Raw genomic sequence first — 1,153,433 nt, 5'->3', positions numbered from 1 at the left:
TAATATAATTATGAAGATACGTTCAGAGCCCCTTTATAAGACAAAAAATGATTGGGAAAGAGAGCTCAACATTATTATTCCTATTGAGAATTGGGATAAAATTCTTCAATTAGTTAATACATCATCTATATGTGCTAAACATTCATTAATACAGTTTAAGGTTGTACACAGGGCTCATACCTCCAAGGATAAATTGGCTCATTTTTATTCCTATATAAATCCTATTTGTGATAGATGTCAATCTGAAATAGTGTCTTTAACTCATATGTTCTGGTCGTGTCCGCTTTTGAAAAAATATTGGAAAGATATTTTTGATATTATCTCTGCGGTATTGAACATTGATTTACAACCCCATCCTATTACCGCAATTTTTGGTTTACCAATGATGGACTCACTTCATTTATCTTCTTCCACTTGTCGAATGATTGCATTTCTTACACTAATGGCTGGAAGATCTATTTTGTTGAATTGGAAGGAAATTAATCCTCCTACTGTATTTCATTGGTTTTCTCAAACTATGTTATGTTTAAATTTAGAAAAAATTAGAAGTGGTGTATTTGACACTTCTACTAAATTTGAAAAGATATGGAGACCATTTATTCAATATTTTCATATGATGTAATAGGACCCTGTTCCAGGCCTATTTGATTTTCCAGTTTTGATTGCATATATGTCAAGAGGATCGGAGTTGACGACACTTTTTTGTGAAATATTATAAACAGCCCTTTTTTTTCTCTTTTTTATTTTTTCTTTTTCTCTTTTTTGTTTTTTTTTCTCTTCTATGAGTTATTAGATTTTTAGATTAGTTTTTTGCATAATGACTTTTTTTCTTTTTCTTTTTTTTATTTTATATTATGATACACCTAGGTTTGCCTTGTCTATTTGTATATTGTATCATTTACGATGTGGGAATACTCATTTATACTGTAATCATTGTTCTTGTAATCTTTTATAGTTAGTTGAAATATGTACGTTTGTAATCCCATTATCTATGTATCAATTTTATTTTGTTGTTATTAATAATGATAATAAAAAGATGGAAAAAGTGATAAGGTTATTACATAACGGACTTTCACTCCGTTTTGTGTTCAATAAATGATTTGCTATGGCTTTTTTAAACATAAAACACTTCCACCATTTTATTTGTGGAAACCTAAAATGTTTAAGAGGCTTTTAGAGGGGTATATTAATATGCAGAGAATTGTAAACATAAGAAATTCTGCAAATGCTGGAAATCCATTACAACACACACAAAATGCTGGAGGAACTCAGCAGGTCAGGGAGCCTCAGGTTTGAAGAAGTGTCTCGGCCCGAAAAATCGACTGTTTATTCCATTCTATAGATGCTTCCTGACCTGGTGAGTTGTGTTGCTTTTAATATGCAGAGAATGGAGGGATATAGACAATGTGCAGGCAGATTGGATTAGGTATTATTAGTACAACACTGTGGGCTGAAGGGCCTTCTCCTGTGTTGTACTATTCTATGTTCCTTGTTTCCTTGACTTATGCAATGGCAGTTGTCAGTGGCTCTTTATGTGTCATACTATTGAAAAATATGTAATTCTAAGTGAGGAGGTAAGATGTACTGTAAAGATGACAGGTGTTACTAATCATAATAAATCAGTTTCTATTGTTAAAGGATTTTGAACAATGTACAGCAAAGTGTGATAAATCATGCATTTTATTAATAATGGAAATGACATCCCTAGTCTGGTACAACAGGTTTCTGGGAACCAGTTTTGTTTGTGTGACAAAAGGTGTTTGAGTCAATGCAAAACAAATCAGCTGCATGGGAAGTTAAATCCTCATTAACTGCCACTGTTGGGGCAAACTGAGAAACAGAAACAGCAGTAGGCCATGTGCCGCATTGAATCTGCTCTACCATTCAATCAGAGACCAGGCTGATCAGATCTTTTATACTGTCTCCCCTTTTATGCACAAAAAATCTTACTGGTGGTCAATGATTCAGCCACCACATCTCTCTGAAGCAAAAAATTCCAAAGATTTGTTGGCCATTAAGAAAAGAAACTTCCCTCATCTCTTTCTTAACTGGGTGACTCTGAATTAGTAATAAGGTCATGGAGTAATGCAACACGGAAACAAAACCTTCGGCCCAACCTGTGAGGGAAGTTACCTCTCGGGTAACTTTTAAATCTCTCCACTCTTATATCTGTGCTGTCTAGGTTTGGACTCTTCAACCCATGAGAAAGACTATGACCTTATCCATATCCCTTATAAACTTTGAAGTCACCCCTCATTCTCCAGTGCTCCTGGGAATAAAGATCCACCATGACCAACCCCTCTGATACTCAGGCCCTTTAGTTGAGGCAGCATCTTCATAGGTCTCTTCTGCATCCTTTCCAGCTTGACAATTTCCTTCCTATAACAGGATGAACAAAACTGTAAAAAATCTTTATTTTATTGAGATACAGTGCAGAGTAGGCCAGTAACGCCACCTAGAAGTCTCCCAATTTAATCATAGCTTAATCAAATCTACAATGACCAATTAACCTACCAACGGGTACATCTTTGTACTGTGGGAGGGAACTGGAACACCTGGAACAAACCCCCATGGTCAGGGGGAGGAATGTGTAAACTCCTAGCAGGCAGCGATGGGAATTGAAGCCAGGTCATCTGTACACTACCATGCCAGCCAGCCCTATCGGTAAATTCCATCAACAACTTGACCTGGTGTATCCTGATGAAGGGTCTCAGCCCAAAACATTGACTGTTTATTCCCCTCCATAGATGCTGCCTGATCTGCTGAGTTCCTCCAGCAGTTTGTGCTCATTTCTATCATGCCGATATCAGACTCTTGAGCAGACCTCTTGTACGATAAAGATGAATTCCTGATTTCTCAATCTACTTTGTTGCAGCCTTTGCAACTTATTTACCTACTTGCATTCCTCCCATCCATGTACCCATCTAAATTTGTCTTAGTCAAGGAACTGAGTTCAAGAATCATAGAATCATAGACTCATAGACACGCAGCAGAGAAACAGAGTGGGGAAGTTAAGTTGTAGCTTTATAACACCCTTGTTAAACCAGACCGAGAGCATTGTATTCAGTTCTGGTTGCTCCATTAAAGAAACGATGTTGAGGTTTTAGAGAGGTTTTACCAGGATGCTGTCTGGATTAGAGGTCTTGTGCTATAAGAAGAGACTGTGCAAACGTGAGTTGTTTTCTCTGGAATAATGGAAGATCTGACAGAAGTTTATAAAGTTATGAGAGACAGAGATAGAGTAGACAGTCACAGGACCATCAAGTCATAGAGCACTACCACACAGAAACAGTCCCTGCAGTTTATCTGAACTGGTAAGGTGTTGGTGCACGTGGTTGCAGCAGTCTCTCTAGGTCTGATGAAAGGTGTAATTGTTATGACTGGAAGACACTGCTAGGTATCAAAAGCATCAAATACTGCAGGTCTACCCCACTAGCCAATTGCTCGATAGCGACAGTGGAAGAGGTGAACTTGGTGCAGACCGTGTTTCTACCTGCTACAGAAAGCCATCAGAGTAGTTGCACGAGGGTGGTGTGCAGTCGAACAAATGGAGTGAGGGACTGTCTTGGATGTTTTCCTTGCGATCACTAGACCCAGCTGAGACTGGTAATGTAGAATAGCACATCCAGTTCACTAAAAAGAGAAACTCTGCAGATGCTGGAAATCCAAGCAACATGCACAAAATGCTGGAGGAACTCAGCAGACCAGGCAGCACCTTTGGAAAAGAATAAACAGGCAATGTTTTGGGCTGAAACTCATCAGGACCGGAAGAGACTAGAAGTCAGATTAAGGCTACATCCACACTACACCGGATAAATCTGTAACCGAAGCTTTTTCTCTTCGTTTTCACCCTCCGTCCACACTAAAACAGAGTTTTCGTCCCCTGAAACCAGAGCTTTTCAGAAACGCTTTCCAGAGTGTGTATTTTTGAAAACGCCGGATTGGCTGGATCAGTGTGGATGGGGTAACCGGAGACTTCTGAAAACGCTATCAGACGGCAGCACACCATTTCATTGTTTTCTTGAATGCAACCTAGCAATTTCAGAACAGACAGCAACGAGACTGATGCCAGAAGAGTTAGAAATGTACTCACCAAATACTTTGACCCATAACTTACTGAATAAATAAGTATACTCACTTTGCTCTGTTTTCTGTCCTTGCTCGTATGAAGTGGTTTACCTATTTATGCAAGTACTTCTCTGACAATAGATGTATAACAGCCTAATGTAACATTGTATGGAAGATAACACTGACGCAGACATGTTTTATACATTTAACAAGGTGCTTTATTAATGCAACAGAGTTAGTCAATTTTTCAATATTCGTTGTCAGCCGGGTCAATCTGTCCGTGAACTCCTTGTTGGTTGCCTCCATACGCTCCAGTATTTGTTTTTTCACACTTTTAAGTTCTCCTGCATGAAAGCCAACAGCTGTGTGTTGTTTTAACTTTTACAACTCTGTAACCTACACAAAAGCCCTCCTTTACGGCGAGATTCGACACCAAACATGTTGCTTGTTTTTGGTAGATGTGTCCTGCGCATGCTCAGGAGGAGGAGATTCGCCGAAATCTCCATTTCAATGTGGATAGAGATATTTTTAAAGATGCATAGTGTGGATGCCTATCGTTTTTACACGAAACCGGCATTTTCAGAATTATCTGGTCTAGTGTGGATGTAGCCTAAGAAGACGGGGGAGGAGAGGAAGAGGTACAAGGTAATAGGTGATAGGTGAAACCAGGAGAGGGGAGGGGTGAAATAAAGAGCTGGGAGATCAATGGTGAAATAGGTAAAGGCCTGGAAAAAGAGGAATCTGATAGGAGAGAACAGAAGGCTGTGGAGGAAAGGGAAGTGGGAGGAGCAGCAGGGCAGGTAAGGAGTCCAGTTCACTGTTTCATTGGCAAGACCAAGTGTTGGGGTGATGTGTGTCCTCAGTTTTAGTGTGGGGCTGCCTGTTGCAGCTGCCTAGGGGAGAGGCACTGTAGGTGGTGTGGGAGAAAACAGAGGTGCGGCAGCCATACTAGAGCCAATGCTGCCCTCCAGTGTTTGCTCAGTGGATTGCATTCCCTTAGCACAAAATGATGGGACTGCTTAAAGCACTGCAGGACTATACCATCAGTGAATTGCTAATTGACAGAGAAACTAAGGGAGCTGGACTAGGTGTGGACCTTGATGCTGCCTGCAACAGAGGTGTCGGTGCCTGAAGGAGGTGTGCTGTCTAACTGCAAATGATCACCTTAGTTGCTTTTCTTGTGATTGCAAGACATTGGTGATGTAGAATGCTGCAAGTCCGACTCATTGGTTTATTGTCGAACCGGTGGTGGGGGGGGGGGGAGGGGTGTGCCCTCGATTGCAGTGAGGATTGGCCCTCAAGCCTCGGTGTTGCCTGTTTGCATATGCCCAGGGGGAGGCAGTGTGGTGCAGTGTCCAGGCTGGAGTTGGTGCTGCCCCCAGTTGGCTCGGAGAAGACACGCTGTATTGTGTTGGTCTGCAGACAGCTGCAACATTCATGGAATCAGGGACTTAGACTCATTTTTGTGTGACTGTATTTCATTGCTATCTTACATGTGCTTGCTATCTTATATGTGCTATATGTACCTTGTGCTATGTATGACTGATGGTATTGTGTTTTAAACCTTGGCCCGGAGTAACACTGTTTCATTTGGCTATATTCATGGGTATTCATTAAACTTAAAGTTGAACTTGATTTGACTGTATGTTATGATGCTCATCTGATAAATAAATGAATCTGAATTAAATCAGAATCTCATTCTAATGGAATTGAATCTGATTTGGCGACTCATTTCATTGGTTCAACACAACTTTTGGACCAAAGGCACTTTTCCTATCTTGTAATGTTTTAAGTTCTTTGTACTAATTAGCAACTAATATCTAATGTGGAGCACAGTAGTGTTCTGCTTTACACCTCCATTGTTCAATATTAGTTCACTGTGCAGAGTAGACATTGGAGGCCCATCACAGTTATGATCTGTGCTGTGCAGCATCACTCAACAGCCAGCATCTTGTTTATTTCTGCTAAACAGTCACCTCAAAACAAAGCATCCTTTCTCCCCCTTCACCTAAACTTTGAAGAAATACTCAATGAAATTCTGCATTCTCTTCTGTTGGCGTCACACCACACAGAACAAGGCCAATCATGCTCATTCCCAGTTTAATTGCATTGATTAGACAAATCAGCCCAAGAAGCTAAATCTGCATATGATTTCAATTATCCACACATCTCACTAATCAGCTCCTTCCCTGCCGAGTAAGGGTAAATGCTCAGAAACAGGCTCTGCAGTGAATATGGAATATTGAGATTCACATTTTATTCAGGCACTGAATTCTATAATTATCCTTCAAGCAGAAAGACCCCTGTATGGAATACTAGTTATATTTTAACATATTTAAACCACCTACATACATTTGATATACAATCATCAATAACTGCTATGAAATAAACCATTAGTGCAGCTTGCTGCTGCCATATACTACATCCTACACGGTGTGTCTAATTTTCAGCAGCAGCATTTAGAAATGTCCCAATGCCTTTAAGTATGGCTCATCTCCCAATGTTATAGGTAAAATGTGCATGTTGATTTCAAAAGTAATGTGAGGGTGAGACTTAACTAAGGAGAAATGGAAGGCTGCTGAGAATGTTCAATATATTCTGTACGTAGTTGTGTAATCTTTAGCAGATCATTGGAATTAACACTGCAATGATATTTTTCCAACTTCTTTCTGTTACTTCAGTACAGTTTTTTTTTTGTTTCGTACTGTATGTACTAACTTACGCCAGGATTTCAAATGTTCTCGAGCATATATTTTACTTAAAACATGCTAGGCATTGGTATAACTTAGAAATAAGATCTATGAAGAAGTTTACAAAGTGATGCAAATATTCAGCAACTTGTAGGTGTCAGAATAGAATATTGATATTTAGCCTGTTCACTAGGCTCACCTCAGGTGTTAATAAGTATGATCTGTATTTGAAAAACAACTTATAATCCCACTGCAATATCCTATTTAACAAAGTCAATGCTGAAATAAAGTGGATGGGATAAAACTCAAGAACTATCTAGAAACCTGAGTTTGGTTTGAGGTTAGTGTTACTTTGTTCTGATTTTAGGCAGCAAAATCAGGAATGCAGAATCCCTTGTCAATTGGAAGGAAACAGTGGCTGTCAGACTTTTTTGCAGTATTTAGCTTTTGTTAATTTTAATCTGCTGTATTTCCAAATGCAATATACTATCACAGTCTTTCTGCAGCATTTCAGAAATGGCTTTCAGGTTTATTTCTGCATTTGTGTTGTTTAATACCCACTCCTGGATTCACTGGCTGTTTTGATTCCACAAATATACGGTGTTTTCCAGCATTCTGCAGGGGTACTGAGTCAGGTCTTCAACATTCTGAAAGACTTCTGCAGAAATGGTTGTGCTCAGATATGAAAAGAGTGTAAAAAAGGATCCAGTGCTTTCCAGGAGTATATGATGAATAAAGTCTTCTCGGGCTTCCAACCTGTATCTGGCTGGAAACCAAAAAAGAGTTTATTCATGAAGAGAGTATCCTCATTAGAGTGGAGTGTAATGGGCAGAATTATCCAAGGACAAGGCATACTAACAGAGGAATGAAGTTTATTGACTCAGGAACAGACCCTAACTGTCCACTGCTGTGAGGGAAAGTGTACAGGACATGATTGTCATTAGTTCTGTCACTAGATGGAGCCACAGAATCATGGAGTAATACAGCAGGAAAACAGGATCTGCAGCCCTGCTGATCCACGCTGATCAAGGTGCCAGTCCAACCTAGATCCATTTGTCCACTTTTTACTCATATCCCTTTCCTATCCATGCACCTGCCCAAGTATCTTTTTAATCACCTGCCTCAATCACTTTCTTTGGCAGCTTTCTTCCAGTCTGAAGCCAGGTCCTGATGAAGGGTTGGCCCAAGATTTCGACTTTTATTCATTTCAACGGATGCTACCTGATCTGCAACATTTTGTGTGTACTGTGCATGTGCCTGTCTGGATGAGCAATGTATGGTTACTTACTCACTGTGGAAAAACTTCTGTACATCAAAGCAAAACGTTTATGAGTTGTCAATTATCCTTGTTGATCAGAATATGATAGAAAATTCCTGGAATTAGAACTATCTCTCTGGCTTTAATGTATGCCACCATTTTAAATAATGATGAGCCAATTGTCTAGAAGAACATAGATCAACATGTAATATTACAACTCTGGAAAAGCCATTATTCCAAAGATATTGTACTGATCTTGATGCCAATTTGTGCAAAATATCCTCCTCCCGTGTATTATCTATATTTTCCATTTCCATCATATTCATGTGTCTACATAAAAGCCTCTTAAATGTCATCAAAATGTGTGCTTTCTCTGCTGTCCCTGATAACCCAACATTCTCTGAGTAAAAACACTTGACCTCACATCATTTTTAAGCTTCCTCCTGCAAACCTTAAAAGCATGTCTTCTGGTGTTTGACATTTCTACCCTGGGGAAAAGATTCTGACTATCTGCCCTATCTATGGCTCTCATAATTAAAAAAAACTCTGTCAGGTCTCCCGTCAGTGTCTAACACTAGCGAAAACAACCCAAATTTGTCCAACCTGTTCTTATAGCACATACCCTCTAGTCCAAGCAGCATCTTTGTTAGATTCTTCTGCATCTTTTCCACAGTCTTCACATCCTTTCTTTCACAGGACAATCAGAACTTCCCACAATAATTGAAGTGTGGTATGACTAAAGTTTTATATAGCATAACTTCCTTAATCTGTATTCAACAACCCTACCAGTGAAGGCAAAAATTCCATATGCGTTTTTTACCACCTTAAGTACCATGAGCTACTTTCAGTGAACTATGGACCTGGACACTGAGGTCCTTTTGTGCCTGTATGCTATTAAATAGCTGCCAATTAACCCTATACATTCTCTTTCCACTTGATCTCCCAGAGTCTAGCACCTCACACTTTAAATTCCATCTGGCTTTTCTCTGCCCATGTCTACAACTGATTTATATCCTGCTATATTCTTTGATAGTCTTTACACCATATACAAGTCCACTATCCTTCAATTGCTCAGTAAATACTGATTGAAAGTAGTCATTCAGTACCTCAGCCGCTTGCTCTGACTTCAAGCACAATTGCCCTTCTTTATCCTGGAGTGGACAAAGCCTTTCCTTAGTTATCCACTTCTACTTACTACAAGTATAAAATGCCTTGGGATTATCTTTGATCCTGCTCGCCAAGGAATTTGGCCTTCCTAATCATCTGATTCAGTAGTTTCCAGCGATCTTTATATTTCACAAGGATCCAATCTGGTTATAGCTTCCTAAACATCATGTATCTGTCACCTACTACATCAGTAAGTGTGTTGACAATGTTGGTACCTCAGGAACGGTCACTTTACAGCCCAACCGAAAGGCCTGGCTAAACGCTGAGGTGTGCTCCCTACTAAAAGTTTGGGATTCTACCTTCATGTTTGGTGACAGAACAGCTCTTAGAGCAGCCAGGCGAGACCTCATCATAGGTGTCAAAAGGACAAAGACAGCCCACCTGAACACGGAAACCTGTCCCATAAAGGTCCCCCAAATATGGGTTGGGCATCAAAGGCATTACTGACTATGCAAGGAAAAACAGTATCGACTGTACCAGCGATGGCTCTCTTCCCGATGCTCTAAACAAGCTTTATGCACACTTCAAGATATGCAATACAACACTAGCCACGAAAGCTACCCCTTTCTCAGGTGAGCAGCCACTGTCTGTAACAGCAATAGAGGTGAGAAGGCTTCTGCTGAGAGTCAACCCCGGTAACGTGGCCAGGTCAAACCACATCCTAGGCTGAGAACTCAGGGAGCATGAACACCAGCTCACTGACATTTAAAGGACATCTTCAACACTTCACTCCAGGCTACTGTCCCCACATGCTTCAAGTCATCCCTGTACCAATGAATTCTACATCTTCATAAATAGATGACCACTACCCAGTGACACTAATGCCAATCATCTTTACTCTTTACCATGCCATACTGATTCTGATCTCTGACTGGCAGGTCTTTAAACAACTCCCACATGTCACACGTGCGCGTGTCAAACAACAGCTGCTCCCAATCAATTCCCCTCAGCTCCTGTCTTAGCTTGTTATAATTTTCCCTCCTCTAATTTAGTCATTACCCACAAAATCTGAATTTATCCTTAACTATCTTAAAACATAATGACATAATGAGCTGTGGTTACTATTTCCAAAATGTTCACCCACCTTCAGGTCTGTCCCAAGATCGGGTTCTGTATGTTTTCTCCTGCAGTTGGACTCTCCACAAACTCTTTCAAAACCCTTGTTTTAAGAGGTGAATAAAGTTCAAAGTACCGTACATTTTTTATCAAAGTACATATGTCACCATATACAACCCTGAGATTCATTTTCTTTTGCGCATACTCTTTAAATGTGTAGTGTAATAAAAGACAACAAGCTGTACAAATACAGAAAGAAAGAAGTAATAATAATAAAAATCATTTTAAATATAAAATATGTCACTTAATTAAATATCCAATGAAGTTCATAGCTGAGCAAACCCTTTTGTTTTCAGAGGACCATGTGTCAGTTCTCATTGTTGAGTCTGGACTGGAGAGAGAAAGCAGCTTTAAATTCTGAGGTGGTGTCATCTCAGATGACCTGTCCTGGTCCAGCACATAGACGTAATCATGAAGAAGGCACACCAGCACCTCTACTTTCTTAGATGTTTAAGGCATGTCACCAAATAATTGAGCAACTGTGGAAAGAATTCTGACTAGTTGTATCATGGCCTGGTAATGTAATTCCAATGCACAGGAGCACAAGAGGCCTCAGAAAGCTGTGGACACAAGTCTGGTCCATCATGGTTCATCATGCCTCAAGAAGATGACATCTTTCATCAAAGATCTCCACCACATGGGTCATGTTTTTTCTCACTGCTACCATCACATAAAATGCAGAATCCTGAGGTATAAGATGATGCGAGGCATTGATCGTGTGGATAATCAGAGGCTTTTTCACAGGGCTGAAATGCCTAACACGGGAGGGCACAGTTTTAAGATGCTTGGAAGTAGGTACAGAGGAAATGTTGGGGTAAGCTTTTTACGCAGAGTGGTGAGTGTGTGGAATGGGCTGCTGGCGATGGTAGTGGAGGCGAATATGATAGGGTCTTTTAAGAGACTCCTGGATAGGTGCATGGAGCTGAGAAAAATAGAGGGCTATGGGTACAAATTTACCCCTTTCACCTTCAAACTATGCCCTTAAATATTAGATATTTCAACCCTGGGAAAATGATATCAGCCGTCCTCTATCTGTGCCTCTCATAATTTTATAAACTTCTATTAGGTCTGCACTCAGCCTTCACTGTTTCAGAGAAAACAATCCAATTTGTCTAACCTAATCTTGTAACACATGTTCTTCAATCCAGACAGCATCCAGGCAAACCACCTCTGCACACTCTCCAAAACCTCCACATCCTTCCCGTAATGGGTCAAAAAGAATTGAATGGAATAATCTAGATGCAGCTTAACTAGGGTTTTATAAAGGTGCAAAATAACTTCCTGTCTCTTGAACTCAGAGTGTTGACTAATAAAGGCAAGCATGCCATGCTCCTTCTTTATGACCCTGCAGCTAGAATGAGACCCACTGACTATCACTAACAAGAGAAAATCCAAGCAACTCAATCAAAATTCAGGAGGAACTCAGCAGGCCAAGGGTCTCAGTCCAAAACATTGACTGTACTCTCTTACATAGATAGATAGATACTTTATTCATCCCCATGGGGAAATTCAACATTTTTTCCAATGTCCCATACACTTGTTGTAGCAAAAACTCATTACATACAATACTTAACTCAGTAATAATATGATATGCATCTAAATCACTAACTCAAAAAGCATTAATAATAGCTTTAAAAAAGTTCTTAAGTCCTGGCAGTTGAATTGTAAAGCCTAATGGCATTGGGGAGTATTGACCTCTTCATCCTGTCTGAGGAGCATTGCATCGACAGTAACCTGTCGCTGAAACTGCTTCTCTGTCTCTGGATGGTGCTATGTAGAGGATGTTCAGGGTTTTCCATAATTGACCGTAGCCTACTCAGCGCCCTTCGCTCAGCTACCGATGTTAAACTCTCCAGTACTTTGCCCACGACAGAGCCCGCCTTCCTTATCAGCTTATTAAGACGTGAGGCGTCCTTCTTCTTAATGCTTCCTCCAACATTTTGTGTGTGTTGCATTGACTATCACTCTTTGTTTTCTATTGGCGAGCAGAATCCAAACAGATAAATCACGATCAATTCCATGTATCTTAATCTTCTGTAACTCCATGATGGATGGTCCCCACCTTGGCTATGAAAGAAGGAGGTTTGGGCATAGGGCTAGCAACCTCATCCCATAAATACCTAGTGCTACCGAAATACCAAAAGAAGCTCCAAAGTCCTCATCCCTGGGGGAGGAAGGATCTTCAATGGGCTACACTGGTAGGTAACTTAAAAGACTGGCCCAGGACAGCGGACTCTGCTGAGCTGCTGTCTGTGGCCTATTCCGCGGAAGCAGAGGTGGGCTTAAGAAAGTCATCTTCTGTATTCATATAATGTATTCATGAATTGGTCCCTTCTCTAATAATGATGTGACCTGAAAAAAGATCTAGTGCTTTCCCAGTGTATAAACTCTTCTGGACCTCTAGCCGTGTACGGATATCGATTATAACTGATGCTTCAATGACAAACTCTACCATCTTCTTCAGGGATGAAGAATACTGCCAAACAAGACACACTCAGGCATCATCCCTGAAGAAGATGGCAGTGCTTGTTGTTTAAGCGTTGGTTATAAACGATACCTGTACACAGCTGGAAGCCCGAGAAGAGTTTATTCGTCATTAATGATGTGACCACTATCAAAGAGAAGTAGACTGTCATGAAACATAGTGCTCTTGTATCATCTTGGAGCTTAATGTTATCAAGACAGTGGAAATGAGGATAGACTTCTACCGACAACCCTCTATGGTCAAGTTATGTCTGTGGTTGAGTCATTCAAATTCTTGGGGAGTACTATTACCAATATATTGAAGTGGGATAAGCACATTACACTCATTACTAGGAAAACCCAGCAGAAATTGTTCTTCCTGAGCATCTCAGGGTGTACTCTGACGAACTTTTACTCAACCATCATTGAGAGTGTTGTGATCACTGCTATCACCGTTTGGTTTCCCACCACCTTCTCCTATCTCTCCAAGTCCAGGTTGCAGCCAGTGGTCATTGGCTGTCGGCTACCGACATGAAAAGACCTGTTCGTTGCCAGAGTGAAGAGAAGAGCTGGACAAACGACTGCCGGCTCCACCCACACTGGCAGTCACTTATTCAACAAATTGCAATGAAGGAGACTCCATAAGTCCATCAGCAGCGAGACTATTCATCTTCTCTGAAGCTCATTTCCAGCTTCTCAACAAAACTCACTTAGATGTAATACCCTAAGTATCTCTGCACAACATCCATTAAATAGTCTTTCCTGCTCTTCTTGTCCTATTGGTAATTATTTAGTCTGTCCACATGTTCATATTTATTTAAATTTCATCATTGGTATTTATGCTAATTGTTGATTGTCTATGCTATTTGCATCGTTGCCTTGTGAATTGTTGGCTGTATAGTGTTGTCTGTTATGGTATTGTCAAGTGTTTTGTGCTTCGTATCGAACCACAATTTTGGTATGTTTTACATATCAGCAATAAAGTGATTCTGGTTCTGTGTGCGTGCAATGAATTTGCAATAATGCATTCAGTGGATATAGCACTTGAAGGTAAAAACAGTGGCCTTGAGAGTCTTTGATAGATAATTCAACTTCTTCCTGAACTGCTTTCAGCTACTTGGAATGTTTTAATCTTGCTTTGACGTCCACCATTATCTTTGATCACAGCTTCCTGAGGCCTGTACAGAGTACAAGATGTCTTTCTCCTTTCATTCTCTTCCAACAAGATTTCAGTACAATGTGTGAAAAGCTTGTAACCCTACAATAACATAAACAGCTTTTGCTGAAACTTCCCACACATATGTTAAATGACCTTTAGCACCACACATTTCTGTTTTAAGAGCTGGAAGAGCTGTGAGGCAGTAGTAACCGAGTGTCCTGTGATGCTTGCTGACAAGAAACAGTGGGGGGAGCAGTGGCTGCACCTGGAAGTTATGTAAAAGAGGTGTCAGGATGTGGGGCACATCTTGCCCACACAGTCGACAATGAGGATTGGGACAGTGACTGTCATCCCGACACTGCAGACAATGAGGACTGGGACAGTGACTGTCATCCCGACATTGCAGACAATGAGGACTGGGACAGTGACTGTCATCCCGACACTGCAGACAATGAGGACTGGGACAGTGACTGTCATCCCGACATTGCAGACAATGAGGACTGGGACAGTGACTGTCATCCCGACACTGCAGACAATGAGGATTGGGACAGTGACTGTCATCCCGACACTGCAGACAATGAGGATTGGGACAGTGACAGTCATCCCGACACTGCAGACAATGAGGACTGGGACAGTGACTGTGAACCTGACACTGCAGACAATGAGGATTGGGACAGTGACTGTCATCCCGACACTGCAGACAATGAGGATTGGGACAGTGACTGTCATCCCGACACTGCAGACAATGAGGATTGGGACAGTGATTGTGAACCCGACACTGCAGACAATGAGGATTGGGACAGTGACTGTCATCCCGACACTGCAGACAATGAGGATTGGGACAGTGACTGTGAACCCGACACTGCAGACAATGAGGATTGGGACAGTGACTGTGAACCTGACACTGCAGACAATGGGGATTGGGACAGTGACAGTGAATCCGACACTGCAGACAATGAGGATTGGGACAGTGACTGTGAACCCGACACTGCAGACAATGAGGATTGGGATAGTGACTGTGAACCCGACACTGCAGACAATGAGGATTGGGACAGTGACTGTGAATCCGACACTGCAGACAATGAGGATTGGGATAGTGACTGTGAACCCGACACTGCAGACAATGAGGATTGGGACAGTGACTGTGAACCTGACACTGCAGACAATGAGGATTGGGACTGTGACTGTGAACCTGACACTGCAGACAATGAGGATTGGGACAGTGACTGTGAATCCGACACTGCAGACAATGGGGATAGGGACAGTGACTGTCATCCCGACACTGCAGAAAATGAGGATTGGGACAGTGACTGTGAATCCGACACTGCAGACAATGGGGATTGGGACAGTGACTGTCATCCCGACACTGCAGACAATGAGGATTGGGACAATGACTGTGAAACTGACACTGCAGACAATGAGGATTGGGACAGTGACTGTCATCCTGACACTGCAGACAATGAGGATTGGGACAGTGACTGTGAACCTGACACTGCAGACAATGGGGATTGGGACAGTGACTGTGAACCCGACACTGCAGACAATGGGGATAGGGACAGTGACAGTGAACCCGACATTGCAGACAATGAGGATTGGGACAGTGACTGTCATCCTGACACTGCAGACAATGAGGATTGGGACAGTGACTGTGAACCTGACACTGCAGACAATGAGGATTGGGACAGTGACTGTGAACCCGACACTGCAGACAATGAGGATTGGGACAGTGACTGACATCCCGACACAGCAGACAATGAGGATTGGGACAGTGACTGACATCCCGACACTGCAGACAATGAGGATTGGGACAGTGACTGTGAACCTGACACTGCAGACAATGAGGATTGGGACAGTGACTGTGAACCCGACACTGCAGACAATGAGGATTGGGACTGTGACTGACATCCTGACACTGCAGACAATGAGGATTGGGACTGTGACTGTGAACCCGACACTGCAGACAATGAGGATTGGGACAGTGACTGTCATCCTGAAACTGCAGACAATGAGGATTGGGACTGTGACTGTGAACCCGACACTGCAGACAATGAGGATTGGGACAGTGACTGTGAACCTGACACTGCAGACAATGAGGATTGGGACAGTGACTGTGAACCCGACACTGCAGACAATGAGGATTGGGACAGTGACTGTGAACCTGACACTGCAGACAATGAGGATTGGGACAGTGACTGTGAACCTGACACTGCAGACAATGAGGATTGGGACAGTGACTGTCATCCTGACACTGCAGACAATGAGGATTGGGACTGTGACTGTGAACCTGACACTGCAGACAATGAGGATTGGGACAGTGACTGTGAATCCGACACTGCAGACAATGGGGATTGGGACAGTGACTGTCATCCCGACACTGCAGACAATGAGGATTGGGACAGTGACTGTGAACCTGACACTGCAGACAATGAGGATTGGGACAGTGACTGTGAACCTGACACTGCAGACAATGGGGATTGGGACAGTGACTGTGAATCCAACACTGCAGACACTGAGGATTGGGACAGTGACTGTGAACCCGACACTGCAGACAATGAGGATTGGGACAGTGACTGTGAACCCGACACTGCAGACAATGAGGATTGGGACAGTGACTGTCATCCTGACACTGCACACAATGGGGATTAGGACGGTGACTGTGAACTCGACACTGCAGACAATGGGGATTGGGACTGTGACTGTCATCCTGAGACGGCAGACAATGGGGATTGGGACAGTGACTGTCATCCTGACACTGCAGACAATGAGGATTGGGACAGTGACTGTCATCCTGACACTGCAGACAATGAGGATTGGGACAGTGACTGTCATCCCGACACTGCAGACAATGAGGATTGGGACAGTGACTGTGAACCTGACACTGCAGACAATGAGGATTGGGACAGTGACTGTCATCCTGACACTGCAGACAATGAGGACTGGGACAGTGACTGTGAACCTGACACTGCAGACAATGAGGATTGGGACAGTGACTGTGAACCTGACACTGCAGACAATGGGGATTGGGACAGTGACAGTGAATCCGACACTGCAGACAATGAGGATTGGGACAGTGACTGTGAACCCGACACTGCAGACAATGAGGATTGGGATAGTGACTGTGAACCCGACACTGCAGACAATGAGGATTGGGACAGTGACTGTGAATCCGACACTGCAGACAATGAGGATTGGGATAGTGACTGTGAACCCGACACTGCAGACAATGAGGATTGGGACAGTGACTGTGAACCTGACACTGCAGACAATGAGGATTGGGACTGTGACTGTGAACCTGACACTGCAGACAATGAGGATTGGGACAGTGACTGTGAATCCGACACTGCAGACAATGGGGATAGGGACAGCGACTGTCATCCCGACACTGCAGAAAATGAGGATTGGGACAGTGACTGTGAATCCGACACTGCAGACAATGGGGATTGGGACAGTGACTGTCATCCCGACACTGCAGACAATGAGGATTGGGACAATGACTGTGAACCTGACACTGCAGACAATGAGGATTGGGACAGTGACTGTCATCCTGACACTGCAGACAATGAGGATTGGGACAGTGACTGTGAACCTGACACTGCAGACAATGGGGATTGGGACAGTGACTGTGAACCCGACACTGCAGACAATGGGGATAGGGACAGTGACAGTGAACCCGACATTGCAGACAATGAGGATTGGGACAGTGACTGTCATCCTGACACTGCAGACAATGAGGATTGGGACAGTGACTGTGAACCTGACACTGCAGACAATGAGGATTGGGACAGTGACTGTGAACCCGACACTGCAGACAATGAGGATTGGGACAGTGACTGACATCCCGACACTGCAGACAATGAGGATTGGGACAGTGACTGACATCCCGACACTGCAGACAATGAGGATTGGGACAGTGACTGTGAACCTGACACTGCAGACAATGAGGATTGGGACAGTGACTGTGAACCCGACACTGCAGACAATGAGGATTGGGACTGTGACTGACATCCTGACACTGCAGACAATGAGGATTGGGACTGTGACTGTGAACCCGACACTGCAGACAATGAGGATTGGGACAGTGACTGTCATCCTGAAACTGCAGACAATGAGGATTGGGACTGTGACTGTGAACCCGACACTGCAGACAATGAGGATTGGGACAGTGACTGTGAACCTGACACTGCAGACAATGAGGATTGGGACAGTGACTGTGAACCCGACACTGCAGACAATGAGGATTGGGACAGTGACTGTGAACCTGACACTGCAGACAATGAGGATTGGGACAGTGACTGTGAACCTGACACTGCAGACAATGAGGATTGGGACAGTGACTGTCATCCTGACACTGCAGACAATGAGGATTGGGACTGTGACTGTGAACCTGACACTGCAGACAATGAGGATTGGGACAGTGACTGTGAATCCGACACTGCAGACAATGGGGATTGGGACAGTGACTGTCATCCCGACACTGCAGACAATGAGGATTGGGACAGAGACTGTGAACCTGACACTGCAGACAATGGGGATTGGGACAGTGACTGTGAATCCAACACTGCAGACACTGAGGATTGGGACAGTGACTGTGAACCCGACACTGCAGACAATGAGGATCGGGACAGTGACTGTGAACCCGACACTGCAGACAATGAGGATTGGGACAGTGACTGTCATCCTGACACTGCACACAATGGGGATTAGGACGGTGACTGTGAACTCGACACTGCAGACAATGGGGATTGGGACTGTGACTGTCATCCTGAGACGGCAGACAATGGGGATTGGGACAGTGACTGTCATCCTGACACTGCAGACAATGAGGATTGGGACAGTGACTGTCATCCTGACACTGCAGACAATGAGGATTGGGACAGTGACTGTCATCCCGACACTGCAGACAATGAGGATTGGGACAGTGACTGTGAACCGGACACTGCAGACAATGAGGATTGGGACAGTGACTGTCATCCTGACACTGCAGACAATGAGGACTGGGACAGTGACTGTGAACCTGACACTGCAGACAATGAGGATTGGGACAGTGACTGTGAATCCGACACTGCAGACAATGAGGATTGGGAGAGTGACTGTCATCCTGACACTGCAGACAATGAGGATTGGGACAGTGACTGTGAATCCGACACTGCAGACAATGAGGATTGGGACAGTGATTGTGAACCCGACACTGCAGACAATGAGGATTGGGACAGTGACTGTCATCCCGACACTGCAGACAATGAGGATTGGGACAGTGACTGTGAACCCGACACTGCAGACAATGAGGATTGGGACAGTGACTGTGAACCTGACACTGCAGACAATGGGGATTGGGACAGTGACAGTGAATCCGACACTGCAGACAATGAGGATTGGGATAGTGACTGTGAACCCGACACTGCAGACAATGAGGATTGGGACAGTGACTGTGAACCTGACACTGCAGACAATGAGGATTGGGACAGTGACTGTCATCCTGACACTGCAGACAATGAGGATTGGGACAGTGACTGTGAACCTGACACTGCAGACAATGGGGATTGGGACAGTGACTGTGAACCCGACACTGCAGACAATGGGGATAGGGACAGTGACAGTGAACCCGACATTGCAGACAATGAGGATTGGGACAGTGACTGTCATCCTGACACTGCAGACAATGAGGATTGGGACAGTGACTGTGAACCTGACACTGCAGACAATGAGGATTGGGACAGTGACTGTGAACCCGACACTGCAGACAATGAGGATTGGGACAGTGACTGACATCCCGACACTGCAGACAATGAGGATTGGGACATTGACTGACATCCCGACACTGCAGACAATGAGGATTGGGACAGTGACTGTGAACCTGACACTGCAGACAATGAGGATTGGGACAGTGACTGTGAACCCGACACTGCAGACAATGAGGATTGGGACTGTGACTGACATCCTGACACTGCAGACAATGAGGATTGGGACTGTGACTGTGAACCCGACACTGCAGACAATGAGGATTGGGACAGTGACTGTCATCCTGAAACTGCAGACAATGAGGATTGGGACTGTGACTGTGAACCCGACACTGCAGACAATGAGGATTGGGACAGTGACTGTGAACCTGACACTGCAGACAATGAGGATTGGGACAGTGACTGTGAACCCGACACTGCAGACAATGAGGATTGGGACAGTGACTGTGAACCTGACACTGCAGACAATGAGGATTGGGACAGTGACTGTGAACCTGACACTGCAGACAATGAGGATTGGGACAGTGACTGTCATCCTGACACTGCAGACAATGAGGATTGGGACAGTGACTGTGAACCTGACACTGCAGACAATGGGGATTGGGACAGTGACTGTGAACCCGACACTGCAGACAATGGGGATAGGGACAGTGACAGTGAACCCGACATTGCAGACAATGAGGATTGGGACAGTGACTGTCATCCTGACACTGCAGACAATGAGGATTGGGACAGTGACTGTGAACCTGACACTGCAGACAATGAGGATTGGGACAGTGACTGTGAACCCGACACTGCAGACAATGAGGATTGGGACAGTGACTGACATCCCGACACTGCAGACAATGAGGATTGGGACAGTGACTGACATCCCGACACTGCAGACAATGAGGATTGGGACAGTGACTGTGAACCTGACACTGCAGACAATGAGGATTGGGACAGTGACTGTGAACCCGACACTGCAGACAATGAGGATTGGGACTGTGACTGACATCCTGACACTGCAGACAATGAGGATTGGGACTGTGACTGTGAACCCGACACTGCAGACAATGAGGATTGGGACAGTGACTGTCATCCTGAAACTGCAGACAATGAGGATTGGGACTGTGACTGTGAACCCGACACTGCAGACAATGAGGATTGGGACAGTGACTGTGAACCTGACACTGCAGACAATGAGGATTGGGACAGTGACTGTGAACCCCACACTGCAGACAATGAGGATTGGGACAGTGACTGTGAACCTGACACTGCAGACAATGAGGATTGGGACAGTGACTGTGAACCTGACACTGCAGACAATGAGGATTGGGACAGTGACTGTCATCCTGACACTGCAGACAATGAGGATTGGGACTGTGACTGTGAACCTGACACTGCAGACAATGAGGATTGGGACAGTGACTGTGAATCCGACACTGCAGACAATGGGGATTGGGACAGTGACTGTCATCCCGACACTGCAGACAATGAGGATTGGGACAGTGACTGTGAACCTGACACTGCAGACAATGAGGATTGGGACAGTGACTGTGAACCTGACACTGCAGACAATGGGGATTGGGACAGTGACTGTGAATCCAACACTGCAGACACTGAGGATTGGGACAGTGACTGTGAACCCGACACTGCAGACAATGAGGATTGGGACAGTGACTGTGAACCCGACACTGCAGACAATGAGGATTGGGACAGTGACTGTCATCCTGACACTGCACACAATGGGGATTAGGACGGTGACTGTGAACTCGACACTGCAGACAATGGGGATTGGGACTGTGACTGTCATCCTGAGACGGCAGACAATGGGGATTGGGACAGTGACTGTCATCCTGACACTGCAGACAATGAGGATTGGGACAGTGACTGTCATCCTGACACTGCAGACAATGAGGATTGGGACAGTGACTGTCATCCCGACACTGCAGACAATGAGGATTGGGACAGTGACTGTGAACCTGACACTGCAGACAATGAGGATTGGGACAGTGACTGTCATCCTGACACTGCAGACAATGAGGACTGGGACAGTGACTGTGTACCTGACACTGCAGACAATGAGGATTGGGACAGTGACTGTGAATCCGACACTGCAGACAATGAGGATTGGGAGAGTGACTGTCATCCTGACACTGCAGACAATGAGGATTGGGACAGTGACTGTGAATCCGACACTGCAGACAATGAGGATTGGGACAGTGATTGTGAACCCGACACTGCAGACAATGAGGATTGGGACAGTGACTGTCATCCCGACACTGCAGACAATGAGGATTGGGACAGTGACTGTGAACCCGACACTGCAGACAATGAGGATTGGGACAGTGACTGTGAACCTGACACTGCAGACAATGGGGATTGGGACAGTGACAGTGAATCCGACACTGCAGACAATGAGGATTGGGATAGTGACTGTGAACCCGACACTGCAGACAATGAGGATTGGGACAGTGACTGTGAATCCGACACTGCAGACAATGAGGATTGGGATAGTGACTGTGAACCCGACACTGCAGACAATGAGGATTGGGACAGTGACTGTGAACCTGACACTGCAGACAATGAGGATTGGGACTGTGACTGTGAACCTGACACTGCAGACAATGAGGATTGGGACAGTGACTGTGAATCCGACACTGCAGACAATGGGGATAGGGACAGTGACTGTCATCCCGACATTGCAGAAAATGAGGATTGGGACAGTGACTGTGAATCCGACACTGCAGACAATGGGGATTGGGACAGTGACTGTCATCCCGACACTGCATACAATGAGGATTGTGACAATGACTGTGAACCTGACACTGCAGACAATGAGGATTGGGACAGTGACTGTCATCCTGACACTGCAGACAATGTGGATTGGGACAGTGACTGTGAACCTGACACTGCAGAAAATGGGGATTGGGACAGTGACTGTGAACCCGACACTGCAGACAATGGGGATTGGGACAGTGACAGTGAACCCGACATTGCAGACAATGAGGATTGGGACAGTGACTGTCATCCTGACACTGCAGACAATGAGGATTGGGACAGTGACTGTGAACCTGACACTGCAGACAATGAGGATTGGGACAGTGACTGTGAACCCGACACTGCAGACAATGAGGATTGGGACAGTGACTGACATCCCGACACTGCAGACAATGAGGATTGGGACAGTGACTGTGAACCTGACACTGCAGACAATGAGGATTGGGACAGTGACTGTGAACCCGACACTGCAGACAATGAGGATTGGGACTGTGACTGACATCCTGACACTGCAGACAATGAGGATTGGGACTGTGACTGTGAACCCGACACTGCAGACAATGAGGATTGGGACAGTGACTGTGAACCTGACACTGCAGACAATGAGGATTGGGACTGTGACTGTGAACCTGACACTGCAGACAATGAGGATTGGGACAGTGACTGTGAATCCGACACTGCAGACAATGGGGATAGGGACAGTGACTGTCATCCCGACACTGCAGAAAATGAGGATTGGGACAGTGACTGTGAATCCGACACTGCAGACAATGGGGATTGGGACAGTGACTGTCATCCCGACACTGCAGACAATGAGGATTGGGACAGTGACTGTGAACCTGACACTGCAGACAATGAGGATTGGGACAGTGACTGTCATCCTGACACTGCAGACAATGAGGACTGGGACAGTGACTGTGAACCTGACACTGCAGACAATGAGGATTGGGACAGTGACTGTGAATCCGACACTGCAGACAATGAGGATTGGGAGAGTGACTGTCATCCTGACACTGCAGACAATGAGGATTGGGACAGTGACTGTGAATCCGACACTGCAGACAATGAGGATTGGGACAGTGATTGTGAACCCGACACTGCAGACAATGAGGATTGGGACAGTGACTGTCATCCCGACACTGCAGACAATGAGGATTGGGACAGTGACTGTGAACCCGACACTGCAGACAATGAGGATTGGGACAGTGACTGTGAACCTGACACTGCAGACAATGGGGATTGGGACAGTGACAGTGAATCCGACACTGCAGACAATGAGGATTGGGATAGTGACTGTGAACCCGACACTGCAGACAATGAGGATTGGGACAGTGACTGTGAATCCGACACTGCAGACAATGAGGATTGGGATAGTGACTGTGAACCCGACACTGCAGACAATGAGGATTGGGACAGTGACTGTGAACCTGACACTGCAGACAATGAGGATTGGGACTGTGACTGTGAACCTGACACTGCAGACAATGAGGATTGGGACAGTGACTGTGAATCCGACACTGCAGACAATGGGGATAGGGACAGTGACTGTCATCCCGACACTGCAGAAAATGAGGATTGGGACAGTGACTGTGAATCCGACACTGCAGACAATGGGGATTGGGACAGTGACTGTCATCCCGACACTGCATACAATGAGGATTGTGACAATGACTGTGAACCTGACACTGCAGACAATGAGGATTGGGACAGTGACTGTCATCCTGACACTGCAGACAATGTGGATTGGGACAGTGACTGTGAACCTGACACTGCAGAAAATGGGGATTGGGACAGTGACTGTGAACCCGACACTGCAGACAATGGGGATTGGGACAGTGACAGTGAACCCGACATTGCAGACAATGAGGATTGGGACAGTGACTGTCATCCTGACACTGCAGACAATGAGGATTGGGACAGTGACTGTGAACCTGACACTGCAGACAATGAGGATTGGGACAGTGACTGTGAACCCGACACTGCAGACAATGAGGATTGGGACAGTGACTGACATCCCGACACTGCAGACAATGAGGATTGGGACAGTGACTGTGAACCTGACACTGCAGACAATGAGGATTGGGACAGTGACTGTGAACCCGACACTGCAGACAATGAGGATTGGGACTGTGACTGACATCCTGACACTGCAGACAATGAGGATTGGGACTGTGACTGTGAACCCGACACTGCAGACAATGAGGATTGGGACAGTTACTGTGAACCTGACACTGCAGACAATGAGGATTGGGACTGTGACTGTGAACCTGACACTGCAGACAATGAGGATTGGGACAGTGACTGTGAATCCGACACTGCAGACAATGGGGATAGGGACAGTGACTGTCATCCCGACACTGCAGAAAATGAGGATTGGGACAGTGACTGTGAATCCGACACTGCAGACAATGGGGATTGGGACAGTGACTGTCATCCCGACACTGCAGACAATGAGGATTGGGACAATGACTGTGAACCTGACACTGCAGACAATGAGGATTGGGACAGTGACTGTCATCCTGACACTGCAGACAATGAGGATTGGGACAGTGACTGTGAACCTGACACTGCAGACAATGGGGATTGGGACAGTGACTGTGAACCCGACACTGCAGACAATGGGGATTGGGACAGTGACAGTGAACCCGATATTGCAGACAATGAGGATTGGGACAGTGACTGTCATCCTGACACTGCAGACAATGAGGATTGGGACAGTGACTGTGAACCTGACACTGCAGACAATGAGGATTGGGACAGTGACTGTGAACCCGACACTGCAGACAATGAGGATTGGGACAGTGACTGACATCCCGACACTGCAGACAATGAGGATTGGGACAGTGACTGTGAACCTGACACTGCAGACAATGAGGATTGGGACAGTGACTGTGAACCCGACACTGCAGACAATGAGGATTGGGACTGTGACTGACATCCTGACACTGCAGACAATGAGGATTGGGACTGTGACTGTGAACCCGACACTGCAGACAATGAGGATTGGGACAGTGACTGTGAACCTGACACTGCAGACAATGAGGATTGGGACAGTGACTGTGAACACGACACTGCAGACAATGAGGATTGGGACAGTGACTGTGAACCTGACACTGCAGACAATGAGGATTGGGACAGTGACCGTGAACCTGACACTGTAGACAATGAGGATTGGGACAGTGACTGTCATCCTGACACTGCAGACAATGAGGATTGGGACTGTGACTGTGAACCTGACACTGCAGACAATGAGGATTGGGACAGTGACTGTGAATCCGACACTGCAGACAATGGGGATTGGGACAGTGACTGTCATCCCGACACTGCAGACAATGAGGATTGGGACAGTGACTGTGAACCTGACACTGCAGACAATGAGGATTGGGACAGTGACTGTGAACCTGACACTGCAGACAATGGGGATTGGGACAGTGACTGTGAATCCAACACTGCAGACACTGAGGATTGGGACAGTGACTGTGAACCCGACACTGCAGACAATGAGGATTGGGACAGTGACTGTGAACCCGACACTGCAGACAATGAGGATTGGGACAGTGACTGTCATCCTGACACTGCACACAATGGGGATTAGGACGGTGACTGTGAACTCGACACTGCAGACAATGGGGATTGGGACTGTGACTGTCATCCTGAGACGGCAGACAATGGGGATTGGGACAGTGACTGTCATCCTGACACTGCAGACAATGAGGATTGGGACAGTGACTGTCATCCTGACACTGCAGACAATGAGGATTGGGAGAGTGACTGTCATCCCGACACTGCAGACAATGAGGATTGGGACAGTGACTGTGAACCTGACACTGCAGACAATGAGGATTGGGACAGTGACTGTCATCCTGACACTGCAGACAATGAGGACTGGGACAGTGACTGTGAACCTGACACTGCAGACAATGAGGATTGGGACAGTGACTGTGAATCCGACACTGCAGACAATGAGGATTGGGAGAGTGACTGTCATCCTGACACTGCAGACAATGAGGATTGGGACAGTGACTGTGAATCCGACACTGCAGACAATGAGGATTGGGAGAGTGACTGTCATCCTGACACTGCAGACAATGAGGATTGGGACAGTGACTGTCATCCTGACTCTGCAGACAATGAGGATTGGGACAGTGACTGTCATCCCGACACTGCAGACAATGAGGATTGGGACAGTGACTGTGAACCTGACACTGCAGACAATGGGGATTGGGACAGTGACTGTGAATCCGACACTGCAGACAATGAGGATTGGGACAGTGACTGTCATCCTGACACTGCAGACAATGAGGATTGGGACAGTGACTGTCATCCTGACACTGCAGACAATGAGGATTGGGACAGTGACTGTCATCCCGACACTGCAGACAATGAGGATTGGGACAGTGACTGTGAACCTGACACTGCAGACAATCAGGATTGGGACAGTGACTGTCATCCTGACACTGCAGACAATGAGGACTGGGACAGTGACTGTGAACCTGACACTGCAGACAATGAGGATTGGGACAGTGACTGTGAATCCGACACTGCAGACAATGAGGATTGGGAGAGTGACTGTCATCCTGACACTGCAGACAATGAGGATTGGGACAGTGATTGTGAACCCGACACTGCAGACAATGAGGATTGGGACAGTGACTGTCATCCCGACACTGCAGACAATGAGGATTGGGACAGTGACTGTGAACCCGACACTGCAGACAATGAGGATTGGGACAGTGACTGTGAACCTGACACTGCAGACAATGGGGATTGGGACAGTGACAGTGAATCCGACACTGCAGACAATGAGGATTGGGATAGTGACTGTGAACCCGACACTGCAGACAATGAGGATTGGGACAGTGACTGTGAATCCGACACTGCAGACAATGAGGATTGGGATAGTGACTGTGAACCCGACACTGCAGACAATGAGGATTGGGACAGTGACTGTGAACCTGACACTGCAGACAATGAGGATTGGGACTGTGACTGTGAACCTGACACTGCAGACAATGAGGATTGGGACAGTGACTGTGAATCCGACACTGCAGACAATGGGGATAGGGACAGTGACTGTCATCCCGACACTGCAGAAAATGAGGATTGGGACAGTGACTGTGAATCCGACACTGCAGACAATGGGGATTGGGACAGTGACTGTCATCCCGACACTGCAGACAATGAGGATTGGGACAATGACTGTGAACCTGACACTGCAGACAATGAGGATTGGGACAGTGACTGTCATCCTGACACTGCAGACAATGAGGATTGGGACAGTGACTGTGAACCTGACACTGCAGACAATGGGGATTGGGACAGTGACTGTGAACCCGACACTGCAGACAATGAGGATTGGGACAGTGACAGTGAACCCGACATTGCAGACAATGAGGATTGGGACAGTGACTGTCATCCTGACACTGCAGACAATGAGGATTGGGACAGTGACTGTGAAACTGACACTGCAGACAATGAGGATTGGGACAGTGACTGTGAACCCGACACTGCAGACAATGAGGATTGGGACAGTGACTGACTTCCCGACACTGCAGACAATGAGGATTGGGACAGTGACTGTGAACCTGACACTGCAGACAATGAGGATTGGGACAGTGACTGTGAACCCGACACTGCAGACAATGAGGATTGGGACTGTGACTGACATCCTGACACTGCAGACAATGAGGATTGGGACTGTGACTGTGAACCCGACACTGCAGACAATGAGGATTGGGACAGTGACTGTGAACCTGACACTGCAGACAATGAGGATTGGGACAGTGACTGTGAACCTGACACTGCAGACAATGAGGATTGGGACAGTGACTGTGAACCTGACACTGCAGACAATGAGGATTGGGACAGTGACTGTCATCCTGACACTGCAGACAATGAGGATTGGGACTGTGACTGTGAACCTGACACTGCAGACAATGAGGATTGGGACAGTGACTGTGAATCCGACACTGCAGACAATTGGGATTGGGACAGTGACTGTCATCCCGACACTGCAGACAATGAGGATTGGGACAGTGACTGTGAACCTGACACTGCAGACAATGAGGATTGGGACAGTGACTGTGAACCTGACACTGCAGACAATGGGGATTGGGACAGTGACTGTGAATCCAACACTGCAGACACTGAGGATTGGGACAGTGACTGTGAACCCGACACTGCAGACAATGAGGATTGGGACAGTGACTGTGAACCCGACACTGCAGACAATGAGGATTGGGACAGTGACTGTCATCCTGACACTGCACACAATGGGGATTAGGACGGTGACTGTGAACTCGACACTGCAGACAATGGGGATTGGGACTGTGACTGTCATCCTGAGACGGCAGACAATGGGGATTGGGACAGTGACTGTCATCCTGACACTGCAGACAATGAGGATTGGGACAGTGACTGTCATCCTGACACTGCAGACAATGAGGATTGGGACAGTGACTGTCATCCCGACACTGCAGACAATGAGGATTGGGACAGTGACTGTGAACCTGACACTGCAGACAATGAGGATTGGGACAGTGACTGTCATCCTGACACTGCAGACAATGAGGACTGGGACAGTGACTGTGAACCTGACACTGCAGACAATGAGGATTGGGACAGTGACTGTGAATCCGACACTGCAGACAATGAGGATTGGGAGAGTGACTGTCATCCTGACACTGCAAACAATGAGGATTGGGACAGTGACTGTGAATCCGACACTGCAGACAATGAGGATTGGGAGAGTGACTGTCATCCTGACACTGTAGACAATGAGGATTGGGACAGTGACTGTCATCCTGACTCTGCAGACAATGAGGATTGGGACAGTGACTGTCATCCCGACACTGCAGACAATGAGGATTGGGACAGTGACTGTGAACCTGACACTGCAGACAATGGGGATTGGGACAGTGACTGTGAATCCGACACTGCAGACAATGAGGATTGGGACAGTGACTGTCATCCTGACACTGCAGACAATGAGGATTGGGACAGTGACTGTGAACCTGACACTGCAGACAATGAGGATTGGGACAGTGACTGTGAACCCGACACTGCAGACAATGAGGATTGGGAGAGTGACTGTCATCCCGACACTGCAGACAATGAGGATTGGGACAGTGACTGTGAATCCGACACTGCAGACAATGGGGATTGGGACAGTGACTGTCATCCCGACACTGCAGACAATGAGGATTGGGACAATGACTGTGAACCTGACACTGCAGACAATGAGGATTGGGACAGTGACTGTCATCTTGACACTGCAGACAATGAGGATTGCGACAGTGACTGTGAACCTGACACTGCAGACAATGGGGATTGGGACAGTGACTGTGAACCCGACACTGCAGACAATGGGGATTGGGACAGTGACTGTGAACCCGACATTGCAGACAATGAGGATTGGGACAGTGACTGTCATCCTGACACTGCAGACAATGAGGATTGGGACAGTGACTGTGAACCTGACACTGCAGACAATGAGGATTGGGACAGTGACTGTGAACCCGACACTGCAGACAATGAGGATTGGGACAGTGACTGACATCCCGACACTGCAGACAATGAGGATTGGGACAGTGACTGACATCTCGACACTGCAGACAATGAGGATTGGGACAGTGACTGTGAACCTGACTCTGCAGACAATGAGGATTGGGACAGTGACTGTCATCCTGACACTGCAGACAATGAGGATTGGGACAGTGACTGTGAACCCGACACTGCAGACAATGAGGATTGGGACTGTGACTGTCATCCTGACACTGCAGACAATGAGGATTGGGACTGTGACTGTGAACCCGACACTGCAGACAATGAGGATTGGGACAGTGACTGTCATCCTGACACTGCAGACAGTGAGGATTGGGACTGTGACTTTGAACCCGACACTGCAGACAATGAGGATTGGGACAGTGACTGTGAACCTGACACTGCAGACAATGAGGACTGGGACAGTGACTGTGAACCTGACACTGCAGACAATGAGGATTGGGACCGTGACTGTGAATCCGACACTGCAGACAATGAGGATTGGGAGAGTGACTGTCATCCTGACACTGCAGACAATGAGGATTGGGACAGTGACTGTCATCCTGACTCTGCAGACAATGAGGATTGGGACAGTGACTGTCATCCCGACACTGCAGACAATGAGGATTGGGACAGTGACTGTGAACCTGACACTGCAGACAATGGGGATTGGGACAGTGACTGTGAATCCGACACTGCAGACAATGAGGATTGGGACAGTGACTGTCATCCTGACACTGCAGACAATGAGGATTGGGACAGTGACTGTGAATCCGACATTGCAGACAATGGGGATTGGGACTGTGACTGTCATCCTGAGACGGCAGACAATGGGGATTGGGACAGTGACTGTCATCCTGACACTGCAGACAATGAGGATTGGGACAGTGACTGTCATCCTGACACTGCAGACAATGAGGATTGGGAGAGTGACTGTCATCCCGACACTGCAGACAATGAGGATTGGGACAGTGACTGTGAACCTGACACTGCAGACAATGAGGATTGGGACAGTGACTGTCATCCTGACACTGCAGACAATGAGGACTGGGACAGTGACTGTGAACCTGACACTGCAGACAATGAGGATTGGGACAGTGACTGTGAATCCGACACTGCAGACAATGAGGATTGGGAGAGTGACTGTCATCCTGACACTGCAGACAATGAGGATTGGGACAGTGACTGTGAATCCGACACTGCAGACAATGAGGATTGGGAGAGTGACTGTCATCCTGACACTGCAGACAATGAGGATTGGGACAGTGACTGTGAATCCGACACTGCAGACAATGAGGATTGGGACAGTGATTGTGAACCCGACACTGCAGACAATGAGGATTGGGACAGTGACTGTCATCCCGACACTGCAGACAATGAGGATTGGGACAGTGACTGTGAACCCGACACTGCAGACAATGAGGATTGGGACAGTGACTGTGAACCTGACACTGCAGACAATGGGGATTGGGACAGTGACAGTGAATCCGACACTGCAGACAATGAGGATTGGGATAGTGACTGTGAACCCGACACTGCAGATAATGAGGATTGGGACAGTGACTGTGAATCCGACACTGCAGACAATGAGGATTGGGATAGTGACTGTGAACCCGACACTGCAGACAATGAGGATTGGGACAGTGACTGTGAACCTGACACTGCAGACAATGAGGATTGGGACTGTGACTGTGAACCTGACACTGCAGACAATGAGGATTGGGACAGTGACTGTGAATCCGACACTGCAGACAATGGGGATAGGGACAGTGACTGTCATCCCGACACTGCAGAAAATGAGGATTGGGACAGTGACTGTGAATCCGACACTGCAGACAATGGGGATTGGGACAGTGACAGTCATCCCGACACTGCAGACAATGAGGATTGGGACAATGACTGTGAACCTGACACTGCAGACAATGAGGATTGGGACAGTGACTGTCATCCTGACACTGCAGACAATGAGGATTGGGACAGTGACTGTGAACCTGACACTGCAGACAATGGGGATTGGGACAGTGACTGTGAACCCGACACTGCAGACAATGAGGATTGGGACAGTGACAGTGAACCCGACATTGCAGACAATGAGGATTGGGACAGTGACTGTCATCCTGACACTGCAGACAATGAGGATTGGGACAGTGACTGTGAAACTGACACTGCAGACAATGAGGATTGGGACAGTGACTGTGAACCCGACACTGCAGACAATGAGGATTGGGACAGTGACTGACATCCCGACACTGCAGACAATGAGGATTGGGACAGTGACTGTAAACCTGACACTGCAGACAATGAGGATTGGGACAGTGACTGTGAACCCGACACTGCGGACAATGAGGATTGGGACTGTGACTGACATCCTGACACTGCAGACAATGAGGATTGGGACTGTGACTGTGAACCCGACACTGCAGACAATGAGGATTGGGACAGTGACTGTGAAGCTGACACTGCAGACAATGAGGATTGGGACAGTGACTGTGAACCTGACACTGCAGACAATGAGGATTGGGACAGTGACTGTGAACCTGACACTGCAGACAATGAGGATTGGGACAGTGACTGTCATCCTGACACTGCAGACAATGAGGATTGGGACTGTGACTGTGAACCTGACACTGCAGACAATGAGGATTGGGACAGTGACTGTGAATCCGACACTGCAGACAATTGGGATTGGGACAGTGACTGTCATCCCGACACTGCAGACAATGAGGATTGGGACAGTGACTGTGAACCTGACACTGCAGACAATGAGGATTGGGACAGTGACTGTGAACCTGACACTGCAGACAATGGGGATTGGGACAGTGACTGTGAATCCAACACTGCAGACACTGAGGATTGGGACAGTGACTGTGAACCCGACACTGCAGACAATGAGGATTGGGACAGTGACTGTGAACCCGACACTGCAGACAATGAGGATTGGGACAGTGACTGTCATCCTGACACTGCACACAATGGGGATTAGGACGGTGACTGTGAACTCGACACTGCAGACAATGGGGATTGGGACTGTGACTGTCATCCTGAGACGGCAGACAATGGGGATTGGGACAGTGACTGTCATCCTGACACTGCAGACAATGAGGATTGGGACAGTGACTGTCATCCTGACACTGCAGACAATGAGGATTGGGACAGTGACTGTCATCCCGACACTGCAGACAATGAGGATTGGGACAGTGACTGTGAACCTGACACTGCAGACAATGAGGATTGGGACAGTGACTGTCATCCTGACACTGCAGACAATGAGGACTGGGACAGTGACTGTGAACCTGACACTGCAGACAATGAGGATTGGGACAGTGACTGTGAATCCGACACTGCAGACAATGAGGATTGGGAGAGTGACTGTCATCCTGACACTGCAAACAATGAGGATTGGGACAGTGACTGTGAATCCGACACTGCAGACAATGAGGATTGGGAGAGTGACTGTCATCCTGACACTGCAGACAATGAGGATTGGGACAGTGACTGTCATCCTGACTCTGCAGACAATGAGGATTGGGACAGTGACTGTCATCCCGACACTGCAGACAATGAGGATTGGGACAGTGACTGTGAACCTGACACTGCAGACAATGGGGATTGGGACAGTGACTGTGAATCCGACACTGCAGACAATGAGGATTGGGACAGTGACTGTCATCCTGACACTGCAGACAATGAGGATTGGGACAGTGACTGTGAACCTGACACTGCAGACAATGAGGATTGGGACAGTGACTGTGAACCCGACACTGCAGACAATGAGGATTGGGAGAGTGACTGTCATCCCGACACTGCAGACAATGAGGATTGGGACAGTGACTGTGAATCCGACACTGCAGACAATGGGGATTGGGACAGTGACTGTCATCCCGACACTGCAGACAATGAGGATTGGGACAATGACTGTGAACCTGACACTGCAGACAATGAGGATTGGGACAGTGACTGTCATCTTGACACTGCAGACAATGAGGATTGCGACAGTGACTGTGAACCTGACACTGCAGACAATGGGGATTGGGACAGTGACTGTGAACCCGACACTGCAGACAATGGGGATTGGGACAGTGACTGTGAACCCGACATTGCAGACAATGAGGATTGGGACAGTGACTGTCATCCTGACACTGCAGACAATGAGGATTGGGACAGTGACTGTGAACCTGACACTGCAGACAATGAGGATTGGGACAGTGACTGTGAACCCGACACTGCAGACAATGAGGATTGGGACAGTGACTGACATCCCGACACTGCAGACAATGAGGATTGGGACAGTGACTGACATCTCGACACTGCAGACAATGAGGATTGGGACAGTGACTGTGAACCTGACTCTGCAGACAATGAGGATTGGGACAGTGACTGTCATCCTGACACTGCAGACAATGAGGATTGGGACAGTGACTGTGAACCCGACACTGCAGACAATGAGGATTGGGACTGTGACTGTGAACCTGACACTGCAGACAATGAGGATTGGGACAGTGACTGTGAACCTGACACTGCAGACAATGGGGATTGGGACAGTGACTGTGAATCCTACACTGCAGACACTGAGGATTGGGACAGTGACTGTGAACCCGACACTGCAGACAATGAGGATTGGGACAGTGACTGTGAACCCGACACTGCAGACAATGAGGATTGGGACAGTGACTGTCATCCTGACACTGCACACAATGGGGATTAGGACGGTGACTGTGAACTCGACACTGCAGACAATGGGGATTGGGACTGTGACTGTCATCCTGAGACGGCAGACAATGGGGATTGGGACAGTGACTGTCATCCTGACACTGCAGACAATGAGGATTGGGACAGTGACTGTCATCCTGACACTGCAGACAATGAGGATTGGGACAGTGACTGTCATCCCGACACTGCAGACAATGAGGATTGGGACAGTGACTGTGAACCTGACACTGCAGACAATGAGGATTGGGACAGTGACTGTCATCCTGACACTGCAGACAATGAGGACTGGGACAGTGACTGTGAACCTGACACTGCAGACAATGAGGATTGGGACAGTGACTGTGAATCCGACACTGCAGACAATGAGGATTGGGAGAGTGACTGTCATCCTGACACTGCAAACAATGAGGATTGGGACAGTGACTGTGAATCCGACACTGCAGACAATGAGGATTGGGAGAGTGACTGTCATCCTGACACTGCAGACAATGAGGATTGGGACAGTGACTGTCATCCTGACTCTGCAGACAATGAGGATTGGGACAGTGACTGTCATCCCGACACTGCAGACAATGAGGATTGGGACAGTGACTGTGAACCTGACACTGCAGACAATGGGGATTGGGACAGTGACTGTGAATCCGACACTGCAGACAATGAGGATTGGGACAGTGACTGTCATCCTGACACTGCAGACAATGAGGATTGGGACAGTGACTGTGAACCTGACACTGCAGACAATGAGGATTGGGACAGTGACTGTGAACCCGACACTGCAGACAATGAGGATTGGGAGAGTGACTGTCATCCCGACACTGCAGACAATGAGGATTGGGACAGTGACTGTGAATCCGACACTGCAGACAATGGGGATTGGGACAGTGACTGTCATCCCGACACTGCAGACAATGAGGATTGGGACAATGACTGTGAACCTGACACTGCAGACAATGAGGATTGGGACAGTGACTGTCATCTTGACACTGCAGACAATGAGGATTGCGACAGTGACTGTGAACCTGACACTGCAGACAATGGGGATTGGGACAGTGACTGTGAACCCGACACTGCAGACAATGGGGATTGGGACAGTGACTGTGAACCCGACATTGCAGACAATGAGGATTGGGACAGTGACTGTCATCCTGACACTGCAGACAATGAGGATTGGGACAGTGACTGTGAACCTGACACTGCAGACAATGAGGATTGGGACAGTGACTGTGAACCCGACACTGCAGACAATGAGGATTGGGACAGTGACTGACATCCCGACACTGCAGACAATGAGGATTGGGACAGTGACTGACATCTCGACACTGCAGACAATGAGGATTGGGACAGTGACTGTGAACCTGACTCTGCAGACAATGAGGATTGGGACAGTGACTGTCATCCTGACACTGCAGACAATGAGGATTGGGACAGTGACTGTGAACCCGACACTGCAGACAATGAGGATTGGGACTGTGACTGTCATCCTGACACTGCAGACAATGAGGATTGGGACTGTGACTGTGAACCCGACACTGCAGACAATGAGGATTGGGACAGTGACTGTCATCCTGACACTGCAGACAGTGAGGATTGGGACTGTGACTTTGAACCCGACACTGCAGACAATGAGGATTGGGACAGTGACTGTGAACCTGACACTGCAGACAATGAGGACTGGGACAGTGACTGTGAACCTGACACTGCAGACAATGAGGATTGGGACCGTGACTGTGAATCCGACACTGCAGACAATGAGGATTGGGAGAGTGACTGTCATCCTGACACTGCAGACAATGAGGATTGGGACAGTGACTGTCATCCTGACTCTGCAGACAATGAGGATTGGGACAGTGACTGTCATCCCGACACTGCAGACAATGAGGATTGGGACAGTGACTGTGAACCTGACACTGCAGACAATGGGGATTGGGACAGTGACTGTGAATCCGACACTGCAGACAATGAGGATTGGGACAGTGACTGTCATCCTGACACTGCAGACAATGAGGATTGGGACAGTGACTGTGAATCCGACACTGCAGACAATGGGGATTGGGACTGTGACTGTCATCCTGAGACGGCAGACAATGGGGATTGGGACAGTGACTGTCATCCTGACACTGCAGACAATGAGGATTGGGACAGTGACTGTCATCCTGACACTGCAGACAATGAGGATTGGGAGAGTGACTGTCATCCCGACACTGCAGACAATGAGGATTGGGACAGTGACTGTGAACCTGACACTGCAGACAATGAGGATTGGGACAGTGACTGTCATCCTGACACTGCAGACAATGAGGACTGGGACAGTGACTGTGAACCTGACACTGCAGACAATGAGGATTGGGACAGTGACTGTGAATCCGACACTGCAGACAATGAGGATTGGGAGAGTGACTGTCATCCTGACACTGCAGACAATGAGGATTGGGACATTGACTGTGAATCCGACACTGCAGACAATGAGGATTGGGAGAGTGACTGTCATCCTGACACTGCAGACAATGAGGATTGGGACAGTGACTGTCATCCTGACTCTGCAGACAATGAGGATTGGGACAGTGACTGTCATCCCGACACTGCAGACAATGAGGATTGGGACAGTGACTGTGAACCTGACACTGCAGACAATGGGGATTGGGACAGTGACTGTGAATCCGACACTGCAGACAATGAGGATTGGGACAGTGACTGTCATCCTGACACTGCAGACAATGAGGATTGGGACAGTGACTGTCATCCTGACACTGCAGACAATGAGGATTGGGACAGTGACTGTCATCCCGACACTGCAGACAATGAGGATTGGGACAGTGACTGTGAACCTGACACTGCAGACAATCAGGATTGGGACAGTGACTGTCATCCTGACACTGCAGACAATGAGGACTGGGACAGTGACTGTGAACCTGACACTGCAGACAATGAGGATTGGGACAGTGACTGTGAATCCGACACTGCAGACAATGAGGATTGGGAGAGTGACTGTCATCCTGACACTGCAGACAATGAGGATTGGGACAGTGACTGTGAATCCGACACTGCAGACAATGAGGATTGGGACAGTGATTGTGAACCCGACACTGCAGACAATGAGGATTGGGACAGTGACTGTCATCCCGACACTGCAGACAATGAGGATTGGGACAGTGACTGTGAACCCGACACTGCAGACAATGAGGATTGGGACAGTGACTGTGAACCTGACACTGCAGACAATGGGGATTGGGACAGTGACAGTGAATCCGACACTGCAGACAATGAGGATTGGGATAGTGACTGTGAACCCGACACTGCAGACAATGAGGATTGGGACAGTGACTGTGAATCCGACACTGCAGACAATGAGGATTGGGATAGTGACTGTGAACCCGACACTGCAGACAATGAGGATTGGGACAGTGACTGTGAACCTGACACTGCAGACAATGAGGATTGGGACTGTGACTGTGAACCTGACACTGCAGACAATGAGGATTGGGACAGTGACTGTGAATCCGACACTGCAGACAATGGGGATAGGGACAGTGACTGTCATCCCGACACTGCAGAAAATGAGGATTGGGACAGTGACTGTGAATCCGACACTGCAGACAATGGGGATTGGGACAGTGACAGTCATCCCGACACTGCAGACAATGAGGATTGGGACAATGACTGTGAACCTGACACTGCAGACAATGAGGATTGGGACAGTGACTGTCATCCTGACACTGCAGACAATGAGGATTGGGACAGTGACTGTGAACCTGACACTGCAGACAATGGGGATTGGGACAGTGACTGTGAACCCGACACTGCAGACAATGAGGATTGGGACAGTGACAGTGAACCCGACATTGCAGACAATGAGGATTGGGACAGTGACTGTCATCCTGACACTGCAGACAATGAGGATTGGGACAGTGACTGTGAAACTGACACTGCAGACAATGAGGATTGGGACAGTGACTGTGAACCCGACACTGCAGACAATGAGGATTGGGACAGTGACTGACATCCCGACACTGCAGACAATGAGGATTGGGACAGTGACTGTAAACCTGACACTGCAGACAATGAGGATTGGGACAGTGACTGTGAACCCGACACTGCAGACAATGAGGATTGGGACTGTGACTGACATCCTGACACTGCAGACAATGAGGATTGGGACTGTGACTGTGAACCCGACACTGCAGACAATGAGGATTGGGACAGTGACTGTGAACCTGACACTGCAGACAATGAGGATTGGGACAGTGACTGTGAACCTGACACTGCAGACAATGAGGATTGGGACAGTGACTGTGAACCTGACACTGCAGACAATGAGGATTGGGACAGTGACTGTCATCCTGACACTGCAGACAATGAGGATTGGGACTGTGACTGTGAACCTGACACTGCAGACAATGAGGATTGGGACAGTGACTGTGAATCCGACACTGCAGACAATTGGGATTGGGACAGTGACTGTCATCCCGACACTGCAGACAATGAGGATTGGGACAGTGACTGTGAACCTGACACTGCAGACAATGAGGATTGGGACAGTGACTGTGAACCTGACACTGCAGACAATGGGGATTGGGACAGTGACTGTGAATCCAACACTGCAGACACTGAGGATTGGGACAGTGACTGTGAACCCGACACTGCAGACAATGAGGATTGGGACAGTGACTGTGAACCCGACACTGCAGACAATGAGGATTGGGACAGTGACTGTCATCCTGACACTGCACACAATGGGGATTAGGACGGTGACTGTGAACTCGACACTGCAGACAATGGGGATTGGGACTGTGACTGTCATCCTGAGACGGCAGACAATGGGGATTGGGACAGTGACTGTCATCCTGACACTGCAGACAATGAGGATTGGGACAGTGACTGTCATCCTGACACTGCAGACAATGAGGATTGGGACAGTGACTGTCATCCCGACACTGCAGACAATGAGGATTGGGACAGTGACTGTGAACCTGACACTGCAGACAATGAGGATTGGGACAGTGACTGTCATCCTGACACTGCAGACAATGAGGACTGGGACAGTGACTGTGAACCTGACACTGCAGACAATGAGGATTGGGACAGTGACTGTGAATCCGACACTGCAGACAATGAGGATTGGGAGAGTGACTGTCATCCTGACACTGCAAACAATGAGGATTGGGACAGTGACTGTGAATCCGACACTGCAGACAATGAGGATTGGGAGAGTGACTGTCATCCTGACACTGCAGACAATGAGGATTGGGACAGTGACTGTCATCCTGACTCTGCAGACAATGAGGATTGGGACAGTGACTGTCATCCCGACACTGCAGACAATGAGGATTGGGACAGTGACTGTGAACCTGACACTGCAGACAATGGGGATTGGGACAGTGACTGTGAATCCGACACTGCAGACAATGAGGATTGGGACAGTGACTGTCATCCTGACACTGCAGACAATGAGGATTGGGACAGTGACTGTGAACCTGACACTGCAGACAATGAGGATTGGGACAGTGACTGTGAACCCGACACTGCAGACAATGAGGATTGGGAGAGTGACTGTCATCCCGACACTGCAGACAATGAGGATTGGGACAGTGACTGTGAATCCGACACTGCAGACAATGGGGATTGGGACAGTGACTGTCATCCCGACACTGCAGACAATGAGGATTGGGACAATGACTGTGAACCTGACACTGCAGGCAATGAGGATTGGGACAGTGACTGTCATCTTGACACTGCAGACAATGAGGATTGCGACAGTGACTGTGAACCTGACACTGCAGACAATGGGGATTGGGACAGTGACTGTGAACCCGACACTGCAGACAATGGGGATTGGGACAGTGACTGTGAACCCGACATTGCAGACAATGAGGATTGGGACAGTGACTGTCATCCTGACACTGCAGACAATGAGGATTGGGACAGTGACTGTGAACCTGACACTGCAGACAATGAGGATTGGGACAGTGACTGTGAACCCGACACTGCAGACAATGAGGATTGGGACAGTGACTGACATCCCGACACTGCAGACAATGAGGATTGGGACAGTGACTGACATCTCGACACTGCAGACAATGAGGATTGGGACAGTGACTGTGAACCTGACTCTGCAGACAATGAGGATTGGGACAGTGACTGTCATCCTGACACTGCAGACAATGAGGATTGGGACAGTGACTGTGAACCCGACACTGCAGACAATGAGGATTGGGACTGTGACTGTCATCCTGACACTGCAGACAATGAGGATTGGGACTGTGACTGTGAACCCGACACTGCAGACAATGAGGATTGGGACAGTGACTGTCATCCTGACACTGCAGACAGTGAGGATTGGGACTGTGACTTTGAACCCGACACTGCAGACAATGAGGATTGGGACAGTGACTGTGAACCTGACACTGCAGACAATGAGGACTGGGACAGTGACTGTGAACCTGACACTGCAGACAATGAGGATTGGGACCGTGACTGTGAATCCGACACTGCAGACAATGAGGATTGGGAGAGTGACTGTCATCCTGACACTGCAGACAATGAGGATTGGGACAGTGACTGTCATCCTGACTCTGCAGACAATGAGGATTGGGACAGTGACTGTCATCCCGACACTGCAGACAATGAGGATTGGGACAGTGACTGTGAACCTGACACTGCAGACAATGGGGATTGGGACAGTGACTGTGAATCCGACACTGCAGACAATGAGGATTGGGACAGTGACTGTCATCCTGACACTGCAGACAATGAGGATTGGGACAGTGACTGTGAATCCGACACTGCAGACAATGGGGATAGGGACAGTGACTGTCATCCCGACACTGCAGAAAATGAGGATTGGGACAGTGACTGTGAATCCGACACTGCAGACAATGGGGATTGGGACAGTGACTGTCATCCCGACACTGCAGACAATGAGGATTGGGACAATGACTGTGAACCTGACACTGCAGACAATGAGGATTGGGACAGTGACTGTCATCCTGACACTGCAGACAATGAGGATTGCGACAGTGACTGTGAACCTGACACGGCAGACAATGGGGATTGGGACAGTGACTGTGAACCCGACACTGCAGACAATGGGGATTGGGACAGTGACTGTGAACCCGACATTGCAGACAATGAGGATTGTGTCAGTGACTGTCATCCTGACACTGCAGACAATGAGGATTGGGACAGTGACTGTGAACCTGACACTGCAGACAATGAGGATTGGGACAGTGACTGTGAACCCGACACTGCAGACAATGAGGATTGGGACAGTGACTGACATCCCGACACTGCAGACAATGAGGATTGGGACAGTGACTGACATCCCGACACTGCAGACAATGAGGATTGTGACAGTGACTGTGAACCTGACACTGCAGACAATGAGGATTGGGACAGTGACTGTGAACCCGACACTGCAGACAATAAGGATTGGGACAGTGACTGACATCCCGACACTGCTAACAATGAGTATTGGGACAGTGACTGACATCCCGACACTGCAGACAATGAGGATTGGGACAGTGACTGTCATCCTGACACTGCAGACAATGAGGATTGGGACAGTGACTGTGAACCCTACACTGCAGACAATGAGGATTGGGACTGTGACTGACATCCTGACACTGCAGACAATGAGGATTGGGACTGTGACTGTGAACCCGACACTGCAGACAATGAGGATTGGGACAGTGACTGTCATCCTGACACTGCTGACAATGAGGATTGGGACTGTGACTGTGAACCCGACAATGCAGACAATGAGGATTGGGACAGTGACTGTGAACCTGACACTGCAGACAATGAGGATTGGGACAGTGACTGTGAACCCGACACTGCAGACAATGAGGATTGGGACAGTGACTGTGAACCTGACACTGCAGACAATGAGGATTGGGACAGTGACTGTGAACCTGACACTGCAGACAATGAGGATTGGGACAGTGACTGTCATCCTGACACTGCAGACAATGAGGATTGGGACAGTGACTGTGAACCTGACACTGCAGACAATGAGGATTGGGACAGTGACTGTGAACCCGACACTGCAGACAATGAGGATTGGGAGAGTGACTGTCATCCCGACACTGCAGACAATGAGGATTGGGACAGTGACTGTGAATCCGACAGTGCAGACAATGGGGATTGGGACAGTGACTGTCATCCCGACACTGCAGACAATGAGGATTGGGACAATGACTGTGAACCTGACACTGCAGACAATGAGGATTGGGACAGTGACTGTCATCTTGACACTGCAGACATTGAGGATTGCGACAGTGACTGTGAACCTGACACTGCAGACAATGGGGATTGGGACAGTGACTGTGAACCCGACACTGCAGACAATGGGGATTGGGACAGTGACTGTGAACCCGACATTGCAGACAATGAGGATTGGGACAGTGACTGTCATCCTGACACTGCAGACAATGAGGATTGGGACAGTGACTGTGAACCTGACACTGCAGACAATGAGGATTGGGACAGTGACTGTGAACCCGACACTGCAGACAATGAGGATTGGGACAGTGACTGACATCCCGACACTGCAGACAATGAGGATTGGGACAGTGACTGACATCTCGACACTGCAGACAATGAGGATTGGGACAGTGACTGTGAACCTGACTCTGCAGACAATGAGGATTGGGACAGTGACTGTCATCCTGACACTGCAGACAATGAGGATTGGGACAGTGACTGTGAACCCGACACTGCAGACAATGAGGATTGGGACTGTGACTGTCATCCTGACACTGCAGACAATGAGGATTGGGACTGTGACTGTGAACCCGACACTGCAGACAATGAGGATTGGGACAGTGACTGTCATCCTGACACTGCAGACAGTGAGGATTGGGACTGTGAGTTTGAACCCGACACTGCAGACAATGAGGATTGGGACAGTGACTGTGAATCTGACACTGCAGACAATGAGGACTGGGACAGTGACTGTGAACCTGACACTGCAGACAATGAGGATTGGGACCGTGACTGTGAATCCGACACTGCAGACAATGAGGATTGGGACAGTGACTGTCATCCTGACTCTGCAGACAATGAGGATTGGGACAGTGACTGTCATCCCGACACTGCAGACAATGAGGATTGGGACAGTGACTGTGAACCTGACACTGCAGACAATGGGGATTGGGACAGTCACTGTGAATCCGACACTGCAGACAATGAGGATTGGGACAGTGACTGTCATCCTGACACTGCAGACAATGAGGATTGGGACAGTGACTGTGAATCCGACACTGCAGACAATGGGGATAGGGACAGTGACTGTCATCCCGACACTGCAGAAAATGAGGATTGGGACAGTGACTGTGAATCCGACACTGCAGACAATGGGGATTGGGACAGTGACTGTCATCCCGACACTGCAGACAATGAGGATTGGGACAATGACTGTGAACCTGACACTGCAGACAATGAGGATTGGGACAGTGACTGTCATCCTGACACTGCAGACAATGAGGATTGCGACAGTGACTGTGAACCTGACACTGCAGACAATGGGGATTGGGACAGTGACTGTGTACCCGACACTGCAGACAATGGGGATTGGGACAGTGACTGTGAACCCGACATTGCAGACAATGAGGATTGTGTCAGTGACTGTCATCCTGACACTGCAGACAATGAGGATTGGGACAGTGACTGTGAACCTGACACTGCAGACAATGAGGATTGGGACAGTGACTGTGAACCCGACACTGCAGACAATGAGGATTGGGACAGTGACTGACATCCCGACACTGCAGACAATGAGGATTGGGACAGTGACTGACATCCCGACACTGCAGACAATGAGGATTGGGACAGTGACTGTGAACCTGACACTGCAGACAATGAGGATTGGGACAGTGACTGTGAACCCGACACTGCAGACAATGAGGATTGGGACAGTGACTGACATCCCGACACTGCAGACAATGAGGATTGGGACAGTGACTGACATCCCGACACTGCAGACAATGAGGATTGGGACAGTGACTGTCATCCTGACACTGCAGACAATGAGGATTGGGACAGTGACTGTGAACCCGACACTGCAGACAATGAGGATTGGGACTGTGACTGACATCCTGACACTGCAGACAATGAGGATTGGGACTGTGACTGTGAACCCGACACTGCAGACAATGAGGATTGGGACAGTGACTGTATTTCTGACACTGCAGACAATGAGGATTGGGACTGTGACTGTGAACCCGACACTGCAGACAATGAGGATTGGGACAGTGACTGTGAACCTGACACTGCAGACAATGAGGATTGGGACAGTGACTGTGAACCCGACACTGCAGACAATGAGGATTGGGACAGTGACTGTGAACCTGACACTGCAGACAATGAGGATTGGGACAGTGACTGTGAACCTGACACTGCAGACAATGAGGATTGGGACAGTGACTGTCATCCTGACACTGCAGACAGTGAGGATTGGGACTGTGACTGTGAACCTGACACTGCAGACAATGAGGATTGGGACAGTGACTGTGAATCCGACACTGCAGACAATGGGGATTGGGACAGTGACTGTCATCCCGACACTGCAGACAATGAGGATTGGGACAGTGACTGTGAACCTGACACTGCAGACAATGAGGATTGGGACAGTGACTGTGAACCTGACACTGCAGACAATGGGGATTGGGACAGTGACTGTGAATCCAACACTGCAGACACTGAGGATTGGGACAGTGACTGTGAACACGACACTGCAGACAATGAGGATTGGGACAGAGACTGTGAACCCGACACTGCAGACAATGAGGATTGGGACAGTGACTGTCATCCTGACACTGCACACAATGGGGATTAGGACGTTGACTGTGAACTCGACACTGCAGACAATGGGGATTGGGACTGTGACTGTCATCCTGAGACGGCAGACAATGGGGATTGGGACAGTGACTGTCATCCTGACACTGCAGACAATGAGGATTGGGACAGTGACTGTCATCCTGACACTGCAGACAATGAGGATTGGGACAGTGACTGTCATCCCGACACTGCAGACAATGAGGATTGGGACAGTGACAGTGAACCTGACACTGCAGACAATGAGGACTGGGACAGTGACTGTGAACCTGACACTGCAGACAATGAGGACTGGGACAGTGACTGTGAATCCGACACTGCAGACAATGAGGATTGGGAGAGTGACTGTCATCCTGACACTGCAGACAATGAGGATTGGGACTGTGACTGTGAACCCGACACTGCAGACAATGAGGATTGGGACAGTGACTGTCATCCTGACACTGCAGACAATGAGGATTGGGACTGTGACTGTGAACCTGACACTGCAGACAATGAGGATTGGGACAGTGACTGTGAACCTGACACTGCAGACAATGAGGATTGGGACAGTGACTGTCATCCTGACACTGCAGACAATGAGGATTGGGACTGTGACTGTGAACCTGACACTGCAGACAATGAGGATTGGGACAGTGACTGTGAATCCGACACTGCAGACAATGGGGATTGGGACAGTGACTGTCATCCCGACACTGCAGACAATAAGGATTGGGACAGTGACTGTGAACCTGACACTGCAGACAATGAGGATTGGGACAGTGACTGTGAACCTGACACTGCAGACAATGGGGATTGGGACAGTGACTGTGAATCCAACACTGCAGACACTGAGGATTGGGACAGTGACTGTGTACCCGACACTGCAGACAATGAGGATTGGGACAGTGACTGTGAACCCGACACTGCAGACAATGAGGATTGGGACAGTGACTGTCATCCTGACACTGCACACAATGGGGATTAGGACGGTGACTGTGAACTCGACACTGCAGACAATGGGGATTGGGACTGTGACTGTCATCCTGAGACGGCAGACAATGGGGATTGGGACAGTGACTGTCATCCTGACACTGCAGACAATGAGGATTGGGACAGTGACTGTCATCCTGACACTGCAGACAATGAGGATTGGGACAGTGACTGTCATCCCGACACTGCAGACAATGAGGATTGGGACAGTGACTGTGAACCTGACACTGCAGACAATGAGGACTGGGACAGTGACTGTGAACCTGACACTGCAGACAATGAGGACTGGGACAGTGACTGTGAATCCGACACTGCAGACAATGAGGATTGGGAGAGTGACTGTCATCCTGACACTGCAGTCAATGAGGATTGGGACAGTGACTGTGAATCCGACACTGCAGACAATGAGGATTGGGAGAGTGACTGTCATCCTGACACTGCAGACAATGAGGATTGGGACAGTGACTGTCATCCTGACTCTGCAGACAATGAGGATTGGGACAGTGACTGTCATCCCGACACTGCAGACAATGAGGATTGGGACAGTGACTGTGAACCTGACACTGCAGACAATGGGGATTGGGACAGTGACTGTGAATCCGACACTGCAGACAATGAGGATTGGGACAGTGACTGTCATCCTGACACTGCAGACAATGAGGATTGGGACAGTGACTGTGAATCCGACACTGCAGACAATGGGGATAGGGACAGTGACTGTCATCCCGACACTGCAGAAAATGAGGATTGGGACAGTGACTGTGAATCCGACACTGCAGACAATGGGGATTGGGACAGTGACTGTCATCCCGACACTGCAGACAATGAGGATTGGGACAATGACTGTGAACCTGACACTGCAGACAATGAGGATTGGGACAGTGACTGTCATCTTGACACTGCAGACAATGAGGATTGTGACAGTGACTTTGAACCTGACACTGCAGACAATGGGGATTGGGACAGTGACTGTGAACCCGACACTGCAGACAATGGGGATTGGGACAGTGACTGTGAACCCGACATTGCAGACAATGAGGATTGGGACAGTGACTGTCATCCTGACACTGCAGACAATGAGGATTGGGACAGTGACTGTGAACCCGACACTGCAGACAATGAGGATTGGGACAGTGACTGACATCCCGACACTGCAGACAATGAGGATTGGGACAGTGACTGACATCTCGACACTGCAGACAATGAGGATTGGGACAGTGACTGTGAACCTGACACTGCAGACAATGAGGATTGGGACAGTGACTGTCATCCTGACACTGCAGACAATGAGGATTGGGACAGTGACTGTAAACCCGACACTGCAGACAATGAGGATTGGGACTCTGACTGTCATCCTGACACTGCAGACAATGAGGATTGGGACTGTGACTGTGAACCCGACACTGCAGACAATGAGGATTGGGACAGTGACTGTCATCCTGACACTGCAGACAATGAGGATTGGGACTGTGACTTTGAACCCGACACTGCAGACAATGAGGATTGGGACAGTGACTGTGAACCTGACACTGCAGACAATGAGGATTGGGACAGTAACTCTGAACCCGACACTGCAGACAATGAGGATTGGGACAGTGACTGTGAATCTGACACTGCAGACAAAGAGGATTGGGACAGTGACTGTGAACCTGACACTGCAGACAATGAGGATTGGGACAGTGACTGTGAACCCGACACTGCAGACAATGAGGATTGGGACAGTGACTGTGAACCTGACACTGCAGACAATGAGGATTGGGACAGTGACTGTGAACCTGACACTGCAGACAATGAGGATTGGGACAGTGACTGTCATCCTGACACTGCAGACAATGAGGATTGGGACTGTGACTGTGAACCTGACACTGCAGACAATGAGGATTGGGACAGTGACTGTGAATCCGACACTGCAGACAATGGGGATTGGGACAGTGACTGTCATCCCGACACTGCAGACAATGAGGATTGGGACAGTGACTGTGAAACTGACACTGCAGACAATGAGGATTGGGACAGTGACTGTGAACCTGACACTGCAGACAATGGGAATTGGGACAGTGACTGTGAATCCGACACTGCAGACAATGAGGTTTGGGACAGTGACTGTGAACCCGACACTGCAGACAATGAGGATTGGGACAGTGACTGTGAACCCGACACTGCAGACAATGAGGATTGGGACAGTGACTGTCATCCTGACACTGCAGACAATGGGGATTAGGACAGTGACTGTCATCCTGACACAACAGACAATGAGGATTGGGACAGTGACTGTCATCCTGACACTGCATACAATGAGGATTGGGACAGTAACTGTCATCCCGACACTGCAGACAATGAGGATTGGGACAGTGACGGTCATCCTGACACTGCAGACAATGAGGATTGGGACAGTGACTGTCATCACGACACTGCAGACAATGAGGATTGGGACAGTGACTGTGAACCTGACACTGCAGACAATGAGGATTGGGACAGTGACTGTCATCCTGACACTGCAGACAATGAGGACTGGGACAGTGACTGTGAACCTGACACTGCAGACAATGAGGACTGGGACAGTGACTGTGAACCTGACACAGCAGACAATGAGGACTGGGACAGTGACTGTGAACCTGACACTGCAGACAATGAGGATTGGGACAGTGACTGTGAATCCGACACTGCAGACAATGAGGATTGGGAGAGTGACTGTCATCCTGACACTGCAGACAATGAGGATTGGGACAGTGACTGTCATCCTGACTCTGCAGACAATGAGGATTAGGACAGTGACTGTTATACCGATACTGCAGACAATGAGGATTGGGTCAGTGACTGTGAACCTGACACTGCAGACAATGGGGATTGGGACAGTGACTGTGAATCCGACACTGCAGACAATGAGGATTGGTACAGTGACTGTCATCCTGACACTGCAGACAATGAGGATTGGGACAGTGACTGTGAATCCGACACGGCAGACAATGGGGATAGGGACAGTGACTGTCATCCCGACACTGCAGAAAATGAGGATTGGGACAGTGACTGTGAATCCGACACTGCAGACAATGAGGATTGGGACAGTGACTGACATCCCGACACTGCAGACAATGAGGATTGGGACAGTGACTGTCATCCTGACACTGCAGACAATGAGGATTGGGACAGTGACTGTCATCCAACACTGCAGACAATGAGGATTGGGACAATGACTGTGAACCTGACACTGCAGACAATGAGGATTGGGACAGTGACTGTCATCTTGACACTGCAGACAATGAGGATTGCGACAGTGACTGTGAACCTGACACTGCAGACAATGGGGATTGGGACAGTGACTGTGAACCCGACACTGCAGACAATGGGGATTGGGACAGTGACTGTGAACCCGACATTGCAGACAATGAGGATTGGGACAGTGACTGTCATCCTGACACTGCAGACAATGAGGATTGGGACAGTGACTGTGAACCCGACACTGCAGACAATGAGGATTGGGACAGTGACTGACATACCGACACTGCAGACAATGAGGATTGGGACAGTGACTGACATCTCGACACTGCAGACAATGAGGATTGGGACAGTGACTGTGAACCTGACACTGCAGACAATGAGGATTGTGACAGTGACTGTCATCCTGACACTGCAGACAATGAGGATTGGGACAGTGACTGTGAACCCAACACTGCAGACAATGAGGATTGGGACTGTGACTGTCATCCTGACACTGCAGACAATGAGGATTGGGACTGTGACTGTGAACCCGACACTGCAGACAATGAGGATTGGGACAGTGACTGTCATCCTGACACTGCAGACAATGAGGATTGGGACTGTGACTTTGAACCCGACACTGCAGACAATGAGGATTGGGACAGTGACTGTGAACCTGACACTGCAGACAATGAGGATTGGGACAGTAACTCTGAACCCGACACTGCAGACAATGAGGATTGGGACAGTGACTGTGAATCCGACACTGCAGACAAAGAGGATTGGGACAGTGACTGTGAACCTGACACTGCAGACAATGAGGATTGGGACAGTGACTGTGAACCCGACACTGCAGACAATGAGGATTGGGACAGTGACTGTGAACCTGACACTGCAGACAATGAGGATTGGGACAGTGACTGTGAACCTGACACTGCAGACAATGAGGATTGGGACAGTGACTGTCATCCTGACACTGCAGACAATGAGGATTGGGACTGTGACTGTGAACCTGACACTGCAGACAATGAGGATTGGGACAGTGACTGTGAATCCCACACTGCAGACAATGGGGATTGGGACAGTGACTGTCATCCCGACACTGCAGACAATGAGGATTGGGACAGTGACTGTGAACCTCACACTGCAGACAATGAGGATTGGGACAGTGACTGTGAACCTGACACTGCAGACAATGGGGATTGGGACAGTGACTGTGAATCCGACACTGCAGACAATGAGGATTGGGACAGTGACTGTGAACCCGACACTGCAGACAATGAGGATTGGGACAGTGACTGTGAACCCGACACTGCAGACAATGAGGATTGGGACAGTGACTGTCATACTGACACTGCACACAATGGGGATTAGGACGGTGACTGTGAACTCGACACTGCAGACAATGGGGATTGGGACTGTGTCTGTCATCCTGAGACTGCAGACAATGGGGATTGGGACAGTGACTGTCATCCTGACACTGCAGACAATGAGGATTGGGACAGTGACTGTCATCCTGACACTGCAGACAATGAGGATTGGGACAGTGACTGTCATCCAGACACTGCAGACAATGAGGATTGGGACAGTGACTGTCATCCCGACACTGCAGACAATGAGGATTTGGACAGTGACTGTGAACCCGACACTGCAGACAATGAGGATTGGGACAGTGACTGTCATCCTGACACTGCAGACAATGAGGATTGGGACAGTGACTGTGAACCCGACACTGCAGACAATGAGGATTGGGACAGTGACTGTCATTCTGACACTGCAGACAATGAGGATTGGGACAGTGACTGTGAACCCGACACTGCAGACAATGATGATTGGGACAGTGACTGTGAACCCGACACTGCAGACAATGAGGATTGGGACAGTGACTGTCATCCTGACACTGCAGACAATGAGGATTGGGACAGTGACTGTTATCCTGACACTGCAGACAATGAGGATTGCGAGAGTGACTGTGAACCCGACACTGCAGACAATAAGGACTGGGACAGTGACTGTGAACCTGACACTGCAGACAATGAGGATTGGGACAGTGACTGTGAACGCGACACTGCATACAATGAGGATTGGGACAGTGACTGTCATCCTGACACTGCAGACAATGAGGATTGGGACAGTGACTGTTATCCCGAAACTGCAGACAATGAGGATTGGGACAGTGACTATGAACCCGACACTGCAGACCATGAGGATTGGGACAGTAACTCTGAACCCGACACTGCAGACAATGATGATTGGGACAGTGACTGTCATCCTGACACTGCAGACAATGAGGATTGGGACAGTGACTGTCATCCCGACACTGCAGACAATGAGGATTGGGACTGTGACTGTGAACCCGACACTGCAGACAATGAGGATTGGGACAGTTACTGACATCCCGACACTGCAGACAATGAGGATTGGGACAGTGACTGTGAACTTGACACTGCAGACAATGAGGATTGGGACAGTGACTGTGAACCCGACACTGCAGACAATGAGGATTGGGACAGTGACTGCCATCCTGACACTGCAGACAATGGGGATTGGGACAGTGACTGTGAAACTGACACTGCAGACAATGAGGATTGGGACAGTGACTGTCATCCCGACACTGCAGACAATGAGGATTGGGACAGTGACTGTGAATCCGACACTGCAGACAATGGGGATAGGGACAGTGACTGTCATCCCGACACTGCAGAAAATGAGGATTGGGACAGTGACTGTGAATCCGACACTGCAGACAATGAGGATTGGGACAGTGACTGACATCCCGACACTGCAGACAATGAGGATTGGGACAGTGACTGTCATCCTGACACTGCAGACAATGAGGATTGGGACAGTGACTGTCATCCAACACTGCAGACAATGAGGATTGGGACAGTGACTGACATCCCGACTCTGCAGACAATGAGGATTGGGACAGTGACTGTCATCCTGACACTGCAGACAATGAGGATTGGGACAGTGACTGTCATCCAACACTGCAGACAATGAGGATTGGGACAGTGACTGTCATCTTGACACTGCAGACAATGAGGATTGCGACAGTGACTGTGAACTCGACACTGCAGACAATGGGGATTGGGACTGTGTCTGTCATCCTGAGACTGCAGACAATGGGGATTGGGACAGTGACTGTCATCCTGACACTGCAGACAATGAGGATTGGGACAGTGACTGTCATCCTGACACTGCAGACAATGAGGATTGGGACAGTGACTGTCATCCAGACACTGCAGACAATGAGGATTGGGACAGTGACTGTCATCCCGACACTGCAGACAATGAGGATTGGGACAGTGACTGTGAACCCGACACTGCAGACAATGAGGATTGGGACAGTGACTGTCATCCTGACACTGCAGACAATGAGGATTGGGACAGTGACTGTGAACCCGACACTGCAGACAATGAGGATTGGGACAGTGACTGTCATCCTGACACTGCAGACAATGAGGATTGGGACAGTGACTGTGAACCCGACACTGCAGACAATGATGATTGGGACAGTGACTGTGAACCCGACACTGCAGACAATGAGGATTGGGACAGTGACTGTCATCCTGACACTGCAGACAATGAGGATTGGGACAGTGACTGTTATCCTGACACTGCAGACAATGAGGATTGCGAGAGTGACTGTGAACCCGACACTGCAGACAATAAGGACTGGGACAGTGACTGTGAACCTGACACTGCAGACAATGAGGATTGGGACAGTGACTGTTATCCCGAAACTGCAGACAATGAGGATTGGGACAGTGACTATGAACCCGACACTGCAGAATATGAGGATTGGGACAGTAACTCTGAACCCGACACTGCAGACAATGATGATTGGGACAGTGACTGTCATCCTGACACTGCAGACAATGAGGATTGGGACAGTGACTGTTATCCCGAAACTGCAGACAATGAGGATTGGGACAGTGACTATGAACCCGACACTGCAGACCATGAGGATTGGGACAGTAACTCTGAACCCGACACTGCAGACAATGAGGATTGGGACAGTGACTGTCATCCTGACACTGCAGACAATGAGGATTGGGACAGTGACTGTCATCCCGACACTGCAGACAATGAGGATTGGGACTGTGACTGTGAACCCGACACTGCAGACAATGAGGATTGGGACAGTTACTGACATCCCGACACTGCAGACAATGAGGATTGGGACAGTGACTGTGAACTTGACACTGCAGACAATGAGGATTGGGACAGTGACTGTGAACCCGACACTGCAGACAATGAGGATTGGGACAGTGACTGCCATCCTGACACTGCAGACAATGGGGATTGGGACAGTGACTGTGAAACTGACACTGCAGACAATGAGGATTGGGACAGTGACTGTCATCCCGACACTGCAGACAATGAGGATTGGGACAGTGACTGTGAATCCGACACTGCAGACAATGGGGATAGGGACAGTGACTGTCATCCCGACACTGCAGAAAATGAGGATTGGGACAGTGACTGTGAATCCGACACTGCAGACAATGAGGATTGGGACAGTGACTGACATCCCGACACTGCAGACAATGAGGATTGGGACAGTGACTGTCATCCTGACACTGCAGACAATGAGGATTGGGACAGTGACTGTCATCCAACACTGCAGACAATGAGGATTGGGACAGTGACTGACATCCCGACACTGCAGACAATGAGGATTGGGACAGTGACTGTCATCCTGACACTGCAGACAATGAGGATTGGGACAGTGACTGTCATCCAACACTGCAGACAATGAGGATTGGGCAGTGACTGTCATCTTGACACTGCAGACAATGAGGATTGCGACAGTGACTGTGAACCTGACACTGCAGACAATGGGGATTGGGACAGTGACAGTGAACCCGAAACTGCAGACAATGGGGATTGGGACAGTGACTGTGAACCCGACATTGCAGACAATGAGGATTGGGACAGTGACTGTCATCCTGACACTGCAGACAATGAGGATTGGGACAGTGACTGTGAACCCGACACTGCAGACAATGAGGATTGGGACAGTGACTGACATCCCGACACTGCAGACAATGAGGATTGGGACAGTGACTGACATCTCGACACTGCAGACAATGAGGATTGGGACAGTGACTGTCATCCTGACACTGCAGACAATGAGGATTGGGACAGTGACTGTCATCCTGACACTGCAGACAATGAGGATTGGGACAGTGACTGTGAACGCGACACTGCATACAATGAGGATTGGGACAGTGACTGTCATCCTGACACTGCAGACAATGAGGATTGGGACAGTGACTGTTATCCCGACACTGCAGACAATGAGGATTGGGACAGTGACTATGAACCCGACACTGCAGACAATGAGGATTGGGACAGTGACTGTCATCCTGACACTGCAGACAATGAGGATTGGGACAGTGACTGTCATCCCGACACTGCAGACAATGAGGATTGGGACAGTGACTGTGAACTTTACACTGCAGACAATGAGGATTGGGACAGTGACTGTGAACCCGACACTGCAGACAATGAGGATTGGGACAGTGACTGCCATCCTGACACTGCAGACAATGGGGATTGGGACAGTGACTGTGAAACTGACACTGCAGACAATGAGGATTGGGACAGTGACTGTCATCCCGACACTGCAGACAATGAGGATTGGGACAGTGACTGTGAATCCGACACTGCAGCCAATGGGGATAGGGACAGTGACTGTCATCCCGACACTGCAGAAAATGAGGATTGGGACAGTGACTGTGAATCAGACACTGCAGACAATGAGGATTGGGACAGTGACTGACATCCCGACACTGCAGACAATGAGGATTGGGACAGTGACTGTCATCCTGACACTGCAGACAATGAGGATTGGGACAGTGACTGTCATCCAACACTGCAGACAATGAGGATTGGGACAATGACTGTGAACCTGACACTGCAGACAATGAGGATTGGGACAGTGACTGTCATCTTGACACTGCAGACAATGAGGATTGCGACAGTGACTGTGAACCTGACACTGCAGACAATGGGGATTGGGACAGTGACTGTGAACCCGACACTGCAGACAAAGGGGATTGGGACAGTGACTGTGAACCCGACATTGCAGACAATGAGGATTGGGACAGTGACTGTCATCCTGACACTGCAGACAATGAGGATTGGGACAGTGACTGTGAACCCGACACTGCAGACAATGAGGATTGGGACAGTGACTGACATCCCGACACTGCAGACAATGAGGATTGGGACAGTGACTGACATCTCGACACTGCAGACAATGAGGATTGGGACAGTGACTGTGAACCCGACACTGCAGACAATGAGGATTGGGACAGTGACTGTCATCCTGACACTGCAGACAATGAGGATTGGGACAGTGACTGTGAACCCGACACTGCAGACAATGATGATTGGGACAGTGACTGTGAAACCGACACTGCAGACAATGAGGATTGGGACAGTGACTGTCATCCTGACACTGCAGACAATGAGGATTGGGACAGTGACTGTGATCCTGACACTGCAGACAATGAGGATTGGGAGAGTGACTGTGAACCCGACACTGCAGACAATAAGGACTGGGACAGTGACTGTGAACCTGACACTGCAGACAATGAGGATTGGGACAGTGACTGTGAACGCGACACTGCATACAATGAGGATTGGGACAGTGACTGTCATCCTGACACTGCAGACAATGAGGATTGGGACAGTGACTGTTATCCCGACACTGCAGACAATGAGGATTGGGACAGTGACTATGAACCCGACACTGCAGACCATGAGGATTGGGACAGTAACTCTGAACCCGACACTGCAGACAATGAGGATTGGGACAGTGACTGTCATCCTGACACTGCAGACAATGAGGATTGGGACAGTGACTGTCATCCCGACACTGCAGACAATGAGGATTGGGACAGTGACTGTCATCCTGACACTGCAGACAATGAGGATTGGGTCAGTGACTGTGAACTTGACACTGCAGACAATGAGGATTGGGACAGTGACTGTGAACCCGACACTGCAGACAATGAGGATTGGGACAGTGAATGTCATCCTGACACTGCAGACAATGAGGATTGGGACAGTGACTGTGAACCCGACACTGCAGACAATGAGGATTGGGACAGTGACTGTGAACCTGACACTGCAGACAATGAGGATTGGGACAGTGACTGTGAACCTGACACTGCAGACAATGAGGATTGGGACAGTGACTGCCATCCTGACACTGCAGACAATGGGGATTGGGACAGTGACTGTGAAACTGACACTGCAGACAATGAGGATTGGGACAGTGACTGTCATCCTGACACTGCAGACAATGAGGATTGGGACAGTGACTGTGAATCCGACACTGCAGACAATGAGGTTTGGGACAGTGACTGTGAACCTGACACTGCAGACAATGAGGATTGGGACAGTGACTGCCATCCTGACACTGCAGACAATGAGGATTGGGACAGTGACTGTGAACGCGACACTGCATACAATGAGGATTGGGACAGTGACTGTCATCCTGACACTGCAGACAATGAGGATTGGGACAGTGACTGTTATCCCGACACTGCAGACAATGAGGATTGGGACAGTGACTATGAACCCGACACTGCAGACCATGAGGATTGGGACAGTAACTCTGAACCCGACACTGCAGACAATGAGGATTGGGACAGTGACTGTCATCCTGACACTGCAGACAATGAGGATTGGGACAGTGACTGTCATCCCGACACTGCAGACAATGAGGATTGGGACTGTGACTGTGAACCCGACACTGCAGACAATGAGGATTGGGACAGTGACTGACATCCCGACACTGCAGACAATGAGGATTGGGACAGTGACTGTGAACTTGACACTGCAGACAATGAGGATTGGGACAGTGACTGTGAACCCGACACTGCAGACAATGAGGATTGGGACAGTGACTGCCATCCTGACACTGCAGACAATGGGGATTGGGACAGTGACTGTGAAACTGACACTGCAGACAATGAGGATTGGGACAGTGACTGTCATCCCGACACTGCAGACAATGAGGATTGGGACAGTGACTGTGAATCCGACACTGCAGACAATGGGGATAGGGACAGTGACTGTCATCCCGACACTGCAGAAAATGAGGATTGGGACAGTGACTGTGAATCCGACACTGCAGACAATGAGGATTGGGACAGTGACTGACATCCCGACACTGCAGACAATGAGGATTGGGACAGTGACTGTCATCCTGACACTGCAGACAATGAGGATTGGGACAGTGACTGTCATCCAACACTGCCGACAATGAGGATTGGGACAATATCTGTGAACCTGACACTGCAGACAATGAGGATTGGGACAGTGACTGTCATCTTGACACTGCAGACAATGAGGATTGCGACAGTGACTGTGAACCTGACACTGCAGACAATGGGGATTGGGACAGTGACTGTGAACCCGACACTGCAGACAATGGGGATTGGGACAGTGACTGTGAACCCGACATTGCAGACAATGAGGATTGGGACAGTGACTGTCATCCTGACACTGCAGACAATGAGGATTGGGACAGTGACTGTGAACCGGACACTGCAGACAATGAGGATTGGGACAGTGACTGACATCCCGACACTGCAGACAATGAGGATTGGGACAGTGACTGACATCTCGACACTGCAGACAATGAGGATTGGGACAGTGACTGTGAACCCGACACTGCAGACAATGAGGATTGGGACAGTGACTGTCATCCTGACACTGCAGACAATGAGGATTGGGACAGTGACTGTGAACCCGACACTGCAGACAATGATGATTGGGACAGTGACTGTGAACCCGACACTGCAGACAATGAGGATTGGGACAGTGACTGTCATCCTGACACTGCAGACATTGAGGATTGGGACAGTGACTGTTATCCTGACACTGCAGACAATGAGGATTGGGAGAGTGACTGTGAACCCGACACTGAAGACAATAAGGATTGGGACAGTGACTGTGAACGCGACACTGCATACAATGAGGATTGGGACAGTGACTGTCATCCTGACACTGCAGACAATGAGGATTGGGACAGTGACTGTTATCCCGACACTGCAGACAATGAGGATTGGGACAGTGACTATGAACCCGACACTGCAGACCATGAGGATTGGGACAGTAACTCTGAACCCGACACTGCAGACAATGAGGATTGGGACAGTGACTGTCATCCTGACACTGCAGACAATGAGGATTGGGACAGTGACTGTCATCCCGACACTGCAGACAATGAGGATTGGGACTGTGACTGTGAACCCGACACTGCAGACAATGAGGATTGGGACAGTAACTGACATCCCTACACTGCAGACAATGAGGATTGGGACAGTGACTGTCATCCTGACACTGCAGACAATGAGGATTGGGTCAGTGACTGTGAACTTGACACTGCAGACAATGAGGATTGGGACAGTGACTGTGAACCCGACACTGCAGACAATGAGGATTGGGACAGTGAATGTCATCCTGACACTGCAGACAATGAGGATTGGGACAGTGACTGTGAACCCGACACTGCAGACAATGAGGATTGGGACAGTGACTGTGAACCTGACACTGCAGACAATGAGGATTGGGACAGTGACTGTGAACCTGACACTGCAGACAATGAGGATTGGGACAGTGACTGCCATCCTGACACTGCAGACAATGGGGATTGGGACAGTGACTGTGAAACTGACACTGCAGACAATGAGGATTGGGACAGTGACTGTCATCCTGACACTGCAGACAATGAGGATTGGGACAGTGACTGTGAATCCGACACTGCAGACAATGGGGATAGGGACAGTGACTGTCATCCCGACACTGCAGACCATGAGGATTGGGACAGTAACTCTGAACCCGACACTGCAGACAATGAGGATTGGGACAGTGACTGTCATCCTGACACTGCAGACAATGATGATTGGGACAGTGACTGTCATCCCGACACTGCAGACAATGAGGATTGGGACTGTGACTGTGAACCCGACACTGCAGACAATGAGGATTGGGACAGTGACTGACATCCCGACACTGCAGACAATGAGGATTGGGACAGTGACTGTGAACTTGACACTGCAGACAATGAGGATTGGGACAGTGACTGTGAACCCGACACTGCAGACAATGAGGATTGGGACAGTGACTGTGAACCCGACACTGCAGACAATGAGGATTGGGACAGTGACTGCCATCCTGACACTGCAGACAATGAGGATTGGGACAGTGACTGTGAACCCGACACTGCAGACAATGAGGATTGGGACAGTGACTGCCATCCTGACACTGCAGACAATGGGGATTGGGACAGTGACTGTGAAACTGACACTGCAGACAATGAGGATTGGGACAGTGACTGTCATCCCGACACTGCAGACAATGAGGATTGGGACAGTGACTGTGAATCCGACACTGCAGACAATGGGGATAGGGACAGTGACTGTCATCCCGACACTGCAGAAAATGAGGATTGGGACAGTGACTGTGAATCCGACACTGCAGACAATGAGGATTGGGACAGTGACTGACATCCCGACACTGCAGACAATGAGGATTGGGACAGTGACTGTCATCCTGACACTGCAGACAATGAGGATTGGGACAGTGACTGTCATCCAACACTGCCGACAATGAGGATTGGGACAATATCTGTGAACCTGACACTGCAGACAATGAGGATTGGGACAGTGACTGTCATCTTGACACTGCAGACAATGAGGATTGCGACAGTGACTGTGAACCTGACACTGCAGACAATGGGGATTGGGACAGTGACTGTGAACCCGACACTGCAGACAATGGGGATTGGGACAGTGACTGTGAACCCGACATTGCAGACAATGAGGATTGGGACAGTGACTGTCATCCTGACACTGCAGACAATGAGGATTGGGACAGTGACTGTGAACCGGACACTGCAGACAATGAGGATTGGGACAGTGACTGACATCCCGACACTGCAGACAATGAGGATTGGGACAGTGACTGACATCTCGACACTGCAGACAATGAGGATTGGGACAGTGACTGTGAACCCGACACTGCAGACAATGAGGATTGGGACAGTGACTGTCATCCTGACACTGCAGACAATGAGGATTGGGACAGTGACTGTGAACCCGACACTGCAGACAATGATGATTGGGACAGTGACTGTGAACCCGACACTGCAGACAATGAGGATTGGGACAGTGACTGTCATCCTGACACTGCAGACATTGAGGATTGGGACAGTGACTGTTATCCTGACACTGCAGACAATGAGGATTGGGAGAGTGACTGTGAACCCGACACTGAAGACAATAAGGATTGGGACAGTGACTGTGAACGCGACACTGCATACAATGAGGATTGGGACAGTGACTGTCATCCTGACACTGCAGACAATGATGATTGGGACAGTGACTGTCATCCCGACACTGCAGACAATGAGGATTGGGACTGTGACTGTGAACCCGACACTGCAGACAATGAGGATTGGGACAGTGACTGTGAACGCGACACTGCATACAATGAGGATTGGGACAGTGACTGTCATCCTGACACTGCAGACAATGAGGATTGGGACAGTGACTGTTATCCCGACACTGCAGACAATGAGGATTGGGACAGTGACTATGAACCCGACACTGCAGACCATGAGGATTGGGACAGTAACTCTGAACCCGACACTGCAGACAATGAGGATTGGGACAGTGACTGTCATCCTGACACTGCAGACAATGAGGATTGGGACAGTGACTGTCATCCCGACACTGCAGACAATGAGGATTGGGACTGTGACTGTGAACCCGACACTGCAGACAATGAGGATTGGGACAGTGACTGACATCCCTACACTGCAGACAATGAGGATTGGGACAGTGACTGTCATCCTGACACTGCAGACAATGAGGATTGGGTCAGTGACTGTGAACTTGACACTGCAGACAATGAGGATTGGGACAGTGACTGTGAACCCGACACTGCAGACAATGAGGATTGGGACAGTGAATGTCATCCTGACACTGCAGACAATGAGGATTGGGACAGTGACTGTGAACCCGACACTGCAGACAATGAGGATTGGGACAGTGACTGTGAACCTGACACTGCAGACAATGAGGATTGGGACAGTGACTGTGAACCTGACACTGCAGACAATGAGGATTGGGACAGTGACTGCCATCCTGACACTGCAGACAATGGGGATTGGGACAGTGACTGTGAAACTGACACTGCAGACAATGAGGATTGGGACAGTGACTGTCATCCTGACACTGCAGACAATGAGGATTGGGACAGTGACTGTGAATCCGACACTGCAGACAATGGGGATAGGGACAGTGACTGTCATCCCGACACTGCAGACCATGAGGATTGGGACAGTAACTCTGAACCCGACACTGCAGACAATGAGGATTGGGACAGTGACTGTCATCCTGACACTGCAGACAATGATGATTGGGACAGTGACTGTCATCCCGACACTGCAGACAATGAGGATTGGGACTGTGACTGTGAACCCGACACTGCAGACAATGAGGATTGGGACAGTGACTGACATCCCGACACTGCAGACAATGAGGATTGGGACAGTGACTGTGAACTTGACACTGCAGACAATGAGGATTGGGACAGTGACTGTGAACCCGACACTGCAGACAATGAGGATTGGGACAGTGACTGTGAACCCGACACTGCAGACAATGAGGATTGGGACAGTGACTGCCATCCTGACACTGCAGACAATGAGGATTGGGACAGTGACTGCAATCCTGACACTGCAGACAATGGGGATTGGGACAGTGACTGTGAAACTGACACTGCAGACAATGAGGATTGGGACAGTGACTGTCATCCCGACACTGCAGACAATGAGGATTGGGACAGTGACTGTGAATCCGACACTGCAGACAATGGGGATAGGGACAGTGACTGTCATCCCGACACTGCAGAAAATGAGGATTGGGACAGTGACTGTGAATCCGACACTGCAGACAATGAGGATTGGGACAGTGACTGACATCCCGACACTGCAGACAATGAGGATTGGGACAGTGACTGTCATCCTGACACTGCAGACAATGAGGATTGGGACAGTGACTGTCATCCAACACTGCCGACAATGAGGATTGGGACAATATCTGTGAACCTGACACTGCAGACAATGAGGATTGGGACAGTGACTGTCATCTTGACACTGCAGACAATGAGGATTGCGACAGTGACTGTGAACCTGACACTGCAGACAATGGGGATTGGGACAGTGACTGTGAACCCGACACTGCAGACAATGGGGATTGGGACAGTGACTGTGAACCCGACATTGCAGACAATGAGGATTGGGACAGTGACTGTCATCCTGACACTGCAGACAATGAGGATTGGGACAGTGACTGTGAACCGGACACTGCAGACAATGAGGATTGGGACAGTGACTGACATCCCGACACTGCAGACAATGAGGATTGGGACAGTGACTGACATCTCGACACTGCAGACAATGAGGATTGGGACAGTGACTGTGAACCCGACACTGCAGACAATGAGGATTGGGACAGTGACTGTCATCCTGACACTGCAGACAATGAGGATTGGGACAGTGACTGTGAACCCGACACTGCAGACAATGATGATTGGGACAGTGACTGTGAACCCGACACTGCAGACAATGAGGATTGGGACAGTGACTGTCATCCTGACACTGCAGACATTGAGGATTGGGACAGTGACTGTTATCCTGACACTGCAGACAATGAGGATTGGGAGAGTGACTGTGAACCCGACACTGAAGACAATAAGGATTGGGACAGTGACTGTGAACGCGACACTGCATACAATGAGGATTGGGACAGTGACTGTCATCCTGACACTGCAGACAATGAGGATTGGGACAGTGACTGTGAACCCGACACTGCAGACAATGAGGATTGGGACAGTGACTGTGAACCTGACACTGCAGACAATGAGGATTGGGACAGTGACTGTGAACCTGACACTGCAGACAATGAGGATTGGGACAGTGACTGCCATCCTGACACTGCAGACAATGGGGATTGGGACAGTGACTGTGAAACTGACACTGCAGACAATGAGGATTGGGACAGTGACTGTCATCCTGACACTGCAGACAATGAGGATTGGGACAGTGACTGTGAATCCGACACTGCAGACAATGGGGATAGGGACAGTGACTGTCATCCCGACACTGCAGACCATGAGGATTGGGACAGTAACTCTGAACCCGACACTGCAGACAATGAGGATTGGGACAGTGACTGTCATCCTGACACTGCAGACAATGATGATTGGGACAGTGACTGTCATCCCGACACTGCAGACAATGAGGATTGGGACTGTGACTGTGAACCCGACACTGCAGACAATGAGGATTGGGACAGTGACTGACATCCCGACACTGCAGACAATGAGGATTGGGACAGTGACTGTGAACTTGACACTGCAGACAATGAGGATTGGGACAGTGACTGTGAACCCGACACTGCAGACAATGAGGATTGGGACAGTGACTGTGAACCCGACACTGCAGACAATGAGGATTGGGACAGTGACTGCCATCCTGACACTGCAGACAATGGGGATTGGGACAGTGACTGTGAAACTGACACTGCAGACAATGAGGATTGGGACAGTGACTGTCATCCCGACACTGCAGACAATGAGGATTGGGACAGTGACTGTGAATCCGACACTGCAGACAATGGGGATAGGGACAGTGACTGTCATCCCGACACTGCAGAAAATGAGGATTGGGACAGTGACTGTGAATCCGACACTGCAGACAATGAGGATTGGGACAGTGACTGACATCCCGACACTGCAGACAATGAGGATTGGGACAGTGACTGTCATCCTGACACTGCAGACAATGAGGATTGGGACAGTGACTGTCATCCAACACTGCCGACAATGAGGATTGGGACAATATCTGTGAACCTGACACTGCAGACAATGAGGATTGGGACAGTGACTGTCATCTTGACACTGCAGACAATGAGGATTGCGACAGTGACTGTGAACCTGACACTGCAGACAATGGGGATTGGGACAGTGACTGTGAACCCGACACTGCAGACAATGGGGATTGGGACAGTGACTGTGAACCCGACATTGCAGACAATGAGGATTGGGACAGTGACTGTCATCCTGACACTGCAGACAATGAGGATTGGGACAGTGACTGTGAACCGGACACTGCAGACAATGAGGATTGGGACAGTGACTGACATCCCGACACTGCAGACAATGAGGATTGGGACAGTGACTGACATCTCGACACTGCAGACAATGAGGATTGGGACAGTGACTGTGAACCCGACACTGCAGACAATGAGGATTGGGACAGTGACTGTCATCCTGACACTGCAGACAATGAGGATTGGGACAGTGACTGTGAACCCGACACTGCAGACAATGATGATTGGGACAGTGACTGTGAACCCGACACTGCAGACAATGAGGATTGGGACAGTGACTGTCATCCTGACACTGCAGACATTGAGGATTGGGACAGTGACTGTTATCCTGACACTGCAGACAATGAGGATTGGGACAGTGACTGTGAACCCGACACTGCAGACAATAAGGATTGGGACAGTGACTGTGAACGCGACGCTGCATACAATGAGGATTGGGACAGTGACTGTCATCCTGACACTGCAGACAATGAGGATTGGGACAGTGACTGTTATCCCGACACTGCAGACAATGAGGATTGGGACAGTGACTATGAACCCGACACTGCAGACCATGAGGATTGGGACAGTAACTCTGAACCCGACACTGCAGACAATGAGGATTGGGACAGTGACTGTCATCCTGACACTGCAGACAATGAGGATTGGGACAGTGACTGTCATCCCGACACTGCAGACAATGAGGATTGGGACTGTGACTGTGAACCCGACACTGCAGACAATGAGGATTGGGACAGTGACTGACATCCCTACACTGCAGACAATGAGGATTGGGACAGTGACTGTCATCCTGACACTGCAGACAATGAGGATTGGGTCAGTGACTGTGAACTTGACACTGCAGACAATGAGGATTGGGACAGTGACTGTGAACCCGACACTGCAGACAATGAGGATTGGGACAGTGAATGTCATCCTGACACTGCAGACAATGAGGATTGGGACAGTGACTGTGAACCCGACACTGCAGACAATGAGGATTGGGACAGTGACTGTGAACCTGACACTGCAGACAATGAGGATTGGGACAGTGACTGTGAACCTGACACTGCAGACAATGAGGATTGGGACAGTGACTGCCATCCTGACACTGCAGACAATGGGGATTGGGACAGTGACTGTGAAACTGACACTGCAGACAATGAGGATTGGGACAGTGACTGTCATCCTGACACTGCAGACAATGAGGATTGGGACAGTGACTGTGAATCCGACACTGCAGACAATGGGGATAGGGACAGTGACTGTCATCCCGACACTGCAGAAAATGAGGATTGGGACAGTGACTGTGAATCCGACACTGCAGACAATGAGGATTGGGACAGTGACTGACATCCCGACACTGCAGACAATGAGGAATGGGAAGTGACTGTGAACCTGACACTGCAGACAATGAGGATTGGGACTGTGACTGTGAACCCGACACTGCAGACAATGAGGATTGGGACAGTGACTGTGAACCTGACACTGCAGACAATGAGGATTGGGACAGTGACTGTCATCTTGACACTGCAGACAATGAGGATTGCGACAGTGACTGTGAACCTGACACTGCAGACAATGGGGATTGGGACAGTGACTGTGAACCCGACACTGCAGACAATGAGGATTGGGACAGTGACTGCCATCCTGACACTGCAGACAATGGGGATTGGGACAGTGACTGTGAAACTGACACTGCAGACAATGAGGATTGGGACAGTGACTGTCATCCCGACACTGCAGACAATGAGGATTGGGACAGTGACTGTGAATCCGACACTGCAGACAATGGGGATAGGGACAGTGACTGTCATCCCGACACTGCAGAAAATGAGGATTGGGACAGTGACTGTGAATCCGATACTGCAGACAATGAGGATTGGGACAGTGACTGACATCCCGACACTGCAGACAATGAGGATTGGGACAGTGACTGTCATCCTGACACTGCAGACAATGAGGATTGGGACAGTGACTGTCATCCAACACTGCAGACAATGAGGATTGGGACAATGACTGTGAACCTGACACTGCAGACAATGAGGATTGGGACAGTGACTGTCATCTTGACACTGCAGACAATGAGGATTGCGACAGTGACTGTGAACCTGACACTGCAGACAATGAGGATTGGGACAGTGACTGTGAACCCGACACTGCAGACAATGGGGATTGGGACAGTGACTGTGAACCCGACATTGCAGACAATGAGGATTGGGACAGTGACTGTCATCCTGACACTGCAGACAATGAGGATTGGGACAGTGACTGTGAACCGGACACTGCAGACAATGAGGATTGGGACAGTGACTGACATACCGACACTGCAGACAATGAGGATTGGGACAGTGACTGACATCTCGACACTGCAGACAATGAGGATTGGGACAGTGACTGTGAACCCGACACTGCAGACAATGAGGATTGGGACAGTGACTGTCATCCTGACACTGCAGACAATGAGGATTGGGACAGTGACTGTGAACCCGACACTGCAGACAATGATGATTGGGAAAGTGACTGTGAACCCGACACTGCAGACAATGAGGATTGGGACAGTGACTGTCATCCTGACACTGCAGACATTGAGGATTGGGACAGTGACTGTTATCCTGACACTGCAGACAATGAGGATTGGGAGAGTGACTGTGAACCCGACACTGCAGACAATAAGGATTGGGACAGTGACTGTGAACGCGACACTGCATACAATGAGGATTGGGACAGTGACTGTCATCCTGACACTGCAGACAATGAGGATTGGGACAGTGACTGTTATCCCGACACTGCAGACAATGAGGATTGGGACAGTGACTATGAACCCGACACTGCAGACCATGAGGATTGGGACAGTAACTCTGAACCCGACACTGCAGACAATGAGGATTGGGACAGTGACTGTCATCCTGACACTGCAGACAATGAGGATTGGGACAGTGACTGTCATCCCGACACTGCAGACAATGAGGATTGGGACTGTGACTGTGAACCCGACACTGCAGACAATGAGGATTGGGACAGTGACTGACATCCCTACACTGCAGACAATGAGGATTGGGACAGTGACTGTCATCCTGACACTGCAGACAATGAGGATTGGGTCAGTGACTGTGAATCCGACACTGCAGACAATGAGGTTTGGGACAGTGACTGTGAACCTGACACTGCAGACAATGAGGATTGGGACAGTGACTGCCATCCTGACACTGCAGACAATGAGGATTGGGACAGTGACTGTGAACGCGACACTGCATACAATGAGGATTGGGACAGTGACTGTCATCCTGACACTGCAGACAATGAGGATTGGGACAGTGACTGTTATCCCGACACTGCAGACAATGAGGATTGGGACAGTGACTATGAACCCGACACTGCAGACCATGAGGATTGGGACAGTAACTCTGAACCCGACACTGCAGACAATGAGGATTGGGACAGTGACTGTCATCCTGACACTGCAGACAATGAGGATTGGGACAGTGACTGTCATCCCGACACTGCAGACAATGAGGATTGGGACTGTGACTGTGAACCCGACACTGCAGACAATGAGGATTGGGACAGTGACTGACATCCCGACACTGCAGACAATGAGGATTGGGACAGTGACTGTGAACTTGACACTGCAGACAATGAGGATTGGGACAGTGACTGTGAACCCGACACTGCAGACAATGAGGATTGGGACAGTGACTGCCATCCTGACACTGCAGACAATGGGGATTGGGACAGTGACTGTGAAACTGACACTGCAGACAATGAGGATTGGGACAGTGACTGTCATCCCGACACTGCAGACAATGAGGATTGGGACAGTGACTGTGAATCCGACACTGCAGACAATGGGGATAGGGACAGTGACTGTCATCCCGACACTGCAGAAAATGAGGATTGGGACAGTGACTGTGAATCCGACACTGCAGACAATGAGGATTGGGACAGTGACTGACATCCCGACACTGCAGACAATGAGGATTGGGACAGTGACTGTCATCCTGACACTGCAGACAATGAGGATTGGGACAGTGACTGTCATCCAACACTGCCGACAATGAGGATTGGGACAATATCTGTGAACCTGACACTGCAGACAATGAGGATTGGGACAGTGACTGTCATCTTGACACTGCAGACAATGAGGATTGCGACAGTGACTGTGAACCTGACACTGCAGACAATGGGGATTGGGACAGTGACTGTGAACCCGACACTGCAGACAATGGGGATTGGGACAGTGACTGTGAACCCGACATTGCAGACAATGAGGATTGGGACAGTGACTGTCATCCTGACACTGCAGACAATGAGGATTGGGACAGTGACTGTGAACCGGACACTGCAGACAATGAGGATTGGGACAGTGACTGACATCCCGACACTGCAGAAAATGAGGATTGGGACAGTGACTGACATCTCGACACTGCAGACAATGAGGATTGGGACAGTGACTGTGAACCCGACACTGCAGACAATGAGGATTGGGACAGTGACTGTCATCCTGACACTGCAGACAATGAGGATTGGGACAGTGACTGTGAACCCGACACTGCAGACAATGATGATTGGGACAGTGACTGTGAACCCGACACTGCAGACAATGAGGATTGGGACAGTGACTGTCATCCTGACACTGCAGACATTGAGGATTGGGACAGTGACTGTTATCCTGACACTGCAGACAATGAGGATTGGGAGAGTGACTGTGAACCCGACACTGCAGACAATAAGGATTGGGACAGTGACTGTGAACGCGACACTGCATACAATGAGGATTGGGACAGTGACTGTCATCCTGACACTGCAGACAATGAGGATTGGGACAGTGACTGTTATCCCGACACTGCAGACAATGAGGATTGGGACAGTGACTATGAACCCGACACTGCAGACCATGAGGATTGGGACAGTAACTCTGAACCCGACACTGCAGACAATGAGGATTGGGACAGTGACTGTCATCCGGACACTGCAGACAATGAGGATTGGGACAGTGACTGTCATCCCGACACTGCAGACAATGAGGATTGGGACTGTGACTGTGAACCCGACACTGCAGACAATGAGGATTGGGACAGTGACTGACATCCCTACACTGCAGACAATGAGGATTGGGACAGTGACTGTCATCCTGACACTGCAGACAATGAGGATTGGGTCAGTGACTGTGAACTTGACACTGCAGACAATGAGGATTGGGACAGTGACTGTGAACCCGACACTGCAGACAATGAGGATTGGGACAGTGAATGTCATCCTGACACTGCAGACAATGAGGATTGGGACAGTGACTGTGAACCCGACACTGCAGACAATGAGGATTGGGACAGTGACTGTGAACCTGACACTGCAGACAATGAGGATTGGGACAGTGACTGTGAACCTGACACTGCAGACAATGAGGATTGGGACAGTGACTGCCATCCTGACACTGCAGACAATGGGGATTGGGACAGTGACTGTGAAACTGACACTGCAGACAATGAGGATTGGGACAGTGACTGTCATCCTGACACTGCAGACAATGAGGATTGGGACAGTGACTGTGAATCCGACACTGCAGACAATGGGGATAGGGACAGTGACTGTCATCCCGACACTGCAGACCATGAGGATTGGGACAGTAACTCTGAACCCGACACTGCAGACAATGAGGATTGGGACAGTGACTGTCATCCTGACACTGCAGACAATGAGGATTGGGACAGTGACTGTCATCCCGACACTGCAGACAATGAGGATTGGGACTGTGACTGTGAACCCGACACTGCAGACAATGAGGATTGGGACAGTGACTGACATCCCGACACTGCAGACAATGAGGATTGGGACAGTGACTGTGAACTTGACACTGCAGACAATGAGGATTGGGACAGTGACTGTGAACCCGACACTGCAGACAATGAGGATTGGGACAGTGACTGCCATCCTGACACTGCAGACAATGGGGATTGGGACAGTGACTGTGAAACTGACACTGCAGACAATGAGGATTGGGACAGTGACTGTCATCCCGACACTGCAGACAATGAGGATTGGGACAGTGACTGTGAATCCGACACTGCAGACAATGGGGATAGGGACAGTGACTGTCATCCCGACACTGCAGAAAATGAGGATTGGGACAGTGACTGTGAATCCGACACTGCAGACAATGAGGATTGGGACAGTGACTGACATCCCGACACTGCAGACAATGAGGATTGGGACAGTGACTGTCATCCTGACACTGCAGACAATGAGGATTGGGACAGTGACTGTCATCCAACACTGCCGACAATGAGGATTGGGACAATATCTGTGAACCTGACACTGCAGACAATGAGGATTGGGACAGTGACTGTCATCTTGACACTGCAGACAATGAGGATTGCGACAGTGACTGTGAACCTGACACTGCAGACAATGGGGATTGGGACAGTGACTGTGAACCCGACACTGCAGACAATGGGGATTGGGACAGTGACTGTGAACCCGACATTGCAGACAATGAGGATTGGGACAGTGACTGTCATCCTGACACTGCAGACAATGAGGATTGGGACAGTGACTGTGAACCGGACACTGCAGACAATGAGGATTGGGACAGTGACTGACATCCCGACACGGCAGACAATGAGGATTGGGACAGTGACTGACATCTCGACACTGCAGACAATGAGGATTGGGACAGTGACTGTGAACCCGACACTGCAGACAATGAGGATTGGGACAGTGACTGTCATCCTGACACTGCAGACAATGAGGATTGGGACAGTGACTGTGAACCCGACACTGCAGACAATGATGATTGGGACAGTGACTGTGAACCCGACACTGCAGACAATGAGGATTGGGACAGTGACTGTCATCCTGACACTGCAGACATTGAGGATTGGGACAGTGACTGTTATCCTGACACTGCAGACAATGAGGATTGGGAGAGTGACTGTGAACCCGACACTGCAGACAATAAGGATTGGGACAGTGACTGTGAACGCGACACTGCATACAATGAGGATTGGGACAGTGACTGTCATCCTGACACTGCAGACAATGAGGATTGGGACAGTGACTGTTATCCCGACACTGCAGACAATGAGGATTGGGACAGTGACTATGAACCCGACACTGCAGACCATGAGGATTGGGACAGTAACTCTGAACCCGACACTGCAGACAATGAGGATTGGGACAGTGACTGTCATCCTGACACTGCAGACAATGAGGATTGGGACAGTGACTGTCATCCCGACACTGCAGACAATGAGGATTGGGACTGTGACTGTGAACCCGACACTGCAGACAATGAGGATTGGGACAGTGACTGACATCCCTACACTGCAGACAATGAGGATTGGGACAGTGACTGTCATCCTGACACTGCAGACAATGAGGATTGGGTCAGTGACTGTGAACTTGACACTGCAGACAATGAGGATTGGGACAGTGACTGTGAACCCGACACTGCAGACAATGAGGATTGGGACAGTGAATGTCATCCTGACACTGCAGACAATGAGGATTGGGACAGTGACTGTGAACCCGACACTGCAGACAATGAGGATTGGGACAGTGACTGTGAACCTGACACTGCAGACAATGAGGATTGGGACAGTGACTGTGAACCTGACACTGCAGACAATGAGGATTGGGACAGTGACTGCCATCCTGACACTGCAGACAATGGGGATTGGGACAGTGACTGTGAAACTGACACTGCAGACAATGAGGATTGGGACAGTGACTGTCATCCTGACACTGCAGACAATGAGGATTGGGACAGTGACTGTGAATCCGACACTGCAGACAATGGGGATAGGGACAGTGACTGTCATCCCGACACTGCAGAAAATGAGGATTGGGACAGTGACTGTGAATCCGACACTGCAGACAATGAGGATTGGGACAGTGACTGACATCCCGACACTGCAGACAATGAGGAATGGGAAGTGACTGTGAACCTGACACTGCAGACAATGAGGATTGGGACTGTGACTGTGAACCCGACACTGCAGACAATGAGGATTGGGACAGTGACTGTGAACCTGACACTGCAGACAATGAGGATTGGGACAGTTACTGTCATCTTGACACTGCAGACAATGAGGATTGCGACAGTGACTGTGAACCTGACACTGCAGACAATGGGGATTGGGACAGTGACTGTGAACCCGACACTGCAGACAATGAGGATTGGGACAGTGACTGCCATCCTGACACTGCAGACAATGGGGATTGGGACAGTGACTGTGAAACTGACACTGCAGACAATGAGGATTGGGACAGTGACTGTCATCCCGACACTGCAGACAATGAGGATTGGGACAGTGACTGTGAATCCGACACTGCAGACAATGGGGATAGGGACAGTGACTGTCATCCCGACACTGCAGAAAATGAGGATTGGGACAGTGACTGTGAATCCGACACTGCAGACAATGAGGATTGGGACAGTGACTGACATCCCGACACTGCAGACAATGAGGATTGGGACAGTGACTGTCATCCTGACACTGCAGACAATGAGGATTGGGACAGTGACTGTCATCCAACACTGCAGACAATGAGGATTGGGACAATGACTGTGAACCTGACACTGCAGGCAATGAGGATTGGGACAGTGACTGTCATCTTGACACTGCAGACAATGAGGATTGCGACAGTGACTGTGAACCTGACACTGCAGACAATGGGGATTGGGACAGTGACTGTGAACCCGACACTGCAGACAATGGGGATTGGGACAGTGACTGTGAACCCGACATTGCAGACAATGAGGATTGGGACAGTGACTGTCATCCTGACACTGCAGACAATGAGGATTGGGACAGTGACTGTGAACCGGACACTGCAGACAATGAGGATTGGGACAGTGACTGACATACCGACACTGCAGACAATGAGGATTGGGACAGTGACTGACATCTCGACACTGCAGACAATGAGGATTGGGACAGTGACTGTGAACCCGACACTGCAGACAATGAGGATTGGGACAGTGACTGTCATCCTGACACTGCAGACAATGAGGATTGGGACAGTGACTGTGAACCCGACACTGCAGACAATGATGATTGGGAAAGTGACTGTGAACCCGACACTGCAGACAATGAGGATTGGGACAGTGACTGTTATCCTGACACTGCAGACAATGAGGATTGGGAGAGTGACTGTGAACCCGACACTGCAGACAATAAGGATTGGGACAGTGACTGTGAACGCGACACTGCATACAATGAGGATTGGGACAGTGACTGTCATCCTGACACTGCAGACAATGAGGATTGGGACAGTGACTGTTATCCCGACACTGCAGACAATGAGGATTGGGACAGTGACTATGAACCCGACACTGCAGACCATGAGGATTGGGACAGTAACTCTGAACCCGACACTGCAGACAATGAGGATTGGGACAGTGACTGTCATCCTGACACTGCAGACAATGAGGATTGGGACAGTGACTGTCATCCCGACACTGCAGACAATGAGGATTGGGACTGTGACTGTGAACCCGACACTGCAGACAATGAGGATTGGGACAGTGACTGACATCCCTACACTGCAGACAATGAGGATTGGGACAGTGACTGTCATCCTGACACTGCAGACAATGAGGATTGGGTCAGTGACTGTGAACTTGACACTGCAGACAATGAGGATTGGGACAGTGACTGTGAACCCGACACTGCAGACAATGAGGATTGGGACAGTGAATGTCATCCTGACACTGCAGACAATGAGGATTGGGACAGTGACTGTGAACCCGACACTGCAGACAATGAGGATTGGGACAGTGACTGTGAACCTGACACTGCAGACAATGAGGATTGGGACAGTGACTGTGAACCTGACACTGCAGACAATGAGGATTGGGACAGTGACTGCCATCCTGACACTGCAGACAATGGGGATTGGGACAGTGACTGTGAAACTGACACTGCAGACAATGAGGATTGGGACAGTGACTGTCATCCTGACACTGCAGACAATGAGGATTGGGACAGTGACTGTGAATCCGACACTGCAGACAATGGGGATAGGGACAGTGACTGTCATCCCGACACTGCAGAAAATGAGGATTGGGACAGTGACTGTGAATCCGACACTGCAGACAATGAGGATTGGGACAGTGACTGACATCCCGACACTGCAGACAATGAGGAATGGGAAGTGACTGTGAACCTGACACTGCAGACAATGAGGATTGGGACTGTGACTGTGAACCCGACACTGCAGACAATGAGGATTGGGACAGTGACTGTGAACCTGACACTGCAGACAATGAGGATTGGGACAGTGACTGTCATCTTGACACTGCAGACAATGAGGATTGCGACAGTGACTGTGAACCTGACACTGCAGACAATGGGGATTGGGACAGTGACTGTGAACCCGACACTGCAGACAATGGGGATTGGGACAGTGACTGTGAACCCGACATTGCAGACAATGAGGATTGGGACAGTGACTGTCATCCCGACACTGCAGACAATGAGGATTGGGACAGTGACAGTGAACCCGACACTGCAGACAATGAGGATTGGGACAGTGACTGTCATCCTGACACTGCAGACAATGAGGATTGGGACAGTGACTGTGAACCCGACACTGCAGACAATGAGGATTGGGACAGTGAATGTCATCCTGACACTGCAGACAATGAGGATTGGGACAGTGACTGTGAACCCGACACTGCAGACAATGAGGATTGGGACAGTGACTGTGAACCTGACACTGCAGACAATGAGGATTGGGACAGTGACTGTGAACCTGACACTGCAGACAATGAGGATTGGGACAGTGACTGCCATCCTGACACTGCAGACAATGGGGATTGGGACAGTGACTGTGAAACTGACACTGCAGACAATGAGGATTGGGACAGTGACTGTCATCCTGACACTGCAGACAATGAGGATTGGGACAGTGACTGTGAATCCGACACTGCAGACAATGGGGATAGGGACAGTGACTGTCATCCTGACACTGCAGACAATGAGGATTGGGACAGTGACTGTCATCCCGACACTGCAGACAATGAGGAATGGGAAGTGACTGTGAACCTGACACTGCAGACAATGAGGATTGGGACTGTGACTGTGAACCCGACACTGCAGACAATGAGGATTGGGACAGTGACTGACATCCCGACACTGGGGACAATGAGGATTGGGACAGTGACTGTCATCCTGACACTGCAGACAATGAGGATTGGGTCAGTGACTGCGAACCTGACACTGCAGTCAATGAGGATTTGGACAGTGACTGTCATCCTGACACTGCAGACAATGAGGACTGGGTCACTGACTGTGAACCTGACACTGCAGACAATGAGGATTCGGACAGTGACTGTGAACCCGACACTGCAGACAATGAGGATTGGGACTGTGACTGTGAACCTGACACTGCAGACAATGAGGATTGGGACAGTGACTGTGAACCCGACACTGCAGACAATGAGGGTTGGGACAGTGACTGTCATCCTGACACTGCAGACAATGAGGATTGGGACAGTGACTGTGAACCCGACACTGCAGACAATGAGTATTGGGACTGTGACTGTGAACCCGACACTGCAGACAATGAGGATTGGGACAGTGACTGTGAACCTGACACTGCAGACAATGAGGATTGGGACTGTGACTGTGAACCTGACACTGCAGACAATGAGGATTGGGACAGTGACTGTGAACCCGACACTGCAGACAATGAGGATTGGGACAGTGACTGTCATCCTGACACTGCAGACAATGAGGATTGGGACAGTGACTGTGAACCCAATACTGCAGACAATGAGGATTGGGACAGTGACTGTCATCCTGACACTGCAGACAATGAGGATTGGGACAGTGACTGACATCCCGACACTGCAGACAATGAGGATTGGGACAGTGACTGTAAAACCGACACTGCAGACAATGAGGATTGGGACAGTGACTGTGAACCTGACACTGCAGACAATGAGGATTGGGACAGTGACTGTGAACCTGACACTGCAGACAATGAGGATTGGGACAGTGACTGTCATCCTGACACTGCAGACAATGAGGATTGGGACAGTGACTGTGAACCTGACACTGCAGACAATGAGGATTGGGACAGTGACTGTCATCCCGACACTGCAGACAATGAGGATTGGGACAGTGACTGTGAACCTGACACTGCAGACAATGAGGATTGGGACAGTGACTGTCATCCTGACACTGCAGACAATGAGGATTGGGACAGTGACTGTGAACCTGACACTGCAGACAATGGGGAATGGGACAGTGACTGTCATCCTGACACTGCACACAATGGGGATTAGGACGGTGTCTGTGAACTCGACACTGCAGACAATGGGGATTGGGACTGTGACTGTCATCCTGAGACTGCAGACAATGGGGATTGGGACAGTGACTGTCATCCTGACACTGCAGACAATGAGGATTGGGACAGTGACTGTCATCCCGACACTGCAGACAATGAGGATTGGGACAGTGACTGTGAACCTGACACTGCAGACAATGAGGATTGGGACAGTGACTGTCATCCTGACACTGCAGACAATGAGGATTGGGACAGTGACTGTGAACCCGACACTGCAGACAATGAGGATTGGGACAGTGACTGACATCCCGACACTGGGGACAATGAGGATTGGGACAGTGACTGTCATCCCGACACTGGGGACAATGAGGATTGGGACAGTGACTGTCATCCTGACACTGCAGACAATGAGGATTGGGACAGTGACTGTGAACCTGACACTGCAGACAATGAGGATTGGGACAGTGACTGTGAACCCGACACTGCAGACAATGAGGGTTGGGACAGTGACTGTCATCCTGACACTGCAGACAATGAGGATTGGGACAGTGACTGTGAACCCGACACTGCAGACAATGAGTATTGGGACTGTGACTGTGAACCCGACACTGCAGACAATGAGGATTGGGACAGTGACTGTGAACCTGACACTGCAGACAATGAGGATTGGGACTGTGACTGTGAACCTGACACTGCAGACAATGAGGATTGGGACAGTGACTGTGAACCCGACACTGCAGACAATGAGGATTGGGACAGTGACTGTCATCCTGACACTGCAGACAATGAGGATTGGGACAGTGACTGTGAACCCAATACTGCAGACAATGAGGATTGGGACAGTGACTGTCATCCTGACACTGCAGACAATGAGGATTGGGACAGTGACTGACATCCCGACACTGCAGACAATGAGGATTGGGACAGTGACTGTAAAACCGACACTGCAGACAATGAGGATTGGGACAGTGACTGTGAACCTGACACTGCAGACAATGAGGATTGGGACAGTGACTGTGAACCTGACACTGCAGACAATGAGGATTGGGACAGTGACTGTCATCCTGACACTGCAGACAATGAGGATTGGGACAGTGACTGTGAACCTGACACTGCAGACAATGAGGATTGGGACAGTGACTGTCATCCCGACACTGCAGACAATGAGGATTGGGACAGTGACTGTGAACCTGACACTGCAGACAATGAGGATTGGGACAGTGACTGTCATCCTGACACTGCAGACAATGAGGATTGGGACAGTGACTGTGAACCTGACACTGCAGACAATGGGGAATGGGACAGTGACTGTCATCCTGACACTGCACACAATGGGGATTAGGACGGTGTCTGTGAACTCGACACTGCAGACAATGGGGATTGGGACTGTGACTGTCATCCTGAGACTGCAGACAATGGGGATTGGGACAGTGACTGTCATCCTGACACTGCAGACAATGAGGATTGGGACAGTGACTGTCATCCCGACACTGCAGACAATGAGGATTGGGACAGTGACTGTGAACCTGACACTGCAGACAATGAGGATTGGGACAGTGACTGTCATCCTGACACTGCAGACAATGAGGATTGGGACAGTGACTGTGAACGCGACACTGCAGACAATGAGGATTGGGACAGTGACTGTCATCCTGACACTGCAGACAATGAGTATTGGGACAGTGACTGTGAACCCGACACTGCAGACAATGATGATTGGGACAGTTACTGTGAACCCGACACTGCAGACAATGAGGATTGGGACAGTGACTGTCATCCTGACACAGCAGTAATTGAGGATTGGGACAGTGACTGTCATCCTGACACTGCAGACAATGAGGATTGGGAGAGTGACTGTGAACCCGACACTGCAGACAATAAGGATTGGGACAGTGACTGTGAACCCGACAATGCAGACAATGAGGTTTGGGACAGTGACTGTCATCCTGACACTGCAGACAATGAGGATTGGGACAGTGACTGTCATCCCGACACTGCAGACAATGAGGATTGGGACAGTGACTGTGAACCAGACACTGCAGACCATGAGGATTGGGAAAGTAACTCTGAACCCGACACTGCAGACAATGAGGATTGGGACAGTGACTGTCATCCTGACACTGCAGACAATGAGGATTGGGACAGTGACTGTGAACCCGACACTGCAGACAATGAGGATTGGGACAGTGACTGTCATCCTGACACTGCAGACAATGAGGATTGGGACAGTGACTGTGAACCTGACACTGCAGACAATGAGGATTGGGACAGTGACTGTGAACCCGACACTGCAGACAATAAGGACTGGGACAGTGACTGTGAACCTGACACTGCAGACAATGAGGATTGGGACAGTGACTGTGAACCTGACACTGCAGACAATGAGGATTGGGACAGTGACTGTGAACCCGACACTGCAGACAATAAGGACTGGGACAGTGACTGTGAACCTGACACTGCAGACAATGAGGATTGGGACAGTGACTGTGAACCTGACACTGCAGACAATGAGGATTGGGACAGTGACTGTGAACGCGACACTGCAGACAATGAGGATTGGGACAGTGACTGTCAACCTGACACTGCAGACAATGAGGATTGGGACAGTGACTGTGAACCTGACACTGCAGACAATGAGGATTGGGACAGTGACTGTCATCCTGACACTGCAGACAATGAGGATTGGGACAGTGACTGACATCCCGACACTGCAGACAATGAGGATTGGGACAGTGACTGTAAACCCGACACTGCAGACAATGAGGATTGGGACAGTGACTGTGAACCTGACACTGCAGACAATGAGGATTGGGACAGTGACTGTGAACATGACACTGCAGACAATGAGGATTGGGACAGTGACTGTCATCCTGACACTGCAGACAATGAGGATTGGGACAGTGACTGTGAACCCGACACTGCATACAATGAGGATTGGGACAGTGACTGTGAACCTGACACTGCAGACAATGGGGAATGGGACAGTGACTGTCATCCTGACACTGCACACAATGGGGATTAGGACGGTGACTGTGAACTCGACACTGCAGACAATGGGGATTGGGACTGTGACTGTCATCCTGAGACTGCAGACAATGGGGATTGGGACAGTGACTGTCATCCTGACACTGCAGACAATGAGGATTGGGACAGTGACTGTCATCCCGACACTGCAGACAATGAGGATTGGGACAGTGACTGTCATCCTGTCACTGCAGACAATGAGGATTGGGACAGTGACTGTGAACCCGACACTGCAGACAATGAGGATTGAGACAGTGACTGTCATCCTGACACTGCAGACAATGAGGATTGGGACAGTGACTGTCATCCTGACACTGCAGACAATGAGGATTGGGACAGTGACTGTGAACCCGACACTGCAGACAATGATGATTGGGACAGTGTCTGTGAACCCGACACTGCAGACAATGAGGATTGGGACAGTGACTGTAATCCTGACACTGCAGACAATGAGGATTGGGACAGTGACTGACATCCCGACACTGCAGACAATGAGGATTGGGACAGTGACTGTCATCCTGACACTGCAGACAATGAGGATTGGGTCAGTGACTGTGAACCTGACACTGCAGACAATGAGGATTGGGACAGTGACTGTCATCCTGACACTGCAGACAATGAGGATTGGGTCAGTGACTGTGAACGCGACACTGCAGACAATGAGGATTGGGACAGTGACTGTCATCCTGACACTGCAGACAATGAGGACAGGGACAGTGACTGTGAACCAGACACTGCAGACAATGAGGATTGGGACAGTGACTGTGAACCCGACACTGCACACAATGAGGATTGGGACTGTGACTGTGAACCAGACACTGCAGACAATGAGGATTGGGACAGTGACTGTGAACCCAACACTGCAGACAATGAGGATTGGGACAGTGACTGTCATCCTGACACTGCAGACAATGAAGATTGGGACAGTGACTGTGAACCCGACACTGCAGACAATGAGTATTGGGACTGTGACTGTGAACCCGACACTGCAGACAATGAGGATTCGGACAGTGACTGTGAACCTGACACTGCAGACAATGAGGATTGGGACTGTGACTGTGAACCTGACACTGCAGACAATGAGGATTGGGACAGTGACTGTGAACCTGACACTGCAGACAATGAGGACTGGGACAGTGACTGTGAACCTGACACTGCAGACAATGAGGATTGGGACAGTGACTGTGAAACCGACACTGCAGACAATGAGGATTGGGACAGTGACTGTGAACCTGACACTGCAGACAATGAGGATTGGGACTGTGACTGTCATCCTGACACTGCAGACAATGAGGATTGGGACAGTGACTGTCATCCCGACACTGCAGACAATGAGGATTGGGACAGTGACGGTCATCCTGACACTGCAGACAATGAGGATTGGGACAGTGACTGTGAACGCGACACTGCAGACAATGAGGATTGGTACAGTGACTGTCATCCTGACACTGCAGACAATGAGGATTGGGACAGTGACTGTGAACCCGACACTGCAGTCAATGAGGATTGGGACAGTGACTGTCATCCTGACACTGCAGACAATGAGGACAGGGACAGTGACTGTGAACCAGACACTGCAGACAATGAGGATTGGGACAGTGACTGTGAACCCGACACTGCACACAATGAGGATTGGGACTGTGACTGTGAACCTGACACTGCAGACAATGAGGATTGGGACAGTGACTGTCATCCTGACACTGCAGACAATGAAGATTGGGACAGTGACTGTGAACCCGACACTGCAGACAATGAGTATTGGGACTGTGACTGTGAACCCGACACTGCAGACAATGAGGATTCGGACAGTGACTGTGAACCTGACACTGCAGACAATGAGGATTGGGACTGTGACTGTGAACCTGACACTGCAGACAATGAGGATTGGGACAGTGACTGTGAACCTGACACTGCAGACAATGAGGACTGGGACAGTGACTGTGAACCTGACACTGCAGACAATGAGGATTGGGACAGTGACTGTGAAACCGACACTGCAGACAATGAGGATTGGGACAGTGACTGTGAACCTGACACTGCAGATAATGAGGATTGGGACTGTGACTGTCATCCTGACACTGCAGACAATGAGGATTGGGACAGTGACTGTCATCCCGACACTGCAGACAATGAGGATTGGGACAGTGACTGTCATCCTGACACTGCAGACAATGAGGATTGGGACAGTGACTGTGAACGCGACACTGCAGACAATGAGTATTGGTACAGTGACTGTCATCCTGACACTGCAGACAATGAGGATTGGGACAGTGACTGTGAACCCGACACTGCAGTCAATGAGGATTGGGACAGTGACTGTCATCCTGACACTGCAGACAATGAGGACAGGGACAGTGACTGTGAACCAGACACTGCAGACAATGAGGATTGGGACAGTGACTGTGAACCCGACACTGCACACAATGAGGATTGGGACTGTGACTGTGAACCTGACACTGCAGACAATGAGGATTGGGACAGTGACTGTGAACCCGACACTGCAGACAATGAGGATTGGGACAGTGACTGTCATCCTGACACTGCAGACAATGAAGATTGGGACAGTGACTGTGAACCCGACACTGCAGACAATGAGTATTGGGACTGTGACTGTGAACCCCACACTGCAGACAATGAGGATTCGGACAGTGACTGTGAACCTGACACTGCAGACAATGAGGATTGGGACTGTGACTGTGAACCTGACAATGCAGACAATGAGGATTGGGACAGTGACTGTGAACCTGACACTGCAGACAATGAGGACTGGGACAGTGACTGTGAACCTGACACTGCAGACAATGAGGATTGGGACGGTGACTGTGAACCCGACACTGCAGACAATGAGGATTGGGACAGTGACTGTCATCCTGACACTGCAGACAATGAGGATTGGGACAGTGACGGTCATCCTGACACTCCAGACAATGAGGATTGGGACAGTGACTGTCATCCTGACACTGCAGACAATAAGGATTGGGACAGTGACTGTGAACCTGACACGGCAGAAAATGAGGATTGGGACAATGACTGTGAACCCGACACTGCAGACAATGAGGATTGGGACAGTGACTGTGAACCTGACACTGCAGACAATGAGGATTGGGACTGTGACTGTCATCCTGACACTGCAGACAATGATGATTGGGACAGTGACTGTCATCCCGACACTGCAGACAATGAGGATTGGGACAGTGACTGTCATCCTGACACTGCAGACAATGAGGATTGGGACAGTGACTGTGAACGCGACACTGCAGACAATGAGGATTGGGACAGTGACTGTCATCCTGACACTGCAGACAATGAGGATTGGGACAGTGACTGTGAACCTGACACTGCAGACAATGAGTATTGGGACAGTGACTGTGAACCCGACACTGCAGACAATGATGATTGGGACAGTGACTGTGAACCCGACACTGCAGACAATGAGGATTGGGACAGTGACTGTCATCCTGACGCTGCAGAAAATGAGGATTGGGACAGTGACTGTCATCCTGACACTGCAGACAATGAGGATTGGGAGAGTGACTGTGAACCCGACACTGCAGACAATAAGGATTGGGACAGTGACTGTGAACCCGACACTGCAGACAATGAGGATTGGGACAGTGACTGTGAACCTGACACTGCAGACAATGAGGATTGGGACTGTGACTGTCATCCTGACACTGCAGACAATGAGGATTGGGACAGTGACTGTCATCCCGACACTGCAGACAATGAGGATTGGGACAGTGACTGTGAACCCGACACTGCAGACAATGAGGATTGGGACAGTGACTGTGAACCTGACACTGCAGACAATGAGGATTGGGACTGTGACTGTCATCCTGACACTGCAGACAATGATGATTGGGACAGTGACTGTCATCCCGACACTGCAGACAATGAGGACTGGGACAGTGACTGTCATCCTGACACTGCAGACAATGAGGATTGGGACAGTGACTGTGAACGCGACACTGCAGACAATGAGGATTGGGACAGTGACTGTCATCCTGACACTGCAGACAATGAGGATTGGGACAGTGACTGTGAACCCGACACTGCAGACAATGATGATTGGGACAGTGACTCTGAACCCGACACTGCAGACAATGAGGATTGGGACAGTGACTGTCATCCTGACGCTGCAGAAAATGAGGATTGGGACAGTGACTGTCATCCTGACACTGCAGACAATGAGGATTGGGACAGTGACTGTGAACCCGACACTGCAGACAATGAGGATTGGGACAGTGACTGTCATCCTGACACAGCAGACAATGAGGATTGCGACAGTGACTGTCATCCCGACACTGCAGACAATGAGGATTGGGACAGTGACTGTGAACCAGACACTGCAGACCATGAGGATTGGGACAGTGACTGTAAACCCGACACTGTAGACAATGAGGATTGGGACAGTGACAGTGAACGCGACACTGCAGACAATGAGGATTGGGACAGTGACTGTCATCCTGACACTGCAGACAATGAGGATTGGGACAGTGACTGTCATCCTGACACTGCAGACAATGAGGATTGGGAGAGTGACTGTGAACCCGACACTGCAGACAATAAGGACTGGGACAGTGACTGTGAACCTGACACTGCAGACAATGAGGATTGGGACAGTGACTGTGACCCTGACACTGCAGACAATGAGGATTGCGACAGTGACTGTGAACGCGACACTGCAGACAATGAGGATTGGGACAGTGACTGTCATCCTGACACTGCAGACAATGAGGATTGGGACAGTGACTGTGAACCTGACACTGCAGACAATGAGTATTAGGACAGTGACTGTCATCCTGACACTGCAGACTATGAGGATTGGGACAGTGACTGACATCCCGACACTGCAGACAATGAGGATTGGGACAGTGACTGTAAACCCGACACTGCAGACAATGAGGATTGGGACAGTGACTGTGAACCTGACACTGCAGACAATGAGGATTGGGACAGTGACGGTGAACCTGACACTGCAGACAATGAGGATTGGGACAGTGACTGTCATCCTGACACTGCAGACAATGAGGATTGGGACAGTGACTGTGAACCCGACACTGCAGACAATGAGGATTGGGACAGTGACTGTCATCCTGACACTGCAGACAATGAGGATTGGGACAGTGACTGTGAACCTGACACTGCAGACAATGGGGAATGGGACAGTGACTGTCATCCTGACACTGCACACAATGGGGATTAGGACGGTGACTGTGAACTCGACACTGCAGACAATGGGGATAGGGACTGTGACTGTCATCCTGAGACTGCAGACAATGGGGATTGGGACAGTGACTGTCATCCTGACACTGCAGACAATGAGGATTGGGACAGTGACTGTCATCCCGACACTGCAGACAATGAGGATTGGGACAGTGACTGTCATCCTGACACTGCAGACAATGAGGATTGGGACAGTGACTGTCATCCCGACACTGCAGACAATGAGGACTGGGACAGTGACTGTCATCCTGACACTGCAGACAATGAGGATTGGGACAGTGACTGTCATCCCGACACTGCAGACAATGAGGATTGGGACAGTGACTGTCAATCTGACACTGCAGACAATGAGGATTGGGACAGTGACTGTGAACCTGACACTGCAGACAATGAGGATTGGGACAGTGACTGTCATCCTGACACTGCAGACAATGAGGATTGTGACAGTGACTGTCATCCTGACACTGCAGACAATGAGGATTGGGACAGTGACTGTGAACCCGACACTGCAGACAATGAAGATTGGGACAGTGACTGTGAACCCGACACTGCAGACAATGAGGATTGGGACAGTGAAAGTCATCCTGACACTGCAGACAATGAGGATTGGGACAGTGACTGTCTTCCCGACACTGCAGACAATGAGGACTGGGAAGTGACTGTGAACCTGACACTGCAGACAATGAGGATTGGGACTGTGACTGTGAACCGGACACTGCAGACAATGAGGATTGGGACAGTGACTGACATCCCGACACTGCAGACAATGAGGATTGGGACAGTGACTGTCATCCTGACACTGCAGACAATGAGGATTGGGTCAGTGACTGTGAACATGACACTGCAGACAATGAGGATTGGGACAGTGACTGTCATCCTGACACTGCAGACAATGAGGACAGGGACAGTGACTGTGAACCAGACACTGCAGACAATGAGGATTGGGACAGTGACTGTGAACCCGACACTGCACACAATGAGGATTGGGACTGTGACTGTGAACCTGACACTGCAGACAATGAGGATTGGGACAGTGACTGTGAACCCGACACTGCAGACAATGAGGATTGGGACAGTGACTGTCATCCTGACACTGCAGACAATGAAGATTGGGACAGTGACTGTGAACCCGACACTGCAGACAATGAGTATTGGGACTGTGACTGTGAACCCGACACTGCAGACAATGAGGATTCGGACAGTGACTGTGAACCTGACACTGCAGACAATGAGGATTGGGACTGTGACTGTGAACCTCACACTGCAGACAATGAGGATTGGGACAGTGACTGTGAACCTGACACTGCAGACAATGAGGACTGGGACAGTGACTGTGAACCTGACACTGCAGACAATGAGGATTGGGACAGTGACTGTGAACCCGACACTGCAGACAATGAGTATTGGGACTGTGACTGTGAACCCGACACTGCAGGCAATGAGGATTGGGACAGTGACTGTGAACGCGACACTGCAGACAATGAGGATTGGGAAAGTGACTGTCATCCTGACACTGCTGACAATGAGGATTGGGACAGTGACGGTCATCCTGACACTGCAGACAATGAGGATTGGGACAGTGACTGTCATCCTGACACTGCAGACAATAAGGATTGGGACAGTGACTGTGAACCTGACACTGCAGAAAATGAGGATTGGGACAGTGACTGTGAACCCGACACTGCAGACAATGAGGATTGGGCAGTGACTGTGAACCTGACACTGCAGACAATGAGGATTGGGACTGTGACTGTCATCCTGACACTGCAGACAATGAGGATTGGGACTGTGACTGTCATCCTGACACTGCAGACAATGAGTATTGGGACAGTGACTGTGAACCTGACACTGCAGACAATAAGGATTGGGACAGTGACTGTGAACCCGACACTGCAGACAATGGGGATTGGGACAGTGACTGTGAACCTGACACTGCAGACAATGAGGATTGGGACAGTGACTGTGAACCCGACACTGCAGACAATGAGGATTGGGACAGTGACTGTGAACCCGACACTGCAGACAATGAGGATTGGGACAGTGACTGTGAACCTGACACTGCAGACAATGAGGATTGGGACAGTGACTGTCATCCCGACACTGCAGACAATGAGGATTGGGACAGTGACTGTCATCCCGACACTGCAGACAATGAGGATTGGGACTGTGACTGTCATCCTGACCCTGCAGACAATGAGGATTGGGACAGTGACTGTGAACCCGACACTGCAGACAATGAGGATTGGGACAGTGACAGTGAACCCTACACTGCGGACAATGAGGATTGGGACTGTGACTGTCATCCTGACACTGCAGACAATGAGGATTGGAACAGTGACTGCCATCCTGACACTGCAGACAATGAGGATTGGGACAGTGACTGTGAACCCGACACTGCAGACAATGAGGATTGGGACAGTGACTGTGAACCCTACACTGCAGACAATGAGGATTGGGACAGTGACTGTCATCCCGACATTGCAGACAATGAGGATTGGGACAGTGACTGTCATCCTGAGACTGCAGACAATGAGGATTGGGACAGTGACTGTCATCCTGACACTGCAGACAGTGAGGATTGGGACAGTGACTGTGAACCTGACACTGCAGACAATGAGGATTGGGACAGTGACTGTGAACCCGACACTGCAGACAATGAGGATTGGGACAGTGACTGTGAACCCTACACTGCAGACAATGAGGATTGGGACTGTGACTGTGAACCTGACACTGCAGACAATGAGGATTGGGACAGTGACTGTGAACCCAACACTGCAGACAATGATGATTTGGACAGTGACTGTCATCCTGACACTGCAGACAATGAGGATTGGGACTGTGACTGAGAACCCGACACTGCAGACAATGAGGATTGGAACAGTGACTGTGAACCCGACACTGCAGACAATGGGGATTGGGACTGTTACTGTCATCCTGACACTGCAGACAATGAGGATTGGGACAGTGACTGTCATCCTGACACTGCAGACCATGAGGATTGGGACAGTAACTCTGAACCCGACACTGCAGACAATGAGGATTGGGACAGTGACTGACATCCTGACACTGCAGACAATGAGGATTGGGACAGTGACTGACATCCTGACACTGCAGACAATGAGGATTGGGACAGTGACTGTGAACCTGACACAGCAGACAATGAGGATTGGGACAGTGACTGTGAACCCGACACTGCAGACAATGAAGACTGGGAAGTGACTGTCAACCTGACACTGCAGACAATGAGGATTGGGACTGTGACTGTGAACCCGACACTGCAGACAATGAGGATTGGGACAGTGACTGACATCCCAACACTGCAGACAATGAGGATTGGGACAGTGACTGTCATCCTGACACTGCAGACAATGAGGATTGGGTCAGTGACTGTGAACCTGACACTGCAGACAATGAGGATTCGGACAGTGACTGTCATCCTGACACTCCAGACAATGAGGACAGGGACAGTGACTGTGAACCTGACACTGCAGAAAATGAGGATTGGGACAGTGACTGTGAACCCGACACTGCAGACAATGAGGATTGGGACTGTGACTGTGAACCTGACACTGCAGACAATGAGGATTGGGACAGTGACTGTGAACCCGACACTGCAGACAATGAGGATTGGGATAGTGACTGTCATCCTGACACTGCAGACAATGAGGATTGGGACAGTGACTGTGAACCCAAAACACTGCAGACAATGAGCATTGGGACTGTGACTGTGAACCCGACACTGCAGACAATGAGGATTGGGACAGTGACTGTGAACCTGACACTGCAGACAATGAGGATTGGGACAGTGACTGTGAACCTGACACTGCAGACAATGAGGATTGGGACAGTGACTGTGAACCTGACACTGCAGACAATGAGGACTGGGACAGTGACTGTGAACCTGACACTGCAGACAATGAGGATTGGGACAGTGACTGTCATCCTGACACTGCAGACAATGAGGATTGGGACATTGACGGTCATCCTGACACTGCAGACAATGAGGATTGGGACAGTGACTGTCATCCTGACACTGCAGACAATGAGGATTGGGACATTGACGGTCATCCTGACACTGCAGACAATGAGGATTGGGACAGTGACTGTGAACCCGACACTGCAGACAATGAGGATTGGGACAGTGACTGTGAACCTGACACTGCAGACAATGAGGATTGGGAGAGTGACTGTGAACCCGACACTGCAGACAATGAGGATTGGGACTGTGAGTGTCATCCTGACACTGCAGACAATGAGGATTGGGACTGTGACCGTCATCCTGACACTGCAGACAATAACAATTGGGACAGTGACTGTGAACCTGACACTGCAGACAATGAGGATTGGGACAGTGACTGTGAACCGGACACGGCAGACAATGAGGATTGGGACAGTGACTGTGAACCCGACACTGCAGACAATGAGGATTGGGATAGTAACTGTCATCCCGACACTGCAGACAATGAGGATTGGGACAGTGACTGTCATCTCGACACTGCAGACAATGAGGATTGGGAATGTGACTGTTATCCTGACACTGCAGACAATGAGGATTGGGACAGTGACAGTGAACCCGACACTGCAGACAATGAGGATTGGGACAGTGACTGACATCCTGACACTGCAGACAATGAGGATTGAGACAGTGACTGTCATCCCGACACTGCAGACACTGAGGACTGGGAAGTGACTGTGAACCTGACACTGCAGACAATGAGGATTGGAACAGTGACTGTGAACCCGACACTGCAGACAATGAGGATTGGGAGAGTGATTGTGAACCCGACACTGCAGACAATGAGGATTGGGACAGTGACTGACATCCCGACACTGCAGACAATGAGGATTGGGACAGTGACTGTCATCCTGACACTGCAGACAATGAGGATTGGGTCAGTGACTGTAAACCTGACACTGCAGACAATGAGGATTGGGACAGTGACTGTCATCCTGACACTGCAGACAATGAGTATTGGGACTGTGACTGTGAACCCGACACTGCAGACAATGAGGATTGGGACAGTGACTGTGAACCTGACACTGCAGACAATGAGGATTGGGACAGTGACTGTGAACCTGACACTGCAGACAATGAGTATTGGGACAGTGACTGTGAACCTGACACTGCAGACAATGAGGAATGGGACAGTGACTGTGAACCTGACACTGCAGACAATGAGGATTGGAACAGTGACTGTCATCCTGACACTGCAGACAATGAGGATTTGGACAGTGACTGTGAACCCGACACTGCAGACAATGAGGATTGGAACAGTGACTGTGAACCAGACACTGCAGACAATGAGGATTGGGACAGTGACTGTCATCCTGACACTGCAGACAATGAGGATTGGGACAGTGACGGTCATCCTGACACTGCCGACAATGAGGATTGGGACAGTGACTGTCATCCTGACACTGCAGACAATAAGGATTGGGAAAGTGACTGTGAACCCGACACTGCAGACAATGAGGATTTGGACAGTGACTGTGAACCTGACACTGCAGAGAATGAGGATTGGGACTGTGACTGTCATCCTGACACTGCAGACAATGAGGATTGGGACTGTGACTGTCATCCTGACACTGCAGACAATAACGATTGGGACAGTGACTGTGAACCTGACACTGCAGACAATGAGGATTGGGACAGTGACTGTGAACCCGACACGGCAGACAATGAGGATTGGGACAGTGACTGTGAACCCGACACTGCAGACAATGAGGATTGGGACAGTGACTGTGAACCAGACACTGCAGACAATGAGGATTGGGATAGTAACTGTCATCCCGAGACTGCAGACAATGAGGATTGGGACAGTGACTGTCATCTCGACACTGCAGACAATGAGGATTGGGAATGTGACTGTTATCCTGACACTGCAGACAATGAGGATTGGGACAGTGATAGTGAACCCGACAATGCGGAAAATGAGGATTGGGACTGTGACTGTCATCCTGACACTGCAGACCATGAGGATTGGGACAGGAACTCTGAACCCGACACTGCAGACAATGAGGATTGGGACAGTGACTGACATCCTGACACTACAGACAATGAGGATTGGGACAGTGACTGTCATCCCGACACTGCAGACAATGAGGACTGGGAAGTGACTGTGAACCTGACACTGCAGACAATGAGGATTGGGACTGTGACTGTGAACCCGACACTGCAGACAATGAGGATTGGGACAGTGACTGACATCCCGACACTGCAGACAATGAGGATTGGGACAGTGACTGTCATCCTGACACTGCAGACAATGAGGATTGGGTCAGTGACTGTGAACCTGACACTGCAGACAATGAGGATTGGGACAGTGACTGTCATCCTGACACTGCAGACAATGAGGATTGGGACTGTGATTGTGAACCCGACACTGCAGACAATGAGGATTGGGACAGTGACTGTGAACCTGACACTGCAGACAATGAGGATTGGGACAGTGACTGTCATCCTGACATTGCAGACAATGAGTATTGGGACAGTGACTGTGAACCTGACACTGCAGACAATGAGGATTGGGACAGTGACTGTCATCCTGACACTGCAGACAATTAGGACAGGGACAGTGACTGTGAACCTGACACTGCAGACAATGAGGATTGGGACAGTGACTGTGAACCCGACACTGCAGACAATGAGGATTGGGACTGTGACTGTGAACCTGACACTGCAGACAATGAGGATTGGGACAGTGACTGTGAACCCGACACTGCAGACAATGAGGATTGGGATAGTGACTGTCATCCTGACACTGCAGACAATGAGGATTGGGACAGTGACTGTGAACCCGACACTGCAGACAATGAGTATTGGGACTGTGACTGTGAACCCGACACTGCAGACAATGAGGATTGGGACAGTGACTGTGAACCTGACACTGCAGACAATGAGGATTGGGACAGTGACTGTGAACCTGACACTGCAGACAATGAGGACTGGGACAGTGACTGTGAACCTGACACTGCAGACAATGAGGATTGGGACAGTGACTGTCATCCTGACACAGCAGACAATGAGGATTGGGACAGTGACGGTCATCCTGACACTGCAGACAATGAGGATTGGGACAGTGACTGTCATCCTGACACTGCAGACAATAAGTATTGGGACAGTGACTGTGAACCTGACACTGCAGACAATGAGGATTGGGACAGTGACTGTGAACCCGACACTGCAGACAATGAGGATTTGGACAGTGACTGTGAACCTGACACTGCAGAGAATGAGGATTGGGACTGTGACTGTCATCCTGACACTGCAGACAATGAGGATTGGGACTGTGACTGTCATCCTGACACTGCAGACAATAACGATTGGGACAGTGACTGTGAACCTGACACTGCAGACAATGAGGATTGGGACAGTGACTGTGAACCCGACACGGCAGACAATGAGGATTGGGACAGTGACTGTGAACTCGACACTGCAGACAATGGGGATTGGGACTGTTACTGTCATCCTGACACTGCAGACAATGAGGATTGGGACAGTGACTGTCATCCTGACACTGCAGACCATGAGGATTGGGACAGTAACTCTGAACCCGACACTGCAGACAATGAGGATTGGGACAGTGACTGACATCCTGACACTGCAGACAATGAGGATTGGGACAGTGACTGTGAACCCGACACTGCAGACAATGAGGATTGGGACAGTGACTGACATCCTGACACTGCAGACAATGAGGATTGGGACAGTGACTGTGAACCTGACACTGCAGACAATGAGGATTGGGACAGTGACTGTGAACCCGACACTGCAGACAATGAAGACTGGGAAGTGACTGTCAACCTGACACTGCAGACAATGAGGATTGGGACTGTGACTGAGAACCCGACACTGCAGACAATGAGGATTGGAACAGTGACTGTGAACCCGACACTGCAGACAATGGGGATTGGGACTGTTACTGTCATCCTGACACTGCAGACAATGAGGATTGGGACAGTGACTGTCATCCTGACACTGCAGACCATGAGGATTGGGACAGTAACTCTGAACCCGACACTGCAGACAATGAGGATTGGGACAGTGACTGACATCCTGACACTGCAGACAATGAGGATTGGGACAGTGACTGTGAACCCGACACTGCAGACAATGAGGATTGGGACAGTGACTGACATCCTGACACTGCAGACAATGAGGATTGGGACAGTGACTGTGAACCTGACACAGCAGACAATGAGGATTGGGACAGTGACTGTGAACCCGACACTGCAGACAATGAAGACTGGGAAGTGACTGTCAACCTGACACTGCAGACAATGAGGATTGGGACTGTGACTGTGAACCCGACACTGCAGACAATGAGGATTGGGACAGTGACTGACATCCCAACACTGCAGACAATGAGGATTGGGACAGTGACTGTCATCCTGACACTGCAGACAATGAGGATTGGGTCAGTGACTGTGAACCTGACACTGCAGACAATGAGGATTGGGACAGTGACTGTCATCCTGACACTCCAGACAATGAGGACAGGGACAGTGACTGTGAACCTGACACTGCAGAAAATGAGGATTGGGACAGTGACTGTGAACCCGACACTGCAGACAATGAGGATTGGGACTGTGACTGTGAACCTGACACTGCAGACAATGAGGATTGGGACAGTGACTGTGAACCCGACACTGCAGACAATGAGGATTGGGATAGTGACTGTCATCCTGACACTGCAGACAATGAGGATTGGGACAGTGACTGTGAACCCAAAACACTGCAGACAATGAGCATTGGGACTGTGACTGTGAACCCGACACTGCAGACAATGAGGATTGGGACAGTGACTGTGAACCTGACACTGCAGACAATGAGGATTGGGACAGTGACTGTGAACCTGACACTGCAGACAATGAGGATTGGGACAGTGACTGTGAACCTGACACTGCAGACAATGAGGACTGGGACAGTGACTGTGAACCTGACACTGCAGACAATGAGGATTGGGACAGTGACTGTCATCCTGACACTGCAGACAATGAGGATTGGGACATTGACGGTCATCCTGACACTGCAGACAATGAGGATTGGGACAGTGACTGTCATCCTGACACTGCAGACAATGAGGATTGGGACATTGACGGTCATCCTGACACTGCAGACAATGAGGATTGGGACAGTGACTGTGAACCCGACACTGCAGACAATGAGGATTGGGACAGTGACTGTGAACCTGACACTGCAGACAATGAGGATTGGGAGAGTGACTGTGAACCCGACACTGCAGACAATGAGGATTGGGACTGTGAGTGTCATCCTGACACTGCAGACAATGAGGATTGGGACTGTGACTGTCATCCTGACACTGCAGACAATAACAATTGGGACAGTGACTGTGAACCTGACACTGCAGACAATGAGGATTGGGACAGTGACTGTGAACCCGACACGGCAGACAATGAGGATTGGGACAGTGACTGTGAACCCGACACTGCAGACAATGAGGATTGGGATAGTAACTGTCATCCCGACACTGCAGACAATGAGGATTGGGACAGTGACTGTCATCTCGACACTGCAGACAATGAGGATTGGGAATGTGACTGTTATCCTGACACTGCAGACAATGAGGATTGGGACAGTGACAGTGAACCCGACACTGCAGACAATGAGGATTGGGACAGTGACTGACATCCTGACACTGCAGACAATGAGGATTGAGACAGTGACTGTCATCCCGACACTGCAGACACTGAGGACTGGGAAGTGACTGTGAACCTGACACTGCAGACAATGAGGATTGGAACAGTGACTGTGAACCCGACACTGCAGACAATGAGGATTGGGAGAGTGATTGTGAACACGACACTGCAGACAATGAGGATTGGGACAGTGACTGACATCCCGACACTGCAGACAATGAGGATTGGGACAGTGACTGTCATCCTGACACTGCAGACAATGAGGATTGGGTCAGTGACTGTAAACCTGACACTGCAGACAATGAGGATTGGGACAGTGACTGTCATCCTGACACTGCAGACAATGAGTATTGGGACTGTGACTGTGAACCCGACACTGCAGACAATGAGGATTGGGACAGTGACTGTGAACCTGACACTGCAGACAATGAGGATTGGGACAGTGACTGTGAACCTGACACTGCAGACAATGAGTATTGGGACAGTGACTGTGAACCTGACACTGCAGACAATGAGGAATGGGACAGTGACTGTGAACCTGACACTGCAGACAATGAGGATTGGAACAGTGACTGTCATCCTGACACTGCAGACAATGAGGATTTGGACAGTGACTGTGAACCCGACACTGCAGACAATGAGGATTGGGACAGTGACTGTGAACCAGACACTGCAGACAATGAGGATTGGGACAGTGACTGTCATCCTGACACTGCAGACAATGAGGATTGGGACAGTGACGATCATCCTGACACTGCCGACAATGAGGATTGGGACAGTGACTGTCATCCTGACACTGCAGACAATAAGGATTGGGACAGTGACTGTGAACCCGACACTGCAGACAATGAGGATTTGGACAGTGACTGTGAACCTGACACTGCAGAGAATGAGGATTGGGACTGTGACTGTCATCCTGACACTGCAGACAATGAGGATTGGGACTGTGACTGTCATCCTGACACTGCAGACAATAACGATTGGGACAGTGACTGTGAACCTGACACTGCAGACAATGAGGATTGGGACAGTGACTGTGAACCCGACACGGCAGACAATGAGGATTGGGACAGTTACTGTGAACCCGACACTGCAGACAATGAGGATTGGGACAGTGACTGTGAACCAGACACTGCAGACAATGAGGATTGGGATAGTAACTGTCATCCCGAGACTGCAGACAATGAGGATTGGGACAGTGACTGTCATCTCGACACTGCAGACAATGAGGATTGGGAATGTGACTGTTATCCTGACACTGCAGACAATGAGGATTGGGACAGTGATAGTGAACCCGACAATGCGGAAAATGAGGATTGGGACTGTGACTGTCATCCTGACACTGCAGACCATGAGGATTGGGACAGGAACTCTGAACCCGACACTGCAGACAATGAGGATTGGGACAGTGACTGACATCCTGACACTACAGACAATGAGGATTGGGACAGTGACTGTCATCCCGACACTGCAGACAATGAGGACTGGGAAGTGACTGTGAACCTGACACTGCAGACAATGAGGATTGGGACTGTGACTGTGAACCCGACACTGCAGACAATGAGGATTGGGACAGTGACTGACATCCCGACACTGCAGACAATGAGGATTGGGACAGTGACTGTCATCCTGACACTGCAGACAATGAGGATTGGGTCAGTGACTGTGAACCTGACACTGCAGACAATGAGGATTGGGACAGTGACTGTCATCCTGACACTGCAGACAATGAGGATTGGGACTGTGATTGTGAACCCGACACTGCAGACAATGAGGATTGGGACAGTGACTGTGAACCTGACACTGCAGACAATGAGGATTGGGACAGTGACTGTCATCCTGACATTGCAGACAATGAGTATTGGGACAGTGACTGTGAACCTGACACTGCAGACAATGAGGATTGGGACAGTGACTGTCATCGTGACACTGCAGACAATTAGGACAGGGACAGTGACTGTGAACCTGACACTGCAGACAATGAGGATTGGGACAGTGACTGTGAACCCGACACTGCAGACAATGAGGATTGGGACTGTGACTGTGAACCTGACACTGCAGACAATGAGGATTGGGACAGTGACTGTGAACCCGACACTGCAGACAATGAGGATTGGGATAGTGACTGTCATCCTGACACTGCAGACAATGAGGATTGGGACAGTGACTGTGAACCCGACACTGCAGACAATGAGTATTGGGACTGTGACTGTGAACCCGACACTGCAGACAATGAGGATTGGGACAGTGACTGTGAACCTGACACTGCAGACAATGAGGATTGGGAAAGTGACTGTGAACCTGACACTGCAGACAATGAGGACTGGGACAGTGACTGTGAACCTGACACTGCAGACAATGAGGATTGGGACAGTGACTGTCATCCTGACACAGCAGACAATGAGGATTGGGACAGTGACGGTCATCCTGACACTGCAGACAATGAGGATTGGGACAGTGACTGTCATCCTGACACTGCAGACAATAAGTATTGGGACAGTGACTGTGAACCTGACACTGCAGACAATGAGGATTGGGACAGTGACTGTGAACCCGACACTGCAGACAATGAGGATTTGGACAGTGACTGTGAACCTGACACTGCAGAGAATGAGGATTGGGACTGTGACTGTCATCCTGACACTGCAGACAATGAGGATTGGGACTGTGACTGTGAACCCGACACTGCAGACAATGAGGATTGGGACAGTGACTGTCATCCCGACACTGCAGACAATGAGGACTGGGAAGTGACTGTGAACCTGACACTGCAGACAATGAGGATTGGGACTGTGACTGTGAACCCGACACTGCAGACAATGAGGATTGGGACAGTGACGGACATCCCGACACTGCAGACAATGAGGATTGGGACAGTGACTGTCATCCTGACACTGCAGACAATGAGTATTGGGACTGTGACTGTGAACCCGACACTGCAGACAATGAGGATTGGGACAGTGACTGTGAACCTGACACTGCAGACAATGAGGATTGGGACAGTGACTGTGAACCCGACACTGCAGACAATGAGGATTGGGACAGTGACTGACATCCTGACACTGCAGACAATGAGGATTGGGACAGTGACTGTGAACCTGACACTGCAGACAATGAGGATTGGGACAGTGACTGTGAACCCGACACTGCAGACAATGAAGACTGGGAAGTGACTGTCAACCTGACACTGCAGACAATGAGGATTGGGACTGTGACTGTGAACCCGACACTGCAGACAATGAGGATTGGGACAGTGACTGACATCCCAACACTGCAGACAATGAGGATTGGGACAGTGACTGTCATCCTGACACTGCAGACAATGAGGATTGGGTCAGTGACTGTGAACCTGACACTGCAGACAATGAGGATTGGGACAGTGACTGTCATCCTGACACTGCAGACAATGAGGACAGGGACAGTGACTGTGAACCTGACACTGCAGACAATGAGGATTGGGACAGTGACTGTGAACCTGACACTGCAGACAATGAGGATTGGGACTGTGACTGTGAACCCGACACTGCAGACAATGAGTATTGGGACTGTGACTGTGAACCCGACACTGCAGACAATGAGGATTGGGACAGTGACTGTGAACCTGACACTGCAGACAATGAGGATTGGGACAGTGACTGTGAACCTGACACTGCAGACAATGAGGATTGGGACAGTGACTGTGAACCTGACACTGCAGACAATGAGGACTGGGACAGTGACTGTGAACCTGACACTGCAGACAATGAGGATTGGGACAGTGACTGTCATCCTGACACTGCAGACAATGAGGATTGGGACAGTGACGGTCATCCTGACACTGCAGACAATGAGGATTGGGACAGTGACTGTCATCCTGACACTGCAGACAATAAGGATTGGGACAGTGACTGTGAACCTGACACTGCAGACAATGAGGATTGGGAGAGTGACTGTGAACCCGACACTGCAGACAATGAGGACTGGGACTGTGACTGTCATCCTGACACTGCAGACAATGAGGATTGGGACTGTGACTGTCATCCTGACACTGCAGACAATAACGATTGGGACAGTGACTGTGAACCTTACACTGCAGACAATGAGGATTGGGACAGTGACTGTGAACCCGACACGGCAGACAATGAGGATTGGGACAGTGACTGTGAACCCGACACTGCAGACAATGAGGATTGGGATAGTAACTGTCATCCCGACACTGCAGACAATGAGGATTGGGACAGTGACTGTCATCTCGACACTGCAGACAATGAGGATTGGGAATGTGACTGTTATCCTGACACTGCAGACAATGAGGATTGGGACAGTGACAGTGAACCCGACACTGCAGACAATGAGGATTGGGACAGTGACTGACATCCTGACACTGCAGACAATGAGGATTGAGACAGTGACTGTCATCCCGACACTGCAGACAATGAGGACTGGGAAGTGACTGTGAACCTGACACTGCAGACAATGAGGATTGGGACTGTGACTGTGAACCCGACACTGCAGACAATGAGGATTGGGACAGTGACTGTCATCCCGACACTGCAGACAATGAGGACTGGGAAGTGACTGTGAACCTGACACTGCAGACAATGAGGATTGGGACTGTGACTGTGAACCCGACACTGCAGACAATGAGGATTGGGACAGTGACGGACATCCCGACACTGCAGACAATGAGGATTGGGACAGTGACTGTCATCCTGACACTGCAGACAATGAGTATTGGGACTGTGACTGTGAACCCGACACTGCAGACAATGAGGATTGGGACAGTGACTGTGAACCTGACACTGCAGACAATGAGGATTGGGACAGTGACTGTGAACCTGACACTGCAGACAATGAGTATTGGGACAGTGACTGTGAACCTGACACTGCAGACAATGAGGAATGGGACAGTGACTTTGAACCTGACACTGCAGACAATGAGGATTGGAACAGTGACTGTCATCCTGACACTGCAGACAATGAGGATTTGGACAGTGACTGTGAACCCGACACTGCAGACAATGAGGATTGGGACAGTGACAGTGAACCAGACACTGCAGACAATGAGGATTGGGACAGTGACTGTCATCCTGACACTGCAGACAATGAGGATTGGGACAGTGACGGTCATCCTGACACTGCCGACAATGAGGATTGGGACAGTGACTGTCATCCTGACACTGCAGACAATAAGGATTGGGACAGTGACTGTGAACCCGACACTGCAGACAATGAGGATTTGGACAGTGACTGTGAACCTGACACTGCAGAGAATGAGGATTGGGACTGTAACTGTCATCCTGACACTGCAGACAATGAGGATTGGGACTGTGACTGTCATCCTGACACTGCAGACAATAACGATTGGGACAGTGACTGTGAACCTGACACTGCAGACAATGAGGATTGGGACAGTGACTGTGAACCCGACACGGCTGACAATGAGGATTGGGACAGTGACCGTGAACCCGACACTGCAGACAATGAGGATTGGGACAGTGACTGTGAACCAGACACTGCAGACAATGAGGATTGGGATAGTAACTGTCATCCCGACACTGCAGACAATGAGGATTGGGACAGTGACTGTCATCTCGACACTGCAGACAATGAGGATTGGGAATGTGACTGTTATCCTGACACTGCAGACAATGAGGATTGGGACAGTGACAGTGAACCCGACACTGCGGAAAATGAGGATTGGGACTGTGACTGTCATCCTGACACTGCAGACCATGAGGATTGGGACAGGAACTCTGAATCCGACACTGCAGACAATGAGGATTGGGACAGTGACTGACATCCTGACACTACAGACAATGAGGATTGGGACAGTGACTGTCATCCCGACACTGCAGACAATGAGGACTGGGAAGTGACTGTGAACCTGACACTGCAGACAATGAGGATTGGGACTGTGACTGTGAACCCGACACTGCAGACAATGAGGTTTGGGACAGTGACTGTCATCCTGACACTGCAGACAATGAGGATTGGGTCAGTGACTGTGAACCTGACACTGCAGACAATGAGGATTGGGACAGTGACTATCATCCTGACACTGCAGACAATGAGGATTGGGACTGTGATTGTGAACCCGACACTGCAGACAATGAGGATTGGGACAGTGACTGTGAACCTGACACTGCAGACAATGAGGATTGGGACAGTGACTGTCATCCTGACACTGCAGACAATGAGTATTGGGACAGTGACTGTGAACCTGACACTGCAGACAATGAGGATTGGGACAGTGACTGTGAACCTGACACTGCAGACAATGAGGATTGGGTCAGTGACTGTGAACCTGACACTGCAGACAATGAGGATTGGGACAGTGACTGTCATCCCGACACTGCAGACAATGAGGATTGGGACAGTGACTGTCATCCCGACACTGCAGACAATGAGGATTGGGACTGTGACTGTCATCCTGACCCTGCAGACAATGAGGATTGGGACAGTGACTGTGAACCCGACACTGCAGACAATGAGGATTGGGACAGTGACAGTGAACCCGACACTGCGGACAATGAGGATTGGGACTGTGACTGTCATCCTGACACTGCAGACAATGAGGATTGGAACAGTGACTGCCATCCTGACACTGCAGACAATGAGGATTGGGACAGTGACTGTGAACCCGACACTGCAGACAATGAGGATTGGGACAGTGACTGTGAACCCTACACTGCAGACAATGAGGATTGGGACAGTGACTGTCATCCAGACATTGCAGACAATGAGGATTGGGACAGTGACTGTCATCCTGAGACTGCAGACAATGAGGGTTGGGACAGTGACTGTCATCCTGACACTGCAGACAGTGAGGATTGGGACAGTGACTGTGAACCTGACACTGCAGACAATGAGGATTGGGACAGTGACTGTGAACCCGACACTGCAGACAATGAGGATTGGGACAGTGACTGTGAACCCGACACTGCAGACAATGAGGATTGGGACTGTGACTGTGAACCTGACACTGCAGACAATGAGGATTGGGACAGTGACTGTGAACCCAACACTGCAGACAATGATGATTTGGACAGTGACTGTCATCCTGACACTGCAGACAATGAGGATTGGGACTGTGACTGTGAACCCGACACTGCAGACAATGAGGATTGGAACAGTGACTGTGAACCCGACACTGCAGACAATGGGGATTGGGACTGTTACTGTCATCCTGACACTGCAGACAATGAGGATTGGGACAGTGACTGTCATCCTGACACTGCAGACCATGAGGATTGGGACAGTAACTCTGAACCCGACACTGCAGACAATGAGGATTGGGACAGTGACTGACATCCTGACACTGCAGACAATGAGGATTGGGACAGTGACTGTGAACCCGACACTGCAGACAATGAGGATTGGGACAGTGACTGACATCCTGACACTGCAGACAATGAGGATTGGGACAGTGACTGTGAACCCGACACTGCAGACAATGAGGATTGGGACAGTGACTGACATCCTGACACTGCAGACAATGAGGATTGGGACAGTGACTGTGAACCTGACACTGCAGACAATGAGGATTGGGACAGTGACTGTGAACCCGACACTGCAGACAATGAAGACTGGGAAGTGACTGTCAACCTGACACTGCAGACAATGAGGATTGGGACTGTGACTGTGAACCCGACACTGCAGACAATGAGGATTGGGACAGTGACTGACATCCCAACACTGCAGACAATGAGGATTGGGACAGTGACTGTGAACCTGACACTGCAGACAATGAGGATTGGGACAGTGACTGTGAACCCGACACTGCAGACAATGAGGATTGGGACAGTGACTGTGAACCCGACACTGCAGACAATGAGGATTGGGACTGTGACTGTGAACCTGACACTGCAGACAATGAGGATTGGGACAGTGACTGTGAACCCAACACTGCAGACAATGATGATTTGGACAGTGACTGTCATCCTGACACTGCAGACAATGAGGATTGGGACTGTGACTGTGAACCCGACACTGCAGACAATGAGGATTGGAACAGTGACTGTGAACCCGACACTGCAGACAATGGGGATTGGGACTGTTACTGTCATCCTGACACTGCAGACAATGAGGATTGGGACAGTGACTGTCATCCTGACACTGCAGACCATGAGGATTGGGACAGTAACTCTGAACCCGACACTGCAGACAATGAGGATTGGGACAGTGACTGACATCCTGACACTGCAGACAATGAGGATTGGGACAGTGACTGTGAACCCGACACTGCAGACAATGAGGATTGGGACAGTGACTGACATCCTGACACTGCAGACAATGAGGATTGGGACAGTGACTGTGAACCTGACACTGCAGACAATGAGGATTGGGACAGTGACTGTGAACCCGACACTGCAGACAATGAAGACTGGGAAGTGACTGTCAACCTGAAACTGCAGACAATGAGGATTGGGACTGTGACTGTGAACCCGACACTACAGACAATGAGGATTGGGACAGTGACTGACATCCCAACACTGCAGACAATGAGGATTGGGACAGTGACTGTCATCCTGACACTGCAGACAATGAGGATTGGGTCAGTGACTGTAAACCTGACACTGCAGACAATGAGGATTGGGACAGTGACTGTCATCCTGACACTGCAGACAATGAGGACAGGGACAGTGACTGTGAACCTGACACTGCAGACAATGAGGATTGGGACAGTGACTGTGAACCCGACACTGCAGACAATGAGGATTGGGACTGTGACTGTGAACCTGACACTGCAGACAATGAGGATTGGGACAGTGACTGTGAACCCGACACTGCACACAATGAGGATTGGGATAGTGACTGTCATCCTGACACTGCAGACAATGAGGATTGGGACAGTGACTGTGAACCCGACACTGCAGACAATGAGTATTGGGACTGTGACTGTGAACCCGACACTGCAGACAATGAGGATTGGGACAGTGACTGACATCCCGACACTGCAGACAATGAGGATTGGGACAGTGACTGTCATCCTGACACTGCAGACAATGAGGATTGGGTCAGTGACTGTGAACCTGACACTGCAGACAATGAGGATTGGGACAGTGACTATCATCCTGACACTGCAGACAATGAGGATTGGGACTGTGATTGTGAACCCGACACTGCAGACAATGAGGATTGGGACAGTGACTGTGAACCTGACACTGCAGACAATGAGGATTGGGACAGTGACTGTCATCCTGACACTGCAGACAATGAGTATTGGGACAGTGACTGTGAACCTGACACTGCAGAAAATGAGGATTGGGACAGTGACTGTGAACCTGACACTGCAGACAATGAGGATTGGGTCAGTGACTGTGAACCTGACACTGCAGACAATGAGGATTGGGACAGTGACTGTCATCCCGACACAGCAGACAATGAGGATTGGGACAGTGACTGTCATCCCGACACTGCAGACAATGAGGATTGGGACTGTGACTGTCATCCTGACCCTGCAGACAATGAGGATTGGGACAGTGACTGTGAACCCGACACTGCAGACAATGAGGATTGGGACAGTGACAGTGAACCCGACACTGCGGACAATGAGGATTGGGACTGTGACTGTCATCCTGACACTGCAGACAATGAGGATTGGAACAGTGACTGCCATCCTGACACTGCAGACAATGAGGATTGGGACAGTGACTGTGAACCCGACACTGAGACAATGAGGATTGGGACAGTGACTGTGAACCCTACACTGCAGACAATGAGGATTGGGACAGTGACTGTCATCCCGACATTGCAGACAATGAGGATTGGGACAGTGACTGTCATCCTGAGACTGCAGACAATGAGGATTGGGACAGTGACTGTCATCCTGACACTGCAGACAGTGAGGATTGGGACAGTGACTGTGAACCTGACACTGCAGACAATGAGGATTGGGACAGTGACTGTGAACCCGACACTGCAGACAATGAGGATTGGGACAGTGACTGTGAACCCGACACTGCAGACAATGAGGATTGGGACTGTGACTGTGAACCTGACACTGCAGACAATGAGGATTGGGACAGTGACTGTGAACCCAACACTGCAGACAATGATGATTTGGACAGTGACTGTCATCCTGACACTGCAGACAATGAGGATTGGGACTGTGACTGTGAACCCGACACTGCAGACAATGAGGATTGGAACAGTGACTGTGAACCCGACACTGCAGACAATGGGGATTGGGACTGTTACTGTCATCCTGACACTGCAGACAATGAGGATTGGGACAGTGACTGTCATCCTGACACTGCAGACCATGAGGATTGGGACAGTAACTCTGAACCCGACACTGCAGACAATGAGGATTGGGACAGTGACTGACATCCTGACACTGCAGACAATGAGGATTGGGACAGTGACTGTGAACCCGACACTGCAGACAATGAGGATTGGGACAGTGACTGACATCCTGACACTGCAGACAATGAGGATTGGGACAGTGACTGTGAACCTGACACTGCAGACAATGAGGATTGGGACAGTGACTGTGAACCCGACACTGCAGACAATGAAGACTGGGAAGTGACTGTCAACCTGACACTGCAGACAATGAGGATTGGGACTGTGACTGTGAACCCGACACTGCAGACAATGAGGATTGGGACAGTGACTGACATCCCAACACTGCAGACAATGAGGATTGGGACAGTGACTGTCATCCTGACACTGCAGACAATGAGGATTGGGTCAGTGACTGTGAACCTGACACTGCAGACAATGAGGATTGGGACAGTGACTGTCATCCTGACACTGCAGACAATGAGGACAGGGACAGTGACTGTGAACCTGACACTGCAGACAATGAGGATTGGGACAGTGACTGTGAACCCGACACTGCAGACAATGAGGATTGGGACTGTAACTGTGAACCTGACACTGCAGACAATGAGGATTGGGACAGTGACTGTGAACCTGACACTGCAGACAATGAGGATTGGGAGAGTGACTGTGAACCCGACACTGCAGACAATGAGGATTGGGACTGTGACTGTCATCCTGACACTGCAGACAATGAGGATTGGGACTGTGACTGTCATCCTAACACTGCAGACAATAACGATTGGGACAGTGACTGTGAACCTGACACTGCAGACAATGAGGATTGGGACAGTGACTGTGAACCCGACACGGCAGACAATGAGGATTGGGACAGTGACTGTGAACCCGACACTGCAGACAATGAGGATTGGGATAGTAACTGTCATCCCGACACTGCAGACAATGAGGATTGGGACAGTGACTGTCATCTCGACACTGCAGACAATGAGGATTGGGAATGTGACTGTTATCCTGACACTGCAGACAATGAGGATTGGGACAGTGACAGTGAACCCGACACTGCAGACAATGAGGATTGGGACAGTGACTGACATCCTGACACTGCAGACAATGAGGATTGAGACAGTGACTGTCATCCTGACACTGCAGACAATGAGGACTGGGAAGTGACTGTGAACCTGACACTGCAGACAATGAGGATTGGGACTGTGACTGTGAACCCGACACTGCAGACAATGAGGATTGGGACAGTGACTGACATCCCGACACTGCAGACAATGAGGATTGGGACAGTGACTGTCATCCTGACACTGCAGACAATGAGGATTGGGTCAGTGACTGTGAACCTGAAACTGCAGAGAATGAGGATTGGGACAGTGACTGTCATCCTGACACTGCAGACAATGAGTATTGGGACTGTGACTGTGATCCCGACACTGCAGACAATGAGGATTGGGACAGTGACTGTGAACCTGACACTGCAGACAATGAGGATTGGGACAGTGACTGTGAACCTGACACTGCACACAATGAGTATTGGGACAGTGACTGTGAACCTGACACTGCAGACAATGAGGAATGGGACAGTGACTGTGAACCTGACACTGCAGACAATGAGGATTGGAACAGTGACTGTCATCCTGACACTGCAGACAATGAGGATTTGGACAGTGACTGTGAACCCGACACTGCAGACAATGAGGATTGGGACAGTGTCTGTGAACCAGACACTGCAGACAATGAGGATTGGGACAGTGACTGTCATCCTGACACTGCAGACAATGAGGATTGGGACAGTGACGGTCATCCTGACACTGCCGACAATGAGGATTGGGACAGTGACTGTCATCCTGACACTGCAGACAGTAAGGATTGGGACAGTGACTGTGAACCCGACACTGCAGACAATGAGGATTTGGACAGTGACTGTGAACCTGACACTGCAGAGAATGAGGATTGGGACTGTGACTGTCATCCTGACACTGCAGACAATGAGGATTGGGACTGTGACTGTCATCCTGACACTGCAGACAATAACGATTGGGACAGTGACTGTGAACCTGACACTGCAGACAATGAGGATTGGGACAGTGACTGTGAACCCGACACTGCAGACAATGAGGATTGGGACAGTGACTGTGAACCAGACACTGCAGACAATGAGGATTGGGATAGTAACTGTCATCCCGACACTGCAGACAATGAGGATTGGGACAGTGACTGTCATCTCGACACTGCAGACAATGAGGATTGGGAATGTGACTGTTATCCTGACACTGCAGACAATGAGGATTGGGACAGTGATAGTGAACCCGACACTGCGGAAAATGAGGATTGGGACTGTGACTGTCATCCTGACACTGCAGACCATGAGGATTGGGACAGGATCTCTGAACCCGACACTGCAGACAATGAGGATTGGGACAGTGACTGACATCCTGACACTACAGACAATGAGGATTGGGACAGTGACTGTCATCCCGACACTGCAGACAATGAGGACTGGGAAGTGACTGTGAACCTGACACTGCAGACAATGAGGATTGGGACTGTGACTGTGAACCCGACACTGCAGACAATGAGGATTGGGACAGTGACTGACATCCCGACACTGCAGACAATGAGGATTGGGACAGTGAGTGTCATCCTGACACTGCAGACAATGAGGATTGGGTCAGTGACTGTGAACCTGACACTGTAGACAATGAGGATTGGGACAGTGACTGTCATCCTGACACTGCAGACAATGAGGATTGGGACTGTGATTGTGAACCCGACACTGCAGACAATGAGGATTGGGACAGTGACTGTGAACCTGACACTGCAGACAATGAGGATTGGGACAGTGACTGTCATCCTGACACTGCAGACAATGAGTATTGGGACAGTGACTGTGAACCTGACACTGCAGACAATGAGGATTGGGACAGTGACTGTCATCCTGACACTGCAGACAATGAGGACAGGGACAGTGACTGTGAACCCGACACTGCAGACAATGAGGATTGGGACTGTGACTGTGAACCCGACACTGCAGACAATGAGGATTGGGACAGTGACTGTGAACCTGACACTGCAGACAATGAGGATTGGGACAGTGACTGTGAACCTGACACTGCAGACAATGAGGACTGGGACAGTGACTGTGAACCTGACACTGCAGACAATGAGGATTGGGACAGTGACTGTCATCCTGACACTGCAGACAATGAGGACTGGGACAGTGACGGTCATCCTGACACTGCAGACAATGAGGATTGGGACAGTGACTGTCATCCTGACACTGCAGACAATAAGGATTGGGACAGTGACTGTGAACCTGACACTGCAGACAATGAGGATTGGGACAGTGACTGTGAACCCGACACTGCAGACAATGAGGATTTGGACAGTGACTGTGAACCTGACACTGCAGAGAATGAGGATTGGGACTGTGACTGTCATCCTGACACTGCAGACAATGAGGATTGGGACTGTGACTGTCATCCTGACACTGCAGACAATAACGATTGGGACAGTGACTGTGAACCTGACACTGCAGACAATGAGGATTGGGACAGTGACTGTGAACCCGACACGGCAGACAATGAGGATTGCGACAGTGACTGTGAACCCGACACTGCAGACAATGGGGATTGGGACTGTTACTGTCATCCTGACACTGCAGACAATGAGGATTGGGACAGTGACTGTCATCCTGACACTGCAGACCATGAGGATTGGGACAGTAACTCTGAACCCGACACTGCAGACAATAAGGATTGGGACAGTGACTGACATCCTGACACTGCAGACAATGAGGATTGGGACAGTAACTGTGAACCCGACACGGCAGACAATGAGGATTGGGACAGTGACTGACATCCTGACACTGCAGACAATGAGGATTGGGACAGTGACTGTGAACCTGACACTGCAGACAATGAGGATTGGGACAGTGACTGTGAACCCGACACTGCAGACAATGAAGACTGGGAAGTGACTGTCAACCTGACACTGCAGACAATGAGGATTGGGACTGTGACTGTGAACCCGACACTGCAGACAATGAGGATTGGGACAGTGACTGACATCCCAACACTGCAGACAATGAGGATTGGGACAGTGACTGTCATCCTGACACTGCAGACAATGAGGATTGGGTCAGTGACTGTGAACCTGACACTGCAGACAATGAGGATTGGGACAGTGACTGTCATCCTGACACTGCAGACAATGAGGACAGGGACAGTGACTGTGAACCTGACACTGCAGACAAGGAGGATTGGGACAGTGACTGTGAACCCGACACTGCAGACAATGAGGATTGGGACTGTGACTGTGAACCTGACACTGCAGACAATGAGGATTGGGACAGTGACTGTGAACCCGACACTGCAGACAATGAGGATTGGGATAGTGACTGTCATCCTGACACTGCAGACAATGAGGATTGGGACAGTGACTGTGAACCCGACACTGCAGACAATGAGTATTGGGACTGTGACTGTGAACCCGACACTGCAGACAATGAGGATTGGGACAGTGACTGTGAACCTGACACTGCAGACAATGAGGATTGGGACAGTGACTGTGAACCTGACACTGCAGACAATGAGGATTGGGACAGTGACTGTGAACCTGACACTGCAGACAATGAGGACTGGGACAGTGAGTGTGAACCTGACACTGCAGACAATGAGGATTGGGACAGTGACTGTCATCCTGACACTGCAGACAATGAGGATTGGGACAGTGACGGTCATCCTGACACTGCAGGCAATGAGGATTGGGACAGTGACTGTCATCCTGACACTGCAGACAATAAGGATTGGGACAGTGACTGTGAACCTGACACTGCAGACAATGAGGATTGGGAGAGTGACTGTGAACCCGACACTGCAGACAATGAGGATTGGGACTGTGACTGTCATCCTGACACTGCAGACAATGAGGATTGGGACTGTGACTGTCATCCTGACACTGCAGACAATAACGATTGGGACAGTGACTGTGAACCTGACACTGCAGACAATGAGGATTGGGACAGTGACTGTGAACCCGACACGGCAGACAATGAGGATTGGGACAGTGACTGTGAACCCGACACTGCAGACAATGAGGATTGGGATAGTAACTGTCATCCCGACACTGCAGACAATGAGGATTGGGACAGTGACTGTCATCTCGACACTGCAGACAATGAGGATTGGGAATGTGACTGTTATCCTGACACTGCAGACAATGAGGATTGGGACAGTGACAGTGAACCCGACACTGCAGACAATGAGGATTGGGACAGTGACTGACATCCTGACACTGCAGACAATGAGGATTGAGACAGTGACTGTCATCCCGACACTGCAGACAATGAGGACTGGGAAGTGACTGTGAACCTGACACTGCAGACAATGAGGATTGGGACTGTGACTGTGAACCCGACACTGCAGACAATGAGGATTGGGACAGTGACTGACATCCCGACACTGCAGACAATGAGGATTGGGACAGTGACTGTCATCCTGACACTGCAGACAATGAGGATTGGGTCAGTGACTGTGAACCTGACACTGCAGACAATGAGGATTGGGACAGTGACTGTCATCCGGACACTGCAGACAATGAGTATTGGGACTGTGACTGTGAACCCGACACTGCAGACAATGAGGATTGGGACAGTGACTGTGAACCTGACACTGCAGACAATGAGGATTGGGACAGTGACTGTGAACCTGACACTGCAGACAATGAGTATTGGGACAGTGACTGTGAACCTGACACTGCAGACAATGAGGAATGGGACAGTGACTGTGAACCTGACACTGCAGACAATGAGGATTGGAACAGTGACTGTCATCCTGACACTGCAGACAATGAGGATTTGGACAGTGACTGTGAACCCGACACTGCAGACAATGAGGATTGGGACAGTGACTGTGAACCAGACACTGCAGACAATGAGAATTGGGACAGTGACTGTCATCCTGACACTGCAGACAATGAGGATTGGGACAGTGACGGTCATCCTGACACTGCCGACAATGAGGATCGGGACAGTGACTGTGAACCTGACACTGCAGACAATAAGGATTGGGACAGTGACTGTGAACCCGACACTGCAGACAGTGAGGATTTGGACAGTGACTGTGAACCTGACACTGCAGAGAATGAGGATTGGGACTGTGACTGTCATCCTGACACTGCAGACAATGAGGATTGGGACTGTGACTGTCATCCTGACACTGCAGACAATAACGATTGGGACAGTGACTGTGAACCTGACACTGCAGACAATGAGGATTGGGACAGTGACTGTGAACCCGACACGGCAGACAATGAGGATTGGGACAGTGACTGTGAACCCGACACTGCAGACAATGAGGATTGGGACAGTGACTGTGAACCAGACACTGCAGACAATGAGGATTGGGATAGTAACTGTCATCCCGACACTGCAGACAATGAGGATTGGGACAGTGACTGTCATCTCGACACTGCAGACAATGAGGATTGGGAATGTGACTGTTATCCTGACACTGCAGACAATGAGGATTGGGACAGTGACAGTGAACCCGACACTGCGGAAAATGAGGATTGGGACTGTGACTGTCATCCTGACACTCCAGACCATGAGGATTGGGACAGGAACTCTGAACCCGACACTGCAGACAATGAGGATTGGGACAGTGACTGACATCCTGACACTACAGACAATGAGGATTGGGACAGTGACTGTCATCCCGACACTGCAGACAATGAGGACTGGGAAGTGACTGTGAACCTGACACTGCAGACAATGAGGATTGGGACTGTGACTGTGAACCCGACACTGCAGACAATGAGGATTGGGACAGTGACTGACATCCCGACACTGCAGACAATGAGGATTGGGACAGTGACTGTCATCCTGACACTGCAGACAATGAGGATTGGGTCAGTGACTGTGAACCTGACACTGCAGACAATGAGGATTGGGAGAGTGACTGTCATCCTGACACTGCAGACAATGAGGATTGGGACTGTGATTGTGAACCCGACACTGCAGACAATGAGGATTGGGACAGTGACTGTGAACCTGACACTGCAGACAATGAGGATTGGGACAGTGACTGTCATCCTGACACTGCAGACAATGAGGACAGGGACAGTGACTGTGAACCTGACACTGCAGACAATGAGGATTGGGACAGTGACTGTGAACCCGACACTGCATACAATGAGGATTGGGACTGTGACTGTGAACCTGACACTGCAGACAATGAGGATTGGGACAGTGACTGTGAACCCGACACTGCAGACAATGAGGATTGGGATAGTGACTGTCATCCTGACACTGCAGACAAGGAGGATTGGGACAGTGACTGTGAACCCGACACTGCAGACAATGAGTATTGGGACTGTGACTGTGAACCCGACACTGCAGACAATGAGGATTGGGACAGTGACTGTGAACCTGACACTGCAGACAATGAGGATTGGGACAGTGACTGTGAACCTGACACTGCAGACAATGAGGACTGGGACAGTGACTGTGAACCTGACACTGCTGACAATGAGGATTGGGACAGTGACTGTCATCCTGACACTGCAGACAATGAGGATTGGGACAGTGACGGTCATCCTGACACTGCAGACAATGAGGATTGGGACAGTGACTGTCATCCTGACACTGCAGACAATAAGGATTGGGACAGTGACTGTGAACCTGACACTGCAGACAATGAGGATTGGGACAGTGACTGTGAACCCGATACTGCAGACAATGAGGAGTTGGACAGTGACTGTGAACCTGACACTGCAGAGAATGAGGATTGGGACTGTGACTGTCATCCTGACACTGCAGACAATGAGGATTGGGACTGTGACTGTCATCCTGACACTGCAGACAATAACGATTGGGACAGTGACTGTGAACCTGACACTGCAGACAATGAGGATTGGGACAGTGACTGTGAACCCGACACGGCAGACAATGAGGATTGGGACAGTGACTGTGAACCCGACACTGCGGACAATGAGGATTGGGACTGTGACTGTCATCCTGACACTGCAGACCATGAGGATTGGGACAGGAACTCTGAACCCGACACTGCAGACAATGAGGATTGGGACAGTGACTGACATCCTGACACTGCAGACAATGAGGATTGGGACAGTGACTGTCTTCCCGACACTGCAGACAATGAGGACTGGGAAGTGACTGTGAACCTGACACTGCAGACAATGAGGATTGGGACTGTGACTGTGAACCCGACACTGCAGACAATGAGGATTGGGACAGTGACTGACATCCCGACACTGCAGACAATGAGGATTGGGACAGTGACTGTCATCCTGACACTGCAGACAATGAGGATTGGGTCAGTGACTGTGAACCTGACACTGCAGACAATGAGGATTGGGACTGTGACTGTGAACTCGACACTGCAGACAATGAGGATTGGGACAGTGACTGTGAACCTGACACTGCAGACAATGAGGATTGGGACAGTGACTGTGAACCTGACACTGCAGACAATGAGGATTGGGACAGTGACTGTGAACCTGACACTGCAGACAATGAGGACTGGGACAGTGACTGTGAACCTGACACTGCAGACAATGAGGATTGGGACAGTGACTGTGAACCCGACACTGCAGACAATGAGTATTGGGACTGTGACTGTGAACACGACACTGCAGACAATGAGGATTGGGACAGTGACTGTGAACGCGACACTGCAGACAATGAGGATTGGGACAGTGACTGTCATCCTGACACTGTAGACAATGAGGATTGGGACAGTGACGGTCATCCTGACACTGCAGACAATGAGGATTGGGACAGTGACTGTCATCCTGACACTGCAGACAATAAGGATTGGGACAGTGACTGTGAACCTGACACTGCAGACAATGAGGATTGGGACTGTGACTGTCATCCTGACACTGCAGACAATGAGGATTGGGACTGTGACTGTCATCCTGACACTGCAGACAATAAGGATTGGGACAGTGACTGTGAACCTGACACTGCAGACAATGAGGATTGGGACAGTGACTGTGAACCCGACACTGCAGACAATGAGGATTGGGACAGTGACTGTGAACCCGACACTGCAGACAATGAGGATTGGGACAGTGACTGTGAACCTGACACTGCAGGCAATGAGGATTGGGACAGTGACTGTCATCACGACACTGCAGACAATGAGGATTGGGTTAGTGACTGTCATCTCGACACTGCAGACAATGAGGATTGGGACTGTGACTGTCATCCTGACACTTCAGACAATGAGGATTGGGACAGTGACTGTGAACCCGACACTGCGGACAATGAGGATTGGGACTGTGATTGTCATCCTGACACTGCAGACAATGAGGATTGGAACAGTGACTGTCATCCTGACACTGCAGACCATGAGGATTGGGACAGTAACTCTGAACCCGAAACTGCAGACAATGAGGATTGGGACAGTGACTGTGAACCCGACACTGCAGACAATGAGGATTGGGACAGTGACTGTGAACCCGACACTGCAGACAATGAGGATTGGGACTGTGACTGTGAACCTGACACTGCAGACAATGAGGATTGGGACAGTGACTGTGAACCCGACACTGCGGACAATGAGGATTGGGACTGTGACTGTCATCCTGACACTGCAGACCATGAGGATTGGGACAGGAACTCTGAACCCGACACTGCAGACAATGAGGATTGGGACAGTGACTGACATCCTGACACTGCAGACAATGAGGATTGGGACAGTGACTGTCATCCCGACACTGCAGACAATGAGGACTGGGAAGTGACTGTGAACCTGACACTGCAGACAATGAGGATTGGGACTGTGACTGTGAACCCGACACTGCAGACAATGAGGATTGGGACAGTGACTGACATCCCGACACAGCAGACAATGAGGATTGGGACAGTGACTGTCATCCTGACACTGCAGACAATGAGGATTGGGTCAGTGACTGTGAACCTGACACTGCAGACAATGAGGATTGGGACAGTGACTGTCATCCTGACACTGCAGACAATGAGTATTGGGACTGTGACTGTGAACCCGACACTGCAGACAATGAGGATTGGGACAGTGACTGTGAACCTGACACTGCAGACAATGAGGATTGGGACAGTGACTGTGAACCTGACACTGCAGACAATGAGGATTGGGACAGTGACTGTGAACCTGACACTGCAGACAATGAGGATTGGAACAGTGACTGTCATCCTGACACTGCAGACCATGAGGATTGGGACAGTAACTCTGAACCCGAAACTGCAGACAATGAGGATTGGGACAGTGACTGTGAACCCGACACTGCAGACAATGAGGATTGGGACAGTGACTGTGAACCCGACACTGCAGACAATGAGGATTGGGACTGTGACTGTGAACCTGACACTGCAGACAATGAGGATTGGGACAGTGACTGTGAACCCGACACTGCGGACAATGAGGATTGGGACTGTGACTGTCATCCTGACACTGCAGACCATGAGGATTGGGACAGGAACTCTGAACCCGACACTGCAGACAATGAGGATTGGGACAGTGACTGACATCCTGACACTGCAGACAATGAGGATTGGGACAGTGACTGTCATCCCGACACTGCAGACAATGAGGACTGGGAAGTGACTGTGAACCTGACACTGCAGACAATGAGGATTGGGACTGTGACTGTGAACCCGACACTGCAGACAATGAGGATTGGGACAGTGACTGACATCCCGACACAGCAGACAATGAGGATTGGGACAGTGACTGTCATCCTGACACTGCAGACAATGAGGATTGGGTCAGTGACTGTGAACCTGACACTGCAGACAATGAGGATTGGGACAGTGACTGTCATCCTGACACTGCAGACAATGAGTATTGGGACTGTGACTGTGAACCCGACACTGCAGACAATGAGGATTGGGACAGTGACTGTGAACCTGACACTGCAGACAATGAGGATTGGGACAGTGACTGTGAACCTGACACTGCAGACAATGAGGATTGGGACAGTGACTGTGAACCTGACACTGCAGACAATGAGGATTGGGACAGTGACTGTGAACCTGACACTGCAGACAATGAGGATTGGGACAGTGACTGTGAACCCGACACTGCAGACAATGAGTATTGGGACTGTGACTGTGAACCCGACACTGCAGACAATGAGGATTGGGACAGTGACTGTGAACGCGACACTGCAGACAATGAGGATTGGGACAGTGACTGTCATCCTGACACTGTAGACAATGAGGATTGGGACAGTGACGGTCATCCTGACACTGCAGACAATGAGGATTGGGACAGTGACTGTCATCCTGACACTGCAGACAATAAGGATTGGGACAGTGACTGTGAACCCGACACTGCAGACAATGAGGATTGGGACAGTGACTGTGAACCTGACACTGCAGACAATGAGGATTGGGACAGTGACTGTGATCCTGACACTGCAGACAATGAGGATTGGGACTGTGACTGTCATCCTGACACTGCAGACAATAAGGATTGTGACAGTGACTGTGAACCTGACACTGCAGACAATGAGGATTGGGACAGTGACTGTGAACCCGACACTGCAGACAATGAGGATTGGGACAGTGACTGTGAACCCGACACTGCAGACAATGAGGATTGGGACATTGACTGTGAACCTGACACTGCAGGCAATGAGGATTGGGACAGTGACTGTCATCACGACACTGCAGACAATGAGGATTGGGATAGTGACTGTCATCTCGACACTGCAGACAATGAGGATTGGGACTGCGACTGTCATCCTGACACTGCAGACAATGAGGATTGGGTCAGTGACTGTGAACCTGACACTGCAGACAATGAGGATTGGGACAGTGACTGTCATCCTGACACTGCAGACAATGAGGACAGGGACAGTGACTGTGAACCTGACACTGCAGACAATGAGGATTGGGACAGTGACTGTGAACCCGACACTGCAGACAATGAGGATTGGGACTGTGACTGTGAACCTGACACTGCAGACAATGAGGATTGGGACAGTGACTGTGAACCCGACACTGCGGACAATGAGGATTGGGACAGTGACTGACATCCTGACACTGCAGACAATGAGGATTGGGACAGGAACTCTGAACCCGACACTGCAGACAATGAGGATTGGGACAGTGACTGACATCCTGACACTGCAGACAATGAGGATTGGGACAGTGACTGTCATCCCGACACTGCAGACAATGAGGACTGGGAAGTGACTGTGAACCTGACACTGCAGACAATGAGGATTGGGACTGTGACTGTGAGCCCGACACTGCAGACAATGAGGATTGGGACAGTGACTGACATCCCGACACTGCAGACAATGAGGATTGGGACAGTGACTGTCATCCTGACACTGCAGACAATGAGGATTGGGTCAGTGACTGTGAACCTGACACTGCAGACAATGAGGATTGGGACAGTGACTGTCATCCTGACACTGCAGACAATGAGTATTGGGACTGTGACTGTGAACCCAACACTGCAGACAATGAGGATTGGGACAGTGACTGTGAACCTGACACTGCAGACAATGAGGATTGGGACAGTGACTGTGAACCTGACACTGCAGACAATGAGGATTGGGACAGTGACTGTGAACCTGACACTGCAGACAATGAGGATTGGGACAGTGACTGTGAACCTGACACTGCAGACAATGAGGATTGGGACAGTGACTGTGAACCCGACACTGCAGACAATGAGTATTGGGACTGTGACTGTGAACCCGACACTGCAGACAATGAGGATTGGGACAGTGACTGTGAACGCGACACTGCAGACAATGAGGATTGGGACAGTGACTGTCATCCTGACACTGTAGACAATGAGGATTGGGACAGTGACGGTCATCCTGACACTGCAGACAATGAGGATTGGGACAGTGACTGTCATCCTGACACTGCAGACAATAAGGATTGGGACACTGACTGTGAACCCGACACTGCAGACAATGAGGATTGGGACAGTGACTGTGAACCTGACACTGCAGACAATGAGGATTGGGACAGTGACTGTGATCCTGACACTGCAGACAATGAGGATTGGGACTGTGACTGTCATCCTGACACTGCAGACAATAAGGATTGGGACAGTGACTGTGAACCTGACACTGCAGACAATGAGGATTGGGACAGTGACTGTGAACCCGACACTGCAGACAATGAGGATTGGGACAGTGACTGTGAACCCGACACTGCAGACAATGAGGATTGGGACAGTGACTGTGAACCTGACACTGCAGGCAATGAGGATTGGGACAGTGACTGTCATCACGACACTGCAGACAATGAGGATTGGGATAGTGACTGTCATCTCGACACTGCAGACAATGAGGATTGGGACTGCGACTGTCATCCTGATACTGCAGACAATGAGGATTGGGACAGTGACTGTGAACCCGACACTGCAGACAATGAGGATTGGGTCATTGACAGTGAACCCGACACTGCAGACAATGAGGATTGGAACAGTGACTGTCATCCTGACACTGCAGACAATGAGGATTCGGACAGTGACTGTGAACCTGACACTGCAGACAATGAGGATTGGGACAGTGACTGACATCCTGACACTGCAGACAATGAGGATTGGGACAGTGACTGACATCCTGACACTGCAGACCATGAGGATTGGGACAGTAACTCTGAACCCAAAACTGCAGACAATGAGGATTGGGACAGTGACTGACATCCTGACACTGCAGACAATGAGGATTGGGACAGTGACTCTCATCCCGACACTGCAGACAATGAGGACTGGGAAGTGACTGTGAACCTGACATTGCAGACAATGAGGATTGGGACTGTGACTGTGAACCCGACACTGCAGACAATGAGAATTGGGACAGTGACTGACATCCCGACACTGCAGACAATGAGGATTGGGACAGTGACTGTCATCCTGACACTGCAGACAATGAGGATTGGGTCAGTGACTGTGAACCTGACACTGCAGACAATGAGGATTGGGACAGTGACTATCATCCTGACACTGCAGACAATGAGGACAGGGACAGTGACTGTGAACCTGACACTGCAGACAATGAGGATTGGGACAGTGACTGTGAACCCGACACTGCAGACAATGAGGATTGGGACTGTGACTGTGAACCTGACACTGCAGACAATGAGGATTGGGACAGTGACTGTGAACCCGACACTGCAGACAATGAGGATTGGGATAGTGACTGTCATCCTGACACTGCAGACAATGAGGATTGGGACAGTGACTGTGAACCCGACACTGCAGACAATGAGTATTGGGACTGTGACTGTGAACCCGACACTGCAGACAATGAGGATTGGGACAGTGACTGTGAACCTGACACTGCAGACAATGAGGATTGGGACAGTGACTGTGAACCTGACACTGCAGACAATGAGGATTGGGGCAGTGACTGTGAACCTGACACTGCAGACAATGAGGACTGGGACAGTGACTGTGAACCTGACACTGCAGACAATGAGGATTGGGACAGTGACTGTGAACCCGACACTGCAGACAATGAGGATTGGGACAGTGACTGTGAACCCAACACTGCAGACAATGAGGGTTTGAACATTGACTGTCACCCTGACACTGCAGACAATGAGGATTGGGACAGTGACTGTCATCCCGACACTGCAGACAATGAGGACTGGGAAGTGACTGTGAACCTGACATTGCAGACAATGAGGATTGGGACTGTGACTGTGAACCCGACACTGCAGCCAATGAGGATTGGGACAGTGACTGACATCCCAACACTGCAGACAATGAGGATTGGGACAGTGACTGTCATCCTGACACTGCAGACAATGAGGATTGGGTCAGTGACTGTGAACCTGACACTGCAGACAATGAGGATTGGGATAGTGACTGTCATCCTGACACTGCAGACAATGAGGACAGGGACAGTGACTGTGAACCTGACACTGCAGACAATGAGGATTGGGACAGTGACTGTGAACCCGACACTGCAGACAATGAGGATTGGGACTGTGACTGTGAACCTGACACTGCAGACAATGAGGATTGGGACAGTGACTGTGAACCCGACACTGCAGACAATGAGGATTGGGATAGTGACTGTCATCCTGACACTGCAGACAATGAGGATTGGGACAGTGACTGTCATCCTGACACTGTAGACAATGAGGATTGGGACAGTGACGGTCATCCTGACACTGCAGACAATGAGGATTGGGACAGTGACTGTCATCCTGACACTGCAGACAATAAGGATTGGAACAGTGACTGTGAACCCGACACTGCAGACAATGAGGATTGGGACAGTGACTGTGAACCTGACACTGCAGACAATGAGGATTGGGACAGTGACTGTGATCCTGACACTGCAGACAATGAGGATTGGGACTGTGACTGTCATCCTGACACTGCAGACAATAAGGATTGGGACAGTGACTGTGAACCTGACACTGCAGACAATGAGGATTGGGACAGAGACTGTGAACCCGACACTGCAGACAATGAGGATTGGGACAGTGACTGTGAACCCGACACTGCAGACAATGAGGATTGGGACAGTGACTGTGAACCTGACACTGCAGGCAATGAGGATTGGGACAGTGACTGTCATCACGACACTGCAGACAATGAGGATTGGGATAGTGACTGTCATCTCGACACTGCAGACAATGAGGATTGGGACTGCGACTGTCATCCTGATACTGCAGACAATGAGGATTGGGACAGTGACTGTGAACCCGACACTGCAGACAATGAGGATTGGGTCATTGACAGTGAACCCGACACTGCGGACAATGAGGATTGGAACAGTGACTGTCATCCTGACACTGCAGACCATGAGGATTGGGACAGTAACTCTGAACCCGAAACTGCAGACAATGAGGATTGGGACAGTGACTGACATCCTGACACTGCAGACAATGAGGATTGGGACAGTGACTCTCATCCCGACACTGCAGACAATGAGGACTGGGAAGTGACTGTGAACCTGACATTGCAGACAATGAGGATTGGGACTGTGACTGTGAACCCGACACTGCAGACAATGAGGATTGGGACAGTGACTGTGAACCTGACATTGCAGACAATGAGGATTGGGACTGTGACTGTGAACCCGACACTGCAGACAATGAGGATTGGGACAGTGACTCTCATCCCGACACTGCAGACAATGAGGACTGGGAAGTGACTGTGAACCTGACATTGCAGACAATGAGGATTGGGACTGTGACTGTGAACCCGACACTGCAGCCAATGAGGATTGGGACAGTGACTGACATCCCGACACTGCAGACAATGAGGATTGGGACAGTGACTGTCATCCTGACACTGCAGACAATGAGGATTGGGTCAGTGACTGTGAACCTGACACTGCAGACAATGAGGATTGGGACAGTGACTGTCATCCTGACACTGCAGACAATGAGGACAGGGACAGTGACTGTGAACCTGACACTGCAGACAATGAGGATTGGGACAGTGACTGTGAACCCGATACTGCAGACAATGAGGATTGGGACTGTGACTGTGAACCTGACACTGCAGACAATGAGGATTGGGACAGTGACTGTGAACCCGACACTGCAGACAATGAGGATTGGGATAGTGACTGTCATCCTGACACTGCAGACAATGAGGATTGGGACAGTGACTGTGAACCCGACACTGCAGACAATGAGTATTGGGACTGTGACTGTGAACCCGACACTGCAGACAATGAGGATTGGGACAGTGACTGTGAACCTGACACTGCAGACAATGAGGATTGGGACAGTGACTGTGAACCTGACACTGCAGACAATGAGGATTGGGGCAGTGACTGTGAACCTGACACTGCAGACAATGAGGACTGGGACAGTGACTGTGAACCTGACACTGCAGACAATGAGGATTGGGACAGTGACTGTGAACCCGACACTGCAGACAATGAGGATTGGGACAGTGACTGTGAACCCAACACTGCAGACAATGAGGGTTTGAACAGTGACTGTCACCCTGACACTGCAGACAATGAGGATTGGGACAGTGACTGTCATCCCGACACTGCACACAATGAGGACTGGGAAGTGACTGTGAACCTGACATTGCAGACAATGAGGATTGGGACTGTGACTGTGAACCCGACACTGCAGCCAATGAGGATTGGGACAGTGACTGACATCCCGACACTGCAGACAATGAGGATTGGGACAGTGACTGTCATCCTGACACTGCAGACAATGAGGATTGGGTCAGTGACTGTGAACCTGACACTGCAGACAATGAGGATTGGGATAGTGACTGTCATCCTGACACTGCAGACAATGAGGACAGGGACAGTGACTGTGAACCTGACACTGCAGACAATGAGGATTGGGAAAGTGACTGTGAACCCGACACTGCAGACAATGAGGATTGGGACTGTGACTGTGAACCTGACACTGCAGACAATGAGGATTGGGACAGTGACTGTGAACCCGACACTGCAGACAATGAGGATTGGGATAGTGACTGTCATCCTGACACTGCAGACAATGAGGATTGGGACAGTGACTGTGAACCCGACACTGCAGACAATGAGTATTGGGACTGTGACTGTGAACCCGATACTGCAGACAATGAGGATTGGGACAGTGACTGTGAACCTGACACTGCAGACAATGAGGATTGGGACAGTGACTGTGAACCTGACACTGCAGACAATGGGGATTGGGGCAGTGACTGTGAACCTGACACTGCAGACAATGAGGACTGGGACAGTGACTGTGAACCTGACACTGCAGACAATGAGGATTGGGACAGTGACTGTGAACCCGACACTGCAGACAATGAGGATTGGGACAGTGACTGTGAACCCAACACTGCAGACAATGAGGGTTTGAACAGTGACTGTCACCCTGACACTGCAGACAATGAGGATTGGGACAGTGACTGTCATCCCAACACTGCAGACAATGAGGATTGTGACAGTGACTGTGAACCTGACACTGCAGACAATGAGGATTGGGACAGTGACTGTGAACCCGACACAGCAGACAATGAGGATTGGGACTGTGACTGTGAACCTGACACTGCAGACAATGAGGATTGGGACAGTGACTGTGAACCCGACACTGCAGACAATGAGGATTGGAACAGTGACAGTGAACCCGACACTGCAGACAATGGGGATTGGGACTGTTACTGTCATCCTGACACTGCAGACAATGAGGATTGGGACAGTGACTGTCATCCTGACACTGCAGACCATGAGGATTGGGACAGTAACTCTGAACCCGACACTGCAGACAATGAGGATTGGGACAGTGACTGACATCCTGACACTGCAGACAATGTGGATTGGGACAGTGACTGTCATCCCGACACTGCAGACAATGAGGACTGGGAAGTGACTGTGAACCTGACACTGCAGACAATGAGGATTGGGACTGTGACTGTGAACCCGACACTGCAGACAATGAGGATTGGGACAGTGACTGACATCCCGACACTGCAGACAATGAGGATTGGGACAGTGACTGTCATCCTGACACTGCAGACAATGAGGATTGGGTCAGTGACTGTGAACCTGACACTGCAGACAATGAGGATTGGGACAGTGACTGTGAACCCGACACTGCAGACAATGAGGATTGGGACTGTGACTGTGAACCTGACACTGCAGACAATGAGGATTGGGACAGTGACTGTGAACCCGACACTGCGGACAATGAGGATTGGGACTGTGACTGTGAACCCGACACTGCAGACAATGAGGATTGGGACAGTGACTGTGAACCTGACACTGCAGACAATGAGGATTGGGACAGTGACTGTGAACCCGACACTGCAGACAATGAGGATTGGGACAGTGACTGTGAACCCGATACTGCAGACAATGAGGATTGGGACTGTGACTGTGAACCTGACACTGCAGACAATGAGGATTGGGACAGTGACTGTGAACCCGACACTGTAGACAATGAGCACTGGGATAGTGACTGTCATCCTGACACTGCAGACAATGAGGATTGGGACAGTGACTGTGAACCCGATACTGCAGACAATGAGGATTGGGACAGTGACTGTCATCCTGACACTGCAGACAATGAGGATTGGGTCAGTGACTGTGAACCTGACACTGCAGACAATGAGGATTGGGACAGTGACTGTCATCCTGACACTGCAGACAATGAGGACAGGGACAGTGACTGTGAACCTGACACTGCAGACAATGAGGATTGGGACAGTGACTGTGAACCTGACACTGCAGACAATGAGGATTGGGACAGTGACTGTGAACCCGACACTGCAGACAATGAGGATTGGGACAGTGACTGTGAACCCGACACTGCAGACAATGAGGATTGGGACAGTGACTGTGAACCCGACACTGCAGACAATGAGGATTGGGACAGTGACTGTGAACCCGACACTGCAGACAAAGAGGATTGGGACTGTGACTGTGAACCTGACACTGCAGACAATGAGGATTGGGACAGTGACTGTGAACCCGACACTGCAGACAATGAGGACTGGGATAGTGACTGTCATCCTGACACTGCAGACAATGAGGATTGGGACAGTGACTGTGAACCTGACACTGCAGACAATGAGGATTGGGACAGTGACTGTGAACCTGACACTGCAGACAATGAGGATTGGGGCAGTGACTGTGAACCTGACACGGCAGACAATGAGGACTGGGACAGTGACTGTGAACCTGACACTGCAGACAATGAGGATTGGGACAGTGACTGTGAACCCGACACTGCAGACAATGAGGATTGGGACAGTGACTGTGAACCCAACACTGCAGACAATGAGGGTTTGAACAGTGACTGTCACCCTGACACTGCAGACAATGAGGATTGGGAAGTGACTGTGAACCTGACATTGCAGACAATGAGGATTGGGACTGTGACTGTGAACCCGACACTGCAGGCAATGAGGATTGGGACAGTGACTGACATCCCGACACTGCAGACAATGAGGATTGGGTCAGTGACTGTGAACCTGACACTGCAGACAATGAGGATTGGGATAGTGACTGTCATCCTGACACTGCAGACAATGAGGACAGGGACAGTGACTGTGAACCTGACACTGCAGACAATGAGGATTGGGACAGTGACTGTGAACCCGACACTGCAGACAATGAGGATTGGGACTGTGACTGTGAACCTGACACTGCAGACAATGAGGATTGGGACAGTGACTGTGAACCCTACACTGCAGACATATGAGGATTGGGATAGTGACTGTCATCCTGACACTGCAGACAATGAGGATTGGGAGAGTGACTGTCATCCTGACACTGTAGACAATGAGGATTGGGACAGTGACGGTCATCCTGACACTGCAGACAATGAGGATTGGGACAGTGACTGTCATCCTGACACTGCAGACAATAAGGATTGGGACATTGACTGTGAACCCGACACTGCAGACAATGAGGATTGGGACAGTGACTGTGAACCTGACACTGCAGACAATGAGGATTGGGACAGTGACTGTGATCCTGACACTGCAGACAATGAGGATTGGGACTGTGACTGTCATCCTGACACTGCAGACAATAAGGATTGGGACAGTGACTGTGAACCTGACACTGCAGACAATGAGGATTGGGACAGTGACTGTGAACCCGACACTGCAGACAATGAGGATTGGGACAGTGACTGTGAACCCGACACTGCAGACAATGAGGATTGGGACAGTGACTGTGAACCTGACACTGCAGGCAATGAGGATTGGGACAGTGACTGTCATCACGACACTGCAGACAATGAGGATTGGGATAGTGACTGTCATCTCGACACTGCAGACAATGAGGATTGGGTCAGTGACTGTGAACCTGACACTGCAGACAATGAGGATTGGGATAGTGACTGTCATCCTGACACTGCAGACAATGAGGACAGGGACAGTGACTGTGAACCTGACACTGCAGACAATGAGGATTGGGACAGTGACTGTGAACCCGACACTGCAGACAATGAGGATTGGGACTGTGACTGTGAACCTGACACTGCAGACAATGAGGATTGGGACAGTGACTGTGAACCCGACACTGCAGACAATGAGGATTGGGATAGTGACTGTCATCCTGACACTGCAGACAATGAGGATTGGGAGAGTGACTGTCATCCTGACACTGTAGACAATGAGGATTGGGACAGTGACGGTCATCCTGACACTGCAGACAATGAGGATTGGGACAGTGACTGTCATCCTGACACTGCAGACAATAAGGATTGGGACATTGACTGTGAACCCGACACTGCAGACAATGAGGATTGGGACAGTGACTGTGAACCTGACACTGCAGACAATGAGGATTGGGACAGTGACTGTGATCCTGACACTGCAGACAATGAGGATTGGGACTGTGACTGTCATCCTGACACTGCAGACAATAAGGATTGGGACAGTGACTGTGAACCTGACACTGCAGACAATGAGGATTGGGACAGTGACTGTGAACCCGACACTGCAGACAATGAGGATTGGGACAGTGACTGTGAACCCGACACTGCAGACAATGAGGATTGGGACAGTGACTGTGAACCTGACACTGCAGGCAATGAGGATTGGGACAGTGACTGTCATCACGACACTGCAGACAATGAGGATTGGGATAGTGACTGTCATCTCGACACTGCAGACAATGAGGATTGGGACTGTGACTGTCATCCTGACACTGCAGACAATAAGGATTGGGACAGTGACTGTGAACCTGACACTGCAGACAATGAGGATTGGGACAGTGACTGTGAACCCGACACTGCAGACAATGAGGATTGGGACAGTGACTGTGAACCCGACACTGCAGACAATGAGGATTGGGTCATTGACAGTGAACCCGACACTGCGGACAATGAGGATTGGGACTGTGATTGTCTTCCTGACACTGCAGACAATGAGGATTGGAACAGTGACTGTCATCCTGACACTGCAGACCATGAGGATTGGGACAGTAACTCTGAACCCGAAACTGCAGACAATGAGGATTGGGACAGTGACTGACATCCTGACACTGCAGACAATGAGGATTGGGACAGTGACTCTCATCCTGACACTGCAGACAATGAGGACTGGGAAGTGACTGTGAACCTGACATTGCAGACAATGAGGATTGGGACTGTGACTGTGAACCCGACACTGCAGACAATGAGGATTGGGACAGTGACTGACATCCCGACACTGCAGACAATGAGGATTGGGACAGTGACTGTCATCCTGACACTGCAGACAATGAGGATTGGGTCAGTGTCTGTGAACCTGACACTGCAGACAATGAGGATTGGGACAGTGACTGTCATCCTGACACTGCAGACAATGAGGACAGGGACAGTGACTGTGAACCTGACACTGCAGACAATGAGGATTGGGACAGTGACTTTGAACCCGACACTGCAGACAATGAGGATTGGGAGTGTGACTGTGAACCTGACACTGCAGACAATGAGGATTGGGACAGTGACTGTGAACCCGACACTGCAGACAATGAGGATTGGGATAGTGACTGTCATCCTGACACTGCAGACAATGAGGATTGGGACAGTGACTGTGAACCCGACACTGCAGACAATGAGTATTGGGACTGTGACTGTGAACCCGACACTGCAGACAATGAGGATTGGGACAGTGACTGTGAACCTGACACTGCAGACAATGAGGATTGGGACAGTGACTGTGAACCTGACACTGCAGACAATGAGGATTGGGGCAGTGACTGTGAACCTGACACTGCAGACAATGAGGACTGGGACAGTGACAGTGAACCTGACACTGCAGACAATGAGGATTGGGACAGTGACTGTGAACCCGACACTGCAGACAATGAGGATTGGGACAGTGACTGTGAACCCAACACTGCAGACTATGAGGGTTTGAACAGTGACTGTCACCCTGACACTGCAGACAATGAGGATTGGGACAGTGACTGTCATCCCGACACTGCAGACAATGAGGACTGGGAAGTGACTGTGAACCTGACATTGCAGACAATGAGGATTGGGACTGTGACTGTGAACCCGACACTGCAGCCAATGAGGATTGGGACAGTGACTGACATCCCGACACTGCAGACAATGAGGATTGGGACAGTGACTGTCATCCTGACACTGCAGACAATGAGGATTGGGTCAGTGACTGTGAACCTGACACTGCAGACAATGAGGATTGGGATAGTGACTGTCATCCTGACACTGCAGACAATGAGGACAGGGACAGTGACTGTGAACCTGACACTGCAGACAATGAGGATTGGGACAGTGACTGTGAACCCGACACTGCAGACAATGAGGATTGGGACTGTGACTGTGAACCTGACACTGCAGACAATGAGGATTGGGACAGTGACTGTGAACCCGACACTGCAGACAATGAGGATTGGGATAGTGACTGTCATCCTGACACTGCAGACAATGAGGATTGGGACAGTGACTGTGAACCCGACACTGCAGACAATGAGTATTGGGACTGTGACTGTGAACCTGACACTGCAGACAATGAGGATTGGGACAGTGACTGTGAACCTGACACTGCAGACAATGAGGATTGGGGCAGTGACTGTGAACCTGACACTGCAGACAATGAGGATTGGGGCAGTGACTGTGAACCTGACACTGCAGACAATGAGGACTGGGACAGTGACTGTGAACCTGACACTGCAGACAATGAGGATTGGGACAGTGACTGTGAACCCGACACTGCAGACAATGAGGATTGGGACAGTGACTGTGAACCCAACACTGCAGACAATGAGGGTTTGAACAGTGACTGTCACCCTGACACTGCAGACAATGAGGATTGGGACAGTGACTGTCATCCCAACACTGCAGACAATGAGGATTGGGACAGTGACTGTGAACCTGACACTGCAGACAATGAGGATTGGGACAGTGACTGTGAACCCGACACAGCAGACAATGAGGATTGGGACTGTGACTGTGAACCTGACACTGCAGACAATGAGGATTGGGACAGTGACTGTGAACCCAACACTGCAGACAATGATGACTTGGACAGTGACTGTCATCCTGACACTGCAGACAATGAGGATTGGGACAGTGACTGTGAACCCGACACTGCAGACAATGAGGATTGGAACAGTGACAGTGAACCCGACACTGCAGACAATGGGGATTGGGACTGTTACTGTCATCCTGACACTGCAGACAATGAGGATTGGGACAGTGACTGTCATCCTGACACTGCAGACCATGAGGATTGGGACAGTAACTCTGAACCCGACACTGCAGACATTGAGGATTGGGACAGTGACTGACATCCTGACACTGCAGACAATGTGGATTGGGACAGTGACTGTCATCCCGACACTGCAGACAATGAGGACTGGGAAGTGACTGTGAACCTGACACTGCAGACAATGAGGATTGGGACTGTGACTGTGAACCCGACACTGCAGACAATGAGGATTGGGACAGTGACTGACATCCCGACACTGCAGACAATGAGGATTGGGACAGTGACTGTCATCCTGACACTGCAGACAATGAGGATTGGGTCAGTGACTGTGAACCTGACACTGCAGACAATGAGGATTGGGACAGTGACTGTCATCCTGACACTGCAGACAATGAGGACAGGGACAGTGACTGTGAACCTGACACTGCAGACAATGAGGATTGGGACAGTGACTGTGAACCCGACACTGCAGACAATGAGGATTGGGACTGTGACTATGAACCTGACACTGCAGACAATGAGGATTGGGACAGTGACTGTGAACCCGACACTGCAGACAATGAGGATTGGGACAGTGACTGTGAACCTGACACTGCAGACAATGAGGATTGGGACAGTGACTGTGAACCCGACACTGCAGACAATGAGGATTGGGACAGTGACTGTGAACCCGACACTGCAGACAATGAGGATTGGGACTGTGACTGTGAACCTGACACTGCAGACAATGAGGATTGGGACAGTGACTGTGAACCCGACACTGTAGACAATGAGGACTGGGATAGTGACTGTCATCCTGACACTGCAGACAATGAGGATTGGGACAGTGACTGTGAACCCGATACTGCAGACAATGAGGATTGGGACAGTGACTGTCATCCTGACACTGCAGACAATGAGGATTGGGTCAGTGACTGTGAACCTGACACTGCAGACAATGAGGATTGGGACAGTGACTGTCATCCTGACACTGCAGACAATGAGGACAGGGACAGTGACTGTGAACCTGACACTGCAGACAATGAGGATTGGGACAGTGACTGTGAACCCGACACTGCAGACAATGAGGATTGGGACTGTGACTGTGAACCTGACACTGTAGACAATGAGGATTGGGACAGTGACTGTGAACCCGACACTGCAGACAATGAGGATTGGGACAGTGACTGTGAACCCGACACTGCAGACAATGAGGATTGGGACAGTGACTGTGAACCCGACACTGCAGACAATGAGGATTGGGACAGTGACTGTGAACCCGACACTGCAGACAAAGAGTATTGGGACTGTGACTGTGAACCTGACACTGCAGACAATGAGGATTGGGACAGTGACTGTGAACCCGACACTGCAGACAATGAGGACTGGGATAGTGACTGTCATCCTGACACTGCAGACAATGAGGATTGGGACAGTGACTGTGAACCCGACACTGCAGACAATGAGTATTGGGACTGTGACTGTGAACCCGACACTGCAGACAATGAGGATTGGGACAGTGACTGTGAACCTGACACTGCAGACAATGACGATTGGGACAGTGACTGTGAACCTGACACTGCAGACAATGAGGATTGGGACAGTGACTGTGAACCTGACACTGCAGACAATGAGGACAGGGACAGTGACTGTGAACCTGACACTGCAGACAATGAGGATTGGGACAGTGACTGTCATCCTGACACTGCAGACAATGAGGATTGGGACAGTGACGGTCATCCTGACACTGCAGACAATGAGGATTGGGACAGTGACTGTGAACCTGACACTGCAGACAATGAGGATTGGGACAGTGACTGTGAACCCGACACTGCAGACAATGAGGATTTGGACAGTGTCTGTGAACCTGACACTGCAGACAATGAGGATTGGGACTGTGACTGTCATCCTGACACTGCAGACAATGAGGATTGGGACTGTGACTGTCATCCTGACACTGCAGACAATAACGATTGGGACAGTGACTGTGAACCTGACACTGCAGACAATGAGGATTGGGACAGTGACTGTGAACCCGACACTGCAGACAATGAGGATTGGGACAGTGACTGTGAACCCGACACTGCAGACAATGAGGATTGGGACAGTGACTGTGAACCCGACACGGCAGACAATGAGGATTGGGACAGTGACTGTGAACCCGACACTGCAGACAATGAGGATTGGGACAGTGACTGTGAACCTGACACTGCAGACAATGAGGATTGGGACAGTAACTGTCATCCCGACACTGCAGACAATGAGGATTGGGACAGTGACTGTCATCTCGACACTGCAGACAATGAGGATTGGGAATGTGACTGTCATCCTGACACTGCAGACAATGAGGATTGGGACAGTGACTGTGAACCCGACACTGCAGACAATGAGGATTGGGACAGTGACAGTGAACCCGACACTGCGGACAATGAGGATTGGGACTGTGACTGTCATCCTGACACTGCAGACAATGAGGATTGGAACAGTGACTGTCATCCTGACACTGCAGACCATGAGGATTGGGACAGGAACTCTGAACCCTACACTGCAGACAATGAGTATTGGGACTGTGACTGTGAACCCGACACTGCAGACAATGAGGATTGGGACAGTGACTGTGAACCTGACACTGCAGACAATGAGGATTGGGACAGTGACTGTGAACCTGACACTGCAGACAATGAGGATTGGGACAGTGACTGTGAACCTGACACTGCAGACAATGAGGACAGGGACAGTGACTGTGAACCTGACACTGCAGACAATGAGGATTGGGACAGTGACTGTCATCCTGACACTGCAGACAATAACGATTGGGACAGTGACTGTGAACCTGACACTGCAGACAATGAGGATTGGGACAGTGACTGTGAACCCGACACGGCAGACAATGAGGATTGGGACAGTAACTGTCATCCCGACACTGCAGACAATGAGGATTGGGACAGTGACTGTCATCTCGACACTGCAGACAATGAGGATTGGGAATGTGACTGTCATCCTGACACTGCAGACAATGAGAATTGGGACAGTGACTGTGAACCCGACACTGCAGACAATGAGGATTGGGACAGTGACAGTGAACCCGACTCTGCGGACAATGAGGATTGGGACTGTGACTGTCATCCTGACACTGCAGACAATGAGGATTGGAACAGTGACTGTCATCCTGACACTGCAGACCATGAGGATTGGGACAGGAACTCTGAACCCGACACTGCAGGCAATGAGGATTGGGACAGTGACTGACATCCTGACACTGCAGTCAATGAGGATTGGGACAGTGACTGTCATCCCGACACTGCAGACAATGAGGACTGGGAAGTGACTGTGAACCTGACACTGCAGACAATGAGGATTGGGACTGTGACTGTGAACCCGACACTGCAGACAATGAGGATTGGGACAGTGACTGACATCCCTACACTGCAGACAATGAGGATTGGGACAGTGACTGTCATCCTGACCCTGCAGACAATGAGGATTGGGTCAGTGACTGTGAACCTGAAACTGCAGACAATGAGGATTGGGACAGTGACTGTCATCCTGACACTGCAGACAATGAGTATTGGGACTGTGACTGTGAACCCGACACTGCAGACAATGAGGATTGGGACAGTGACTGTGAACCTGACACTGCAGACAATGAGGATTGGGACAGTGACTGTGAACCTGACACTGCAGACAATGAGGATTGGGACAGTGACTGTGAACCTGACACTGCAGACAATGAGGACTGGGACAGTGACTGTGAACCTGACACTGCAGACAATGAGGATTGGGACAGTGACTGTGAACCCGACACTGCAGACAATGAGCATTGGGATTGTGACTGTGAACCCGACACTGCAGACAATGAGGATTGGGACAGTGACTGTGAACGCGACACTGCAGACAATGAGGATTGGGACAGTGACTGTCATCCTGACACTGCAGACAATGAGGATTGGGACAGTGACGGTCATCCTGACACTGCAGACAATGAGGATTGGGACTGTGACTGTCATCCTGACACTGCAGAAAATGAGGATTGGGACAGTGACTGTCATCCTGACACTGCAGACAATGAGGATTGGGACAGTGACTGTGAACCCGACACTGCAGACAATGAGGATTGGGACAGTGACTGTGAACCTGACACTGCAGACAATGAAGATTGGGACAGTGACTGTCATCCCGACACTGCAGACAATGAGGATTGGGACTGTGACTGTCATCCTGACCCTGCAGACAATGAGGATTGGGACAGTGACTGTCATCCTGACACTGCAGACAATGAGGACAGGGACAGTGACTGTGAACCTGACACTGCAGACAATGAGGATTGGGACAGTGACTGTGAACCCGACACTGCAGACAATGAGGATTGGGACTGTGACTATGAACCTGACACTGCAGACAATGAGGATTGGGACAGTGACTGTGAACCCGACACTGCAGACAATGAGGATTGGGACAGTGACTGTGAACCCGATACTGCAGACAATGAGGATTGGGACAGTGACTGTGAACCCGACACTGCAGACAATGAGGATTGGGACAGTGACTGTGAACCCGATACTGCAGACAATGAGGATTGGGGCAGTGACTGTCATCCTGACACTGCAGACAATGAGGATTGGGTCAGTGACTGTGAACCTGACACTGCAGACAATGAGGATTGGGACAGTGACTGTCATCCTGACACTGCAGACAATGAGGACAGGGACAGTGACTGTGAACCTGACACTGCAGACAATGAGGATTGGGACAGTGACTGTGAACCCGACACTGCAGACAATGAGGATTGGGACTGTGACTGTGAACCTGACACTGCAGACAATGAGGATTGGGACAGTGACTGTGAACCCGACACTGCAGACAATGAGGATTGGGACAGTGACTGTGAACCCGACACTGCAGACAATGAGGATTGGGACAGTGACTGTGAACCCGACACTGCAGACAATGAGGATTGGGACAGTGACTGTGAACGCGACACTGCAGACAAAGAGGATTGGGACTGTGACTGTGAACCTGACACTGCAGACAATGAGGATTGGGACAGTGACTGTGAACCCGACACTGCAGACAATGAGGATTGGGACAGTGACTGTGAACCCGACACTGCAGACAATGAGGACTGGGATAGTGACTGTCATCCTGACACTGCAGACAATGAGGATTGGGACAGTGACTGTGAACCCGACACTGCAGACAATGAGTATTGGGACTGTGACTGTGAACCCGACACTGCAGACAATGAGGATTGGGACAGTGACTGTGAACCTGACACTGCAGACAATGAGGATTGGGACAGTGACTGTGAACCTGACACTGCAGACAATGAGGATTGGGACAGTGACTGTGAACCTGACACTGCAGACAATGAGGACAGGGACAGTGACTGTGAACCTGACACTGCAGACAATGAGGATTGGGACAGTGACTGTCATCCTGACACTGCAGACAATGGGGATTGGGACAGTGACGGTCATCCTGACACTGCAGACAATGAGGATTGGGACAGTGACTGTGAACCTGACACTGCAGACAATGAGGATTGGGACAGTGACTGTGAACCCGACACTGCAGACAATGAGGATTTGGACAGTGTCTGTGAACCTGACACTGCAGACAATGAGGATTGGGACTGTGACTGTCATCCTGACACTGCAGACAATGAGGATTGGGACTGTGACTGTCATCCTGACACTGCAGACAATAACGATTGGGACAGTGACTGTGAACCTGACACTGCAGACAATGAGGATTGGGACAGTGACTGTGAACCCGACACTGCAGACAATGAGGATTGGGACAGTGACTGTGAACCCGACACTGCAGACAATGAGTATTGGGACTGTGACTGTGAACCCGACACTGCAGACAATGAGGATTGGGACAGTGACTGTGAACCTGACACTGCAGACAATGAGGATTGGGACAGTGACTGTGAACCTGACACTGCAGACAATGAGGATTGGGACAGTGACTGTGAACCTGACACTGCAGACAATGAGGATTGGGACAGTGACTGTCATCCTGACACTGCAGACAATGGGGATTGGGACAGTGACGGTCATCCTGACACTGCAGACAATGAGGATTGGGACAGTGACTGTGAACCTGACACTGCAGACAATGAGGATTGGGACAGTGACTGTCATCCTGACACTGCAGACAATGGGGATTGGGACAGTGACGGTCATCCTGACACTGCAGACAATGAGGATTGGGACAGTGACTGTGAACCTGACACTGCAGACAATGAGGATTGGGACAGTGACTGTGAACCCGACACTGCAGACAATGAGGATTTGGACAGTGTCTGTGAACCTGACACTGCAGACAATGAGGATTGGGACTGTGACTGTCATCCTGACACTGCAGACAATGAGGATTGGGACTGTGACTGTCATCCTGACACTGCAGACAATAACGATTGGGACAGTGACTGTGAACCTGACACTGCAGACAATGAGGATTGGGACAGTGACTGTGAACCCGACACTGCAGACAATGAGGATTGGGACAGTGACTGTGAACCCGACACTGCAGACAATGAGGATTGGGACAGTGACTGTGAACCCGACACGGCAGACAATGAGGATTGGGACAGTGACTGTGAACCCGACACTGCAGACAATGAGGATTGGGACAGTGACTGTGAACCTGACACTGCAGACAATGAGGATTGGGACAGTAACTGTCATCCCGACACTGCAGACAATGAGGATTGGGACAGTGACTGTCATCTCGACACTGCAGACAATGAGGATTGGGAATGTGACTGTCATCCTGACACTGCAGACAATGAGGATTGGGACAGTGACTGTGAACCTGACACTGCAGACAATGAGGATTGGGACAGTGACTGTGAACCTGACACTGCAGACAATGAGGACAGGGACAGTGACTGTGAACCTGACACTGCAGACAATGAGGATTGGGACAGTGACTGTCATCCTGACACTGCAGACAATGAGGATTGCGACAGTGACGGTCATCCTGACACTGCAGACAATGAGGATTGGGACAGTGACTGTGAACCTGACACTGCAGACAATGAGGATTGGGACAGTGACTGTGAACCCGACACTGCAGACAATGAGGATTTGGACAGTGTCTGTGAACCTGACACTGCAGACAATGAGGATTGGGACTGTGACTGTCATCCTGACACTGCAGACAATGAGGATTGGGACTGTGACTGTCATCCTGACACTGCAGACAATAACGATTGGGACAGTGACTGTGAACCTGACACTGCAGACAATGAGGATTGGGACAGTGACTGTGAACCCGACACTGCAGACAATGAGGATTGGGACAGTGACTGTGAACCCGACACTGCAGACAATGAGGATTGGGACAGTGACTGTGAACCCGACACGGCAGACAATGAGGATTGGGACAGTGACTGTGAACCCGACACTGCAGACAATGAGGATTGGGACAGTGACTGTGAACCTGACACTGCAGACAATGAGGATTGGGACAGTAACTGTCATCCCGACACTGCAGACAATGAGGATTGGGACAGTGACTGTCATCTCGACACTGCAGACAATGAGGATTGGGAATGTGACTGTCATCCTGACACTGCAGACAATGAGGATTGGGACAGTGACTGTGAACCCGACACTGCAGACAATGAGGATTGGGACAGTGACAGTGAACCCGACACTGCGGACAATGAGGATTGGGACTGTGACTGTCATCCTGACACTGCAGACAATGAGGATTGGAACAGTGACTGTCATCCTGACACTGCAGACCATGAGGATTGGGACAGGAACTCTGAACCCTACACTGCAGACAATGAGTATTGGGACTGTGACTGTGAAACCGACACTGCAGACAATGAGGATTGGGACAGTGACTGTGAACCTGACACTGCAGACAATGAGGATTGGGACAGTGACTGTGAACCTGACACTGCAGACAATGAAGATTGGGACAGTGACTGTGAACCTGACACTGCAGACAATGAGGACAGGGACAGTGACTGTGAACCTGACACTGCAGACAATGAGGATTGGGACAGTGACTGTCATCCTGACACTGCAGACAATAACGATTCGGACAGTGACTGTGAACCTGACACTGCAGACAATGAGGATTGGGACAGTGACTGTGAACCCGACACGGCAGACAATGAGGATTGGGACAGTAACTGTCATCCCGACACTGCAGACAATGAGGATTGGGACAGTGACTGTCATCTCGACACTGCAGACAATGAGGATTGGGAATGTGACTGTCATCCTGACACTGCAGACAATGAGGATTGGGACAGTGACTGTGAACCCGACACTGCAGACAATGAGGATTGGGACAGTGACAGTGAACCCGACTCTGCGGACAATGAGGATTGGGACTGTGACTGTCATCCTGACACTGCAGACAATGAGGATTGGAACAGTGACTGTCATCCTGACACTGCAGACCATGAGGATTGGGACAGGAACTCTGAACCCGACACTGCAGGCAATGAGGATTGGGACAGTGACTGACATCCTGACACTGCAGTCAATGAGGATTGGGACAGTGACTGTCATCCCGACACTGCAGACAATGAGGACTGGGAAGTGACTGTGAACCTGACACTGCAGACAATGAGGATTGGGACTGTGACTGTGAACCCGACACTGCAGACAATGAGGATTGGGACAGTGACTGACATCCCTACACTGCAGACAATGAGGATTGGGACAGTGACTGTCATCCTGACACTGCAGACAATGAGGATTGGGTCAGTGACTGTGAACCTGACACTGCAGACAATGAGGATTGGGACAGTGACTGTCATCCTGACACTGCAGACAATGAGTATTGGGACTGTGACTGTGAACCCGACACTGCAGACAATGAGGATTGGGACAGTGACTGTGAACCTGACACTGCAGACAATGAGGATTGGGACAGTGACTGTGAACCTGACACTGCAGACAATGAGGATTGGGACAGTGACTGTGAACCTGACACTGCAGACAATGAGGACTGGGACAGTGACTGTGAACCTGACACTGCAGACAATGAGGATTGGGACAGTGACTGTGAACCCGACACTGCAGACAATGAGCATTGGGATTGTGACTGTGAACCCGACACTGCAGACAATGAGGATTGGGACAGTGACTGTGAACGCGACACTGCAGACAATGAGGATTGGGACAGTGACTGTCATCCTGACACTGCAGACAATGAGGATTGGGACAGTGACGGTCATCCTGACACTGCAGACAATGAGGATTGGGACTGTGACTGTCATCCTGACACTGCAGAAAATGAGGATTGGGACAGTGACTGTCATCCTGACACTGCAGACAATGAGGATTGGGACAGTGACTGTGAACCCGACACTGCAGACAATGAGGATTGGGACAGTGACTGTGAACCTGACACTGCAGACAATGAAGATTGGGACAGTGACTGTCATCCCGACACTGCAGACAATGAGGATTGGGACTGTGACTGTCATCCTGACCCTGCAGACAATGAGGATTGGGACAGTGACTGTCATCCTGACACTGCAGACAATGAGGACAGGGACAGTGACTGTGAACCTGACACTGCAGACAATGAGGATTGGGACAGTGACTGTGAACCCGACACTGCAGACAATGAGGATTGGGACTGTGACTATGAACCTGACACTGCAGACAATGAGGATTGGGACAGTGACTGTGAACCCGACACTGCAGACAATGAGGATTGGGACAGTGACTGTGAACCTGACACTGCAGACAATGAGGATTGGGACAGTGACTGTGAACCCGACACTGCAGACAATGAGGATTGGGACAGTGACTGTGAACCCGACACTGCAGACAATGAGGATTGGGACTGTGACTGTGAACCTGACACTGCAGACAATGAGGATTGGGACAGTGACTGTGAACCCGACACTGTAGACAATGAGGACTGGGATAGTGACTGTCATCCTGACACTGCAGACAATGAGGATTGGGACAGTGACTGTGAACCCGATACTGCAGACAATGAGGATTGGGGCAGTGACTGTCATCCTGACACTGCAGACAATGAGGATTGGGTCAGTGACTGTGAACCTGACACTGCAGACAATGAGGATTGGGACAGTGACTGTCATCCTGACACTGCAGACAATGAGGACAGGGACAGTGACTGTGAACCTGACACTGCAGACAATGAGGATTGGGACAGTGACTGTGAACCCGACACTGCAGACAATGAGGATTGGGACTGTGACTGTGAACCTGACACTGCAGACAATGAGGATTGGGACAGTGACTGTGAACCCGACACTGCAGACAATGAGGATTGGGACAGTGACTGTGAACCCGACACTGCAGACAATGAGGATTGGGACAGTGACTGTGAACCCGACACTGCAGACAATGAGGATTGGGACAGTGACTGTGAACCCGACACTGCAGACAAAGAGGATTGGGACTGTGACTGTGAACCTGACACTGCAGACAATGAGGATTGGGACAGTGACTGTGAACCCGACACTGCAGACAATGAGGACTGGGATAGTGACTGTCATCCTGACACTGCAGACAATGAGGATTGGGACAGTGACTGTGAACCCGACACTGCAGACAATGAGTATTGGGACTGTGACTGTGAACCCGACACTGCAGACAATGAGGATTGGGACAGTGACTGTGAACCTGACACTGCAGACAATGAGGATTGGGACAGTGACTGTGAACCTGACACTGCAGACAATGAGGATTGGGACAGTGACTGTGAACCTGACACTGCAGACAATGAGGACAGGGACAGTGACTGTGAACCTGACACTGCAGACAATGAGGATTGGGACAGTGACTGTCATCCTGACACTGCAGACAATGAGGATTGGGACAGTGACGGTCATCCTGACACTGCAGACAATGAGGATTGGGACAGTGACTGTGAACCTGACACTGCAGACAATGAGGATTGGGACAGTGACTGTGAACCCGACACTGCAGACAATGAGGATTTGGACAGTGTCTGTGAACCTGACACTGCAGACAATGAGGATTGGGACTGTGACTGTCATCCTGACACTGCAGACAATGAGGATTGGGACTGTGACTGTCATCCTGTCACTGCAGACAATAACGATTGGGACAGTGACTGTGAACCTGACACTGCAGACAATGAGGATTGGGACAGTGACTGTGAACCCGACACTGCAGACAATGAGGATTGGGACAGTGACTGTGAACCCGACACTGCAGACAATGAGGATTGGGACAGTGACTGTGAACCCGACACGGCAGACAATGAGGATTGGGACAGTGACTGTGAACCCGACACTGCAGACAATGAGGATTGGGACAGTGACTGTGAACCTGACACTGCAGACAATGAGGATTGGGACAGTAACTGTCATCCCGACACTGCAGACAATGAGGATTGGGACAGTGACTGTCATCTCGACACTGCAGACAATGAGGATTGGGAATGTGACTGTCATCCTGACACTGCAGACAATGAGGATTGGGACAGTGACTGTGAACCCGACACTGCAGACAATGAGGATTGGGACAGTGACAGTGAACCCGACACTGCGGACAATGAGGATTGGGACTGTGACTGTCATCCTGACACTGCAGACAATGAGGATTGGAACAGTGACTGTCATCCTGACACTGCAGACCATGAGGATTGGGACAGGAACTCTGAACCCTACACTGCAGACAATGAGTATTGGGACTGTGACTGTGAACCCGACACTGCAGACAATGAGGATTGGGACAGTGACTGTGAACCTGACACTGCAGACAATGAGGATTGGGACAGTGACTGTGAACCTGACACTGCAGACAATGAGGATTGGGACAGTGACTGTGAACCTGACACTGCAGACAATGAGGACAGGGACAGTGACTGTGAACCTGACACTGCAGACAATGAGGATTGGGACAGTGACTGTCATCCTGACACTGCAGACAATAACGATTGGGACAGTGACTGTGAACCTGACACTGCAGACAATGAGGATTGGGACAGTGACTGTGAACCCGACACGGCAGACAATGAGGATTGGGACAGTAACTGTCATCCCGACACTGCAGACAATGAGGATTGGGACAGTGACTGTCATCTCGACACTGCAGACAATGAGGATTGGGAATGTGACTGTCATCCTGACACTGCAGACAATGAGGATTGGGACAGTGACTGTGAACCCGACACTGCAGACAATGAGGATTGGGACAGTGACAGTGAACCCGACTCTGCGGACAATGAGGATTGGGACTGTGACTGTCATCCTGACACTGCAGACAATGAGGATTGGAACAGTGACTGTCATCCTGACACTGCAGACCATGAGGATTGGGACAGGAACTCTGAACCCGACACTGCAGGCAATGAGGATTGGGACAGTGACTGACATCCTGACACTGCAGACAATGAGGATTGGGACAGTGACTGTCATCCCGACACTGCAGACAATGAGGACTGGGAAGTGACTGTGAACCTGACACTGCAGACAATGAGGATTGGGACTGTGACTGTGAACCCGACACTGCAGACAATGAGGATTGGGACAGTGACTGACATCCCTACACTGCAGACAATGAGGATTGGGACAGTGACTGTCATCCTGACACTGCAGACAATGAGGATTGGGTCAGTGACTGTGAACCTGACACTGCAGACAATGAGGATTGGGACAGTGACTGTCATCCTGACACTGCAGACAATGAGTATTGGGACTGTGACTGTGAACCCGACACTGCAGACAATGAGGATTGGGACAGTGACTGTGAACCTGACACTGCAGACAATGAGGATTGGGACAGTGACTGTGAACCTGACACTGCAGACAATGAGCATTGGGACAGTGACTGTGAACCTGACACTGCAGACAATGAGGACTGGGACAGTGACTGTGAACCTGACACTGCAGACAATGAGGATTGGGACAGTGACTGTGAACCCGACACTGCAGACAATGAGCATTGGGATTGTGACTGTGAACCCGACACTGCAGACAATGAGGATTGGGACAGTGACTGTGAACGCGACACTGCAGACAATGAGGATTGGGACAGTGACTGTCATCCTGACACTGCAGACAATGAGGATTGGGACAGTGACGGTCATCCTGACACTGCAGACAATGAGGATTGGGACTGTGACTGTCATCCTGACACTGCAGAAAATGAGGATTGGGACAGTGACTGTCATCCTGACACTGCAGACAATGAGGATTGGGACAGTGACTGTGAACCCGACACTGCAGACAATGAGGATTGGGACAGTGACTGTGAACCTGACACTGCAGACAATGAAGATTGGGACAGTGACTGTCATCCCGACACTGCAGACAATGAGGATTGGGACTGTGACTGTCATCCTGACCCTGCAGACAATGAGGATTGGGACAGTGACAGTGAACCCGACACTGCAGACAATGAGGATTGGGACAGTGACAGTGAACCCAACACAGCGGACAATGAGGATTGGGACTGTGACTGTCATCCTGACACTGCAGACAATGAGGATTGGAACAGTGACTGTCATCCTGACACTGCAGACAATGAGGATTGGTACAGTGACTGTGAACCCGACACTGCAGACAATGAGGATTGGGACAGTGACTGTCAACCTGACACTGCAGACAATGAGGATTGGGACAGTGACTGTCATCCCGACACTGCAGACAATGAGGATTGGGACAGTGACTGTCATCCTGAGACTGCAGACAATGAGGATTGGGACAGTGACTGTCATCCTGACACTGCAGACAATGAGGATTGGGACAGTGACTGTGAACCTGACACTGCAGACAATGAGGATTGGGACAGTTACTGTGAACCTGACACTGCAGACAATGAGGATTGGGACAGTGACTGTGAACCTGACACTGCAGACAATCAGGATTGGGACAGTGACTGTGAACCCGACACTGCAGACAATGAGTATTGGGACTGTGACTGTGAACCCGACACTGCAGACAATGAGGATTGGGACAGTGACTGTCATCCTGACACTGCAGACAATGAGGATTGGGACAGTGACGGTCATCCTGACACTGCAGACAATGAGGATTGGGACAGTGACAGTGAACCTGACACTGCAGACAATGAGGATTGGGACAGTGACTGTGAACCCGATACTGCAGACAATGAGGATTGGGACAGTGACTGTGAACCTGACACTGCAGACAATGAGGATTGGGACTGTGACTGTCATCCTGACACTGCAGACAATGAGGATTTGGACTGTGTCTCTCATCCTGTCACTGCAGACGATAAGGATTGGGACAGTGACTGTGAACCTGACACTGCAGACAATGAGGATTGGGACACTGACTGTGAACCCGACACTGCAGACAATGAGGATTGGGACAGTGACTGTGAACCCGACACTGCAGACAATGAGGATTGGGACAGAGACAGTGAACCTGACACTGCAGACAATGAGGATTGGGACAGTGACTGTGAACCCGATACTGCAGACAATGAGGATTGGGACAGTGACTGTGAACCTGACACTGCAGACTATGAGGATTGGGACTGTGACTGTCATCCTGACACTGCAGACAATGAGGATTTGGACTGTGACTCTCATCCTGTCACTGCAGACAATAAGGATTGGGACAGTGACTGTGAACCTGACACTGCAGACAATGAGGATTGGGACACTGACTGTGAACACGACACTGCAGACAATGAGGATTGGGACAGTGACTGTAAACCCGACACTGCAGACAATGAGGATTGGGACAGTGACTGTGAACCTGACACTGCAGACAATGAGGATTGGGACAGTGACTGTGAACCCGACACTGCAGACAATGCGGATTGGGACTGTGACTGTGAACCTGACACTGCAGACAATGAGGATTGGGACAGTGACTGTGAACCCAACACTGCAGACAATGAGGATTGGGACAGTGACTGTGAACCCAACATTGCAGACAATGAGGGTTTGAACAGTGACTGTCACCCTGACACTGCAGACAATGAGGATTGGGACAGTGACTGTAAACCCGACACTGCGGACAATGAGGATTGGGACAGTGACTGTGAACCTGACACTGCAGACAATGAGGATTGGGACAGTGACTGTGAACCCGACACTGCAGACAATGTGGATTGGGACTGTGACTGTGAACCTGACACTGCAGACAATGAGGATTGGGACTGTGACTGTGAACCCGACACTGCAGACAATGAGGATTGGGACTGTGACTGTGAACCCGACACTGCAGACAATGAGGATTGGAACAGTGACTGTCATCCTGACACTGCAGACCATGAGGATTGGGACAGGAACTCTGAACCCTACACTGCAGACAATGAGTATTGGGACTGTGACTGTGAACCCGACACTGCAGACAATGAGGATTGGGACAGTGACTGTGAACCTGACACTGCAGACAATGAGGATTGGGACAGTGACTGTGAACCTGACACTGCAGACAATGAGGATTGGGACAGTGACTGTGAACCTGACACTGCAGACAATGAGGACAGGGACAGTGACTGTGAACCTGACACTGCAGACAATGAGGATTGGGACAGTGACTGTCATCCTGACACTGCAGACAATAACGATTGGGACAGTGACTGTGAACCTGACACTGCAGACAATGAGGATTGGGACAGTGACTGTGAACCCGACACGGCAGACAATGAGGATTGGGACAGTAACTGTCATCCCGACACTGCAGACAATGAGGATTGGGACAGTGACTGTCATCTCGACACTGCAGACAATGAGGATTGGGAATGTGACTGTCATCCTGACACTGCAGACAATGAGGATTGGGACAGTGACTGTGAACCCGACACTGCAGACAATGAGGATTGGGACAGTGACAGTGAACCCGACTCTGCGGACAATGAGGATTGGGACTGTGACTGTCATCCTGACACTGCAGACAATGAGGATTGGAACAGTGACTGTCATCCTGACACTGCAGACCATGAGGATTGGGACAGGAACTCTGAACCCGACACTGCAGGCAATGAGGATTGGGACAGTGACTGACATCCTGACACTGCAGACAATGAGGATTGGGACAGTGACTGTCATCCCGACACTGCAGACAATGAGGACTGGGAAGTGACTGTGAACCTGACACTGCAGACAATGAGGATTGGGACTGTGACTGTGAACCCGACACTGCAAACAATGAGGATTGGGACAGTGACTGACATCCCTACACTGCAGACAATGAGGATTGGGACAGTGACTGTCATCCTGACACTGCAGACAATGAGGATTGGGTCAGTGACTGTGAACCTGACACTGCAGACAATGAGGATTGGGACAGTGACTGTCATCCTGACACTGCAGACAATGAGTATTGGGACTGTGACTGTGAACCCGACACTGCAGACAATGAGGATTGGGACAGTGACTGTGAACCTGACACTGCAGACAATGAGGATTGGGACAGTGACTGTGAACCTGACACTGCAGACAATGAGCATTGGGACAGTGACTGTGAACCTGACACTGCAGACAATGAGGACTGGGACAGTGACTGTGAACCTGACACTGCAGACAATGAGGATTGGGACAGTGACTGTGAACCCGACACTGCAGACAATGAGCATTGGGATTGTGACTGTGAACCCGACACTGCAGACAATGAGGATTGGGACAGTGACTGTGAACGCGACACTGCAGACAATGAGGATTGGGACAGTGACTGTCATCCTGACACTGCAGACAATGAGGATTGGGACAGTGACGGTCATCCTGACACTGCAGACAATGAGGATTGGGACTGTGACTGTCATCCTGACACTGCAGAAAATGAGGATTGGGACAGTGACTGTCATCCTGACACTGCAGACAATGAGGATTGGGACAGTGACTGTGAACCCGACACTGCAGACAATGAGGATTGGGACAGTGACTGTGAACCTGACACTGCAGACAATGAAGATTGGGACAGTGACTGTCATCCCGACACTGCAGACAATGAGGATTGGGACTGTGACTGTCATCCTGACCCTGCAGACAATGAGGATTGGGACAGTGACAGTGAACCCGACACTGCAGACAATGAGGATTGGGACAGTGACAGTGAACCCAACACAGCGGACAATGAGGATTGGGACTGTGACTGTCATCCTGACACTGCAGACAATGAGGATTGGAACAGTGACTGTCATCCTGACACTGCAGACAATGAGGATTGGTACAGTGACTGTGAACCCGACACTGCAGACAATGAGGATTGGGACAGTGACTGTCAACCTGACACTGCAGACAATGAGGATTGGGACAGTGACTGTCATCCCGACACTGCAGACAATGAGGATTGGGACAGTGACTGTCATCCTGAGACTGCAGACAATGAGGATTGGGACAGTGACTGTCATCCTGACACTGCAGACAATGAGGATTGGGACAGTGACTGTGAACCTGACACTGCAGACAATGAGGATTGGGACAGTTACTGTGAACCTGACACTGCAGACAATGAGGATTGGGACAGTGACTGTGAACCTGACACTGCAGACAATCAGGATTGGGACAGTGACTGTGAACCCGACACTGCAGACAATGAGTATTGGGACAGTGACTGTGAACCCGACACTGCAGACAAAGAGGATTGGGACTGTGACTGTGAACCTGACACTGCAGACAATGAGGATTGGGACAGTGACTGTGAACCCGACACTGCAGACAATGAGGACTGGGATAGTGACTGTCATCCTGACACTGCAGACAATGAGGATTGGGACAGTGACTGTGAACCCGACACTGCAGACAATGAGTATTGGGACTGTGACTGTGAACCCGACACTGCAGACAATGAGGATTGGGACAGTGACTGTGAACCTGACACTGCAGACAATGAGGATTGGGACAGTGACTGTGAACCTGACACTGCAGACAATGAGGATTGGGACAGTGACTGTGAACCTGACACTGCAGACAATGAGGACAGGGACAGTGACTGTGAACCTGACACTGCAGACAATGAGGATTGGGACAGTGACTGTCATCCTGACACTGCAGACAATGAGGATTGGGACAGTGACGGTCATCCTGACACTGCAGACAATGAGGATTGGGACAGTGACTGTGAACCTGACACTGCAGACAATGAGGATTGGGACAGTGACTGTGAACCCGACACTGCAGACAATGAGGATTTGGACAGTGTCTGTGAACCTGACACTGCAGACAATGAGGATTGGGACTGTGACTGTCATCCTGACACTGCAGACAATGAGGATTGGGACTGTGACTGTCATCCTGTCACTGCAGACAATAACGATTGGGACAGTGACTGTGAACCTGACACTGCAGACAATGAGGATTGGGACAGTGACTGTGAACCCGACACTGCAGACAATGAGGATTGGGACAGTGACTGTGAACCCGACACTGCAGACAATGAGGATTGGGACAGTGACTGTGAACCCGACACGGCAGACAATGAGGATTGGGACAGTGACTGTGAACCCGACACTGCAGACAATGAGGATTGGGACAGTGACTGTGAACCTGACACTGCAGACAATGAGGATTGGGACAGTAACTGTCATCCCGACACTGCAGACAATGAGGATTGGGACAGTGACTGTCATCTCGACACTGCAGACAATGAGGATTGGGAATGTGACTGTCATCCTGACACTGCAGACAATGAGGATTGGGACAGTGACTGTGAACCCGACACTGCAGACAATGAGGATTGGGACAGTGACAGTGAACCCGACACTGCGGACAATGAGGATTGGGACTGTGACTGTCATCCTGACACTGCAGACAATGAGGATTGGAACAGTGACTGTCATCCTGACACTGCAGACCATGAGGATTGGGACAGGAACTCTGAACCCTACACTGCAGACAATGAGTATTGGGACTGTGACTGTGAACCCGACACTGCAGACAATGAGGATTGGGACAGTGACTGTGAACCTGACACTGCAGACAATGAGGATTGGGACAGTGACTGTGAACCTGACACTGCAGACAATGAGGATTGGGACAGTGACTGTGAACCTGACACTGCAGACAATGAGGACAGGGACAGTGACTGTGAACCTGACACTGCAGACAATGAGGATTGGGACAGTGACTGTCATCCTGACACTGCAGACAATAACGATTGGGACAGTGACTGTGAACCTGACACTGCAGACAATGAGGATTGGGACAGTGACTGTGAACCCGACACGGCAGACAATGAGGATTGGGACAGTAACTGTCATCCCGACACTGCAGACAATGAGGATTGGGACAGTGACTGTCATCTCGACACTGCAGACAATGAGGATTGGGAATGTGACTGTCATCCTGACACTGCAGACAATGAGGATTGGGACAGTGACTGTGAACCCGACACTGCAGACAATGAGGATTGGGACAGTGACAGTGAACCCGACTCTGCGGACAATGAGGATTGGGACTGTGACTGTCATCCTGACACTGCAGACAATGAGGATTGGAACAGTGACTGTCATCCTGACACTGCAGACCATGAGGATTGGGACAGGAACTCTGAACCCGACACTGCAGGCAATGAGGATTGGGACAGTGACTGACATCCTGACACTGCAGACAATGAGGATTGGGACAGTGACTGTCATCCCGACACTGCAGACAATGAGGACTGGGAAGTGACTGTGAACCTGACACTGCAGACAATGAGGATTGGGACTGTGACTGTGAACCCGACACTGCAGACAATGAGGATTGGGACAGTGACTGACATCCCTACACTGCAGACAATGAGGATTGGGACAGTGACTGTCATCCTGACACTGCAGACAATGAGGATTGGGTCAGTGACTGTGAACCTGACACTGCAGACAATGAGGATTGGGACAGTGACTGTCATCCTGACACTGCAGACAATGAGTATTGGGACTGTGACTGTGAACCCGACACTGCAGACAATGAGGATTGGGACAGTGACTGTGAACCTGACACTGCAGACAATGAGGATTGGGACAGTGACTGTGAACCTGACACTGCAGACAATGAGCATTGGGACAGTGACTGTGAACCTGACACTGCAGACAATGAGGACTGGGACAGTGACTGTGAACCTGACACTGCAGACAATGAGGATTGGGACAGTGACTGTGAACCCGACACTGCAGACAATGAGCATTGGGATTGTGACTGTGAACCCGACACTGCAGACAATGAGGATTGGGACAGTGACTGTGAACGCGACACTGCAGACAATGAGGATTGGGACAGTGACTGTCATCCTGACACTGCAGACAATGAGGATTGGGACAGTGACGGTCATCCTGACACTGCAGACAATGAGGATTGGGACTGTGACTGTCATCCTGACACTGCAGAAAATGAGGATTGGGACAGTGACTGTCATCCTGACACTGCAGACAATGAGGATTGGGACAGTGACTGTGAACCCGACACTGCAGACAATGAGGATTGGGACAGTGACTGTGAACCTGACACTGCAGACAATGAAGATTGGGACAGTGACTGTCATCCCGACACTGCAGACAATGAGGATTGGGACTGTGACTGTCATCCTGACCCTGCAGACAATGAGGATTGGGACAGTGACAGTGAACCCGACACTGCAGACAATGAGGATTGGGACAGTGACAGTGAACCCAACACAGCGGACAATGAGGATTGGGACTGTGACTGTCATCCTGACACTGCAGACAATGAGGATTGGAACAGTGACTGTCATCCTGACACTGCAGACAATGAGGATTGGTACAGTGACTGTGAACCCGACACTGCAGACAATGAGGATTGGGACAGTGACTGTCAACCTGACACTGCAGACAATGAGGATTGGGACAGTGACTGTCATCCCGACACTGCAGACAATGAGGATTGGGACAGTGACTGTCATCCTGAGACTGCAGACAATGAGGATTGGGACAGTGACTGTCATCCTGACACTGCAGACAATGAGGATTGGGACAGTGACTGTGAACCTGACACTGCAGACAATGAGGATTGGGACAGTTACTGTGAACCTGACACTGCAGACAATGAGGATTGGGACAGTGACTGTGAACCTGACACTGCAGACAATCAGGATTGGGACAGTGACTGTGAACCCGACACTGCAGACAATGAGTATTGGGACTGTGACTGTGAACCCGACACTGCAGACAATGAGGATTGGGACAGTGACTGTCATCCTGACACTGCAGACAATGAGGATTGGGACAGTGACGGTCATCCTGACACTGCAGACAATGAGGATTGGGACAGTGACAGTGAACCTGACACTGCAGACAATGAGGATTGGGACAGTGACTGTGAACCCGATACTGCAGACAATGAGGATTGGGACAGTGACTGTGAACCTGACACTGCAGACAATGAGGATTGGGACTGTGACTGTCATCCTGACACTGCAGACAATGAGGATTTGGACTGTGTCTCTCATCCTGTCACTGCAGACGATAAGGATTGGGACAGTGACTGTGAACCTGACACTGCAGACAATGAGGATTGGGACACTGACTGTGAACCCGACACTGCAGACAATGAGGATTGGGACAGTGACTGTGAACCCGACACTGCAGACAATGAGGATTGGGACAGAGACAGTGAACCTGACACTGCAGACAATGAGGATTGGGACAGTGACTGTGAACCCGATACTGCAGACAATGAGGATTGGGACAGTGACTGTGAACCTGACACTGCAGACTATGAGGATTGGGACTGTGACTGTCATCCTGACACTGCAGACAATGAGGATTTGGACTGTGACTCTCATCCTGTCACTGCAGACAATAAGGATTGGGACAGTGACTGTGAACCTGACACTGCAGACAATGAGGATTGGGACACTGACTGTGAACACGACACTGCAGACAATGAGGATTGGGACAGTGACTGTAAACCCGACACTGCAGACAATGAGGATTGGGACAGTGACTGTGAACCTGACACTGCAGACAATGAGGATTGGGACAGTGACTGTGAACCCGACACTGCAGACAATGCGGATTGGGACTGTGACTGTGAACCTGACACTGCAGACAATGAGGATTGGGACAGTGACTGTGAACCCAACACTGCAGACAATGAGGATTGGGACAGTGACTGTGAACCCAACATTGCAGACAATGAGGGTTTGAACAGTGACTGTCACCCTGACACTGCAGACAATGAGGATTGGGACAGTGACTGTAAACCCGACACTGCGGACAATGAGGATTGGGACAGTGACTGTGAACCTGACACTGCAGACAATGAGGATTGGGACAGTGACTGTGAACCCGACACTGCAGACAATGTGGATTGGGACTGTGACTGTGAACCTGACACTGCAGACAATGAGGATTGGGACTGTGACTGTGAACCCGACACTGCAGACAATGAGGATTGGGACTGTGACTGTGAACCCGACACTGCAGACAATGAGGATTGGAACAGTGACTGTCATCCTGACACTGCAGACCATGAGGATTGGGACAGGAACTCTGAACCCTACACTGCAGACAATGAGTATTGGGACTGTGACTGTGAACCCGACACTGCAGACAATGAGGATTGGGACAGTGACTGTGAACCTGACACTGCAGACAATGAGGATTGGGACAGTGACTGTGAACCTGACACTGCAGACAATGAGGATTGGGACAGTGACTGTGAACCTGACACTGCAGACAATGAGGACAGGGACAGTGACTGTGAACCTGACACTGCAGACAATGAGGATTGGGACAGTGACTGTCATCCTGACACTGCAGACAATAACGATTGGGACAGTGACTGTGAACCTGACACTGCAGACAATGAGGATTGGGACAGTGACTGTGAACCCGACACGGCAGACAATGAGGATTGGGACAGTAACTGTCATCCCGACACTGCAGACAATGAGGATTGGGACAGTGACTGTCATCTCGACACTGCAGACAATGAGGATTGGGAATGTGACTGTCATCCTGACACTGCAGACAATGAGGATTGGGACAGTGACTGTGAACCCGACACTGCAGACAATGAGGATTGGGACAGTGACAGTGAACCCGACTCTGCGGACAATGAGGATTGGGACTGTGACTGTCATCCTGACACTGCAGACAATGAGGATTGGAACAGTGACTGTCATCCTGACACTGCAGACCATGAGGATTGGGACAGGAACTCTGAACCCGACACTGCAGGCAATGAGGATTGGGACAGTGACTGACATCCTGACACTGCAGACAATGAGGATTGGGACAGTGACTGTCATCCCGACACTGCAGACAATGAGGACTGGGAAGTGACTGTGAACCTGACACTGCAGACAATGAGGATTGGGACTGTGACTGTGAACCCGACACTGCAGACAATGAGGATTGGGACAGTGACTGACATCCCTACACTGCAGACAATGAGGATTGGGACAGTGACTGTCATCCTGACACTGCAGACAATGAGGATTGGGTCAGTGACTGTGAACCTGACACTGCAGACAATGAGGATTGGGACAGTGACTGTCATCCTGACACTGCAGACAATGAGTATTGGGACTGTGACTGTGAACCCGACACTGCAGACAATGAGGATTGGGACAGTGACTGTGAACCTGACACTGCAGACAATGAGGATTGGGACAGTGACTGTGAACCTGACACTGCAGACAATGAGCATTGGGACAGTGACTGTGAACCTGACACTGCAGACAATGAGGACTGGGACAGTGACTGTGAACCTGACACTGCAGACAATGAGGATTGGGACAGTGACTGTGAACCCGACACTGCAGACAATGAGCATTGGGATTGTGACTGTGAACCCGACACTGCAGACAATGAGGATTGGGACAGTGACTGTGAACGCGACACTGCAGACAATGAGGATTGGGACAGTGACTGTCATCCTGACACTGCAGACAATGAGGATTGGGACAGTGACGGTCATCCTGACACTGCAGACAATGAGGATTGGGACTGTGACTGTCATCCTGACACTGCAGAAAATGAGGATTGGGACAGTGACTGTCATCCTGACACTGCAGACAATGAGGATTGGGACAGTGACTGTGAACCCGACACTGCAGACAATGAGGATTGGGACAGTGACTGTGAACCTGACACTGCAGACAATGAAGATTGGGACAGTGACTGTCATCCCGACACTGCAGACAATGAGGATTGGGACTGTGACTGTCATCCTGACCCTGCAGACAATGAGGATTGGGACAGTGACAGTGAACCCGACACTGCAGACAATGAGGATTGGGACAGTGACAGTGAACCCAACACAGCGGACAATGAGGATTGGGACTGTGACTGTCATCCTGACACTGCAGACAATGAGGATTGGAACAGTGACTGTCATCCTGACACTGCAGACAATGAGGATTGGTACAGTGACTGTGAACCCGACACTGCAGACAATGAGGATTGGGACAGTGACTGTCAACCTGACACTGCAGACAATGAGGATTGGGACAGTGACTGTCATCCCGACACTGCAGACAATGAGGATTGGGACAGTGACTGTCATCCTGAGACTGCAGACAATGAGGATTGGGACAGTGACTGTCATCCTGACACTGCAGACAATGAGGATTGGGACAGTGACTGTGAACCTGACACTGCAGACAATGAGGATTGGGACAGTTACTGTGAACCTGACACTGCAGACAATGAGGATTGGGACAGTGACTGTGAACCTGACACTGCAGACAATCAGGATTGGGACAGTGACTGTGAACCCGACACTGCAGACAATGAGTATTGGGACTGTGACTGTGAACCCGACACTGCAGACAATGAGGATTGGGACAGTGACTGTCATCCTGACACTGCAGACAATGAGGATTGGGACAGTGACGGTCATCCTGACACTGCAGACAATGAGGATTGGGACAGTGACAGTGAACCTGACACTGCAGACAATGAGGATTGGGACAGTGACTGTGAACCCGATACTGCAGACAATGAGGATTGGGACAGTGACTGTGAACCTGACACTGCAGACAATGAGGATTGGGACTGTGACTGTCATCCTGACACTGCAGACAATGAGGATTTGGACTGTGTCTCTCATCCTGTCACTGCAGACGATAAGGATTGGGACAGTGACTGTGAACCTGACACTGCAGACAATGAGGATTGGGACACTGACTGTGAACCCGACACTGCAGACAATGAGGATTGGGACAGTGACTGTGAACCCGACACTGCAGACAATGAGGATTGGGACAGAGACAGTGAACCTGACACTGCAGACAATGAGGATTGGGACAGTGACTGTGAACCCGATACTGCAGACAATGAGGATTGGGACAGTGACTGTGAACCTGACACTGCAGACTATGAGGATTGGGACTGTGACTGTCATCCTGACACTGCAGACAATGAGGATTTGGACTGTGACTCTCATCCTGTCACTGCAGACAATAAGGATTGGGACAGTGACTGTGAACCTGACACTGCAGACAATGAGGATTGGGACACTGACTGTGAACACGACACTGCAGACAATGAGGATTGGGACAGTGACTGTAAACCCGACACTGCAGACAATGAGGATTGGGACAGTGACTGTGAACCTGACACTGCAGACAATGAGGATTGGGACAGTGACTGTGAACCCGACACTGCAGACAATGCGGATTGGGACTGTGACTGTGAACCTGACACTGCAGACAATGAGGATTGGGACAGTGACTGTGAACCCAACACTGCAGACAATGAGGATTGGGACAGTGACTGTGAACCCAACATTGCAGACAATGAGGGTTTGAACAGTGACTGTCACCCTGACACTGCAGACAATGAGGATTGGGACAGTGACTGTAAACCCGACACTGCGGACAATGAGGATTGGGACAGTGACTGTGAACCTGACACTGCAGACAATGAGGATTGGGACAGTGACTGTGAACCCGACACTGCAGACAATGTGGATTGGGACTGTGACTGTGAACCTGACACTGCAGACAATGAGGATTGGGACTGTGACTGTGAACCCGACACTGCAGACAATGAGGATTGGGACTGTGACTGTGAACCCGACACTGCAGACAATGAGGATTGGGACAGTGACAGTGAACCAGACACTGCGGACAATGAGGATTGGGACTGTGACTGTCATCCTGACACTGCAGAGAATGAGGATTGGAACAGTGACTGTCATCCTGACACTGCAGACAATGAGGATTGGGACAGTGACTGTGAACCCGACACTGCAGACAATGAGGATTGGGACAGTGACTGTGAACCTGACACTGCAGACAATGAGGATTGGGACAGTGACTGTCATCCCGACACTGCAGACAATGAGGATTGGGACAGTGACTGTCATCCTGACACTGCAGACAATGAGGATTGGGACAGTGACTGTAAACCCGACACTGCAGACAATGAGGATTGGGACAGTGACTGTGAACCTGACACTGCAGACAATGAGGATTGGGACAGTGACTGTGAACCCGACACTGCAGACAATGCGGATTGGGACTGTGACTGTGAACCTGACACTGCAGACAATGAGGATTGGGACAGTGACTGTGAACCCAACACTGCAGACAATGAGGATTGGGACAGTGACTGTGAACCCATCATTGCAGACAATGAGGGTTTGAACAGTGACTGTCACCCTGACACTGCAGACAATGAGGATTGGGACAGTGACTGTAAACCCGACACTGCGGACAATGAGGATTGGGACAGTGACTGTGAACCTGACACTGCAGACAATGAGGATTGGGACAGTGACTGTCATCCCGACACTGCAGACAATGAGGATTGGGACTGTGACTGTGAACCTGACACTGCAGACAATGAGGATTGGGACAGTGACTGTGAACCCAACACTGCAGACAATGAGGATTTGGACAGTGACTGTCATCCTGACACTGCAGAGAATGAGGATTGGGACTGCGACTGTGAACCCGACACTGCAGACAATGAGGATTGGAACAGTGACTGTGAACCCGACACTGCAGACAATGGGGATTGGGACTGTGACTGTCATCCTGACACTGCAGACAATGAGGATTGGGACAGTGACTGTGAACCTGACACTGCAGACAATGAGGATTGGGACAGTGACTGTGAACCTGAGTCTGCAGACAATGAGGATTTGGACAGTGACTGTCATCCTGACACTGCAGACAATTAGGATTGGGACAGTGACTGTGAACCCGACACTGCAGACAATGAGGATTGGGACAGTGACTGTGAACCCGACACTGCAGACAATAAGGATTGGGACAGTGACTGTGAACCTGACACTGCAGACAATGAGGATTGGGACAGTGACTGTGAACCCGACACTGCAGACAATGAGGATTGGGACAGTGACAGTGAACCAGACACTGCGGACAATGAGGATTGGGACTGTGACTGTCATCCTGACACTGCAGAGAATGAGGATTGGAACAGTGACTGTCATCCTGACACTGCAGACAATGAGGATTGGGACAGTGACTGTGAACCCGACACTGCAGACAATGAGGATTGGGACAGTGACTGTGAACCTGACACTGCAGACAATGAGGATTGGGACAGTGACTGTCATCCCGACACTGCAGACAATGAGGATTGGGACAGTGACTGTCATCCTGACACTGCAGACAATGAGGATTGGGACAGTGACTGTAAACCCGACACTGCAGACAATGAGGATTGGGACAGTGACTGTGAACCTGACACTGCAGACAATGAGGATTGGGACAGTGACTGTGAACCCGACACTGCAGACAATGCGGATTGGGACTGTGACTGTGAACCTGACACTGCAGACAATGAGGATTGGGACAGTGACTGTGAACCCAACACTGCAGACAATGAGGATTGGGACAGTGACTGTGAACCCAACATTGCAGACAATGAGGGTTTGAACAGTGACTGTCACCCTGACACTGCAGACAATGAGGATTGGGACAGTGACTGTAAACCCGACACTGCGGACAATGAGGATTGGGACAGAGACTGTGAACCTGACACTGCAGACAATGAGGATTGGGACAGTGACTGTCATCCCGACACTGCAGACAATGAGGATTGGGACTGTGACTGTGAACCTGACACTGCAGACAATGAGGATTGGGACAGTGACTGTGAACCCAACACTGCAGACAATGAGGATTTGGACAGTGACTGTCATCCTGACACTGCAGAGAATGAGGATTGGGACTGCGACTGTGAACCCGACACTGCAGACAATGAGGATTGGAACAGTGACTGTGAACCCGACACTGCAGACAATGGGGATTGGGACTGTGACTGTCATCCTGACACTGCAGACAATGAGGATTGGGACAGTGACTGTGAACCTGACACTGCAGACAATGAGGATTTGGACAGTGACTGTGAACCTGAGTCTGCAGACAATGAGGATTTGGACAGTGACTGTCATCCTGACACTGCAGACAATGAGGATTGGGACAGTGACTGTGAACCCGACACTGCAGACAATGAGGATTGGGACAGTGACTGTGAACCCGACACTGCAGACAATAAGGATTGGGACAGTGACTGTGAACCTGACACTGCAGACAATGAGGATTGGGACAGTGACTGTGAACCTGACACTGCAGACAATGAGGATTGGGACAGTGACTGTGAACCCAACACTGCAGACAATGAGGATTGGGACAGTGACTGTGAACCCAACATTGCAGACAATGAGGGTTTGAACAGTGACTGTCACCCTGACACTGCAGACAATGAGGATTGGGACAGTGACTGTAAACCCGACACTGCGGACAATGAGGATTGGGACAGTGACTGTGAACCTGACACTGCAGACAATGAGGATTGGGACAGTGACTGTGAACCCGACACTGCAGACAATGGGGATTGGGACTGTGACTGTCATCCTGATACTGCAGACAATGAGGATTGGGACAGTGACTGTGAACCTGACACTGCAGACAATGAGGATTGGGACAGTGACTGTGAACCTGAGTCTGCAGACAATGAGGATTTGGACAGTGACTGTCATCCTGACACTGCAGACAATGAGGATTGGGACAGTGACTGTGAACCCGACACTGCAGACAATGAGGATTGGGACAGTGACTGTGAACCTGAGTCTGCAGACAATGAGGATTTGGACAGTGACTGTCATCCTGACACTGCAGACAATGAGGATTGGGACAGTGACTGTGAACCCGACACTGCAGACAATGAGGATTGGGACAGTGACTGTGAACCCGACACTGCAGACAATAAGGATTGGGACAGTGACTGTGAACCTGACACTGCAGACAATGAGGATTGGGACAGTGACTGTGAACCTGACACTGCAGACAATGAGGATTGGGACAGTGACTGTGAACCCAACACTGCAGACAATGAGGATTGGGACAGTGACTGTGAACCCAACATTGCAGACAATGAGGGTTTGAACAGTGACTGTCACCCTGACACTGCAGACAATGAGGATTGGGACAGTGACTGTAAACCCGACACTGCGGACAATGAGGATTGGGACAGTGACTGTGAACCTGACACTGCAGACAATGAGGATTGGGACAGTGACTGTGAACCCGACACTGCAGACAATGAGGATTGGGACTGTGACTGTGAACCTGACACTGCAGACAATGAGGATTGGGACAGTGACTGTGAACCCGACACTGCAGACAATGAGGATTGGGACTGTGACTGTGAACCCGACACTGCAGACAATGAGGATTGGGACAGTGACAGTGAACCAGACACTGCGGACAATGAGGATTGGGACTGTGACTGTCATCCTGACACTGCAGAGAATGAGGATTGGAACAGTGACTGTCATCCTGACACTGCAGACAATGAGGATTGGGACAGTGACTGTGAACCCGACACTGCAGACAATGAGGATTGGGACAGTGACTGTGAACCTGACACTGCAGACAATGAGGATTGGGACAGTGACTGTCATCCCGACACTGCAGACAATGAGGATTGGGACAGTGACTGTCATCCTGACACTGCAGACAATGAGGATTGGGACAGTGACTGTAAACCCGACACTGCAGACAATGAGGATTGGGACAGTGACTGTGAACCTGACACTGCAGACAATGAGGATTGGGACAGTGACTGTGAACCCGACACTGCAGACAATGCGGATTGGGACTGTGACTGTGAACCTGACACTGCAGACAATGAGGATTGGGACAGTGACTGTGAACCCAACACTGCAGACAATGAGGATTGGGACAGTGACTGTGAACCCAACATTGCAGACAATGAGGGTTTGAACAGTGACTGTCACCCTGACACTGCAGACAATGAGGATTGGGACAGTGACTGTAAACCCGACACTGCGGACAATGAGGATTGGGACAGTGACTGTGAACCTGACACTGCAGACAATGAGGATTGGGACAGTGACTGTCATCCCGGCACTGCAGACAATGAGGATTGGGACAGTGACTGTGAACCCAACACTGCAGACAATGAGGATTTGGACAGTGACTGTCATCCTGACACTGCAGAGAATGAGGATTGGGACTGCGACTGTGAACCCGACACTGCAGACAATGAGGATTGGAACAGTGACTGTGAACCCGACACTGCAGACAATGGGGATTGGGACTGTGACTGTCATCCTGACACTGCAGACAATGAGGATTGGGACAGTGACTGTGAACCTGACACTGCAGACAATGAGGATTGGGACAGTGACTGTGAACCTGAGTCTGCAGACAATGAGGATTTGGACAGTGACTGTCATCCTGACACTGCAGACAATGAGGATTGGGACAGTGACTGTGAACCCGACACTGCAGACAATGAGGATTGGGACAGTGACTGTGAACCCGACACTGCAGACAATAAGGATTGGGACAGTGACTGTGAACCTGACACTGCAGACAATGAGGATTGGGACAGTGACTGTAAACCCGACACTGCAGACGATGAGGATTGGGACAGTGACTGTGAACCTGACACTGCAGACAATGAGGACTGGGACAGTGACTGTCATCCTGACACTGCAGACAATGAGGATTGGGACAGTGACTGTGAACCTGACACTGCAGACAATGAGGATTGGGACAGTGACTGTGAACCCGACACTGCAGACAATGAGGATTGGGACAGTGACTGTCATCCCGACACTGCAGACAATGAGGATTGGGACAGTGACTGTGATTCTGATACTGCAGACAATGAGGATTGGGACAGTTTTCTGACCCCTGACACTGTGGACTTTGAGGACTGGGACAGTGGCTGTGATATCTGACACTGCTGCAGTGCATTTTATATTCCAGTAATACTTGACTACATATTTTGATTGATTATCTGTTCTTTGTTTAAATAATTAATTGCTGGTTATATGTAAGAAGTACAAAGAAGGCACGTGCCATCAGCCTACCACATCAGAAGTGACCAGCTCAGTAGTGTAAGTACGTAGGAGACACTCATCTTTTGGTTACCTGTGTTTACCTTTTGATTAGTTTTATGCTTTGGTGTTCTGAAACATAACAGCATTGGTTAGTAAGTTTTGAAATGAACCCAGTTTGTCTACATACGTGTTGAAATACAGCGAGTCATTTGAGTTAAAGTAAAGGCAGAAAATGGATGAAATTGATGGGTTCATAAACTGAGAGTACTGGTTGATAATAATAATAAATTTTAATAAATCAAATTAGCTGGCTCTATCGGAGAACAGACATGTTCGATTGCATAAGGAACAACTGGTTGATGTACAGTCCTGTGAGCAAATTAAACAGTATTTTGAAGGAAATGAAATAGCCAATGAAAAGTGAGTGCCAGTTTTGCTGAATGCACTGCATGGAAAGTCATACAGTTTGCTTAGAAATTTGACTGCTCCAACCAATCCAACCGGAATAAACATTCAGATATTGTGAAGGTCATCCAGGAATATTTGAAACTGTAACCATTGTTGATTGCAGAACACTTTAGGTTTCATAAGCAGAATTAAAAGGAAGGGGAGTGTATTTCAGCATACATGACTGAATTGAAGAGATTGTCTGAGCTCTGTCAGTTCAGTGATGGGCTTGATGATGCACTGAGGGATCGTTTAGTTTGTGGAATCTTACAAGAAAGCATTCAAAAATGGCTCCTAACTGAAGCACAACTGACATTTATGAGAGAAGTTGAAATCACTGTATCACAGTGAAGCCACAGATAGAGACACAATTGAGTTGCAGTCAAGAATGAAAAAAAACGTGAACAAAATTGCAATGTTAAAACAGAAACCTGCCTGGCCGAACAAAATGTGTTACCATTGTGGCAGTGCCTCACATATAATAGAACAACGCAGGTTAAAAAGCAAAATTTGCAGAAAATGCAACAAATAGAACACGTACAAAGAGCAGGTAAGGCAGACAAAAATAAATGGACTGCTTGGGAGGAGAAAAAGATTAAAAAGTCAAGTTGATGAGAAGTCTGGTAATGATGAGGACTGGATAGTCTTAAGATTTACAATGTGAAAACTAACAAGAGACAAGCAATATGGCTTACACCTGAAATGAACAAGAAATTAAGCAAAATGGAATTTGACACTGGCTCGGCTGTTTCTGCCATTCCTCAAAATGAGCTTGAATAGTGTTTCAGAGATATTGAACTGAAGCCTGCAGATATGTATGTAAGATCTAGATTTGGAGAAAAGATAACTCCTAAGGAAATAACATTGGTAACAGTGAAATACAAGAACCTTCAAGTCATATTGGGCTTATATGTGGTTAAAACAAGAGAGTCAGCATTGTGGAGACTTGATTGACTGAAATAACTACGACTTGACTGGAGATCCAACCTCTGTTTGCATGCGACATCCCCTACAACAGAGTCAACTGGAAAGCTACTGGATGAAGCTACAACAGTATGGCATTGGAAAATTGTGCAGAAGGCACAGAGCCGACTGTACTTCCTTAGAAGGTTGGCGTCATTCAATGTCTGCAGTGAGATGCTGAAGATGTTCTATAGGTCAGTTGTTGAGAGCGCCCTCTTCTTTGTGGTGGCGTGTTGGGGAGGAAGCATTAAGAAGAAGGACGCCTCACGTCTTAATAAGCTGATAAGGAAGGCGGGCTCTGTCGTGGGCAAAGTACTGGAGAGTTTAACATCGGTAGCTGAGCAAAGGGCGCTGAGTAGGCTACGGTCAATTATGGAAAACCCTGAACATCCTCTACATAGCACCATCCAGAGACAGAGAAGCAGTTTCAGTGACAGGTTACTGTCGATGCAATGCTCCTCAGACAGGATGAAGAGGTCAATACTCCCCAATGCCATTAGGCTTTACAATTCAACTGCCAGGACTTAAGAACTTTTTTTTAAAGCTATTATTAATGCTTTTTGAGTTAGTGATTTAGATGCATATCATATTATTACTGAGTTAAGTATTGTATGTAATGAGTTTTTGCTACAACAAGTGTATGGGACATTGGAAAAAATGTTGAATTTCCCCATGGGGATGAATAAAGTATCTATCTATCTATCTATCTATCTATCTATCTATATCAAAGGCAAAATAGTGTTAAATGGAAATGCCACACCCAAGCTTTACAAAACCTGTCCAGTTGTTTATTCCTTCCATGATAAAGCAATCACTGAGCTAGGTTGCATGGAGGCTAAAGGAATTCTTTCCAAGATTAACTGGAGCCCATGGACAATACCAGTGGTCCCAGTAGCCAAGAAGAATGAGTCAGCCAGGATCTACGGTGATTTTAAGTTCACCATCAACACAGTACTGGAAGTATCTAGATCACTACCTTTTGCCCAGGATAGAGGATATCTTTGCAAACATTTCTGGCAGAAAACACGCTAGCAATGTGGACTTAGCTGAGGCCTACCCACAGATGAAGATGGACAAATAGTCCAAAGTGTTTTTCAACATAAACACTCAAAAAGGGCTTTATTGCTACAATAGTCTAATTTTTAGAGTTGCATCTGCACCTGCACTCTGTCAGAAAGCTATGGACCAATGTACAAGGCTGCCCTGGCACTCAGTGTTACTTGGACAACGTCAATGTAACTGGTAAAGATGACAAGAAACACCTCCAAGATCTCAAGACAGTGTTAAAAAGAATAAGATATTATGGGCTCAGAGCATGACACAACAAGTGTGAATTCTTTCAACCAAGCATCACTTAGTGTGGAGACAGCATTACACACAAACATTACACAACTGTGCTGAGAAAATTCAAGCAGTTGTGAATGCCCCACAGCCAAAGGACGTGTCACAGTTTCAGTACTTTATAGGATTTGTCAATTACTATAGCAGGTTCCTATCAAATCCGACTACTGTGCTCCACCCTTTGAACTCAGAATGGGAAGAAATGGCAATGGAGAAAGCAGTGTGAGGCAACTTGCAAAAAGGTAACTGAAATGGTGACATCAGACACTGTACTGATACATTATGATCCACATCATCCAATGAAGCTTCCCTTTGCCCCTCCTTATGGAATAGGTACAGTCATGTCACATGGTATGAGTGATGGAAGTGAACACCCCATTGCATTTGCATCGCGTTCCCTTACTGCTGCAGAGAAACATTATGCACAGATTGACAGAGAGTCTTGAGTCTGGTTTGTGGTGTAAGACAGTTCAACCTGTCCTTGTATGGGAGAGAGTTTACCCTCGTTACTGATCATCAACTACTAGTGTCAATTTTCAATACACAGAAGTGTGTTTCACTAACAGCAGAAGCACGAATACAGAGATGGGCTTTGTTTCTTGGCGGGCACAATGCAAGATTGAATTCAAGTGGACAATTAATCATGCAAACACTGGTGAATTGGCCCGGTTACCCTTGATAAAGGAAATAACTGAAAAATTTACAAAAGAGGACACTCCTCTTGAACAATGGAACAAGATTAGCCATTATCCATTTTTCTGGAACTTAAGTGTCTAAAGATGAAGCAAATATAAAAACATAAGACCATAAGACATAGAAGTCTGCTCCACTGTTCCATCACAGCTAATTTTTTATCCCTCTCAACCCCCATACTCCTTCCTCCTCCCCATAACCTTTGATACCCTTACTCATGAAAAACCTATCAACTTGTGCTTTAAATATACCCAATGATTTGGCCTCCACAGCCATCTGTGGCAATGAAGTCCACAGATTCACCATCCTCTGGCTAAAGAAATTCCTCCTCATCTCTCTTCTAAACTCCCCTACAATAGGAAACATACTCTCTACCTCCACTCTATCTAGGCCTTTCAATATTCCATAGATTTCATTGAGAACCCCTCATTCATCTTAACTCTAGTGAGTACAGGCCCAGAGCCTGATGCAAATATTTCTGCACTTGGTAAGACCTTGGGGATTTGCTGTCCTGAATGCACACCAAACTTCCTTCTTCATAACATGCATACAGTATGTTCCAAGGTCTCACTACTTATTACCTTAAATTCTTTGGTATCCATGAATTATTTAGAGATACAGTGCAGAATAGCTCCTTCTGGTCCTTTGAACTGCATTGCCCAGCAACCCCAATGACTCCCGATTTTACTCTAAACCTGATCACAGGACAATTTAAAATGATCAATTAACCTACTAACCAGTATGTCTTTGGACAGTGGGAGGAAACTGGAGCTCTCAAAGAACACCCATGCATTCCACAGGGAAGGGACATACAGATTCCTTACAGATGATTCTTGGATTGAACCCTGAACTCTAACACCCCAAACCATAATAGCTTCAGGCTAACGATATTCTCCTTCTTAAACCGACGAGAAATAGACATAAAATATCTTGGCCATCTTCTGCAACTCCACATGTACATGGCCCTGATGGTTTTTGCCAGGACCCAGTCTCCCCCAATCACCCTTTAACTGTTATACTTCTTCACGTAGAGTGTGGTCCCTGTATATGGAATGAGGTGCCAGCAGAAGTGGTTGAGGTAAGCACATTAATAACATTTAAATGGCACTTGGACAGGTACATGGACAGGAAGTGTTTTGAAGGACATGGGCCAAATGCAGGCAAATAGGACAACATTATCTTGATCAACATGGTCTGTTAAATCTGAAGGACCTATTGCTGTACTGTATTGTTTGAAGTTCTATGAGACTATGACTTTTACTCAGAGACTCTCCACTCACAAAAATAAAAGATAAAAATCTAAAACAAGAGAAAATCTGCAGATGCTGGAAATCCGAGCAATACACACAACATGCTGGAGGAACTCAGCAGGCCAGGCAGCATCTATGGAAAAAAGTACAGTTGACGTTTTGGTCGGTAAAAATCTGAGCTGTTTTAACATACAGAATGTGTGATCCTACAGGTTTAATTATGGAAGCCAAATGCTAGCTACAAGCATCAGACAGTTAACACCAGACGTGGAACTGTTAACATCTTATTACTGATGAGGATCATTGAAAATAATCGATATTGGTTCCTCAGTGGGTATAATTGTTGAAAATACTTGCACAGGAGACTTTCTTTTTTGCCAAATAGGTAATTGAACATTAAGAGAATCATAATATCTGAGGAAAAGGTTAAACAGCAAATTAAAATAAAATACACCATATGTCTGTTGTACACCATCATTCATGTAAGACTATGACACCTAGGTATGGTGCTGCAAAGTGTATGGAGATGGCTGAAGAAACCAGCCTCTTCCTGTCATGACCTTAGGTGCCTGCTGGCTTGTCTTGTCTTATGTAAATCTGAGGATGAAGATGGAAACATTGCCTTCCTCTAGGTGGAGCTATTTGCTCAAAACTACAAAAATGACCTTTAATGAATACCCTAGAATTTGTAGGAAAATATTCCTCAGCACCATTCAATGATGTTTGTTTGATATAAAAATGCTTGCTTGTAGCTTCAGTGATTACGTACAAATGAAACAGGTGTAAGCTTGGGTCATGATCATGAACTGTAAATGCGGCTCCATTTCAATATTTGAGAACAATTGGATTGGGGGAAATTTAAATGAAAGCCAAGTGATCAGAATTAGGCCATGTTACTTTTCAGGAAGGAAATTAAATTTGGAACAATCCCATTACTGTGGAATTGAAAGTTGTTCCTTTGTGACAAAAAAAAGGCTACATACTGCATATCACATCATTAAATTCTGAGTTGTCTTGTTGCAGATTTAGACCGTGGCTCTCATCTTGGTTTGAAGATTTAGATCTATATAAATGTTATACCTGATGTTGACAATGTTTTGGGAGTGCAGAATGGTATCAAGCAGAGGGATGTTGATGTGGAGTTGCAATACGATGGATGGATATCCAGATTCCCAGGCTATCAAACTCAAAGTCGAGTTTATTATCATCTGCACACGTACATTTATACACACTGCAATGAAAAGCTTTACATCAACATCACAGGCTAAAATGATGCTAACAGCATCATATTAGCAGAATTTACAAAAAATACACACAATCAGAACAAAAAAAGTCAACTTTAGTGCAAAGTGGTCAAACTGGTCAGACTGAGTTTGAATCTTACCAGAGAAGCTGAATAATTTATATTCAAGTCATTAATAAACCTGGAATGGAAAACTGCTCTCAGCTACATCAACCACAAAACTATTGGGTTTTCTAACAACACCAGGTGGATTTACCAGCAATCTCTATATATCCTGAAGGGATAAAGGAAAATATGACATTTTAAAGATGATCTTGTGCAATTATGGAAGTCAGACTGGTTTCAATAATCCCTTGTTTTTTTTTGCATTTTTCCAGCGTGGCTCTTTGAAGAAACAAATGTCACTCTGCTTTGGGGGCAGTACCAGGACAAAAGACAAAGTATTCAATCAAATAATGGGGTTTAAGATAGGAAAGTGTGAAGTGCTACATTTAGGAAAGTCAACTTAAGGTAGAACTTCCACAGGAAGACCCTAGGATGTGTTTTAGATAAGAGGGACCTAGGGATAGAATTATTTGATTCACCAAAAATGAAGTCACAGGTTGACAGTGTAGTGAAAGAGGATTTTGACATGATGGCCTTCAGTCAGGGGAATGTTGAGAGGATATTTTGTGGTTACTATAGATGATGGTGAGACCACTGTTGGAGTATCATGTTCAGGTTTGTTCACCCTGTTGTAGGACAGTTGTTATTAAACTGGAAAGAGTACAGAAAAGATTTTTCAAACATGTTTCCAGAACTGAAGGGACTGAGTTACAGAGAGAGGTTCAGTTTCGGTTCAAGTTCAAGTTTACATGAATATAGCCAAACGAAACAGCATTACTCCAGGGATGAAGTGCAAGAGGCAATACCAGCTGTCACACACGGCACAAGGCACACATAGTACCTATAAGTGTTCAAGCACATATAGAATATCAGTAAAATGCAGTCACACAAAAAAATATAGTCTAAGATCCGAAGTCTATGAATGTTGCAGCAGACCGCAGTCGAACACAATTCACTTTGTCTTCTGACAAGAAAATCTGCAAACAGTTGACATGTTGGGGTGAGACCCTTCATCAGGACTCTGATGAAAGGTCCTGATGAAGGGTTTCGGCCCAAAACATTGACTGTGTACTCTTTTCCATAGATGGCGCCTGGTCTACTGGTCTAGCATTTTGGTCTATTGCTTGGATTTCCAGCATCTGCAGGTTTTCACTTCTTTTTCGAAGAATTAGAGGGTGTGATGCACCATCAGTAACTCTCTGAGACGTGAGACGAGATATAGGCTTTTATTGACTGGAAGAAAGAACAAGCAGCAATTGACCACCATGCTACATCCTGGAGACTGAGGGCAGGGCTCAGGCCCCAATCGCCTTTATACTGGGGTCTGTGGGAGGAGCCACGGGAGCAGTCAGCGGGGCGGGGGGTCGTGTCCAGACAGGTATATGTAGTTCACCACAGGGTGTAGGTTTAAATTGGGTGAGAGATTTAATGTGAAGTTGTGGGTTACATTTTTACACCAAGGGTGGTCAGTTTATGGAAAAAAAAAGCAAGCAGAGGAAATGGCTGACGCAGATATAACAACCAATTTTAAAGGACAGGTACATGGATAGGAAGACTAGACAGAGTAGATGTGGAAAGGATGATTCCCATGGTGGGAGAGTCTGGGACAAGATGGCACAGCATCAGGATAGAGGGGAGCCCTTTCAAAACAGAGTTGTGGAGAAATTTCTTTAGCCAAAGAGTGGTGAATTTGTGGAATTTGTTGCTACATGCAGCTGTGGAGGCCAGGTTGTTGGGTGCATTTAAGGCAGAGACAGAAAGGTTTATGACTGGACATGACATCAAATGTTAAGGGGAGAAGGCCAGGAACTGGGGTTGAGGAGGAGAAAAAAAAGGATCAGCCATGATTGAATGATGGTGCAGACTCAATGGGCCAGATGGCCTAATTCTGCTCCTATGTCTTGTGGAAAGGTTTAGAAGGATATGGGCTAAACATGGGAAAATATGACAGACTGAGATGGACTTCTCATTAGCACTGATGGGGTCTATGACTATCACTATAATTTCAAGATAATTTGGGCATTGATATGCGGGAATAAGTATCATAAAAATTAGCTTTTGCAGCAGCAGCAGAGCTCCTTACAAACATCACAAACATAAAATAACATAAAATTAAATTGGCACAAATTGTGCATACACACCAAAATAAATATAATGACACTAATGCACATTGAGAAAGAGAACAAAGATATGAAGTCTGAGATGGTGTTAGGGTTTTCTAGGTGAGTCCAAGTTAATTTGTACAATCTCAATGAATTGTTGTAATGAAATTGTCTTTAAGGATGGTATGTAAGATAAGTTTTTCCACTGTACTTTGATACATGTGACAATATTAAACTACCAAGAACAGGATAGATCCTAAGCAACACACACACACACACAATGCTGGAGGAACTCAGCAGGTCAGGCAGTATCTATGGATGAATAAACAATCAACAGTGATAGGTGATGCCAGGTGATTAGGACAGGCAAAGGGCTGGAGAGGAATGAATATGTTGGGAGAGGAGAGTGGACCATAGGAGAAAGAGAAGGAAGAAGGGATCCAGGAGGAGGAGATAGGCAGGTGAGAAGAGGTAAGAGGCCAGAGTGGAGAATAGAAGAAGAGGGGAGGGGGGAGGGAGTTTTTTTATCAGAAGGAGAAATCAATATACTGTATGGGGGCTACCCAAATCGAATTGCACAAGTGGAGGCCATGGACTGATATATTGGAACGGGAATGGCAATGGGAATTAAAATGTTTGGCCACTGGGGAGTTCTACTTTTGGCGGATGGAATGTAGGTTTTTGATGAAGTGGCCCCCCAGTTTATGATGGGTTGCACCAATGTAGGTGAGGCCGCATCGGGAGCAACCAGCACAATAGATGATCACAGCATATTCACAGGTGAAGTGTTGCTTCACTTGGAAGGTGTTGTGACCCTGAATGGAGGTGAGTAGGCAGGTGTAGCACTTTGACTGCTTGCAGGGAAAAGTGCCGGGAAGGAGATTAGTGAGGAGGGGTGAAGGACAAGGGAATCCGAGGGGGAGAAATCCCTGAAAAAGGTGGAGAGAGAAGGCGAGGTAAAGTTATGTTTGGTGGTCAGATTCCTTTGGAGTTGGTGGACATTGTGGAGGATGATATGGAGGATTCAGAGGCTCATCAGATGGTAGGTAGGACAAATCAGCAAATCCTTCTTGGTTGCTTGTAAAAGTTGGCAATTTTTTGTGGCAACTCATTATATTTGCTAATCTGCTATTGATGAGTCTCAATAAAGACTCCATTTGACTTCCAGATTTCAGGTTATAACCCTCAGTAGTTTCTCAGCCACACATAAATCCTCTCAACTGGCGGCCATCTCAACATTTCTTGTTCTATTAATTTGATGTTCTTCCAACCTTAAATGGTTTTTCTTTATCAAAATTTAACATGCATATTCACACTGTTCAAGACGTACATTTTCATTTCTATACAATTCTGATGAACAGCTTGGGAATTTTAATGAGAATTAAAGGTAAAGTGAAGCTCATGCTAATCTTTCCATTGTCAACATCAGCTAAAAGACATTAATTATTTTCGACATTGAACTTTTAACTGGAGGAGAAACAATAAATCATGGTAAAACTGCAAATTTAATTGAGTGATCAAAAACCTAAAATGGGTTTCTTATTTTTAAAAGGTATGACGCTTTAACTCTTCCATAATTGGAATTTAAAATTCAGCTTGTATCCTCCATGGAGTCTTGCTTTAGTCTAGTAGAACATACAATTTCTCTAAATACTGCATTTGTCTGTGTGTTGAACAGTGTTCTGCAGAATAAGTGAGGAATGTTCACTCAATGTTCAAGGAGTATTTCAGGAACAGAATATTCATAAATTCAAGAGGATTGTGCAGGTGTGGAAAATTTCATTCTATGCTGTTATTTGTTTTGACATCTTCTTAAATATGTTACTGCTCAACATTGTGAAATGTGGACCTTGTTATTATTTTATTTTCTATGTATTTATGTGCAAAGTTGCCTTTATTTAGCTCATAACAGTTAATTCTCAGCTGGATCCTGTAGGATAATCACAAGTAGCACAAGAAGATCAGCTGCAATTGGATTGCTTAAACATGATGAAAAAGAAAATCTTTACAGTCCTGGAGAAAATCCATCAAGATGAAATAAAGAGATAAGTTAACCATAAATTCATGACGCTAAACTTAAAATTATTGTTGCATCCATAATATAAACTCACTAGAAATGCTAATCTAGCATTGTCTTAAAGCTGGAGCTATCTGTTTAAATTAAACAGTAAAAGGTTGGCTGATGTTCATGAGCCCTTCATTACTCCTTAAGTTTTGGAAGGTTGATACAAAACACTCCTTGCAAGAAATTTTAATATTCCAGAGATGTGGACAACACAAAGTAGATAGAGTGAGGACATTCCTCACCTCTGAAGGATCTGGACAGGCCATTTGGCCTACAATATTGTGTTGATGAAAGTCCACCCTGTTGAGTGTGGTCATTCATTGATTCTTTTACTGGGTATTAGATTTACTGGGTATGCTCACAAGAAAAGAATCTCAGGGTTGTATCTAGTGATATATATGTACTTTGATAATAAATTTACTTTGAACTTTGATCTTGATGCCAATTTACACCAAATGTTTCCCCCCTGTATATTATCCATATCCTGCCATTCCTTTCACTTTCATGTTCAACGTAAGTATATTATTAAAGTACATATATATCAGCCTATTAAGGAAATAGAAGGATATGGGTGATATACAGGAGGAGAGCATGTGTCTATCGAAAAGCATCTTGAACATTATCAAACTGCCTGCTTCTACTGTTATTCCCGGTAATTTATTTGGCACAACTACCACACTTGCATAAAAAACCTTGACTCTCACATTGTGTTAAACCTTCTCCCTCTAATCCTAAAATTGTGTCCGCTGGTGTTTGACATTTCTAACTTAGGAAAAGATCCTGACAGTCTACCCTATCTATGTCTCTCATGGTTTTAAAAGCCTCTATCAGGTCTCCCCTCAGCCTCCGATGTTCTAGGGAGAACAATCGAAGTCTGCTTTTTATCCTCGCTCTCTAATCCAGGCAGCGTCCTGATGATCTCCTTCTGTATTCCTCCACATCTTTCCTGTCATGGTGGAAAGAGAATTACTCAAATGTGGACTGATTAAAGTTTTATATAGTTGCAGCATGACTTCCTTAAGAACCAAGATCAGCAGCAATTACTTCATGGAGAGGGCAGTGAACCTGCGGAATTCTCAACCACTTAAAGACAGTGGAAGGTGAGGCGTTAGATATGGACAAGAAGGAGCAGAAAGATTGCTCAATGCTGAAAGGATCCAGGGAGAATGGGAGTATCATTTTCCACATTTGACCTCTCTCCCTCTAAACTTTTCATATTAGAAGAGCAGAGGAGATTCACCAGAAGCTACCTCAGCTAAACAGCATGTCTCATGAGGGAAGGTTAGGTCGATTAGATAGCCAAAGATTTTTTTTTCTCTCAGGGTGACAATGGCTAATCCAAGGGAACATAATTTTAAGATGATTGGAGGAAAGTATAGGCAGGATGTCAGAGGTAAGTTTTTTCACACATAGGGTGGTAGGTATGTGGAACGTGCTGCCAGGGGTGCTGGTAGAGGCAGATGCACAAGGGAGTTTTAAGAGACTCTTAAATAAGCACAGAGATGAAAGACAAATGAAGGGCTATGTGGGAGCCAAGTGTTAGAATTATCTTGGAGTAGTTTAAAAAGGTGGCACATCGTAGGCTGAAGGGCATGCACTGTGCTAAACTGTTTCATGTTCCTGTCCAAATGCCTTTTAACTGTCGTTACTGTTCCAGTGCGTGTCACCGCCATCTGGGTGTAAAGTTAGTTGTCCCTTAAGTTCCTTTTAAATCTCGTCCCTCTCACCTCAATCTATGTGCTCTAGTTCTTGGATCCCCAAGCATGAGGATAGAGTCTGTGCATTCTATCTACACCCCTCATGATTTTATACACCTTTATAACGTCATCTCTCATTCTCCTCTGCTCCAAGGCATAAAGATTATTGGCCAGTAAAAATAATATGATTGTGCAAATCAGATTCAGATCTATTTATTTATTTATCTATGCATCGATCATGTGTACATCAAAATATACAGTGAAACGTGCTGTTTGTGTTAATAACTAACACAACCTAAGGGTGTGCTGGGAGCCGCCCACAAGTGTCATCACACATTCTGGCACCAACATATCCTGCCCCTAATGCTTGGCAGAACAGCACAGACCACAACAAAAATGAACACAATAAGCAACAAACAACAGCAGCAAAACAAGCCCCTTTGCTTTGTCCCATCCACTCACTTAGAAATTGTCGGCACAACATTGTGGGCCAAAGGGCCTGTACTATAATATGTTCGATGTTCAAAGTAAAATTTATTATCAGTGTACATATATTTTACCACATACAACCCTGAGATTCTCTTTCTATGGGCACACTTAGCAAATCTATAGAATAGTAACTGTAACCTGTAAACATCAGGGGCTGTTAACTGTAAACAAACTATGCAAATGTAGATATAAATAAATAGCAATGAATAATAAGCAGAAACTAACAATATAACAGATTCCTTAAATAAGTGTTCAAAAGCCTGATAGTTGAGGGGTAGTAGCTGTTCTTGAACCTGGGTGTGAATCCTGAGGCACCTCTACTTTCTACCTGATGGCAGCAGTGAGAAAAGAGCAAGGCCTGGGTGGTGAGGGTCTTTGATGATGGATGCTGCTTTTCTATGGCAACGTTTCATGTAGATGTGCTCAGTGATTGGGAGGGTTTTACCTGTAATATACAGGGCCAAATTCATTACCTTTTGTAAGATTTTATGTTCAAAGGCACTAATGTTCCCGGACCGGGTCGTAATGCAGCCCAACAGCACACATTCCACCATACATCTATACATGTTTGTCAAGGTTTTCAATGACATGCCGAAGCTCCACAGACTCCTGAGGAAGTAAAAGTGCTGTCGTGCTTTCTTCACAATAATACTTACATGATGGGTCCAGGACAGGTCCTCTGAGATAGTAACATGCAGGAATTTAAAGTTATTGACCCTCTCCATCTCTAATCTTCCTATGATTACTGGCTCGTGGACCTCTGGTTGACCTCTCCTGAAGTCTACAATCAGTTCCTTGGTCAGACAATAAGGTGCAAGAGTAGATTAGGAGATTAAGAGTTCATCATTACCATACAAGAAGTCTCTTCAAGAGTCATATGTCTTAGGATAGAAGCTGTCTTGAGCCCAGCAGTGAATGTTTTAAGATTTTGAATCTTCTAATGGATGGGGAGAAGAGAGAATGATGAGGATGGGTAGAATCTTCGATTATGCTGCCTGTTTTTCCCAAGGAAGTGGAAGTGTAGCCAGAGTCCATGGAGGGGAGACTGCTTTAATTGAATTGAATTTCAGTTTATTGTTATTTAGAAACCACAAATGCAATGCAGTTAAAAAATCAGACAACATTCCTCCAGAATGATACCACAAAAGCACATGACAAAACAGACTACACCAGAAAATCCACATAACGTTTGGCAATCCCCAAATCCAGAGTCCCGAGAGGATGCTGCATATTAATATCGCAATACCATCTTAGCGTGTTTCCCGGAAAGGAGCTCCAAACCCACCAGACAAAACAAGACTACCCAGACACACCAAGTCAGGAGACCAACTCTACCACCCAACAAACCAAAAACTAAAGCTACAAGACCTACACAAAACCACATAGTTACATATAGTTATAGTTAACATATAGTTACAACAGTGCAGACCATACCATAATTGATTAAAAAAACAGACAATGGGCACAGTAAAAAATAGTCCAAAGATGTTAAAAGACTATAAGTTCAAAAGAAACCACCACACAGTTTCCACAAGTCCTCAGGGTCCTGACAGACTCGTCGTCCCACGCAGGCAACAGAAGAGAATACCCCTGCTATGGATTTCCAAGGTGCCGCCGGACTCAGCCTCACAGACGCAGCACACAGTGAAAGCGCCCCGAACGCAGCGGACTCCAAGTCTGTCAAAACTCCGAGCCTCCGACCATCCCCTCTGGCACAGCCTCTCTGAGCACCATCCTCTGCTGAGCACATTAAGACGCCCCCGCCAACGGCCACCGGCAACACGACCCTGAGGACTGGGGGCCTGTTCTTCCCAGCAGAGACTCGGACCTCACAACAGCAGCAGCAATGAAGAAGGCCTTCCTGGAGATTTCCAGATGTTCCTCCGTGCACCCACATCCGTTTCTCATCAGATTAGGATTGTGCACGGTACCCCGCTTAACAAATAACAGATATCAACTCTGCAAGCTGCCTTGCACCGCCATCTTGGATAGTGTCTTTACGTGATAGACTGGGCTGTGGCCACAATGCTTTGTGATTTCTTGTGGTTTTCAACAACGCAGTTGCCATACCAAGCTGTGATGCATTGGATAGGAGGCTTTCTGTGGTGCTTCTGTAAAAACCAGAGGAAGCTTATGGGGACATGCTGAATTTCCTTAGCCTTCTGAACAAGTGGAGGCACTGGTGTGCTTTTCTGGCCATGGTGTCTACATGTCAAATTGTTGGTGAAATTTACACCTGGAAATTTGAAGCTCTCAACCATGTCCACCTCAGCACCATTGATACTCTGCCCCATTCCCTGAAGTCAATGATCACCTCCATCATTTTGCTGACATTGATGGAAAGGTTGCTGACTTGATACTATGCCATTAGGTTCCCTATTTCCTTCATATATTTCATCTCATTGTTGCTCTCTATGTTGGTATCTGCAAACTTGCAGATGGAGTGAGTGCAGAATCAAGTTATGCAGTCATAAGTATAGAGTGAATAAAGTTGGTGGATATGGATGCAGTCTTGTGAGGCACCTGTTGAGGACAATCATGGAGGCAGTGTTGCTACCTATTCTTACTGAATGTGATCGGTTGGTGAGGAAGTCATGGATCCAGTTGCAGAAGGGATTGCAGAGTCCTAGGTCTAGGAGTTTATAAATGAGTTTGTTTGGGTTTATTGAAGGCAAAGCTGTAGTTAATGAACAGGATTCTGACATAGATGCCTTTGTTCTCCAAATGTTCCGGAGATTAATGTAGAGCCAGGGACCTAGCGTCCGACATGGGCCTGTTTTGGCAGTAGACAAATTGCAGTGGGTCAAGGTCGTTGGGAAAAGATTGTTGATAAAGGGAAAGGATACCATTTGCTTTCTGCTGTTTAAATACTTTGATGTAGCATCATTTTTTTATATAATTCGATACCATCATCATGATCATGTGCTGTGTCATATGACATAGGCGATCATGGTCTCATGACCATGATTGTTCTTGGCATATTTTTCTCCAGAAGTGGTTTACCATTGCCTTCTTCTGGGCAGTGTCTTTACAAGATGGGTGACCACAGCCATTATCAATATTATTCAGAGATTGTCAGCGTGGCATCAGTGGTTGCATAACCAGGACTTGTGATATATACCAGTTGCTCATGCGACCATCCAACACTTGCTCCTATGACTTCACATGACCCTGATTGGGTGGTTATGCAGGTATTACACCTTGCCTATGGGTTACCTGCAGGCTAGCAGAGGGAAGGAGCGTCTTACACCTCCTTGATCAGTCCATAATCAGTGCTAAGGGGATTCATTGCGCTAAAAGAAATTTATTCATATGTTACACATATTTTAATAAACACATGTACACATGTACCTCCACCCCACCACCCAATTCGATATAGCCTTTCATATTTTATAATTCCTCTAATTCCATTCTTATTTTGGAGATTTGTTGATCAAATTATTAAAGAGGAGAATGTTGAAATCCTACCCAGAAGAGTATAAGTGAATTTGAAAGGAGACCAGAGACCAGAAAGAAGAATATTTCTGGTAGCAGAGGAAACAACTGGGATGAAAGTGGGAAAACTTCCCCTTTGTAGTTTGTGCAATAAAATAAAACGAAAATGGTCTGTGTTGCTTTGGAATTTCACTCCATGTTTTACAAACCTTACCCATCTGGTACTAAAATAAGCAAGAGAAACATAGATGTGTTTGTGAGCAGAATCTTGCTCTGTTGATCATCAAGGCAGACTGCAGAAGGAAGATAATTAAGTAGAGCATGACTCATCTTGAGATGGTGGTATGCTTGCACAAGGGAGATCAGGAAATAAGATATTCGCTGTTGAAAAAGATAAAATGTATTCTGCAGTACATTTTTGCAGCAAATCTCTATGAGGAGCTATTAATAATAAACCATACTTTCCCAAATCTGGTATCCAAAATGCCAGCATTTGATAATAGCAGTGCCTTCAGACTCAATAACAGTCACCTTTATTATATGTTCACATACATCAGTTAGAATAATTTTTCTGTGCATAGTGGCTCAGCAACACTGGGAAGTAATTTAAATGTAAACCAGTAGCTCATGCTTCAGTCGCCAAGAACCATGTGAAAGTATTTAACAAACAAGTTTTAAAATAGAAGTGTGGGTTGCAATGTTCCATTTCAAAATGCATTTAAAAAATAATTTGTCATGCAGGCTCAGATATATTACTAATCTTGTTCGACATTCAACCAGCACCATCAGAATCAAAATCAGGTTTAATATCACTGGCATATGTCGTGAAATTTGTTGTTTTGCAGCAACAGTACATTGCAATACATAAAATAAATACAATAAATTATAATAAGTACTTATAAAAAATAAATTAAGTAGCATAAAAAGAGAGGGAAAACTATACAGAGGTAGTGTTCATGGGTTTATTAGAAATCTGATAACAGAGGGAAAGAAGCTATTCCTGAAATGCTGAGCGTGAGTCTCCAGGCTCCTGTACCTCCTCCTTGACAGTAGCTATGACACCGTACCCTTATTCCCCATGGCAACTAAGGGTAATTTCAACTCTTGCCCTATTTTACTGCTGAACAACTAAAGTCCTCACAACGATTCTCCTTAAGTCCCTTCTGTATACTGAGTAGGGAAAACTACATTAACCATTGCTGCACCAAAGAATGCCTAACTTGTGTCGAGAAAATCTTTCTAATTCATTAATCAACAATAAATCAATTACTATCTCTATTCTTTCTTTTCTCTTCCCTTCCCTTATCTTTTCTTCCTTTCTCTGCTTTGCCGTCCTTTCTTTCCTCTGAATCTCTCTCTGTCTTTCTCACTGTTTATCTCTCTCTCTCTCTCTCTCTCTCTCTCTCTCTCTCTCTCTCTCTCTCTCTCTCTGTTTTGACTACAACAGCTTTGTATTACTTTAAGTGACCTACAGATTTTACAGATTTTAATTATTGTTATAAAGTTGGCAAAACCTTGCAATATGTCTGGAATTTGCTCTGGATAACTACTTTGCTCTTCAGCACCATTTATTTCTCAGTTATAAATCGGATAAAGCTACTGGTGTTGTTTTTCTGCTCTGCCATCCCTCAAACCTATCTTAATGGTGCAAATCATGTCATGCACTTTTCTCATTGTATAATATTAATACAATTTTCATACATTGGCAACAAGCTATATGCATTATGTACTCTCTGGGTACTAACAAGAAATTCTTGAAAACACAGGAAACTGTCTCCTCTGCTGTGTAAAAGTAAAGCTATTTGCTTCATCAGAGGAGCAGTTAAACCTCTGTTAATTCATTAGTTTTGTCTCCTTGGCCCTACATTGTCAAAATGCTGGTCCTTGTTTCCTCTCCCTTTCCCCATTGTCGGCAGCTGTAAACCTCTTTTAAGCTACTGATGCTCCTAAACTCAGCTTTATTCTTCTACCCATGATAATTACACGTCCCTTAAGCGTATCCTTTCCAGGTTCTGAAATAGAATTCCTTAAACTTACTTCCTTAACGGCATACATGGACAAAGGGATCTTGGGGTCCAAGTCCATAGTTCCCTCAAAGTGTTCACATAGATAGATTGGGTGGTAAGGAAAGACAGGGACAAAGTGTTGAATAAACAGATACCATGTTGCAACAATATAAAACGTTGATCAAGCTGCACTCAGTGTCTTATTTGCATCCCTGGCTGCCACATTATAGGAAGAATGTGGAAGCTTTGGAAAGGGTACAGACCAGGTCTACTAGAATGCTGACTGGATCAGAGAATATTAGCTAAGAGAGGTTGGATGAACTTGGGTCGTTTTCTCTGGAATGTTGGAGGCCTGATGGAAGTTTATAAAATAATGGGAAGCATAGACAGCCAGAGCCATTCTCTCAAGCAGAAATGTCAAATGTTGGAGGATGTGCACTTAAATAAAGGGAATTGTTTAAAGGAGATGTGTGGAGAAAGCATTTTTCCACAGAGAGTGGGAGGCACCTAAAAAGGGGCTGCCTGGAAAGGTGGAGGCAGATACAGAGTGGTGCTTAAGAGGCATTTGGACAGACAGATAAATAGGTAGAATCTGGAGGAATATGGATCACATACAGGTAGACAGGCTTTAGTTTCCTTTGGCAGCACTCTGGGACAGACATTATGGGTTGAAGGACCTTCCCTGTGTTGTACAGTTTTATATGTAAGTACTCCCTCTTTTTATGTACTTTTCTCTCATATCTCCCCTCTCTTCATATTCCCCTAACTTTTCCAAGTCTTCAGGAAGATACTTCCACCAGTTGTCACCGATAATAAAAAAGTAACTAAAATAACTGGACCCAGAACACATGCAACTCTTACAATTCAAACGTATTTTTATTTTACTTGTGCACAAAGAAAACAGCATGGCCACTGTCACCCACATTGTTTCAGGACAGAAACCTTGCTATTTTATACAGAATTGGCTTATCAGTTACGGATACTGACCATTTGGTAAATTGTGTCTATTCAAATTCCGTACTCGCAAGGTCAATCTCCATTCTCAATAGAGCTGTAAAAAGTCAATCAAAACTTCAAGCTGACAACTGATGATATTCTGCAGTTAGTAAAGCAATTGTCCCTTAGTTATTGGATGTGTTTACATCCTTCCTTTATACTTATCTTGTCAGTCACTGGCACCCCCTATTGTGTAAAGAGATGCTATGTTTCGGAAAGATCTTTCTAAAAAAGTCTCTCTACAGAGGCCTCACTCATCTGGCTTGAGTGCCCACTGACTATCTGTCTACAATGTTGGCTCTGGCAGTTTCCATTCAAAGGTTTCCCTTGTCTGGGTTTTACTACACACCACTGCAGTCATTCTCACCTGGATGTTGTCCTTAATCCTTGCCTTACCACATCTCCCACACACACCCCAATACTTACTTTTTCCTTGAATGCCTTAATGACTGCCTGCTGATTCTTCTGCTAATGTTGCCCATGTTGGGCTCATTCTCTTGGAACTGGCTTGTTCCCAGTACCATCTACCTTTGGCGCTCTGTGATCCCAGCTGATCACAGGGACCGAGCAACAAGTGAATGAAGGATGGTGCCTAGGCCTCAAACCGTCAAAGGCATTTGAACTCCTTTTAAATGCCTTTAACAATCTGAAGCACTTAAGCAGTTTAAAGAGATTTAAATTTTCTGAAAAAGTAAATTTAAATTTAAAATGTTAAAATAATGTAAGAAAAGTAAGCCAACAGCAAATCTGCACTTAACTTTCTAATTAAGGTTAGGAGAATCAGGTGAATCAGATGAATTCGACTTACTAATGGTAAATTACCAGTGTAATGCAGAGAGGCTGAGTGTAGAGCACAGAATGCTGGGCAGCAAAAGAACAGACCCTTTTGCCCATAGCCTCTGTGCAGACCATAATGACAATTTAAACTACTACTCCCAACCCTTGCCTGTTGCTGTTTCCCTGGATGGTAATTTGTGACTGGTTTATTATTGCTACGTGTACTGATATACAGTGAAAAGCTTTGTTTTGCATGCCATCCAAGATGTAAATACGTCAATGAAATACAAAGGGAAAAGCAAAATCAGAATGCAGAATATAGTGTCACAGTTACGGAGAGATTGAAATGGACATAAGTTGCAAAGGCCATGACAAGGTAGGCTGTGTTGGATTAGTGTGTAGAATTGTTATTTTTCTTGCATGTTTCTTGTTGTTTAACTTTCCTATGCTTGCATATAATCCATCAAACGTTATGGGAAGAAAGCAGGAAAATGAGGATAGGAGGGATAATAAATCAGCCATAATGAAATGGGGGAATGAGACTCAATGAGAGAACAGAGTAGTTCTGCTCTTATGTCTTATGGTCTTATATCTTCACTGATATGTGAAGTTGTTCAGTAAATTGTCTAGTAGTCTTAGTATGCTGTAAGTTAGACTCATAGAGTACTGCAACACAGATACAGACCCTTTGGCCCATCCATTCCATGCTGAGCTATTATTTTGCATAGTGTCATCTACTTGCACGAAGACCATAACCGTCCATACCCCTCGCATTCATGTATTTATCCAAACCTCTTAAATTTTGAAATTGAATTGGCATCCGCCATTCCTTTGGCATCTCGTTCCATCCTCTAACCACCCTCTCATATACCCTTCAAAAATTTCACCTTTCACCCTTAACCCATGACCTCTAGTTTCATTCCCAGTGGAAAAAATCTGCTTGCACTTATCTTACTATATCCCTCATAATTTTGTATACTAAAGGTTCTAGACATTTTCTAGAAGTGTCCCAATTTTTCTGCAGCAGGTAACGCATGACTTGAATAAGGCTGTTTCATAGGAGAAACAGCCTAGTTTCCTTGACTGCGTAAGTCTAGGGAAGACAACCTCCAACCTCACCAAAATAGTGAGATTGAGGCGCCCACCACCTCAAACCCCAGTTTGTGTGGATGCTGTGTAATTTGCCACCCTGTTACAAATTGGTGCCACAAAATAACAGACAGTACACTGCATACGATTAAAGGAATTCTATTTATGAATCTTAACTGAAGGGTTAGTAAGAATAACAAAAAGAAAAGGGCCCATTCGAATTGAACACTCAAATGTGCATCATTTGGAGCTCATCTTGACCTTCTCTGTCTATCATGCGCTGGGCCCTAATCAACATGACACCCACACCAGCTTCCGAACGTCGCTCGCTATCCACCTTAAACAAGCGGGTCTCCCAACCGATCGTATCGAATGGCGGGTTCTCCCCAGTGTCTTCTCTCTTCATTTCCCGCCAAACAAAAAAAAACCAATACCAACCTTATTGTCCCTCACCAAGAAAACCTTCTACTAATTAGATGGCACACATTCCACATCACCCCTTATCTTCAACAGTAACCTAAACAAGCTGAAAACAAGTAGCTCTTACAGAACTGCCAAAATGAAATACATACAGAATAACAGTAAAAATGTGAACCAGGGCATTACATAGCTTAATTGTTATCACTGAAATGTTGTTGTCACTAGTATGTGCATGAGATTACCACAACTTTGTTTTCTTTGTCTACATTTTTCTGCTTTGCTTTGAGTAAGTTAAAGTGCACTAATATGGGTCCAGTCTTGTAGAACTGAGCTGGGACTTGGTCGAACCAGTCTGATATCTTGAGATTCAGTCTTATAGAACCTGTCTGATAATTGGTTCAGTCTGGTGGAGCCAACTGGCTGTGCACTGTTTGTATGGATTTTGGTCATGACATGATTAAAGATTAACACCATGGCAAAATTAGAGAAACGTTCCGCAGGAAAAAGGGAAACTGACTGTCCAGATGTTACATATGAACGCATGACTGAGGGTGTAGTTTGTTACCTAAACAAAGTATTCTAACTTGATAGGATTAATGAAGAAATAAGAATGAAATATAACATCACTGTTGAATCTAATGGATGTTGACTGTCAGATGATTTTAAAAAGGCATGGGGTATGGTCCAGCGAATGCAAGAAGAAAAATCTGGCTGGATGCAAGCAGTCTTTTCACAGCTTGATGGAAAATGAAATGTATTAGCTGAACAAGTGGCAAAGGAAAAGGAAAAAAGCTGTGAAGAGCTATGGAATCAGTACGACAGAGACAGTAAAATGTTTTGGGAACAGTCTGAGTGAGTGAGAGTATGAAAGAATATGTGTAATCCAATTCTGAAGAACACCTGGATTAAGAACAACAAAAGTTTCCAGTTTGATGTTAGAAATTAATTTCTTATCAATGTAAATATATGCCACTATATCCGACCCTGAGATTAATTTTCTTGCAGGCATTCTCAGTAAATAGAAAGAGATAAAATAGAATTCATGAAAAAAACACAAATGACAGAGAGGGAGAAACAATCAATGTACAAAAGATGCCAAAGATAAAGGGAAGGAAAAGAAATAATAAATAAATAAACAATTAATATCAAGATCACAACTTATAGAGTCCTTAAAAATGTGCCCATATGATGTAGAATCAGTTGTCCAACTTGACTATTACAAGGGTTGCTGTTTGCTGATCTCCATGGAACCATCAGTCAGAGGAAACTACATAACAGCCCAATGCATGGTGATTTGAAATCATCGATTTGATGAGATTTCCTATTAATAATATTCAGAAAGTCAGCCTAATGTAATGAAACTTGGTACTGATCTGTTCTATTCATAACTCCAGAATATTAATTTGCAATTGACTGGAATATGCTGTCAAATACAAAAATGCACATAAGGCCGTAAGTCATTGGTGCAGAATTCGGCCAGTCTGCTCCACCATTCCATCATGACTGTTTTATTTTCCCTCTCAACCCCATTCTCCTGCCTTCACCTGTAACCTTTGATGCTCTCACTAATCAAGAACCTATCACCCACCACATTAAATATACCAATGACTTGGATGCCATGGCTGTTTGAGGCAATGAATTCAACAGATTCACCACCCTCTCTGTTAAAGAAATTTCTCCTCATCTCTGTTCTAAATGGACATTCCTCTATAGTGAGCTGCGCCCTCTGGTCCCAGACTCGATCACTATATATACATCCTTTTCACATTCACTCTGTGTAGGCCTTTCAATATTTGGTAGGTTTTGAATGAGGCCTCTCCCCCCACCCCTTAGTTCTTCTGAACTCCAGTGAGTACAGGCCCAGAGCCATTAAATGCTCCTTTCAATTCCGGAATCATTCTCGTGAACCACCTCTGGACCCTCTCCAATAACAGTAGTCTTTTCTTAAATAAGGGGTCCAAAACTGCTCACAGTACTTCAAATGTGGTCTGACCAATTCCTTATAAAGCCTCAGTATTACATTCTTGCTTTTATATTCTAGTCCTCTCAAAATTGATGATATCATTGGATTTGCCTTCCTTACCACCGATTCAACCTGCAAGTTGACTTTAAAGGAATCCTGCATGAGAACTCCAAAATCCCTTGGCACTTCCGATTTTTGAATTTTCTCCCCATGTAGAAAATAGTCTATGCCTATATTCCTTCTACCAAAGTGCATGACTATGCACGTCCCTACATTATATTCCATCTGCTACTTCTTTGCCCATATCCAAGTCCTTCTGCAGACTCCCTGCTTCCTCAACACAACATGCCCCTCCACGTATCAACATATAATCCTCAAATTTGGCCACAAAGCCACCAATTCCATCATCCAAATCATTAACACTTAACTATGAAAGAAGCAGTCCTAACACCGAGCCCTGCGAATCATCACTAGTCGCCGGCATCCAACCAGGAAAAGCCTCCTTGATTCCCACTCTTTGTCTCCTGCCAGTCAGCCAATCTTTTGTCTATGCTAGTATCTATGCTAATACCCTGGGTCTTATCTTGTTAAGCAGCCTCTTGTGTGGCACCTTGTCAAAGGCCTTCTGAAAATCTAAGTAAACAACATCCACTGACTCTCCTTTGTCTACCCTACCTGTTATTTTCTCAGAAAAATCCAACAGATTTGTTGGGCAAGATCTCCCTTTAAGGCAACCATGCTGACTTTATAACGTGCCTCCAAGTACCCCGAAACTTTAATAAAGGACTCCAGCATCTTTCCAGCCACTGAAGTTAGGCAAACTGGTCTATAATTTCTTTCTTCTCCCTCCCTCCCTTCTAAAAAGAGTGGAGCAATGTTTATAATTTTCCAGTCCTCCAGAACCATTCCAAAATCTAGTGATTCTTGAAAGATTAGTACTAATGCCTCCACAATTTCTTCAGCTACCTCTTTTAGAGGTAGCTGTCCATCTAGTCCAAGTGACCTACCTAGCTTCAGATCTTTCAGCTTTTCAAGCATATTCTCCATAGCAATAGTAACTGCACTCATTTCTGCCCCCTGACATTCTCGAATTTCTGGCAATCTTCTAATATATTTCACATTGAAGACTGACGCAAAATACTAAATAAATTAATTTGCCATTTCCTTGTCCCCATTACTATTTCTCCAGTGTCGTTTTTCCAGTGGTCAGATATCCACTCTTACCTCTCTTTTGCTCTTTACATATCTGAAAAACTTTTAGATCACAGAAAATAGAACACAGAAATCTACAGCACATTACAGGTTCTTTGGCCACAATGATATGCTGACCATGTAACCTACTCTAGAAACTGCCTAGAATTTCCTTACCACATAACCCTCTATTTTTCTAAGCTCAATGTACCTATCTAAGAGCCTCTTAAAAACCCTATTGTATCCACTTCTGCCACCATCACTGGTAGTGCATTCCACATACCCACCACTCTCTGTGTGAAAAACCTACCTCTGACATATCCCCCCGTACCTATTTCTAAGCACCTTAAATCTATGCTTCCTTGTGTCAGCCATTTCCATTTCAGCTCTGAGAAAAAGCCTCTGGCTATACACATGATCAATGTCTCTCATCATCTTATACATCTCGATCAGGTCACCTTTCATCCTCTTTTGTATCTTTTATGTTAGTGATTATCTTACTTTCATATTTCATTTTTTCTCTCATTGTTTTTTTAGTTGCCCTCTGTTAATTTTTAATCACTTCTCAATCCTCTAGCTTCCAAAGATTCAAAAAAATCAGAATCCCTGCCCCCTGCACCAATTCCTCAGCCATGCATTCATTCATCAGCTAAATCATCCATAAGAGGTATTGAAATAAAAACATAAACAGTGACGTTCTGCTGAACAAATGAAGCTAATAATGCCTAATTGAAATAATCCTTTCTGCCTGCATGGGGCTCATATTCCTTCAGTCTCTGTGTATTCATGACCCTGAGTGCCTCTTTAAGGCCTGTCATATCTGTTCACCACCCCCAGAGCACCCCAGTGCACATTCTAGGCACACACCAACCTCTGAGTGCAAATCATGCTGTACACACCTCCTTTGAACTTTCCTTCATCTCCTTAAATGCATGCCCTCTGTATAAGACTTTTGGTCCTGGGAAAAAGATGCTGACTGCCTACTCTATCCAGAAGAAGAAGAAGAAAAGAAATTGCCTTTCAACTCATGTGAGAGCATAGGTCATCAACTTTTTGCTGTTGATGTTTCTGTAGCAGGCAATTTCTTTTTTTGTGAGGTCGAGTTGCTAGCTCAGCGCTCAACACAGCGTGGATGGAAAGCGTGCACAGGAGCCGGCTGGATTTGAACTCAGGACCTCCCGCCCCAAAGTCCAGCACTGATGCCACTTTGCCACCAGCTGGCCTTTCATAATTTTATAAACTTCTATCAGATCTCCACTCATTCTCCTGTTCCAGAGGACAGGTTCAGCAAGCTAGGGTTGACTTGACAGAGATGATAACAGGCATCAATTAAGCACACAGCCAGAGATATTTTTCCAGGGTGGAAATGGCTAATAAAAGGAGGTATAATATAAGATGTTGGGGGATGTCAGAAGTAGGTTTTTTCACACAGAACATGGTGAGTGCATGGGTGCACTGCCAGGAGTTGGTTGTAGTGGCAGATACATTAGGGACATTTAAAAGACTCTTAGATGGGTGCATGAATGAAAAAAAAATCGAGGGTTACCTGGGAGGGATGATTAGATTGATCTTAGAGTAGGTTAAAGGTTTGGCACAGCACTATATTGCAATGACCTACATAAAGCTACTCCATGATCAACCTAACCTGTCCATCCTACACAATCCATAACCCTCCATTTGTCTTACATCAATGTGCTATCTATGAGTCTTTTAAAAGTCCGAGTGGTATCAGCCTCTACCACAACCCCAAGCAGTGCACTCCAGGTACTCACAGTCTCTGTGATAAACTGACCTCTGACATCTCACCTAAAATTCCTTCTACTCACATTACAAGGTTGGTATTAGCCAATGTAACTATGAAAATGAACAAGGGAGAGCCAGTGGATGTAGTGTACCTGGACTTCCAGAAAGATTTTGATAAAGTCCCACATAGGAGATTAGTGGGCAAAATTAGGGCACATGGTATTGGGGGCAGAGTACTGACATGGATTGAAAATTGGCTGGCTGACAGGAAACAAAGAGTAGCGATTAACGGGTCCCTTTCGGAATGGCAGGCTGTGACCAGTGGGGTACCGCGAGGTTCGGTGCTGGGACCGCAGCTGTTTACAATATACATTAATGATTTAGATGAAGGGATTAAAAGTAACATTAGCAAATTTGCTGATGACACAAAGCTGGGTGGCAGTGTGAAATATCAGGAGGATGTTATGAGAATTCAAGGTGACTTGGACAGGTTGGGTGAGTGGGCAAATGTATGGCAGATGCAGTTTAATGTGGATAAATGTGAGGTTATCCACTTTGGTGGCAAGAACAGGAAGGCAGATTACTATCTAAATGGAGTCAAGTTAGGAAAAGGGGAAATACAACGAGATCTAGGTGTTCTTGTACATCAGTCAATGAAAGCAAGCATACAGGTACAACAGGCAGTGAAGAAAGCTAATGGCTTGCTGGCTTTTATAACAAGAGGAATTGAGTATAGGAGTAAAGAGGTCCTTCTGCAGCTGTACAGGGTCCTGGTGAGACCTCACCTGGAGTATTGTGTGCAGTTTTGGTCTCCAGATTTGAGGAGGGACATTCTTGCTATTGAGGGAGTGCAGCGTAGGTTCACAAGGTTAATTCCCGGAATGGCGGGACTGTCATATGTTGAAAGATTGGAGTGACTGGGCTTGTATACACTGGAATTTAGAAGGATGAGAGGGGATCTGATTGAAACATATAAGATTATTAAGGGATTGGACACACTGGAGGCAGGAAGCATGTTCCCGCTGATGGATGAGTCCAGAACTAGAGGCCACAGTTTAAGAATAAGGGGTAGGCCATTTAGAACAGAGATGCGGAAAAACTTTTTCACCCAGAGAGTGGTGGATATGTGGAATGCTCTGCCCCAGAAGGCAGTGGAGGCCAAGTCTCTGGATGCATTCAAGAGAGAGTTAGATAGAGCTCTTATAGATAGCAGGGTCAAGGGATATGGGGAGAGGGCAGGAACAGGGTACTGATTGTGTATGATCAGCCATGATCACAGTGAATGGCGGTGCTGGCTAGAAGGGCCGAAGGGCCTACTCCTGCACCTACTGTCTATTGTCTATAATGCCACCCCAAAAAGAAAGGTGCTGGCTGTGCACTCTGTTGATGCCTTTCATAATCTTATATACCTTTGTCAAGTTACCTCTGATTCTTCGTCACTCCACAGAGAAAAGCCCTAGCTCTCTTAACCTATCCTCATAAAAAATATTCCCTAATCTAGGTAAATCTCCTCTGCATCCTCTCTAAGGCTTCCACATCCTTCCTAGGTGACTAGAATTGAACACAATACTCCAAGTGTGGTCTAACTAGAATTTTATAGAGCTGCAACGTTACGTCATGGCTCTTGAACTCAATCCCCTGACTAATGAAAGCCAGCACATCATATTCTGCCACGGAAGTTTCTTTGCCATCATCGTGCGAATGGATGGTGTCCAACTGGAGACAAAAGAGACTGCTGCTGGAATCCATAGCAACAAACAATACACTGGTGGAACTCATTAAATTAAGTCATGTCAGTGGGGGATGGGAAGGTGAAAGGAAGCAGCAGGACCTGCTGATTGTTTATTAATGCAAAAATAAGACTGGTCCTTCACTCGGTTTGGTTTTTCTATGTTTACCTCTATAAGCATTCGATTAGAGAATTTAAAAAAAGTGTATTTCTGTAGAGTTGTCAAACCTTGCCACCATGTTCAGAGACATGTCATTTTGCTCTGCTAAACAACAACTAAATGAAATTGAGTAAATTGTAAAATAAAACTAGACTGAAATACACTATTTACTGTAAACATAAGTTAGCTTCAATATTTCTTCAGAAATTCAAAGTCTCTTAAAATTTAGTTTGCACCCAGATCCCGTGATGGATCTATTGGCAAAATCTAAATCAATTTATTTTTCTGGTAATAAGCAGAAGCTTTCCCAGCTGTTGTCATTTTACACTTTTTAAAGCTAGCTAAGATTTGGATTAGTTAAAATCGAATGGCTTATGAAAGACTAAATATGTAAATTTTCAGTAAGGTAGTTGTAAAAAGGATTTGCAAGGATGAAAAATGAGCAACTTATTACATCTTCTGCAGCTTTTCCGCAGACCAACGTGAAGCTTTTATTTTTAACTTTTGCCTCACATTCTCATCTCGTCTGGAATTAACAATGGGAAATCAAGAAATGGCAGGGATACCATTTGTCAGACAAAATGTCACCTTCAGTCTGGCTCTATAGTGATCAGATAATAACTTTCCACTGATGATGTATGTGACTTAATGACAGAAAGGATCTGAAAGTGAGTAGCAAATTCAAAGGCTTAAGGACAGGAAATGATATGTTGGGTAAACTCTTGGTACTGGCCAGAAAAAGCCCCATCCTTTACAGCTGCATATGGACCTGAAGTGTCAGCAAATCCCTTGCCCCCTCCACAAATGCTACGCGACCTGCTGCTATTTTGTTTTATTTTTGCAATAGATCTAAATCCATAAGTCCATACATTCATTTTTTGTGCAGCAGCCAATCTGCGATCAAAAGTGTGTGAAGATGTAGCTCACTCAGGTTCACCGATTGCACATGAAAGGCATTGATTCAGGGCAATTTGGTTTCTTGAACAGCTGCCAATCAGCGGTGGGGATTGATTGGCAAGTGGAGTGGCCTTTGTAGGAGCAGCCATCATTGGAGTGCACAGTGTTAGGGTAGGGATTTTGAGGTTTTAGCTCTTCAAGGCTTCAGCAAGGAGAGGCTTGAGTGAGAGAAGGTGAAAAAGATGTAGGTAGATTTTTTTTCCCTCCGGTTTATTTATGTCTGCATGGTTAGAACAGTGGGGATGCCAGGCAGAATAGTTGAATGCTCTTCTTGTGAATGTGGGAAGGCAGGGAGACCTCCAGCTTCACCTTCTAACATGCTGCATTAAGGGGTTAGAGTTGGAACTGGATGAACTTTGGATCATTCAGGAGGTTGAGGGGGTGTCAGATAAGGCATAGAGAGGCAGTTACACCTCTGCAGGACACAGGAGACTGGGTGGCAATCAGGAAGAGGAAAGGGGTTAAACAGCCAGTGCAGAGTACCCCTGTGGCCATGCCCCTCAACAACAGGTATATCACTGTGGATACTGTGGGGGGACAACCTAGCAGAGGAAAGTGATAGCGGTTAGGTCTCTGTGACTCAGAAGGGAAGGGGGGAGAAAAGGCAAGCTGTGCTGATTGGGGATTTGTTTGTTCGGAGAACAGAAAGGAGGTTCTGTGGATGAGAATGAGATTGTCTCTCGGGTGCCACGGTCTGAGACATATTGGTTTGAATCCTCAGCATTTTTTAATGGTGTGGCTGAACAGCCAGAGGTTGTGGTCCATGTAGGCAACAATGGCATAAGTAGGAAGTCCAGTGACAAGTTCTGCAAAGTGAGTTCAGGGAGTTAGATACTAAGTTTAAGGGCAGGACCTCCAGGGTAGTGATCTCAGCGTTACTACCCGTGCCACGGGCCAATGAGGTGAGAAACAGGAAGATCTTGCAGTTTAACACATAGCTTAGGAGTCGGTGTAGGAGAGAGGGTGTCACATTTTTGGATCATTCGGCTTGCTTCTTGGGAAGGTGGGACCTGTACAAAAAAGATGACTTGCACCTTAACTACAGAGGGACTAATACCCTTTTGGGTGGGGATCGATGCTTCTGCTGCTGCTTGTGTGATGGGATGGGGAGGGCTTTGGAGTTCAGATGTTTCCATCATTCATTCTACGGGGTTCCTTGTTTTGTGGATGTCTGTGAAGAGTAAGAATTTCAGGTTGATACTGTATACATTCTCTGATATGGAACTGAACCATTTGAACCATTTGCTAGTGCTGCGAGGAGGGAGAGGGGCTTAAACTAGAGATGCAGAGAGCTGGGAACCAGAATTGCAGAGCAGATAGTAGAGAAGTGGTGAGGACAGATGTTGCTAAGACCTCAGAAAAAGTCAGGAATCAAAAGGTTGAACATGGTGCAACTAATGTTCTGAGCTGTGTATTCAAGAAGCTTGGGAGGCAAGGCAGATGAGCTCAGGGCATGGATCAACACATGAAATTATGATATTGTAGACATTGCAGGAGAAGCAGGACTGGCAGCTCAATATTCTAAGGTTCTGTTGTTTTAGATGTGACAGACAGGAGTGATTAAAGGGCAAGGGGTGTCATTACTGGTCAGGGAAAGGTCACGGCAGTGCTCAGTCAGGACAGACTGGATAACTCGTCCAGTGAGGCTTTGTGGGTGGAACTGAGTAAAGAAAGGTAGGACCACATTTAATGGGGCTATATCATAGATCACACAACAGCCCATGGGAACAAACTTGTAGCGAGATTGCAGACTGTTGCAAGAAACATAAGATTGTTATAGTAGGTGATTTTAACATTCCCAATATTAGAAACATAGAAAACTTACAGGAGAGTACAGGCCTTTTGGCCCACAAAGCTGTGCCGAACATGTCCTTATCTAAGAAATTACCTAGTGTTACCCATAGCCCTCTATTTTTCTAAGCTTCATGTACCTGTCCAGGAGTCTCTTAAAAGACCCTATTGTATCCGCCTCCACCACTGTCACTGGCAGTGCATCTCACGCACTCAACACTCTCTGCGTAAATAACTTACCCCTGACCATCTCTTCTGTACCTACTTCCAAGCACCTTAAAACTGTGCTCTCTGATGCTAACCATTTTAGCCCTGGGAAAAAGCTTCTGACTATCCACACGATCAATGCCTCTCATTATCTTGTACACCTCTATCAGGTCACCTCTCATCCTCCATCGCTCCAAGGAAAAAAGGCCGAGTTCACTCAACCTATTCTCATAAGGCATGCTCCCCAAACCAGGCAACATCCTTGTAAATTTGCTCTGCACCCTTTCTATGGTTTCCACATCCTTCCTGTAGTGAGGTGACCAGAACTGAGCACAGTACTCCAAGTGGGGTCTAACCAGGGTCCTATATAGCTGCAACATTACCTCTCGGCTCCTAAATTCAATCCCATGATTGATGAAGACCAATGGACTGTATGCCTTAACTACAGAGTCAACCTGTGCAGCAGCTTTGAGTGTTCTATGGGCTCGGACTCCAAGATCCCTCTGATCCTTCACACTGCCAAGAGTCTAATCATTAATACTATATTCTGCCATCATATTTGACCTACCAAAATGAACCACTTCACACTTATCTGGGTTGAACTCCATCTGCCACTTCTCAGCCCAATTTTGCATCCTATCAATGTCCCGCTGTAACCTCTGACAGCCCTCCACACTATCCACAACATCCCAACCTTTGTGTCATCAGCAAACTTACTAACTCACTTCCTCATCCAAGTCATTTATAAAAATCATGAAGAGTAAGGGTCCCAGAACAGATCCCTGAGGCACACCACTGGTCACCGATCTCTTTGCAGAATATGACCCACCTACAACTGCTTTTTGCCTTCTGTGGGCAAGCCAGTTCTGGATCCACAAAGCAATGTCCCCTTGGATCCCATGCCTCCTTACTTTCTCAATAAGCTTTGCACGGGGTATCTTGTCAAATGCCTTGCTGAAATCCATATACACTACATCTACTACTCTTCCTTCATCAATGTGTTTAGTCACATCCTCAAATAATTCAATCAGCCTCATATGGCACGACCTGTCTTTGACAAAGCCCGGCTGACTATTCCTAATCATATTATGCTTCTCTACATGTTCATAAATCCTGCCTCTCAGTATCTTCTCCATCAACTTCCCAACCACTGAATAAGACTCACTGGTCTATAATTTCCTGGGTTATCTTTACTCCCTTTCTTGAATAAGGGAACAACATCTGCAACCCTTCAATCCTCTGGAACCTCTCCCATTCCTATTGATGATGCAAAGATTATGTCAGAGGCTCAGCAATCTTCTCCCTCGCCTCCCACAGTAGCCTGGGGTACTTCTTGTCCAGTGCCACTGACTTATCCAACCTGATGCTTTCCAAAAACTTCAGCACATCCTCTTTCTTTATATCTACATGCTCAAGCTTTTCAGTCCACTGTAAGTCATCCCTACAATCGCTAAGATCCTTTTCCGTTGTGAATACTGAAGCAAAGTACTCATTAAGTACCTTTGCTATCTCCTGTGGTTCTATACACACTTTTCCACTGTCACTTGATTGGTCCTATTCTCTCATGTCTTATCATCTTGCTCTTCACAAACTTGTAGAATGCCTTGGGGTTTTCCTTAATACTGTCCGCCAAGGCCTTCTCATGGTCCCTTCTGGCTCTCCTAATTTCTTTCTTAAGCTCCTTCCTGCTAGTCTTATAATCTTCTAGATCTCTATCATTACCTAGTTTTTTGAACCTTTCGTAAGCTCTTCTTCTTGATTAGATTTACAACAGCCTTTGTATACCACGGTTCCTGTACCCTATCATTCATTCCCTGTCTCATTGGAATGTACCAATGCAGAGCTCCACGCAAGTATCCTCTGAACATTTGCCACATTTCTTCTGTTCATTTCCTTGAGAACATCTGTTCCCAATTTATGCTTCCAAGTTCCTGCCTGATAGCCTCACATTTCCTCTTACTCCAATTAAATGCTTTCCTAACTTGTGTGTTCCTATCCCTCTCCAATGCTGTGGTAAAGGAGATGGAATTGTGATCACTATCTCCAAAATGTTCTCCCACTGAGAGATCTGACACCTGACCAGCTTCATTTCCCAATACCAGATCAAGTACAGCCTTTTCTCTTGTGTCAAGAAACCTTCCTGAACACACCTAACAAACTCCACCTCATTACACCCCTCATTCTAGGGAGATGCCAGTCAGTACTTCAGAGATTAGAGTCTCCCATCACTACAACGCTGTTATTATTACACCTTTCCAGAATCTGTCTCCCTATCTGTTCCTTGATTTCCCTGTTACTATTGGGTGGTCTATAAAAAACATGCAGTAGAGTTATTGACCTCTTCCAGCTCCTAACTTCCACCCACAGAGACTCCATAGACAATCCCTTCATATCTTCCTCCTCTTCTGCAGCCGTGACACTATCTCTGATCAACAGTGCCACGCCCCCACCTCTTTTGACTCCTTCCCTGTCCTTTCTGAAACATCTAAAGCCTGGCACTCAAAGTAACCATTCCTGCCCCTGAGCTGTCCAAGTCTCTGTAATGGCCACAGCATCATAGCTTAATATTGACTGGAACTCCTATATTTTAACAGGACTATATGGGGTAGGAGTTGTCAGGAAGGTTTCTTTAATCAGTATGTAGAAGTCCCAATAAGAGAGTGTGCAATATTTGATCTCCTATTAGGGAATGAGACAGGGCAGGTGACAGAAGTTTGTGTAGGGGAACACATCACATCTAGTGATTATAATGCCATTAGTTTCAAAGTAATTATGGAAAAGGATAGATCTGGTCTGTGGGTTGAGATTATAACCTGGAGAAAGGCCAATTTTGACGGTATCAGTAAGGATCTGGCATGTGTGGATTTGGACAGGCTGATTTCTGGTAAAGGTGTTCTGAGTAAGTGGGAGGCCTTCAAAAGTGAAGTTTGAGAGTACAAAGCTTGTATGAGCCTATCAGAATAAAAATTCTTATAGAAAACAAGTTCTATCAGAAAACAGATTTAGGGAAACTTAATTTTCAAGAGATATTGAGGCCATAGTTAAGTAAATAAAGGAGTGCATAGCAGGTATAGGCAAATAGGAAAAAATTAGGTACTTGCAGAGTATAAGAAGTGCTAGAGAACACTTAAGAAAGAAATCAGGAGGGCTTAAAGAAGGCATGAGATTACCCTAGCAGACGAGGGGAAAGAGAATCCTAAGGGTTTCTATAGATATGTTAAAAAGGATTGCAAGAAACAAAACTGGTCATCTGGAAGATCAGAATGGTAATCCATGCATAGAGCTAAAACAGATGGAGGAGATCTTAAGTAGATTTTTTGCACCTATATTTACTCAGGAGCTGGACAGAGCAGCTATTACCATATAACCATAAAACAATTACAGCACAGTAACAGGCCATCTCAGCCCTTCTAGTCCGTGCCGAACGCTTACTCTCACCTAATCCCACTGACCCGCACTCAGCCCATCACCCTCCATTCCTTTCCTGTCCATATACCTATCCAATATTTTTTTTTAATGGCAACGTCGAACCTGCCTCTACCACTTCTACTGGAAGCTCGTTCCACACAGCTACCACTCTCTGAGTAAAGAAGTTCCCCCTCATGTTACCCCTAAACATTTGCTCCCTAACTCTCAACTCATGTCCTCTTGTTTGAATCTCCCCTACTCTCAATGGAAAAAGCCTATCAATGTCAACTCTATCTATCCCTCTCATAATTTTAAATACCTCTATCAAGTCCCCCCGCAACCTTCTACGCTCCAAAGAATAAAGACCTAACTTGTTCAACCTTTCCCTGTAACTTAGATGCTGAAACCCAGGTAACATTCTAGTAAATCTCCTCTGTACTCTCCCTATCTTGTTGACATCTTTCCTATAATTCGGTGACCAGAACTGTACAAAATACTCCAAATTTGGCCTCACCAATGCTTTGTACAATTTTAAAATTACATCCCAACTCCTATACTCAATGCTCTGATTTATAAAGGCCAGCATACCAAAAGCTTTCTTCACCACCTTATCCACATGAGATTCCACCTTCAGGGAACTATGCACCATTATTCCTAGATCACTCTGTTCTACTGCATTCCTCAATGCCCTACCATTTACCATGTATGTCCTATTTTGATTAGTCCTACCAAAATGTAGCACCTCACACTTATAACACTATGGAAGTTCACATGACAGAAGTGAGACAAAGCAGCACTGAGTTCATGAACCCTATACAGATTACCGAGGTGGAGATTTTAGTTGTCTTGAGGCAAATTAGGATGGATCAATCCCTAGGGCCTGACAAAGTGTTCCTTCGGACTCTGTGGGAGTCAAATGCAGAAATTACAGGGCCCCTTGCAAAGCTAGTCAAATTTTCGTTAGTGACAAGCAAGGTACTGGAAGAATGGAGCATATCTCCTGTTTTAGAAAGACTAAAAATAAAACAGGAAATTATAGGCCAGTGAGCCTGACATCAGTAGGGGAAAGTTATTGGAAGGCATTCTAAGGGACCAGCTATATGAGTATTTGGCTAGACATGGTCTGATTAGGGATAGTCAGCGTGGCTTTGTGTGTGGTCGTTCATGTCTATCCAAACTTATGGAGTTTTTTGTGAAAGTTACCAGGAAAGTTAATGAAGGTAAAACAGTGGATGTTGTCTACATGGACTTCAGCAAGGCATTTGACAAGGTCCGACATGGAAGGTTGGTGAAGAAGGTTGTCAGTGAGGCTTAGGTTGTGTGGATAGTCAGAGGCTTTATCCCAGGGCTGAAATGGCTAACATGTGAGGGCACAGTTTTAAGGTGCTTGGAAATAAGTAGAAAGGAGATGTCAAGGATAAGTTTTTTATGCAGAGTGGTGAGTGGGTGGAATGGGCTGCCAGCGATGGTGGTGAAGGCAGATACAATAAGGTCTTTTAAGAGACTCCTGGATAGGTACATGGAGTTTAGAAAAATAGAAAGCTATGGGTAACCCCAGGTAACTTCTAACGTAAGTACATGTTTGGCACAGCTTTGTGTGCCAAAGGGCCTGTATTGTGCTGTAGGTTTTCTAGGTTTATTAGGTTCAGTTGCTCAGCATTCAAGATTAGGTAGTAAATTGGATCAGACATTAGCTTTGTCGGAAAAGCCAGGGAGTGGTAGTAGATGGTTGCCTCTCTGACTGGAGGCCTGTGACTAAGTAGAGTGTTGCAGTGATTGGTGCTGGGTCTGTTGTTGTTTGTCATCTATATCAATGATCTGAATGATAATGCGGTTCACTGGATCAGCAAATTTGCGGACGACCCCAAGATCCAGCGAGTAGTGGACAGTGAGAAAAATTATCAAAGCTTGCAGCAAGATCTGAACCAGCTGGACAAACCAGGGTGAAAAATGGCAGATGGAATTTAATGCAGAGAAGTGTGAGGTGCTGCACTTCAGAAGGACCAACCAGAGGAGTATGGTAAAGCAAAGGGAACTGGGAAAACAGGTCCATAAGCCATCAAGTGTGGCTGGCAGCCCAGGTAGATAGTGTCATAAAGAAAGCTCTTGGCATTTTTGACTTTTCAAAGTATGGAGTAAAGGAGATGGGATGTTATGTTGAGGTTCTATAAGACATTGGTGAAACCTAATTTGGGGTAATGTGTGCGGTTTTGGTTACTTACCTGACAGAAAGATGTAAGTAAATGAGGTTGAACGAGTATAGAGAAAATTTACAATGATGTTGCGGGACTCGAGGACCTGAATATTGTTATATATAAGGAATTGTTATATTAATTGTTATATATAAGGAAAGATTGAATAGATTATGACTTTATTCCTTGAAAATTAGAAGACTGAGCAGGGATTTGATATAAGTATACAAAATTATGAAGGATATAGATAAGGGAAATGCAAGCAGGCTTTTTCCATTGAAATTTGGTGAGACTATAACTAGAGCTCATGGATTAAGGGTGAAAGGTGAAAAGTTTAAGGGGAACATGAATATGAAAGGGTCTTTTAAGAGGTTCCTGGAGAGCTACCTGGAGCTTAGAAAAAGAGAGGGATATGGGTAACCCTGGGTAATTTCTAAAGTAGGTACATGTTTGGAACAGCATTGTGGGCTAAAGGGCCTGTATTGTGCTGTAGGTTTTCTATGTTCTATGAGGGGACACTTCTTCACTTAGAAGGTTGTGAGAGTGTGGAATGAGTTGCCAGCACAAGTGCTGCATGCAAGGTTGTTCTCAACATTTAAGCAAAGTTTTGATCGATACTTGGGTGATAGGGGTAGGGAGGGCTATCAACCGGGTGCAGCTCAATGGGAGTAGGCAGATTAAGTACTTTATCACAGACTAGATGCACTGAAGGGCCTGTTTATGTGCTGTCCTTTTCTATGACTCCTTGACTTTATGTTCTTTCACTTCATAAATAGTGTTTGACCTGTTGATTTCACCCAACATTTTCTAGTTTTATTGCTGTTTCCATTTCAAATTATGAGTACTGACAATTTTTTTGTTCTTCTTTAATATTCATAATGCACTCATTAGCTGCTACAGTCAAATTTGTTTGTGCTTGGTTTTCTCTATTCTCAGTTTTTTTTGCAGCCAATTAATATGAAACTATGAGTCCTTGATACAGTTCTGTTATGGAAACCTTTGTTTTGTATCTCAGTGAAAAGTTCTTACCCACAAGGAATATTTAAAAAAAACAGACTGCTTTCTGGATGTTAATTGCAAGCAAGATATATCTTTTTTTCCCCATTTGGTTATGGAGTGTTGGCGTTACTGACAAGTAACCTTCTATGATAACCTTCTTCACAGTCTATGATGCCACCTATGTTAGTATCATTGGCAAATTTGTTAACTATACCTTGTACATTTATATAAATAATAAACAACAAAGGTCCCAGCACTGATTCCTATGACACTTGTCACAGGCTTCCAGTTTGAGAAACTGTTGATGATGATTGGGTTGAAGGTGTTCTTGGTTATTAAATGTGCTTTACCACGAAAGCAAAACTGTAACCTCTGAGGATGTTACAACAACATCTGGATGTTAGACAACTTTCAGCATATTGAAACAAACTGACTTTATCAAAAATATACTCTGTCTATGCAGTCAGGAAGCAATCTTTCAAACCCAAGTGGAATGTAAAGTTCAGTACAATCATGGACTTAGGAATATGCAGCTTTCCTACTTCATTAAGCCACACACATCTATAAATGGACTATATGGTTAACGCATGATAAATGGGAAGGACGATGTTAACTGCGAAGGAATGTGAACTTCATTCTCTGCATGCTGTATCAGGGAATTATTGAGGTCACCTTGGCTATTAGCACAGCTGATGAGGCCTCAGCTATCATCTTCAAAGGATTCTACTTGGCAAAAATACAGCCCGGTACATGATAGGACCTAATTTTAAATAATTTTAATACAATAAACTTCAGACCTGGCATTCATTTTTACATTTCAAGATGGATTCTGTTGGTAAGGAGGTCAGTAAGAAAGTAAACCAATTCCCAGTAAAATATTTCATATTGACAAATTTCATATGTACATTAGTGTTTTACAGATATGAGACACAGATAATGTTTCTTATTTATATTCTGTGCAGTAGGATATCTTTATATAATGTCTTTCATCAGCAGTGAGTGACAGTGTTGTCTGTTGGGACCCTGCAGCTGTAAGGAGATCAGTCAGATCTCTCTTGATCTCCAGTGGCTGTTAACATAACACAAGGATGATTAGTAATTCTGGGCACAGATTCTAAACATTGCCTCTATGAGAATGCATTTTTACGTTGATGTGAGACATAGATTTTTTTGGAAGCCACACATTTCTCATGAGTAAGCAACACAATTACTTCAAGAAACTGCACATTCTGAGACTCCCTCCACATTGATACATCCAGTAGATTTCCATCTTAAAGAAGAGAAGCACGAGTTGTTTTTCCATGGATGAGGTAGCCCACAGTGATTATTTACCCTTTACAAACTTTGTGTATTAACTGGCATCTTTTAGAGAAAATGTTAATGTGATTGACTGTTGCAGCGTATGAACATCACTGGCACTTGATATAATAGATTTGGCATAATTCCTTTGGCACCATTGGCATAAATATGAAATCTGTAAGTTACTGTTCAACTACTTCAAAATTTTAAAAATCTGATTGGGAAAGATATCTGACTCCTTACAAACATATTGAAAGGTATGAAATTGATGTAATAATGTTGAACATGAGCACTAAGCTGATTAAAGAAAGTGAAGGCTTGTTTGTTTCAATTTGAATACTCTTCTGGGGGCATGAACATTCCTACCTATTGCTCAAGCTCCTCTGATTGCTAAAAATAACCTGTAGTAGTGGCATCTCATTCCTTCAGATTTTAATTACTATACATGATTGAAAGAGCTTTAAAGCTAACATCCTATGAGTTCTGTTTGATATAGTTATTCACAATAAAGTGGAATCCTTCAGGGAACCTGCGATGATCATTTCTGGTTTAGTAAGAAATGAACCTTATTTATCCATAAAATGTACAGAGGCTATGTCTCCAAATTCTTATCCTTGGCAACCATTTCATAGAGCAACTACGTGTAACTTCAGGAAATGTGAACAAGTATCTACTTTCCTGTGCATTCACTGTAATGGGAGCTCTTTAAATGAAGCCTCTCAGTTGGAAATGCTTTTGCCTGCAGCTCACCCTATAAAATATCTAGTCAATGATTGTAAGACGCCATGATTCACCAAAAGCAAGGTCACAGAAGATCTACTAATTGTCTTCAATTTTTTACTTCATTATTAGTGAAACACAAGAGATTTAAGAGACCTCAGGGGCGATTTAATTCAGACAGAGAGTGGCGCGCATGTGGAATGAGTTGTCGGAGGAAGTGAGATTAGAGAGATTAGATTATTTTTTAAATTTGTCTCATGTACATCAAAGCATAAAGTGAAATGTGTCAATTGCATTGGGGGCATAAACAGGTGCAATAACAATGGTTAAAAGATATTTGGATAAATACAAGTGTGAGGTGTTGCACCTTGAAAAACCAGTTATAAAGAGAGTACACAGTAAATGCAGGACCCTTAACAGCGATGATGTACAGTGGGACCTTGGGGTCCAAGTCCATAGCGCTCTGAAAGTGAGTGCACTAGTCAATAGGGTGATCAAAAAGCATATGGAATGTTTGCATTTATTATTTCAGGCTCTGAGTTCAAGAGTCAGGAAGTTATATTGCTGCTTTATAGAACTCTGGTAAGGCTGCATTTGGAGCATTGTATTCAGTTCTGGTCATCCCATTACAGGAAGGACGTGGAAGCTTTGGAGAGTGTGCACAGGGAAAGCTGACCACGATGTTGCTTAGATTAGAGAGCATGTATTATAACGAGAGGAATGAGCAAAGTTAGGTTGTTCTCTCTGTGGTGGATGCATGGAATGCACTGCCAGGGCTGTTGTGAAGGCAGAGTACGTTAAAAGCATTTATAAACTAGATAGATATAAGAATGAGAGGAGAATAGAGGAATATAGACATTGTGCAGGCAGAAGAGTTTAGTTTAGTTAGGCAGCTAATTACCAAGTTAATTACCTTGGTACATCATTGTGGGCCAGAAACATAATATATTGTTCTATATTCCATTTACATGAATAGGAAAGCTTCAGAGTGAAATAGGCCAAAATACAGGCAAATGGGACTAACTTGGTTTGCACCAAGGTAGGCATGGAAGATGTGGGCCAAAAGGCCTGCTTCTGTGCTGCATGATTCTATGATTCTATCATACTTCCTTAATAATACTTCTCCTTTGCATTTATTTAAAGCTGTACATTGTTCTTGGCTGCCTTGAACAGTAGGTTTAAGTGCAGTTTAATTTTTATTTGTTATCTAAACACTGTTTCCCATTTTCAGCCTCAAATATTGACCATTACTTTCCCTCTGCAAGTGCTGCTTTGCCTATTGAGCTCTTCCAGTTTATAGAGTGGTAACATGTTGTGTCAATAAGAGGTACTGAGGCTCATTGAGACCACACATGCAACTACTTGGGGTAAATAGCTGTTGTTCTGGTGTTCAGGTCACCCCAAACACTGGGGTTTTTGTTCTGTGTCAGTACTTTGTTCAATTGTGGACAGGAATGTTATTTTAACACAAGCTCATGGACTGCTGTTAAACAAAGGCATTATTGCATTCCCAGGAGGCCTAATTATGCCATCATTGACCTTAATTTACATTCTTGATCACTCTTGTAATCTGGTTGAAGCAAAACGGCAAGCCCTTTGCTTGAGACGTGTGCCATTAACACTCCAACAGTGTTAAAACCTGCTTCATTATTATTCCATGTTCTATGGAATTTGTTTCGTGACTAGATAATTTGTTTTGAGATTTTTTTTGTAATTAGCTGCTCTTATTTTTTTAAAAATCCTTCACAACAATTGTCTCACCTACACTTATAGAACCTCTCTGTATTTCAAGGCAAACACTAGATTGAAAGAGGACCAAATATTTGAAGGGTGAATGCAGATCTCGCCAAATGCACTACCTGTGTTGAAATCAATGAATACCTCTATCAGGCAAACAGCAGGCCACATAAGTGTCACTTAAACTATACTAAAATATATTCAGCTATTTTAGCAGTTAAGAAGGTAAACTGCTATACCTTAAATGCAATTACAATTGAGAACTTTAATTGGTTCCTGATGACCATTTCACAACTGTATTATTTTAAGAACAAGAAAATGACTGTAATTAGAACTGTGGGTGTTCAGTTCCAATATACAATGACATTTTACAGCCTGTACCCTCCCAGATCTCTACACCTCCTGTGGGCACTTGCTTACTGGTTAACTGTCCTGTCCTTCTGGGTTTTTAAAGCCGGTCAGGTTAAGATTCTTGCCATTGGGTATTTACAACCCTCAAATAGATAGATAGATACTTTATTCATCCCCATGGGGAAATTCAACTTTTTTTCCAATGTCCCATACACTTGCTGTAGCAAAACTAATTACATACAATACTTAACTCAGTAAAAAAAAATATGATATGCATCTAAATCACCGTCTCAAAAAGCATTACCGTAATAGCTTTTAAAAAAGTTCTTAAGTCCTGGAGGTAGAATTGTAAAGCCTAATGGCATTGGGGAGTATTGACCTCTTCATCCTGTCTGAGGAGCATTGCATCGATAGTAACCTGTCACTGAAACTGCTTCTCTGTCTCTGGATGGTGCTATGTAGAGGATGTTCAGAGTTATCCATAATTGACCGTAGCCTACTCAGCGCCCTTCGCTCAGCTACCGATGTTAAACTCTCGAGTACTTTGCCCACGACAGAGCCCGCCTTCCTTACCAGCTTATTAAGACGTGAGGCGTCCCTCTTCTTAATGCTTCCTCCCCAACACGCCACCACAAAGAAGAGGGCGCTCTCCACAACTGACCTATAGAACATCTTCAGCATCTCACTGCAGACATTGAATGATGCCAACCTTCTTAGGAAGTACATTCGACTCTGTGCCTTCCTGCACAAGGCATCTGTGTTGGCAGTCCAGTCAAGTGAACATTATTCTGCATCAAAGGACACTTTTTCACGTCAGCTTTCACTGTGACTGGTGAGACTGTACTGCACAGAATCAGGCCTTTCAGCCAAGTTGGTCTGTCCCAATCCAGACACCCATCCAAGTTAATGTCAATTGCCCAAATTTGGCTCAGATCCCTTTAAACCAGTGGTTCCCAAATGTTTTTGGGTTACTGCTCCCTTGGCTCCCTAACCACACCCCCAGCAACCTCCTCTCTCTTTCCAACGTAAAACCTATTAAGGATTTTGATTTATGATGCGCAGTGAAAGAAAATAGGAACTGTTAATTCAAAGCAATGACAACTAATTGGAAACAATTACTCGCATCTATTTAAAGCTACAAATAAAATCATTTATTTATTTAATTACAATAAAAACGATCTACATCAACAATTTTAGAGCAGACATTAGTAGTCAACTATTCACTACTTCATTGCTTTCTCACCTTTCAATGAGATGTATGGGCTGAGTGCAATGATATCAGCTTCTAAATCTTAGGCTGAATTTCACTCAGAAGGAGTCTCAGATCCTCTCTTTCAGTAACTTGCAGTCTATTTCAATGCTTTGGAAGAAGATAGGTGACTGCATTGAAACCACGCTTCACTAAATATAATATTGGAATGGCAATAAACAACAATTTGACATTTTTCCAGAGTACAGGATGGTGTTCAAAGATTTCTTTCTGCAACCAAAGGTCTTGATATGATATTTTGAGCCTCGGCTTCAGCTCAAAGTCATTTTGTAGCAAGATCAATTCCTCCTCCAACTTTTCTGTTAATTCCTCATTGCAAATGTTCAAGAATGGATTTCTTATCCAACCTGGAATTTGGATTGAGAGAAGATCCTGGAATTGCTCTGACATGTCTTTGTGCAGCTCATAAAGGTGGGCACAGTACACTTGAAGATCATCATCTGGTATTCTTGCTTTCTCTTCCAACTCAGGGTGCCTTGGAAATTGGAAAAATTTGCAACAGCCAATGTTGCATTTAATTAGGATTTATTTAAACAGCAATGTACAGATGACTCATTTGAATGACAACATAAGTTCCTTACATTTGAAGATTGATTTCATTAAACTATGCAAATAATTCTGACAAATAAGGAAAATCATATATCATATTCTTGAGTTGATACTGTATGAATGAAGCATTCAGTTCTTCAAAGAATTTTATTACAGTTTCAAAAAGCATATAAAACCATCCCAGGCAGTTACTTTTTGAGAGCATCTGATTTCTGTATGCAACAGCCAGTGTTTAAACTGTTCATCATTCTCAATACAAAGCTATCAAAATAGTTGAGAATTGAGAGCAATGGGTATTTAATGATTATTAAATGATTTGTGCAACTGATCACTATGGTTTTTGCAACAAGATGTTGTCTGTGAATTACCCAGTGAATGGTAAATATGTTAGGTACAGCTTTTTCAAGAAAGTAATAACCCCCTCCGGTCACTGATGGTTCCCCACCACTTGAATGTTTTTCCCTTTGAACAATTGCTCAACAACCCAAAATATTGACTTCCCCATCATATCTGTTTCAAGTTTCCTTGCAAATTTCCTCTTGAACCATATTTTCATCTTTTATGAAATGAATATAACCAAGAAGCAAAGATATATTGCTTAGCAAATTTGACTCATCCAACTGCAGAGCCAATTCTGTTGTCCTAAGTATGTTGCACAGTGTGTCTTCCACATTTTCAGATGTTTCTTCTGTCTATCTTTGAACAGTGTGGTCGTTGAGTGGAATTGCTTTAAATGTTCAGTCTGGTAACCTATGCATATGCATACTATGAACCTCCCTTACTGCTGGCAGAATCAGTTTTTTTCCAATTGTATGAGCCTTTCCAAATTTAGCAATAAGCAATGAAATGTTGTATTAAGCATGCAAACCATCACTGTTTTGTTGTGAAGTGCTGGCAAACGTGTTATGAAGTGTTTTACATTTCTGAAAGTTTTCATGAAGTGACTGAAAATAAGCCAAGTAATGTACACAAAATGCTGGAGGAACTCAGAAGGCCGGGCAGCATATATAGAAATGAGTGAATAGTCGTTTCGGACCGAGATCCTTCATCAGGACTGGAGGGAAAAGACGAGAAGTTAGAGTAAGAAGCTGGCGGGGGGAGGGGAGGAAGAAATGGGTGAAACTGGGAGGGGCGGAGGAGTGAAGTAAAGAGCTGGGAAATTGATTGGTGAAAAAGATAAAAGGGCTGGAGAAGGAGGACTCTGATAGGAGAGAACAGAAAGTCATGGAAGAAAGTGAAGGGGAAGAGTACCAGGAAGTGGTGATGGGCAGCTAAGGATATAAACAGAGAGGCAAATGGTAGTCCCATCAGATTCTCCTATAAGATTTCCCCTTCTCCAGCTCCTTATTTTTTCACCAATTAACCTCCCAGCTCTTTACTTCACACCTCTACTCCTCACAGTTTCACCTATTCCCTTGTATTTCTTCCTTCTCTCTGCCCACCTTCTTACTCTGACCTCATCTATTTTGTCTCCAGTCCTGATGAAGGGTCTAAGCCCAAAACATCGACTGTTTACTCTTCTCCACTGATGCTGCCCAGCCTGCTGAGAATCTCCAGCATTTTCTGTGTGTTGCTCAGATTTCCAGCATCTGCAGATTTTATCTTGCTTGAAAATAGGCCAAGTTATTGTTTGCTTTATCTAAGTGTATTCTCTTCAAATGTTCAAGGAACCCGGACAGCTTGAGAAATATCTTATCACACAATAGACACATTGGCTACTGTTGGTTGCTTGGTGCTGGTATAAAACCATATTTCAGCTATTACACATTATACTGTCTAGACTTTTTCATTTGGGCTGCTTCCGCCATTTTCATTATGGATTAATGACCACAATCAATCGCCTGTTGTTTAAGCCCAATTTCAAGCACTGCAATAAATAAAGAGGGAGGTTATGACATCATCATAGCTCAGGAAAAACATGATTTTCTGCCTGAGGGTACATAAAATGAGGCAGTGATATCAGAGTTGGGTCATGGGCTGGAGAAATGTGACCAAAGACCATTTGGAATGGTAGATTCTGCAATTTACCTTATTGAATGCCATATCCTAATTCACAGGAATTGTGCCACTGCGTAATTAGAGTATGGGAATCATATTCTCTAACATTGTGCTACAGTATTAAATGGCAGTAATTGGCAGGCCGGGCCTGGAACAACACAATTTCTTTAGTCCAGATTTCTCATGCTATTCCAAATATAGAAGTGTCCCATTGTTTTTCGGTAAATATAAGCCAATTCAAGCAAATTTATTTTGAATTTATGAACCTGCGTTCCAAGGAAAAAAGTCCCAGTTTGCCCAACTTCTCGTTATAACTCAGTCCCTTGAAAATGGCAACATCCTTTTGTCCTTTCTGTTCTCCTTCTAGTTTAATAACATTTTTCCTATAGCAGGGTGACCGTAAAAGCACACAGTTCTCCAAGTGGCCTCACCAACATTTTTAATGAACTACAACATAACCTCCCAACTACCACACTCAGTGTCCTAACTGATAAAAGCCAGTATGCCAAAAGCCTCTTTCACTACACTGTTTACCTGTGACTCCACTTTCAGGGAACCACTGACTTGTATTTCAAAGCTCCTCTGTTCTAAAGCACTTCCCAGGGCCCTACCATTCATATAGAAATTCCTACCTGGATTTGACTTTCCAAAACTGGCACTTATCAGAGTTAAACGCCATTTGCTGATCCTCTACCCACTTAACCAACTGATCAAGATCCCCTGCCATTTTAAAAAAACACCTTCACTGCCAAAGGCAACACCAGTTTTAGAATAATCAGCAAACTTACTAATCATGGCTTGTACAGTCTCATCCAAATCATTCATATAAATGACAAATAGCAATGAGCCCAGCTCTGAGCCCTGGGGAACACTACTGGTCCTCCAGTCTGAGGAACAGCCTTCCACCATCACCCTCTTCTTGCTACTGTCAAGCCAGTAAGCCAGCCCTTCCCTCATTCCATGTAGCCTAACCTTTCTGAACAGTCTACTACACAGAACTTCTTCAAAGGCCTTGTGAACTCCATATAGACTGACTTGCCCTCCTTGGCTTTCTTGGTTACTTCTTAAGAAAACTCAATAAATTCATAGGACATGATCTCCCACGTGCAAAGTGACGCTGACTATCCCTAATTAACCCCTGTCTTACAATAGTCATATATATCCTATCCCTCTGGATACCCTCAAGTAAAATACCTACAATAGATGTTAGACTTATGGGTTTATAGTTCCTAGACTGCAGCCCTTCTTATAAAGAACACAGCACTTACTACTCTCTAGTCTTCCTGGCACCTCACTCATTACTAATGATGATGGAAGTATTTCAGGCATGACTTCTGCAACTTCTTCTCCAGCCTCACCCACTGCTTTTGTACATATGTACCTGAGTCAGGCTTTTAAGATTTGCTTACCTTCATGCAATTTAACAGGTCCAGCACCTCCCTTGTTCTAATGTGGACCATCCAACACATCCCCATTAACTATCTAAATCTCTGAAATCTTCATGTCATTCTTCAACATGAAAACAGAAAAGAAGTATTCACTGAGGGCCCTACCATCTCCTGTGGCTCCACACAAAAGGATCTTTCTTCTGTCCTTATCTACCCGTTCACGGTTGAAGATCCACCTATGCCCTCTCACCTTGAACTCCTTCTCAGCCTCCATCCCCCATTGGGCAGAAAATACAACAGCCTGTAAGCTCATATCTTCCTGCTGAAGGAGACCTTCCACCTCACTGTTCGAAGACTATTGAACTGTTCCCGAGCATAAGTTGGACTCTTGACCTCACAATCTACCTTGTTATGATCTCACACCTTATTGCTTACCTGCATTGCACTTTCTGTGTAGTGGTTACACTTTATTCTACATTGTTATTGTTCTATTCAGCAAAGATAGAGTGGACAGCTAGTGACTTTTTCCCAGGGAAGAAATGGCTAATGCAAGGAGACATAATTTTAAGATAATTGGAGGAAAGTATAAGAGGGGTGTCAGAAATAATTTTTTTTACACACCAAGGCATAGATGTACCTAGGCATAGATGGTGGAAGAGGGACATTTAAAGGATTTTTACATTTTTCTTAAATGGATGAAAAAAGAAAGTCACTGGAACAGCAGATGCAGATTTCTGGTAAGTACTTTATGTACAGGGTACAGCACTGAAATGAGTTAATAGATCTATTTGATTACTGCTGGTGTTTATAATCCACCTGCCTACCCTACTTCATCTTATCAAAGTTATTCTGCTATTTCTTTCTTTTTTGTATGCTTTCCTTGTTTTATTTTCCTTTTCATTACACCCTTGTGAGAAAGATAAATAATTCTGCATTGTAGGTGCTTTCTGGGTTTCAGGAAGTCTCAGTTTTCCTATCTAACATGTATTATGCCCAGTTTCAAACTCCCAGATAAATGGAAACATGTTCTGTTTGTCTGTGTTCTCATGTCAGAGTTCAGTTTTCTTCTTTGTAGAGAGATTGTATAATCACAGAGCTCATAGAATCACAGTCATAGACTTACCAAAGTTCGAAGTTCAAAGTAAATTTATTATCAAAGTATGATAAAGCTATATATACTACTTCGAGATTCATTTTCTTCAAGGCTTTTACTGGGATAATGAAGTACAGTACAATTTTACTACAAGCAATGAAGGTGCAAAATAAGTCAAACAGTGCAAATAAAAATACTGAGAATATGAGTTGTAAAGAGTTTTTGAAGCTGAGTCTGTAGGTTGTAGAATCAGTTGAGAGTTCTTGGCTATTGAAGCAATCCATGTCTGTTCAAAGGCAATAATAATTCCAGAACCTAGTTGTGTGGGAGCTAAGGCCTTGTATTTCATGCCCAATGATAGCAGCGAGAAGAGAGCATGACCTGGATGGTGGGTGTCTTTGATGATGGATGTTGCTTTCTTGTGGCAGTGCTCCATGTAAATGTATTCAATGGTGACGAGGACTTTGCCTGTGATGGACTGGACTCTGTCCACCACTTCCTGGAGCCTTTTCCAGTCCTGGATATTAGTGTTTCCATGATGCAACCAGTCAGGATTCTCGCCACTGTGCATCCATAGAAGTTTTTGCTGACATGCCGAATCTGTGCAAACGTCTAAGGAAATAGAGGTGCTGTCATTCCTTTTTAGTGATAATAGTCATCGACAGATTTTCTGATATGTTAATGCCAAGGTATTTAAAGCTACTAACCCTCTCCACCTCTGTTTCCCTAATGAGGACCGGCTCAAGGAGCAATACAGAAGAGATACAGGCCAGTTGGCCCAATGAATCCAAGCCAGCCATGATACTGACCCAGCTCTCTACTCATTTCTACCATCATGAGAAGGTACAAGAGCCTGAAGACCCACACTCAATGTTTTAGAAACACTCTGCCATCAGATTTCTGAATGGTCTAAACATTATCTCACTACTCCTCTTTTGAAATATTTATTGATTTTTATTATTATTATTGTAAATTATAATAATTCTAGTGTCTTGAACTGTACTGCTGTCACAAAACAACAAATCCTATCACATATGTCAGTGAAAACAAATCGGTTTCTGATTCTGATTCTGAGGCCCTGCCTTTCCATGTATTTATGCAAGTACTTTTTAAATGTTATTATTGTACCTGCCTGAATCACATTTTTTCATCATCCTCTGGGTGAAAAATTTCCCTTCAAGCCCTTTTAAATCTTTCCACTCTTACCCCAAATCTCTGCCCCTCCCCTAGTTTTGGACTTTCCTATCCTGGGAAAGACTGTTGCCATAAACCTTATCTATGCCTTCCAGAATTTTAAACATTTCTATAAACTCAACTCTCACTCTCCTACATTCCAAGGAATAAAGACCTACCCTGACCAAACTCGTCCACTTGCTTTGACCAACTGAATGTGGAGGTCTTCATTTGTTTTTCATTGATTCTATTCTAATTCTTTGTTTTCCTGTGCATGCCTGCAAGAAAATGAATCTCAAGGTAGTATATGGTGACATACTGTATACATACTTTGATATTGATAAATTTATTTTGAACTTTGAACTGTAACTCAGGCCCTCTAGACCTTGTAAATTTTTTTCTGCTTTCTTTCTAGTTTTGGTCACCCAGCTATTGAAAATATGCCATTAAACTGGAAAAAATGCAGAAAACATTAATGAGGATGCTCCAAGTCTGGAAGGACTGAGTTAGAAGGAGAGATTGAGCAGGTTAGGACTTAATTGCTTGAATTGTAGGAGACTGAAAGGTAAAGGGCCTAGATAGGGTGAATACACATTGTCTTTTTTCAAGGCCTGGGGAATCAAAGCTAGAGGCCAAATACTTAAGTTGATCAGGGAGAGAGTTGATAGGAAGCTGAGACTGCACTTGAAGTGCTACGTAATCTTTTGGTAACCCTGTTATAGGAAAGACATTTTGAAGTTAGAGAGGGTGCAGAAGAATTTTACGAGAATGATGCCTGGACTACAGTGCCTGAGTTACAAGGAGGAGTTGACCAAGTTGCATCTTCATTCTTCAGAGGGTAGGGAAATGAGAAGTGACTTCATAGAGGTTTATAAAATTCTGAGGGGTATGGCTAATTTGGGCAGACATCAGGGCTGGGGACTCTGAAACAAGAGGGTCCAAATAACAGATAAGAGGGGAGAGGTTTAAAAGAGGAATGAGCTGCCAGAGGAAGTGGTTGTACCAACGCAACATTTAAGAGGTATTTGGAGGAAAGGGGCTTGGAGGGTTCTGGGCCAAATGTGGGTAACTGGGACGAGTAAGGAGGACGCTGTGGTCAGCATGGTTCAGATGTGCCAAAGCGACAGCTTTGGTGATGTGTGGCATGATCCATATCCCTCCAGTCCATACATGTGAATGTGCCCCTCTAACAGCCTCTTAAAGACCTGCTTCCACCATTATCCCAGGCAGTCCATTACAGGCCCCCACAACTCTCTGGATTTATAAAAGCTTGCCTCACACATCTTCGTTAAATTTGTTACCTCTCACTTAAAATTAATAGAACATAGATCTTCGAACAGTACAGCACAGGAACAGGCCCTTCATCCCACTATGTTGTGCTGAACCAATTAAATGACTAATTAAATGGGCAGCTAAACTAATCCTTATGCCTACACAATGTCCATATCCTTCCATTTTCCATTCATGTGCCTATATAAACATCTCTTAGAAATCTCTAATGTATCTGCCTCTACCATCACCCTAGACAGTGCATTCCAGGTACCCACAACTGTCTGAGTAAAAATCTTGTCTCTCACATCTCTTTTAAAATTATCCTCTCTCACCGTAAAAGCATGTCCTCTGGTATTAGACATTTCAGTTCTGGAAAAAGTACTGTTTGTCTAATCTATCATAATCTTATTAACCTCTATCAGCTATCTCTCAGCCTCCAGCGTTCCAGAGAAAACAACCGAAGTTTGTCTAATCTCTTGTATAGCACATGCCCTCTAATCCAGGCAGCATCCTGGTAAATATCTTCTGCACCTTCTCCAAAGTTTTCACATCTTTCCTATAAACAAGGCACCCAGAACTGTAGGCCTGCACTCCAGAGGTGGCCTAACAAGAGCTTTATAAAAATGCAGCGTAACTTCATGACTTTTGAACTTACTGCCTTGACTAATAAATATATTTATCCTTTCTTAGCCACCCGTCAACCTGTGTAGCAGGGGCGTATCTACGGAAAATAGCGCCTATGGCAAACACTGCAATTGCGCCCCTGTCCAAACACCTGACACCCATCTTTTAGATAACTTTACCATAATATCAGCTCAAAAATACAAGTCAAGCTTGTTAATCTTTTAATTAACAAATTATAGCACTACATGAAATTATAACTGCACCTTCCTTGCTTTCACTGAAGCAAATTGGTCTATGATGTGATCAAAGTCAGTTTTTTCAGTTTCTTTTCTTTCTACGCTCAGCAGAACAAGATCACAGAGTCTGCCTTGACCCATGGAGGCTCTCAAATGCAAAAGTATCAGTTTGAACTTGCTGAATGATCTCTTACAGCTGGCAACGGAAACTGCGATGGTTAACATTATCTGAATAGCAATGCGAAGACTGGGGAAGACACTCTCATCTCCATACTGAACAATAAATTCAAGAAGCTCTTCAGGTCTTGTTATTTTCATGTTGACCCTCTAAAATTTCATCATATAGCTACTGTCCATCAACATCAGAGCTGTACAATTCGCCCAAATTTTTGCACTTCTTCTTTAGGTCATTACTGCTGGCGCTGTAACACAGTCCCTCGACATCGAGAAGGAACCCAAACTTGGCGTCAGTGTTGTACAAAAGAGCGAACCTGTTGTCCATTTCTCTGTGAAGATGGTTGAGTGTTCTCTTCATGACTATTTCCATTTCCTCCTTAGCTGTTAAACCCAGCGACTCTTGAGTTCTCATCAGCCATTCGTTTCTTTCATCTCTAATGTCTTTCAACACCTATATATTTCATTCTTGACAGAGACTGACTCCTTCTTCGAGTGACTCACTGACCAACACTTCCCTTTCATCATAAAAGTGATCGTGGACGGCTTTCAAATCCAGGGTAGCATTGTGGAAGATCATGCTAGGATCCCGCAGCTTCTTTTGAATATGGTCAATGCGAATGAGTACTTTGTTCCAAAATCCTAGCAAAATCAGAAAATCGTAACTCAACATGCGGTTGTACAGCTGCCTTGTGTCACTTCTTGTTTCACTGGTTTTGTTTTCATTGTCTATCATGTCCTGGAGAACTTGAAGTATCTCCTCAAGGTACTTGTTGACAGCATTGCTTCTGTCCTTGCACTCCACCTGGTTTCAGACTCCGACTTAACAACCACAGGCACAATGTTTTTGAGTTTTTCCCCAGCATTGTGTTGAACGAGAGAAAAACACGTAGAGAGCTTCAGTAGCTCCAAAAAACACGACCATCATTGTATCCTACTTGGTTGCATGTACACCCACCAAGTTGAGTGAGTGATTGTCGCAATTCACAAACACTGCCAGGTTGTTTTTCTCACTTATTCTTTGATGAACACCACTTCTGTGTCCAGCCATCACAGCAGCGTTGTCATAGCACTGTGACCGACAATCTTGTAGCTCCATTTTGTCCTTCTCTAGCTGTTTCAAGATGTCTTCAACCAAGCTCTCAGCATCCGTCTGGCTTATCTGGACAAAACCAAGCTAGGACTGTCTAACGTGGACTGTTTTCCTCTCAAAATCAACTTCCACGTACCTCACTACTTCTGACATTAGCTCACGGTGCACCTGATCAGGAGTCCAGTTGAACATGAGACCATAGTACTTAGCTTTATGAATGCTTCTCAGTAAACTCTGGTGAATAGTGGATGCCATCATGGGAATAAATTCATTCTGGATACCCGGTGAAAGATAAGACATGGATCCAGGATGACTTTCCAAATGAGTGAGGTGTTCTTTTATGACAGGGTCAAAGATGGCCAGTAGTTTCAGTAAGCCAAGGAAATTTCCCACATTGGAGTCATCGTCTATCTGAAGTGACTCCGTTTCCTCGCAAAGCTGGGTTCTGAGTCGCAAGGAATTTTATGCAGTGAAGGATTCTCATCAAGATATCACACAACTTCTACTTTTCCTTCTCAATCTGTGACTGAAATACCGCATTAATAACTCCTCTGTTTCCAACTAAATTTCTTTCCATTTCTTTCCACTGTGTGAAGCATTCCCAGTGATTCTTGGCATTTTCATGAACACTAATCTTTTCAGGTGCTTTCCACTGGTTGAATCCACTCTCCTGCTCCAATGAGGATTGATGGTCTGACTGGGAATACAGAAGACAACAGAAACAAAACACAAACTTTTTAGAAGGGGAGTAGACCAGCCATGAGCGAGTCATTTCCTCACCACGACCAGTTCCCAATTTCCTCTTGAACCAAGTTTTGTACATTGAGCAGTTATTTGTTGGTAGGAAAGGCTCCTCACTGTTCTGGAAATACTTCAAATCCAACTTTATTATTTCTGTTCTCAACGCGTCAAGCAGAATTGCTTTTCCAGTTTCCTTGTCCAACTTCAGAAGTCCAATGTCATGCTGGTCAATCACTTCTGGTATGACAGTTCGAGGCTCTTTGATACCATCCAGTTCACTAGGTTCAGTGTCGTCAGGTTCAACTTCATCAGGCAAAATCTCGTCAATAAACTCAACATCACCACCAGCACTATTGTCTTCCCCTCCTGTCCTGTGCACGTTCTCTGTGGCAGCCTCACTTAATCTCGTCATACTGGGATTTATCTGACTTGGCTTCCTCCTCGGCTTGTGACACATTTGTACTTAATCCACCTTCGGATTCTAACAAACTTGTAGCAGGTGCAGGTGACTCCATGGAACATGTCGAACTACTTGTTCCAGACTTTTCAAAAAAGGGCATGAAGAACTTGCTCGACTTCTGTACTTCCTCTGCCTCCAACTTTCATCTCTTCTGTCCTTCAGCTCCACTTTCCTCCTTCTTCGTGAAGAAACGTTTCATGGTCTTCTTACACAATGCTCTGAAATAAGGCCACCCTAGTACTTCTCACCCATGATAATCAAAGACAGATCATACTTCCGAAGAAAATTCTTTCTTCACTATCCGAGGATGGCTTGTCTGACTTTAATAGGAACTGCTCAGTGGCGCCCAGGGCACGTGCCTTACCTGCCATACCTTAGATACACCACTGCTGTGTAGACATTTTCAGGGAGCTGTGAATTTGGACTCTAAGATCCCTTTGCTCATCAACATTGCTAGAGGTTATGCCCTGAACACTGTATTGTCTCCTTGTATTCCTACCAAGGTGCAACACTACACATTTGACTGGGTTAAACTCCATCTGCCATTTCTCTGCCCTTATCTGCAACTGATCAATATTCCACTACATTCTTTACCAGTCTTCACACTCTCCACAATGCTACCAATCTTATCATCTGAAAACTCACTAACCCACCCATCAACACTTTCATCCACATCATTGATTGTAGTTATATCACAAACCGATCCCTGCAGAACACCACTAATCACAGTCCTTCAGTTGGGATAAGTCTCTTCAACCACCTCCTACTGTCTTCTATGGGCAAACCAGTTCTGATTACATGCAGTATAGCTAATTCACATGCAACTTAATATTCTGGATGAGCCTCCATGAGGGACCTTGTCAAACACCTTACTAAAATCCATGGACACAACATGCACAGCTCTACTTTCAATAATCACCCTCATCACCTTATCAAAAAAAACTTAATCAAATTATTAAGACAAGACTTGCCCCACACAAAGCCTTGCTGGCTCTTCCTAATTAGGCCATGGTTTTTCAAATGTTCATGAATCCTATCCCTAAGAGTTCTCTCCAGTAACTCCCCCATCACATACATGAGACTCACTGGTCTATAGTTTCCAGGATTATCCCTGATTCTGTTCTTGAACAATGGAACAACATTAGCTACTGACCAATCCTCCAGGACCTCATCTGTGGCTAGAGAGGTCACAATGATACTGGTGAGGGTTACAGTAATCTCTCCACTTGTCCTCTCAATAACCTGGCTTATATTCCAACAGGCCCTGGGGACTTATCCATCTTAAGGCTCATTAAGAGACCCAACACTACCTCCTCCTTTACTTTGAAATGCCCATTCATATCAATACTCTCAGCAATGATGTTCCTATTCTCCACATCCTTCTCCTTGGTAAATACTGAAATAAAGTATTCATTGATGATCTCATCACATCCTTCGCATACAAGCGAGTGTTCCCTCCTTTATCCTTGAGTGGTCCTACCCCCTCCCTCGTTATCCTCTTGCTCCTGTTGTATATCCTTTAATGTTAATTGTTTTAAGGGTGAAAAAATATTCCGTTTGAGATTAGATGTGGAATTGGACGCACATCAGCTCTGCAGGCCATTACTTCCTACAACGCAAAACCTACCATCATAAATGGCTGTGATGCTTCACTCTCAAATGAGCTCAATGGCTTTTATGCATGCTTTGGAAGGGAGAATAAAACTACACCCCTGCAAATCGCTGCAACATCTGCAGATCTGTGATCTCTGTCTCGGAACATCAGAGCATCTTTCAAGAGGGTGAACCCTTGCAAGGCATCTGGCCCTGATGGTATGCCTGGCTGGGCTCTGAAAACCTATGCCAACCAACTGGCAGGAAGGTTCAAGGACATCTTTAATCTTCACTGCTACAGTCAGAGGTTTCCATCTGGTTCTAAAGGGTGACAACTATACCAATGGCCAAAAAGATCAGCATGAGCTACTCCAATGACTATCACTCAGTACACTCACATTTACTGAGATGAAGTGCTTTGACAGGTTGTTTGTAGCTAGAATTAACTCCCACCTCTAAGAACCTGGACCTGCTACAATCCTCCTATTGTCTCAATAGGTCTACAGTGGACTCAGTCTCCCTGACTCTTTAACTCGGACTTGGATCACCTGGACAATAGTAATACCTTTGTCGGGCTGCTGTTTATTGATTACAACTCAGCGTTCAACACAATCATACCCTCAGTTTTAATCAACAGACATCGGTACCTCCCTCTGCGACTTCCTTGTGACATTCTGTGCAGATCGGAAATAACATCTCCGCTCTGACAATCAACATGGTGCACCTCAAGGATGCATGCTTAGCCCACTGCTCTGCTCTCTCTACACTCACGATTGTGTGGCTAGGCACAACTCAAACACCATCTATAAATTTGCTGGCAACATAACTATTCTTGGCAGAATTTCAGATGGTGATGAGGAAGTGTATAAGAGCAAGATAGATCAACTGGTTGAGTGGTGTCACTACAACAACCCTGGCTTCAACATCAGTAAGACGAAGGAATTGATTGTGGACTTCAGGATGGAGAGATTTAGGGAACACACACCACCCTCATTGAGGGATCAGAAGTTTCAAGTTCCTGTGTGTCAACATCTCTGAGGCTCTATTCTGGGACAAACATGTTAATGCAATTACAAAGAAAGCATGATAGTGACTCAATTTCATTTGGGGTTTGAGGTGAGAGGGTATGTCACCAAAGACACTTGCAAATTTCTACAGAAAACTGTGGAGACCATTCTACCTAGTTGCAACACCCTTTGTTATGGAGAGGCCACTGCAAAGAATTGGAAAGAGCTGCAGAAAGTTATAAACTCAGCCAGCTCTATCATGGGAATTAGTCTTTCCATCACCAGGACACCTTCAAAAGCTGATTCCTCGAAAAGATGGCATCCATTATTAAACCACACTCCCACCACCCCATCACTCAGGACATACCCTCTTCTCATTGCTACCATCAAGGAGGAGGTGTAGGAATCTAAGAAACATACTTAAAGTTTAAGGAACAGCTTTTTTTCATCCACCATCAAATTTCTGGATGGACAATGAACCTATGAACATCACCCTATATTTTTCCCTCTCTCTTTGCACTATTTATTTAATTTAATTTTAAAATATATACTTCTTATGGTAATTTCCAGTTTTTATTATTATGTATTGCTATGTACAGCTGCTGCAAAATAACAAATTTCACAACATGTGCCAATGATATTAAATCTGATTCTGTTTTTGATTTTGAATAATTGATATTTCTTCTCAGGAAAACAAATCCTGCCTGAACATCCTATCTATTCCTCTCATCATATTATAATCTTCTTTCGCGCCTCCCCTCAGCTTCTAATACTCCAGCAAAAACAACCCAACTTCTTCAAACCTCTCTTTACAGTTCATACCCTCTAATACAGGCAGCATTGAGGTAAATCTCTTAAGCGCCTTCTTCTAAACCCTTCACATTCTTCCTTTACTGGGGTGGCCAGAAATGCAGACAATACTCCAAGTGCAGCCTTACCAAAATTCCATACAGCTGTAACATGGCTTCCTCACTTGTATACTCAGTGCCCCGACAAATGAAGACAAGCAGGCCATATTGTCTTCTTTACCACCCACCTACTTGTGTGGCCAATTTCAAAGAGCTCTACATTTCATCCCCAAGATCCTCTGGACATCCATGCTCCTGAGGTCCTTCCATCAACTGATTACTTTCCCTTGTATTTGACCTCACAAAGGGCAACATGCAACACTTGCCCAGATGAAACTCCATCTGTCACTTCTTTGCACATATCTTTAATCTATATTCTATTGCATCCTTTGATACTTTCTAAATCTCCACCAAACTTTGTGTTGTCTGCAAACTTCACACCCACCCAGTTTTGTTTTCACCCAAGTCATTTATATACAGTATATTACAAATAAGAGAGATCCTAGCACTGATGCATGTGGCACATCAATTGCAATGGACCTCCAGCCATTTGCCTCGATGGGCAAATCAGTTCTGAGTCCCAACTTGCAAGTGACCCTGCATTTTAATGTTCTGGATCATTGAGATACACAGCAGGACAGCAGGCCATTCAGCCCATTGCATCCACACACTAACCATCAACCACACTGATGGTGAAAGGCCTTTATAGAGTGGATGTGGAAAGAATGTTTCCTGTGGGGGGGAGAATCTAGGACCAGAGGACATAGCCTCAGAATAGAGGAGTATCCTTTAAGAATGGAGATGAAAAGGAACTTCTTTAGCTAGAGAAGGGTGAATCTGTGGAATTCGTTGCCATAGGCAGTTGTGGAGGTCAAGTCTGTAAGTATGTTTAAAGCAGAGGTTAATAGATTCTTGATTGGTCAGGGGATGAAGGGATATGGGGAGAAAATAGGACATTGGGGCTTAGAGAAAAATGGATCAGCCATGATGAAGTGGCAGAGCAGACTCGATGGACCAAATGGCCTAATTCTGCTCCTATATCTTATGGTCTTGCAGTCTAATGCTGCATTTATCCCATTTTTGTTTTTCTCCTCATGTCATCATCAACTTCCTTGAGAACTACCCTTCACCAACACTGTGGAATTGCAGAGACCAGGTGAACTATCAATCTGCATGTCTCTGGGCTCTGGGCGGAATCTATATCAGCTGGATGGTGCTCACATGGTCAGAGTGAGAATGCGTAAACTGCATACAGACAAGCCGCCAAGGTGTGAAATGGCCTGGGCTCCTGACACTGGAGCTAGTAACCACTATGCACTAGCATTTGTGGAATTTGTTTAATCTATGTGGAAATTTTCATTTTTAGTACTTCTATCCCCTTATGTGAGAATAGTTAAACAAATCTATACAGTGTCCACTTTCAAAATAGCTTGTGTACCAGCAACATAGCTTCATGAAAATTCCTACAGTGGCCATCAAGTGAAGTTGATATCAATATTTATATAACACACAAAAGATTCTGAAGATGCTGGACATCTTGAGCAGGATGCACACAATTGTGGAGGAACTCAGCAGGTCAGGAAGCATCTATCAAGGGAAATAAACAACCGACATTTGAGCCAAGTCTCCTCTGCTCCTTTCTAGTCCTGATGAAGGGTCTTGGCCCAAAACATTGGTCATTCATTCCCCTCCATAGATCCTACCTGACCTGCTGAGTTCCTCCAGCATTTTGTGTGAATATTTAGGTTGCTTTTGATTCCAACATCTGCAGTCTCTTGTGCCTCCCTCTTGAAAACAATTTAACTGTTCCAGTAATAGGTGAAACAAGACGAAAGAGACTTGTAAAAGGCTTGTAGGCTGCACTTGAAGTAGACTTCACCTGAGCTACCAAGGAACACTGTGAGCCCTGATATTCTTAACTGGCAGGGTGTCCAGGCCTTTGGGGGAGCATAAAGCCAGTGGAACCATTTGTTGCAACTTCCTTCCAGACTCTTGTTATGATCATTTGCAGCAACATCCATTGTTCTGTTTACAAAGGTATCCGCAAGAGATGAAGGTATATGCAGCTTATGTAGCACTTAGCAGTATAATAGCCCAAAGTCACCATAGATAGATAGATAGATAGATAGATAGATACTTTATTCATCCCCATGGGGAAATTCAACATTTTTTCCAATGTCCCATACACTTGTTGTAGCAAAAACTCATTACATACAATACTTAACTCAGTAATAATATGATATGCATCTAAATCACTAACTCAAAAAGCATTAATAATAGCTTTAAAAAAAAAGTTCTTAAGTCCTGGCAGTTGAATTGTAAAGCCTAATGGCATTGGGGAGTATTGACCTCTTCATCCTGTCTGAGGAGCATTGCATCGACAGTAACCTGTCGCTGAAACTGCTTCTCTGTCTCTGGATGGTGCTATGTAGAGGATGTTCAGGGTTTTCCATAATTGACCGTAGCCTACTCAGCGCCCTTCGCTCAGCTACCGATGTTAAACTCTCCAGTACTTTGCCCACGACAGAGCCCGCCTTCCTTATCAGCTTATTAAGACGTGAGGCGTCCTTCTTCTTAATGCTTCCTCCCCAACACGCCACCACAAAGAAGAGGGCGCTCTCAACAACTGACCTATAGAACATCTTCAGCATCTCACTGCAGACATTGAATGACGCCAACCTTCTAAGGAAGTACAGTCGACTCTGTGCCTTCCTGCACAAGGCATCTGTGTTGGCAGTCCAGTCTAGCTTCTCGTCCAACTGTACTCCCAGATACTTGTAGGTCTTAACCTGCTCCACACATTCTCCATTAATGATCACTGGCTCCATATGAGGCCTAGATCTCCTAAAGTCCACCACCATCTCCTTGGTCTTGGTGACATTGAGACGCAGGTAGTTTGAGTTGCACCATATCACAAAGTCCTGTATCAGTTTCCTATACTCCTCCTCCTGTCCATTCCTGACACACCCCACTATGGCCGTGTCATCAGCGAACTTCTGCACATGGCAGGACTCCGAGTTATATTGGAAGTCAGATGTGTACAGGGTGAACAGGACCGGAGAGAGTACGGTTCCCTGTGGCGCTCCTGTGCTGCTGACCACTGTGTCAGACCTACAGTCTCCCAACCGCACATACTGAGGTCTATCTGTCAAGTAGTCCACTATCCAATCCACCATGTGAGAGTCTACTCCCATCTCCGTTAGTTTGTGCTTTAAGATCTTGGGCTGGATGGCACATAGTGCTGCATTTCTCTGATTAAAAAAAGTGGTTATTTCATATTCATGTAGTAATCAACCCAGTATATCATTAATGCAAGTTTTTTGGATTATCTACATTCAAAATGCAAATTGGCTTGAATTTGAGCACTTCAGTATCCTGTGTGTGCATCATGAACAAAGAGAAGTGCTATATAGAAAGCATCAATCACCAGCAGGTTAGGAACAGCTGCTTTTCTATAACCATCAGGTTCTTGAACTACCCAATACAACCTTAACCCTACCTCAGCCATGGAAGACTACAGACTAGCTCTTGCACTACCATGGACTTGTCTCTGATTGTGTCTTTGTTTTGTACTAAGGTCTTGCTTTTGCACAGTCTTTTTTTATTCAATGTCTTGCACAAGTTATGTATAATTTATATACTGTGTGTTTTCTGTGCCTACAGTACATGTCTGTGATATGTTTGTGATGTCTCTGCAAGCAAGTTTTTCACTGCACCTCTACATCATTGCACTCAACAATAACACCCACTGCAACACACACAAAATGCTGGAGGAACTCAGCAGGTCAGGCTGCATCAAGGGAAATGAATAGACAGTCGATGTTTCGGGCCAAGACCCTTCTTCAGGACTGTCTCTACTGTATCATTACTTGTAGCCCAGGATCTGTGTGGCAATATCTTTGCACCATTCTTTCAAGGAAAGGATGAAAATTCATTCCTGTAATCCTGCAGTCTGTCATTTACCTTGACAGTGATCACATCGATTTAAATTTTGTCTATGCATTCGATTTCCTGGGGTCTTACCATGAATGACTAATTGGGACAGGAATGCCGTTGTGATTTCTGCAAGTGCTATTATCACTGCTCCTTCTTATTCTCATTTTAACATTGATTGCAATGCAGCCACATAATCTGCATAGCTTCACAGCCTGTGATACATGGCTGAAGATTTCCAAATGTACGAAATGATGCTTTGCTCATACACAGAAAGAAGAATTGTTGATCTCTCAATCTACATCTCAGTGGTCCTTTCTCCTTATTGCCTACCTGCACTGCACTTTCTCTACAACTCCAACACTATTCTTCTTACTTCCTCAGTGTAATTATGTAACAATAAATACAATCCAGGACATTCTCCCTTCTTGTTACTACCAACAGGAAAGAGGTACAGGAGCCTGAATCCCCCCATTCTACAATTCACAAACAGCTTCTTCCATCTGTCATCAGATATCTGAATGGTTTATAAACTCATGAGCTCTACCTTATTATTTCTTTATTTGGATTAAAACTACAAAATGTAAGATATAGGAGCCAAATTAGGCCATTCAGCCTATATAGTCTGTTCTGCCATTTGATCTTGGCTGAGTTATTATCCCGTTCTCCAGCCTTCTCCCCATAATCTTTGGCAACCTTATTAATCAAAAACCTATCAATTTCTGCTTTAAATATACCAAAGACTTGGCCTGCACAGTGTCTGTAGCAATGAAATCCACAATTCATTACTCTCTAGCTAAAGAAATTCCTCCTCATCTCTATTCTAATGGGACATCTTTCTATTCTGAGGCTGTGGCCTATGTTCCTAGACTTCCTTACTATAGGAAACATCCTATCCACATCCATTCTATCTCAGCCTTTCAATATTTGACAAGTTTCAATGAGATTCCCCCCCCCCCCCCCCATTCTTCTAAACTCCAACAAGTAGAAGCCCAGTGCCATCAAGTGCTCTTCATACATTGACCCTTTCATTCCTGGTATCATTCTCGTGAACCTCCTCTGGACCCTCTCCAATGCCAGCACATCCATTCTTAGATAAGGGCCAAAGCTGCTCACAATTCTCCACATGTGGTCTAAACTGTCCCTTAAAAAGCTTAAACATTACAATCTCACTTTTATATTCTAGTCCTCTCAAAATGTTGCATTTGCCTTCCTTACCACCAACTCAACCTACAAGTTAACCCATAAAAAAATCTTGCACGAGGACTCCCAAGTCCTTTTGCATTTCCAATTTCTGAATTTGCTCCCCATTTAGAAAAGTATCTACACCTTTATTCATTCTGCCAAAATGCATGACCATACAGCTCCCTATACTGTATTTCACCTGCCAGTCCTTTGCCCTTTCTCCTAACCTGTCAAAGTTCTTTCCATTTTTATATCCATCCCTCCCCAGACTCCACAGATACTTAAACTTGCTTATTTTCTATCTTTCTTGGTTCTGACAAGCGATCTTCAACTTGAAATATTAACTTTGTTTCTTTTCCCCAGATTTCCAGATGCCTCAAAAAGGTAGCATCCATCACTAAGGACCCCCATCGCTCATGACATGCTTTCTTCTCATTGCCACGATCAAGGACGAGCTACAGGAGCCTGAAGCCATACACTCAACATTTCAGGAACAGCTTTTTAATCACCACCATTGGATTTCTGAATGGATAATAAACCCATGAACACTGCCTCAGTATGCTTTTCCTCTCTTTTGCACTACTTATTGAATTTAATTGTCTTTTTTAATATATAATTCTTATTGTAAATTATAACATATTATTATATATTGCAATGCACTGCTGCTGTAAAACAACAAATTTCATGGCATATGCTAATAATATTAAACATGATTCTGATTCTGCCTAACCTGCTGAATATTTTCACCATTTTCTGCTTTTCCATGTGCATTGCACTGCAGCCAATAAGGATAAGAATGTTACTGAGTGAAACTACAGCAGTTGCAGGGGTATCTATAACAAATGTTGAGTAGATTGTCAGGAAGTCAGTGTGCAACGCTGAGAAGCTGTATCAGCACCAGCCTTTGTGCATGGCTCAAAGTCCAATCATTTACAGTAGGAGGGAAAAGTGTATAAACAGGAAATGCTGCAGATAGCAATCAGAAAAGGCAGCATAGAGAAGAGAGAAACAGATTTTTCTCCAAATTTAATGACGTGATATATTAACTCTTCTTTTTCCATAACTGCTCTTGACCTGCTGAAATAAGATATGCAGGGCAAGTTTTTACGTAGAGATAGTGGGAGCCTGGAATGCACCCTAACAAATATTAGGAAAAACAAATATAATAGAGGCATGAGACAGGCACATGAATATGCAGAGCATGGAGGGACATGGACATCATGTATGTTGATGAGAACTAATTTAGTGTGGAATTTAATTACTAGTTCAGCATAACACTGTGGGCCAAAGGATCCCTGTGCTGTACATGTTCTATGTTACATTCGAGGCTGTCAAATATATGATTCCTTATTGACCAAAGCAGACATCCAGAGGTATCTGTTAACAGGTAGGTTTAAAAACAGTTGTCAGATCTACCCTTTCCTACAGTTCACTCTTCTATATATGAAAGATTTTTGTTTGCTAGGTATGTTTCATATTTGCAGTTTAATTGGTTCCTTTGCATTTTCAGTCTCTGTTGTTGAACTTTCCAAAGCCGGTTAGTTTTGTCACCTTCTGTATTTTCTGTTAATTATATGGGCAATCATTGGCTCTTTATTGAACTGGACAAACTTATCAACGCCAGAACAATTGAGCTGAACTTCTTCCAAATTATTCATTCATGTAATTATAACAACCCAAAAAAGCCAGCGTGAAATCATTTTATTGGTTTTCTTAGAAATACATCAAACAAGAACTGGAATCTAGAAAACTTTCCTCAACAGTCAGTCAAAATTCTCTTTAGTTTTAGAACTCAATACACTTAGTTTTTTTTTTGATGCATGGATGTACATTGTAACCAGCATTTCATTGCAACATATAAAAATCAAACATGGACAACTGGCTGTTACATATCTATTTTGTAGTGTGCTTCATATATTCAAATGTACCCTAACATCATGATACTTTTTTGTTTAGGAGCAGTCAATCCATTTTACCTCTGTGTCGGGTTTCCATGTGCAATAATTCACCGCCGGGTTTGTTTACTTTCCATGTATCTGACTAGTGCAAAACCATTCACTCAACATCAGCTAGTGTGAGACTTTTTTTATTTAGACACTAAGTTATTATGCAGGATTCATGATTTTACATCAGCATCAGTTTCTGCTGATTGATGAGACCTCATCAACTCTCCTGCCCACTGAATGCATTCAGTGTGATAAAGCTGTTTGTCGTCAATAGTGATTGTACTGTGGAGGAAGTTTGCTATATATGGCAAGTAGAATGAATGATGTCACTACAATAGATGGTTGAAATCTTCATGGGGATTAAATAAGAATTGAAATTTAATATAATAATTATAAAGTAGAAGACAGGATCTTCAAAATACCTTCTTAACCTAAAATCTGATACAATAATTGAGGCACTGCTATCAGTTTTTACTGTTTTGATAAGAGATCTGTCACAAAGACACAGAGATTCCATAATGGAAGGAGGTTCAGCTCCAGGTTTTGCTTCATACCTTGCATATGGAACATGCATTGCAATTCTCTGATAACCACACTGCTGCAGTATAGTGTATTTTTGCAGTCCGAATAGCAGTGTAGTCAAAGTAGAGTGCACGAGGATGGAATAAATATGCCACTTGATTACTGGTCTCATCATTTTACAAAAAAAAGCAATCACCCTTTTCTGCTGAATATGTTTCTCGTTACTGTGTGACAGCAAGAAATTCCTAAATATTAGGACTTTACTGGGGTACACTGAATTATCTTGGAAGGTAAGTCTGGGCAACTCTTTCATTTTTCAGTATTGCTGTATTATAATAGATTGTTTTTTTAAATCAAATTCCTTGGGAAGGAATTGTGACAGCCTTGCACTTATGAATTAAAATTTTCATGTTACAGGTTTTGATTAGCACCCATGCTTTGAAATATTGTACAAGCAAAAAATGCCATGCCAAGGATAGAGATTGTTCTTTAGATTTGTACTTATCATCATTACAATGTGCTATAGCACAGTGTGGTCCATAGTTGCTATTAGCAGCTGTGGTTCAGTTTCTAAGCACTGGATAATGGCAGACATGGCTGAATATCTGGCAGAGGAACTCCTTTATCTGTTTGACTACATGGCCATAATCAAATGTTTCAGTTTTTATTTGATGACATTTCTAATTGAAATGACTGACAGTTGTGTTATTTTCTTCACTAGCCAGAGATGGCATAACTGTTTGAAAATAATGCTGCGTTGCTCAGTAACAGAACATAATTCTACATATTCACCATGGAGACCCAATTGTCCAAATCCTATAAAGTATAACGAAAGAAAATTCAACACAAAATATTAATTGTGAATCTTGGCAGTATAAAGGACAGTCATCATTACAGTTCCTCAGATATGAACTTTGAATTTCATATTAATCCTACAGAATGAAGTGCTCGCTTTGTTATTACACCGTTTTATTAACTCCTGTCCATCCTCGAAATAATAGTGTTGAGAAAGTAGTTGCCCCGAACTGTCAGTTTGTGCTGTATGCTCATGTACATTCTGAAAATCTGCAGTGTTTTATTAGCAATTTGTTCTTTTTGAGGTTTCCATTGAACACAATTGAGCCCACATTGATAGATGACATAAGGCATTTACATCTCAGTTATCTGCCAGTTTAATGGTATTGGGAGAAGGTGAAATGGAAACATCAGTTTGAAAGTTAGCCACATACTATGGTTAAGGAAGTAAATCCAGATCCAAGTGACAACAGGGATGTTACAACACAAAACTCCTTATGGATGCACATTGACAGTGCCACTCAATCTACAGAATAAACAAAATAATCTGCAGGGTGGGACGGGAAAGAGGATGGTGCTGCATTTTGTTAAGATCTCTGTACTGATGGTAGCAATCAATCTCTAACATTTCAGAATCTTTTCTCTTCAAAGATATGTTCAATCAGTTAATGTTTTCACTTACGGAAAATATACATCAGCCTACAAAGCTATTTATGTATGTTCCTCAAACCAGGAGCCTGGACTTCTTGCAGTGTATGTCCACATTAAAAGTCTACATATTTATCTAGACAAATAAACAGTTTACATTCACAGTTTTTTCCCAGAAGAGGGGAGTGCAAAATTAGGGAGCATAGGTTTAGTGTGAAAAGGGAAAGGTTTAACAGGGTCCTGAGGGGGATCTTTAGGTTGGTGAGTATATGGAATGAGCTGCCAGAGAAAGTGGCTGAGGCAGATAAAATAGTATCATTTAAGAAGCACTTGCATAAGTACATGGAAGGTCTTAGAAGGATATGGGTCTAATGCAGGAAAATGGGACTAGCTGGTCAGCATGGACTCATAGGGTTGAATGGCCTGTATCTGTGCTGTATTGCTATATGATTTTATGTCACTGTTGTAGTTGCATCAAATATATTCACAACTCTTAAGGCATGGTTGTATATTTTCCCTTGTTTTAAAGAATATTATAATAGCCTAATTGAAAATTAAGTCAATGCAGACGAGTTATTGAGTGTCCAGATTTGAAAGGAGACATATTCATTTTGTTCTCACACTTTTAGGTTTTCCTTGAAGTGAATGAGTTTGGGAACTGTTCACTCACTGGGAGTTAGCATAGATTCAATAGGCTCTCTGGCCTTCTCCTGTGCCTTAATAATTCTGACATTATATAAAATGGCCAATTTAAATCCTGTCTCCTCAATTTATTTTCAGGTGACTATTACTGCAAAATAGTAAGATAAAACTAATGAAGCTAATGTAGAAATAAGAATGCTATTCAAAGGTTAACAAGCTGGTAATAAATACTTTTCTAACTTCCAAAATAATAGGATCAATGACAAGAATCATGAAAAATTGTATTATGTAAAAGACATCTAGATAGGCACATGACTGTGAGGAAAAAGGAGGGATATGGACATTGTGAAGGCAGAAGAAATTAGTTGGCTATTTGATTACTAATTAAATTGGTTCAGCACAACATGATGGGCTGAAGAGCCTGTTCCTACGCTGCACTATTCTCTTTTCTCTGTTCTATGTTCTATACTCTGAAGCCTTTGATATATGTACTTCTTTATTAATCAAGATATTTCAGAAGTTGGAAGTTATTCATGTTCCTATAAATCTGAAAATAAATTATATTAGCTGATCCAGCATCACATACATCGTTAAAGAAGAGTATTGATTAGCAGCAGAATCCCATAGTGACTATTATTGCTATTGTTCTGGAAAATCAGCCAACATATCCTGTCAGCACTACTCGTATTTAACATGTTTTGTCATACTGAAGTACTTAAACAACTTAGAAAGATACGGCAGAAATGAAGCTGACTGGTTTGAATGATTCCTTATATATGCTAAGAAATATTTGCTAATTTATCCCAGAATGCTGTGTGTGCGTTTAGCTTAAGAGGTGGATATTTTAACTAATAGATAAATGCAATTGGACATGGAGGAGCAAAGATTAAATTGTGAATATATTTTTTCTCGTGGGTTTGCTGGCCTACGGACAACCCATTTTGTAATTGATATACTGGTAAAGATGAGCAAATGCTACAAGGAAGGTTATGTTATGGATCCTATTAGGCCTACAAAAGTATCAGTGGGATACGACTGAGCAGGATTGGATTATTGGATCGATAACCTGCAGCATTTAACCTGATTGCTTCTCAAGGAGGCAACAGATTTTCCTTCATGGAGGTGTTTCTAGCAGTTCAGCAACTCCCTGAGCAGATTAAGTCAACTCTAAGTCATGATCAGAACAGAATAAATTGCATACTGCATCACAGAAAGAGTAGCTGGAATTGTCTTTTCTTCTTTCATAATTTGGAATTTGAATATGTTTATAAGAGGTATCCTAGTTCCATAGTTTGCCGTACCTATCATTAAACTTCATTTGGATATTTGTCCAATCCAGCTCACTGTCTTTTACCCACACACTTTCAAATACTCCTTACTAGGTAGGTTGTATGTTAGTACCCAGAGAAAAATGAGCATTAGCTAAGAGAGAAACATGAGATTGAACAGATCAGCTTGTGTGTGGATGGCGGTCGATATCTCTGTCACATGAATATTTATATATGTATTCTAAAGGCAGCTCTTGAAATTTATTTCTAAAAATGCAAAGATAATTATGTAATCACAATTTTTTTCTCTGTCACAAATAATAAACTTACATTTTTTGCACTGCCTCACTTCCTCCAGTTACATAATATTTTTATGTTCATTGATTTTGCATCATGCCTTCCAATATGGTTACCATGGTGAATTCAGAAAATTACGCATACGTTTCTTGCATTCATTTCTATTTGCACTACGAGGAAAAGCTTAAAAACACCAAAAGAAAATATACGACTTTCAGCATTATAATTAGCAATATTCCTTTCGCTAAAGAAGTAGATTATGTTTGCAAAATAATCCTTATTCACTATCTCTTTCATGACGCTGTCAGGCTTTTTATTGTATTCTGACAGAGGATGGCTATCTAATTTACCACTTGGTCTTCCAATCAACAACAAGGGTGCCAGAGTACATAATTACATTGGGTCTAAACTGCATCTATTCAACCTCTAATGAGATGAAGCCGAGGGTCTGCTAATTTGGGAGTTTGTATTTATCTGCCATTTAGCAGAAAACAAACTTTGTTTCTGTTCTGATAGCTGATGAACCTTATAAGATTTTTTTCATTTTTCTAACAGATGTTTTCCTTTTTAATTTAGATTTTAAAATAATTTTGTTTGCCTGAACATCACATTGTAAATAACAGTGAAAGATGATCTCATCAATAAAATTTTAATCAATAATTAATGTACTAACCTGCAACATTTCTGTGACAGAAGTTTAGAATATTGCTAACTCAACCTGAATACTTGTGCTGGAATAACACAATAATCCAGCTTTAGCTTCTTTGCCTATCTTGCAAGATGTAAAATCACAAACAAGAGAAAATCTGCCAATGCTGGAAATACAAGCAACACACACAAAATGCTGGAGGAACTCAGCAAGCCAGGCAGCATCTATGGAAAAAAGTACAGTCGACATTTTGGGCCGAGAGCCTTCATCAGGATTGATGAAGGGTGTCAGCCCGAAACGTTGACTGTACTCTTTTCCGTAGATGCTCCCTGGCTTGCTGAACTCCCCCTGCATTTTGTATGTGTGCTCAGCAAGATGTAGCTGGGTGATGAGACAAAGAAACAATTGGCAGCAGACCAGATTTGCACACATTTAGGAAGTTCTGAAATATCAGATTCTCCCAAACAGCATTGCTCTTGAAACAATCCCACTTTCCCCACAGTAAATCACTTAATAGATTTTAGAATATTTAAGAAAAAGTAAAAACTGCACAATTTGTAAAGTTTATTCTTTTTGAACAAAAGAATACTTTTGTTACTTCACTAATTTTCACACTATGACATTTCACACCTCAATTCTCTTGGGATTCTTCAACTGAACATCCTGCTAGAAAAGTCTTTCAGCCGAGACATTGAGTTTTAAGGAAAGGCTTGCATAATTATATTTGGGTTGTACGAAAACCAGAGAATTATAGAACAATTTGGTCCAGATGTTATTAGATAAATTGAAATGTAAGTCTGCTTTCTCAAAGTAAACATCTGGGGAAATGAGGGATCAGAAACTTCTCCATTCACATTTGTTAGAATTTGGAATGATTTTCTGTGGGTAGTAACTGGTAATGTTAATAAATTATCAAAGCATTGTAAAGAAAATTATTTTGTGTTTGAAAAAGCACCACTTTCACTTGGTGAATGTGCTTTCACGTTCACTTAGACCAGTGAAATGCAACAAAAAGTGTTGCATTTCAGTCCGATTTCCAAAACCAGGCAGATGGGTGCGAGATAACTCCAATGCACCATTTGCAGCTTGAGCTTTGATTCTCAAGAGGCCTTCTGAACTAGAGAGGTGATATATGATACAAGTAATGGTGCACGTCAGTAGATTTAATCATTAAAAGTCCATAGATTTTAAAACTAAACTTGTAGCACTAAAAGGAGATAGCACTTTGGGGTCTTATTCATGAAGACTGTGAGTGACTTTTAGACTATTTTAAAGAGAGCAGAAAGCTGAGTTCACTTTCTTGATCACTTAGGGACATTGATTCTGTCTGCTGAGGTCAATTTTCAGCTTATTGCTATTGGCAGAATCCAGCTATTAGTGCAGCTAAAAAAAAAGACAAATATTAACTGGACAATCTCATTCTGGGCATTAACTTGCTGTGGTTGGGTACCAAACCACATCCATAGTTAGATTACTGTAGTCCATACAAGACAAAACATTTCTTTGGCTCTCCATGTTTCTAAAAGCATGAGCTGCTGAAACTACTATGAGTGAAACAAAGCATTAAAACACCAAAGTGACAAAAGCTTCTTTTACTGACTGGACTGATGGGTAGTGATTAAAATAGGGCAGTGATTGAGAAGAATGTGCAAACTAAAGCAGATAAATTCAAAGTGAAATCAGATGTAGAAAGCAATGAAAATAAATTGAATTAACAAAGAGAAAGCAAGACATGGAGGAAAATTAAAGTCTATGTAAATTTTACATTTTTGAAAATTAAAGCCTTGAAGAATGAGATACCATTAATGTTAATTGCCTATGCCATACATTTGGCTGAAAATTCATGTGTCATTTTTTTTCAGTGTTAATAAAATGTCAACAGTTTTTCCTGTAATTCTCCTTGTTGGGGGAACAGTGGGTTGTCAGATTTCTGATATGTATTTATTTACTGAGAAATAGGAAGCTCTTTTCCTAAAAGATGTGATATTGAAAAATGACCTTAAAAGGATTGCATCATAATGCAAATTTGATTCTTTCAGTTGTTGAGGAGTCTTGGTAAAGAAAGTGCATGATACAGTGCTGGGAAAATGTTCCAGAATCTTTCAAGTTTCAAATGTATTGCTGCCATGGGCATATTTGCACAGGATATGAATGCCATGAAAATTTATTTTTGTAGCAACAGCACAACACATTATAAATATGATAAACATAAGTTAACATAAACTTCAATTAGCTTAAATTATACATAATTTACTCAACAAGATAAACATAAGGACATTTTAGTGCAAGATTGAGACAAAGCCAAAATATATAATCCAAGGTGGTGTTAAGGTTTATCAGGTGGGCTCTAGAACCTGATGGCAGTGGGGAAGAAGCTGATGTTGAACCTTGATTTGTGCATCTTCAGGCTCCTGTATTCCTACTTGATGGCAGCATCAAGAAGATAGCATGACCCAGATGCTGAGGGCCTTTGATGCTGTATGTCGCCTTCCTAAGGCATTGCCTCTTGCAGATATTCCTCAGTAGTGGGAAGAGCTGTACCTGTGATGGAGCTGACTGAGTCTCCGGAGTCCATACCATGCTGTGATGCAGCCAGTCTGAATGATTTTTTTTTTTACTGTACTCCTTGAGAAGTTTGTCAGAGATTGTAATGATATGTTGAATATTTGTACAATCCTCCCAAGGTGCCAGAGAAGTCTATACAAAGTTTTGAGGAGCAATGAATGCAGGAAGCAGCCTTCCGTGTAGTGATGATTCTGGCAAGAAGTTGCCATGGAGGTGTTCGCGAGGGCACCAGAGCCTCTCTGCAGTCCTGTTCTTTTGGGGCTCTTCTAACTACCCCTTTCAAGTGAGAGTTAACAAAAGTGGAAGCTTCCTAACCTCACTCAGAGACATCTGTAATGCAGCAGTAAGGAACTAAATGTCATTTTAACATTTTTGTGCAAAGGCTGCCTTTAATGATCCTAAGCTAAGGCTTTTTAGAGCAACAATGACCTTTGTCTTGAATGTGAATGCAATGCAGGCACTAGAGTTTTGTTTTTGACATTTTCATCTTGGTACTGATAATCTAGGATGGCTCTCTTCCGTTCCGATTTTGTCGGTTCTGAGGGAATAATGAAAACAACGTGGGAATTGCAGACCCTGGGACAGAGAAGATCTATGATCCTATTGGATGGACAGTTTGTGATTGAGACATACGAGGATTTCTCTGTGCTCCCAGTCTATGACCGGTTCCAAGTCATGTCCAAAATATTTCTTTTTTTGCTTTGGTTATGGTCCAGAGTCTTTCTTACTTTGGTTATTGTCCAGAGTTCCCAGAACAGACATCACATAGCTGCAGGGAAGATTTACAAGGATGCTATCATGACTTGAGGGCCTGAGTTATAGAGACAGATTAAGCAGGCTAGAATTTCATTTTTTGGAATATAGGAGATTGTATTAAAATAATGTGAAACACAGATGAGGTGAATGCACTCAGCACTGCATGGACCAGTTAGGCCAAAAGACTTTCCTTTCAACATAACTTTTTGACTATATGACAAAAATCTAATATTAATTTACACTAAATGTCCTCTTCCTATGTATCACCCATAGGCCTCCATCCCCTTGATGTTTATGTGCCTATCTAAAAACTTTTCTGCACCCCTTCCACATTCTCTACCTCTTTCCTAGAATGCAACAACTAGAATTGAATGCAATACTTCAAGAGCATTCTGACTAAAGTTTTAACCAGATGCAGTATGACTTCCCTACTCTTATTCTCAATATCAATATCAATGAAGGTAAGCACTCCATAGAACATTTATAAAATGCTGGAGGAACTCAGCAGGTTAGGCAGCATCTATGGAAATGAATAAACATTCGATGTTTTGGGGTGAGACCCTTCATAAGGAATGGAAAGGAAGGGAAAGGTGACAGAATAGAAAGGTCATGGAAGGGATAAAGGACAAGCTAGAAGGTGATAGGAGAGTGAAAGAGGGGAAGAAGTAGGAAGCTGGGAGAATGATAAGTGGGAAAGGCAAAGGGCTGGAGAGGAGAGTGGGCCATGGGAGAAAGGTAAGGATGAGAGGCACTAGGGGGAGGTGATAGGCAGGTGAGGAGGAGGTAAGAAATCAGAGTGGGGAAATGAAGAAGAAGGAAGGGGGAGGGGGAAAAGACCAGAAGCTGGAGAAATTGATGTTCATGCCATCAGGTTGGAGGCTACCTGGATGGAATAAAAGGTGTTGTTTCTCCAACCTGTGAGTGGCCTCACTGTGGCTAAAGAGGAGTCCATGGATGACTTGTCAGAATGGGAATGCTGATAGGAATTAAAATGATAGCACCTGGGAAATTCTGCTCTTTGCAGATAGAGATGAGGTGCTCGACAATCTACACCATGTCTCACCTATGTAGAAGAGGCTGCATCAGGAGCACCAGATACTGTAGACAACCCCAAAACATTCATAGGTGAAGTGTTGCCTCACCTGGAAGGACTGTTTGGAGTCCTGAATGAAGGTAAGGGAAGAGATGAATAGGCAGGTGTAGCACTTCTGCCGCTTGCAGGGATGAGTGCCATGGAGGACTTCAGTGGGGAGGGTCGAATGGAGAACAGTTTCATGGAGGGACAGATCACTGTGGTAAGCGGAGGGTGGGGGGGGTGAGTAAAGCTGCATTTGGTGATAGGTGCCTTTGAAGATGGCAGAAGTTGCGGACAGTAATGTGTTGGATGCAGAGGCTCATTGGGTGGCAGGTGAGAACAAGAGGCACTCTAACCCTGTTAAGCAGGTGGGAAGATGGGTTGAGTGCACATGACTGGGAAATGGAGAAGATGCGAGTGAGGAGACATCTCTTATGTCCTGGAAAAGAAAGCCTCATTCAGGGAACAGATGTGCTGGAGATGAAGGAATTGAGAAAAGGCAATAGTATTTTTACAGGAGACAGGGTGGAGAGAGACAGGGTCAAGATAGTTATGGGAATCAATGGATTCATAAAAGATATTAATAGACAGCTTGTTTCTAGAGTTGGAAACAGAGTGCTTGAGAAAAGGGAGAGAGTTGTCAAAAATGGACAAAGTGAACTTAAGGGCAGGGTGCAAGTTGCAGACAAAGTTGATGAAATTGACGAGTTCAGCATGGGTGCATGAAGCAGAGCCGATGCTATGATCATCAATTCAGTTCAGTAAGAGTTGGGGAGCAGAACCAGGGAATTCTTAGAAAATGAACAGTTCTATGTAACCAATAAAGAGGCAGACAGAGCTGGAACGAATGACAACACCTTGAGTTAGGGGAAAGTGAGTCGAGTGGAAACAGAAGTTGTTGGGCATGTGGACCAGTTACACCAGATGGAGAGTGGTGGTGTTGGAGGGGAACAGAACCCGAGAAAATCTGCAGATGCTGGAAATTTGAGCAACACACACAAACTGCTGAGGGAACTCAGCAGGCCAGGCAGCATCTAAGCAAGAGAGTACAGTCGACATTTTGGGCTGAGACCCTTCAGCAGGTTTGGAGAAAAAAAGATGAGGAGTCAGAGTTTGAAGGTGGGGAGGAGGGGAGCAAGAAACACAAGGTGATAGGTGAAACTGGGAGGGGAAGGGGTGAAGTAAAGAGCTGGGAAGTTGATTGGTGAAAGAGATACAGGGTTGAAGAAGGGGGCATCTAATGCCAGAAGACCATAGAAGAAAGAACAAGGAGGAGGATACCCAAAGGGAGGAGGTGAGTAGGCAAGGAGATAAGTTGAGAGAGGGAAAAAAGGATGGGGAATAGGAAGGGGCTATTACCAGAAGTTCAAGAAATAGATGCTCATGCCATCAGGTTGGAGGCTATAAGGTGTTGCTCCTCCAACTTGAATGTGGTCTCATCACGACAGTGGAAGAGGCAATGGATGGACATATTGGAATGGGAATGGGAAGTAGAATTTAAATGGGTGGCCTCTGGGAGATCCTCCTTTCTCTGGTGGATGGAGCGAAGGTGCTCAGTGAAGTAGTTTCCCAGTCTACATCAGGTCTCACTGTATACAAGAGGCCACACTGGGAGCACTGGATACAATAGATGACCCCAACTGGTCACATCACCTGGAATGGTAGTGAGAGAGGAGGTGTAGGGGCAGGTGTAGCACTTGTTCTGATTGCAAGGATAAGTACCAGGAGAGAGATCAGTGGAGAGGGATGAATGGACAAGAAAGTCACATAGGAAGCAATCCCTGTAGAATGCAGAAAGTTGAGGTGAGGGAAAGCTTGGTGCTGGGAACGCATTGTAGATGGCAGAAGTTTCAGGGAATTATGTGCTATATGTGCAGGCTGGTGGGGTGGTAGGTGAGGACCAAAGGAACCCCAGCCCTGGTGAGTCCACAATGCCATTTGATCACAACTGATTTATTTTTGTTCTCAATCTTATTTTCCTGTCTTCTCAGCATAACATTTGATACTCTTACTAATTAAGAACCTATCAAACTCTGCATTAAATATAGTCTGCTTCCATTTGACCACTCAAGATTAAACAGCAACTCCAATTGCATGTAAGAGGTTGATTTTACAGAATGAGCAGCCAGAGAGAGCGGCTGAGGCCGGTAGAGTAACAACATTCAAAAGGCATTTGGATAAGTAAATATTTAGAGGGATATGGGCCAAATGTGTGTGTGGGATTAGCTTGTTGTGCACCATTGTCTTAATGGACCAGTTGATATGAAGGCCCAGATTCTCAGCTGCGACTGCATGTATATTGGTCTGGATTTCCAGCACCTGCAGAATCCCTGCTGTGTATGAATCAGCGCATTGTTACAATTCTCACAGATATCTCTGAATACTCAAAGGCCAGTATAAGAGTTTGTAGTGTTTTTTAAAGTGAACATCAGGGTCACACTGCTACTAAGCCATGCCACAAAATGATTGCATGCTTTTTCTGATGTTATGTGTTATAGAGGATAGTTTGTTGCTCTCTGCTGAGCTTCAGAAGTCCATTAGGCTCAGCTGATTAAACTGGGAATCTTCCAGTGGCATATAGTAGAGGGCATTCAGGAAGAACTCCAATTCCCTCCTAATACCTCACCAGATCTAAATTTTGAGGTTGTTGATGTCATTTGAGGAAGGCAGGAGCCACTAGATCATTGCTAGAGTGCATGATCATGCACAGAAATATGTTCACATTTTATTACTGACTGGCATTAACTTAGCCCTATCACTCCAACCTATCACTCTGGATGGGAACTCTGCCTGGCTGAGGATGGGTCAGCTGGTATATAAGTAGATGCAGTGTCTAGTGAGACTGGAAGGAAGGACAGTCAAATGATAGGGAAATATTGCAGTTAGTGGGACAAGTTGACGTGTAACCAGGGCAACAAAATCAAAAAGTGTGATGAATACAGGACTGAAGGTGTTAGAGTTGAATGCATGCAGTAGATGGAATAAAGCAGATGATCTTGTAGTGCAGATAAAGATGTGAGGATACGATGTAGGCAGCACTGAGTTATGGCTGAAAGAAGATCATAGTTGGAAGCTTAACATCCAAGGATAAAAAGGACAGACAGGTATGGAGAGGGGCTCTGTTGGTAAAAAAAATGAAATTGATATCCAAATATTTTTATGTTCATGTCTTTAGGAAGAGGTGACATAGGATAAGAAGAAGTAGAATCCTTGTGGGTACAGTCAAGAAACTGCAAGAGTAAAAAGACCCTGATGGGAGTTAAACAGAGGCCTCCAAAGAGTAGCCAGGATGTGGGATACAAATTACAGCAAGAGATAGAAACAACATACAAAAAGGGTAATGTTATGTTTGTCACAAGAGATTTCAATAAGCAGGTGGACTGAAAAAATCAGGTTGGTGCTGCATCCCAAGAGAGGAAAGTTGTAGAATGCTAAGGAGTTGGATTTTAGAGCAGTTTGTGGTTGAGCCCACTAGTGGAAAGGCAATTCTAGATGGGGTGTTGTATAATGAATCAGATTTGATTAGGGAGCTTAAGGGAAGAGGTCTCTTAGGAGGCAGTGATCATAATATGATGAAATTCACCCTGCAGCTTGAAAGAGAGAAGATAAAGACAGATGCTTCAGTATTCTAGTGCATTAAAGGCATGAGAGAGGAGCTGGCGAATGTAGACTGAAAGGGGACACTAGCAGGTCTGATGGCACAACAGCAATAGCTGGAGTTTCTAGGGGCAATTCGGAAAGATATATCCCAAGGGTGAAGAAGTATTTTAAAGAGAGGATGAGGCACCCATGGCTGACAAAGGAAGTCAAAGTGATCTAGCAAGATGGTGTTGGTGAACCATGGCTTATATTTCGGGCTTCTTAAAATCATCTACATAAATACACATCTTCTGAACTTTAGATAACATGCAAAAAAAGAGAGCATAAAATATAGTAAAAATAGTAGGATGTTAAAGGGTTAGTAAGCTTTTAAAAACTAACAGAAGGCAAATAAAAAAGCCATAGGGACAAGAAAAGCTGAAATATGAAGGTAAAGTAGTCAATATAACAGGATACCAAAAGAGTTTCAGATATATAAAGAGTAAAATAGAGGCTACAGTGGATATCAGACCACTGCAAATGACCTGGAGAGGTAGTAATGGGGGACAAAGCGATGCGGGACAAACCTAATGAGTATTTTGCATCATACTCTAAAAGTATGCCAAAAATTTGAGACTGTCAGGGGGAGGAAGTGAGTGTAGTTTCTTTTACTAAGGAGAGGGTGCTTAGGAAGCTGTAAGGTCTGAAAGTAGATAGGTCACCTGGATCAGATGGACGACATCCCAGGGTTCTGAAAGGTAGCTGAAGAGATTGTGGAGGCATTAATAATAATCTTTCAAGAATTAATTCTGTGATGGTTCCAGAGGACCAAAAAATTGCAGATGTCACTCTACTCTTTAAGAAGGGAAGAAAGCAGAAGAAAGGAAATTATGAACCAGTTAGCCTGACTTCACTGGCTGGGAAGATGTTGAGTTCCATTATTGAGGATGAGGTTTTTATGTACTTGGAGGCATATGATAAAGTAGGCAAAGTCAGCTAAGTTTCCTCAAGTGAAAATCTTGCCTGATAATTCTATTGGAAATCTTTGAGGAAATAATAGGCAGGTTAGTCAAATGTGGGTCAGTGGATGTTATTTATTAGGATTTTCAGAAGGCCTTTGAAAACGTGCCACACACGTGGCTGCTTATCAAGGTAAGAATCCACGGTATCACAGGAAAGATGTTAACATGGATTGAAGATTAATAGGCAGGAGGTTAAGGGGGCCTTTTCTGGATGGCTGCCGGTGATGAATGGTGTTCCGCAGGGGTGGTGTTGGGCCCATTTCTTTCATGTTATAGGTCAATGATTTGGATGATGGATTGATAGTTTTGTGGATAAGTTTGCAGATGATAAGTAGATAGGTAGACAGGCAGGTAGTGTTGAAGAAGCGAGAAGTCCATAGAATGACAGACAGATTGGGAGATTGGGCAAAATGTGGCAGATGGAATATAGTGTGGAGATGTACATAGTCATGTACTTTGGTAGAAGAAATAAAGGCCTAGACTATTTTCTAAACACAAGAAAATTCAAAAATCAGAGGTGCTAAGGGACTTGGGTGTGCTGTTCACTATTCCCTGAAGTTTACCTTGCAGGTTGAGTTGATGGTAAGGAAGGTAAATGTTGTAATGTTAGCATTCATTTTGAGAGGAGTAGAATATAAGAGCAAGGATGCTCAGGCTTCACAAGGCATTGTTCAGACTGCACTTGGAGTATTGTGAGCAGCTCTGGGCCTCTCGTCTAAGAAAAGGTGTGCTGGCATTGGAGTGGGTCCCGAGGAGGTTCAGGATAATGATTCTGGGAATGAAAGGGTTAGCATATGAAGAGTATTTGATGGCTGTGCACCTGTATTCACTGGAGTTTAGAAGAATGAGGGGGTATCTCGTTGCAACCTAATGAATATTAAACCGTATAGATAGAGTGGATTTCGGGAGGGTGTTACCTAGAGTGGATGAGTCTAGGACCAGAATGCACAGCCTCAGAATAGAAGGACTTCCACTTAGAACAGAGATGAGGAGCAATTTCTTTAGCCAAGTAAGAGTGAATCTTTGGAATTCATTACCACAGACTGCTATAGAGGCCAAGACACTGAATATTTAATTCAGACTTTTATCAGCTTTTGATTGGTCAGGGCATCAAAGGTTATGGAGAGAAGGCAGGGGAATGGGATTTAGAGGGTTAATAAATCAGTGAATATGGGATGACAGAACAGGCTCAATGGGCCAAAAGGCCTAATTCTGCTCTTATGTCTAATGGTGTTGCTTTGAATTGTGCTCAAAATCATTTAATTATGTGATTATGCAATAATGTTTTATTTTTGGATTAGCCCAGATTAATTTCTAGGATTTTTTGATTATAAAAATACTGGAACTTTAAAAAAGCACTATTTATTTAGGTGAATTTAGCTGTAACCAGCTTCATGCAGCTCCATGCATTTTGATGAGTAAGCAGGAGATAAAGTTATAAGTTTCTAACGACGGAGCAAAGCTACTTAAATCAAACTGTTTTAACTGGGCTCCCTGGAAGTTGGTAAAATATCTGTACATAAATAATAGTTATCCATGGTGTACTTGTTAGGTTGTTGCTCTGTGCATGAGATGGCAATTTCAAAAATTATGTTTATGATTTTCTTCTTACATAAATTGTAAAATCACTATTTTTGCTGCTGTTTCAAATGTTAATATTAAATTGCTGTTTCATTTTACCATGCCATACTTTAATACATCTCTAACATTTTGGAACATAGAACAAAGAACACAGGACCCAGAACATATAATTGGGTCCATGAAATTGCGCTGAAAATGACATTGAATTAAGATAAATCCCTTCTGCCTCTACTTGATCCAGATCCCTTCATTCTCTGCATATTCATGTGCTTATCTAGCAGCCTCTTATATGCCAATATTGCACCTCCTTTATCACTCCTCCTGCTGTCCGTTCCAGGCACCCACCACTTATACTCTGTGAAAAAGCTTGCCTGCACACCTCCTTTAAACTTCTCACACTGAAATTCATATCTTACACTACTTGATATTTCTACCCTGGGCAAATGAATTTCTATCAGATCTCCCCTCAGCCTCTGCTCCTTTCGAGAAAACAACCCAAATGTATTGAATCTCTTATGGATCCTACCCTCTAATCCAGGTAGCATCCTGATGAGCCTCTCCAAAGTCTCCCTGTCCTTCCTATAATGGGGTAAACAGAACTGCATCCAATAATTTAGTTGCAAACATGTAGTGTAACTACTGTTTTTGTAACTGATACTTGAGATATGGGAATTACTGGAGTCATTTCTTGACTGATTCAAATTCACTCAGAATGCTGGAATCGCGGCAGCCTGCTTCATTCAGATTATGTAGGGATTTTTCAAGTACTTTGTCCAAATGATGATGAAGAAACAGCAACACCTGTCTACCTCGGCTGGTGTATCGGTTGGAGTTAATGGTAGAGGTTGTAATGCTCCTATGTCCTTCCGTTTTATACTTGGAGGCATTTTGGCAATTTATTGAAGCCTGAGCTCATGGATGATGTGTTAACAGTTTAGGTGGCTAAATGATGTGCTTAGCCAGGAGGCATGTCTGTCCTCAGTATTATGGAGCTGCACGGGAAGTTTCCTTTGGAAAAGAAAACAAATCTGAGCATTAATACTTAGATTAGAGGTTATAATATCAGTGATGGTTTTTGATGTATGTACTGTAGTTTACACCTTGGTCCCAGAGGAACATTGTTTTGTTTAGCTGTATACATGTGTATGGTTGAATGACAATAAACTTGAACTTGAGTATCCATCTATACATAGCTCACTTACTAGCATCTGGTCCATGCCCTTCACGCCTTGGCCCTCATCCAGAGTCAGAGCAAGAGAGCATGGAAACTGGCTCCTTGGCTCAACTGTTCTGTGCTGACCAAGATTCCTATCTAAGCTATTCCCATTTGCCTGCATTTGGCACATATCCCTTTAAGCTTTTCCTAGCCATGCACCTTCTTTAACCCCTCGCTTTGGCAGTTCTTTCCAAGTACTGACCACTCTTAGGGTGAAAGAGTTGCCCCTTGGGTTCCGATTAAGTCTCTCCCCTCTCACCTTAAACTTGGTGTATGACACCAAGATTCGGGGTGCAGTGGACAGTAGGAAGGCTATCAAATCTTGCAGGAGGATCTGGACTAGCTGGTAGAATGAGCTGAAAAGTGACAGATGGAACTTAATGCAGACAAATGTGAGTTTTTGCCATTTGGCAGAACAAATTAAGGTAGGAGATGTACATTGAACATTAGGAAACTGAGTTGTGCAGTAGAACAAAGATATCTGGAAACAGAGATCCATAATTCCTTAAAATTGGTGTCAAAGGTAGAAAAGGTTGTAAAGAGAACTTTCGGCACATCAGCCTTCATAAATCAGGGCATTGAAAACAGGAGTTGGGGTGTTATGTTGAAGTGCTATAAGACTATGGTGAGGCTGAATTCAGAGCCAGTAAATGTGGAGAGAGTAGCTGCCTACACCAGTTTTTTTTCATTCTCATTGCAACCGTCCGGAGATATTTTTCTCTCAGATTTACTGATTCTTTTACTCATCACCTTCAAAATCCAGCTCTCTCCAGATGTCTCTGTTATGGGAGAAAGTTTCTCACTATCTATCTATGTCCCTCATGGTTTTGTATGCCCCTGTCAGGTTGGTTGCCCTCCACTGGTATTCATTGAAAAACAACACCACCCACCAGGCTTTCCTCATAACTGAAACGTTCCATCCTAGGCAACTGTGGTAAACTATGTATACCTGTCTGGACACGTCCCTCTGCTGACTGCTCCTGTGTCTCCTTCCACAGACCCCTGTATAAAGGCGGTTGGAGGCACTGCTCCTCCCTCAGTCTCCGAGATGTCGTGCTCCCTTTTTGCTGCTAATAAAAGCCTATTGTTCACCTCCCATGTCCGAGAGTTATTGATGGTGTATCAGCAACGTCTTGGGGAATAATCGTGTTGTCTGAATGCTGATACTGCGCTTGTAACCAATGCAAAGCATACAAAATGCCAAAGAAACTAAGCAGGTCAGGCAGCATCTATGGAGAAGAATAACTGTCCTGATGATGAGTCTCGGCCTGAAATATCGACTGTTTATTTCCCTCCATAGATACTGCCTGACCTGTTAGTTCCTCCAGCAATTTATGTGAATTGCCCTGGATTTCCAGCATCTTGTGTTCATGATTAGCCATGAGGATGTTTGGTTCAGGTGGCCCATGTCACAGCAGAGATGTTGTTGTGGTCTATGGACTTTATTTAGCTCTGTTAGGACAGTCATTTCCTCAGTTCACTGAGAGGAAATGGAATTAGCTGGAGGTGGCCCTTTCTGATAGTGTCTCAAAGAAGAATCATTAACTCAATACTTCCACCTGGCTAATACAGCACAGTTGACAACACCAAACAGACTGGGCATTATCTCTTAGAGTTTGAGCCACTCCTAGGATCTGTTATCTTCAGCTGTAGTGTTGTAGGTCAAAGGAAAACCTGACAGAAGTTTTAAAAATATGAAAGGAATAGGTAGGGTAGTCAGCTGGTATTTTTTTTCCAAGGGTAGAAAAGTTTCAATACTAGAAGATGTAGCTTTAAGGTGGGTGGGGAGAGTTTAATGGGGATGTGTGGGGCAAACTTATTTTTACACAGAATGGTTGGTGCCTGGGAAGGGCTGTTAGGGTGTTGAAAGCAGATATGATAATAAATGCAAGAGAATCTGCAGATGCTGGAAATCCAGAACAACACACATCAAAATTGTGGAGGAACTCAGCAGGTCAGGCAGCATCTATAGAAAGGAATAAACAGTTGACATTTCGGATCAATTCCCTTCATCAGTACTGGAAAAGAAGGGGGATGAAACCAGATTAAGAAGGTGGGGGGAAGTGGAAGGAGAACAAGCAGATGAGACCAGGTGATAGTAGCATTTGAGAATCTGTTGGACACATGAATGTGGAGGGAACAGATCATATGCAGGCAGAAGGAATAGATTTAATTTGACATTGTGGCCAATGAACCTATTCCTGTGTTGTACAGTTTTATGTTCTCTGTTCTGTGGTCCACTTCTTTGCAAGGAGCTGCAATTCTAGAATTGCTAATTATAAATTTTTGACCTCTTGACAAGTGCTGCCACACTCCCCTTCGATGAAAGGTTAGTCATCTAAACAAAGACCGCAGCTGGAGAGGAGATATACTGTGTTTTCCACCACATTTAATGACATTTCCGCTTGTGCTGATGGCCCTCATTAATTTATGGTTGCACAGTTATAAGCTGATTAATCTGTTTATAATCAATCCCACTTAATGCAGTTGTAACATGTAATAACAATGTTCTCGCTGTGAGTACTGTATTTAGACTTTATGAGGACTTCAAATGTCACTACTCGTTGTCTGCTGTGGTCATACACAGTCACACCTACAACAGGTGGATTACTTCTTCATTTTAAATTCTTCATGCAGCTCCAAGTAAAACTTTAGCTTTGGAAGCAATGAGATGTATCAGAGACAGTGACTACTTCCATTCTGTGCCCATGCTGTGGTCAGACTAGTGGAGTGTTCGAATTCATCAGTTGCGGGAGTGCATTAGATGCGTTAGTTACTGTATGCTTTCATTGCTGAGGTTGGTTCTGATCTTATAAAAATTCTGTTGTCGGAGTTGATGTTTAATGCTTTTTATGGTCACTCCATTTAGAGTTATAGAGATATATTGTCTTCTTTGTGTGAGATGTGGGAATTCTGGGAAGCCTCCAGCCTCCTGGATAACCACATCTGCACCAGGTGCACCGAGCTTCAGTTCCTCTGAGAACATGTTAAGGAACCGGACGGAGATGCAGCTCGACGACTTTCGGCTTATCTGGGAAACCTAGGAGGTGATAGATAGGAGCTGGGGGTGGGGGTGGGGGCGGGGGGGGGGGGTCACCCCTAGGTTGCAGAAGGCAGCTACCTAGGTGACTATCAGGAGGGGGTAAGGAGATGGGCAGCCAGTGCAGAGTACCTCCGTGGCTGTTCGCCTCAGTAATAAGTATATCACTGTTGGGGGGATCGACCTCCCAGGGGGAAGCTGCAGCGATCGGGTCTCTGGCACTGAGTCTGGTGCTGAGGCTCAGAGGGGAAGCAGCTGAGAAGAGCAATGCAGTAGTTATAGGGGATTCCATAGTTAGAGGAATGGAGGTGATATAGACACCCTGATGGTTTGTTGCCTCTCAGGTGCCAGGGTCGAGTACATCTTGGGTCAGGTCCGTGGCGTTCCAAAGAGGGAGGGTGAGCAGCCAGAAGTCTTGGACCATGCTGGCACCAATGACATAAGTAGGAAAAGAGAGGAGGTCCTGAAGAGAGAATTTAGGGAGCTAGGTAGAAAACTGAAAAGCAGGCCCTCCAGGGTAGTAATCTCTGGAATGTTGCTAGTGCCATGCACCAATGAGAACAAGATGAATTGACAGATGAATGCATGGCTGAAGAACTGGTGCAGGGGGCAGTGTTTCATATCTCTGGATCATTGGATTTTTTTCTGGGTAAGGTATGACCTGAGGGGGATCAATATCCTTGCAGGCAGATTTGCTGGTACTTTCAGGGAGGGTTTAAATTAATTTAGCAGGAGTATGGGAAACTGGGTGACAGAGCTGAGGGTGGGGCAATTGGTATCCAAGCAAAGGCAGTAGTGAGACTGTCAGGAAGAGCAGGCAGCTGATAGGGCAAAACTGCAGTCAGTGGAATAAATTGCTGTATAATGGGGTCAAGATTGAAAAGCGTGATGAATATTGGACTAAAGGTGTTATATTTGAATGCTCAAAGTATACAAAATAAGCTAGGTGATCTTGTAGCACAGTTAAAGTTTGATAAATATGACAATGTGGGAATCACTGAGTCGTGGCTGAAAAAAGGTTATAGTTGGGAGCTTAACATTGTATTGAAAGAACAGGCAGGTAGGCAGAGGGGGTGAGGTTCTGCTAAATAATGAAATCAAATCTTTAGGAAGAGGTTACATAGGATTGGAAGATGTAGAATTGTTGTGGGTAGAATTAAGGAACAGCAAGGGTAAAAAGACCCTGATTGGAGTTATATCCAGTCTTCTGAACAGCAGCCAGTATATGGTTGCAACTTTACATTAAGAGATAGAAGAGGCATGCCAAAAAGTTAATGTTACGATAGTCAGGGGGATTCAGTATGTAGGTAGAATGGGAAAGTCAGCTTGATGCTGGATCTCAAGAGAAGGAGTTTCTAGAATGTCTATGAGATGGCTTTTTAGAACAGCTAACACAAGGAAATCTGCAGATGCTGGAAATTCAAACAACACACACAAAATGTTGGTGGAAAACAGCAGGCCAGGCTGCATCTATAGGAAGAAGCACTGTCGACGTTTCGGGCCGAGACCCTTCGTCCCGAAACATGAACAGTGCTTCTCCCTATAGATGCTGCCTGGCCTGCTGTGTTCCACCAGCATTTTATGTGTGTTGTTTTTAGAACAGCTTGTGGTTAAGCACACTAGGGGGACCAACCATTCTGAGTGGGTGTTGCGAAATGAACTGATTCGATTAGGAAGCTTAAGGTTAAGAAACTGTTGGGAGCCAGTGTTGAAAATATGGTAGAATTCACCCTGCAGTTTGAGATGGAGAAGCTAAAATCAAATATATCAATTACAGTGTAGTAAAGGAAATACAGAGGTTTAAGAGAGGAGCTGGTCAAAGTTGACTGGAAAGGGACACTAGCAGGAATAAAGGGGGATTTCATTGAAACCTACTGAATGTTGAAAGGACTAGATAGGGTGGATGTGAAGAGGATGTTTCCTATGGTGGGGGTATCCAAAACTAGGGGGCAATTGAAGGGCAACCCTTTAGAACAGTAGCGAGGGGGATTATTTTAGCCAGGATAGATACATCACAAAGAAGAAGTATGATGTAACTGTGGCTGACAAGGGAAGTCAAAGCCAACATAAAGCTAAAGAGAGGGCATATAATATAGCAAAATTTAGTGGAAAATAGTAGGATTGGGAAGCTTTTAAAAACCAACAGAAGGCAGTTAAAAAGCCATAAGGAAAGAAATAATATTGAAAAGGATCCCAAAAGTTTTTTCAGATATATGAAGCTGAAAAGCGACACATGAGTTGACATCGGATTGCTGAAAAAAAACAGGAGGCAAGGAAACGGTGAATGAACTGGATAAGTATTTCACATCAGTGGAAGACACTAGCAGGACGCTGGAAGTTCAAGAGTGTCAGGGGGCTGAAGTGAGTGCAGTTGCTATTACTAAGGAGAAGGTGCTTTGGAAACTGAAAGGTCTGAAGGTAAATAAGTCACCTGGACCAGATGGACTACACCCCTAGGGTTCTGAAAGAGGTAGCTGGAGAGATTATGGAGGCATTATTAATGATCTTTCAAGAATCACTGGATTCTGAAATGGTTCTGAAGGACTGGAAAATTCCAAGTGTCACTCCACACTTCAAGAAGGGAGGGAGGCAGAAGAAAGGAAATTATGGGCCAGTTATCCTGACTTCAGTGGTTGGAAAGAAGTTGGAGTTGATAGTTAAGGATGAGGTTACGGGGTACTTGGAGGCACATGATACAATGGGTCAAAGTCAGCATGGTTTCCTTAATGAAAATTTATTTGAGTAAATAATAAGCAGGATAGACGAAGGAGAATTGGTGGATGTTGTGTACTTGAATTTTCAAAATGCCTTTGGCAAGGTGCCACATGTGAGGCTGGTAAACAATATGAACCCAGGATATTACGGTTAAGTTACTAGCATGGATAGACCACTGGCTGTTTGGCAGGAGACAAAGAGTGGAACAAAGGAAGTCTTTTCTGATTGGCTGCCAGTGACAAGTGGTGTTCTGTAGAGGTTGGTGTTGGGATTTCCTCTTTTTACATTGCATGACAACGATTTGGATGAGACAATTGAAGGTTTTGTGGCCAAGTTTGTGGACGATATGAAGGCTGGTGGAGGGGCAGGTAGTATTGAGGAAGCAGGGAGATTGCAGAAGGACTTGGATAGATTCAGAGAATGGGCAAAGAAGTGGCAGATGGAATATGGTGGCAGGAGTGTATGATCATACACTTTTGTAGAAACAATAAAAGGATCGGCTATTTAAAAACAGACAACATTCAAAAACCTGAGGTGCAAAGTGACTTCGGAGTCCTCGTGTAGGATTCTCTAAAGGTTAACTTGCAGGTTGAGTTGGTGGTGAGGAACGTAAATGCAATGTTAGCAGTCATTGCAGGAGGACCAGAATTTTAAAAAAAGGATGTAATGCTGAAGCTTTGTAAAGCACTGGTGAACCCGCTCCTGGAGTATTGTTTAAAGTCCATTATCTAAGAAAGGATGTGCTGACATTGGAGAGGAGTCAAAGGAGGTTTACAAATATAACTCCGGTATTGTCAGGCTTGTCATTAGAGAAGCGTTTGATGGCTCTGGGCCTGTAATTGCTGGAATTTTGAAGAATAAGAGGGCTTATTGAAATTTATCAATTTCAATTTTTATTATCAGTGGATGTGGTGAGGATATTTCCTAAAGTAGGAGAGTTTAGGATCAGAGGGCACATCCTCTCAATAGAGGGGTGTCCATTTAGAGCAGAGATGAAAAGGAATTTCTTTAGCCAGAGCCAGTGAATTTGTGGAATTCATTGCTATAGGTGGCTGTGGAGGTGAGGTCATTATGAGTATATTTAAGGTGGAGGTTGATAGATTCTTGATTAGTCAGGGCATGAAAAGATAGGGGGAGAAGGCAGGAGAATGGGGTTGAGAGGGAAATCATCAAATGGCAGAACAGACTCGATGGGTTAAATGGCCTTATTCTGCTCCTACGTCTTAAGGTCTTATGGTCAAGTTATACAGCATGGAAACAGACCCCTCTGCTCAAATGATTTTTTTCCTCATGATTTTATAAACCTCTATAACATCAGCTTTCAGCCTCCTGGACTGCAATGAATAAAGCACCTCCTACTCAATCTTTTTCCATAACTTAGTCGCTTGAATCTCAGCAGTGTCCTTGTAAGTCCTCTCCAGTTTAATGGGACCTTAGAATTCAACTGTATACTCCTGTGGACATCACTTTGAATGGTTATAAAGAAATAAGTGAGAGACAGAAATTTTTGCTCACTGAGTCTACACAGCTCATCAAATATCCTTTTATACTTATTGTACATTAACCCTACTTCCACCAAATGCCCCCCAGATTCTACCTCTCACCTACACATGATGGTAGCTAATCAGCCTACTGACCTGTGTATTGTTGGGTTGTGGGAGAAACCTGGAGTATTCTTAGGAAACCCATGCAGTCACAGGGAGAACATGCAAACTCCACAGAGACAGCACCTGAGGTCACAACAGAGCTTGTGTTTCTGGAGCTAGAGAACCATGCCACTAACCACTGTACTACTGTAACCACTTTTGCAGAGGGTTTCAGAGAAGTTTTGGTTTGTTTTGATGACTATGTCTTGTTCTGTTTGGTACTTGAATACCTGTTTTAGACAGCTTTCTCTTTAGGATTGTTGGGCAGAAACCCAACAGAGCTTCCTCTGGGCCAGGTGTGAATTCTGTGACACCCTGATTTGTTGCCCGTTACATTACCAAATTATCTGAAAGATTTGACTCTTATTTTAACTTCTGGAACTTTTTACAACTAAATGACTGGGATGTCTAATTTGGTGGGTTTAGTTGAGTTGGTGAGTGACTGGAGGAACATGTAGGCTAGGTAGTATAAGGATGTTAGTTGTCCAACCCCAAAGGGCATGACTGATCTTTATTCTTTATGAAGCCAAAGAAGACCTCCTGGCCCTTCAGACCCTTCACACCATTCAGTTAGACTGTGACTGATCTTTTACCTTCATGTTTACCTTTGTTCCTCTACTAACATTTCCTTGATCCCTTGATTCACTGAGTATCTATAGATCTATGAACGTCTACCTTCTGCATCAACAGCAACAAATTCCGTGCAATATTTAGGGTGAACAACTTTAGATCAGCCAGCCATCTCTGTCCAAATTTTTGTCTTCGATGGCTGGTTTCTTACTTTGAGACTGTGACTCTTTGTACTTAACAATTCAGCAGGTTAGACACAGGCACACTGTCCTAAACATCTGTCCAATCAGCCCCAGAGAGTCTGACTGCTTTACAGCCTCTTGATACTATTCTTTCTCAAGATCACCAGATTTCCGTCCCATTAAAATACAAAGTGCTAAGGTATATTGACAAAATCTGCATTCCCATCCCATGGATTAATGTTTCAAGTTTCAGTTTTACTGTCATGGGCCTACGTACATACAGGATAAGGACAGTGAAAATTATCTTGTTGCAAGAGTAATACAGTATATTATAAACATAAGTCAACATACGTAAATGAACATAAATGATACATAATTTACATGACAAAATTAATAATATAACAACATTAATCACATCCTGCTGTGGAAAATCCAATGCATAAGAATGCAAGAGGCTACAAAGTACAAGTACATCACAAGCACATCTCTCCCCACCAAAAAAGCAACGTCCAAGGAAATCAATGTGCCCTCTTCTCGATGCAGGAGGTACAGGAGGCTGAATACCCACACCTCTAACTTCAACATCAGCTTCTTCAACGCATCTGAAAATTCCTGCCTAGGACTATATTTCCCTCGATTTGCACTTTCGTCGTTATTTTGTCATATAAGTGATGAATAACCTAAGTTTATGTTAATTTATGTTTTATCATGTTTGTAATGCTCTGCGATGTTGCTGCAAAAAGCTAATTTTCATATTATACCTTGGGTATGCATTCCTCTGACAACAGTGTACTTGAATTTGAACTTGAGGTATTGTTAAACAGCACTCCATCCTGCTGAACAGTGGTGACAGGTGTATCATAGCAGTACCAGTGAGTGTTATAGAAGTGTAGCAGATAGCACAATGCTATTACAGCTCGGGACGTTGGGGTCAGAGTTCAATGCCAGCGTCTTTTTTAAGCAAGTTTGCACATCCCTTTCCATGCGCACATGGGTTTTCTCCAGGGTCTCCAGTTTCCTCACACAGTCCTAAGATGTACTGGTTAGTAGATTAATTGTTCATTTTAAATTGCCTTGTGATTAGGCTAGGATAAATCTGTGGGTTGCTGGGTGAAGTGGCTCAAAGGGCCATAGCGAGGGCCTGTTCTGCACTGTATCTCTAAATAAGTAAATAAACATTGTAGGTGAGATGGTGAAAGAGGGTACAGTATGTCCAATCAAATAACAAACTGTGGAAAAATAACCAAAGTGAAAATGCTTCATGGTCTCAGCCCCAGAAAATGTGATTATGACCTTTGCAAGTGAGGATTAAGTCAAGGAGATTTTTCACAAATATCTATAAAGGAGGGGCAATGTTGAAAAGGCATTTAGACAGTTACATGAATTAGAAAGGATTTGAAGGATATGGGCCAAATACAGGCAAATAGGGCTTCCTCAAACAGACAATTTGGCCAGCATGGGCATAGTGGGCCAGAAGGCCTGTTCTGTGCTGTATGACTCTATGACTCTGTGATTAAGATTTTATCCATGAATGCTTCTCCACGCCAAAAGATGTATTCATTTATAATGCATCGAAGAATGTTCCTTGGATCAGAGAATGCTATAAATGAGAATTTAAGCTTTTGGCTTCTTTGTAATTTTATGCTGGAAGAATTCTGAATTTTAGATTAGTTAGAGCAGATTTTCTTCCTATATTTGTGTGAGATTGCCCAGGCATGGAACCTAAAGAAATTTACATAGGGACAGATGTGCTTAGCTGAATCTCATCTCTTTGAATGAATTAGAGGATTTTTTCCATGACCAGGCAGTGCTTGCTGATGGAGTTTCTCTTTTTGACTTGGCACACCCAGGTGCAGGAGAAGGAAAGGAAACACGCTGGCTTCCACATTGTCTTTTCTCAGCACTCCAATCTATCTAATGTTTGTGATTTTGCCTTCAAGTATAAGTAGAGAACTATTTTAAAAGACTCCATCATCTCTGTGGAAGGCTTAGAGCTTTTTATCATCTGAATCCCACTGCTATTTGTTTCAGATCTGAAGTGAAGTTAGTTCTTCATGTGCTGCTGCTCAGCAGTGAAACAATTTCATTTTCTAACTCAAAGCTGCATTCTCCATGATATCTACTTGTGCAGAACAACAGTCTGAATATTCATTACCTCTGAAAGTGCAGATGGCAAATCTGAGGTATTGCATTCTGGGAAGACAAACCATGCTAGGACTTTCAGAGTGAATGGCAGGGTCTTGGGGAATGTTGTAGAACAGAGAGACCAAGGAGAACAGTAAGTAGTTCCCTGAAAGTGGTGTCATAGTGTGATGAGGAAGGCCTTTGCCTACATGGAGATGGAAGTTGGAAGGCTAAGTCACAGTTATGCAAGGCATTGAGTAAGTTATATTTGGAATGTCGTGTTGAACATTGGTCACCCTGCTATAGGAAAGAAGTCATTAAGGTGGAAAGAAAGCATCAAAGATTTAGAAGAGTGTTGCCAGGACTAGACAGACTGAGTTAAACAGAGAAGTTGAGCAGCCTAGGACTTCATATATTGGAGTGCAGGAGAATGAGTAGTGATCTTATGGAAGTGCATAAATTCATGAGAGACATAGATAGGGTAAACACAATCAGTCATTTTCCTAGAGTTCAGAAATAAAGATCCAGAGGGCACTGGTTTAGGTGAGAGAAAAGAGGTTTAGTAAGAACTTGACAGACAATTTTTTCGCCCTGAGGGTGGTGAGAGAGGTCTATTAACAGCTTTTTTAAAACACTTGGAAAGGTCCATAGAATGGGAAGGTTTGGGCAAGCGGGACTGGTTCAGATTGGTGTCAGGGTCGATGAGACTTGTTGGGCTGAAGGGCTTTTTTCTGTGCTGCATAAGACTAAGCACTAATCTTAATAATGAGCTACAGTAACTGATCCTGTTATATATCTGAATGTTGTTTCTGTGCATCACTACCAGCTCCATTGCCCACTTGAATTGTTTAAACACAATTTTCCTCGTCTCTTTTCTCAAGTCAGAGCTGTGTTTGCACTCTGAATATCCTCCGTAATGCATTATTAATGAAGAAGAAAAAAAATCAGCTAACGTATGTTATTTTCAGTTCTGGTCTTTGGACATTCAAACTTGCAGTTCATTTGCTAGTTTTATTCAAACTCATGTTTTAGTAGTTTAAAGGATTCCTTTTTTTCCCCCTTGCCTTGTTTTGGAAATAGTATTTGTGCCCCACCCCAGTGACACAACTGCGGGCAGCGTCCATGTATGGCCATATATTTGCTTAGAATTATTTTTCTGATTTAACATGTATATTTAGACATATATAAGCTTTTGGAGAAAGTCTATATATATAAACCTAGTAAGAGGCAAGATTGTTCAAGACAAATCCCCTCAATCGTGCACATTGCTACTGGTGTTCATGTCCCATCTACAGAGGTACAGTGGCAGCTTCTGTTCATGTGCTGTCCACACAGCCCATTCCATTCATAAATACATTAAGGTAGTAAAAACAAAATAGAATGCGGAACAATGAGGTACAAGGGCAATGATGTAGTAGATTGGGAGACTATGAGTTTATCCTATAGCATATAAGAGATCCATTCAAGAGATTTGTTACAGTGGGGTAGAAGCTGTCCTTGAGCCTGGTTATATGTGTTTTCCACCTTTAGTATCTTCTGTCCTATTACCGATGGGAGAAGAGATGCAGGAGTCTTTAATTATGTTGGCTGCTTTCCTGAAGCAGCGGGAAGTGTAGACAGAGTCAAGACCATAAGACCATAAGACATAGGAGCAGAATTAGGCATTCAGCCCATTGAGTGTGCTCTGCCATTCCATTATGGCTGATCCCAGATCCCACTCAGCCCCATACACCTGCCTTCTCACCATATCCTTTGATGCCCTGACTGATTAGGAAACGATCAACTTCTGCCTTAAATATACCAGCAGACTTGGCCTCCATGTAGTCTATGGCAGAGCATTCCACAGATTCACTATTCTCTGGTTAAAATAAAATCCTCCTTAACTCTGTTTGAAAAAGTCACCCCTCAATTTTGAGGCTGTGCCTTCTAGTTCTGGATACCCCCATCACAGGAAGCATCCTCTCCACATCCACCCTATCTAGTCCTTTCAACATTCGGTAGGTTTCAATGAGATCCCCACACATTCTTCTAAATTCAGAATCAGAATCAGGTTTATTATCACCGGCCTGTGACGTGAAATTTGTTAACTTAGCAGCAGCAGTTCAATGCAATACATAATCTAGACGAGGAAAAAAAATTAATAATAATAAATAAATAAATTTCACTATGTGTATATTGATTGAATAGATTAAAAATGTGCAAAAATCAGAAATACTGCATATTAAAAAAAAATTGTGAGGTAGTGTCCAAGGGTTCAATGTCCATTTAGGAGTCGGATGGCAGAGGGAAGGAGCTGTTCCTGAATCACTGAGTGAGTGCTTTAGGTTTCTGTACCTCCTATCTGATGGTAATAGTGGGAAAAGGGTATGTCCTGGGTGCTGGATGCCCTTAATAATGGACGCTGCTTTTCTGAGACACTGCTCCCTGCAGATGTCCTGGGTACTTTGTAGGCTAGTGCCCAAGATGGAGCTAACTAGATTTACAACCATCTGCAGCTTCTTTTGGTCCAGCACAGTAGCCCCCCCCCCCCCCCCACCCCAATACCAGACAGTGATGCAGCCTGTCAGAATGCTGTCCACGGTACATCTATAGAAGTTTTTGAGTGTATTTGTTGACATGCCAGATCTCTTCAAGTTCCTAATGAAGTACCAGTGAGTACAGACCCAAAGCTGCCAAATGATCCTCATATGTTAACCTCTTCATTCCCAGTATCATCCTCATGAACCTCCTCTGGACTCTCTCCAATAAAAGCACTCCCTTCCTGAGTATTGGGGCCCAAAACTATTGACAATACTCCAAGTGCGGCTTGGCTAGTGTCTGAGAAAGTCTCAGCATTATCTCCTTGCTTTAATATTCTATTCCCCTTGAAATAAGTGACTCAACCTGTGAATTAACCTTCTGGGAGTCTTGCTTGAGGACTCTGCACCTCTGCATCTCCAATTGTTGAAACTTCTCCCCATTTAGATAACAGTCTGCACTATTGTTCCTTTTACCAAAATGCATTATCATAACTTTCCCACACTATATACCATCTAGCATCTTTTTGCCAATTCTTTCAATTTGTCTAACTCCTGCTGCAATTGCATTGCTTCCTCAGCGCTACCTACCCCTCCATCTATCTTTGTATCCTGCAAACTTTGTCACAGATCCATCAGTTCCACTACCTAAATCATTGACAATCAATGTAAAAAATAGCAGAAACAATACTGACCCCTGAGGAACACCACTAGTCACTGGCAGCCAACCAGAAAAGGCTCCTTTTATTCCCACTTGCTGCCTCCTGCCTGTCAGCCATTCCTCTATCCATGCCAGTACCATTCTTGTAATGCCATAGGATTTTATCTTGTTAAGCAGCTTCATGTGTGGCACCTTGACATCCACTGCCTCTCCTTTGTCCAACCTGCTTGTTACTTCCTTGAAGAACTCTAAAAGATTTGTCAGGCAAGATTTTCCTTAACAGAAACCATGCTGACATTGACTTTTTTTTAATCATTAATTTCCAAGTACCCCAAAATGTTATCCTTAGTAATAGGCTCCAACACTTTCCCAACCACTAAGGTTAGGCTAACTGGCCTATAATTTCCTTTCTTTTGCCTTCCTCCCTTCTTAAAGAGTGGAGTGACATTTGCAATCCTCCAGTCTTCCGGGACCATGCCAAGGGAAGAGAGTCTTGTTTTTGTGCTGGACTGAGTAGAATTCACAATCTTAAAGCTATTATTAATGCTTTTTGAGATAGTGATTTAGATGCATATCATATTTTTTACTGAGTTAAGTATTGTATGTAATTAGTTTTGCTACAACAAGTGTATGGGACATTGGAAAAAAAGTTGAATTTCCCCATGGGGATGAATAAAGTATCTATCTATCTATCTATCTATCTAAACTTCTTGTTTCCTTGGGCAGAGCAGTTGTCATACCAAGGTGTGATATGTAGAGTGCTTTGTATGGTGCGTCTGCAAAAATTGCTGAGGGATATAGGGGGCAAGATGCATTTCTTTGGCCTTCTGAGAAAGTAGAGGCACTATTATGCTTTCTTGGTCATAATGTCTACATTGCAGGAACAGAGTGAGATGCCTCAGTGACTATTACACACTCAAACTCCCATCTTCCACAATGAACTACAGGTGGCACAGTAGCTTAATACTTGGCATTATGCTATTACAGCTTGTAGAGTCCGAGTTCGGAGTTCAATCCTGGCACACTCTTGTATGTGCCTTTCTGTGAATGAGTGGGTTTTCTCCGGATGTTCCAGTTTCCTCCCACTTTCCAAAGATGAAATGGTTAATAAGTGAATTGGTCAGTATAATTGGTCTGAAATTGGGCTAGAATTAAACAGATGGGTTTCTGGGTAGATCATAGAGAAGTACAGCACAGAAACAAGCCCTTCATCCCATATAAACCATGTCTAAACCATTTTAAATGCCTACTCTCATGTCCCTGCACCAGCACCACAGCCTTCCACACCCCTACCATCCATGTACCTATCCAAACTTCTCTTAAACATTGAAATTGAGCTTGAATGCACCACTTGTGCTAACAACTCATTCCACACTCTCATAACCCTCTGAGTGAACGTGTTCCCTCATGTTCCTCTTAAACTTTTCACCTTTCACCCTTAACCCAAGATCTCGGTTTTTAGTCCCACCCAACCTCAGTGGAAAAGCTTCCTTGTGTAACCATATCTATTCCTCTCATAATTTTGTATTCCTCTATTAAATCGCCTCTCAGTTTTCTATGTTGTAAACAATACAACCTATTCAATCTTTCCTTATAACTTAAGTCCTCCAGACCCAGCAACATCCTTGAGAAGTTTTTTCTACTCTTTCAACCTTGTTTTCATCTTTCCTGTAGGTCGCTGAGCAAAACAGCACACATTACTCCAAATTAGGCCTCACCAATCTCTTATGCAACTTCAACATAACATCCCATCTCCTGTGCTCAATACATTGATTTATGAAAACCAATGTTCCAAAAGGTTTTTTTAGTGATCTTACCTACCTGTAAAATGGCTGGATGGGCATATTCTGCACTGTATCTCCAAATAAAAATAAAAAATAAATTAAAAATGCTTTGAGAATAATGGCTAGAATTAGCTCCTGCCTGAGTAAAGACCTAGAGCTGTTGCAATCTGCCACAACAGGTCTACAATGATTACAATCTTTCCACCTCGACAACAGCAATTCCTATGTCAAGCTGCTGTTTATTGATTGCAGCTCAATGTTCAGCAACATCATCACCTCAGTACTAATCAACAAGCTTCAAAACCTGAGCCTCTGTACCTCCAGCTGCAACTACATCCTTGTCTTCCTTATTGGAAGACCATAGTCAGTGCAAATTGGCAATAACATCTCCTCCTCACTGACGACCAACACAGGTACAGCTCAAGGGAAGTGCTTAGCCCACTGCTCTACTCTTCCTACACTCATGACTGTGAGGCTAGGCACAGCTCAAATGCCATCTATAAATTTGCTGATAATGTCACTGTTGTTAGAAGAATTAGAGATAGTAACAAGGAGGCCCACAAGAGTCCATAGGACTGCATATGTCTACACTGGACTGCAGATTTATCCATAGGAGTACAGATTTCTCCACAAGTCTACAGACTTCCTCAAAGGACTACAGATGTCACCATAAGGAGTGCAGATTTCTCCATAGCATTGCTGATTCTCCTCAAGTGCTGCAGATTTCCCAGTAGGACTGCATATTTCCCCCACAGTACTGCAGATTTCCCAGTAGGACTGCATATTTCCCCCACAGTACTGCAGATTTCCCAGTAGGACTGCATATTTCCCCCACAGTACTGCAGATTTCCCTGTAGGACTGCGTATTTCCCCCACAGTACTGCAGATTTCCCAGTAGGACTGCATATTTCCCCCACAGTACTGCAGATTTCCCTGTAGGACTGCCTATTTCCCCCACAGTGCTGCAGATTTCTCTGTAGGATTGCATATTTCCCCCACAGTACTGCAGATTTCCCAGTCGGACTGCGTATTTCCCCTACAGTACTGCAGATTTCCCTGTAGGACTGCGTATTTCCCCCACAGTTCTGCAGATTTCCCTGTAGGACTGTGTATTTCCCCCACAGTACTGCAGATTTCCCAGTAGGACTGCATATTTCCCCCACAGTACTGCAGATTTCCCTGTAGGACTGCCTATTTCCCCCACAGTACTGCAGATTTCCCAGTAGGACTGCATATTCCCCCCCACAGTACTGCAGATTTCCCAGTAGGACTGCATATTTCCCCCACAGTACTGCAGATTTCCCTGTAGGACTGCCTATTTCCCCCACAGTGCTGCAGATTTCTCTGTAGGATTGCATATTTCCCCCACAGTACTGCAGATTTCCCAGTCGGACTGCATATTTCCCCCACAGTACTGCAGATTTCCCTGTAGGACTGCCTATTTCCCCCACAGTGCTGCAGATTTCTCTGTAGGATTGCATATTTCCCCCACAGTACTGCAGATTTCCCAGTCGGACTGCGTATTTCCCCTACAGTACTGCAGATTTCCCTGTAGGACTGCGTATTTCCCCCACAGTTCTGCAGATTTCCCTGTAGGACTGTGTATTTCCCCCACAGTACTGCAGATTTCCCAGTAGGACTGCATATTTCCCCCACAGTACTGCAGATTTCCCTGTAGGACTGCCTATTTCCCCCACAGTACTGCAGATTTCCCAGTAGGACTGCATATTCCCCCCACAGTACTGCAGATTTCCCAGTAGGACTGCATATTTCCCCCACAGTACTGCAGATTTCCCTGTAGGACTGCCTATTTCCCCCACAGTGCTGCAGATTTCTCTGTAGGATTGCATATTTCCCCCACAGTACTGCAGATTTCCCAGTCGGACTGCATATTTCCCCCACAGTACTGCAGATTTCCCTGTAGGACTGCAGATTTCCCCCACAGTACTGCAGATTTCCCTGTAGGACTGCGTATTTCCCCCACAGTTCTGCAGATTTCCCTGTAGGACTGTGTATTTCCCCCACAGTACTGCAGATTTCCCAGTAGGACTGCATATTTCCCCCACAGTACTGCAGATTTCCCTGTAGGACTGCCTATTTCCCCCACAGTACTGCAGATTTCCCAGTAGGACTGCATATTCCCCCCACAGTACTGCAGATTTCCCTGTAGGACTGCATATTTCCCCCACAGTACTGCAGATTTCCCAGTAGGACTGCGTATTTCCCCCACAGTACTGCAGATTTCTCTGTAGGACTGCATATTTCCCCCACAGTACTGCAGATTTCCCAGTAGGACTGCGTATTTCCCCCACAGTACTGCAGATTTCTCTGTAGGACTGCGTATTTCCCCCACAATACTGCAGATTTCCCAGTAGGACTGCATATTTCCCCCACAGTACTGCAGATTTCCCTGTAGGACTGTGTATTTCCCCCACAGTACTGCAGATTTCCCAGTAGGACTGCATATTTCCCCCACAGTACTGCAGATTTCCCTGTAGGACTGCCTATTTCCCCCACAGTACTGCAGATTTCCCAGTAGGACTGCATATTCCCCCCACAGTACTGCAGATTTCCCTGTAGGACTGCCTATTTCCCCCACAGTGCTGCAGATTTCTCTGTAGGACTGCATATTTCCCCCACAGTACTGCAGATTTCCCAGTAGGACTGCGTATTTCCCCCACAGTACTGCAGATTTCCCTGTAGGACTGCGTATTTCCCCCACAATACTGCAGATTTCCCAGTAGGACTGCATATTTCCCCCACAGTACTGCAGATTTCCCTGTAGGACTGCGTATTTCCCCCACAATACTGCAGATTTCCCAGTAGGACTGCGTATTTCCCCCACAGTACTGCAGATTTCCCTGTAGGACTGCATATTTCCCCCACAGTACTGCAGATTTCCCTGTAGGACTGTGTATTTCCCCCACAGTACTGCAGATTTCCCTGTAGGACTGCATATTTCCCCCACAGTACTGCAGATTTCCCTGTAGGACTGCAGATTTCCCCCACAGTACTGCAGATTTCCCTGTAGGACTGCGTATTTCCCCCACAGTACTGCAGATTTCTCTGTAGGACTGCGTATTTCCCCCACAGTACTGCAGATTTCCCGTAAGACTGCATATTTCCCCCACAGTACTGCAGATTTCCCTGTAGGACTGCATATTTCCCCCACAGTACTGCAGATTTCCCAGTAGGACTGCAGATTTCCCCCACAGTGCTGCAGATTCCCCCAAAGGACAACCGATTTCCCTACAAGACTGCAGGTTTTTCCACGGGACTGCAGATTACGTCACTGTCTGCAGATATCTCCACAGGACTGTACATTTCCCCATAGGACTGCAGTTCTGTCCACAGAGATGCAGATTTCCCTTAAGCACTGCAGAATCCCCCAAAGGACTGCAGATTTCCCCACTGGCCTGTGTATTTTCCCGTAGGGCGGCCAATTTCTTCATACGACTGCTGATTTTCTCACATGCCTGTAGATTGTTTCTTTCCAAATGTATATGCTTTCTTCTTCGGATAATTATTTGAATCCATTTGCAACTCCCTTTTCCTTAATGGTAATTAGGTTGGTTCTTGGGTTAACATTGACCATTGGCAACTTAAAATATTAAGGACAATTGAAGGAGCAACAAACATCTTTGGAAAGATTACTGAAAGCTTTCTTCAAGTTTTCCGAACTTAATCCTCGGATTTTTGTTTCTAACCATTCAACCTTAATAGCTGGTCTCGATGGTCCAATGCAAAAATTGTCTCAGTGTGCTGCCTGGCATAAAACTTATTAAGTTCCTTCCGGCAAATCTTGTCCTTGAACCGCTGCTGGGTTAGCAATATCTCAGAATGCACAAACAAAAAAGATCCTTTTAATGAGCCAATTGCACCACATTTGCTTTGTTCTGTTGCCAAAATGTTATTAGTCTCCCGAACAGTGCGACGCTCTTTGCCGTTGGGTGTCATTATTTTTTGTTTCTCTGCTGCTTGTTTTATACTATTGTGAATCCATTTCTTACCTGCCAGATGGTATTACTGCACTTGCATTTGTCAGCTGGCCTGTTGAAAAGATTTTTTTTCCAATAAATAACATACCCAACAGCTTTTGTTTTAACTTGCTAGCAAGTGGAATGTTAATCTTAAATTAGAAATACTGTTAATTGTCCATATTTAAAGCTATTTAATGGATTTCACCGCAGACCAGCAGTGAAAATGCACTTTTGCTTGATTAATTATTTGTGTTCAGTCTGGTTTATGGCACATAATATTCTGATTGGAAGAGACAGTGGACCACGGAATAAAATGGAGGTGAGCAGGGGAACTGGGGAAGGAGTGTGTGGGTGAGGGGCAGATGGAAATGGTGGGGTAGGGGAAACAAATGAGATATTTGGGTATTTGGATTATTTTTCTTGTACTAGAAATTATTCCAAAGAAGAAGTATTCTAAAGGAAAGGTGAAACAACAGTGGCTAACAAAAGATATCAAAACCAACATGAAAGCCGAAGAGAGGGCATATAATAGAGCAAAAATTAATTGGAAGTTACAGGACTGATAAGCTTTTAAAAACCAACAGAAGGCAATTAAAAAAGTCATTAGGAAGGTAAAGATGGAATGCAAAAGTAAGTTAGCCAATAATATAAAGAATACCAAAATTTGTTCAGATATAGGAATTGTAAAAGAGAGGCAAGAGTGGATATCAGACCACAGGAAAACGATGCTGGAAAGGTAGTAATGGGGGACAACGAAATGGTGGCCAAATTGAATTAGTATTTTGCATCACTCTTCACTGTGGAAGACCCCTAGCAATATGGTGGAAGTTCCAGGTGTCAGGGGGCATGAACTGTGTGAAGTTGCCATAACTAGAGAGAAGGTTTTTGGAAAACTGAAAGGTCTGAAGATAGATAAGTTACCTGGACCAAATGGTACACACCCCAGGGTTCTGAAAGAGGTGGCTGAAGAGATCAAGGAGGCATTAGTAATGATCTTTCAAAAATCTCTAGACTCTGGCATGGTCTGGAAGACTGGAAAATTGCAAATGTCACTCCACTCTCCAAGAAGAGAGAGAGTCAGAAGAAAGGAAACTATAGACCAATTAGTCTGATCTCAGTAGTTGGGAAGATATCAGAGTCGATTGTTAAGGATGTAGTTTCGGAGTACTTGGAGGCACGTGATAAAGTAGGCTGTAGTCAGCATGGTTTCCGTAAGGGAAAATCTTGCCTGATAAATCTGTTGGAATTCTTTGAAGAAATAACAAGCAGGCTAGAAAATAGAGAATCAGTTAATGTTCTGTACTTGTATTTTCAGAAGGCCTTTGACAAGGTGCCACACATAGGGCTGTTTAACAAGCTATGAGCACATAGATAAAGTAGTGGCTGATTGGGAGGAGGCAAAGAGTGGAAATAAAGGATGCCTTTTCTGATTGGCTGTCAGTGATTAGTGGTGTACCACAATGGTCTATTCTTTTTACGTTGTACGTTTATGATTCGGATGATTAAACTGATGAATTTATTGCAAATTTTACCTTACAAACTTTACAATATGAAGATAGCTGAAGGGGTAAGTAGTTTTGATGAAGTAGATAGGCTACAGAAGGGCTTAGACAGATTAGGAGAATGGGCAAAAAAAAAGCAGATGGAATACAGTGTCGGAAAGTGCATGGTCATACACTCTGGTGGAAGAAATGAAATGAAAGGGTTGACTATTTTCTAAATGGAGAGAAAATACAAAAATCTGATATGCAAAGGGACTTGGGAGTCCTTGTGCAGTTTCCCTAATGGTTAATTTGCAGGTTGAGACTGTGGTGAGAAAGGTAAATGCAATGTTAGCATTCATTTCAAGAAGACTAGAATATAAAAGCTAGGATATAATGTTGAGACTTTATAAAGCACTGGTGAGGCCTCACTTGGAGTATTGTGAGCAGTTTAAGGCCCCTGAGAAAGGATGTCCCAAAACTAGAGAGGGTTCAAAGGAGGTTTATGAAAATGATTTTTGTATTGAATGGCTTGTCATCTGAAGAGCGTTTGATGGTTCTGGGTCTGCATTCGCTGGAATTGTGAAGAATGAGGGCTGACCTCATTGAAACCTATTGAAATGTGAAAGGACTTGGTAGAGTAGATGTGAAGAGGATGTTTCCTTTGGTGGGAAAGTCCAAGAACAGAGGACACAGCCTCAGATTAGAGAGGTGCCCTTTTGGAACAGTGGTGAAGAGGAATTTCTTGAACCAGAAAGTGGTGAATCTGTGGAATTCTTTGCCACAGGCAGCTGTGGAGGTCATGTCCTTATGTATATTTAAGGCAGAGGCTGATAGATTCTCAATTGACCAGGGCATGAAGGGATACGAGGAGAAGGCAAGAGATTGAGGCCGGGACAAAAATTGGATTAGCCATGATGAAATGGTGGAGCAGACTCAATGGCCAAATAGCCTAATTCTGCTCCTATATCTTATGGTCTTATTTAAGTATTGCCACCTGGCACCATTGATGCAGCTGTACAGATTTATCATAAGATTGTTGAATTCACCAATTATAAGTATCTACTTTGTATTTTTAAGAAACTGTACTGGACTTTAAGAGAAGCATTTAGTCATTTAGTTGGCTCATTGGCTGTTGAAATAATTTTTTCAGTAAGTTTGTTTTAAATATTTAAAAACTTCTATGCATTCTTACACTTTAACCAGCAGTTTCATTGAGAAGACCTTTGATGGCCAGCAGTTGATTGATACTAGCAATTCATTAAGGAAGCATGGCTTGTGTGGGCCAGGCATCCAGGGTGCTTGCTGATTATTGACTTCAGGAAGAGGAAACCAGAGGTTCATGAGCCAGTCCTCATTGTAGGATCATAGGTGTAGGGGGTTAGCAACTTTAAATTCCTCAGTGTTATTATTTCAGATAACCTGAAACTGAGCTCAGCATATAAGTGCAATTCTGAAGTAAGCACAGCAGCACCTCTGCATCTGTAGGAGATCATGAAGATTTGGCATGACATCTGAAACTTTGATGTATAGGTGTGTAGTGGAGAATATATTGACTGGCTGCATCACAACCAGGTATGGTAACATCATTGCCCTTGAATGGAAAATCCTACAAAAAGTAGTGGAACGGCCCAGTCCATCATGGGCAAAGCCCTCCCCACCATTGAACACATCTACACGAAGCGTTGTCGCAGGAAATAGGTGACGTTGTGGATAATGAAGTAGGTTTTCAAAGCTTGCAGAGAGATTTAGGCCAGTTAGAAGAGTGGACTGAAAGATGGCAGATGGAGTTTAATGCTGATAATTGCGAGGTGCTACATTTTGGTAGGACTAATCAAAGCAGGACATACATGGTAAATGGTAGGGCATTGAGGAAAGCAGTAGAACAGAGTGATCTCGGAATAATGGTGCATAGTTCCTTGAAGGTGGAATCTCATGTGGATAGGGTGGTGAAGAAAGCTTTTGGTATGCTGGCCTTTATAAATCAGAGCATTGAGTATAGGAGTTGGGAAGTAATGTTAAAATTGTACAGGGCATTAGTAAGGCCAAATTTGGAGTATTGTGTACAGTTCTGGTCACTGAATTATAGGAATGATGTCAACAAAATAGAGAGAGTACAGAGGAGATTTACTAGAATGTTACCTGGGTTTCAGCACCTAAGTTACAGAGAAAGGTTGAACAAGTTAGGTCTTTATTCTTTGGAACGTAGAAGGCTGAGGGGGGACGATAGAGGTATTTAAAATTATGAGGGGGATAGATAGAGTTGACATGGATAGGCTTTTTCCATTGACAGTAGGGAAGATTCAAACAAGAGGACATGAATTATGGGTTAAGGAGCAAAAATTTAGGGGTAACACGAGGGGGAACTTCTTTACTCAGAGAGTGGTAGCTGTGTGGAACAAGCTTCCAGTAGAAGTGGTAGAGGCAGGTTCGATATTGTCATTTTTTAAAAATTGGATAAGTATATGGACAGGAAAGGAATGGAGGGTTATGGGCTGAGTGCAGGTCAGTGGGATTAGGTGAGAGTAAGCGTTCGACATGGACGAGAAGGGCCGAGATGGCCTGTTTCCGTGCTGTATTATATGGTTATATGGTTATATGGAAAGCAGCATCCATCATGAGCGACACTCCACTACCCACGACATGCTCACTTCTCACTGCTGCCATCAGGAAGATGGTATAGGAGCCTCAAAACCGACAACACGAGATTCAGGAGCATTTATTACCCCTCAACCACCAGTCTCTTGAACCAAACTGGATAACTTCACTCAACTTCACTTGATTCATCACTGAAATGTTTCCACAATTTATGGACTCAGTGGACTCAGTTTCAAGGACTCTTCATCTCGTTTTCAATATATATTGCTTATTTATTTATTTATTTATTTATTATTTCTTTCTTTTTGTATTTGCACTGTTTGCTATCTTTTGCACACTGGTTGAATGCCCAAGTTGGTGCAATCTTTCGTTGATTATGGTGTTTGGCATCCATCTGTCTTGAAGGAGAATGGGTGATGATAATCATCATCATAAGCCTGGGCAGAAGGTATAGAGATCCTGAGATACCTCATCGTCAAGGTGTCTCTCTCGGCCTCACCAGTGTAGTCCAAATGAAAGCTTATGAAGCAATACGTTTGGCACCAGCTTGGCTGCTGAAACTGCCAGATGGATGTTCAATGACGTCCAGCCGTTTTAAGGGCTCCATTCCGGATTTGCTGTTCGGGTTTACTCCTGTAGCCTGCACCTTTCCTGAAACTGCCCGTAAGGCCGTGGGGCTAATTACCCATAGCTTTGGATCTGGTTCACGAGCACCAGGACATGTCCACTCACCAGTGAGCCTGTGTGCTGTATGTGCAGGGCCAGACCTCCTCCCTGTCCTCTGTAGTTCAGCCTGAGTCCAAAAAGAATTCAGTTTCCGTGTGTCACCAGTGGGGAGGCACTTACATGAGGCTTGCTTTCGGAAAGGATATGTACTGAGAGGGAGAGACTTACACACTCGGCTTTCTGTCGCTGAAAGTGAGAGCAACAAGCGCTATCCACTACACCAATCCACTAGACATGTCACAACACCATTTTGACTCCTGATTATATGGCGGTTATTATTTCACTGTGGACTTATTGAGTATGCCCACAAGAAAATGACATATATCTACTTTGATAATAAATTTACTTTGAACACTTAACTTTGATTAATTCATTATGGAGGTGTGGCCTGTGTGGGCTTAACCTCCACTTTGCTTTAAAAGGCTGCAGAAACATGGCTTGTTGTAGTTGTGAAACACCCTGAACATTATCTCAGCGTTTGCTGTGGCTGAATTTGCCAAATTTTGCTGGAAAACACCATAAGAAAGCATTATGGAGTTATCCAGCATGGAATCTGGGCTAACCCATTTCAACCAACCAAAATGCCTTCTTAAGCATGTGCCTCTGAATCTTTTTATATAAGGACAACTGGGTGAGAGAACACCAATATCCTTCGGTCTTTCAATCTTGAAAAAAACCCTAACATTTCTATTTTTTTCAACTGGTGCATGATTCCACATTTTTCTCAGATTAATTTCCACTTGGCTTGCGCTGATTTAAGGTAGCCCCCTCTGGAAGTTGCCTCACTGCTTTCCCCGAGACCCACGCTGCCATTCAGCTGTGAAATATTACAAATTCCTCTCCCAATCATTAGCACAGTCTGTGAACGGTTGGGGTCCTGGCACTGATCCCTGCCATAGTCACTGCCTCCCAGCCCTAAACTGACCGATTTATTCAAAGCTCTGTTGTTGCTCTGTTATCTGTGCCAGTACATCAGCATTAGTACCACATGCTCTTATTTTGTTGAATAATCTCTTGTATGGCACTCTATTAAAGGCCTACTGTAAGCCTCATGCACCATTGTCACTAATTCATCCATATCTTCCCTGCTCTTTAGAGCCTCAAAAACATTCTACCAGGTCTATGAAGCATCATTTCTCTTTGATAAACTCAAGCTGACTTTGCTCAATCCTATTATTATTTTTTAAATCCTCTTTCACCATTTCTTTCATCGTAGATTTCCAATAAAATGAATGGAAAATTAACCACCCTAGTATTTTGTCAATTGAAACTGTGTTATTCTTACATTAATTTGTGAAGGCTTCTTTGACAGCAGCTTCCAAACCTACAACCTCTACCACCCACAATAACACAGCCTCTAAGTAAAATGATAAGCCCCCTGAACTATACAGTGTGCAGACTTGGAAGTATCTTGTCATAACCTTTTCAGGTTGGTTCTAGAACTTGATGGCAGTGGGGAATTGGAATTAGAACTGGAACTGGTTTATTATTGTCACATGTACTAAAGAACAGTGAAAAGCATCTCTTGCATTCAGTTCATGCAGATCATTTCATTACACAGTGCAGAAAGCTAGCACAAGGTAAACCAATAACAGAACACAGAATAAAACATAACAGCTACAGAGAAAATGTAGTGTAGGTAGACAATATGGTGCAAGATAATAACCAAGGTAGCCTAAGGGGACAAGAGTCCATCTTGTTGTACTATGGAACCATTCAATAATCTTCTAGCAGCAGGGTGGAAGCTGTCCTTCAGCATGGTGATAGATGCATTTAGGCTTTTGCATCTTCGGTTTGAGGTGAGGGGGGTGGTCTTTGATTATGCTGGTTGCTTAACGGAAGCAGCAAGAGTTCATGGAGGGGTGGCTGCTTTCCGTGATGTGTTGAGGTTTGTCCATGACTGTTGTTGTATCTATAGCTATGGGTCTTCACGCTCCTGTGCCTCCTGCCTTATGGTAGTATTGAGGAAAGAGAATGGCCTGGATGCTGCCAGTCCCTGATGACAGATGCCACCTTCCTGAGACATTACCTCACGTAGATGTTCATGATGGTGGGGACTGGGGGGGGGGGAGAGCTCTACTTATGATGGAACTGACTGAAGCTGTCTGTAGCCTCCAGCATTCCTATGCATTAAAGTTTCCAAACCAGGCTGTGATGCCACAGGTCAGAATGCTTTCCACGGTACATCTGTAGGAGTTTGTCTGTGTTTTTGATGACATGCCAAATCTCCTGAAATTTCTAATAAAGAATGTATTGTATAGCCCTCCATGTTGGATGCTTGGCTTTGGCTATTTAAAAATTTGGATATGTATATGGACAGGACAGGAATGGAGGGTTATGGGCTGAGTGCAGGTCGGTGGGACTAGGTGAGAGTAAGCGTTCGGCACGGACTAGAAGGGCTGAGATGGCCTGTTTCTGTGCTGTAGTTGTTATATGGTTATATAGTTATTGAGGACTAATAGTCTGATTGTCAAGGAATCTGAAAGGTAGTGGTGTGTGCAGTGTAGGTGAACTCTAGTTTTTGTTAATGGTATATGGATGAGAAGAGATGCTGATTCCAAAAGAGGGCCTTATTTTAGTCATGTTTTCTGGGGCGAAGAAAAATAATTTTCACTATTATACTAGGTGCTCGTGTAAATTTTCCAGATCCTTAACCAACAATTAGTGAGCGGAAACTGAATATCTGGAGCAAGAAGAATTATGCATGTAATATTTGGTATAATAATTTATTATATGATTGTACTTAACTAGAAAAATTCCTTATAAATTTCCTTCAGATGTATCAAGCATAATGCACATGACTATTTCATTCTACATCAACACAAGGTACTTTCAATAAAGATAAGGGTTTTGAATTAATTCATCAATCAATAATCGACCTACATTGTGACATGATGTATGCTCATGTTACACACACAACAGAACACTAATCAGTCATAATTATATGACGGTTGATCTGTTCGTTTTAATATTTAAGTTGTTTATTGCATTTGAAGATTTCCTTTCAGTGAGTCTCACACTCAGGGAGAATCTTGCGTTTGTCAGAACTTGCCTATTTGTGTGACATACATTTTCAAGGAAACAGCTATATGTCAGCATGTCACAATGGAAAAGCCTCAATGGAAAACTTTATAAGGGTTCAGAAAGCACAATACTAACATTGTACTGTCACCGTTTATTGATGTGTCACACAAAATAGCTTAACCAAACTTCCTTTCATTTTCTCAGGAAATGAAATGTGTAAAATTCAATAACAGACTATAATGTCTGATAGTTCAGCATTTAATTTTTTTCAATTATATAACTTATTCATTAAACTGTACTTCCTGTAAGAAATCAGGCACATTTATAATTGAAGGCCTGAACCTCCTCCATAGCTGAGAATGGTGTAGGATGCTCCACTCACTGTGCTGTGGGGACAGCCACATAAGTTGACCTTCTAAAGTATGCAATTTCTGCATCACAAACTTAAGGCAAGCCATATTTTATATCAAACAGTATGCTGGAGGAACTCAGCGAGTTGAATAATATTGGTGGGAAGAAAGAAATTATTAATGTTTCAGGTCAATACCCTGCATTAGGAACCTGCATATGATTGTCTGTTACACCAAATCTCAGCATCTACTGTCTCTCTAAATTTTGTAATGCTTTCCTTTGCTTTTTCAACACAAATTTTACCAACAGTTTTAGGATAAAAGCCAATTTAAAACCTGAGTGAATTTTAGTTTTTGCAAGTGAATTAGGAAGCAAATTGAACAGCCAACTCTGATTACACCATGATGCAGTGTTTGATGGTCCAATGTACACATCTTCTTCTAAATGGATAAAATAACTTTCCATTTTGGGTCATTACAATTTATTAGTTATTATACTTCATAGAAGTATGATAAATAACAAATCATATAAATATCAATTTTAAAGTGTAGTTTTTAGAAGTATAGATCTATCAGTAATTACTTGCTTTAAAAGTTTGTAATTTTAGCAATGAACAGCAAGTGTTGTTATCAGTTGATGGCTGTAAAATGTAAACATTTCATATCCTGGCGTATTCTAAAAGCAAAGACCAGAAGAATAATCCTTTCTCATTCTAATTCATTTGTTAAAAGATGAATGTAATTTTAAAACTAAACAAAAGCTATCATTATCACCTGTGTTTTGTTGATATTTTCAGTATCAAACAATTCTGAGACTTGGAAGACATTGAAGTTGGTACAAAGCGATGTTTGTTAAGATCAATTAAAGTGCAGTAATGCTTGTGTTGACAGAATGTGTTTACTGATCTGCAGAATTTTAGTCAGATTCACTGTTGTTCTGCTAAAAGAGCCATAGAGCATTAGGGCTCAGAGGCAGACTGTTCAGCCCATCTAGTCAGTGCCAAACTGTTACTCCATCCAGATGCATCAATCAGTACCTGGATCACAGCCTTCCATACCCCTCCCATCCATACATTTATCCAAACTTCTCTCAAACGTTGAAATCAAACCCACATCTGCCACTTCTGTTGGCAGCTTGTTCCACACTTGCACCACCCTCTGAGTGAAGAAATTTCTCCTCTGGTTCCCCTTAAATATGCTTGACCCTTCATGCATGACCTATAACATCTAGTTCTAGTCTCACTCAATCTTAGCGGAATAAACGTGTTTGTACGTATGCTATCTATACCCCTCATCGTTTTGTATAGTTCTGTCAAATCTTCACTTATTCTGCTATCTCCAGGGAATCTTGTCAGATATTGATGTAAAGGTTTGCAAAATGTCTGTGATTTTAAAACTATTTCAGATCCAATAGACTTTTTAAACAATTAGAGCACTAGAGGAGTATTGTTTTATCCTGATTTCTTCTGAATTATTCAGAAAACTTAAGTGTTGATCAATCTACAAAAATCCTCCAAAAAATTAAATAACTTTCAATACATATTAGAATTCATGCTAGTTAAACTTTACTAGTCAAATACACATGAAAAGTTAAATATTCCTCCACTTGCAATAATGTATGTGTAGTGTTTAGTACAATAATGCTTGTTATGAACTAGCCTATAATTTAAGTTAACATAAGCAACATTAGAGATTTCATATACTAATGCAATCAGAAAATTCACACTGTTTGAAGCTGTCCTTCAAAAACTAACCTCAGAAATCTTTACCATGAGTGGGACACTTCTGGTTGCAAGCCTGTAAATTCCCTTTGCCCCCAAGCAAGGTACCCTACATGTGACCCCTTCCATTGCTGTGAGCCGTTGGGCATAGAAGTGGTTTAAAGAGTCCTCTCCGCTCGTGTCAGTGGCCTGATGAGATAGCCATTTCCCAGTGACTGTTAAAGAGTCCTCTCCGCTCGTGTCAGTGGCCTGATGAGATAGCCGTTTCCCAGTGACTGTTAAAGAGTCCTCTCCGCTCGTGTCAGTGGCCTGATGAGATAGCCATTTCCCAGTGACTGTTAAAGAGTCCTCTCCGCTCGTGTCAGTGGCCTGATGAGATAGCCATCTCCCAGTGACTGCAAAGCCTGGTCCTCTCATGTATGTGGTTGTCCTGCTCCAGAGGGGGTCGGCCATAAGGCTTGGAAGCGATGTTGGTGGAGAAACTGCCTCCACTTATCCGACACACATTGGGTGCAGGCCTTTGCCCCAGCGATGGCAGATGGTGAACTTGAGGGGCAACTCTTCTGTTCCAAATGTTGATATCTATGTGGAATGAATTGCCAGAGGAAGTGATTGAGGCAGGGACAGTAACAGCATTCAAAAGGCACTTGGACAGGTACATGGATATGGAGAGGAAATGTTTTGATGATCATGGGCCAGATGCTGGCAAATGGGATGGGCGTGGATGGGCATTTTGGTCAGCTACTAAATCTCTTCAAACTCCTAATGAAGTGTCACTGTATTGCTTTCTTTATAACTGCATTGATATGTTGGGACCAGGTTAGGTCCTCAGAGATCTTGACACCCAGGAACTTGAAACTGCTTATTCACTCCACTTCTGATCCCTCTACAAGGACTGGTGTGTGTTCCTTCCTGAAGTCCACAATCAGCTCTTTTATCTTACTGATGTTGAGTGCAAGGTTGTTGCTATGACACCAGTCCACTACTTGGCACACCTTCTCGTCTCCATCTGAGATTCTACCAACAATGGTTGTATCATCAGCAAATTTATAGATGGTATTTGAGCTATGCCCAGCCACACAGTCATAGAGAGCAGAGCAGTGGGCTAAGCACACACCCCTGACATGCACCAGTGTTGATTGTCAGCAAGGAAGAGATATTATCACCAATCCGCACAGATTGTGGTCTTCCATTGAGGAAGTCGAGTAACCAGTTGCAGAGGGAGGTACAGAGGCCCAAGTTCTGTAATTTATCAGTCAGGGTTGTGAGAATGATGGTGTTAAATGCTGAGTTATAGTTGACGGACAGCATCCTGACATAGGTGTTTGTATTGTCCAGGTGGTCTAAGGCTGTGTCATCAGCAAACTTAAGTATTGCATTGCAGCTGTGCTTAGCCTCACAATCATAAGTATAAAGTGAGTAGAGCAGGGGACTAATCACAAAGCCTTGTGGTGCATCTGTGGAGGAGATACTGTTCTAAATCTGAACTGACTGGTGTCTGAAAGTGAGGAATTGAGGATCCAGTTGCACACGGCCTTATTGATGCTTAGGTCTTCAGGCTTATTTATTAATTTTGAGGGGGTGGTAGAATTAAAGGTTGAGCTGTAGTCAATGAAGAGCATCCTGATGTAAGCATCTTTGCTGTCCAGTTGTTTCAGGGTTGAGTGAAGAGCCAATGAAATGGAATCTACCTTTGACCTGTTGTGATGGTGAGGAAATTGGAGTGGATCCAAGTTGCTTCTTAGGCAGGAGTTGATACATTTCATCAGCAACCTCTCGAAGCACTTCATCACAGTGGATATCAGTGGACAATAGTCATTGAGGCGGGTTACCGCCTCCTTCATAGGCACCGGTAAAACTGAAGCCTGCTTGAAGCAGGTGAGTACCTCAGCCTGCTGAAGCAAGAGGTTAAAGATATTGCTGAACTCCATCCTGACCAATGACTACTCCAGGACTTTTCCATTCTGTACAGTCTGCTCCTTTGTAATACACTTTGTCCCCTGTGTCATATTTGTCATTTGTAGGATGGACCTGTGCACTCAGTGCTCTTTGAATTCTCTCTGAACATTCGGCTTCAGTGAAAGCCTTCCTTGATGCATGCAGTGCTGAAATATGTTTCCAACACACTCACCCCTTGTAATGCCCTCTAGATCTGTCAACCAGTACAGAGGGACATTCTGGATTCTAACTGAACACCAATTGATTATGGGCTATAGCCATGTGTTCCAATCACCATATAGCCCTTCACCATAACGGCTGTGTTCCAATCACAGCCATTGTTTTTCTTTACCTTCAGCATTATTTCAAAAGCATGTGCCATTCCAGAAGTCCATTAGTCCAAGGACTGTCTGCCGCTGTTGTTTTAGATTCAGTGTTGAAGTTCTCTGTTATATCCCTGAATTCATCATTTTTAAATTCATCACCATTATCACTGAATACCTTACCAAGTGAGCTATGCACACTTATCCAAAAATGGATGAAGTTTTTCACTGTCTCTGAGGGTCCCTATGTATTTACGATGCTATCAGCACTGTAACGTGTGAACTCACAATGATGATGGAGATACCACACTTCTTGCTGCAGTTTATGTAGATCTATGGCTACAGTTTCACAGTATTCAGTTGCTAGTGGCAGACCAACCACAGGCTTGGGCTTGGGCTTGGGCTGTCCAGACTTTTGGTGTGTCACACAGCTGTCAATTGTCTGCTTCAGAATGGAAAAAATAATCCGCATCTTTGTTTCCTGAACTCCTAAGCAGTTTCTGAAGTCTTATCAATTGAAGCGTGTCCAAAACGCTTGTGAAGTTTGAGCAACACTTTGCATTTCTCATCTATGGTCATGCTTTGTGTGACAGTTCTCACATTGATTCTCAGTGATGTCTTTATCTAGAATGTTCACAGAGTAATGTCCAGAGCTGGTGAGCTCGAGAGACACTGGCTGTTAAAACATCGTTGCTTGGTCATTCTCCATATCCAGTGCTGCTCCTGCTTTCTTTAGGGAAGTTTTACTCATTTAATGGAATCTTCACTGACCACCCCTGTTTCACCCACCTTTTGTCTGCCCTATTTTTGTGGGAGTTTTCACTCTTTTGATGAAATGTACAATCCTTCCTTCTCCAAATTTGAATGCTTTGATACTAAGTTTTTCTGTGTTCATCAGTTCCTACACTTCATTCTGATTTTGTTCACTTACATAATGTTCAAGCCATTTTTCTCCACACATTGTGCATGTACATGTTGTATCAATACCAGCAGATCTTAGAGATGGTATCATCAAGATTTCTGCCTCAGATGTCTCTGCATTAGAAAGTGATTCCTTCACAAACAGTGTGATATGGCACTCTCTTCTACATCTTCAGATTTGTTATTTTCTTCACTTAGCATACCTTGTTCAGTTTTGTGTGGACAGTTTCTTGATCAGTGGTAAATGCATTGACATACCACACATTTTGATCGCCTGCCGTACTTGTTCATTGGATTTGTTCCAGGTAATGATACAGATAAATGTCTAGTATCTCTGGGATCTAGGCTTGCTGTACTCCTGTTTCTGCCCAGCGAAGTACAGCATGCCATTTTCTGACTCAACCTAATTATGACTGTAGTCTTAGCTTCTTTTTCACCAACAATCCTCTTCAGTGCTGATTTTATAGATGCAAATGTAAGGTCTGTACATGCGGTTAATGCTAACTGTCCGTCCTTTATGTCTAGACATGCAGTATCCAACAATTTAAAAGCTAATACAGTGTCAGGAAGTTCTATTTTGTATTTATACATCCAAGTGTACTTTGGTTCAAAATCAATGATATAATCAGCCATATTTTTAGATTGGTCTCTATAAATATTTCCAAATATGCCTCATAAATCTGATCCTCTTCTACCTTTCATCAAAACAGAGTCAAGTGTATTTATTAGCGTACTCATACTGTCATTTTTGTTCAAGTCTTCCACCAAAATTCCAGTATCGTTCTCTCTCACTCTTCCCGAAAGCAACAGCACAACAGCCAAGGCTTGCTTCACCTTTTCCAGTTTTGTAACACAAGTCCATATTCCAATTTCATTGTTCCTGCTTTTGTAAGTCTTGTTTTGACATAAGACCATAAGAAATAGAAGCAGGAGTAGGCCATCTGGCCCGTTGAGCCTGCTCCACCATTCATGGCTGCTCTGGCCATGGACTCATCTCCACCTGCCTGCCTCTTCCCCATAATTTTCCTACTATGCAGAAATGTATCCAAACTTGTCTTAAGCATATTTACTGATGTAGCCTCCACTGCTTCATTGGGCAGAGAATTCCACAGGTTCACCACTCTCTGGGAAAAGGACATGTTTTTCTTTAGTTTAAACAACCTTCCTTCCACAGCCTCCCTTCAATACCTGAAGTCTGCCACCTTTAAATCCCACAATGCTCCTATCTCCACATGCGCACACGCGTAACAGGGAGAGAACGCATGTATACTAAATACTTATGTAGTCCAAATGAACAGAACTCAACACTCAGTACCTGGGACAATAAAAAAAAAATTTGCTTACTGTGAACCACATTTTGCAGTTCTCAAGATGTGTTTAGTATTCATGAGTGGCTGGTATAATTTCAGTTGCTTAGATACCTTTGTATTTGCCACCATAACTATTGTGTTTTAATTTTAAGATGCTGATATTTACTTTCCTTGGAAAATTAAAGATTTTAAATATTTAGAAGTGTTTTAAAGGTTAATAAAACATGAAATGTTTCAACTTGTCATATAAGTCTAAAGTAGTGCAGACAAGCCTAATCTGATGGTTTTTACACAAATGAATTAAAGTGCTTTTGTCACGGAAAGCTGAGGACTGTTTGTGGAATTATTAAGATTGGATATATTGTAAGGCATTACTGGTGATTCCAGAATTTACTGATTACCCCTTAAACACACCAAGTCTGATGATTTATTGTGCTGTGACATCACATGGTAATGTAGTGGTTAATGCAACATTATTACAGCCCAGGATATTCCAGAATTTGAAGTTCAATTCTGGTGTCGTTCTGTAAGGAGTCTCTATACGTCCTTCCCATGGGAATGTGTAGGTTTTCTCCAGGTTCTCCAGTTTCCTTCCACAGTCCAACAATGTAAAATTGTCCCATGATTGGGTTAGGGTTAATCACGTTCATCAGGGGCTGCTGGGGCGGCATGGCTCGAAGGGCTGGAGGGGCCAGTTCTTCACTGTATCTCTAAATAAATGATTAACATTGCAGGTATATTGTTACCAGTTGTTCACTCTATCACTTCTGTAAAACTTCTGTTTAAAATAATCAGGATATTGTGATAAACAGATATTGGTATTCTCAATGCTTCTGACTTGCTTTGTGCACTGAGGAGATGGAAAGATCAAATGGTCCAGAGTAGATTGTATCACTGAAAGCTGCTAACGAACACACACCAGGAAGCTCAGGAAAGCCTTTTCTGAAATTGTAAACATTGGTCCATGCAGAGGACCCGTCTCCCAAAAATCTCAATGTATCCAGGTCACTCCAGAATACTGTGAACTGTTTTAACATGTTGGCTTATACAATATAAATGTGAGCTTTTCTCAGAAGTAAATACACCTATTTCACTTGTGCCTTACCGTGTAGAAATAAACAGTTGCTGTGGAAACATATGATTAATAAAATTTCCAGCATCATGCTGCAATATTTGGCTTTGAAATGTCAGGGATTTTATATCATAACAGAGCAACATTGAGTATGATATGGAGCTACCACTTGTTCCAAGGTTAAAAGCAGAACACAGAGCTGCTTTGATTTGCTGTTTGTAATGGATCTTGCTAAACAGTACTGTAACTGACTTCATATCAGAAGGCACAAGTGGAGAACATAGATCATATTTCAAAATATTTTGGTATTTGATGTAACATTCTGGAAAACTCCAGATAGAACAAGGAACAGTACAGTGCAGAAACAGGTCCTGCAGCCCATGATGTTGTGCTGAACTAATTAAATTAGTGACTCCTACTGTCTGCACATCATCCATATCCCTCCATTCTCGGCACATTCATGTACTCATTTGTGAGTCTCTTAAACACCTCTGTCTAGTCTGCCTGCACCCCAGGCAGCACCTTCCAGGCTCCACTCTCTGTGTAAAAACACTTGCCCTGCACTTCTCCTAAGAACTTCGCCCCTCCCACCTTGAATGCATGACCTCTAGTATTCGACATTCAACTCTCGGGAAAAAGATATCAGCTGTCTATTCTATCCATGTCTGTCATAATTTTAAAAACTCCTATCAGGTCTCCCCTTGGCCTCTGCCGCTCCAGACAAAACAACCCATGTTTGACCAACCTCTCTTTATAGCTAATACCCTCTAATCCAAGCAGCATCTTGGTGAATCTTTTCTGAACCCTCCTCAAAACCTCCTTCCTCTTATGGGTTGACCAAAACTATACACAATACTCCACATGCAGCTTTACTAGAGTTTTATAAAGCTGCTACAGAATTTCCTGATGCTAGAACACAATGCCTCGACTGATAAAGGTGATCAAGCTACCTTATATGTGGTTACTTTTAGGGGGTAATGGAATTAGATCCCAATATCTCTCTGTACATCAACACTGTTAAAGATCCTGCCATTAACTGTGTGTATTTTCCTGGATTAAATTCCACCTGCCATTTCTCTATCCATATCTGTGTCTGATCGACACCGATCCTGCTATTGTCTTGGGCAGTCTTCTGCACCATCCACAATACTGCCAATCTTTATAATGTAGTTAAAACTGGACATGCTAAAGCCTGACTTTGTTAAAACTACAGGTTCAGATTAAGTGATCAATTTTGCAGAATTAATCACTTCAATCAGCACATGCAGAGGAGGGATTTAGAAGGAAATCAGTCAAACACGAGGCAAATGGGACATGCTTGCTGGGCACAATGGTCAGCATGGGTCGAAGGGCCTGTTTCTATGTTGTAACACTCTATGATTCTATGGTTTCCCCTGCAGCTTTAGATGGTCAGATTACACAAATTGCAACAAATTAATTTTAAAGCTGCCAAGAACTTTCGCCAACAGGAAGTTTGTGGAGGGGTATAATGTACAAATTTAATGACTTGCTTCTTTAGTAACAATATGAATCGTGTTTTGATGCCTTTATTGCATGGATGAGTGCTGGGAAACCTTAAACTGGTTTTGATGAAGGGCTACAGCTGAGATTTTCAATGTACTTTGTGTGACTGCAGGGAGAATGGAAGGACAAATGACTACTGATGCTGTGGTAGAAAGGCTTTCCAAAGGGGATTCGAAGAAAGTCCAGAAAAGAGTCAATCATCTAAAGGATCCAGAGCTGCAGCTACCACGCTCATGTTGACCAGGCTGTTGGTGAAGATGCAATCTGTCATCAGTTGGCAGAATATTGTAAAACTGCTTAAGGGTGTTCCAAAGAACAAGTGCAAAGAAAATTCATGTGAGTCCAGCAGTGATTGGTTTTGTGATGTATCTAGCAGCCATGTAACTATATTTCTTTCTGTCTTTAAACTGCTGAAAATCCAAAAGGAATGATAAAGGGAAGGATTTTATTTCTTAAAAGTGAGCTTTTTATGGCTTGTAAGTTGTGGGAATGGGTAAAAATGCCTATAATTGAAGAAAAACCTGTTTGATTTTGGCACAAGTTGAGCATGGAGTAAGACCTCCTTACTTTGCCCCCACTGTGCGCATAATATTGTCTTGTGCTCATCTTCCGCCTGCCTCTTCTCCATCTGGGAACTCATTAAACTTTCTATTCTGCTCTCCGTTGCGCTTCTCTTTGATGCAAACTTGGGCTTTCTGAAATTCTCTTTGAGCCTGATAATCTGCTCCCAATTGAGAACACCTCGCCAGCATTCTGTATTCAATTTCATTTCAGACCAAATCTTCTCACCAATAGGAGGAAAAAAAAGTTTCTGGAAAATGAATAATTTTGTGATGTGTTCATAAATGCATTGTTTTATTGACTTTTTAAAATCTGATTTCATCAGCTTGTAAAATTTATGGATTTTGTGCTCAGATGTCAGTTGTGAAAACCCAAATTACAAATGTTTGTATTTATCAAAAAAGCTGTGGTTCATTGCTTTTGTTTAGCTCTGACCAGGAAAATAATATTTGTCGGGAGTTTATGGGTAACCTTTAGTAAAGCACCATGTATCAGCCTGTTTATAATCACATGAATTTTGAAAGATACTGGGAATGCTGCTTTCTACTCTATGGTTTTGGTGCCGAGTTCTCTATGAGCACAGCAGCCGTGCATCAATTCCTCATCCTGTATGTTTAGGGGTTGACATTGTGTTGCCATTACCGTTAGATCTGTGCCAAAATTTTAATCCTTTCATTATCTACCATCAACTTCTGGATTTCTTATCAGGAGTCTTAAAAGCACTATCACAAACCAAATCCTCATGCCCCTTTTTTTCTTGGTTCACCCATTGCCCATTTGTCACCAGTTTCAGTAAGGCTGGATCCAATCCTTTCAGCCTGGAATCTATCTGTTCTTCATCAGGTATCACCTGCCCATAGGGCTGGGAGAGGGACATTAATGGTGACCTTCTCAATGCACTCTTTAGATACCTTCTGCCATTTTTCTGTTATCAGATTAATGAGGCATTTGTATTTTCCATGTAATTTCTTAGGTTTTCCCTGGTGTCTGGTTTTCTCCCACATCACAAACACATGCTGACCGGCTGCAAAACCACAGCCAATTGCCCATAGTGTAGTTGGTAGGTGGGAGTATCAGGGAAGAGGATGGGTATCTGAGACATTTATAAGGAATTTATGTATAAATAGGGATTGATTTACAAGGAAAGTTTGAGCAGGTTAATGCTTTATTCCATTGAACACAGGAGATTGAGGGATGACCTTATAGAGATGCAGAAAATCATGAGGGCATCAATAGGGAGAGTTTTTTTTCCCAGGGTTGAGGAATCAAGAACTAAAGGGCACAGCTTTAAGGTGAGAGGGAAAAAGATTAAAAGTTCTGAGGCCAATATTTTCATCCAGAGGTTGGTCTCTATGTACATGGAACATAGTGGTTGAAGCAGGTACGAGATCAACATTTAAAAGGCACTTGGAAAGGTACATGGATAGGAAAGGTTTAGAGAGATAAGGGCCAAACAAGAGCAAAAGGGATGAGCTTAGATGGGAATCTTGGTCAACAGGGACCAGTTGGGCTGAAGGGCCTGTTTCTGTGTGTAGGAATCTATGACTCTATTGGTATTGAGCTGGGGCCAATGGAGCTGAAAAGTAGCTGCACTGGCCAGTCTGCCATTCACTGCACTCCAAGTTCAGCAGAAGCTGAAGCTTGTTATTACCTGGTTCCACAAGCTCTGGTGCCATCTGTTCCATTAAACAGCCTCTACCATTTCTCCATAGCTCCTCATCATATTGAACATAAGATGTAGGAGCAGAACGAGACCATTCAGCCCATCAACTCCGTTCTGCCCTTTGATCATGGCTGATTTAATATCCCTCTCAATTCCATTCTCCTGCCTTCTCCCTATAACCTTTGACATCCTTATTTATCAGAAACTTATTGACCTCTACTTAAAATATACCCTATCACTTACACTCTACAGCCATTTATGGCAGTGAATTCCACAGATTCACCACCATCTGGCTAAAGAAATTCAACTTATCTCTTCTTTAAAGTGATGTCTTTTTATTCTGAGGCTGTGTCCTTCCAAATTTCTCCCACTATTGGAAGCATTCTCTGCACATCCACTTCATCCAGATCTTACAATATTTGTTAGGTTTCAATTTCCCTTAACCTTTTAAACTCCAGCGAGCACAGGCCCTGAGCCATCAAATGTTTCTTATAAATAAACCTTTTTATTCCTGGGATTATTCTTGTGAACTTCCTTGGGACCCTTTCCAATGCCGGCACCTCCTTCCTTAAGATATAGGGCAACAACTGCTCACAATACTCCAAATGTGGTCTGAATAGCAGCTTATAAAACCTCAACAGTACATAATAGCTTTTATATTCTAATCCTCTTCCGTGAAAGTCAATATTGCATTTGCCTTCCTTTCTACTTACTCAACCCAAAAGTTAACCTTCAGAAAATACTCCACTTTAGAAAATCTCTTTGCACCTTCAATTTCTGAATTCTCTCTCCACTTAGAAGTCTATACCTTTATTCCTTCTACCGAAGTGCATGACCATACACTTCCCTACACTATAACCTGCTACTTCTTAGCCCATTCTCCCAAACAAAATCCTTCTATTCTTTCCTCTCTGAATATCTCACATCTGTTGACCTTATCCATCTTAATTATTGGTTTGATTTATTTCTTTCAGTTAAAGGGCTTCTCCCAAGGTAATTTCAATATAAGTTACTCTAAGCGTATCTGTTACGTACTATAACACCATAAGACATTGGAGCTGAATTAGGCCATTCAGCCCATCTAGTTTCCTCTATTTATTACCCCTTTCACTCCCATTCTCCTGCTGTCTTCCTGAACATCACCTCTAAATAACTCTGTCCCTCAAATCTTGGCAAATTCATTGTAAATTTCTTCTTTCCTCTTTCCAGTTCAATAACATCTTACTTATAGCAGGGTGACAAAAACTAAATTCTACTTGAGCCTCCATTTTCAGAGAACAATGTTGATGAACTCCAAGGTCCCTTTGTTCTACGAAATTCCCCAGGGCCCAATGTTTCACCATGAAAGTCCCACCTTGATTTGACATCCAAAATGCAACACCTCCCACTTTTCTGAATTAATCTACATTTACCATTTTTGCAGACCTACTATCCAGCTGATCAAGATCCTCTATTATTTTCAGTAACCTTCTTCACTGTGAATGATACTATTTGTTTTTGAATCATCTGCAATGCTATTATGCCTCTTCACCTGCTGTAGCCCTCATCTGCTTTGGAAGCCCACACAATACCTTGTTTTGCCTCATCTCCCTCTTAGCCATCCATGACCCATGCATTACCTGCTGGTCCTAGCTTGCTGACTTACACTGGCACCTGACTTGAATTTTAGGTGTGTAATCTTTAACCTCTTATTTAAAGTCCTCATGGCTTTGTCTCTGCCTCTTCTGACAACATCTGAATTTAATATGAGCAGGTTTGGAGTTCATGCAAGCATATATGAGATCACTTTGGGAGATCTAATGTAAGAGGAAAGGACACAGTTATTGACAGTAACTTTTACAGCACTGCTGTGCAAATGAATCTTAGGGACCAAATCCACAGATCCCTGAACTTAGGACAACCATGTCATGCTTTCTTTGTTGGGACATTAAGTATAACAGTCAGTAAGTCTGTCTGTCTTTTAATGCAAGAAATATCATATCTAAAAAGGACAGGGAGGGAGGCAAAAGAGGTGGGGCCGTGGCACTGTTGATCAGAGAGGTGTCACGGCTGCAGAAAACGAGGAAGTCATGGAGGGATTGTCTACTGACTCTCTGTGGGTGGAAGTTAGAAACGTGAAGGGGTCAATAACTCAACTGGGTGTATTTTATAGGCCACCCAATAGTTACAGGGATGTTGAGGAGCAGATAGAGAGATAGATTCCAGAAAGGTGTACTAATAACAGGATTGTCATGGTGGGAGATTTTAACTTCCCAAATATTGATTGGCATCTCCCTAGAGCAAAGGGTTTAGATGGAGTGGAGTTTGTTAGGTGTGTTCAGGAAGGTTTCCTGACACAATATGTGGATAAGCCTACAAGAGGAGAGGCTGTACTTGATCTGGAACCTGGTCAGGTGTCAGATCTCTCAGTGGGAGAGCATTTTGGAGATAGTGATCGCAATTCTATCTCCTTTACCATAGCATTGGAGAGGGATAGGAACCGACAAGTTAAGAAAGCGTTTAAATGGAGTAAGGGAAATATGAAGCTATCAGGCAGGAACTTGGGAACAGATGTTTTCAGGGAAATGTACGGCAGAAGTGTGGCAAGTGTTCAGGGGATATTTGTGTGGTGTTCTGCATAGGTACATTCCACTGAGACAGGGAAAGGATGGTAGGGTACAGGAACCGTGGTGTACAAAGGCAGTTGAAAATTTAGTCAAGAAGTAAAGAAAAGCTTATGAAAGGTTCAAGAAACTAGGTATTGATAGAGATCTAGAAGATTATAAGGCTAGTAGGAAGGAGCTGAAGAATGAAATTAGGAGAGCCAGAAGGGGCCATGAGAAGGCCTTGGTGAGCAAGATTAAGGAAAATCCCAAGGCATTCTACAAGTATGTGAAGAGCAAGAGGAAAAGACGTGAGAGAATAGGAACAATCAAGTTTGACAGTGGAAAAATGTGACCGGATGTGTTGGCTGCTGGGAGACAAGGGAGGAGTGGCTGAGCCTCTGGCGATGATCTTTGCAACATCATTGGGGACGAGAGAGATTCCAGAGGATTGGAGGATTGCAGGTGTTGTTCCCTTATTCAAGACAAAGAGTAGAGATAGCCCAGGAAATTGAAGACTAATGAGTCTTACTTCAGTAGTTGGTAAGTTGATGGAAAAGATCCTGAGAGGCAAGATTTATCAACATTTGGAGAGGTATAATTTGATTAGGAATAGTCAGCATGGCTTTGTGAAAGGCAGGTCGTACCTTATGAGCCTGATTGAATTTTTTGTGGATGTGATCAAACACATTGACGAAGGAAGAGTAGTAGATGTAGTGTGTATGGATTTCAGCAAGGCATTTGATAAGGTACCCCATACAAAGCTTATTGAGAAAGTAAGGAGGCATGAGGTCCAAGGGGACCTTGCTTTGTGGATCCAAAATTGGCTTGCCCACAGAAGACAAAGAGTGATTGTAGACAGGTCATATTCTGCATGGAGGTTGGTGACCAGTGGTGTGCCTCAGAGATCTGCTTTGGGACCCCTTCTCTTGGTGATTTTTATAAATGACCTGGGTGAGGAAGTGGAGGGATGTGTTAGTAAATTTGCTGATGACAGAAAGGTTGGGGGTGTTGTAGATAGTGTGCAGGGCTGTCAGAGATTACAGTAGGTCATCAATAAGATGCAAAACTGGGCTGAGAAGTGGCAGATAGGGTTCGACCCAGATAAGTGTAAGGTGGTTCATTTTGAAAGGTCAAATATGATGACAGAATATAGTATTAATGATAAGACTCTTGGCAGTGTGGAGGATCAGAGAGATCTTGGGGTCCAAGTCCATAGGACACTCAAAACTGCTGTGCATGTTGACACTGTGGTTAAGAAGGCATACAGTGCATTGGACTTCATCAACCGTGGGACTGAGTTTAAGAGCTGGGAGGTAATGTTACAGCTACATAAGACCCTGCTCAGTTCTCACTTGGAGTACTGTGCTCAGTTCTGGTCACTTCACTACAGGAAAGATGTGGAAACTATAGAAAGGGTGAGCAGCGGAGGATGAGAGGTGACCTGATAGAGGTGTATAAGATGATGAGAAGCATTGATCATGTAGCTAGTCAGAGGCTTTTTCCCGGGGCTGAAATGGCTAACATGAGAGGGCACAATTTTAAGGTGCATGGAAGCAGGTACAGAGGAAATATCAGGGGTAAATTTTTTATGCAGTGAGTGGTGAGTGTGTGGAATGGGCTGCCTGCAATGATGGTGGAAGCAGATACAACAGAGTCTTTTAAGAGACTCCTGGATAGGTACATGGAGCTTAGAAAAATAGAGGGTTATGGGTAACCCGAGGTAATTTCTAAAGTAAGTACATGTTCGGCAGAGTATTGTGGGCTGAAGGGCCTGTATTGTGTTGTAGGTTTTCTGTGTTTCTAAGTTTCTAAGTCATAGAGAATATAGAACATGAACAACACAGCACAGGAATAGGACCTATGGCCCACAATCAGACACAAGACATTCTGCAGATGGTGTAAATTTTAAGCAACACACTCAAACTCTTGGGGGACCTCAGCAGGTCAAGCTTCACCTATGGAGGGGAATAAACAGTTGACATTTTGGGAAATATAAGAGATACAGGTGAGAGCAGCATTGATGGTGTTGAAACGGAAGCCCTGTATTTTTTAAAAGAAAAGGTTATTTTTGATATTCCAGAATTGAAGGCCTCATCCTGAGAAGATTTAGCAAAGACGGAGAGACTAACAGAAGGGGATAACATTTTAATTCCCCACAGCTGGTCTGATCTATCAGCTGCCAGGTTGCACTACTTTCCCTCCCCCTAAGTCCTTATCCTCCTTTTGCCCCCTTCCTTTCCGGTTCCGATAAAGGATCTTGACTCAAAACATTGACAGTATATTTCTCTTCATTACTCCTGCCTGATCAGCTGAGTTCCTCCAGCATTTTGTGTGTGTTGCTCTGACCCACAGTGTTATGCTGAACTAATTAAATTATTAATCAAATGCCTGACTGAACTAATCCCTTCTGCCTACACAGTGTCCAGATCCTTCCATTCTCTGAACCTTCGAATGCCTCTTGCTATTACTTCCATCACCACCCCAGTGAATGTATTAGAATCATACACCAATCAAAAGTTTTTAAACACACTTTTCCTTTGAACTTAACCCCTCTTGCCTTAAAATCATGCCCGCTAGTATGGCAGGTGTATAAAACATTGGTTAGGCTGCATTTGGAGCATTCTGTGTAGTTTGGTTGCCCTTTACAGGAAGGATATGGAGGCTTTGGGAGGATATGGAAGTGGCTCACTAGAAAGCTGTCTGGTTTGAGGACATGTGTTTATAAGGAGAGATTAAACAAATTAGGGTTGTTTTCTCCAGAGTGGTAAAGATTAAGGGAGAGCTGACAACTTTAGGAAATTACAAGAAGCATAGATAGGGCAGATGGTCAGAATATTTTACTCAGACTCGAAATGTCAAACACTAGAGAACATATATTTAAGGTGAAATAAGCAAGATAAAGGAGACACAAGAAACTGCAGCAGCTGCTGGAATCGATGGCAACAAACAATTTGTTGCAGGTGCTCAGTGAGTCAGGCTTAAGCACAGTCCCTCCAGCAGATTGTTTTGTTGAAAGTTCAGTGAAGATGTTCAGGGGAAGTGTTTTAACACAGAGAGCAGTGGGTGCCTGGAATACTTTTGGAATGGAGACGTGGTGATGGAGACAAATACTATCATGGCATATAATATGCCTTACATGTGGACACAAGAGATTTAGCATGATTTTACGTCATTGTTTGCTGAAGAGCCTGTTCCTGTGCTGTACTATTCTATTTCATAATATTCTCCACCCCTATAACTGTACTATGGTGTAGTAGTTGGTATAGAACTATTACAGTGCCAGCAACTTGGGTTCAATTCCACTGCTGTCTGTAAGGAGTTTGTATGGTCTCTCTGTGACCATATGGGTCTCCTTCCACAACCCAAAGACGTGTGGGTTAATAGGTTAATTGGTCGTATGGGAGGTAATTGGACAGTGTGGGCTTGTTGGGCTGGAAAGGCTTATTATCATACTCTATCTCTAAACAAAAATTTAAAAAAAAAAGATTTCTGAATAATAATCTCCTTTGAGCCTGAACTTTTCCCTCCATCTGTGGGCTTGTTCAGCATCCAGCATCCCTGAAACACTCTTCAGGTTAGTCCTTCAAAACAAACTCTGGCCAGTTGTTGATTGTCCCTTTGCATATCGCTATTGAGAATTGTTGCAATGTTGCATGCCTCATTTTTGTTGTATACAATAACTACGATATATAAATGCTACTTGAAATTGACTGATATTTAGCTCTACAAATCCACATGGCTCTTTTCTTCCCTGTTTCTATCAACTTTGGATTCAATGTTTCACAGAAAAATATTTCTTTTGTTATTTTGTATTGTCATTCAAGTAAATTGGTCAGATATTTAATTGGAAATTAGCTGTTCCGCAGGTATTGTTCCTTCTGCAGAAAAGTAGATTGAAAGCCCACAGAAAAAGAATACTCTGAGGTGCAGCAAAATGATCTTTCCTTGAATTTACTGAGATTTCTACGAAATATCCATTATCTCCATTAAATATTCACAATACACAATGCTTTGGATGTAGAAATGTTTATTATGCTTTACTTTTACTTTTTTTCTCAGGTAAGATCACTGTTGAATTCTCAGATTTTCTTGATTACATTTCAATATAATGAAACAGAGGGATCTAGGAGTGCCAGTGCATAGTCCACTAAAAGCAGGGTGGTGAAGAAAGCATTTGGCATAATGGCCTTCATCAAACAGGGAATTGAGTGCAGGAGATGGGAAGATACAATGTGGTGCAGTTATGTAAGACCATGGTGACTCTGCATGCGGAGTACATTGCACAGTTTTAGTCACTGTTATTGGAAATATATTATTAAACTAGAAAGAGTGCACAAAAAACTTATCAGGATGTTGCCTGGACTTAAGGACCTGAGTTACAGTAATCTGTGTAGGCTAGGACTTTATTTCCTGAAATGTAGGAGATTGAAGGTGACCTAATAGAGGTATCTAAGATCATGAAGGCAATAGACAGAGAGAAGGTATATGATAATTTTTCCAGGAAAGGGAGGTTAAAAACAAGCGGACATAAGCTTAAGATCAGGGTACGAGATTTAAAAGGGGCACCAGGGACAGTTTCTCCATGCAAAGCATGATATGTGTTTGGAATGAGCTGCTAGAAACAGTGGATGAGGTGGACATATTAGCAACATTTAAGATAAGTACATGGAATGGAGAGATTGAGAAGGTTCTGAATCAATCATAGATAGATGGGACCAGTTCACTGGGAAACACAGTCAGCATGGTCAGTTAGGCCAAAGGGCCTACTTCGGTGCTGTATGACTCTATGACTCTAATATTAACCAAAGATTTTCAATGTAATTCAGGAAATTGCCCTTTATCTGAAATGCAGATTATGTAAGGAAGATGAACCTTGTTTTTCCTCTCTTCTCCTCTCCGCTGCAAATGAACAATTGATGCTTGAGGTTGTCATTCAGTGAGCCATTTAATCATCAAATCCAGCTGGAATAATTTTCTAAGCTTTCCCTACATGAGTTCACAATCTATGAGGATTTTACACAATTGTATTTTAATTATATCCCTGGAAAGGATGATTTGTGGCTTATTTTAGTGTAGTATTCTATGTGCCACTAATCCTTCCTCATCCTGTAAATCTTTTGATCCATCTATATTTAGTTCTGCTCTTTCCTCTTGTCGTTGTACTCTTGCTTTCTGGCTCTCTCCATCTCTAAGGCCACTAATTTTCATTTAGAAATTCATATAGCATTGAAGCAGGCCCTTTGGCCCAGAATTGATCCTCTGAGATCTTGACACCCAGAAACTTAAAGCTGCTCACACTTGCCATCACTGATCCCTCAACGAGGACTGCTGTGTGTTCTCCCAGCTTCCCCCTCCTGAAGTCCACAATCAACTCCTTGGTCTTGCTAACATTCGGTGTGAGGTTGATGTTGTAACACCACTCAACCAGCTAATCTATCTCACTCCTGCACACCTCCTCCTCGTCATCTGAGATTCTGGCAACAATAGTGGTATCATCAGCAAGTTTATCTATGGTGTTTGAGCTGTATCTAGCCATAGTCATGGGTATGGAGAGAGTAGAGTATTGGTCTAAGCATGTATCCTTGTGGTGTGACTATGTAGATTGCCAGTGGAGAGATGTTAATACTGATTTGCACTGACTGTGGTCTTCCAATGGGAATGTTAAGGATCCAGTTGCCAAAAGAAGTACAGAGGCCCAAATTTTAGAGTTTTTTGAGAGCATGATGGTGATGAATGTCCAGCTGAGATTAGTAGATAGCAGCCTGATGTAGTTTTTTGCTGTTGTGCAAGTGAAGAGCCAGTGGGATTTCATCCATTGATGACCTATTGTAGTGGTAGGTAAATTACAGCAGGTGCTGTCCTTGCTCAGGTAGGAATTAACTCTAGCCATGACCAACATCTTGAAGCACTTCATCACAGTAGACATGAGTGCTACTAGCGATAGTTATTGAGGCAGCTCATCCTACTCTTTAGAATCAGAATGAGAATCAGAATCACTGACATACTTTGTAAAATTGGTTGCTTTGTAACAGCAGTAAGTATAACACACAAAAGTTACAAAAATATAAATAGTGCAAAAGAGGAATAGCAAGATAACATTAATGAGTTCATGGAAGATTCTGAAATTTGATGGCAGAGGGCAAGAAGCTGTTCCTAAAATGTTGCGTGTGGGCCTTCAGGTTCCTATACCTCTTCCCAGATGGTAATAATAAGAAGAGGGCATGTTCTAGATGATAAGGGTCCTAAATGTTGAATGCCACCTTCGTGAAGCACTGCCTTTTGAAGATATCCTTGATGGTGAGGTGGGTTGTGCCTGTGATGGAGTTGGCTGAGTCAATAATCCAGGCCTTCATGTGGAATTGCCTTTTCACTCTCATGATGGCCTTCTGTATGTCATACTGGACATCTTGCAAGGTTTTGAATTGCCAGTCTTAAATGCTACAGATCTACCTCTCAGCAAACTGTGAATCTTCAGGTTCATCCAGAGCTTCTGCTTTAGGTAGACTTAGTATGTTCTCAAATGTATGCATATTCAGACAGGTCTTGTTGAAGTCAGTGATGCAGTGCCATATTTATTCAGATGCAGAGATGAATCCATGAAAATAATCCCATCCACTGATTCACTGCTCTATCTCCCTACAATTCTATATCTCTCTGTCTCTCTCCATCTATCTCATCTTTATCATTCAAGGGTCTTAAAACAGCAGGATAGAAGCTGTCTTTGAGACTGGTGGTCTGTGCTGTCAATCCTTTGTATCTTCTGCCCGATGGAAGGGCAGGGAAGAGAGAATGTCCAGGGTGAGAGGTGTCTTTGATTATGTTGGCTGTTTTCTCAATTTGGGTGAATTGCAGACAAATTCTATGGAGGGGTTTCTGTGATAGACTGCTATACTACCTGCACTTTCAACCCCTTACTCAGGTGTGGGATTGATCCACATCTGATACAATCTTAGACTCTAATTGAGGTAAATTCCTGGAATTACATGTATGTATGCAATAAACTCTACTTTTTTTTTAGATGTTTCAGGAGTGTGACATTAGAATCATAAAGAGTTGTATAAGTTCTGTTACAATACTTGTCTATTCCCATCCAACATGATTTTTATTGCTTTAGTGTTTTAGTAATATTATCAATTAAGTATTTATTTAATAATTAATCCATCTTCTCACTAGTTAGAAAATTGATAGTTCTTCTATTGGATATTTATAAAATGAGTCTTATTCCAACAATCTGATTAATCCAATTGATTAACAAAAACTTGACTGTTGAACGAAACTGAAACATTAATTTTGTCTCTTTCTTAACACATCAAGTTTTTATTTGGAATTTCCAGCATTTAAAATATTTTGCTATTGAAAGCTTACTAACTCCATGGCATTTTATTTCCATTTCCCTCAACAACCATGCTGCAATATATCATGTCTGGAGGTTCTATGGTCTTGTTATTTGTGAGGAAAAGATCAGTAGCAGAGAACAATGGAACATAATTCACTGAAGATAGTAAACGCTTTTCTATTCATGGTGGCTACTCCAATGAAGTATCATTGTACCTTTACAGTATAATCAATACAAAAAAAAATTAAAACATGATCAGTAATCTGAAGGAGTATTTCAACATCAGTTCTGAGTGACCAATGAAGTTTTGTTTAACAACCAAAAAATGAAAAATTCAGTTACTTACAAGGTCCAAAGCTCTGTGCATTAGTGAATGGGGCATATGTACTTAAAACCTTCCTTTCCACAGTCCACAGTTGCAGAGTACCCAAAGAAACTGGTAAATCTGGGTTCAGGATCATATCGGGACTATGGGAAAGAGAGTACAGACTGGGCAAGTGAGGCGAGGTGCTGTGTGCAGAGATGGTGAGGATTGGCCTCAGAGTCAGGATGAGCTAATCAGCAGAGGGCTGGCTGAGAGACAGTTGCCAAGGATCAGCAGGGGAGGGCAGTGGTGAAGATGGGGCTGCTACTTAGGGAAGAGGTTTAATGTTAGGGTTCTGATGGTGGTCACTGGGAAAACTTGATAAAGAACAGTGGTGGGAAGGGGTGATGTGGATTAGCAGTTCAAGGAACCTGATCAAAAACCTCGGACGTAGTCACTGTTTATTTCTCTTCCGTGTGATATATGATTGGAATTTGATACTGAAACACCAACATTTTATAACAATCTAATTTCTATGTACATGTTTCCTAGTGTTCAAACTGTTTCTCTGTGTCCAAAATCTGTGGTTAATCTTGTATCTGTCTTCTAGTTCTTAAAAAATGTTAATAATTGTAAGTTTCTGTATTTCTCTGCTATTTAATAAGGCTTCATAATTTTAGACATTTCTAACCAGTAGCCCACTACCCTTAGAAGTTCCAATGACATTGACACTAGGTTCTTTTCCACATTTGTCTTTGTATTTCATTGTACCACACAGTTCTCTAATGGGGCTATGCTCTGTGATTCTCATTGACATAGAACAGAAACAGCAAGAGACATCACAAGAATAAGATTGATCCCAGGAATTTGCATTAGGCTCTTGAACAAACGATAACAACTACACTCAACTTCACTTGCCCCATCATTGAAATGTTCCCACAACCAATGATTTCACTTTCAAAGACTTATTATCTCATGTTCTTATTACTTATTGCTAATTATTTATATCTGCATTTCCAGTTTTTTGTCTTCTGCACGCATTGATCATTGATCCTTTTTATAATTGCTATTCTAGAGGTTTGCTAAGTATGCCCACAGGAAAAATGAATCTCAGGGTTGCATACGGTGACATATTTGTACTTTGATAATAAAATTTACTTTGAATGAAAGGGTTGATGTATGAGGAGCATATGATGGCTCTGGATCTGCACTTGCTGGATTTTCGAAGAATGAGAGGGGATTATTGAAACCTATCGAATATTGAAAGGCCTAAATTGGATGTAGAGAGGATGATTCCTACAGTGGAGGAGTCTTGGGTCAGAGGGCACAGCCTTAGAATACGAGGGTATCTGTTTAGAAGAGAGATGAGGAAAAAAATTCTTTAGCCAGGGTTGGGAATCTCTGGAATTCATTGCCACAGATGGCAGTGGAGGCCAAGTTGTTGAGTATATTTAAAGTGGAAGTTGCTAGGTTCTTGATTAGTAAGGGTGTCAAAGATTACAGGGAGAATGGGGTTGAAAAGGACAATAAATCTGCCATGATGGAATAGCAGTGGAGACTCGATTGGCTAACTGGCCAATTCTGCTTGTAAAACTGGCCTTATGTCAATTTATCATACTAGGGAGCTATTTAATAGTTTTATAACAAGTGAAATAGAAGCTGTCCGTGAGCCAGGTGGTATGTTCTTTCAGACTTTTCTATCTTCTGCCCAGTGAGAGAGTGAAGGAGAGAGAATGTCTGGAGTGAGTGGGGCTTTTGATTTTGCTGGCTGTTTTACCAAGGCAGTGAGAAGTATAGACAGCATCCATGGAGAGGAGGCCAGTTTCTGCAATGTGCTGAGTTGTGTCCATAACTCTCTGTAGTTTCTTCTGGTCATGGGCAGAACTGTTACTATAGATTTCTGTGGTGTAATGGTAAAGCTGTGAGCTTTTAGTGGAGTGGAGAATGAACAAGGCTGCTCTCTAAAATCCAAGGAAACATTTCTGCTCTTTGCATATCTTTTGTAATATTTTGCCATGTTGAAAATCATGGCAGAAGGTCTGTTAGCATGCACTTGGACAGGAACATGAAGTCCCATTATCCTCCTCATCACCTTATATCGGTCAAAGATTGATGAAGAAAAAATAAATATTTGAAGTGCTGGGGAATTGAGTGTAACAGGAAACTGGAATAGAAGAGGATTTGAGTCCAGCATAAATCAGCCATGATCACATTGCATGGTAGGGAAGGTATGAGGGTTCATCTGGTCTACTTCTGATCCTGAATACTTCTGTTCAAGGACCGAACATAAGCCATCTTAAGTCATATACTGTATATTTGAGCCAACTTGTACTAAGACATCTAGCAAGGAAAATTGATGGTTAATTTGATGCATTGGCTCCCTTGTCACGGCTCTTTCAGTTGGGCCACATCGGCTGTTCGGCAGTTTCTCACATCTTGCACGTCTCACATCTTTTCAATTTGTAAACAAGGTGATATTTTGAAGTGGGGTCTGCACCATGATGTTGAATCAGAAGTGAGACTTCTACAGAAATCCAAGGCTGACAGCATCAATAATTGCTTTATACTTTGTGTTCTTTGTATTTTTACATTGAGCTCATTCATTTTCAAATGTTTAATGGTGTAATATTTGATGATTAGCAATGATATGCACCATTTTTGTCCATTATATATCCTTCCAGAAGTGATGAAGTTCGTAGATGTGCAGGACAGGGACCAGTTGGTTTGCACAACATATCCTGAATTGTTTCCACAGTTTCAATACAATTCTTCTGTTCATTGGGGACTCGGAATTTGTAAACATTTGAAACTTTAGCAAAGAACGTTGTTATGAGGTAGTCTCTTACCAGATGTTATACTGTTTGAAAAGGCTGAGTCAGACACAGATAGATTTCAGATGTTGTATCACAACAGATGTTGGCTCTACATTTCAGCAAGTAATCTATCACAGACAAATAGTTGTGTGTCACCTGTGCATAGCTGCATGTTACTATCTGTCTGTTCAAATACAGTTCTATGTATTTTCTGCATATGTAAGCCAACATTACAGGTAAAAAAATGCTTGAACTCCAAATTCAGAGCCATAGACCTTCCTTTCACCTGGATCAGCAGAGGATGACTCTGTCCACTGTTGATGACTGAAGATATTGTCAGCTCACATTGAGGGTTATTTGCTTATTTGTTAGAATGGTGATAAATTTTGACCAGATATTTTCTTCTGGAGATTTCTCTTATTGTATTATAGAGCTGGAAAGGATTTTTTTTTTTTTGCAGATTTTTTTCTGTGTAATTGTGCTTCGCAGAGGACTTAGAGTTCAGTTCAGTTGTGTATGAGGTGTTTGCATTTTGGACCAGTAAAACCCTGGGGAATGTTCTAGAACAAAGGGACCCAGGAATCCAAATGCTCTGAAAGTGGCATTACAGGTAGATTAGGTGGTGAAGAAGGTGTTTGGTATGCGAGCCTTCATCAGTTAGTGCATTGAGTTTAAGAATTGGGAAGTTGCTTTTGAACAAAACATTGATGAGGCATCACTGAGTATTCTCAGGTTTAGTCACTCTGCTGTAGGAAAGATGTCATTAAATCGGAGAGTACAGAAAAGATTTTGAAGGATGTTGCTTGGGCTAAAGGATCTGAATTACAGGGGCAAGCTGGATAGGCCAGGACTTTTTTCCTTGGAGTGTAGAACTATGAGAAGTGACCTTATGTTGGTTGTCCGTTGTATCTAACGATGATAGGAAACCTATGAGGGCGAGTTTTTAAAGAGGAAAGCATTTGTCTTAAGGCAGTACGACTCTCAACTTCGGAAGTCCGGGTTCAGAACTGGGATTTTCCTTGGCTGCAGTGGATGCCCATGACTTCTGTGCCTTGCCATTCTCTTCACCTTCTACAAAACATTGCAGAACCACCTTCCTGGCCATTGGATCTCATTGTTAACGTCATCCACCCAGTCAGCTGGAGCCGACTTTGCATGTTAGGACAAGCATGTATGGAGGAATATGGAGGAATTTAAGGTGGGGGGTTATGGGAGGCAGGGTTTAAGGGTCGGCACAACATTGTGTGCTGAAGGGCCTGTACTGTGCTGTACTATTCTATGTTCTATGTTCTAAGTGTGAGGCGTTGCACTTTGGAAATTCAAATTAAAGGAGAAAGTATACAGTTAATGGTAGATCTCTTCATAGTGTTGAGTTCCCTAAACTTCTATATCGTCCAGATCCACAGGTGGTGAAGGTAGATTATATAACCATATAACCATACAACAAATACAGCACGGAAACAGGCCATCTTGGCTCTCTTAGTCCATGCCGAAAACTTACTCTCACCTAGTCCCACTGACCTGCACTCAGCCCATAACCCTCCATTCCTTTCCTGTCCATATACTTAACCAATTTTTTTAAAATGACAATATCGAACCTGCCTCTACCACTTCTACTGGAAGCTTGTTCCACACAGCTACCACTCTCTGAGTAAAGAAGTTCCCCCTTGTGTTACCCCTAAACTTTTGCCCCCTAACTGTCAAATCATGTCCTCTTGTTTGAATCTCCCCCCTACTGTCAATGGAAAAAGCCTATCCACGTCAACTCTATCTATCCCCCTCATAATTTTAAATACCTCTATCAAGTCCCCCCTCAACCTTCTATGCTCCAAAGAATAAAGACCTAACTTGTTCAACCTTTCTCTGTAACTTAGGTGCTGAAACCCAGGTAACATTCTAGTAAATATATTGCTTTCATTGCTACAGGCATTAAGTATAAGAGTAAGGAAGTCATACTGCAGTTGTATAAAACTTTAGTCAGACCACATTTGGAGTATTATGAGCAGCCCTCGTTGCCCCTTGATAGGAAGGATGTGGAAAGGGTGTAGAAGAGCTTTACCAGCAGGCTGCCTGTGTTACTGGATGTGTATTATCAGGAAAGGCTGGACAAAGGCTGGAGTTGGTTTCTCCGGGGCATTGGAGACTGACTAATAGAAGTTTTTAAAATTGAGAGGAGTTGATAGGGTGGACACTCAGACTCTTTTCCACAAGGACTGATGTCAAACCCCAAAGGTGAACTTTTAAGATTAAAGAAAGGATGTTTAAAGACAAAGTAAGGTACAAGTAAGTTTTATGGGAAATATAGCAGTTGCCTGGAATAGATCACTGGGGTATTAGTGGAACCAGGCAGTTTTGTAGAATTTAAGAGGCTTTCAGTTAGACTCATGGACATGGAGAGATATGGTTGATACATAATGAGGACATTTAGTATAAATTGGCATCAAGCTCACAACAGCATCTTGGGCTGTGTACATACAGTATATGCATATTGCAGTGGTATCGCAGGTACATGCCATTAGAAAGGTGACGTTCACAAGAAGAATGCAAATGAAACATTTTACAAAAAAGAACACAATGAGAACAGCAAATTATAAAGTCCACTGTAGTCATAATAGTCTTAATATTCTGAAGTAGCCATTACAGTCGTGCAGGTTGCTTCAAGAACTGAATGATTGATCGAAAATAACTAAAGACATAAAGATTAGTGTTAGTTATAGAGCATAGAACAGCACAGTTCTGTGTTCTTCAGAACGTGATGTTGTGTTGACCTTTTAACCTAGTCTACAATCAATACAACCCTACCCTTCAATTTTTCCTTTCACCCATGTGCCTATCTAAAAGTTTCTTTCATGTCCCTAATGAATCTGCCAATTTGCCACTTGTGGTTCGGCACAACATTGTTGGCTGAAGGGCCTGTTCCAGTACCGTTCTGTTCTATTTTCTACTTCAAAACATATAGTGAAATGCGTTGATTATGCCAAATCAATTCAGCCAGGATAGCGCTGCACTAAAATGAGAAGGCATGACATTAAAGAGAGGATTTAATAAGTGGCATGAGAGACAACTCCTTCAGAGAGAGGGTGGTGAGTATATGGAGCAATCTGCCAGAGAGTCGGGTACAATAACACTTAAAATACATAATTGATAAGAACATAAATAGGGAAGTTTTAGAGAGATAGGGGCAAAAGGTAGGCAGATAGCACCAGTTTTGGTGGATAATGCACAAATTGATGGAAGAACTCAGCATGTCAGATAAGAGCTATGGAGGAGGAAAAGCAGTTGGCACCTTGGGCTGAGACCCTTCATGATGGTGATCCTGATGAAGAGTCCCAGCTCAAAGTGTTGACTGTTTATTTCTCTTCATAGATGCTGCCTGACTTGAGGAGTTCCTCTAGCATTTTGTGTATTGCTCAAGATTTCCAGCATTTGTCGATTCTCTTGTGCCTAGCTTTAGTGGGCAACTTGGTTGGCATGGCTGAGTTGCAGTATTATTTTTGACTGTCTGTAAGTCCTTGTTTGAAATGTGTGTTCAAAGATCTCCATTAAGGGTTCCCAGAACAACTGGTGGCTTTCTGAACAAGTGTTTACTTTGACATCAGTGAGAGTGCAGTCTGGCCGCCTCTTGAGACAGCTGTATCATTCGTGCCTTTACCCTCCCCATCGCTGCACCTTACTGCACTGAGCATAGGAACAAGAACCTCAAGAGGGGTAGGTCATACATTCTCGCACTTCTCCAGATGATCTAACCCTTTGATTCTTGTTCCTAAGAATCCTTGTTTACTCCCCAATGCCATTCGGCTTTACAATTCAAACGCCAGGGGTAGGATATGTTAAAGTGCCGGGGTCAGGACTGAGCTTAAGTTACCATTCAATGTATTTCTTAGTAAACTATTTAAGAACTTTTTAAAAGCTATTTATTAATGCTTTTTGAGAGGGTGATTTTAGATGCATATTTATACTGAGTTAAGTATTGTATGTAATTAGTTTTGCTACAATAAGTGTATGGGACATTGGAAAAATGTTGAATTTCCCCATGGGGATGAATAAAGTATCTATCTATCTATCTATCTATCTAGTCTCTAAAAATCCATCAACCTTGGCTTTAAATAGACATTTTCACTTCTTTACAGTAGGGAATTTCAAACAGTCTGATGAATAATATCGATCATTCATTTCTGATGTTACAGCTCAAGCTGTAAACTTTGAAGAGAGAGTGTTCTGAAGGTCAGGTCTTCTTTGTGTGAAGACAGGCAACTTAACATCATAAGTGGATTGTTCCAGCTTTAATTTTGAACATATGTCCCTTTTGTTTCAGACTCTTACCAGGGGAAAGTGTCTCTCTACCTGTCAAAGCCTTTAATCATCTTAAATCCATCCAGAGCATTGCCTCTTCATCTTCTATTATTGGATCAAAACCTAAAATATATTCCAAGGATTAATTCTGCATCTAATTCTTGATGACCTTTTCTATTATAAATACTTCTGTCAACTATTTCCATTATTAATTCCTTGTCAACATTTGTGGTGGATATTGCCAAATTAAAACTGTCATACTAGTCATTTGTTTAATCAGAGATAGTTTCTACTCATGTTTGCATCTGAAGCTATGACAATGTCATTTGGGAATAGACCAGTGAGAACATGAGCAGGGCAAGGTAATTATTTTTTTTCTCTGCCTTGCAATGAGCTCATGGCTAATGTATGATCTACTGCAAAATGCTGTGATACATGTGGGTAACAAACATCCGTCAGTCTCTGTTTTAAGATGAGCATTTATGTTGTCAATTGATTATTGGTTTATTATTGTCACATATTCAGTGACATAGGGAAAATTTTGATTCTAATCATCACTTTCCCATGCAACTGGGTCCTCAGCTTCCTGAGTAACAGACTGCAATCAGTAAGGAAAGGCAACAACACCTCACCCACGATTATGCTCAACACTCTTGCTCCACAAGTCTTGTGTCCTCAGCCTCCTACTCTACTCCATGTATGTGTTAGCTTTTAATTAGCCAGAACCAGCTCTAAATGTATCTACAAGTTTACAAATGGTAGTGGGCTCTAACTCACATAGCCCTGTGTCAGAGTATGGGAGTGATTTAGAGAGATTATTGACATGATGTCATCACAACTACTATTCCCTCAATGCCAGCAAAACATGTGCTGGTTATTGACTTCAGAAAGGTGGGCACTGCACATGCTCCTATCTACATCAAGAGTGTTGAGGTTGAGAGCTTGAAATTCTGAGAAATAAACATCACCAATAGGCTGACCTGGATCGGCCACATACACCGCAGCCAAGAAAGTTCACCAAGGCTTCAACTTTTTCAAGAGGCTGAAGAAATTTTGCATGTCCCCATCAATCCTTTGTAGTTTTTATAGATGCACTATCCTATGTGGATGCATCACAGCTTGGTATGGCAACTGTTCTGCCTGTAACACCAAGAAACTGTGTAGAGATATGGACACAGATCAGCACATATTGTAACCAACCTCTCCTCCATGGATTCTGTCTACATTTAACACTACTTCAATAAAGCAGAGAGTATAAACATTGTCTCTTCTTCCCTCTCCCATCGGACAGAAGAAACAAAATCCTGAAAGCACAACACCAGGTTCAACCTCCTACCCCACAGTTATAGGACTACTGAATGGTTTCTTGTACAATAGTTGGACTCTTCACCTCCCAATCTACCTTTCTCTTTATCCTTGCACTTATTATTTGTCTACACTGTATTTTCTCGGTAGCTGTTGCGCTTTATCTTGCATTGTTATTGTTCTGCTTGGATGCAATATGTAATGATTGGATCTGTATGAACAGTCGGCAAGACACTGTACCTCAGTACATGTGACAATAGTAAACCAATTCCAATCTGGTAAACAGATTAAACATTTTAAAAATTCTGGCATTGTAATTGACACAATGTGATGCTACCATGACTTGGGAGCTTTGTGTTGTTATGCGACTTTAGAAAACCAGGTGCTCTTTTCAATAATGTAAATCAAAAAGTCTTCAGAATTTCCCAAAGAATGAAGTTATTGCTGTTGAAGTTATGAGATTGCTTCACAGGGACCTGATTCTGAAGTATAAAGCCATCTTAATTTGAACCAAACTGACTTAGTACATGAACACTGGATCATTACTTGATGGAAGATTTACTGCTGATTTCCATTCTTATTTAGAACATTACTAACCTTTATAAGACTCTTGCCTCCAAGAGGACCACAAACTTGTTGTAGTTTGGAGGCATATGTGCCTCAATGACTCAGTGAGTTATGATGGCTGGAGTCAAGGCTTTATGCTTGGTAGGGTCACCCATGCCAAACAGGTGCAGGTGTTTAGGTCAGGGCTAACAACTCTAACTGGTAAAACAAAATTATTACAGAAACAGTAATGAAGAATCCTCCTACATCTGAACGAATAGATGGACACCTTCATTGCTGCCCTAAGCACCAGTGGTGTAACAGGGAGTAAGTAAGTAAGAAAGACTCTGGTCAAACTGTATCTGGAGTATTGCATTCAGTTCTGGTCGCCTCTTTGCAGTCAGGATGTGGAGGTTTTGGAGAGATTGCAGAAGAGGTTTACCAGGATGCTGCCTGGATTAGAGGGCATGTGCTACAAGGACAGTTTGGGCAAACTTGGGTTGCTTTCTCTGGAGCAAGAGACCTGATAGAAGTCTATAAAATTTTGCGAGGCTGTTAGAGTAGACAGCTGGTATCTTTTTCCCGCAGAAGGAATGCATTTAAGGTGAGAGGGGGAAAGTTCAAAGGAGGTGTATAGGTCCTGCTTTTTCCCTCTTTACACAGAATGGTGCATGCCTGGAATGTGAAGGGAGCAGACGCGATAGTGCCATTTAAGAGGCTCTTAGATAAGCACATGAATAGGCAGGGAATGAACGGATGAGGACCATCTGCAGGCAGAAGAGATTTGTTTAATTAGGCACCACTAGCTTAATTTGTGTGCCAAAGGGCCTGATCTGTACACTTATGTTCTGAACTTTTAAGGATGCTTCTGCAGGGAAGATTAACTTGAGAGCAACGTTTAATGTTCTTCCTTGGAACATCTGGATAATAAACTAGTGTAATACTCTAATGTGACAAATCAGATGCCATTAATCGTTAATCTATTAATGATGATTTGGTTGCATATAATGAGGTTGATTATTAAGCAAGGATCATCATTAAGATAATAACTTGTTCCACAGCTGGTGAGCATGAATTCATCTGGGGAGGATTGTGTCTGACTAGCCTCTTTGATTTTTTTGATAAAATGATTTTCCAAGTTCAACAACACTCTGTTTTGCATTTCCAGGAGGCATTTAACAATGTTAAACATGAGTGGCTATTAGTTAAGTGCATAGCTCTGGGAATTCAAGTGTGCATAAGTATTAAGTTTATTGTTGTCATAGTCATATATAGGGTATAAATGCCATGAAAATTAGCTTTCATTGAAACAGTACATAAGATGAGAGCAAATGTGTTAAATATATTGTTAACATGTATTACATGTGCAAAATTAACAATATAATTACGCTACAGCAAGTTAAGAGAGAAAGTTAAAAATAGCTCAAGGTAGTATTTGGATTTTTCAGGTGACTTCAAGAACCTGGCAAGAGTGGATCTGAAACTGTTGTTGGACCTTGAGGTGTGGGTTTCAGGCTCCTGTACCTAGAGCCTAGAACATAGGCCATTCAACCCATAATGTTGAGCCAAATTTTTTAACCTACTCTCAGATTATTCTAGCCCTACAACCTTCATAACCCTCTGTTTTTCTATCATCTAGGTGCCTATCTAAATGTTTCTGAAAGTCACTAATGTATCTACCTCTACCACCACCCCTGGCAGGGTGTTCTAGCACTCCTTTTTAAGAACTACCTCAGGCATTCCCCACTAAACCTTTCACCAAACTCCATAAAATGATGTCCCCTCCTATTAGGCATTTCTCCCTGGGAAAAAGTCTCCAGCTGTCCACTTGATTTATGCCGCTTATTATCTTGTACCTCCTGCCTAATGTCTATGAAATTGGCACCAGGCTTGCGGTCAAGATAGCAGAGAGCTGCATTTTGCATTGATGTTGGGGCTCAGACTTAGTCTTTCTTAGGTTTGTGAGGATGGTTTTGGGATGAGAGTGGGGACTTCGGTGTCAGATTAGGGTTTAGGGAGAGCAATAAAGGGAGTTGGAGATCAGGCTGGAGTCTAGACCTCTGCTCTGCATTCTGTGTTTGAAGACCAGTAATGACCTAAATGTAGGATATCCATGGATGGATATCAGGCCAGAAAATGCTGTGAATAAAGACCAGTGACTACGAGAGCAGGTGTCCCTACCCCCATGTCAGTGAGTAACCCATGGGATCATCAAGAATGGAGATCTGTGCCAGCAGGAGGTACAAGGGCTGTTGACCACCTAGGTACATAAGCCTGTGAGCCCTGAGTTCAGGGCCTGCAGTTCAATATCCCATCATTGGTGAGTCCTGGGTTCAAAACCAAAGACTGAAATACAAAAGTCGATTGAACATCCAGAAGTCGAGTCCCAATGGCCAAAGTCTTGGATCTGCAAGTTCACTGGGGAAGTTAGGCCAATGTCTGTGAGTCTAATGGGAATCTGCATTGTCTTAGGGTTGGAGGACTCTCTGTCAAAGTGGGCAGGGGAAGGGTGTCAGTGGATGGAAGGAAGAAAAGTGCCTTGTTCTGTTGCTGCTGTTCTGCTGAACGTTGTGGGTATGCTCTGTTGATGCTGGAATGTGTCGTGATACTTATGGATTACTCCAGCACATCATTAGGTTATGTTAGTTATTTACACAAACAGCACATTTCACTGCATGTTTCAATGTACAAATAATAAATTAATGGAGCTGAATATGAATTTGGCTGAAAGGTAGACAACAAAAGAAGCTGCTGAATTGTGAAAGCTCTTTTACATTTGATCTCATAGGACTCTGCAGGAAGTCACCCTTAGAAAATAGAATATGATGATTAGAATATAGAATATGACCTGTTTTGCTTCAATGCACCTAATTAAAGCCCCTTAATGCCTTTTTCAAGGCTCATTTAGAAATTGTTTGATTGTTTTGTATCTCCAAGATGTAGCTGGCAACAGACCATTCATTGGGCAGATCATGATGACTATTACAATATTCCACAACGCATGCACAGATTAACTAAAATAAGAATAACTGTTGCACTTTCCATTGTTTAGATCGTTCAAAAATGTTAAAGATCACAAGGAAAAAGGAGGCTTCTTCTGGATTTTAAGCCCACTTTTCTAATGTACTCAACTACTCAACTTGTTAAAAACTATTTATCATTATAAGTCATTCCTCATCTATAAAACTGGAGAAATTCTGAAATATTATTTCTTCATTTTTTTTAGTTTAATTTTCCTTCACTTTACACATTGTGACATCTTTCTTAGATTTTGTTTTTAGAATTTGGATTTCTGCTTTGCCTTGAATAATGTCATCTTTAATCAGTCACATTATATGTATTTAGTGATACATAACCAAGCCCATAAATAGGATATTTAATACTAATAGCTCTATCTTTTATGCGATTTCACCATTTATTATCCATGTTGCAATATTCCCTGGTCATATACTATGGTTCAGTTTGAACATAAAAAAACCTCTCAAGTGTTGCCTTCTCAAATGACTTTTTGTAAAGATCAAGTGTGAAGGTGCCCTTGTTTAACGTTAGTTTGTAAAAGGAAGGAGGGAGCTGCACTGGAGGAGCAGATGTTAATGACATTACCAGTTAGCACAAGTGGCAAATGCACATACTAATTTAACGTCTCCAATCGTTATTCTTTGTAATTTATAAAATTTCAAAATAAAATAAATAGAACTAATGATGAAGCAGACTCTACAATTCTTGCATGTACTACAGCCAGTGACACCAGATGTCCAAGGCTATTTAAGAAATTGAAGTGAGGTATTTGCTAAGAAGTGCAGCTTTAAAAGTTGTGCAACTCAATGTGCTGTTAACCTGGAACATCAGGTACCTCCCAGAAAGATTAAGTATGTCAAGCAGGTTCACCATTCAAACTAGAGCAAATGCTGAATTTGATGATGAGGCCAGTCAAATCTCTCTAGCCTGTATGTGGTCCATTTCCCTCAATTGCCTCAATATTCATGTGTCTAACAGCCTCAAAAGCACCATTATCATATGCTTTTGCTACAAGCCAACAATCCACCCCAAACACCCACCACCACAGAAAAAACAACCCAAGTTTGTCTATCCTCTAATCCAGGCAGTGACCTGGTGAACCACTTCCACATTCTTCACAACCTCCCTGTAATAAGGTGACCAGAATTGTGCATAATGATTTTGTAATACTGTTTGGGGGATAAATATTGGACAAGACACCTTGCTGTTTTTTTTTCCCTGTTATTGTTCAATTATTTCTCCACCAGAGAGAGAGCAGGTAGAACTGCAGGTACTCTGTCTATGACTCTCTCTGACAGAGTAATGCTTCAAAGCTCTCCATCAGCTGATCAATTATTGCAGCCAAAATATTTAGCTGTGCAGCAGATGTTAGCAACAGAAGAGCTTTTGCTTTTTAGTGAGATGTTACAATGTCATAAATTGGTGGATTTTGAATCAGAACTGGCATTTGACAGAGTGAGTGGAGTTGTTAATAGAATCAAATGCTTTAGCCCTGGAGTGATGTTCGGAAGGTTTCTATTTATGTGGCAGTAGGCACCAGGCATTGTGTTCTACAAAATGATGCTCAGGAGAAGTGTTCTGATGTAAACCAGTTCCCAATACTTGAAGGAGGGAGAGGTTCCTCTTCTAAACTGATCATAACTAGAATTTTGAAGAAGTATTGGCCTGTTAAATCTAATGAATGCTAAGAAAACAAAGTATAATTTTTCTTAGAATTACTTTTGAACTAATTGTACCGATGTTTGTTTTGTATGTGCGATTTATGCGTAACAATGTAAAGTTAACAAACTTAAAATGTGTTTGATCTCATACTGCGCTGCTGCGTCAAGAAAGAAAAGCAGTTTCATGGCATTTATACCCTAAGTGTGTGTGTCTATGGCAATAATAAACTTAAACTTGAGGAACAATGTTTAAAGTTGAGTTTATTTTTTACAGGTTCAATGAAAACTTGCAGCAGTTTCACAGGCACAGAGCTTCAGAGACACAGTGTTCTTAAGAAAAACATAAAATTAACATCTATTTTTAGAGGAAAGAACATGATTAGAACAAAATAAATTCATTTTAGTGCAAAGTGATCAAAATGACGACAGTGTTGCTATACTCAATCATTCAAAAACCAAATGGTTGAAGGGATGTAGCTGTTCTTGAACCTGGTGGTGTCAAGCCCTGCTTCATATTCAGGGCTCTATGGACTTGTACGTTAAGATCTCCCTGTATATAAATACTCTAAAGGGTCTTGCCATTTCTTGCATAACTTGGTGATTGAAGTTAATTGATACAAGGGACAACGCTGCTCAGGGTTGGTAAATTTGGTCTACTGTGAGAGGAGTTTCCCTTTAAACAAGTGCTTAAACTAATGCAGGTACAGCAGATGCATGTAAATCACATGTGCATAGTAATTAGTTCATTATTACTGCTGTTATTCTAGCTCAAGGGACGACAGACTAATAATTGACTCATTTATAATTTTTATCACTTTAATTTACTTTCTCCTTGAAGATTTCCTTGGAATTCACATTCACTAGCCAAAGTGAGTGACTGAAAACAGCAATTTCTAGAAATACTAAGCAGGTCAGACTGTCCTGAAGGAGAGAGAAACAGATGAACTTTCAGTTTGCTGACCTTTCTACACAACATGAGGAGAAAACTGATTTATGCAAGTTGAGGCCTGGATAGAGAGAGTAAAGATCACAAATTCTTGATTTTGTTAAGGTGAAAATGAGACACATTTAGATGCATAGTGTAGCAGGTGTGTGACCCAGTAAAGAAACAGGGGCAAAAAAAAAAGAGCAATAGTGGAGCTGTAAGTTGCAGAGCACAGTTATTACAAACAACTACCCTGGAAAACAAACTGAGGTAATGATTAGTTAAATGAGTTTTTGATCTGAAAGTCTATAAATCATAGAAATGTAAATCATGAAATGAAAAAGTGAGTGAGATCCTGGGAGTAACCTTACTCTCTATAGGATATTAGTGAGGTGGTGTTCGGAGTATTGTAGATAGCTCTGTTCACCCTGTTATGGTAAACATGTCATTCAGTTGGAAGAGATGTAGAGAAGGTTTACAAGAATATTGCTAGGAGTTGGGACTGCATCATAGGGTATTGTTGGGCAGTCTAGGAATTCGCTGCAGCATTGGAGACTGAAGGGTGACTTCATAGTGGTGGATATTACATGAAGGACCTGGATAAGGTAAATAGCCTCAGCCTTTTTCCCAGGGAAAGGGAACTAAAATCTAGAATGTGTACATTTAAGGTGAGAGGGAAGGTTGTCAGTATATGGGACAAATCTGGACACTATTTTTCACCCTCTGTATGCCATCTTGGCTGAACAGAGGAGCATTTTAAGTAATAGACTAAGACAACTGTGCTGCTCCAAAGAACATGACATGAGGTCATTCTTATCCTCAGCTATTAGGCTCTATAATGAGTTCATCCACAGCCAGGGAAGTGATGACCCTCTTCTGTTAGACTGCTATTAACTTCTGTTTACCACACTCTGCTATCACGGACACCCTATGCAAAACAACCATCATTTTTTATCTGGATGGTGTGAATGTGCACCCATTACTGTATAATATAATACAGTGTGAACTGGTAAATCTTGTAAATCTTATACATTTTACTATTTAAAGTAACTTTTAAAAAATTCTTTCTTACTTCTCTCCTAATATTTGTATATTTGCGCACTTATAAAGCTACTGTAACACTAATTTCCTATGGGATCAATAAAGTATCGATCTACCTACCTATCTAACCCATGACCTCTAGTTGAAATTCCACCCAACTTCAGTGGAAAAAAAGTCTGCTTGCATTTACCCTTCTTAATTTTGCCTATCTCTATCAAGTCTCCTCTCAATCTTTTGCATTCCAAGGGATAAAGTCCTAACCTATTCAATCCTTCCTTATAACTCAGGTCCTCCAGTCCTGACAACATCCTTGTAAATTTTCTCTGTTGTCTTTCAACCTTATTTGTATCTTTCCTGTAGGCAGGTGACCAAAAACTGCACACAATACTCCAAATTAGGCCTCATCAACATCTTATACAATTTCAACATAAAATTACATGTCTTGCTCTCAGTATGAAGACCAATGTGCCAAAAACTTTCTTTACGACCTTATCAAACTGTGATGCAATGAATTATGGACCCGTATTCCCAGATCCCTTGGTTCTACTGCACTCTTCAGTGCCATTCCATTCACTGGTAGTATCTACCTCGGTTGATCCTAACACCTGACACTTCTCTGCATTAAATTCCATCTGCTAGTTTTCCAGTTGGTCCAGATCCACTGTAAGCCATGGTAGTCTTCCTCATTGTGCACTGTCTTGGTGTCATCTGCAAATAATGCTGAAGGGCATGCGCTTAATACGAGAGGGGGTAATTTCAAAGGAGATGTGTGGGGCAAGTTTTTTTACAGAGTGGTGGGTGCTTGGAATATGCTGCCTGGGGTGGTAGTAAAGGCAGATACACTGGAGACTTTTCAGAGATGTTTAGATATGCTCATAAATGTAATGGAAAGGAAAGAATATGGACATTGGGTAGGCAGAAGAAATTAGTTTTGTTGGCCATTTGATTACTAATTTAATTGTTTTGGCACAACGTCATGGGCCTGTTCCTGTACTGTTCCAGCACTGTTCTATGTTCAAGGATAGGATTTTATTCATTAGAGCATAGGAGAATGAGGGGTCATCTTTTAAAAGTGCACAAAGTCATGAGAGGCATGGATAGAGTGAATGCACCCTGCCTTTTTCCCAGGGTTGGGGAATAAAAATCTAGAGAGCATAGGTTTAAGGTGAGAAGGGAGAGAATTAAAACAGGACCTGAGGGGTAACATTTTCACCCAGAGGGTGGTCCATATGTGGAATGAGCTGCCACAGGAAGTGGCTAAGACAAGTACATTAACAACATTTAAACTGAATTGAATGAGAAGTAAAAATCTTTACGTTACATCTCCATCTGAATGTGCAATGTGCAGTTATAGTCATTTACAATAAATATTATGTATTATGTAAAACAGGATAGACAATATAACTTAGAAATACAGTTGCATAAGCATGAATCAAGCAGTCTGATGGCCTGGAGGAAGAAGCTGTCCCGGAGGCTGTTGGTCCTGGTTATTATGCTGCGGTACCGATTCCCAGATGGTAGCAGCTGGAACAGTTTGTGGTTGGGGTGACTCGAGTCTCCAATGATCCTTTGGGGCCTTTTTACACTTCTGTCTTTGTAAGTGTTCTGAATAGAGGAAAGTTCACAACTACAGATGCGCTGGGCTGTCTGCACCATTCTCTAAGAGTCCTGCAACTGAGGTAAGTACAATTCCCATATTCAATCGTGCCCCTACAGAAAGTTCTTAGGATTTGGGGGCCCATACCAAACTTCTTCAACCGTCTGAGGTGAAAGAGGTGCTGTTGTGCCTTTTTCACCACACAGCTGGTATGTACAGACCATGTGAGATCTTCAGTGATGTTTATGCTGAGGAACTTAAAGCTGTTCACCCTCTCAACCCCAGATCCATTGATGTCAATAGGGGTGAGCCAGTCTCCATTCTTCCTGTAGTCTACGAACAGCTACTTTGCTTTTGCAACATTTGAGGGAGAGGTTGTTTTCTTGACACCACTGTGTCAGGGTGATGACTTCCTCTCTGTAGGCTGCCTCATTATTATTTGAGATTAGGCCAATCGGTGTAGTGTCATCAGCAAATTCAATTAGTAGATTGGAGCTGTGGGTGGTGACACAGTCATGGGTATATGGAGGGTAAAGGAGGGGGCTTAGGACACAGCACTGAGGGGCACCTCTGTGAGGGTCAGAGGGGCAGAGATGAGGGAGCCCACTCTTACCACCTGATGGCGATCCAGCTGCACAAGACAGGGTGAAGGCCAAGGCTTCTGAGCTTCTTGTCGACCCTGGAGGGAATTATGGTGTTGAATGCTGAACTGTAGTCCAAGAACTGAGAAGGCCTTGGCGAGCAGGATTAAGGAAAACCCCAAGGCATTCTACAAGTATGTGTAGAGCAAGAGGATAAGACGTGAGAGAATAGGACCAATCACGTGTGACAGTGGAAAAGTGTGTATGGAACTGGGGGAGATAGCACAGGTACTGAATGAATACTTTGCTTTAGTATCCACTACGGAACAGGATATTGACTATTGTAGGGATGACTTACAGCGGATTGAAAAGCTTGGGCATGTAGACATTAAGACAGAGTTTGTGACAGAGCTTTTGGAAAGCAGCAAGTTGGATAAGTCTCTGGGACCGGACGAGATGTACCCCAGGCTACTGTGGGAGGCAAGATTGCTGAGCCTCTAGCAATGGTCTTTACATCATCAATGGGGAAGGGAGAGCTTCTGGAGGATTAGAGGGTTGCAGATGTTGTTCCTTTATTCATGAAAGGGAGTAGAGATTGCCCAGGAAATTATAGATCAGTGAGTCTTACTCAAGTGGTTAGTAAGTTGATGGAAAAGATCCTGAGAGGCAAGGTTTATGGAGAGGCATAATATGATAAAAAATAGCATGATTTTGTCAAAGGCAGGTCATGCCTTATGAGCCTGATTGAATCTTTTGGGTATGTGACTTAACATATTGATGAAGGTAGAGCAGTAGATGTAGTGTATATGGATGTCAGCAAGGCATTTCATAAGGTACCCATGCAAAGCTTATTGAGAAAGTAAGGAGGCATGGGATCCAAGGAGACCTTGCTTTGTGGATCCAGAATTGGTTTATCCACAGAAGGCAAAGAGTGGTTGTGGACGGTTCATATTCTACATGGAGGACGGTGACCAGTGGTGTGCCTCAGGGATGTGTTCTGGGACTCCTTCTCCTGGTGATTTTTATAAATGACCTGTATGAGGAAGTGGAGGGATGGATCAGTAAACTTGATGATGACACAAAGGTTGGGGTTGTTGTGGATAGTGTGGAGATCTGTCAGAATTTGCAGAGGGACATTGATAGGATGCAAAACTGGGCTGAGAAGTGGCAGATGGAGTTCAACCCAGATAAGTGTGCAGTTGTTCATTTTGGAAGGTCAAATGTGATGGCAGGATATAGTATTAATGGTAAATCTCTTGGCAGTGTGGAGGATCAGAGAGATTTTGGGGTCCGAGTCCTTAGGACACTCAAAGCTACTTCGCAGGTTGACTCTGTGGTTAAGAAGACATGTGGTGCGTTGGCCTTCATCAACCATAGGATTGAGTTTAAGTGCCGAGAGGTAATGTTACAGCTATATAGTACCCTGGTCAGACCCCACTTGGAGTACTGTGCTCAGTTCTGGTCACCTCACTACAGGAAGGATGTGGAAACTATAGAAAGGATGCAGAGGAGATTTACAAGGATGTGGCTTGGATTGGTGCGCATGTCTTATGAGAATAGGTTGAGTGAACTTGGCCTTTTCTCCTTGGAGCAGCGGAGGATGAGAAGTGACCTGACAGAGGTGTATAAGATGATGAGAGGCATTGATTGTGTGGATAGTCAGAGGCTATCCCAGGGCGGTAATGGCTAGCTCGAGATGGCACAGTTGTAAGGTGCTTGGAAGTAGGTACAGAAGAGATGTCAGGGTAAGTTTTTTTATGTAGAGAGTGGTGAGTGCAAGGAATGGGCTGCCAGGTGGATACAATAGGGTCTTTTATATTCCTGGATAAATACATGGAGCTTAGAAAAATAGAGGGCTATGGGTAACCCTAGGTAATTTCTAAATTAAGTGCATGTTCGGCACACATTGTGGGCCAAAGGGCCTGGATTCTGCTGTAGGTTTTCTATGTTTCTATGTTTCTAACAGCATTCTCACATAAGCATCCCTCTTCTCCAGATGTGTAAGGACGGTGTGTAGAGCTGTAGCTATTGTGTCATCTGTCAATCGGTTGTGTCACTAGATGAATGGTAGGGGGTCCAGTTTGGGTGGTAGAATGCTGCTGATATAGTCTTTGACCAGCCTCTCAAAGCATTTGCTTATTATTGAGATGAATGTGACAGGACGCCAGTTGTTCAGACATGTTACATGGTCTTTTTAGGTACAGGGACAATAGTGGATGTTTTGAAGCAGGAAGGCACTCTGCACTGGGAAAGGGAGAGATTAAAATGTCTGTAAACACACCTACCAGTTGTGCCATGCACATCCTGAGTACTTGCCCTGGGATATTATCCAGCCCTGCGGCCTTGCGACTGTCCACCTGTTGGAAATACCTGCTCACTTTGGCCTCAGAGAAGACCAAGATACCAGTTGCATCATCTGCAGATCTCCTCAGGGTCTCAATATTGGCAACATCAAATTGAGCATAACAAAGATTTAGCTCATTTGGGACAGAAGCGTCAATGAAACTCCACTGCATTTAGCTTTGAAATCTGCAATGGTGAGCAGACTTTATCATAAGCTGCATGTGTTGTTGGTGGAGAGTTGAGTCTGAATCTTGTCTTTGTGCTTTTGTTTTGCTGCCTTGATAACTTTGCGCAGATCATAGTTGCATCTATTGAGCTCTTGCTGATTACTGGCAGCATAAGCTTTGTGTCGCGGGGTAAGTGCTGCTTGCACAGAACTATTGATCCAGGGTTTCTGGTTTGGAAAGACCCTGACTAGTTTCAGGGGGACAACATCCTCCATGCATTACTGGGTGAAACTTGTGACCATTTCCGTGAACTTGGAGACGTCCTCATCGTGGAAGACATTCCAGTTGACGTCATCAAAGCAGTCCTGCAGCATAGAGGCCGATTGGTCAGACTAATTGTGCCGCCTCTTGTTTCAGTTTCTGCCTGTACTTTGGCAACAGCAAAATAGAGGAGTGATCTGATTTTCCAAATGGCAGGGGGGTGGCGGAGGAGCACTTTGTAAGCATTGAGGAAGAGAGAGTAGCAGTGGTTGAGTATGCTATATTCTCATGTGCTCACCTGGATGTGTTGGCAAAACTTTGGAGATACTTTAGTCAGCAATGCTCTATTAAAGTCACCCGCGATTATGAAGACAGCCTCCGGGTGTGCAGTCTCCAGGGTGCTGATAGCCTCATACAGTTCCTCAAGAGCCAGGTCAATATCAGCCTGTGGCGGAATCTGCACAGTTGTGACAATAACAGCTGTGAACTCCCTAGGCAGCCAGAAAGGTCTACACAACAACACCAGGTACTCCAGATCAAAAGGATTTGAGGGCATGCATGTTCTGGGGGGTTGCACCAAGCATTATTGACCATTAAGCATTATTGGGCAAGTACATGGAGAGGAAGGGTTTAAGGGATATGGGCAAATGGGACTTGGTGAGATTGAAATCTTGGTTGGCATGGTTTAGTTGGGCCAAAGGGCCTGTTTATACACTGTATGGGTTGTCCTTTATTTCAAACAGCTCTATTACAATTCTACTTCTGAATGGCACATCTCCCTTACCAGAATCTTGTCAGCTTATCTGTTGGGAGTTAAATTTCTACTCTGCCTTTCAGATTCATTTGTGAAACATTTTGTGCTAAATCATTCTTGTGAATTTTTCACTTTCATTCCCTACTGACATGATTTTTAACTTGCTCCAGTTTGCTTGAAGCAATAATGGACACATTGTACTTAGTATAATCCTACTTAAACATAATTTTAATAACTTGTTCTAATTATCACTGACAGACTTGTGCAAATGATCTTTAACAGACGACCTTCAGTGTTGGCACTCATTGACCTCATTCAAGGTGTTTTTGAACCATGCTCTGGAAGCCAAAGTTTCATTCTCTGTCCCGGGGTCTTCACTTCACCATGTCATTTCTGTGGATGTAGAATTGCCTTCTACTTCCAAGAATCCAAGCAATCACGAACATAATTTAGAAAACAGATTCCTCGATTGAAATTTCTTCATTTGAAGTCTGACCTAAAATATTAACTGTTTATTCTTCCACAGATACTTCATTTTCCGTTAGTGCACCTTTTAAAGGTACTGATTAGTTATTTGCTCATTACCTTCCAGACACTTAACTGGGGACAACAGAAGGAAAAAAAGAAGCAGTTAGAAGCAAATTAAACCAATCAAATCTGATTTATTGTACTTATTGTAACTACTGATGTTAACCAGTTGGTTTTCAATTAATATCTAATATTGAAGGGCACGTGGAGGAGCATTAAGGTGAAAGGGAAAAGTTCAAAGGTATGTGGGCAAGTTTATTTTTACAGTGGTGTATACCTCGAATATGTTGCTGGTTTGGTGGTAGGGACAGATATGACAGAGGATCTTAGATAACCTCATGAATATACAGAAGGGATTAGTGTAATTAGGCACCATTGGCTTAATTAGTTCAGAATCAAGTTTATTATCACTGTCCTATATGACATGAAAATTGTTTTGCAACAGCAGTACAGTGCAAAGGCATAACATTTACATGAATTACAAAAATAAGTAGTGCAAAACAAGATAGCAAGATAGTGGCTATGGACCTTTCAGAAATCTGATGGCAGAGGGGAAGGAGCTGTGTATAATACATTGAGTATGCTTCTTTAGATTCCTTTACCTCCACCCAATAGCAGTAAAAAGAAGAGGATATGCCTTTAATGATGGATGCTGTCTTCTTTAATCATTGCTTCTTAAAGATATCCTCAATGGTGGGTGTTATGTATTTAATATTTAAATAATATTTGAGTAATATTGTAAATATATTGTTTGATTAAACATTCTTTGTTGTTTACATAATCTATTGTGGGTTATAAGTAAAAGTACAGAAATGGCATACGTCATCATGCCACCACATCATAAGTGCTTAAAGTAAAAATGGAGTTAGACACATTATTCTTTTTTTGTAATTTATTTTTTATTGAGGTTCATCAAACAAACATTTCCATAAGATATATTTCAGACATTGTACATATATATCATATAATCATATATATCACAAAATCTCCACAAAGTATTTATCTGGGGTATACATTTATAGAAAAGGGTGGAAAGAAAAAACAAGCAAAAGGAAAGAACTATGTACAAGTAGGGAATGATCTTTTTTTTTACAATAGATTCATTGATTTGTGAGAATAAAATCAGGCCTATGAGGCATTATGTAGTTAAACCATTTTTCCCAATATGAATCAAATTGTTCCAGCTTATGATTAACAGATGCTGTTATCTTCTCCATTTTGTAAATGTCCATTGTAATTTCTATCCATGTATTTAAAGTTGGGCTCTCCTGTGATAACCATTTCCTAGTAAGAGTCTTTTTACCAGCCACCAACAGTATATTCATTAAATATTTATCTCTTTTCAACCATTCTTGAGGTATATATCCAAAATATATGGTCTTACTCTCCAAGGGTATTTCACATTTAAAGATGTCTTGTAGGGCATTGTGTATCCCCCTCCAATAGTTTTTGATAACAGGGCAGTCTCAAAAAATATGATAATGATTTGCATTTTGATTTCCACAATTTCTCCAGCAAACAGGGAGGTTACTATCATAATGGGATTTCTGAGAGGGTGTAATAAAATATCTTATCAAGTTTTTCCATCCAAACTCCCTCCATTTCTGTGAATTGGTACACTTCCATTGATATCTCCATATTGTTGTCTATTCTTCCTCAGATATACATTATTCTTAACTCCTTTGTTTTCCTTTTAATTAGTTTTACATTTTGAAATTACAAAACATAGCAGGGGTGACAAGAAAGTTTTAAACAAACCTGTGGTGACTACATTGCTGTTGAAGTGTTGCATGATTTTGGAGCTAATAATAAATAACAAGCTTCTTTAGGAAGGGACAGACATGGTTAATTTATATTAAAAAAAAGACAGAAAATGACAAATTTATAGGTTCATAAACAGTGAGCTCCAGTGATAATAATCATAAGAAGGCAGTAATGGTTGACTGTATTGGAAAGATAGATGCATTTGATAGCACACAAGATAACTGGAATATGTATACCGAGTGAATTGAGCTATATTTTGAAGCACATGAAATAGTCAATGAGAAATGAGTACCAATTTTGCTAAGTGTAATAGGTGGAAGAGAATACAGTTTGCTTTGAAGTTTGACTTCTCCAATCAAACCAATCAAAATGAGTTTTGCTGATATCATGAAAATAGTGCAGGAAAAATTAGAAGTGAAATTATTGTTGATTGAAAAGTGATTTAGGATTCATAAGCAGAATCAAAAGTAAGGGGAATACATTTCATTGTACGTGGCTGGATTAAAGAATTTGTCTGAGCATTGTCAGTTCAGCTTTGGGGCTAATAATGCACTGAGAGATTGTTTAACTTGTGGAATCTTACAAGAAAGCATGCAGAATTGTTCCTAACTGAAGAACAACTTACATTTATAAGAACAGTTGAAATAGCTGCATCACTGAGAACAGCAGACAGAGATGCAACTGAGTTGCAGTCAGGAATGAAAGAGAGCATGAGCAGAATTGTTACTTCTAAACACAAACCTGTATAGCCGAACAAATTGTGTTACTGTTGTGGCAGGGCCTTATATACACCAGACCAATGAAGATTTAAAGGTGAAACTTGCAGAAATTGCAATGAAGTAGGACACATACAAAGAGCATGTTGGGAGACAAATACAGTATAAATGGAGTGGACAGGGAGGGGAAAAAGATAAAAAGTCAAGTTGCATTTTCGAAAAGAGTACCAATCTACATGCTGTTGCTGAAACATCTGATAATGATGAGAATGACACAGGATTGAATAGCCTTGAGATTTACAATGTGAAAACTAACGTTAGACAAGGAATATGGCTTACACCAGAAGTGAATGGCAAATTAATTAAAGTGGAATAGAACACTGGCTCAGCTATTTCAGTCATTAAACAAAATGAATTTGAATGTCATTTTAAAGATACAGAACTGAAGCCCACAGATATTCAAGTCCTTATACTGGAGAAAAGATAACTCTAGTAGGAATGCTATTTGTAACACTGTAATACAACATCCAACAAGCCATGTTGGGCTTGTATGTGGTAAAATCAGGAGGGTCAGTATTGTGGGGTTGTGAGTGGCCAAGACAACAACAGCTGGATTGGAGATCAATCCACACCCAAGTGTTTCAAAGCCCTTCCAGTTCCTTATACCATCTGTGATAAAGTAGCCAGTAAGTCAGATCACATGAAAGCTGAAGGAATTCTTTCCAATTTTGAGTGGAACCTTTGGGTAATACGAGTGGTCCCAGGAGCTGGAAGAATTGGTCTGTCAGGATCTGTGGTGATTTTAAGCTCACCATCAACCCAGTACTGGAAATAGATTAATACCCGGGATAGAGGATATCTTTGGAAACCTTTCTGGAGGAAAACAATTCAGCAAAGTGGAATTAGCTGAGGCCTGTCTAAAATTGGAAATGGAAGAGGAGTCCATCTGCACCTGCAGGAAGCTATGGGCCAGATTCTACAAGGCTGTCCAGACACTCATTGTTACCTGGATGACACAATTGTTACTGGTAAGAATGGCAAGGAACATCTCAAATCTAGACAGCGTTAAAAAGATGAGAGGATTATGGGCTCAGAGCACAGTGCAACAATTGTGAATTCTTTAAACCAAGCATCACTTACCATGGGCATACTATTAATGCTTAAGGATTACACAAGTTCGCTGAGAAAATTCAAGCAGTGGCAGATGCCCAAGGTCAAAGGACATATCACAGTTGTAGTCCTTTTTAGGATTTGTCAATTACTATAACAGGTCCCTGCCAAACATGGCTACTGTGCTGTTACTACAGATCAGGAAGAAATGGTAATGGACAAAGCAGTCTGAGGTGGCTTTCCAAATGGTCAAGGAAATGGTTATGTCCAACGCTATACTCACACATAATGATCCACATCATCCAGTGAAGCTTGCCTGTGATGCCTCCCCTTGTGATATAGGTGCAGTCATGTCACATGTAATGAGGATGGAAATGAACACTCCATAGCCTTTGCATCATGTTCCCTTACCACTACAGAGGAATATTACACACAGATTGACAGAGAGGCCTTGACTCTGGTTTGGGATGTAAAACGTTTCAACCACTATTTATTTGGGAGTTTACCCTCATTACTGATCATCAGCTCTCTGTTTTCACTTCACAGAAGGGTGTTTCAGTTACTGCAGCAGCATGAATGCAGAGATGGACTCCATTTCTTGGTGGACACAATTATAGGATCAAATTCAAGAGGACAGCTAATCATGGAAATCCTGATGGATTGTTCCTTCTTCCTTTGGAAAAGGAAATAACTGAAAAATTTACAAAAGAAGACACTCCACTTGACATACTGAAATCTTCCTAACATAAATTGAAAGTCTCCCTATTAGACCATAAGACTGTGAGATATAGGAGCAGAATTAGGCCATTTGGCCCTTCGAGTCCACTCCACCATTTCATCTGGCAGATCCAATTTTTCTCCCTGTATCCCTTCATGGACTGACCAATCAAGAATCTATCAAAATCTTCCATAAATATACATAAAGACTACCTCCACAGCTGCCCATGGCAAAGAGTTCCACAGATTCACCATTCTCTTGGCTAAAGAAATTCCCCCTCATCTCCATTTTAAAAGGCCCCCAATTATGAGGCCATGTCCTCTAGTCTTAGGCTTTACCACCATAGAAAACATCCTGTCTACATCCACTCTCTCAAGGATTTTTGCCATTCGATAGGTTTCAATGAGATCACCCCTCATTCTTCTGAATTCTAGTGAATACAGGCCCAGAGTCATCAGACGCTCTTCATATGACAAGCCATTCAAACCTGGAATAATTTTCATGAACCTCCTTTGAACCCTCTCCAGTTTCAGTACATCCTTACTAAGATAAAGGGCCCAGACCTGCTCACAATACTCCAAGTGAGGCCTCACCTGTTCTTTATAAAGTTTCAACATTACATTTTTGCTATTATAGAACATAGAACAGTACAGCACATTACAGGCCCTTCGGCCCACAATGTAGTGCCGACCCTCAATCCCTGCCTCCCATATAACCCCCCACCTTAAATTCCTCCATATACCTGTCTAGTAGTCTCTTAAACTTCACTAGTGTTAACTGTCTCCACCACAGACTCAGGCAGTGCATTCCACACACCAACCACTCTCTGAGTGAAAAACCTTCCTCTAATATCCCCCTTGAACTTCCCTCCCCTTACCTTAAAGCCATGTCCTCTTGTACTGAGCAGTGGTGCACTGGGGAAGAGGAGCTGGCTGCCCACTCTGTCTATTCCTCTTAATATCTTGTACACCTCTATCATGTCTCCTCTCATCCTCCTTCTCTCCAAAGAGTAAAGCCCTAGCTCCCTTAATCTCTGATCATAATCCATACTCTCTAAACCAGGCAGCATTCTGGTAAATCTCCTCTGTACCCTTTCCAATGCTTCCACATCCTTCCTATAGTGAGGCAACCAGAACTGGACACATTACTCCAAGTGTGGCCTAACTAGAGTTTTATAGAACTGCATCATTACATAGCATCTCTATTATATGCTAGTCCCCTTGAACGAAATGCTAACATTGCATTTGCCTTAATCACCACAGGCTCAACCTGCAAGTTCTACACAAGCACTTCCAAGTCCCTTTGCCATTCAGTTTTTTTTTGTTTTTTTTCTCCATTTAAAAAAGAGTCAATCCTTTTATTTCTTCTACCAAAGTGCATGACCATACACTTTCTGACACTGTATTCCATCTGCCATTTCTTTGCCCATTCTATTTATCTGTCTAAGTCCTTCTGTAGCTTCTCCACTTCCTCAAAACTACCTGTCCCTCCACCTATCTTCATATTGTCTGCAAATTTTGCAACAAAGCTATTAATTCCATCATCCAAATCATTGATATATAATGTAAAAAAGAATTGGTCCCAATACAGCCCCTGTTGAACACCACTAATCATTGGCAGCCAATCAGAAAAGACTCACTTTATTTCCTCATTTTGCCTCCAGCCAATCAGCCACTGCTTTACTCATGCTCGAATCTCTTCTGCAATACCATGGGCTTGGAGCTTGTTAAGCAGTCTCATGTGTGGCACCTTGTCAAAGCCTCCTGAGAATCCAAGTACACAGCATCAAGCATTTTTCTATTCTGCTCGTTATTTCTTCAAAGAATTCCAACAGATTGGTCAGGCAGTATTTTCCCTTAAGGAAACCATGCTGACTACAGCTTATTTTATCATCTGCCTCCAAGTACCCTGAGACTTCATCGTTAATAATCAACTCCACCACCTTCCCAGCCACTGAGGTCAGACTAATTGGCCTATAGTTTCCTGTCTTCTGCCTCTCTCTCTTCTTAAAGCGTGGAGTGACATTTGCAATTTTCCAGTCTTCTGGAACCATTCCAGAATCTAATGATTCTTGAAAGGTCATTATTAATGCCTCCATGATCTCTTCAGCCAACTCTTTCAGAACTCTAGGGTGTACATCATATGGTCCAGATGACTTATCACTTCAGAACTATCAGTTCCCCCAAGAACCTTCTCACTACTTATGATAACTGTTACAGTAGAGACTATCAAAAAGGAAAGCAGAAAAGACCTCTCACTGTATCAGGTCTACATGGCAACTAAAAATAGCTGAATGTGCAGTAGAAATCCAGTGTCAGCTCCTAGAATCACAATGGAGTAGGCTCCAGAGCCTGAGAAACTTTCATAGCCACAAGTATAACCTGCCAAGCAGAGTAACCTCATTCCCCTTGGCAGGAAAGACATTATTCAATGAAAGGAAAAAATAATGCTCCGCAGCAATTAAATCTTTAGGCCTTAATGGGGCAATTTAAAATATACTAGGTTGTGAATGACTGCAGTATATGATAGTTGTATTATATACTGTGTATATAGTTGAGATGCATTTTAGATTAAGTTGGAGTTTATATATAAACAGAGAGGAGTGTTATGTATTTAATAGTTCAGTGATATTAGATTAATTTTGTAAATATTTTGACTGATTAGGCATTCTTTTTGTTTACATAATACATTGCAGACAATATGTAAAAGTAAGTGAATGGCATATGTCATCACACCAACATGTCATATATGCTTGCTTCATAAAAATGAATTTAGACATGTTACTCTCGGCTCCCTTGTTTGCCTTTTGATTAGTTTTATGGTTCAAAATAACAAAACATAACAGTGGTGTAATGAGTTCTTCAGGCCAGTGCGAGGTGCCAGAGAGCACTGGGTTCTGAAGATTTTCAAGCACCTGAATTGGTTAATTGTTGTTTAAAGATAGTCATTAACTATTTAGAGTTCTTTGTGTTTTTCTCGAGCGAATCACTCTTTGTAATGCGGTCTCCTGGTGCTTTCTGCTTAAGCTTGTTAAGTTTATTTTGATTAGCTCAGGGATTCCATGTTAAATGTATTATTTAAACAGTCACCCGATTAGTGCTAATTGCAGGGTCCTAGTTTTGAGAATGTTACTTCTTGTGGTGTTGCTTGGCTGAGCCACTGATGTTCTTTTGGAATTATTATGAATATTCTCGTTGCCATCTACGTTCGAATCTGTTTTTCCTCTGAACTTGGGTTCCAATATTGCCAGTGTACACTACAGCATGTGGCGAGCTTGTTGTCATAATGAACTTCACCTGTGAATCTTTTGTAGTTGTATTTTGTATCCAGTGCTCCAGGTATGGCCTCCTCTGCATTGGTGAAACACGTTGTAAATAGGAGCACAACTTTGGTGAGCAGCTTCGCTCCATCCATCAAAAGCAGAATTTCCTAGTGGATGACCATTTTAATTCCTATCACCATTACTGTTCCGACATGTTGGTCCATGGCCTCTTCTTTTGCTTGATAAGACTACTCTGAGGGTGGAAGAGCAATATCTCATTTTCTGTCTAGTTACCCTCCAACCTGATGGCATGAATATTGGCTTCTCCTTCCAGAAATTTTTTTCAACCCTCTTCCCTCTTCTTCTGTTGCCCAGTTTAGCCTCCTACCTCTTCTCCTCACCCGCCTATCACCTCCCCCGGTGCCCCACCTTCATCCCTTTCTCCCATGGTTCACTCTCCTTTCCTATCAGATTCCTTCTTCTTCATCTCTTTACCATTCCTACTTACCTGGTTTCACCTATCACCTTCTAGCTAATCGTCCTTCTGCTCCCCACACTTTATTCTGGCACCTTTGCCCTTCCTTTCCAATCCTGCAGAAGTGTCTCAGCCTGAAACGTCAACTGGTTATTCATTTCTATTGATGCTGCCTAACCTGCAAAGTTCCTCTAGAATTTTGTGTATGCTGGTCTAGATTCCCAGCATCTGCAGAATCTCTTGTGTTTATAATTCCCATGATGGAACTAGATGAGTCTCCAGCTCTCTGCATCCTCTTGTGATTGGTGCATTAGAGCTGCAACACTCAGCGATTCAGGAACAGCTTCTTCCCTTCTGCCATCCGATTCCTAAATGTACATTGAATCTTAGGACACTACTTCATTTTTTTAATATACAGTATTTCTGTTTTTGCACATTTTTTAAATCTATTCAATATACGTAATTGATTTACTTGTTTGTTTATTTTTTTATTTTATTTATCTTTTTTTCTCTGCTAGATTATTTATTACATTGAACTGCTGCTGCTAAGTTAACAAATTTCACATCACATGCCGGTGATAATAAAACTAATTGATTCTGATTCAATACCAAATTGTGATGCAACTAGTTAAAACTCTCCCCATGCTATATCTGTACAAATTTGCAAAGATCTTCCATGACATACCAAGTTTCCTTACCTTCCTAATTAAGTGGAGCAGTTGGCATGTCTTCATGATTGCATCAATGTGCTAGGTGCGGGACAAACTATGGGCACGTTTCTGCGCTTTACTGTTCTACAGTGTGTACTTAACTAGGTGTCCAAAACTTCCACTTTTTTAGGGGCTGGTGTGCTTAAGTGTTACATCTGCCGCGACAACTCTCTCACCAGCATTTGGGGCCCCAAACAAGTCCTTCAGCGTAACATAGTCCTTCACATTTGAATCCATAATTGTTACTTAATTAATCCAGTGCAGCCTACTCTGCATTGGTGAGACCCAATACAGATGAGCACCTTCTCTCGTCCACCACAACAGCCATGATCTTCTGGTGGCCATTTTAATTCCACATCCCATTCCCAACCTGCTTTGATTGTCCACTGCCTCTCTACTGCCACTTTGAAGTCAGAGAGAGATTAGAGGACCACATCTTGTATTCCACTTTGGTAGATTGCAACATGTGATAATAATTAATCAATACCAATCAATATTAATTTCTCCAATTTCCAGTAATCACTCCCCTCTGTGCCCCTTTTATTTCCCTTTAACCCACCAGTCCCGTCACACCCTCACTTATCCCTCCCCTGAACTTTTGATCTGCTCGGCACTCATACATTCCTCCCTCCAGTTTCCCTCCTCACCTTCCCTTTATTCCATGGTCCACTGTCTTCTTCTATCACCTTTTTTCAGCCTTTTGTCACTTCCACCTATCGCCTTCCAGTTTGTATCATTCCCACTTTCCCCATCCTCCACCTATCCATCACCCCCCATCATCTGAATCCACATATCACCTGCCAGCTCTTGTTCTTTCCTCCTACAACCTTTTATGCTGGTCATTCTCCTTCTTTCTTTCCAGTCCTGATGAAGGATCTTGGCCATTTCCTTTCATAGATACTGAGTTCTTCCAACAGATTATGTTTAGTTTTCTCATTTTTTTAATATATGTACACCTCATGCTTTTTCCTGTTTAGCTAGAAGAATCAAATAACTGTTCAGCAAAACACAAAGGAACTACGTAACACACACAGAATGCTGGAGGAACTCAACAGGACAGGCACCATCTATCGAAAAGATTATATTCGACGTTTCAGGCCGAGACCCTTGATGAGGACTGATGAAGGGTCTCAGCCCGAAACATTGACTGTACTCTTTTCCACAGAAGCTGCCTGCTTGCTGAGTTCTTCCAGCAGTTTGTGTGTGTCTGCGCCTTACTGACTTTAAATATTTTATTTTTAGGGATATATCTAATGTTTCTATCATCCTTTCAGGTTGCGCATACCACAGCACATAAATGCACGGCTTTTATTAACTCTCTATCTCCTGTTCTTGCACACTGTGCTCAAACGTATTGCAAGTTATTTATGCATTGCACACTCCAGGGCATTTATTTTTGAGTTGATTTCTCAATACACTGATATGACGATGTCTGGAGAAAATAGCTGTTTGGCTGGATTTCAGTGAAGGTGTTAGGATGCTGCTGAAATGTCTCCTTTGTGAAATGTAGAATGGCCTGGCACTCTTCTGGATTTGTAACATATGTCTGAGTGTGAAACTAAACTTTGTACAAACTGCAGGCTGCATAACATCCACAGATATTCTGTTCACGTGCTGCAAAAGAAATATATATTTTCAAAACACCACCTTTACTATGCTGATTTTGATTGAAGAATGAACATTTCCACTGAGTCCAAACTATAGAGCATAAAACACTACAGCACAGAAACAGGGCCTTTGGCCCAACCAGTCCATTAACCTGCCTAGTCCCATTTACCTGCACCCATACAGTAGCCCTCCATACTCTTCCCATCCATGCACCTATCCAAATTTCTCTTAAAAGTGGAAATTGAATTGAGATCCATTGCATGTGCTAGCAGTCATTCCACATTCTCACTACCCTCTGAGTGAAGAAGTTTCCCTTCATGTTCTCTTTAAACATTTCAGATTTCACCCTTAACCCATGACCTCTGGTTGTAGTCACATCCAACCTCAGTGGAAAAAGCCTACTTGCATTTACTCTATTTATAACCCTTAAAATTTTGTATGCCTTCATTAAATCTCTCCTCAATTATGTTTGGTAACTGGTTTATTATGGTCATATGTACAGAGATATAGTGATTAAAGTTTCCTTAATCAGTATATAGAAGTCCCAACTAGAGAGAGTATGATATTGGATCTCCTATTAGGGAATGAGACAGGGCAGGGGACAAAAGTTCGTGTGGGGGTATACTTTGCATCTAGTGATCATAATGCCATCAGTTTCAGGGTAATTATAAAGAAAGATAGGTTAAGATTAAGATCAGGTTAAGATTCTAAGTTGGAGAGAGATTAATTTTGATGGCATCAGAAAGGATTTGGCAAGAGTGAATTTGGACAGGATTTTTTTTCTGACAATGCTATACTTGGTAAGTGGGCGGCCTTCAAAAGTGAAACTCTGTGAGTAAAGAGGTTGTATGTTCCTATCAGAATAAAAGGCAAGGATTAGGGACCCTTGGTTTTCTAGAGATATTGAGCTTCTGGTTAAGAGAAAAAATTAGGTGTATAGCAGGTATAGGCTAGTAGGAACAAATGAGGCTCTTGAGAAGTATGAGAAATGCAAGAGAACATTTAAGAAGAAAATCAGGAGGGCTAAAAGAAGGTTTCTCTAGCAGACAAGCAGAAAGAATATCCTAATGGCTTCTACAGATATATTAATAGCAAAAGGATAGCAAGGGACAAAATTGGTCCTCTGGAATTGGAATTGGAATTGGAATTGGAATCTATTTGTGGAGCTGAAAGTGATGGAGAAGATTTTAAGTGGATTTTTTTGCATTTGTATTTATTCAGGCAACAGACCCAGAGTCTATAGAAGTGAGTTCATGGACCCTGTCAGATTACAGAGGAGGAGGTGTTTGCTGTCTTGAGGCAGATTAGGGTGGATAGATCCTCAGTTCCTGACAAGGTGTTCCCTCAGACCCATCAGGAAGCTAGTGCAGAGATATTTAAAACATACTTAGCCATGGCTGAAGTGCTGGAATACTGGAGGGTAGCTCATATTCCACTTTTTCAAAAAGGCTTTAAAAATAAGGAAGGGAATTATAGGCTGGTGAGCCTGATATCAGTAGTGGAAAGTTATTGAAAGGGACAGACTGTACAGTATAAGAATTTGGATAGACGGGGATTGATTAGGGATTGTCAACATGGAGTGTGGTAAGTCCTGTCCAACCAAACTTGTAGTTTTTTTCAAGGAAGTTACCAGGAAATTGGATGAAGGCAAGACAATGGATGTTGTCTACATAGACTTTTAACAAAACCTTTGACAAGGTCCCGCATGGGGAAATTGGTCAAGAAGGTTCAGTTGCTTGGCATTCAAGATGAGGTAGTAAATTACATTGGATATTTGAGGGAAGTAAAGAGAGTAGTAGTAGATGGTTGTCTCTGTGGCTGGAGATCTGTGACTAGTGGATTGCTGTAGGTATTGGTGCTGGTCTGTTGCTGCTTGTCATTTATATCAACAATCTGGATCATGGTCTCGTAAACTGGATTGGCAAATTTGCAGATGACACCAAGAATAGTGTCATAGAAGGCTATGTGGTAGGGAAATTCTAGGCAGTTTCTCAAGTAGGTTACATGGCACAGCATTGTGAGCTGAAGGGCCTGTAATGTGCTGTAGATTTCTATGTTCTATGTTCTAGTGGGGTTAGACTGAGTGAAGAAGACTACAAAAGCTTGCAGTGGGATCCGGGCTGAAAAATGGCAGATGGAATTCAACGCAGGCAAGTGTGAGGTGTTCCCCTTTAGGAGGGCAAACCAGGGTAGGTCATACACAGTGGTCTTTAGGGCCTTGACATTTGTGGTAGAACAGAGGGATCTGGGATTACAGATCCATAATTCATTGAAAGTGGCATCACAGGTAAATAGGATCATAAAGAAGGTTTTTGGCACGTTGGCCTTCAAAAATCAATGTATTGAGTGCCAGAGTTGGGCTGCTATATTAAAATTGTATAATACGTTGGTGAGGCCTACTTTGAAGCATTGTGTCCTGTTTTGGTCACCTACCTACAGAAAATATGTAAATACAATTGAAAGAATGCAGAGAAAATTTACGAGAATGTTGCCCAGACTTGAAGGTTTGAGTCAGAGGGAAAGGTTGACTTTATTCTCCAAAACATAGATTGAGGGGACATTTGACAGAGGTATACAGAATTATGAGGGTTAGAGATAAGGTAAATAAGCTCTTTCTGCTGAGGTGGGGTATAACTACAACTAAAGTTCATGGGTTACAGGGTGAAAAGTGAAATGTTTAAAGGGAACATGAGGAGGAAGTCCTTCACTCTGAGGAAGGAGGGTGTGGAATGAGCTGCCAGTTTAAGTGGTGGAAAAGGGTTTGATTTCAATACTTAAGAGAAATTTGGCTAGGTGCATGGATGAGAGGGGTATGGAAGGTTATAGTCCAGGTGTAAGTTGATGGGACTGGGCAGTTTAATGGTTCAGCATGGCCTACTTGAGTCGAAGTGCCTGTTTCTGTGCTGTAGATTGACAGATCTGGAGTGCATCTTTATTGTACAAGAGGTGTGTTTAAGAGTCACATAGCAGTAGCATAGCAGCCGTCCTTAAGCCTGCTGGAATATACTTTCAGTCTTTTGTATATTCTGCTCAATGTGGGAAGGGGGGAAGAAAAGAGTAAGTGTAGTTATTGAATATGTCAGCTGTTTTTCCAAGACAGTGGGAAGTGTAGAAAAAGGAGGAGAGGCTGGTTTTCATTATGGGCTAGGCTGCATCACAGCTCTGTAGTTTGTTGCTGACTTGGGCAGAGCAGTTGCCGTACCAAGCTGTGGTGCATCAGGATAGGATGCTTTCGATGGTGCATCTGTTTTTTTAAAGTGAGACTCATTAGCTCATGCCAAATTTTCTTAGCCTGCTGAGAAAGTTAAGGCACTGGTATATGTTTAAAGATTCTATGCGTAATTGTCAAGCATGAAGAGATGGAAATTGATCTAATTATTAGATTGTCTTTATTATACTAGTTAATGTTATTTTTACTCCATTGTCCTTTATCAAATGGCTTCATTCCACCTGTTCTGCGTACAAGCAGTTGTACCCAGGTTGACATGCCTTTGTACATTAAAAAAAGACACCTCTGTATTTCCACCAATGCTCCATTGATTTTGAGTCACTAACTAGTACAGACAGGCTTTGATGAGGTGTGAACAGACCAGCTTTCCTGTCTTTCAGGTAAGTGTACCCAAGAGTAGTGATTGATATTGGTTTGACAATGAAGTGTCATGAAGTGATTCACATCTCTCGATGAAATTTAACTCCTCTCTCAAAGTATGAGAACAGATGGTATGCAATTTTATTAAGAGACTGGGTTTCTCTCTGGAACTGATCTTTAAATTCCTGATCTTCACCCTTTTGATTATTCAGGAATTTATACACATCTGTAAGTGATTTGTGCTGGAGTTTGGATGCTCAGCGATGACCAGCCTCTCCAGTACTCCGGAGCTACCACAGTGAGTTTGAATAACAAGCACAGCCAGACCTTTTGTGTGACACTGGAGGGTTCTCAGTAAAATTGCTGCTGACCTAACACAGAATTTCCTGCTCACATTTTCCCTGCAGTCACATAATTCTGATCTGCAGCATCTGCGTCACGTCTCTCCAGTCTTTAGAATAATAAGGCCACTTGCAGTGCCATTGATAAGTCAGTTAACAATCAGACAAGTGATTAGAGCCCAGGCCCTCCTGTATTGAGTGGTTCGGTGGATCATGACCAAACCTGGTCAGGCAGGAATTGCTGCACCATCCTTCACATGCCTTTCACAACTCTCCCGTGTATGTCACAGCCTGTGAGGCCTATTAGGAACCTCGCTGGATCAATGCGTGCATCACAAAATACTCACAATTCACAAATTCAGGCAAGCTGCTTATTGAAAGTTTCCACTGGGGGATAAGTATTGGTTAGGGCACATCCATCCACATGAAAAGTGAGTATGCAGGACCTCCTGGGATATGAAACGCTCAGCCCCAAGAAGGTCAGGGAACTGGAAAATGGGAACAGGCCCTTCAGCCCAACTCATCCATGCTGACCAAATGCCCATCTAAGATTGTCCTATTTTGCCCATATCCTTCTAAAACTTGCTTACCCATATATCGATCCTTGCCTTTTAACCATTTTTATTGTACCTACCTTAACCACTTCTTCTAGCAGCTCATTCCATATATGCACCACCCTCTGCATGTGTTGTTCCTTGAGTTCCTACTCAGTCTCTTCCCTCTTCCCTAAGCCTCTGTTCTCAAGTTCTTGACTCAATATATCTTGGTTCATATTGAACTGTTTGGGTCAACTATGCCCTCAATTGCCCCACTCCATTGTTCTACAGTCACACGGTACATCTCTGGACCCTGAGATGGAGCTGGGTCCAGAAGATGTGAATGACCTTGCTACATGCCCCATGCTAAACTCAGTCTGAAGTCTAGAACAAAGGCAGGCATCACAAGTTCCTACCATTTTTCAGCTAAGAATGAATTTCTGAACTGGTGTCTCTCTGACCAGAAACACACACATTAGACATTGCATTAATGTATGTAAAGTACTGAAGAAAAAGATGTTCAATCATAGGTGCAGCAAGTAACTTCTTTGTTGGCATACAAGTTGAACAGTTCTAAACATCTTTATTCTGGTTTTAATTGGTGAGAGTTCAGTGTGATCAGCACACTGGTAATTGGAGCAAGGTTTGCATTACTGGACTTCAAAAGCTGCACGAGAAATGCAGGCAAATTAATAAAGACTTTCTGTATTGATTTTTAGAAACTCCAGCTATCTGTACTGAAGAAGGGAAGTGCAATAAATTCTGATTCTCCTCAACTTTCCAGATAATTATGTTGGCTTCAACATTAGTCTTAATAAAACTAAAGTAAATTGCATCTCCTGAATTATCTGGGTTTAGTTGGAAGACCGATGGCCCTTTGAGGGGAGGTAATACACATTGCAAGGATCTTGACAGCAATGTGATTTATGATTACAGCATAAAGTCCAACCTTGAAGACCCAGAGGGTGCATAACTGAGATATGGAATCTCACTTCTGTAGCTAGTGGATTTTATTTCTAAATGGGTTTGAAGATAATTTTTCTAGATGTTTTGCAACAGTCCTGTACCAACCATGCCCTTCATGTTCCATTTAGTGTTTGGAATGCAACCATATTCAAGGCGTAAGAGTTTTGATACAAGTGCAAAGAAGAGAGATTCTTGTCAGAAAATAATGATGGCATTCAGTTTATGAATAGCAATATTCATATACATTACCCAGAAGTTTACTACTGGTCAACACATCAGCCTTCAGAGCAGAACTATTTCAAAATTCATCTGGATTGATAAACTCACTTTCTTAATTTTTCTTTTGTTTCCATCTTTCCGTATTTACTTCCAAGTCCACCTCCACTGTTTGGATCTAACTGGATTCTAATTTGCATTGTTCCTTTCTTTGTTGAGCTTGGGGTTCACATTATCTCCAGTGCAAAAATACTGTGGCCTGAAAAAAGCTGGCAGTCGGGAACTTTGATCTGTTGGATAACTATATCCCGAATAAAGTGCTGTACTGCATCTGAGAGATTCCCAGCAGACTGACTACCCTGTGTGTTTCCCGTATGTAGCATAGGATCAGAATCACAGTTCCCTCAAATAGCGAATAGAAAGAAAAATGTTTCTTTTAAATTTAGTTTTTATCATCTTTTTAATGCGTTAATACATTTTAATCAATTGTTTATTAACATGTTCATTTTAATTTATTTTTGCAATTTAATCATTTTTAAACGTCTCTTTCATATTACACTGTTAAGAATTTTGCCACCTTTTTGAAAAAAAAATTGCTGGCTGTAGGGAACCCTGAGCTGTTGGATAACTGTATTCCAATCAAAGTGCTGTATCGCCCTACCTGTGCTGCATCTGAGAGAACTGATCCTTGTTTAGGATAGGAAGTGCTATTTCAGCAAGCTCTAACATTAATAATTAAATAAGTAAATAGATAATACTAAGAACACGTGTCGTGGGGTCCTTGAAAGTGAGTCCAAAGTGAGTTCAGTAATAAGTTCAGTGTCGAGGTAAGTGAAGTTATCCATGCTAGTCAGCAGCCTAATGATTGAAGGGTAATAGCTGTTCCTGAACCTGGTGGTGTGAGATCTAAGGCTCCTGTATCTCCTTCCCTGCAGCAATAGCGAGAACATTTTTAGTGAATCAATGCTTTGGTGTGCTTCTAATTCTTGTGTTTTGGTCAGTTCTGTCCTTATCTTCGCACCTTTGGTGGATACCACCGACCAAAAGCCCTGTCTTTTAAAAAGAAAACCTTAAATTCTGGCACACTGAGCTAACGTTTGGTTGCCTGTCCTGATATGTCAGCTTGGAGGGTAATAGTGTTCAATATTGTATGGGTTTTGGTAACTTTGGTTCATCTTGAGATTAAACTTTGCTCTTTTCTGGGATTTTCCAGTGTGTTGAAGGTAGACGATGTTTTTCTCAAAACACATCTAGTTATTGAGAACTACAGACAGATCTTGATGTTTTCAGCAAATTACTGCATCCTCAGCCTTGCTTTACTCACTGTACACTCATGACTGTGTGCCACAGTATTGAACCAGGGCCACAAACACAACATGCTGAAAGAACACAGCAGGTCAGATAGCATCGTTGGAGGAGAATAAACAGTGATGTTTCAGGCTGAGACCCTTCATCAGGACTGGATAGGAAGGGGGGAGAAGCCAGAAGCAGGTAGTAAGAGGGGAAGCAGTAGAGGCTAGAAGGTGAATGGTGAATCCTGGTGAGTGGGGGAGGAAGGTGATTTAAGAGTTTGAATTTGTCAAGATCCAGCTGAATCTCAAACAATGATGAGATTATTCCTCAGTCCACTTCCCAAACTGATTAACACACAGAATACTGGAGGAACTCAGCAAGTCAGGCAGCATCTATGGAGGGAAATAAACAGCCAACATTTTGGGCTGAGATCATTCAACAGGACTGAAGATCAAGCTCCCTTTGTAAATTCTGATAACCATCTTCACTGTCAATGACACCACTTATTTAACCTCATGCAATTAGTTTCAGCAAAGCTGACTCTTAGAAAATAAAACTCTTAATCATAAAGATGAAAAAAATAAACACAAGTAATTCTGCAGATGCTGGAAATCTTGAGGAACACACATCAAGTGCTGGAGGGATTTAGCAGGTCAAACAGAATCTATGGAGGTGAATAAACAATTAACAGTTTGGACCAAGCCCTTTCATTAGGACTGGAAGGGAAGTGTGAAGAATCCACAATAAGTTGAAGGGGGTAGGGGAAGGTGTACAAGCTAGCAGATGATAGATGAAACTAGGTAAGGGGGGAAGATGGGTGGGTAGAGCAGGTGGCATGAAGTAAGAATCTTAGAGATGATAGGTGGAAGAGGCAGAAGGCTGAAAAGGAAGGAATCTGATAGGAGAGGAGAGTATACCATGGGAGAAAGGGAGATAGGAGCAACACCAAGAGGGGGTGACAGGCAGTTGAGTAAAGAAAAGGAGTAAGAGGAAAACAAGAATGGAGAAATCAAAAGAGAGAAGGGGGAGAAAATACCTGAAGTTAATTAAGTCAATGTTCATGCCATCATATTGGAGGCTACACAGATGGAACATAAGATGTTGCTCCACCAGCCTGAGGGAAGCCTCATTGTGAAAGTTCAGGAGGCCATAGACTCTTCCATAGATCATCTATGGAAAAGAGTACAGTCAACCTGCCAAAGGGTTTTGGCCTGAAACATCGACGATGTTCTTTTTCATAGATGTTGCCTGGCCTGTTGAATTGCTTTAGCATTTTGTTTGTGTTACTGCCTTCTACTCCATGACTCTCATAATTTTATAATCTTCTATTAGGTTTCCCCTCAGCATCTGACACTCCAGCAAAAATATTTCCAGTTTGTCCACCCTCTTTTCATAGCACATGCCCTAAAATCCAGGCAGCTTCCCGGTGAAACCCTTATGCACTCTTTCCAAAGCTTCTACAGCAACCAAATTGAATACAGTACTCCAGACGCAGCCTAACCTGTAATATAAAGCTGCAACATAAATTCTGACTTTTGAACCCGGTTCCTCAACTAATAAAGGCATATATGCCATACACCTTCTTTGCCACCCCGCCAAACTGTCCACCCACTTTCAAGGAGCTATGAACTTGGACTCCAAAATCATTATTCAAGAGGCCACATCCTTCAAGACAAGTTCCTTAGAAACATAGAAAACCTACAGCACAATACAGGCCCTTCAGCCCACAAAGCTGTGCCAAACATGTCCTTACCTTAGAAATTACCTATGGTTACCCATTGCCCTCTATTTTTATAAACTCCATGTACGTATCCAGGAGTCTCTTAAAAGACCCTATCCACCTCCACCACCGCTGCCGGCAGCCCATTCCATGCACTCACCACTCTCTGCGTAAAAAAACTTACCCCTGACATCTCATCTGTACCAAATTCCAAGCACTTTAAAACTGTGCCCTCTCATGCTAGCCACTTCAGCCCTGGGAAAAAGCCTCTGACTATTCACATGATCAATGCCTCTCATCATCTTATACACCTCTATCAGGTCACCTCTCATCCTCCATCGCTCCAAGGAGAAAAGGCCGAGTTCACTCAACCTATTCTCATAAGGCATGCTCCCCAATCTAGGCAACATCCTTGTAAATCTCCTCTACACCCTTTCTGTGGTTTCCACATCCTTCCTGTAGTGAGGCGACCAGAACTGTGCACAGTACTCCAAGTGGGGTCTGACCAGGGTCCTATATAGCTGCAATATTACCTCTCGACTCCTAAACTCAACCATCTACAACCACTCTTTGCTTTCTGTGGGCAAGCCAGATCTGGATCCACAAAGCAATGTCCCCTTGGATCCCCAGCCTCCTTACTTTCTCAATAAGCCTTGCATGATATACCTTATCAAATGCCTTGCTGAAATCCATATACACTACATCTACTGCTCTACTTTCATCAATGTGTTTAGTCACATCCTCAAAAAATTCAATCAGTCTCGTAAGGCACGACCTGCCTTTGACAAAGCCAAGCTGACTATTCCTAATCACATTATGCCCCTCCAAATGTTCATAAATCCTGCCTCTCAGGATCTTCTCCATCAACTTACGAACCAACTTTGTATCCTTTGTTTCCTTCTACAATTTTTAATGTTTACATTCCAAACTTAGTACCCCCTATTCACTGCTTTTTCTTTCTCTTTCCAGTCTTTGTGTGGTTACATAACATGGGTATTCAGCGTCAGAGTTATACAGCATCAAAACTGGCCTTTCATCCATGCCAACCAACCAATGGATAGGCATCATACTGACTTCTAGTCAGAAATAAATTCTCTGCCTCTACTCTCTGCTCCAGTCACTTAGCCAGTTTTGGATCCAATTTGCCATCACAGCTTCTTTTTGTTTACTGTTCACTGCAAGCTTACAAAACAGTTATTGGGTGAATTCACTTTAGCCTATCATAATCTTTTTTTTCTTCTATCACCTCAAAAAAAACCAAAGTATTGGAGGAACTAATCTTGCAGTATCTGTGGAGGGAAATATAGATGGCGAGGGAAAGCGGAAATAGTGAAAGAGTCTGGGAAGTGAAGGGTGCTGTCACTAATATTCCAACTTTCCCCTACCCCATTTGCCAATCAGCCTTCCTTACCACGATCTACCTATCATTTCCCAGCATCTGTCACTATTTCCACTCTTCCCTCCTCCATCTGCCTATCACCTGGATCCACCTATCACCTCCCAGCCTCTGTCACTATTCCCAGTCTCCCCTCTTCCAACTGCCCATCGCTCCTGATCACTTGGATCAACCCCATCACCTGTCAGTTCTTTCCCTACCTTTCCTCCTCACCTCCTTATACTCCATTGACACTCTGACTTTTAATCCAGATGAAGAGTCTTGATCCAAAGTGGGGAACTATCCATGTTCTCCACAGATGTTGTCTGATCCATTGAGTTCCTCCAGTGTTGTCTTTGTTGCTCCAGATTCCAGCATCAGCTGTCTTCTGTGCCTGTTGATTCATCACTACATCTGACTCCCACTACTGTACACAAAGCTGGATATACTGTAGGTTACTCCTCATAATGTGAAGCTTCAGAAGCTTTCTCCAGCAATGTTGGGAAGGAAAAAAACATCCATAAAGTCCTGCTGCAAGATGCCTTGTGCTGTGCTTAATTGATCATGATAAGTAATTCACACGCCTACAGTTTTGCTTTACTGAAATCCTAATGACAGCAGTACATTTACAGACCTTTCAGCATGTGCTTTTTCTTCGAAGCTGTTGAAATACAATGCTTCTTGCATTTCAGGGGATAAGCAAGCGTGTATTCCAAAAATCCCAAGGGGCCTCATGCACTTACTCGTCACTAAAAAAATACTCAGGGTGAACCCAGAGGAAACAGACTAATAACAGATCTCAAAGACAACTTGAAAATGCTAATTTAAATGTAGCATGAGGTGAACTGTAATCAAAACGTTTATCAGTGAACAACTCATTTGCAGGTCCTGTTTGTATTGTCGTTTCGTCAATGATAAATTTCTGCCTTGCTGTGGAAAAGCATTTTCTTACAAATATCCTTTGTGGTATTTATTTGTTAGAGCTTTGTTCTTGGTACTCTTTTACAGTGTGTCTGCTTAGGTTAAGAGCAGGAAGTATTGCCAACACATCAAATTCAGATTCTGTCCTCAGGCATTTTAATAACAAATCCTTTCTGATGGTTCTTCAGTGCAGATTTTGGTTCTTGAATGGTAAAGTGTAACATCAGTGTGCTGCGTCTGTTAGAACACTTACCATATTTAAAAAGGAAGCAACCAGAGAAGTTTCCTTTTGCAACGACAACCTGAGTATCCTAACTGATGCTTTATGCCCCCTAGTTATATCATCAGAGGGAGAAAATCATTGCAAACACGTTGCTAATGCACTGATTCTTTTCAAAGAATATATAATTTTGCCAATTTTCTTGCAACTAAAATTGAGCTGAAATGAGGAGGGAGTCATGGAGCATGCAGCAAGCTACAGGCCCTTTGGCCCAAGCAGTTCATGCTGACCATGGTGCCCATCCAGCTGGTTCCAATTTCCTGCATTCAGCTCATATACCTCTTAGCCCCACCCTTCCATGTACTTATTGAAGTGCTTCTTAAATGCTACTATTGTACCTATTTCAATCACTTCCTCTTACAGCTTGTTCCATACACTTGTCAGTCTTCAGATGAAGAAGTTTTTTCTCATTAAATCTTTCAGCCCTCACCCTCCAGTTTTGGATTCCCTTACCCTGAGGAAAACACTGTCAGCAATCGCCCTCATGTTTTTATGTATCTCTAAGGTCACCCCTCAGCCTCCTTTGCTCCAGAGGGAATAAACTTCAGCCTATCCATATAACTCAAGTCCTCCAATCTTGGTAACATCTTCATAATCATTTATGAACCCTCTCCTGATTAATGTCATCCTTCCTAAAGCAGTGTGACCAGAACTACACACTGTCTCCAATCTGGTAACATCTTCATGACCCCAGTTCGCTCAGGCTCCACCATCACCTTTTGGGTCCTTCCACCCCACTTTCACTGAACACCCCAACCCTCTCCTCTCCTCTCCTCTTCTTTGGAACCACCAATTATCTTCTCTCTTCTGATCCCAGCTCTAATCCTTGTCATGTCTTCACTATTCCGTCCCCTGTCCCCTCTCTGAGATGGAACCTTCTGTCTTCAGCAAGGCCTTACCTTTATCCGTCTTCATCCGCACCTCAGTGAGTTTCACACTCACCATGACGCCAAGTTCTTCTTCCATCTTCCCCCAACTTCAAGCCCACTTCTTTGGCAAGAATTCCACAGCCCGCACTGATAGCTTCTTCTCCTGCCTCCAACTCTCCTCCTCTTCTTAGACACTCAGCTCTGGTTCCCTGCCTGCTCTGGATCCTTTCATCTCAAATTGCTGACAAGACATCAACTATCGACTTCAGCACTCCTCTCTCCTCTCCAAACCTTACCCCTCTGCCCCTCTGTATGCACTACCCTTCATTCCTTCTGCACCAATCCTAACCTTACAATCAAACCTAGAGACAAAGGGGGTAATGTTGTAGCGGTAGACTGTCCTCTACCTTCCTGAGGCCAGGCAGCAACCCTCAAACACCTCCTCATACCCTCCCGTTGAAATGGACCCTACTCTGGATCTTCATAAGACTGTCTCCGACATCATTACTGACCTTATCAACTCTGGAGAACTCCTACCCACAGCCACCAAACTCATAGTTCCCTTACCCCACACTGCTCACTTTTACTTCCTACTTAAGATCCACATACCTGACTGTCTGGGTAGACCTGTTGGCTCTGTATGTTCCTGCCCCACTGACCCTGTGTCCTCATACCATGACTCCATTTTATCCACCTTGGTTCAGTTACGTAACTTCCCTAACTTTCACCATCTCCAATGGGATTTTCTATAACTTCCGCCATCTCCAGTGGGATTCTCTGTAAATTCCAAGATCTTTAACATGATCCCACAACCAAGCACATCTTTCTCACACCCCAACTTACCATTTTCTGCAGGGATGTGACTCCCTTGTCATTTTGCACATCCCTACTGATCTTGTTCCTGGTACTTATCCTTGCAAGTTGAACAAATGCCATACCTGCTCCTACACCTCCTCCCTCACTACCATTCAGGTCCCTAAATCATCCTTCCAGGTGAGGCGACACTTCACCCGGTTTGAGTCGTCTACTGTATCTGATGTTCCTGGTGTGGTCTCCTGCATATCGGTGAGACCTGATGTAGATTGGGGGACTGCTTCGCTGAGCACCTATACACTGTCTGCCAGAAAAAGCCAAATCATCCGGTGGCCACCCATTTCAATTCTACTTCCCATTCCCATTCCGACATGTCAGTCCATGGCCTCCTCTACTGCCATGATGAGGCAACACTCAGGTTGGAGAAACAACAGCTTATATTCCATCTGGGTAGCCTCCAACCTGATGGCATGAACATTGATTTCTCAAACTTCAGTTAATTGCCCCGTTCACCATTCCCCCATTCCCAGTTCCTCTCTCACCTTATCCCTTTACCTGCCCTTCACCTTTCTCTGGTGCTCCTCTCCCTTCTCTTTCTTCCATGGTCTCCTAGCTCTCTTACCAGATTCCTCCTTCTTCAGCCCTTAATCTCTTTCACCTGTCAACTTCCCAGCTCTATACTTCATCCCTCCCCTTCTCCCAGTTTCACCTCTCTCCTACCACCTTGTACTTCCTGCTCCACTCTTGCCCTGCTCCCCCCCCCCCATCTTCTTGCTCTAACTTCTCATCTTTTTTTTCCAGTCCTGATAAAGAGTCTCAGCCCAAAAAGTCAACTGTTTACTCTTTTCCGTAGATGCTGCCTGGCCTGCTGAGTTCCTTCAGCATTTTGTGTGTGTTGCTTGGTTCAATCCACAACTCTGCTCATTACTCCCAACTCCCTCAGGAACTTTCAATTCCTTGACCCTGACCGCCTCAGTTTTGCCATGGATGTCCAGTCCCTATACACTTCTACCCCCATCATGAAGGACTTAAAGCTCTCCTCGTCTTTCTCGATAAAGGAACCAATCTGTTTCCCTCCATCACCACCCTCCTCTGTCTGGAACAATTTTTCCTCTCCCTCAACAAATTTTCCTTTGGATCCTCCTACTTTCTGCATGGGCCTCAACTATGCCTGCCTCTTTGTTAACTGTGTAGAACTCCAAGCCCTTCCTGCTATTGCTCCCCAAGTCTTCCTCTGCTGGATTGACAACTGCATTGGTGCTGCTTCATGCACCCATGCTGAGGTCATCAGTTTCATCACTTCTGCCTCTAATTTCCACCCTGTCCTTAGTCCATTTTTGACACCCCCTTCTCCTTTCTCAAAGTCTCTGCCTCCTCGATCTCGACAATACCTCTTCCCTCCCTGTCTCCTGTAAAAATGCCATTCCCTTTTCTCAGTTTCTTCATTTCTGCTGCATTCTTCCCAGATGGTGGCTTCCTATTCGAGGATATCAGAGATATCTTTCTTTTTCAAAGAACAGCATTTCCTTTCCTCTAGCGTTGATGCTGCCCTCACACCCATTTCCTCCATTTCCTGTATATCTTTGCTCACACTATCTTCCCGACGCCTTAACAGGGATAGAGTTCCTCTTGTTCTTACCTACCACCCCATGAGCCTCCACATCCAACATATCACCCTCAGCAACTTCTGCCAATTCGAAGTGGATCCTCCAATCAAGTGTAGTTTTACCTGCACCACCCCCCGGCTTTCCACAGGGATTTTTCCCTCCATGATTCCCTTGTCCATTTGTTCCTCCACACTGATTTCCCTCCCAGCACATCCCTGCAGGTGGTCAAAGTGCTACACTTGCCAATACACCTTCTCCCTCACCTCCATTCAGGGCCCAAAACAATCCTAGTAGAAGAGGCATCATTTCACCTGCAAAATCTGCTGGGGGGTCATCGATTGTGCCCTGTGCTCCTGATGTGGTCTCCTCTACACTGGTGAGACCTGTCATAAGTTGGCAGACTGCTTCATCAAACACCTCTTCTCCATCCACCAAAAGCGAAGGTTCCCAGTGACCAAACATTTTAACTCCAATTCTCATTCCTCTTGTGCCAAGATGAGGCCACCCTCAGGATGGAGGAGTAACACCTTATATTTCATCTGGGTAGCCTCCAACCTCATGGCATGAATATTGATTTGTCCTTCCAATTAAAAAAATTCTCTTCCCCTCATCTCTTCTATTCCTTATTCTGTCCTTTTAATGCTTCCCACCTCCCTATCAACTCCCTCTGGGTCTCCTCATTCTTGTTTTTCTCCTATGGTCCACTGTTCTCTCCTATCAGAGTCTTTCCTCTCCAGCCCTTTATCGACTGTTTATTAATTTCCATAAATGGTGCCTGATCTGTTTAGTTCCTCCAACACCTGATTAATGTAATCTTTCCTATAGCAGGGTGATGAAAACTGCACACAGTACTCCAAATACAGCCTGACCAATGCCCAAGTGTCTTTTAAATGTTATTGTACCTTCCCAACCATTTAGTCTGGTAGCTCATTCTACATACTGACCATCCTTTGGGTGAAAAGATTGCCCATCAGTTTCCTATTAAAACATCCCCCTCTCGGATTAAGCTAATGTCCTCTGGTTCTTCATTCACCAACCTTGGGGAAACAGCCTGCATGAATTCAGCCTATGATTTCATGCACCCCAATTAGGTTACCCATCAGCTGCTAAAGTCCTGATTCTCCCTATAACTCAGTCCAATTGTTATTTCTGTAGACGCTTGGTTGCTATACAAATTTGTAATGGATCATCATCCTGTTTGTGATTTAATCTGTCTTGCCTTCCACCCTTCCTTGATTTTCTCTCTCTCTCACGGAGTCTTTTCACATTCTGTTGAGGTGCCATCCACTTGTAAAGTTAATTTTGTTTCTCCGTCACCACGGTGATGCTTGGCTGCTGAGTGGTTCCAGCATTTTCTATTTTTAATTCGGAATTCCAGCATCTACCATCTTATTTTTTCGTGACACGGCTGTTCAAGTTGTAACAGTCCTTGTAATTGAATTATTGACCAATATGCAGTTGTCCCGCACTCTTTAATTAATCTGCTGCTCACTGTGTGGCAGGTTTCACCTAGGCTGAGTAAAGAACAGACTGCCCAATCCGTGACTGAAGGCCATATTGAACTGTCACACCCAAACACTGTAGCTAACAGAGAGCTACGTAAGTGATACCTGCCAACTTTCACACATGCTTGGAATTCCCAATAGAAGTAACTTGGACGTCAAAGGAAATGTCTGCAGTCATTGTTGCTTCTGATTTTATTGCTGATGTTCAAACAGAACACTGGAATAGATGGTTACTGAGCTGCAGGATCCAAAAATTGGTGGAGTTAAGGAGAGTGTAGCAGAATGCCAACAGATACAACAGGGTGGAGAAATGGCAGACGGAATTTAACCCAGGCCAGTGTGGGGTGTTGTACTTTGGGACTTCAAATGTAAAGGGAAAGAACACAACTACTAGTGGGATCTTTGACAGTATTGATATTGTCACAAGTATCTGGTCCATGATGACAGACGAGAAAGGTTGTTTAATTCAACAAGCATTTTATTTGCGACAAGCACAAAACAAGACCGGGTTCTATGACCCAGGGAGAGATCCCACCCAGTCACATACAGATGGAGAGATAATGATCACTCACCCCGGTTACAGTCAGGGTGGCCGACAAACACACATTTGATTAACTTTATAATGCAAGCTAAAATGTAAGAATAAATAAACTTGAACATCCCATCATAATCCCACAACAGCATTTTAAAACAAGAACAATAAATAGTGCTGGCCACTAGGAATGCAGGGGTGGGCTGTAAACCATCCTAACCAAGATCCACAAACCTGCTTGTCCAGGTAGACCCATTGTTTCAGCTTGTTCCTGACCCCCTCCACAAAACTCATATTGACATACCTCAAGTCTGTTTCAATCCTCCCCCCTCCCCCCCCATTCAGCCCCTTTCTACCCATGTCCATGACATTTCACATGCCCTGGATCTTTTCAATGATTTCAGGTTCCCTGGTCCCCATCATCTTATTTTTACTATGGATACATCTCCATCCCCCACCAGGAAGCCCTCTCCATTTTTTTCTGGACACCAGACCTAACCAGTTCCCCTTCATCACCACTCTCCTCTGCCTATCAGAACTTGTCCTCACTCTAAATAATTTCTCCTTTGGCTTCTCCCAGTTGCTTCAAATGAAAGGTGTAGCCATGGGCACTCACATGGGTCCCAGCTATGCCTCCTGTTTGTCAGCTACTTGAAACAGCTGACACTGGTGACCGTCCCGCACTTTTCCTATGCTACATCGATGACTGTATTGATGCTGCTTCTTACACCCATGCTGAATTCATTGACTTCATCCACTTTGCCTCCACTTCCTCCACCTTGCCTTCAAATTTACCTGGTCCATTTCCAACACCCCGCTTCCCCTTTCTCGATCTCACTGTCCCTATCTCTGGAGACAACATATCCATTGATGTCTATTATAAAGCCATGGATGCTCACAGCTACCTGGACTATACCTCTTCCCACACTGTTAGTTGTAAAAACACCATCCCTTTCTCTCAGAATATAGAAACTAACATAGAAAACTACAGAACTTTACAGGCCCTTCAGCCCACAACGTTGTGACAACTGCCTAGAATTTCCCTACTGCATTGCCCCCTATTTTTCTAAGCTCCATGTACCTACTACCTAAGAGTTCCTTAGAAGATCCTGTTGTATCTCAGGATGATGCTTTTCATTCCAGAATGAAGAAGTTCTCCTTTTCAAAGAAAGGGTCTTCCCTTCCTCCACCATCAATGCTGCCCTTAACTTCATCTCTTCCATTTCATTCATGTCTGCTCTTTCCCCATCCTCCTGTCACCCTACCAGGGATAGGGTTTCTCTTGTCCTCACCTACACCCCAGCAGCCTCTCTGTCTAGCACATAATGCTCTCTCACCTTATCTCCTTACCTGCCTATCGCCTCCCTTTGGAACTCCTCTCCTCTTTTCTTTCTTCCATGGCCTTCTGTCTCTTTCACCAATCAACTTCCCAGCTCTTTACTTCATCCTTCACCTATCACCTTGCGGTTCTCTCTCCCCTCCCCACACCTTTTAAATCTACTCCTTAGTTTTTTTTTGCAGTCCTGCCTAAGGGTTTCGGCCCAGAGTATCAACTGTACTCTTTTTCATAGATGCTGCCTGGCTTGCTGAGTTCCTCCATCATTTTGTGTGTGTTGGCATGACATGCTTGCTTTTATTGCTCAAGACAATGAGGTCAAGTCAGGAAGTTATACTGCAGCTATATAAAACTGGTGTTGTTTCATATCTAGTGGCACAGATGATATGAAGGTTGGTGGTGTTGATGGTATAGATCACTGGTAAAAGATGCAGTGAGATATAGATCAGTTGCAGATATGTGCAGAGAAATGTCAGATGAAATTTAACCCTGCGAAATATAATGTTGTACTTTGAAAGGTCTAATGTGAAGAGAGTTTTGATATACAAAGGGATCTTGGGGTCCAAGCCCACAGCTCCCTGAAAGTGACCATAGAGTTAAATAGTGTCGTAAAGAAGGCATATGATATAGTTGTAAAAGAACTGAGTTCAAGTCAGTAAGTTATGTTGCAACTTCATAAAACTCCTGGTAAGGTTGCATTTGGAGTATTGCACTCAGTTCTGCCCACTCCATTTTAGGAAGGACGTGAAGGCTTTGGAGAACGTGCTAAAGAGATCCTGCCTGGACAAGAGGGCATGAGTCATGAGGAGAGGTTCGACAAACTAGGATAGTTCTCTTCAGAGTGGCAGAAGCTGAGGGGAGATCTGATACAGGTTTATAAAATGATGAAAAGCATAGACAGAGCAGGTGATCAGAAGGGATTAGGTTTCATTACCTTAATTAGTTTGGAACAACATTATGGATCAAAGAGCCTCTTTCTATACTGTTCTGTTCTATCTTCTGTGAGCATTGGTGGTATGTCTAATATGAAGAGGAGAGTGATTGGTGGATTGGGGAGGAGAGAAGGATAACAGGCAAGTGCAGCCGGTGAAGGGAGGGCTGGTGCCTGTAGACATGGTGGATGGAGATGGACAAGAAGAAATGAGGAAGATGGAAGGGGTGAAACTGGAGACGCTGGTATAGAGTGAAACTAGGAACAGATAGAATCAGTGGTAAGGTTTGGCATGTGTTTAGAACTGAGTTTTGTTAAGCTTTTGTTGAATTAACAATGTTGCATCAGATAGTCTCACCTCTCAGCTTCACCCAGGGTTTCATCCTGAAAAGATGACAGTTCTTTTACTCCCTGAAATCCTGTTCAACCCCTTGAGTATCTCCAATAGATCATTTGTACGGACAGATGGCACTACACTGCACTTTGGCCTCTATACCTGTGGAATCAATGGGTTCGACTTCAACACAGTGACTGCTGTTGGTGGCAATGAAAAAGTTTTGAAAATATTCTCATTATTTGTTCCTTCGAATGAGCACTTTTTGTTTGCATTGTGCAATACATTGCACATTTAATTATTTTCAACTTGTATGAAAATGGAAGCTATGTAGCATTAATTTGCTGCAATAAAAGGAAGTTATGTACCACACAATATCGATCACTCAGAAGTGTTCATAAATCCTAATCTTTCTATTTTTGTTCAGATTAATCATTTAATAGTATGTTTTTTGTGGTAGTGGGTTTAATTTGACAGCTGAACAAGAGAGAATGATTTCTGAATGATGCCTCTGCTCCAAATCTCTACATTTTCCTGCCGTTGAATGGTTATTATTCCAATCCCACAGTTGTTAATGCTCCTGGTGGAGAGGGAGATAATAATTCAGATATTTAGTAATTGGCTTATTATTGTGACAGGTACCAAAGTGCACTCAACCTTCCATACAGATCAGTTCAAGTCACAAGTATATCAATATAATACAAAGGAAAAAGCAATTACAGAATGCAGAATGTTGTATTCCAGTTACAGAGAAAGTGTTGTGCAGGTGGACAATAAGGCGTAAGGGCCACAACAATGCAGGCTGGGAGATCAATCTTTTCAACTTTATCATGCAATAAGTCTGATAACAGCTGGATAGAAGCTTTCCTTGAGCCGGGTGGTGCATGGTTTCAGGGTTTTGTATCTTCTGTCTGATCTGAAGGAAGAGTCGAGAAAATGTCTACAGTGGGAGGGTTTCCTGATTATGTTGACTGCTTTTGTAAGTTAGTGGGAAGTATAGGCAGAGTCCTCCTGAAGCAAATAAGGATGATTTATTTCCTCTCAAGTTGAAGTTCATTGTCATGAGAACCGACAATACCTGGGGTATAAATGCCATGAAAATTAGTTTCTCTTTGCAGACTCAGCACAGTACATTACAAACATGACAAGCATTAGTTCACCAAAATAAATTAACATAAATTACATATAACTTTCACAACAAAATAAACAATGACATTGGTTGAGAGAGAGATTGAAGTACAGTCTAAGGTAGTGTTAGATTTATAGAACCCAATGAGACTGGGGAAAACACAAAGACGAGGAAATCTGCAGATGCTGGAAATTCAAACAACACACACAAAATGCTGGTGGAACACAGCAGGCCAGGCAGCATCTATAAGGAGAAGCACTGTCGACGTTTCGGGCCGAGACCCTTCTCCTTATAGATGCTGCCTGGCCTGCTGTGTTCCACCAGCATTTTGTGTGTGTTGCTGGGGAAAACACTCTTGTTATGCTGTACTGCTGCCTCAAAACAACAAATTTCATAATATATTTCAGTGATAACAAAACCTGATTCTGGCAATAGTTGTGTCACCAGCAGTCCACTGTCAGGCAAACATCTCCCAGACCTGCTACCCAATATCTTTCACTTTTCAATACCTCCCCAGCTCTAATTCTCTTCCACAACCTTTCCAATACACATTACATCTGTAAACATTTTAAAATTTCCCCCAAATTCTTTGTTTATGGTATTAAGTACAGTAGTTGGGATGTCATTGGTTAGATCAAACTTGGGGCACTGCATGCAGTTTGGGTTGCCCTGCCATGTGCTGGAAGTTGTTAAACTGCAGGGGGTGCAGAAAAGATTTGAGTATGTTCCTGGGGCTGGACGACGTGAGATACAAAGAGAGGCTGGATAGATGGAAATTTTTATTCCCCTGTTATAAACTCATGAAGGTTCATGAGTGAATTACCAAAGTGGTGTCTGCAGGAAACTTAAATATGGCATTGAAGCTGTGCTTAGTTTTGCAGTCATGTGTAAAAGTGAGTAGAACAGGGGGCTAAGCACACAGCCTTGTGGTGCACCTGTGCTGATGGAGATTGTGGAGGAGATGGTGTTGCCACTCTGAAATGGTACAATAATATTTAAAAGTAACTCAGACAAGAGAGGTTTATATGGTTATAGGCTAAATGCAGGCAACTTGGTCAGGTAGACACAGCTGAGTTGGGTGGAAGGCCTGTTTCTGTGCTGTGCATCACAATGACTCTTTGACTCTGGCTTTCCTGCTTGATTTCCATTGCTGCTATCAAGGATATCTGGCTGACGGTTTCAGTCTTCTGACCCAGGCTCCCCATCAACAAAGCTCCTAAGAGCTGTAACTGCCCTTTGTTAGGGGGCAAAAGTTTAGGGGTAACACGAGGGGGAATTTCTTTACTCAGAGAGTGGTAGCTGTGTGGAATGAGCTTCCTTGGTAAAGGCAGATTTGATATTGTCATTTAAAGTAAAATTGGATAGGTATATGGACAGGAAAGGAATGGAGGGTTATGGGCTGAGTGCGGGTAGGTGGGATTAGGTTGAGAGTGAGCATTTAGCACGGACTAGAAGGGCCGAGATGGCCTGTTTCCGTTCTGTAATTTTTATATAGTTACATGAGCCCCAACATCTGTTTTTCATGTCCACACTCTTTATTCCCTGTGCTCACGAAGTATTCCCAGGAGCTACGATCTTTCTTTATGAATCCAGTGGTTCTCCAGAAGACTCAGACCCTTGTGTTTGGATATAGTCAATGTTGTGAAAATACTTGTATCTTGATCATCACCTTGGAACATAAAACACCTAAGCAGAGAAACAGGCCCTTTGTGCAATGAGAACTATGCCAAACACTTTGCTGAATTAAAAAATTTTCTTCTGCCTGCACCTGTAATCATTTCTCTCCAACCTCTGAAAATATATGTGTCTATCTGACAATCTCACATGCCACCATTATATCTGTTTCCAGAACTGCACCTGGTGGCCCATTCCAGGAAACTACTTGCCTCACTCATTTCCTTTAACTTTCCCATTTCACCTTAAATGCATGATCTTTTGTATTTGGTATTTATATTCTGGGGTAAATTTTCTGTCAGTCTATCAATGCTTCTCATATATTTTATAAGCTTCTTTCAGATCTCCTCTCAGGCTCCTTTACTTCAGGAAAAAAAAAACAGCCCAAGCTGGTCCAAACTCACATGCCTTCTAATGCAGGCAGTGTCCAGGTAAAGCTCTTCTGCACCCTCTCAAAAGCCTGCACGTCCTTCCTGTAATGAGGCAACCAGAACTGCACACAATACTCCAAGTACAACTTAACCAAGTTTACACAGCAGCAACATGACTGCCTGACTCTTGTACTCATTGCCCCAGCAGATGAAGAAAAGCACACTGTATGCCTTCTTTACCATCCAATCTACTTGTGGAAACTGTAAACTTTGAGGAAACTGTACATTTTCACCACAAGATCCTTTGCACATCACTACATATATGGCTCCTGTCATAAAGTGTATATTTTGCTCTTGCATTTGATCACCCAAACTGCATCTGTCTGTGGCTTCCTCCTCTACTGCCACCCTGAGGCCAGATGCAGATTAGAGGAGCAGCACTTTATATTTTGTCTTGGCAATCTCCAACCTGACAGTAACAACTTTTAGTTAGAAGTTTGGATTTTCCTAACTTCCTGTAGCCATCTCCTCTGTTCACCCACTTTGTTTCCCCATACCTGTCAGGTCCCCTTACCCCTTCTCTTTCCCCTTCCCCACCCTCATGACTTGCCCATCATCCACATCTTCGTTCTTTTGGTCCCCTCCTCCTTCCCTTTATTCTATGATGTATTGTCCGCTCCTATCAGATTCCTTATTCAGCCTTTTGCCTCTTCTGCCTGTCAGCTCCCAGCTTTTCACATATTCCCTCCTGCCTACCCCCCCACCTACCCACCTCACCTAGATTCACATCAGCTGCTCCCCTTCCCCTCAATCATTTAGTCTGTTTTCTGCCCTCTTTCTGAACAATCCTGATGAGGGGTCTTGGCATGAAGTGTCAACTGTTCATTTCTGTCCTTAGATGCTGCATAACATACTAAATTCCCCCAATGTTTTGTGTGAGTTGCTCCAGATTTCCATCATCTGCAAAATCTCTTGTGTATCACCTTTAAAGTGATTTTAAATTTCCCCATATAAACAATCATTTTTATACTCATATATCATTTATATTTATATGATTTATGATTTTGCATAAATCATAATTATGATTTATATTTTATATTTTTTATAACCCTGACATCTTTTTTTATATGCAGGTTGTAAAAAGTATATAAATGTCAACATTGAACACTTCTAACATTTCTCTGTCAAATATATGGTTATATTTGAGCTTGTCCTGCTGGGCCGAGAACCAGATATAACAGATCACCCACACGGCATAAAGCTTGTTTGTTTTTCTGTCCATTTTGTTTGTATATTAAGCCTTTTTGGTTTAATTAGTGTCAGGTCTCACTTTGAGAACATATAATTGTTCCTAATAGCTTTTGAATATCTGTGCTGTGCTGTTCCATGTTCCATTAGGGAGTAAGATACCACTCTGCTGATCCATGTGCTTTTATTGAAGTGAGAATAAAATGCAGATACAGATAGTACCTCATTGATTGCAGTAATGAAGCTGTCCATAGGGAATATGCAATAGCCGATGTCCTGACATTGGATAAACAAATGGGAATCAGTAACCAAGCATTATGCCTGGTCTGTATTTTTCCTCGAGTTGTTACATCGATATGCAGATCAATGTAGAAAGGACAATTCTTTATGCAGCTCAGCTTCACCTCAGGTCTTGCTGATTTCATCTATTCCTTCCTTTGATTAAAGAAGCCATATCCAATGTCAGTCAGGATACACTCGGGGTATTATCTGCAGTTCTGGTCACCCCACTACAGGAAGGAGGTGGAGTACGCTGGTTCTTATAGCTCATACCCTCTAATCCAGGCGTTATCCCAAGGTTCACCAGGATGTTGCCTGGACTAGAGTGCATCTGCTGTAAGGAGAGCCTGGACAAACTTGGGTTCTTTCCTCTGAAACATCAGAGGCAGTCACTGAACTGATGGAAGTTTATAAGATTATGAGAGGCATAGATAGGGTATACAGCCAGAATCTTTTTCTCCCCCCCAAGGGTAGAAATGTTATGTGACAGAGGACAGGCATTTAAGGTGAGAAGGGGAAAGTTTAAAGGAAAGGTGTGTAGTGATTTTTTTTTACAGGCACTAATAGGTGCCTGGGACAGGCTGCTTGGGGTAGTGGTAGAAGCAGATACAGTAATGATGAAAAAGAAGCTTTTAGATAGGTATATGCAGGGAATGGATTATGTGAAGGCAAGATAGATTTGTTTAAATTGGCATTTTTAGTGTAGATATTGTGGGCCAAATGGCCTGTTCCCACATTGTTTTGTGTGTAAGATGCTGTTAAATCTAGCATGAGCTATGTCACTAAACACTAGGACATGGATCTGATATTCTACGTGTGCTATCCTTGACCTGAGATTTGGGAATTTAATAAAGTTTCTGTTGCTGAGGAATTGGACCTGTGAGGCCTACTGGAATCTTTCTCCAGCTACTGTAGGTACACGTCAATGCACACCTATGTCAACTTTATTTCAACATGGCACTGTGCAGCAATGAAAAAGATCTGAGGAATTGGAAATAAGGTTAGAAATTAATTTCCCTGCTCATCTCCACATTTAAATTTCCGTTTAAAGTATCACTGAATTTCTCCTGGATACGCTTGCAGTAACAGATGTATGGTTGATTTCCCATTTGTCGTCTTTAATGAGGAGTGAGGATTCATGCTGCCCTCAGATTTTCTTCCCTGTGAGCAGTAAGCTTGAATCTCCTCAGCCGCAGCTGCAGGCCTGACCTTCTGCCCACTCCCACTGCTCTCCATGGCACTTCCACTGGGAATGGACAAGGAGTCCAGAGGTTAAATGAGCCACAGTTTTGTATTGGCACCATTGTGGCTGAACCCTGTGTGCTGTATTTCACCCTGATGCCTTCAATGTAATAAAGCCATTCCCAATCGAGAAACGTGTCCCCAGACCCAGAAAAAAGCTGCTAATAACTAAGCACAGAAAGTTAATGAGAGTCAAAGAGCAATCTACTGAATGTCAGTTATACAGCAGAGAAACAGGGCCTGCAGTCTAAATGTCTTTTAAAAGATTTATTGTACCCACTTTAACACTTGTTCTAGCAGCTCACTCTATTTGCACAAGTCTTCTTGTGTGAGAAATACTCCCTTTCTGAATACTTCTCTTGTCAACTCTGTCCATGATAAGAAACTGACCACTTGCTCTATCTATGCCTCTCAAGGTTTTATATTACCTCCGTGGGATTCAGATTTCTGAATCATTGGAATCTCTTCTGGAGAAAAGGACAAATTACTCCTGCACCTGAGGGGGACCTATGTCCTCATGGTAAGGTTTGCTGGAGCTTTTGAAGAGAGTTTAAACTAATTTGGCAAAGGAATGGGAAAAGAGCGATAGGGCTGAAGATTTAGTAGTTGTTATACACAGTGTGCAGTGAGACTGTGAGGAAGGACAGGCAGATAATACGGCAAAATTATAGTGTAAAATTGTAGGATTTACTAAGTATGCCCACTAAAAACAAACCTCATGGTTATGTGTGGTGACCATTATAGTCATTATAAAGTTATATAAAAATTATAAAATTATAGTGTAACATTGGGGGGATTTAAAGGGGGGATGAATACAGAACTGAAGGTTCCATGTTTGGTGTTATATTTGAATTCAGACAGTATAACGAATAAGGTAGATGATTTTGAGGTGCAGATTTGTGGGCATCACTAAGTCAAGGCTGAAAGAAGATCATAATTGGGAGCTTAACATCCAAATTTCAAAGTTCAAAGTAAATTTATTATCAAAGTACATATGGGTCATCATACATAACCATGAGGTTCAGTTTTAGTGGGCATACTTAGTAAATCCAAGAAACATAATAGAATCAATGAAAGATCTCACCTAATAGGACAATCAACTAATGTGCCAAATACAACAAACTGTGCAAATAAAGTACAAAAGGAAAAAAGAAAAAAAAAGCAACAAATATTGGGAACTTGAGATGAAAGGTCCTTGAAAGTGAGTCCATATGTTCTGGGAACAGTTCAGTGATAGGGCAAGTGAAGTTATTCTCTCTAGTTCAAGAACCTGATGGTTCAGAGGTAATAACTGTTCCTGATGCTAGTGGCATGACTCCAGAGGCTCCAGTACCTTCTTCCTGATGGCAGCAGCAAGTAGAGACCATGATCTGGGTGATGTGTACCCTGATGATGGATGTTGTTTTCCTACGCCAACGCTTCATGCAGATGTGCTCAATGGTGGGAAAAGCTTTACCCATGATGGACTGAGCCATGTTCAGTGCTTTTTGTACTGTGATTTTCCATTTATTGGTATTGGTGTTTCCATGCCAGGCTGACATGCAACCAGTCAATGTACTCACCACCACACATCGATAGAAGTTTGTCTAAGATTTAGATGACATGCCGAATCTTCACGAACTTCTAAGGAAATAAAGGTGTTGTTGTGCTTTCTTTGTAAAAGCCTGCACTTTCTTTGTAAATGCACTTACATCTGGGCCCAGGACAGATCCTCTGAAATAATAACACAGAGATATGAGAGACTCATCCAGAAAGTCATGAGGCATGGGATAAGTGGAACCTTGGCTGTTTGGATAAAAAATTGGCTTAAAGGAAGAAAGCAGAGGGTAGTTGTGGAAGGAAAGTATTCTGCAAGGAGGTCAGTGACTAGTGGAGTGCAGCTGGGATCTGTCCTGGGCCCCCTGCTATTTGTGATTTTTATAAATGACCTGGATGTAGAGGCAGAAGGATGGGTGAGTAAATTTGCGGATGACACGAAGATAGGAGGAGTTGTGGATGTAGCTGCAGGTTGTCGAAGGTTACAAGAGGATGTAGACAGTCTGCAGAGTTGGGCAGAAAAATGGCAGATGGAGTTCAATCCGGACAAGTGTGAGGTAATGCATTTTGGAAGCAGAAGACTGAGTACAGGATTAATGGTCAGAGTGTGGATGAACAAAGGGACCTTGGGGTTCAAATCCATACGTCCCTCATGGTCACTGCGCAGGTTGATAGGGTAGTTAAGAAGGCCTATGGGATGCTAGGCTTCATTAACAGGGGGATTGAGTTCAAGAGTAGAGAGGTCATGTTGCAACTCGACAAATCTCTGGTGAGACCGCACTTAGAGTACTGTGTTCAATTCTGGTCACCTCATTATAGGAAGGATGTGGAAGCTATGGAGAGGGTGCAGAGGTGATTTACCAGGATGTTGCCTGGTTTGGAGAACAAGTCGTATGAAGCAAGGTTAGCAGTGCTGGGACTTTTCTCTTTGGAGCGTAGAAGAATGAGAGGGGACTTGATAGAGGTCTACAGGATTATGAGAGGCATAGATAGGGTGGATAGTCAGTACCTGTTTCCCAGGGCACCAATAGCAAACACCAAAGGGCACATGTACAAACTTAAGGGAGGGAAGTTTAGGGGAGACATCAGGGGTAAGTTTTTTATACAGAGGGTTGTGAGTGCCTGGAATGACTTGCCAGTGATGATGGCGGAGGCTAAAACATTAGGGGTATTTAAGAGCCTCTTGGACAGGCACATGGATGAAAGAAAATTAGAGGGTTATGGGGTAGTGTGGGTTTAGTACTTTTTTTAAGGATTATATGGGTCAGCACAACATGGAGGGCTGAAGGGCCTGTACTGTGCTGTAGTGTCCTATGGTTCTACGGTTCTATAGAAGGAATTTAAAGATGTTGACCCTCTCCACCTCTGGTCCTCTGATGATTACTGGCTCTGGGTTCCCTCTCCTGAAGTCCCTTGGTCTTATTGACATTGAGAGAAAGGTTGTTGTTACTTACACAGCTCAGCCAAATGTCCAATCTCCCTCCTGTATGCTGAGTCATCACCACCTTTGATATGGCCCACAGCAGTGGTGTCATCAGCAAACTTGTATATGGCGTTGGAGCTGTGCTTCATCACACAGTCGTAGGTATAAAGTGAGTAAATCAGGGGGCTAAGTACACACACCTGCGGTGCTCTTGAAGTTTATTGGTTTAGTTTGAGAGGATGATAGAATTAAATACCAAGTTGTAGTCGAAAAAATGTATCCTGAGATATGCATCTTTGCTGTCCAGATGTTCCAGGGTTCAGTGAAAAGCCAATGAAATAGCAGCTGCTGTGGATCTGATGTTCAGGTAGGAAAACTGGAGTGGATCCAGATCGCTTCTCAGGCAGGAATTGATAAGTTTCATCACCAACCTCTCATAACACATTTTCATAGTGGACATAAGTGCTACAGGATGATAGTCACAGAGGCAGGCTACCATGTTTTTCTGAGGCACTGGTATACTTGAGTCCTGCTTGAAGCAGGTGGGTACCTCAGACTGCAGAAGCAAAAGGTTAAAGATGCTGGTGAACACTTCAGCCAGTTAATCTGCACAGATACCCCAACAGGGCCAGATGCTTTCCATGGTTTTACCCTCCTGAAGGATGCTCTCATGTAGGCCTGAGATGCTCTGAAATCACAGGGTCATCAAGGGCTGTGGGAGTTCGTGAAGGTTCCTCCACGTCCAAAGATACAAATGGTAGTGAAATGCCAGGCAGGTAGGCAGAGGGGCTGGGCTGGCTCTGTTGGTAAAATATGAGATCAAATCCTTAGAAAGAGGTAACATAGAATTGGAAGATGGAGAAACCTTGTGGATAGAGTTAAGAAATTGCAAGTGTAAAAAGACCCTGATGGGAGTTATATAGGTCCTCTGAACAGTAGCCAGGATGTGGGCTTCAAATTGCAATGGGAGACAGAAAAGGCATGTGAAAAGGGCAATGCTATGATAATCCAGGGGGATTTCAATATTCAGGTAGATTGGGAAAATTAGGTTGGTGCTTGATTGCAAGAGACAGAATTTCTAGAATGCCTACAAAATTACCTTTTTGAGCAGCTTGTGTTAAGCATACCAGTGGAAAGGCAATTCAGGAATAGATGTTGTGTAATTAAACAAATTTAATTAAGGGGATTAAGGATCTCAGAGGGGGAACTTCTAGAATGTCTACAAGATGGCTTTTTTAGAACAGCTTGTAGTTATTCCCACTAGGGAGATCAACTATTCTGGATTGGGTGTTGTGCAATGAACCAGATTTGATTAGGGAACTTAAGGTAAAGGAACCTTTAGGAGGTAGTTATCATAATAGGATACAATTTGCCCTGCTGTTTGAGAGGGAGAAGATGAAGTCCAATGTATCAGTATTACAGTGGAGTAAAGTAAATTGCACAAGCATGAGAGTGGAGCTGGCCAGTGTTGATTGGAAGGGGACACTAGCAGGGATGATGGCAGAACAGCAATGGCTGGAGTTTCTGAGGACAGTTTGGAAGGCTCAGATAGATACATTCCAAAGATGGAGAAGTATTCTAAAGGGAGAATGATTTAACTGTGGTTAACAAAGGAAGTTAAACACAGCATAAAAGGAAAAGAGAATATAAAAATGAGTGGAAAGTTGAAGGTTTGGGAAGCTTTGAAAAGCTAAAGTCATGAGGAGAGAAAAATTGAAATATGAAGAAAAACTAATTATACAAAAGAGGATACTAAAGGTTTTACCAGATATATAAAAAGTATAAGAGGGGTGAGAGTGTCTATCCGACTGCTGGAAAACAATGCTGGAATGGTAGTAATGGGGAACAAAAAATGATGGAAGAAATTAATAAGCATTTTGCATCAGTCTTCACTGTGGAAGACACTAGCAGTATGCCAGAAATTTTGAGTGTGCCCGGGGCAGAAATGAGTATGGTTGCAATTACTCAGGAGAAGGTCACAAATAAGAGAAAATCTGCAGATGCTGAAGATCTGAGCAACACACACAAAGTGCTGGAGGAACTCAGAAGGTCAGGCATCATCTCTGAAAAAAAGCATAGTCGATTTTTTGGGCCAAAACCTTTCAGCAAGACTTAATCTCAGCCCGAAACATCAACTCTGCTTTTTCCATTGATGCTGCTTGGCCTCTGAATTCCACCAGCACTTTGCGTGTGTTAGTAAGAAACAGGTGCTCGGGAAGCTGAAAGGTCTGAAGGCAGATAAGTCATGCAGACCAGATGGTCTACACCCCAGGGTCCTGAACTAGCTGGCTACTGGTGTAGTGGCATCAGCACTGGGATCCATAGCGAATTATCCCAGGTCCAAATCACAGGTGCAAGCTCTTCACACACTTCCCATTGTGCTTGGTTGAGTGTCGAGTTAGCAACTTGACATTGTGAAAAACAGACATATCCTAAAAAAATGGCAAGCTTGCTGCATATGAACCACATGATGTGGAGAGAAACGACAACCAGGGTTCTGAAAGATATAGCTGAAGAGATTGTGGAGGTATTAGTAATGATCTTTCAAGAATTATTATATTCTGGTATTGTTCTGAAGGACTGAAAAATTGCAAATTTCACTCCACTTTAAGAAGGGAGGGAGGCAAAAGAAAGGAAATGATAGGCCAGTTAGCCCAACTTCACTGGAAGATGTTGAAGGCTATTATTAAACATGAAGATTTTTGGTAATTGGGGCACATGATAAAACAGATCAAAGTCAGCATGTTTCTTTAAGGGAAAATCTTGCCTGACAAATCTGTTGGAACTGTTTGAGGAAGTAACAGGCACCATAGACAAAGGAGAGTCAGTAGATTCCCCAAGGTACTACGAAAGTTGAAAAGTTAGGTATTACTATAGACTGGAGTAACCCTGTTAAAAATAATGACTAATTTACTGAATGTTTAAAGTTTTAATGTTAATGGGCTTAATGGACCAATGAAAAGAAAAAGAATTTTAACATACATTAAGAAAATGAAAATAGATATAGCTTTTAGCTGCATTCCATTTGAAAAAATTACTTATAATTTAAGAGATAAATATGAAATATTTCTGAAAATTTGGCGCCCTTATTTACAAAAGATAGGATTAAATATATAGGTGCTCCGAAGATAAAATTATTGGTTATTTGGGGAAAGAAATATATATATATATTAAAGCTATTATGAACTCCATGGAGCATGTGGGGATCTTCCGATATCCAGGCATTCTTTCTTTCTTTCTTTTTTTTTTCTCTTTCTACAGAGATATGTTAGGGGGGAGGGGGAAGGGTTGATAATTTTTTTCCCTTCTATAACCATTTGAAAATTCAATAAAAAATTTTATTAAAAAAATGATAAAGAAGGTAAACTCAATGTTGCATTCATTTCAAGATGACTAGAATATAATTGCAAGAATGGAATACTGAGGCTTTATAAAGCATTGGTCTGACAATATTTGGTGTATTGTGAGCAGTTTTGGTTTCCTTATCTGATAAAAGATTTGCTGGTATTGTACAGTCCAGAGGAGGTTCACAAAAATGAGTGTGGAAATGAAAGGGTTAACATATGTGAAATGTCTGATGGCTCCGGACTTGTACTCGCTGGTGTTTAGAAGAATGATGGAGATCTCCTTAATACCTATCAAATAGTGATACGCCTGGATAGAGGGTATGTGGAGAGGATGTTTCCTATAGTGAGAGAGCCTTGGACCAATGTCACAGCCTCAGAATAGAAAGATCTCCATTTAAAAGAGAGATGAAGAGGAATTTCTTTAGCCAAAGGGTTCACTAAAGGTTCTTTAGTGAACCTGTGCAATTCATTGCCACAGACTGTTGTGGAGGCCAAGTCATTGCGTTTCACAATCCTGATTGATAAGCTATAGAACCTGGGCCTCTGTACCTTCCTCTGAATTGGATCCTCGACTTCCTAACTGTAAGACCACAATCTGTGCCAATTGGTGATAATATTTCCTCCTCACTGATGTTCATCACTGGTGCACCTCAAGGGGTGTGTGCTTAGTCTGTTGCTCTACTCTCTGTGTAGCCATGACTGAGTGGCTAGGCACAGCTCAAGTATCATCTATAAATTTGCTGACAATACAACCAGTGTTGGTAGAATCTCAGGTGGTGACGCGAGGGTGTACAGGAGTGAGATATGATAACTAGATGAAAGAGCTGATTGTGGAGTTCCAGAAGGTTAAGATGAAGGAACACCTACCAATCCTCATAGAGGGATCAGAAGTGGAGAGAGTGAGCAGTTTCAAGTTCCAAGGTATCAAAATCTCTGAGGATCTAACCTGGTCTCAACATATCAATGCAGTTATAAAGAAGGCAAGACAGTGGCTATACTTCATTAGGAGTTTGAAGAGATTTTGCATGTCGACAAATACACTTAAAAACTTCCATAGATGTACCATGGAGAGCATTCTGACAGGCTGCATCACTCTCTGGTATGGAGGGGCTACTGCACAGGACAGAAAGAAGCTGCAGAGGGTTGTAAATTTAGTTGGCTCCATCTTGGATACTAGCCTACAAAGTACCCAGGATGTCTTCAAGGAGAGGTGTCTCAGAAAGGCAGCGTCCATTATTAAGGACCCCCCAGCACCTTGGGCATGTCCTTTCCTTATGTTCTATTGGGAAGGAGGTACAGAAGCCTGAAGGCACATACTCAGCAATTCAGGAACAACTTCTTCCCCTCTGCCATCCTATTCCTACATGGACATTGATCCTGTGAATACTAACTCACTTTTTTAATATATATATTTTTTTGTTTTTGCATGATTTTTAATCTATTCAATAATGCATGTACAGTACTGTAATTTATTTATTTGTTGTTCTTCTATATTATGTATTGCATTGAACTGCTGCTGCTAAGTTAACAAATTTCATGACACATGCCAGTAATAGTAAACCTGATTCCGATTCTGATTATTTAACCACAGGTTGATAGGTTCTTGATTAGTCTGAGCATCAGAGGTTATGGGGAGAAAGCAGGAATATGGGTTTAAGAAGGATAATAAATCAGCCTTGTTGGAATAGTGGAGCAGGCTCGATGGACTGAGTGGCCTAATTCTGTTTATGGTCTTCTGGTGTTATGGTATCCTGTACGCAGTATTTCAAATGCAGTCTGGCCAATGGGTTGTATTTTTGCAACGTGATGCCCAAACTCCTGTACTCTCTGCCCTGACAAATGAAGGCAAGCTTGCCAAATGCCTTGCAACCTGTCTACCAGCATTAGCACTTTCAGAGAAGAAAAAACCTGTACCTCTAAGTCTTTTTGTTTGACAATATTCCTCAAGGTTCTACCGTTTACTCTGCATGTCCTGCCCGGGTTTGTCCTACCAAATACCTCAATTTGTTTGTCCTACCAATATCCTCCCATTTACCTGAGTCAATTTCCATTTGACGTTTCTTTACCCACTTCTCCAATTGATTAGATCCTTTTGTAATCTTAGACATTTTCCCACCAATTTTGGTGTCATCACAAACTTACTAATCAAATTGACATCATTAATGTAGATAATATATAACAATAGGCTACAGAATACTTCATGGTTTTGTTTCAGAATAATTTTATTTCCCCGATTTAAAACTGTCAAGGATGCTGTTTCCAGAACTAAGTACAAGCTATAGATAAAAATGAACTGATCTCACCAGTGGTGAGCAGTAGGGCCAGATTTACTGTTACAATTATATTGCTAGTTTGCAACTGTAAAAACTCATTGCCCTTGAATAGACTGGAGCTTCTGGCTCCAGAAAAGGGTGAATGAAAATGAAATGAAAGCAGAACCTTTTGCACAAGGCTGTGTTATTGAAGGTGATACCTCAGTGGGTCCATAGTCGAGAATGTGCTGCTGGCACTGATATCAAGGTTTTCTAAGCAAGCTGATGTGTGATACAACGGCACTGGAAATAATTGCAGTAGTAGCTGTGACAATTGATTATTAGACTTTTCTCATAGTAAGCATATTGTTAAAGGGTTCTGCAAAAGGGACATAAGATGTCATGATGTGAATCATTTGTAAACATTTGAGGGAGGTTAAATTTCAAGAAGGTCTTGTTTCTTTATAGAGGATGAGGATTGATTTAAGGTGGCTACCTCGAGTTATTCATGTGTAACCATCCATGGGTTTTTTTGTAGAAACCTCACTTTTGAAGTTCTTATTGGAAAACCAAAGTGGACAATATCTGACCCCAAACACTCAAGGTCCAAAGGGAAATGAAGTCACTTACTGGGGTAATGCCATGGTTGGCTTATTTGGTGAATGTAAGTGTTGTTGTATGTCTGTCAGTCTGTGACAAAGTGAGAGCAGATGATTGTGGTGTTGAAGTGCTGAGTTTTGTGTGTCAGCAGCATGGGTGCAGAGCTTTATCTTCACCTACCTTGCATGTGGAGAAACAGGTTAGGAACTTGAGGAGATCACCCCTCGAGTCATGTCAAGCTTTTCATCTGATTCGTACCTGAACTTTTTTTTAGTGTTGAAATGACATTTAAGTGTTAAAATAAGATGGTATGCGCCACCTTTTTTTGTAGAAATTCTCATATATTCCACTGTTATCTTTAGTTCATGAGTTCTCACTTCCATGGAAGTGATATGGGCTAGTAAAAATGTCAAATATGTTCTAAAATTTATCTGTTGCAGGGTCTATAAAGAAATAACAACAAAATGTAAAGTTTAGAAATTATGTCAAACAGTTAACGTTATTTACTGTCTTCCAAAGTTTTTTAATGTAGTCTGCTATCTCTTTATTCTTTTGGGCTTCTTTAGAGTGTTTGTCAAGATTAGTAGTTTAATGTTAGCCTTTCCTGCTGTGTGATACCTGTGTTGTTTTGGCTATTTCACCTCCAGAATTGACCTTTCCTTTAGACTGCAGACAAGCAGCTTTGGAAGAAATCCATAGAATATGTCATAATTCCTGCCACTTCCTGTTTATATATTGGCACTCTCCAGCAACAGCATGGGCTCATTTTGAATGTAAAACAGATGACCAGGATTGATTTTGCAATCACTTGCCTGTTGGATTATTTCTCCAACATCAACCTGTGCATCAGCCAGAATTCTCTCAGTGAAATTAACAAAAGCAAGTTGCATCTGTAGACACTAAAAATCTGGAGCTAAGCCAGATACTAATATCTTCTGCCAATGAGGAAGGAGTTTGGAGTAAAAAAAGCTAAAGAAAGAAATCCCAAATTCATAGATAACCAAGGTTTGAATCGGATATTGGTAATGTAGAGTTGGAGCAGGATGTGGCCAGGGAAACTTATGGAACCAAGGATGAACATTTTGTACTTCTAATCTACGTTTATATAGATGAAAATTGACAATTGTTTTTGCCACATGTACAGAGATACAGGGTGATGGGGTGGAGATACATGTCTACCAAAGGAGATGTAAGACGTTCCTTTCCCCACCTAGCTTGCAGGTCAGACAATCTCTGAAGAGTATTGATAATGGCTGGGGTCACCCATCTTGTAAAGGTGCTGCCCAGAAGAAGGCAATGGCCACTTCTGCTGAAAAAAAATGCCAAAAACAATTATGGCTATGGAAAGACCATGATCGTCCATGTCATACGACATGGCACATAATGAACAAATGGACTGAAATACAGAGAAAAGCTTTTGTTTGTGTGCCATCTAGACAGATTATGCCATGCATGAATAAGTACACTGAGATATTACAAAGGAAAATCAATGCAGAAATAGAGTTACAGAGGACGTGCAGTGTTGGCAGACAAAGTGTAGGCCATGACAAGGTGGACAGAGAGATCAATGAAGTGTTCACCTTTACTGTACACGTGGCCCATTCATGGGTTAGATAGAGGGTTAGATGTTGTCCTTGAGCACAGTGGTGTGCATTGACAGGCTTTTGTATGTTTTGCCTGATGGAAGGGGGAGAAAAGAGAATGACAGGGTGGGAGGAGTCCTTGATTATATTAGCTGCTTTCCCAAGGAGGTGGGAAGTGCAGCCAGTGTTCATAGAGCGCAAATTAGTTTCCATGATAGTTGTTCACTGCTCCCTGTGATTTCTTGCTGTCTTGGCTAATGCATCTGGATAGGATGTTTCCTATTGTGCATCTGTAAAAACCGGTAAGGGTCAATGAACTTCCATAGCCTTCCGAGGAAGCAGAGACACCACTGAGCTTTGTGGGCCATTTTCAACATGCCAAAGCAAATGATCCTTTTCTATATACTTATGACTTGAAGCCATGTTTTCTGCTTCCAGCAAAAACAGCCAATTTGATTCAATCCATCCTTCTTGTCAGGAGTTCCTTTAGACTGAACCTGAGACAGGTGCTCAGTTTGAACTTGATTTGCCATACATAACACACAGATTTTATGCATGTATATCCCGGTAAAGTGACACTGAGGTGGTGATTTGTCTTGGTGTTAGAATTCTTGTTTCTCAGTCAGAAATTGACTTTGCGTCTCACACTGGACATCATGAACATGTGGGTGCCAATACCCATTGTATTGTTTTGTTTCTGAACCTGCTAAATCCTCCTGGATTATAGGACCCTCCTGTTTTCTGAAAGAAAAGTATGAAGGGATGAAAATGTCAACTGGCTTCTACATCGCCCCTAGATTTTGGAGTTCAGCTCTCCTCCCTATAGCCGAAGTCACTACCCTTGCTTTCAGTGACTTTCATGGAAACCTTCCAAACTCCAGTAATATGGACTGCAATCTGCGTTTGCTTGTCCAATTATAGGTTTTAAAAATATAAAAATGGGTCGGAATAGAATGAAAAACATCAGTAATAGACTATGGATGGCCTGCATAAATTCAAGAGGTATTAAGAATAAAATAAATGAGCTGGAATTATATGCCAGTGTGATATAATAGGAATAACTGAAACTTGGCTGACCTCAAATGATGGTGATGAATTTAGTATTAAAGGATATACTTTACTTAGAAAAAATAGGCAAGATAATAAAGGTGGAGGAATAGTCATATACATAAGAGAGAATTTAAATGTGAGGCTGCTTAAAATAGGAGATGAATCAAGACTTAATAAAGATATCTGGGTGAGAATTGAAAGCTATAAGGATAAAGATATAACATTGGGTGTATTTTATAGACCCCCTAATTCTGATAGTGATTTTAATAAACAACTCTAATCAGAATATTAAAAAGGGAAGTTTTGAGGTTGATGTTATAGTTATGGGTAACTTTAATTTCCCAAATATTGAGTGGGAGAATCCCGTGTCTAATGGATTACAGGAAAGTGAATTCATTGAGTTATTGAATGATTGCTTTTTGACCCAGTATGTTAATGCACCATCAAGAAGGGACATCTCTCTAGATTTGATATTCTGTAACAATCAGGATGGATTTTTTAATATGGAAGTTGTTGGGACTTTAGGAACAAGAGACCATAACATCATTAGTCTCGAAGATTTTTGGGAGAGTATATCAGTAAAAACCAAAGCCATTATATTGAATTTCAGAAAGACAACGTTTGTGTGGATGTGACAAAGACTTCAGAAGGTAAACTGGAAGGAACTGCTTGACGTTGGATCAGTTGATGAACAATGGTGTCAATTTAAAGAAGTAACACATGCAGTGCAGGAAATGTTCATACTCAAGGTTGAGAAAAGCAATAAAAACATTAGATCAACTATATGGATGAACAAGGATATACATAAAAATTATTGAGGAAAAGACAGATATATAAGGAATACAGAAAAATAGTAATGATGATGGTGACAGTCCTTTCAGGTGAGGCACCACTTCACCTGTGAGTCAACTGGGGTGATATACTGTATCCGGTGCTCCCGATGTCCCCATTTATACATTGGGGAGACCCGCCGCAGACTGGGAGACCGTTTCGCCGAACACCAGCGCTCAGTCCTCCAGCAGTGGCGGGATCTCCCTGTGGCCACACACTTCAATTCCACAGACCACTCCCACTCCGACATGTCTGTCCATGGCCTCCTCTACCGTCAAGATGAGGCCACACGCAGGTCGATGGAGCAATACCTTATCTCCCGCCCAGGTAGCCTCCCACCTGCCGGCATGAACATTCAACTCACAGACCTCGGTTGATACCCCTGCCCCCCCCCCCTTACTCCATCCCTATCTATAATTTTCGTCTGGTTCTCTTTCTCTCTTTTTCCCCTCTCACTATAATCCCCCCCAGCCCTACCTTTCTTTCTCTTTTATTTCCCATAATTCCCAGCTCTCTACTTCATCCCTCCCCCCACTTCTTATCCCCCTTCGACCATCCCATGTTACTTCACTCCTGATGAAGGGTTTCAGCCCGAAATGTCGTCACTACCTCCTCCCATAGATGCTGTCTGGCCTGCTGAGTTCTGCCAGCATTTAATGTTTTTATTTATTTCCAGCATCTGCAGATTCACTCGTGTTGCCTTTTAATGATATTAACTGTAAGGCATATGAAAATATGAGAGAGCTATTGTCAAGATGAAAATTCGGATTGCCAAAAGGCAGGCTGAGAAGGATATTGCCGACAATGCTAAGATTGATAAGAGGTTTTTTCAACATTTTAGTAGTAAAAGAAAAGTTAAGGAGGAAGTTAAGTGTATGAGGAATATTAGTTGGGGATTTAAGTTATGCAGTGAAGGACATAGCATATACTCTTAACTCGTATTTTGCTAAAGTATTCACATGTGAAGATGTTAGCAATATGCCAGTAAATGTAAAGAAAAATAAGATTAGATTAGATTAGATTCAACTTTATTGTCATTGTGTTGAGTACAGATACAAAGCCAAATGAAATGCAGTTAGCATCTAAACAGAAGTGCAAAGAATAGTGTTATTTACAAAATAACTGTGAGTAAAAAGTAAGTGCTACAGCACACAAATATGGAAGGACTGAGACAGTACAATATGGGTTCAATACTGCTTAGCGCTGTGATGTGAGGTTCAGCAGGGTCACAGCCTCAGGGAAGAAGCTCTTCCTGTGCCTGCTGGTGCAGGAGTGGAGGCTCCTGTAGTGCCTACCGGATGGGAGGAGAGTAAAAAGTTCATGGTTAGGGTGAGATGCATCCTTGATAATGCTTTTCCCCCTGCCCAGGCAGCGTTTATGGTAGATGTTCTCAATGGTGGACAATTGGGTGCCGATAATCCGCTGGGCAGTTTTCACCACACACTGGAGTGTTTTGCGGTCTGATACGGGACAATTGGCATACCGCACTGAGGTGCAGTTGGTGAGTATGCCCCCAGTGGTACAGAGGTAAAAGTCCGTCAGTATGCTGGGACAGAGGTGAGCTTTCTTGATGCTCTGCAGGAAATAAAGGCGCTGTTTTGATCAGGATGGAGGAGCTCAGGGACCAGGTGAGATCCTCGGAAATGTGGACACCAAGGAATTTGAAGCTTGATACATGCTCCACTACAGCTCCATTGATGTAGATGGATGATCCACAATGATCTCCTTGATCTTTTGGGTGTTAAGGGCCAGGTTGTTGTTGGCACAGCACGCGGCCAGGTGCTGGACCTTGTCCCTGTACGTCATCTCGTCACCCCCTCTAATCAGGCCAACCACCGTGGTGTCGTCTGCGAACTTGATTATGGAGTTAGAACCATGTACAGGAACGCAGTCATAGGTGAAAAGGGAGTACAGAAGAGGGCTCAGCACACAGCTTTGAGGCACGCCGGTGTTCAGGGTGATAGTAGAGGAGGAGAGGTTGTCTAACTTAACGGATTGGGGTCTGTTAGTCAGAAAGTCCAAGGTCCAATTGCAGAGGGATGAGCTGATACCAAGCTGGCGAAGTTTGGTGATCAGCTTGGAGGGGGTCACAGTATAGGATGCCGAACTAAAGTCAAGAACAGCATTCTGATGTAAGAGTTGGGGCTGTCCAGGTGGGTCAGGGCAGAGTGAAGTGCCGTGGAGATGGCGTCCTCTGTTGACCTGTTGGTGCGATAGGCAACTTGATGGGGTCCAGGGTAGTGGGCAGACAGGATTTCAGATGTGACAGAACCAGTCTCTCAGAGCACTTTACAATAATGCAATAAGGTTATTTTTAGTGATTTAGAGATCTTATAAAGTGAAGTCCTGCTTCACTTGGAAAGGCTGAAAGTTTATAATCCTCCAGAGCCAGACAACATGCATCCAAGGGTGCTTAAAGAGGTCTGTGAGTATATATACAAGCTCCTAACATGTACTTTTCAAAAGTAATTGAAGATTGGTGAAATCCCTAAGACCTGGAAATGGGCTAATGCTGTTCTAGTATATAAGAAGGGTGTCTGCACTGACCCTGGTAACTATAGACCAGTAAGCTTAACATGCATCGCAAGCAAGATAATGGAAATAATAATTAACAAAGAATTGGAAAAGCAGATGATAAGAACAGACACGTTAGGTGAAAGCCAGCATGGGTTGAGAAAGGGGAAATCATGTTTCACTAATTTGCTGGAGTTCTATGAAGAGGCAACTAAAATTTATAATAACATTTTGATATCATTTACTTGGACTTTCAGAAGGCTTTTGACAAGGTACCCCATGAGAAGTTAATTATAAAATTACAGTAGGTAGGGATTCAGGGTAAGGTGTGTGAGTGGGTGCAGAATTGGCTCAAAAATAGAAAACAATGAGTTACAGTGGAGGGATCGTTTCCATACCTGGAAGATTTCAAAAGTAGGCTTCTGCAGTGATCGGTTTTGGGGCCACTGCTGTTTTTCATTTACATTAATTACTTGGATAAGCATGTAAAAAATAAACTAGTAAAGTTTACTGATGACACAAAATTAGGGGGCAGGCTGATAATGTTCAAGCAGCAGAATCAATAGTTAGATCTAAACAAAATTCTGATGTTGGCAGATGAACGGCAGATGAAATTTATTGTAAGCTGAAGTAAAGAATTGCACATAGGAAGTGGAAATTTTAAATATTAATCTACAATGGGGGGGGGGGGTCTTGAGGTAAAAAGTGCACTGTATGAGAAGGATTTGGCTGTCCTGGTAGACTCATCACTATCAACATCTAGACAACGCACAGAAGCGATTAGGAAGGCAAATAGAATTTTGGGCTATATAATGCACTCAGTGGAGTTCAAGTCAAGAGCTGTATAATGCTCTTGTGAGGCCACACTTTGAATACTGTGTACAGTTTTGGTCTCCATATTGTGTGAAGGATGTGAAGGCACTGGAGAGAGTCCAGAGAAGGGTGACAAGACTCTTTCCAGGTAAGCAGGGTATGAGCTATGAAGAAAAATGGAAAGAATTAAATCTCTTTAGCCTAAGTAGAATGAGAGGAGACATGATAGAAGTGTTCAAAGTCATTAAGGGTGTAAGTAAAATGGATGCCAGCTGCAATTTCAAAATTAACCCATCGTCAAGGAAACAGGACCACAGGTGGACACAGGTTAAAGGGAGATTTCAGACTAACATCAGGAATCATTTCTTTACACAGTGAGTTGTGGACGCATAGAACAAACTACCTAGTTATGTAGTAGAGAGTAGTACCCTGGAGATTTCCAAATCTAAACTCAATAGTTATTTCAACACACTATATGAAAAGGAATTTGGCAAGCTTTGTTAGGCTGAATGGCCTGATATTCTCTTTCTGATGTTCTGTTCATCCCATTACTGCAAGGGTGTGGAGGCTTTAGAGAGGAAGCAGATGAGGTTCACCAGGATGATGCCTGGATTAGAGAGTATGAGCTAAAAGGAGAAGGTGGATGAACTAAGGTTGTTCTCTCTGGAACAACAACAGCTGAGAGGAGATGTGATAAAAGTTTATTAGATTCTGAGTGGCATAGGTTAAGTAGACAGACGGAATCTTTTGCATACAATGCCAAATGCTAGAGGACATACAGTATCTTTATGGTGTCGGTGGGAAAGTTTAAAGTAAATGTGCAGGGAAGTTTTTATTTACACAGAGTTATGGGTGCCTTGAATAAGATGCAGGACTGGTGGTGGAGCAAACATGATAGATGTTTTTAAGATGTTCTTATTTAGACCATAATCATAGTAGTGGTATTAGGCTACTCGTCCTTCAAGTCTCCTTTGCCATTCCATCTTGGCTGATTTATTTTATCTCTCTCAACACCATTCTGCTGCATTCTCCCCATAATCTTTGACACAGTTACTAATCAAGAACCTATCAATCTCTGCTTTAAACATCAAAGTTCATAGGAAATTATCTAAGTATGCATATGTCACCATATACAAATCTGAGATTCATTTTTCTGCAAGCATACTCAATAATCCAATAATCACAATAGAATCAATGTAAGACTGCACCAACAGGATGGACAACCAATGTGCAAAAGACAACAAACTGTGCAAATACAAAAAATAATAAATAAACAAACAAATAGATAGATAGATAGATAGATAGATAGATAGATAGATAGATAGATAGATAGATAGATAGATAGATAGATAGATAGATAGATAGATAGATAGATAGATAGATAGATAAATAAATAAATAGTGAGAACATGAGATGAAGAGTCCTTTAAAGTGAGTCAATAGGTTCTGGGAACTGATCAGTGATACCTAATGACTTGACCTCCCAGTGGTATGTAGCAATGAATTCCGTAGATTAGTAATCCTCAGGGTAAAGACATTCCTCCTCTTTTTTGCTCTAAAGGGTTGTCCTCTATTCTGAGGATGTGCCCTCTGGTTCTAGACACCCTCACTATAGGAAAAATCCTGTACAATCCACTTTATCTAGGCCTTTCAATATTTGATAGCTTTCAATGAGATCCATCCTCTTTCTTCCGAACTCCAGTGAGACAGGCCCAGAGCCATCAAACACTTCTCATATGTTAACCCTTTCATTCCAGAATCATTCTTGTGAAACTCCTCTGGATTCTTTGCAATTCCAGTACATCTTTTCTTGGATAAGGGGCCCAAAACTGCTCTCAATACTCCAAGTGTGGTCTAACCAATGCCTTACAAAGCCTCAGCATTACGTACTTGCCTTTATAAGACCATAAGGTAATAGCACATAATTATGCCATTTGACCCATTGAATCTGCTTTGCCACTCTGCTAAGAGAGGGACCTTTTCCCCTTTTCTGCCTATGTTATTGGTGCCAATATACAGCATGACCTCTGGCTGCTGACCCTCCCTCTTGAGAATCTTCTACAGCTGCTCTGAGACACCCTTAACCCTGGCACCTGGGAGGCAATACTCCATCCTGGTGTCTCTTTCATGGCCGCATGTTCTACATGAATACATCTTCTTATCACTTTGACCCATGTGGTCTCTCTCCTGTTGTCTCAATACTCACATACAATGCTTTGCAAACTTTATGCTCTTCATCTAGAGATTCCCACATTTTGAGGAGATCTCCAAAACTCCCACCACAAAACTCTTCTTCAAAAGCCTCAAATCTCTCATTTTGAATAAACTTCTTCATATGACCATTTCTCCAAACAACCAACCCAAGTCAGTATTTATATCTGTTCTGTGAAACATTGAGACAAAGCTTAAACTAACTTTGCAGGATTTGTTTCAATTGCCTGCTGATAACCCCAGAAGCTGCAACATGTGCACTCTAGTTCATAGTATTGCATTTGCATTAGTAAGTGGTGTGGAATTTTGTACGTGTGGTAAAAAGCAATGAAATGCAGCATACCCTTTGTAAGAGAGAATCATACCTTTATGAAGTTGTGACATGCATTATATTTTGAACCTGAGCATCTTTATGCAAGTATGGTATGGAGCTTTTTGGTACAAAAATATTGGGGCAGATCTTCGAAGGCCCACTTCCAATTATAATTCAAGATAACCTTTACGAGTACAACAAAACTGTTCTAAAATTGTTCCATCACTGTCATGATACTGTTTAAAAAAGATAAATTGCAGCAATCAGTTATCAAGATTTTGTGAGTCATTGCAGTAAAAATACTAGGGCAAGTGAAATAAAGTCAGCTTTGGGAAAGTGTGCCCCTTCTGGACAAAATTCCATTTTCACTGCGGTTTTGACTCAAATTGCTCAACGTTGTTTTGAGAATATTTAATGCGGTTTCTGGGTCCTGTGTAATAACATCTCTCTGCCTGATAAATACGTAGAACAGCACAGTCTAGGAAAAGGCGATGCTCTGCTGTTCAAGCTTATCACAGCTGATCTTTTATGTCTGCATATGGTCCATATCTCTCCATTTTCTGCACATCTATGTGCTTGTCTTAAATGCCTTTATATTCTCTGACTTCACCAACACTCCTGGCTGCACATTCAAGACACCGAACACTCTCTGTGTAAAGCAAAAATGATATTGCCACACACATCTTCTTTGAACTTTCCCCCTCTCACTCATGCACGTCCTCTAGTACCAGCCACATTGACCCTAGAGAGAATGATATCTGCTGACCTTGCCTCTCATAATTTTATAAACCTATATCTGGTCCCAAGAAGAAAACCTAAGTTTGTGCAGCCTCCCTTTATAGTGCATGCCCTCTAATCCAAGCAACTTCTTAGTGAGCCTCTACTGCACCCCATCTAAAGTCTTCACATCCGTTATATTGTAGAGCAACTAAAAATGAACGCCACATTCCAGATGTGGCTAACCAGAGTTTTACACAGATTTTGTTTCAATACGGTATTAGCCTGTGAGGTTGTTGCTCTGAGCTGTGTTTGTTTTTTTTGCATTGGTGTTTGTCTTGGTGCTTGCTCTATATTCAAATAGCTTTTTTTTTTATTTTCTGCTCCTCCCCTCCCGTTTTCTTCTCTCACCGCAGGTCACTCTCCACCCCACGTCCTCTTTCAGCTTGGAGGACGTGATGACCTAGGTCGGGGACTTCTACATGACTGCTGTCACTGCCACTCTGTGATTGACTGGCGAAGAAGGTGCAATTCAGGTGGGGTGCCTTTCTTCCTCTGTACCACCCCACAATCCCATCCCCACCTCCCTGACATTGTTCCCATATTATTTACTTTGGTAACTAGCAAGGAATGTTCAGAAGCAAGCCTTTTGTCTAATTCTGATGTTTAGACTCAGAAAAGATCTCCACGCATCCCTTTTCATCTGACTGATGTTTTCCCAATCCTTTCTTCATCGAGCATAGAACACGAGAGCTTAAATTTAACTAAAAAAGTACAACACATAGAACATAAAAATCTACAGCACATCACAGGCACTTCGGCCCACAATGTTCTGCTGATCATAAAGCGTACTCTGGAAACTGCCTAGAATTACCCTACCGCATAGCCTTCTAGTTTTCTAAGCTCCGTGTATCTATCTAAGACTCTCTTAAAAGACCCTATTGAATCTGCCTCCTCCACCTTCACCAGCAGTGCAGTCCACGCACCCACCACTGTCTGTGTGAAAAGCTTACCCCTGACATCCCCCTTGAACCTACTTCCAAGAACCTTGAAACTATATATGCCTTTTTGTGTTAGCCATTTCAGCTCTGGGAAAAAGCCTCTGGCTATCCAGAAGATCTTAGACACTTCTAACAGGTCACCTCTTATCCTCTGTCGCTCCAAAGAGAAAAGAGCAAGTGCAAGTTCACTCAACCTATTCTCATAAGGCATGCTCTCCAATCCAGGCAATGTCCTTGTAAATCTCCCATTCACTCTTTCTACAGTATTCACGTGCTTCCTGTAGTGAGATGACCAGAACTGAACACAGTATTTCAAGGTCTTATATAGCTGTAACATTGCCTCATGGCTCTAAGTGCTTCCTTATGCTCATCAGAATTTCTCTTTGCTGTATCAGCTATCGTGACTTGTAGCAAGTTTCCTGTTTGAACCAAAGTATGCAAAGCTTCTTTTGAAATCCATAACAGAAGAAGTATTTATGTACACCCAGGAGAATTGGCATCCACTAAGAAAAAAGATCACATCTACCTGCTCTTTATCAGGAAGTTGCAGTTTAAGTGGGAAACCAACTTTCTCACCTTTCTTGCAGGGTCCAAGTTCTTTTTATTCATTTTTCGGAGTGAATTTCTTCCAGAAAGTAAACTATACTGGTATCACCTGTATTCCTTTGAACAATCGAAGAAAGACCCTTTGAAAAATAATCTCTTACTGAAAAGTCAGCTACGATGTACACCGATTGAAAAGAAACCCAAAAGAAATCTATGGATCTCCCATTTCAGCCCAATTGTCCCATGCCAAGAAAAATTCTCATCTAAGTTAGACCCATGTGCCTGTGTTTGGCTCATTTCCCTCTGGACCTTCCCTACCATGTACCAGTCCATGTATCTTCTAAATGATGTTATTGTACTTCCAGCACTTCCTTTGGCAGCTCTTTCCATATACTGACGTTTCTCTAGGGAAAGAAGTTGTACCTCAGTTTTTGTTATTAAATCTCTCCCTTCTCAGCTTAAACCTTTAGCCTTAGTTCTTGATTCTCCAAAAGATTTTGAGCCTTCACCCTGTCTATGCCCCTCCTGATTTTATACACCTCTATTAAGTCTCCACTCTTCCCAGTTTAGTAATGACTTTCTTATAGCAGAACGTTCAAAACTGAGCATGATAATCCAAGTGTAGCCTCACCAGCATCCTGCACTGTGACCTTCCAGCTTCTATATTCAGTGACCTGGATGATGAAACCCAACATGTCAAAGCCTCCTTCACTGCCCTTTCTACCTATGACTCCACTGTCAGGGAATCATGTGCTTGTTCTTCAGGCTCTCTCTGTTCTACAACACTCCCCAGGGCCCTGTCATTCACAGGTCAATGTGAAAGCTACACCAATATGTGTCACTAGAAATAATTCCTCATGCCCTTCCTCCAGGGCTAACTCAGGAATCTTCTGAGATACATCTCCAAACATGGGGAGAAAATGAAGTGAAAGTATGTTGCAGAAACTTGTAAAATTGAACAGCTCCATCATGGGTACTAGCCTCCATAGTATGCAAGACAGTTTACATCCATCATTAAGGATCCCCACCACCCAGGACATGCCTTCTTCTCATTGTAACCATCAGGAAGGACGTACAGAAGCCTAAAGACACACGCTCAGCAATTCAGGAACAGCTTCTTCCCCTCTGCTATCCAATGGCTAAGTAGACATTGAACCCATGAACACTACCTCACTACTTTTTAATTTCTGTTTTTTTTCTGCACTACTTATTTTAACTTAACAATTTAATAAATATATATACTTACTGCAATTCAGTGTTTTTCCTCTATGTTCATCTGTCATTGCACTGTTGCCATAAAGTTAACAAATGTAACGACATACTGTATGCCAGTAATATTAAACCTGTTTCTGATTCAGAAGTCAGGAATAGAGTATATAACAGTACAGTGGAAAGGCAGGTGCTTTGGCCCAGAATGTTATGCTGAAGTAATTAAGCTAATGGCACCTAATCATTTCTGCCTGCTGACTACTCTATGTTTCTCAATCATATAACCTTCTATCAGGTCTTCCCTCAGCCTTTGTGTTTCCAGAGAAAACAACCAGGTTTGTCCAACCTTTCCTTACAGCATAAGCTCTACAATCCAGGCAGCATCCTGATGTACCCTGTCCAAACCTCCGCATTGTACTTGTAATGAAGTGACCATAAATGATTGCCTTTAATCAGCAGCTGGTGCTATTTCTTGGCCACTTTTGCATGTTCAAATGATTCGGTAATTGATTCTAGAACTATCTAATCTGAGGTCGGCCATGATAACATGTGCCAGTTTGCTCTAAAGTATGCTTTTGTCACTGCTGAAGTCACAGAAAAAAGGACAGCCAAGTTTTAACTCTTATGAATACAGAGTAGCAGGCAGTGGCATATCTCAGGTATGGCACGTGCCCTGGGTGCTACTTGAAGGGGGGCGCCACTGAGCAGTTTCTATTAAAGTCAGACAAGCCATCCTCGGATAGTGAAAAAAGAATTTTCTTCAGATGCATGATCTGTCTTTGATTATCATGGGTGAGAAGCACTAGGAGAGCGTTATTTCAGAGCATTGTGTAAGAAGACCATGAAACATTTCTTCACAAAGAAGAAGGAAAGTGGAGCTGAAGGACAGAAGAGACAAAAGTTGGAGGCGGAGGAAGCCAAGAAGTCGAGCAAGTTCTTCATGCCCTTCTTTGAAAAGCCCGGAAAAAGTAGTTTGACACGTTCCATGGAGTCACCTGCACCTACTACAAGTTTGTTAGAATCCAAAGGTGGATCAAGTACAAATACGTCACAAGCCAAGGAGGAAGTCAAGTCAGATAAATCCGAGTATGACGGGATTAAGAGTGAGGCTGCCACAGAGAACGTGGATATGACAGGAGGGGAAGTCATTGGTGGTGGTGGTGATGTTAAGTTTATTGACAAGATTTTACCTGACACTATTGAACCTGACGACACTGAACCTAGTGAACTGGATGGTGTCAAAGAGCCTCGAACTGTGATTGAACAGCATGGCTTTAGACTTCTGAAGTTCGATAAGAATACTAGAAAAGCAATTCTGCCTGACATGTTGAGAATAGAAGTAATAAAGCTGGGTTCGAAGTATTTCCAGAACAGTGAGGGGTCTTTCCTACCAACAAATAGCCACTCAATGTACAAAACTTGGTTCAAGAGGAAATTGGGAAATGGTCGTGGTGAGGAAGTAACTCACTCCTGGCTGGTCTATTCACCTTCTAAAAAGTCTGCATTTTGTATCTGTTGTCTTCTCTATTCCCAGTCAAACCATCAATCCTCATTGGAGCAGGAAAGTGGATTCACCCAGTGGAAAGCACCTGAAAGGATTAGTGTTTATGAAAATGCCAAGAATCATCGGGAATGCTTCACACAGTGGAAAGAAATGGAAAGAAATTTATTTGGAAACCGAGGAGTTATTGACGCGGTATTTCAGCCACAGATTGAGAAGGAAAAGCAGAAGTGGTGTGATAGCTTGACGAGAATCCTTCACTGCATAAAATTCCTTGTGACTCAGAACCCGGCTTTGTGAGAACACAGGGAGTCACTTCAGCTAAATGATAACTCCAATGTGGGAAATTTCCTTGGCTTACTGAAACTACTGGCTATCTTCGACCCTGTCATAAAAGAACACCTCACTCATTTGGAAAGTCATCCTGGATCTACGTCTTATCTTTCACCAGGTATCCAGAATGAATTCATCCACATGATGGCATCCACTGTTCGCCAGTGTTTACTGAGAAGCATTCATAAAACAAAGTACTATGGTCTCATGTTCAACTCGACTCCTGATCAGGTACACCGTGAGCTAATGTCAGAAGTAGTGAGGTATGTGGAAGTTGATTTTGAGAAGAAAACAGTCTGTGTTAGAGAGTCCTTCCTTGGTTTTATCCAGCTAAGCCAGAAGGATGCTGAGAGTTTAGTTGAAGACATCTTGAAACAGCGAGAGAAGGATGAAATGGAGCTACAAGATTGTCAGTCACAGTGCTATGACAAAGTTGCTGTGATGGTTGGACACAGAAGTGGTGTTCATCAAAGAATAAGTGAGAAAAACAACTTGGCAGTGTTTTTGAATTGCAACAATCACTCACTCAACTTGGTGGGTGTACATGCAGCCAAGAACAATGATGGTCACGTTTTTTGGAACCACCAAAGCTCTTTACGTGTTTTTTTCTTGGTCAACACAGCACTGGGAAGAACTCAAAAACGGCGTGCCTCCATGGGTCAAGGCAGACTCTGTGATCTTGCTTTGCTGAGTGTAGAAAGAAAAGAAACTAAAAAAACTGACTTTGATCACATCTTAGATGAATTTGAATCAGTGAAAGCAAGGAAGGTGCAGTTATAATTTTCATGTAGTGCCATAATTTGTTAATTAAAAGATTAACGAGCTTGACTTGTATTTTTGAGCTGATATTATGGTAAAGTTATCTAAAAGATGGGTGTCAGATGTTTGGACAGGGGCGCAATTTCAGTACTTACCATAGGCACTATTTTCCCTAGATTATTGCAATGCTCAAGCCTTATACTTAGGGTAGCCAAATTCTGCCCTAATTTGATTGTAGCTTACCGGAATGTAAATTCCATTGAAACACCTTCACAGAACTTAGAGGAATTAATCTCTGTTGACCTTCTTTATTGGTGTTTCAGCACGTGAGTTCCAAGTATGAGTCAAGAAATTTTTGTCAACTCCTCTGAGTATTCAAGCTTTAGCTTTAAATTCATATTCCCAAATTCCAATCCTCTGAACTGCCCCATCTGAGAAAACAATTTCTTTCTTACCTTCCATATCAAATCCTTGATCTTAAATGGTTCAGAAAGACCAACCTTTAACTTTCTGTACCAGAGAGCATACGACCCTTACCTATGTTTCCTGGTATGTACTTGGCGATGAGACTTTTAGAAAAATCTTACTACAATTGTTTAAGGTTACACAAAAAATTTAAAGAAGCACCATGAATAAAGCTCAAAAATATCAAACTACTAGTGATATATCATCAAGATACTCAGAAGAAACTTCACTCAGGGAAACTCATGGAACTTGTTGTCACTTGGAATAAATGCGGCAAATGGTATAGATAAATTTAATGCTAAGTTTTACTGAACAAAGTGGGAGGAAGGAACAAAGTATTTTCATTGGGTCGTGAAGATAGATTGGAGGACACATACTACAAAAATATTGCATGACCCTTTTGGTATGAAAGGTTTGTAGTACTGCAAATGTTATTTATTAATGTTAATATTGGGTAAAAGGATAATATTATCATAATGAATATGCACTGCCATAAGACATAGGAGCAGAATTAGCCCATTCAGCCCATCTAATCTGCTCCACCATTCCATCATGGCTGATCCCGGATCCCACTCAACCCCATACACCTGCCTTCTCACCATATCCTTTGATGCCCTGACCGATCAGAAAACGATCAACTTCGCTTTAAATGTATGCCTGGACTGGCCTCCACAGACTGACAGAACATTCTACAGATTTACTACTCTCTGGCTAAAAAGATTCCTCCTTACCTCTGTTCAAAAAGGTCACTCCTCAATTTTGACCCTCCACCATAGGAAACATCCTCTCAACATCCACCCTATCTAGTCCTTTCAACATTCGGTACCTGTCAATGGGATCCCCTGTATTCTTCTGAATTCCAGTGAGGACAGGCTTAAAGCTGCCAAATGCTACTCACATGTTAACCCCTTCATTCCAGAATTATCTTCATGAACCTCTGGATTTTCTCCAATGACAACACATCCAATCTGAGATATGGGACTCAAAACTTTGAACAATACTTCTAGTGCAGCCTGACTGGTGTCTTAAAAAAGCTCAGCATTATTTCCTTGCTTTTATATTCTAATCCCCCTTTCTTTACCACAGACTCAAAGTGTAAATTAACATGCTGGGAGTCTTGTTTGAGGACTCCCAAGCCCCTCTGCACCTCTGAAATTTGAACATTCTCCCCATTTAAATAATAGTCTGCACTATTGTTCCTTTTACCAAAATGCATTATCATACATTTCCCAACACTGTATTCCATCTGCCACTTTTTTGTCCATTCTTACAATTAGTCTAAGTCCTGCTGTAATTGCATTGCTACCTCAGCACTAGCTACCCCTCCACCTATCTTCGTATCATCCACAGATTTTGCCATAGAGCCATCAATTCCATTATCCAAATCATTGACAAACAATGTGAAAAGTGGTCCCAATACTGACCCCTGAGGAACAGTCACTAGCAGCCAACTAGAAGAAGCTCTTTTTATATCCACTCACTGCCTCCTGGCTGTCAGCCATTCCTCTATCCATGCCAGTATTTTTCCTGTAATGCCATAGGATTTTATCTTGTTAAGCAGCCTCAAGAGGGGCACCTTATCAAACGCCTTCTGAAAATCCAAGTAAGTGACATCCACTACCTCTCCTTTGTCCACCCTGTGTTTTACTTCCACGAAGAACTGTAACAGATTTGTTCGGGAAGATTTCCCTTGACAGAAACCAATGCTGACTTTGACTTAATTTATCATTAATCTCCAAGTACCTCAAAACCTCATTCTTAATAATAGACTCCAACACTTTCCTGATCACTAAGGTTAGGCTAACTGGCCTATAATTTCCTTTCTTTTGCCTTCCTCCCTTCTTAAAGAGTGGAGTGACATCTGCAATCTTCCAGTTCTCCGGGACCAAGCCAGAATCTAGTGATTCTTGAAAGAAACAAGACTGTGATATCGTCACTGATGAGTCGAACCCTGAATTCTATACAGCATCATCTTAAATAGTGTCCAATAACAAACCATGTACTTTATATCCAAATTACTGAAAATCCCAAGGCTGAATCAGGCAGCAGCCAATAACTCAATGCTTTTAAATTAATCTATAATTCACGAAGAGAATCCAGGAGACATTGATTTTACGTAAATATGCCATTGATAATGAGTCCTGATTTATAAGAAGCATTAAAGCTCAAAGCTCACTTTCTGCTAGCCAGTGCAATAATAGAAATTAACCTGAAATGCACATCTATTTATCTGAGCATTACTGTTTTCAATCAGAATTTCAATGTTGAATCATAGAGCCATGGAATTTGGCCCATCTGGTCTATGCCAACCAAGGAGGCAACTGAGGTAGTGCCATTTGCTCACGTTTTACACATTTATCCAAACACTTCCAATCCGTGTACCTGCCCAAATGTATTTTAAATGTTGTTAATGTACCTTTTCCAACCACTTCCTCTAGCAAATCATTCTATATATTCACCATTCTCTGTATATATATTAAAAAGAAAAGTTACACCTCAAATTGATGTTAAATTTCTCCTCTCTCACCTTAAAACTATGCCCTTTAGTTGTAAGTTCTCCTTCCCTGGGAAAAACACTGTACATTCACCCTATCTATGACATCCATGATTTTATCCACCTCTGTATGATTCCTCCTACAGTCCCTGTACAGTCCTACTGTACAGTCCCCTATACTCCAATAAATAAAGAACCAGCCTTCTCAACCTTACCCTTCAAGCCAGGCCCTTGTGTCCTTGTAAAGCTGGGTGGGCTGATGAGCCTGTTTCTGTGCTGGATCCCTTTATTTTTAGGTCAGACTGGGATAGTCAGAGAGAATTACATCTGTTTCCCTATCCTTTCTCTTAGGGTTTTAAATTACAGGCAGTAAGAGAATTTCCTTCACTATTTCTGCTTGTTGTGGCAGTCTGTGAAGGAACTTTGCACCTTGGCAACTCCACTGCATGCAAGATTTACTGCATTATATTTTTCTTGCTAGGCAGGAGAGTGACATAAGCCAGATCAGTCACTCAGATGCACATGAAAGTATCAAGCAAATGACAGAATCCTGGCTAATCCAGGGCAACACATTCATTACTTTCTTTATGGTGGGGAGGCGAGAGTTTCACAAGAAAAGAATATTTATTAGTTGGCGCATTTCCAACCATGATGCATTTCCCTTTATTGATTATTCAAACTTGAAAAGACGGCTTAAAAAACCTGACGGAATTACCATTCTAAACTATCAAGTGACGATGATGGTCTAACTCCTTAGTCCCATTCTCTTGGAATTACTGATGGGTTGAGTAGCATTATGGCCTTCTCTCCAGAGGCCTTGAACATTAATCCAAAGACCATCTCTGCAGCAGGGATTTAAATCTTAACAGTTCGGTATCTAGTGAGGAAGGCTGTCAAATGGTAGAGCAGGATTTTGATCAATTGGAGATTAGTGCAGAGAAATAGCAGATGGAATTCACTCCAGACAGCGTGAGATATTACCCTTTGGGAGGTCAAATGTTTGAGCAAGGATCCAGAAGAGCACTGATACACAGAAATATGTAGGGGTGCAAGTCCATAACAGCCAGACTTTATTATGGAAAATCATAATGCAACCTTAATATTGTCAGGCCACATGGGTAGTGTGCAGTGTATAGGAAGGATTTAGGGGTTCAGAGAAAGTGCTGAATCAAAATTGAAAAGGATGACAAATACAGGACGGAAGGTGTTATATCTGAATGCACGCAGTATATGAAATAAGGTAGATGATCTTGAAGTGCAGTTAGAGACTGGCAGGTATGACGTTTTGGGCATCGCAGAATCATGACTGAAAGACAATTGTAGCTGGGGGCTTAATATCCAAGGATACACAATGTATTGAAAGGACAGGCAAGCAGACAGAGGAGGAGGAACGGCTCTGCTGTTAAAAGTTTAAATCAGGTCTTTAGAAAGCGGTGACATAGGATTGGAAGATGTGGAATCCTTGTGAACTCAAAACATGTCAAACCTTGAAGTGGATGGTCTACAGCAGCAGAAGACCAAGGACATACTGGATACTTACTGATAGTATATCAAAACATAGAGATATACAGTGAAATTCTGAAGGTGGAGGGTAAACAGCCACAAGTCATGGTACATATTGGTTCCAACAACATAGGTAGGAAAAGGAAGGAGGTGCTGAGGAGAAAATATAAGGAGTTAGGCAGAAAGCTGAAAAGCAGGACCTCCAGAGTGGTAATCTCTGGATTGCTGCCTATGCCACGTGCCATGAAGTTCAGAATAGGATAATTTGGCAGATGAAAATGTGACTGAAAAATTGGTGCTAGAGACAGAGTTTCAGACTTCTGGATCATTGGGAACTCTGTAGGGAAGGTATGACCTGCACAAAAAGGATGGGTTACACCTGAATCCGAAAGAGACCAATATGCTTGCTGGCAGTTTTGTAAGAGTTGTTCAGGAGGATTTACACTAATGTGGAAGGTGAGTGGTGAGAACTGGAGTGATAGGGCTAAGGATGGGGCAGTTAGTATACAATTAGGTGCAGTGTGTAGTGAAACTGAGGGAAGATGAGCAGATGATAGGGCAGTCAGAATTGCAGTCAGTGAGATAAGTTAAAGTGTAACAAGGGGCCAAAATCAAAATGGGTGATTAATACAGGACTGAAGATGTTATATTTGAATGCAAACAGTATACAGAATAAGGTAGATGATCTTATAGTGCAGTTAGAGACTGATAGGTATGATGTGGGCATCTCTGAGTCATGGATGAAAGAAGGTCATAGTTGGGAGCTCAACATCCAAGGACACAAATTGTATTGAAAGAACAGGCAGGTAAGCAGAGGGGGTGAAGTGGCTGTATAAGTAAAAAATGAAATCAGTTCCTTAGAAAGTGGTGACATAGGATTGGAAGATGTAGAATCCTTTTGGATAGAGTTAAAGAAATGCAATGCTAAAAAGGCGCTGATGGGAGTTATTGTCAAAAACATTCAGATAATGTGGAGAGAGAGAGACACACACACTGAAGCAGGTGAACAGTTCACTGACTTTAATGAGAACTGTTGCAGAATTTAAAGGCAAAGAAAAACAATAAACACTAGGCCAAACAGGACTGTTAACTAAAACTCTCAAACTGAAAGTTAAAGACCAACACTGTGGATGGATGCAATAACTAAATACTAAACGAATACTGCTCCTTTATAGCGTCAGTTGAAATGGTCATCCTCTTTCCTGGACAAGACAAGGGTAAGTAGGAAGCATAAATATTGCTGTGCTTTTGGTCCAGTCTTGACAAGACTAGAATGAAAAGAGAGGAGTTAAATACCACCATAATAAAACAGTAATTAGCTGGAATGTGCATATACACGAACATGATTGGCCAAGCTGTGCGGGTGCATAGATCCCACAGCAGGGTCCATGATTGTGACAGGGACCCCTCCCTAGCCACAGTTCCCAAGGTGCCCACTGGAAGTCCTAGATGAGAGATTTGTCCAAGATGCCATCAGCCAGGGTCCAAGAACGTCTCTCAGGACCATACCGCTCCCAAACCATGAAGTACTGGACCTTGCCCTGCATTGGTAGGATGTCAGGAGGTGCTGCTCAGTTTAGACGAGGGAAGTATCCACCAAGAAGTGAGGAGGAGGAGGTGGGGTTACTGGAGCCGGGGGTGGGGTGGGGGGAGGTAGTAACTGGCTTGAGCTGGAAAGCATGGAACACTGGATGGATCTTTATTGATCATGGTACGCGCAAAATGTATGACACGTTGGCAACAGCCTTTTCCACTACAAATTGTCCCTTATAGCATGGGGTCAGCTTGCGGCTCTTCAGTTTCAGGGAAAGTTTCCTCAATGCCAACCAAACTTTTTCTCCTGGTTTGAGAGGTTTCATCAATCGGCGGAGCCGATCAACCTGCTGGGCATGTTGTTTCTGAGTGTACGACAGAGAAGCCCTGACTCATCTCCACATGCACTTGTAGCTTCAGATCAACTGTTCAGCAGCAGGAACTGCCACATCTCCTGGTCAGAGCAGTGCCTGGAATGCCTTAAGGGGTACATGCCAATGGAGAACGACTGGAGGTTTTTGTGGGCAATCTCTGCAAAAACCAGTTGGGAGCTCCAGGATGTGGGATTGGAAGAGGACTATCTCCAGCTCCTGATTCACTCTTTCAATCTGGCCTTAGATTGGAGGTGGAAACCAGATGAGAGAGCGGCTGTGACTCCCACAAGAGAGCAAAAAGCCTTCCAAAAATGGGATGAGAATGTGGCCTTAGATCAAACACTATGTCCTGAGGGAAGTTGTGCAGCCCGAACATATGTTGAACCATGAGGATGGCACTCTCACAAGCTGATGTGAGCTTAGGAAGCGCAATGAATTGGGCAGCTTCGGAGAATCGATCCATAATGATCAGAATAGTAGTGTTTCCATTAGACAGAGGCAGACCAGTGATGAAATCCACCATGAGATAGGACCAGGGGCAGTGGGGCACAGCCAATAGACATAGCATACCCACAGGGCGCTGGCGTGATGGCTTATTCTGAGCACAAGTGGGACAACAAGAGACGAAGTCGTGGACATCTTGGGACATTGATGGCCACAAAAATTATCTCTTGAAAAACTCTCTGTCCATTGACTTCCAGGACAGTCAACCAGACGGGAGGTGTTACCCTATTCTGACATTTTGGAACATACCGTAGCAGAGTCAAACAGCCAGTTGAGAGGTCCCCCATCTGTTGGGTGGTGTTCACTTCTGCCTCTATTCCCCAAATCACCAGAGCAGCAATGATGAGAGAGGAAGGATGGGCTCTGGATTGGCATTAGCATTGACTCATTGAACAGCTGGGAGCTTGCTGCTGGGATGATTGGTGAGGATGAAATTAAACTGGGTGATGAAGAGAGCCTTAGTATTCTTGCTGCTGGGATGATAGGTGAGGATGAAATTAAACTGGGTGATGAAGAGAGCCAAACAGGCTTAACAGGAGTTCAGTTTCTTAACATCATGAATTTAGGAGAGCTTCTTGTGATCTGTCCAAACCAAAAGGGATGCTCTGCCCCCTCCAGCTAATGTCATGGAGATGTTCAAACACAGAGGCAAGCAGGGTAAGAGGGTTCTTTATGGTGATATTGCTTAGGTGGTGATCATCAATGCACGGACAGAGCTTACTATTCTTTTGGCACACAAGAAAGAAGCCCACCCCTATTGGTGAGATTGACAGATAGATAAACACCAAGGCCACTACCTCCTTGATGTACTCTTCCAAGGACATGATTTCTGAACAAGAGAGAGAAAAAAGCCAGCCCCAGGGAGGACCAGTATTTGGTAAGAGGCCTATGGTGCAGTCATATTGCCAACATGGAGGCCGGGAGGTGGCCTTCTTTTTACCAAAGACCTCAAGAAGATCAACATATTCAGCTGGAATGCCAGATGTCCACATCATTAGTTAGCACAGGAGTACATTCATGGGCCGGATCTTGAGCTAGAAGCAGACAGGTAGACAGGCATACCAGTCTCCCTTCTTGGAGTTTTTTAAAGGACCAATCAATCCGGATAACCAGGGTAGACAAAGCACCAGTGGAAGTTCAGGCAAATCAACCAGCTAGAAGGAGAGTTGTTCCCTATGGTTCCCTTCCAGCATAAGTTGAAGGGGTTCGGTGGAAAGGTGCATCTGGCTGGTGCCAAGAAGTCAACTATCCAGGGCCTTGACATCAATCTTTTCTCTTGATTTCAGAGTCATTACTCCCCATCTTTGAGCCAAAGAGATGTCCATGAAATTCCCAGCTGCCCAAGAGCCGATAAAGGCCTGAAATTCATGAGTCCAAGACCTCCACTACAAGGAAGTTGGGAGGATTTCATTATTAGGGGAAACCAACTGTAGGGAGAATGGACCCAGCAGGACTCCTGTACCTCCCATTAAAAGTATCCTGGGACTTAACACCCGGACTGCCACAATAGAGGCAGGAGCCTGTTCAGCGCTGATCTCATTCCCCTTGAGATAGGCACATGTGCTCCACATGCACAGGTTTCTCCATGGGCTGGGTACTGGTGATGAGAGAGCAGGTAAGGTAATCCAAAGAGTAAGAAGCTCAAGACATTCTTTTCCTGAGCCACTCAGTTATGTGGTCATCAATCTGAATAGCCAGATTAATCAGGTCATCCAGTCGTGCTCATCATAGACAGCGATCTCATGCCAGACACTTGTGTTCAGTCCAGACAGTGAAGGGGGATCTCTCGTTCCATTCCATCTCCAACACAAGCTTGTGGAATTTAACTGCATAATCCCTCACCATTCTTCTACTGTGGTACAGTTCCAGGAGTCAGTGGGCGGCCTCCTGACCCCATACTGGAAGGTCAAAAACACTCCTTAACTCAGCAACAAAATGTCAAAGTGACTGGGCTGTGGGGGGGATCTTGCTCCCATAAAGCATTGACCAGGCTGAGTGGAGGTCCATCCAGAAGATGTACCAGTTTATGCACATCATCTACAAATTGACCAGGCTGAGTGGAGGTCCATCCAGAAGACGTACCAGTTTATGCACATCATCTCCAAATTGACCAGGCTGAGTGGAGGTCCATCCAGAAGACGTACCAGTTTATGCACATCATCTCCAAATTGACCAGGCTGAGTGGAGGTCCATCCAGAAGACGTACCAGTTTATGCACATCATCTCCAAATTGACCAGGCTGAGTGGAGGTCCATCCAGAAGACGTACCAGTTTATGCACATCATCTCCAAATTGACCAGGCTGAGTGGAGGTCCATCCAGAAGACGTACCAGTTTATGCACATCATCTCCAAATTGACCAGGCTGAGCCTGTAAGGTCAGCTCCCACTGGGTAATGAAATTCCTGCAGTCAATGGAGTCACCAGATTATCTTTCCTGGTGGAGGAATAATTGGATCTTGTATGGACATGGGAGTCAATTCTGGTCAAGGAAGGGGAGTTGGGATATTTGTGACCGAGGTTGTTGGGGAAGCAGAGAAGGAATATTTGTGAGATGCTGAGAGTGGGATTGATGTGGCTAAAGGCTTGCTGAATAGTATTTGTGAGAATGTTACTGGCTGTTGGCTGACATCTGCTGTAAGCTCGTAAACTGCGGCTCTGAGAACAGAGATCGCTGCCACCTGGTTCTGATTGTCTGCAGTGAGCTACTGAACTGTTGTTGCAAGGGAATGACACCTGTTCCTTTGGCTGAGACCGGGCTAGTCAACTGAGATTATCTGCCATATTGCTCCAGTCACTTCTCCCAACACAGATTTGATCGCCTATAATTTCTCCCCTACTTGGCAAATGAATCTCAAGGCCAAGGCCATCTGTTCTCTCTGTGCTTGGTCCATTTGCATTGTTGAGACTTGCTGTCAAAAATGTTCATATATGGCCCAAATGTGGAGACAGATACACTAAAGTGGGTCAACAGTTCACTGACTTTAATGAGAACTGTTACAGAATTTAAAGGAAAAGAAAAGCAATAAATGAGCTGTTAACTAAAACTCTCAAACAGAAAGTTAAAGGCTAACACTGTGGCTGGAAGCAACAATGAAATACTAAATGAATATTGCTCCTTTACAGCATTAGTTGAAATGGATAAGAGCAAGGGTAAACAGGGAATGTAAACGTTGCTGTACTTTAGGTCATGTCTTGGCAAGACTAGAACAAAAACAAGGGAGTTCAATACCACAATAATGAAACAGTAATTAGCCGGAACATGCATACTCATGAGCATAACTGCCAAACCTGGTGTATAGACCCTGCAGCAGAGTCTGTGTTGTAACAGTTGTACAGTATACAGAGCTCCCAATAGTAACCAGAATACAGGCTACAAATTACAATGGAAGATTGAAAAGGCATGTAAAAAAGGCAATGTTACAATAATCATGGGGGATTTCAATATACAGGTAGATTCAGAAAATCCAGTTAGTCCTGGATCCTAAGAGAGGAATTTTTAGAATGCCTACAACATGGATTTTTCAAACAGCTTGTGGTCGAGCCCAGTATGGAAATGTCAATTCCAGATTGGGTATTATGTAATGAACCATATTTGATTTGGAAGCTTAAGTTAAAATAACCCTTAAGAGACAGTGATATGATTGAGAAAGAGAAGATAAAATTTGAAGTATCATTATTGCAATGTGACCAACATATTAATGCAGCTATAAAGAAGGCAAGGCAGCCGCTATATTTCAGTAGGAGCTTGAGAAGACTGTAAAACACTCACAAATATCTGCAGATGCCATGGAGAACGTTCTAAGTGGTTGCATTCACTGCCTGATATGGTGTTGTTGAGGGCTACTGAACAGGACTTCAGTAAGCTGAACAACTGTAAGAGTCAGTCAACTCCATCACTAGTGTCCAGAACGTCTTCAAGGTGCAGTGCCTCAAAAAGGCAGTGTCAAACAATAAAGCCTCCCATCACCCAGGACATAACTTCTTCTCATTGCTACCGTAAGGAAGGAGGTACAAAAGTCTGAAGACACACATTCAACGATTCAGGAACAGCTTCTTCCCCTCTGCCATCAGATTTCTGAATGGGCAATGAACCCATGAACACAAACTCATTACTTTTTTATTTCTATTTTTTGCACTACTTAAACTATTTAATATATATATTCATACTGTAATTCACAGTTTCTCCGCTCTTATTATGTATTGCAATGTACTGCTGCTGCAAAGTTAACAGATTTCATGACATATGCCAGTGATATTAAACCTAATTCTGATTCTGAATAAATAGAATTACAGAGGCATGAGAGAAGAGCTGGCCAAAGATGCTTGGAAGTGGACGCTAGTAGTGACGATGGCAGAACAGCAATAGCTGATGTTTCTGGGGAACTCGGAAAGCACAGAAGAGATACTTCCCAAAGATCAAGAAGTATTCTAATGGAAGGATAATGCAATCATGGCTGACAAGGGAACTCAACGACAGCATAAAAGCAAAAGATAGGGCAAAAATTAGGGGGAAGGTAGAGGATTGGAAAGCTTTAAAAAAAGCCATAAAAATAGAAAAGATAAAATATTTAAAAAAGTTAGCCAATAAGATAAAAGAGGATACAAAATGTTTTTTTCAGATGTATAAGTAAAAGAGACGAAAGTGGAGGGAACAAAGAAATGGTGGACTATGTTATATCAGTCTTCACTGTGCAAGACACCAGCAGAATACCAGAAATGCGAGACTGTCAGGGGGCAGAAGTGAGTGCCATTTCTATTAGAAAGGAGAAAGTGCTTGTGGAGCTGAAAGGTCACCTGGACCATATGGACTAAACCCCAGGCTTATAAAAGAGATAGCTGAAGAGATTGTGGAGACATTAATAATGAAATTTCAAGAATCACTAGATTCTGGAATCATTCCTGTGGACTGGAAAATTGCAAATGTCACTCCATTCTTTAAGAATGGAGGGAGGCAGAAGAAAGGAAATTATTGGCCAGTTCGTCTCACTTCAGTGAGTGGAAAGATGCTGGAGTCTATTATTAAGGACAAGGTTTCGGGGTACTTGGGAGCATATGATAAAATAGACCAAAGTCAGCTTGGTTTCCTTAAGGGGAAATCTTGCCTGACAAAATGGTTGGAATTCTTTGAGGAAATAACATGTAACATAAACAAAGGAAAGTCAGAGGATGTTGTTTTCTTGGATTTTCAGAAGGCCTTTGGCAAGGTGCTGCTTTACAAGGCAAGAGCCCATGGTATTACAGCAAAGATACTATCATGTATAGAAAATTGGCTGACTGGCAGAAGGCAAAGTGTGGGAGTAAAGGGGGAATTTTCTGGTTGGCTGCCGTGAGTATTTGTTTTCTTCAGGGGCCAGTGTTGGAACTGCTTCATTTTGCATTATGTGTTAACGATTTGGATGATGGAGTTGGTGGCATTGTGGCCAAGTTTGCAGATGATATGAAGAAATGTGGAGGGGCAGGTGGTGTTGAGGAAGCCAGATCTCTTGCAGAATGACCTAGACAGATGGGGGAATAGGCACAGAAGTGACAGATGGAATATAATGTAGGGAATTGTGCGGTCATGCACTTTGGCAGAAGGAGTGAACGATTTTTTAAACAGGAAGAAAATTCAAGAATCAGAGGTGCAGAGTGACTTGGCAGTCCTCATGTAGGATTCCCAAAAGATAAACTTTTAGGTTGATTTGGTGATAAGGAAGACAATTGCAATGTTAGCATTCATTGTGAGAGGACTAGAATACAAAAGTAACAATGTAATTCTGAAGCTTTATAAAGTATTGGTCAGACCACATTTGGAGTATTGTGAGCAGTTTTGGACCCCTAATCTAAGAGAGGATGTACTGCTTTTGGAGAAAATCCAGAGGAGTTTCACAAAAACGATCCCAGGAATGAAAGGGTTAGCTTATGAGGAGTCTTTGATGGCTCTGGACTTGTACTCACTGGAGTTCAGAAGAATGAGGGGGAATCTCATTAAATCCTATCGAATACTGAAAAGTCTGGATAGGGTAGATGTGGAGAGCATGTTTCCTCCAGTGGGGAAGCCTAAGACAAGAGAGCATGGCCTCATAATTGAGGGACATCGATTTAGAAAAGAGGTGAGGAAATATTTCTGTAGCCAGATGGAGGTGAATCTGGAATTCTTTGTGACAGATGGCTGTGGAGGCCCAGTCATTGAGTATATATTAGGCAGAGGTTGATAGGTTCTAAATTAATCAGGCTGTCCAAGGTTACGGTGAGACTGCAGGAGAATGGGGTTGAAAGGAATAATATCTGGCCATGATGGAATGGTGGAACAGACTCGATGGGTCAAATGGCCTAATTCTGCTCTTAGCTCTTATAGTCTTAAAACACACACAGTCATGGAGAGAATGTACAAACTACTTACAGACAGCATTGGGAATTGCTGGTACTGTAAAGCGATTGCAATTGCTGCTAAGCTTCCCTGCAATACGTAGAAAACTTGGTGCAACATTGTAATCTGAAGGGCCTGTTCCTATGCCTGTTCTTTGTACACAAAGCCTAACCAAACTAGTTGCTCCTGCCTGCACTAGCTCCATACACTCCATATTCTCTGCGCATTCATGAATCTGTCAAAGAGCTCTTGTATTTCCCTCCACCACCACCACTGCAACATATTCCAGGTGCCCACCACTCTTCAGCGCCTTCATTCAATTCGACATAAAAGCTGACAATATCGCCTTGAAAATATGGATCATTCTTCCTTCCTTGGGAGCGTTCTCTCCTGAAAAGCAATCATCTACTCAGAGATGTATTGCAATGTACAGCTGCTGCAAAGCAAATCTACTCAGAGATCAACCACCGCCTGAGTACTAGTCGTGGAGCCTATACAAGATTAAAGCAAAGAATCTTCAAAGACTACAACCCACATGGCCCAAGCAAATCTCCTTGTCTATAGAACTTCCTACATCACTGTAGGCCGGCTGATGGCATAGTGGCATCGGCATCGGACCTTGTAGTGACCACCAGGGTTCAGATGCCCAAGACACGCCGTATGATGAACAATCACCAAAAAGATCAGTGCAAAAAGCTTGTCATGACGGCACCCCGACGACTCCACCAGGAGTTAAGGACACGGACACACACACACCACAAATTTCTCCCTTTTATCTTAAACGCATGTCATATCATTTTAGACATTTTGATTGTGGGTAAAAGATAAACCATTTGTCTATTCTATCCTGGTAAGCCTCTTCTGCACCCTCTCCATAAAATCCACATCCTTCCTATAATGGTGTGAACAGATCTGAATGTAATACTCTGGATGTAGCTTACCCAAGTTTTATAAAGATAAAGATTTCCCGATTTCTGAACTTTACCCCTCGATTAATGAAGGCAAGTAAGCCATGCACCTTCTTTATCGCCCTTTTGATGTATAGCCACTTGCAGGGAGCTATGGATGTTAACACTTAAGGAACCTGCTATTAAATTTACATTTGATGACCACCCCCCCCAAAAAAAGTGCCATACTTGCTTGATTAAACTCCATCTACCATTTCTCCAATCATATGTGCAACAGGTCAATATTCCACTGTATCCTTTGGCAACCTTCAATGCTCTCATAACATCAACAATTTTTGTATCCTCGGCAACTTTACTTATCCACCCTTTTATGTTTTAATCCAGGTTAATTATATCACAAACAGCAGAGGTCCCAATGTTGATCCCTGTGGAACACCACGAGTCTCATACAAGGATGTTGCCAGGACATGGGCCTGAGTTTCAGAGAGAGGTTGAGCAGGCTTGGACTTTATACCTTGGAGCATAGGAATCTGAGGGGTGACATTATAGAGGAGTATAAAATTATGAGAGACAAATATAGGGTGAATGCACGCAGTCTTTTTTCCAGTGTTGGGGAATCAAGAACAATGGAGCATCGGTTGAAAGTGAAAGGGAGAAGATTTAAATGGGACCAGACGGGCAACTTCTTCATGTAGAGGGTTATGCATATGTATAAAATGGCCTTCCAGAGAAAGAAGGTGAGGCAGGTACATTTAAAAAAATGTTTGGATACAAATGCAGATTGGAGGGGTTTGGAAGGATATTGCCCAAATGCAGGCAGCTAAGGCTAGCTGGGCAGCCATCATGGTCAGCATAGATGAGTGGGCTAAAGGGCCTTATACATGCTATAGTACTGTGTAATCCTTTGAGTCTATTTCACTATTTACTAAGATTATACTGGTTTAATTGAATCATCTTTCCACTATGCTTGGTCCCAGTCTGGTGAACCTTTGTTGATATATTAGCTAGACTAAAACTGCACTCAGTAATCAAAATGCTGTGTCACCAAAACAGTAGTGAGACATATTTACTCCTGAGCTCAAATCCTCTTGGACCAACTCACTTGGTGAACACGGATGTTGCTGTTCCAGTCCCGGAAGCATATATAAAGCCCTGATAATAGTTAATAATTTCTATCTGGCTAAAGCACAATTCTTTGTTTAATTATGAATATGCTAAACTTGTGTGAATACAATGATCCTTAATGACTCTACCTTCTAGAAATACCAAGGGCATTAATTGCCAGCAAATCTATGTATTTGATACAGAGTTCAGTATATATTATTACGTGTGAAATTATCTTGTTGATTAATGGCTTTTTGCAAGTTCTAACTCTCCTTATAACCAATCGAGTACTTCTGAAGTAACTGCCAAAATACATAGAGTAACATCCCACAAAAAGCCAAGAGAAAAATGACCAGATAATTTGTCTTAATGATGTCATTTAGAGATAATTGTTAAACAGAGCATTGGAGAATTCTGCTGTTTTTTCAAATCATCCAGCTGAAAGAGCAGATTGGGTCGTAGATTATTGTCTGAGACCCATCCTGAGTCAAAAATGTAATTTCCCCTACTGAGCCATTAGTTATAATTGCTTAATGAGTGCCCGCTATTCAGTGATATCACAGAAGAGGATTATTACATCAGAGAACAGCACAGGGACAGACCTTTCAGCCTCTGATGTTTGCATCGATCATGATGCCAAATTAAACTACATTTCTACTGCCTGCACATTATCCCTATCACTGCATAGACCATAAGACAAATGAGCAGAAGTCGGCCATTCGACCCATCGAGTCTGTTCTGACATTTCATCATGAGCTGATCCAATCTCCCCTTTAGTCCCATTCCCCCGCCTTCTCACCATAACCTTTGATGCCCTGACTACTCAGATACCTATCAGTCTCTGCCTTAAATACACCCAATGACTTGGCCTCCACTGCCGCCCGTGGCAACAATTTCCATAGATTCACCACCCTCTGGCTAAAAAAATTTTTTTGCATCTCTGTTCTGAATGGGCACCCTGCAATCCTCAAGTCATGTCCTCTCATACTAAGCTCCCCCACCATGGGAAACAACTTTGCCACATCCACTCTGTCCATTCCTTTCAACATTCGAAATGTTTCAATGAGGTCCCCCCTCATTCTTCTAAACTCCAAGGAGTACAGTCCAAGAGCAGTCAAACATTCCTCATATGTTAACCCTCTCATTCCCGGAATCATTCTAGTGAATCTTCTCTGAACCCTCTCCATGCATTCTCTGCATATTCATGTGTCTGTTTAATAGTTTCTTAAATGCCACCACCATGTCTGCCTCCAGCAAAAAGGCAGCTCATTCCAGGCACTGACACTCCCTGAGTAACAAATAGCTTTGTCTCACACATCTTTAAACGTTCCTCTCTCAACATAAATGCATGCCCACTAATATTTGACATTTCAAACCTGGAAAAAACATTCTGACTGTCTTTTGTTGCATCTCATAATTTATAAGCTTCTATCCAATATCCCATCAGCCTCCAGCACTCCCGACAAAACAATCCAAATTTGTCTACTCTCTCCTTGATGCTCATATCCTCTAATCTATGCAGTATCCTGGCGAACCTCTTCTGCCCCCTCTCCAAAGCCTCCACATCCTTACTGTAATGGTGCTGTCATGTCAAGGACATGTTCCTGTGTTTTTTCTTTCTGTGCTCCCTGCTCTATAGGTGCAGATCATGCATGAAGTTAATGGAGGAGTTCAACTGAGTCGTTGAGGGTGGTGTGGAAGGGATTTGGGTGGACTCCGTTTCAGAAATCATTGAAGGATCTTCAGACCACTTGGTGTGGAGGAATTGGATGTTCATCATGGAACTGAGTAGGTTGGGTCTGGGGACCTGAAGTTCTCAAGTGATGGAAGGCATCGGAAGTGCCACGAATTTAAGGAGGAGATTGGGCAAAGGCAGAAAGAATAAAGTCAATGCAGAAAAGCTTTGCTTTGGGGACTAAAGATGATTATAGCAATAGGTCATGCCTGTGACCTAGGAAAGGAAGTAGGAGCATGGATGGTGTATGATTCGAGGACAGACACACAGAAGGCTATGGAGGGAAATTCCTGAGATTGTTAGATTGATGAATGCCTGGAAGATCATGTCCTGATATTTCATGATGGGTTTGGGGTCTAGTGAGAGGTGAAAATGGGGTGTCATTTTGAGAGGTTTATTGCCAAATGTAACAGGCTCACCTAATCAGCACGTGTAAGTTCTGAAAGAGGTAGCTGAAGAGATTGTGGAGGCATTAGTAATAATATTTCAAGAATCATTGATTCTGGAATGGTTCCAGAGGAATGGAAAGGGAGGCAGAAGAAAGGAAACGATAGGCTAGTTAACGTGACTTCAGAGGTTGGGAAGATGTTGGAGTCCATTATTAAGGATGAGGTTGAAAGGACATGATAAAGTAGGCCAAAGTCACCATGGATTCCTTAAGGGGAAATTTTGCTGGACAAATGTGTTGGGAATCTTTGAGGAAATAACAAGCAGGATAGAAAAGGAGAATCAGTGGATTTTGCTTATTTGATTTCAGAAGCTTTTGACTAGGTGCTCAATGCACCATTGCTTAACAAAATAAGAGCCCAAGATATTACAAGAGAGATACTAGCATGGACAGAAAATTAGCGTACTGGTAGGAGGCAAAGAATGGGAATAAATGGGGCATTTTCTGGTTTGTCTGCCGGTGACTATTTGTTTTCTGCAGGGGTTAGTGTTGAGGCTGCTTCTTTTTACATTGTGGGTCAATGATTTGGATGCCAGATTGATGGTGTTGTGGTCAAGTTTGTGGACAATACAAAAATAGGTGGAGGTGCAGGTAGTATTAAAGAATCATGGAGTCTGCAGAATGACTTATAGACAGATTGCGAGAATGGGTAAAGCAGTGGCAGATGCAATGTAGTGTAGGGAAGTGTATAGTCATGCACTTTTGTAGAAGGAATAATGGTGTAGAATATTTTCTAAATGGAAAGGAAATTCCAAAATCAGATTTGCAAAAGGAGGCAGGAGTCTTTGTGCAAGATTCCCTGAAGATTAACTTGCAGGTTGATTTGGTGGTAATAAAGGCAAATGCAATGTTAGCTTTCATTTCTAGAATGTAAGAGCAAGGATGTAATGCCGAGGCTTTATAAGGCATTGGACAGACCAGACTTTGGAGTATTGTGAGCAGTTTGGGCACCTTATTTAAGAAAAGATGTGTTGGCATTGGACAGGTCCAGAGCAATTTCATGATAATGTTTCTGGGAATAAAAGCAGAGGTTGATGGTCCCTTGAATAGCCAGGGAGTCAAAGGTAATGGGAAGAAGGCAGGAGAACGTGATTAGGAGGGATAATAAGTTAGCATGATGGAATGGTGGAGCAGACTCAATGGGCTGGATGGCATGATTCAGCTCCTTTGTCTTATGGTTTTATAGTCTAAGTGCAGTCTAAAGCAGAAATTTGTAGGTTTTGAGATGGATGATGGAAGGGGTACTCTTGTTCAAGTGAATAAAGGCAGTGTGATCAAAATCAGAGATGAGTAGATTTCGAAATGGTGCTCGAGAGTGAAGCCTGAGTGAACCAGAATTCTTTAATTGAGGGAGAAGGTCCACATATTGGTGTGAAAGAAATGGAACAAGTGAATTTGGTGGTAAAGAGAACCACACGTTAAAGTCAGAATCCATTGAGTTGGGATGTGGTGTTGTAGCAGCTCGGAGCTGAGGCTTGAGGACCACTGGAACAGAAGATGAGCAAGATGAGAAGATGGAAAAGAAATCATGAAAAAATGATGTTCAGTTTTACTGAGAAGAGTGAGCAGAGGTAATAAAACCATAATTCTAAGGAGGTTTCAAGTGCAGAGAAATCTGGAGGTATATGTTGAAATGGGTAGGCAGGTTGAGGAAGTGGTTAAAAAAGAGCATAGACTACACTAGCAGAGTTGGTAGTAGAGACAATGAGAACTTTCCAAAACAAAAAGGGTCCTGGAAAGGAAACCAAGACAGAAGAGAGAGTCGAGGAAAAGGACAAGCTGGATTGTTCTTAAATGAGGCCATTAGGGGTCAGTGGGTTGAATGGCCTATATCTGTACTGTGACTGTTCTTCAAGGCATATGGTCTTATTGCTTGATGTAAATATGCCACAAAGTTGCTTGTCTTTGTGATCATTTATAATCAACTCAAGGCATAACATTTATTTTGTTCTAAATGTCTTTTGTGAGACATTTTTAGCTCATGCTTACACAGAAACTGCAAAGGTACACACACAGTCTTCCTTCACCAGAAAATGACTGTTTTGGGAGATAAAGTTTAATGTACTAGTGTGTGAACCAACACTGACCATGCAATGAGAATAATAAATTAAGACAGTGCTTCACTATTCTTTGTTGAATAAATAAATTTTGATGGAAGTTTTACCTTCCTCGATTTATTTTGTTAATTCATGTTGTAGTGTTGTTCCACAGATGTAACATAACTTCAGTACCTTAAACAAGTATCACGGAGTCATGGAGTCATAGGGGCATACAACACGGAAACGGGATTTTTGGCCCATCTCACCCACACCTACCAAGGTTCCCATCTAACCTAATCCAGTTTGCATGAGTTTGACCCATATTGCTCTAAGTCTTTCATAACCACATAACTATCAATGCCTTTAAAATGTTGTTAATATACCTGTCCTCTGGCAGCTCGTTCCATATATGGACTGGCCTCTCCGTGAAAAATTGCCCATCCTTATTGATTCTCTTCCCTCTCACCTTAAACATGTGCCCTCTCATTTTTGATTCCTCAACTCGAAGAAAATGACAGTGTGTATTCACCCTATCCATGTCCCTCATCATTGGACCATAAGACATAGGAGCAGAATTAGTCCATTCTGACTATCAAATCTGCTCCACCATTCAGCCAAGGCTGATTCATCATCCCTCTCAACCCCATTCTTCTTCTGCCTTCCCCTGTGACCTTTGACACTCTTACTAATCAACTTCTTGTGTTGGTGTCTACCTGGTTTGACCAGGACAAGTTATTGGTGATATCTACATCTATTTGTCCACATGGACTTTGACAAGGTTCTGTATGGGAGGTTGGTCAAGAACGTTCAGTTGCTGAAACTGTATTCAACATTGTCTTCATGGAGAAGCTAGAGACTGATAATAGACAGTTGCCTCTCTTACTGGAGGCCTGTGACCTGTGGTGCGATGCAGGGATTGGTGTTGGGTCCATTGTTGTTTGTCATCTTTATCAACAATCTGGATGATAATGTGCACAGGTGCACCACAAGAATGTGTGAGTCCCTGCTCTACTCACTTTATACTTATGACTGTGAAGCTAAGCACAGCTGCCATATTTAGGTTTGCTGACAACACCACTGTTATTGGTCAAAACAAAGGTGGTGACGAATCAGCATATAGGAAGGTGATTGAAAATCTGGTTGAGTTGTACCCACAAGAACAACCTCTCGCTCAATGTCAGCAAGACCAAGGTGCTGATTATTGACTGGAGGAGGATGAAACTGGAAGTCCATGAACCAATCCTAATTGGGGAATCAGAGTTGAAGAGAATCAGTAACTTTAAATTTGTCAATGTTATCATATCAATGCATTTGTCCTGGGCTCATCACGTGCTGTAAATACAATTTAGAAGAAACCATGGCAGTGCATCTGCTTCCTCTGAAGCTTGTGAAGTTTTGGCATGACATCTAAAAATCTGATGAATTTCTATATATGTGTGATAGTATATTGACTCATTGCATCAATTTGGAAACATGAATGCCCTTGAATAGAAACTCCAATAAAAACTATTGGACATGGTCCACCCTATTACGGGTAATACCCTCCCCACCACTGAGCACATCTACAGGGAGTGCTGTCACTGGGAAGCATCATCCATCATGAAGCATCCCAACCACCTATGCTGATCACCAAGTTCGGGAACAGTTATTACCCCTCAAGCATCACCCCATCACTGAACTCTTCCCTCAATATCTGGATGCACTTTCAAAGACTCTTCATCTCATGTTCTTAATATTTAATGCTTATTTATTTGTTATTATTACTTCTATTTTATTTTATATTTGCACAGTTTGTTGTCTTTTGCACATTGGTTGTTTGCTTGTTCTATTGGGTGTGATCTTTCATTTATTTTAATTGTGTTTCTTTGTTTTTACTGTGTATGCCCAGAAGAAAATAAATCCCAGGGTTGTATACAGTGACGTACAGTGCCTATGAAAACATTCAACTCCCCCCCCCCCCCCACCGACCACTGGAAGTTTTCATGTTTTATTGTTTTACAACATTGAATCGCAATGGATTTAATTTGGCTTTTTGGACACTGATCAACAGAAAAAGACTCTTTCATGTCAAAGTGAAAACACATCTCTACAAAGTCATCTAAATTAATTACAAATATAAAAAACAAATTAATTAATTGCTTAAGTATTCACTCCTTTTAATATGACACACCAAATCAGCACTGGTGCAGCCAGTTGGTTTTCGAAGTCAAATAATTAGTTAAATTGAGATCAGCTGTGTGCAGTTGAGGTGGTTCAATTAATTTTAGTAAAAATGCACCTGTCGTTAGAAGGTTCATCTGCTGGTAAGTCAGTATCCTGGCAAAAGCTACACCATGAAGACAATAGAACACTCTGAGCAACTCAGTGAAAAGGTTATTGAAGAGCACAAGTCAGGAGATGGATACAAGAAAATTTCCAAGTCACTGAATATCCCTTGGAGTACAGTTAAGTCAATCATCAAGAAATGAAAAGAATATGGCAGAGCAGCAAATCTGCCTGGAGCAGGCTGAGTGATTATGCAAGAAGGGGACTAGTGAGGGAGGCCACCAAGAGACCTATGACAACTCTGTAGAAGCTACAAGCTTTGGTGGTTGAGATGGGAGAGACTGAGCATATAACAACTGTTGCCCAGGTACTTCACCAGTTGCAGCTTTATGGGAAAATGGCAAAGAGAAAACCACTGTTAGGGGGAAAAAAAATAGAACTTTCAACTGGAGGTTGCTAGAAGGCATGCAGGAGACTCAGATGTCAGTTGGAAGAAGGTTCTGTGGTCTGATAAAACCAAAATTGAGCTTTTTGGCCATCAAACTAAATGCTCCTGTATGTTTGGCAAAAGCCAAACACAGTACATCATCAAAAACACACCATCCCAACTGTGAAGCATGGTGGTGGCTGAATCATGCTGTGGGGATGCTTCACTGCAGCAGACCCCAGAAGGCTTGTGAAGGTAGAGGGTAAAATGAATGCTATGAAATACAGGGAAATCCTGGAGGAAAACCTGATTCAGTCTGCGAGAGGACTGCAACTTGGGAGATTTGTTTTCCAGTAAGACAATAACCCCAAGCATAAAGCCAAAACTACACAGGAATAGCTTAAAAACAACAAAGTTAATGTCCTGGTGTGGCCAAGTCAGAGACTAGACCTCAATCCAATTGAGAAATTGCGGCTAGACTTGAAAAAGGCTGTTCACTCACGATCCCCATGCAGTATGACAGAGCTTAAGCAGTTTTGTAAAGAAGAATGGGGAAAAATGGCAGTGTCCAGATGCGCAAAGCTGATTGAGACCTATCCACACAGACTAACAGCTGTAATTGCTGCCAAAGGTGCATCTACTAAATACTGACTTGAAGGAGGTGAGTAATTATGGAATCAATTATTTTGTGTTTAATAAATTTAGACCAATTTCTAGAAATTTGTCTTCGGTTTGACACAAAATGTCTTCTCTGTTGCTCAGTGTCAAAAAAGCTAAATTAAATCCTTTGTGATTCAATGTTGTAAAACAATAAAACATGAAAACTTCCAGGCGTGGTGGTGAATACTTCTTATAGGCACAGTATATGTACTTTGTTAATAAACTTAATTTAAACTGGATTAGCCGATTTGCAGATGACACTAAGACTGGGTGCGTATTGGACAGTGAGGAAGGCTATCAAAGTTTTCAGTGGTATCTGGACCAACTGGAAAAATTGCCTGGAAAAAAAGATGGAATTTAATTCTGTTTAATTTGTGGTGTGTAATTTGAAATCAAGTCACAATTCTTTGAGATCAAGTCATAGGTAGATAGGCTTGCCAAGAAAGCTTTTGACACATTGGCCTTTATAAACCAAAGTACTGAGTATCAGAGTTGGAATGTTATGTTGAACTTGTGTGAGGCATTGCTGCAGGTAAATTTGGAGTATTATGTGCAGTTTTGGTCATCTACCTACAGGAAAGATACCAATAATCTTGAAAGAGTGAAGAAATGTTGCCAGGACTTGAAGATCTGAGTTATAGGGAAAGGCTGAATTAATTAGTACTTTGTTTCCTGCAGCATAGGAGAATTAGGTGAGATTTGATAGAGGCATACCAAATTATAGACATGGTAAATGCAAGCAGGTTTTTTCCACTGAGGTTCAGTGAGACCACACTCAGCGGGTGGTGAGAATGTGGAATGAGCTGGCAATGGAATGGTGGATGCAGGTTTGATTAAGAGAAATTTGGATATGCACAATACATGGATGCAAGGGGCATGGGGGGTGGGGCTATGTTCTGGGTGCAGCTCAATGGGATCATGCAGAATAGTAGCTCAGCACAGACTAGATGGGCTGAAAGTCCTGTTTCTGTGCTGTAGTACTCTGACTCTACGATGGAAGTTTATGAATAAACTATGCACATGGCTACAGACCAGATCACTTGATGTTGCTGATGGGGAAACCTCCTAAGGCCATAATTCAGGAGAAAATTGTCAGTTAAAGAACATGCATTATTAAATGACTGCCAAGACGGATATTTTAAAGGTAAATTTTATATATTAAAAAGCTTGTTTGAGTATTTCATTGAAGGGATTGAAGACGCTGCATTCAATGTTAAGTTTATGATGTTGTAATTACAATTCATGCTGAAAAACTTACTGGCGAATTGGAACCAATGGGATTAAAGAAACAGCATCAGCATGGATGCAGAATTGGCTAAGAGACAGAAAGCAAAGAGTGAAGATCAGAGCAAATTATGCAGTGATGTTTCCCAGCGGGTTGGTATTAATATTACTGCTCCTTTGAAATATTGTAATGACTTGAACTTGGGGACTGAAGCCAAATTTCAAAGGACACTTAGGCACAAACATTAAGCTGCAGTTAGCAGTGAGATTAGTAAGAGAGTCATACAAATCGTTGCGATGGCCAGACAAATGGATATGAAATTTATCACAGAAAGACGTGAAATACTGTATTTTGAAAAGTAGGATAAGTTGATATAATATAAACTCAAAGCTTCAGTTTTAAAGGACTTTCAGGAACAGCAAGCTCTGAAGTTCACATAAACATATAATTACAAGTGAGAGGGCAATTTGATAATTTTTTTAAAAAGCCAGAGGTATTTTAGCCTCATACATTGAGATATAATATAAAAAATGGAATGATATTATACTAAGCCTCTACAAATCGCTGATTAGACCTCAGTTGAAATGCTTACCACAGAACAGCCTGATTTTGTTAAATCTGCTTCCTCTGAAGCTACATTGTAAAGGGCAGCATTCATATTGCCAATGATCCATGAACTACTGTGACTTCAAACATAGCTTGGTGTATGCCTGGACTACTTGTCCACTGAAGTCAGTGTTTTGGACTCTCTTAGCTTTGGAGTCTCGGCCTTATTTCACAGTTTGCTGTAAACTGTTATTGCAGGGAGGTCACCTAAAATTCAAGTTTGAGAGAGAGAACATGTGACAAACAGCTGAAAAAAAAAGGGGGACATGAAGGGAAAATGTTTTCTGTTCATGCTATTTTGATCTGAACTGAAGGAAGGATGGGGAGCAGAGCATCAAAGAGAAGCTTTCACAAAGGAATGGGCTAATTGGTCTGAAGTGCTGTATAGCTCTATGATCCTAAATGTGTAGAAGAGAGAATACCCCTAGTATCTTGGGGACAAGTTGGGGTTAATAAAGATTAGCTCGCAGAAAGTGGCTGCATAAGTCAACAGGGCAGTGAAGAAGTCAAGGGCATTCTTGCCTTTATTAATCAAGACAATGAATTAAAGAGTCAGGAAGTTATGTTACAGCATTATTAAAACTCTGATTAGGGTGCATCTGGAGTATCGGAATACAGTTCTGGTTGACACATTATGGGAAGGATCTTAGGCTTTGGAGATGGTACAGAACAGGTTCATCAGGATGCTGTTTGGATTAGAGGACATGTGTTGTAAGAAGTTGGGCAAACTTTGGTTGTGTTTTTTTTCTGGAAGAGCAGAGGCTGAAGGGGCGCCCTGATGCAACTTTATAAACTTGAATGAAAGACACATATTTTTCACAGGTTCAGAGCATCTAATGGCCAGTGGGCATGCATTTTAGGTAGGAAGGGGTAAAATGAAGAGAGATTTGTGGGGAAGGTCTTTTGCACAATTGTGCTGCTGGAGGTGGTGGTGGGAACAGATACAATTATGATATTTCAGAGGGTCCTAGATAGAGAAAAGAATGTCCAGGGAAAGTAGGAATATGGATCACGTCCAGGCAGAAGGGAATAGTTTAATTCGGCATTGTGTTCGGCACAGTCATTGAGGTTCAAAAGTCCTGTTATCTGAGCTGTTCAGTGTTATATTGGATTGGTCTTCAAAATGGCCAAATCATATCTTTCTGTCCTGTATTGACCCCTGATATTTATGTCCTATGTTTCTACGTTGCTCTGTTTATTTGACCTTTTACTTTTTCAAGTGTCCATTTCAATCTTGCCTAATCCATAAATTTGCAGTTTAACTAATTCCATCATATCTGTTTTCAGCAGGGAAAATGATCCACATGCAGCACTGATACAATTGAACATCCAAGTTAATACAGGGCCACAATATGCTGGAGTATTAAGAGTCCAAAAGTATTTAGAGGTATTTAGCAATGAAGCATTGAACTATGTTATTTATGATGCAATTCCTAGCAAAATTACATTCATACTGCAAGATCACCAAACAGCTGATCAAGGATTTATTTTTGATCTTATTCAATATTTCTGGTGTTAAGAGCTCTAATTGACGCTAACTCCTTTCTGCCTGTATCTGATCCATATCCCTCCATTCCCTGCACATTATATGTCTATCTAACATCTTCTTGCACACCACCAATTATCTGTGACAGCGTATTCCAGGGACCCTCACTGTCTGTGTAAAATACACTTGCTGTACAGATCTTCTTTGATCTTCTGCCTCTCACCTTAAATGCATGTCACCTTGTATTTTGTGTTTCTGTAGTATCTATATCCTTCAGTCTTTATGCTGCATTGAGGTTTTCATTCAGCCTCCTTTGCTCAAGGAAAATAAATCCAGCATGTCTAATTTCCCCTCTCGACTACAGTTCTTCAATCCATCCAACATCCTGGTGAGCCTTCTCTCAAGCACAATGACAGCCTTCCTATCCAAATGTGGCTCAACCAGCATTTTATAATGTTTCAACATAACATCTCAACTCCTATTATCTATGCCAGACCCGTGAAAGCAACGCCTTATCTACCCATGCCACCACTTTCAGGGAAGTATAGAATTGGATCCACAGGTCTCTCTACTGATCAACTTTAAAATCAGAATTAGGTTTATTATCACCTGTTTATGATATGAAATTTGTTGTTTTGTGACAGCAGAACGGTGTAAAGACATAAAATTAATATAAATTAGAAAATAAATATGCAGTGCAAAAATGTAAGGATTAATGAGATAGTGTTTATGCACCATTCAGAATTCTGATGGTGGAGGGGAGTAAGATGTTTCTGTTCTCAGAATTGCCACCATATTTTCCTTTATCTCATGATGAATATCCCTTCACCACCATTGCACACCCTCCCAATGAGTGTGTTTGCATGCTTTGAAGTGTTCCATAGAATTATACGGTAATACAGCTAGGAACAGGGCCTTCAGGCCAACTGGTCCACGCCAACTAAGTGGCCTATTCAAGTTCGTCCCGTTGTCCTGTATTTGACCCATATCTATTATTCACCTAAAAGCTCACCTTGCAGCTTCCTGTGCTTCAAGGGAAAAAGACCTAGCATTTTTTTTCCGATTTAGAGAATGTAGAATGTCAATCTTCCAGAATACATTTTATTATTTATTTATTTGTAATAATATGCACGTATTATGTGTACTGTGTTGTGCACCTTAGATCAGAGGAACATTGTTTCATTTGGCTATATACATGTACATTGGTTGAAATTTGATCTTGCACAGGACAGACTATTTAACCCATGATGCTGCACTCTTGATGTCAATTTATACTAAATGTCCTTCTCCTGTGAGTTCAAGTTCAGTTTAATTGTCATTCAACTGTACATGAATCTAGATTAATAAAACAGCATTACTCCAGGGCCAAGGTGCAAAACACAGTACCAGCAGTCATTCACAGCACAAGACACATAGCACATATAAGATGACATTTAAAATATAGTCACAAAAAAAATAGTCCAAGACACTGAGTCCATATATACTGTATAAAAAAAAAAAAAAAAAAATTAAAAATCTGCTATCAAACACAATATTGCTTGTCTTCTGCCGAGTGAACACTGGGGACAGCATCTTGGGTGCCGCACTGCACCGATTCCGGTGGAACGCATTGACTCCAACTCCTCTTTTCTGGGCATCTGTGAATAGGTGACACTGTGCCCGAGGCCACGCAACTTCCCTGCCATCCACCAATAAATCAGTGAATTGGACTTGCAGCATTCCATGTTAGCAACGTCCAGCAGGATCTTATGATCATAAGAAAAGCAACTAAGATGATAAGTCGCTGTTAGACTGCAAAGCTCCTTTATACTCTGACTCTTCCAATGCCCCTCTGATGCATGCAACAGCATGAACCACACGAAATCCTGCTTCTTCAGTTTCTCCACCAATGAGCAACTCGCTGATGGGGTAGACCTATAGTACTTTAAGTTCTTAATGTCTTATCTTGTAATTGTAAAAGGTATAGAAAAGTACCTTATTCACATCCCTCCATTTCCTTCACATTGATGTCTTTAAACCTCTTAAGCTCCACCAATCTGCCTGATCTACTCCTGCCCATTGGTAACCCATTCTAGTCACTTACCACTCTCTGTGCCCAGTTCAGTCTCCACATCTTTCCTATAATGGGGTGACCAGAACTACACTCAATACTCCAAGTGTGGTGTGACTAAAGTTTTGAATAGCTGCAGCATGAATTCCTTCCTCATATACTCAACACTCCTACCAAAGAAGGAAAGCATACTATGGGCTTTATTTACCACTTAATCCACTTGTGTTCCTACTCGCAGTCAGCTACAGACCTGGAACTCAAGATCCCTCTGTACCTCAATGCTGTTAATCAGTCTACCATTATCTGTATGCTTTTTCCTTTCATTTGATCTCCCAAAAGTCTAACACCCTGTATTTCTCCAGATTAAGCTCTATCTGCCAGTTCTCTGCCCATATCTGTCACTTTACCTTTACACTTTCCACAACTCCACCAATCTTGGTGTTATCTTGCTAATCCATCCATCTGTATTTTCAACCAGATCACTGATAGATGTGTTATAAATCACATATAACAACAGAGGTCCTAGCAGTAATCCATATAACTGTAGAACCATAGAACATTACAGCACAGAAACAGGCCTTTTGGCTCTTTTTGGCTGTGCCAAACCATTTTTCTGCCTAGTCCCACTGACCTGCATCTGGACCATATCGCTCCATACACCTCTCATCCATGTACCTGTCCAAGTTTTTCTTAAATGTTAAAAGTGAGCCCACATTTACCATTTCATCTGGCAGCTCATTCCACACTCCCACCACTCTCTGTGTGAAGAAGCCCCCCCTAATGTTCACTTTAAACTTCTCCCCCTTCACCCTTAACCCATGTCCTCTGGTTTTTTCCTCCCCTGGCCTCAGTGGAAAAAGCCTGCTTACATTCACTCTACCTATACCCATCATAATTTTATATACCTCTATCAAATCTCCCCTCATTCTTCTACGCTCCAGGGAATAATGTCCTAACCTATTCAACCTTTCTCTGTAACTCAGTTTCTCAAGTCCCAGCAACATCCTTGTAAATGTTCTCTGCACGCTTTCAACCTTATTAATATCCTTCCTGTAATTTGGAGACCAAAACTGCACACAATACTCCAAATCTGGCCTCACCAATGCTTTATACAACCTCAGCATAACATTCCAACTCTTATACTCAATACTTTGATTTATAAATGCCAATGTACCAAAAGCTCTCTTTACTACCCTGTCTACCTGTGACACCACTTTTAGGGAATTATGTATCTGTATTCCCAGATTCCTCTGTTCTACTGCACTCCTCAGTGCCCTACCATTTACCTTGTATGTTCTACCTTGGTTTTTCCTTCTGATTTGCAATACCTCACACTTGTCTGTATTAAACTCCATCTGCCATTTTTTCAGCCCATTTTTCCAGCTGGTCCAAATCCCTCTGCAAGCTTTGAAAACCTTCCTCACTGTCCATTACACCTCCAATCTTTGTATCATCAGCAAATTTGCTGATCCAATTTACCACATTATCATCCAGATCATTGATATAGATGACAAATAACAATGGACCCAACACTGATCTCTGTGGCACACCACTAGTCACGGGCCTCCACTCAGAGAAGCAATCCTCCACTACCACTCTCTGACTTCTCCCATTGAGCCAATGTCTAATCCAAGTTACTACCTCACCATGTATACCTCGCGACTGAATCTTCCTAACTAACCTCCCATGCGGGACCTTCTTAAAGGCCTTACTGAAGTCCATGTAGACAACCTTCATCCACTTTCCTTGTAACTTCCTCAAAAACGTCTAATAGATTTGTTAAACATGACCTACCATGCACAAAGCCATGTTGACTCCCCCTAATAAGTCCCTGTCTATCTAAATACTTGTAAATTCTATCTCTTAGTACTCCTTCCAATAATTTACCTACTACCAAAGTTAAACTTACCGCCCTATAATTTCCAGGATTACTTTTAGAGCCTTTTTTAAACAACAGAACATCATGAGCTACCCTCCAATCCTCCGGCAACTCATCTGTAGATACCAACATTTTAAATATATCTGCCAGGGCCCCTGCAATTTCAACACTAGTCTCCTTCAAGGTCCGGGGGAATACCCTGTCAGGTCCTGGGGATTTATCTACTCTGATTTTCCTCAAGATAGCAAGCACTTCCTCCTCTTCAATCTGTATAGGTTCTATCACCTCACTACTTGTTTGCCTTATTTCCATTGACTCCATGCCAGTTTCCTTAGTAAATACAGATGCAAAAAAAAACATTTAAGATCTTCCTCATTTCTTTTGGTTCCATATATAGCCAACCACTCTGATCTTCAAGAGGACCAATTTTATCCCTTACTATCCTTTTGCTCTTAATATACCTGTAGAAGCTCTTTGGATTATCCTTCACCTTGACTGCCAAAGCTATCTCATGTCTTAGCCCTCCTGATTTCTTTCTTTCTTGAGTATTTTTTGCACTTTTTATACTCCTCAAGTACCTTATTTGCTCCCTGTTTCCTATACATGTCATACATCTCTTCTTTATCAGAGTTCCAGTATCCCTGGAGAACCAAGGTTCCTTATTCTTATTCACTTTGCCTTTAATCCTGACCAGAACGTACAAACTCTGCACTCTTAAAATTTCTCCTTTGAAGGCCTCTCTCTTACCAATGACATCCTTGCCAGAGAACAACCTTTTTTTAGATCCTTCCTCGTTTCCTCAGATGTGGCCTTTTTCCAGTTTAGAACGTCAACCCAAGGACCAGATCTATATTTATCCATCATCAAGTTGAAACTAATGGTGTGATGATCACTGGAACCAAAGTGTTCCCCTACACACACTTCCGTCACCTGTCCTAACTCGTTTCCTAATAGGAGATCTAATATTGCATCCTCTCTAGTTGAGACCTCTATATATTGATTTAGAAAACTTTCCTGAACACATTTTACAAACTCTAACCCATCTAGATCTTTAACAGTATGGGAGTCCCAATCAGTATGCAGAAATTTTAAATCCTTGTGGAATACCTCTGGTCACGATCCTCTAGCCAGAATAACATTGTCCACCCTTGCTCTCTGTCTTCTGTGGACAAGCTAGTTCTGAATGCAGACATACAATTCACCCTGGACCCATGCCACATTATCTTCTGAATCACCTTACCTTGAGGGACCTTATCAAACACCTTACTGAAGTCCACTTAGATTGCCCTCATCAAGCTCCTTTATTGCCTCTTCAGAAAACTCCAAGTTAGTGGACTTGCACAAAGTCATGCTGAATGTACTTAAGCAGGCACTGCTTTCCCAAATACGCATAAATCCTATCCCTTAGTATCTTCTTGCAATAGATTTCCTACCACTGCCATGAGGCTCTCTAACCTGTAATTGCCTGAGTTATGTTGTGAATAAAGATGTTTAAAAAGATCGTTCCTGTAGCAGGGTGATCAAAAGTGAACACAAAACTCCATTTGTGGCCTGAGTAGCATTGTGTGAGACCTGTCAACATCTATGCTCCGTGCCCTGACTGATGAACGCTAGTGTGCCAAGTGCCCCTTTCCCCTCACAGTCCACTTTCTGATTTCATACACTGTCATTCACTATGAAAGTCTTACCTGAGTCTGACTTTCCAAAATGCAACAACTTATCTGAGTTAAACTCCATTTGCCACTCCTCAGCCTACTCGATCAGCTTATCAAGCTTCCCTGTAATTTTTGACAACTTTCTTCATTGTCAATAGTACCACTTATTTTATTGTTGTATGAAAACTATGGAGGCAAAGGTATTTGGTTTCTTGGTGAATGTGATTAGTGGTGCCAGTTCTTTGAATCCTTCAGAAGACCAAAGTGGTTATCCATGAACTCGAAGGTCCTGTGATGTTCACAGGATGAAGGTTTGCTTTCCCTTGGACATGCCTGCAATGATTTGCTGCCTGGGTCTGTTAGCATCTCAGTTAAAATTTTGTCTTCATAACTGTTCAGTTAACTGAAAGGGGATTTCTTCAATGTCATACCTCATTTTCTTCAATGTGCCTTTGTTTAAGAATGGCTGCAATGACAAATCTGGGAACAGTAGATGAGTAAGGCTAACAACTGTGATAAGTAAGTTACTGGAGGGGATTCTGAAAGATAAGGTACTCAAGCACTTGGAAAGATGGATTGATTAGAAATAGTTCATGGGAGACCATGAACTTGATTGAATTATTTGAAGAGTAACAAAGAGTGTAGGAAGATATATACAGACTATAGGGACCAGTAAGGCTTTTGATTGCATTCAACAATTGAGGCAGGCTGTATAAAAGTTAAATCACATGGGATCCAGGGAGTGCTAGCCAATTGGATATACAGTTAGATTGATGATTAGAAGCAGAAGGTAGTGGTGGAAGGTTGCTACTTTTTTTTTTAACTGGATGCTTGTGATTAGGAACGTATGTCATTGGTTGGTGCAAGGCTCATTGCTATATCAATGATTTGGATGAGATGATTTAGTTAACAAGTCAGCAGATGGCACTAGAAAGGTGGTGGTGTAGACAGCAAAGGTAGTTATCAGGAATGACAGAGATCTTGATCAGCTGGGTAAGTGGGCCAAGGAGTGGCAAATGCAGTTTCATTCAGTTAAGTGCAAACTGCCGCATTTTAGGAAAACAAAGCAGTCAGACTTTCACAGTGAACTGCAGTGCTTAAGGGAATTTTGTACAACAGAGGGACCAAAGAGTATATATTGTTCCCTGAAAGTGGCAGATGCGCTATAGAAAGCATCCGATACAGATGCATAATAGCTTGATCTGGCATTTGCTTTGCCCAAGACCGCAGGAGATTGTAGAGGGCAGTGAACACTTCCCAGTCCATCACACAAAATGGCCTCTCTTTTTGCGGACTCTGCCTAAGCTTCCCTCTGCTTCAGGAAGGCAGCCAACATGATCAAGGACTCTTCCCATCCCAGTTATTCCTCATCCTCCCTATTTCATCAGACAGAAGATTCAAAAGCTTAAATAGCACACCGCCAGTTTCTAGGATGGCATCTATTTCATTGTTACCAGACTCTTGAATGGACCTTTCATACACTAAAGGTGAACTCTAGATCTCTCAGTCCACTTTGTCTTGGCCTGTGCATGTTATTTGTTTGCCTGCATTGCACCTTCTCTATCATAAACCACCACCATAAACTCTGAGTGTGGGTTAGCTCTGAGGACTGCGAGCTTATAGCCATAACAGAAACATGGCAGAGAAAAGGGAAAGACTGGCAGCTTGATATTCCAGGACACAGATTTTACATGTGTGATGGGTATATGTAGGTGAGGAAGGGGTGTAACCTTTATAACAGTAATACTTGGATAACATTCTTGGGGAATGAGGTCATATGGGTAGAATTTAAAAGATAGCAGGGGAGGGTTACTCACATGTATTATAGGTTTGCCCCCCCCCCCCCAGATAGACAATAACAAATTGAGGAGTATGTGTTTAAAGAAATTACTCATAGTTTAAGAATAGCAGGGCTGTATTAATGGGAAACTTTAGCTTCCCAGTATTGACTACCGTGAGTGTCCAGAAAAGTTTCCTAAGAGGGATGTATTCAGGATCTTGCACTCAGTGGCCACTTTATTAGATACACCTGTACACCTGCACTTTCAAGCAAATACCTAATAAGTCAACTATTTGCCAGCAACTTATTGCATTAAACATGCAGATATGGTCAAGTGGTTCAGTTGTTGTTCAGACCAAACATCGGAATGAGGAAACAAAGTCTAAGTGACTTTGACTGTGGAATAATTATTGATGCCAGATGGGATGGTTTGAGTATCTCTGAAACTGGGATTTTCATGCATAATGCTCTCTGCAGTGTACAAAGAAGGGTGGGAGAAACAGAAAAAACATCCAGCAAGGAGCATTTTTTTGAGTGAGTGCCTTGTTTATAAGAGAGGTCAGAGGAGAATGACCAGACTAGTTCAAGTTGTCAGGAAGGCGACAGTAACTCAGATTTACACAGTTGCTCAATGGTGTGCAAAAGAGCATCTGTGAACTCACAGCACAGCAGACCTTGAAGTGAATGACTGCAGCAGCAAGAGACAGTGGCCACTTCATTAGGTACGGGAGGTATCAAATAAAGTGGCCACTGAGTGTATTTAAACCTTATAGAAATCTTAATGATCATATAAAATGTTTAAAATTATGAGGTATAGATAAGTTCCTGCTAGCAGTCCTTGTCCCATGATAGGGGAGTCAAGTACACACGGCATATATTTAGGGTGGGAGGGTAAAGATTTCAAATGGACTTGAGAGGAATCTTTTTCATACAGAGGATGGTGGATAATGTATATCGAACTACCTGCCAGAGGAAGTGGATGAGGCAGATACAATAGTATCATTTAAGAATCACTTGGATAGGAACTGGAGAGGCAGCGATTGGAGGTGTACAAGCCAAATGCAGGAAGTTGGGTTAAGATGGTCGGTCACCAGGGTTGGCATGCACTGGTTGGTCGGAATGCCTGTATGTGTGTTGTATTGCTCTATGGTCATATTCTACATTCACTTTTCCTTTTGTCCTGTCTTCATGAGCTTGCATAGGGAATGAAAGGTCTGGGTGGTCCGCAGAACAAAGGGTTTTCATTGCATCTCAGTACATATGGTAACAATAAACCAACTTTCTAAACTCTCAAAGCTGACACAGAATACAGGGATGTAAAATGTTAACAGACCAAATCAGATGAACAGCTGGTGGCTGTTATATATGTGTCCTCTGTGACTATTTAGTAGAAAAACAGTGCCGAGCTAAAATATTTATGGCCAAATAACTACAATAATACACTGTTCCTTTTGGCTCCATCCACAGCCTCACGTTCTTATTCATTCTCCATGTTATTAAAACCTGTTGACATTATACTCCAAGCTACACTGTAAAATTCCTCAGAGAATCTTCTGTTAAACATTATTTCTTGAACATGTTCATTTTTAGTTAATATTTCAATTTTATGATCTTTGACCTGTTTACAGGTAACATTTTCCTTTATGGCTATAATTCCCAATGCCCCTTCAATTGTTCCCAGCTAGATCCTCATCCGCTTGTCGATGCTCTATCAATGTTACCATGTTCGCACAATGATCATTTGGTAGGGCTCTTGCTTGTTAACAGCATGTTGAGTGTGTGTGTGTCTTTGTGCCTGTGGCCAGCAAGATATTTTAGACTACAAGACCTATGAGCAGAATTAGGCTATTCGGCCCATCAAGCCTGCTGATTCCATCATGGCTGATTTATTAACTCTCTCAATCCCATTCTCCTGTCTTCTGCACATAACCTTTGCCCTAATTAATCAAAAACCTGTCAACCATCACTTTAAATGTACCTAATGACTTTGCTTCAACAGCCATTTGTGGCAATGAATTCCACCACCATCTGGCTAAAGAAATTCTTCCTCATCTCTCTTCTAAACGGATGTCCTCGTATTCTAAGACTGCGCCATATGATCTGACACTTACCCCATTATAGGAAATATCCTCTCATTATCTACTCTGTCTGGGCCTTACAAAATTTGATAGGTTTCAATGGGATTTCCCCCTCATTCTTCTAAACTCCAAAGCCATCAAACACACCTGATATGTTAACCATTTCATTCCCAGGGTCATTTCCGTAAACCTCTGCTGGACCCTCTTTGATGCCAGTACGTCTTTTTTAGATATGTGGCCTGAAACTGTTCACAATTCTCCAAGTGACTTTTAAGTCTCAGTTTTTTTTTAAAAAACAGTTCCCCTTTTCCTGCTGCCTTCTGCTTTCCTTCTTATAATTTATCTTCCTACAGCTGAATGTAAAGGACATGCCATTTCCCAAGTAAAACATTTATATCAGTTAAATCTTTTCTGAGACGTGCATCAGAAGATGCCTCGGCCTGAACCCATCAGATGCAGGTGTTGGTTCTCATAGTGTCCACTCCCAAACAAGGAGGAGGTACTTCCAGCTAACAAAGCAGATTAGACACAGTTACTTTATTTTTCAATGGAGCACATCCAGTTTTGAGGAGAAACTCTGATAGAGGTTTCCAGGCACAAGTACAACTTTTTTTTAAAACAAACAAGAAAGCCATAGCAATGAGTTGGCAGAATAACAAGTTGCCAATAAAGAAAACTCTGGGAAGAGATCTTTCTTGGGCCAAGGCTGAGGACTGGACTCTGTCTTCATCTCTGTCATATCAAGTTTAATATCACTGGCATATGTCACAAAGTTTGTTGCTTTGCTGCAGCAGTACATTGCAATACATAATTAAAAACTATAAATTACAAGAAGTACATAAAAATTAAATAAGCAGTGCAAAAAGAGAGGGAAAACACTGAGTGTGTCCATGGGTTCATTGTTCATTCAGAAATCCTATGATGGTGTTCCTGAAACACCGAGTGTGTGGCTTCAGGCTCCTGTACCTCCTTTTGAGTGGCAGCACCCTCTGACTTACTCTGAATGCAGTGTCTGTGCTTCAGGGCCAAGTGAAACCACTTCTATTAGATCACTAGACCATAAAACTTAGGAGCAGAATTAGATCATTCAGCCCATTGAGTCTGCTCTGCTATTCCATCATGGCTGAATTGTTTTCCCTCTCAACCCCATTCTCCTGCCTTCTCCCCAAAACCTTTGATGCCCTGACTAATAAAGAACCTGTCGACTTCCACCTTAAATATACTCAATGACTTCGCCTCCACAGCTGCATGTAGCCATGAGTTCCACAGAGTTACCACCCTCAGGTTAAAGAAATTTGTTATCATCTCTGTTCTAAAGGGGGATGCTCTTTTATTCTCAGGCTGCTCTCTGGTGCTAGACTCCCCAACTATTGGAAACATTCTCTCCACACAGAAATCTAGGCCTTTCAATATTCGACATGTTTCAATGAAATCCTCGTCCTCCCCCACCCCCTTCCCCCCCCTCATTCTTTCTGCATTGTATTGTAATCAGAATCATTTATTATCACTACATTGTATGGAGTGAAATATATTGTTTTGCAGCAGCAGAACAGCGCATGAGTTTATGAATGAGTGGATCAGCTGAGCTTGTTTTTCCCAGAGGGAAGGAGATTGAGGGGTTACCTGGTAAGATTATGAGAGACATAAGAAAGGTAGAAGGTCAGATTATTTTTCCTATGATATTAGTAACAACAGAGTTAGGGGTTTAAGGTGAGAAGAATTAGTTTGAAAGGGGATCTGAGGGGTAAGATTTTTTCACACAGAGTGGAGCTGATATCTGGAACTCGTTACCAGAGGAGATGGTGGAATCAAATATGGTTGGGACATTTAAGAGGCATTTAAACTGACAAGGTGGAGAAGGATATGTTTCCAGTGCAGACAGGTGAAATGGGTATGGTCGGGCATAAAGGATGGCATGAATGTGGGTGCCTTAATAACCTCTTCTGTGTGCAGTGAATTACTCAGGAACATGAGGAATGCGAGAACTTGCATACTTTAACCATCTCACTTTCTTCAAGTGTACTGGTCCTGTCCATTTACATTAATCATAAATGGCAACAGTTTCATAAATTGGAGCAGAGTGCAAATATCTACATGTTTCCATCTTGGAGTCAGAGAGTCATACTTCCAAGTGGAACGTCACAGTATAGTACAGCACTGGACAGGTTATTTTGCTCACAATGTTGAGCCGATCTTGATAGCTTATACTAAATATTGTCCTGCTGTGTGTCATCCATATCCCTCCGTTCCCTTCATACTGGTGTGTCTACATAAAAGCCTCTTAAACTCCACCATTAGTACTACTGTTAACTCATTCCAGGCTCCTACCACTCTGTGTTAATTTTTAAAAAAACAACTTGCCCCTCATGTTACCTTTAAATTTCCCTCCTCTAACCTTAAGAGCATGGACTCCAATGTCTGACATTTCTATCCTGTGAAAAAGATTGACTGTTTACCTTATCTTTGTCCCTCCCCTCAGCCTCAGATACACCAGAGAAGACAGCCAAGCTTTATCCAGCCTCTCCTTGTAATCCAGGCAGCATCCCAGTAAATCTCCTCCGCAGCTTCCATATCCTTCCCATCATGGGGGCATGTAAAAACTCCAAATGCAGTCTGACTAAAGTTTTATACATTGTAGCATGATGTCAGGTAACTTAAATTTGGTCCACAAATTAAACTAGGCTTTCGTTCGCACCAGGTACGCTACTGGGACTTGACTGTTTGAAATGCATTAGGGAAGCTTGGCCACTCTTCCAAAGCCCATCAGTGTTGGTATTGCTAAATATTGGAGCAAAGTCACCTCAAATGTCCAAACATTTGGGATGTCTCTATGCAATGTTTAACAGAGCCAGATCTATAACTGTGTCAGCTGTACGTTTCTGAAGAGGGTGCCTTCTTTCCTTTAAGCATTGCAATAAAGTTTGCAAGAGTTAAAATTAAGATGTGGGTGTCTTAATAAAAGCTAGGTTGTGAATTCATGTTGGCAATATACGTGGCTAATAGGAGCCAAAGCACATCCCAGAAATGTATAAATGTAATGAAGTCATCCATTTGGGTTCAGCAATAAATGGAAAAGGAACAGATCACACAAACTGCAGATAAACTGCAGTTAAATGGAGTTGTAACACTCTGTGTGCTTTGTGGATGAATAATAAATGAAGTTGATTTGCTCCCCGTAGTTTGTACATGTTGTGTTTCTCTCATTCAAAATCTGAAAGACTGAAGGACTAATTTTTGTTTCTTTTGTTGTAGAATCCCAGTGTACCTTGTGTGGTGAACCAGAAGGTGAGTAACACTGTTCCTGTTTCCTCTGTGGTGTTAGTCATAAAACTGGAATGTTTATTATTTGGTAGGTTGTGAAGAGATTCCAATATAGTATTGAAAATAGCAGTTTTATCCTTCATCTTTGACTGAATCTATATTAAATTTGAGTCTCGTTGAAATGTTCTTTTCAATGTTTATTGACATCAGAAATTTTCAACATAAGGGGCAAAGGTGTGATTTGGGCAAGGTTCTGCCTAATGTTGTCTTTTCACAAAGGAACCAAATGATGTTTGTTGAAGTCCAATGTTATGAGCAAGAGCGGAATTTATATTTTTGGTTATGGAGGTTGAAGATGCTTAATGCATTAATTTAGTCTTGGACTATAATTGGAAACCATTTAATCATCGTAGCTTAGGAAAGCTCTGATTAAATTAGATGATAATTCATACTGTTAGATCTTGAATGATTCAAATGACAGATCAATTGCTTGTGCTGACAAAGTTTATGCACTTATTTTGGCAAGACTTCATAAATCCATTTAAACAAGAGAACACAAAAGTAGCAACAATCTTGGAAAGAAGTTTTAATGTATTAATATGACATGCTGGCATTTATTTAACTATTCCAGAGAATCATTTCTATTCAGTTATATCAGAATGACCTTAATTTTGAGTATAGGGCACTTGCTATTGAGATTTGTGTTTGTTCCAATAATCAGATGGCGCAGTTAGTATACATGGAGTCAGTGCTGGTTTAATGTCCATTGTATTTTGTGGATTAGCTGGTATCTTTGCGCAAACTGATTATTATTTCACCAATTATAGCCACAAGATGAATCACACTGATACCTGGCAGAGAAGTGTGACACAGATAAGACATGGAAGCAGAGTTAGGCCATTTGGCCCATCGATTTTGCTCCACTAATCAATCATGTGTGATCTTTTTTATTCCCCTCCTCGGCCCCATTCCCCAGAATTCTTGCTGTAACCTTTGATGCTGTGCACAATCAAGAAACTAATTAGCTCTGCCTTAAACACACCCAATGACCTGACTTCCACAGCTACCTGTGGTAATAAAGTCCACAAGTTCACCATACTTTGGTTAAAGAAATTTCTCCACATCCTGTTTCAAATGGACACCTATCCTTTGGTTGTGCCCTCTTGCCCTAGACTCCCCAGCCATGGGGAACAGCCTTTCCACATCTACTCTGTCTGGAGGCCTTTCAATATTCAAAAGGCTTCAATGAGATTTCCCCCTCATCCTTCTAAATACCAGAGTGTGCAGTTCAAGAGCTATCAAATGTTCCTCGTATGATAACCCTTTCATTCCTGGAATAATCATTGTGAGCCTCTTCTGAACCCTCCCCAATGGCAGCACATCTTTTCTTAGATGAGGAGCCCAAAACTGTTCACAGTACTCAAGGTGAGGCCTCCCCAGTGCCTTATAAAGCCTCAGTATCATATCCCTGCTCCTGTATTCTAGACTTCTTGAAATGAATGCTAACATTGCAATTGCCTTCCTCACCACCGACTTGATCTGCACGTTAACCTTTAGGATGTTCTGCACAAGGACTCTCAAGTCCCTTTTCATCTCAGATTTTTAGATTTTTCTCCCTGTTTAGAAAATAGTCTGCACATTTATTTTTACTACCGAAGTGCATGACCATGCATTTTCCAATATTGTATTTCATTCTGCGCTTTCTTGTCCATTCTCCTAATCTGTCTAAATCTTTCTGCAGTCTACCTGTTTCCTTAACTCTACCTGACCTTCCACCAACCTCCATGTCATTGGCAAATTTGGCAACAAAGCCATCTATTCCATCATCTAAATCATTGACGTACAGCATAAAAAGCAGTCCCAACACTGACCTCTGCAGATCACCCCTAGTCACTGGCAACCAATCAGAAAAGGGTCTTTTTACTCCCACTCAATGCCTCCTACCAATCAGCCAGTGGTCTAGCCATGCCAGTAACTTTCCTGTAATACCATGGGCTTATAACTTGGTAAGTTGCCTCATGTGTGGCACCTTGTCAAAGGCCTTCTGAAAATCTAAATATACAACATCCACTGCATCCTCTTTCTCTATCCTACTTGTAATCTCAAAGAATTCCAACAAGTTCATCAAGCAAGATTCTCCCTGGAGAAAAACATGCTGACTTTGTCTATCTAGTACTGCATCACCAAGTACTCCATAACATCATCCTTAACAATTGACTTCAACATCTTCCCAATCACTGAGTTCAGGCTAACTGGTCTATAATTTCCTTTCTGCTGCCTTCCTCCTTAAAGAGTGGAGTGACATTTGCAATTTTCCGGTCCTCTGGCACCAGGCCAGAGTCCAGTGATTTTTTAAAATAGTATTACTAATGCCTCCATGTTCTGTACCTCTACCTCTTTTGTAACCCTAGGGTGCAGTTCTTCCAGTCCAGGCAACTTAAGTACCCTTGGGTCTTTCAGCTTTTTGAACACCTTCTCGCTTGTAATAGTAACTGCACTCACTCTTCCCTCACACCCTTCAACATCTGGCACGCTGCTAGTGTCTTCCACAATGAAGACTGATGCAAAATACTCATTTACTTTGCCTGCCATCTCCTTGTCCTCATTATTATTTCTAATGATAAAATCCAGCTTGACTCCAGCCAGATGCGGTCTTGCTTTTCCTGGCTCTGACATTTTGATGCTGAAACATAATTTTATTTCCAAGTCCAACTAATTGTGAATTTTTCCAATTCCACCTCTGTAACATTGCCTTCTCTTGCAATTCTGCAACCCCGAACTCATGTCATTTTCACCAGCAGACTGGATCTCCCTAGTGCATGTACGTATCACACATTAAGTTGATAGGCTACTCATCCAGAATTGCATCACTCAAGTCTTGTCATTTCCTGAGCACTGTCCACCCATCGCATCTGATTTCACAAACTTCCACCATATTTCCCCCCTCTGTACACTGATCTTAGACTCCAGATCCCCTGTTCCTGTTCCTCTGTTTCTCAAGCATTTGTTTGTCACACAGAGGAATACAGGACTGGCTGCCAAGAAGAGTTTACCCCCTAGCAGTCTTTTGCCACAATCAACATTCTTTTTACTTGGAGAATCCTTCCTGGATTCATGCCTCACCAAAAGAATGCAAGCACTCATTGTACTCAGACGTATTGAGTGCTGTGATATGACCTACCTTCCCTCAGCAGTACATAATAATCAGTCTGAAATATTAACTACCATTTCCTTGTGCAACAAAGTTATCTCCTGGCTTTGAACTAATGTAAAAGTTCAATTGCCCTTCCGATAATGACATGATTAATTGCAATTTCCTGTAAAATAGAAGGTAATAAATGTGGGTATACTTTATTAAACATAGAACATAGAAACATAGAAAACCTACAGCAGAATACAGGCCCTTTGGCCCACAAAGCTGTGCCAAACATGTACTTGCTTTAGAAATTACCAAGGGCTACCCATAGCCCTCTATTTTTCTAAGCTCCACGTATCTATCCAAGAGACTCTTAAAAGACCCTATTGTGTCTGCCTACATCACCGTTGCTGACAGCCCATTCCATGCACTCACCATCCTTTGCATAAAAAACTTACCCTGTGACATCCCCTCTGTATTTACTTCCAAACACCTTAAAACTCTGCCCTCTCATGTTAGCCATTTCAACCCTGGTAAGAAGCCTCTGACTGTCCACACAATCAATGCCTCTCATCATCCAACACACCTCTGAGGTCACCTCTCATCCTCCGCCGCTCCAAGGAGAAAAGGCCAAGTTAGTAGGATTTAAATTTGATTTAACATTTTAGATGACTCTTGAATCAAACGCTTGTATTTCTCTCAGGTCTCTTTTTCCGGTGACTTCAAGTGAACAGCCACTTTGAAAATGAACAGAGTAATTTTCAGAATGATAGGAGCAAAGGAAACCTTAATATATTGTAGGTCCAGTGGGAAACAATCATTACTAATTGAATGTGGGCTTGACAGCTTAAGCCCACATGAGCAGTTGAAAATGAACCTGCTGTTCCTTCCTTGGAGACTTCAGAAGGTAAGGTGGATTACACACCCCTATCTGCATCAGTGGTGCTAAGATAGTGATTAGTATCTGGTTTATTATTGTCACGTGTACCAAGGTATGGTGAAAAGCTTTGTTTTGTTTGTCATCCAGACAGACTATTTCATCATATTAGAGCATTGACATGGTAGAAAGGGAGAAGAAATAAGAGAAATCTGAGTTTAGTATTGCTCTGATCAAGTGCTCTTTCCAACTCATGTTCTCAGTATTATTTTATTTATTTACACTCTTTGTCTTCCTTTGTGGAGTTTTTCATAAAATTCTAATGTATTTCTCTTTCTCCTGTAAATGCCTGCAAGAAAATGAATCTCAAGGTAGCATAAAATAACATGTATGTACTTCAATAATAAATCTACTTAAAAGATGGAAGTTTATGGTCCATCAATAGAAAGTGAAAGTCAATGTCAGATTTCATTAGTCTCCTGAGGAAATAGAGATGCTTATGTGCTTTCTTGACCATTGCATCTACATATTGGACCAGGATAAGTTATTCATGATATGCACACCTACGAGCATGAAGCTTTCAACTATCTCTACCTCAGAATTATTAACACAGACAGGGGTGTGTACTCCACTTCCACCCCCCCCCCCCCCACCCCCGCATCTCTCTGAAATCCGAGACCAGCTCTTTTGTTTGCTGATATTGAGGGAAATGTTGTTGCCATGATACAATGCCATCAGGTACACTATCCTATGCACTGTCTTTTTACTTCAGCCCACGTTGCTGGTGTCATCTGCAAACTTGTCTATGGAGTGAGAGTTGAATCTGTCCACACAGGTGTAAGTGTAAGGGCTGAGGACACAACCTTGTTGGGCACTAATGTTGAGGAAAAGTGTGGCAGAAGTGTTGTTGCCTGTCCTGACTGTCTGTGCTCTGTTGGTCAGTAAGTCAAGGATCCAGATGTGGAGGGAGGCATTGACTCCCAGGTCTTGCAGTTTGGTGATGTTTGTTTGGAATTATAGCATTGGACGCAGAACTGTAGTCAATAAATAGGAATCTGATGTAGGTGTTTTTGTTACCCAAATGTTCCAGAGGTGAGTGTCGGGCCAGGGAGCTAGTGTCCACTGGAGACCTTTTTCTGTGGTCGAATAGATAGGTGGCTGACGTAGGCACCTCTTTGTTGTCCAGATATTCCAGATAATGAGAAATGAACCCTGGAACATCAAGGCTAGGTGAGGAATATCTTGAAGAAAATTTTGTTTTATAGTTTCTTTCGCAGAGAAAGGCGAGTGTGTGGAATGGGCTGCCGGTGGTGGTGGTGGTGGAGGCGGATACAACAGGGTCTTTTAAGAGACTCCTGGATAGGTACATGGAGCTTAGTAAAATAGAGGGCAACGGATAACCCTAGGTAGTTCTAAGGTAAGGACATGTTCAGCACAGCTTTGTGGGCTGAAGGGCCTGTATTGTGCTGTAGGTTTTCTATGTTTCTATTTATTGTGAACTGTGGATACTATGTTAGATTAGACACAGATGATTCATTTTACAAATTCTCTCCATAGCTTTGCTTATTCATCAACTTTAACATTGTCCCATTGCTAGCTACAGCTCAGTGACATTAAATCAATCAGTGTTCAGTCACTGTAAACCTGCTCCTCAATTTTATCCTGACTATTACTGACATGCTACACCTGTTTGTATCCTCATGAATTTCTTCACACGTTAACTGTTTCCCAACATTTTGTCCAAACCCTCTTCCAACTCCTGCTGTTCACTTGATTGTCAGCACCCTGTTTTCCTGTGAAATCTCTGGAGATAATGTGCAATGTCAGAAGTGCACAATTAATGCTGATAGTGGTATAAATAGAGACATGCTTCTCTGATAAACAGCTTCAATGCCAGTCACAGTTTTATTAAGCACAAGGTAGCATGTTATTTTTAAATCATTGTTAATATTTGCTATGTGGGAGAGGATTTCTCAGTTTTGTCTGTAAACAGGTCTATGCATTTGTAGGTACATTTGTGTTGAATGAGCTTAGGGCTCTGATTTGCTCAATGGCCATGCTTTTGCTTACACTGCAGTGGGGAATAGCTTTGCAGGTTAAAGTGCCCAGCCTAGTGAACATGTTGTGTTGTCAAAGTTAGGATGGTTTTGCACTAACTCGCTAATCCACAGGGTCTATTTACTACTTACACAAGGTCTTGCACTTTCATCAAGAACAACCAGTTAATTCTTCACACCTCTCTATGCTGTTGAAACTCCAGGACAAAACTAAAGCTGAAAATCACAATAGTTGCAAATCAGATATTTAAATCCAACCCTCTGAAGGAAAATAGTGGGCGGAAAAATAAGACTGCAATGAGACCAAGCCGTAGAGCCCTAATGGGGGGTGAAGTGGCTGGGAACGGCTCGTCTACTATGTTCTTTGAGATGGTGACTGACCTTCCGTCCCTTCCTTGCTTTTTATTGAGTGCTATTTTGTGTTCTGTTAACAGCTCACACAGTAATAAACATCTGTTTGTGATACACTCCTTGCTGTACAATAGAGAGGCACTGGTATTCTTCTGTCCTTTTTGGTGCAAATGAGCTGGGTGTTTCAGGTTGTTGATCTCCCCATTCACTGCACTTGCACTGTCGATGCTTCTGAATAATGTTTTTTTTAAACTGACCTCGTGGAACGAAACAACCTCATATGGCAGTTCAGCAAATCAGATCTTTACAATAAACAATTTGCAGGAGGAACATAGTGTCAAACGTTATCTGTGGGAGGAAAGGAATTGTCAATGTTTCAGGTGAAAAGCAGGGCTGCAGAGTGCTGATGCAGGGTTTCAACCTGAAATGCTGAAATTTCATTACAGCCCACAGAAACTGTTCAAATCATTGAGCTTCTCCAGCAGATTGTTTGTTGCTCCAGATCGCAGCATCTGCCCTCCTGGTGTCTCCAGAAAAAAATATAGTATTTCCATTTTTTGTTTATTTGCAAGTACTATTTGCCATCATTCATCCAACTCAATAAGAAACTGAACCAGTTGGATATCTTTTACTTTTGAGTCTTTGGCTGTTGAGGAAGTAACATGGAAAATGGTTGGATGCAGGAAGATTGAACATACAGTTACAAGAAATGACTTAGAGGTGGAAGGGTGATGAAGCCAGAGGCTAACTGAGATTGCCAGAACATCATGGATGGAATGAAGGAGATTGTATATGTGGGGAAAAGGGTGACTACTGTATCTGCAGTGGAAACTTGACCGTGTTCCAGCAGAGGTTTAGCTTGGAGTTTAGTGGATATGCTGGCCATTGCCAGTGCAAGTGGCTCTGGTCTGAATGTGCAGAGAAGTACGTAGCAGGAATAGTGAAAAAAGCAATAAAGCTGAAAGCCTGCAACTGCTGTAAAACCATTCAGTGAGGGTGGAGCTTGTTCAAGATTCTGCTTGAGGGAGAGGCCAAGGGAAATGAGAAAGGCACAGGATTCAAAGGAACTGAGCTGCTTGGGAAGCTCAAACTGGTGGAAGGGAATGGAGGATCTCTGGGGACTGCGGTTGTGAGCTGTCAACAAACACCTGGACAGCAGCAAACCAGAGATCATTAGCAGCAGTGAGTAGGTTTCGGAATCCGAAAACCAGCAGGAGAAGGTCAGATTTGCCATGGCACTGAATTTATACTCGGCTGTTGTCTATATGGAATTGGAAATTTTCCCTGTGACTGCTATACATCCATTCACAGGGAGAAATCCCAATTCTGTATTGGCCCTCACCAATTTTTACAGACACCATCACAGCTTGGTATACCATCAGCCTGCCCAAGGCTACAAGAAATAGGAGAGAGTAGCAAACAGGCCCAGTCCATCACAACCTCAGCTCCTCTGATTTCATCTATACTTCCTTCTGCCTCATGAAATCAGCCAAAATAATCAAAGACCCCACCCACTCTTGACACTTTCTCTTTGCTCCATTCCATTGGAAAGAATGTACAAAAGTCTGAATGAATGTGCTACCAGTGTCAAGGACATCTTCTATCCTGCTGTTAAAAAAAGTCTTGAATGGATCTCTGGTATGAGAGAGAATTTGATCACAATCTACCTTACTGTGGCCTTGCACTTTACTCTCTCCATGCACTACACTTTCTCTGTCACAGAAACACTATTCTGCATTCTCTTATTGCTTTTTCCTTGTGCTACCTTGATGCTTGGAATCAACTGTATGAACGTCAAAACCAACTTTTTCCACTGTATCTCAGTACATGTGACAACAAAATAAAACAATGGTGTCTTTCACATGCCAAACATGTGTTGTTTGATTAACTGGCTGAAGTAGGCCACCAGCCCAGAGACAGCGTGAATGTGCAGTATTTTTCTCATGGTTGGGGAATCAAGACCTAGAGGACACAGGCTTAAGGTGAGGGGAGAGATTTGATAGGAACCTTTTTCCACCCAGTGGGTAGTTTGTATATAGAATGAGCTGTCAGAGGAAGTGGTTGTGGCAGGTATGATAACATTTAAAAGGCACTTGGACAGGTACGTGGATGGGAAAGGTTTAGAGGGTTATGGGCCAAATGCAGGCAGATGGGATTAGTTTGGACAAGCATCTTGGTTACCTTGGACCAATTAGGCCAAAGAGCCTGTTTCTATGCTGTGCTACTCTGACTCTATGACCAGGACAATTAAGACTGCTCCACCATTCAATATGATCATTGCTAGTCTCCAACAACCTCAAAACCTCTTCGGTGCCAGTTCCCCATCACTCTCAGTTCTTTCAGATAGTTCCATCTCTTCATTTAGAATGCACCTGTTGAACTGTCCTCCACAATGCTGAGGGATAGAGAACCTCAGATGCATCACTCACTGAGAGTACAAAGTTTCTCTGCTCCGTGGTTTTAAAAAGCAGCTTATTCTGTAATAATACTCCATTGTTCATAACTCTCCTGCTAGTGAGAACATCACAGCAGCAACAAATGGTTTTCAGCCATTGGGAACACGTCGGATATCCTCAGCCCTCTAAATGTAAGGGACATTTAGACAGACACATTCAGGAATAGAGTCAGGAAGAGTGGATTAGTCTCGTTTGGTGCAGATATCGTGGGCTGAAGGGGCTGTACCTGTGCTGTGTTCCTCTGTGTTTCTATGTGAAAGTTTAATTTGCAGTCAGATAACTTGAGTCTAAATATACTATTTCCTGAGAAACGCATGTCCTGTTCAGTAACACAGGCTTTTGATGTAATGTAACAGTGGAGGTCGACTCTTGTTAGCTGGTGCCATCATTACAGAGGCAGCTGCAGAAGGACTCCTACTGATTTCCTTGCAGAGAGCTTCCAAAATTGTCAGTGTAGCATTTGGGTCTGCTCTTTGTAATATACTGTGTGTGAAGCAAAAGGAACTAGATATAGGTGATGAGTATGTGGTGATGGAAGTGATAGACTGACAGAGGTTAAATAAAGCCCACAAACAAGTGGCTTAATCAATGATACTGAATGTTATTGCTGATGTTCCTGTGGAAAAATAGATGGAAATGGGGAACAAATAGTAGGCAGTGGAGAGGAAATAACTCCCTTTCTGTCCCTTTCTCTCTCCTCCTGATCTCCCTAGTGCCTCGCATATCCACTCCAGCTGCCCATCACCCAGACACCCCTCCCATCTGGTTTCTGCTCCACCTTCCTCTCCTATCAGGTCTGACCCTCTGTCTCCTCCACCTATCAGCTCCCAGACTCTGCCACTATTTCTCCCCTCCTCCATCTGCTGATTACCCCTCCTCACCTGGATCCGCCTATCACCTGCCAGTTTTTGCCCAACCCCCTCCCCCTCACCTCTTCATGTTATTTCCCCTTTATCTTTCAGAGTAGCTTTCCTCATTTTAATTCTTCTGCAGGTCTCCACAAAGATGATCTCTCCTGATGTATTTACTTTTGCACATTTTATCCAAGCCCACAAGAGTGCAGTTGATGTAATCTGTTATTAGCAGTGTCAGAAGAGTTGTCCCTGTGGTTACTGTCCTGAAGGAGCAGACTGTCCTCAGCAGATAAAGTGGGAAGTCTTGAAGGACAAAACCAATAGTAAGGAGCAAACAACTAAAGCATTAAGTCAACTGCTAAAAAGAATTGAAGGCACTAAAAGGCCAACATTGAGGTGATAATGGATTAAACCTTCAAAAGATCAGCATGAGGAGAACTTGAGGAATTTGGATGTATTAGGAGGGTATATTGGGCTGGGCAACACACATAACATGCTAGAGGATCCTGTCAGGCCAAGCAGCATATATGAAAAAGGGTGAACAACCAATATTTTGGGGCAAGACCCTTCATACTGCGTTGGGTTTTCAGGCTTGCTACCTTCACCTGGACCTGCCAAAGCATTCACTCACCAGATGCAGAGTATTTGTCTATCCAGTCTTCCACACTGGAGTCCACCGCTGTGGCCTGCACAGTTTATAGGCCTCTAGTGGTTCATTGCAGATGCCCCATCCTGACAGAAGGCAAAAGAAAGACTGGCTTTGCCAACTATGGAAATTGTCAACAACTTTTTAAACTACCTGGGATAATGTAAATGATGTTTAAAAATAATACAAAAGGGACAAGAAAAAATTTTAATAAATCAAAGCAAGGCTGATTAAAACAAAAATTATTAAAAGGCAATGGCGGAGCAGGTGGAAGCAAGTACTCTCATATTACTTAAGAAGAGAGACACCTTGGATTAAAGTGCATGGTTTCCCGAAAGTGATGTCACAAGTAGACAGGGTGGTGAATAAGGCTTTTGGTACACCGGCTTTTATCAGTCAGGAGTACAAGCTGTAAGATCAGATCATGTACAAGCTATAAGATCACAGCTTGATTCCCACCACTGTCTGCAAAAGATTTTATGGTCTTCCTGTGACTGTGCAGATTTCCTCTTGGTGCTCCAGTTGCTCCCCATATTCTAAAGATCTACGGGTTAGCATTACTGAATTATGGGCATGCTACGTTGGTGCAGGAAGCATTACTGCTCAGCATATTCCTCTCTGATTTGATGCAAACAACACATTTTATTGTATATTTTAATGTGCATGTGACAAATAAAGCTAATCTTTAAAAGAGAGAGAATAGGCGTCGAAGTTGTGTTACAGTTGAACAATCATATGGAGATTACATTTGGAACATTGTGTTCAGTTTTGGTCAGTCTGCTACAGAAAAGATTCCATTCAACTGGAAAAGGCACCAAGGAGATTTATAGGGATGTTACCAGGACTCAGGGGATTACGTTGAAGAGGTGGCAGCCTAGGGCATTATTCATTGGAGCATAAGAGACTGAGCTGTGACGATATAAAGACATGACATGCATAGGTAGGGACAGTACACACAGTATTTTTACCAGTATTGGGGAATCAAAAACAAGTCAGGATAAATTTAAGGTGAGGAGATAAATATTTAATAGAAACCTGAGAGCCAACATTTAAACTAAGAGGATGGTCTGTATATGGAATGTGCTGCCGGACGAAATGGTTGAGGCAGGAACAATGACAAAATTTAAAAGGTGCTTGGGCGGGGACATAGGCCAAATGTGGTTAGGTGAGATTAGTTGAGACAAGCATCGTTGAGTTGAGCTAAAGGGTCTTTTTCTGTATTGTATAACTGTGAATCCAATACTCCAAGCATCTATAGTAGATGAAAATTTTTCCTAAGATTTTATTTTGTCCTGTTCTCCTCATTATAACTGCTGGAGCTAAGCTGTCCAATCCTAACTCTATTTCACCAGTGGGACATTGCAGATCACTTCTTGCACTAGCATAGTCTTTCTTTTTGCTCTAAGGTCTTATTTTGCACAGTCATTCTTTAGTCTTGTGTAATTTATTTTCTGTGTTGCCTATGATGCTGCTGCAAGGGTTTCACTGTACCTGAACCTCACTGTAGCTTGTGCACACAACAATAAACTCCACTGGTCTTGAACTTGGTGCACGATTAGTGAGTGTCAACAAGTCCTGGTCCTCCACATTTCACAGCACACGTATGGATATCTGCTTCCATATCAAATGCTGGACATCGCCTAGTCTGTACAACCTTGTCATCATAACAGTGAAAAACAACCTGTTTTATTTTCTTTGTTAAAGAGAAGGTAAATTACCAAGTCCAAATGAAAATTACAGTGCAGTAAAGTGTGAGAAAGCAAACCATTTTGTCTGGAGCTCCAGAGGTCGTTGTATCTTTCTACTCATTGGACATTCATTGAAGATGCAGTGTATTTCTTTTAACTTAGAAGTGCTGTAACTAACACTGCGTTGATATGTATTAACATGACACTGAGATTAATATGATTAATTTGTACTGCAGCTGTAGTACATTTTGATTTGATGTGTAAAATTCTATCTCAGAATCAAAGCATAATAAAGTGACTGGGCATCAGAATATGCAATTAAAATTAGATGAATTGATTCAGCTAATCACACTTAATGCAAGAAACACCATCAGTGTAAACAGCTGTCTGCGATGTGCACGTCACTGTCATGTCAAAACAATTTCTGCAATATTTTGACATCATATTTGCAGTGTTTCAAGAAGCATTTGATTAATATGTTATAATTCAATAACAAGGCATGAAATTAAACAGTGGTCTCTTATTCTGTAATTAGCTTTGACTGTCAGATCAGTTGGTGTTGTTGTGGATTTGCGCAAGACTTGAAAATCAAGAGGACATCAGAGCTGTGATTATACTTGGCTCTGAAACATTAATTGCTGTTAAAGTGCTCCTTGGACAGCTATTGAACTCCAGCTAAATTTGACCCTTAAAATTACTTCAGTGGAGATTTCCTCAACTTTTTTTGTCACCTCGGTGTTTGAGAGAGCTGTATGCCAAGTCAAACTATTTGAGTGTGTGTGGTTGGCAGTGATGTGGACAATGTTTCATTCTCCAATCAAGTTTCTACAAATGGTAGACGGGAATGAAGAATGTCCAAATTCAACATGCAGCAGCCTTAATCCACTTGCAGCAACATTGGTACTAATGTAAACTGATCTCTGACCATGAGTAATCAGTTTTACAGTGAATAGTATGTCTGATTTGGATTTGGGAGGATTTGATGCCAGTGTGTTGAAGAAAAGCCATTTGTTTTTTTTTAAGCTCTGGTGTTTCATAGTTGATAAACAGACTTCTAAGTTTAAGCTTCTAAATCTGTGCAAGACTTTGTTATTTTCCCTGATAAGCCAAAGGCTTTGGCTTCTGGAACTGCTGTAGTTTATAAACTGGAGGGGATTTTTGATTTGAAAATACCCTGCTCCACTATATTTATAAAGAGGAGGTTCTAGGGAATTGTAGAATATAATAGAAATGTAATGAGCTAAAGGCAAGGCACTTGCCTTTCCATTTCTTTTATTTATGTAAAATAGACTTGCCCTAATGAGTTAAGACAAAGTGAGTTGCATCGTATTATTATAATGTAAAGTGCCTTCAGTATTCCAATAAGATTGACCTACTTAAGCAAAAGCTTTGAAGTGATCACTTTGATCTTTTTCTCCCAAACCTTTTTGGGGAAAAATCTAATAGCACTTTCCTTCTCAGCTGCTGATACGAGATTTTATGCTCAAATATTTAATATTTCATCATGTAAAAATGTTCCGATTACATTATCTCAACACAAGCTGTAATGCAACTGTTTTGGTTAAAAAGAATGGATGCTAAGATCAAAAGAACCAACTGACAATGAGTGATGTTAATCCACTAGTCCTTGTGGACGTATTGTTAAATGGGTTTTATGCTGAGGTAGAATCACCAAGTCAAACTCTTTCCTCTCCCTTGTTTCCTGTGCCTGGATTGTTTGGAAGGGAATATGGGGGAGTTCATGTTGTGCATACTATAACTTGAATACTGTTGATCCAGCAACTGTACTCTTCTCACCAATGGGCATGGTGGTCAAAGGGAAGTCTCTATGTGGATCTTTGGTAACATTTACACATGGGAATGAGCAAGACAAACCATCATGTACACAGAACACAGTATAGAAACAGGCCCTTCATCCCATGATGTGTCAAGCTAGTTAAATTAATTCCTCCTGCACATGGTCCATATCAATGCAGGTGAGGATCCTGTGATTTGACAGTACACTGTTGCTTTACATTTGAATTCCCAAATTGCAGCACTTGACCATATTAAACTCCATATGTCATTTCTCTGCCCATTTCTTCAGATGATCTATACTATGCTTTGTCAGTCTTCTACATTATCCACAAAACCACCAAACCACCAATCTTTGTGTCCCCTGCAAAGTTACTAATCCACCAATCCACATTTCTATCCAAGTTATTGGTACATCTCAATAAATGAGCTGAAGTCTCAGTGTAGAGCCCCAGAGAATGCTACTAGTCACAATCTTAGCCAAGTAAGACCACCACCTTTTGTCTTCTATGGGCAAGCCAATGCTGAATTCAAATGTGAATCCCATGCACCTTAATCTTCTGCAGGAGTCTCCTGTGAGGGACCTTATCATATGGTTTATTAAAATCCATGTAAACAGCAGCCACTGCTCTATCTTTATCAATCACCTTTGTCACGTCCTTGGAAAATCTCAGTCAAGTTAGTAAGATATGACCTAAATGAAGGTATATATGGAGAAAAAGTTTAGAGTTAAGACAATGAAATTTCCAAAGTGTTTGAAAAGGATGCATTCTTAGATCAGTTTCTTTGTATGTGTCATAAAAAGAGGCATTTTGATCTACTGAGTCCACAACACTATCTCTCCTCTATATCCAAAGACCAACTGTTGTGAGCACAACAAAGACATGGCTGAAACCGTGGGGTGGGGGGGAGGGGGGGGGGGAATGTGAAATCTGGGTTGTGTTCGAAAAAGGGGATGAAATTAAAAAATCTTGTACTGATGTAATTAAGAGATAAATTAAATGATTTCTAGGGAGGAAAAAGCCAAGATGTACAAGTAAATGACCTATCTGAAAATTCTGGTTTTAAAAAAAAATCCAAGCTAACATTCAAAGTGTCAGGCCACAGGGGAAGGCTGGCAAAGGAGGTGATAGCAATATGTGAGAACAAGAACATCAATTTAATGTGCAATATAAACTGGGAAAATTCAAAGGGTTCACAGATAGAAATTGCATCACATTATAACTTATGACATTATTTTAACCTAAATAATACAGGCAGAAGAAATGAAAGATGAAATGCCATTGAGGCTCAAAGCTTCATTTATTGTCAAAGTATACAACTTTGAAATTCTTCTGCAGATGGCCATAAAACCAAGAAAGAAAAGAACGACAGCACAATCATCAACCCCCAAATCCCTTCTCCCCACACAAAAATCAAACAAAAATGGAACAAGCACATTGCCCCTTCACCCGTGCACATAAAACAAGAAAGATCAAGCGAAAAACACAGTATACTTTTTTTTAAAAACTATCAGACTGAAAAAAGTCTATAGTCTAAGTCCATATCCAAAACACTGAAACCTGGGTAATATTTCCCCTCTCAGTAGCAGAGTGATCTCACCAGCAATTTAAAATGGCCATCACCCCTCTTTAATAGCAGAGGAATCCCCTTGAAATTTTAAAAAGGCAGGCATCCGGCGCTGACCTTCCACATTCACCTCAATGTTTCAATCTCCATCGTCGCTTTAATCGGCAAAATGGAGTCAAATATCATCTTGGTCTTCTCACTATGAGGTTTGCTCAAGCTGCCTCTGCCTCCTGGAATTCTCTCAGATACTATGGAGCGCTGGAACATTCAAACCATCTCCAATTTGCAAATCACAGGCTCCAACAGTTCCAGAATCACATTCCAGATGAAAAACAAATGTAAATGACATAAAAGAAGTAAAATATCTGGTTTTCTGATTTATCCAGAAGATGTCGATCGAAAAAGCGTGCTATGCAGGTGCCACCTTGACTGGAAGATACTGCGAGGTTCACTCTGCATTGAAATAGCTGTGGTTTAATGTAGTAAGTTAAGTGAAATGAAAACCCAGAACCAAGAGCAGACTGAAGGAAGGATGAATTCAGAGAAATGGAGCAGAAAGTAGGGCAAATAACATTGAGGGAGGATTGTTCAACAGTTCAAAGGAAATATTCCAAAAGATGATTCTCAGCACATGTGGTAGATAAATACCCAAGAGCAGCAACCTCAGACTGAGTGAGAATGATGCTGAATGAATAAACAAAACAAATGAAAGGGAGAAGAGTGAATAAGCAAAAATAATATGAGTGACCACTACAAATCTTGCACATATAATGTAGGGAAGCGTGTGGCCATGCACTTTGGTAAAAGAAATAAATGTGTAGACCATTTTCTAAATGGAGAGAACAATTCAGAAACCAGAGCTGCAAAAGGTCTTGTAAGTCCTTTAGCAGGATTCTAAAAAGGTTAACTTGCAGGTTGACTCTGTTGTAAGGAAGGCAGTTGCAACGTTTGCAATCATTTCGAGAGGACTAGAATGTCAGAGCAGGGATGTAATGCTGAGGCTTTTTTAAGACATTGTTCAGATTTCACTTGGAATATTGTAAGCATTTCTGAGCCCCTTATCTAAGAATGGATGTGTGGCATTGGAGAAGGTCCAGAGGAGTTTGACGAGAATTATTCTGGAATTGAAAGGGTTAACTTATGAAGAGCATTTGATGGCTCTGGGTCTGAACCTGCCGGAGTTTAGAAGAGTGAGGGTGGATCCCATTGAAATCTGTCGAATATTAAAGGTCTAATTGGAGTTGATGTGGAGATGTTTCCTTTTATGGGTGAATCTAGAACCAGAGGGCACAGCCTCAGAACTGAGGGACGCCCGTTTAGAAGAGAAATGAGAAGGAATTTCTTCAGCCAGATGGTGGTGAATCTGTGAAATTCATTGCCACAGGTGGCTGTGGAGGCCAAGTCATTGAGTATATTTAAAATAGTGGTTGATAGGTTCTTGATTATTCAGGTCGTTAAAGATTACAGGGAGAAGACAGGAGAATGGGGTTGAGAGGGATAATAAATGATGGTTTGGCGGAGCAGACTCAATGGGGTGAATGGACTAATTCTGCTCCTATGTTTTATGGCCTTGTAGTCTTGCATGTAACAGAGGATTTCATGAGAAAATGTGCAACATTGCAACTTTGTGGAAAATTGGTGGGAATGGTCGAAGATAGCTGCAAATATAATGGTAAAACGATATATCAGCATCACAGTGGCAAAAGAGTTCTTAGAAACTCAAGGCACGAATTCAGGGCAACACACACAAAATGCTGAGTGATTATTTCCTAGAGTAAAATAGTCTAATAGTAGAAGGCATGCTTTTAAACTGAGAGGGTTCAAGTCCAAAAGGGATCGTGGGGCCATTTTTAAAAATTTTGCACAGAATGTAAGGGTGCATGTGTGGTGGAGGCAGATACAAGAGAGGATATAAAGAAGTCAGAAAGTAACTCAACGAATTTGGGGAAAACCATGAGGGGCCATGAAGAGTCCTTGTCAAGTAGGATTAAAGAGAATCCCAAGGCATCCTATACATGAATCAAGAGCAAGAGGATAACTAGGGAGAGTTCAGGACAACTCAAGAATAAAGGAGGGAAAATCTGCAGAGGATGTGGGTAAGTGCTTTACAACAATATTTACGAAGGAGAAGGGAATGAAGGGTAGGAATATCTGTACCAAGTGTGTTGATATGCTAGTGCATTTCAAGGTAAAGGAGAAGGAGGCACTGGATTTCTTAAAGAGTATTAAGATGGACAGGTCCCCAGGGGATGATAGGATATACCCCAGGTCCTTGAGAGAGGCAAGAGAAGAGATTGCTAGGATCTTAACCAGTATCTTTGTACCCTCTCTTGCCACAGGCAAGGTCCCAGAGGACTGGAAAATAACTAATGTTGTTCTGTTATTCAAAAAGGGAACCAGAGTTAATCCTGGAAACTATAGACTGGTGAGTCTCATGTCGGTGGTAGGGAAGTTACTGGAGAGAATTCAAGGTATAGGATGTATGAGCATTTGGAAAACAATAACCTAATTAAGGAGCATATACCATGGCTTTGTGCAGGGCAAGTCACATCTTACTAACTTCATTGAGTTTTTGATGAGGTGGTAAGGGTGACTGATGCAGGTAAAGCTGTGGATGTTGTCTACATGGATTTTAGTGCGGCATTTGACAAGATCCCTCATGGGAGGTTCATCCAGAAGATTAAGATGCATGCAGTCAATAGTGAATTGGCTGTTTGCATTCAGAACTGTTTTTCCCCTAGAAGGCAGAGGGTAGGACTTATTTTAGCTCGTGGTCTGTGATTAGTGGTATTCCATAAGGATCTGTACCACAACCTCTGCTATTTGTCATGTATACCAATGACCTGTATGGAAATGTAAATGGAAGTGTTAGTAAGATTTGTAGATGTAATGAAGATTGGTGGTCTTGTGGATGGTGTAGAGGACTGGCAAAGAATACAATAGGAAATAGAGCATTTGCAGATGTGGACGGAGAAAAGGCAGGTGGAGTTTAACCTGGCCAAATGAGAAGTGTAGCAACTAGGTAGGCCAAATGTAAAGAAATTGTTGATGGTCATCAACACTGTTAATGGCAAGATCCTGAACAGTGTCGAAAAGCAGTGGGATGTTGATTCTAAGTTCATTACTCTCTATAAGTAGCTACTCTGGTTTATAGAGTCGTTAACAAGGCATTTATTAGTCAAGACATTGAATTCAAAAGTCACAAAGTTATGTTGCAGCTTTATAGGACTCTAGTTAGGCCACATCTGGAGTATTGCAAACAGTTAAGGTTGCCCCATTATAGGAAGTATATCTAGGCTTTGGAGAGGGTGCAGAAGTAGTTTACCAGGATGCTGCCTGGATTAGAGAACATGCTATAATGAGAGGTTGGACAAACTTGGCTTGTTTTCTTTGGAGTGGGTGAAGGGAAAACTGATAAAGGCTTATAAAATTATGAGAGGCATTGATAGAGTAGACAGACAGTATCTTTTTCCAAGTGTTGAAATATCCAACAATAGAAGGCATGCATTTATGATGAGAGTGGGTTATTTCAAAGGAGTTGTGAAAGGAAAGGTTTTTTTGACATTGGTGGATGGTTGGAATGCACTGCCCGGGGTGGTGGTAGAGGCAGAAACATTAGATAGATATTTTATTAATCCCAAAAGAAATTGTTGTTACAGTAGCTTTATAAGTGCATAGATATTAGAGAGAGTAAAAAAGAATAAAAACAGTTACCTTAAAAATAAGGTGTACAAGATTTAAAAGTCAAAGATGACAATTTGCAAATTCACACCAATAAGATGGTAGCATTCCACCATATTCCACAGGTGGTCTGCGATAGCAGGATGTGGTATACAGTTAAATTGAGCTCTGACAAACAGGGGTTAAAACAGACTCTATTAATTAGAGACTTGTAAGAGACATTTACAGAAACACATGAATGTGAGAGAAATGGAAGAATACGGACATTGTGTAGACAGAAGAGATTAGTTAGCCATTAGATTATTTATTTAATTGGTTTGGTACAAGATTGTGAACTGAAGGACCTGTTCCTGTGTTGTACTCTGTTCTGTGCTTTATTTTCTAAGATTTTTAAGGGCTCTTAGGATAGGCACATTCATGTGTAGAGAAGAAACACAATGGCTCACAACATCCTATTTAAACCTACTCCACCAATCTAACCATTTCCTCCTACACAGCCCACATTCCTCCATTCTTTTTCTCGCAGAATGGAGGGATCTGGACATGTACAGGCAGAAGGAATGAGTTAATTTGACATCATTAGTTTCATTGGTCCAGCACAATATCATGGGCTGAAGGGCCTGTTCTGGAAGTGCATTGTTCTATGTATATACTCTGAATGATTACTTTTTCAATTAGCCACAAGAGAAGGAATGAATCTTCATTACACAAAGTACCAAGATGATAAATGATCTGAAAGTCTCACATGTACTGAAGGTCTCAATTCAAATTTGTTCCTGGGTTGAATTTGGGAGGTATTTTGTGGAAGTCACTAGATATTAGCTGATTAGCAAGAAGATGAAGAACATTTTCAAAAAGGATGATGAAGAAAACACTGGCAACAGCAGAGCCATTCGTCTTCAATTGTACATGCAAAAATAGAATCCATTAACAAGATTAAACTCCATGATTACTCACATAGTAATATCCTAGTCTGTGCACCTTTAAAAGGGGTCGTTCTACTTGGCCCACTTACATGAGGAAATGATGACCTTAGTGAATTGTCTTTGTGTCATCATGTACTTACATCAGAGGATCTGAACAAACGTGCCATGCCTTTTTTCAGAGACTTCATAAAGTCAGTCCAGGATGAGTTTGTCCCCACAAGATCATTTGGCGTCTTCCCCAACCAGAAACCCTGGATGAACTAAGAGATCAGCAATCTGCTAAGGGCTTGATCAGTTGCATTCAGGTATGGTGAACAACTAAAATACAAGAGGTACAGCCTCCAGAAAGCCACCTTACATGTGAAATGGCAATTCTCAACCAAAGAGGTATCATAGAAGGATGCTAAACAGGTGTGGCAGAGCTTGAATGCGATCACATCCTACAATGTAAAACCAAGTGACATGTCTGACAACAAGGTTTTGTTCCCCGATGAGTGCAATGCCTTTTATGCTCGCTTTGACCAACAAAACATGGAGGCACCTTCACGGGCTCCCATAAACCCCAACCACCCTGTGATTTCAGTCTCTGCAGCTGAGGTGGGAGCGATCCTGCAGAACCCACATAAAGCATCTGATCCAGGAGGGATACCTGGCCAAGTACAGAAGACCTGCGCTGATCAACTGGCTGGACTGTTCACTGATATCTTTAACCTCTCACTTCGGCATTCTAAGGTACCCACTCGCTTTAAGCAAACTTCAGTTAAACCTGCGCAATTAAAAGAATGTGTAACTTGCCTCAGTGATTAATCACAAACAAGAGAAAATCTGTAGATGCTGGAAATCCAAGCAACACATGCAAATGGCTGGAGGAACTCAGCAGGCCAGGCAGCATCTGTGGAAAAGAGTACAGTCAACTTTTTGGGCCGAGACCCTTCAGCAGGACCTGATGAAGGTTCTATGCCTGAAATGTCAACTAAATTATTTTCCATAGATGCCACCTGGCCTGCTGAGTTCCTCCAGCATTTTGTGTGTGTTGCTTAATGACTAATGTCCAGTAGCATTTATATCCACTGTGATGAAGTGCTTTGAGAGGTTGGTGATGATATATATCAAATCTTGCCTGAGCAATTATTTCGATCCACTCCGATTTGTGCACCATCACAACTGATCAACAGCAGATGGCATTTCATTGGCTCTTCACTTAGAGGGGGAACATCTGGAAATTGAAGATGCATACATCAGGTTGTTCTTCATTGACTACAGCTTGGCATTCAATACAATCATCTCCTCAGATATACACCACTAGGCTCTGTGCTTAGCCCTCTGCTCTACACACTTTATACTTATGACTGAGAGGCTAAGCACTGCTCCAATGCCATATTTAAGTTTGCTGATGACAATACTGTCATTGGCAGAATCAAAGGTAGTGATGAATCAGCATAAAGGAGGGAGATTGAAAATCTGCTGAACAACCTCTCACTCAATGTCTGCAAAACTAAAGAGTTGATTATTGGCTACAGGAGGGGATAACTGGCAGCGACAAGCATTTTTTGAGTAAAAGTTGAAAGACTATGAAGCATGAACAGGATACACATCATCCCTGAAGTAATATCTATAACTGGTATTATCCGAAAGTCACTAAACAATAGCATTAAACTATTGGGGCTACACGGCAATATTTATGTAAATCTCCAGAATGCCTCAATACTAAACACCACTAGAATAGTCCAAAATTATTGAGCAAGAAAGAAATGAGTGTGCGTGTCTATGCCCATACCTCAGGTTTTACCATCTTGAGTTGAAGGAAAATAAAAATGTAACAATATTAATAGTAACTTTATTTATAGAGCACTTTTCATACAGATGATGCAGTTCAAAGTGCTTTCCAATAGAATAAATATGCAAACATGAAAATAAAATTTAAAAAATATAAATAAACATGAAAACAAAGACAAGATGTTTGTTGAGCTTCTAAGGTTAAATAAATAAGTACAGTTGAAGTAGACTTTCTGCGTGAATGCATTTCTCATCTGAAAGAAGCAAACAGCAAGGAGTATATTTACCCATCATGTATTCTGTGCAATTAGTGAATACATGACAGGTGTGTTCCAGAAAGAAGGAAGAACAAGAAGGGCAGGGTAAGGGATCCTTGGACTAGGCAAGAGGCGATCAATTTAGTCAAGAAGAGAAAAGTTGTGTAAGAGGGGAAAAATGTATTAAGTTTAGGAAGCTAAAGTCAAGCAGAGTCCTTGCAGATTATAAAGAAGCTCAAAAAAAACCGCAAGGGAATTAGGTGAACTAGGAGGACGAGGTTCTGCAGGTGATGGCAATCTAGAGCAACACGCACAAAATACTGGAGGAAAATAGCAGGTCAGGTAGCATCTGTGGAGAGGAATAAACAGTTGAAGTTACAGGCCATGACCCTTCACCAGGATTGGTGAAGGATCTTGACTCAAAACAATTGACGGCTAATTCATCTCCATAAATACGGCCAGACCTGCTGTGTTTCTCCAACATTTTTTAGGAGACCCAAGCGGCTCTTTAATCTAACTTGCCATGAAGGGTCCTTGGCACTGAGGATTAAAGAGAATCCAAAAACATTCTATCAAGAACAAGATAACTTGAGGACCACACAGATATGAAGGAAGGAATATATATTTGGAAGAGGAGGATGTGGTCAAGGTCTTGAATGATGCTTTGCGCTTATATTTATGAAGGAAAGGGATGTGCAGAATGCTGTGATTGGGGTGGAGCATGCTAACATGTTGGGTTATTTTGTGTTAAATGAGGTGGTAGTGCTGGTGGATAATTTTCCAGAGCTGAATGGAATATACTCAGGATTCAGTGAGAGGCAAGAGATGAGGTTGCTGGGGTTTTCAGCAATATTTTTATTGTCCATTCTAATCACAGGAATGGTCCCAGAGAACTGGCATGTAGTTAATGTTGTTCTGTTGGTCAAGAAAGGAAATGGGGTTAATCCTGGAAACAATAGACCAGTGAGTTTCACACCAATGGTGGAAAACTATTGAAGAGGATCTTAGCAATATGATTTATGAGCAATTGGAAAGCCCCAGCCTAATTAGAGACAGCCTGCATGGGTTTATGCAGGACAAGTTGTATCTTGTCAACTTGATTGAGTTTTTTTTTCAAGAACTAATCCTACCTGCCAACACATGACCGATATCCCTCAATTCCCTACACACTCACATGTTTATCTAAACATTTTTGAAGCACTACTGCCATATCTGCTTCCATCATCATGCCTGGCAGAGCATTCCAGACAACTACCACTCTACATAAAATAAAATAAACATGCCTCAAATCTGCTTTAAATTCTCCCCCCCCCCCCTCATCTGAAAGCTGTCCCTCTTGTATAAGATTTGGGAGAAAGATTCCAGCTGTCTATTTTATCTACGCCTCATAATTTTATAAACATCTATCACTTGAAAGCCTCCACATCCTTTCTCTAAAGGGTTACCAAAAGCTGGAAACAGCACTCTGAATCAAAGTTTTATGCAGTTTGATGTGGTCTTTTCAAAGTTCTATGCAACTACAGCACAACCTCTTGTGCTCAATACCCTGAGTGATAAAGGCACTCCATCAACCTGTGCAGCCGCTTTCAAACAGCTATGGTTTTGGACCTCTATATACCAAACATGGAACAATGGATTGATTCCCATTTCAATTTGCCAGAAGAAGTGCTATCTCCTGATAGCCACTTATTTCAATTCTACTTCCTGTTCCCATTCCAACATGTTAGTCCATGGCCTCTTCTACTACTTCCATGAGGCCACACTCAGGTTGGAAGAGCAACACCTTATATTCTGTATGGGTGGTCTCCAACCTGATGGCATGAACATCGATTTCTCAAACTGCCAGTAATTAACCCCTCCCCCCACCCTTCATCATTCCCATTCCTGTTTCCCTCTCTCACCTATCTCCTGACCTGGTCATCACCTCCCTCTGGTGCTCTTCCTTTCCTTTCTTCCATAGTCTTCTGTCCTTCCAATCAGACTCCCTCTTCCCCAGCCCTTTATCTCTTTACTCAATCAACTTCCCAGCTCTTCACTTCACCCCTCCCCCTCTCCTGGTTTCACCTATCACTGGCCACCTTGTACGTCTTCCTCCCCTTTACCCCACATTCTTACTCTGACTTCTCCTCTCTCTATTTAGTCCTGATGAAGAGTCTCGGCCTGAAACATTGACTGTGTACTCTTTTCCATAGATGCTACCTGAACTGCTGAGTTCATCCTGCATTTTGTGTGTGCTGCTGTGGAACAGTGGAATCTGTCAAAGATTGGTGCATTTCAGCATAGCATTTCGTATGATAGATTTTGTTAATGAATTGTATTAGAATGTTAAACGTTTTCTAATTAATCAGATTCATTGCAATAGTCATATTTCACACACAGGTTCACATTATTAACCAGTTCTTTAGTTGGGTAATGAATACATTTGTGCATTTATCGACTCAATCTGTGGTGTTCCCACTGACATAAATCATATGAAACAATCTGAAGCTACTGAAGAAAATTAATAAGCTGTTTTAAATAAAATTTTAATATTGAATCAGAAGAAAGCCTTGCTGCTATTCTTCTGCATTCCTCTATATTCAGTTACAGCATGTGGTCATTCAGGTAAGTATTTAATTATTATAACAATAATTTCTAACTATAATTACAAACATATAAAAATGGATCTTCCCCTGAAGCTCATACAAACAGTGTACAATATCTTGGTGTTTTAATATGGGTTATTTTTCCCAAGGACTTAAAATGCAATAAAGTGAAAAGAGAAGTATTTATTTCTAGTAAATTCAGTTTATTTCCCTGATGGGTGGTGCTGTTGGATCGCCTACACAGATAAACTCGAACCAGCAAGTATGATCACTCTGAACACATTACACTGCACTTTTGCTGAGGTTTTGTTTACAATTATCTCCCATTTATTCATTTTCTTCCCCTGCACTATGCAATTTGATCAATAACTTAAACATAATAAATTTCTTGCCCATTAATCACTGCAATCCGATCAGTCGGCTTGAGCAGAGTGCATGCTGGTGTTCCACTACCTGTGCTCAGCTGAGCTGCAGGAGTGGCTTTCGTCACTCTCTTGATGCAGGAAAGCAACAATCAATCTTCCATAATGCAAGCTCGGGGAAAAACAAGAGATTATAAGGTCTCAAACAAAAGCACTGCCTTCAAATTTACTTCCTATTCAATCCACCTTAAGACACTGAATATGTAGGATTGAGCCTACCTTTTGATTCTGATTGCAATGGGTAGTAATCTGTTGCATGATTGTGGAAGAGCTTGTATCATAATCTTCAACCTACATAAAGGATTGGGTTCTTTTCCCTTGCTTTGCAATGGTGAACTGTTCAGTCAAGAGATTGTATGCAATTATCTCTGTATTCTGTTATTCCACATTCCTCTCACTGGCCTTGTTGCCTGCTGCAGTGTGCTTCATTATTGGCCACTGACCAATTTCATTTTGAAAATTGATCTTGCTCTGGCAAAGATGCTGCATGGACTGTATATAGATCACCAAAATGATTCAAGGAAGACACAACAACGGACCCAGCACCAATCCCTGTGGCGCTCCATTAGTCACAGGCCTCCCTTCAGAGGGGCAACCACCTACTGCCACTCTCTGGCTTCTCCCACAAAACCAGAGTCTAATCCAATATACTAACTCATATTGAATGCTGAGTGACTGAACCTTTTTGATCAGCGCTGTGGGACCTTGTGAAATGTCTTGTTGACATCCATGTAGACAATGTCCACTGCCTTGCCTTGCCTTCAACTTTCCTGGCAACTTTTTGAAAAATTCTAGATTGGTTAGACACAATTGACCATGTATGAAAGCATTCTGACTATCCCTAATCAGTCCATGTCTATCCAAATATTTATCTATCCAATCCCTTAGAATACCTTCCAATAACTTTTCCGCTACTGATGTCAGGCTCACCGACATTCGATTTCTGCTTTATTCGTAGAGCTTTTCTTAAACAGCGGAACAAAATTAGCTGCCCTCCAATCCTCCAGTACCTCACCTGTCGCCAAGGGTAAGTTAAATATCTCTACTAGGGCTTATGCACTTTCTTCCCACAGGGTCCAAGGGAAGATCTTGTCAGGCCCTGGGAATTTGTCCACCTTAATCTGCCTCAAGACAGCAATTACCTCTCTTCTGTAATCTGTATAGGGTCCATCACCTTGCTGCTGCTTTGCCTCACTTCAATAGACACTCCGTCTGTTTCCTGAGTAAATACAGATGCAAAAAATCCATTTAAGATCTCTCCCAGGTCTTTTGATTACCGTTCTGCTCTTCCAGACGACCAATCTGGTCCCTTACAATCCTTTTGCTCTCAGTGTAATGGTAGAATCTCTTGCGATTCTCCTTCATCTTGTCTGCTGGAGCAACTTGATGCCTTCCTTTAGCCCTCCGGTTTTCTTTCTTGAGTTTACTCTTGCATTTTTTATGCTCCTCAAGTAACCTCATTTGTTCCAATCTGCATATATCTGCTATGTGCCTCCTTTTTTCCTTAACCAGGGCCTCAATCGCTTGAAACCCAAAGTCCCCTAAACCTCTTACCCTTGCCTTTTATTCTGACAGGCACATACAAGCTTTGTATTCTCAAAACTTCACTTTTGAAGGCCTACCTCTTACCAAGTAAGTGGCAGATGGAGTTCAACCCAGATAAGTGTGAAGTGCTTCACTTTGGTAGGTCAAATATGATGGCAGAATATAGTATTAATGGTAAGGCTCTTGGGAGTGTGAACGATCAGAGGGATCTTGGGGTCCGAGTCCAGAGGAAGCTCAAAGTAGCTGCGCAGGTTGACTCTGTGGTTAAGAAGGCATATGGTGTATTGGTTTTCATCAATCATGGAGTTGAATTTAGGAGCCAAGAGGTAATATGGCAGCTATATAGGACCCTGGTCAGACCCCACTTGGAGTACTGTGTTCAGTTCTGGTCGCCTCACTACAGGAAGGATGTGGAAGCCATAGAAAGTGTGCAACACACACAAAATGCTGGTGGAACGCAGCAGGCCTGGCAGCATCGAAAGGAAGAAGTACAGTCGACGTTTCGGGCCGAGACCCTTCATCAGGACTAACTGAAAGAAAAGATGGTAAGAGATTTGAAAATGGGAGAGGGAGGGGGAAATCTGAAATGACAGGAGAAGACAGGAGGGGGAGGGGTGAGGCTAAGAGCTGGAAAGGTGATTGGCAAAAGGGATACAGAGCTGGAGAAGGGAAAGGATCATGGGACGGGAGGTCTAGGGAGACAGAAAAGGGGAGGGGAGAACCAGAGGGAGATGGAGAACAGGCAAGGAGTGATTGTGAGATGGGCAGAGAGAGAGCAAAAAAGAGGGGGGAATAAATAAATAAAGATGGGGTAAGAAGGGGAGGAAGGGCATTAACAGAAGTTAGAGAAGTCAATGTTCATGCCATCAGGTTGGAGGATACCCAGACGGAATATAAGGTGTTGTTTCTCCAGCCTGAGTGTGGCTTCATCTTGACAGTAGAGGAGGCCATGGATAGACATATCAGAATGGGAATAGGAAGTGGAATTAAAATGTGTGGCCACTGGGAGATCCTGCTTTTTCTGGCAGAAAGAGCGTAGGTGTTCAGCGAAACAGTCTCCCAGTCTACGTCGGGTCTCGCCAATATATAAACGGCCACACCGGGAGCACCGGACGCAGTATACCACACCAGCCGACTCACAGGCGAAGTGTCGCCTCACCTGGAAAGACTGTCTGTGGCCCTGAATGATGGTGAGGGAGGAAGTGTAAGGGCAGGTGTAGCACTTTTCCGCTTACAAGGATAAGTGCTAGGAGGGAGATCGGTGGGAAGGGATGGGGGGGACGAATGGACAAGGGATTCGCGTAGGAAGCGATCCCTGTGGAAAGCAGAAGGGGGGGGAGAGAAAGATGCACTTGGTAGTGGGATCCTGTTGGAGGTGGCAGAAGTGACATAGAATTATATGTTGGACCCGGAGGCTGGTGGAGTGGTAGGTGAGGACAAGGGGAACCCTATCCCTAGTAGGGTGACAGGAGGATGGGGTGAGAGCAGATGTGCGGGAAATGGGAGAGATGCGTTTGAGAGCAGAGTTGATGGTGGAGGAAGGAAAGCCCCTTTGTTTAAAAAAGGAAGACATCTCCTTCGTCCTGGAATGAAAAGCCTCATCCTGAGAGCAGATGCGGTGGAGACGGAGGAATTGTGAGAAGGGGATAGCATTTTTGCAAGAGACAGGGTGGTAAGAGGAATAGTCCAAGGGCTTATAGTAGATATCTGTAGATAAGCCATCTCCAGAGATGGAGACAGAAAGATCAAGAAAGGGGGGGAGGTGTCGGAAACAGACCAGGTAAATTTGAGGGCAGGGTGAAAGTTGGAGGCAAAGTTAATGAAGTCAGTGAGCTCACCATGCGTGCAGGAGGCAGTGAAAAGGTACAGAGGGGATTTACAAGGATGTTGCCTGGATTGGGGAGCATGCCTTGATGGTAAATTCCACAAACCAGCTGCTTTCATCCTTTCACAATGTACTTTGCTATAAGATGGGATGCAGAGTGAATTTTCAATGATGCCAGGATATCCAGGGCTTCCCAGCTCAGCCAAAGGCTGTTGTTTTCTCGGGATAATCGGAGTTGCAGCTAGATTTAAACTTGTCACACCCGTCCATAGATTCAGCAGGAATGATGGCTGGATGAATGCCGGCAGATGTTTCTGGGAGGTTTCCAGCCAGTCATGTATGTAATTGGATTCTGAAAACTAGGCATTAGTGAGTTAACAGTTAGCAACCTGGGGGATTGCCAAGTGTGGCAAACTGGATTACGTGTGTTATGCTGTGTGACACATGGCTGCAAAAGGAAACCTAAAGTAAATAAAGAAGTGACGATTAATTTCTCAAAACTTGTGTTTTAATAACCTGTAATTTGGAGGAGGCAGCAAAGATTGAGGAAGACGGGGACATTTTAATGCCAGTACATGATGACTTGGAACAGATGATTGCAGTGATTCTCAATTTAAGTACAATGTAGGTGGGGGAAGTGATGTAAAAGAATATTTGATAGAGCTGCATTAAACGATGTTGTTAAACTCCTGAGACCTTCTGAGTGCAGCTGAGTTTAGCAATGTAATCCCCACAACATTACAAGTCCTCAGTTCAAATGGTAGTGAACTTATTAGGAAATGCCCGGTGCTTTTTCTCTTTTCTAGCTTAGAGTCACCCATCAGTGTTGCATAGAAACAGGCCTGTCGACTGAAGTGGTCCTGTGAGGGCTCAGATCCCCATTCAAACTGAACATTTTTGCACACTTGACCCATATCCTTCTGAGCACTTCCTATCCATGTTCTTGTCTAAGATCCTTTTGAATGCTGTTAACCTACCTGTGTTAACCACTTCCTCTGGCAGCTGGTTCCATGCATCCACATCCCTGCGAGCAAAAAGTAGCCCTATTAAATCGCTCTTCTCCCTCATTAAACCTATGCCCTCTAATTCTTAATTTCCCAACCCTGGGAAAGATTTCTCATGAGCGAACAGGGGAAACATTAAGGAAGTATGTCCCAGCCTAAATGGTTCGTAAAGTGTTCCAAGAATGTGCTATGCATTTATTAGACCACAAGACAGAAGACCTAGGAGCAGAATTAGGCCATCAGCCCTTCGAGTCTGCTCCACCATTCCGTCATAGCTGATCCCGGATTCCACTCAACCCCATGCACCTGACTTCTCAGCATATCCATTGATGCCCTAACCAATCAAGAAATTATCAACTTCTGCCTTAAGGACACCCATAGTCTGTGGCAGAGAATTCTACGGATTCATTACCCTCTGGCTAAAAAAATTCCTCCTTACTTCTGTTCTAAAAGGTCACCCCTTAATCTTGAGGTTGTGGCCTCTAGTTCTGCAGTTCCCCACCATAAGAAATATCCTCTCCACATCCACCTAGTCTAGTCCTTTCAATGTTTGATAAGTTTCAATGAGATTCCCATGCATTCTTCTACATTCCAGTGGGTACTGGCCCAAAGGCTCCTCATATGTGAACCGCTTCATTCCCAGAATCATCCTGGTGAGACTCCTCCGGACTCTTTCCAATGACAATGCATCCTTTATGAAATATGAAGCCCAAAACTGTTAACAATACTCCAAGTGAGGCCTGTCTATTGTCTTATAAAGTCTCAGCATTATCATCTTGCTTTTATATTTGATTCCCCTTGAAATAAATGCCAGCATTGCATTTGCTTTCTTTACCACAGACTGAACATGTAAATTAACCTTCTGGTAGTCTTGCACAAGATCTTCTAAGTCCCTTTGCACCTCTGTTTGAACTTACTCCCCATTTTGATAATAGTCCGTATTACTGTTCCTTTTACCAAAATGCATTATCATACATTCCTAACATTGTATTCTATCTGCCACATTGTTACCGATTCTTCCAATTTGCCTAAGTCCTGCTGCAATCACGTTGCTTCCTCAGCACTACCTATCTGCGTACCATCTGCAAACTTTGCCACAAAGCCATCAATTTCATTATCTAAATCATTACCAAACATTGTGAAAAGTAGCGGTCCCAGCAATGACCCCAGAGGAGCACCACTAGACACAGCAATCAACCAGAAAAGGCCCTCTTTATTCCCACTCACTGCCTCCTGCCTGTCAGCCATTCCTCTACCCACGTCAGTATCTTTCCTGTAACATCATAGGATTTTATCTTGTTAAGCACCCTCATGGCACCTTATCAGATGTCTCCTGAAAATCCAAGTAAATGACACCCACTGCCTCTCTTTTGTCCACCCTGCTTGTTACTTCCTTGAAAAACACCAACAGAATTGTCAGGCAAAATTTCCCTTCACAGAAGCCATGCTGACTTAGATTTATCTTATCATTAGTCTCCAAGTGCCCCAAAACGTCATTCTTAATAATAGACTCCAACACTTTCCCAATCACTGAGGTTAGGCTAACTGGCCTATAATTTCCTTTCTTTTGCTTTCCTCCCTTCTCAAAGAATGGAATGACATTTGCAATCTTCCAGTCCTCCGGCAAAATGCCAGAATCAAGTGATTCTTGAAAGATCATAACCAATGCATCCATTATCTCTCCAGCAATCTGTCTCAAGACTGTGGAATATAGCCCATCTGGTCCAGGTGACTTATCCACCTTAAGACTTGGAGTTTGCCTAGCTCTTTGCCATTGCTATTATGAAGGACACTCACTCCTGCTCCCTGACACTCTGGCACACTGCTAGTTTCTTCCTCAGTTAAGACTGATACAAAGTACTCATTAAGTTCATCTGCTATTTCTTTGTCCCCGTTACTCCCTCACCTGCATCACCTTCCAATGGTCCAATATCAACTCTCGCCTCCCTTTTATTTGTATAACTGAAAAAAACCTTTGGTATTGTGATTTTTTACTATTGGCTAGTTTGCCCTCATATTTTATCTTTTCCCTTCTTGTAGCTTTTTTAGTTGCTTTTTGTTGGATTTTAAAAGCTTCCCAATGATCCAACCTCTCACTCACTTTTGCTACCTTATATGTCCTTTCCTTGGCTTTTATGCAGTCCTTAACTTCCCTTGTCAGCCATGGTTGCCTGCAGCTCCAGTTCCAAATAGTATTAGTGAATGTGTCAAAATAAAGGACATCAAGCAGAGAAAATTTGTTAACACTTTTTATTTTCAAAAATATTAATTCTGTGGGACAGATCTATCCTGTGCCCTTGTGAACTATTCCCAGAAACTTCAGCCATCTTGGCTCTGCATTCACCCCCACCACTATCCACCTGGACAAGCTTCTCTCTCATGCCTCTGTAATTCCAGTTATTCCATTGCAATACTGATGTGTGTGAGTTATGCTTCTCCCGCTGAAGTTCCAGTATGAATTCAATCATATGATCACTGCCTCCCAAGGGTTCCTTTACGTTAAGCCGCCTGATAAGATCTGAGTTATCACACAACACCCAATCTAAGATAGCTTTTCCCTGAGTAGGCTCAAGCACAAGCTGCTCTAAAAAGCCATCTTGTAGGCATTCAACAAATTCCCTCTTGCAATCTGACACCAGCCTAGTTTTCCCAATCCCCTTGCATATTGAAGTCCTTCATTACAATTGTGATATTACCCTTACTGCATGCCCTTTCTAGCTCCCTCTGCAATCTCAACTCCACATCTTGGATACTATTTGGAGCCTATGTATGATTCCCATAATTTTCTTTTTACCCTTGTAGTTTCTTAACTTCTTAACTCCACCCACAAAGATTCAACATTCTCTACCCTATGTCACCTCTTTCTAAAGATGTAATTCCATCTCTTACCAACAGATCCACACCACTGACTGTGCCTTCCTGCCTGTCCTTTTGATACAAAGGACATCTTATGATGTTGAACTACCAGTTATGGCCTTCTTTCAGCCACAGCTCAGTGATGCCCGCAACATCATACCGACCAATCTGTAATTGCACCCCAAGTTCATCCACCTTATTCCAAATCCTATGTGCAATTAAATACAACATCTTCAGTCCTGCATTCTTTGCCCTTTTGAATTTTGCCTCTGTGGTACAAGGTAACTCTTTGCTCTATCTGCACTTGTACCCAATTATTGGCTTGTACTTCCTTACATTCATGTTATACCCATCATCTGCTTGTAAACCCTCTGGTTCATCATCTGCTCTGTCATTCTGGTTCACATCCCCTGCCATATTAGTTTAAAGCACTTCCCACAGCACTAGTAAACCTGCCCACAAGCGTATTGGTCCCTCTTGGGTTCAGGTGCAACCCATTTCTTTCCTACAGGTCACACCTGCCCCAGAAGAGATCCCAATTATCCAGAAATCTGAATCAATGGCCCCTGCTCCATTTCTCAGCCATGCATTTATCTGCCACCTCATTCTATTTCTGTCATCATTATCATGTAGCACAGGCAGCAATGCTGAGATTACTGCCCATGCTTCTCCCAACTTGCTGCATTCTGTTTTCAGGAGCTCCTCGCTTTTTCTGCCTATGTCGTTGGTACCAATAATTGGTACCACGACTTCTGGCTGATCACCCTCCCTTTTCAGGATATTGTGGATGTGTTCAGAAATGTTGTGGATCCCGCCACCTGGCAGACAAGCTATCATCTGTGTTTCTTCGTCGTGTCCACAGAATCGCCTGTCTGTAGAGCCGCCTGTCACTGTAGCCATCCTCTTCAGTTCCCTACCCTTGTTAGCCATAGAGCCAAACTCAGTGCCTGAGGCATGGTCGCTACTGCTTCCCTCAGGTAGGTCGCCTCCCCCTCCACCCAAAAGTACTCAAAATGGAGTACTTATTATTGAGGGAGATGCCCACAGGGGTGCTCTCCACTATCTGATGTTGTCCCTTCCCTCTCCCGACAATCACCTATTTATCTGCCTCCTGAACCCTTGGGGTGAGTATCTTCTGACTATCACATCTTCACTTACCCTACCAAGCCGAAGGTCATCGAGCTGCAGCTCCAGTTCCCTTATACACATCCAAATAGTATTAGAGAATGTGGTAAACTGAAGGGCAATAAGCAGGAAAAAATCATTCACGCTGTGTTTTATTTTCCAAAATATTAATGTGAAAGAACATGAATATCTTCTGCAAATGCTGGTTCTCATTTGCAAAGAAATAGCAGGACTGCAGGGTGCTGTGCCATATGTCAAAGTCTAATGGCTTGGTTACACCCATTGACTACTCCAGTTTTCATGTGAATACTCCCAGCTGGAGCTCATAGCCATGAATAAGGATTGGATTGAAGATCATCGGTGTGTGTCGTGAAATTTGTTGTCATCTAGCAACAGGACATTGCAATACATTATAAAACTGTAAATTACAGTCAGATGTGTGTCTTTGTGTGTACATATACACACACATGGAAACAGAGACATAGAAAACCTACAGCACAATACAGGCCCCTCAGCCCACAAAGCTGTGCCGAATATGCCCTTAACCAAGAACTACCTCGGCTTGCACATAGCCCTCTATTTTTCTAAGCTCCATGTATCTATCCAAGAGTTTCTTAAAAGACCCTATCGTTTCCACTTCCCCACCACCGCTGGTAGCCCATTCCATGCACTCACCACTCTGTGTTTATTTTTTAAAAAAAAACAACTTACCCCTGACATCTCCTCTGTACCTACTTCCAAGCACCTTAAAACTATGCCATCTCATGCTAGTTATTTCAGCCCTGGGAAAAAGCCTCTGACTGACCACACCATCAATACCTCTCATTATCTTGTACACCTCTATCAGGTTGCCTCTCATCTTCTGTCGCTCCAAGGAGAAAAGACCATGTTCACTCAGCCTATTCTCATAAGGCATGTTCCCCAATCCAGGCAAAATCCTTCTAAATCTCCTCTGCACCCTTTCCATGGTTTCCCCATCCTCCCTGCAGTGAGGCAACCAGAAATGAGCACAGTACTCCAAGTGGGGCTTGACCAGGGTCCTATATAGCTGCAACATTACTACTCAGCTTTTAAAATCAAACCAGGGTTGATGAAAGCCAATGCATTCCTAACTATAGAGTCATTCTGCATTGCAGCTTTGAGAGTCCTATGGACTCGGACCCCAAGATCTCTCTGATCCTCCATACTGCCAAGAGTCTTACCATTAATGTTATATTCTGCCATCATATTTGACCTACCAAAATGAACCACCTCACACTTATCTGGGTTGAACTCCATCTGCCACTTCTCAGCTCAGTTTTGCATTCTATCATTGTCCCGCTGTAACCTCCGACAGCCTTCCACACTATCCACAACACCCCCAACCTTTGTGTCATCCTCTTTCTTACTATCTATATGCTCAAGCTTTTCAATCTGCTGCAAGTCATCCCTACAATCACCAAGATCCTTTTCCGTAGTGAATACTGAAGCAAAGTATTCATTAAGTACCTCTGCTATCTCCTCTGGTTCCGTACACACTTTTCCACTATCACACTTGATTGATCCTATTCTCTCATGTCTTATCCTCTTGCTCTTCACATATTTGTAGAATGCCTTGGGGTTTTCCTTAATCCTGCTCTCCAAGACCTTTTCTGACCCCTTCTGGCTCTCCTAATTTCATTCTTAAGTTGCTTCATGCTAGCCTTACAATCTTCTAGATCTCTATCATTACCTAGTTTTTTGAACCTTTCATAAGATCTTCTTTTCCTCTTGACTAGATTTTCAACAGCCTTTGTGCACCATGGTTCATGTACCCTACCATCCTTTTCCGTTCTCATTGGAATGTACGTATGCAGAACCCCACACAAATATCCCCTCAACATTTGCCACATTTCTTCCGTACATTTCCCTGAGAACATCTGTTTCCAATTTATGCTTCCAAGTTCCTGCCTGATAGCCTTATATTTTCCCTTACTCCAATTAAATGTTTCCCTAACTTGTGTGTTCCTATCCCTCTCCAATGCTGTGATAAATGAGATAGAATTGTGATCACTCTCCAAAATGCTCTCCCACTGAGAGACCTGACACCTGACCAGGTTCATTTCCCAATACCAGATCAAGTACAGCCTCTCCTCTTGCAAGTTTATCTACATGCTGTGTTAAGAAACCTTCCTGAACACAGCTAACAAACTCCACTCCATCTAAACCCCTCACTCTGGGGATGAAGCCAATCAATATTTTGGAAATTAAAATCTTCCACCACAACAACCCTGTTATATTACACCTTTCCAGAACCTGTCTCCCTATCTTCTCCTCCATGTCCCTGTTACTATTGAGTGGTGTATAAAAAAACACCCAGTAGAGTTATTGACCCCTTCCTGTTTCTAGCTTCCAACCACAGAGACCACGTAGATAACCCCTCCATGACTTCCTGCTTTTCTGCAGCCGTAACACTATCCCTGATCAACAGTGCCAAGCCCCCACCCCTTTTGCCTCCCTCCCTGTCCTTTCTGAAATATCTAAAGCCTGGCACTTGAAGTAGCCATTTCTTCCCTGCACCACCCAAGTCTCTGTAATGGCCACAACCTCATAGCTCCAAGTGCTGATCCACAATCTAAGCTCATCAGCTTTGTTCATAATACTCCTCACATTAAAATAGACACATCTCAAGCCATCAGTCTGAGGGCATACCTTCTCCATCACCTGCCTATCCACCCTTTTGCACTATCTCCAAGCTTTCTCTATTTGTGAAACAACCTCCCTTTCCTCCATCACATCAATTCGGTTCCCACCCCCCAGTAATTCTAGTTTAAACTCTCCCCAATGCCCTTGGCAAACCTCTCCGCCAGGATATTGGTCCCCCTGGGATTCAAGTGCAACCCGTCCTTTTTGTACAGGTCACACCTGCCCCAAAAGAGGTCCCAATAATCCAGAAAATTGAATCCCTGTCCCCTTCTCCAATCCCTTAGCCACAGATTTATCCTCCACCTCATTCTATTCCTATACTCACTGTCACGTGGCACAGGCAGTAATCCAGAGATTACTACCTTTGAGGTCCTGCTTCTCAACTCCCTTCCTAACTCCCTATTGTCTGTTTTCAGGATCTCCTCCCTTTTCCTACCTACGTTGTTGGTACCAATATGTACCACGACCTCTGACTGTTCTCGTTCCCACTTCAAGATATTGTGGACACAATCAGAAACATCCTGGACCCTGGCACCTGGGAGGCAAACTACCATTCGCGTTTCTTATCTGCGTCCACAGAATCACCTGTCTGACCCCCTAACTTTAGAGTCCCCTATCACCGCTGCCATCTTCTTCCTTTCCCTACCCTTCTGAGTCACTGGGCAGGACTCTGTGCCAGAGGCACAGCCACTGTTGCTTGCCCCAGGTTGGGGGAGATAGCCAACAGTACTCAAACAGGAGTTCTTCTTGTTAAGGGGGACAGCCACAGGGGTACACTTTGGTATCTGTCTCTTCCCCTTCCCTCTCCTGACTGTTACCCACCTATCTGTCTCCCAAGGCCCCAGAGTGACTACCTGCCTATAGCTCCTCTCTATAACCTCCTCACTCTCCCTGACCAGACAAGGGTCATCGAGCTGCAGCTCCAGTTCCCTAACACGGTCCCTAAGGAGCAGCAGCTTGACACACCTGGTGCAGATATGGCCGTCCGGGAGGCTGGGAGACTCCTGGATCTCCCACATCTGACACCGAGCACAGAAAACCAGCCTCACATACATACTTTCTGTCTGTATTCTACACAGATAACCTACCTCGCCTTGACCTGTTATCACTGAAGCCCTGTTCAGCAAAAGCCTTCCTACTCTGTCTCCCTCTACTCTGACACCTGCTTCTCCAACGCCCACTATGTAAATCTGTCTTTTTAAACTCTTCTCGCTGTTCTCACTGGCTGACATCCATGTGCTTGCGCATTCGTGCCCTGTTCAAACTGCTGAAGAAATAACCATCACATTTTGAACTCTTCTCACTTTTAAACTGTCCTCACTGTTCTCACTGGCTGACATCCACGTGCCTGTGCAGTCGTGCCCCATTCAAACTGCTGAAGAAATAACTGAGTTAAAAGAGTGATGATAGAAAGTTTGTGAACCCTGTTGAACTTTCTGTTTCTGCATAAATATGACCTAAAATGTGATCAGATCTTTATGTAAGCCCTTAAACCAGATTAAGAGAACCCAATTAAATAATTAACACAAAAAAATTATACTTTTTCATTTATTTTGTGAAAAAAATGAATCTAATATTACATGTATTTGTTGGAAAAAGTATGTGAACCTTGGGGGTAATGCCTTCTCCAAAAGCTATTTGGAGTCAGGTGTTCCAATCAATGAGATGAGATTGGAGGTGTGGATTGTAGAGATGCCTTGTCCTATAAAAAAGACACACCAAGTCAGGTTACTGACAGAGCCTGCTCTTCTCAAGGAAGATCTATTTATTTGCACCATGCCGGGATCAAAACTACTTTTGGAAGACTTTAAAAGAATTGTAGAGATGCATGAGGCTGGAAAAGTCTACAAAAGCGTTCCTAAAGACTTGAGTGTTGATCTGTCCACAGCATGGGAAATTGTTTACAAATGGAGGAAACTCAGTACTGTTGCTACTCTCCCTGGGAGTGGGCATCCTACAAAGATCACACCAACAGCACAATGTGCAATGCTGAAGGAGGTGAAAAAGAATCCAAGGGTAACAGCAAAAGACCTGCAGGCATCTCTAGAACTTGCTAAAGTCTCTGTTCATGTGTCCACTCTAAGGAAAACACTGAACAAGAATGGTGTTCATGGAAGGACACCATGGAGGTAACCACAGCTCTCCAAAAAAAAATCATTGCTGTACATCTCAAGTTTGCAAAAGACCACTTGAATGTTTGTTCTACAATGTTTCTGGGACAATGTTCTGTGGACAGATGAGACAAAGTTGAACGTACTGGCAGAATTGCATATTGCTATGTTTGAAGGAAACAGGGCATGGCACATCAACACCAAAACCTTATCCCAACTGTGAAGCATAGTGGAAGAAGCATCATTGTTTGAGGCTGCTCTGCTGCCTCTGGGCCTGGACAGCGTGTAATCATTGAGGGAACAATGAATTCAAAATTGTATCAAGACATTACGTCAGGGTAGCAGTCCATTACCTGAAGCTTAATAGAAGTTGGACAATACAACAAGACAATGATCCAAAAGATGAGAATAAATCAACAACAGAATCATTTAAAAAGAAGAAAACTGGTGTTTTTGCATAGCTGAGTCAAAGTCTTGACCTTAATCCTACAGAAATGTTGTGGAAGGACCCAAAGCAAACAGTTTGTTCAAGGAAGTCCACCAACATCCCAGAGTTGAGGCAGTTTTGTAAGGAGGAATGGCCTAAAATTCCTCCAAGCCGATGTACTGGACTGCTCAGCACTTACCAGAAACATTTGGTTGAAGTTATTGCAGTACTGTACAAGGGGGTCACACCAGTTACTGAAAGCAAAGGTTCACATACTTTTTCCAACAAATATATGTAATATTGGAACATTTTTCTCAATAAATAAATGAACAAGTATAATGTATTTTGTGTTGTTTCATTGGGTTCTCTTTATCTAGTTTTAGGACGCGTGAAGATCTGATCACAGTTCTACGCAGAAATAGAAAAAAAATCTGCAGGGTTCACAAACTTTCTAGTGCCACTGTATGTTAAAATGTTAAATCAAATAAGTAGTGCAAATAGAGAAGAAAAATTAGTGAAGTCGTATTCATGGGTTCAAAGGCCATTCAGGGGAAGAAGCCATTTCTGAATCATTGACTGTGTGCATTCGGGCTCCAGTACAACCTCTCTGATGGTAGCAATGAGAGGAGGAGAGCATCTCCTGGGTAGTGAAGGTCCTTAATGATGGATAGCACCTTTTGAGGCATTACTCCTTGAAGATGTCCTAAATGCTGGGAAGGTTAGTGTCCATGATGGAAGTGACTGAGCTTTCTGCAGCTTATTTCTATCCTGTGTATTGCATCCCCCCCCCCACCCTCCACACACCATACCAGCTGATAATGCAGCAAGTTAGAATGCTCTCCACATAGAAATACGTGAGTCTCTTAGGTGACGGAGCAAACAAATTTCCTAAAACTCCTAAAAGAATATTAGGTCCAGGTTTTGGAGCTTTTTGATCAGAACTACAGAAATGATTGTGTTAAATGCTGAGCTGTAGTCAATAAACAGCAGCCTGATGTAAATATTTGTATTGTCCAGGTGATCAAAGGCTGCATGAGAACCAGACGGACAGTATCCGCTTTCAACCTGTTGTACCGATAGGCAAATTGCAGTGAGTCCAGGTCCTTGCTGAGGCAGAACTTGATTTTAGCCATAACCAAGCACTTCAGCACTGTTGATGTCAGTGCTTGGATGATATTTGTTAAGGCAGCTCACCCTACCCTTCTTAGGCACTGGTACAACTGTTGTCCTTTTGAAGCAGGTGGAACGTCCAACCGTAGCAGTGAGAGATTGAAACTGTCTTTGAACACACTCGCCATTTGGTTGGCCCAGGTTTTCAGAGCCCTACCAGGTACTCCATCAAGGTCTGTTTACCATCTTGAAAGATGTTCTGATGTCGCCTGTGAGACAGAGGTCACAGAGTCACTGCATGCTGCAGGTATTCTCATAGTTGTAGTTTTATTTTCCCCTTCAATGAGAGTATAAAATGCATTGAACCCATCTGATAGTTAAACATCACTGCCATTCATTATGTTAGGTTTCATTTTGTAGGAAGTAATGGTCAGCAAACACTGCCAGATTTAAGGTGCATCTAATTCTGCCTCTAACTTCAATTGGCATTTTTCTTTTGCTCTTGAGATAGCCCTCTAAGTCACAAGTGGCCTTCATGTATTGTCCTGGGTCACCAGACTTGAATGTCACTGATCTAGCCCTCAGCAGATCATGAATCTCCTGGTTCATCCATAGCTTATTATTTGGGTATGTACAGTAAGTGCTCATGGCCACCCCCTCATCCATGCATATATTAATGAAATTGGTGACAGTTCATTCAGACTTGAAGATGAATTCCTGAATACTGTCCAGTCCACAACACAAAGCAGTCCTGCAAGCACTCCTCCACCTTCCTTGTCCATTCCTCCTTGGTCCTCTCTACTGGTGCTGTGGTCTTTAGTCTCTGCCTATACTCAGAGAGTAGAAGTACAGCCAGGTGATCAGACTTTCCAAAGTGTGGGTGTGGGATGGCATGGTATGCATTCTTGATGGTAGTATAGCAGTGTTCCAGTGTGTTGGCTCCTTTGGTTCCACAAATGATATGTTGGTGATAATTATTTAGGGACCTTTTTATGCTGGCTTGGGTAAAATGCCCCAAAATAATGGGAAAGGCATCAAATTGAGTTGTTCCATGCTTATTGATTACATCACTCTGTAGAGCCTGCTTGACATAGCCTGAGGTGAAATATACACTACCGAGATAATGGCTAAAAATTCGCACAGCAGATAAAGTGGACAAAGCTCGATCACTACATGTTGCAGGTCAGGTAAGCAGGACTGGGGGAACAGCCACATTTGTGCACCATGAGGAGTTAATCATAGAGCATACTCCACCACCTCTGTCTTTGAATGACTCAGCAATCCTGTTTTGCTGGTGAATCATGAAGCCAGCAAGTTTTATCGCTGTGTCCAGAATGGTAGGGGATAGCCAAGACTCCATGAAACAAAAAACACAACAGTATCTGATGTCCCTCTAGTGCAGCAATTTTGCTGTGATGTCTTTGATTTTATTTTTGTGAGACTGTTTGCCAGCAGAATGGACGGTAGGGAACATCAGCACTGCTGAGGAGTGAACAAAGATTAGCTTTATTTGTCACATGTAGATTGAAACATTGAAACATACAGTGAAACGTCCCATTTGCCATAATGACCAACAGAATCCGAGAATGTGTTGAGGCAGCCGTGGGTATTAGCATGCCCACATCTAACTAACCATAACCCAAATGTTTTAGGAATGCGGGAGGAAATCGGAGCACCCAAAGGTGATCCATGTGGTCACATGGAGAATGTACAAATTCATTAGAAACAGTGTAGGAACTAAACCATGATCTCAGATTTTTGGTGATGTAAAGCATTAGGTTAACTGTTACACTACCATGCCATGAAGTCAGATGGAAAGCAAACTAGGGATGTACTATTTCAACTCCAATATCAAAATAATGGGCTTAATTTAAAGAGGATTCCACAAATCTTGACCTTCACCTGCAAGTCTGTTGGGGGTCATATGTATACTGTATCTAGTGTTCCTGGTGTGGTCTCCCTTAAATTGGTGAGACCAACACATATTGGAGGACCACTTTTTCAAGCACCTTTGCTCTATTCACTGCAAAAGGAGGCCACCCATTTAAATTCAACTTCCCATTCGCATTCTGGGATGTCTATCCATGATCTCTTCTACTGACACAATGAGGCCATTCTCAGTTTGGAGTAGCAACACCTTCAATTCTATCTAGGCAGCATACAACCTGGTGGCATGAATATCAATTTCTCCAACCCACTCATCTCCCCCTCACCTGGTCTCACCTATCATCTTCCAGCTCGTACTCAGTTTGCTGTAGAGTTTACAGAGGATAGGAGAGGAGTATAGAAACATAAAAAGGTGGTTCAGAGGGCAGATGGCAGCAGGTAGAGGGGTGGCCATGTGGGAGATTGGGGGAGTGTGCCAATGAGAGGAAGGCAAAACCTCCAATGGTGAAACTATTAAAGCTTAGAGTGTGCAGGATGCCAAAATTGAAGGAGCTCACCATCCCTGGAGATTATTTACATTTTGGACCCTGCATTAAAAAGAAAATGCAATTGATAACTGCTAATTGACAGCTGGAGTAAGAGAGAGAGGGGGAGAGGGAGAAAAAAAATCTAGTCCTTTAGCTCAACTAATCCATACCAACCAAGATTCTATCTAAGATCATCCCATTTGTCCTTGTTTAACCCAGGACCCTCTAGACTTTTATTATCCATGTACTTCTGCAAGTGTCTTTTAAGTGCTTCATATTCCGATATCACAATAACCAAAACTGTACACAATTCTCCAGGTGTGGCCTTGCCAATTTCTTATACAATGACAGCATAACATACTCAATCCTCTGAATGATGAAGGCTGGCATTCCAAAACTTGCCTTCACCAACCTGTCTAGCTATAGCACCACTTAAAGGGAATTTTGTGCCAGTATTCCTCAATCCTTCTGAAACTTTATCTAGAGCCCTACTGCTCACTGTGAGAGTCCTAGCCTAGTTTGAATTCCCAAAATGAAACAACTAGCACTTACCTGAATTAGGCTCCCTTTTCAACTCTTTGGACAACTTACTCAACTGATCAAGAACTTTCTGTAATTTTTGATAACCTTCCTCACTATATACAATACCATCTATTTTAGCAGAAGCTCCAGAGGTTGAAATTACTTACACAGGCAGAAAATTCAGGCCAGACACAATGTACTCCAAGATGTGGAAGTAGGAAAATGAAAAATGTTCCTTGCCACTTGTGGGCTACCCACACATCAATGAATTCAGCAAAGCAGATATTAAAGCAAGCTTCGCACTCTGTTCACTACCTTTGGGTAAGATCCTTTTGTTAGGCTATTTTGAAATCTCTTGGAAATCTGATTTGAAAGTTAATGGCAAACATCGGATGTGTGCCCACAGAATCTCAGCCAGTGTGCCCAATCTTCTCTTAGGAATATGCATTCAGGAAGGCTCATTTTTCTTGCTGCCTTCTCAAGAACTAATTTAAAAAGCAACACAACCAATTATTTATGGACTTGACTTAGTTGTGATTAACCTTTGCCTGGTGATTCCAATGTAGGCAACCTGCCAGCTTTGTATTGCCTGCTCAGTACAATAACTCACCAAGCAGCCAGTCATTTTTGTGCTGCTCTATGGTTGGAACACTAGCAGGAGACCAGCGTTGGGTATCACTCGCATTTGATAAAGCTGACCTTCAGAGCCAACTACTTTGTAGGAGGACTGGATCCCTCAACATATGAGTCTGATCTAGGAACATGAATTACTGTGTAATAAATTCTCCCTGCAGCAATACTGCAGCTTGCTTCCCCATCCAGGAGGTTAGTATCTAAGACATAGAGTCAAACAGAATGGAAACAGGCTCTTCAGCCCATCGATTGCTCACTGGTTATCCGAGCCCTCTAAGGTATGGATTAAACTATCCCATTTGCCTCTGTTTGGCCATATCCCTCAAACTTTCTGATCCATGTACCTGTCCAAATGTTGTTAATGTACCTGCCTCAGCCATTTTCTCTGGCAGCTCATTCCATGTTTCTCCTGCATGAAGATATTGCACCTTAAGTCCTTTCTAAATTTCTCCTCACTCACCTTGAAACTATGCCCTCTAGTTTTGGTTCCTCAACCCTTTATTTATGCTAGTCTTATTTTTATACAGCATTATACAGGCATCCCTTAGTATCTCACGCTTCAAGGGATAAAGTCTGTCCTGCCACTGCTCATAACTCAGACCCTGGAGTCCCAGCATTATTCTGTTAAGTATTCTTCGTGCTCCTTCCAGTTAAATGACATCTTTCTGATAACAATGTGACCAAAACCGAACCTAACATTTGCAAGCCCCTTCAGGCCCAGCCTGGATGGTGCCAGCTGCAGAAACGTTTGCTTCCACCAAAGTCACTTACATTGCCATTGACAGTGTGATGCTTTCTCTGTTCTGCTAGTGTACATTTCAGTGCTGACGGTCGTTAAGTTATCTCACTCCCTCACTGAGAGAATTTCTCCCTTTGTAACCTCTGACTGAAATTCCTTATCTTTTTTCTCCTCTTTCCTTTCCTTGTACTGGACCTGAACTGAGTCCCTTCTGCACATTTGTCCAGTTGTGTTTCATTGCAAGGAGATGGGTGATCAAGTCCATGCATGCTCTTAGCAAGGCTGCTGATGCAACACCACTCAACCAGGCAATCTGCTTTATTCCTAAAAACCTCCTTATCACCATTTGAGATTCTGCCAATAACAATGATGTCATTGGTGAATTTATAGGTGCATTTGACCTGTGTCTAGACACAGTCATGAGTTTAGAGAAAGTAGAGCATGGGCTAAGCACACATCCTTGAGGTGTGCCTGTGTAGAATGGAGCACCATACACTGAGGAGAAATCTAATGGAAGTTTATGGGATATCGAGAGGCATAAATGAGGTGAACAACCAGTATCTTCTTACCCCAGGTTTGAAATGTCTAATAATAGAGGGCATGCACTGAAATTGAGAGATGAAAAGTTCAAAGGGGATGTGTGAGGCAAGTTCTTTTACACAGAGAGTGGTGGCTGCCTGGACAATCAGGGTGGTGATAGAGGCAGGTCTGATACTGATGCTTAAGAGGGTTTTAGAGAGAAACAGGAAGGAATGGAGGGGGATATGGGCCATGTGCAAGCAGAAGGGATTCAGTTTAATTCAGTGTCTTTGCTTTAGCTAGCTCAGCACAAAATCATCAACTGTCAGGCCTGTTCCATGCTGTACTAAGCAAGGTTTCACTGAAAAAGAACTGGAGTTTGGAGTAAGAGGTTACAAGAGGAAGCTCTCACGATTTGTTGATGGGCTTCACTTATCAGGAGCAGGGTCTGGTCCAGATGAAGGACCTGGACCCAAAATGTGGACTGTCCATTCGCTTCCACAGATGCTGCCTGACCCACTGAGTATCTCCAGCAGTTTGTTTTTTTTTTGCTGCAGATTCCAGCATCTGTGGGGTCTTGTGTCACTGTACAAGCTCAGAAACGCTTATGAGAAACATTCCCTGTATCACTCCACTGAATCTATTTGTGCCTGCTTTTTTTTAAAGTAATATTTTGGTAAAGTGGTTCATGGAAAAGCTTAGTCTGTTTGAGAAGCTCACTTTCATTTGATGTAATCTCCAGACAAATCATATAAGTGCATTGTTAATTCATTCCAATATGCCACAAATAGTGCTCCTTATGTTGAAGCCTGTTTTAACAGCATTGTATTGTGCAGTACGTCATGTCAGAGTATTGCTTAGCAGAATGTTTAACTGATTTCAGCAGCTGCAAAGCTGACTTCACATCAATTAGTTTTATTTTAATCTCATGATTAACATTTTGACTGTCTGCACAGCCTGTCTTTCTGAAAAGAATGCCCAGGAGCCTGAAACACACGTTAATCATTCATTAGAATTGTTGAGCTTTACAGTCAACACAACCTTACCCTGTGCTTGCCCTACGTTGAAGTGGAATTGGTTCCCGATTTGGTTCCAGATCAGCCACCTGTGAAGTGATGCTGGCCAAGGAACTGATGAGAGAGTGACTCGTGGTGCTTGATTCCAAAATATCTCCATCGCTCACAAAACCAGTGTCGGAAGACCTTGTGTGAGCACAAGGTTGTGTGTTTAAAGCCCATCTTCAGCTCCGTTTCTTGGAAAAGAAATGAGTCTCCACACCAACAATAAAATGGTTTGTTTCTAGCTGTAAAATTAACATCATATTGGCACCACTTTACAATTTGAGGAGCAGATTCTGAAATGGTTTAGCTAACAATGACTTGCTGCAGTGGAGTCAACTAAACTCTAGATTGTCCTCCTTCCCCTCCCCTAGTCTTCCTCCTTGGCCTCTCCCCTCATTGTTCCTGTCCTGATGGAGAGTCTTGGCCTGAAAAATCAACTGCTTGCTTATTTCCATAAATGCTACCTGGCCTGTTGAGTTCCTCCGGCATTTTGTGTATGTTGCTCTGGATTTCTAGCATCTGCAGAATTTCTTATGTTTTTGAAACACTGTTTGGATCAGCCTCAATAAAATTTGACTTAGCTTCAGCAAATCCCGATTCTATGATATTTATTTGATATATATGAGCTCATAGCCATATTTTATGTCAAATAATCCCACAGATGTTGACAGTGAAGAATTTATTTTTTCTTCCTAATCTCAATAATTGATGCATTTTTCAGATAATGCATCCGAAGATCAGTGAATCTGAGGTTCTCAATGAATGAGCAGGTTTCTAAAGGTGGGGATAGGATGGATAAGTTGGGTTCACTGTGCTAACGTTTTAACACAATGTTTACCTATCTGCTTCTTGTTCACTGCACAAATCAAGCTTGTACATCTTGAACCATCTGAATCAGATAATGCTCCAAGCCTGGACGTACCGACAGTAAGCAGATCAGATAGTTTGTGCTGGATCAGACGGTGTACCATGCCTGGACATTCCAACAGTAAGCAGATCAGACTATCCAATTGTGTTGAATTGGACAGTGTACCATGCCTGGACATGCCGAAAGTGAGCGTATCGGACAGTTTGTCACATCAGCTTTCATCCATATTACATGAAACCTGTTGTCACAAACTGTCTGAGTCGGTTTACCTTGTCCAAGCATGGAACATTGTCCAATTTAGCAGATGGCTAAAAATGTACAAGCTTGATTGGACACCAGCACTGCCAGCTGAACTGCAAATATTCAGCTGTTGCCTTACAAAATAAAGGTAGAAAAGTACATTGAAATCTGATACTCATCGTACACCTGGATCTTAGCTTCAGAACACGCATACTCAGCTTCTCACTGGAGTTCAGAAGAATGGGGGGTGGGGAGATCTCACTGAAACCTATTGAATATTGAAAGGCCTTGATAGAGTGGATGTGGAGAAAATGTTTCTTATAGTGGTGAAGTCTAGGAGCAGAGAAGTCTAGAATAGAGGGGCGTCCATTTAAAACAGAGATGAGGAGGAATTTCTTTAGCCAGAGAGTGGCAAATCTGTAGAATTCATTGCCACAAATGACTGTGGAGGCAAAGTCAATGTGTATATTTAAAGTGGCGGTTGATTGGTTCTTGATTAGTCAGGGCATCAAAGGTTACAGGGAGAAGACAGGATAATGGGGTTGAGAGGGATAATAGATTAGCCATGATAGAATGGTGGAGCAGACTCAGTGGGTCAAAAGGCCTGATTCTGCTTCTAAGTCTTATGGTCTTATCTTACCACGCCACCCATACTGAGTAAAGAGATCTGGAATAGTTTGTCTTCTTAAGCACAGAGAATGTGTGGACTTGGTTGGAGAGATGTTAGATGGTTATATTAAACCTCTCTCTGCTGTCAACAATGTTAACATCCTGGTGGTTATCACTGATCAGAACTGAACTCAAACAGCCACATAATTGCTGTGGCCAGAAGAGGAGGCCAAAGCCTGAGATCCTGTGACAGATGATCCACTTCCCAGTTGCTGTGGTTGCGCTGGGACATGTTCCATTTGCCTGGATGGTTGTTGCCCAATGTTCCCTCTAATTTGTAATGACCAGTGTGCACACAAATCTTGTGATGTGCAATTTTTTTTGCCCAGTGACAACAAGATGAGTGCATTGAATAATTTCTTCAATAAAAACAGTATAAATAAGCCAGTTCTAAAATCTACAGACAACTCATTACAAACTCTGTGTTGTCAACACCATCAGCACCAGAAACCAGAAAAGAAAATATGATTGTGTATGATCCTGAAAAATACTTAACATGCCAGTGAGGTAGAGGGTAACAACCTTTTGTGTGAAGCTTAGATTCTTCTGTGCACCAGTAACAAAAGATGTGTGTGCACGCACTCATGCACACCTTAGAGGGAATATTGGTGCACCCTCAGTAGCACCCACACAAGTCATCATCTAGTACAAAGCAGGCCACTTATAAAGTCATACAGGTGGAAACAGGCCTGCCAGCCCAACTGACCCATGCTGACCACAATGCCCTGTCTAAGCTAGTCCTATTTGCCAGCATTTGATCTTCATCCTTCCACGTATGTTATAATTAGAATCCGGTTTATTGTCACTGATATATGCACTGGTATATGAATGATTCACTTGGATGGTATATGTTGGCATATGTGAGTGAGTAGGTGTGTGTATGTGTTGGTGTGCATTTGCTGGTGTGTGCATGAGTAAGTGTGTATGTGTGTTGGTGTGCATTTATTGGTGTGCATTTGCTGTGTTTGTAAGTGTATATATGTGTTGCTGTGCATTTGATGGTATGTATATGTGAGAAGGTGTATATGTGTGTTGCTGTGCATTTTATGTGTGTGCGTGTGAGTAAGGGTGTATGTGTGTTGGTGAGTATTTTCTGTGTGTGCGTGTGAGTAAGGGTGTATGTGTGTTGGTGAGTATTTTCTGTGTGTGCATGTGAGTAAGGGTGTATGTGTGTTGGTGTGTATTTTCTGTGTGTGCGTGTGAGTAAGGGTGTATGTGTGTTGGTGTTTATTTGCTGGTGTGTATGTGTTTAGCGGTGTGTGTATGATGGTGTGCATATACTGGTGTGTACGTGTGAGTAGGGGCGTGTGTGTGTAAGTAAAGGTATTTGCATTAGCATGTGCGTGTAGGTAGAGGTGTGTGTTTCTGTGTGTTGATGCTGGATGCTCTATTCCTCGTCTCTTCACTTCTTCAATTTTACTTTATGTTGTTCAGGCTGCATTATTTAGAAATATACAGAGATGAATCTGCTTCAAAGATCAGATCTGGATGTACCTTGTGCTTGCTTCTCATTGAGCCAGTAGTGCTAATTTCAAACCTATTGGACTTTGTTGGAATCTCAGTCCCCTGTCACTCAGAACACTGTGCTAAACTGCTCTCATTTCTACTGGCTGTTAGTTACCAGCTCAACAGTGGGAAGAGACTTCTGAGAATTGCCTCAATGGGCTGCACTTTGTGGGATTATGACTGTGGATACTAATATTCCACGGTTGCAGCCAATTCTAACAGGAGAAATTGCTTCCAGTAGATTCCAATTCACCTTTGAACCTTGAGCACATAAATTAAATAATTAATTAAATCTTTTTTTCAGCTGTTGAGTGCCTTGTAGTGAATGAGTTAAGAACTTGTGTCAAGGTTCTATCAAAGCTGCCAGGTTTAAAATAATCACAGACCTTTAACATTTTTTCATTTTCACTTCACACAAGCAATGGTTCCATGACTCATGCCTCTTATTTGTCTAGAGCATGGCATTATTTACATCCTGATATGCGCTAACCTGGCTGTGGAAACACAACTACAGCTTGAAAGCTTTAGTAAGGTGCATTTTTATTATTCTGTTTGAATTTGAAGACTTGGAGTTAATAAAATTATTGTTAGACTTATGTTTCAACGTAGTGTAAGGCTCCTTTGTGTTTGTTGGCTATTAATCAGAAGGATCTATGTCCTGCAGCTAAATATAGTTATTGCTTTTACAAAAATGTGTATATTTTTATGTTTCTCATTATTACAATGTGACTGTGGTTTTTGGTAGTTCGTGTCCATTGTCCAGAACTTGTTACACATACTGAATTATTGTTCCTTGTTTATTATTGTTACATGTACTGGGATACAGTGAGACTTTTTGTTCCATATACCATCTACACTGTTGAATAGCTAAATATGGAATCTAAAAGAGGATACCAAAAGTTTTTCAAATATCTAAAGAGTAAAAGAGGTGAGGGTGGAAAATTGCTGGAAATCGTTACATCAGATTGCTGGAAAATGACACTGGAGAGGTAGTAATGGAGGACAAAGAAATGATAGACAAAATTAATTAGTGTTCTGCGCTAGTCTTCACTGTCAGTATTGGGATCACTTCTTTTCATGTTATATATCAACAAATCTGATGGTGGAATTGAAGGCTTTGTGGACAATACAAAGATACGTAGAGGTGATGGTAGTTCTGAGGAAGCAGGGAGTCTTTAGAAGGATTTAGACAGATTAGGAGATTGGGCAATTGGAATATAGTGTAGAGAAGTTTATAGACAATGCACTTTGGTAGAAGGAATAAAGGTGTAGACTATTTTCTAAACAAGGACAAATTACAAAAAAACAGAGGTGCAAATGGACTTGGGAATCTTTGTGCGGGATTCCCTAAAGGTGAACTTGCAGGTTGAGTCTCTGATAGGAGAAGGCAAATGCAATGTTAGCATTCATTTTGAGAGGATTAGCGTAGAAGAACAAGAATACAATGCTGACGATTTATGATACATTGGTCAGATCACTCTTGGAGTATTGGATCAGTTTAGGACCCCTTATCTAAGAAAAGATGTGCTGGCATTGGAGAGGTTCAGAGGAGGTTGATGAGAATGCTTCTCGGATTGAAAGAGTTATAATTTATAAGGAACATTTGATAGTTCAGTGTCATTATTTGTTGGAGTTTAGAAGAATGGAGGGAGGGGTGAAATCTCATTGAAACCTATCAAATATTGAAAGGCCTAGAGAGAGAGGAAGGGGAGAAGATGTTTCCTATAGTGTAGAAGACTGCCAAAAAATACAGCATGATATAAACCAGTTTCAGACATGGACTGAGAAATGACAGATAGATTTTAACACAGATAAATGTGAAGTGGTGCACCTTGGTAGGGTTAATTCAAGGAGACAGAACACTTAAGGGCAAGGTTCATAATAGTGTTGTTGAGCAGAGAGATGTTGGGATCCAAGCTCATAGCACCTTCAAAGTGGCTACAGAAGTCAGTAAGGTGGTTATGGAATGGTTGCTTTTATTAGTCATTGAGTTCAAAAATCAGAAGGTTATGTTGCAACTTAATAAAACTCTAGTTAGGCCGCATCAGAAGTACTGCATACAGATTCAAGATCAGTTACTACCCCTCGACCATCAGGCTGTTAAACAAAAGGGGATAGCTACACTCATTTAAGGACTCCGTTATATTGTTATTTCAGGCTCCTTATTTATTGCTACTTATTTATATCCACATTTGCACAGTTTGTTTACAGTTTATAGTTCCTGATGTTTACAGATTACAGTTACTGTTCTATAGATTTGCTCAGTATGCCACAAAAAATGAATTTCAGTGTTGTACGCGGTGATATGTACGTACTCTGATAATAAATTTTACTTTGAACTTCACCCAATGCCTGAGGTGATACAGCACATAGAAAGGACTTTACCTGAAAGTTCCCCTGTGAGTGCACTTCAGTTACTTGCTGGATCAACCTGTAATGAATAAGGTTTGAGGATCAAGTGGACAAAAATAAAATAGAAAATATTGATGCTAAGTACAGTATATAGATCAAGATGTTGGACTTTCCAGATCTTGCTCTTGACATTCCTAAATGGTTAAATTTGTAACCCTGCTCTCCAAGTCTGATTAACATGGAGTAGTGTATGTAATTCCTGAAGGCATTTGCTGAACAGAACTAGTATGTACAGTTGTCACTCTCCTTGTTTACATCCTTCTGTAATATGGAATTAGAGGATTCAATATACTGACCGGAATGAGAGATGGTGGTCAGTTGTCAGTCCAGTGATTTGGCATTGATTGTCACTTGCTTGTTGGTTCTTAAATATAGCCTTAAATTAGGAGGAAACTCAGTTACAAATGGAATGATTCTCCCTATTGGGGCACCCCTGATTTATGGCAATCTAAAAGTACGAAGGCAAAGAAAACAGTTTCAGAAATGTGGCTAAAAATATCTAGAAGGCTGCCTGTTATACAAATTCTTGTTGACACAGCTATTGTTGGCTGAATTTCAGAAGATGACAAGGAGATGAACAGAAGCATGATAGATCAGCTGGTTGAGTGGTGTCACAACAATAACATTGTACTCAATGTCAGTAAGACCAAGGAGTTGATTATGGACTTCAGGAAGGAGAGGGCAAGGGAACACAAACCAGTCCTCATCAGGGGATGTGCAGAGGAAAGGGTAAGCAGTTTTAAGTTCCTGGGTGTGAATATCTGTGAAGGTCTATGCTGGGCCCAACATATTGAGGCAATTACAATGAAGGCACGACACCAGCTGTATTTTGTTAGACCAAAGTCACTCAGAAATTTCAAAAGATGCGCATTCTAACTGGTTGTATCACTGTCTGGTATGGAGGGGCTACTGCACAGAATCAGGAAAAAGCTACAGAAAGTTGTAACTCACTCAGCTAGTTCGACCAGAATCCAGCTTATTGTCACAGACATTCATTGTAAAGTTTTTTGGTTTGTGCAGCACTTGCACGTAGGCATAACAAAATATGATAAGTTACAATAAAATAAAGAGTGCAAAAGAGAAGTAGCAAGGTATTGTTCGTGGACCATTCAGTAATCTGATGGCAGAGGGGGAGAGGTTGTTTTCTGAACATTGAATGTGGGACTTCAGGCTCCTGTCCTCAACCCTGATGATAGTAATGAGAAGTGGTCATGTCCCAGATAGTAAGAGGCCTCAATGGTTGATATCACCTTCTTGTGACATTACCTTTTGAAGGTGCCCTCGATGCTGGGGAGGCCAGTGCTTGTGATGGAGCTGGCTGAGTTTACAAACTTCTGCACCTTATTTTGATCCTCCACATTAGAAACTCCATACCAACAGTAACGCAACTAGTCAGAGTGCTCTCCATGGTACATCTGTGCAAATTTGGGCAGCCATTGGTGGCATACCAAATCCTCTCAACTTCTTAATGGAGTACAGACATTGGCCTGCCTTCTTTGTTATTATATCAGTATGTTGGGCCCTGGATAGATCCTCTGAGATGTTCGCACCTAGGAACTTGAAGTTGCTCACCCTTTTCTCCACTGACGCCCCCCCCCCCCCACCCCCCGCTTTCACCAATGAGGATTGCTCTGTGTTCTCCCAACTTACCCTTCCTAAAGCCCACAGTCAATTCCTTGGTCTTGCTAACAGTGAGCATATGGTTGTTGTCATGACACCACCCAACCAGTTGATCTATCTTGCTCCTGTACACCTTTCATTGCCATTTGAAATTCTGCCAATAAGATTTGTGTCATTGGCGAATTTATAGATAGTGTTCAAGCTGTGCCTAGCAACGCATTCATCAGTGTGTCAAGTGTGGAGCAGTGGGGTATGCAAGCATCCTTAAGGTGCGTCTGTGTTGATAATTTCAAAGTTCAAAATAAATTTATTAGCAAAGTACATGCATGTCACCATATACAACTTGAAGATATACTCTTGAATGCATACTCAATAAATCCCTAATAGAATAACAGTCATGATAGAATCAATGAAAGACCCCACAAACTTGAGCAGTCAACCAGTGTGCAAAAGACAACAAACTGTGCAAATTCAAAAAGAAAGAAATAATAATAAATAAGCAAAAAATATTGAGAGCATGGGATGAAGAGTCCTTGAAAGTGAGCCCATAGACTGTGGAAACACTTCAATGATAGGGCAAGTGAAATTGAATGGTTATCCCCTCCAGTTCAAAAGCCTGATGGTTAAGGGTAATAACTGTTCCTGAACCTGATGATGAGAGTCCTGAGGCTCTCGTACCTTCTTCGTGATGGCAGCAACAAGAAGGGAGCATGACTTGGGTGGTGGTTTCCCTGATGATGGATACTGCTTTCCTTCGATAATGCTTTGTGCAGATGTTCATGTGTAAATGTGCCTTACCAATGATGGACTGTGCTGTATTCACTACTTTTTGTAAGATTTTTCATTCAAGGTCATTGGTGTTTCTACAATATGCTGTGATGCAAACAGTCAACATGTTGTCCACCACATGTCTATAGACATTTGTCAAAGTTTTAGATGTCATATTGAATCTTCCCAAGCTCGTAAGGCATTTCTGTGTTCTCTCCATAATGTGCTGAGCCCAGAACAGGTCCTCCAAAATGATGACAGCAAGGAATTTAAAAATGATGATACTCTCCACCTCTATTCTCTGATGAGGATTGGTTCATGTTCCTCTGGTTTCCTCCTCCTGAAGTCAATAATCAGCTCCTTTGTCTTGCTGACATTGAGGAAGAGGTTGTTACTGTGGCTCCACTCAGTCAGATTTTCAATCTCCCTCCTATATGTGATTCGTCACCACCTTTGATTCGGTCTACAACAGTGGTGTCATCAGCAAACTTGAATATGGTATTTGAGCTGTGCCTAGCCACATATTCTTAAGTGTAAAGCGAGCAGAGCAGAGGGCTAAGCACATAGCCTTCCATCACCTATGCTGATGGAAATTGTGGAAGAGAGATTGTTGCCAATCTAAACTGACTGGGGTCTGTAGGTGCTGAAATCAAGGTTCCAATTGCACAATGAGATATTGTGGCCAAGGTCTTGAAGCTTATTGATTAGTGTTGAAGGAATGATGATATTGAATGCTGAGCTGTAGTCAATAAGGAGCATCTTGATGTAGACATCTTTGTTGTCCAGGTGTTCCAGGGTTGAGTGAAGAGCCAATGAGATGGCATCTGCTGTGGATCTATTGCACTGTTAGGCAAATTGGAGCAGATCCAAGTTGCTTCTCAGGCAGGAGTTGATACTTTTCATCAAGAACATCTCAAAACATTTCATCACTGTGGATGTAAGTACGACTGGACGATAATCATTGAGGCAAGTTACCATGTTCTTCTGAGGCACCAGTCTAAGTGAAGTCTTCTTGAAGCAAGTGAGTACCTCAGACTGCAAAGTCAAGAGGTTAAAGATCTCAGATAACTCTCCTGCCTGTTGATCAGCACAGGTCTTTAGTACTTGGCCAGGTACCCTGTCGGGGCTGAATGCTTTTTGTGTGTTCACCCTCCAGAAGCTGATCTCACATCAGCCTCAGAAACTGAAATCATGGGATTGTTGGGGGCTGTGGAAGTTTGTGATGGTTCCTCCATGTTCGGTCAATCAAAGCGAGCATAGAGGCATTGAACTCATCTGGAAGCAAAGCCCTATTTTCACCTATGTCATTTGGATTTTACATTATAAAAGGTGATGGCATTCAAGCTCTGTCACAACAGTCAAGCATCCTTGGTTGATTCAATTTTAGTACAAAATTACAACATCCCCCATGAGATAGCTTTCTGAAGATTGTACTTGAACCTTTGGTAATTTTATTAGTTGCCAGACGTGAATGCCTCTGATCTGGCCCTCAGCTGATTGTGGATGGTTCATCCAGGGCTTCAGGTTGGGGAAGACTTTGAATGAATTAGTGTGAACTTGTCTACTGCTGCTTTAATAAAGTCCTTGACAACCATCGTGACTTCATTCAGATCTACAGATAAGTCAACAAACACAACCCAGTCCACAAACTCTCAGCAATCCTATAGCCATTCCTCTGCCTCCCATGACCACCTCTTTGTTGCCCTAATCTCTGGAACTTTGCTTTTTACCCTCTGCCTTTATGCAGGTAGAAGAATACTCAAGTGATCAGAATTGCTGAAATGCGGTCTGGGCATGGAACAGTAGGCATTCTTTAGTTTAGTATAGCAGTGGACTAGTGTGTTGGGAGCTCTGGTCTTACAGGTTATATGCTGATGGTAATTGTGCAGGTTTTCTTCAAACAGGACTGTTTGAAGTCCCTGACTATGATTTGAAATGTCAGGATGGACTGTTTCTTGGAGATGACATCATGCAGTATCTCAAGTGCTTGATTATAGCCAGCCACTGATAGTCTATAATCTGTGGTGAGGATTGTGGAGTAGAACTCTCTAGTTAAATAGAATGGATGACATTTGACTATTAGGTGGTCAAAGTCAGGGGAACACAAGTTTGAGAAAGCTGCCGCATTGGAACACCACAGACAATTTATCATGAAACACACTTTCATCTTTTGCCTTTTCTGAATTAGCAGTTTGTCCCATCCTGTGAATCAAGAAGCATTGCATCTGATCATCATATCTGGGAGTAAGCATTTCTTGAATTCACATTGAACATAACAATCTCTCATTTCCCTCCGATACAGCAATCTTGCCCTCAGGTCCTTAGTTTGGTTCTCCAGTCACTGCAAAATTGCTAACAAAATGCTGGGTAGAGGGAATGATGGTGTTAAATATTGAGCTGTAATTAATACATAGCACCCTGATATAGATACTGCTATTGTCCAGATGGTCCAAAATGAAGTGGAGAACTAGTGAGTTTGTATTTGCTTTTGTGGCAGTAAGCAAATTGCAGCAGGCCCACGTCGTTGCTCAGGTTGGAAATGATTATAGCCATGACCAGCCTCTCAAAACATTTCTTCACAGTAGATATGGATGCTAGTCATTGAGGCATCTCATCATGCCCTTCTTTGGCATCACTATGATTGATGCCCTTTTGATGCAGTGAGAGATTCAAGATGTCCTCCAGCAAGTTGGTCAGCACAAGATTTCAGTACCCTGCCAGGTATACATTTGGAGCCTGATGCTTTGCAGTGTTCACCCTCTTGAAGGATGTTCTGATGTCAGTTTCTGAGACGAAGATCATAGGATCACCTGTGGATATTCGCTCAGCTGTAGTTTCCTTCTCCCTTTCAAATTGAGCATAAAAGGCATTTAGCTCATTGGGGAGTGAAGCATCACAGCCAATCATGACTTTAGGTTTCTTCTTAAAGGAAATAATGGCATGCAAACCTTGCCATTGCTGTTACGTATCTGACTGTGTCTCTAACTTTGCATGGAATTACTTGTCTGCTCTCATTATAGCCTTCCACAGATAGTACCTGGATTTCTTATAAGCCCATAAGATATAGGAGTAGAATTAGGCCATTTTGTCCATCGAGTCTGCTCCATCTCAGCCCCCTTGTAGGGCTCTGGATCTCTAGTTTTGAATACCATAGATCTAGCCCTTGGTAGACTGCTGATCTAGTGGTTCACTCACAGCTTCTGGTTTGGCTATATCCTGTATATTCTGCTATACTCACATTATCCATATGTGAATGGATATATATCCATTCATTTGGTGTCAAATATGGCATATTTATTCAGATCCAAAAAATAATCCCTGAACACGGTCCAGTCCACCATTCCAAAGCAGTCCTGTAAGCTCTTTATAAATTCACCCCTTATTCCCCTAAACTCCAATGAATAAAGTCCAAACACACTCAACATCTCTCCAAAACTCAGTTGTTTGAGTCTTGGCAACTCTTCATAAATTTCCTCTTAACTCTTTCCAGTCATCTTTCCCACCACAGAGTGCCCAAAACCAAATAGGATAATTCACCTGTGGCCTCACCAATGTCTTGTACAACTGCAATATAACCTCCCAACTTTAAAACTCTGTGTCCTGACTAATGAAGCCCAGCATGCCAAACACTCTCTTTACCACCCTGTTTCCCTGTGATACCTCTTTCAGGGAACCATGTACTCGTATACCAAGGTCCTTCTGTTTCACAACACTACCTGGGACCCTGCCATTCACTGTGAAAGTCATACCTTGGTTTGTCTTCCCAAAATGTAACATCTCGTATTTGTTATGTGCATAATATCAATTTAACTTATAAAGGGTGTTGGCCTGAAATGTTGATGTTTAGTCTCCTCTGTATGCTGCCTGACCTGTTGAGTACCTTCAACATCTTTAACATGTTGCTCTGGATTTCCAGCACCTGCAGAATGTCTTGTGTTTATCAATTTAACTTGTTATTGTTCATCAGTGTACTGAAAATGTCAATTATCAGTCAGTGTGATTGAATTAAGTCAATAATATTAATCATCTCAAATTGGTAAGGTGTCCACCAACATCCAGAACAGATTATTAAATATGTTGATTCTCAATTTCTATTCATCTTATTTTGATATCCACCACTTCAGTTTCATTGTCATTTCTCTTAAGACTGTGAGCGATTCCAAGAACTTCATTCTGAATTATACCTCTCTTTCAGTTTGTGTAGGACATAATGATGGGTTGCTCCACAAGAGCTGATTTAACATGTGTCCACGTGCATCTTGGAAGAGGCCTGACCTGTTTTGTTGCTCTGGGACTGGGTAAAATTGGCAGGTTTCATTTTCACTCCGAATCCATGTATTCTGGGCTCACCTACCACCAATCACAAGCATCAAACAGAGCAAAGCTTAGGGATAAAGAATAACAGGGATAATGGGTAAGAGTGAGGATGACAGATACCGGGGATAATTGAAAAAAGTAGGGACAATGGTGATAATTTTTGCTCTTGTTAAGGGTCAAGTATTGAGTGGGAAATTAAAGGTACTGGAATTCTCTTTTTAATGATGATTAACTATTAAATTTAGTGCTTTCTTGTGATGTAAAAAGACAGCAAAAGAATACTGCAGTTTTGATGAAGGGTCTTGGCCCAAAATGTTCCCTCTTTCTTCCTCTCTGTAGGTGCTGCCTGACCTGTAAAGTTCCTCCAGAATTTTGTATATGTTACTCTGGATTTGTAGTATCTGCAGAATCTCTTGTGTTTATACTTTGAATTTTACTAATTGTGTGCTGTTGCTCTGTGCATACATTCAGAAGTTGTACTTCACTGTGCTGGCCTGCAGCAGACTGGAAAGAAATCTGGTCAGTTAATCATCGACTGAGGCAGCACAGCCTGAGGCCACTCGGTCCATCAAAGTTGTACTGGTCTTTGAAAATGAAAATCAGTTTCATTCTGCTGCCCTTCATTCCTTCAAGTATTTACTCAGTCGTTTTCTGAACAGTGAATGGATTAACGAGCAGTAAGATGGTTTTGTGGTCTTTCCATAATATATTCTTTATATTGAAACTGGTTGCATACAGATATGTAGATAATACATATTAAACACAGGGATGTTTCTATTTCTAGAAAGTTTCTTGCATTTATTTAGCATTTTCATGACACCTGCTCATTCCAAAGTGCTTTGCATTGAACGGAGCAGAGCTACCATTGTAATCTCGGAGAGACGGAAAGCGCTGTGCACACAGTGAGGCCCTACTGTCAAACATCAGGGAAATGCACAACCAGATTAACTGTTTCAGTGAACTTAATTGAAGAATTAATGAGAACCAGGACTCTGAAGAATCTCGCTGTTCTTTGGTAAGTGATACAGAATGTTTTATATTCATGTAAAAGGGCAATTTAACATTTTATACAAGAAGAAAAAAAGCAGAATTTATTTATTAATTTATCCACGTATATGTAACATATTCCAACAGTTCTTTTTTTAGTTGTATTCTGTTGTGGTTAATCCAAGATCTTAAAGCATTCACTGTTTACAAAAAGCAAGAAATCCTGATGCTTACTTAGGGCAGAAAATGAGCAAAAAATATACAAACAACCTGAGGCCAAAAATAATTTCAGCAGATGGTCATGCAAATTGCAGTCTTTAATTTTTTTTATATCGCATCTTGTAACACTTGTAGCATGGTCTATAAGCTGTCCTAAATTTAAAAGAACAAGAAATGAAAATAGAGGAAGAACCAGTGTGTGAGGCAATATTTGTAAATGTTACATCTGATTTAGATGTTGGCTTTGGGTTACTGGTTATTCTTGTGTTCCCAGCAACGTTCCCACTTCATTACCTCATATTATATTAAAATCTCATCAATAACACATCCCAAAAATATTAATGATTAGCCTTTGACATGCTAACTAATCAAGAACCTATTAATCTCCATTTTAAATATATGTAATCAACCCATGGAGTCATACAACATGGAAACAGGCCCTTTGTTCTAATTGGCCATGTCAACAAAGTTGCCCATCCAAGCTGGTCCTAATTACCCATATTTGACCTATATCCTATAAAACCCTTCTGTCCATGTATTTATCCAAGTGCCTTTTATAGGATGATGTGGCCTCCTCTACATTGGTGAGACCCGACTTAGACAAGGGAAAAGCTTTGTCAAGCACCTTCACTCCATCCATAAAAAGCAGGATTTCCCAATGGCCAATCAATTTAATTCCAACATGTCAATCCATGGCTTCCTCAACTGCCATGATGAGACCACTCTCAGGTTGGAGGAACAACACTTCATATTCTCTCTTAGTAGCCGCCAACCCAATGGCATAAACATAATTGTCTCCAATGTCTGGTAATTTCCCCCCTCCCTCTTCTTCAAGTCCCCATTCTGGCTCCTCTCACCTCTGGATATCACCTCCACTTGGTGCTACTTCTCCTCCCCTTTCTCCAACTGCTATCAGATTCCTACTTCTCCAGTCCTTTACATTTTCTACCTACCACCTCCTAGCCTCTTACATCATCCACCCTCCAGGCCTTACCTATGATGTTCTATCTTGACTTCCTTCCCCTTCACCTACCTTCTTATTCAGGCTTCTTCCCCCTTTCTTTCCCATCCTGATGAAGGGTCTCAGTCTGAAATGTTAACTGTTTATTCATTTCCATAGATGCAGCCTGACCTGCTGAGTTGCTCCAGCAAGTTTTGTGTGTTGCCTTTTAAATGTTGTTATTGTTCCTCTCTCAGCCATTTGCTCTAGCTATTCATTTCACCACCCACCACAGTCTGTGTTTAAAAAAAAAAGTACATAAATAAATAAACAGTGCCCTTCAGGTTTGTGTTAAATTTCCTTTTTCTCACTCAAACCTGTGTCCTCTCATCTAATCTGTTGATTTAGTACCAGGTCTAATCAGTTGCAAGTTCAGGAGACAAAATTACTGGAACAGCTAATAACTAATGGCAGGATATTGGCATCTGGATAATACTCCATAAGCAGCTGAACACTGGTCAATGAAATGACAGAAGGGTCTTTGCCTGAAACGTTGACTGTTCATTTCCCTCCATAAATGCTGCCTGACCTGCTGAGTTTCTCCAGCACCTTGGGTGTGTTTATCAGTGAAGTTGCATTTTCCACATGAATATACACTTTCATAGGAGTCCAGCACTTAATAACTGCAATGTGGGAATAAAAGCTAACAGTTCTTTGGAGTTGCCAGCATATTTAGAGAACTTCTGGTCAATAATTTATTTGTTCCTTCATGTTTTATCATCCAGATGAAGTTAAAGCAGAACCATCTCCAAAATCTACAAGAAGGTTAGAGCTTAATAAAGTTAGAAGTGATTACATCCTAATATGAGGCATATTACTGCAGTGATTTTTGCCTTGTTTTGAACTGTCATACCAAATTTAAGACTGTGTGTCTGCTTTAATTTGGTGAAATAGTGAATCAGTAGCCCCTTTCACTCAGGTTTTGTTGGTTTAGAAAAATAAGATGTTAAATACTTTGATTTGCTTTACTTGTTTTTACACAACAAGATAAATGGATACTATTGCTATTTATCAAGTGAAAACAGTGTGCCTGCTTTTAGTACTCATCTCTAATTGTCCTCAGTAAAGTAGTGGTGAATCACCACGTGACAATCACATTGTTGCGGGTCAGGGTAACGTGTCGGCCAAGTGCATATGGATCATAGATTCATCAGATAATAACTGGGTTCTTAAGATGAAAAAGTATAACTTTATTATAAATAAATTTGAACATGGAACAGTACAGTGTGGGAACAGGCCCTTTGGCCCACCATATCTGCACTGAACATTATACCAATTTTAACTAATCCCATTTCTCCTCCTCCATTTCCTGCTGTTCATGTCTGTCCAAATGGCTCTTAAACTTTGTTTTCATATCTGCTCCCAACACTTCCCCTGGCACTGCATCCCAGACTCCCTCCATATTTGTGCTTTAAAAAAAATGGCACTTTAATTCCACCACCTCCCCTCCACCAGACATGCCTTAAAATTGGCTGTCTACCCTATCTCCACTTCTCATCATTTCATAACCTTCTGTCAGGTCTCCCATCAGCTCCATCACTCCAGAGAAAACAATCAAAGTTTGTCCATCCTCTCCTTGTATCTCATACCATCTAATCCAGGCAGCATCCTGTTCAACCTCTTGTGCACCCTCTCCAAAGCCTCCACATTCTTACTGTAATGGAGTAACCGGAACTGTACACAATGCTCCAAGTGTAGCTGAACCAAAGTTTTAACCAGCTGCATCCATGACTTCCTGACTGTATATTCAACTCCCTGACCAACGAAAACAATTATGATGTTGGAGGACCACTAAGTCAAACACCTCCGCTTCATCCACCGAAAGGGGAACTTCCCAGTGACCAAACATTTAAATGCCAATTCCTATTTGCACTCCAACAGGTTGGTCCATGGTTTCCTCTTGTGCTGTGCCAAGTGGAGGAACAACACCTTATACTCCTTCTGGGTAACCTTCAACTTAATGGCATGAATATTGATTTCTACTTCCATATAATAACACATTTCCCTCCCCTTTCTGTCTTCTATTCCCCACTCTGTCCCCTTGCCTCTTCTCACCTGGCTCTCACCTCCCCCTGAGTCCTCTCCTCATTCCCTTTCTCCTATGGTCCCACATCCTCTCCCATCAGATTCCTTCCTGTCCAGCCCTTTAACATTCCTACCCGTCTGGCTTCACCTATCGCTTTTTAGCTATCCTTCTTACCCCTTTCCCCCACCTTTTTATTCTGTCGTCTTCCCCCTTCCTTTCCAGTCTTGAAGAAGGGTTTTACCCTAAAATGTCAACTGTTTATTCATTTCTATAGATTCTGCCTGACCTGCCGAGTTCCTCCAGCATTTTGTGTGTGTTGCTTTGGATTTCCAGCATCTGCAGAATTTTTTAGATTTGTGACGTAATTGTGTTGCAACTTTCCAGGAGCTCTCAAATGGTCGTAAAGTCTCTCTATAGATCCCCCAGTGATCTTAAGAAACCAGCCAGTTGTAAACCTGTGGGAGAATCTTTTCTCTCAGAGGGTGGTGAGGGTGTGGAACAAGCTGCCAACGGACGTGGTGGATGTGGGTTTGATTTCAATATTTAAGACCATTTTGGGTAAGTACATGGATGGGAGGGACATACTCCAAGTGCAGGTCGATGGGAGTAGGCAGAATAATACTTCAGGATGGACTAGATGGGCCAAAGGATCAACTTCTTTGCTTTATAACTTTATGTCCTCACACATCTCCAGATTAAACATTGCATTTAAACATTATAGAACTCATGTTCACCTATAATTGGGTGCTTGACTGAAAATGCCAGAGATTAAATTACGTACTTTCTTAAAGATTTCCTGTATTGCCAAAAGCATGTAGCAATATAAACACATATTTAATCATTGATTGCAGGCAGATTGTCAATGTCAGTTAATTTCCATTGAATAATGGCTAATCTGTCAAGGGCATTTATTTATCTTTTGATGTGTTTTCCCCTATGAATCATAGATTATCAAATTGCAAAATCATAGAAGTTGCATTTTTACAGTGTTATTTGTCATTAAATATTTTCATTAAAATTATTGTTTTAGGAAGACAGGGAAGAAACGACCGCAGCTGTGACGGAGATAGGTATTTGTTTTGTTGTTAACCCATTTGTACCAGACTGGAAGACCGGAGGGAAGATAATGTTTTGCCATTAGGGATGCAGGGGCCAGCCAGGGAGATACACACAGACCAGTGAGACTGACATCAGTGGTGAGAAAGGGGATTCTGAGGGACAGGATCTACTAGAATTTAGAAAGACCAGGACTGATTTGGGGTAGAAGGCTTGGCTTTGTGTGTGGGAGAGAATGTGTCACAAGTTTAATTCTGGTTTTTGAGGTAAAGACAATGGATATGTCTGATGGAGTTTAGCTAGGCCTTTGATGAGGTCCCCGTGGAAGTCTGGTCTAGATGGTGAGATCACGTGAGATTCAGGGTGTGCAAGCCAACTTGATGCAGAATTGGCTTTGTGAAAAAAGCCCACAAAGCCAATTTACTGTGGGCCAAAGAGCATGTACTGTGCTGTACTATGGCAGAGGGCGGTAGTGGAGGGCTGTTTTTGAGGTTGGAGGCAGTGGTGTGCCACAGGGATCAGTGCTAGATCTCCTGTTAATCACCATCTATAATAACTGAATGAAATGTCATTGTTAATCTGTGTGTGGATGTCACCAAAATGGCTACTAAGATTATAATAGGATCCAGATCAACTAGGGAAATGAGCCAAGGAATAGCAGGAGTAATTCAACTCAGACAAATGCAAAGTGTTGCATTTTGGTAAGTTAAATCAGAACAGGATTTACACAGTGAATGTTAGGGCCCTGGATATTGTTGTAGAACACAGGTACCTAGGGGTACAGGTAAACAGTTCTCTGAAAGTAGTAACACATGTAGACAGGCTGTTGAAAAGGGCACTGGGCAAGCTTTCCTTCATCAGTCAGGGCACTGAGTATGGCAGTTGGGACATTGTGTTATAACTGTACATTTGTGAGACTGCATTTGGCACTTGAAGAAGTTGGACTCTTGGCCACACAATCTACCTCATTATGACCTTGCGCCTTATTGTCTACCTGCACCATTGTTACATTTTATTCTGCACTTGCATTGTTTTGCCTTGTTCTACCTCAAGGTACTGAGCAATAGTCTGATCTGAATGAACAGTATAGAGGACAAGCTTTTCACTTTAGCTCAATACCTGTGATTCCACTTCCATCTGTGTGCACTTCTGGTTTTGAAGCAATAGAGAGGATGTCATGAAGCTGGAAAAGGTGCTGAAAAGATTAATGAAGCTGCTGCTGGGACGAGAGTGCTTGAGTTATAGGAAACAAGTCCCTAGAGACTAAGAGGTGACTTCTTTGAGATACATAAAGTAAATTAGTCTATTATTGTCAATGTACAGTGAAAAATTATCATATTGCTTCAACAGTGCATTGAGGTTGTGCAAGGGAGAAATAATAATAGAGTGCAGAATAAAGTGTTACAGCTGCAGATAAAGTGTGGTGCAGGTAGGCAATATGTGTGAGGCCATAATAAGGTAGAGTGAAAGGTCACAAGTCTATCTCATTGTACAAGGGATTGGTTCAATAGACTTCTAGCAGTGGGATAGAAGCTGTCCTCAAGCCCAATGCAGGAAGACAATAAGATCCTATGAGGTAAGTTGTGAGGTTAAGAAACCACCTAATCATACAAAATCATTCAATAGTATTTTCACAGCAGGGTAAAAGCTGACCTTGTGTCTGGTGGTATGTGCTTACAGGCTTTTGCATTTTGATTGGGGAGGGGGTGGAGGGAGAAGAGAAAATGTTTGAAGTGGGACAGGTCTCTGTTGACTACTTTCCTAAGACGTCAGGAAGCAGAGTCCATGGAAGGGATGCTGTTTTCCATGATGTGCCAAGCTACGTTCACAACTGTCTGCAGTTTCTTGTGGCATGAACACTCTACATGGTTGTACCAGAATGGGCTAGGAACTTGTAGTCCTCAATCATCTGTACCTGAGTACCTTCATGAGGAGTATAGATAAGATGAAGGGTCAAGGTCTTTTGTCAAGGGGAGGGTAGTCTAAAACCAAATGGCACAGGTTTGAGGTGAAAGGAAATGACTTAAAGAGGACCAGAGGTGGGGCAACTTTATTCACACCGAATGTGGTAGGTATATGGAACATGCTAACCGATGAAGTGGTTGAGGCAGGTACCATCACAACATCTAAAATACACTTGGACAGGTATGTAGATATTAAAGTTTAGAGAGATGTAAGACAAACACAAGTAAATGGAACTAACTCAAGGAGGCTAACTCAATACAACTTAGGCCAAAGGGTCAATTTCTGCACTGTGGTTACTCTACTACTAGCGTGAGGATCTTGCATTTTATCCTAGAAATCATATTTTCTAAGTAACATTAAGGAGACTCCTTTAATTTTCATCAGATTATTATTATCATTGATTTTAATTGCTTAATATACCTGCATTGGTGTATATTGTAAGTTTTCATACTGAGTTGACCATATTTGTGTTCTCCTACTTTGTGTAAGTTTGTCAAAAGAACTGAACTCCTACTTACATATGTAAATACATGTATGGCAGATGTTATAAATAATTATGCTGCCTAGACAATTGACTTCAAAGAATTGAATGAAGTATTAAAACGTAAAATAAAATTGCTGTGGTCCTTTTAGAATTCAGAAGGCTCTTCAAATGGGAAGCTTGGGAACGTCAGAGGTACTGGAGCTGACATGCAGGGAGGTAGAGATTAGGCAACGTTCCACTGTTTGGTCTACATTCAGGCTAGCAATGTTCCATATCTTATCAAACCTCAACTTGCTAACTCAGTGATATATTAATTACAGAAGTTCTTGTCAGCAAATGTTGATAAGGAGCAATATTGGACTGGAGTAGGGCCACATTTAACTATGATGATAGTTATAGAGTCTCACAGAATGGAAACAGGCCATTTGGCCCCACATGTCCAGGCAGATCAGTGGGTACCAGGTACGTCCATCCCATCTCCCAGCACTTGGCCCATTGCCTTCTATATGCAAACACTTCTGGAATACTGTTAGTGACTAATTCCACCACTCTCTCCATCAATGTGTTACTGGAATTCACTTCAGAATCCCTCTCTTACCCCTTCCCCTAAAGCTATATCTTCTTGTTTTATTAAGACAATAAGACTCAAGAAATGTGGCCATTTTATTAGATACACCTGCATACTTGTTCATTAATGCAAATATCTAATCAGCAAATCATGTGGCAGCAACTCAGTGCATAAAAGAATGCAGACATGGTGAAGAGGTCCATTTGTTGTTCAGTCCAAACATCAGAATGGGGAAAAATGTGATTTACTATTTGACCTGTTATGCTCTTATGCAGAGCATTGTTATAATACATGGTTATTTGAGGCACTGTCACCTTCCTGCTAGCTTGAATCAGTCTGGTCATTTTCCTCTGACCTCCCTCATTAACAAGGCATTTTCACATGCAGATCTGCTGCTCACTGAATTTTTTTTTGCTTTTTTGGATCATTCTCTGTAAACTCTTGGGACTGTTGTGTGTGAAAATCCCAGGAGATCAGCAGTTTCTGAATCGCTCAAAACACCAACAAAGTCACTTAGATCTTCCAGAGGAGGTGGTGGAAACAGATGCGATGGGAATGCTTAAGATGAATTTAAACAGGCACATGAATATGAATATAGAGGGATATGGATCATGTGTTTGACACCTTAAGATGTAGCAGCAGAATTAGGCCATTCAGTCCATCGAGACTGCTCCACCAAGGCTGACTTTATTTTTAACAATCTCAACCCCATTCACATATCTTCTCCCCTTCACTATTGATGCCATGACTAACAACCTATCAACGTTTGTTTTAAATATACCCAGTCACTTGGTCTTCACAGCCAAATGTGGCAATTAATCCAACAAATTCACTGCCCCCTGGCTAAGGAAATTCCTCCTCAGATCCACTCTATCAGGCATTTCAATATTCAATATGTTTCAATGAGATCCACCATCAGGCTGTTCCTGTGTTGCACTGTTCTACATTTCCATAAACTGGCTATGACCTGGGCATTCACAATGCAGCTGGATTGCTGTCTGAGGGGGGCCAAAATCAAAAAGAATGATGAATATGAGACTGAAAGTGTTATAATTGAATGTGCGCATTATACAGATGCATGCAGTTTACGGAATAAGGTAAATTATCTTATTGCACAGTTAGAGATTGGCAGATATGATGTTGTAAGCATCTCTGAGTCATGGCTGAAAGAAGATCATAGTTGGGAGGTTAATGTCCAAGGATTCATATTGTATCAAGTGGACAGTCAGATAGGCAGAGGAGGTGGAGTGGCTCTCTTGGTAAAAAATGAAGTCAAATCCTTAGAAAGAGATGACATAGGATCAGAAGTTGTAGAATCCTTGTGGGTATAGTTAAGAAATTGCAAGGGTAAACAAACCTTTATGGGAGTTATATACAGTACTCCAAACAGGATATGGGATACAAATTACAACAGGAGATTGAAAAGGTATGTAAAAAGGGCAATGTTACAATAATCATGGTAGATTTCAATATGCAGGTAGATTAGGGAAAACCCATTTGGTGCAGAATACTGAGAGAGGGAATTTATAGAATGCTTACATGTCTTTTAAGAGAAGCTTGTGGTTGACTCCACTTGGGGAATGGCAATTCTGGGTTGGGTGTTATGAAATGACCCAGAATTGATTGGGACACTGAAATAAAGGAACCCGAGGAGGCAGAGATCATAATTTGATAGAATCCACTCTAATTTAAGAAGGAGGACCTAAATCTAAGGTATCACTATTACAGAGGAGTAAAAGAAATTACAGATGCATGAGAGAGGAGTGGACCGAAGTTGATTGGAAGGGGACACTAGCAGGGATGATTGCAGAACAGCAATAGCTGAATTTCTGGGGACAACTTGAAAGGCACAGATTAGATACATCCCAAGGATGAAGAAGTATTCTAAAGGGAGGATGAAGTGATTATTGCTGACACGGGAAGTAAAAGACAGCATGAAAACGAAAGCAAGAGCATAAAGTATAACACAAATTAGTGGGAAGGTAGAGGACTGGGAAGTTTAAAAAAGCAACTAAAAAAGCCATAAAGAGATATGAAAGCATTCTTTTCAGATGCATAAGAAGTAAAAGAGAGACAAGAGGAACTATCGGACTGCTGCAAATTGATGTTGGAAAGGAAGTAATGGACAACAAAAAAACGGTGGAGGAATTTAATAAGTTTTTTATGCCAGCTTTCTCTGTGCAGGACACTAGCAGAATGCCAGAAATGTTAGCGTGTCAGGGGGCCGAAGTGTGTGTTGATGCTGTTACTAAGGAGAAGATGCTCAGGAAACTGAAAGGTCTGAAGGTAGATAAGACACCTGGACCAGATGGACTGCACCCCAGGGTTCTGAAAGAGGAAGCTGAAGAGATTGTGAAGACATTAGTAATGATTTTTCAAGAATCACTAACTTCGGGAATGGTTCCTGAGGGCTGGAAAATTGTAAATGTCACTCCACTCTTTAAGAAGGCAGATGGCCTGACTTAAGTGATTGAAAAGATGTTGGACTCTATTGTTAAGGATGGGGTTTCAGATACTTGGAGGCACATGATAAAATAGGCCAAAGTCAGTATGGTTTTCTAAAGGGGAAATATTGCTTGACAAATCTTTTGGAATTTTTTGAGGAGATAACTGCCAGGATAGACAAAGAAAAGTCAGAGGATGCTGCTTATTTGAATTTTCAGAAAGCCTTTGATAAGATGCTATACATGAGTCTGCTTAACAAGATTAGACCTTATGGTATGAGAGAAACATACTAGAATGCATAGAAGATTGGCTGACTGGAAGGAGCAAAGGATAGAGGAAAAAGGGTCTTTTCTGGCAAGCTGCCGGTGACTAGTGGTATGCAGCAGGGGCCAGTGTTGGGACTGCTTCTTTTGACATTGCATGTCAATGATTTGGATGAAGGAATTCATGGGTTTGTGGCTAAAATTGCTGGCAATATGAAGATAAGTTGAAGGACAAGTAGTGTTGAGAAAGCAGGGTGTTTGCAGAAGGACTTGGATAGATTGGGGGGAATTGACAATGAAGTGACAAATGGAATATAATGTAGGGATATGTCTGGTCATGCACTTTAGCAGAAGGAATAAAGATGAGAACTATATTGTAAGTAGGGACAAAATTCAAAAATCAGTGGTGAAGAGGGACTTAGGAGTCTTTGTGCAGGGTTCCCTAAAGGTTAACTTGCAGGTTGAGTTAGTGGTAAGGAAGGCAAATGGAATCTTAGCATTCATTTTGAGAGAACTAGAATACAAAAGCAAGAATGTAATATTAAGGCTTTGTAAGGCATTGGTCAGACCACGCTTGGAGTATTGTGAGCAGTTTTCAGCCCCTTATCTAAGAAAGTGTGTGTTGGTATAGGAGAGAGGCCAGAGGAGGTTTATGAGAACGATCTCAGGAAAGAGAGGGTCAACATATGAGCAGTTTTTGATACTCACTGGAGTTTAGAAGAATTACAGGTTATTCATTAAAACCTATTGAAAGCTGAAAAGGTTGGGCAGAGTGGATGTGGAGAGAAGGTTTCCTATAGTGGGGCAATTTATGATCAGAGGGTGCAGCTTCAGAAATGAAGGGTGTCCATTAAGAACAAAGATGAGGAGGAAGTTCTTTAGCTAGATTTGGTGAATCTATGGAATCCTTTGACACAGGCGGCTGTGCAGACCAAGTCTTTGCATATGTTTAAGGCCAAGGTTGAGTGGTTCTTGATTATTCAGGGAGCTAAAGGTTATGGGGAGAAGCAGGAGAATGGGGTGAAATGGATAATAAATCTGCCTTGATGGAATGGTGATATAGGCTCGATGGCCCAAATGGTCTAATTCTGCTCCTAGGTCTTAAGGTCTTATGGCATGCTTTCAAGCCTAGCAAGTACTGACTTGTGAGTGAAGAACATCTCACTGAAGGAGAAAAATTTGATTGGAATTAAGAAAATTAGTGTGGGCGTGGGCTTTGGCCATCATTCATTGTAGGAAAAGCCCTGGAAGTGTTAGTCATCTGATCATATGGTCAGCACAGATTTTGCGGACTGAAGGGCCTGTTCCTGGTCAGTGTTCTATCCATTGACTTTTGCTGGCAAGTACACTTTGAATCTTGTTAGGTAGAGAGGCACATGAGGTCTCCAATAAATACAGTTGCGCACGTACCTGATGGATGAAACTCGGTACAGGTTGGTGGAGGGCTGTAAACATGATTTTTAAAGTCAATCAGGAATTTATGCCCAATTGTAAGTGTAGGCACTTTACTATCCTCACCAAATAATGCTGGCAATATGAATTATTAATAACAAAAACATGTGCGACACTTGAGAGCCACTGTGCAATCAACATAATGATATTGTGTGTACTGTAGATTCCCTGTGCACAGGGGAGGAGCAGAAACCCATTTTGATTGATGTATGCAGTTAGATTTCCAGACAAGACAATATCTCAGGACTGCTGACCACACTCACTGCTTCTGAAATTCAATTCATGCACATGTCTGGTAAATGAATTTTTTTTGTTTTATGCTCAGGCATAAGGCATGAAGAATGTTTTGTTACCTGCTCTGTATACGATCTCACATTGTAATTTGTATAAAGCCTGGACAATCACTCCCAAGAGCGTGAAATAACCCATTGGCAAGAAAAGAGATTCTAAACTGTAAAAGATGTTTATTGCCATGGCAGCCACCAAGGTCTTTGCAGAAGAGGCTTCAATATTAAGAAATTGTTTCTTCCTTTATCAATGCTGCTTGTTACATTGGCCTTCGGGCAGATCACAGACACTCTCATCTCAGTAAGTTAGTCCACTGAATTTTCCCCTGTAAGCTGGAAACTCAGGACTGCTCATTACAAGGTATATTGTAAATGCAGGGGTGATGTGCATGAACGGAGGGATCCTAGGGTCCAAGTTCATAGATCCCTCTAAGATGCCATGCAAGTTGATAATGTGGTTGAGAAGCCATGTGCTGTGTTAGCTTTCGGTTGGGGTTGGCGGGGGGGGGGGGGGGTGTTGGTAAGTGTTGACTTCAAGAGCTGCAAGGTAATCTTGCAACTCAACAAAACTCTGGCTTGACTACACTTGGAGTATTGTGTTTAGTTCTGGTCATGACAAAATGGGAAGGATGTGGAAAATTTATAGAAGGTGCAAAGGAGATTTACCAGCGTGCTACCTGGATTAGAGATCATGTTTTATGAGAACAGGTTGAGTGAATTATGGCTTTTCTCTTTGGAGGGGAGAATGAGAGGTCACTTGATAGAGGTGTATAAGAGGCATTGATAGATTGGAATTTTTTCCAGGGTGGCAGTGGCTAATACCAGAAAACATCCTTTTAAGGTGAGCAGAGGAAACTTTTGGGGAGATTTCTAATATTGGGTCTTTGACACGGAGTGGTAACTTCATAAAATGCACCGCCGTGGGTTATGGTAGAAGCAGAAACCTTTAAGAGACTCTCAGAGCAGTACATGAATGATGGAGAAATGGAGGGTTAAGAACTATATGGGAAGGAAGGGTTTGATTGATAGTGGAGTAAGTTTTTTTCACAATGTTAAAAGTCTGTCCCATTAGAACAGAGATGAAGAGGAATTTCTTTTGCCAAAGGGTGGGAAATCTGTGGAAGTGCTGCAGATGTCTGTGGAGGTCAAGTCGTTGGGTACAGTTAAAGTGGAAGTGATAGGTTCTTCATTAGTAAAGGTGTCAAAGGTTATGGGGATAAAGCAGAAGAATGAGTTGAAAGGTAATTTAGATCAGCCATGATGGGATAGTGGTACAGACTCGATGGGCCAAATAGCCTAATTTTGTTCCTTTGTCTTATGTCATATATCTTATCCCAGTCAAGGGGAGATGCCAGATTTGGGGAAAGCAAAGTCAAATAGATTATTGCATTACTTTACTTACACATATTTCAGGTTCTGAGCATTCATTGCCCATTTTCAATTGACCTTTATAAGGTGGTGGTAAGCTGCCTTCTCAAGCCACTGCAGTCCTTGGAGTCAAAACACTCCTGCATTGCAGCTATAAAGTCAGCCCCAGGATTTGAAATCATTGATTATGAAGAGCTGCTGGTATAAATCCAAGATGGGACGATTGTGATGGTGGTGCACTTTCTAGATGAGACACACTGCAGCCTCATTGTGTCAGTGACAGAGGAAATGAATGTCTTGGCTGATTGGCTGGGTGTCAGTCATGTGGGTTAATTTACCTGGATAGTGTTGAGGATCTTCGATTGTTGTTGGTGCTGCATCATCCAGCTGAAAATCCAATTGCACTGCACAACTCAGTCTTGTAATTGGTGTAAGGGCTTTGGGATGTCCGAAGATCGGCCCTTTGTTATCTGTGGGTTCAAATCCCAGAAGTTACCTTCTGACAGCAGTGTGGGAGTGTTCTCAGCACTAGACTGCAGTAGTTCAAGATTTTCCTCAACCCTGGTGACCCTGAAGGTTATTGCCTCATCCCCCTACTCAACTCTCTGTTCGCTCATAACTGTGTGGCCAGATTCTGCTCTTACTCCATCTACAAATTAGCAGGCGGTCTGGATCTCATATAACTATGAGGCGGGTACAGGAAGGAGAGCCCATTAATACGGTGTCATAACAACAACCTGTCCCTCAATGTCAACAGAACAAAAGAGCTGGTGACTGACTTCAGGGAGCAGGGTAAGTGCACACCCCTTTACAGTATGTATCAATGATACTGAGGTGGAGGTGGTTAAACACTTCCAAGTTCCTAGTTGTAATCATCACCAATAACTTGTTGGGTACAACCACATGAACACTACAGCAAGGGAAACCAATTAGTACCTCTGCTTTCTCAAAAGACTAAAGTAATTTGGCATGTCCAAATCTGGGCAATTTTTTACAGATGCACCACAGAAAACATCCTATCCAGATGCACAATGGCATATATGGTAACTATTTGTCATCATAAGAAACTGCAGAGAGTTGTGGACACAGCTCAGCTCATTATGGAAACCATTCTCTCTCAGGAGAACATAGAACACAGAATAGTACAGCACAGGATCAGGTCCTACGGCCCACAATGTGGTGCTGAACAATTAAATTAGCAAGCAAAGGGCCAACTAAACCAATCTCTTCTGCCTACACAATGTCCATATCCTTTCATTTTCCTTACATTCATGTGCCTCTCGAGAACATCCCATAAAAACCATTCTACCACCCACCCCAGACAGAGCATTCCTGAACACCCACCACTTTCTGTGAGAGAAAAAAATAATTATCTCTTACATCTCCTTTAAAATTACTCCCTCTCACCTTATATGATTGCCCTTTGGTATTGGACATTTCACCACTGGGAAAAGACACTGACTCTCTATTCTATCGATGCCTCCTATTATCTTATAAATCTCTATAAGGTCTCCCCTCAGCCACCACCGCTCCAGAGAAAGGAACCCAGCTTTGTTCAGCCACTCATTATTAGACATGTTCTCTAATCCAGGCAACACCCTGGCAAACCTCTTCTGCACCCTCTCCAAAGCTTTGATATCTTTCTTATCACGATCAGAATCACTTTACTTGCATACCAGAATTGATTATGGTTCAGTGCCAAGCATAAAACACAGGACAATACCATAACAGACAACACAATAGCAACTAACAATCCAGATTTCTATTAAGATGATGAGAACTGTATACAAAACTCCAGATTCAAGTTAACTAGAGTTTTATAAAACAGCAACATAACTTCTTGACTTTTGATCTCAATACCTTGACTAATGAAGACAAGCACACCATATACCTTCTTAACCACCCTCTCAACCTGGGTAGCCACTTTTAGGGTTTCTTCTACCCTCTTCCATCAGTCAGAAGATACAAAAGCTCGAACACATTCATCACTAGGCTCAAATGAGAATTTTTCACTGTTTCTCAGTACGTGTTACAGTAATAAACCAATTACCAGGAGTCTGCAGCTTACACAGTTTGTTTTTGGAACAGCTGAAAATAACCAATTTGTTTACTTGGATAATATCAATAATGGGCACAAGGTAGTGGGTAAAAAATGCATCTAAACATTTAAGGGTTCTCAGGCATTGGTGAATAGTATGTTACAGTTACAGAGAAGGTGAAGTGCAGGCAGACAATTAGATCATAATGAGGTAGATCGTGAGGTCGAGTCCATCTTATCGTACTAGTGATAGGATTAGGGTAATTGTTTATTATTGCGGCATATACCAAGGTACAGTGAAAAGCTTTGTTTTGCATACCGATCATACAGATCATTCCATACATCAGTACATCAGAGTCAGACCAAGGGAAAACCAAATGCAGAATGCAGTGTTGCTGTTGCAGAGAAGGTAGAATGCAGGTTGACAAATAATGTGCAAAAACCATATGAGGTGGATTGAGACATGAATCTTTATTGTCAAGGGGTCTATGGAGTCTGTAAGCAGTGTGATAGAAGCAGTCCTTGAGCCTGGTGGTACATGCTTTCAATCTTTTGCATTGGAGAGGAGAGAAGGGAGAATGTCTGGGGTGGGTGGGACCTTTGATTATGTTGCCTAGTTACTGAGGCGATGAGAACTACATTCACAGTTTATGGATTGGAGGCTAGTTCTTGTGATGTGCTGAGTGGTGTACATGTTTAAAGTAATACAGTTATACTAACTTTCAAAACCTGAGAGCAGAATCTTGTGCAAGAGTGAAGCACAACTCAGGCCGTGTTTGGGGAAAAAGAACATTCATCTTGTTAGCATTAGTTGAAGAATTGCCAGTGAAACACTACAGTCTTTGATCACTTCCCTCTACGCATTGTCAGTTTGAGAAACAGGAGAGAAAGTAACCCTTTAAAACTATTTCAATGCAGTTTCTTGGTTATTAAACATTAAGTACACAGCATTTCTTTTCAAGCTTCCTTTTGGTTGAAATAGAAGATAAATCCTCCAATTTCAGCAAGTAACAGAAGTTACTGAAATTCAGGCCTTCTATTCTACAGATATGCTTTCTTTTTTATTGCCAACTGCATTTCTCGCCAAACTTGCTTATGCCATTTTTGAACTAATATTAATGATGATCTGTTGTTTGAAATCCTAATCCATTGTCTCATTTAAAAAACACAATGATAGTGTGGCAAACCATGTGAGTAAATGGATGTGTTTATTTTAATTGAAAGGTCCATGGTTGGACACATAATCACACCCCCATGATTCATCTTCATGATGACTCTATTTCCTGGCTGGAAAGAAAGATAATTTACAGTCTCCTCAATTAGACAAACACTCAATGGCCACATTATTAGGTACAGGAGTGGAACCTGGTATGCTCTTCAGTACACAACTGTTGTAACAGTTGATTATTTGAGTTACTTTTGCTTTCCTGTCATTAACAAAGAATTTTCCGCCACTGAATTGCCATTCACTAGATTTTTGGGGTTTTGTTTTGCACAATTCCCTATAAATTGTTGTGCATGAAAATCCCAATTTCTGAGATACTTAAACCACCCTGTCTGGTACCAACAACCATTCCCTGGTCAAAGTCACTTAGATCACATTTCTTCTCCATTTTAATGTCTGGTCTGAGCAACAAATGAACCTCTTGACCATGTAAAGTATCTATCTCTCTATGTGTGCACGCTGTTATGCACAGAGTTGCTGCCGCATGATTGGCTGATTAGACATTTGCACTAACAAGCAGGTGCACATAATAAAGTAGCCACTAAATATAATTAAACTTCAGTTTTAATAAAAAAGAACAAAAAGAAATTTTGTAAGACTTCTTTGGCAAGTAAAATTTTACATATAATTTTGTAAATTTTGTAATTGCTAACTCAGAAAAGATAAGATGTGAGTACTTATTGAGGTGTTGATAATTTGTTCACATAATTATTGTCAGAGATAAAGTCAGAGGGCTCTTTCATTGCAACTCCATTCAGAAATAAATCGAACTTCACTGAACTTGGGAGCAAGGCAATAAAGTGCCTTAAGCTAATGACACTGTAGCATTGACAAGTTTTGGCACTGCAGAGGGATATTGGATAGACCACATCATGTGGCACAGGAACACTATATGGATGAAAGAGATGAAGGTAACCAAAAGGAATATTTTTCTGTTAGGGTGACAGATGTTCAAATAAACAAATGATTGCTGCTCTGAGTTTTTCTGTCACAATAACACACACTGATCATAATAAAACATGTGATATGAACCTCACTATCCCATTCAAGAGTTCAATATCAGTGCAACATAATACCAATATTCAAGTAGGTAAATTATTGGAAGGAATACTAAGAGATAGGATCTGCAAGTATTTGGATAGACAGGGACTTATTCGAAACAGTCAGCATGGCTTTGTTGCGTGGTCAGTCATGTTTAACCAATCTACTAGAGTTTTTCGAGGAAGTTACCAGGAAAGTGGATAAAGGGAAGGCAGTGGATGTTGTATACATGGACTTCAGTAAGGCCTTTGACGAGGTCCCGCATGGGAGGTTAGTTAGGAAGATTCAGTCGCTAGGTATACATGGAGAGGTAGTAAATTGGATTAGACATTGGCTCAATGGAAGAAGCCAATTGAATGGAAGAAGTGGTAGTGGAGGAATGCTACTCTGAGTGGAGGCCTGTGACTATTGGTGTGCCACAGGGATCAGTGCTGGGTCCATTGCTATTTGTCATCTATATCAATGATCTGAATGATAATGTGGCAAATTGGATCAGCAAATTTGCTTATGATACAAAGATTGGAGGTGTAGTGGACAGTGAGCAAGGTTTTCAAAGCTTGCAGAGGGATTTGGACCAGTTGGAGGAGTGGGCAGAAAAATGGCAGATGGAGTTTAATGCGGACAAGTGTGAGGAATTGCACTTCGGAAAGTCAAACCAAGGTAGAACATACATGGTAAATGGTAGGACACTGAGGAGTGCAGTAGAACAGAGGGATCAGGGAGCACAGATACATAATTCCCTAAATGTGGCATCACAAGTAGGTAGGGTTGTAAAGAGAGCTTAAGGTACATTGGCCTTTATAAATCAAAGTATTGAGTATAAGAGTTGGAATGTAATGGTGAGGTTGTATAAGACATTGGTGAGACCGAATTTGGAGTATTGTGTGCAATTTTGGTCACCTAATTACAGGAAGGATATTAATAAAGTTGAAAGAGTGCAGAGAAGGTTTACAAGGATGTTGCCGGGACTTGCGAAACTGAGTTACAGAGAAAGGTTGAATAGGTTAGGACTTTATTCCCTGGAGAGTAGGAGAATGAGGGGTGATTTGATAGAGGTGTATAGAATTATGATGGGTATAGATAGAGTGAATGTAAGCCGGCTTTTTCCACTGAGGCCAGGGGAGAAAAAAAAAACAGAGGACATGGGTTAAGGGTGAAGGAGGAAAGGTTTAAAGGGAACATTAGTGGGGGCTATTTCACGCAGAGAGTGGTGGGAGTGTGGAATGAGCTGCCAGATGAAGTGGTGAATGCGGGCTCACTTTTGATATTTAAGAAAAACTTGGACAGATATATACATGAGAGGAGTTTGGAGGGATATGGCTCAGGTGCAGGTCAGTGGGACTAGGCAGAAAAATGGTTGGGCACAGCCAAGAAGGGCCAAAAGACCTGTTTCTGTGCTGCAATGTTCTATGGTTCTATTTGTCTCTCAGCTTAAATATCTCTTGATATATGATTATATATGTGGCATTTGGATAGGTACATGGAGTGGAAAGTCTTCAAGGCTTATGGATCAGACATGGGAAACTGGGACTAGTAGGAAGTACAGTGTGGTCACCATAGTTCTGTTGGGCTGAAGAGCCTGTTTCCTTATTGACTCTGGGGATCTCCCATCCACCACCATCAACCTCATAGTTCCCATACCCCACACCTCCTGTTTCTACATCCTACCCAAGATCCACAAATTCCCTTGTCCAACTAGACCCATTGTTCCAGCTTGTTCCTGCCCCATTGAACTTATATCAGGTTATCTCGACTCTGTTTTATACCTCTCTAGTTCAGACCCTTCCTACACCTCACACGTTCTTAATCTTTTCAAGCATTTCAAGTTCCCTGGTTCCCATCATCTCATTTTTACTATGGATATCCAGTCCCTATACACCTCCATCCCCCACCAGGAAGGCCTCAAAGCTCTCTGTCTTTTTCTGAACACCAGACCTAAGCAGTACCTGTTCACCTCCACTCTCCTCTGCCCAGCAGAACTTGTCCTTACTCTCAATAATTTCTCCTTTGGCTCTTCCCACTTCCTTCAAACAAAAGGGGCAGCCATGGGCACTTACATGGGTCCCAACTATGCCTGCCTGTTTGTTGGTTATTTGGAACAGTCTATATTTCAAGCCTACACGGGTGACTGTCCCGTACTACACTACATCAATGACTGCATTGGTGCTGCTTCCTGCACCCATGCTGAACTCATCGACTTCATCCACTTTGCCTCCAACTTCCACCCTGCTCTCAAATTCACCTGGTTTCATTTCTAAAACTTCCCTTCCCTTTCTCAATCTCACTATCTCTATTTCCGGAGACAGCTTATCCACTGATGCCTAATACAAACCCATGGACTCTCACAGCTATATAGACTACACCTCGTCCCATCCTACTACTTGTAAAAATGCCATCCCCTTTTTTCAATTCCTCCATCTCTGCATTTCTGCCACATCTGCTCTCAGGCTGAGGCTTTTCATTCTAGAATGAAGGAGTTGCCCTCCTTTTTGAAGGACAGGTGCTTCCCTTCCTCCACCATCAACATTGCCCTCAAGTGCATCTCTTCCATTTCATGCACGTCTGCTCTTACCCCATCCTCCCGCCACTCTACCAGGGATAAGGTACCTCTTGTCCTCACCTACCACCCCACCAGCCTCCTCATCCAGCACATAATTCTCTGCAACTTCCGCCACCTCCAATGGAATCCCACCACCAAATTCATCTCCACCCCCTCCATTTTCTGCTTACCGCAAGGATTGCTTCCTAGGCAACTCTCTTGTCCATTTGTCCCTCCCCGTTGCTGTCTTTCCTGGCACTTATCCTTGCAAGCAGAACAAGCGCTACACCTGACCCTACACCTCCTCCCTCACTACCATCCAGGGCCCAAACCAGTCCTTCCAGGTGAGACAACACTTCACCTGCGAGTCTGTTGAGGTCACTTACTGTGTTCAGTGCTCCTGGTGTCACCCCCTGTACATCGATGAGACCAGGCATAGATTGGGAGACTGCTTCGCCAAGTATCTACACTCCATCAAGCAGGATCTCCCAGTGGCCACCCATTTTAATTCCACTTCCCATTCCCATTCCACTATGTCCATCCATGGCCTCCTGCACTGTTGAGATGAGGCCACACTTAGGTTGGAGGAACAACACCTTATATTCTATTTGGGTAGCCTCCAACCTGATGGAATGAATATCGATTTCTCAAACTTCCAACAATGCCCCCCAACCAAACCTTCTTCTCCATTTTCTATCCCCCTTTTCCTCTCTCACCTCATCTCCTTACCTACACATCACCTCCCCAGTGCTTCTTTCCCGTTTCCTCTGTGGCCTTCGGTCTCTTTCACTAATCAATCTCCCAGCTCTTCACTTCATCCCTCCCCCTCCAAGCTTCACCTATGACCTAGTGGTTCTCTTTTCCCTCCTCCCACCTTTTAAATCTACTCCTCAAACTTTTTTTCCTCCAGTCCTGCCATGGTTCTCGGCCTGAAATGTCAACTGTACTTTTTTCCAAAGATGCTGCCTGGACTGCTGAGTTCCTCCAGCATTTTGTGTGTGTTGCTTGGATTTCCAGCATCTGTAGATTGGGCAAACACCAGGAAATCTGCAGATGCTGGAAATTCAAACAACACACAAAGTGCTCGTGGAACACAGCAGGCCAGGCTGCATCTATCGGGAGAAGCATAGTCGACTTTTCAGGCCGAGACCCTTCGTCAAGACAAGGGAGGGTCCTGACAAAGGGTCTCGGCCCAAAACATCAACTGTGCTTCTCCCTATAGATGCTGCCTGGCCTGCTGTATTCCACCAGCATTTTGTGTGTGTTATCTGTAGATTGGGGCCTGTTTCCGTGCTATTTTACACTATGACTCCATGACTTAGAAAATTTGTGGCTTCTTGAGGCACATTTCCTTACATGTTAAACAGTTTGCTTGGCCGAAATGTAGTCTGTGATTAAATAAGGTAGAAGACAATTTAAATTGAGAAAACTCCGATATAATTGATTTGCATGAAGTTACTTATATTATTTCGACAAGGCCAGGAATCTGACACACTGTAGCACAAGATTGGACGTCTCACAGAATAGTTGGCAAATTACTGTAGTGAATAATATAGAACATCAAGCAGTACAGCTCAGGAAAAGACCACCATGTCAGTGCTGAATATGATGTTGAATTAAACTAACTTCCTTCTATCTGCACAGGATTCCTGTTTCCCCATTCTCTGAAAACTCATGTGATGCTCTTAAAGCCTCTTGAACACCACTTGGTGAATCTGCCTTCACCACTACACAAGCAGCTCATTCCAGGCACCCATAACTATCTGCATTTGAAAAAAAATGCCCCATACATCTTCTTTAAATATTTCCCCTGTCACCTTGTGCATATCTTCTAGTATTAGAAAGGATTACCCTGGTGAAAAATCCTGACTGGCTGTTCACCTTGAACCTCATAAACCTCTATCTGATCTCCCCTCAGCCTCCAACTCTTCAGAACTATCAATCTAAGATTGGCCAACTTTCTCTTACAGCTCATGCTATCTAATCCAGGCAGCGTCCTGGTGCATCTCTTCTGCATCCTCTCCAAAACCTCTTGGCTGTAAGAACAAAGCAGGGGCATACATCTCTCAGCCAAAGAAAGGTGTTCCACAGAGATCAATGAAAGAAGATAAGATGGTGTGTTGACTGTTTAACTGAAGTTTTAAAAATCAATTTGCTTTGAAGAGACAATGAGTCAGGGATATATTAAATGCGTAGATAGTGAGCTTGTGAACGTTGCACTGAAAAGCCAAGCCAGGAGCAGGATGCAGCTCTGAGGCTGTGATTTTTGGAAGGTGTCCAGTTGAGTTATCGAACAAAAATAGAGAGAAACTGGGTGGGAAGACCCAGCAGGGAAGAATGAAGAGGAGCCAATAAATCATTGCAATCTTACAGAAATACGTTCCACGTATTGGATACAGGTCCCTCACCGAGAGTAATAGAGGAAGCAGAATCAGGTTTATTATCACTGACATGTATCGTGAAATTTAATGTTTTGCAGCAGCAGCACATTAAAAATCACTTTACATTAAGAATAATGTACATTAAAAATTTTATTTTTAAGAATATTTATTTTAAAACTCCAATTATGTCAGGAGCACGGTGAGTTTGTGGGGACAAGAGATTTGCAAGAAATTGCAGAGAGCTGTGAACATGGGTATATTAGAAGGCTAAGGAACGTCAGCAAGTCCCTGTTGACACTCACAAATTTTTATGGGTGCATCAAAGAAAGCCATCCTATTTGGGTGCATAATGTCTTGGTATTTTGCAACTGCTCTGCCCAGGACTGCAAGAAATTGCAGAGAGCTGTGGACACAGCTCAGCACATGATGCAAACCAGCCTCCGCTCCATTGACTCTATCTACACTTATCACTGCCTCAGGAAATCAGCCAGGGTAATCAAGGACCCCGCTCACCAGTCATTTTCCCTCATTCCTACATCCTCCTCTGCACCCACTCCAAAACCTCTTGGCTGTATAAACAAAGCAAGGGCATACGTTTCTCAGACACTTCTCTCTACCAATGAGCAGAAGATACTGAAGCTTGAAAACATGCACCACCAAGCGGAAGGACAGCTTCTATCCCACTGTTATCAAACTCTTGAACGTAACTCTAGTACAATAAAGATCAACCCTTGATCTCACAACCTACCTCATCATTATCCTTGCTTACTGTTAGTCCATCTGCACTGGGTATTTCCTGTGTAACTGCAGTGCCATATTCTGAACTATGATGTAACTTGGTGTACTGATGTTTGAAATGATCTGTCTGGATGGCAAGCGAAACAAAATGTTTCACTGTAATCGGTGTATGTGACAATAATGAACTCATAACTGCCGCAGTTGGCCTGCCAGCTAAGTATTCATATTAGACTCAACATCTTATGGTCAATTGTATTCCAGTACCAAAACACCATTGCCAAAGGCGATAGCACGTCAGGTTCCACAGTGAAGGGAGAAGTAAAATCTGATTCACAGGCCAATGATACTTCATCGGAAACGGCAAAATGAAAAATAAGCATTTTAAATTTTAAAGAAAGAGGGGTGGAAAGAACATAGGAAAAGTCTGTGAGTGATTGCAGACCAGAGTTGTCAAGGGAATCATTATTTTAAACATTAGCAATTGGAGACAGAAAAGGGAAGGCACGCATGTTCTAAATAGAAAAGAAGACGTGAAAATATCCTATAATGTCTGTGGAGAGAGAGGAAAAGCTATTTCTCTGTGAATATGCTGTTGGGTTGAAAGGGCTTCAATGTGTTCAGGTAGTTGATGAGTCATCGAGTCTTGCAGAACAGAAACAGGCCATTCGGCCCAACCCGTCCATCCCAAACAAGATGTCCATCTAAGCTAGTCCCAATAAACCACTTTTGGCCCATATCCTTTAGATCTTTCCCAACTATGTACCTAACCAAATATTTTTAAATGTTTATGTACCTATCTCAACTACCTTTTCTGGCAGCTCATTCTATATACTGATCACCCTCTGGGTGAGAAAGTTGCCTCTCAAGTTCCTATTAAATCTTTCCCTTTCACTCTTAACCATTGCCTTCTGGTTCTTGATTCTCTAACCCTGGGAAAAAAGCTGTATGCGTTCAAGCTATCTATGCACCTCATGCTTTTATGTAAGTTTATAAGATCACCCTTCATTCTCCTGTGCTCCAGTGAATAAGGTCCTAACCTGCTCAATCTCTCTCTATAACTCAATCCCTCGAGCCCTGACAGCATCCTCTTCCTTCTTTTCTGCACTCTTTCCACCTTAATGACAGTGTTCCTACAGCAAGATGACCAAAACTGAACACAATATTCCTAATGTGACTTCACCAACATCTGCAACATAACATTCCATTTCCTATTTTTGTCAATTCCTCTTTTTCCAAGATGAGACCACTCTCAGGATAGAGGAGCAACATCTTGTATTCCACTTAGGTAGCCTCCAAGCTAATGGCATGAACATTGATTTTTTTTCCAGTAATTTTTCCTTCCCCTTCCCCTTCTCTCTTCTATTCTCACCCCTTCAATTTACCTATGACCTTCTAGCTAGTTCTCCTTCCCCTCCCCCATCTTTTTATTCTGACAACTTCCCCCATCCATTCCTGTCCTGAGGAAAGATCTTGATTCAAAATATTGACTTTATTTATTTCCATAGATGCTGCCTGACCTGCTGAGTTCCTCCAACATCTTGTGAGTGTTGATCCTAATTCCTTCACTCAGTTCCCTGACTGATGAATTCTATTATACCAAATGCCTTCTTCACCACTCTCTCAACCTGTGACTCAACTGGCAGGAAATCATGTTTATACTCCTAACTCTGTCTGTGGCAATACTCAACAAAACACTACTGTTTATTGTTAAAGTCCTGCCCTGATTTGTCTTTAGCAATGATTTAGGAACAGCTTCTTGCCTTCTACCATCATATTTCCAAACAGTCCATGAACCCATGAATGCTATCTCACTACTTCTGATCTCTTCATGCACTACTTATAATGTACAGGTACAGTATACATAGTAATTTTAAATATTAAACTCCATTTGTATTCCTTGGTCCATTTACCCAGCTGATCAAGATCCCTCTGTCATTCCTGATGACCATCTTCACTGACTATTACACTACCTACGTATTTCAATGTCTTGTGTAAATATACTAACCATGCCTTGTACACTTGCATCCAGATCTAGGTTACAAATAGCAATGGCCCAGCATCAACACAGTCACAGGCCTCCAGTCCAAGAAACAACCTCCCACCATCACACTCTTTGTTTCTGTGCTGTAATGTTCTATGATTCCTGAATCTTCATTAGCCATGGATGAGATACCAGAAGACTGGACACAGATAATTTTGTACTTGCATCAAAAGGCTCACTGAGTTGGAAACCACAGGTTGGTGAACCTTACTCTTAGGTGGAATGTAAGTTGTTGGAGAAGATTCTGAGGGACAGGATTTGTGTTCATCTTGACATGTTAGATGTAGTCAACAAGGCTTTATGCAGTGGTGATAGGGTCACACAATCCTGATTGAGATTTTGAAGTGGTAACTAGGAAAACTGATGAAAGCAGTAGGGATAGACATGATCTACATGGACTTCAGCAAGTCTTTTTTCAAGGTCTTGTATGGTAGGTTTGACAAGATGGTTATGGCTCAAGGGATCTAAAGCCTGATTGTAAATTGTATTCAAAGCTTGCTCTGTGAAAGGAGGCAGAGGCAGAGGATAGTGGTGAGTGGGTGATTGTGCAGCTCGGAATCTGAAGCAATTGATACACTGCAGGGATCAGTGGAAGGATGCCTGTTGTTTGTAATGTATAATTCTCATTCAAGTCAGTTCTTCATGTGGTCTGACTGGTAAGTTTGCAGACAACATGGAAATCGGGGGAGTTGTGACACCAAAGGAGCGATATAGTGGGACATAGATCAGTTGGAAGGTTGGGCTAGAGTGGTGGCAGATGGAATTTAATCTGGATAGTGTGAGGTAATACACTTTAGTAAATCAATTTCTGGTAGAACATACAGAGCAAACCACAGGGGCATGACAGTGTTGATGTACAGAGAGATCTTGGGGTACAAGTGCACAAATCAGTGACACAGGTGGGTGAAAAATGGGCATTTAGTATGTTTGTCTTCATGGGCATTGAGTATCAGAGTGCGGACATCATGTTGTAGTTGTACAAAACTGCTGGCTAACCTCTTAAGGAAGTAGAGGTGCTGGTGTGCCTTGCTTATGATCGCATTTATGTGCTGTGTCCAGGACTGGTCATCCAAAATGTTAAAAATACTATTCATATTAGATACATTGTCTCCTTATTTACAGAAGGATATGCTGTAATAGAGGGAGTGGCTTGAAGTCCATTATACCAAATGTCTTCTTCACCACTCTGTCAAACTGTGACTCAACTGACAGGGAGCCATTTTTATACTCCCAACTCCATCTGTGTTAATACTCACCAAAGCACGACATTGACTGGAAGGTGGGGCCTACCCTTGTTCTGAGTTCAGATGATAAGAGGCGACTTCACTGAAACATGAATTATTCTCAGGATGACGTTCCCTTCCCTCTGGGTGTTCTATTACCAGGTGTCACAGGTGTCACGACCTAGAGGTGGCAAGAAATATTTTTATTGGAAAGTAGTGAATCACCCAAAGCCTTTTCCAGGAGGAATGCAAAGGCTCTGTCCCTGAGAACCCCAAAGACTACGATGTGTCCAGGGAATCGAGGGATTTGAGGGTCATGCTGCAAGGTGCTGCTCAGAGAGGGACCGGTGATGGTCTTAGTGAATGGAGGAGGTAATCACTCCATCTGTTTCTCATGTTCTGATCGAAGTCACAGTGATGTGATGTATCTGAATTATGCAATGATAATTTCCAGAATGAAATGGCCATATATGGTAATAATGCTGCAGTGGAGGTGTTTTTATATCGATGACTCACTCAATATTTTAAAGTCAGTACCCATATTCATATTTTTAGCAGGGAATAGTGGCGTGTGTATGATGTGACTTTCCAGTATTAATATTTAATGCTGCATGGGGGAGTATCGCATGCTTTCCAACAAACATGATACAAATAAAGTTGGTATGTGGTACATCAATATTTTGCTGAAATTCATTCAGTGGTGTAAAAGAAAATCGAAGCGGCAATAAAATTAAATGACATAGATTTTAATGGTCTTAACCAATGATGAATTGATTGTCAGCTCACTCATGGATATCTTATGAACCAAAGTAATGTAGACTAGAGATGCTTTCTGTCTGAAATTTCAAATAATTTCCATAATTGGGATACTGTTCTGTGAGTTTTCTTACACAAATCATAATATATATAATATAGATATATGTGTAATTGTTTTATTATTACCGATGTACCAAGATATAGTGAAAAGCCTTTGCAGTGTAACATCCACACAGAATATGTCATGCATAAATTCAAAGGGAGAAAATAATAACACAATATATTGTTACAGTTATAAAGATCTGATTCTGATGAAGAGCTTTTGGTATGATATTTAATTGTAATTTGCTGGCTCACTCTATTGTATATTTCTCTCATTTTGTATTTTTAATTTAAAATAAATGTGTACTCAGCTTTCAGAGAGAGGACATTGTTTCCATGTGTGAGTTACATGAAGAAATTGACGACCCACAAAGGCACGTTAGAATTCAGGGCACTTCTGAAATGTTGTGCTTGTGAAGTTTTCAGTCAGCTTGACATTGTGATGTGAAATGAGGTTTTGGGCATCATTCAGCCTGCTCCTTCATCAGTGAGACCACAAGAAACTCTTTCCAGGTAATCAGTGAGCCCTGCATGTTCTTCAACAGGGTGTACAGGCTACATGGCAAGACAGCTGCTCACAGAGAAAGCAATTGGAGGGAAATATAAAGTTCCATTACAAATTCAATGATGGTGTAGTAGTAAAAAGGGAAATTCCTGGAGATGAGTATCCTATGCCTGTTTAGAATTGGATTGAATTCTGTTCCTAAAAGACAGTGTTGCCAAGTGAAGCTTTGTTTGTACGGATGCACACCCAAAAACTTAAATGCTGAATAAATGGCTGTCAGACCTCATTACTGCTTTGACCTAGTGCATGTGATCCTCACTTCTCACTCCTGAAGGGACCTGGTGCAGGTGGTTCTCAGGTCTCACTCCCCAAGGTACCTGGTGCAGGTGAATCTCAGGTCTCACTCCTAGGGGACCTGGTGCAGGTGGTTCTCAGGTCTCACTCCCTAAGGTACCTGGTGCAGGTGAATCTCAGGTCTCACTCCTAGGGGACCTGGTGCAGGTGGTTCTCAGGTCTCACTCCCCAAGGTACCTGGTGCAGGTGAATCTCAGGTCTCACTCCTAGGGGACCTGGTGCAGGTGGTTCTCAGGTCTCACTCCCTAAGGTACCTGGTGCAGGTGAATCTCAGGTCTCACTCCTAGGGGACCTGGTGCAGGTGGTTCTCAGGTCTCACTCCCCAAGGTACCTGGTGCAGGTGAATCTCAGGTCTCACTCCTAGGGGACCTGGTGCAGGTGAATCTCAGGTCTCACTCCTAGGGGACCTGGTGCAGGTGAATCTCAGGTCTCACTCCTAGGGGACCTGGTGCAGATGGTTCCTGTGATGTTTTGTAACCTCAGAAATTAATCATAAGAAAACCACAGGAGCCAGAGATTACTTGTCTACTTAGTTTTTCTTTAGTGAGGCGCTCACATATGAGATGTTGGCATTATGACATATGCCATTCACATACTTCTTACATATAACCCATAATAAATTATGACAACAAAGAATGCTTAATTATGCAACATGTTTACAATATTACTCAAATATTACTGAAATATTAACTCCTCACTGCTTAACTCTAAACTCCAGCTCAATACAGAATGCATTTCAACTCAAATATGTAACATATTGCTCTCTAGTCATCTTCTATACATATGTAGTAAACTGGATAATTCAACTACTCTATAGGTATCCTCAGCATTGTGAATTTTAAAATTTGTCCCATTCATGTTTAAAAATTTAATGGCTCTGGAAGATTCCTTACTCTTCCTAATAAGGGGTGGAGGGGGCCACCCGGCTTGGCAGATGAGTTTTGTGGCTGGAAAACAAACTCGCATTCTGGGCCTCCTTCATGGTGGTACTATAAGTTGGCTCTGTTGACTCTGGGACTGCAGAAGATGGATCTGACAGCTCTGGACACTTTTCTTCTCTAACAATTCTATCTGCTTTCCTCAACTGATGTGTCATCTTTAAATGACATCAGACACAATCTCCACTGTGTGTGAGTGTGATCCGGTTCTGTCCAAAATCACCTCTTTTGATCACCAGGAATGCTTGTCCAGGAGTGAAACCTCAAACTTCCTTGTTTGAGGAGCCCTCAATTTGTCTCAGCTGTTTGTCCTGCATTAGCCTTCTGAGATTGGGTTTGAGGAGACCCAGAAACAGCATAGCTGGTGAGTCATTGGTTGTGTGGTGTGCTGCACTGCAACAAGCTTCCAATTCAATGCTGATGCAGTGCATTCTGCTGACGATGCTTGCAGTGTGTTCTTTAGACTCTGGACAAATCTTCCCACCAAGTCATTTAACACCATAGACATTGGAGCAGAATTAGGCCAATGGACCCATCAAGTCTGCTCCACCATTTGATCATGGCTGATCCATCATCCTCTAAAAGCCATTTTCCTTGCTTCTCCCCATAACCTCTCATGCACTGACTTATCAAGAATCTACCAATCTCTGCCTTAAATGCACCCAATGACTAGGCCTCCACAGCCACCTGTGGCAATAAATTCAACAGATTCACTACCCTCTGGCAAAAGAAATTTCTTTACATCTTCATTCTAAGTGGACATCCTTCTATTGAAAGGTTGTGCCCTCCAGCCCTAGACACTCCCCCCCCCCCCCCCACCATAGGAAACATGTTCTCCACATAAACTGTAACTTGGACTTTGAACATTTGATAGGTTTCAATGAGATACCCACCTTATTCTTTTGAATTCCAGTGAGAACAGGCCCAGAACCAACAAAGGTTCCTCATATGATGAGCCTTTCAATCCTGGAATCATTTTTGTGAATCTCCTTTGAACCCTCTTCAATGTCAGCACATCCTTTATTTGATAAGAGACCCAAAACTGCTCATAATACTCCTAATGAGACCACACCAATGCCTTCTAGAGCCTCAATATTACATCCTTGTTTTTATATTCTAGTTCTTTCAAAAATAAATGCTAGCATTGCATTTGCCTTCCTCACCACCGACTCACCAACTAACCTTTAGGGAATGCTGCACAAGAACTCCCAAATCCCTTTTCACCTTGGAGTTTTGAATGTTCTGTCCATTTTTAAAATATTCTACACTTTTATTTCTTCTACCAAAGCATATGATCATACACTTCACGACACTGTATTCCATTTGCCACTTCTTTGCGCATACCCCAAATCTGTCAAAGTCCCTCTTCAGCCTCCCTGCTTCCACAACATCACCTGCCCCTCCACCTATCTTTGTACCATCCATAATCTTGGTCACAAAGCCATCAATTCCATCAGCCAAATCAATGACATACAATGTAAAAAGAATCAGTCCCAACACTGACCACTGTGGAACACCACTAATCACCAGCAGCCAATCAGAAAATCAGGCTTCCTTTATTCCTACTATTTGTCTCCTGCCAATCAGCCAATGCTCTGTCCATGCTATGATCTATCCTGTAATCTTATGTTGCTAAGATGCCTCATGTGCAGCAGCTTGTCAGAGGCCTTTTGAAAATCCAAGTACCCATCGTCCTCTGTTTCTCTCTTTCTATCCTGCTTGCTATTTCCTCAAAGAATTCCAAGACATTTGTGAGGCAAGATTTTCCCTTAAAGAAACCATGCTGTCCTTGGCCTATTAAACCATGTGCTCCAAGTACCCCAAAATCCTATACGTAATAGTCGACTCCATTATCTTTCCAACCACTGAGGTCAGGCTAACTGGCCTATAATTTCCTTTCTTCTGCCACCCTCCCTTCTAGAAGAGCAGAGTGACATTAGCAATCTTCCAGTCCTCCAGAAACATGACTTAATCTAGTGATTCCTTGAAGATCATTACTAACACCTCCACAGTTTCTTCAGTTGTGTGGTACAGTGTAGATGTAATATGTCTTATTCCATTCATCTTCAGGAATGACTGAAACTATTCTGCAATAAATTGTGGTTCATTGTCACTGACCAAGTGTTCTGGACTATCAGTCCTTGAGAAAAGGCTTCTCAATGCATCAACAGCATGTGAGTGGAGGCTTTTGAAACATATAAACATAGGAAACCTACAGCACATTACAGGCGCTTCGGCCACAATGCTGTGCTGAGCATGTACTTACTTTAGAAATTACCCAGGGTTACCCATAGCCCTCTATATTTCTAAGCTCCATGTACCTATCCAGCAGTCTCTTAAAAGACATTGTTGTATCCACCTCCACCACCGTCGCTGGCAGCCCATTCCACATATTCACCACTCTGTGTAAAAAAATTAAATAAATAAATAAATAAATAAACTTACCCCTGACAATCTCCTCTATACCCACATCCAAGCACCTTAAAACTGTGCCCTCTAGGGTTAGCCATTTCAGCCTGAGAAAAAGCCTCTGACTATCCACACAATCAATGCCTCTCATCATCTTATACACCTCTATCAGGTCACCTCTCATCTTCTGTCACTCCAAGGAGAAAAGGCCAAGTTCACTAAACCTATTCTCAGAAGGGATGCTCCCCAATCCAATGAACATCCTTGTAAATCTCCTCTGCACCCTTTCTATAGTTTCCACATTCTTCCTGTAGTGAGGTGACCAGAACTGAGTACAGTACTCCAAGTGGAGTCTGACCATGGTCCTATATAGCTGTAACATTACCTCTCGGCTCTTGAACTCAATCCCACGGTTGATGAAGGCCAATGCATCATATGCCTTCTTAACCACACAGTCAACCTGCATAGCAGCTTTGAGTGTCCTTTGATTATTAATGTTAAGACTTGGTGGTGTGGAGGATCAGATGGATCTTGGGTCCTAAGATCCCTCTGATCCTCCACACTGCCATGAGTCTTACCATTAATACTATATTCTGCCATCATATTTGACCTAGCAAAATGAACCACTTCACACTTACCTGGGTTGAACTCCATCTGCCACTTCTCAGCCCATGCTATTGATGGTCTGCTGTAACCTCTGACAGCCCTCCACACTGTCCACAACAACCCCAACCTTTGTGTCATCAGCAAATTTACTAACCCATCCCTCCACTTCCTCATCCAGGTCATTTCTAAAAATCACAAAGAATAGAGGTCCCAGAACAGATCCCTGAGGCATACCACTGGTCACCAACCTCCATGCAGAATATGACCTTTCTACAACTACTCTTTTCCTTCTTGTGATCAAGCCAGTTCTGGATCCACAAAGCAATGTCCCCTTGGATCCCATACCTCCTTACTTTCTCAATAAGCCTTGCATGGGTACCTTATCAAATGCCTTGCTGAAATCCATATACACTACATCTACTGTTCTACCTTCATCAATGTGTTTAGTCACATCCTCAAAAAATTCAATTAGGCTCGTAAGGCAGGACTTGCCTTTGACAAAGCCATGCTGGCTATTCCTAATTATAATTTGCCTCTCCAAGCATTCATAAATCCTGCCTCTCAGGATCTTCTCCAACAACTTAACAACCACCGAAGTAAGACTCACAAGTCTATAATTTCCTGGGCTATCTCTATTCCTTTTCTGGAATAAAGGAACAACATCTGCCCCCTCCAATCTTTCAGAATCTCTCCCATCCCCATTGATGATAAAGTCTATATGCTCAAGATTTTCAGTCCGCTGTACGTCATGCTTACAATCACAAAGGTCCTTTTCCCTAGTGAATACTGAAACAAAGTATTCATTAAGTATCTCTGCTATCTCCTCTGGTTCCATACACACTTTTCTACTATCACACTTGATTGGTCCTATACTCTTACATATTATCCTCTTGCTCTTCACATACTTGTAGAATGCCTTAGGGTTTTCCTTAATCCTGCTCTCCAAGGCCTTCTCTGACCCCTTCTGGCTCTCCTAATTTCATTCTTAAGTTGCTTCATGCTAGCCTTACAATTTTCTAGATCTCTATCATTACCCAGTTTTTTTGAACCTTTTGTAAGCTTTTCTTCTTGACTATATTTTCAACAGCCTTTGTACACGATGGTTCCTGTACCCTACTATCCTTTCCGTCTCATTGGAATGTATCTTTGCAGAAAGCTACGCAAATATCCCCTTAACATTTGCCACATTTCTGCCATACATTTCCCTGAGAACATCTGTTCCCAATTTATGCTTGGCCAAGTTCCTGCCTGATAGCTTTATATTTCCTCTTACTCCAATTAAATACTTTCCTAACTTGTCTGTTCCTATCCCTCTCCAATGCTATGGTAAAAGAGATAGAATTATGATCACTATCTCCAAGATGTTCTCCCACTGAGAAACCTGACACCTGACCAGGTTCATTTCCCAATACCAGATCAAGTCCAGCCTCTCCTCTTTTAGGCTTATCTACATATTGTGTCAGGAATCCTTCCTGAACATACCTAACAAATGCCACCCCATTCTAAACCCCTTGCTCTAGGGAGATGCCAATCAATATTTGGGAAATTAAAATCTCCCACCACGTCGGCCCTGTTAGTATTACAGTTTTCCAGAATCTGTCTCCCTATCTGCTCCTCAGTGTCCCTGTTACTATTAGGTGGTCTATAACAAAACATCCAGTAGAATTATTGACCCCTTCCTGTTTCTAACTTCCACCCACAGAGACTCCTTAAGCAATCCCTCCATGACTTCCTCCTTTTCTGCAGCCGTGACATTATCTCTATCAGCAGTGCCATGTCCCCATCTCTTTTGCCTCCTTCCCTGTTCTTTCTGAAACATCTAAAGCCTAGCACTCTAAGTAGCCATTCCTGCCCCTGTGCCTTCCAAGTCTCTGTAATGGCCACAACATCATAGCTCCAAGGACTGATCCACGCTCTGAGCTCATCCACTTTGTTCATGATACTCCTTGCATTAAAACAGACACATCTCAAACCATCAGTCTGAGTGCATCCCTTCTCCATCACCTGCCTTACCCCCTCTCACACTGTCTACAAGCTTTCTCGATTTGTGAGCCAACTGCCCTTTCCTCCGTCTCTTCAGTTCAGTTCCCACCCCCCAGCAGTTCTAGTTTAAACTCTCCCCAAAACCCTTCGCAAACCTCCTGCCAGGCAGGTTTTTGGGAACACTTCTGGTCACTTTGTAGCTGCATGAGTTACTACCAAGAAATTTGTGCCCATGAATGGTCCAACAAAGTTCACATAAATTCTCTGCCTGGGCAATGCTGGCCAGTCCCAAAGATGGGAAGCCACTGCTCTTGGCATCTTCTGTACATGTTGGCTTCACAATTACTGAATGGCAAGCTGCCTGATCTGTTAATCTATCCAAGGCCACCAGACAAAATTTTGACCCAATGCTTTCACTTTGTATACTCCTAGATAACTGGCTTGTAGCCCCTCCAATACTAAGTGCTGCAATTTTTATTCATGCTGCCTTTCATTCTTGACTGCAACTCAATTGTCTCTGTCTGCTACATCCATTGATACAGTGATTTCAACTGCCTTTTTAAATGTGAGTTGTGCTTCAGTTAGGAGCCATTTTTGAATACTTTCTTGTGAACTTTCACAAACTATACAGTCTCTCCATGTATCATTGAGCCCATCACTGAACTAACAATGCTCTGACAATTTCTCCAGTTCCACCACAGAAGATGAAATGGACTCTCCTTGCTTTTGATTACACTTATAAAACCTAAAGTGTTCTGCAGTCATCAATGGTTTCAATTCTAAATATTCTTGCATTACATTTGTAATATCTGCAAAGCTCATTTCAGCTGGTTTCTAATTTCTAAGCATACTGTATGTTTTTCCACCAATTGCAATAGGTTAGCTCGTGATATTCATTTTTCATCAGCTGTTTCATTTGCTTTAAGATACTGTTCATCCACTTAATCAGTTGTGCAATCGAGTACATCTATCTTTCCAATATAGCCAGATATTTCTGCTTTTTTAAATTTATAACTATTAACTCCCAGTACTCACTGTTGATGAACATGTGGCTGTACACATTGCTTGTTATCTTTGTTCATTTTTGCCTTTTTTAACTCGAATGTCTTCCTCGGCCCTTCCAAAGAATCATGCGATGTGCTTTTTAAAAAAAAAAATGAATGTCCCTATCCCCTTATGAAGAAAATTGTACTGTTCTTCAATAGGTAGGTAGTCATCTCGGGTTCGTTTCAACACTTACTCATCTTCACTGTTATGTTTGGTAATCCTGAAATTGAATGAAAAGCACAGCAGCCCTGTATTCTTTAGTGAAGCACTCACATATGACATGGTGGCATAATGACGTATGACATTCACTTACTCTCAACATATATCCTGTAATGTTATGTAAACAAGTAATGCTTCATCAAACAATGTATTTACAATATTACTTTAAACTTATTGAAATATTAAATACACTATAGTTCTCATATCTCAACTCCTTGTGGGTTCTGAGTGCAGATGGGTAACTTATGGATATCAGTGGGAATGTGAATGGGAGAAAGCACTGAGGAGAAGGGAGCTTGATGTTGAAAATTGTTTTAGTTTTATTTTATTTATGTGCTTTAGCTAATATTATTATTGAAGTATTTCCTATGGATAATCATTTAACAAATTGCGGCATCCCAGTTGTGCATGTGCCTTTCTGTGTACTCACTTCACCATTCATTGAATTAATCAGTTTAGAAGTTCAAGGTCATTGGTTTTGAAGAGAGGACCCTATAAAAGGATATGTAAATCCTGATCCATTCCCTGTGCATCATTGGTTTGTATACCTGCAGAGTACACTTTACGATGCTCGTACAGAATGTCAAGTGCATCAATGCGGCATCTGCAGAGTGCAGTGAATGAAACAAGTTGTGTCATTTAACACAGGAAGTTGGTCTTCAGAGAAAGCAGACAGCCTCTTCAGGATTTAGAGACAGGAACTGTCTTTATATTTCAGCGATCTAATGCCTTCACAGTAGTGTAATACAACCTCCTGAACACCTGCAAAGGAGTTAGGGAGCAAAGAACAGGCAGCAACATGTTGCTGCAGATTCCAGCATCTGCACTTCCTGGGTGCCTGTGAGTTTATAAACTATCAATTCTGACAGAAATATGAACAATTCCTCATGTCTTTAGTTCCTGTTTTCAACCATGTGAAATACTAAAGTGCTTTTACCCATCCCTCCAAGTTGAAATGTTTTACAAGTGTGCAAAATGGAAGAGTACAGTATAGCAAAGCCCTTCAGTCCACAAAGTCTCTGCCATTCATAATGTCATGGTAAAATAATCCCCAGGGCCTGCATGTGATCCATATTCCTTCTATTCCTTACACCTTCATGTGTCTGTCTAAAGCCCTCTAAAATTATCAGGATTCAAGATTGTTTAATATCATTTCCAGCATCAGAATCAGGTTTACTATCACTGGCACGTGTCATGAAATTTGTTAATTTAGCAGCAGCAGTTCAATTCAATGAAAAATATAGAAGAGGGAAAAAATTAATTAATAAATAAATTACAGTACATATATATTGAAAAAAATTAAAATCTTGCAAAATACAAAAATAATATATATTTAAAAAGTGAGGTAGTGTTCATGGGTTCAATGTCCATTTAAGAATCGATGGCAGAGGAGAAGAAGCTGTTCCTGAATTATTGGGTGTGTGCGTTCAGGATTCTGTACCTCCAACCTGATGGTAACAATGAGAAAAGGGCATGCACTGGGTGCTGGAGGTCCTTAATAATGGATGTTGCCTTTCTGCGACACCGCTCCTTGAAGATGTTCTGGGTACTTTGTAGGCTAGTACCCAAGATGGAGCCGACTAAATTTACAACCCTCTGCAGCTTCTTTCAGTCCTGTGCAGTAGCCACCACCCCCCCCACAAAACCAGACAATGATGCAGCCTGTCAGAATGCTCTCCACAGTACATCTATAGAAGTTTTTGAGTGTATTTGTTGACATGCCAGATCTCTTCAGACTCCTAATGAAGTACAGTCACTGTCTTGCCTTCTTTATAACTGCATTGATATGTTGGGACCAGGTTAGGTCCTCGGAGATCTTGACACCCAGGAACTTGAAACTGCTCACTCTCTCCTCTTCTGATCCCTCTATGAGGATTGGTATGTGTTCCTTCGTCTTACCCTTCTTGAAGTCCACAATCAGCTTCTTCGTCTTACTGACGTTGAGTGCAAGGTTACAACACCACCCCACTAGTTGGCATATCTCACTCCTGCATATCTCACCTCCATCTGAGATTCCACCAACAATGCAAATTTATAGATGGTATTTGAGCTATGCCTAACCACACAGTCATGGGTATAGAGAGAGTAGAACAGTGGGCTAAGCACACACCCCTGACATGCACCAGTGTTGATTGTCAGTGGGGAAGATATATTATCACCAATCTGCACTGATTGTGGTCTTACAGTTAGGAAGTCGAGGATCCAATTGCAGAGGAAGGTACAGAGGCCCAGGTTCTGTAACTTCTCAATTAGGATTGTGGGGATGATGGTGTTGAATACTGAGTTATATTCAATGAACAGCATCCTGACGTAGCTGTTTGTATTCTCCAGGTGGTCTAAGGCCGCGTGAAGTGTCATTGTGATCGCATCTGCCGTTGACCTATTATGGCGATAGGCAAATTGTAGTGGGTCCAGGTCCTTGCTGATGATATACTGTACAGAAAGATGCTGGAAAACAGCCAGTAATCTCACAAATGATCCCAGCCAACCTGCTCACTGGTGTGAAGGCTATGTAGCACTCACACCAAGACCCATTGTAAAGGATAAGGAAATAATGGTTACAACAGATCAGATGCAGCATATAAAAAAGGACCAAGATAAGGAACACAATAATAAAAAAATAGATATAACATGATAAATATAAATACATATACACAGACCAATTATACATACATAAGGTAATGCCTGGTATAGCAGTGTCTGCACATAAGATGTCTCTGATTGGAAACGATAAAGTGGTGGGGGTGGGTTTGTGGGTGGAAGTATTGATCAACCTTACTGCTTGGGAAAAGGAACTGTTTATGAGTCTGGTGGTCCTGGTGTGAATGCTACAGATCCTCTGTGACAGGAGTGGGACAAACAGTCCATGAGCAGGGTGGCTGGGATCTTTTGTGATGTTACTGACCCTTTTCCAGCCTCTTTCTGTATATACAGTATGTCCTTGATGGGGAGAGGGGATGGGTCCGGTGCTGGTGATGCATTGGACAGTTTTGACTACCTGGTCTGTCGCACTGCTTCTAGTCCGTCACAGTATAGTTTGTGCACCTTGCAGTGATGCAGCATGTTAGGATGCTGTTTATTCAGAACTTGTAGAATGGCATGAGTACAGATGTGCATAGTACAGCTCTCTTCAGCCTCCTCTGAAAGTAGAGGCACTGATGAGCTTTCCTGACTGTGTAAGATCTTCTTACCATCTCTACCCCGGTTGTGTGTTCCAAGGACCCACCACACTGTGTATGTATAAATAAATAAATTATAACAGCTTGCCTTATAAATCCCCTTTAAACTTGTTCCCTTTCACTGAATATCATGTCCTTTAGTATTTGACAGTCCACAACAGGAAAGAACAAAATGAACTATATTTCATGAATATTTCTTTAATACACAGCTGTGCTAAGATTTATTAAGATATTGCCAATCCCAAAGACAATTTTAACTGTTCAGCTTTTAGCATTTGAGAGTGTCTTAAAGCAGTTCAGGATTTCTGCATTAAAATTTGCAAATGTCAAAATGAAGCAGATAGATCGTGTTTTACTCTTGCAGATAATCTGCATTCGACAATGAAGTAAGATCATAAGATACAGGAGCAGAATTAGACCATTTGACTCATCGAGCCTGCTCCGCCATTTCATTATGGCTGATCAATTTCCCTCTCCTGCCTTCTCCCTGTATCCCTTCATGCCTAGACTTATCTGGAACCTATCAATCTCTTCTTTAAAGATACCCAATGACTTGGCTTCTGCAGCCACCTGTGACAATGAACTCCATAGATTCACCACTCTCTGGCTAAAGAAATTCCTCCTCATCTCCATTCTAAATGCACATTCCTCTATTCTGAGGTTTAAACACCATAGGAAATATCCTCTCTGCATTCACTCTATCGAGACCCTTCAACATCCGATAGGTTTCAATGAGATTGCCCCTTATTCTTATGAATTCCACTGAGTCAGGCCCAGAGCCATCCTCATACAATAAGCCTTTCGATCCTGGAATCATCTTCATAAACCTCCTTTAAACCCTCTCCAATATTAGCACATCCTTTCTTAGATGAGGGACCCAAAATTGCTCACAACACTCCAAGTGAGGCTTCACCAGTGCCTCAACATTACATCCTTGCTTTTATATTCTAGTCCTCTTGAAAAGAACATCAATATCACATTTACTTTACTTGCCACCAACTCAACCTGTGAATTAATCTTTAGGGAATCTTGCACAAGGACTCACAAGCCACTTTGTACCTCCAATATTTGAATTTTCTCAACATTTAGGAAATAATGTACACGTTCTTCTATCAAAATGTATGACCATATATTTCCTATACTTTATTCCATCTGCCACTTCTTTGCCATTCACGTAATTTGTCTAAGTCCTGTAGCGTCTCTGATTCCTCAACACTACCTACCACTCCGCCTATCTTCATATTGTCCACAAACTTACCACAAAGTCATCAATTCCATCATCCTAGTCACTGACATATAACGTTAAAAAAAAAGTGGTCCCAACCTGTGGAACACCACTAGTCACTGGCAGCCAACCAGAAAAGGCTCCCTTTATTCCCACCGACAATCAGCCACTGCTTTCTCTATGTTATATTTTTCCTGTTATACCATAGGCTGTTAGCTTGTAAAGCAGCCTCATGTGTGTCAACTTATCAAAGACCTTCAGAAAATCCAAGTACATAACATCAACTGATTCTCTTTTGTCTATCATGCTAGTTATTTCTTCAAAGAATTCCATCAGATTTGTAGGGCGAGATTTTCCCTTAAGGAAACCATGCTGACTTTGGCCAATTTTCTCATGTGCCTCCAAGTACCCCGAAACCACATCCTTTACAATCAACTCCAATATCTTCCCAAACACTGAGGTCAGACTAACTGGCCTATAATTTCCTTTCTTCTGTCTCTCTCCATTCTTGATTATTGGTGTGATACTTCAATTTTCTGCTCCTCTGGAACCATGGCAGAATCTATTGACTCCTGAAGTATCATTACCAATGCCTCCACAATTAAGCCTGGCTTGATGAGAACTCTGAACCCTGAGGTATATGCCATCTGGTCCAGGTGATTTATCTAGCTTCAGACCTTTGAGTTTCCTGAGCACCTTCTCCCTAGGAAGGGAAGGGACTTCTGCCTCCTGACTTTCTCAAACTTGCAGTATACTGCAAGTGTCTTCCACAGTGAAGACTGATGCAAATAACTTATTCAGTTATTTTGTCAATTCCTTGTCCCCCAGTACAAACTCTCCAGCATCATTTATAGACAGTATCTGAAGATATCCTCTTTGTAAAGTATATCTTCTTGATATCCTCTTTAATATTATTGGTTAGCTTACCTTTGATTACCATGTCTACGCCCACCTGGACAAGCCGGCGAGCACTGTGAGAGTCCTGTTTTTTGACTTCTCCAGTGCGTTCAACACCATCCACCCTGCTCTGCTGGGTGAGAAGATGACAGTGATGCAGGTGCACTCCATAATGTACTGGTTAGGCACAGGAGTACATTCAGCCAGAGATTCATTCCACCGAGATGTAACACTGAGTCATTCCTACCTGTGGCCATCAAACTTTACAACTCCTCCCTCAGAGTGTCAGACACCCTGAGCCAATAGGTTGGTCCTGGACTTATTTCCACTTGGCATGATTAACTTATTATTATTTAATTATTTATGGTTTTATATTGCTATATTTCTTCACTATTTCTCGGTGCGGCTGTAATGAAACCCAATTTCCCTCGGGATCAATAAAGTATGTCTGTCTGTCTGTCTTTGGATACCATTTTTTCCTCATTTATGACTGTTGATTTTTAAAGCTTCCCAATCCTTTGACTTCCCACTAATTTTGCTCAATTATATGCTCTCTGCTTGGTTTCTTTGTTTTTTTAACTTCCCTTGGTCACATCATTCTGCTTTTGGAATGTGATTTCTTCTTTGGGGTGTATCTATTCTGCTCCTTCTGAATTGATTCCAGAAACCCCAGCTATTGCTGCTCTACCATCATTCCTACTGGTGTTCCCTTCCAATCAATTCTGGCCAGTTCCTCTCTCATGTCTCTGCAATTCTCTTTACTCCACATTAATACTGATACACCTGGCTTTAGCTTCTCCTTCTCAAATTGCAGGGTTAATTCTATCACATTATGCAGGCCTGGCAGTCGATATTTCAGGCCAAGACATTGACTGTCTCTTTTCTATAGATGCAGTCTGCCTTGCTGAGTTCCTCCAACATTTTGTGTGTGTGTTGCTTCGATTTCCAGCATCTGCAGATTTTCTCTTGTTTGTGTATGATCACTTTCCCTAGGGGTTCCTTTATCATAAGCTATCTAATCAATTCTGGTTCATTGCACAACACCCAATCCAAAATACCTGATCTCTTAGAGGACTCAACCACGAGCTGTTCTAAAGGCCATCTTGTAAGTAGTATTCTATAAATTCTCCCTCTTGGATTGCAACACCAATTGATCTACCTGCATATTGAAGGCCCATAACTATTGTAATATTGCCCTTTTTAAATGCATTTTCTATCTCCAGTTGTAATTTGTAGCCACATCTTTGCTACTAGTTGGAGGGCACTATACAGTTCCCATCAGGGTCATTTTACCCTTGCAGTTTCTTAGCTCTGCACACAATGATTTTCCAATCCTATGTCACCTCTTTCTAAGGAATTCATTTCATTTCATTTTTTTTTTACCAACACAGCCACCCCAACCCCTTTGCCTACCTGCCTGTCCTTTCAATACAATGTGTATTCTTGAGTATTAATCTCCCGACTATAATTTTCTATCAGCTACGATAGTGATGCCCACATTGTCATACATGTCATCTTGTAACTGTACTGCAAGTTCATCTACCATATTCCATACACTGCCCGCATTCAAATATTACACCTTCAGTCCCGTATTCACTGCCCTTTTCGATTTTATCTCTTTTACATGACGACTTATCCCATTGACTGCAATTTTGTCCTATCATCAGCCTGTCCTTGCCAGCATTCTTACTGCACACTGCCTCTGTTTGTAAACCAGCTACCCTATCATCAGTCCTATCACTCCAGTTCCCATTCCCCTGTCAAATTAGTTTAAACCCTCATGGACAGCTCTGGCAAACCTGCCCTGAAAGATATTGGTCCCCATCGGGTTCACATCTTTTATGTACAGGTCATGCCTTCCCCAGAAGAGGTCCCAATGCTCCAGAAATTTGAACCCCTGCCTTTTGCATCAGTCATGCATCAGTTTCTCAGCCATGCATTCATCTGCAAAATCATCCTATGTTTACCCTCACTGGCACATGGCACAGGCAGCAATCCAGATATTACTACCATGGAGGTCCTGGTATTCAGCTAGTTCTTTAAAATCTCTCTTCAGTAGCTCCTCACCTTATGTAATTGGTGCCAATATGTTGAAGGACTTCTGCCTGCTCTCCCTTCCCCTTTAGAATACTGTGAACATGATCCAAGATGTCTCCGACCCTGGCAAGTGGTAGTCACCTTACCATCCGGGTCTCTCTCTCTCTCTCACCCACAGAGTCTCATCACTATTCTTCTAACTATGTAATTTCCTATCACTACTTCGCCTCTCTGCTCTTCTGAGCCACAGTGCCGGAGACCTGGTTGCTGTGGATCCTCCCTGGTAGGTTGTCCCCATCAACAGTGTCCATAGTGGTTTACTTACTACTGAAGAGAACAGCCACAGAGGTACTCCCTTGTCTCCTGACAGTCACCCAGTCGCCTTCTTTCTGCAACCTAGGGATGACTACGTCCCTGTAGCTTCTACCTATCACTTCCTCAGCATTGCTTATGAGCCAAAGGTCATCAGACTGCAGCTTCAGCTCCTTAACATGAAATCTGAGGATCTGCAGTTTGGTACAGCCAGTGCAGAATTGGTTATCTGGCAAGCTGGAGGTCTCCCAGAATTCCCAGATCTCATACAAAGAATACAACACAGCCCTTGTAACCTTCTGGGCACTGAGCATGTCCAACCAGATAAAGAATGAAGAATAAAGAAGAAGAAACTTACCAGGTACTTACCTTGTCCAAGCCTAATCTCACCTAAGACAGATTAGCCAAAGCCACTCCAACACTGACCCACTCACACTACGACCACTCCATTTGCCTCTGCTATATTTTTATTTGCCCTTTCTAATGAATCCCATTCATTGATTGGGCACAGTCCAAACTCCGAAAACTAAAGTTGTGCTTCTTCTCGTGCTCCCATTCACTGATTTTGGGCACAGTCCAAAGGGATCGAAGAGACTGAACGAAATGTATCACTTTGGAGTTCCTGGTCACAATGCTGCAATATGTTGTTCACGTTCTGGAAGTGTGCAGTGTGTGGGTGGTTGCTCAGAGCATCTTCCAGTGAGTAGCTACAATATTTTGCTGGAATTAGAACACACCAGCAGCTGATACATTGAGAGTTTATATAGATCAGGCCATTCACCAATACGTCCATTCCCTCATGAGTCACATTAACATGAATTGGAGTTGGAACTTGTAGTAATAGAAACTTCGATGTAAAGTAGAAATAGAAAACCAAAGGGCATGGCTCTAATCTGAGCATAAAATAACAGTTCAAATTCAGATGTTGAAGTTACAACCAAGTAATTTTATTAAGGAAATAAGACGATGAATTTACCAGTAAGGAGAACATGTATTGCCATTTTGACTGGCTCTCCTGCATGATGCTATCAGCCATAATGACACTTAACAGAGGGTCTTGCAGTGCTTTGAAAGAAGTGCAGACAAAATGGCCTGGTTTCAGATTCTTCCATTTGAATGCGTTGGTTCAGATGTGCACTGCAGGATCATCTTGCAATGAAGCGGAAGGTTCGCTTAAATTGGGTGCTGTTTCATTTCACGCTGGACCACACTAGCTGGCTGTCACCATCTGAACCCTGTGTATGTGGTGGAAAAGGAACTGCTGGCTGTTCTGGCACTGCATCTGTGAAAAACTAATTGGTTTGGCTGACTGGTCTTGAAGTTGCTGGATCGACTCATTGCATCAGATTGAGAGAAAAGAGGCTGTCAGAACCAATCAGTCAGGTGGTCTGATTTCACAGTTTTGGTCACAGATGGGTTTGAGGCAGGAGCATTGTAAATGAGCGAATGACTTCTGGAAGTCACAGCTGTGATGTGTTTATTTAGTTTATGGTCCAAAAGAAATAGTATGTTACAAATCACATGCTGGATGCAACTTTTATTTTTGTCTGTCTTTGTTCTCTGAACAGATTTTGTTTTAAATTATAATATTCTCTGTAAAGATGATATTGTCTGGGAGAACCCATCACAATTTTTGTTAAATTCTGAGGGATTAAAATGGTGTCTAATTTTACTGAGGTTAAATCGTCACTAAGATGTTCCCACATGGGATTCCCCTGCGCTCTAGAATTGGAGTATGTGACATGGAGTGTTTGCATATGCGTGCAGTGTTCGGCTGTCAATGGTGTTTTATTATTGTCTCATGTACCAGGATACAGGGAAAACCATTGTTTTGCATGTCATCCCTACAAATCATTCCAAACATCAGTATATTGCTGTAGTACAAGGGGAAATGCACTAACAGGTGCAGGATATAGTGTTATAGTTAGAGGAAGTGCAAGAGCCACGTTGAAGTAAATTGAGTGATCAAGCATTCATCTTTACTGTACAAGAGATCTGGTCAAGAATTTTATATTGGTGGGGTAGAAGTTGTCCTTAAGCCTGGTGGGATGTGTTTTCAGACTTCTATATCTTTGTCAGGAATGGGGGCCGGATGGACCCAAACGCAGGACGCAGACACTGAAGTACTAGGGGGAGGACGGGATGGGGATGCCATGGCATTTAAGGGTTAATGCAGGCGGGGCTGGATCCAAGAGTTCAGACAAGGCAAGCAAGCAGGAGGATCCCAGAGTTCAGACGAGGCAGGGCAGAAGGACCCCACAGTTCGGGGCAGGCAGGCAGGCAGATCCAGCGGTTCGGGGCAGGCAGGCAGGCAGATTCCTCATGGCAGGGATCCCGGGCAGGGCCGCCTCCCAGGCGGGAACACAGAAGCCTGGGCCAGTCGCGGACACCTAGGCAGGTGTGGGGCACAACCCTTGGGAAAAGAGAGGAGGAAAAGGGAAAACCCCTGCTGGGCAGCGGCAGTCTGGCCAGACCTGCCAGACGGAAGCAACAGGTAGGAGGGGGCAGAACCCCCGCCGGGCAGTGGCAGTCCGGCCGGATCCGCCCGACGGAAGCAATGGGTAGGAAGGGGCAGAACCCCCGCCGGGCAGCGGCAGTCCGGCCGGATCCGCCCGACGGAAGCAACGGGTAGGAAGCTGGGTCCAGGGTAAGCAGCAAAACTACAGTGATCCACCGGGTACATTGGTAAATTGGGAATGGCAACTGACTGCGTTCCAGCGCAAGCAAGGAGAATAAAGCGTAACAGCGGGACCAGCACACAGGAGAGAAGCAGGGGAACAAGACCAACCGGATAGAGCATATACAGAACAGTCCAGCAACCAGGGCAGAGCAGGATTCCGAGCAGGGCAGCAACCAGGGCAGAACAGGATACAGAACAAAACAGCCACCAGCCTGGTCTCCGTCCCACGGCCCCTTATAAACACCTGCAGCCGAATTGGCCACAGGTGTGTCTCCTTGAGCCAGGCTGATCTTAACAGGCTTAAAGGGGCCGGGAGGGACAACTGTAGGATCCGAAGTACTCGGACCGGACCGGACCCTGACACCCTTCTACTCGATGGGAGTGTGGAATGGCCATGGTGGGAGGGGAAGCTGGTTTTTATGATGTGCTGAGCTGTGTCCACAACTCTTGGCAGTTTTGTATAGTAACAGGCAGAGCAGTTGTTATACTAAACCGTGATGTGAACAGATGGGATACTTTGAATGGTGCATCGATAAAAATAGGTGACTTTGGGAACATGCTGAATTTCCTTAGCCTTCTGAGGAAATAGAGATGCTAGTGGTTTCTTGGCCAGTGTCTATGCGGTTGGACCAGGACAAGCTATTGGTGATACTTACACCTCGTAACTTGAAGCTGTGAACTATCTGTACCTCAGCACCATTGATACGGACAAGAGAGTATACTCCACCCTATTACCTGAAGTCAGTGACCAGGCTCTTTTGTTTTGCTGACCTTGAGGGAAAGGTTAACACGAGGAAATCTGCAGATGCTGGAAATTCAAGCAACACGCACAACATGCTGGTAGAACGCAACAGGCCAGGCAGCATCTATAGGGAGAAGCACAGTCGACGTTTTGGGCTGAGACCCTTCGTCAGAACTAACTGAAAGGAAAGATATTAAGAGATTAGGACTATCTCTTACTATCTTTTCTTTCAGTTAGTCCTGACGAAGGAGCTGGACCCGAAACATCGACAGTTCTTCTTCCAATAGATGCTGCCTGGCCTTCTGCGTTCCACCAGCATTTTGTGTGTGTTGCTTGAGGGAAAGGTTGTTGTCTTGACATTGTGTTACTAAGTACTCTGGCTTCTCCCTGTACCTTCTGGTTGAATTTATAATATTCAAAGTACATTTATTATCAAACAATGTGTATACAATCTTAAGATTTGTTTGCCGACAGCAGTTACAAATTAAGGAACCCAAAAGAACCCGATTTAAAAAAAGACCAACCCCCAATGCCCACAGAGAAAGAAAGAGAAAAAAAATTGTTCAAACAATAGAAATGAGCAACAACAACGGTATTCTGAACCAAATTTTCCATATTGTGGTAAGCAGTAGTGGCATTATTGCAGCAAACAGAATTGTTGGGGAATTGCTGAGGAATTGTATTAATAATCAAAAGCTGCACCTTGGATTTGAAGATGGGTCACACCCAAAATTCAGCATCCCTTTTCCTGTCACTGGAAAGCAGATATCAGAATATTTTACTTGATATTTTCTGTGAGTTATCTTGATTTTCTACCCAACCATTTTAAGGGTCAAACTGTCAAGGGTTAAGTTGACTCACTCCGGTTTTGGCCCAGCTGAGCTCCTCTCAGTGTGGATGTATTAAACGTCATTCACAAAATTATTTTTTGTTTCCTACCACCCAACTTATAGAGAAGGTTGACAACTGAGGATTGTATGCATGTCCACTATGCATCTGCTGTCTAGGGATTGTCAGCTGTGAGAGCCAGGAAGAGGTGATTGAACTCTTTGCTTTGTATGTAACCACTGAAGAATATTTTGTATTGGATGACTACCCAGCTGAAGAATTCACAGAAGTGTTTTTTGTATGAAAAACCAAGGGTTACAAAATGCAAGTCGCAAAACACCAAAGGGATGAGAACAGCTTTTTCGGGGGTTTGTTTTACATGTGTTATGCCTCTCAATGTGAAATAATTGAGGATGCAAGTGGAAATTAAATGACAGGAGAAGGTACAAAATTAGAACAGACAATAAAGACCTATATGTGGAAGAAGATGATTTTGGGAATCGTTATGTCACCAAAGATAACAAATGGAAGATTTTCTGAAAGCTGGAGCAATGTGAAAGTTCAGAATTCAGCCAACAGGGATGGAACACAGTTTTCTCCATGTATGGTTACCCAACGTGACTGCCTCCATCACAGGAAGACAACCATCAGTCTTCTTCCAAATCAAGTTTAAGATTAGAAGATCCACAAATACTTTAATTATGTAAAGATGCCCCTAGTATGGAAAACTGTTTAGAATCTAAATTCACAAGCAAAACTTTGATGCAAAGAAAAAGCTGTAACATTGTACACCTTATTATATTTACCTAAAAAATCTCATTAGAAGTAAATTTCAGAAAAGATATGTCAAAGAAAACTGCTAATTTTGAGAAACCTCAGTGACACTGGCTTCAGATGATTGGGTTGTTTATTGCCTGGAGTTTTCACAGTAAGTCTGTTGTGGTACAGTATTCATACAGAATCTAAACACTTGTCTGAGATGATCTTTACAGCAGAGAGAACACAGATGTGTAAATGGAAAAAAAAGGGTTATGGCAAACGGAGTGTGATTGAGGATGTGATATCTAATGATGTTTTAGCATAATGTTTAGTTTAAATTTGTTACAGCAGCAATGCATTGCAAGTGTATTTAACATTTCAATATTAGGTACATCTGGTCGCCTGCTTGTTAATGCAGATGTATAATCAGCCAATCATGTGGCAGCAACTCAAAGCATAAAAGCATGCAGACATTGTCAAAGGGTTCAGTTGCTGTTCAGACCAAACATCAGAATGGGCAAAACATATGATCTCAGTGACTTTGACTATGAAATGATTATTGGTGCTAGTCATGATGGTTTGAGTATCTCAGAAACGGCTGGTCTTCCAGAATTTTCATGCACAACAGTTTCTAGAGTTTACAGAAAATTGTGTGAAAAACAAACAGAAAAAAATCCAATGAGCTGCAGTCCTGTTTGGCAAAGATGTGTTGTTAATGAGAGAGGTAAAGAAGGCAAATGTAATGTTGGCATTCATTTCAAGGGGAATAGAATATGAGTCTTTATAAGACACTAGTCACACTTCACTTCGAGTACTGTCAACAGTTTTGGGCCCCATTTCTTAGAGAGGGTGTATTGTCTTTGGAGAGAGTCCAGAGGAAGTTCACGAGGATGATTCTGGGAATAAAGGTGTTAACATATGTGGAATGTTTGGCAACTTTGGGTTTGTACTCACTGGAATTTAGAAGAATGCAGGGGGATCTCATTGAAACTTGAATGTTGAAAGGACTAGGCAGGGTGGATGTGGAGAGGATGTTGCCTCTGTTGGGGGTATCAAGAACGAGAGGGCACAGCCTAAAAATTGAGGGGCGACCATTTAAAAAAGAGGTAAGGAGGAGCTTTTTCAGCAAGAGTAGTAAATCTGTGGAATGCTCTGCCACAGACTGTGGTGGAGGCCAACTCCGTGTGTATATTTAAGGTGGAAGTTGATCATTTCCTGATCGGTCAGGGCATTAAAGTATATGGCAAGAAGGCAGGTGTATGGTGTTGAGTGGGATCCGGGATCAGCCATGATGGAATGGTGGAGCAGACTTGATAAGCTGAATGGCCTAATACTTCTCCTTTGTCTCATGATCTTATGCTCAGAGGAGAATGGTCAGACTTCTTCAAGCTGACAGGAAGGTGCCAATAACATAAATAACCACACATTACAACAGTAGTGTGCAGAAGAGCATCTCCGAATTCATAAACACATCAAACCTTGAAGTGGATGGGATACAGCAGCAGAAGCCAAGAAACTCTTTATTAGGTACAGGAGATACTTAGCAAAGTGGTCACTGAGAGAATGCACCTGTCCCAAATATCTTTTAAAAAATTATCTTACCTTCTTCAAACATTTCCTCTGGAAGCTCATTCCGTATACTGACCATGCTCTACAAGAAGAAATTATCCTTTGGGTCCCTTTGGAATCATTCCCCTCTCAATTTAAACCTATGCCCTCAAGTTTTGGATTCTCTTTCACTGGGGGAAAAAAAACCTGTTTGCATTCACCCTAACTAAATCCCTCATGTACTAGCCTGTCCAATCTTTCCCTGTAACTCAAGCCCTCAAGTCCTGGCATCATCATCATAAATCTTCTCTGTAGTCTTTCCAGTATAGCTATAACAGGGCAATGCAAGCTGTACACATATTCCAAACCTGGCACTAATAAATCGTGACTTTCCCAATAACTTTCAATCTGAAGGTTCTGTTCATTCAGCACATTTGCATTAGTAAAATCTTCATTTCTTATAGGGGTCAGGAGGCCAGTTTTATTCTCGGGAGAATGCTAAACCCTGATTAAACTTTGCAATTGATAGGAAAAGATTCATTAAACTTGACAAAGGCCTGCCACCACTGGGTAGCTTGAGCATACCCATCTGTCCACAAACCCCTTCCAACTTCATGGACATTAGAAGACCTGCTTTCTGACATTCACATTTTCATTCCGTCCAAACAGTAATTTGCCATGGTTGTGATCCGCTTCTGCTTGTCTGATACTGAATATGTTATTTTGTTAAAATATAGACCTTGCTGTCAAATCTTTGGTTATCAGTGGGCATCAATATTCCTTTGAAGCTGCTGGAATGAAGATTCTCTTAGCTGCTAATTTTTCTACTATGGCCCTAATGTGATAAGGCTCAAAGTAACAGTAGCCACCAAAGTATCTGATTCCCAGACTATAGGCACTCTTTGCATATTCATGAATCTCTCATCTGGTGAGAATTTGTGGCTCTACAGCAAATGGTAGCTCTGGTAGATAAATGAACATCACTGCTAAGTTAGAGTTTTATGAGAGACTTTGTCAGCTGGGAATTTTCAATGCATGGTTCTCCCAGTTTTTAGCTGTGATCTGTGTCAGTTGATTTTGTTAATCATTTCTTTCTAAAAAGTCAGAATAGCTCTTTTGTTTAGAGTTCAGTGTGGAATAAACACCCCAGCCCTTCGAGCTGGGCCCCACAACAACACCCCCCCCCATTTAACCCTATCCTAATCACAGGACAAATTAACCTACTAACCGGACTGGGGGAGAAAACCAGAGCACCAGGTGAAAACCCTGGCCTTAGGGAGAACATGCAGACACATTAGAGAGAACACCAGGATTGAACTCCAAACTCCAGAGTCCTGTAATAGCATTGCACTGTGCTACCACGACATCCTATATGGGCAAAACAAGCTGAACTTGTGTTGCAGTGAATGTGAAACGGAATCAGCCCTTGAACCAAATTGGTGATGGAATTGTAATCCAAGCCGATGTTTTCCATTATTTTGCCGGATTTAAATAAAATTGATCATTTTGCCATTCCTAAACCAGAATATGGATCTATAAAAACAAAACAGACATTAGACGTAATGAAGTCTGTTGGGAAGAAATCCAGCCTCCCAACCTGACACAAGTTATAGTGAAACAGGAACACTAGAGATTCTGCAGATGCTGGAAATTTAGAGTAACACACACAAAATGCTGGAGGAGCTCAGCAGGTCAGTCAGCAACTATGGAGAGGAAAAGCAGTCAACGTTTTTTTCCGACCATGATGCCAATTTAAACTAATTCCTACTGCCTGCACATGATGCCTGATTCTCCATTCATGGTTGTGTGTCTGTCTGAATACCTCTTAAATGTTAATGTTGTATCTTTCCACCACTTTCTCTGACAGCCTGCTTCACACACCAGCACTCTGTGTAAAATACATGCCCCTCATACACCTCCTTTAAACTATCCTTCCTTACCTTAACTCTATGCTCTCTAGTATTTGACATTTCCACCCTGGGACATGGGCTACACCAATGAGGTGTCGAGGTGTACTGTATCCACACCTCTCATAATTTTATAAACCACTATCAGATCACCCCTCAGCCACCAGCACTCCAAGATTATTCAACCTCCCCTTACAGTTTATGCCCTGTAATCCAGGGAGCATTCTGGTGATTTTTTACGTTTATTTTATTTTATTTCATCTAGAGGTAATATGCGGAGCAGGAAATTCTGGCCCTTCAAGGCACACCACCAGCAACCCACCAATTTAACCCTAGCATAATCACAAGACAATTTACAATGACTAATTAACCCCTACTAACTGGCACATCCTTGGACTGTGGAAAGAAACCCACGCAGTTCACAGAGAGAACATACAGACTCCTGCCAGGATTGAACTCAAAAGACCAACGCCCCAAGCTGCAGTAGTGGCACACTAGCCACTGTAATACCATGGCCCAGGGGTGTGGGTCAAACATGGGAGAATGGGACTAGCTGAGATAGGAATATAGGTTGACATGGTTCAGTTGGCGTGTTTCAAGAGCCTGTTTCAGTGGCGTGTTATTCAATAACTCTCAGACTCAATGAACTGTTTATAATGCAGTGGCAATGAATCAGAAAGCATCATGGCATTATTCAGATCAAATTTTTTATGAGCTATTTCTGAGGTTGTTGGGATAATTAGAACAGGGGAATGCAAAGGAACTGAAATGGTCACAGCCGAACAAACTCAACGAAGTCCAGAGACGTTCTCACTGCTGGTTTATAATGTGTCATATAACCAAAGCATCCTGGCACAATCCACTCTATTGCTGGTACAGAAAGTAATTGAAGCTGTTGGCAACTCATTGTATGGTAGGCATTGTGTTATGACACATTGATGTAGGCTGGTCATGTCCGGTTTCCAATTCCAAACATTTCAGTGTGACTCCCTTTTCTTCCGTAACTTCATGAAACTTGTCTTGATAAAGATATAATCTCAAATACACTGTATATATGATAATCTTAACTTCCGTGATACAAAATAACATTTATGAGAACATTGACAATGTTGTTTAACAATATATAAATCATTACTGCACAGTTACAAAATCTCAAAAAATTTTCTGTTTGATTTCTTTAGACAATTTTCAGACTTATTCTCAGCACAAAGTAGTCAGGAGAGATTTGATAGGAAGTGTTCAGATTAAACTGATATGAAGAGTTCCACAGAGTGTTGCTGTTATTTGTCATGGACTGTGTCCAGGAAAAGGAATGCTGCCTCTCGTGGCCACGTACAGTCTCAGAAAGGGTGCTTCTATCACTCCATTAATGGTGTGCTTCACAAACCCATACCACATCTAGTACTTCTGCATCTCAAACTGTGCTCTGTAGCCACTTCATTTGGTGCAATCCTGTACTTAATAAAGTGGCCACAGGAGGGGAACCTGATGTGATCATCTGTAACTGTAGCCCATCCACTTCAAGTTTCAACTTGTGTATTGAGCAATACTCTTCTGTACTCCTCTGTTATAACATGCAGTTATCTGAGTTACAATTTTCTTCCTGTCAACTTGAACCATCTGGTTATTCTCCTCTGACCTCTCTCAATAATCAAGGCATTTTCACCCATAAAACTGCCGCTCACTGGATTTTTTTTTTGTTTGATTTTTGCACCAATCTCTGTAAACTCTAGGGACTTTGGAACTACTACATATGAAAATCCCAGGAGATCAGCAGTTTCTAAGATACTCAAACCACCCCATCTGGCACCAAGAATCATTTCACGATCAAGGTCACTTAGATCACATTTCTTTTCCATTCTCACGTTTGGTCAAAACAGCAACTGAACCTCTTGACCATGCCTGCATGCTTTTGTGCATTGAATTGTTGCCACATGATTAGATATTTGCTTTAATGAACAGGTGTACAGTTGTACCTAGTAATGTAGCCACTGAGTGTACATTGGACTCTGTTAACTATGTCGGCTCCCTTTTTGTCACTTTCACTGAGGTTCCTACTGATTGTCAGTGGGAATACTGATCAATTCTATGAATGATTCTGCTTCAAGTGCCCATCCATTTTCTTTTCTTGAAGCAATTGCTGCCTCATTTCCTTTCAGCAAACTGGTCCAAGCAGATCAAGATGCCCATCTTAAGCTAGTCCCATTTCCTTGCATTTGGCTCATCTCCCTCTTAGCCTTTCCTCTCCATGTACCTGACCAAGTGCCTATTGAATGTTAGTAATGTACCTGCCTCAACCACCTTCTTCATGAAAAAGATACCACTTGCATCCATTTAAAATCTCTCTCACTTCTCATCTTAAGACCCCTCTGGACTCCCTGGGAAAAAGACACTGTACATTCACTTTATCCATGTCCCCCATGAACTCATGCACCTCTATAAGGTCACTCCTATGCTCTAAGGATTAAAGTCCCAGCCTAACGAGTCCTGGCAACATTGTCAAAAATGTTCTCTTACTCTTTCCAGCTTAATGTCTTCTTTTCTACAACACGATGACCAAAACTGTACAGAATACTCCAGGTGCAGTCTCACCAATATCTGCAACATAACATCCGAGCTTCTGTATCAGTACTCTGATTGGTGAAGGCCCTCATGCCAAGTGTCTTCTTCAGCACCCTGTCTCCCAGTGATACCACTTTCAGGGAGCCATGTACTTGCACCTTTAGGTCTCCCTGTTGTACAACACTTCCCAGTCCCTGTCATCCACTAGATACTATATGTCCTGCTCTGGTATATCTTTCCAAAACTCAGCTCTATTTGTCATTCAAAGTTCAAAGATCAAAGTGTATTCATTATCAAAGTATATCAGTTAACATACACTACCTTGATATTCATTATTTTGCAGTCATTTACAGAAAGGAAGGAAGACAATGGATTGTACAGCAAACTATGCATAAACAAACACTGACAAGTAACTGATGAGCAAAAGAAGACAAGCTATGCAAGTAAAAATAATACTGAGAACATGAGTTGTGAAGAGTCATTGAAAGTGAGTCCTTAGACCAGCTGATCAAAATCCCTCTGTGCTCTTTGATAACCATCTTCACTGTCCATGACACCAGCTACTTTAGTGTCATTTACAAAGTTGTTCGCCATACCTTGTATATTCTCATCCAGATCATTCAGATAAATAACCAACAAGGAAGGTCCCAGCACTGAATTTGAAACAGTTTGACGAAGTAATAATCTTCATGTTAAAAACAGATTCCTCACATTGGCCCTCTTTGTTTTATTATCTATTACTTTGAATCTGTTTCTCCTGGTCTCCAAATGCCCTCTTTTTGCCATCTCTAATCTGCTTTTGACCGTTCCCATCTCTGTCGTATCTCCTGGGTCGCTCAGTGGCACAGCTAGTTGAGCTGCTGCCTCTCAGTGTCAGAGAATGGCGATGTAAATCAGGACCAGTGAAAGAAATTCTCTCCAAATGGATGAGAGTTGAATGTGTGGGCTCTTTCCCTTTGTCCTGTGGAACACTGTAAAAAACTGAAACTTATACTAAACGTTAGATGATGCTAATTTAAATTGTCGTGATGTACACTTTAGGTGATTCATAGAAGCAAATGAAAATAAACACCTAAATAACCGTTGAAGCAGTTCCATGTCAGAGCTGAAATTTAGAATTTCAAGATTGTTTTTTTAGATGTAATAAAAATTTTTGGCCACCTGTGTCACTAATCTTAAACGTGTCCTGAACCTGTTGCAAAATTCCCAGTCTGCAGGCAGCAGCCCACAGTTTATTAGCTCCTCAAAGAGAGAAGGCCACATTAAGTGCTGGCGCTGCATAATTCCCAGCAGTCAGTGAAGCAGCGAATTTGTGGCAAGAATCACTCAGTATTAGATTTTAAGTATTGCTCTGAAGCAGTGAGTAACTACATTGTGTCTGTACTGTATCACTTTTGAATCTGGACGCATAAAGGAAACAAAGTAATGGAACATGGATATTTTCACAGCAGCTGACGATCTTCGCTCTGTTGATGGGAAGACAGCTTTCCTAGGCGTTGTTCTGGGGTGAGTGAGGAGTAATGAGGCCTCCTGTTGTAACAAGATTCAGCTTGTTTTTTTGGGATCCCTGAGCCCAAGCCCTGATTCACTACTGAATCTTGAAGCTGGTGTTCTACGATTGTACAAACATGATAGACGCAGGTGGATATCCATGCAGCGGTGCAGAAAGGACTGAACTACTTGGGTCAGTTACAGAGATAAATGTCCTTAATATTCTGACCCTAAAGCTTGTTATTGAGAGTAATCTCCTGCCTTCTGGTGCCCATCTTCCTTCCCCTTCTTCCATGGTCCACTGTACCCTCCAATCAGATTATTTCTTTCTTCCTTCCATCCTTTATCTCCTCCACCTATCACCTCCCAGCTTCTTACTTTATCTTCCCTCCCCAATCCACCCACCTTCCCCCTCACCTGGTTTCATCGACCCCCTGCCGGCTTGTACTCCTTCCCCTCCCCTACCCCCACCTACGTACTCTGGCTTCTAACCCCTTCCTTTTCAGAGCTGATAAAGGGTCTCAGCCCAAAATGTTGACTGTTTATTACCCTCCATAGATTCTGCTGAGTTCCTCCAGTATTTTGTGTGTGTTGCTCAAGATTTCCATCATCCGCAGAATCCCTTGTACTATTGAGAGCAATGTTTTGCACCTGAGTAAAGGTCACACTCTTCCTGAGTTCAGGTGGAGTTCCTTGTGGAGCAACTATTGTAAAATTTAACAAAAAATTTAACTTAAGAAAAGATGTGATGTGAAGTTGTCTGTCTACAATTATGATTAAAATTGCACTTATAAATTTGTATCCTGTTGGAGAGGCGATTAACACCTCATTGTGTGATCCATGCATACAAACCAGAATCTGGGGCTTTCCAGAAGCCATTTTAATCATTATGATCATTTATTTTAGATTTTGTTCTTCCCCTTCATGTGCCTTTGTTACTTCTGTCATCTAATTACTTTCACTGTGATAGCGTCAGCAGCTGTAAGTGAGTCAGTGAACATAAAAATAAATATTTAAGCAAGAGGAAGATTAACTGCTTCTGTATGAGGCTGAACTAAATACCCAAAATGGGGATATAAATGCTGTGAGGCCGTCAAACCATACGATACAGGAGCAGAATTAGGCCAATTGGCCCAGCGAGTCTGTTCCGCCATTTCATCAACTCTGATCCAATTTTCCTCTCAATCTCCGATCTCCTGCCTTCTTGTATCCCTTCATGCCCTGACCAATCCAGAATCTATCAATGTCTGCCTTAAATATACATAAAGCTTGACTGCAGCAGCTGACCGTGGCAAAGAATTCCACAGATTCACCACTCTCTGGCTAAAGAAATTCCTCCTACTTTATGTTCTAAAAGGATGCCCTTCTATTCTGAGGCTGTGTCCTCTGGTCTTAGATTCTCCCACCATAGGAAACATCCTCTTCACATCCACTCAATCAAGGCCTTTCACATTTCGATGGATTTCAATGAGGTATCCCCTCATTGTTCTGAATTCTAGTGAATACAGGCTCACAACCATCAGACACTCTTTGTGTGCTGGAAGGGCATCAATAGATTCATAATTCTTCATTAAAGTGTCACTTTATTAAAATGATCTGTTGTCTTGTAATGTGTCATTCATGTGGAGAATGAAAAAGTTTGAAAACAAAAATGATTCAGCTGAAAGAAAGAGTTGTTTCTTTATAGATCACCTACCTCCTACATGAGCTTGTTTTGAGCTAAATTAATGTTTAAAGTCCTTCAGGATTTCTACCTCCAAAAATAATGAGAACAACTCTCAGTATATCTATCCGCCTGAGAAGATTGACTATTACTTTTTGCTTAACATATCACATTCAAGATCTCAGTTCCTCGTGGTCTTAATCCTGCACAAAAGTAGGATAACTAACTTTGTTTAACATCCTTCATTTGGTTGAGAATCTTTCTTGCTGTCTACTCCCATCTTTTAACTGCAGATTTGAGCCCGATTTCTGGCACAGCAGGACATAGCCTGAGCATACACCTTTGTTATTCTACACTAAGTGACCACTTTATGAGGTACCTCCCGTGCATAATAAAGTGGCCATGAAGTGTATGGCTATGGTCTTCTGGTGTTGTAGCACATCTACTTCAATGTTCAATATTTTGTGTGTTCAAACATGTTCTTCTGTATACCACTGTTGTAACATGAGGTTATTTGAGTCACTGTTGACTTCTTGTCAACTTGAACTAGTCTGGCCTTTCTCCTCTGACTTTCCTCATTAACATGTCTTTTTTGCCCACAGGACTAGATGTTTCATTGTTTATCACACTGTTCTCTGTAAACTCCAGAGACTGTCATGCATGAAAATACCAGATCAGTTTCTGAGACACTCAAACCACCCCATCCAGCACCAATATCCATTCCATGCTCAAAGTCACTTAGATCACATTTCTTCCCCATTCTGATGTTTGGTCTGAACAACAACTGAACCTCTTTACTATCTCTGCATATGTTTATGCATTGAGTTGCTGGCACATGATTGACTGATTAGATTTGCATTAACGAGCAGGTGAACAGGTGTGACTAATAAAGTGGCCACTGAGTGTATACTGGGGTTTATACCTGTAAGTGTTCAGACCAGACAGTGTAAAGAAGAGGTCAGGGTGTTGCTAAGTGCTATGCTTGTGCAGAATGCTGAATTTTATCTTGTCTCAGGTCATCAGAATGGATCATTGAAACCACCATGCCGTGTACATTAATCCAATCTCAAGGATGTTGAGCACAGGGCATCCAGAGAGGTGTGATAGCCTTTAAAGGATGTAGGCATTAATTTAAATAGCAATTAAGAGGGAAATCTAGAGGACTTAAATGAGACATGAGCTAGCTTTGACAGATAAGGTAAAGGAGAATCAAAGACATTTCACAATTAGTTAAAGAAAAAAAGAGTAACTATGGAGAGATTAGGACTCCTTAAAGATCAATGAGTTTTTCTACATAAGACCTAAGACCATAGTCCTGAGGCTCTTGTACCTTTTACCTCGTGGCAGCAGCGAGGAGAGGGCATGACCTGGATGGTGGGGATCTCTGGTGATCGATGCTGCTTTCCTACAACAGCATTTCATGCAGATGTGCTCAGTATAATCTACCCATGATGTACTGCTTAAGAGCATGAATCACCAGAGACGAGAACACCTTCTATCCTACTGTTATCAGCTTCTCGAACAGATCTCATGTAAGCTGGAGTATCTCCTTATCTCACAATCTTCCTTATCATGGCCATTGCAACTTACTGTCTCCCTGTGTGGCACTTTCTCTGTAATTGCTACACTATCTTCTGCATTCTATTATTGCTTTTCCCTCCTTGTACTGTCTCAATGCATGGAATGATCTATGGGGGTGGCATACAAACCAGTTTTTCACTGTATCTTGGTACCTGTGGCAGTAATTTAAAAAATCCAATTTCAATCAGAAGACTAATTCAACAAATATAACTGAGAAGGGGTTGGTAAGCATTGTTTTTTCTTGTTTCCTGGAGTTGCAGATTCCTGTGTAGAGTTCCAAGCAGGGCAACATCAGACATTTCAAAAAGATCTTCAATGTACTGGACTTCGATTTCTTTGACCTAGTCTTGAAAACAAAGATTAATAAAGCAAGACAGGTGGTAGTAATGGATGAAACATTGTCTCAGGATTCGTGACATTAGTTTTCCTATTGCTCTGGCCAGCTGGAAAGTGGATCCATTTGCTACAAGAGCAGGTGCTCGGTTTGGTATCTCTCTTATAGGCTGTTTAAAAATGCATATTTTACTTATGAAAAGAATAGAATAATACAGCAAGGAACAGACCCTTTGGTCCGCATTGTCTGTGCCTGGACATGATCCATAGATTTCTCTACAGTATTTGCCACCACCACCAGCCCTGGCAGCACATTCTAGGCAGATATCACTCTCTTGTACAAATAGTTCGTTTAATCTTCCCTTAAGGCTATGACCATATACAATGGAGCAGAATAAAACCATTTGGCCCATCAAGTCTGATCTACATTCCATCGTGGCTGATTTATTATCCTTCTCAACCTTATTCCCCTGCCTTCTTGCCACAACCTTTGATGCCTTTTCTAATCAATGCCCTCCACTAAATATACCTAGTGACCTGGCTTTCACATCTGTCCATGATAATGATCTCCACAGATTCACCACCCTCTAGCTAAAGAAATTCCTCCTCACCTCTGTTCAAAAGGGATCTCTTATATTGCTCTTATATCATTCCCCCCTAACCTTAAAAGTATGCCCTCTGGTGTTTGCTATGTCTACACTGGGGAAAAGATTCTGAAAATCTACCCCCTCATAATTTTTAAAAACCTCCATCAGATCTTTCTCGGCCTCTGATCTCTACCCAGGATTATTCAACCTCTCCTTAAAGCACGTACCCTCTAATCCAGGAACAGTCTCTCCAAAGCCTCAATATCCTTCCTATAATGGGGTGATTAGAACTGCATGCATTTCCTTAACTGCATCCTAACTAAAGTTTTATACAGACCTAACATGATGACCTGATGTTATGCCCCTGAATGAAGCAAGCAAGGATAACAACACACAGCTGCCTTTTAAGATGCTTGAAAACTGCTGAAGAAAGATTGTGTAGATCATACTGGCATCAGTTTTTCACTCACTTTAGTGAAATATATTCTCTGCATATGAAAACAACACATAAACCTGGGAAAAGTTCAGTAGGTTAGCAGCAGCTGCTGAGAAAGAAACAGAATTAATGTTTGCATTTCTATGGTGTTGCACACTTCAGATTGTATCCCTGGTTCTCACTTTTTCACTGACCAGAGAAATGATTGACCAAACAATCAATGTTGACAGTCATTCAAAACAACTATTGAGGCCCTCCGTTGGTCAAGTTCGACCATGGATATTGTGTCCTGGTTGTGTCAATATGCAAACGAGGACAGTACAATATGGAGAGAAAACTGTTGCCCATTCAGCATGTTCCCCCTCTCCACACTGCTAATGAATCTAAAGGAATGGCAAAGACCAATTATTATGCATTATTCATTTTAATTTGTCATTGCTCAAAGGATTTGCAATTCTGAAATAATTTAAAATAATATCTTGGAGACACAACATATTAAAGTTCTAGGCTGTCTTTGTAACTGAGCTGCAGGGTTATATGTTGGTTTAGTTATTCCAAAGGACACTTAAGTTTGAGTTGTAAAAGATTAAAGAGTATATTTCCCATGTATTTCCCATTCTGAAGATGCCAGTTAAATTTATTTGTTCTCCTCAACAACACAACCTTGCAGACGTGGCAGGTGAGCATGAAAATGTTCAGTTTTGTGACTACAACATCTAGACAGGTACAAAGGGCCATGATGAGGTATATTGAGAGTTTAATAGTTCACCTTTATTATACAAGTGGGCCATTCAATACTCTGATAAGAGTATGATAGAAACTGTTCTTGAGCTTGGTGGTATGCAGTCTCAAACTCTTACCTTCTGAATGATGGAGGCTGGGAGAAGAGAAAATGAATGAGATGCGAAGCATCTAAACTGGAGGAAATGGGATTTGGAGAGAAAATGCAAGAAATTCTGAAGATGTTGGAAATCCAGAGTAATACACACAAAATGCTTAAAGAATTCAACAGATCAGGCAGTATCTATTGTGAGGAATAAAGAGCTGACAATTTGGACTAAGACCATCTTGGCCAGAAATATCAGCTTTTTATTCCTTTCCATTGATGCTGCCTGACCTACTGAGTTCCTCCAGCATTTTCCATGTGTAATTTGTAGAGAAAAGTCAAAGTGCTTTTATCATCAAAGTATGTATACTATATACAACCTTGAGATTCATCTCCTTACAGACAGCCACAAAACAAAGAAACCCTACAGAGCCGAAATTCAGCCCAGCGCTTAAATAAATCAAAGCTCACAGCGTTTCTTGCTCTTAGACCTGGGTCCAGGTCCAGCTGCTTCACCTCTGCCTCATTTTTCCTCACCTCGCCTCTATTTTGCCACATCGAATCTCCTCCAAGTCTGCCCCAGCAATGACCAAGCATTAGCACATTCCCAGGCCTCATCACCTCAGTCTGGCCAGGAAAAACCACAACACAACTGTCTTGCACCTTCAATACCCTCCTAACATAAAGGTAGATGTTTTTGTCGATTGGAGGTCAATTATCTCAGCTACATGACATCTCTGCAGGAGATCCTCAGGGTGGTGTCCTAGGCCCAACGATCTTGAGTTGCTTCATCAATGACCTGCCTTTAGTTGTACTGTCAAATGTATGAATGTTGCCTCATAACTGCACAAAGTTCTGCATAATTCACAACTCCTCAGATAATAAAGCAGCCTGCAGGGAAATTAAGCTTGACCTGGATAATATCCAGGCCTAGACTGATAGGTGGCAAGTAACGTTCATGCCACATAAGTACAAGGCAATGGCGATGTCAAACTGAGATCCTCTGACACTCAGTGGCATTACAATGCCCATCATCTGCTATCATATCACAGTGGTTACTGTTGACCTGACACTGAACTGGAGTAGCCATGTACACAGTATGGCTACAAAAACAGGTCCTGTAGTGAGCTGCTAATCTCTTAACTCCTCAAAGCCTGTCCTTTATCTACAAAGCTCAAGTCAGGATTGTGATAGAACACTCTCCATTTAACAGGATGAGTTTCAAGAAGGATGTGACCAGGACCAGGCTTGAGTTCTAAGGAGAGATTAGATAGGCTGAACTTTTCTTTCCTGGGGCATCTTATAAAGGTATGTAAAATCATGAGGGATATAGATAAGGCAGATGTTTTCTTAGGGTAGGAGAGTCAACAGTTAGAGGGAGTAGGTTTAAAGTGAGAGTAGGAAGATTTAAAGAAGGTGGGCATATGGAATGAGCTGCCTGAGGAAGTGTATCAAGCAGCTAGAATACAACATTTCAAAGTCATGTTGCCAGGTACATATATAAAGAAGTTTGGTATGGCTGTATGCTGGCAAATTGGACTAAAACAGGTAACCAGCTTAGACAACAAAAATACCTTGGGCCAAAGGACCTGTTTCAGTGCATGATAGCTATACATGATTCTTTAGACAACACCTCCCAAAGTCAACACCTTTACCAACTAGACATCACCTTCCAAACTAACCACCTTTACAACTAAACATCACCTTCCAAACCCACCACCTCTCCCGACAAGACATCACCTTCTAAACTCACCTCTACCAACCAGATATTATCTTCCAAACCCACCACCTTGACCAACCTTCACCTTCCTAACCCTACCAAACACACATTACCTTTTTAACCCACCATGTTTCCTAAATAGACATCACCTTTCAAACCCACAGCCTTTGCCAACTACACATCACCTTCCAAACCCACCATATCTTCCAAAAGGACAACACCTTCCAAACTCGCCACCTTTACCAACTAGACATCACCTTCCAAGCTCACCTCTACCAACTAGATATTATCTTCCGTGCCCACCACCTTTACCAACTAGTCATCACCTTCCATACCCACCACCTCTACCAACCAGACATCACCTTCCAAGCTCACCTCTACCAACTAGATATTATCTTCCAAACCCACCACCTTTACCAACTAGACATCACCTTCCAAGCTCACCTCTACCAACTAGATATTATCTTCCACACCCACCACCTCTACCAACCAGATATCACCTTCCACAACCATCACCTCTATCAACTAGATATCACCTTCCACACCCACCACCTCTACCAACTAGAAGGGTCAGGTAAAGAATGGGGAAGAAGCTGCAGATGGAATATAGTGTAGGGAAAAGCATGGTCATCTGCTTTGTCAGAAGGAATAAAGGAAAGAGCTATATTTATAGATTTACAAGGATGTTGCCTGGATTGGGGAGCATGCCTTAATGAAATAGGTTGAATGAACTCAGCCTTTTCTCCTTGGAGTGACGGAGGATGAGAGGTGACCTGATAGAGGTGTATAAGATGATGAGAGGCATTGATCATGTGGATAGTCAGAGGCTTTTTCCTAGGGCTGAAATGGCTGCCACAAGAGGGCACAGGTTTAAGGTGCTTGGGAATAAATATAGATGAGATGTCATGGGTAAGTATTTTACACAGAGAGTGGTGAGTGTGTGGAATGGGCTGCTGGCAACGGTGGTGGAGGCAGATACGATAGGGTCTTTTAAGAGACTTTTGGATAGGTACATGGAGCTTAGAAAAATAGAGGGCTATGGGTGACTCTAGTAATTTCTAAGGTAGGGACATGTTCGGCACAACTTTGTGGGCAGAAGGGCCTGTATTGTGCTGTAGGTTTTCTATGTTTCCATGTTTCGATATTTTAAGTGGCGAGAAAATTCACAAATCAGAGGAGCAAAGAGACTTGGTAGTCCTCATCAGAATCAGATGCAGAATCAGAATTAGGTTTAATATCACTAGTTTATTTCGTGAAATTTGTTAACTTTGTGACAGTAGTGCAATGCAACTCATGATAATATACAAAAGACTTTGAATTACATTAGCTATATATGTGTTTATCAAATAGTTAAATTAAATAAATAGTGCAAAACATAAATAAAAATGTAGTCAGGTAGTGTTCCTGGGTTCACTAGTCATTCAGAAATCGAATGGCATGCAAGATTTTCTAAAAGCTAACATAGATCGAGTTAGTGGCAAGGACTAGAATAAAAAAGAAAGGATGTAATGCTGAGGCTTTACAAGGCATTATTCATACATCATTGTGAACAGTTTTGGGCCCTTTATCTAAAAAAGAATCTGCTGGCATTGTAGAGGGTCCAGAGGATGTTCACAACAATGATTCCAGAATGAAAGGGTTTACATATGAGGTGTGTTTGATGGCTCTGGGCCTGTACTCGCTGGAGTTTAGAAGAATGAGGGAATATCTCATTGAAACCAATTGCATATTGAAAGGTCTAGATAGAGTGGATGTGGAGAGGATTTTTCCTACAGTCTATGACCAGAGAGCACAACCTCAGAATAGAGGGACGTCCATTTAGAACAGAAATGAGAGGGAATTTCTTGAGCCAAAGGGTGGTGAATCTGTGGAATTCATTGTCATGGATGGCTATGGAGGCCAAATCATTGAGTATATTTAAGGCGGAAGTTGATAGGTTCTTGATTAATCATAGGTTACAGGAAAAATGGTAGGAGAATGGGGTTGAGAGGGATAATAAATCAGCCATGATAGAATGGTGCAGCAGAAATGAAGGGCCATATAGCCTAATTCTGCTTCAATGTCTTATGGTCCTATAGACAAGGGCAGTGAAACTCCTCCACCTGGTTATTGTCCTCCAGGCCACACACCATCCAGTTTGGGAAATATATTTTCCAGTGTTTACATAAGGATATGGTGGTTCCTTCATTGTTGCTCAATCAAAATCAGGGAAGTTCTTCCAGAATAGCACTGTAGGTTCAAGAAGGCAACTCAATACCACCTTCTCAAGGACATTGGAGGATGGACAATTAAGTACTGGCTCAACCTGTAAATGAATCTATTCATCAGGGGTTAAAAAAGCTTCAATAAGGAAAAGTATTTTTAAAAAACCAAGATGAAATTGCAATTATATCTCTGCAACTTGCTTCTGCCTGGTTTTGATCAGATATGTTCCAAGAGTGGCTGGTGTTTCTATATGAGGGTAGTCACTATTTACAAAGAGGGCATTATTTAAAGTTCCTCTATCATATGGTTTGTTACAACCATTGATAAGTGAGAGAAATGGTTGTCAGTGTAACCCCATCCTCTCTAAACTACTTGGACCAAAGCGTTACTCTGGATTTTCATCTGATAGATAAAAATGCAGTAAATTCCACTGAATCCACACTGTCACAGACCTGTGCACTGAGTCTCATTTTCAGGAGCACCTACATTAAGGCAAAAATGACAAATTGGGCTTTAAAATTTTAAGATTTGTTCAGAAGTGTAGCAATGGTTATTAGAATATCCAGTGCTGATTGTGGGTGGATGGGAAGAATGGTTTGAGTGATATCTTTAAAGCCAATTATTATCCACTAGAAGTTGCCATTCTGATAAGATGTCAGAGCTTCCGAAAGTTCTTGAAAGGGTAGAGGGGACAATTTTGGCATTCCAAGATGGTGCTCAACCACAGTACATAACTTGCAACCTGCTTCATATAAGTATCTTTTTTGCTTCCTTCCACTATGGTGGAAATTGCATGTCAAAATTTATTATGATGTGACTGTTTTTCTGTGGTACGTTGCTGCATTGGATTTATTTCTGTGCTTTGTTATTTAAAGCAAACATTTATTCAGATACAAGGCAGTTCCTACAATTTCTCATCACTGCTGAATGAATTCTGGATTTAGCACTGGAAAAATTATTGCTCACGTTGTCAGCTGGCAACCTATTATTAAAAAGCTCTCTTCAATCAGTTTAAAATTTACACAAATATTTACTGACCAGAAAAAAATTTTAAATGTCAAAACTTGATGGAAAAAATCAAACTTTGAATCATTTATTCAATCTTTACTTGTGAATGTGGAATCTTTATGAAGCTGCTCATAACCATTTACTGCAATTTAGTATGATATAGTGTGATGGTTTCTGTGCACATTCAAAGGGGACTATTATTCTTGGTTCCTATATGGAGCAATTTGACACTAGAAGTATTGAAATTCTACCTAAGACCATAGGAACATAAAACATAGAAGCTGAAAAAGGCATTCGGCCTATCAAGTCGATTCTGCCATTCCATCATGTTATGACTGATTCCCCAACTCCTGAGTTGTCATAGAGAATTTACCTTCAAAGTGTCTGCCATGAATATGTGCAACAAATCTAATCAATTACTACAGCAGTCCCTGGAAATAAAACTCCAATATTTTGAAATAATATCCTTGCTAAGGTCCAGGTAGGCAATATCCACTGCCTTGCCTTCATCAACTTTCCTGGTAACTTCCTCAAAAAAACTCTAAGATTGTCTAGATATGACCTACCATACATGAAGCCATGTTGAGTATTCCTAATCAGTCACGTCTATTCAAATACAGATATCCCTTAGAATACCTTCCAATAACTTTCCCACCACTGATGTCAAGCTCACCTGCCTATAATTTCATTTATTTTTAGAGCCTTTCTTAAAAAGTGGAACAAATTTGGCTATCTTCCACTCATCTGGTACCTTACCTAACACTGGATGATGTGCAGAAGTTCGCTGATGACACGGCCATAGTGGGGTGTGTCAGGAATGGACAGGAGGAAGAGTATAGGAAACTGATACAGGACTTTGTGATATGGTGCAACTCAAACTACCTGTGTCTCAATATCACCAAGACCAAGGAGATGGTGGTGGACTTTAGGAGATCTAGGCCTCATATGGAGCCAGTGATCATTAATGGAGAATGTGTGGAGCAGGTTAAGACCTACAAGTATCTGGGAGTACAGTTAGACGAGAAGCTAGACTGGACTGCCAACACAGATGCCTTGTGCAGGAAGGCACAGAGTCGACTGTACTTCCTTAGAAGGTTGGCGTCATTCAATGTTTGTAGTGAGATGCTGAAGATGTTCTATAGGTCAGTTGTGGAGAGCGCCCTTTTCTTTGTGGTGGCGTGTTGGGGAGGCAGCATTAAGAAGAGGGACGCCTCACGTCTTAATAAACTGGTAAGGAGGGCGGGCTCTGTCGTGGGCAAAGTACTGGAGAGTATAACATCAGTAGCAGAGTGAAGGGCGCTGAGTAGGCTACGGTCAATTATGGAAAACCCTGAACATCCTCTACATAGCACCATCCAGAGACAGAGAAGCAGTTTCAGCGACAGGTTGCTATCAATGCAATGCTCCTCAGACAGGATGAAGAGATCAATACTCCCCAATGCCATTCGGCTTTACAATTCAACCGCCAGGAGTAAGATATGTTAAAGTGCTGGGGTTAGATAGATAGATAGATAGATAGATAGATACTTTATTCATCCCCATGGGGAAATTCAACATTTTTTCCAATGTCCCATACACTTGTTGTAGCAAAAACTCCTTACATACAATACTTAACTCAGTAATAATATGATATGCATCTAAATCACTAACTCAAAAAGCATTAATAATAGCTTTAAAAAAAGTTCTTAAGTCCTGGCAGTTGAATTGTAAAGCCTAATGGCATTGGGGAGTATTGACCTCTTCATCCTGTCTGAGGAGCATTGCATCGACAGTAACCTGTCGCTGAAACTGCTTCTCTGTCTCTGGATGGTGCTATGTAGAGGATGTTCAGGGTTTTCCATAATTGACCGTAGCCTACTCAGCGCCCTTCGCTCAGCTACCGATGTTAAACTCTCCAGTACTTTGCCCACGACAGAGCCCGCCTTCCTTATCAGCTTATTAAGACGTGAGGCGTCCTTCTTCTTAATGCTTCCTCCCCAACACGCCACCACAAAGAAGAGGGCGCTCTCAACAACTGACCTATAGAACATCATCAGCATCTCACTGCAGACATTGAATGACGCCAACCTTCTAAGGAAGTACAGTCGACTCTGTGCCTTCCTGCACAAGGCATCTGTGTTGGCAGTCCAGTCTAGCTTCTCGTCCAACTGTACTCCCAGATACTTGTAGGTCTTAACCTGCTCCACACATTCTCCATTAATGATCACTGGCTCCATATGAGGCCTAGATCTCCTAAAGTCCACCACCATCTCCTTGGTCTTGGTGACATTGAGACGCAGGTAGTTTGAGTTGCACCATATCACAAAGTCCTGTATCAGTTTCCTATACTCCTCCTCCTGTCCATTCCTGACACACCCCACTATGGCCGTGTCATCAGCGAACTTCTGCACATGGCAGGACTCCGAGTTATATTGGAAGTCAGATGTGTACAGGGTGAACAGGACCGGAGAGAGTACGGTTCCCTGTGGCGCTCCTGTGCTGCTGACCACTGTGTCAGACCTACAGTCTCCCAACCGCACATACTGAGGTCTATCTGTCAAGTAGTCCACTATCCAATCCACCATGTGAGAGTCTACTCCCATCTCCGTTAGTTTGTGCTTTAAGATCTTGGGCTGGATGGTGTTAAAGGCACTAGAGAAGTCAAGGAATGTAATCCTCACAGCACAACTGACCCCATCTAGGTGAGAGAGTGATTTGTGCAGCAAATACGTGATAGCATCCTCCACTCCCACCTTCTCCTTATACGCAAACTGAAGCGGATCCCGGGCGTGCCTGGTTTGTGGCCTCAGATTCTGTATTATCAGCCGCTCCATGGTCTTCATCACGTGCGACGTCAAGGCAACAGGTCTGAAGTCATTCAACTCCTTTGGTTGTGGTTTCTTCGGTACCGGGACAATACAATGTATTTAAGTAAACTACTTAAGAACTTTTTAAAAGCTATTATTAATGCTTTTTGAGAGGGTGATTTTAGATGCATATCATATTTTTACTGAGTTAAGTATTGTATGTAATTAGTTTTGCTACAATAAGTGTATGGGACATTGGAAAAAATGTTGAATTTCCCCATGGGGATGAATAAAGTATCTATCTATCTATCTATCTATCTAAATATCTCTACTAGGGCTCCTGTTATTTCTGCACTTGCCTCCCACTGAGTCCAAGGGCACATCTTGTCAAGCCCTAGGGATTTGTCCACCATGATTTGCCTCGACAACCAACACCTCCTTCACTGTAATCTGAATAATGCTGATGCAGCTTTGCCTCACTCTATAGACTCTGTGTCCATCTCATGAGTAAATACAGATGCAAAAAATCAATTTAAGATCTCTCCCATTTCTTTTGGCTCCACACATAGGTTATCGTTCTGATCTTCCAGAGGATCAATTTTGTCCCTTGTTATCCTTTTGCTCATAGAATATTCTGTAGGATTCTTCAGGATTCCCCTTCACCTTGTCTGATAGGACAACCTCATGCCTTCTTTTATCTCTCCTGATTTCATTCTTAAGTGTTCTCTTACATTTCTTAGGCTCCATAAGCACCTTGCTTGTTCCCGCCTGCCTATACCTGTTATGTTCTTCCGTTGTTCCTAAATCAGGGCCTCAATATTTCTGAAAACCAAGGTTCCTTAAACCTGTTATCTTTACCTTTCATTCGGACAGGCACATATAAACTATGTACTCTCAAAATTTCATTTTTGAAGGCCTCCCAGTTACCATGTAAACCTTTGCTAGAAATTAGTCTGTCCCAATCTACGCTAGCCAGATCTTTTCTGATACCATCAAGACTGGTCATTCTCCAATTTAGAATCTCAACACTATCACAACTGCGTCCATCTGTGAATCTATCGATATGTGGCTCTGTTTGTCCACGAGTCTCTCAGCTTGTAACTCTCTCAGACTGTCAGTCTGTGAGTTTGCCAGTCTTTTGCTCTGTCAGTTTGAGTCTGTCAGACAGTCACCCTGTTAGACTGACATTATCAGACTGTGTCTGTCATTTTGTGACTGTCACACTATGGCTCTCTCAGTCTGTGACACTGCAGTTCTGTGCCCCTGACACTGTCAAACTGTGTTGCTGTGAATCTGTGACTCTATCCACTGGTGACACTGTTAGTCTGTGACTCTGTCAGACTGTGACTGTCAGTCTACAAATCTGTTAGTCTGTTGCTCTATCTGCTTTTGAATCTGTCAGCCAGTGATCTGTCAGACTGTGACTGTGTCAGTCATTGACCATCAGTGACATTGTCAGTCAGTTACTCTGTCAGTCTGTGACAATCTGTTGGTGAGCTGGTCTGCCTGTGACTCTGTCAGTCCATGACTGTCAGTGTGTGACCATCTAGATGTGGCTGTCAGTGTGTGACTCTGTCTAAATGTGACTGTCAGTCTATAAATCAGTTATTCTGTGACTGGCAGTCAGTGACTCTGCCAGACTCCCTGATTCTATCAATCAGTTACTCTGTGACTGTGAGTTTGCCAGTCTATGATTGCCAGTCTGTACCTCTGACAGTCGGTGACACTGTCAGACTGTGACACTGTCAGTCTGTGACTCTGTCTGTCTGTGAATTTGTCAGTTTGTGTCTCTGTCAATTTGTTAATCTTTCAGATGGTGACTCTGTCAGACTGTATCAATATCATACTGTGACAGTCATTTTGTGACTGTCAGACTGCAACTCTCTCAGTTTTAACACTGTCATTCTATGCCTCTAATGATCTGTGACACTGTCAGGCAGTATCTGTCAGTCCTTGACTCTTTCAAACTGTGACTGCCAGTCTAAGCCTCAGAGTGTTTTACACTGTCAGACTGTGACTCAGTTTTATTGTATTTCTGTCCATCTGTGACTCTCAGTCTTTGACTCTCAATTTGTGACAGTCAGTCTTTGAATCTGCTTGCCTGTAAATCTGTCAGTCTGTGCCACTCTCAGTCTGTGACTGTCAGTCTGCGACTCTGTCAGTCTGTGAATCTTTAAGTTTGTGGCTCTGTTAGCCTGTGACTCTGTCAATCAGTGATTCTGTCAGACTGAGACACAATCAGACTTTGTGTCTGTCTCTGAATCTGTCAGACTGTGACTCCATCAGTCTGCGAATCTGACTGTGAACCTGTGTCTGTGGATGTGTCAGTCTTTGAATCTGTCAGTCTGTAATGCTGCCAGACAGTGACTCTTTCTGTGACTCTGTCTGTCTGTGAATCTGCAAGTCTGTGACTCCAACATTCTATGACTGTCAGCCTGTGACTCCTCCATACTGTGAATCTCTCCGTCTGTGACACTGTCCATCTATGACTCACTCAGACTGAGATTCTCTCAGACTTTGACAGTCAGTCTGTGACTTTATCATACTGTCTCTGTCAGTCTGTGACACTGTCAGATTTTGACTCTGTCAATCTGCAACTCAGTCAGTGTGTTACTCTGTCCACCTGTGACTCTTTCTGTCTGTGATGCTGTCTGTAGCTCTGTCAGTCTGTGATTGTCAGTATTTGACTCGTCAAACTGTCATCTGTCATTCTGTAAGTCTGTGACCCTGTCAGACTGTGACTGTCAGCCTATGACTGTCAGTTGTGACTCTGTTAGTGTGGGACTATTTGTCTGTAACTGTCACTGTAAGTCACTGTCAGTGTGTGGCTCAGTGTGTGACTCAGTCAATCCATGACAGTCAGACTGTGACCCTGAATGTATCTGTAGGTCTGTTACTCTGTCAATCTGTGTCTCTGTCAGACTGTAACTGTCAGTCAGTAACTCCGTAGGACTGTGGCTCTGCCACACTGTGCTTCTGTCAGTCATTGACTCTGTAAATTTGTCAGCCTATGATGTTGCCAGCTTGTTAATCTGTCAGTCTGTGACTCTATCAAACCTTGATTCTATCGGTCTCTGACTGTCAGTTGTTGATTGTCAGTCAATGACTCTGCCACACTGTGCTTCTATCAGTTAGTGACACCGTGTGTCAGTCTTTGGCACTGTCAGCTTGTCAGTGTGTGTTAGACTGTGACAATCTGTTATACTTTCAGTCTGTGACACTGTCAGACTATAACTCTGGCAGACTGTGACTCTGTCAGTTTGTGGGTCTTGTCTGCCTGTTGCTCTGTCAGTTTGTGTATGTCAGACTGTGACTGTCAGTTGGTGACTCTGTAGAGACTGAATGCAACACTGTGATTCTGTCAGTCAGTGACTGTCCATCAGTAAGTTTGTCAGTCTGTGTCTCTGTCAGCTTGTTGGTCCATCAGTTGGAGACTGTCAGTCTTTGGCTCTTGGCTGTGAGTTTGTCAGATTGTGGCTCTGTCAGTCTGTGAATCTTTCAGACAGTCACTCTGCCAGTCAGTGACTCAGCCAGACTGTGTCTCTGTCGGACTGTGCCTCTGTCGGACTGTGCCTCTGTCGGACTGTGCCCCTGTCGGACCGTGCCCCTGTCGGACCGTGTCCCTGTCAGAAACAAGGTGACACTGTATGAGATTGTTACGCATTTGTGTTGATTAATTTTCCATTCCTAATTGACTCATTTAAAATTGATTCAGTTTAGCTGTTCAGTTTATCTTCAATTTCTCTCTGTTTACAAAAGTTTCTCTGGGAAAACATGGAAAGGTTACTTTGAGGTTTGAAGTAGTTGATATCCCTGACTTTTTCTTGAGTCATTTGCACTCCTCCACACCGTCTCCCCACTGATGGAAGATGATGGTACATCACAGATTCTTTGTTTATTGTAGGAGATTGCTCACTCCAGGACTGAAGACTTGATTGCACTCTGAATTTCTGCTTTCTAATGTTCATCCCCTTTCCTCCAGATGATTAATAAATTAGGCAGGTGTGTTGTTTGTGATCTGCTGCTTTGCCAGTGTTGCTTATCCAGGGCTTCTCTGTTCTTCTGAGGTATGGTCTCGAGGTCTTATCCTCTGTGCTCCTGCTGTTTGTGTAGTGAGAGGTCCGAAGAGGCCGTTGCATTTCAAAAGGATTGAGCTGATCCTGGAATCCATTTCTTTGTCAGTTTGGGATGTGGAGGGGATGTTTCTGATCATGGGTGAGTCTAGGGACCAGAGGGCATGACCTCATAATTGAGTGACATCCATTTATAACAGAGATGAGGAGGACTTTGTTTAGCCAGAGGATCGTGAATCTGTGGAACTGACGGATGGCTGTGTCATTAGATAACTAAGTCATTGGCTATTTTTAAAACAGAGGTTGATAGGTCCTTGATTAGTCAGGGCGTCAAAGGTTATTGGGTGAAGGTAGGAGAATGTAGTAGAGAAGGATATTAAATCAGTCATAATGGAAGGGTAGAGCTGATTTGATGGGCCAAATGGCCTAATTCTGTTCCTATGTCTTATGGTCTATAGTCCTCCTATGGCAGAAGGTCCATTTTGGGAACCTGATGGACATGTGAACATGTGAGGGAAGTGTTCTTCCCAAAGTACTTGAACATCAGCTCATGCTTTATCTGTGGTGCTTGACAGAGGTATGCTAGCAGTGATCCTTCTATCCTTCCCATGAACAGGCTGGATTTTGTGAGACAGTGTTGCCCCCTTTTCTATGAAAACGCTAGAGAGGCCTGATTGTAGGTAGCCCAGCTCTCACACTCATTCAGTAAGGCAGTCCACTTAATTTGATGTGAGGCCCAATGTCTTGAGCTTCAAATAATCTTTTCTTCAATTGACCAAATTCTGTGCCACATGTTGAAGGTGATTTAAAGATTAGCAGTATTTGTCACGTGAACAGCATTTTGAAACATGCAGTAAAATGCATCATTCGTGTCATATCAAATCAGCGAGGACTGTGCAGGGCAGCCTGTGAGTGTTGCCACACTTCTGGCACCAGCACAGGATGCCCACAACTCACTAACCTTAACCTGTACATATCTGGTGTGGGAGGAGGCCTACATGGTCAAGGGGAGAGTGTGTAAACTCCTTACAGACAGTAGCAGTAATCGGTACTCGACCCTACAGCCGGTGCCGTTGAGTGTTATGCTGACCACTGAGCTGCTGTGCCTCCCCGCTCTGCAGATGACGATTCCTTCAGAATTGTCTACCTTTCCACAGAGGTGGCTCCAGAGATTAGGGGATGTGGTCTGCATTCTTCATGGTGATTGAGAAATTTGTGCAGGAATGAGGAGTTGTAGACATATGATAAGAGGCCTCACCGTTTGAAACCCAGGTGTTGAAGAATTTCATTTTGCAACAGATGATGGATCTCTGGAGTTCTCTGCCCTGAGGGTAGCTGAGGCTGGGTCTGTAAGATTTTAAATTATTTAAAGTCATTTGCAGTACACAAGTGTAAAGGAAAAAGGAATAATTGTTACTCTGGATCCGAAGCAGCTCAAAGAAAAACATAATTCGATAAAGAACACAATAATAATAAAAACACAATAAATATAAATACATAAGATAGCTCATATACCCAGACTGACTGTATCTACATACACTGATGCAAGGTGCAGGAGTATCTGTACATAAGGTGACTCTGACAGGAAATGATAAAGTAGTGGGGGTTGGGGGTGCGGTGAGGTGGGTTAGTGGCTGGAGGTGTTGATCAGCCATACTGCTTGGAGAAAGTAACTGATTTTGAGTCAGGTGATCCTGCGGTGGATGTTACGTAGCCTCTTCCCTAATGGGAGACGGCCAGACAGTCCATAGACAGAGAGGGTGGGCTCCTTCATGATGTTACTTGCTCTTTTCCAGCACCTTCCTGTGTAGATGTCCTTGATCATAAGTAGTGTTTAAAATGGAGGAGGATAAATTTTCAAAAGGTCAAGAAATCAGGGGTTGGGGAACTGGCATAGATGAGGCCTGGCTTGATGGGCAGAGTGGCCTTCTCCTGGTTAGGCTGCAGTTGTATAAGACTGCACTTGGAGTGCTGTGTTCAATTTTGGTCACCCTGTTATGGGAAAGATATTACTGAGCTTGAAAAAGTGCAAAAAGGATTTACAAGGATATTACAAGAACTCAAGGGACAGAGTTATTGGGAGAGGCTAGAATGTTATTCATTTGAGTATATGAGATTGAGGGATGATGCTGAGAAAATCTTAAGGGGTATAGGTAGAAAGAGGTCTTTTTCCCAGGGTTGAGGAATCAAGAACTGGAGGACAGACGTTTAAGGTCAGAGTGGTCACAAGAACATTGCTTTGCTATCCTGTATCCATATTAGCTGCTATGTTTCTCTAAGCAACTTTGAATAGCGTATCATTGACTACAAAGGTTGTGAAAGGCACTATTTCTGCACATCTTTATTCTTGCTTCACCGTCCAGACCTCGATAATGCAGAGATTCAAACCCTCATGCATAGAAAAGCCATGTTCTGCCAGTTTTTTTCAGTCAACACCACAAATGCTGGAAATGAGAAATACACTCCAGAGAAATGTTGGCAATAGCAATACCTTGAAGCAGATCCACACGGCAGGTTGCACATATCCGGTGTGACTACCTTTCACAAGTGCCAGCTCCTGTGGATGCCAGGGGAAATGAGCCAGGAGAAGTATTTGGGAAAAGGTTTGTCATGTTTGGGATTTCCGTTGTTTTTGACAGAACGTGATCGATTGTTTATAGGGCGGCATCTCCTTAGAATATACAGTAAGTCCTTGTTACTGATGTAGTTCTGCAAAATTTTTAGACATTGGAAGTTTTGTTAAATTGGGAGTTTTGCAACAAGACCATGACTATGATGGTTCTAAATTAGTTGGGAGAGAAAAGATTGCTAAATCTCCATATAGCACACATACATTAAAGATTTTTTGGAATGAAGTTCTAACAAACACTAACTGCTTGAGAGTGCAAGATTGTAAATATGACATACGGTGGAACTGAAGTTATATTCATTGCCGCCAACACACTTGAGGGCTATTGATATATATCAGCTCGAGCTAACGGAACTCCCATTCGCACTTAGTTGTTTTTTTGCTGTTGCCATGGTAAACATGTTTTTCAGGCAAATTATTTTCTCAACTGTTCAAAATAAAATGTCAAACGATTTTAGATACATTTTCAATTTTGAAATACTGCATAAACAAAGGGTATCTCAGAGAATTGCATAAACTCCTCTGCTGGTATGTTATGTGCTGGTAGTTAGCACACTCTGTTTTCCTCACTTCTGTATGTGAGAATACTGATGCAGTAATTTCATAATTAGTGAATTCAAGGGAATTGTCGAAGGCATTTCTGACTCTATACACATTTGCACAGTTGGTCATGTTTATAATGTACTGTCTGCCACTGTAAATAGCAAATTTTCACACCATTTATACTCTCAATATTTGTGCCCATGACAATAAACTTGAACTTGGGTGTGCTCCACATTCATTTGTCAGCTTTGTCACATCTCCCCTCCAAAACATGCACCATCAGATTCCAAATCCATCCACTTGTATGTCTTAGCAGTTCACATGAAATGCTGGGGGATCTCAGCAGGCCAGGCAGAGTCGATGGAAAAGGGTAAACAGTCGACGTTTCAGACCGAGACCCTTCATCAGGACATCCCTGTGTTTTTACACTTTCCTCTGCTGATAGGAAGGCAAATGAACTCAACCCAAATCAACTGAATAACTAGTTTCTCTGTCAAGCCAGTAATTAACTGCACTGTCCAAGTGTAAACTCAGTATTTCCTGGATGTCCCAGGGCCAGCCTGGGTGACAAACAAGCCTAACAGGTGGGAAGCAATTTGCACTGGGGTTTTGGAAACTGCAGGCACAGTGTAATACATCAGGCTCAGTTTTGACTGGGTATTTCCACTGCACATCCTTCATTGAGGACTGCTGTGTGTTTGATGATGCTGTGAGTTTGATGGTCACCCTATGGACTGGAATCGTGTCTGTTTGATGATAATCCCTATGAACTGGATTGGAAAGTTAGTTGTGAGATCAATAAATCAGTAATGAGAAGAATTGATTACAATAAAGTACAAAATATAGCAAAACATTGGTCCATTAGATAATATTTCCCTGATTACTGTGAAATATGGAAGTTGACCTGAAACAGAGAGAGGAATATTGATAAAATTGGGTTTGATGGCATGAAAGAGAATTGCAGGGAGTATTGAATTATTAGTGGGGAAATGAAAAGGAAAATTGGAAATAAAGTGGAAAAAGCACTGTGAAGAAAGACCTGCAGATTACTTAAATTGCAAAACTGAGAGATTTCTAAGCAAAACTACATAAAGGAATATTTAGAATATAGGACTGCTCAGCATGAAGAGCAGAAACCATGCAGAATTATGTTAGGGCAGAGATATTTATTAAACAGTTCACTGTGTTGAGATGTAGGGAAGTGGATGTTTATCTGAGGTGATGAAAAACGGATTGACTCTGTGAGGTGGCAAAACTGAAGATGAAACCAGAAAGTGATGCTATGTACCTTATTACAAAAGGGTTACCAAGTGTGATGGGTACAATTTTACAAACCACCTCAAATATGGAAGGTGTGCCTCCAATTTACAGAATTGTCAATGTAACACATTTGCTCCAAATGTAATAAGTGCCTTTTAAACATTGTTCTGCTGTGCCTCTGGTTTCCAGTGCTCTAGAGTTGGATTTACACCCACACTACAACTCCTACACTGCAGCTTCATCACAAACTCCCAACCTACTAACTGAGAACAAGGCAGAGACCCAAAGAAATTGCAATTATAAATACAATCTATTCTCCTTCAGCATCTGACAGACAATAGAACACAGAGCAGTTCAGCACACCACAGCAACAGGCCCTTCAGCTGAACTAATTCAGCTAATGATGTCTAATAAAGCTAAACCTTTCTGCCTGCACATGGTCCTTATTCATTCATTCCCTGCCAATCTAAAAACGTTTTAATTGCCTCCACCAGCACCCCATGCAGTGCACTTCAGGCAGCCCCCTCTATCTCAACTTCCCCTATACGTCTTCTTTGAATTGTCCACTTCTCATCTTAAAATGCATTCCCTCTAGTATGAGACATCTCAACCCTGACCATTTTGACTCTACCTATACCTACAATAATTTTATAAACCTCTACCTGGTCTCCCTTCAACCTCCAGCACTCCAGAAAAAAAAATCTAATTTTGTCCAGCTGTAGATAAAATTGTACTGTAATCCAAGCAGGTTCCTGGAGAACCCTCTGCACAGCCTCCATATCCTTCCTTCCTGTGATAGGATAACTGGAACTGGATGCAATACTCTGAATGCAGCCTAACCAGAGTTTTATAAAACTGCAACATAACTTCCTGACTCTTGAACTCAGTGCCTCAACTATTGAAGGCAAGCATGCCATTCACAACCTCTCCTCCACCATTCATTAATATTGTCACTTTTATCTCCATTGAAACCTGAGAAACTCCCATATCTCGTCCTGAATTATGGATTGATTGAGTCCAGACAAGTACGCATACACACACACATAAACACACACATACCCTCAGCTTTCCAAGTCTTGTGTCCTTTGGTGCAATTTGACTTGCAACATGTAAGTTAGATGGCAGAGATCTCTTGGTTTGGCTTTCACAGACTACAAGTGTGATCACCATGAATACTTTGCACACAAAATCCATCTTGTAAGAACGTTCCTCAGGGAGCCAATCTGGCCCAGACTTGTATCTTTGAGTTTGACTGATGATGTTGCAACAACCCTTGCTCCTTTATCCCTTTTGTACAGAGGTTTAAGCTCATGACCTACTCCTGTTGCCCATCTACATCATGTACTCCTTGCTGACAAGTGCTGCCTCATGAAAAGTGTACTTCTGTATTTTGGTGCTTTCTTGTCCCATCAGCTAATGTTATTTGGATTTGATGTAAATTATTTGTCTTTAGGTAAGTCAGCCACAGTTTAGTGGACTGGTCTACAATACCTTATGTACAGTACAGTCAAGAAAAAGCACCAGTACTTCTATTTCCTAAGAAGGCCAAGAAAATTCAATATTTCCCCAGTGTCACTCACTGATATTTACAGATGCACCATGGAGATCATCCTATCCAGGTGCATCATGGTTTGGCATTGTAACTACTCTGCCCATGACTGCAAGACACTGCAGTGCCTTGTGGATACAGCTCAGCACATCACAGGAACCAGCCTCCCATCCATTGACTTTGTCTGCACCTCTCGCTCCCTGAGTAATGCGGTCAGCATTAATAAGGACCCTTCTCATGCTGGACGGTCTTCTCCCCCTCCCATCCAGCTGAAGATACTAAAAGCTTTAAAACATGTACTACCAGGCTCAAGGACAGCTTCTACTCCACTGTTATCAGATTCTTAATGGATCTCTTGTACAACAAGGATGAACTCTTGACTTAAAAGTCTTCCTTAATGTGGGCCTTGCACTTTATCATTCACCTGCACTGCACTTTCTCAGTATGTTCTGCATTCTGTTATTGGTTTTCCACTCATACTAGCCTAATGTACAGATGCTTGGAATGACCTACATGGATGGCAAAGTTTTTCACTACTTCTTAGTACTTGTGATAGAGTAAACCGATGACCTATTAAAGCTGACCTTCAGATGCCAGTAGTTTCCACTCCATCAGAAACCACAGCATATATCAGTTCAAACCAAGACTGTTGACGGGTTGCTTTCCACTAGTCTACACCTCAACTAATGGGTTACTTGTTTAAAATGAAGTGTAGATCAATGAATCATGACTGGCACACTTACAATTTCCTGGGAAATGTTCCGGATTGTAATATTACCTCTGATAGCACATCTTTTGGAATCTGGATTCAAAGCCAATGGGCTCTCTGTCAAGCACTCTGCAAGTCATGTTCCCTGTATTATTTATTTATAATTTTTGTTTACACTTGCACTGTTTGTCTTTATTTGCACTTTAGTTGTTTGTCAGTCTTTGTAGTTATCATTCATTTCTTTGTTCTACTGTGAATGCCCACAAGTGAATGAATCTCAAGATATATCTCCTTTCAAGATATGGTGACATATACATACTTCAATAATAAACTTACTTTGAACTTTTTGAACTTTGATGTCTCTCATGTTCACTGTTTACTGGTTCCCTGATGTCACGTTGTTTCTTTCAACAAAATGTAAACATGCATTTTGTGATTTGTGGACGAGTATCTCCTGGGAAGGGGAGAACAATAAAGTTTAAAATAAATGACTTCAGTTGCAGAATCAGTTGCATTCACTCACTGCCAAACTATTCCTCTCTGTGCAAATACTTGAAGCCATTCAATGTCTAAAAAAGTGATACCTCTCACCATTTTTGGCTTCTACTTTCATACGTTAATGCTTTCTCCATGAAAGCTGCTGTCAACTGTCAATGTGTTTATCAGCTAGAAGATTGCAGTCCAGTCTCTGGTTGACAATATGGCTTTCAACAGGAGGATACACTGGTTGTTTTGCTTCCTATTTATATATTTCTGGAAATCTACTTGTAAGAACTATTTTCAACCATTTGCCATCAGCACCACAGTTAGAATCTGTTTTAGAACAAGTTAGTTGGCCAGCTTCCCCTCATTACTAATCCTGTGCTACAGTTAGACAGCTTATTCCCCAACACATGAACTAATAAATTTCTCTGGTCCTGGCTCTCTCTCTCTCTCCCACTCTGATTCCTTTGAATCAGGAATGGAATAAAAATAGAACAGAATTGCTGATTGATTCATTGAATTTGTCCTTACTATGTGCCTCATTCCTTTCAGAATTCTCAGTCACTGAAAGACGAGGAATAACATCACCCTGGACTCCTATGGTACACTCTTTTCTTTTTACAGAAATATCTGCATGATGTACATTCAATCATGGCTATTACTGAACTAAATTTCCAAAATTCATTTCAGCTGACTTCACCATTCTTTCTCCTTTGATGTTGGCATTAGCTTTCTCCTCTTCAAGGAAGGGGGGAGACGACAGAATAGGAAAGTGTTGGGGTGGGGGAGGAGTACAAGCTGGCAGGTATAGGTGAGACCAGATGTTTCTTTCTCCTTCCCTTTCAGTCCCAATGAAGATTCTCAGCCTGAAACATCGCCTCTTTATTCCTCTCCATTGATGTTGCCTGAACTGCTGAATTCCTCTTGCAGTTTGTGTGTGGTACCAGCATCCGCAGAGTCTTGTGTGATTAAGAACTAAAGACTGGGTTAGAATGAATGCCTGGTGTATCCACATAATTCCATAACTCCTGAATCCCAAACAATAAAGAGGTCTTCTTCTCATGTAGCAAGCACATGGCTGATTTCTGAAATGTGTTGCCTGATGGGATGCTGGAGGGTGGTTTAATCACAATTTCTGAAAGGAGGCTATATCACCATCTGAAACTGTACTGCTGGAGCCAGAGGAAAGGCCAGGGAGAGCAGGAGCAACCACATTGTTCCTACACGGATGCAGCGTGAACTGAGATGGATGGCTGGCTTTCACCTCTAGAAGTTCAAGTTCAAATTCAGTTTATTGTCATTCAAGCATATACTTCATATACATGTATACTGGCACATGAAACAACACTCCTCTGGACCAAGGTGCACATCACAGTACATATAACTCGTACACTGAATATAAAGTAATATTACAAGTAATACAAATTAACAAATAATAAGGTGCATTTATGACACAAATTAGAAAGTAAACTTGAGCCACAAATTTGACCTGTCAATGGTGGGCATAATTTCATCAGGGTTCTTATGATTTTGAAAATAGTTAAGCAACTAGAGAGAGACATTTTCGGCTTGGCCATTCTGAAGAGGATTTCAGATTCATTTAACACATTGTTTGCATTAACAAAAAACACAGCCTAAGGATGTGCTTGGGGCATCCCACAAGCATCGCCACTAATTCTGGAGCCAACATAACATGCCCATAATGTTCAGCAGAACAACACAAGCAGCAACAACAACTGCACAGCAAAGTGACAAAACAACAAGTCTCATAACCCCAAAACTCAGTTATGTCTAGCTTAGTTAATGGTTTTAAATCTGAGATGGAGAGAATTTTGCTAGGTATGGAGATTGAATCATTGGGGTATCGAGTAACTGAGTTCCTATGTAAAAGTTGCTGTCAGGTTTCAATTCATTTCTTACCGGGGGGTTCCTGCCTGATGTCTAAGAGATAACATGGGATTTGACATGACGATTCATTACTGATCTTGCTTCCCATTTATCTACTTTGGAAATCTGCTCTTGATAACTCCTGTCAAACACTATTTATCCTGTCCATACAGGCAAGATATCCATCTCAGCCTGTCCCATTTTGCTCATATCCATCTATATCTTTCCTGCAAAAAGTCGTAGATATGGCCCATCCATCACAGACAAAGCCCTCCCCTCCACTGAGCATATATACATGGGGTGCTGTCTCAGGAAAGCAGCATCCATCATCAGGGACCCCCACCACTCAGGACATGCTCTCTTCTCACTGCTGCCATCAGGAAGAAGGTACAGGGGCCTCAGGACTCACACCACCAGGTTCAGGTACAGTCCTTATCCTGCAACCACCAGGCTTTTGAACCAGTGGGAATAACTTTATTCAAATTCACTTGCCCCCATCACAGAACTATTCCCACAGACTATTGACTCACTTTCAATGACTCTTCATCACATGTACTTGATATTTTTTGTTTGTTTATTTATTTATTTATTTATCTATCTATCTATCTCTTTTGTATTTGCACAGTTCATCGTTTTTTGCACATTGGTTGTTTGTCTGCCCTGTTGGGTGCAGTCTTTCATTGATTCCATTATGGCTCTTGGATTAATTTCAGGGTTGTATATGGTGACATATATGTACTTTAATAATAAATCTACTTTGAACTTATCCAAATGTCTCTTAAATGTTGCTATTTTACCTGCTGCTGTCACTTCCCCTAGCAGCTCGTTCCATGTACGGATCACACACTGCTTCAGAAAAGTTGCCTCTCAGGTTCCTATTAAATCTTTCCCCTCTAACTGCAAACCAATGCTCTTCAGTATTTGAATGTCCTTCCCTGCAAAAAAGACTGAGTGCATTCACCTTTATGATTTTATACACCTCTGTCTCCTTTACTCCAAGAGATAAAGTCTTAGCCTGTCTAGCCTCTCCCTACCATTCTCTTGAATCCCTTTTCAGCTCAGTTCAGATACCAACTGAAACCTTGCAGGGATCCAGCAGTGGAGTTCAGTTCCATGACACATCCCAGTGATAAGTGCTGTGTTGAATACAGAACCTGAAGCTGAAAGGTGAGAGATTCCAGTGAAAAGCAGCTCAATCTGAACTGAAGTCATGGGAAAATAGTGGAAGTATTTATGAAACTTTGCAGATTGGTGCTAAGTTTACCTTGTGTAACATGGTGCACTGCAGAAAGTTGTTTGTATGTATAGATGATACCATTGTTTCAGGAGCTCAGGTGTCACATGTCCACAGGACAGGGGATGGATGGGCTGAATGCCTTGTCAGTAGATAAAGATTAATCTCAAACATAGGAGGCAGACACCAAGGAAGATGTTGGAAATGTTGAAAGGATATATAAAGCATGGTCATGTGCAGCTCTCATTCGATGACTAATAAATTTAGTGGCCACTTTATTAGGTACCTCCTGCACATAATAAAGTGGCCACTAAGTGTATGTTCGTGGTCTGCTGCTGTTGTTGCCCATCCACTTCAGGGTTTGATGTGTTGTGCATTCAGAGATGCTCATCTGCAAACCACTGTTGTAATGCATTGTTATTTGAGCTACTGTCGCCTTCCTGTCAGCTTGAACCAGTCTGGCCATTCTCCTCTGACCTCTCTCATTAACAAGGCGTTTTTGCCGACAGAGTAGTCACTCATTGGATTTTTTAAAAAATTTTTGCACCATTCTCTGTAAGCTCTAGAGCCTATTATGCATGAAAATCTCAGGAGATCAGTAGTTTCTGAGTTACTCAAGCCTTCCTGTCTGGCATCAGCAATCATTCGACTGTCAAAGTCGTTTGGATCATATTTCCTTCCTATCTTGATGTTTGGACTGAACAGCAACTGAACATTTTGATCATGCCTGCATGCCTTTATGCATTGAGTTGTTGCCACATGATTGGCTGATTAGATATACATTAACAAGCAGATGTACCTAATAAAGTGCCCACTGAGTATATGTTATGCTGATCCTACATAATGAATATGAACAGTGCACGGTTTATTTTTAATGACAGTGCAGCACCTAATGGAGTGCATGCATAAGTCACAATCTATCTGATTTCTTCACAGAGCCATAAAAAGAGTATTACTGGTATTGACATATTGATAAAATATTAACCATTTTATTTTAAATATAGAACATAGAATAGTATGGCACAGTACAGGCCCTTTGGCCTGCAATGTTGTGCTGACCCCATTCCACGATCAATCTAACCCTACACAGCTCATAATCCTCCCTTTTCATTCCATTCATGTGCCTATTTAATAGTCTCTTAAATGGCCTTAAATATATCAGCCTCTGCCACATTCCAGCATGTATACCAGGCACCCACCAATCTCGGGTTAAAAATCATACATTTAAGTGACATTGACTGACATTGTCCACACGAAAGATTCTGCAGATGCTGGAAACCAGAGCAACATACACACAATGCTGGAGAAACTCAGTAGGTCAGACAGCATCTCCTCTGGTATTGGCCATTTCCACTATGGGAAAAAGGTGCTTCTTATTATCTTATATATCTGTATCAAGTCACTTCTCACCCTCCATTGCTTCATAGAGAAAAGCCCTGGCTCTCTCAAAAAAAAAATCATTAAAGATTCGAGAGTAAATTAATTATCAAAGTATGTATTTGTCATCATATACTATCTGTATCCACAAAGCCAAGTTTCTATGGATCCAATCCCTCATAACTTTGTGGATAAGCCTAACATGAGGAAATTTATCAAGCTCCTAAGTAAAATTTACGTGCACTATATCCACTGCTCTACCTTCATCAATGAGCTTTGTGACAAGTTCAAACTGGCTCATAAGATGCAACTTGCACCTCACAAAACCATGCTGGACTATCCTTGATAAGACTATGCATCTACAAATGCTCATAAATCCTGTCTCTAAGAATCATCTTCAGTAGTTTGCCCAGCACTGATGTAAGACCCAATGGTCTGTAATTCTGAGGATCACCCCTATTAGCTTTCTTGAACAATGAAACAACACTTGTCATCATCCTGGGATCTGGTACTACTCCTGTGGCCAATGAGGACACAAAGATCATAGCCAAAGGCACAGCAATCTCTTCCTTCACTTCCTCTAGTATCCTGGGGTATATCCTGTCCAGTCCCAGGGACATGCAGTATCTATCCTAATGATTCCAACAGCACCTCTTTCTTAAGCTCCACATGATCTATCAAATTAGCCTGTTTTATGGTGATCTCACATTCATCACGTATGTCACACATTAGCTGACATATGCATGTTTAAATGATTGACACGTGGATTTGCCGATGTCCTGTGTTTCAGGAAGCCCATACTCGAGAAAATAATTTTCTATATAATTACTGCACTGCAGTAGGTTGAGGTTGTCTGGGAGACCCAGGTTGATGTGTGGCATAACTAGCTAATAATAGCTTCATGGTTGGTGTGGACCCAGTGGGCTCACCGGTGTGTTTCCAACTATCTGACTTTAAGCAATTTGCTCTTCCCATACATGTTTAAAAAAAACTTCAGAAGGCATGCAGAAGCTCCTGCAAGAAAATCCTCCATTACCCACCACAGGCCCGCTATGTATGTTCTGTGAGAGTGCAGATGAATGAGAGGAAAACTGGTCAAACCCAGATGAAATCAAAGTTCTTATTGACAGTGTTTTGCTAGCTATTAAAATGAATAATTCTATATATAAAATTCAGTGCACACATGTTGTTGTCACTGGGCAAAAAATTGCACAGCACATGATTTTTGTGAACACTGGTCATTACAAATTAGAGGGAACATTGCTCCAGGTCCTGGAGAATATGAACTCGTTGTTCCTGTACACAAGTACAACTGTGAAAAGTTATTCAAGCCACCTGTTGTTATAGGTCATCAAAGTTTAATGTAAAGGGTGAACACAACCTTAGCACCACCATCCCTGGCAAGTCATTCCAGGCACTCACACCCCTCTGTGTAAAAAAAAAACTTACCCCTGATGTCTCCCCTAAACTTCCCTCCCTTAATTTTGTACATATGCCCTCTGGTGTTTGCTATTGGTGCCCTGGGAAACAGGTACCGACTATCCACCCTATCTATGCCTCTCATAATCTTGTAGACCTCTATCAAGTCCCCTCTCATTCTTCTACGCTCCAAAGAGAAAAGTCCCAGCTCTGCTAACTTTGCTTCATATGACTTGTTCTCCAAACCAGGCAACATCCTGGTAAATCTCCTCTGCACCGTCTCCATAGCTTCCACATCCTTCCTGTAATGAGGTGACCAAAATTGAACACAATACTCTTATTTTTTATTTTTTTATTTATTAAATTTTTAAGAGAATTACATAAAATGAATAGAATATTAGAATAGTGAAAAATTAATATTGGCCCTCCCCCCTCCCCTTAACCCTCCCCCCCCCCTTAGATCCCTATCTGAAAAAAAAAGAAAAAAGAAAGAAAGAAAAATGATAGAAAGATTGCCTGGATATCGGAGGATCCCCACATGCTCCATGGAGTTCAAAATAACTTTAGTTTTTATTTTTTATTTTCCCCAAATAACTTATAATTTTATCTTCAAAGGACCTATACATTTAATCCTATTTTGTGTAGATAGGGGTGCCAAATTTTCAAAAATGTATCATATTCATTTCTTAAATTATAAGTTTTTTTTCAAGTGGAATGCAGCTATATATTTCATTATTCCAACGATCCATAGTTAAATATGAATCTGATTTCCAAGTAACTGCAATAGCTTTTTTGGCTACTGCCAATGCAATTTTTATAAATTTTTTCTGATATTTATTCAATTTAGGTTTCGGTATTATCCCTTCAATATCACCTAATAAAAATAATATTGGGCTATGTGGGAGTTGTATTCCAATAATTTGTTCCAGTAAAAGTCTTAAATTTATCCAAAAAAGGTTGAACTTTAGAACAAGACCAAGTAGAATGTAAAAAGGTACCAATTTCTTGATTACATCAAAAACATTGGTCAGATAAATTTGAATTGAACCTATTTATTTTCTGTGGTGTTATATATAATTGATGTAAAACATTATTATTCTACTAATCTCAGTCGGACATTTATTGTATTTATCATACAATAAATACATAGTCTTGACCAATTTTTTCATCAATTTTAATATTCAAATCAGTTTCCCATTTTTGTCTTGATTTATGAATTCCTGGTTTAATTGTCTGTTTTTGAATCAAATTATACATACAAGGTGTAAATTTTTTAATTTTTCCTTTTTAAAATAAGATTTCTATTTCATTAGGTTTTGGCATTAATATTGTTTGACCCAATACTCTGAGTGCAGTCTCACCAGTGATTTATAGAGTTGCAACATGACCTCTCTACTCTTGAACTCAATCCCCCTGTTAATGAAGCCTAGCATCCCATAGGCTTTCTTAACTACCCTATCAACCTGTGCAGCGATCTTGAGGGATGTATGGATTTGAACCTCAAGATCCCTCTGTTCATCCACACTCTTAAGTAACTGACTTAACTAACTAATCCTGTACTTAGTCTTCTGGTTTGTCCTTCCAAAATGCATCACCTCACACTTGTCCGGATTGAACTCCATCTGCCATTTTTCTGCCCAACTCTGCAGCCTGTCTATATCCTCTTGTAACCTTCAACAACCCATAGCTCCATCCATAACTCCTCCAATCTTGGTGTCATCCGCAAACTTACTCACCCATCCTTCCGCCTCTGCATCCAGGTCATTTATAAAAATCACAAATAGCAGAGGTCCCAGGACAGATCCCTGTGGCACTCCACTAGTCACTGACCTCCAGGCAGAATACTTCCCTTCCACAACTACCCTCTGCTTTCTTCCTTTAAGCCAATTTTTTATCCAAACAGCCAAGGTTCCACTTATCCCATGCCTCATAACTTTCTGGATGAGTCTTTCATGAGGGACCTTGTCAAATGCTTTGCTAAAGTCCATGTATACCACATCCACTGTCCTACCCTCATCAATTTCTTTTGTTACCTTTATATCTTATAAAACCTCAGCATTCCATCCTTGTCTAGATTGGATAGGTTAAATCTGATCTCATAAGGATTTAGAATGATAAGTGGTTATCTCTTGGAAACTTCTGAGATTCTGAGGGGAATCTGTTGGATTAATTTGGTATTTTTAACTTCAAGGGATATGGACATTGTTGAAAGGATAGAATTAATTATCCAATAGCATATTCTATTTTTTTTTATTCTGGATGTGTTTCCAAATGTTAATATTGAGAAAATGTACTTGAGGAAATGTGTCTTGCAGGTAAAAACATTCTTAAGCTGCAGCATCTGAAACAAATTTAATCAAAAGAATGCAAAATATGAGATTAAAGATTCTAGTGGATGGTCTAAGCACTTCAATAACTCCTGTCCAAGTCAGTTCCAAAGAACAGTTACAAGTTATACTGAGCTAACATATCACTTTTTTTTATCATTGAACACAATTGTTTGGTACAGGAACAAGCCACAAAGTTTACCATGCTAATTACGCTAATGTCCCCTAATCCATTCTGCATGCACCTGGCCCATATTACTCCTTTCTCTGCACATTATTTATCTACCAGCATCTTAAATGCCTCTGTTATATATGCTTCCATCACTAACTCTGGCAGCTCGTTCTTTACAAAATATCTGCCCCACACATCCCCTCTGAACTTCTCCCCACATCTTAAATTGGTAAAATGAAAAGATAAGTAGACAAGTTAGTCTATTATTATCACATGTACTGAAGTAGAGTGAAAAACTTGTCTTACATACTGTTCATAGAGAATTCGTTACACTGGTGCATTAAGGTAGAACAAAGTAAAACAATGACAGTGCAGAACAATTGTTATAGTTGCAGGGAAAATGCATTGCAGGCAGACAACTGAGCTCATGGTCATAATGAGGCAGAGAGTGAGGTTGAGTTAATTTTATCATACTAGGCAATCATTCAATAGTCTTATAACAGCAGGATAGAAGCTGTCCTTGAGTCTGGTAGTACAGGCTTCCAGGCCTTAGTATCTGGGAGAGAGGGAAAGAGAAAATATCCAGGGTGGGCGGGGTCTTTGATTATGTTGACTGCTTTAGCGAAAAGTGTTGACAGTATCCATGAAGGGGAGGCTGATTTCCATGATGTACTGAGCTGTGTTCATAATTCTCTGCAATTTGTTGAGGTCACGTTCAGAGCTATTACCATATCAAACCATGATATATCTGGATTGCATGATTTCTATGGTGCATCAGTAAAAAATGATGAGGTTTAAGTTGAGCACATCAACATTTTTTAGGCTTCTAAGAAAGTAAAGGCACTGGTAAACTTTCATGGCTTTCTTGGGTGAGAGCAGGGTGATAAGAGCCAGGAGGGACTGCCGAGGGTAAGTGCCAGGAGGGACTTATCCTTGTAAGCGGAACAAGTGCTACACCTGCCCTTACACTTCCTCCCTCACCACCATTCAGGGCCCCAGACAGTCCTTCCAGGTGAGGCGACACTTCACCTGTGAGTCGGCTGGTGTGGTATACTGCATCCGGTGCTCCCGGTGTGGCCTTTTATATATTGGTGAGACCCGACACAGACTGGGAGACGTTTCGCTGAACACCTACGCTCTGTCTGCCAGAGAAAGCAGGATCTCCCAGTGGCCACACATTTTAATTCCACGTCCCATTCCCATTCTGATATGTCGATCCATGGCCTCCCGTACTGTCAAGATGAAGCCACACTCAGGTTGGAGGAACCACACCTTATATACCAGCTGGGTAGCCTCCAACCTGATGGCATGAACATTGACTTCTGTAACTTCCATTAATGCCCCTCCCCTTCTTACCCCACCCCTGATATATTTAGTTTTTTTTCTCTCTCTGCCCATCACTCTGCCTGTTCTCCATCTCCCTCTGGTGCTCCCCTCCCCCCTTCTTTCTCCCTAGGCCTCCCGTCCCATGATCCTTTCCCTTCTTTAGCTCTGTATCCCTTTTGCCAATCACCTGTCTGGCTCTCAGCTTCATCCCACCCCCTCCGGTCTTCTCCTATCATTTCGCATTTCCCCTCCCCCTCCTACTTTCAAATCTCTTACTATCTTTCCTTTCAGTTAGTCCTGACGAAGTGTCTCGGCCGGAAACGTCGACAACGCTTCTCCCGGTGAAGACAGCATTTGATTTTGTTTAACCTCGTATACTTCACATTATAATAGAATGTGTTCAACTGTTTTATAATAATGACTAAACCTACACACCCGAAAAAGGAATGTCTTCCAACAAGACATAAGGAATAGTTAAGCATAGTATGCCCAGTTCTAATTTGAATCAATGTATGTCCTTTCCTTTTGTTTTAACCTGACTGGACGAGGACTAACCAATCAGGAGGGATGAGCGACTGGGCTAGAAATGCCACCGGACTAGACATGCCCAGGCATCATCCCTGATGAAGATGGCAAAGTTTGTCATGAAAATGTCAGTCAAAATTGAAACCTGTACCCAGCCGGAAGCCCAAGAAGAGTTTATTCATCTACAGAGTAGTTGTAGATGGTTGCCTCTCTGATTGGAGGTCTGTGCCTAATGGTGTGCCACAGGGATTGGTGCTGGGTTCATTATTGTTTGTTATCTATGCCAGTGATCTGGATGATAATGAAGTAAACTTGCGATGACACCAAGATTTGTGAAATAGAGAACAGCAAGTAAGACTATCCAAGCTTGCAACAGGATCGGGACCAGCTGAAAATATGTGCTGAAAAATGGCAGATGAAATTCAATTCAAACAGGTATGAGGTGCTGCACTTTGGGAGGACAACCACAGTAGAACTACAATTACAAATAGTAGAATACAAATTCATAACTCATTGAAAGTAATGTCACAGATAGATAGGGTCATAAAGAAAGCTTTTGGCACATTGGCCTTCATAAATCAAAATACTAAGTACAAGGGATAGGATGTTATGTTGAATTTATATAAAACTTTAGTGTGGCCTATATTGAAGTATTGCATGCAGTTCTGGTCACCTACCTAATAAGAAAGCTTTTTCTTCAGCGGTTAGAAGACAGCTTTATAGAGTGGGTGTTAGAGTAGGAGGGCTTTGGCTCAATGTGGTTTCAGCAATAACAGGTTGAGGCGAGGTAAGTTACTGGTGAAGAATAAAAACGGGAGTATGTTTCTGAGGCTGGTGTCCTGTACTGGGTGTCAGATGTGGGATGTATGGGAGACTCCCAACCTCCAGAACAGCAACATCTGTGCCAGGTGCGTTGAGCTGCAGCTCTTCAGGGACCAGGTTAGGGAACTGGAGATGCAATTTGATGACCTTTGTCTGGTCAGGGAAAGTGAGGAGGTGATAGAGAGGAGCTGTAGGCAAGTAGTCACACCGGGCCCTCGGAAGACAGTTAAGTGGGTAACAGTCAGGAGAGGGAAGGGCAAGAGTCAGATACTAGAGAATTTCTCCTGTGGCTGTCCCCTTAACAATAAGTATTCCTGTTTGAGTAGTATTGAGGGGGACGACCCAGCTGGGGAAGCAGCAGTGGCCGCGCCTCTAGCACAGAGTCTGGCCCTGTGGCTCAGAAGGGTAGGGAAAGGAAGAGGATGGCAGCAGTGATAGGGGACTCTATAGTTAGGGGGTCAGACTGATGACTCTGTTGGCACAGGAAAGAAACACCGAGGGTAGTTTGCCTCCCAGGTGCCATGGTCCAGGATGTTTCTGATCACATCCACAATATTCTGAAGTGGGAAGGTGAACAGCCAGAGGTCGTGGTACATATTGCTACCAACGACATAGATAGGAAACAGGAGGAGGTCCTGAAAACAGACAACAGAGAGTTAGGAAAGAAGTTGAGAAGCAGGACCTCAAAGGTAGTAATCTCGGGATTACTGCCTGTGCCATGCAACAGTGAGCATAGGAATAGAATGAGGTGGAAGATAAATGCGTGGCTGAGGGATTGGAGCAAGGGGTAGGGGTTCAGATTTCTGGATCATTGGGACCTCTTTTGGGGCAGATATGACTTGTACAAAAAGGACGGGTTGCACTTGAATCCGAGGGAGACCAATATCCTGGCAGTGAAGTTTGCTAATACTATTGGAGAGAGCTTAAACTAGAATTACTGGGAGGTGGGAACAGAACTGAAGAGATGGAGGAAGGGGTGGTTGGCGCACAAATAGAGAAAGCTTGTAGGCAGTGTGAAAGGGAGGACAGGCAGATATAGAAGGGATGCACTCAGACTGAAGGTTTGAGATGTGTCTATTTTAGTGCAGGAATCATCATGAACAAAGTGGATGAGCTTAGACCATGGGTCAGTACTTGGAGCTATTAATGTTGTGGCCGTTAGAGAGACTTGGATGGCTCAGGGACAGGAATGGCTACTTAGAGTGCCAGGCTTTAGATTTTTCAGAAAGGACAGGGAGGGAGGCAAAAGAGGTGGGGGAGTGGCACTGCTGATCAGAGATAGTGTCACAGTGGCAGAAAAGGTGGAAGTCATGCAGAGATTGTCTACTAAGTCTCTGTGGGTGGAAGTTAGAAACAGGAAGGGGTCAATAACTACTGGGTGTTTTTTATAGACCACCCAATAGTAACAGGGACATTGGGGAGCAGATAGGGAGACAGATTCTAGAACCGTGCAGTAATAACAGGGTTGTTGTCATGGGGGATTCTAATTTCTCCAATATTGATTGGCATCTCCCTGGAGCGAGGGGTTTGGATGGGGTAGAGTTTGTTAGGTGTGTTCAGGAAGGTTTCCTGACACAGTATGTAGATAAGCCTACAAGAGGAGAGACTGTATTTCATATGGTATTGAAAAATGAACCTGGTCAGGTGTCAGGTCTCTCAATGGGAAAGCATTTTGGATTTTGGAGATAGTGATCACAATTCTATCTCCTTTACTTTAGGATTGGAGAGGGTTAGGAACAGACAAGTTAGGAAAGTGTTTAATTGGAAATATGAAGCTATCAGGCAGGAACTTGGAAGTGTAAATTGGGAACAGATGTTCTCAGGGAAATGTACGGCAGAAATGTGGCAAATGATCAGATGATATTTGCGTGGCATTCTGCATAGGTATGAGACAGGGAAAGGATGGTAGGGTACAGGAACCGTGGTGTACGAAGGCTGTTGAAAATTCACATGAAGAAAAGCTTATGAGAGGTTCAAAAAACAAGGTAATGATAGAGATCTAGAAGAATATATGGCTAGCAGGAAGGAGTTTAAGAATGAAATTAGGAGAGCCAGAAGGGACCATGAGAAGGCCTTCGTGAGCAGGATTAAGGAAAACCCAAAGGCATTCTACAAGTATGTGAAGAGCAAGAGGATAAGAAATGAGAGAATAGGACCAATCACGTGTGACGGTGAAAAAGTGTGTATGGATCCGGAGGAGGTAGCGGAGTACTTAATGAATACTTTTGCTTCAGTATTCAACATGGCAAAGGACCTTGGTGATTGTAGGGATGACATACAGTGGATTGATAAGCTTGAGTATATAGACATTAAGAAAGAGAATGGGCTGAAGCTTTTGGAAAGCATCAATTTGGGTAAGCCACTGGGACCAGATGAGATATACCCCACGCTACTGCGGGAAGCAAGGGAGGAGATTGCTGAGCATCTGGCAATGATCTTTGCATCATCAATGGGGATGGGAGAGGTTCTGGAGGATTGGAGGGTTGCGGATGTTGTTCCCTGCAAACAAAGAGAGTAGCGATAGCCCAAGAAATTATAGACCAGGGAGTCTTACTTCAGTGGTTGGTAAATTGATGGAGAAGATCCTGAAAGACTGGATTTATGAACATTTGGAGAGGCATAATATGATTAGGAATAGTCAGCATAGCTTTGTCAAAGGCAGGTCCTGCCTTCCGAGCCTGATTAAATTTTTTGTGGATGTGACTAAAAGTATTGATGAAAGTAGAGCAGTAGGTGTAGTGTATATGGATTTCAGAAAGGCATTTGATAAGGCACCCCATGCAAGGCTTATTGAGAAAGGAAGAAGACATGTGATCCAAGGGGACTTTGCTTTGTGGATCAAGAATTGGCTTGCACACAGAAGGCAAAGAGTGGTTGTAGATGGGTCATATTCTGTATGCCGGTTGGTGACCAGTGGTGTACCTCAGGGATCTGTTCTGGGACCCCTTCTCTTGACTTTTAGAGATGACCTGGATGAAGAAGTGGAGGGATGGGTTAGTAAATTTGCTCATGTCACAAAGGTTGGGGGTGTTGTGGATAGTGTGGAGGGCTGTCAGAGGTTACAACGGGACATTGATAGGATGCAAAACTGAGCTGAGAAGTGGCAGATGGAATTCAACCCAGATAAGTGTGAAGTCGTTCATTTTGAAAGGTCAAATGTGATGGCAGAATATAGTATTAATGGTAAATCTCTTGGCAGTGTAGAGGATCAGAGGGATCTTGGGTTCTAAGTCCATACGACACTCAAAGCTGCTGCACAGGTTGACGGCATATTTAAGAAGGCATATGATGTATTGGCCTTCATCAACCATGGGATTGAGTTCAGGAGCTGAGAGGTAATGTTACAGCTATATAAGACCCTGGTCAGACCCCACTTAGAGTACTGTGCTCCAGTTCTGGTTACCTCACCAGAGGAAGGATGTGGAAACCATAGAAAGGGTGCAGAGGAGATTTACAAGCATGTTGCCTGGATTGGTGAGCATGCCTTATGAGAATAGGTTGAGTGAACTTGGCCTTTTCTCCTTGGAGTGACAGAGGATGAGAGGTGACCTGATAGAGGTGTTTAAGATGATAAGAGGCATTGATCGTATGGATAGTCAGAGGCTTTTTCCCAGGGCTAAATTGGCTAACATGAGAGGACACAGTTTTAAGGTGTTTGGAAGTAGGTACAGATAGGTACATGGAGCTTAGAAAAATAGAGGGCTATGGGTAACCTAAGGTAATTTCTAAAGTAAGTACATGTTCGGCACAACATTGTGGGCTGAAGGGCCTGTATTGTGCCATACGTTTTCTATGTTCTGTGTTCTAAGATTGATAGACTGTATAGAAAATCTGCAGGGATAATGGCAGGAATTGAGGACCTGAGTAATAGGGAAAGGTTGAATGAATTTGGACTTTATTCCTAGAGCACAGGAGAATGAGGGGAAATTTGATAATGGTATGCAAAATTATGAGACGGTATAGATAGGAGAGAAGTAAGCAGACTTAATCCACTGAGGTTGGATGAGACTAGAATTAGAGGTCATGGGTTCAGGTTGAAAGGTGAAATGTTTAAGGGGAATGAGGAGGAATTTTTTCACTCAGAGGGTGGTGAGAGTGTGAAATGAGCTGCCTGTGGAGGTGGTGAATGCGGGTTTGATTTGAACACTTAAGAGAAATTTGGATAAGTACATGGTTGGAAGGGGTTTAGAGGGGTATAGTCTGGGTGCAGTTCAATGGAACTAAGCAGGATAATAGTTTGGCATGGACTAGATGGGCCAAAGGATCTGTTTCTGCACAGTGAATTACATAGTTTTCCTCCTTTCAGGCATGGCCCTTTCATGGGCTATGACCTTATGGGAAATGGACACCCATGTATTTTGATATCTATTTAATTTTAATAAATATCAAGAGAGTATTCTTTTACCCTGCTGGGGGTCCAGAGATAGCCAGCAGACTCCATCCATTGTTGACTATTCAACTGAGTTCTGAACGATGGCAGCAAAGAATGGGTGGAAGATGGAGGCTTTGGTTGCCCTGTTTCAACAGAGATTAAAATGGCAACTCAATGATGTTCTAGTGACTAGGGACCCTGTAGAGGAATTGGAGGAGCTTATGGATATGGCTATTAGAATTGATAATCACATGTCTGAGAGACTCAATACATTCACCCAGAGAGCCAGCCCTCAAAATCATCCAAGACCTTCTTTGGTTCCACAATCCAAGACTCAACTCAGATCCTTACAGTCTTTTCCAGAGGAACTCATTTGACTGGGAAGAACCCAGCTCTCCCAGCAGAGCAAGAGAGACTTTTGATGCAGAGGAGATGCTATAGTGTGGTAAGGCTGGCCATTTTTGAATCTCTTGTCCCAAGTTGTCGGGAAACACCCAAAATTGTCCAGTGAAGGGAGAACTGTGATGTTCTGTAGTCTCTCTCCCAGTTTGACGAATCCAGGGTGGCGTTATATTTCCTACTGTCTTGGAGGAGGCATAACATCACCTTGGGGCATTGGTAGCCTCGGGTTCGGTGGGGATTTTTTTTTAACTTGGACTGGCCAAGAGGATCTAAATTCTTAAATTGCATCTTGACCTGTCACTCACTGCTATGGCCCTGGAGAGGAGACCATTAGGACCTGGAAAAAAAAAATATCTTTCCATTCTTCTCAAGTTAGTGATTGGTATGCATAGGGAAACTATTCAATTCCACCTTTTTATCTCTGCAGATATTCCTGTAAACCTTGGTCACCCAATGCTTACTTTTCCATAATCCATGTCTTAATTGATCTTCTGGCACTGTTCAGGTGCCAGAATAATTGTCTTTTGAAAGGTTCCAGGAGACCACTATATTCCAAGAGACCAGTGGGAGTTTCTGCGGGGCCAGCCCAAGTTTCTGAGATGCCAAGATGCCAGCCAGAGTTTCCAAGATTACGCCAAATTGTTGGTCATAAGTCCTAAGTTGCCTTCCAACTCCTCAGAGCTGGACTCTAAGTCAACTGAGTTGTCTGAGTATCCAGAATATTTATACTTGGTGGAGGTATTTACAATACTTCCTCCATGTGAAGACTATAATTGTACAATTGACTTCCTACCAGGTACTTGGCCTCTCCATGGAAGGCTATATGCATTTCCGCTCCCAAGGGACAAACCATGGAGGAGTACATTGAGGAGGCTTTGCCATCCAAGTTATTCACCTGATAGAGTGAGATTCTTGTTCATATTCAAAAAGGATGAAGAACTGAGATCAACCATTGATTGCAGGATCCTGAATAAGTTTACTATTAAGAACTGACATCCACTCCCTCTTATGAATACATCATTCAAACTATTATAAGGAGCAATAGTCTTCACAAAACTTGATCACTGGAATGCCCACAACTTAATCCCACTCTTGACCCCAATCACTTGATGCCTTTGTATCTAGATATCTATTTGCCTCCTTCTGAAATATTTTCAATGGTTTGGTCTCCTCTGGTAGTGAATTACACAGGTTCACTAATTTCTGTCTGAAGAAATTTCTTCTGATCTCAGTCTTAAGTGATTCAGGCCATACATTGAGATTGAGATCCCTCGATTTTGGTCTTCAACCAAGGAAACTTCCCTACATCTAGCCTATCTAACTATATGGAATTTTATACATTTTTATATGACACTCCCCCCCTCTTGTTCTTCTGAGCTTTATTGAATACTTCATTTAACAAGCCCTTTGAAGCAATGAACCTCATTGGTAAGTTCTTTCACATGACCTCTACACTTGATGTTTGGTAATGTGGAACTAACATATTGCCCTCCTCTAACCACACACAAGATGAATATTAAAATTGAAGTTTCATTATCTGGTATACCAAGCTTAATAACTGGGACTATAGGAAAAAACATAAATTGGCACCAGCATATAAAACCTATGAATTACTTAATTAAGTAACAGGTTTAAAGGCCATAAAGCATATAGAGTCATAAAGTCAGACAGAGAAATAACATGGAAACAGGCCCTTTAGAATACCAAGTCTATGCCAACTATTAACTACTCATTTACATTAATTCTACATTAATATTCATTGCTCCTAATCTTTATGAACTATGTCAATCAAACCAGGAGGTATAGATGAGATTCTTGGTCTTTGTGGAGCTGGCTGATCCCAATAAGAACATTTATGTAGGCCACATTAATTGGTTGATGCACTCTGGGCCAGGTAAGGTCAGCCAGTGCTCTTCACGTCTTCTGTAAAAGATGTGTTTAAGTAACAGGCAAATGGAAGGCTTAACTGTGCCTAACCAAATTGTCAATCCACAACACCTATTCTAACTACATATTCCTACAAATGTTTTATTACAAATAAAGTTTATTTTGAGATATAAAAACCTATTGGAAAAGGAGAACAGTATAGGTTTTTTTTTCTGTTACTTGAGAAGGAGTGGCAGGGTTATGAATAAGAAACAACCATGAGATAAATAACTATTATTAAAAGCCTCAGACTTTGACCTCTAAGCAGTTGAAAGCACAAAACAGAGCATTGAGTCTACAAGAATCATTCCAAGCTGAGAAATGTACTCACAGACAGTATAGATGAATAGTACAGAGGAACTAGTGAAGGAGACAGTGTTTCAGGTTCTTGGATCATTGGGACCTCTTCCGGGCAGTGGTGACCTGTACAAGAAGGTCGGGTTGCATCTGAACTGGCAGGCAACCAGCATCCTGGCTGGGAGGTTTTAAATTAATACGGCAGTGGGATGGGAACAAGAGAAGCAGCTCAGAAAGTGTGGGGCAGTGGGTGGGGCAAGAGAGGAAGGTAGTTGTCACATCCTGTGAAAACAGGCAGGAGCAATATAGTAGATACAGTGGGATAGTTAGTTTGAAGTTTGTACATTTTAATGCTAGGATTATTATAGGTAAAGGATTATTATAGATTATTAGAGTATGAATCAATACAAGGAGCTATGATGTTGTGGCCATTACAGAGATCTGGTTAAGAAAGGGACAGGAATGACTGCTTAATGTTCCAGGGTTTCAGTGTTTTGGGAAAGACAGAGAAGGAGATAAAGGGGAGAGCGGGGTGGGGGGGGGGGCAGAATGTACCACTAATCAGGAGCTGTATCACAGTTGCGCTCAAAGGAGACATAATGGAAGGCTTGTCCACTGAGTCTATAGTGGGGAGAACTAAAAAATAAGATGGGTGCAAACATTCTGGTGGGATTATACTACAGATGCCCCCAGTTGTCACTGAGTCATTGAGGAACAGATATGTAGGCAGTTTAAGGATAACTGGGGAGAGGGTAGAACATTTGCCAGGATGCAGAGGATGTGGGTGAGGTAATTAATGAGTACTTACACCACTATTCACCAAGGACAAGGTGAGGGAGGTCAGTGCTGAGCGTATTGATATGCTCGGGCATTTTGCAGCAAGGGAAGAAGTAGTGTTGGGTCTCTTAAAGAGCATTAAGGCTATGGATCAACACAGGGAAATCCCCATGATAATGATATTTTCTACCGATTATATTTAATCTACTCTGACTCTGTTCCATATGCTTTGACCTCCTTAAGGAAAGCACAGTATAAATATTCCCTGACCTCCACCAGTAGTCGGGCAGAGCTCCAGAATATTTACCCATCATTATACTGACACAAAGCAGATTTGACCTCTTGTCCTGCTTTGTCAGTCCTTACCTTTCCAAAGGCTCCAGCATCACTTTGTAGAGTGCGATGAATTGAAAAGATTACTGTCCCTGTCTGGTCTTCATTTCCATGAAAGAAAGGACATTTACAGGAATTACTCATTTTACAAATAAACATTAATTAAGCCTTATCAACCTGTCTGGTACAAAATATTTAACCATTTTGTTTTGCTGGGGAAAATTTCCTTCCCCATTTCCCAATGATCTCGCATCTAGAGTCACTGCTGAGGCCAAATCCTATAAGGGTTGCAGATGTAACTTCCTAAAGGCAATGATGATTAATTTTAATAATCCAGGTGTTTGAAGATCACCTTTAATGCAATGAATTCTAGATATCATTAATTAAACTGCATTAAATTCTCCAATGTCTAAGGTAGGACATTGTCCATAGTTCAAGATCACTGATGCCGTGAACAGTGTACATTCACAGAAACATTGATCTGCCCAGGATGGCTGAGACTTTGGGACTGTAGATTGAACAGATTGTCTGGACTATTGGAAGGGAGTGTGGGAAATGGGTCCTGGTTGAGGTAGTGAGCTGGATTATTGGATTGCATTTTATGATTATTTTATGTGGTAACAGTTTTACGGGGTTGAATAAATATGATGCGACAGCTCAAGGTGGCAATTGCTGTCCATTTTGGTCTTAGCAGCTGAAGGTGTTCTTGTCGATAGTATAGTAATTAAAGCTGGAATCATCAAAGATGAGTGGTGATATTTAGTGCAGTCGCAGCTACAGAGCGAGGGAGTGACAAGAACTTGAGATTTTATAGCAAAGCTGATAATTTTACAATTAAGGCATTACTTTGATGGACGCTAGTGGAGGTCATCAAACTCAGAGGTCATGGGTTATCAGATGATGCAATGTGACACATTTGCATTGTTATTTTTGTGTGTATGAACCATGTGAAAAGGGAGGACAGCCAGGAGTGTGTCATTGTGATTGGGTCAATCTGTACATTGGTGAATTTTCCAGGCTTTAGCTATCTGTTTTTAGTTGCCATGCCGACCAGAAACAGCAATGATTTTGGCTGAATGTAGATTATCCTTAGACTGAGGGTGTGATTGCTGAGTCATTCTGCATCAGGATTCAGGCGAGGTGTGGACGTGGAGAAGAGTATGATTGACAGTTCATCTCTTTCTCTCCATTTTCCTCCCTTAATCTCAGTGATACAAAATTTACATCCACGATGCACTGACTTTCTTCCACAAAAACTTCCATATTCCTTTGCAGAGTACTGGCGAGAATTAAATTGTAGTTTTGTCCTCTAAGCAGATCTTGTCTACACTGTGTGTGTGGAATAATGAGACCAGCAGCACTGAGCATGCTCTTGATTGGTGGCATACTACACCTTTTGACCTCAGCACCCAGATAATGTCCTCTCTTTGCCCCCCTAGGCTGAATATGTTTCAACCCGCCCCAACATTAGCTATAGACATCATGAAAAACTTACCAGAATCAGCTTAATTACCACCAATACAAGATCAAAGTTATTGTTTAACAACAGCAGTGCAGTGCAAAGACATAAAAACCCGTATGTTACAAGAATAAATAAATAAAGCAAAACTTATGCTGGATGGGAAAAAGTTGTTTGAGAACTTTTGAGTATGGGTCTTTAGGTTCCTGTATCTCTTCCCTGCTGGCAGTAAGGATGAGAGGGAATGTCCTGATGGTGGCATTCCATAGTGATAGATGCCACCTTGAGGCAGCACCTCTTGAATAACCTCAAATGGTGGAGGGTAGTGCCTGTCATGGAGCTGGGTGAGTCTACAACCCTCTGCAAACTATTCTGATCCTGTGCATAGGATGGTAGGCAACCAGTCAGAATGCTCTCTGTGATACATCAGTCAAAATTTGCTAGAGTCTTTGGTGACATACCAAATCTCCTTAAATTCCTAATGAAGTATAGCCAGACGTGCTGGGATGCCGATGCCCAGGAACTCTTTCCACCACTGATCCTTCAATGATGATGGTATATGTTCTCCTGACTTCCCCTTCCTGAAGTCTACAATCAATTCCTTGTTCTTGCTGATGTTATCTGCAAGGTTGTTGTTGTGACCCTCCTCAACCAGCTGGTCTATCTCATTCCTGTACGGCTCGTCACCATCTGAGATTCTCCCAACAGTGATGGTGTTGACATATCACAAAACAACAAATTTCATTGCATATATCAGTGATAATAAGCCTGATTTTGATTCTGATTCTCTGTGCCCACGGGCATAAGTGTAAAGGGAGTAGAGCAGTAGGCTAAGCAAACAATCTTGAGGTGTGTCTGTGTTGATCAATAGAGATAGATAGATAAATAGTAAACAAAAGGAAATCTGCAGATGCTGGAAATTCGAACACCACACACAAAATGCTGGTGGAACACAGCAGGCCGGGCAGCATCTATAGGGAGAAGCGCTGTCGACATTTCGGGCCGAGACCCTTTGTCAGGACTAACTGAAAGGAAAGATACTAAGACATAGATAAATAGATACTTTATTGATCCCAAAGGAAATTACAGTGTCACAGTAGTATTATACATGTACAGATATAAATATTAAAGGACAAGTGAAAGAATAAAAGAAGGAGTTACCACAAACAGTCTAACAGGAGGGGTCATCACTTCTCCAGTTGTAGGTTGACTCATTATAGAGCTGAATGGCCAAGGTTAAGAATGACCTCATATAGTGCTGTTTGGAGCAGTGCAGTTGTCTTAGTCTATTACTAAAAGCGTTTTTCTGTTCAGCCAAGGTGGCATGCAGAGGGTAAGAAACTTTGCCCAGAATTGCCAGCGTTTTCTGTAGGGTCCTTTGTTTTACCACAGCCTCCAGTGTGTCCAGTTTGACTCCTATAACAAAGCCAGCCTTTCTAATCAGTTTATTTATCCTGTTGGCATCACCATGTTGATGCCATTACCCCAGCACACCACTGCATAGAAGATTGTACTGGTGACAACGAACCGGTAGAACATGCGAAGGAGAGGCCTGCATACTCCAAAGGACCTAAGTCTCCTGAGGAAGTGGAGTCAATGAGGAGATGTTATTACCAATCTGTTCTGAGTGTTGCCTCCCAATAAAAAAAGTTGAAAATCCAATTAAGCATAGAACATAGAAAGGTACAGCACTGGGCAATAGCCCTCCCTCTGAGGATTAAGATGTACAAATGAATGTGGCTGAGAGAGGCACAGAGGCAAGGTTTAGAAGCTTGCTTATTAGTACTTAAGGAATGATAGTGTAGAATGCCGAAGTGTAGTTGATAATCAGCAGTTCGTTGTATGTTTTTCTGTAGTCCCAAAACCAAGTGGCAAGCCAGTGAGATTGTGTCTGATATAGATCTATTGAATTGCAGCAGATCCAGGGCCCTGCTCAGGCAGGAGTTAATTCGAGCCATGACCAACCTCTCAAATCACTTCATCACAGTGGATGTGAGTGCTACTGCACAGCAGTCATTGAGGCAGTTCACTCTGTTCTTCTTGGGCACTGGAATGATTGCTGACCTTTTGAAGCAGGATGGGAAGCTTCAGCTGCTGCAGTGGAAGGCTGAAGATTAGGTCAGCACAGGCTTTCATTTCAGGTTGGTTCTGCAAGTATCCTTCATTACTACAGTTCATGGGGAGTAAGATGGTTGCACTGACTTCGAGTTGACTTCCCGGGCAATTAGAGATGGGCCCATTGATGGGGGTTCTATTTGGAGTACAAAGACTGGAATGATGAGCGGAAACATGGACATAAGTAAGCAGATTCTCAATGACCACCTTCAATGGCAGTCTCAGTGCAATGGGAGAACACAATGCCTAGGTCAGTATTACACATTCACACAGTGCCTTTGATCAATTCATTCAATATCAATTAGTAATTGATTAGTGATTTGTTAATGTCTCTTGTACAGAGATACAGAGAATGCTTTTGCATGCATGTCATTCAGACATGTAAGTCCATACATCAGTATATTGAGATAGTACAATGGGAAAAGCATTAACAGGATGCAGAATGTAGGCTACAGTCACAGAGAAAGTGTAGTGCAGGGAGACAAATAAAGTGCAAAGTTTTAACGAGGGAGATTCATGTTTACCATACAAGATTCTGATAACGGGATTAAAACTATTTTTGAGGCTGCTGATGCTCGTTCATTGGCTTTTGCATCTTCTGCCTGATGGAAGGGATGAAAAGACAAACTGTTCAGGGTGGGAGGAGTCCTTTAACTATAAGACCATAAGACAAAGCAGCAGAAGTCGGCCATTCAGCCCATCAAGTCTGCTCCGCCATTTCATCATGAGCTGATCCAATCTCCCCTTTAGTCCCATCCCCCCACCCTCTCACCATAACATTTGATGCCCTGACTACTCAGATACCTATCAATCTCTGCCTTAAATACACCCAATGACTTGGCCTCCACTGCCGCCCGTGGCAACAAATTCCACAGATTCACCACCCTCTGGCTAAAATTTTTTTTTCACATCTCTGTTCTGAATGGGCGCCCTGCAATCCTCAAGTCATGTCCTCTCGTACTAGACTCCCCCACCATGGGAAACAACTTTGCCACATCCACTCTGTCCATGCCTTTCAACATTCAAAATGTTTCTATGAGGTCCCCCCTCATTCTTCTAAACTCCAAGGAGTACAGTCCAAGAGCGGTCAAACGTTCCTCATATGTTAACCCTCTCATTCCCGGAATCATTCTAGTGAATCTTCTCTGAACCCTCTCCAATGTCAGCACATCCTTTCTTAAATAAGGAGCCCAAAACTGCACACAGTATTCCAAGTGAGGTCTTACCAGTGCCTTATAGAGCCTCAACATCACATCCCTGCTCCTATACTCTATTCCTCTAGAAATGAATGCCAACATTGTATTCGCCTTCTTCACCACTGACTCAACCTGGAGGTTAACCTTAAGGGTATCCTGCACAAGGACTCCCAAGTCCCATTGCATCTCAGAACTTTGAATTCTCTCCCTATTTAAATAATAGTCTGCCCGTTTATTTCTTCTATCAAAGTGCATGACCGTACACTTTCCGACATTGTAATTCATTTGCCACTTCTTTGCCCATTCCCCCAATCTATGCAAGTCTCTCTGCAGACTCTCTATATCCTCAGCACTACCGGCCCCTCTACCTATCTTTGTATCATCAGTAAACTTAGCCATAAAGCCATCTATTCCATAATCCAAGTCGTTGATATACAACGTAAAAAGAAGTGGCCCCAACACGGACCCTTGTGGAACACCACTGGTAACTGGCAGCCAACCAGAATGGGATCCCTTTATTCCCACTGTCCGGTATATTGCTGGTGTCTTCCTCAGTGAAGACTGATGCAAACTACTTGTTCAGTTCCTCCACCATCTCCTTATCTCCCATTACAATTTCTCCAGCATCATTTTCTATTGGTCCTATATCTACTCTCACTTGTCTTTTACTCTTTATATACTTGAAAAAGCTTTTAGTATCCTCTTTGATATTATTTGCTAGCTTCCTTTCATAGTTCATCTTATCCCTCTTAATGACCTTCTTAGTTTTCTTTTGTAAGCTTTTAAAAACTTCCCAATGCTCTGTCTTCCCACTAATTTTTGCTTCCTTGTATGCCCTCTGCTTTGCTTTTACTTTGGCTTTGACTTCTCTTGTCAGCCACAGTTGCATCCTTTTTCCATTCTTCTTCTTTGGAATATATCTGTCTTGCACCTTCCTCACTTATCGCATAAACTCTGCCATCCTTCCCGCTAGTGTCCCTTTCCAGTCAACCTTGGCCAGTTCCCCTCTCATGCCACTGTAATTTCCTTTACTCCACTGAAATACAGACACATCGGATTTTGGCTTCTCTTTCTCAAATTTCACAGTGAACTCAATCATGTTGTGATCATTGCCTCCTAAGGGTTCCTTCACTTCCATCTCTCTAATCACCTCTGGTTCATTACACAACACCCAATCCAGTACAGCCGATCCCCTAGTGGGCTCAACAACAAGCTGTTCTAAAAAGCCATCTCGTAGACATTCTACAAATTCTCTCTCTTGAGATCCAGTGCCGACCTGATTTTCCCAATCCACTCGCATGTTAAAATCCCCTACAATTATCATAACACTGCCCTTCTGGCAAGCCTTTTCTATTTCCTGTTGTAATTTGTAGTCCACATCACTGCAGCTGTTTGGAGGCCTGTAGATAACTACCATCAGGGTCCTTTTACCTCTGCGATTTCTTAGCTCAACCCATAAAGATTCTGTACTTTCCAATTCTATGTCAACTCTTTCTAATGATTTAATATCATTTCTTACCATTAAAGCTATGCCACCCCCTCTACCTACCTGCCTATCCTTCTGATACATTGTGTATCCTTGGACATTCAGCTCCCAGAGACATGCATCCTTTAGCCACGTCTCAGTGATGGTCACAATATCATACCTGCCAATCTGTAACTGTACAAGATCATCCACCTTATTCCTTATGCTGCATGCATTTAAGTATAACACCTTAAGTCCAGTATTTGGTACTTTTTGCATTGATTGCACTGCAACTTTATTGCACTGCAACTCATCCCAATGGCTGCAAATCCACTCCATCACTTGCCTTTCCTTCCTGACATCCTTACTGCTCACTACTTTCGATCTATTTCTGTTTTCCCTCTCCTCCGCTCCATCATTCCGGTTCCCATCCCCCTGGCAAATTAGTTTAAACCCTCCCTAACAGCTCTATTAAACCTTCCCGCCAGGATATTGGTCCCCCTAGGATTCAAGTGTAACCTGTCTCCTTTGGCTCCTTTACCAAAGAGGTGGGAACTGTAGACAGACTCCATGAAGGGAAGGCTTGTTAGTATGATGGATGGGGCTGTGTCGGCAAATCTCTGTAGTTTCTTGCTAGAGCTTTTCTCTTTGGAATGGAGGATGAGAGGTGACTTGACAGAGGTGTATAAGATGAGAAGAAGCGTAGACAGATGGACAGCCAGAAACCTTTCTCCAGGGTGGAAATGGCTAATACAAGGAGGCATAATTTTAAGGTGATTGAAGAAAAGTTACGTGGGTTTTACACAGGGTAGTGAGTGCATGGAGTGCACTGGCAGGAGTGATGGCAGATACAGTAGGGGCTTTTAAGAAACTCTTAGATAGGCACATGGATGATAATAAAATGGAGAGTTATTTATGAGGGAACAGTTAGATTGATCTGTTGATCTTAGAGTAGGTTAAAAGGTTGGCACAACACTGTTGGCTGAAGGACATTACTGTGCCATATTGTTCTATGTTCTATATTCCAAAAGTTTGCAGGAGTTTTTATTTGATTCTGTCTCCTTTCCACTCTTTTCTTTGAAATAGTACAGTCGGAGATAACTGAATTTTTAAAACATTTTGGGTGAAGTTATGACCATCCCTGTTTTCATTCTCGTTTTGTTAACCTACATGCTAGTTTGGTTGTGATTCACTTCCCCTTCTCAGATCTGCTTTGAAGGCACCAGGCTGATCCAGCCCACGCCCTTAGTCTTCTGTGTTAGCCAAACTAAATGGCAGCTCATTAGGACTTCCTACAAGCCACCAGTGGACTGGATGCCAGAATGTAATTGGGACTGGGCTCAGTGACTGTGGGGAATAAAGAGAGCTCTACCTTCTGATGGCATACCCTGAAACTCAAAGTAACTGAGGCTCCATCTGACATGCAATAGGTGAATAACAAGGTCCTTGGTAAATAACATTGCTGACGTTTATAGTGCATGCAGCATGCTAGAATCTCAGTTGAAGGGGAAATGATTTGACTAGGTTGGCCTTTTAATGGCATTTTGTCATTTTAATTGCACAGAAGATGTATGTGTGCAGATCATGGCAGCAACAATGGTTGTTGCTTAGTTACTACTAACTTAAAAGACAGAATGCATCAAGTATATATGTACAATTATGTGTTAAAAATACCAGTCAATTAATTAGCACTGTTTTGCGTTTTTATAAAGCACTAGCAAATATATGAATTATTTTACAAGCCCAACATGCTGAAAATGTATCTTACTTTTATTTAACAATGCTTGAAATGGTGGGTGTGTGAATGTAATGAAATATTTAGATGGGAGATGTGCTCCCACAGCACAATTACCGGCAATGGTTCGGTAGCAATCTTCAAAGGGGTAAAAAAAAACTTGACAGCTCGAGGGTTACAAACACCTCATTATTCTCCAAAAGCATTTCACTTTATTCATCTCATGTCTGACTACAAGGAGAATTAGATCAGAAATACACAGTGCAGAAATTGGTGTGCCTTCTAATTATTGCTCACCGCACAACATTCTGTCCTGTGCACTCAAATATGACATAGGGATGATGTGTCTGTTCTCCATTATTCTCCTATTCAGACATTTTGAGTAAACTTTTTTCTCAGCTTTGAAGGAGTGTGAGATGCAGTAGAACTCGAAGCAACTGGTGACTCTGAAGGAAATAAATCTGCAGATGCTGGAATCAAAACAAATACAGGAATGTTGGACGACCTCAAAGAGTTAGGCAGCATCGGTAGATACAATATTGAAGCTTCTATCTGAGGGCAGCAGGTCAGCCAACATCTACAGAGGAGAAGATGGACAGTCAGTGCTTGGGATTGAGATTTCTTCCAGCTGAAAGATCATGACTGTCCCTGCACGGATGCTGCTTGTCTCATTGAGTTCCTCCAGCAGGTTGTTTGTTGCTTAAGATTCTTACTTCTGCAGTCTCTTGTGTCTCTTCTGTACCAGAAACCAGTTTTGATGAAGGGTCTTCAACCTGAAACATTAACTAGTTTTTCTTTCTGTAGATGCTGCTTGACTGTCTGGGTTCCCCCAGCACTTTTGTTTTTGACTCTGAACAATTCTACCTAATGTGCTGGACTGAGTGACACTCAGGTCACACAGGGCAAGTCTGTGTTGCAAACATGTGAGGTATTGTGCTGTATTGCCAGTGGGAGCTGTCCCAGGACAGAAATGCATCAGTTCTCTTGAATGTGTGCCATTGTTCATTATTGGTTGTCATCAATAAGACTTTGACTTGGAGTCCTGAGTCCAGCCAACAGGAGGTCATGAAAGGAGTATCTTTAATTCTCATTTCTTGCACCCATAGTTCAGATAGCACTTCACTTGAATTTGACAAACACGTTGTAACATTGGACACTTTAACATTGGATGTCCAGTGGTTTATAGGTACACATTTTGCTGAGTATAAAATGCTTTATCTACCATTTGTCAAAACGCTTTCTTGGTTACACAACAGCACCACATGCTAAAAACTTTCTTCCCCACCTTCACCCATGTCATTACAGCTCCAAACCTAGAGGAGTGATAGATCTGTATCGAAGTAGTAGGTTCAAGGAACTTTTCTCCTCCATGGGTTGCTATCATGAGTAATAAGGGGATTTAGTCAATCATGAATTTCGTAACGGCACAGCTTTCTTAAGAGAAATCCTGTCAATAAGTTGTTCATAGAATCTCAAGAAAGAGTAAGCAACTTAGGATAAAAGAAATGCAGTTTCTGTAAGTTTTGCAACTGGAAGTAGCTTCTCCAGCAGCAGCAGCAACTGGCTTACTCATGGTGGTTAGAACCCCAGACACATACAGCAGGGAAACAGGTCATTTGGTTAAAGAGTGACCATCAAGTCCCCACTTACACCAATCTGACATTAATCTTGTATTTATAAGCTCCCCAGATTCCCATTAATTGTGCAGCAAATCTCAGCAGCCAATTAAACTGACAATGTGCATGTCCTTGCTACATTGGAGGGAACCGGATCACAGGGTCACATGGAGAATGTGCAAACTCCAGGCAGTGCCCAAAGTTGGGATCAGACCTGAGTCTGTGGTGGTCTGAGGTTGGGGTTCTACCTAGTACTCCACTGTAGTCCTGTTACTTCAAGCTCCATATTCAAGAGCAACAACTTGTATTTATTTATGTGGTGGCTTTGCCAAAACAAAATATTCCATACTGCCTCACAGGCACATTACTTGGTGGAAATTCACAGTCAACTGTGTGAGCAGGTAATTTGGAAATAAGCAGTTAAGAAGATATGATAGATGTTGTGTATTTAATATTTCAGTAGTGTGAGTAATATTGTAAATATGTGGTTTGATTAAGCATTCATGTTTGGTTAAATAATTCATGACGGGTTATATGTAAAAATAAGTGAACTGCTTATGTCATGATGCTACTATTTCAGAATCAAAATCAGGTTTAATATCATAGGCATATGTTGTGAAATGCTTGTTATTTGGCAATGGGACATAGCAATACATAATATTAATAACTGTGTATTACAGTAATAAGTATACCTACCTCTTACTGTAATATATAGCAACAAGAAGTGGGCATGTCCTGAGAGATGGAGGTCCTTAATGATGGACGCCGCCTTTTTGAGGCATCAGTCCTTGAGGATATCTTGGATACTGCGAAGGAAAGTGCCCATGACATAGCTGACTGAGTTCACAACTTTCTGCAGCTTATCTCAATCCTGGGCAGTGCCCCTCTCCCCTACCAGCTGTTGATGCAGCCAGTTAGAATGCTGTCCACAGTACATCTGTAGAAATTTGCAGGTGTCTGTGGTGACATACCAAATCCCCTCAGACTCCTGATGTAATGTAGCTGCTGTCATGCCTTCTTTGTAACTGCATCGATATATTGGGCCCAGGATAGATCCTTTGGGTTGATGACACCCAGAAACCTGAGAGTACTCACCCTATCCACTTCTGATCCCTTTCTGAGGACTGGTTTGTGAACCTTTGTCTTATGTCTGTTCTGAAGTCCACAATTAATTCTGTGGTCTTATTGACATTAAATCAAAGTTGTTCCTATGATACTACTCAACTAGCTGATATATCTCACTCCTGTATACCCTTTTGTCATCATCTGAAATTCTGCCAATAATAGTTGTGGTGTCAACAACTTTATAGATGGCATTTGAACTGTGCCCAGCCACACAGTCAAGGGTGTAGAGAGAGTAGAGCAGTGGACCAAGCACACCCTTGAGGTGAGCCAGTGTTGATTAACATTGAGGTGGAGCTGTTATTCCAGATCCACACAGACCGTGGTCTTCCAATGAGGAAGTCGAGGATTCAGTTGCAGAGGGAGGTACAGAGGCCCAGGTTTTGGAGCTTTTAGATCATTCCTGTAGGAATGATTGTGTTAACCACTGAGCTGTAGTCAACAAACAGCAACCTGACGTAAGCATTAATATTGTCCAGGTGGGCTGTGTGAAGAGCCAATGAGACAACATTCACTGTAGACCTATTGTGGAGATAGGCAAATTTCAGTGGGTCCAGGTCCTTGCTGAGGTAGGAGTTGATTCTACCCTTGACCAACCTTTCAAAGCACTTCATCACTGTTGATGTGATACCACTGGATGACAGTCGTTAAGACAGCTTACCCTGCTCTTCTTGGCCAATTTGTTAACCTTTTGAAGCAGGTGAGAAATTCCGACTGTAACAATGAGAGATTAAAAATGTCTTTGAATGCACCCACCAGTTGGTGTGCACAGGTTTTCAGAGCCCTACCAGCTACACTATCAGGGCCTATCACCTCGCGAGGGTTCATTCTCTTGAAAGACATTCTGACATCAGAGTCTGAGACAGAGATCACAAGTCACTGGGTATTGTAGGGATCCTTGCAGCTGAAATTTTAACCTCCCTTTCAAAGTGTGCATAAAAGGCGTTGAGGTCAACTGGGTGTGAACGATCACTGCCACCCGTGAAGTTATGTTTCACTCTGTAGGAAGTAATGGCCTGATAACCCTGCTGGAGTTGACGAGCTTCCACTTCCATCTCTGACCTCGATCAGAACTGATGTGATATGTGTGTGCCTTGTTTAAAGTAAAAGACGAAGTTAGAATCTCATTTCGGACTCCTGTGTTTTGCTTTTAATTTTGTTTGTTTTATGTTTTGGAGTTACAAAACATAACAATAGAAATAGCCAGTCATCAGGGAACTAGGTACAACGTACCAAACATGGCAAGGAGCATACGGGGAAGTTAATGGTCTATTTTACATCAGGGAACTAGGTAATATATACCCAGACTGGTGGACAAACAAACTCCCTCCTCTACCACCAGCAGCAAAAGTCAACAGGACATTGTAATTTCCCACATTGCAGCTTTTGCTAACCCTTCACTGCCTCTACAGCAACATGGAATGTGAAAGTGATGTATCAGTGCCCGTAGCTTTATTCAAAATATTTTATTTATTATTTAGTAAAACAATGCTTCTCTATTATACAGTACCAATTCTTTATATTTCTGAATTAATCCCTTTTGCCGAGATGATTCTATATCCTTTCCTGTCTCGCTTATTTAAGTGTCTATCTGAATGCCTCATAAACACCATGACTGTATCTGATTCCACCACCTCTTCCAGCAGTGAGTTATAAATATCATCACTTCCTCTCAAAATAAACATGCCCCTCAGATCTCCTACGCTACTACAGCTCGGGGTGTCGGAGTTCAATTCCCGTGAGAATGTGGGTTTCCTCTGGGTGCTCCGGTTTCCTCCCACAGTCCAAAGATGTACCGGTTAGTAGGGTAATTGGTCATTGTAAATTGCCCTGTGATTAGGCTAGTGTTAAACAGGTAGGTCGCTGGGCAGTGCTTCTTATTGGGCTGGAAGGAACCTGTTCTGCACTGCATCTCTAAATACATTTATTTATTTATTGAGATACAGTTCCAAGTAGGCCCTTCCGGCCCTTTGTGTTGTGCCACCCAGCAGCCTCTGATTTAACCCTGCTCATGGGGCAATTTACAATGACCAATTAGCCTACCAGTCAGTACATCTTTGGACTGTGGGAAGAAGCCAGAGGAAACCCACGTGGTCACAGGGAGAACATACAATGGCAGGAACTGAACCCAGGTTGCTGGAGCTTAAAGCTTTGTGTGAACCACTACACTACCGTGCCACCTCACGTTAATAAAAATGTACTTGTATACTTCTGTCGGCCTCCTGAGCTACGATGAAAACAAATTCAGCCTATCCAGTCTCTTCTCAGAAATAAAGTGAGAGAGAACTTGACAGAGGAGTACCTGCACATTTTTCCCAGGGCAGAAATGGCTAAAATGAAGGGGCATACTTTTAAGGTGATTGGAGGGAAATACAGAGGTGGATGTCAAAGGTAAATGTTTTTACATAGTGTGGTGGGTGCTTAGAACACCCTGCCAGGGGTGGTGGTAGACCACCCTTTTTTTTGAACCATCTAAATGAACTAGTGATTTAAGGTCTTCTGAAGGACTCAGTGGACAACTCTCAAGCATGCAGGTACAGCACCTTTGGGCAGATGAAAGTACATTACTCTGACTGGAAGAGTGAGAGGAGTGGAGGACTCTAAGCCATGCTGAAAAGCTGATGAATAAGACTTCCTCGACCCAGCATCTTGTTAGCAAATGTACAGTCTCTGGAGAATAAGACTGAGGACCTAAGGGTCAGATTGCTGTATCGGCAGGAGCTGAGGAATTGCTGTGTTCTGTGTTTCACAGAGACGTGGCTCACTCTGGACACACCAGAGACATTGGTAAGATTCAAGGGCTTCTCGATATCTTGGACAGACCGGACTGCTGATTTGGTGAAGTCAAAAGGTGGGGGTCTGTGTTTCATGATAAACTCTTTGTGGTGCTCGGACGCAGCAGTTTAGTTGCACACTTGTTTCCCCAACCTGGAATATCTGTTGATTAAGTGCTTACCAAGAGAGTTCTCCTCCATAATCCTGACCAGAGCTTTCATAGTACCAAACATAAATGTTAAATAAGCACTCACTGTTTTGAATACCGTGATTAACAGACAAGAACTGCCTACCCAAACACTTTACAAATCATGGTCAGTGACTTCAATCATGCTTGTTTGAACAAATCTCTGCCCAATTATCACCTGCAGCACCAGGGGTCCCATCACACTTGACCACTGTTACACTACAATTAGGAATGCCTACTGTTCCATGCCTAGACTGCATTTCAGGGAACCTGATAAGTTAGTATCCTCCTCTTACCTGCATACAGATAGAGGCTAAAGAGCATGTCTGCAGAGATAAGGACAATAAAGAGGTACTCACGGGAGGCTGAGAAGTGACTACAGTATTAGTTCAAGTTAGTAAACTGTGTTCAAGGACTCATCAGAGGATCCGATCAAATGCACCACAGTGGTCACCGACTTTATAAAAACTGTCCTGATAAGTGTGTCTTCACAAAATTATTCTGAGTCTTGCCAAACCAGAAAGCCTGGATGAACCATGAGGTCAGCTGTCTCTGAGGGCCAGATTGGGGCATTCACGTCTGGCGACCAAGTTAAACTTAGGAGCTTCACGTACGTTCTCCAGAAAGCCATCTCACATGTGAAGTGGCAATTCCACACCAAACTTGAATCACTGAAGAACGCTGGACAGCTTTGACAGGGCTTGAATGCTGTCATCGCTTACAAAACAAAATCAAGTCACAGAGGTTACAACCCCAGGTGAGCCCAATGCTTTTTATGCCCAATTTGATCATTAAAACATGGATGCACCTTCACAAGCTCCCACAGCCCTCGATGACTCTGTGATTTCAGTCTCTGAAGCTGACATGAGAGCATTGTTCATGAAAGAAACCCAAAGAAAAGCATCCAGACCGGATGGGGTACCTGACCAAGTACTAAAGAGCCGTGCTGATCAACTGGCTGAAGTATTTACCAATATTCTTAACCTCTCGCTTTGGCAGTCTTAGGTACCTACCAGTTTAAGAAGAACAGGGTAACCTGCCTCAGTGACTAATGTCCAGTAGAACTTACATCAACTGTGATGAAATGCTTCGAGAGATTGGTGGTGGAACATATCAACTTGCATTCAGTTCAGCTTGCCTACCATCTCAACAGGTCAACAGCAGATGCCATTTCACTGACTCTTTACTCAATCCTAGAATATCTGGACAACGAAGCTGTATACATCAAGATATACTTCATTGACTTTTGCTTGGCATTCAACACCATCATCCCCTCAAAAACCATCAATAAGCTTCAAGTCCTAGCCCTCAATGCTTCCTTATGCAACTGGATTCCCAATTGCCTCACTTGTAGACCCCAGTCAGTTTAGATTGGCAACAATAACTCCTCCACAATCTCCCTCAGTACAGATGCCCCACAAGGCTGTGTGCTTCGCCCCCTGCTCTGCTTGCTTTATACTTATGACTGTGAAGCTGGCTGAGTGGTGCCACAACTACTTCTCACTCAATGTCAGCAAAAACAAGGAGGAAACCAGAGAGCCATGAGCCATTTTGGGGGATCTGAGGTGGAGAGAGTCAGCAACTTTAAATTCCTTGATGTTACGATTTCAGAGTATCTGTCCTGGGTCCAGCATGAAAGTGCCACTAGGAAAAAAGCACAGCAGCTCCTCTACTTTCTTAGAGTTTTGCAAAGATTCGGCATTTCATCTAAAACTTCAATAAACTTCTATAGATATGTGATGGAAAGTATATTGATGAGTTGTATCATGGCCTGGTATGGAAAACCAATGCCCTTGTATGGAAAAGCCTACAAAAAGTAATGAATACAGGCCCAGTCCATCATGGGTAATGACCTCATCACCAGTGAGCATACCTACATGAAGTGCTCTTGCAGGAAAGCAGCTACCATCATCAAAGACTGCCCACAATCCAGACCATACTCTCTTCTCACTGTTGACATCAGGAAGTAGAAGCAGGAGCCTCAGGACCCACACCATCTGGTTTAGAAACAGCATGATGGGCCAAAGGTCCTGTCCTGTACCGTAGTGTTCAATGTTCTCTGTTTCTGTTCTAAAGTCCTCCAATATGGGCAACATCCTGATGAATCTCCTTTGCACCTTTCCAGAGCCACCACACCCTTGTTATAGTTTTATTTACATAAAGCTATTGTTATTTTCATGTCCATCACAATTTAGCCAAATTATTCTGTTCATGAACTTATTTGGGAGAGTACTTATTATAATCATCTAATGAGGAGTTTCACACCATGTAGTTAGTTTATATTCTTATGATTAATGAAACCTCCACTTAGCTGTTAAAGCATTTCTGTTATTTATCACTGGTAAATTGTGCAATTCTTCCAGTGGTCCGAGTGAGGTACAATGAAATATGTGAGCCTATTGCTCCAAAGTGCTGACAGAGCAGCTTTGTTTATTTATAATCATTCCCAATGCAGTCCAATGTCCATAGCCATAAATCTGAAATATTTTGCAAACTGAATAGAAATATAGTGTCTCTTCAAAGTTCAAATGCATCAAAGACCCTGTAAGCTAGTGAAGTACTTTTCTGAAGAATAATAGATGGTAGTCAAAGCAGAGCAGATTTATGGAATTACCAAAGTGATTGTGGTCAGACAATTATTCTTCAGTGATATTGATTGAAGGATAAATATTGGCCTGGCCTTTTCCTACCTCACATTGTTTGAGTCTCAATCAGAGAGAAGTGTTTGGAATTAGCTACCACCTAAGTGATCTGTATTTGGGATTGCTTAGGTCTGCCTAAGAGAATAGACATAGAGTCATCAAGCACTACAGCACAGAAACAGGCCCTTCACCCCATCAAGTTCATGCCAAGCTGTTATTCTGCCTCGTCCCAATTGGCCTGCACCTGGACTATAGCACTCTGTGTCCAAAGGTCGCGGCCAGAAACGCACATGTAATTTTTTCCATAGATGCTGCCTGGCCTGCTGAGTTCCTCCAGCATTTGTGTGTGTCCCTCACATCCATGTACTTTTCCAAACTTCCATTAAATGTTGAGATAGAAGCTGAATCCACCTCTTTGTTTGTCAGCTCATTCCACACTCTCATCATCAGTAGTGGAAGACCTCAGTGCAATGTGACCACAGTTTAATATCTCATCAGAAATTGTTTACTGAAATGTTAAATTGCAAACTGTGGGAATCACAACCTTCCACTGCAGGCCATCTGCTTCTCCAAAAGCCAGTTGATCATAACAGAATGATACAGGATGATTCCTGCAATTTCGCTTTGGGGATATCAATGCTGTTGTAAAATGTTTTTTCAGGGAGGAGTCCAATCTAAACTATTGAGTGAGCACATATAACCAATTCATTTCACATTTCATCCTGTCCAGATACATCACAGCTTGGTTTGGCAACCGCTCTGTCCAAGACTGCAAGACATTGTTGAGACTTGTGGACAAACATCAGCTCCCTGTGCAAACCAGGCTCTACCCCATGGATTCTTGTCTACACTTTGATCACCGGCTAACAACAACTGTAGCTTAGAGTCAGATGACAAAGTAGACAGGGGAATGTGCCTTGCAATCCTTGATAATAAATGATATAATATTCCAACTGGGTGGTGGGGTGGATCTACATCTCTACCAATGGAGGTGTAAGGTGCTTCTCCCTCCACTAGCCTGCAGGTTAGGTGTAGCACCTGCTTAGATATGTGATCAAGGTCACTTGAAGGTCTGGGAGCAGATGATGTATGGTCATATAAGCAGCTGGTGCATATTACAACCATTGATGCCAAACAGATAATTTCGGATGAATATGGATTATGGCTGGGGTCACCTGTCTTGAAAGGAAACTTCCCAGAAGAAGGCAATGGTATTTTCTGTAGAAATTTGCCAAGAATAGTTGTAGTCAAGACAAGACCATAATCATCCACGTCATATGACATGACATGTAACAAATGAACAAAATGTTCCATATAACAGTTTTTGCAAAAGCACTCACAAAGGGATGTTGCAATTTAGTATCGAGCAGAAGGAACACAGTGATATGCTGATGTTAGCAGCTTTTGGATCTTTATCTAAGAAAGAATGTGGAGAGTCCAGAGGAGGCTCACAAGGAATGAAAGGGTTAACATATGTGTAACATTTGATGGCTCTGGGCCTATAATTGCTGGAATTTAGAAGAATGAGGAGGATCTGATTGAACCCCATCAAATATTGAAACATCTAGATAGAGTGGATGTGCAGAAGATGGTTCCTGTAGTTGGGGAGACTCGGACCAGAGGGCACAAGCTTCAGAATAAAGGGACGTCTATTTAGAACAGAGATGGGGAGGAATTTCTTTTGCTAGGGTTTACTGAATCTGTGGTATTTTGCCAGACGGTTGAGGATCTCAATCATTGGGTATATTTTATGTGGAAGTAGATAGGTTCTTGATTAGTAAGAGTGTCAAAAGTTACAGGGAGAAGGCAGAAGAATGGTGTTGAGAGGGGTAATAAATCAGACTCAATGGGTCAAATGGCCTAATTCTGCTCCTATGTCTTATGGTCTTATAAGAACAGAGTGTGGGAACAGACAATATCCTGGAAACTGTTAGAAGGAATTTGACAAGTAAAGGTAGCAATATCACAGGTAGGTAAGGTGTCACTGTCCCTTTCTGTAGCCCACTAGCAAAATTAAGTTCTGGTGTGAACAGTTTGTGAAGATTTGTCCACAGACAGGCTTCTCATGGACGCGATGTTCCAGGAGGCTCTCAAAATGGCATTTATTATTGTTATTATTATTTGATTATTAGAAATACAGCATGGTAGTTGTTGATTTGTTTTCAGGGCAGTGGGAAATGTAGGATTGTCATCTTTCGAGCATACCAAACGATGCCTTACATGCTCAAAAATGTTCTTGGCACGGGCAGCACAGCCACTGCCTCATAGCTCTAGTGGTCTGGGTTCTATATTGACCTCGGCTGCTGTGTAGAGTTGTCAAAGTCACTGTGTAACTGCAGGCGTGCCTCCATAGGCTCCAGTTGCCTCCCACATTCCAGCAATGTGCTGCTGAGTTGACAGCAGTGTATCAGTGGGTGGTAAAACCTGGAGGGAGATGATGGAAATGTGACGAGGTTACAGGAATAATTCACAGGTGATTACTCTGAGGGATAGCATAAAACCAGTGGCTTGAAGGGCTTCATTTGTGTCATAAGAAACATGGCACCACTGCAAAAGCCTGCCAGATTTTTTTCCTAGCTTTGTGTATCAAATAATAGATAATAATAAATAATGTTAACACTTTGCTGATAATTTGAAATTTCAGATGGTGTTGTTTTGGTACATTGTGGCATATTGCAGAATGCTGGGACTCCTTCCAATTGTCATGGAGAATACTACCTGAAAATAAACAGACTCCAGAAACACTCTTAATAGATTTTTGCCACGGCCCTTCTGAGTTGGACACTATCAACTGAGTTGCATTTGGTTCTGCGTTCTGAATACTGATGTGCTTGAGAGTGCTGTTCAACATGCCCATGTATTAAAGCTTCAGCTAAATAGAGTTACATTATCTTTCATCGTAATCTATGTCCCTGACTTCCAACTTTGATTTTCTCACCTTTCTAATAACAAATTCTTCAAAGCACATCAGCAGCAGAAGCGGTATTGGGTTCAAATGCAAAGGTCAAGAGATTCATTTCCAGGTTGTTAATCTGATTGAATGTTCAGTTTAAGAATTGAAGGTTGGACCTAGAGCACTTGCGATAGAAAGTTCTAGGAATATATTTGGTAATAAAGGTTAACACTAAATAAAGAAATGTGCTCCACATCAGTTGAACTAAGACAGTAAAAATAAATACAGAAGAGACTGCAGATGCTGGTATCTGAAGCAACGCACAAATTGCTGGAGGACCTCTGAGCCAATCAGCATCAGTAGGATTAGATTGGAATTAGAATCAGGTTTTATATCACTGGCATATGTCATGAAATGTGTTAAATTTGCAGCAGCATTACAATGAAGTACATGAGAAATAAATATATAGAAAAAAACTAAATCACAGTCTAGTAAGTAAATGTATGTCTGTTAAATAGTTTAGTTAAAATAAGTAGTGCAAAGGACAAGGATTGTTGACATTTCAGGTCAAAACTCTGCAACAGGACACATTAGAAATACTTCGGATTTAACAATTACCATTGATAGAACACATTGCCAGAAAATAAAGGAAAATTTCTGAGAAAACACAATTTTTTCTCAATGTTTAATAAAAACACAAACAATTCTTTTAGTGCAGATCTAAGTGTGAAACTCAGAAAACATTTTGAGCTTCCATTAAGAATGGCTGTCTTCATGTAGGATTGACTGATAATTAAACATAAATTTGATTTGATATGGGTAGCTACAGGAAAGAAACTTGTAGTCCTGGTGGTGATGGACTTGTAGCATCTCCCTGATAAGTGAATAGGTGATTGCTAGGGTGAATGGAGTCAGCAGTAATTTTTTTGCAATCTTTTTTTTGCTCCGTCAATGAACAGGACTTTTAATGTCAATGGCTGACAGCCAGTAATCTTCTCCACTGAGAACCTGGACTTAGAGATGGAGGAGTTGGCAGGAAACCAAACGGTGATAGGGGTAGTCACAACACTCCCAATGATGGCTGTGAAAAAATTCATCAGCATTCACCCTGAGATGTTAAGCTTCCTAAGCTGGCATAGGAAGAACAATCTTTGCTGTGTTTTCCTAGTGATGAATGTAATTGTGCCTGTCCCATCTTAATGTATCGATAATAGTGGTCCCCAGGAATTTGATTGACCCAACCACAGACACAGCTGACCGTTAATTTCTAAGTGGGGGGATCAGGTAGGGGTTGTTGACTGAAGTCAATCCTCATTTCCACTACCCAGTTGTTCTGCCTTTGCCTCTGAACACTCTGCCTGCTATTTCACTTTTGGGACAACTCTTAAAGAGCAAAAACTAAATTGAGAAAATAGCCGGGATTCACTTCATTTATTTGAGACACTATGACTACCTGTTTGGAGCAGGAGACTACTGCCGAACAATTTCTAATTAGCACAAGAAAACCTGCAGATGCTGGAAATCCAAGCAACAAACACAAAATGCTGGAGGAACTCAGCCTGCCAGGTGACATCTATGGAAAAGATGTTTCGGGCCGACACCCTTCATCAGGACTGGAAGTAAGGATGAGAAGAACGAGCAAGAAGATGGGGGGGTGTTGAGTTTCGAACTAGCATCAGTCACAAGCACTTGTGAGGTCATTAGACACCACACCATGCTCGAAGCAATCAGTTTTTAAATAGCATCAATTATGTGCATTTGCATACAAAAATGCAGTGATTTTTATCACAGATACTTGCTGAGAAACAAACAGTAAGACGATTTGGTACTGTTTTGCTCACTGATGTTCCAAGCTTTCAGGATGTCGCTGCTTCAACAGGTTAGGAATAACGAAGAATTCGAAGGTGTCAATATTGTTACAATGAAAAAGAAGATTTGGAGGATGCCATTGTCTAAAACATTGTACGAAGGCAGTTCATTATCTGCACTAGGTGTCTGAGTTGATTTTGTTCACTTACAATCAATCAAGAGAATGCAGCAGGTGAATTTCTCCATTGACAACTATTAGGAATTAATATACAGATTTATAGTACTGTAGAAGTATTGGTAGTATTCTAATCTGTTTTGTATTTCATTTAAATGTATAATTTGTTACTCAGTTAAGCAGTGGTTTGTCCTTTTTATACTTTTAACTATTTCCATGCAATTTCAGCTAATTGGGGCGGCTGCTTAATTAGGCCAAAATATACTGGACACAATGTGTCCCAATTAACCACTGTATTGCCAGTTATGATTAGGAATTGCTCATTGTTGTTGCAAATGATTTAAGATGATGCAATTATCATGTTAAAACTTGTGTAAAAGTGGCTATGAGACTAATCTGACAGAAAGTTTCAGTCACATTGATAAACCTCTCTCATTCAGCTTGGGAAATTTGTAAATGTGAAAGCTAAGTCCAGCTGGTGCAATATCTCCAACAGGATCCCACCACCAAACATATCTTTCCCTCGCTCCCCCCTCCCACCACCCATTTCTGCTTTCTGCAGGGATCATTCCCTCTGCAATTCCTTTGTCCATTCGTCTGTCCCCACTGATCTCCTTCCTGACACTTACCCTGCAAGCAGAACAAGTGCTACACCTTTCCCTACACCTCCTCCCTCACCACCATCCAGGGCCCTAAACAGTTCTTCCAGGTGAGGCCACATTTCACCTGTGAGTCTGTTGGGGTCATATACTGTGCCCGATGCTCCCAGTGTGGCCTCTTGTATATCGGTGAGACCCGATGCAGATTGGGAGTCCATTTTGCCAAGCACCTATGCTCTTTCTGTCAGAAAAAGCAGGATCTCCCAGTGGCCACCCATTTTAATTTCATTTCCCATTACCATTACGATAATCCATTCGTGGCCTCCTCCCCTGTCACAATTAGGCCTTACTCAGGCTGGAGTAACAACACCTTATATTCCGTCTGGGTAGCCTCCTGCCTGATGGCATGAACGTCAATTTCTTGAAATTCCGGAAATGGCTCCCCATTCCCTATCCCTTTTTCCCTTGCTCAGCTTATTTCCCTGCCTGTCCAGCATCTTCCTCTGGTGTTCTTCCCCCCTTTTCCTTTTTCCATTGCCTTTTGTCCTCTCCTATCTTCAGCACTGTATCTCCTTCACCAAACAACTTCCCAACTCTTTACTTAACCCCTCCCCCTATCACTTTGTATTTCTCCCTCCTCTCCCCCACCTTTTAACTCTACTCCTCATCTTTTCTGCTCCAGTCCTGCAGCTGAAGGGTCTCAGCCTGAAAGTTCGACTGCACTCTTTTCCAAAGACGCTGCCTGGCCTGCTGAGTTCCTCCAGCATTTTGTGTGTGCTGCAACAAATTGATTGTTTTGCAGTTTCTGCTTCCTGCACATCATGTCTTAATGTTGCTTGCAATATGAAATGACTGTGCATATTACTGTAGCTGCTTTGAGAAACAGAATGGGTTACACAGCTGGAATGAGAGTTATGATAATGATAAATAATTCCTCCAGTCCACTTACAAAAATTAGAAGGAAGCTCATTACAATGGAAATTAGCACCAACTGTTCATTCAAGAGCAATTAAAACAAAATAGGCAGAAAAAGTACGTTACTGTCATGGGGAGAGTGTGGTAACAGACACAGAGCAGAACAGAACAGTACAGACCCTTCGGCCCACTAATCTGTGCTGACCATAATACCTATTCAAACTGTTCCCATCATCTCTCACATGGTCCATATTATCTCCAATTCTTGCCTGTTTGCATGCCTTCTAAATGTCTTTTAAACACTATTATCATATCTGCTTCTATCTCTACCCTCAGGAGCCCGATCCAGTCACCACCATTCTCTTTTTAAAAAACGTTGCCTCAAATTTCTTTTAAATAGTCCCTATCATCCAGATCCATAGAGGTTTGCAGCACAGGTTAAAGTCTTCCCATTTTGTGGGAGATTTCACTGTAGGCCATCAAGATTAATCCCAATGTCTCAGAATGCACTTTAGCATTCCGTTAATTAAGCAGCATTCTCAATTTCCTTTTAAAAGAATTTGTGGAATTAATTCAGTGATGGTTTATGACGGGGAGTCATTATTCAAAATCTGTTCTGTATAATGAGCTTTCTTCTAATTTTCCATTCAGTTTGGTTTTGTAACTAACAAGGTTACATTCTCCTGAAGCTGAATAAGGAAAATGTCACAGCTTTTCTCAATGAACCTGTCCAGAAAGATCACCCAATTCCATACGACCATAACGCATAAGAATTAGGGAATTCAGCCCATCAAGTCTGCTCTGCCATTCTGTCATGGCTAATTTGTTATCCTTGTCAATCCAATTCCCCTGCCTTCTCTGCTTTAAATATACCAAATGATGGTCTCCACAGCTGTATGTGGCAATGTATTCCATAGGTTCCCCACCCTCTGTGTAAAGAAATTCCTTTTCATCTCTATTCAAAATGGATGTCCTTCTATTCTGAGACTGCCCTCTCTGATCCTGGACTCTCACACTATAGGAAACACCCTCTCCATATCCACTCTAGGACTTTCAACTGTCCTTCCTAATCTCATTCCACATTCACATTCCACATCTTTATCTGCCCATGTTTTATTTGTGTGACTTCCCCTGACTAGCACAAGAAAGGACTGTACGTGGTATTTGATGCTCTGGCTCATTCAGTAAATCCTGAGTCTCTATGTATATCCCAGGGTTTCTTGCCTCACTGTGAAACTGATCCAAGATATCACTGCTTATTTCCCTCATCTCCTCAGCTTCCATTGTTTTCTCCGCAGTAAAAACTGAAGTAAAGTATTTATTAAAAGCTTCACCCATTTCATTTGGTTCGACACACAGGTGACCACACAAATCTTTAAGGGAAATTACTGTCTCCCTGGTTATCCATTTGCTTGTAATACACCTGTAGAATCTCTTGCATATTTTGCCTCACCTTACCTGCTAGGTCCCTCTCATATCCTCTTTTTGACCTCCTAATTTCCCTCTTAAGTGCACTCCAGCATTTCCTGTGATCATTGTGAAATTCATCAGTTCCCAATTGCTTATGTGCAGGATTTGCCTCCCTTGTCTTAACCAAAACCTCAATATCTCTTGTCAGCTATGTATCCTGAAAACTGTTAGCCTCGCCCTTCACCCTAACAGGAAGATACTGGTCCTGAACTCTTGTAAAGGCCTTCCATTTGGCAGCTGCTCCTTCTCCTGCAAACACTCTCCCCAAATCAATCACTGCAAGACCCTGTCTAATGACTCCGAAATTTGCTCTGCCTCAGTTCAGGAGATTGACCTGTGAACCAGCCGCATCTATCACTATGACTATTTTAAAACTAATAGAATTATGGTCACTGAAGCTAAGTTGCTCACTGACAGACATTTCCACCACCTGCCTTACCTCATTCATCAGGTGGCGGTCCAATTTTGCATCCTCTATATATAGAATTTCCTTTCTGTATTGATCAATGAAACTTCCTTGGACACAATTCACAAATTCCACTCTACCCAAGCCCTTTAGCTGTGGCTGGCCCAGTCTATATTCGGGAATTTAAAGTCTCCCACTAATACAATCCTAATATGTTTACAATTTTAGTTGCAGTCTTTCTACAAATCTCCTCCTCCAGCTCATATTGACAATTGGGGGAGATACTATAATACGATCCCATCAGAGATACTACCCCCCTCGTTTCTAAGTTCTGTCCATGTGGCCTTACTGGCTAATCCCTCCAAGAAGAAGGTCCTTTATTATAGCCTCTTTCATCAACAAGGCAACTACCACCCCTCGTATCTGCATCTTTGTCACACTTGTATCCTGGAACACTGAACTGCCGGTCCTGCGCTTCCCCCAGCCATGTTTCTGTTATGGCTGTGATATCCCAGTCAGCAGAGCCAACCTACACCCTGAATTCATCTGCCTCACCTACTAAGCCTCTTGCATTGAAGTCTTAACCAGTGGTCCTCCCTCTCCCTTTACTGTGCTCCTGTCTATCCTGACAACTATATTTGCTCTCATTGGCTTCATTCACTATTATCTCCAGATTTCACATCAGCCACCCAACAGCTCAGTGTTTCACCACCCTACACTCTGGTGTAAACCCACCCATGTAGCATTAGAAAATCTTCCATCCAGGATATTGGAAACTGATTCAAGTGCAACGTCCTTCTTGTATGGGCCATCTCCACCCCAGAGGAGATCCCATTAACCCAAGGAGCTGAATCCTTGCCCCTCAGCCAGTGTTCATCAGAGCTATCTTTCAATTAGTACCCTCACTAGCAAGTGGCACTGGACGTTTGATGACTGGTATGAAAATGTAGATGAGTGGGTTTAGTACGTCTGTAGACAACACAAAGATTGTTAGAGTTGTGAGGAGTGTAGGAGGTTGTCCTTCAGAAGATAAGTAGTCACAGAAGATATGGGGGGCAGAGAAATAGCTGAGGGAGTGTAACCTGAAACATGTAAGAGGAAAGTACACAGTTAATGGCAGGACCCTTAGCAGTGCTGATGTAAAAATTGATCTTTTTGTCCAAGTCACAGTTCCCTGAACTACCTGTGGCCACGCAAGTAGATAGGGTGGCAAAGAAGGCACATGACATACTTGCCACCATTGGCTGAGACATTCAGTATAAGAGTCAGGAAGTTATACTTGCCACCATTGGCTGAGACATTCAGTATAAGAGTCAGGAAGTTATACTTGCCACCATTGGCTGAGACATTCAGTATAAGAGTCAGGAAGTTATACTTGCCACTATTGGCTGAGACATTGAGCCTAAGATTCAGGAAGTTATACTGCAGCTGCATAAGAATTTGGTATGGCCGCACTTGGACTATTGTGTGCTGGTTGTCCCAAGTTCAAGTTTATTCTCGTTCTCATGGGCACATGTACACAGGGTATAAGTGCCATGAAATCAGCTTTTTGCAGCAACAGCTCAGTACATTACAAATATGACAAACGTAAGTTAACATAAATGATGCAAAACACATGAGCAAAGATTAAGAAAAACATACTGGTATCAGTGGAAGATTAAATGAGAGAAAAAGAAATATAATCCATTATAGAAAGGATGCGGAGGCTTTTGTGTGTCATGTTTCTGGTTTCCATAAGACATAGGAGCAGAATTAGGCCATTCAGCCCATCAAGTCTGCTCCTCCAATTCATCACAGCTGATTTACTATCCCTTTCAACCCCATTCTCCTGCTTTCTCCCTGTATCCTTTGACACCCTGACTAATCAAGATCCTTTCAACCTCCTCTTTAAATATAACCAATCACTTGGCCTCCCAGCCATCTGGGACAATGAATTCCGCAGATTCACCACCCTCTGGCTAAAGAAACTCCTCCTCATCTCTGTTCTAAGTGGATGTCCCTCTATTCAGAGGGAGTGCCCTCTGGTCCAAGACTCCCCCACTATAGGAAACAGTAGGAGGGTTTCATTGGTGTTGCATCATTTAGAGCTAATGGAACACTTTATACTGATGGCAGCCATTCTCAAATTGCACAGCAGTGGCTAATGCAACAACATACTGTGGTCATACCATGTGCCTGGTAAAGTTGTTAACAGTACACCCACACTTACAATGTAGAGAGTCTCAATTAAATCAAGCATGCATCAGAACACATTTCCAATACTAAATGTAAAAATTATTTATCCTGTAGGGGTAAGTTATTTGCAACATAAACCAGACAGATTTTGTTTTGCACTATGTGATATCATTGGAAGTATTTCCATTTTGAATCGACTGACTGCTCTTATTTGTAAAACACACCCTTGCAGAAGCCAGATCATCGTTTTTCAAAAGCCTGGTAATTTTATTCTAGGGATGACGTGATTGGAAAATGTAATATGTGTCAGGATACACTCAACAATACAGGAACCCAACACAGCCCAGGCAACAGCATGGGGAGTCTGAGAGCCAGGCTGAACTAGAGTGCTCCTCTGAGCATTGATTCAGGAGTCTGAGGTCCCCGGGGTTATCACTGATTTAAAACTTCCCATAAATTCCTAGCCACTGTCGAGCTCTGCCCTGGCTGCTATGTGCTGTATGAACTATAATTACAAACAAAGCTCAGCCTCTCATCATCATATACACCTCTATCAAGTCACCTCTCAACATTTTAAGTTGCTTAGAAGTAGGTACAGAGGAGATGTCAGGGATAAGTTTTTTTACACAGAGAGTGGTGAGTGGGTAGAATGAGCTGCCAGTGACGGTGGTGGTGGCAGAAACAAGAGGGTCTTTTTAGAGACTCCTGGACAGGTACATGGAGCTTAGAAAAATACAGGGCTATGGGGCACCCCAGTTAATTTCTAAGTACATGTTCAGCTCAGCATTGTGGGCCGAAGAGCCTGTATTGTGCTGTAGATGTTTATGTTTCTATGAGTGAGAGTAGATTCTGCCACCTGAAGTAGATTGGCCATGGAATTCAGCCTTTCATGAAAATCTGGGACCCACAGGTTGATAGGGTGATAAAGAAAGTGTATGGTATGCTTGCCTTTTTTAGCTGAGGCATTGAGTTCAAATGTCAGGAAGTTATGTTGCAGCTTTATAAAACTCTATTTAGGCTGCATCTGGCATATTGCATTCAGCTCTGGTTGTGCCATTACTGAAAGGATGTGGAGACATTGGAGAGGGTGCAGAAGATGTTTTAACAGGATGCTGCTGGATTAGAGGATGTGTGATATAAGGAGAGGTTGGATAAACCTGTGGTTTTTTCCTGTGGAGTGGCAGAGGGGAGATCTGATAAAGGTACATAAAATGATGAGAAGCATTGACAGCTAGTATCTTTTACCTGGAGTTGAAATTCTCTAATACCAGAGTGAAGGCATTTAAAGTGAGAGGGGAATGTGCCAAACAGATGTGTGGGGGAAGTTTTTTTTCACAGAGAGGTTGGTAGGTGCCAGGAATACACTTCCTGGTGTGATGGCAAATACAACAGAGTTGCTTAGACAGGCTCACAAATATGCAGAGAATGGAGGGATATGGACATTTTCTAAGAAGAGGGATTAGTTTAATTGGGCATCATTAAATCAATCAGTTTGGCTGAAGGGCCTGTTCTTGTGCTGATGTGTTCTGTGTTCATAAGATGCAGCAAAAGATCTTATCCTGGCCGTTAGATCTCACTGTTCAACTCATCCGTCTAGCCTGCCAGAACTGACTTCACATGCTAGGACAGACATGTCCCTATCTCACCAGGGTAAGAGGCCTGCTGGCTACCCTCATCTGGTTTAGCCTGCCTGTCAAAATAGTTTATCAGGGCGTGGCCACTGTCACATACCAACAGCTATAGAAGTGTATAAAATCATGAGGGATATAGATAGGGTGTATGCACAGTGTAGAAAAGGGGAATCAGACACTAGAGGGCACAGGTCTAATGTGAGATGTGGAAGATTTAATTGGAACCCAAGGGCAACTTTTTCAGCCAGAGGGTGGTCCATATATGGAATGAGCTACCAGAGGAAGTGGTTAAGGCAGGTGCGAAAACAATATGTAAAAATCACTTGGACAGGTACATGGTTAGGAAAGGTTCAGAAGGATATAGGCCAAACACAGGCAAATGGGACTAGCTTAGATGGGAATCTTGTTCAGGATGGACCAGTTGGGCTGAAGGGCCTGTTTCCCTGATTCTAAAGCAGCACAAGCAAAGCCAAGCACATACACTAATGAGAAAAGCAGAAGGCAGACAGAGCCCTCTGCGTGCAGTTTGATGGGACCAGGCAGAATATCAAATCAGCATGGGCTGGATGGGCTGAGGGGCCTGTTTCCCCATTGTGTGACTCTATGACTCTAGGGACAACATGAGCAATGCTAAATAGCCACACTCATGAGAGAACCAGTGGGCGGATGGAGCAGCTCTAAGGTACATGTGTTGAGAGTTCGAAATGAAAGCAAGGTAATGGACAAGAATGATATTTTTTCAAGTTTGTCATTTATTTTAATAATATATGTTTATATTTTTAAATGTTTCTTTAACTACTTTTAATGGGCTGGGCTAGGAACAGTATTGTGTGTGAAAACACTCTGCTTATTGGAGCCAGGCATTCTCCCATGGGCTCAGGGAGTTAGCCTGTGAATCAGCCCCACTCTGCCTCTGTACAGTGACCATGCTCAACTCCTGGTGTTGCTCTAGATGGGAGAACTTATATCTCTGAGGTCCCACCATAATGTGACCTCTTAACATAACAAATCCCAACAGTTACTGATACCATAAGTAGTGGACCTCTCTTGGAATGGTCAGAGGATGAAGAAATGGGGGGATGATGAGAGTATGAACCCGATTTGATAATGGAATTGGAATTGGTTTATTATCAATGAGATATGGTGAAGAACATGTCTTGCATACGCTTCATGCAGATCAGATTGTTCCACAGTGCTTTGAGGCAGAACAAGGTAAAACAATTACAATGCAGGATGAAGTCTAACAACCACAGAGAAAATGTGGTGCAGGTAGACAACACAACGCAAGATCATGTTGGATTCAGATGGTTTCATTCAAGGTTTCTTTACTGTAGGAGTGAGGAAGGAGGCACAAATCTTGCTGCTTCATGATCATTCTGTTGATAGAACAAAGAAAAGTTGCACAATGATAGAGGTCTTCTAGGCAAAGAGTGAGACAAACAGACTAAGAACAGATTAAGAAGGTGGTGCTACCTTGTGTTTAGCTATTTTATACCCAGAGATAAGGAAAAATTCCATTCAAATTTATAGTTAAGTGTTAACCAATTAGAAAATCATTATCTAAAAAATGCATTACAAAGAAACATCCAGAGCTTTCCAGAATTGTATTTTGTAAAATTACTAGAGGCATATTAAACTTGCATATACAAATTATAGCCACTAGGAAGCATAGTAAGCAATTACTTTATATATTAGTAATTATATAAAATATAAGCAGATAATTGTTAAACTGCAAAGAAAATAACAAACAGTCAGCATCAACAATCATAGTATGGTCCAATGAAGTCCAACTTCATAATGAATTTCTTATGAAGTCCAACTTCATAATATGTACCATTTAATAGTCTTATAACAACAGGATAGAAGCTGTCCTTGAGCCAGGTGGTACGTGCTTTCAGTCTTTTATATCTTCTGCTTGATAAAGAGGAGAGAAAAGACAATTAGTTGTCAGCTGGAAAGCATCAGTACAGCAACAGCCAGCTGACACCACTGTACAAAGGCCCTGGTTTGAACATTAGACATGGAGATCGTCAGTGTGGATTTGAAAGTTGGCTACAGGCTGACAGTGGTGAAGGAGGTAAAAAATCTGAAGTTTCTACCCAAGCAGTGCTTCCTCCTGCTCCTGAACAGCTCATAAAACTTTGCAGTGTGTGATGCAGATGGTTGGTGACCAGTGACAGATCCAGCCTCATCACGAAGAAACACAGCTCAGTCTTGCTGAAACAGTGGCTCTCTGGTTTTCTGATGTAACCATTTTTGTGTCCTCCTAAACACAGAACCGAAAAGCACAGGGATAGACCCTTCTGCTCATCATGTCTGAATCAAACATAATACCAAATTAAGCTAATTCCCTCAGCCTGAATATGATCCAAGGCCCTCTGTTCCCTGCATATCCATATCCCTCTTAAATGTCTCTATCATGTTTCCTTCCAGCTCCTCCCCCCACAGAACATTCCAGCCACCCAACACTCTCAGTGTTTAAAAAAAAAATGCCCAGCACATCTCCATTAAACTTTCTCCTTCTCGTCTTAAAGTTCTGCCTTTTAGACCATAAAACCCTGAGACATAGAAGCATATTTAGGTCATTCGGCCCATTGAGTCTCCTGTACCATTCCATCATGGCTGATTTATTATCCCTCTTGTCTCCATTCTCCTGCCTTCTCCCCAAACCTTTGACACCCTGACTAATCAAAGAATCCATCAAACTCTGCTTTAAATAACTCAATGACTAGGCCTCCACAGCCTTTATTGGCAATGAATTTCACAGATTCACCACACTCGGGCTAAAGAAATAACTCGCCATCTCCGGTCTAAGGACACTGCGGTAACACGATGCTATCATAGCCCAGGGTGTTCTGGAGTTCGGAGTTCAACTCTGGCACTGTTCTCTAATGTGTCTCTGTACATCCTCCCCTTTGGAATACATGAGTCTCTCCGGGTGCTCCAGTTTCCTCCCCTGGTTCAAAAATATTCAGGGTCGATTAACTGGCTATTATAAATTGTCCTGCGATTAGGTTAGGGTTAATCAGAGTCATGGGGTTGCTGGAGCGACGTGGCTCAAAGGGCTGGAATGGTCTACCATGTGCTGTATCACCAGTTAAAATAAATAAGTAAATGGAAGTCCTTCTACTCCGAGCCCTCTAATCCTGGACTCATCCACTCTAGGAAACATCCTCTCGTATTAGACATTTCTACCCTGGGAGAAAGACTGACTTTCTTGTAGTTTTATTAACTTCTGTCAGACCTTCCCCACTCCAGAGAAAATGACTTAAGTTTGTTCAACCCTTCTTTATAGCTCTAATCCAGGCAGCATCATGGTAAACATCTTATGCATCTGTTCCAATGCCTCCGCATCCTTCCTTCAGTGGAGCAACCAGAACTTATATATGTAGAAAAGTTCATTAAGTAGTGCAAACAGAGAGGAAAAATATAGTGATGTGAGTACATGGCTTCAGGCTCCTGTACCTCCTCCTTGTTGATAGCAATGAGAAGAGGGCATGTCCTGTATGATGGGGTTCTTAATGATGCATGCCGTCTTTTTGAGGTATCGCCTTTTGAATGTGTCCTCGATGCTGGTAAGGCTGGTGACCGTGATGGAACTGGCTGAGTTTATGAGTTTCTGCATCTGTATCTAATCCTATGCAGTGGAAATGTTTTTTTGGTGACATTCTAATACTCTTCAAACTCCCAGTGACATATAGACGTTGTCATGGCTTTTTTTGTAAATGCATCAATATGTTGTATTCATTGCCCCTGGAAAAAGTGGTAAGTATGGATAAAAAACACCTTATTTCCACATTCAGGGAGCTATGGATTTTGACCCCAAAGTGTCTCTGTATACTGAACCTTTTATTTTAGAGTTTACATTTCTTCATTTAAGGGCTTTATCTCCACACCCTCTCTGTAGCTGTTTAGTGGCAGGCTATACTCAGTGGGGATTGAGGAGCTGGAGATATGGGTGTGAGGGAGAGCAGGAAGATGGAACTGCACCAAGAGTTCAGCTCTGCTCTTACAGAAACGTGCAGTAGGTTTAAGGGGACATGTGATAATTTGCTATAATCTTCTATACACTTTGTATCTACTTTGCCTCAAGAGCTCCACTTCTCATTTACACACAAGTTACTTACCATGGCTCCAGCTTTGTTGTGTGATAAACTGATAGCTCATAAAAACTATTAACAGTGTTAACGTAATTTGTATTCAAGAAAAGGCATTGCATTCTGCAAAGTTCATCCTGTTCATTTAATCTGTCTCATAAAGTGGCACCATTTAACTTCTGTGTCTTTATATTAATCATGGCTTAACCTTTCATGATAAAATGCTGATATGAACAGAAACTTAATGGGAATGGTGCTTTATATGTCTCTCTCTTTTGGCTATTACTCTAAACAAAACTTTACCACCAGGGGGTTCAGTCCCATTGATAGTGTCATTTGGTAGTGGCACCATGTGGAATCCATTCACAAAATTCACTTCCACAAACTTTGTTGTGATGACATTTTGTACTTAGTGAGCAGGAAATTACACAGACTTGGAGTGATTTCAGTGGCGATGATGAGGATAAGTATGCGGAAACTCTGCCCACAGGACTTCATGGTGATTGCTCTAACACTCAGTCAACAGAATGCCATGATTGACGGGTACAGGTACAACATTAGAGTACCTTACGATAATTTCTAAGACTGTGTTCTGTTAATCATCTGTCATATTAATATCACTGTCATAGCGCATTGCAGAATGGAAATTAATCCTTCAGCCCATATGGTCCAGTCCAACAAAAGTCCCATTTGCCCATGTTTTACCCACTTTCCTCCAAACTTATTATCCATGTCCCTGTCTAAGTGCCTTTAAAATGTTGTTAGTTTACCTGACTCAAATGCTTCCTCTGGCAGTTCGTTCCATATACCCACCACTCTCTGAGTGAAGGAGATGTCCCTGCTGAGGTCCCTTTTAAATCTTTCACCTTTCACATTAAACCCGTGCTTTCTCATTTTTAGCTCCTCTTCCCTGGAAAAGGACTTGTGTGTATGTACCCAATCTGTGACCCTCCATAATTCTATACATTCAGATGACATGAATGATATATATTTTTGTGACCATTTCTCTGGTCTTTCAGAAATCTTTAGTTAAAAAGGCCAAGTGTGAACTATGACGTTCATTCACTGACTGTAAGATAAATGGATAGATACTTTATTGATCCTAAAGGAAATTGTAGTCTCACAATAACATTATAAGTGTGCAGGTATACTGTATAAATATTAGAAGAGAAGCAAGAACGAATAAAAAATAAGTAACCTCAAACAGTCCACCTGGAGGGGGTCATCACTCCCCCATTATAGGTTGACTCATTATAGAGCCTGACGGCTGAGGGTAAGAATGACCTCATCTAGCACTCTTTGGAGCAGTGCAGTTGTCTTAATCTATCACTAAAAGTGCTCCTCTGTTCAGGCAAGGGGGCATGCAGAGGGTGAGAAACATTGCCCAGAATTGCCAGAATCGGGAAGGTCTTTTGGCCTACCACAGCCTCCAGTGTGTCCAGTTTGACTCCTATAACAGAGCCAGCCTTTCTAATCAGTTTATTGATCCTGTTGGCATCACCCATGTTGATGCCATTGCCCCAGCACACCACTACATAGAAAATTGTGCTGGTGACAACGAACTGGAAGAACTGTGAAGTAGAGTCCTACATACTCCAAAGGACCTCAGTCTCCTCGGGAAGTAGAGGAAGCTCTGGCCCTTCTTGTACACAGCCTCTATGTTGGTGCTCCACTCAAGTCCGTCATGCATGTTCTCCCACAGGTACATGCCACATCCATGTCCTCACCGTCAATAGTAACAGGGAGCTGTGCAGACTTACTCTTCCTAAAGTCCATCACCATCTCCTTTGTCTTACTGATGCTGAGGTGCAGGTGATTCAGCTTGCACCACTTGACAATGCCCTCCACCAGGGCCCTGTATTCATCCTCCCATCCTCCCTTCATACACCCAACTATTGCTGAGTCATCAGAGAATTTCTGCAGGTGACATGACTCAGTGTTATATCTAGGGTAAACAGGGCAAACAGGAAGAAGGCAATACAATCCCCTGTGGGGTCCCAGTCTTGTTTATAGTCATGTCTGACACACAGCTCTGAGATGCACAAACTGTGGTCTGCCAGTCAGGTAGTCCATTATCCAGGATACAATGGAAATGCCAACCTGCATTGAATGGAGCTTTTCTCCCAGCAATGAGGGCTGTATGGTATTGAAGGTACAAGAGAAGTCAAAAGGCATGATCCTCACAGTGCTGGCCTGCTTATCCAAATGGGAGTAGGCTCTGTTCAGCAGGTGGATGACAACATCATCGACTCCAATGTGCCCCTGGTAGGCAAACTGCAGGGGATCGAGGTCTGATGTGACCAGGGGTCGGAGGTGAGCCAGCACCAGCCTCTCTAGGGTCTTTATGATGTGTGAGGTCAGGGCCACTGGACAGTAATCATTCAAAACTTTGGGTTGGCCCTTCTTGGGTACTGGGACCACTTGCTGCGTTTTCCACAGAGTCGAGACTCTTTCCAGGATGAGACTCAGATTGAAAATGCTCTGGAGAGCTCCACACAGCTGCTCAGCACACTCCTTCAGCCCCTTGGGGTTCACACCATCCCGTCCCAAAGCTTTGCCGTGTCTGAGTTTCCCCAGAGCTATTCTCACCTGCGCAGTAGTAAAGCTGGGTTCATGATGCCTGGGGGAGGTGAAGCAGTTGGAATGTGGAGGTGTGGATGCTAGGTGCAGGGGAAGGAGGGGTGTAGATAATGGTAGCCTGTGTTGGTCATTCACGTGTTGAACTGGAAGGGGGAGGAGGGGAGATGTTGGTGCTGAGGGAGCATTGGGTGTCTTGGCACCTGGACTGGTGTGCTGAGGGGAGAGTGAACAGGAGGGCAATTGTCAATCCTATTGAGGAATTGGTTTAACTCATTAGCCCATTCAGGGTTGCATTCTGAGGCTCTGAAGCTAGGCTGATTGAAGCCAGTGATGCCTCGCCATACCTCCCATGTGTGACTCTGCTCAATCTTGTTCTCCAGCTCTCTCCTGTATTCCTTTTTAACCACCTTGATCTTCTCCTTTAGTTCCCTCTGCACATGTTTCAATTCCTCCCTGTCTCCTGATCTAAAGACTTTTCATGGTTGACGTGGCCTCTGGAGACCATTTCTTTCCTGTCTTGGTGGTAGCTAGCTGTTGCTGTACTTTGGGAATGAGGTGAACCAGGTTGTGATCTGCTCTTCCAAGTGAGGGAGAACTGTGGAACTGGATGCATCTTTAATATTTGCATACAATAGATCCATTGTAAGGTAATCAGAATCAGGTTTATTATCATCGGCATGTGACGTGAAATTTGTTAACTTGGCAGCAGCAGTTCAATGCAATACATAATATAGAAGAAGAAAAAAGAGAAAATAATAATCAGTAAATAAATAAGTAAATCAATTACAGTATATGTATATTGAATAGATTGAAAATCATGTAAAAATCAGAAATACTATATATAGTATTTCTCTTTCAATCAAATCAATAGCATTTATCTTTCTCTCTCAAATCAGTAGGGATGTTTCATCAGAAACACATCCCACACTTCATTGTCTGATATCAGTTGCACAGCTTTCTTATCCACCAGTTTCACAATCCATGGAGTTTAATTCTTTGGGGATATATTTCACCTCAACTATATTGAGGTCAAGAACCATGAGGTATATTGCACCTCTATACAACCCTGGTTAGGCCCTGTTCAGTTCTGGTTGCCTCATTTCAGGAAGGATGTGAAAATTTTAGAGAGGTTGCAGAGGAAATTTACTAGGATGCTGTTAGGAACAGAAAACATGACTTATGAGGATAGATTGAGTGAACTAGGACTTTTCTCTTTGGAGCGAAGAATGATGTAAGGTGATTTGATAAGAGGCATAGATCAAGAGAACAGCCAGAGACTTTTTCCCAGGATGGAAATGGCTAACACAAGGGGGTGCAATTTTAAGGTGTTGGGAGGAAAGTAGTCGGCCCTCCTTAACTGCGGGTTCTGCATGTGCGGATTCAACCATCCGCGGATCAGGAACACCTGGAAGTTCTCTCTCCAGCACCCGTTGATGAGCATTGTTCGCCTCATGTCTCGTTCAGTCGCTACTTTGTTTCTGGCTCCTAAAGAGCAATCAATTGGTCAAAGCAATCCCTCAAAGGCTAAGAGGGAGTGTAAAGTGCTATCTCTCACCGAGAGAGTAGAAATCTTAGATCTTTTGAAAAGTGGCATGTTGCTTGCCGAAGCGGACCTCAGCCCTCAACCTCCACAGATCCTGACTCTAGTATTATTAGTATTATTGAGCCTCCTTCAAAGCATCCTTATTCCAACTATTTACGTAGTATTTACATTGTATTAGGTATTATAGGTAATCTAGAGATGATTAAAAGTATTACTCATTGTTTGAGCATTGTTTGCCTTGCGTCTCGTTCATTTGTTACTTGTATTGTGAGTGAGAGGAAGGAGCTTAAAGCTAGTAAGGGATGGCTGGGTAACTATGTAAAGCGCTACAGCCTCAAGAACTTAAAGATCACAGGAGAATCAGGATTGGCTGATGCCGAGGCAGCATCACTGTTCCCAGAAGAGCTACGGTGGTTGCGTCTGTACTGAACATGTACAAACTATTTTTTCTTGTCATTATTCCCTAAACAATACAGTATAACAACTATTTACATAGCATTTACATTGTATTAGGTATTATAAGTAATCTAGAGATGATTTAAAGTATACGGGAGGATGTGCGTAGGTTATATGCAAATACTACGCCATTCTATATAAGGAACTTGAGCATCCGCGTTTTTTGGTATCCGTGGGGGGTCCCGGAACCCATCCCCCAGGGATAAGGAGAGCCGACTGTACAGGGAGAGATGTCAAGAGGTAGGTTTTTAACATGGAGAGTGGTAGGTGCATGGAATGTGCTACCAGGATGGTGGTCGAAGCAGATGCATTAGAGATTCTTAAATGCGTACATAGATGATAGAAAAATGGAGGACTGTTGTGAGAGGGAAGGGTTAGACTGATCTTGGAGTAGGTTAAAGGGTCAGCACAACATGTTGGGCCAAAGGACCTGTACTGTGCTGCACTTTTCTATGTTCTATATATGAACATGGTGGCACACCTAATTAAAACAAGGTAAATTTATTTCTACAATTCTCTGACATTTCCTATTCACAATGTGTGGGAAGTTTTCAGGACGAAAGTGTTGGGTGCCAACAGCTCTGAAATGAGGACACTGAGCAATCACTTCTATACCTAGGCTACATTCAGGTAGAATTATAAGGAAAAAGGGGCTTGTTTGACCTGTATAACTAATACTGTCTCCTTGAACATACCATACAAGCAGTGTTTCTAACCTCCACATATAACCAGTGTGAAGGCACTTGCAACTGATTTTTGAGCAATATATTGTCAGCCCCACTCAGAAATTATGATAAGCAGTCATAGTTGTTTTGTTGTAACTGTCTTTCATATATTACTATCCAAAGTAATCTCTCTCGGCTATATCTACCATACCTCCGATGGTAAGTTCCAAGTCTTCATGGATGTGGGTGGGACCTGGTGAGTATTAGGAGCCAGTTCCTCTCATACAGGGGAAGTGTGGCAGATGACTCCTGTGGCGTGGTTTTATTCACTCTGTGCTGCAGTGACCAGTCAGGGGGATGCATTGGCCGCTCTCTGACTGAAGACCATCTTTCAGTCAAAAAAAAAGACAAATGCTATCATTTGCAAAACAAATTTTGGACATCCAAATTGTATTAGGGAAGACATAAATGTTGCATAACTGGGTGGTATCTCAGCTATTATTTTACATAGAGACCTTTGTAAAATAGGTTCTGCATTGTAAGCTAAGGGAAATGTTATTAAGTGCCACTTTAGAGAAATTAGTGATCAATAATGGCTGATTAACTTTACCATTCTTTAAATCCAATTATTATCGACAGTATTAAACTCTGTTCTGCCTGTTGAGGCTCGTTGTCTTTATCCACTTGTTGTCCTGAACCTGTTCTGTTTCTACAGGTAGTATTTCCTGTGCTGTTTCTGTGGCAGTACTGTTTTGATCTGTGGTAAGTTTGTTTTGTTGTTACTGTGTTACATATATATAAGTATCCAAAATAAATTTTCTGAGCTAGCTTGGTGTCAGATCTCCGGTTGTTCAGCATGACGGAGTGTGTCTATTTCTGTGCTGTGCATAGTTCATGGTGTTTTGTTGTCTTGTGTGTTTCTGGTGTTAGGTTTAAGATTATACGTCTGTTGGTGCCCTCTTCCAATTTTGTACACAAACCAAAGAAAATGAGTTGGTTAGACTTTTACTTTGCATAGATTTTCAGACAATGTGTTCGGCTAGCTGGTTGAAAAATGCTCCAGATATAAATGTTAAATGCTGGGATGTGGTAATTATTACAGGATGAACAGCTTAGCGGGATGGTGGTTCCTAATCTGTACAATCAGAGCCTGGTCAGGTGGAGAGAATTCAATTGAGAATTTAGTGAGACTAGGAGTCTGTGCCAAGGGAAAATGGAATGTTAAATGATTTAAACCAAGCAGCAAGAGACAGTAAGCAAACAAGTAGAGTAATTAATTTGATCTAAAGGGATAAAATTAATTGATCAAATGCCAACAGGAAAAAGATCCACATTATATAGAATACAAATGTTACACATACTGTATATAATACCTAGCTGTTATAGGGGAATGAAATGTCTTGAATCATGAGGGAGCGGAGAGAGACTGCATGCCGTTGCTGTAGTTAGTGAGATGCCCAGGGTATGCTATTCATCCTTCACAAAGAGCCCTCCAGCTTGGCACTTCCACAGGACTTGACAGAGGCTAGTAATCCCATCAGTGGGTTGATTCAGAAAGTGGTCCATGCAGAGGGAAGCAATGTTCAGGAGGACGGTAATCCCAGACCATCAGGTGGGACAGTGGGAAGCTAAACTGTTGATGTTGTCCCAATACGTAACATTTCCTAATTCGACAGTGAACAGGTCAGAGAAATGAGATGTAATATACACATACAGGTTCTTGGGGCAGCTATCTGTTCTTTATGGAAGTGTGGAAGTAGATTTTGACTATGGAAGGGAGAGGCATGAGTTAGAGTGAAGCACAAAAGAGTGGTTATCAAGGGGATTTGAAAGTGGAAGGGGTGCGGGCAGTTCAGGTTCATGAAATCTGGGCATTGGAATTGGTTTATTATTGTCACAGGCACTGAGATATAATGGAAAATGTTGGTTTGCATGACTTCTGGACCTATAGAACATACCATACATAAGCACAATGAGATAGTACTAAAGGAAAACAGAATATAGAATACAGTGCTAAAGTTACAGAGAAAGTGCAGTGCAGGTCAACAATAAGGTGCAAGGGCCATGATGAGGTAGATTGTGAGGTTGAGTTCATCAAGAAATCCATTCAAGAATTGAACAGAAGCTGTCCTTAAGCCTGGCAGTATGTGCTTTCAGGCTTTTGTATCTTCTGCCTAATAGGAGTGGGGAGAAGAGAGAATGTCTGGGGTGGGTAGGATCTTTGATTATGCTGGCTGTTTTCTCAAACCAGTAGGAAGTGTAGACAGAGTCTTTGGAGGGGAGACTGGTTTCTGCTGATCAATAATCACCCTTTCACAACTGTCTGTAGAGGAAAGGGTAAACCAGCCTGATCAAGTAAAGAGCAAGGACTAAGGTTCGCTGTCAGAGTTTCAGAGACAGGGAGGAAGTTAAAAAGCACAATTGTTTAAAAATAAGCTCCTTGTGTGGATTGTTGGGCATCAAAGATTGTCAAGTTAAAAAATCAGTGAGCGATGGGAAACTTCTAAACAGAAATAATTTGGTACAGACACCTCCCAAGAAAAAGCATTTAAAGTTAAAGTCTCTGTGTGATGAAGGATCAGAGAAAATTAGCCTTTGACATGAGTGGACTGGCTGTTCCACGTAGCCAGTCCCATGAGCTTCTGTTGTCCTGATACACAGAGGTGTAGCACCTGGCTGGAGATAACAATGATAATTGGATGAATTGCTCCCCCACCCACTAATGAAAAGGTAATGCAGTAACCAGACTGTGTGCAAAGAGATTTGGAGTAAAACAAAGAAATACAAGAACTCAAGAAACTTAGAGAAAAATAAAGCGGTTACATGAAAGAGAATCAAAAATCCTCTGTCAACATTAAAAATGAGAAGCTTAATGTTGAGAGACATGTGGGTTAAGAGTGCAGAGAGGAGACGGGAGGGCAGCAAATGTTACACCTTCACTGAAGAGAGATGAGTAGACATGGTGTCTATCGTCAGGAGTCCAATATTCTTGGAATTAATTACCAATGTGAAATCTATGTTTGGTGTGATAGGGAATAACGAATGGTTAAACTTAGATGAAGTGGTGGTAAATGAAGTTGATGTTATGTACATGGACTTTGAAAGGCTACTCAGCATCACTTTATCAGGGCTTTCAACAGCATTGAGAAACACAAGATTAACCCAACAGAGCTGACATGGACGTCAACCTGGCTAAAGAAGCAAAAGCAGAAGCACATGGCCGTTTCTCAGGTCACTGACACTGAGCTGGGGACATACCGGATCCTGGATTTGATAACTCTAGCTCACCCATCTATTGGCTGGTTCAAACGTCATTTAGCAGGTGTTCCTATCTGGGACCTCTGGCCCAGACCCTCTGTTAATGTCACAGAGCTCAAAGGACACCTCACCAGTGCAATTTCAAGGGATCATCAACTATTTCCAGGTTAGTTGCTTGATTATTTCTTGATGCTATACTGCTGAAGGATGTTGTGTTGTTTATTTATGGCAATTGGATTATTGTCACATTCACTGAGATACACTGAAAAGCATTTGTTTATGTGCCATCCATACCAATCCTTTCAAACATGAGTATATTAAGATAGTATAAGGGAAAGTAATAACAAAATACACAATGTTGTGTTATAGTTACAGGGAATGTGCAGTGCAGGTAGACTATAAGGTGCAAGGGCCTCAATAGAGTAGATTGTGAGATCTAAAGATCATCATTATTGTACAGGAGGTCCATTCAGGAGTCTAATAACAGTGGGATAGAAGTTGCCCTTGAACCTGATGGTAGTGTTCTCAGGCTTTTGTATCTTCTGCTTGATGGGAGAGGGGGAAGAGAGAATGTCCAGGTTGAAAGGGTTCCTTGACTATGCTGAAGACCCCTAGAAATGTGTGGAGATCTTAGGGGTTTCTCCTGAACTGAGCATTACCTGGTGAACCAAGCAATCTAGTTACTGATTACACATATTGATAATTGCAGCACAAGTTGATAGGTTTGTGATAGATGCAGATACATAATGGGCATTTAAGAGACTCTAAGATAGGCACATGAATGATAGGAAAATAGATAGCAATGTAGGAGGAAGGGTTAGATTGATCTCAGAGTAGGACAGAAGTTTGGCACACCATTGTGGGCTAAAGGGCCTGTACAATGCTGCAGTGTTCTATATTGAGGCAATTTTAAGATGAAGCATTACTGCCTTGCAATTACCATTACATTATGCAAACTAAGCAGCAGGGGATTGATTTTTTTGTGTGGTAGATCATATATGCAGTTGCTCCGTGATACAACAGGCTACAAAAAGAAGTGAAAATCCATTAACTACTCTTGTGGTGGGCGTGAGTGCACAAGTGCAAAAGCATTAAAATATACAGATGAGGTAGGAGTTACATCAATGGGTCTTGCACCATTATATCATTCAGCACCTAACAGGAATCCGGCGAAACAAAAAAAAGTTTGGCTGGGACCGACAAGTTGAAGATACAGTATGTGATCCATTACATGGATTCCTTGATATATTGACATTTCTAAATTTATTACCAAAGTACACCATATACTACCTTGAGATTCATTTTCTTACAGACATTTACAGGAAAATAAATATAATTTATGAAAAACTATACATAAGCAAAGACGGCCAAACCAACAATGTTGAGAGGAGGACAATTCATGCAAATAATAAAAGGAAAGTAATTAAATAATGCAGAGAACATGAGTTGGAGAGTCCTTGAATTGAAGTCTATAGGTTGTGGATTGGTAAACGAAGTCATCACAGTCTAGTGATGACATACCCACAGAGTTTACCAGATCACCTGGAGACTCCCCTCTCTGGCATAATTTCTCAGGTTCTGTCACAAGTCAGACCTGCATAAATCCATGCTGCATTCACACACTGGTCACCAAGGCTCCATGAGAGTTGCTGGTCGATCTCAACAATCAGTAACACCATTTATCTCAAGCCTCTGTTAAATGTTCCTGAGACTGAAACAAACCATGAGACTTGAGTCCTGCCACGATAACAGGGTAATGAAAGGTTCACATGAATGAGTGTTACACTGAGAAAACTCATGTCTCTGTAACATACAGCATGTATCGATGTAACCTGTTGTAAAAGATATGTACGATATGCCCAGCAGTCAAAGCTTTCTATATAAAAGCGTGGAATCCCATGTTTCTTCACTTCATCTGTAGAGAGAGGTACTATAAATGCTATTTTAAAAAATGCTGAAATAATACTAATGAATAATAAATGAAATTTCTCATCAGTGTTTCCTAGCTAACCTGAGGAGAGCATTGAATCTATTAATGACTCTGCACTCTTTCAGTTTTTTACCTGTGTGCTGCCCAGTAAATAGTGATACTGATGCAGTAAGGTAAAATCCTGCTAATGGATACACGAGCTCAGTCCAGTGCCTCCTTTTAATTAGTATTTACTGATGGCATTGATGAGAGGGAATTTTCTTTCATCTGCAGTGAGGCATTTGGACATATAATTCATGGACATTAGTACAATGAGACTGGATATTTTGTCTTCCTGTATGCTCCATCGTTTACATGAAGCACAAAGAGAGACTTCTGGTTTAAGATGACGCGACCGAACGCGTGCAACAGCTCACAGGTAGAACAAAAGGCAAGAAATTTGACTATAAGCATTGCTAGTATCACCTTATTTGAATTAGTTTTTGGTAAATTATCACTGCAACCAATGAAGAGGCGATCAAAGGCAAATCGAGTTTGAGGGATGAACATTGCTGGTGCTTTGCAGAATCAACACAGAAGGAGCAAGTGCCACTTGGAGGAGAAATTGAGGCGAGGAGTTCCAATACCCGTACAACTGGCCCGGGTGCAAGGGTGGATCACTCTGGGTGGTGAGTCAATTTGAGAAGTTTGAGAGCTACTTCAGAATAGGCGGCAAAATCTGGGCTCAGAGCAAGTCGCTGGGTCGCATGGTCTAAACTCAGAGCCTTTCGCTCTGGGTCAGAAGACTGCCCCAACTGCTGTGCTCTGTACCCACTAATGTGATGAGCTGATACCGAGGCTTTGGGCCTATTCCAGGCTGTCTGGGGTTCAGATCTAAGAACTCAGTTTGGTTCAGAATGGTTGCACACTTCTATTGTTTGCATGATTTGTTGTATTTTTTTCCCTTTCTCTTACACATCTGGTGTTGGTCTATATATTTTTTTTAATTGGTTTCTTTTAGGTTTCTTGCTTTGTGGCTACCTGTAAGTAAACAAACCTCAAGGCTGTATAATTTATACATTCTTTGATAATAAGTGCACTTTGAAACTTTGATCGTTCTGCAGTCCTGGTGAAATTCAGACAGGAGGATTTAAACTCAAAGACTCAAAGTTCATAGGTACAATTATGGACTTTTTGCATTGGGTTATGCGATCAATTAAAGCAGCTGCAGTTACATTCAGCTTCAAAGAAGGAAAGGAAAGGTCAATATTTTGGATGTTTGGCAGAAGCAGAAGATAAACAAATTGCTCATTAACAGCAGAATGCTAAAGTGAAGAATTAGCAGTGCTGGGAGTGATAGTGACTGAATGGAAAGTAGATGACTATCTCAGCATTTACTAATTCAATTACAGATTTTCCCATTTGTAATTTGCCTTTAATATTCACAAAGCTATCATATAAATACTCTTCAGGCAGTTTTGATAATTTATCACTTTAAATCTGGGATGAAGTGAGTGACATTTGCAAATTTTGCCAAATGCTGCTCAGAACGTATCCAGTTGATTGCAAGAAGATGGAATTGAAGCAGATTTGACCCCTTCAGCACTGCTCATGTAGAGGCAGGGAATGTACAATTGTCAATTTCAAACCAAGTTGAGTTTCTTGTCATCTGAATAAGTACATGTATGCAAAGGTGTAATGAAAAACTTACTTGCAGCAGCTTCCCAAGCACAAGAAACATAATGCTCACAGGAAAATATAAATTAGATATAAATTACACACACTTATACAAGAGAGAATATAATTAGAACAAAAATAAAGTCCTTTGCAGTACAAGTGGTCATGGTACTTTGGATTTGTCCAAATGAAGAGTCTCGATTCAAAACGTTGACTGTTCATTTCCCTCCACAGATGCTGCCTGACCTGCTGAGTCCAAAGCCAGGGGGCATATATTTAGGGTGAGAGGGAAAAGATTTAAAAGGCAACTTTTTGACACAGAGTGTGGTGAGTATATGGTACAGCTGCCAGAAGAAGTGGTTGAGACAGGTACAACAGTATCATTGAAAAATCGAGGGGTGGGATTTAGATGGATATGGGATGAACAAAGGAACTCAGGCACTGTAGGCCGCATGGATTCGTTGGACTGAAGGGTCTGCATCCCTGTGTATTGCTCTGTGTCTCTGTGACAATGTGGGTTTGCCCTGGTGCTTTAGCTTCCTCCCACATCCCAAACACATGCTGGTTGCCAGGTTACCACAGGCCACTGTATGCTGACCTTTGTATGAGTAGGTGGGAGAAGATTCGATGTTGGGGGGCAGTTGATATGCAGGTGACAGAGAATAGATTGTAGGGAATAATTGGGGAATGGGCTTGCTCTCTGAAATAAGTAATGGGCCAAATGGCCTCTTTGTTCATAAAGAAATGTGAAACCTGAGATCCCCATTGTTAATAATCAACAAGGAAAGTAGGAGGGCCAACAGCTTGAACAATTCACTGTCTGCAATTCGCTTGATATTCCAGTCTCAATGAGATGATGGGTTGTTTCCATGCTGTACGACTTGGACAGTCTAAACCAGACCAATTATACTGAAAACATCTGATCTTCCTGCAGTCCTGATATCCATTCTCCATGAGACCACAGGGTGTTTCCATTCTGTAAGACTCCGTGACTCTAAACTGGACCGATTATATTGAAAGCATCTGATCTTCCCAGCCCAGAATTGATTTTATTCCACTGCACACAAAGGAACCATGGTTTTCTGATTCTTCTGACCTTTAGCAGATACAGTCAATAAACTAACCTTTCTAAACCAAAAATTCACTTTTAAGTTTATTCCCAGTAGTTCCATTAACCGGCATTTGGCTCTGAAAGGGTGTCTCCTGATGAAAGATTTCAAACTATTCCTCATGCTGAGGGACCAGAGAATGAGACACCATCACAGTGTCAAGGTGTAAGATGGGACAAAGGTGACCCTATTATTTGGTAGACTGAATTGTTTCACATTGGTGGTGTCACTGTCTGAGGAAGTACCACCACTTTTTTCCTCTTATAGCTGCCAGCAAGATCCTACTGCATTGGTTATTCAGGTCATAGGACCCAACCAGAGCACTTCTCTTTTTATTTTGGTGAACAAGATTGTCACATTGCTTCTTCATGACACTAGACAGTATTACTTTAGATACGGTAATTTGGTCAAATACAACCAGCGTGGATTCATGCTCTACTGTTATATGTATTAGGTGAGTGAATATTTGATAAATAATATTATTGTCTCAGGAGAAAATTGTATTGCAATGTCTGAGTGCAGATCAAAGTGAAGGTAATGTAGGGTAGTATTACTCTGAGAATCATTGGCGTAAAGCATTCATTTTTAAACTCGGAGAGAGAGAGTTCAAATTTCAATCTAGTTGATATATTTTATAAGCTAAGTTGTACTTTGATAGATTCTTCACCTCAATTACCACCCCATGAGCTTCCACCACATAATTCTCCACAGCTACCGCTATTTTCAATGGGACCCTACCATCAAACACATTTTTACCTCTACCATTCGTTCCTCTCCACTAATCTGCCTCCTGGCACTGAACCCTTGCAGGTGATAGAAATGTCACACTTCCTCCCACATTCACCTCCTCCCTCACCTCCATTCAGGGCTCCGAACAGTCATTCCAGGTGGGAGAGGGCCGCATGCAAATTTTTTTGGACTCATCTATTGTATCTGGTGCTCTCAATGTGGCCTCCTCTGCATTGGTGAGACCCAACATAAATCAGGTAACCACATTGTCAAGTACCTTGCTCTATCTTCAAAAGGCTGTGTTTCCCAGTGGCCAACTACTTCAATTCCTATCCCCATTCCCATTCTGACATTGTGGTCCATGGCCTCCTCTTCTGCCATCACGAGGAGACCACTCACAAATTGGAGGAGTTACACCTCATATTCCGTCTGGGTAGCCTCCAATCTGATGGCATGAACATCAATTTCCCTATCTTCCAGTAATTTTTCCCCTCCCCCTCTTCCTTCTTCTTCAATTCCTTATTCTGGATCTCCATTTACCTCTTATCCTTACTTGCTGATGACCTCCCCGGTGCCGCAACTTCTTCACTTTCTCCCATGATCTGCTCTCCTCTCCTATCAGATTCCTTCTTCACCAGTCCTTTAGCTTTTCTGCCTGTCACTTCCCAGTTACTTCATTCAATGCCCTTCTCCCACCCACCTGCTTCACCGATCACCTTCTAGCTTGTCCTCCTTCTCCTTCTTCTTCTTATTCTGGTATCTTCCCCTTTCCTTTCCAGTCCTGGTGAAGGGTCCCATCCTGAAATGTTGACTGTTTATTCATTTCCAGAGATGCTGGCTGACATGTTGAGTTCATCCAGCATTTTGTGTGTGTTGCATTTGATCGGTTTATCGGTATTCCACATGTTAACATTTCAAGTAAAGATGTGTGACAGGTTACGAAACTCTTGCGAGAACCTGGAGCCCTCTGATAGCACACAGTAACTGGGTATGATCTGGATAAATCAACAGTCCATTTCAGATAGAGCAGGTGGCAGGTTTTGGGTATGACCTTTAGCTCAGTCTATCTTTCTGAAATCTCTGCAAATCTGAAGCTTGTTAATGGAACAGCAGGAACAAATTAAGCAATATTTATTTTTAAACTTAGTCAACATTGATTTTTGGGAGGTTCAATTGCTGCTTTTGACAACTTCAGCATAGAAAATGCCAAACATGCCTCGAGGATTGGGTGAACTGGTGAGCTGAATGACCTGTCCAGTGGTAGACTGATGCATGTTCTATGACAGAAAATGGAGCCTGTTATATTCCACACTGACCTCTCAGCAAATCTTTCTCAGATATGTTTAATCTCTCCTGTCATCCAGTTTGTTGCATGTTTTGAATCTGTATTCCTCAAATGACTATAAAGAAAATGTATAAAACTGTCCTAATAATAAATGCAAGGTGTAGCTGTAAGTATGGAGAGTTTGAAGGCAGGTGTAATGGGAAGTACAGAGAGCACAATATCCGTGACTTCATTACATTGTTGGTAGTCAAGTCCAGGTGAAAGTACATAGAGTAGCGTGAGTGCCTTCCACATCACCTAGAAATAAACACAATGGTTTTTTTCCCATCTACAAATAAAGCCATTAGTTTAAAATCTGTTCATTATAATGCAATATGTATAATCAAACTTGTAAAAAGTAAGTTGAATTTAGGAGCACAAGAGATGCTGTGACTGCTGGAAATCCAGAACAACATATACAAACGTCTGGAGGAACTCAGCAGATCAGTGGAATAACAATCAACTTCTCAGGTTAAGAGTCTTCATCAGGACTGGGAGGGGGAGGAGGAAGCCAGAATATTAAAATGGAGGAGGGGGAAAAAGTACAAGCTAGTAGGTGATAAGTAAAGCAAAGTGAGCGGGAAGGCGGGTGGGTGGGAGAGGGGGAATGAAGTGAGAAGCTGGGAGAGGATAGGTGGAAGAGATAATGGGCTAAAGAAGAAGGAATCTGGTAGGGCAGTGCATCATGGAAGAAAGGGAAGGAGGAAGGGAACCAGTGAGACCTTTTGGGGAGGTGAGCAGAATTGAATGCGTGGGAATGTAATGAGAAAGGGATTGATAAAAGAGAGAAGGAGGGAGGAAGATTACCTTATTACCTCAGTAGAGACATCATTGTTTATGCCATCAGGTTGGAGGTTACCCAGATTTAGTATGTGGTGCCTCCTCACCATAGGAGTAGTGAAGGCCATGGACGCACATGTCAGATTGGGAATGTGAAGTCAAAGTGAAATGGTTGGCTACGGAGAGATCTGCATTTTGTGGTGACAGATCAAGGGGTGGTCGACAATGAGGCCTCCACAATCTGCGCCAGGTCTAACGGATGTAGAGGAGGCCACACCAGGACCACTGGATTCAGTAGATAACCCGAACAAACTCGCAGGTAGTGTCACCTTAACCAGAAGGACGGTTTGGAGCCCTGAGTGGTAGCGTAGGGGCAGGGGTAGCACTTGTCACTCTTGCAAGGAGAGTGCCAGGGAGAGATCAGGGGGGAGGAACAAGTGGCCAATGAAATATCTGCCCGTTTGAGCTCCTCCTGCTCCCCACCACCTTCATATTCTGGCTTCTTCCCTCTTCCTTTCCAGTTCTGATGAAAGATCTCAGCCCAACTGTTTATTCCCCTCTACAGATGCTGTGTGGCTTACTGAGTTTCTCCAGCATTTTGTGTGCGTTACTAAATTTAGGAGAGTATTATAAAAGGCTGTAAAATACACAAGGGAGCACATGAAAACAACCCCAAGTTAATGATGACATACTTGAAGCTTTGCAGAGAAATAGCCCTCTCAGTAGAATTGCACTGTCACTGGTGATTATACCTAGAGTGATTCAGGTTGAATGTAGTTTATTTATATAATTTATTGATTATCCAAGCTTTCATTTCCAAAATGTTCAATGCACCTTTGCCTGGCCCTAATTTTCTCTCAGTCACTTGTCTGTCAAGCTGTGCCACTTTGTACGCACAGCAAACCCGTGTGGCTGACAACTGTTTCTGCACAGGGTTCTGTGTTAACAGTCGGCCTCTGTGGTACTGGGCTGTCATCATGCCATGGCACAGGAATGTCCGGGCAGCTGCTCCACTGCTGTCACCATGCCACTGGCTCCCAGAGCAAACACATGCGAGGAGCAACCTGTGAAACTGACATTCCATGTCCCTGCCTGTGCCCAGGCCAAGATAACCACAGCTACAGTTTATTAATGATGATTACTCCATTAAAAAGCTTGTGTAAGTGCTGAGTTGCATTGACCCTGTTGAGAGAACGTTATTAGAAGAGTTACAGGAAGCCATTTGACTCTGTGTGATGTGTACATACAGCAGAGGCGATGCCAACAATGTCATTGACTGGAAGCAAATAAACGTGCACAACACACCAAGCCGCTGATAAGAGTTCACCTCCAATGCTTATTTGTTTCAAAAGCATTTCTGCTGTAGCTGTAACACATTGCACAATGGGGTAGTTACATAGCCATACAGCAAAGAAGCAGGCCCTTTGGCCCATTTGCTCTGTACTGACCAAAATGCTCATCTAAGCTAGTCCCATATGCCTGTGTTCATTCCACATCCCTCTAAATCCTGTCCCTGTATATGTCCGAGTACATTGTCAATGTTAATGTACCTGTCCCAGCTACTTCCTTTGGCAGTGTATCGAACAGAGAATATTCGGCGTACAATGTTGTACAGATTTTGATGCCAGTTTAGACATAAAGTTATAGAAACATAGAACAATACAGCACAGAAACAGGCCCTTCAGCATATCTAGTTTGTGTCAAACTATTAATCTGCCAAGTCCCTGCACCCAGAATTTAGCCCTCAATTTCTCTTAAACGTTGACATCAAACCTACATCCATCACTTCTGCTGACAGCTTGTTGCACACTCTCTCTGCTCTCCAAGTGAAGAAATTTCCCCTCATGTTCCCCTTCAACATTTCACCTTTCATCCTTAACCCATGACCTTTAGTTCTAGTCTCATCCAACCTTAGTAGAAAAAGCCTGCTTGCATTTACCATATCTATACCGTCATAATTTTGTATACCTTTATCAAATCTCCCCTCATTCTCCTACGCTCCAGGAAATAACATCCTTTCCCTATAATATGGGTTCTCAAGTCCCAGCAACATAATTGTTACAAGTTATAGGATGTTAAGAGGGATGAAAGAAGTGTTCAGATGAACTACTTCCACTGAGTGGGAAGTTTGGGACTTTTCAGCAGTCTGCAGACATCATAATCTTTTAGGCACTTGGCAGGGGCCAATAAAAACAAGCAAGTTGTAAGCGGAGCAGCTATTGTTGGAGTGGACAGTATTAGAATGTCCAAGCTTTGGCTCAACAGCCTTGGCTGAGAACAGGCACAGACTAAAACTTAAGCTTCAGAAGTTAGAGGCATAGTAAGTATAGGCAGGATGGCAGTGGAATGCTCCTCCTGTGAGATGTCTCTCTGATAACTGCTTCTGCAGGAAGTGCACCCTACTTCACCCCTGACTGACAAGGTCAAGGAACTGGAGCTGGAGTGCATGTACTCAGGATCATCCAGGAGGCTGAAAACCTCATAGATGGGATGTTTAATGAGGTGGTCACACCCAAAGCACAGGCTTCAGATTGTAGATGGCTGACCATCAGGAGAAGTAAAGGGCGTAAGCAGTCAGTGCAGGTTCTCCTGTGGCCATTCACCTCCGCAACAAATACGCTTTGGAAACTGCTGGGGGAGAACAATGGAAGCAGTCAAGCCTGTGGAACAAAGGCCAGCTCCGAGGCTCAGCACGGATGGCAGAACGGTAGAGATGGGAGATTCGATAGTTGTGGGGTGGAGGAGGGCAGTTAGGAGATTCTGTGGCCTTGAAAGAGACACCTGGATGGTGTTTTGCCTCCCAAGTGTGAGGATCCAGCATGTCTCAAGACTGGCTGCAGCAGATCCTTAAATGGGAGGATGAGCAGCCTGTGCATAGGGAGTTAGGGACGAAGCTGAAGAGCAGGACCTCCAAGGTAATCTCTGGATTACTTCCAATATGATGAGATAGTCAAGGCAGGAATAGGAAATAGTACTGATGAATGGATGGTTGATGAAGTGGTGCAGGGGAATGAATATCCATGCAGGTAGGTTTACTAGAGCCGATGTGGAGCACTTAAAATAATCTGGGAACCAAATTGATAGGGCTGAGGATGGGGCAGTTGGTACACAAGTAGTCTAACTTGTAGAGAGAGTGTGGAGAAGGGCGGGGGATGATAGTAGGGTGAGTTGAAGAGTAACATGGGCATAAAATCGAAAGAAGTGTGATGAATACAGGACTAAAGTTGTTAGACTAAAATGCACACAATATGTGAAATCAGGTAGATGATCTTGTAGTGCAATTAGAGCTTGGCAGAAATGATGTGGGTGTCACTGAGTTGTGGCTGAAAGAAGATCATAGTTGGGAGCTTAACGTGAAGGATTCCTATTCAAAGGACAGGAAGGCAGGCAAAGAGGGTGGGGTGGCTCTGTTGGTAAAAAATGAAATCAATTGCAAAGAAAGAGATGACACAGGATCAGATATAGAATCCTTGTGGGTAAAGTTAAGAAACTGCAAGGGTAAAAAAGCTCTGATAGGAGTTATATATAGGCCACTAAACAGTAACCAGGGAGTGAAATATAAAATACAATGGGAGATAGAAAAGGCATGAAATAAGGGCAATGTTATTATGATCCTGGTGATTTTCAATATGCAGGTAGACTGGGAAAATCAGGTTGGCACTGGATCCCAAGAAAGGGAGTTTGTAGAATGTCCACAAAATGTTTTTTTAGAGCAGCCTGTGGCTGAGCCCACTAGGGGAAAGGCAATTCTGGACTGGGTGCTGTGGAAGGAAACAGATTTGATTAGGGAGCTTAAGGTAAAAGAACCCTTAGGAGTAGATGACAATATTATAGAATTCACCCTGCAGTTTGAGAAGAAGAAGATAAACTTGGATACATCAGTATTACAGTGGAGTAAAGTGGACTACAAAGGCCTGAGAGAGGAACTGACCAAAGTAGATTGGAAGGGAACACCAACAGGGATGATGTCAGAACAGCAATGGCTGGAAACCTCCGGGGGCAATTTGAAAGCGCAGAACAATAAAAAAAAGTTTTCTAAAGGGAGGATGAGGCAGCCATGTTTGACAAGGGAAGTCAAAGACATCATTAAAGCAAAAGGGAAGGTAAATAATATAGTAAAACATTACTGGGGAAGTTAGAGAGAAGACTGAGAAGCAAAAGAAGGCAACTAAAAAAAAATGAGAGAAAAGATGAAATATGAAGTAAGGCTACCCAATAATATAATTAAGGATACCAATTTTTTTCAGATATAGAAAGAGTAAAAGTAAGGTGAGAATGGATATCGGACCACTGAGAAATGATGCTGAAGAGTTAGTAATGGGGAGCGTAGAAACGGCAGATGAACTTAATAATGTTAAGGCTTTATAAGGCATTGTTCAGACTGCACTTGGGAGTATTGTGAGTAGTTTTGGTCCCCTTATCTTGGAAAAAAATGTGGTGGCATTTGAAAGGGGCTAGAGGAGGTTCACGAGAATAATTCTGAGAATGAAAGGATTATTATATGAGAAGCACTTGATGGCTCTGGGCCTGTACTCACTGGAGTGTAGAAGAATGAGTGGGAATCTCATTGAAGCCTATCAAATTTTGAAAGGCCTAGCTAATATAGACGTGGAGAGGATGTTTCCTTTAGTGGGAGAGTCTAGGAGCAGAGGGCACAGCACAGGAATAATGGGATCTCCATTTGGAACAGAGATGAGGAAGAATTTCTCTAGCCAGAAGGTGGTGAATATGTGGAATTCATTGCCACAGACACCTGAGGAGGCCAAGTCAATGAGTATATTTAAAGCAAAGATTGATAGGTTCTTGATTTGTCAAAGTATCAAAGGTTACAGAGAGGCAGGAAAATGGGGTTAAACAGGATAATGATTGAGCCATGATGGAATAGTACAGAGACTCAATGGGCAGAATGGCCTAATTCTGCTCCTAAGACTTATGGTCTTATAATCTTATTGTATGTTCTTATACTTTAAATTTTAATACAAGATGGGTTGTCAGCTGTAAACATCTGTGCCGCATTTTCACTTAAAACCTGAGATTGCTGAGTGTGCAAAAGGCATTAATCAGTAAGGGGATGAACTTGAAAGTAATATAATTTGTTGGAAAAGTCTTTAAAAATACTGGTCTTTATAGTCATAGTATACTACAGCACAGAAACAGGCCCTTTGGCCCATCTTGTCCTGCCAAATATTAATTTGCATAGTCCCATCGATCTACACTTGGACCATAGCCCTCCGTAACTCTCTCATTCATGTACCTATCCAAATTTCTCTTCAACATTGAAGTCGAACAAGCTAAAGGTCCACAATCCCTTATCCAAAACTCTGAAATCCGAAAAGCTCCAAAAACCAAAGTTTTTTCGTAGAGTGTGGAGCGTGTTGTAACAAGGATTGTTTGGCGTGCCAACAGCTGACGTCACTCGGTGTGACGTGGCAGCACTAGCAGAGGCTGCTAGACATTAGTTGTGGCTCAGCGCTCGTACTGGTTACACGTGCATTTGCTGTTCGCTGATATTTTGTGTTCACTGTTGACTTTGTGTTTAATTTCACTGTGAAAATGTCAAAAAGAGCTGCAGATACTCCTATGGGTAACAGTGAGAAAAAGAAGCATCTATCATTATCAATAACGCAGATAGTGGAGTTATTGCAGAAGCTTGATCATGGTGTGTCTGTGCAGCATCTTACTGAAGAATATGGTGTCAAAACTACCACTGTATATGATTTAAAGAAATAGGCCCATCAGGTACCTGTAGAATATTTAGCTTTGTTTGCCAGACGTAATGTATTTAGCTTAGTTTGAACCTGTTTATGTCCTAGAGTATTTACGTTCTACATTTATTCCATTAAGTCATTTACCATGTGTTTGATTCAGTTCGTTTGAAGCTGTATATTTTTATGTTTTATTGAATGTTTTTGTTGGAAATAAAATGTACTAGTGTATTTATGGTCTATAATTATCCCACTATTTCATTTATCAGTATATTACTCTATAAATAAACTGTAATAGTATTTGTAAAAGAGTGTGGATCCGGAAACATGGAAGTTTTCTCTCTAGCACTTATTGTTTGAACAGGTACAAACTTTTTTACTTGTCATTATTTCCCAAACAATACAGAATAACAACTATTTACATAGCATTTATATTGTATTAGGTATTATAAGTAATCTAGAGATGATTTGAAGTACACAGGAGGATGTGTGTATGTCCAGAACTCCCCCGGGTCCTAAAGTCCACATTCACTGAGACAGGTTAATTATGAATATAATTATCAATTTTATGAAATCAAAAAAATTCTGAATTCCGAAATGCAACTGGTCCAAAGGATTTCGGATAAGGGATTGTGGGCCTGTACCACCATTTCCGCTGGCAGCTCGTTTCACACTCTCACCACTCACTGAGGAAAGAAACTCCCCCTCATGTTCCCCTTAAACCTTTTACCCTTAACACGTGACCTCTAGTTCTTGTCTCACCCAACCTCAGTGGAAAAAGCCTTCTTGCATTTACCCGATCTATACCCCTCTATCAAATCTCCCCTTGTTCTTCTATGCCCTAGGAAATAAAGTCCTAATGTATTCAATCTTCCCCTATAACTCAGGTCCTCAAGTTCTGGCGACATCCTTGTAGTTTATTTCTGCACTCTTTCAGTCTTTCCTGTATGTAGGTGATCAGAACTGCACACAATACTCCGAATTAGGCCTCACCAATGTCTTATACAAATTCAACATAGCATCCTAACTCCTATTCTCAATACTTCGATGTATGAAGGGTGGGTGCGGAAAGCTTTCTTTATGACAGTAGCTGCCTGTGATGTCACTTTCAAGGATTATGCATCTGTATTCCCATAACCCTCTTTTCTACTGTACTCCTCAGAGCTCTACTGCTTACCATGCAAGTCCTACCCTGCTTTGTCCTCTCAAAGTGCAACACCTCACACTTGTCTGCATTAAATTCCATCTGCCATTTTCAGCCCATTTTTTCCAGCTGGTCCAGATCCCACTTCAAACTTTGATAGCCTTCCGCGCTGTCCACTATGTCCAATTTTGATGTCTCTGGGACCAACAGCAAGGAATAAGTCTTGGTATGTCCCTCTCACTGGTTCCCCTCCCCCTGAAGTGCACTATTGTGATACAGGTGGGATAATTTACATGTTAAAAGTGTTGTAAAAAATTAGGCCATTGTTACTTTAATTGTTAACATTCAGGATTCTTTATGCTGCAGGACATCAGCTGAGTCAAGAAAATTGAAATGTCACAAAGAGATCAACAATTCAACCATAATATATGCTCAAGAACTTGTCCCCCCTCCCCCAACCAAATGTAAGCTCTCTCTTCTGAAAAAACTGCCCAAGGTAATGAGGTCAGCTCAATGGTTACTGTGCCAGCCTTCAGTGGAAACTTGCTGTAAGTTAGTGGTAGATGACAGCATCCTAAATCCATACCTCACCACCATTCCCTGTTCAGTTCCACTATGATTTTCCTGACTAGGCTCCATGAGTTTAACCTTCCTTTGAAAGATGAACACATTTTCGTCAGCCATGAAAAAAAGCCCAAAGTGTTTTGCTGCCAGAAACCTTTTGCTATTCATTATTCTGTGTACAATATCCTGTAAATCTATCCGCTGCAGGGAAGGACTGAGATGTAAACCCCGGAGATCAAAGGTGTAATCAGTTTTGCACAAATAAATCCTGAAAAAGAGGCAGTTGAATTGCAGAATATTGCTCAGCTTTGAAATTTGTTTCCAGAAAATTTTAAACTGAGTGTCATAATTCTGTAAAGATAAATGAGAATTATCTCATTATTTTTTGCAAGTCAGTTTTATAATCATGTTTCTAGCCCAACGCTGGTATTTGCTTTATGTTTCCCTGAGCTGTCCTCATGAGCTGGTGATTTTTTTTGCCTGGTGTCTTTCTGAGGAGAGAGTTTCTTCACTTTTGCAACAGGAAATCATATGAAAATAACTTGAATAAATTTGTCATTATAATTCACCAAAATTAAACCATTTCCACCAATTACCCTCTCCAAGATCCTTCCTACTTGATGAGGTAGGCTTGAGTCACTGTGTATTTTTAGTTGTGTTTATTCACTTGTTCAGTGCTGAACATGGAGTATGTTAAAACAGCCAAGTACACAAAATTCTGAGCAATTCACTCAAAATACCGGAGGAACTCAGTAATTCAGGCAGCATCTATGGAGGGAAATAAACAGCGGATGTTTCAGTCTAACAGAATCCTGATGAAGATCTCGGCCTGAAACATCCGCTGTTTCTTTCCACCCTCTTTCCGGAGAAAGGCATTTTCCTGCAGCAGTGCAGTCAAACCTCATGCAAATTCATGCGCAAGCCTCATTCGTCTCCTCAGAAAGGGGCTGGAAGCGGGTTGTCTCAGAGCCTGCTGGGTTCGGTATTACATGGTGTGTGTGCGGTGTCAGGGATACCAACAGGCAGCATGGTGGCATAGCAGTTACTGTGCCAACGATCACTGATCAGGGTTTAATTCCTGTCGCTGTCTGTAAGGAGTTTATATGTTCACCCATAACCGCATAGGTTTCTCAGAGTTTCATTACATATCCCAAAGGCATATGGGTCAGGGTAGTAAATTGTGGGCTATATTTATGCCAGACGCATAGTGATGTTAGGGGGCTGGCCCCAGCACATTCTCAAACTGTGTAGGTCATTGATGCAAAAGGTGCATTTCACTGTATGTGTCAGTGTTACGATGTCCATGTGACAAATGAAGCTAAGGTTAAACAGGCCACTGATTCCAGCTATTGAATCAGCTCACACTTGGTGTCGTTTGTACACAGTGGCTTCTGCTGCAACTGTGGGGAAATCAGCTGTACAATTTTGTCCATTAGTCAATTCAAGATTCAACCATTCCAATCATGTCTCGGCTGATCTATACCCACCACTGGCATTTATGGTCCATAAGACATAGGAACAGAATTGGGCCATTTGGCCCATCAATTACCACCTACCTTCCCATAGTCACATTGTGCCACAGAGTTGGGTGACACAAAACTGGGCATTTCACCCTCTCACATTCATGGTGATCATCAGCTATCATATTGCCCACTTGAGGACCGTGCCTTCTATCTGTCTAAGTGTCTCTTAAAACTGGCACTTGAGCTTGATTCCAACACCTCCACTGGATAGGTTCCAAATCTAAACCACTCTCCACATAAAATCATACCCCACCACTCCCAGTCCTCCTTAAAGCTCCCTCCTCCTTCCTCTAACTTCTTGTTGCCATGTGGATCCAAACAAGAAGTTTGTGTATCAGAGTGGTCCACAAGCTCAAACGGTAATTGTTGTGTTATCTTCACATGTACCGAGATACAGTTCAAAGACTTCTATTTGCATACCATCCTGACAGATCAATCCTTACATAAGTACATCAAGAGAGTAAAGAGAAATGAGAAAGCAGAATACAGTCTTACCGTTACAGAGAAAGTGAAGCGCAGGAACAAAATAAGGTGCAAGGGTCATGATGAGAGGTCAAGAGTTTATTTTTATTTTACAAGAGGTCCATTCAAGGGTCTGATTCCAGCAGGATAAAAGCTTAAGACAGTTGATGTGTGTTCTCAAGCTTTTGTACTTCCTGCCTAATGGGAGAGGGAAAAGAAAGAATGACAGGTGTGCAATTACGTTGGCTGCTTTCCTGAGGCAGCATAAATTGCAGACAGTACCCATGGAGGGCAGGCTGGATTTTGTGGTGGACAGAGCTGTGCCCACAACTCTGCAATTTCTTACCAGGCTGGAATGCATCTGGACAGTGAGTCTGCAGTGCATGTGACAGCTGCTGAGAGTCATTGAGGACATGCTAAATTTCATAGAACAGTACAGCACAGCACAGTACGGGCCCCCTCAAGTCCGTAATCAGCTCTTTTGTTTTGCTGACACTGAGGGAAAGGTTATCGTCATGGCACCATGTCACTGGGCTCTCTATCACCTTCATGTGTTCTGCCTCATCACTGTTGGAGATAAGGCCCACTACAGAGGTAGCAATTGCAAACTTGTAGCTGGAGTTAGAGCACAGTCTGGCTCTACATCTTTGCAATCGGCGGAGCATATTCCTCACTGCTTTCAGAAGTTAGTCACCAGCTCATATTAAAATTAATATTAATAAAGAGAAGTAAGAAAAGTTTCTTACCTGCTCTTATCTTTTCATATAGAGTCATTGATCCTGAATCTCTCTCTATATACAGTCGTCCCCTGTCATCAAGAACAAATATACTTCGCACAAATGTAATAAAGTGCAATTATCATCAACAATTAAAGGTATTCAAATGCAGCTCATTTGCTAACCATTTGAAAAGTGAAGCTAAAAGGGGTTTGGCAGAATTTCTTTTTGTCTCTGCTGACAATCTTTAGTGCTAATATTCAGTTATCATTTTCTAACTGTGAAGATCACCAATAAATATCACATAAAGCAATTAGTACTTACCCCAGACATATTTTATTTTGAAAAGTAAAGTCAATTGCAATTGAATACTTTTTGAGTTTAACGCGGCTGCACATTTTATGAAGTGAAGGAAAAAAATAGCAAAAATTAACAGAGATGCAGTGACCAGCGTCTTATCACTCATACATTGGTACACACTCACACATGTATAGAAACACACACACTCACTCACACTCACACATGTATAGAAACACACACACTCACTCACACTCACACATACATAGAAACATACCCACTGTCTCACACACAGAGACATAAACACACATATGGATACATGCACAGACACATATGAACATTTGTCCTGATGAAGGGTGTCAGCCTGAAACATCGACTCGTTATTGCTCTCCTTAGATGCTGCCTAACCTGCTGAGTTCCTAAAGCATTTTGTGTGTGTGTTATTCTGAATGCTAGTTCTCTTTTATTTCTTCAAATCCTTTTCAATCATTCAATACTTCTGAAGTGAAGCTACTAGAATTTTGTTAGCAAGTTCATTTCATAGCTTGTCACACCAGACAGTCAGTCATTCTTGTCTGGTGCGTAGTGTCAGGATTGGTCTCCTTTCAGATTAACTGGGTCACGACATGAACGTTCCTGACTCGACCCGAGTTTTTTACGAGGCTGAGTGGCTAGCTCGACGCTCAACCCGGCATGGATGGAAAGCGTGCCCAGTGAGCAGGGCCAACTGGGTTCGAACTTGGGAGCCTTCGCTTCCAAAGTCTGGCGCTGATGCCACTACGCCACCAGCTGGCTTTATTAGCAAGTGACCCTATTTATTTATTTATTTATTTATTATTATTATTATTATTATTATTATTTGTTTTTTTCTTTTTGTATTTTCATCTATTGCATATTGGTTATATGTCTGTCTTTGTGTGCCGTTTTTTAATTGATCGAATTCTGTTTCTTTGTGTCTAGTGTGAATGCCTGCAAGAAAGAGAAATTCAGGGTAATATATGGTGACATATATGTACTTCAATAATAAATTTACTTAGAGCTTTGAACTACGAAGTGTTGTAATCTGGCAAATTAGATACAATGCCTCTGCTGAGATAGAAAAATTCAAATTCAGCTCTGGCAAATACTTTGCACCCTCATATTTGCTCATGCCTTTGAGTAGAAATTTCAGAGTTCATTAAAACACAATTCATTGGATCAGTCTCCTTCTGATATTGTGAGATATCTACTTTTATATTTAAATTCATTTTGTTTAAATCTAAATGTTAAACATCGTAGCATGAAATAAAAATCCAGATCCAGAAGGAATTTTGAAGAATCTGCAAAGTAGCCTATGTAATAACAAAGTGATGGTTTGACAAGGGACCATGGTACATTCTAATCTGATAATACAGGTAGACAGGATCGTAAAGAGAGATTTGGCACATTGGCTTCCACAAATCAAAGTACTGAATACTGAAGTTGGGATGTTATATTGAAGTTGTATAAGATGGTGATAAATAAATCCGAAGTATTGTGTGCAGTTCTGGTTACATAGCTAGAGGACATCAATAAGTTTGAAAGAGTACATGGAAAATTACCAGGATGTTGCCTGGACTTGAGGACCTGAGTTACAGGGAAAAATTGAGTAGGTTAGGACTTTTTCCCTTGACCATTGGAGAATGAAGGGAAATTTGATAGAGTTATACAAAATTCTTCTCTTCATCCTATTTTAAGATTCAAGATTCCAGTACATTTATTATCAAAGGATGTATAAATTATACAACCTTAAGATTTGCTTGCTCACAGGAAGGCACAAAGCAAGAAACACGAAAGAGCCCAATTAAAGAAAAAACAGGATAAAAATAAAAATAAAATACCAACACAAGAGAAAAGGAAAAAAAATGTCATGCAAACAATTGAAGTGAACAACAGCATTCCAATCCAAAAATGAGTCCTCAGATCCGAATGCTGGAGCAACCCAGAGTAGATCCAAAGCCTCGCTTATCAGTTCATCATATTAACGGGCACGATTCACAGCAGCCGCAGCAGCCTTCATAGCCTCAGTGCCATGGAGATGACCATCATGAGGAATGAACGAAATCGGCTCTCGTCCTGACCAACACCCTGTCTTTTCAGTCTATCCGGCGTTTAAATTGACCCACAGCGGAATGGTGAAAGGCCCCACGCCTTGGGGAGAGGAGTGAATATCACAGAGAGTGAGCAAAGTCTGCTCTCCCCTCCGATTTGGTCTGGCATTTAAACTGTATAAACAGCGCAATGCACCTCGCACTAGGACCCAGGCACCACTGCCGCGAAAAGCCCCGGGCCTAGACCACACTGCCCAACAACTCACTCTGGGCCCAAAATTCATTGTCCAACCCGAAGCTCCTCTCAAGCTCTTCAAATCAGCCCAGTGTCCGAGCAATCCAGCTCAAACCCAGGCTGGTGTACGAGCATCAAAATGGTATCTCCTCTGTCCAGACCTCGACTTCTCCTTACAGTGCCCAGAGTGATCAACCTCACTTCCAGGCTATCTGTACGGGCATCAGAACTCCATCTGCATCGATTCATCTCCTAAACTCGCCTCTCCATCACTCATCCCTTCACAGTTTGCAGTGATAATTTAACACTATTTACCTCAGAAAAGGTATCTTTAGTGATGTTTTTAGCTTTTTGTCTACCAGGAAGCTGTCGCACATGTTCAGTAGCACCATCTTGACCGATTTCTAAATAGACATTGAACCCATGAACACTACCTCACTTTTTTTTTGCTTCTATTTTTGCATTACTATTTTTGACTTTAACTATTTAATATACAGAATCTGTAATTTTTAAAATATTTGTTATGTATCTTTGTACTACTGCCACTATGTTAACAAATTTCACAACATTTGTCAGTGCTTTAAACCTGATTCTGAAAATTATAAAGGGTATTGATAGGGTAAATGCAAGCAGGTATTTTCCTCTGAGGTTGTGTAGATGAGAACTAGAGGTCATAGTTAAGGGTGAAAGGTGAAATATTTAAGGGGAACCTGAGGGGGAATTTCTTCCCTCAGAGAATGGTGAGAATATGGAACAAGCTGCTGTGGAAGTGGTGAATGTAAGTTCAATTTCAACGGTTAAGAGAAATTTGGGTAAGTACATGGATGGGAGAGGTATGGAAGACTATAGTCCAGGAGTGGGTTGATGGGATTAGACAGAATGTTAGTTCGGCATGGACTAGAGTCCCTCAAAAACACCTCTCAGGCCTATGTTAGGGAAATGAAGGCAAGAAGTAAGCAGGGTCTTTTAACCAGCAAAACAGGGTTTCTCTGCAAAATTGTGCTAACTGCTGCACTACCATGCCACCCAGTGAAATGTGGATTAAGATTCAGCCTTTATGATCTGAAGCTTGTAGAGAAGCCATTTTGTCCATATCAGACCAGACTGAAGAATAATTTGTCAACCTGACACCCACACCTGACTACTTCTCTTTCAGTAAATATAACATCTGATTTCCATTGTCGTCACTTCAAATCTTCTTGTGATGTCAGCTTGTCATGACCTGGGTATTTATTTCACAAAAAAACAGCTCAATCTTTCTTTGAATGACTACAGCAACAGCACCCTTTCACTAAACCTCATTTAATATTGAAACAACACCAGGTTCACACAGTTAACCTAATTGGTCTGGCCTGGTATTAGTTAAAGTTACTAAAAATATACAACTAATTCTGGGAACATAAGCAATTGGCCTTGACACTAGAGACACAAGAGTCTGCAGGTGCCAAAATCTGGAGAAATAAACAACCAGCTGGTGGAACTCAGCAGGTCAGGCAGCATCTGAAAGGGGGAAAGGAGTTGTCAACATTTCAGGTTGAAACCCTGCATCAGTACTGACAATGTTAACAAACAGCATTGTGTATGCACCCTTGACTTTCTACAGTAGATACCATCTTCTGACAGCTCTATAATGGAGCATCAGTGCTAAGTTTTCATCTGCAAAACTTACAATTAAATCAAACCAAAGGAAAACTGGCAGTCATTTTAATTTACACATGCAGTCAATAACAGTGTGCGATATTCATGTTCCTGCCTCTGCATTTCAAGTGAAATTATTGAACGCCTGCATGAGTGTCTGTTCCAAACCACAGACACCTTTATGCAGTTCATAAGGAGCTGTCTTGGTGCACTGACTTCATGAAATCCTTTCATACCTTCAAAACCAAAGAGAATTGAAAGAAGTGTGTTTGCGTCTGTGGTGAACTACATATACCTGTCTGGACACACCCCTCTGCTGACTGCTCCTGTGGCTCCTCCCACAGACCCCTGTATAAAGGCGATTGGGGGCACTGCTCCTCCCTCAGTCTCCAGGATGTTGTGTGGTGGTCTCTTGTTGCTAATAAAAGCCTATCGGTCACCTCCCGTCTCCCAAGAGTTATTGATGGTGCATCAATGTCAGAGCAGGATAAGTTGGGAAGATCTATTTAAAAATATACATTTTTGACCTGCTGAACCAAACATTGGTGCTGGGAGCTGGAGAATGAGGTTGGAGCCTGACTACTGGAAATACATTGTTTTATTGTATGTTTCTGTGGACCATCCTGTTCATATGAAACCCACTGTGCCAACAACCATATCAAATCTTGCTTCTGTCAGCACTCATTAAACCTGGAGCTGGGAAACTAAGTGCAGGTTGATATTGATATAAATAAATTTGTATCCCTCTCATTATTACAAAGTGAGTTCATCATTAAACAAACCATAATCCAAAGAAAAGACATCTATTTATTTTTTTTATATCCTTATCACACTGTTCTACAGTTTTTCTATGTGGCCAATATTAGTAATGAAGACCAGAACAAACTATCGGTTGTTTATTAGAACGCAGAACTTTGAACATTACAGCTCAGTACAGGTTGTTCAGCTGATGATGTTATGCTGACCTTATATCTTATTCTAAGATCAATCTAACCCTTCCCTCCTACATAACCCTCCACTTTTCTTTCATCCATGTGCCTATCTAAGAGTGTCTTACATATCCCTACCACCACCCCCCCCCCCACCCCCCAGCAGCTTATTCCAAGTACTCACGGCTCTCTCTGTAAAAATTCTATCTCTGATATACTCCTTAAAAATAAAAAATCTGGTTCACTCACTGAGAAACACTTGATATTTCGGGCTGAGACTCTTCATCAGGACTGATGAAGGATCTCAGCCTGAAACATCGACTCTTCACTCTGTTCCATAGATGCTGCCTGACCTGCTGAGTTACTCCAGCACTTTATGTGTGTTACTTTGGAATTCATGCATCTGCAGATTTTCTCGTGTTTGAGAAAGACTTATTGTGTTCATTCTATAATATAACAGGAGGGAAGTTCTATTACTTCGTATTTTCTGTTACTTCAGGAATATCCAAAGCAGGCAACCAGTACTTTGTCAGTGTGTGGTAACTATCATATGAAAATCTATTTAAATACTGTAAAACAGCATCTACCCCACTGTTATAAGACCTTTAAATGGTTCCCTAGTACAATAAGATGATATTTTGATCTCACAAATCTACACCATCATGACATTGCACCTTATTGGCTCCTGTACTGGAGTTTTTGTGCAACTGTTAGAAGCACTCTGTTGTTTTCCATTGTACTACCTCAATACACTGAAGTAATTGATTGATCAATGCGTTAAAAAATTTAAAACATGTCCTTGTGCATGGTAGGTCATAACTATCTGATCATATAGATTTTTTCAAGTAGGTTACCAAGAATTTTGATGAAGCAACAGCAGTGGATGCTTTCTACATGGACTTTAGCAAGGCCTTTAACAAAGTCCTTCACAAGATGCTCATCCAGAAGGGTCAGTCACTTGGCATTGAGGATGAAATAGTAACTTAGATTCAACATTAGTTCAGTGGGAGAAGCTAAAAAATGGTAGTAGATATTTGCCTTTCTGACTGGAGGTCTGTAACTAGTAGTGTGCTGCAAGGATTGGTGCTGCGTCCAGTGCTTTTTGTCATCTATATCAATAATCTAGATGATAATGTAGTAAACTGGATTAGCAGATTTGCAGGTGACACCAAGATTGAGGGTATTGCGGACAGCAAGGGAGGCTGTCAAAACTTGTAGCGGGTTCTAGACCAGCTGGAAAAATGGTCTGAAAAATGGCAGATGGAATTAATGTAAACCAGGGGTGTCAAACTCATTTTAGGTCACGGGCCGGATTGAGTAAAATGCAGCTTCATGCGGGCCGGATCAGTCGGACGCGTGCGAATGCAGCTTTCGTTGCCTCCGTTTTTTCAGCCTGCTCTCATGTGTCTCAGTCTCTGCTATAACTACAAAGTGTTTCACTTTACAAATTCCGTTTCTTATGAAGAAGACTGCCGAGCAAGACTGCCGAATAAACACTAAAAACCTTGAAAACCTGGTACCTGAATAAACTCAGCATTAGCCATATCATACGCCATAGGCGCTTCGATTACTGGGGCCAGCTTTAATAGTAATTGGATATTATTTCACAGGCCAAAGATAATTCCACTGCGGGCCTTGAGTTTGACATATATGAATTGTAGACAATCAGAATCTGGTTTAATATCACTGGCATATGTTGTGAAATTTGTTTTTATACACACACACACACACATAACTAAATTAAGGTACGTTGTGCAAATACAGAAAATTAAAAAAAAAATTAGTGAGGTAGTGTTCATGGGTTCAATGTCCATTTAGAAATTGGACAAGTGTGAAGTGTTGCACGTTTGAGAGGACAAACCAGAGTACAACTTACACATTGTATTTCCAACATATTTTTATCACCAAATTATTTTAAATCACACTATGATTTTTTTTTCCAGAGTGACTTGCATTAATGCACAGGGAGATCATATAGAATTGCTGGGAACTCCGGTCTTGATTCAGAGTTTCAATTTGCAACATTGACAAATCATTTCCTTCCTCAGATGAAATCAGCAGATTTCCTTCCTCAATCTGCTGAATTGCTCCCACGATTGTTCATTGTTCAAGTTTAATCTTTTGGTGTTTCATTGAGAGGAATGAGGATGAAAAATACAGAAACAAACTCATGAATGGTTTCTGTAGACTATTATCTCACTTCTAAATCTTTACCATCGCAGCTTCCTGGACCAGTAACAGTGGCAAAAGAGGGGTGAAGGTTGGAAGTTCCTCTGAGCGGCATTCAATGGGTCTGTTTGGTGGCAACTCAGGTTCAGGTGGAAGGTGGTCTGATACTCAGATGAAAACCTTTACTGTTGGCTCAGGTAATGGAGGCTGACGTGTAGTTACTCTTGTTCCAGCTTTAGGCTGTTGTGTTTGATGATCATGGTGGGGTTCCTCTCCTAGTGGAGAAACCAAACACAGACTGGATGATTACCTTGTAGAACATCTCCTTCTGAGTACAAGAGATGGGGCATCACTTTCAACTGTATAAGAAAATGGTGAGATCTCACAGAGTATTGTTTACAGTTCTGGCCAGCTGGGGATAGGAAGGATGCCATTAAGCTGGAAAGGGGGCAGAAGAGATTCACGAGCATGCTCCAAGACCGGAGGACTTGAGCATTAATGCAAGACTGGACACACTGCGGCCGTTTTACCTGAAGAAGCTGAAGGGTGATCTTATAGGAGTTTATAAGATCATGAGGGGCATAGAAATGATGAATGTTCAGAGTCTTTTCCAGGTTAGGGGAGCCTAAAACTGGAGGGGCAAGAGTTTAAGATGAGAGGAAAAGAATTTAAAGGGAACCTAACAGCAAATATTTCACACAAACGATAGTGAGAATATGGAATGAGCTGCCCAGAAAAGTTGTACAATTACAAAAGACACTTGGACAGGTACATTGTTTGGAAAAGTTTAGAGGGATAATGAGCAAAATTTGAGCAATGGGTTTAGTTCAGGTGCACAACTAGATCAGCATGGACATGTATGGCAGAAGGGCCTGTTCCCATGCTATCTCGCTCTGATTCTTTGTCCCCTCATGTTCAGTCAAGATTCATTGCACTCCTTGGGATCCAACACAGAATTCCACAATTTGAGATAACAAAACTTCTGTTGGTTTCGGAACCGGCTGCCTCTGCAGTAACATCAATCGGTATTTCTCTCTCCACAGTTACCACCTGATCTGCTGGGCCTCCACCATTCTTTTTGTATGGAACGAGCCCTTCTATCACAATGAGCCATGGCACCCGGCAACCCACCTAATTAACACTAGCTTAATCACAGGACAATCTACAGTGACCAGTTAACTTACTATCACTTTTGGACTGTGGGTAGAAACCAGAGCACCCGGAGGAAACACACGTGTTTCAAGGGGAGAACATAGAAATTCCTTTCAGATGACAGCAGGATGGAACTCTGAACTCCGACATCCCGAGCTGTTGTAGTATCATGCTAACTACTAATCTGCTACATTTACTTCAAATTTCCAGCAGATGTTGAGGTCTGCATCTCACAGTTTAAGCATCATTTAGCTGATTAGTGTTTTCTCACTTCCTTCGATTTATACCTCTCCAATCAGATCAGTGATAGTTAATAAACTTTCAGCTGCTACCTTCACGAGGCATCAACTGCAATTGTTCACTGGGATTCATTGGGTCTCTATCCCATCACAACCAGATCAGTATTCTCACCAACCCTTCCTTTAAATAACTTAGAGCAAGTTAGACTGGATAAAAGTGTGGCATTGCACTTTAGGAGATCAAATCTCTTCCTCTCTACAGATGGTGCCTCACCTGTAAGACTTTTCCAACATTTTCTATTTTTATATAGGATTTCCATAACCCCTCAGTTCCCTGTGGTGAGGCACACACTTCACAAGCTCAGGCTCACTGCAATCCTGGTGGAAAATTCCATGGAATTACACACCTTACATCACCTCAGATTTTAGAGAAATGTCCCCTTCCTCTGGGTTATGCTCGTGAGTTTTAGATTTCACTGTGAAGTTAACTTCAGAAGTAAACTCAAAAGTTAATCCTCAGCCTTTCAGATAAAAATAAAAGCCAGCGTATTTTTAAAAAAACTTAAAGCCGGTTGTTCTCATTCCTCAGAGAGCAAACATTTCTCACTTCCCAAATTCTAGAACCTGCACAGATTTCCACCCATTCTCTTCTAGGATATTGTACTTCTGGAGGTAACATGTTCATGAATATGTTTCTTCAGTGTTGTTGGAAAAGATCCTGAAAAACAGGATTTATGAACATGTGGAGAGACATAATCTGATTAGGAATAGTCAGCATGGCTTTGTGAAGGGCAGGTAATGCCTTACGAGTCTAATTGAATTATTTGAGGATGTAACAAAACACATTGATGAAGGTAAAGCAGTGGATGTAGTGTATATGGATTTCAGTAAGGCATGTGGTAAGGTTCCCCGCGCAAGGCTCCTTCAGAAAGTAAGGAGGCATGTGATCCAAGGAGACTTGGCTTTGTGGATCCAGAATCTGCTTGCCCACAGAAGGCAAAGGGTGGTTGTAGATAATTCGTATTCTGCATGGAGGACGGTGACCAGTGGTGTTCTGCAGGAATCTGTTCTGGGACCACTCCTCTTTGTGATTTTTATAAGTGACCTAGGTGAGGAAGTAGAAGAGCAAACACGAGGAAATCTGCAGATGCTGGAAATTCAAACAACAACACATACAAAATGCTGGTGGAACACAGCAGGCCAGGCAGCACCTATAGGAGAAGCACTGTCGACGTTTCGGGCCGAGACCCTTTGTTGGACGAAGGGTTTCGGCCCGGAACATCGACAGTGCTTCTCCTATAGATGCTGCCTGGCCTGCTGTGTTCCACCAGCATTTTGTGTGAGAAAATAGAAAGGTGGGTTTGTAAGTTTGCTGATGACACAAAAGTTGAGGGTGCTGTGGATAGTCTGGAGGGTTGTCAGAGGTTGCAGCACCACATCGATAGGATGCAGAACTAGGCTGAGAAGTGGCAGATGGAGTTCAACCCAGATAAGTCTGACGTGGTTCATTTTTGTAGGTCAGATTTAGAGACAGAATATAATATTAATGGTAAGACTCTTGGCTGTGTGGAGGATCAGTAAGATCCTGGGGTCCATGTCCAAGGGGCACTCAAGCTGCTGCGCAGGTTGACCGTGTTGTTAAGAAAGCATATGGTGTGATGGCTTTCATCAACTGTGGGATTGAATTCAAGAGCCATGAGTTAATGTTACAGCTAAGTAAGACCTTAGTCAGACCCCACTTGGAATACTGTGTTCAGTTCTGGTCACCTCACTACAGGAAGGATGTGGATACTATAGAGAGAGCGTGCAGAGGAGATTTATAAGGACGTTGCCTGGATTGGGGAGCATGCCTAATGAGAATAGGTTTAGTGAACATTGCCTTTTCTTTTAGGAGCAATGGAGGGTGAGAGGTGACCTGATAGAGGTGTCTAAGATGATGAGAGGCATTGGTCGGGTGGATAGTCAGAGGCTTTTTCCCAGGGGTGAAATGACTAACACGAAGGGACATAGTTTTAAGGTGCTTGGAAATAGATAGAAGTAAATTTTTCACACAGGAAGTGGTGGGTGCATGGAATGCACTGCTAGCGATGGTGGTAGAGGCGGATACAATAGGATCTTTAAGAAACTCTTAGGTAAGTACATGAAGCTTAGAAGAATAGAGGACTAGTCAGTTGGGAATCTCTAGGCAGTTTCTAGAGTAGGTTACATGGTCGGCACAACATTGTGGGCCGAAGGGCCTGTAATTTGCTGTAGATTTCTATATGTTCTATATCCCAGTAGGCGGCACGGTGCACAGCAGCAGTGGCCTTTCGGATCTGATGCTACTTTAATTTAGTTTTTTAATTTAATTTTAAGGCACAATTAGGGTTTAGGGCAATGGATAACAGAGCGACTATCTACCATCGCCAGATACTGCTACAATACAGAGATCGCCCAAAACGAACCGTCATGAAAATCTGCTGGTTAGATAGCGCAACCTTGGCTTGCTGAAGGAATTGGGCCTGCAGTCCTTGGAGTCACCTGATGCTGGTGGCCAGAGGTGGGGACAGTGTAAGCGGTGTGTGAGGAAGCGGAAGTGAGGCGAGCGGGCAGGAGTCCGTGCCAGGAAAAAAGCAAGCCCTAGCCGGCCAGCTCTCCCGTCCATTCTGCTCCCCAATGGACATTAAATTGGACTACATCTGTGGCAACGAAGTACTCGGCTGGAGCACAGAAATGGACAGAATCCCGGACGCCACCATTCAGCTGTTTACTTATGTGACAGATTTTCCCCCAAGCTATTGGACTACCAACCTATTGCCCTCTGCTGTGCCTATTGTCTTGTTTATTATTTATTGTAATGCCAGCACTGTTCTGTATACTTTATGCAGTCCTGGGTAGGTCTGTAGTCTAGTGTAGTTTTTGTATTGGTTTACATAGTTCAGTGTAGTTTTTGTATTGTTCATGTAGCACCATGGTCCTGAAAAACTGTCTCATTTTCACTGTGTACTGTACCAGCAGTTACGGTCGAAATGACAATAAAAAGTGACTTGACTTGATCTTTTTCCACTGGGCTTGATTTAGAATTACAGAATCTATTATCTGGGAGGAAGGGCCTGGTATCTGAAGAATATTGCAGGATGTTGTGTCTGGAACAGCTGTGTAAAAGAGTTCATGAATCTACACTAAGCGCCATTGGCTGAAAATCTGAAAATGGTTTCATATCACTGACACTTGTCATAAAATTAACTTGTTGTGCAAAAGGAGAGCTGTTGGCGGTGGGGAGAAAGCTGTTCCTAAAATGTTGAGTGTGTGTCTTTAGGCTCCTGTAGCTTCTCTCTGTTGGTAGCAATGAGGAGAGGGTCCTGTGTGATGGATGTCACCTTCTTGAAACATTGTCTTTTGAAAATTTCTTCGATAGCTGTAGTGGCTGATTCTGCCTCAGTATCATACGGACACAGACCTGCAACAAGCCAGACTGTACAGTGATAGGTCTGCACTCTGTACACCATCATAGTGAGAGACAGCCTATAATTCTGACCGTACATCACTGAGTCAGACTGTAGACCATTCTACAGAAAGACTAGACCAATATACAGAAAATCTGTACTCTGTTGTACAGTACAGTGACAACCCTGCACTCAGACTGTGCACTATAGACTGTACACTACTGTACAAATAGGCTGTACACTATTGTACACTGCAGTGACAGCCTTGCACTCATTGGTTCCACCATGGCAGATCTGTCCTTCAAACCAAAGGGATAGCCATGGGTACTCGCATGGGTCCCAACTATGCCTGCCTTTTTGTTGGTTACATGGAGCAGTCTATATTCCAAGCTGACACTGGTGTCCATCACCCACTTTTCCTACGCTACATTGATGACTATGTTGGTGCTGCTCCCTGCACCCCAACTTCATCAATTTTGCCTCCAATTTCCACCCTGCCTTCAAATTTACCTGGTCCATTTCCAACACCTCCCTCCCCTTTCTCGGTCTCACTGTCTCTATCTCTGGAGACACCTTATCTACTAATGTCTATTATAAACCCATGTACTCTCACAGCTACCTGGACTATACCTCTTCCCACCCTGTTACTTGTAAAAATTACATCCCCTTCTCTCAGTTCCTCCATCTCCACTGCATCTGCTCTCAGGATGAAGCTTTTCATTCTAGAATGAAGGAGATGCCCTCCTTTTCAAAGAAAGGGGTATCCCTTCCTCCAGCATCAATGGTGCCTTCACACTTGTTTGCTCTCACCCATCCTCTTGTTCTCACCTACCACCCCACCAACCTTTGCATCCAGCACATAATTCTCTGAAACTTCTGCCATCTCCAATGGGATCCCACCACTAAGCACATCTTTCTCCACCCCCCTCCCATTTCCTGCTTTCCGCAAGGATCGCTCCCTATATGACTCCTTTGTCCATTTGTCCCTCCACACTGATCTTCCTCCTGGCACTTACCCTTGCAAGCAAAAACAAGTGCTACACCTGCCCCTACACCTCCTCCCTTACTACCATTCAGGGAACTTCACCTGTGAGTCTGTTGGGGTCATATACTGTGTCTGGTGCTCCAGGTGTGGCCTCCTGTATACTGCTGAGACCCAAAATAGATTGTGAGACTGTTTTGTCGAGATCCTATGCTCCATCTGCCAGAAGAAGTGGGATCTCCCAGTGGCCACCCATTTTAATTCCACTTTCCATTTTGATATGCTAATCCATGGCCTCCTCTACTGTCACGATGAGACCACGCTCAGGTTGGAGGAACAACACCTTATATTCCATCTGGGTAGCCTCCAACCTGATGGCATGAACATCAATTTCTCGATCTTGAGGAAATGCCCCCCACCGCCTCTTCTTCACCATTCCCAATCCCCTTTCCTTCTCTCAGCTTAACTCTTTACCTGCCCATCACCTCCCTCTGGAGCTCCTCCTCCCTTTTCTTTCTTCCATGGCCTTCTGTTCCCTGCTATTGGACTTACCCTTTCCCAGCCCTGCATCTCTTCCACCAATCAACTTTCCAGCTCTTTACTTCATCCCTCCCCCATCCCAGTTTCACCTGTCACCTTGTGCTTCTCTCTCCCCTTACCTGCCTTTTAAATCTATGCTGACTGTACTTTTTTCCATAGATGCTGCCTGGCCTGCTGAGTTCCTCCAGCATTTTGTGTGTGTTTCTTGGATTTCCAGCATCTGCAGATTTTCTCTTGTCTGCTCACCAGTGCTTTATTCTAGTGTTGAGCTCATATCCATAAGTATTGTACTGATTTTAGAATGAGAGACCTGTGCCCACCAGTAAGGTTATCCTGGATCAAGATCTGGTCCTAGGCTTGGATCGTTAAGTCTGTTTCAGTCATGTTCCTGGGTCCCTGATCCAGGGGTCCACTGGGTGGCTTCTGGCTTTTGGGCCTAACACAGAGCAGGCAGCAGTGGGTGTGCTGTGAATCACAGAGTTACACAGCATGGAAGCAGGCCCATGCTGTCCGCCTGAACTAATCCCATTTCTCCACATTTGGCCCATATCTTTCTAAAACTTTCCCGTCTTAAATCGCATTTAGAAAATATATACTTATATTAAGAAAAAGGAGAAGGTCAGTCTACTCATGGATAAAGAGAGAATTTGTCCTTGGAGTCAGGGCAAAGTGCTAAATGAGTACTTTGTGTCGTTATTACTAAGGAGAAGGATTTGGTGGACAGTAACAACAGAGCGGGGCATGCTAATATGTTGCCACATTTTAATATAAAGAAGGAGACAGTAATGAGGCTTCTGAAAAGCATTACAGTAGATAATACCCCCCGAGCCTGAAGGCATCAATCCCTGAATACTGAAGAAAGCAAGTGAGAAGATTGCTAGGGCTTTGACAAGAATCTTTTACACATTGCAATTGTACCTGCCTCTACCACTTCTCCAACGGTTTCTTCCATGTACCTATCACCCTCTGTGTGACAGAGTCAGATAGAGAGAGGTAGGAGAGACCGACCTCCAGTTGTAGCTTCCACCTTTCCAATCACCACTCACTTCTGGCTTCAAGTGAAGTGTGAGGTCACTGCCAGTTGCTTCCTGCCCTGGTGTGGAAGCACCAGTGGCCTTGAATGGAAAAGCCTTACAGGAGCCTTAGGTCCCACACCACAAGGCTCGGGAACAATTATTATCCTTCAACCATCTAGCTCCTGAACTAGCATGGACAACTTCACTTTCTTCAACACGGAACTGATCCCACAACCAATACATCCTCTTTCAAGTACTCTACAACTTGTATTCTCAATATTATTTGTTACTTCTTTATTTACATTATTATTTTGCTTTTCTATCCTATTTGCAGAATTTGCTATTTGTTTGTAAATTGTTTGCCTGTCCGTCTCTGTTTTCCATTGACTCTAGTGTGCTTCTTTGCATCTACTGTGAATGTTCACAAGAAAATGAACCTCAGCAAAATATATGGTGACATACATGTATTTTGATAGTAAATTTACTTTGAACTTTGAAGATGTTGGTGTGGCCTGATACTCTCAATGACATCATTCCAGCCCCTGTGGGCTTTGACAGACAATTGTCATCCTGTTGATAAGCAGCACGTGACAGCCAGTTCCCCTGTCAGGGAAGAGTATTGGTAACTCTGGTCCCAGATGTAAGGCCACACAGCTTGTCACTGCACCTTGGCCTATTTCCCAAAAGATGTTTAGCTACCATCAACTCCTGGATTCTGCATTAACCCACTACTATCAAAACTCCAGGGAACACAGGTCTGGTATAGGCTTAAATTGTTCTCATTAGACAGGAGAATCAATCAGGTCAAGTTATGTTGCACTAACTACAAGGGGACAAGTATGCCTTGGCTTACTTAAAGAGACCAAACCCACACACAGTGTTCAAGGTGCGGTTTCACCACTGTCCTCTACAGTACTTCAGTTTAAGTTTGTTGTCATGGACACACATGGGGTATAAATTGTTAATATTAACGCTGGTTCTGTACAGAAAGGATGGTTTGCACCTGAACTGGACGGGGACTAATATCTTAGCTAGAAGGTTTGTTAATGCTTCATTGTGGGGTTTAAACTAGAGTTGCAAGGAGATGGGAACCAGAGTGCCAGAACAGTTAGTGGAGAAGTCGTGGAGGAGTTGTTGGTAAATCATCAGAGTTAGGAATCAAAAGGTTGAGCATGATGTGACTAGCATCCTGACCTGTATATATTTCAATGCAGGAAGTATCATAGGAAAGACAGATAATAGTGCTGAAGATGAGGTAGCTGGTTTACAAACAGAGGCAATGTGTAGTGAGAAAAGGCTGTTGATAGGACAAAAATGCAGTCAACAGGATGAGTTGCAACATAAAAGGCGGACAAAATTAAAAGGGTGAGTGCAGGACTGAATGTGTTGTATGTGAATGCGCACAGTATATGGAATAAGGTAGATGAACTTGGAGCACAGTTGCAGATTGATAGGTATGATATTGTAGGCATCACTGAATCATGCCTGGAAGAAGATTATAGCTGGGAGCTTAATGTCCAAGGATACACATTGTATCAGAAGCACAGGCAGGAAGACAGAGAGGGCAGTGTTGCTCTGTTGGTAAAAATTGAAATCAAATCATTAGAAAGACAGATATAGGGTTGGAAGGCATTGAATCATTGTGGATAGAACCAAGGAACTGCAAGGGTAAAGAGATCCAGATGGGAATTGTATACAGACCCCCAAACAATAGTAATGATGTGGATTTCAAATTACAATGGGAGATAGAAAATGCATGACAAAAGGGCAATGTTACAGAGTTATGGGGGCCTTCAATATACAGGTAGACTGGGAAAATCAGTTTGATGCTGGATTCCAGTTGGGGGAATTTCTAGAGTGCCTACAAGATGACTTCTTAGAGCAGCTTGTGGTTGAACCCACTGGAAGATCAGCTATTTTGGATTGGCTGTTGTGCAATGAAGCAGAATTGATCAGAGAGCTGAAGGTAAAGGAACCCTTAGGGGTAAGTGATCATATTATGATTGAATTCACCCTAAAATTTGAGAAGGAGAAACTTATGATTCTCGCATGGTTAAATCAGTGACTGACTGGCTGGAGGCAAAGAATGGGTATAACGAGTGCTTTTTCTGGATGGCTGCCGGTTACGAGTGATGTTCCACTGGGGTTTGTGTTGGGACCGATTCTTTTTATATTATATGTCAATGATTTGGATGATGGAATTGATGGCTTTCTTGCAAAGTTTGTAAATGCTATGAAGATAGGTGGAAGGGCAGGTAGTTCTCAGGAAGTAGAGAGGCTACAGAAGAATTTAGATTAGGGGAATGGGCAAAGAAGTGGCAGATGGAATACAGTGCCGGGAATTGTATATTAATGTACTTTGGTAGAAGAAATGAAAGGGTTGACTATTTTCTAAATGGAGAAAAAGTACAAAAAATCTTGAGGTGCAAAGGAAATTGGGAGTACTTGTTCAGGATTTCCTGAAGGTGAATTTGCAGGTTGAGTCAGTGGAAAGGAAGGCACATGCAATGTTAGCATTCATTTCAAGAGGATTCCAACATAAAAGCAAGAATGTAATGATAAAACTTTATAAAGCACTGGTGAGGCTTCACTTGAAGTATTGTGAGCAGGTTTGGTCCCCTTATCTTAGAAAGCTTGTGCTGAAACTGGAGACTGTTAAAAGGGGGTTCACAAATATGATTCCAGGATTGAATGACTTGTCATATAAAGAGCTTTCGATGGATCTGGGGCAGTATTCACTAGAATTCAGAAAAATGAGGGGTAATCTCATTGAAACCTGTCGAATGGTGAAAAGCCTTGTTGGAGTGGATGTGGAGAGGATGTTTTCTATGGTGGGGAAGTCCAAGACTAAAGGACATAATCTCAGAATAGAGGGGCGTCCTTTTAGAATGGAGATGAGGAGGAATATCTTTAGCCAGAGTGGCTAAAAGTGGCTAAAGCCTTTATGTATATTTAAGGCAGAGAGAGACTCTTGATTTGTCAGGGAATGAAGGGTATGCTGTAGGGGATGGCAGGAGATTGGGGCTGAGTGGAAAATCAGATCAGCCATGATGAACTGGCAGAGCAGACCCAGTGGGCCAAATGGCAGAATTTTGCTCCTATATCTTATGGTCTTATTAATGCCCTGGAAATTAGTTTCTTGCAGCAACAGTATAGTGCATTACAAGCATGACAAGTTAACATAAATTTAAATTGGCATAAACTACACTTAACTTGCACAACAAATGTAAACAAAGTAAACATAATAATATTAGTGTACATTGAGAGAGGTAAAAATATATGTAGAGTAGAGTCTGAGGTAAAGTTAGGGATTTTTCAGCTGGGCTCAAGAACCTGATGTAGTGAGGAAGAAGCTGTTGTTGAACTTTGTGCCTCTGTGTGTCCTGCATTGAGAAGAGGACACAAACCAGATGGTGGAGGCCCTTGATAATGGAAGTCGCCTCCCTGAGACAATAGCAACAAGACCTCCTTAATTTTATCCCCAAGTCACTTTGCAATCAAACCATGATTCTGTTCTGTTCTTTATACGTACCGTGGGTTACTAAGAACAAACCATATTCTGGAAAAACGTAACTAGAACTTTTAATTAACAGCAAACAGCAACCACGTTTTAAAATTACAAGCTTCTAGATCATTCTGTCAGTTCTATGCATGCTCATAGCTCCGTCCAATCACATTCTTACACGTGACATAGGACATCACCACATCTTCATTTCCTTAAAAAGAAAAACAATTAGCAACATTAATCAAAACAAATGCATAATTTAACATGTCTCTATCAGTCTCTCTGGGGGTTTACGAACATGAGTAGACCTTCTAAGTGGTTCAGATCTTGTGTTTCGTTGTCATTTTCATGTTTTGTCTGGTCTGCATCAGTTAACTGAATCTCTGAAGTTGGCTCTTTCTGAAGGTCTTTGCGATACCTTCTTAACACTGCTCCTTCTTCTGTTTGGACCATGTAAGATCTGGGTTGTACTACTTTAAGTACTGTAGCTTTCTGTGTCCATGTGTTCAATTTGTCTTGTATCCTCACTTCAGCTCCCTGATGCAGTTCAGGTAATGGATGAGAATGTCTGTCAAAGTATGTTTTCTGCTTTGCTTTGTTGTTCATCTTTACACCTTTTCACTTGTTCACCTCTCTCTGTTCTCAGGAGGCAGAACCTATTGGTCTATCTCAGAATCTATTGGCAGATTGGATCTCAAATGGCGTCCCATCAAGAGCTGAGCAGGTGAAAATCCACATTCAAGTGGAGTACTGCGATAGGCTAACAAAGCTTTATAAAAATCACCTCCGCTATCTTTTGCTTTGTGCATCAGTTTCTTGATAATTCCTACCAATTTCTCAACTAATCCATTGGACTGTGAGAAAAATGGACTAGATGTTGTATGAACAAAGCCCCATTCATGAGCAAAATGTCTCATGCATTCACCATTGACTTGTGGACCATTGTCTGTGAAAACTTCATCAGGTACACCATGTCTGGTAAAAAAACAGATTTCATGCATGTAATTACATTCTCTGCTGTTGTTCTGTCCAAACCACACATTTCAGGATAGAAGGAATAGTAATCTGTTATTAAAAGATAATCTTTGTTGTCAGTTACAAAAAGATCAATGCCTATCTTCTTATAAGGTCTCTGAGGACTATGATGTGGATGCAGTGGCTCCTTAGGGTTGCTAGGTTGGTATTTAAAGCATATTTGATAAGAAGACACCAATTCAGCAATTTCTTGATTCATCCTGGGCCAAAACATCACTTCCCATGCCCTTCTCTTATACTTTTCAATACCTAGGTGGCCTTCACGAATTTTCCCAAGCATTTCTTTTCGAAGACTTTTAGGAATTACGATTCTGCTACCTTTGTATGATATCCCATCCACAACAGGAAGTTCTGATCTGTGGTTCCAATATTCTTGTACTTCTGAGGTACAGTCATGCCTATTATCTGGCCATCCATCCATCCATCACCACTTGTATCACCTGACTGAGAATTTTGTCCTTCTCTGTCTCAAGACGCAGCAGTTCCAATTTTTGGGAGCAACAGGTATAGTTTCTATGACCATATCAATAAATACCCGAACATCAATAACATTCCTGTGACTGTCTTTTGTTGCTGGATCCACAGCTCTGGAAAGTGTGTCAGCCATGTACATGAATTTTCCAGGTGTGTATGACACATTCAATACATATCTTTGCAATTTGATCATCATTCGCTGAATTCGCAAAGAACAGTCGCTTAAAGGTTTTAATTTTAGGTCGGTGCTCCGCCCACAGCGATCACAAAGTTTTTTTCTTTCAGATGACATCTTGTTCTCTGTCGGTTCTGTTGCTGTTTTATCATTTTTTCTAATATGCTGGTGCACAGCGTGTACGTTGCAGTTATCAATAAAAGGCTCTTTAGCATGCGAAATCATGGTCTCGGAAGCTTTGCAGAGCGGCACAGCTTTTTCCAAATTCAAATCTTGTTCAAACAGTTTTTCTCTCAGACCATTATCCTGAATGCCGCAAACAATTCTGTCTTTAATGAGAGAGTCTGTAAGTTCTGCAAACTCACATGTTTTACTGCAATTTTTCAACTCTGTAACAAATTGATCAATCGTTTGACCAGGTCTCTGCCAACATTTGAAAAAAATTGTACCCTTCATACGTCACATTGCAATATGCTTCAAATTTGTCGATTATTGCTTTTAAATTCAAATTATCTCCAATCTCAAAAGTAAAATGGTTATATACCTCAAATGCATTGTCCCCAAATACGTGGAGTAGAATTGCAGCTTTCATTTTTTCCATTTTATCATCATCTCCAATCACCAAAAAATAAATTTCAAAATGCTGTTTAAATCTTTTCCAGTTTTCAGCTACATTTCCAGTCAGCTGAAGCGTCGATGGGGGTTGCAAACTTCCATTCTTTAAGCAGTTAGCAAACAACAAAAACATTTGCACTCTTTTTTTCGATTATCTTCGCTTCTCCCATGTTAGCGAAATGAATTATTCTTCCAGACCAACTTCTGACACCATGTTGTGTTCTTTATACGTACTGTGGGTTAGTAAGAACAAACCATATTCTGGAAGAACATAACTAGAACTTTTATTCAACAACAAACAGCAACTACGTTTTAACATACAAGCTTCTAGATCATTCTGTCAGTTCTGCACATGCTCATAGCTACAACCAATCACGTTCTTACACATGACATGTGATATCACCACAGATTCCATTGGATTCACACATCTGCTACTAACTTCACCTGCTTCTTGTACAAGGGTGCCAGAACCCTCCACATGCCAACATTTAATAACTTCACATCATTGAAACAACTGTTGGGACTGTCCATTCACCACATGAAGGTTGGTCACCTCATCTTCTGACATTCCATTTCCTTGGCCAACTATTCCACCTGTGAATTTCCCTCTGCAGGCAACTCATGTGTCCAACATAACCACAGTCCCCACATCGTGGTATCAGCAGCCAGCTATTAATGCATCACTCTTAGTTCCTCCGTCTACAAACTTTGTAAATTATTAGTGTAAATTATAATTGCAGAATCTCAAGCACTGTCCTCTTAAGCAATTCACTAAATTCAAGTCACCAGCTGTAGAAAGATACTTTTATAGTTACCTTTATGGCACATAAAGAAAAACAGAACGGAGAATATTGTGTTTCAGTTACAGAGAAAGTGCAATGTAGGCAGACAATAAGAGGTAGTGACCATGACAAAGTAGACTGACGGATCAAGAGTTCATCCATGTCATAAAAATGATCTGTTTCAGACTGTCTTTTATAACAGGGTAGAAGTTGTCTGTGAGCCTGGTGATTCACGTTCTCAAGCTTTGTATATTCTGCCCATTGGGGGGGTGGAGAAGAGAGAATGACAAGGGGGGCAGAGCTCTTTGGTTATGTTGACAGCAGGAAGTATAGACAGACACAAAATGCTGGAGGAACACAGTCTAACGTAATTGCGGTGAATAAACAGTCGATGTTCCAAGCCAAGACTCTTCATCAGCACTCTGTCCTAGAGGGTATGCATTTAAGATAAAGGGGGGGAGGTTCAAATCAGTTGTACAGGACAAGACTCAAATACATAATGTTTTACTTGTCTCAAGTGATGGACCTGTAGCACACTGGCCCATTTTCCTCTCTAAGCTCAGCAAGGCCATAACATTTAAAGACTGCACTAGATCAAAGCCAAAGTTATCCCAGAACTATCCATGGTTCTAGGATTAGATGAGAATTCATTCAATCCTAGAGTTAAGATTCAAGAAGAGAACCATGGATAATCCAAGAAACTATAGACCAGTGAGTCTCATGAAAGTGGTCGGGAAGTTTCTGGAGAGAATTCTTAGCCGATAGGATTTATGAGTATTTGGAGAACCTAATGAGGAAGAGTCAGCATGACTTTATGTGAAGCAAGTTACGTTTTACTAACTTGACTGAATTTCTGATGAAGTGACATGGGGTGACTGATGAAGCTAGAGCTGTGGATGTTGTCTATATGGATTTTAGTAAGGCGTTTGACAAGGTTCCTCGTGGGAGGCTCACCCAGAATATTAAGATGCATGGGATCCATAGTAGATCGGCTGTTTGAATTTAGAACTGCCTTGCCGACAGAAGGCAGAGGGTATTGGTTAAAGGGACTTATTCTAACTGGAGGTCTATGATTAGTGGTGTTCCACAGGGATCTGTACTGGGATCTCTGCAGTTTGTGATGTATATAAATGACCTGGATGAACATATAGATAGGTAGGTTAGTAATTGTGCAGCTGATACGAAAGTTGATGGTGTTGTGGATAGAGTAGAAGGCTGGCAGGATATCGATCAGTTACAGATATAGATGGAGAAATAGTGGATGGAGTTTAATCTGTCCAGATGTGAAGTGTAGTGCCTTGATAGGTTAAATGTAAAGAGATAGCAAGACTCTAAGCAGAGTTATCTTGGAGTCTAAATTCATAGCTCCCTGAAAGTGGCTACACAAGTTGATAGGGTGTTTAAGAAGGTGGGTGACATGTTTGCCTTTATTAGATGAGGCATTGAGTTCAAAAGCCAGAAAGTTATGTTGCAGTTTTATGCAACTCCAGTTAGGCCACTCTGGAGTATTGCATACAGTTCTGTTTGCCCCATTATTGAAAGGATGTTGAGGCTTTGGAGAGGGTGGAGAAGAGGTCTACCAGGATGTTCCCTGGATTAGAGAGAATGTGCTATAATGAGAGGTTGGACAAACTTGATTGTTTTCTCTGGAGTGATGGAGTCTGAGGGGAGATTTGATAGAGGTTTATTGGATTAGAAGAGGCATAGATAAAGTAGACAGGCAGTAACATTTTCCCAGGATTGAAATATATAATACAAGAGGGCATGCAGTTAAGCTGAGAAGAGGTAATTTCAAAGGAGATATGAGGGGCAAGCTATTTTACACAGAGTGGTGAGTGTCTGGGGTGCGCTGCCTGAGTGGTGATAGAGGCAGATACAGAAGAGACGTTTAAGAGATGTTTAGATAGGCTCATGAATGTCAGGGAAATTGAGGGATATATACATCGTATAGGCAGAAAAGATTAGTTTAGTTGGCCATTTGATTATTAATTTAACTGGTTTGGCACAACTTTGTGAGCTGTTCATGTGCTATACTGTTTTATGTCCTATGTGTTCTATATTCTGTGGGAAGGGATACATACTCTGGGTCAACTGACTGCATAACCAAAATTGAGTTTTTATTGTGATTGATACAGCAATATTCTAAACTTTATTCTAAAACAATCAAGATAATATCATCTACTATTGTCAGATTAAGCCTGTTCTGTTGACCAAGGCCAAAAGTGTTGAAATTTGGTGATCCCGATGGCTCTGTTGCACCCAGTGCCTCAAGCACCTAGAGAGAATTTTATGACAAATGACTAAATTATTTTGGTTATAAACGCTGCAATTACTTTGGATGATGTGATTGGATGTAACCTTCAAGAACGTATTCCACACAAAAGGATTATCATAGAAATTGATTTCCATGAGTAATTTGTTAAAATGATTATTTCAGTCTAATTACTTTTAACAGCTGCATTATCAGTCATAATCAGGTTATGACCTTCAGACAGAAGTGCATGGAAGGTCTCTTGTGACTACAACACTTCTCAAGAGTGTAATCCAGATGAGAACTAATCAAGAATGAAACCACACATGCTAAATAATCAAACATCTTTTGTATAAAGCACAAAGTATTTGCAGTTTATAAACTGTCATTTTATTTTATTTGTCTGTTGATTTTTTTATTAGCCATGAAGCTATTGTACTTGCAATTATTTTCAAATACCTACCTTTGTTACCTTGACTCTTGCACATCATTCATCCCACTCAGAGCTCTGCAAACTTTATCCCACAATTATTGATGCAGCTGTTTTTTTTTGCCACACAATCATTAGTTGTTTATCTCTAGAACCTTTCTCTCTCCTAAAAGGCCCATGTCATGTCTCCATCCCAACTAAAAATCTCAAGAGCAAACACGAGGAAATCTGCAGATGCTGGAAATTCAAACAACAACACACACAAAATGCTGGTGGAACACAGCAGGCCAAGCAGCATCTATAGGGAGAAACACTGTCAACGTTTCAGGCCGAGACCCTTCGTCAGGACTAACCAAAAGAAATCTCTTACTATCTTTCCTTTCGGTTAGTCCTGACGAAGGGTCTCGGCCCGAAATGTCAACAGCGCTTCTCCCTATGTAAAAATCCCAAGGTAGCTCCACCAGAATCTCCTCTCTGGTCAGCTGCAGGAACACAGAGAGCTATTCAAGATTCATTATCAACAAATGTATTCATTATATAACCTTGAGATTTTCTAGCTCACAGGTAGCCACAAAGCAAGAAACCCAAAAGAACCCAATTAAAGGAAAAAAATGAATCAAAATAAAAGACCAACGCTTGATGTGCAAGAGAAAGAAATCATGCAAACAATTAAAGCGAACAACAAGTATCGATAGTAAAGTATCAGAAAAACTACAAATAACTTGCATTTGATTCACAGAGTCAAGCAGTGCAAAAACAGGCCCTCCAGCCCATCATATCTATGCTGACCATCAGGTATCTTTTGATCTGAGCCCCTTTCAGCAGCACTTGGTCTGTTCACATTTGTGCTTTGGTGATCTTGTTGCCAATCCAGATGCTTTGCAACTGTTGTGAGAGTGAGGTAGTTTTTCAGACAGACAATAGTTTTTAATCTAAACCCAAAGATGGAGCCAGCAAACTCGTTTCTTCAACCTCTGGGGAAGAAAGAAGACAAGAAATGAAAGGCATCCTGTTAAAATAGTTGGTGGGTTTAATAATCAGCCCATGTTGGCTTAAGCACTTGAAAGTGTGTAGAGATGTGTTATGTGCTTGGTTTTGGATAAGCTGGTAACAAGTATGTTGTCCAGGTAAAAGAAATTCTGGGGCTTTTAACACAGAGTCCATTAGTCACTGGAATGTTTGCTGCATTTTACAGCCCAAGCAGCACATGCAGAAACTCAGCTCAGCCAAAAGGGGGTATGACAACAGGTTTGGGAATGTCCTCGGCACACCCAGGTACCTGACTAAATCCACTTTAGGAAAAAATATCTTTCTGGCAAAACATGCCGAAAAGTTTTGATTATGTGGGTCCGGGTAATGATCCACTTAATGGTGGCTTCATTAAAGCAGCAGCAATTGCCGCATGGACAACAACCACAATTGGGCTTAGGGACCTTACTGGTGGGCAAAGCTCGAGTGCTATTTGACCTACATACAACAGCAAACATTTCTATGTCAGCATACTCAGTCTTTGCACTGGCCTGCTGTTCTGAGTCCACTCTATATGCAGGGGCATGGAACAGCGAGTCAGTTGTGAAAGTGTGGGGGTCGCCCCGAGGCTTTGTGAATGTAGTAGAAAATGTGGGCTTGGTGAGGTTTTGAGAATTTGCCCAGAAGGCAAGCGAATTCACATGTAATGGTGTATGCGCAGGACAGAGTCGTCGTGGGGCATTTACTTGGGGTACAGGGTAACAACCCAAAGCCCTTTGCATCCACAGGCCGATAGTTCTTCAAATCTACTAACAGTTCCATGCTGAGCAGATGTCTAGCAACTTTAGCCAAGACAAAGACCCATGTGTAGTGTTGTCCACTGAAGCAAAGCGTCATGTGTCATGTCTCCGATGGTTGACATATCATTGAGTAACTCTGGAATTGTCTGAGTGCATTGGGGTCATCAACGTAGGATTTTGTGAATAGAACTTGCGAAAGTCATTTTATGAGTTTAACAAAAGCCACTGCCCTTTACTTCCATTCTAAACAAACCAAAGGCAGTTGCCTTACACTGATGTCATTCCGTTAGACACTGTCTCTTAAAGTGAACATATCAACTCAATGATGGTACTTGTGAGTTACGTAGAACAGTTTCTATTGTGAACAATATGTGTCATCTGTCATTCATTACATTACCACACAGTGTCCCCCAAAGGGGTTATCTATTCGTAGGTCCTCAGGTAGCTGTAGTGGCTGAACTGGGATCCACATATTCTGGTGTTGTGTTGGCATGACTAAATGGTGGCTTTGGTTAATGGTTGAGTCTTTTGATTGTTCATTCTCTCCTTTCACACCTGCCTCTTGTTCTCTGTGGCACAGGGGAGGTTACAGCTCCATACTGAACAGATTTCCCCCAGATGTATCTATCGATTGCAATATCTTCCCAGTTTTTAGATGTAATGTTGATTTACTGGAGGCTGATTTTGATGTTATCTTTAAAGTGTTTCCTTTGCCCCCCAGGGTCTCACTGACCTTGCTTCAAACAGGATCTGTTTGGGTGATGTGAGTTACGCATCCAGATGGCATGATCTATCCATCAGGGTTGGTGTTGCTTTACCATGGAGGAGATGCTGTCCATGTTGGCTCCTCCAGAACACTGATGTTAGTGCATCTGCAAACTTGTTGCTTACGGCTTTTTATTGCAAAAATGAACAAATGAAAAGAGTAAAGAACACAGAGATTGGGGTCGTCTTATTGTAAACCTAGCTCAAACTAGAAATTTATCAAGACATCCATGATAACAAAGAGTCTATGAAATAGCCAGATTCAGGAGGGAGGACACCTGCTATAGAAAAACTAAGAAGCTTGTAGAAAAATACAGAAGCATCTGACCTGCAGTTGCTGTAAAATTCACTGAACAATTATATGTACATTGATGACATTGAGGAAGAAATCTGACAGGAAATCAGAGTGGATCTTGAGAGAAAGGAAAGGAAGAGGGGAAGCAGATGAAGGTGATGGCTATGTGAAGAGAAAGCAAGGGATAAGAGAGAAAGAAGAATAGGGAATGGAAGAAGGGAGAAGGCGGACGCGGGAGGAATTACCAGAAGTTAGAGAAGTCGATGTTCATGCCATCAGGTTGGAAGCTACCCAGACTAACTACAAGGTGTTACTCCTCCACCACCCTCGGAGTGGTGCAGTAGAGGAGGTCATGGATTGACATGTCAGAATGGGAGTTGACTGTGGCAATGAATTCCACAGTTTTACCATCCTCTGGTTGAAGAAATTCCTCCTCATCTTTGTTCAAAATAACTGTCCCTCAATTCAGAGGCTCTGCCCTCTGATCCGAGACTCACCCACTGTAGGGACATCCTCTCCACTTCCACTCTATCCAGGCCTTTCAATATTCAAAGGTTTTCAATAAGATCACCCCCATTCTTATAAATTGCAGTAAGTACAGGCCCAGAGCCATCAAACGCTCCTCATAAGTTACCCCTTTCATTTGCGGGGTCATACTCACAAACTTCCTGCGGGCACTCTCCAAAGCCAGCACATCTCTTCTTAGATAAGGGGCCCAAAAGTGCTCACAATACTCTGAGTGGTTTGACCAATGCCTTATAAAGTCTTAATATCATTGCCCTGATGCTCTTGTCTACTCAGACTGAACGCTGGCACGGCATTTGCCTTCCTTAACAATGACTCAACCCGCAAGTTAACTCTGATGAAGAGTCTCTGCCCGAAATGTCATTTGTTTATTCCCATTCATAGATGCTGCCTGACCTGCTGAGCTCCCCTAGCACATTGTTTCCAGCATCTGCAGTACCTCTTGTGTCCATAACCCTTAAGGAATCCTGCACAAGAACTCCCAAGTCCCTTTGCACCTCTGATTTTTGAACTTCTCCCAGCTTAGAAAATAGCCTACACCTTTATTCCTTCTATCAAAGTGCATGCTTAAACACTGCCCTACACTATATTCCATTTGCCAATTCCTTTTCCCATTTTTCCAATCTGTCTAAGTCACTTTGCAGAATCTCTGCTTCCACAACTGTATTTGCCCCTCCATCTATTTTCATTTCATCTGCAAACATTGTTGACATTTAATGTGAAAAGAAGCAGTCCCAATACAGACTCCTGTAGAACACCACTAGTAACTAGCACCCAACTAGAAATGATCCCCTTTATTCCCACACTTCGTCTCCTGCAAGTCAGCCAAACTCCTATTCAAGCTAATATCTTTCCTGTAGTACCATAGGACCTTAACTTGTTAAGCAGCCTTATGTGAGGCACCTTTTCAAAGGCCTTCTGTAAATCCAAGCAAACCACATTCACTGACTCTCCTTTGTCTATCCTGCCTATTATTACTTCAAAGAATTCCAACAGAGTTGTCAGACAAGATTTCCCCTTAAGGAAACAAGCTGACTTTGCCTACTTTATCATGTGCTTCTAAGTACCCTAAAATGTCATCCTTAATAATGGAGTCCAAAATCTTCCCAACCATTGAAATCTGGCTAACTGGGTTATAAACTCCTTTCTTCCACTTCCCTCACTTCTAAAAGAGTGGAGTACATTTGCAATATTTGCAATTTTCCAATCATTGGAATCATTTCAGAAACTGATGATTCTTAAATCAGATTTTCATTACTAATGCCTTCACAATCTCTTCAGCTACCTCCTTCAGAACCCTGGGTGTAATCCATATGGTCCAGTTGACTTTCAGCTTCTTAAGCATCTTCTCCTTAGTAATAGATATCACACTTCTGCCCACTGACACTCTTGAATTTCTGGTATACTGATAGTGTCTTCCAAAGTGAAGTCTGAAGCAAAATACTAGTTAAATTCATCTGCTATTCCTTTGACCCCCATTGGTATATATCCTGTGTCATTTTCCAGCGGTCCAATATCCAGTTTCATCTCTCTTTTACTCTTTATATATCTGAAAATAAAACCTTTGGTATCCTCTTTTATATTATTGGCTAGCTTACCTTCATATTTAATTTTCTCTCTCCTTATAGTTTTGTTTTGTTGACCATTGGTTTTTAAAAGCTTTCAATCTCCTATCACCCCCAGGAATTTTTGCTATATTGTATGCCCTCCTTTTGCTTTTATGCTGTCTTTGAATTCCCTGGTCAATCACAGTTATCTCATCCACCCTCAGAAGACTTCTTCATCTTGAGATGAATCTGTCCTGTGCCTTCCAAATAGCCCCCAGAAATGCCAGCCATTGCAAATGTCCAACTCATATAAACTTTAGCCAGCTGCTCTCTCATGCCTCTTTAATTCCCTTTTTACTCTGTTGAAAAGCTGAAACATCAGAGTTTATCTTCTCCCTCTCAAACTCCAGGGTGAATTCTATCATAGTATTATCACCAACTCCTATGGGTTCCTTTACCTTAAGCTCCCTAATGAAACCTGGATCATTACACAACACCCAATCCAGAATTGCCATACCTTTAGTTGGTTCAACCACAAGCTGCTCTAAAAAGCCTTCTGGTAAACATTCTACAAATTTTCTCTCTTGGGATCTAGCACCAATCTGATTTTTTCAATCTACCTGCATATTGAATACCCCAATGATTATCATAATATTACTCTTATTACATGCCTTTTCTAGTTCCCATTGAAATTTATATCTCACATCCTGGCTACTGTTTAGCGGTCTGTATATAACTCTGATCAAGGTCATTTACCTTTGCAGTTTTTGAACTCTACCCACAAGGCTTTTACACGTTCTGATCCTATGTCACCTCTTTCTACAGATTTGAATTAATTTTTTAATCAACAGAACCACCCCCATCCCCTCTGCCTACCTGCCTGTCCTTTCAATACAATAGGTATCCTCTGGTGTTAAGCTCCCAAATATGATCTTCTTTCAGCCATGACTTGGTGATGCCCATGGTATACCTGCCAATCTCTCTGTTACAAGATCATCTACATTATTCTACATATTGCATACGTTCAAATATAACACCTTCAGTCCTGTTATTTAATCACCCTTTTTGATTTTGTCTCATGTTACATGTCACCTCAATTATGCCTTATCATCTGCCTGTCCTTCCTCACAGCCTCATACACAATGCAACAACTAGCATACCAACTGCCCCATCCTCAGCCCTATCACTTTGTTTAAACCCTCCCCAATAGCACAAACAAATATGCCCACAAGGATATAGGTCCCCCTCGGGTTCAGGCAGAACCTCTCATTTTTGTACATATCATACCTTCCACAGAAAAGATCCCAATGATCCAGAACTCTGAAACCCTGCTTCCTACACCACTTCCTCAGCCACTCATTCATCTGTACTATCATCCTGTTCCAGCCAGCTTCCTTTTATTGGCCCCTGCTGAGTGCCTAAGAGATTGTTATGTTTGTAACCTGCTGAAAAGTTCAGAAAGGCCCAGAGCTCTTTTTAAATCTGGCACGTGAAGTCCAGAAGGAACTGTCCCCAACTCACTCCGCAATCCTCGATGTTCTCAATACTGGAACAATACACTCAAAATGCTGCAGGAACTCAGCAGATCAGGCAGCAGCTATGAAGGGAAATAAACAGTCGATGTTTCAGGTCAAGTCCCATCATCCTGATGAAGGGTCTTGTCATGAAACATCAATTGCTTAATCCCCTCCATTGAAGCTGCTTGACCTGCTGAGTTTCTGCAGCATTTTGTGTGTTGCCCTGAATGTTGTTCTTGCTTGCTAGACACTGTGAGGGCCTCCACAGATTTTGCTTCATATACTTACCTTCCTGTTATCATGAGTTATTCCAAGTAAAAAGGAGCCCCCCCCCCCCCAGTGCTGAATCTTGATCTTTTCTGACATTTCTTCTGTATGCAGCAGTGATCCTTCCAAAATGCACATTGGTTCACTTACCCTGTTCAATGAGTGGAAAATGCCTTGAAGCTGACACATGGTAATCCTCTGACGAGATAATTTCAGAATTTATTCCCCACCACATCTCAGCTGTCGTGCTTTGAAATGCTCTGGAGCCTTCCTTCTGGGAATTGTTTCAAAAACCAAGAAACTTAATTCCTGACAGCGAGCAATATTGAACCACCTTTATCAAAGAGGGACTGTGATCATTTAGCACTGCAAGACAATAAAAGGTACACTGTCACATCTCACACCTTTACAGGAATGTCTTTAGTAGATCAAATCATTCTCAAGTCAGCACCAATGGTTTTCAATGTGTGTGATCTTTCCCCTATAACTGCAGCTCTTTACACCCAGATTCTACTGTCAAAATGAATCCAAACTCAGGTTGGAGGAACAACACCTTATATACCGTCTGGGTAGCCTCCAACCTGATGGCATGAACATTGACTTCTCTAACTTCCGTTAATGCCCCTCCTCCCCTTCTTGCCCCATCCCTGACGTATTTAGTTGTTTGCCTGTTCTCCATCTCCCTCTGGTGCTTCCCCACCCCCCTCCTTTCTTTCTCCCGAGGCCTCCCGTCCCATGATCCTTTCCCTTCTCCAGCTCTGTATCACTTTCGCCAATCACCTTTCCAGCTCTTAGCTTCATCCCACCCCCTCCGGTCTTCTCCTATCATTTCACATTTCCCCCTCCCTCACTACTTTCAAATCTCTTACTATCTTTCCTTTCAGTTAGTCCTGACGAAGTGTCTCGGCCCGAAACGTCAACAGCGCTTCTCCCCATAGATGCTGCCTGGCCTGCTGTGTTCCACCAGCATTTTGTGTGTGTTGTTTGATAGGAGGTGTGTTTTTATTACACAGAGAGTTGTTGCTGCCTGGAATGTGCTGCCTAGGGTAGGGGTAGAGGCAGCTACATTAGAGACTTTTAAGAGATGTTTAGACAGGCACATGAATGTGAGGGAAATGAAAGGATACAGACATTGTGTTGACAGAGGAGATTAGTTCAGTTAGCCATTTGATTACTAATTTATTTGATTTGGCACAGCGTTGTGGGCTGAAGGGTCTGCTCCTGTGCTGTACTATTTTGTAAAAGCATTTTTCAAATTGCCAATTATTTTTATTAAGAACTTGAGAAGGTTAAAAGTAGAAGGAAAGGGAGAGCACACTACTGCATGAATCAGCTCCACCATTTAGCTGAATCTTGGATTGGTTGAAGGATTTCTTCAACCACCCATATGAGGTGAGGAGGGTGTGACAATGAGGGTGAAGTTTCACCCTGTTGCTAAACACAAATTCATCAAGGCATGTTGAAAAAATAGTCAAATATTGAGCTGAGGCTTTTACTGAGAAACGAATGCTTGTCCAACTGATCCTGTTCATCCTGGACAGGGAAGAGACACCATGGTACGGCACAGTTACAACCATCCCACACTGACCACAGTGCCCATCCAACTAGTCCCAATTTCCTGTGTTTAGGTATTATTCTCCTAAACACCATTTTATTCTCCTAAAGCCTCCATTTTCCTATCCATAAAACCATAAGACACAGGAGCAGAATTAGGTTATATTGACCTTTGAGTCTGCTCCACAAGTGCTTCTTAAATGATAATTTTGTACCTGCCTCAACCAATTCCTCTGGCAGCTTGTTCTACATAACACTTTTGGAGTCATAGAGAAGTACAGTACAGAAACAGACTCTTCTGCCCATCTAGTCTATGCCAAAAACATTTAAACTGTTACTCCCATTGACCTGCACCGGGACCATAACTGTCCATACCCCTATTACCCATGTGCCTATCCAAACTTCTCGTAAACACTGCAATCAAGCCTGCATGCGTCAGTTATGCTGGCAACTCATTCCACACTCTCATGACCCTCTGAATGAAGAAGTTTTCCCTCATGTTCCCCTTAAACTTTTCACCTTTCACCCTTAACCCATGACCTCTGGTTGTAGCCCATCTAATCTCAGTAGAAAAAACCTGCTTGTATTTACTCTATCTATTTCCCTCATAATTTTGTATACCTATATCAAATCTCCTCTCAATCTTCTACATTCTAAGGAATAAAGTCCTAACCTTTTCAATCTTTCCTTACATGTCAGGTCCTCCAGAACTGGCAATATCCTTGTAAATTTTCTCTGTACTCTTTCAACCATATTTGCATTTTTCCCTTAGGCAGGTGACCAAAACTGTACACAATACTCCAAATTAGGTTTCACCAATATCTTATACAATTTCAATATAACCTCCCATCTCCTGTACTCAATGCCTTTATTTGTGAAGGCTTTTGTGCCAAAAGTTTGATTTACAACCCTATCTACCATGAACTACTTTCAAAGAGTTATGAGCCTGTACTTCCAGATTCCTTTCTTCTACCACACTCCTCAGTGCCCTGCCTTTCACTTTAAGACCTATCCTGTGGATCCTACTGAAAAAGTTACCCCCCAGGTTCCTTTAAATCTTCCTCCTCTCATCCTCAACCTCAGTTCCCCTTGTTTTGGAATGAACTAAATAAGCTAATTAAAGTCTAATTAAACTAATCAAATCTGCCTTCACTTGACCATATCACTCCCTTCTCATACATTCATGTGCTAATCTGAGAGCCTCTTGAATGTTTCTATCATATCTGCCTCTGTCACCACACCTGGCAGCACATTCCAGTCACCCACGATCTTCTTTATAAAAATATCCTTCACCCACACATATCCTCTGAACTTTCCTCCTCTCATCTTATATGCAGACCCTCTGTATTTCATACTTCAGCCCTGGGGAAAAGACACCAATGTCTCTCATAATCTTATAAACCTCTCTCAAGTCTCCCCTAAATCTCCACCACACCAAAGAAATCAAACCAAGTTTGTCCAACATTTCCTTATAGCAAAGGCGGTGTCCTGGTAAAACTTTTCTGCGCCCTCTCCGCAGCCTCCAAAACTTCCTGAACTGAGGTGACCAGAACTGAATGCACTATTCCAGATATGGCCTAGCCAGTGCTTTATAAAGCTGCAACGTAACTTCTTGACCTTTGAGCAATACACACAAAATGCTAGAGCAACTACGCAGGCCAGGCAGCATCTAGGAAAAGAATACAGTTGGGCTGAAAATGTTGGCTGTACTCTTCTCCTAGATGCTGTCTGACCTGCTGAGTTCCTCCAGCATTTTGTGTCTGTTGCTCAGATATCTAGCATCTGCAGATTTTCTCTTGTTTGTTCTTGGCCTTTGAACCCAAATGTCACAACTGAAAAAGGCAAGCATGCCATATGCCTCCTTTAACACCCCATCAACTTGTGCAGTGGGGAGCTGTGGACTTGAACCCCCGATCCACCCATGCTAACATAAGAATATACGAAATAGGAGCAGGAGTAGGCCATCCAGCCCATCGAGCCTGCTCTGCCATTCAATAAGATCATGGCCAATATGGCCATGGACTCATCTCCACCTACCTGCCTTTTCCCAATAACCCACAAGTCCCCCACTATGCAAAAATCTATCCAACCTTGTCTTAAATATATTTACTGAGGTAGCCTCCACTGCTTCATTGGGCTACCTACAGATTCACCACTCTCTGAGAAAAGTGGTTCCTCCTCATCTCCGTCCTAAATCTACTTCCCCAAATCACGAGGCTGTGTCCCCTAGTTCTAGTCTCACCTACCAGCGATCACAACTTTCCTGCCTCTATCTTATTTATCTATTAAGTTTTGGTTAAGGATTCTGTGATTAACTCTGTACTGTTCCTTTTACATTTAATCTCCAAAAGTGTGACACCATCTACCATTTTTCAACCCATGTCTGCAACTGACCTTCCTTTGGTAGTTTGTGCTTTCTGAGTCATGTTTTGAACTTATAAGAGAATAAGAAATAGGAGAAGTAACAAGCCAGGTGTCCCACTGAGCCTACTCAACCATTTAATAAGATCATGCCTGATCTGGCCTCATAATTTCCTCTTAAGTACTTCATGTCAGAGAGATCATACTTGATCTAACCTGCAGGGATTTTATAAATCAGGTATTAACTATAACTGTGATAGTTTTGGCATTCATTTTAGCTGTGGGAGGATGATGAGTGGTAAGCCTTTTATTTAGACATGGTTGTCATGGTAGTGTAGTGTTCAGGGTACGTTCCCCACAGTTCCCTGTAGGGAGTTTGTATGCTCTCCCTGTAACCTCATGGGTTTCCTCCAGTTGCTCTGGTTTCTTTCCACATTCCAAAAAGATAGAAGCATTACAGTCAGTAAGTTGTGGGCATGCCATGTTGGCACTAGAAACACGACGACATCTGTGGGCTGCCCCTAACATATCTTTGGTCTGTGCTGTTACTTGATCCAAACAGCATATTACATTGTATGTTTTGATGTACATGTGGCAAATAAAAGCTAATCTTTAATCTTTATATGAGAGAACTACCAGAGATTCTGCCAACTACTGGTATGGCAGCCAATTCCAGCTTGTGCCTATTTACAAATGCCACCAACACATGAGAACTAATCCAGTTCGAGTTTGTTTATCCAGATTCAGTTCCATGAAATGCCCCCATTTATATCATTATACTGTCTTCACAAGCTTATGGATGATAAACATTATTAATTGCTTTCTTCAGAGTTCAGAATTTCTGCCCTCACTTCTCTGTCTGGGTGACTGAGCAAAGCATTTCTTTGATGACATTTCTGAAGTTCCTCTTTGCTTTCTCAAAGACTTCGAGGTTTCATAAATCAAAATATTGAGTACAGGAATTGAATATTTTGTTGAAGCTGTGTAAGACAACAGTGAGGCCTAATTTGGTGTATTGTGTGCAGTTATGGTCACCATCAGATTTTTGAACCATACCCTATTTTTTTTCTTTTTGCACTACTTATTTCTTACAGTAATTTATCATTCTTTGACTATGAATTGCAACGTAATGCTGCCACAAGACAACAAATTTCACAACATATGCCAGTGATTTTAAACCTGATTCTGATTCTACCTACAAGAAAGCTATCAATCAGAATGAAAGAGTGCAAAGAAAATTTACAAAGATGTTGCCGTGACTTGAGGACCTGAGTTATAGGGCTTGTATACTTCAGGACTTTATTCCCTGGAGCATTGGAGAGCAAGGGGAGATTTGATACTGGCATGCAAAATAATGAGGGGTAAAGAAAGTGTTACTGCAAGCAGGCTGTTTCCACTGAGGTTTTGTGAGACTAAAATAGAGATCATGGGTTAAGGGTGAAAGGTGAGATCTTTAAGTGGAACATGAAGGGGAACGTCACTCTGAGGGTGGTGAGAGTGTGAAACACTTGAGGAATTTAGATAGGTACACAGATGAGGGGGTATGGGAGCAACGATCTGAGGTGCAGGTTAATGGGACTCGACAAAATAATAGTCTTGCATGGAGTAGATAGGCAAAAGGATCTGTTACTATGCTGTAGTGTTCTATGGTTTCTATGATTTCTGTGATCTGTGACCATTTTCATTCACACAACCACCTTACATACTGTATAACTATCATATCATGGAACGCAGACTCCCCTCCACTGACTCTGTTTACATTAGTCACTGCCTCAGTAAAGCAGTCTGCATCATCAAAGACCCCACTCACTCCGGACATTCTTTCCTCTCTCCTCTACCATTGGTCAGAAGATACAAAAGCCTGAACGTACATAACACTAGGCTCAAGGACAGCTTCTACCCTGCTGTTACAAGACAGTTATAAAACGGTTTCCTGGTATGATAATCTACCTCGTCATGAGCTTGCACCTTATTGTCTGCCTGTGCCTGTGCTATGCTTTTTCTGTAATTGTATTACTTTGTTCTGTATTCCTTCATTGTTTTCTCTTATATGCCAAGATGCACTGATGTGATAAAAAGATCTCTATGGACAGTATGTAAAACATTGTTGCACCGTACATCTGTACATGTGACAGTAAGAAACCAATTTGCAGTTCATAGATCAACCTCCCACACTGAGAACTCAAATCTCTGCAGTTTCTCTGCTTGGTTGACCTGTGAAACAAGGCAGCAGCTTTCAGATTCTCTGTCCTGCCTTACAGAATGGTGTCAGTGTGAAGGCGAGTAAAGATTATCATTCCTGATTTCTTGTGGGTGGCATAGTAGTGTTACAGCTTTTCAGTGCTAGCATTTGGATTCAATTCTTGGTGTTGTCTGTTAGGATTTTATATGTTCTCCGTGTGATGGTGTGGGCTTCCTCCTCCTGCATTCCCAAGATGTACAGGTTAGGGTTAGTAAGTTGTGGCCATGCTATTTTGGCACCGTAAGCATGGTGACGCTTGCAAGCTGCCCCAGCACATCTTCATACTGTGTTGATCGTTGACACAAATAATGTATTTGATGTTATTTATAAAAGTTTCAATGTTTCGGTGTACATGTGCCAAATAAAGCTGATCCGATCTTTATCTTTATTCTCTCTGTGATCCAGAAGTGATTAAGCTCTCATGGTGCTGTCTGACAGGGAAACTGTCTTTGCTTCTCTGCTCCCATCTGTTCACCAATAGGCAGCAGGATTTGCTTAATTATGCTGACTTAACTATCAGATTTGACTGCTTCTATCATTTCTAAGCCACCCTTTAATCAAATTTCATCTCAATGTTACATGTTCTACACTCTGGGTCAAGTCCTGGGACAAATCTGGGAGCAGCCATTGTGGGAGCAACCATTGTTAGAGTGGTCAGGCTTTGGCTCAAGAGGCTTAGGCAAAGGCTGTAATTTTCCAGTAAGTTTCTTTCTTTGTCTATTAGTACATAGATGGCTCTGGCACAGTACTTGCTGGAGTTTAGAAGAATGAAGGAGAATCTCATTGAAATCTATTAATTATTGAAAGGCCAGGACAGAGTGGGCACGGGGAGGATGTTTTGTGGTCTTAATTGGTCAGTGCTCCTTCTCACACTGGTACAATTCTCTGATGATTCACCGAACCTCCCTCAGATGGACATTTCCCCAAAAATCCAATAATGGCCTTCATTGTGGGACATTCTACAAATGTTTTTGAAAATACTGATTGATCATATTACCTCCCTGAGAACTGCTATATGATCCCCTTACTTGTTGCTTTTTTCTATCATATCCTTAAAGTGAAGGCGTCTGGAAATCCCATAATAATTATTATTATAGAGAGAATCCAATGTCTGCCCGACAATTTATTGCTTTACATCTGACATTAAGCAACTTTTCAGTGGCAGAGACCTTATTTCTAGGTTCAAAGACTGTGTTTTCATATCTCCCTCAGATCTTGAGTTCAAGATATAGACTGTCAGTCCAGCAGAGAACTGAAGCAAGGTTGCAGTGTCAAAGCTCTGTCTTTTGAATGGACTTTTAAGTTGAAACCAGGTCGATTCTTTTACAGAATACTGGCACTTTTCTGAAGAAAAGTGTTGGAATTTCAAGTTCTAGTTCAAGTTTGTTGTTATAGTCATGCACAGCCAGGATTTAAATGCCATGGAAGTTAGCTGTGTGCAGCAGCAGTACAGTACAACACAAATACAACAAACGTAAGTTATCAATAACTTGCAATAGACAGTTTGAGGTAGTGTTAGTGTTTTTGAGGTCAGTTCAGGAACCTGATGGCAGTAGGGGAAAAGCTGTTGTTGAACGTTGAGGAGTGAGTCTTTAGGTTCTTGTACCTTTGCATGCTGGCAGAGGGCTTGGCCCAAATGGCAGGTTCCCTGACGATAGATACAACCTTCCTGAGGCATCACCTCAGTAGCTGGGAGAGAGGTACTCATGATGGAGCTGGCTGAGTCAACCATTCTCCATAGGCTTTTGCATTCATGTGCATTGGAGGTCCTATACCGAGCTATGATGCAACCAGTCAAGTTACATTACACTGTACATCTGTAGAAGTTTGCCAGAGACATTCCAAATCTTCTTCCACTTCTGAGAAAGTAGACAAACTAGCATACTTTCTTCATGGTTGCATCTATATTCTGGGCTCAGGATAGACCTTCCCAGCTGTGGATATATAGGAACAGGAGGCTGCTCCTCATTTCTACTGCTGACCCCTCAGCGAGGACTGGTCCATGTCCTCCCAGCATCCCCTTCCTGATATCTGCCATCAATTCCTTGATCTTGCTGACATTGAACAGAAGGTTGTTAGAACAATACTCAAACCAGTTGACCTATTTCATGCCTGTATGCCTCCTTGTCACCAGCCATGGTTCTGCTAACAACAGTGATGTCACTGCCGAACTTGCAGATGGCTTTGGAGCTATGGTCACAGATATAGAGAGTGTGGAGCAGTGGGCTAAGCACACTGCACTGCAGAGTGCCTGTGTTGATGTCATTAAGGAGGCAACGAGGTTGCACCGGTTGCAGCCTCCCAATGAGGAAGTTGAGCATCCAACTGCAGAGGGAGGTTCTAATGCCCTCAGTGGGAGACTGATAATAAATTTTGAGGGGATGTACCTTGGACAATACTTATCCCTGAATCAGCCTCACTGGCATCTCTGTGAAAGGACATTGTGCACAAGTTGATGACTCCATTATAAAATAACTAACCTGCTGTAAAGAATTGGCACACCCTGGGCTCACCACAGGCACCATTTAACTGGAAGATTTCCCTTTCATGTAGCGTTGAAATAAGACAGAAGAGTCTGTGTTCTTGTGACCATTTTGTCAACCTTTTGAATGGAAACATCACATTAGCTGGATTGCAATCTGCAGCCGCCTGCCCTGTGAATCCGTCAGACTGACAGACAGTACAGCGTCCTTATTAATTTCCTTTGCTCCTTTTCATCTTGCTCAAGACCGCAGATTTATCACAGACAGGAGTTCACTTCTGGTGAGGTTATATCTGCAGAAAAGGTTACATCAGTACAATCTTTTAACAGAAACAAAAACGGGTACTAGTTTGCCTCACCCACACCAAATATCATGCCACTGTTTGAATGATTGAAGTGATTTTTTTTTTTAAATCAGAGCAGGGTCCAAATCAGCTTGGCATACCGTTTGACAATAGATAAATCACTTGTGGGTACACAGCAGCGGAGAAGTGCCAACCCTCCCACTGCAGACTATATTCATGTCATTGTCACCTCTGTTACTGTCAGGCTGAAGGTTACAATTAACGCAACCACCCACACACACACACAAGCCTCTCCATGACGTTGTACCATTCAGGGTGGTCTTCAGTTGTAGCTGTGTTTGAATGCGGGATGGATGTATACAGTAGTTCATTCAGTCTACAGTTTATATATTTTTTCTGAAGCATGTATTTATCTCATAGAGTCATAGAATCATAGAAAAAAATAGCACATATCCAGGTTCTTCACCCCAACCAGCCCATACCGACCACAGTACCACCCAGCTGGTCTCAATTTCCTGCAGTAGACTATATGACATAGGAGTAGAATTAGGCCATTCAGCCCATTGAATTTGTTCTGCCATTCCATCATGGCTAATTTATTATTCCTCTCCACCCCATTCTCCTGCCTTCTCCTAGTAACCTTTGAAATTTTGACTAATCAAGAACCGATCAACTTCTGCCATAAATATGCCCAATGATGTGCCTTACACAGCTGTCTGTGGCAATGATTCCAGATGCACAACCTTCTGGTTAAATAAGTTCCCTCTTCATCTCTGATCAAAAAGGGATATTCTTCCATTTTGAGACTATGATCTATTTACTCTGCATGAAGGCCTGTCCTGGGTGGTGCTCCACAGTGATCTGCACTGAATCCTTTGCTGAGAACATAGATGAGTGGGTTAGTTGCAGATATGGGCAGAGAAATGGCATATGGAGTTTAATCTGGACCAGTGTGAGGTGCTGTACTTTGGGAGGTCAAATGTAAAAGGAGAATGCACAGTTAGTGACAGCACTATGAACCGTGTTAATGTACTTGGGATCTTTGTTTGTCTGAAAATGGCAACCCAGGTTGATAGGGTGGTAAGGAAGGCAGATGGCCTTTATCAGTCATGACACTGAATTCAAGAGTCAGGAAGTTATGTGGTAGCTTTATGAAACTCTGTTTAGGCCACATCTGCAGAATTGCATTCAGTTCTAGTCACCTCATTACAGGAATGATGAGAAAGCTTTGGAGAGTGTACAGAAGGGGTTTACCAGGATGCTGCCTGGTTAGAGGGCATGTGCTGTCAGGAGAGGCAAACTTGGGCTGTGTTTCTCTGGAGCTCAGAACCTGAGGGGAGATCTGATTGAAGTTTATTAAATTATGAAGGATATAGATAGAGTAGGCAGTCAGAATCTTTTATCCTAGGTTTGAAATATCTAATGCTAGAGGGCATGCATTTAGGTGTGAGAGGTTAAGTTCAAAAGAGATAAGTTTCTTGCACAGATATTGATGGATGCCTCAAATGGTACAGGCAAATATGATAGAGGCACTTAGGAGGCCATAGACATAAAAGGATGTAGGGAATGTAAGAATGTGGATCATGTACACGCAGAAGAGATTAGTTTAGTTGAACACCATGTCTGGTACAGACGTTGTGACCAAAAGGCCTGTTCCTGTGGTGTAATGTTCTGTGTTCTATATTTAAGGCACCAGGGGTTTAGCACAGGTGTTGCTAGCATTTAAATTAATGGAGGAAAAACAGGGCTGAAGGTGAATTAAGTTTTCTCCCAGTGATTAGCATATAAATATATATATATATATATATAGAGAGAGAGAGAGAGAGATAAATTAAATAAGTAATGTTAAAATAGCAAATTTTTTAAAAATTGAGATGGTGTTTGTGGGTTCATTGTCCTTTCAGAAATCTGATGGCAGTGAGGAAGAGGTTGTTCCTAAAACGTTGAGTATGTGTTTTCAGGCTCCTAAACCTCCATCTTGAAGGTAGCAATGAGAAGAGGGCATGTCGTGGGTGGTGGGGATCCTTAATGATAGATGCCGCCTTTTTAAGGAGTCACCTTTTGAAGATGTCCTCGATACTGGGGAGTTTAGTGCCCGTAATGGAGCTGACTGAATTTTCCACTTTCTCATGGCTACATTCCCTAAGCTGGACGAAATGTTCCTTGGGGTGACGCAGTAGGTACAGATAGTAGAAATGCTGCCGAAGACCCGGGTTCAATCCCAATATCTGGTTCTGGCTGGGTAGAGTTTGCATGCCCTGCCTATGACTGTGTGCATTTCCCCACAGTGCTCTGGTTCTCCCCAAAATCCCAGTAAAAAGGGGGCCAGCAGGTTACTGGTTCCTAAATTGCCCCTAGTGTGTAGAATCTGACAGGAGTTGATGGAAATGTTAGGACAATAGAGTGGGAATAAATTAGGATTGGTGTGAATGTGTGGCCGGTAGCTGCTGTGGACTTGGCTGAGCTAAACAGCCTGCTTCTGTAAAGTATGACACTCTGACACCATACACCTGCAGCAGAAGTTCAGTAGTAAATGGGTCTGAGCCATTTAATGGGCCAAAAGTTCCTGCACAATTTGTAATTTTTGTCCTTCTGTTTATCATTTGGGAGTAATGGTACACAGCATTTGAAGTGCTGTCACTGGTTGCCCATGGCCAGCAGAGATTAAAAATACAAACTGTCCTTGTAATGTCTGAAATTGTAACCTTTGGAGCTTTAACATATGGTTCAGGTTGGAAAGGACCTTCACTGTAGTTTCTCAATCCTGTTAATTGATCACAATTTGCCACAGAAGGTCATTCACTTGTTTCCCAGAAACGAACAGTTTTTTTTAATCACGTTGACAGTTTTCTTTTAATGAACTTCATTGTATGCTTTTAAAATTTCATGTGAATTATTCCCACTAGTGAAACATTATCCATCAAATCAACTATAGGAAAGTCATGTTGATGTGTCATCTTGTTTAGCTTTTTGATATACATGTGTATGGTTAAACGTGATTGACTAGTAAGCAGAGGTGAATTAATGCTGTGTACAGGAGTTATAGAGACCTACAGCACAGAAACAAGCCCTTTAGCCCAATTCATTCACACCAACCAACATTTCCATCTAAGCTAGTTCAATTCGCCCATATCCCTCTAAGCCAGGGGTTCTGAACCTTTTTTATGCCATTGACCCCTACCATTAACCAAGGGGTCCATGGACCTCAGGTTCAGAACCCCTGCTCGAAACCATTCCTATCCATGTACCTATCCAAGTGTCTGTCAATGCTGTTAATGGGCCTGCCTCAACTACGTCATCTGGCAGTTCATTCCATAATCTGTTAATGGGCCTGCCTCAACTACGTCATCTGGCAGTTCATTCCATAATCTGTTAATGGGCCTGCCTCAACTACTTCATCTGGCAGTTCATTCCATAATCTGTTAATGGGCCTGCCTCAACTACTTCATCTGGCAGTTCATTCCATAATCTGTTAATGGGCCTGCCTCAACTACTTCATCTGGCAGTTCATTCCATAATCTGGCCACCTTTTGGGTGAAAAAGTTGCCATTCAAGTTCCTGTTAAATCTCTTCCCCATCACCTTAAACTTATGCCCTCTAGTTCTTGATTCCCCAACCATAGGAAAAGACTATGTGCATTCACCCAATCTCTTCATGATTTTATACAGGTCTGTAACGTCTCCCCTCAGTTTCCTATACTCTTATGAATAAAGTCCATACTGCTCAAACCACCTCCATAATTCAGACCTCAATGTCCTGGCATCATTCTTGTGAATCTCCTCTGCGCTCTTTCCAGCTTAATCCTGAATTTGAACTTAAATTATGGCTTTAGCTTGTGAGCAGTGCATTATTTTTTAAGCAGAGATGTTCCAGCATTGGAGAGTTAACAGTTGGAAATAGTTGTTTGCTGTGTCCACGTACTGTCAGAAAGACCTTCTGTTCCCAGCTGAAGAGTAGTACTAAAGTTATGCTTGGACTTAACAACAACACAGTCCAGGGCAGACAGCCAGCAATCTCTAAGGTGTAGGAGATATCCCTAAATAGAAGTAAGTTACAAAGACTTACAAAATTGATAGTTTTCCTCACCTTTTTCACCCAGGAATTAAGGGCATTTGGGACCTATCTCCATGGAAAATGGTACAACCCTGTAATCTAAAGTTTATAATTTTCTCTCTACAACCTAGATTAACTGTCCATTAGTCATATGCATAATAACATTTGGGACCAAATTAGAGCCAAGGACCCTTCTTATGCTAATTAATTAAATCATGTAATATATCTAGTTAGTGGCACAGTAACATAATTGTTAGCACAGCAGTTTACTGTACAGGCAACCCAGATTCAAATCCTGATGCTGCTTGTAAAGAGCTTGCACATTCTCCCTGTGACCACATGGGTTTCCTCCGGGTGCTCCGGCTTCCTCCCAAAGTCCAAAGACCTACTGGTTGGTAAATTAATTGGTCTTTATAAATTGTCCCGTGATTAGGCAGGCATTAAACTGGTGGGCTGCAGTGCTGCATGGCTCAAAGGGCCAGAAAGGCCTATTCCATGCTGTGAAATTTAAAGAAATATCTGAAGCTAAAAGCATGAGAATTATTCAATCACCATTTTGATTTAATGGACTTGTCATGTAAAGTGTGGTAGATGGGTTCTGCCTATGAACTGGTGTGATGGGAGCTGAATGATGGCAGCAGCTTTGATGTGACCGTCCTGTGGAGGGTCGCTGCAAGGTGTCTACCCTCATCAGCTCTCGGGATGGGAAAGAGGAACCTGCCCTCGTCAGGAGGTGATTGGTTCAGGGGTACTGCCCTCGTCAGGAGGTGATTGCTTCAGGGGTACTGCCCTCGTCAGGAGGTGATTGGCTCAGGGGTACTGCCCTTGTCAGGAGGTGATTGGTTCAGGGGTACTGCCCTCGTCAGGAGGTGATTGGCTCAGGGTATTGCCCTCGTCAGGAGGTGATTGGTTCAGGGGTACTGCCCTCGTCAGGAGGTGATTGGTTCAGGGGTACTGCCCTTGTCAGGAGGTGACTGGTTCAGGGTACCTGCCTCATCGACACTCAGACTCCAGGTAACTACTCCTCAGAGTGAATTGCTGAGAATGAACCTTAAATTTCATTGCAGTAAAACACAAGCCTTCTTTCTGAACCTGGTTACCTGAGATTTAATTAATTTCAATTGCCCCAGTGAATGACACATTTTTCTCACAGTAGTCATGTTTCCGATTTTCCAGCTGCAGTTTGCTTCAAGCTCAGATAAACCCAAAGAAAACAAGTGTATTTAGGGCTCTATTAGTGGATTCATTCAAATTTTATTTAAATCATCATTGCAGTGACAGGTGTGAGCAAGATGAAGTCAGAGTTGAGTTTATTATCATATATACAATCACATGTCTGCACAAGTGCAATAAAGTTACTTGCAGCAGCTTCATAAGCATGTAGTATTGAATACATAATATTTACAAGAAAAAAACATAAATTGTATGAAATTATCCTTACTTTATGAGAATCCAACTTTAGTCATGATACCTGCAGACAGAAAGGACCAGACTGGTGGTACAAGGTCTACCTTTTGGGCGTGACACTACTGGAAAAAGCTCCAAAGAGTTTATGACAGCAGGAAGGAATTTTAAAACTGGCCATGACAGCTATAATAGAAATACATTTTCCTGAGTGCTACGTGAGCTAATGACTTCTAAATCCTTCTGCTTACACATGGTCCAGATGCCTACATTCTCTGCATATTCATGTGACAATTTAAAAATCTCTTAAACATAACTGCCTCCAGCACATTCCAGGCTCCTACACTCTCCATGTAATAAAAAACTTGCCCAGCACATATCCTTTGAACTTATTGCCTCTCGCCTTAAATTCATGTCCTTTGGTAATAGACTTTTAAACCCTGGGGAAAAAAATTGTTGTCTTTCAATTTTATAAACTTCTATAAGAATCAGGTTTAATATCACCGGCATAGGTCATGAAATTCATTAACTTTACGGTAACAGTACAATGCGATACAGTACATAATAAATAAATATAGAGAAAACAAAATCAATTACAGTAAGTATATATATATATATCTATATCTATTAAATAGTTAAGTTAAAATAAATAGTGCTAAGAAAAATAGAAATAAAAAATAGTGAGGCAGTGTTTATGGGTTCAATATCTATTTACAAATCAGGTGGCAGAGAGAAAGAAGCTGTTCCTGAGTTACTGAGTGTGTGCTGTTAGGCTTCTATACCTCCTTCCTGATGGTAGCAATGAGAAGAGGGCGTGATCTGGGTGATGGGGGTCCTTAATAATAGACACCGCCTTTCTGAGGCACCATTCCTTGAAGATGTCTTGGGTACTAAGTAGGCTAGTACCCATGATGCAGCTGACTAATTGTACAAGTTTCTGCAACTTAATTCAATCATGTGCTGCAGCCCCTACCCGCCCCCATACCAGGCGGTGATGCAGCCAGTCAGAATACTCTCCACAGTACTCCACAGATGTTTTCGAGAGTTTTAGTTAACAAACCAAATCTCAGACTCCGGATGAAATGCAGTCTCTATTTTGCCTTCTTTATAGCTGGATCAACATGTTGAGTCCAGGTTAGATCCTCAGAGATATTGACACCCAGGAACTTGAAATTGCTCACTCTCTCCACTTCTAATCCCTCTGTGAGGATTAGTTTGCTCATCTTCCCTTCCAGAAGTCCACAATCAGCTCTTTGGTCATGCTGACGCTGAGTGTAAGGTTGTTGCTGCAACACCACTCAACTGATTGGTATATCTTGCTCCTTGTATACCCTTCTGTCACCATCTGAAATTCTGCCAACAATATCACCAGCAAATTTACAAATGGCAACAAAAGGGCATAATTGAAGCAAGAGGCTGAGAGTGAAAGGAGTAAAGACATCATGGAGAGAAGCCTTTTTTTTAACTGCTCGGGGAAAAGACGCTAGACTGCGCAGGCGCGTGACGTAGAGCGCCAAAGGTTTAAAAAAAGACTGCCATATACAGCGGCCATCGTTGGAGTGGACTGAGTCAGAGTGGGACGGCTTTGGCTCAACAGGCTTCGGCGTGAACAGGCAGAGGTGAGTGTAGGTTCCAGTAAGTTTTGCTTTGTTTGTTTACAGTAGAGAGAATGCCAGGCAGGATGTTGGAATGCTCCTCTTGCAGGATGTGGGGAGTCAGGGAGACCTCTGGTGTCCCTGACAACGGCACCTGCAAGAAGTGCATCCAGCTGCAGCTCCTAACAAACCATATTAGGGAACCGGAGCAGGAGCTGGATGACCTCCGGATCATTCAGGAGAATGAGAAATTTATAGATAATAGTTTCAGGGAGGTAGTTATGCCAAAGGAGCAGCACACAGGTAATTGGATTACCATCAGGCGAGGGAAGGGGAACGGGTAGGCAGAGCATGGCCTGTGGCCATTCCCCTCACCAACAGGTATACCGATTTGGAATGACTTACCTGGGACAAGCTGCGGCAGCCGGATCTCTGGCACTGAGTCTGGCTCTACAGTGCAGAAGGGAGGGGGGAAGAAGAGGAGAGCAGTAGTGATAGGGGACTCGCTAGTTAAAGGTACAGACAGGAGGTTCTGTGGTCGTGACAGAGACTCCCGGATGGTTTGTTGCCTTCCGGGTGCCAGGGTCAGGGACGTCTCTGATCGCATGCACAGCATTCTGAAGTGGGAGGGTGGGCAGCCAGATGTCATGGTACACATCGGTACCAATGACGTAGGAAGAAAGAGTGAGGAGGTCCTGAAGAGTGAGTATAGAGAGCTTGGTAGAAAGTTAAAAAGCAGGACCTCGAGGGTGCTAATCTCCGGATTGCTAACTGTGCCACGTGCCAGTGAAGGTAAGAATAGGATGCTCTGGAGGATGAACACGTGGCTGAGGAACTGGTGCAGGGGGCAGGGTTTCAGATTTCAGGACCATTGGGACCTCTTTTGGGGCAGGTGGGACCTGTACAAGAGAGACGGGTTACACCTGAACTACAGGGGGACCAATATCCTTGCAGGGAGGTTTGTTAGTGCTATTGGGGGGGGGGGGGTGGTTAAACTAGATTTGCAGGGGGATGGGAACCAGAGTGCCAGAGCAGATAGTGGAGTGGGGGTGAAAATAAATTATGTTAAAGGTTCCTGCAAAGTCACAAATAGAAGGGTTGTGTGTGATGGTAATAATCTTCTGAGGTGTGTCTATTTCAAAGTGAGGAGTATTGTGGGGAAGGCTGATGAGCTGAGGGCATGGATTGACACGTGGAATCATGACATTGTAGGCATTAGTGAAACTTGGCTACAGGAGGGGCAGGACTGGCAGCTTAATGTTCCAGGGTTCCGATGTTTCAGACGTGATAGAGGCAGAGCGATGAAGGGTGGGGGGGTGGCATTGCTAGTCCGGGAAAATGTTACAGCAGTGCTCAGGCAGGACAGATCAGAAGGCTTGTCTACCGAGGCCATATGGGTGGAGCTGAGAAACAGGAAAGGTATGACCACATTAATGGGTTGTATTATAGACCACCTAATAGTCAGAGAGAATTGGAGGAGCATATCTGCAGAGAGATAGCAGACAACTGCAGGAAACATAAAGTTGTGATAGTAGGGGATTTTAACTTCCTACATATTGATTGGGACTCCCATGCTGTTAAAGGTCTAGATGGGCTAGAGTTTGTAAAATGTGTTCAGGAAAGCTTTCTAAATCAATAAATGGAGGTACCGACTAGAGAGGATGCAATATTAAATCTCCTATTAGGAAACGAGTTAGGACAGGTGACAGAAGTGTCTGTAGGGGAACACTTTGGTTCCAGTGATCATAACACCATTAGTTTCAACTTGATCATGGATAAAGATAGATCTGGTCCTCAGGTTGAGGTTCTAAACTGGGAAAAGGCCAAATTTGAAGAAATGAGAAAGAATCTAAAATGTGTGGATTGGGACAGGTTGTTCTCTGGCAAGGATGTGATTGGTAAGTGGGAGGCTTTCAAAGGAGAAATTTTGAGAGTGCAGAGTTTGTATGTTCCTGTCAGGATTAAAGGCAAAGTGAATAAGAATAAGGAACCTTGGTTCTGTAGGGATATTGGAACTCTGATAAAGAAGAGAGAGAGATGTATGACATGTATAGGAAATAGGGAACAAATAAGGTACTTGAGGAGTATAAAAAGTGCAAAAAAATACTCAAGAAATCAGGAGGGCTAAGACATGAGGTAGCTTTGGCAGTCAAGGCGAAGAATAATCCAAAGAGCTTCTACAGGCATATTAAGAGCAAAAGGATAGTAAGGGATAAAATTGGTCCTCTGGAAGATCAGAGTGGTCGGCTATGTATGGAACCAAAAGAAATGGGGGAGATCTTAAATGGTTTTTTTGCGTATGTATTTACAAAGGAAACTGTCAATGGAAATAAGGCAAACAAATAGTGAGGTCATGGAACCTATACAGATTGAAGAGGAAGAGGTACTTGCTATCTTGAGGCAAATCACAGTAGATAAATCCCCAGGAACTGAAAGGCTATTCCCTCGGACCTTGAAGGAGACTAGTGTTGAAATTGCAGGGGCCCTGGCAGATTTATTTAAAATGTCGGTATCTACGGGTGAGGTGCCAGAGGATTGGAGGATAGCTCATGTTGTTCTGTTGTTTAAAAAAGGCTCTAAAAGTAATCCGGGAAATTATAAACCGGTAAATTTGACGTCAGTAGTAGGTAAATTATTGGAAGGAGTACTAAGATTTAGGATCAACAAGTATTTGGATAGACAGGGAGAGTCAACACGGCTTTGTGCGTGGTAGGTCATGTTTAACAAATCTATTAGAGTTTTTTGAGGAGGTTACCAGGAAAGTGGATGAAGGGAAGGCAGTGGATGTTGTCTACATGGACTTCAGTAAGGCCTTTGACAAGGTCCCGCATGCGAGGTTAGTTACGAAGATTTAGTCGCTAGGTATACATGGTGAGGTAGTAAATTCGATTAAACATTGGCTTAATGGGAGAAGTCAAAGAGTGGTAGTGGAGGATTGTTTCTCTGAGTGGAGGCCTATGACTAGTGGTGTGCCACAGGGATCAGTGCTGGGTCCATTGTTATTTGTCATCTATATCAATGGTTTGGATGATAACGTGGTAAATTGGATCAGCAAATTTGCTGATGATACAAAGATTGGAGGTGTAGTGGACAGTGAGGAAGGTTTTCAAAGCTTGCAGAGGGATTTGGACCAGCTGGAAAAATGGGCTGAAAAATGGCAGGTGGAGTTCAATACAGACAAGTGTGAGGTATTGCACTTCGGAAGGACAAACCAAGGTAGAACATACAAGGTAGATGGTAGGACACTGAGGAGTGCAGTAGAACAGAGGGATCTGGGAATACAGATACAAAATTCCCTAAAAGTGGCGTCACAGGTAGATAGGATCGTAAAGAGAGCTTTTGGTACATTGGCCTTTATAAATCAAAATATTGAGTATAAAAGTTGGAATGTTATAGTTAGGTTGTATAAGGCATTGATGAGGCCGAATTTGGAGTATTGTGTGCAGTTTTGGTCACTGAATTACAGGAAGGATATTAATAAGGTTGAAAGAGTGCAGAGGTTTACGAGGATGTTGCCGGGACTTGAGAAACTGAGTTGCAGAGAAAGGTTGAATAGGTTAGGACTTTATTCCCTGGAGTGTAGAAGAATGAGGGGAGATTTGATAGAGATATATAAAATTATGATGGGTATAGATAGAGTGAATGCAAGCAGGCTTTTTCCACTGAGGCTAAGGGAGAAAAAAACCAGAGTACATTGGTTAAGGGTGAAGGGGGAAAAATTGGGGGAGAGCTTCTTCAACATTGGGGGGGGCTTCTTCACACAGAGAGTGGTGGGAGTGTGGAATGGGCTGCTAGATGAAGTGGTAAATGCGGGCTCATTTTTAACATTTAAGAAAAACTTGGACAGGTACATAGATGAGAGGTGTATGGAGGAATGTGGTCCGGGTGCAGGTCAGTGGGACTAGGCCAAAAAATGGTTCAGCACAGCCAAGAAGGGCCAAAAGGCCCGTTTCTGTGCTGTAATGTTCTAAGGTTCTATGGCATTTGAGTTGTGCCTAGCCATACAAGTGTGGGTGGATTGACACATCAGGTTTCCCCTCAGCTGTTCCAGAGAAAGCATTCCTAGAATATCAACCTCTCCTTATATTACACACCCTCAGATCCAGGCAGTGTCCAGGTAAATCTCCCCTGCACCCTCTCCAATCTTCCATATCCTTCCTGTAATGGAATGACAGAACTGAGTGCCATACTCCAGATGTGGTCAAACCAGAGTTTTATAAAGCTGCAGCATAACTTCCTGACTCTTGAACTTAATTCTTAGGCAAATAAAAGCAAGCATGCCTTGGGCCTCCTTTAACACCCTATCAAATGTGTGTCCACTTTCAGTGTGTAATGGACTTGGACCCCAAGGTCCCTCAATACATGAATGCTGTTAAGGGTCCTGTCATTAACAGTGTACTTTTAATGTCATTAACAAGCTGACAGCAGCACCAATGTTCCCCAGCTCTGAAGTAGAAGTTAGTCCCTAAAACCCACTCACCAAAGAGTCCTGGAGGGCCTCATTGTCTATACATTGTCTCAACAGTCTCATTGACTCATTTTCTTAACATGAGTAGAGTGATTTTGGGGTCCGAGTTTGTGGCTTTCTGAAAGTGGTTACACAGGTCAATAGGGTGTTTAAGAAGACATATGCATGCTTGCCTTTATTTGTCACGGCATTGAGTTCAAAAGTCAGGAAGTTACGTTGCAGCTTTATAAAACTCTAGACTGCATCTGGAATATTGCATGCATTTCTGATCGCCTCATTATAGGAAGAATGTCGAGGCTTTGGAGAGGGTGGATAGGAGGCTTACCAGGATGCTGCCTGAATTAGAGGGCTTGTGCTAAAATGAGAGGTTGGACAAACTTGGGTTATTTTCTCTGAAGCGGTGGAGGCTGAGGAGAGATCTGTTATGATTATGAGAGGCATAAACAGAATAGATAGACAGTATCTTTTTTCCTAGGGTTGAAATATCTAACACTATAGGACAAGCATTTAAGCTGAAGGGGGTAACTTGAAAGGAGTTGTGAGGGGCAAGTATTTTTTACACACAGAGCAGCGGTTGCCTGGAATGCCCTGCTTGGGATGGTAGTAAAGGCAGATACATTAGGGACTTTTAAGATACATTTGGATAGGCACATGAATGTGAGGGAAAAAACGAGGGCTATGTGTAGGTCAAAGAGATTAGTTTAGTTAGCCATTTGATTACTAATTTCATTGGATAGCCATAATGTTGTGGGCTGAAGAGCCTGTTTCTGTGCTCCACTGTTCTGTTCTATTGTTGCTCTAGTCCAAATACTGTCTGAGGAGCCAAGCTCCGCAACTCAAGTAAGAGCAAATGACCTTAAAATCAAGTTTGCAATTGATTGAGTACGGTTTTAAATGTTCCAGGAAACTTCAGGTCAATGGGAATTAAGATGAAAATTATCATAAAGATGGACAAGTGAGATAATTGATCCTGAATCATTTCAGCCCCAGGAGATCACTATAAGAGTTTCTCAGTAGCATCTGGATGATAAATCTGTGGCCTTCCTTCCAGAATAAAGTCAGCTATTTTCATTTTCACTTTCAGTCATGGCCCCTCAGCTAATGAACCAGTCCATGCCATTCCCATGGAATCTGTCAGCTTTTAACACCGAACCCCCCCTCCCCCCACACCAAGTTCAACATGGCAAGATCATTACATTATCTTGCTCTGTTAACCTTGGTGATCCCCTCCATTATGACCTTCAGCTCTTCCGCTTTGACAATGAGCCTTCGAAGTATGTTGCAGTAACCGTGTCTCTTGCCCAGCCTATTCGATTATAGTAAATTTGTGAACCTTAGAATCTACACAGAACAGTCTGCAATTTCTATTGAATATTTTATTGAATATTTTTATTGAACTCTTTCAGCATAAGAGAAAAATATTGCTTAAACAGTTTATTAAAGTTTATTAAGAAATAATGTAATTTGCTTTATAAAACATTTGTTAACATCTTTGGTATCATTATCTGTGACTGTTCTGATCCCATATTTTTCTCTGTGTACGATAATTTTGTGGTAAGGGTTTAGTTATTGCATGCAGCATAAACACTACACAAAATCTATCAATTAATTTTTAAAAAGTCTGTGTTTTAGACAAACAATTTTGCAGAGAGTGTGGAGCATGGCACAAATGAATCAGAATCAGGTTTATTATCTGACAGATATCATGAAATGTGTTGTTTTGCAGCAGCAGTGCATTGCAAAGATATAAACATCTATAAATCACAAAAATAAATACATAATGCAAAAATAGAATAATGAGGTAGTGTTTCTGGGTTCATTGTCCATTCAGAAATCTGATGGTGGAGCAGAAGAAGCTGTTCCTACATTATAGAGTGTGTGTCTTTGGGCTCCTGTATCTTCTCCTTAATTATAGTAATGAGAAGACTGAATGACCCAGATGGTGAGGGTCCTTAATACTCGATAACACCTTCCTGAGGCACTGCCTTTTGAAGATGTCCTCGGTGATGAGGAGGGGTACGCTGAGCCTGCAGCCTCTGTAATCCTGTGCTTTGGAGCCTCTGGACCAGCTGGTGATGCAACCAGTCAGAATGTATTTTAACAGTCTGTGGTGACATATCAAATCTCCACAAATTACTAATGAAGTAGAGCTGCTGGAGTGCCTTTTCCAGGAGGTCAGTAGGCTCTGATGATGAAAAGAATGTCGAATCTACAACAGGCAGAAGTGTGGAGTGCGGAAACGAAGGAGCCACGTTGACTGTGTATCGATGATCAATCCCAGCGATCACTGCAGTGAACAGAAGTGATGCTCGTTAAAGACACTGACTTCAGATTCCAGATTTCCATCAAGTGCACGACCCTCATCTCCAGAAATTCCCATACCTACCGAACATTATTAAAACAGGAAAAAGGGAAGATGAGGCAAGGACAGAAGGAGCGTTTGTGACAGAAGAAAATATAATACAAGAATTATGAAATCATTAGGTTTAAGAGATTTTGTTCATTCATCCATGGATTTACACAAGATGGGCAAGGCTAAAGTCTTTCTGCCATCAGTAATTCCCCTTGAGTATGTGAAGACCTCTTACAGTTCCAGACCAGTAGTTAAGGGGCATTGACCCCCTTTCCACGTATCTCCTTTGAACTTTCCCCTTCTCACCACAAATGCATGCACTCCAGCCTTTGACATTTTGACCCTAGGGAAAAAGATACCAGCTGTCTACTCTATTTAGGCTTTCCCTAATTTTATACATTTCTATCACGTCTTCCCTCCGCCTCTGCCTCCTCAGAGAAAACAACCCTAGCTTGTCCAACCTCTCCTTATAGTACATGCCTGCTAATCCAGGCGAATTTTGTTCTGCACCCCCTCCAAGGTCTGCACGTCCTTCCAGAATGTAATGCTCTAAATGCGGCCTGACCGAAGTGTTACAAAGGGAGCATTTATAATGAAGGGCATTGAGTATAATTGTACCAAGAGAGTGAAGAAACATGAAAGATTGCAATGGAAAATGAAAAGTTAGTTTAAGATGGTATCCGATTCAGAAGCTGTTTAGCTTGATAAACCCTGACCTGCAGTCTGTGCGCACAATACATTTAGGAGCATAATGTCAGGTCTTGGTTTATTGAGAAACTTAGAGTGGAATTAGTCTAATACTCTTCCTACTGAAGTATAACAAAACCCCCCATAGAGACAGGCCGTCAGTCATGACACTATTATGCCATGCTTTTGTTGCTTCTGACCTCAGACTAATGATTAATTTGCATTACTATAGCAACACAAATAGTTTTGGGAACACGTTTGTTGAACAAAGCTGAATTCAAGCACGCTCTCACAGCCTACAATCTGCGCTGTGATCAGAGAAAGATTCTATTATCAAAAACTTGCAGTTATGTAGCTTCCTATCCATTTCTTACCGTTGTGAAATTTTTGAGTAATGCTGCTGCTTAGAATCTAGAGATTCATAGCAAGCGCTCAGGTCGTCTGGGTTCCTGAGCCTTTTTAACTGGTTGATGGAATTTGCTGCTCTGTGACTTAATTCCAGGTCCCCACAAACTTACTGCCTTAGCTGGATGCAGATCTAACCATGTCAGACTGTCTTGATGGAACTTGACATCCTATCAAACCTGAACTCCACAAAGCTGTGATATCTCTAATTCCTTGTTGTTCAAAGTCAAGTTTATTGTCCTATGCACAAGTACAATAAAAGATATATTTGCAGCAGCATCACAGGCACAGAGCATCAAGTAAGCAGCCTTCACAAGAAATTCTACTACCGAAAGAATTTTAGCTCTGAACCCTTGCCAAAAGGGTTCAGTAGCTATTATTTATAATTTGATCATGAAATTACAGCCAGAAGCATCAGAAAAAATTAAGAAGGAATGGGAAAGAAGAAATTCATTGTCTTATATCCACTGAACAGTGGGAGAAAATTTTACTATTAGTCAATTCGTCCTCTATTTGTGCTAAACATGCCCTAATACAATTTAAGGTTGTACATAGAGCTCATATGTCTAAGGATAAACTTGCTAGATTTTACTCCTATGTTAATCCAACCTGTGACAGATGTCATTCTGATGTTGCTTCATTGACCCACATGTTTTGGTCTTGCCCTTGTTTACAAAATTACTGGAAAGATATTTTCAGTATTATTTCAAGAGTTCTGAATATCAATTTCCAACCGTATCCTTTTACTGCAATTTTTGGTTTACCAATGGTGGATAATAGTCGTTTATCCTCTTCATCTCGACGATTGATTGCGTTTGTTACATTAATGGCTAGAAGATCTATTTTATTGAACTGGAAAGAAATTAATCCTCCAACTATATTTCAGTGGTTCTCTCAAACTATCTCTTGTCTGAGTTTAGAAAAAATTAGAAGTGTTGTTTTTGATCCTTCAGTTAAATTTGAAGAAACTTGGAGACCATTTATTCAACATTTTCATATGAGTTAAATTGTCTTTTCCTAAACCTCACTTTGATTATCCTTAATTATTTGGATGGAGGTTCAGAGTTATTGGCACTACTGTATATATTTAACATTATGCAATGGCCCATGTTGGTTAGTTTTTTTTCTTTCTCTTTTTTTTGGGGTTATTTTTTTTTTCTTTTTGTCTCTTTTGTTCATAAATACTTTGAGTTTGAGAGGCTATATATACTGATTATTATATATTTGAATGTCTACTTAAACTATTAATTATGTACTCTCAAACACTTTGTATTCATGTTTCATTTATGTTTGTTTAAAAAATTAATAAAAAGATTTAAAAAGAAAGAAAGAAAGAAATTCTAATTTACAAAAAAATTACACAACAAGTAACACAATTAGACAAAAAAAATCGATTGTAATGCAAAGAGTATTGCTATTCTGAAGTAGTGATTGGGGCTTTTGCCAGTTGTTGCAAGAGCCAAATGGTTGAAGAGAAGTAGCTGTTCCTGAATCTGGTTGTGTGGGACTTCAAGCTTCTGCACCTCCTGCCCATTTGTAGCCATGAGGAGATGACATAGCCTGGATGGTGGGCATCACTGATGACAGATTTTGCCTTCTTGAGCAATGTCAACTGTAGGTACTATTGATTGTGGGGAGGGACGAGCCCGTGACTTATCGCACAGAGTCACTACTCTCTGCAGCTTCTCGCGTTCCCATGCATTTGAATTGCAGTATTGGACCATAATGAAACCAATCAGGATACTTTCAAAAATACACCTGTAGAAGTTTGTTAGAGTGTTCAGTGACAAGCCAAAACTCCTTAACCTTCTGAGAAAGTTAGGACACTGGTATGCCTTCCTCATGATTGCATCTATGTGTTGGCCCTAGGACAGATCATCAGATATTCTCCACCAATCCCACACTGGTTCATGTTTTCCCTCCTTTGCCTTCCTGAAGCCAACAATCAGTTCTTTGGTATTACTGACTTTGAGTTGTAGCAGTGCTATTGAAGGAGGTATTGGGATCTGAATTGGTTTCTTTTGTAATCGCAATGAGATACAGTGTATACTGTTCATACAGATCAAGCCATTGCAGAGTGCATTGAGGTAAAACAATAACAATGCAAAATAAAATGCAAATCTACAGAGGAAGTGCAGTGCAGGTGACCTATCACATTCCGGAAAGATGACTCATCCCCACCTGTGATTCATCCAACAACAGTCGTGTCATCAGCGAGTTTGAAGATGGCTTTGGAGCTGTGCTTCACCACACAGGTTTGGGTGTAGAGCTGTGGGCTGAGCACACTGCCTTGATGTACAGATGCTGTGTTGTTGATCAGCAAGGATATGTTGTTGCTAGTCCTCACAAATTGAGGGAGTCTAGCATCCAGTTGCAGTAGATGTTATCAAAGGTGGGAGGACGGTTCCCTGTTGTGTTGCTCAGTGTCCAGAACTCTGCGACCTCTTACATTCCTGTGCATTCAAATTAGCGTACCAGACCATGATGCATCTGACTGGCAATCAGTTTTCCATTATTATGAGGGAAATGTGAACACTGAAGTAATCAGTGTAATTTACTGAGCTATGGTTAGTTATTTAAATATAAAACAACTGGATATTCTGTCTTCGCTGATGTTGAGTTGAGAGCATGTGGAAGTCACTAAAACAGAGTTGGAGTTAAAGTGACTCACACGCTGACACATTCCAGTCAGCCTGAGTTACCTGTTTAGAGCTATAAAGTTCTGTGAATATAATGTTTGTAGTGGAAATTAGAGCAATTATACCATGTTAGTAGTCGTCTTTCTTGTACAAATTAGGAAGGTGAAATTCTACCTGCTAATAATTTTATTCCAGTATTACCCGTCATGTTTTTTGTTGTAGTTATCAACACAAGGAAACTTGACCTTTGGTGGATATTTATCCAGCATAATGAAAATATTTATTTTTTATCTGTGATGTAAAAGATGCAGATATTCACTGAGCTGGAAGAGACATTCAGTATTTTGTGCATTGTAATTACTGAGATATTTATTGGTATTAAATCTGTTCTTTTGGTATGAATATGCATGCCAGCGTTTTTGTGGAAACAGACGAGATACAACTCCCCATGCTTTAATGAACTGTTATCTTACAGAACTAAAGCCATGAATATTTTTCTTCTTAAGCCCATCTCACCTACTGAGGCACTGGCCACTGACAGTAGCTCACCAGAGTCCTCTGTCCTGGGCAGTCTTTCAAGTCGTCTCCAGCAGTAACCTGACTTACCTATCTTATAGTGTGAAGATAACTTCCTCTCCCAAGGATGATGTCTTTGGAGTTTCTGTGGCGTTACGGTAGCACTGTGGTCCTGAATAAGGATCTTGGCCAAAATGTCCTCTGTTTATTCATTTCCATAGATACTACCTGACCTGCTGAGTTCCTCCAGCATTTTGTGTGTGTTGTTCTAGGTTTTCACAGGATGGGGTTGCTAGCCCCATGCCCAACCCTCTTCCTTTCGCAGTTGGATTTGGGAACGTCCATGGCCAAATTTAAAGTCACAAATATAATGTGCGTTAATCTTTATTGGATGAACATAGGTTATTAAATCAAAGGTAGTGTTTGGGTCACACTGATTTATGTTTTTTTTACTGGTGTTTAATAAAACACAAGGCCAGCAAGTAATTTACTACTGCTGATATTAACTTTCTGATTGTGGTCTTTTGTTGACAGACCAACAATTCTCATGGTCACCTTCTCATCCCTTCGATGAAGCCATCTCCTCTCCATCATCGAGGACCATGAAAGGATTGACTACGAGTCGTACGCAGCCCCAGCTCAGCTCAGCGCACTCCTGTGGCCTAGTGACGGATGACTGTGAACATTCCCATGAGCACTCGCACCATGGCCTGGATTCCCGCCAGTCATACCTGCTCAGTCCGACAGACAGCTGCCAGATGGACCGTCACCGCTGTTCGCCCCGCAGTTCCATACACTCGGAGTGTATGGTTCCCATGGTTTCCGGGGAGCACGTGTCCAGCAGCACATTCCCCCGGATGCACTACACCTCCCACTACGACTCCAGGGACGACTGCACCAGCGTGTCACACACAGGCAGCAAAATCAACCGCATCCCCGCCAACCTGCTTGACCAGTTTGAAAAACAGCTGCCACTACAACGTGACGGATTCCACACGCTGCAGTACCAGCGCACCTCCACCACCAACGAGCAGCGCAGTGAGAGCCCCGGCCGTATCCGCCACCTCGTGCACTCTGTCCAGAAGCTGTTCACCAAATCTCACTCGCTGGAGGGTGCCTCGAAGGGGAATGTGAATGGCACCAAGGGAGAGGGCCGACATTCCGACGATCACCATCATTCCCACCATCCCAAACATGGCAAGCGGAGTAAGAGTAGAGAGCGGAAGCCGGAGCCCAAGCATAAGTCGGCAATGAGTGCCTGGTGGAGCTCTGATGACAACTTGGACAGTGAAAGCACGTACCGTACCCCCAGTGCGATGAGCAAACATCACATGGACCACATCTCTCAGTACTATCCAGACAGCAGTCAGGGGGCCTTCAGTGATCTTACGCTGAAGACATCGAAAAGCAACAACGATGTTAAATGCTCTGCTTGTGAAGGACTACCCATGACTCCTGAAGGCAAATACATGAAACGGAGTTCGTGGTCCACACTGACTGTCAGCCAGGCTAAGGAAGCCTATCGCAAGTCATCTCTCCATCTGGAGAAACCTCTCCTCCATCAGGAAATCAAATCATCTCTAAGGCCATGTCATTACCTACAAGTAAGTCACAGATTCTCTTTGAATTTTGGCAGCCCTATTGACATTTTCCACTTTATGTTGTTCATCTTGACAGAAATTTAATAAATATAATAGAAGTTCATAATATTGCATGGTCCTACAAACAATGTATTCCCTTACCAATTTGAAATTGGTTTATTATTGTCATATATACCAAGATACGGTAGAAAACTTTGTTTTGCATGCCATCCATCACAGATCATTTCATCACATAAGTACATTGAGATAATACAAAGGAAAAGCAATAGCAGAAAGCAGGTTAAAGTGTTACAGTTACAGAGACAGAGCAGCACAGGTGAAGTGCAAGGACAATAATGAGGTAGATTAAGAGATCAAGAGTTCATTTTATTGGTCCAGAGGTCCATTCAGGAGTCTCATAACAGTGGATTGAGCTCTCTTTGAAGCTGATGGTACGTGTTCTCAAGTTCTTGTAACTTCACTCCAATATGGGGTTGGGGAGGAGAAGACAGAACAGGAGGGGACTCACATTATGTTGGCTGCTTTCCAGAGACAGCAGAAAGTGTAGACAGAATCCATGGAGGGAGGCTAATTTGCACGATCACCATCATGTGTTTCTGGACGGAGCAGTTGCCATGCCAAGCTGTGAAGCATCCATGTAGGATGATTTCTGTGGCACATCTGTCAGAATTGGTGGGGGTCATTGGGGACATGTTGAATTTCCTTCATCTCCTGTAGATGTGAGCTTTCTTGGCCATAGGATCCATACAGCTGGACCAGGACAAATTGTTGGTGAACTTGAGGCTGTCTACCATCTCCACCTCAGGACCATTCATACCATTATGCTTATGTGCAACATCCTGTTGTTTTCTTCAAACTTAGCTTCTCCTCTGGTTCCCTTTTCCCTCAATATTTTGTCAATTTTTATTGATGCCCCATAGGAAGCATCTTATCTGGATGCATCATGGCCTTCTATGGCAATCACATTAAACTAGGTCCCCATGTATTAGCCATTTCTGCCCTGGTACAAAGTCTTGGGCTGTCCACTCCATCTACAGTATATGCCTCTTATTGTCATGTACACCTCTATCAAAGCACTTCTCATCTTTCTTCACGCTAAGGAGAAAAGCCCTATCTCACTAAGCCTCTTCTCATAAGACATGATTCTGCAGGGGTGGAAGGCTAGAGACATTGTGTGGGCAGAAGGGATTAGTTTAATTATTTGGTCAGCAGGCCTGTTGTTGTGCTGTACTGTTCTTGGACCACCCATCAAAAGGCAGGTCAACTCAGTGAGCAATCCTTGATTGGCAGGAGGTAGAAGAGTAAGAATAAAGGGAGCCTTTTCTGGCTGGCTGTTGGTCACAAGCGATGTTTCACAGTAGTCTGTGCTAGTACCACTACTTTCTTATGTTGTATGTCAATAATCTGGATGATGGAATTGATGCTTTGTGACCAACTTTGTTGGTGATACAAAGATAGGTAGAGGAGCAGGTAGCACTTAGGAAGCAAAGAGGCTACAGGAGGACTTAGACAGATCAGGAGAATGAGCAAAGAATGGCAGATGGAATACAGTGTCAGGAAGCACTTTGATAGATTAAATAAAAGAGCAGACTATTTTCTAAATGGAGGGGAAATTCAAAAATCTGAGGTGCAAAGGGACCTGGGAGTCCCCATGCACGATTCCCTGAAGGTTAATTTGCAGGTTGAGTCTGTGGTGAGAAAGGCAAATGCAATGTTAGCATTCATTTTGAAAGGACAAGAATATAAAAGCAAGGATGTAATGCTGAGGCTTTATAAGGAACTACTGAGGTCTCAGTTGGAGTATTGTGAGCAGTTTTGGGCCACTTATCTATGAAAAGGTAAGTTGGCATTGAAGAGGTTTCAAAAGAGGTCTGATATTGAAAGCCTCATCATATGAAGAGTGTTTGATGGGTCTGGACCTGAATTCAGAAGAATGAAGGAAGAATCTCATTGAAATTAAGACCGGAGAACACAGCCTCAGAAAACAGGAACATCCATTTGGCATGGAGATGAGAAGGAATTTATTTAGCCAGGAGTGGTGAATCTGTGGAATTTGTTGCCACAGGTGGCTGTGGAGGCCAATTCATTTGGTATATTTAAGGCAGAGGTTGATAGATTCTTGATTAGTCAGGGCATGAAGGGATACAGGGAGAAGGCAGGAGATTGGGACTGAGAGGGAAATGGATCAGCCATCATGAAGTGGGGAAACAGACACAATGAGCTAAATAGCCTCATTCTGCTCCTATATCTTTTGAATTTATGGCCGTAATCCAGACACACTGAAAAATTGAATAATTTATACAATTATTGATTTAAACTTATATGAACCTTAATTACCAAACATATATGAGAGATACATCTTCCCTCAAAGAATAATTGGAATAAATGGACAATCATTCCCCAATATTCACTTGGTTCTATCTCAGATTTCATCTGTAAATATTTATTATTCAAGCCTCAAGCATGTGTGGAAATTTCTGTTTTAAAAATGAGATATTGTTGCAAAGATCATTGAAACTTTATTCACATGAATCTGCTGTAGCCAAATCCAGGACTCCTTGGACTGAAGGTAAGTTCAGTGTGTGTTGATAGCAAACTCTTCCCAGTGGAAGTACACACTCGCTATACATACAGCTGTTCAACTTGCAATGACATCCACGGAGGGAACTGCTTGTGCAAAATGTTCAAAGGTGTTTTCGATTTGTGTTTGTCTCAAGCACTGATCTGCTAGCATTTCAGATTCAGGTCAGTGTATTGTCATAGTCACCAGGGTGTAATAAAATTCCTTATGAAATTTCTTGCTCACGTGAAGCTCCCAGAGTAAACAGTGTATGTAATAATAAATGCAGTGATGAACGCAAAATGTCAGAACAGTGCAGAGATTGCCGTACACTCTGAAGCAGTGAAAACAGAAATGGTGACGCGTTGGCAGTGACAGTGTCTCACTGGTCCAGATGAGTTTCGCTCCTGCAATTCATGCCATCAACACTGGAGCTGAAAAATTCCCAAGGTACTGTGATAATAAGAAAGCACTAAGGGCGACGGAATAGGAGGTTACTTCCAACCAAATGCACTGAAGATGATTTTATACTGCACAAAGAAGCAGCAGGGACTGGAAATTAATGAAATAATTTAAAACAATTAACAAGGATGAAGCAGGGCAGTAATTACATCAAATGTGTGAGTGGACTAGCACTGCAGCAGAGTTGTCACTTTAGAATTTTTTCCAGACTATTATTCCCATGAGTGAATCCTTGAAGTTCATGTTTTTGTACAAGTGAACAATGCACCTACATAAAAAAGCACAGAATGTCAGAATCATTTCCTGCTGAGGAGCCTCGGAAATGGTAAAATAGTTGGAGAGATCCTGGACTCGTGAAGCCTGGAGTATTGATACTGGTTTATTATTTTCACATCTACTGAGGTGGAGTGAAAAATTTGTTTCACATGCCATCCATACAGATCAATTCAAAACACAAGTGCATCAAGGTAATACAGGGGAAAATCAATAACAGAATGCAGAATATATTGTTATAGTTACTGAGAAAGTGCAGCATAGACTAACAATAAGTTGCAAGGCTATAACACAATAGATTGTAAGGTCAAGAGTCCAACTTTATTGTACAAGATGTCTGTTCAGAAATCTGATAACAGCAAGATAGAAGCTGTCCTTGGGCCTAGTGGTGCATGGATTCAGGCTTTTGTATCTTTAGCCTGATATAGAGAGGCAGAGAGAGATGTCCTGAGTTGGGAGGAGTATTTGATTATGCTGACAGTTAATCCGAGCCAGTGAAACATGTAGATAGAGACCATGGAAGGGACAACTAGTTTGGGTGGTGGACTGAGTTATGTCCACAACTCTCTTCAGATTCTTGTGGTCTTGGGCAGTGTAATTATACTAAAAACTCCTTTCCAGCCACACTAGACACTCACCAATATGCTTAACAACAGAACTACTCTATGATAGATGCTACGGCATCTGTCATGCACCTAGCTCTGACATAACCAGAAAACAAGGACATTTATATCAGAGTGCTGTTTCTAGATTTCCATTTGACATTCAACACTATTGTCTCACAAACGCTGCTGAACAAACTCCTACTCTTCAGTCTAAATACACCACTGTGCAACTGGATGTAGGACTTCCTAACCAACAGATCTCAGATAGTCAGATGTACAACCACTCCTCCTTCTCATCATCTTCAACATGGCTGAACCCCCAAAGCCCACTGCTTTACCCTCTGCTCAAACATGACTGTGCACCAAGTACACTCATTGTCAAGCTCACCGATGTCACAACAGTGGAGGGGCTCATCACCAGCAATGATGAGTCAGCCTATGGAGAGGAGGTGGAAGAGCTTGGTACCAGGTGCCAGGCAAATAACCTTTTCCTCAATGTCAACAAGACCAGGGAGATGGTTATAAACTTTAGGAGAACTAGCACCACTCAAACCACTTTTTCCCATCAGTGGCACAGCCCCGGAAAAAGCAGGCAACCTCATATTCCAGGGGGTGCACATCTTGTGCAACTTACCATGGTCCCAGACCACATCCTACTCAATCAAGAAAGCTCACAAACATCTCCGCTTTCTGAGGAGACTGAAGAGAACTGGACTATGCAATTCTATAGTCATGACTTTCTTCGGATTCATAGTAGACAGCATCCTAACACGCTGCAACACTGCACGGTATGGACATTGCACTGCAGAGGGTGAGAAGGCTCCACAACAGCTAGTCAAACTGCCTAATGCATTACCAGCACCAGCTGACCCACCAGCCAGGGCTTGTATAGAGAAAGGTGCTGGAAGAACCGACTAACACTGTCCTGTGCATTGGAGTGGAAAATGATCGATGCACTGTTGGTTTTGAAAAGACCTCTCGTGAATACTGATTGACTTGAACCCAAAGTCAGTGTACGATCCCACAACCTAGTGACACAGCCTGACATTGACCTTATCAAAATCATGGCTGGCGGTCAACATCCCAAATTTCTGTGTCATGGTGACTGTTGAGGATTGGTGGAAACATCTTCACCCCTCCTTCCTCCCCTTCCTGTTTTCCTCACTTTTCCCTCCCCAAATCCATCCACCCATCTCACAAACACAGTTCCTCCACAGTCCCCACCCATGTGCCCTTGTTCTTAACCCATCTCCCTTTCTTCTCTCCCCCTACAGTTCCCAGTCTCACCTCCTGTACTCTGATGTCCAGCAATGGTAGCCTTTTGTGTTCCTGCTTATCGCGACCCTAAAGACACCTCATTCCCACCTCACCACAACTACATTTTTTTCTTTTTGTCTGCCTCTATCTAACATCTCCAGACCTCACCCTCACCTCCCTTACCTGGATCAATCCACCAGTTATCTTTCAACCACCTTCTCCCCCCTTATCAATCAGGTTTCCCCTCAGCCTCCACTGCTGCAGAGAACCCCACCAGTGTTTGTCCAACCCCTCCTTATAGCACGTGTCCTCTAGTCCTGGGGAACCTCTTCTGTACGCTCTCAAAAGCCTCCAGAACCTTCATAAACACACATCCTTCTGCATTCAACGATCTGGAATCAACTTTATTTGCCATTTACACTTATGTGTATTAGAAATTTGCTGTGGTGTGTTGGCATGACATGCATCAAAAACAATGTTCAACAATAATAAAGGATTATATAAAATAAAGTTAAAAGTTTCAATATGGAATAAAATATGCATAAGTACATGAATACCAGCATGTATTTACAATGTAAATGGCAATATAAAAAGTGGTTTAAAGTGTTTACAGTGCAGTGCAGTCATTGAGGTAATTGATAGAGGAGGGATGGGGAATAACTAGAGTAGTTGATCAGATTAACTGCCCAGGGGAAGAAACTTTTAAAGTGGTGATCAGAAATGAACACAATGCTCCAAGTGCAGCCTTACCAAACTTTTATACAAGAGCAATGTGGCTTTCCAACATTTACACTGAATTCTCCATCCAATGAAGATAACTGTGTTGTACACTTTCTTTACCACCCTATGTTGTCATTTTCCCTCTGTATGTTAGTGCTGCTAAGGGTTCCTGCCATTACTATAGAAGAAGTACACACTCATCCACTAAGCCACCAGGACTTTGGAATTAGCGGAAGCGGCATTTATCCTTCTTGGTGAAAGTGCCAGTGTTGAAGGATCAGTGGGCAGCAGAGCAGAGCAGCTGCCTCACAACCCCAGTAACCCAGGTTCAATCCCGACACAAGGTCCTGCAGACATGTTTCCTCTGGGGGTTCTGGTTTCCTCCCATGTTCTAAAGACATGTCAGTTAGCGGTAACTTGCCGCTTGCGTATAAATAAACTGTAATCTGTGGTGTTGATGAGATGTGGGATGAGGGCAGAGGGTGATTGATGGTTGGCATAGACTCAGTTGGGCAAAGGGCCAATTTGCTGAACTACATCAGTAACCATCTCATCCCAACATATTCTTTGATGCACCCAAACTTGTCAATCGTAAGGATGCAGACGTTTGTGAGCCTCACTGTGGTCTAACGTGAGTGTTTGTGGATTATGTATCAGCGGCTGACCCAAAAGATCTCACGTAAGTGTTCTGAAGACAGAGTGGCTGTAAGTTATTTATTTTAAACAAAATGGGCACCACAGTAGCGTAGCAGTTAAGCATGACATTATTACAGCTCAGGGGGTCAGATTTCAGAGTTCAGTCAGGGACCCTCTGTAACGAGTTTGTACAACCTCCTTTTGGAATGCGTGGGTTATCTCCGATTTCCTCCCCCTGTCCAAAAGCATACCAGATGGTAGGTTTACAGGGCATTGTAAATTGTGTGGTGACTAGGCTAGGGTTAAACTGGGGGTTGCTGGCAGCGCATCTCAAAGGGCTGGAATGGCCTGTTCTGCACTGCATCTCTAAATAAATAAATATTTAGAAACTAATATTTTGACAGCAATTGTGTGGTTTTAAATTTGATTGAAGCCATTATACTCCGATGAATAATGGATTAATCAGTATCAACATCATCAGAAAAGCATGTTGCATCAGCCTCCCGAAAACAGGAGGGAACTGATATGCTGACACCTGCTAATTTCTTACAATATCATACAACATACAACTGCACACATAGGAACAGGTTCTTCAGCCCACAATGTCTGCCTTATCAAATTAAACAAATCCCTTCATTGGAGGGATATGTGGTCTATACCGTCCATTGTCAACCGTTCACATGTCTAACAACCTCTTACATTCCACTATCTCATCTGCCTCCACCATTGCGCATTCCAGGCACTTACATTCTGTAAGAAAAACTTGTTCTACACAACTTCTTTAAACTTTCCACCTTTAACCTTAAATAGACATCCTTTAGTATTTGACATTTCTACCCTGGGTAAAAGACTTTGACTGCCTACCTATACCTCTGGCATTCTTATCAATTTCTATCAGGTCCCCCTTAGCCTCCACCGCTCCAGAGAAAACAATCCAAGTTTGTCCTACCTCTCTTTGTTGCACAAGCTCTCTAATCTAAAAAAGTTGAATTTCCCCATGGGGATGAATAAAGTATCTATCTAATCCAGGCAACATCCTGGTGAACTTCTTCAGCACCCTTGTTAAATAAAAATCTGGAACGAGTTCTTATTGTTTGCAGAAGCTACCATATATTAAAAGAATGACTGTTTTATCAAGTATGGTTCTTTGGGAGATTCAAATTGGAATCTTATTTAAGTTTCAGGGATAGAAGAGGGAAATATAACATATGGTTTGTTGCTAGAGCAAGCAGTTTCTTTGAATGAATTAACTACCATCCGTAGCCTTGAGCTATCTTCCCTTGTTGTATAATGAACATCTCAAGCTGATTGGGAATGGAATACCTGAGAAAGATTATGCCACCACTGTTAATGTCAGTCAGATTTTTCTGAACATTGCTGCTTGTCATTCCCTCTGGATTTCTGCCAGATAGTTTGAAGCATTTTGTTCAAGTTACCAGTAATAATCGCTCTTAGGACAGAATCATTTGTACTAATGCCCATCAGGATAAGGAGTAATGGCATGGCATGGTTGGGCTCAGTTGGCTGGTCCTAATAAGTTGCTGGCATTGTACATCTTATTTAAGCATAGATAAACCCTTGGTGACATAGGAGAATTATTCATGGGCTTTTTAGTCAGTTTCTTCACCAGGGATATGACGGCTGCTATTCCCTTAAGATAAAGCATGTGGATCTTTATAGACGACAGTAGGAAGAATTCCAGTGATCTATAAGTAATAACTTGCTTGCTTGGGAGAGATGGATCCTTCCTGCTTTTCTTTTCTGAGTTAATTCCTATGGATCAGAATGGCACAGTGTTGATAACCTCAAGCATTAAATCTACAAAGTCAAATAAGGTTGTGGTATGGCAGATAGTCATAAATGTTAAACCTATACTTATAAAGATAAAGCAAAAAAGTTAGCTTTGTTTTTTATATGGCAACGTACATTGAAATATGTCATTTGTGTCAAATCAAATCAGCGAGAGTTGTACTGAACAGCGCACAAGCATTGCTGCACTTCCGGCACCAGCATAGCAAAGCCACAACTCATTCTCCCTAGCCATACATCTTTAGAATATGGGAGGAAACCAGAGCATCCTGAGGAAACCTATGCAGTCACAGAAAAATGTACAAACTCCCTCCAGGTGGTGGGAGTGATGCTGCAGAGCAATGTGCCAGCCGCTACACGAGGTGTGGTGCCCATGCCCACCATCACCTAATTTGGTTAAAATTGCCAAAGACTCTGCACAGCTAGGTGTGTGCTGCCTCCATAGGTCTTTGCGTTAGAGTGGGTATTAGTTAAGTACTGGTGTTGGTTTATTACTGTACTGAGATACTGTGAAAAGTCTGTCTAACACAGTTTTTGATGCATTCAAAGATGCTCTTTTGCACACCACTGTTGTAACACACGGTTATATGAGTTACCGTCACCTTCCTGTCAGCTTGAACCTGTCTCGTCATTCTCCTCTAACCCCTCTCATTAACAAGGCATTTTTCACCCACAGAACTGCCATTTACTGGAGGTTTTTTGAGTTTCACACAATTCTCTGTAAACTCTAGAGACTTCATTCCCCCCTCTCCCACCTACCCAACTTCAACCTTCCCTGGTCTCACCTATTAACTGCCAGCTTGTACTCATCCCCCTCTCCCCAACCTTTTTCCCTCTTGTTTCCAGTCCTGATGAAGGGTCTTGGCCAGAAATGTTTACTTTTTTTTCCTTCACACAAGAAATTCTGCAGATGCTGGAATTCCAAAGCAACACACGCAAAATACTGGAGGAACTACAGGCAGCGTCTATGGAAATGAATAAACGGAGAATGTTTCAGGCTGAGTCTCTTTTCAGGATTGTAAAGGAAGGGGGAAAATGCCATAATGAAAAGATTGGGGGGAGGGGAAGGAGACAGCTGAAAAGTGATATGTGAAGCCAGGTGGGTGTGAAAGGTAAAGGGCTGGAGAAGAAGGAATCTGATAGGAGATAAGAATGAACCATAGTAGAAAGGGAAGAAAAAGTGGACCCGGGGGTGGTAATAGGCAGGTGAGAAGAAGTAAAGGGCCAGAGTGGGAGATAGAGGAAGAGGGGAAGAGGAAAGAAAAAATGCATTCCTTCATTCCTTTCTATAGATGTTGCCTGACCTGCTGAGTTCCTCCAGCATTTTGTGGGAGTTACTCCAAGTGTGGTCTAACAAGAATTTTATAGAGCTGCAACATTACTTTGCGGCTCTTGAAGTCAATACCCCAATTATTGAAAGCCATTGCACCATATGCTCAAATAGATTAAAAAATGCTGGCATATCCTAAAACTGAGTTATTAGGATTCCTGGGAGTTTCACTCAGTGGCTGTTTTATTAGCTACTTGCTATTCCTAATAAAATGGCCATTGAGTGTATGTTTCTGGTATTTTGCTGCTGCAGCCCATCCACTTAAGGTTCAATATGTTGTGTGTTCAGAGTGCTCTTCTGCACACCACTATTGTAACACATGGTTATTTGAGCTACTGTCACCTTCTGTCAGCTTGAACTAATCTGACCAATCTCCTCTAACCTCTTTCAATAACATGGCACTTTCACCCACAGAACTGCTTTGCTCACTGTATGTTTATACTTTCTTACACTTGTAAACTCTAGAGACTGTTGTGCATGAAAATCCTAGGAGATCAGCAGTTTTGTGATACTCAAACCACCTCATCTAGCACCAACAATCATTTCACGGTTGAAGTCACTTAGATCACATTTCTTCCTCTTTCTGATGTTTGGTCTGAACAACAACTGAACCTCCTGTCCATGTCTACATGCTTATATGTATTGAGTTGCTGCCACGTGATTGGCTGATTAGCTATTTGCAATAATGAGAAGTATAGGTGTACCCAATACTGAGATATGTCACCTTGTGATTCATTTACTTGCAAGCGTTCACAGGGAGAAAAGAAATACAACAAAATTTTACCAAAAAACTACACATAAACAAAGATTGACAAATAACCAATGTGCAAAAGGAGACCAATTATGCAAATATAAATAATACTAAAGATATGATTTGTATGGAGGCCTTGATAGTGAGCCTGTCATGGAAAGCCCACACATGCAAACAAGTTAATGAGACTTTAATGATCAAATTAAACCTGCCATTATGGGTTACCATGAAGAGATGGAACTAATTAGGGTTGGGCAATAAATCTTAGGCTTGCCAATGAGGCATGAATCCCAACAAAGTCACAAAGAAAATAAGTGCATACATTTCTCCCTCCCTTTTTTTCCTTTCTATATTCTGGCTCCTTTCTTACCCCTTCTCTTTTGCTCACCTCCTCCTTCACTTTCTTCTGTGATCTACTATCCTCTCCTAGAGGATGCTTCTTCTTCAGCCCTTTACCTCTTCCACCTATCACCTTCCAGCATCTCACTTCACCCCCTTCGCCCACCCACCCACCCAGATTTCTCCTCACTTGGTTTCACCTATCACCTGCCAGCTCGTACTTCTTTCCCTCACCCCTTCATCTTATTCTGGCATCTGAATCTTGGACCAAAACATCGACCATTTATTCCTCGCATTTGATGCCTGACCCACTGATTTCCTCCAGTATTTTGTGTGCGTTGCTTTGGATTTCCAGCATCTACAGAATCTCTTTTCTTTATGAAGTGCATGAGTTGATTGAGCATAGTGATTTCCTCCTTGCTTGCTTCAAGAGAATGTCAAGTTTGATCTCCTTGAGTTATTCCAGAAATGTTAAATCTTGTCTTTGCTAATCTGTGATCCACTTTGTTTTTTGATAGTTTCATCCTGACATAATAAGTAATGAATTAGAATTTAACAGCTCCATTAATTGGTGATAAAGGAAAGAAAATAGTTTAAACCATCATAAAAGTTGCAATTACTTTATAAATGGTGAAATTTAGGAGATAATGCATCCAGCTTGCCTCAAGCAAGTTTCCCAATCAGGTTTACTTACCTCAAAGATTTCATGCTAGGGGAAGGTGAATGACTGTAAGTTGACTCAAACCTGAGAATAAATAAAGGTACAAATTGATATCTACAAAGAATAGTAGATACAGCCCAGTCAATCATAGATAGAGCCCTCTCCAGCATTCAGCACATCCTCATGGAGCACTGTCGCAGGACAGCAGCATCCATCATCAAGGACCTCCGCCATCCAGACCATGCTCTCTTCTTGCTGCTGCTGTTAGGAAGGAAGTATAGAAGACTTAGGACCCACAATCCAGGTTCAGGGACAGTTATTACCCCTCAACCAGCAGGGTCTTGAACCAGTGGGGATAACTTAGCTCAACTTCACTCGACCCATCACTGAACTGTTTCCATAACCTATGAATTCACTTTGGTGGACTCTTCATCTCATGTTTTTGATATTTTTTGCTTATTTATTTATTATTAGTCCTCTTTTTTTCATTCCTTTTTGTATTTGCACGGTTTGTTGTCTTTTGCACATTGTTCATTTTTCTGTCTTGTTGGGTGTGATCGTTCGTTGATTCTGTCGTGTTTCTTTGTGTTTACTGTGAATGGCCACAAGAAAATGAATCTCAGGGTTGTATATGGTGACATATATATACTCCGATAAAAAATTTACTTTGAACTTTGGTGTATGTTTGATCAACAAACAACCTATTGGAGGAACTCGGCAGATCAAATTGCATCTGTGGGGAAAAGTCATCGTCGGGACCATGCATCAGGACACCAGCATGTCCATTTGCTTGTGTCTACCTTGGATCATTGTTCTTCATTTAACATTATAAAGTTATGAGAGGTATTAACAGGTATGTAGTCTGAGCCTCTTTCCCAGCAGAGAAATATCAAGTACTAGAGGACACCAGAGGAACTGTAGATGCTGAAATCCTGAAAGATTAGCATCCTGAAAACTAGAGGGCAACACCTTCAGGTGGTGGGGGTGGGGGGGGAGAGTTTAAAGTGGTTATGCAAGGGAAGTCTTTTACACAGAAAGTAGTGAGCACCTGGACTCCGCTGCCAGGAGAGGTGGTGGACGCAGATCAGAAGGTGGAGTTTAACGGGCATTTGATCAAAGATATAGTTTGTGTGCAGGCAATGGGGGGTTAGTTTTATTTGGCATCATGGTAGTTACAGCCAGTTCCTGTGATGCTCTGTGCTCTAACATCATTCATGTTCTTCAGTTGTCTGGTTCCCTGAAAGCTGAACACCAGGTGCACATTGGGATTGATGTCATGGTGTCAGTACTGGATGGAAGGAAAACTTGCTGATTCACTGCTGTTGGTAAACCTCAATAGGTGGAACTTCCCAGTTACAGCTGTCAAATCCCTGTAATTTGCCTCTATTCCACACTTCATAGACTCTAAAGAATGAACTGAAATGAAGTTCAAAGCATCAAAAGACAGTACAGAATTCAAAAAGGCCATTCAGCCCATCACATCCATACTTCCCAATTTACCTATCCACACCAATAGACTGGGCTTTCTGTGGTGCATCCATAAATACTGGTAAGAGAGAGAGGAGGACTTTGCCGAGTCCACAAGACCACAGATGGCTTTGATCTGAAGGTTCATCGTTGTGTTCTGCCTGATTTTATTCTTTGTGGTTCTGATGTAACAGAACAATTTGATGGGGAAGCGGGAAGTTAATCACCTTGCTGAGGGTGTGAGGTGCACGAGAGCCTTGCCAACACAGGATTCCAGATTTCTTCCATTGCAGGACACCGGTTCATCAGAAAACAATGCGATAGTTTCATGTTGGCCACCAATGATACTAGCAATTCTTTCACATTCATTTAATTCAGGGAAGTTAAATTTCTACCGGGGATATGAACTGATTTCTCTTTGATCATAGGTCCTATCATCTTGGATAACAACTGCAGTAACATACCTTCTATGTTTCTGTAACCTTATATTGAAGTGACAAGACAAAACGTGCTGACAATTGCCATCAATTTTACTTCATCTGTTTCAGGTGCCCCAGGATGAGTGGGGAGGATACCCACTGGGAAACAAAGATGAGGAAATTCCTTGCCGGAGGATGAGAAGTGGCAGTTATATTAAGGCCATGGGTGATGAAGAAAGTGGTGATTCTGACACAAGCCCAAAAGGTTCACCCAAGTCTGCCAGTCTCCACCAGACCTTAATGAAAGCGGCCGGGCAGAAGCTGGACAATCAGAAGTGAGCAGTCCCTTTGTTTCCTTCCTATCCCAGATGGGAATAAGGTGTTGGGGAGGGTGGGGTTCAGAGAGCGATGAGGACACATTGTACTCTCTATTTGATTAGGATTGATGCGGGCTAATGACAGATCACCCACAGCATCCTAACTGTGCAGTAGGTTCAGTGGGAAGAAGAAAGGTTCTCCACTTCCTAGCGGCAGTCTCAGGGGTTTCCAATCAAGTCACTTCCTAGATCATTTCTGGAAACTGTAGTTCTCCCCACTACCCACCCTTCCATTTGCTTTAATAGGTATTTTGGAGGAGCAGGTGGTCTGTGGAAGGACTCAGACAGATAGGTAGAATGGACAAAGAAGTGGCAGATGGAATATGGTGCAGGGTATGGTCTTATGCTTTGGTAGAAAGAATAAAGTTGTAGACTGTTTTCTAAACAGAAAATAAAATTCAAATATCAGATGTGCAAAGGGGCTTGGAAATCCTTATACAAGATTCCCCAAAGGATAACTTGCAGGTTGAGTTGGTGGTATGGAAGTTAAATGCAAAGTTAACATTCATTTCAAGAGGACTAGAACATAAGAGCAAGAATGCAATGGTAAGGCTTTGGAAGGCACTGGGCAGACCACATGGAGTATTGTGAGCAGTTTGGGACCCTTATCTAAGAATGGGTCTGCTAGCATTGGAGAAGGTCCAGAGGGGTTCATAAGAATAATTCTGTGAGTGAAAGGATTAGCATATGAGGAATATTTGAAGTTCCGAGCCTGTACGCATCAGAGTTTAGAAGAATAATGGGTGATGTCATTGAAACCTATTGAATACTGAAAGGCCTAGAGTGGACATGGAGAGGATGTCTCCTATAGTGGGTGAGTCTAGGCCCAGAGTGCACAGTCACAGAATAGAGGGACGTCCAGTTAGAACAGAGATGAGGAGGAATTTCTTTAGCCAGAGGGTAGTGAATCTGTGGAATTTATTACCATAGATGGCTGTAGAGGCCAAATCATTGAGTTCATTTAAAGAGGAATTTGATAGGTTCGGGATTAGTCAGGGCTTCAATGGTTACTGAAGGCCTCCCTCTCACCCCACCCTCCATCTCCCTCTCCCTCTCGCCCTCATCTCCCCCATATTCTGCATCTGCTTCTCCCTCTCTCCCATCTCCTGCTATCTCTCCCTCCCTCACAGAAAACTGAAAATAGAACGTTGAATAATGCAGCACAGGACCAGGCTTGGTCCATAATTTTGTACCGAATCAATTAAATTAGTACCAAATGACCAGCTAAACTAAAACTCCCTACCTACACAATGTCCTACACTGTATCCTTCAATTTTCCTCACATTCAGTTGCCTTAAATGTCTGATATATCTGCGTCTACCACTACCCCCAGCATCTCATTCCATGCACCCACCACTCTCTATGTAATAAAAATGACCCTCACATCTCCTTCAAATTTACCTTCTCTCACCTTAAATACATGTGCTCTGGTATTAGACATTTAATCTCTCTTCCATCTCTCCCATCTCCCTGACACTTTCTCCCTATCTTCTATTATCTCTCCTTTTCTCCAATACACTCTCTCTCCTCCATCTCCCTCTCCCTCTCTCCCCATCTCCCTCTCTGTCGTCCATCTCTCCCTCACTCTATCCTCACCTCTCCTTCTCTTTATCCCCATCACTCCCCATTCACTCTCATTTCTCCCCAATCTCACCCATTTTCTTCTCTGTTCTTCCCCCATCTCCTGCTATCTCTCCCTCCCTTCGTCATTCATTTCCTTTTTCTTCACTCCCTCCCTCTTTCCCCAACTCTTCACTCTTCCACGCCCATCTTTTCCATCTCCTCCATCTCTCCCCCCACTCTTCACCATCTCTCACATCTCCACACCACCTACTCCCCATCATCTTCCCCATCTCCTTCCTCCTTCCCAACACCCCTTTTAAGATTCAAAGAAAGATTTATGTTACAAAAAGTTATTCAGCTAGAGTCATAGAATTCTACAGCACAGAAACAGGCCCTTTGGCCCATCTAATCTGTGCCAAACAATTCCTCTCCGTAGCCCTTCCATGTACATATTTAAATTTACCTTAAATGTTATAATTGACTCTGCATCCACACTTGCACTGGCAGCTCACTTGACACTCTCAGCACCCTCTAATTGAAGAAGTCCCCCTTAAACATTTCACCTTTCAACCTTAACCCATGATCTCTGGTTATACTCTCAGTGGAAAAAGCCCACTTACATTTACCCTACCTATACCCCTCATAATTTATATGCCTCTATCAAATTTCCCCTCAATCTTTTATGGCACGTTCTAGGGAATAAACTAACCTATTCAACCTTTCCCTATAACTCAGGTCCTCAAGTCCCAGCAGCATCCTTGTAAATTTTCTCTGTACTCTTTCAATCTTATTTACATCTTTCCTGTGGGTAGGTTACCAAAACTGCACGTAATGCCCCAAATTAGGCCTCATCAATGTTTTAGACAATTTCAACATATCATCCCAACTCTGTATTTAATACATTGACTTGTAAAGGCTAATGTGATTCAAGCTTTCTTTGCAAACCTACCTATCTGTAACACCACTTTCAAGAAATTATCAATCTGTATTCACTATCCCTCTGCCCTACCGCCCACTGTGTAAGACCCACACTGGTTGGCCCACTGAAAGTGAAACACCTCATGCTTGTCTGCATTACATTGCATCTGTCATTTTATTAGCCCACTTTTCCAGCTGGTCCAGATCCCGCTGCAAGCTTTAATAGTCTTCCTCACTCTCCGCTAGATGCCAGTCTTGGTGTCATCCACAAATTTTCTAATCCGGTTTACCTCATTATTATCCAGGTCATTGATATAGATGAAAAACAACAATGGACCCATCACCAGTCCCTGTAACACTCTACCACTCACAAGCCTCCAGTCAGAGACCCAACCATCTACTGCAATACTCTGGCTTCTACAAAGCCCATGGTGAATTCAATTTACTACCTCATCTTGTATGCAATATACCTTGTAGTTGAGCCTTCTTGACCAACCTCCCATATGGGACCTTGTCAACAGCCTTGCTAAGGTCCATGTAGACAATATCCGCTGTCCTACCTTCATCAATTTTCCTGGTAACTTCCTGGAAAAACTCTGTAAGATTGGTTAGACTCAACTTACCATGTACAAAGTTATGCTGACTGTCCCTAATCAGTCCCTGTCTATCCAAATAATTATGCTTGGTCCCTTAGAAGACCTTCCAATAACTTTCCTACCACTGATGTCAAGCTCACCAGCCTATAACTTTCTGACTTATTCTTACAGCCTTTCTTAAACAATGGAACAACATTCGCTATTCTCCAATCCTCAGGCACCTCACCTGTGGCGAAGGATGCTTTAAATATTTCTGCTAGGATCCCTGCAGTTTCTGCTCTAGCCTCCCACAGGATTCAAGGGAACACCATGCCAGGCCCTGATTTGCCTCAAGACAGCAAACACTGTAATCTGTATAGGGTCCATGACCTCGGTGCTTCATTGTCTCATATCTATGGACTCTGTGTCCTGAGTAAATACAGATGAAGAATTCTATTTAAAATTTCCCCCATCTCTTTTTGCTCCATACATAGATTACCATTCTTATCTTCCAGAGGACCAATTTTGTCCCTTGCAATCTTTTTGCTCTTAACATATTTGTAGAATCCCTCAGGATTCTCCTTCACTTCTTCTGCCAGGGCAACCTCATGCCTTGTTTTAACCCTCCTGTTTCTTTCTTAAGTCTACTCTTGCATTTCTTGTGCTCCTCAAGTACCTTGTTTGTTTCTACCTGCCCATACCTGCTATGCTTCACAATTATTCCTTAACAATGGCCTCAGTATCACTTGAAAACCAAGGTTTACTAAGTCTGTTATCCTTGACTTTTATTCTGACAGTCACGTACAAGCTTCGTACTCACAAAATTTCACTTTTGAAGGCCTTCCACTTACCAAGTACACCTTTGCCAGAAAATAACCTACCCAATCTATGCTTGCTGGATCCTTTCTGATACCATTGAAGTTGGCTTTTCTTCAGTTTAGATTCTGAACTCAAGTACCATTCCTATACTTATCCATAACTTCCTTGAAACTAATGGTATTTTGAACATTGGATGCAAAGTGTTTCCCTACACAAACAGTTTTCACCAGCCCTGTCTCTTTCTCTATTAGGAGATCTAGTATTACACTCTCTCTAGTTGGGACTTCAATTTACTAATTAAGCAAACTCTCTTGGATACATAACAAACTTTTTCCTATCCAGCCCTTTTACAGTATAGGAGTCCCAGTAAATATGGATTAAGCTAAAATCACTTAATATCACAACCTTGCAACAAACTGTGATCTCTCCACAAATTTGCACCTGTTAGTTGATAATGTAATTCTATTATTGTGGTCATACCTTTCTTATCCCTCAGTTCTCCCCATAAAGCCTCACTAGATGAGCTCTCCAGTCTCTCCTGACTGAGCACTGCTGTGAGATTTTCCCTGTCTAGTAATGCCACTTTGCCCCCCTTAAATCCCTCCTCCTCTATCACGTCAAAACATTGGAACCCCAGAACACTGAGCTGCCAGGCCTGACCCTCCTGTAACCACATCTCACTAAAGGCTACAATGCCATAAATCCTAGGCTCATCCACCTTTGCTACAATACTCCTTGCATACTCCCACCATGATCAACCTTTAGATTCCTGACCTTGTATGTAGGCTTAACATCTTTCTCCTCAACTTCTCTATTACCTGCTTTAGCACTCTGGTTCCCATCCCCTGCAACTCTGGTTTAAATTCACCTTCTCCACCCCCCCCCCCCCCCCACCCCCTGCATTAGCAAACTTCCATTTAGAAATTATTTGTGTTTGAAGCAAATTCAGCAGGTTTCATATTTTACCAACAATTTGTGATTTAAATAGTTGGTTTCTATTATAATGATTGCAATATCACTCTGGAAATCCGACACCACACAGGACAGAACAGCCAGTTGATAGCCACCAGCTCAAAGGAAAGGGCTGCAAAATCAAGGGGATCATCACCCCCTGGAAGTTGCCCTGCAAACCACACACAATCCTGACTTGGAAATATATCAGTGTTCCTTCACCATAACTGGGTCAGGCTCCTGGTACACCTTCCCTAACTGCCCTGTGGATACCGAGACCTCAAGAATCGCAGCTGTTCACTAAGGCAGCTGTGGGGATGGGTGACAAAATGCAGGCTCAGCCTGCAAAACCCACATCCCTCAAATTGGAAAAAAAATCTGTTTACAGATGTACTATTATCTTGAGAAGATCTCAAATATGGCCCCACAGTATGACCTGCACATATCTGGCAGGCAAAGCATGCACATCACAACAACCTATCTCCAAGGTAAGCACAGGGTAACTGGAGTTATATGATGGTGAAGTACTTAGGATTAAATAATTTTTAAAACATTTAGCATGTTTATCTTCAGGGGCCAGGGCACTGAACAAGAGTTGGAACTTCATGTTACAACCGTATGACACTGGTAAGACTGTACTAAGAGTTTTGTGTGTCGTTCTGGCCAGCGACTTATAAGAAGAAGCTTAACAGGTTATGGCTTTTCCCTGACAGTGTAGAGGTTAGGGGTGACCTTATAGTGGTTTATAAAATCATGACGAATGTAGATAAAGTTGCAGTCTTTACCCCAAGGCAGGGGAGTGATAAACTGGGGACATAGACTTAAGGTGAGAGGGAAAAGATTTAAAAGGGACCTGAGTGGCAACATTTTCTCACAGAGGGTGGTGCGTATATGGAATAATCTGGCAGAGGAAGTGGTAGAAGTCAGTACATTACAGCATTTAATACAAATTTGGATAGAGTCATGGATGGGAAATGTTTATAGAAATTTGGACTAGTTCAGGTAGGCATCTTGGTTGGCATGAACAAGTTGGGCCAAGGGAGCTGCTTCCATGTTCTGTGACTTGATGTCTCTACAACTTTAAGTTTACACAATAGTTTCCTGGTCGTCATGGTAACTGCAATGGACAAGCTTGGTGAAACACTGTAAACACTTCCATGGATCCCTCAGCAGAGATATGGCAGTGCTCAGCAGGTATCCCTAGAAATATTGATCAGTCTGAGCAAAGCAAGCAGACTCACAACCAGAATTCAGAAATCAGCCCAGTCTAGCTGGCCAACACTATGTAATTTCTTCTGGCTGTGTGTTAACAGCACCATTACATTGCAACCCTACATTCCTACCCTGAGTATGTGCTGTCAGGAGGTAACTGAAACGTTTTGTGAAAGTTGTAAGATGCTACACCACTGTAGACCTTTCTTTGGCCTGTTCTCAGTGCCTTCTTTTCATTTGCAGCCAGAGCTACCTGCAATCTGCAGTTGAGGTAACCATCAACCACAGTTTAGACCCCAGTGCCAACGAGAACTCGCCCAAGTTCCGTTCAAGGAACCAGAGCTACATGAGAGCGGTGAGCACCCTGAGCCAAGCCAGCTGTGTCAGTCAGGTGAGTCCTAATCCTTCCGGAGAAAGACCATAAGAGATAGGAGCATAGCACATTTGGCCCATTGAATCTGCTCTGCAGGCCACCTCTGCTTTCCCTCTCCCAGTACTTTTCAATAGCAGAAGCCATGTGCCATCCTGATCAACCTCAGTGAAGTTCAGTCAAAAATAATCTGTTCTAGTTCAAGTTTGTTATGGTCATATGTACATCCAGCCAGGGTATAAATACCATGGAAGTTCACTTTCCATAACAACAGCATAATACGTAACAAGACATGGACATAGTTAACATAAACTTAAATTAACATGTGCAAAATAAATAACAAAATAAACATAACTACACTAATGCAAGATTGGGAGAGAGAAAATACAGTACAAGGAATGTTAGGATTTTTCAGAATAGTTCAAGAATTTGATGATGGTGGGGAAGGAGCTGTTGTTGAACCTGGAGGTGTTGGTCTTCATACACCCGTACCTCCTGCCCGATTACAGTATCAACAAGAGATCATAAAGCCATAAGACATATAACCATATAACAGTTACAGCATGGAAACAGGCCATCTCAGCCCTTCTAGTCTGTGCCGAACGCTTACTGTCACCTAATCCCACTGGCCCGCACTCAGCCCATAACCCTCCGTTCCTTTCCTGTCCATATACCTATCCAATTTTACTTTAAATGACAATACTGAACTTGCCTCTACCACTTCTACTGGAAGCTCGTTCCACACAACTACCACTCTCTGAGTAAAGAAATTCTCCCTCGTGTTACCCTTAAACTTTTGCCCCCTAACTCTCAACTCCTGTCCTCTTGTTTGAATCTCCCCTACTCTCAATGGAAAAAGCCTATCCACGTCAACTCTATCTATCCCCCTCATAATTTTAAATACCTCATAGAAACATAATTAGGTCATTTGGCTCAACGGGTCTGCTCTGCCATTCCATCATGGCTGATATATGATTGCTCTCAAGCCCAATCTCCTGCCTTCTCCTCGTAACCTTTGATGCTCTTACTAATCAAGAACTTGCACTTTAAATACAGTATACCAAATGACTTAGCTTCCACAGTCATCTGTGACATTGAACTCCACAGATTCACCAAGAGGGCATAGCCCAGATTGTGGTGACATTTAGCAACGAGCTGCCAAGGGACATTGAAATATTTTTGTTCTTACATTTTAAAGCTGAAATCTACAGCCACATGGTCTGCAGTAACAAATGATGTTTTAAGCCATTTTACAATCACTGCACAGTCCTGACAGACTTGGTAAGACTTTCAGGAAGAGATGAAAGTTATTGTTTATCCATGAGCAGTTTTAAATGCAAAACAGTTTATCTAGCACTTGTAAAGACATTAAACTTATTACCCGATCACCCCGCGCAAAGGTACCTGTGTACGACTGGTTATGAACATGGGTTTTAGCTGAGGAAGGTGAACCCAGACTGATTGACTTCATTGGACTAAAGTCAAATTTTGATTTTACAAAGGTAACTTGTTTCCATTGAACAAATAAATGTTAAGCCTTGTGTGGTTTTTGCATTTTGTTGCCTTAGTCATGAAATTGTTGAGAATTCCTGATAAATTTATAAAATTATAAGAGGCATAGATAGCGTAGGCAGTCAGAGACTTTTCTCCAAGGTAGAAATGTCAAACATCAAACATCAGAGAACATGCTTTTAAGGTGAGAGAGTGGAAGTTTAAAGGAGATATGCAAGACAAGCTGTGGTGGGAGCCTGAAACGGGCTGCCAGATGAAAAGATTGATGTAGATGTGATAGAGACATTGAAAAGGCTTTTGGACAAATGCATAAATATTCAGGCAGAAGAGATTAAGTTTAATTTGGCTTCGCTTTCAGTACAGGAAAGTGTCTGTTCTTGTGGTGTTCCATGTTCAAAGCAAATACTCTTGTGTTGTTGCAGCAATGAGGACATGGTATCCATTCTGAACAAATGGAACTGCATAAACAGCAGTATTAATTACCTGTCAGGGCACTTGCAAAACTGGAATTCTTTCAGGCCACTTCATTAAACCACGCCTTGAATGTATGAGGATGAAGAAATCCACATGAGAAGCAAGAAAAATTAGCTTTGCAAGGACTTCAGAATCAGGTTTAATATCACTGGCATATGTCGTGAAATCTGTTGTTTTGTGGAAGTAGAAATACATTGCAATACATTATCAAAAATAATTAAAAATTACAATAAGAATACATATAATTAATTAGGTAGTGTGTGTGTGTGTGTGTATATATATATATATACACACACACACATCATATACACTATATATATATATATATATATATAGAGAGAGAGAGAGAGAGATGATTCCCTCCATTAGTCCAAGGTTGACCACGGACATCCCAGCTGTCTACATGATATGCAAGCCAGAGACTATGATATGGAGAGCAAATTGATGCCCATGTAGCAGGCTCCCCTGTCCATGCAGCTGATGGCCCAAAGGAACAGCAGAGACTGGTACAGTTTGGCACTAGCATTGTTGCAGGAGTTACCAGTCAGCATTGAACTCAACGTAGGACTGTCTTAGGCACTGTAACTCCAGATTTTTCCTTGGGGTTTACTCCAGAAGCCTTCCCCATGAGTTGGTTTGAGAGGTCTTCTAGATGAGCTGTCAACCACAACTGACAAGCCCTGTCTGCCCAAAGCAACTGGTTTTAAGGTGCCAGTAACCCACCTTATTCCCTTCTCCTGTCAGTAGAAACATTTCTACCGGACTTAATAGCTAAGCCTGTCTGAAGTCTGGGAGCTGGACTTGGTTGTCAGAGGCTATATGAGATGCATGCCATTGGGAGCATTTAATAGGTAGTGGGAGAGCAAGTAGTGCAAAAAGAGAGCAAGGAGAGAAAAAGTAGTGGGGTAGTGTTTCAGAAACCTGATGGCAAAGGGGAAGAAGTGTGCGCTTTCGAAGCTTCGCCTGTTGAAGGAGTCCTTGACATTGGAGGCTGAGTTTACAACTTTCTCCAGTCCCGTGCATGGCCTATCCATACCAGATAATGATGCATCTAGTTAGGTGCATATTTCCAAGAGTCATACAGATATGCTAGAGTCTTCATTGGCATACTAAATCTGAAATGCCAGAAAACAGAACTAAAAGCAGACTGCGTTGAGCTGTGCCGAGCCACGCAATTGTGAGTGTAGGGAGAGTAGAGCAGTGGGCTAAGCACGTATCCTTGAGCTGTGCCAGTGTTAATTGTCAGCAAGGAGGAAATGTTATTTCTGATCCACACTGACTGTGATCTCCCAATGAGGACGTCAAGGATCCAGTTGCAGAGGGAGGTACCAAGCTCCAGGTTTTGGAGCTTGTTGATTAGTACTGAGGTTCTCTTAAAGCTTCCAAGAGTCTCAAGTGTGCAGCATTGGGCGTGGCTCTCTCTTACGTGCATGAAATGCAAAGTGCTCTTCAGAGGAATCAACCTCAATCTATGGACCTTCAATGTCCCAGTACAGAGGAAGCTTCAGTATTATCAGTACCAGTGTAGAAGCTTTGGAGAGGGTGCAAAGATTTACCAGATCTGCCTTGATTAGAGAATATATCTTATAAACGTAGGTAGAGTAAGCTAGGGCTTTTCTGTTTGGAGCAAAAGAGGATGAGAGGTGACTTGATAGAGATGTACAATACGATAAGTGGCATAGATGCAGTGGATAATCAGACTTCTTCACAAGGTGGCAGTGGATAATTCAAGAGGACAACATTTTAAAGTGAGTGAAGGAAAGACGTTTTTTACACAGAGTGATAGGTGCATGGAACATATTGCCAGGGATAGTGGTGGAGGCAGATACATTCGAGACATTTAAAAAACTCTGAGATAGGCAAGTGGATGACAGCAAGATAGAGGGCTAGGTAGGATGGAAGGTTTAGATTGATCTTAGAGTAAGTTAAAAGTTCAGCACAACATCTTGGGGCTGAATGGCCTACACTGTGCTGTAATTTTCTTTGTTCTATGTTTTGTTCTACGCATTCAGCAAGACGCCATATTCAAGATTGTTTAATGCCATTTCCAGTGCACAAGTGAAAAGGAGAATGAAATCACTCTTACTCCTGATCCAATGTAGCCCAAAAAATCACAGTAAGATAAACACAATAATAAAAAAGTGCAATAAATATAGTATAAATACGTAAGATAGCTTACATACGTAGATTTAATATATAACCATAAAGTGATGTAAGGCACAGGAGAGTCTGTACCTAAGGTGACTGACAGGAAATGATAAAGCAATGGTGGTTGGGGGTGTGGAGGGGCGGGTTAGTATAGGTGCACAAGAGAAGGGGTTATGGTATGGCTGCGAAGTGTTAGCATTGTTATGCAGACTCGTCATCACAAAGAAAATAGAGGGGCAAATTTAGTCGAAGGTTGCTGACTGGAAGGATAGAACAAGTGCAGCCTTTAGTCCTCCATTACCTACCAACTATATTAACAAATTCAAGGAGGAGCAGGATGTAAGGTATCCAAGATTGTTGATGGCACAAAAATACTGTAGGTGGGCTGGCATGTTGCAATGAGAAGATCTGGATTCTGCAACAGGATATAGATAGGATGGGTGAGTGGGAGAAAGCTTGGCAAATGGAGTTTAAAGTAGAAAAGTGAGAGATTAGTTCATTTGAAGGAATCAGAAGACAATTATCTAATAAAGAGAGAGAGAGGGAGAAAGAGACTGCAACAGTGTGGAGTGCAGAGGATGCATTGATTCTGTTGCATGGTCTACAAAAAATAGCATACAAGTGCAGCAATTAGTTGGGGAGGCACCTGGCATATTGGTTGTTATTGTAAAGGAATGGAGTTTAGAAATTATATGGGGTGCTGGTGAGGTTATACCAATAGCACTGTTTACAGTCACATCCCTGAGCTCAGAAAGAGTATATTATCATCAGAAGAAGTTCAACACTTCTTGAATGAAAGGGTTATAATACCATAAATAAATCATTAATTGGAATAAAGTTCCAGTTGATGATCTCACTGAAGCATATAAGATCCTTTGCGGGCTTGACAAGGTAGATGTTGATATGATTCCACCAGTTGGAGAGTCTTGGCCAGTGTATACTTGTTCAAGTTAATTAGTCAAGTATTTAAAATCAGTGTGCAAAGGGATTTCTTCTTGCAGAGAGGGGAAAAATTTTGGAATTCTCTACCCAAAAAGCTTGTGGAAGTTTGGTCAATGAAGGTGTGTACACTTTGGCATTTTTAGTCACTGAGGGCAAAGAAAAGGAGGCACAGAAAAGACATTGAGAGCTGGGTCAAATGTGGCATGATTGCACAGAAAGGTGGAACAGGTTTGATGGGCCTTTTGGCCTATTCCTGCTCCCATTTTCTTATGTTTTTGATCAGAGAGGAAATCTACAATAAATCATACAAAGAGTAAATGATAATTGGAGACCCTTTGATGATCAGTATATACGGTGAGACAAAGTAAAGATACATAAGACATTATCAAGGCTTTTGACAAGGTCACGCTTAGGAGACTGGTCCAGAAGATTATGTCACTTGGCATTTGGATTCAATGTTGGCTTCACAGGAGAAGCCAGAGAGTGGTAGTAGATGGTTGCCTTTCTGACTGGAGGTCTGTGACTAGTGGGTTGCCACAGGGACTAGTGTTGGGCCTGTTGTTGTTTATCTTCTATATTCATGACTTTAAACACCCTTCATGCATTTGAATTATATTTATTAACTTATTGATGGTGGTATTTTTGTTTATGAACTGTATGTAATACATATTTTGTAGGTGTAGGTCTGGAGGAACATTGTTTCGTTTAGTTGTATACATGCCACTAAACTTGCTCTTGAACTTGATTTTGATGATAATGTAGTAAGCTGAATCAGTGAACTTGTGGATGACACCATGACTGGGGGCATAGTGGACAGTATGGAGGCAATCAAAGCTGGACCATCTAGGAAAATGGGCTGAAAATTGGCAGATGGAATTTAACGCAGATGTGCAAGATTTTGCACTTTGGGGGGACAAGGTAGCATAGGACTTACATTGTGTATGGTGGGGCACTGAGATGCGGGAACAAAAGGACCAGGGAATACATATCCATAATTTCTCGAAAGTAGTATCACAGGCAGACAGGATCATTAAGAGAGTTGTTGGCACATTGGCTTTAATAAATAAATGCATTGAGTACAGGAGTTGGGATGTTATGCTGAAATTGTGTAAGACATTATTGAGGCCAAATTAAGTGCATTGGTCAGCTATCTTACAGGAAAGATATCATTAAGCTTGAAAGAATACAGAGAAAATTTTGCAGGATGTCACTAGGAATTGAGGACCTGAGTTATCAGGAGAAGTTGAATAGGGTAGGACTTTATTCCCTGGAACACAGGAGAATGAGCAGAGATCTGGAGATAACACACACAAAATGCTGGAAGAACTCTGCAGGCCAGGCAGCATCTATAGAAAAAAGTACAGTTGATGTTTCAGGCTGAGACCCTTTGGCAAGACTGGAGAAAAAGTGCTGAGGAGTAGATTTAAAAGGTGTGTGTGTGTTGGGGGGGGGGGGAGGCGAGAGAGAGAGAAACACAAGGTGATAGGTGAAATCTAAAGGGGAAGGGATGAAGTAACGAGCTGGGAAGTTAATTGTTAAAAGAGACAGAAGGCCAGGAAAGAAAGAAATTGAGAAGGAGCACCAGAGGGAGGTGATAGGCAAGGAGTTAAGGTGACAGACAGAAAAGTGGATGGGAAATGGTGAAGGAGAGGGGGTGGCAGGCATTACCGAAAGTTTGAGAAATCGCTATTCATGCCTTCAGGTGGGAGGCTAACCAGATGGAAGATAAAGTGTTGTTCCTCCAACCTTAGTGTGGCCTCATCATGACAGTGGAGGAGGCCATGGATAGACATATCAAAATGGGAATGAGAATTGGAATTAAAATGGGTGACCACTGGAAGATCCCGCTTTTTCTGGCGGAAGGAGCATAGGTGCTCGGTGAAGTGGACTTCCAATCCATGTTGGGTCACATTGACATACAGGAGGCCACACTGGGAGCACCGGACACAGTATATGACCAAAACAGACTCACAGGTGAAGAGTCACCTCACCTGGAAGGACTGTTTGGGGCTCTGATTGGTGGTGAGGGAGGAGGTGTAAGGGCAGGTGTAGCACTTGTTCCACTTCCAAGGGTAAGTGCCAGGAGGGAGATTGGTGAGGAGGGACAAATGGACAAGGGATCACATAGGAAATTATCCCTGCGGAAAGCAGAAAATGGGTGGAAGGGAAAGATGTGCTTAGTGGTGGGATCCCGTTGGAGATGGTGGAAGTTTCAGAGAATTATGTGCTGGATACAGAGGCTGGTGGGGTGGTAGATGAGGACAAGAGGTACCTTATCTGTGGTAGGGTGGCGGGAGGATAGATTAAGAGCAGACATGCGTGATTGTGGAGGAAGAGATGTAGTTGAGGGCTGTGTTGATGGTGGAGGAAGGGAAGCCTCTTTCTTTGAAAAAGGAGGACTTCTCCTTCATTCTGGAATGAAAATCCTCATCCTGAGAGCAGATATGGCAGAGATGGAGGAATTGAAAGAAATCGATGGTGTTTTTACAAGTAACAGGGTGGGAAGAGGTATAGTCCAGGTAGCTGTGAGAGTCCGTGGGTTTACAATAAGTAAATAAGCTGTCTCCAGAGATAGAGACAACGAGATTGAGAAAGGTGGTGGGGTGTGGAGGTGTCAGAAATGGACCAGGTAAATTTGAGGCCTGAGTGGAAGTGGGAGGCAAAGTGGATGAAGTCAATGTGTTCAGCATTGGCGCCTCTTGTATATTAGTAAGACCCAATGTAGATTGGGAGACCTCTTCACCAAGCCAGAAAAAGCAGGATCTCCCAGTGGCCATGCATTTTAAATTGACTTCCCACTCCCATTCCAATATATCTGTCCATGGCCTCCTCCACTATTGTGATGAGGCCACACTTGGATTGAAGGAACAACAGCTTATATTCTCTCTGAGTAACCTCCAACCTGATGGCGTGAACATATTCTCGAACTTCTGGTAATGCTCCCAACCCTCCCCTTTCATCAGTTTCCATCCCTTTTTCTCTCTTTCACCATATCTCCTTGCCTGCCCATTGCCTCTCTTTGGTGCTCCTCCCCCTTTTTCTTTCTTCCATGGTCTTCTGTCTCTTTCACCAATCAACTTCCTGGCTCTTTACATTATCTTCCCCCTTTCCCCCTCCAAGTTTCACCCATCACCTGGTGGTTCTCTCTCCACTCCCCCCCCCCCCCCCCCCCCACCACTTTTGAAATCTATTCCTCAGCTTTTTGTCTCCGGTCCTGCCAAAGGATCTCAGCCCAAAACGTCGATTGGACTTTATTCCATAGATGCTGCCTGGCCTGCTGAGTTCCTCCAGCATTTTGCTTGGATGTCCAGCATCTGCAGATTTTCTCTTGTTGGAGATCTGAAGGTATACATAATTATGAGGGATATAGATAGGGTGAACTGATACAGGCTTTCTTCCCTCAAGTAATGTGAGAATGGAACTACAGGTCATAAGTTTAAGGTGAAAGATTTAATGTTAATCTGAGGGAGAACTTATTCACTCAGTGGGTGTTGAGAGTGCAGAAGGAACTGCCAGCAGAAGTGGTGGATGCAGGTTTAGTTGTAACACTTAAGAAAAGTTTGGATAACTCCATGAATGGGAGGGGTCTGGAGAGATATGCTCCAAGTGCAGGTCAGTTGGACTAGGCAAAGTAACAGGTTGGGACAAACTAATTGGGCCAAAAGGCCTATTTCAGTGCTCTGTGACTCGAAGACACTCAGGTGATGTCCCACATTGGATAGTTGTCACAAATTGGAATTTCCATGTAAACATTTGGATATGCAGGAATTTTTCCTTATTGGCATGTATACAGGGAAGTACTGGGGATTCTGAACAGAACTGACAGCAGACTCGCACAAAATCTGGCCCCTAACGATGGATGGTACACAACATAATAAAACTCCACCCAATTCCAGGCTCAGCACAGTTGTGGTGTAATCCCTTTTCCTTTTACCATCTAAACAACAAAATGAAGTCTCTAAATTGATACCTTGCTATTGAAAGTAAAACTTAAATCAAGCAAATTCTGACTTAAACCCAATGAAACACATTTGGTTCAGTTATGTCAAACCACTTGTTAACATATGGGAAAACCAAATGTACATTCAGTTATAGAAAAGCAAGAACTTATTAATTGTATGCAACTTTGTATTGGTGGGGATGGAACTGGAAAAGGTTAATTGTTGACCAGTAAGTCTCAGGTCAGTGGTAGGAAGCTTTTGAAGCTGATTCCTAGCGATTGGATTTATGTAGAATTGGAAAACTGGGACCCAATTAAGAACAGTCAGCATGGCTCTTATAGGGCAGGTAGTGTCATCCTAGCTTGATTGATTGTTTTGACGAGACAATGAGGGTGTTGATGACAATGGTGCTGTGGATATTGTCTACATGGATTTTAAAAGACATTTCACAAGGTCCCTTGTGGTAGTCGGATCCAATAGATCAAAATGTATGGGATCCAGGATGTCTTGGTCACTTGGATTCAAAATTGGCTTACACATAGAGGCATGGAATGGTGGACCAGTGGTGTTCTGCAAATATCAGTGCCCTCAGAAATTCATGGTTATATAAATGTTTTAAATTCAAATAAATTTACTATCAAAGTATGTATATATCACCATATAATACCTTGAGATTCATTTTCTTGCAGTTATTTACAGGAAAATAAAGAAATACAATTGAAGTTATGAAAAACTATACATAATAAAGACGGACAAAAAGGTACACATGATAAATAAAAAAGGTAAATAAGTAACTCCGAGTACATGAGTTATAAAGTCCTTGAAAGTGAGATCATAGGTTGTGGATTCAAGTCAGCATTGAAGTGTGTGGACTAATACACACTGGTTCAGGACCCTGAAGGTTGTAGTGTGATAACTGTGGGTTGATAATTTTGCAGATAACACAAAGGTTGGTGGAGTTATGGACAGTGGAGAGGATTCTCAAAGGATACAGCAGGATAGAGATTGGTTACAGATATATTTTCTCATTCTGTACTGATGCTGCCTGAACATGAGCATTTCCTGCATTCTCTACTTTGTTGCTGGACCTCAAAGGTGTTCCCTATCATTAACGATGTTTTGCAGATTTCCTTTATTCACATTCTGTATAAGTGTAGAAAGTTGGCTTTCTGTGAAGTCTATTAGCTTCATATCAAATATAATTGGAATTCTGGTGTGAACAAACAGGACAGAAACACTTGGCATGTTCAAAGCCACCAATTAAAATGCATTTTTTACAAATAGTCATGTTTTATTTGATCTGTGACTCTTTATTTTAATTGGACAATACTCATCAGCATGTTCCTGTTTGTGTAGACACAAAGTGCACAGGAAAAGAGAGGCTTTTACCCTCATCTGTAAAGTTTCTGTCTCTCTGAATTGTACCTGCAGGTGAGTGAGGCCGAGGTCAACGGACAGTTTGAGTCAGTTTGCGAGTCTGTTTTCGGAGAGATTGAATCCCAGGCTGTGGACGCTTTGGACCTTCCTGGCTGCTTCCGCACACGCAGTCACAGTTACCTGCGCGCCATTCAAGCTGGCTACTCACAGGATGACGACTGTATCCCATCACTGTCATCAGCCATGATGGCTTCCTCCATCAGATCCACCACAGGTGACTCAGCTGACTTTTCACTTTTGTTGTTCTTGATTCCTTGCTTTATAATAGACATAAGAAGGTGCCAAAAGCAGGGCCACACCTCAGTCAAGAGCCAGATATTACGGTTCCTTGCTATCGTGAGAATTTAAAAGGACCAGATGAGGATGTTTTGCCTTCTTGATGTGCCCATTATGATGAAGTTGCTTTATGTGTGTTTGTCAGGATCTCAGAGGGATGATACACAGAAGAGATAGATTGATCTTACCGTAGGTTAGAAGGCTCTGCATTTAAGGGATGGCTTTATCTACACCCCGAAGATCAATGACCTCATAAACCCTTGGACAACTGGTCTGAATGTCAAACCCCTCTGTAGTCATGTGACAGCTGAGTCCACCAACCATGCTTTTACTCAATTCACTGATAACCCATACTTCCAGAATTCCCTTTATACCTTCCCATCTCCAGAATCCAAACAACACACACAAAATGCTGGTGGAACGCAGCAGGCCAGGCAGAATCTATAGGAAGAAACACAGTGGACGTTTCAGAATGAGACCCTTCGTCAGGACTAACTGAAAGGAAAGTAATTCATAATCCAAAACCATCTCGAGGATTGCTTTTACTAATTCCTCCCCAATTCTGCCACTTCGATAATTAGATCATTGTCTGGGATGTTTACATACTGTAAGTATGCAAGACCATTCCAATTAGTTATTGTGTGAAGCCTCAGTACTCGTAGTTACCACTGATTTATATCTAACGAGAAGGCTATCTGTAATATTGGTGGACAGAATATTTCAAGGGTTTAACATACATTAGAATCAAAGACTTACAATCCTTTATTCCTCTGAGATGCCACCAAACACATGAAAGCACATTCATCACAATGGGCACATCCTGAAGCAAAATATACTCCTCTGGTCTCTTTAAATTGACCTGTGACAATGTGAGACTTTAATTTGTGTTCTCAACAGCTTACAGAAGCTTCTAAAAGCAATTTGCTGTGGTGACAATCTGACTCATGCACCAAGATAATTAAATGTACAATTGTGTTTACGAGTTCACAATTCAGACTGAAGCCTTTGGTTCAGCACGTGTAGCGTAATAAGTTGTGATTAATTAGTTTGGACGATCTCACAGGCAGCAGATGAGCTGAAGCCTCCTCCACCACTTACTTTTCCTCACTGCTCCCCGAAATCTAATCTTTCCCTCTTAATGCATCGGCATCAGAGTACTGCAAATTGAATCAGAATTGTTTTACTTATCACTGACATAAGTGTTGTAATTTGTTGTTTTTTGTGGCAGCAATACATATTTTTGTAAACTATAATAAAAAGAGAGCAGCAATTTACGAGGTAGTCTTCATAGTCTGTTCGAGAATCTGATGATGGAGGAAGGAAGCTGCTCCTAAAACACTGAGTGTGTGTCTTCAGGTTCCTCTACCTCCCTTTTATGCCCACTTTTTGAGGCATCACCTTTTCAAGATGTCCTCAATGGAAGGGAAACTACCGCCCACGATGGAGCTGGCTGAGTTTCTAACTTTCTGCAGTTTTTTATCCAATGCTGTGCAGTGGCCCCTCCATACCAGACAGTGATGCAACCTGTTAGAACGCTCTCCGCAGAATGCCTGTAGAAATTTGTTAGTCTTTGTTAACATACCAACTCTGAAATACTGGAAGTCGGAGCAATTCAGAGTGTACCTGATAGAGACTGAGGAACGAAATTAATGGGGTAGTCTTTGCTGTGCAGGCTCGTAGACTTAATTGCATGTGGGGAAAATAAAATTAACATGATGTCTGATAGCAGCTCCGACTCACTGAATTCTTGTTAACTTTTGCCGGTTAGCTCTGTGCACAGCCCCTCAAGGCATCTGAGTTGTTACATCAGATACAAATATGTTAATTGCTCAATTGAAGCCTCGTTAGCATATATTTTCTAGCTTAATTTGTGGTCTGTAGCTTTCCCAGGTGAGAACACAGCTGAGTCAATCTCAAACACATACTACAACATATGGTATATTCACTGCTGACTCCTCCTTTGGGCAAAAAGGTTTGCTCTCTATCCCTGTAATGAGAGGTTATGCTTTGTTGATTTCTTCAAGACTTTTGAGGTGTCGCCTACACAATGGAAATTTGCCGTCTGAACGTGATCAGACAGATCCTGTATTTGGTTGAACATCTAACTGTGCGCAGTTCTCCATTATAGAAGGGATGTGAAAGCTTTGGAGAGGGTACAGAAGAGGTTCAGCAAGGTGCTTCCTGAGCTATAAGGAGCAGTTGGACAAACTTGTGTGTTGTTTTTTCTGGAGCATCAGACACTGAGGGAAAACCAGAAAGAGGGTTTGTAAGATTATGGGAGGCATAGAGACAGTTATTACATAAATACAGTCGGTATCTTTTTTCCCAGGGTAGAAATATCAAATTCAGGAGGTCAAATATAGGAGTTGGAAGTATTAAAAAAAATACATGGAACAAGTTTTTTTACACAAATTTAATTTGGCATTGTGGGCTGTTGGGCATGTTCATGTGTTCCATCCACTGAGGACCACGACTGACCCAGAGAAGGAGGAACAACAGAGGGATGCAGCTCTCCCTGAAGACCGTGGCACTCTGTGATTACAGACTGAGTAGGAACTTCCCCAACACGGCTGACTCATTCACAGAAGATCGTAGCAGATGCCAGCAGCCTTCTGGTAGCTGACCCCTGCCAAACTCACCACCCAATCTTTCAGATCCTTCCTGGGCTCCACAGGAGGCAGTTGCTGAACTTTGAACTCAATGGTCAGCCAGTGAACGAAACCTGGGTTTCTGGCCCTGGCACTTCTCCTGCAATGATTCTTGGCCGCCTTCTGTATGGTTCATACAATGAACAACTGGATACATATTCCAATCAGTTAGCTTGTGTGTTGCTGCCCAAGCTTTACATGTCCTGTTTCCCTGTCATATTGCCCTGTAGATTTGACAGTCTCCAATCTGAATCATCTCTGCAGTCATGTGTTCAAAGTGATTGCTCAGTTTCTGTACTTCCCAGGGTGTGCCACTGGGAACACTCCAGAAATTACCCCTTTTGAGGAGCTCCCTTTTTAAATTCATTTCTTATCTCACAGTCCCTTGCCTGTAGGAGCAGTTCCCTCTGTCTGATCAGTGAAAAACCACACATGACCACATAAAGCTTCACATTTCAGTAAGCTGCTCAGTAAATCTTTAGAGATCTTTGACTCGATATCTCTGCAGATATAAAGGTTTGATTAAAATTGCAACATTGATCTTTGAGTATAAAATATGTTCGAATTGCTGTTATTGGAATGGGATTGCTTTGAGAGCTGTTCAGAGACTTACCGATTGCCTGAGAGAAAGAAGCTTGTTAAATCAGTACTACCTAATGAAATTCCAATGTGAAACACTCATAAGATGCAGTTGATTGCACATAGTACATATTAACAGTGTCTCTAATTGTTATTCTCACTAATATTTGATTTAATTTGTAACAGCCAAAAATTCATACCAGAGGATTAAAATAGAGTTCAGTCATACTTTGATGCTAATATATTTCTATAGGATATTGTTCCTGTCAGAAGTCAATGTAGAGTGGATTGCTATCTACACAAGTACTGTATGTGTGTGCACAGCTGTAATTAAAAACTTATTTGCAGCAGCATCACAAGTTCAATGCATAGCACCAGAGACACAATATTCACAAGTATAAATCGAACATAAATTATACAAGAAAAATCACTATTAGAACAAAGACAAGTCCACTGTGGTGTGAAGTATTCTTAGTGTTGCCATACTGAGGTGGTGATTAGGGTTGTGCCAGCTGCTTCAAGAACCAAACAGTTGAAGGTCAGTAACTGTTCCTGACCCTGGTGATGTGCAACTTCAGGCTTCTGTACCTCTGCCTGATGGTAGCTGTGAGAACATGGCATGGCCTGGATGGTGAGCATTTTTGACGATGGATGTTGCCTTCTGGAGGCAGCAACTCCTGCAGATACTCCTGGCAGTAGGGAGGTATGTGCCCATAATGTATTGGACTGAGCTCACTACACTCTGAAGCTTCGTGCGTTCCTGTGCATTTGAATTGCCGTACAAGACCATGAAGCAACCAGTCAGGACATTTTCAACCGTGCATCTGTCGAAGTTCGGCAACAAGAAGAACCTCTTTAACCTTCTGAAGAAGTAAAGACACTGGTGTGCCTCTCTGATAATTGCCTCCATGTGCTGGGCTCAGGATAGGTCATCCAAAAGGAATTAAAGATGCTGACTCTCCCCACTGCTGAACCCCAACTTGCCAATTCATTCATTTCTTTAGAAGTGTCATTGTCAAAAATCATCTTTAAGAATATCTTACAGCAGGAACTTAGGTTCCCTTTACTTTATAATAAAATTGTAAAGTGAGATATTATTTTTAACAGAAGAGATTCTGCAGATGCTGGAAATCCAGAGCAACACACACAAAATGCTGAAGGAACTCAGCAGGTCAGGCAGCATCTATGGAGGGGTATAAATAGTCAAATGTTTCAGCCTGAGACCCTTTATCCGGACTGGAAAGCAAGAAGGCAGGAGCCAGAAGTTCCTCCAGAATTTTGCATCTGGGACATTATTTATTGGGCTATAATTAATTCTAGAAATATAAGTGTAAGTCACCTGGAAATGTAAGCCGCTGGATATGTCATCTGACTCCAATAATCAGGCACATTTCAGGTTTAGCTCACATCCCTGCAGTACCTTCCTTGCAGCAGTTATAACCAGTGCTTTCTTCTCTACCTCCTAAAGAGAGTTTTGTGGCTTGGAGCATTGGATCTGACATGAGAATATTAACCAGCAAAACTAACATCAATTTTCACGTGGATTGGTTAGGTCAAGAGACAGGCAAAAATTTGTACAGCATTTCAGAAACAGCATCTCATGGGTTGCTATGCTACAAAACCCAATATTGACCAAGATATGGGCCTATGATCACTATTAATTTAAAAGTTTCTGTGGAAGCAATCTTTTCTCAACAACTCTTGTTTATTTTTCCAATTTTAGAAATGTGAGTTTGCACAATTGTTTCTAACACATTAACTTCCTGCAGTTTTGTGTGCTGATATCTGATTTCCCCCATTTTAAAAAAAATATGTAATTCTTTCTCCCATTTATTTAGCATTCCCCCTGTACGGCATGCAACATTACTCGCCAAGAAATCGGGAGCTCAGCGCGTGGGGAGTTTCGGGCATGGCAACTCGTCCTAATACTCCGCAGCATATTGGTACACCAGCACTGAGCATTCGCTCAGTGCTTTATTCTCTCTCTGTCTCCGTCTCTGTTCAGTGGTGCCGTGGTCTCTGCTTGTCCCTGGGTGTCAGTAATGTGATTCTGTGTTTGCCTCGTGAGGCAGAAATTCTGGGTTTGAACTCTTCTGTGGCTAGACTGCCCATGGATCAGAAAGAAATTTAGGGAACCAGGGTATTTAGAAGAATGGGGGGGGGGGGAGGAAATCTCACTGAAACCTACTGACTATTCAAAGGCCTAGATAACGAGAGAGTGTAGGATCAGAGGGCACAGCCTCAGAAAAGAAGAATGCCCTTTTAGACAGAGATGAGGCAGAATTTATTTAGCCAGAAGGTGTTTAATCTACGGAATTCATTGCCACAGGTAGTTGTGAAAGTCAAATCATTGGGTATATTTAAAGTGGAAGTTAATAGGTTCTTGATTAGTAAAGGTTTCAAAGGTTACAGGGAGGAGACAGGAGAATGGGGTTTGGAGGGAGTAAAATCAGCCATGATGGACCGGATTAGATGGATTGAACTGTCTGGTTTTGTTTTCTGCCCTATGGTGCTAGTAACAATGACGGCTGAAGAGGGAGTGTGACAGGGAGAGGTAGAGTGAGAGATTGAACTCTACAAACAATAGGTCATCTCTATCACAACCAGAAACAGTATACATATCAGCAGTAATTTTTGAGATGTTAGTTCTAACAATTTGTATGTTCTTGTCGACCTTTCATATTCTCAAGTTTTTACATGAAGTTACTTCAAGTTCAGGTTCTCTTCATTCCTACTGCATTTTATAGTTCTGGGCAGAAACTTATTACATAAAATAGAAGTACCGCTGTGTCCTTTGTTGCTAATCGCCACAGGGATCGGTGCTGGGTCCTTTGTTGTTTGTCATCTTTATCAATGATCTGGATGATAATGTGGTTAACTGGATCAGCGTGTTTGTGGATGACACCAAGAATGGGGTGGAGTGGAGAGTGAGGAAGGCTATTGTAGCTTGCAGAGGGATTTGCATCAGTTGGGAAAATGGACTGAAAAATGTCTGATGGAATTTTATACAGACAAGTGCGAGGTTTTGCATTTTGGTAGAACCAACTAGGGAAGGTCTTACACAGTGAATGGTAGGGCTCTGAGGAATGTGATAGAACAAAGAAACCTGGGAATATATACATAATTCATTGAAAGTGATATAGATTGGGTTTTAAAGAAGGCTTTTAGCATATTGGCCTTCTTAAATCAATGTACTGAAGTTGGGACGTTACGTTGAAGTAGTATAAGACATTGGTGAAGCTTAGTTTGGAGTATTGTGTGCAGTTTTGGTTTCCAACCTACAGGAAAGATGTAAACAAGGTTGAAAGAATACAGAGAAAATTTGCAAGGATGTTGCCAGGTCTGGAGGACCTGAGTTATAAGGAAAGATGAAATAGGTTGGGACTTTATTCTTTACAACATAGAAGACTGAGAGCAAATTTGACAAAGGTATACAAAATTATGAGGGGCATATACAAACAGATGATTTCCATTGAGGTTGGGTGGGACGACAACCAGAGGTCATGACTTAAAGGTGAAAGATGAGAAGTTTAAGGGGAACATGAGACAAAACTTCAATCAGAGGGTCATGAGAGTGTGGAATGAGCTGCCAGCACAAGTGGTCCATTGGAGCTCGATTTCAATGTTAAAGAGAAGTTTGGATAGGCACATGAATAGTAGGGATATAGGGGGCTATGGTCCCAGTGCAGGTCATAGGGGATAGGGAGCTTAAATGATTTACAGCATGGACTAGATGGGCCAAAGGGCATGTTTCTGTGCTGTACTCTATGATTCTGTGACTCTAAAATTTATTGCAAAGTAATTTTGTTAAGTGTTACAAGGACAAAGGAAAAAGCAGTCATGGTAATCTCATGCTCAGGCCAGAGATAACAACATTCCACAGCCAGATTCAAGCAGTGTGGCATCTTTTGCAGAAAAACTGAGAAGCTTCCAGAAAAATATAGAAGCAACTACTGTATAACCGCAATTGCTGGAAGATTCACTGAGCAATTACATGTATGTGGGTGATTGTATAAAAATATAGGCAAGTATAGGGAAGTTACACTACAAGAAAAATAACAATTCTACGCTCTAATCCAACAGATTCTTGTTTCAAAAGTGAGTTAATATGAAACTTGTCTGATGATATTAAAAATAAGATGAAAGTTAGTGCCACTGTTCCAAGAACCACCCCTTTTAATAACAATCAGAGAATGTGTATTTACCAACAAGTAACTTTTATTGTTTCAACTAAAAAGCATGTGGGTTCACAAACTAACTACCTGTATGCACACAACCAGAATCCCTGACCCTCCATGAGCAGTCAATGAAGAGAAAAGGCATTACCAGGGAAAGGGCCAAGCGTTCCTCATGCTCCCAATTGCCATGTGTCCACGGGGTCCTCCTTATCCACGATGGTTGGTCTCTGGTTGCTGGAGAGTTCCTGCCCCTGCGTATTTGGAGCTCCGGTGTCTTATAGTGTTTCTCATCAATTGAACTGTTGGATCTCCATTCCATTGGCTCAAGGTCACCTAACCTTCCTGCATCACCTTCTTACTGGTCATTGTACAAGGCTGCAACCACCATTGTTTCATGATTCTGCCCACCCCAGCCTTGTGTATTTGTGTCTTTCAATTCTGACTGGTCCAAACCAATTAAATGAGGGAAGCTAGACAAAGTCTAACGAGATGACAGATTGCTTCTTTGGTAGATCTGACATTTTACATAATAAGTAGCTTCTCCTCCAAGAATGGTCTCGGATTTAGCAGGGAAATTCCTTGTGTCCACATTCAATTGCTCTGATTAGATTATCCAAGAGCAAGAAACAGTTCAGTGTCCACAAAATGGGGGGGAACGAAGACAACTGGTTTGTCTGCTTACCTCTGTCCTTGATTCATCAAATCCACTAATTGCACACTTCTTCTGGCCAGCAGTCACTAACCACTCACAACAATTATGGAGGTGACATTAAGATGTACAGAAACACAGGAAAATACTGTAGATGCTGGAATGTTGGCACAGGGGTGGGAAATGAGGTCAAAGTACACACAATGTAGAATGCTGAACAGTATCGCACAGGAGCAAGCCCGTCAACTCACAATATTGTGGCGAAATAATTAAGGTAATGATGCCTAATTATACGAATCCCTTCTGCCAGTACATGATCACTCCTTTCTCTGCATATTCATGTTCCAATCAAAGAGCTTGTTAAATATCTCTAATGTGTCTGACTCTACCAACACTGCCTTTCAGGCAGTCACTGCTCTCTGTGTACAAATATTTCCCTGCACTTTTCCTTTCAACTTTCCCCTCTCTCATTAAATACATGCCATCCAGTAGCAGACATTTCTATCCTGGCAAATAGGTACCAGTTGTCCACCCTATCTGTGGCCCTCATGAAGAGAGTTACATGCTCGTGTTACCCCATATGAACATGGAAATTGTCTGTTAAAATTAAAGAAATGTTAACATTTCAGTCAAACAATTTTGGTCAGGAGAGATAAAATGGAATTTTTCCAGACATTGCTTCCAGCGCACAGGTGGCTTATTCCAATAAAACAATTGTCCTTAAGCAGCAACACAAAGCTGCTTTCCCATGAGAGCTTAACAAAAAGTTGAAAAACAGAAAAAAATGTTTGCATCAGCTTTTCAGCTTTTCTTGTCTTGTTACATATGTTAGAGGCAGTATCTCAGTTCATCATGGGAGATACTGCTCTAGGAAATCTCAGTGCAGTGATGCATTTCAAAGTTCAAAGTGAATTTATTATCAAAGTACATGTCATCATATACAACACTGAGATTCATTTTCTTGTGGGAATTCTCAATAAATCGATAATAACAAATAAATAAAAGCCATACTAGAATCAATGGAAGACCACACCAACTTGGAATTCAATTAGTATGCAAAAGCCAACAGACTGCAAATGCAAAAAATATTGAGAACATGAGGTGAAGAGTCCTTGAAAGTGAGTCCCTAGGTTGTGGGAATATTTCAATGATGGGGCAAGTAAGATTGAGTAAAGTTATCCCTAGTGGTTCAAGAACCTGATGGTTGTGGGATAATAACACTTCCTGAACCTGGTGGTGTGAGTCCTGAGGCTTTCTTCCTAATGGCAGCAGTGAGAAGTGAGCATGTCCTGGGTGGGAGGAGGGGGGGGGGGGTCCCTGATAATGGATATTGCTTTCCTGTGACAATGCTTCATGTAGATTTGCTCAGTGGTGTGGAGGGCTTCACCCTTGATGTACTGGGCCTTATGTACTTCAATTTGCAGGATCTTTCATTCAAGAGCATTGGTGTTTCCAAACCAGGCTGTTATGCAACCAGTCAATATATTTTCCATCACTCACCGATAAAAGTTTGTCAGAGTTTTAGATGTTGCGCTGAATCTTCACAAACTCCTAAGGAAGTAGTGGCACTGCCATTCTTTCTTCGTTTCTGCACGTACGTGCTGGGGCCAGGACAGTCCTCCGAAATAATAACACTGAGGAATTTAAAGTTGATATCCTCATAACGTAAATTGGATAGTGATGAATTAGACCCTAGCCCGGGAGGGAGGCTGCTTTGTCTGATGGACTCGGCTGTGTCCACAACTCTGCAATTTCTTACATTCATGGTCCGAGCAGTTACCTATCTATGTGCTGCATACAGATAGAGATTTTTCAGTCTGTAAGAATCAGCAAGAATCATTAGGGACATAACATACCAAAATTCCTTAGCCTTCTGAGGAAAGAAAGATGCTGGTGCACATTTTTAACTGTAGTGTCCACATGGTTGGACCAGGACAAGGTGATGTTTCAGCTGGGAGCCTGAGAAGGTGAGGGACATACTTTGGGTAGATTGGGATAATTGAAGACAGTCATGACAACAGCTTGGACATGGTGGGCCGAAGGGTCTGTTTCTGTGCTGTGTGACTCTCCAACCCTACACAGACCTAGTGGAGAATGGAACCAGGAGGAGGAGATAGATTGATAGATAGATAGATACTTTATTCATCCCCATGGGGAAATTCAACTTTTTTCCAATGTCCCATACACTTGTTGTAGCAAAACTAATTACATACAATACTTAACTCAGTAAAGAATATGATATGCATCTAAATCACTATCTCAAAAAGCATTAATAATAGCTTTTTAAAAAAGTTCTTAAGTCCTGGCGGTAGAATTGTAAAGCCTAATGGCATTGGGGAGTATTGACCTCTTCATCCTGTCTGAGGAGCATTGCATCGATAGTAACCTGTCGCTGAAACTGCTTCTCTGTCTCTGGATGGTGCTATGTAGAGGATGTTCAGAGTTATCCATAATTGACCGTAGCCTACTCAGCGCCCTTCGCTCAGCTACCGATGTTAAACTCTCCAGTACTTTGCCCACGACAGAGCCCGCCTTCCTTACCAGCTTATTAAGACGTGAGGCGTCCCTCTTCTTAATGCTTCCTCCCCAACACGCCACCACAAAGAAGAGGACGCTCTCCACAACTGACCTATAGAACATCTTCAGCATCTCACTACAGACATTGAATGACGCCAACCTTCTTAGGAAGTACAGTCGACTCTGTGCCTTCCTGCACAAGGCATCTGTGTTGGCAGTCCAGTCTAGCTTCTCGTCTAACTGTACTCCCAGATACTTGTAGGTCTTAACCTGCTCCACACATTCTCCATTAATGATCACTGGCTCCATATGAGGCCTAGATCTCCTAAAGTCCACCACCATCTCCTTGGTCTTGGTGATATTGAGACGCAGGTAGTTTGAGTTGCACCATATCACAAAGTCCTGTATCAGTTTCCTATACTCCTCCTCCTGTCCATTCCTGACACACCCCACTATGGCCGTGTCATCAGCGAACTTCTGCACATGGCAGGACTCCGAGTTATATTGGAAGTCTGATGTGTACAGGGTGAACAGGACCGGAGAGAGTACGGTTCCCTGCGGCGCCCCTGTGCTGCTGACCACCGTGTCAGACCTACAGTCTCCCAACCGCACATACTGAGGCCTATCTGTCAAGTAGTCCACTATCCAATCTACCATGTGAGAGTCTACTCCCATCTCCGTTAGTTTGTGCCTTAAGATCTTGGGCTGGATGGTGTTAAAGGCACTAGAGAAGTCAAGGAATGTAATCCTCACAGCACAACTGACCCCATCTAGGTGAGAGAGTGATTTGTGCAGCAAATACATGATAGCATCCTCCACTCCCACCTTCTCCTTATACGCAAACTGAAGAGGATCCTGGGCGTGCCTGGTTTGTGGCCTCAGATTCTGTATTATCAGCCGCTCCATGGTCTTCATCACGTGCGACGTCAAGGCAACAGGTCTGAAGTCATTCAACTCCTTTGGTTGTGGTTTCTTCGGTACCGGGACAATACAGGATGTTTTCCACTGTCTGGGTACTCTTCTCTGCTCCAGGCTCATGTTGAAGATGCGCTGTGGCCAAGGCTTTGGCCTGAGGCTGGCCTACATTCGTTGGCTGACATTGTGGTTATATTCAATATACTGTCACAGTGACCTCCCCTTCCAACCTATGTAATTGTGCCTGTGACTATAACACCTCACAGCCCATAATGGTGCTGGGCACATCCACCATCCTGTCTGTCCTCAGACTACTCCACTGCCAGGGTGAGGCCAGACACAGACCAAAAGGAACATCACCTCTTATTCCTCTGGGGTAGTCTGCACCACAATGGCATGATCACTGAATTCTCCAACTTACAGTAACTGCTCCCCCTCCTAATGTCCCAGTTCCTGCTACACACCCCATCCCCCACATCCTGGTTCTTTCCTTTTCCACCCACTCCATATACCCCTCCTACTGGGACACTGTTCCCAACTGTTCTCCACAACTCCCTTACTTGATTCCATACTCCACCTTTCTCTCCTATCACATCCAACTATCTGCAGCCCTCTTTTATCTCCTCCCATCACATCATCGCCTCTAATGTCACAATTCCCACTCTCTCCCTTCCATCTGCCCATCACCCCCACCACCTGGATCCATTTATCACCTGCAAGCCTCTGTCACTATGATACTATTCCTACTCCCCCTCCTCAATCTGCCTAGCACCCCCTCATACCTTGATTCAGAAACATAGAAACATAGAAAATAGGTGCAGGAGTAGGCCATTCAGCCCTTCGAGCCTGCACCGCCATTCAGTATGATCATGGCTGATCATCCAACTCAGAACCCTGTACCTGCTTTCTCTCCATACCCCCTGATCCCTTTAGCCGCAAGGGCCATATCTAACTTACTCTTAAATATAGCCAATGAACTGGCCTCAACTGTTTCCTGTGGCAGAGAATTCCACAGATTCACCACTCTCTGTGTGAAGAAGTTTTTCCTCATCTCAGTCCTAAAAGGCTTCCCCTTTATCCTTAAACTGTGACCCCTCATTCTGGACTTCCCCAACATCGGAAACAATCTTCCTGCATCTAGCCTGTCCAATCCCTTTAGAATTTTATACGTTTCAATAAGATCCCCCCTCAATCTTCTAAATTCCAGTGAGTATAAGCCTAGTCGATCCAGTCTTTCCTCATATGAAAGTCCTGCCATCCCAGGAATCACCTAAGACCATAAGACATAGAAGCAAAATTCAGCTTCTTGGACCATCAAGTCTGTTCTGTCATTCCATCATGGCTGATTTATTATCCCTCACAATCCCATTTTCCTGCCTACTTGTTGTAACCTTTAGCACCCTGACTAACCAAGAACCTATCAACCTCAGCTTTAAATATACTCAATGACTTGAACTCCATAGCCATCTGTGACAACGAATTCCTCAGATTCAGCACACTCTGGCTCAAGAAATCCCTTCTCAACTTTGTTCGAAATAGACTTCCCTCTTTTCAGTGGCTGTGTCCTCTGGTTCTAGACTCAATCACTATAGGAAACATCCTCGACACATCCACTCTATCTAGACCTTACAATATTAGACAATTTTCAATGAGATTCCCCCTCCTTCTTCTAAGCTCCAGTGTGTGCTGGCCCAGAGCCTTCCAACTCTCTTCATATGTTACACTTTCATTTCCAGAATCACCGTTGTGAACTTCCTCTGGACCCCCACCCACCCCTCCAATGCCAGCAAATTATTTCTCACATAAGGGGCCAAACCTCCTCACAATACTCTAAGTGCAGTCTGACCAATGCCTTATAAAGCTTCAGCATTACTTCCTTGTCCTTATGTTCTTGTCCTCTCGAAATGCTAACATTGCATTTGCCTTCCTTACCACCAACTCAACCTGCAAGTTAAGGAGTCCTGCTTAAGTCCATTTGCACCTCTGATATTTGAATTATCTCCCCATTAGAAAATAGTCTACATCTTTATTTCTTCTATCAAAGTGCATGACCATTCACTTCCCTATACTATCTTCAATCTACCATTTCTTTTCCCATTCTCCCGATCTTTCCAAGTCCTTCTGCCGACTCCCTTCTTCCTCAATACTACCTGCCCCTCCACCTATCTATGTATTGCCTGCAAACTTGGCCACAAAGCCATCAATTCCATCATTCAAATCTTTGACATATAATGTGAAAAGAAGCGGTCCCAATACCAGCCCCTGCAGAAAACCACTAGTCACTGACAGCTAGCCAAAATAGGCTGCCTTTATTCCTACTCTTTGCCTCCTTCCAGTCAAACAATCTTCTATCCATGCTCATATCTTTCCTATAATGCCATGGGTTCTTATCTTGTTAAGCGGCCTCACGTGTAGCATCCTCTCAAGGGTCTTCTGAAAATCCAAGAAAACAACATCCACTGAGTCTCCTTTGTCTTTCCTGTCTTTTATTTCTTCAAAGAACTCCACCAGATTAGTCAGGCACGATTTCCCCTTCAGGAAACCACACTGATTTTGGCTTTCATTATAATGTACTTTCAAATATCCCAAAACCTCATCCTTAATAATGCACTCCAGCATCTTCCCAACCAGTAAAATCAGCCTAACTGGTCTATAATTTCCTTTCTTCTGCCTCCCTCCCTTCTTAAAGAGTGAAATAATATTTGCAATATTCCATTCCTCTGGAATTATTCCAGAGTCTAGTGATTCTTGAAAGATCATTACAAATGCCTCCATAATCTCTTCAACTACCTTTCTCAGAACCCTGGGGTGTCGTCCATCTGGTTCATATGACTTATCTACCTTCAGGCTTTTCAGCTTCCCAAGCACCCTCTCCCTCGTAATAGCAATGACACTCACTTCTACCCCCTGACACTCTTGATTTTCTGGCATTCTGCTAGTGTCTTCCACAGTGAAGTCTGACACAAAATACTTACAAAATTCCTCCACCACTTCATTGTTCCTCATTACTACCTCTCCAGCATAATTTTCCAGCTGTCCAAAATCCTCTATGTATCTGAAAAACTTCTGGTATCCTCTTTGATATTAGTAGCTAGCTTCATATATCATCTTAGTTCTCCTTATGTTTTTTTTTGGTTGTCTTCTTTTCATTCTTAAAAGCTTCCCAATCCTCTAACTTCCCACTAATTTTGCTGTATTATATGTCCTTTCTTTTGATTTTATGCTGTCTTTGACTTACATTGTCAGCCATAGTTACTTCATCCTCCTATTAGAATACTTCTTCATCTTTGGGATGCATCTATCCTGCTCCTTCCAAGTTGCCTCCAGAAAATTCTGCTGCTGTCATTTCTGCTAGTATCCCCTTCCAATCAACTTTGGCCAGCACTACTCTCATGTCTTTGGTAACTCTCTTTACTCCATTGCAATACAGATCCATCGGACTTTATCTTCACCCTCTCTGACAACAAGGTGAATTCTATCATGGTTTCCTATGGGTTCTTTTACATTAATCTCCATAATCAAATCTGATTCATTATACAACACCCAATTGCTTTTCCCCTACAGGACTCAACCACAAGCTACTCTAAAAAAAATCTCGTAGACATTCTACAAATTCCATCTCTTGGAATCCAGCACCAAACCAACCTAATTTTCCCAATCTACCAGCATATTGAAATCCCCCGTGGCTATCATAACTTTGCCCTTATTACATGCTTTTTCTATTTCATGTTGAAATTTATATCCCACATCATGGCTAGTGTTTAGGGTTCTGCATATAACTCCCATCCGGGTCTTCTAACCCTTGCAATTTCTTAACTCTACCCACAAAGGTCCTGTTTCACATCTTTCTAAGGATTTGATTTGATTTTTTGCCAACAGAGCCACCACACCCTGCCTCTGCCTGCCTGCCTGACCTTTCGATGCAAGGTGTATCCTTGGATGTTCAGCTCCCACTTATGATCTTCTTTCAGTCATGACTCAGTGATGCCCTCAACATCATACCTGCCGATCTCTGAGAGAGCCAAAAGATCATCTACCTTATTCAGTACACTGTGTGCATTAAAAACAACACATTTATTCCTATATTCTTTACCACTTCAAATTTTGCCCCCTTGTTACACTTCAACACATCCCACTGACTACAATTCTGCCCTATCATCTGTCTGCAACTTGTATATGAACTGTCCCATCCTCAGCCTTATCATTTTGAGTTCTCATCTCCCTGCCAACTAAGTTTAAACCCTCTGCAACAGCTCTATCAAGCATGCCCACAAGGATATTAGTCTGCTTGGCTTCAAGTGTAACGCATCCTTCTTTCACATGTCATAACTTCCCCAGAAGAGATCTCAGTGATGCAGAAATCTGAAACCCAACCCCCATCACTACTTCCTGAGCCACTCATTCATCTGTACAATCATCCTATTCCTGCCCTGACTAGCAGTGGTATTGGGAGTTTATCCGAAGATTACTACTTTGGAGGTCCTGCTCTTCAGCCTCGTCCCTAACTCCCTATACACACTATTCAGGATCTCTTCCCCCTTCATACCGAGTGCCAATGTGCAGCGTGACCTCTAGCTGCTCACGCTCCCACCTGAGGATCTCTGCAGCCAGTCTGAGACATCTTGGACCCTAGCACCTGGGAGGCAACACAACACCTTGGCTTCCCCTTTGCGTCCACAGAATCTGCTGACTGTCTCCCTATGAACTGAGTCTCCTATCACTATTGTTCTGCCTGACTTCAACCTTCCCTGCTGAGCCTCAGAGCCAGCCACAATGCCATTGGCCTGGCTGCTGCTGCTGTGCCCTGACTGGTCGCCCCCCCCCCCCCCACCCCCCAAGTAGTATCCAAAGGGAAATACTTGTTGCTGAAACATTAGACAAAAGCTTTCCCTTTTAAATAGTTTCATTATAATGTTGCACTTCAAGCAAAAGAATTCCAACAGAATAATGACTTGAGACCTTAAGGTTACATGTTTGTTGTTATATCAAGTTCAAGAACATGATAAAACATCACAAAACTTTGCTATCTAACGAGATGTCAAACGGAGTGAAGGTGATTTATTTCCCACTTCAGCCATACAATCAAACACTTTGTTATACCACCATAGAAATATAAGTTCTCAATAAATCACTTCAGTACAGATGATGAATAGGACTGACTCTCCAATTTACACAAATGAATTTCAACCTCATCAACTATTTGATAACTCCACAACCCCTTCATTATTATTTCTTGTGCCTTGCGGCATCACTTTATAGACATGAGATCAATCTATGTACTGTACATAAGCTATCTTATGTACTTATATTTATTGTGTTTTTTTATTATTGTGTTCTTATCTCATTGTGCTTTTTTAGCTGCATTGGATCTATCATAACAATTATTTTGTTCTCCTTTACATTTGTGTACTGGAAATAACATTAAACAATCTTGAATCTTCATTCTTGAATGATTTAATGTAGGATCTAAACTTATGGTGACAAGGCCCATATACTCACTGTGCCGTGCGTGGTAATTGATAGAGTGCACAAAGCAATGACTGTTTTACTTGCAATCCTGTCCGTAATAACAAATTGGCCACTTATCACATGCAATGCAGAAGAACTTATACCAAGAAGGAGATTTATCAGAGATGTACTTTCTCAACTATAACATGGGATGTGTTTCCTTATACTTAAAACAACAAAAATAACATAAACAGAGACTGGAGATATTGCTCAGAGTGAGTATCTGTTTCCTGGAGACCATCGGCTGTTCCCAATGGACATTAGGATTATAAATGCAATGGCAACTTTATTACGTACCTCCTGTACCTAATAAAGAAACCACCGAGTGTACTGTACGTTTGTGGGTTTTTGTTGCTGTTGCCTATCCACTTCAAGGTTCCACGTGTTCTGCATTCAGAGATTCTGTACCCCACTACTGTAATGCGTGGTCACTTGAGTTGCTGTCGTCTTCCTGTCAGGTTTATTTTACAAAACTATAAAAGCTTATTTACAACACATATACACAAGGTACAGACATTCAATATTTACAAGACAGTAAGCATACTCAGAGTACGGTAAAATATGGTTACTACCATCTTTAAAACAATCAATACCCTAGGGGGGCCACCGCTCCTGGAAGTCCCCCACTGTACCCATCGTGACCGCATGCTCCCTCTCCAAGGACAGCCAGGCACAAATGTATCCTTGGCAGGCTGTTGGCCAGGCAGCGCCCTCCACTTTCTCCCACCTAGTCCCGTGAATGGCCAACTTGGCCAGGCCCAGGAGCAAGCCCACCAGGGGATCCCTCTCACACCCCGCCCCCTTCCAGAGTGGGTGCCCATTTACAAGGAGCGCTAAACCAGTCTGGCCATTCTGCTCTGACCTCTTTCATTAACAAAGCATTTTCGCCCACAAAACTACCAATCATTGGGTGCTTTTATTTGTCTTTCACACCATTCTTTGGAAATTCTAGAGACTGTTATGCATGAACATCCCAGAAGATCAGCAGTTTCTGAGATACTCAAACCACCCCGTCTGGCACCAACAATCATTTCATGGCTCAAGTCACTTGGATCACATTTCTTCCCCACTCTGAAGTTTGGTCTGAACAACAAATGCACCCACTGACTATGTCTGCATGGTTTTATGCATTGAGTTCCTGCCACATAATAGGGTGATTAGCTATTTGCATTAACTAGTGGTTGAACAAGTATACCTAATAAAGTGGCCACTCTGTGTAATCTGAACGAGCTTCATTAAGCAATTATGTTATTAATTTTAAAAAGAAAACTATTTAAATCCCAACCAGTTCATGTTATGCTTTGATTTTATTTGCACAATGTTAAAACAAGTGTTTGTACATTTACCAAGTCTTTCTTTCTGTTTTACATTCACAATTCATAACTGAGATAAATTGCAAATTGCATGCAACCAGGAGAAAAAAAATGTATTACAGAAAGTTATATATATTATGTTATTAGGTGTATACATAGAGTAGGAATGGAGTAAATGTGGGCAGTCTTCTTCTACTGAGGTCAGGATTTGGTGAGACTAGAACTAGAGCTCATAGGTTAAGGGTGAAAGGTGAAATATTTAAGGGGAACTTCTTCACTCAGAGAGTAGTGCAGTGGTGTGAAACAAGGTGACAATGGAAGTAGTGAATGTGGGTTCAATTGCAACATTTGAGATTAGTTTGGATAAGTATATGGATGGGGGAACTATGGAGGGATATGATCCAGGAATGGGTTGATGGGATTAGGTAGAGTAATGGTTCAGCATGGACTAGATGGGCCGATGGGCTTTTTCTGTGCTGCAGTGCTCTATGACTCTATGATTTAATAATTAAATTTAAAAGGGAAGCAAATTTTGGTCTGAACAGCTGCATTCTTCATAACTTTGTGAAAAGGGTTTTCCAACGCACCTTGCAATATATACATGAGGATTCATGGTACATTAAACCTTCCAACTGAAATTCCACAATAGGCTTCCTCAGAGTGAATCTGCTGCATTTCATTGTATTAAAACTCTGGATTTACTTCTGGTCCCGACATGAGTGATTCCTTGGCAGCCAACAGCTCCTCAGTCAAGTATTTTTTTTCTAATTTACCATGAATTTGGAAGTGAAAGGGAATAAAACAAATGAGACGGCACAATGGATCCAGGAATATGCTGCATCAGACTGTAAGTACTTCCCGTAAGAAATGACCTTTTTAAAAAAATAGAAGTATAGCACTCAGCTGTGTGTAGATCTGCTGCATCTGCATTCCTGGTGAGGGATAGATCTCCTCAACTCCATACGAGCTCATGTTTTATTAACAATTCAGTGCACATAGGCAGAACCAACATTAGCTGAAAGGAAAGACTGACGCTGATTGACAGACTTCATGTGCTCTAATTTTACATCTGAAATCTGGGCAAAAGGTTGTCAACACTGTTCTTAAAGGGTGAAACAAGCACAGGTTGGTCAACATTATAACAACTAAATTTCACTGAAAAAGCCGATCAAACCAACATATTTTAATCTCCTTGCTGGTAATCTGCATTCACAAAGCAGACTACACCTTATACTGATGAGGTCCCAATTGTCTATTATTCCGTACATTCTATGTGGAGTAGGTTTACACATCAGTTATACACACCATGGCCACTTTATTATCTACACTGTACACCTGCTCACTAATGCAAATATCTAATCAGCCAATTATATGGCAACAACTCAGTACAGCGAAACATGCAGACATGGTCAAGAGGTTCAGTTGTTGTTCAGACCAAACATCTGAATGGGGAAGAAATGTGATCAAAGTGACATTGACCGTAGAATAATCATTAGTGCCAGATGGGGCGGTTTGATTATCTTATGCACATCAGTCTCTAGAGTTTACAGAAAATGGTGCAAAAAACATAGAAAGAAAACATCCAGTGAGTGACAGTTCTGTGGGTGAGAATGCCTTGTTAATGAGAGAGGCCAGTGGAGAATGGCCAGACTGGTTCAAGTTGACAGGAGGGTGACAGTAAATCAGAAAACCGGGTGTTACAACAGTGATGTGCAGAAGAGCATCTCTGAACGCACGGGACATTGAACCTTGAAGTGGATGGGCTACAGCAGCAGAAGACCAAGAATATACACTCCATGGCCTCTTTACTAGGTACTGGAGGTACCTAATCAAGTGTCCACAGAGTGATTGTTCTATATGTCCATGAGTTAAGTATTCTATGTGAGTGGGATATCTGTCGCTAGGCAGAAGAATCGAAGCTGGAAAGTGGACTTGCTTGGTTTTGTGCTAATTATAATCTTTTCTCCGGAGTGTGGTGGCACAAGCCAATTCTTCTCTGCCAGATCCTCACTGTTCCTGAACTCAACCACTTCAACCTGCTTCAGCGGGATGCTCCACTTCAGTAAGTACCTCAGTCCCGAAGACACTGCCCCACTGCTATCGTGCTCTGGTCTGAAATGAAACTGGGTGAGTAAGCACAAAGGCAGGTACCACTGCTGAACAGTCTTGTTAAAAGAGAGACTGAACTGTGTCATGTCTGTAGCTCCCCGAAAGAGGCTGCACAGGTCAATGGGGCAGTAAAGGAAGTGGACAGCACGCTTGCCTTTATTAGCTGAGGCATGGAATTCATTGTGTATGATCGGCACAGATGCTTTTACATTTTATATTTATTATGCTTTTTTCTTGGCTTTTTATTGTGTTCTTTATGCTGGATCAGATCCTGAGTAATGACCAGTTCATTCTCCTTTACCCTCGTGTATTGGAAATAGCACTAAACAATCTTGAATCTTGAATGTCATTGATCGAAATGCCTGTTCCTGTGCTGTAACATTCTATGTTATCTCACACACATCCAAAACACTGAAGCCACATATAAACACACATGGGCTACATGAACTCCAGCTGTATATTATACCAGAAAAGGCACCTCCCTTAGATAGAGTCTTCCAGTTTACAATACAGATCACTGGAGGTACTGCTGTAAACTTTACTATGAAATCCAGGAAGAGGAAAGCAACACGACTAACCATGACAACGTCAAGTCACCAAATGGAGCACTTCAGGTCTTTTGAGTTTATTTCAATTCCAAATAAAACTGGAGAGGATCAAATACCCTCACTGGGAGGTTTGCTAATGCTATGCAGGAGGAGTGAAACAAGAGTGGCAACAAGATGGGAACTAGAGCAGCAGGGCAAGTGGTAGTAGGGTTGGGGGCAAGAAAATGGCATGACAAAGAGGAATTAGGAATTGGCTCATTATTTTCATATTATCGAGATACAATGTTCATACAGATCAATCATTACAGTGCTTAAGTAACAGAGCCTTGCTTCAGGAACAGGTTTGCCTATTGCATGCCAAGGTACCTTGAAGGATTGTCACAGCAAGGCTATGACACCAGATGAAAATGCCTGATTTTTTTTTCTGAATGAGGTTCAGAACTCAGCAATCCAAAACCTGTTGGTTTTCCCTGTCTTCCATATAGACAGGGGAGTTGAGCAAACCCAAGCTTCATCAGTCACTGGTGCCTTTGAAGCCTTCTGTTTGGTGCAAAGCACCTTATCAGATCCTCCCCATAAAAGTGTGCAGGAGTGAGGAAGCATATCAGGTTGAGTGGTGCTGCAATAACAACCCCCAATTCAACATCAACGACACCAGTGTGAAAATCATAAATTTCAGAAAGGGGAGGTCAGGAGACCACGTACCAGCTCTCATTGGTTGGTCAGAGGTGGAGAGGGTCAATAACTCCAAACTCCTGGGTGTTAATATCTCCGATGACCTGTCCTGGTCCAGAACACTGATGCAATCACAAGCCGAAGGAGATTTGTCACATCACAAAACACTCCAATAGGAGTCTTGTACAGCAATTCCAATGCACTGGAACACAAGAACATTGAAAATACAACAGCACAGCACAGGAAGAGACCATTTGGCCCACAATGTTGTGTTGAACCATAAAAATTAATTATTAAATGGGCAACTAAAGAAATCCCTTCTGCCTACACTATATCCATATCCTTCCATTTTCCTCATTCACATGCCTGTCTAAGTGTCTCTTGGAAGTTTCTAATGTATCTGCCTCTACCATCAGACACACCAGGCAGCACATTTCAGGGACCAGCACACTCTGTGTTAAAAAAAAATCTTGCCCTGCACATCTCCTTGGAAATTATACCCTCTCATCTTAACTGAATGTCCTTGGGTATTAGACATTCCAACCCCAGGAAAAAAGTTATGTCTGTCTACTCTATCTACGCCTCTCATAATCCTATAAACCTCTATCAGATCTCTATCAGCCTCTGCTGCTCCAGAGAAAACAACTCAAGTTTGACCAACCTTTTGTTGTAGCACATGCCCTCTAATCCAGGCAGCATCCTGGTAATCTTTGTCTGCCCCTTTTCATAGCCTCAATATCCTTCCTGTAATGGGGGGGGGGGGGGGCACAAAGCTGTATGCACTATTCCAGATGTGACCAAACTAGAGTTTTTAAAGCTGCAACATAACTTACTGATTTTTGAACTCAAGTCTCAACTAATAAAGGCACACATGCCATATATCTTCTTAACTACCCTATTGATCTCTGGAGCCACTTTCAGGGAGGTAGGGACTTAGAGTGCAAGATCCCTCTGCTCATCTGCACTTAAGGTTCTTGCCCCTAATGGTGTACTGCCTCTATACATTTGACCTACCAAAGTGCAACACTTCACATATGGCCAGGTTAAACTCCATTTGCCATTTCTCCACCCATATCTGCAACTGATCTATATTCTGCTGTATATTTTTCCAGCCTTCTGTGCTATCCACAAACCACCAATCTTCATATCATCTGCTAACTTACAAACCCACCTGTCTATATTTTCATCCAGGTCATTTATATACATCACAAACAGCAGAGGTCGTAGGGCAGATCACCATTAATCACAGACCTCCAGTTAGAATAAATCCCTTTGACGTTATCCTCTATCTTCTGCAGACAAGCCAGTTCTAAATCCAAACAGCCAATTCACCATGGATCGCATGAATCTTAATCTTATCCCTTGGGGGACCATGTCAAACACTTTACTGAAATCCATGTAGACAGTGTCCACTGCTCTATCTTCATCAAAAAACTCGATCAATTTAGTGAGACACAACTTGCTCTGCACAAAGCCATGCTGGCTCTTTCTATTTAGGCCATGGTTCTCCAAGGGCTCAAAAATCCTGTCCCTAATAATTCCCTCGTACACCTTCCCTATCACTAATGTATATAGTTTCTAGGATTACTCCCAGTTCCCTCCTTGAATAAGGGAACAATATTAGCTACTTGCCTGTCCTCCAGGAAACTCGCCTATGGATAGAGAGAACATGAAGATATTGGTCAAGGCCCAAGCAATCTCTTCTCTTGCCTCTCTTAATTATCTGGGGTATAGCCCATCAGGCCCTGGGGACTTATCCACCTAAATGCTCTTTAAGAGACCCAACACTACCTCTTCCTTTACTTTGAAATGCCCTGGCGAATTAATACACTTGGCACTGATCTCCTATCCTCCATGTCCTTCTCCTTGGTAAATGCTAATGAAAGTGCTCATTAAGGATCTCACCCACATTTTCTGCATCCAAGCAAATATCTCCCCACCTTTATCCTGAGCGACAGTACCCTCTGTTTAGTTATCCTTTTCCTCTTGAAATTTGTATAAAATGCCACAGGATTCTCTTTAACCCTACTTTCCAAGGATATTTCATGGCTTCTGCTGATTTTCCTAACTCCCTCTTCAGTTCATTTCTGACTTATTCATAATCCTTGAGGGCTCTGTTTGATTGTAGCCTCCTAAGATTTACGTATATTTCCTTTTTCTTCTTGACTAAATTCATTACCTCTGTCAACATCCAAGGTTCTCTTACCTTGCCATTGTTGTCTTTCCTTCTGACTGGAACATACCTGCCCTGTACTCTGAGCAGCTGGTCTTTAAACACTCTCCACATGTTGATATGGACTTGCCCAAAAACAGCTGTTCCCAATTAACTCTCCCGGGTTCCTGTCTAATGCCTTCATAACTTGCCCTGCTCCAATTTAATACAATTTAATACAGTCCTGACGAAGGGTCTCGGCCCGAAACTCGACAGTGCTTCTCCTTATAGATGCTGCCTGGCCTTCTGTGTTCCACCAGCATTTTGTGTGTGTTGCTTGAATTTCCAGCATCTGCAGATTTCGTTGTGTAAATACTGTCCCGCAAGATTCATACTTATTCTTATCTATAACTATCTTAAAACTTAAGGAATTGTTGTCACTGTCCCCTAATTGCTCACCCATGAGAAGGTCAGTCACCTGGCCAGGCTGATTACCCAACACCAGGTCCAGTACAGCCCCTCCTTTTGTTGGATGATCCACAGATAGATAGATAGATAGATACTTTATTCATCCCCATGGGGAAATTCAACTTTTTTCCAATGTCCCATACACTTGTTGTAGCAAAACTAATTACATACAATACTTAACTCAGTAAAAAAAAATATGATATGCATCTAAATCACCATCTCAAAAAGCATTAATAATAGCTTTAAAAAGTTCTTAAGTCCTGGCGGTAGAATTGTAAAGCCTAATGGCATTGGGGAGTATTGACCTCTTCATCCTGTCTGAGGAGCATTGCATCGATAGTAACCTGTCGCTGAAACTGCTTCTCTGTCTCTGGATGGTGCTATGTAGAGGATGTTCAGAGTTTTCCATAATTGACCGTAGCCTACTCAGCGCCCTTCGCTCAGCTACCGATGTTAAACCCTCCAGTACTTTGCCCACGACAGAGCCCGCCTTCCTTACCAGCTTATTAAGACGTGAGGCGTCCCTCTTCTTAATGCTTCCTCCCCAACACGCCACCACAAAGAAGAGGGCGCTCTCCACAACTGACCTATAGAACATCTTCAGCATCTCACTACAGACATTGAATGACGCCAACCTTCTTAGGAAGTACATTCGACTCTGTGCCTTCCTGCACAAGGCATCTGTGTTGGCAGTCCAGTCTAGCTTCTCGTCTAACTGTACTCCCAGATACTTGTAGGTCTTAACCTGCTCCACACATTCTCCATTACTGATCACTGGCTCCATATGAGGCCTAGATCTCCTAAAGTCCACCACCATCTCCTTGGTCTTGGTGATATTGAGACGCAGGTAGTTTGAGTTGCACCATATCACAAAGTCCTGTATCAGTTTCCTATACTCCTCCTCCTGTCCATTCCTGACACACCCCACTATGGCCGTGTCATCAGCGAACTTCTGCACATGGCAGGACTCCGAGTTATATTGGAAGTCTGATGTGTACAGGGTGAACAGGACCGGAGAGAGTACGGTTCCCTGCGGCGCCCCTGTGCTGCTGACCACCGTGTCAGACCTACAGTCTCCCAACCGCACATACTGAGGTCTATCTGTCAAGTAGTCCACTATCCAATCCACCATGTGAGAGTCTACTCCCATCTCCGTTAGTTTGTGCCTTAAGATCTTGGGCTGGATGGTGTTAAAGGCACTAGAGAAGTCAAGGAATGTAATCCTCACAGCACAACTGACCCCCTCTAGGTGAGAGAGTGATTTGTGCAGCAAATACGTGATAGCATCCTCCACTCCCACCTTCTCCTTATACGCAAACTGAAGAGGATCCTGGGCGTGCCTGGTTTGTGGCCTCAGATTCTGTATTATCAGCCGCTCCATGGTCTTCATCACGTGCGACGTCAAGGCAACAGGTCTGAAGTCATTCAACTCCTTTGGTTGTGGTTTCTTCGGTACCGGGACAATACAGGATGTTTTCCACTGTCTGGGTACTCTTTTCTGCTCCAGGCTCATGTTGAAGATGCGCTGTAGTGGTTCTCCCAGCTCAGTCGCACAGGCCCTCAGTAATCGTGGGGAAACTCCATCCGGTCCAGCCGCCTTGCTGGTACAGATCTTCCTCAGTTGACCTTCCACCTGTGCAGCCGTAATCCTGGGCGTGGGCAAGGTCTCCTGTGAGTGGCTATTTTCCTGTGAGAATTGAATTAAGAAACCCTCCTGGATGCACCCAACAAATTCTATCCTATCTGAATCTTTTGCACTCAGAAGGCCCCAATTTATATTAGGGAAGGTGAAGTCCCCCATGACAACAACCCTATTGTTTTTACACATTTTCTTAATCTGACTGTGTATCTGTTCCTCAATGTCCTGGTAGCTATTGGGCGGGGAGTCCGTAGTACAGTTCCATCAAAGTGATTGCACCCTTTCTAACCTATTTTTGAGTTCCACCCATATAGACTCAGTGGCAAGCCTTCCATTGTGTCCCTTCTGAGTGCAGCTGTGATTCTAGTACAATGATGTCATTTCCACGCCCCCCCCCCTCCCACCAGCATTATCCAAAGGGATGTATTTGTTGCTGACAGAAATGGCCACAGGGGAAGCCTGCACTGACTGTTTACTCTCCTTACTCCTCCTGATGGTCAGCCATCTACTATCTGAAGCCTGCACTCTGGGTGTGACCACCTCAGTAAAAGTCTCATCTATGAAGTTCTCAGTGGAGGCAGATAGAGACATTTGAGAGCCTCTTAGATAGGCTCATGATGCACAATGAATGCAGCCAGAAGGGATTAGTTTAATTGGCCATCATTAGTTTAATTAATTTTGCACAACATCATGGGAAGAAGGACCTATCCTCTGCTTTATTATGATATGTTTTATGCTCTGAGTTCTAATCTATGGTATGGATTTGCTTTTGAGGTCACTCAGGAGTTGTCTAGACTGTTCACTACCATCAGGCCTGATCTAGCCAGTCAGAAAATCCATGCCAATACTGTATATCAGTGAACTTAAAATCTTTGAATAAGATCTATCGTGGCATTTCAGTGTTACCATTGAGGCTCCTTCCAAATCCCCTTAATTCAAAAGACCTAATATAACAAATAGTTCTTTCAGCTTCTGAGAAGGCGTAATAACCATGGAGATTCATTACCACTGCTATATTTGCTTTGGTAAAATGCTCACTTGCTCTGGCTGACCTGTATTTGATGAATGGAGCCAGATCCTCTGTATAACCAAAGTGCTCCACTCTCCAGCCCCACATTTAACACATCAACTAATACTGCAGCTTTTCACTTTTAATTGGTGACGGTTCTGTTCCTGTGTGTAATCCATTTTTGCTCTGTCAAGCTGGGTAATAGTTCTCTCCCCTGGGCAACTAGTCAGTGGGCATATTGATTTTTAACTGCGAACTATTGTTCCTTATGAGTAGATTGACAGCTTCAGTTAAGTCAAGAATCAGTATGTGGCTGTCTGTGGGTTTCAGAACCAGAACTAGGGTGGCACAATGATGCAGGGGGTAGATTGCTGCTTCACAGTTCCAGAGACACTGATCCTGACCTTGTCTGCTGTCAGTATAGATTCTGCACTATCTCCCTGTAACTACTGTACATAGGTTTCCCCCTCGAGTGTTGGCGGGTTAGTTGTCCATTGTAAATTGCCTCTCATATGCAGGTGAGGGGGTAGGATCTGGGGAGAATGAAATGGGATCAGTGCAAGTACGTGGTTGATGGCTGGCACCAATTTGGTGGGCCAAAGGGTCTGCTTCTGTGCAGTTTGACTTTGTAACTATGCTGTTTGGCTTCCTGTAATGGGAGAGAGCAGGGTGATAGTCAGCGTTTGATTACTTTACAAACTATCACTTCAGTACATAACTGATAACTACAAGGCATAAGAGCAGAATTATCCAATTGAATTTTGAAAGACCCAGATAGAGCAAATGTGGAGAGCATGTTTCCAATATTGGGTGAGTCTACGACTATTGGGCATAGCCTTAGAATATAGGGACAACCATTTAGAACTGAGATAAGAGGGTGGTGAATCTGTGGATTTCATTGCCATGGATGGCTATCTAGTCAGAGTGTCAAAGATTTCAGGGAGAAGGCAGGAGAATGGGTTGAGAGAGATAATAAATCAGAACACGGTCAGAAATATAATCTAAGTGGCTTTGACCTTAAATGAGTATTGGTGTCAAACGAGGAAACTTGAGTAGATCAGAAACTGCTGATCTCCTGGAACTTTCTCTTGAGTTTACTGAGAATGGTGTGAAAACAAAAAAAAAAGACATCCAGTGAGTGGCAGTTCTGAGGGTGAAAATGAGAGAGGACAGAGGAGAAAGGTTCAAGCTGACAGTAACTCAGGTAACTACGTGTTACAACAGTGGTGTGCAGAAGAGACGCAGGAGTAGAATTAGGCTACTTGACCCATTGAGTCTGCTCCGCCACTCAATCATGGCTGGACCTTTTTCCCCTTTTCAGCCTGTCTCCCTGGCCTTCTCCCCATAACCTTTGATGTCGTGGCCAATCAAGAACCTATCAATCTTCACCTTAAATACACCCAATGACCTGGCTTCCATGGCTTCCACAAATTCACCACTCTCTGGCTAAAGACATCCCAGTTGCTCTTCAGGCAGGAGTTGATATGTTTCGTCACCAACCTCTAAAAACACTTCATCACAGTGGATGCAAATGTTACAGGACAATAGTCAGTGAGGCAGGTTACTATGTTCTTCTTGGGCACTGGTATAACTAAAGCCTGCTTAAAGCAGGTTGGTACCTCAGACTGCCAAAGCGTGAGGTTAAAGATACCAGTGAACACCCCAGCCAGTTGATTCACACAGGTCTTTACTACCTGGCCAGATACATAATCTGGGCCGAATGCTTTCCAATAAGGCATGACCTCAGTGAAGTGCACTAAAGATGTCTCAATGTGATTGACAGGGGAGATGTGAAGCTGGATGTCCTGTGTTAGGGTGAAGAACCAAAGGTAACAGTCTTGAAACAAAAACTTTGCCTTTCTGGACAGAGAGAAGGAACATCTTCAGTTAGTAGCCTACGATTCTCAGATTATCAACCCAAGAAGACTCAGTCGCTGTGCATATTTCAGGGATAGATGGATGGATTTTTAGATAAAAGAGATACAGGATTTCCTGAAAGAAAGTGGAACTGAGGAACATGATGAGCCATAATCTCAAGAACAGGGAAGATGGGCTGAATGGCCTGGGTAACACACAAAAAACATCGGAGAAACTCAGCAGATCAGGCAGGATCAATGGAAGGGAATAAACATTGATTGTTTCTGTATCTTTCCACAGATACAGCCTGATCTGCTGAGTTCCTCCAGCACTTTGTGTGAGTTACTCTGGATTTTCTGCACCTGCAGAATCTCTTGTGTTCAGAATAGTCCAATCTTGCTTCCAGTTCTTGGATCTTCTGTTCCTTGACTGAGCTTCAGAAGAAGTGGTTGAAGTGGGTACAATCACAAAAGTTAAGAGGCAGATGGATAGATACATGGAGGGAGGGGATTGTAGAGTTATGGACAATGTGGGCAACTGGGACTAACAGGAAGGATGCTGTAGTTGGCATAGACCAGTTGGGCCAAAGTATGTGTTTCCATTTGGTAATGTTCTATAACTCTATGACTCCAATATTTCCCTACAACCTTTCAAAGCTTCTTGCCAAACGAATGTGATGTTGTTGGTTCCTTGTGAGATATTCAGTTACAGTACCGATGGGAAGTTGAGGGTTCTGAAGCATATTTTATGGCTTCATGATGTTGCAAGCAACTTTATAGGCATTCAGAGTCATACAGTGTAAAAATAGGCCCTTTGGCCTAACTGTACTTTTGGAAAGTATTCTCTGTGGTCATGGACAAAACCTTCTGTCAGGAAGAATGGTTCCATAGACAGAAATAAACAGGTAGTCCAACAGAACACTGTTAAGTCTGTGCAGCTTATATCTCTGTTCATCTTCAACTTAAACTGAAGTAATTCCACGCACTATGGACTCACTTTCAAAGACTCTACGACTCATGTTCTCAGAAATTTTTTAATATTTGCACAGATTGTCTTCTTTTGCACATGGATTAAGTCTTTTTACGTTTCCTTTCATTAATTATATTGTATTTCTTTGTTCTACTGAGAATGCCCACAAGAAAAAGAACCTCAAGGTAGTATATTGAGGCATATGCATACTTTGATAATAAATTTACATTGATTTTGAATTTCAATACCTAAAAGGATTAATTATCAAAGTTAAATGGAATATTTCCTTGAATAAAATCGATTTAATCATTTAAGAGGAAAAGTGTTCAATATGGTAGCTGCAAAGAAACAATATCCTCTGGGAGTTCAAGTAGGTGATCTTCAAATTAAGCTCATGCCTTTGAGGGAGTGATGTAGTGTCTCATTTCCACACAAAGGGTAATGAAAATCAGGAACTCACTCATGTGGCAAATGAAATTTTCAGTGCTGGAGTTGATAGAATTCTGTTCAATATCATGGGATACAGAGCTGAGACAAGCAGATGGAATTGAGAGTCACATCAGCCCTTAATCTAATTGAATAGTAGAGCAGTCTCTGGAGACTGAAAGACCTGATGCTGTTCCAGTGGCTTTGTCCCACATTTTGTTTCGAAGCACCAGTGGTTTTAAACTGAACAGATGCCATTTACTTAATGGGGTGCTGAGCCTCCATACATACAACATCATATCAAGAAACTCCAAATTTGCTTATGGATAGATGGTGCCAAGCGCTTCAATGTGCTCCCTTTCTCTTCTCCCTACACAGCATTCGAGACACAACATTCACATGAAAAACAGATTATACACAATTATACAAAAAAAAAGAACACAATTCAAACAAAACACAGGTTCCAATCCAGTGCAAAGTGGTCAGAGTATTGCTATAAGGTTGTGCAGGTTGGCTCAAAAACTGACCTGTACAACTGAAGGGAAGAAACTGTTCCTGAACTTGGTGATGTGGGTTCACCCACAGCTTTGTAAAGTGACCTACCTCAGTACTAGAGGTGCAAATTGTACAATCACTAGCAATGATAAAGACAAGAGGATGGAATAAAATTATACACATTCTCTTTACGATCATAATCCATTGAGAGATGGGGATATCCCAGTGAGGTTTGGAGTTGGCTCTCGTACTCACCAGATAGCTGGTGAAGACTTACTTTGCTCTTTATTCTGCATTGTTATTGTTTGACCTTGTTCTACCTCAATGTACTATGTGATGCTTTGTTCTGTATGTGCAGTAGGCAGGAGGTAATGGTCACTGCTGGGAGCTGGATCCTGCACCACATGTGGTTTCATTGTCAACAGGCATGAAACGGGGAGCATGATTTTAATGGGTCTATCAGAAAATGTGGACACTTTGGAAAGGGTGCAGAAGAGGTTTACCAAGATTATGCTTGGATTAGAGGGAGTAAGCTATAAGGAGAAGATGAACAATCTTAGGTTAATTTCTCTGGAGCAGCAGAGGCTGAGCAAAGATCTAATAGAAATTCATAAGATTATAAGGGGCATAGATAAGTAGACAGGTCTCAGCCCAAAATGTCAGCTCTTTATTTCTTTCCATAGATGCTTCCTGACCTGCTGAGCTCCTCCAGCATTTTGTGTGAGTTAGAGCAGACAGCTGGTATATTGTTTCTCCTTCACTGAAATGTCTAATACTAGTGGGCATGTATTTAAGGTGAGAGGGGAAAGTTCAAAGAGTGGTGGGTGCCTGGATCTGGCTGTCAGTGGTGCTGGTGGAAGTAGATGCAATAGAGGCATTTAAGAGACTCTTAGACAGCAATGTGAATAAGGGGAGAATAGAAGGATATGGATCAGGCAGAAGAGATTTGTTTAATTTGGTGTTATTAGCTTAATTAGTTTTGTGCAACATATTGGGCTGAATGGCCTGTTCCTGAGCTGTACCATTCTATATTCGATTCCCATAGAGCAGGTCTGAGCACAACACTTCAGAGGGGCCCGCATGCTTTTCAGAAGCTATAAAAGTAGGTCTTAGACTCACGGCTCTTACCTTCCTTACCTTGGACCGCACGGTGGATTAGGAGCAAGCATCAGGACGCTGGAGTAATTGCTGAATTAGCCATTTTTTAGCTGATTTTAATTGACCAGGGTGAGTCAATTACACAGGGGTAGTGACAAATGGTCGATTCCAGGCCATTTGCACAGTCTGCTCATCAGCTTATGAGTTAAGAAATCAGATGAAGCTACAGTTGAGGAACGTAGCCCATCACCAAGAGTTTCTCCACTGAAGAAAATGAGAAATTAAAAGCTGTGTCTCTGCTGCACGTGTGTAGTCTTCCCATAATTTAAATGCTTGAAAGGTGTGTTGCAGCTGTGAAATCCATCCACAACCAGCACTGGGAGAAATGAAGCGTCATAGGCCTGAAACCCAAGCACAGTGAGGAGGTGATTTAATAATTGAGCTCATTGCTTTAAACTGAAGGAAAAACAATGATCACAACAGGATACTTAACTGATACACCTGAGGCTTTCAAACAATACAACAAGTAATCTTCCCAAGTGCAACTTCATTACTAATCCTGTGGAGTTTGCCAGTTTTCATTTATGCTTAATACATTTTGATTTTGTTTTCTTTTAATCCTTCTAATACAAGTTACTTTTCAATTGACCAATTCACCCTTTGAACAGTCTTTGTACTTCTACTTTCTGCCTTCTTCTGACCAGTGTGAACCCTCACAGGCATTCAAGCCTGAAGCAACCTGCAGCCTTCCTCCCACGTGAGATCTCAGAGTGCAGGTTTGATGTGTGCACCTTCAAACACGTGTTCTTCTGCAAGGAGTTCTTCCTTCAGTTGTGAACAGTTTTCCTGCACATGACTGCCTTTCACAATTGTGTATATGTGGCACCGTATTCAACAGAGCCAAACTCCTGTAGGCAGAGTTTCCCAGAATCAGCCTCCTCTCTTGAAACTGGTATCCAGAAACCTGTGAAGACAATACTTCAGACCCCTCCATCCTCTCCCCCTCTTCCTTTTCCCCTCCTCCCTCTGACTCCTCATGTCCTCGCATTTCCTTTCATCTCCCCTCCCCTCAATGTCTCTTCCCTCCCACTATCAAACACAACAGGTAGACGCTGAGTTTCATCCCTGAGGAAGTTATTCCCCTCAAGTTGCTGTGTGCACACATCTGCAAACAACAAAGGTAGAGTCTGCCAGAAATCACACAGTGAACACAAGACAAACTCTCAAAAGCACTGTGATCCCTGTAAGCTTGTTAGCTAATAACTTGCAATTGTGTGCATTTGATTATATGCATCAGGTACTTTCCCCGCCAACATCCTCTACCCCACCCCCAGCTAATTCACAATATTCAGCAGAATCAAAGACAACGCAGATTTTATTTGTTTGCTATCCATCTGAGAGTACTTCCGAATCAATTGCATTAGTTGGAACAGGGACGAAGGTGGTCTTTAGCTGCTCTCGAACTGGATACAGTCCTTTGGAAGTATTCCAGATCATTCACCAACAGAGCATGCTCAGTCTCTAGTTCCTTCAACTCTGATTCCAGATTCTGCTGGTGTTTGACTCTCCCTTAACGATGCCCTCAATGAAATTCAGTCACTCTGCTAAGCATTGAGGACCCTAGGAATGCCACAGCAACCACATTCTGGTTCTCTGCAAGATAGAAGGTACAGAAAGAAATCTGTTTTGTGTGTATTGATTGTCAACAACCTCTGAAAAAGATCTTCTAACACACCTGTAGATATACAACCACTGTTGGTGTCCAATTTAGCAAACTGCTGCTCCCCAGATCAGATTACAAATACATCTTCTCTTCCAGAATGAGATACTGTTACTGGAACAAGGCTCTATAAACCTGTCTATGTGTCTTTCTTCTTCCTATTTCTACTCTCCATATCTTTTTCCTCCTCCTCCTCCACCACCACCACCACCAACACCATCATCATCATCATCATCATCATCATCACCATCACCATCACCATCATCATCATCACCATCATGATCATCTGGGCTATTTCAGTACTGTCCTTGCATGAACTCTAAACCCTCCCCCTTGAGGAGGATATATGGAATAGATAGTCAAAATATAGCGGATATATGTTTATGGTGAGATTTAGAAGACTTGGAGGGGATCTGAGAGGGAGTTATTTCACACAGAGGGTGGTTGGAATCTCGATGACTCCATAACTCTTCCCAAACTGGAAATGTAAACAACAACACAACCATTACTGTTCAGCTTGTACCCCCAGAGAATTCAATCTCTCCCCACCCTCCTCATTTTCCGGTGGTGTACTGACCAGAGAAACTGTATTTGGGTTTAACATATTGCAGCGTATTTCCAAAGATGAATAGTTTTCTCCACCTTTTTATTCATAGCAGTTTGCAGAGACAAGATTTATGGCTAGTGGAGTCACCTGATCACACTCTGATCTTTTCTTTTACCCGAGATTGCACTGAAATTTAAATTGTGCCATCCAGCCCAAAGATTATACCCCTCTTCACTTCAGTATCCTGCCGGGTCTGATCTCAGTTTGAAAAATATTTACCATGTATCTGAAGTCTTGGCTTGTGGTGAGACTTTGTGTCACCATTACAATTATAATTTGAATGCACTGATGAATTTATTTGCCTTTCAGATTAGGCATGGTAATTGAAAATCTGACTGCTGGAAATTGTCATGTTAACATATTGGAAATGAAAGGCATAATCAGAATAATTGAACTGCTTTGAAAATGCAGCTATTAGCTGTTATCTGCTGATGCTTGCAGGCTCTCTCCACTAAGGTTGGCTGAGACTGGAACTAGTGGTATTAGGTTTCGGCTGAAAGACAAAATGCTTAAGGAGAACATGAGGGGGAACTTCCTCACTAAGAGGGTGATGAGAGTGTGGAATGAGCTGCCAGTGGAAGTGGTGAAAGTGAGGTCAATTTCAACATGTAACATAAATTTAGATAGATAATTGGATGGGAGGGGTATGGAGGGCAGTGTTCTGGGTGTAGGTCAATGGGACAAGCAGAATAATAGTTTGGCATGGACTGGATAGGATGAAGGGCTTGTTTCTGTGCTGTAGTGTTCTATGACTCCATAACTCTAAATAAACATGCCAAATTACCTGATCTGATATTCCATTTTTTTTATTAGCGGACCTGGAAATGGATTTGCCTCTCAGCTGACGAAACAATTCAGCAGAAAATCTGAACAAATAATGAAGCAGTTTATATGCTATTTTAGAAATCATTCTGCTTAAATTATAACAGTCTTGGGTACATCGTTCAGAATTAAACTGTGTTCTTTTGATTTAAGTGTTCCATTCACTAGCAGATACCGAAGTCTGAGCTCCAGTCATGTGCAGTACATAAAAGAGGAGATTCAAGATTCAAGCTTCAACCCTCAAAACTAGTCATTTCTCGGCCAGTGTGAAAGGCTTTGCTGATGTGGTGGGAAGAGTTGTGTGTCCTTCAGAACCATCACCCAAGGTTCTTTCTTGTCCTCTCATTAACTTGGCCTGTAAATACGGTAAACAACCGCATGTCTGTGTGAGGGATACAGTTACAGAAACCTACTGAAGGCTGATATCAGGAGGATCACCAGCATTGTGCTCACAATAAAGTGAGGGAGACAAACGAGAACAGTTTCAGCATTGTTCTGCAAGTGTTGAACAAGGTAAAAAGTTGTACTCTGGGCTGAGTGACCATAAGACAGATGGACAGAATCAGCCCATTCACCCCATTGGTCTCCTCCACCATTCCTGTTTGGTTGATTTATTATCCCTATCAACCCAATTTTCCTGCTTTCACCCTGTAACCTTTGATACCCTGACTAATCAAGAACTTGTCAACTTCACACAATAACCTGGCCTCCATAGCCACCGGTGGCAATGAATTGCACAGATTCACTACCATCTGGCTTAAGAAATTCCTCCTTATCTCTGTTCAATATGGATGTCACTCTATTCTGAGGCTGTGCCCTCTGGTCCTGGACTCCCTCACTTTAGGAAACAGCCTCTCCACTTCCACCCTACTCAGGCCTTGCAATATTCAATAGGCTTCAATAAGATACCCCCTCATTCTTCTAAATTCCAATGAATACAAACCCCGATCCATCAAATGCTCCTCATATGTTAACCCTTACATTCCCAGAATCATCCTCGTGAACCTCCTCTGGACCCTCTCCAATGCCTGCACATCTTTTCTTAGAAAAGGGGTCCAAAACTGCTCACCATACTCCAAGATGCCTTATGTAGTATCAGCATTACATCCTCACTTTTATATTCTAGTCTTCTCGAAATGAATGCTAACATTGCAAAGAGACCCAGGTACTGCACTACATAGCACAGTGAGTAGTTTCCATGCCAGATTTGTTTCAGCCCCCTGTGGATTTGAGGATCACACAATGCAGACATAAAGAATCACTATTAATAATCTGGTTTTATTCCACATGAGGAACAATTGAGTGCCTGCTACTTGGGAAGACCATGTCACTTATCTGTTTCCTTTAGATACAGTACAAGCCTTAATTCAACCTCATTCGAAAGAGGCTCTTGTGGTAAGTTTGTGACCACACTAATCTGCCTTTGTCACGACACAGTGTGATTGTGACTCCAACCCTTCCACCCATCTGCAACTCACTCACTCACTCCCTCTCTCTCTCTCACACACACACACATACACACTCCCTCTCTCCCTTCTCTCTCTCTCAGACACACACACACCTCCTCTCTCCCCTTCTCTCTCTCTCTCACACACACACACATTCACACCCTCTCTCTCTCAGACACACACACTCCCTCTCTCCCCCTCTCTCTCATGCACACACCCTCTCTCCCTCTCTCTTTCACACACAGACACACACTCCCTCTCTCCCCTCCCTCTCTTTCTCACACACACACACTCCCTCTCTCCCATTCTCTCTCTCTCCCACACACACTTTCACACTCCTCCCCTCTCTCACACACACACACACACACACATTCACACTCGCTCTCTCTCCCCCCTCTCTCCCCTCACTCTCTCACACACACAATCCCTCTCTCCCCCTCAGACACACACACACACATTCACACTCTCTCTCTCAGACACACAGATACTCTCTCTCTCTCTCTCTCTCTCTCTCTCTCTCTCTCTCCCTCTCCCTCTCCCTCTCTCCCCTCCCCCTCTCCCTCTCTCCCCCCCCTCCCTCCCTCTTTCTCATCCAAGGAGAGATTGGAGACTCAGAGGGTGAGAGGAGACAAGAGGATTTATGAGAGGTATCAATAGGATAGAGAGAGTCTTTCAGAGTGGGGAAAAGTCAAATACTAGAGGGCTGAAAGGGAAAAGTTTAAAAGAGATAAGACCATAGGAGTAGAATTAAGCCATTTGGCCCATCAAGTCTGCTTCATCATTCCATCATAGCTGATTTATTTTCCCTCTTAACCTCATTCTTCTGCCTTCTTGTTCTAACTTTTGATGTCCTTACTAATCAAGAACCTATCAACTTCTGCTTTAAATATACCCCATGACTTTGCCTCTACAGCTGTCTATGGAAATAAATTGCACAGGAGGTAAGGTTTTTTTTAACAGAGAATGGTGACTACCTGGAACATGCTACCAGCGGAGTTGGTGAAGGCGGATACAATCAGAACATTTCAGAAGCATTTAGACAGGCCCATTAAGAGGCAAGGAATGGTGGCGTACAGACAAGGTCCAGACAGATGGAATTAGTTTAGATTGGCATCATGGTTGGCCCAGATGGCGGATTGAAGATGTTCTATGTTCCTGTGCTGTATTTTCTATGGTCTGTATTCAGATAAAGAAAAGCTGCAATATAATTAACACGTCTTCTAAGTGATTCCAGCTTGACTGAAGAGTTATGCTTCCAGATTGCTACTTGAATTTTTATTTATTAATATCCTTTGACTAGTTTTAACCTAAGGCCTTGTCCTGGCATTGGCTGTAAGTGGTCTGGATTTACCTGATTGGAGCTGATTAAATCATCATGGGTTTAATTCTTCCTTGGTACTGAGTACAGTTGCAGTGAAACCGAGGTCAGGCTGCAGTTCTGTCAGAGTACCTGACTCTGACTCAGGCAGATATGTAGTACCATTCAATGTTCTCTTTACTTTGTGCTTCTTGGAGTGATTTGATACACTAAGTACCAAATCTATTATCAGCCTAAACCCTTCTTCATTTTCCCTTCATCTCTTCTCTGCACCATCTATATGATTCTTCTGATATCCGATTTTACTCTCAAGGTGCTCGTATCTACAGTATAATGATGTTTCATCTTCCATGATTCTGCCTGTTTACAGGTTTTGAACAACTCCTTCCAGACCTTCGACTACTGATTCATCTGGTCTTTTAAGACATTCTTAGATCGGTACACGGAGCTCAGGAAAATAGAGGATTATGCAGTAGGGTAATTCTAGGTAGTTTCTAGAGTAGGTTACATGGTCGGCATGACATTGTGGGCCGAAGGGCCTGTAATGTGCTGTAGATTTCTATGTTCTATGTTCCTTAGCAGACTGGCTCCTCAGAAAAAGAGGGATATTGGGATTATGTATGGAGCCATAAGGAGTGCATTTAAAATTAAAAAGGAGTTTCTGCGTGACTAGGCATAGCACAAACACGATAACACAATGTTGTCGGCAGAACCTTAGATGGAGATGAGGAGGCGTGTAGGAGGGAGAGAGATTGAGGATCAGGATCAGGGTCAGGTATAATATGGCTGGCATATTTGTGATCTTTATTGTTGTGCAGCAGCAGTACATTGCAATGTATAATAAAAAAAACTATACCTTATGATATGTACAATGTATATAAAAAATTAAATAGGTAGTGCAATAACAGAAGAACAAAAAATTGAGAGGTAGTGTTCATGGGTTCAGTATCCATGAAGAAATTTGATGGCGGATGGGAAGAAACTGTTCCTGAAACATTGAGTGTGTGTTTTCATGCTCCTATACCTCCTCCTTGTTGATAGTAGCAATGAGAAGAGGTAATTTCCTGGGTGATGGGAGTCCTTGTTCATCAGTCACTGAAGGTGAATGAGCAAGTGCAGCAGGCAGTGAAGAAGGCTAATGGAATGTTGGCCTTTATTACAAAGGGAATTGAGTACAAGAGCAAGGAAATCCTTTTGCATTTGTACAGGGCCCTGGTGAGACCACACCTGGAGTATTGTGTACAGTTTTGGTCTCCAGGGTTAAGGAAGGACATCTTGGCTATAGAGGAAGTGCAGCGTAGATTCACGAGGTTAATTCCTGGGATGTCCGGACTGTCTTACGCAGAGAGGTTAGAGAGACTGGGCTTGTACATGCTGGAATTAAGGAGATTGAGAGGGGATCTGATTGCAACTTATAAGATTATTAAGGGATTGGACAAGATAGAGGCAGGAAATATGTTCCAGATGCTGGGAGAGTCCAGTACCAAAGGGCATGGTTTGAGAATAAGGGGTAGGTCATTTAGGACAGAGTTAAGGAAAAACTTCTTCTCCCAGAGAGTTGTGGGGGTCTGGAATGCACTGCCTCGGAAGGCAGTGGAGGCCAATTCTCTGGATGCTTTCAAGAAGGAGCTAGATAGGTATCTTATGGATAAGGGAATCAAGGGATATGGGGACAAGGCAGGAACTTGGTATTGATAGTAGATGATCAGCCATGATCTCAGAATGGCGGTGCAGGCTCGAAGGGCCGAATGGACTACTTCAGCACCTATTGTCTATTGTCCTAGATGATGCTTGCCACCTTTTTGAGCCATCGTATTTTGAAGATGTCCTCGATGCTGGCGAGGTTAGTGCCTATGATAGATTTGGCTGAGTTTACAAATTCAGCTATCTGATGGCATGAATATCGATTTCTCTTTCCAGTAAACAATTACCCTCACCCACCCTCCTTTATTCCCCACTCGGGGCTTTTACTTCTTCTTACCTGCCTAGTACTTTCCCTTGGGTCCCCTCCTCATTTCCTCTCTCCTGTGGTCCATTCTTCTCTCCTATCAGATTCTTTCTGCCCCTGCCCTTTACCTTTCTCACCCACCTGGCGTCACCTCTCACCGTCTGGCTAACCTCTTTCCCTGCCCCACCTTTTTTTATTCTGGCACCTTCACCCATCCTTCTCAGTGCTGAAGAAGGGTCTCAGCCCGAGACGTTGACTATTTATTCTTTTCCAGAGATGCTGCCTGACCAGCAGAGTTCCTCCAGCATTTTTTGTGTGTTGCTTTATAAATTTCTCCCGCTTTTTCCAGTCCTCTGGAGTGGCCTGTCCACACCATTTAGAACGCTCTCCATGGTACATCTGTAACTATTTGTAAGATACTTTGGTGTCATAACAAATCTCCTCAGACTCCTAATGAAATGTAGCTGCTGTCATGCCTTCTTTGTAATTGCATCAGTATATTGAGCCCAGGACAGATTTTCAGAGATGTTGACACCCAGGAACTTGTAACTGTTCACCCTTTCCAGTGCTGATCCCTTGATGAGGACTAGTGTGTCTTCCCTCAACTTCCCCTTCCTGAAGTCCACAATGAAGGCTGTTGTTGAGAGGTGTTGCAATATCAGTTAGACCAAGGAATTGATTGTGGACTTCAGGAAAGGAAAATCTAGGGAACACACAGCAGTTCTCATCAAGGGATCAGCATTGGAAAAGGTAAAAGTGGGTGTGAACATCTCTGAAGCCCAACGTATTGATACAATTATGAAGAAAGCAAACCTGTAGCTATATTCCTTTAGGAGATTTGGTATATCACCAAAGACTCTAGCAGATTTCTACAGATGTATCATGGAAAGCATTCTGACAGGTATATACTACAAATATACAATATATATATATATATATTTCTTATTGTACTTTGTGAATTACAGGATACTGCTGCCACAAGCCAGCAAATTCCATGACATATGCCAGTGATAATAAACGTGATTCTGACTCTGATTCAATAAATCACACAATAGTTGGGCACAGCTCAGTGCCCACCTAAGAAATAGGAAACGTAATTCACAATTTATTGATCATCACTGTGAGTGAAGGTCACAGAAGCTGACCTTAGATCAGCATAGTAGAATAAACGACTCCAGGAGACTGGGGGAGAATCTGTATGAAAGCAGCAACACATTTAATCTCCATGATACAAATTACAGTGATTTGTCTTGAAAAGTTCTGAGGTTCCACTGTGCTAAAACTCAACATCCAATTATAAATTTGTAAAATATAGGAAAAGTTAAAATGTGACTAGCAGAAATTGTTTAATTATTGCCTCTGTAAAGTATAAAGGGAATGGTGTGGTAGACAAGAAGGTAGTTAAGACCTTTTATTGATTATTTCTAATTGGAAAACAGAATGGGAAAGACCACAGACCATAAGACAAAAGAGCAGATTTAGGCTGTTTGGTCCATCAAGTCTGTTCCACCATTCCATCATGGCGGATTTATTATCCCTCTTAGCCCCATTCTCCTGCCTTTTCCCCGTAACATTTCATGCTTTTACTAATCAAGAAACTATCAGACTCCACCTTAAATATACCCAATGACATGGACTCCACAACCATCTGTGGTAATGAAATCCATAGATTCACCACCCTCTGGCAAAAGAAATTCCTCCTCATTTCTGTTCTAAATGGATATCCTTCTATTCTGAGGCTGTGCTCTCTGTTCCTAGACCTCCCCACTACAGGGAACATCCTCTCCACGTCCACTCTATCCAGCCCTTTCAATATTCGATAAGTTTCAGATGGGCAGAAAAAAAAGGAAAACTATAAATGAAGGGGGATGAGAACCAGAGTGCCAGAGCAGATAGTAGAGTGGTTGTGGGGAAAAATGTTGGTAAGCCTGCGTACATAGTCAGGAATCAAAAGGTTGAGCATGTTGAGATTAGTGTTCTGAGTTGTGTATATTTCAGTGCGAGGAGTATTGTAGGAAAGGCAGATGAGCCTAGAGCATGGATCAGCACATGGAATTATGACAATGTAGCATTGAATAAAACTTGGTTGCAGGAGGGGCAGGACTGGCAGCTCAGTATTCCAGGTTTTGTTGTTTTACACATGAGAGGGATTAAAGGGTAGGGGTGGCATTACTAATCAGGGAAAATGTCACACAGTGCTCAGACAGCAGAGCACATCTTCTCAGGCTATATGGGTGGGATTGGGGAATAAGAAAGAGATGACTTCATTAATGGGATCATATTATAGACCACCCAGCAGTTAACAGGATTTAAAGGAGCAAGTTAGTAGAGAGATTGCAGATCGTTGCAAGAAAAATAAGGTGATGCTAGGTAGTTATTATTAAATTTCCACATATCGACCGAGGCTCCCAGAATGTAAAAGGCTGGAAGGGATAGAATTTGTCAGCAAAGTTTCCTTAATCAATAAATTGAGGTCCCACTAGAGAGAGTGCAATACTAGATCTCCTGTTAGGGAATGGGAGAGGACAGATGACCAACATTTGTGTAGGGAACAATTTACATTTAGTGATCAAAATGCCTTCAGTTTTAAGATAGTTATGGGGAAGGATAGGTCTGATAATCTAGTTGAGATTCTAAAGTGGAGAAAGGCCAGTTTTGGTGGTATCAGAAAAGACCTGCTAAGTGTGGATTGGGACAGGCTGTTTGTGGCAAAAGGTGTTCTGGTAAGTGGGAGGTCTTCAAAAGTGAGGTTTTGTGAGTAGTGTTTAAACTACAAAGGTAAGAGGCCCTAGCTAAGAAAAGGTTAGGAGGTCCATAGCAGGTATAGGTAGAACGGAGCAAATGAGGTACTTGAGGAGTACAAAAAAGGCGAGAGAATACTTAAAAAGGAAATCAGGAGGGCTAAAAGAAGACGTGCAATTGCGCTGGCAATCAAAGAGAAGGAGAATCCCAAGGGCTTTTACAGATACATTAAAAGCAAAAGAATAGCAAGGGCTAAAATTAGTCATCTGCAAGATTGGAGTGAACATCCATGCATAGAGCTGCAAGAGATAGGGGAGGCCTTAAGTGGATTGTTTGCATCTGTATTTATTCGGAAGATGGACACCGAGTTTATAGAAATGAGGCAAAACAGCAGTGAGGTCATGGACTGTATACAGATTACAGAGGAGGAGGTGTTTGCTGTCTTGAGGCAAATTAGGGTGGATAAATCCCTAGGGCCTGACAAGGTGTTCCCTCAGACCCTGTGGGAGGCTAGTACAGAAACTGCAGGGGCTCTAGCAGAAATACTTAAAACATCCTTAGCCACTGGTTAAGTCCCAGAGGATTGGAGGATAGCTAGTATTCTGTTATTTAAGAAAAGCTGTCAGAATAAGCCAGCAAATTACAGGCTGGTAAGCCTGACATCAGTGGGTAAACTATTGGAAGATATTCTGAGGGACTGGATATAGAAGTATTTGGATAGGACTGATTAGAGATAGTCAGCATGGCTTTGTGCATTGTAGGTCCTGTCTATCCAATCTAAGAGTGTTATTCGGAGAAGTTACCAGGAAAGTTAATGGAGGCAAGGCAGTGGATACAATATTGTCTACATCGACTTCAGCAAGGCCTTTGACAATGTCCGATATGGGAGGTTCAAACGCTTGGCATTCAAGATGAGCTAGTAAATTGGATTAGACATCGGCTTTGCGGGAGAAGCCAGAAAGCAGTAGTAGATGCTTACTTCTCTGACTGGAGACTGGCATTAGTGCTGTGCCTCGGGGCTCGATGCAGGGTCCATTGTTGTTTGCATTCAATGTCAATGATCTGGATGACAATGTGGTAAACTGGAACAGCAAATTTGTGGATGGGGTGTAATTGACATTGAGGAAGACTATCAAAGCTTGCTGCAGAATCTGGACCAGCCAGAAAAATGGGCTGAGATGGCAAATGGACAGTTAACATAATACTATTACAGCTCAAGGGGTCAGAATTCAGAGTTCAATTCAGGCGTCCCCTATAAGCAAGTTTGTTGATTCCTTCCCATGGGTACATAGTCTTCCATAAGTACTCCAGTTTCCTCTCACAGTCCAAAGATCCAGTTAGTAGGCTCATTGGTCATTGCAAATTGTCCTGTGATTGGACGAGGGTTAAATTGGTGGGTTGCTGGGTGGCACGGTTCAAAGGGCAGGAAGGATAGTTCCATGCTATATCTCCAAGTAAATAAATAAATAAGTTTAATTTTGATAAGTCTAAGGTGTTGCTCCTTGAGAGGACAAACCTACATAGGTCTTACATAGTGAACGGTAGGGCACTGTGAATACAGATCCATAATTCCTTGAAAGTAGCATCACAGAGGGATAAGGTCATAAATAAACTCGTGGCATATTAGCCTTCATAAAACAAAGTATTGAGTACAGAAGTTGGGATGTTTTGTTCAAGTTTTATAGGATGTTATGTTGAAGTTGTATAAGATGTTGGTGAAGCCTAGTCTGGATTATTGTGTGCAGTTTTGGTCACTTACTTACAGGAAAAACGTCAATATTTTCGAAAGAGTGAAAAGAAAATTCACAAGGATGTTGTCAGGACTTCAGTTCCTGAGGTAGAGAATCAATGTTAGGACTTTATTCCCTTGAGTGTAGAAGAATGAGGAGAGATTTGATGGAGGTATAAAAAATTATGTGGGGTATAGACAGGGTCAAAGCAAGCAGACTTTTTCCACCTAGTTTTCCACTGAGACTAGAACGAGGAGTCAAGGACTAAAGATGAAATGTGCAATGGTTAAAGGGAACATAACTTTTTTCATGCAGAGTGTGGTGAGATTGCAGAATGAGCTGCCAGTGGAAGTGAGTTCAATTTCAACATTTAAGAGAAATTTGGATAGGTACACGGATGAGAGAGGTATGGAGGGCTGTTGTCCATATGCAGATCGATAGGACTAGGCAAAATAATAGTTTGGAAGGACTAGATGGGCCAAAGGGCCTGTTTCTGTGCTGTGCTGCTCAATGACTCCATGACTTTATGATTAAAGCACAGTGTCTGTGAGACTCTTTCATCAAGTATGAGGAATAAATAAACATGCAGTTAAAACAAAACTGCACGGATTGAAAAGACAATGAGATTCATTGATTCTGTAATGTACACAACAAAGAGTATTGCCACAGACAGTCTGGGAGATTTAGAGCATAGAGCATTACAGCACCAAACTGGCACTTTGACTCATGATGCTGTGCCAACATTTCAATCTATTAACATCAGTCAAACCCTTGTCCCCTCCCCCCATGGAGCCCTCCATTTTTCTATCATCAATGTAAGAGTTTCTTTAATGCCCCTAATGTATCTGTTTCTACCACCACTCTCACCAGCACATTCCTTGCACCCACTATTCTCTGTATAAAGGACATACCTCTGACTTCCCATAGTGCACGTTAATATGAACAAAACTGAAGATAGCCACAGAATAATTACACAAGCTAATAATATGTCCTTGCAGTTTTAACCTGCCTTGTGCTTCGACAAAGAGAAGTGGTTCATATTTGCTGTGTGTCAGACCTTGTTTGGAGCAGACTGACCACTGCTCTTCCTAAGTGGCACTTCATTGGTGGCAAAGTACTTTGGAAACATGCTGAGGTTGTGGTGAACTACATATACCTGTCTGGACACGCCCCCCCCCCCCCCCCGCTGACTGCTCCTGTGGCTCCTCCCACTGACCGTGGCTCCTCCCACGGACCCCGGTATAAAGGGGATTGGAGTCTGGACCCTGCCCTCAGTCGCCAGGATGTAGCATGGTGGTCAATTGCTGCTTGTTCTTTCTTCCAGCCAATAAAAGCCTATATCTCGCCTCACGTCTCGGAGAGTTATTGATGGTGCTTCAGAGGTCACAAACAGAGTTACGCAAATGCACATCTGTCCTTTCCATGCTAAACCCTCAATATGCTCAATCAGTTGTATGGAGGAGAAAATGCCAGAGTTCCATGATCTTTCTGATTCCAGCATCTCTGGCATGTCAGTATTTATTTTATTGGTTTTTTCCCCAAACTGACAGGAATTCCATACTCTATCCTTCCAATATTGGGCCCATTATTGGCATCTTCTTAAAGAATATTCTTGCTATTCATTTATTGTGGCTGTTTCATTATTGTCACATGTACTGAGATACAGTGAATAATAAGCTTTTGTTTACATGTCTTCCAGAGAGTTAATTCATGCATAAGTACTTTGAGGGAGTACAAAGAAATCAGTACAGAAAGAAGTAAGATTTAAGTCTCAAGAATGTTCCTTGTCATTTTCCAGTACATAAGTGTAAAGGAGAATGAAATGATTGTTACTCTGGATCCAAAGCAGCATAAAAGCACAAAGAACACTACCTCTAGAACACAATAAATATCAATATAAAAGCAATCCTATAAAAACAATGTATATGTGGTTGTATATACTGTACATAAGATTAGCTTATATACATAGACCGTTTGTATGTACATAAAGTGACATGAGATATATGAATATAAGGTGAGGAACAGGAAATGATGAAGTGGTTCATGTGGACGTACTGCTGGTGGGGGTGGTTGGGTGGGTTAAAGGGTGGAGATGTTGATAACCCCACCCATGAAAACTGTTACTGTTACACAGAAAGGGCAATGCCCACAGACAATAAGTACAAGGGCTGTGATGAGGTTCTGATCATCAGGTGGAAACTTCAAGGCTGAAGTCCCATTCAGGAAGCACACTGCATTCCTGGATGTAGAATAGAAATTAACTCATTCTTGAACAAGCTGATTCAGCGGTTGCCTTATTGTTAGGCTGAAGACATGGCTTACAGAATCTGCTCCAATGTCCTTGGCCGCTTGCTGATTATTATGCTGAACACATGCATTAATATAAAAGTAACATATTATTGGTTCAGGACGGTGTCAGATCTCTGCTTGGAAATGTTACTCCAGGTCTCATGCTGGAATCTAAGGATTATCTGAGAACATTAGCTATTTGCTGAGTTTTTTTGAACTTGCTGTTTTTAATACCTTCTGAATGTTAGAAATGTCACTGAGTTACTGGACTGCTGACCTGAGGAGGCTGGTAGATGCAGTCCCAGCACGCTGGGCTTTGACAGGTTGTGGCTGCTGACTCCAGTCTGCTGCCATACAGAGTGCTCCTGTAATTGGATGGGATGCTTTTGTGTTGCTTGTTCTTTGTTCATTGTATAGTTGTAGTTGTTTGAAATTCAATTTACAGAATATTGAAATACACAGACCCTTAAACAATAACCATTTAAAATAATGTGATTGAACATGCTTCTTCAGTTAAGGAGTGCAGTCAAGTCAAATCATCGAAGGAAAATTTATGTCACTCGTGTCTTCCTTTAGAGAAGCAAGGTCTTTTTTCTGGACAATATATGCTCCTTTATACAACTACAGGCTTTCAGTGGTGCTGGAGGAGGGGGAGTTGTTGCTGAGTACCTTGTCACATGAATGGAGTGTTTATAAGACCATAAGACATAGGAGCAGAATTAGGCCATTCAGCCCATTGTGTCTGCTCTGCCATTCCATCATGGCTAATACATTATCCCTCTCAATCTAATTCTCTTACCTTCTCCCTGTAACCTTTGATGCCCTGACTAATCAAGAAAATAGTCATCTCCACTTTAAATATACTCGATGATTTGACCTCTGCAGCCACCTGTGGCAAAGAATTCCACAGATCCACTAATCTCTGGCCACAGAAATTCCTCCTCATCTTTGTTCTAAATGTGCATTCCTCTATTCTGAGGCTGTCCTCTCTGGTCCTAGACTCTCCTCTTATAAGAAACATCCTCTTCACATCCACTCTATCTCTGGTTATACCACACTTCATCAATTGCATAATTTAACCCTGTGGCTGAGTTTGCTGGACAGGGCAATAATTTGTCATGAACTCAAATTATATAGCACCTCAGCAATGTGGATATAATTGATGAGCTTGTGAAAACATTCTCCAGTTCAATTGGACTGATGACAGTGGGCTGGAAGATCTGTGTAATGGTGGGCTGACAGTTGGGTTGACCCCTGGACTGCGAGAGAGCAGAACTATCTGCTGCACACAAGGATTAGTGAGAATCAGCTGGGAGTATTAGACAGTAAGACAAAGGAGCAGAATTAGGCCATTCAGCCCATCAAGTCCTCTGCCATTCCATCTTGACTGGTTTATTATTCCTCTCAACCCGATTTGACTGCCTTCAAAGTTCGAGGTAAATTTATTACCGAAGTATGTATATGTCACCAAATACAACCTTGAGATTCATTTTCTTGCAGGCAATAAATCCAGTAACCATAATCAAAGAAAGGCAACATGAACTGAGTGTATATTCAGTGTGGAAAAGAAAACAAACTGTGCAAATACAAGGCAAAAGAAGAAATGATAATAATAAGTAGATAAGCAATAAATATCAAGAACATGAGATGGGTCGGTAGGTTGTGGGAATATTTCAGTGATGGACAAGTGAAGTTGAGTGAAGTTATCCCCACTGGTTCAAGAGCCCGATGGTTGAGGGGTAAAACCTGTCCCTGAGCCTGTTGGTGGGAGTCCTGAGGCTCCTGTACCTTCTACCTGATGGCTGCAGCGAAAGCAGAACTTTGAACTTTGAGTTGAAACAGCTAACAGACTACCGGTACCTTATGTCACAGTCTTTCAAAAAGTTTCCATTCTGAACTTTCCTCACCAGTCCTGTTGCTACGTTAATTAATCATGTGAAATAATTCATAGAGAAGATACACTATGACTAATCAAGAACCTATCAATCTCCATTTTAAATATATTAGTGACTTGGCCTCTACTACGGTCTGTGGCAATCAGTTTCAAGATTCACCATGTCAGGAGAACAGAGTTTAGAGGAACAGTGAATCAGCCATAATGGAATGGCAGAGCAGACTCAGAGGGCGAAGTGGCCTAATTCTGCTCCTATGTCTTATGGTCTTACAGACAATACTAAGGCTCCTTCCTGCTCTCCTGAAACATTTAATCAACTGGCCTCCACAGCCATCTGTGGCAATGAATTGCACAGCTTCACCACCCTCTGGGTAATAAAATTCCTCTTCATCTCTGTTATAAATGGACATCTCTTTATTCTGTGCCCCGTAGTCCTAGACTCCTCCACTGTAGGAAACATTCTCTCCATATGCAATCTATCTAGGCAGGTTTCAATATTCAAAAGGTTTCAATTAGATCCACCCTCATTCTTCTGAACTCCAGAGCCATCAGGCATTCCTCATGCCTATCCTTCCCAGAATCATTCTTGTGAACCCCCTTTGGACCCTCTCCAATGCCAGCACATCTGTTCTTAGATACAGGGCCCAAAACTGCACCAATGCCTTATAAAGCCTCAGATTATATCCTTACCCTTATATTCTAGTCCCTTTGAAATGAATGCTAACATTGTATTACCTTCCACACCACCAACTCAACCTGCAGGTTAGTCTTTAGGGAATCCCACACAAGGAGTCCCAAGCCCCTTTGCACTTCTGATTTTTGAACTTTCTTCCAAGATGTCATCCACTCCTAGATCCAAGGAGTACGGTAGTAATTCTCATCCTTCCTCTCCACAGTAACTTGCACTAATTACAAGAAGACCCCACCACCGGTACCACCTCGCACCACCTCCAAGCCAGTAATTTCAGTGACCACCCAGAGCAGCACCGAATCAACTCAGGACGCCTACCATGAGAACCGGTCTCAGCGGAGCTCGCCCTGGCCCCAGGAAGGAAAGGGTCTTTATAACTCAACGGACAGCTTGGACAGTACAAAGGCAGTGAACATCGCTTTGGAGACCATGTCAGCACAGCAGCCCGGCGTGAACAGCGGCCGAAACAGCAAGGTCCTAACCCGAGACAAAGCCATCCTAACCCTCGACGTGGGAAAGGCTGAACAGTTCATCAAGAGCCGACGGTCCTCCATAGGGATTCAGGTAAGAAAAGATTTGCTTTATTGGTTATACGTCCATCAAAACATACAGTGTAATGCATCATCATGCGTCCAGCACCAACGTAGCATGTCCACATCACACTAACCCTAACCTCTACGTCTCTGGAATGTGGGAGGAATCACACACAGACACGGGGAGAACATAAAAAATTCCTCACAGACAGCAGCGGGAGCTAAACCTCGAACTTACAGAAGGCATTGTAAAGCATTACGCTAACTGCTTCACTGCGAGACCAACCCACACAGATCTGGGCAAGTACTAGACTGCTGTTCAGGTGCATGTAATGCATTAAATGGGTGTAAATTCAGCAGAATACCCGAAACAGAACAGATTTAGTCCAAAAAACATCTCATTCTGAGTCTCTGATCAAAAAAGAGATCAAACAAGAGCAAAAGCAAATTTGCTGGAGTGACTCAGCAGGTCGGGCAACATCTGTGAACAACCAACATTTTGTGCTATGACCCTTCATCAAGACTGATAAGGAAGGAGGTAAAACCTGAAATCCCTTGTTTATTCCCCTCTGTAGAAGCTGGCTGACTTGCTGAGTTCCTCCATCATTTTGTGGGTGTTATATAAACTTAGAGCAGAACAAGAAACAATCTGCTGAAGGAACTCAGCAGTTCAGGCAGCATCTGTGAAGGGAAATATGTAGTCAATATTTCCGGACAGGAACCTTTGTCAGCACTAAAAGATAGGGGGAAGGTAGTCAGTATGAAGAGGAGGAGCAAGAGCTAGCAGGTAGTGGCTAGATCCAGGTGAGGGGGGTGATGGGTAGATGGAGGAGGGGAGGGTGAGAGTTATGTAAAAGGCTGGGAGATGATGGATGGGTTCCTGGTGAAGCGGGGTGATTGGCAGATGGAGGAGAGTGAACAATTTGGCCCATTACACAGCATTAAAGACCTCCAAGGCCTAGGCGACCAAGAATCAGGTGCAGAGACTGCTCAATGTCTCAGTCAGGGAACCAGGGTGTTCAGGGATTCACGGTTTGGGTTTCAGGAACTGGGGGTTCAGGGGTTGGTGACAGAAACAATCCTGTCTTTGGGGGTGAAATGTGAGGGTTTGGTTTGGAATGGATCTGCCCGATATGGAGGTGAAAAATGGGTCGGAGGAGAATAGAGTCCTATCCTGTGGTGGCACCATCCACCTTGTGTGTTCTCAAGTGGCTGAGAGCAGATCTTCATCAGAAGAGCTAGCGTTATTTCCTGCCATGGCTCCATGGAGCAGTTGTGACCCAGCCGAGGTTCTGGAGCAGTGTGGTTTGAGAGGACATGTTCACAGTCATATTGCACTCCATAGAAGTCACTTCTTTTAGATCTGTGGTTCTGAGACGCACCCCATATCCAACATTTTGGCCTCAGTATCTCAGTTTAAGTCACTGGCTACATTTAAAAAAAAAAATTCCCATGTCCAGAGAGAAATAACCAAGGCATTAATTTGTTTTCCAATAATTATTTCTGATATTTGAATAAGGCAATAGGATGACAGCAATATTATTCAACAAAGAATTAAAAATGTGTGCAATAAGCTGGAAAATTATACTCAGTTACACCATGTTACTCAGATTGATGCTAAACAGGAATTAGTTTGTATTTGGATGTGCATCAGCGAAACAAAACTAATTAGCATACATTTGCAGAGATTTTGATCAACTTATTTAAGATTTTCTGCAAAGTTAAATGATCATAAGTCTGGAAGTTTAGAAGATATTTGTTGTGCCAGATTAGAGGAATGTCACTTTATTTATCACCAATATAATCCAAGCCCTGACTGTCACCTCCAAAAAATCCTAATTGTGCTTCTGACCTAGATTTGTTTGCTTGCATGTTTCGGGACATGCCCATAGGAAAGGTAGCCATGTGTTGGGTAACTGGATATTGTTCTGATGCGGGGTCAATGTGAGCCTCTGACAGCTGCATTGAAACTTCCTTTCTGTTTACTGGTGATTGGTTTATTATCACATGCACCAAGATACAGTGAGAAATTTTATTTTGTATCTCATCCATACAGATTATTTTGAAACAGAACACATTGAGTTACTACAAAGAGAAAAGCAAAGATAGATTGTGAGGTGTAGTGTTACGGAGAAAGTGCAGTGCGGGTAGACATCTCAGAGCAAGGACAGTGACAAAGAAAAACCGCGGGATCAAGATTTGATATTTATTGCTCAAGAGCTCTGTCCAAGTGTCAAGTAGCAGGAATAGAAGTTGTTCTTAAGACTGGTGGTACATGTTTTTAAGCTCTTGTGCCTGATCAGTGGGGGCAAAGAGACAAGGATCAGGGTGAGTGGGGTCCTTAATGTTGTTCACTGCTCTCCTGATACAATTGACCCTAAATTGAGTGGGGGAAAAAATTGTAAAGGATGTGGAGAGTCTACAGAGAGATGGATAGGTTAATGAGTGGGCAAATGTCTGGCAGATGGAGTACAACATTGATAAATACAAAGTCATCCACTATGGAAGAAAAAACTAATGATCAGATTATTATTTAAATGATTAAAGATTGCAGCATGCTGTTGTGCAGAAGAATTTGGGAGTGCTTGTGCATGAGTCTTGGTTTGCAGGTGCAACATGTTATCAAGAAGGGAAATGGAAAGTTGGCCTTCGTTGCCAGAGGGGGTGGATTTAAGTACAGGGAGATTATGCTGTAACTGTGCAGGGTACTGGTGAGGCCACACCTGGAGTACTGCATGCAGTTCTGGTCTTATTACTTGAAGAAAGCTATAGTGGCTTTGGAGACAGTACACCAGTCTGATTCTGGAGATAAGGGTGTTAGCCTAAGAGGAGAGATTGAGTCACCTGGGACTATACATATTGGAATGCAGAAGAATGTGAGAGGATCTTATAGAAACATATCAAATTAGGAAAGGGATAGATAAGCTAGGGGCGGGGAAGTGGGGGAGACTAGAACTAGGGTACATAGCCTCAGGATTCGGAAAGATAGATTTAGGTTGGAGATGAGAAAAAAGCTGCTTTTCCCAGAGAGTAGTGAACCTGTGGACTTCTGTACCCAGAGAAGCAGTAAAGGCTATCTTAATAAATATACTTCAGATAGATTTTTGCATAGTAGAATTACGGGCTATGGGCAAAGCCAGGAAGGTGGAGCTGACTCCATGGCCAGATCAGTCACGATCTTATTGAATGACGGAGTAGGCTTGACAGGCCAGGTGGTCAAACCCTGTTCCAAGTTATGATCCTCTTATACAGTGGTTCACTCATGTTACTGAATTGCAAATTAGCCTACATTAGAGAAGAATCTATGGGATGTGCACACTGATGTAAGAATTATGACTTCATAACTCAAAAAGAAAAACAAAGTTAAATTCTTTCTTTCACTGTGCACTTCATTAGTACAGTGTACATTGTGCAGAATGATTTGATACCATGGTTGTCTAAGCAGGTAGGAACGGGATGGGATTTGAAAGGAAAAAGCTAAGGATTTCCTGAGAATTGTAATGAGAATGCATATCCTGGGTTAATGGGACAGATGGGGAATTGAGGGGTGCGATGGCCTGGTCTCTTCGAAAGCTGCTATCGATCTGTAACTAGGACGTGCTTATGTGTTTGCTGTACCAGGTGGATGCAGTGGAGACAACAACTGACTCGGACACGGATAGCAGGGGCCTTCGGGAATACCACTCCATTGGAGTCCAGGTGGAAGATGAAAAGCGGTAATTCATGCGAGAAACGAGTGCTCTTGCAAAACAAACAATCTGCTTTTATCTAAACAAATGACAAGGGAAACATCTGGTCAGAGAAATCACAGTTGCTAAGGAGATTTGGAAAGCAAATGCAAATTGGAACTAGTTAATTCCCAGCTGCGTTTCATGCATCCCTATTATACTAACACACCAAGTGTGAACAAATCAAAATTAAGTTCTCCAATGTTTCTGTTTCATGTATTTATTTAGATTTACAGCTCAGAAAGACCCTTCTGGCACAGCAACCCACCCACTTAACCCTAGCCTAATCACAGGACAATTTACAATGACCAATTAACCTACTAACCTGTATGTCTTTGGACTGTGAGGGGAAACCAGAGCATTTGGAGGAAACATTCACACACGGGAAAAATGTACAAATTTTCTTACAGAGGATGCTGAAATTGAACTCTGATCTTTAACACTGTCATCTGTAATAGCATCATGCTAACTATTACACTACTGTGGCACCTTAGAAGTGCCCTTCAAAGGTTTCAAGGGTGCATTTAATGTCAGAGAAACGTATACAATATACATTCTGAAATACCTTTTCTTCACAGCCATCCACGAAAACAGAGGAATGCCCCCAAAGTATGAATGACATTTAAATGTTAGAACCTCAAACCCCCCCCACCCCCAGCTCCCCCCCCTCACATGTAAGCGGCAGCAAGACAACAATCCACCCTCCCCCACCAGCAAAAAAAGCATCGGCCCCCACCACTGAGCACTCAAGTGTGCTGCAAAGTCACAGGCTACTCGTTCACCCGGTATTCGACATACCACAGGCTCTCTCTCTCCCTGATAAGGGAGAAAGAGATGTCTCCATTTCACAGCAAGAGAGGTTATTTGTAGGATAGAGCCAAAATTATTGAGGTTGCCACAGCAGAGTTTGTACAGTTTATTCGGGCTAATGGAAGAAATGCAAGCTGAAAGATCACTGCCTGAGACTGAGACAGACTTAATGGAACTCACGGCCAAACTACTCAAGTCCAGTCTGTTTGAGTTTATTGTCATGTGCACAAGTGCAGTGAAGTGCAGGTGCAATGGAAAACTTGCTGGCAACAGCATCACTGGCATATACATGCAGATCAAGTCAAGTCAAGTCACCTTTATTGTCATTTCGACCATAACTGCTGGTACAGTACAGAGTAAAAACAAGACAACGTTTTTCAGGACCATGGTGCTACATGAAACAGTACAAGATCTACACTAGACTACAGACCTACACAGGACTGCATCAAGTGCACAAAACAGTGCAGGCAGTACAATAAAGACAATAGGCACAGTGGAGGGCAGTAGGTTGGTATCAGTCTGGCCTCTGGGTATTGAGGAAATGGCACACAGAACATGAACTATACATAAGCTAAACCAGACAGTGAAGAAAGATTGAGCAAGACAAGACATTAGGGTAAAATCAAAACCAGCGACAAGTCCATGGTGGTGCAAGAGGTGGTCTAACGTATGCAGTTGGGATTGTACAGGTTGGTTCAAGAACCTGATGGATCTAATCAGTCCAGTGCTTTCCTGGATTAGATTTCAAATCTGTAGCCTCCATAAACAAAATCACTCAAAGCCAGTACACATTCGCATCGTACATTCTGACCTCCCAATTTAGCAATGTTGTGATTATAAGATGTTTATCTTGGAACACAGAACAGTACTGAATATTACACTCCATTTGGCCGACAATGTTGTGCTAACTTTTAACCTATTACTCTAAGATCAATCTGACCCTTCCCTCCTACATAACCCTCCATTTTTCTATCATTCATGTGCCTATGTAAGAATTTCTTAAATGTCCCGAATGTATCCATCATCCCTGGCAAAACATACATCCCAAAACACACCACTGTATAAAAAACCTATCTCTGACATCCCCCTAAACTTTCTTCCAATCAATTTCTTCAATTCAAAGCAAAGGAATACTTTGCTTTGAAACCCCTCAGTGACTTTGACATTCCCTCTCTCTATAAACTTTTCCAACCCTGCAAATTTTAATGATTTTTCATCTTATCCAGCTTTGTCCTCTATCACAGCCCCTATTTTAGTGCATCACTATTGGCTACTGTTCCTTGACTTGACAACATTAATGAAAGAAAACTGGAAGAAAAATGGAGGGCTATGTGGGAAGAAAGGGTTACAATGATCTTAGCAACACACACAAAATGCTGGTGGAACGCAGCAGGCCAGGCAGCATCTATAGGAAGAAGTACTGTTGATGTTTCAGTCCTGATGAAGGGTCTCAGCCCGAAACGTCAACTGTACTTCTTCCTGTAGATGCTGCCTGGCCTGCTGTGTTCCACCAGTGTTTTGCATGTGTTTCTTGAATTTCTAGCATCTGCAGATTTCCTTGTGTTTAAATGATCTTAGAGTAGGTTAAAAGAACAGCACAACATTGTAGGCCAAAGGGCCTGTCTTGTGATGTACTGTTCTGTGTTCTATTTTCTAAGTTTACAAGACCTTAACCCCTTTCCATCTTTCATTATTTTATTCCTTAAAAATGACTCCTTGACAGCGCTTTCAGTCAAAGATCCATGTGCGCCTTCTCAATCCTTGTCTACTGCAATTGGCACTCCTCGTGCAGCCTCTGCTGTATCAGTGAAAACCAGCACAGACAGAACAAATGTTTTGCCAAACACCTCTGCTCTGTCTGCAGTGGCCGTCCCAAGCTCCCAACTGCCAGACTCCCCTCCCCATTCCCATGGCAACCCGTCTGCCCTCGGCCTCTTCCAATGACTGGTGAGATCAAGCACAAGCAGAGGAACATCACCTCATGTCACCTCTGGGTTGTCTACAGTCCAACTGCATGGACACCGTAATCTCCAATTTTAGGTAACACTTCCCTCTGAAGGGTTCTTTCCCCACTTCCCCCACACCCTTCCTCCTTCTTTCATTCTGAAGCTGGTCCTGCCTTTGAGGTTTAATATCACTAGCACGTCATGGAATTTGTTGTTTTGTGTCAGCAGGACACAATGCTTAATAATAATAATTTAAAAAACTATAAATTGCAATATGAAATATATTTTAAAATTAAATTAAATAAGTAGTGCAAAAAGAGAGCCAAAAAAAAGGAAAAAAATAGCAAGGTAGTTTACATGAGTTCATTGTCTATTCAGAAATCTGATGGTGGAGGGGAAGAAGCTGTTCCTAAAATGTTGAGTGTATGTCTTCAGGCTCCTGTCCCTCCTCCCTGATGGAAGCAAGAGAAGAGAAGCATGTCCTGGGTGATGGGGGTTCTTAATGATGGATGCTGGCTTTTCCCCTACATCCCATGTGACTTACCCTTCTGGATTATCCTGTCATGCAGAACTTTATCAAAGAACTTTATAAAGACCATAGGGACAACATCCACTACCATAACTTCATCTATCCTCTTGGTTTAACAGATTTGTCATGCACAAAGCTATGCTGAATGTCCCTAATTACACCTTGTCTCTCCAAATCTTATCTCCCTGAATTCCCTCCAGTAACTTACCCAGCACTCATGTCAGACTCTCCAGTCTGTATTTCCCTGAACAGTTTTATACATGTTTAACTGACTGTACTTTTAGCTGAATATAACAACACACTTGCATTAAGAACTCCCTGGGTACAGTTCAGATAACAAAAAAAATAACCATAGAATATGACTGATATTAGGAAACTTCTCTAAGGATAAGCAAGAGGAGCGAGTTACAGACAGCCATTTCTCAGCAGCAACAACTGAATAATTTATGTGAGGAGTTACACTTGTTTGTTTATCACCTGGTGACGCTGAAGAAATTCTGAATGAAAAATGAAAACCAACTGATTCGCATATTGATGACAAGGAAATAACTTTTAGGGGTTAAACCTGTAATGCGGCTATTATTCCAAGTGACTATAAACCTCGACGCCAACATTATTTTAACTCCCTGTGGACTGGAAAACTCGCAAGTATTTGAAGTGCAGCTTTTTTGTTCAATTCTCATTCACAATATTCATTGACTCATGTAGATAAAAAGCAGACATTTATCAGAGTGAGCTTCAAAGATTAGAATTGTAGACCTGCAGAAAGCAGAGAATGGGATCCCATCTGCAGCTCTTCAGAGTAACATCCTCACTGTGAATAAGGGGGCAATGTTCTGATATTATCCTACCACCATCAGTTCTGGAACCAGTGTGGATAACTTCACTCACCTCAATTCTGAACAGAATCCACAACCTACAGATCTCACTTTCAAGGACAATACAACTCATGTTCTCAGTATTATTTATTTACTTATTTGTTTGTTGTTTGTCAGTTTTGGCTGTATAGTTTTTTAAAATTCTATTGTATTTCTTTATTTACAAAGTTCAAAGTAAATTTTATTATTAAAGTACATATATGTCACAATATACAACCCAGAGATTCATTTTCCTGTGGACATACTCAGCAAATCTATACAATAATAACTATTATAGGATCAATGAAAGATCAACCAGAGTGCAGAAGACAACAAACTGTGCAAATACAAATATAAATAGTAATAAATATCAAGAACATGAGATAACAAGATAATGAGTCCTTAAAGTGAGATCATTGGTTGTGGGAACTAATTTCTTGTAGTTCCTGTAAATGCCTGCAAGAAAATTAATCTGAAGTAGAAAATGGTAACATACAGTATAAACTGTATAGTAAATTTGCTTTGACTTGGCATTCAGGTGTTGAATTCTTACCCTTTCCAATGTGGTCTAGTCAATCTGCTGCATCAGGAGCAAACAGAAGAAATTTATTTCCCCTGTTCATTCATTCAGCAGCTCATCTCGTTATTCTGTCTCACAGGCGAGGGCGATTCAAGCGCTCCAATAGCGTGACAGCAAGTGTGCAGGCTGACCTTGAGCTCGAAGGGTTTCCTGGTCCAGTAACCACTGAGGACAAGGCACTTCAGTTTGGTTCTTCATTCCAGCGTCACTCTGAGCCCAGCACCCCTACCCAATACACAGGACTCAGGACTGTACGCACACAGGGTCTGCTGAGCTACAGAGAGGACTATCGGACACCCACCGACATCTCCAATTTTCCACCTCCTGACCCGTGGCTGGAGCCCACCCATCAGGCTGTAGAACCCGGACGAATGTCTCCATGTCGACGGGATGGACAGTGGTTCATGAAGCTGCTGCATGCAGAAACCAAGCGAATGGAAGGATGGTGTAAGCAGATGGAGAGAGAGGCTGAGGAGAATGACCTGTCAGAAGAAAGTAAGAATATCTCTCTTTCTTTTCTTCTCACACATCCATTAAATCTGCCTCAAGTTTAGTTAGCATGTGTGATTACAAATGTTGCACGCATATAAAGTTAATAACAAGTCCCTTGAGTATTAGTGAACAGAGGGATCTTGAGGTCCAAGTATTGTGTGTAGTTCTGGTCACCCCATTACAGGAAGGATGTCAACACTTTGGAGAGGGTGCAGAAGAGGTTTCCCAGGATGCTACTGTATTAGAAGGTATGAGCTGTAAGGAGAGGCTGGATAAACTTGATGTGTTTTCTCTGGAGTTACAGCGGCTCAGAGGAGATCTGATAGTTTATAATATTATGAGTGGCACAGAAAAGATAGACAGTCAAAGTCTTTCAGAGTAAAAATGTCAAGTAATAGAAGACATGGATTTATAGTGAAAGGGGAAAAGTTCAAAGAATATGTGAGAGGCAAGTTTTATCTTTACACAGAGAGTGGTAGGTGCCAAGAATGGGCTGCCATGGTGGAAGTAGTGGTGTTTAAGAGGTTGTTAGACAGAGACATGAATAACCAGGGAATGGAGGGGTATGGATCAAGAAGGCAGGCAGATGGGTTTCATTTTAAATTGGCATTGTTCATCACAAATTTTGGAAAAATTATTGGGAAGGATTGAATCAGTTAGGACTTAATTACCTGGAGCTCAAGGAGAAATTTGATATGATGGGTCCAGATAGGATTAATGCAAGCAGGCTTTTTCCCCCACTGAGTTTGGGCAAAACTAGAACAAGAGGTCAGGGGTTAAGGGTGAAAGATGAAACATTTATTGGAAGATGAAATACTTATCAGAAGGTGGCACAAGTGTGGAACAAGCTACCAGCAGAAGTGGAGGATGCGGGATTTCAACATTTAAGAGAAGTTTGGATAGGTGCATGGATGGGAGGGATAAGGAAGGCTGTGGTCTAGGTGCAGATCAGTGGAACTAGGCAGAGTAACAGATCAGCAGAAACTCGATGGGCCAAAGGACCTGTTTCGGAGCTATGTGTTTGGAGATGACTGAAGACATAGAAAAAATCTTACAGTGGAAGTGGCAGTATAGTACATGTCACCCAGCCCATTCCCTTACTGCAGAATCAATCAGTTATATCTTCTCCTTGTCATTCTTTCCTTCATTTCATTTCAAGTGCTGTAATCTGTCCTTCACTCATCAGGACATGATGATTTCCCTGCTCTGGTCTCAGTGTCTCTCCAACATTATTTACTTCAGTCTGACTGTGTCTCTTCGGTCACAAAGTAGTACAGCACAGAAACTGGCCTTTAAGTCCATCACCTTTACTTCAATAAAATCTAAGGTTAAATATTTCCTGAGCACATTCTATATTATCATTTTCAAATACTAATTGTTTCATTTCTCAGTTCCTTGTAAAATCCCTAGGGTTTAGTGCCGTACATTAATTGATTTGTTTTAAGTTAGGTCCCTCTTAAAAGATAAAATCACAGTACACAGACACTATTCATAAAATCACAGTTGCACATAGTACAGCACAGAAACAGGCCACTCTGACCTCAATGTACTGAAGGCAACGCCAAATCAAACTAACTTCTTTCTACCTGCACATGATCTATATCCTTCCATTCCCTGTGTTTTTAAGTGTCTAACAGCTTCTTAAATGCTTCAATCGCATCTGCATCCACTACCACCCCAGACAGTGCATTCAAGGAACCTACCACTCTCTGTGTAAAAAAATTGCACCCCACATCTCCTTTAAACATTCCCCTGAGAATTAGACATTTCTACCCTGGGAAATCTGATTGTCTACTCTATTTGTGCCTCACATAATTTTATAAACATACATCAGGTCTCCCTTCATTCTCCATCGCTCCAGAGAAAACAATCCAAGTTTGACAGCCTCTCCTTATTACTCATACCCTCTAATTCAGGCAGCATTCTGGTGAACCGCTTCAGTCCCCTCTCCAAAGCTTCTACATCCTTCTTGTTATGAGATGACTAGGACTATACACACTAGGAGAGGAAAGTTACTTTTCAGAATCTGAATCAGAATCAAGTTTATTATCATTGACGTATGTCATGAAATGTGTTGTTGTGCAGAAGCAGTTCAATGCAAGTCATAACATTACTATAAATTACAATAAGATAAATAAATATTGGGAAAAGAGAGGAAAATAATGAGGTCAAACATAAGAGGTTAGTTAGGAAGATTCAGTCGCTAGGTATTCATGGTGAGGTAGTAAATTGGATTAGACATTGGCTCAATGGGAGAAGTCAGAGAGTGGTAGTGGAGGATTGTTTCTCTAAGTGGAGGCCCGTGACTAGTGGTGTGCCACAGGGATCAGTGCTGGGTCCTTTGTTATTTGTCATCTAAATCAATGACCTGGATGATATGAAATTTGCAGATGATACAAAGATTGGAGGTGTAGTGGACAGTGAGGAAGGTTTTCAAAGCTTGCAGAGGGATATGGACCAGCTGAAAAAATGGGCTGAAAAATGGCAGATGGATTTTAATACAGACAAATGTGAGGTATTGCACTTCAGAAGGACACACCAAGGCAGAACATACAAGGTAAATGGTAGGGCACTGAGGAGTGCAGTAGAACAGAGGGATCTGGGAATACAGATACATAATTCCCTATAAGTGGCGTCACAGGTAGATAAGGTCGTAAAGAGAGATTTTGGCACATTGGCCTTCATAAATCAAAGTATTGAGTATAAGAGTTGGAATGTTATGGTGAGGTTGTATAATACATTGGTGAGGCCGAATTTGGAGTATTGCGTGCAGTTTTGGTCACCTGACATTGATAAGGTTGAAAGAGTGTAGAGAAAGTTTACTAGGATGTTGCCGGGACTTGAGAAACTGAGTTACAGAGAAAGGTTGAATAGGTTAGGACTTTATTCCCTGGAGCATAGAAGAATGAGGGGAGATTTGATAGAGGTGTATAAAATTATGATGGGTATAGATAGAGTGAATGTTAGCAGGCTTTTTTCCACTGAGGCAAGGGGAGAAAAAAAAACAGAGGACATGGGTTAAGGGTGAAAAGGGAAAAGTTTAAAGGGGACATTCGGGGGGAGTGTGGAATGAACTGCCAGTTGAAGTGGTGAATGCGGGCTCACTTTTAACATTTAATAAAAGCTTGGACAGGTACATGGATAAGAGGGCTATGGAGGGATATGATCTAGATGCAGATCAGTGGGACTTGGTAGAAAAATGGTTCGGCACAGCCAAGAAGGGCCAAAAGGTCTGTTTCTGTGCTGTAATGTTCTATGCTTCTAAATCACAAACAAGAGAAAATCTGAAGATGCTGTAAATTCGATCAACACAAACAAAATGCTACAGGAACCCTTCGGCAGGGCATGAAGGGTTTTGGCCCGAAATGTCGACCGTACTTTTTTCCGTTGACACTGCCTGGTCTGCTGAGTTCCTCCAGCATTTTGTGTGTGTTGCTCGAAAATAGTGAAGTAGTGTTCATGGGTTCATGGACTGTTCAGAAATCTGATGGAGCAGAAGGAGTTGTATCTAAATCATTGTGAGTGGGTCTTTAGGCTCCTCTTGTACCATAAGAACTGAAATTGGAAAGAAATAAAGTAGTCAAGAATTTATTTGACAATATACGTGAATAACCTATATTTTTATGTGGAGTCACAATATAGTACACTCTCAAACATGAAGCAATTTAAAATAAGCATCAAATATTTTTAGCTTACAGTGAATGATTTTTCCCATCAGCTGAACAGCCAAGCACTTGCATTTGTCACAGGCTCCCAGGGAGGTTTTCCAATGAGCCAGCAGGGCTTGGAGCTGTCCCCCTTCACTGTGCAGGGGCCATCAGCACCACAGATAGTGGGTCCAAAGATGCCAATGACAGATTAAGCATTGGGCATTGAGACTCCTGCAGAAGCACATAGATTATCTGGGTAGTAGTGCTGCCTCTGGGTTGGAACGTTCCATTGGATACTGGTACTTTTGTGTTCCAAAGGTTCTGTCGAAGTCAAGAATGAGGAACAAAACTTATTGCTCATGATCATTTGCATTGATTGGCAATCATTGATAAGCAGACTGATGAGACCGATGGCAGAGGAGCTGCATGGCCTCGGTCGTTGTGCAGACCAGGTCTTCGTGCCTTGGGGGCATCTGTTGCAGCTGCCAGGGAAGGAAACAATGGAGCTGGCTGGGTTTTGTGCTGGGCTGGGGGCTGGCCCCTCCTGTCAATGCTGCTCTCCAGTGTTCACTTGGTGAAAGACAAGCTGGATTGCATTCATCTGAAGCTGCATTTGCATGAGATGAGGAACTACTGTAGGCTTGATCTTGTGGAAATGTGGCTACAAGACAACGTCCATGCACCATCAATCTTCAGGCCATGACACTCAGATACTATATTATAATTATTTTAGTTTTGTTTTTTGTTACTTTGTTTTTCTGCCACCATAGTTATATGTGCTACATACATTGTGTGCTGTGTGTGACTTTTAGCATTGTGTTTTGTGCCTTGGCCCTGGAGGAATGCTGTATCGTTTGGCTGTATTCACGTGTAAGGTTGCAAGACATTTAAAATTGAACGAACTTGTTTTATTAAGTGTTTCAAGAGTGGAAAATGAACAAGAGAATTAGACATAATTAGGTGTACAAAATTACGAGGGGTATACATAGGGTAAATGCAAGGAGAGTTTTTTCCCATTGAGGTTGTCTGAGACTAGACGTAGACCTAAAGATCACGGGTTAAGGGTGAAAGGTCAAATGTTTAAAGGAAACCTGAGGAGGAATATCTTCACTCAGAGTGTGGAACGAGTTGTCAGTGGAAGTAGTGGATGCAGGATCAAGTGCAATATTTAAGAGAAGTTTGAATTGGTACATCAATGGGAGGGGTATTGGGGGATATTGGCCAGGTGTAGGTTGATGGGACTGGGCATATTAACAGTTCAGCATTGACTAGATGGGCTCAAGGGCCTGCTTCTGTGCAGTAGTACTCTATAACTCCTTGACTCTAAGAAAGAGTAGCCAAAGAGAACAAAGAAAAGACAAAGGAAAATACAGTTGTGGTTGTCTCAAACTCTGACAAAAGATAACAAAATTCCAGTGGTTACAACTAACCTATAAAATAATCAGATTAAATTGGAGTGACACCTGCTACAGAAAACTCAGAAGCTTCGAGAAAAATGCAGAAGCGACTGGTCCGCAATTGCTGGAAAATTCATTGATTTGTGTAAAATACAAGCAAGCATAGGAGAGTTAAAGCACAAGGAAAATAACAATTCTACACCCCAAGCCAACAGTACAGTTGAGCATGAGGTTATCAGTTAGCTGGACTTTGGGGGAGCTTCACAACAAAGAAAGATGTCAAATGGGGCGCACTTAAGGTCATAACATAACTGAAAGTTAAGAGACCAATTATAGGAATAAGCAGCTGGTAGGTGGTGCGGCCTGCCACAGTGGTCATGTGGTGCTTTCTGTCATGAGCACTAGTGTGTCAACAAGACCAGTGAAAGTGGAGTTAGATAGGTGCATGGGAAAAGATGGTCACTAAAGAGTATAGGGAATAAGCTGAAAGGTTCTTGTTACAGTGACCAGCACACACTTCACAATCTGATTTGCTCTCCCTCCCCTCAATTATTGTAGAACTGGTAAAGATCAATAGACATAAGAAGTCTAAACAATATTCACAGCTTTAAACATCTTGCATTCAAAGTGAAATTTCTGTTGAAAGAAAAATGCCAGATAGTTGTAAGACACTAATGAAGAAAGAACATTGCAGGGAAATCCTTCCTGGTGGCACTGAATAAGAACATTTTCTGCAATAATTTGATACCAAAACTAACACAGCGGTGCCTTCTGTTTTATGGTGTGTTGCATTATGCTTATTACACACATCAAACTGTGATAGGAGAATACGCTGATTCCAAAATGAAGACAAGATTTAAATCAGAAGGCCCTGCATAATTGCATGATTAATTTAACCTGATTAGTCCATAATTAAGAAATCCATGCAGCTGTTTGTGGAAGGATTGTTGTTGAAGTGATTGCCTTTACGTAGATTCATGCTCATTGAGATGTTAAATACCATCTATTATACAAAAACAATGTCTATTTTTAAAAAAAACCTGGATTCTATTGTTTCTTACTCCACAGAACTTCTGCATGTCAGGAATTAATTAATTCCAGAATAATGTGTGCAATAATGCTTACTTCCAATTTTATAACATTTGATTTAATTGAGAACAATAAATGGCTGTTAGAAAGTTTATCTAAGATTAGCAATCATGCAGCTTAAAGGAAAATTAACAGGAAGATTTCTATGAAGAAGTAAATTTATAAATTCAAAAACACGATAAACATTCATTTACATTCCCTTACTTTATTGTTACCAGTCACCCTTTTCGCACAGAGTTTGAATTTGACAGTATTAATTGTAACCCTAGACTGGCATCTTATTGTAAGTACTTTCTTCCAGATTTGACAGTATGGAATGGAGGTGAGTCATAATGAAGAAGGTACAGAAAAGGTCACTGACAATACATCCACAAGCTAAATAAGAGGGGATTAAACCCAAACGTGAAGAGGTTCAGTGGCTTAATGTATTTTGCTTCATCTCATCCTCAGCACTGGGGAAAATTCGGAGCGCAGTGGGGAGCGCACAGCTACTGATGTCTCAGAAATTCCAGCAGTTTTACTGGCTTTGCCAGCAGAATCTGGTAGGTTCCATTTCCTCGCTTCTATTCTACAGCTCTGCTCTGCGGTTGTGATGTCAATTCTTGTAACCCAATTCTTGCAAGCAATTTTGATTTGGTAGTAGTGGAGCAATTACCAGGAACTTCTAGGCCAGAGCGAAGCTGCCCACTTTACAGTGTCATCCTTCACCTCTGTTTTCAGTAACTGGGTTGGTGAACCGGCACCTCTCGTTAATACTGTCTGCAAACAAAGGCGGACAGCTTTATCTGAGGTAGCCTTTCCTCTGCAACAGACACAAAAGGTGGAGGGTAGCAGCAGGTCAGGCAGCATCTATGGAGGGGAATTAACAGTTGCCATTTCAGGCTAAGACCCTTCATCAGGACTGGAAAGGAAAGGGACAGAAGCTGGAATAAGAAGGTAGGAGGAGAGCAAGGAGTACAAGCAAGCAGGTGATAGCTGAGACAAGGTTGACAGAGGATGTGGGTGGGGGGAGGGGGGATGAAATGAAAATCTAGGAGACGATACTTGGGAGAGGTAAGGAACTGAAGAAGGAATCTGATAGGAGAGAATAGTGGACCAGGGAAGAAAGGGAAGGAGGAGGGGCACCAGAGGGAGGTGAAGAGAAGAGAAGGGTTGAGAGGGGATCCAGAATGGAGAATGGAACAAGACATAAAGGGGAAACATTACCAGAACTTGGAGAAACTGATAATCGTACCACTAAGTCAGAGAATAACCAGACAGAATGAAAGGTATTGCTCTTCTAACCCACCCTCTTCTGCCAACAAGCTGACCCCCAGTCCCCTTCCCTACCCATATTAGAACTCACAATGTGGTGGGGTAATGGGTATGACACGTGGACCAGCAGGCTGTAGGCATCTGGTCGGTAGTCCCATGATTGTACTATATTTTAGTGGGATTTTTGAGATTAGTTTTATTTGCCACATGTACATCGAAACGTACAGCGGTGTGCTGACCAACACAGTCTGAGGGAAGCCCACAAGTGTCACCATGATTCTGGCACCAACGTTACTAACCTTAACCTGCACATCTTTGTAACGTTGAAGGAAACCAGATCACTTGGAGGAAACCAGAAGTGGGAATCAAAGCCCAATTGGTGACTGATGGTGCTAAAAAGTGTTTCTGCTAATTGCTACACTACCACGCCATTTGTGATATTTCTGCTTGACCTTTGACAGTCCCATAGACTACATCACACTATCTTCTCTATAAACTTCCAATGTTCCCAATCACACAGCAACTTATATGTGCTTCCTACATTCTGATCAATCATTAGATTTTAAGACCTTAAGATCATAAGATATAGGAGCAGAATTAGGCTATTTGGCCCATCGAGTCTGCACTGCCATTTCATCATCGCTGATCCAATTTTCCTCTCGGCTCCAATCACCTGGCTTCCCCCTGTATCCTTCATGCCCTGACCAATGAAGAATCTGTCAACCTCTCTTAAATATACACAAAGGCTTGGCTTCCACAGTGACCTGTGGCAAAGAATTCTAGAGACGTTCCACCCTCTGGCTAAAGAAATTCCTCCTCACCTCCATTCTAAAAGGATGTCCCTCTATTCTGAGGCTATCTCCTCTGGTCTTAGACTTTCCCACCATAAAAAAACATCCTCTCCACATCCATTCTATCAAGACTTTTCACCATTCGATAGGGTTTCAATGAGGTCACCCCCATTCTTCTGAATTCTAGCGAGGATAGGCCAGAGCCATCAAACGCTCTTCATATGACAAGCCATTCAAACCAGGAATCATTTTCATGAACCTCCCTTGAATGCTGTCCAGTTTCAGTACAGCCTTTCTATAACAAGGAGCCCAAAACTACTCTGAATACTCTGAGTGAGGCCTCATCAGTGCTTTATAAAGTCCCAACATTTACATCCTTGCTCTTATATTCCAGTCCTCTTGAAACGAATGCTAACATTCCATTTGCCTTCCTCACCACAGACTCAACCAGCAAATTAACCTTTAGGGAATCCTGCACAATGACTCCCAAGATCCCTTGCACCTCAATTTTTTGTACTTTTTCTCCATTTTGAAAAATAGTCAACCCTTTCATTTCTTCTACCAAAGTGCATGACCATACACTTTTCAACACTCGTATTTCATCTGCTACTTATTCGCCCATTCTCCTAATCTGTCTGTCCTTTCTGTAGCCTCTCTACTTCCTGAAAACTATCTTCCCCTCCACCTATCTTCATAACATCTGCAAAATTGACAAAAAGGACATCAATTCCATCATCCAAACGGCAGCCAGTCAGAAAAGGTTCACTTTATGCCCATTCTTTGCCTCCTGCCAATCAGCTACTGCCTTATCCATGCTAGAATCTCTCCTGTAATACTACGGGCTCTCAACTTGTTAAGCAGCCTCGTGTGGCACCTTGTCAAAGGCCTGCTGAAATTCCAAGTACACAACATCAACCAATTCTGCTTTGTCTATCCTACTTGTTATTTCTTCAAAGAAATCCAACAGATTATCAGACAAGATTTTCCTTTGAGGAAAGCATACTGGCTATAGCCTATTTTATCATGTGCCTTCAAGTACCCTGAGATCTCAATGTTAATAATCGACTCCAGCATCTTCCCAGCCACTGAGGTCAGACTAACTGGCCTATAGTTTCCTTTCCTCTCCCTCTCTCCCTTCTTGAAGAGTGGAATTACATTTGCAATTTACCATTCCAGAATCTAGTGATGCTTGAAAGATCATTACTAATGCTTCCATGATCTCTTCAGCCACCACTTTCAGAACCCTGTGATGTACACCATCTGGTCCAGATGGCTTATCTACCTTCAGACCTTTCAGTTTCCCAAGAACCTTCTCTCTGGATATGATAACTTCATACACTACATGACCCCGACACCTGGAACTTCCACCATACTGTTAGTGCCTTCCACAGTGAAGAGTGATACAAAATACTTCCTCAGTGCGTCTGCCATTTTGTTGTCCCCCATTTCTACCTCTCCCGCATAGTTTTCCAGTGGTCTGATGTCCACCCTCATTTCTCTTTTACACTTTATATATCTGAAGATATGTTTGCTATCCTTTTAGATTAATAACATCACATGAGCATCACATTGAGCAGAAACACCTCCACAACTAATGCCTGACCACCTGAGAGCTTCCAAATTAAGACATAGGAGTATAATTAGGCCATTCTGCCCATCGAGTCCACTCTGTCATTCAATCATGGCTGATTTATTATCTATATCAACATCTCCTCTTTCAGATCTCCAGCATCAGTAAATTTACTTATTTTGCTTCTGTTACCACTCTGTGTGCATACAAATATGCCCAACATCAATTATTAACCCTTACATACTGTTCATATTTTATACCTTCACAGTATGGTCCAGATCAATTTTGACTCAACCCAAGAACCCCTCATAACAAGTGTCTATACCAAATTTTGAACCACAGATGTATTTAGAATGTATAAATCACCTATCTGACATTAATAAATGGGTTATTAATCCTTAATTACTGTTGAAGAGATCTAAAATCCATTTCAATAGATACGGGTCAAATTTGACCTGGAACAGCCTCAATGTACAAAAATTTGTAGCACCCGTACAAAAGTATAAAAGTTTTAAATATTTTCATTTTTCCACATTTTGGGTCACTTTAGGAAAAGTCATCAAATTTCAGCTAAAAGAATGGCATTTAGGGTGTTTTTACTGCTGTCAAATGTCAAAATGGGTCAAAGTTGACCCGAACAGTATGTAAGGGTTAATTATTGTCATCCAAAGCTTCTTCCAACCACAACGCAAGTAATGCAGATATAAGCAAGAGCAGGGAACCCTGTTCATTTCCCGAAGGAACTCTACTTAGTCCTCTCACACCTCATTCTGTTCTCACTGGAAGCTCTTGGTGATGTCATTCATACCAAAGAACATCTCATTGTTATTCATTAGACAAATCCTGAAGCATTCTGCACACTCCTGCTGTGGTCCCCTAGGACCTGCCTTCAGTCAGTCTCTCCACCCTCAGATATCCTACAGACAACAAGATTTACTGAAAATCTTTTTGAACATGAAGCCTGACTTGATGGGTATTTTACTGCTTTTCTCAACAACTGCAAGCTTTACACAGTTTTTTGAAGAATTTATGACAATCATCCATACGGTATCCAGAAAATCCTCAAAGCATCCTGGATGTTGTTTAACTGCTGCATACACTTTTTCTCTCCATAGCTCTATCCAGCTCCTGCTTGCCACAGTGGGACATGCTCTCAGCATGTCTGCCGTTACTCTCCAATGTTTTGACTCTAACTAAATTGAGTTCTTGCGGGATTAAAAGTATGCTCTGGGTCATGAAATTGGTAGAACTGGGGACAGTTTTTCAGGGTAGAACATGAACCTGACCTTCATTTTTTTTAAACTACATGTACCAAACACAAACTCTGCCAGACCAAAACATAACAAAGAGTGTTATTAACATTTTCATGCAGGGTCTTGGATGAGGGTTTCTTTTTTTAAAAAATAGCACAGCATGGATCTTTGGTTGAGAAATGGTGACTAAACATGTACAAAGACAGTGAAAAGCTTGTCTTGCATACTGTTCACACAGCTCAAATCATTGAAGTAGAGCAAATTAAAACAATAACAGAGTGCAAAATAAAGTGTAAAAGCTGCCGAGAAAGTGCAGAGCGGGTAAACTATATGGTGCAAGATGATAGCAAGATAGATTATGAGGTCGAGGGTCTGGCCTATCAAACAAGCGGTTCATTCTAGAGTTTGAAAACAGCAGGACAGAGTAGTCCAGTGAAACATCTCAGCCCAAAACATTGGTACATTATTTCTTTCCATAGATGCAGCCTGACCTACTAAGTTACTGTAGGTGTCCACAGAATTATAAAACATAAGCATCAGATGTTGGGAACTGCAGTATAATTAGGGGGTTTTATTGTTTAACCTAAGCAGATATTTGTTCACACTAAAATTCTGGGGTGGTTCTGGCTTTGCCCCAGTTTGTGGGTTCCAATAGGATCACAGTAAAATGAACTGAACCTTTTCCATAGATGGATCTCCAGTTCCCATTCCCTCCAGCTGTGGGAATCTGGAGATAAGCTGCACCAATGTCAGACAGGTATTGGGGCAGGTTTTGTTTGGGTTGGGTGGGGAGATTGATGGGTGGGCATCCACACATCTTGTTCCATGCATCCAGTAGAGAAAAACATAGCCAGCCAGCTGGGAAATCCAAGTATGAAATGTTCCCATCCCTCAGCCTCCTCCACCAACTTTTCCATCTCCTTCTCTCCTCCTCTTGACCCTCACATTTTCTTATTCTCTCCTTACATCCTCCATGTCCTCACCTCCTCCCCTATCCTTCTCCTCCAGTTCCTCCACTCCTCCTCCGCATCCTCCCCTCCTCCACTATTCTACCTTCTCTTCTCCCATACCTCCTCCTCCACTCCTGCATCTCTTCACCTCCCTCACCCTCTGCTCCATTTCATCCCCCCATCATCCTCCCCTACTTCATTTTCTCCACCTACTCCACACTTCTATGTCCCTCATCCACTTCCTCACCCTCCCTGCCACCTCAACCTCCCCAACCCCCTCAACTCCCTTCACTGACTTCCATGGATGGCAGACATCCATTACAAAACCTGTCGGAGAGTCTCAGCCTAGTGTGGACCAGTTACAACTGGGACCCAGCTATTCCACGCCTTTCTTCAATTACTTCCCTCTAAACACATTACAAAAAGCAGCAAGAGCCTGTACAGATTAGTGGGGCCAGTGTGTGTGTGATGTGCTTCAGCAGAAGCCTCTCTCTGATTTGATTATTTCATGGCTTTTTTTTACAAATGCTATAATTTTAATAGCTGCAGAGGAAGTGTTGTCATTACAAAATTCCAGTCCTCGTTCATTTCTCTTCCTTCCTGTTTTTGAAAGCCTCCATATCATTGAAGATTATGAGAAGATTATATGGTGACAGTAAAAATCATTTTCTCTGATATGTAGTCACATAAACAGCTCAATTTTATTTTTTAAAAATCACCACGTTTATCACCAGGAGACCAAGATAAAAGGAAGGATTAATGATGAGATTAAAATGTAGTTTCAAGCATTGTAACTTATTTTCTGCGTTTCTGTTCAATTACCATGCTCCTTCCCGAGGCATCACTCTCAAATGACAACGTTACTGTTATGTTTCAGGTGAACTTTCCCCACACGTTGAAGTATCAACGGTTCACAGTCAAAAATACCAGGCTCTTGTCACAAACGATGATTTAATATTCTGAAAGGACAAGACAATGTCTATCAACAGCTTTTTTTTAAAATCCAATTGAACTCACATTTTTGCTTTGAATTTTTTACATTTCAAAGTATTCTTGTACCTAATGTTAACATTCAGCCAAAGTGGTTTACACTGTACACAGGTTTTTCATTGCAGTTTGGTACATGTGGCAATAATAAACCAGTCATAATCCCAATTCCAATACTATATTAGAAAACGTAGAAAAAAGTTTGCCAGATTCGTTGAAACCCAGTAGAAGGCCATTCACTTCATTGTGTCCATGCTGGTTGAAGAGATATTGAGACTAATTATAGGTCTCAGCTCTCCATCCATGACTCTTTGGATATTACGTCCTTGTCCAAAGACGTACTCAATTAATTCAAAGTTGCAAGTCACGAGATACCTCTCATCACTTTCTCAGATTATGACTACATCGGGCCACTCTTTGGGTAAAGATGTTGGGTTGACTCCATTTTTACCCTTCTACATCCTACCTAACAAAATTTTTGCTCATCTGTAGACCTCTGTGCCAAGGGCAATGGTCTTTCTCCTTCATTATGTTTAGTTTTCCTATATTTTAAGGGAAATAGCTCCAGCACAGACTTTCTCCCAAACAGAACATCCAACTGAAGTTAAAGATTATGTGTCACAACTGATGAATGTGCAATGAGATAAATATTGAAAGCTTTGAAAATTTGCAAATGCTAACATGGTTTTAAGAATGCTTCCCATCTGGTTTAAGAGCTGTTAACAAGTTGCTCTGATACCTGCCAGGATCCTAGTGCGATGCCACGTCCTACCTCCCAGGATCTAGCAGGATTTTGGGACCTTCTGCAGCTCTCCATTGAAGATGTCAGCATGAAGTTTGATGAACTGCACCAGCTGAAAGCAAATGACTGGAAACCCATTGAGCCACCAGAGAAACAGGTGAGTTTATTCACTGATGGAAAAAATTGAATTATTTTTTTCCATCCTTCATTGTCCTCTGGACAAATCTCAGGGTGACCCAGTGGAGGACTGCTGTGGAGTCACAGAGTCATAAGTCATCACTGGATTAGAAGGGAGCCGATTGTGTGGAGATCCTGAGGTGGTGACGCACATTCATATAATCACAGAGCTGTACAGTACAGAAACAGACCCTTCAGCCCATCCGCTCCTACTGACCAGATAACATGAAATTCGGGGGTATTGTTCAAAGTGAAGAAAATTGTCATAGTTTGCGGGGGGGGGGGGGGGCTCTTGATCATTTAGGGAAGTGGATAGAGAAGTGACAAATGTATTTCATAGAACATAAAATACAGATCAGTAGAGCACAATACAACACAGTACTGGCCTTTCGGCCCAAGATGTGCCATAACTTTCAACCTACTTCAGGATCAATCTAACACTTCCCTCCCACCTAATCCTCAACTTTTCTATCATCCATGTCCCTATCTAAGAGATTCTTAAATTCCCTTGATGTATCTACCTCTGTCACCCAATATGGATCAGTGAGGTGTTGCATTTTGCAAAGTCAAACTAGCGTGGCAATTATTCTATACATGTTAGGGCACTAGTGAGTGTAATGGAACATAGAGACTTAAGAGTACAAGTGCATAGTTTGTTGAAAGTGGCATCACAGGTAGACAGGGCGATGAAGTAAGTGCTTAGCACACTGACTTTCATCAGTCAGGGGACTGATAGAAGATGGGACATTATGGTGCAGTTGTATATGTCAATGGTGAGCCACACTTGGAGTAGTGTGTACAGTTTTGGTCACCCTGTTACTGGAAAGAGAATGTTAAACTGGAAAGAGTGCAGGGAAGATTTACAAGCATGTTATCAGGAATAGAGGACTTGTGCTATATGGAGAGGTTGGCCAGGCTAGGTTTTCACTCCTTGGAACGCAGAAGGAAGGGTAACCTTGTAAAAGTGTATAAAATTATAAGAGGCGCAGATAATGAGGATGGTAACAGTCTTTTCCCCAGAGCAGGGGAGTTCAAAACTAAGTAGAATGGGTTTAGGATGAGAGGGATAAGATTTAAGAGGGACTGAGGGGCAACTTTTACATAGAGTGTGGTGAGTATATGAAACAAGATGCCTGAGGCAGGTACAATAGTATCATTGAAGAAGCACTTAGACAGGTACATGGAGGGGTGGGGCTTAGAGGGATATGCGTTGAATTCAGGAAATTGGGTCTAGCTGGGTGGGCACTGTAGTCAGCATAGACAGGTTGGGCCGAAAGGCCTGTATCTGTGTTGTATTGCTCTTCTGCTCTACAGCTCTAAGTTTCCCATTTGCCCACATTTGGTCCACATCACTGGAAACCTTTCCTATCCAGGCATCTGTCCAAGTACCTTTTAAATGTTAGTGTACAGAACCTGCTTCATCTATTTCCTCTGGCATCCCGTTCCATATACTGACCACTCTCTGGATGAAAACTTTGCCCCTATCACCCCAAACCTATGCCCTCTCATTCTTTATTCCCCAACCCTGGAATAAACCATTGGCTCCTATTTAGTAGCCTTGTATGTGGCACCTTGTCAAGTGCCTTCTGGAAATGCAACTAAATAACATCCACTGACCCTCCTTCATCTAACCTGCTTGTTACTTCCTCAACCAATTCTAACAGATTTGTCTGGCAAGGTCTCTCCTGAAGGAAACTTCAGACTTCCAAATGCTCCAAAATGTTATCCTTAATAATGGACTCCAGCATCATTCAAACGTATGAAGTCAAGCTAAGCAGACTATAATTGTCTGTCTTTTACCTCCCTCCATTCCAGACACACCATCTGTAATATAAAATTCTTTGCCCTGCATAACTCCTTTAAGCTTTCTCCCCCTTATCTTAAAGGCATGCTCTCCTATATTTCATACTTTGACTCTGGAAAAAAGACTCCAAATCTCTTCTCATGTTTATAAATATGTATCAGGTCTCTTCTCAGTCTTTGCCACTCCAGAGAGCACAACCCAAGTTTCTCAAGCTCTCCTTGTAGCACACACTCTCTAATCCAGGCAGCATCCTGGTGGGCTTCCTGTACCCTCTCCAAAGCCCCCACATTCTCCTGTCATGGGGATTATTGCTGCCCTCAGTAAGAATACTTGCTAAGAGCAGCAATGATCTCCTTGGGTCGGATCGTGTGATGGAGGAGCCGTGGTTACTTAATTTGACTTTGATTTTTTATTCTGTGAAACATTAATAATCACTATTTCGCAATTATTTAGGAGGAAAAGAAGATTCCGCCCCCAGTACCAAAGAAGCCGCCCAAAGGAAAAATCCCGATTGTGAGAGAGAAGTCTCTCGACCTCCCGGACAGACAGAGACAGGAGGCTCGCAAACGGCTGATGGCCGCCAAGAGGGCGGCTTCCTTCCGACAGAACTCAGCTACTGAGCGTGCAGACAGCATTGAGATTTACATCCCTGAGGCACAGACCAGGCTCTAGTGACAGGCCCTTGCAAAACGCCCTCCTTTTTCTGTTCACCATCGGCTCTCCATATTTGTCATGTGCATTTCACACATTCAAGCCTGATGGAATTAGTGACGGGGTTTCCATGGTAATTCTTGTCCAGCTACCACTGTGTATGGTCTTGCTGTTGTGTTGGTTGTAGCATACGTCACAGAGGAAATGATTATAGTTGTGGGTTTTCTGAACTCTGCAGAAGTCCCGGCATTCTGGGAGAGGGACTGGTTCCGAAAGATTGCACTAACTAATCCATCTAACCACCACGCTCTCTCAGAGACTGCTTCAACGGAGGACCTCTTGCAGAGGAAAGCAAATTCAGCTAAACCACAATCTTCTGTTGATTGGTTTGGCGTGTGTGCTCAAAGGAAAAGGTAAATTGGTAATCCAGTGTCACTGGAGAGTGCCAGAGGAGAGCTTGGTTGAAACGCAAAGGTGCTGCGTTTTCAACAAAAAAAAAGTGGGAAGAATGCATGATATGTCAGCATCATTCCTTGTTTTTTAACGTTATAAGAGAACCCGGCTCCTAACAGGGAAACGGGAAAGCCCTCTGCTCAGTACCTGAGCAGAACTGTTCCCCACTCAAAACTATTCAGGGACTCACCTTCAGTGTGCTTTGGGGGAAGTGTAAGTGAACAGGTAAGAATTATTCCTTGGAACGAACTCTTAGAGAATAGTATCCTCGAGAATCTAATGGGACACACAGTACTTTTATCCACCATGACAAAGTATTGAGACCTCTTGGTCTCAAGAGTTTTTGCCAAAACATTTATTGCTTGAATGGGAGCTATTTAAATACTTTGGGAATGTGCTGAAACGGTATTCAGCAAATTATTGTTACCTTTTGGGTAAAAACATTAGGTTTCGGGGAAGGGGGGTGGTAGTGGGGTTGGGGAGAGGGTTGGTCAATGATCACCTTGTGGGTGCCAAATATGTGCAATAGTGATCAGCCTGATATAACCATGTGCAATTACTGACGTGCCAACACTGCAGCCAATCAGAAGGAATGTTACTTCCTTGTGAATGCTTGCCTTCAGTAACCAGACACTGCAAGCTCCATTGCTCAAGGAAATTTACAATTAACTAACCCCCAATAACCCTTTCATATATATTGTAAGGTTTTTTTAAGATCTTTTTATTTATTCATATATCTATATACAATGGTGTAAAACTTTTGAATTGGCATGCAATTCTTTTTTCATTTAAGGGAAACAATAAATATGCTAGCTGTAACTTAGAACATAAATCATACACAGTCACAGTAATTATGTTTTTATTTATTTTTGCACTTTATGTAAGTATTGTTTTAGATATTTGTAAGCAGTTAGTCTATTTCTGAATTCTGGGTGTGTTTGTGTGTGTGTGTGTGTTTAGTCGTCAGCGTGCGTGCATGCATGTCTGTGTGTGTGTGTGTGTGTGCCTGGATGCATCTTTCTGTGTGTCTATATGTGTGTGTATGGTGTTCATGTGTGTGTATGCATGTATCTGTGTACGTGTGTGCGTGCATGTGTATCAGTGTCCAGGTGTTTGCGTGTGTCCAGATGCATCTTTCTGTGTGTGTGTGTGTGTGTGTGTGTGTGTGTGTGTGTGTGTGTGTGTGTGTGTGTGTGTGTGTGTGTGTGTGTGTGTGTGTGTGTGTCTGTCTGTCTGTCTGTGTGTATCTGTTTCTGTGTATGTCTGAGGATCAGCAGAAGATAGCTTGAACGTGTCTGCTAAGATTTCAGTTTGTCTCACCACATGTAGATTATTTTATCTGAGAGATTGTTAAGTTGTGTTTAAATGACTTCCTTCATTATTATGAAAAAGAAGTGACTGTTTAAATTCTGACCTCTTTGTAGAACAAATTGGTCCGATGATATCGGCCTATTCCAGTGTAACTTAGAATTCAGAATCCTTCTGGCAGGATGCCCTGAAGCCCCAGCACACACCCCCGCCTCACATTTCATTCATATTATTGCCAACAGCCTTAAAATAAATTGGACGCAAAAACATGAATGAATGTACAGCCCCCAAATTTGCAAAAAGAAAGTGCCCAAGAAATAGTTTATGCCATAAATAACTACATTCTAGTGTCAGGGAGAGCGCATTACAAGTTTTGTTTGGTTAGAGAAGCTGAAATGATATTCAAAGGCAGGCTAAGGAATGTATTCAAAAACTGTAGTTCACTCTGCTGTTCAGCATTAATTGTAAGCATTAGAGTCCTTAGTTGATTTTCTATTCTTGGTTTAGAGAGCTGAGTTATTTTTGGTAAATTATTTGGCTTGCTTTATGTACTGTAAAGAATACTGAGCCAAGTCTGAAAGGGGCTGGCTAATCATAAAAAGACCATTCACCTCCCATACCTGCCATCTGGATATTAGAAACAGATGATATTCAGCTGCAGTTGGAGCAGACTTCCGTGTATTAAGAGATATTACCACCTTCTCTTCTGCTGCTCAGTAGCAGTGTGTCAAATCGACACCTTAGGCAGGCATCTACCTTCAAAGTGGCAAGAATTATCTTTTTATACACTAACAGATTTAGTAAATAGTTCCAATATGAAGAGAAACATATCAATCTTCAGATCTTTACAAAACACAAATGCAGCTCTGATGCTTTTTGTTATCATCACCCAATTACATTGATCCCAATGTGAAATTATTGGCTTTTTCCTGTTGACAAAATGTCATCACCTCTGTTCAGGTGAGAAGCCTACATTTTTAAGTGCAATATACCATGTATACCATTGATGATAAAGATGTCAGAGCAACTGAAAGAAAGGCAATACTTTTTTTTTAAACTCTCCACTATTCTCCATTAGGTTAATAGCAATATTATTTTATACATGTGTACTTGTCACTACGACTGAACTTATATTTGAAAGCAGAACATACACTAATGCAAAGAATTCTGAATGTTCGATAAACTACCATTAACTTTAACTGCACATTAACTGAGGCAACACTAGTTGCATTTAATATACGTTCCATTCTGTCACTTCAATCAGCCATACTTTATAATTCGGACATAATATTTACCCTAAAATGCTTTGATTTGTTTTAGTGGTGGGGTAGTAGAAAAGCGGGCAGTGAGACTGATTTCTTTTCATTGTTTTACAATGAATAACTGACCTTCAATTAGGTCTACCCAATGGAAAGGATCCCATGATGAAGGATTTGCTGGTGACATCATTGAGTCAACACAATATGAGTAGTGTGTGATAGGTCCAGCAAGCTGAAGCTGGCAACAGAGTTATGGACTGTTGCTGGATGGTTTCTGGTGTAACACTTCGCAAAAGTAGCAGCCTATCATCGTCCTCTTTGTGAGTTATGAGAAATTGCTACATCTGCACATTAGTTAGCAATTAAACTCACAATAGCAAATTAGTATAGGTACTCAATTATAGTTTTAATTAATGTAGGTACTTAACAAAATATATCGGTTTAATGAGGAAATTTATCTTTCTACAATTTCACTCAAATATCTCTGGCCCAGAAAAGAAACAATTAAACCTGTGGGGTCCAATTCCTGTGAGTAGTCAATTGTACCTAAATCTTTTTCTATTTAGTTTGTAATATTTGTCTTATTTTTTCAGTTGCTTCTTGTTCTTATTTTGCTTTTCATTTCCCCTCACTTATTTCTCTTTCTGTACTTGAGCTGATTTTAATTCAGTCAGTTTATTGTCCTCTGACTTCCTTTCTTTTCCATCTCTGTCATCGGTTCAGATGACAGACTGTTGATCCTTACAGTCGCCACTGGCCGTTTTCAGATCAGTCTGAAGCTCCAGATAGTGAGGGAAAGGCTGAATGGCAGACTGCACTGAGATGCCCCACACCAGCAGATTCTGGATTGTATCACGTGCAGACTGTGACTGATTGGTTTTAACTGCAATTCTTTACAGAGGTAAATAAATAACAACCAGAGATAATATATAAATTAAAGCACGACTAACTAAGTGGAGAAACAATATCACATTTGCAGGAAAACACTTTGGAGTGCCAAATATTGTTACATTGCACAGTAAAGTCCTTTTATAGAGATAATTATTTCTCTGATTCAGTCTCTTTTGCCATTACATTTCTTTTGAAATGCACTATTTATTTGCATGCACAATAGAGAAATTAATATTGAATGTACAGTGTGCTATTTTGCTGACGGTGATTTCTTGGTACTTGCTAATGCCTTTTTTCGCAGTTAGTGAATCATTATTTCGGGGACATGTTTGGCATCACTTGATTTGCACTACCTTTTTTGGTTGGTAACTGCTTTGATTTGTTGATTATGATCACGAGATGTGCTTTATTGGTGTGTCTTTGAAGTGCTCTTTCAACACAATCCACACACACACACATACACACACACACAAACACCAAACACACACACACACACACACACACACTGTGTATCACTAATAACCATTGATCAACTGTAAATATCTTTGCACTTAAAAGATTTGTTTTGGGGGGAGGTATCTGATGCTCTCATGACCTGGCAGAGTCCTGCTATACCAGTGACAGAACTGAACCCTGAAGTGGATTGTCTTTGCTTCTGATTGTACAGAAGGCTACTGCCCTCCACACATACATTTATTTATTCCCCCGTATGTACACAAAAGAATTATATCAGAACAAATTGTAAAGAAAATAATCCAGTCTTGACTTATTTCCTTCCAATGAAATCTGATCTGAATGTTTGATAAAATTATGAATTGTTTCAAAATTACAGCCTTGTGTATTGTATTGTTACTATTTTTAATAGTAAATTGCCATTTCTTGACTTCATCCAGAATACAGGTGTAAAGTCTTGCTTTGTGTGATACGGCAGATCGCTGATTGCCTGGGCGATGTTCGACAGCATTCTTTTGAAGGACGTTGGTTAATAATGTGAGCTAGAAATGCAGAATAGACCATAAAACATAGGAGCAGAATTAAGCCATTCAACCCTTCAACTCTACTCTGCCATTCCATTGTGGCTGATTTATTTGTTTAGAGATACATTAGGGAATAGGCTCTTCCTGCCCTTTGAAACGCACCACCCAGCAACCTTGATTTAACCCTTGTAGAATCACGGACAATTTACAATGACCAATTAACCTACTAACCAGTACTTCTTTGGATTGTGGGAGAAAACCAGAGGACTTGGAGAAAACCCAAACAGATGACATCAGAATTGAACTCCAAACTCTGACGTCTCAGGCTGTAATATCCTTACGCCTACCACTACACGACCATGGTGCCCAATCATAATAAATTAGGATCTGTTATCCCTTTCAACCACACGCTCCTGCCTTCTCCCTGTAACCTTTGACTCCCTAACTAATCAAGAATCAATCAATCTCCACTTTGCATGTATCCAATGACAGCTTCCACAACCATCTGAGGCAATGAATTCTGTAGATTCATCACTCTCTGGCTAATTCCTCCTCATCTCGGTTCTGAAAGGACATCCCTCTATTCTGAGGCTGTGCACCCTGATCCTCTACCCCCCACTATAGAAACATCCTCTCCACGTCTAGCAGAACAAATGAAGGGTCCTTCCCAATGAGCCCAGGAGCACGAGCTGTTGGAACCACATCTGGCTTCAGTGGCAGCTCAGCCTGGGTAGGAGGGAGGTGAGCGACGGCTTCAGGAGGCTTTGAGAATCAGTCTGGAGGAAGGGAATGAGGAGCAGCTACTGTACTGAGATGACATTGAAATGAAACCATGTCCAATGGGCTGCCAGTGGTTGTCCAGTTAAAACCGTTGAGCCTGCCTTCGTGACCAGGACGCTTGGGTAAATGGCTGTTGATTTTCACATTTCATGGACAATCCCTGGGTAAGCTGACTGGATACATTTCAAACAACCGGGGAATGCAGAGACGGTGGGGGTGCATTTCGACAGGAAAGGACAGATGTGTGGCTGCACTGTCTGAGAGTCTCAGAGACATCTTTCATGAGGATCTGGAGATACAGGAGACTACAGGTGCTGGGATCTGAAGTAACACACAACCTGCAGGAGGATCCCAATGAGTCAAGCAGCGTCTATCAGGGTGGCGAAGGATGTCAACAATTCTTTTCCCACCAGAAATACTGGTCCAACTGACGAGTTTCTCCAGCAGGTTGTGCTCTCCTGGGCCACAGGAGTATTGAAAAAACAATGTTCCCTTAGCTCCCACATCCATCTCACTCCCAGCTCTTCCCACCAATGGTTACAGTGAGCTTGTGTCCTTACAGCACAGTGGATGACCAAATTCAGTCTGTTAAAATTTCTGACAAGGTGGAGTGCCATACTATTGCATCAAGATTAATTCCATTAATGCCATGGAAATTAGATTTCTACAGCACAATAAACCACAGACTGGCCATCAAAAGGCTCCCTTTTCCCGGCCGTGAGCTGTATAAGGTTGCTGTGATTGGAATTCCACACGAAACCCTGATTCCTCATTCCATATGACAATAAGACACAGGAGCAGAATTAGGCCACTTGGCCATTCGAGTCAGATCTCCCATTCAATCATGGCTGATTTATTATCCTTCTCAACCCAGCCTCCTGCTTTCTCCACTTAACATTTGACACTCTGATTAATCAAGAACATATCAAACTCTGCCTTAAATATACCTAATGACTTGGTCTACATAGCCATTGATGTCAAAAAATTCTCTGGTCAAAATGGACATTCCTCTATTCTGAGGCTGTACCCTCTAGTCCTAGACTCCCCTACTACAGGAAGTATCCTCTCCTCATCCATTCTATCCAGACCTTTCAATATTTGATAGGTTTCAATGAGATTCCCTCTCATCCTTCTATACTCCAACGAGTATAGGGTTAGAGACATCAAACACTTCTCGTGTGTTAATCCTTTCATTCCCAGGATCATTCTCATGAGCCTCTGCTAGACTCTCTCCAATGCCAGGACATCCATTTTTAGAGAAAGGGCCCAAAACTGCTTATAATACTCCATGTTGTCTGAACAATATGTTATAAAGCCTGAGTGTTACATCCTTGCCTCTATATTAAAGTCCTCTAGAAATGAATCCTAACATTTCATTTGGCTTCTTTACCACTGACTGAACCTTCAAATTCACCTTTTTAACCCCTCAATTAGCTGTGACCTAATTGAAACCTATTGAATAGTGAAAGGCCTTGATAGAGTGGATATGGAGAGGATGTTTCCTATGGTGGGAGAGTCCAAGAACAGAAGACACAGCCTCAGAATAGAAGGCTGTCCTTTTAAAATGGAGATGAGGAGAATTTTTTTTAACCAGACAATGATGAATCTGTGGAATTCTTTGACACAGGCAGCTGTGGAGACTGCCTTTATGTATTTTTAAGGCAAAGATTGATAGATCACAAACAAGAGAATATCTGCAGATGCTGGAAATCCGAACAACACACACAAACTTTGGAGGAACTCAGCCGGCCAGGCAGCATCTCGGAAAAGCATACAGTCAATGCTTCGGGCCGAAACCCTGTCGACTCTACCCTTTTCGTACAGTAGATGCTGCCTTGCCTGCTGAGTTCCTCCAGCATTGTATAAAGGTTGATAGATTCTTGATTGGTCAGGGCATGAAGGGAATTAGGGAGAAGGCGGGTGATTAGGGCTGAGAGGAAAATTGGATCAACCATGATGAAATGGCAGAGCAGACTTGATGGGCCAAATGGCCTAATTCTGTCCTATATCTCATGGTCTTATGGTCTTTAGGGAATCCTGCGTAAAGACTCCCAAGTCCCTCTGCACCTCTGACTTTTGAATTTTCTCCCTATTTAAAAAAGTCCACACCTTTATTCCTTCTGCCAAAGCACATGACCATGCACTTCCCTACATTATATTCCATCTGCCATTTATTTGCCCATTCCCTCAATCTGACTAAGTCCTTCTGCAGACTCCCTGCATCCTCACCAATACTTGTCATTCCACATAGCTTCATATCATCCACAAACCTGACCACAATGTCATCAGTTCCTTCATCCAAATCATTGACATACAAGGTAAAAGGAAGCATTCCCATCATTGACCCCTGCAGCACAAAACTAGTCCTTGCAGCCAACAAAAAAAGGCCCCCTTTACTCCAACTCTTTTCATCCTGTCAGTCAGCTAATCTTCTATCCATTCTAGTACCTTTCCCACAATACCCTGGGCTCTTAATTTGTTAAGCAGCCTCATGTGTGGCATATTGTCAAAGCCCTTTTGAAAATCCAAATAAACAACATCCACTGACTCTCTTTTGTCTATCCTCTTGTTATGTCCTCAAAGAATTCCTTTAGATTTATCAGACAAGATTCCCCCTTTAGTAAACCATGCTGACTTTGTCCTAGTTATCATGTGCATCCAAGTACCCTGAGACTTCATCCTTAATAATAGACTCCAAACACTGAAATCAGGCTAACTGGCCTATAATTTTCTTTCTTCTGCCTCCCTCTCTTCTTAAAGAGTGGAGTGACATTTGCAATTTTCCAGTCCCCAGAAATCATTCCAGAATCTAGCGATTCTTGAAAAATCATTACTAATGCCTCCACAATCTTTTCAGCTGTGGAATGACCACAGGGGTTCTCTGCACTGGATGTCTATTCCCTTTCCCTCTCCTGATGGTCACTCAGGGACCTGCCTCCTGCATCTTAGGGGTGACTACCTCCCTGTAGCTCCTATCTATCATCTCCTCATCTGTAGGAGCCATAGGTCTTCAAGTTGCAGATCCAGTTCTTTAACATAGTCTTTAAGGAGTTACGACTTGATGTGCTTCATGCAGATGTAGTTATCAGGGAGACTGGAGGTCTTCCCAATTTCCTACTTCTCACTCAAGGAATATACCACTACCTCCACATCCATTCTCAACACACTTGTTATGTTTTATCAGAAAAAAAACTACTATAAACTTCTTACTTAGTAGTTCTGCCTGTACTTGCCCAAGTCTGTTGAGCCAAAGCCTTACCACTCTGACACTTCTCACTCCAATTACACTCCTTTCTTTTCTTTTTTATTGCCCCCCTGCTGATTGCCACCCACTGAATAAAAAGCTAAAAACACCTGAGCTGGTTTTAAATCTCACACTGCATCACCAGTGAACCTGTTTCAGAACTCTGGGGTGTAGTCCATCTGCTCCAGGTGACTTATCTACAGCACCTTCAGACTTTTCATCTTCCCAAGCACCTTCTCCTAAGTAATAGCAATGACACTCATTTCTGCCCCTTGACACTCTCACATATTTGGCATCCTGCTAGTTTCTTCAACAGTGAAGCCCGATGCGAAATATTTATTAAGTTCATCTGCCATTTCTTTGTCCCCCATTACTACCTCTCCAATGTCATTTTCCAGCGGTCTGCTATCCACTCTTGTCCCTTTTACTCTTTACCTGGAAAAACTTTTTGTATCCACGTTTATATTATTGGCTAGCTTGTCTTCATATATCAACTGTTCTCTCTTTATAGCTTTTTAATTGCCTTTTGTTGGTTTTTAAAAGCTTTCCAATCCTCTACGTTCCGATTATTTTTTGCTATAAATGCCCTGCCTTTGGTTTTATGCTGCTGTTGACTTCCCTTGTCAGCCACGGTCACCCCTTCCTTCCTTTGGAATACTTCATCACCTATGGGATATATATTTCCTCCGCCTTTGACACTTCCCCAGAAACATCAGCCATTGCTGTTCTGCCATCATCTCTGATGGTGTCCCCTTCCAATCATCTTTGGCCAGCTCTTCTTTCATGCCTCTAATTCTCTTTACTCCACTGTAATACTGACACATACAATTTTAGTTTCTCCTTCTCAAACTGCAGGATGAATTCTATCATATTATAATCACTGCCTCTTAAGTGTTCCTTTATTGTAAATTCCCTAATCAAATCTGGGTCATTCCATAACATCCTTTCCAAGACTGCCATCCCCCTAGTGGGCTCAACCTCAAGTTGTTCTAAAAAGCCATCCCCTAGGCCATTCTACAAATTCCTTCTCTTGGTATCCAGCACCAACTGGCTTTTCTCAATCTATCTACATATTGAAATCCCCCACAATTAATGCAACATTCCCTTTTTACATGTCTTTTCTATCTCCCATCATAATTTATAGCCCACATCCTGGCTACAGAGGGCTGTATATAACTCCCATCAGGATCTTTTTAACCTTGTAGTTTCTTAAATTTACCCACAAGGATTCTACATCTTCTGATCCTATGTTACCTCCTCCTGAGGAATTAATGTCATTTTTTTTACCATAGAGACATACCACTCCCCTCTGTCTAGCTACCTGTCCTTTCAATATAATATGTATCTTTGGACATTAAGCTCTCAACTATGATCTTCTTTCAGCCACAACTTGGAGATGTACACGACATCATACCTGCCGATTGCTAAGTGAGCTACAAGATCATTTACCTTGTTGTGTTTACTGTGTGCATTCGCATGTAACGCCTTCAGTCCTGTATTCATCACCCTTCCTGATTTTTGCCTTCTGTTACACTTTAACTCATCCCACTGGCTGCAATTTTTGCCCTATCATTTGCCTGTTCTTCCTCACAACCTCACTACATACTGCATCTATCTGTATACCAGCTGCCCCATCCTCAGCACTATCACTTCAGTTCCCACCCCCCTGCCAAATTAGATTAAACGCTCTGAAACAGCTCTAACAAACCTGCCCACAAGGATATTGGATCCCCCCTCGGGTTCAGATGTAACCCATCCTTTTTTTAACAGGTCATTCCATCCTCAGAAGAGATCCCAATGATCCAGAAATCTGAAAGCCTGCTCCTTGCACCAATTCCTCAGCCACACATTCATCTGCCAAATCATCCTATTCTTACCCTCACTGGTACATGGCACAGGTAGCAACCCAAACAATACTACCCTGGAAATTATGCTTTTCAGCTTTCTACCTGATCCCTACATTTTCCTTTCAGGATTTCCTCCCTTTTCCTACCTATGTTGTTGGTGCCAATACGTACCACGAAGCTGTTCACCCTCCCCCTTTAGAACATCATGCATTCAATCTGAGACATCCCTGACCCTGGCACTTGAGAGGCAACATACCATCCAGGTGTCCCTTTCACTTCCACAGAATCTGCTTTCCACTCTTCTAATTATGGACCCCCCCTATCATTACTGCACTCCTCTTCTGTCCCCCTGCCCTTCTGAGCCACAGAGCCAGACTCAGTACCAGAGACCTGGTCGCTGTGCCTTCCTTCTGGTAGGTTATCCCTGCCTAACTGTATTATTGAGGGGAAGGACCACTGGCTGCCTATTCCCTTTCCCTCTCTTGAAAGACACTCAGGTACCTGCCTCCTGCATCTTAAGAATGACTACTTCCCTGAAGCTCCTATCTATAATCTCTTCATTCTTCTGTAGGAGCCAAATGTCTTCAAGCTGCAGCTCATGTTCCTTAATGTAGTCTTTAAAGAGTTGCAACTTGATGCACTTCATGCAAATGTAGTTATCAGGGAGACTGGAGGTCTTCCCAATTTCCTACATCTCACTTAAGGTACATACCACTACCTCCACATCCATTCTCAATGCACTTGTTATGTTCTATCAAAAAAATCTTACTGTAAACTTCTTAATAACTTAGAACCTCTGCGTGTGCTTGCCAAAGTCTGTTAAGCCAAAGCCGAACCACTCTAACACTGTCCCACTCACACAATTGCCTCTCCGCTTTTTATTGACCCTGCGCTGATTGCCACCCTGCTGAGTAAAAAGCCAAAAGTACCCGACTGGGTTTTAAATCTCACACTCCATCACTAATGAACCTCTTGCACTGATTGCCACCCACAGAGAAAAAGGCCTAAAGAACCCAAGCTCTTTGTAAACTTAACACTGCATCATCAATAAATGACCTCTCTTGTTAATTTCTGCCACTGAAAAAAGAAGCCAAGGGCACTCGAGTTCTTTGAAACATCACGCTGCATCACCAACCAACAACATCTCGCATTGCTTTCCACCTTCCAAGAAAAAAAGCCAATAGTATCTAAACTGTTTTCAAAACTTGTGCTGTGTCATCAACAAATTACTTCTCGTGCTGATTTCTGTCTGCAAAGAGAAAAGTTATTTCATTCCGTATGTGGTGAGCGTCCCATCGTAGTGTTGGACTTTTTGTGATCCAGTCACAGGAGTGGATTCAAATGGTCATATTCCATGCTCATCTCGGAAGAAGATATCTGTAAAGATGATGAAATCACAGGGATGGTGTCAAGATGAAGATGCAAGCGATTGCAGATGCTTGAGCAACACACAATCTGCTGGAGGGACTCAGAAGGTCAAGCAGCAGCTGTGGAGGGGAAGAAGAATTGTTAATATTCTGGTCAAAACCCTGCATCAGGGCTGAGAGTGGAGAGGGGTACATAGTACAAAGTGGGAAAAGGGGAGGGATGAGACAGGAGCCCAAAATGATTGGTGAATTCAGGAGGAGTGTAAGATAACAGGGAGGTAGTGCTAGATAGGAGAGGGATGAGTTGGGGGACAGATGGGTGATGAAAGAAGATGGCAGATGGAGGCAGACAGAGGGAAAGAAAGGCAGCTGGACATTAAATTTGCCTGTTTAACAAAATGTGATCTATTTTGGTTGCATTCAGAATATAGATTTGTCTCTAAATAAAAAGTCATTTTGTGTGTGTGTGCGTATACAGTATACATACATCAATTGTTAGTAACTTTTTAAGTAATTCAGGATCCTTAACAGGATCAAGTACTTGGAGTGAGAGTTGAGAGAGTTTAAAAGAGGTAGATCTCAGGATCAGCTGTTGAGTTTCAACCCGTCTCATTTGCAAATTGTTTGTTAATAGTTGATTGGATAATTAATTAACAGCAGCTAATAAAATAAAGTCTGGGTCAACAGAGCTTCTATTTTAAACCTATGAGAGTGTGGAGAAAATCATCCAATTAAACAGCTTTTCGATCCATGCTGGGAAAAGGAAAGGAAGAAAATCAGAAGCTTTGCACGGGCTATTGAAGGAAATGCAGAAATGACAGGATTTAGTAACAAGGCAATGTGCTGCAGTGCCATTTCTTGGGCTGTCTCCATGGCTGCATGAAGTACCAGAAGTGGATCTTAAATTAGTTGAAAAATAGAGAAGAGATTTTAAATCAGGATACAGTTCAGTCTTATGTAAATAATAATTATTATGGATGTTTACAGTTGTACACGAATGCTTCGAAAATGGTAAAAGTAGACACAGGGTAGGATTCATTGTGCCTGATTTTAACATTAAAAAGCAGGTGAGGATAAACAAACATTGCTCAGTGTATTACAGGTGAAATGACAGCTGGACATCTGCTTTGCAATGAGTAGAGGAAGTGAGACTGATGAGAACTGTATTATTGTCTGATTCAAGCACAACAATCGGGAGTCTAAAAGATTTACATTCAGAGGCAAGACCAGGCATTACATGTGCAAAAATACAAATCGTATTGAGACTAAAAATGTTCGGGACGTCCATTTTAGTGGATGTATTTTCAAAGGAGGCAATTAGATGATCAAAAGTGGACATTCAAATATATCACAGTAAAGGAGAAATGAGAAACATTATTGGAAGTGAAATCAAAAAATGTGGAGAAAACAATGGGAATAAGAGAGAACAGGAAGATATCTTTATAATATCCAGAAAGGAGGGAAGGATGATAATATCGCCACTGAGGCTTGAGCACAAAGAGTTAAATAGTACATTGTTTTTAATGAAGAAACACATAATGGGGAGTGTGTGTATTGTAATCAAGAAGAAATGGTTGAGTATGTATTGGTGAGGTGTTCAAAATACAATCAAGAGAGGGGATGGTTGATTTTAAAGATATCATGGAATAAAGTACAATTTAACATTAACAGCATTTTGCAAAAAGGGTCAAAGGATTATTGCATTAAATATATACTGCAGTTCCTTAAAAATATGAGTCTCTTTCATAGAATTTGATACAAAATATAAATATATAGGATTTAGATATCCTGACCAACACTCCAGTCCAGAAGCTAGTGATAATACACCTTAAAGGTGTTTGCCAGCCACCAGAAAACCTCAAAAGAAGAGGAATGGCCATTCTGAAATGGGCCAGTGTTAGAACAGGGGAGCTGAGGCTCTGGCATGATGGGTTTCTGTGTCAAGAGGTGGAGCAGTTGGCCGTGATGTGGGGGGTGAGAGAAGCTCTTTGAAAAGGCATCAGCAATAAGGCGCAGGTAAGGTTTTATTTTGATTTTTTATTCTTTGTCCTTGACTCAGTGTAGGTGGGATGGTAGTTGGGTCACTGGATTACTCCACCTGCAAGATAATCACAGAAAAGTACAGCACAGAAACGGGACCTTCAGCAAATCTAGTCTGTGCCAAACTATTTAAATATCCTATTCCCAATTATCTTCATCAGGACCACAGCCCTCCATACCACTACCAGCCATGTACCTATCCAATCTTCTCTTTAAAGTTGAAATCGAGCTCACATGCACCACTTGTGCTGGCAGCTCATTCCCCACCCTCATGGACCTCTGAATGAATAAGTTTTCCCTCATGCTTCCCTAAATTTTTGGCCTTTCACCCTTAACCATGACCTCTAGTTGTGTTCCCTGGAAAAAGCCTGTGTGCATTTATCCCACCTATACCCCTCATAACTTTGTATACCTCCATCAAATCTTCCCTCAATCTTCTACGTTCCAAGAAATAAGTTGCGAACCTATTCAATCTTTCCTTATAACTCTGGTTCTCCAGTCCCAGCAACATCCTTGTAAATTTTCTGTGTACTCTTTCAACCTTATTTACATCCTTTCTGTAGGTAGGTGACCAAAAGTGCCTATACTCCAAATTAGGCCTCACCAACATCTCATACAACTTCATTGTAACATCCTATCTCCTGTACTCAATACTTTGATATATGACCAATGTGCCCTACATTTTCTTTATGACCCTCTCTACCTATGATGCCACTTTCAATGACGTTTGGACCTGTATTCCCAGATCCCTCTATTGTACATCACTCCTCAGTGGTTTACCGTTCATTGTGTAAGACTTACCCTGGCTGGTCCAACCGAAGTGCAGCACCTCGCACTTGTCTGTATGAAATTCAATCTGCCATTTTCCAACCTGTTTTCCCAAGTGACCCAGATACCACTGTGAGCTCTGATAGTCCTCTTTGCTGTCCACTACTACACCAATCTTGAAGTCATCCGCAAATTTGCTGATTTAGTTAACCAGATTATCATCCAGATAATCGATGTGAATGACAAACAACAGACCCAGTACCAATCCCTGCAGCACTCTATTAATCACAGGCCTCCAGTTAGTGAGGCAACCATCTACTACCACTCTTTGGTTTCTTCTATAAAGCGAATGTCTAATCTAATTTGTTCCCTCAACTTGAATGCCGAGCAACTGAACAATCTTGACCAACCTCCCAAGCGCAACCTTGTCAAATGCATTATTAAAGTCCATGTAGATAACATCCACTGCCTTGCATTCATCAACTTTCTCAAAAAACTCTATAATATTGGTTAGACATGACTTACCAGTAACAAAGCCATGCTGCCTCAGATATAAAAATTCAGGCAACCTCACGGTCTGCCTGATGACTACATCTGTGCAAAGTTCACACAGCTGCAGCTCCTGACAGACCAAATCAAGGAGCTGGAGCTGGTTCTAAAGGGACTCAGGATCTCCTGGGAAGCTGAGAATTTCACAGAGATGTCCACATATGCAAGGTACAGGCTTCAGATAGATGGGTAACCACTAGGAGAGGTAAGGAAAGTAGTCAGTGTAGGGATTACCTACAAAAAGAGGTAGGGAATATTGGTAATGTTGTTCTTTCATGGTGAGCAGCACTAGTCAAGTCCCTGGCACTGTGACTGACTCTGAGGCTCAGAAGGGAAGGGTGCAGCCAGCCAGGGCAAAAGTGATAGGAGAATCAATAGTGAGGGAGATTCTGTGGCTACAGAAGAGACACCAGGGTGATGTATTGCCTCCCAGATCCCAGAGTTAAGGATGTCTCCAAGCAGCTGCAGAACATTTTTGAGGGAAAGGGTAAACAGCCAAAGGTTGTTGTTCATGTTGGTACAAACAACATGGGCTGAAGGGTTGACCTCCTACAGAATAAGTATAAGGAGTTAGGTAGAGATTCAAATGACAGACCTCAAGAGTAATGATTACCCCTGATGCACTGTGCTAGTGAGTCCAGGAATAGAGAGATAAGCCAGATGAATATGTGGCTGAGGATCTGGTGCAGAGGGCAGGGATTCAGGTTCTTGGTAAGGGAAGAGATAACCCGCACAAGAGGGATGAGTTGCATTTGAACCAGAGGGGCACTAATATCCTAGTGTGGAAATTTGTCAGCAGAGATTTTCTGCTAGATTGGCATGGTGTAGGAGGTATTGTGGGACTTGAGAGAGTAAAATCGGTGAGAAGGCAGGGGGATGTATGGCAACCAAAACAAATGAACCCAGCAATCAGGATAGCCATGTTGATGGTAAAAAGGCTAGATAGAACTACTGCTCTAAATTGCATCTAATTCTATGGACTTAGTTTAACAGGTCAGGTGGATGAACTGAGGGTGTGGATTGTTTCTAGGGAACGTAATGTTTTCATAACTGAAATATGGCTAGAGAAGGGCAGGACTAGCAGCTTGATCATTTGAGATATCGATGCAGTAGGTGTGACAGAGGAACAGATGGGCATTGGTATTTTGACAAGAAAGGGCATGGCAGCATTGCTTAGAGAGAATATTTATGAGATCATCTGATGAGGCATCTAATTTGGATAGAGGGACATGATCACTTTGGTGGGGCTATATTATAGACCTTTCAATGGTCAGCATGAAGAGTAGATACGTTGAGAAATTACACGTAATTGTCAGAATATTTGTGTAGTGCTAGCAGGAGATTACAATTTTCCTGGTGTCATCTGGGTCGCCTAGAGGGCTTAGTTGGAGCAGAACTTGTGAAATGCATCCTAGACAGTTTCCCTGCATAATAAATGCACAGGGATACCTAATCTGTGGTCCTAGACCCTTGCTTAATGGTATTGGTCCATGGCATAATAAAGGTTGGAAACCCCTGATGTAGAGAAACTTGCTCAGCGAGGAGCAACACTGGACTTCCTCTTAGGGAACAAGATGAGCCAAGTAACTGAAATGGGAGTTGGGGAGCACTTTGCAATAAATAACCGCAATTCTATTTGATTAAGATAGTTATGAAAAAAACTAAAATATGCAGAATGCATATTTAAAATGCTGAAGTGGGTGCCAGATTTGAGGGCATTAGGTAGGATCTAGCTGGGGTCAACAGGGCAGCTCTATTTAAAGACAAAGTTAACAGTTGGCAAGTAAGGAGCTTTTAATAGTCACATCAAGAGTCCAGAGGCAGCATGTTCCTGTTAGGGTGAAGTGTTGACAAACCAAGTTCATGGAATATTGGTACCAAGAGATATCAAAGCTCTGGTCAAGAAAAATATGTACATTCCTTTTGGGTGATAATTAGAGAGGTCTTGGAATTTATGCATAACATGAGGAAGGAGATATTTTCATCCTTGAAATGCATTAAGGTGAGCACTTCCCCAGATTATGACCATGTGCACCCTGGACCTTATGTGAGACCAGGGAAAAAGCCATCTAGGCCCTTCCTGAAATATTTACTTTATCGTCAGCTGCTGGTGACATTCCAGAAGACGGGAAGGTGGCTAATGTTCCATTGTTCAAGAAGAGTAGTAGGAACAGGCTGGGTAATGATAGGTCAGTGAGTCTGACTTCAATTTTAGAGAAGTACTTGGAGAGAATTCTAAGGGACAAGATCTACCGTAATTTGGATAGTCAAGGCCTGATCCAATTTCGTCATTTCTGATTAATCATTTTGAGTTTTTCAAAGAAGTAACTCTGTGGATAGACAAAGGTAATGCAGTGGATGTTTATATGGGCTTTAGTAAGGCCTTTGACAAGGTTCTGCATTGCAGGCTGATTTGGAAGGTTAGGTCGCATAGGTTATGGGGAGTTAGTGAGGTGGAATCAGAATTGGCTCAATAATAGGAAGCAGAGGGTGATAGTTGAAGGCCAAGTCTCTTTTTGGAGGCCTGTGACTGGTGTGGTGGCCCAATAGTCAGTGTTGGGACCTCTGTTATTCAGTACTTACGTAAGTGATTTGGACATGAACATACATGGCACAATTAGCAAGTTTGCTGATGATACTAAATTGGAGGGCTTGTTGATAGTCAAGCAGATTACAATGAATAACAATGAGGTCTTCATGGGCTGAAGAATGGCAAATGGGTTTCAATTTGGATGAGGGTGACATGATGCATTTTGGACTTTTGGACCAGAGTGGGACCTATATAGGGAATGGCAGGGCACTGACTAGTATTGTGGAACAGAGGGATCTAGGAGCACAGGAGGACAATTTGCTAAAAGCAGCCACTCAGCTAGATAGGGTGATAAAGAAGACATTTTGCATTCAGGCCTTTATCAGTTAGGGCATTGAGTTTAAGAGTAAGGACATTATGTTGCCATAATATATAAGATGTTGGTGAGGCCACTCTTGGGAGTATTGTGTACAGTTTTGGTCACTCTGTTATAGGAAGGACATTGACAAACTGGAGAGGATGCAGAGGAGATTTAAGAGGATACTGCCTGGACAAGAGGGCCTGAGTTCTATGGAGATGTTGGCCATGCTGGATCTTTATTATTAGGAGAATGAGAGGTGAACCTCATAAGTTTATAAATTCATGATGGGTATGAATAAGATAACGATCATAGATTTTTCCCTATGTTTGGGGAGCACAAAACCTGAGGGCACAGGAACAAAAGGTGAGAGATTTATGAGAACTGAGGAGTAACTTCTTTACACAGAGGATAGTGAGTACCTGGAATGAGCTGTGAGTGGAAGCTCATAACATTTGCCGGTGATATTAAACCCGATTCTGATTCTTTACTGATGTCAATGTCAACAGAGTACCATCCGGCAGTATAAAGGGTTTTTTAACATCAAAACAACTTTCTGCCAATTTACAAGAGGAAGCAGCAATTTAATCTCACTGAGACCTTGCTTTTCAGAGCTGGGTTAATCACTTGCCCTGACCCTTTGATGCAAATGTTTGTGTTGTTTGATTTGTATTTTCAACCTTGTTATATTGCAATTGTACAAGACATCAATGAGGCTGCATTTGGAATACTGTTCAGTTCCACTCACACTACTATAGGAAAGATGCTATTAAGTTGGGAAGAGTGCGAAGGAGATTTACAAGGAGGTTGGCAGGGACTCAAGGGACTGAGCTATGGGGTGAGTCTGGGACTTAGCCTCCAACACTACCCCACCACCCCTGGTAACATATTCAAGACACCTACACAGTTTTTAAAAATTGCTCTGCATATCTAACTTAAATTTCCCCCTCTCACCTTAAATGCATGTCCTCTACTATATCGGACATTTCTACCATGCGGAAAAATACCTCTGAACCTCACTAAGTGCACTGCAGATGCTGTGGTAAAAAAAAAACACGTACAAACACGCTGGGTGAACTCAGCAGGTCGGGCAGCGTCCGTTGAAATGAGCAGTCAACGTTTCAGGCTGAGACCCTTCATCAGGACTAAAGAAGGAGGGGGCAGGGGCCCTATAAAGAAGATGGGGAAGGGTGGAAAGTGCCAGGTGAAAAACCAATAAGAGGAAAGATCAAGGGGTGAGGGAGGGGAAGCAGGGAGGGGATAGGCAGGAGAGATGAGGAAGGAATGTAAGGGGAAAGCACTATGGGTAGTAGAAGAAGGCAGAATCATGAGAGAGCTGATAGGCAGCTAGAAGAGGAGGCAGAGTGAAAGTGGGGTGGGGAAGGGAGAGGGAGGGAATTACCGGAAGTTGGAGAATTCGATGTTCATACCAAGGGGCTGGAGACTACCCAGACGGTATATGAGATGTTGTTCCTCCAACCACAGTTTGGCCTCATCATGGCAGTAGAGGAGGCCATGTATGGACATATCCGAATGGGAATGTGAAGCAGAGTTGAAGTGAGTGGCAACCGGGAAATCCTGTCTGTTGTTGCGGACGGAACGTAGGTGCTCGACGAAGCGGTCCCCCCAATCTGCGTCGGGTCTCGTCGATGTAGACGAGGCCACACCGGGAGTACCAGATGCAATAGATTATCCCAACAGACTCACAAGTAAAGTGTTGCCTCACCTGGAAGGACTGTTTGGGGCCCTGAATGGTGGTAAAAGAGGAGGTGTAGGGACAGGTGTAGCACTTACACTTGCAGGGATAAGTACCAGGTGGGAGATCTGTGCGGAGGGATGTGTGGACCAGGCAGTCGCAGAGGGAACGATCCCTGCGAAAAGCAGAGAGGGGTAGAGAGGGAAAGATGTCCTTAGTGGTGGGGTCCTGTTGAAGGTGGTGGAAGTTGCAGAGGACAATATGCTGGATCCGGAGGCTGGTGGGGTGATAGGTGAGGACAAGGGGAACATGTGGTGATGGCAGGATGGGGTGAGGGCTGAAATGCGGGAAATGGAGGAGATGCGGGTGAGGGCATCATTGATGATGGCAGAAGGGAAACCACGATTCTTAAAGAAAAGAGGACATTTGGGATGTCCTGGAACGGAAAGCCTCATCCTTGGAGCAGATGTGGCGGAGACGGAGGAACTGGGAATAGGGAATAGCATTTTTACATTTGGCAGGGTGGGAAAAGGTATAATCAAGGTAGCTATGGGAGTCAGTGGGTTTATAGAAGATGTCAGTGGACAGTCTGTCTCCAGAGATGGAGACCGAGAGATCGAGACGGGAGAGAAAGGTGAGGCAACACTTCACTTGTGAATCTGTTGGGATAATCTATTTCATCCGGTGCTCCTGGTGCAGTCTCCTCTACATCGACAAGACCCAACGCAGATTGGGGGACCGCTTTGTCGAGCACCTATGCTCCGTCCGCCACAACAGACAGGATCTCCCGGTTGCCATTCATTTCAACTCCGCTTCACATTCCCATTCGGATATGTCCATACATGGCCTCCTCTACTGCCATGATGAGGCCAAACTCCGGTTGGAGAAGCAACACCTCATACACCGTCTGGGTAGTCTCCAGCCCCTTGGTATGAACATCGAATTCTCCAACTTCCAGTAATTCCCTCCCTCTCCCTTCCCCTATCACACTTTCACTCTGCCTCCTCTTCTAGCTGTCTATCACCTCTCTCATGATTCTGCCTTCTTCTACTACCCATAGTGCTTTCCTCTTACATTCCTTCTTCACCTCTCCTGCCTATCCCCTCCATGCTTCCCCTTGATCTTTCCTCTGATTGGTTTTTCACCTGGCACATTCCACCCTCCCCCCACTTTCTTTATAGGGCCTCTGCCCCCTCCTCCTTTAGTCCTGATGAAGGGTCTCAGCCCGAAATGTTGACTGCTCCTTTCAACGGATGCTGCCCAACCTGCTGAGTTCATCCAGCATGTTTGTACGTGTTTACCTCTGTATGCCTCTTGTAATCTTATAAACCTCCATCAGATCTCCCCTCAGCCTCCGCCACTGCAGGGAAAACAACCAAGTTTGGCCAACCTCTCTTGTACCACGTACTGTCTAACCCAGGCAGCATCCTGGTGAACCTCTTCTGCACCCTCTCCAAAACCTCCATATCCTTCCTGTAATGGGATGACTAGAACTGCATGAAATACTCCAATTACAGCCTAGCAAATGTTTTTACAGCTGCAACATTACTTTCTGACTCTTAACCTCAGTGCGTTGACTGATGAAGGCAAGCATGCGATATGCCTTCTTTACCTTTCTACCTACTTGTGTGGCCACTTTTAGAGAGCCATGAACCTGGATCCCATCGCCTCTCTGTATATCAATGCTGTTAAGGCACTATCATAAACTGTCCTTTGACATCTCAAAGTGCAAAACCTCACACTAGCCCAGATTAAACTCCATCTGCCACCTCTCTGCCCATATATGTAATTGATCTATTACCACTGCATTCCCTGACAACATTCTAAACCATCCACAACTCCACCTACTTTGTTTGTGTCATTTCCATGGTATTGTCTAGTTACTCATTCCTCAGAATAAAAATACACTGGAGAGAATTTTTATAATGGACAAAATTATAAATTATTTGTGAGAAAATTAATTTTGATGTGTTTTCCTGGTCAAACCTCATGTCTTGATCTTGTGAATGTAGGTTACAAGGGTTTTGTTGGAAGTGACAGTAAATCTGGAACACGGCACCTTCCTTGGCTTAACAGTGAAAACTGAACAGTATTTATTCACTCTGGGACATTATTAATTTTGACTCCCGTCTGATTGAGAGGAATAATGGTTTTATTTCCTTACACTTTATTTTCGAGTAGAAAGAAATCAATGTACCAATCACAATGGATATTGTTTTGTATAAAGAAGCAATCCATTGCTTTCTGTAGTAGCAGAGATTGAAAATGGATCAAAGTTAAAAATACTGTCCAGGAATATTTATTCTAAGAGAAAAAGGGGTGGAATAGTAGTGTAGCAGTGAGCATAAAGCTATTACGCTACCAACAAACCATGTTCAATACCGCAGCTGTCTGTAAGGAGTTTATACATTCTCCCTGAGACCACGTGGGTTTCCTCCCAACCTTCCAACAATGTAGGGGTTAACAGGTTAATTGGTCACATGGGTGTAATTAGGTGGCACAGATTCATAGGACCAGAGGGCCTGGTCCTTGCTGCATCTCTAAGCTAAACACAATGCCTTAGCAAGATATGACTTCCTCAGCAAGACCAGGGAGATACGTGCTCAATGATGTAAACACTCAGAGGTCTATATAAGGGGTCTCAACCCAAAACACGGACTGTTCATTCCCTCCATCCATCACTGTTGTCACCTGACCCGTTGCATTCCTCCAGCAGTCTGCTGTTTGACTCAGTAAACTAGATATTTCAGGAAGTACAAATTACTGAATTAGAAGATATTTCCATCACAACTTCATTATTTGATCATTTGAAGAATCACACATCTGGTAGCAATCTGCAAGTTGTCCACATCATAAATATGGGATGGAGACCAGTGTGCTTTTCAAGTACTGTCAGGTAAGTCTTCTGTTTTCTGTCATGGCTACATAGGGATTTCACAATAAATCATCAGCTCCAACACTACATTCATTTTATTCCCAATTTTGTTCTGTGCTTGTCAGGTCAGTACATTGTTGAACAGAGAAACTAAACTTAAGAGCTGATGTCTGTTATGTTTTTTTCCTAATAAAGGACAAATTTTGCATCAGTTAAAACTCTAACACATCTTTGTTCAGACTCTCGTGACATGATGGCTTCCAGATCTACATTTTAGTGTGCGCTCCCAGTTCACCAATGTCATCTCTAGTTCTGAGTGAATCGCCCACCTTACACACTGAAATTCTTTATTTTGTACACACATAATAACACACCTTCCCCTTTAAAGCAAACAAACACAATACTATGCCCTCCTAAACCAGCAAGAAACAATAATGCATTTCAACAAAGATATTTACATTAATGTCAATTGTAATGAACAAATACAGTCCTTCATTCACTCATCCACTCTTAACTCATCTCTTTGGTGGTGTAATGATCCCATTTAGACTGCTATTGGTTTTCACAGATGTCTTGCTTTCACTTGTTGTGTTAACACTAGTGTCCTTTTGAGAACTCTGATCTTCGTGTTCATTTCTTTTACATCCTTCTGCCAATATCCTGTTTGTCTCTGTTTTTGTTCCTGCTGTGTTATCGTAATTCACTCCACGTGCCTCATAATGGAGCCCTGGATTACATCCATATGATCAGTGAGACTTTGCACAAGTTCTACTGAGTCTTTCTCAACTCACAGAGCTCCTTCTGCTGGCTGTGCAACATAGATAGCAACTCCTCCTTAGGGACGGCATCCTCTCCATCTTCCTTTTTAGGTCTCTCTTTCAAAAAAAACGAACACATTTATTCACTAGTCATGATGGCTTCTTGCTCCATACTTTATCGTGCATTTCCAGTTCACCAGCATCACCCCGGTTCCCTGTGACCACCCACACTGCACTCTGGGAACAGAAGTTCTTTATTATGTACACATATAATAACACAGTGTCAATATCAACCAATTCCTGCCTTCTGGTTAGAGGGAAAATCCAAACAGGCCTTATCTCCCTGTTCATTCTCCAAGGTATTTTCTTGAGACAAAGAGCTCTATACACAGACTGTAAGTTTTCAAAACCCACCTGATATAAGGAGAGACATTGTCTGTCCGCTCGATAACAAACAGATCTAATGGATAATTTGTAATATATTAGTGAGGCACTGGCACTTCCCACATATACCATTCTTGTAGCCTTCACTGGTTCGTCCATCATTGTTGAAGAAGACCTCGACACCATTAAAGATGATGATGGTGTTGAGACTAGCGCTTCATTTGGATTTAAGTGAGGGAGAGTTGCGCAGCGTCAGCCTCACTCTCTCTTCCCAATTCCCATCTTCCCATCTGGATCCAGTGGCAAGACAGGAGTCGTGACAGCTGGAGATGGGACTAGACACTGTGGATGAGCAGAACATCTTCAGTGTCTTGTCATGCTCTACGCATTCCATGACGCTTGCAGAGACCGCCTTCTTGACCGTTGGACCTTCCATTGGTCTCGTCTGCTCAATCCACCGGAGTCTGTCTTCACATGCTGGGATAGACAACTCCCTACCTCATCGAGGGTTTGGGACCCAGCGGCCGCCCTCACCTGGTTTAACCAGCCTGTTGAAGCCGTTGCCTGGGGCGTGGCCGCTGGCCCATGCAAACAGCTATGGGGAACCACAGGTGAGAGCTGAGTGCCAGGTGGGGACCAGAGGTGGACAACCCACCTGAAAAGGATGAGACATGTTCCCCCACCAGAGGTGCTACCCCTCCCTGACACCCCATTCCCCCCAGCCTTCATTAGAGTCACCATCAGTGGTAAAGCAGAGGGATTTACTCTGAGGACCTGACAGCTTGGCGAAAGATGAGCTTTATTTGTCACATGTGCATCGAAACAGACAGTGAAATGTGCTGATTGTATTAAATCAGTGAGGACTGTGCTGGGGGGTGGGGGGGGCGGGTAGACTCAACACAATTGTCAACACAATTCTGGTGCGGGCAGGCCACAACTCACTAACCCTAACCTGCGCATCTTCGGGATGTGGGAGGAAATCCACACTGTCACAGGGAGAACACACAAACTCCTTACAGACAGCGGCAGGAATAGAACCCAGTCTTACAGCTACAGCTGTAGAGCGATTGCACTAACTACCACACTGGATGCTGATGGTTGCAATCCATGCACTCATTGGCATTAACTTCTGTCTGCGCTGGCTTTACACTCCCATATTAGTTTCTTATTGACACATGTATGGAGAAACAGTGAAAAGGGTTTCTTACAGATCAGGACATTGCATAGAGAATTGAGCTTAAATGTAAAACAATGACAATGCAGGATAAAGTGTGAATGCTGAAAAGGTTCAGTGCAGGTGAACAATAAAGTGCAAGATCACAATGAGGTGGATACTCAGAGTTCCACTCAGTCTTGTCCTTTTTTTTCAGAGCTCCTACACCGAGCTCAGTGCAAGTGAAGTAAAATGTCCCCATACTTCTATCTGTACAGCCACTGCTGGGCCCTGGATTTACCTGTGCCTCTGTCTGTACACAGCTGTCCACTGCTCTGTGCCCAAGACCTGCACGTGCACTCTGTACACACCAGTATACTGCAGTGTGGCCAGGATTTACCCGTTGCTCCGTTCCATGCCCAGACCGCATTTCGGTAAATCAGATCCCTTTGCATTTCTTCCTCTGCCTGCATACAAGCAGAGGCTAAAGAGCCGGGCTCCAGAGAACAGGACAACAAACAGGAGGTTGCTGGAGGCAGAGGAGTTATTATTGGATTGCTTTGAGCTGGTGGACTGGGCTGTGTTCTAGGATTCATCTGTGGATCTGAATAAATATACCATGGTTGCCATGAACTTTATTAAAACAATTGTAGACTCGTGTGCCCCACAAAATAATTCAGTCCTCCCCAGTCAGAAGCCCTGGATGAACCATTAGATTTTGAATTGTCTGAGGGTCAGATTGGAGGCATTCAAGTCTGGTCCAAGAAGGGTTTAAGAGTCCAGGTACGATCTCCGGAAATCCATTACACAGTGAAGAGGCAGTTCCAGACTTAACAGATCAATGAAGGATGCTTGACAATTGTGGCAGACCTTGACTGCGATCACCTCTTGTAAAGTAAAATCAAGCAACACAGGCACCAGCAGAGCTTTGCCTCCAGATGAGCTCAATTTCTTCTATGCTCGCTTTAACTGTAAAAATGTAGATCTTTAACCTCTCGCTTCAGCAGCCTGAGGAACCCACCTGCTTCAAGCTGGCTTCAATTATACCGGTGCCTAAGAACAATGTGATGACCTGCCTCAGTGGTGATCATCCAGTTGTACTTACATCCACTGTGATAAAGTAACTTGAGAGGTTGCTGATGAAACATGCCAACTCCTGCCTGCTAAGTGACTTAGATCTGCTCCAATTTGCTTACTGGAGCAACAGGTCCACAGAAGATGCCATCTCACTGTCTCTTCACTCAAACCTGGAATGTCTGGATAGCAAAGATGTATACATCAGGATACTCTGCATTCAATACCATTTTCCTCTCAAAACAAATCAATAAACTCCAAGACCTTGGCCTCAATACACCCCAGTGAAACTGGTTCCTCAATTTTCTCACTCGCAGACCCCAGTCAGTTTGGATCAGCAACATCTCCAAAATCTCCATCAGCACAGGTGCACCACAAATCTGTGTGCTTAGCCCACTGCTCTGCTCACTTTACACTTATGACTGAGTGGCTAAGCACAGCTCCAATGTCATGTTCAAGTTTGCTAATGACACCACTGTCATAAGCTGAATCAAAGGTGATTATGAATCAGCATATAAGAGGGAGATTCAAAATCGGGCTGAGTGATGCCATAAAAACAACCTCTTACTCAATGTTAGCAAAATCAAGAGGCTGATTATTGATTTCTGGAGAAGGAAACCAGAGGTCCATAAGCCAGTCCTCATTGGACGATGAGTGGGGAAGAGGGTCAGCAACTTTAAATTCCTTAGTGTTAAAATTTCAGAGGACCGATACTAGATGCAGCACGTAAGTGCAATTATAAAGAAAGAATGGCAGTTCCTCTACTTCCTTACGAGTTTGTGAAGACTTGGCATGACATTTAGAACTTTGACAAACTGCTATAGATGTGTACTGGGAATATATTGACTAGCTACATCACAGTCTGGTGTGGAAACAACAGTGCCCTTGAACAATCTCACAAAAAGTAATGGATACCCTACCATTCAGCACATCTACATGAAACGCTGTGACAGGAAAGCAACATCCATCGTCAGGGACACCCAACACCCAGGACATGCTCTCTTCTCACTGCTGCCATCAGGAAGAAGGTACAGGAGCTTCAGAACTCACAGCACGAGGTTCAGGAACAATTATTACCTCTCATTCATCAGGTTTTTGAACCAAGGGGGATAACTTCCCTTGCCCCATCATTGAAATGTTTGCACAATCTATGGACTCACATTTAAGGACTCTTCATTTCATGTTCTCAATATCTATTGCTTACTTTATTATCATTATTATTATTATTATTATTATTATTATTATTTTCTTTTTGTATTTGCACAGTTTCTAGTCTTTAGCAAACTGGCTGAATAGCCAAGTTGGTGCAGTCTTTCATTGGTTCTGCTCTGGTTATTATTCTATGGATTTATTGTGTATGACCACAAGACAATGAATCTCACAGTTGTAAATAGTGACATCTGTGTACTTTGATAATAAATTTACTTTGAACTTTGTTCTGTGTCCAAGGTTTACCCATGCTGCAATCTGTACACACCAGCCGACAACTGTATGCCCCGGACCAGCAGGGTCAAGGAGGGCATTACTGGGGAAGTGTTCTCCAAAAAACACTGATGGTCACAGATCTCCAGCCAGAATAATTCCCATCAATCACTACTCTCTGCCCTCCATGGGCAATCCGATTCTGAATTAATTCGGCCAAGTCACTGTGGATCCCATGCATCCACATTTTCTGGATTAGCCCCCATGTAATGGCCCTGTTGAATATCTCACTAAAATCCATAGCTCTACTGTTCCTTCTGAACCCACCCCACCCCCACCACACTGATGCCACCCAACCCACTGAGTTCCTCCAGCAGTTGGTATTGCTCCAGATTCCAGCATCTGCACTCTCTTGTATCTCTTCTCCTAATCCCCTGAGCCTTATCTACCTCACCTTTGAACATACTTAATGTGGCTCACATCCACCTCTCTCTAGGTTAAAGAATTCCAGAGATTCCCAGCCTTCTGAGAGAAGAAATTTCTACATCCCTTGGTTTTCAATCGTGGACCCTTCTTCTAAAACTACATCACCTTATCGCAGGCTCTCCCACTTTTAGAAGCATTTCAATGTCTACCTAGCCATGCTCACCCGGGATCTGAAATGTCTCAATAGGGTCACTCCTCGTATACCGACACAGGCTGTCCGACTTCTCATTTGGACAGCCCTCTTCACCTAAGGATTTAGCTTGTAAATCTCCTGCATATTGTCTCCAGTACTACTTGCTCCTTTCTTGTCTAAAGAGAGCAGAACTCAGGCACAGTCCTTAACAGCAAGTCTGAAAATGAACACAATGCCCCATCTGGTGGTCAACCAGAGAGTTGCAGAGAACACAAGTGAACTATTTCCTTTGCCGCAACTGGAGGAACTCAGCAGATCAAGCAGCATCTGTAGCTGGTGAAGTATCTCAGCCAAAATGTTCATTCGCTTCAATAGATTTTGCCTGGTGCTTTGTTCCTCCAGCAGTTTCAGCATCTGGAAAATCTCTCATGTCTAAATTATCTCCTTCCTTTGCCCTTTGATCTTTGTTTTGATGAAACCAATGAAAAGTCATGATGCTGTGAGATCTTCAGCAGAATCATAACAATTTTAGTTATGGTCTCAGCTCTGCATTTTTGTTTCCTTTTTGTTTGCTATGTATCTGTTGAAATAAAGTCAATTCAATTCAATTCTTTGCACAGATGAAAGAATCCCAACTGCTTACACATCCACCTGGTAAGGAAACACCAAGGCTATAGAAAGTGCTGGATACTGCCCAGTCCATCACAGGCAAAGCCCTCCCCATCATTTTCTCTTCTTTAACCCATTGTACAGCACTTCGAACTACGTCAGTTACATGAAAAGTGCTCTATAAATAAGTTATTATTATATTTTTTATTTTCCATCAGTTCAAGCTGGTAAAACCTGAGGTACGGGCATAGCCATGCACACTCATTTCTCAAATGCTAGAAACTTTTGGTCTAGTAGGGTTTACTATTGAGGCTTTCTAGTGATTTATATAAATGTTGCTGTCTAGTCCTAATTGTTTAATACAATTATGTAGTGACTTTGGGATGATAACAATACTATTTGGACAATATATACCCTGTTCATGTTCAATGGTCTTTCAATTTCCTCTTTTGTTGTTTTTCACCTCTTGATTTCTGTATGTTGTAAGCATTTGGAGTGGCTATATCTATTAAGTAAGTTATTCTTGCTTTGTTATTCTGTAATACTATACATAATATCCAGACAGTTATTATGGATTGTCCTATCTGTAATAATGGATTGGTCATAATATAATTTGTAGGACTCTGATTCTAAAAATTGGATCAGGTTGGTACTTATAGTAAGTTATGGTATCTTTTATGAGTTTGTATTTTAAAGCAAGATTTTGGTGATTGATGCTTTCCACTTGATTATGCCTGTGTAAGTAATCAGATTGAGTTAAACCGCTCTAGGATCTTGTAATGTGATGGATTGTTTCTGGATTCTCTTAGCATTTTCTGCATTTATCATCTTGAGTTTGTTGGTCTTTTATTATGTATTTTTGATCATTTTTTGTGTTAACCACCTGGTATTAAGGCTTCAGTATGGCCACAAGGAACCCCTTTGTTTCTGGGAAGAGCTCTCCAAATCTGAGCCAGGTATTTGATGTTTCCTTGTAACCTTCTAGTCTGCTCGATCGTGGGGATGTCTTCCATGAAGGTCATGCTCTTTCACTGGTTAACTTTTTCAACTGTGTTGTTGGTAATGTCTTCATTGTTCTGGGTTGTGTTTTCATTTCAGTTTAGTGGTGTGTGCTCTCTATCAGCTTTGCATATGCTCATGTGGAGTACTAATCTAGTTTTCATTGCTGAAACTATATTCTTAGAAGTTCTATCTGACTGTTGTGTAAATTTTTATGTCTGTTATTCCTCTTCCTCATTCTGTTCAAGTGTACCTAGTATTTTCTAAAATCTATCATTTCAGTTCTTATTTTTCTTTGCAAATTATTCACATCCATTTCAGACCAAGATATTATGCAAAAGGAATGTGTTAATATAGATACAGTGGAACTGCTTATTGTCTTGGTTATGTTTTTACTATTGAGCTCTGTTTGGCATTTTTTCTTAAGCCATAAAGTAAGTTCTGTCAAAAGTTTTCCCTTTAACGCACTATGATGTATTTTCTTTGCTTGTTGATATATCAGATACTTGTATGTTTCATATTCATCGTTTGGTTGTATTGCATTCTGCAGCTCTGTTTTGTATTCTATGAGCTCTATTGCACTTTTCTTGATGTTTAATATTCTGCACTTATCTGACCAAAGTTCATGTTTATATCTTTCAAAAATAATTCTACTTTTTGAATTAATTGCTTTAGCTTTACTGATTAAAGAAAGTATAATTTCAAATCATCCATGTATAGAAGGTATATCGGGGTAAAATTCATTTGGCTGTTTTTGATTTGATACACTATTTTTGTCCAATTCATTGAATTAAAGAGTGGGTTTAAAGCTACACAAAACCACAGTGGGCTCAGAGAGTCGCTCTGGAAAATGCCTGTTTATTTTGGTAATGGTGGTTGTTAACAGTGTTTTTTTGGTTGTTTCTTAGGATGGTTATAATATGCCAATGCTTCATCCGATGTAAGAATTTCACAAGTATTGGGTATAATTTTTTTTTCTCTGCTCAAGCTGGTAAAAGCACATTTATTTACAAGGTGCGCTGGCACAAGAAAGCAGCATCCATCATCAAACATCCCCACTATTCAGGTCATGCCTTCTCACTACTACCATTGAGCAGAAGGTATAGAAGCCATAGGTCCCACACCATCAGGTTCAGGAACAGTTATTACCCTCCAACCATCAGGCTGCTGAACCTTCACTCATTACAACTCTGAACTGATTCTATAACCTCCAGATTTACTTTCAAGGACTCTTTACAACTCACCTTCTCTGCATTTTTTATTTGCACTGTTTGTCTTCTTTTGCACATAGGATGTTGGTCAGTCTTTGTTAAAGTTTTCATAAATTCTATTGTTTTTTTTTATCTCCCTCCAAATGCCTGAAAGAAAATTAATCTCAATGTATGTGTATATAACATACTTTGATAATAAATTTAATTTGAACTTTGAATGTTGACTCATAGCAATGTCTCTTCCAAAAAAAAAGCCTAGAATAAATTTTGTTTTGTCATCCCGTACTTTACTCTGTCCTCTTGTATGGAGCAAAAAAAAACATGTTAACAATGAAAATGTCACCTTTCATTATTCACAATCAAATCACTTCTGTAACACCAAATTCATTGGCAGCATCATGGTTAGTGAAGAGGAGGCATACAGGAGTGAGATAGATTGGCTGGTTGATTTGTGTCATAACAACAACCTTGCACTCAATGTTAGCAAGACCAAGGAATTAATTGTGGACTTCAGGAAGGGGAAATCATAAGAAAAATGTACCAGTCCTCATTGAGGAATTAAGCATGGAAACTGTGAGCAATTTCATGCTCCTGGATGTCAATATCTCAGAGGATCTTTCCTGGGCCCTGCACATTGATGCAATCATTAAGAAAGCATGCCAGCAGCTCTAATTTCTTAGAACTTTCAAGAACTTTAGCATATCATCAAAGATGCTGACAAACTTCTAAAGTTGTACAATGGAGAACATTCTTACTGGTTGCACAGGAATGCTAGAGGCTGCAGAGAATGGTAATAGAGCTTTCACCAGCGGCCAATCCGGACATTGAAAGTTTGAAGAAGAGGGGACTTCAATTGGGTCCACGGATAGAAGTGATGAGCGGTTCACAGCAACATAATAGAGCTTTGACCAGCAGCCAATCGGCATTGGGGATTAATTAGTAAGAGCAAATTAAAGGAAGGTGGGGCAAGCTAGCGGCCATCATCTGAGTGGTGATTTTAAGGCTTTAGTTCTTTGAGGCTTCAGCAAAGAGAGACTTCACTCAGCTAGGTAGAGATGACAGGCAGGATAGTGCAATGCTCCTCTTGCGGAATGTAGGAAGTCAAGGAGACCTGCAGAATCCCTGACCACTACAAATGGGAGAAGTGGGTCCAGCTGCAGCTTTTAACAAACCGTGTTAAGGAGTTGGAGCTGGAACTGGATGAACTCCAGGTCTTTTGGGAGGCTGAAGAGGTGATAGATAGGACAAGTAGGGAGGTAGTTACACCCAAGGTGCAGGATACAGGAAACTGGGTAACAGTCAGGAAGGGGAAAGGCGTTAAGGAGCCAGTGCAGAGTAACCCTGTGGTCACCCCCCTCAACAACTTGATCGTGCATACAGTCAGAGGCTTTTTCCCAGGGCTGAAATAGCTGCCACAAGAGGGCACAGGTTTAAGTTGCTTGGGAGTAGGTACAGAGGAGGTGTCAGGGGTAACTTTTTTACTCAGAGAGTGGTGAGTGCATGGAATGGGCTGCCGGCAATGGTGGTGGAGGCGGATACGATGGGATCTTTTAAGAGACTATTGGATAGGTACATGGAGCTCAGAAAAATAGAGAGCTATAGATAAGCCTAGTAATTTCTAAGGTAGGGACATGTTCGGCACAACTTTGTGGGCCGAAGGGCCTGTATTGTGCTGTAGGTTTTCTATGTTTCTAATTAGTATATCATGTTGGATACTGTCGGGGGGAATAACCTAACGGAGAATGTCACTCTGGCACTGAGTCTGCTTCTGTGACTCAAGCAGGAAGGGGGAAGAGGAGGCATGCTGTAGTGATAGGGGATTCATTAATTAGGGGAACAAACAGGAGGTTCTGTGGATGAGAACAAGATTCCCAGATGGTACATTCCTCTCGGGTGCCAAGGTCTGGGATATCTCAGATCAAGTCCTCAGCAATCTTAAGTAGGAAGGTGAACAGACAGAAATTGTGGTCCATGTACGTACCAATGACATGGGTAGGATGAGTGATGAGGTTCTGCATAGGGAGATCAGGGAGTTAGGTACTAAGTTAAAGGGCAGGACCTCCACTTTACTTTACTTTACTTTATTGTCACCAAACAGTTGATACTAGAGCGTACGATCATCACAGTGATATTTGTTTCTGTGCTTCGCACTCCCTGAAGTGCAAATCGAAATAAATATAATTTTAAAAATTTAAATTATAAATCATAATTAGAAAATAGTAAAGGGAAAGCAAGGTAGTGCAAGTCAGGTCCAGATATTTGGAAGGTACGGCCCAGATCCGGGTCAGGATCCATTCAGCAGTCTTATCACAGTTGGAAAGAAGCTGTTCCCGAATCTGGCCGTACGAATCTTCATGCTCCTGAACCTTCTCCCAGAGGGAGGTGGGACAAAAAGAGTGTTGGCTGGGTGGGTCTTGTCCTTGATTATCCTGGCAGCACTGCTCTGACAGCATGTGGTGTAAAGTGAGTCCAAGGATGGAAGATTGGTTTGTGGGATGTGCTGGGCTAGGTTCATGATCTTCTGCAGCTTCTTCCGGTCTTGGACAGGACAACTTCCATACCAGGTTGTGATGCACCCTAGAAGAATGCTTTCTACGTTGCACCTATAAAAATTAGTGAGGGTTTTGGGGGACAGGCCAAATTTCTTCAGCTTTCTCAAGAAGTAAAGGTGCTGGTGGGCCTTCTTGGCAGTGGACTCTGCTTGGTTAGACCAAGTCAGGTCATTTGTGATATTCACCCCAAGGAACTAAAAGCTTTTGACCTGTTCCACCTGCACACCACCGATGTAGATGGGGTTGTGCGGTCCGCTACTCCTTCTGAAGTCAACAACCAATTCCTCCGTCTTGCTGACATTGAGGGATAGGTTATTGTCTTCGCACCATGCCACCAGTTCTTAATTTCCTCTCTGTACTCAGACTCATTACCCAAGATACAGCCTACAATTGTGGTGTCATCAGCAAACTTATATATTGAGTTTGATGGAAACTTGGCTACACAATCATGGGTGTACAGTGAGTACAACAGGGGGCTGAGTACACAGCCTTGTGGGGCACCGGTGCTCAGAGTGATTGTAGAGGAGGGCTTGTCCCCTAGAGTTGGGATCTCAGGATTGCTACCCATGCCACATGCAAGTGAAGCTAGAACTAGGAAGATTATAGAGTTTAACACATGGCTAAGGATTTTATGTAGGAGGGAGGGCATAAGATTTTTGGGTCATTGAGCTCTCTTCCAGGGAAGGTGGGACCTGTATAAAAGGGATGGTTTGCACTTGGACTGGAGGGTGACTAGTATCCTAGTGGGAAATTTTGTTAAAGCTGCACGGTGGGGTTTAAACTAGAATTGCAGGAGGTGGGAACCAGAGTGCCAGAATGGTTACTGGAGAGGTTGTGGAGGCAGATCTTGGTAAGACCTCAAAGTCAGGAATCAAAAAGTTGAGCATGGTACGACAAAATCGAAAATGGTGAACACAGGACTGAAGGGGTTGTATCCGAATGCGTGCAGTGTAGGGAATAAGGCAGATCAACTTGCAGATTGGCAAGTATGATGTTGTAGACATCACGGAATCATGGCTGAATGGTTATAGCCAGGAGCTTACTGTCCAAGGATATACATTGTATTGAAAGGATAGGCAGGAAGCAGAGATGGTGGCATTGCCCTGCTGGTAAAAAATGAAATCAAATCATTAGAAAGAATAAAAACACAAACTGCTGGCAGAACTCAGCAGGCCAGACAGCATCTATGGGAGGAGGTAGTGACGACCTTGTCCATTCATCCCCCCCATCCCTCCCCACCGACCTCCCTCCAGGCACTTATCCCTGCAAACAGAAGAAGTGCTACACCTGCCCCCGCTCTTCTTCCCTCACCACCATCCTAGGCCCCAGACAGTCCTTTCAGGTGCGCCACCACTTCACCTGCGAGTCAACTGGGGTGATATACTGTATCCGGTGCTCCCGATGTGGCTATTTATACATTGGGGAGACCCGCCGCAGACTGGGAGACCGTTTCTCACTGCCTCCAGGACTGCTCAGTCCTCCAGCAGTGGCGGGATCTCCCTGTGGCCACACACTTCAAGTCCACAGACCACTCCCACTCCAACATGTCTGTCCATGACCTCCTCTACCGTCAAAATGAGACCACACGCAGGTTGATGGAGCAATACCTTATCTCCCGCCTAGGTAGCCTCCTACCTGCCGGCATGAACATTCAACTCACAGACCTCCGTTGATACCCCTGCCCCCCCCCCCCTTACCCCATCCCTATCTATAATTTTAGTCTGGTTCTCTTTCTCTCTCTTTTCCCCCCCTCACTATAATCTCCCCCCCAGCCCTACCTTTCTTTCTCTTTTATTTCCCATAATTCTCCACCTTCTCCCTAGCCCATTTCCCTTCAGCCTATCACTTCCCAGCTCTCTACTTCATCCCTCCCCCCACTTCTTATCCCGCCTCGACCATCCCATGTTACTTCACTCCTGATGAAGGGTTTCGGCCCGAAACGTCGTCACTACCTCCTCCCATAGATGCTGTCTGGCCTGCTGAGTTCTGCCAGCATTCTGTGTTTTTATTTATTTCCAGCATCTGCAGATTCACTCGTGTTGTCATTAGAAAGAAGCCTATGGTATTACAGGAAAGATGTAGCATGGATAGCAGAATGGCTGGTTGGCAAGAGGCAAAGAGTGGGAATAAAGGGAGCCTTTTCTGACTGGCTGCCAGTGTCTAGTGATATTCCACAGGAGTTTGTGTTGAGACCAATCTTGTTACATTAAATGTCAATGATTTGGGTGATGGAATTGACGGCTACATTGCAAAGTCTGCAGGTGATATAAAGATAGGTGGATGGACAGGTAGTTTTGAGGAAGTAGAGAGGCTACAGAAGAACTTAGATAGATTAGCAAAATGAGCAAAGAAAAGGCAGATAGAATACAGTGTCGGGAAGTAGAAGAAATGAAACAATTGACTTTTTTTCTAAATGAAAAGAAAATACAAAAATCTGAGATGCAAAAGAACTTGGGAGCCCTTGTCCATGATTCCCTGAAGGTTAATTTGCAGGTTGAGTCTGTGGTGAGGAAGGCTTTTACCACATTAACATTTGTTTCAAGAGGACGAGACTATAAAAGAAGATGTAATGTTGATACTTTATAAAGCATTGGTGAGGCCTCACTTAGAGTATTGTGAACGGGTTTAGACGCCTTATCTTAGAAAGGATGTGCTGAAACTGGAGAGGGTTCAAAGGGAGTTCATGAAAATGATTCCAGGATTAATTTGCTTGTCATATGAAGAGCATCTGATGGGTCTGGGCCTTTATTCACTAGAATTCAGAAGAATAAGGGATGATCTCATTGAAACCTATCGAATGGTGAAAAGCCTTGATAGAATAGATGTTGACGGGGTATTTCCTGTGGTGGGAGAGTCTAAGACCAAAGGATACAGCCTCAGAATAAAGGGGCATCCTTTTAAAACAGAGATGAGGAGGAATTTCTTTAGCCAGAGAGTGGTGAATTTGTGGAATTCTTTGCCACAGGAAGCTAGGGAGTCAAAGTCTTTAAGTATATTTAAGACAGAGGTTAATTGGACAGGGTATGAAGGGATACATGGAGAAGGTAGGAGATTGGGTCTGAGAGGCAAATTGGATCAGCCATGATGAAATGTTGGAGCAGACTTGATGGGGCCAAATGGCCTAATTCTGCTCCTATATCTTATAGACTCAACCAGTTCCATCACAGTTACATTGAAGAATATCTACAAGAGTCAATGTTTCTGGAAGGTGACATCCATCCTCAAGGACCCCCTACCACCCGGGCCAGGCCCGCTTCTCAATTCCACCATTAGGCAGCAGATACAGGAACCCGAAAATCCACAACTTAGGGTTCAATAAGAATGCAGATGCTTGAACCTAGATCAACACAAACTACTGGAGGATCTCAGCAGGTCAAAATGAAGATGTCCTATGGAAGATTGTCAGCCTGCAAACTCGATTGTCCATTTCTCTCCAGATGCTGCCTGACACACTGACTTCTTCCTGAATTTTGTGTCCTCAAGCTTCAACAATGGCTTTTTCCCTACTGCCATCAGGTTCTTGAACTGAACTGAGAAACTCTAATACTACCTTGGAATGTATTTCTTCTCTCTTTCAAATTACACTAATGTTGTTTATTTTTGTTAATTATTTTGCTCATGAGTTAGATTCATTTTAGAAATTAACTGTGCTAATGCTGCAAGGAATTAATTTTCATGGGATTTAACAGATCTTCAAGATGGATATAATGAGGGGGGCATAGGGAAGGGTCATGTATTCTTCTCACTGCTGCCATCAGGAAGGAGGTACAGGAGCCTCAGCACCCATACCACCAGTTTTCAGAACAGTTATTACCCCCTTAATAAGACTCTTGAACCAGAGTGGATAAATTCACTCAACTTGACTCACTCCAAAACTGAACTAGTTCCACAACCTATGAACTCACTTTCAAGGACTCTTCAACTTGAGTCTTGATATTTATTACTATTTTATATATTATTATGATTTTTTTTGTGTTTGTGCAGTTTGTTGTCCTCTGCGCATTGGTTGTCTGTCTCTGTCATGAGTGTTTTTTCATTGATTCTATTGTTGTAGTGTTCTCGCACAGGTGTAAAAGAACTCTGAACTAAACACCAAGCATAAACCAGTCACTGAGGCAGTCCCAGTAAGATTAACCATTTACTGTTCACTCTTCCACATTAACGTATGGTGAAAACTGTTGATAAAACAATACAAAATATATACAATATTTGTTTCCTTCTTGACATCACATTTACATCATAAATACTTGCAAAAGTAAAACTACAACAACTATATTACATTAAAGTGCAACATACAGTCAGAATCTACCTATGCCATCGACTGGCTTTAAATACACTTCAACACAAACTATCAGCAACTCTTTAAATAACAAAAAACATAAACTTTATCAACCGTCATTACTTTTAACAGAATCAGCGTTAACATTTTTAATTCAACATATCAATTATCTCATGAACTTACGGCGTTGCTTCTCTAATGTTTCTAGTGCGTAGAAAGAAAACTTTTCTCGCACTGATCCTGCACACATAAGCCCCCTCCTTCCCGTTTCTCCAAACCGGTATTTTCCCACAAGACGCGGCGTAACCGGGTGTGACGTCATCGCATGCCGCGATATATCACAGACAACGAATTTACTTTAAACAACCTTAACTTTAACTAGAAAACGATAACAAACGAATTACTAGAGCGAAAATATAATAAACTAAACAAATGCCTTAAAGGCAACACGATTGTGTTTCTTCTGTATTTGTATTTACTATGAATGCCCACAGGAAAATGTATCTCAGAGTGGTATATGATGACATCTATATACTTTAATAATAAATTTACTTTGAACTTTAAATTCAGAAAGCACACAATTTTATGCCCAGGGAAAGGGAATCAAAAACTAAAGGGCACAAGTTTAAGGTGGTGGGGAGAGATTTAATTGGAGCATGAAGAGCAACCTTTTCCAGCCTGAAAGTGATCAGTATGCGGAATGAGCTGCCAGAGGAAGAGGCTGAGCCAGGCAACTCAACAAGACTTGGACAGGTACATGAATAGGAAAGGGCCAAACACAGGCAAATTGGACTGGCTTAAGGGGGAATCCTGGGCATGGACCAGTTGGCCTGAAGAGCCTGTCTCCATGTTGTAAGACTCTTAAGGCATGTTAATGGTTCTCGAAGAATAGGTCTTTCCTTTATCAAAATTGCAGTCATCCCTGACAACCGAGGGAAAATTAACAGGTAATTTAGTCAGTGACCTACTGTTAAGTTTCCTTTTGTTTAGTACACTGGAAACTTCAAAAAAGACAAGTGAACCTGTGCTTTGAAGCACCAAGACAAGGGCAAGGGAATAAATGAACCTTATTTAGAAACAGTCCTGTTCTTACTGATTCTATTAATGTGCTTGGCTAAAATACCCAGTCTTACAGAGCCCCTGAGGAAATGTTTCATCACAGATGTTTTCAGCACAGTCCAGCAAGAAAGGGCTCCAAAAACCAGGGGATGAGTTCATAAACAGATGGAGACCTCAGCTTCCAAGGGACACGGTCACAAACCAACAGTAAACCAGACACTTTTAGCACCACAAGAAGATCGGTAAATGCTTTTTGCCAATCAAAGTAAAGTGCAAAGCTGAAATTCACAAGCAGGAGTCATAAAACCATAGGAGTCAACCAGCATGGATCAGGATCTTCAGCCCATCTCATCTATACTGGCCAAATCTAAGCTAAGTCTACTTACCCATGTTTTGTCCCATATACCTCTAAACCTTTCATGTCCGTGGACCTATTGAGCTGTCTTTTAAATGTTGTTAATATACCTGCCTCAACCACTTCCTCTGGCAGCTCGTTCCATGTACTGGTTACCCTTTGGTGAAAAGTTTGCCTCTCAGGTTGCGATCAAATCCTTCCCCCTCACTCAAGCCTGTGCCCTCTAATTCGTGATTCCTCAACAATGGAAAAAGATTGTGCATTCAATCTACCTGTGCTCCTCATTATTTCATACGTCTCTACAATGTCACCCCTCTGTCTCCTAAACTCCAGTGAGTGAAGTCCCAACCTGGCCATTCTCCCACTATAACTTAACCCCTTGAATCCCAGCAATATCCTTAAAAATCTTCTCTCAGGAGTACAAATCAATATGCTTTCTAATTAGTTTTGTGCCACCTAAAGGGCCAATCACTTCCTATAGTTGAACGTAACACAGGCATACTGAAACATACCCACAGAAGTACATTGAGCCCATACTGGCTCCCAGGTGGACAAACCCACCACTGACATTTCTGAAATCTATCACCTCTCACTGCCCCCTACCTCCTCCTGATTGTCACTTTTGGGGAATTAACCTACCAACATATCTTCAGCAGGTGGACAACATTAGTCACAGACAGAATGTGAAAGCTTCTCACCGACAGCCACGAAAGTCAGGATGATCACTGGATCTCTGAAGCTGGAAGGATGTGACACTACTTCTTGTCTACTCTGCTGTTCCTTTACAGAGGTTAAGGTTCCAGGTTTCATCACCTCACTGATGTCAGACCTGGGTATCTATAAACTTTCTTTCAACCAGTGTAGAGTCACAGAGTGCTATAAAGAAACAGGCCCTTTGGTCCATCTAGTCCCTACCAAATGTATTTCACCTAGTGCCATAGACTTGCAGACAAAATATAGCCCTCCATATCCCTCCCATCCATGTACCTACCCAAACTTCTTTTAATTGTTGAAATCGAACTTGCATCCTCCACTTCTGCTCATTCTACACTCTAACCAGCCTCTGAGTGAAGACATTTCCCCTCAGGTTCTCCTCAAGTATTTCACCTTTCACCCTTAACCTATCTGATGCTAGTCTCCCCCAATCACAGTGGGGAAAAACCTGCTTGCATTTACCCTATCTATACTCCTCATCATTTTGGATACCTCTATCAAATCTCCTCTCATTCTCCTTCCATCCAGGAAAAAAAAAGTCCTAACCTATTCAACCTTTCCCTGTAAGTCAGATCCTCAAGTCCCAACACCATCCTTGAAAACATACGGTAAACATTCAACAATGCTTTTTATCAATGATGCTGCCAGTTTGTAATCCACGAGCAAGACCTTGAATTGAGTAGTTTATTGCATTGAAAGGCAAACCATGTAAGGCAGCTTGATGTGCGCTCTACTGAACCGAATCCAGCTGTTGAAGTGTTTTTGTATTTCAGTCTATTCTTGTTCCATTTGTATCATCACTAATAACCAACCAATCTTTGTGTGTATTGAACAAGGATAACAAAGGGAAACAAACTTGGTTCATGTCTGTTTTTTAAATTTCTGGGTAACAGTTTTGAGATCAAATGACACTGCACTGAATTTTCTGGAGGAACACATTTACTGACAGTAGTCAAGAAGGTCCATGAAAATTGAATCAAAAGACATTATTTTCAGCTTTAACTTCCTTAAAGCACTTTTTTACTTTGACATTTTTTGTGATGCTAGAATATCTGGCTTGTTTACTGTTGCGTCTGCACTGCACTGGACAACATAAACCTCTGTTGGGTCACCAGAATGAACCTTCCAGTCACTGAGAAGATTCTGGGAGGCAGAGGCAGGCATACATGAACCACATGGTAGGCAGACTACAGGATGGGGTGTGAGCCGATGTTTTACTCCATTTTGCCGATTAAAGCTCCCATTGTGTGCCGATTAAAGCAACAATGAAGATTGAAACATTGAGGCGAACGTGGAAGGTGAGTGCCAGCTGCCTGCCTTTTGATCACTCTGCTACCAGAAAGGGGAGAGCCTGCCGCTGTATCTGTTACCCAGGTTTTCTGCATTTTGGATATGGACTTGGACAACAGAGTTTCTTCAGTCATAGTTTTTATATCCTGTGTTTTTCACCCAGTCTTTCTCATTTTTTTAATGTAGGTAAATGGGATTTGGGGATCGATGCTTTTGTTCGATATTGTTCTTTTTTTTGTGCGGGAGTAAGGATTTGGGAGTTTATGTGCCTGTTCCATTTTTGTTCGTTCTTTTGTGAGGGGAGGTGGGATTTGGGGGTGGATGATCACATTGCCTTTCTTTTCTTTCTTGCTTCCAATGGCTACCTGAAGAAGAACTCTAGAGTTGTGTATTCTGAAAATAAATGAACCTTTGACGGTTTGGACCAATGGATTTACATCTGCAAGAGATTTACTAGTTCAACAGCCTGCACCATTGTATTCAATCTCAAAATGCCTTTCTCTCTGTAAGGCCAAAGAAACTCATCATGACCTCAGTGACAATCACTAATGCTTACAGATGCACCATAGGAAACAACTTATCTGGATACATCACAGCCTGGGATGGTAACCAGAAGAAATTGCAGAGTTGTGGACACAGCTCAGCACAACATGGAAACAAGTTTATAGACTCTTTCTACACCTTGCACTGCCTCAGAAAAGCAGGCGACATAATCAGAGATCCCACCCACCCAGTCATTCTCTCCTCTCCCTCCCCCCTTCATAAGACAGAAAATACAAAAGCCTGAAAGTGTGTACCATCAGACATCAACAACATATTCTACCCCACTACAACACTAAACAGCAAAGATACTGCTTCCTGAATATATTTGGGTGCAGTTTATGGATTTGGACTACTGATCATAAAAGTTAATTTCTTGTTTCTCCTATGTTTCAGAAATAATTTGTTGTCCAGTGTAATCAGACTAATTAATGGACCCCTCCTAGGCTAAAAATGAACTCTTGACCTTGCAGTCTACCTCGTCGCAGCCCTTGTATCATATTTGTCTCTTTGCAAGGCACTTTCTCTGTAAGTGTAGCACTATATTCTGCATTCTATTTTCTTTATTAATCAACATATCCCACTCGGTCCTAATGCAGAATTTCAACCTGAACCATCCACAGTTCCTCTCTCTCCACAGAATCTGCTCAACCTGCTGGGTTGCTCTGGCAGATCATTCTGCAAAAATCATTTCTTGATCCCATTCCTGATCTTCTCTCAGAGGGTGGTGAGAGTATGGAACGAGATGCCACTTCACAACTGAAGTGGTGGATGTGCGTTTGACTTCAACACTTAAGAAAAATTTGGATAGGTACATGAATGGGAGAGGTAACAAGTTCAAGTTTAGTTGTCAATCAACCATATACATATATACTACCCGATGAAACAATGTTCCTCTAGACCAAGGTGGACAACCTAATACATGTAACTCACACACAACACATGAAGTAATATTACTACAAGTAAATTAACAAATAATCAAATAATAATGGAGTACTATGGCCTGGCTACAGGGCGATGGGATGAGGCAATATAACAATATGGCAGAGACTAATTGGGCGAAAGGGTCTATTTCTGTGCTTTGTGTTTTATGACTCGAACTCATTCTGCTCCTTGCCCCGTTCCCCTGACCTGAGCAGTATAGCTCAGTGTCTGTAGCAACACACACTAAATGCAGGAGGAATTCAACAGGTCAGGCAACATCTGTGAAGAGCAATAAACAGATGTTTTGGTTTGGGGCTCTTCCCAAAGACTGGAAAGAAGAGGGAAGAAGTCAGAATAAACAGGTTGCAGGAGGGGAAGGAGCGTCTGTAGGCTTCTTGTTGTTACTGTTGAAGTTGGTGTCTGCAACAGAGGCGGGGTTACCAACAAGCATTCTTTATTGAAGCTAACAGCTGCCATCTGACATCAGTGGTTGGTGTAATTCAAGATCAAAATTGCTTAATGTCATTTCGAGTGTAAAGGAGAACAAAATAATTACTTCACTAATCGCAAACAAGAGAAAATCTGCAGACGCTGCAAATTCGAGCAACACACACAAAATGCTGGAGGAACTCAGCTGGCCTGACAGCATTTTGTATGAATTGTTTCTCCAGATCCCATACAGCGCCAAAAAAAAAACCACAATAAGACAAAGAACACAAAAATAATAAAAACACCACAATGATAGATACAAAAGATAGCAGCTTATATACATAATTGATTGCACATTTGTAAAGTGATGCTAGATACAGGAGTGTCTGAATATATGGTGATTCTGACAGGAAATTATAAGATAGTGGTGCTGGGGAGAGGGATGTGGTGAGATGGGCTAGTGGGTAGAGGTGTTAATCAGCCTTACTGCTTGGGGAAAGTAGTTGTTTTTGAGTCTGGTGGTTGTGCCATGGATGCTATGAAGCCTCCTCCCTGATTGGAGGGAGGCAAACAATAAGTCATAGCCAATGGCGAAAGCTCTTCTTCAAGCTGGCAGCCCTCATGTGGGCAATATTTGGTAGCTGACTCTATGTTGGATATATTAACCTACTTTGTCTTCCTTTCAGTTTATCTTAATTTTGGAAACTTTTTCTTAATTCTCGCACTTCTGTGTCTCCTGCTCCCTTCCAGGTATGACAGTCAGTGTTACTGCGCCCCAATGTATGGATGACTTACAGAGCTTGCAGTGAACATTTTAAATTTTACGTTTACAGTCAGGAAGGAAAGGTGCATTCTGAGTTGAGACGGCTCGGTCTAAACCAGCGTGTTTCTGAAGCAGGACCGCTCAGTCTAAAGCAACCATGTTTCTTCTTCATTTTAATATATTCATTATGTTTTGAGATAAATCGCTGATTAGCATTCTTCTCTATTGGGAGAACTCATCCATTACCTGAAAGTAATTACGTACCTTATTCCCATGTGATGGAGAATTACTTCTGACAGTAAATCAACTCTAATTAATGATGCTAACGACAAAATAATAGTAAAGCACACAGATGTAGAAGCCTCATTATCTGAAGTGTTTTGTTAGAGCCTTTCTGATAACTTCAAATGTTTAACCATTTATCTTTATAGAGTTAGGAATGTGTCCGTTGGTATTTTCACTTCCATCCAAAAGGTCACTTCAGTGCGGTGCGGTAACTCAGTACAGTACAGGCCCCACAATTACGTTCTTTTCAAATGCATGGATGTTTAACAATTTTGCAGCATTTCCCGTGCTGTAGGCTCTGGACTTTGAGACATTCTGTGTGAAACTGTTTCTCCCAAGTTGCCCTCCGATGAGCAGTGCTGGTGAACGGCCTCTGTCCTGTGGCGATCACAGCCCAGTGCGAAAGATGGCAAGGAAAATAGACAGCAAGCTGCAACAGGCTTCACCTCTGGACTCTAACCCTGGAAGTGAGCATTTGGTGACTTCAGGTGATGGGACTCAGATCTCATGTTCTGACAGAAAAGAGAAAGGCACAATTCTGAAAGCAACAAGACTCACAGTTAATGACATTGAGTAACTCCTATGGGCATTTTGGAGCAGATGGTGTTTCAAGACTTCCATCTGTGGAGAGATGTCAGTAGTACAGTACACTGTAAAAAGCCTTCCTGTAACCATCAATGCTTCCATTTGTATGTCTCCAGCAGCCACAATGTCATCTCGAAGAGATGTGACTTCATTGCGCATGGGTCCTGCATGGGATGTCCTTTAGTCTGCATGCCTACTTTAAAATGTTGGCAAGAAAGCATGGGGGGATGTCAGAGGTCAGATTTGTTTTGAACACGAAGTGGTGAGTGTGTGGAACACATTGCCTGAGGCAGATACATTAGAACCATTTAAGACACTCTTAGATAGGCACACAGAGGAAAGAAAAATAGAGGGCTTTGTGGAAGGGAAGGGTTAGATTGAACTTGGGGTAAGTTGAAAGGTCATCATGACATTGTGGGCCAGAGGACCTGAACTGTGCTGTAGTAATAATGTTATCACTAAGGGCTTGTCCAGCCCTCAGATAGCTGCAGAAGCCAATCTGCGATCCACATGTTGAAGTGGTAGCTGTGATTAGTGGTTGTGCTGTTTGGCTGTTCATTCTCTCCATTCACAACTGCCGCTTGTTCTCTATGGCATAGCAGGGGCCACTGGCATGAGGTGAAGCTCCTTTTGAATACATTTCTCCAAGTTCATCTACTGAGTGCATTGTTTTCACAGTTTTTAGGTGTAATGTTGAATTTCTTCAGGCTGTTATCCTTGAAGTGTTTCCTTTTGTGGTGAACTACATATACCTGTCTGGACACGCCCCCCCCCCCCCCCCCCGCCGCTGACTGCTCCTGTGGCTCCTCCCACGGACCCCGGTATAAAGGCAATTGGAGACTGAGCCCCAGCCTCAGTCTCCAGGATGTAGTGTGGTGGTCAATTGCTGCTTGTTCTTTCTTCTAGCCAATAAAAGCCTATATCTCGCCTCTCGTCTCCGAGAGTTATTGATGGTGCATCACCTTTACCCATCAGAGGCTCTCTGACCTTCCTTCAACTGGGAGTAAAGGATCTGTTTGGGGAGACGTGAGTTAGGCATCTGAGTGACATGACCTATCCATTAGAGTTTGTGTTGGTTTATTGTGGTGGAAATGTTGCTCATGTTGGTCTCATCAAGTACACTGGTGTCAGTGTGTCTCTTCTTCTGGCTGGTCCTCAGGGTTCTTTGGTGGTATTGGTCCAGAGCTTTTAGATTTTTAGCGTGAGTGGTCCATGATTCAAGCTCCATACAGTAATGTAGGAAGGACGACTGTTCTACAGACCAAAAGTTATGTTTGGACCTGTAGGTTACAGTCTTCAAAGACTCTTTTCCTGAATCTTGTACAGGCACCATGAGTTGTGGTTTTTGATCTCTAAGTTGATGATTGTTTTGGAGGAGAGAATGCTGCCAAGATAGGGAAAGTGGTCTGTATGTTCAAGGCCGATGTCATCAACTTTATGGCAGGCTGGATAAGTGGCTGGTTGGGGGTGGGGTGGCTGATATGGTACCTGTGTCTTTTTTAAATATTCAACATAAGACCCAGGGTTCTATACGCCTTGGCAAAGGCGTTCCAGATACATTGGAAGTTTTCTTCAGAGTGTGCTGCAATGATGTTGTCTTCAGTTTTCTGAAGCTCTGTGATAGTGGTTGTGCTGCCCTTGTCCTTAGCCTTGATCTGGTTGAGGCTGAAAAGCCTGTTGTCCATTCTATACATGATAGAGAATCCCTGTGGCAGGTCTTGGCCAATGAGATGAAGGATGGCAGCAATGAAGATGGCAAATAGGGTGGGCACAATGATACAGACCTGTTTGACTTCTGTCGTCTCAGTATTCGCCATGTCTTGATAGTATAAAGTACGCCAGAGAGCTTGGTGATCTATTTTATTAAATGCCTTTGTCAAATCTATGTAAGCCAAGTGCAAGAGTTGCCTCTGTTCATGGCACTTTTCCTGTAACTGGTGTGCAGTGAAGATCATGTCTGTGGTACCTCTAGATGGGTGGAGACCACGCTGTGATTCAGGGAGTATTTCAGATAACGGAAGGAGTCGATTGACAAGTATATGAGCAAGCACTTTACCTGTAGATGACACAAGTGAGATGCCTCTGCAGTTGCCATAATCTACCTTGTCTCTTTTCTTGTATACCTAGTGACGAACGGTGTGAAGCAAGGATGCGTTCTCGCCCCTACATTCTTTAGTATGGTCTTCTCTGCTATGCTGAATGATGCCTTCCGCGATTGTCAGGATGGTATACACGTCAGATGCAGGACTGGCAGTGGGCTATTCAACCTCCGGCGTCTACAGGATGTTACAAAGGTAAAAGAGACCGTCGTCAGAGACCTCTTATTCGTTGATGATTGCGCCCTCAACGCCAGCACAGAGCAGAAGATGCAGCAAGCAATGGACTGCTTCTCACGAGCCTGTGACAACTTTGGGCTTACAATCAGCACCAAAAAGACCGAAGTTATGTACCAGCCCGCACCCGGAAAGCCCTACCAGGAACCACCCATCACAGTAAAGGGGCAGAAGCTACTGGCTTTTCTTATCTGGGCAGTACTCTATCACGAGCGGTGAACATAGATGCACAGATCAGCAACAGAATTGCCAAAGCCAGTGCCACCTTTGGGAGACTCTGTGAGAATGTATGGGAGCGGAGAGGACTCAGCCTTACCACCAAGCTGAAGGTCTACCGAGCAGTGGTTCCCACCACCCTCCTCTATGCCAGCGAGACCTGGACTGTCTACAGCAGACACGCTAAACAGCTCAACCACTTCCACTTGAGCTGCCTCTGCAGACATCTCCACGTACGATGGCAGGACAAAGTCCCAGACACGGAGGTCCTGGAGCGGGCTAGCACCCACAGCGTCTACACCCTCCTACAGAAAGCCCAAGCCAGATGGGCTGGCCATGTAATCATGATGTCTGACAGTCGACTACCAAAACAGCTGCTGTATGGAGAGCTGAGCCAGGGCAAGTGCTCAGTTGGAGGGCAGAAGAAACGTTTCAAAGACGGCCTCAAAGTGTCCCTCAAAGACCTCAACATCAGTCCCAGTAGCTGGGAATCGCTTGCTCTGGACCACCCAACCTGGTGGAGCAGGACCACTAAAGGAGCGTATACAGCAGAAATCAGACACACCGCAGAGGTTCAGAGGAAACGCGCCGTGCGCGAAGTTCGAGCTACCTCCACTTCCACTGCAGCACCTACCCTCATGTGTCCCACATGTGGGCGAGCTTTCAGGGCCCGGATTGGCCTCAACAGTCACCCACAGTCACAAACCCTCCACCTGACAGAAGTCGTGGTCCTCTTTGACTCCGAAGGATGAACAACAACAACAACAATATGGTCACTATTAGAGCTCTGAGGGCAGATGCTCCTTTTCCTGGACTTCCAGGAGCAAGGCATATATGTGGTGCAGGCGTGCTGGTCCTCCTTCCTTAAGGATCTCTGCAGAGATCCCATCCTTTGTTGCCTGTCAAGCTCCCGTTGGCATTATGGACCTTTCTCCTACTGGAAGGCTCCCCCATGTCTTTTCTCACAGGCCTCTGGTGGATTTGCTCAGTAACCTCCTTTGTTCACCACTCTCTCCATTGATAGTTTATAACTTACCAATTCTCCAGCAAGTTTGAGCACAGGGGCTTAATCTGAAGTAATTTAAACCATAGACTGTTTTGTTGGTACTCAAGAAGCCTTTTGTGGATTGGTGGAAATAGTGGATTTCCAAGACTTTCTCAGTCCACCAGGAATTATTTTGTTCCCTCACCACGTGCTGGACATTTGCCTCGGCTCTGGAGTAAGCTTCTCTTGTGGCCTTGCTGCTAATGTCATTCTGCCAGGCACAGAAGGCTTCTCTTTTCTTGGAGGTAAGTTGTTCTTTCTCCATGTTGTTATCACTAAACCAACCCCAATGTTTTCCGCAGTTCTACACAAGGATGTTTTTTGCAAGTATCAAGGATCATGGCTTTAAGCAGTGTTTTTCAATATCCTCTTTGATGTCACCAAATGAGGTCTGAAGGCAGTGTTAAACAGGCTCTCGAGTTATAGTCTTAGCCCAGTCTGCTTCTTAAGAAACCTCCTTAGGACGGATGAATGGTTTCAGGCTGAAACATTGTTTATTCCTCTCCACAGATGCTGCCTGACCTGAGTTTCTCCAGCATTTTGTGTTTGTACTCCGGATTTCCAGTATTTGCAGTATATGTTGTGTTTATGGATTTCCATTAAGATGGTGGTGTGCACAGTTGGAGTGGCTCTCTGGGTCCGGTTGCAAGATATTGCTGGATATTGAAAACATCAAGTACTGCAGATCTACACCAACAGAAAGATGCTCAGTAGCGATGGAGTAGCGTACCATGTTGTTGCCTGGACTTGTTGGATACATTGTTAAGTGTGGTCCAAAAATAGTAATCATTATCTTGGACATCGTTGTTCGGATTCCAAGACTCTGTGGACACTGGTAATGTAAAAGCCTAGTTCATTGGTGTGACAACAGTGGGTGATCCACTGCGTGTAAGGAGTTTGTACATTCTCCCCATGACTGCGTGGATTTTCTCTGGGTGCTCCTGTTTCCTCCCACAATCCAAAGACGTACCAGTTGATAGGTTAATTGGTTAATGTAAATTGTGCCATGATTAGCCTCAGATTAATTTGAGGGATTGCTGAGTGGTGCAGTTCGAAGGGCTAGATGGGCTTATTCTGCACTGCATCTCAATAAGTAAGTAAGTTGCATTGCCTGGGTTGTTGTGTGAACCAGGAGCTCATTCTGCTATGATGCTTGTTGCAGCCAACCAAGAGAGGAGACACCAAGGTGGTGTGGAAGAGAGTGGAGGCCTCTGTGGGTATGCTAGAATCCGTACTGCGTTGAAGGCTGGGCTCTCCTGTCAGTGCTGTCCTTCAGTGTTCACTCAATGGAGGACTAGCAGTCCAGGACAACATTCCACGTACCATCAATCTACACGCCATGTCACTCAGGGACTTGGGCTGTATTATTTTTTGTGACAATATGTTCTTCTGCTATCAGAACTATGTGTGCTGTTTTTCACCTTGGCTCCAGAGGAACATTGTTTCATTTCTCTGTATTCACATGACTGAATGACAATTAAACATGAAATATGTTGCAGTTGTACAAGTCATTGTGCGTTTGGAATACTGTGTTTGGTTTTATCCATCCATCCATTGCAGAATTGGCCTTTCCGGTGCAATGAGCTGTGCTGCCCAGCAACCCACCTATCCACCTATTTCACCCCAGCCGAGTCACAGGACAACTGACTAATCCACTAACTGGTATAACTTTGGACTGTGGGAAGAAACCGGAGCACCTAGAGGAAACCATGTGGTAACCCTGCTGTAGGAAAGATGCCATTAAGATGAAAATAGTGCAGAAAAGATTTGAGGATGTTGTCAGTACTTAGAGAGAGAGGCTGACCAGACTTGGAATTTATTCAGTGGAGCATTGGAAACTGCGGGGTGATCTTATATAGATCCATAAAATCGTGAGGTGTATAGATAACAGGAATACATATAGTCTTTTACCCAGAATTGTGGAATTAGAGGGCATGGGCTTAAGCTGAGATAGAAGAGATTTCACTCAGAAGGTGGTGGGTATATGGACTGAGCTGTCAGAGGAAGCAGGTGCAATGGCAACATTCAAAAGGCATTTGGATAGGTACTGTATACAGATAGGAAAGGTTTAGAGGGGAGGTTTGAGGCTGTGCAAACTCAACAGAGACGCAGCACCAGAGGTCAGGTTGATCTTAAACTTCTGGTGGTGTGAGACAGCAGCTACACTGCACCACTCTTGACTGAGGTGGTGGCTTCTGCCTTCCCCACGAAGGCCAAGCAACTACCAATCCAGCTGCAAGTTTTGCTTAAGATGCAGGGAACTTCACCTTTCACAAATTTCTGTCGCCGCCAGTGGAAGTCCCTACAATCAGACGCTGATCCAGAGGTAAGACATGAACAGCAACAGCAATACTCATGATTAATTTGTGTAGTCAGAAAGGAATTTTAATTTCTTCAAGTTAATACCATGTAAAAATTATATCCACATCATGTAACTTAATTTACCCCGAAGCAAGTATGGTTCTGACTAGCTCATTTATGTGTGTTGTTATAACACATAGGTTTTGCTAAAGCAATTACAGAAGCTTAAACATGTTATGGAATTCACCTGATCAGATTCAGATAACTTTGGCAGCATTTTTTTTTATAAATTTGATCTATTTGCTGTATTTGTTCATTTCAAACTGTGGTTCAGTGGGCATTCAGCACTTTCTTGCGGGCATTCATAGTAAATGCAAAGAAACGTAATAGAATCAATGAAAAACTGCACACAACAAAGATAACCAATGTACAAAGGACAACAGAATGGGCAAATACAACAAAAAAATGAAAAGAAATAACGATAATAAATAAATAACAAGAACAACATGAAGTCCTTGAAAGTGAGTCCATTGGTTTCAGAATCACTTCCGTGTAGAAGTAACTGAAGTTATCCACGCTGGTTCAAGAACCGGATGGTTGAGGGATAATAACTGTTCCTGAATCTGGTAGTGTGGGATTACCAATGGCAGTCGTGAGAAGAGAGCATGACCTGTATGGTGGGGATGTTTAATGATGAAACGTCGACTGTTCATTCATTTCCATTGATGCTGCCTGATCTGCTGAGTTCCTCCAGCATTTTGAGGGTGTCGCGGTAGCGAAGCAGTTAGAGCGATGCTACACAGCTAGGGGTGTTCGAGTTCATAGTTCAATTCTGTCTGTAAGCAGTCTCTGTATCTCCTTGTGGTGGAATGCGCAGTTTCTCCGGCTGCTCAGGTGTCCAAAGGCGTACCAGGTTGGTGAATTGGTCATTGTAAATTGTCCCTTGAATAGATTAGTGTTAATCGGGGTTGTCAGGGGTTGCTGGGACGGCGCAGTTCAAAGGACCGGAAGGATACTCCACGCTGTATCACTAAATAAATAAAATAAATGTATGTTGTGGATTTCCAGCAACAGCGGACACGCTCGGATTTATGATTGACAGCGAAGCTTCAGGGGACGATCAGTCGTGATGCCATGGAGCCCACCCACTACAACTCCTCCCCTCTTAGTTCAGCATCCAATCAGATTGTGAGTGTCATAGTCCTCCCGCCTCAAGCCCCGCCCCCTCTTCCTCTCCCTACCGGTAAAAGCCGATGGATTGACGTCGCGGGCTGCCAATGACAAAGCGCAGACTTGGGCAGTGGAAGGGTACGTACACTGAGTGGGTCACGTGGCAAAGCCGGCAGCGACGCGGGACGCGGTGAGTGTGATCGGGGACGGACACCCGGGGGACCCGGAGTAGTGTGGGGGTGTGGAGGAGAGTCGGGAGTCTGGAGAGATGCTGTGCATCTTTGCATGTTGTGGGCTGGGCGGCACCGGAGAGGAGTTGCAGGGTTTGATGGTAGAACTGTGACTATGGGGGTGGGATGGTGGATCTTCAGAGACAGTGAGAGATGTTAGACTGTAAGCCGAGCAGGTCATTCGGCTCTTCGAGTCCGTTCCACACGGCATGGAACCAGGCCTTTAGGTCCAACTGGTCTATGTCGACTGAAAATTCCCATCTAAGTGAGTTACATTTGTCCTTGTTTGGCCCAGATCCCTTTAAACCTTTTTTATCCATATACCTGTCCAAGTGTCTTAAACGCTGTCAGTATACCTACGTCAATCGCTTCACCTAACAACTACAAACACGTACAAACAAGCTGGAGGAACTCAGCAGGTCGGGCAGCAACCGTGGAAACGAGCAGTCAACATTTTGGGCCGAGACCCTTCGTCTGGACTGAAGAGGGAGGGGGCAGGGGCCCTATAAAGAAGGTGGGGAAGGGTGGAAAGGAAAAGCCTGGTGGCTGTCAGGTTAAAAACCAATAAGAGGAAAGATCAAGGAGTGGGGGAGGCAGGAAAGGTGAAGAAGGAATGTAAGGTGAAAGCACTGTGTAATAGAAGGCGGCAGAATCATGAGAGATGTGATAAGCAGCTGGAGGAAGAGGCAGGGTGGGTCTCGGCCAGAAACGTTGACTGTTCGTTTCCACCGATGCTGCCCGACCTGCTGAGTGCCTCCAGCTTGTTTGTACGTGTTGCTTTGACCACAGCATCTGCAGTGTACTTTGTGTTTAGCTACATACACGGTCCTCTATGTGAAAAAAATTCTCCTTAGGTTCCTTTAATAGGAACTTATCCCCTCACACTGAAAACTTATGTCCTCCAGTTATAAGGTCAGGAAACTGAGTGGTCTTTAAGAGTATAATCAGAATCAGGTTTAATATCACAAGTATGTGTCATAAAATTTGTTATGCAGCAGTAGGCTGCAATACATAATAATAAAATTGAATTATAATGAAAAATATATGCAAAAATGTAGTGAGGTAGTGTTCAGGGGTTCAACGTCCATTCAGAAATCGGATAGCAGAGAGGGAAAAAACTGTTCCTGAATCATTGAGTGTGTGTCTTCAGGCTCCTGTCTCCCCCCCCCCCCCTCCATGGTGGTAGCAATAAGAAGAGGACATGCCTTGGGTGATGGGGGTCCTTAATGATGAATGCCGCCTTTTTGAGGCTTTGCTCCATGAAGATGTCCAGGAGGCTAGTGCCCATGATGGAGCTGACTGAATTTACAACTTCCTGCAGTTTATTTTGATTGTGTGCAACAATCTCCCCCCCCCCCCCCCCACCAGACCAGATGGTGATGCAGCCAGTAAGAATGCTCTCCACAGCACATCTGTAGAAATTTATGAGTGTCTTTGGTGACATACCAAATCTCCTCAAACTCCTAATGAAATTTATCCACTGTTGTGCTTCCTTTGTATGTTGGGCCCAGGATAGATTCTTGGATGTTGACACCCAGGAACTTCTAATTGGTCACTGTTTCCACTCTCTGAGGACTGCTGTGTGTTTTCTCGTTCTGCCTTTTCGGAAGTGCACAATCAATTCTTTGGTCTTACTGATGTTGAGTGCGAGGTTGTTGCTGCAAAACCACTCAACTAGCTGATACGCCTCGCTCCTGTACATCTTGTCAGCATTTGAAATTCTATCAATAGATGTGTCATCAGCAATTTTATACATGGCATTTGAGTGGTGCCTGGCCACACAGGCATGGGTGTAGAGAGAGTAGAGCAAGGGAATAAGCACACATCCTTGAGGTGCACCAGCACTGATTTTCAGTGAGCTGGAGACATTATTGCCAATCTGCACAGATTGTGGTCTTCTGGTGAGGAAGTCGACCATCCAATTGCAAAGGGAGGTGCAGATGCACAGTTAGGAAAAAATGCAGTCTTTTTCCCAGGGTAGGAGACTCAAGAACAAAAGGTTTTAAGGTGAGAGGGAGTGATTTAATAGGAATCTGAGGGGCAGCTTTTTCCAGTGTATTCCAAATGTCTTCTTCACCCTTCTACCTGTGACACTGCTTTCAGGAAGCTACACAATATTGACAGGATGGAGAGTTGGGCTGAGAAGTGGCAGATGGTCACCTCATTATAGGATGGATGTGGAAGCTTTAGAGAAAATGCAGAGGATATTTATCAGAATGGTGCCTGGATTTGAGAGCACATTTTAGGAAGAAAGATTGAGCAAGCTAGGGCTGATCACTTCAGAGCAGAGGGTGAGAGGTGACTTGATTAAGATATACAAGAAGATAAGGGGCAAAGATTGAGTGAACAGCTGGAGACCTTTTTCCAGGGTGGAAATGGTTAATGTGAAGGGCTGTCATTTTAAGGTGATTGGAGGAGAATATGGGGGGGGGGATGTCAGAGATAATTTTTTTTTTACACAGAGTGGTGTTGTATGGAATACCCTTCCAGGAGTGGTGGTAGAGGCAGATACATTAGGGACACTAAGGAAACTCTTAGATTGGCACATGGATGATAGCAAAATGGAGGTTTACGTGAAAGTGAAAGATTAAATTGATCTCAGAGCATGTTCAAATGTTGGTGCAACAGTGGGTCGAAGGGCCTGTACTGTGCTGTAAAGTTCTATGTTCTAAAACGTGCATGTACTCTCAGGTCTGTCCCTCTGTTCTAAAACAAACCCCTGGCCCCACTGTTCAGTGTGAAATTCCTACCCTGGTTTGACTTCCCAAAATGTGACACCTCACTTTCTTCTTAATTGACACCATTTGCCATTCCTCAGACTTCTTCTCTAGCTGATCAAGATCTCCCTGAAAATTTTGATAACTTTCTTCACTGTCCACGATACCACTTGCTTTAGTATAATTTCTTTATCATGTGTTCTTTTCCATTCTGATGGGCTGGAACACCAAATTCTACAGCAGAAAGTTGCCTTACCATTTGATCATCTTTTGGTTTTTGCAGAGTTCCTGCTTGCTTTCACTTTTCAAAGGTAGCTTCTCATTTAGTAAGGCCAGGACATCAATGGGTTGGCAGAATCCAAGTCTGACTGGGTCCATTGTTGCTGTTAAAAATTAACCAGGAAAGCGTTGTGAATAATTGGTGTAGGTAATGACTAGATTTACTGTGCCTATCCAGGCAGAATCTAACTTTTACTACTGAAGTGCTGAGGAACTTGGGAAGAATCCTCACATTGAACTGTTGGTCTCATAGAATAATAAATAATGTGGGTCGAACAGTTGTTAACAGAATTTTTGCATTGGCTATTGTCCAAAGAGAATGTAAAGTTGTTTCTGTTTTATGAATGTACAATGCTACAAAATGCTTTGTCAGCTATTGAGATATCTTCATTTCATTATTGGTGATCTCTGATTCTCAATTTTGAGATAACATTGTGAGCTACCATTAAAATTCATTTTCTAAGGTAGGCAGTAGTTACCACTTGCACACATTCCATAAAAGAGAATTCATTATAATTTGTTCATTTCTTGGATTAGCTTGTTCAGTTTAACATATCACATGAGGTACCTTGATCTAGTAACTTGATATAATTGCACATTGATTAATAGAATTGGATAATGTACTGTAAAAGCAGACCCTTCTGTCAGTGCTGTCTATGTTAGACGTCATGTCTATGCAGGTGTCCCCAGCTTTACAAATGTTCGCTTTACGCCACTTTGCTTTTACAAAAGACCTACATTAGTAACCTGTTTTTGCATTACAAAAAGGATTTTTGCTTTTACGAAAAGTTTTCCCATATAAGTGAATGGTTCTTCGCTTTATGCCATTTCAGCTTAAGAAAGGTTTCATAGGAACACTCTACCTTTGTAAAGGGGGGGGGGGGGGGGAAGACACCTGTAATACTAATCCCACTCCCTGCATTAATTACATATCCCTCTCTTCTTTGTTCATTCAATATAATTTGAACTGGGGTGGCACAGTAATGTACTACTGTCTGTAAGAAGTTTGTATGTTTTCCCTGTGACTGTGTGAGTTTCTTCCAGGTGCTCCAGTTCCCTCCCATATTCCAAAGATGTGCAGGTTTGGGTTAGTATGGGCATGCTGTGTTGGTGCCTGAAGCATAGCAACACTTGCAGGCTGCCTCCAGCACAATCCTCAGACTGCGTTGGTTGTTGATGCAAACGTTGAATTTCACAGTATGTTTCAATGTACATGTGACAAATAAAGCTATCTAATCTTTACCTTTAACATGCCATGTACTTAGTTCCTCGGCCAATACAAGGAAACATGTATCAAGCCTCTCATGGCTGAGCCTCTGCAACTGGATCCTTGAATTCCTTACTGGAAGATCACATTCTGTGCGGATTGGTAATAATATCTCCACTTCACTGATGATCAAAGCTGGTGCACCTCAAGGATGTGACAGTATCTTGGTACATGTGACAATGCTTTTCTGACCACCCTGCTTGTATCTTTGTTACCACTTTCATGGAACTATCTGCTTGTATTCCTAGGACTCTGTTTTACAACACTGTCCATCTACTGTGGATATCCTGCTCTGGTTGAACATCCCAAAATTCATCTCTTTATAATCTGTCCAGGTTGAAGTCCATTTGCCATTCCTTTGCCCACTTTCCACACTTATAACCTTTAGACAACTCTGTCCACAATGCCACCAGTTTTAGTGCCAACTGCAAACTTATTAATCATGCCAAGTACAATCAGATCCAAATCGCTAATGTAGCTGACAAACAAAAGCGGCCCTAGCACCAGTCCCTGCATACCAATGTCGTAGATCTCTGATCTGGAAACGCCCTCTTTCTCCTACCACCAAGCCACTAGTTCGAGTTAATAATATCTCCCTTGTTCCTCAATGATGGCCAGTATTTTTGTGTGCTGGTGTGGGGAAGTACTGCGGGAGTTTGTTATTCACTGGATCAGAACTATCACTTCATGAGAAGTTTTCATTAGAAAATTCAGATTTATTTACATGTTAACTTCAGAACAGTGAAATTTGTCATTTGCATCAGCAAACAATACACCTAAGGATGTGTGAGGGGCAGCCTACAAATATCGCCACACATTCTGGCGCAACAGGGCATGCCACAGTGCTCAGTAGAACAATACAGAGCAGAACATCCCAAATTACCAAGCAATAACAGCAGAACCAGCCCTGTTCCTCCCCCACCCAGGCACCCACGCACATACATATTTAGTCCTCTAATCCCAAGAAGGTTGGAAGCTGAAATTTTCAGATATCTCCAAGGCATTGTTTTTTTCCTAGATAGTGTTAAGAGTTTAATCTAGGAACTGACATAGAAGAGAATTTGATGGTAAACCATATACACAGCATGTTTGCGGAGCACATGTCACAAAGTTTCTGATTATTACCCAGGATTGAACTTGAATCTAATTCAGCAACACCAGAATTCTCCCACCTGTTTGAGTGTTTAATGGTCAGTCTTGGCCTGTTGGATTAAAGGACAATATTACTTGAAAGCTCTACTTATTCCACAAAGTTCAGGGTCAATTTATTATCACCGTCTATCATCATATTCAATCTTGAGATTCATTTTTTTGCAGGCATAATAAATCCAATAACCCTAATAGAATCACTGCACCAATAGAGCTGACAACCAGAAAAGACAACAAACAGCAAATACAGAATGAAAGGAAAAAAAAATAAACAATAAATATTGAGAACATAAGATGAAGAGTCCTTGAAAGTGACTCCATAGGCTGTGGGAGCAGTTCATTAAGGGGCAAGTGAAGTTATCCCCTTCGGTTCAAGAGCCTGTTGGTTGAGGGTAATACCAGTTCCTGAACCTGGTGGTGTGAGTCCTGGAGGTACCACCTTCCTAATGGCAGTAGCAAGAAGAAAGCATCACCTGGGTGGTGGATGTTCCTGATGTTGGATGCTGCTTTCTTATGACAATGCTCAACAATCCTGTGTTCAAAGGATTTGTTAGCTACATTTTTACACAAGGTCTTTGTGAATATTCGGCTTTTGAGAATGAAAATCAAATGTTTACTTAGTTGATTTAGGGAATCTAATTTGCTGTGGTGTTAAATATCATGAAGAAAATTGTCTGTACTAATCGGCTCAGATAAGTAGAACTATGAAACCAAATTTGCTCTCCAAGTTACCTTGGCAGAGTTGCCATTTAATAATGAAATAACTGCATTCCAACACCATAGTTCTGAGATGTTAGTTTTATCATCACCCAATTTTTCCTTCAATGGTTGTGATACTAGAAGCTGACAAAAAAAGACCACAAGAGGAGACTTGATTGTTTGGTCAAAGTAATCATTCACATTTTTTTTCTCTGAACTGTGAATTTCTTAAGAGTAAAGAAGAAAGAATCAGTGCTGCAGATGGACCAGCCAACCCAGTGTTTGGTTTTGATATTGGTATTGTAAATGTAAATTCACCGGACCAAATAACTACAGCACAAAAGATCGTTACTTATCTATGCACCAGTTTATTTCTATGAGCTCAGCCAGCGAGGGAACTTGGTCCCGGCATCAGGGGGAGAAGAGTTCTCATCCCCCTGGCAGTTCAAACAAGTTCATTGTTTGACTTCCAGAATTGTTACAATTTATAAGGCCACCAATACAAAAGAACAATCAGTTTGATAAACATTCTAGCCAATTCAATGGACTATTGATACAAAATAACAATCAGTTTGATAGATACTCCAGCCACTTTAATTATAAAAAAGGAATGTCCTACCTGGTTTGTTGGAGCCATCCCTCCGTTGATACCCCTGCCCCCCCCCCCCTTACCCCATCCATATCTATAATTTTTGTCTGGTTCTCTTTCTCTTTTGTCTCCCCCTCCCCCCACTATAATCTCCCCCAGCTCTACCTTTCTTTATCTTTTATTTCCCATAATTCTCCACCTTCCCCCTAGCCCATTTCCCTCCAGCCTATCACTTCCCAGCTCTCTACTTCATCCCCCCCCCCCCACCACTTCTTATCCCCCCTCGACTATCCCATGTTACTTCACTCCTGATGAAGGGTTTCGGTCCCAATCGTTGTCACTACCTCCTCCCATAGATGCTGTCTGGCCTGCTGAGTTCTGCCAGCATTTTGTGTTTCTATCCACCAAATTTATGCTTACTTAAGAAAGGAATGTCCCGTCTAATTTCCATCAGGTACTGCCTTTTGTCGAAACCAAAAGGTGTGAAAAATCAGGAGTCATCTTATGTGGATCTGTGTGAACTTTAACCCTTATCATGCTCCAAAGAAGCAGCTGTGACATTATTCAAACGTGCTGCAGTCACTCACAAAATACACAGGCATAGTCGGTACTTAACCCATTATTTACAGGAATCTGAGAATCCCCCAATTCCCTTAAACTTTATCAGTATTGGTTTATTCTTGTCACATGTACCAAGATACAGAGAAAGACTTGTCTTGCATAGTATTATTACAGATTAAATCATTACATAGCACATTGAGTTAGAGCTAAGTAAAGTAATAGAATACAGAATGAAGTGTAAAATTACAGAGAATGTGCAATGCAAGTGAATGATTAAGTGCAAGATCATCATGAAGTAGATTGCGAGACCAAGAGTTCATCTTACTTACAAGAGGTATGTTCAAGAGATTGATATAAGTGTGACAGAAGGTGTCCTTGAGCTTGGTGGTATATATCTTCAGGCTTTTGTATCTTCTGCCTGATGGGAGGTGGAGAAGCGAGAATGTCTGTAGTGTGTGTGTGGGGGGAGGGCTCTTTGATTATACAGTCTATTTTGCTGAGGCAGCAAGAAGTGTAGAGCTTATAAGAGTGGAGGCTGGTTTCTGTAATGTGCTGAGCTGTGTCCACAACTCTAGTTTTTTGCAGTCACATGCAGAGCAGATGCCGTACCTAGTCGTGATAATGTCTCTCCCAACACTGGCAATTACCATGTTGGCATGAATTTGTATATGTTAATATAATTGTTTCTGTTGCTATTGCTATCTCTTCAATGGCACTGAAGATAGAATTATCAGTGTAGTTTCAGTAAGGGCACTGTTTCATGCAAGATAACATATCCTCTTTAGTTTCCCCACAGAATGCTTGAGGAAGTGAAATCTTTAGCTAATTTTGGAGTTAGGGCTGGTAATCTGCTATAAATTCTCACAGAGAAAAAACTATTTGCAGAAGTTAGTTCAGCGTTATTTTATTATTTTGAATAAGTGGGTGTGAGAAACATGTTGTGACAGCTAAATTGAAGGTTTCAAGAGCCTTTGAGATGGCAAGTGAAGTTGTTGGGTTATTGAGCTCAGAGGAAGCAGAAGTCTTATTTGTGAGGTAGGTAAGTGGAACTGGACCAGCACTGGGAATGCTACAGTTAGCTGTCAGTTTGCAGGGAATCCCAACCTTTCTTATGCCATGGATCCTTACTAAACTAACTAGTCTATGAACCCCAGGTTGGGAATCCCAGGAGGGACAATTGTTCGAGCTGGAATCGTGCTTGTATGGACAACTACTGGGCGGCACTTGGAAATACTGATTTTTGATCACTTGGCTGGTTTTTGTCAGGGCATTGAGCTCAGGAGTTGTGATGTTACGTTACACTGTGCAAGATGTTTGTGAGGCTGCTTCCTGGAGAGGCAGCTCCTTAGAGACTAGAACTGAAGTTCGATTACCTTTGCCTTGTTAGGGAAAGTGAAGAGGTACAAAGAAGCTACAAGGAGGTAGTCATCCCAAGGCTACAGGAGGCAGATAAATGGGTGACTGTCAGGAGAGGAAAGGGAGAATGTCAAATAGTGGAAAGCACCCCTGTGGCCATCCCCCTCAACAATAAGTACTCCATTTTGAGTATTATTCACGGGGGTGGGGAGGGTCCTATCTGGCAGAAGCAACAGCAGCCATGCCTCTGCCACTGACTCTGGCCCTGTGGCTCAAAAGGGTAGGGAACGGAAGATGATGGCAGCAGTAATAGGGGACTCTGTAGTTAGTGGACAGATAGGCGATTCTGTGGATGCAAAAAAGAAACACGAATTGTAGTTTGCCTCCTAGGTGCCAGGGTCTGCGATGTTTCTGAACACATCTACAATATCCTGAAAAGCAGCCAGAAGTCGTTGGTAACAGTTCGTACCACAACATAGATATAAAAAGGGAGGGGGTCCTGAAGGAAGGAAGCTGAGAAGCAGGACCTCAAGTGTAGTAATCTTGGGATTGCTGCCCGTGCCACGTGACAGTGATGATAGGAATAGAATGAGGTGGCAGATATATGTGTGGCTGCATAATTAGAGCAGGGGCAGGGATTCAGAATTTAGGATAATTGGGTTGCCTTCTGGAGCAGGTGTGGCCTTTACAAGAGGGATGGGTTGCACTTGAATCCGAAGGGGACCAATAATCTTACCAGAGCTATTGGGAGTACTTTAGACTATGGCATAAGAAATAAGAGCAGAAGTAGGCCATCTGGCCCATCGAACCTGCTCCACCGTTCTGACCATGGACTCATCTCCACCTACTTGCCTTTTCCCCATAACCCTTAATTCTCCTGCTATGCAAAAGTCTATCCAACCTTGTCTTAAATATATTTACTGAGATATATTTCAGGGGGATGAGAACCAGTGTGATGAGGATGAGCCACCAGGTTTACAAGTAAAGGGAAAATTTGCCTAGCAAGTCTGTTAGTGTTCTTTGAGGAAGTAGCAAGCAGGATGGACAAAAGAGAGGCAGTGGATGTCATTCATTTGGATATTCAGAAGGCATCTGATAAAGTGCCACACATGAGGCTGCTTAACAAGATAAAATCCTATGGTGTTACAAGAGTGATACTGGCATGGATAGAGGAATTGCTCACAGGCAGGAGGCAGCGAGTGGGAATAAAGGGGGCCTTTTCTTGTCAGCAGCCAGTGACTAGTGGTGTTCCTCAGGGGTCAGTATTGGGACCGCTACATTTCACATTGTTTGTCAGTGATTTGGATAATGAAATTGATGGTTTGTGGCAAAACTGCAGATGATACAGGAGGAGGGGTAGGTAGTGCTGAGGAAGCAATGTGATTGAAGCAGGACTTAGACAAATTGGAAGAATGGGCGAAAAGAAGTGGCAGATGGAATACAGTGCAAACACGAGGAAATCTGCAGGTGCTGGAGATTCAAACAACACAAAATGCTGGTGTGTGTTGTTAGATGGAATACAGTGTTGGGAAATGTATGATAATGCATTTAGGTATAAGCAACAATAGTGCAGACTGTTATCTAAAAGGGGAGAAGGTTAAATCATCAGAGGTGCAGGGGTACTTAGTCCTTATGCAAAACTCCCAGAAGGTTAATTTACAGGTTGAGTCTGTGGTAAAGAAGGCAAATGCATTTATTCGTGGGGAATAGAATATAAAAGCAAGGAGATAATGCAGAAGCTTTACATGACACTTGTCAGGCCACATTTGGAGTATTGTCAACGGTCTTGGGTCCCATATCTCTGAAAGAATGTGTTTTCATTGGTACGAGTCCAGAGGAGGTTTACAAGGATGATTTTGGGAATGGATCCGTTAACATATGAGAAGTGTTTGGCAGTTTTGAGACTGTACTTACTGGAATTCAGAAGAATGCGGGGAAGGATCTCATTGAAACCTACTGAATGTTGAAAGGACTAGATAAGGTGGATTGGAGAGGATGTTTCCCATTGTGGGAGTATACAGAACTAGAGTGAACAGCCTCAAAATTGAGTTGTAACATTTTAGATGGAGGTATGGAGGAATTTTTTTCAGCCAGAGTGGTGAATCTGTGGAATGCTCAGCTACAGTCTGCAGTGGAAGCCAAGTCCATGGATATATTTAAGGTGGAAGTCAATGAGTATCCTTAAGGTGGAGCTTGATAGTTTCCTGATCAGTCAGGGCATCAAAGTATATGGCAAAAAAAGCAGGTGTATGGGGTTGAGTGGGATCTGGGATCACCCATGATGGAATGACAGACAGACTCAATGGGCTGAGTGGCCTCATCTGCTGCTATGTCTTATGGAGTATTGTCTTGAGTTTTACTCTCCATGCTGTGGGAAAGATGTCATTAAACTGGAAAGAGTGCAAAAAAGATTTATGAGGATGATTCCGGGACTCAAGGGACTGAGTTATAGGGACAATTGTACAGTCTATAATTTTATTCATTGCAAGAATGAGGAGTGATTTCATTGTAAATTTTATTATTAAAATACATATATGTGACCTTGTGGAAGTGTACAAAATCACTAGGGGCATAGAGAGAGTGAATTAGCCCAGTCTTTACCGAGGGTTGGGGAATCATGAACGAGAAGACATAGGTTTAAGGTGGGAGGGTGAAGATTTAGAAAGGGGCAACTTTTTCTACCCAAAGAGTGGTCAGTACATGGAACGAGCTACCAGAGGAAGTGGTTAAGGCAGATATAAATGATAAGATTTAACGTACATGGGTGGCAAAAGTTTAGAGGGACACGATCAAACACGGACAAATGAGACTAACTTAGATTGGAATCATGGTCGGCACAGACGAGTTGGGCTGAAAGGCCTGTTTCCATGTTGTATGACTCTGTAGTTGGAATATAGAACATAGCACATGAATAGGCCCTTTGCCCGCAATGTTGTGCCAAACCAGTGGAAAGGATAGTGAATTTTTTCTGTCTAAGCATGCACAAAGTTTTGTTTGCTCCCTGACTAGTTTCAATAGAGGTGGGAAATTAATGCTGCATATTGGAATTGTTATGTAAGATCAAGCGTTATTTGGGATTTCCTCGACTTAGTTCAGCAAGGAGATATGACCAGATTTGTATCCCATTAGATTGAGCTAGATTGCAACCTGATGAGCGATTAAAGAGAGGGTTCTCCACTAACTCCCTGTATTACTCCTACATCTCTCAATGTGTTAATATTTTATAATGAGTTCTGCAGATGATGGTAAAGCACACAGTTGGGTCATGTACAGATGGATTGCTGTTTAGTTGTATATGGTCAAGATACCTGGTGATCAGATGAGATAATGTATAGGATCCACCTAAAGGCAAAGATTCACACTAACACTAGAAGTGGAATATTGTGTCAGACCAGAAATTAATCTTCATTTTTCCAGTTGTATGGCTGTGGTGATAAATTAATTAAAATGTTACTTCAGCCTACTTTAAATAGTTTCTTATAGGCATTCCCATTGTTTTATGATTGTAACTTTACAATCAGTGCGGTGATTCAAATGGAACACAGCAGAAGAACAACCCCTTCGGCCCACTGTGTCTGTGCCAAACGCAATGACAAATTATATCCTTACTGCCTCCATATGGGTCATACTCCTCCATTCCCTGCATGTTCAAGTTTTTATTTATTTTGGAGATATGCATGGTAACTGTCCCTTCCAACCCAACGAGACAACGCCACCAATTGCACCCAATTAATGTGCTAACCTATATGGCTGTGGAATGTAGGTGTAAACCAAAGCACCTGGAGGAAACCCATTCGGTTACAGGGAGAGCATACAGACTCCTTACAGAGAGCAGTGGAACTGAACCTTGGCCATAAGCAATGTGGTAGCGTTATGCTAATTGCTATGATACTGTGCCCCATGTGTCTAACTGAAAGTCTCTTAAGTGCCACTATTGTATCACAAAGTTCAAAGTAAATTTATTAGCAGAGTGCATTTATTTCACCTTGTACTACCTTGGCATTCATGTTCTTGCAGGCATTCACAGTAGAACAGAGTCTTCACTGCCATGTCTGCCTCCACCACCACTCCTGGCTGTGCATTTCAGACACACATACCACTCTATGTAACAAAAAAATTGCCCTGCACATCTTCTAAATTTCCCCTCTCACCTTAAATGTATGTTCTCTAATAATCTTTGCATTTCCACCCTTGGGGAATAGAGACCAGCTGTTGACTCTGCTTCTTATAATCTTCTATCAGGTCTCCCGCTCAGCATCCACCGCTCCAGAGAAAACCACCCACGTTTGCCCAGTTGCTCTTTATAGCTCGTCCTCTAATCCAGGCAGCCTCCTGGTGAATCTCCTCTGCACCCTCTCCAAAGCCTTGTTGTCCAGGATCTTCAGGAGTAATTGGTCCTTGTGAGGAAATGTTGATTGGGTTGGCTGCTTTTTTGCAGGCTGTCCCCAGCACAGAAGGCATAGGAGCAGAGTTAGAACAATCAGCCCATTGAGTCTGCTGCATCATTCCATCATGACGGATTTATAATCAAAAACCTATCAACCTCCTTTTTAAATATATGTTTTGCCACGGGTGATGCTTTGTTCTGTATTCTTTGATCTAACAGTGCAAAGTGACCTTCTCCACAAGGGCTGGAGAGGATTATAGCCCAGCTTACCCTTGATGACTGCAATTGAAAATGTGTACAAAATACTGGTCTTGTCAGTCAATGTGAATTTTTTTAATTACATGGAGGGATTAATATAAACAATTCCTATCACACGCGCACACAGAAGCTACCTTACCCTCTGAGTTCCTCCAGCAGATTGAATGTTGCTTCAGATTCCAGCATCTGCTGCCTCCTGTGTCTCTGCTTGTCCTTTCAGTCAAGAGGAAATACGACATAACAGCTGCGAAGTGGGAAGCTTGTGGGTTTATCTTGTTCCTCGTTTTCCACATTTTGAGGTTTAAAATTCTCTGTAAAGTTACCACACCATTTTACTGGAAGTAGAATTAGATTCTGACCTATTGCTTGTTCTTTCGCAGTACTTTCAAAAGACCACACAGTGGTCGCCAGAGTTGAATATAGAATAGGAACAGCAAACACAAATTTGGACAGAAAGGCAAAGAACAGGATGTTTTTGTACACCGTAAAAACTTGTGTTTAGCTTCCTTGTTCAGGCTTGGGAGGACTGTTGGTGGTGTTGTGTTGCTTTCAGTCTGCCACCTGGGCTGTGGAATCCAAACCTAGATCAGTGCATCCTTAAATATTTCCCATGCATTATTGTGGATCCTTTAGTTGCTCATCTTCACTCTATTCCACCCCCCCCCCCCCCATCTATCTGTAGAGCACTTTGTGTATATTTGTGTATACTTTGTGTATATTAATGTTTCCAGCAACCCCTCACTGACTCCTCTGACCCAAGGAGATCTGCTGCTTTGGTCCATGCTGTTGCAATGGTTAAGTCGCTGAATCAGTAACTTTGACCGAGTTCACATTCCACCTAGCAGTTGTTGGATTATCAGGGCAGTCTTCCATGGATTGCCTTGCCTTATTATTGTAAAATAAACCTACTAATGTTTAATAGAGAAGGAATTCTGGTGTCATTGCACTTGCTGTTCATAGTAGTATGGTTTACTTTTCAAAGGCCCTGAATCACCATGGAAGGTTTGGGGTCAGGAAACTGCACACCCTCCTCCCTCGTCCAGGTTTGCATTTGGGGTGTCTAATGGCTGACTTCCTGATGATGGAGATTGAGGGCTGACTTGATGGAGGTATATAAGATTATGAGGGTGTAGACAGGGTGAAAGCACAAGGTCTTTCCCAGGGAAGGAGTGCTAACAATACGAGGGTGTAGGTTTAAGATCAGAAGCAAGAGATTTAGAAGGGAACTTAGGGGTAGCTCTTTTTCACAAAGAAGGTGGTGCGTATTTGGACTAAGTTGCCAAAAAATGGTGATTGAAGCAGTTGTATCAGCCACATTTAAAAGCCATCTAGATAAGTGCATGTATAGGAGAGGCTTAGAGGGCTATGGACCAAATACAGGCAAGATGGGACTCGCTTGCTCGGCATGGATCAATTGGGTTAAGACCATAAGACAAAGGAACAGAATTAGGCCATTCAGCCTTTTGAGTCTGCTCCGCCATTCCATCACGGCTGATCCCAGATCCCAATCAACCCCATACACCTGCCTTCTGCCATAACCTTTGATGACCTGACCAATCAGGAAGCTATCAATTTTCACTTGAAATATACCCACGGAATTGGCCTCCACAGCCATCTGTGCTAGAGTATTCCGCAGATTCACTACACTCTGGTTTAAAAAAGTTCCTCCTTACCTCCATTCTAAAGGGTCACCCCTCAATTTTGAGACTGTGCCTTCTAGTTCTGGACACCCCCACCACAGAAAGCATCCTTTCTGCATCCACCTTATCCAGTCCGTTCAACATTAGGTAGGTTTCAATGAGATCCTTTCCCGCATTCTAAGTTCCAGGGAGCACAGGCCCAAAGCTACCAAATGCTCTGCATATGTCAACCCCTTCATTCCTGGAATCATCCTCGGGAACCTCCTTTGGACTCTCTCCAATGACACTGCATGTTTTCTGAAAAGTGGGGCCCAAAACTGTTGACAATACATCAAATAGCGGCCTGACTAGTGTCTTATAAAGCCTCAGCATCATCTCCTTGTTTTTATATTCTATTCCCCTTGAAATGAATGCTAACATTGCATTGGCCTTCTTTACCATAAACTTAACCTGTAAACTAACCTTCTGGGAGGCTTCCACGAAGTCTCCTAAGTCCTTTTGCACCTCTGATGTTTGAATTTTCTCCCCATTTAGATTATAGTCTGCACTTTTGTTCCTTTTACCAAAATGTATTATCATACATTTCCCAACACTGTATTCCATCTGCCACTGTTTTGCCCATTCTTACAATTTATCTTAAGTTCTTCTGCAATCGTATTGCTTCCTCAGCACTACCCCTACCCCATCCCCATCTTTATATCATCTGCAAACTTTGCCACAAAGCTATCAATTCCATGATGTAAATTATTGACAAACAATATGAAAACTACGTAGTGATCCCGATACTGTCCCCTGAGGAACACCACTAGTCACTGGCAGCCAATCATAAAAGACCCCCATTATTCACACTCATTGCCTTCTGCATGTCAGCCATTCCTCTATCCATGCCAGTATCTTTCCTGTAATGCCATGGGATTTTATTTGTTAAGCGGCCTCATGTGTAGCTGCTTAAATCAAATGCCTTCTGAAAATCCAAATGACATTCACTGCCTCTCCTTTGTCTACCCTGCTTGTTACTTCCTCGAAGAACTCTAACAGATCTGTCAGGTAAAATTTCCCTCTACAGAAACCATGCTTACTTTGACTTCTTTTATTATTAGTTTCCAAGTATCACGAAACCTCCTCCTTAATGACAGACTTTAACACTTTCCCAACCACTGAGGTTAGGCTAACTGGCCTATAATTTCCTTTCTTTTGCCTTCCTCGCTTCTTAAAGAGTGGAGTGCCATTTGCAATTTTCCAGTCCTCTGGGACCATGTCAGAATCAAGTGATTTTTAAAAGACCATAACCAATGCATCAGCTATCTTTTGAGCAACCTCTTTCAGAACTCTGGGATGTAGTCCATCTGGTCCAGTTGACTTATCCACCTTAAGACCTTTGAGTTTGCCTAGAACTTTTTCCTTTGTAATAGCAATGGAATTAGAGCACTCCTGGTCCCTGAAACTAACAGATCTCTGGCACATTGCTAGTGTTTTCCACAGTGGAGACGGATGCAAAGTACTTAGTAAGTTCATCCGACATTTCTTTGTCCCCCATTACTACCTCCAGCATTGTTTTCCAGTGGTCCAGTATCAACTCTCACCTTCCTTTTACTCTTTCTATAACTAAACAAATTTTCAGTTCAATATAAAGTATGCTGCTTTATATTATTGGCTAGTTTGCTTCCATATTTCATCTTTTCCCTTCTTAAGACTTTTTTTATTTGCCTTTTGTTGGATTATAAAAGCTTCCCAATCAGTCAGCTTCCCACTCACTTTTGCTACCTTTTATGCTGTTTCTTTGGCTTTTATGCAGTCCTTAATTTCCCTTGTCAGCCACAATTGCCCACCCTTGCCATTTGAGAACTACTTCTGTGGGACATATCTATCCGGCACCTTGTGAACTATTCCCAGAAACTTCAGCCACCTCTGCTCTTCTGTCAACACCATCATTATCCCCCTCCAATGCACGTGGGCAAGCTCCTCTCTAATGCCTCTGTAATTCCCTTTATTCCATTGTGATACTGATACATCTGACCAGTGTTTCTCATTCTCATGTTGCAGTATGAATTCAATCATATTATTATCACTGCCTCCTAATCATATTATTATCATTGCCTCCAAATGGTTGAAGGGCTATCTCTATGCTGATATCCAAGGATGAATTTTAAAATAACACCTTGTTCCTGGAAGCAAAAAGGTTAAATCTTTTGCAGAAAATGCTGGAACTACTTAATAAAGCACAGTCGTAGTAGGTGTCTGAGTTATCATTAATGTATCATCTGGGCCTCTTGGCAGTCATTGCATCATGGGATCTAACTTTGCATTGATCCCTGGAATTCCCTGTGCTCTCAGTAGCCCCATCTGCTTCCGCTAAATTGTGGTGTCAGCAAATAGGGGAAGTGGTCCAGTTGTGGGCAGACTAGTATAATTATTATTCATATGACTTCCTTGTAGTTGTAACCCTTGGATTTGTGAACTAAACCACTTCCTCTGTCTGCCTTCCCACTTCCACTGAACTCTACCTGCCTGGTCACAGACTTCCCTTTCTGTTCCCCTTTTACAACTGTGCCCTCTCATTTATATTCTTGATACCAAAATGGATGCAGATTGCTCCTCACACTGCAGTGGGTGATAACTCCCTGCATCTGCCTTCAATATCTTGGTTAGGACTTCCGGTAAGATGGCAATTGTTTAGTCACTTCAAACTTTTGCTCCGTTACATTTCTTACCTTCACACTATGTGTCTCCCTTTTTAAACCTTAGTTCGTTATTCTATCTGTTTTTTCTTATCTGCCTGCAAATATGTCTATCTTACAATGGCTACAAAAAATTCTAAATCCGGGAAAAAAGAAACTCCCACGTCTTTGTCTGCCGAGATTCTCTCTATCCTGGAACAGAATCGACAAGACATTTTAACTGCTATCAAGACTGAATTTAGAGCCTCTATCGGTCAGCTGGAGTCAAAATTGGATCAGATTAATGCCAGAGTGGATGATCAAGCCGAACATTTATCTCGCATCAACCTAACCTCTGAAGATTTAAAACACCGCGTTCAGCATTTGGAAACTCTCTGTTCCAACTTAACGGAGCAAAACAGCAAACTTATTTCCAAAATGGTGGATCTCGAAAATCGGAGCAGGCGCTGCAATCTGCGAATTCTCGGTTTGCCAGAAGCCACTGAAACGGGTTCCCCCGTTGAATTTTTCTCTTCTTTTCTCTGTGAGATTTTCGGGAAAGAATTTCTCCCGACTCCACCTGAGCTAGAAAGAGCTCACAGAATTTATGTCCCTCAAGCTGTTTTGGGTTCTAGAGCACGACCAGTTATCCTGTGTTTCCATCGTTATCAGGTGAAAAATCGTTTGATTATGGAGGCACGCTGACTTTCCGAAATAATACCATTCGTATCGTGGAAGACTATGCTCCCCAGGTTCTGAAGATGCGTGCCGAATTCAAAGGCGTTATGAAAGAGCTCTTTAATCGTGGATTCAAACCTTCCTTTCACAATCTTGCTGATCTTCAAATTACGCTTACTGATGGAGAATATAAGTGGTTTAAGTCAGTTAGAGAGGCTGAGATGTTTGTTGGAAATCTTCCAGCCATCTTGACTTCTTTGGACCCGGTTTGACTTTCTAAAATGGCTGATGAGTATTTCTTGAATTAAAGTCTTTTTTGCGAACTCAGACTCTATTTGAATAATTTAGTCCTTAACTACTGAGAACCTAAGGGTTTTAGTTGGTCTCTCCTTGGACTTGGCGTGATTTTCTTAAATAGATTATTTAAATTAATGTTTTCCTGTGGACTTAGATTTCATTTGTGTAATTTAGTTTACTTTTGAATAACTTTAACTATAGAGAACTACAAATGGTCTTAATTTATTTGGGAGGCTTACAGTTTTTTATTGAAGGTCTCCCTGTCAATTTACTGTATAAGACCTGCCTTTTTTTTAAACGGTTGATATGTACTCTCTTTAAATATAGAATTTCCCCCTTTTTTCCCCTTTTTTTTCCAATTTTTCATAGTTTCTCGCGGGTAGATTAGTTCTTGATTACTATTTTGTATTGTTTTATATTCTTTCTGATGAAGTTGTTCCTATTTGTAATTTTGATATGTAGTGCATAAATTAGTTAGTATCTGCTATATTATTTACACAGAGCTTATGTTAATGTTACGGAACTGGAAGTTGGTTTTTGGGGTGTCCTATTTTCTGTAGAGCTAGCTGCTTTTTTGGGTAGCCATCTAGTTTTGGGTTGTGAGGGTGGGGTGGATTCTCCAGTACCAACACTATCTATTTTTTTTGTTTGTTTTTCCTTGTTATCCAGGACATGTCTATGTCCTGATTTTATTGATTTATGTTTATATTTTTGCTTCCAAACTGTTATTGCAATGTTTGATCTTATATATGCCTACTGCCTTTTACGTCTTAACAATTGATAATGGTTAGTCCATTGAAATTTGTGAGCTGGAATGTAAAGGGATTGAATCATCCTGTTAAAAGAAGAAAGGTCTTCTCCCATATTAAGCAACTTAAAGCTGACATTGCTTTCCTCCAAGAAACTCATATTCATAGTTTCGATAATTCTTGGCTTATGTCAAAGTGGGTGGGTCAACATTTTCATTCATCCTTCCCGGCCAAAGCTAGGGGGGGGATGCCATTCTTATCAACTCAAATGTTCCTTTTAAACTCCATAGTAAGATATCTGACACAAATGGCCGTTTTATTATTGTTTCTGGCAAATTATATAATACTAAGGTAGTACTAGCTAACCTGTATGCTCCCAATTCTGATGATGTTAATTTTTTTGAACGCTTTTTTTCCTCATTACCAGATCTGAACCTATATTCTCTTATATTGGGTGGCGACTTTAACTGCTGGTTAGACCCAACTTTGGATCAATCGTCCCCTGTTACTAGATTACCTACTAAATCTGCTTTAGCTATTCTCTCTTTTCTTTCTAACTATGGTATCTCTGATATATGGCATTTCCTTCATCCTACTGAGAGAGATTATTCCTTTTTTTCACATGTTCATCATACCTTTACTAGAATTGACTATTTCTTAATTGATAATCAACTTATTTCACATGTTCATTCTTGTGACTATCAGAGTATACTGATCTCTGATCATGCCCCAGTCACTTTGTCTCTAAATTTTCCTGGTCTCCCTCAAAGGAATAAACATTGGCGCTTTAACCCGACTTTATTATTGGATGATGATTTTGTAAAATTTATTAAGGACCAGATAACTTTTTTCCTAAACACTAATACGTCATCTGAAATTTCATCCCAGATTGTCTGGGATGCTATGAAAGCATATTTGAGGGGCCAAGTAATTTCATATACAGCGAATCTTAATAGAAAGTCCCGTTCAGAGCAATTAGACCTGATTAATCAGATTAAAGAATTAGATCAATTATATGCTCAGACTAAAAACCTTGAATTATATAAGAAGCGTGTAGAATTCCAAACTAAATTTGACCTTCTCTCTACTCAACCAGTTGAACTTCAACTTCTTGAAAGTAAGAGTCGCTTTTATATTCATGGTGATAAATCTGGCAAGTTTCTAGTTAATCAGTTGAGACGTTCTAAAGCTAAACAACATATTACAAAGATCCAGAAGGAGAACGGGGATATTACATCAAATCACTCAGAAATTAATGACTTATTTAAGAATTTTTATTCTTGACTTTATTCCTCCGAATCCCTGAATGAGAATATTTCTGTTGATCTTTTTTTAAATAGCTTGAATATTCCTTCAATTTCATCTGATTCTAAAGCAAAACTTAATGAGCCTATATCATTAGAAGAAGTACGGTATCTTTTGCAATCTCTGCGCTGTCCTCGGGCAAATCTCCTGGTCCTGATGGGTTCCCCATAGAATTTTATAAATAATTCTCTTCACTTCTTTCACCTCAGTTACTCTCAGTACTATCTGATTCGTTTAATTATGGTAAATTGCCACCCTCATTTAATGAGGCATGTATTATTCTTTTATTTAAAAAGGGCAAAGATCCAACAGAGTGCCCCTCTTACAGGCCGATTTCTTTGCTTAATGTTGATGTTAAAATTTTGGCCAAAGTTGTGGCTCATAGATTAGAAACTGTTATACCCTCTATTATTTCTGATGATCAAACTGGTTTTATTAAAAATCGTCTTCCTTTTTTAACGTACGGCGTTTATTTAATATTTTATACTTACCTTCAATTGGGACTCCTGAATGCATTATCTCTCTCAATGCGGAGAAAGCGTTTGATCATATAGAGTGGAACTACCTCTTTGATCAAATTACTATATCTATGTTACCGCCTCTGTTTTGACTAATTCTCAGCAATCCCAGTTATTTAACCTTAAACGTGGCACCCGTCAAGGATGCCCCTTAAGTCCTTTTTTGATTTGGCTGTAAAGCCTCTGGCAATTGCATTTCGAAGTTGTCCTGAATTGATGGGGATCTGGAGAGGGGGTGTTGAGCATAAAGTTTCTCTTTATGCTGATGATCTATTACTTTTTCTTTCAAATTTGTCCACATCCTTAACTCCAATGTTTTCACTTCTTGATCAATTTAGCCAGTTCTCTGGCTATAAACTTAATTTACATAAGGGTGAACTTTTTCCAATTAATAAAGAAGCACAAGTATTAGTATTTCGTGACCTCCCCTTTAAAGCAGTTGATAATCAATTTACCTATCTTGGCATTACAGTTACAAGGAATTTTAAGGATCTTTTTCGTGAAAATTTTGCCAATCTTTTGTACTCTACAAAACAGAGTTTGTCACAATGGTCACCTTTATCTATGTCCTTGATAGGTCGTGTTAATGTTATTAAAATGTATGTTCTCCCTAAATTTTTATACTTATTTCAATCTATTCCAATTTTTATTTCTAAAACCTTTTTTGATTCCGTAGACTCTATTATTTTGTCCTATCTGTGGAAGGGTAAGCGTTCCAGAATTAACAAAACTTACCTTCAAAAATCTAAAAAAGAGGGCGGCATGGCCTTACCTAGTTTCTGTCTATACTGTTGGGCAGCTAGCATTCGTTGTCTTATCTTCTGGTCTTTTTTCCATAGCCAGTCTGACTGCCCTAAATGGGTAGCAATGGAGCTGAATTCCACTAAGGATCTATCTACCTCTGCACTTCTTGGATCTGCACTCCCTAGTAGTTTGCCTAGACTAATTGTTAATCCTCTTGTTAGACATACTCTGCGAATGTGGGCCCAGTTTAGGAAATTTTATGGTTTCTATGCTTATTTTATGGTTTCAACAGTTCTCTGCTAAGTTTCATCTACCATTTCTTTAGATATCTCCAAATTAGACACTTCATTAATCCTTTATTACCCAACTTCCCTGAGATGCCCGAGGAAAAATGCTATGGACTTGTTTCTTTCTATTAATCCATTGTGTAAAGGTTTAATATCTTTTATTTGTGATAAATTAGTATCCCTTTGGATAAAATCAGAATGGCTTGGGAGCATGACTTAAATATCCCTTTATCTGATGAGGTTTGGGACTCGATTCTCAAGTCGATTAACTCAATTTTTCTTTGTTCTTGCCACTGTCTTTTACAGTTTAAGATTGTTCATAGTGCTCATATGTCCAAATCTAAATTATCTCTATTTTATCCTAATATTAGTCCTCTTTGTGATAAATGCAAAAGTGGTGAGGCTTCTCTCATTCATATGTACTGGACCTGTCCTAGTCTAGAGAAATTTTGGAGGGATGTTTTCTTAACTTTATCCTGTATTCTGAATCGCCACTTAGAACCTAACCCTTTAATTGCTCTTTTTGGTTTCTTGGCTGAGACAGATATACGTTTGAGTTTGACTAAACGTCGAATATTATCTTTTGCTTCTCTCCTGGCTAGACGTCTAATTCTTCTTAGATGGAGAGATGTTGCCCCACCCACGCACGCTCAATGGCTTAATGATATGTCCTGTTTAGATCTTGAAAAAATTCATTACTCAATTCTTAATTCGGACATAAAGTTTCATAAGGTCTGGGGACCTTTTATTGAGTATTTTCATAACTTTCCTTTTGACTAAGTTTCTTTTTCAGTCCCTTGCTTTCAGCTTTTTTTTTGGTAGTAGGCATTATTATCTTCTGTTTTTAATTGTATTTACAGTTTTGCGGGTTTGAATGTTCTGATTTATATTTCCTACACTTTGCTCTGGTTGGTCTGGAGTTTTTTTTTTCTTGTGGGGGTGGATACTAACTTTACACGACTTCAATTTAGGTGCTTTTTCAATTATTATATTCTGTATTATATTACCATTGTATGTTTATCTTGTACTGTATTAATTTCCTATTTCGTTCTTGGGGTTTTTTTTGTAGTGTTGTAGAAAATGCATTAAAAAATCAATAAAAAAATATCTTGGTTAGTCGGAGAGGTTATGGGTAGAGGAGATGCTTTTGAAGAAAGATCATACCTGGCATGAATAGTATGAAGGTAGAATGGTTGTTGTTAATTCATATAGCTGGGTAAATAGTGGGTACTGCATCACACCCCTGATATGTATCCTGTGAGTGGAGGAAGGGGTTTGGAGCATAAACATTACAATGCAGATAAGGCCCTTTGGCCCACAATGTTGTGCTGACCTTTTAATTATATTTTACACAAATGGCACACAGACTTACAACGATTTGACTGCTTGGGGTCAGGACCGGTCAACCAGTGGGTCCTGATCTTAACACCAAGGGGAGGTGGTCACTCTCAAGCTACGTGGCCTTCCAGCTGAGGAGATGTTGCTCAGATACCCAGCTTCCCTGTGTGGGGTGTTTTACTGTATTCCTGCAGTGAGGCAGTCTGAGGATGTAACAGCTGCTATATAAATCCGTCTTGTTTCCTTTTCCTTCTCTGCCAAAGTCTGTGCCTCGTACCGTTTCTCCATGTGTCTCAGGAAATACCCTGTCAGTTGCACAACTGTACTGTTGTTTCAGACTAATGGTCATTACAATCGTAACAGCACAACTCAGGACCATGCCACAATGCCCATGCTGAACACGATGGTGAACTAAACATCGCTTCTGCCTGTACATGATCCTTATACGTCCATTCCCTGCATATTAATTGTATCTGCCCTGGTAGCCTATTACTGGCACCCACCACTCTCTGTATAAAAGAATGAAAACTTCTCCTTTACATTTTTTTAAACTTCTTCCACTCTCACTTAAAATCCTTGCCCTCTAGTATTTGGCATTGTATTTTGGGTAAAATTTTCTGATTTTAGACGCTCAGAATCTGTCAATGTCTCTCATAATTTTATAAACTACTGTCAGATCTCCTCTCGACCTCTGCCACTCCAGAGAAGAAGACTCTAGTTTGTCCAAACTCTCCATATGGCACACCCTTTCAATCAGGCAGTGTCCTGATAAACCTCTTCTACGTAGAACAGTACGGGCCCTTTGACCCACAGTGTTGGGCTGGCCTTTTGCAACCTACTGCACAATCAGTCAAGCTCTGGTAACTACACCCCCCACATATTTTCCCTTATCCCATTGGGCCCTTTCTCCTTCCCCTCCCCCTCCCTGATCCTCACACCCTGCCCATAACCCACCCCTTCCTCCATTTGGTTCCCCAACTACTTCTCTTTCTCCCATGTTGTATGGTCCTCTGTTATCAGATTCCTTCATCTTCAGCCCTTGCCTTTTCCATCTTTCACCTCGCAGCTTCTCACATCATTCCCTTTCACCCTTCCCTGCCCACCTAGCTCTCCCTCACCTAATCACGTCTATCACCCCTCAGCTTGTATCCTCACTCCACCTTTTTATTCAGGCTTCTGCCCTGTCTTTTGCCAGTCCTGATAAAGGGCCTCAGCCCAAAACATCAACTGTTCCCTCCATAGATCCTGCGTGACCTGCTGAATCCCTCCAGTATTTTGTGTGCTTTGCTCAAGATTTTCTGCAGACTCTTGTCTTGCAACACTGATACAATGACTGCCTATAACCTACTGAGACTTCAGCCAAGCCACTTAAACATGTAGGAGGGAGATTGAAAACTTGACTGAGTGGTAATAAAAACAACCTCTCACTCAATGTAAATAAGACCAAAGAATTGATTGTAGACTTCAGGAGAGGGAAACCAGTGGTCCAAGAGCCAGTAATCATTGGTGGATCAAAGGTCAGTAACTTTAAATTCCTGGGTGTCGTTATATCAAAGGACCTGTCCTAGACCCATCATATAAATATTAATATAACAAAAGCACAACAGTGCCTCTACTTCCTTAGGAGACTGTGGAGGTTTGGCATGTCATTGAAAACCTCGGCAAGCTTCTATAGATGTGTGGTGGAAAGTGTGCTGACTGGCTGCATTACAGCCTGGTATTGAACACCAATGTCTTTGAGCAGAAAATCCTACAAAAGATCGTGGATTTGGCCAGTACATCACTGGTAAACCCTCCCAACCTTTGAGCAGATCTACATGAAACGTTGCCACAGAAAAGCAGCATCCATCATTAAAGATCCTCACTACCCATTCAATGCTCTTTTCTCACTGCTGCCATCAGGTAGAAGGTACAAGTACCTCAGGGCTCGCACCACCAGGTTCAAGAACAGTTATGACCCCTCAACTATCAGGCTCTTGAACAAAAGGGGATAACTACGTACATTGAAGGACTCTTGTATTGTTATTTAATGCTTGTTATTTATTACTATTTATTTATATCTGCATTTGCACAGTTTGTTCGCAGTTAACAGTTCCTGATGTTTATACTTTGCAGTTATTGTTCTATAGATTTGCCCACAGAAAAATAATCTCAGGATTGTATTTGGTGACATGTATGTACTCTGATAATAAATTTTACTTTGAATACTGGGAAATAGACAGTAACTGTTCAGTAGTTCAATAGTTCAATTTAATATCAGAGAATGTATACAGTATACAACCGGAAATTCTTACTCTTTGCAGACAACCAACAAATAAAAACTGTAGGTAAATGAGAACCACTACTTAGTGGGGGGAGGGAGGGGTTAAAATTAGTATTTGATTGGGAGAAGATTCAATTTACATTCTTAAGAAAATCAGCCTAAAGAAGCCACAAGAGCAGACTGCACAAATTGCCCTTTTCAGATGCTAATTCTGTTGCTTATTTTCTTTCAGGTAACTCATAACTGCTGGTTTCTCCATCTCACTGCATGGGCTTCTCACAAGGCTCTCTTGGCTTTGCTTACTTGAGCAGTGAAACAGGAGTTTACTTGGGTACAACTGAACATGACTGACTCTGCTGCCAAAATGAAATCTCTTCATAATGGTGATTTGTCAGAAGACTTTTTTGACATGAACTATTTTTCCTGGAAAGTCCGGTGCACTCTGATAGTCGCTGGTTTTATGTTCTATTTAGTAGTTTTCCTTTTATCACACATGTTAGGCCTTGCGCTGTCGCTGACTTACCGCTCTCTGGCAGCAAAGGAGAAAGTGTTCTGGAATCTTGCCGTCAGCCGTGGTTTATTTGGGATCCAGGGCCTGGTGGCAGGTCTTTGGGCTCTCCTCAAGGATCCTGTCCTGTGGGCTGACAGAATGCTCGGTCAACAGAACTGGTGCTGGTTTAATATCCTGACAGCATTTGGCTTCTTCCTGTTCGAGAATGCAGCACTCCATGGCTCCAACGTTGTTTTCAAAACCTTTGATTTGCCTTTAGCTCTCCATCATTTCTTCGCCATTTCTGGCTTTGGTAGCACTCTGATCTGGGACAATATTGGCCACTATCTGCCCATGTTGATACTGCTGCTGGAGATGAGTACCCCATTCACTTGCATCTCTTGGATAATGTTGAAGGTAAGAGGTTTCACTCTGTCTAACTTACACAGTTTCTTTGTCTGGAACCAAAGAAAATGAAAAAATAAAAATATGATGGAATCTGAATCAAGCTTATTATCACTGGGCAAGAAGGTGCCCTCACCCCGCCTTCCAGCTCTGACTTCTCATCTTTTTTCCCCAGTTCTGATTAAGGGTCTCAGTCCAAAACATCAACTGTTTCTTCATTTCCATAGACACTGCCTGATCTGTTGAGTTCCTCCAGCATTTTGTGTGTCTTGGATTTCCAGCATCTGTAGATTTTCTTGTGTTTGTTATTATCACTGATGTAAAAGTACTGTGCAAAAGTCTTGGGTGCATATAAATAATGAGGGTGCCTAAGACTTTTGCACAGTACTGTATTTGTCAACATGGAGCGGAGAGCAAGTTTGTAAATCTGGCATGGGAGTAGTAAGAGTGGAGTGCCGTGAGACGGGTGTGGGACAAGTTGCAGAGGAGGAGTGGTAGGGGTGTGGCGGGAGTGTGGCATGGGTGCAGACCCACCCAGCTCTGAGATGCCAGGCAAGGTCATTTGATTCCAAACAATTGGTTTATTGATCATTAGAGAATGTCTCGGGTGCTTCCCACTCCCTCCTCTCTCCCTACCCCCTTCCCACTCTCAGTCCACGATTAGAGACTCATTTCAGAATCAGGTTTATGTCATGAGATTTTATTTTGTTGCAGCAGTACAGTACAATACATAAAATTACTACAATACTGTGCAAAAGTCTTTGCCACTCTAGCTATATATGTGCCTAAGACTTTTGCACAGTACTGTACGTCGTGAAATATGTGCTTTTACGGCAACAGTGCAGTGTGAGACTTAAGAATTGCTATAAGTTGAAAAAATAAATACCGTAGATTCCGGGTTATAAGCCGCTACTTTTTTCCCACATTTTGAACAGCTTTGAACTCTGCGGCCTATAATCCAGAGCGGCTAATACATGGTTTTTTTTCATGCCGCCTCGTAAACATTTTGCCTCGTAACAGTAGACCAATAAAATTGATGAGTAGTTCACAGAGGTCCAATGAAATTGTACGATAAATCAAGCGCACTTTCACAATTAAATTATTGTAAATCAGTCATTTGTACTCACCCTCATCAACATGGAAAATACTCGAAGAAAAGCAAGACTCGAGCGCGTCAGACCCGATTAGACCCGATCGCATTGCGCAAGCGCGTCAGACCCGATTAGACCCGATCGCATTGCGCAAGCGCGTCAGACCCGATTAGACCCGATCGCAATGCGCAAGCGAGTCAGACCCGATTAGACCCGATCGCATTGCGCAAGCGCGTCAGACCCGATTAGACCCGATCGCAATGCGCAAGCGCGTCAGACCCGATTAGACCCGAGCGAAAACGCTGCTTTTAAGTTAAAGTCGATCAATAACTTTTCCTGGTAGGCTGCAGTATATATATTTTTACCAGTCGCTAGGAGATATTGGAATGTTGTTCGTGCAGTTCAGTAAAAAAGTATATGCAACGTAATTTGTGTTACCGATACGTATGTATATTTAAAAGTAGCGGTGCGGCCTTTACAATTAAAAAATTGATTTTATTTCTAAAATTAGAGCCTGCGGCTTTTAATCAGGTGCGCTCTGTAGTCCGGAATCTACGGTAGTAATTTTAACAATGGGTGACAAAAATTACTGTTACAAAAATAAATAAATAGCAATTTCAACAGATTGAATTTCCAATTCAGATAGCTAAGTGTGCGTGTTGTGACGACCCATTTTCTGCGCAGGCGAACCGGCTCACAAGTAGCCCGCGCGCAGGGAGAGACTTTGGTAATGCACCTCTGATGTCATTTCCGCCCGGAGAGGGCGGGAGCTAGGGATTAAAAGCCAGCACCGCGAAGTTTGAATAAACTAATCTCGAAACGACTTACTGACTGCGTGTCGTTGTTTCTAGCTCAATATGTATTACATCGCTACATTGGTGACCCCGAAGGTCCAAACGAGATTTGGACCAAAGATGACCGACTCTTCATCTGTTCACGCAGTTTCGCTAAAACTGCCGACTTTCTGGACGCTGCGACCACGCGTGTGGTTTAGCCAAGCAGAAGCCCAGTTCCAGATTCGACAGATATCTTCTGATTCCACGCATTACTATCACGTGGTGAGCGCCCTTGACCAGGAGGCGGCCGCCCAGGTTGCGGATTTCATACAGTCGCCCCCGGAAGAAGGCAAATATGAAGCATTCAAGGCGCTGCTCATTGGGACCTTTGGCCTCTCACGGCGTGAGCAGGGTGCCCGCCTGCTTCACCTGGACAGTTTAGGAGACAGGCTACCATCAGCATTGATGAACGAGATGCTGGTCCTGGCTGACGGACACAAGCCCTGCCTCATGTTCGAGCAAGCGTTCCGAGAGCAACTGCCCGAGGACGTACATCTGCTGCTGGCCAACGCAGATTTCAGCGACCCCCGTAAGGTGGCGGCCCGGGCAGACGTGCTGTGGAAAGCCAAGAGGGAGAGCGTGGTGTCTGTCGGTCAGATTACCAGGCCATGCGCCCAACAGCGGACCAGACCAGGCCCGGCAACGGAGCGCGCACAACACAGGCAGGAGTGAGGAGGCCAGTGAACAGTGGTGTTTCTTCCATCAGCAATGGGGCACAGAAGCGCGCCATTGTCGCCCGCCCTGCAAGGGCCAGGGCCAGCTGCCGCTAATGGCTATGGCGGCTGGCCACCAGGACAGCCTCTTGTACGTCTGGGACAAACAGTCGGGACGCCGCTTCTTGGTCGACACCGGAGCAGAAATCAGCATTTTACCCCCGATGGGGTACGACACCCGCAACAGGAAGCCAGGACCACCCTGAAGGTCGCAAATGGCAGCACGATACGGACCTACGGCACCCGCACAGTGCAGCTGCAGTTCGGCGCCAGCCGGTTCACGTGGGACTTCACACTGGCCGCGGTGGCCCAACCACTCCTGGGGGCAGACTTCTTGCGAGCTCACAGCCTGCTGGTCGACTTGCAAGGGAAAAAACTGGTACATGCCGAGACTTTCCAGACATTCTCCCTGGGTGAAGCCAAGTTGCTGGCCCCACACCTGGACTCCATCGCGCTGTCGGACAATGAATTCACCAGAATCCTGGTGGACTTTCCATCGATTCTGACACCGCAGTTCACGGCAGCCATGCCCAGACACAGGGTTCAGCACCACATCCTGACCAGGGACCACCCCTCCACGCCCGCGCACGAAGGCTCCCCCCGGAAAAGCTCCGCCTGGCGAAGGAGGAGTTCAAGAGGATGGAGGAATTGGGAATCGTATCGAGGTCCAACAGCCCATGGGCCTCCCCCCTGCACATGGTGCCCAAAGCAGCCGGGGGTTGGAGACCATGCGGCGACTACCGCAGACTGTACGAGGCTACAACTCCAGACCGCTACCCCGTGCCGCACATTCAGGACTTTGCAACAAACCTGCACGGGGTAAGAATCTTTTCCAAAGTAGACCTCGTCCAGGGATACCATCAAGTCCTGGTACACCCTGAAGACATCCCCAAAACAGCATCCATCACCCCGTTCATCCTTTTCGAATTCCTCCGAATGCCGTTCGGCCTGAAGAATGCCGCACAGACGTTCCAGCGGCTAATGGATGCGGTGGGACGTGACCTGAACTTTGTGTTCATCTACTTGGACGACATCCTTATAGCAGCAGTAGTTGGTCAGGAGCATCTGTCCCACCTCCGCCAGCTCTACTCCCGCCTGAGTGATTTCGGCCTCATGATCAACCCAGCCAAATGCTAGTTCGGTCTCAATACCATCGACTTCCTGGGCCAGAGGATTACCAAAGATGGGGCAACACCTCTGCCCGCCAAGGTAGACGCGATCCGCCACTTTGCCCGGCCCAACACAGTCAAAGGCCTGCAGGAGTTCGTTGGTATGGTGAACTTCTACCACCGTTTCCTCCCCTCAGCAGCCTGTATCATGCGCCCTTTGTACACCCTGATGCTGGGTAAAGGCAAGGACATTACTTGGGATGAAGAGGCCGCAGCCACTTTCGTTAAAGCCAAGGAAGCCTTGGCAGATGCCGCGATGCTGGTGCACCCCAGAACAGACGTTCCGACCGCCCTCACAGTGGACGCACCCGACACAGCAGTTGGTGGGGTGCTGGAGCAACTCATTGAGGGGTGCTGGCAACCCCTGGCGTTCTTCAGCAAGCACCTACGACCACCCGAACTCAAGTACAGTGCTTTCGACCGGGAGCTGTTGGCACTGTATCTGGCAATCCGGTATTTCAGGTACTTCTTAGAAGGCGGGCCGTTCACTGCGTTCACGGACCACAAACCATTGACCTTTACATTCATGAAGGTGTCCGATCCCTGGTCAGCTCGCCAGCAGCGACATCTGTCCTACATCTCTGAGTACACGCTGGACATCCAGCATGTCTCGGGAAAGGACAACGTCGTGGTGGATGCACACTCCAGACCAGCTGTCCAGGCCCTGTCCCTGGGGGTGGACTATGCAGCACTGGCGGAGGCACAGCAGGCAGACGACGAGATGCCCAGCTACAGGACTGCAGTCTCGGGTTTGCAGCTGCAAGACTTCTTCGTAGGCCCAGGTGAGAGGACCCTTCCTGTGCGACGTGGCTACTGGCCAACCTCGCCCCATCGTCCCGGCAGCCTGGCGGCGGCGAGTTTTCAACTCCATACACGGTTTGGTGCACCCATCTATCAGGACAACCGTCTGGCTGATCTCCAGCAAGTTCGCGTGGCACGGACTTCGCAAGCAGGTCAGTGAATGGGCCAGAACATGCGCGCAGTGCCAAACAGCCAAGGTGCAGTGGTACACTAAAGCCCCGCCGCAGCAGTTTGAACCCACCCACCGGAGGTTCGATCACATTCATGTGGATATCGTGGGCCCCCTACCAGTGTCCCGAGGAGCGTGGTACCTCCTAACTATGGTAGACCGGTTCACAAGATGGCCAGAGGCGGTCCCACTCACCGACACATCTGCCGATTCCTGCGCCCGAGCGCTGATTGCAACCTGGGTAACATGCTTCAGGGTACTGGCCCACATTACCTCCGACAGAGGCGCCCAGTTCACCTCCAGCCTGTGGTCGGCTGTGGCCAGCCTGTTGGGAACGCAGCTACACCACACTACTGCCTACCACCCACAGTCGAACAGACTAGTGGAGCATTTCCACCATCACCTGAAGTCTGCTCTCATGGCCCGCCTGAGAGGACCTAACTGGGTGGACGAGCTTCCCTGGATCCTGCTTGGAATTTGCACAGCACCCAAAGAGGATCTGCACGCCTTGTTGGCTGAGTTGGTGTATGGCTCACCCCTGGTCGTCCCAGGAGAGTTCATACCAGCCCCATGGGGGCAAGAGGAAGAACCCGCAGCAGTCCTGGGCAGACTACGCGAAAAACTTGACAACCTGGCCCCCGTACCAACTTCCCAGCACAGACAGACCCCGACCTACGTACCCAAAGACCTGCAGAACTGTAAGTTTGTGTTTGTACGAAGGGGCGCACACCGGACACCGCTACAGCGGCTGTACGAGGGGCCGTTCAAGGTGATCAACAACAACGGGTCCACGTACGTTCTGGACATTGGGAGGGGGAAGAGGAGGTTTTCACGGTGGACCGACTCAAACCAGCCCATGTGGACTTGGCGCAGCTGGTCAAGGTTTAGGCACCGTGGCGCAGAGGCAGACCTCCCAAACAGAGGCTGATCCAGACTGTGGACATTAGGGGGTGTGTTGCCGGTTCTGGGGGGGGAGGTGGTGGTTATGTGGCGACCAATTTTCTGCGCAGGTGAACCGGCTCACAAATGGCCTGCGCACGGGGAGAGACTTTGGTAATGCACCTCCGACGTCATTTCCGCCCGGAGAGGGATTAAAAGCCAGCACCGCAAAGTTTGAATAAACTAATCTCGAAATGACTTACTGACTGCGTGTCGTCGTTTCTAGCTCTGTATGTAGTACATTGCTACAGTGTGTTATTTTTTTGGTACTGTTTATTCTTCAGAACTGTAAACTGATTCTGTATGTGCAGACTTGATTCCAGTCTCATTAGTTTCACCCGGACTTTTGTCACATTATATTCATGTGCCAGGGCTGCAGTACTGAGTGCTCTATTTTGAATTGCTTAATGCTTCCTTTATAAGGAGCAGAGTGTTTTATATCTGTTCCTGAATTTCCCCCCATGAACTGCACATCTATCAGGTACATTTCTGTCTAAAAAGTATTTGCTTTCCTCTTGTTGATTCAAATATCTCTTTTAAAAATTAAATTCTTAACTTGCCTGAATGATGTGAAATGTGATGAGGTGATAATAGTTATAGATAACATAAATTTGTTTTTATTCTATTAAGAGTGATAGTACTAGGGTGCAAGTTCCCACGTGGTGTGCTGTGTTTGGAGAAGGTGCCTTGTCACTTTGGCAATTGAGAGTTGAGCTGTAAATGGAACACTCACACCTCTTTGATTCCCAAATTGTCTCCCTCCCACACCGTTACAGAAAAAGATTGCATCCAATCTCATGTTACTTCAAGCAAAGTCAAATTTACTGCTTTATGAGCTGTATGAAATGATTTTCAGTTTAAATGTTTCCCCTTTAACAAAGTGATTTGTTTGTGGTGCGCACTGATGAGACTTCTATGGGAAACTATACTTCCATTCTGTTGAATAATTTCAGATGATGGTACTGGTGAAAACTTCTTCACCGGTGTGAAAAGAAAATGGTATCCCCTGTTCTCAGTTCTAGCATCTATGCTACATCTGTCCCCAGCTTGAGGCCTTCCATTCCAGAACATCTGTGATTTCCTCCTTCAAAGAACAGGGTTTTCCACCCATTACCATTGATGCTGCCCTCACCCACTTCTCCATCTCCCAGAATACCACACTCACCCCATCTTCCCACCATTTATGACGGATGGAGTTCCCCTTCTCCTTATTTACTATCCCACAAGCCTAGATATCCAGCACCTCATTCTCTGTAATTTCCATTCTCTTCCACAGGTCCCCTTCCAACTCTCAATCCAACTGTCCACTTTCCACGGGGATTGCTCCCTCTGTCACTTGTTCCTCTCCACTGATCTTCCTCCTAGCACTTATCCCAATAAGCAAGACAAGTGCTACACCTTCCCCCTACATCTTCTCCCACACTTCCATTCAATAGGTTTAATGTCAGAGAAAGGTATACTATATACACCCTGAAGTTATTTTTCTTCACAGCCATCCACGAAAACAGAGGAGTGCTCCAAAGGATGAATGACAGTTAAATGTTAGAAACCCCAAAGCTCCCCCCCCCCATGCCCAAGCAGCAGCAAGGCAATGAACTCCCCCACCAGCAAAAAGCATCAGCATCCTCCACCGAGCACTCAAGCGTGCAGCAAGCATCAATAAAGACACAGTATTGTAGTACCCCAACGACTACTCGTTCACCTGATAATTTGATACATCATAGGGGAAAAAGAGGGGTCCCCATCTCACAACAAGAGGGGACACATAACAAACAACTCACTGATTTACGATGTTAAAAATCTGTTGCGCCACTTTTTCCGAGCTCTGCACCCAGAGAGTTGGCCCCGGAAAGGCTCAGATCTCTGGGCACAAAACCCACGGCAGCTAACCCGCTGCTCCTGATGTTCCGTGTTCTCTCGCGATGCCTCAGTCAGGGGCACCGGCCTCGAATTGACACAACTCCAGAGCCACGAAAATTCGGCATGTGCTAGTCCTCCAGGTCACATTCTCGAGATATCAAAAAGCGGCCGGTCGTGAGACCCTAACAGCAGGTTCCATTCCTGCAAGTCCCATCACTTCTCTGGCTTCCCTCCTCGTTCCCTTTCTTCCATGGTCCCCACTTTTCCCCTTTTGCTCTCCTTCTTCAGCCCTTTACCTTTCCATCTATCACCTCCTAACTTCTTACTTCATGTCCTCATTCTGCACCCACCCACCTTTTCCCTCACCTGGTTTCACCTGTCAGCTTCTCCCCCCTCCCCATCTTATTCCGGCTCCTCCCTCTTCCTTTCCAGTTCCAATGAAGGATCTCAGCCTGAAACATTGACGTTTATTCCTCTCTCTAGATGCTGCCTGCCCTGCTGAGTTCCTCCAGTGTTTTGGGGATATGACAGATTTCCTTTGGGTTCTAAGGAAGAAGAGGCACTGATGAACTTTCTTGGCAGTAGTGTCTACCTGGTTGGACCAGAACAAGTTGTTGGTGATGTTTATACCTAGGGACCCAAACATCTCTACCTCAGCACCATTGATACAGAGGGGTGTGTACTCCACCCCACTTCCTGAAGACAGTGACCACTTCCTATTTCTTGCTGACATTGCAAGTTTCCTTCTAATGAATACTGAAAGAAATTAAACTGATGCACAACTATTTTGTACCAATAGATGGCAAACTCAAAAACCTTGATCCATCAGCCTAAACATTGTTGCTTCTAGATATATACATAGGGTTATCAAATAGCTAGATAATGAAATTCCAAACTGCAAATTTCTCTTTGTGAAGAACCCAGTGCAAATTTGGGTAGTGACCTTCTTTGTAACATGAAATCTACTGGCAACCTTCGCATGCAGAAATTGAATGAAGTTATAGTTCTGCACGTTTTATTTGCAGCTTAGTGAATATTAGCCTTTGGCCTTGATGTTGAATTCAACCGTTGGAAATAATCAGCCATCTTCTCTCATTTTAAACAGTTGTTTCCTGTTTAACTATTTACCCTTCCAGTTTATTTGATTGAATATTTCTCCTGTTTACACATCTTCCCCACTACCTTTCAGCCAATGCCCCCTCCACCACTTGTAGTATTCAGGCTCTCCTGAATTCCATCCTTTTATTTTCGCTGCTATTCAAACCCCCATCTGTCCACCCCCTGCAGCTTAAAACCTGCTTCATGTCTAAAGGTCATCGACCAGAAACAATGACACTGCTGCACCGAGCAGGCGCTGCCTGATCCGAGTACTTGCAGAATATTCAATGGATCATTCAGTCGTCTGGTATCTGCAGTGCTTCGCTTTTGGATGGAAGTGCTTCATGCTGCTGCTTCAGTCAGTGCCACATGTTTGTGTGTCCATTGTGACATCCACTGAAAGAATGCCTTAAATGAAAAAGCCCCCTAATCCATTTTAGTCAAGTTTCAGATGTAGAACAGTGCAGGAGCCAAAACTGGTGTATTTACTATTCTTTTTCGAAGCTTACTGAATATTTCAAGTGTTCAAAGTTCAAAATAAATTTATTATCAAAGTACATTTATGTCAACATATACAACCCTGAGATACTCATTTTCTTGCAGGCATGCTCAATAAATCCAATAACCATAATAGTATCAATTAAAGATCTGAGCATATGGTTATAGAGCCAGTGGACAGAAGACAACAAACTGTTCAAGTACCAAAAACAGAAGAAATAATAATAATAAATGTGCAATAAATATTGAATACATGAGATAAAGAGTCCTTGAAAGTGAGTCCATAGATTGTGGGAACATTCAGTGATGGGGCGAGTGAAGTTGAGTGAAGTATTCCCTTTGGTTCAAGAACCTGATGGTTGAAGGGTAATAACTGTTCCTGAACCTGGTGGTGAGAGTCCTGAAGCTCCTGTACCACCTTCCTGATGGCAGCAATGAGAAGTGGGCATGACCTGAATGGACAGGGTCTCTGATGATGGATGTTGCTTTCCTGTGAAAATACTCCATATAGGTGCGCTCGGTGGTGGAGAGGGCTTTGCTTGTGATGGTTTGGGACTTATCCACTACTTTTTTGTAGGATTTTCCATTCAAGGACATTGGTGTTTCCATACCAGGCTGTGATGTAGCCAGTCAGTATACTCTACCACGCATCTTTAGAAGTTTGTCAAAGTTTCAGATGTCATGCTGAATCTTTGCAAACTCCTAAGGAAGTAGAGGTGCTGTTATGCTTTCTTCATAATTGCACTTACGTGCTGTGCCTAGGATGGGTCCTCTGAAATGATAACACCAAGGAATTTAAAGTTGCTGACACTGTCGACCTTTGATGTCCCCCCTGTGAGAACTGGCTTGTGGACCTCTAGTATCCTCCTCCTGAATGCAATAATCAGCTCCTTGGTCTTGCTGACATTGTGTAAGAGGTTGTTGTTGTGACAACTCTCAGCCAGATTTTCAATCTCCCTCCTATGTTCTGATTTGTTACCACCTTTGATTCAGCCTATGACAGTGTTGTCCGCAAAACTTGGATATGGCCTTGGAGATGTGCTTAGTCACTCAGTGATCAGCGTAATGTGAGTAGAGCCTTGGTCTAAGTACAGCCTTGTGATGATGGAGGTTGTGGAGGAGATATTGTTGCCAAACTAAACCGACAAGTGAGAAAATCAAGGATCCAGTTATCCAAGTCTTCCCATGTATAACACAGATGCATTCACAAGGTAACTGCTCTGGTCTCCATATTTTCTTAGAAGGTTAAGGGGGTTCAGCTTGTCACTGAACACTAACAAACCTCAATAGATGTACTGTTGAAAGTATCCTGATTAATTGCATCATCTGCTACAGCAAATCCAACACACAAGAGCACACGAGGTTGCAGAGTTTAGTGGACTCAGTTCAGTTCATCAAGGTCACGCACCATCCTTCCCCGCCATCGGTTGTATCTACCAGAGGTGCTCCCTCAGGAAGGCATCACTCACCTTCGAAGATCCCCACCATCCGACCCATGTCATCTTCTCACAACTACTATTGGTCAGTAGGAACAGAAACCTGAAGTCCCACACCACCAGCCTCAAGAACAGCTACTCCTTTCAACCATTCAGTTCTCGAACCAACCTGCACAACCCTCATACACAAAATGCTGGTGGAATGCAGCAGGCCAGGCAGCATCTATAGGAAGAAGTACAGTCAATGTTTTGGGTCGAGACTCTGCACACCCATAATTACTACCTCAGTATAGCCACGTTATGATTACTTTGTACTACAACGTGAGAGGTGTACAAGATGATAAGAGGCATATATTGAGTGGACAGAGACTTTTTTCCCAGGGTGGAAATGGCAAATATGAAGGGGCATAATTTTAAAGTGATTGGAATAAAGTATCGGGTGATGTCAGAGGTAAGTTTTGTTTCACACAGACAATGGTGGGTGTGTGGAACACCCTGCCAGAGGTCATGGTTAGAGATTTAAGAGACTCTTAGCTAGGCATATTGATGTTTTTTTTTTAAAGGAGGGCTATGTGGAAGGAAAGGGTTAAATTAACCTTAGAGTTGGTTAAAATATTGGCATAACATCATTGGCCAAAGGACCTGTTCTATTCTGTAGAGTTCTTCAATGGACTTTTTTTTTTGCTCCAATTACAGTATGTTTTTTTTGATTTTCATATAATTTGTTTCTTGTGGATCTTGAGTCTCTTCTGCTATGTACCTATGATACTGCTGCAAGTTTTTCATTGTACCTATGCACGCATTTACTTATGTATTTGACAATAAACTTTGACTTGCCTTGACAACAGAGGAAGAAGTAAAAATGCCTCTAAAAAGACCACAACCTTGTGTGCCTCAATGACCCAGAGAGCTATGGTGGCTGGAGTCAGGGCTTTATGATTTGGGTGTTGGTAGGGTCACCCATGCTAAACCGGTCAAAGGGCCAGTCTAAGAGTAGTCCACTGGCCCTCCAAGTTTGGTGGTTCAGCTCAGGACTAACAACCCTGACTGACCAAAACAAAACAATTGTTACAGAAAGAGCAACGAAGAATACAGACAGATGGAGGACATTCATTGCTACCCTAAACACCAGTAGCATAACAGCAGTAAGTAAGTAGAAGTAACCTCGGATACACAAGTGAAAATTTTCTATTTCACCAACTGCTCGGAGCAGAGTTTAGATTAATGTGATATGTATGTGTGATTATAACAATGTTGAAGGGTTAGAGCATAGCTTATAGAAGGCTGGGTATGTTCTAACTTTTCCACGAAGAGCTCTCATTGTTCCTGTTCATCTTCCTTCCGTAGGTGGGTTTTTCACACATGCGGCTTTGGAAACTGAACCAGTGGCTGATGATCCACTTGTTCCACTGTCGTATGATCCTCACCTACCACATGTGGTGGGTCTGCTGGCAGGACCTGGACAAAATCAAGCTCTACATCCCAGTTCCACAGCTGGTGGTGTTCTTCCCCGGGCTTTTTCTCCTCACATTCATCATCAATCCGTACTGGACACGCAAGAAGACGTTGCAGCTCTTTAACCCAGTGGACTGGAACTTTGCAAAGGAAAGCAGCAGAGTGGCAAATGGTGAAAGGGACATGACTCTTAAGAAAGCAACGTGATGTGGAGTATACAGCTACCGTCTGGGTGATAAAGGAAACTGGCAGATGTGCAACATTTGACACAAATTGTAAATCAGTTTGGGTTCAGGCCTGTCCCCCAGACTTGGAACTTGTTTATGTTTTAATTATCACCTACATCAAAGTATTCCTACAGTCCAAGTTATGCAGTTGTACTGACCGTGAGGCAGAAAAGGTTTTGAGAAATTGAAATATTTTAGTTATTTACTTCAACTTGTTGGTTTACATGTAAACAGTTTGAACACTGATTTGACAATTCCTTCTTAAACCTTTCATGAGATTTTTTGGCAATTGATTCTCAAAAAGTCCTTCTTTTGAAGTAATTCATCAGACAGTGATAAATAGTAACTAACTGATTGTATTAATGTTTTTGGATAATATATTCCTTTGATAATGTCATTGAGCTTGTATTATTTACTTCCTGCTCTTGGTGATAAATATTTAACATATCTGCACTCACTCCAGTAATACTTCGCTGCAGTAGACTCTTTGGCATTTAAGACTTCATGGTAACTTTTTTAGTGTTTTATTTATCTCTCTTCATATAGCTTTTCACTGTTAAACAGTATTTTACATTCTTAATATTGATTATTGACAGTATGTGCCCTGTAATAATTAACTCTGTGAAATTTAAGGTTTCTATAAACTGCCTATGCTATATTGAACCCGAAGTTTGCTTTTGTGTATTACTGGAGGGAAAGTTCTACAAGAACTCCCTAAATCCCGGCAGAGGAAATACCAATCAGACACTTATTTAAAAGGCTATTTGTACTACAGTTTATTTGTATTTTGTGGATATTACCTGTACAATTTCTAGAACTGACTAATTTCCAAGGAAAGTCTTGCCCTTGTTTTGCCATATTACTGCTGGTTTAGTTTTATAATTTGCCTCATATCCTTTGTACTCCTTGAAGATAAGCAACAACGAATTTTGTTGGATTTGCAAGTTTTATACTTCCTCATTGTGATGATTCTTGTCAATAAAGGAGGGAAAATCGCATTACTTCCAATTCAGGCGGAATTTCCTGTGGGAATTTGGTGTGTGCATATACATGCATATGTGTGAAGGAAAGCAGCCCACCTGTCCTCTTTAAAGAGCAGAGGAAGATGGAAGCACACCAAATACAGGAGGAACTCAGCAGGTCAGGCAGCATCTATATAAAAAAAAGTAAACAGTTGATGTTTTGGGCTGAGACCCTTCATCGGTATTACTTTGATTTCCAGCATCTGCAGATTTTCTCTTGTTTGTAGTTTGAAGTTTGTCTCCAATTCCAAAGAAAAACATTTTTGTTTGAAGTTGTGATGATTGTTTGAAACAAACATCTGCTTTGTTTCAAATAGTTAGCTGAAGGTGAAGAACTGATCACAGAAATGTGAGAGTAATTTTCACTACACCTTTTGTTTTGGGAGGTTTTAGCCTTTGACTTGGGCTGAGTTAACTTCAAGCTGATTTTTAAATTTGTCAGATTTTAACTTTTTACTGGGTAATCAATCTCTGAAACAAGGCACCGTAAGATATGTGTGATCAGACTATCCATATCAGGTTTCCCTCTGATCCCCAAGTTGATCTATGTAATTATGGAGTTGGCCTTCAGTAGTCATTAAGACCCAAGGATGAAATCTTGTGTCAGGCTAATCAAGTTAAGTATTTTGCAAAGACTGCAGTAAACAAAGTAATTGGCAGACACCAAAAATAAACCTGTGCATGACCAGTGTTTTAGGATGATCTAGTCAGAGTTTCTGAAATGGGGGAAAGGTTTTTACTAGTCATTAATGAATGGAAAAGACAGAGAGCTAAGAGCAGGTCCTGAAGGCATTTGGCCAGGTTTTGAAATTCAGTTCTGTTCTAGGAAAGTAGTCCAAAAATGTTTTTCATTCTGTTTGCTAAGTGCAAAATGATTTTATTATTTTGACAAGGGATTGTAGTTGTCCCCCAATGAGAATGGTGGAAACAGCTGCTATATATGATCGCTTATTTAAATAAACCAGCCCAACTATTTGCTCAAGTCCTTGAGTTCTCTTTCGCTTCTTTGTAGAAGTTTGGAGACACAAAGTGAAGGTATGTGCGAGCAAATTGTCTTCCTGTTGGTTGTTTTCGGTCAAAATGAACAAACCTAAACACAATCCATTCTACTCAGAATCAGGATTATTATTACTGACGTGTCATAAAATGATGTTTTGTGGCAGCAGTACAGTGCAAGACATAAAAAATGCCTCAATAAAGAATAGCAAGTAAGCATTCATGGGTTCATGGCCTATTCAGATGGCAAACACCATTCCTAAACACGTTCTGTGAGTCTTCCAGCTTCTGTACCTCCCTGATGGTAGTAATGAAAAGAGGGCATGTGCTGGGTGGAGAGGTTCCTTCATGATAGATTTTGCCTTCTTGAGGTACTGCCTCTTGAAAATGACCTCTGCTTGTGACAGAGCTAGCTGAGTCTATGACCTTCTGCAGTGTCTTTCATCCTGTGCATTGGAATCAACACATCAGGCAGTGATGCAACCAGCCAGAATAGTACAGCACAGTACCGGCTCTTTGGCTCATGATCTTGTGAATGAGGTCACGATGCAGAGGTCTCTGTGTCTATGTCTGATATCTCAAACCTTTACTGACTGTCGTGGTAGCTGTCCATTTCAGCAGTAATAAACAATACTGACATGGATACAAACATGTTCAGGTTTGTGGATTTGGTTTGAAAACTTGCTGAAATATAGAATGTCAGGAAAGGATTTGTCAGGGAGATTTATTCCTGAAGTGATCATCAAATTCAGTTTATCAGGGAGCACCAATAAATCAGATTAAACCCATCTCTAGTTCAAGAACAGTTATTACCCTACAACCATCGGGATCCTGAAACAAGGATAACTTCAGTCCCCTTAACATTGAACTAATTCTGCAACCTGCAGACTCACTTTCAAGGACTCTACAACTCCTGTTCTCAATTTTGTGTATTCCTTTTATTTGAACAATTTATGTTTGCACATTGGACTTATTTATGTATAGTTTTTCACTAATTCTGTTGTATTTATTTTTCTAGCGATTCATTGTCTATCAGAAAATGAATCTCAAGGTGGTACGTAACATATATGAACTTTGAAAATATAGTTACTTTGACTAATCACTGCTGGTGGGTGAGGCCAGACTTTTCCATAAGACATAGGAGCAGAATTGGGCCATTTAGCTCATAGAGTGCTCTGCTGTTCAATCCTGGCTGATTTATTTCCCCCTTAAACCCCATTCCCCTGCTTAATCTTTGATACTCTTACTAATCAGGAACCTATCATCTTCCACAGTGAAGTTCCAAACAGTTCCACATAGCTGTGTTTGGTATCCTCATTTGATGGTGATTGATGCAATGCCAGCTGTTCCTTTTAAAACTTAAATAATTATCTTTCTATTATTTGAGGAATATGGGCTCAGTTGCAGTAATGCATGTTACTGATACTGTTCAGCGGGGAAAGGGGGGCATTTTATAATCACTCTGTCCACCAGATGGCACCATTGGGTCAGGGACAAACTCCTCCAGAATCAGGTGGGTTAGCTGACGTGTAATTCGCTGCTCTGTGGCAGCAGTGTTGTGCAGAGGCATATAATTACTGTACATTACAAAATAAATATGCAAAAAATAAAACAACTAAAAGCAAATTGTGTGTAACTGTAAATCTGAGCACCAGGGTTCAGTGTTGTCAGACAGAGGCCAGCTGCAGAGAACACTTCCAGAGCCAGAATCTTATCACAACCTTTTTAAAATCTTCCTGACCTTATTAATTTCTCTTGTTCATTATTTTAATTTACAAACATAGAAATGTTGGAACAAACATGCCAACACTGAAGTAAAACTAAGTGGTGAGTGTGTGCAACGCAGGGGTAGAGGAAGATACATTAGGGACATTTAAGAGACTTATGCACATGACTGATAGAAAAATCAAGGTTGATGTGGGCAGGAAGGGTTGGAATGATCGTGGGGCATGTTAAAAGGTTGACACAACATTGTGGGCCTAAGGGCCTGTGCTGTGCTGTAGTGTTCTATGTTCTAAGACCATAACACATAGGAGCAGAATGAGGATATTTGACCCATCGAATCTGCTCTGGCATTCAATCTTGGCTGATCCTTTTCCTCCCCATCGCAGGCCCACTCCCCAGCCTTCTCCCCATAACCCAATACGCTGTGTCCAATCGAGAACATACCAGTCTCTGCCTTAAATACACCCAACGACTTGGCCTCCACAGCTGCCCATGGTAACAAATTCACCACCCTCTGCTAAAGAAATTTCTCCACATCTCTGTTTGAAATAGATGCCCCTCTGGCCTGAGGCTGTGCCCTCTTGACTAGACTCTCCATCATGGGAAACGTCCTTTCCACATTCCTGGAATCATCCTTGTGAACTTCCTCTGAACCCTCGCCAATGCCAGCACACTTTTCTTAGATGAGCAGCCCAAATCTGTTCACAATACTCAAGGTGAGGCCTCTTGTACCTTATAAAGCATCAGCATCAAATTCCTGTTCTTGAAATGAATGCAAACGAAGCATTTGCCTTTCTCACCACCAATTCAACCTGCAAGTTAACCTTTAGCGTGTTTGGCACAAGGGCTGCTTAGTCCCTTTGCATCACAGATTTTTGAATTTTCTTCCCATTTAGAAAATATTCTGGACATTTATTTCTACCACCAAAGTGCATGACCATGCATTTCCAACATTGTATTTCATTTGCCACTTTCTTGCCCATTCTCCTAAACTGTCTTAAGTCCTTCTGCATCCTACCTGCTTCCTCAACACTAGCTGGCCTTCCACCAGTTTTTGTATCATCTGCAAACTTGGCAACAAAGCCATCTATATCATTGATATACAGCATAAAAAGAAGTGGTCCCAACACCAAGCCCTGCAGAACACCACTAGTCACTGGCAGCCAACCAGAAAAGGATCCTTTTATTCCTACTCACTGCCGCCTACATGCTCTAACCATGCCGGCACCTTTCCTGGAATATCGTGGGCCCTTAACTTGGTAAGCAGCCTTGTGTGTGGCACCATAGATCCCGTGTGATATAACTTCTAAACCAAGTTCAAGGTCATGTGAACAACAGCTACCACCCTCCCCTCATCAATCCTCTTTGTCACCTCTTCAAAAAAAAACAAAGCAATTTGTGAGATGACTTTCCACACACAAAGCCTTGCTGACTATTCATAATAAGACATTGCCTGATGAATCCTGTATCTTAGAATCACTTTGAGAGGGGATCTGAGGAAGGATTGTTTTTGACGCATAGGGGCGTCAGAATCTGGTTCAATGCAGTTGGATCTTCACCATATTTACAAGGATCAGGACGTCTCAACAGTCCCCAATGCACCTGAACCCACAGTCACCATTGTGAATGCAAGATCACTCTCCAGATATCTGCAAAGACCAAAGTTGTAGGTCCGATGTCTGAGAGTCTGGTGGCCAAGGACCAGAGGTTGGAGGCTTATAGGTGTGGATGGTTGGGAAAAGGGGTTGTTTTGCTGCTGTTGTCGCTACTTGCGCTGTTCTGCTGAACATTGTGGCCATGCTATGTTGGTGCTGGAATGCGTGGTCACACTTGCAGGCTGCCCCCAGCACATCCTTAAGTTTAGTTGGATATCTCAGTCACAGATCAGGTACAGGCACAAACCTACGAGTGAGTTCCAACAAAATGTCTCCTAATTCTGTAATTTTCAAACATCCAGTGATTCAGATACAGGTTAGTTTATTGTCACACACCAGGATTCAGTGAAACTCCTCGCTCACGTGAAGCTCACAATATGCATGGTGTTAATAAATACAGTGATGGCCAATTAACAGCACATCCCACACTCTCCCACCATCCCCACATCCTCTTTCCAACCACCCCTCCTCCTTCCATTCCATTCCCTTCCTTTCTCTCCTCCCCCAGTCCCTTCCCTCCCTAGCCTCCTCTTTCCACGGTTCCCCATCTCCCCACACCTTCTCATACCATCTCACCCTCTCCCTTCCTTTCCTGTTCCATTCCCCCTCCCCCACCCCCACACTCTTTCTCCATTCTCATTGGCCCCTTTGCCTTTCCACCACTCCCCAACCCCCCCTTGCCCCACTCTTTCTCCTGCCCTCTCACTCCACCTCTTTCCTATTCCCCCTACTCTCTGCCACCAACCCCATCCCTCCTCACACCCTCTCCTTATCCCCGTCATTCTTCCACCCCTCCCCACCCTCTCTATTCCCTTCTGTTCCACTCCCTGTACAGCCCTCACAACCATTCTGCCCTCTTCCATTCCTCCTCTATATACACCCCTACCCCTTCTCTCCACCCCTCTCTCCCTTCTTCACCTTCGCTCCCACTCCATCCCATCCACCTGTTCACTCTTCTCTCCTCAACTCTTCCCCACCCCATTCATCCATCTTTCTCCCTTTCCTCCAAACCCCTACAATACCCCTCCCCTGCCTCAACCCATCTCTCTGCCTCTCCACAGCTCATCCTCTACTCCCCATTCAACACTCTGCCCCTACATCCCTCCATTTTCCCTCTCCCGCCCCTCCTACCCCTACCCTCACCATCCTCTCTCCTCCCATCCCATACCCTCTCTTATCCGCCCTTCCCACCACACGCTCCCCTCCCATCCTAACCCTTCTTCCTCCCCCTCCCCACTCACCCCACCCTCTCCTAATCGCCTCCCCTCCTCCCTCCCATCCCGTCCCAAGTCACCCCTTCCTTCCCACCCCGCCTCCTATTTTAGGTGAATGATACACAATCTAGACACACACACACACACACACACACACACACACACACACACACACACACACACACACACACACACACACACACACACACACACACACACACACACACACACACACACACACACACACACACACACACACACACACACACACACACACACACACACACACACACATCCTAAACAGACTTTGCATCTACATTAAGAATAGTCAGTGAACAGTCGGGCCAGGACCCTCCCCAGACGCGTCTCGACCATGCCGCGTTCCTCCAGCATTTTGTGGGTTTCTACTCGTCGCTCCCTTGACAACGGCAATTGATTGACGTGTAGTTGAACCAATGGGAGGCGGTGAGGGTGTAGCTGAAGCCAGTGAGTGGCGGCGCGGGGCAGGCAGTGAGCTGGGGGCCAGCGGCCGGAGTTTATCCCAGTGCCGGGAACTCGGAGCTGACATCGTTGGTAAGTATGGGCCTTTATCCCTGTCCAGGGCCAGTTGCGGGAGTCCAGACACCTTCTTGTGGGGTTAAAGTCGAGATTTCTCCCGGTTTGTGTCGATTTGTGCAGAGAGAAGGGGGAAAGGGTGGAGTGGTGGGAGGGGAGGAAGAGAGGGAGTGGGAGAAGTGAGGGAGGGAGGAGAGTTGGAGAGACAGATGAGGGAAGCAGGAGAGAGAGAAGGAGGTGACGGAGGGTGGGAGAGACAGATGCGGGGAGGTGGTGAGGGAGAGGCTGAGTTTGATTTTGCAGACCACCTTGTGCTGAGTGTGGAAGGTTGTCTGTTGTTTTAGCTGGGAGGTTGGATGTCTCGGTCACGTTTGGAAGTTGTCACGGGGGTGGGCACTCTGCACACTGGAGTGCAATGACGCCTTGTGACTCCAGTTTTATCCCTGTTATAGGGAATTTCTGCTGTTACATTCTTAACGGAACCTCACGTTACTTAGGAAATGCGAGTTTTAAAGACAATTGTACCATTTTGGGGAGGTGGAAAGGGGTGGGTTTCAATCCAGCAACAACAGTGAAGGAGTCTCAGAAATAAAGTTTTTTATTCAGTTGTTGTCAGTTTGTTTCTGTGAAACCGGGCATTCCAGAGTCGGCTACATTGTTTAATAGAGCATCCTCGTCCCTGTCAGAACCAGATTTCTTATCTCTGACACGTGACGTGAAATGTGTTCTTGTATAAAGATATAAAAGTACTTAAAGTTGCCAAAAATGCGAAATAAAGGAATGAGGAGATGTTTATGGGTTCATGCACCTTTCAGAAATCTGATCTCGGAGGGAAAGGGACTATTCCTGGATCACTGAGTGCAGGTCTTCCGTCTCCTGTACTTTGCTCCCCAGAGGTAGTATCGAGAGGATGGCATGTCCCGCATGGTAATGGACTTTAGTGATGGATGCTGCTTGTAGAGGCACCGCCTTTTGCAGATGTCCTCAATGGAGGGAGGGGAGGCTGAAGCCCATTTGTCATCAGAAGCGATTGATTGTCAAGTTCCGGTGCGGTTGACTACCCGTCGGGCGTGTCTACTTTCTACGGTGCGGTTACAGGGAAATAACTCCCTTCCCCAAGTGCTGACTTTTCCCCTGCTTGGCAGTTCCCAAAGTAATTTCTCAGTGGTTTTCTAGTTCCGATCGATATCACGTTATGGCACATCTGTCTGTGGTGTATTCTGGGTATGACAGGCTGAGAAACGAACTCAAAAGGGTCGGGAGTTTTCTGACAAACTTTCCAGCCTCGAGCAGTTGGAACTTTGCCACCGGACCAAACAGATTTAGAGCAGTATTCCAGGCAAGGGCCATTACTCTCAAGCCCAGTCTGCAGCTCTGTATCTTTCCTGTACTTCAATATTTTTTCTCAATAACCACTGCCTGAAAACCATGCAGATGATACCCAGTGTGGAGGATCGCACAGTGTTTATACATTGAGCCTCAGTGTGAAAAGCACACTCGCCTGGTACTGTCCCCACTCAACTTGCGCTGCATAGCTCCTGATCTTTCAAACCAGGATTCCGTAATTGCATCGAGAAATACTTTGGAATTCTGATTCTTGGATTGTAGGTCTGGTCTCGGAAATAATGCAAAATAATTAGATTTTTTTTAAAGTCAGAGTCATGCAGTACAGAAACAGGCCCTTCAGCCCAACACGCCCATGCCTGACCAAGTCCCATTTGCCCCTCATCCCTCTAAACTTTTCCCATCGATTACCCTGTCCAAGTGCCATTGTTATTGAACTTGGCTCAACCAGTTCCTCTGGCAGCTCATTCCGCATATGGGCTGCACCCTGTGTGGAAAATGTTGCCCCTCAGGTACTTTTTGCATTTTTCCCCTCGCAGCTTGTCTACGTGTCTTCTGTCTTGGGGAAGAAGACTGTGACCATCTATCTTATCTATGCCCCTCATGACTTTATAAATCTCTATACAGTCTCCTTCACTCCAGAGAAAATGGGCCCAGTCAATGCAGTCTCCCCTTACAATTGGTCCCAGTGATATCCTTAAAAATCTTTCCAGAAGCTTCTCTAGCGTAATCACGTCCTCCCTATAGTATAGTGATCAGGACTGCAAGCAATATTATTTTTGATAAGTTGGAAGCAATATTTTTAAAGATCCAGCAAAGTGGCAGTTGTGCTACACCAGAACAATCCCCCAACCTTGACGCTATTTTAGTGCATCGGTAGATTCTAGTGGTAAAAAAAAATGTGGTACTAGTCACTGGCGTGATAACTAACTGAAATCTGTGGTTTGTTATATTTTGTCTCTGAGGCCTTGATAATTATCAAAGCTGTGATGTCTAGGGAGTGGTGCTAAAATCCTTTGTGTTACAGTGAGTGCACAATTTGTGTCATAAGTGGAATGTCTGTTCTTAGCAAGCCTTGCTTGATGCCAGCGCTGCTGTGGAGGTATCAGGCACAGGGTTATCACTGGCGTATGTTGTGAACTTTGTTAACTTTATGGCAGCAGTACAATGCAATACAATAGGGAAATGAATTACAGTAAATATATAATAGTTAAATAGTGCAAAAATAGAAATAAATAAGTAGTGAGGTAGTGTTCATAGGTTCAATGTCCATTTAGAAATCGGATGGCAGAGGGGAAGCAGCTGTTCCTGAGTCGCTGAGTGTGTGCCTTCAGGCTTTTGTACCTCCTTCCCGATGGTAACAATGAGAAGGGGACATGTCCTGATTATTGGGGATCCCTAATCATGGACGCCGCCTTCCAAAAGCACCGCTACTTGAAGATGTCTTGGGTGCCATGGAGGCTAGTACCCAAGATGGAGCTGCCTAATTTTACAAGTTTCAGCAACTTCAATTTTGTGCAGTAGCCCCCATCCCGCCCCCTAACAGTGATGCAGACAGTCAGAGTGCTCTACACAGTACATGTGTAGAAGTTTTCGAGTGGTTTAGTTCACAAACCAAATCTCCACAAACTCCTAGTAAAATATAGCCGCTGTCTTGCCTTTTTTATGGCCTCATCAATGTGTTACAGGTTAGGTCCTTAGATATTGACATCACATTTTGGATTCAGCAATGGCTTGCCATGGCAGACGGGAGGTAGTAGTACCTGTGCTGGGATTTCTGTATTACATACATACAGATAAACTGATGAGTAAGTTTGCTGATGAGATGTGAAGTGGCAGAGATGTGGGAAGTGAAGAATGTCAAAGAATTCAGCCGTATATCGATCAGTTGCAGAGACAGGCAGAAAAATGGCAGATGGAGTTCAAAGTAAAAGAATTTCAATGTCAAAGTAAAATTTATTATTAAAGTTCACTTACATATATTATATACTAACTTGAATTAAATTTTCTTGTGGCCATTTAGAGGAAAATAAAAAAACTATACTGTACACAGACTGACAGACAACGTGCAAAAGAAGACAAGTTGTTCAAATAAAAATAGCAAATAATAGTGAGAACATGAGTTGTAGAGTCCTTGAAAGTGAGTCTGCAGGTTGTGAAATCGGTTCTGATTTGAGGTGAGTGAAGGCATCCACACCAGTTCAGGAGCCAGATGGTTGAAGGCCAGTAACTGTTCCTGAACCTGGTGGTGTGGGACCTAAGGCTCACATACCTCATGTCCAAGAGAGCATGGCCTGGAAGGTGTGCGATCCTTGATGATGGATGTTGCTTTCTTGTAGCTGCAGTCTTTGTATATGTACTCAGTGGTGGGGAGGGCATTGCCTATGATGGACTGGGCTGTATCTACCACTTTCTGTAGCCTTTACCTTTCCTGGGCATTGGTGTTTCCATACCAGGCTGTGATGCGACCAGTTAGTTCAGATAACTGAGGTAACTTTAGGAGGTCAAATATAAGGGTAACATCTACAAAAATATGATGGGACCCTTAACAGCACCAAATTACAAAAACAGAATTAGGCCATTTGGCCCATCAAGTCTGCTCCACCATTCTATCATGGCTAATTTATGAACCCCATTCTCCTGTCTTCTCCTTGTAACCTTTGAAACCCTTACTACTCAGGATAACATGATAACTCAACCTCTGCTTATGAATCTTGTGGTCCAAGTCCATAAATCCCTGAAAGTGGCAATACAAGAAGATTGGATGACAAGGAAGACATACGGAATATTTGTCTTTATTGATTGGAGTATTGGATTGTCACAGGAAAGCAGCATTCATCATCAGGAACCCCACCACACAGATCATGCTCTCTTCTCGCTGCTGTCATAAGGAAGAAGGTACAGGAGCCTCAGGATTCACACCATCAAGTTCAGGAACAGTTATTACCCTTCTACTGTCAGGCTCTTCCCCTCCATCACTGAAATGTTGTCACAGCCAATGGACTCACTTTCAAGGGCTCTTCATCTCATGTTCTTGATATTTATTATTATTACTTTTCTTTTTTGTATTTACACATCTTGTTGCCTTTTGTAAAATAGTTGTCCACCTTGTTGGTGAGGTCTTTCATTGATTCTATTATGGTTATTGGATTTATTGAGTATGCCCACAAGGAAATGAATCTCAGAGTGACATACGGTGTGTGTACTGTATATGGTCTCTCTCTCTCTCTCTTTCTCACACACACACACATTTTGATAATGAATTTACTTTAAACTTGAATGTGACTGAGTCTGGAAGCCATGTTGCAGTCGGCCCACACTTGAATTGTTGCAGTTTTGGTCACCCCATTACAGGAAGAGTGTGGCAACTTTGGAGGGAGTGCAAAAGGGACACCAGAAACACTGTCTTGATCAGAGAGTAGTAACTGTAAGGCGAGTTTGGACAAAGTCAAATTGAGACAGTCTATTTCCCAGGGTAGGATTGTCAAATACTGGTGGCCTTCACTTTAAGGAGAAAGGGGAAATTTTTTAAGATGTGTAGGGCAATTTTTTTTTTAACAGTGATGGGTGCCTGGAATGTGCTGCCAGGGGTTGTGATGGAGGCAGATATCGCAGCGACATTTTAAAGAGGCATTTAGACAGGCACGTGAACAGGCAGGGAAGGAAGGAGTATGGATCATCTGCAGACAGATGGGATTAATTTGGCATCATTGTGCAGTGAAGGGCCTGTTCCTGTGCTGTACTATTCTATGTAATTGTTTCGGTCAGAGGGGAGACAGAAGCCTGAATGAACTAGCCCCTGGTTCACACTGGTACATCTTCTAACAAAGGGTGTCCTGTGATAATGGTTCTTACCTTTTTGTGCAGGTGAATTGGGAAGTGCCAAAAGTGAAGTAAACATACGTGTTCATTAAAATTGTGTAGGAGCTGGTTTTTAATTTATACCTGAATGATTTTTTGATTATTTGACACATAACTTCAGTTAAAGGGGGTGGAGCCAGTGGGGGCTGGAATGTGCTGTTGTAATGATGACATGTTGTCACTTCAAACCAAAGTTGGCACAGGCTCTGACATCTCCATGGATACGTGGCTCCTTCATAGTGTGCATTGTTACAGACTCTGTGAATGGAATCAAATCCAAGTTCGATGATTTGTCAAGAATGTTGACTGGTTATGAGCTACTTTTTCTGTAACAAACGCACTGTGAGAATATTTAGTCTTTTTGAGTGAGATGTAACTGACTTTTGTGTTTGGCCATAACTGCTGCTCAATAACTTCACTGGATAGCAAAGGATACTTGTGCTAAGAAGAACTCAAAGTTCCATGTTCTGGATTCATGAAGTCAGCACAAAAGCAGGCACTTCAGCTTACCTAGTCTCTGCTGAGCTGTTATTCTGCCTGGTCCCAGCAACCTGCACCTGGACCTGGGCCATAGACCTACATACCCCTCCCAGTCATGCACTTATGCAAACTACTCTTGAATGTTCCACCAGCAACTCATTTCACACTGACAACGCCCTCTGAGTGCAGAAATTCCCCTTAGATATTTCACCTTTCACCCACGACCTCTAGTTCTAGCCTCACCCAACCTCAACGGGAAAAGCCTGCTTGCATTTACCCTGTCTCTAGCCCTCATAACTCTATAAACCTCTAACATAACTCCTCTCTTCCTCCTTTGGTCCAGGGAATAAAGTCCTCATCTATTACCCTATAATTCAAGTCCTAAAGTCCCAGCAATGTTCCTCATTTCTGATCTTTTAACGTGATTATCATTTTGCCAACAATGTCAGAAGTTGGTCACCAGCCTTGTACGGAAATTATCTTGCGCTCTTATGCTGCTCTTTCCATAAAAGAAACACCTTGCTTGTGGTTTACCTGAAGTGGGGGAGAAGGAGGTGGAAACGGGATTTCAGTTTGTTTTTTATGTGGTTCAGAGTTGTTAATAAACCAATGATACGACTGTACTGGTATTCAGGGTGCTTTGGAGCTCTTTATGCAGGTATCAGTGTCAGGGGGTTGTAATAGAGTGACTATACAGTTGTTGAAACCTTCAAAGTAACTATTATGAAATAATGTTTTACTCTCAAGTGCTTTTCATGTGTGACCAATATGCAGAACTTGTTAAAAAAAAGTATTTCCCATTCTGTACAGCCTTGATTATTTACACCTTGCATCGTTTTGCAACTTTACAACTTGCATCATTTCCAAAGTCAAAATGGAGTTTATTGTCATCTGCACAAGTGCATGTGTGCGCTGGTGCAATGAAAAACATGGCACATGTCTCCAGTTAAGCATCATTCACAATAAAACATAAATTAAACATAAAATACAGACAATTTATACTACAAGGAACTATAGCTTTATGAAGTGGTTGCCAATCTACTTTGGTCTGAGGATAAAGCTTGCAGACGAGAGTACAGAAGGAATGTGGTTTTAGAGTAACTGTTAGTGACTGGGGTGGCCTTGTTTTAGGTAGCTCCCTGGAGGTGTATTGATGGGCTACCAGTACCAAGAAGGCAGACCATTGCCTCTACTTCCTCAGGAGGCTAAGGAAGTTCAACATGTCCCCAGTGACTCTCACCAATCTTTATAGATGCACCATAGAAAACATCCGATCCAGATATATTACAGTTTGGTCCAGCAACACGTGACGTCAGGAAACTGCGGAGAGTTGTGGGCACAGCTCTCAGCACATTACAGAAGCCAGCCTCCCCGGGTAGACTGCGTCGACACTTCTCACTGCCTCAGTAAAGCAGGCAGCATAATCAAAGAACCAGCCACCTTGGATATTCCCTCTCTCACTGGGCAGAGCTACAAAAGACCGAAGGCACATACCACCAGGCTCAAAGTCAGTTTCTACCCTGCTTTTTTAAAACTATGGAATGGACTTGTCTGATAAAGATGAACTCGATATCCTAATCTATGTCCTCATCTCCCTTGCTCCTTATTTGTTTACCTGCATGGCACTTCCTCTGTAACTGCAGAAACCTAAATTATTTCTACTCTTTACAGAGGTATCCTACATCTTCCATAAGGACTTACTCTCAAGGACACCCTACAACTCCTCATCTCAGTGTTATATGCTTTTGTTTGCTGTTTGTCTTTTGCACATCGCTTATTTATTTATCTTTGTTTATTTCCACTCGGGAGTCATCGTGCGGGATTCCCCAAAGGTTTATCTGAGTTGAGTCGGTGGTGAGGAAGGCAAATACAATGATAGCATTCATTTCGAGAGGACTAGAACATAAGGGCAAGGATGTAATGCTGAAGCTTTATAAGGCATTACTAAGACCACACTTGGATTACAGTGAGTAGTTTTGGGCCCCTTATTGAAGAAAAGGTATGCTGTCATTGGCGAGGGTCCACAGGCAGTTCACAAGTATGATCTTGGGAATGAACGGGTTAACGTTCATTAATGTAATGAGGAATGCTTAATGGCTCTGGGCTTGTACTCGCTCAAGTTAATAAGAATGGAGGGGGGAGTCTCAATTGAAACCTATTGAATATTTGAAAACCTAGATAGGCTAGATGTGGACAGGATGCTTCCTATAGTAGAAGTGTCGAGGATCAGAGGGTACAGCTTCAGAATAGAGGGACGTACATTTAGAACGGAGACAAGGAGGAATTTTTTTGCCCAAGGGCAGGGAAGCTGTGGAATTCATTGCCATCGATGGCTGTGCAGGCCATCATTGGGTGTATTTAGAGTGGAATTTGGTAGGTTACTAATTCGTAAGGGCATCAAAGGTTACAGGGAGAAGTCAGGGGAATGGGTTTGAGAGGGATATTAAATCGGCTATAATGGAATGGCGGAGCACTCGATGGTCTGAATGTCCTAATTCTACTCCTTGGACTAACAGTATAGATTGTTTGTAAATTCTATTGTATTTTTTTCCTGTAAGAAAATGAATCTCAGAGTAGTATATGGTAACATCACATACTTTGATAATTAATATTGATATTGAATAGATTAGGACTTTATTCCTTAGAACGTAGAAGATTGAGGAGAGATTTGATAGAGGTATACAAAAGTATGAAGGGTATAGATAGGGTTAATGCAAGTAGGCTTTTTCCACTAAGGCTGGGTGGGACTACAACCAGAGGTCATGGGTTAAGGGTGAAAGGTGAAAAGTTTAAGGAGAAACTTCTTCACTCAGAGGATCGTGAGAGTGTGGAGTGAGCTGCCAGCACAAGTGGTGCAGTGGGCTCCACTTCATTGTTTAAGAGAAGTTTGGATAGGTACATGGATGGTAGGGTATACAGGGCTGTGGTCCCATTGTAGGTCGATAGGAGCAAGTAGTTTAAAAGTTTCCAGTATGGACTAGATGGGCCAAAAGTCCTATTTCTGTGCTGTACTTATCCATGATTCTATGACTCTTGAAGTTTCTTTGAATTTTAATTAAAACCACATTTTAAAGGCTCCTATTATTACTATAAATATTGCTGAATTCTGCATTGTTTTTCCTTGTTTTACCTCAATGTATTGATGTATGGAATGATCTGTGAATGGCAGGCTAACAAAAGCTTTTCATTGAACGCATCTTGGTAGATGTGACAATAATAAACCAATTACCAATTATACTGGTAACTTTTCATTAACCCAGCTGATATCAGTAACGCCACTTGGGAGTACAAGCTTGGATCTGATTGCACAGAGCACTTCTGGTGACTAGATAATTTCACCTGTTCCCTGTGTTTTCTGTTGCAATGCCAGTTTTCTGTCACCTAGTATTCCAGAAGCAGAAGTTGGAGATGGGTCCAATCTGCACAGCGGGCGGCAGTGGGTACGCCCTGCATGGCAGGAGGACAGTCGATTCTGCGACTACGGCCTCTTCTGCTGGTCAGACTGACCTAGCTCCTGCCCTAAGAGTGGTCCTAGCCCCTGCGATGTCGCCTCTAATGTACTCGTCCAAATCCGCTGGATCAGTGAGATATTCGTTCTTCCTTCTCAATCTCTTCTCCTTTCACTCTGAAAATTATGATTTTTCAGAAGTTCTAATCGTTGAGCCTCGGGGCCGGTGTTGGGTCAGAAAGTGAATCGGAGACTCAGTATTCAAAGTCAGATGTGTATCCTGAACCAGGGTCAGGGTCAGGAATGAGGGGAAGTTTGTTAGTGAGGCTGGGGTCGGGAGCTGGAGCACCAGGAATGAAGAATGTGGGAATGTTTGGGCTGGAACCAGCAGCTGGAGTGTTGGTCTGTTTCCCACTCTCTTTAACATCTGGCAGATGCTTAGTGCTGCTGTGTGTAAACCCGCACCGGGCTTGTATGCAAACTTGGTTCGATAGCTAACTCTGCTAACAGTCACGTGACTATGGTGGGAAGGCCACTCTTCACAAATAATACTCGTCCAAGGTTGGTATGATTTGGGTTCAAGCAAACAGGAACATTGTGACATTCCAATTAAAGAAACCTCGATTTGAGTGAATGCTATGTAAGTACTGCCCTTACATATATAATTATGAATTGGCAAGAAATACCAGATCATACACCGCATAAAATTACAAAGAAAATATATTTCACAAACGAGAAAATCTGCAGATGCTGGAAATCCGAGCAACATACACAAAATGCTGGAGGAACTCAGCAAGCCAGGCAGCATCTAGGAAAAAAAGTACAGTCAACATTTCCATACTTTTTTTCATAGATGCTGCCTGGCCTACTGAGTTCCTCCAGCAGTTTGTGTGTGTTGCAAGCAGATATTTACTAATTTCAGCTTTATCAAACAGTTATTAAGAGAAAGAAAAGAAATATATAAAAGGGCCCATTACAGTTCAACCAGTCTAAACGTGCACATAATCATTGGAGCTCGTCTCTTCCAAAGCTGATCCAAACCCCCAGTCTGCATAAAAGCACCAGTCACTGTCCAAACTTCTCTTGAAGTCCATCTCAAGCAAACTGACACTCTCCCCCTCTCCGTTATGGGGGAGGAGATATGAGAATGGGGTTGACGAGAATAATAAATCAGCCAGGATAGAATGGCAGAGCAGACTTGATGGGCTGAGTGGCCTAATTCTGTTCCGATGTCTTATGGGCTTATTATGAGGGTTTTATCCAGTAATCTAGAAGACTGACTGGCCAGCCTGGGTGCTAGATTATTGGTGAAGTATTGTATTCTGTTATATTACTTTGAACCATCTGAGCCTTTGCTGTGTTGAAGATATAATGCAAGTTTTTTAATTGATATTCAATGTGAAAAAGGATACAGCTATCATAGCCAAATATGTGAGAGACTGGGTTATTCTCAGTTTGCCTGCGTAATGGTGAATATGTTTGTGTAAATGTTACTTGTCAGTAATGGTTATGGAAACATCAACACGCACAATTATCCAAGTTGCACCAATCCTGTAGATCCTTTACAATATATAATGATAGATTATCAAATTATTCATCCTTGGCACAGAATTGTGATACGCAAGTGTTTTCTTGGCATGTGGCACTGAAAGTTCCTTCTATACTTAACAGAACAGCTGCCAAAAATAAGCAGCCAGTGTTTAACTCATTTATTGACAATTAAAATTGCATGAAGTTATGGTGAAATTATGTGGGTATGCTTCGATGTTCAAGGATCGCAAGAGCAGAAGTTTTGCCAAGTTAATCCTGCATCTAATGATTTCATAAAGCACTCATCTGAGATCAGTTTTGTTTTTTTGCTGAGTTCTGTTATTCTGTAACTTATTTGTGTTGAAAGCAAATACTGAAGCTTCATTCATGTTTTAAGAGCTCTTGTTATTTCCATAAAAATTGTTGAATTTGGTCTTGATTTTAAACAAAACTTGCAAGCAGTGTTAGGTACAATCCAATATCTTCCCTCACCCATCACAATATGTACTCATCTCAAGTAATGTTCCTGGTGGGTTGCTCTTCCCTCACCCATCACCATCGATGGTTACCTCAGACAGTGTTCCTGGTGGGTTGCTCTTCCCTCACCCATCACCATCGATGGTTACCTCAGACAGTGTTCCTGGTGGGTTGCTCTTCCCTCACCCATCACCATCGATTGTACCTCAGACAGTGTTCCTGGTGGGTTGCTCTTCCCTCACCCATCACCATCGATTGTACCTCAGACAGTGTTCCTGGTGGGTTGCTCTTCCCTCACCCATCACCATCGATTGTACCTCAGACGGTGTTCCTGGTGGGTTGCTCTTCCCTCACCCATCACCATCGATGGTTCCCTCAGGCGGTGTTCCTGGTGGGTTGCTCTTCCTTCACCCATCACCATCGATGGTTCCCTCAGACGGTGTTCCTGGTGGGTTGCTCTTCCCTCATCCATCACCATCGATAGTTACCTCAGACGGTGTTCCTGGTGGGTTAATCTTCCGTCACCCATCACCATCGATGGTTCCCTCAGACGGTGTTCCTGGTGGGTTGCTCTTCCCTCACCCATCACCATCGATGGTTCCCTCAGACGGTGTTCCTGGTGGGTTGCTCTTCCCTCACCCATCACCATCGATGGTTCCCTCCGACGGTGTTCCTGGTGGGTTGCTCTTCCCTCACCCATCACCATCGATGGTTCCCTCAGACGGTGTTCCTGGTGGGTAGCTCTTCCCTCACCCATCACCATCGATGGTTCCCTCAGACGGTGTTCCTGGTGGGTTGCTCTTCCCTCACCCATCACCATCGATGGTTTCCTCAGACGGTGTTCCTGATGGGTTGCTCTTCCCTCACCCATCACCATCGATGGTTCCCTCAGACAGTGTTCCTGGTGGGTTGCTCTTCCCTCACCCATCACCATCGATGGTTACCTCAGACAGTGTTCCTGGTGGGTTGCTCTTCCCTCACCCATCACCATCGATTGTACCTCAGACAGTGTTCCTGGTGGGTTGCTCTTCCCTCACCCATCACCATCGATTGTACCTCAGACAGTGTTCCTGGTGGGTTGCTCTTCCCTCACCCATCACCATCAATTGTACCTCAGACAGTGTTCCTGGTGGGTTGCTCTTCCCTCACCCATCACCATCGATTGTACCTCAGACGGTGTTCCTGGTGGGTTGCTCTTCCCTCATCCATCACCATCGATAGTTACCTCAGACGGTGTTCCTGGTAGGTTAATCTTCCCTCACCCATCACCATCGATAGTTCCCTCAGACGGTGTTCCTGGTGGGTTGCTCTTCCCTCACCCATCACCATCGATGGTTCTCTCAGACGGTGTTCCTGATGGGTTGCTCTTCCCTCACCCATCACCATCGATGGTTCCCTCAGACGGTGTTCCTGGTGGGTTGCTCTTCCCTCACCCATCACCATCGATGGTTCCCTCAGACGGTGTTCCTGGTGAGTTGCTCTTCCCTCACCCATCACCATCGATGGTTCCCTCAGACGGTGTTCCTGGTGGGTTGCTCTTCCCTCACCCATCACCATCGATGGTTCCCTCAGACGGTGTTCCTGGTGGGTTGCTCTTCCCTCACCCATCACCATCGATGGTTCCCTCAGACGGTGTTCCTGGTGGGTTGCTCTTCCCTCACCCATCACCATCGATGGTTCCCTCAGACGGTGTTCCTGGTGGGTTGCTCTTCCCTCACCCATCACCATCGATGGTTCCCTCAGACGGTGTTCCTGGTGGGTTGCTCTTCCCTCACCCATCACCATCGATGGTTCCCTCAGACGGTGTTCCTGGTGGGTTGCTCTTCCCTCACCCATCACCATCGATGGTTCCCTCAGACGGTGTTCCTGGTGGGTTGCTCTTCCCTCACCCATCACCATCGATGGTTCCCTCAGACGGTGTTCCTGGTGGGTTGCTCTTCCCTCACCCATCACCATCGATGGTTCCCTCAGACGGTGTTCCTGGTGGGTTGCTCTTCCCTCACCCATCACCATCGATGGTTCCCTCAGGCAGTTGCAGAAGACTGTAGGTAGTGTTAGTTATGCTCCAATCTCTTTCTTTCTCCATCGCCGTCTGTGGTCACCTCAGACAGTGCTTCTGAGATCCAAAGGAAATAAGCACTCAGTTTGTCCCTCAGAATCTGCACTGAACTTTCCTCTTTGACTGGGACATGCTGCTGTTGAATGTCATTTAGAAGTGGACAGAGACATCCCACACGGAGCCTTGTGGGTCCCATTGATAGGGCCAAAGGGAGTCGGTGAAGAAGCTGCTTGGGTCAGAGGTTACTGACTGCTAATGATTTTATGGATATTTCTTTCACACGGGGAGCAAACTTAACTTCATAAAGGGCAACACACTCTGGAGAAGCATTTGAGCTGGAATTCCTCTGTGTTTATCTTTTCTGCCAATCTACAGCAACCGTTGTGTAGATCGGGAGCTGATCAGGTTGGCATTTCTTCTATTGATCGTTTCGTTGCTACGGTGCTTAAAAAAAAACTGTGTTCAATTGTAACGGGTCTGGAGGCAGGAGGAGATGGGAGGTTTCCGATGGACATCTCTGACTGCAACTTTGTACTGTTTCTCAGTGTCAAATACCATTGTTCACGGAACTCGGTACAGAGTAACCTTGCTAAACTGCAGCAAGTAAGCTGTAAAAGAAAGAATGTGTGTAAAGATGTTGCATTGTTATCTGCAGCAACATTACAAATTAAGATCCAAAGAGGAGATATGCGGTAATCATGGTAGTAGTCGTGTATGAAGTTCTCCTGAGGGGTTGTCAAAGTTGATGGACCACTGTAACAGTAGTGGTAGTGAGATCACTCGAGTCAAGGGTTGTCTGTCGGTCGGTCCTCAGGTGGCTGTGGTGGCTAATCAGAGATCCACATTTTCAGAATCAGAATCAGGTTTATTATCACTGGCCTATGTCGTGAAATTTGTTAACTTAGCAGCAGCAGTACCAGGCAATACATAATATAGAAGAAGAAATAAATAAATTACAGTATATGTATAATGAATAGCTTAAAAATTTTGCAAAACAGAAATAATAGATATTTTTAAAAAAGTGTGGTATTGTTCACGGGATCAATGTCCATTTAGGAATCGGATGGCAGAGGGAAGAAGCCTTCAGGCTTCCACCATTCCGGGCCCCAGACAGTCCTTCCAGGTGAGGCAACACTTTACTTGTGAGTCTGTTGGGGTCATCTATTGCATCCGGTGCTCCTGGTGCGGCCTCCTCTACATCGGTGAGACCCGACACAGATTGGGGGACCACTTCGTCGAGCACCTACACTCCGTCCGTCACAATAGACAGGAACTCCCGGTTTCCACCCACTTCAACTCTGCCTCTCATTCCCATCTGGATATGTCCATATATGGCCTCCTCTACCGCCATGATGAGGCCAAACTCAGGTTGGAGGAGCAACGCCTCATCTACCGTCTGGGTAGCCTCCAGCCTGGTGGTATGAACATTGAATTCTCCAATTTCCAGTAATTCCCTCCCCCTCCCCCTTCCCCTATCCCAGGTCCCTCTCTGCCTCTCTCCCCTTTCAACTTTCTGCTTCTTTATCTCTACAGTTCTTTCATGCTTACCCCCTCCCCCTCCCCCCTTTATCTTTCCTCTGATTGGTTTTCCACCTGGCACCTCTAGGCCCTCCCCCCTCCCCTATCTCTATTACTGGGCTTCGGTTCTCTCTTCTGCCCCATTCCTGATGTAGAGTCTCGGCTCGAAACGTTGGCTACTCTTTTCTCACGGATGCTGCCTGACCTGCTGAGTTCTTCCAGCGTTGTGTACATATTCTTTGATCCACAGCATCTGCAGTTGTATTTTTGTGTTTAGGCTTCTGTACCTCCTACCTGTTGGTAACAGTGAGAAAAGGGTATGCCTTGTATGCTGTGGGTCCTTAATAATCGATTCTGACTTTCTGAGACACCACTCCTTGAACATGTCGTGGGTACTTTGTAGGCTAGTACCCAACATGGAGCCAATTAAATTTACAACCCTCTGCAGCTTCTTTTGGTCCTGTGCAGTAGCCCCTCCATACCAGACAGTGATGCAGCCTGTCAGAATGCTCTCCATGGTACATCTATAGAAGTATTTTAGTGTATTTGTTGACATAGCAAATCTCTTCAAACTCCTGATGAAGTATAGACGCTATCTTGCCTTTGTTGTAGCTGCATCGATATATTGAGACCAGGTTAGGTCCTCAGAGATCTTGACACCTGGGAACTTGAAACTGCTCACTTCTGATCCCTCTTTGAGGATTGGTATGTGTTCCTTCGTCTTACCCTTCCAGAAGTCTGCAATCAGCTCTTTCATCTTACTGACGTGGGTGCCAGGTTGTTGCTGCATCACCACTCCACCAGTTGGCATATCTCACTCCTGTACACCCTCTTGTCTCCATCTGAGATTCTACTAACAATGGTGTCATCAGCAAATTTATTGATGGTATATGAGCTATGACTAGCCACACAGTCGTGGGTATTTACTGATGCAGTGTGGGCAAGTGTAAATCGTGGCTGTGGTTAATGGTTGAATCTTTTGGTTGTTCAGCCTCTCCTTTTGTTGCCGCTTGTTCTCTGCAGCACAGCAGAGGTCGATATCATGTAGCACAGTTCCCTTGTGAACACATTTCCTCCAGGTGTATCTATTGAGTGCAATGTCTTCTCAATCTTGAGATGTAATGTTGAATTCCTTCAGGCTGATTGTGATGTTATCTTTGAAGCATTTCCTTTGAGTAGTATGAAATTGTTAATTGGCCAATTATCCTCACAGGCACAGAGATACATTGAAAAACTTGCCTTGCATGCCATTCATACAGATCAATACATTACAACAGTGCATTCAGGTAGTAGAAGATAAAACAATAACAGAATGCAGAATAGAAGTGCAGACAATAAGGTGCAAAGGCCACAGATTGTGAGGTCAGGCATTCATCTGATCGAAGCTGTCCGTGAGCTTGGTGATAATGTGTTTTCAGGCTTTCATATCACGTGCCAGACGGGAGAGGGGAGAACAGAGAATGTCCAGGGTCTTTGATTAAGGGGTGGCGCAGTCGTGCAGTGCTCAGCACATTGCTTTACAGTGCTAGCTGTAAGGTCAGAGTTCAATTTCCACTGTTGTGAAAGGAGTTTGTATGTTCCACCTATGACCATATGGGTTTGCTCTGGATGTTCCAGTTTCCACCCACATTCCAAAGACATACAGTTAATTAGCCACATGGGTAGAATTGGACAGCATGGCCCCAGGGTGAGAAGGGTCTCACTTAGCTGTGTCTCCAGATCTCTGAAATCTCTAAATCTCAGCTTAAAGCCCAAAGTTTTATGTGCTGGGTTTATTTTGTAGTCTAATAAACATAGGTACAGCAGACCCTTAGTCCCACGGAGTCCAGATCTGGTAGTGTGAGGATCTCGCGATTTGTGTGTCCTGGGCATTTACATGTGAGCTGAATTCCTAGGATTTAAGCCAGAGTCTGGGTGGGAGATTGAACAGTGACTGAGTGATTCTGAGGCTAGAAGATCTCAGGGTCAGGGTTTGGGAGATCGGGCAGTGACTGAGTGTTCCCGGGGCTGAGAGTTAGAAACATAGAACGCCTACAGCATAATGCAGGCCCTTCGGCCCACAATGCTGTGCCGAGCATGTACTTACTTTACAAATTACCCAGGGTTACCCATAGCCCTCTATTTTTCTAAGCTCCATGTATCCATCCAAGGGCCTCTTAAAAAACCCTATTGTATCCACCTCCACCACAGTTGCCGGCAGCCCATTCCGCACACTCAGCACTCTCTGTGTGTAAAAAAAAACAATTTACTCCCGACATCCCCTCAGTACCTATTTCCAAGCACCTTAAAACTGTGCTCTCTCGTGCTAGCCATTTCAGCCCTGGGAAAAAGCCTCTGACTATCCACACGATCAATAATGATACATAATTGGCTGATTAGGTTTTTGCCTTAATGAGCAGGTGTACAGGTGGAGCCAATAAAGTGGCCATTGAGTGTATGCAGTTCTTTGCAAGATCCCCTGTGGCAGCCTAACAAGCAAAAGAAAATGTCCAAGGGATCGAAAGCAAGGCTAGGGAAATTGATGTGAAGTTTCCACAGTGCCTGGCTGGGAAGTCTGTGGTGCTGTTATGAATACCTACTGAATTTATGTCATGTTCCTTGCTGTTTGTAAAGCATGTGCATTAATTATTTACTGGTATGATGGAAATGTGGTTTGCAAATTTACTTGTGGTTGAAAGTGAGAAATAATGCCGTTTTCTGGAGGAGCAGTGGGCAGAGAGGTGGCAGGTGGAACTCAGTAGTGAGGAAGTTCTCTTGCACATTGTAAAGCAAGTCTAAGATACTTAGTGTAGATACAGATTTATTTATCACATGTACATTGAAACCTACAGTGAAATGTGTTGTTTACATTAACAACCAACACAATCTGAGGATGTTCTGGGTGTAATTAACCTGAAGTGTCACCACACATGCCCTCAGAGTTCAGCAGAACATCACAAGCAACAGCAACAACAGAACAAGACAACAGTTCCTTCTCCACCCTTCCACCGATCCTCCCCCTCACACACACAGACAAGCCTTCAACTCCAGAACAGCCCTGGACTCTCAGGCACACAAGCATCAAGCCTACATCCTTCACTGCCTGGCCCAGAATTGCAGACTACAAAGCCATCCCTACGAAGTTAATGAAAAAACAGGCAAGGCCGATCCACGATATTGATGGACATCACAGCTCGGCATCATCTTAACCAGAACACTGTAGAAGTCTCGAGGGGTCTTGAGGGTGCCCATGATACTGTGAAAGTAGCGTGGCACATATTTAAACCGGTAGTAGGTCCTTGACCAGTGATTGCACTGTACAGACATGGAAGGTATATTTGAACCTTGTGTTCTGGTTCAGCCAGATCTTGACTAGGCTGTTCACCACAGAGTGAGGAGGGTATAGTTGCTGTGGGGAAGGTGGAGTGGAGATTTGCATGATTATTGTCAGGGCTAGAGTGTCTTAGCTGAGGTAAGATTAGATAGACCAGAGCTGTTATACCTCGGGAAGGCGGAGGATGTAGGGAGATGGGTATGTTGTGGACACTTGGCTATAAGTTTTGTCCTTGGTTGTTTAACGGAGGAGCAACTTTGTGTCACCCTGAGCTGCTGAAATTCCATTCCATAGAAATTGGGAGAAATGAATTTGGAAGCAGGTTACAGTGTGTTCCCATTACATCTGGTGCTTATAGCTCCCGTCACCCAGGCTGGATTACTGCTCTGCTCACCTCTGGATATTGTGGTTCTGTAGGACACAATGATCTGTGATTCTGCTGGAAGAAGGTATTGTTTAGTACTGGGCCACAGGTACGCTTCCAGTAAAACACATTACAATGTCTGGGTACAGAATGTTCTCTGTAGTGGGGGTGTCTAGGACCAGAGGGCACAGTTTCAGAAAAGAGGTACGGCCCTTTAGAATTGAAATGAGGAGGAGTTTCTTTAGCCAAGTGATGGTGAATTTGTGGTATTCATTGCCACAGATGGCGATAGAGGCCAAGTCTTTGGGTATATTTAAAGTGGAAGATGATAGGTTCTTGATTAGAAAGGATATCAAAGGATATAGGGAGAAGGGAGGAGAATTGGGTTGTGAGGGATAATAATTCAGCAATGATGGAATGGCTGAGGAGACTTGATGGGCTGAATGGCCTAAATCTGCTCCTATGTCTTGTGGCATGAACGTTGATTTCTCTGACTTCTGGTAATTTCTCCCCCTCCCCCCTCTCTTTTTCCATTCTCTATTCTGGTTCCCGTCTCTCACTTTCTCTACTCCATACCTGCTCTGTGTCTTGCTCTGGTATTTCTTCTCCTTCCTCTTCTACCATAGTCCACTCTCTGCTCCCATCAGATTCCTTTATCTCTTCCATCCATTCCTCTGTATCCCACCTACTTACCTTCCTCCTTGTCTGATTTTGCCTATCACCTTGTAGCTGATACTCCTCCACTCCCTCCACCTACTTATTTTGACCTCTTCACCCTTTCCAGTCCTGATGAAGGGTCTCAGCCCAAAACATCAACAGTTTATTTCCCCTGCTTATATGCTGCCTCCAGCACTGTGTGTGTGTTGCCCTGGATTTCCAGCATCTGCAGAATCTGTCTTTTATTTTCTCTTTATCTTTGCTGTTTGAGAGTTCTTCTCCGCATTTGCTTTTTGTCTTGAATACGTACATTTGTTTTGAAATTGCTTGGTGGATGCAACTTGCTTTCTGCAACCGTAGAAGGTGTCAGTTTAGTTCAGTTTCTTCCTTCCTGCTTCCACCCTTCCTGTTTTCCTATACCTTATTAGACTATCGAATGCTCAAGTAGTCATTCATGCCCTTGTTCCATTCTGTCTTTGATAGTGTTGTTCTCTGACCACTTCTAGAACAGCACTGCACAGACTCTTCTCTGGAACTCTGTCCAGTAGATGTTTCTATGCTGGAAAGAGAACAATTTTCAGAAGATCAAGGAACTGACAGGGGGGAACTGATACAGAAGAGGGTGAAGCTGATCTAGATTGAATGGTGAGGCAGGCTTGAGGGCCGTGGCCTACTCCTGTTTTCTAATGTTCTTGTTCATAAATTAATGTTTTGAGTACAGGAGTTGGGATGTCACGTTGAAATTGTATAAGAAGTTGTTGAGACATAATTTGGAGTATTGTGTGCAGTTTTGGTCACATACATTCAGGAAGAATGTCAATAAGATTGAAAGAGTGCAGAGAAAATTTACAAGAATGTTACCAGGTCTTGAGGACCTGAGGTATAGGGAAAGGTTGAATTTGGGTTTAATTCCCTGGAGTTTAGGAGAATGAGGGGAGATTTGATAGAGGTATACAAAATTATGAGGGGTATAAATAGGGTAAGTGCAAGCAGGCTTTTTCCACTGAGGATGGGTGAGACTAGAACTAGAGGTCATGGGTTAAGGGTGAAAGGTGAAATGTTTAAGGGGAGCATGAAGGGGAACTTCCTCACTCAGAGGGTGGTGAGATTGTGGAATAAGCTGCCTGCAGAAGTGGTAGATGCAGGTTCATTTTCAACATTTAAGAGAAATTTCGATAAGTGTATGAATGAGAACGATATGGAGATCTATAGTCAGGGTGTAAATCGTTGGACTAGGCAGATTAATAGTTTTGAATTGCCTGTTCCTGTGCTGTAGTGTCTTATGACTCCCTGAATCACGAACCTGTGTGTGAATCTGGTTAACAATGAAACTATTTGACTAAACTCCACCTAGTCATTTTCTAGGACTGGGCGGAGTTTACTCAAATATCAAACTGTATCTTTTTTATCGGGTTGAACTATCTAATACCAGAGGGCATGCATTTAAGAAGAGAGGGTGAGTGTTAAAGGAGATGTGCTCAATGATTTTTTTATATATACAGAGGGTGGTGGGTGTCTGGAATACACTGCTGGGAGTGGTGATGAAAGCAGATATGAACGAGGCATTGAAGGGTCTCTTAGACAGACATATGGATATGTAGAGAATGGAGGGATATAGACCATGTGCAGGCTCCTCTATAAGCTCCTCCTTGATCTTACCCAGTCCTTCTGATCTTCTCGTGCCATTTTCCCAGGGTGGCATTCCGCAGATGCCTGCCTGAATCCCACTCCCTCTCCAGACCCTCACCATATCACACTTCTGTGCTGTCAGAAGGAAACTGGGTAGATCTCTCGGTACTTATTACTTATTCTGTTCTGAAGTGAGCTACTGTAACTAGGAAGCTTGTTAATAAAACGTGGCTGAATTCTCCTCTGGAAAATCAGAGAATGATTGCCAAATTGTGACAGACAGTAGCATTGTCCTATGATTGGATGATCAGAGCCACATATAGAGGAGATAGAATGGCATTATTCTGTAATGGATGTCATGGATAAATTGGAAGAGGACAGCTCAGAGCTCAGTCTTCTGGCAGTGGCCGCTACCTTTGGGGAAAGGAAGAATGAAAACATAGAATGGAATTACCTACTTTCCACAATGTGCTCCAGTTTTGGACAGTGATTTTTCTTCTGTTACTTGGTGCATTTAATATAAAACAAAGAAAAGTACAGCACACTACAGGCCCTTCAGCCCATAATGTTGTGCTGAACTTTTAACCTACTCTAAGATCAATCAAACTCTTCCCTCCTACATAGCCTTCCATTTTTCTGTCATCCATGGGCCTACCTAAAGGTCTTCTAAATGTCCCTAATGTATCTGCCTCTACCATCACCCCTGCTAGGCTATAGCACGCACCATCACTCTGTGTGAAGAACTTAACTCTGACATCACCCCCCACCTCATACTTCCCTCCAATCACCTCAAAATTGTGCTCCCCTTGGATTAATTAGTTCCACCCTGGAAAAAAGTCTCTGGCAGTCCACTCAATCTATGCCTCTGGTCATCTCGTACATCTCTATCAAGTCACCTCTCACCCATCTTCACTCCAAAGACAAAAGCCCTGGCTCACTCAATCTAGCCTCATAAGACATGCTCTCTAGTCCAGGCAGCATCCTGACAAAGTGTCTGCAGTTTTTGTTTTATTTCCTCTTTTCACAGTGATGACCCCATACCTTACCGAAGTGTGTACCCTGTGGGGAAAGCTGCCCACTTGTTATGTGCCCTAAAATGATTTTCTTATAAAGTTGTTGGAAATGCAGGTCACCAAAAGAAAACTGTGAAAAAAATGAAAATACTTCATCTCTCTAAACAAAGGGATTAAGAACAAAAAAATTAACATCCATTCTCTCTGATGTTGATATGTACAGGATGGGATTTTAGGCATTGAGATGTAGTCTTTGGTTGGAAATCATTCCAACTTTCTGGCAGTTTGGGAAGTTAATTTAAGATTGTTTAATGTCATTTCCAGTGCTCCCTGATGGGAATGGGACAAAGAGATCATGAGCAAAGTGGGTGGGATCCTTCACGATGTTCTTCCAACTTGACCAAGCTAGGACCATGACGAATATCTCTGAGCAGCTGCGGTGTTCCAGCGCCTTCTCATTCGACATGTCACTGAGCACTCACACACTTGGAACCGCTCCTGTAATTTAATCTCCGGGCTCTGAGCTAGAAAAGAACGCAAACGCAAGAAATTAGTTTGACATTTTTCCTTCATAATTTTTAAAATCTACGAGAGTTTCTGTGTCTGGAAAGAACAAAGAACTAATTAAACTAATGATGCCTAATGAAACTAATCCTTTCTGTTTGCACATGGTTCATATCCCTCCATTCTCTGTATATTCATGTGCCTGTCGAAGAGCCTCTTCAATGTCTCTTACATATCAGCCTCCATTGGCAATATATTCCAGCACTCACCACTCTCTGTACATAAAGAAAAATTGACCTGCACACACACTATGAATTCTCCCCCTCTCATCTTGTTCTCTGGTATTAGATATATTTTGACCCTAGGAGAAAGAATCTAGCAATATGTCGAGTATCTACGCTTCTCAAAATCTTAAAAACTTCTATCAGGTCTTCCCTTAATCTCCACCACACCAGAGAAAATTATGCAAGTTTGTATAACCTCTTGTTTATAGTACATGCCCTCTATCCAGGCAATATCCTGGTAAACCTCTTCTGCACCTTTCTCAAAGCAGCGTCAACCTTCTTATAATAGATTGAGGGAGGTACAGTGCCCATACCAGGCAGTGATGCAGCCAATCAGGATGCTCTCAATTGTGCCCCTATAGGAAGTTCTTAGAATATGGGGGCCCACACCAAACTTCTTCAACTGGTTGAGGTGAAAGAGATGCTGTTGTGTATGTAAAGACACGTGAGATCCTCAGTGATGTTTATGCCAAGGAACTTAAAGCTGTTCACCCTCTCAACCCCAGATCCATTGATATCAATAGGAGTTAGCCTGTCTCCATTCCTCCTGTAGTCTACAACCAGCTCCTTTGTTTTTGCGACATTGAGGGAGAGGTTGTGTTCTTGACACCACTGTGTCGGGATGATGACTTCTTCTCTGTAGGCTGCCTCATTGTTATTTGAAATTAGGCAAATCAGTGTAGTGTCATCAGCAAATTTAATTAGCAGATTGGAGCTGTGGGTGGCAGCACAGTCAGGGTATACAGAGAGTAAAGGAGGGGGCTTAGTGCACAGCCCTGAGGGGCACCTGTGTTGAGGGTCAGAGGGGCAGAGGTGAGGGAGCCCACTCTTACCACCTGCCAGCAATCTGACAGGAAGTCCAGGATCCAGCTACATAAGGCAGGGTGGAGTTTGAGGTCTCTGAGCTTCTTGTTGAGCCTGAAGGGAATTATGGTGTTGAATGCTGAACTGCAGTCCAAGGACAGCATTCTCACATAAGCAATATTGGAGAATATTGCAGGAATGTGTGACTGATTGATGGATAATTTCATTGTTTGGTTTATAAAATATATCTTGCATGCTTTCATTGTTATCAAATGAAAAGTTTCTCTTTGTTAAAGTTAATCCTTTGTTCAAGTACATTGTTCCATTCTGTATCTAATGTGGATGCAAAAATTCATATTACAGTATGCTATAAAATTGTAATGGGACGATAAGGTACAACTTTTTGAATTGGAATTTATTCTTCTGGGACATAATTTCCTTCTGTGTCCTTACAGAGGGCACCCCGAGCTGTAACAGCATCGCACTGGCCGCTGCGTTACCGTAGCACCTCAATGGCACATAGATGATTGAAAAAAACCGAAGACAATGTAGGAGGAAAGAGTTAAAAGTCCAGCACAACATTGTGCACCAAAGAGTCTGCATTTTGCTGTAATGTTCTCTTTTCTATGTAATTTGAGAAATCTTGATAGAGCTCGGTGTAATTTGGTGCTGGTATTTTGGAGAAAAAGTCTCCAGATGTCCTCAAACAAAAAATACAGAGGGATCCTGATCAGTTGGGTAAGTGGGCAGAGGAATGGCAGATAGAGTTTAATTCAGGTAAGAGTGAGGTATTGCATTTTGGAAAATGAAATCAAGTTAGGACTTTCACAGTGAACAGTAGGACCCTGGTGAGCATTGTAGTATAGCGGGACATGGGAGGTCCAGTACATGGTTCCCTGTCACAGGTAGGCAGAATAGTTAAGAGGACTTTTGGCATGCTGACCTTCATCAGTCAGGGCATCAAGTATAGAAATGGGAATGTTTCATTGCAGCTGTGTAATTGTTGCTACAACGGCATTGTTGAAGCCACACTTAGAGTATTGTGCTCAACTTTGGTCGCCTTGCTGCAGGAACAATGTTATTAAACTGGAAAGAATGCGGAAAAGGTTTACGAGGATGTTACCTGAACTCAACAGACTGAATTATAGGGAGAGTTTGGACAGGCTAGATCTTTATTCCTTAAAGCAGAGAAAACTGAGGAGTGACCTTGTGGAAGCTTATAAAGTCATGTGAGGTATAGATAGGGTGAACACACACAGTCTTTTTCCCCAGGGTTGAGGAATTAAGAACTAAAGAGCATATATTTAAGATGAGGGGGGAGAGATTTATAGTAGGAACCTAAGGGGCAACTTGTTTATTCAGAGTAAACACAAGTACATTGCAGATGCTGTGGTCAAATCAAGATGTACAAAAAAGCTGGATGAACTCAGCAGGTCGGGCAGCATGCCTCAAAGTCAAAGTCAGGTATATTCAGTTTAAAAGTTGTGCTCTTACTTTTGGTTCCACAATCCTTACATGTGGGATGAATCCCAATAAAATGCACTTGTACGCTCAGTGGCCACTTTATTAGGTACACCAATACACCTCATTAATGCAAATACCTAATCAGCCAATCACATGGCAGCAAGTCAATACCTGCAGACATGGTCAAGAGATTCAGTTGTTGTTCAGACCAAACACAGAAAAGGGAAGAAATGTGATCTATGTTACATTGACCGTGGAATGTCTATTGGTGCCAGATGGGGTGGTTTGTGTATCTCAATAAAAATGATGATCTCCTCTGAGTTTATAGAGAGTGGTGCGAGAAACAAAAAGCATGCAGTAAGCAGCAGCCCTGTGGGTGAAAACACCTCGTTAATGAGAGAGGTCAGAGGAAAATGGCCAGACTGGTTCAAGCTGACAGGAAAGCAACTGTAACTCAGATAAACATGTGTTACATCAATGGTGTGCTGAACAGCATTTCTGAATGCATAACTTGACAAACCTTGAATAAAGTACTGAATAAAGTGTCCTCTGAGAGAATATTTGTATCAGTACTAGTCTTCTTCCCTGTCAGTGCCTCACTAAGGGAGAGTTTACATTAGCACCATTCTCCTGCATTCACTTTAAAGCTCTGCCTTGCCCCCCCACACCAGATTTCTGAATACTCATGAACAGTACATCATCATTTCTACCTTGCACTTGCTTGTATTTTGTAACGTATAGTAATTTATTTGTATTGCAGTGTACTGCCACCAAAAAGTGACACATTTCATGATACAAACCCGATTCTGACTCTGTGATGGTTCCATAGATGTGCTGAGCAGGTCCCCCCCCCACCTATTACAGATAACCCCTTTGTCTTTTCTTCCTCTTTCTCAACTTCTGTGCAACCTAAACCTTGTTTTCTCACCAGCTGTACGCAGGGGATCTGGAGGAGCTCAGCCAATCAGGCTGCATCTGGGGAGGGAAATGGACAGTTGGTGTTTTGTGTTGAGACCCTTCATCACAACTGGTGCATCGAGTCTGCTCTGCAGATGGAGGAGGGGTAACTAGTACAGAGAGATGGAGCGAGAACTAGCAGATGCTGGTTGTCCATCTGCCACCACAAGTTCTGCTCGACCCATTGAGTTTCTCCAGCAGACTATTTACCAGAGGGATAGGAACAATGTAACCTGGGGAGGAAATTCTCAGTGCAGGAGTGGTGGCGACCGATCAAGCTGTTGAATAGAATGCCTCGAACGTCCGAAGCAGGTCGTGTTTTGACAAGGTCTGGCAGACAGTGAAATCTTCAGCGTTCTGTGCATGAGCGGTTCAATTGACCGTGGGTGGTAAACATCAGAGCAGCGAGCCGATAGCTCTTCCCTGCCATGTTGCGGGGCCTTGGTGATGGTCAATGCAAATCAGTTTTGACAGACCTGAAGGTTTGTAAAATTTAATCTTGTGAACAGAGGCCGTCATCTTCAATAAATGAAATTTTGCAACTAACAGCTGAAAAGAAAAACCTAACAGGAATAACTTGTTTCCTCTCTCCTCAGAGAGAGATTTTTTTGCTTTACTCTTGCAATTTCTCCAATGTATGTACCCATTTGTTTCTTTTCTTGGAGACGGGTGACCATCGTCAAGGACCCTGACCATACGTTGAATCATGCCTTTTTTGTTTTGGATCCTTCGACCAGGGGAATTGTCCACCCTGTGTCCAGATGTCAAGTCCTGGAGGAATTTTCTTAGTTTCTATGAGATCTGCTCTCATTCTTTACAATCTAGAGGAAATGGTCCTAAAATACTTGATGTCTAATCAGAATGCAAGCCCACCAGTCCCATGATACTTCCCTCTGCTTTATATATGGAAAGTTTATCTTTATAACATAAGATTAAAACTGCACAAGAACTGACTGCCAGACTAGGTAACAGCTTTTTCCCTCAGGCTACGAAACTAATGAATACACTGCCTCTTCAAGGTCTCAAGTTCAAGTTTAATTGCCATTCAACCATACATGAATACCTATGAACACAGCCAAATGAAACAGCGTTACTGCAGGACCAAGGTACAAAACACAGTACTAATAGTCACACACAGCATATATAAGATAACAGAAAAAAAAGTCACATACTTAAAAAAACATACGGTCAGCCCTCCTTATCCACGGATTCAACCAACCGCAGATCAGGAAAACCCAGAAGTTCTGTCTCCAGCACTCGTTGTTTGAGCATGTACAGACTATTTTTTCTTGTCATTATTCCCTAAACAGTACAGTATACCAACTATTTACATAGCATTTACATTGTATTAGGTATTATAAGTAATCTAGAGATGATTTAAAAGTACAGGCAGTCCCCGGGTTATGAAGGAGTTCCGTTCCTGAGTCCATCTTTAAAACGGATTTGAAGTTGGAACAGGTACATCCGGTATTATTTAGCGTCAGTTAGTCAAACGTTTGTCTTCGTATATATTTTACCTTTCTATGCATATAAAACACTTAAGAAACGTATGTATTTCAATAATCAAACCACTGCATTGCTTGGTAATAATTGTAGCTTTCATCGGGGCAGGGCCTTTCACATGCTCCGTTAAAATTGTTCCGATTGTTGACCGACTGTAGTCTAACGCTTTTCCAATGACTGATGGCGTTTCACCTCTTTCCGATTGCTTTATTACTTTCACTTTATTTTCAATCGTGATTAATTTTGTGGACAGAAACACTGCGGATTCAGAGCAGCGCCGGGTCCTAAAGACCACCGCACTGAGACAGGTTAAATAAGGTCTGGGGTTCTGCTGGGTTCTAAGGTTCACCGCACTGAGCCAGGTTGAATAAGGGACTTGAGCATCCGTGTTTTTTGGTGTCCGCGGGGGGTCCCAGAACCAATCCCCCGCGGATAAGGAGGGCCGACTGTAATCCAAGTCCCTGATTTAATGAATGTTGCAGCAGTCAGCAGTCGAACACAATACGGCTTGTCTTCTGCCATGTGAACACGGGATAGCAGCACTGACACCAGCTTGAATGCCACACCATGTCACCTCCGGTGGAGTGCACAATTCTGATACCTCTCTCCTGGGTGGCTGTAAGCAGGCAACACCACGGCTTGAGGCCTAGTACTCACTACAGCTGAGACCATACAGCTTCCCCATATTCTACTGCTGCCAACCGCAAATAAACTAGTAAATCGGACTTGTGGCATTCCACATTACCAATGTCCAGCAGGGTTATTCGATGGCAAGAAAAGCAACAAAGACTTGCTGTTAGACTGCACACTGCCTTCAAGCACCAACACCCCTGATGCCTCTGACACAGGGAGCAGCACAAATTGCACTAAGTCCAGCTCCTTCAGTTTCTCCACTGATGGAGTAGACCTGGAGTACTTTGAGTTTTTAATTTCCAGCAGGGACTTGCAATTATAAAAACTGTGTTTTTAAAAACAAAGGCAATAACATCTTTGGTTGGTTCCATGGAAGACACTGTGTCCGAGTGTGCTGCCACCTTACTGGACAGCGAGCTGCTTACTGTACTGTTTACTTGTGCTGTGCGTTGCACGTACTTCGAATCAAAGCATTGTTGTGGATCCTACCACCCATCCAACCATCTCTTTGACCCACTACCGTCAGGGAGGAGGTACTACAGCACCAGGACCAGGACTGCCAGAATGGGTAACAACTTCTTCCCTCAAGCTGTGAGACTAACTAATGAAAACCCTGCCACCACTGAGGTCTTGTCACTTGGACAGGCAACTGATTACTGCTTACCTGTGCTGCACACTATATGCATTTTGAATTATATTTTATTGAATTATTTATGGTAATACTTTGGTTTGTGTGCTGTGTATGATGTATGTTTTGTGGGTGCACCGTGTTCCAGAGGAAAACTGATTTATTTGGCTGTATGCATGTACAGTCAGCTGACAATGAACCTGAATGTGAACATGATGTAGTGTCACCAGGGCCCAATGTGGTCACAGTAAGTCTGTATTAACATAATCCTGTATTCACATCCTTCCTTAAAATTAAGGCTGACTACCATTTCTAATCACCATATTGTACCTCTGTGTGTTTCACTATTTTGAATCCAAGCACACCAGGGTACCTCGAAACATCAACATTACCCAGTCTCCCTTCACTTAATGAGTTCTCTGCTTTCCTTAGCCACTTGAAGTTTCGTTATGTCCTTCTCCTTACTCCTAATCCCAACATGGAAGTATAGGTGAGGGTTAAAGTTAGTAAGTTTTGGCCAGGCTCTGTTGGTGCCGGAAGATGGCGACACTTATGGGCCGCCCCCAGCGCATCCTTGGACAATGTTGTTGATGCAATTGCCACATTTCACTGTATGTTTTGATGCACATGTGACAAATAGTCTTTATCTTTTCTGCGAACTAGATTAGATGAGGGTTTAAAATAGAACAGGAATGCCTACAGTTTTTACTTAAAAAAGAAAGAGTATAGCATGACTGTAATCTGAAATAGAGGCTGCACGTGGCAAATATTTTCAAAATTATTATTTTCTCTCATTCCTCAAAAAAAAGCCGAAGATTTGTTTGAATTATACCATTGCGGGTGAGCAGTTGTGATTTATCACATTGTAGCAGCACTGTTGCTTCAAGTGTGTTAGTGGCAGAAACACTGTTGAAGCATTGTTGCTTCAAGTGTGTTAGTGGCAGAAAATAATCAACAGTGACCAAGGCTGGACTAACACACAAGCGGCTAGAAGAACTCAGAGGGTCAAACAGCATCCGTGGAGGGATGGGGGGGGGGGAGGAATTGTCAACATTTTCGATCAAAATTACAGTGAGTCCTTTCTCCCCACGGATACTGCTCAACCTGCTGAGCTCTTCCAGCAAATCATAAAACACAAGAGATTCTGGAAATCCATAGCGACACCCACAAAATGCTGGAGGAACTTAGCAGGTCAGGCAGCATCTTTGAAGAGGAATAAATAATTGATGTTTTGGGTTGAGGCCCTTCATCAGGACTTCATCAGAATCAGATTATTTGTCGGTCCAAGATTCCAGCTTCTGCAGTCTATGGAGCCTTCAAGGCCTGACTGTCTGGCTTGACATGGTTGTGAGCACTTCAATGGAATGTGATACCTGTGGTCCTAGGGACTTGGAGAACTTGGTAAATTGATTTATTAGTGTCATACGCACTGAGGTTCAGCAAAAAAAAACCAGAACATTAACAGGTGATGTGTTGTCCTGTTGGTGTCGAGCCTCTTGTTTGGTGTGATAGTGCAGAAATTAATTGTCAAAAGCTCAGTCTGTAGCTTGTTTGTTCCCGCAAGGCCATCTGACCTGTTCCAATGCAGCACAGAGCTGTCCTGTCAGATGCAGGGTTCACTCTCACTCTTGTTTTCAGCTTCTCAAGTACTTGAAAATTCTTTTTGTTAAGTTTTGCTTCCAGGGCAACAACCATATCTGTATCCAAGAAGAGCAGGGTGAGTTGCCTTAATGACTATCACCCAGTGGCACTTACATCTATGGTGATGAAATGCTTTTAGAGGTTGGTTATCCTCAGCAAGGATCTGGACCCACTGAAATTTGCCTATCTCCACAATAGGTCTATGGCGGATGTGATCTCATTGACTCTTTACCCAGCCTGGAATCACTTGGACAATATAAATACCTTTGCTATTTATTGACTACAACTCAGCATTTAACACAATCATTCCTACAGGAATGATTTCCATCTTGCTGGCAATCAACACTGGCACACCACAAGACTATGTGGCTAAGCACAGCACAAATGCCATGTATAAATTTGCTGATGATACAGCCATTGTTGGCAGAAATTCTTGTGGTGACAAGAGGGCATATGAGAGCAAGATACATTAGTTAGTTGAGTGGTGTCGCAGTAACAGCCTTGCACTCAATGTCAGTAAGACCAAAGAATTGAATGTGGACTTAAGAAAGGGTAAGACGAGCAATTTTAAGTTCCTTGGTGTCAATATATCTGTGGATCTAACCTGGACTGAATGCAACTACAAAGAAAGCACAACAGCAGCTATAATTCATTAGGAGTTTGGGGAAATTTGGTATGTCTCAAAAAACACTCAAATTTCTACAGATGTACCGTGGAGTGCATACTAACTGGCTGCATCACCATCTGGTATTGGGGGGGGGGGGGGGGCGACTTCTGCACAGGATCAAAGTATGATGCAGAGTTATACAAAATAAACTTAGTCAGCTCCATCATGGGCACTAGCCTCCATAGTATCCAGAAACAATGCCTCAAAAAGATGGTGTCTATCATTAAGTACCCCCATCACCCAGGTTACGCCTTGTTCTCATTGCTACCACAGGAAGGAGGTACAGAAGTGTGAAGGCCCTCACTCAACAATTCAGAAACAACGTCTTCACCTCTGCCATCCAAAGTCAACAAATTTCAAGGCTTATGCCAGTAATATATCTGATTTTGATTTTGTGCTGTCTTCTTGGGCAACTGTGGTTAAAAATGGAACTCTCCGTGACCGATGTGGAACATTGTTTGTGGACGGAGGGTGCTCTATTGGAATTTAAATGTAATATTTTGCATAGATTTAGAACAGAGATGCAGAGGGCAGTGATTCTGTGGAATTAATTGCCACAGATGACTGTGGAGGCCAAGTCATTGGGTATATTTAAAGTGGAGGTTGATAGGATCTTGGTTAGTCAGGGCATCAAAGGTTATGGGGAGAAAGCAGGGGAATGGTGTTGAGAGGGAAAGTAAATCAGCCATGTTGGAATGGCAGAGTAGGCTCCAAGGGCTGAATGACCTCATTTTCCTCCTCTTGGTGTCCTGTAGAAAATGCAACCTAGCAGTGTTACAGTTTAATCAGAAATCTGTGGAACAAATGTTGCTTTCAATGAGCTTGTGAATGTTCCAGTTGGAATGCATTATCTCTGCAGAGTGGCTGGCCCAGAAAAAGAGGGCATTTACATTTTTTAAATATTTCATTATTTCTGCATAGCCCTTTTTTTTTGCAGATGGTGAAATAATTGCATTTGAATTGTGATGTTACGTGGGGAGAGACTACAGCCAGTTAGTGTGACAGAGACTCCAGCAGATTGCATTGATTTAGTGAGCGACAGGCTGGGTTTGAGCAGTGAACACAGGGCTAAACCTACTTGTCGCTAGATGTAGAACAGCACTGGCAGTCAGTCCCAGTAAAGGATGAGTGGCTCCACACTGCAGTTCTGCCCCTGTAATTCAGTGGAGTGTCCTTGTCTCCTGATGTGAGATTGAACCTTCTGATCTCATGCCACAACCTTTGAGAAAAGCATTCTTATGATTGGTGGTTAGGATAATTATTCTGGTAATTATTTCACAGGGAAAAGTGTCCCTGGCTAGTTACATTCTGGGCGCCGTAGGGAACAGCAACTGCTGATGAAGGTGTTAACGACTTTGTGTCTTGCATTGCCACTGAGACCAAGACCCTAGTACCACCAAGACAGTGGAGTGGCCTGCATCCTTCCCATGCCACCAGTGATGCTGTTATATTTAACCAGAATCAGGTTGATTATCACTGGTTTCTATGATGTGAAGTTTATTTTTTTGCAGTAGCTGGTCAGTGCGAAGAAATAAAATTATTACAAACAAATAGTGCAAAAAAGGATTAATGAGGTGCTGTTCATGAGTGTTCAGGAACTATTGCAAAATTTGATTACGGAGGGGAAGAAGCGAGTCATTCATGCTACTGTTACCTTCCACCTGCTGCCCTTCTCCTGCCCCGTGAACATGTCCATTGGGTCAGAGACTCACAGGAAATGGTGGGGAAATGTGGTCCACCCTTCACCCACTAGAAGCAGACACAGAGGAAGATATAAAAACATGTGATTACATAAGGTATGGTTAGTAAGTTTGCAGATGACACTAAAACAGGTGGTGTCATTAAAAGTGGAAAAAGGTGGTCAAAGATTACGGGGGGATTTTGATCAGCTGGGTAAGTGCGTCGAGATAACGGCAAATGGCTTTCAGTTCAGTTAAGTGTGATACATCAAACCAGGTTAGGACTTTCGCAGTGAACGGTAGGGTGTTAGTGAATGTTGTAGAACGGAGGGGCCAGTACGTGGTTCAGTAAGTAGTAAAGGGATGTAAAGGAGGTGTTCAGCACTGGCCTTCACCAGTTAGGCCGTTGAGTAGAAGAGTTGGAAACTCTGGTACTAGAGTGTACAAGATGTTTGTGAGGCTGTAGTTGGAGTACCGGTACTGTGCACAGTTTTGGTCATGCTGTTATATGAAAAGTGTGGGTAGCCTGAAAAGAGTGCAGAAAAGATTTACGAGGACCTTGTCAGGAATCAAGGGAGTGAGTTATAGAGAGATGTTGGACAGGCCAGGACTTTATACCTTGAAGCATAGGAGACTGAGGGGTGACCTTTTAGAGATGTATAGATTCGTGAGTGACATAGAGAGAGTAGGGAGGGTGAATGTTATACTCTTTTTCCCTGGGTTGGGGAATCAAGATTCAGAGGACAGAGAAAACAACCAATGTTTGTTCAACCTCTTCTTTTATCGTGCACTCTCCTATCCAGGCAGCATCCTGGTGAGCCTCTTCTGCACCCTTTAAAAGCCTCTACACTGTTCTGTATCCAACATTTCAGTAATATTTGTGTAATCGTGTGTGTATGTTACAAAACGCAACACACACCTTTCCGGTAATACCTTGTGTGGGATACAGCGGTGCGATTTAACTAGGACATGAGCTGCTAGAAAAGGAACCACATGTAGCCAGTGGGAACATAGGTAGATGATACTGATTCTAGCTTGGCTAATGGTCAGATAATTTTTTTTTTAAAGCCTTGGGCAATCCTGAAGTGAAGTAAAGCAAAGCAAGCTATCCAGCTGATCTGAGGGTGGAGAAAACCGAGCAAATGGCTGTGGACGAAGTGAATTCCTGGATGTTGAAGGTTCTCCTGAACTGCTTAGGAAGGATGTTGAACTTTGGTTGGTTTGCGTTTAGCCGTCAGGATTATGACTCAAACCATGTTGCGAAGTTTTGTTAATTGAGTCGTAACTTGTGAATCGCCAAGCAGCCACGTGGGTAAAGCTTACCATTACAACTTTAGTAGTGCTCATTGTACACAGAAATGTAGGAGTAGAGGCCACTCAGCCCCTCTGTTCTCTCCCATCATTCAGCATGACCCAGGCCTCAACACCTCCTCTGTACCGGTTCACCTTCAAGATCACCCCCAGAGCTTTGAAAACTGTATGTCTTCCAATGATCTGACCTCCTCCACCCTCTGGGGTGGAGAGTTCCAGAGATTTATAACCCTCTGCAAAAAGCAAATACTATGCCCTTCTGTTTAAATGATCTGCCACTTATAATATAACTAGGTACCTTGTTAAGCACTCTCCTGCTAGTGAAAACCTACCCTGCCATGCTCTCTCTTACCTCAATCAAGTCACCCCTCGTCCTTCTCAGCTCTACAGAAAACCATCCTGTTCAGCCTCTCTCAAACCTGGCGGGCATCTCAAGATGAAACTGGAGGTTAAGTGTGTTCAGAAGTGTTAAACTGTGTGATTTTAAGCCAAGATCATCACATTCCACAGTGACAGCTTTCTCTCTCTGCAGGGTAATGAATGCTCTCGGGGCATGTGTTTCACACTCAGATGAAAAGGTGCCTGGGTGAGGTCCAAGCAGTATGGATCTGGATGAATTTCCACCACCACCACCTGAAGGTAAAACTTGACAATTCCTTACCTCAGCCTGTACGTACGACATGACAAGCAATTTGTGGTTGTTATTCATGCTATGATTGGGTGGTTAGCTGCACAATAGATCATGCTGTTGCCTAGACGGAGGGGTTGAATGCTCACATATTTCAAGAATGCACAAGTCTTAGGCGTTTCCTGCAATTTTTAAATAGCATAACAGATTATTCATCTGTTTTGTTCAAGCTAAATTAATTCCTTTATAGCAAGGTAATTCTGTGTAGAGGTTAATCAATCTGCTGAAATGCGTCTACCCTACAGTGGTAGAAAATAGCGTGATTTGGATCATGATTCAAAGGTATTGGCTCCTGATCTGGAAATGTAACCCAGTTATCCCAACACTAACACTGAATGTTACCTCTCCTATGCATCAGAGTCAGAATCACTGACAAATATTGTGAAATTTGCTGTTGTGTGGCAGCAGTACAGTACAATACATTAAAAAATGACTATGTTCAACAAGAGTATGCACTCAGTGGTCACTTCATTAGGTACAGGAGTGGATTCTGTCGTGGCCTTCTGCTGCTGTAGCCCATCCACTTCAAGGTTTGACATGTACGTTCAGAGATGCTCTTGTGAACACCGCTGCTGTAACGTGTGGTTGTTTTTATTATTTTATATTATTTGGAGATGCAGCTTGGAACCAGCCCTTCAGGTCCAGCAGGCACTACCACTCAGCAACCCACCTATTACCCCTAACCTTATCACAGAACAAACTCCAATAACCAATGAACCTACAAACTAGAATGTCTTTGGACTGTGGGAGGATCCCAGAGCACCTGGAGGAAGCACACGAGAAGAGCATATAAACTTTCTTACAGAGGATACTGGAACTGAATTCCAAACTCCAATGCCCCAGGCTGTAATAGTGTGGTGCCAACCCCTAAGCTACCATGGTGCCCTATAATTTGAGTTACTGTCACTTTCCTGTCAGCTTGAGGCAGTCTAGTGATTCTCCTCTGACCTCCTTAACAAATTCGAGAAAATCCGCAGTTGCTGGAAATCCAAGGCAGCACACATGCTGGAGGAACTCAGCAGGCCAGGCAGCATCTATGGAAAGGAATAAATGTTTGATGTTTCAGGCCAAGACCCTTTATTAGGACTCTTAGTAACAAGGTCTTTCCACCCACAGAACTGTCGCTCAGTGGATGATTTTTGTTTTTCACACCATTCTCTGTAAATAGGAAATGTTGTGCTTGAAAACTCTAGGAGATCAGCAGTTCCTGAGATATTCAAACCAGCCTGTCTGGCACCGACACTTATTGCTTGGTTAAAATCACTTGCATTACATTTCTTTCTCATTCTAATGTTTGGTCTGAACACTAACTGAACCTCTTGACCATGTCTGCATGCTTTTATATATTAAGTTGCTGCCATCTGATTGGCTGATTAGATATTTGCATTAATGAGCAGATGTACCTAATAAATTAGCCACTGTGTGTGTGCATATAATGAAAAATAATTAAGCATGGTCAATGAGATGAAATTTGATTAGATGAAGCAGATGAATTTTGAAGTTTTTATACCATAAGACCATAAGATATAGGAACAGAATTAGGCCATTTGGCCCATTGAGCGCTCTACCATTTCATCATGGTTGATCCAGTTTTCCCCTCAGCTCCATTCTCATGCCTTCTCCTCATCTCCCTTCATGCCCTGACCAATGAAGAACCTTTCAACCTCTGCCTTAAATATACATAAAGATTTGGCCTCCACAGCTGCCTGTGGCAAAGAATTCCACAGATTCACCACTGTCTAGCTAAAGAAATGCCTCCTCATCTCCATTATAAATCAGGGAGCAAACCAGGGAGTTATGGAGGGTGTGCTCCCTGCAGAATGTGGGGAGGGGTCAAAATGACAGAATGCACTCCACTGTACATCTGTAGAAATTTGCAAGTCTTTAGTGATGTACCAAATCTCCTCAGCGTATAATTAAGTAGTCACTGGCATGCCTTTTTGTTAGCAGGACTAAAGGGTCAAACGTGAGAGGTAAAGTGAAGAGGGCTTTATACTGTGTGGTCTTTGTTCTCAGATACTGGTCAATGTGTTCTCCGGTAAGGTCGGCGTTGACAGCCAGTAATAGTGCTTTTTGACCAATTGTAGTTTGTAGTGGTCAGATGAGTTTGTAGTTTTCTACAGCAGTCTGTAATCCACAGTTCCATCTTCAAGTTTAAGTTTATTGTCATTCAACCATAAATATGTATACCTCCAAACAAAACAAGGTGCATCTCACACACACACACACGCACGCACGCACGCACACACACACACACACACACACACACACACACACACACACACACACACACACACACACACACACACACACACACACACACACACACACACTATATTACAGATAATAAGATATATTCTGGAAAATTGACATTTAGCATAAGGTGCATTTACAGTAAAAAGTAAACAGTATAATGCAACTGGCACTTCATATATGTTGAGAACCTAGATGGTGGCAGGGAGTTCAGTGATCTCACAGCCTGTGGGAGGAAGCTGTTTCCCAAGGATGATGATAGTTTATTAGCATTAGAGAAGCCTTATTAATATAAAAGAGAAGGAGACTGACAGAATGTAAGCTTGTGTTTCAGCTGTTAGCTGCCATCTGTGTGTCAGAAACTGTTTCAAAAGAAGTGACCCAAACTGAACACTCTCTTGCTGTTGTTAGAACCATAGAAAACCTACAGCACTATACAGGCCCTTTGGCCCACAAAGTTCTGCCGAACATATCCCTACCTTAGAAATTACTAGGCTTACCCATAGGCCTCTATTTTTCTAAGCTCCATGTACAGATCGAAAAGTCTCTTAAGAAAGACCCTATCGTATCCACCTCCACCACCATTGCTGGCAGCCCATTCCACGCACTCAGTACTCTCTGCGTTTTAAAAAAAAACTTACCCCTGACATCTCCTCTGTACCTACTCCCCAGCACCTTAATCCTGTGTCCTCTTATGCCAACCACTTCAGCCCTTGGAAAAAGCCTCTGACTATCCACACGATCTGTGCCTCTCGTCATCTTATACACTGTTTTCAGGTCACCTCTCATCTTCTGTCGCTCCAAGGAGAAAAGGCCGAGTTCACACAACCTGTTTTCATAAGGCATGCTCCCCAATCCAGGCAACATCCTTGTAAATCTCCTCTGCACCCTTTCAATGGCTCCCACATCCTTCCTGTAGTGAGGTGACCAGAACTGTTGTTGTAGGAACCCTGTCCCAGACATTTCCCTTAACTGATTTTCTGCAGGGATATGCATATATTTTTTCCAATCTTTGTTATTGATGAGGCTTTAAATGCAGTGACCAGTCTATCGTACTTTGTTCAGTGATGGGAGCTGTACGTAGACAAAAGTGCCATTTTCACTGATGTTCTCAAGGAATCCTTTTTGCTACATTATAAGTTGCAGGATCAAGATAATTTCTCATGTTTCTGAAGAAATAGTTTGAACTTTGCTTCAGAATTCCCCTCCAGACCTTGGACCAGGTCCAAGTGAATTATCAGCATTGCATTAGCAGTGATATCAGTATTAAATAACTAACTACTTCAAAAAGAACATTTCCATGAATATGTCAGTCATAAAATTGTTGCTTTGTAGAGTCTGAAATATAGTAGCATTGGATACGGTCCAGATGGGGTTCATGAGGCTGATTTCTGATATGGGAGGATTATCCGACCTGGAGAGACTAAACAGGCTGTGCCTGAACGAGGGTGATCTTATTGAGATGTTGAAGATCCTGAGGAGGCCTGACAGGACAGATGTTGGGATATTTTCTCAGGTGGGAAAGTGTCGAATGAGGGGACATGATTACAAGTTAAGAGACTGCTCACTTAACACTGAGGTGTGGAGGATTTCTTTTTGCAGAGAGTACTGAATCTCTGGAATTTCTGACCCAGAGGGAGGTACAGGCTGGATCATTCGATACTGTAAGGCTATTAAAATAAAAATTTTCAGTTTCTTCTCCCAGGCAGTTAACTTTGATCAATCATTCACATTCACCCTGCCCCCCCCCCCCCCGCAACACCCTCTATTTATTATCCCCATCATTGCACTGTAAACACTTTAAACCACCTTTAAAATTGCTGTTTACGTTATAAATAATACTGGGATGTATGTATTTATGCACATTGTATTCCATGTCCATACTGCAATCTAATTTATTTTTATCGTATACAATTCTGTATTGTTTGTAATTGTTGCTGCACCACAGCAAATTCCTAATAAATGTAAATGTATATGGTGAATAAAGTTGATCCTTGATGTTTACCATGCAGGTTGATAGGGCTGATCTTATATTGAGATATTTAAGATCCTGAGGAGGCCTGGCAGGGTAAATGTGGAGATGTTTTCACTAGGGTGAGTGTCTCAAACAATGTCTACGTAACACTGAGGTGTGGAGAACTTCCTTTTTTCACACCACAGCAAATTCCCAATAAATGTATATGGTGAATAAATTTGATTCTTGAACCTTGGTGTTTAAGATGCAGTAGATCAGATGGGAATGGAAGGCTGTGGGGACCTGGTGGAGTTCGAGGGGTTAAGTCGCGTTCGGTGATGGGGCGGGTTGGGGGATTTGCTGATCACTCCTGCACTTGTTCTCCAGTGTGCCTTCTGTTTTAGCCCTTTAGAACTCAGGCCCTTTCCATTGAATCAGAATTGATTGTCATAAATCATCTTGCTGTGACCGTGTTCAGTATCTCAGTCAGTCTGGTGTAGAGCATTGACAGGGGTCAAAGGTGAGGGTGGGGGATGTTATTCCTTAACATTCCCTACTTTATTACTTTTTCTTTTAATCATCTTACCTTGGTGCTGTAAAGCAGATGTAAACACCTGGAGTATGTGTTGCAGTGGTTTAGAACATAGAATGGCACAGTGTAGGTACAGGCTTTTTGGCCTAGTATATTGTGACAAGCACAATGCCAAATTAAATTCAGTCTCTTTTGCTTGCACACGGTACGTATCCCTTCATTTCCTGCACATTTACGTGTCTATCCAACAGCCTCTTAAATACCTTTAACAGCCTCCACCACCACCCCAAAAAATGCATTCCAAACATCCACCACTCTCTGTAAAGAAAAAGCTCCCCACACACAGTACATAGACGGGAGGAGTATAAAGGGCTATGATCCAGTTGTGGGACCAGGGAGAATAAACTAGATGGACTGAAGTGCCTGTTTCTGTGCGGTCATGCTCTATGACTCTGTGAATCTGCTATCAGATTTCTGAATGGACAATGAACCAATCCACGAACACTACCTCACTATTTTTACTCTATCTGCATTACTTACTTATTTAATTTATAAATACTGTATATATTCTTATATGCCATGTATATGTATATAAATATATCCTTTATGTATATGTGTGTACATGTGTATATACAGTGTGTGTATATATCTAGATATAGATATATATAAGATATATTTTGTCATAATTTATAGTATATGCTGTGTCTTGCATTGTACTGTTGCCACAAAACAACAAATTTCACAACATACATCATTGATAATAAACCGGATTCTGAATCTATAATACCTCTAAACTTTCCCCTCTCCCCTTTAATGCATGCCTTCTAGTACTTTAAGTATTTAAGTTGTATATCTTTCTGCTCTGTTTTCCCCTTTAAAAAAACGTACCTAGTTCAGTGTTGTGACTTCTCCACCACACACCTCGCAATTACACTGGACACTGTACCCCAAAGGTTTTCGAATGACAGACAGACCGAAAACATCAGGCTACTTTTCTAACCCTAGCCTGCCTGCTGTTTTCGAAACCAAACCACTTAAGAAAACTGTGATCTAGTACATCTTGAGAAAAAAATTCTAGGATGTTATGGCACTAATCTGAATCGTAATGGGTCAGTTTTAGATCAGTTTCTATCTCATTGTAGTCATGCTAACAAGGCAGGCTTTCTGTGTAAGGCAAGGGCTGTGTTTCAATTAATGTGGATCAAGAGGTTGCCCATAGCAGACAGAGAATGCGATTTGATACTAAAAATTCCTAAAAATCATCAGTTATGTAGCAACCTAGAGACAATGGGCCTTTCTTTCTGGTATGTGCTTTGAATGAGTTGGGATGTGGAACAGCAGGGTGACTGTCCGTGCATAGTTATTCAGACTGCTGATAAAGAAACGTGTCTTTATTTTATCCTATCCTCATGTATATAGGTCTGTCATTAGCTTGGCCCCTGTTGTGCTGGATAGAAACTTTAAGATGGTGTTTGTATTGAAACTGCTACGAGTAAACCAAAAGTGGACATAAAATGTCCCCTACATAAGAAGGTAGGGGAGAGGTAAGAGTACCCACCTTATTCTGGCATCCTCCCTCATCCCGTCCAGTCTTGACTAACGGTCTCGGCCCAACACATTGATGGTTTATTCCTCTCCATTAATGGCTGCCTGACCTGCCAAATTTCTCCAGCATTTTGAGTGTGTTACTCTGGATTTCCAGCATCTGCAAATTATGTTGTGTTTATAAAATGTCATGTTAACTTCTTTTGTTGACAGGATCAACACTCGAATTTGTCAAATCCTGGAAGTGGGTAGTAAACATAAGTCTTCCCATTTACTAAACTTTGTTTGGGAGGAAGCTGATAATACTGTGTAATTGAGGTTCTAGTTATTAAGCCAGGAGCAAATGGAGGGAAAAAAACAGTTCCTAACTATGTCCAGGTTGTCGTTTTTTACACATTGATTGCTTGTCAGTCTTTATTTGTCTGTAGTGTTTCACTGATTCTGTTGTATTTCTTTGTTCTTCTGTGAATGCCTGTAAGAAAATGGAACTCAGGTTAGCACATAGTGACATGTATGCACTTTGATAATAAATTTACTTTGCAGATTGGATTTGTCGATGGACTGACGTTTGGGAAGCCAGAATGCAGAACTGGGTTGTGGCTCATCCACACTATCCTGCAGCTGAACAATAGTTTTCCAGCTGTCCATGGTTTAAGAAACATTTGTGTTAAACAGAGGCAAATTATAGCAGTGTAGCTGAAATTGCTTAACATTTTTATGTGTATGGAACGTGGAGAAAAAAGATTGAGAAGTGTCATTAGGTAAGACAAAATAATAATTTGCTATCAGGCAGTTTGTTTTTAATTCAGCAGTCAGTGCAGATGCACAGACCTTTAATGTGTGTTCACCTGTATGGAAGAGGTGTGTGTGTATGGGTGGGAGTGTGGGAAAGGAACCTGTTTTGCTGTTGTTGATGTTGTTCTGCCAAGCATCGTGGACATGCTATAGTGGCGACATTTGCAGGCTGTCCCCAGCAGGTTGTGTTGGTTGTTAACACCAATGACACATTTCATAGTATGTTTTGATCTACCTGTGATAAATAAATCTGAACCTGGGCTTTACTCCAGTTTGAGTTTGGGGTTCTGAAGCGGTGATAGTGTGAAATGCATGTACATAGATCTGGTTTGGAGATAGACAGACAGACATACTTTATTGATCCCGAGGGAAATTGGGTTTTGTTACAGCCGCACCAACCAAGAATAGTGTAGAAATATAGCAATATAAAACCATAAATAATTAAATAATAATAAGTTAATCATGCCAAGTGGAAATAAGTCCAGGACCAGCCTATTGGCTCAGGGTGTCTGACACTCCGAGGGAGGAGCTGTAAAGTTTGATGGCCACAGGTAGGAATGACTTCCTGTGACGCTCAGTGTTACAGAATGAGTCTCTGGCTGAATATACTCCTGTGTCTAACCAGTACATTATGTAGTTCCGTGGGTTTGAGGTTCTGAAGTATTGATAGTGTGATATGTGGGTACGTGGATCTGGTTTGGAGTTCCGTGGGTTTGAGGTTCTGAAGTATTGATGGTGTGATATGTGGGTACCCAGATTTGGCCTTTGTTATGACAGTGTCTGAAGTGGACGATAAAATGACTAGTTTTGTGGGGAATGCAAGACTGTGACCCATTGTTTGCTGTTTCACATTTCATAACACTCACACTTGACCTTGGCTACGAGGGGAGTGACCTTGATGTGAGTGACCTCAATGTGAAGAGCACTGTCCAGCCACCAACTTCACGCAACACCAAAGGCCACCATTGCCAGGTGCTGTCCCTTGGGGAGATGTGGATATAAAGGGTCCCTAACCACAAGAGATTTTGCAGAAGCCAGACATCCAGTGAAACACACAAAATGCTGAAGTAACTTAGCAGGTTAGGCAGCATCCATGGAGAGGAATAAATAATCAACGTTTCAGGTCAAGACCCTTCCGATCCTGTGTGTGGAGAGTGCGTGGAGTGCACTGCTGCCTTTATGTAAGTGAACACAACATCATAGGCCGAAGGCTCCTTAATGCGCTGTAAGGCTCTATGATAGAAGCCTAAGCAATAGCATCTATGGAAAAGAGTACAGTCGACATTTCAGCAGGACTCCAAAGTGTGTACTTTTTTCCATAGATGCTGCCTGGCCTGCTGAGCTCCTCCAGCATTTTGTATGTGTTTGCTTGGATTTGCAGCATCTGAAGATTTTCTCCTGTTTGTGACATGAAAGAAACCTGCTATCTTGAGTCATACTGGACTAGGGATAGGATTGACTCTTGTAAACTGCCTTAGTTCGGCAGTGATCTTTTTCTCTCTGTATTTAGAGATACAACGTGGAACAGGCCCTACCGGCCCCACAAGCCAAACTGCCCAGCAACCCACCTGTTTAACACTAGCCTAATCTCAGGATAATTTACAACTGGTATGTCTTTAGATTGTGGGAGGAAACTGGAGAACCCAGAGGAAACCCACACTATCACAGAGTGAATGTACAAACTCCTCACAGGCAGTGCCAGAATTGACCTACGACCCACGCCCCAAGCTGTAGAAACATCACACTAATTGCTTAAGTGGCAGCCTATGCTAGAATATTGAGCCAAACACTGCAATGGCTACTCAAAGTGTTGAACTTCTGTGTGATAGACAAGCATTCTGCTTCATCCCTTCAGGAGGTGGTGTGTGGTGGCCTACGTTTGATTTGTTGCTGACCAGATGTCTAAGGATTCAAGAAAAGGTCTGTGTTGTGGAAAGGATGCTGCAGTGAATGGCTTCATTGAATCACGGCCTTAAGGCATCACGTGGAAGAGAGGGGGGGAAAAGAAGCTAGTTACTAATTGAGGGTTTAAATCATAAAATATTAGAAGCTTTTACAAAGAATGCACAATATTGCTGCAGGTTTTGTACTGACTTGTTCTCTGACAGCAGATTGGTTTATCATTCCACTATTTCTGAAATTTCTTGTAAGCAAAACATTCATTTTTGACATTTCCTTTGTTGTGTTAAGGTGGAGGTAGTGGTTCAAAGTGATAAATTATTTTAAACTTTACATGTTCAGTCATATGTTATTTGTCAAATGAAGAGTGCTTTTTAGTTAATCTGTAGAATGAAAACACATGTCCTTCACCTGGAAGCTGATAGTCATAAAGTCATAGAACACTGCAGTACAGAAACAGACCCTTCAGCCCATCTAGTCCATGCCAAACTATCAATCTGCCTTGGTCTATCAACCTGCACCTGGATCCAACCCCTCTATCCCTCCCATCCATGTACCCCTGCAAATTTATCTTAAATGTTGAAAATGAACCTTTAGCCATCACTTCCACTTGGCAGTTTGTTCCTTACTCTCACCACCCTCAGTGTGAAGAAATCCCCCCCTCCCCGTTCCCGTTAAATATTTTACATTTCACCCTTAACCCATGACCTCTAGCTCTAAAACTCATCCAGCCTCAGTGGAAAAAGCTTGCTTGCATTTACCATATCATAATTTTATATACCTCTATCAAATCTCACTCCAGTCTCCTATGCTTTAGAAAATAAAGTTCTGACCTAAACAACCGTTGCTCAGACTCGGGTCCTCAAGCCCTGGCAATATACTCATAAATTTTCTCTGTACTCCTTCAATCTTTTTTACATCTGTCCAATGTGACTACAACTGCACACAGTATTCTAAGTTAGTACAACTTCAACATAACATCCCAACTCCTGTACTCAATACTTAGACTTACGTGCAATGTGCCAAAGGCTTTCTTTGTGACCCTATCTACCTGTGACGCCAATTTCAACAAATTGTGGATCTGTATTCCCAGATCACTCTGTTCCACCATGCTCCTCAGTGCCCTACTGCTCACTGTTTAAATCCTACCACAGTGCAACATCTCACAAGTGGTTTATTGTCATTTAACTACATACATGTATATAACGTATAGAAACGAGACATTTCTTCGAACCAGGGTGTAAAGCACATAACACACATAATACACGATAACTTATGAAGATAAGGACAAAATTTACAGATGAATCACACATAAATAACGAAGTGAAGTTTATTAACATTAAATATTTTAAGGTACAGAACAGATTAACCAGTAATACTTTGATACAATGTGGCCGGGAGCTCAGAAGCCTAATGGACTGGAGGAAGAAACTGTTACTCACCCTAACCATTCTCATCGTAGTCGCCTGTCTGATGGTAGAAAGTCAAAAAGGATGCTGGATGGATGGGTGGGATCCTTAATAATACTAAGGGCCCTGCATATGCAGCGCTCCTGATAGATGTCCCCAGTGGATGGTAGGGAGACCCCTATGATCATCTCAGCTGTTCTCACAGTCCTTTGTCGGGACTTCAGGTCTGATGCTCAACTGCTCTCAGACCGGATGGAGATGCAACTTGTCAGGATGCTCTCAATAGTGCTCCTGTAAAACTCAGTTATGATGGGGGACGGGTGGGAGCCTTGCTTGCATGCTTACCTCAATCTTTTATGGAAGTGCAGGCACTGATGTGAACTCTTTGTTCAGGGAGGTGACACTTAGGGACGAGGTGAGGTCATTGTGATGTGAACTCCCAGGAACTTGATGAACTATGGAGGACCGATACATTCACAGAGGGGGATGGTTTGTCTGCACCTACCTCAAGTCCACAATGATTTCCTTTGTCTTCTGCACATTCAGGCTTAGGTTGTTCTTCACACACCAATCCATCAGCCGCTCCACTTCCCTCTGTAGTCTGACTTAACATCATTCTTGATAAGGCCAACCACTGTTGTGTCATCTGCAACAGGATGACATAGTTTGAGCTGAATCCTGCGACACAGTCATGAGTCAGCAGTGGGCTGAGCCCACAGCCTTAGGGAGCACTAGTGCTCAACGTAATGGGACAAGAAACGTTGCTGCCCACACGGACTGACTGTGGCCTTACTGTTAAAAAGTCCAGTATCCACTTATCTACATTAAATTCCATCTGCTATTTTTCAGCCCATTTTTCCAGCTGGCCCAAATCCTGCTGCAAGCTTTGATAGTCTTTGTCGCTGCCCACTACACTTCCAATCTTGATGTCATCTGCAAAATTACTGATCCAGTGTACCAGATTATCATCCAGATCATTGATACAGATGACAAGCAACAAAGGTCCCAGCACTGATCCCTACAGCACACCACCTGTCACAGGCCTTCAGTCAGCGAGGCAACCATTCACCATATTCTCTGGCTTCTCCTCCAAAGCCAATGTCCAATCCAATTTACTGCAATGTCTGAAATGCCGAGCGACTGAACCTCCCATGTGGGGTCTTGTCAAATGTCTTGCTAAAGTCCATGTGGACAACATCCAATGATGAAAGTCTTGCTTTCATCAACTTTCCTGGTAACTTCTTCAAAAAACTTGAAGATTTGTTAGACACAACCTGCTACACACAAAGCCATGTTGGCTATCCAAATACTTATATATTCGGTCCCTCAGAATACTTTCCAATAACTTGCCTCTACTGATGTTAGGCTCATCGGCTGATAATTTCTTGGCTTATTCTTAGAGCCTTTCTTAAGCAAAGGAACAGCATTGTCTCTTCTCCAGTCATCTGGCACCTCACCTGTAGCCAAGGATGTTTCAAATATCTCTGCTGGGGCCATTGCAGTGTCTGCACTAACCTCCCACAGGGTCTGACGGAACACTTTGTCATGCCCCGTGGATTTGTCCACGGTAATTTACCTAAAAGCAGCAAACACCTCCTCCTCTGTAATCCATGTAGGGTCCATGACCTCACCGCTGCCTTGCCGCACTCCGATGTACTCTGTGTCTGTCTCCCAAGTAAATGTAGATGCAAAAAATCCATTTAAGATTTCTCCCATTACTTTCAGCTTCGTGCATAGGTGATAACTCCTCCATTTAGAACATGGAGCATAGAACAGTACAATGAAGGCCTTTTGACCCACAATGTTAGAACCTAGAACATGGGAAACCTACAGCACAATACAGGCCCTTCAGCCCACAAAGCTGTGCTGAACATTCCTTACCTGAGAAATTACCTAGGTTACCCATCGTCCTCTATTTTTCTGAGCTCCATATACCTGTCCAGTTGTATCTTAAAAGAGCCTATCGTATCTGCCTCCACCATCGTCACCAGCAGCCCATTCCACGCACTCACCACTCTGCGTTTAAAAAAATAAATAAATCAAAGATTCTCTTAAATGTCCCTAATGTACCTGCGTCTACCACTACCTCTGGCAGGGTATTCTATGCACTCACCACTCTGGGGAGAAAACCTACCTCTGACATTCCATTCCCCCTCCCATCCTTCCCTTCAATCACCTTAAAATTATGCTCTCTCATATTAGCCATTTCCACTTTGGGGAAACATTGCTGACTATCCACTCAATTTCTACCTCTTATCATCCTGTATACCACTATCATCTTGCTATTAGTATGCGATCATCTTGGAATTGGCTTGATGTTGTCATATGTACTGAGGTGCAGAGTGAAACTTGTCCTGCATACTGTTCACACAGATCAATTTTTAGCACAGTGCATTGAGGTAGAACAAGGTAAAACGACGACAGAATGCAGAATGAAGTGTTACCCTTACAGAGAAAATGCAGTGCAGGTAGGCAATAGGATGCAGGGTGATAATGAGGTAGATTGTGAGGTCAAGAGTCTGTCTGTTAATCCTCAGATTAAACCTGCACAGTCCTAAACAATGTACTGGTGTTAATTAACACGACTAATTCCTTATGGATCAGGTATATAATCACTGACACGTATCATGGCAACAGAACAGTGCAAGACACAAAAGACATACAGTACCGTGCAAGTTATCCGGGTAAAATGGTGGCGCACTTGTATGCAGTGGCTTCTACAGGGCCAACCAGAAATGTTATTGTCTTTTTTTAATGTACTTGTTACAATTGCAAGACCATGCTGAACATTAAGAGCTTAAAGTACTGCAGGTCTACTCCATCTGCAAGTTGCTTGTTGGCGGAGAAACTGAAGGAACGGGACTTGGTAAGGATTGTGCTGCTGCCTGCGTCAGAGTGGTATTGGTACACGAAGCCATGTGCAGTCTAATAGCGAGTGATCATCTTTATCGCTTCTCTTGTGATGACAAGATCCTGTTGGATATTGGTCATGTGGAATGCTTTTTTATTAGGGAATAGCAGGGGCAGACGTTGGGGGAGCTGCGTGGCCTCAGTCGAAGTGATAACTAGGCCTAGGCAGAGTTGCCTGTTTGCTGCCACCCAGGAGAGAGGCGTTGGAGGTTGTCCACTCCATCAGAGTGCCAGAGGTGGTGTGATGCAGTCTCTGTGCTGGAGTCAGTGCTGCTTTCCAAGGTTCATTCAGCAGAAGACAATAGGTTTCAATAGGTACATTTAGTGCCAGAGAAATGTATACAATATACATCCTGAAATTCTTTTTCTTTGCAAATATCCACAAAAACAGAGGAGTGCCCAAAGAATGAATGACATTTCAATGTTAGAACCCCAAAGCTCCCCCAGCTCCCCCCTCCCAAGCATAAGCAGCAACAAAGCAACAATCCCCCCACCAGCAAAAAAGCATCGGTGCCCCCCACCGAGCACTCAAGCGTGCAGCAAAGCATCAATAAAGACACAGACTTGCAGTACCCCAAAGACTACTCGTTCACCCGGTATTCAACATACCACAGGCTCTCTCTCTCCCTGATAAGGGAAGAAGAGATGTCCCCGTTTCACAGCAAATGGGGAGACATAACAAAACAACTCGTTGGTTTACGATGTTAGAAGTCTGTTGCGTCGCTTTTTCCGAGCTCTATGCCCAAAGATCTCGGGTCCCTGGGCACACAGCCAGCAGCCAGCTCGCTGCTTTCGACCTTCCGTGTACTCCCACGACACATCAGGCGGCAGCACCGGCCTCAAATCAGCCCGCCTCCAGAGTCACAAAAATTTGGCACCCTGAAGACACGCTAGTCTTCCAGGCCACGTCTTTGGCATATCGAAAAGCGGGCGGTCATGAGGCCCTGAGAGCAGATCCCATTTCCACAAACAATTGAAGTAAGTGTGTAACTCCAGGTCAGGGTCTTCAGAAGAAACTTGAAAGGGAAAAAAGAGATGTCAAAGATAGAAATAAAGCTGTTTCCAAAGATGCAAGCAAAGGAGTCAATGTTAGGCACCATCATCCTCCTAGGCTCCACCCACAAGATGTATTGTGTTCATCTGTATTTGCCACAACTTTCATGGACTTAGGGATTTGGACTGTATTTTACTGCTGTCGTATATGTGCTGTGTGTGCCTTGTGCTGTAAATGACTGTTAATACTGTGTTTAGCATCTTTGCCCCGAAATAATGCTGTTTCCTTTTGCTTTATTCATGGATATTTACGTATGGTTGAAGGACAATTAAACTTGAACTTGAAAAGCTTGCTATAAGTTATAATAAGAAGTATATTAAATATAGTAGTGCAAAAAAAAACCCCATAAAGATGAGGTAGGGTTCATGGACCATTCAGATATCTGATGGTGAAAGGGAAGAGGCACTTCCTAAATTGTTGAGTGCGTGTCTTCAGGCTTCTGTACCTCCCCGTTGATGGTAGCAATGAGGAGGGCATGTGCTGGATGGTGAGTGTCCTTAATGATGGATGTCACCTTTTGAACACAGTCGGAAGGTTTGTGCCCATGATAGAGCTGGCTGACTTTACAACCTTGACAGCTTTATCCGATTCTGTGTAATGGCCTCTGCATACCAGGCAGAATGCTCTTTACAGTAGCTTGCATCCAGTAGACATCATGTGCAAGTTATGCCCTGATTGCTTTGACCAGCTTTATAGCAAATGATGTTGTGTACATAAGGTATTTTTTTTGTTTAGAAGCATTCCAGCCCCCCCCCCCCCCCCCCCGGTTATCAATCGACAGCATGGTCGGACTTGTTGCAGGAACGTTTCCGCATGTAGCTGCAGTTTAGACTGTCAGCAGGCAGCCAGTGAAAATCAGTGCCAGCCCCTCTTGGTCTAGGCACTGCTCCATCATACCACAGCACTGTTTCCAAGGACGAAGTGCAGAATACAATCTGGTCTTTATTATGTATTTTTGGTTGTTTGCTAGCCTTTGTTTATGTTTAGTTTTTCATAAATTCTATTGCATTTCTTTATTTTCCTGTATATGCCTGCAAGAAAATAATTTACTTTGACTTTATCAAAAGGTGCCACTGTAGTAGAGTAAGTAGATTTATTACTGTCGGAATGATAAGGTAGGGTTCTCCTATCTGTACCTAGAGTCATGGAAAAGCACAGCACAGAATAGGCCCTTCGGCCCATCTAGTCTCTGCCAACCCATTTACAGAATGACTGTGTGAAATTGTTTTTATATTCCATGTTTTCATTTGCTGCATTTGTATCAAACAACATTATTACATTTGTGCCTCTGTCCCCCAAAATTTCACCTGAAATTCAAGAGGTTGGACAAACTTGGGTTGTTTTCTCTGGAGTGGAGGAGGCTGAAGGGAGATCTGAGAGAAGTTTAGAAATTTATGAGAGGTGTAGCTAGGGTAAACAGAGTCTTTTCCCCAGTGTGGTTTGTATATTTAAGGTGGTAAGCGGAGGTTTTAAAGGAGATGTGCGGGGCATGTTTTTTTTTACCCAGAGAATGGTGAGTGCCTGGAATTTGCTGTAAGGTGCAGTGGTGAAAGCAAATACAATAGACGTGTTTAAGAGGCTGTTAGATAGACACATAAATATACAGAGAGATGGATCATGTACAGACAGAGGGGATTAGGTTTAATTTAGTATTGTGTTTGACACAGACATGGTGGGTCAACAGGCCTATTCCTGTGCTGTACTGTTCTGTGTTCTATGTAATTAGTAATTCAGGACAAATTGGTCTCCAGTTGCTGGCAATAAATGCACGTAAGTTTATTGGTGAGAGGTGTGACTCATGGTTTTCCCAGGACCCCACAGATAATGGATGAACCAAAGCAGACTATGTGCTTTATCAGAAAAGGTTAAAAGTAAACGGTGATACGTGGTTCAGCATGAGAGTTGATGCTTGATAGTATAGTTGTCTGCGTTCTCAGCTGGTGGACAAAATGTCCCGGGGTGGACAGTAAATGAATTATTCTGTTCTCACTCCAGGTAAAAGATCAAGGGCAATAATATCTTAGAAGTCTGATGTAGATCAGTTATGCTGATGTGATAGATTCGGCTTTCAAAAACGAGAGGTGAAATAACAAGATGGTATCCCTTTAAACAGAGGTGAGGAGGAATTTCTTTAGTCAGATGTTGGTGAATCTGTGGAATTCATTGCCACAGATGGCTTTGGAGGCCAAGTCAGTGAGTATACTTAAAGCAGAGGTTGGTAGGTTCTTGATTAGTCAGGGTGTCAGTTTACAAGGAAAAGCCAGGAGAATGGAGTTGAGAGGGATAATAAATCAGCCATGATGGAATGGCAGAGCAGACTTGATAGGCAAAATGGCCTAATTCTGTTCCTTCATTTATGGTCTTATGAAATACAGTGACATGTTAACTTATTTACTTAAACTGAGCTTTGATTCCAGCTGATGAGCTGAAGAAAAGGATTTTACACAAGTTGGTATGCATTGCAGGGATTATTTCACTTTCATTTCATGAAGATTTGCAATATCTCCCTTTCCACTACATGGTCTTTTCATTTCAGCCCCTCTTGACCTGTGAATCTCCCCTCATGAAGGGTTCAATCCAGCAAGAGAATCATTTGGCAACCAAAAAGTAATGATTTGACAAGGTGAATTCCAGACATGTATGAGGCTGTACAGTGATGTTAATAGTGGAAGTGGCTATCTTCAGTTTTATGTTGGGTAGAGGTAGGACATCCTCTTTAATTTGCTCTCCTGTTCATCATCTCTGCATTTAATAGTGCACATTCCAAGTATAAAGGAAACAAGCAGAGCACAGTGCAGTGTGGAGACAATAAAGGGAGGATAATTGCTGAGAAAGGTTACTTCCTTCGGTAGGATCCCCTATTTGTTGCTGTACTGGAGTGGCACCTTCACTCTCCCAGCTTTTCCATGCTATTTAGAGGAAATGTTGAGGTAAATTTTTTAGACAAGTCGTGGGTGCATAGGACACACTTCCAGGGCTGGTGGTAGAAATGGGTACATAAGGGACATTTAAGAGACTCGTAGACGGGTACATGGATGATAGAGAAATGGAGGGCTATGTGGGTGAGAAGGGTTTAATTGATCTTAGTGTAGGTTAGAAGACTCTCGAGAATGATTCTGCGAGTGAAAGGGTTAATGTATATGGAGCGTTTGATGGCTCTGGACCTGTACTCTCTGGACTTCTACTCTCTGGACTTCAGAAGAATGTGGGGGGCGGGGTGTATCTCATTGAAACCTATCAAATATTGAAAGGGCTAGGCAGAGTGGATGTGGAGAGGAAGTTTCCTATAGTGGGCATGCCCTCAAAATAGAGGGGCATCCATTTAGAACAGAGATGAGGAGGAATTTCATTAGCCAGAGAGTGGTGAATCTATGGAGGCCAAGTCATATTTAAGGCAAAAGTTGATAGGTTCTTGATTAGTCAAGGCATCAAACACGGGGAAAATGGGGTTGAGAGGGTTAACCAATCCACCATGAGAGAATGGTAGAGCAGACTTAGTAAACTGAGCAGCCTAATTCTGCTCCTCTATCTTATAGTCTTATGATTAGCACAACACTGTTGGCAAAAGGACCGATTATGTGCTGTAATATTCGATGTTCCAATTCTGTTTCTTACTCGTATTCAATTTGTAAAAAGCATTAATTATTAAGTCTCTTAAATGTCCCTAATGTATCTGATTTTACCACCAACCCTGGCAGAGTGTTCCATGCACCCACCACTCTGCATTTAAAAACACTTGCCCCTGGCATCGCCCCTATACAGTACTTTAATCCAAACACCTTAAAATGAGCCCTCTCGTAATAGCCATTTCCACCCCAGCTGTCCACATGATCTATGCCTCTTATAATCTTATACACCTCTGTCAAGTTGTTTCTCATCCTTCTCTACTAAAAGAGGAGCCCAGATTTCTCAACCTTTCCTCATAAGACATGGTGTCCAATCCAGGTAGTATCCTGGTAAATTTCCTCTGCACCCTCTCAACGCTTCCACATCATTCCTATAATGAGGGAGCCAGAAATGATGTTTGGTTAAGCTTTATAAGTGGCTTCCACAACACTCTCATTAGAGATGCTCTTCTAGATAAAAGGGGAAAAGCATCAAGGTAATTTCCATTTTAAAGTTTGTGCTTTAACACAAAGCATAAGGATATATTTATAAATGTTACTTTTCCAGTGTTCCTTTGTCCACCTTACTGTTGAAATGCTCTGACTCTAGAGACACCTTTAAGTTAATATTTACTGCAGTTATAAATCTAAATTTAGAGAGAGTTTTCAAGTTGAGGGAAAAAGTCCAAAACTGCTGAAGGAAATGTGTAGGATGGAGGGACGTGGATCAAGTAAGTATGGTTAGAAAGTGTATGAAAGTAGAGAAAGGCAGTGGGGATTCTGCAGCGCAACATGTGTTTTGAAATCTATTTAATTAAAATGATGGTAACAGATGTTAGAGTTTGGAACTGTGAAGTGTGTTGCTCAGAGTTTGGAATGTATGCTTTGGTTGGGTCTGAGATTCTGTATTCATGTCTACGTGGCACTTGAAGGCTGGACTTGAGAGGCTGCTTTTGGCTTGGGTTTCACTGAAGATCTGGGAATGGGCCACTTGCTTCATGCGTGCCAAGTTTATCATATGCATTCAGTCACTTGCTGGATGGTTTTAATATGACTAAACTGAGCATATGATAATAATATTGTCTTTGAGTATACTTTAGGAAGAATTAACCCAAAAGGGCAGGAACATTGAATAATAATTATTTCAAGTTATTATATTGTGTTCGCAGAGGAGAGTTGGAGTACAATTATGAAAAAACAAATTAAATTTTGTTACTGTGGGCATATTACTAGAGTCATATATTCTGAAAAGCCTGACATTTGTTATTGGTACAGAGTGCTTGTTGACTTGCATTGCAGAGTGCTTGTTGTACTCTTCATTAGCTGAAGGTTTTACAAGGTCACTGTTCTGTAGAATCCTTTCCACCTCAAACTATGAAGTTGTACCTACTGGGCGCAGGAAAGAACCAAGTTTTGGGGACAAATTTGCTTTCCCAACAGACCCTGAATGTGACTGTGCAGACGTCAGAGGAGGAGAACGTGTGTCTTTGGAAAACTGGAATTTCTCAATTCTGGATCATTATCGTGAGACTCAAAGTAAATTTATTATCAAAGTACTTATATGTTGCCATATATTACATTGAGGTATATTTTCTTGCTGACATTTACAGGAAAATAAAGAAATGCAATAGCTCCCCACCCTGAAAATTTTGCTCATTTCATACAGAAAGTACATCAGCATTTTTGCGTGGTAATTTCAAGAATAAGTATATTATAAAATAGAACACAGAATATAGCATTACAGTTATGGAAAATAATGCAAGGGCCATGATTAAGTAGATGGGAGAATTCAGGAATTCATCTTTAATGTGCAAGAGGTCTGCTTAAGTCTATTAACAGTGGGATAGAAACTGTCCTTGAGCTTGGGGGTTTTCTGTCTTCTGCCCGATGGAAGAGGGGAGTAGAGAGAATGTCTGGGGTAGGTTGGTCTTGGATTATGTTGGCTGGTTCCTTGAGACAGTGGGATGTGGTAGGCAGAGTCCATGAAGGGGAGGCTGGTTTCCATGAGGTGCTGAGGTAAATACACATCTCTCTGCAGTTTCTTATGGTCATATGCAGAGCAGTTACCTGCGGCCCTGCATAAACAAAGGAGGATCATTAGCTAACCTCCAGCTTTCTGGTACCTCACCTATTGGGAATGAACATACAGAAATCTCCACAGCATTCCTTGCTTCCCTCAGTGCTCGGTGACAGATCTCATTCAACCCTAGGAATTTATCCATCCTTTTGCTTTCCAAAACATCTGACACCTCCACCTCCTTTATATTGACCAGCTCCAACTATCAGCATGTCCCTCCCTGAAACTCGCTCTCTTCCATATCCCTCTCCTTGATGCAAGTATTATTTTATGACCGTGTTATTTTCTCTTTTTCTTTCATAACAATCAAAGCCACAAAATCACTGTCATTACTACTCTTGTCATTTGCAAGGTGCTTCTCCATTATTTGGACAACTGTAAAGATTAGTTATATTTGTCACATGTACAGTACATCAAAACATACAGTGAAATGTGATGTGTGCGACAAAGGCCAACACAGCCCACGAGGGCACCCGGCAAGTGTCTCCATGCTTCTGATGCCAATGTAACATGCCCACAACTTTCCCGTATGCCATTGCATAGCATACACTTGCCTGTCCAGACTGTAATTGCCTTCATCAAAGGAAGGCAATAGTGATGAGAAATGGAGTCGTGACTGTTGAAATCATCAAGTCATCCATGCTCACCTAGCTGCCTTTTAAACCTTTCCCCTCTCACTTTAATCTTCTGTTCTCTTGTTTGAGACTGCCTTACCCTGGGAAATGGCCCTGATGATTTTATAAAGACCACGAGAAACAGGAGTGTAAAATTAGGCCATTTGGCCTATTGAGTCTGTCCTGCCATTCCATCATGTCTGATTTATTATCCCCCTTGACTTCATTTTCTTGCCTTCTCCCTATAACCTTTGACACTCTGATTAATCAACAACCTGTCAACCTCTGCTGAAAATGTCCCCAGTGACTTGGCCTCCACAGCCATCTGTGGCAATGAATTCCACAGATTCACCATCCTCTGGCCAAACCTCTACAAATGAACCTCTCATTCTCCCGTCCTCCAGGGCAAAATGCCCCAGTCTGTCCAGTTGCCCCTTATAATTCAAACCCTCCAGTCCTGGTAAAATTTTGCTCACTCTCCAGTTTAATGGCATCCTTCCTATAGCAGGGTGACCAGAAATGGACATGGATGTGGTCTCTCTAACATCTTGCACAGTTTTAACATATCTGAACCCTTGTACAGTATTCAGTGCCCCGACTGATGAAAACCAGAGTACAAAATGCCTTCTTCACTATCCTGTTCTACCTGTATCATGACTGTCAGGGTACAATGTGCCTGTATCTTTCTGTTCTACCACGCTCTCCAGGGCAATACCATTTGCATCGTAATTCAACATTCTTTTTTATTTTTAAATAGAGTTATATCCTGTTACAATGTTAAAAAAGAAATAGAAAATTAAGATCAAAAAGAGAGAAAATAACTTATAAAATAAAATAAATGTAGGCAAAATTATCTCTGGAAATAAGCTAGTGCTCCCCAAAAAGGTAACTCATACTTTATGAGTATCCACTGCTTCTCATTATCAAAAATATGCACGGCTAGAGATTCTTACAGAAATCACAAATGCCTTTATTGTGACAAAAATGTGCAAATCAGCAACATAGCTGGAAAAATGGGTTATTGTTCAGTATAAAATGTTCCATTCCATGCCATCCACCTTTTCGAAAAAACCTGTGCAGATAAAGTTTCAGAGAGATCTGTTGTCTGATTCAAACTTGGCATTCATCGACGCCAAACTTCCTTGAATTATTTCCGACAAACTAGTTTTGATTCTTTCTCCTCCATCTTCCCCCACGTTAGAGTTGTGCCTAGCTGCAAGAGGACTTGCTGTTAATAAGAGGGACAGCAGAGATTCAGTCCATAACAAAGTCTCAATGCTTGGCTGTTGGAAACCAGCTTGAAGGTGGGGTTGTTTGTGCTGTTTTACTAAACTCAGTGGTTGTTTGCTCTGGAGTAGTGAAGTCTGAGAGGAGACCTGATAGAAGTTTTTGAAATTATGAGAAGAATAGACAGTATGAGACAACCAGTACCACTTTCCCAGGATTGACATATCGAATTCCAGAGAGCATAAATTTATGAAGAGATAAAGATAAAGATTAGCTTTATTTGTCACACGTCCATCAAAACAAACATTGAAACATACAGCATTGTTTGTATCAACGACCAACACAGTCTGAGTTCTAGGGCAGCCCACAAGTATCGCCATGGTCCGGTGCCAATATACCTTGCCCACAGCTCACTAACCCCAACTTGCACGTCTTTGGAAAGTGGGAGGAAACTGGAGCATCAAGGAGAAACCCACACACTCATGGGGAGAGTGCCTGAACACCACGTAGACAAAGCCTGAGGCTGGGATCGAACCGGGCTCTCTGGAGCTGTGAGGTAGCGGCACTACCCACTGCGCCACCGTGTTGCCTCTTTCTATACATTTCACATACGGATCAGGCTAGATATTTGGCTCAGTTTGAAGCTGATCATTGTCTTCTATCAGCAATCACCCAGCTTCTGGCTGAAATCTCCTTCAGAGAAGGTAGTAGACATCCTGGTCACCTCATTATAGGAAGGATGTGAAAACTTTGGTGAAAAGATTGCAGAGACAATTTACCAGAATGCTGCTAGGATTAGAGGGTGTGTCTTATGAGAGTAGGTTGAGCAAGCTAGAGCTTTTCTAGTTGGAGCAAAGGAGGGTGATAGGTGACTAGATAGAAGTATACAAGAAGATGAGAGGCATAGATAGAGTAGATAGTCAAAAGACTTTTTCCCAGGAAGGAAATGGCCAAATGCAGGGAGCAGAATTTTAAAGTGATTGGAGGAATGTTTAGGGACAATATCAGAGGTAAGTTGTTTTTTACATCGAGAGTGGTGGGTGCATGAAATGCCCTACAAGGATTGGTGGTAGAAGCGGATGCATTAGGAACATTTAAGAGAATCTTAGATAGATACATGGATGGTAGAAAAATGGAGGGCTGTAAGACCATAAACCATAAGACCATAAGGCCTAGGAACAGAATTAGGCCATTGGCTCATCGTCTTTCCATTCCATCATGGCTACTTTATTATCCTGCTCAACCCCTTCTACCTTCTCCCCATCACCTTTGACACCCCGACTAATCAAGAACCTATCGACATCTCCTTTAAAAATACTCAATAACTGTGTCAATAGCCATCCATGGTAATGAATTTCATAAATTCACCACCCTCTAGTTTAAAAAAATTGCTTCTCATCTCTGTTCTAAAGGCACATCTTTCTATTCTAAGGCTGTGCCCTCTTTCCCTAGACTCACCCACTATAGGAAATATCCTCTCCACACCCACTCTGTCTAGGCCATTCAATATTTAATAGGTTTCAACAAGATCCCCCCTCAGTCTTCTAAACTCCACAAGATGGAGACCCAGAGCCATCAAACGCTTCACACACATTAACCCTTTCATACCTGGAATAATTCTTGTGATTGTGATCTGGGTCAGCATATCTTTTTTAGATAAAGAGGCCAAAACTGCTCACAATAAAGTGCGGTCTGACCAATGCTTTATGAAGCCTCAGCATTGTATTCTTGCTTTAATATTTTAGTCCTCTCAAAATGAGTGTGAACATTGCATTTGCCTTCCTTACTACCTTCTCAACCTACAGGTTAACTTTTAGGGAATCCTGCACAAGGACTCCCAAGTCACTATGCACCTCTGATTTTTTTTACTTTTCTCCACATTTATAAAATAGTCTGTGCTTTTATTCCTTCTGCCAAAGTGCATGACTATACCCTTTTGTACATTGTATTCCATCTCCAGCTTCTTGCCCACTCTCCCAAAATTTCTGTCCTAGGATAGACTGTTTCCTCAACACTACCTGCCCCTCCACCTATCTTCTTATTGTCCGCAAAACTGGCCACAATTCCATCAATTCTGTCGTCTAAATCGTTGAAATACAATGTGAACAGAAGTTATCCCAATACCAACCCCCTGTGGAACATCACCAGTCACTAAAACCATGGTGGGAGAGTCTAGAACAAGAGGGCATAACCTCAGGATAGAGGAGCGTCCTTTCAAAACAGAGATGCAGAGAAATTTATTTAGCCAATGGGTGGTGAATTTGTGGAATTTGTTGCCACATGCGGCTGTGGAGGCCAGGTTGTTGGGTGTATTTAAGGCAGAGATTGATAAGTTCTTGATTGGACATGGCATCAAAGGTTATAGAGAGAAGGCCGGGAACTGGGGTTGAGGAGGAGATAGTAAAAAAAGGATCAGCCATGATTGAATGGCGGAGCAGACTCGATGGGCCAGATGGCCTAACTCTTCTCCTTTGTCTTATGGTCTTATGGAAGTCAACCTGAGTAAGCCCCTTTTATTTCCATTTGTTGCCTCCTGCCAGTCAGCCAATCTTCTGTTCAATGCTAGTATCTTTCCTGTAATATCATAGGCTCGTGTTAAGCAGTCTCACATGCAGCACCTTGTCAAAAGCGTTCTGAAAATCTAAGTTAGCAGTATCCACTGACTCTTCTTTGTCTATCTTGCCTGTTATTTCTTTAAAGAAATTCAACAGATTTGTTAGGCAAGATTTTCCCTTGCGGAAATCATGCTGCCCTTAGCCTATTTTATCACGTGGCTCCAAATACCCTGAAACCTCATCCTTAATAATGGCCTCTAACTTCTTCCCAACCACTGAAGTCAGGATAACTGCCCTATAATTTCCTTTTTTCTCCTTTCCTCCTTTCTTAAAGAGTGGAGTAACATATCCAATTTTCCAGTCCTCCGGAACCATTCCAGAACCTAGTGATTTCTGAAAGATCATTACTAATGCCTCCACAATCTCTTAAGCTATCTCTTTCAGAACCCTGGTGGGTATTCCATGTATGAAGGGAGCATTAGATTGATCATAGATTAGGTGTAAAGGTCAGTACCACATTGTGGGCTTAAGGTCCTGTACTGTACAGTACTGTTCTGTGTTTTCAGTTCTATCACACTTCATGGAGCTCATTGCTTGAGTTGGTCTGACTTGGTTTTATAAATACACTGGGACATCAGATGCTCTTTTAAGTTGCCAGTGGTTGTGCTTTTAATAATATCTGGAGACAATGATCTGACATGTCATATGGCAGCAGCTCTTGTGATTATCTTCCACAGCTAAAACAGGAGGTATTTTCCAGACTTTTAGTATTTCTGACCTCGTCATTCATATTTAGATTGTAGAACAGCTTGCCCATGGTCTGAAAGACATTTCACTTCTTCAGCAGTGACTGAGACAGTGGGCCCTGATGTACAGAGTCTCCTAGAAAAACTTCATGCCATCTTAAAAGTTTCTTCTCCAGGGCAGTTAATCTGATCAACCATTCTAATTATCCCCCACCCCCACCACCTCACAATTCCATCTTTTAACTCAGTCACTGCACTTTAAACCACTTGTTATAATGCTGGTCACTTTGTAAATACATGCTGATATCTATGCATATTTTATTCCATATCCGTACTTTAACCAGTAACTTTATTCCTTATCTTTATAATAGTTGGATGTTGTTATTTTTGTTGCATGATGCATCAATGCACCACAGCAAGTTTGTAAGAACTGTAGATGGTGAATAAAGTTGACCCTTGATCTTTAAAATGTGACCTCTAACATAAGAAAAATTACATTTTTTTCAAACTGCCTTTGCACTATGACAGCATAAAAGGAAAAGAGAGCACATATAATATAGCAAAAATTAATGTGAAGTTACATGATTGGGAAGGTTTTAAAAGTCAACAGAAGGCAATTAAAGAGCCATAAAGGAGATAGAAGATGAAATATGAAGGTAAGTCGACCAGTAATATAAAAGAGGATACTAAAAGATTTTTTCAGATATATGAGAGTGAATATCAGACCACTGGAAAATGATACTTGAGAGGTGGTAATGGGGACAAAGAAATGGTGGATAAACTTAATATGTATTTTGCATCTGTCTTCACTGTGGAAGCCACTAGCAATATAACAGAAATTTGAATGTGTCAGGGAGCAGAAGTGAATGTAGTTGCTATTATTATGGAGAAGATGTAAAGTCTGAAGTAGATATGTCACCTGAACCAGATGGACTACAATGCAGGGTCTGAAAGAGGTAGCTGAAGCAATTATGGTGGCACTGGTAATGATCTTTCAAGAATTGCCTCCAGAAATTCCAGTTCTGCCAGCATCCCTACCAGTGTTCCCTTCCATCAACTTGGGGAAGCTTCTCTCTCATACCCCTGCAATTCCCTTTACTCCACTGTAATACTGATATATCAGACTTTATCTTCTCCCTCTCAAACTGCAGTGAATTCTATCATATGATTACTGCCTCCTAAGGGTTCCTTTTTCTTAAGCTCCCTAATCAAATCTGGTTCATTGCATAACATCCATTCCAGAATTGCCTTTCCCCAGTGGGCTCAACCATAGGCTGCTCTAATAAGTCATTTCATAGGCATTCTACAAATTCTCTCTCGGAATCCATCACCTGATATTCCCAGTCTATTTGTACATTGAAATCTCCCTTGAATATTGCAACATCACCCTGTTTACATGTCTTTTCTATGTCCCACATCTTGGCTGCTGTTTGAAAGCCTGCATGAAACTCACATCAAGGTCTTTTCACCCTTGCAATTTCTTAATTTCTTTTTTACCAACAGAGCCAAACCCTTCCCAACATCTACCTGCTGTTGTTTCAATACAATGTGTATCCTTGGATGTTTAGCTCCAAACTATAAGACATAAGAGCAGAAGTAGGCCACTCAGACAGATACAAAGTACCCATTAAGTTCATCTGCCATTACTTTGTCCCCCATTACTGCCTCACCAGCATCATTTTCCAGTGATCTAATATCAAGTCTCACCTCTCTTTTATTCTTCCTCTAACTGAAAAAAAACTTAACTTCCTATATTCCCTCTTTAGTCCTCTCTTCAGTTTTGTGGGGAGAAGACAAGAGAATGGGGTTGAGATGTATAATAAATTAGCCATGATGGAATGGTGGAACAAACTTGGTGGGCTGAATGCTCCCCTGTCTTATGACCAATTTATTGATAACTCACAGTGGATGGTCTTTTATACAATACTGTTCCATGAGAATATTCCTGACCGGAGAGCCAGATATAAGAACAATAATGCCAGGAAATATCTACTGTCGGGCTTTCCACTAGTCTCAAAGAGAGACTGTCATTTGATGACGCAAGCATGTATTTACAATATCCACATGTTGTATCCTCTGGTGAGCCGCTGAATTTTCCTTCCTTCCTCGACTCATCTTGATAAGTGTCTTCACTGTGGAGGTAGGCTGACAAAAACAGCAAACAATTTTCCACAGAGATGCCAATGACTCTTAATGTCAGGTGAATCCTTATTTCATGTTTAGAGACTTCACTTTCTCATCAAGCATCTTAAAACAGTGGCCACTTTGGCCTGGTGACTCGCTCTTCACTCTCCGGTGCAAGAGTTCCATTCTGACCTGTCTACAGTAATGCTAAAGTTACCGATTAGTACCTGGTATCAGAGGATAATGGTGACTTCACTTTAGGAAATGTACTTTTGATCATTTGTTCCATTGATAATGAAAGGTGACAAGCTCCAATAATATCATCAGTGTTTGATATTGAGAGGTAGTGGAGATAGAGACTGTCATAACGCTTGAGGTATCAAGATTGAGTCACCAGAGTAGAGATGGCTATGGTCAAGCTGCTGCCAAATGGGACTAGTGTAGATGGTGCTTAATGGACAGTGTGGGCAGAAGGGCCTGAGGTCTTTCCTGGGTTACTTAGTGACCTCTCATCTGCAAAACCTTCCTTTGATGTAAGTATTTTTCGTTTCCTTTCTGTTTCCATTTCTTATTCTCAAGCCCATCATCCCTACTGGGGCGTAGGCCAACAGCAGCTCTGTCCTGATCTGATAGAAGGTTGATCAGCTCCTGCTTTCACCGTACAACTTAATATGTCTTCTTAATAAGATCCTTCTTCTCCCAGGGATGAGATCTTGAGAGCTTTTATTGGTGTTTCAGTAGCCCTTGGTTATTACTGCAGGGGGTTGCTCACCCCATGCTCAACCCCCCTCCCTCCGCAAATGCGCTTAGGACTGTCCATGGTGGAGTTATGTTTCCACTTACTTGCAAAATACAATTAGGGTTCTTGTCTGTAGCCCAGACATCCAGTTGGCATAAGTTTATCCAGAACTCACTGCCTGCTGAGGCTTGCCTGCGATTACAAATGTGCTGCAGACTTCACCTTTCACTGATAATGTGCTGGGAGGGTAACAACCCTGCAGGATCTCAGACCCTGCCAGAACAAGCCTTACCCACCAAACAGCTGGAATAGAAACTTCAACAGCCCGTGAATCTGTTCCTCCGATCTACGCCATCAAACCCAAGCGGGGCTTTCAGTCTTTCTGAAGGTTCAGACATTTGAAAATAGATAAATAGCTCACCAATAATTATTTAAAGTATTAAAACAAGCTTCATTCAGTAGCTTTCTGCTATTTCTAATCACCTGAATCAACTCGGCCCTCTCCTGCCTGACAGAAGTTTGGCAGATTAAGTTATCAGTGTGACCCGATGAGGAATCTGGCAAATCAAGCACAGGAACAGGCCCTTTGGCCCACAGTGTACTGCTGAGCCAATTTAATTAGTAATCAAATGTCCAACTAAACTAAACCATACTCTTCCACTTACTGCATTTTCAGGTACCTAAGAGACCTCTTTAAAGTCTTGTTGTATCTGCCTCTACCATTACCTCCAGCAGCACATTCCAGGTACCTACCACTCTGTGTAAAAAAAACCTTGTCCTGTACATCTCCTTTGAACTTCTCCCAACTTAAAGTTCAAGTTCAATCATCATGCAACCATACATGAATAACCATGAATGGTTATTCCAAACAAAACAGTGTTGTTCTGGCGCCAGGGTGCAAAACATAGCATCGACAGTCATACACAGCAGAAAGCACAAATAAGATATCAGTAAACAAACAGTCACAAAAAATATATACATATACAGTGGTGCTAGAAAGTTTGTGAACACTAGATTTTTCTCTTTTTCTGCATAAATATGACCTAAAGTATGATTGGATCCTAACACAAGCCCTAAAATCAAATAAAGAGAACCAAGTTAAATAAATAACACATTTATTCACTTATTCATTGAGAAAACTGATCCAATATTGCATGTATTTGTTGGAAAAAGTATGTGAACATCGGGGGTAATGCCTTCTACAAAATCTATATGGAGTCAGGTGTTCCAATCGATGAGATGAGATTGGAAATGTGGGTTGTAGAGATGCCCTGCCCTATATATTAAAAAAAAGGACACACAAAGTCAGATTACTGACAGAGCCTGCTCTTCTCAAAAAAGATCTGTTTATGTGCACCATATCTTAATCAAACAACTTTCAGAATGGTCTAGAAGAGTAATTGGAGAAGTTCATGAAGCTGGAAAAGGCCAACAAAAGCATTTCTAAAGACCTGTGTTCATCAGTCCACAGTAAGAGAAATTGTCTACAAATGGAGGAAACTCAATGCTGTTGCTACTCTCCCTAGGAGTGGGCATCCTCCAAAGATCACACCAAGAGCACAATGTGCAATTCTGAAGGAGGTGAAAAAGAACCCAAGGGTAACAGCAAAAGACCTGCAGAAATTCCTAGAACTTGCTATGTCTCTGTTCATGTGTCCACTTTCAGAAGAAGACTGAACAAGAATGGTGTTCATGGAAGGACACCATGGAGGAAACCGCTGCTCTCCAAAAAAAAAAACCATTGTTGCACGTCTCAAGTTTGTAAAAAACCACTTGGACGTCTTATAACACTTCTGGGGCAATGTTCTGTGGACAGTTGAGACAAAACTTTGACAGAAATGCACATTGCTGTTTGGATAAAAAAGGGCACTACACACCAACACCAAAACCTCATCCCAACTGTGAATTGTGCTGGAAGGAGCATCATGGTTTGGGGCTGCTTTTCTGCCTCAAGGCCTGGACAGCTTGCAATCATTGAGGAAGCAATGAATTCAAAGTTGTATCAAGACATTGTACAGGAGAGTATCAGAGTAGCGGTCTGTCATGAAGCTGAATAGAAGTTGGATAATGTAACAAGGCAATCTGAAAGACAAGAGTAAATCAACAACAGAATGGTTTAAAAAGAAGAAAATTTATGTTTTGGTATGACTGAATCAAAGTTCTGACCTTCATCCTGTAGGAATGTTGTGAAAGAACCTGAAATAAGCAGTGCATGAGGAGGCCCAGCAAGACTCCAGAGTTTAAACAGTTTTGTAAGGAGGAGTGGCCTAAAATTCCTCAAATCCAATGTGCAGCACTGATCAACAGTTACCAGAAATGTTTGGCTGAAGTTATTGCGGTGCAGGTTGTTACACCAGTTACTGAAAGTAAAGGTTCAAATACTTTTTCCAACAAATACATATAGTATTGGATCATTTTTTCTCAATAAATAAATGAACCAATATGTTTTTTTGTGCTATTTCTATAATTGTGTTCTCTTTATCTAGCTTTAGGACTTGCATGAAGATCTGATCACATTTTAGGTCATATCTATGCAGAAATAGTGAAAATTCTACAGGGTTCACAAACTGTGTGTGTGTGTGTGTGTGTGTGTGTGTGTGTGTGTGTGTGTGTGTGTGTGTGTGTGTGTGTGTGTGTGTGTGTGTGTGTGTGTGTGTGTGTGTGTGTGTGTGTGTGTGTGTGTGTGTGTGTGTGTGTGTGTGTGTGTGTGATATGCCTAGTTCAGGCACTGGAAAACAAAGGACTATGGTGCTCCACCAATCTGCTCCAATCAATCAATGTTACCCTCCCACATCAAGATCCACAAGCAAAGCTGTAAATCTTCCATGTTTCAAGTGCCCCTCTCACATAATGGTGAAAAAATTAAGGAGGACAGAGAGTATGAAGAACATAGAACGTAGATCAGCAACATGCCCTTTGGCCCACCTTATCTATGCCAACCATGATGGCAAATTAAACTGAACCCATCTAGCCACATACAATCTCTGTCCCTCCATTCTCTGCATATTCATGTGTCTGCCTCTGTGCTTCTTAAACACCATGACTGTATCTGCCTCTACCATCATCCCTGGCACTGTGTTGTAGTCACACTGAGTATCTGTTCTAAAACAAAAAAGGACGAGGGTTTAATTTCCTGCGGTCAGCTTTTCCTATGCAGCTATCGGTCACATTCAGTGCTCTATTTCTGGATAAAATTTGACTACAAAATGTGTCAAGCTGTTAGCCTTTATGGTGCAGTTCCTTGCTGTGTTTTGTTTGTATGTATGTGTGTTTTGGAGGGAAGATTTCTGGCATAACATTACTACTCAAGTGTATCTCAGCACTGATATCCATGAGGGAAAGCCTCAGCTGAAATGATTTCTCGAAAAGAGCCAATCTGTATAGAAGCAGGCCTTTCAGCCCACCTCTTCATTTTAATCCCTTTTGCCCACATTAGCTCCCCTTGTCACCTTGCCATTTCTGAATTCTCCAGAGTTCTTGATACAGTTCAATCCAAATGGGGGAGCTTTGGAATCTACACAACTGTAAGTCAAAGTGTGGTTAATGCCACCTCTTGTCTGTAACACAAATATCATATCAATCGTCACTATTGATTAGGAATCATAGAAACATAGAAAACATACAGCACTATACAGGCCCTTCAGCCCACAAAGTTGTGCCAAACATGTCCCTACCTTAGAAATTACTAGGCTTACCTATAACCCTCTATTTTTCTAAGCTCCATGTACCTATCCAAAAGTCTCTTAAAAGACCCTATCTTTTCCGCCTCCACCACCATTGTCGGCAGCCCATTCTGGTTCGTTCGCATGCTTCTGACTGAAAACCATTCCTTAAACTTGCACATCCACGATCGTTTTAATATGAAAAGCAAAAATAGACTCAGGATTTTATCCATCTGGGGCTGAATAGTTCCTTCTGAAAAGTGACATTGTGAATACAGTGGATTCCAGTTAATTGGGACACATTGGGACCAGTATATTTTTGTCCAATTAAAGAGCTGCCACAATTAGCTGAAGTTACATGGAAATAGTTAAAAAATATTAAAAAGATAAACTACCATTTAACTGAGTAACAAATTATGTATTTAAATGAAATGCAGAACAAATTAGAACATTACCAATACCCTTAGTGTATTGGTTCCTTATAGTTACCGATGGAGGAATTCATTAGCTGTGATTTTTTGATTGACTGCAAATGAACAAAATCAGTACAGACACTTCGTGCAGATAATGGACTGCCTTCATGCAGTGCTTGAGGCGATTGCATCCTCCAAATCTTTATTTTCATTGTAAATTCAAGATGATTGTGGATACCTTAAAGCACTTTGTAATTCCCAACTTGCTAAAGTAGGAAAATCATTTCATTTTCACTCCTGGCTATTTCTGGCATCTCCAAGCCTGAATGCTTGAAACAGCACTGAGCAAAATTGTCCTGCTGCTTATTTCTCTCAGTGACATGAAAATAAGCACATTCAATCGATGCTATTTAAAACTGATCACTCTAAGCACGGTATAGCGTCTAATGACCACACAAGTGCACACAATTGACGCTAGTTAGAAACGTTTGCAATAATCTCCTGCCTCAATTAAGCGGCATACTGTCCCAAATAAACAAAAGGAATCCGGTTATTTTCTCAATTTGGTTTTTTGTCCTTCAAGAGTTGTCTCAAATAAACAACTGCCTGTTAAACCGATGGCCCAATTAACTGGAATCCACTGTTGTTTAGAATAATTTTCAAGACATTTTACTGCTCGGGTTTGGATTTGTTGGGGTTGTGGTTATGCAGGAGTTTCTGACCCCCTTCATGTCCCCGACACTCTGTCACTGAACGTAAGGTGGCTAATATGGACTTGCAGAGGGCAGCAGAAACTGAGTTCCTTGTTCCAATATAAGGCATTAAAAGTAGTAAGTTGTGAAACAAAGATTGTTTAAAAATGTGATGTAGTGGACATCAGCAGAGTTGTTCTGGTTATCTGCCCGTGGTATGATAGCTAGGTTATTTGAGAACAAATTGAAGGGCAGTGTAGCAACTAGAATAAGGCTTTACAGCAGCAGTGATCACCAAACGGTGTTCAATTCCCACCACTGTCTGTACGTTCTCCCCGTGACCGTCTGCGTTTTCCCCTATAATTCCAAAGGCGTATGCGTTAGGGTTAGTAAGTTGTGGGCATGCCTGTTTATACTGGCACTGGAAGTATGGTGACACCTGTGGGCTGTACCAGTACATCCTCTGACTACGTTGGACAGTGACCCAAACAATACTGCATTTTTTAACTTGCAGGTGACAAATAAAGCTAATCTTTAAATCCTTAAATCTTTCACTGGGTTCAGACTGACACTGAAATTGATCAAAGGGGCAATGGCCAGTGGAAAAAAATACCAAGCCCAACTGCTCAATGCCTCATGTTCATTTCCGTTCCTCGAAGCAGGTTATCTGTTCAACAGGGTCTGTTGACAAGAGACTTAGAGAAATACAGCCACAGAATTTATTAACTCACTTAATTAAATGCAACTATTCCAACTAGTTACTTTAGTTAAGATTAATCTAGTGGTCTTTTCGGGATCTAGGAGTATTGACAAATTAAAATGTGATAGGTGGCAATACTGTGATCTAACTCAGCAAGAGATGTCTCCGCACCTCACCGTATGCATTGTTGAATAGCTCAGTGCTCATCAGGAAAAGGAAATTGGGATGCAAGTTATTTTAAAACAAAATGGAATGGAAGCATGGGCAACTATACCTGCATGGGAAATGAAAAATTGTTGCTTAATGGTTAGAGCGTGAAGCTGCAGGCATCAAAAACGCACTTAAGGAAATGAGAATGAGAAAGGGTCCTCAGAGAAGCAAGCACCATACAGTATCTCTGACCCCAGTGCAGCCAGAGGGCTGTAGTCAATAATGGTGAAGTATGCCCAAGGGACAGCAAGTGGATGGTACCTGCATTACATTTAGGATAAAAGGAACATCTTCAGTCATTGTGACCTTCAGAAATTGCTTTCCAAAATGGCACATCAATCAAGGAAATACCGTTTTAACGCGGATTGGTTTTAACTAGTGTTGTTCCAATGTGTAAGAATCTTAAAGCACAACGGTTGTTGCTGTAAGTTCCTGATCACCATGACCTAACACAATAGGCCTTCTTCTTGGGCATGAGGAGCTATTCAAAATCAATAAGGCCATATGACATAGGACCAGAATTAGGCCATTTGGCCCATCGAGTCTGCTCCATCATTCAGTCATGGCTGATCTTTTTCTTCCTCTCCTCAGCCCCACTCCCTGGCCTTCTCCCCGTAACCTTTGATGCTGTGGCCAATAAAGAACCTATCAATCTCGGCCTTAAATACACCCAACAATTTGGCCTCCACAGCTGCCTGTGGTATCAAATTCCACAAATTCACCACTCTCTGGTTAAAGAAATGTCTCCACATCTCTATTTTAAATGTACACCCCTCTATTCTGAGGCTGTGCCCTCTTGTTCTAGACTCACCCACCATCAGAAACATCCTTTCCACATCTACTCTGTCTAGGCCTTTCAACATCCAAAAGGTTTCAATGAGATCCTCCCTCATCCTTACAAATTCCAGTAAGTACAGGCCGAGAGCCATCAAACATACCTCATATGAGAACCCTGTCATTCCCAGAATCATCCTTGTGAACTTCCTCTGAACCCTCTCCAATGTCAGCACATCTTTTCATAGATAAGGAGCCCAAAACTGTTCACAATACTCAAGGTGAGGCCTCACCAGTGCCTTATAAGGCCTAGGCCTCAGCATCACATCCCTGCTCTTGTATTCTAGACCTTTTGAAATAAATGCTAACATTACATTTGCCTTCCTCACCACCGACTCAATCTGCAAATTAACCTTTAGGGTGTTTGGCACAAGGACTCACAAGTCTCTTTGCATCATAGATTTTTGGATTTTCTCCCTGTTTGGAATAGTCTGCATATTTATTTCTTCTACCAAAGTGCACGGCCATGCATTTTCTAACAATGTAGTTCATTTGCCACTTTCTTGCCCATTCCCATAATCTGTCTAAGTTGTTCTGCAGCCTTCTTGTTTCCTCAACACTACTGCCCCTCCACCAACCTTCGCATCATCTGCAAACTTGGCAACAAAGCCATCTATTCCATCATCTAAATCATTGATACACAGCATAAGAAGAAGCAGTCGCAACACTGACCCCTGCGGAACACCACTAGTCACTGGTGACCAGCGCAAAAGGATCCTTTTATCCTTGAGGCCTCAATTGCAAGAACGTATATTTGATCCTGTACATTATGTCAACTACAAATTAAAGTGGTTATTTTAGGATGAATGAATTGTACTAAACTGTAAGGTTCTACACATGTATTTATTATTCTCTGGTCTTATGAATATACACTTGCAATCAATAAAATTCTTAGATTGAATTTATGCATTTATTGTAGAACACAGAACAGTAAAGTACAGTACAGGCCCTTTGACCCATGTTGTTGTGCCGACCGTATAACCTACTCCAAGCTCAAACTGATCTTTCCTTCCCACATAGCCCTCCATTTTCCTTTCATCCATCTGCCTATCTAATAGTCTCAAGTTCAAGTTCAATTGTCATTCAGCCATGTACATGTAAACAGCAAAATGAAATAGTATTCTTTTGGAGCCAAATTGCAAAACAGAGTACATATAGTCACACACAGTACATATACAGTGGTTATGATCCAGCACTAGTCCCTGAGTGTCTTAGCCTGGAGTTTGATGGTGTGTGGGATGTTGTCCTGGAGCCACATTCCTGCAAGAACAAGCACGCAGCAGTTCCTCATCTCACACTGGGTCAGCCACAGACAAAGGCAATCCCGCTTGTCTTCCAGGCAGTGAACACTGACAAGCAAGACTGATGGGACAGCCAGCCCCCACCCCAGATAAGGTGATTTAGCCAGCCCCCACCCCAGCATTGATTCCAGCACGCCTGTCACACCTCTGTTCCCTTCCAACCCGCCTCCTGCGCCTTATCCCCAGGGTGGCTGACCCTGATGTATTAAATGTCCTCTTAAATATCCCTAATGAATTTGCCTCTACCAGCACCCCTGTCAGTGTGTTCCATGCACCTAATGCTGTTCCTCTGATATCCTTTCCAAATAATACCCCTCATATTAGTCACTGCTTGCCTGATAATTCTGGGGCACTCCAATTCTGATCCTTAATCCACAGACTTCAGGCCTGGTCTACAATCCCGGGCTGCTGTCCTGTGGGGCAGAAAGATGTCATTTTATTCAAATATTCAAATCACATCTTTGCCCTTCCCAAAATCATGTTTTGATGGGCATCAGATATTTTGGGGAATTTTTAGCCCAGCAACCTTGGGATCCATACCCATAGATTCCTCCAAGTTACTGCACAAGTTGGTAGAGTTGTTAAGAAGGCGTATGATGTGTTGACCTTCATTAGCTGGGGAACTGAATTCAAGAGCCATGAGATACTGTTGCAGTTCTATAAAACCCTGGTTAAACCACAGTTGGAACATTGTGGTCTGGTCTGGTCACCACATTATAGAAAGGATGTGGAAGCTTTAGAAAAGGTGCAGAGAGGATTTACTAGGATTCTGCCTAGATTAGAAAACATGTCTTCTGAAGATAAGGTGAATGATATAGGGCTTTTCTCTTTGGAGCATAGGAGGATGAGAGGTGATTTGATAGAGTTGAACATAATAAGAGGCAAGAGAAGATCTGCAGATCCAAACAACACAGACAAAATGCTGGAGGAACTCAGCTGGCCAGGCAGCATCTAAGGAAAAGAGTAAGTAGTTGACGTTTCAGGCCTGATCTTGGCCAGAAAGATGGACTGTATTATTTTTCATAAATGCTACTCGGCCTACTGAGTTTCTATAGCATTTTGCGTGTGTTGCTAAGAGAATAAGAGGCATGGATTGAGTGGATAACCAGAGACTTTTTCCAAGAGTAGAAATGAGGGGGCCTAATTCTAAGATGATTGGAGGTAAAAAATTTTTACACAGAAAGCAGTGGGTGTATGGAACACACTGCTGGGGTGGTGATAGAGGCAGATACAGTTGGGACATATAAGAGATTCTTAGGCAGCCACATGGATGATAGAAAAATGGAGGGCTGTGTGAGAGCAAAGGGTTAGATTGATATTACCATAGTAGAACAGGTTGGCACAATACCAACAAAAACAAAAAACAACAAAGGTTGGATATGCCCTCTTTTTATTGCTATCATCGAGGAAATGGGACAGGAACCTGAAGACATACACTCAATGTTTTATGAACGGCTTCTTCCCCTCCACCATCAGATTTTGGAATGGACACTGAACCTCAGTATTTTTTTCCTCTTTTTGCACTATTTATTTAATTTAATTCTCTTTTTTATACCATTCTTATTGTAATTTGTACTTTTTATTACTGTATTATGTATTGCACTGTATTGCTGCCACAAAACAACGAATTTCACAGCATATGCCAGTGATATTAAACCTGATTCTGAATGTCGTGGGCCAAAAGGTCTGTACTATTCTGTAAAGTTCTGTCTTCGTACGTAAATGGTTAGCCTTTAACCTAATGTATTGTTTGCTTTTCTCTTCAGTCCTGGAAAATGAACTTCCATACACTGATGATGATGATCAGGAGGAGGGAAAAGCCTTTGATTTTGACAGTGATGAGGTTCCAGAAGCTGACGGCAAGCCTGTCTCGGAATTTATACCCACAGTCCTAAATGCCCAAGGTCAGGGCAGGGTCCAAGACTGCACAACAGAAGAAGTGGCTGTTGAGGCTTCACCTGAGAACAGTGGGTACTATGAAATATCAGAAGCCAACAACTTGAACCCACATACAGATGATGCAGTCCAAAACACAGAGGCAAACGTAGAAGGTATTTGTAACAGAAAGAATTAAGATTGTTTGTTATTATTTGCCAGTACACAAGTGTAAAGAACAACAAAATGATCATTACTCCATTCTCCTTTATATGATCCTAACTGTGACCATCATCCTGAAATGTACCAATGTTGTCTGAAATTCCTGCTGAATCTTTAAGACATTGGAGCAGAATTAAGCCATTCCGCCGATTGAGTCTGTTCCACCATTCTATCATGGCTGATTTAATATCCCGCTCAACCCCATTTTTCTTCCTATTCGTAATCTTTGATGCCCTTACTAATCTAGAATCTATCTACTTCTGCTTTAAATATACCCAATGACTTGGCCTCCATAGCCGTCTGTGCTAATTAATTCCGTAGATTCACCACCCACTGTCTAATGAAATTCCTCCTCATCTCTGTTCTGCATGGACGTCCTTGTATTCTGTGGCAGTACCCTCTGGTCCTAGACTCCCCCACGACAGCAAACCTTCTCTTCACATCCACTCTATCTAGGCTTTTCATCTAATCCCATCATGTGTTTAAGTCTAGCCAGCAGGGGGACATTAAGCTTGGAGTGAGTGAGTACAGATTCATCCCAATGGGCTTCAGGTGCTGAACCAGGTCAAATTACCCAGCACTTTGGAAACACGGGAGACAGCAAATGCTAGAATCTGGAGCAGCAATCAATCTGCTGGAGGAACTCAGTGGGCCAAGCAGCATCAGGGAGGGAACATTTTTACTTAAAGCACAGAGCTTGGAAAGGGAGATGGACAGTATAAAGAACATAGTAAGATAGTAAAATGGAAAGTATAAATTACAGAGGATGGTGTAACGGTAGTGTAATGTTTAGCATAACACTTTACAATGCTAGTGATCTTCAATCAGGGTTCAATTTCCATTGCTCCTGTAAGGAGTTTGTACATTCTCCTTGTGATCGTGTGGGTTTCCTCCGAGTGCTCCAGTTTCCTCCCAAATTCCAAAGAATTACAGTTTAGGTTTTGTAAGTTGTGGGATTGCTATGTTAGACCATAGAACATAGGAGCAGAATTAAGCTGTTCAGCCCAGTGAGTCTGCTCTGCCATTCCATCATGGCTGATTTATTATCCTTCTCAACCCCATTGCCCTTTCTTCTTCCCATAACTCTTGGTGCCCCTATTCTGAGTCTGTGCCCACTGGTTCTAAACTCACCAACAATAGGGAACATTCTCTCCGCATCCACTCTATCTAGCCCTTTCAATATTCAGTAGGTTTCAATAAGTTCTTCCACACCCCTCCCCCCATCATTCTTCTAATTCTGTTCTTGTTGGCACTAGAAGCATGGCCACACTCGCAGACTGTCCTCAGCACATGCTCGGGCTGTGCCGGTTGTTGACGGAAACAATGCATTTCACTGTGTGTTTGTGTTTTGATGTACACGTGATAAATAATCTTTAACCCAATCTAATCTAAAACGATGAGGGCAGGTGTTATCTCCTTGAGCATAGACGGTCAAGCGGTGATGAAATGGGTGGTGTTAGGTGAAATGGTGATGTACTTTGAGATAAACAGTTTCCTCTCGGGGGGGTGAGCTTCCAATGTGAGGAGACATGAGCGAGGTCAGAGAACATTCCTTCACACAGAGCTTGCTCAGATTCAGCTAAGGCTTGGCCAAGTGGACTTGTCCTTCTTCGGTCCATTGTGGGGACTGCGATTCAGATCCAGTCTGATCCGGCTTAGTATGGAATTATTCCTCTGTTCCACAAGCGCTGTGTGCCTGGTGTAGATTGCTGGTTGCCATAACCTCCCAAGGGTGCCTCGAGCGTAGCCATTAGCATGATTCTGTTACAGCTCGAGGGCGTTCTGGAGTTCGGAGTTGAATTCCAGTGCTTTTCTGTAAGGAGTCACTGTACGTCCTCCATGTGCGATATGTGTTTACTCCAGGTCCTCTGGTTTCCTCCTGCAGTCCAAAGATGTACTGGGTAAGTTAATTGGTCATTGTAAATTGTAGTGTGATTGGGTTAGGGTTAATCGGATTTGTCAGGGTTGCTGGTTTGGTGAGGCTCAAAGGGCTTCAAAGGCCTATTCCGCACTATATCGTGAAAGATCTTCTCAGTGAGATTTCACCAGCCGCGCTTCCTGCAATCTCTCTCCTGCCCTGTAGGGGGAGCTGGGGAATAGGTCCACCAGACAGGCCTAAGATATAAGCCAATTAGCCAGTCATGTCTGTTCCAACGTTAAATCAAGGCCAATTTATTTTCACTCTTAACCCCATTCTCTTGCCTTCTCCACAAAACCTTTGATGCCTTCAGTAATCAAGAACCTATCAACCACTGCTTTAAATATACCCAAAGGCTTGGCTGCCACAGTTGTGTGTGGCAATGAATTCTACAGATTCACCACCCTCTAGCTAAAGAAATCGCTTTTCTTCAGTGTTCTATAGGATGTCCTGTGATTCGGAGGCTGTGCTCTCTGTTCCTAGACTATCCCACTATTGGAAACATCCACTCTATTAAGGCCTTTCAGTATTTGGTAGGTTTCAATAGATCCCCCTTCATTCTTCTAAACTCCAGCGAGTACAGGCTGATGATAATTTTATGAGCCTTCTCTGGACCCTTTCCAATGCCAACACACCTTTTCTAAGATAAAGGGCCCAAAAATTGTTCACAGTACTCCAAGTGTGGTCTGACCAATGCCTTATAAAGCCTCAGCATCACATCCTTGTTCTTATATTCTAGTCATCTTGAAATGAATGGTAGGATTGCATTTGTTTTCGTTACCACCAACTCAGCCTATAAATTGACCTTTAGAGAATCTTGCACGAGGACTCCCTTTGTTCCTCTTATATCTGAAATTTCTTCCTGTTTAGAAATCAGTCTACACCTTTAATCCTATCAATGTGCATGTCTTCCCTACACTTCCCTACACTTACTTCCCTGCAGCTACTTTTCCATTTCTTCCAATCTGTCTAAGTCCTTCTGCAGACACTGCTTCCTCAACACTACCTGCCCCTCCACCTACCTTTGTATCATCTGCAAACCTGACCAAAAATCGATAATGTGAAAAGATGAGCTCCCAGTACCGACCCCTGTGGAATGCCACTAGTCACCGTAAGCCAACCAGATAAAGCCCCCTTTATTCTCACTCTTTTCCTCCTGCCAGTAGGCCAATATTCTATGCATGCTGGTACCTTTCCCTTAATACCAACTTGTTTACAACCTCATGTGCAGACCCTTGTAAGGTCCTTCTGAAAATCCTTTGTCTATCCTGCCTTTTATTTTCTCAAAGAATTCCAAGTTTTATCAGGCAGTATTTTCCTATAAGGGAACCATGTTGACTTCACTACATTTTATCGTGTGCCTCCAAATATCCCAAAGGTGGCTGGTTCTTCACTTGTGAAGATCAGGATGGAAGAAGAGTTCTCAGGAACAATGGCACGATTGCCTTCTCACCTGTGCTGCATGGATTTAAAGTGAGGATCATTTCACACAAACCGATTCCACTCTTTAGACCGGACATTCCAAATGGCTCAGCAAGCTGGAATGTCTGCAGCAACTATAAGGCTGCAGATTGAGTATCAGAGTTTTCCTTCTCCTTGACAGACTTCCTGGCAAGGCTAACGAGTCCCATCTACCTGGGTTCGGAATTCAAGTTGAACTTCTCCTAGGCTGGCAGCCAGCCAAGGCTGATGAGCCCAGCCTGGTCGCCCAGTTATACCACTGGACTCTTGGTTGTGCCATGACATAGCAAACTCAGGAAGAACAGAGACGCCATGTGAAGGTGTTGCTATGGGCACAGTAGTGTAGGAAAGGTCATAAGGAGTGACCTTCTGCATGGCAAGCCAAACAGTGGTCCTGCGGTGATTACTACACCTGAGAAAGAGAGGCTATGAAAGATACTTCACCTTCCTTAAGTGAGCAGGATGACCTGCTCAGGACTCAGCCATCACCTGATACCTAATCCTTAATAATAGACTCTTAACATCTTCCCAACCACTAAAATCAGGCTTCTGAGGACAACTTCTTACCCATTGCTGTCAGACTCGTGAACCTCTCTGACGTTGGCGTTGCTGTGTTCTCAGGCTGGTAATTCAGCCCTTTCTCAGTTATTAGCATTTCTATGTACACTACTCAGATTGCACTGGAGTCTCTGCACAGTCGTGCTGTTTCCCATCCATCTCTGCATTTATTAACACCGTGTACATTGTTTACTCTCTGAGCTTCACATGATCAAGGAGTGGTGTACACACAAAAGATACTGCAGATGCTGGAAATCCAGAGTAATGCACACAAAACGCTGGGGCATCTCAGCAGGTTGGGCTGCATCTGTAATGAGAAATAAAAAGCCGACGTTTTGTGCTGAGAATGGTGTATCCAACAATATTCTATCTCTGTATCTTTATTAATCATGCGCGTACATTTAAAGAAATGTGATTGCCTTTTGTAGAGAGCGACACGGCTGCGAGACTGACAAATGCAGCGGAACAGACCACAGCCGACACGACACTTACAAAAGTGAATCCATATTCAGTGATCGACATCACTCCACTCCAAGAGGAAGAACAAGTCACACTGTCAGGAGCTGAGCAAGGGCACCAGGATGAGAAGGCGATGGGCCACATGCAGTCCCCTGGATATAGTGTACCGGTTCCCTGCGGTTACGCTGTCCCATCCAACGTACCAGTCCTCGTACCTACATACTCCGCACCCATCACTTTGATACGAAATGTTTCTGTTGATGAGGAAGGTAAGGGGTCTTTCTTGTGAACACAATAATTGCCTGTGTCGTATTATTTTCTTGTATGAAAAGATATGAGATATTTAAGAAGAGTGGAGAATTAACTAAGCATGTTGATCTGTTCTATGTTTTATCACTTCAACCCTTGAGATTTTATTCAAAATTATATCAGTTTTCACATTTATTACAATAGGTTCACATACCCCAGGTATAAGTTTACTTTTTGCAGCAACAACACACTACGTTACAAACATGAGAAACATAAGACAATATACACTTAAATGAGCATAAATTAAATGTGACTTAAAAATATACGTGATTACACCAGTGTGAGTTGAAAAAGGGAAAGAAATATAGTCGGAGGTAGTGTTAGTTGAAGGTCAAAGTAACTGTATTATCAAATAGATGCAGAATATGTCTCCATATACTATGTTGAGATTCATTTTCTTGTAAGCATTTATAGGCAAATAAAGAAATACAATAGAATTTATGAAACACTGTACATAAGCAAAGACTGACAAAAAACTAAAGTGAAAAATAAACAATAAATAATACTGAGAACATGAATTGTAGAGTCATTGTAAGTAAGTCTGTCAGGTTTTTCAGTTTGGTTTAAGAATGTGATGACAATGAGGATGAAGCTGGTGTTGAATTGAGGTGAGGGTTTTCAGGCTCCTGGGCAGTGGCTGTGTATGAACAAGCTCGGAGTTTGCAAAGCAGCTTGAAAGGGTGGAATTGAAATGAGGTTCTGAGAGTAAGATTGAAAAGGGCTTTCATGTCCAGATCATAAGAGGAGAGGCCAATCTTCAATGCAGCTTCTCCCTCAGGGAGGCACAATAGCATTGCAGTTAGCAGGACACTATTACATCTTGGGTTCAATTCCTGCCACGGTCTGTGAGGTATTGTATGTTCTCTCTGACACCGCATGAGTTTCCTCCGAGTGTTCCCCTTCCCTCCCACGTTCCAAAGCCATGGATTTGTAAGCTGAGTAGTCACATGGGTGTAATTGTGTGATCCAGGCTTGTTGGGCCAGGAGGGCATGCTACCATGCTGTTTTGCTAAATAAATAAAAACACTTGCTCGGGATTCTGTCTGCATATTATTTTCATGTGATATTGCATGAATCTCCTCTGTTCACAGTGAGAGATGAAAGATTTCAGGGGACCTCAGCTTCTTCTTCACTCAGAGAGCGGTGGGTAGGTGGAATGAGCAGCCAGAGGAAGTGGCTGAGGCAGGTATATTAACAACTTGTACAGGTACATCGATAGGAAATGTTTAGAGAGATAAGTGTACTAGTGGAACAGTAAACACATGAGATTCTACAGATGCTGGAAATCTTGAACAACACATAAAATTCTGGAGGAATTTGGCAAGTCAGGTAACATCAATGAAGAGGAATAAACAGTCAAACAGGGCCTTCTTCTGTGCTGTACAACCTTATGACCCTAAGAGGAGTTTTCTTAATTGGTTTTATAATTTCTGGTGTTTTCACAGGATTGCAAAGTGATGAATATCAATACAGTCCCACTCCATCAAATAGCCAACAGGCTGGGTAAGTTCTTCTGTGTTACATCTACTCCTGTCAGTTTATCTCTGCTGAATTTTCACATGGGGGTGTGAGGGGTTGGCATTCATGGTTTAAACTCCAGTCTGGCTGTTGTTTCTCCTCCGTTTGCAGGGTATGGGTTTTGCGGTACTCTGCTAACTCAGATCCAACTGTGGCAAATTCTCACTGCTAATTAAAGACTGACTCACTTTATGTTTGAGGTTAATGGCTGTTTACATTGGGGAATGGAGCCACTGGTTTGTCACTGCAACAGTTTAGCTCATGCACAGATTTGTTCTGTGATCTTGTTAATTCTTTACTCTCACTCCCCAAGAATGACAGACATTTATTTGTGATTGCATTACACTCTTCAGTCCCTTTTCTTCTGTGTCATTATAGTGAAGATTACCTGGCCTTTGAAACAGGCAACGTCTTCAGCAAATGGGCTTCAGACCCTGCTAACACAGCGTGGTTAGACGGTACGTATCAGTAATATAAAGACTGCTGTTATACATAAGGAACTGTAATTCTACAACATGCAGTTGGGTGTGGATTCCAGTTTGGTGGCATTGAGCAGGGTGGATAGGTAGGGAACTGTCAATCACGAGACAACTCCGTGTGAACACTGGTCAGCTCACGTACAGATGCCTCTCCTTTGCTAGACATTCAGACCCACATGACCTCCAGCCTGGTGAATTCATGCTGCACTCCCTCTGCAGAGAGTACATCCCCTCTAGGACTTCCTCATTATTTGTCACTTCAGAAATGCTAATAAGATCGTCAGGGATGCCGTAAGAGATAGGACCAGAAGTAAGACATACAGCCTGCTCTGCCATTCCGTCATGGCTGATTTATTAATCCTCTCAACCCCATTCCCCTGCTTTCTCCCTGTAACCTTTGACACCCTTACTAATCAAGAACCTATCAATCTCCGCTTGAAATATACCCAATGACTCGCCAACCTGTGGCAGTGAATTCCACACGTTCACCATCCTCTGACTAAAGAAATTCCTCCTCATCTCTGTTATAAAGGGATGTCATTTTATTCTAAAGGTTCTGTCCTCTGGTCCTAGTCTCCCCCAGTATAGGAAACATCCTCTCCACATCCACTCTATCCAGACCTTTCAATATTCCATAGGTTTCAATAGGATTTCCCCTCATTCTTCTAAACTCCAGCAAGCACAGGCTAGAGCTACCAAACTCTCCTCATACATTAACCCTTCATTCCCAGAATCATTCTCGCTAACATCTTCTGGATCCTCTCCAATGCCAGCATATCGTTTCTTAGATAAAGGTGCTCACAATAGTCCAAATATGGTCTGGCCAATGCCTTAAAGCCTCAACATCACATCCTTGCCATCCTGACCATTCCTTGTGGGAGAAGTTACAAGAGTTTGAAAAGCCGGACAACCAGACTCAAGAGCAGCTCCTTCCTCATTGCTGTCAGACTCCTAAACCGGTCACCTCTCTCACATCCCCTTCTCAGTGGGGCAGCCACATTCTCGGACTCTTAACTCTCCCTCTCTCGGTTATGCTGGTATTGCCAGCTTAGAACATGAAACAAGGAACAGTACGTCACAGGAACAGACCCTTCAGCCCACAATGTTGTGCTGAATCAATTAAATTAATAATCCAATGGCTAACTAAACTAATCCCTTCTCCTTGCTCAATATCTATATCTCTCCATTTTCCTCACATTCATGTGCCTATCTAAACATCTCTTAAAAGTCTCCAAGGAATCTCCCTCTACCACCACACCAGACAGCACATTCCAGGCATCTACTGCTCTGTGTGTGCAAAAATAACTTGCCCCTTGCACCTCCTTTGAAGTTATCCCCTCTCACCATAAATGCATGTCCCCTGGTATTAGTCATTTTGACTTTAACATTTCAGCTTCCACTCCTTCAGACCACACTGCAATTTGTTACAGTCAAACCCTTTTCCATTTGAAACTAGCTCTGAGCTCCTTGTTCTATACCGGAACAACGTTCAGAGATATGCTCTGACATTCAGCACTATGAATGAAGGACTTACTGTTTCATGTGGAGACTGTTCCACAGAGCCAGTGTAGCCAATGTTTTATTCTAATACAAACGTTACCTTAACTGTATCTTATCCGGCAGGTCAGGATGAGGTGATATACGATGACGTTCCTAGAGAGAGCTCAGATGCGTCTGCAACAGGTATGTGCTGGCTGATGGGGTTTTATTCCCTTTGGAAATGAGCTGGACTTATGCTCTGCAGTTAACCTCACCCAGGCCTTAAAATTCAAGTAAAAGACATTTTCACTACTGTACTCTGTGATAAATAACACAAAAATAGTTCTTGCCTTTAGAAAGCAAACACGAGGAAATCTGCAGATGCTGGAAATTCAAACAGCAACACGCACAAAATGCTGGTAGAACACAGCAGGCCAGGCAGTATCTACAGGGAGAAGCGCTATCGACGTTTCGGGCCGAGACCCTTCGTCAGGACTAACCGAAAGGAAAGATAGTAAGAGATTTGAAAGTAGTGGGGGGAGGGGGAAATGAGAAATGATAGGAGAAGACTGGAGGGGGTGGGATGAAGCTAAGAGCTGGAAAGGTGATTGGCAAAAGTGATACAGAGCTGGAGAAGGGAAAGGATCATGGGACGTGAGGCCTCAGGAGAAAGAAAGGGGGGAGGAGCACCAGAGGGAGATGGAGAACAGGTAAACAACTAAATATGTCAGGGATGGGGTAAGAAGTGGAGATGGGGCATTAACGGAAGTTAGAGAAGTCAATGTTCATGCCATCAGGTTGGAGGCTACCCAGCCGGTATATAAGGTGTTGTTCCTCCAATCTGAGTTTGGATTCATTTTGACATTTTCAGCAAAACGGTCTCCCAGTCTGCGTCGGGTCTCACCGGGGTCTCTCCCGGTGTGGCCTTTTATATATTGGTGAGACCCGACGCAGACTGGGAGACCGTTTCACTGAACACCTACACTCGGTCCGCCAGAAAAAGCAGGATCTCCCAGTGGCCACACATTTTAATTCCACATCCCATTCCCATTCTGATATGTCTATCCATGGCCTCCTCTACTGTCAAAATGAATCCAAACTCAGGTTGGAGGAACAACACCTTATATACCGGCTGGGTAGCCTCCAACCTGATGGCATGAACATTGACTTCTCTAACTTCCATTAATGCCCCTTCTCCACTTCTTACCCCATCCCTGACATATTTAGTTGTTTGCCTGTTCTCCATCTCCCTCTGGTGCTTCTCCCCCACCCCCTTCTTTCTCCCGAGGCCTCCCGTCTCATGATCCTTTCCCTTCTCCAGCTCTGTATCACTTTCGCCAATCACCTTTCCAGCTCTTAGCTTCATCCCACCCCCTCCGGTCTTCTCCTATCATTTTGCATTTCCCCCTCCCCCCACTACTTTCAAATCTCTTACTATCTTTCCTTTCGGTTAGTCCTGACAAAGGGTCTCGGCCTGAAACGTCGACAGTGCTTCTCCCTATAGATGCTGCCTGGCCTGCTGTGTTCTACCAGCATTTTGTGTGTGTTGCTCTTACATTTAGAAAGTTTTTTTCAGCATGGAATCAGGCACTTTGGCCTCTGCTGACCAACTTGCTAACCTGAGTTGGCCCATTTGTCTGAAATTGGCTCATATTTCTCTAAACCTTCCCTGCCTGTGCACGTGTGTCAAAGTGTCCTTTAAATGTAATTGTATCTGCCTTCACTTCCTTCTACAGGTCGTAATAGACACCCACCATCCTCTGTATAGAAAAACTTGTCCTCGTGTCCCTATTAAAATTTTCCCGTCACCTTTAGCCCTCTAGTTTCACTCTCCCCTACCTTGGGGAGAGGGCTGCTACCATCCACCTTACCTACATCCTTCATGATTTCATAGACCTCCATAAGGCCGCCCCTCAGTCTCTTCTCCAGGGAAAAGTTCTCTTCCTCTCCTATAACTCAAACCCTCTTGTCCCAGAAAAGTCCTGGTGAATCTCATCTGCACTTTCACCAGTTTCATCATACCCTTCCTGTGGTGCGGCAACCAAAATTGAACACCATACTCCAAGTGCGCTCTGACACTCCATCTGTACAGTTAATGTCACGGTTCCCAAGTTGATAAATGTACATTTTGAAAATAGATCTTCAAAACTTCAGTACAATTACAAATAGTTGTATTTGTAAGCACAGATATGCTGAGCCACAGGCCCTACAGAGCCTTATCCCATTGGTTGTTACTTTTCCCCATCTGTGAGGCCCTGAGGATTCATCCTAATAAACTGACTCTCCCACCTCACTCTGTGTCCTCCTTCCCCAAACACATCTCCAGCAGCCTCTTCCTTCTTCCTGCTCTCTCTCTCTTTGCCTCATGCCTATGCTGTCCTATTAGATTCATTCTTCAGCTTTTTATCTCTTCTACCTATCACTTCCCAAGATCTTACTTCATCCCACCCTCCTTCCCTCACCTGGTCTCACTTATCCTCTGCCAGCCTGTACTCCTTCCCTCCTCCCCACCACCTTATTCTGGCATTTGCCCCCTTCCTTTCCAGACCTGATGTCAGGTCTTGGTCCGAAACAGTTTACAACCCCCCCCCCCCCCCCAAGATGCTGCCTGACCCGTTGAGTTCCTCCAGACTTTGTGCGTGTGTTGCTTCCCCACCGCCTTCTCCCGCATCTTCAAATCCTTCTCCCTGTTGTTGATACAATTCTAGCAGTGTTTGAAATGCCTGTGCTTGTCTCCCTGTTACCAGACCCAGAGGAACTGATCTATGATGATGTGGAACGTGGAGATGAGGCAGCAACTAGTTCTCTAGACTATGGCTGGAGCTCCAGTGAGTTTGAGAGTTACGATGACCAGAGTGACGGGGAGGCGAAAGTGGAAAATGGAATTCCCAATTCATTTCTTCAAGGCAAATCTCACAAGAATAAGATCCACGTATGTAAGATCCTTGTATAGTCTCTTTTATTTCTCACCTGGTCTATGAGGCTTAAAGAAACTCTGGGATTGAGCTTTGTGGGATGCCTTATGAAGTAGGAAGTAGCCAAGAAGATTTCACATTTCCGAGCCTGAGAAGTGACAGGCTCGGTCTGTTTGAGACTCTTTGTTTCCCTCCAACTAATGAAGAACGTGGATGCACAGAATCATGAGAAAGCTGATCTTGGTATTGTATGGGTCTTTACCGAGATGCAGTAATAGGTTTATGTCATTGATACAGATCACACCATACACAAGTGAAAAGAAAAACAGAATGCAGAATATTAATTTTGTATATTTAAAATGCAGCACTATAGGTTGCTGATTAGTATGGGTGTCAAAGTTTGCGAAGAGAAGTCAGAAGAATGGAGTTAAGGGGAAAAATAAATTAGCCATGGTGGAATGACAGAACAGAGTCAATGGGTGGAATGGCCTAATTCTGCTCCTGTATCTTACGATCTAATCGTGTTACAGTTGCAGAGAGAGTGCATTGTATAACATGTCAGGCCCATGACAAAGTAGATTGGGGGATGAAGAGTTTATCTGAGTGATAGGTCATTCAGGCAGCTCACAACAGCGGGGTAGAAGCTGTTCTTGGATGGGGTGGTATGTGTTCTCAGGCCATTGAGGGGGGGAGAAGAGAGAATGTCCAGGGTGGGAGGGGACATTGATTCTGTTGGCAGACTTCGTGAAGCGGTGGGAAGTGTAGAAGGATTCAGTGGAGGAGAGCTGTAAAGCAAACACATGAATTGGGGCAGGAGTAGACTGTCTACACCCTGAGCTGTTCCAGTGTTTAGTAAGATCACGGCACATCTCATTGTCCACTCAACTCTGCATCCTTGCTATAACCGATTGTCGTTTAATGTCAGGAACAATATCATTAGAATAAAAGACCAGGAGGTGAGGGATGGGCTGGTTCAGTTCACAGCTCCGTGAGGTTTACTTGTCTCTGCAGTAAACTGAGGGTGTGTCCTGCGTCTAATGGGCTCCCGAATCGCTGCAGTGATGACTGGCTTCGTTTCCCTGGACTCGATTCGGTGAACTTCGGTTGTCCGCTTGCTTTTGTTGTTTGTGCATGATTTTTCATGTCCTCACTAGTCACGGGCAAGGTTTCAGATGACTGGCAAGTAGCTAATGTTGTTCCATTATTCAAGAAGAGAACCAGTGATAATCCTGGGAACTATAGACCAGTGATTCTCATGTCAGTAGTCTGAATGTTATCAGAGCGAATTATTAGAGGTAGGATTCATGAGCATTTGGAGAACCACGGCCTAGTTAGAGAGAGCCAGCATTGCTTTGTGCAGGGCAGGTCATGTCATGTAAACAGACAGTATCTTTTCCCAGGCTTGAAAAGTCTCTTCCAGAGAGCGTGAATTTAAGAAGATAATGAGGGGCATTTTTTTTTAAACAGACAGTAGTGGGTGCCTGAAATGTTCTGCCGAGGGTGGGGTAATGGTAGTGGCAGGTATGTTAGTGACTTTAAAGAGATGTTTAAATTGGCAGATGAATGTGAGGAATCTGGAAGGTTTGGACATTGTGTAAGCAGAGGTTGCCATTTGATGACTAGTTTAATTGGTACGGACAACATTGCGTGCCACAGGGCCTGTTCCTGTGCTGTACTGTTGTATGTTCTATATACCACGGTGAGTGTTGAGGCTGTAGGATCCAGTGAGGAGGAGGACTAAGCTCTATGTTCGAAAAGGGAGCTGGGCGGATACCTGAAGAAAGGAATTTTTGAAGTCTGGGAGAGATGGCAGAGATTGTGATCTGTTGGACAAGTCCGCACTGAGCTGATCCCAGCAGGGGAGCTGATCCTCCCCTGCACAGGGAGGGAGCGGTCATGGATTTAAAGAATGCTACAGCAGAGAAACTGGACCTTTGGCCCATCTAGTTGAGTATCAGCACACAGGTATCCATCTCCCTGACCATAGACATGTTCTTCTATCTATTCCCACTCAGAAGGTGTCAGCGCCTTGAACAGACAACACAGAACTTAAAACAGTACAGTTCTGGAGGTGCCATTCAGCCGACAATGTCTGTGTCATATATAATACCAAATTAAATTCATTCCACTTGCCTGTACATGTCCTGTATCCTTTTATTCTCTGCCTTTCTTGCACCGATCTAAGAGCTGCTAGAGGGAGTTCTGGATTCAGGTTTAATTTCAACACTTAAGAGAAAATTGGATAGGTTCTTGGAGGGGTATGGAGGCCTATGGGCTGGGTGCAGGTTAATCGTTCGGCATGGACTAAATGGGCCACAGGGCCTCTTTAAAACTTTTGAACATTACTATTGTGTCTGCTTCCACCACCACCCCAGCCAACACATTTCAGGCATCCACAACTCTCTGTGCAAGACAAAAACTTGCCCCTCACCACCATTAAATTCCCCACCCTCATCACCTTAAGTGCATGCTCTCTTGTATTTGACATTTCTACCCTGGGAGAAAGATTTGGACTGCCTAACGATGCCTCCTGTTTCTGCCCTCTGTGGTCACTCTGTCAGTGTCCCTCCCCTTCCCTATGATATTACCTGCCCCCCCCCCCCCCCGATCGCCATGTCATTTCTGCAGTCATGACCTGTCCCTATGATCACCACCTCCCCCCTGCTGTCATTACCCCCCCCCCCCATGGTCACTATCTTCCTTCCCCCACCCCCCCTGGTTGTCACCAGCTGGCACCCTGATCACTATCCATCCCTTGTGGTCACTATTACAATTTCCCCCTCGTGATCACTGTCCTCTCTTCTCCCCCCCCCCCCCCCCCCACCATGGTGATGGTGACTCATCTTCAGGTCCCATTTGCTCCCAGGTGTCACGAGTAGTTCTGCCGCAACAGTGGAACTCCACATCGTCACTGGATCTAGTGTTCAGGAATCAGACAATGCCTGCTGTCTGTGAATACTGAGTGGCTATTGCTGTGATACACTCCTTCATTTCAGCCACTGTATTCTCAACAGCACCCTACAGAATAAAAAATGACAGACTTGTGGGAGTGATCACTTAACAACCTCCCACCCATCACTGCCCGAGTAAATGTCCTTATATGGTGATATCTGGGCAGTGTAATATTTTTAGATTCAAAGCTATAAAATGGAAATTGTTATCACAGACTCTTTCTGTAACATGTAAATTTATTGAAGCCCTGGTTTGTTGCGGTAAATTGATTTGATCAATTAAATATTGTCAGGGGTTACAGGCCTATCTGTGGTCACACAATTAGCAGTGTGACAGTTACCAGCTAATCCTTATTTACTTCATATTGGACTCAACACTGACCAGGTCACTGCAATAAATTGCCCCACTCTTCTCACCTTTTGCTGCCCCCTGGTACAGACACAGGGATAAACATCTCATGAAATTCTCTCACTCTGTCCCGCTCTCTCTGATCCTCTCACTATCTCCCTCTCCTCGTCTGTCTGATCTTTGTTGTCACAATGTGCACTGGCAAAATCAGTGCAGAGTATTATTATTCATCATAATTCCAAAAGAACATCAGGGGCTTGTCTGAGCGACACCGCGAGACAAATCATTCTCAAAAGTGGACCCAGCGATGAGTGCTAATTGGGTGAACACTTAAATAATACAAGTAACATGGCATCCCTGAGCTAATCAAAATAAAGTCAGCAAGCTTAAACAAAAAGGATCAGGAAGCTGCACTACAAAAAGTTTGAGAAAAACACAAAGAACTTTAAACAATTATCACCTCTCATTAAACAACAATTAACCAATTCAGCTGCTCTTAAAAACATGCTCATGGGTGCCCCTTACAGACCAGAAGAGCTCATTACCTCGAATTTCCCTCGTTTTCCCCTCTTCCCTTCCCCTTATTCCCCACCACCCCCCTCCCCCTCCCGGATCTGGTCCATTACCTCTCCTTAGGACACCTGCTACTACTAACCCCTACAGGAGAATAAATATAAATATAACAGATTATTCAATATAATGCACATTGTTTCACCTTGTGAGCGTGCTGGATTTGGCTGAAGATAACATATTTCTCCAAGCAGCTGCCCCAGGACCTGAGTCGACTGAAGGAGCATTATGAGAAGAAGATGAAGGAACTGGCCAACGCTGTTGGAAGTGTGGAACTGCAGCAGCTGAAACAGAAACAGGAACGCAAGGTACAGGTACTTGCTGGTGTAGAGTGTACAGTGGGATCTGGGTTGTGGTGTGGGGTGTAGAGTGGGATGTGGTGTGGGGTGCAGGTGGGTTGTGGTGTGGGGTGTAGAGTGGGCTGTGGTGTGGGGTGCAGGTGGGTTGTGGTGTGGGGTGCAGGTGGGTTGTGGTGTGGGGTGTAGAGTGGGTTGTGGTATGGGGTGCAGGTGGGTTGTGGTGTGGGGTGTAGAGTGGGCTGTGGTGTGGGCCTGCCGTCTCCTGGTCGAACGTGCTGACCACGTAGTAATACTGCATAGCCATGAATCCAAGCAATTCTGGGCCACTCAGCCCCACGTTTGTTTCGAGCAGGCTGAGGCCCAGTTCAATATCAGAGACATTACAGCCGATGCTCGGATTCATGGCTGGTTGCAGAGTCGCTGGTTCCAGATGCCGTCCGGAACGTCGGGGTCACCAATGTAGTGGCGTGCAAGGCGCTACGAAAGGATCACACGGAGGCAGAGAGAGCTGTACTCGAAATGGCTTTACTGATTCAAACTCGCGCGCTTAAATCCCCCCTCCCATGGGTCCCTGCATCCAGCGGGGCGGACCTGACATCAGACCGTCCCCGGAAGGTCCGCCCCAAGCGGGTCGTGCGTCTGCCTGCAGGCCCTGATGGCGGTTCGAGCCCAGTGTGTGCGGACCGCCACACCACTGTATTTATTTGTTCTACTGTGAATGCCTGCAAGAAAATGAATCTCAAGGTGGTGACATAAATGTGCTATGAACTTTGAGTTCCCACATTCCAAAGCTGTACGTATTAGTAGGTGGATTGGTCAGGTGGATGTAGTTTGGGCAGTGCAGGCTCGTTGGGTGTTACGGTGCTGTATCACTGAATAAAATACACCAGCATTCTGTCTCTGTGAGCACTGGCCAAGCTGGTGTTGCTGCATTGTGTAAATTTTACACATTTGGGAAAGTTCACCATTGCCTGTACTTTCTGAGGAGGCTGAAGGGAGCTGGACTATACACATCCATATGCATGACCTTCTACAAATGGGCAGAAGGAGCCTCCTAACCTGCTGCATCAGTGAATGGTGCAGCAGACAAGAATGCTGTAAATGGGTAGTCAGAGTGGCACAACACATCAGCTGCACCAGTGGTTCAGTTTCATGTCAGAGGATGTATACAGTGTACAGCCTGAAATCCTTACTCTTCGCAGACATCCAGGAAATAGTGAAAATGAAAAGCCCAAAGGATGAATGACAGAGGAACGTTGCACCCTCCAAAGCCCCCTCCCCCTCCTGTACACAAGCAGCAGCAAAAGTATCAACCCTCCCCTTGTTCCAGCAAAAAGCATCAGCCACTAAGTAACAGCAAGCCCCCAGACACCATGATCTCGAGTCCATCAAAAGCAACTGTCCACACCAACAGTTCAACATCTCACTAGTGAGGGAGAGGGAGAGAGAGATATCGCTCCTGCCATGGCGAGAGCGAGACCAACAGCTCGCTGTTTTGATGTTATAGGCTGCAGCGTCGTTTATTCGAGTTCCTCCGACTCAAGAATCAGCAGACTCCCTCTCACCATCGAGAGAAAGAGAGATTGCTCGTGCAGAGGCCTCCGATAGCTGTGTCGATGTTTCGATCTCCCATGACGCTTCAGTCGGCAACGTCGGTGAGGAACGAGATCGTCCTCAGGGCTGCACCCCGAAGGCACACATCTTCCAAGCTGCTCCTGGAGATTCCGAAACGCAGACTGCCCGGTGACTGCCAGAACCCACCGCCTGTGAAGAACGTAGGCTGAGCACAGCTGTAACTCATGGACTCTGACAAGGAAAAAGAACATGAGATCAGAAGATTTAAACTGTTTCACAGACAAATATAAAGAAAGATGCCAGAAAAAGGCCAGTAACATCATGAAGGACACACACCCTGCTTGTGGACTGTTTTTGTACTCCCATCAGGGAGGAGGCTGCATAGCATCCACATCAGGACAGCCAGACACAAAAACAGTTATTTTCCCCAACCTGTAAGGGTGACTAGCACCTTACCACACCCCCATCACCACTTCTTTTATCATTTCCTGTCGGTGTCTTTATGTCCGGCCACGCCTGTGCTTAGCAATACTTTATGGACATACAATTAATCTACGTTTATAAACTATCTTATGGATTTATATATATTGTGTTGTTTGCTATGATTGTGTTGTCTTATTGTGTTTTTTTTGTGATGCATCAGGTCTCGGGTAACAATTACTTCGTTCTCCTTTACACTTGTTTACTAGAAACGACGTTAAGTAATCTTGATTTCTTGACTGATGTAGGATATTTCACAGATTGTCGACTGTGATACACTTGAGTCTTGGGGAGCAGTGACAGACAATAGCACACACTGTTAATTATCTACCTTGCAATGGGCGTTTGTCAGCCATGAAACACATAAGCTTTGTGTTTTTCAGTGAGTGGGCATAATGAGACCTCCTTGTGGTGCATTGACAGTGTGGGAGTGGACAGAATGAATTCTGCAATGCCAGGCAGAGGCTTGTTATCGGGGTCAGTGAGCATGTGCTGGTGTGTTTGCTGTGTGTGGCTGCAGTCTGTTATGTATCTAATCCTTCACATCAAAAGCAGATCCTTTAGTTGCCATAAACTGCTGAAAACTAATCACTTCACTTGTTCATGAGCATTCAGAACATAACAGATCGAAGTGTGAGGCTGGATTTTCTGTTGATTTATTCATTTTGCGAGGGTAAGGGTAGAAATTCTTCACTGCAGTCGGAGGCTACTTTCTTATTATTAGACAGAGAAAATCACTGGCAGCCAAAATGAAGAGAGCGAACATAGTAAGCCCACCATGTTCAGTCGAACAACACAAGCAATAACAACAAAACAAAAAGCAACAGCAAAACAAGTCACTTTCCTCCCTCCCTACCCACCCCCTCACACACCGTCTCCAGGCCTCCAGTCCTCGGCCCCAGACACTCAGACCAAATACGGGACTTTGATCTTCAAGTTCTGGACTTGTAGTGACCTCTGACTCTTGGGCCTGTCAACCTCGAATTAAACAGGTAGCTTTCTACAGTATTTGCTGACAGATTCCTGCTTCAGCCATTGATAAGGAAAGATCCTCCCTGGCAGACTTGTAGGTGCTATTGTCAGTTTCAAACTTTAGATGCTGAACTAGAGGTCACAGGTGAAGGGGAAAAGTTGCAATATTTAAGGGGAATCTGAGAGGAAACATCTTCACTCAGAGAGTGGTGCAAGTGTGGAATGAGCTGGGACTGGAAGTAGTGGATGTGGGTTCAATTGTAACAATTTAAGAAAAGATTGGACAAATGCATAGATGGGAGGGGTATGGAGGTCTGTGGTCCAGGTGTGGGTTGATGGGACTAGGCAGAAAACCAGTTCAGCATGGACTAGATGGGCTGAAGGGCCTGTTTCTGTGCTCTGATGCTTAATAACTACATGTATTTTACACGTCCTGTGAACAAGCAGTTGCTTTACATAGTGGTTCTTAAAACGTTTTAAAACCTTAAGACCCAAGAGGCCCAGAGGCATATTGTCCTGTGGTTGAAGGCCAGTTTTTGTGTGTGTGGTGAGCTGGAAAGGTTCTGCTTGTTTTGCTGTTGTTATTGTTGTTTATGCTGTTCTGCTGAACATTATGGGCTTACAATATTGGTGCCGAAACATGTGGCAACACTTGCAGGCTGCCCCCAGCACATCCTTAGGTTGTGTCGATTGTTAACGCAAACGATGCATTTTACTTTATAATTCAATGTTCATAAAATAAATAATTCAGAATCCAAATCTGGTATTTTTCAGACTTGGAATTGACCTTACACTTCAAAGGTTAGTTTTTATCAGCCTCCAGTTCCCCATTTGCTTTTGCTCCAGAAATGATTGTTTTATCTTTTATTACTTGTGTGAAAATAGCAGCCAAGAATAAAAAGTGGCATTTCAACATCACATGTTTTATTATGGGAACAGAAGCAAACCTCATCCAGCTTTTCCCACGTGCATGTCTTGTCTAGGTTACCAACACCCAACTGATGTAAGGCCCGTTCTCACGAGCGTGATTTTGGGAGTTGTGGGTTGTGCACAATTCACAGGAGCAGACCCTTGCCTTATCCTGGGGAGTTCCTGTCCTTTATTGTTCTTTCCTCCATGCCACTTTTCCTCACCCCCTTCCCCCACCTCATGTTTTTGAGTCATAGACCAGAGAACTAGGCTCTTCAGCCTGCCTTATCATGCTGTGCTAGATCCATTTGCTCATGTTTGGCCCGTATCACTCAAAGCTATCCTTTCCATGTCCCTGTCTAAATGTCTTTTAAATGTTATTAATGTACCAGCCTCAGTCACTTCCTCTGGCAGCTCGTTGCATTACTGACAACCCCCAGGTGAAAAAAAAGATGCCCCTTTGAGTCCCTTTTAAATCTTTTCCCTCTCACTCTTAAACCTACGTCTTTTAGTTTTAGACTCCCCTCCCCTGGGAAAAAAACTCTGACCACTTGCCCCTCATGATTTTATAGACAAGGGAAAACAGTCCCAGCCTGTCCAGCCTCTCTGTATGCATCAAGCCCTTCAGTCCTAATAACATCTGCATGCATCGTCTCTGTACCCTCTCCAGCTTGATCACATCCCTCCTGTGGCTGAGGACCAGAACAGCTCCCAATACTGGAAGTGTTGACTCACCAATGCTTTGTGACATGACATCTCAACTCCTGTACCAATACTCTGATTAATGGTGTAAGATGACGTCCCAACTCCTGTACTCAAGGCCCTGACGGTTGAAGGCCAGTTTCTGCTTCACGTTTCATGCCGTGACCCATGTACCTGCTCTCTCTCATTTCTAGAGCTTTGGGGAGGTTCCCAAAGATGCTACTGGGTATACAGATGGAATCAGCGATGGAAGAGATTTCCATATGAGTAGCATTTGATGGCTCTTTGTCTGTACTTGCTAGAGTTTAGAAGAATGAGGAGGGATCTCATTGAAATCTGATCAATATTACAAGTTCCTGATAAAGGGACTTGGCCTGAAGCGTTGACTCATTATTCTTCTCCATCAATGCTGCTCGACCTGCTGAGTTTATCCATCATTTTGTATGTGTTCCTCTGGACAGAGTGGACATGGAGCAGATGCTTCCAATAGTGGGGGAATCTAGGACCAGAGGGCACAGAATTGAGGGACATCCATTTAGAACAGAGATGAGGAGGAATTTCTTTTAGCCAGAGGGTGGTTACCTCTGGAATTCATTGCCACAGATGGCTGTGGAGGCCATGTCATTTGATATATTTAAAGCTGAGTTTGATAGGTTCTTGATTAGTAAGGGTGTCAAAGGTCATAGGGAGAAGGGAGAAAGGCATTGAGAGTGAAAATAAATCATGATGGAATGGTGGAGCAGATTCAATGGGCCAAATGGCCTAATTTTGCTCCTATGTCTTATGGTCTAAATCACATAAATTAACATGAATTATATCCAACAGCACAGTAGATTAAAAAAATCAGAATGATTTGATGGGAATATTGTTCGAGTTAGTGTTAGGGTTTGCTTGGTCAGTTTAAGAAACTGTTTTTGAACCTTAAGCTGTTGATCTTCAGGCTCCTGTACCTCTGCCTGATGGCATCATTGAGAAGGTGGCATGACCCAGACACAGTGAGATCCTGATAATGGATCTCACCTCCCTGAGACATCACCTCTTGTAACTGCCCTCAGTGGTGGGGAAAAATGGACCTGTGATGGAATTGGCTGAGTCAATCACTCTCTGTAGCGACTTGCATTCCTGGGCACTGGAGTTCCCATACCAAGCCAGTCAAAATGCTTTCCACTTTCCTGCATGGATCACAGCAGGGAATCACTGCTGAGTCGGCAGCCAGTCACTCTGCCTCGGAGTAAGCAGTGTTGGTAGACAGTAAGGTTCCACACATACCTGAAGGTATGAGGGGAGATTTGATTGTGGTGTACAAAATAATGAGGATAGGATAGGATAAATGCAAACAGGCTTGTTCCACTGAGGTTGGGTGAGACTAGAACTAGAGGTCATAGTTTAAGTGTGAATGGTGAAATAATTAAAGAGAATATGAGAGGGAACTTCTTCACTCAAATGGTGGTGTGAGTGTGGAACGAACTGCCAGCAGAAATGGTAGATGCAGATTTGATACGGACATTTAAGAAAAATTTAAGTAAGTACATGAATGGGAGGGGTATAGAGGTCTATGGTCCAGATCCACATCGCTGGGACTCACCAGAGTACCAATTTGGCATGGACTAGATGGGCCAAAGGGACTGCTTCTGAGCTGTAGTGCACTATGATTCCAGGAATGTTAGAGCAGTGATGGCTGGTCACAGTTCCAGGGGGAAATTGTAATTTCCTGGACTAGGACCTGCCAGCTCAGTACAGACACACAGGTGAAGCACCATCCTTGTAGGCTGCTACTGATGAACTTGCATTCCATGATGCTGAAGGGATATCTTTCATTGCACCTAAACCTGCAATGCGTGTTGAACTCGGCACTGTGGTCACTTACAGATGCAGCAGCTGATGAAAGCAGCAAAGGAGGGAACCAAAGATGGGATTGAGAAGACCAAAGCTGCTGTGCTGAAGAGAGGCCGCTCATTTATCCGGCACAGGTACCAAGGTGAGTGGGCGGATCTGCGGACATCACAGAGTAAAGTGCGAGTGGCGTTTGGTGGTGCTAATCTCTGACGGCATCAGCAGAGGCTCGGGACTGATCTGGCTGTGGAAGTAGCAAAGCAAGCCTAGCATGTCACAAGGTTTCTGAGTGGATAGAAGGTGCTCATTTCTTGACGAAGGTTCCATCTCCATCCTAGTCCAGACAGTGAGGAATTTTAGTCAGGACGATGCAGGGAATACTCCATCGATCAGGCAGCATCTGCAGAGAGTAAAACTGTGTGAATGGTCCTGCTCAGTGGCCTCTCAACAATCTGACACCACAGGTCCCCTTTCACCACGTTTTCTGATTTTATTCCCAATCCCTCCATTGGCGTTATTTCAGTGTCCAAGCAAAGCCTGTGCTGATCTTCAGCCCAGCAACTCCCAGCTTCCCGCCTTCACACTAGTTGCTGACGGCGTATCTTTCACCTTCCTGAGTTCTATCCCTCTCCGCACTCACTGCTTGTTACTGTTAGAGAGATCTACAACAAATCAACTACCTGAGAACAGGGTTGCGTTTCCTTCATGCCTTTCCTGGTGTCAGATTTTTGCCAGATGCTTTTTATCCAGGGAACTGTTCCCCTGCTAACTGTTGTCATGTTGTAAAGGCCAGGTGGCAGCACTCAATAACAAGGATGACTCAGTGGTAAGGAAGGCAAATGCTATGTTAGCTTTGATTTCAAGAGAACTAGAATATAAAAGTAAGGATGTAATGCTGAGGTTTTATAAGTCATTGAATAGACCATACTTGGAGTACCATGAGCAGTTTTGGGCCCCATATCTATAAAAGCGTGTGCTGGCATTGGAGAAAGTCCAGGGGTGGTTCAGGAGATTGATTCTAGAAATGAAGGGGTTAATGTATGAGGATCATTTGATGGCTCTGGACCTGTACTTGCTGGAGGTTAGAAGAATCTCATTGAAACCTATCAAATATTATAAGGCCTAGATAAGGTAGATGTGGAGAGGATGTTACCTTTAGTGGGGGAGTCTCGGACCAGAGGGTGGTGAATCTGTGGACTTCATTGCTACAAGTGGCTATGGAGGCCAAGTCATTGGGTATATTTAACGAGGAGGTTGATAGTCTCTTGACTAGCAAGCGTGTCAAAGGCAATGAGGAGAAGGCAGCAGAACTGGGTTGAGAGAGCTAATAAATCAACCTTGATGGAATGACAGAGTAGACTTGATGGGCCAAATGGCCTAATTCTGCTCCAGTGTTCCAATGTCTTATGGTCTTGTGGTATATAACTGTGTCACCTGTCCAAACTATGTTGAATGAGGGCTAAATACCAGCCAGGATACTCTGAAGAATCCCTGAGATGGCATTGTGAGTTGTGGGTTATTTTAGCACCTGCCCTGACTCACAAAACTTCCGACAGACCAAGACTTCATCAGCCCACGCTCAAGTGTCAATGTTGATTGGCTTTCAACAAATCAGAGTTAGATAGCACAATACTTATTCAAGAAGGGTAGCAAGGACAGACCAGAGAACTCGGAGGCAGCACGGTAACATAGCAACCTTTCTCCCACGGCAGAAATAGCTAATGTTAGGGGCTTAATTTCAAGGTGATTGGGGGATGTCAGAGGTAATTTTTTTTACACAGAAAATGGTGGGTACATGGAGCACCCTGCCAAGTTTGGTGGCAGAGGCAAGTACATGAGGGACATTTAAGGAACTCTGGGAGAAAAGAAGAATGGAATAAATAAGAAAATACTAAAGGAGTTGAAGAAACATTGCAGCACATGCAAAATGCTGGAAGAACTCAGAATCGATGGAAATGGATAAACATTTGATGTTTTGAGCCGAAACACTTCCTTGCGGCTGGAAAGGAATGGGGTAGATGTCAGAATAAAAAGGGTGGGGGAGGTGAAGAAGGATGGCTGGAAGATGATAGGTGAAGCCAGGTGGATAAGAAAGATTAAGGGCTGGGGAGAGGAAGGAATCTGATAGGAGAGGAGAGTCGACCAAAGGAGAAAGGGAAGGAGGACTGTATTCAGGAGGAGGTGAGAGGACAGAGTGGGGAATAGAAAAAGGGAGGGGGAGGGAGAACATTTTTACTGGAAGAAGATATTGATATTCATGCCATCAGGTTGGAGGCTATCCAGATAGAATATAAGGTGTTGCTGCTTCACCCTGAGGGTGGCCTCATCGTGGCACAAGAGGAGACCATTGACCAACATGTCAGAACAGGAAAGGGAATCGGAATTAAAATCTTTGCCCACTGGGAAGTTCCGATTTTGGCAAATGGAGTGGAGGCACTCAACGAAGCGGTCTCCCAATTTACAACTGATCTCACCAACATAGAGGAGACCGCATCGGGAGCACCAGACACAATAGGCAACCGGAGCAAATTTGCAGGTGAAGTATCTGGGGCCCTGAATGGAGGTGAGGAAGGAGGTGAATGAGCAGGTGTAGCACTTTGGCCACTTGCAGGGGTAAGTGCTGGGAGGGAGAGTAGTGCAGATGAATGTATGGACAAAGGATTTATTGAGGAAGCGATCCGTGCAGAACGCGTCGGGGGTGGGTGGTGAGGTAAGATCCATTTGGTGGTAGGATCCTTTTGGAGATGGTGCAAATAGCAGAGAGTGATTTGTTGGATGTGGAGGTAAGATCAAGAGGAACTCTATCACTGTTAAGGTGGCAGTAGGATGGGATGATTGTGGATGTTCGAGAAAAGGAGGAAATGCGGGTGAAGTTAGCATTTATGGTGAAGGAAGGGAAATCCCATTCTTTGAAGAAGGAGGATATCTCTGATGTCCTGGAAAGGAAAGCCTCATCCTGGGAACAGATGCAGTGGAAACAAAGGAACTGAGAAAAGGAAATTGCATTTTTACAGGAGACAGGGTGGGAAGAGATTTAGTCAAGATAACTGAAGGAATTGGTAACTTTATAAAAGATGTCAGTTGACAGTTTGTCTCCAGAGATGAAGACAGGGAGACTGAGGAAAGGAAGGAGGTGTGAGAAATGGACCAAGGTGAATTTAAGGGCAGAGTGGAAGTTAGAGGAAAAGTTGATGAAATTGATGAGCTCAGCATGGGTGCGTTAAACAGCACCAATGCAGCCATCAGTGTAGCGGAGGAAGAGCTGGGGAGCTTTACTGGGGAAACAGTGTCAGCTGTTGATCAGTGATAGGATCATAGGCAGTGACACAGATCAGTGTTCAGTTCCACAGAAGAATCTGTACTGTGGAGTCATACTGCACAGAACAGGTGCTTTGGCCCAAACGCTCCATACCGACAATCCCATCTGAGCTGGTCCCATTTGCCCAAATCCATGTACAGTATCTGTCCAAATGCCTTTTAAATGTTGTTAATGTACCTGCCTCAGCTGCTTTCTCTGGCAGCTCATTCCATATACACAATATCCTCTGTGCGTAAAAATGTTTCCCATTAGGTCTCTTAAATTTCTCCTCTCTCACCTTAAACCTGTGCTCTGTAATTCTTGATTCCCACCCCTGGGGAAAAGTCTGAGTCCATTCATGCTCTCTGCCTTCCTGTACTTCATCAGCATGGTGTCCCTGGTGATCGTCGGGTTAGACAGCCCCCAGGTAACGAATAGCCGCACAATTCAAGCTGGCTAATGTGACTTTCCTGTACAACAGCCACAACGAGAGGGCTGGACACCTATGGGGGCATCCTTGGACAGCATTTCTGACTACAGAGATTGACAATGTGCTTTTTATTTAGGAAAACATTGTATTGTTTGTCTTAGCGTGTATTAATTAAGTCAGTGTAGCTCATCACAGATTGTTTATATAGAGAACCCTAAGCCGAAAGAGTCTAAACCAGCTGCCTTTTCCTAATAGAATATTCCTCTCTCGGCTTGCTAAAATGGCCAAAATTAGAAGCACTGCTTAATGTGGTGACTATGATCGACCGGAGAATGGCCTTTGCAGGCAATGGAGATGTTAAAGTCCATGCAAGAAATTGCAGCTCATCACAGACGAAAGGTGAGGCATGTTCCAGGAACGGAGTACCATTCACATGATGCAGGTTGTGTCTGGGCTGCGGATTCTCACCGTTCACACTCAGCTTCGAGAAACACAGCACTTTCCTGCTGGGGCACAAAAGATTCTGCAGGCGCTGGAAATCTTGAGCAACACACACAAATGCAGGAGAAACTCAGCAGGTCAGGCAGAGTAAAAAGTCGCACCGCCCGACTTGCTGGGTGCCTCCAACGTTTCTGGTTGGGTTCTGGTTTAGACTGCAAAATTTATGTCAAATAAACAAGTAGTATGTCCATAGAATTAATCTGACATCTGGAAATGCTGAGGCAAAATGGGGAAAGGAGTCAGTATTGAAAAGGAGAAATTGTTTAAAACTGTTTTGGAACCACAGTGAAGGAATTCCATTTTGCTCGGTGTCCAAGAATGGTTTAGAACCTGAAGAGGGGTCAGCACTATCGACAGATTACTGGCCTCTCCAACATTCACTGTGTTGAGATGCTGGAAACCTCCTCAGCTTTATATGCTGCGTGTTTCTTCCAGATCAGCGGTCGGGGTGCTTATGTGATGAGGAACAGAACCTCTTTATTGATGTGGACTGCAGGCACCCAGAGCCGGAAATGACACCAATGCCAGAAGGACTGACTCAGCAGCAGGTACGGTTCTAGAATCTCAAACGAGTTTCCACCCTGAATATCGGCATGCCTAAAACAGATGGGCTTTAATGAGTATGTTGTGAAAACAAGGATGAAATGAGGAGCTGGGAGGTGACAGGTGGAGAAAGGCTGAAGGAGAAGGAGAGGAGATTGGACCATGGGAGAGAGGGGGAGGGTGGTGATGAGCAGGTGAGGAGAAGAGAAGGAGTGAGAATGAGGAGCCAGAATGGAAAAGGAGAGGGGGCAGAAAAAATCACCCTCAATCGTTTATTCCCGTCCCTATATACTGCCTGACTTGCGGAGTTCCTCCCACATTTTCTGTAAGGAAATTGTAACTTTATCCTAGCCCACAAGTATCAGCATACTTCTCAGCACCAACATACCATCTTTTCTATAAACTGAACCCCCCAGGACAGAGGACCATTTTATATAGACAGACACTAAATTCCCTGGGACATAATTCCTTATGGGTTTAACCTAAGCTTTAAAGACTGTATGATTGTTATGGAAATTAATCGAAGTTCAATGTAAATTTATAATCAAAGTATGGATTTGTCACCATATATTACCCTGAGATTCATTTTCTTGTGGGCATTCACAGTGGAATAAAGAAATACAGTAGAATCAATGAGAAACGACACACAGAGACTGTGCAACTACAAAAAGAAGCAAGTAATAATCAATAAATCAATCAATCTGAGAACAAGAGTTGTAGAGTCCTTGAAAGTGAGTCCAGAGGTTATGTTGAATGATCAATTCAGTGTTGAAGTGAGTGAAGTTATCCACATTGGTTCAGGATTGTGGTAGTTGAAGGGTAATAACTGTACATGAACCTGGGGGTGTGGGACATAAGGCTTCTGATATATCCTTGACAATGGTCGTAGCTTGAAGAGAGCATGGCCTGGATCCTATCCTACAAAATTTACAATTCTTATTCCACTTCAGAATGAGTTATAGTTTGAATGGCATTTTAACATATTCAAATTTAAATGTGGAATTTGCTCTTGAGCAGGTGATCCGGAGATATATTCTTGGATCCATTGTAGAGAGTGAGAAGAATTACATGGATGCATTGAAGCGAATTCTTGAGGTAGGTGAAGCTGGAAAGATCTCCCCTGCTGTTCACATTCCCAACTGACTTTTAGATCCATTTAACCAGCAGGAATTTTTACACAAAAGAAATCTGTGTTAAACCTCAAGCATTTCAACCAATGAAGATTATATTTTAACTGTAGACTTCAGCCAAGATCACAGACAAAGTAAATTTCTTATCAAAGTATGTTACCATATACTGCCTTGAAATTCATTTTCCTATATATGCCTGCATGAAAATAAAGAAATACAATAGAATTTATGAAAAACTAGATCAACAAAGACTGACAAACAAGCAATGTGCAAAAGAAGACAAAATATGGAAATGCAAAAGCAAATAATATTGGGAACATGAGTTATAGAGTCATTGAAAGTGAGTCTTTAGGTTCTGGAATCAGTTCAGAGCTGTGAGTAAAGGTATCCATGCTGGTTCAGGAGCCTGATGATTGAAGGACAATAACTGTTCCTGAACTTGCTGGTGTTGGGATCCAAGGCATCTGTACCTCCTGTCCAATAGTAATAGTGGGGAGAGATCATAACCTGGATGGTGGGGGTACTGGATGGTCAATGCTGCTTTCTTCTGGCAGTGCTCCATATAAGTGTACTCAATGGTGTGAAGAGCTTTTCTTGTGATCGACTGGGCTGTATCCACCACTTTCTGTAGTCCTTTCCATTCCTGGGCACTGTTGTTTCCATACCTGGCCACAATATAACTAGTTAGGATACTCTCTACTGTGCATCTATAGAAGTTTGTCAAACCTGGGAATAATTAGAACAAGGAAACTCATTGAAGACTTCATATGAACTGTGAGATTGTACAGCCTGACTCATTTGCAAGCCTTTAAAAGCCAAGGAAATCTTTGTACTTCCAAATTGTTCCCAATGCCCCTTGATTTTTTTAAGTTATGAAGATATTTGGGAGTTTATATCAGTTTGCAAAGTTCCTGTTATCAGCCTTGCTCATCCGTTTCCGACACTTCCCTCCCCTTTCTCAATCTTGCTGTCTCTTTCTCCGGAGACAGTCTATACACTGATGTCTATTTTAAACCCACAAACTCTCACAGTGACCTGGACTATACGTCACAAAAAGATACTACAGATGCTGTGGTCAAATCAAGGCATACAAACAAGCTGGATGAACTCAGCAGGTCAGGCAGCATCCATTGAAATGAGCAGTCAACATTTCCGGCCAAGACCCTTCATCAGGACTGAAGATGGAGGGGGCAGGGGCCCTATAAAGAAGGTGGGGGGAGGGTGGAAGGTGCCAGGTGAAAAAAGATCAAAAAAGAGGAAAGATCAAGGGATGGGGGAGGGGATAGGCAGGAAAGGTGAAGAAGGAATGAAAGGGGAAAGCACTATGGGTAGTAGAAGAAGGCAGATTCATGAGAGAGGTGATAGGCAGCTAGAAGAGGAGACAGAGTGAAATTGGATGGGGAAGGGAGAGGGAGGGAATTACCGGAAGTTGGAGAATTCAATGTTCATACCAAGGGGCTGGAGGCTACCCAGACGGTATATGAGGTGTTGCTCCTCCAACCTGAGTTTGGCTTCATCATGGCAGTAGAGAAGGCCATGTATGGACATATCAGAATGGGAATGTGAAGCAGATACTGCAGATGCTGTGGTCAAATCAAGACGTACAAACAAGCTGGATGAACTCAGCAGGTTGGGCAGGTTGAAATGAGCAGTCAAACTCAGGTTGGAGGAGCAACACCTCATTTAAATTCTGGGTAGCCTCCAGCCCCTTGGTATGAACATCGAATTCTCCAACTTCCGCTAATTCCCTCCCTCTCCCTTCCCCCATTCCAGTTTCACTCTGCTTCCTCCTCCAGCTGCCTGTCACTCTCATGATTCTGCCTTCTTCTACTACCCATGGTGCTTTCCCCTTACATTCCTTCTTCACTTCTCCTGCCTATCCCCTCCCTGCTTCCCCTCTCCCAACCCTTGATCTTTCCTCTGATTGGTTTTTCACCTGGCACCTTCCACCCTCCCCCAACCTTCTTTATAGGGCCCCTGCCCCCTCCATCTTCAGTCCTGATGAAGGATCTCGGCCCGAAACGTTGACTGCTCATTTCAATGGACGCTGCCCGACCTGCTGAGTTCATCCAGCTTGTTTGTACGTGGACTATATCTCGTCCCACCCTGTGATTTCTAAAAACACCTTCCCTCAATTCCTTCGTCTCCACTGCATCTATTCTGAGGCTGAGGCTTTTCATTCTAAAACACAGATGTCCTCCATTTTCAAAGAAAGTGGCTTCCCTTCCTCCACCATCAATGCTGCCCTCATCCGCATCTCTTCCATTTCATGCACGTTTGCCCTTGCCCCATCTTCGCACCGCCCTACCAGGGATAGGGTTCCTCTTGTTGTCACCTACCGCCCCACCACCCTCCGTGTCCAACACATTAATTCTCCAAAACATCTGCCCCTCCAATAGGATCCCACTACCAAGCACATCTTCCACCACCCCCACTTTCTGCTTTTCGCAGGGATCACTCCCTACGCAATTCCCTTGTCCGTTTGTCCATCCCCACTGATGTCCCTCCCTACACTTATCCCTGCAAGCAGAACAAATGCTACACCTGCCCCTACACCCCTTCCCTCACTACCATTCAGGACCCTAAACAGTCCTTCCAGTGAGGCAACACTTCAACTGTGAGTCTGTTGGGGTCATAGGCTGTGTTCGGTGCTCCAGGTGTGGCCTCCTGTATATTGCTGAGACCCAGTGTAGGTTGGGAGACCATGTCACTGAGCACCTACGCTCCATCTGCCAGAAAAAGTGAGATCTCTCAGTGGCCACCCATTTTAATTCCACTTCCCGTTCCCATTCTGATATGTCCATCCATGACCTCCTCCAATGTTGTAATAAGACCACATTTAGCCTGGAGGAACAACACCTTGTATTCCATTTGGGTAGCTTCCAAACTGATGGCATGAACGTTGATTTCTCAAACTTCTGGTAATGCCCACCATCCCCCCCTCCTTCACCATTTCCTGTCTCCTTTTTCCTCTCTCACCTTATCTTCTTACCCGCCCATCGCCTCCCTCTGGTGCTCCTCCCCTCTTCTTTCTTCCACGGCCTTCTCTTTCTTTCACCAATCGACTTCCCAGCTCTTTACTTCATCCTTCCCCCTCCAGGTTTCACCTGTCACCTAGTGTTTCCCTCTCTCCTCCCCCCACCTTTTAAAACTAGATTTCCAGCATCTGCAGATTTCCTCTTGTTTGTCATCAGTGGTGTTAGAGAATTAGTGAAGGTCACCATCGGAACTTTATTGCATACTTAAAATACCTGGAAGTAACAAACACCATTATTTATAAAAATGGGAGTTACTTCAAGTTCAAGTTTATAGCCATACATTCCCAGGATATAAATGCCATGGACATTAGCTCTTTGCCACAGCAGCACAGTATATCGCAGACAAGACAGACCTAAATTATATGTAACATAGATGTGTCAAATAAATGTTACAACACAGTGGAAAACTGAGAGAGAAGAAATATGTAGTCCAAGTTAGCGTTAGTGTTTTTCAAGAACCTGATGATGGTGGGGAAGAAGGTGTTGCTGAACCTTGAGGTGTGGGTTTTCAGGATCTCCTACCTTCTGCCTGATGGCAGCATCAAGAAGCAGGCATGAGCTGGGCGTTGGGGGTCCCTGGTGATGGATGTCGCCTTTCTGAGACATACTGTCTTGTAGGTGTTCTGGATGGTGGGGTAAGCTGTAGCTGTGATGGAACCGTCTGAGTCCACACACTCTGCAGAACATGGAGCATTCTCTACGCTTCCCCTCACAGCCATTCTGGCTGCTGAGGGATATAGAGGCTTTAGCAATGTTATGTTGAAGCTGTACAGGACATTGACGATGTCTAATCTGAAGCACCGTATGCAGTTTTGCTCACCTACCTACAGGAAAAATGCTAAGAAAGTAAAGAGAAAATTTACAATGATGTCACCAGGACTTGAGGACCTGAGTTATAGGGAAAGGTTGAATAGTTAGGAACTTATTCCCTACAGCCTAGGATAATGAGGGGAGATTTGAAAGAGGTATACAAAATTATGAGGGGTAAATGCAAGCAGTCTTTTCCCCACTGAGTTTGGGTGAAAGGTAAAATGTTTAAAGGGAACTTCTTCATTCAGAGGCTGGTTAGAGTGTGGAACAAGCTGCCAGCAGAAGTGGTGAATATAGGTAGAATAATAGTTCGGCATGGACTAGATGGGCCAAAGAGCCTGTTTCTGTGCTGTAGTGCTCTATGACTCTAATTTGATTGTTAAGTGCCTGTACCCAGTACAGAGGGCTGTACTGAGTTCTGGAACTAAGTAGCTTAGTTTGGAGTAGTTTTCAGGACATGCTCATGGTTTGATGTTTAGCCTTTCTCTCTCCACAGCAATATATGAAACCTCTTTCAGAAATGGATCCAAAATTAATCAGCGAACGGAAACTCAAAATGGTATTTTACCGAATCAAAGAGATTCTTCAGTGCCATTCCCTGTTCCAGATCGCCCTAGCCAGTCGGGTGACCGAGTGGGACGCGGTTGAGATGATTGGAGATGTCTTTGTTGCCTCAGTAAGTTCACAAAAGAAAATCCAAGGTAGTTATCAAAAGAAAGGCAGTGATGCAGGGGGGATTTGTTCAGAAAATGTGTTCAGCTCAAAAGCAGCGTATGGTAGCAGTACTCAACAGGTCAGTGGGGAGAGACAGAACTGTAGGTTCAGATCCAGGACTCCTCAGCACGGCTGGTAAAGCAGGGCTTTTTACATTACAGGGAGGACAAGGGTGGAGAAAACAGGAAATGACTGTGATAGGGAGCCATCTCAGCATTGACAAGATTACAGTTCAAAAACCGTACGTTGTGACAAAATGGTATGGTAGCAAATTGAAAGGAGATACTGCCACACCTTGTTACATAGAAATGGATCGAAACAGTGATGAGGAACACAACTAATGGACTATGGAAGGAACCCAGCAAGTCGAACAGCATCTGTGGGGGGGGGGGGGGGGGGTGAAGAAAGGAATTGTCGATGCTTCTGGTCAAAATGTTGCATCAGAACTTAGAGTGGAGAAGGGAGATGGGCTCAGAGGGGAGAAGAAGAGGTGTGAGACAGGGGCCAGAGGTATTTGTTGGACTATATTGGGGAGGGGATTTAAGGGGGATGGGGTGTTTGAGTTGGAAGATTGAGCCAGGTAGGGAAAGGGGAGGGGTGGAGTAGGGAGACACAATAGGTGGAGACAGACAAAAATGGATGAACTGGGAGGGGAGTGGGGAAGGTGGAAACCCTGCTGTTGGGGATAAGCAGGTACACAGAGGGCTACCAGAGGGAAAGGTTGGACATTATAACATACGTTTGGAAATAAATATCTCGGTGAAGATTTTTTTGGGAGATCTGCTAATCCAACAGAGAAAAAGTTCCTCACAATTTTTAAATAAAATGAATCTGTGCATTTCAAAATTACTTTTAGCAATGACCATTAAACTTCAGTGTTTGATCAATTATTCTTTCACTGACAGAATTTCACCTATGGCAATGAACCTCAAGTTCAGGTTTAAGTTTTTTTGCCATGGGTATAAATGTCACAAAAATTAGCTTCATAAAATACATAAATTAACATCAGTTATACATAACTTACATGATGAAATAAAACTTAGCACAACATTAGTACAAGTTAATGGAAATATAGTCCAAGGTAGTGTTAAGGTTTTTCAGGCTGGTCCAAGAACCTGATGGCATTAGGGAAGAAGAATCTTGAGGTGTGGGTCTACAGGCTTCTGTACCTCTGCCTGATGGCAAAATGACCCTGAGAATCCAGAGGTTCTGATCAGTGATGTTCAGGAATGAGTATGGTTTTGTTCTTAAACTCCTACTTGTCTAATTGATGTGTCCAAACCCTTTATTTCAGAGAAATAGGTGGAACTGCTCAGATCCTACAGGTGGTGTTATTGGTACTGAAGTGCATTTGTAATATCATTCAGATTTGTGGCACTTTGATCTGTCATTCAACCATCCGTGAAAAGCAACTGAAGCTCTGCCTAATCAGCAAAATGTGGGCCGGTTCACAGCACTGCTTATCCAGATTTCTGCAACATTTCATCCAAACTTCATTCCACTTGAAGTAATTTAAAAATGAAAATATGGTTTGTGCTTGAAACTTAAATCCTTCAGCTTCAAGTCCATTTTGGGAAACTTACATAATTCATATTTGGGTGAATATGTCCAAAAGTGTGTGGGGAGATAGATTAATCCTTTTACTGTGGACTAATCACACTCTGCGTTCAATTGCCAAGCAGCCGTAAGTGAAAATCTTCAACTGACACGAAAGATTTCTGAAGAAGTTATTTTATTTCTGTTACAGTTTTCAAAGTCGATGGTACTCGATGCATACAGCGAGTATGTGAATAACTTTAGCACTGCAATGGCAATTCTGAAAAAGGTCTGTGCCACCAAACCCGCCTTTCTGGAATTCTTGAAAGTAAGTAAAGTCCCTAGGAGAGGTAAAATATTTTGGTATTTAGAACAATTTACAATGTGCAATTCTGGCATGGTTATGCGACCGAAGGAAATGACCGTGTTACTGTGTGTCCCCCAGCTGTGAAGAGTTTGTCTTCTCTGGATGATACGTATAAGGAGAGGTTTAATTCAAATGAAGGGACTTGGCCCAAAATATAAAACTGTTTTTTCTTTTTCATAGATGCTGTCTGACCTGCTAAGTTCCGCCAGCATTTTGTGTACGTTGCTTTGTATTTCCAGCATCTGTAGAATCTCTTGTGTTTTTGATTCTGCTTCATTTATTCATCACGTGTACATCGAAACATACACTGAAATGTGTTAACAAACAACACGCCCAAGGATATGCTGGGGACAGCTGGCAAGTATCACCATGCATCCCAGTACCAGCATAGTTTGTCCACAATTCCACTCACACACATGGATGGTCCTTAAACCTCAGTACAGGATAGGACAGACCACAAGCCTCTGGCCTTCAGTCTCCAAGCTTCGATCTTTGGTATCAACCCCTGGACTAGCCAATGAGGCCCCAAACACCAGGCCTGAACTCCGGGATCGTCAGCTCACCCTCCCTCGTACCTCCTGTTCACATGGACAGCTGATTTCAGGACCCACCAACCTAGGACTGCCTACCATCCACGGATGTCCTTTGCCACATTCTCCGTCGCTGGCCTGCGAGCACAGAGCAGAGGCTTAGATGCTGGATGTCCTTCATCCCTTTGAGTTCGGAGTGGAGGCCAAGACTGTTGTGCCCTGGATCAGATTGTCTGTGAGGTTCACAGTCCATTCACCCTGTCTGTCTCCTCACCCCTCACCTAGAGTAGGTCTGAGGGTAAGTCATCAGCTACAGTTCACAGTAGGAAAGGGAATGGAAGAGAAAGGCAATCTTTGTGCCTTTCTCTTCCAGTTGGATAAAGGACCGCCCTTGTGTGGTTTACCGTGATACTCAGCCATCTTAAATCTGTATTCGGCACAACTATTCATCCTGTGGCAAACCATGGTGTATAACATTTTCAGAATCAGAATGATGTTTAAAATCTGAGGCATATGTTGTGAGATTTGTGTTTTGTGGCAGCAGTACATTGTAATGCATAATAATAAACAGCTATAAATTACAATCAGAAATATATATAAATAAAATAAATAAGTCATGGAAAAATGAGTACAAAAATAAGAAAAACAAAAGTAAGATGGTGAATGGTTTACTGTCCATTCAGAAATCTGATGGCAGAAGAGAAGAAGCTGCTCCTGATATGTTGAGTGTGTGGCTTCAGGCTACTGTATCTCCTCCTTGATGGTGACAATGAAAAAAGGGCATGTCTTGTGTCATGGGGGTCCTTAACGATGGATGCCACCTTGTTGAGGCATTGCAATTTTTTTCCAGCAATTTTTGAACAATTTTCTTTGCTTCTCTCCACTTTCTGTTGTTTTGTTAGTTGTGATGCTGAATGGATGTGTCCCCTCCCCCCACCACTCTAACCCCATCCTTAACTGCTTAGTTTTGCTCTCACAAAATGCTGGTGGAACACAGCAGGCCAGGCAGCATCTATAAGGAGAAGCACTGTCGATGTTTCGGGCCGAGACCTTTCGTCAGGACTAACTGAAAGGAAAGATAGTAAGAGATTACTGCCCCAGCTCCATCAACGCGGGTTCCAGCGGCCGTGGATTGGCCTCGGCCGTCGATCTCGGCTGCCCCAGCAACCCAGGACATATTGAAAACACGGACTCCAGCACCATCAATGCAGGTTCCAACGACCATGGACAGCCTTAAAGCGATTGCGCAACCACCGACTGCGACTCCAGCACCATCAATGCAGGTTCCAACGACCATGGACAGCCTTAAAGCGATTGCGCAACCACCGACTGCGACTCCAGCCTTGAACTCCAGGCCGGGTCTTCACATGCTGCGGTTGTGACTCCCATCTCCCCTTCCCCCACCACCACTATGCAATCCCCTCTCCCTCAGATCCCATCGTCAGCTCCTGGGCCCTCAGAGGCTCCATCTTCCTCTCACCCAACCCTTCCCTTTCCACTGACACTACCAGCCTCCTCTGATCCCATCTCTCATCCGTGCCGGGTATTTACCATTCCCTCCGACCTTCAGCTCTCTGAGGCAGAGCGCTCTGTCCTCAGTAAGGGCCTCAGCTTTGTTCCCCTTCGCCCCCACCTCAGTGAGTTCCGCATACGCCATGACGTGGAACTCTTCTTCCGCCGGCTTTGTCTCCGAGCTTACTTCTTTGGCCAGGACTCTCCTACACCCACTGGTGACCCCTTCTCCCGTCTTCAACCCTCCTCCTCTTCATGGCACCCCGCTCTGGTCTTCTGCCTGCTCTGGATCTCTTTATTGCTAATTGCCGACGGGACATCAACCGTCTCAACTTCACCACACCCTGTTCCAATTCCAACCTCTCTCCTTCCGAATGCTCTGCTCTCCGCTCCCTCTGCACCAATCCCAATCTCACTATAAAACCTGCTGATAAAGAGGGGAGCTGTTGTTGTCTGGCGTACTGACCTCTACCTGGCCGAGGCACAGTGACAACTCTCTGATACCTCCTCTTATTTACCCCTTGATCACGACCCCACCAAGGAGCACCAGGCCATTGTCTCCTATACCATCACTAACCTTATCAGCTCTGGGGATCTCCCATCCACTGCCACCAACCTCATAGTTCCCACACCCCGCACTTCCCGTTTCTACCTCCTACCCAAGATCCACAAACCTGCCTGTCCAGGTAGACCCATTGTCTCAGCTTGCTTCTGCCCCACTGAAATCATCTCTGCATACCTTGACACAGTCTTATCCCCCCTTGTTCAATCTCTTCCCACCTATGTTCGTGACACTTCTCATGCTTTGAATTTTTTCAATGATTTTAACACAGCGGTGTTAGCTGTGAGGAGGATGCTAAGAGGATGCAGAGTGACTTGGATAGGTTAGGTGAGTGGGCAAATTCATGGCAGATGCAATTTAATGTGGATAAATGTGAGGTTACCCACTTTGGTTGCAAGAACAGGAAAACAGATTATTATCTGAATGGTGGCCGATTAGGAAAAGGGGAGATGCAACGAAACCTGGGTGTCATTGTACACCAGTTATTGAAGGTGGGCATGCAGGTACAGCAGGTGGTGAAAAAGGCAAATGGTATGTTGGCATTCATAGCAAAAGGATTTGAGTACAGGAGCAGGGAGGTTCTACTGCAGTTGTACAAGGCCTTGGTGAGACCGCACCTAGAGTATTGTGTGCAGTTTTGGTCCCCTAATCTGAGGAAAGACATTCTTGCCATAGAGGGAGTACAGAGAAGGTTCACCAGATTGATTCCTCGGATGGCAGGACTTTTATATGAAGAAAGACTGGATTGGCTAGGCTTATACTCACTGGAATTTAGAAGACTGAGGGGGGATCTTATTGAAACATATAAAATTCTAAAGGGATTGGACAGGCTAGATGCAGGAAGATTGTTTCCAATGTTGGGGAAGTCCAGAACGAGGGGTCACAGTTTAAGGATAAAGGGGAAGCCTTTTAGGACCGAGATAAGGAAAAACTTCTTCACACAGAGAGTGGTGAATCTGTGGAATTCTCTGCCACAGGAAACAGTTGAGGCCGGTTCATTGGCTATATTTAAGAGGAAGTTAGATATGGCCCTTGTGGCTAAAGGGATCAGGGGGTATGGAGAGAAAGCAGGTACAGGGTTTTGAGTTGGATGATCAGCCATGATCATACTGAATGGCGGTGCAGGCTCGAAGGGCCGAATGGCTTACTCCTGCACCTATTTTCTATGTTTCTATGTAACTTCAGCCACCTCCAACGGGATCCCACTACCAAGCACATCTTTCCCACTCCCCCCCTTCTGCTTTCCGCAGGGATCGCTCCCTATGCGACTCCCTTGTCCACTCGTCCCCCCCATCCCTTCCCACCGATCTCCCTCCTGGCACTTATCCTTGTAAACGGAACAAGTGCTACACCTGCCCTTACACTTCCTCCCTCACCACCATTCAGGGCCCCAGACAGTCCTTCCAGGTGAATCGACACTTCACCTCTGAGTTGGCTGGTGTGGTATACTGCATCCGATGCTCCCGGTGTGGCCTTTTATATATTGGTGAGACCCGACGCAGACTGGGAGACTGTTTCACTGAACAGCTACGCTTGGTCCGCCAGAGAAAGCAGGATCTCCCAGTGGCCACACATTTTAATTCCACATCCCATTCCCATTCTGATATGTCTATCCATGGCCTCCTCTACTGTCAAGATGAAGCCACACTCAGGTTGGAGGAACAACAGCTTATATACTGGCTGGGTAGCCTCCAACCTGATGGCATGAACATTGACTTCTCTAACTTCTGTTAATGCCCCTCCTCCCCTTCTTACCCCATCCCTGACATATTTAGTTGTTTGCCTGTTCTCCATCTCCCTCTGGTGCTTCCCCCTCCCCCTTTCTTTCTCTCGAGGCCTCCCGTCCCATGATCCTTTCCCTTCTCCAGCTCGGTATCCCTTTTGCCAACCAATCACCTTTCCAGCTCTTAGCTTCATCCCACCCCTCCGGTCTTCTCCTATCATTTCACATTTCCCCTCCCCCCACTACTTTCAAATCTCTTACTATCTTTCCTTTCAGTTAGTCCTGACGAAGGGTCTCGGCCCGAAACGTCGACAGCGCTTCTCCCTGTAGATGCTGCCTGGCCTGCTGTGTTCTACCAGCATTTTGTGTGTTGTTGTTTGAATTTCCAGCATCTACAGATTTCCTGGTGTTTAGTTTTGCTCTGTTTTTTTCTGCGGTTTCACTGGCCGGACAGTCAGCACATGAGAAGTGCTCCATCCCTTTGTCAAAAGTATTTGTCAACCACCTTGGTACAAAGATATTCCAAAGTAGTCCTGTACTGGGATCCCAGCAGCAGGCTCTCATTGTCTCTGACAGAAGGTGCGAGCTGAACAAGAGACAATGACTCTTCGTGTCCTAGGCAGCTTGGGCAGCATGGACAAGTTGGGTTGAATGGCGTTTTTCTGTGCTGATGCGTTCTATGGCACTATAATCCTCAAAACCCGACATCAGTGCATTGGCCAGTTGCAGTGAGGCACCCTAACCTTACCACTGTGCCTCAGAATTGAATCCGATCTCATCAGAACCTCAGACCTCCTTTACAGGACTCGTGATATGCACACACCACGTTCAGTACGTCATGCACACATTACTTGACAAAGTAACCATTTGCCAGTATACCCAAGTGAAATGAGCAAGTTTGGATGTTGAAGGAAAGTGGGGAGTGAAGATAAACCTGTCTTCATCAACAGGGTGATGGCTTCAGGGTCCTCAGCATCTACATCACCAGCACCTCTCCTGGTCCCTTCCCACTGATGTGGTGATCAGGAAGACACATTAGCATATGGACTCTGCTGATGTAGTGTCTGAGAACATTCACCATGTCAACAAGAATTCACTCAAACTTCTATTTGAAAGTACTGATGGTTTTTATCCTAGCCTGCTACATGAACTGCTCTGCTCTGGATTGACGGAACCTGCAGAGACTGGTAAACACTGCCCAGTCCGCTATGGACTTGTCACTTCCTTCCACCCAGTCCATCCTCGCAGCGTGTTTCTTCAGGAAAACTATCCCTTTTCTCTCATCTGCCTTCTGGGAGAAGATACAGGAGCTTGAAAGCCCGGATAGCCACACTCTTCCCTGCTACAGTCAGAATCCTGAATGAGTCGCCTTTCACACATCCCCCTCCCAGAGGTACTGTCATGTTCTCGGACACTTTACCTTTCGCTCTCTCGATTATTGTGTTATTGTCACTTCAGCATTTCTGTTGGCACCACTTCAGACTGCACCACAGTCACTATCCTGTTCTGGTATTTGTGCTCACTGTGTTTATTATCTCCACCGTACACTGGTTACTCTGAATTTCATCCGAACATTTCACCCTGTCCTATATGAGAGTCAGCTAATCTGCGGGATTTTAAGCTCAAGTTCAGATTTATTGTCATCTGACTGTACAAATGTGCAAGAAGCTGGGTCACAGTTTAAGGATAAAGGGGAAGCCTTTTAGGACTGAGATGAGGAAAAACTTCTTCACACAGAGTGTTGTGGATCTGTGGAATTCTCTGCCACAGGAAACAGTTGAGGCCAGTTCATTGGCTATATTTAAGAGGGAGTTAGATATGTCCCTTGTGGCTGACGGGATCAGGGGGTATGGAGAGAAAGCAGGTACAGGGTTCTGAGTTGGATGATCAGCCATGATCATACTGAATGGCGGTGCAGGCTCGAAGGGCCGAATGGCCTACTCCTGCACCTATTTTCTATGTTTCTAACCACATTCCTCCGGACCACGGTGCACACACAAAACATATAATCTCACACAGCACACAAAACAAAATACAACCAGAAATACAGTAAGTTAATAAAATATAATAATGCATGTAAATCGCAGCACAGGTAAACCGTAAACAGTTCGCTGTCCAAGCGATGAGACCTCCGCGGTGGCAGGGTCATAGCTTGGGGAAGACGCTGTCACCTAGTCCTGGCACTGCTTGCTCCTGCTTCCTGACAGCAGTGGGTCAGAGAGACTCTGGAATGGGTGGTTGGGATCCTCAGCAGTGCTTTGGGACCTTTGTCTACAATGCTTCCGGTAAATGTCACAAATGAGGGGAAGGAGAGCCTAGTGATCGCCTCAGTAGTTTTTGCTATCCTCTTGTGGCTCAATGCCTTCCAGCTTGCATTGCATACAATGATGTAGCAGACAGGACATTCTCGATGATGCTCCTGTAGAAAGTTGTTAGAATGGGGCTGGGGAGCCTTGCACAACTCATTCTTCTCAGAAAGTGCAGACACTGCTGTGCCTTCTTGACTAATGTCTTTCTGATTTATTTTATTTCTGTGTGGTTGAATGCAATACGGTGAACTGGGCCAAGGCTGTCTGCTTACCACATTAAAGCTGTTCTCTTGCACACAGAACTGTCACGAGTTGAGCTCTGATCGTATAACACTGTATGGATTGATGATGAAGCCGATCCAGCGGTTTCCACAGTTCATCCTTCTGCTCCAGGTCAGTGCCTTCGCGTCATGAAAGGAGGGTTTACTGCTAATCCAACCAGATCATGCACCATAAACACACTCACCTTTCCTTATGATCTCCAACTAAGCCTTGCAAAAAAGACCAGAAGACGTAGGAGCAGTATTAGGGCAGTCAGTCCATTGAGTCTGCTCTGCCATTTCATCTTTCCTTATTAACTCCAACTAAGCCTTGTGTCACTTGGTTAATCCACAGCAGTGGGCATAAGACATAAGGGCAGAATTTAGGATATTCAGCCCATTGAGACTGCTTCACCATTCCATCATGTTTGATTTATTTTTCCTCTCAACCCCATTCCCTGTAACCTTTGACACTTGGACGTTGATGCCAGCTGACCTGATAGAGGTGTATAAGATGACAAGAGACATTGATCGTGTGGATAGTCAGAGGCTTTTTCCCAGGGCTGAAATGGCTAGCTGAAGAGGGTACAGTTTTAAGGTGCTGGGAAAGTAGGTACAGAGGAGATATCGGGTAAGATTTTATGCAGAGAGTAGTGAGTATGTGGAATGGGCTGCCAGCAACAGTGGTGGAGGTGGATACGATAGGGTCTTTTAAGAGACTCCTGGAGAGGTACATGGAGCTCAGAAAAATAGAGGGCTGTGTGTAACTCTAGGTAATTTCTAAGGTAAGAACATGTTTGGCACAGCTTTGTGGGCCAAAGGGCTTGTATTGTGCTGTACGTTTTCTGTGATTCTAATCAAGAACCTGTCAACCTTCGCATTAAATGCACCCGATGATTTGGCCTCCACAGCCATCTGTGGCAGTGAATTCCACAGGTTCACCACCCTCTGGTTAAAAAAGAGAAAACTGTGAAGCATTTACTTTTCTAGCCCTGCAAGCTAATCATACAACATAGGGCATTACTGCAATTTGGTCCACGATGTTGTGCAGATCTTTTAACCTAATGTAAAATCAATCTAACCCTTCCTTCCCACATCGCCCTCCATTTTTCTATTGATGATAGTTCATTAAATGCCTTTGATGTATCTGCTTCTACCACCTCCCCTAGCAGGGTGTTTCACACACTCTCTGTGTAAAAACAACAAACCTGCCTCTGACATCCTCCCTACAGTTTCCACCAATCTCTATAAAATTATGCTTCTTTGTATTAAGCTTTTCTGCCCTGGGAAAAAGTCTCTGATTATCCAATCAGTAATCCTGAGCTCTCTGCCCATGTGTTTGATGTGAGGACAGTAAACCTCTAAACCCTCAGCGTGTTCCCACCAGTTAACCTAAACATAGGGACCAGCTGGTGGTCTTTCACATCAGGGAAATGACTTCAATCACCACTGGAGCCATCCAGTATTGTGCAAAAGTCTTAGGCACCCTAGATTTTTACATGGTTCCAGATGGTATGGCCTCTACAGTGCCCTGATTTCAACATCATCGAGGCTGTCTGGGATTACCTGGGGAGACAGATGCAAGCAAGACAGCCAAAGTCTGCAGAATAACTGTGGCAACTTCTCCAAGATGCTTGAAACAATCTACCAGCTGATTTTCTTATTAAACTGCACGACCGTGTACCTGAAGGAATTGATGTAGTTTTAAAGGCAAAGGGTGGTCACATCAAATATTGATTTGATTTAGTTTTTCACTGTCTATTGCTCTTTATAGTAATCTTTTGATATTTGGAAACTTCATTTCATTATTTAGAAAGCATCTTCACTTTACAGAATTTTGTTACATGTGCCTAGGACTTTTGCACAGTACTGTAGGTAAATCTCTCAAAGTTACTGTGCCTCTCAGGACTCTCAAGGTAACATAAATCATCCAAAAAATGAAAATATTGCTGTTGAATTTACAGCTGATTGTATTCCTCTCCATAGATGCGGTCTGACCTGCTGAGTTCAGCATTTTGTGTATGTTACTCTGGATTTTCAGCATCTGTAGAATCTCTTGCGTTGCTGATTTTTTTTTCAATTCTTGTTTCCTATTTGTCAAGCAAGTTCTTCCCTTCCCTTGTTGCTCTTTTTGTCTGTAACGTTTCAGCTTGTCTCTCTTTAAGCGAAGATCCATTATAAGTATAAATCGTGTTCTGTAATTTCTGGCCCCACACTATAAGTGTTACGTTGGTTACCTGCGAACACTAACACTGTGCTCTTTTGTTTTAAAGGATAAACTATTTACACAATTGTCTCCGACTTCTTTCTGTTTTATTGGGCTCTGTCCTCATACCCACTGCCTTACTGTGTGATTCCATCTATTCACCTATCTACACTCCTAAAGTCTCTATAATCTCTCCCCTCAGCTCATACACTCCAACAAAAAGAGTCTCTGTCCAGTCGCTCCTTATATCTCAAGAGCTTCCGTTCTGGCAGCACCATTGTTAACCTATTGAACCCTTCAGCATCTTGCACTCCAACGAAAAGAATCCCTGTGCAGTTGCATCTTAAGACTCAAGCAGTCATGTCCTGGCAACATCATCATAAGTCTGTTTTACACTCTCAAGAGTTTACTGACATCCCTCCTCTAGCAGGGTGAACCAGATATAGTACTCCAAATGTGGCCTCAACAATGTCTTGCATGGCTGCAACATGGCATCCCAACTCCTGTTCTCACTGCCCTGATTGATGAAGGTCAATATGCCAAAAGCCTTCTGTGCCAACCCTGTGTCACCACGATACACCTGTACCCCTAGCTCTTTCTGTTCTACAGCTCTCCCTAAGGTCCCTTGAGCTTGGGTGAAAGTAGAACTAGAGGTCATATGTTATGGATGTAATGCTGAGGCTTTATATGGCATTGGTCAGATGGAAATTAAAGTATTGTGAGCAGTTTTGGGCCCTTTATCTTAGAAAGTATGTGCTGGCATTGGAGAGGGTCCAGAGGAGATTCACAAGAATGATTCTGGGAATGAAAGAGCTAATGTATGAGGAGTGTTTAATGGCTCCGGGGTTGTACTCACTGGTTCAGTTTAGAAGAATGAGGGGGAATCTCATTGAACGTTGAAGTGCTTAAATATAGTGGGTAATGGGGGTGTCTCGGACCAGAGGGCACAACCTCAGAATAGAGGGACATCCCTTTAGAATTGAGATGAGGAGGGATTTCTTTAGCCAGGAAACAGTGAGTCTGTAAAATTCACTGCCACAACTGCCTGTCAAGGCCAAGTCATTTGGTATATTTAAAATGGGGATTGATTGGTTCTTGATTAATCAGGTTACAAAGAGAAGGAAGGAGAATGGGATTGAGAGGGATTATAAATCAACCTGATGGAATGGAAGAGCAGACAACAGGTTGAAAGGCTTAATTCTGCTCCTCTGTGTTATGATCTTATAGGTGAAGGATGAAATATTTAAGGGAAACCTGAGAGGGAACTTCTTCACTCAGAGGGCAGTGTGTGTGGAATGAGTTGCCAGTAGAAGCCATGGATGTGGCTTCCAATTTCAGTGAAGTTTAGATAAGTACATGGATGGGAGGGGTATGGAGGGTCATCAATATATATAACAAACAGCAGTAGACCCTACACTTGATAATAAATTAAATAATAAGATCAATAAAAACGTCAGTAATAAATTTGTTTTGTGATTCTTGTGACTGTTGCCAAAATGTGAAAGGGCTGTTTCTGACCAGTGTCCAGTGTGTGACATTGATTATTGATCAATTCCCTCAGGACATGTTGAAGAACACTCCGAAGGGACATCCCGACAGGCTCCCACTCCAGATGGCTCTGACTGAGCTGGAAACGCTGGCAGAGAAACTGAATGAGGAGAAACGAGAGGCAGATCAGCGCTGTGAAATGAAGCAGATTGCCAAAGCAATGAATGAGCGCTACCTGAATAAGGTACAAGTTTTGTTTCTTCTCTTTTTTGTAAGTAATACTTCCCTCTACCCATAGAGTTTAAGCAGCCGTTTCCACATGAGCCACGTGGAGACCATACAATGAAGGCTGAGGCTGACCAAGCTTCAAAAAAGTGCAATTCCACTCCCTACCAGTAGATGTCAGATGCCATCAACTCAAGGATTTCGGAATGAGAATCAGGTGTATTGTAACTAGCATCTGTCGTGAAATTTGTTGTTTTCTGGCAGCAGAGCAGTGCAAGACATAAAAAGTATTATAAGTTACAGTAAAAAATAATAAAGAATTAGTAAGAAAGAGGAATAACAAGGTAGTGTTCAACGTTACCTCTGAATCTTTTTTATAGCTGAGCAAATCAGCCATTGCCGTGAGCAGGAAGCTTTTACACGGCTTGAAAACCACATGGCACTTTATTATGTATACTATAAATATTTAGACTAAGGCAATGCTTTCATCATATATAAAAGAAAGTTCCAACTATGCGGCAACAGAAACTATGCACGCAGGAATATCTCAGTTACTGCCCTGCGTGCTTCCGCACAGCTTAGAGGGAACAGTAGTAGTGTTCATGGACCGTGCAGAAATCTGATGGTAGAGGAGAAGAAACTGTTTCTAGAACAATGAGTGCAGCACATCTTCAGGCTCCTGTATCTCCTCCCCCATGGTAGATATAAGAAGAGGGCACACTCCAGACGGTGAGGGCCCTTAATGATGGATGCTGCCTCCTTGAGGCATCAGCTCTTGAAGATGTCCTCGATGGATTGTGTCTGTGATGGAACAGGCTGAGTCTACCACCCTCTGCCTCTTGCGATCCTGTGATTTGGAGACTCTACACTGGGTGCTCATGCAACCAGTCAGAATACTCACCACCATGCATCTGCAGGTAAAGTTATTAGTGGCATACCAAATTACTGGTTTTGATGTTCAACGTAGTATCTCGCTTGGAGCTGATGACCCTTTACACAACCCACTGGATGGAAGTGAATATTGGGCACTTTCTGTAAGCCATGCTTGAACCTGACTCTTTGGGTAAAAACCGCACTTGTTCCTTCTCCACTGATCTCCAACAATCCTTTACTGTGTGTGGACAGCAAACCCCAGGATATGACGAGGACTGAATGTAAGGTTTTGATCACCAATTAATGTTTCTCTTCCACTGAATTCACTGTTGCACAGCTGGCTTGTCAGACTGAAGTGGAATCCTGTAATAATATTTGCTGTTGATAAGCTACAGTAGAGTTATGGAAATCTAACTAAGTTCAGAAGGTGTTGCAAGTACAGTAGATTTGGAGGCATTAATGTTCTGAGTGCAGATTATAGTCTTGTTTCTCCAGGGCCAAGATGCAAAACATAGTACCAACAGCCTCAATACAGCACAAGGCACTTATATAGTACATATAATTACAGTAGTAAACATACAGTCACAAAACTAGATCTAGATCTAAATCTAGATCTAGGCCTCATATGGAGCCAGTGATCATTAATGGAGAATGTGTGGAGCAGGTTAAGACCTACAAGTATCTGGGAGTACAGTTAGACGAGAAGCTGGACTGGACTGCCAACACAGATGCCTTGTGCAGGAAGGCACAGAGTCGACTGTACTTCCTTAGAAGGTTGGCGTCATTCAATGTCTGTAGTGAGATGCTGAAGATGTTCTATAGGTCAGTTGTGGAGAGCGCCCTCTTCTTTGTGGTGGCGTGTTGGGGAGGAAGCATTAAGAAGAGGGACGCCTCACGTCTTAATAAGCTGGTAAGGAAGGCGGGCTCTGTCGTGGGCAAAGTACTGGAGAGTTTAACATCGGTAGCTGAGCGAAGGGCGCTGAGTAGGCTACGGTCAATTATGGAAAACCCTGAACATCCTCTACATAGCACCATCCAGAGACAGAGAAGCAGTTTCAGCGACAGGTTACTATCGATGCAATGCTCCTCAGACAGGATGAAGAGGTCAATACTCCCCAATGCCATTAGGCTTTACAATTCAACCGCCAGGACTTAAGAACTTTTTTTTTTAAAGCTATTATTAATGCTTTTTGAGTTAGTGATTTAGATGCATATCATATTTTTACTGAGTTAAGTATTGTATGTAATTAGTTTTTGCTACAACAAGTGTTTGGGACATTGGAAAAAAAAGGTTGAATTTCCCCATGGGGATGAATAAAGTATCTATCTATCTATCTATCTAAAAAAATATATAGCCCAAGTCCCTAAGTGTTGTGTCATGTAGATTGAAGGTTGTCGGCACGAACAAACCCACAACAGTCTGATCATCATTGGTTCGTGCAGATACAAACAAATGCAATCCAGCATGTCTTCCAGAACGGTTTGATGGTTCGAGAAGCACTGAAGGCCTCTGACTCCTGTCACTCAGGAGAAGAGGTTAAATACTTCTGCAAATGAGATGAAAGTGCTGAGCCCATAGCTGTTTATAACCGGCCCCTCATTCCAATTCTCACAAAAGATGGAGCAAATGATAATAAGTTGTATTATTTCATATCAAAGTGAAGATCTGACCTTTGGCGAGTATGCCAATTTACTCACTGGCAGGCAGAATAAATAGATTTAAATATAAAGAGATGTTAAAGGTAAAGAAACAAAACTTCAAAAAAAGAAATAAAATTACTTTTTAATCCTTTCTATCTGTTCTGTGTAAACTGCTTTAAATCTTTAGGCAGAATAAAATGAATGGATTTAAACTTATTCTCCAGCATTCACATACCTGGATGTTCCAATCATTAGAGCACAAATTTTCTTTTAGCGTAAGGGAGATGTGGCAGGTAAATTCTGCACAGCAAGGCGGATGTGAAATTGATGACCTGATAATCTTTCAATGAAGTTGGGAGTCTAAGACCTCCAGGTTTTCCCAGAATTGTGGAGTCTAAAGTTTGAGAGAATAGATTTAGGATAAGAGGGGGAAAATTTAAAAAGGCCATAAGGAGCAAGTTCTCACACAGAAGGTGGCGATGTGGAACAGAGTTAGTGACAGAGATGAATTAAAAGAGATTTAGGTAGGTACATGGATAAGGAACTTCTTCACTCAAGTGGGGGTGAAAGCGTGGAACGGGCTGCCAGCAGAAGTGGTAGATACAGGTTCAATTTCAACATTTAAAAGAAGTTTAGGTAAGTACGTGGATGGGAGGGGTATGTAGGGCTCTGGTTCAGGTGTAGCTCAATGGAACTAGGCAGAGTAATAGCAGTGTGACCGCTCGTCGAGTATGATGCCTTGCTAAAGAGCTGTCTACTGCTGGGTCCTCAGGTGGCTGTAGAGGCTGATCCAGGGTCCATATATTCTGGTGCATTGTGGGCAAAAGTAAATGGTGGCTGTGGTTACTGGTTGGGTCTATTGATTTTTCAGTCTCTCCTTTCACCGCTGCCGCTTGTTCTTTATGGCATAAGCTGAGGTCGTTCTCATGTAGCACAGCTCGCTCTCGAACAGATTTCCTCCAGGTGTACCTTATTGGGTGCAATGTCTTCCCAGTTTCCAGATTGTAATATTGAATTTCTTCAGGCTGATTTTAATGTTATATAACATTAAAGATTTAAAGCATTTCCTTTGCTCACCAAAAGCTCACTGACCTTCCTTCAGCTGGGAGTAACGGGTCTGTTTGGGGGAGACATGAGTTAAGCAGCATAATAGTTCAGCACAGAGTAGAAGGGCTGGAAGATCTGTGTCCTGTGAATCTATGATTCTATGGAAGTTTTAGAGGGATTTGTGCAAAATGTGGACAAATGTGACTATCTCAGGTAAAAACTTCGGTTAGCACGGATGAATTGAGCCAAAGGGACGGTTTCCATGCAGTGCATTTCTATTACTCTAAAGGGATAAACTCTGAGTGTGCCTCTCATATGCTGTGGGTCCTTGACACTTCTCTGGATGAACAATAGGGTAATTCAGAAGAAATCAGCGATAAGTTCTTTGAAGGAGTTTCTCTCTAAAAGCACCCTTGTTGCATCATGTACAGAAAAGACTGTCCTGTGCAGTGGTGTGAGGCAGCTTCACAGAGATCCCCATTGGACGCATTTATTTTGTTGGTAATTTCTCGCCTGAAGTCATAAGGGTTTGTCAGCTTCACTTACTGTTAATATACAACTGGCTTCCTTGTTATTTTAGAACAGCCTTTGAACAGAGAAGAATCTGATTAAAAATAAGCATGAGTGAAAAGCAGGCAATCTCTGCTTCTTTCTCTGTAGATTATTACCCATTATGTTCTCGGGGTTTCTGCATTGGAGGTGATCAAAAACTGACGTTTGCCGAAATGGTATCGGAAACATATTATAGCATTTCCTATTCAATCCAACCTCGAAGCCAACAGATCTGGCAGTGACCTTTCCTGGGTCGCTGATGACAGAACTGAGATGGGGGTCTCTCAGAGGAGGCTCGCCGAGCAGGGAAGCCTGGCACAGGTTCCATCCTGTGTACTCAGTATACCGTGACCTGCTCACCATTACGCAGTGTCAGTAAGTGGCATCTTGTTAGGGTATGTCCAGTCACAAGCAGGAGAAAATCTGCAGATGCTGGAAAGCGAAGCAACACCCACAGTGAATGGTGGAGGAACTCAGCAGGCCAGGCAGCATCAATGGAAGAGTGTAGTCGATGTTTCGGGCTGAGAGCCTGCAGCAGGATCTTTTCCATAGATGCTGCCTGGCCTGCTGAGTTCCTGCAGCATCTTGTGTGTGTTGTTAGGGTGTGTATTTTTTCGAGATGCAGCTTAGAACAGGCCCTTCCGACCCAATGAACCACACCGTTCAGCAGCCTCCCAATTTAACTAATCACAGGACAATTTACAATGACCACTTAACCTTCTGGTCAGTGTGCCTTTGGACTGTGGGAGGAATCTGAAGCACTCAGAGGAACCCCACGCACACACAGGAAGAATGTACATACTTTCTTACAGAGGATGCCAGAACTAAACCGCATTCCAGAATACTCCAAGCTGTAATAGTGTTGTGCTAACCATTACACTACCAAGGCACCCCAAGTAGCAGGCATGGTGAATAGGATATTGGGTCATCAGTCAGAGAGACGAGTACTACATAAACTCGTCTGACTCATGGAGTCACAGAGTTATTCACCACATTCTGGCTGAACTTTCAACCAATCTGCACTAGTCTCATTTGTCTGCATGAGGAACATATCCTTCTGCACCTTGTCTATTTAACAGTCTGTGAATGAGCCTCTTAAATGTTCTAGTTATATATGACTCCACCAGCTCCTCTGGCAGAGAGTTCCAGATATCAGCCATTCTCTGTGTAAAACTGACTCCTCAAATCCACATGACTTAGAGCAGAATTAAGCTGTTTGGCCCATCAGGTCTGCTGTGCCATTCCAATATGGCTGATTTATTATCCCTCTCAGCACCATTTTTTCTTCTCCCTGTAACCTTGACACATTTCTTATCAAGCACCTTTCCACCATCAAACTCCACTTTAAATATACTCAATGACTTGGCCTCCACAGCTGTCTGTGACAAGAAATTCCACAGATTCACCTCCCTCTGGCTAAACAACTTACTCCTCATCTCTGTTTTAAAGGGATGTTCCTCTATTCTGAGGCTGTGCCCTCTGATCCTAGACTCCCCCACTATGAAAAACATCCTCTGCACCTCCACTCTATCCGGGCCTTTCAATATTCAATTAGGTTTCAATTAAATCCCTCCTTATTCTTCTAAACTCCAGCGAGTACAGGCCCAGAGCCATCAAATGTTCCTCATACATTAACTCTTCATTTCCAGAATAACTCTCATGAATCCCCTCCATCCCTCTCCAATGCTACCACATCTTTTCATAGGTAAGAACCCAAAACTGCTCACAATACTCCAGAAGTAGTCAGACCAATGCCTTGTACAGCTTCAGCATCACATTCTTGTTTTTATATTCTAGGCCTCATGACGATGTGGGGCAGCGCAATAGTGCAGCAATTAGTGCATCGCTTAACAGTGCCAGCTATAAGATCTAGGTTCAGTTCCCACCACTGACTGCCAGGAGTTTGGACATTCTCTCTGTGACCACATCAGTGGCCTGGTTTCCTCCCATGTGCCTTCATCCCAAAGGCATGCAGTTGTGGGCATGCTATGTTGGCACCAGACGTGTGGCCACACTTAGAGCTGCCCAGCAAAGTCCTCACTGACCTGATTTGATGCAAACAACACATTTCACTCTTTGTTTTGATGTACGTGACAACTGAAGCTAACCTTTGTTTTATAGCAGGGCAGCCAGATGGTAAATCCGACAGTACCTCTGTTTGAAATTATACGTGTGTGTGTGTGCGCACGCACGCACACATGTACATGCTGTATGTATCATTTACATTCTGTTTCTCAATATATTGCAGCTTCTTCGCAGTGGGAACCGATACCTCATCCGGTCGGATGATATGATGGAAACAGTTTACAATGAAAAGGGAGAAATGGTGAAAACAAAGGAGCGTCGTCTGTTGATGTTGAACGATGTTCTCATGTGTGCCACAGTCAGTTCCCGGTATGTATGGGCAAGTCTGCCTGCACTGCTTTACCGTATCTGTTCCTGTTTGACGTTGTTGCTTCGAAGTAACAATTCTGGTTCATTTTAACCTGATTAAGATATTTGTAGTTCTTGACCATCACTTTCTGTGTAAAGTGTTTCCAGAAGCAAGTGAGGAGGATTTCTGCCCAGACTTTCTGCTAAGGTGGTCACATTCTGTTCCTGCCTTATCACCTCTCTCTAGCTGACCTCACTGAATTCCTTTTTTCTCCACATTGTCTGTTCTCTTTCCCGGCCATTTTGAAAAAGTTTACTTTTGCTTGATTGAATTATCCTAAGGAGTCTGAGAGCACTCAAAGTGACATTTGAATTTATCACACTGTAAATTATTGTCTTATTCCATGCCCGACAAGTGATTGGGTTCTCAGCAGTGCACCGCTGAACCCGTCCGTTACTGAATCTCAGTTCTCTCTGCCAGTGTAAAGCTGGGCCAGCAAGGTCAGTCGTGGCCTTTGTCCCCCCACATCTCCATCCAGATTGTGCAAGATGAGATTCTAATCAAGTCAGCTTGAATTCATTGTCACGGGAGGTACAGGTAAAGGGAAAAACTTATTAGCAGCAGCAACACATGCGCCAGGGTAACACACAGAACGTAAACTATACATAAATAATGTAATGGAGTTGAGAAAAATAAAGACTGTGTCTTTATTTTTGCACAATCAGAGATAAACACCTAAAACTCTGACAGACTTCTAAAATGTGTGGTGGCAAATATATTGACTGGTTGCATCACAGCCTGGTATGGAAACACCAATGTCCTTGTACGGAAAAGCCTACAAAAGTTGGGAAATACGGCCCAGTCCATCACAGGTGAAGCCCTTCTCAACATTAAGCACATCTACATGGAGCACTGTCGCAGGAAAGCAGCATCCAAGGACACACAGTGCCAGATTCAGGAGTAGTTATTACCCCTCAACCATCAACCTTTGAACCAGAGAGGATAATTTCACTCGACCCATCACTGAACTGGTCTCACTTTCAAGGGATCTTCATCTCATGTTCTCAATATTTATTGCATATTTAATTATTATTCTTTTTGTTTTTTGGGACTTTTTTGCACATTGGCTGTTGTCCAACTTTTAGTTGTGGTCTTTCCTTGATTCTATTATATTTCTTGTATTTACTGTGATTGCTCACAAGAAAGTGAATCTCAGAGTTGTGTATAGTGACATAAATGTACTTTAATAATAAATTTACTTTGAACAAGTCTACGGTGGTGCAAGAGATGGTGTGTAGTGTACCGTTGCTGAGGTGGGGATAGGGTGTGCAGCTTGGTTTGAGAACCTGATGGTTGAAGGGAAAGAGCTGTTTCTGAATCTGGTGGTGTGGGATTCAGGCTTCTTTACTTCTTGTTCACAATCATACCGAGACAAGGGTTTGGCCTGTGTGGTGGGGATCCTTGAGGAAAAATGTCACCCCCATGAGGCATCGCTTCCCGCAGATGCTGTCAATGGTGGGGACAGTGTGCCTGTGATGGACCAGGTTATGTCCACTGTAGTAGTGAGTGACGGAGAGAGACATCATTGTGGGGTGGGAACCAATCGAAAAGAAGAAGCCTCGTCAGGAGTGAGTCATAAATTAAAGTTGTGACAGAGAGAGAGGCATCATAGCAGGGCAGGAGCCATTTGGGGGGAAAAGGATCAATTCTCATCAGGAATAATTTTTATTTGAGCCAATAAAAAGAAGAGAGGTGCAAGCAGAGTGTTCATTGTTGGAATGGGCCAGTGCTTTGGCTCAATAGGCTTCGGTGAGAACAGGCAGGGTGCTTCTGAGTCATTTGTTAGCATTTATTTTTGATTGTAGAACTTAGGTGTGAGAATTAAAACCAAAGGTATAATGCATTCGGCGAGAAGAGACAGATTAAATGACTTAGCTGAACGCAAAATTCAAAGGTTTCAGAGAGAGGACACGGGTAAGAGCAGGTGAGCTTTTGTTGTTGTATGTTGGTCCCTAGTCCTTAATTCAGTATAGGCGGGATGGTAGCAAGTGGAATGCTCCTCCTGCGAGGTGTGGGATTCCAGGTTGTCTAAAAGCCTCCCTTGTGGAAAGTGCACCCGACTTCAACTCCTGGAACTGGAGCTGCAGCTGGATATACTCAGGGTCAGATCATCCACAAGGCTGAGAACCTCACAGAGGAAACTTTTACTGAGGGTGTCACACCGAGAGTGCAAGCTTCAGACTGTAGGTGGGTGACCACCAGGAGAGGTAAAGGGAGTAAGCAGTCAGTGCAGGGTCCACGTGTGCCATTCCCTTTGAGTAGTGCTGCGCAGGGGAGGGGAGATAACCTATCAAGGCAGAGCAGCAGCAGTCAGGCCAGCGGCACTGTTGCCAGCAGGTTCAGCAGCGAAGGTTAAAGTCAGATAGAGCAGTTGTGGGAGGAGATTTGATAGTTGGGGGAAACGGACAGGAGATTCTGTGGCCACGACAGAGAAGCCAGAATGGTGTGTTCCCTCAAAGATGCTAGGGTCCAGGATGTTTGAGAGTGGCTGGAGAATATTCTCGAGGAGGGTGAGCAGCCAGAGGTCATGGTGCACATTGGCAGCAATGACAGGGGTAGAAAGGGATAAGAGGTCCTGTGCAGTGAGTCTAGGGGGTTACGAAAGAGCCTGAAGAGTAGGACCTCCAAGGTAGTCATCTCTGGATTACTCCCGATGCCTTGTGCTAGTCAGGCCAGGAATAGATGACGAATGAGTAGTTGAGGAATTGGTGCGGGGGGAGGGTATTAGGTTATTGGATCATTGGAACCTCTTCTGGGGCATGGGTGACCTGTACAAGAGGGTCAGATTGTGTCTGAACTGGAGGGGAACTAATGTCCTGGCTGGGAAGTTCACGAGTGCCACTTCGAGGGTTTTAAACTACTTGGGCAGGGGTATGGAAATCAAAGCACCAAGTCAAAAAGTGGACAGATGGAGAGGAAGGTAGATGTCAGGGCCAGTAAAAACAGGCAGGAACAAAGTATATATATAAAAAATATATATACACGTTTGTATATATAAATATGATAGGACAGAAAGTTAGAAGTGTGTGTATTTTAATGCGAGGAATGTTATGTGTAAAAGTGATTAACAGAGCTTGGATCAGTACATGGAACTATGATGTTGTGGCCATTACAGAGACGGTTGAGAGAGGAATGGGAATGGGTAAGTAATGTCCTAGAGTTTCAATGCTTTATGAAAGATACAGAGGGAGATAAAGAGGAGGGGAAAGTTGCAATAAAAATCAGGGAATATATCACAGCTGCCGTCTGAGGGAACATAATGGAGAGCTTGTCCACTGAGTCTATATGAGTACAACTCAAAAATAGGAAGAATGCTATCACTCTAATGGCACTGTACTGTAGCCCCCCCCCCCCCACCCCCAAACCCAACAATGGCCACCGGGACATTCAGGAACACATCTGCAGGCAGTTTAAGGCGAAGTGTGAAAACAATTGGGTTGTTGTCATGTGGGACTTAATATAATATATTCCCTAATATAATCTGGGACCTGAGTACAAGAGGTTTATACAGGACAGAATTTGTAATGTACATCCAGGAAGGTTTCTTAATTCAATATGTGGACAGTCCAACAAGAGGAGGGGCTGAATTGGACCTGAGGTTGGACAATGAGTTTGGCCAAGTGACCAACCTTTCAGTGGGTGAGCAGTTAGGGAACAGTGATGAAAAATCCTTAAATTTTAAGATAGATATTGATAAGGATAAGTATGGACTTTGTGGGAGAGTATTAGATTGGAGAAGATCAAATTTTGAGAGCATTAGGCAGGAACTAGAGTGAGTTAATTGGGAACAGCTGTTTTTGGGCAACTCCATATGGACATGTGGAGGGTGTTTAAAGACCAAAAGTACAGGGCAGATATGTTGCAGTCAGAAGGAAAGACAACAATGGCAAGGTAAGAGAACCTTGGATGTCGAGAGAGATAATGAATTTAGTCAAGATGGAAAAGGAAAGCTCCCTATGTAAAATTTGTGTAGCTAGAATCAAACAGAGTCGTTGAGGATTATAGAGAAGCCAGCAAAGAACTGAAGAAGGGAATGCAAAGTACACTGCAGATGCTGTGGTCCGATCAACACGCTGGAGGAACTCAGTAGGTCGGACAGCATCCGTGGAAAAGAGCAGTCAGTGTTGTGGGCCGAGACGTTGACAACTGAAGAAAGGAATTAGGAAAGCCAGGAGGGGCCAGGAAATGTCCTTGGCAAATAGGATTAAAGAAAATCCGATGGCATTCTAAACATAGATCAAGAGCAAGAGGGTAGGACCATTCAAGAAGAAAAGGGAGATCATTTGCTTTGATGCAGAGGATGTGGGTGAGGTCCATAATGAGTACTTTACTAAGGAAGATGACATGAAGAATAGGGAGATCAATGCCGAGAGTATAATATGCTGGAGCATTTAGAGGTAAAGGAGGAGGTTGTGTTGGGTCTCTTAAAAAAAACATGGAGGTGGATGAGTCCCCAGGGCCTGATGGGATATACCCCAGGCTATTTAGAGAGGCAAGAGAAGAGATTGCTGAGGCTTTGACCAATATCCTCGTGCTCTCTCTAGCCACAGGTGAATTCACAGAGGACTGACAAGTAGCTAATGTTGTTCCATTTTCAAGAAGGGAACCAGCGATAATCCTTCAAACTATAGACTGATGAGTCTCTCTTCAATGGTAGGGAAGTTACTGGAGGTAAGTATTTAGGATAGGATTTATTAGCATTTGGAGAACCATGGCCTAATTAGGGAAAACCAGTATGGCTTTTACAGGGTAAGTCATGTCTTATCTATTTGATTGAGTTTTTTTTATGGGGTGTGAGGGTGATTGATGAAAGTAGAGCTGTGGGTGTTGTTTACATGGATTTCAACAAGGTCTCCCATGGGAGGCTCATCCAGACGATTAGGATGCAAGAATTGCTGAATTGACCATTTGGATTTAGAACTCGCTTACTCATAGAAAACAGAGGGAGTGGTCAATAGGAATTATCCTAGCTAGCAGTCTGTGACTAATGGTGTTCTAAAGGGGTTTGTACTGGAACTTCTGCTGTTTCGGATGTTTATAAGTAACCTGGTTGAAAATGTAGATGGGTAGGTTAGTAAGTTTGCAAATGATTAGAAGATTGATAGTGTTGTGGATAGCGTATAAGACTGGCAAAAAAATACAGTGGTATATGGATCATTTGCAGATATGGACAGAGAAATGGAAGATGAAGTTTAACCCGGCCAAATGTGAAGTGTTGCACCTTGGTCAAATGTAAAAAGACAGTACACTGCTAAGGGCAAGATATTTTGATAGGGTGGTTACGAAGGCATATGGCATGCTTGCCTTTATTAGTCCAGGCATTGAATTCAAAAGTCAAAAAGTTATGTTACAGCTTTTGGAGTTTTGCATATAGTTTGGTCACCCTATTAGAGGAAGAATGTCGAGGCTGTGGAGAGGGTGCAGATAAGGTTTACCAGGAGGCTGCCTGGATTAGTGGGTATGTGCTGTAATGAAAGGTTGGACAAACTTTAGTTGTTTTCTCTGGCGAAGGCTGAGGGGAGATCTGATTGATGTTTATAAAATTGTGAGAGGCATAGATAGAGTAGACAGATAGTGTTTTTTCCCTGGGTTGAAATACCGGAGGGCATTTGGTTAAGGTGAGAGGGTATAATTTCAAAGGAGATGTGAGGGCAAATTTTTAACACAGAGTGTTGGGTGCCTGGAGTGTCTGATGGTAGAGGCAGACACATTAGAGACTTTCAAGAGATATTTGGACAGGCATGTGAATGTGAGGAAAACGGAAGGATATGAATATTTTGTAGGCAGAAGGGATTAGTTTAGTTACCCATTTGATTATTAATTTTTATGGTTCAACACAACATTGTGGGCCAAGGGGTCTGTTCCTGTACTGTACTGTTCTACGTTCTATGTTCTTGTGTTCCTGTGCATTGAAACTGCTGTACTAGACTTCTGTTGGAATATTTTGTGACATGGCAAATCTGCTGGATTCCTGAGGCAAGGCTCTATTACTTAGGCACTGTGTAATGATTTAATCTGTATGAACAGTATGCAAGACACTGTAAAAAAAAAAAATGCTCAAGGTTCAAAGTAAATTTTTATTATCAGAGTACATACATGTCACCACATACAACCCTGAGATTCTTTTTTTGCAGGCATACTTAGGAAATCTATATAACAGTAACTATAAACAAGATCAAAGGACAACAAACTGTGCAAATACAAATATAAGTAAATAGCAATAAATAACGAGCATGAAATAGCAAGATAAGTGAATTGTTAAGTGACTGTAGTTATCCCCTTTTGTTCAACAGCCTCATGGTTGAGGGGTCAGTAGCTGTTCTTAAACATGGTGGTGCGAGTCCTGAGGTACTTGTACCTTCTACCTGATAGCAGCAGCGAGAAAAGAGCATTGACTGGGTAGTGAGGATCTTTGATAGTAGATGCTGCTTTCCAATGGCAACATTTCATGTAGGTGTGCTTTATGGTTGGGAGGGTTTTACCTATGATGTACTGATGAGCCAATAGCTAATTCCAACTTGTCATGAGGCAGAGTGGTAGGTCTTTGGCTTCAGCGAAGTAGGTGGGTAGGTGGGCTTTGTTTTTTTTTACCCCTTGCATTGTTTTATCGGAGGTATAGAGAGCATGTCAGTAGGATAGCTACTTCGCTCTGTCGTCAGATGTGGGAATCCTGGAATTCTTCCAGTCTCCCAGATGGCCACATCTGCACCAGGTGTACCGAGATGCAGCTTCTGAGAGAGCGTGTTAGGAATCTGGAGCTGCGGCTTGATGACCTACAACTTATGAGGGTAAGTGAGCACGAGATAAGGAGGAGCTACAAGGAGTTAGTCACCCCGAGGCTACAGAGTTAGATAAGTGGGTGACAGTCAGGGAAGGGAAGAGTTCAGATAGTAGAGAGCACCGCTGTGGCCACCCCCTTCAGTAATTGTTATCTGGTTTTGGATGCTGTTGAGGGGGGGTGTAACCTGACAACCGCGGTGATCGGGTCTCTGGCACTGAGCCGGGTTCTGTGGTGCAGAAGGGAGAGAAGAAGATGAGGAATGCGGTAGTCATAGGGGATTCCATAGTGAGGGAACAGACAGGAGGTTCTGCCAGCCTGATAGAGGTACCCATATGGTTGCCTTCCAGGTGCCAGGGTACGGGATATCTGGGATCGGGTGCAGAGTATTCTGAAGGGAGAGGGTGAACAGCCAGAGGTCTTGGTATATGTTGGTACCAATGACATAGGTAGAAAAAGGGAGGCGATCCTGAAGAGAGAATTCAGGGAGTTGGGTCGGGTAGGTCGGAAGCTGAAAAGAAGGACGTCCGGGGTAGGAATCTTAGGATTGCTGCCTGTGCCACGTGTTAACGAGCACTAGAATAGCATGATCAGGCGTATTAGTGCGTGGCTGAGAGACTGGTGAGGGGGCAGGGCTTCAGATTCCTGGATCATTGGGGCCACTTCTGGGGGGGCGGGGGTATAAGACCTGTACAAAAAGGACGGGTTACACCTGAACCCAAAGAGGTCCAATATCCTAACAGGCAGGTTTAATCCTGTTAGGGAGGGTTTAAACTAATTTGGCAGGGGGATGGGAACTGGAGTGATAGGGCTGAGGAAGAGGAAAACAAAAATAAATCAAAGATAATTGCAACACAGATGATAGAAAGGACAGGCAGGAGATGAGGCATAATCACAGCCAGTGGGATGAGTTACTGGGCAATAGAGGCATGATGCAGTTAAAACAGAAAGCAACAAATACTGGACTGAAAGTGTTATATTTAAACCCACGCAGCATAAGAAATAAAATAGATGATCCTGAAAAAACACGAAATGCTAGCAGAACTCAGCAGGCCAGACAGCATCTATGGGAGGAGGTAATAACGACGTTTCGGGCCGAAACCCTTCATCAGGATGATGAAGGATGAACCTGATGAAGGGTTTCGGCCCGAAACGTCGTTATTACCTCCTCCCATAGATGCTGTCTGGCCTGCTGAGTTCTGCCAGCATTTCGTGTTTTTTTATTTATTTCCAGCATCTGCAGATTCACTCGTGTTGTAGATGATCCTAAAATTCAGCTACGGATTGGCAAATATGATGTTGTGGCCATCCCTGAAACTTGGCTAAAGGATGGCTGCCATTGGGAGCTGAACATCCAAGGATATGTGGCCCTGTGTATAAGAAATAATATTAAATCATTAGAAAAGGATGACATAGGATTGGAAGGTGTAGAATCTCTATGGGTTGAATTAAGAAATGGCAAGGGTAAAAGGACCCTAATGGCAGTTGTATACAGGCCTCCAAACAGCAGCCGGGATGTGGATTACAAATTACAGCAGGAGATAGAAAAGGTGTGTCAGAAAGGCAATGTCATGACAGTCGTTAGAGATTTTAACATGAAAGTGGATTGGGAAAACCAGGCCAGTACTGGACCTCAAGAGAGAGAATTTGTAGAATGTCTAAGGGATGGCTTTTTAGAACAACTTGTTTGTGAGCCCACTAGGGGATTGGCTGTGGTGGATTGGGTGTTGTGCAATGATCTGGAGGTGATAAGAGAGCTTAAGGTTACGGAACCCTTGGGGAACAGTGATCACAATATGATTGAGTTAATTTTGAAATCTGAGAAGGAGAAACTAAATTCCAATGTGTCGGTATTTCAGTGGAATAAAGGAAATTACAATGGCATGAACTGGCCAAAGTTGACTGGAAAGGGACACTAGCAAGAAGGACAGCAGAGCAGCAATGGCTGGAGTTCCTGTGAAAAATGAGGGAAGTGTAAGACATATATATTCTTAATGAGAAGAAGGACATTACCGTGGCTGACAAGTGAAGTCAGAACCGAAGTAAAAGCAAAGAGAGGGCATACAATGAAGCCAAAGCTAGTGAGAAGACAGAGGATTGGGAAACTTTTAAAAACTTGCAGAGGGAAACGACCAAGGTCATTAGGAAGGAAAAGATGGATTATGAAAGGAAGCTGGTGACTAATATCAAAGAAGATACTAAAAGCTTTTTTTAAATATATAAAGGGTAAAAAAAAGAGTTCAGAGTAGATATAGGACAATAGAAAATGACACTGGAGATATTGTAATGAGAGACGCAGAGATGGCAGAGGAACTGAATGCATATTTTGCATCAGTCTTCACAGTGGAAGACGTCTGCAGTATACCGGACATTCAAGAGCGTCAGGGAAGTGAAGTATGTGCAGTGAAAATTACGACTGAGAAGGTGATCAGGAAGCTTAATGGTCTAAGGGTGGATAAATGTCCTGGACCTGATGGAATGCACCCTCGGGTTCTGAAGGAAGTAGCTACAGAGACTGGGGAGGCATTAACAATGATCTTTCAAGAGTCAACAGATTCTGGCATTGTACCGGATGACTGGAAAATTGCAAATATTACTCCGCTAGTTAAGAAGAGTGGGAGGCAGCAGAAAGGAAATTGTAGATCTGTTAGCCTGACATCAGTGGTTGGGAAGTTGTTGGAATTGATTGTTGGCGATGAGATTATAGAGTGCCTGGAGGCACATGACATGATAGGTCAAAGCCAGCATGGTTTCCTGAAAGGAAAATCCTGCCTGACTAACCTACTGCAATTTTTTGAGGAAATTACAAGCAGGGTAGACAAAGGAGATGCAGTAGATGTGGTGTACTTGGATTTCAGAAGACCTTTGACAAGATGCCGCACAGGAGGCTGCTTAACAAGATAAGAGCCCATGGAATTACAGAGGAGTTACTAGCATGGGTGGAGCATTGGTTGATCGGCAGAAAGCAGAGAGTGGGAATAAAGGGATCCTATTCTGGCTGGCTGCCCGTTACCAGTGGAGTTATAGGAGTTGGTGTTGGGACCGCTGCTTTTTATACAGACAGACATACTTTATTGATCCCGAGGGAAATTGGGTTTCATTACAGCCGCACCAACCAAGATTAGTGAAGAAATATAGCAATATAAAACCGTAAATAATTAAATAATAATAAGTTAATCATGCCAAGTGGAAATAAGTCCAGGACCAGCCTATTGGCTCAGGGTGTCTGACACTCGAGGGAAGAGTTGTAAAGTTTGATGGCCACAGGTAGGAATGACTTCCTATGACGCTCAGTGTTACATCTCGGTGGAATGAGTCTCTGGCTGAATGTACTCCTGTGCCTAACCAGTACATTATGGAGTGGATGGGAGTCATTGTCCAAGATGGCATGCAACTTGGACAGCATCCTCTTTTCAGACACCACCGTCAGAGAGTTCAGTTCCACCCCAACAACATCATTGGCCTTACGAATGAGTTTGTTGATTCTGTTCTTGTCTGCTACCCTCAGCCTGCTGCCCCAGCACACAACAGCAAACATGATAGCACTGGCCACCACAGACTCCTAGAACACCCTCAGCATCGTCCGGCAGATGTTAAAGGACCTCAGTCCTTTACGATGTATGTCAATAATTTGGACTATAGGATTAATGCATTTGTGGCTAAATTTGCCAATGATACAAAGATAGGTGGAAGAGCGGGTAGTGCTGAGGAAACAGACAGCCTGCAGAGAGACTTAGATAGTTTAAGGGAATGGGCAAAATAGTGGCAAATGAAATGTAATGTTGCACTTTGGTGGATGAAATAAATGGGTAGACTACTATTTAGATAGAGAGAGAGAATTCAAAATGCAGAGATGCAAAGGGACTTGGGAGTCCTTGTGCAGGATACCCTTAAGGTTAACTTCCAGGTTGAGTCAGTGGTGAAGAAGGTGAATGCAATTCATTTCTAGAGGATGTGATGTTGAGGCTCAATAAGGCACTCGTGAGACCACACTTGGAATATGGTGTGTAGTTTTGAGCTCCTTATTTTAGAAAATATATACTGACATTGGAGAGGGTTCAGAGAAGATTCACAAGAATGATTCCAGGAATGAAAGGGTTACCATATCAGGAACATCTGGCAGCTCTTGTGCTGTATTCCCTGGAGTTCAGGAGAATGAGGGGGAGATCTTAGAAACATTCCAATGTTAAAAGGCCTGAACAGATTAGATATGGCAAAGTTATTTCCCATGGTAGGGGATTTTAGGACAAGAGGGCACGACTTCAGGATTGAAGGATGTCCATTTAACCATATAACATATAACAATCACAGCACGGAAACAGGCCATTCCGGCCCTCCTAGTCCGTGCCGAACTCTTAATCTCACCTAGTCCCACCTACCCGCACTCAGCCCATAACCCTCCACTCCTTTCCTGTCCATATACCTATCCAATTTTACCTTAAATGACACAATTATGGAAAACTCTGAACATCCTCTACATAGCACCATCCAGAGATAGAGAAGCAGTTTCAGCGACAGGTTACTATCGATGCAATGCTCCTCAGACAGGATGAAGAGGTCAATACTCCCCAATGCCATTAGGCTTTACAATTCAACCGCCAGGACCTAAGAACCTTTTAAAAGCTATTATTAATGCTTTTTGAGATAGTGATTTAGATGCATATCATATTTTTTACTGAGTTAAGTATTGTATGTAATTAGTTTTGCTACAACAAGTGTATGGGACATTGGAAAAAAAGTTGAATTTCCCCATGGGGATGAATAAAGTATCTATAAAGTATCTATCTATCTATCTATCTATCTATCTATCTATCTATCAACTGAACTGGCCTCTACTACTTCTACAGGAAGCTCATTCCACACAGCTGTCACTCTCTGAGTAAAGAAATACCCCCTCGTGTTTCCCTTAAACATTTGCCCCCTAACTCTCAAATCATGTCCTCTCGTTTGAATCTCCCCTACTCTCATTGGAAACAGCCTATTCACGTCAACTCTATCTATCCCTCTCAAAATTTTAAATACCTCGATCAAATCCCCCCTCAACCTTCTACGCTCCAATGAATAGAGACCTAACTTGTTCAACCTTTCTCTGTAACTTCAGTGCTGAAACCCAGGTAACATCCTAGTAAATTGTCTCTGGACTCTCTCTAATTTATTGATATCTTTCCTATAATTCGGTGACCAGAACTGTACACAATATTCCAAATTTGGCCTTACCAATGCCTTGTACAATTTTAACATTACATCCCAACTTCTGTACTCAATGCTCTGATTTATAAAGGCCAGCGTTCCAAAAGCCTTCTTCACCACCCTATCTACATGAGACTCCATCTTCAGGGAACTATGCACTGTTATTCCTAGATCTCTCTGTTCCACTGCATTCCTCAATGCCCTACCATTTACCCTGTATGTTCTATTTGGATTATTCCTGCCAAAATGTAGAACCTCACACTTCTCAGCATTAAACTCCATCTGCCAACGTTCAGCCCATTCTTCTAACCAGCATAAATCTCCCTGCAAGCTTTGAAAACCCACCTCATTATCCACAACGCCTCCTACCTTAGTATCATCAGCATACTTACTAATCCAATTTACCACCCCATCATTCAGATCATTTATCAATATTACAAACATTTAGAACAGAGATGCAGAAAAATTACTTTAGTCAGAGGGTGGTAAATCTGTGGAATTTGTTCCTACGAGTGGCTGTGGAGGCCAAGTCATCAGGTGTATTTACTGCAGAGATAGATGGGTTTTTGATTAGCCAGGGCTTCAAAGGGTATATAGGGTGAAGGCAGGGGAGGAGAATGACTGGAGGGATTGGATCAGCCATGATTTAATGGCGGAGCAGACTTGATGGGCCAAATGACCTACTTCTGCTCCTATATCTTACATCTTATGCTATCTTCTTGCCCCAACCCTGCCACTTCTTGCACTGCTGCTCTAGTTCCCATTCCCCTGCCACTCTAGTTTAATTCCTCCTGAGTAGCATTAGCAAACCTCCCGGTGAGGATATTTGATCCCCTCCAGTTTTATTTGAAACTGAAATAAATTCAAAAGACCTGTAGTGGTCCACTTGGTGACTTGAGATTGTCATGGTTAGTCATGTTGCTTTTCTCTTCCAGAATTTCATAGTAAAGTTTATAGCGGTATCTGCAGTGATCTGTATTTTCATGAAATCATTGTGAACTGGAAAAATTTATCTAAGGGATAGATAGATAGATCTATCTATCTAATAGTATAGTATACAGCTGGAATTCATGTAGCCAGTGTGTGTCTATATGTGGCTTCGGTGATTTGGATGTGTGTAAGATGATATAAAATGTTACAGCACAGGAACAGGCCTTTCAATCAATGACATTCAAGATTCAGAATTGTTTAATGCCATTTCCAATACACGAGGGTAAAGGAGAATGAACTGATTGTTACTCGAGATCCGATCCAGCATAAAGAACACAATAAAAAGACAAGAAGAAAAGCACTATAAATATAAAATATTAAAGCATCTGTGCTGACCATACACAATGAACTCCGTGCCTCAGCTAATAAAGGCAAGCGTGCCATCCACTTTCTTTACTGCTCCATTGACCTGTGCAGCCTCTTTCAGAGAACTACAGACATAGCACGGTTCAGTCTCTCTTTTAACAAGACTGTTCAGCAGTGGTACCTGCCTTTGTGTTGACTCACCCAGTTTCATTTCAGACCACAGCACGATAGCAGTGGGGCAGTGTCTTCGGGACTGAGGTACTTACTGAAGTGGAGCGTCCCGCTGAAGCAGGTCGAAGTGGTTGAGTTCAGGAACAGTGAGGATCTGGCAGAGAAGAATCGTTTTGTGCCACCACACCCTGGAGAAAAGATTGTAATTAGCACAAAGCCAAGTAAGTCCACTTTCCAGCTTCGATTCTTCTGCCTGGTGACTGATATCCTACTCACTGCTATATAAACCTACGCCACATAGAATATATTGTATAACTCATGAACACATAGAACAAACACTCTGTGACCACTTTATTAGTTATCTCCGGTTGCTATTAAAGTGGTCTTGGAGTGTATTTTTGTGGTCTTCTGCTGCTGTAGCCCATCCATTTCAAGGTTTGACGTGTATTCAGAGATGTTCTTCTGCACACTACTGTTGTAATGCATGGTTAATGAGTTAGTGTCATCTTCCTCTCAACTTGAAACAGTCTGGCCATTCTGCTATGATACATTAAACAAAGCATTTTCATCCACAGAACTGCCACTCACTGGACGTTTTCTTTGTGTTTCTCAACCCATTCATTGTAAGCTCTAGAGACTGTTGTGCATAGAAAATCCCAGGAGATCAGCAGTTTCTGAGATACTCAAATCACCCCATCTGGCACCAATGACCATTCTACAGTCAAAGTCAGTTTGATCACATTTCTTTCCCATTCGGGCATTTGGTCTGAACAACAACTGAAGCTCTTGACTATGTCTGCATGCTTCTCTATACTGAGTTGTTGCCACATAGTTGGCTGATTAGATATTTGCATTGGTGAGCAGGTGTACAGTGTAGATAATAAAGTGGCCATGGTGTGTATAACTGATGTGTAAACCTACTCCACATAGAATGTACAGAATAATAGACAATTGGGACCTCATCAGTATAAGGTGTAGTCTGCTTTGTGAATGCAGATTACCAATAAGGAGATTAAAATATGTTGGTTTAATCTGCTTGTTCAGTGAAATTTAGTTGTTATAATGTTGCCCAGCCTGTGCTTGTTTCACCCTTTAAGAACAGTGTTGACAAACTTTTGCCCAGATGTATGTAACCCCTGGGTCGCCTCAGGCATCGCTCAAACTCGTTCTAGTCTAGGGGGAGCAGCCTTCGGCCCCGCCAAACTGGGTAATCAGCTGGTGTGGATGCTGTGTGATGTCCCCGCCTCACCCAAAAAACAGACAGTACACCTTATGCGATTAAATGAGTACAATTTATAAAGATTACTATAACTAAGCGATTACTAACGATACAGTATATATGAATAAGAGAAAAAAAGAAAAGGCGCCAAACTTATCAAAGTCCAAACCACTTCGTGCACAACCGTTGGAGCTCAATTACTGAAGTCTTCTGGCCACCATTCGATCCCCTCCGACTTCCTCAACCCGCCTCCTGGGACCCCCACGGTGGTCAACCAGACGCTCCACACTCCTCTGTCTCCGTCTTCTCTCATCACCGAAAACCTTGGGCCGGGGACCGTCGCCCAGCTTCCAGCATCCCGTCCTCTCTCTCTCACTCCCTCGCGCCGACTCCCCAAAATCCCCGCCAACAATCAGTTTACAGTCCCAAACAAGTTTCCAGCACTTATCATAACAAAGACGCTAGCATTCCTACTATTAACACAGGCGCCAGCATTCCTACTTTTAACAAAACAAAGACGCCATTTTGATTACATACACAGTAACAAAAAAAAAAGAAACCCCCCGTTACATGTAAAATTAGAGCACATGAAGTCTGTCAATCAGTGTCAGTCTTTCCTTTCAGCTAATGTTGGTTCTGCCTCTGTGCACTGAATTGTTAAAACATGAGCTCGTATGGATAAAAACACAAAATGCACATCATTGATGCTGTCTGGCCTGCTGAGTTCTGCCAGCATTTTGTGTTTTTATTTATTTCCAGCATCTGCAGATTCACTCGTGTTGCCTATGAGCTTGTATGGAGTTGGGGAGATCTGTCCCTCACCAGGAATGCAGATGCAGCAGATCTACACACAGCTGTTGTGCCAGGTAGAGCCAACTCCAGGATGGGTCAAGGCTACAACAAAGTGACAGTGAATGTCATAGAGCACTACAACACTGAAGCAGGCCATTTGACCCATCTAGTCCATGCCAAACTATTGGTCTACCTAATCCTATTGACTAGATATGAACCATAGCCCTCCATACCCCTCACATCCATGTACCTATCTAAATTTCTCTTAAAAGTTGAAATCAAGCTCGAATCTACCACTTCCATTGGCAGCTCGTTCTACACTCCCATTGCATCCAGAACATCACTCTTTGGTACATTAAACTTGTCTTCCCACAGTGAAGCTCAACACAAAATGGTTCTTCAGAAACTCAACTATTTCCACATTACCCAATGTTAATTTCTCTCTGTTATCGTCCAAGGGACATATTTTCATTTTAGCCACCGTCTTCCGCTTTATATAATCATTAAAAATGTTACTTTCTTTGTATTTTGTGCCAGTTGTCTTTCATAATGTATCTTCCCTTGCCTTATTTCTTGCTTAGTTGTTCTTTGTTGCTTTTCAAGTCATTAAATGCTCCTAGTTATCCAGAGCCTCCTCTCCCCATCCTGACTGTCCTTGTTTTAACTGGAATATACTTTTGTTGAGTATTGTGAAAGATCTCCTTGAAAGTCATCCACTGTTCCTCAACTGTCTATGTAACTTATGTTCCCAGTCTGTGCTAGCCATTTCCTCTCTCACCCCATTGTAGTTACCTTTGTTGAGAAATAATTGTAATTAAACAGATTATTGATCATGGAACAGGGTAAAACGTTGGCACAACATTGTGGGCTGAAGGGCTCTTACTGTGCTGCGCTATCTTATGTTCTGTGTTTTCCCAGGGGTTAATTGGCTAATACAAGGGGGCAATACGTTAAGGTGTTTGAAAAAAAAGCGCAAATATGTCAGAAGTAGCTTTTCCACAGAAAATGATGGTTGGGTGGAATGCCCTGTCAGGCACGGTGGTAGAGCAGCTACATTAGGGATATTAACCAGACTCTTAGAAAGGCACATCAATGATAGAAAAATGAGGGCTTTGTGGGAAGAAAGGGTTAGATTGATTTTAGAGTAGTTTAAAGGGTCATCACAATATTGTGGGCTGAAGGGCCTGTATTGTGCTGTAACCTTCCAGACAAACAGACATACTTTATTGATCCCGAGGGAAATTGGGTCCATCTTCTAAATAGAAATGCAAAGTAGTGAAATGCCAATTAGTAGGAAATTTCCAGTTGATTAGCAGTGGTATGGTCAGAGAAGCGCTGATGTCCAACATAACTGGTCAGTTCTGATATGAACAGGGAGAGAACAAATTACTTCAACTCGTAGACATACAGGAAGTCTGCAGTGGGTCTACACACAGATGCTACTCCTCAATAGAACAGTAGTGCAGGGTACAGTCAGGTCAGAGTGGGGGTTGGGTGGAGAATTAAACTGCCCTGTACTGAAAGCTCTGGGTCACTCCTGCAGGTTAATCACAGGACCCTGACAAAATGGGCCGCCCAGTCAGGGTATGGTTTCTCCGTGGTAGAGGAAACTATACTGTAATTAGTGCTGCCTTTCAAATTAATGTCTTTAACAGTGAATCTTGTTGAAATTTTCCTGTAATGAATTATAAAATAAAATTGGCTCTGTCATTCCACTTATTGAATGTCACAATGTCTTATTAATGGATTTTGCCAATTTTATGTTATCAATGGAATTTAAAGAGATGGTTTATTTCATTCAAACTAAGAAATGCTCCATGAAGTTAATTTCAGACTGTTATGCTTCTATTTTTTAAGGTCATTTCTAACAGGAAGTATTTACAGTCAGACACAGCATATTCCTGGATCCATTGTGCCAACTCATTTGTTTTATTCCCTTTCACTTCCAAGTTTATGATAAAATAAAACAAACTTGACAGATGAGCTGTTGACTGCCAATGAATCACTCTTGTCAGGACCAGAAGCAAATCAAGAGTTCTAGTACAATGGAATGCAGCATATTCACTCTGAGGAAGCCTTTTGCAGAATTTCAGTATACCAAGTACCCTCAGGTATACATTGCATGGTGTGATAGACAACTCTTTTCACAAAGTTGTGAAGAATGCAGCTATTCAGACAAACCTTTGCTTCCCTTTTAATTATTAAGTCATAGAGCACTACAGCACAAAAAAAGCCCATCAATCCATCTAGTCCATGCTGAACCATTACTCTACGTAATCCCATCAACCCATACCTGGATCATATCCCTCCATACTTCTCCCATCCATGTACTTGTCCAAACTAATCTTAAATCTGACAGTCGAACCCACCTCCACCACTTTCACTGGCACCTCATTCTGCACTTGCACCACCCTCTGAGTGAAGAAGTTCCCCTTAAATATTTCACCTTTCACTCTTTACTTATAAGCTCTGTTCTAGTCTCACCCAAATTCAAGCTCAGGAAAAAGCCTGTCTGCTTTTACTCTATTTCTACCCCTTATGATTTATACAGTCCTATTAACATAATTTATTTAATCTCTGTAACTATATTTATTATTTCTCCTGGTTGCATGCAATTTAACATATAACAACATATAACAATTACAGCACGGAAATGGGCCATCTCAGCCCTTCTAGTCCATGCCGAACGCTTACTCTCATCCAGTCCCACCTACCTGCACTCAGCCCATAACCCTCCATTCCTTTCCTGTCCATATACCTATCCAATTTTTTTTTTTAATGACAAAATCGAACTTGCCTCTACTACTACTACTGGAAGCTCGGTCCACACAGCTACCGCTCTCTGAGTAAAGAAGTTCCCCCTCGTGTTACCCCTAAACTTTTGCCCCTTAACTCTCAACTCATGTTTACATCAACCAGTTTTTTTTTAAATCTCAGTTATATAATTGTGAATGTAAAACAGAAAGAAAGATTTGGTAAGTGTTGTGAAACCACTTTGCATTACATTGTGCAAATAAAGTCATAACATTAACTGGTTGAGATTTAAATACTTAGTTTTATTTTTTAAATGCATAATGTAAACGCTATAATGAAGCTTGTTAATATTATACTCAGTGACCTCTTTATTAGCTACACCTGTATGTCTGTTCGTTAATGCAAATATCTAATCAGCCAAGCATGTCAGCAACTCAGTGCATAAAAGCATGCAGACATGGTCATGAGATTCAGTTGTTCAGACCAAATCAGAGTGGGGAAGCACTGTGATCTGCATTACTTTGACTGTGGAATGATTGCTGGTGTCAGATGGGGTGATCTGAGTATCTCAAAAACTGCTGATCTCCTGGGATTTTCACATACTACAGTCTCTAGAGTTTACAGAGAATGGTGCAAAAAAACACAAAAAGGCATCCAGTGAGCAGCAGTTCTGTAGGCAAAAATGCCTTATTATTGAGAGTGGTCAGAGGAGAATGGCCAGACTAGTTCAAGCTGTCAGGATGGCGACAATAATTATAGTGTTGTGTAGAAGAGTGTCTCTGAATGCACAACACGTGGCACTTTGAAGTAGATGAGCCACAGCAGCAAAGGGCCACAAACTTACACTCAGTGGCCACTTTTATAGGTGCATGAGTTACATGATAATGTGGTCACTGAAATGTAGTCCTAATTTGCATCGTGAGGGCCCGATATTCTCCAGCAAACTGACACTCACTCTGAGCAAGTTCTCCCGTCTCTGCTCAGTTATTTTTGTTGCTTTAAGGATGAAGAAACACATCCTGTGTTTACAGTTGGGGAAGAAAACCTTTGATAAATCTCCTTCTTGCTATAAGCTCTTTTGTATTCTATGTAATAAATGGCCAATTTGTTATTACGGACAGGATTGCAAGTAAAACAGTCGTTTCTTTGTGCACTCTATCAATTACCATGCAAGGCACAGCGAGTATATGGGCCTTGTCACCACAAGTTCAGACCCTGCATTAAATAGTTCAAGAATGAAGATTCAAGATTGTTTAATGTAATTTCCAGAGCACAAGTGTAAAGGAGAATGAAATAGTTGCTACTCTAGATCCAATGCAGCTAAAAAACACAATAAGATTTAAAAAATACAAGAATAATAAAACACAATAAATGTAAATACATAAGATAACATAAGCATAGATTGATTGTATGTCTTTGAAGTGACACGAGGCACAGGAGTGTCTGTACACTAGGTGACTGGCAGGAAATGATAAAGTCATAGATGTTGGAGTTGTGGAAGGATCAAAATAGTTAATGAGGTTGAAACTTATTTGGGTAAATTGAAGAGACAGTCCCATACATGGTCTGTACTGAAGTTATTCATTGAGAACATATATTTCTGTGGTGCTATGACAAATTGTTTGATTGTATGGCTGACGTGAGAAATACCTCACCTTCACTCCCATTAACATCTTGTCAGATAGTAAAGTTTCCCAATGTTTTATCATGTTTTTGAAGTTGATATAACAATAACAAAAATGGAACCTTTCAGTCTCAAGTCATTATTCTGTTGCGTGAAATGCAACATTATTTTGAAGTTATTTAAAAGGGAAGTTTTTTTTAAATGTGTGGATGGAATTGAACAATTATCCCACAGTAAAGATTAAGATTGGCTTTATTTATAAAATCAGACTGAAATGCTTCTGTCCCCTGGAGCAACACACACAAACTGCTGGAGGAACTCGGTAGGCAACATAGAGTAAACAGTCAATATTTTGGGCCGAGACCCTTGATCAGGACCCCCATCATGCTTCTCCGCTCTCTGCTTCTTTCTCGATATAAAAGCCAACCAGTTACCCTGCACCACCACCCTCCTCCGTCTAGTAGAATAGGTCATCACCCTTAACAATTTTCCTTCAGCTTTTCCCATTTTCCCCAGACTTTAGGGTTGTTCCAAGCCTTCCCCTGTAATGCTCCCCTATTCTTCCTTCACTACATTGACAATTGCATTGGTGCTGCTTCATGCACCCATGCTGAGCTCCTCAATTTCATCAACTTTGCATCCAACTTCCACCCTGCCCTTAAATTCACCTGGTCAAGGGCCCAACAATCTCATCTCTTGCCTCCTTCAATAACCTGAGGACATCCAGCTTAATGCTCATTAGCAGGTCCAACACTTCCTCCTCCTTGACCTTTAAATGTCCTGACATATTTATCCTATACATTGGTGAGACCCGTTATAAATTGGAGGACTGTTTTATTGAGCACCTTGACAAAGGTTGGTACAACTGCCAAAAGCATAGCTTCCCAGTGGCCAAATATTTTAATACCCATTTCTGTTCCAACTCGTTAGTCCACGTTTTCCTCTTGGGCACGATGAGGCTGCCCTCAGGGTGGAGGAACAGCACTTTATGTTCTGTCTGAATAGCCTCCAACCTGATGGCATGAATATCGATTTCTCCTGTTTATATTAAAAAAAAATTCTCTTCCCCTGTTCTTCTATTCCTCACTCTGGCCTCTTACCTCTTTTTACCTAACTATCACCACCGCCTGGATCTCCTCAACCTTTGCTTTCTCCTATGGTCCACTCTCCTCTCCTATCGGATTCCTTCCTGTCTGGCCCTCTACCTTTCCTACCCACCTGGCTTCAGTTGACAGCTTCTAGCTGTCTTTCTTCCCCTTCCCACACCTTTTTATTCTGGTGTTTTCCCCCTTCCTTTCCAGTCCTGAAGAAGGGTTGGCCCAAAATGCCCACTGTTTATTCATCTCCATTAATGCATGGGCCTGACCTGCACGCGCACGTGTTTAATGCATTATTTGCATCAAATTAAATCAGCCAGGATTTTGCTAGGGGTGAGCATGCAATTGTCTCCATGCTTCTGGTGTCAACATAGCATGCCCACAACTCACTAATTCCAGCCAGTACATCTTTGGAATGTAGAAGAAAACACAAGCACTCAGTGGAAACCCAGGCGGTCACGGGGAGAATGTACAGATTCCTTACAGACAGCTCCAGAATTGAAACGGGGTCAGTGGTACTGTAATAGTGTTACAAGTTCAGGTTCCAGTTTATTGTCAATCAACCATCTGTCTGATACCACTGAATGAAGCAATGTTCATACGGATGAAGGTACATAATACTCCATATATAACTTGCATACAACACATAAAGTGATGTTACTACAAATAAATTAACAAATAATAAAGTACATTTTACGACACAAGTAAATCATATCATGCTACTGCCACTTCGTATGTGATGAGACCTGTCTGGAGGCAGAGAGTTCAGTAGTCTCATGACCTTTAGGGAAGAAACTGTTTCTCATCCTAGCAGTCCTTGTCCCAATGCTACAGTACCTCCTGCCTATTGGTAGGGGTTTGGACAGATGTGAGGGATCACTGACAATGTAAGGGCCCTGCTTGCATAGCGCTCCTGATAAATATCTGTGATGGGTGCAAGGGAGACCCCAGTGATCCTCTTAGCAGTCCTCACAATTCTTTGTTGGGAGTTGTGGTCAGATGCCTTGCAATTCTGTTATTGCAAGGCAAATTAGAAGGCCAGAAAGTTAGTCCTCTTAGCTCTCTCCACGGAAAAGCCATTTATGCACTATGAGGAGTAGTCAGTCTGCACCTTCCTAAAGTCCACAATCATCTCTTTGCTCTTGCCAGCACTGAGACTCAAGTGTGCACAACCACTAGTCTGCTGTGCTGCCCCCTTATTGAACCTTGTTGAAGTGAGTGATGGGGAAGCCCTGATGTAATGAGCTCTCTAGCTCCATCACTATCACCAGTTTGGGTTTGCTCAAGCAAGGTCTTCTCAAGTATGTAGTAATGGCCACCCAGACACTGGTGTCAGTTCCACTGAATTGTCCCTGGCATTCTGTGTTAACCAGGCTGCTGCTGCTTTCTCTGCAGAGCAGTGTTATTTTGTAAAGGTGTGTGATTCCATCATTAAGTCAGCGGGGTTTTAATCACTCTGATGGGAATCTCAATGCCTTTGTTGCTTTTCATTAGGGAGTTCTAAACTATGCTGTACCAGACTTATTTCTGTCCCACAAGGAGAACCATGTCTTGGCATCATGCTAAGTACAAACCTCGTGGAATGAAGGGCCTGTTCCTGTACTGTACTGTTCTATGTATGTCCATCAGCCAACCTCAGTATCCGGGTCCCTGAACCAACCATTCTTGGACCATGGACATTCAGATGTTGTAGGATGGTGATCCTCCTATGGAGGCAGAGTGCCAAAGGACCCTCTGCATATACGTTATACAAAGGTAGGAAGTGTTATAGAACCAAGAGAAAGTTAACATACAAATTGGTCTTCAATTTACAGACAGAAGAAGCTTGAGAGACTGGTGAACCTGTGTATAATTTATTTTCAATACAATGACATTGTGACTTCAGTCCATGGAAAAATAAAAAAACTATCTGTTCTGAACCATGTTGTCTAGCCATCCATAGCCAGGCTCTGTTGCCTTCAGTGGGATGTTCTAGTGTCCTCCATGGTCTCTGTCACAAACATATTTCTATTTCATTCTTCCAGATAAGCTGTACATGGGACCATGCCAACTGTATCAGGACCTGGAGAACCTCATGCATGACTTAAGTGTGGTTGGCCAGATTTCTCAGCTGGTTGCTACTTTGAAAGGAAATTATCAGGTACAGTAGAACTTTATTCTTTCTCTCAAAATGTTTTTTTTTCTGCAACCCAAGGCATTTTCATGGTCATCTTCTCAGTGACATTGGCACACTTAACCGAGACTGGGTGACTGATTTTCAGAACACAGATGTCCACAGTGACCATCCCCAGCTCTGCCACAACCAAGATTTTGTCACTCTGACACCAAGCTGTTAACTGTTTGCCTGTGCTAAGCTTTACTGCATGCAATTAACTTAAACAAAAATATTACATTATAAATAAGTTAATTAATAAGTTAATTCAATAATAAGTTAAATAATAAAATAAATAAAATTAAATAAATAAATTGAATGATAAGTTAATTAATAAGTTAATTAAATAAGTGCTGTGTGTGATACATTGTGTGGGTGCATCGACGTCTAGAGGAATTGAGTTCCTGGCTGCATGTCATTTTGAAATCCCTTTCCCCATTTCCACACCAACCAGTCTGTCCTCGGCCTCTGCCTTGCACCACCTCCTCCCTGCTCTGCCCTGTCCTCTCATAATCCCTTTCCCCTTCTCCACCCTCTCCCTCTTCCCCTCATAATCCCTTTTTCCCTCTCCCCCTCCCCTTCTCCCCTCCCCTCCCCACCCCCTTCTCCCCCTCTACCCCCTCCTTCTCACCCCACCTCCCTCACCCCCTCTCACTCCCCTCACCCCCTCTCACTCCCTCCTCCTTCCCCTTGCCCCCTCCCCCTCCCTCACTCCTCCCTCCCCCTCTCACTGCCCATCTTCTCCCTCCTTCCTCCCCATTCTCCCTTCTCCACCTCTCCCTCCTTCATCCACCATCCCCTCTCCCACCATCCCCTCTCTCTCTTTCTACTCCCCTCCATAGATGCTGCCTGATCTGCTGAGTTCCCCTAGTGTATTGTTTTTTGGGACATCCAGTACAAAATCTAAAGGAGCTGTTTCATTGGTCTCCATTTTTGTTTGCCTCCTTTTGAATAATCTGGACCTCAGTTCCCTGATCTTTTAAAAATGCATCTATCTCCACCTTAAATAATCTAATTGATTATTAGATTATGGACTCTGCAAATTCCTGAGTGGATTCACCAACACCCTGAAAGGAAGTTTCTATCTGTCTCCAGTTTAAATGTTCAATCTAGAAACGTTGTCCCCTTGTTCAGGATTCTTACCGGTGAAAGCATTTCACCATCTACACCCTGTCGAGCCTCTTTTTGATTAGCTGCTCCTCATTCATCTAAAGTCCAAGACCCGATGACTGGAAACTATTAAACACTGGCATGACTTCAAAATTCCCATTATATATACAAACCCCTTCACGGTTTGCTGTGTCAAGTCTCCGAGGTCTCCTTTAGTCTCTAATCGTCTTCAGATCAGAGGAAGCCCAACCGTGGAATTTTATCCCTTTACTTCTCGCCGTGTCTCCATCTCAAAGTTCAAAGTGAGTTCATTATTAAAGTACATATATGTCAGCACATGCAGCCCTGAGATTCATTTTCTTGCAGCATACTCAGTCAATCCATGGTAGAATCAATGAAAGACCACACCAACTGGGCATTCAACTAGTGTGCAAAAGTCAACAAACTGTGCAAATACAAAAAGATAGAAATAAATAAAGAAGTAAAAAATATCAAAACAAATATGGTAAGTGTGTCCATAGGCTATGGGAAAATTTCAGTGATGGGGGTGAGTGAAGTTATCCCCCTTGGTTCAAGATCCTGATGGTAGTGTGGTAATAACTGTTCCTGAACCTAGTGGACTGAGTCCTGAGGCTCCTGCAACTTCCTCCTGATGATGAATGCTGCTTTCCTGCAACAACTCTCTATGTAGATGTGCTCAATGGTGGGGAGGTCTTTACTGATGATGGACTGGGCATTATCCAGTACTTGTAGGATTTTCTGTTCAAGGGCATTGGTGTTTCCATACCAGACTGTGGTGCAGCCAGTGAATATACTCTCCACCACTCATCTATAGGAGATTGTCAATGTTTTAAATGTTGTGCTGAATCTTTGCCAACTCTTAAGGAAGTGGAGGTGCTGCTGTGCTTTCTTTGAAATTGCACTTAGGTGCTGGGCCCAGGACAAGTTCCTGAAATTGTAACACTGAGGAATTTAAAGTTGCTGACCCTCTCCACTTCTGATCCTCTGATGAGGACTGTCAGTAATCAGCTCCTTGGTAGTGCTGACATTGAGTAAGAGGTTGTTGTGGTGCTATCACTCAGCCAGATTTTCAATCTCCGTCCCATGTGCTGATTCGTCACCATCTTTGATTTGGTCTACAACAGTGGTGTCATCAGCAAACTTGAAAATGGATGGCTCACATCTCCCCACCTCCGTCCAAGGTATGTGTGGTAATCCATGTATATAGGTTGTAACTGGGTTATCTGTCTGGACACGCCTGGACACGTCCCTCTGCTGACTGCTCCTGTGGCTCCTCCCACAGACCCCTGAATAAAGGCGATTGTGTCACTGCTCCTCCCACAGTCCAGGACAGACATACAGCATGGACGTGCATCCATTTTACTGTTAATAAAAGCCTTTCAGTATTTACTCTACTTCCAGTCTTTTGGAGTAATTGATAGTGCATCAATATGGAGGCTAGTTTCATGCAATGAACAAGCTGTTAGTCATCAACCTCGTGGATCGATGTAAGTCTTGTTCTGTCAGACGTTATTTTGGAGTTAGTTGTAGTGGTATTGTTTTATATTAGGTTTTAAGAATATGGTGTAACATAGTCGGTTGCTAATAAAAAGATTCAGAATCAGATTCACTTATTTATCATGTGTACATACAGTGAGATTCACTGTTTGTGGTAAAAACTAACGCACCCTAAGGATGTGCTGGGGAGCAGTCCATAAGTGTTCCTACACACTCTGGCACCAACATAACATGCCCACAATGTTCAGCAGAACATCACAGAACACAACCAGCAACAAAACAACAAAAGTGATATAAGCCCCTTCCCTTCCCCCTACCCACCCAAACTGTACTCCAACCTCCAGCTTCCAGTGGACTTGTGGATTCACAGACATTAAGCCTTTAACTTCCCTAGTGGATTAGCAGAGTCTGAGCCACAGACTTACAACACTCTAACTGTGATCAGCTCAAACCTTCAACATCGTGTGTACATTACCACAGAAAAATGTTTGTCAGGTTCAGATTGAAGAGGAGTGCAGTAGTGATAGGTTTATGCCTGGAGTGGAAATCTGCTATTAAATTCTTATTTCTTTGACACTTTGGAAACTTACAGCATTTTCTCAGCACTGGCTTTTCTTGTCTGTTCCAGAATTTAAATCTGATTGTGAGCCAAGACTGGACGGCAGGTCTCCAGAAACTTATATATAAAAAGGAAGAAGAAATTAGAGCTGCAGATCGCTGCAGAATTCAGCTTCAGTTGCCTGGAAAACCTGACAAGTTGGTATTTCACTGATTTATTGTCTCATATTGGGCAGATTAGAGTTTCTTTGCTTTTCAGATGTTTCTTTTGGCAATGCCACCTCATTAATTTGTAATAGATTCTTTTAAGGTTGGTCCGTAAATAATCTTTGTATCATTTTCCTTCAAATGTATATGTTGAATGTTGTCAACCTTTCGAAGACATACTGGTTAAAATTTGTATTTGTTTGGGTGAGGGTATTTCAGAATAGCCGTTGGTACTGGGTGCTCGCCTTCTGAAAGGGTCGGAGAGAGTGTTATTTTTACTTCCTATTTCTCGAGCTAGTTCATCAACTGTGTTCTTTACAAAGATCACGTGTACCCTTTGAGGTTTATAGAAGATATGGAGCAAAGCAGCAGGACAAAAAAGGGTTGTTGAAATGGGTCTGGCCTTCTTTAAAGATTTTATAGATGTACAGCTCGGTAACAGGCCCTTCCAGCCCAATCAGCCTGTGCTGCCTAATTACACCCACTACTTAACCTACTAATCTATACATCTTTGGATTGGGGAAATACAAACTCCTTACAGACTGCAGCGTGAATGGAACAACCACTAGGCACTCTAGCCAGTTTTAGGTACTGGAGGGAAGCTGATGTTGTTCATGTTTTCAAGAAGGGAGGTCGGGATAAGCCAGGAAACTACAGGCTGGTGAGCCTTACATCAGTTATGGGGGAACTATTGGAAAGCTTTCTTCGTGATAGAATTCATAATCATGGCAAGGATTGAGTGGGAGAATCAGTATGGTTTTGTGCGTGGGAAATCCTGCCCCATAAGTTTGATTAAGTCTTTTGAGGAGGTATTGAAGGCAAGGCAGTAGAGGTGGTATAATCTGGACTTTTGACAAGGTCCCACCTGTGTGTGTGGTCCAAAATTAAGTCACTCAGGATCCATCATGTGTTGATAAACTAGATCTAAAACCGGTGTGGTGGTAGGTGACAGGAGAGTAGTGGGTGGATTGTTTCCAGACTGGAAGTGTGTAACCAATGGTGTATGCCAGGTATTGGTGCATGGACAATTGTTATTTATCATCTATATACTATAATTGCTTGGTTGAGAACATCTATGTCTGATTAGTATGTTTACAGATGACATGAAGGCTGGTGAAACTGTAGATAGTGAGGATGGTTCCTAAACATATAGAAGGACATAGTTCTATCAGAAAGTTGGGAAGAGCTGTGGCCAGTTGAATTTAATCCAGATCAGTGTTTGATGTACATGTACAGTAAACGGCAGGGGCCTTAGAAATGTTGATATTCAAAGGGGCCTCAAGGTACAAGTTCATAAATCCCTGAAGATGTGGCACAAAGTTCAAAGTAAATTTATTATCAAGATACATATCTGTCACCATATACAACCCTGCAATTCATTTTTGTGTGGACATTCAGAACAAAGGAGTGTGGCACAACACTTTACAGTACCAGTGACCCGGGTTCAGTTCTAGTCATTGCCTGAAAGGAGTTCGTAATTTCTCCCCGTGACCACATGGGTTTCCTCCAGGTGCTCCAGTTTCCTTCCACAGTCCAAAGACGAATCCTGCTGGTAGGTTAATTGATCATTGCAAATTGTCCTGTGATTAGGCTCGGATTGAAAAATTGGGGGAATTGCTGGGCATCATGGCTTGAAGGACAGAAGAGCATATTCTGCGCTGTATCTCAATAAAACAGAAAAAGTAAGTACAACAGAAATAAAAGAATCAGTGAAAGACCACACCCAACAAGACAGACAAATAAGCAAAGCAAAGTGCAGAAGACAACAAAATGCAAATACAAAAAGAAAAATTAAAATAAAGTAACAATAAGGGAATAAGCAATAACTATCAAGGACATGAGATGAGTTCAGTGATGGGGTGAGTGAAGTTATCCCCTCTGGTTCAAGATTTTAATGGTTGAGGGATATTAACTGTTGTTGAACTTGGTGTTGTGGGTCATGAGACTCCTGTACCTCCTTCCTGATGGTATCGGCAAGAATGAGCATGGCCTGGAAGGTGGGGGTCCTTGATGATGGATGCTGCTTTCCTGTGACAGCACTCCATGTAGATGTGCTCAGTGGTGGGGAGGACTTGACCCGTGATGGAGTGGGCTATATCCACTACTTTTTGTAGGCTTTTCTGTTCAAGGGCATTGGTGTTTCTTTACCAGCCACTTGATATACTCTCCACTGAACGTGAAGTCTCTCAAAGTTTTAGATGACATGCTGAATCCTTGCAAACTTCTAAGGAAGTAGAGGTGCTGCCTTGCTTTCTTGGTAATAGCACTTATGTGCATGCTAGACCAAGGACAGATCCTCTGAAATGATAACACTGAGGAATATAAAGTTGCTGACTCTCTCCACCTCTGATCCTCCGATGAGGACTGGTTCATGCATCTCTGGTTTCCTTCTCCTCGAGTCAATAACCAGCTCCTTGGTCTTGCTGACATTAAGTGAGAAGTTGTTGTTGTGGCACCACTCAGTCAGATTTTCCGTCTCCCTCTTACAGGATATGCTCATTTGTCACCACCTTTGATCCGGCCAATGACAATAAACTTAAATATGGTATTTGAACAGGACATTGGTCCAGCCACATCTGAAGTATAATGTGCAGTTCTGGTCGCCACACTATGGAAAAGATATGATAGGGCTAGGGAGAAGGTGCAGGAGAGGTTCAGCAGAATGTTGTCTGCTCTGGAGAGCTTTAGTATCAAGCATTCATTGGACAGGCTGGGATTGTTCTTGCTGGGACATAAGAGGCTTAGGGGTGACCTCAGATTTTATAAAATCACAAGAGGCATAGATGGGGTACATAGTCACAGAGTTTTTCCATGGATAGGGAGGTTTAACTAACACTAGAGTTTGTTGGTTTGAAGTAAAAAGGGAAAGACTAAAAGGGGATTTGAGAGACAATTTCTTCACCCAGAGTGGTCAGCGTATGGAATGGGCTGCCAGAGGAAGAAGTTGAAGCAGGCACAATAACAGCATTTAAACATCATTTGGACAGGAATGCATTCAGGAAAGGTCTGGAGGAATGGTGGGCCAAATGCACGCTTAAGGGGTTAATATGGATAGACATCTTGGTCAAAATTTGAAGTTCAAAGTATATCTATTATCGAAGTACATATAAGTCAGTATATTGGGGTCCTCCATTGGTTGAGGTCTACCATAGATGTTAAAACATAGAAAACCTACAGCACAATACAGGCCCTTTGGTCCCCAATGCTGTACTGAACATGTACTTTAGAAATGACCTAGTGTTACCCATAGCCCTTTATTTTTCTAAGGTTGATATACCTATCCAGGAGTCTCTTAAAAGACCCTTTTGTATTTGCCTCCACCACTGTCGCTGGCAGCCCATTCCACGCACTCACTACTCTCTGCATAAAAAAAACTTACCCAGGACATCTCCTCTGTACCTACTTCCAAGCACCTTAAAATTGTACCCTTTCGTGCTAGCCATTTAAGCCCTGTGAAAAACCCTCTGACTATCCACATGATCAATGCCTCTCATCATCTTATACACCTCTATCAGTTCACCTCTCATCCTCCATCACTCCAAGGAAAAAAGGGCAAGTTCACTCAACCTGTTCTCATATGGCATGCTCCCAATCCAGGCAACACCCTTGTCCATCTCCTCTGCATCATTTCTATAGTTTCCACCACTCTTTGCTTTCTGTGGGCAGGCCAATTCTGGATCCACAAAGCAATGACCCCTTGGATCCCATGCCTCCTTACTTTTTCAATAAGCCTTGCATAGGATACTTTATCAAATGCCTTGCTGAAATTCATATACACTACATCTACTGCTCTATCTTCATCAATGTGTTTAGTCACATCCTCAAAAAATTCAGTCAGGTTCGTAAGGCACAACCTGCCTTTGACAAAGCCATGGTGACTATTCCTAATCATATTATGCCTCTCCAGATGTTCATAAATCCTGCCTCTCGGGATCTTCTCCATCAGCTTACCAACCACTGAAATAAGATTGGGCTATCTCTACTCCCTTTCTTGAATGAGGGAACAACATCCGCAACCCTCCGATCCTCCGGAACCTCTCCCATCTCCATTGATGATGCAAAGATCATTGCCAGAGGCTCAACAATCTCCTCCCTCGCTCCCCACAGTTGCCTGGGGTATATGTTGTCTAGTCCTGGTGACGTATACAACTTGATGCTTTCCAAAAGCTCCAGCACATCCTCTTTCTTTATGTCTATATGCTCAAGCTTTTCAGTCCACCGTAATTCATCCCTACAACTGCCAAGGTCCTTTTCCATAGTGAATACTGAAGCAAAGTATTGAATAAGTACTCTGATATATCCTCCAGTTCCATACACACTTTTCCACTGTCACACTTGATTGGTCCTGTTCTTTCACATCTTATCCTCTTGCTCTTCACATACTTGTAGAATGCCTTGGGGTTTTCCTTAATCCTGCTCGCCAAGGACTTCTCATTTCCCCTTCTGCTTCTCCTAATCCCATTCTTAAGCTTCTTCCTGCTAGCCTTATAATTTTCTAGACCTCTATCTAATTACCTAGTTTTTTGAACCTTTCATAAGCTACTTTTCTTAACTAGATTTTCAACAGCCTTTTTACACCAGGGTTCCTGTATCCTATCATTTTTTTCCTGTCTCATTGGAACAAACCCATGCAGAACACCAGACAAATATCCCTGAACATTTGCCACATTCCTGCCTTATATTTTCCAGAGAACATCTGTTCCCAATTTATACTTCCAAGTTCCTGCCTGATAGCTTCATATTTCACCTTACTCCAGTTAAACGCTTTCCTAACTAGTCTGTTCCTATCCCTCTCCAATGCTATGGTAAAGGAGATAGAACTGTGATCACTATCTCCAAAATGCTCTCCCACTGAGAGATCTGATGCCTGACCTATTGCATCTCTATGTTAGGACGGTCTTGCAAGCCAGGCCAGTACGATATGGAGAGCAAACTGTTGCCCATGCAGCAGACTCCCCCTCTCCATGCAGCTGATGAATCCAAAGGAATGGCAGAGACGAATACCGTTTGGCACCAGTAGCGTTGCAGGAGTTGCTAATCAGCTTTGAACTCAACATAGGACTGCCTGAGGGAGACCAGCTCCAGAATTTTCTTCAGGGTATGCTCCTGAAGCCTTCAGTATGAGTGGATATAGCTGCAAGGCAATGGAGGTTTGAGATTAGAATTTTCCTTTTCCTAAATAAATTGCCAACCATGGCTGATGAGCCCCATCTGCCGGAAGTGACTAATTATAAGGTGCCAGTAACCCAGTCTTACCCCTTTTCCTGGCAGTAGAAATGGTTCCACCAGGTAAGCTACACATGAAGGCCAGGAGCTGGACGTGGTTGTCAAGAGGTCATTGGAGACACACACCTTTGGGTGCATTTCAAAGGTAGTAGGAGCTTATCCCCACTACCTCCCCCTTCTCCAGCCATGACAATCTTAAGGAACCAATCTACCCTGAGATTCATTTTCTTGCAGGCATTCACATTGGAACAAAGAAGTACAGTAGAATCAATGAAAAACTATGCATAAACAAGGACTGACAAGCAACCAATGTACAAAAGTCAAACTGTGCAAATAAAAAAAAACACTAGTAATAATAATAAAAAATAAGAAAATAAATCATATTGAGAACATGAGTTATAGAGCCCTTGAAAGCGAGTGTTTCTCAGTTCATTGTTGTAGTGAGTAAAGTTATCATGCTGGTTCAGGAGCCTGGTGATTGTAGGATAATAACTGCTCCTGAACCTGGTGGCTCCTGTACTTTCTTCCCGATGGTAGAAGTGAGCATGGCCTGGATAATGAGGGTTGCTGCTTTCTTGTGGCAGCACTCTTTGTGGATATGCTCTTTGGTGAGTTGGCCAGCAGGGCAAGTTGGGACGAATGGCTTGTTTCTGTGTTGTATATCTTGGTGACTCTCTTTGTGACTCAGATATATGTGAAGTTTATTTTCTCTTTCCATCGTAAGTGAGAAAATCATCATTTTACTTTATCTTTACTTTATCGTAAGTGAGGAAATCCAGCGCCATCGGCTGGGAGCCCTGGGGCACAAATCCTGTGAAGCTTTAAACTCTTCAAAGGCGATGTATGTTTATTTTGAACCTCATTCCTTATTTCTGTTATACTGCATGAGAATGAGCGAGCTCTGGCAGAGTCTGTTAACAGCACAAAACATTCAGTGAAGTGATTAGGCTAAAGGATTAACAATGCTTAAAGGACTTGAAGACGTCACATGATCCAGGTCAAAGTCTGATATTGATTTATTAAATCTTCACTTTGAATGTTTGGTCTCTATTAAAAAGAAACCTTACACATTACAATCCATGGAGGCCAGGTGTTTGAAAGCATTTGCGTGCTAAATTGTGCATGTTCTGCATGGCAGTTCTCACCGGTCATTTAAAAAGAAAAGGAAAAAATTGGGAATCTATCTACCCCAAATCATAATAAAATCAAAGCGCCCAGCTTGCAGGAGGCTGCATTAGCTCAGTTTTCAAAGATGTAAGCACTTTCATGGAACCCACCTCTAAGGTACTTAACCAGTTGGACATCATGTGCAAATGATGTCTGGGACTCATGAAATGCTGGAGGAACAGAGTAGGTCATACGGCATCAAAGGAGAGGAATAATAGCCGATGTCTCACGCCAAGGCCCTTCATCAGGACTGGAAAAGAGGCACCAGCCAGAATCAAAAGGTTGGGGAAGGGGGATGCTGGCAGGTGTTGGGTTACATCAGGTGAGTGGGGGGTAGAAGAGACAAGATGAAGTAAGAAGTTGGAAGTTAACAGGAGGAAGAAGTAAAAGGCTGAAGATGGAATCTGATAGAAGAGGACAGTAGACCATGGGAGAAAGGGAGGAGATGTGGGGGGGGGGCGAAAGAAAAGGGTTAAGGAGTATGGAAAAACAAGAGGGGTAAAGGAAAACAGGGGTGCAGTTACCAGAAGTTAGAAAAATTGATATTGATGTCATCTAGCTGGAGACTATGAGGCTGCCTCCTCTTCTGCCACATGAGGCCAGACACAAGGTGGTAAAGCAACACCTTAGTTCCTCCAGCATTTTGTGTGTGTTGCTCAATATTTCCAGCATCTGCAAGATCTCTAGTGGCTCAGGCAATGTCTGATGCATGTCTCAATGCTACAGCTGCCAATGCTACTGCTATAAATGTCCATAGTCAGTGTTCAACAGAGTTAAGTGATGAACAGATTTAAATGCCCAGATGTTATTTTACAGGTATGGGAAACTCTCATTCTTCACGGCAGTGTTCAACACATTCACTCCAGCAAATAAACTCTCCTGGACGAGCAGCTTACAGATGGCCAAACTGGCCCTTGGTAAGACCTGGCAATCTAATGCTAAGTGTTCATAGTGAACTCAGTGTCCCATTAGCAGAATGTCCCATTAAAAATACAAATGCTACTGTGCAAATGTCTTATGCACCCAGGTTTTTTTATATTGTTTCAGACAATATGGCCTCCGCAGAGCCCTGATCTCATCACCGTTGAGGCTGTCCGGGATGACCTGGAAAGATAGGAGTCCATTTTAGCATACAAAAGGTCCATTCAAGAGGCAATTAACAATGGGATTGAAGTTGCCCTTGAGTTTGGTTTTTGTATCATCTGCCCAATGGGAGAGGGGAGGGGGGAGAAAACTGAATGTCCCGGACGGGTGGGGTCATTGAGTTTGCTGGCTGCTTTACCGAGGAGTGAAAGGTGTGGACAGCTTCTGTTACAAATAGATTTCAGAAGGTGGGGAAATGGCAGTAGCCAGCTTTCTGTTTCATTCTGTCCTTTTTCACATTCCTGGAATAGCTGAAGAGAATCAGTTGGGCTGGCTGTGTGCGGAGGATGGCGGCAAGGAGGTCAAACGGCAGAAGCACCCGCTTCTCATCAGGCACATGCCTGTGACAATGTCAAAGCTTCAGGAGTTCAAGGTGAGCGATTAAAGTTCAGAGTGTTTGTTGTTTATCAGACTCTCCCCTTGTGAACCATCAATTTTATTTAATATATCAAAGATACCAGGCCTTGAGCACCACAGTTGCATAGTAATTAGCACAACAGTATTATAGCTCAGGGTGACGGAATTCAGACTTCATTTCCAATACCATCTGTAAGGAATTTGTACCTCCTCCCCGTGTTTCCTCCCACAATCCAAAGATATACCAGTTAGTAGGTTAATTGCTCATTGTAGATTGTCCTGTGATTAGCTAGAGTTAAATAGGTGGGTTACAGGCAGTGCAGCTCGTTAGGCTGGAAGGGTCTGGTCCAGCTGTACCTCTAAATATTTAAATGGAAAGTTAATGTTTCGAGTCACCAGAAACTCCCTGGAGGATATGTTCAGACCAAATGAAGGGTCTCGATTTAAAATGTTCACTGTTCCATTTCCTTTTACCAATGCTGCCTGACTCCTTGAGTTGTATGTTGCTCCAGATTCCAGTGTCTGCCGTCTCCTGTGCCTCCAGGACAGGTGTAGTGCCTGGTGGGTAGATCCAATAAATCCCAGTGGTCCATAATTCTCCCAAGCACAGGCCAAGGATGTCCCGCAGAGTGGAAAGGGACACACAAGCTTTAGGATATGATGTGCACTGTCACTGGGTGTTGGGCACTGCAGACATGTCAGTGAGAGAGGACAGGAATGGGCAAGACAGGAGTGCGAGGTGACTGGTGGACTGTAAGATGACAGAGAAAACCGTGTGTGATCTGAACTCAGTGGCCACTTCATAGGAGTGTACCTAATGAAGTGGCTGCAAGAGTGTAACCCAGTGGGGTCTTCTGCTGCTGTAGCCCATCCACTTCAAGGTTCGATGTGGTGTGTGTTCAGAGATGCTCTTCTGCACGCCATTATTTTAAAGTGTGGTTATTTGAGTTACTGCCTTCTTGTCAGCTTCAACCAATCTGGCCATTCACCTCTGACCTCCCTCATTAACAAGACATTTTTGCCCACAGAAGTGCCATTCATTGAATGTTTTTCATTTGATTTCACACTTTTCTCTCTAGAGGCTGTTGTGTGTGAAAATCCCAGGAGATCAGCAGTTTCTAAGATACTTAAACCATCCCATCAGGTACCAACAATCATTCCATGGTCAAAGTCACTTAGATCACATTTCTTCCCCATTCTGATGTTTGGTCTGAACAGCAACTGAACCTCTTGACCATGTCTGCATGTTAATATGCATTGAGTTGCTGCCATATAATTGACTAATTAGTTATTTGCATTAACAAGCAGGTGTACATGTGTATAAAATGGCCACTGAGTGTATGTATGTGTAATGGATAGGAGGCTGAAGGGATAGCAATGGGTGATGGGGAGCTAGAGACCCATTAGGGAAAGGTGACAGAACGGGATGGGCAGAGCAGGATCAGAAGGAGAGAGGATGGGGAGAAATGACGCACCAGAGGGGCTGGTTACCTGACATTGGAAACCCCAGTGTTCATCTTGTTGGATTGTAGACCGCTCCGAGGGAATTTGAGGTGTTGTTCCTCCGGTTTGCATTTGGCTTCACCCTGGCCACAGAGGAGGCTTAAGACAGACAGGTCAGCATGGGAGTGAATATTCCCTCACTGACCTGCCTTTCCTTGGGAAAGGACAAAGGAACTTGGCAGTACTCATGCAGGATTCCGTAAAGGTTAACTTGCAGATTGAGTTGGTGGTAAGGAAGGCAAATGCAATGTTAGCATTAATTTACAGAAGGACGAGAATGTAAGAGCTGAGGTTTTATAAGGCATTGATAAAACCACACTTGGAGCATAGTGAGCAGTGTTGGATGTGTTGGCATTGGAGAGGGTCCAAAGGGGGTTTATGAGAATGATCTAGAAGATCTAAAAGATTATATGGTTTGCAGGAGGGATATTAAGAATGAAATTAGGAGAGCCAGAAGGGGCCGTGAAGGATTAAGGAAAACCCCAAAGCACTCTGCAAGTATGTGAAGAGCAAGAGGATAAGACATGTGAGAATAGGACCAATCAAATGTGACAGTGTGTATGGAACCAGAGAAAATAGCGGTGGTACTTAATGAGTACTTTGCATCGGTATTCGCTACGGAAAAGGATCTTGGTAATTGTAGGGATGACTTACAGTGGACTGAAAAGCTTGAGCATATAGATATTAAGAAGGAGGATGTGCTGGAGCTTTTGGAAAGCATCAAGTTGGATAAGTCACTGGGACTGGACAAGATGTACCCCAGGCTACTGTGGGAGGCGAGGGAGGAAATTGCTGAGCCTCCAGCGATGATCTTTGCATCATCAATGGGGATGGGAGGGTAAGACTAGTGAGTCTTACTTCAGTGGTTGGTAAGCTGATGGAAAAGATCCTGAGTGACAGGATTTATGAACATTTGGAGAGGCATAAATTGATTAGAAATAGTCAGCATGGCTTTGTCAAAGGCAGGTCGTGCTTTACGAACCTGACTGAATTTTTTGAGGATGTGACTAAATACATTGATGGGGGTAGCGCAGTAGATGCAGTATATATGGATTTCAGCAAGGCATTTGAGAAGGTACCCCATGCAAGGCTTATTGAGAAAGTAAGGATGCATGGGATCCAAGGGGACATTGCTTTGTGAATCCAGAATTGGCTTGCCCACAGAAGGTAAAGAGTGGTTGTTAGATGGGTCATATTCTGCATGGAGGTCGGTGACCAGTGGTGTGCCTCAAGGATCTGTTCTGGGACCCCTTACTCTTCGTCATTTTTATAAATGACCTGTATGAGGAAGTGGAGGGATGGGTTAGTAAATTTGCTGGTGACCAAAAGGTTGGAGGTGCTGTGGATATTGTGGAGGGCTGTCAGAGGTTACAGCAGGGCATTGATAGGATGCAAAACTGAGCTGAGAAGTGGCAGATGGAGTTCAACCCAGATAAGTGTGAGGTGGTTCATTTTGGTAGGGCAAATATGACAGCAGAATATAGTATTAATAGTGAGACTCTTGGCAGCGTGGAGGATCAGAGGGATCTTGGGGTCCAAGTCCACAGGACACTCAAAGCTGCTGTGCAGGTTGACTCTGTGGTTAAGAAGGCATACGGTGCATTGGCCTTCATCAATCATGGGATTGAGTTTAGGAGCTGAGAGGTAATGTTGCAGCTATATAGGACCCTGGTCAGACCCCACTTGAAGTACTGTGCTTAATTCTGGTCACCTCCCTACAAGAAGGATGTGGAAACCATAGAAAAGGTGCAGAAAAGATTTACAAGGATGTTGCTTGGATTGGGGAGCACACCTTATGAGAATAGGTCGAGTGAACTCGGCCTTTTCTCCTTGGAGCGGTGGAGGACAAGAGGTGAACTGATAGAGGTGTATAAGATGATGAGAGGCATTGATCGTGTGGATAGTCAGAGGCTTTTCTCCAGGGCTGAAAGAGCTAGCACGAGAGCGCACAGTTTAAGGTGCTTGGAGGCAGGTACAGAGGAGATGTATTTTCGCAGAGAGTGGTGAGTCCGTGGAATGGGCTGCCAGCGACGGTGGTGCAGGCGGATGCAATAGGGTCTTTTAAGAGTCTCCTGGATAGGTACATGGAGCTTAGAAAAATATAGGGCTAAGGGTAACCCTAGGTAATTTCTGAGGTAAGCACATGTTCGGCACAGCTTTGTGGGCTGAAGGGCCTGTTTTGTGCTGCAGGTTTTCTTTGTTTTTTCTATGTTTTTTCTATGTTTTCTATGATCTCAAGGCTGAATGGGTTAACGTATGAGGTGTGTTTGATGGCTCTAGGCCTGTAATCACTCAAATTTAGGAGAATGAAGTGAGGGAATTCTCATTGAAACCAGCTGATCATTGCAAGGCCTAGATAGTGTGAATGTGGGGAGGATGCTTCCCATGGTAGGCATCTAGGACCAGATGGCAGAGCCTCAGGATAGAGGGACATCCATTTAGATGAGAAACTTATTTAGCCAGAGGGTAGTCACAATCTGTGGAATTCATTGTGACAGACATCTGTAGAGGCCAAGTCATTGGGTATAGTTAAAGTGAGCTTGATCGGTTCTCGATCAGGGCAACAAAGGTCACAGTAAGAAGACAGGAGAATGGGATTTAGAGGGATAATAAATCAGTCATGATGGAATGGCAGAACAGACTGGGTAGCTGAATGACCTAATTCTGCTCCAGTGTCTCATTGTCTTATGGAACCCAGGACCTAAGTGTTCATCTTGCACCCAAAAAGGCTGGATAAAGACAACATTAGTCCACCATCGTTGATGTTTCTACCTGCACTGCATTAGTATAATGCCATAAATTATCCTCCTGTAAACATGTAACAACCTCTGTTAGTCACAAAGCCTGACAGCTTCAAGCAAATTCGTATATATACTGCCCAACACGTCAAGGACGCCTATTCAGAAAGGTGTGGGGTAGGGTCCAGTAATATCATAAAGGATCCCAGCCATCCGGCTCTTGGACTATTTGTCCCACTGCTATGAGGGAGGAGGCTACGTAGCAACCACACCAGGATACCATACTCAAAAACAGTTATTTTAAGCAGTAAGGATGATCAACATCTCCACCCACTAACCCACACCTTGACACACCCACCACCACTACTTTATCATTTCCTGTCAACTACCTTATGTACAGGCACTCCTGTGGTGAGCGTTATCAATCTATGTATACAAGCTATCTTGCATATTTATATTTATTGTGTTTTAATTATTATTATTATTATTAATTTGTTCTTTATTTTAGTGTGTTTCCACTCGTGCTGCATCAGATCCAGAGTAATAATCTTTTTGTTCTCTTTTACACTTGTTTACTGGAAGTGTCATTAAACACTCTTGAATAACAAAATGCTCAATGTTAAAATGTGTCGTTTATCCAGGTGGAATGCGCTGTTCACAACCCAGAGTGCTGCAGTACACCAGATGCACCAGACTCATTCTCCATGGAACACGGGTATCTGTGGGTAAGTTCGGTACCACTGTAGTGCAGCGGTTTGTGCAATACTATTACAGCTCGGAGATCAAAGTTCAATTCCAGCACCATCTGTATGGAGTTTGTTAGTTCTCCCCATGAACTCATGAGTTTGCTCCAGGTGCTGTTCTTTCCCCCCACATTCCAAAAGCATACTGAATAGTAGGTTAATTGGTCCTGAGAGTAGGCCAGGGATAAACAGGTGAATTGCTGTGTGGTCTGGCTTGTTGTGCTGAAAGAGCTTGTTCCGTGCTCTATCACCAAATAAAACAAATAAAGTAATTATGCTGTGGACGAGTGAGGCTTGTTCAAAATGCTCTGATGTGATGTTATGTTATAACGTGTCCACGTTCTCCTGAGCATGGAGTTTCAATGTGGAGGTTTGATGTGGTGTCTCACTTCTGTGTGGATTCACACGAGCTCTGTTATAGCTGGTTAAGAGTTAAGGGTTATGAGGAGAAGGTGGAAGAACGGAGAAGAGAAACATCAGCAAGGATTGAATAACAGAGCCAGCTAAATGGGCCGAATGGTCTAATTCTGCTCCTATGGCTTGTGGCTTATGGTATTTAGCATTCAAATTAACTCCTCTTAAAGGCAGTCCACTGCTTCATTGCATTTTTCCACGTCTGATTTTGACTGTGTTGATGATCTGCTTGATGGTTCCAGAAAACACTTCCCAACTAATTAACTTGCATAGAACATAGAACATTACAGCACAGTATAGGCCATTCAGCCTACAATGTTGTGCTGACCCTTTCACCTACTCCAAGATTAATAATAACCCTTCTCTCCCACATAAGCCCTCCACCTTTTTAATCTATGTGACTAAGAGTCTCTTAAATGTCCCTCTAACATCTGCCTTACAACATGGATTTATAATCAGCTTATAGTTTCAAATTTCTCATTGATTTTCCAGTTTAATTGCAATATTTTGCCCTTCATTGCACATGCATACAGGACAACAAAATATTTTATGTGTACCAAAAATTGCAAATACATCAATAATTGTACATAATTTCAAATAGCTTTAATGTTTCTTACTGAAAAATTGACAAGGATTTTTTTTCAATTGCATTAATCAAATAAGACCAGTCTTTATATACCTTGCACTTTAAAGCTGAAATTTGTTGAGTATTTCAAATTGCATTTGAATGACAGTAAACATGGTTAACTGAGCCAAGTACTCTGGAATTGAAAATACAGGTGGACTAAGATGTTAACTGTTCTGTGCTATCATCAGTGGGATCATCAGTTGATCTGCCACCTGTCCTCAGGAGTTTCAGCCCACTTATGATCAAGACTCCCTCGAGGTGGTGGGCCAGCAGTGCTAAAGCACCACCTCCCACTGATGAGCTTAACAGCTTGGCATCTGCCTCTATCAGAGTTGTTGGTCGCTTCCATCCAACAGATAGTCTCCTTTTCAGGTGTCTATGCAACTACTAAAGGGTTTGCAAAAGATGGATACACTGTCCGACTATCTTCCCCTCTGGACGTACTTGGTCCACACCCATGGTGATCCCGTCTCTGCTGCCTCAGCTACAGCCCTGCTGGTTGACTTCCTCTCTCTTCTAGTGAAGCCAAGGTCACACAGCCACTTCTGGAAAATGAAAGCGATAAAGCCTTGGCAGCCTACTTCGAATGGATAGTGTGAGACCGTCCACCCTCTTTCTCTGCACTCTGATCTTAATTCTGCATACTTGGTTAACTTGAGCTCATGGGCTTCATCGATGTTGTCTTCCCAGGGGACTGTGAGATCACCAATAACCACTTCTGTACTGGTGTCAGACCATATGATTATATCTGGACGCAATGTGTTGAAAGCTATTTGCTCTGGGAAACTGCCTTTCCCATCCAGGTCAGCCTTGACACACCAATCATTGGCTGAAGAAAACATGATTGATTTAAGGGCTTGCTCTGCACACCCTTGACTTGGAGCCTATATTTACATTTGGGATATTATGTTCAGTTCTACTCACCTTAGAAAGGTGTGGAAGCTTTAGAAAGGGTGCAGAGGAGATTTACCCAGGATGCTGCCTGGATTGGAGAACATGTCTTATGAAACAAGGTTGAGTGAAATCGGACTTTTCTCTTTGGAGCAAAGAAGAAGGAGAGGTGATGCAAGCTGATTAGAGGCATAGGTAGAGTGGATAGCCAGAGATATTTTCCCAATGCGGAAAAGATTAACATGGTGTCACATAATGTTAATGTGATTAAAAGAAAGTATAGGGGAATGTCAGAGGTAGATTCTTTACACAGAGAGTCGTGGGTGCGTGGAATGTGCTGTTGGGGTTGGTGGTAGCTGCAGATATATTGGGGCATTTAAGAAATTCTTAAATAGGCACAGAGAGGACGGTTAGACTGATTTTAGAATAGGTTAAAACGGTCACTGTTTGAAGTAGCGAGTGAGAGAGCAATATCTTGCAAGGTGGGAGTTATTTGAAAACCGTGAGTCTCATTGGGAGTGAGTCATTGCTTGTGCCAATGAAAACAAAGGAGGTGTAAGCTGAGCAGTCATTGGTGGGGTGTAGCAGTGTTAGAATGGTCCAGCTTGGGCGAGAACAGACGTAGGCTCTAAATAAATTTCCAGCAAGTTTTGGTTTTCTGTTAGTACGTAGCTAGTGCATTCAGAATGGGTCCAGGGTTAGCAGTATGTTTTTCTGGGAGATGCAGGAATTTTGGGAGACCTGTAGTCTTGCAGGTAACATTGGCACAAAGTGCACTGTGCTGCAGCTCCTTAGAGACCATGTTAAGAAACTGGAGCTTCAGCTTGATGAGCTTCAGATCATACAGGAGAATGAGGACGTGGCAGATAGGAATTATAGGGAGGTAGTCACTGCTAAGTTGCCGGAGGCAGGTACCTGGATGATTGTCCAGGGAAGGTTAGGGAAAAGGCAATCAGTACAGAGTACCCCTGTGGCCATTCACCTCAATAATAACATCACTTCAGATATTATTGGGAGGACAACCTGCCAGTGAGAAGTCACAGCAGGAAGGTCTCTGCCACTGAGTCTGGATCTGTGGCTCAAAAAGAAAGGGTGGAGAAGAGGCAAGCTGCAATAATAGTGGATTCATTGGTTAGGAGAACAGAAAGGATATTCTGTGGATGAGAATGAGATCCCTGAATGGTTTATTGCCTCCCAGGGGGCGAGGTTCAGGGGCATCTCAGTTCAAGTCCACAGCATTCTTAAGTGGAAGGGTGAGAAGCCAGAAGTTGTAGTAAACTAGAGGTTCAGGGTGATGGAGGCCAGAGAGCCAGCACAGATAGTGGAGTGGTTGTGGAGAAAGATATTGTTAAGCCTACATACAAAGTCAGGAATCAAAAGGTTGAGCATAACGGGACTAACGTTGCTGATCCAGTTAACCACATGATCATTCAGATCGTAGATATAGACAACAAACAACAATGGACCCAGCACCAATCCCTGTGGCACACCATTAGTCACAGGCCTCCAGTCAGAGAGGCAACCCTCTGCAACTACTCCTTAGTTTCGTCGGCAAAGCCAATATCTAATCCAATTTACTACCTCATCAGCCAAGTGACTGGACCTTCTTCACCAACCACCCATGCAGAATTTGCTAAATTCCACGTAGACAACATCCTCTACCTCATCTTCAACAACTTTACTGGTAACTTCTTTGAAAAGCTCATGACTTAACATGCACAGAACCATATTGACTATCCCTAATCAGTTTCTGTCTAACCAAATACTTATATATTCAGTCCCTTAGAATACCTTCCAATAACTTTCCCACTACTGATGCATGGATGAGAGAGGTATGGAGGGCTATTGTCCAGGTGCAAGTCAATAGGACTGAACAGATTAATGGTTCAGCACAAACCGGGTCGGCCAGAGGTTCTGTTTCTGTGCTCTGTGTTCTATGACTTTGTGCCTCTATAAAAGGTCAGTATAACATCATGCTGTGCTGTTGTGTTCTATGGGATATGCAATCAGACTTATCTCTGCCCCACCTTATTCCGTAGTATAAACTTAATAACGTCTTTGTTGGATTGTCTTTGCGTTGATGTTTAAGAGCATGTGTATGATGCGAGAGCTTGGTGAAAGCAGTCACATTGACAGTGACTCTCTCGCTCGTTTCACTGAACAGATCGGAAGCTGCACCAATCAAATGGGGCAGATCACCATCATTGCTCTTCACAACTCCAACCCAAAGGTCATCGAGTGTTTCAATGTTGAGTCTCGTATACTGGCCATGGCATATGTACCAGAGGAGGATAAACCTGGAGATCCGAAGGGTACGAATACAAAGATGACTGAAGGTCCAACCATTTGCCTTGGCACAGAGGAAGGCAGGTGAGAAGACTGCACTCATTCTTACTGCAGATTTCCTCTTTGCTGTTAAACAAGGTGGACTAAATTTCAGAAGTTCAGGTTCAGTTTGTTATCGTTCAACCATACGCATGTATACTGCCAAAAGCAACAGGTGCATATAGCTCACACACACAACACAATAAGTAATATTGCCACTAGTAAATTAACAAATAGTGAGGCTTTATGAAAAGTTAAAAGTAAGCTGCTGGTGCTTCATATGTAATAAGACTCGAGTAGTGGCAGGGAGTTCAGTAGTCTTACAGCCTGGAGGAAGAAGCTGTTTCTTATCCTAACAGTTCTTATGCTAATGCTACGGTACCTGCTGCCTGATGGTAGGAGGCATGGGAGGGATCATTGACAATGCTTTAGATTAACAAAATAGTGAATCTGTTGGCACTCGGTAGTGTAGTGGCTAGCACAACACTGTTAGAGCATAGGGTGCTCCAGAGTTCAGAGTTCAATTCTGGTTGCCAGCTGTAAGGAATTCGTACATTTTCCCTGTGACCACATGGATTTCTTCTAGGTGCTCTGGTTTTTTCCCTCAGTCCATAAACAATGTTATTGGGTCATTGTAAATTGTCCTGTGATTAGGCGAGGTTGGCTGCTGGGTGGTGCAGATCTGTATATTTAAATAAATAAAATTTTAAAAATAGATTCAGCCTGGAGTTCTGTGGAAAGAATGCTAATCACTTGTTAATTACAAAATTGTTCTTCTCCTTCAGTAACCTGTGATTATTTATATAATTATTTACCCACTTTACTTAGGAACAGTGCTGCAAACTTTTTCTTGACTCTTTCTCAGAGTTGAGAAGGAGTGAACGCACACACCAGTGCTGGAAACTTTGGAAACAGGTGCAGGAGGTTCTGCCAATGCTGGAAATCCAGACCAACACACACAAAATGGTAGAAATCAGGCAGCATCAATGGAAATTAATAAACCATCAAGATTTCCAACATCTTGCAGAATCTCTTGTGTTTATGATTTGTTGTTTCTTTGAGCTATGCCTTTCCTGAAGAAGTTTAAAATCTTCTCTTCAGTGGGAGTTCATGAGACTCTCTTTCACTGCTCCCACTCTGTGAACTTCTCCTCCCCCCACCTTCTTCTGGCTTCTTCCCTCTTCCCTTCCAGTCCAAAACATCGACTATTTATTCCTCTCTGTAGATGTTGCCTGCCCTACTGAGTTCTTCCAGCATTTTCCGTGTGAAGTTCAGGGTTTGGTGTGTGACCTTGTCCAGTTGCTGGACAAGCAAGCTCCGACTCTTTAACCTGTGGGGCAAATATCTTCTCCAGTCAGAGTAATTCGTAACTCCTCCCACTCTATGTCGCTTCTGAGGGGAGTGGAAAATCGGAATAATTGGCCTAGATTGTTGCTGCACGTTGTTCAACAACTGTTCTCCAAAACTTTGGCAGATGTTCATATAGAGGAGATCTAAGTTAATAGCATGAGAAGATCAGGAAACTAGACGATGCATGATATGGGGGAGGATTGGAGTGTGTGTGTGTTGAGATTTTAATAACATGACAATATATTTCAAATGAACTGTAATCAGAGATTTATAGAACACCGAATAGACCCTTCAGCCCATAATATCTGTGCCGAACATAATGCCAAATTCATCCAGTCTCTTCCTCCTTTCCATATACATATCCCTCCATTTTCTGCATGTCACATGTCTATCTAGAAGCCTCTTAAATACCTCTATTGTATCTTCCTCACTGCCCCTGACATCCCCTTGACTGATACCCTTTCACATTGAATGTACGATATCAGAAACAGAATCAGGTTTAATATCACCAGCATATGTCGTGAAATATGTTAACTTTGTGGCAGCAGAATAATGCAATACATAATAAAAGAGAAATAAAACTGAATTAGAGTAAGTGTGTATGTATATTTATATATATTAACTAGTTAAATAAGTAGTGCAAAAAAATAGGAAATAAAGAGTAGTGAGGCATTGTTCATGGGTTCACTGTCCATTCAAAAATCAGATGGCAGAGGGGAAGAAGCTGCTTCTGAATTGTTGAGTGTGTGCCTTCAGACTTCTGTACCTCCTTCCTGATGGTAACAATGAGAACAAAGCATGACATGGGTGATGGAGTCCTTAATGATGGACACTGCATTTTTCAGGCATTGCTCCTTGAAGATGTCCTGGATACTACAGAGACTAGTGCCCATGATGGGGCTGACTAAGTTTACAACTCTCTGCAGCTTTCTTCGACCCTATGCAGTAGCCTCACCTTATCCAGCCCCCCCACCCCCACCAAATACCAGACAGTTATACAACCAGTTAGAATGTTCTCCATGATACATCTGTAGAAATTTGCAAGTGTTTTTGGTGACATACTAAATCTCCTCAAACTCCTAATGAAATATAGCCACTCTCATACTTTCTTTGTAGCTGCATCGATATGCTGAGTCCAGGTTAGATCCTCAGATATATTGACACCCAAGAATCTGAAATTGCTCACTCTTTCCACTTCTGATCCCTATATGAGGACTGGTGTGTGTTCCCTCACTTTGCCCTTTCTAATGTGCACAATCAGTTCTTTGGTTTTGCTGACATTGAGTGTCCAAAATTTCTCTGTACCTCAGTGTTATTAAGGGTCCTGCAATTAACCCTATACTTTATTGAAATGTGGAGGTTGAAGCCTTCTGAGCCAAAGTAACTTTCAAATCCAAATAATGATACAAGAAATTTGTGTACAAACTGGCCTTGAACACTACAGTCTTGTTTTGACCTGATCCTTCACATCTTACCCAAAGATCTTCGCCAAAGTTTAGTCTGAAGATGTGAAACTTACAGATTATTTTCAATGTCACAATGACATAAACTCTTCCTCGTAGTTACAAATGTTATAATCAAAGGCATTTTTCCACTTTTGTTTAATAATTTTTTCATTGTTTTCATGTAGCACTGAGCTCTAAACCAAAGGTTGTTTTCAATCTGTGAGATATTGAAATATTACAAGCTAAATTCTCAATATCCTGCAGTAATCTTTGAGCATTTGACCTATATCCATCCAAACCATTCATATCCCTGTGCATGTCTAAATATCTTTTAAATGTTATAATTATAGCGATCTCTAACACTTGCTTTAGCAGCTCATTCTGGCAGCATGGTAGCGAAACAGTTAACGCATTTCGTAACAACACCAGCAATCGGCATATCGGGCTTCTATTCCCACAGCCACCTGTAAGGAATCTTTATGTTCTGTCTGTGACTGCGTGGGTTTCCTCCTACATTCTAAAGATTTACGGGTCAGGATTAGTAAGTTTTGGGCATGCTATGTTGACGTCAGAAGCATGCAGCACTTGTGCACAATCCACACTGATCTGATTTAACACAAATGATGCATTTCACTCTATGTTTCGATATACATATGACAAACAAAGCTAATCTTTAATGTAGCTCATCCCAAATACTCACTACCCTCTGGGTGAAAGGGTTGGCCAGATCCCCTTTAAATCTTTCCCCTCTCACCTTAAACCTGTGCCCTCTACATTCACACCACCTTATCCTTGGAAAAAGTTTATGACCATTTCTCCTATCTGTGCCCCACATGACTCTAAAAACTATTAAGTTTTTCTATTAATTCTGTATTGTTTTTCTATTTCCTTTCAAGGATTTGTAAAGTGTTTTAATTTTTTGATATCCCAAAGCATAACAAACAACTTTCTTTTGGAGATGATTTGAAGGGTAATTTTTATCTATGGTGTGTGCAACAGATTAGCCGGTCATTCTCACGGTTGTTTGTAGGGACCTACTGTTCACTGGTCGACTGTTACTCCAACATAACCCACTTAAGCAAATCCTAACCTGGTCAAATCTGTCATCAGTGCAGCTCTGCCCCTCCTTCCTCACCCAACAGCAGCCTTAGAAGCATACTTAGATAGACTGTGGTGAAGGGTGAAGCACTACCTCTTCTGATCCAGCTTGCTTTACCTCATGCTTGTTTCTCCCCCTCACCTTCCCACTCCTCTTCCACACCTCCTCCCCCTCTTTAACCCTCCCCCGTCACTCCTATCCCATCACACTCCGCCTCATCCACCCTTCCCTTTTCCCCTATGCTCTTCATCCCCTCTGCCCCATCCCCACTCTCTCACCTCCCCTTCCTCTCCTCCCCTCTTCCTCCCCCAACTCCCCTACCCTTTCAACCCTCCTCCTCGCCACTCTTCCCTCTTATCTCCTTGTCTTTCCCACCACTATTCTCCTCCCCATTCCTTTTGCTTGCCTCCCCTCATTTTCCCATTCCTACCATTGTGAACAAGTCACAAAGGTAGGCTGCCGACAGGCATCAACCTGTCACCTGGAATAGTGCAGCTCCAGATTGTTGCGTTATTTAGAAAGCATCTCTGTCGTGAAAGTACTGTCCTGAATTGAAGAACATTTTCAAGCTCACTCTTTCGTTTCTTCATCTTCGTTCAAGTGAAATAGGGGAATTATGTTAAACTGTGATCTTTTCTGACATTTACCCCAAGGCAAGTCTAATTTTTCTCAGTTATTCTGCTTTGATGGACCTTGTTGCTGTAGTTCTGAAGAGATTATCAGTGAATAAAGCAGAGGAAAGTTTAGCTGAGAGGCAAGACACATTGAAGGTGGGCCGATATTAACAGAATGGGGTAGGGATGGGCTTTGTGTAGAATGACTGATGATGAATTACCAATCCAGTTTTCTGTTTTTTATTTCCTTTGATCTTGTTCAAATAAAGACCATAAGACATAGAGGCAGAATTAGGCCATTCAGCCCATCAAGTCGACTCCACCATTCCAACATGGCTGATTTACTATCCTTGTCAACCCTATTCACCTTCCTTCTCCCCGGACTAATCTTTGACACCCATACTAATCAAGAACCTATCAGCTTCCACTCTAACTATACCCATTGACTTGACATCTGGCATGAATTTGACAGATTCACCATTCTCTGGCTAAAAAAAATCCTTCTCAACATCTGTTAGAAAGGGATATCCCTCTATTCTGAGGCCGTGCCCTCTGGTCTAGACTCATCTACTATAGGAAACATCCTCTTCACCCTGTCTTGGCCTTCCAATATTCAATAGGTTTCAATGAGATCCCCCCTCATCTTCTAAACTCTAGCAGTTACAGGCCAAGAGCTATTTAACACTCCTCATACATTAATCCTTTCATTCCTGGAATCATTGCCATGATCTTCCTTTGGGCCATCTCCAATACCAATACATCTTTTCTGAGATGAGGGGCCTAAAAATGCTCTCAATACTCCCAAGTGTGGTCTGACCACACTTAGTTAGAAATCAGAATCAGATTTAGCGTTCTGTAAAACAAGCAGCCAATTTTCTGTGGTCCATTTTATATTGTGAGGTCTGTCTATATGAATGATGCTCAGTAAAATTGTGGTAAGGTGTTTCCCTAGGCAATAAGGTACCATGAGGTGGAATTGGTTGGGCTATATCCATGTGAGAGCATTCCATCCTGTTTGTATTCTGCAGCATCTCCGTGTACAAGAGCAACCAAGCATCAAAGAAAGTGCGTCTTCAGCATTTCTTTGCTCCTGACAAGTCAACAGTGGTGAGCCTGGTCTATGGGTTTCGGTGCCTGTTTGCCGGACTCGTCAATGGAAGCATCTCCATCTACACAAAGGCAGAAGGTAGGTGAATTTCCCCGTTTCCTCTCTGGATGGGAAGATTTCCCTGATCCTTCGAATTGCAAAAGCATGAACTTCTCTTACTGTTCGATAAAACACGGACAAAGAATACTAGATCCCCTCTTTCCCCGTCCTGACGAAGGGTCTCGGCCCGAAACGTCGACAGTGTTTCTCCTTATAGATGCTGCCTGGCCTGCTGTGTTCCACCAGCATTTTGTGTGTGTTGCCCCTCTTTCAGATGGGTTCACAGAAATAAAATGAACTATAATCACTACCATCCACTCTAAAAGCTGTAGGCTTTACCTACACAAATTCTCATAAGCCAACCAACAGATAATAAATGCCAGCATTTTGCATTTTGCCAGCACTTTCCACAAGTTGATATTGTGGAGGAGAATCAGAATTACGTTTAATATCATTGACATGTCTTGAAATGTGTTGCTTTGAGGCAGCACAACAGTGCAATATATTAAAAATACTATAAACTACAATAAGAAATATGATAAAAAATTAAATAACTAATGCAAGTGAGAGCAAAAATAGTGATGTAATGTTCATGGATTCATTGTCCGTACCCCAACAGGTCAGCTCTGCCATTCCATCAAGGCTGATTCATTTTCCCTTTCAAAACCATTCTTTTGCCTTCTCTCCACATCTTTTGACACCCTTACTCACCAAGAACCTGTCAACCTCCACTTTAAATACACTCATGACTTGATCTCCAGAGGCAATAGTGTTACAGTTACAGAGAAAGTGCAGTGCTGGCAGACAATAAAATGCAAGGACTATGACAAGGCAGACTGTGTGTGGAAGGGTCCATCTTATTATACAACAGGTCGAATAATGAGTTTCAGAACATTGTGATAGAAGCTGTCCTTGAGCCTGGTGGTACGTGCTTTCTCCCTCCCAATGGGAGGAAGAAGAAGAGAGAATGATAGGGTAATGTCCTCAACTCTGCTCATAGGTATTTCAGTTGCCATACCAACCTGTGATACATCCGAATTGAATGGTTTCTGTGGTGCATCTGTTTTTAAAAAAGTAGTGAAGTTCAATCTTATAAACTTGCATCAGGTCTCCTCAGCCTCTGATGCTCCAGAGAAAACAACACTGGCTTGTCTGACCTCCGAAGCAGGCAGCATCCTGGATTAGCACATTATAGGCCAAAGGGCCTGCATTGTGCTGTACTGTTCTCTGTTCTATGTTCAGATGAGTCAGTACATTGATCCTGTAATGGACAGAATCTGTCTAAGCATCAAAGCCCTTGGACATTGACAGGGCAGGCGCAGTGATCATTCTGTCTTCCAGTCCACCATCGCCATTCCTCATCTCCTCTGCATCTCTTGTGGGACCATGGGCGCCACGGTAGCATTGCAGTTAGCATGATGCTATTACAGCTGCAGGTGTTGGAGTCGTCTGTAAGAAGTTCATACATCCTTCCTGTGAAGTCCATGGGTTTTCTCTGGGTGCTCCAGTTTCCTCCCACTGTCCAAAGGCGTACCAGTTAGTCGGTGTTGTTTTAGGAGATTAATTGGTCATTGTAAATTGTCCTGTGATTAAACTAGGGCTAAATAGGTGGGTTGTTGGGTGGTGCAGCGATTTGGGCCAGAATGGCCTGTTCTGCACTGTATTCCTAAATAAAATCAATAAGTAAACTGATCTCCAGCAGAAATAACTGTCACTGGACTACAGACACAATGAACATCATAAAACAAATGCCTTGTATGTTTTCTCTGAGAATAAAAGCAGCTTCTAGTATTGACTGGGTAACTCTGTGTGCTAACATTGAAAAGGAAAATTCAGAGCATGTTTGCCAGGCCACTGTAATATCCCCAAGACTGAAGGAAGAGCAGGATTTTCTTTTTTTTAATCAGACACTCAAAGTTAAACGTTCAAAGGAAATTTTATGATCAAAGTTTGTATACCATGACATTTATTTCCTTGCAGGCACCCACAGCAAAATAAAGAAATACAGTGGATACTGGTTAGTTGGGACACATCAAGGCCAGTACACTTGGGCCCAATTAAGCAGCTTTCCAAATTACCCAAAGTTTCATGGAAATAATTAAAAGGTTTAGAAAAGACAAACTGCCATTTAACTTAGTAACAAATTAAGTATTTAAATGAAATACAGAACTAATTAGAAAACTACCAATACTGCTACAGTCATACTATAAAATTGTGTTTTAGTTCCTAATAGTGATCAGTGGAGGAATTTATCCAATGTACACTACCGTGTTATTTTGATTGACGGAAAACGAACAAAATAACCTCAGACACTTCATGCAGATAATGGACTGAATTATACAATACTTTGTATCCTCCAAATCTTCATTTTCATCGTAATATTCAAGATGATTGCCGATACCTTCAAATTCCTCATAATTCTTAACTTGTTGAAGTAGTGAAATTGTTTCATTTTCAGTCCCAGCCGTTTCTAGCAACTTCAAGCCTAAATGCTTGAAACTGCAGTGAGCAAACTAGAATTGTCTGAATTGTCGTAATGCTTATTTCTGGCCAACTATCATTAACAAAAAGCAAACACATGCAACTGAAGCTATCTAAAAACTATTCGCTCTAAGCACAGTCTAACAATGCACATAACTGATGCTAGTTAGAAACTGTTTGGCAACAGTCTCCTGTCCCAATTAAGTGCATAGCATCTTAATAAATTAAGGGAAGCCCAACTGTTTTCTCAATTAGCTTTTGTTCTTTAGGAGTTGTCCCAAATGACTGGCTGTCCTGATTAACCAATGGCCCAGTTAACCAGAATCCACTGTATAATGCAATCGACAAGAAACTACACACAACAAACACCCAATGTGCAAGAGAGAACAAACTGTGCAAATCATAAATAAGCAAACAAATGAATAATACATAAGCTGAAGTCCCTGAACCTTCATATATTTTTCCACATCTTTTCACAATTCACTCTGCTTCTATTTGCTAGAAATCAGTATTTAAATTTCAGCAAGATTGTAAATTCTGATGCTGCGTCTCTGTAATTAAACAGCCTCTGACAGCTTGGAGAGACCACCCCTGATTCAACCAGTGACCTACTTCAGAGCAGATTAACAAGAAAGACAGTGGACATGTTGGTGCCGTGGGGGATTCCTGTCAGTGCAGAAATCGGGGTGACGTGGTGAATTGTAATTGCTTTTGGGCAGAAGCAGACCACCAGATTGCCTTCTCCTGCTCCCATTTCTTATTTTCTGATGTTCTTATTATTGTCACATGTACCAAGATCCAGTGAAGAACTTGTCTTACCTACTAATCATACAGGTCAATTCATTACACAGTGCATTGAGGTAGTAGTACAGGGTAAAACAATAACTATGGGACTCTCTTCTTGCGGACCAGTTCAGAAACACTATTTGCTTGTGGTTACCGTTTGCATGATTTTATTTCATTGCACGTGGGTATTCAGTGGTTTTTTATGGGTTATTTTGTTCTTTTTGATGGGCATGATGTGGTTTTTATTCACTTCATATTAAGTGTTAGACAGTATTCTATATATATATGGGTTTTTGGGGTTTCTTTGTTTTGTGGTTTGGAGGTGGATCTCAAGGTTGTATAATGTATACATACTTTGATAATTAATTTAGTTTGAATAATGCAGCCACAGTAGCATTACATTCTGGACAGCCGTGTGGGGCACCACGGTAATACAGTGGTTAGTGCCATGCTGCTGCAGCTCAGAGTTCAGAGTTCAATTCTGGCATTCTCCTAAAGAAAGTTTATACATCTTTCCCCGTGCGTGGAATCCCTCTGGGTTCTCCAGTTTCCCCCCAAAGTCCAGTGACATACCAATTAATTGAACATTGCAATTTTCCTGTGAGTAGGCTAGAGTTAAATCAGTGAGCTGCTGGATAGTGCAGCTTAGTAGGCCAGACGGGACAGTTCTGTGCTGTATCTCTTAAAAAAAAGGATGAAGTGTAACAGAAGTGTAACCTTGCTGAAGTCCATGCCATTCACCGAAATCTGAGGGGAACCAATATTCTTGCGGACAGGTTTACTCGAGCTGTTGGGAGTGGCAGGGGATGGAAACCATTATGACAGAGCTGAGGATGAGCCAGCCGGTTTATTAATAGGTGATGGATGTAACATGAATTAATGGAAGGACAGACCAATGATTGGGTGCAAAAGCAGACAGAACAAAGAGTTAAAATTGTACCACACAGGCAAAATCCACAAGGGCAAAGAATACAGGACTGAAGGTGCTGTATTTAAATGTGTGTAGCATTCAGAATAAGGTGGACAAACTCAACGCGCAGTTAGAGATTGGTGGGTATGATGTTGTGGGTATCACTGAGTCATGGCTAAGAGATGGCTGTAGTTGGGAGCTTAGTATCAAAGGATATCCTTTGTATCAAAAGGACAGGCAGGAAGGCACAGGCAGAGGTGTGGCTCTGTTGTTAAGAGATGGAATTACATCTTTAGAAAAAGGTGATATAGGGTCAGAGAATGTTGAATCTTTGTGGGTGGAGTTAAGAAATTGCAAGGGTAAAAAAAAGCATTATGGGAATCATACATAGGCCTCCAAATAGTAGCCAAGATGTGGGGTTGAGATTGCAAAGGGAGCTGGAGAAGGCATGTAATGAGGGTATTGTTACAATTGTAATGGGGGACTTCAATGTGCAAGAGCATTGGGAAAATCAGGTTGGTGTTGAATCACAAGAGAGAGAATTTGTTGAATGCCTACGAACTGGCTTTTTAGAGCAGCTTGTTATAGCTCTCTATTTTTCTGAGCTCCATATACCTGTCCAGGAATCTCTTAAAAGACACTATTGTATCCGCCTCCACCACCGTCGCCGGCAGCCCATTCCACGCACTCACTACTCTCTGCATAGAAAAACTTATCCCAGACATCTCCTGTGTACCTATGTCCAAGCACCTTAAAACTGTGCCCTCTCGTGCTAGCCATTTCAGCCCTGGGAGAAAGCCTCTGGCTATCCACATGATCAATGCCTCTCATTATCTTATACAACTCTATCAGGTCACCTCTCGTCCTCCTTCACTCCAAGGATAAAATGCCGAGTTCACGCAACCTATTCTCATAAGACATGCTCCCCAATCCAGGCAACATCCTTGTAAATCTCCTGTTCACCCTTTCTATGGATTCCACATCCTTCTTATAGTGAAGCAAGTGGGGTCTGACCAGGGTCCTATATAGCTGCAACATTACCTCTTGGTTCCTAAACTCAAGTTCAAGCTTTTCAGTCCACTGTAAGTCATCCCTATAATTGCCGAGATCCTTTTCCGTGGTGAATACTGAAGCAAACTACTATTAAGTATCTCTGCTGTCTTCTCCGGTTCCATACACACGTTTCCACTGTCACACTTGATTGGTTCTATTCTCTCATGTCTTATCCTCTTGCTCTTCACATACTTGTAGAATGCCTTGGGGTTTTCCTTAATCCTGCTCGCCTAAGCCTTCTCATGATCCCTTCTAGCTCTCCTAATTATATTCTTAAGCTCCTTCCTGCTAGCCTTATAATCGTCTAGATCTCTATCATTACCTAGCTTTTTGAACCTTTCATAAGCTCTTCTTTTCTTCTTGACTAGATATACAACAGCCTTTGTACACCACAGTTCCTGTACTCTGCCATCCTTTCTCTGTCTCATTGGACTTACCTATGCAGAACTCCACGCAAATATCCACTGAACATTTGCCACATTTCTTCCTTACATTTCCCTGAGAACATCTGTTCCCAATTTATGCTTCCAAGCTCCTGCCTAATAGCCTCATATTTCCCTTACTCCAAACAGTTTCCTAACTTGTCTGTTCCTATCCCTCTCCAACACTATAGTAAAGAAGCTAGAATTGTGATCACTATCTCCAAAATGCTCTCCCACTGAGAGAATTGACACCTGACCAGGTTCATTTCCTAATACCAGATCAAGTACAGCCTCTCCCATGTTGTCATTGGAGAGAGTCCAGAGGAGATTCACAAGGATGATTTTGGGAATGAAGGGGTTAACATATGAGGAACATTTGTCAGCTTTGAGCCTGTACTCACTGGAATGTATAAGAATGCAGGAGATATCTTTGAAACCTACCAAATGTTGAGAGAGGACTAGATAGGATGGATGTGGAGAAGATGTTTCCTTTGGTGGGGGTATCCAAAGCTAGAGGGCACAGCCTTCAAATTGAGGAGCGACCTTTTAAAACAGAGGTGAGGAGGAATTTGGAGAGAGTAGTGAATCTGTGCAATGCTCTGCCACAGACTGTGGTGGAAGCCAGGTCCGTGGGTATATTTAAGGGCGTCAAAGGATATGGTGAGAAGGCAGCTGTATGGGGTTGAGTGGGATCCAGGATCAGCCGTGATCGTATGGCGGAGCAGACTCAATGGGCTGAATGACCAAATTCTGTTCCTGTCTTTAGGTCTTATATTCTTAATGCACAGAGTCACCTCAACAAACTCAATCCCATTAATCAGTCAGGATCTCCCATCAACAAAGCTGAAGAAATCAAGTGTCTTTGACAACCCAAGTTACATTGTTTCTCATGTATGAAGAAAAGTGGATTTTCTGCAGCAGTTACATTGCTGCATTGTATTTGCTCATCGCTATAGAAACGTCTCTTTTCCTCATCTGCATCAGTCACAGGTCAGAACATTCAACACACTTTTTTGGCACAAATTAACAAGACACATTAACCTTGTTTGTCACAACTATAAATCCAGTGGAGAATGAGAGGGGGAAAATACAGAGCCAGTTTAACTCAATGATGCCATTTCCTCTCTAACCACCTTAGAGAAGTTGAGGGAATGGGTCTGTTCTCCAGACCATGAAGACGAGTCCTTTCTGGAGGTAGTAGAGAAAGATGAGTATTGAGGAATGTTAGGGGTGTGGGTACAAGTATTTGTTTTTGGAATAAGAATCAGGTTTAATATCATGGATGTATGTTATGAAATTTGTTGTTCTGTGGCAGCAGTAAAGTGCAATACATAATACTATAATTTAAAATAAATATATAAACAAATACAGTGGGGTCTGGTTAATTGGGGCATATCATGACCAGTACATTTTGCTCCAATTAAGCGGCTGTCCCAATTAGCTGAAGTTTCATGAAAATAATTAAAAAGGTTCATTATCAAAGTATACAGCTCTGAAATTCTTCTCCAGATAGCCACAAAACCAAGAAAGACTAGAAAGCCAGCATGATTATCAACCCCCAAATCCCTCTTCCCACACACAAAAAAAATGAGAAAGAATACTACAAAGCTATAAAACTGAAAAAAAAGTTCACAGTCCAAGTCCACATCCACAGAAGACTTGGGCAACATTCTCCCTCTCTGTAGCAGAGTGATCTCGCCAGTGATAAAAAAGCAGTCTTCCCTCACCGGCAGCAGAATAATCCCCCAACAATTTTTTTAAAAGGGCAGGCAGCCGGCGTTTCAATCTCAGTCATCGCTTTAATCGGTGAAGTGATGTGAAAAGTTGGCTTGCATCCTCCTCGCTGTGAGATACCCACACGCTGCGTCTGCCTCCTGGAATCCTCCTGGAGACTGCAGAGCGCTGAAACACCCAAATGATCTCCAAACCGCAAATCATAGGCTCCAACAGCTCCAGAATCACATTCAAGACAAAAGGTAAACAAAAGACAAACTGAGGAATAAATTATACATTTAAATGAAATACAGAACAAATTAGAACACTACCAATATTACTACAGTACTACGAAACTGCGTATTGGCTCCAAATAGTTCGCAACAGAGAAATTCATCCAGTGTACGCAATGAACGAGATCAGTCCAGAAACCTTGTGCAAACAATCGACTGCCTCCATACAATACTTTCGATGATTGTATCATCCAAATCTTCATTTTCATTGTCATTGTAACATTCAAGGTGATTCTTTGTAGTTTCTAACTTGTTGAAGAAGTGAATTTGTTTCATTTTCACACCCGGCCATTTCTGGCATCTCTTGCTTGAAACTACAATGACCAAAACAGTTCTGAATTGTCTTATTGCTTATTTCTTCACCAACTATTAATGACAGAAATCACTGCTTTTTGAACACAAACATACAAGTTGGCATTAGTTAAAAAATGCTAAGTATGGTGTAATGTCTAACAGCCACACAAATGCATGACTGATGTTAGTTAGAAATTATGCCACCTAAGCAGCATAATGTCCCAAATAAACAACGGGAATCCCAACTATTTTCTCTATTAGTTTTTGTTGTTTAAGAGCTGTCCCAACTATGCGACTGTCCCTATTAACCAATCACCCAATTATGTGAACAGTATATACAGGATATAAAAAGTTGGTTCATTGTCTGTTCAGAAATCTGATGATGGAGGGGAAAAAATATATTCCTAAAACATTGAGTGTGTGTCTTCAGGCTCCAAAATCTCCTCTCTGAGTGATGGTGATCCTTAATGATGGATGCTCTCTTTTTGAGGCATCACCCTTTGAAGATGTCCTCAATGGTGTTGAGGCAAGTATGCATGATGGAACTAGCTGAGTTTACAACTTTTTGCAGCTTTTATCTGATCCTCTGCATTGGCCCTTCCATACCAGATGGTGATGCCCTCAGTCGGAAAGCTCTGCACAGTATTTCTGTAGAAATTTGCTGGATTGTTTAGTGAAGTATCAAATTATCTCAAACTCCTAATGAAATATAGTCACTAGCGCTGCTTCTTTGTATCTGCATCAGTAAAGATGAGGACTGTTCTCTCTTCCACCCATTAGAGATATTTATGAAGAGTGATGCGTATGCAGGCCTTAGCATTGTCAGTTGTCCCTCCCATCCGTCCAACAATCGTCTTTGACCCCCTACCATCAGGCAGAAGATACTGTAGCATTAGAGCAAGAACTGTTAGGATAGAGAACAGCTTTTCCCCCCAGCCATCAGACTCCTGAAGTCCCTGCCATGACCCAGGTCTCATCAAGTATGAAGCACCAATAGCATTATACTGTTTACTTTTTAACTTGTGTCATAAATGCACATTATTATTTGTTAATTTATATGTGGTATTATTACCTTGTGTTATGTTTGTGAGTTACATGTACTGTGTTGTGTACCTTGGTCCAAAGGAACGTTGTCTCGTTTGGCCGCATATGTGTGTACTGTTGAATGGCAATAAACCATAGAACACTACAGCACAGAAACAGGCCTTTTGGCCCTTCTTGGCTGTGTCGAACCACTTTTCTCCCTAGTCGCACTGACCTGCACCTGGCCCATATCCCTCCATACACCTCTCATCCATGGACCTGTCCAAGTTTTGCTTAAATGTTAAAAGTGAGCCCGCATTTACCACTTCATTGGGCAGCTCATTCCACACTCCCACCACTCTCTGTGTGAAGAAGCCCCCCCCCCAATGTTCCCTTTAAACTTTTCCCCCTTAACCCTTAACCCATGTCCTCTCGTTTTTTTTCTCCCCTAGCCTCAGTGGAAAAAGCCACTGAAATTGAACTTGATTAAGGATATTCAGCATGGCCTTGTGTGGGGAAAATCTTGTCTCACAGATCTGTCTGAGATTTTTGAAGAGGTGACCATGAAAATTGAAGAGGACATAATGGGGACATTATCTATATGGACTTTATGGAGCTAAATAATTGGATCATAATCCTATCTGGATATATAACAGCTTGGTATGGCAACTGCTCAGCAAGTGACCACAAGAAACTGTAACCCATTGCGGATACAGCTCAGGACATCACAATGCAAGGACAGACATGAGTTAGCATACAGGTTCAAAATTGTTTAATGTCATATCCAGTACACAGGTATAAAGGAGAACGAAGTACCGGTAATTGTGTAAAGCAGAATGAAACTAATATCATTAACTGCCGGTTAACTGTCGGCTAACTATTACTTGGATTGCACTACCTGTATGTATAATCTATATTTTCATTTATATTTATCATTATTATTGTTATGAGCAGAGAGACAACATCTGCCGGAAGTAAATTCCTTGTATGTGCATAGGTACTTGGCGAGTAAAGTCTGATTCTGATTTATAGATAAATTAAATGTGGGTGAATATAGCTGGCCAAGAAATTCAGCAACTAACATTTGGAAGGGGTTTGATCTTACATTTTATGTTTACCTGTACTGCACTTTTTTATAGCTATTATACTTTATTCTGTATTGTTATTATTTTAACTTGTTCTCCCTCAGTGCATTGTGTAATGATTTGATCTGTTTGAACAGTATGTAGGACAAGCCTTTCGCTGTATTGCAGTACATGTGACAATAATAACAAACCAGACAGTAATCCTATTTCACTGTCCTCACATTCCCACCAACTTCCCCAGATTCTATTCTTCACCCACACACCAAGGAACAATTAACTCAACGACCCACCGTGTCTTCAGGAACCATAGTATCTGAGAGAAATTTAAATGGTCACACGGAGAATGTATAAACTTAACACACTCCCTCAGTCAGGATTAAACGCGAATCTGGAGCTGTGAAACAGCAGCTCTTCAAGTTGTCACACACACAAAATGCTGGAGGAACTCAGCAGGCCAGGCAGCATCTATGGAAAAGATGCTCTCTCTCTCCCATAGATGCTGCCTGACCTGCTGAGTTCCTCCAGCATCTTGTGTGTGTTGTTTGGATTTCCAGCATCTGCAGATTTTCTCTTGTTTGGTGATCTTTGCTTTATGTATTCAAGCTGATGAAGGGCGATGACAAAGCAGAGAAGTATCAAGAGATATCTTTCCACTTCTGTCGTGACTGACTTACATTCAAATGATGACTCATCTTGACTACAACAACACTGTTAAAGTGCAATTCAATAAACTATGTCTATCCCTTTGATCTTTGGTTACACCTTGAACAGAAAGGGTCTTTGTTACAACATTAAAATGACTTCACTGCAAATCTACAGGGATAAAGAGGAAAGCTTCCTTTGCTCAAGATGGAACATTTTAACATCACATTCTATCCATGAGCTATACTTCAATTACCATCCTACAGCATTGAAACAGGCCCCCCAGAGGGAGGGTCTCAAACCAAAACACCTACTGACGACCTAACCTGTGACATCCAGTGGTGAAAATTCTCCCATCCATTCTTGAAGCTTCTTTCAAGAAAGCAATAAAAATAATAAAATGTTTATGTAATGCATTGATCTTTATTTGTTTTTAACCACACAAAAACTGCTTGCATTTGAGGTCAAATTTGGTGTCTGCACCACTTACTGTGAGAATATTGAATCCTTCAAAGACTTTCTCTCAATTATTCTTTTGAAGATGGTTCCTGGAACACTGACTCACCAAAGGTGCTGAAACTTGGTGACCTGCCTGTTAAGTCCATCCTGGTTATGGAAGACACGATCTGGACGGCTTCTGGAGGGCAGGTTTTTATCATCAGCTCCCATACACACACACTGCAGGTAACTGCAAAATGTTTTCAATCAAATTTTATCATGATAACCTTTTTCTGTACAAATACTTACCCCTTAGTGCAGATGCAGACCATCTTACCCAAAGCACTACTCATGTAGCCTTGGCAAAATCATTTTAATGTTTCTTGCCCCTGATGATGCTCCATGCCAACTTCAACAAGCTTCCACTTCCATTTCTTTTGCTTTTGGACCCTGCATTTGGAAAGGTGCCCGGTGCAATGTGTTTATAGTAAACAGTGATGACCTGTGAGGTCTGTGCTAACTTTCCAAAATTCAGTATCGATTCCAATCTAGTTGCACACAAAATGCTGGAGAAACTCAGCAGGTCAGGCAGCTACTATGGAGAGAATGCAGACAAACCAGCCTCTCTGCAAATAAATAGCTCCTCCATAGAGATGGTTAAGGGCACCAAGTTCCTGGGAGTTCGCATCATTGGTGACCTTACCTGGTCCCTAATATCACCTTCCTGGACGAGAAGGCACAGCAATGCCTCCACTTCATAAGAAGATTGAGGCAAGCAAGGCTCCCACTCCCCATCTTAACTGTGTTTTGTCGGAGCACCATGGAGAGCATCCTGACGAGTTACATCTCCATCTGGTATGAGAGAAGTCAAACATTGGGCCAGAAGTTCCTAAAAAGGACAGTAAGAACAGCTGAGAGTATCAGGTGTCTCCCTACCTTCCATCAGGGATATTTATCAGAAGCACTGCATACGCGGGGCACTTAGTCTTATTAAGAATCCCACCCATCCATCCAGCATCCTCTGAGATTTTATACCATTGGGCAGGAGACTACGATGCATAAAAACAGGAACGATCAGGATGGAAGCAGTTTCTTCCCCCAGGCCATTAGTCTTCTGAACTCCCAGCTGCATCATATTCAAAGTATTTAATATTAATGCACTTTAGTTTGTTATTTATGTGTGATTCATCTGTAGATTTTAACCTTGCCTTCATAAGTTTCCATGTCTTATGTGCTTTACACCCTGGTTCAAAGAAATGTCTCATTTCTATATACATTATATATATGTGTATGTAGTTAAATGATAATAAACTTCACTTGTCACTTGACTTGAAAGTCGATGTTTGGGGCTGAGACCATTCATCAGAACCGTCTGAGCTCCTCCAGCATTCTGTGTGTTACTCTGGATTTCCAGCATCTGCAGAATCTCTTCTGTTTCCATTGTTTCCGTGAAGTTGAAGAGTTGATCTTTTGACTGTGGATTTATTATTTATTGACAATCCCTTATTTTTCTGAATGCCACAAAAGTAAAGCTGAAGTATTGGGCTTTCCCTGGGCAATGGATCACCTGATGTATGGAAGTATGGCTTGATGTACATTCTACCATTTTTTAAACATTTTTCAAAATAGCAGTAAAAATAATAAAATGTTTCATGTTATACATTAATGATGAGATAAAGTACACAGTTCGATTATATACACTCAGTATTAGTTAACTAATAAAGTGACCACTGTGTATGTTTATGGTCATCTGCTGCTGTTGTCCATCCACTTCAACGTTCCCTGTGTCGTACGTTGAGAGATGCTCTCCTGCATACTACTGTTGTATTATGTGGTTATATGAGTTACTCCAACCTTACTGTCACCTTGAACTAGTCTGGCCATTCTCCTCTGACCTCTCTCATTAACAAGGTGTTTTCACCCACAGAAATGCCACTCACTGTATTTTTTATGTTTCTGTTACCATTCTCTGTAAATGCTAGAGGCTGTTGTGCATGAAAATCCCAGATCAGCAGTTTCCGAGATACTCAAACCAGCCCGTCTGGCACCAACAATCATTCCTCGGTCAGAATCACTTAGATCACGTTTCTTCCCATTCAGGTGCTTGGTCTGAATAACAGCTGAACCAATTGACCATGTCTGCATGCTTTTTATACATTGAATTGCTGCCACATGATTGGCTGCTTAGATATTTGCATTGACAAGCAGGTGTATCTAATAAAGTGAACACTGAGTGTACGTACAGTGAGTTTAATTTTATCAAAATCAAATGTATTATCACTGACATATGTCATGAAATTTGTTGTTTTGTGGCAGAAGTGCAATGCATACTGTAATAATAAAAAATCTATAAATTACAATGAGAAGTCCATATATAAAAAAAATTAAATGAGTAGCGCAAGTAAAGAGCAAAAACAGTGAGGTAACGTCCATTCATAAACCTGATGGTGAAGCGAAAGAAGTTGTTCCTAAAACGTTGAATGTGTGTCTTCAGCCTCATGCCTCTTTTTGGATATTTCGGTGAAGCTTCAGTGAAATGTAAGAACTGTACCAAGTGCACATGGAATGATATAGTATGGGTTACTCTCAGTAAACAGGTGTTTCTGACTCACAGGAAATTCAGTTTGCAGAGGGTTCTCAGGAGCAGGATGATTATCTAACCCCAAATCTTCAAACGAAACTTAAAAAAAACACTGAAATGTTCAAGCTCTCATAGTTTAAACAAGCCCATAGGGTTTTCCTGATCTTGGGCCAACCTGAACAGATATTTGAGTGAAAACGAAATGCAAAACCCAATGGCATTGAAACAGTCAACCAGCAAGTTCCAGCACACAGACAATACGAATCAAGAATTTCTTTCCAATTCCTTTTCACAACCCTCCTACTCACCAATCCTGTAAACAGAAAACATTTTGCAATCTAGTCTCTGCCCATTAAACCACATTTGCAAGTGCAAATTCATGCTTGAAGGTTCCATGGTAACGATGGGCCTGTCAAGCATTTCACTTCTGCCGACTTGAAACAAGAACGTCTCTGTTTGCCTGCCCAGTGAGGTGGTGTTGTGTGATCTTTTATTTCATATGACAATCCTGTTCAGCCCTGCTCGTAATATTAAAGTACATTGAGGAGCTTTTGAGTTTGAAATCAGAGAAGTGAATTCTTACTAAATGGAGAATGAAATTATTATGCTCTGGTAATGATGACGGTGAAAAGAAAAAGAAGTTAGTTTATTATCAATGAACGTATGTGCCACCATGTACTACCCTGAGATATAAGACCACAGACCAGATTCATTTTCTTGTATGCATTTACAGGAAAATAAAGAAAATACAATAGAATTTATGGAAAAACTACAGATAAACAAAGACTATCAAACAACCAATGCACAAAAGAAGACAAGTTCTACAAATTAAAATAAAAAATAAGAAATTGAGTTGGAGAATCCTTGAAAGTGAGTCAGTAGATTGTGGAATCAGTTGCAAGTTCATTGAATGAAGTTATCCACGCTGGTTCAGGAACAGTGCATTGAACCGCAACGTCAGGTGACCTCTCATCCCCTCACCTATCTGTGCCCTCTTATCAGTCATTGATATCAATTGCTTTTACTAATGCAACCTGTGGGGGTTGCCAAGTAATTTTTAATTCACCTAAGGGACAAAGGTGAGTTTGTCACAGTTTGTGTGTATTGTTGTACTTTGGGATTGTCACAGGTACTGAGGTGAAAGCCTTTGTTCACATTCCATCTGGGCAGATTATTTTGTATGTAAGTACAATGAGGTAGTACAGAGAGCAACAGAAGTTAACAGGTGGGCCTGTACTCACTGGAGTTTAGAAGAGTGAGTGGAGGGGGGAGATTTCGTTGAAAGGCCTAGATAGACTGGATGTGGATAAGATATCTCCCATAGTGGAGGAGCCTAGGACCTGACTACACAGCCTCAGAGTAGAGGGAAGTCCATTTAAAATAGAGTTGAGGAGAAATTCTTTAGCCAAAGTGTGGTGAATCAGTAGAATTTATAGCCACAGATGGTTATGAAGATCAAGTCATTGGGTATATTTAAAATGGAGGTTGATAGGTTCTTGTATTAGACAAGATGTCAAAGGTTAGAGGAGAAGGCAAGAGAATGGGGTTGAGAGGCATAATAAATCAGCCATGATGGAACTGTAGAGCAGAGTCGATGGGCTGAATGGCCTAGTTCTGCTCCTTTGCCTTATGGTCTATGGTCGTTTGGTAAAAAGAAAGGCATGTGATGAAGACTGAGCCAGGATCTCTGAAGTTAACATAGCAAGACAAGATTATCGTGGAAGGCAGGTAAGGAACTGCCAAAGTCATTTTTATTGTCATACACACATGGTGATGTCTGTACAGGTGCAATGAAAATCCTACTTGCAGCAGATTATAGCCATGCAGTATCAAGGATGCAAAGGGCATATCATAAATTATACAAAGCTATGCCAAAAAAGAACGCAATGGAACATAAAAGTATGAAACCCATTGTAGTGCAAAGTGGTGACACTGCACTGAGGTCTTGATGTGAGTTGTGCAGGTTGGTTCAAAAACCAAAAGGGAAGAAACTGTTCCTGAACCTGGTGGAGTGGAACCTCAGGCTTTGCACCTCCTGCCAGTGGTAGCTACGAGAGGTTGGCAGAGCTGGGAATGCTGGGGATCTTTAATGATGGATGTTGCCTTCATGAGGAAGTGTGTACAGTAGATACCTCTGATAGTGGGGAGGGATGTGCCCATCATGTGTTGGGCTGAGTGCACTCTCTCTGCAGCTTCTTATGCTCCTGCACACTCAAGAGTAAAATTGTTAAGGATAGATAACATTTGAGAAAGAACAAATGATTTTATTCATAGGAAAAAAAGCAAGTTGCTATTTCAAATTTTAAACGCTGTAGTCTTTTGCCTTTAGAAGAAGAACTGGAATGATTAGAGATCAGGGATAGAGGGAGGCAGATATGCCAAGGTTACATTGTGTCATCTCATTGCCCATAAGTCATTTCTGGAGTGGAGAACTGGATTGTGATGAGCTTTGTATAGAGATGAGAAGGGAGAAGTGATCGGTGTTACTTCCACGGCTGTGACATCAACTGTAAGATGATATTTGAACAGTTTACTGCATTCCACTATCCAGTCAGTTCACATCAAGAGGTTTTGGTTGACCAGCTCCCTGAGAAATAAGTGGTAAGAACAGAAACAATGTTGGTGAGCAGGATCATATTCCATCTGGGAGCCTCCAACCAGATGGGCTGAACATCGATTTCTCTAACTTCCAAAAATTTCTGCCCCCTCCCCCTTCTCTGTTTTTTTCCATTCCACATTCTGGATCCCCTCTCACTCCTTTGCTTTTCCTCACCTGCCCATCATACCTTCTGGTGCCCCTCCTCCTTCCCTTTCTCCAATGGTCTGCTGTTCTCTCCTATCACCTTCCTTCTTCTTTAGCCCTTTAACTTTTCCATCTATCACTTCCCAGCTTCTCACTTCATCAACCTCTCCCCACCCACCCCCTTCCACCACGAGGTCTCACCCATCACCTGCCAGCTTGTACTCCTTCCCCTCTCAATATCTTATTCTGGTTTCTACAACCATCCTTTCCAGTCCTCGTGAAGGGTTTCAGCCCAAAGTGTTGATTATTCTTTTCCCTCTTGACTTGCTGAGTTTTTCCAGCATTTTGCCTGTGTTGTTCTGTAGAATCTATTGTGCTGGTGCACTGTAGTCTGCAATTAACTGGGTAATATTGCAGCTAGGATAATTTTATCACCAGCACAATGTAGCTTGCAGTGGTAAATGTGAGATAACTGCTTTATTCGACAGAGATCTTTGACATTATTCTGGCAATGCTGAGTGAAGTGCATGAATTAATCATGGTCATGCCTCAAACCAAATCATGAATACATCTGATTGATACATCACAGTCTCTATTCTACTTTTTTATAAGTTCATGAGGAGCAACAAGCTCATTAAATAAAATCATTAGAAAGAGGTGACATAGTGTCAGAAGCTGTTGAATCATTGTGGATGGAGCTAAGGAGCTGCAAAAGTAAAAAGACACTGATGGGAGACAGAAAATGCATGCCACAAGGGCAATGTTACAATGGTCATGGGAGATTTCAATATGCAGGTAGATTGGGAAAATCATGTTGGTGCTGAATTCCAAGAGGGGGAATTTCTGGAATGCCTATAAGAAAGCTTTTTAAAGCAGTTCATAGTTGAGCCCACTAGGGGATCAGCTATTCTGAATTGGGTGTTGTGCAATGAACCAGAATTGACTGGAGAGCTTAAGGTAAAAGAACCCTTAGGAGTAAGTGATCAAAATATGATCTTTGAGAAGAAGCTCAATGGCTGGAATTTCTGGAAACAATTCAGAAGGTATAGGATATATACATCACAAAGAGGAAGAAGTATTTTAAAGACATGATGACACAACCATGGCTAACAAGAGAAGTCAAAGCCAACATAAAATCCAAAGAGAGTGCATATAATGGAGTAAAAACTAGTGTGAAGTTAAAGCATTGGCAAGATTTTAAAAACCAACAGAAAGCAATTAAGAAGGTAAAGATGGAATCCAAAAGTAAACTAGCCAATAATATTAAAGAAGATACCAAAAGTTTCTTCAGAAACAAAGTGTGAAAGAGAGCAGAGAATGGATATTGGACCGCTATCCAATGATACTGGAGATTTAGTAATGAGGGAAGAACTGAATAAGTATTTTGCATCAGTCTTCACTGTGGAAGACCCCTAGCAGTATGGTGGAAGTCCCAGGTGTCAGGGATCATGAAGTGTGTGAAATTACTATTGCTAGAGAGAAGGTTCTTGGAAACTGAAAGGTTTGAAGGTAGTTAAGTCACCAGAATCAGATGGTGTACACCCTAGAGTTCTGAAAGAGGAGGCTGAAGAGATCATGAAGGCATTAGTAATAATCTTTCAAGAATCACTAGATTCTGGAATGGTTCCAGAAGACCACAAAATTGCAAATGTCACTCCACTCTTAATGAAGGGAGACAGGCACATGATAAAACACAAGGAAATCTGCAGATGCTGGAAATTCAAACAACACACACAAAATGCTGGTGGAACACAGCAGGCCAGGCAGCATCTATAGGGAGAAGCACTGTCGACATTTCGGGCCGAGATGTCAACTGTGCTTCTCCCTATAGATGCTGCCTGGCCTGCTGTGTTCCACCAGCATTTTGTGTGTGTTGTTTGAGGCACATGATAAAGTAGGCTGTAGTCAGCATGGTTTCCTTAAGGGAAAATCTTGCCAGACAAATCTGTTGGAATTCTTTGAAGAAATAACAAGCAGGAGAGACAAAGAAGAATCAGTTGATGTTGTGTACTTGGAATTTCAGAAGACCTCTGACAAGGTGCCACACACGAGGCTACGAGTCCATGGTATTACTGGAAAGATTCTAGCATGGATAAAGCAGTAGCTGATTGGCAGGAGACAAAGAGTAGGAATAATGGGAGCCTTTTTCTGGTTGGCTGTCTGTGACTAGTGGTGTTCCACAGAGGTCTGTTTTGGGACTGATTCTTTTTACACTATATTTCAATGATTTGGATGATGAAATTGATGGCTTTGCTGCAAAGTTGAAGGTGATGTGAAGTTAGACGGAGACGCAGGTACTTTTGAGGAAGTAGAGAGGCTACAGAAGGATTTAGACAGATTAGGAGTTTGGGCAAAGAAGTGGCAGATGGAATACAGTGTCTGGAAGTGTGTGGTCATGCACTTTGGTAGAAGAAATGGAAGGGTTGACTATTTTCTAAATAGAGAGAAAATACAAAAAAACTGAGGCACAAAGGGAATTGGGAGTCCTTGTGCAGGATTCCATAAATATTAATTTCCTATGGTGGGAGAGTCTAAGACCAGATGACATAGCCTCAGAATAGAGGAGTGTTCTTTTAAAACGGTGACGAGGATGTATTTCATTAGCTAGAGAGTGGTGAATCTGTGGAATTCTTTGCCACAGGCAGTGTGGAGACAGTCTTTATGTATATTTAAGACAGAGGTTGATAGTTTCTTGATTGGTAGGGCATGAAGGGATATAGACAGAAGGCAGGAGATTGGGGCTGAGAGGAAAATTGAATCAGCCATGATGATATAGCAGCTAGATGGGCTAAATGGCCTAATTCTGTTCCTATCTCTTATGGTCTTATGGCGATTAATACTGAGCTTACATGCAAACAGTTAAGGAAGTTGAAAGCAGTTAAGCCAAGATTTTGCACCTTTACTTAGATGCACTCTGAACTATTCCGGTGTTTTATTTCCTGTTGCAGCCAAATTATCAGACAGCCAGGTTGGAGGAGGGAAGCGTCCCAAGGTGTTTGAAAGGAGCCACATTGGGGCAGGAAGATAAGTTTAAAGGAACATTTGGAAGGAGGAAGGAGAGGTGGAGAGGTTTAGGAGAATTTCCAATTCCTGATGTTCGGCAGTTGAAGGCAGAGTCATGGGTGACAGAGAGGGTAAAATTGAGGTGCTCTCAAGGCCATATCAGAAAGGTTCACAGGTGCCAGAAAGTTGTAAAATCCAGAAAAGATTAATGCCCCTTCAAGATTCTCCTTGGAATATCATGCATTTGACTAAAGTTGCTATCAAAGTACTTGTATGTCAAGTAAATAATTAAATACAATAGAATTTATGAAAAACTGTATACAAACAAAGGCTGACAAGAAAACAAAGTGTGGAAAAGAACGAATTGTGCATATAATATTTTTAAAAATAGAAAAATACTACTGAGAACATGAGTTGCAGGTTCAGGAGCCTGTTGTAGGGTCCTGATGAAGAGTCTTGGCAGGAAACGACTGCTGTTTATTCCCTTCTGTAGAGGCTGCCTGACTTACTGAGTTCCTCCATTATTGTGTATGTATTAGTCTGGGTTTCCCAGCTCTGCAGAGTCTCCAGTGTTTATGGTTGTAGGGTAGTAACAGTTCTGGAACCTGTTGAATCAAGGTGTTTGCCACCGCTTCTCTCGTCAAATCTCTGGCTGGCATTTTAATTTTATTTATTTATTTTATTCAGATTCAGATTCCGTTTATTGTCATTTAGAAACCACAAATGCAAAGCAGTTAAAAAATGAGACAACGTTCCTCCAGAATGATATCACAAAAGCACATGACAAAACAGACTACACCAGAAAATCCACATAACGTTTGGCAATCCCCAATCCAGAGTCCGGAGAGGCTGCTGCGTATTAATATCGCACTACCATCTTAGCGCGTTCCCCGGAAAGGAGTTCCAAATCCACCAGATAAAACAAGGCCAAAAACTAAAGCTACAAGACCTGCACAAAACCACATAGTTACAACATATAATTACAACAGTGCAAACAATAGCATAATTGATAAAAAAAACAGACCATGAGCACAGTAAAAATAGTCCAAAGATTTTAAAAGACTATAAGTTCAAAAGAATCCACCACACAGTTTCCACAAGTCCTCAGGGTCCCGATAGACTCATCATCCCACGCAGGCAGCAGAAGGGAATATCCCCGCTATGGACTTCCACGGCGCTGCCGGACTCAGCCTCGCAGACGCAGCAGACAATGAAAGCGCCGTCAAACCCAGCCTCGCAGACACAGCACACAGTGAAAGCATCCCGACCGCAGCGGACTCCGAGTCCATTGAACCTCCGAGCCTCCTACCATCCCCTCCGGCACAGCTTTTCCGCGCACTATCCTCTGCCGAGCGTATTAAGACGCCCCCGCCAACAGCCACCAGCAACGCGACCCCGAGGACTGGGGGCCTGTTCTTCCCAGCAGAGACCCGGACCTCACAGCAGCAGCAGCAATGAAGAGGGCCTTCCTGGAGAGTGGGAAAACTCACATATTTCACGGGGAGGATATATGGACTCCTTGCAAAGCACATCGGAATTGAACTTCAAACTCCGATGCCGTGAGCTGTAATAGTGTCACGCTAACTGCTACAATACTGTGGCATCCTTGGTTTTTTTTGTTTGCAGGAGTTATAAAACTCACACAGTTTTTAGCCCTTGGCTGTTTTAGCACACATTTGACCCCTGGATGTTGACTCGATTTGTTGTCTGTCTCTCCATTTCAGCAACAGTTTGTAGCTCATCAGGAGGAAGGGATGCTGATCTCACACATGGCCGTGGCGGGCGTTGGGGTTTGGATTGCCTTCAGCTCTGGGTCGGCCCTCCGCTTGTTTCACACAGAGACACTCCAACACCTGCAGGACATCAACATTGCAGCTCCTGTTCATAACTTCATTCCAGGTAAATGACAAATCCATACAATTTCTCAATCATTAGAAGTTGGGAATATTTTATTGTTTTAGTTTGGTAAATGTTACTGTGCATTTCATATGTTTTCTACACTATCTGCAATGCCACCAAACCTATACTGAATAAACTCCCACAACAGTGCCTGGGAAGGGGATCCTTTTGTACATACAGTGCATTCACCACTCTGTGACTATGATAGATAATTCTATCTCATGACACACAGTTCCAGTTTTCCTTGCCAATGCATTGTAATATCAGACCTTGAACTTCTTACTTAGCAGCGGAAGTTTGTCGTACTAAATCGCTTATTTTAGCCAAGCATTGTTTCATTGCAGGTTCATTTTTGGATTCTTTCTCTACAAACAGACAAAAAACATCTGTGGTCAAACCATGTGAGAGTTGTGGACACAGCTCAGCACATCACACAAGCCAGCCTTCTCTCTGTGGACTCTCTACACTTCCCGCTGCCTCAGTAAACCAGCTGACATAATCAAAGACTCTGCCCACCCCAGGCATTCTCTCTTCCATTGCATTAGCTGAAAAACACACACACTCGGCTCAAGGACGGTTTCTATTCCACTGTTATCAATATAGCTCAAAGTGGCCCTTGTCACATTATTAAAAAGTAGATCCAGTTATTTATTTATTAGATACCATGCAGAATAGGCCCTTCCTGCTGTCCGAACCGTGCTGTCCAGCAATCCTCTGATTTAATCCTCGCTTAATCACTGGACAACTTACAATTGACCAATTAACCAGTCAACTGGTATGTTTTTGGACCGTGGGAGGAAACTGGAGCACCCAGAGGAAACCAGCGTGGTCATGGGGAGAATGTACAAACTCCTGGAATTGAATGCGGGTCACTGGTACTGTAAAGCGTTGTGCTAGCCACTACGCTACCATGCTGATCCTATTCAAAGCCTGCATTTTCTGTTTGAAAATCTCCTGTCAACAGATCAGGAGACTGAGTGGGTGCTTTGGGGCACGATTGATTGGAGCATTGCTGATGCCATTTCCACACAGCACCACCTTCAGTGCACACAATCCAGTGTGCCCAAGGCTAGCTGGAGAAGCCAGTAGCCCTTGTTTCTCATTCCCAGTAAAAACAGAGAGCATGTGACAATTGGCAGGCAGATATTATTTGAAGACTCCCCGCTGGAACACTGATGCATTGTCCACATCCGTCTGTCACATTTATTAACGCTACTCTTATTTCGCACACTGTTTCTGGGTCTCACGGCCTGTTTTACAGTGGGAGGGCTGTTTATCTTCCACCCCCCTCCCCCTCCTCCCCGGCCCCACCTTCTTCCTTGTCTCACAGCACAATGTGCTTTCCACACTGTTGTGAGCTATCTGGGTCACAAGCACTATGACTTAGTGACTTAGTGCTTGTCCTTTGTCGAAGGGGACTACACACACTCCAGGTACAGGCAGACACTCCAGGCTCCTGGCAGATTGTCCCAGGCTACAGACAGTTATCCCTAGGTACAGGCAGATCATACTGGGCTACAGGTGGATTCTCTGTAGGTACAGGCAGATCATACTGGGCTACAGGTGGATTCTCTGTAGGTACAGGCAGATCGTACTGGGCTACAGGTGGATTCTCACTGGTTACAGGCAGATCACACCGAGCTACAGTAGATTTTCCCTAGTACAGGTAGGTCGTCCAGGGCTATAGGTAAATCATCCTGAAATATTGGCAGATTATCCCAGGTTATAAATCGATCACCTCCAGATACGTGCAGATTATCCCGGGCTACAGGCAGATTGTCCACAGATACACACAGATTGTCCCAGGTGATAGGCAGATCATCCTGGGCTTTCGGAAGTTTGTCCCAGGATACAGACAGATGGTCCCAGGCTACAGGTGGACCCACCCAAGTTACAGACAGACTGTCTGGGGCTGCAGACAGATCTTCATGGGATACAGGCGGACCCATTTGGGCATCTGGCAGATCCTCCCAGACTACAGATGGACCCTCCTGGGAATATGGCATGTCAGTGCAGTTTGTGGATTCCTACACCCTGTGGCATTTTACCTTGTGTCCCCTCTGCATGCCCCAGGGTAATGGGCCCTGCTCAGGTGTTGAGAGTGAGTAACTTCTCTAACCCAGCAGTTGATAAACGGGGAAAGGCAGATCCCGAGGCCAGGAATCTAGAGTGATCCAGTAGTGGTAACTTTTATGTATTACACTGTACTGCTACCTCAGTGCAACAAATTTCACAACATGCTGGAGGTCAGCAATAATAAATTTGATTCTGATCCAGATCCAGTCCAGTCGGCAGGGTAATCCAGCCTCGTGGAGTAGATGATCCAGTCTGGTGGGCAGGGTGATCTAGTGGGTTCTGTGATCCAGTCCAGTGGACTGGGTGATTCGGTGATATGTCTGAACCGTGAGGTGCACGGACTGTAGTCTGAATGTTGGGCCTGTCAATAGCACGCCTTCAGGGGGTGGTGGTGGGGAAAAGCTGGCTGCTCTGTTTGTAAACATGGACTGTAGTTTCTCAGGCTAGTGAGGTGTCAGCAATTACGGACTGGAATGAAGGAACAAGGCAAGCAAATGTCCTGCCTAAAGGGCTGGAACTCGGCTTCTGGAGGGGCACTGGAGCACCAGAATAAAGCATTATGTTCTCCCCTCTGGGCTATTGATTTCCACCACCGATTTTGTCTGCGGTTCTGTGAAGAAATTACACAGGAGATCCTGCAGATGCTGGAAATCCAAAGCATCACACACACTAAGTGCTGGAGGACCTCAGCAGATCAGGCAGTATCTATGGAGAGGAATAAAGACCCTTCATCAAGACCATTGTGCTTACATCATTGGTAACACTTCATGTCTGGTTTATAACACTTTCTCAAGAGAGATGTCAAAACTCGTTCAATTTACACATCAGTATTGATTATGATCACACAGCCTGTCTCAATGGTTGCTTATTTTGATATGAGTACACATATAGAATAAAATGTATTTTTGCACATTTTATTCCATATCTAAAACCTATACCATTATTTTAATAAAATTCTTAATTGTTTCTAATTGTGGAATGTTCTTGCATGTCGTAATAACACGCCACAACAAATTCCTAATACATGTAAGTGTATATGTCGAATCAAATTGATTCTTGATCCTTTTGTTTAAGATATGAACTCTTTCAAATGTGCTTCATATTCTCCCACCGGACCACAGATGAGCGAAATGTTGCCACTTTGCTTGCAGATGTTTCCTGCTTAGCAAACATCCATCGCTTTGCGCAGCTTCCTGTAGAGTTGAACTAATTTTGTCCTCCGGCGCTGCATCTTCACCAAGTTTAACATCACCTTTTGTTTCCTTTGAAGGCTCAAAGAAAATCTTGTTCAAGCTGGGCACATTACATGAGGAAATGTATTTAAAGCTGGAGGGGCTGACAGAATGAAGGAAACAGCAAAAGGCCCCAATTCATAGACTGCTTCATCCCATGGACAACCTGTTGAAACTACCGAATATTGAAAGGGCTAGATAGAGTGGATGTGGAAAGGATGTTTCCTATAGTGGAAGCATCTAGGACTAGAGGGTACAGTCTCAGAATAGAAGGACATCCCTTTAGAACTGAGATGAGGAGGAATTTCTTTAGACAGAGGATAGTGGATCTGTGGAGTTCATTGCCACCGATGGACAGGGAGCCCAAGTTAATGAGTATATTTAAAGCAAATGTTGATTGGTTGTTGACTAGTAAGGGTATCAAAGGTGACAGGTAGAAGGCAGGAGGAGAATAGGGTTGAGAGGGATAATAAATCAGACATGATGGAATGGTGGAGCAGACACAATGGGCTGATAGCCTAATTCTGCTCCTTTGTCTTGTATGCTGGGGCAGATGTCGGATTCTGAAGCAATACTGTGCTGGTGGAACTCAGCAAGTCCAACAGCATCTGTGAGGGGAAAGGAACCATTGATGTTTCGTGTCCAATCCCCGCATCGACCCACTGAGTTCTCCAGCAGACTCCAGATCAACAGACTCTGGTCTCTTCACTGGTCACTCTGTGGCTGGTTGTGACCAGTGCATTTGGGAGCTTTTGACAATTTCTCTTCCAACAGGACCTTGTACGTCAATACAGGGAAATAGCCAAGACCTTGTGTTGAAGTCTAGTTGTGTTTATTGTCATGTGCACATGTGTGGTAGAGTGCTGGTACAGTGGGAAAACTTGTTTGCAGCAGCATCGTCGACACATGGGTATAGACAACCCACAGAATATGTGTGTGCAATTCATTGCAGACCAAGTCACTGGGTATGTTTAAAGCGGAGTGTGATACGTTCTTGATTTGTCGCGGCATGGAAGTTTACGGGGAGAAGGCAGAAGATTGGAGTTGAATATTAAATCAGACATAATGGAATGGCCGAGCAGGCTTGATGGGCCGAATGGGCTAATTGTGCTCCTATCTCTTATGGGTCTTACAACATAAATTACACAGAAACTATATAAAGTGAGAAGTAAAATAAAGACTGCAAAATAAGGAAGTAGCGCAAAATAAAACAGTCAGTGCAATATAGTGCAGATGAGATTTACAATGATATTACTGAGACTTGAGGGACTGAGTTACAAGGAGAGGTTGGACAAGTTAAGACTTTATTCCGTGGAGTAAAGGGGTGGTGTGTATATGGAATGAGCTGGCAGAGGACGTGATTTAAGGCAGGTAGAATAATAACCTTTAAAAGGCACTTAGATAGGAGGGATATGGACTAACATGGGTAAATGGGACTGGCTTGGATAGAAATGCTGATTGGCATGGAGCCAAAGGAGCCAACTGGCCAGCAATATCAGAATCACTGACGTACTGTAGCTTGTGAAATTTGTTCTTTTTTACTGGTGGAAAAGTGGAGTACATTTTAAAAATAATAACTTGCATTAAGATATATATACTATGTTAAATTAAATAATTCTTACTATTCTTTCTGAAGTACACATGGTTGTGACTGCGGATTTCAGCTGTACTGGCTCATACAGCAATATTTGATGATTCCCTTCTGAGCTGCATGCAAAGAGTTGCCACTTTCTGATGGTATTGTATGTCTGAAGCAGAGTTGTAACTGAGGGAGGCAGAAGGAATCTTGATGGGATTTAACATGTTTGCATTGTTTTGTTTGAAATCCTAGGTCAACTACGAGCGACTGTCACCAGTCTGCTGGTGTGCCACGGTTTACTAATGGTTGGCACTAACCTGGGTATCATTGTAGCTTTGCCTGTCCCCCGCCTGCAGGGAATCCCAAAAGTTACAGGTGAGACTATCCCAGGTTACAAACCTGCTTCCGTAATAAATGTAAACTGTGCGTAGATTGAAACTGGCATGGATTAACATCAGAAACGTCAGATTAAACAGCATGCTCATCAGTGCCTGAGTCCATGCTGATTGTCAACCACCAGCTACGAACATCCAACATTAATCACACTTTATCCTCATCGCATACCCAGCCATTTCCATAATGCATGGTCATGCACTTTGGTAGTGGAAATAAATGTGTGGACTGTTTTTCTAAATGGGGAGAAAATCCAGGAATGTGAGATGCAAAGGGACTTAGGAGTCCTTGTGCAGAACACCCTGAAAGTTAATTTGCAGGTTGAGTCGGTGGTGAGGAAGGCAAATGCCATGTTACTATTCATTTCAAGAGGCTTAGAATATAAGAGCAGGGATGTGATGCTGAGGCTTTATAAAGAACTGGTTAGGCCTCATCTTGAGTATTGTGAACAGTTTTGAGCCCCTCGTCTTAGAAAAGATGTGCTGGCATCGGAGAGGGTCCAGAGGAGATTCACAAGGATGATTCCAGGAATGAAAGGGTTATCATATGAGGAACGTTTGATGACTCTGGGTCTGTACTCACTGAAATTCAGAAGGATGAGAGGGGATCTCATTGAAACCTTTGAAATGTTGAAAGGTTTAGACAAAGTAGGTGTGAAAAGGATGTTTCCCATGGGGGGAGAATCTAGACAAGAGGGCACAGCCTCAGAATAGAGAGGCGCCTTTTCAAAACAGAGATGCAGAGAAATTTCTTTAGCCAAATGGTGGTGAATTTGTGGAATTTGTTGCCACATGCAGCTGTGGAGGCCAGGTCGTTGGGTGTATTTAAGGCAGAGATTGATAGGTTCTTAATTGGACACGGCATCAAAGATTATGAGGAGAAGGCCCGGAACTGGGGTTGAGGAAGAGATAGAAAAAAGAATCAGCCATGATTGAATGGCCAAGCAGACTCGATGGGCCAGATGGCCTAATTCTGCTCCTATGTGTTATGGTCTAATGGGTTTTTAATTCCAGCATACCCTCACCCTCACATTCCCAGCAACACTAACACCCCCACATTCCCAGCAACACCCTCGCCCCCACACACCCACATTCCCAGCAACACCATCATGTTCACGGAAACATAAATGATGCTTTTCACTGTATGTTGCAATGTACACATGATAAATAAATCTGAATCTGAACTTAATCTGTTAATATCATTACTGAACTCAGTTTCCTTCCTCAGTAAGTGTTGATACAGTTCTGTTCCAGTATCTGTTAACTCGGAAACATTGTTGCTGGAGTGCTGTAGGGTGGAAGATGACTCACCTCATGCTTTCGTCTCCTCCTCCAGGCCGGGGAATGGTGTCCTATCACGCACACTGCGGTCCGGTAAGATTTCTCACCACAGCCACAGCCACCACCACCATAACAAACAGAAACCCATCACTCACAAGCCTGTCCTTGCCACCGGAAGGGGAAAGTGAAGATGGATCTGGTTGTGAAGGGACATCAGCAGAAGGCTTGAACCTGACCAACGGGAACCAAGGGGTTTGGCTTGGAGACTCAGCGACTCATCACACCAGCCAGCCTTCATCCACAGGTTCTCTGAGCTGTTCCCACCAATCCGGTGCTCCGGAGCACGGACCTGAGGACACCGCACTCTACGGGCTCATGAATAACCCCAGTCTCTCCAGCAAAAGTAAACGTGTCGACAGCGAGAGGTTGAAGAAGACAAAGATGAGTTCTGTGTTGGTCATCTCTGGTGGTCAGGGAGATAAACGACTCAACAAGAAGTCCAAACAACGGCAAGACGAGACGGGTTCCACTGTCATGATTTGGCAGATCCCATTGTTAAACATGTGAAGTTAGTGCTGGGGACTTATTTGATAAAATTATGTGAGAAAGGCATAAGTTATCTTCCATTTTCAACCAGTGCTCACGTCATGTCAGGATGACAATCTGGCAGTGCTTGTACTGGTAATGCTCAAGTCTCCCTCAGCTCAGAATTTGCCTTTCAATCTATTTTTAACAAGTTAGAGAGTTTCAGTAGCTTGGTTGCCAGTTATTTAAATACAGCTCCATTGGATATTTCAAAACACCAGTTTAGTCCTGGAGAAGTTCAACTTGGAGCTGATGTTGCCAAGGTCATCTTCCTTCTGTGACAACGGAACAGGCTTCCTACTGATGGGTGTGTTCAGGCCACTCAGGCACTGCAGGTCAATTTCTTAATGAGTCTTCTGGCACCTTTAAACTAACAAGAGGAATCTGCCAACTAAAATATAACACCCTGAGAATGAAGATGAAAGCTCCTACAATCGGTGGAAGGAGTTGAAATGTAGTTGTTGCAGTTGTCAAGAGTAAATCAAACGGTTGCAAGGATTATATTGCAAGTAAACTATTAAAATGTATATGTTTATAAAAGAGTTGTTAAAAATTTAAATCTGCTTGGAGCAGCTAATTAATTTTTGTAAAGCAATTTTAAAAAAAAAATCCTTATCTAATACTCCTGACCATGAGGGAAAAATTACTCGAATGGTGGAACAGACTCGATGGACCAAATGGCCTAATTCTGCTCCTCTATCTTATAGTGTTAGAGTAAAACGTACACTTGCTTTGACATTAAGTTACATTACAATCATTAAGACACAGTGATAGTATCTGTACATTTAACAAACAATTAATCAACAGAGAGAGATCCGATCCTGTTGCTAACAGCAGTTATATTTCCTACTTTTCGACAAACTATCACAAAACGATTATATATATTTTACAGTTATTTACAAGCAGTTTGAAACTTTCATGTTTAAAAATGGACAGTATGCTAATTGGCTTCCAATTCTCTTTCGTGTTCTCGTGGGCAGTCATAAAATAATAAGCTGGTGAAAATGGTACACTTTAATAGAAATAAAAAGTGAATTATTTGGGTTTACAGACACCAGTGAATTGAAAATATTCCAATCTAGATCATGCAACCTTAGAACACTTCTTCGTGATATCTCAAGCATCATAAATAAGCTCGAGGCATCAGAGTTTGAAGTTCATTTCTGCTGTCCTCTGTAAGCAGATTTTATGTCCTCCCATGTGTACATGGGGTTTTCGTGTGGTGCTCTGATTTCCTGCCACAGTCCAAAGACATACTTGTTGGTAGGTTAATTGGTCAGTGTAAATTGTCCTGTGATTAGGCTAGGGTTAAATTGGGGGTTGTTGGGCTTCACAACTCCTTGGGCCAGAAGGACAAGTTCCACACTGCATCTCTAAATCAAATTAAATTTTTAAAAATCTCATTCTGCCAATCTTTCCATGTAATGTCTGTTGAATACTTGTATCTAATTCAACTTGCTGATTAAGTAACTTGTTAGCTGAAAGAGAACCCATTTAAATTCTAAACGTTACCAAGACTTGGGGGGAAGTGAAGTTAAGCCAAACTTTATGAGGTTTGCAACAGTGAACAGGTTGTAAATTTCCAGTGTGTGTTTCATTTCTCATTCCAAATATCTGGCAGTCACTGGCATATGTCGTGAAATACGTTGTTTTGTGGAAGCAGTACATTGCAATAAATAATTTAAAAACTATAAATTACAATAAGAAATATAGACTGTATATATAAAAATAAGTGCAAAAAGAGAGTATAAATAAATACTGTAGATAGATGAATAGATAGTGATGTAGTGTATATGGGTTCATTGTCCATTCAGAAATCTGACTGCAGTAAGTAAAAAGCCATTCCTAAAACACTGAATGTCTTCAGGCTCCTGTACCTCCTTGACCATAGCAATGAGAAGAAGTTATGTCCTGGGTGATGAGGGTCCTTAATGACAGATGCCGTCTGCTTGAGGCCTCACTTTTGAAGATGTCCGTAATACTGGGGAGACTAGTGCCCATGGTGGAGCTAGTGGAGTTTAAAACTTTCTGCAGTGGCCTCTCTGTACCAGATGGTGATGCAACCAGTTAAAATGCTCTCCACAGCAGCTTTGTTTAATGTTTCACACCAGTACATTGTTGTTTTGTCTCACTAATATCAGTATTTCTGATCTGCCATTATGGTCAGTAGCCCCCGGGAAGGTTGTTTGTTCAGTGCTGCGATTACACTTCCGCATTAGTTTGTAGTACAATATTGCAAAACTGAATTTCCATTCTGGAAAGCATTCTTAATTGTTCAAATTCTATTAAAAATTCAGTATGCTGTCAGTTTGCCTATATTTATGTACTAAAGCACAAACTTGTACAATTGAATTTTATTTTTAGCATGTTCCATTGGATACATTGCATCCTGTGGTTGCGATAATGCTTTCTGATCCACTGTTTGTTTCTGGCTTCTGTCGCACTGCATCATGTTTAGTGGTTACTTGGCACAAAACCAGCTCTGATCTCTGAATTGTGATATCATCAGATTTGTTCACCCCAAAAGCTAATTAAAATCCTCTTGCCTTACTAGGGGTAGAGGGCTCTGAGGAAGTGGTTTAGTTATTACTTTCGTTTCACAGAAAATAATCAGAATCTTGCACCTCTGAGGGAACTGAAACGGAGCAGGGTTCTGAAATGACAAACGCAAGAGATTCTGCAGATGTTAGAAATCCAGTGTAACACACACAAAATACTGGAAATCCATAGATGCTACCTGACCTGGAGGAACTCGGCAGGTCAGGTAGCATCCATGGAGAGGAATAAATATTTTGGGTTGAAACTCTTCATCAAGACTGGAGTACTTCTTCCCCACCCCAACTTTCTTATTCTGGCTTCTTCCCCCTTCTTTTCCAGTCCTAATGAAGGATCTCGGTCTGAAATGTCAACTGTTTATTCCTTTCCATAGATGCTGCTGGACCAGCTGAGTGTCTCCATCACTTTGTAAGGGGTCTGGAATGACAAGGTCAGAGAGAACATCAAAATCTTGCAAGCTGATTTATTTACTGCTTGTCAGTATGTTGTTAACTAGTGTTACCCTGGTAACTTAAGCATTTCCAAACCAAACATCTGTAGAGTTTATTTGCACAATAAGATTTGGGCATATGCTGGCAAGGGCCAAGGTTTTATTTATCCAAATATTTGCAGAGTATTGCTGGAGGTAACCTAATTAAAATCCTGTTGGTTCACATCAGTTATGGAATGTGTATACTTGTTCAGTCAACATTACCCAGTACAGCACTCCTTTGATTTAAAAGTTCATTGGAGCTGAGTGTACATCAGCCACGACTGGACACAAGACAGACTAATCTAGGAGAGATCTTCATCACGTTGATTCTGGATTGTTGGGGTGGCTTCAATCTCCCTTCCAGATAGGTGCCACCTCAAGATGGAAGAAACCCATCCCCGTCACCCCAATATCACTCCGTCAAGGAGCACTGTCCACGAGGCATCGGGAGAGCATGAGATTCTGCAGGTAAGGTGTTGAACGTGGTTGGTCCTGTCTCACTCGGCTTCAGGGCAATGGCAGATTCACAGCTTTATGAGAGTAAAGAAAGATTAGCTTTATTTGTCACATTAACATCGAAACATACAGTAAAATATATCATTTGCGTTGGCACCCAACACAGTTCGAAAACTTCTGACACCAACAGAACATGCCCACAACTTACTAACCCTAACCCATATGTCTTTGGAGTGTGTGAGGGAACCGGAGCACCTGGAGGAAACCCTCATGGTCATGGGGAGAACGTACAAACTATAGTGAAACCTTGATCTTGCAGCTGATGCTGTAAATCATTGTTCTAACTGGTATGCAACCATGTCTTGCTGCATTTGCAAACCTACCCCTTCCCCAGTCTCATTACTAGTTAACTGCTACTAACTCCCAATGGCGTTCACAAAGTTTTATAGAGTCAGAGTACTCCAGCACAGAACAGGCCTTTCAGCCCATCTTGTGCATGTTGAACTATTATGCTGCTTAGTCCCACTGGCCTGCACCAGGACCATAGTCCTCCATACCCCTCCCATCCATCTACATATCGAAATTTCCGTTAAATGTTGAAATCAAATTCACAGCCATCACTTCCTTGGGCAGCTAGATCCACATTTACGCCATGCTCTGACTGAAGAAGTTCCACCTCAGGTTACTCTTAAACATTTCACCTTTCCCATGACCTCCAGTTTTAGTCTCGCATAGCCTCGGTGGAAAGTAGCCTGCTTGTGTTTACCCTATCTATACCCCTCAGAATTTTTCACACCTCTATCAAATATCCCCTCATTCTCTGATGCTCCAGGAAATAAAGTCCTAATCTATTCAAGTTTTATGTGATGCTGCCGTGATGATCCATTCACTGCCCTTAAATCAGTAAAATTATACTTCAGGGGTCAACTTACTCAGTTTTCCTCAATTGGAATCAAATATTTGGCACCTAAACAGTACGTTAGCTTTCATTGTGTTGCTGTAGCATTTAATAAGCCCACAGATAAAGTTTGGAGAACATTGTTAAAACTATTTGTTTTTTTTTTAAATAGCTCACATTTGATGTAAGTGTTGACCTCTAATATTTAGAATGACACAGTTATTGTGAGTATATATTATCCACATTTATTGATGATTATTTTTCAGACCGTTTTTGTACAGACATGGCCTTAAAGTGTTGGAAATATTGGTACTTCAAGTGAATCAGTTTGTTTAAGGATTGATTCAGAATAGTCAGAGTCAATAATATTTGCCTTGAAAGCGGCTTTATTCAATAGTTCAGAGTTAACGAGAAATACAGCATGGGTATGGGCCCTTCGGTCAGCTAGTCCACGCTGACCATGTTGTCCGCCCAGCTCATTCCAATTTCCTGTGTCTGGCCAGGACACAGCCCTCCTTGTACCTACCTAAGTGTTTCTTGAGTGATACTATTGCACTTCCTCTGGCAGCTCATCACCATCCTTCGCACAAAAAAGCTGTCACTACAGTCTCTTTTAAATCTTTCCCTTCTCACCCTAACTATGTGCCCCCTAGTATTCAAAAGTCAACAATCAGAGAGGCTGCATTGAAAACCTTCTCTCCAAGCAATACAACCAAAGACTAAAGTCTTTGTTAACCAGCAAGAATTTTGGTTAATTGTTTTATTGTTTTTCACCGTCTGCTGCCGGGAAGAAAAATCTGTCAGAGTTATTTCAACCAGCAGCCACACCCTGAGCAGATTCATGTTGTGGTGCCCTTGGCACTTGGGGAGAGGGAGGGGTTTCAATCTAATTTGTCAGCTTGCAACTTCAAATAATTTCTGCTGTCAAAATTGCTACAAGGCAATCTCTCTGAAAAGGACTTTGTAATCAATATTTTATACAAATACAAATACTTTATTGTCACCAAACAATTGATACTAGAGCACACAATCATCACAGTGATATTTGTTTCTGCACTTCGCGCTCCCTGAAGTACAAATCGAAGTAAATATAATAAAAATTTAAATTATAAATCATAATTAGAAAACAGAAAAGGGAAAGTACAGTACTGCAAGTCAGGTCCAGAAATTTGGACAGTCTTATCACAGTTGGAAAGAAGCTGTTCCCAAATCTGGCTGTACGTATCTTCAAGTTCCTGAACCTTCTCCCGGAGGGAAGAGGGACAAAAAGTGTGTTGGCTGGGTGGGTTGTGTCCTTGATTATCCTGGCAGCACTGCTCCGACAGCGTGTGCTGTAAAGTGAGTCCAAGGATGGAAGATTGGTTTGCGCGATGTGCTGGGCTAGGTTCATGATCTTCTGCAGCTTCTTCTGGTCTTGGACAGGACAACTTCCATACCAGGTTGTGATGCACCCTAGAAGAATGCTTTCTATGGTGCACCTATAAAAATTAGTGAGGGTTTTAGGGGGCAGGCCAAATTTCTTCAGCTTTCTCAGGAAGTAAAGGTGCTGACTGGCCTTCTTGGCAGTGGACTCTGCTTGGTTAGACCAAGTCAGGTCATTTGTGACATTCACGCCAAGGAACTTAAAGCTTTTGGCCTGTTCCACCTGCGCACCACCGATGTGGATGGGGTTGTGCGGTCCGCCACTCCTTCTGAAGTCAACAATCAATTCCTTCGTCTTGCTGACGTTGAGAGATAGGTTACTGTCTTCGCACCATGCCACCAGGTTCTTAATTTCCTCTCTGTACTCAGACTCATCATTACCCAAGATGCGGCCTACAATTGTGGTGTCATCAGCAAACTTATATGTTGAGTTTGATGGAAACTTGGCTACACAATCATGGGTGTACAGTGAGTACAGCAGGGGGCTGAGTACACAGCCTTGTGGGGCACTGGTGCTCAGAGTGATTTTCGAGGAGAGCTTGTCCTCTATATGCTCATTAATTTGGATGTAGATCAATTAGTAGCTTTGAAGACAGAACAGGAGCAACAAAAGTTGTCTAATTACACTCTGTGGCCACTTTATTAGGTACACATGTTCAGGTATCTAATCAGTCGATCATGTGGCAGCAATTCAATGGATTAAGGCATGCAGACATGGTTGAGAGATTTGTTTGTTGTTCAGACCAAACAACAGAATCGGGAAGAAATGTGATCCAAGTGACTTTGACCATGGAATGATTGTTGGTGCCAGACGGGGTGGTTTGAGTATCTCAGAAAGTGCTGATCTGGAATTTTCATGCACAACAATCTCTAGAGTTTACAAAGAAAGTCCAGTGTGCAGCAATTCTGTAGGCATGGCCTTGTTAATGAGAGAGATTGGAGGAGAATGGCCAGGCTGGTTCCAGCTGATAGGAGGGTGACAGTAGCATGTGTTACAGCAGTGGTGTGCAGAAGAGCTTCTCTGAATGTACAACATTTCAAAACTTGCAGTAGATGGGCTAAAGCAGCAGAACGCCATGAACATAGGTGCAGTGGCTACTTCATTAGGTAGAGGTGGTATCAAATAAAGTGGCCACTAAGAGTATAATATCATTTACAGTATATTAGGGAAAAAAAAATGACTAAGTTTTGCAACTGATCAATCCCATAATTCTGTCTTGCTCTGTAAATTCCCCGGATTTCATCTGAAATAGACACAATGCAATAAAAATAAATAAAATACTGGATCAGTGAGCAGGTCAGACAGGGTTTGCAGAGTGGAAAATGCAGATCATGTCTCAGTCTGATGAGAAGGGCACAAGATATCAACCTTAAACAGTGACTGTCTTTAAACTTCTACAGGCTCCAACTGACCAGCAGGCTATTTCCAGCATTTTCGGGTTTTTTATTTGAAATTTCAGTCTTTGCATTCTTTCCTGCTTTGTGCTTGGTTAATTTTATGTAGTACTGTACTGTGTAATGGTGATGATGAATTGACAGCACATTTTATGTTTCAAGTTTTATTTCCTTTGACTTTCAAACATTAACTGTTGAATGTATCTTAAACTCAAGTTCAAGTTTATTGTTATTCAACTGGACACATGCATACAGCTAAGGAAACAATGTTCCTCTGGGAATTATTTGGTGCAAAACACAAAACATATATCAGATACAGCACATAAAATAATATCTCAATAATATTAACAGATAATAAAATATATTCTATGGATGTACAAGTTGACATAAAGTGCACATATAACATATAGTTAAATATACAGCAGTATAATGCTACTGGCGAGGTATTATACTGCTGTAAGAATATCTGATTGTCATATGATTATTCAAAAATCTAGAAATAATTCGGGGTATTTTCATGGCACTTTCTACACCAAGTATGTTGGTCTTGCAATTATTTTTAACATTAGCAAGTTTCTACATACCGAGTATTTGGCCATTGTAAAGTTGTCTCGTGTTTAGGTTAGCCTGAATCGATAGTTCAAGGAGGTGCTGGGTGTTCCGCTTGACGGTACGTTAGAGCCTATTCTGTGCTGTTTCTTTAAGTAAAGTAACGACAATGAATCCATGAGTTAAACTTTCTACAGGTTTGTGAACAGATGAAATATGGTGAATTTGTACAATGTTGCAACGTGGTTCAATGTTCAGTGTAAAGCCGCACCTTCGGGTCAGGTTAATTGTAACCTGATATGCCAAGCTCTAATCGTGTACCGAATCCAACTTCAACTTGAGAAGCAGAAAGCCTCACAACCAACGCGCTGGAGATCTTCAGTCTGCCGAAGCTTCCGCAGCGCGGGTTCTCTAACTGCCATCTGTGATCCATTTTAAAGAAATGCTCCTACTGGCATTAATAGCACTTATTTTGTCTGTGGTCATCTCTGTAAAATGACCACTAAATACTCTGAATTACAAACCTTGTGCCCTTGGGAATGTCTTTATTGTCCAGATCCAAAAAAAAATCAAACTGGAAGCATTGGAAAACTCAACTTTGGTAAGTTTGTAGAGGATCACAGAGAAATGCATCACAGAAACAGGCCATTCGGGTCATCTTGTTCATGCTAGCTGTTTTACCATTGCTTATGTTAGGACCCAACTTTCATTGTCTTGCTTATTCATTGCCTATAGAAATGGCTCTGATTTTAAAAACCCCGACTTACTTTAAACCTCTTGTTTTTGCCCCCCCCCCCACACTGTGGGAAAATGATTTTCTATATGGACACCATGGTTGCATAGCACTTAGCGCGACGCTATTACATCTCGGGACCAGTTAGTAGATAGTAGATCAACTGGTCATTGTAAATTGTTCTGTGATTAGGCTAGGGTTAAATAGGTGGGTTGCTGGCTTGGTGTGGCTCATTAGGCCAAAAGGGCTTGTTCAGTACTTTATGTCTAAATAAAATAAAATCTGCATACCATATTGTGTACACAGCTATTCACCTAATGTCCTGTTCTGGACTAATTTTGAGCTGTTACATCAATATGAGGTAAATATTTTATACAATTAGTAGACAGATATTTCTGTAATAAGTGTTCTCCAATATACAAGGGACTTCATTCTCCCTAAGAACTTTACGCTCTGCTTGGGTTGGTAACACAATTGCACATAACGATATTTGCTTCTCGTATGAGACGTGGTGAACTTGGGAGCTGCTGTTGATGTGAAAGTGTATGTGATTTTCCCCACTGCCAAGTTTCCAATGAGTTGATGACATCACCTCTCAGCACCGATGGCCTGACTTACTGCAATACCGAGGGCAGAGTTAACCACAGATACCAGCCACAGAGACGCCTTCTGACCCCCTGAGTTCTTCCAGCAGTTTTTGTTTTGCTTCAGTATAAACCATTCAATCCCAACCTCAAAAATGATTCGCAATGATTTTGATTCATTTTTTGTCTTTTGAATCTTGCTTTTACTGAAAACATTTTCCTGTTTACCAACATAAACATGAAAAGTGATTAGACTCTGATATCTGTAAGTTTGTCAGTGCAAGGCTTTGAGGGGAAAATGAAGATCTGTTCCATGTTTTCCTGATTTCCTGTTCTTTGCTGACGTGTTCTGCTACTGTCTGCTTTTGTTAAACTAATATTTCACAAGCTATTTACTAGTGCAAAAATATTGCTGTGATGTGTCAGAAGAGCTCAAATTGCATACAATTCTCCTCCCCATTATTGCATCAAATTGTTTCTTAATTGATTCTGGGATCTCTGCCTCTATTAAAACCTGCTGGTCCAATCCAACAGTCAGTTCTGTTCTGTAAAAAAAAAGCATTATGCTATTAATCTTAAGTTTGCATGTGATAATTTTGTTTTATCTTCTTTGATCATTTAGAATTTTTTGGAATAAATGATCATTTACATCAAAGGTGAATCTTTGCTTCTTGTATGTGCCATACCAAAAGGTAGGGTGTTTCTCAAATTCAAGCAGCCCTTGAGGCCGAAGTTTTCAGAAACTATGTCTTTGAAATTCATTTGGCAGACATAAAAGACTTTAAAATCTTTAGGCATGGGATATCTTTTCCACTATCTCAGCATGTCCAATACTAGCACATTGCTGAATCCATTAGTGCAGATGATTTTTCATTGGTTTGAGGCGATCCAGTTTTCTATAACTTGGTAACAGTTCAATGATTTACGTAGATATCCATGCAATGAGGTTATCTTATCACCAGTTATAAACTAAAGTTGCTTTTCACTTAGGTGAGAGATTACCATAAGACCATAATATGAGTAGAACCAGGCCATCAAGTCTCCTCTGCCATTCCATCATGGCAGATTTATTATCCCTCTCAACCCCATTTTCCCCATACCATTTGGTGCCCTGAAATAATCGAGAACCTATCAACATCCACTTTAAATATGCCAAATGGCTTGGCCTCCACAGCCATCTCTGGCAATGAATTCCACAGATTTGCCACCCTTGGCTAAAGAAATTCCTCATAACTCTGTTCTAAAAGGACTGACTTCAATTCCAAGTCTGTCCCTTCTGGTCCTAGACTCCCCAACTATTGGAAACATCCTCTCCATATCCACTCTCTCCAAGCCTTTCAATATGCGATAGATTTCAATGAGATTCCCCCTCATTCTACTAATCTCTAGTGAGAGAGCCATCAACGTTCATCATATGTTAACCATTTCATTGATGGGATCATTCTTGTGAACCTCTTCTGGACTAACTCCAATGCCAGCACATCTTTTCTTAGATAAGGGGCCCAAAGCTGCTCATATTACTCCAAATGTGGTCTGACCAAACTTTATAAAGCCTTAACATTACATTCTTGCTTTTATATTCTAGTCCTCTTTAAATGAATGCTAACACTGCATTTGCCTTCCTTACCACTGATGGTTATCTGACTCAACCAGAAAATGTTTTGTTTACACGTGAAATTAAAAGAATTAAATGCCACTAGTTAGTATCCATTATGTCAACTCCGTGGAGAGATCAGCTTTCTAAGCTGGGCCAAAAATGTTCTGACAGCTGAGTTATTTGGACTTTTATGCTGCTAAGTTCTTTAAAGTTCTGCAAGATTAAATATTTTAATTGCATTTAAGCATGCTCTCTCCTGTTGAGTTATTTATTTAGTAAAGGGGAGGTGGTGGAGAGCAGAAAGCAGGCCAGTAAGCTCAATATATGCCAAGACTGAATCTGCACTTAAAAATGTTCTGGCAGCCCCTGGAAAAGTTCAAGGTAATCAGGTGAAGCCAGCTTGGTTTTGAGACCAATTATTTTATTTATTTTTTATTCAGAGATACAGAGTGTAACAGGTCCATCCAGCCCAAAGAGCTATGTCACCCAGCAACCCACCTATCTAACCCTAGCCTAATGACAGAACATTTTATGATGACCTAGTAATCTACCAACTGGTACATGTTTGGACTGTGGGAGGAAAGTGGAACACCTGGAGGAAATACACACAATAATGGTGAGAATGTTCAAACACCTTACAGACGGCTCCAGAATTGAACTCCAAACTCCAACGGCCCAACTAAAGACAATATTGATTATTTGAAAAAATAATGTCTGCTTAAGAGGAAAGCAGAGAAGTTCTCCATCAATCCGTGGACTTCTTTCCATAGATGCTGCCTGACCCCTGAGTTCCTCCACAGTTTTGACTGTGTTGCTTTAGATTTCCAGCATCTGCAGAACCTTGTGCCTATGAATACCTAGATTTTCAGACAGAACTTGTAAGGCAATGTATTATCAGGCTCTCTGCATCCACTCTATCAAGCCCTATCAATGTTCGACAGGTTTCAATGAGGTCACTCCTCATCTTCTGAATTTGAGTGAGTAGTGGCCTGGAGCCATCAAACATTCCTCATGTGATAAACCTTTCAATTCTGGAAGGTTCAGTGGGGTTTCTCCGGAAACCCCATTGATCCTTCTCCAATGTCAGCACATCCTTTCTTAGGTACATGTCCCAAACTGCTCACAATACTCCAAGTGAGATAAAGCTTCAACATTACATCCTCACTTTTATATTCTAGTCCTCTTGAAGTAAATACTAACTTCACATTTGCCTTCCTCACCACCGACTCAAATTGCAAATTAACCTTTAGGGAATCCTGCACAAGGACTTCCAAGTCCCATTACACCTCAGATTTTTGTCTACCCTTTTACTTCTTTCTGAATCCTTATTCAATTTGCCACTTCTTTAACTCTTTCTTCTAATATGTCTAAGTCCTCCTCTAGTCTCTCTACATCCTCAAAACTATATGCCTATCTACCTATTTTCATATCATCCACACACTTAGCCACAAAACCATCAATTCCATCCTCCAAGTCATTGACATGTAACGTAAAAAGCAGTCCCAACACATACGCATGTGAAGCACCATTAGTCACCAGCAGCCAACCAGAAAAGGCTCCCTTTATTCCCACTCTTTGCCTCCTGCCAATCAGCCAATGTGTTAACCATGCTAGTATCTCTCCTGTAATACCATGGACACTTAACTTGTCAAGCAGCTTGATATGTGGCATCTTGTCAAAGGCCTTCTGAAAATCCAAGTACACAAAATCCACTGATTCTCTTTTGTCTACTCTGCTTGTTATTTCTTCAACAAATTCCAACAGATTTGTCAGGCAAGATTTTCCCTCAAGGAAACCATGCTGACTAAAGCATATTTTATCATGAGCCTCCAGGTATCCCAAAACCACATCCTTAACAAACAACTCCAACATCTTCCCAACCACTGAGGTCTGACTAACTGGTCTATAATTTCCTTTCTTCTGCCTCCGTCCCTTCTTGAAGAGTGAAATAATATTTACAATCTTCCATTCCTTCATAACCATGCCAGATCAATTGATACTTGAAACCATTACTAATGCTTCCACAATTTCTTCAGGCACTGCGTTCTGAACACTGAAGTGTAAACAATCTGTTCCAGGTCACTTGTCTCAGTTTAGACCTTTCAGTTTCCCAAGAACTTTCTCCATAGTAATGCCAACTTCACACAGTTCTGCCTCCGAACACTCTTCAAATTCCGACATGCTGTTGGTGTCTTCCACAGTGAAGAGTATTGCAAGATATTTATTCAGATCATCTGCCTTTTCCTTCCCCCATTACTACCTCTCCAGCATCATTTTCCAGTGGTCTGATATCTATTCTCGCCTTTATTTAACAGAAGAAACTTTTGGAATCCTCTCTAATGTTGTTGGCTAGCTTATCTCCATAATCCATCTTTACCCTCTTAATGACTTTTTGGTTGCCTTCTGTAAGTTTTTAAAACCTTCCCAAACCTCTAACTTACAACTAATTTTGCTTTATTGTATGCCCTCACTTCAGCTTATATGCAAGCTTTGACTTCTTCTCTTGTTAGCTGCCATGATTGTGCCATCCCCCCCCCCCCCTTAGAATACTTCTTTGGAATGTATATATCCTGTGCCTTCCAAATTGCTTCCAGAACTTCCAGCCATTGCTGCTCTGCTGTCGTCTCTGCCAGTGAGCTTTTCCAATCAATTTTGTTCAGCTCCTCTGTAATTCCCTTTACTCCACTGTAATACTGAGACATTTGATTTTAGCTTTCTCCTTCCCAAATTGCAGGGTGAATTCTATCATATAATGGTCGAAGCATTCCTTTAAGCTCTCTAATCAATTCCAGTTCATTGCACAACACCTAATCTAGAATAGCTGATCCCCCAGTGGGCTCAACCACAAGCTGCTCTAAAAAGCCATGTCATAGATGGATAAGTCCTTAGGGTATGGTGGGATATGACCCAGGTTATTGAGAGAGGCAAGAGAAGGGATTGATGGGCATTGACCAATACCTTCATGTCCTCTCTAGCCACAGGAGATGTCCCAGAAGGCTGGCAAGTAGCTAATATTGTTTCATTATTCAAGAAGGGAACCGGTGATAATTGAGGAATCCATAGACTGGTCAGTCTCACATCAGCAGTAAGGAAGTAACTGAGAGAATTGGTGTTTGACAATGTTACTTATGGGAGGCTCATCCAGAAGATTAAGGTGCATGGGATCCATGGTGAATTGGCTATTTGGATTCAGAATTGGCTTGCCCATATAAAACAGAGAAGAGGTTGAAGGGACTTATTCTAGCTGGAGATCTGTGATTGGTGGTGTTCCACAGGGATCTGCATGGCGACCTCTGCTGTTTCTGATGTATCTAAGTGGCCTGGATTAAAATGGAGATGGATGAGTTAGTAGATTTGCAGAAGGTGGTGTGGATAGCATACAAAACAAAGAGAGTACAGTGATCAGTTTACAGAGAAATTAGAGGTGTACAAGATGATGTGAGGCATTGATCGTTTGGATAGTCAGAGGCTTTTTCCCAGGGTTGAAATAGCTAGCACGAGAGGGCACAGTTTTAAGGTGCCTGGAGATGTCAGGGTTAAGTTTTTTTTAATGCAGAGAGTGGTGAGTGTGTGAAATGGGCTGCTGGCAATGGTGGTTGAGGCGGATACAATAGGGTCTTTTAAGAGACTCCTGAATAGGTACAGGGAGCTTAGAAAAATAGAGGGCTATGGGTAACCACAGGTAATTTCTAAGGTAAGGACATGTTCAACACACCTTTGTGGGCCAAAGGGCCTGTATTGTGCTGTGAGTTTTCTATGTTTCTAAATGGCAGATGAAGTTTAACTCGGCCGGATGTGAAGTGTTGCATCTTAGTAAGTCAAATATAAAGAGACAGTATACTGTTAACGTTAAGACCTTAACAGTGTAAATGAGCAGAGGGATCTTGGGGTCCAAGTTCATAGCTCCCTAAAAGTGGCTACACAGGTTGATAGGGTGATTAAGAAGACATACGGCATGCTTGTCTTTATTAGTCAAGGCACTGAGAACAAAAGTCAGAAAGTTATTTTGCAGCTGTATAAAACTCTGGTTAGGCCACATCTGGAGTATTGCACACCATTCAGGTCACTTCATTATAGAAAGGATGTTGGGGCTTTGCAGAGCACACAAATGATGTTTACCAGGATGCCGCCTGGATTAGAGGGCATCCAGAAGAAACTGGATAAACTTGAGTTATTCTCTCTGGAGCATTGGAGGCTGAGGGAAGACCTGATAGAGGTTTAAAGGATAAAATTAGGCATAAATAAAGTAGACAGTCAGTATCTTTTTCCCAGGGTTGAAATGTCTAATACCAGAAGGCATGCTTTTATGGTGACAGGGGTAATTTCAAAGGAGATATGAAGGGCACATTATTTTATACAGAGTGGTGGGTGCCTGGACTGTGCTGCCTGGGGTGGTGATAGAGGCACATATATTAGGGACATACAAGAGACTTTCAGATCGGCAGATGAATGTGAGAAAATAATGGTAGGATATGGATATGTAGGCAGAAGAGATTAGTTTCCCCTCATGTTTCCCTTAAACATTTCACCTTTTACTCTTAACATAACTTGTACTTGTTGTCTCATCCAACCTCAGTGGAAAAAGCCTGCTTACATTTATTCTGTCTATACCCCTCATAATTTTGAATACCTTCATTAAATCAATCTTCTATGTTCTAAGGAATAAAGTTCTAATCTATTCATAACTCAGGTCCTGCAGTCCTGGCAAAATTTTTGTAAATTTTCTCTGGATTCTTTCAATCGTATTTACATCTTTTCTGTAGGCAGGTGACCAAAACTGCACAGAACAGTCCAAATTACACCTCATCAACATCTTATGCAACTTCAATATAGCAACCCAACTCCTGTATGCAATACTGTCATCTATGAAAGTCAATGTGCCATTTTAGAGCCCATTTTTCCAGCTGGTCCAATCGTGTTGTAAGCGTTGATAGACTTCCTCAATGCCCATGACACCCGCAATCTTGTCATCTGCAAATTTACTGATCCAGTTAACCACATTATCATCCAAGTTGTTGATATAGTTACCAAACAACAATGAACCCAGCACAGATCCCTATGGCAGTCCACTAGTTACAGGCTTCAGACCTCATGCTTCTTGCAATAGTCTGTGATCTGTCTACAGATTTGTTCCTCTAAATCCCTAAGACTGTTGGATGATCTGTATTATAGCCCCAGTAATGTGATCATACCCCTCAGTTCCTCAGTTTCACCCATAAAGCCTCACTAGACGAATTCTCCAGTTTGTTCGAACTGGGCACAGCCATGACATTTTTCCTGGCTAGTAACGCTACCCCTCCTCCTTTAATCCCTCCCGCTCTATCATGTCCAACAACGGAACCCCGGAATATTGAACTGCCAGTCCTGCCCTTCCTCCTGCAACCACATCTCACAAATGGCTACAATATTATAATTCCATGGTTGATCCACACCCTGAGCTCACCTGCCTTTCCTAAAATATTTTCATTGAAATATAGACAACTCAGAACATCAGTCCCATCATGCTCAACCTTTTGCTTCCAGACTTTGTCTGAGGTCTCAACAACATCTGTCTCTTCTACTGTCCTGGCACTCTGGTTCCTAACCCTTGCAACTCTAGTTTAACCCCCTGCCCTCTCCTGCGCAGTACTAGCAAACTTTCCTGCAAGGATATTAGGCCCTTTTTCGGTTCAGCTGCAAACAGTTTCTTCTGTACAGGTCCCACCTTCCCTGGAAGAGAGCTCAATCATTCAAAAGTCTGCTTAATGAGGGAAACAATAAAAATGCCCATTTTGACAGGAAAAAAATAGAAAAGCATGTTATCCAAACAGTGAGGGATGAAGGTTACTGGGTGGGAGAAAGAAATGCAAAGTTGAAATTGCAATCAGATGAGCCACAAGCTGCTGAATAGCAGGGAAACGTGATGGACTGACTGGCCTACTCATGCTCTCAATATAACAACATATACAAAATACTTCATCCCAAGTTCAAATCCCCACTGAGCAAAGCTGATTATTGAACTTCCTCTGTGCTCCCGGCTATTTATTTATTTAGAGATACCGCGTGGAGCAGGCCCTTCCGGCCCAATGTGCCACAGCAAACCACTTATTTAACCCTAGCCTAATCACAGGATAATTTACAATGACCAGTCAACCTACTAACCAGTCTGTGTCTAGACTCTGGGAGTAAACTGGAGCGCATGAAGAAGCTCCAACACTCTGAACCTTGCTGCTTCTGAAGTTGGTGTGGTCAGTGTTCACATTTCACTTCCTTTCCTTGTTTTATCATTTTTTTGCACAATTAATGAAACAGTGAACACTGTGGCCCAGAAATCTGATTGAGGCAGCAGTATGCACTAACATCCCGATATTAGTTAGCTGCACCCTGTGTGATGATTTGAGCATTGAGTACTGTCATTAGCACACCACAGGATGTAATGATGGGTGGAGGGCATCTGCTCTTCCTGCAAACACTGCCGTACATCAGGCAAAGGTGGGCAGAATACACCCCTGACATGATACCTGGGTGTGTAGCGGCAGATACATCAGAGACATTTAAGAGACTCATAGATTGGCACATGGATGAAGGGAAATTGAGGGCTACGTGGGAGTGAAGGGTTGGATTGATCTTAGAGTAAGTTAAAAGGTCAGCACAACATTGTGGGTCAAAAGGCCTGTACTGTGCGTAGCGGTTACCGTGACACTATTAGAGTTCAGAGTTCAATTGCAGCATCCTCTGTAAGAATGTTTGTACATCCTTCCCATGTGTGCATGGGTTTCCACTGGATTCTCCGGTTTTGTCCCACAGTCCAAAGATATATCAGTTAACATGTTAATTGATCGTTGTAAATTGTCCTATGATTAGGCTAGAGTTAAATATGTGGGTTGCTGGGCAGCACAGCTTTTCGGCCATAAGAACCTGTTCCACATTGTATCTCAAAATAAGTAAAATGTTCTATGACTATGAAGAGAATGGACGGATATGATGATACACAGGAAGAGGACATTTGGTATAAATTGACATCAAGATTGGCACAACATTGTGGGCTGAATGGTCTGTGCAGTCCTGTACTGCTTTGTGCTCTAACAGCTTGATGCACACACAATGTGTAGATCCACGCACTGGAAGTCACAGCTGGCAGAGAGCATTACAGAATCAGTATCAAAGGAAAACCGCAAGGAAGGCATAAAATACCACAGTGAGGATTTTCCCAAAGAAGTCAACAGCAAGACCACACTGGGAACCTGAGGCAAAGGGTGAACGGCTTCATGAGCATGCACAGTTGAAATTGGTTTATTTATTGTCACATGCATCGATATACATGCTTTTCTGGGTGTGTGAGTGGGAGGGACAGGAATGCGGTTTGCTTGGCTGTTGTCTCTTTTTGTTCTTGTTGTTTGTGTCAGTCTGCTGAGCATTGTGGGCACTGGAATATCTGATGACATTTGCAGGCTGCCCCCAACATGTTTTTAGGTGTGCTGGTTGTTCACTGGATGTTTTGATGTACATGTGATAAATAAATCAGAATCTGAGAAAAGCTTGTCTTGCATTCTTTCCATACAGATGGGATCACTACACAGTGCATTGAGGTAGAACATGGTGAGATAATAAGAGTGCAGAATAAAGTGTAACAGCTACAGAAAAAGTGCAGGGCAGTTAAACAATAGGGTGCAAAGTCATGAAGAGGTAGGTTGTGAGGTCAACAGTCCATGTTTTCGTACCAGGAAACTATTTAATAGTCTCATAACAGCAGGATAGGTCAACAAGCACTTCTGCCAATGCTACTTCTCAACAACTGTTACTCCCATACACTCCCACAACATTGTGTGCACTCAGACATGTTCACTCACCATCAGTCACCACTTCTGCACAACTACATTTCTCCAATACTCAACTTGTAGACACTGCCAACTATTTAACAGTGGCAGGCATACATTACACTTGACAGTTGTCGCACTCGGAGCAGCATCCAGCGGCGGATTAAAAACTTTGCCTTGCCCTTGAGCTTGGGTAGCACTAAAGGATGGATATGAGGTGGGTGGATCCATCTTGACGTAGATGGAGCTAAGCTCCAAACATTTATCAACATTATCAAGCACCTGAGCTAAGGTGCAGGGATGGGGTGAAAGTGCACGCGAGGAAGGGGGACCTTCTGCAATTAGAAACAGTGTGTCACAAAGTTACACAACGTGGAATCAGGCCCTTCAGACCAAATGGTCTGTGCTGAAAAATATGCCCATCCAAGCTGGCAGCATTTCCCATCATAAACATGAGATGCTGGAAATCCAAAGCGACACACACAAAATGCTGGAGGGACTCAGCAGGCTAGGCAGCATCTATGGAAGTGAATAAATAGTTATCATTTCAGGCCGATGCACTTCAGGACTGAAAAGGAAGGGGGAAATGCCAGAATAAAAATGTTTGGCCTCCAGGAAGTTCTGCTTTTGTCAGATGGAGTGAAGGTGCTCGATGAAGCAGTTCCCCCCCAGTTTGAGACTGGTCTCACCAATGTAGAGGAGGCCTCATCGGGAGCTCAAGACACAATAGACGGCCCCAGCATATTCACAGGTGAAGTGTTGCTTCACCTGGAAGGACTGTTTGCAGCTGTGAATGGAGATGAGGGATGAGAAGAATGGGCAAATGTAGTACTTTGGCAAATTACAGGGATAAGTGTCAGGAGGGATAAATGAACGAGGGACAAGCATTTCCCATGTTTTGCTAGTATCACCCTATATACTGTCCATCCATAATCGGTGTGAGTTAATTAACAGGATGGATCCCAAAGTGAACCGAGTCATACTGGCCCTGGAATGAGAGTGACCTCCAGAACATACGCCATAAGAAATAGGAGCAGAATTAGACTATTCAGCTCATCGCCATTTAAACATGGCTAATTTATTCTTCCTTCTCCCCATAACCTTTGATACCCTTGCTGCATCCATGTCCTCAGTTGTAGCGAGGACAGGTTCTCAAGCCATGATATTGCCTGTTTGCAGTTACCCAGGGGAGGCGTTAGAGTTGGGCACTCCACTGGAGTGCTGGAGGCAGTGTGGCACAGTGTCCATGCTGGAGTCGGTGGTGACCACGTGGTCTGTTCAAACCCCAGCACCCACCCATAGGTACTCAGACCAGGGTCTGTTCAAACGCCAGCACCCACCCATAGGTACTCAGACCAGGGTCTGTTCAAACGCCAGCACCCACCCATAGGTACTCAGACCAGGGTCTGTTCAAACCCCAGCACCCACCCATAGGTACTCAGACCAGGGTCTGTACAAACCCCAGCACCCACCCATAGGTACTCAGACCAGGGTCTGTTCAAACCCCAGCACCCACCCATAGGTACTCAGACCAGGGTCTGTACAAACCCCAGCACCCACCCATAGGTACTCAGACCAGGGTCTGTTCAAACCCCAGCACCCACCCATAGGTACTCAGACCAGGGTCTGTTCAAACCCCAGCACCCACCCATAGGTACTCAGACCAGGGTTTGTACAAACCCCAGCACCCACCCATAGGTACTCAGACCAGGGTCTGTTCAAGCCCCAGCACCCACCCATAGGTACTCAGACCAGGGTCTGTACAAACCCCAGCACCCACCCATAGGTACTCAGACCAGGGTCTGTTCAAACCCCAGCACCCACCCATAGGTACTCAGACCAGGGTCTGTTCAAACCCCAGCACCCACCCATAGGTACTCAGACCAGGGTCTGTTCAAATGCCAGCACCCACCCATAGGTACTCAGACCAGGGTCTGTTCAAACGCCAGCACCCACCCATAGGTACTCAGACCAGGGTCTGTACAAACCCCAGCACCTACCCATATGTGCTGAGACTAGAGTGCTTACAAACCCCAGCAATAACCTATAGCTGCAGAGGCTCTACCTAGCCCAAACCAGGGAGTTTAGAACCCCCAGTACCCACCCATAGGTAAAGGTATCCCATCCCCGGATGAGGGTGTATATTAAAGGTTACACCCTCCCCACTGAGATCATCCTGCTTTTCAGTTCCTACCTTTCGATGATAGGTAATTGATTTATCATTCTCACATATACTGATACAATTAGCATGACATCCAGACAGATCATTACAAGTCCACACATCAAGGTAACAAAAAGAAAACAGAAGCAGATTATACTGTTACAGCTACAGAGAAAGTACAGTGCAGGCAGCCAATAAGGTCCAAGGGCCTGGGTGAGTTAGATTATGAGATCAAGCGTTCATCTTTTAGTGTACAAGAGGTCTATCTGATTGTGGGATAGAAGGTGCCCTTGAGTCTGGTGAAAGGTCTTGGCTCAAAGCGTCAACTGTTTATTCCCCTCCATCGATGGTGCCTGGCCTCCCGAGTTCCTCCAGAGTCTTGTGTGTGTTATTCTTTATTTCCAACACATGCAGAATGGCTTGTGCTTTTGAGTCTGGTGGTACCAGCTTTCAGCTGTTTGTACCTGAGGTGAGAAGAAAGGACATCCGGGGTGAGAGGGTTCCTTGATTGATTATGTTCGCTGCTTTCCCGAGGTAACGAACTGTAGTTAGAGTCCATGGGGTGGGGGGGGGGGGGTGGTGGGTTAGTTTGTGTGATTTTTGCGGTCACGAGCAGAGCAGTTGCCGTACCAAGACGTGATGCATCCGGACCGGATGTTTTCTGTGGTGCCTCGATAGAAATTGGTGAGGTTCAATGGGGACACGCCGAATTTCCTTAGTCTCCAGTGGAAGAATAGGTGCTGGTGAGCTGTCCTGGCTTCATGTCTATGCGGTTGGACAAGTTCAAACTGTTAGTGATGCTTATACCCGAAAACTTGACTATCAGTCATCTTTATCTCAGTATCGCTGATATAGACGGGTGTGTACTCTACCGTCTCCTGAAGTCAGTGACCAGCTCCTTTGTTGCTGACACTGAGGCAAAAGTTATTGTCTTGACACCATGTCACTGGGCTCTCGCCTTTGTTTGAGACATGGCCCACTGCAGTGGTGCTACCTGCAAACACGACTGGAGTTCGTGCAGAATCTGGCCGTGTACGTTTTTGCAGTGTTCTGTACTCTCCACAGCTTCCTGAAATCAATTACCTGCTCCTTCCTTTGCTGAGCATTGAGTTAGAGGCTGTTGTCTTGATGCTATTCCATTGGGTTTGCCGCAGCAATAAGCGGATTAGCCAGCCAGAGTAATTACAGTGACGGACGAGATCTGAGGGAGTTTTCTAAGCGCCGTTACCACGATTGGCAACTCCTGCCACCTCACTCGAACGCTTTTTAGAAGTTGGCGCCCAATGATTTTTCAATGTCTCTATTTTCTTCCTCAATGGCCAATTCCGAGTCCGATGCTATCAGGGAAACAACAGTCTCTCTCTCTCTCTGTCTGTCTGTCTCTCTCTCTCTCACACACAAACACACTCGCACACTCACTGCCCGTTTGCCAGTCCCACCCACTTCGCTAGCAACCTCTCTCTGTAGGCGGATTCTCCTGTTCCACTGAGCCGACCTGCTCGGATCCGGGCACGGAGCGGGCGCAAAGTGGAACGCGCAGACGGCACGGGGGCTACACTGATCTGGCTTCCAGCTTCTTTCCTCGCAACAGACTGCACGCCCCCCCCTCCCAACCTCCCACCTCCCTCCTCACTTTCTGACTGTGAGGCGCCAAGCGCCCGAGCAAAGGTGCAGAGAGGAACGAGCCGTTCAGCAACTGTGTTCGAGGGTGAGCGAACTCCGGGTGCATCGAGACGCCTCCCTCCCCGCTGCTGATGTTGGGACCCGGGTAACGCGAGGAAACTCTGCTTAGCCTCGCCTCGTGTGCCAACCTTTTCTAGAAAGGTTCTGCAGGTCTGATGAAACTGATGGCGTCTGCACTTCGGCCTTGAGTAAGTGTCCTGATTTTATTCCTATCTGATTTTCGCTGCTCTTGTTTGCTAGCGAGCGTCGGGAGGGGAAAGGGGGTGAGCCTCTCGTTCTGTGGACCGCACCATGACAGCTACCGCCTGTAGCCTCTAACAAGCACCTCCATTCCCTCTGCGAACCAGGGGCGTGTTAGACACTAATGCAGCGCCGGCTTTCGGAGGGCCTGCGACGTTTAGGAACAGACAATTCAAGATTCTTTAATGTCATTTCCAGTACATAAGTGTGCAGGAGAACAAAATAATTGCTTCCCCAGTTCCGATGCAGCACAAACAAAAAGATGAAGAACATAACAATGAAATAACACAATAAATGCAAATACTCATATACATGGATTGATTTACGTCCCCTCCTCCCCCCCCCCCCCCCCCTCCCTTTACCCAAGAATTGCAGGCAGCCGCCGTCGCTCCGTAGCTGGGCTCCGTGCCGCGGCCGGGATTGTCGCTTGGCACTCAGCTCCTGCAGCAGACGCACCCTCCGCATTCATTCCCGCAGAAACCGGGAACACCCTCCTGTCTAGTTTCGCTGCAAATCCCCGATAAAACCTGTTGTGTGAGGAAGATGCCTTTATTTATTTGCTGGGGATTGAACCGATACTCAGAATCGAGGGACGAGCATTTAGAACAGAGATAAAGAGGAATTTCTTACCAGAGGGTGGTCGAACTGAGGAATTCATTGCCACAGATGGTTGTGGGGGCCAAATCATTGGGCATATTTAAAGCGGAGGTTGATAGGTTCTTGATTAGTAAGGGTGTCAAAGGTTGCGAGGAGAATTGGGCTGAGAGGGTAATGATGGAATGATGGGTCGAATGGTCTGATTCTGCACCTTTGTCACATAGTGTGTGTCCGTTCAGAGGCTAGGGCCCATTGGTTAGACAAACCTGCGGGAGACGGTGCAGCGGCCGCCCCGCTTGCAGAGCTCATGGGGCGCCTCGCCCTCTGCTGTATGGCGGTGGCATCCTTTCCTGCCTGTGCTCCTCTGATCGCGGGGTCTTCGCCCTGCACGCAGCCGCCTGCCTTTACCGTGAACTGACTCACAGCGCTGCCTAACTCCGGGAGAAGTACAGGGTGAGGCGGTGCTGGTAGAAGGTGTGTGTCTGCCTGTGTATCAGACGCTGAAGGCGCCAGTCCTTCCTCTTCCTCCCGAGGCCGCGCACGGTGCAGCTTTGGAATGTGATGGGACGCTCCATTGTCTGCACCCCAACCTCAGCGCCAGATACGGAGTCTCCTGAGAATACAGGAAGGATTTCAATCTGGACAGAGCGCGTAATCCCCACTGTGCCATGTAAAGCAATCTTATTCCAACCCTCACCTCCTACCCCCCCCCCACACATCACTTCCAAAGTGATGTAACCACAGAAAGTGTAACACCAATTCTCCTCACCTGTCCCTAGAGCTGTCCCTCACCTGTCACAACCCTTCAACCCCACACTCACTCGTTACCACACCCCTTGCTCACCTGTTCAAACACCCCCTTCCTCAGCTGTCCCCTTAACCCCTCGCTCACCTGTCCCTTCACTGCTCTCTCAATTGTCCTCAGACCCCTTCCTCACCTGTCCACTCACCCCTCCCTCACTGTAAGACCTGAAAACTTCTCAATACACAGGATAGACCGGACTGCTGATCTGGAAAAGTCAAAGCATGGGGTCTGTGCTTCATGATAAACTCTTTGTAGTGCTCAGACACAATGGTCTTATTTCACATCCTGGAACAGCTAAGGATTAAATGGCATCCATTCTACTTACCAAGAGAGTTTTCTGTGATCCTGACTGCAGTTTACCTACTATCAAAGGCGGTTGTTAAACAGGCACTCAAAGCAAACCTGATCTTTCGTATGGTTGTAGGGGACTTCAATATGCTAAATTATCAGCAACATATAACCTACAGCACCGGGGGCCCAACACACTCGACCACTGCTAAACTCTAATTACGAATGCCTACCATTCCAGCCATAGGCCATAGTTCAGGCTATCTGGTCACTTGGCAGTCCTCCTCCTACCTGTGCACAGGCAGGCACTAGAGAGAAAGGCCCCAATCATGACAGGAAAGAAGTGGTTGTGGGAGGCAGAGGAGCTGCTATGGATTTGCTTTGAGTTGGTAGACTGAGCCATCTTCAAGGACTCTTCAGAGGATCTAAACAAATACACTACAATTGTCAGAGACTTTGTAAAAACAGTCAAAACAAAATCATTCTGAGTCTGCCCCAGTCAGATGCCCTGGATGAACGATGATATCCACAATCTGCTGAAGGCCAGATCAGTGGCATTCAAGTCTGACAACCAATTAAGAGACAAGAAATCCTCATACAATGTCCAGAAAGCCATCTCATGGGTGAAGTGCAATTCCAGGCCAAACATGAATAACTGAATGATGCTTGACAGCTGAAGCAGGACTTGAACACTCTTACCTCTCACAAAGTGAAACCAAGCAACATAGGTGACAACAAGGCTTCATTCCCAGGTCAGCTCAATAACTTCTGTGCTCGCTTTGACCATCAATACATGGAGGAACCTTCATGACCTCCCAGAGCTCTTGATAACCCTGTGATTTCAGTCTCTAGGGTCCACTTGAGAGTATCGTTCAGGAAGGTGAACACATGGAAAGCATCCAGCTCAGATGGAGTACTTGCCCAAACTTTGCTGATCAACTAGCTGGAGTGTTCAATGGTATTTTTAACCTCTTACTTTGGCAGATTGAGATACCCACCTGCTTCAAGCAAGCTTCAATTATACCAGTGCCTAAGAAGAACATGGTAACCTTCCTTCAATTACTATCATCCAGTAGCACTAATGTACACTATTATGAAGTGCTCTGAGAGGGTGGTGATGAAACCTATCAACTCCTGCTTGAGAAGTAACTTGGATCCGCTCCAAATTACCTAACAAATCCGCAGCAAATGCCGTTTCATTGGCTCGTCACTCATCCCTGAAACATCTGGCTGGTGAAGATATATATATCAGGATGCTCTTCATTGACTACAGTTCAACATTCAATACCATCATCCCCTCAAAACCAATCAATAATCTTCAAAAATGTGGCCTCAATGTTTTCTTTTGCAATTGGATCCTCAATTTCCTCACTGTAGATCTCAGTCAGTTCAGGTTGGGAAAAACATCTCCACAATCACTATCAGCACAGGTGCACCACAAGACTGTGTGCTCAGCCCTCTGCTCTACTCATTTTATACATATGACTGTGAGGCTAAGCACAGCTCCAATGCCATATTTAAGTTTACTGATGACACCACTGACACTGGCCAAATCAAAGCTGATGATGAATCAGCATACAGGAGGGAGATTTAAGAACTTGGCTGAGTGAATCCATAACAACAACCTCACACTCAATTGCAGCAAGAACAAGGAGGAGGAAATCGCAGGCCCATGAGCCAGTCATCATCAGGGGATCCGAGTTGGAGAGAATCAGCTACTAGAGGATCTGTCCTGAGTCCAGCATGTAATTGCCATTGTGAGGATAACGTGGCAGCACCTCTATTTGTTTAGAAGTTTGTGAAGATTCAGCATGACATCTAAAACTTTGACAGACTTTGTCAGATAGATGAGTGGTGGAGAGTATATTGACTGGTTAAATCACAGCCTAGTATGGAAACACAAATGTCCTTGAACAGAAAATTCTATAAAAGTAGTGGATGCAGCTCAGTCCATCACGGGTAAAGTCCTCCTTACTATTAAGTACGTCTATACAGAGGAAAGCAGCATCCATTATCAAGGACCCTCACCATCCAAGCCATACACTCTTCTCACTGCTTTCATCAGGAAGGAGTTAAAGAAGCCTCAGAACTCTCATCACCAGGTTCTTGAACCAGAGGGGATAACTTTACACAATTTAACTCGCCCAATTACCGAACTGTTCCCACAACCTATAGAGTCACTTTCATGGACTCTTTGTCTTATGTTCTTGATATATATTGTGTATCTATTTGTTTATGATTCAACCTTTTCCTATAACTCAGGTCCTTAAGTCCTGGCAACATTCTTGTAAGTTTTCTCTGCACTCTTTCAATTTTTTTGACATCTTTCTGTAGGCAGGTGACCAGAACTGCAAACAATGCTCCAAATTAGGCCTCACCAATGTCTTATACAACTTCAGCATAACATCCCAACTCATGTACTCAGTTCTTTGATTTATGAAGACCAATGTGCCAAAAGCTTTCTTTACAACCCTATTTACCTGTGATACCACTCTCAAGAAATTATAGACCTATATCTCCAGATCCTTCTGTTCTCCTGCATGCCTCAGTGCTCTACCACTCACTGTGTAAAGTTGCCCTCCCAAAGTATGAGACCTCACACTTGTATGCATTGAATTCCATCTGCCATTTTTCAGCTCTTTTTACCCTCGGGTCCAGATCATGCTACAAGCTTTGATAGCCTTCCTTGCTGTCCACAATGCTCCAGTCTTGGTGTCACCTGCAAATTTGCTGATCAGGTTTACAACATTATCATCCAAATCATTGATATAGATGACAAACAACAATGGACCCAGCACTGAACCCTGCGGCACACCACTAGTCACAGGCCTCCAGTCAGAGAGACAACCATCTACTTCCACTCTCTGGCTCCTCCCACAAAGCCAATGTCTAATCCCATTTACTACCTCATCTTGAATGCCGAGCAACTGAACTTTCTTAACTAATCTTCCATGCGGATCATCTGCCTAACACGCCTCACACTTGGATCCACCTATCACCTGTTAGCTCTTGCCTTACCCCGTCCCCTCATCTCCTTATACTACCTCCCCTGTACCTTTTAGTTCAAGTTCTCAACCTGAAAGATTGGCTGTCCATTTCCCTCCATAGATACTGCCTGACCCACTGAGTTTCTCCAGCATTTTGCGTGTTGCTCCAGAATTCCAGAGTTTGCAATCTCCTGTATCTCCTTGCTCTCCCACCACCCTTACTTTAAATATATTATCCTTAAATGTCTAGTTTTAAGCCTTTTCAGGGGATAAAATGTTAAAGGTTTACAGTTTCTATTTCTTCTGTTGAGGTGGATCTCAATCTTTTGTGTGCCCAGTGTCCAATGCATGTCACTGATTAATATGCAGTGTAATGTTGTGATTCACACCATATGCACAAAGGAATTGTGTTTCTCAAACTGCCAATGGTTATATTAACAGTGTCTGATTAATAGTTTTATAGTGAGAAACAACCTGCTCAGTGCCCACAGAGTCTGTTCTCAGCACACGGGTAGTGGTTTCAGTGGTTACTGAGATTATCTGGAATTTATCCACTTTAACTAATTCCCCAGAAGCAGGGACTAAGGGATTGAGATTGCCAGTTAAGCTTCTGATGTCCTCATTCGTAGGGTAGTTGGGGTGGTTGTTTCCACTATGAGGGCGGATGTAGTCTCCATGGAACTGAATCAGTGTGTGTGACACTCTGCTGGTCACCATGGAGCTGAATCAGTGTGTGTGACACTCTGCTGGTCACCATGGAACTAAATCAGTGTGTGTGACACTCTGCTGGGTTTCAATGGGGCACAAGATTTAGTGGGTGGACAGAATTGAGCCATCTGTCATGGTGACCGTGATCTTTGACAATTTTCTCCTCGGGCACCTTCCTCTCCTTGACACCTCGAAGCCTTCTTTCCAGCAGAGATACGCACAAGATCATCTTCAGGCATCACCTTCTGATGATGTTCTCGATGCTGGAGAGGCTAATGCCCATAATAGCGCTGGCTGAGTTTACAACCTTCTGCAGCATTTTCAGAATCAGAATCAGCTTTCCTATTAGTGGGATATGTCAAAAAATCTGTTGTTTTGCGGCAGCAGTACATTGCAATACACAATAAAAACTATTAATTACAATAAGAAGTGTATATAAAAAAAAACTGAATCAAGTAAGTAGTGCAGAAGAGAGGGAAAAAGTGCTCATGATGGAACTGACTGAGATTATAACTTTCTGCAGCTTTTTCTGATCTTGTGCAGTGGCCCCTCCATACCAGATAGTGATACAACCAGTGACAATGCTCTCCATGGTAAATCTGCAAAACATTTATGTGTCTTTGGTGAGACTTATCAACCACTGAATGAAATGTAGCCACTGCTGTGTAATTAAGAAATAGACAATAGGTGCAGGAGTAGGCCATTTGGCCCTTCAAGCCAGCACTGCCATTCACTGTGATCATGGCTGATCATCCACAATCAGTACCCCATTCCTGCCTTCTCCCCATATCCCTCGACTCCGCTATCTTTAAGAAATAGACAATAATTGTATCAAGATGTTGGCCCAGGATAGACCTTTGGAGATGTTGACACCCAGGAACTTGAAACTGCTCACCTTTTCCAATTCTGACCTCTTGAGGAAGACTGGTATGTTTTCCCTCATCTTCTTGTTCCTGAAGTCAATTTGATTTCCTGAAATCAATTCCTTGGTCTTACTCATGTTCAGAGCAAGGTTGTTGCTGTGACAGCACTTGACCCGCTGACTTCTCTTGCATCTGCATGTCTCCTCATCACCATCTGAAATTCTGCCAACAATTGTTGTGTCCTTGCCAAATTTATTTCAATCCTGTGCAGTGGCCCCTCTAAATTGTCAATGTTTCTCATCAAAACCCTGCATCAGGATTGAGAAGGCAAATGGCCAGTCTAGAGAGGGGGTCAGGGTGAATGGTGAGACTGCAGCCCAAGCTGATTGGTAGACTGAGAGGCTGAGGGGTTTATGGATATATCACACTACCCCTTTGTTCTCACTATTCTGTGCACATGACACAATACCCCCTTTTACTCACTATTCTATGCACGACACTCTACCCCTTTGTCTTCACTATTTTGTGCACACAATGCACTACCCCTTTGTACACAGTATTCTGTGTACACAGTGCACTACTCGTGCCTCACCTTCCTCATTTTACTCACAAAATAAATGTACCACTCCGTCTTCAGTCCACCTTCCAGCCTCACCCATCCCTCTCTCTGTGACAATCATCTTCCCTCTCCACACTCAGTCCTGATGAAGGGTATCAATTCCTTTTCTCTGCCGCAGATGCTGCTCAGCCCACTGAGTTCCTCCAACTGATTGTGTGTTGCCTGCAGGACTTGGCCTCTGAGCTAACGTTCAACACTAGACAACTCTTCAGGGGGTTTTCCCCTTTGGAGCGAAGGAGAATGAGAGGTGACTTCATAGAGATGAATAAGATGATAAGAGGCACATTTCCAATTGACAGCCAGTCCCTTTTTTCCCAGGGTGGCAATGGCCAGAATCAGAGGATTTCTGTTTAAGGTGAGAGGAGGAAAGTTTAGAGGAGGTAAGACCAGAAGATACAGGAGCAGAAGTAGAGCATTGGAAACCTTCACTCTGCTCCCTCATTTCATTTTTGTGGATTTATTCTACTTCTCAATCCCATTATCCAGTCTTCTCCCATAACCTCTGATGTCTTTACTAATTAACAACCTCTCAATCTCCACTTTAAATGTACCCAACGACTTGGCCTCCTCAGCTATTTGTGGCAATGAATTCCACAAATTTACCACTTTCTGGCTAAAGAAACTTTTCCATTTATATTCTAAAGGGACTTCCTTCTGTTCAAAGGTTGTGCCCTTTAATCCCACATCTTCCCGCAATTGGAAACATCCTCTCCCATATCCACTCTGTCTAGGTCTTTCATATTCATCAGGTTTCACTGAGATTCCCCCGCCCCCCACCACCACTCCACTCTTTCTTCTTAACTCCAGACAGTACAGTCCTAGAGCTCTTTATACATTAACACTTTCTTCCCAGAATCATTCTCGTAAACGCCTCTGGACCCTCTCCAATGCCGACACATCCTTTCTTAGATATTGGATCCAAAACTACACACACAATTCCAAGTACAGTCTGACCAATACCTTGTAAAGACTCATCATTACATCATTGCTTTTATATTCTAGTCCTCTCGAAATTAATGCTAACATTGCATTTTCCTTCCTTACCACTGACTAACTAGGGCACCACAGTAGTGTAGTGGTTAACAGGCTGCTATTACAGTTTGGACATTGAAGTTCAATTCTGATGTCGTCTGTAAGGAGTCTATATTGTCCTTCCCATGGAATGCATGGTTTTCTCCAGGTGCTCCAGTTTTCTCCAACAGTCCAAAGACATACAGGATAGGTTAATTGGTCACTGTAAATTGTCTCGTGATTTGGTGAGGGTTAAATCGGGATGCTGAAGTGACAAAGCTCAAAGAGTTAGAAGAGCCTATTCCATGCTATATTGCTAAATAAAATAAATAATTTTAAACCTGCAAGGGATCTTTAGGGAATCCTGCACAAGGACTCTAAATCCCTTTGCATCTCTGATTTCCAAATTCACTCCCCATTTAGGAAATACTCTTCCTTCTGCTAAAGTGCATGACTATATCTCAGAAAAGACAGGTTGTCATTGGAGAGAGTCCAGAGGAGGTTCAGAAGGATGATTCCAGGAATGAAGGGGTTAACATATGAGGAACATTTGGCAGCTTTGGCCCTGTACTGACTGGAATTTAGAAGAATGCGGGGGGGATCTCATTGAAACCTACCAAATGTTGAAAGAACTAAGCTGGGTGTGGAGAGGGTGTTTCCTATGGTGGGGGTATCCAGAACTCGAGGGCACAATCTTAAAATTGAGGGGTGACCTTTCAGAACAGAGGAAAGGAGGAATTCTTTTAGCCTGAGAGTAGTGAATCTGTGGAATGCTCCGCCACAGACTGAGGTGGAGGCCAATCCATTGGTCTATTTAAAGTGGAAGTTGATAGTTTCCTGGTTGGTCAGGTCATCAAAAGGATATGGTGAGATGGCAGAGCAGACTCGATGGGCTGAATAGCCTGATTCTGCTCCTTTGTCTTATGCTCTACACTGCCATTTGCCAATTGTCCTAATTTGTCCAAGACCTTCTGCCGACTCCCTGCTTCCTCAACACTACCTGCCCCTCCACCTACGTTTGTATCATCAGCAAACTTGGCCACAAAGCCATCAATTCCATCATCCAGTTCATTGACATATAACGTGAAAAGAAGCAGTCCAACATCTTTCAACCACTGAAGCCAGGCTAACCGCCTATAACTTCCTTTCATCTGCCTCCCTCCCTTCTTAAATAGTGTCATGATATTTGCCGTTTTCAAGTCCTCTGGCTGATTTGCAGAAACTAGTGATTCTTGAAAGATCACTATTAAGGCTGCCATAATTTCTTCAGTTACCTCTTTCAAAATCCTGTGGTATAATCTGTCTGGTCTAGTTGACATTCACCTTTAGACCTTTCAACTTCCCAAATACCTTCTCCTTAGTAATATCTACTTTACTCACCTCCATCCCCTGACATTCAAATTTCTGGCATGGGGTGCTGGTATCTTCCATAGAGAAGACTGGTGTAGATTACAGCGGGTGAAGGGGGAGTGGTTGTGGAGAAAGGTTACAGGTGAGGGAGGGTTGCAGTTTGAACGAGTCTCTATGTAGAGAGTGATCTGCCAGAAGGAATTGTTGCTGGGTCCATTGTTAACGTAAAGGCCAAAGTAAATTTATTATTAAAGTGCATGTTGTATATGTCACTATGTACTACCTTGACATTCATTTTCTTACAGGCATTTACAGTTGAACAGAGCAATACAATAGAATCAATGACAAACTACACACAAAGGCTGACAATCAATGTGCAAAAGACGACAAACCAAGCAAATAATTTTTAAAGATGTAAATAAATAATACTGAGAACATCAGTTGTAGAGTCCTTGAAAGTGAGTCCATAGGTTGTGGAATCTGTTCAGAGTTAAGATAAGTGAAGTTACCCATGGTGGTTCAGGAGCCTGATGGTTGTAGGGTAATTATTGTTCTTGAACCCCAAGTCCATGTTCTTGTTCAACTGTACACACGTATACCACCAAAAGAAACGTCCCTCCTGACTAAGGTGCACAACACATAAGGTAGCATTACCACAAGGAACATGTATTTATGTGACAAGTTAAAAAGTAAACAGTAAAACACTACCGACACTTCAGTGGCAGGGAAACTTAGTGGTGTGAGACCTAAGGCTCCTGTACGTCCTTTCTGATGGCAGCCTTTAGAAGAGAGCATGGTCTAGAGTCAGACGGTGGAATCTTTGATGATGGATGTTACTTTCTTGTGGCAGCGCTCCTTGTAGATACTTTACAGTGGTGGGCAAGGCTTTGCCGGTGTTGGACTGAGTTGTATCTATCACTTTCTGTAGCTTTTCCCCCAGTTTATGAAGGAGGTATGAAGATAGTGCCTAGATCCATTCCTGTGCGACTGTTCTTCAGTAGTTTGGCCAAGATTCGTAACTCCCCCACTGTTAGGAAGTTTTTGTTTTGCACGTTCAAGTGTGGCAGTACAATTTTATTCAAGGTGCAAGACAGAAATAGTATGTTTTATATAGTGTGCAGATGTGGGGGCGGGGGGGTGTGGTAACTTTTGGGCAAATGCTGTTACTGCCCGTCACAACTCTCCAGACTGCAAAATCAAATTGCCAAAATTGTCCCCTCCTACCTGGTTGCATATGCCAACAAATCAAGTTGTAAACTGAGAAACCTGTCCCCAGAATGGTTCTACTAGCCACATTTTCTAGTGAGGATGGCTTCCTGATAAGACCATAAGACATAGAAGCAGAATTAGGCCATTCAGCCCATTGACTCTGCTCTGCCATTCCATCATGGCTGATTTATTATCCCTTTCAACCCCACTTAGATGAATTTATTCTTGTTTATAGACACAGCATGGTAACAGGTCCCTCTGTCCCATTTGACCAATTAACCTTATTTTTGAAGTTCAGGTGCAAGTGCAAGTTCAGGTTTATTGCCATCTGAGGGTACTTAAAAATAACCAAATGAAACAACATTCCTCTGGACCACAGTGCACCAACAAAGCATATAGCACACACTGCAGATAAATCAAAATACTACCATAAATAAGTTAATAAAACATAATTCAAAACACAGCACAGGTAAACAGTAAACATCTTGTTGTCCTACTGGCCAGGCTTCGGTGGTGGCAGGGTTTTCATTTGCCTCAGCCTGAGGGAAGTTTTTACCCAGACTGGCAGTGCTAGCCCTGATGCTTCTGTACCTCCTTCCTGACGATACTGGGTCCAACAGAATGTGGGATGGGTGGTAGGGATCCTCAACAATGCTTTGGGCCCTTCATTTGCAGTGCTCCTGGTGAATGCACAAATGGGGGAGAGGGAGATCTTCTCGGAGTTTATTACTATCCTCTGCAGTGCCTTGCGGTTCGATGCCTTACAGTTTTATGCAGCTAGGCAGGACACACTCGTTGGTGCTCCTGCAGAAAGTTGTGAGGATGGGGTCGGGGTGCCTTGCACGCCTCAGAAAGTGGAGACACTGCTGTGCCTTCTTGACAAGTGAGGCGGTGGCCTGGACCCACGTGTGTTTCTAAAATCAATAGAGCGTTTACCTTTTACTGTGAAAGAAGATACTTTGAGCTTTCTTACAATGTTGAGAAACTAATTGCTCTTGTTTTTTTCTGCAAATACAGGGGGCATGCTTGCGGGACACGACACGGCAGGGAGAGCTGGAAACCTTCACACGGAGCCTGCGTTGGTACACCATCCACCCCGGGACGGATGCAGGGAGAGAGGTGAAGAGTCCCTAGCCTAACAGAACGCTTGCTGCCTGATGACTTGCCTTCAACCAGGAGCGGCAGACATTCACCAACAGCTGATGGATCGTTCCAGCCGGGACTTCTCAGCTGTCTCGTTGCAGGGGAAGGAGAACTTGGAGACCCGGGTGCCGGGAGCGGCAGGGAACCCGTGCCAAGGACCTGACCGCGATGGGCTGCGGGGATGTAAGCTCCAAGACGCTCAGGCTCCAGTCATGGACGGCGTCGGCAGAGATGAAATGTTGGGACAGCGGGGTGGCGAGAGCAGATGCCCGGAACTTGGTGACCAGCAACAGCTCCACACAGGACAGTTGCGGGGAAGCAGTTGGCAAAGCACAGGGCAGGCATACACCAAGGTGGGCACGCACCCGACGGCAGATGGGACCGAGCGAACAGATGTGAGCACGGATGAGGTGGTGGGCGAGGGGTTGCAGCACATCCACATCCAGCAGCACGATGAACGGGAGCCCGTTCCTGCCACTTGCGGCTTCAGCTCTTCGCTCTGCTTCGCAGCGGACGGGAGCGAGCAGGAGGCGATGGTGGAGGCGGAGGATGGGGGAGAGCAGGTGGTGGACAGCCAGCGACAGATTAACAACGGCGGGCTGCAGGGGGAGGGGGAGGCACCTCACTGGAGCCTGGAGCCGAGCGGAGGGCCAGGAGACACGACAGGCAGGGGCGGGAGCGCGCACCCCGAGCCCGATCTGGTAATTGAAGTGGCGGGCTGCCGGATTCGGGCGCATAAAGCGGTGCTGTGCGCGCGCAGCGAGTACTTCCGTGCGCGGCGCTCGCGGCAGGTGGTGCGTGTTCGTGGGGTGGGCCTGCCGGCCATGCGCGCGCTTCTAGACCATGCCTACGGTGCGCAGCTGCGCGCACCCACGGTGGACGGCGGGGAGGACGTGGATCCTGAGGGAGCTGCTGCGCTGTTAGCCGCCGCGCACACTCTGCAGATGCCGGGGGCGGCGCGGGCCGCAGTGCGAGCGCTGCGGGAGCAGCTGGGCGTGCGCACGTGTGGCCAGCTGCTGGCGCTAGCCAAGCGGCAGCGCGTCCCCGAATTGGGCGAGCTCGCTCTCGGCTACATGAGTGACCACTACCTGGAGGTACTGCGCGACCCCGCCGTCTACGGCCGCCTGAGCGCCGCTGAGCGCGAGCTGATCGTAAAGCGCAGGGAGTCCAGTGGCACTGGAGCGTGCCGCCTGGTCGCAGCCGAGCTCAGCGACGTGTACGAACGTTCGGGAACGGGGAGTCGGCCGGCCAGCCGGGAGAGCAGCCGCCCGCAAAGCCCTTGCAGCCCGGAGCGCCCTCCCGAGCCGGTCGAGGGCGGGGACGCGGAGGCACGTTGGCTCTACACCCTGGAGGAAGACGCATGTGAGTGGCGACGGTTGAGCCGCGTGCCCGCGGATGCGGCATTTGGAGTGCGCGGGTCCGCCGTGTGCGCGCTCCATAACTACCTTTTCCTGGCGGGCGGGACGCGGGGCCGTGGGTCAGGAGCGCGCCCCTCTCCTCGAGTTTTCACCTTCAACCCGGCCACTGGTGACTGGGCCGAGGTGCGGGCCATGGGCCAGGCGCGCTCCCAATTGGCACTGGTCGCCCTCGACGGGCTGCTATACGCAGTAGGCGGCGAGTGCGTGCTCGGGGTCGAGCGCTACGACCCGCGCGCAGACCGTTGGCGTGCCGTTACCCCGCTCCCACGCGGCGCCTTCGCCGTGGGACCCGAGGCGGTGGCGTGCGGTGGCCGCCTCTACCTGACTGGGGGCTCGCTGTCTGGCCGCCTGCTAACGTACGAGCCGCGGCGGGATGAGTGGGAGGAGTGCCCGGGCAGTCCCGGGATCGGGACTGGGGGCCGGGTGGCGGGTCTCCTCTACCGGCCCCCCTGGCTCTACCGTCTGGAGTTGGACCGCGAGCTGCGCGCCCTCGGCTTCCTGCGCTACAACACGGCGGCGCGCCTCTGGGACCGTCTGGGGTTGGCGCTGGGTCCGGGATCCGCGTTGCCCACCCTCACCCAGCCCTTCCGCTGCGCACTGCGCGGACCCAGCCTCTACTGCGTGGGTCGGGTGTCCGGGCTCCGGCTGCCGATGCCGGGGGACCCAGGCGACGGGGCCGCGGCTCAGGACGGGGGTGAGCAGGGCTATCGGGCCCTCCCCGGCTGCCCCCAGGCACAGGGGCCACTCGCCCCCGTCTTTCTGACCGTACCCGAGAGGCCGCAGGAACGGCCATGAGATTGCGGGACTCCCTTACACTCTCCACTTCCTCACTCCTCACCGCTCACCCTCTCACCTTCCACAATCCCTCCTACCCCTTTTCTTTCTCTTCTCTACACATTTTCACCCGGTCTTCCTCTCTCCCACCTCTCTTCCTGTCTCTTGGTCCCTCCTTCCCCTTTCCCCATTTAGCCCCCTTTCAGTTGTTGCCCCACCTCCTGTCCCCATGCTCTGAGACCTAGTAGACCTTTTCTTCCCATGCACTGTCCTGTGGGAGAAAGTGGGCCAATGAGGGAGATGGTCTGTCAGAGGAGTTACTGATTAACTCCATCTGATCCATGCCATTTCTCTGCCACGCAGACCATACCATATCTACAGCCCTCACTTGAGTGGGTTCTCAGTCAATTAACTGAAGGGCAGAAGGATTTTGTACAGCACTGACATCCAAGGCACTCCTTCCCCATTTGGGATTTTCCTGGAAATAAAACTAAGTGGTAGAGATTTAAAACTGACAAGTGAGGCTTTTGTGGCAAACAAAGCAAATTAATTCATTGTGGGCAACTTGGTTACTGAAGAAGGATGTGTATGGCTTTAGTTTCTCTCTAGGGTTGCAGATTCAATGGTGCATGTGGCATGAATATAGTTAATGTGTAAAATATGGTTAGCATGGACTGGTGGGGTCAGAGGGCTATGTCTGTGCTGTATTGCTCTATGACTCTATTATAGATGGATAAAGCTCAATTCCTTGATCCCAAACCCAACACAGTCATGAGAGCCTCAAAGGTAATGTCACATCTTGTCTTCAGGAGGCCGCACTCCACAATTCCTCAAATTCTCTCAAGCAGCTGCCACAACTTGTGCAGACCATTGGGGGACCTTTCCAAGGAAGGGAACAGAGTTGTTCTCTTGATATAAATGTCAGTCTGATTAAAGATTAGTTTTTATTTGTCTCGCACATCCCAAGCCTTCAAAACATTCAGTGAAGTGTGTCATTTGTGTCAAAGGCCAAAGCAGTCTGAGGATGTGGGGGCAGCCCGCAAGTGGGTCACCACACTTTCGGCACTAGTGTTGCAAGCCCACAATTTACTGGCCTTAACCCATATGTCTTTGGAACATGGGAGGAAAGCAAAGCACAGGAAGTAAACCCACAAGATCACAGGAAGGATATACAAATTCCTCCTACTCTATCAATGCCTCTGTTATTGCTTTATTACTTGTAATCTCATGATAAAATGACAGGGATGATGTTGAAATTTGGACTTTAGCACATGAGGCTATTAGCCAAAGAACAAATTTGTTGTTAAGGCTGTATGATGCAGGAATATTTTACTGATTAATTCATAGCCAAAGTTAATGTGTTGACTAAAGTGTTCCAGGGTCATACAGCATACGAACAGGCTCATCAACCAGTCTATTCTGACCAAGTTGTTAACTTGAGCTGGACCCATTTGCCTTCATTGATCCCATATCACTCTAAGACATGCCTGTTTAAACATTGTAATTGTGCCCATCTCTACCACTTCCTCTGTCACTTTGTTCCATATACCCAGCAACCTCCATGAGGGAAAAATTTGACCCTGAAGTCCCCTTTAAAAATTTCCCTTCTCACCAGAAACTTACTCTCTCATTTTAGACTACCTTATCTGGGGAACAAGAATGTGATCATCCGTCTTATGTATGCCCCTCATGGTTTTATAAGTCCCCTCAGCCTCCTACACTCCAGAAAACAGTCTCAGCCTTTCCAGTCTCTCCTTATCAGCCAAGCCTTCCAGTCCCAGTAACATCCTTATGAATCTTTTCTGCACACCACCACTACCTCCACTCCCAGCTTACCAGCATGGCGAATACCAGGAAGCATAATTTTAAGTAGTTTGGAGGAATGAATAGCGGGGATGTCAGAAAAAGTTTTTGATACAGATTGGTGGTAGAGGCAGATGCATTAGAGACAATTAAGAGACTCTTTGATAGCCACATGGATGATAAATGATGATGGGTTAAGTGTGAGGAAAGGGTTATTTTGATCTTGGAGCAGGTTAAAATGTCAGCACAACATTTTGGGCCTATAGAAAGAATAGAACATAGAACTTTCAGTGTTAGCAAGGATAGAACATTACTGTGCTGAAATGTTCTATGTTCTATCCTTGCTGTAGCTGGGAGACCAAAACTGGACACAGTATTCTAAGTTTGATTATTGATTTCACTTAAGATGTCAAGGTTTACTTCTTGCCTTAATCTTCTAATATGGTGATTATTTTGTATTCTCAGTTATTGCCAGGCAAATTTGTATTTTGGTTTGGTGGAAAACAGATATCCTAATGTTTTGTGCTTTCTTCTCCATTTCACAAGCTTCTCAAAGACTTCACCATTAGTTGACCCACTGAGTCAATGTAGAATCTACCTCTCTGGTGTTGCAAACTCATAACTGGTAGATTTTTATCTTAATCTGCATCTGAAGTTACAAGTACAAAATACTGGAGGAACTCTGCAGGTCAGGCTGCATCTATGGAATGAATAAACAGTTCATTTTTTTGGTCCGAGAACCTTCTTCAGGACTGAAGAGGAAGGAGGAAGACACCAGAATAAAAGGGTGGAGGGGGGTGAGGGAGGAGGCTAGCTAGAAAATGATAGGTGAAGCCAGGTGGGTGGGAAAGGTAAAGGGCTGGAGAAGGAATCAGGAGAGTGGACCATAGGAGAAAGGGTAGGAGGATAGGACCCAGGGAGAAGTGATAGATAGGTTAGAAGAGGTAGAAGGCCACAGTAGGGACCAGAAGAAGAAGGGAGGGGAAGGGAAAGGGAAGTTTTATTTTATTGGAAGAGGAAATCGATATTCATGCCATCTGGTTGGAGGCTACCCAAATGGAATATAAGGTGTTGCTCCTCTGCCCCAACGGTGGCTCCCTCATGGCACAAGAGGCAGCCATCGACCAACGCCTAGTCATGAATGGGAATCAGAATTGAAATGTTTGGTCACAGAGAAGTTCCACTTTTAGTGGGGTGAAGCAGAGATGCTCAACGAAGTAGTTCTCCCAATTCACGACAGGTCTCACCAATATAGAGGAGGCCGCATTGTGAGCACCGGACACAACAGATTTGCAGATGAAATGTTGCCTTACCTGGAAGGACAGTTTGGAGCCCTGATTGGAGGTGAATGGGCAGGTGTAGCACTTAGGCCACTTGCAAGGATAAGTTCCAGGAAGGAAGGGAGGGACAAATGGACAAGATAATTGTGGAGGGTGTGATTCCTCAGCAGAGTGGGGCATGGAGGTAAAGGTATGTGTAGTGGTAGGATCCCTTTGGAGATGGCAGAAGTTGTGGAGGCTGATGTGTTAGTTTCGGACCCTCATGGGGACAAGGAATTATGGAATTATCACTGTTAAGATGCTGGGAAGATGGGGTGAGTGTGGATGTTCAGGGGATGGAGGAGATGCAACAGAGGTGAAGGAACTGAGAAAACGGACTAGCATTTTAATAGGACATAGGGTGGGAAGGAGTCATCCATTTATAACAGAAATGAGGAGGAATTTCTTTAGCCAGAATCTGTGGAATTCATTACCACGGGTGGCTGTGGAGGGCAAGTCATTAGGTATACTTAAAGTGGAGATTGAAAGGTTTTTGAATAGTCAGTATGTCAAAGGTTATGGGGAGAAGGCAGGAGAACTGGGTTGAGAGGGATAATAAAACAGCCTTGATCAAATGGCGGAGCAGACTTGATGGGCTGAATGGCCAAATTGTGCTCCTATGTCTTAGCTTCCTGAGAAGTTTCAATCTGGGTATGAAGTTTCCTGAAATAAGCGATGTGGCTGGGTGATGCATTATTTCATTCCCACCTCTACGTTTCAGTTGGGGGAAAGGAAGCATGGGCCCAACTTTCTGGAGGTGTCCAATTGTAACAGTTCCTTCATAACAGAAGTGAATGATGAATCAAACATCAGTGGCTGAGGTTTGAGAAAGGAGCAGAGTTTCTGGAGAGGAAGAGGTAGAAAGTTACAGTTAAGTTGTGTGTGGTGGGAAAAATGACAAATGTTGATTGGAAGGCAAGAGAAGAAAACGTTACAAGAATCTCAAAGGTCCGAATTGGTGCACTGATGTTCATTTGTTTTAATAGCAACATGGTGATTGATTTGCTACTGTTTGGTTACCTGGTTAGCTTGCTGTTTGTAAATCTTGTCATTACATTTGTTCCCCAACTTTGTAGATTTAGAAATGTTATATGTCAGTAGTTCAGATTTATTTGTTTATCACTTGTACACTGAGACATACAGAGAAATGTGTCATTTGCATTGACAGCCAACACGACCCAAGGATGTGGTGGGGGCAGCCTGCAATGTCACCCCACATTCCAGTGCCTACATAGCATGCCCACCATGTTCAGTAGAACTACACAAGCAACAACAGCAACAAAACAAAAAACAAACAAGATAATCTGCAGATGCTGGAAATCCAAGTAACACCCACAAAATGCTGGAGGATTTACAGGCCAGGCAGTATCTATGAAAAAGAGTACAGTTGACGTTTCGGGGGAGACCCTTCAGCCGATTTTCTCCAGCATTTTGTATGTGTTGCAATAAAACAAGCCGCTTTTTCCCTCCTCCTCCCATCACAAAAGAAATGGCAATGTTAAGATGAACATCGTGTGCAACTGTTGCAGTACATTTAATGTAAGTAGACCTTCCCACTACCACCCAGGAATCAGGTGGTCACAAGCAAAGGCTCGGGGTTGGTGACGGAATGTAGATTTTAGACCATAAGACAACCACACATACAGGAGCAGAATTAGGCCATTTTGACAAGGCTTCTGAAGAACAGGAGAGTGAACAAATTGGGGGGAGGGGCTATTCAAAGAACCAGGATAGGGAACTAAAACAACCGAATCCTCTACTGCCTAAAGTAAGGCTATTCTTCAATTCATGTTCACCACAGTAGAAGACTTGTTGCACAACAAAAGCCTAACAGTTTCATGGGAAAAATCCTATATCCTTCCTGTTATTTTACAATATCTCTTGCAAGTCTGCTGAACCACTTCCTCTACCAAATCAAAAAGAGGTACTGTTCTGCAGTGTAGAATTTTGCAGCGTAAACAGGCATTTGTACTGGACATTTTCATGGGTCAAAAATACTTAGAAACTTTGATACTCAGATTTATTTTAATCACTATTTACTCATCTCCCAGTTTAAGGCTCGTCATAGACAGCTGGCTCAGACATTATGGCTTTTATGTTTTGATCTTTTCTGCAACCACCCCATTTAATGGTCTTCATTCAAAATACCTTGACAATCCGTTCCGATCTTCATCCTGTAGTTATTGTTTTACCAATCACAATGAAACAGTTGATGCTGTGTACTCTCTACAATGCTGTGTTCATTGCTGACAAAAGCCCAGAGTACGGCACCAGCAAGTGGCAATACAAATCCGTGATTGTCCTTTTCGGCCAGTATGCTGGCTGGAAAACTTGTAGATGTGGCAGTGTTGTCAGTATCCTTCAGCAATGCTTTTATATGTTACATATTCAAGGGAAGTCTTAGTTACGTACAGATGTTACCAACATTAGAATATTGTGTTCAATGATGTGGAGCGTGCTGAAGAGGTTCACCAGGATGCTGCCTGGATTAGAGGGCATGAGCTATAAAGATAGATCAGCCAAACTTGAGTGTGTGCTCCAGAGGCAGAGTTCAGACCTGATAGAGAATTATAAAATTATGAGAGGTTTAGATGGGGTAGACAGAATCTCTTTCCCAGGGTAGAGTACATACAGTTAACATAGACCATAGAAATCTACAGCACATTACAGGCCCTTTGGCCCACAGTGTTGTGCCAATCATGTAACCAGCTCTAGAAACTGCCTAGAAATACTGTACTGCATAGCCCTCCATGATGGATACAGATATCGATTTTAATCAACGTTTCAATAACAAACTCTGCTATCTTCATCAGGGATGCCAGCTTTACCACTGCTGAAGATGGCAGAGTTTGTCATCGAAGCGTAGGTTAAAATCAATATCTGTTACCCGGCTGGAAGCCCGAGAAGAGTTTATTCAAACCCATTTTTGATTGTTCTGACATCTCTATTTTTCCACTTTGCTAATAATAAGGGCTCTCCAGCCAACATGTTCTCCCCAGTCACATCACAATTTAATGGAAAACATCTGCCAATTCTACTCTGTGTCTGTTGTCAATTGTCTAACCACAGCCACTGCCTCCTCTTGCCCACACTGCACCAGAATATGTGGATCCTGGATCGGCCTGTACAGTCACCTGAGAACTCACCAATGGACAACCCCTTAGCAGAGCATCACACTCACACTCAGCTCAAGTAATCTCACTGCTACTATTTTCCAATTTCATTTCATGTACAGGTCCTCCCCAGGTTAAGGCAGGACTTTGTTCCTGACAGCTGTTTGTATCCCAGACAGAAGTCAGAAGCACAGCCGTGAGCTGAGTTCCCACCTGGTAGAAGATGGCAGTCCCAAAGTAGCTGGCAAACCCCATCCAACCCACTCTGCCAGATACTCCTCATACACATCAGGCATTTTTATACCGGAGAGAACTGCAATCCCATTTTCACATTCACAAACACCTAAACAGGATTTTAAGCCTTGTATTTTGAAAGTTAAAGCATTTTAATGTTTTGCCTCAACAATCTGTTTCTCAATGGTCAAACACGAGGAAATCTGCAGATGCTGGAAATTCAAGCAACACACACAAAATGCTGATGGAACGCAGCAGGCCAGGCAGCATCTATAGGGAGAAGCACTGTCGATGTTTCGGGTCGAGACCCTTCATCAGGACTAACTGAAGGGAAAGATAGTAAGAGATTTGAAAGTAGGAGGGGGAGGGGAAAATGTGAATCGATAGAAGACCGGAGGGGGTGGGGTGAAGCTAAGAGCTGGAAAGGTGATTGGCAAAAGGGATACAGAGCTGCTGGAGAAGGGAAAGGATCATGGGATGGGAGGCCTCGGGAGAAAGAAAGGGGGAGGAGAGCACCAGAGAGAGATGGAGAACAGGCAGAGAGAGAGAAAAAAAAAGAGGGGAAAAAACAATATATCAGGGATGGGGTAAGAAGGGGAGGAGGGGCATTAACGGAAGTTAGAGAAGTCAATGTTCATGCCATCAGGTTGGAGGCTACCCAGCTGGTATATAAGGTGTTGTTCCTGCTGGGTATCCTCCAACCTGATAGCATGAACATTGACTTCTCTAACTTACGTTAATGCCCCTCCTCCCCTTCTTACCCCATCCCTGACATATTTAGTTTTTCCCCCCCTCCTTTTTTTCTCTCTCTCTGCCCATCAATCTGCCTGTTCTCCATCTTCCTCTGGTGCTCCCCTTACCCTTTCTTTCTCCCCTAGGCCTCTTGTCCCATGATCCTTTCCCTTCTCCAGCTCTGTATCCCTTTTGCCAATCACCTTTCCGGATCTCAGCTCCACGCCACCCCCTCCGGTCTTCTATCATTTTGCATTTTCCCCTGCCCCACCTACTTTCAAATTTCTTATTATCTTCCCTTTAAGTTATTCCTGACGAAGGGTCTCAGCCCGAAACATGGACAGTGCTTCTCCCTATAGATGCTGCCTGGCCTGCTGCGTTCCACCAGCATTTTGTGTGTGTTGTCTCAATTGTCAACTTAGATAATCATTGAAAGTGAGCTTTAGATCCCAGCAAGTTAACATCTAACCAAATGGTGTTGCCTTAATCAGAGCGAAGCTGTTTCTGGTTAACTCCAGATCAGAGTTCACCCTGCACAAAGAGAACTGTTGCAGTGGTGGTCAGTGAGGCTCCAGGTGGTAGGCAAGGCCATTACCATGTGCTACAGCACTACTGCTAGTTCAGTACAAGCCAGTGATTGAAAAAATATATCCTTCACAATTCAGAGCTTAGGTAGTAACCTCATGTCTGAACTTAAATCTGTCCTCAAATTCTCTGGCACTGTTTCTTATTCACCCACCATTTGTTTTCTCAGTATGGAGAATTTTGTTGAAAAATGGACATTATTAGTTTTCTACAAATAGATGTTCAGTCCTGTAGTAATTTTATGTATTGCACTGTACTGCTGCCACAAATTAAAAAAAATCATGACCTACATGAGTGATGATAAACCTGATTCTAATATAAGTCTCTGTTGCTGAATGGGAATGGGGTAGGGAAAAGTGAATTACAGTTGGGAAAAGTTGAGGGGGGGGGGGGGTGAAAGCAGGAAGCACCAGAGAGATATTCTGTAATGATCAATAAATCAGTTGTTTGGAATCAGATGACCTTGCCTAGTGTCTCAGAGCTGGCTGTGTCTGCACCCGTTCTATCCTCTGCCCTGGCACTCCTTCTCTGCCACCTGTCCACAGACCTCCTATGGCGCTGTACCCTCACCATTCCCAACATTCTTTGCTCCTGTCAGATTTACAAACTCACTCTCTGCTCCACATTGACAAATACAGTACTGTACAAAAGTCTCAGGCACCCTAAGACTTTTTCACAGTACTGCTTGTGCTATTGAACATGAAAGGAGTTGTCACAAGATCAAAAGGAAGTGTAACCAGTATTGTTGTAAATGTACAAGCAAGCTGTGGAACCCTGAGATAGATGAAGCTCTGTACGGCAGAGGATGACGTACCAGAGGGTATGAAAAGCGAATGTTAGCACATGTGAGAGCATTATAATACTTGTGACTCTGTATGCTAGACAATGTTTGTAGATAGCCTGCATATTTTCCTATGGCACTGTCCCTACAACTGACTGCACACAGTGCCAGGTAAGGCCTCAGCATGCAAGTAGAGGCAAATCCTCGGACTTCAGTCATATTGTTCACCTATGTGGTGTGCGGCTGGCCACTTTCAGGTGACAATGAAAATATCTCCACGTCTGAACTTTTTAAACTGACAGAAAGAAGCGTCTCTGATATTCTAATGATCAAAATTTTATTAATAATATGTGATAAATAACTCAAAACTATAACAGATGACCTTGAAGGAGGAAATGCGATTCAGTTTCACTGTTAATGGAACAGGATGGGAGAAAAAAAACTGATTCACCTTTCCCCAACTTCTCTTGATTATTCTGTACCGGACTAGTACATTTGTATAAAGCTGTCCTTTTAAAGCATTGAACTATGTAAAACAGGGGAAGCAAAACTATCACAATCTGGAGTTAGTAATGATGATCGATCCTTCCTTGATTTTACAGCAGAGCATATTTCAATGCATAGTTCTCTTTACAACATTCCCTACCAAAAGCAAAAAAGTTATTTACTAAGGGAACATCGATGCGTGCAGTATATTGGATGCATTTGCAGCTGTATGCTCTGTATGTCATAGAACACGACAGCACAGAAGCTGACCCTTTGTCCTATCTAGTCCATGCCAAACTCAGAATCAGCGTAGTCCCATCAACCTGTATATTCCTCCCATCCAATCTTCTCTTAATGTTGAAATCAAACTCATATCCACCACTTGTGCTGGCAGTTCATTCCACACTGTCAACACCCTCTGAGTAAAGGTTCCCCCTCATATTTCCCTTAAACATTTCATCTTTCACCCTTGTCCCATGACCTCTAGTTCTAGCCTCACTCAGTCAAAGTGGAAAAAGCCTGTTTGCATTTACCCTATCAATACCCCTCATAATTTTGTATGCTTCTATCAAATCTCCCCTCATTCTCCTACACACCAGGGAATGATATCCTAACCTATTCAACCTTTCGCTATTACTCAGGTCCTCAAGTCCTGGCAACATATTTGTAAATTTTCTCTGTATTCTTTAAATAACTCTGTGAACTCTTGGTAATCTTTCCATCCCTAAAAAACTCGATGGGACATTGATAAATTACCTGGATCATGTAAATAATCCACAACATATTGAGAGTTGCTGACTTTACCGTCTTGTAAAGATTGGAGATATTGCTGCTTTGCGCAGCTCGAAGCATCTTTCTTAATTGTTCATGTATTTATTAACATTGGACAATGTAAAGTTTAATACAAGCAATGCAATGTAATGGCAGCGATGTTGTAATAAAGAGCTAAAATGAATCTGTTTCTCATGACGTTTATTTATTTTATTACAGCACAGAACAGGCCCTTCGAGCTGTGCCACCCAACAATCCACCTATTTAACCCAAAACTAATCACAGTACAGCTTAAATGGCTAATTAACCTACTAAACAGTATGTCTTTGGACTGTGGAGAGAAAATGGAATACCAGGAGGAAGCCCACACATACATAGGAAGGAACGTTCAAACTTCCTACAGAGGACACTGAAGTCCGAACTCCAACGCCTCGAATCATAATAGTTTTGTGCTAACCGCTATGCTACCATGACAACCCAAGAATGCTGTACAGTAGGTTTTGTTGAATTAGGGAGATTTCCATAACAATTGGGCCAAAGTTCCTCCACGCCAGAATTGATTCCTTTGGCATTTCGATCCAACAAGCAGCCCCCTTTCTGCAAATCAGAGTCATACTAACATTGTCAGTTGGAGTTAGACTGGATCATGGAGGGTTGGCACTTTTACATTTTACCTTTAGTATTACATCAGTGAAACTTTTTCAATTAGATGGTACCTGATCATTTAAGACTATAAGACAGAGGAGCAGAATTAGGCCATTCTGCTCCGTCATGACAGCATCACTGATTTCCCTCTCGACCCCATTCTCCTGCCTTCTCCCCATAACCTTTCATGCCCTGACTATTCTAGAATCATCAACCTCCACTTTAAATATACCCAATAACTTGCCTCCACAGCTGCCTATGGCAATGAATTCCACAGATTCACCACCCTCAGGCTAAAGATATTCCTCTTCATCTTTCTTCTAAAGTGACATACTTGAAGGGGCTATGTCCTCTGGTCGTAGATTTCCCCACTAGAGAAAACATCCTCTCCACATCCATTCTATCAAGGCCTTTCGATATTCCATAGGTTTCAATGAGATTCCACACCTACCATCCTCCATTCTTCTAAACTCCATTAAGTACAGGTCCAGAGCTATCAAATGTTCCTCATACGTTAACTCCTTCATTCCTAGGATCATTCTCATTAACATCTTCTTGACCCCTCCAATGCCAGCACAAACTTTCTTAGATATGGGGCCCAAAGCTGTACACAATATTCAAATGTGGTCTGGCCAATTCCTTATAGAGCCTCAGCATTATATCCTTGTTTTTATATTCCAGTCATAGAAAAGAACAACACATAAACATGGCTTTTGACCCATCTAATCCATGCCGACCCATTTACACTGCCTCCTCCCATTGACCTACATCAGGATCATAGCCCTCCAAATCCCTACTATCCATGCACTTATCCAAACTTGGCTTAAATATTGAAATTGAGCTCACATGCACTTCTTGTCTGGCAACCCATTCCACACACCACTCTCTGAGTGAAGAAGTTCCCTTTCATCTTCCCTTTAAGCTTTTCACCTTACAGCCTTCACCCATGACCTCTGGTTGTAGTCCAACCCAACCTCAGTGGGAAAAACCCTCTTTTATATTTACCCTATCTATACTCATAACTTTGATTCCTCTATAAAGTATCCTTTCAATTTTCTACATTCTAAGGAATTATGTCCTAATCTTTTAAATTTTTCCTTATAACTCAGGTCCTCCAGACCTGACAACATCCTTGTAAGTTTTCTCTGTGCTCTTTCAGTCTTATTTACATTTTTCCTGTAGGTAGGTGACCAAAACTGTACACAATACTCCAAATTAGACTTCTGCAACATCTTATACAACTTCAACATAACATCCCATCTCTTGTACTGAATGCATTGATTTATGAAGGCCAGTGTGCCAAAAGCTCTCTTTACGGCCATATCTAGCTATGTTGACACTTTTAACAAATGATGTACCCTGTATTCCACCCATTCCACCGAGATGCAACACTGAACGTCATAGGAAGTCATTCCTGCCTGTGGCCATCAAACTTTACAACTCCTCCCTTGGAGTGTCAGACACCCTGAGCCAATAGGCTGATCCTGGGCTTATTTCCACTTGGCATAATTTTACTTATTATTATTTAATTATTTATGGATTATATTGTTATATTTCTACACTATTCTTAGTTGGTGCGACTGTAACGAAACCCAATTTCCCTCGGGATCAATAAAGTATGTCTATCTGTATTCCAAGGTCCTTTTGTTCTACCACTCTCCTCAGTGCCTTACCATTAATTAATTAAGACCTAACCTGGTTGGTCCTATCAAATTGCAACACCTCACACTTCTCTGCATTAAATTGCATCTACCACATTCAGGCCCATTTCTCCAGCAGTTCCAGATCCCTCTGCAAACTCTGATAGTCCTCCGTGCTGTCCACTACACCCCCCAATCTTGGTGTCATAAGCAAATTTGCTTCTCCAGTTAACTACATTTTCACCCAGATCGTTAATATAAATGACATAGACCTCTATGAAATTCTAGTGTGTATGGAGAGTCAATTGTGTCAGAATTTGTCATGTTGCCACTAAGAAGTTGAGAATGCACATGTGCGGCCTAATAGCGACACTCTATCTGTAGTGTCAAAACTACAGGTGTAGTTTTGATTCTGAAGCTGCCTGGATTGCTCTCACTCTCTCCAGCGCTCCTCAGCTCTAAACAATCTCAGTAGTAGGATGGCAGGTGTCGTCAAAGCTACCATATAATTAGCTGATAATTGCCATCATACCATACAAGCAGCTATTTGATTACTGCAAGTCAACCAAGTAGAATAAACAGATTGTTTTCCATTGACTTCTACTGCTGATTGAATCATCTACAAACAAGTTCAGGTTCCATGGAGGTTTGGAGAATGAATAGAGATTTATGACAAAATAATTTATTACAAAATTATGACGAGTATAGATAGGGTAAATGTAAGCAGGCTTTTTTTTTAACTGAGGTTGGGTGAGACTAGAGGTCATGGGTAAAGCGTGAAAGGTAAAATATTTAAGGGGGTGATCTATTTCACTCAGAAGGTGGTGAGAGTGTGGAATGAGCTGCCAGTGGAAGTGTTAGAGGTGGGTTTGATTTCAATATTTAAGAGAAATTTAGATAGGTACATAAATGGGAGGGATATGAAAGGCTATGGTCCAGGTGCAGTTGTAGGTTGATGGAACTAGTTAGAATAACAGACTAGATAAGCCAAAAGCCTTGATGATGTGCTGTACTGATCTATGACTCTATGACACAATAAATGTGCTAAGCTGGAAAGAAGATTTACAAGAATGTTTTAACAACTGGAGGGCCTGAGTGATGGGTGGGGAGATGGTGGTTAGGCTGGCTCAGTCTAAAAAACAAAAGAGCTGATTGTCGATTATAGGAGGAATGGCGAGAGGCTCGCCCCAATCAGCATCAATGGGTCTGAAGTTGAGAGGGTGAATAGCTTAAAGTTCCTTGGTATACACATCATTAATGATCTCACCTGGACCATACGCATTGTCTTTGTGGCAAAAAAAAAGCACAACAGCGCCTCTTCCACCTTAGGCGACTGAAGAAGTTCGGCATGGGCCCCCCAAATCCTCAAGACCTTCTAGAGGGGCACCATTGAGAGCATTGGGAACTGGCTGTATCACTGCCCAGTACGGGAAATGCACTAACCTTGATTGCTGGATGTTGCAGAGAGTTGTATGGGCAGCCCAGTGTGTCTGTGGATGTGAACTTCCCTCCACTGAGGATGTTTATAGCAGTAGGTGCAGAAAGAAGGACTGAAAGATCATCGGGGACACCAGTCACCCCAACCATAAACTGTTTCAGCTGCTTCCGTCTGGCAAATGCTACCGCAGAATTAAAGCCAAGACCAAAAGGCCATGGGACAGCTTTTTTCTACAATCCATTAGACTTTTAAATTCACATGTCTGTACATTGCAATGGACTCTCATATTGTGGGATACATGTAAGATTTAAATAAATTCTAAATTCATTGGGGGTGTATAAAATCCTAAGGGGCAGAGATGTATTTACCCAGGGTTGGAGAATCTAGGACAAGAGGATACAGGTTTAAGTGAGAGCAAAGAGATTTAATCAAAACCTAAGGGGCAAATTCTTCACGGGTATATAAGGACATTAGACAGAGGAGCAGAATTAGGCCATTTGGCCCATTGAGTCTGCTCTGCCATTGCATCATGGTTGATCCATCTCCCACGTAGCCACATTCTTCTGTCTTCTCCCCATAACTTTTCAAACCCTGACTAATGAAGAACCTATCAACCTCTGTCTTAAATACATCCAGTGACCTTGCCTCCACAGCCACCTGTGGCAATGAATTCCACAAATACATCACCACCTTGATAAAGAAATTCTTCCTCACCTCCATTCATGGTGAACATCTCTCTATTCTGAGGCTGTGCCCCCTAGTCTTAGACACCCCCAATATAGGAAACATCCTCTCCACATCCACTCTGTCTAAGGCTTTCAACATTCAAAAGGTTTCAATGAGATTTCCCTTCACTCTTCTAAATTCCAGTGAGTACAGACCCAGAGCCATTAAATGCTCCTCACATAATAAGCCTTTCATTCCTGGAATCATTTTTGTGATCCTCCGCTGAACCCTCTCCAATGTCAGCACATCTTTTCTTAGATAAGGGGCCCAAAACTGCTCACAATACTCCAAGTGAGGCCTTACCTCTGCCTTATAAAGCCTCAGCATTATATCCTTGCTTTTATATTCCAGGCCTTGGAGAATGAATGCTAACATTGCATTTGCCGTCCTCACCACCAGCTCAGCCTGCAAGTTAACCTTTAGGGAATCCTGCACTAAGTCCCTTTGCAACTTGGACTTTTAAAATTCTCTCCCCATTTAAAAAATGGTCAATGCTTTTATTCCTTCCACCAAAGTGTATGGTCATACACTTCCTGACTCTGTATTCTATCTGCCACTTCTTTGCTTATTCCCCCTAAACCATCTCAGTCCTTCTGTAGCCTCCTTGCTTCCTCAATATTTCCCCTCCACCTATCTTCATATATTCTGCAAACTTGGCCACAAAGCCATCAATTCCATCATCCAAATCATTGGCATATGACTTAAAAAGAAGCAGTCCCAACAACAACCCCTGCCGTACACCACTAGTCACCAGCAGCTAATCAGAAAAGGATCCCTTTTCCCCCCACTCTTTACCTCCTGCCAATCAGCCAATGCTCAATAGCTGCTAGTATCTTTCCTGTAATACTAAGGCTCTTATCATGCTAAGCAGCCTCATGTGTGGCACCTTGTCAAAGGCCTTCTGAAAATCCAAGTAAACAACATCCATCAATTCTCCTTTGTCTATCTAGCTTGTTATTTCTTCAAAGAATCCCAATAGATTTGTCAGGCAAGATTTTCCCTTAAGGAAACCATGCTGGCTTTTGGCAATTTTATCATGTACTTCCAAGTACCATGAAATCTCATCCTTAACAATAGTCCCCAACATCTTCCCAACCGCTGAGGTCAGGCTAACTAGCCTATAATTTCCTTTTTTTCTTCCTCCCTGGCTTCTTGGAGTGATATTTGCAATTTTCCAGTCCTCTGGAACCATGCCAGAATCTATTGATTCTTGAAAGATCATTACCAATACTGCCACAATTTCTGAAGCCACCACTTTCAGAACCCTGAAGTGTAGTCCATCTGGTCCAGGTGAATTAACTACCTTCAGACATTTCAGCTTCCCAAGCACTTTCCCCCTATTAATAGCCGCTGCACTCACTTCTGCCCCCTGACACTCTCGAACTTTCAGAATACTGCTAGTTTCTTCCATGGTGAAAACTGATGCAAAATGCTGATTCATTTCATCCATCACTTCCTTGACCTCTACCTCTCCCATGTCATTTTCCAGCAGTCCAATATCTATTCTTGTTTCCCTTTTACTCTTTTAATATCTGAAAAAAAAATTAGGCATCCTCTGTGATATTACTGGCTGGCTTACCTTCATGTTCATCTTTTCCCTCCTTATGTTGTTTTTAGTTGACTTCTGTTTTTTAAGCTTCTCAATCCTCAAACTTCCCACTAAATTTTGCTTTATTATATGCTGTCTCATTGGTTTTTACGTTGACTTTGTCAGCAATGATTGCATCATCCTGCCTTTAGAATACTTCTTCTTTGGGGTTTATTTATCCTGTGCCTTCTGAATTGCTCCCAGAAACTCCAGCCATTACTGCTTTGCCTTCATCCCTGCTGGTGTCTCATTCTAATCAAGTTTTGCTAACTCCTTTTTCATGCCCTTGTAATTCCCTTTACTCCACTGTAATATTGATACATCTGACGTGTGAGCAGCCTTCACGAGATTGAAGCATAAAAAGCATGTGGCCCAGACAGAGTACCTGGCTGACTATTAAAAGACCAGTGCTAATCAACTGGCTAGAATGCTCACTGAGAACTTTAATCTCTTGCTTCAGCAGTCTGAGGTACCCACCTGCTTCAAGCAGGCATCGATTATACCATTGCCTAAGAAGAACATGGTAAACTGCCTCAATGATTATCATCCAATAGCACCTACATCCACAGTGATTATGTTTTGTAAGTCTTTTGAAGAAACATTAACTCCTGTCTGAGAACTAACTTGGATCCACTAACTTAGATTGAATTTGCCTACCAGAGTAACAGGTCCTCAGCAGATTCCATATCATTTGCTCTTCACTCAACCCTGGAATATCTGGGCAGCAAAGGTGTATACATCAGGATGCTCTTTATCGACTACATCATAGTATTAAATACTATCATCCCCTCAAAAATAATCAATAAGCTTCAAGACCTTGACTTGACTCAGTTCCCCCTTGTGCAATTGGATCTTCATTTCCTCATTTGCAAACCCCAGTTAGGTCAGATTAGCAGCAACATCTCCAACTCAGTCTCCTTCAGCACAGGTGGACTGCAAAGCTGTGTGGTTAGCCCCTGCTCTATTTGCTTCACACATGACTGTGTGGCTAAGCATTGCTCCAATTCCATATTCAAGTTTGCTGACACCATTGTTGTTGGCCGAATCAGTGGTGACAAATCAGCATACAAGAAGCAGCTTGACTTCAAGAGGAGGAAATCGGCGGTCCATGAGCTAGATCTCACCAGACTATCAGAGGTGGAGAGGGCCAGCAACTTTAAATTCCTTAGCGTTATTATTTCGGAGGACCTATCCTGGGCATCACAGTCCGGTATGGAAACACCAATGCTCCTGAATGGAAAATCCTACAAACAGCAATGGATATGGCCTAGTCCATCATGAGTGAAGCCATCCCCACCATTGAGCATACTTACATGAAGCATTGTCACAGGAAAGCAGCAGCCATCATCAGGGACCCCCAGCAACCCCACATGCTCTCTTCTCACTGCAACCATCAGGGAGAAACTACCAGACTCACAGAACACACACCACCAAGTTCAGGAACAGTTATTATTCCTCAACCTTCAGGCTTTAAATCAAAAGGGATAACTTCACTCAACTTCATTTGCCATATTATTGAAATGTTCCCACAATCTGTGGACTCAATTTCAAGGACTACTCATCACATGTTCTTGATATTTATTGCTTATTTTTTTATTATTATTATTTCTTTCTTTTTAAATTTTCACAGTTTGTTGTATTTCGCACAATAGTTGAATACCCAAGTTGATTCAGTCTTTCATTGATTCTATTATGGCTATTATTTTATTATGGATTTATTGAGTATGCCTGCAATAAGATGAATCTCAGGATTGTATGTGGTGACATACATGTACTTTGATAATTAATTTACTTTGAACATTGAGCTTTAGCTTCTTCCTCTCAAATTGCAGTGTGAATTCTATCATATTATGATCATTATCTGCTCAGGGTTCCTTTACCTTAAGCTCCCTAAGGAAATCCAGTTCATTACTCAACACCCAACCGGGAATAACTGATACCCTTGTGGGCTCAACCACAAGTAGCTCTAAAAAGCCATCTCATTGATATTCTGCAAATTCTCTTTCTTGGGATCCATCACTGACCTAATTTTCCCTAACTATCTGCATATTGAAATCCCTCATGACATTTGTAACATTGCCCTTTTCTATCACCTGTTGTAATTGCTACTGTTCTAAGGCCTGTAAATAGCTCCTTTTAAGGTCTTTTTACCCTTGTAGTTTCTTAGCTTTACCACAAGAACTCTACAGCTTCTGATCCAATGTCACCTCTTTCTAAGGATTGACTTATGTTTTACCAATGTCTCCTCTTCTACCTACCTGCCTGCCTGTCCTTTCGCTGCAATATGTATCCTTGGTTTTTAAGCTCCCAATGATAATCTTCTTTCTGCCACTTCTCTGTGATGCCCACAAGTCATACTTGCCGATCTCTCACTGCTCTTCAAGATAGCCTTCCTTATTCCATATACTGCATGCATTCAAATATAACACCTTCAGTCCTGTATTGATCATATTTTATGATTTTGTCCCCCTGTTACACTGCAACCTATCCCACTGACTGCAATTGTGCCCTGTCATCTGCCTGTCCTTCCTGACAGTCTCACTACACACTGCCTCTGCTTGTATACCAACTGCGGCACTTTCAGCCCTATTACTACAGTTCCCATCCCCTTGCCAAATTAGTCTAAACTCTCCCAAACAGTTCTAGCAAAGGATATTGGTCCCCCTCGGGTTCAGTGTAACCAGTCCATTTTGTGCAGGTCATACCTTCCCCAGAAAATATCCCAATTATCCAGACATCTGAAGCCCTCCACCCTGCACCAGTTCATCCTATTCTTAACCTCACTGGAATGTGGCACAGTAGGAATTCAAAGTTTACTACCCTGGAGACCCTGGTTTTCAGTTTTCTACCTTGCTCCCTAAAATCTCTCTTCAGGCTCTCCTGCCTTTTCCTACCCTCCCCCTGCTCCTCCTCCCCCCCCCCCCCCCCCCAGTAAATCATCACCCTCAACAGTATTCAGAACTCTATACTTATTATTGAGGGGAACCAGCACAGGGTTACTCAGTATTGGCTGCCCCTTTCCTTTAACTCCTGACAGACATCCTGCAACTTAGAGGTGACTACCACCCTGTAACTCCTATCTATCATAGCTTAAGTTTCCCAGCTGAACTGAAGGACATTGAACCAGTTCCTTTACACGTTTTCTGAGGTACTGCTGCTTGGTGCACCTGGTGCAGAAGTGATTCTCTGGGTGGCTGGAAATCTCCCAGAATTCCTTCATTTCACACAAAGAACACAACACAACCCCTGGAGCCATTCTCACTGCCCTAACTGTCCACTAACAGATGTAAAATGAAGGATGAAGAAGAAATCTACCAGATACTTACCTTGCCCAAACCTGCTGAGCTGAAGCCTCCCCTCTCTAGCCCTGTTCCACTCCAAAAATTGGCCACTCTAGTTGCCTCTTCCTATTTTTATTTGCCCTTGCTAATGAATCAAAGTTTGATTAGGCCACGGGAAGAATGCTGAAAGCCTGTGAACATTCCTTTTTCAATCTCTCTCCTTGACCTGTGAGTCACCTCCTCTCTCACTCCCGATTTGACTGGCCAAAAAATTATCTGCCCAAGAAAGTAGTCAAGCCAGACCCAATAACAACTTTCAAAAGTCCATTGGACAGATATATGATTAGCAAAGGTTTAGAGAGATAGGAACAAACATGGGACTAGCTTAGATGGCTGGCACAGATGAAGTGGGCTGAGCAGCCTCTTTCCACGATGTATAACTTTATGTGGGACAAAACCAAAGGCCGTGTAATCCGATTGGCCAATTAATGTGAATTGATTCACACCAACAAATAATGCATTGTTCCTTTTTGTATCCTCTTGAAAGAACATTGTCTTACTAATAGATTTAAGGGGCAGATTACAGAGGTTGAGTCATCGTCCCGATAAATGATTAGGTACTGCCATGGGGTGACGATGGGTCTCTTGTCGGGTTAAAGCATGAAGTAGAATTGAATCCTTTGATGGCAAAGTGGAAAATAAAATCTGAAAACTGATTATCATCATGGCAATTGATTGGTATGATTACTTAAAGAAAATTTTAACCATGGCCTGCAATTTCTACCTTTGTGAGACAAACTCATGCAAGATACAGCAGCACTTTAAACAGAAGTTAAGTTTCCCATACACAAATCCCAAGTAACAATCTTCAGAACAAACGATTAACTTTGACTGAGAACTAACTAATTTAGGTGTGTTGAGCACATATTAAATACATTTAAAAATTGCCAAGCACCTACAAATGTCCCAATTATTGACACATAAACAACAAGTGTAAATAACATCTTGTGATTCTCTCAACCTGAGAATATGAGGCAAGCTGCATTTTATACTGGGTCAGGTGTCATAAAGCAGAATCCATATGGATACAGGTCCTTCTGCCTAATCAGTTAATGCTGAACTTGGTGCCCACCCAGCTCATCCCATCTTGTTTTTTTTGGTGCATTTTTTGTCATTTTCAAGTTTTTTATTTATTTCGTTAGCGATACATCACGAAATAGGCCCTTCCGACTCTTCGAGCTGTGCTGCCCAGCAACCCCCGATTTAATCCCAGCCTAATTCCGGGACAATTTACCATGACCAATTAACCTACCAAGCGGTAGGCTTTTTTTGGACTGTGGGGGGAAACCCACGCACTCACAGGAAGAACTTACGAACGCCCTTCTTACAGAGGACGCCCCAAACTCTGATGCCCCGAGCTGTAATAATGCCGCGCTAATCTCAACACTATCCTACGGTATTCCAAATGTCTTTTAAAGTTTGACGGATACAATGCCACAGATATTGAATGATAAGTTCCTTTCGGCTGTAGGAAACAAAAGTTGGTCAATACAGGTACGGTCATACTTAGCCACTGAGTGGCGCAGTGGTCCCACCCGCGTCGTTGGTTCGGGAGTAACTGTACAGCAAGATCCGGTGAACAACCGATCTAATTCGCTCAGTTAAGAAGGTCTCATCTCCGCTCACTGAGACCTTCGCCTGTTCCGTAAAGCATTCGAGGATATGTGCTTTGGACGCTCCCTTTGAAAGGTTGTTCCACCGATTGATCTCTTTAAAGAAGGACCTTCTTTCTGATGGTCATCTTAATGCGGACGTACCACGGCCCTTGTGCTGAAATACCGATTTAAACACGTTCAGGTTGGTTTGGCTGAAGCTCGCTGCAGCCAAGGAGAGACTCTACTCTGTGGGGAAGGACCGCAGTCTGTGGCTCCTTCCGCTGCTGGACACGCAAAGCCGAGTCAGCTGGGGAACTTCCTCGAAATACTGTATCGCCCCAGGAAGGGAGGGGGGTCACATGAGAGAATTTGTTTAAGACCATAAGACATAGGAGCAGAATTGGGCCATTTGGCCCATCGAACCTGCTTCCCGCCATTCCATCAGGGCTGATTTATCATCCCTCTCAACCCAATTCTCATGCCTTCTCCCCGTAACCTTTGACATCCTTTCTAATCGAGAAAATATCAGCCTCTGCTATAACTACACCGAATGGTGGTTTGGCCTCCACAGCTATCTGTGGCAAAGAATACCACAATAAAATAAGTGAACTGTACCAAATGCATTGGGCATGAATGTAAAATGTTATATATATAAATTACAGTTTACAGTTTAAAAGAAATATCAGCCTGTCCAGTTGAGGCACAAATTGGCCAGTTCCACCAGTTTCATCCGGCAGAAGAATCGAACGCCTGAGCGCACGTACCATTAGGCTCAAGGACAATTTCTAACCTGCAGTTACAATGGATCTTCCGTACATTAAATAGACCATCAGACATAGGAGCAGAATAATGAACTCTTAATCTCTCAGTCTTAATGTCTGCCTGCACTGCACTTTCTCTGTAACTCTGTATCTTAGCGATTGTAGTGATGACTTACAGCGGAGTGAAAAGCTTGAGCATGTAGATATTAAGAAAGGATGTGCTGGAGATTTTGGAAAGCATCTCACGTTGGATAAGTCACCGGGACCGGAGAAGATGTACCCCAGGCTACTGTGGGACGTGAGGGGGGGGGGGGGGGAATTGCTGAGCCTCTTTGCATCAAAGAAGTTCTGGAGGATTGGAGGGTTGTGGATGTTGTTCCCTTATTCAAGAAAGGGAATAGAGATAGCCCAGGAAATTATCGATCAGTTAGTCTTACTTCAGTGGTTGGCAAGCTGATGGAAAAGATCCTGAGGGGCAGGATTTATGAACATTTGGAGAGGCATTATATGATTAGGAATAGTCGGCATGGCTTTGTGAAAGGCAGATCATGCCTTACGAGCCTGATTGAATTTTTTGAGGATGTGACTAAACACATTGATTCAGGGAGAGCAGTAGATGTAGTGTATATGGATTTCAGCAAGATAAGGTACCCCATGAAAGGCTTATTGAGAAAGTAAGGAGGCATGAGATCAAACGGAACACTGCTTTGTGGATCCAAAACTGGCTTGCCCACAGAAGGCAAAGAGTGGTTGTAGACGAATCATATTCTACATGGAGGTCGGTGGCCAGTGGGGATCTGTTCTGGGACCCCTACTCTTTGTGATTTTTATAAATGACCTGGATGAAGAAGTGGAGGGATGGGTTAGTAAATTTGCTGATGACACAAAGGTTGGGGGTGTTGTGAATAGTGTGGAGGGCTGTCAGAGGTTATAGTTGGACACTGATAGGATGCAAAATTGGGCTGAGAAGTGGGAGATGGAGTTCAGTCCAGTTAAGTGTGAGGTGGTTCATTTTGGTAGGTCAAATACGATGGCAGAATATAGTATTAATGATAAGACTCTTGCCAGTGTGGAGGATCAGAGAGATCTGGGGTTCTGAGTCCAGAAGACACTCAAAGCTTCTGCGCAAGTTGACTCTGTGGTTAAGAAAGCATGCAGTGCATTGGCCTTCATCATTCATGGCATTGAGTTTAGGAGCCGAGAGGTAATGTTGCAGCTCTATAAGACCCTGGTCAGACTCCACTTGGAGTACTGTGCTCAGTTCTGGTCGCCTCACTATAGGATGTGGAAACCACAGAAAGGGTGCAGAGGAGATTTACAAGGATGTTGCCTGGATTGGGGAGCATGCCTTATGAGAATAGGTTGAATGAATTGGGCCTTTTCTCCTTGGAGCGATGGAGGACAAAAGGTGACCTGATAGAGGTGTATAAGATAATGAGAGGCATTGATTGTGTGGGTAGTCAGAGGCTTTTTTCCAGGGTTGAAATGGCTAGTTCAAGAGGGCACAGTTTTAAGGTGCTTTGAAGTAGGTACAGAGGAGATGTCAAGGGTAAGTTTTTTATGTAGAGAGTGGTGAGTGCATGGAATGGGTTGCCGGCGACGGTAGTGGAGGTGGATACGATAGGGCATTTTAAGAGACTCCTGGACAGGTACATGGAGCTCAGAAAAGTAGAGGGCTGTGGGTAACCCTGGGTAATTTCTAAGGTAAGGACATGTTTGGCACAGCACTGTGGACCGAAGGGCCTGTATTGTGCTGTAGGTTTTCATTGTTTCTATGATTTTCTATGTTTCTATGAAGATTTCATACTGCTTTTTACCCCTGTACTACCTCAATGCATCAGTATGTTGAAATGATCTGTATGGAAGACATGCAAACAAAGTTTTTCACTGTACCTCTGTACATGTGGTAATAATATACTAATTTATTACTAATATTTACCAAATCAATTCAGTATTTTTATCTCCACGGTTACTGCCCGATCTCCCATGAATTTCCCGTTTCATTTTAATCTGTGGAATTTATCCCAATCATTAAAAGAAACAAGGGAGGAAAGTACAGAGGCTCTGACTTTCAGGCCTGCACAGGTAGGCACTTCCCAGTCTCCACCCAGCTAACAGGAGTCACCTACCACTCTTTTCCATCTCATCACCTGCAGCCTATTTAAACCCAGCTCTCATCCACAGTTCTTTTCCACTCATTCACAGCCATTTTTTTACTCACTCAACCAGGCGCTCCAAGCCCTCAGTTGCGTTGATGCCTTGTCATGTTAAGTATCTGTCCACTCTCATTCTGTGGCCACTCGTGGCTTGATATTTTGCAGTTTGTTATGAAAGTCATCACTCACAGGTAAATGATCTCCATTGCTCTGTGTCTGTGTCAAACCTTTTCTCCATTTCCTGATACTGATGACAGTTTGCCAGTGCTTCCTGACAGAGTGGTGCCAGATGGCTGGGGTCTACCAACATACATTGCATCAATGTGTTTTGCCAAGACCATGTATGACTGACATTGAATGTTTTGATGAAATGACCAGAAGAGTTGATGGGGTGGTTCTGGACAGGCTGATCAGAAACGTGAGGATCCGTGGAATCCAAGGATTAACAGGATGAGGGAAAGCGGAACAACTGACACGTGGTTTTGTGAGTGGAAGGCTGTGGGGCTCGGAGCTGGACCCGTTTTGCTTCCAGGGGTTCATGATAAGGGGCTAACTGAGATGAGAAAGCAAATTTGCCTTCACTCAATGCATGGCCCTTTGCTTTCTGTAATATGCTACCTCACTACTTTTGCTATGTATAAGCTGTGGGCTGTAAGGGCAAATTATTGGGTTGAAAAATGAATTGGAGAGGGACTGGAGTCCTTACAGTCAGCGGCGGGTACCCGTCATTGCTGGCGCTGGAAAGCGACTGCGCTCAACGCTGCGATACTAATTGCAGTTCGCGACAAGTTAGTTAAAAGAGGCGCACGGAATGTTTGCTTTCATTGAAAGAGGCATCGTAAATATAGATGAAATCTCAAAATCGGGGTGTGTGTATATAACAACTACAAAATAACGTCCCAACTCCTATAAAATGGTTAAAACCCCATTGATAATAAATTTTCAGTCGTGCGGGAGTGTGTGTAAAACTGGTAGCCAGCTTTGGAGGATGTGGACAGGTCAACGGAGTTTGGAAGAGATCTCGCTCAGGCGGCTGCGGTGGCCAGTTTCAGACCTCCTCCTCCATTCCCCTCCACTAATGCTATCTGACCCGCTCTGTTCCTACTGCTTTTGGCGGGCAGCTCCGGATTCCAGCATGTGCGGTCTCCAGGGTCTCCTTC

The 1,153,433-nt window shown here is 43.2% G+C and overlaps 4 protein-coding genes and 1 long non-coding RNA gene across 16 annotated transcripts; 4 read left to right on the top strand and 1 right to left on the bottom strand.

Moving 5' to 3' along the window:
- Positions 1-225,416: 225,416 nt before the first annotated feature.
- Positions 225,417-797,012, top strand: dlgap2a (discs, large (Drosophila) homolog-associated protein 2a). 8 transcript variants are annotated; one of them, XM_073056775.1, is made up of 15 exons: positions 225,417-225,611; positions 277,733-277,956; positions 366,978-367,097; positions 410,731-410,763; positions 685,656-686,725; positions 700,141-700,346; positions 706,670-706,817; positions 717,245-717,464; positions 722,592-722,696; positions 766,693-767,051; positions 770,642-770,736; positions 775,550-775,965; positions 782,549-782,640; positions 789,650-789,802; positions 792,080-797,012. In XM_073056775.1, exons 2-15 carry the CDS (start codon positions 277,854-277,856, stop codon positions 792,296-792,298), a joined length of 3,339 nt encoding a protein of 1,112 aa, XP_072912876.1. In that variant the 5' UTR covers positions 225,417-225,611; positions 277,733-277,853; the 3' UTR covers positions 792,299-797,012. The 8 variants fall into 8 exon arrangements, with proteins under 8 accessions (XP_072912876.1, XP_072912878.1, XP_072912883.1 ...); XM_073056776.1 differs by lacking the exon at positions 225,417-225,611 and adding an exon at positions 233,316-233,402; XM_073056777.1 differs by lacking the exon at positions 722,592-722,696.
- Positions 797,013-844,388: 47,376 nt separating this feature from the next.
- cln8 (CLN8 transmembrane ER and ERGIC protein) lies at positions 844,389-884,112 on the top strand. 3 transcript variants are annotated; one of them, XM_073056772.1, is made up of 3 exons: positions 844,389-844,426; positions 870,489-871,163; positions 883,109-884,112. In XM_073056772.1, the coding sequence occupies exons 2-3, from the start codon at positions 870,600-870,602 to the stop codon at positions 883,421-883,423; spliced, it is 879 nt and encodes a 292-aa protein (XP_072912873.1). In that variant the 5' UTR covers positions 844,389-844,426; positions 870,489-870,599; the 3' UTR covers positions 883,424-884,112. The 3 variants fall into 3 exon arrangements, with proteins under 3 accessions (XP_072912873.1, XP_072912871.1, XP_072912874.1); XM_073056770.1 differs by having other exon boundaries at positions 844,397-844,478; XM_073056773.1 differs by lacking the exon at positions 844,389-844,426 and adding an exon at positions 844,687-844,783.
- A 6,416-nt stretch (positions 884,113-890,528) lies between these two features.
- arhgef10 (Rho guanine nucleotide exchange factor (GEF) 10) lies at positions 890,529-1,094,552 on the top strand. 3 transcript variants are annotated; one of them, XM_073056767.1, is made up of 30 exons: positions 890,529-890,628; positions 924,911-925,017; positions 962,683-962,967; positions 967,379-967,678; positions 969,164-969,221; positions 969,615-969,694; positions 971,339-971,398; positions 973,942-974,126; positions 978,174-978,287; positions 984,786-984,894; positions 989,414-989,526; positions 990,539-990,616; positions 994,996-995,175; positions 996,961-997,077; positions 1,004,053-1,004,145; positions 1,007,780-1,007,950; positions 1,014,293-1,014,438; positions 1,027,959-1,028,134; positions 1,037,424-1,037,539; positions 1,040,808-1,040,935; positions 1,046,937-1,047,011; positions 1,048,154-1,048,254; positions 1,048,732-1,048,853; positions 1,053,720-1,053,803; positions 1,057,919-1,058,124; positions 1,063,616-1,063,773; positions 1,074,978-1,075,120; positions 1,084,926-1,085,100; positions 1,090,240-1,090,362; positions 1,091,716-1,094,552. In XM_073056767.1, the coding sequence occupies exons 2-30, from the start codon at positions 924,981-924,983 to the stop codon at positions 1,092,225-1,092,227; spliced, it is 4,245 nt and encodes a 1,414-aa protein (XP_072912868.1). In that variant the 5' UTR covers positions 890,529-890,628; positions 924,911-924,980; the 3' UTR covers positions 1,092,228-1,094,552. The 3 variants fall into 3 exon arrangements, with proteins under 3 accessions (XP_072912868.1, XP_072912867.1, XP_072912869.1); XM_073056766.1 differs by having other exon boundaries at positions 978,171-978,287; XM_073056768.1 differs by lacking the exon at positions 1,046,937-1,047,011 and having other exon boundaries at positions 978,171-978,287.
- Positions 1,094,553-1,095,575: 1,023 nt separating this feature from the next.
- Positions 1,095,576-1,116,096, bottom strand: LOC140733442 (uncharacterized). Its single transcript, XR_012100286.1, has 3 exons — positions 1,115,418-1,116,096; positions 1,115,150-1,115,314; positions 1,095,576-1,095,803 (listed from the first exon to the last, which is right to left on the bottom strand). It is a non-coding gene; the product is annotated as an uncharacterized lncRNA (long non-coding RNA).
- On the top strand, positions 1,114,285-1,135,306 carry kbtbd11 (kelch repeat and BTB (POZ) domain containing 11). The gene is made up of 2 exons (XM_073056769.1): positions 1,114,285-1,114,735; positions 1,126,242-1,135,306. Exon 2 carries the CDS (start codon positions 1,126,382-1,126,384, stop codon positions 1,128,578-1,128,580), a length of 2,199 nt encoding a protein of 732 aa, XP_072912870.1. The 5' UTR covers positions 1,114,285-1,114,735; positions 1,126,242-1,126,381; the 3' UTR covers positions 1,128,581-1,135,306.
- The last annotated feature ends 18,127 nt before the right edge of the window (positions 1,135,307-1,153,433 follow it).

The sequence above is a fragment of the Hemitrygon akajei genome, chromosome 9 (genome assembly GCF_048418815.1).
Source record: "Hemitrygon akajei chromosome 9, sHemAka1.3, whole genome shotgun sequence".
NCBI classification, from domain to species: Eukaryota; Metazoa; Chordata; class Chondrichthyes; order Myliobatiformes; family Dasyatidae; genus Hemitrygon; species Hemitrygon akajei.
Note: the sequence above shows the minus strand (reverse complement) of the source record. Positions and strands in the feature narration are given on the sequence as shown.

Excerpts from the sequence above, each read along its gene's own strand:
- cln8 (XM_073056772.1), top strand. The coding sequence starts at position 870,600 with ATGACTGACTCTGCTGCCAAAATGAAATCTCTTCATAATGGTGATTTG. Across the intron at positions 871,164-883,108 it reads TCTCTTGGATAATGTTGAAG|GTGGGTTTTTCACACATGCG; the intron begins GTAAGAGGTTTC and ends TTCCTTCCGTAG.
- dlgap2a (XM_073056775.1), top strand. The coding sequence starts at position 277,854 with ATGTTGACCAGGCTGTTGGTGAAGATGCAATCTGTCATCAGTTGGCAG. Across the intron at positions 367,098-410,730 it reads GCGAAGAAGGTGCAATTCAG|AATCCCAGTGTACCTTGTGT; the intron begins GTGGGGTGCCTT and ends CTTTTGTTGTAG. Across the intron at positions 775,966-782,548 it reads GAATGACCTGTCAGAAGAAA|CACTGGGGAAAATTCGGAGC; the intron begins GTAAGAATATCT and ends TCTCATCCTCAG.
- arhgef10 (XM_073056766.1), top strand. The coding sequence starts at position 924,981 with ATGGATCTGGATGAATTTCCACCACCACCACCTGAAG. Across the intron at positions 1,075,121-1,084,925 it reads CCCATACACACACACTGCAG|CAACAGTTTGTAGCTCATCA; the intron begins GTAACTGCAAAA and ends TCTCCATTTCAG. Across the intron at positions 1,085,101-1,090,239 it reads TGTTCATAACTTCATTCCAG|GTCAACTACGAGCGACTGTC; the intron begins GTAAATGACAAA and ends TTGAAATCCTAG.
- kbtbd11 (XM_073056769.1), top strand. The coding sequence starts at position 1,126,382 with ATGACTTGCCTTCAACCAGGAGCGGCAGACATTCACCAACAGCTGATG.